Consider the following 1,153,433-nt stretch of genomic DNA (forward strand, 5'->3'; position numbering starts at 1 on the left):
CCAGGAGCAGATATGTCCTCCTCTGAGGCTATTCTAGAGGGACACTATGATGTCTCTGAACCTTCAGGATGCTCCATGGCGGCCCAAAAGTCCTAGGAGCGTGGGGCTGCCAGTGTGTGCAAACCTCAGTGCAGGACAGGGCAGCCCAGAATGCCAGGAGCACCCAGAAAAGGAGAAGAGGAGCACAGGATTCAGGGCTGAGGGGGAGACTCCAGGTGGCAGAATGGGCACCTGGCTGGGCTAGGAGGGGACAGCAGGAAGGGACGGTGGGAGAGCTGCCAACATTGAGTGTTGCAAAATTGGGGAAGTATCTTGTGGTCTTTCCCAAAATAGAACCAATTCCTGCAATTGCCACATACTGCAAGATAAGAAGGGACAGGAGTCCTGGCCATTGACCAGCCATGGACTGGGGTTGATGCACAGGGACCCCCAAGCCAGGTCAGGCCCAGGACAGGCCTGAGGGGGTCTGGGCCAGGAGCCAGGGCTGACAATGAGGAGGGGTGCCCGGGTTCTCTCCTGTCCTTTCCTATCCTATCTCAACCCCCCACCATGTTCAGTTCTGGGGTCCTGTGGGAGCGGGCCCACCTCCTGTGCCCTGGTGTGTCCAGGCTGCAGGCAGTGGTGCTGCTGGGAATGTCACCTCCCCCACTCCTCCCTGCCATGCACTCAGGATGTCAACACTCCAGGGACATTGAGCAGGCTCTGCCCATCACTGCCAGGCTGAACAGGGCAGCAGACTCCAGTGTGGGACATCTCCCTGGGAGTGCTCTGCTGCATGGAGTCCTGCATGGGTGTCCTGGGTTGACTATATCATGCTTTTATCCCCAGTAGTCTTGATCTGTTCATGCTGAATAATAAGTTCTGCACCTTTAGGACTTGTTGCAGAGAGTGAAGGGGGCAGAGAAGAAGCAGCAGTTTGTTTTCAGACACTGCACTCACTCCTCCACATTCCTGCTCCTGGGCTGTGCTGTCTGCGGTTGGACAGACAGCGGGACAGAGCTCTCCTTTGTTTTAGTTAGTTTAGCTAGCTGAGGCAAAGAAGTTCCCTGGCCTGTGGGGTTTTTTCCCTTTCTCTGGACCTGTTCAAAGCTGCTCTAGCCTGAACACCAGCAGAGCACCGGCAGCTCACACCTGGGGCCCACCGGGCCGGGCCTGGGCTGCGGCATTTCCAGCGCCTGAGGGGCTGATCAGAGACTGAGTGAGCTGAGCTGCAACCTGGAGAGGGGACTTTCTCAGTTTGTCATCTCTTTTGGAGTAGCAAGGGGTTTTATTGTTTAACATTGTTTAGGTTTTATTGTTTAATAAACTGAGTTATTTCCACTTTTCTCCAAGGCTGTATTTCCTCCCAAACCGGTTGGGGGGAGGGACCAATTGAATCTGCTTTCCTAGAGGAGCCCCTCTGGGGGTTCTCTCCCATATTTGCCCTGAATCAGGACAATGGGTCATGAGGACAGAGATGGGACCAAATGCCACAAGGGGATCTGCATCCATGGGACTAAGCATTCATGGCCCATAGTGGAGCACAGATGGTGCTACCTTCATACCCATCACCCCATCCTGGAGTGGAGGCCATGGCAGGTCATTGGCTAGGACTCCTGTCCCTTCTTATCTTGCAGTATGTGGCAATTGGAGGAATTGGTTCTATTTTGGGAAAGGCCACGGTCTCCATCCCTAATATTGCAACCATCGGTGTTGGCAGCTCTCCCATTTTCCCCTCCTAGACCAGCCAGGTGCCCATTCTGCACCCTGGCTTCTCCCTCACAGACCTGAACCCACTGCTCCTCTTCTCCATTGCATGGTCCCCAGAGGCACAGAGAGGATTTGGTAAATATTCATATCCCAAGGAGAATGAGCTGCGGAGCCATCAGAGTCTGCTGAGGCCCTGTCACCCCCAAACATTCTTTCATGCTCCCTATGAGCAGCTGGGGGGGCGGTGGGGGGAGAAAGAGAGCAAAGCATGCCCTGTGTCCCTGTGTCCCCAGAGCCCTGTGATGTGCCTGCACCTCCAGGAAGCTCCACAGGTGCCCTGATGTGGCCAAGGCTCTGTCTGGCACCTGCACGGGGCCAGCTGCACCCACACTCCTTGGTGCAGCAATGGGCCCCATGGCAGGGCACAAAGAGATGCCAGGACACAAGGAAAGGGACAAGAGGGGTGACCAGGACAGGTGGGGAAAGGGTGGGCAAAGGGTGCGTGGCAGGGCTGGGACACAGAGGGACAGAGGGAGAGCTGCCAGCACCAAGGTTGCAAAAGGAACCAGGCACCCCACAGCCTTTCCACACACAGAAACACTGTCCCTGATTGCCATGCACCACAGGGACATGGAGGGAGAGGCAATGCTGTCTGGTGCCCTGGCTGTGGCTTTTGCTCTCCCAGAATAGCAACAATGTCAGGGAACCCATGTCCACAATCCCCTGGGGGCAGCAATGGCACTGTGCTGCTGCCACAGCAGTTACACATCATGGAGTCAGGTCCCTGTGCCTGTCCACATCCCTGCTGGATGCAGGGGAGCTTGGGGCCATTGGATGTCTCTGGGCACCCAAATCTCTGGTCACCAGCAGGCTCCATTGTCCCCAGACACCCAGTGGGACAATGTTCCAGTGAATTTCCAGTGTGTTCCAGATTTCCCTGTGTGTGCTAAAGGAGTTTCTCAATGTCCCCGCAGTGTTCACGTCCTGAGCGCATGGCAGCAGGAACGAGGGGAGGTGACTGTCCCCTGCAGCCTTCCCACACTGGGCACAGGAGCTGGAGCCACAGGCAGAGGGCCCCAGGACTGAACGTGTTGGGGCACTGAGATAACACAGGGCAGGATGGGAGAGACCCTGGGCACCTCTCCTCCTGGCTGCCCACCACCCCGTAGCTCCTGGCATGGGGAGGCAGCAGGACCCCCGGCCAGCTCGGGTGAAGGCCACGGGGAGGCTGGGCCAGGAAAGATTGCACAGAGCCAGGGACACAGCAGGGCCGAGCCCCGGCTGGGCTGGAGCCAAGCCCGACCCCAAGGGCATCCAGCCCAAGCAGGGCTGGCAGGGGAGGACAGCAGGGCAGGGCCGTGCCCCAGCACTGCATAAAAAGCCCCCGCAGGGCCAGGGAGCAGTGAGCCTGTGAGAAGAGCCCAGAGCAGCAGTGCCAGAGCTGTAGGAGAAGGGCCATGGAGCAGTACTTCTCAGCCACGCAGAAGATGGAGCAGGAGGTGATGTTCCCCAGCCTGCTGCGAGGGGTCTTCCCGCAGGAGGAGGGGGCAGCCCCGGCTGCCGAGAGCCGCACGGACCTCTACGAGCGCTACCAGCTCCTCAAGGCCATCAAGCCCATGGTGGAGAAAGGCCTGGCCTCTGGGGGCGACCAGAGCCCCAGCGGTGCCGACACCGACGGCGACGCATCCTTGGACGGCAACGGGGCCGAGGATGCCCAGCTGGAGGAGCGCCTGTCCCAGCACCTGACTGGCCTGCAGCAGGTCCTCACCCACCTCACCAGGGACACCAACGCCCTGACCCGCAGGTACAGCCAGATCCTGGAGCAGATCAACCTCAGCGAGGGACAGCCCAGCTGGTGACCCTGTCCTGGCCACCAGGTAAGACCTGGGGACATGCACAGTCCAGGGGCAGCAAGACAGTGGGTGGCCTCCCTCTTGGGAGAGGTGCCCAGCAGTGAAGGGGTGGGGATGTGCTGGGAAGGGCCTGGGAATGGGGGCTGTCCCCTCAGCTGGGGGTGGATATCCCTCTCCATGCTGGAGGAGGGAGCCTGGCCCATTGCTCTGTGCGGAGACTGCAGGGCTTCAGGGTCTGTGGACTCAGGGTTGATGGTCCTTGTGTCCCCCTGGGATGATCCTTGGAGTTAAGGAATGCTGCTGTTGCAGGACAGGTGCTGGTGTCAGGAAGCACAAGACATCCCCGTGGCTGACCACTGCAGGCTCTCCCCAGTCCCGCTGGCATTCCCCGCTCCGTGGCAGCTGATGGGATCTCCCGGCACCGGCACCGGAGATGGCTGTGAGCACTGCAGGACCAGATGGTGCCTTATCCTCATAGGAAGAAGCATCTGGCTGTGCTGCCAAGGCCATTGGAAGGGCTGCAGGCTCGTGGCCTCCTCTTTATTTTCAAAGAGTGGCACCAAGTTGGGAGTGTTGTGATGTGACCATGACCTCTCTACGGTCCCTGGAGATTGCCAAGCCCTTTTCCAGCTGGTACCTGGACTCCAAGGGCTTTTTCCCCCTGTTTTTGCTAATAAAAGAATCCCTGGGAAGCCAGTGTTGTCAGTGTGCTGCTTTCACTCATGGAGTGCCCCAGGGACAATGGCAGGGGGACACTGGCTCTGCCGGGTGGGATCTTTCCAGGGCCATGCTGGGGATATGGGAAAGGAACAAAGAATCCCAAAGTTGTGGAATTGGTTGCATTGGAAAGCATCTTCAGAGACCACCTAGTGCAATGCCCTGCTGTGTGCTGGGACATCTTGCACTAGACCAGGTGGCTCAGGACTGTGTTGAACCTCAGACCTGTGCAAACTCACTGGGCAACCTGTTCCTTTGTGTCACCAGCCTCAGGCTGAAATGTTTCTTCCTTTTGTTGACAGCACCATGGTCAAAATTAGGTTAGAAACTGTTATAAAATAGTTCATAATTCTCCAGCACTTACTTTAAACCGTTTGGTTATTATATTGTAAGAGTGGAAAAAAGGTTAGTTATAAGACATTCGGTACTCAGTGCACCATATTACACCTCAGTAACGCGCACCACTACCTAAGCAAAACGAGCTAGCCCGGACAGAACTGCAAATGGCCAATGAAGTGCCTTAGCCTTCATGCAAATGAAGGATCCCAACAGAAAACCATTCAGAGGATCAAAAATAAATTTTAAAAAAAGGGTCATCTGAGCCAATGAATCTGTGGTGCTCTACCTGGACATCGGGAACATCGCTTTGAAGAAAGGAAGTAGATCCAGTGCCGGCACTGAGGCATTGTCTACTGGAACGCTCCTGCTCAACGCACAGGCCCCCTAAGCTTTGGACCTTATTAGAATAAATGCTGAAATCACTTTAGCGCAAGGAGTGTGTTCCTATTTTTAACAGCACAACAAAAGCTGATGCCTGTGCACAACTAAGTGTGAATCTTTCCAACACTCTGCCCAGTCATGCAACAGTGAGGGGCAGCAGAGTTGTACGTCTCACCACCTCTGGAAAGTAGCCTCCCTCAAGTCCATAGCTCCATGTCCAGACATCCCAGTTTTGGGATACAATGGAGATTCTCATTAACTTGCTGACTGGCAGCTGCTTTCCTAGAAAAGCAGGACTCCTGGGTGCTGGTGCAGTGAGCTCCTTGAGTCTCTGTGGCCATAGAGCTGGTGTTTGGGCAACCTGTCCTCAACTCACCGTCCTCCTGGGGAACCAGGTCATGGCTCAGGGGAGGGGAAATGCCACCCTCATGTCCAAATGACTATGTATAATCCCCAGGGCCTCCTGCTGAGACATCTCCCATTACTCTGCATGTCCCAAACCCCTCAGAACTGTCCTTGTCCCCCCTTGATCCTGGCCATGGCCCTTTCAGAGAGGGCATTTCTGGGTCTGGCCTCAGCTGCCTCCTCCAGAGCCCCCAGTCCCCTCAGCAGTTCACACCCCCACAGCTGGCTGGAGACCCTGTCCCTGCTGCCCACGCTGGGGCAGGACAAGCCAAAGCCAGAGTGTCTCAGCAGCTGAGAGAAATGGCGTGATCAGGAGAGAGGAGATGGGAATCTCCAGTGTATCCCAAGGCTGGGTGTCTGGACATGGAGCTGGGATCTTGGGGAGGCTGCTGCCTAGAGGGGCTGAGACCTACAGCTCTGCTGCCCCTCACTGTTGCATGACTGGGCCCAATGTTCAGCAGACCCACATTTTTTGGGCACAGAAATCAGGAAAGAGCTGCTGCTGTCAACAAAAGGAAGAAATATTTCAGCCTGAGGCTGGTGACACAAAGGAACAGGTTGCCCAATGAGTTTGCACAGGCCCTGAGGTTCAACACAGTCCTGAGCCACCTGGTCTTGTGCAAGATGTCCCAGCACACAGCAGGGCATTGCACTAGGTGGTTTCTGAAGATCCCTTCCAATGCAACCAATCTCACAACTTTTGGATTCTTTGTCCCATTCACATTCCCCAGCATGGCCCAGGAAAGATCCCACCCTGCAGAGCCAGTGTCCCCCTGCCATTGTCCCTGGGGCACTCCATGAGTGAAAGCAGCACACTGACAACACTGGCTTCCCAGGGATTCTTTTATTAGCAAAAACAGTGGGAATGCCCTTGGAGTTCAGGTACCAGCTGGAAAAGGGCTTGGCAATCTCCAGGGACTGTAGAGAGGTCATGGTCACATCACAACACTCCCAACTTGGTGCCACTCTTTGAAAATAAAGAGGAGGCCATGAGCCTGCAGCCCTTCCAATGGCCTGGCCAGCACAGCCGGATGCTTCTTCCTATGAGGATAAGGCACCATCTGGTCCTGCAGTGCTCACAGCCATCTCCGGTGCCGGTGCCGGGAGATCCCATCAGCTGCCACGGAGCGGGGAATGCCAGCGGGACTGGGGAGAGCCTGCAGTGGTCAGCCACGGGGACGTCTTGTGCTTCCTGACACCAGCACCTGTCCTGCAACAGCAGCATTCCTTAACTCCAAGGATCATCCCAGGGGGACACAAGGACCATCAACCCTGAGTCCACAGACCCTGAAGCCCTGCAGTCTCCGCACAGAGCAATGGGCCAGGCTCCCTCCTCCAGCATGGAGAGGGATATCCACCCCCAGCTGAGGGTACAGCCCCCATTCCCAGGCCCTTCCCAGCACATCCCCACCCCTTCACTGCTGGGCACCTCTCCCAAGAGGGAGGCCACCCACTGTCTTGCTGCCCCGGGACTGTGCATGTCCCCAGGTCTTACCTGGTGGCCAGGACAGGGTCACCAGCTGGGCTGCCCCTCGCTGAGGTTGATCTGCTCCAGGATCTGGCTGTACCTGCGGGTCAGGGCGTTGGTGTCCCTGGTGAGGTGGGTGAGGACCTGCTGCAGGCCAGTCAGGTGCTGGGACAGGCGCTCCTCCAGCTGGGCATCCTCGGCCCCGTTGCCGTCCAAGGATGCGTCGCCGTCGGTGTCGGCACCGCTGGGGCTCTGGTCACCCCCAGAGGCCAGGCCTTTCTCCACCATGGGCTTGATGGCCTTGAGGAGCTGGTAGCGCTCGTAGAGGTCCGTGCGGCTCTCGGCAGCCGGGGCTGCCCCCTCCTCCTGCGGGAAGACCCCTCGCAGCAGGCTGGGGAACATCACCTCCTGCTCCATCTTCTGCGTGGCTGAGAAGTACTGCTCCATGGCCCTTCTCCTACAGCTCTGGCACTGCTGCTCTGGGCTCTTCTCACAGGCTCACTGCTCCCTGGCCCTGCGGGGGCTTTTTATGCAGTGCTGGGGCACGGCCCTGCCCTGCTGTCCTCCCCTGCCAGCCCTGCTTGGGCTGGATGCCCTTGGGGTCGGGCTTGGCTCCAGCCCAGCCGGGGCTCGGCCCTGCTGTGTCCCTGGCTCTGTGCAATCTTTCCTGGCCCAGCCTCCCCGTGGCCTTCACCCGAGCTGGCCGGGGGTCCTGCTGCCTCCCCATGCCAGGAGCTACGGGGTGGTGGGCAGCCAGGAGGAGAGGTGCCAGGGTCTCTCCCATCCTGCCCTGTGTTTTCTCAGTGCCCCAACACGTTCAGTCCTGGGGCCCTCTGCCTGTGGCTCCAGCTCCTGTGCCCAGTGTGGGAAGGCTGCAGGGGACAGTCACCTCCCCTCGTTCCTGCTGCCATACACTCAGGACGTGAACACTGCGGGGACATTGAGCAACTCCTTTAGCACACACAGGGAAATCTGGAACACACTGGAAATTCACTGGAACATTGTCCCACTGGGTGTCTGGGGACAATGGAGCCTGCTGCTGGTGACCAGAGATTTGGGTGCCTAGAGACATCCAATGGCCCCAAGCTCCCCCTGCATCCAGCAGGGATGTGGACAGGGACAGGGACCTGACTCCATGATGTGTAACTGCTGTGGCAGCAGCACAGTGCCATTGCTGCCCCCAGGGGATTGTGGACATGGGTTCCCTGCCATTGTTGCTATTCTGAGACCGCAAAAGCCACAGCCAGGGCACCAGACAGCATTGCCTGGCTCTCCATGTCCCTGTGGCACGTGGAAATCAGGGACAGTGTTTCTGTGTGTGGAAAGGCTGTGGGGTGCCTGGTTCCTTTTGCAAACCTTGGTGCTGGCAGCTCTCCCTCTGTCCCTCTGCATGCTAGCACTGCCACGCACCCTTTGCCCACCCTTTCCCCACCTGTTCTGGTCACCCCTCTTGTCCCTTTCCTTGTGTCCTGGCATCTCTTTGTGCCCTGCCATGGGGCCCATTGCTGCACCAAGGAGTGTGGGTGCTGCTGGCCCCGTGCAGGTGCCAGACAGAGCCTTGGCCACATCAGGGCACCTGTGGAGCTTCCTGGAGTTGCAGGCACATCACAGTGCTCTGGGCATATAGGGATACAGGGGATGCATTGCCCTCTTGCTCCCCTCACTGCTTGCCAACCTGCTCATAGGGAGCATGGCAGAATGGGGGCTCAGCCTCAGCCTCAGCCCAATCAGACTCTGATTGCTCCCCAGGTCATTCTTCTTGGGATATGAATATTTGCCAAATGCTCTCTGTTCCTTTGGGGACAACACTAGGGAGAGAAGCAGCAATGGGTTCAGGGCTGAGAGGGAGAGGCCAGGTGGCAGAATGGGCACCTGGCTGGGCTAGGAGGGGACAGCAGGAGGGGACAGTGGGTGAGCTGCCAACACTGAAAGTTGCACAAGGGAGGAAGTATCCTGTGCCCTTTCCTAAAATAGAACCAATTCCTCCAATTGCCACATACTGCAAGATAAGAAGGGACAGGAGTCCTGGCCATTGATAAGCCATGGTGTCCACTCCAGGATGGGGTATTGGGTGTGAAGGTGGCACCATCTCTTCTCCACAATTGGCCATGAAAGATCAGTCCTATGGTTGCAGTTCCCCTTGTGGCATTTGGTCCCATCTCTGTCCCCACTGCATGTCCTCATGACCCAGTGTCCTGATTCAGAGCAAATATGAGAGAGAACCCCAAAGGGGCTCCTCTAGGACAGCAGATTACATTGGTCCCTCTCCCAACCGGTTCGGGAGGTAATACTGCCTTAGAGAAAAGTGGAAAAAAAATATTAAATAAACAATAAAACCTAAACAATGTTAAAGAATAAAACCCCTTGCTGCTCCAAAAGAGATGACAAACTGAGAAAGTCCCCTCCCAGGTTGCAGTTCAGCTCACACAGTCTGTGATCAGTCCCTCAGGCGCTGGAAATGCCGCGGCCCAGGCCCGGCCCGGTGGGCCCCAGGTGTGAGCTGCCGGTGCTCTGCTGGTGTTCAGGCCAGAGCAGCTTTGAACAGGCCCAGAGAAAGGGAAAAAACCCCACAGGCCAGGGAACTTCTTTGCCTCAGCTAGCTAAACTAACTAAAACAAAGGAGAGCTCTGTCCCACTGTCTGTCCATCCACAGACAGCACAGCCCAGGAGCAGGAATGTAGAGGAGTGAGTGCAGTGTCTGAAAACAAACTGCTGCTTCTTCTCTGCCCCCTTCACTCTCTGCAACAAGTCCTAAAGGTGCAGAACTTATTATTCAGCATGAACAGATCAAAGCATGATATAGTCAACCCAGGACACCCATGCAGGATTCCATGCAGCAGAGCACTCCCAGGGAGATGTCCCACACTGGAGTCTGCTGCCGTGTTCAGCCTGGCAGTGATGGGCAGAGCCTGCTCAATGTCCCTGGAGTGTTCACATCCTGAGTGCATGGCAGGGAGGAGTGGGGGAGGTGACATTCCCAGCAGCACCACTGCCTGCAGCCTGGACACACCAGGGCACAGGAGGTGGGCCCACTCCCACAGGACCCCAGAACTGAACATGGTGGGGGGTTGAGATAGGATAGGAAAGGACAGGAGAGAACCTGGGCACCCCTCCTCATTGTCAGCCCTGGCTCCTGGCCCAGACTTCCTGAGGCCTGTCCTGTGCCTGACCTGGCTTGTGGGTCCCTGTGCATCAACCCCAGTCCATGGCTGGTCAACGGCCAGGACTCCTGTCCCTTCTTATCTTGCAGTATGTGGCAATTGCAGGAATTGGTTCTATTTTGGGAATGACCACTAGATACTTCCCCAATTTTGCAACCCTCAGTGTTGGCAGGTCTCCCACTGTCCCTTCCTGCTGTCCCCTCCTAGCCCAGCCAGGTGCCCATTCTGCCACCTGGAGTCTCCCCCTCAGCCCTGAACCCTGTGCTCCTCTTCTCCTTTTCTGGGTGCTCCTGGCATTCTGGGCTGCCCTGTGCTGCACTGAGGTTTGCGCATACTGGCAGCCCCACACTCCCAGGACTTCTGGGCTTCCATGGAGCATCCTGAAGGTTCAGAGACATCATAGTGTCCCTCTAGAATAGCCTCAGAGGAGGACACATCTGCCCCAGGGCTGGAGCTTCACTGTGGATATCAGGATTTGAGCCCTGCTGGCAGCTCAGCCCCATTCAACTGCTCTGTCACACCCTCTAGGTGGGAAGGGGGAGAGAATTGGGGAGGGTAAAAGAAAAGTCGTGAGTAGAAATGAAGACAGCTGCACAGGAAGAGCGAAAGCTGCACAAGTAAGCAAAGCAAAAGAAGGAATTCTTAGGCTCACCCCTTCCCATTGCCACTCAGGTGTTCTGTCCCCTGCAGGAGAGCAGGGCTCCACCACGTGTCATGGTGACCTGGCAAGATAACTGCTGTCACTCTGACTGTGCCCCTGTTCCTTCTCCTCCCAGCTCCATACGCTGAGCATGGTGCCACACTCCCCTCCCTTGGTGCCACAGAGGGATAAGACAGGAGGATGTGCCCGGGATGGTACAATGACATTGGGGACACATGTGGTGGCACGACCGGCACTCTGAGCTGAGGCTGGGGCTGGGCTGGACCTGCCAGGAGGGCCACAGTTCAGGGCTGAGGTTGCCCAAATCCGGGGGTCTGTGGCAGCAGAGGATATCAGTGCTCAGATCCTGAGCAGCCTCTCCAGGGCCCCAAACCAGGGCTGGTCACCCCAGTTCAGCACAGCCCAAACCCAGCCATGCTCAGCCCCCATGGTGGCAGTACTGTGCTCCAACAGCAGCAGTCTTTGTCCTCCTACTCCTGACATCCCTGCTGGCAGTGGCAGCTCCCCAGCTGTAGCCAGTGTCTCCCAGTGGGCTCTGAGAGATTTGGTGTCCCATGTTTGGCTAATGGGGTCCCCAAAGCATCAAGAGTATTTGGCAATGTCCCAAGGATAATGGGCTGGGAAGAAATTGAAGTATGACTAGCCTCTGTCACTCCCAAACAATCTACGAAGCACGCTCGGAGCAGCTTGGGAAGCAGTGGGAGGAACGGGAAGCTCTGCAGGAGCCCAGGTGCCCTGATGTGGCCAAGGCTCTGTCTGGCACCTGCACGGGGCCAGCAGCACCCACACTCCTTGGTGCAGCAATGGGCCCCATGGCAGGGCACAAAGAGATGCCAGGACACAAGGAAAGGGACAAGAGGGGGGGCCAGAACAGGTGGGGAAAGGGTGAGCAAAGAGTGCGTGGCAGGGCTGGGACACAGAGGGACAGAGGGAGAGCTGCCAGCACCAAGGTTTGCAAAAGGAACCAGGCACCCCACAGCCTTTCCACACACAGAAACACTGTCCCTGATTTCCATGCACCACAGGGACATGGAGGGAGAGGCAATGCTGTCTGGTGCCCTGGCTGTGGCTTTTGCGGTCTCAGAATAGCAACAATGGCAGGGAACCCATGTCCACAATCCCCTGGGGGCAGCAATGGCACTGTGCTGCTGCCACAGCAGTTACACATCATGGAGTCAGGTCCCTGTGCCTGTCCACATCCCTGCTGGGTGCAGGGGAGCTTGGGGCCATTGGATGTTTCTGGGCACCCAAATCTCTGGTCACCAGCAGGCTCCATTGTCCCCAGACACCCAGTGGGACAATGTTCCAGTGAATTTCCAGTGTGTTCCAGATTTCCCTGTGTGTGCTAAAGGAGTTGCTCAATGTCCCCGCAGTGTTCACGTCCTGAGCGCATGGCAGCAGGAACGAGGGGAGGTGACTGTCCCCTGCAGCCTTCCCACACTGGGCACAGGAGCTGGAGCCACAGGCAGAGGGCCCCAGGACTGAACGTGTTGGGACACTGAGATAACACAGGGCAGGATGGGAGAGACCCTGGGCGCCTCTCCTCCTGGCTGCCCACCACCCCGTAGCTCCTGGCATGGGGAGGCAGCAGGACCCCCGGCCAGCTCGGGTGAAGGCCACGGGGAGGCTGGGCCAGGAAAGATTGCACAGAGCCAGGGACACAGCAGGGCCGAGCCCCGGCTGGGCTGGAGCCAAGCCCGACCCCAAGGGCATCCAGCCCAAGCAGGGCTGGCAGGGGAGGACAGCAGGGCAGGGCCGTGCCCCAGCACTGCATAAAAAGCCCCCGCAGGGCCAGGGAGCAGTGAGCCTGTGAGAAGAGCCCAGAGCAGCAGTGCCAGAGCTGTAGGAGAAGGGCCATGGAGCAGTACTTCTCAGCCACGCAGAAGATGGAGCAGGAGGTGATGTTCCCCAGCCTGCTGCGAGGGGTCTTCCCGCAGGAGGAGGGGGCAGCCCCGGCTGCCGAGAGCCGCACGGACCTCTACGAGCGCTACCAGCTCCTCAAGGCCATCAAGCCCATGGTGGAGAAAGGCCTGGCCTCTGGGGGTGACCAGAGCCACAGCAGTGCCGACACCGACGGCGACGCATCCTTGGACGGCAACGGGGCCGAGGATGCCCAGCTGGAGGAGCGCCTGTCCCAGCACCTGACTGGCCTGCAGCAGGTCCTCACCCACCTCACCAGGGACACCAACGCCCTGACCCGCAGGTACAGCCAGATCCTGGAGCAGATCAACCTCAGCGAGGGGCAGCCCAGCTGGTGACCCTGTCCTGGCCACCAGGTAAGACCTGGGGACATGCACAGTCCAGGGGCAGCAAGACAGTGGGTGGCCTCCCTCTTGGGAGAGGTGCCCAGCAGTGAAGGGGTGGGGATGTGCTGGGAAGGGCCTGGGAATGGGGGCTGTACCCTCAGCTGGGGGTGGATATCCCTCTCCATGCTGGAGGAGGGAGCCTGGCCCATTGCTCTGTGCGGAGACTGCAGGGCTTCAGGGTCTGTGGACTCAGGGTTGATGGTCCTTGTGTCCCCCTGGGATGATCCTTGGAGTTAAGGAATGCTGCTGTTGCAGGACAGGTGCTGGTGTCAGGAAGCACAAGACGTCCCCGTGGCTGACCACTGCAGGCTCTCCCCAGTCCCGCTGGCATTCCCCGCTCCGTGGCAGCTGATGGGATCTCCCGGCACCGGCACCGGAGATGGCTGTGAGCACTGCAGGACCAGATGGTGCCTTATCCTCATAGGAAGAAGCATCCGGCTGTGCTGCCAAGGCCATTGGAAGGGCTGCAGGCTCGTGGCCTCCTCTTTATTTTCAAAGAGTGGCACCAAATTGGGAGTGTTGTGTTGTGGCCCTGACCTCCAACAGTCCCTGGAGATTGCCAAGCCCTTTTCCAGGTGGTACCTGGACTCCAAGGGCTTTTCCCACTGTTTTTGCTAATAAAAGAATCCCTGGGAAGCCAGTGTTGACAGTGTGCTGCTTTCACTCATGGAGTGCCTCAGGGACAATGGCAGGGGGACACTGGCTCTGCAGGGTGGGATCTTTCCAGGGCCATGCTGGGGATATGGGAAAGGGACAAAGAATCCCAAAGTTGTGGGATTGTTTGGGTTGGAAGGGATCTTCAGAGACCACCTAGTGCAATGCTCTGCTGTGTGCTGGGACATGGTGCACAAGACCAGGTGGCTCAGGACTGTGTTGAACCTCAGACCTGTGCAAACTCACTGGGCAACCTGTTCCTTTGTGTCACCAGCCTCAGGCTGAAACATTTCTTCCTTTTGTTGACAGCAACACCACAAAAGCTGATGCCTGATTTCTGTGCCCAAAAAATGGGTGTCTGCCCAGCACTCAGTGCAGTCATGCAACAGTGAGGGGCAGCAGAGCTGTAGGTCTCAGCCCCTCTAGGCAGCAGCCTCCCCAAGATCCCAGCTCCATGTCCAGACACCCCAGCCCTGGGATACACTGGAGATTCCCATCTCCTCTCTCCTGATCACGCCATTCCTCTCAGCTGCTGAGACCACTGTGGCTTTGGCTTGTCCTGCCCCAGCGTGGGCAGCAGGGACAGGGTCTCCAGCCAGCTGTGGGGGTGTGAACTGCTGAGGGCACTGGGGGCTCTGGAGGAGGCAGCTGAGGCCAGACCCAGAAGTGCCCTCTCTGAAAGGGCCATGGCCAGGATCAAGGGAGCACAAGGACAGTTCTGAGGGGTTTGGGACATGCAGAGTAATGGGAGATGTCTCAGCAGGAGGCCCTGGGGATTATACATAGTCATTTGGACATGAGGGTGGCATTTCCCCTCTCCTGAGCCATGGCCTGGCTCCCCAGGAGGACGGTGAGTTGAGGACAGGTTGCCCAAACACCAGCTCTGTGGCCACAGAGACTCAACGAGCTCACTGCACCAGCACCCAGGAGTCCTGCTTTTCTAGGAAAGCAGCTGCCACTCAGCAAGTTCCCCAAATGCGGGCAAATAGAATTCCCTCCAGACAGAGGGAGGATTTCAGAGCTCATCTGCTCTCTGTCTCTCCTCAGTCTGGGCAATGTTGCAGTCTTGTGATATCCAGAGGAAACGGAGCATGAGGGGCATACTGGGAGAGTCCTCGGCCAGCCCCACTGCAATGGCACCTCTGGCTGGGACATGATGGAGCTGTGCCTTTGGAGCTCCCTGGTCTCCATGCTGATTGCTGAGACAGGTGTTGAACCATAAGGAATGGATGGAGACTGGTTCCTGCTGAGGAGAGGACCATGGAGGGGGCAATGTCCCTCTGGTGGTTTATCTGGCTGTTGCTCAAGGGTGGGATCTGTGTTCCCTGGAGAACACTGCTGGCTGTGCTGGTTTAGGCAGCTGTGGAGTTAATTGTCTTTTCTCTTTTCCGTATTGCCACTCTGGTGTAGGGACTGCAGCACGTGGAAACGTGGGAGGAGATACTGTTGGGATAATTGATCTCAACCAACCCACGGGACATTTCAGACTATAACACATCAGTATATAAAGTGTGGGGCAGAAGTGAGCCACACTTGGAATGATGGCCTTTGTCTTCTGAGGTCAGCATTACCTGTGATGGACCCTGCAGTCCTGGGGATTGCTGAACACCCACCTGCCCATGGGAAGTGATGAATTAATTCCTTGCTTTGCTCTGTTTGCATGCATGGCTTTTGCTTTCCCTATTACATTGGTTTTATTTCAGCCCACATCTTTTCTCGTTCTTGCCCTTGATTGTCTCTCTGATCCTGCTGGTGGGGCAGTGAGTGAGTGGCTGTGTGGGCCTTGGTGGGTGGCTGGGGTCAAAGCTCGCTGGTGTCACAGTGAGGGACACTTGCAGTCCCCTGCAGCCATGGCTTTGGGCTTGGGCAGCGCTCAGCAGCCGGAGAGGCTCTGGTGCCCCAGGGCAGTGTCACAGCAGGACACGGGGTGAAGGTCCAACCATGGCTGTTGAACATGACCAGTGGGTGACGCAGGATGTCCCCAAAGGCCGGTGACCTGGGGCAGCTGGAAGGGTTTGCTGACGTCTTGTGGGCCGCTTGCATGCCCCAGGACCCGTGGGCCTCCTCTGGGAGCCGCTGTCCCGGCAGCTGGCTCCGAGCCCGGTGTGCCACAGGAACCTTGTGCCTGCTCTGATTGCAGGGCATTGCACCACGCTGCCCCAGGATGTGCCAAGGCCTGACAGGGCCCTGCTGCTGGCCACAGCTGGTGAGAGGTTCCTGCCCTGGTCCCAGGGGGATGTGGGCAGACAGGGCAGATCAGGCATCCTGGCGTGGCAGGGGGTGCTGGCTCTGTACCCACACTGTTGCTGGCCAGCACGGGGAAAGATCTTCTTCCTCCAGATTGTTGAACAAAATCAGAGTGGCAGCACTTCTTTTAAATCTGTTTAGGGACATCATATCCATGAGAGAGCAGTGTCCTGGCATTAAGCTCAATGTGAGGAACAAAACTAATAAAGCCTAGTTTTGAACCAAAATGCTAAATGAGTAAGAATCCCCCAAACCCAAATCAACACCACCTCCTCACCCCCCCCAGAAATTGTCAGTGTTTGGATTCAGGAGCCAGCAACCAAGCGGGACAACAGAAAGGTTGGATCCTTTTTACCAAGAAAGAAAAAGCAACATAATAATAAAAACCATAGAGAGAATTAATTAAGTAGACCATGTATTTTTTTAGCTGTACAGAAAGAATTTCACAGTGAGACTTTGGGTACAGCATCGACAGGCGCTGGCCAAGAACATGTTCAAGGGTCAGGAGAAATGCCACTGAGAAATAAAACATATGAACTTACAGAACTGCTCTCTGGGATTTATACAGTATATGTTGTGTGAGCAACTTTCCATTCCTGCAATTAAAACAACTGAAAAAAACATCAATCAAAATTATTATTCAGTTACAAGTATCAGTCATCCATGTACTGACAAACCATAAAGGAACAGAAGAGCAAATAATTAAACAATAACTATTTAATCAAGCTTTTATTATATGAAAGTGAGTAAAGTTTCATGTTTTAAGCCATGGACGGTTCAAGAGTTGCAGCCACCTTGCTGAAGTTCTCAGGATGGCAGGAATTCATTCTGTGATGTGTCACCACTCAGCGAACTGGCTGGAAATCCTCCAAGAGCTGCCCTATTCTTTTCTTTCCTGCAAGAGGTGGGAAAACCTAATCAGCATTTGAGGTCGATTCAGAAGATGTTTCATATTAAATCTTTGATGTTAACAAAGCCACCAAAAGTCTGAGTTTTGCTACCCACAGCAAACTATTAGCTGCTCTTGTAACTAAATGCACAACTTTTTTTTTTTCCCCATACTGCTCTACAGGTCCCTGTGGAGGAATCTCAGTAGTTACAGCTTTTTATTTCTTCATACTCCTTCCAACATGGCATGATGCAGATCACAATCCAACTGCCAGAGTCACCCAACTCTACTGTACTAGAAAATGGACAATTTTCACCCAAATTTGCCATTGCATCGTTGGGCTCAGTGACTATGTTTAGTAAAAAAAACCCTGTTCTTCACCATTGCTCTAAGCCAACACAAATTCAGGTTTCTTGCCATTCTTATTTATTCTTTTTTCACTTGTTCTGCTTGTTTTCTGAATATTCATAATGAGATTTCTGAATCTACACGCAACAGACATTTTACAGGAATAGGCAGTACAATTGTGAAGTTACAAGAATAAAACCTGTGATTTCTAATTTCCATTATTTCTTCTTCAGTGGTACAAGTTTGGTCTATCCTTTTTTTTTTTTTTTTGCTCTGCTACTTTTATACTAAAGTGAGCTTTTAGGAGGAAGAGGCGGTCATCGATGCGTTATTAACAGCTCAATAACAACATCTATTTTCACATTAGAAAATCCTTTAGCCTGCTGCAATTTAGATTGTGAAGGAGCAGGGAAGCCTTAGACCAGCAAAATCTTTGCACACAGGTTATGGCAGGCTGAGGTCTCCCCTAAAATGCCAGCTGAGTGTACCTGTTGATCGCCGGAAGTCCTCTGGATGTTGCCTGATGTACTCGCACAGCTCCCTGTCCACCTTGGCATGCACGTACTCGGCGCGTTTCACCAGGTGGTAGCCCACAACGCAGCCCAGGGTAGCCAACAGGACCTGCCGGTGGATGCCTGCAGCAGGAGGAGAGAGGAGCTGTCCCCAGCTCTCCCAGCTCCCCGTGGGCCTCAGGCAGGGCCCCCTTTCCCCCTTTCCCCAGGCACTCCTCTCTCCCTGCTTTGCCCCTGCCAAGGTCCCTGCAGTACCCACAGCTCCCATGGCCCCTGCCAGGCCCCTCTTTCCTCAGGGCTCTCTCCCCTTCCCACCACCCTCAGGGAGTCACCTCAGATCCCCTCCATCTCCAAACGATGTCCCTTTCCCAGCCCCTTCCAGTTTCCCAAATCCCTCACCTCAGGGCTCCCAGCCCTTGACTCCCGTCCCCACAATCACACAGAGAACTCCCTTCCCCTCCAACAGCCCCCCCGAACTCAGGGCTCCCTCTCTTGCCCTCCCCGCTTCATTTATCCCTCAGTGACCCCAAGCCCCACACCCCTTCCCCAGGCCCACATACTCCCTCTATCTCCCCATTCCCTTACCTCAGCGCTGCCTCCGCTTCCCCAGCCCCTACATCCCTCTCGGTCACCCCAAATCCCACATACCCGCTCCTGCAGCCCCCAATCCTCCTCTAGCCCCTCACTCCTGGCTGTTTCCCTTTCCCTCCCCTTTATTTATGCTTCTGAGTGACCCCAAATCCCACACCCCTCTTTCCCAGGCCCACATATTCCCTTTACCCACCCCTAGCCTTGGATCTCGGGGCTTCCTCCCCAGTCCCAGCCCCTGTGACCCTCAAGGTCACCCCAAATCCGCCCGCCCGCCCCCATTTCCTCTGCAGTTCCTCATTCCTTAGCTGCTTCCCCTTTCCCCCTTCATTTATCCCTCAGAGACCCCAAACCCCACACAGCCCCTTCCCCAGCTCCTCACCTCCTCCCTTCCCTCGCACCCCGCTCCATTCCCCCTCCCCTCGGGCTGCCCCCGTCCCCCCGCACCGGCTCCGAAGATGGGGCGACGGTTGAAGGCGTTGTCCAACAGCGCCGATATCCACCCCGCGAAGCCGAGCCACACCGAGCCCTTGTTGAGCAACGGCGGCGGCGGCAGCGACCGCGACTCGTCGGGCAGGAACACCATGGCTGCCGCCCGCCGAAGGTGACCGGGGGGAGTGGTGCGGCGGCAGCGCCTTCCCCCGCCGGCCTGCGCCGTGCTCCGGCGTTCCGCTGCCTTCCCCGTTTATGGCTATTTTACCGAAAACCCACCCCAAAATCCAACTCGCCACCCCACAAAGCCATCCCCGCCCCAAACCCCGAGGCTGAGCGGCCTTAGCCGGCTCGGGGAGGGGGTTCCTGCAGCCCGAACCCCACTGGGTGAGCCGGCCCCACTGCAGGGCTAGCGAGGCCGGCCGGGAAGTAAATTAGGGGATTAATTAAGCACTAAAATCGAACGCAATTAATTTTCAGAGCTCAGATTAAAGTCTGATACCTAACCCATAGTGTTAGTTTTTTCGTTTTTAATTAATATGAAATCACATTAAATCATTTGCCACTGTAGCAGGATTGACGGAACCGTTAAACAAACCTGCATTAACAAAACACATCACAGGTCCCAAAGGCTCCTTAAACTCTTTCCTAAAAATGTATCATTTAGCCTTTGACCATGAGAGGAAAGCTCATGTCTTTACAAAGACTTTGATGGGTGAAGTGTGGGTGTTAACATCTTTGCAATGGGAGTTAATGTCTCTACTGACCTAGGCCGCAGGTTTGCTGCAGAGCCCTGGCACCTTGGCCCCTGAAGCAGACAAGGATGCACAAGCCTGAACTCCTGAGCTTTGGGGTAAACCAGCAGGTTCAAGGGGGCAATGTGAGGTAGGCGGTTCGGGAAGGCTGCACCTTCCCAATGCCTCAGCAATGGGGAAAGGAAGAGGGAAATGTGCGGCCTGGAGTTTAGGATCAAGGGAGGCTGCGCCCTTCAAAACCCTGAGAGAAAAACCCTGCGGGTGTGCTCCCCAGCAGACTCCCCCCTGAATTCAAACAAAGCTGAAGAACTCCCCTGTCTCCTTTTTGGGCATAAACTTCTCGCGTTTGTGGATTTTCCTGACATCTGCACAGGAGGAGGTTGGGCATTGCTGCTCTGCAGTGGAGATGCTTCAGTTGAACCTGGGATCATTGGGATTGTACAGTGGTGATGCACAGCCACTTCCACAGTCATGTCCTGGTTCAACTTCACAGAATGGTTTGGGTTGGAAGGGACCTAAATGGTCATCTACTCCCAGCACTCTGCCACAGGCAGGGAGAACTTCCACTGGACCAGGTTGCTCTATCCAACCCAGCTTTGAACACTTTAAGGGATGGCACACCCACAGCTTTGCCTTATGGCTTCTTGGAGGATTTCAGGAGGTGCAAAGGCATGGCTGGGGAAGAGCCAAGAGGGGTGTTTGTAGGGTTTTTTTGCATATTAACATTTCCCTACACAGGACAGCACAGCAGACAGATAAACACAAGCATTGTGGATGCCTTACCCTGAACAGAGCTTTGAGGCTTGAAGCTGAGATAAAATGCAAGTACAAGAAGCATTGTGGCACCACTGGCAGCCACAGCAACATGGCAAAGCCAACGATCGTGTAAAAAAGCAGAAACTGTGAGAAAATAATTAAAACCAGAATGAGAATGTCTTGAATAAACTCACTGGCAGTAAACACTTTAAATGTACAAAGTATTTAGTTAGAGAAACAACCATAGTGATTAATGTACCTGTTGCCCTAACAAGAGCCACTCTATTTTGAATACCCTAAATATTCAAAGAACTCAAAAAGCATAACTACCCCCTTGGCTATCCTTGATGAAGGGGTCCCATACTTCAGCTAACATAGAATAAAGTTCAAAAACTACTGTCAAAAATAGTCATAGTAGTAATAAAAAATCCACCCCTCTCTCCTCCTAGTTTTATGTCAGCACTGCAGTCCAAAGCAGTCCCCAACATCAGAGCAACATCTTCTAGGGATGGTTATGTAGGGCTTAAAAGGTATAATTATTTACTGCAGAAATAAATGCTATCCTTTGGGGAACATGATTCCACAGAGGCAAAAAACAACCTACCTTTTCCTTAAGTCACTACAGGAACTGTGGACATTTGACCTTTTGTTAGAGGTGTAGAATTTAATTTAACTACAAATACAGCTTATGCAGCCACATTACCCGGTACATTTAATAGCATTAAAATATTTCATTTGAGTAGCATGCCTCAATTTGGTCATCTGGTCTACAGAAAAGAGCTACTAGAAGAATATGAAAACCTATTTGCAAAGTATCTATGAAACAAGGAGATGAACAGGACATGGACATATTATAAAATTTGATATTTGAGTGTGCAAAGCACCTCAGGACAAGTTTCCAGCTACACACTACATCCTTAGTTGTGTGGGTGTCTCTCAAAAGCAGGGTCTAGACAGGAGCAGAAAATAATGCAAGAAATGCTCAAACAAAAAATACCAAGTTTTTAATTTACAAATTCCATAGAACACAGTTACAATGCTCTCCCACACAACAATCATCCTTTGTAATTTGCCACAGCAACTTCTATTCAAATACAAACCACAATGGGAAAATGAGGCAGGTTTTCCTCAGGACAGAAGTCTGGGCCTTGTTAAGCTCCACAGTTTACCAGCAGCCCTGTCTGTCACTGTGACAGTGCTTCTGATCAGAGGTATCCTCGTTGGGCAGTACAGGAGTGTTGGAAGAGGAGCTCCCACGTGGTGATGGCACACGCACACTGTGTCTCATCTTGGATGGCCTTGTGACAACCCCTCACCGTGCCAGGAATCCCCTCCAAGGGGTATCCTGGGACTGGTCCCAGCACTGTGGCTTTACTCAGCCTTTTGTCTGACAGGAGTTCTCTCAGTCAAGACAGAGATGTAGAGTTTCAGCCAAGCGTATGTGATTCCCAGAGCACAGTACACAGAGGTCAGCAACAGGGGGACAAAAGGGAAGTGCTGCTTCCAGGGGGTCAGGGGAAATATGATTTCACAGAAGATTTCCAGGGGCACTAGTTGGATGAGGTAGATTGTTTCAAGCCAGTTAAGTAGAGGTTTCTCTCTCCTGTCAGAGAAATTAAAAATGAGGTAGTGTTAAAATATATGTTAACTAAAAATAACTATTATGTTTTTCAGCTATCCCAATGCAAAGAGAATCTCACATTAGATTGCAGTAATGGTTTCAATAACAAGTTAAAGAGTTTCAGTAGGAAAAAACCAGTATGATAACCAAGAGTACAGCTCAATATCGTTATCAAGTTCCAGGATGCCTTGGAAGCCTAAGCAGAAACTCATCAATTGCTCTGTTCACCTTACTGTTTCAGTAAACAACTGAACAGCCCTTCATACAAAGACTTGTTTCACCAAAGTTGTTCTACAACAGAAGACTGGAAATGCCAGGTTTTTTTAACCTCTTCCCTCAAGCTTTCTGTAGGATGGACTTTTCTGTGAGCTATCTCCCTTGCAAAGGACACTGATGGCAGGAGTTTACTGCAGGTAGTTTGAAGGGAATTTCATGTTTCAGCAAGTTAAAAACAAGAAACTTGCAAAAGCTCCCTCTCTTAACAAAAACTATGCTCCTATGGAGTTTTTAGCTAGAGCTCCTGAAACAGAATGACTGAATTCTTAAATAAAGAAAATCACCTACAAAAGCAGGTGCCTGAGGTAGTGAATACATGTTTACAGTACTTCATTACAGCTTGGGTTTGCCCTGAAAAGTTTGGGAAAGAGGGAAGTGGGGACTGCAGGGATTACAAGGATAAGCACTAATCTTTGGCCAAGTGGTAAGAGCTCCATAGGCTGTGAACTACACAGGGTGACTTTGGCAATTCCATGTTCTGCCAACCAAATACTTGCAGCTTTGTTGACAAATTACAGCTTGCGAATGAATGTCATTTACAGCCTGTCCTTTCCACACATTAAAATACTAACCAATACTACAAAAATCCACAGTACAATAGGATAAACAATCTGCAGACAAATCCCTAGTAGTAAATGCTAGAATACTACATTAAACCCTCAGAGGTTACAGCATCACAACTCCAGGCTTTGACAGAGCATGAGGCAGGTGGGGATCTACAGCCTCCTGGGACTAACTGGTCAGCTGTCACAATAACCAGCACGTGCTGCAATTAATCCTAATTTAAGCACTGCCTCCTGAGAACAGAGGCAGCAGCATCTTTTGACTAGTAACACCTTAATTTGACTCCTCAGCATCAGTTTTCTGTGCTGCTTGTCCCTTATGACAATGGCTGTTCCCAACACCAGAAGAAATGTTGTTGTTTCTGGCACTGAGATCAAATTTCTTTAATTACCTGAACAGAGATTTCAATGAAGAGAAGCTATAAACAGTAAACAACAGCATAAGCAGTATTTTAATTGGAAGTTCTGAAAAACAAAGAACATGATGTACTTTTAAAATTAAATATAAAAAACTTTTGCCATATATATATTGTAGTATCTTTAAATCTTACTAGTCACATTTGCATTATCTGGTTTTATTTTCTGGAGACCTACATGTTTTACTGCTTAGCATGCCTAAAAATACGCATAAACATTTACTAAAGCAAATGCCAAGCATTTGCAATACACGTACTTCAATTATCTAGAAACATACTGAACACGAAATAATTACTATTATAATTAATCTAATTAATTACTATTATTATAATCACATTATAATTACTATCTGAGATAGCACTACAAATAAGATTTTCCTTTTCTAAAGAAAACACAAACAACTGGCAAGTGACTAAAGCAAAAATGACAACCAAATCAAGACTATTGAGCTCTATGTTGCAAATTGTACAAAAATTAACAAATAGAAGAACATTTTACCTGGTGTTGTGAACAACAATGGAAAAAGTGAGAAATGCCCTGTTGTTGCCAGAATCAAGTAGATGCCAGCATCCTTGGCTCTCTGAATAGACAATAAGCTAAAAAAGCAATAATTTGTTATGCTTTTGTCTTTTAGCAAAGAAACCTAATTTCAGCAGAACACTATACAATTGACTGAAGACTCAGAAACAAGTCAAACATACTGCAAAAATCCACAGTATTTTTTTGGGGGGGTTTCACAGTACCCCCATCCCTGCTAACACTGCACCTGTGATGAAGTCTCCTGCTTCCAAACCATGTGGCCTCAGAGATAAAAACACAGAAGAAAAATCAGCCAGGAAACCCTCCCTCAGAAAACCACACACCCACTGAACAAAACTATCAGCAAGGCCCAGCACAAAACAAGAGCCTAAACATCACCAAATCTCTGAGGAAGGAAAAGACAGTTTGTAGCAATACTGGTCAGGCAGTTTATGAACTACAGCTTCAGTTCTACCCTAGGCAGGCATGAAGCCCTTTTGGTAGAAATTGTGTATTGTTCTGGTCAAGCACAGTGCAGAAGATCCCTTTCCTCAGCTGGCTCCTGAGCAATCTATCAAGCATTTTACAATATGAACCACAGCACCCATCAAGGTTTGAACTGCGCCCAAAATTAATTTATTTTACGTGCACTACACTGTTACAGCTTAAGGCATTCTATGAAAGAGTTCCTCTTCTGAAATATACTGACAACAAAGTGATTCCCTTTGAGGATTCCTCAACAAGTGGCTGCAGGTTCAGTTTGGCCAAGTACTTTGTAACACATTCTCTTACCTTAAAGGCAGAATAGCAAGGAGTATTGCTTTCTCATGCACGTGCCAGCCAAACATGAAGGAGCTCAATGCACAAAGAACAAGGCACTGTAGAAAGCCTCGGGGCCCTTGAGGTTTAAACCAAAGACAGAAAACAGAGGGCTAGAAACAACAGGCAAAAACAGGACTTCAGTGAAAAGTCTGGCAATCCCGAAGACAAGCCATTGTCCAAAGAGATTTGTCAATGTTACTAAACACCACTGCACCCAGGTTGTGCTTGTGTGGCACAAACATTATATTGCACCGGAGGAAATCAATCCATTTGGATGTATAAGAAGAGACTGAAGGATTTTTGTTGAAATATCAGGAGGGAAAAGCAGACTGAAAGACCACAGCCAACTCCCCACTATTTGTATTGCATGCAAAAATTGTCTGCCAATCTAAGCCACTAAACACATTTTATCAGTCACTACATACTAGTAATGATGTACCTGTTGCCCTAGAATTAAAATTCATATGAAGTGCATACTATCAATTAAAACCTACTAGGGACAAAATAGAAAAAACTTCAAAAAATATTAGTTGTTCTTACCAATATAGCTATGAAAGTACAGATTAATGTTGCCAGTGGAGTCACTGAAGGGAGGACAGTGTGCTGAAACTCTTGAACCAGCCCTCCTGTCATGGAGGCTTTAGGGATTTTTGTACCATCAAGAAAATTGCACTTTAACCCTAAAAACAAAATACAAAAAAAAGCACAAACTGTTAAATGCTAATAAAGAAAATGAAGTAACTAAACTAAGTACATGGCCAAGTTTTTTCTTTTTGCAAAGGATGGCAGACGGAAGTGATTGATCTCTGACCTACTGCTGGTAACTTATGCACCAGATTATATGGACCATATGATGTATGCAATCTGAAAACACAATTTACTGCCTACATCACAAATGGGGAAGACTAAAATAAAGCAAGCTCTATCTGCAAACAGGCATCAAAAAGCAAGATTAACATACTGACCAAGAATTGTCAGTGCTTTGTCCATGGCATTATACAAAGCCCAGAAGTTGGGGGCCCAATAGGCATGGCAGAGACCTCGCTTGAAAGGGAAGAGCCGTGAAATGACTTGAGGCAGCTGACCCTACAGAAAACAAGACCAAAGAAATGGCCACTTTAGATGAGACATGGTTTATATTTTTATAACAAAATTTTCTAACTGTTCAGGGGAATAACATATGAAAAAGGGGTTATTACCAATACTAGGAAGGGTCCCAGTGAAAGAGCAGAAACAAGACAGACAATCAGTGCCAGAAGAGTTACATGAAGAAAGCTGAAACTTCTCCACTTCAGGGATCCATCTACAATAAAAAAAGATTCAAGAAACAGCTGCTGTGGGAAGTGGTAAGGGAAACAAAGCATTCTTCACTAACAAGGAATTCCTAGCATCTATCTAAAAGGGGCACACAGCCTTTTATGTCAATATATTCGGTTTCTTCCTTTAACAGCAGGTATTTCTTTTGCTCACATTGCAGCTCCTGTATTATACAAGCTTTCAGTATTTTTCAAGTTTACCCCTCCTGCTCATATGAAGAGTATGAAGAGTATCAGGCATGTTTCAGTGCTAAAAAGGGGGGAGAAACTCAAAGAAGGTCTTTGAAATAGTTTCTAATACTGTCGAATTGTTCCATATCCAGAATAATTCTTATGGCTTCCAAGTGCCACCTGCAGCTTGTTTGTGTTGATTTTTCTTAACAAAGAACTCTTAAAGGAACAGGAATTTTACAAACCAAATCTATTTCAAAGATTCTTCAAGATCCTAACAAATCTGCTCTCAAGCAGAAATTTTGTTTGAGCCATATTGTTCCAATTCTATCTTCCAAGTCTTGAGTGCTCCCCTAGTTCCAGTGATTAACACAACTCCCCCCAAAAGCCAGTGAGGAAAGCCCCACCTTACCTGCATTATTTGCAGTAAAGCAGTAGGATCGTAACAAATAAATGCCATATGCTGGGGCCACATACACGTAGATGTGCTTGAAATGCAGAAGAACAGCAAAAAGTAGAGCACCCTCCAAATACCTTTTCTGAAAGAAAACAAAACAAAACCTAAGCTTTTCTCTTTAGAGTCACTTTTAATGATCCTCTGTTGTAGTCCTAAGGTGACGAGACATTTATTCTAAGTATTAAAAAGGGTATTTACTTCAAATTACAAATTCAGTAGTGTTATGCAAAACAGGTATGGACAAGGAACTATCCTGTCACACAATCACCTCTTCACAGCTTCAGAAGTATGTTTTCTAAGGACTGGTGATTTGGAAGAAGATAAAATGCCAAGAAATGATGCCACATTGCTCAGGGGTAACACTGAATATAGCCTTCTTATGGGGAAATATAGCTTTCTTACTGCAGCATCAACAAGCAATTATGGTGAGTTTCAAGTCTTTCTCTCTGCCACAAGCTCAATAAACAATTAGACATCCAGCTTCACACAGCTCAGCATGAAGCCACTACCATTGCCACAACATGAGCAGCCCTATGAATTGAATTAATGCACCCAAAATACACATGGCCAGAAATCAACAAGAGTCACTTGGGTTTACCTGACACAGCCGAGCAACAGAAAGAAGCATCAGCCCAAAGAGGAAGCCATTGTACTGGAAATGAATATCTGAACTTGAGTCAAGGAATAAAGCAAGCTTTCTTTACTACTATGTGTTCTGGAGAAGACTCAAGGTTTTGAGGAATAAATTAAAATAGAATTTAAATCAAGAAAGCAACCTTAAACTCACAGCACATAGACACAAGTCATTATTTAACCTTACCTGTAAGTAGTGTCAGACACAAATTACACTAATGCTGGCATACCACCTTGATGAAATGAAACACAACAATCAACACATATATTGTGCAAATTTTATAATATAAAGTAAAAAAGGCTAAATCTCCACTTTAATTTTAAAGTTATTAGTTTCTGCCACACATTGTTAATGCATAGTGACAACAGCCCTCATTTTTCTACCACTTCTAAGTGTATGTAATATATAGAAGAAATATATAGAAGAAATATACATGTATATGCAATATACACAAGAACTATGACAGAGAAAATGAAGTCCTTCCTTTAAATGCACACTGTGGCAAGACTGACTTGCAGGAACTGCAATTTCCAGAGTTATTTTTATATAGGATATGGACTTGTTGGGAGGCATTCAGATAAAGCCAGGAAGATCCTCAGAGGACTGGAGCACCTCTGCTATGGAGACAGGCTGAGATAGCTGGGGTTATTTCAGCCTGAAAAGGGGAAGACACTGGGGAGAACATGTAGCTGCTCTGGAAGGTGCTCTAAGAGAGCTGGACAGGGACTTTTGACAAGGGCATGAAATGACAGGGCAAGGGGGAATGGTTTTAAACTAGAAGAAAAGAGATTTAGATTGGATATTAGGAAGAAATTCTTTATTGTGAGAGTGATGAGGGACAGGTTGCCCAGAGAAGTTGTGGAGGCCCCATTCCTGGAAGGTCAGGTCAGGCTGAATAAGGCTTTGAGCAACCTGGTCTAATGGAAGGTGTTCCTGCTAAGGCAGGGGGTTGGAACTAAATGATGTTTAAGGTCCTGTCCAAACCAAACCACGACTGTTCTTTAGAAAGACTTCCTAATTCCCAAATGAAGTTAAACAAATTGAATACACTCTGAATCTTAAAACACTTTGAAGATTTTCCTTGCCACAGGACAAACTTGGAACCACACCCAGGACACAGAACCACTCTGCTAATACTCCTGTAAGTGTGCAGAGGAGGAACAGCCAGCAGAACAGGCACACTGCTGCCAGACTGGTTGGTCCTCCTCCACTTCTGGCAAATCAGACCAAGGACTGACTAACTTCCATTTTGCCAAACAGTAATTCTAATGAAAATAAAGTTATTTAACTAATCCCAGAAACAAACCCAGCTGTGTAACTTGCTATGACAGCAATAATAATATAGGATTGTGCCACACACTGTAAGAGGTTGTTAAAAAACCAAACAAACCACAAACAACCCACAACGGTTGGAAAGGATACGATCCACAATTAACAACCCAAAATTCCACAAGAGCAGAACAGCAAGAATAAATGTTGGTTTTTCCAGGATATCCTTTGCAGCTCGTTTTCCATTTATACATCTGCAGCACCTAAACAAGAGCAGAAGAAACAGAAGCTTTAATTCAAACATACAGGCAAAAACATTGTTGGTTCTAAGAGTTAAGAGCTGCACTTACTCTGAAGTTTGCCATTTTATCAGGATGCAAGGCAACAAAAAAAGCCTTGCTAAATTCATCAAAGGCAGACAGAATCATGAACAAAGTTTAGTACAAAAAGGATTTTCAATTTCAATAGCTGTGATGTTTTCCACATGCTAAAGCTTACATTATGTAACAGCCTCAGGATCAAGTCTCCCACTCAGAAAGTGTAAATCTGTCACAGCCTGCTTGCCGTCATGAGCAGTGGATTGCTACTTTTGGAAACAACAGAGGGAGCTGTAGTTAAGGTCCTCAGCTGGACATAACCTCTCCCTGGCTACTGCTGCCCCCTGCTATATTATGAGTTATTTCTGTTGGTTAAAAACAACGTATTACTTCTCAGTGTGAAGCAATATGGTTCATATGACTTCTGAAAGCAGTCTTAAATCACATTAAAATGTTATAGATCATTTGTGTTGAAATGCTGTGTTGAAATGCAACCTCCCTGCCATGAGCAGAACACCTTCCACTAGACTGGGTTGCTCAAACCCCCATCCAACCTGGCCTTGAATTTTTCCCAGCAGAGGGCATATACCACCTCTCTTGACAAAATGACATTGTGCAGACACCTGCCCTGAGCCTTCAGCCTTACATTCATATATCTGTGAGTCAAACAATAAAAGGAAAAGAAATCATATTGCAAAGCTAGTTCCATAAAGAAAGTAAATGAAGGAGTTTAGGCAGGGCTCTAATCAGAGAATTTCCTATCCAGGTTTTCAGCAGAAAGAATAAAATGATGCGAGACTCTTATAGCCAAATCATTAAGGTAGGCAATGTATTTCTCAGAACACACTCCCACTCTACCTCTTTAGGGATAAGGGAAGTAATTCTTCATAAAGTCAGGCCTCACTGAAAGCATCCAATCCTAATTACATCAGACTTGGAATAATCAGTTTATCATCAAAACGCTAAAGAAACTTTGCATATTTGATGATACTGCCATTTTCTGACAGATTTCCTTTATGCTTCTAGAAGAACAGAGTAATCTGAAAAGTAACAGGAAAAAACTTGTTCTGAGCACACCAGCTGTCCTGCAACTCCTACAAAAGGAGTTCAGTGACAGAAGCAAACCCAAGCACAACACATGAAACAGCAGCTGGTGTCCAAGTGCCTGCAAACCCATCACATGTAGTGCAACTGTATCTCCAAGAAGAACACATTATCTTGTGTTTAGCAGTGTATTCCAAGATTCTCCTTGAACAGGTTCAAGCAACTCTGGCATTTCCCTTCCTTTACAAGCTTATTTGTACAAATAGTTATTTGTTGTGGCTACAGAACAAGCCCACATATGAAGGCCTATCCACTGTCCCTAAAATCAGAAGATTAAGACTTACTCATGAACTGCATATATGAAGAGGGTATCTGTAAAGATGACAGAAAGCCTTTGGAAGAAGACGGTTGCACGACTGGTGTAATTCAAATTTTCAACAACCAACATCTGGGGGTCAAAGTACTTGGCAATGTGAGAAAGCACATATTCAAACCAAGCAAAAAATGGTGGATAATCCAGGGTCCATTCTGAGGTCGCCTAAAGACAAAATAAGATTAAACAGTTAATAACAAACCATGCTGTGTGCAGTCCTACAGGTACAGCTCACTGCAGCAAACCAGCCACTGCATTTTCCCTCAGTACCCTCTCTGTAACTCAAACACTCCACAATCAGCAGCCACTCCGTGGTGCTGTAAGCGGTTCTCCTGCAGTACTGGTAGAGACGTGACATTTCCTGATCAGCAGGAAAAGATTAAAGAGCCTCTTGTGCACCTTGTGCACTTAACCAGTATATAACTGTTTGTTATCTCTAAATGTATTTACAGAAATAGGGCCATTATTACAAAATCTCAGTAAAACAGCTCAGAGTCAATATTTGTCTATACTGGAGTGATCACCAACACAACCAGTTTCAAAATTACTTTCACTCATCAGTTAACAAGCCTTAACTCTCACACAACCATATCATGACCAAATGGCATTATGTGATCTCTTCCCATAAGGACAGCTGCCATGCCCTGACCAAGAATTAACTCCTTGGCTGTGGAAACAGGAGAGGAAGAGGCATGAACAGAGCAGGCTGGGAGGGGGTATATTTTTCAGTGAGCATGATCCCAAATGCTTATGCTGCATTGTTGAAAGGCATCCTATGTTCTGGCACAGGGTTAATGCTGGCATTATAAAAATTTGTTTGTAAAACAGTCCGTGGATCAGTCCTACAAAGTTCTAATCTGCACAAATCTTTACTTCTAGGCGTTTATGTGGAGTACTAGACACTATAGCATCTATCTATCCCTGTACTCCAGCAGATACCAGGGGACAGATTAAAACCCAATTAGGTAGGCTGAGTCTATGACAAACCTAAAGGTGTTTTGCCTAGATAAAAATCAATGCATGCTACTAGCACACCAGCAAAGCTCAAAATTTGAATACAGTGATTGATTTCATAATGGAAAGATGTATATACCCATTAGCATGACTCACTCTTTATTCTGGTAACTGTGTATCACCAATGAGAAAAGCACAGACACCGGCAATTTAAGAGTACAATGCAACTTGCTCTGGTGCTACACAGCCTTTCCAATAACCCAAGTGCCTTAACTGCTTTTCCCATTTTGCCTTCATAAGTACTTGCAGCTTCCCCAGCTAACTTTCATGTTTTAGCTAAATGCTACACAAGGCCAGCAAATTGTAACTGGCATCTTTTTGTCCCACTATATGACAGTCACCAACCATCCCTTCCAGCATTCACAAGGTCTGTCATACCACTGTACTCGTAATTCATACACAGCTAAAACACACCCCAAACATGTCCTTACCTCATAGTACCACTGAGAGAGGGGCAAGTTGTGGGTGATGGCAAGCCAGTTCCTATGGACTTCGAAATCTGTGGAGTAACTACAGAAGGTCCATGTTAAGAGTCACATACGTGCATGCACAAAGGGAAAAATTTCAGAGCACATCACCACATGCAGACAAGAAGGAAGCAACTCTATTTATCAGCTCTAGGACGCTACTGTGATCAAGTAACAACAATGCTGCTTAAGAACTCTGTGCCAAAGACATATCATAGAATGGTTTGGGTTGGGAGAGACCCTAAAGACCATCTTGTTCCAACCACACCTTCCACTAGACCAGGTTTCTCAAAGCCCCATCCAGCCTGGCCTAGAACACTTCCAGGGATGGGGTACACATGGATTCCCTGGGCAGCCTCTGCCAGTGTCTCACCAACCTCACAGATTTTTCTCCTGACATCTGATCTAAATCTCCCATTTTATTTCGTTTAAAACCATTCCTCCTTGTCCTATGACTGGCCATGTAAAAAGTCACTAATACAGGTGCTTATAGGGCAAGAACTATTTATATCTTGGCTTTTTAGGACAACTAATGCGAAATTCCAGGCTCCAACTGAAGCTTAACAGCAATTTGTTAGGGGTTTTTCTCAGTACAGAAACTTAAAAATACAAAGCATAAATGTTTCAGCACACTTTCAGCCTTCCCGAGCAGCAGCCAGCCGGAACGGGGCAGCAGGGCTTCCAAAGAGGAAAGGAAAGCTGTGCCACGCGGCGGAGGCGCCGCCTCGCTTCCCTCACGAACCCAGGAGCCACATGGACCTTTCAGGGCCTCCTCAGGACCGTGGCACCACGCTGCCCGCGGCCGGCCGCCCTCGGGGGTTCGCGGCAGTCCCATGCCCCACCCGCCCCCGTCCCGTCCCGTCGCGTCCCGCCGGGAAGCTCCTTACTAGGCGGGGATGAGGAGGCACTTGAGGAAGGACACGCCGAGCGCCAGCGCCCGGAACCAGCCGCGGCCGCCCGCCGCCATGGCGCGCGCCCCCTGTCCCGCGCATGCGCCGCGCCCGCCGCGCCGGTTTGAAGCGCGCGCGCCCGCCGCGCTCGCGGCGTCGGGAGCGGGGCTGCGGCTGCGCGTGCAAGGGGAGGGCGGGGCTCCGTGAGGCGCCGGAACGGGCGCGAGTGGGAAGGGAGGGAATTTAGGTTGGGTATCAGAAATTCTTTGCTGTGAAGGTGGTGAGGCACTGGCACGGGAAACTGCTAATGATTAGCCTGCACGAACACAGATAAAGAATGCAACAAGAGAACCCCTGAGACCACAAATCAAGAGGCATTGGGAAGAATGAGTGCATGGACTGAGGGTACAAAAGCCCAGGGACGTCTTTGTTGAGCGTCCCTCTGTGCAGACACCCAGCCTGAGCTGACCTACTGCTGTACCAGGCTATTACTATTTACTTTTAGAAATCCAGCACCTGAGACTGCTAGGGAAGCTCGGGTTGAGCCCGAAGGAAGAGGAAGCATGCCTGGAGTGAGTGTGGGTGAGCGAGCAGCTGGTTGGTGCTCCGAGGCCACCCAGCCTCCCCTGGGCAGAAGCTGCTTTGAAGTAAAGTACACCAGCTTAGCTCTGCTCCAGGGAGGTGCCATCTCCAGCCTGTGTGGCTGGTGTCCAACAGCTTCCATGAACAAAGTGCTCTTTCAGAGGAACAGGCTCAATTTCTTAAAATACCTTCCTGCCAGCCTGGAGGGTGGATGCATACAAGGCTGATGCCTTTTTAGCTTCCTTACAGCAAAGCTCCATCTATCTAATAGTATCTTGTAGGAGCTGCATGGAATCACACAGTTAATATGGTCAATTTTTATTTTCCTGTAGAGCAGCAATGTATTATTTGCTCGAGCTCAGGACCTAGAGACAAGTCTAACAGCAGTAATGCATCAGGGTTTCCCTCACTAACAAATCCTCTGTTTTTAAATGTTTGAAACGTAAATGAGTTAATGCATTTTAAATGGTTTTGATTATTTACAAAAGCTTGTTCACCCAAGTTTCGTACAATCGCACTAATTCCTGGGGACCTTCTTGTAATTCCTGCCACCGAGAGGTGGAGATAAGCATTACAAGGACACAGCGGTTAGAGAAAGCTACAAGTGCAGCAAGCATCACTCATGATTTTTTCTCAAGAAATATGTCAGGCAGAGCACCTCCTGCTTCATTCACATTTTATTTACTATACATTAATTTATCTAAAATACATAGTAGTAACAGTTCACAGAAGGAGTTGCAAGCAGAGGAATGCAATCAGATTTTAAAATGTGATAGCCCTACAGTCTCACTGTGAAGGTGGTAAGCAATAAAGACCATCTTTTCACACTTTTCAAACACTACTGATTCAAAAGCATGGCTTTTAGTGAGTTGGGGTCCAAATTCTGATCAGTGGGAAAATCCTGCAATTAGGAGTTGGAGCATGAAAATACTGAGGGGAATGCACAGAGGATGAGGAGAAGAGAAATTATTAGATTCAGCCCTCCTCTATAGCTCCTTTTTTTTTTTTTTTTTTTTTTTTTTATGAATTCCTAGGGAAAACGTTCCTTTTGTTATTCCCAGGTGAACCTGTGAGCTTGATCTGGACATTTATATGCAATCAGCCCTTCTTGCACAGACTATCTGTGACTGCCTCTACTACTCCTCAGTCTCTGCATATGAGACTGTTATTGGGAGGGCCCCATATTTGTACTTCTTGTACCCTGCATGTTTGTGTCCATCAGCATGTAGATGCAGAATGGAAGTTCAATGTTTCAAAATACATGGAAATTCTGAGCAGAGGCACCAGTTCTACAGGATGGGGTGAAAATAAAACTGCCCGGAGGAGTCTTCTTCATAACTTCTTCATTCATCTCTATACAGAATCAGAAGTTCCTAGGCTTATTTTCCACAGTCTATGGCTGAAGGCAGTATTTATCACTTCCACCAACCTTGTAGACAGGCTCCACCAGCCTTTCCACCTCACTTTTTATTCATGGGAATAAATCTGATTGACTGCAGATATTTGCTGCCTGTGAACTCAAGCAGCAATTTATACTCAACAACCCAGTTATAAAGTTCTAAGTACAGCAGTGCAAATGCTTGGTGATTTGAAGCACATGCAAATTGAAGCAAAGCTGACTGTTCCTGAGAAGCTACTAGCATAAGTCTTGGCATGATCCATATTTAAAGAGGATAATAGGAGATTAAAATTGGAAAGGACCAGTGAATCATTCTAATCACAGACTCTTGTAGCAAAATCTTTGTCTCCATTGTTATCTTGCTGTTCTTGTTTTTTTTTTTTTTTCCTGAATACATCAAGATATTTTTATTCTCCCCCTTCTAAATCCTGGATTTCTTGTTAATGTGAATTCTTTCAGAGCTAACTTTTTACAACTACTTCTTTTATTTCTTTGCCATTGCCTGCAGAAACAAACACTCCTCCCATCAACTCCTCCCTTTAACAGCTGTATAAACTATTTCTTATTATTTATATACAGTATCAGTCTCATCCTTGTAACTGGACATGGCTAGATATTTAAGAGATATCCAGCTTAAAAACACTTAAAGAAATCCATGAGTGATTCTTTCTGGAGTCCATTAAGATGTTTCGTAAGTCTTTTTGCCATGTAAGAAATATCACTGTGCTATGCACATGTCCAGATCTGAGAATGCCATTACACTACAGCTAAAATCTTGTTCATCATCTGTCCTGACACTGGTATTCTTCTCCTCTAACACTACTGAACACTCTATTCAGTGGTCACTTAGGAAAAAAAATTAAAAATGAGGTCATTAAAAAAAAACCAAAATTGCAGGGCTTGGCCTCATTTTGTACACTAAGGTATTGAGAGAGACAGGCATATGGTAGAATCAGGAGTTATGCACCAAGATAGAAGAAAACACACACAAAACTTTAAGGGAAGAAAATGTCACTAAATCTTTCCAGGAAAAAAACAAGTTTGTTCTGAGAGTGAATATTCCACTCAGCAGTGAAATAATTTTTAGATGTTACTGCTAATAAATGCCAAGTGCTTTTCATGACTAGTGATGGGGTTGTACTATACTTAGCATGGCTTTGTGCATGTTTGCTTCTCTTTAATTCAGGAAAACTCTTGAGAAGAATCATTATCAGTGCTGTTGACTGGCAAACAAAAGCAAGTTACACTTCCAGGGCTCAGAAAAAGAAGGTAAACAAAAAACAGCTATTCAGATAAAATGCAAACAAATGCTCTGGAGAGAAAATGTTCCTATAAACAGTCATTATATCGTAACTCACAGACTGCAGAATTCGGGAGCAGCTATAAATTGAGCTTAGTGTGGAGTCTGAAATAGCAGCTGCATTTGTAGAACATATGTTTGACTGCAATCACAAGTGATTCACTTACCACTCATTTCCAGTATAAATAGTACCTCACACTTGAGGATGTTTATTGTGCTTAGCAAGTTTGAGGTACCTCAGGTTCTTCTGTTCCTTCCAAAGCATGGCTTCACTCATGTCTTTCCAGTGGTTGGAAATTTTGCATCTATCTATCTATCTATCTATCTATCTATCTATCTATCTATCTATCTATCTATCTATCTATCTATCTATAGATATTTTGCATCTCAATATCTGTTAATAAATTACAGAGATCTGGGGCCAGCTGTACCTTTTACTGACTTAGTTGCATGAACACAAATAAATGTGTATTCAATTTGTTCATCTCCTGCATAACAGACTGATGGGTTAAAGTACTCCAGGTGAAGATCTGAGTCCAGTTCTCTCCTTTTACAGACTCCTCTTACTTGCCTTTCACCAAGAAAAATGCAGTAATCATACAACTCTCCCATGGAATATTTTATTTTGCTGAAACAGAATGGAGCAGAACTGATCCCAAGCTCTAAAGGATGTAGGTCAGACTCTCCTCCACTCCACCCTTCCAAATGAGATCTAAGCCCACTGCTCTTACCTTTGGATAAACTCAAGGTGACAGGAAACAAATTCCTACTGGTATTATTTTAGTCATGACATACAAGAGCTCTGGTTACAGATCATTTAAAATCTACTCTCAAGGGTATGGATTAAAAAGAAATACCATCAACAGTCCCCAAAATCTCTGTTATCATAAATTCAGCAAGGGCATATCTGTTTCAAGTCACAGATTTGATGAAAGAGGGTTCATTTTACAGATCATAATCATATTACCAGCAGAGATCATCCCTGTCAATGTCCAGCTGAACAGCCAGCTCATGCTTTGTAATTCAGGACTGGGATGGAAAAAAAAAAAAAAAAAAAGAGTTCTTCCTAATGCAACTAAATATAGAACAACATGGTGACTCAAACTGGAATTTGGTCACAAAATCCTATTTACAATCCTCAAACTACACAACATTTGTCATGTTTAGTGGTTCTGAGGGCTTCAAGCCCAATCAGTGCTTTCTGACAACATGGTCCCATGTATATCATGCTGGTTCAGCACCAGGTCAGACAAAGGGCAGTGGTTTGTAACAACTGCAGAATGTGCATTTTACCCATGAGCATGCTGATTTGTTTTGTGCATGCAGTCACAGTTTGGGACAGTAGAAATATATTGATCACACTGGTTTTTTACAAGAAAAAAAGCTTCTTTATGCTTGTTCACAGGTCAGCTTAATGTAACAGAGTAGCTACTTTGGGAAACAAGAACATGCGCATTACTGAGCTTCGCAGCCCTGTGCTAGAAACCTTCGGAAGCACTAAGCCTCTAAATGCAAAACTTAGTTATTGCATTTTCCCTTCTATCTCATTAAAGATACCTGAGAAGGTTCCAGAGGGCCTCTCATGCACTCACAGCAATCTGGTTTGGGAAATACAGTTAAGACACTTTTAAACATTATTAGCCAAGAAAGAACCATCTTGAATGTGGCACAAATGATGTTTAGAGACAACATGCAGGTAGTGAGTTATCTTCATTACAGCACAGACCAGGTGTGTAGGGAAGAGTTGACCTCTGGTTTCCCACTGCTTTCCCTCGGGCAAGCTGACACTGAAGCCAAGCAAGTAGGTAAAATTCTTTTAGTGACCTGACCATTTCACAAAGATATTAGACAAAAAAAGGCTTAATGAACCAGGATAGGAAAAACGATCCTCTGTTTTTGCAATGAAAAATATTAGGTGTAACCTGGTGAGAATGTTAGCTTTTCAAATTAAATCCATCCTACCCAGACAGCATCCCATGCATTCCAGGCACTGCTGAAGGGAGTTATGTCCAAAAGAGGCTCAAATGTTTAGAAGACATTTGGGGGCCTCTGCCCCAAAATCTGTCCTCCCATTAAAAAGTTTCAGCAGCATCCTCCAGACAAACATTACCATTGTAAGAGAAAGAAAAGGACTAGTTGTCTTGGATGCCTTTGGAATGTAAAAGTAAAGATTTCATCTTCTTGGTTTGTAATAACACCATTCTCTCTTCTATGGCTTCCCTGCCAGTCACATCATTCCAACACGGTTTCCCTAAAGCACAATAAAGCAGGGGCTTCCACACAGGGTTGAGAAAAAACCCCAAGCCAGCTTCACAGAAATCCTTTGTTGAACCCAAAGAGATGGGATCCCTTGCTCATTTGCAACTTGTACCGTCCTTTTCAGCTGTCTTGAGTGCATGTGGGAAGGCTTCTCTTCCACAGATCCAAAGCTTCTTGAATGCTCTGCACAGGTGATACAGCAAGGCATGGCAAATGTGCTCCTAGGGCAGTCTGCTGCACTGCAGCTCCATGGCATCTTTCACTGCATCCATTCTCCAGATAGATTCCAAACCATGGGTACTGAACTCTCGCATCCCCTGGCAATGCGGGTTAAGGATCACCCATTTTCCAACTGGAAAACATAGAGATGACAGAAGTTAAGTGATTTTCTCCAGAATTGTACAGCAGGTCAGAGGCAGAGGCAGAGACAGAGCCAGTCCTTAATTCAGGCGCTAGACAATATTGCTTCTGTCTGGAATATGGACATATTCTGGAAGGTCGTATTGGTAAGTACATTAAAGGAAAATCATCTCCTTGTTAGTGACTCTTAATCCAGATAAGCATGATTCTGAATTAGGCTGTGTGTTTTAAAGGGAAACACTGAACCTGTGTTATCTCCATGCTAGCACCACAACAGCCATTCCTACTTGTACCGAATTAGGCGAATAATCTTATTATTCGTGAAATCTGAAGTATGTGGATGAGCAGAATCTATGCAGAAACCATCACTCATGGCTATTTTCAGCACTTCTTCCACAAACACCTGGAAACTATTGATTTGCTTATTATCTGGCACCACCCAAAGTCTCTTCAAGTTCTGCTTGGTGTACTCCTCTTCGGGAAGGCCTTCCACACTTGCAACCCAATCTAAGGTCAGGTGGTTGGGGTCCTGCAGGTAACTGGATATTGAGGAAAGGTTTCCATTGAAACAGTAGTACAGCTTGGAACCAAGAAGCTTCAGGAACAGGCACGACGTGGAGAAGATATGAGCACTGAAGACTTCCATGTTGGAGGAAGACAGGCTGTAAATCTGGGGTGCTTCTCGGACAGTGAAGTGAACAGTCTGGGTCTTCTGATCAAGGGTGATGTTGAGCATGGCATTTTTCTCTGCTTTAGAAAGCTCTATCTCTTTCTCCTGCAAGGCCTCAATCAGGGGCTGAATTTGATAAAAATCTACTTCCCGTCGCAGTAAGCCCATTTCCTGAAAATCTTCGGGAAGATCCAAGTGAGAAGTTCGTAAAAAGTTCAGGATATAGCGGAAGATTTTGCCATCTCTGTCAATAAAGCAGTTGCCTTGGCTGTCCTTCTTGGTTGGGATCTTCCCACTAAACATGGCCCCCAGCATGGAGTCTGGAAAGCTAGTCAGAGTGGACAGAGAGGTGGTATAGAGTTTTCCTCCAACATTGAGCGTGATAGGTTCTGACATGATGGAAAAGTCACAGTGCTGGGACTAATTCTAAAAAAAAAAAAATTAAAAAAAATCCAACACCACACATTTAGTTGCATTAATCTTTTTTAAAGGAATAAATAGTACTAAATATATAAGAGTAACCATGTGGCAAGAATTCACCATAGAAATTAGAAGTGAGGAATTATTTTTGGGGTTGTATATTGAGAACAAGCATAAGGATGTTTTTTCTCCTAACAGATTTGAACAGGACGTTGTTTAATTCAGTTTAGTGCCAGAAATCATGATTCTTTCAAACCTTTACAATTATGCTAAAAGTGAATCTCTCCCACTAATACCTACAATGAGGGCTGACTTCAAAGTAGCATTCTAGGTTTGTATGATAACATTTCCCTCACAGAGAATTGAGAGGGTGCAAAGAAGAAAAGGACAAGAACTTGGCACAACCCAACATCTTCCATAGTGTTTGAGGCTACGATTACAGTAACAAAGCAGTTCAGCAGAATCTCCTGACATATGTCTGAGTGCAGTCAGCATAGCAGGGAGCCAGACAGCAGTTGCTGCCGTAAGCACCCGACAGTCTGTGGTTCCTTTCATTAAAAATAATCACCAGACTTTCTCCTTCCATTGTGCTTTACCCTAGAAAACATTTTGTAATTATTTGGGGCCATATTCCAGTTGACATTGTTTTCATGCCGAGCCTCTGCCCATCAGCTGACATGAACTAAGGATGTGATTTTAAGGTGCACTTAAGCCATAGGAAGGGGCATGCATGACCTCCCCTTGCCCTCCACCATACTATCTTCCTCCCTTATGCCACCTCTGGCACTTATCTGATCCCACAGTGAGTCAGTTTAGGGAGAAAACACAACATTTTCTATTCAGCATGCTTTGCTGTATGTTGGAACTGGACCAATGCCAGGGCTGGGGCAAGGGAAAAGAAAGGAGCTGTGCAGCTCAGCTGTCTTGTGCAGGTGGCCCATTACTCCTGCTACCTGAGGACCTGCACACCTGTTTTTCCTTGTTTGCTGAATCTAAATTAATTAACAGTTCAGCAGGAAACCCACAGTGTTTGCTTACAGAGGCAGGAGGTAGCTCTTGCTGTAGTAACTAAGGCCATTCAACAGAAAGCTGCCAAACAACTCCCTTAAAATTGAACTTAAGTGCGGGCACTTTCCTAACTAGTAATGGAATAATCATAGACACTACCCACTATTATCAGCTCTGGAGTCACAGCAAAATGCAGATAGGAATAAGATAATTTGTGCTGGAATAGCTATTCTTTCATGGCTGCTAAAACCCAGATAATACTGCAAATGGCATTCTAAAACAAATACATCTCTAGACATCAGCACATTTTGCTGAGAAAAACTGGCCCAACCTAGGGCAGATAATTAACAGGTCAAAGTAGAGCCTGTCTTTAACTTCTTAAGACTAACATTCCACTTTGTTCTTTAGCTCTTGGCACACAGCCTATATCTCACTGGGCAATAATGGACAGATGCAGATCTCTAAATCTAGAGTGCTTTCCCTGTGTATCCCTCAGTGCCATGCCTCCAGCAAAACTGGCAAATAAAGATGCATGTGTAGGTCAACACAACAACACATGCATTGATGACCACAGACCATCCTTGTGACTAACCTCAGCCAAATATACTCCAGAAAAAACCCTATCTGTTCCAGTGCTAAACTCCCCTTGGCACTGTAGTCTCACCATACTTCCCACTCTTGAAGACTTAAACCCAATTTAGTGTCAAGAGCTGTTAAAACCTGATCATGTGGAGACTTCACTGATCTAATTCTGTCGCACAAGTGGCTGCCATGGATTGTTCCCCGAAGGACTTGCAAAATGTCTGCAAAAGCATTGCTACAAGAACAATCAGGCATTCACAAAAGCAGCCTAAAATGGATTTTACTTTTTACTTTTTTTCACATTTCATCAAACAGAAGCTTCCCCATACCTCCCAACAAATAACATAGCCTGTAGAAGCAGGACTGATAGTGACTCTCAAAGCCATGTTCATTGCTTCCCACCTCTGCTGCCCTTCAAGCTGCTGTAGACTAAACAACCTGTTCTTCCTTCATAGGTGAAGCTTTCAGATTTTTAAGCCCATGCCTGCTTATTTACACCATGAGAGTTTTTCCTCAAGCTGTCTGCCAGACTTAGTCAGACACAGAGCAAGATGTTTCCCTTGATGCGTCTGTGACAGATGGCAGAGCTCCTGGTCAAGAGTCACAACCCAAAGACCACCATGCAGCCCAAAGACAGAGATCTTCATTTCAAGCTCATCATCCATCCCAGGTTTACTCTGATCCAACACCTCACTGATAGCCTGAATGAGAGGGGAACGACTCAGTCCAACCTGAACAGATAACATTTAAATCTCCTGTAACTGTTTTCTTATCAGTAGTCCAAAAGGGATGTTGCCAACAAAATATGGCAGTAACATGAGCTCTCTGAAGCTGAAGACTGTATCTATGCTGGTGGCAACAGCATCAGAAATCAAGCCAAACCTTAGCTCTGGAGCTGGAAGAGTGGCACAGAGATTGGGAGCCTGAGAGGCATGTGGGCCCTGCTCATCTTCCACCTCTGGACATTGCTCAGACACATGTCCTGGACAACCCATTCTGCTTACGGCTATTTGGCATTCTAAAGACCCATATGGACTGCATTTCTCACTCCCAGGACACCAGCCTGCTCTGATTTTGAACCTGCCCGTGACCCCTGCACTAGATTAAATTTAAAACATTTAACAAGGCAAACATCTTGCCCATGGATAAGGCTGGAGGATAACTATTCCTCAGCTGTCATTCCTAATTGTCTTCTTTTACCTAATTCATCCCATTTCTTAGAGGTTTATATCCTCAGAGTGTGAAGATGAATCAGATAGTCTGGGAACCTCAGGAGAGCCAAAAACGTGAGCACAAATGAGCACGAATGTCTACTGGATTTATAATCAACCTGGACTTAGTGCATTGACCAACCAACATATTTGGGAGTAGCTGGGGAAAGTCAGTCTTTGCTGCTTTTTTCCCTAAACACTTGTTTACGAAAAACTGTTTTTCAGAAACCTGTAAAAGTTGAAATTAAATGGGTTGTAAGTTTTATCTCTTTAATCATTCAACCACCATTTGCAGCCCCCAGCATGGTTTTCCAAGTCCTGGGTGCTTTGCTAATAAAATGTAAAGGTTGTCCAAAAATGCAGCATGAAAATCACTTCTTCTTGGTGAGATTTCCACAAAGAGGAGGTACCAAGAGCAAGCATCTGACCTTGGACATGGGAGGCTACTGGTCTAGTGGGAGGTGTCCCTGCCCATGGGATTTGGGGAGAGGGGGGGTGGGGGGGTGGGTAGGTTGGAACTAAAATGACCTTCAAGGCTCCTTCCAACCCAAACCATTCTATGATTGTATGATTCCATAACCTGCTGTCACCAAGGAGAAGTACAAACTGGGTTACGGTTCTTGGAAGCAGAGAATTACAGTAAAGTATTTTGTGTAGCTCCTCCCCAAGCAGCATTTGAAATTCACTCAAATTAGGTCAGCTAGAGATCTAATTTGACAGCTGAAGATGCAAATTTGGCTGAAGAACACAAGATTTATTTTGTGCTTCTAAGAGCAACCTGCATTTAAATACCTCTTTTAATATCATGGAGGAGGGGAAAGTCTATATTTGATTTAAAGTCAAGATATTACTGCATGATGTAAATTGAGAGAAACCAGCAGTGCATAGTCAGCTTTATGAAAAAGTCAAACTCCTGAACCGAGGCTGCTGTCTCAGCATCTAAGCATTTCAATTGACCACAGCTTGTAAATTTCAACTTGGGTTTTACTCTTAGGAGCACCCTAAACAGCTGCATAGAGAACATTTCTGCAACAACCCTCTACCCATGAGTTTAGTTCAGCAAAGAACTGGGTGAATGATGGGGGTTGACACAGCAGGAAGGTATGCAAGTATGCAAAATGACAAAAGCGAACTGTTTTCACTGATCCAGGCCCTCAAGTATGTAGAACCATTATCATCATACCACTTTGTTTCATAACCATTTTGAATGTAGAACAGCTTTGGATAAGCTTTTTTTCCCCTCTCCTGTATTCATAACATTTAAAAGCACTTTAATTAGCTAATAAATAAACTTCTGTATACATAATTTAACTGAGTGTCTGTTTCACCCAATTTGGCAAAAACCCACAAGTGTACAGTAATCACCAAAACAAAAAGAACCCCATCAGCCATGATCTGCCAATGTAAGTAAAATGTAAACAAATGGCACAAATATTACTATGTTTTTAACCACTGAAAAATACATACAACTGTAATCTATCCTTTTAAGCAAAAATAATGCAGTTTAATAGAAAATCTAAAGTTATAGATATGTTTATATGGTTGTCAAAAAATAGCCATAGCTCTCTCTATATATACATATATACATACATACAGATATAGATATAGATATAGATATAGATATAGATATAGATATAGATATAGATATAGATATAGATATAGATATAGATATAGATATAGATAGATAATTTTAAACAGGATTTTAATTGGGAAAAGAAATTGATTGCCAACACACATTTCACTTTAAAAATGTTAGGGAAGGAAAATGAATCAATCCTTCTGGATTTCAGAGGCAATGCCCAAGATCTGGATAACCGGCTGATCCTAGTATCATTCAGGGGATTTAATTAATGAGATTAATTAAACACAGAACAGCAAAGCAAGAACAATCTGTAATTTGGTTGAAGAGGATCATGTTGAGTTGTTAAGGTTTTTAAAGTCCATCTTACAGGCTGCTTAGGGCCTCTGAAGCCCTTACATGTGGTATTAAAAGCATTAATTATTTTTTTTAAGCATTAAAATTGAGGCACCTCCTGAAACACAAGTTAACATATGCTGTTACAGAAATAGAGTTTTTGCTGCAAGATTACAAAGTCACTGTTTTTAATGGTTTTAATTTCATGGAATGACACAATTATAGAATGGCCTGTGTTGGAAGGGACCCTAAAGATCATCTCGTTCCAACCCACACCCCATGGGCAGGGACACCTTTCAGTAGACGTGGCTGCTCAAAGTCCTATCCAACCTGGCCTTGAACACTTCCAGGGATGGGGCAGCCACAGATTCTCTGTGTAGCCTGCACCAGTGCCTCCTAACATGATGTCTAAAGTATTGCATGGCTGGTTAATTTTATCATGTAGCCTTCAACAGCTCACCTGTGAAATATCCCTCAACAATCAAAACTTGGAAAATCTGTATTTAAGACACTGAAATATGTGCAGCTGCTGTAAGAAGTAGTTGAGGACTAACAATGAACCGCAAAATACACACACAGGAAAAAGAAAGGAAAAATTTAAAAAAAAAAGAAATTAATTATTTAGTCTGATGCAATGAATGATGCCTAAATGGCAACAGAATTAAAGCAAGCCAGGGACCATTTCTGCTAAGCATCAGGAAGAGCAGCCAGACTAAAAACCTCTCTGGCTTTTTGAGTATTGCCAAGAGAGCTGGTGAAAGCCACATCACGTAGACAAATGTTACAAGAGAGAGATCAGGTAGTGCTTTATAGGAAGTAATTCTGTCTTGGGAGGGGGCAGGATTGATTTCACCTCAGAAAGAAGTATGAAAAAAGAAAGAGCTGGGCACCTGTTTGGCTGCTGGAGACTTTAAATGGGATTCAGCAAAAGATGGTTGTTGCAGGATGGGGCTTCAGTCTGCTCCATTAGAGCATATTAACTGTGAACACACAATCAGGGAAACATGCTCCTTCCTGTGTGAAGCTCCTTCTGCTTTGGGTTTTGCCCACACCTGGCATGTAGCACTTTGCTCCACTGTGTCTTACTGAAATTCACATTTTGGTTTGAGGCAAAAATTCTAGTTTCTACGAAACACCTGAGCCCTGAGAAAGCAAGCAAACAAACATACAAACCCTCATAAAGTTGAGAATTCCAGACCTGGACACAGCCAAGCCCATGGCACTTGCTGCAACTCTACCTGCAGAACAGTTCTGTGCCTTGTCCCTTCTCAAGGGGACAACGTCGTGGAGGAAATCCAAATCCTACAAGTTCGTGCCTTTCTGTGTTATGGAGGCTGCAAACAAAACACTCTAGAAGCCTAGAAGTCACCTCTTGAAATACAAGATAAAAATAATAATAAACTAACTAAAGGGGGAGGGCAGAAACAACCAAAAAATAGTATTTAAGGGTTAAAAAAAACCCCAACAAATCACACCTCCACTAACCACTTACCCAGCTTTCAGCAGACAATAGGCACCAATGAGAGTTGAGTTTAGGAAGAATTTTGGACAAAATCCTTTGCAAGGATAGACTCACCCCTCCCTTCATATATCCCTGATGCACATTTACTTAGCTCAGCTCATCCTTTACCATCGAAGGTTAAACATTTGCAATACAGTCTCTGCACCCTATATGCTTATTTATGGCAATCTTAGAGAGGAAATCCCATGTTTTCCCATAGCTGCAGAACGGACCCACCTGATCTTGGACACTTACTTAATATGAACCCCTCCAAGTGAGCAGCACGTAAGAGGCTTAAATTCAGTCCGTGAAGCAAAGCATGGCGTGCCTGCCAGCAGCAATAGATCCCGAAATGAAGCGCCTGCGGGGCGGCACAGCAGCTTTTTCTTTCGAGACTACTGTGGTGCCTCTGGAAATTTCCAGCAGGCGTTTGGGGAAAGGCCGCTCACCCCGAGGCTGGCACGGGGGACGTGGCGACAAGCGCTGGCAGGGGACTCAAATTCCCGGCAGGCGTGAGGCAGGAAGCGACGGGTCACCCTTCCTTTCTGTCCTTGCGACAGAACTGCCATCGATCTGCCGGCGGCGTCAATGCTGGGAGACAGACATACTGACTATCCACCTTCAGAGCGCAGCTGCTTATCTGCCGCTTATTTATATTTAATTTATTTTTCATGTTCTGACCCTGCTTTGTTATGCACAGAAACGCTGTTCTGCCAGTGAGCCGCAGGAGGGATGGGGAAGCGGGAACGGGAGTTTCGTAACAGCCCTGGTGTGCTGTGGGTACCGTGGTGTGTGCTCATCCCTTTCCAAACCCGCACCTCCGTGCCCTTGAGCATCTCCCGGGCTGCTTGCTTAGGGATGCAGCTGGATGCAGGAGGCTTCGCGTAGGCTCTCTGCAGATGCTGAATTTACGCATGAAGAGAAGGGGTAGGGAGGCGGAGGTAGGGAAATAAAGCTGGTGCCCAGCTAGTAAAAACAAGGAGCGATATAAAGCAAAGGTCAGGTTCCTCCTGAGAGGAGAGGAACAAAAGCAGCAGCGCACAGCAGGGAGCAGGAGAGCGAAAAGAAGGTTAAGCGCTGCCGAAAGAGAACGGCTGACGACAAGATGGAGGGGGAGAGGGAGTGCAGAGCCACAGGGATGCGGCTCCAGCCAGGTCTGGAGAATAAAAGCCCAAGTGCTGCAGTGCTCAGCGCTCTCCTGGTGACGTTCAACACTTCTAGGCTCAGGGGCTGCTGGGTGGGCAGTGCAGATGGTCGGGAGGGCACTGCCACCGCCTGCCAGACAGGAGCCAGCTTGGGGTCTCAGGGCAGTGGGAGCACCACTTTTCCATCAAAGCTGATGGAACCCTTTGTGCAGTCCAATATAATATATCAATTCTGGCAGAGGTTTTCACTGATTTTCAATGTCCTTTCCCAGCACCCATTTAAGTATCACTTGGCATGCCTGGAATATCTTCCTGATACTCTTTATTTCCTTCATGGACCACTTTATTTTGTCCCTGAACAACTTCATGGCACACGTGGTAGCCACCACCTGCTCGATGGACACACGGGGTGGTTCAATAATCCAGTTTCCACCTCATCTCCCACTGACACCATTGTTTCCAGAGCATCCCTGCAATTAGAGGGCGGCTAATTCGCAGTACGGATGCTGCCGCACCAGAGCAAAACCCACTCAGAAATCACGCTAACAAGGTAGGCATCACCCAAAATTACACCCTCTGGAGGGCATATATGGCGCCCATCACCCAGCTGGACCCAGCTGGCTTCATGTCCCGGGTGTGGGCATACAGGGCTTGGATTCCCTGTGAATACTTTAATTTCGGAGATGTTGTATTGAAAGGGGGCAGGGGAATGTGCAAAGTTTGCAGAGCGGCGCTGAATCCGACCCTGTTAAGGACAACTGGAGGTACGGCTCCTCCCTGAATAATTCAGTCCACAATACTGAATTAGCTCAAAATGCTAAAAAAACCCCCAAATTCCCCTTCAGAAGGGGCTCGCCCGTCCTTCCCGCATCCCACAGCGGACCAGCTGCGCGGCTCCCGGCCGCCGGTCCCCGCTTCCTCCCCGTGCCTCTCTTTCCTCCCTCTCGGGGAATTCCGCTGGGGGTGCCCCCGGCCCTCCCCAGGCCCCCAGCCGGGCGGATCCCCCCCAGCCCCGCCGGGGACCGACCTGCGCCCCCTCCAGCCGCCGAGCTCCGCCGCTGGCCGGGCGGCGCAGGGAGGCGGAGGAAGCGGGGGGCGCGGCGCTCCGGCACGGCCCGGCACGGCTCGGCCCGGCCCGCTGGGAGATGTAGTTTCGCCGCCGCCCTCGGCCCTGCCCAGTGCTGCCCCGGGACTGCGGCTCGCAGCCGGCCACGCCGCATCCCGGCCCCGGCCGGAGGTAACGCGGGGCGGGCGGAAGGGAAAGGGGTGCAGGAGCGGGGCGGTCGGGGGGTTTGTGATCGCAGGGAAGGGGGGATCGAATGCTCGGGAAGTGGTGCAGTAGCGGAGGTCTGGGCTTGGGATGTAGGAGGGATGCTCAGGGGAAGGGATGCCGGAGGAGTTGTCGGGGAAAGAGGTGCAGGAGGGATGCTCGGCGTGAGAGATGCAGGAGGAACGCTCAGGGTGAGGGATGCAGGAGGGATACTCCGGTGAGAGGTGTGCTTGGGGTGAGGGATTCAGGAGGGATACTCGGGGTGAAGGGTGTAGGAGGGGTGCTCAAGAGAAGGGATGCAGAAGGAATAGTTGAGAAAAGGAGTCCTGGAGGGATACTCGGGATGAGGGATACAGAAGTGCTCGGGGTAAGAGGTACAGGAGGAGTGCTTGGGGTGATGAATGCTCGGGGTGAGGGATGCAGGAGGAGTACTCAGTGAGAAGTGTATAGGAAGGGTGCTCAGGGGAAGAGATGCAGGAAGGGTAGTTAGAGAAAGGGATGCTTGGGGTGTTGGGATGTACGAAATGAGGGATGCTCTGGGTGAGGGATGAGGTGGGCTGCTCAAGGGAAGCAGTGAGGGAGGGGTACTGGTGGAAAGTGTTGCAGAAGGGATGCTCAAAGACAAGAATGCTTGGCAGTCGGGATACAGAAGGTTTTTAGGGGTCAGGATGCAGGAAGGAGCTGAAAGTAAGGGCTGTTTGAGGGTTAGGATAGAGTAGGTGTTCTCAGGAACTGGGATGCTCCGAGGGAGGGATACTCAGGATAAAGGGTAGGGATGCTTGGGAGGGATACTCAGAGGGATGCTCTGGGGTTGCAGTGTAGCAGAGGGCTTGGAAGGAGGTTCAGGAGAGATGGTTGGGGTGAGAACTACCGAAAAGGCTGAGATGCAGGAAGGAGGCTCAGGGGAGGGATCCTTGTAGGGAGGAGTTTGGGAGAAAGGGCTGGGTTTTGGGATTCCCAGAGAGATGCTTGGACAGAGGTATGCTCTGTGGTCAGGGTGCAGAAGGGAATGGTGGAGGAGGGGTTCTTGACCATTTGGCATTTGGCTTTTTGGGAATCAGGCTATAGGTGAATGCTTGGAGGGAGAAATACAGGAGCAACATTGGAAAGTGGGGGTGTGTGCACTCCTCCACTCCCTGCAGGGCTTTACAAACCTGTTTACAAGGCAGCATCTTGTTATAACAAACTGGCCAAGACAGATTCAGGTTTTCCCCAGGGAAGCTGACCTGGGGAGAGACGCCTTGGGATGTTCCCATGTGATAGGGAGCCAAAGACTCTAAAAGTGAGGGTCAAATTCAGATTAGCTGAGACCCAATCCAGTTTCAGGTTAGATCTGCTCCAGTTGGACTTTGCAGGTGTTACTGAAGAGTGAAAGCAGATGCTGGAATATTTGCACTGCTATGATGTTTTCATAGCACTTTGGGAGCTCAACTAGACCATGCTGCATCTGGTGGCAGGGAAATTTCAACAGCATGCCCTACCTAGACTGAAAGGATGCAACTGAGCTTTCACCTGAGAAGGGGTCTCAAAATGCTTTGGGCACCTTTGTGATGGAGTCCATAAAGTTTATCATGGTCTCACTGTGCATTCCTGCTTTCTGAATTGGCAGATGCAAAGCCAAATATATTTGGGGCTGGAGGGAAACTGAGGTCTCAAATGGGCATCACTGCCTATTTTTCCTTTCCTGAAGGCACCACCAAAAATTGGAGATCTCTGTCTCCAAGCAGTGAATCAGTGTCTGATGAATCCAAGGCAGCGTTGGCAGTACCCGCCCTCAGTCTGGTATGCTTTGGTGAACAGGACGTGGTTTTTCCTTGGGTTATATCCAGGGTTTTAATTTCTATACAGAGACAAAAGCAGACAGAAACCTGAAGAAAGAAGAGTGATTTTAATGCTATAAATACCTTCAGGAAAACAGCCAGCTTTCCAGAGTAGATGTATTTACCATCTCCAGGGACATTGATAAAGAGGACCTTGGCCTGAAGGTCAGTGCAGGATCTGGGCACTCCCAGCATGAAGCCTTATGGAAGTAGGGTGTCACAGCCCAGGCTAAGAGCTCTAGCTAAGCAGGAAAGCAGAAGTCTTTTGGGGAAAGAAAAGGAAGATACCTTCAAGTGGAGGATGTGAGGAGGAAAACTGGGGAAAACTTACCTATTGCGGGCAGAACAGAGCTTTTGGCCATCTGATGTCAAATAAATTCAGAGAGATCAAAAGCAGCTGTGGTGGGTTATTTTTGTGTGGAGCTGGTGCTGGGCTTACCTGCAGAACCAGTGGTGTGTCACTGCTGGTCTGGTGGTTTGAGCAAGCCTTGCCTGATGACCCTTTCTCTCCTGCTGGTTTTCAAAGGAGAGAGGAACTTAAGTCCTTGTGTCTTGCTTTCTGTATCCGTACCAGGATGGTTGATAATAAGCTAGTGATGGTTCTGAGATGCTTTATTGGAAAAGGATACCAGTAGATACTAGAGATGTGTGTTTGTGGTTGTTGACTGAAGGGGAGGAATGGAGCTGGGAGGAGCAGTCTGCACAAAGAGAGGATGAAAGAGCCATAGGCTTTATTTGGTGGTGCACTGATTGCTTTGACATCCAGCCAAAGCCTTTTTTTTATTTGGTGACTGAGTACCAAACAGCGAAAAACAGAGCAAGAGAAGAAACTTGGGGATCTGTGTGCACCAAAGGGATCAAAGAAGAAGCACTGAAGAAATAAGAGTGCAGGATAGGGTAGGTAAGATAGATGGGTTGAGATAGGGCAGCCTGCCCAGCACTGTTGTCAGTTGGAGAGGGCTGATAGAATTGTAGGATGTGGTCAAACATATTTATGATGTTTTAGAGGAAAAAAAGAACCATGAAATACATGGCACTGTGGAAAAAAGGAAAAGGATCTGCAGTGATCTGTGGGTCTAAAGTATCAACAAATTTTTTAACAGGTAGGGACTACTATATGATAAATTTAGGCTGATTGCAAATAGGTATCTTCTGGTTGGTTATGTTTTTGAGACCTTTAAAAGAGCCTGGCCACAAGAGAGGAACTCATTGTTCCCAAGGTGGAGCTCCTGCATGCAAAGCCATGCAAAATGCCAGCAGTCCAGTTGGGTGACAATGCCTTAAATAAACCTTCACTCTCTGGAGAGAACTGAAAGCTACTGTCCTGCAGAGTGTGGGGACAGCCTCTTGCTCCAAATCTGCTACTGCCTGTGGTGCAGGGCAATGTCCTGTTCCAAATCTGCTGCCTGTGGTGAAGGACAATCTCCATCGGTGCTGTACTAAAGGGCAGTTCTGATTCCGAGGATAAAAAGCATGAAGAGCCTCGTCAGCCAAAAGTAATTAACTCTAGTGAGTAGGAGACACACAACAGGAATGCAATCTGCCACTGGAAAACAGTCTGGGGCAGGAAGCAAGGAATATGTGATCTCCTTGAAAAGCAAAGGTAAATTTAAAAAGGCAGATTATAATCATATGCAAAAAATTCAGCCAGTCTTCTGTGCTGGCATTTTTTTCCTTGTTATGACTGCAAATGGGTAGAGTCTCTTTTTCTTTTTCTAAAGGGCTATTTAATGGGATTTTTCTGCAGTTATTAGCTCTGATTTTCTGCTTAGATCTCATAAAAATTACCCTGGTGCTCTGCTCTGCCTTGCCACTTTATGGGGTTCAACTCAGCAGCTGAAAGCAAAGGACAGTGGAGCATTGCCATTAATGTATTTGCAGGTCTGGAGAGGCTTGGCTGCTGGCTCTATCATAGCCTATTCCATCTCCTTGTGAAAATGCTTTGGTCTAGATAGTTTTTAAGTCCCTTCCATCCATTCCATGATTCCATGGTCTAGATGTGCCTCAGTTTTCATATTGCTACAATAACATGGGTATCTATTAGATGTGGTAATGATGTGCAGGCTGTGGTTTCCCCTTCTTAGCTGGATGAACAGAGATGTACTTTGAACAAAGAAAAAACCTCTTTGCCTATGAATTCATTGGACATTTATTCTCCGCAAAAAAAAAAAAAAAAAAAAAAAAAAAAAAAAAAAAAAAAAAAAGTTATTACTACACAATTACTTCGATATTTCTGGAAAACAGACCCGGAGAGGTGACAACAGGGCTGGTCATTGCAGGAAGTTGTATACCAAGTCATGGCAAATTTTGTAGAAATTTTAGAGAACAGAGTATTTTTTGTGTCTATTTGATAGTGCCTATCAAGGCACTATGTGAGCTCCCTTTTATCCTGCAGCAGCTCAGCATGCTGCAGGATTGAGCCCTAATTGCCTGGCTGCCTGGAGGATGCAGCAGGAATAGCAGTAATGTCTTGGCTGACATAAAAGAAACTATTTTGGCAGGAGTTAAGGACAATAAAAGGTGAGTCTCATTTCTGCACTTCCCCACCTCCAGGGAGTTCAGGGGCGTAGATATTTTTCTTCTTTGTAAGTCAGAGGCAAACCACTTTATGTATCACTCTACATGTGGATGGTGGGAATTATTTTTCCTTCTTTAGTGGTATTTATCAAAGTCTCTATGAAGCTATTGTAGGAAATGTGCTGAATTTATTACTAAGGTTCCCTAAAGGTAAGGTACACTTTGCATCTATGTTTTCAGAGCTTTTTAAAGACCTAGGGTGTGGGAATTGGTACCACATTCTGCAAAAAGTACTAAGGAGACTTTACTGGAAATCTGCTGCTGGCAGGGATAAAGGAATGAATTGTTTTAGAAGGAATTGGATAGATTTCAATTGAAATGAATCCTAATTAAAGAAAAAGAATGGGCAGAAGAAAACTCTAAGTACAGCTCGAAACAGTACAGAGTATGAAAACTAGACACAAGCAAAGCCAAAGGTGATTTCATCCCGTGACTGCGTTTTGGGTTTTTTTGCAGTTTACCAGTTTGGAGAGTGACACTAAGCTGGCCAATGCTGCTCTTTGCTTAAGTTCCTTTTCTCTCTCTGGTTTCTAGAGTGTGTTTGAGTGTCTGTCCTTGCAGGGAGCCATCTTGTGGTCAGCAAGCATCTTTGATGTCAGTAAGGATTTTGAGATGATGCCCTGCACCATCCTTATATCACAGACAGATGTGTGGACTGCTAATTGGGTAGGAAGCAGGCTGAAACTATCCTAGGACCTTGCCTTTTACATACTTTTAATGCATGATGTGGAAAAGGAGATGAAATTAATTTTATCAAATTTGTGAGTGAGGCCAGAGTTGAGGAGTAGTCAATACTCTTGGGGACAGGGCTACCAAACAGGAGGGCCGGGACATGCTGTGGCTGATGTGAACCTCATGGAATTCAACAAGGACAAATGCAAAGTATTTTGGGGTGGACGCTGGGGATGTGCTCAACTAGGATGGACTAACCCCTTGAACTGTTGAAGGCTGGGCACTGACAGATAACAGCTCCAGTGCCTACAAGGAGGTTATTGAGGAGATGAATCCAGGAGTACAAGGCAGGTGGAATGAGAAAAAACAGGCATAAATTGAAACAAGAGCTTCCAACTGCAAATAGGGTAAACCTTCCCACAATGACCTAATTAGAACCGGAGCAGGTTGCCCAGGGTTGTTGTATTATTTCCATCCTGGAATATTTTCTAGACCTTAATGGATAAAGCCCTGAGCAGCTGGCGTTGATTTCAGCTGTTCAGGGTTTGGGCTAGAGACCTCCCAAGGTTCTCCTCATTCTGTGATTTTGCATGTGTTATTCCTGCCAGTCATTCACTGGGGTAGCAGAACAGTTTTGCCATTTCCTGGGATGTTTTCTTTTTCCCTCCAAAGCTCATATTGTGTACTCTGTGTTTTATGTGAGCTACAAAACAGATGGGAACCTCAATGTGACTCTTCAGTTTAATAATTAACTCTTTGACCTTCTATTTCATCCTTGTATGTTCCAGGAACTCTGTTCTCTTCATAGGCAGGAATGAGCCATTCCTCCCAGCTCTTCAGTGTGTTGTTAATGCTGGTGAGGAAGAAGTGCAAAAGGTTGTGCTACTTCAGGAACACTCATTATAGAAGCCTGATTGTCTGAATATTTAGTCTCTTTATTTCAGTATTAAACAGAGGAGAACCAGGGACCAGATCTCCAAGGTAGCATTAGCTGCTCGACAGTGAACCGTCCTTCCCTCTCCTGCAGTTCCCTGGGTTATTTATGACACACTTCCAATTTCTACAACAAATGAGACAGTGATCTTACAGACAACACTCCAAAGCACTTTACTCCTCCACTGCAAACCCTGACTCACTTTCCATGGAGGTCTTGGCGGGGAAAAAGTTAATATTAGCTGCTTAAAATAATATTGCTCTGAAAGCATCTGGAACTCTGCTTGTCTTGAATTAGCCTTCTTAATTCCTAGCCTTTGACATGTGAATGATCTTTTAGTTTAAATGCTTTTTTAGTGTAGTTTTAAGACTATAATATTTATTATTGCATATTACAAAGCCACTTAAATGTTGCTTTAATGTAATTCTCAGATTGTAATGTAGGGACTGGCTAACATCCTCCATCCTGGCCTTGTCTGGCCCACACCCAGGGAGCAGTTTGGTCTACCCTGATACACAGCAGAGCCATGGGCTTGTTTGTCCCCTCTCACTGACACAGGGTGGTTGGAGAGGTGCAGGTAGGACTGTATTAGCTAAAGCCCAGCCTTGTCCTGCAAAGCCCTTCACTGGTGAGGAGACCATGTACCCTTCACCACAGGGTCAACTCAGGTGGTTCTCCCTGTGTGTCTTCCAGGTCCTTATGTCCATATAAGTCATTATGATGTTTCCTGCTGACGAAGAAGGTCCTTTGGGACTTGTTTGCCTATTGACTGTGGAGGGAGTTTGTTTCAGCCTTGTCCTACTACACAATGTCAGACATGACCCTGTTGCACTCCAGGCAGCAATATTGAGGAAGCCCATCCTCCTGTTCCTTTCTGTCATCAGCCTGAGGAAGAACCAAGCCCTTTTAGGAGATGCAAGTTTATCTCAAATTCAGATGAAATTAGACTCTTTGCATCAAAACCTTGGTGAGGTTTGGCAATGCTAAAGTAGCTAAAAGCACCATCATAGTGGGGACAGTGGTGGGCAGCCATCCCACCTGAGAGAGACAGCGAGAGCACCCAACACCACATACACCAGGGGACTGTGGTGATTTGTGGGGTTAGGTCTAAAAGAGCTGTAGCCATTGTTTGACCATCCTGCCTGTGTGGTGTTTCCAAATCACTGTGCCTGGCTCAGCATGGATTGCTCCAGGGAAGTCATAGTGAGACATAACCAATGAGCACTGTAGATCCTCCTATCTCCTCCTGGCCCCTTATCTATATGCCAGATGACTGGGGTGTCTGGGATCAGTCTGGGAACCTGCAGAGAGGAGGTGAAAGGGCTACCAGCCTGACTGCAGGTAGTGCCAGTTTGTGTTTGGCCAAGGCAGCCCCTGAGCTACAGCAAGGACAAATGCTCCTCCTGATTTTGGACTGTCTGCAAGCCCCATCTGCTCTCCAGGTTGACTTTTAGCCTTTGCTGACACTGTGGTACTTTCTGTTGAGGTGAAAAGACATTATCTGTGGGATTTTGTCTTCTCCTTTTATCTTGTCCTCGTTTCCCACTGGTTTAATGCAGGCTGGTCCCTCAGGAGTCCTGCTTATATATTCTATCCTGGGGAAACAGTGTGATGGAGAGCAATAGCTCTGCCATGGCTTGTTGCAGTGAAGGCAGCAATAGTGCTTGATGGGAGAAAAATAAATCCAGCACATGAGCAGAGGAATGTATGAGTCAGCAGGCAGGGGCCAGAAAGGGCAAAGTGGTTCTTGGAGAGGAATTGCAATGTAGCCTGTGGTCATCGCTGGATTTGAGGTGGCTATATATATATATATATATATATATATATATATATATATATACACGTATATATATTTATTGATAATGGTTTTTTGTCATCTTGGGAGATTGTGGGCAAGCAATGATGGGAAGGGGTGATATTTAGTGAAGTAGGAAGGCTTCCCAGCCAATTAGCTGTGAGTCAAAGCTTGATGTTTGTGTCTGGCACGGTTTTACTCCTCCACCCTCAAGCAGCTGTCTACCAGGAGCTAAGATACTCTCTGGCTCAGATACAGGCTTTCTCCAGGGATGGCATGGTCTTTGGATGGCATCTGCCGAGGTCTCTTCTGGCTGTCATCTGTGAAAACCATACTTGGGGTACCTGTCATCTGCATATGTATTCTTTGTAACCCCATCCACTTGAAAAACTTTAAATGATTCTCAAGTGCTAATGAAGGATCTTTCCACCAGCCCCACTAGGAACTGGTGCATGTTGTTCTCATTTCACAGATTAGGGAGCTGAGGAACAGAAAGGTGGGAATTATTATTCTGGTCAGATGAGTGTGGCTCATTTTAGGCTATAGGCAGGAAGGGACCTTCTCCAAATGTGTATTTGTGCAGTGCATTGTGCTGGGGGGACCTGCTGTGGATGAGCCTTTTTAGTCCCTGTAATACATTATAAGAAATCCTGACTGTCTAATTTTATCACTCTATAATGGTTTAGTTTTTGGTGGGATTTTTTTGTTTTGTTTTGTTTTGTTTTTTGTTTTTTTGTTTTTTGTTTTTTGTTTTTTTGTTTCTTGTTTCTTTTGTGCAGTAGTACATCCAACAACTGGTTATAAATGTTATTCTGAGCTTTTCCTTGGGAATTCCTTGTTTTTTTTAAACTCTTCTCCAATGCTTTATTGCTGGTGAATTCAGGCTGTGACAAATGGGAAACTTTGCCTGACTCTGCAGTTTCTCTCCCCGCTTGCTTTGGTCCCGCATACAAATGCGGCAGGTCCCTGGGGAGCAGCCAAGACTGCACCACTCAGATGGAGTGGCTGGCAGCACGGTGTAAATGTTAAACAAACACCCCTGCCATTGCACAGAGAGGCTGCAATCCCACCTCTGCTTCCCAGGGCTTTTCTCTCCTTCCCTGAATGTGAAGACAATCATCAGGACTATCTCTGCCTCTTGAGGACACCTGAGTGAGGAGACACCACTGTAAGACCTTGGCTCCCTTAATTCCCCACTGTGCCTTCTGTGGGTGTGTACTTAGTTGTTTGCAAGACAAAAATCTGTGAGTAATCAGAAGAAGTTCTGTATCTTTGTGTATCCATTCCATCTGGGGTCTTTAGTCTCAGTCAAACATCACCAGAGTGGAAACCTTTCTGAATGCTACATGAAAAAGCCACAAGAATTACCCTCTTCAGAGTGGTTCCAGATAGCTCTGGTTTTTTGGCCTCCCTTGCCCCAGCCTGGGCTTAAAAGCTCAGCAGAACTAACCTGCTGCTCTGTCCCTCTCTTTTAGGAGCAGGGAGCAGAGATGGATAAGATACTGGAAGCTGTAGTGATGTCCTCTTACCCCAACAACGTGAAGCAAGGGCTTGTGAGGCGCGTCATCGAGGCATCGAAGCAGCCCATGGACAGCGAGCAGTGCTGGTCCATGCTGGAGCTGTCGACAAAGCTTTATCTCACTGGGGACACCAAGTATAAAAGAGAGATTGGGAAAGAGGTTTTGGAGGTCTATGGCCACTATCACCCAGAGGAATTTGAGGAGTTCTTCAACGTCCGCTTCCTGCTGAGTCTCCTCCAGGAAGGCTATGGACCTCTGGGGAAGAGAAGCCATTATGTCCTTGATTATATCCAGTTAGGACTGCAGTTTGTCCTGGAAAGCCCATCAGCAAACAGCATCTTCAGCTTATTGAGGATCGAGGTGCTCCGGAAAGTGTGCGAGAGGCCCAGCCCCAAGCAGTGTGCGAAGATCAGCAAACTTCTAACGCAGCATCCTCAGTGCATTCCCACAGGAAAGCACCAGCTCCTCTTCTGTCAGCAGCTGATCCGGTGCATCGGGCAGTTCCAGTGCGTCTCCGAGGGGGAAGAGGAGATCATGGAGTTTTTGGAGCAGGTGAACAAAGTGAGTGGTCTGCTGCAGAGGATCTGGAGGACTCAGACCTCAGCCATCCTGCCCTCGTTGAAAGAACTGTTCACTATCATTTCTTCAACAGGTAATTTAAAAATAATAATTAAAAAAAGGCTGGGAATGTAAATGTTGGCTCTGATGAAGTCAAACTCAATTAGTTTGACATCTTGCAGGGTTTTCATCCACTACAGAAATGCAGCTGCAGATGAAATATAACAGACAAGCATGTCTAAAAGTTACCAGGGTTCTGAGCTGGGAAAACAATATCACCCTGAAACCAGAGGGAGTCTCCAGACGGGAGCTGTTAACAGGATCGAAGCATTTGCAGCATAAGTTTGTGTTCAGCACTTTCCAACATCAGCTGGGCTTAAGGGAAAGCATCTTATCTGCAGCTTGTTAGAGTGGAACTTGAGAGCTTTTAGAAATGCCACTCTCTTTTGGCTGACTTGGTGGTGCCCCACAGCCTGCTCCCTACCAGAGATAAAGCTAAGCAGTTATTTCTCACTGACCTAGAGGTATGAAGCTCTACTGACTCTCTGAAGACTGGTTGCATCTTAGGGTGAGACATGGAATATTTATTCAACTTCTGGGGCTTTTAGGTTATTGTGGAGGGTTTCAGAAGGTTTTTGGGAGGTACCTGTGCCATGAAAGGCTAGTGAGCTCCTGCTTTAGCTATTCCTGAGACAACAGGAGATGGGTTTTTCAGTATGACGGTCTCATCCATTAGAAGGAGGCCCATTTCCAGGCAGGCAAAATTGCAGTTGCATCCTTTTGCAATTATTTGCAATATTTAGTAAAAAGAGAGCAAGCAGAGGAAATTTGGTACCTGAGTGGGGCCAAACATGTGCCTGTAATCTCTTCCTCCCTTGGGGCTACATATGGCTTAAGGGAGCAGCCATCTGCTAAGATCCAGCTTCATTATGTGCTGCACTGGGATCTGGGGAATTATCCTCCTAGCACAGGTGGACTCTACACTGCTCGTTGGCAGCAGCTCAGTATCTGCTCCATGATGTGTGGATGTGGCATATGGGGATGTGGTTTAGTGGTGGACTTGCCAGCGCTGGGTTAAGGGTTGGACTTGATCTTTGAAAGCTTTTCCAATCTAAACAATTCTATTATTCTATTTTTTGTGGGCAGAAATTACTTGTTTTTTAGGACAAGAAATGACCTAGTGTGCCTGTTTTTCCTGTCAACTAACATCTTCATTGCTGGGGGTGATTCCTGTCTTGCAGAGGAACAGGAAGCACCCTCCAATGCCTTGGCCAGCGTGGTTCAGTTTGTCCCTTTGGAGCTCATGGATGGCGTCATAAGAAACCTGACCAATGATGACAGCATCACTGATGTGCAAATGATGATGGCCATTGGCAGGTAGGAGAGGCTGTGGGAGTGAAAGCTTTAACTCAGTTTGGAGAAATGCCCCGTGTGGTTTTAGCCCAAACAGCTTGGCTGGTGCTGCCTGGTGAGGAGTGTGTAGGGGAAAGGAAAACTTCTGTATCATTTCTTCTAGCCCTGAGGCCCTAGAGAACTAGAATAAAGAGTGGTTTTTATTATGATTATGACTATTATTATATTTGTTTGGCTTAATTTAGTTTATTTTCTTATAAATAATTGCATTATTGGATGTCCAATATAGGCTATGTTGAAGAGGTTTGATTTTTTTTTCCCTGAAGCTCTTGAGGCCTTTTTCTTCCCCAAAATCTCATTTTCATGATTTCATTATGATCTCTGTCTCCCTTCAGAAGGATATCTTCTTAAGCCACCAGTCACAGCTAAAGACTTAGGTGAGGGAGGTATGCCCAGCTGTTTCCAGGTCCCACCTTGGCCTTTGTCAGGTGGGTGTGCTGCAGCTGGACAGACAAAGTCAGTGGAGACCTAGTCAAAGCATGATGAAGAGTAGTGGGTGAAAGGCTACCTGACATGCCAGACCTGGTCTTTGCAGCACCCGTGCCCTCTTTGGCATCACCAGGTTCGTCTTTGCACTCTTATGTCAAAGTCCTACAGTTCTTCTGTGCTCCAGTGCCTGGCTGTGCACTTGCTTGGGTGTATCTTCAAAGATCTTAAGGATATTTTCCAGCCTAAATTATTCCATGATTCTGTCTTTAACCCATGCTTCCCTTAGAGGTCTCCATTTAAACAAATGATATTCACATGCAGTGGGGTGTGCACTTAACACAAGGGAGCTGCTCTGACTTGATCTCACTGGAAGCATCTTTTTTCCTCTTCTTATTACAGGATTTGTGTATCCTTCCCAGTAAGGTTACATGACAGAAACATGTTATTCCTGGTGGGAAGTTTATGTATGCAGAAAGGAGTTACTTCTCTTTGGCCTGCTGGGGAAGATCATGGTTTTCCCAGAGTCCAGAGCAACCCAAGACAAAATATTAGGTTATCAGTTCAGTTCCTAACCCTCTTCTCCATCTTTTTCTCCTTCTGGACACTTGTGGCTACAAGCTCCAGATGAATCTTCTTAGAGTGCCGGTGTCTAAATACAGAGATTGCCAAATCAACAGCATCATTCCTTAAAACAGACTTTGTCATGCAGAAGGAGGAGTAAATAATTAGTCAGAGCCCACAGAATGTAATTAACATCACTTAGGATAAATGTTGAAGTTTTGGCAGCATGTTTATGGCAGATGAGTGCCCCAAAACCAGCATGACCCCAGGCTGTTTGATAGGTGAGCTTCATGCCTAGAAAATCAAAGGAAAATGTACAAATTGAAGATCTTTTACCCTAGTATCCCTGACAAACTGAATTCATGCAGAAGTGTTTTTTCTGAAGTTTGGGTTTGGGAGTAGCAGGGGAATGAACTGGACTTATGTAGAACTTCTGGTCAAGCCTGTAAAGAACAAGTGGTGGTGGAAAAAGCAAGGCTGTCACCTGCTGGCATAAGTGCACACCACAAGCTCTTTTACAGAATTTGTCTATTTTTAGATAAACTCTATTATTGTGCTTCTGTGATGTCAGAGGTGCTCACAGATTTGGGTTTTATTTTTTTTCCCCTGGGGATGTATCTGTTCCAAAGAGCCCAGGTCTGGATGCAGAAGGCATCTGCTGTCTCACAGCTATGCAGGCACTCACATCTCTGGAGATCAGGGTCTAGGCTTTTAAAAATTTAGCATACCAAATCAATGACTCTTCTGTCAAATTAGGGTCATCACTACTAAAATATTTGTGGATCGTGTAATGTGAATTTAAAATGTAATTTCTTCCTACTGTAGCAACACAGGCAGTACTGTAACTTAGCTACCAGTGCTAGCAAAGTATAGCTTCAATCAAATAAGGTTATTTTAGGCCTGTTTAAAGAAGATAGGGAGAAAAAAGATCTTTGAATCTCTGGATCCATCTCCCTGCTTTATAGCATTGACATTACAGACCCCTTTCATTAGTGTTCAACTCTGCTCCTCGAAGCAGGACTGTGTTCCCACTGCTGTTCTTTCACAGTTCTTCCACCACTGGGTTGCTTTAGTGGGTCAAATCTCTCTTCTAAGAGCCAGTCTGTGTGTATTTCTGGCCATCTTACAGTTCATTTGATCTTATGCCAACAGAAATAGCTGAAATATCTTTTGCCTCCCTGGTGTTTATTCCTTCAATAGGTGCAGGAAGAGCAGTCCCTTCCCATCTCTGCTTTTTCTCGTGGCTGTGCTAAACAAGCCAGGTTATTTTAAGCTTTTCTTGCAGGAAGTGTTCGTCATTTCCCCTACCACCTGAACAGATTTCTTCCACACAGTTCATTGGTCTTGGGCACAGATGGTGGTGTTTGTGCACCATGTTCACCATGGCAGCCTGACCACAACCTGAGGTCATTGTTTTGCTATGGAGAACACCTTTCTTTCTGCACCACAGGTGGTGATGGTCCTTTCCGTGGCTGCTGTTACACTGGGAATTTGTAATCACCTGGCATCTGCCTGGTTGTCTTCAGGCAGATGAGTTACTGTAGCCTCCATTTCTGGTGCCTTGCATGCCTTTTGAATCAATACATTTCCTTCCAGTTCTACATTTCTAATCCTCAGGGTCTTCCTTGTGACTCCTTGATCTTCCTCTTGTGTTGGTGATGCTTGACAGCTCTGCATCTTCACATACAGGGATTGCATGGCATTCCTTGTTCTCCTGCGGTGCAAATGTCTGTGCAAGCTTCTCTGGCATTTGCTTTATTATCCACCTCAGTTTGACTTTTATTATTTTTCAACACCAACATATTCTGCTCTTCAGGGTTTTTTTACTGACTAGAGTTTCATTTTTCCAGTTCCTTGTAAACTTCACTAATTCCTACTCTGCCTTGTGGTGGTTAGTTATCTATCTTCCCTTCTTTTATTTTGCATAAGATACAGATTTATAAGTAAAAGGAACTGACTAAGGTAGCTGAACTGAGGTGTAGCCTGAAGGTTTGGGGTGTCTTCAAATCAAAAGTACTGAAATGGCCAGCAAAGTTGGATACTTGGAGATTCCAAGTCTTACTTGCTTCCTGGTTGTTTAACATTAAATTTTGACAGAAACAATGTGTAATCACTTAGGTTATTGTTTTACAAGAAACTTCTGTAAAGCACTTATTTCTTGCAGAAACTTGACAACATGTTGGTTGGATGGCTAGAAATAATTTTTTTTTCCCTGTGACATTCAGGAATAATTGACTTCTATTAGAGTTTCCAGGTGGAGTTTTTTTAATGTGTTTTTGGAAATCAGTGTTTCCCACACTGAAAACTAAAATATATTAATCTGAGTGTTTTTTCCTTACCAGTAACAATGCAGAGATCAAACCAGTATCATTTGTTTTCTAATGGTGACAATGCAGAGACCTCAATCAAATCCTCACATGACTAGTATGTAGAGCACAACACCAGTTTTAAAAGCTTGAATTTGACTAGACTGAAATTTTTGGAAAAAATTCCCACTTTACTCAATGGACTTGGGCCTGATCCTCTGAAGAACCACAGTGTGATGGTGACATTGGGGTATTTCTACTTCAGGCTTTTTTGTGCTTTGAATAACGTGTGAAATGCCTTGTGCAGAGCCTGTCTCATCCCAGTGACTCGACACCAGTTTGGAGGAGGTTTGACCCAGAGTGGAGCTTGACTTTTACAGGTATGTGCATTAAATTTATTTAAGAGTTTGTGTTTCATTTCAGGATGATTGACTGGGTGTCCTGGCCCCTGGGAAAGAACATAGACAAGTGGATCATTGCTCTGCTGAAGGGTTTGGCTGCAGTGAAAAAGTTCAGCATCTTGATTGAAGTCACTCTTTCGAAAATAGAAAAGGTCAGTTGGCTCTTTTAAATGTGAATGTGAACCACAGAAATACCATCTTGTACCTGAAATATCACCCTGCCTTTCAAATGACAAGATGAGATGTATAGAGAAAAAAGAGTTTGCTGTTCCAAGGGATACTGATTTTGCTGCTAGGAATGATGTTCTCCAGAACAACCTGGGATTCTGCAGGTTATGGTCTGCAGAGGTACTGATATCTTAAAGGTTATGAAATAAAGTAGCCAAGGATTTTCAAACCAGTCACACACTCTGCTTCCCAAACTATGAAGCTCTTGTAACACTTGCTTTTGGGAATGTGACATGCTCTCCTTTGACCATGCCTGGGTCATTGCTGGCTGGCACAGGTAAAATACATATCAGTGAGTGTATTAATAGCCTGCACAGTCACAGGTCAGTTCCAAGCCTGTGCCCTGTCTTGGTTCTTTTATTAGTGTAGATAAAGCCCCCACTGCCATTGCCATCCCCTGTTGCAGCAGTGAGTACTTGCTCTCCCTGAAAATTGTGATCAAGCTGTCCCAAGGGATACTGATCACTATTTCAGAACTTCTTCCATGCTGTGGTCTGACTCTTCCCTCCTTCATATAATGGGGATAACACCTGACCCACCAGAAGAAGTCATCATAGAAGCTACTGAAACTATGTTCTTAGGGACATGGCTTAATGCTGGGCTTGGAAGTGCTGGGTTAACAGCTGGGCTCAATGATTTTAAAGGTATTTTCTCCCCTAAATGATACTATCATTCTATAATTGTCAGTACTGGAACATTATCAATAACTGCATTTGTCTTTGTGATCCCTCAAGTGCACTGAGCAGTGGGACAGTAGCCAAGCATCTCTGGCTTTTCTTTCTTTCCTTTCATTATTAATACATAGGAAAGGGACGCAGCCCATAAAATAACATGTGATTTTTGGAAACCCTTAGAAGTTATGATCTGACAACAGTAGAGGGTATAGAGGTATTTTTTGTAAAGTAGAACAAATATAATTATGTAGCCTTTGAAAAAGATACTTGTTTTTATCTCTTTGTCTGAAAGGTTAGTGATAAAGTTCCAAATAGCTAAATAAATTAAAAGGCATGTTCTAGAAAATCTAGCATTCTGCTGTGCTTGCATAATTTTTTCATGAGGGGATACGGAGATGCAGCACTGTCACAGAGGCATTACACAAGGCTGAAAGGGTGAGGATAACCCACACACTATTTTTAAGGGTGCCCTGAGCCAATGCTCAGGACAGGAGATGACTCTGGAGACCTAGTTACAGGCTGCTTGCTTCAACATCCAGCATGGAGTAGGAAGAGACCAGCGGCCATTGGAGATGCCTAGTGCCTCTGTTTCCTACTGTTCCTTTCTCCTGCTGGTTGCAGTGCGATCCTGCCTTCTCATTTGCTTTATTTTCTCCTCCACCAGGTCTTCTCCAAGCTGCTGTACCCCATTGTGAGGGAGGGGGCTTTGTCTGTCCTGCAGTACATGCTGCTGAGCTTCCAGCACTCCCACGAGGCATTTCACTTGGTAAGGCTGAGTCTGGCACTTGGCTGAGGCCATTGTCCTGAGTGTAACCCTGCTGTGGGGCAGCAGGGATAGGGGGGCACCTAAGGTGTGGCAGATGTTGCCACTCTGGCTTTGGAGTGCATTTGGTGGAGCCTTTGCATTGAGAACATCTCAGAAGGCCCTCACTGTGGAGGGCAGGGAATACATTATTTAACAGGCCTTGCTTGTCCTAAGCGGGTGCCTTCCTGTGTGTTGGACTCAGTGGGCCCCATCCCACGTGTGACTTTAAATTGTCACCAACGCGTGGCACCCATTTCTTTAAGTGGTGCGTCGTCTTTGAAAGGTTTGAACAACATCAGTGCAGCAAGACCAGAAGACTGGATCAGAACACTTCACTACATGTTAAAAGCAAAAACAACTTTTGGCAACGTTTGGATATCCACTTTTCATTTCCACAGTGATATTTTATAGTTTGTTTTGCTGTTGGCACTAAGGCACAGCTCTGCTTCCTGCTGGTGTTGCCTCTGGAATGCTGAATTTAAAAAGCGAGGCTGAAGGCAAAAGCATGCTTGTAGTGATTGAACTGATAAAAGCAGTGATGGAAAAATTACTCCTATTAATGTTTGATTTTGTACTTTCTGGTTAAAGCCCTTATATTTGGCTTTTCACCTGAAGTTCACAGAACAGATAAAGCTATAAAAAAGCAAAGCTAGACAACATTTTCAACTGATGCTTTCTCACTCCTCAGCTGGAGATACTTTGAAGGAACCTGAATTTCTTGAGAAACTCTTTGGTTTCTAAAAATAGAGCAATTCCAATGTGTTGTCTTCAGTTGGACATCAAGTTTTGAAACACTCCAAAAGCTGTGAGTTGCTCTTGGCTTGAAGTTTCCATCTGTAGCCCATAAGCATAAATTTCCTCCTTTATTTAAAAAACCCAAAACCCAACAGGGCCAAACCATGTCTTTTTGTGTTTGCCCTGGCACTTTGGAAGGGTTTTGAGAATTGTTCACATCACAGCTTGGCAAAATTCTGATTACAAAATTCTGAGTACAAAAAGGTGCTGCAATTGATCTTCTTCCCCAACAACCTTTTCTGTTGGAAGGGAAATAGTTAAAATCTCAACATTTTGAAGGGAAAGGAAAAGAGGAGAAGAAGACCAAGTGAGAAAGAGATGATCTGGAAATGGCTGGAATGGGGTCCTGATACTTTTCTCCAGGATTACACTGGGCTAAAAATAACTTCAAATATAAATATGAAAGAGGTTGTGTAACTGCCTGGGTCACTGTAGCACATCTGCAGGGTTGGAAATCGGTTGTTAATTCTGTGTGCAGCTGCAGGGTCAGCAGAGGGTGCCCGTGAGCAATGGATCATTTGCATTTGCATCTGTTCGTGCATTTTTACGTTTTTGAAATGAAAAATAAAGACTGTGCTGCTTATATGCCTGTTGCTACCCATCCCACCATACCAATTCCAGTACAGTGTATTCAGTATAAAATTAAGAGCACAGCAGACAACATTTCTTGTAGGCTAATCCCATCTACCTACCTTGCAAGTTTGAATCCCTGCACTTGGCAGTCAGCATATCCTTTCCACCGTGGATGTGGGCTTTAGGGGAGATTAAAGAATGGCAATTGCAGCTCAGCAAAGCAGCAGCACAAACCTGCAGGTGTCATGCAACAGAAAACCCTCTAAGGTTGCTAAAATCTACAAGAGAGTTGCTGTTGAGTTCAAAGGGTGAAGGGCGAAGTCTAGAGTGGCACTGAAGTCTGTTTATTGTCCTTATTAACTCCTGTTTACTGTCTTTTCTGCCTGCAGGTGAATTTCATTCCCCTAAATGTATTAACACTCTGTGAATAACGTGGAATAATTTTTGTAGTGAATTTTTCTTTTCCAGCTACTCCCTCACATCCCCAGGCTGGTGGCCTCTTTGAAGAAGGAGGATTCCAATTCTGCAACCAGCTCCCTGGAGCAGCTGGCTGAGCTCATCCACTGCATGTTCTTCCGCTTCTCAGGATTCCCAGACCTCTATGAACCAGTCCTAGAAGCAGTTAAAGTGAGTCATGCCCTTCTCAGTCATTTTACTGCTTTCCATATGGAATGGCATCTCTGTCAGTAGCTAGAATAGAGGGACTGTCTCACTGGTAGGGATATCCTGACCTCAACAACTCAGATGGTGGTAGAAGAAAGGGGATTAAAATTCGGAGTCTGAGCCCAGTGTAGGCAGGTTGAAGGAAGTTACTTCTCAAATGGTGGGCCTGCAGAAGTCCTGATGGTGCCTGTAGGTTTTAGCTATAACTTTATTCTGAAATGCCTCTAAAGGACTAATACAAACAAATAAACTGTTCTGTGCATGGAGGAGGGTTCATATGAAGAGCAGGAAAATTAGTTGTGTGAATGCCTGTAGCAGAGGAGTTTTGCAGTTGCCCATTACTATTTCTTCATGGGAAAACGTCAGTCATGGGATCACAGAATACCCTGAGTTGGAAGGGACCCACGAGGATCATTGAGTTCAACTCCTGACCCTGCACAGAACAGGAATCACACCAGGTGCCTGAGACCATTGTCCAAATGCTTCTTGGCTTGGTGCCATGACAACTTCCCTGGGAAACCTGTTCCAGTGTCCAGCCATCCCATGCTGAACACTTTTCCTAATATCCAACCTAAATCTCCCCTGACACAGCTTCATGCTGTTTCCTTGTGCCCTGTCACTAGTACCAGAGGGAAGGGATTAGTGCCTGCCCTCAGCTTCCCCTTGTGAGGACAGATGATGATTTGTAACACAGATCTCTCTTTCCGAGGCTCTCCCAATTCCAAATGAAGACCGGATTAAACACCTGTTGGGACAAAATGCTTGGACCTCCCAGAAGAACGAGCTGGCCTGCTTCTACCCACGCCTGGCATCTAAATCAGAGACAGGAAAGATTGGGTTAATTAACTTGGGAAACACTTGCTACATGAACAGCATCATACAATCTCTTTTCATGGCTTCAGAGTGAGTTTTTCCTCCCTTGCTCCCGTTCAGGACTGCTCCAGGGGTTGCTTGTCACTCCAGCCTTGCATGTCCCACACTGATTTTCCATCTCACAGATTGCATCTCTGCTTTTCTTTCACAGCTTTCGACATTCGGTGCTGAATTTAACTGAGGGCAACTCCCAGCCCCTGATGACAAAGCTCCAGTGGCTCTTTGCATTTTTGGAGCACAGTCAGGTAATTATTTCATGTTTTAGTTATTTGTTTGGACTGTCGGCTGCGGAAAGGCTCGTCTCCAAGTTGCTTCCTGCTGGCTCCAACGTGCTGATAAGGAGCTGTGGATCTTGGTGGGATTTTGTAATGGGACAAATTTTGTTTATATAAAGGAGGCTAATTTTGGGAGAGGTGGAGGGAAACTCCTATCACCCATGAAAGTGGGCTATGTTCACACCAGGCTGCCTGTCTTTAGTTTGTGGTCTTCTTGGGCTGGGCTGATGTCATAGCTAATGTTTTTGACAACGAAGTCCATTAGGTAATAGTTTACATCTGTGGTCAGCTGAGAAGCCTGTTGGTGTGAAGCAGAGGCTTTGTTTCTTGCTGTGCAGCAAGGGAGAAGACTGGAGCAGCTCCCTTGTCCCACTGCTGCCCAGCAAAGCACTAGCAATCAGAGAAAATTGCTTTAAAAGTGGTTTTGTTAAAAGGATAATTATAAAAATCCCCTTAGATTCCAGATTGTTGAATCCTCTGTATGTGAGGAAAGTAAAATAAAAATAACACCCTTAAGTAAATGTAAATATTCCCATTGCAAATGTGAAATTTAATGGAGTGACTCCTGGAGGTACAGCTAGGTCATATCTAATTCTTCTCTTGAAAATATATCTTTCTGTCCCTAGAAAGACAAGATTTTGGAAAGGCAGTGAATTTTCCCTTGCTGGGTAGCAAGTCATCCAGGCTTCTTCATTTCCCAAGCCTTGACTGGCAGAGCTGGCTGGTAGCATTGTGGTATTATGTCACTACAGATGACCTGAGGAGGAAATATAGACATCCTGTAAAATTTAATATTGAGTAATAGTAGAATCTAGGTTTTGATGGCAGGTTAGGGTGTCTGTGTTCTGTGATGAGCTAGTACAGAAGCATGTGGTGTAGCTGATGGTTATAGTTTCCTGTTAATTTCCTTTTGGTTATTTTTATTCTTTGGGTTGTTCTTGAAGTTACCTTTTTTCCAAAAATGGGTCTTTTTCCATATTAATTAAATATCTGCTTCCTAATGACAGCAGTTACGTTATCTGGTAACGCAGATTATCTGCCTGCAGTGATCAGAATGTTGGGTGAAAGTTTAGTGGTTTTTTTGTTTTGATTTGATGTTGGTTTTTCTTTGTTTTGTTTTGTTTTTGGTTTTTGGTTGATTTTTTTTTTTTATGAAAGGATTTCATGAGAGAGATCCTGATCAAATTAAATGAAGCAGCAAATTAAATTCAGGCTGAATTAAGTAGAATTATCTGGGTCAGGTCAATAAACCATTTAAAAATTGAATGATAAACACATATCCATGTGTTTATTTTATAGAAGTATACATAGAATAATGTCTGAAATTCATCCTTACCATCCTGGCTTGCAGCAAACCAAGAAGGTCTTCCTGTGCACTGGGATTAGCCTTTGTAGGGGGGAAAAAAGGGATCTTATCAGGCACAGAACACTGTGCTCCCAGTGGACCACCTAAAAAACCACTCCTCTCCTCTCTCCATCCCCCTTTGGGAAATTGAGGAAAAATCTCTAGGATTAAATGCTTTTCTTCTGTGTTGCTGCCAGCGACCTGCCATCTCCCCTGAGAGCTTCCTCTCTGCCTCCTGGCCACCTTGGTTCACCCCTGGAGCTCAGCAGGACTGCTCAGAGTACCTCAAGTATTTGCTGGACCGGTACGTGACGAGCGCCGTCATCCTGGGGCCTGGTCACAACAGCGTCCCCAAACCCCAGTGTAGTGTTTAGTGCTAACCCACATGCAAACAGGGCACGTGGCTGGGACCCAGAGGAGCTGGGAGAGTGGAGGGTTGGGATAGTGAGAATGGTCTGAAATGAAATTCTGTTTCTAATGAAACCCTGTTTGGACAATTTTAGGGGTTAGGTCAGAACTTAGTTCAACTTGAAAATTTCTGCCTTTGCTCTGAGGACACAAGGAATTCATAGAATTACAGAGTCATTACGGTTGGAAAAACCCCTATGATCATTGAGTCCAACCATTAACAAGTCCACCACTAAATCATGTCCCTAAATGCCACCTCTACACATTTTTAACACTTCTAGGAACAGTGATTTCACTACTTCCTTGGTCAGTCTGTTCCAATGTCTGACTCCCTTCACCCTTTCAGTGAAGAGATTTTTCCTGATACCTAATCTAAAATTGTACCAACCTTAGACACTCACCTGACAAGCCACTCAGCTTACTCTGTAAAATATTGATTCTTGCCTTTACCTAGAAATACCAAATCTCTGGTGTCCCAATGATCCTTCTAGAAGTATGTGGTCAGTGGCACATGAGTACTTCAGGTTCCCAAATCCTGTCAGACTCTTTCCCACCTTTTTCCCATGCATCAGACCCCTGGGTACAGGCAGGTTAACTGAGATTAACTACTTGCAGTGAAGAACAGGAGCCCTACTTTAGAAACTGCCTCTTGGTGTTGTATTGATGCATAACACAGCCTTTTCTCCCCTGCCAAAGATTGCATGAAGAGGAAAAAACTGGAAAAAGGATCTACCAGAAACTCAAGGAATCCAGCTTGACGCCTCAGGCGGTGGAGCATCATTACTTAAACAAGACATTGATTGAGAAGATGTTTGGGGGTAAAATGATGACAAAGATCCGCTGCTTGAAGTGCCTGAATGTTTCCTCCCGAGAAGAAGTCTTCACAGACCTGTCCCTGGCTTTTCCTCCATCGGACAGGAATGTGCATGGGAGCACACCTATTCTACCAGTGGAAGAAATTGGCCCACAGTTCATTGAGCCTCCAGAAAATGCAGGCCAGCTCATGGGCTCTCCCTGGATCCAGAGGAAGGCCCCCATGGCCAGTGACCATGCAGCCCCATCAATGTCAGTGGAAACATTAGGTTCCCAGGAACAAGGAGAAGCAGCAAATCCCTTGCATGGCAATGGTGTTGGGGTGGATGCAGCCAAAGACCCTCTCTCAACTTTCAGAGAGCAGGCATGTGCTCCCAAGGACTCCAGATCTGTCCCAGATTTAATCAACTATTTTCTATCCCCAGAGAGACTGACAGCAGAGAATAAATACCACTGTGAGAAATGTGCATCCTTGCAGGATGCTGAGAAGGTGGCAGAGCTGACAGAGGGTCCGCACTACCTCATCCTCACACTGCTGCGGTTTTCCTTCGACCCACGGACTATGAAGAGAAAGAAGATCTTGGACAATGTCTCTATCCCTGTGGTGCTCAAGCTACCCATCCTTGTTGCTCCAGAGGAAACTGAGGAGGTTTGCCAGCATGGGAAGGACGGTGCTGTCCCAGGGAGTGGCTTCATGACTGTTGTGTATGACCTCTGCAGTGTGGTGGTGCATTCAGGCATCTCCTCCGAGAGTGGCCACTACTACTGCTACTCCAGGGAGTGCACTGACACCGTCCCCCACGGGCAGCCCCAGGATGGGGTGCCAAAACCAGCCTCTGACAAACAGTTGGACTTGGAAATCCAGTGGTACCTCTTCAATGACACCAGAGTTTCCTTCTCCTCCTTCGAATCGGTCAGCAACGTCACCTCGTTCTTCCCCAAGGACACTGCCTATGTCCTGTTCTACCGGCAGCGGCCGGAGCGGCAGAGCTGCCTGCTGCATGAGGCTCTGGCTGAGGCCAGCCGCCTGCATGGAGAGCCGTCCCTCCACAAGGACCTGATGGAAGCCATTTCCAAAGATAACATCCTCTTCTTGCAGGTAACTCCCGCTGCTGTGCACAGCAGGGTGCGGTCCTGCAGCTGTCCGACTCATGGGCCACGTTCCCACAAATCCAGGCAGCAGTGGGATCCTGTCCTGTGGTTAAAATCCTGCAGATATCCACCAGCTCCCTGAAGAGAAATCCCTTTTCATTTTTAGCCCCCAGATATAAACAGGTTATACGTTCCTGATTAAACTGGGTGCTGACATTGGTGCCAGACACCTTGTGGCTGTGCTTGGGGTTGATTTGCTATTGTCTGCTCCTGAAAGTTCAGCCCAAAATTTTCTTTGAAGTGCCTGGAAAAGAGAGGATGATGGAATAGTTTGGATTGGAAGGGACCTTTAAAGGCTATCTAGTCCACCTCCCCTGCAGGCTGAGCAGGGACATCTTCAACTCAGATGCTTAGAGCCCCCCCCATGTGGGCTGATCTTGAATGTTCCCAGGGGTGGAGGCAGATTTCCTGACTCTCTGGGAAATCTGTGCCAGTGCCTCACCACCTTCATTGTAAAATACTTGTTCCTTTCGTTCTACTCCTTCCTCTCCTTCCCACCTTCACTCACTGGTAACTAGCTGTTCCTACCACCTCTGACATTCACCTGAACCATTGCAAGCAAAGTCTTCTTTTTTTAACTTTTTCTCTTCTTATCATAGAATCATAGAATAGTTTGGGTTGGAAGGGACTTACAGACCATCCAGTTCCAACCCCTCTGCCATGGGCAAGGACCCTTTCTGCTAGACCTAGGTGCTCAAAGCCCTATCCAACCTGGCCTTGAACACTTCCAGGGATGGGGCATCCACAGCTTGCCTGGGCAGATGGGTGAGCTGGGAATACGAAGTAGAACAGATTCCATTCAGCTGATGGAGCTCAATGCTTTCCAAACAACAGTGTCTCATATGACATGACCTGCATGTGGGGCGATTTGGGGGGTCCCTTCTCTCCCACAGGTGACACAGGAGGGCTGGGTGTGATCGCCAAAGAGCTGCAATGTTCTGCTGCATCCCTCCTGCTGAGCTCTAGAGCACATGGCCGTCACACCCCACTTTAATTTGAAGGGAGCTCCCAGGGGATACCTTACAGGCTCTTGGCTCCTCAGGGATGGTGGGAGCACCCCTCCACTTGAGTCTTTTATGTGCTGATATCCTTGTGCTATTTTCTCCCCTTCCTTCTCCCAGGAGCAGGAAAAAGAAGCAAGGAACAGAGCCGCCTATATTTCTGCCTTGCCCAAGTCCCCGTTGTGGTGGAGAGACTTGGACAGGGACAAGGATGATGACAGCTCCTCGGGGGGCTGCAGCCCAGCAGCGGGCGGGGGCGGATCCGGCTCCTTCCATGGACTCGTCTTCTAGCCAACACCTTGAGCCACATGGGCAGTGTCCATGGGGACAGCCCAAAGCCAGAAGCTCCTCTTCCTCGTCCTGATAACAGTGAGCATCTCGGAGGAGGATTTGAGAAACATTTCAACGGAAAAGGTCTCAGGGGCTGATTTGGAGGAGCCTGGAGGGTCTCGCTGCTTCCTATGCACTTGGTCTTCATGCCTTAATGTACCTAAGCTAACGCAGAAATGAGCAGCTGCCAACAGCTCGGAGAAGTGCCCTTTTGCTTCATCATAGCCATGTCTTGCCTGCTGTGAGCCATGCCACCAGCCTGGGGAGGTGACAGGGACAGGCGTGGGGAGGAAGACAGACCCAGCAGGGCCCCAGGGATGGAGATGTCCCATGCACACCCTGTCTGCAGCCCTTCCCATGGCACTGAGTTGGTTCTGGGGTGACCTCTGCTCAGTTGTTATATTTCTTTTTAATGTGGTTTGGGAACCCCCCATGAAAAACCCCAAAGGTAGAAAAAAGTCTGGAAAATGCCAAAATGTAGCAGTACTGGTCTGTGAGGCAGTGAGCTTGTAAGACAATCAGTGTCAGGTCAACCAGAGGGAGTTTATACTTTTTTATTGCTTTGTTTATTGCAAGACACCCAAAAGAGACTGAGGGGCACAAACCTCTCCCGCCAAGAGAGACTGACCTGATGCATTTGGGGTTTCTGGGCTTCAGTGAAGACCCATTGTGTTACTGATGACTTCTGGATGCTTTTAGTGTGCACGGCAGGCCAAGACACACAGCTGTTTTTCCAGATGTGTCCTTAGGACCCCATTAGTCTCTTTCTGCTGCTGTCATTTGATGGCTTTCTGGGATGGATCTGCCCTTTAAAATTTGGGTTTTCCCTTGGGATACCCTGAACTGAGCAGCAGATGACAGAGCCCCCCTAAACTCATGATCTATTTTGTTTTAAATGCTGTTTTGCAAGGTGAGTAGCCCAACCAGATATGTTATAGCAATCCAATATCAGTATATACTGTGTAAACCAATGTATTATATAAATCAGTAATGGAACAGGGGCTGATTTTGATGGCAGATGGCCAACTCAAGCCCCAAGCAGCACATCTACAGGACCACAGCTCCCTCCCATGTCCCTCCCCAGCTGTTTTCCCCTGCCTGCTCCTCCCTCACACCTGTAGTAGAGATTTCTCTGGCTCAAGTGGCAGAGTCTTGTGCCTTAGGTCCTAAGTGCAAGGCCTAATCCTGACCATGGCGTACTGGGGTAGGAGTATTGTGTTTTTGTGGAAGAAAAGGCAGAGCAGAGACATTGCTATGGATAATGTGAGCAGAAAGTCTGCTAGAGAGGACACTTGGGGTCAAATATCTGGTGTAGACCATCATATTCTTTTATTGTCTTTCCTATATATAAATAAAGGAAATTAATTCAACATACAGACTTATTGTCTTGTTGCAGTATTGATTGATATGGGGCTGATGGGTCAAAAAAAGAGATGGGGAAGCTGAGGCATCAATCCTCAAGGACAGGGGACAGTCCTGCAGCGTGGTGGCTTGGAAGAGGGGATCAGACAGAGATGGAATGGGAACCTTAGCGTAGAGCTGTGTGCCCTCCAGAAGAACATCACAATATTAATAGTGGAGCCTTGTAGATGAGCAGTGGAGTGTGTTTGTTGTTTTTAAGTCAGGTGCTGAGAGGAAATAAATGAAGACCCAAAGCTGAAGTGTCACAGAATCTACAGTGTTTCCTGGTTTTATTACTAGTCTTCTATTTATTTCCTGTTCAAAGAGGTTGCCAAAAGTTTTCCTGTTGCTGTCATGCTAGCTCCTTTCTTTACTCTGGAATATCACCTGAAGACATTTTCTGTGCTGTTTGTCTTAAGGTGGTTTTGTAGGAGACTGTCTTTAACTTGATGAGATCATAATCTAAGTAATGAAGGCAGATAGTCAAACCAACAAGGAAAATGTTGGAGAGGCTGTATCATAGCTAAGCTCTTTCCTGAGCATGTCTTATTTTTTTCCCCAAGATTTTCTGGGATGAGCAGAGGCAAACAGCATGCAGTTCTCAGCATGGATGGCAGCCTGGAGAGTGTCAGTGGTGTAATGAGGTTGACCAGTTTAGCCCCTCTTGATTTCCTGTAATTATTAGCACTGGACTTCCCTTTTGGACTCAGCAAATACTCCTATGTCTGATGAAGATATTAAATAGTATTGGTTCCAGTACACACCTTTGAGGAACACTGCTCATTGCTGGTTTGGACACTGTAGCTCTTTCAATGTGGCCATCCAGCCAATTCCTTATTCATCCAATGGTCCACCCATCCATCAAACTCTTCAGTTAAGAGCTGAGAATGTTATAAGGGACCATGTTAAAGGCCTTACAGAAGTCTAGTATAGTACGAGTATGGTGCATTACTATCTGTGCCACACCAATATAGTGTGTGCTATATTGGTACTAGTGTTAGTAATGCCAGTCATGTTTGCATATGGCATATTGATAAAGTATCTGCTATGGTATATGAGATAGTCTGGCTTGTTTAGTCTGTCACACGTGCCTCTGGTCAAGGAGAGCCCACAGGGGAGTCCCCAGCTCTTGGTGTGTGCTGCAGGTGTGAGATGATGCTACTCTTGTCTAAAAGAGCTGTTACAGGAGCTGTGCTTAGGGAGGTGTCGTTTCCCAGTTGTCTTTTTTTTTTTTTTTTTTTTTAAAGGGAAGTCTTAAAGGGAGAGTTGAACTTTTAACTCTGGAGAAAAAGGTTTGTCCTTTTGCTGAGGTTCTCTGATTTGGTGTCCAGAGCCGAGGCTCATAGGTGCTAAGCTGCTGATGGGTGAGGAAGGCAGCATTTGTCCTCACACTGCACACAGCAGAGCAGATATATGGTATGAAATTCAATTTAGCAGCTTAAAAATACATGGCTTGGGTTCTGGTATCAGGAAAACCCTAGCTACATCCTAAAGGCCCTCCTTACCCATACAGGACACCTGAAGCTGTAGGAGACACTTGGCAACATGCTGAGAAGATGCTCTGAAAGCTTTAAAGGTACTACATAATCAAACTTGATCTGCTTATTAGTTTCCCCCTTTTTCCCCTGCTCTGAATCTGTACTGGGAATCACCAGGGAGACATATCTTTTTATTATCATTCTTTTATTTTCCTGTTGCTTTTCTGTTGCATATACAGTACTTAAAAATGAGATCACCTTCACGTCAGGCATGTACCATGTTTATTAACAGCAAAAAAGTATTATCTAGGCTTCACTCAAGACCGATTTACAGGATAAATAATTGTTTCAAATTACTTTAAAAAAAACCAACCAAACAACAACCCCCCAAAGAATAAATTAATAACTTAAGTGATTAGCTGTCCACAGTGATTTGAAAACTTAATAACCATTCAAACAGTGACACCACAAGAAGACACATACTGTACAGTTTGCCACAGATTACTCTTGTCCTTCCTTCTACAAATGGAAATCAAAAAATTAAAAATACTCCTCTTTAAGAACAGTCATAGGCTTTGAAACACACAAAACATCCCTGCGAATCGGCTGCTGATGCAACAGCTTCACAGCCAGGGCTCCAACCCCTCCTCGCAGCAGGTTAAGAAACAAATGGAGAAAACTACCCTAATCTGACTGGGTCTGTTCCCACACAATGATGCCCAAAGTTCCCACACAATGATGGCAAAGTCACGTTGACTTTGCCAAGGGCTGGGTTGAGTGGGATATAACTACTCTAAAGGTTTGGTCCTAACCCTACGGGATTCATCGACAGGCTCCCCGTGGAGCCCAGGGTCCTGCTCCCTTCCCCTCTCTGCAGTGTGGCTCAGCCACCACGTCCATGCTGCTCTCAAAAAAACCCGTGGTATTTCCAGGGTAAATGTGGCAGCAGAACACTGAAAACTGTGCAAATGACATTTCCCCCACCCCCCTCACTCAGAAGAAAATCCTGCCAAGTTTTTTTTCACCTTGGTAGTTAAGGATTAAGGGGTTTTTAATGAGTTTTGCAGAGCGGGATGTGTTGGTGTCGTGTATGATGCTGGGCATGACAATAGGTTAGCACCACATGCTGCCAAGCCATTGCCTGCAGACTCAAAACAGCTCTTTGCATTATTAGATGTCAATTAATTACACCTCATGACACATATGTGAGGTGGGGAAATAAGTACTAAAAACCTTCATTTTACAAGCCGGAGAAAAAGCAGGATACAGAGTTCACATGAACCCTCTTGTCCCACATGAGGATACAGTGTGGTGTCACCCAGAGAATGACAATAAAAATGATGGTTTCTTATCTCCTGGTCTGGGGGCAAACCTCTCCCATATGGTCAACCCACTGGCCCACAAATGAACCCATCATATGTTAGCAATGGGCTGCATCAAAAATTAAGAGCCTGATGATTGGGAGCAAGCCTGTTGAGAAGCTTTTTGAGCTAAAGAGATGGAGCCATGCGCCCCAGCTTCTGTTTCAGATATTACTGGCTGGTGTTAGAACTTGAACACCACGTGCCAGGACCAGCTGGCCGTGGGCTGGAAGGGGACAGCTGTATTGTGACACCTTGCTACATATCAACTTTTCTCAAGAGAAGACACTAAATCAGCAACCTGATTGACAGTACAACACTAGGAGTCGTGAACAAGGAGATAAAATTGTGACTACAAGGATGAGACACCAAGGACAGGCTGATAGAGGGATGAACTGCTCCAGACCAAGGAGGAATCGTGAACAAAAAGTGCACATCTTGACCTGCAAGAGCCTCATTAACAGCTGCAAGATCATTATGTACATGTGGGAAGGCTGGGCAGAGAAGAGAGACACTCAGACTCATCAGAGGCCCTAAATTGGATTATTTGCCCTTGTGATTTGATGCTGGACTGGTCCCTCTGATTTTTTTGATGGTTCTTAGACAGCCATGTGTGTTCTCTGGCTGGTGCCAAAGTTAGGTTTTGCTCTTCCCCCTTCCTGTAGAACTTGGGCTTCTTCATACTCACAGTTCTGCTGCATCCATCTCACCCCCTAGACAGCATCCCTCCAATGGCACACGCACTGTGGGTGTCAGCTTTTACATGGAATGGAACTTTTACATCACCAGGTGGGAAAACACCAACACAATGCAAGCACAACTTGAGAAAACCACCCTTTTACTTGCCTCCTGGGCCAGAAAGTTCAGACAGCACCTGGGAACTATTTTAACAACTTCCATAAGACCTGGACGTGGCTGTACACCCCTTCCCACCCAAGGAGACATGATCATTGTATAGCCAAAACAAGCCAACACTTCCTGGTATGCCAGGGTGTGGAGGTGGCATGGGTTTGCTGAGAGGTCTGGATCTAGCCTGACAAATTTACAGGTTCAAGCTGTCTCACAGTTGCTAGAACTGCCTGTCCATGTCCTGGATGACTTGTTCTGGGCCAGCCAGCCCTTTCCCAGGTGCAAGGGATGGCCCAGTGTGGATTAGGTCTTCTCACTGGGGAGTATGGCCTTAGGGGTTGAGCTGTGTGCCTTGCCACTTGGCTTCTCATGGCCAGAGAAGTGGCCCTGTATCTGTTTTGGATGTTACAGGGCTCCAAGCAACCCCCTGGGCCCCCTCCCTCACATGGAGGGGTCTCCACTGAACCCCAGCAGCACAGGGTCTCAGTGTGGAAGAGATGCTCCAAGCAGGGTCAGCTATGGGGTTGACCTAGACTGAACTTGCAAAACTTCAGGGATGAAGATGGCACCTCCAGGGACAACTCTGGCATGCTGAAACCATGGCACTGCTGCCCCAAGAACAGCTCATGGGAGCCCTCAGCAAGATGTCCCCTCAGGATGTCCTGGTCCCCACACATTTATTGTAGGGTTTCTCCTGCCCAGCTCAGAGCTGGGTGAACAGCCCAAGCATTCCTGAATGCCAGAGCACAGGCATCACGTTGTCAGGCAGGATGACCCCCTTGAGAGTGAAGTGCCCGAGAGTGGTGGAAGCTCCTGTCCCACCAGTGCATAGCTTCTACTGAGCATTCCACAACCCACAAGTCTCTGCACATCTGACCCAAAAACACAGGCCAAAGGAGCACACGGTGAGGACCAAGACCCAAACCTTACTGGCAAACTCCCCTGCCTTCTCTCGTCCCAACCTCATGTTCTCTCATATCTCACCCTTGCCAGTGGCTGGTGGCCCAGAGTTCAAATCCATTCCAGTTAGCTCCTAGACAAGCCAAGCCTTTCCTATCTTTTGGTTCTGAGTCTGCATTTGGCCCTCTTTGCCAGACTCTCAGCTTTGCCCTGGCACTCTCTGCGCTCACACATTATTCTCTTTCGCCAGCTTGAGACTAAGCCTAAGCCTGGCATCTATTTAGAGCTGGAAATGTATTTCCCACTGAACACTCAAATGCCAGTTCAGAGCAAATCAGCTCCAAGGCAGCTCACACATCTCACCATGCAGAGGAATGATGAGCAGCATTTGCATACTCACAGCAAGGGATACACACTCTTGGAGACTTTTGCCTTTAAAACCACCTGCTTAGTCATTTTCAAGCTTGGGGAAAGCCTTGAGCCATGGACCCAGTGCTTCATAAAACTAAATATTGAGGTCATGGTGCTTGTCCCACAGACAACCCTTCTCCATGAGCACACACACATGCAAGCACATCCCTTTTCTAAATCAAACCACAGAGCTGTAGAGCAGGCTCTGACGTGAAGGCTCAAGCCAGTTTAATTTCAATTAAAATGAATAATTTGCAATGTTCTCAGTTTCCTTAAATACCTATTTCTAACAAAGGAGCCTGTCATACTTGAGAATCCAAGTATAAAGTGGATGTGATAAACTCAATGCCTTCAGGACAAAGTTCTTGGCAGTCTGTGTAATTAAAGCAGCTGCTTTTCAATATGGTTTAAGACTAAATACTGCACAAACATTAATCACCAGGGACTGCTGTAATCAGCTTGGCAATCGTCATGGGTGACTATTTCCACTGAAGCCATTGATTACTTAATGCTTTCAGGAGGGGTTGATACAGTCATGTCTATATGGCACAGAGTCTGTGGCCCTCTGCTTAGTTTGGTGGTGCTGTTTGCTTGGTGCTTTGCAGGGGAAAAGGTAGAGGAATGTATCTTTTTCAGTGAAAACACAGCAAAGCAGAGAGGGGCCAGCAACCAGCAGTTGTTAAGTAGCTGCTTTTGGGCCATTTTGGTCCTTGGTCTGCCAAATGCAATGAACCAGTTACTAGGGATGCTCATGAGAGGAAATTATCAAAACACAGGGTCTGAGCCTGGGAAAAGAGCTATCCCATGCCAATGGTTGCCCCATGAACAAAGACATTTGTGAAACATGGAGAAAAAGGTTAAGTTTCTCCAGTACCACAAAAGGCTTTTCCAGTCCTAATTAACCCCTTGGATTAAATGTGGGAGTGGGCACTGGAGGCACCTAGTCCCAGTGCAGAAGCACAGGGCACCCACTCAGCAACTCGCACTCAAACCCAATGTGTTCTCTCTCAAGCCACTAAAGCTAACAGCTTTGAAGAAGAAATGGGAAAAATCAGCTTCCCAGAAGAGTGACATTCTTTTTGGTGGGGATGGGGAGCTCTCTCCCAGATGGGTGAATGCACACTTCAGTGGGCTCTGGATCAGGCCCAATGTTTAGTCTCCCCTGAGATGCAGAGATGAAAGGGGCAATAGAAATACAAAGTACTGCATTCTAGTCTTCATTTTGTCAACTCACCAGGCAAGTGTGCAAGCCTCCAGCAGGAGGCAATGGCCATTGCAGGGTATAACACCCCCCCTGACCTTTAGAAAGCATCTGACTCTGCTAAATTTTCCCCTTTGGGGCTTTGAGGTTTCTTCCCTTCTAGTAATTATAATTATTAACATAAACATTAGGGTATTTGCTTCCTTGTTTCTATAAAAGTCCAACACTTCAATGTCTCAACAGGGTTATCAGAGCTTTTCATTAGCATCCTTCCCTTTCATGGCATGCAAGAAGAAAACACAAAATGGTGTTGAAAGTTCAAGAATTATTTTACCAGCACACAGCCCTTAAGGGACTGGAATCCTATCCCCATGTGGGTCACGTCTGGCCCTTCCAAGCTCAGACCAAGATTAAGCAAATGTGTCAATGCTTAAGCATTAATAATCAATACAACTTGGTGGTGTTGGTGGAACACAGAGCCCACGGTGCTGGGAGGGGTTCAGCTTGCAGAAAGAATAGCTCCAGCTCTTTAATAAATATTATTACCTAATCTTCCTGATGTCTCCTTCATTTGGCTCTTGGTTTGCGGTCAGCCTGTTTATTCATGTCAGCACTTGCTGTCTGGCAATCAGGCTGCTCCATGGCAATCATTAGTCCTTCCTGTTTTCATGAGATCATGAATTATTATCTCTGCATTAAACTGTCTCGTCCTTCTCTTCCCTCTGTGCTCAGCAGCTGCCTGGCGAACGATCCCAAAGCCTGGATGTGTTAAGGATGCTGGCAAGGGACAACAGCAGACTCCCACCCATAATTAGAGCCTAGGGCCATTAATGTCAGCAAGCCCCAGTGTTGTGTTGAAGAAACATTGCTGAAGATGAGGGGAAAACAGTTCAGCCTTTTGCACCCTCCACAAACCAACCACAATGCTACTACGTTAAAGCTCCTACTGAAATGCCCTGCCCTGACTCTCCTGACCAACCTCTTCCCAAGCCTATGACCTCACCATCAACCAACATTTCAATTACTCTTCTTCTTTCTTCCAAGAAACATTCCACCGAACCTCCTCACGCAGGACCAATCTCTGCAGTACACCACCTGCCTTCTCCCAGTCCTCACAGCAGCCTCCCGCCTCCCACTCCCTTCTTGTCACTCATCCTTATGCCAGTCCACACACACAGCGTCTCCAGAGCCTCCCTGCCCCCTCATACTCAACCACAGGGCTTCTCACAATGTCCATGATGTAGGACTCTCACTCTATGGGCTTCTTCTGGTGCCACAAAAGGCAAACTGTGGTTTTTAGGGTCAGATTCACAGGAGTTGGTTTCGGAGAGGCAGTGGGTCAGTGCTTAAATTCTACCTTCCAAAGCCAATCCCTCCAGCCCCTTCCAAAACCAATCTCTCCAGCCCGTTCACTCTGAGAGTTAATGGAGAATACAAACAGAAGAACCCCAACAAACTCATGAGAGCATATGCTGACATGTATGTGTGTGTATGATGGGGCAAGTCCTGGGCTCCTAAGTCAGCTCAATGGGATGGTGGGGATGGTGTGTCAAGCTCCTGAAGGTTAACAACCCCAACCAAAACCTTGGGGGCTGTCCAGCCAAGAGCAGAACAGCCCTCAGAGGTTTTGAACATATTATTTACAAGAGACAGGACAACAAAAATGATTTCAAAAGCAATGGTCCTTGCTCAGTTTTGGGACTGGGAGGAGGCAGAGAAGAGGACAACCATAAGGAGTGGAGAATCAGAGCTGGGCAATGATATCCTTTGGGAGATGCTGCAAACCTGCATGGCATGGTTTAGGGTACAATATGGAAGAAGACGGGGAGAGATGATGCAGTGTTAGAACATACAAGGTGGCTTTAATAGCTGTAAGGAAAAGATGAGTAGGGTGAAACCTGGTATTGCTAAGTCAAAGTTCCTGGACAGTGCATCCAGCAGCTAAAGCACAAACCTAGCCACCAAACATAGTTGGTCTTTATCACTGGCAAACAGTATCCGCCAAGTCTTCCCCTGAAATTAAGTTTTGTTTTGTTTTAAGAGAAAAAAACAAACCAATGACACCCCCTCCCCTCCACAGAGAAGTCTTAGAAATCCAGCCCAAGTGGGCCTGGCAGCCCAGCGGGGCTGCAGCTGGGGAAAACCAACAGGACGTGTTCCTGTTTTGCTGCCTGCCGCGGGCACTACTGCTTCATGCTCTTGGCAGGCTCCGAGGACTGCCGCACATCAGTCCACTCCTGCATGGTGCTCTGCAGCGCCTGTGTCTTCTCCTTGTCCACTTGCACGTAATCAACCTTCTCATCTGAGGCAACTGACGACGTGGAGGGCTGTGGGGAGGAGAAACAGGGCACCGTCTGGTCACTCATCTGCTCCCTGCTCTTCCCTCTCACTCCTTCCTGCAGCAGGTGCCACAAGCCCACCAGCACCATTCCTGCCTTCTTGAAGACCTCACAGCTCATCACCCTCCCTCTAACCTCCCAAAGACATGAGGATGAAGGATTTCAATCTGCTCTGCCTCTTGCTGGCATGAGACTGCAGTGCAATGGGAGGGTAGAAACAGCACGTGGGTCTCTACCTTCTCACAAACTTTGGGACATGAATGTTTGGTTGCAATTGTGTTCTGTAACTGCTGACTTTTTGAGTTCAGCCTTGCATCTTGCTCATTTTCCTGTAAAGAACTTCAGAACTCTTAGAGATACACATAGAAATGCCAGCTCTATACCTTTTAGCTGCGCTGACTCTACCCACCTATGGCACTAGCTCATTTTCATTCCCAAACAACAGATATGTTTGCAGGGTCTCCCAAGAGATGTGCTGAGAACAAGGAGATACTTTTTACCATAACTCCTGGAGTCTTGAAGCTTTTTCTGACTTTACAAGCATTTCACAGGACCTCCATCTGCTTGTAACTGGAGCCAGATCATGCTTTTTAGTGGTCTAAAATCACTTTTCCAGAATGGGATATAATTTAAATGGGTGATACTTGCAGAAATATTACTGGGCAGAAAGAAACCATCAAGGGACAACTGTCAAATAATAAAAGGACCCAACCAGTGGGATGCCTTGCCTGGGAAACAAAGTGGCGCTTGAGAAACTGAGGCCAACTCGCAAATGGTTGCCATGAATGTTTATACAACCCTAGTCCTTCAACTTTCAGGTGCAAAATCCAAATCTGGTCTAGGAGGACCTGTTGGTTTTTTTCGTTTTTTCCTCCTGTGAAGGAGGAAAAAATCAATTCTGATACTTCTTGGGATACCTCCTGACAGCTTTTCAATGTATAGTCTCCAGCTGAGTTTGTGGTCTCATCAGCATCCCTGAACCCTGCACATCCATGCTTCTGCTTTGCACTGCCAGCAAAGCTGCAGACATGCAAGAGAGACTGAGTTTGACCTAGAGCAAATATAGCAGTGGGTCACAGAATGGTTTGGGTTGAAAGGGACCTTAAAGATCATTTCATTTCAACCATGCCATGGGCAGAAACACCTTCCACTAGACCAGGTAGCTCTAAGCCCCATCCAACCTGGCCTTGAAGAATTCCAGGGATGTGGCAACCAAAGCTTCTTCGAGCAGTCTGTTCAAGTGCCTCACTACTCACAGAGTAAAGAATTTCTTTCTAATATCTAATCTAAATCTGCTCTCTGACAGCTGGAAACCATTACCCCTTTAATGTTACTGTATACCCTTGTCAAAAGTCCCTCTCCACCTCTCTTGTAGCCCCTTTAGGCACTGGAAAATGGTTCAAGGTCTCCTTGGAGACTTTTCTTCTCCAGGTTGAACAATCCCACCTGTCTCAGCCTGCCTCCATCGTAGAGGTGCTCCAGCCCTCTGAGCATCAGAGATTCCTGAGACCACAGTCTGGGCTTTGTACCATGCTGTTGCTAATGTGCATAGAACCCCTTAAAAATGCATCACTTTTAAACCAGAAGTTTATAAAATCTCCCATACCTTCCTGTGTGGCCCTGGTGAGCTTGGCTGGAAGTCCAGGGCCAGGTAATCCACACTCCCCGAACTCTTTTTAGGCGCTGGACTGTTGGTACCACTAGGAACAGGAGAAGCAGAAATGGGGTTTTGCTAATGCAGGGAAGAGACAGGAGAGATAATGAGGATTAAAGTGGGAAGGAAGAAAGAAAAAAGGAAATTAACACAAATCCAGAAATGAAACATGTTGGAGGCACCTTTAAAAGAGCCTGGTTATTTGCTCACCTGCCTCTGGGACAAGGATGTGCAAGAACTGCTGGGATACTATCAATGCTGTATATTGTGCTAACAAATATTTCAAACTCATGCTCTTGATTTCATGTATTAGAGCAGCTCTGCTGCCTTTGTGCTGATTTTACTCACATGCCTGACAGCAGACGTGGGCTTTAGCATGTCCCTAGAACCACACCTCAGCAAGGCCAGGCCAGTTCTGGAATCTTTGCTAATCACAACCATGCTGCACAGAGCACAGATTTCCTCTACCCCATTAGTTACACAGCCTCAAAAATATGCTTCAAGTCAGTAGCTTCACCAAAACAGTCAAAATCCCCTCCCTGTAAGCAGTGCCACTCCCTGCTTCTGCTCTGATAGCCCCTGCTCCCACAGACACATGATGTAAGCAGCTATTAGGGGAAAAAAAATTGAAAAAAATCAACCTTAATTAGGAAAATACACCCTGACAGTCCGTATAAATTTTTAAATCCTTCTTAATTCCTGGCAAAGTGGGTGATACATGTTTCTGCTCTCATACACATTTAAAACTCCAATGAGACACGCTGTTTTCAGAAGGAAACACCCTGTTTTGTGCATTGAGGGATACACATAAGGATGTACTCCACACTGTGCTATCTGAGCACTTCCCTCTCACGAGCTAGGAATGCATCTGCAGAGCTGGGGAGACTGAATGTCCTGCCAGAACCACCTATCTTAGCTGTGGGCCCTTACCATGGCCACGTAGTTCTCCTCGCTCTCTCCCGAGTCAGTGCTGGTGATGCTCTGGGAGGAGACAGGGCGACAGTACTGCAGAGAGCCGGCGTTGAAGGTCTGCCTGCAGGGACAGGGGGGAGGTGTTACTGAGGGCTGCGGGTCCTGCTTGTCCTTTGCCATGGAGGTGGGAGAGGGCAGCTCCTGATGCCTGCAACCATCACCGTGACCCAGTCTGGGCATGAGGAAGAGCTGGTGGTACCAAGGTTCTCCAGCCTGCCCTTTCCATCGATTGGAAATCCTTGGGTTTGGACTTCTCAATTTTTTCTTACTAGAATTTTTTAGTAACCCCTTGCTTTCTATGTACCTATAACTCTCCTGCTCTCATCTACACAAATCAGATTCCACTAACTCCTTCATCTCTCAGGAAACATTTAATTGTGGAGGATGGAGGGGCAGCCTTGGTGAAGCCTCTCACCTCCAGCCCCACCACAGCAACAGGATTTGTTTACCGCACAGGCCCTATCCAAATTTTTTGCAGGAAAACAAATCCTCTGAGGAACTGTCTTTCTTTCAATTGGCCAAATCTAATTATACTGAACAAAATAATGAAATCATCTTCTGGCATTAAAGCACGTGTCTCAAAAAGCTATTTGTTGCCTTTCAGTAAAGCGGGGTCATATGATTAGCTGATAGGGGAAAAATCCATTAGCTTCTCCAGGGTCAGACCTCTTGTCAATCAAACCCTGCTTGCTGCTTCCCAGCGCAGTGATTTCAGCACACAGCGTTCATGCCCTGCAGTCAGTCTCCACACAATCCAATTTATTAGAGGAGTCATAGCAGCCAAGCTTTGCTTCTGCCTTTTGCTGGTCAACATCAGACCGTGAATTAGTAGCAGAGCTGGAATTGTGCGAATCCTGTTATTTTTGGCTGGCAGACATAGCTCTGAAGTGCTTTGGTTTAATTTTGCAGACTTCCTTCAGGCTAAGCTTTGCTTTCAAGGCAATCAAAACACGGCTCGGTCAGACCCTGAGAGTCACCCTGTGTTTTTAGATGACAGTGGGGTCTGGGGGGGAATAGCTTGGATGTGAAATCATGCCCCCCACACAGCGTGGCTCAGTTGGTCTGGCTCAGCTGAATCATGAATTGTGGCGGACCACAGGTCCCAGGTCAGAGCCACAGCTCTCCAGCAGTTGTCAGATCCCAGAAACAGGAAATGTCTTCAAGGGATCTTAATTATCTTGTTAGCCACATGCTGGGCTTTCATGTGAAATCCCAACCTAAATGAATTTACCTTCCTGCCACTAGCTGTGATGTGGGGAATGTTTAATCCATGGCAGAGGTGACAGCATGGCTACCTGTGAATGTCAGTAATAATGAGACCAGAGAGTTGCTGTTGGAGCAAAGCAAGAAATCATCCCCCAGCCATTACTCACGTTGGCCTGGACCAGGATTTTGTGACTGGTGATTTGAAGGGAAGCTCATCAATGACAGTGTTGTTCCTCAGGTCCAGCGGTGATGGCTTTGCTGGGGAGGGGAAAAGCCTTTATTCAGAGACAGCATGTTCCTACGATTCAGCATCCATGACTGGCATGAAAGTGCCCCCAACAAATGGTTGATTACTTCCCATTCTACTAATCAGCTCCCCAGCCCTCCCTGCTGATGACAAATACTCCAACCCAAACCCCCTGTGCTCATTTACGCCAGAACTGTGGGAAAACAGTGAATTTCTCCCTCTGCTCCACAGCCCCAAAGTGGATGGGTATTCTCAAAATGGGGATGTGCCTTCTAGGGAACAGAGATCTGCTAAAAATACCCAAACCCCAAAACCACTCATTAGATATCTGTGGTAACTAATGCATTATATGAGAACAAGACCAGGCTCTGCCAGACCTGAACTACCTCTGTGTGGAGTGTTTTCCCATAGGGAATGGAAAAGGACATCTGCAGGGTAGCAGATGAAAGCCCTTCTCATCATGGATGGTTCATTAGGTGGAAGAGTTCTACACTCCAACTCCAACCCTTGGATGGAGTGTTTATGGGGTTAGGTGTTGACACCCTAGAGATGGGAGCCCTCCTCAGGATCTCCTTGGCCACTGTTCAGACAATGGATTAGGGAGAGATTTGGAGAATGTCAGCAGAGCCCTGAAGGAAGAACTGCCTGGAACCAGCCAGCAGGAAACTGTAGGAAAAACTTGTGTCATCTGAATACAACTTTGAAATTTTGGGGTGGAGCACAGGGAGGGGTGCAGGCCAAGGGGGTGAAATCCTGCTTGTGAAATGCATCTGTAAAGGCCTGGAAGGGTTTGAGATGGACTGCTCAAGCACCAGGAAAGCTACATTTGCACTACAGAGCTTCTGAAAGAGGAAGGGGATGGGGGACAACTGAAGGTCTGACTGTGCTGGCAGTAGCAAAGCACACCCCACCTGGGACTGGACACAACTTCACAGATGTAGTCTGAAGTATTAAAAAAACAGAAGAATTCCTGGGAAGGTTCGTGCACAGCTAAAGGTCCTTACCTTTCCGGTCGGGTTTGAGGTTGCGGTTGACTGGCGGGGGCTGGATTTCACTCAGCCGCCGGTGGCACTGAGCCACGGCTCCTCCTTTATGCACGGGAAGGGTGGCCGAGGACAAGCCCACCAGGTCAAAGTGATGCGGCCCAGGGCTCATGGGGATGTAGAGACTTTGGGCATTGTCGTTGGCTTTCTCGGCGTGGATTAGGGGCGAGGAACCGGGGTTCATGGGGACGTAGTTGTCCTCGGAGTCGGTGCTGTGGGAGCGGGCCACCGCTGCCTTGGCCTGCTGGGGGAGGATCAGGCACTGTGAGCATCAGGCACTGCTCAACCCCATCCACTACAAACCCTCCATTTCATCATAACCAAACAACATCTGAGGGGAGACTCACTCTAAAATCTAAGCACAAAGGGGAGGAATGATCTGTCCCCTCCTTGGACATCAGTTTGCACTGAGAGTGTCTACGTCCTTTGTTTCCAAGACATTGCAACATCCTGAGTTTTCAGAAAGGTCTTTATCACCCAGACCTGAGCATCTTCTCATGATCAGAGTGAGCTGGAGAAGCATGCTTAACCTGGAAAGTCTTTCTTCCCTAGGCTGTGTCTGTGACTAAAACAGAATACGAAAGGTTGCTTTAGTGTCATTTCCAGTTCAGGAAATCTTAGAAAGTGCACACAAAAGAGGCTGTTCTGGCTACATGTCAAAATTTAGCTCAGCGGCATCCCAGGCTTTCAGGAGGAAGGCGAACTCTTGGGTAGTTTTTTTTGGGCCAAAGCTGCAGGCAGATACACTGTGTGTAAGCAAAGCTCTGCACATCATGCTGGGTTAGATGGTTGCCACCCTATCTGTTCTCTGCAGCTCACCATGGTTTAAACAGAAACCATTAACAGACCCCTTCTTGACTTAGCTGTGTAGGACTGGGCTGTGAGGGCCAGCTTGGAACCAACCTGTCTCTGAATCTGTAAGGTGCAAGTGGTGCCTGCAGTGTGGTGGCCAACTCACCAGGTAGGAGTGGTATCCATCGTTCATGGACTCCACTGACTGCACAGCGCTGCCGCCCCCGTGCTGGGGGTACTCGTACGTCTCACAGGAAGAAGCTGCAACACAACCACAAATGCATGTGTCCCACCACAGCTGATAACAAGAAGGGGTCCCTGAAAACAAAATCCAGGCACTGGTAGGGCAGTATCTGTTCTTGTTGATTGAGATGCTGATGAGAAGACGTGGTCTTTAGCTTGTCACAGGCTCTCTGCTATGCTCCTTTCCAATTAGCATCTCTTTGATGCACCAGCACAACTGCATGTGCCGTGCAGACCTAACCCTGTTCTGCTGAAGTGCTGCAAAATCCCAGGGGTAAAGGAGTCAGATAAGGCAGATCATGGTGACAAAACTGGGTTATGGGGAAGCTCTGTTAGAGCTTGCTCAGTAAATTTAGAGGCTGGCAGCCTCCAGGAAGGGGAGGATGGGTGCTAAGCTCTTAGACCAGTCTGTTTACTGTTGAGCATGAATCTGATCTCAGCCTAAGGGTGGGTATTTAGGTAGCAGGAGATGGAAGAAGCATTTCAGAGAGCTGTGTGTATAATTTACAGTGCATTTCCTCTCCAGCCAGCTTTTCTAAGTTACTTTGCAACTATCTCATCCTAGGCACAAGGTTTGGAAAGGGCACGTACACCTACAGCCCACCCATGGCCAATGGCAATTGTGGCTCTGCTGCACTTAGGGTTGCTGGATTTTGGAGACATGCAAAACCAAGGTTTTGCTTACCCACCTTTGTGAGCAAAACCAAGGCATACTTCCAAGCTGAAGTATGTTCTGATAAACCTGGATATGAGTTAAAGTAAAGGTAAGCTAAAAATTGCCGAAATCACAAAAATCTGGCAAAGGGCTGCATAAGCAAGCTCATTTGGGGTTTTGGTTTAAGGTACAACACAGCCAAGAGCCAGCGGAGCAGCTCTGGTGGGCAGAACTCTGTGTATGCCTCTCCATGCCTGCTGAATGCAAAAACCAGGGCCAGATCCTGGCTGAGCAGAGTTTTTCTGTGTTCTGGTTGGTGCCATGTGCACCCCAGCCCTACCACAACCCAGTGGGACTGATCCACCCAAGGCTGCTGGATAGCACAAAGCCACCCCCAGGTCCCCACCTCCAAATTCACCTCGGTGCAGTCTGCTGTTCTCCACTGCTGGCAGCGTGTTTCTCCGGGGAATGGTGGCTGCCATGGGGGTGAGACCTAGATTTTCACCAGGCTGGGGCCGCTGGGGTGGACTGCCCCAGCGTGGCTCTGTCTGCCCAGGCTTCGGGGGCCGTGGGGGTGGCGCAGCGGGCGAGTCGCTGGCGGCCACAGCCAGAGCGTTGTGGTTCTTGTCCAGTGTAAATGTCCTAGGGATCTGGTAGATGGAGAGCGGGGTGGCAGGGATGTCATAGGAGTCCGTGGAGAGCTCCCCAAACTCCTTGCATAGGGTGTTGTTGGGAGTCTTGTAGGTGTAGACCTCCTCATTATCAGTTTCGGAGCTGGTGAGGCTCGACTTGGGGTGGGTGTAGGAGCCAAAGGAGCGCGGGAGGTCGTAGGCACTGTCCCTGAACTCCGAGTTGTGCCGGCTGGGTTTTGGCAGGCTGTAAAAGCCGTGGAGCTGCCCGCCAACGCCGTTCATGCAGTGCCCGTTGCCCTGCGAGAGCTTCTGCACCGCCGAGTCGCTCCGCATGAAGAAGGCAGACCTGGTGGCTTGGGAGAAGCTGGCACTTCTGCAGAGAGAAAGGAGAAAGGGGCAGGAATGGGGGGAGAGCTGGTTCTGGGAGCTCTGCTCCCCCTGTCTGTCACCGTGCTGACCTGCCCTGCCCAGCCCCAGAGCAATGAGAACACCTCAGACCCTTCCAAACACGCCCACAAGCCACTTGATCCTGAAACACCGTCAAAATGCCTCTGTCATAGGTGAGAGGTACATGCACTCAGCTCCATGACAGGGCTATAAGCAAGAACGAGCCTTTTGTCCAGACATAAACTATCCAAAAGGGCACTTTTCACACCAGCTGACAACATCCCAGGGCACAGCTGGCAAGTGTCAATCTGCCAGCATTGCCATTATGCCTCGACTGCCCATCTGCAGTTCAGGAGGGAGATTTCATCTCACCTCTACCTTGCAAATGTGCAAAGGCCTGAAAAAATTCCTGATGGGGATTATTTCAAGGTCTCCAGCCATGTCATCATCCTGCTCTCTTGCAGGACAAGTGCTGGGGAGGTAATAGAAGTCCCTGGCTGGGATCTGTGGTTTGCAGTCCTGATGTGCACAGGGGGAGGAATGAACCTCAAGGCTAATTTCAGATTTGTAAAAGCCCTGGAGTTGTCCAGGGTGAGAAGGGCAGTGTGGTCACTAGATCCATGCCTTGGTAATGATTCCTCGATTGACGTGCGGTCATGCCTGGGGACTCGTCAGAACAGGGGCCAAGCACAGAGATCTCAGGCCTCTAACAACTCCTGGTTAGCCACTGCTGCTCTGCTGATTCCCCTCAAGGTACTCCATCTCCTGTTTTATCTCTGCTTTATCCCTCACATGGGTCAGTCAGGCTTTTGGGGATCACACTCTCCCAGTCAGAAAGGGCTCAGCCAGCCCCATGTAAACACCCCACCACAGAAGAAAGTTCTGCCCTGTATCAATCACTGTGGTGAGAAAAAGTGAAATGGTTATGGGGAGAGTTTCCAGTTGTGGCAAATCACTGGGAAAGTGCCAGTCCTTTAGGAAAAGCTGGGAGATGCTGGTTTACAGTGCTCTGGTGTGGTTGATGCTCTGCAGGGACAACAGGGACTCTGTTTCACGGAGCCAGCACGAGATGGCGCTCAGAAATAGAGTTTATTTAGAGGAAAAAGCAAGTGATGCTCTGATAAGATAAATGAATCCCTGCCACCTTTGGACCTCAGCCCACCCAGAAGTTCTGGGTTCTGTCAGGGTATTTTTGGTCGACACTTGAAACATCTCATGGGTTAATTATTCTGCATTGCCTGCCAATTAGCTACTATTACCCTCATTTTATGGATGAGTAAAGTAAGAGTTCCAGAGCAGAAAGTGGAGGGATTCCCAGCAGTCCTGCAGCCTGACTCCATGCACTGGGCATTGATCAGAGCATTATTTCTGGCCCAGTTGCAGAAGTTACCACTGGCCAGGTTTGTTTCTGCTCACCAAAGCATTGGTGCCTGCTCCCTTCTCCTCCAGGTCCCAGCCCCGTTCAGGTTCCCAGAGAGTGGCTTTTAGGCATCCTCACAGCTGGAGCGTGAGAGGACCATTTTTTTAAACCACTGTTCCATTAACTCTATCTGAAGTTAATTTTTCTGAGCCTTTTTCCGTTGTTGTTTTCTGAGTAGGGAAAGTCAGCTGCAGCAGGAGAGCCCAGTGGATGCAGCCCGAGCTCTGCTCTCACTCACGCCAGCTGGGTTCCGACTGTCTCTCCCTCCCTCCCTCCTTGCCTGCTCCTGCGAGCCAAAACTCGCCACGTCAAAAAAACTCCTCGCTATTTAAGGCAACCGGCTGGGTCTGGAGGCGGGGACTGTCGCTGGCTCAGGAATCCCACACTGTGCACCACCAGCTGCCACCAAGCCAGCGAGCTCTGCAAGGGGTGAACGGCAGCGTGGTGCAAACCCTGCCCATCCCTTTGTTTGTCCTTCTTCTGGTTAAGGGCAGGAATTAGGGCCCCAGGATCACAAAGTGGTTAAGGTTGGAAGGGATCTGTAGAAGTGATCTGGTCTAAACCCGTCCTCAAGCAGGGCTGTGGAAGGACTGTGCCAGACAGCTTCTGAATATCTTCAAGAACGGAGACTCCTAAACTTCTCTGGGCTACGTGTGCTAGTGTTCAGTCACACTCACAGTGAAAAAATGCTTCCTGATGTTCAGATGGGCTCTCCTGTGTTTAAGTTTGTGCCCACGGCCTCGGGTCCCTGGCACTGGGCATCACTGACAAGAGCCTGGCTCCATCCCCTTTGCACCGTCCCTGCAGGGGAGATACCCCTGGGACTTTTCATATGCCAGCTGAAACAGTTCCAGCTCTCTCAGCCTTTCCATTTAAGAAAGATGCTCCAGGCCCCCCAGCAATTTCATGCTCCTTTGAACTGGACCCAGTATTAACCCCTGGGGTACTGCTAGGGCCTGGCCTCCAACTAGACTTCATGCCACTGACACCCACCCTCTGGGTCTGGCCTTTCAGCCAGCTTTTAACACCACCTGAAAAGCCAGGAAAGCTGGGAGTTTGTGAGGTCACCACTCTGACCTCCTCCCAACCATGATGAGATGAGACCATCATTCAGGACTTTATCCAGATGGGTTTTGCAGACTTCCAAGGATGGAGGTGGGTTGAGCCACTCACACCCAGCCCTCCCCTCAGCTGTCCCCGAGTGGGTGGGCCACAATACCTCGCATTTTCTGACTTTCTGCTCATGCACTGGTGCAGGAAAAGGTAGTCCTGGGGGGCACTGGCAGACAGGGTGCTCTGGAGGTGGCTGGCAGGCGAGTCGAAGGTGAACAGGGTGGGCTGGCTGGAGTGGGACGGCGCTGAGGACTTGCGCTCTCGCAGCAGGTGGTGGCTGGCGCCGCTGAGCTCGGCCGGGGAGGAGCGCGGGCCGTGGTTCATGGAGGCAATGCTCCTCAGGGTGTCTGTGCAGGGAACAAACACACCTGTGAGTGTCAGACACGGCTACCCCACATCCCGCCTTCCCAGGCTTTCCTTTCATAAATGCTCTGGCATTATGGAGGTCACTGCGGTTTGCTCATGGCTCCAAGGGATCCTCTCAGCTTCTCTACTCAGAGCACATGCAACTACAGATACCATGTATGGAAATAAATATTTATTATATTTTATCACAAACCACGTTTCCTAATTTTATAATACTTTGTCACATGCTTAGTGGCTTGCTGGGATGTCTGCAGGACATCAGCCTATTTCATGGGGAGCTCAGTGGGTTGTTAAAACCTAATTTAAAAGAGAGGAGCTTTCACACCGCAGTGAGATGTGATTTAAGTCACCTCCATCCCTCTGCGTAAGGGCATCACTGCTATCCCTTTACACTTGGATTAACTGAGGAATAGGGTGGGAATCTAGATGGACATAACGACAGCGAAGACGAAAAATATTCTCATGTTTCCAAATTCTGTATTGATTTTGTGATCTCAAGAGAGTTGCTGCTGTTTTCTGTGAATTTAAAGGGATGCAGACCCAAGACATGACTCTTAGTGCCCACTCCCCCTGCTCAAGGAGAAACAGACTTTAAAATATTAAATTAATTTCAATGGAGAGTATCCCAGAGGTCAGGAATAATCACTCCAGCCCTCTCGTAAGTGTGCTTCATTAATTCAAACCACAGATGAATTTTTACAGCCAAGCTGTAAATCCCCATAAAATAAAAAAAACAACCAACAAAACCAAAACCAAAAAAGCCAAAACAAAACCAAAACACCCAGGAAACCCACAAGCTGCAGAATATTTTGGAAATGCTGAACCATCTCTGGTTGCAGAAGACCACAGACACAGAAGACCATCCATGCTCTCCTGACATGTGAAAACCACTCACTGTGGTTTGCAGAAGTCACACTTCATATAGTAAGTGTAATTTACATTCATTTGGTGCTGATACAAAACACAGAAAAAACCCAAACCCCAACAAAAAGGGGAAATCCACACATTTTCTAGCCACAACTAATTTGGGGATGGATCTCAGGTTTCCCCGACATGATGTTCACCAGCTCTTCAAATTTGAATTCAGGCACCCATGCTCCAGCACAAGGATGAATGACTTGTTATACATTACCCACCTCTTTTTTTCCATTCCTTCCCCCAGATTCCAGACCCTACCAGAAATTTTGCACCTGACTCCTTTATGCTACAGAGAAATGAGTTCTCTACAAAGTCGCTGTAGTGGCTCAGACAAGGAGAAGCTCCACACAGGGTGATTTTTCACCAACTTCTGAATCATGTCAAGATACAAAATCAATCTGTCTGCTGCTCATTCACAGCTGCTACATTTTTTCCCTGGTGTTACTGCAAACTTCACCCAGTGCACAAAAAGTACATTAATAAAAGCCAAAGAGCCTGCCTTGGCTGTGTTGTTTGGTTTGTGCTAAACACAGAAAGGATCAATATTTAACATTGACATTAATGGTGGGGGATGACAGCTTAAAACTCTGATTCTTGTCTTTTTTGCATGGGCATTAAAGATCCCCTGGGGCTCTTCATGGGAGTAAATGGCCATCTCAGTGTCCCCGGACAAAACAGTGTCTTGACCCTCATTCTTATTAAATATTTATCCCATAGCAGGGCAGAATGATCCCCATTGGAAAAGGAGTCTTGAGAGCTATGAAAATTCCAAATTGAGTGCTTTGAGATCAGCCAGGATGAGAGATCCCAAACCCACACTGCCACCCAAAACAGGGGTGCTGCACCCAAAGTGCCCCTCAGCAGCCCCATCTTGCCACCTCCTGAATCAGCACCAAAATTGCCCAGGGAACTGTGCTTCGGCCAAGCCTCTTTGGACATGGTGAGCATGACAGGTTGGTGTTGTGCTCCCATTCCGGCATGAAGGTCACCTCTGGGGACAACTGTGAACTGCATGGCATTGGGGTCCCTCCAATAGCTCTGAGCTGTCCTCTCACACTATCCCTGCAGGCTCTGCACTTGCCATTGCATCAAAATATCATGGCAAGGCAAAATACACCCAGGAGTTGGAAATAACACTGATTTATTTGTGCTAACACAGCCTGAGGGGAGAGATGAGGCTGCACAGAGGAGACAGTCCCCATCAACACCCCAGGGCACAGCAACTTCCAATGGTAACACTTCAGGAGGCCCTGGCATTCTGCACTGCCAGATCTTAATCTTTCCCCAGAAATCAGTCTGGTTTGGGGAAACTGGAGAACACAGTGCAAAAGACGCACTCATTGAAATTAGGATGAATTACTGCACGGTTACTCCAACCACATAAATGAAAATGGGGGAGGAAGGGGGGCAGGAGGCAATGCCTGGTAAAAGCATGTCACTTCCCTGGGGAAAGCCGCTCTATTGGCATCCTCATCGATTTTCAAAATGAATTCCCAGCTTGCTTCCCACAGCGATCCGGCCACTGAGAGCATTAGTGGGAGCCAATTCAGGACTCACATACTCCATTAGGTCTGTGAGATGAACTCTGTAATAGTAGGTGAGAGATGGATTGCTTTGCAGGGCTGGGAGGGTATTGCAAGGGCTGGGAAGATAAATCCTGTTGAAGGAGACTGCCAAGATTGGTCTGGATTTTTTATGTTGTGGGGTTTTTTGGCACCAGAATAAAGGACAGCTCATGTGTCCAGGTCACACGCTGACAGCAGGTCCTGCTGGAGGGCAGGAAAGGGGCCAAGAAAGGATATCATGGCAGAAAAATAGTATTTGAAGACTAGCAAACATCAAGGGAAAAATCAGGACACCACATCAAGTTAAACGCAGACAGATCCCCATGAGGGTAAGGCACAGAGGATGAATACGAGACAGAGATCCCAAAGCCACTTCAACTTGCCATGCTGCAGCACCCAGCTGCCAAGCAATGAGGACAAACACTCCTTTCCCACATCCCTGCAGCGCTCTTAGAATTATCTCCATGGGATCCCATCTGGATGCCTCCAGGCAGCAGTCCCACCCGCATCATGACCCAAGATGCTCAACTCGAGCTCTCCACAAGCCAAAAAGAATGATGATTCTCAATCCCTCATGGCCATCCACCTCAGGGCCATGGATAAACCCAGGCCCCTCCATCATTTAACAGCATAGACGTAATCCTCTAATCCTTTGGCTTGATGTTGGGATCTTGAGTTTATGCTGAGGGAATGTATCAAGTACAGCCAAGGAGGGCTAAGATCCTGTGCAGTTCCTACTGCCACTCCCAGGGGGGACAGAGTTAAAGTTATGTAGTGGGGCCATGTGGGAAGTGTCATCTTAACCCCATGTTTCCTGGCCAGTTCTCCTCTGAGTTTGGGGAATTGGACTCTCACGGTCTGGAAAAGGCAGTGTCGGACGCCCACAAGTTAAAATCCAATGTCAGCAGCATGATTTACACAAGTACATCTTGCTGGGCCCAGGCTGCAGCTGTTGCACTGGTCCCTGCAAGAAGCCAGCAGCTCTGTGGGGACAAACCAGCACAGCCCTGCAATTCCCCATGACACCAGTTGGCCTTTGGCTGAGGGCTTGGAACTCACTAGTTCAGGTTGAGATATATCTTTTTGTCCATGTGTTACAGCAAAGTGAGGAAAAAAACTTGGAAATCTATCCTCAAAGTAAAAACCCACAACTGTGAGCACAGCCAGCAATGGGATGGACTAGGCTGCGAGCCAGGAAATTTTTATGAATGTTTTCAATCCCCCAAAGTGGTAATTCCCTCCTTGTTGACAGTTCTGAATTCCCTTGCTCAGAGCACTCAACTACTGCTATGTGCACACAGCTTCACACAGTGTTCCTGGGCTTATCTGAACAAAATAATAACTCAGCCTCCTTTGGAAACTGTTGCTCTGAACGTCCTTTTCCACCGGAGCCGCAACGTCATCCTTCCCTGCCTGAAGGCAGAGGCTGGGGCTGCAGCTCCCTGTATCTTCACATGATGCTGTGGATAAATTCCCGTGCTCCTGTTGATCGCAGCAAAGGTGCCAGGCTTGTGTGGCATCCCTGAATGGCACAAAATTCCCATGATCCCCAACACCAAACTGGCAAGGACTGGTCCAAGAGCTCCTCAGATCTGCTCTGGCCACCAAGTGCCTTGGACCACACTGCTGATTTTGTGCCAGTAAAAACTTGTGGCAAATGAGACTATCTTTATCAAGGGAATAGTAGAAATCTACTACAAATAATCCCCTGCATGGCACAGAGCAGATCATGCTCACGCACCATTGTCTTCCTCACCCTTTGGAGCAGTTCCATCATTTATTAGCAAAAAGAGGGGGAACATCATGGGAATCACATGGGAATCTCCCCGCACTCTCACTTTTGTTGCCAGCTCTCTTCTCATGCACAAATACTGAGAAATAATTAAAACAAGACAAACAACCCTACCAAAACAAGCCATGCACATGCTTCTCCTGGCAGGAAGAGAACAAACAACATGTCCAGTGGATGAGTCAACACATCACAGTGCTGCCAAGAGGCCCTGGGATGCCACGAGGATGAGCATGGCACCCGAGGAAGGTTTATTTGCTGAGCTTTCCCTATTGCCTCCAAGCTGGATGGCATTTGGAAAAGCTGTTGTCAGTCTGAGCGTGCATTGGCAGATCACGAAAGGTTTTCTCCAGCAGGTTGGTGGGACACAGCATCCGATCTGGATAATTTCCCCTCTCCTTCAAAATGGAGAGCTGTGTGCATGGACACAGGCACCCCGATTCTTTTCACTGCCTGAATTTTGGGTGCCCATCAGGGACAGCTGAGCTTCCTAAAAGCGAGGACAAGGCACAGCTTCATCCCCGACTGCAGAAGAGCTGAAGAGCAGAGAGACAACAGAGACATAGGGCTTTTGAGCTTTTCCTTTCCAGTCTCTAATGCTCATTTCCACTTGCTTTGGGAAACTGGTCAGGACAGACTGGCCAAGGGAAAGGAGGAGCATCACCCCTTTACAGACAAGGACCTGCTGCACAGAGGGCTCAGGGCATGGTTTCAGTTATATAATTTCACCCATCTAAATCATACTTAGCCTATGCTAGTTTCCTTAGGTTTTCTCTATAGAGAACAGTGAAATCTCCCAATTATTGAAGCATTTGACACAGGATAGGGAGAATTACCCAATAAAGAGTTATGGGAGAGACAGTGAGAAAAAGATGACAATAAATAAACTGCCTTTCTCTATTAGTATCAGTGCCGTGCTTGCATTTGTATGAAACAACTGAAAAATACTGGCAAAGTAAGAGAGCATTTGCTTCAGAGAAGCATGGGAAACAGGTAAAAATATCACAGTGCTGGAGGGAGAGAGAGAGCGAGAAGAGAGGGAAAGGAACCTGACCTCAAAGCATTACATAGCTCACTTATTTTAACAGTAATAAATTCTTTGAAGGACTAAGGGGCAGAAGGAAGAGAGACTGAAACAGAAACAATGCAATGCTTCCCCCTGGAGAACACAGGTTTGCTTCTGCAAGATGAGGCTGTGCCCCAAATCCCATCCCTGCCCTGGGAAATACCTCCTGGTGACAGCAACCCATCTCTGTTTCATGTCAACATGTCCGGAACATGGCAGTTACCACCTGAAGAGCAAATCTGCCACCTGATGGTGGAGCTCAACACTCCTGTCAATACTTGGAAGTCTAACATTTGGCCAGGCTGGGACTCCTGGTGTGCACCTATTTAATTTTGTTATAAGGGCTTCAGTGCTTTGAGATAAAAGCAGATGAAGGTGGATGCTCACAAACACGGCTTACGTGTGCCTTTGAGCATCCCACATGGGACACCCTCGTCTGAGAGTCCTGGAGTGGGACAGTGACCCACAGCTAGGGATGAAGGGCAGTCCCAGGGTGGCAGCATGGGCTGGGCTGGGCCTTGTTTGCTGCATGGAACTCACCTCATCTTGCTCTGCTTCATGGATCATCGTTTCTGATATTACAAAACCAATCTGTTGAGGGGATGCCAAACCCATCTGATTAAATGGTACAAAGAAAATGCTGGAACAGAGGAAAAGGGCAAAGATGATGTGGTGTAACTGTAAGAAACACAAAGTGGTCTCAGGGTGGGTATTTTTGCCTTTGTCAGGGTAAGTATATAAGGTGGCAAACCCAAGGCAATGGGGATGTGTAGAATTAGGTGCTTTCTGTTTGTGGGTGGCACATATGATTCTGGCAGATGCCAGGGACATCCTTAGCAAGTCTGTCTGGAGCTACAAGCAGCCTGTGGAGGCCAGTGCTGCAGGACAGGGTTGAAGCTGCTGAAAACGAAGAGGTATAGAAAGAGATGACACATTTGTATGAGAAAAGGGTTTTTTTCCCCCAGAGGCAGGCTCATGATGGCCCAGGATGAAACCAGCTCTCTTACTGTGTGACATGAAGCTCTGGCATCCTGTTTGGGAGGATTGCACTGGATATTATTATTGGTTATTATAACTGGTTATTACTATTAAGGATGATGATGATGATGACTAATGATTTTGGCACCTCCTAACCCAGTTTTCCCTTGGAAATCACACTAGAGCAGTCTCACCCAAGCACTGCAGTCCAACACGTCATCAAAAAGTCCAGAAGCTGATGAACCACTGGCTTCCACTAGCCCAGGAAAAACTTACTTTTAGGTCCTGAACAAATTTTACCTCGTCCTCTTATCATTCACTGCAAGCAGTGTGTGGGAACCTCTCCTTGCCTGAGCAAACATGAGTGCATGCCTCACTTAGCAGGGATGGAGCAGAAAGAATGAATCCTGGTCTAATCCCTGACAGGGCTTCTTAACAGCCCACTTTAAATTTTATAGCCCTTTTTATAGACAGTGGGAGTGGAGGTCTTTAATGTTCCAGCAGAGCAGAGAAAAACTTTCACTAGGAGAAAATGTGAACTCATTTTACTTATGCATGATTTAGGACCATTTCTATTCAAGGCAGAGCACAGGAGGCCCAAATATTTGCACTTTGTATTATAGAAGAACTGCCATTCCCAGCTCTTTACAGAAGTAATTTATTTCGATCTCACCTTACCTTGGGGGGAGAAACATTACAACTCCCAGTTTGTCAGGGAGTCAATAAAACAGCAACAGTGTTATGGGTCTGCTCTACCATTGCTCAGCAAGGCAAGGCCTGGGAAAAAAAGAGCACCCCAAATTTCTCCTCTCAGAGTCCCCTTCTTCAAGGGTGAATTTGCACTCAAGCATATGACCTAACTGCGGGAGTTTGACTCTGTTTTTCTTTCCTCTATATAAGATTAATGTAATTTTTGCTCTGTGGGTAGTGTTTTAGCTGATGGGTTAAAAGGAAAAGGAGGTGGGAGCTGCAGTGCAGGGGTAAGGGGTGAAGATGAGGACAGGTGGCTGCAGTAGAGCTCCACATTTCTCACACAGCTTCAGGTGAGCCCATCATGCCCAGCCCTGCAAAAATCCAGAGAGGAGACAGTCATTAACCCTCATGGACACAATATTGTGTCCCTGAAGCAGCCACAAAGCAGCCCAGAAGTCAACGCAAGCAAGAATCGGTCCAGCTCCAGGAAACATGCTCACTGGGGTGGAGAATGAAACATGTTTGGTTTTTTTCCTGGCTGGAAGCAAGCTTTTTTTTGTCATCTCTGAAGCCTTTTCTGTCAAAACAAGCCTATCTGTAATGGATTTCCATGTGGTTTTTGTTTCTTCATTTGTTTTCTTATTCTTGTTTTTTTTTTTTCATTTAGGGGCATGGGCATACCCTGCCCACATACTGGGATCATCTAAAGAAATCCTAAGCCATTCTTAAGATATTAGAAAGTAAAATGCAAGATGCAAAAATCTGTATAAGCAGTGGAAGGATTGCACCTTGCCCAGCCACTCTCTTGATGTGTTCTGCAATACCAGCACTCCAGGAAAAATGCAGACAGCTCAAAAAGCCACCCTGGATTTTTCTGCCCATCATTAAAAATGCGAGTCCTGCCCATTAGACTGTCTATTAACAGTGCTCAGTGGAAGCAGAGAAAGAAAAGGTCCTTTCCAGCAAGCTATTCACATTGCCATGAGGTTAAAAATGCCTGTGACCCCCAAAGCTTTATGCATTCAGAAATCAGGAGTTCACATGCAGTAAAGGTCTTCAGTATCAGTTAAAGCCCAGAGGTTTTTCTCTTCCTCTTCTTTTAAGATGCAATGATGGCAAAAGGACTTGGAATTTATTCCCTACACATCGCCATAATCAAATAATATGCTAATGCTATTAGCATGGGACCTTGCATGGCAAATGACTTAGACTCATATTCTCTTTCAAAATACTAGAGTTTCATTTAAACTGGTCTCCACAGCAACCAGAAATGAGCTGGAATAACGTCGGATGGAAATTTTCATGTCTGAGCATGATGGACAAGGAATTTTGCATCAGGGATTGCGGGGAGAGCCATGAAAACAGCCTGATCCCACCAGGGTTGGTGGGCTTGTGCTGGTCAGTTCCTTCCCAAACAGTCAGGCGATGACAAATGCAAGGACAAAATTCACCTGCACGTCCAGGAGGACCTCAAAGCATCCTGATGGAAAAAAGATGAGAAGACATGATGTGGCTCATGTAGAGTGAACCCTGAGAAGCTTTTCTTGGTCCTCCTCTCCTCCTCCCCACGGATTCTTTCTGAGTGGCCTCAGGGCAGACACATGTGACAAGTGTTTTCATGGATCCTGAATCAGTTCTCGTCTGTTGAACTCAAACCTGGCTGTTTGCAACTGGTCTGAGCGAACCAAGCTTCTCATCACGGGCTGTCGCAGACATCTTTTATGAAAAATCCTTTCCTTAGAATTTTTCCTCCTGAGAAGCTGAGAGGCCTCAGGAACAAAATGTAAACACTGGTTATCTGCTGCTGTGGAATAAAACAGGTGCATCTGTGATTGGTCTCACAGAGTTGTTTCTAGTTAATGGCCAATCACAGTCAGCAGGCTTGGACTCTCTGTCCAAGACAGAAACTTTTGTTATCTTTCTTTGCTATTCTATTCTTAGCTAGCCTTCTGATGAAACCTTTTCTTCTATTCTTTTAGTATAGTTTTAATGTAATATATATCATAAAATAATAAATCAAGTCTTCTGAAACATGGAGTCAGATCCTTGTCTCTTCCCCAATCTGAAAATCCCTGTGAATACTGACAACGGGCCACACTCCTGTATCTCAGGGTTGTACAAGCACAGACCAGGAAGAAAGTGTTTGTTATTGGGTTCCCTCTGTTACAACGGGAAATGCTGCTGCTTCCTTTATCTCAGCTGCTCACAATTTCTCCATGGTAAGCACTGTCTCCCATGAGGATCTAGGATGTAAAGGACTTGCAGCATCCTCTGACCTGTGCCCACCAGCTGATCACATGGTTCTGTTCCATTGAAAACACTACCCAAACCCATTTGAAAATGAGATGAGCTTTGCAATACCATGGCTGAAAAGCTGCTGGTTAGAAATTAGCTCTAATCTCCCAAGAAAGTGTTTTCCCAGATGCTGTACTCATCTTTCCTGCACTTGTTTCACTCTGTGGTAACCATTATATCAGCAGGCATGGTGTGATCCTCATCCTGGCTGGGGCTTCTAGACATTCCCCTAATCATAAAATGAGTATTAGCAATGTGTCCCACAAAAATGTCTTTGAAAGCAATGTCAGAAAGTGGGAAGCATCTTGCTTGAGAACGGCTGAGAGTTCAGGTAATTAAAAGAAAACAACTCTGACCAGTCTTTCGATTCTGCTTGTAATTATCTGGGTTCTGGTGGGTGTTAAAACATCTGTACTGGTTTGGCAGGGACTGGGGAGCACAGCTCGTGCCAAAGGCAAGCACTGGCGTGGGTTGAAAGCAGTGCAATACTTTGGAGCGGTATTTGCACTCAGAAACGCAGGGCTGGCAGCTCCTCCCACAAGTGATTTTGTGTTAGGGTCAGTTCCAGTAGTAGTGTCCCTGTCCCCACATTCCCCATCCACCATGGCTTGTGCCCCTGTGGGACCGCCCCAAGAAAGATTTGAGGGTGGCAAAAGGAGACACAAACTGGGCTGGAATCCTCAATCCCACTGGGCTTAACATCCTGATAGACTTTGGTCACTGTCAGTTCAGCTCCATCTTAAGTTCTTGTTTTTCTTTTCCCTGTGGATGAGTGTTTCCAGCTGGACAACCTCCATCTCCCTGTCACATCTGGTCATGCACAAGCAAGTCTCTCCCCGCTGGATATTTCTGCACTGAGAAGCAGAGCAAACTCCCAGCATGGATGTTGCTGTTTGAACCCTGTGCACTAAAGCATGGACTGGTTTTGTGGGTATTTTTAACACACAGCAGCAGCAGCAGAGCTGCGTTTAGTGGAGTAATGGAGCGTAATGTATAGCTTGGTCCTCAGGAGACTCAGGTAAGGCAGATTTATCACAATCTCCTTCACGGTTACAGTTTTGGATTTTGGCATTCATCACCTAACTCAGGTACAAAACATCCACTGGCATCAAAAGACCAGAGCAAACCATCCCTGCTCTGATTCTTGTTCATGGGTTGGGAACCATCCCATGGCCTTACTCAGCATTTCCTCACCTCCTCTTCCTTGCTCAAACCAGCTCATAGTGTGGTAGGCTCATTCTTAGAAGCCAGAAGCACCAGATGACATTACCCCCCTTGCAGCTCACCCATCCGTGCACCCACCACAGCTGGAACCAGCATCCAGAACAAAATCCACATCTTCCTGCCCAGTGCCTTGCCCGTTGCTTCACGCTTGGCTTAGGGCCAGCTGAAAATCTTCAGACATCCTCCAGCTGGAAAATGCCATTTAATCAAAATAGGAGCTTGCCAAGGGATCATTTGAAGCCAGAAATTACAAGAAACCTTCAGAGAATAAAAGTGAATTTTAAGTAAAAGGGGAGAAGGTCAAGGTATTTCAATTCATTCTCATCAGAGCGGATCATTTTTGGGGACAGATTGCCCCTCTTCAACTGAAAATCATCATGATGTGCTTTTTAGATGTGAAAGTGCAATTCTTGTTTTTTCCTGAAATTCATTCAAATTCAGCGTGAAAAGGTGTGAATCAAAATTGACACCGAAAAAGTATGAAAATGAATACCAGAGGGAGTGAAAACGAAGATGCTGAATTTTCACTGCCTTTGAAAGGGAGTTTGTTTTGGGCTTGTCACCTGCTTCACTTGCTGCAAGAACAGCATTTCCCCAGATTGCTCTGACTCCACACAGGCAACTTCGGAGCACTCCTTCTTCCTCACAGGAATGGGATTTATTTAATTTTTGATTTTAATTACTGATGTGACACATGTCTGAACTTAGTGTATTTGGCTGTTGAGATAGATCTGGGTGAGATCCATCTTCATTCTTCATCTACAGGATGAAAAGTGGAAGAGTGACAAATAGACAGTACATTAGACCCATTTTTCTCCAGAGATTCTGGGAAGAATAAGCCAAGATATAATGGCATTTGGCTACAACCACGGGAATGCAGGGATTGCTGGGACCAGACTAGAAGCCAGCCTGCTGCAACCTCCCAACTCCAGCTGCTCTGGAGACATCTGAGAACATCACAGGGACCACTCATGCAGCAATGCACCCACAGGGAAAACCCATTTGTGCATCACCTCATCACTCATAAACCTTATTAAAGCAAATATTTTAACTTATCTAATATGATGGGAGGGCATTCTTGGAGTCATGGCAGCACTAATTCTTTGAGTCACTTTATCTGGAAAACAAACCACTGCATCATACTGCTCTGTGAACACAGGGTTGGCCTTCCCTTCAGATGGGGCCACAAGACACCAGACCAGTAGCATGTCTTCTCATCACTGAGATGAGAGTGGATCTTTTAGTATACAAAGCTCTGTTTGCCCAGGACTTGGACAGCATGAATTTATCTCCATAAAAATGTTACTGGAGGGCAGAGGACAGGGTGGTCCTTCCAACATCATGCCAAAGAAACTCAAAGCATTTCTGAGCCTGTACTCTTGAGTTCTCCTTAGAGGTAGAAGAAACAGTGGAAGTGAGTTTCTGGAGCATAACAGAAAAAACAACAGGATCTCAGGTGCTCAGAAGGGGTTATGGTGATGCCAAAGAGGAGATCTAACAGTATTTAAAAACTGTAATAAAGCTGTAAAAGCATGAATGAGCTTCAAATGAAAATCACAAATCCATCTCCTTTTCTTAGAATCACAGGGATGAGGAAAAGCCACAAGTGGGATTGAGATACTTAAAAAAAAAAAAGTAAAAAAAAAAAAAAAAGTAGACTTAAGAGACATCATTGTGTTTTCTGGGGAAAAACAGTCTTCTGCTCCATGAGGAGTTTTATTCAAAGATGAAAGCAGCATTTTCATAGGATCATAGAATGCCTTGGATTGGAAGGGATCTTAAAGACCATGTAATTCCAACTCTGCACCATGGGCAGGGACACCTTCCACTAGACAAGGTTGGTCAGAGTCCCATCCAACCTGCCTTAAACACTGTGGGCACCCACAACTTCTCTGAGGAACCTGTGCATGTGCTTTACCACCCTCAAGTAAAGAATTTCCTCACAACATGTAGCCTAGCTCTCTCCCCTTTAAAACTGTTCCCCTTGTCCTATCCCTATCTGTCCATGTAAAAAGCCACTCTCCCATTTTTTTATAAGCTCCCTTTTTGTTTTCAGCTGGAAGACCATGTGTTGACCAGGTTTTGACCCTAATGCTAATCATCAAAGCAACCATCAAGTAGCAGAAAGATTCATCACAGAATTTATGGATTTCAAGCGGGTATTTGAAAGACTTCATCATGACTCACTGGAGAGCAATATGAACCATCATGGCAAGCCAGCAAAAATAATTATCATCGTAAAGGCTTTCCATCAAGGTTCAGTCTGTGCAGAGCACACACGGGCTTGAGGGGAGGGGTTACACACACAGCAATGTCAAACAAGGTGGTGCTTGGCAGGGCAGGTGGGCAGCCATGAGATGAAGGTGAGGATGGAGCCACAGGCAGCCCAACAGCCGTTCACAACACTTTTACAGGTGATGAAGTATTTGCGAGTGCCCAGACACCTGCCCAACACTTCAAAAAGAGGATTCATTGTCAGTTATGGGAAAAAAAAAAAGCAGCAATTGCAATGAGTCACTCCACTCCAGCTTACTTCCAAAAGCAATGGTGCACAAGCACAGGGACGGTTTGGCAGTGGAATGATGGGAGGTAATCACACCAAAACTTGGCACAAGCTGCTGTGCTGGCCGGGATGGGATTAGGTCATGTGGAACTGAGAAAGCACATGATGAAATTTTTGAGGTGAAATGTTATTTTCCATTTTAATAAACAGATATAAAGGGTGGCAATCAATCAAAGGTGCAAAGCAGTCACATTCCTCAGCATGTGACAAGTAAGTATGAAAGGAAGCTACATGCCCAATAAGTGTTTGATATGAGGTTTAGGTTGGATATTAGGAAAAGGTTTTTTACCCAGAGGGGTGCAGGGGCAGCTACAGCAGGTCAGGACTGTGTTCAGACAGGTTTTGAGTATCTCCAAGGGTGAAGACTCAGGTTGGTGGGTTTTGCTGGGGGGCTGGACTTCTTTCTTCACACAGCTTTAAGTACTTGCTTCATCCTCTGTAGCTTAAAGTGATTGTAAGCACGGAAAAATGGCAAAGAAGGTCCTTGGATATCTTATAGAAACTGAAACTCCCTTCTGTGCCTGAATTCCACAGAGAAGCAGCTTACTGTGGGCAAGTGGGGAACAGAAGAGATATAGAATATCTAATTTTCCTGGACAGTCTCATTTTTAAGCACATTTTTCAGGAGCTGTGGCCAAGTGTCCTTTTAAAGACCATACCCAGCTTGGAGGGAACAGACACCATTCCTGATGCGCCTCTGGCAGCAAATGGCTACAGGCAGGATAAAAGATGCACCAAACACATCTGTCCCGTGCCCTAGTGATGAATCCCTTCAAGCAGAGGCTGCCTGTCTGCTCAGTGCTTGTGCAGCACCTGGCACAGCAGAAGGCATGTTTCTTGGCTACATCTACTCTGTGATGGACCCTTAGAGATGCTCTCAGCCTTCCTGGAGGGAGCTGGGACATGGAAGGAGGGCATCCTTGGATCAGGTGTAAGCCCCACAGCCCAAAGTAATTGCCAGTATTACAGCTCTGGTATTGTACCACAATAAGTAAATCAAAAGTATGTTTGAGGAGCAGGCAGTAATTATAACTGAGGCATAGAAACTGTCTAGGGAAGAAATGCTATCTTTACAGATAAAATCAGTAATAAATGCTACTGCATTCATAAATAAGAATCAGTCTGGAAACAAACCCTGAGCGGTGTCATGGAAAGTTCACAGGAATCGACAGCTTCATGTCTCCTTTCTGCTCCATGTGCCTTCACTTGGAGGCTTTTAAGGCTTTAGAAAGCTTTCCCCTTGCTCAGGCTTGGTTTTAATTGGAAATACAAAGCAATACAGACCAGCAAACAAACAGGCATTGCGGTTTGGTAAATGAGAGTCTAAATCCGTCCTGGCTTTTATCAGGTTTTACAAAGCAGTGCGCAGGACATATAAAAACCATGTCCCTATCAAAGCTTTGGAGGGAACAATGAGATATGTATGGAGGAAAGAAATGGGGAAATACATTTACATAGGGGGGGAAAAAGTGCCACATTGTGAAAAACTGCCAGAAAACTATCCTTTGCAAAAGTGAGTTTTTTTCTCCTTGTCTAGCCTGCTTGCACTTGCATTTTGGGGTTCTCTGTCCATTGCATTTTCCAGCCTGGTTCCTACATGTTGGGCATCACCTGTGGATCTGTGTCCTGCCCTGATGCCTGAGAAATTCTGCAGACAGATTCATGGCAGCTCCATGAATCCCAAAGTGCATGACTGGGGCAGAGGGGCTACAACAGTCCCAAGACGCCTCTGGGAAATATAAATGCAGGCGAATGTGGCTGTGAGTTTCCTCGTAGTTGGCTGACACCCAAAAATGCCTCTCTCCCTCCCTGTCTCCCTCAGTTCTGCTCAGACAGTGTCACTCCAAGTCCATCAGCTGTTTTTGTTTCCAAGGGCTCTGCATGGTTTTGTTTTTTGATGCACTGCTGATACCGTCTGCCGCGCTCATTTTTCCACGGTCAGTAAGTCACCCTAAAAATTCCTCTGTGCCCATTAAACTAACAGAGCTCATCTGACAGGGCTCATAGCCATATAAGCCAATTGCAAAACAAAGAATTATGTTAAATGGGTTTCTGATTCTGGGTGCCAGGCCAGGAGACAGCCCTGCCCAGGGCTGAGATGTGAACTCAGCTTGTCAATCTCTGCTAGGAAACCTGTACTGGAAAGGCTGGGCAATGCTTTTAGCGCTAAAAAAAGCTCAAACCTCTTGAACTTCACATTTCTTCCTTCTCTCCCACTAAAACCACAGCCTCAGCTCAGCTAAACCAGTGGGACTTTGGCCAGGAAAGGGCAAGATTTTCCCCAAAGGCCCCAGTCCTCCAGCTCTGTATTTATCTTCAGAAGAGGCCAGTTGGATACCCTTGAGCTGGGCGCCAGCTGGGAAACAGTCAAGAAGAGCTGGAGTATTTTGACTGTTGGTCCTTTTTGAAAGCTGAGCATAAATTTTTTTTATTGCTGGTTGATGGTTTTATTATTTGCAGCAAGATAAGAGCATTTTTTGCCTGTAAACCTTGTGCTCCCACAAACAGCTGCATCCTCTGCCAGTTCCCATCAGTGCTGGGTATGGTCAAAGGAGGCTCAACAAATACTTATCTTCCAATGGATGCTCTGGGATGGCACAGTTTTGGGTTTGCAAACACAAGGCTCACATATCTTCTGGATTTTTTTCAGTTCTGCCTCTTCAAAATGTCCACAGTCACAATAAAAACATCTAAAGAAGAAAATGCTAAAATTCCTAATTTCCAAAACCCAAACTGTGAAGAAAGCCTTGGCCCAAGCATTGCAAATGTCAGAGATTTGATTACATCAGATGCCCTGAAGCCAGAGGCTTGGTTTTCTAATCAGGTAGATACCTTAAGACCCTTTCCCTTGCTAAAACCTCCTGCATCCTTGCCTCAGTCCTTTTCTTGGCACCTGTGTGGGCAGGAAACTTTCTCTTGGTATCAAGGACAGTGACCACCCCAGCAGTGCAGTGCTGACTCTGGTCCTGCAATGTTCCTGGGAAGGCAGCATGCTGAACAGTAGAGTACAGCAAGAGGAATAAGGTATGGAAGAATAGCAGGGGTTGCTCATTGTCTGGTGTAAATGAAATTATGAAAATGAAATCATTGAAGATCCAGCTTGATAGCAAAGGCCTTGATAGCAATCCTGACACAGGTGGGATGAGTTTTAGTAGAAAGTGGACACCTGAGCTCATCAGTCCTACCTCCTTGGAGAACCAAGGGAAAGAAATGACCACTTTCAGAGTGCAAATGATTAGACATATTCTAGACATATTTTTTCATTTTCTCTCAAGAAGTGGACAGACTACAGCCACCCAAACATGTCTCACTCTTAGGGGCATCAGTTCCCTCTCCAAACTGCCAGGGGAATCACAGCAAGGACACCCTGACCAGCTGGTAGAGATCAGCAAGGATCTCCTCCTGTTTCTGTCCTCTAGGAAGCAAATTCCAGGTCATTATTGGTGCTCTGCTTTTCAGCAGATTCATCAGTACCACAACTAGCTTATCTCCAGAGGGAAGGAGGGAAAAAAGGGGGAAAAAGACAGCAGGCAGTTAACTGCTCTCAAGCTGCTCCTTTGTGCCAATACCACTCCATCTCCGGTATTGTTTACACAGAAATAAAAGCTGAACAGTGTCAGATCTTAAAATAACTTGCTGTTTGTGGAGCAGGAAAACCAGGGTCAGGGAAGTTTGGAACAAATTTAAAGTGGCAGGAAGGCTAAGGAATGAACTGTGACTTTGGCAAGAAGGTGCTTGTATGCACCTGAAGTTTAACCATGAGCCTGGTGCAAAGTGAATTTCGGCCACCAGGTCTCCCCCACCTATTCCAGCAAGGCTGGATCAAACCTGGGGCTGAGATATGACATCTGCATTTGGCCTCCAGAGAAAATCTGCAGCCACAGCTGTTCCCCTTGTTAGGAACACTCAGAACATGGAAGAAAATGATGAGGGGGGTCTGATCTAAATGCTCTTGAGGTGTGCAACCAGTGGCTCTAGATGTGACATACGTGTTTTAAAAGAAGGAGCTCCTTGACACTGAGTGCTGAAAGTATTGATGGGAGCACTGAGGAAAAGGCTGCATCTGTAGGCATGGTGGGACAGCAGGTCAGAGTACAGCGCTCAAGGCTCCACATTCCTGTCCCAACACAAGCTATCTCCAAATGGGGCAGGGGATATTAGGTCTTTGGGTAGGTGAACAAACATAGGAAGGTGAAATATCTGGAGAGAATCCAACCAGATATGCCCTGTCCATTCCATGGTCAAGCTCAACTCAAACATATTCTTGTTGTAATGTCTGAAGGGACAGACTGGCCTCCATGTGAGCTGACAGCCAAGTACAACTCATACCAGGGCTTAAAGGTGCAGTCAAGACCAATTGAATTATGACAACAGAAGCTAAAATGTCAAGTGGTACAAGGGGGAATAAATTTAAACTGACAGGGGGCAGGTTTAAATTATATATTAGGAAGAAATTCTTTCCTGTGAGGGTGGTGAGGCCCTGGCACAGGTTGCCCAGAGAAGCTGTGGCTGCCCCATCCCTGGAAGTGTTCCAGGCCAGGTTGGATGGGGCTTACAGCAACCTGGTCTGGTGGGAGGTATCCCTGCCCATGGTGAGGGGTTGGAACTGTTGGAACTGGATGATCTTTAAGGTCACCTCCAACCCAGAGCATTCTATAATTCTAGGAAGTCATGAGGGCACAAGGCTCCACAAGGGGCTGCCTGCTCCCTTGCCCTTAGGTGGCAGTGCTGCCTGCAGATCCCAAAACAACACACAGCAGGGCCTGGGTGCTGTCAGAGACACCCCCACACATCCCTCCTTGTGCCCATTTCTTATTCCACATTCCTCAGGCCTCTGCACAGTCCCTGGCTGGGCTCTGGGCTTGTAACTCCTCCATGGCACAAGCAGGGAAGGAAGGAGGCATGTGCTAGGCACTATAGCAAGGAAGTACCCAGTCTTGTGCATTTCCCCTCTGCTTTAGTTCTTCCTGGCCATGGGAGAGGCAGTGGTGGCAGGAATGCAGGAACTGTCACCTTGCACGTGCTCCCTGGTGCCCTGCTCCTGCATGCAGGAATGGGGAACACTGCTGGCTTGGGAGAGGTGGGTGGTACACAATGTTCAAATATGGTTTTACTCTAGCCTTGCAGCCCACAGCCTCTTCACTGAGTTTTGGGCAGCTCCTGTCCTCTCAGCAAGTCTTCAGGGCTGTCCCTGTTGTTTTCTTCTTTGGTCCGTCTTGAGCTCCCTTTGTTGGGCAAACACCCAGGCAAACCTGGCTGCAAGCAATCAGTGGGGCTGGAGGTATCACTGGCTTGTTTCTAGGACAAACATGCTTTTGGGAGAGAAGTGAGGAGCGTGCCAGAGCAGCCAGATGGGCTCACAACACAGACCTGCAGGCAGCAGGCTGGGGGCAACCAGCCTGTGGCCCATGTGGGACCCCCAGCCCAAGCAACTCAAGTGAGAGCAATAAATTTGCTCTCATGGGCTGGAATGGGGCAACTGGTGCAGGGTCTGGGGCAGAACCAAGCCAAAGACACCCAGGCAGGTGGGGTGCAGATCTCACCAGTGTGAGCAGAAAGTGAGTGGTATCCAGAGGCTGATCCACTAAACTTCTAGAATGAGCATGTCTGAATTGAAGGGGGAAGGAGAGATGCATCTCCATTAAATTTTAATGCTCAGCCCTGACCTATGTTCAGCGAGATATTGCTGGGATTGCTCCCTGTCATGATGTAAAATACCAACACCACACCTTGGAGATGGAGTGGGGACTTAGCCAGAACCCAGAACTGCCCTGGAGCAAAGTAGAGAAATAAATAAAAGAAATTAAATCCCAGATGGACCAAAAAAAAAAAAAAAGAAGATAACATGCCTGGACTGGGTGGGAGAGGCTACTACTGCCAGACACAACCCATCAGGGCAGGAGCCCAGTGCCATCCTATCCTTTTCCCACGCCTTCCTCACCCTCTCCAAGTGGAGGGAGCTTTCAGATCAAAACAAGGACATTTACTTACACAGAAATATTCCCTTCTCTGGTTTCATGTCTGGGTTAAACCTCTAGCACAGGGGCAATAATGACGTGCATGAATAAGCTTTTGAACTTCAGCACCCACAAATCCAAGCCCCTGAAAGAGCCCCTTTTCCATGGAGAAGGTAGAAGAGGAGCTCCAGGGTGCCACTGAGGGTGGCACAGTAAAATGACATAAAGTTAATAAAGATACTGACTCCTTCAAAATAACTAAACCTTGCACAGGGCCCCTGCAAGGACATGCTCACTGCATGGACACACACACTGGTTCATGAGAAATTAAACTACAGGCTGCTGTAGCTGCACCTCTGTCCTGCTGGGGATGGGACAAGGAGGGGTTTTGGCTGAAGCATCAGCTTCAGAAAGGGTTAATGGCACATGAGATATCTTTAGTGGGATTTAGTATTTTTTTAACTTCAACAAACAAAGCATATGAGAAAATCCAGTTCACAGCTGAGTCCTGGCTGCCTGCCCACTAGGGCAGGGAAAATGCTGATGGTTTGAAATACCCACATGCTGGCCTTTCTCATGCAGCCTGTGGCCCAGGGTCCCTGGCTGGTCTCCCCCCACTGTACTTGGGACACTCAAGGCGGCAGCAGTGCAAACTGCAGTGTAAAGGCAGCACTGACACAGGAGCAAATCTACTTTCCTTGAGCATGGCTGGCTTCCTCAGACACGCAGAGGAGCCAGGATCCTGTGAGGCTCTGCTTGTTCAAAAACCATAATTAGCTCTCAAAGTAAATAGGTGTTAACAGAAACAAAGAGCTTTGCCACAGTCTGGGTAAACACTTCAGAATCAATTTAATTTCCCTTCTCCTGGCAGATGTAATCGTGCTGCTCTGCAATTATTTTAGGTCGGGGCAGGGAACAAAGCCACCGGGGCAGCTTTGCTGAGCAGCTGCTCCTTGGGACAGCCGGCAGGACCCTCTGCTTCACTGACATCCAGGCCCCCGAGGCTGAAACGAGCTTCCTTCCGCTGAACCAGATGTATAATGCAGCTGGAGATCAGCAAACCAGCAGTGAGCCATAGCATGACAATAAACTGCCCTGAAGTCCAGCCTCCTTAATCCTGAGAGTCCCCCTGTCTAGACAGAACATGAAGGACTAATGTGAAAACCAAGTGACAGAAAATTTACACTCTCCTGTTGAGCTGCAAACGGAAAGAAGTATCAAAGGGTGTAAATCTGTTTGCCTTTCAATTGTTTTGCCTTTTGGGAGTGTGGGTAGCACCTAAGCATGGTCCCCCACTGGTGCAGAGGGTTTGCCTCACTGCAACTCCAGGTTGCTCATTGGCTTACTAAATCATGCTAAAAGTCTTTCTTACCCTGCCTTTTCCCTACCATCATGGGGAGCTGGTGCAACAGGCTTTTACCCAAACTGCCCCAAAAGCTAATGTCCTCCACCACTACTGGGTTATAAGCAAACTAGTGATGGGTGACTGGGGCTCAGCTGATGTGGGGTGTCCCTTCGAGGAGGCAGCAACTCAGCATATGATGGCAACTGCAGTCAATGTGTTTGCTGGTGATGGAGTATTCTCCTAGCTGGGATGTGAGAACAGCCCAGATGGAAACAGCCTGGCTGCGGGGCCAGACCCAGCAAGGCTTTTGGGCCTGTATAAAGCAGTCACACACCCAGGAACAAGTACAACCAGAAAAATGTGCACAGTGGCTTCCCTGGGAGTTCCTGATCTTGTTCCACCACACTGCCTCTCTGCTGGGAGAAGCAGATTTAGTTAATTAATTGCTACAATTAGCATGGAGCTATTCCTGCTCATGATGGTTACCTTTTCCTCCCCCTTTTTTGGTTCATCCAATTACCAACTCATTCATTCTCCAAGGCAGAGGCCACAACAAGGCACAGAGAAGCTTGAGGATGAGGGGAGGAAGGTCCAAGAACAAAATACCAAGTGTCCCAAGCTCTGTTTCTACCCAGGAACTGTCCTGATCTCGCACAAACTCTTGCTCCTCTCTCATCCATCCACACTTGACTTCAAGAAGGTGATGAAGAGGGAGCACAGCACACCAGAATTACAAACATTGCTACGACTGTTTCATTACTCCCTCCAGCTGACACCCCACGAAGGATGCACCTCATGATGAGCTTATACACATCAAAATGGGCAAGACTTCCGACACCCATCGTGCTCCAATGACCCCTCAACTTCTTCACCCAGCCTCAGGCCATGGACTCTTCAAATGAACATTATCCACTTTGGGAAATTGATGATTTATTTGCCATTACTAAGCAGGGATGGTGAAGGAAAGGTGAGCATGGGGTCACTGCTTCAGCAAGGACCAAAGTGAAGCGCCAGCCCTGAATAATTCATGTTCAATCTCTGCTGCAGCATCTGGACACATCTGCTGCATTCGCCATTGCAGGCTTTTTCTTGGCTTACTCAGAAAACCAAACTTTGGCAGCTGGGTACTGTTTCAAGTGGGTACTTTCCCTACAGCATTAACGAGCTGTGATTCTGTTACAAATAGGGATTTTTGTTCCTCTTTTGCTGATGTCACTCCATGATTCTGCAGGGAATAGTGCTTGGATCTCTGCAGCCTGATGATCCCTGTGTGCCCTTTGGGACAGATGTACTTGCAAGCGGGAGATTGTTTTTCCTTTTGCTGCCCAGATTTATATTTCACTGAAGTCCCGTATCGATCCTGCTGCCGCTGGGCTGAAAGCTCATTTTACTAAATGAGAAGAAAAACAGTTCCCCCAGCTGAACGCACGCAAAATGGAAAATCCTGCAATGAAACAGCTCTTAAAAAAGGGGCCTGAACAATTTTCCTGAACCTCGGGGGCCACACCGCTGACATTGGAACGGTATGTAATTTATTTAGCCTGACCTTTCCCTGAAAGACCCGGCTGGCGACGTTATCAAGGATCCTTTCTGCCACTTGTGCACCCATTGCCAAGGTGACATCCTGCCTCATGCGTCAGTCAGCGAAGATCGCATCCGCGGTGCTGCGGTGCTTTGTTTGCTGTCCTGCCTGACAAGCTCTTGGCAGGGTTTCAACTACTGCGGATGGCAGCTGCTCCACGAGGGACCAAAACAGATTCAAGCTGGACGTTGTTATGGGGAGTTTCATGCAGACAGAGCACAGGCCTGCAGTCCCCTGGATGAGACAAGCAAAGGTACCCAGAGATGCTACCACGTATAATGGGATGGGCAGGTGACTACAGAGCTGCACGCCACGCTCACCTCCCCATCCCATCTCACTCAGGTTTTATGTGTGCCCTTGTGGTGCTGGGAAAGCAGAGGCAGCTCACCAGTGCTTAATAAAGAGTCTTTCCCAAGTGCAATTGAGTTTGGATGGTGGAGCACAACTCAGACAACAGGTCCCCTCACTGCGCATAAACTACCTGGAGTTTTCCTTCCCCCCTCCAGTGCTTTCCCTGAGGGTTCCAGGAAGAGATGGGGATGCAGGTGCAGAGAGTATGTCTGTCCTCCACATGAGGGCCTGCCAGCAGGGAAAACTGCAGTGGAGAGGAAAATGGTTCCAGTAAAGCTTCTCCCCCCACTCCATCAAGAGATTGAAATGTCTGAACAAAGGGGATTTTCACTGCTGGTTCCCACCACTCTCAAGGGGATTTTGGTGATGGATAGGGACAATGGCTGCAGCTAAAAAACTTCCCAAACACCACCAACTTCTTGTAAGAGACTGAAAAGTCTACAGTTACGGAGGGTAAAAATGACTGGCTCTCACAATAGCCAAGACAGCTCTTTAGATGTCAAAGGCAGGAAAGCCTCATGAAAGCTTCCCACACATCCATCCATTTCCCACTTCAGCCCCCCCACCCTTGGCAGGCTGCACCCCCCTCCTACAGGTCTGATCTGAAAGAGGCCTGAGGCCCATTGGAAGGACAGGAGAGAAGATGCTCATAGCAATGGACCTGTCTCTCATGGTACCTGTGTTCTCCTCGGACTGGTTGAAGCCACAGATCTGGCAGATGCTGCGGACCCATTTGTTCATGTCGTCCTCGGTCTCAGCCACCAGGTAGAAGGTCCTGTCGCTCGTCTTGATGTCGAAGATGTAGCTGTCTTGCAGCTCCTTCTTGTTGAAGGTGAGGCCTGCGTCCACTTGCTCGCAGAAATTGAGGTTGATGACACGCAAAGGTTTCTTGGAGTGGTCATTTTTGTAGTACTCCAGGACATCGGGGTCGCCACTCATCCGACCGCTGCGCAGGACGAACCAGCGCTTCTTCCATGCCTGAAACCAAGACAACAAGAAGCATGAATGCCACTGCTGCATCTGTGAGAGCAAAAATCCACTGCTAGGCACAGGGTGACACAGAGGGACACGACACTTCTCCACCATGGGGTGCTCTGGGAAGCTGCTCAGGCATACCTGCAAGAGGTGCATAGACTCAGCTCAGTTCTTCAGTTCGATACTGAAATCCAGGAAAACTAAATACCAAAATGGCATCATAGCATAAGATGACCCCAAAAGGTGCCAGTCTTGAGGCTCAGAGGAACCTTGCTCCTACCCTACAGCCCAGACATGCTTCCAGGACCCAAATGCCCTTCTCTCCGTGATCTGTGCAGTGGCATTACTGGGTGTTGCCAAAATGCCTTCCAGCAGCTCAGAGGAACTGAGGCACTTCAGATGCAGCACCCTGGGTGTCCTAACCTTCAGAGAAATCCCTGGGAGCATCATAGGATGTGTCTGCAGATACTGACCATGCCAATCTCTGTTTAAATGCCAGAATAGAAAGACTAATAAAACCAAAGGACAACTGGTTTGTTTTTTTTTTAAATATCACGAATAATGCCAGGGAGACCCATGGAGAATCCCAGCTTCATTTGTTTTTCAGCATCCTCTGCTCCTTGGCATGTAGGCAACTCCTTAGCAAAGGAAAAGGTTATCATTGATTCTTCCAAGCACTGCTGACAGCAGCTCTTGGCCAAACTACCTGCAGAATGGACTCAGGGGGTTGTGGAGCTTGAAGCAAACCAGCAAAACAAATGTCAGCCATCAGCCCTGGCCCTGAGAGCTGCGGCCCTGCTGCCCTCCCCAAGCCAGACACATCTGGAGCCCACAGGAGGAGGACTAGCCACAAGGATAACGTGTTAAAGGCTACAACTGAAATTACAGGGAAAATTGTGCAGGTGCAACCCCCCATCCCATGAGGCGAGCAGAGTGTTTCTTTGGGGTGTGCTCTGTGTGAGGATCATGGCACCTGTGGGAGGGATGAACAGGGTTGAGGGACCAACTCGAGCTGCCCCCCTTTGCAGAGCGAGGCCTCAGCTCCCATGGCCTAGGGAAGGGAAGGATTACCTCTAAGCAAAGTCCTTAAAACAGCTTGTTCAGGGTGTCTGAAGTCAGCAAAGGTTTGAGAGGTGCATGTGGATAAGCATGATGTGAATTGTGACCAGTGCTCCTGCATTACCTGACACAGACTTCACTTTGTTCCAGAGGATGTCAAGGGAGATGTGATCCCCACCATCCTGCTCTGGCTCTGGCAGTGGGGCTTTTTGTATGAGATTTACCTTACTTATATTTTTATATATAACCAGCTTTGGAGTTCTGATGATTTTAAGAGGTCTGGTTATGAGGAAGCACATGATATTTCTCAGAAGGAAGAACAAACACCTACAGTAAACCAGGAGAGGCACCGAGGCAAGCAGTGTGCTGGGTCCCTAATGATAATGCCCAGGTGCTGAGCACAAGCTTTACATATTGGTGACGGGCATGTGCTAGATCTCAGCCAGCCAACTGCACCAGGATCCCACAGTTTTGGAGAATTTTATCAATGAAATAATGGTAAGAAGCTCCTGTGGTGTTTTCCCTGAACAGTCTGATTCAGACCATACTTCTCAAAAGCTTAAAAATAGCTTTTGTTGATGTCTTTGAGATTTGTAATCAAATTAGTTTTGCACTAATTCTCAAAACGGCTCCTGGTGCCAGGAAAGCAACTTCAGTGCAATCTTCCAAAGGCAGTGAAGCAGCAAATTGCTTAGCAAGAGGACGTGCAAGGCTAGCAGATTTTGGCTTAATCTCACCCACTTTTCATCAAAATGGCTGTTTTTGAGTGACAAAATAGATACAGTGGAGCTGTGTCCATCAGGAAGGGAAAAACCAATTTCATCAGGCAGCAGCAATAATTTACTAGCCCATCTCCTCAAAATGGATCACCCAAATCACTGGGAAACAAATCTATGAACATTTTTTTCCTAGTTCTAGGTGGGAAATGCCCCATTAGCTTCTTCCTGTTAACACTGAGTCATTTCTTTGCAGCCACCTGGCAGGACTAAGACATGGGCATGCATCAGTGAAGGGACTGCAAGAAGATGGAGTTGTGCAACCACAGGAACCAGCACCTGAATGCAGACATCCAGCACCAGTTCTTGCTGCTTAGCTTATTGCTTTCCAACCATCTAGAGCCCAGTCTTGCAGCCTCCCTTCATGGCTGAGACACTGCATTACAAAACCCACAAAGTGCAGAAACCAGACTTCGGAATTTAGAGTTTTCATGGAAAAAACAGGAGGAAATGCTGCAAGCAAGACGAATGATGCTACCACGACCCCTCTTTTTACCACCAGTGTGAGAACCACAACTCCTGCAGTTCTCTTTGGCCTGTCTGGTAGCAATGAAAAGTACCACACAGTCAGGATCTGGCAGAGAAAACAGTGTAACATGCACAGTCTGGTTGCTTTGTGTAAGTTTTAACATAGGCCGGCTGCGAAAGGATGGGTCTTACAGGCACAACATGTCCTGGAAAGCTTCAGGAGGTGGAGCACCATTGGAGAGTGTGAGCACTGGACAGGGCAGGAGTCCCACAAGCTTGGGAAGACCACCCTGTCCATCTCTGTGTGGTGCCCTCCTGATGATAAGGAGTCACTGGTGTTCTAGCAATACAGCTTCTGACTCAGCAAAAGAGTTCACGGCAGCAGCCTAAGGAACGTCTGTCCTGGACAGGTGGCTGCAGGCAGCACAGCTGGAGGCATCTCCCACCACACTCCCCTGCAGCAGCACCAGCTCTTCCTGCCTCCTAGGATCAGCTTCCAAGCCAGAGGAATAAGCAACGATTGCTAGAAGAGAGTGGAAGTAAACAGTCAAGAAATAGACAGAAATCTACTTATTCTTGTGGACATTTTCTCTGAATTTTTGAGTGCTGGGCTCAGCAAGTGTATTTTATTTCTTCCCTGTGGATTTGCTGTGCCTTTATTGGGACCAGAGCTCACCTTGTGTTTGCCAGGCTGTGGCTGCTCTTGGGGCATCTCTGCTGGCACCAACGCAGCTGGCTTCAACATGTCACTATATGCAGCATGTGGCTCATCCTCCTGGGACACCTATTTCCCCAGTCAAAGCTACCAATACCATCCGAACCTTCTACATTTAGGCTTCCTAGGATATCACCTTCCTGCAAGAGAGTGATTTAAGCGTCTACTGACCAGCAGCTATGACAGTGGTAAGATGTATGGGATCCAAACGTGTGCGGCGATCTTATCTGATGCCAAACCAAGGGAGGATGCAACTCCATGTGACCCTACACACTCTTTCCATGACCACCTTCTCCCAGCATGAGGCTGAGATGGCACACAGGCATCTCATCCTCCACCTGAATTTTCCTCCTCTGCTTATTTCTACCTCATCACAGCTCTTCTGGAGTCCCTGTTGCCATCAGTCTGCTCCTGCCAAAACACTGTGCCTCCCTGACACGTGTTGTGAGCCAAGGGCTGTGTTTGTTTAACAGCTTTACAATGTTGAGAGGCCAACAGATTAACAGCCATAAAACGCTGCTTTGCAGCACAAATTTCCAGCTGTGCGGTCCTTTGCTGGCATCAGGTTCCTTCACGGTTAAATTACGGCTGCCAAAGGCCCTGAATGTCACTGAGAAATATTTTGACACTTGGCAAGTACTTCTTTGTTAAGAAAAAGTGCCCACCATGCTCCTATTGCGATGTGAATCCTCCCTGGGCACTGAGAACCGTGGCTGCTGCTCAGATTTTTTCCGCCTCACTTTAATTTTGCAGCAGCAAAGTTAAAGTTCACAAAACGGAGCTCTTTCCAGCTGGATGCTACCTGGAGCTGGCTGTTTTATGGGGAGCTGGGTTGGCAGAGGTGAGGCAGCGCTGCTGGGTTCACTGGCTGAGGGCACTTAGCAAGGATGTTCAGGCAGTGGTTGGGACCCTTCCTGTTCCATCTGCTGGGTGAGGAACCATAAGAGCCAAACCAAACAAGGCAGCTGCTCTTGAGCAACTGAGATGTCACCGTGTGTGGCAGAAGATACCATCCCACTGCTCCAGGAGTGAGGTCCCTCACGTCCCCCATGGCTGTCCTGATGGTGCAATGCAGTCACAGAGCTGGTGGCATCAGGGTAGAGAGCTCAGAGAATCTGGGGCCTCCAAGAGCCTAATAATCCAAGTGTTTTGACTAACAGCCCAGAGAGAGGCTTTATTAACTATGGTTATAGTGAGGGACATTCAGACAGCATCTTCCTCTCTGCTCCCCTGTTCTCTGCAAAGTGAACACAGAGATCCAGCCCACAACCTGCCTCAGAAAAAAAGAAAAGGGGTGAGGAAAATAATAACTTAAATATCAGTAAAGCCAGGTATCCATTCCAGGGGAACTTGCCAAGTGCCACAATTGTGAGAAGGAAGCAAATAGTGACAACATGGAGAGATGGCTCTTGGTGGGGCCTGTAGGAGAGGCCCATCCAGTATTATCTTAGCTTCGAAGTGAGGAGCTTGAAACAGTCAGAGACTGTTAGCTTTGGGTTGAAAAGGATGTTCTTTCAATTAGGATCAACTTCTGAGCCACATCTCTCTAATCTGAAACACTAATATTTTTACCACCACACCCTTACAGCACATGTAGGAAGAGAAGAGAAGAGAAGAGAAGAGAAGAGAAGAGAAGAGAAGAGAAGAGAAGAGAAGAGAAGAGAAGAGAAGAGAAGAGAAGAGAAGAGAAGAGAAGAGAAGAGAAGAGAAGAGAAGAGAAGAGAAGAGAAGAGAAGAGAAGAGAAGAGAAGAGAAGAACTACCTGTATATTTCCCAGGAAATCTCTCTGCCCTGTTCCTTCTCCCCCTGACAACAACTTCATGCCCACCAGCACTGCACACCAGCAGTGTGAAATAAACCTTCCAAAATCTGACCTGACACAAATCACAGCATCTAATCCAAGCTGGCAGGCAGGATGAGTGACCTAGCCATGACATCAGGCAAGTTTCTCACACCAAGATGAAGCTGGAGACTGTGTGATTCAAGCAGGAAACCCCACAGCAGAGCACACAGGTGCTTGTGTCCCAGATTTGATCAGAACCAGAGAGGCCCTGGGTGCAGGACAGCTCCTGTCATTGCCGCTGTGGCTACCAGCTGCCAATGGAGGTGCCATCATATCCACAGAAAGCCAGAATTCTGTCCCAGCCCCACAGTTTTCACTCTGCAGTGCAGATTAGTCTTGCACCCCATTGAGCACATTCTCCCTCTGGCTCCATTCACATCTGGTGTGGCAGAGAGGAGTTCACACTTCGGGAGCACGTGAGAAAAAACACAACACCTGGAAAGGTCTCACTGTTTTTCCCCATCCATCGTGTCCCCTCCAGACTGCCACCACTTTAGCCATCCTGGCAAGATCACCCCTGGGAAAGGGGAATGGAGATACCAGGGGTGTGCCGAGAGCATGTGCCTGGTGGCTTGGGTCCTTCAGTGGTGTGCTGGTTTTGCCATCTGCAAGAGTTACAGCTGTTGGGCTCTGTAACCCAGCACTGGGGCAGATCCTGTGCTGCCCACCCCTCCCCACAGCCCGGCAGCAGAAAGAGGGTCCCCTGTTGTGCCTGGTGCTACCAGCATCAGCCAGCGAAGCCCCATACAGGAGGATTGCAGAATAACCTACTGGTGACCTGTATAATAATGTTGTCTTCCTCTGTGTCCCTAGGGGCTTTTTATCTCGTCTGATGGACAGGAGGACGCTGGTTTTATTATTCATGCAAGAACACCTCTCCCCTCCTTGTGTAAGTGTTAACTCAAAGGAAATGTGGCTTGGAAGTAGATTTGTAAGCAGCAAGAAAGCCCCCTCTGTCTATGCAGGTGATTATGCTCACTGATTGCCCTCACACAGCCCCAATTCCCAGGGCAAACAGAGCTCCCTGAGCCCCACTCCTGCCCTTCCAGATCCCCCGTGGCTCTCCTTGCCCACTGCCAGCTCACCCTTCCATGTGGTGCTGGGAACAGGCAGCTCCCAGCGCTGCCCTCGCACCCTGCAGAGGGATGGAGGCTGTTCCCTGCTGATCAGGGAACTCGGGGTGGGCTCATTACCAGCCCCGCTCCGGGAGCCGTGATTGGCAGCGCTAATAACACCACGCTGCAGCTGCGAGAGCCTGCGGGGCACGGGAAACCTTGCTGGGGCACAAAGAGCCCCCTCCTTGCTCAGGAACAGAGGGAAGGAGATGCAAAATAAAGAAAACCCCAACCCAGTGCATATCTCAGGCTGTCAAACTGACCTTCCCTCCCGGGATTTTTTTTTTCCCACTCCTGGAGGTGTAATTAGGCTTCAGAGCACATGTGGAATCACTACATGTGACATCCACCCAAGGGCAGCAGAGGCAGCAGGAGATATCCTGCACCGAGCATCACTCATGCTGGGTGAGAGAGGGGGTTTCTCAGCAGAGGCACAAACACAGCCTCTTTATTTGTAAGATCATTTAAAAAACCATAAGCTTCATAAACAGCTCCTGCCATCAGAGATGTTTGCTGCCAGGGAAGGAAGGGTGAGGGATGGCTTGGAGCTACAGGTACACTGGGGTGGGCTGGAGGATCTGCTCCCCACCTCTGCCTGCTGTGAACGGCACAAGCAACACAGCAGTGACACAATGTGGAAAACATTTCCCTTCATATTTATTTTAGGGGAGTTCTCTGGTTGGAAAGATTTCAGTAGCTTTGTGCTGCATGGTCAATCTTAGGAAAATAAAGATTTCTCTCTGGGACGTGAGGGCACTGACAGCATTTCTGATGGGATGCTGGAGTGCCTGATTAAGGATGGGATGGAAAAACAAAATACCAAATAGTGAGGCTGTACTTACACCACCAGACAAGCTGTGACTGTCTGAGAATGTAGGACACAGGAAACCCTGGGAGGTCCAGGAGTGCTCCTGTCTGGAGGGTGTAGAAAGGATGGACCCAGCTCTAGTGGAGAAGCATGGGGATAGCATGAGACACGATGGAAAAGTCTCATTAGATGTAAGGAAAAGGCTCCACAATGAGGGGCAGAACAACAAAAAACCCAGATGGGGTGGGTGATGTCCATCTTTGGAGATGGCCAGAACCTGCCCGGACAAGACCAGGAGTAACATGATTTACCTCCATTCTTGGCCCTAACTTCAAGCTAGACCTGTCTTGAGTGGGAGCTGGTTCAGAGACCTCCAAAGGTCTTTTCTGACCTTAATTACCGCCAAATCTAAATTACTCTTCCATAATCAGGTCCACTCACAGTGAAGAGTGTCATATGGAGACCTGATGAGGCCACTCAGACTCTGAGTCCTGTTGTAGGACCAGTGTAGCCATCCATTCCACATCCACCCAGCATTTAGCACGGGAATGGACAGCACTGGCATTTTTCAACTCTCATTGACTAAAGCAATTAGTCCCCCTTTTCTGAATAATTCCTTCTGCTGAAAGCTGGACAGCAGTGCCCTTACAAGTGTGAAGGTGCCAGGAAAGCAAAGGGTTCACAGGAAGAACCTGGAGCCCAGCTCTTGCCCTGGGGCTGGCTGCAAATGGTCCATGTGCAGAGCCTCCAGTGCATTCCTGCTGCTGTGCATGGATTTTGTTATCTGGAATTATTTCCTGCTATTCAGCCCTGTTCTGTACTCCACTCTGTTATTCCTTGCTGGAATCTCTCCCACCGCCCTGCTGTGGCACATCCTTTGTGGGGCACTGGAGCAGCAGCCAGAGGAGGTGCAGGCAGGTGAGTGGGTGTGGGATAGACAGAGCCAGTGGCTCCCTGGAGACCCAGGCTTGTACCTTGTGGCCTCTTGGAAGGCTGACAGGACACGGGGCTGCAACAACCAAACAGGATGTTCCAGCAGCCTGTGATGTGATATTTCACTTGCCATACACATTGTGATACTACAGCCATACATATTTTACATGATGCACATCAAGGCTGCTGCTCTCCAGGTCTGTTTGCCAAAGCCAGCTAACACCACTGGCTGCACTCAGCCCTGTGCTCAAGGGCCGACCAACCCACCAGAGCAAGTCAGCCTGTGCCATGTGAGCACACCAAGAGCAAGAGCAGAGTTTAGTTTGCTTTTTCAAGTTTGGATTTCTGGAAGCAAAAGCAAACTGCTCAGAGATTTTTTTTCCCTCCTGAGACTCTGGTATCAGTCTCTGATAAGAGCCTTCCCGGCCATTACACAAGTAGGGCTGGACATGGGAACGCAGCATGAATAAATGACTTGGAGCAAAGCATTTTGATAACTGAGTTTTTCTAGCTTTCTGGCCGCTGCAAGAGCAAAATAAATTCCACAGCACTGTCAGCAATTTCTCTTCCCTCAGCCCTAGCTTTGGGCTACCTTGAATTCCGACCCTGATTGCCCAGGGAAGCTGTGCATGCCCCATCCCTGGAAGTGTTCCAGGTCAGGCTGGATGGGGCTTAGAGCAACCTGGTCTAGTGAAGGTCGCCTGTGGCAGAGGGGTTGGAGCTAGATGGTCTTTAAGATCCCTTCCAACCCAAACCATCCTATGATTCTGTGAACAGGGATCTGCTCCAAAAGCACCCATTCTGTGCTGGCAGGAGCCACAGCTCCTGCCCCAGGCTTCTCTGGCAAATGTGCACCAGCCTCTGCTCATGAAAATCTCATTGCACAGAGAAGTCACCCCATGAGTGCCCAGTGACAGTCACTCCAGGACAGGGCACCATGAGACAAAACAGCACTGCACGTGTCCCCTCTGCCTTCTCCTGGAGGTTGTGGCTGCTCTCCCACCCAGTGTCACCTCCTGCCAGCCCTCTGTGACACCCAGGAAGATGCTCAAGAGAGGACAAGGTTTACTTTCACCAGGGCTTGGCTGAGAGAAAATTTCCAGGCAGGGCATCGCATTTTGGGGCTGTTTTTGTCCCACACCCATGAGCGTCCCTGAGACCCAGAGGGAGACAGGGAAGGGGCTGCTGTCTATTCCCTATCAGCGAACCCTTTTCAAGCTCTGAACACTGCTTGTGTTTCAAAGCAAGCCTGAATTAAAGCAGTGCTTTTCAACAGAGAAAAGAATCTGAAAAAACCAATTTGAGATTCAGTTTTAATCAGCTGGAGATATACAGCCATGTCAGGTCTAGCAGTGAATCCTGTAATTAAAACTGCTCTGCCCTCAATCTCCCAGGTGAAGGCGGATGGAAATACAGATGGACTTAGAATTGGATATCAGGAATGAGAGGTGTGTCAGGATGCCTTCCCCTTCCCTTGGCATGCCACTTCCTTTGCTTAAAGGCTGCAGAATAAGTGCCTTACAAGGTGATACTGAGACTGTTCTGAGCTTAACAGGCTCTCTGCACAGCAAAAACCACCACCCAATTTGGTTTGATAGGATGAGCTGGAGCTATCATGGGGGTGAAGCTGATAGTAAAGTGTGAGGATGTTTTTCCTGTCATCTGAAGGAGTCTGGCTTGTAGCAGGATATTTGGGATAGGCTTGCCTTTCCAGGGATGATTTCTAATTTTAGAAAAGCTCTGAGGCTTGTTAATTTTCAGCCACTTTAATGAGCTGTCTCATCATCTGTAACTACTTCCAGCTCAGCTAACCTCTGCAACGGGAGAAATTAGCCTGATTTGGCTCATATTGAACTCACAGTCTGCTAGACAACCCTTTTCACCTCCTCATGGTAGCTGTCTGGGTGGCAGGGCCAACATCACAGCTGCTGGCACAAAGGGGGTAACAAGGAAGACCAAAGGGCTGTAATGGCTTCTCTGCAAGGAACTAGTGAGACAGGTCTGGAAAACTGTCAGCACAGGAGAGATGCTGAGGAAATCCCCAGTGGCAGGGAGAGGGTGATGGACATGACCTACTCCCTCGCACCCAAGACAAGAATGACAGGATATCATAGGAAGGCAACAGGAGCCAGGCTTGGGGCACACAAAAGGAGACTTCCCTTTGGGCAGCACAGCAATGAACTTGCTGAAGGGTGCTCAGGAGGATTCAAGTTTAGCTGGCCCCAGCTGGAGACTGAACAAGGTCACAGAAACAAAATCTCCCCAAGGTCACCAAGTGCCACCATGTGTGATGAAGGATGTCTGCAATGAAAACTGTTAACAACAGGGAAAATACTAGGAGGAGGAGGAGGAGGAGGGAGTCTTGCCAGCAGATGCTGGCTCACTGACCACTGCGCAACATTCCACATTGAAAGGATTTGGGAGTGACCCTCTACGGACGTTCAAATGTGCCAGGCTTGGAAGGGGCAAGGGAGGCAACACTGTTCACACCAACCCTCACGGCAGAGCTCAGCCTTCGTGGCTTCACATGGTGCCCTTGCTTTGCTCCGGGAAACGTGGGTGTTCCCACTTTGGCAAGACAGAGAGGCAGGAGGCTGTGAAGCCAAACACATTAAATGTGGGCAAAAATGAGAAATGGAGCCAAAAGCTGCTATGAGAAAGACAGGTCTGCAGAGATCAGCACCAATGGCAGTCACCTATCAGCTGGATTCTCATGGTTTAGTTGATTTTAGGGCCTCAGGTTCATTCCTGGAGCTTGAAAGCGAACCCCAATGAGTGGATTCCCTGGTGCTTCATAACATTGTAAGCTCACGTGAATGCCTTTCCTTAGGTAAAAATGATTTCTCTCCTCTTACAGCTCACCCTTTTGGATGAAACTCATGGAGACTTAATTATCTCATCCTTCTGTCAAGCCCCTCTGAAACCTGCTGGGAGCTTCACTGGTTTCCAGGAGACACTGACAGAAAGCACACACACACACAGACACTCCCCAAGGCTGTCCCTCACAGCCCTGCCCACTGCCCTGCTGACAGGCACCCTGCTCAGGCAGTCGGGGTAATGGGTTGGAGGGCAGTGGGGGATAATTCAGGGTACACATGGGGACAGCCCTAAATCTGCACCATGCAAGGGTCCAGATCTTACCTGTTGCACAGCTGGTTGAGAGTGGCCAGCTGAAATATGTAGATTGATGGTTTCAAGCCTGCTACAGTGAGGTACATCTTTCCAGATGTGCCCAATAGCCAAAACATCTGTCAGTGACAACACTTGGGTCTGTGTTGAGTCCTCACATTTCCAGTTCTACAAATCAGTGCCTACAAAAGGAAATGTTCTCCAAGTTCCCCCATATGTGAGAAACACAGATTCAGGCAGTTCAGGACTCCTAAGGTCCCTTCCAACCTGAATTATTTTGACTGTAAACTGATTTCTTTTATATCACAGGCTTTTAATTAAATCCACACTTATGCCCATATGGACCCCATTAACCGTTCATTTGTCCTCATGTTTAGCCACCACTTCCAGAAAGAAAACAACAAGCAGGGGGTTGCTTCCAATCTGTCACTTTGTGGGTTTGACATCTTGCAAGGGGCTCTCATGATGCCCTTTTCCACTAGACTGGAGCTCTCTTAGCATGTTCATAGAGAGAAAGTATCACAAACACCTGGCTATCCCAACCCCTCATCTCTTCCAGGAAACGAACCAGCCACCAGTCTATGAATTTCTGTGCTAAACACCATTTCTGCAATACTGCCATGTTTCCTTTCTTCCTCTTCAGCATCAACATTAGCAGCCAGCTACTCCAACACGTTGCTGTTGCTGCATGTAAGGAAAAATAAATGCACCTCCTACCCCTTCATTTAGACATCAAAGGTCACTGTAGCTGTTTCTGCCACAGCCTCAACTCACATTTCGCAGTTTCTTTCTACCAAACCCAGAAAACCCTGCATTTGGTGATTCACTGCCCCTTTCTGTAGGAACAATCTTATTTCTCCTTTGATGTTCAATTTTGCATTGGGCTGTCCTCTAACATATTTTTTTAAAATGTGCTCTGCTTGCCAAGTGATCCAGACTACCCTGTCTGATGAATTTGTCTTCAACATTTACCGTTTCATTACCCTTTGTGCCACTGGCAGCTTCTCCCCACAGGAGCCATTAGATCTGCTTCACTTAGGGAAATGCTAAGACTTGTATTAATCACTGAAAAACAGCACGAAGAAGAGCCCCATTTGTGGGTGACATCTTCCTGGGATCTGCCAGGTTCTAACTCACTTGCCAGGTGCTTGGGGCTGTATGGACTAAGCCCTCATTTCCTGACAGCTCGCCTGACACTGGCAGACCTGTGGGCTCCTCCACTTGGCCCAGGACTGATTCTGGGCATCAACCTATTGCTGTCTAGGGAGTCCCTTCTGAACGTTTCTTTTGCCTCCTGGATTGGAAGTAACTCCCTCAGTCAGGATTAATCTCATCTGTTTCTCCCCGTATCTGGAAAGCTGCTGTCTTCTTTTGCCATGCTTTGGTGGAAAAGTGAGAAGACCATTGCTTCCTGGACCTCCATGTGCTTTTCATACTGCTCTGCTCATCTTTTCCTCAAGTACCAGGTTTTCAAACCTATCCATAGCCCTTCAGTGATGGGAACTCTTACGAAAACCAAGGGAAGATGGCCATTGAGAGTTTTGGTTGCAGCAGAAGGCTTTAACAGAGGCAGTCTCCAGAGACCATCCACAAAGAATCTGGAAGAGCAAGGAAAGCCCTTGGCTCCCTTTCCGGAGGAAAGACCTTCCCCAAAAGGCAGCAGCACCTCAAAGGCACACGACCAAGGTTTAATGGGTGCTGCAAGAGCAGATGACTGGGCATTGGCAGAGTCTCTCACCTGATTAACCATGTGTCTGCCCCAGCCTTTGCCTTTTGCCAGCAAACAAAGCCCAGGGAAGATATTCCTGAGCTCATATACTCTATTTGGCTCTGGGAACTCAAGTGCATAATGGGTCACTTGATAAACAGTAGCATGGTTTAGTCAAAATGATGAGAAGATCAAATGGACGAGGAGTTGGCCCATTCAAAGACAACCTACTCCTAATGAACGGTCACATCACTATTGTCTTCTACAAATTAGAGCCTATAGAAGGCCTTGCCACTGTATATTTGGGATGCTACAGGGTTTCTGGTCATTCCTGATTCCAGACTGACCAACATCACAGTTGAGAACATTAAATATTCTGACTCTGACCTGAAGAATGGTCACACATCTGGCTGGACAGGGCACAAAAATAACCTCGGATCATGGTGACATATTGCCTTATTTAATGACTTCTTTAAAATCAAGGCAGCCAAAGGGAAGTAAATCAGCTGAGGTGCTGAAAAACAGCCAAGGATCTACCAGGCTTCTATGGATTAGCCTTTTCTCCTTAAATTGAAATGATTCCATTAAAAATGGCTGTAGCCAGACACAACTGAGGTTTCCCCTGACTGATCACACAACTCTGCTCATTTTGAAAACCCAGCTGGAAGCCCAGCTTGATGCCCATGTGCCTCAGGCTTCAAAGGAGTGGACAGCAGGGTGGGTACTAATTCCACATTACCAGCACTCCACAGCAGTTTCTCCATCTGCCTGCTAATGTGTGCTCAAAAACCAATACAAACACTTGTATCACTGCAGTGAAACAGGGGTAGCTCTGTTTTGTCCCTCGGCACAGATATGGTCATTGGAGGAGGATGATGCCCACCACCTCTCCCTCCACTGGAATCCCAACGGCCACTGACTCAGCTGTTGACCCCATCAATAGCTGAAAAGCCTTTCCAAAAGCAGCAAACCTCTCTCCTTTCATGTATTATTAAAATTCTCACTGGTTAATTTATTAGGGTACTTTGCACTGGGAAAAACGACCTCTTTGTTGACCCACTTAAACATGCTCCACTCCAACACAAAACGGTCAGAAGGGCGAAAGGGAGAGCTGGGGAAGTTGTGTGCAGACTGATGTCCTTTGTCTCAGTGAGACAGCTCCAGGATGGAAGTGCTGGGACTCCCTGGCACGAGAGCAAAGGGCTAGACACAAGCCTTCACAGACCAAACCACAAAGGAAACATTCAGCCTTTATGCCAAATGGACACAGCCAGAGAAACAAGACTTCCCGGTCCCGCTTCCTAGGCAGTGCTCATCCCTCCCTGAATCTATGGGTTCGGGAAGGAAACCTTGATTTCTCTCCATGTTGCCTTCTTCTAACAACCTAAATGGAAAACACAACGAAGGGTGGTGGACGAACCCATCCACACATGGTGGGATTTGCTCATGAGGCAGCAAAGGTGCATCCTGGCCATCCTCTAGTCAAAGGTGTCCAGACCTACACCCAGACTCTCCTCTTACCTGTTCCTGTGTTTCCCTAGCATGAGAATCACTAGATTTGCTCCACAGAAATCCCTGATTCAAAGTAACTCGTATGGGATGTGGAGGAACAGGGCACTGCTGAGCAAAAGCCACACTGACAGCGCAAACACCACTCAGCACCAAAAGTAGCCCCGTAAGTGAAACGAGCAGGATTAGCTGTAATTAGGTCTTGTTTTTCCATTAGTGTCATAAAGATAAAGCTGCTCTCCTCGCAGAAAGGCGGCCTGCAAAGTGCTCAGACTCCACAGGACTCTCAGGTTATTAGAGAGGACACAAAAGCTCCATTTGCTTTCATCACTGACAAAGCACCTGCAAAGTGCAGCGATGACAAAAAGACACCACAAGGTGCCTTCAAACCTGGAGGGATTGAGAGCTCCATCCTGTGCCCTGCTCATTGCCCTGACCATCACACCAGATTCCTGCTAGGGAGTATATTAAAGCTCAAATGCTTTTCTGTGGCTCATCTCATGTGATGCTCTTTATCTCAAGCAAAGCGACTGCCAAATAACTTTGATACTAAGAGAGGAAGCAAAGAAAGGTTCATGAGGACACCTAAAAAGTATCTGAAATTTCATCCCTAAAGAAATTACTTGGAAGAAGGACCTTGGAGATAGACATGGAACACATTAACCCCTGCTTATTCTTACTTTCATAAAGCTCATAACATATCCTGGGTGTTAGATGAGCAGAAGTACACAGAATGGGAGTGCACAGAATAAATTACAGGAGAAGGCTGAACACAAGTTTGGGAGGTAGGAGTTTGCAAGATCCGATTCTGCAGTTGCCATTAATCTGTCAAAAACCCCTGGAGAAATGGGGTTGTACCCTGCTGGGCCACCTTTTTCCAAGCATCAAATAAAGACTCAGACACAGAAGGATGTTACAAAACAATGACTGAACTGGCATCTGCAAAAATACTTTGGGGGTGGAAAGTGCAGTTATATGATGGCTGAGGAGTAATTTTTCTCCCTGCACCAGTTCTGCAAACCAAGAGGTAGAAAACAGCATGTGGGAACCTGAACCTGCAGCAAAGAGGGGTGGAAAGAGCAGTAACTGATGAGTTTTATTGCAGGATGTGTTAATCATCTCTCTAGACGATGGACTGGATGGGGGTGGAAGGACTTGGCAGCTGGGATTTGAGATGTATTTGTAATGCTAACACACATCTGGGATCCATCCTGGAACAGGAACACCGTGTCTGGACCAGGCAGGCCAGAAGAAAATGTTCTTTGTGGCCAACCTTCATGAAGGACCTGACCTGCTGAGCCAAGTGTGGCCTTCAGAGGTGCCCCGCAAGCAATCTGGAGTCATGAAATACCACAGATACTTTCCAAAGGGAGCATGGAGTCTCTGTGAGTGATTTGCTCAGAAGCTGTAAGAACTGTCTTGCATGGACTGCCAGGGAAAAACAGGTCCAGTTCTCATTGTGAGCCTTTGTCCCCAAATTCTTTGGCAGACTGAGCTTGCTGCTCTGGTGGCTCAAGTCCATGCACAATGACGTTGAAAGATGCTTAACCTCTGTTTTAGGGCGCTCAATTCAAAGTTTTCTGCTTATCTGACACACATGACGTGTCTACCCACCAGCACAACCCTCCATATTTCAGTGCAGTTATCTCTGGCTCACAGCAGTGAGCAGGGCACCAGGGTGTGGGCACAGGCATGCAGGCATGCCATGATCAGGGACTGCACCTACAGCTGATAAAACAGGCACCGTGTTCCTGCACAGGCCCCCATTTACAAACTCCTTTGGAAGCATTTAATCTTCAAAAAGCAACATTAATAAAATATGGCACTTCTCTGGCTGTGCTAGAGAATGCATGGAGTACCTGGGTTTTCTGCCCCAACCTGCATAGGCTGTTGGGTTTGGGAAAGAAAGATGGGGAGTCTACACCAGTACCTGATACCTCAGATTCCCTGGCTGGGTGTTTCCAAGGATATGTTTTTCCAAGGATATTCCCTGTGCTCTGCAAGAGTCTGAGGGAAGGCACTCCTTATTACATCACCTCCTGATGTGCAGGGGATCCCATGCTTTGCATTTGCTGTGAACTTCCTGGACACCCTGTGCATCCCTGCATTCCCAGTCCAGCCTGATGCTGCCCCACCAAGCTGCAGCAGCCCTGCTGCACATGGTTTGTGTTGCCTCTGTGGATGCCCTTTGTGAGCTCAAGTGGTTTCTGCAGCTGTGTAAACAGGAGTGAAGCCCACAATGGATCCCTGACCTGTCTACACGTGGCCTCCTCACCCTCCCACCAGCAAGGATGAGCAATGAAGACCCTGCTGGGTTCTCCACCCTGAGAAAACACTGGAGAACAGCTGTCCTTCACAGCAAGGGTGGGCTCCACGTGTAGCCCAAGCACTCTTCAGAGCCATTCTTAGCATCCCAGGATGCAGAAGAAAGTTCAACACCGAGCCAAGGATGTCTCCTTGCTACAGACAGCAAAATCAAGTGAGAGATTATAACAGCAGGAGTATGGAAGAATGGAGACTTGGAAGATCTGCCAGCAAGACCATTTGATTGTGCCTAGAGATAACATTTAACAGGGGTTTTTCCTATGGGAGAAAGCAGCCCCCACCCACACAGGTGAGCTGGGAGACAAGCTCTGCAGATCCCCTTGATGCTGCATGTCTTCAGAGGGGTTTGAGTCTGGCAAAGCTCAGTTTCAGATAACTTCACTAAGGACAAGACAGGAGGGATGAGCCCAAGGGAGGACCATGAAGACAGGCACCCGCTGAGCTCCACAAAGATTGGTCCTGTATTAGTAGTGAACAGGGTGGAGCTGGGTTAACAGCTGGCCTTGATTAGCTGGTCCCTGGGTTCAGCCAAGGGGCCTTGGGGCCACCTCCTCTCTGCACTCAGTCAAACAAGACCAGGAAGCACCTAGACCCTATGAAACCCAGCTCTCCTTCTGGCTTCGCATGCCACAGGCACCTGGGTTTCCTATCCATCACTTGGATTTCTTCTAGGATGGCACCTCCTGTATCACCATCAGGTTCAGGTGCCAGGATCCCAGGAAAGTATCAATAAACTGCAGGAAATTCAGAGAAGAACAAAGCGAACTATTATCATGGAGCCAGAGAGACCGACTTTCTGAGCTCATGTGTTTAGCTTGGCTTAACGGCAGCTTAGCAGGGGCTTGGCAACTCAACTGTCTGCAAATATTTGAAGGGTGTAAACACCAAGGACAAGAGAGAAATCACTGAGGGAGTTTTACAGAGTAGGCTGAGCAGGAATGTAGGCACTCACTCACCACCATTTCTAACTGGGGCTGGGGTCTCTCCATGTAAATTTACTGAAGCTCCCTGACCTTACAGCTGCTCTCAGGTCTCGGTAGCACCTGTTGGGTCATGATGGGGCTCAGAGAAGCACAAACAGCCCTTATGTCAGGTTTTATACCTGAGGATGCCAACAATGAGAAGGTTCTTGGATGCTGGTGCTCACCAAGGCAAGGGCACGTGGTATCTAACACCACACAGCCCCGTTTCCAGCAGGTCTTCAGGTTGTTCAACGAGCACACTTCCCCATCTACACCCTGTTTTTCTCTTCCATCTCTAGCAGTTTCAAATCTAAAGCACAGGGATGAGGGCTGATTTTTAGCCGAAGTCTTAGAACAGACATGGCAAGAAATGTTTTGCTTATTCATGATAGCTGTGTAATATTATTTTTCGGTTTTGTTGGACAAAAACATCCTTGAATTTCCCTTCCAAGCTCCTGAAACAAATAATTTTATAACTATATTTGGCATTTCATAACTATATTTGGATTTTTCCGTTTAAAGTCAAACTGACTTTCACACTGGAAGGGTTAAAACAATCGCTCCAAATCAAAATATTCAATTTATAGTCAAAGGAAATACTTATTCATCTTTCAAGCTAACTTCTGTGGCCTCACAGAACTGCCAGAGAAACCCCCAAAACAAGTCACCACGTCTCATGTCTCATAAGGTGACTCCAAACTGTTTGGACACCCTGGAGTGACGTTGCTAAACCCCAGACGAAGATATATCCCAGTAGGCACAAAAAAATTGCTTACGGAAGGGAAGATTCAAATTTAGAGTGGCTGCCTATCTATAAATAGTCTGCAGAACTAAAATACATTCCAGTTTGGCTGGAAATGCCTTTTTGCCTCGTACTCATAAACACTCCTGCCTTTTATAGTTGAAGCAAATATTTGGTTTCTATAGTTATAACAGTGAGTACCCAGTGGTCTTTATTTTTAATCTTCACAGTGTTTGCCCGAAAAACAGGGTAGTGGTTTGTGGGGACCCTGGAGGAGTCTGGACCACAGGTGCATCATTAAAAATAAACCTGTGAACAACACAAAAAGCTCTCCCCAAAGCACCCAAACGCAGAGAGGTTTACTAGTAAATAGCATTTGGCTTTTAGATGCAGCTCTAAGTGCGCTGAGAGTGAAAAAGGCCAAGGATCCGGTGATTGCTAATATAATAATGAGGCTCTGTCCTACTAATCTGATGTTCTCAAAGCACTTTGCAAGCATTAATCATCCTCCCAGCAGGGCACGGTGGGGATCATCACTCTGAGCACGTTACAGGCCCAGGGCAGATGGGGAGAGCCGTGCGCAGCCTGAGAGATCGCGCGTGTCCAGCGAGGGGGCGGCCTGCGTTGCTTTATGGATATGTATATTCCAAAAGCCACGGCCACCTCCCTGAAACTTGCCTTCAAAGGGGCCTATTTATCTCTCTGACAGCAATACACACCAAAGCCCTGTTATTCAGCGCTTAATAAATCAAACACCCATCCACCAGCATTACTGATGGAAGGAAAAGGAAATTAAAGGTGACCTGCTTGGCTTGGAGATCACAGGATGCCTCCCCATCCACTTAGAATAATTTAAGGTGATTAAATCCTGCCTGCAACAACTAAACAGGTTTCACTTATTTTCATGTCCCGGCTCGGAAAGGATTTCAGGGTGGGATACTGGGCTTCCCAAGGGGTGCCTGGAGATGATGGTGCAAACCCAATGCCTCCATCCCTCCAAGCAGTGAGCTTGCAAACCAGATTTCTCCATGGGCAGTGCTTTTCCTGGAAAACACCTGAATTCAGCTTCTTTGCAAATCCACAGCTGTTTTACTTAACATCCCTGAATTTATTATCAGACTGGACATGCCAAGAGGATGATGGGGCAGGAAGGGTGAAAGGTGAGTGAGCCCAGTCTCAGTTTTAGCAGGGCTGGGCTCCCACTGGCCAGCCAGAGACCTGCTTCCCCTGCTCATGCTCAGCAATGAGGGCTATCTTCATGCCTCATCCTACTCTGTCTTCCATCAGGAGAAGAGACTCACACTTGCTGAGCTCTGCCTGGCACACTCCTGTGCCTGTTTCTGATGGGCTGATGGATGCCAATGTGCCAGACAGTTGTGTGAAGCTGCATCCACCTGAGACAATTCCCCATTTCAGCTCTTCTACACAGCTACAGAAAGACAAGGGAAAGCTGCATGGGGAAAAAAAAAAAAAAAAGCATCTGGAATCACAGGGATTTACTAGGAGAAGGAGAATCTTTCAAATTGCACCAAAGGGGTTAGTTTCTGCATTACTCATCCATTCCTGACCTCTTGCTCTATTAGGGAAAGAGAATGTTGAATTATCCCAGGCCATGGCTGTCCTCACAGTGCAGGATGTGAAGAATGGATAACAGTGGGAGTTAACAGCCAGTACAAGACCCAGCTTGTGGCAAAGGGCTAAAGAGAACCAAGCACATCCACTCATGGCAGTCAAAGAGCCACTACTTCCACCATTAAATTCATCCAGAACGAACATGGATGTTCCAGGTGCGATTAAAACCCCTTCCATGGCTTTTTGTTACTCACACAGTGCTCTGGGAAGAATTCAACCAGTATTTTTTACCTCAGCAGAGGGAGTTCAGACATTCCCATTATCCCGCATCCTCCCAGACCTGGCTCTTGCTTAGCTCTTGCTTAAAGGCAGAGCTGCTGGAATAACCTCATTGCCCTGCCGTGGGCAGGCTGCCTGCTGGCCACAGAGGGACATCTCCAAAGGAGCTATGACAGCAGTGCATGGACCTGTTGGAGGCTTAGAGCCAGGCTTTCAACTCTCAGCAGTTCCTGCTGCCCTAATTTACCAAAATTAAGGTCCCACAGAGATGCTTTCCTAAAACAAAGAGGTAGTACCAGGTTCACCAGGGTGCTGTTGAGCACCTAGGACACTTGTGCTCCCAAGACTCTCTGCAGAGATGCCACCCCCTCCGTGATGGCACAGAGCTTTGAAACCCTCTGAACACTGTGATTTGCCTCAGGAGCCAATGAGGCTCCAACACACTTGCTGCTTAGCACGCTGCTACCTGCAAACAGCACATCTTTGGCACCTCATCCCTCCCTCCTCTCCTCCACAGCATTAAAATGCCTCACGCTTGCTGTGTCACTGACTTCCAAGCCTGTGGCCACTCTGCAATATTGATATTCTTGTATTTACCATCAGCCATCTCAGAGCAGCCTGGAAAAGACCTACAGTAAATTGCTTCCGTGGTTTAATGACCGCCTTGGATTCCCAATGCACTTCCAAGCAGCGCTGGGAAAGCCGAACATCACGGCATCAATCCAGCGCTGCTGTTTCAGAGCCAAACCCTGAGCCCCATCTCTGGCTGAGAAAAACTCAGCTTGCATCAGCTGTAAAACCTATCTGTTTTGGGGTGCTGAGGGGGCATAAGATGGCTTTTTGCTTGGCCCAGAGGCTACCAGTGGTTCCAGGAATCCTTGTTCCTGGCATGGGAGACAATTCTTACATTATGGTGGAAGAGATTTTGCCCTCTGTATGCTCACAGAAATGCAGAGTGATTCTAGGATGGTACACCAATCCCATTTGGGACTACAAAGCAAGACATATGGTCAGTGTTTGTGGCATGCAACAAACCCCATTTCAAACCCATTTCTTGTGAAAATTACCCTGTTCACCTCCTATAACCCCTCACAGCATCACCCTGATTGTACAAAGCTGTCTTTCCCACTCTGCATCTCTCAGCACCCCTGTGTGCTACCCAGGCAGGTTCCCACAGCAGCAGGGAAGCTCCTCCAGGGAGTCTTGGAGTTATTTGGGCAAGAAGGTCAAAATACCAATGATTGCAATCATTACTTCATCACGTGGCACCATGCAGAGCATCCAGGAACTATCCAAGGTTATACAAGAAGAGCACATAGGAACTGCATCCCAGGAAGATTTGTGTGTGCTTCCTATGCACAGCCTCACAGGATGAATAAAATGCTTGTGGCTTTGCTGATCAAGGCTGGGTGAAGAGCTTGCCTAGGATGCCACACATGAGCAAGAACTCATGGGCTTTTTTCAGAATAAGACACTTCTGGGCTTAGGTCAAGTCAGGTCCAGCAACCACTCACTATGTGTCCCAGTCTCTCATATGTTCAAATGTTTTATGCAATTTGAAGAAGTTTAAGGAAATGTCTTTTCTTTTTTTTTTTTTTTTTTTTTTTTTTTTTCTTTTTCAAGAAAGGAATTATTTAACTAAAGAATTTTACAGTGAAGCTAGGAGGATGTGACTGCTCTTGGAGAAATCTGGATCCTGGGATGGGGGAGGGGAGGGGCAACAGGATAGCAATGCCCTAATGTAGGGGTTGAAACAACAGGAAGAGGACATAAGTTTTGTAAGGAATAAGGTGTGATTTTAACAGCCAAATCTGCTTCAGCCTGGCCCAAGCCATCACTGCAGCAGAAATACAGATTTAGGGCAGGATCCTCATGTCAGACACTCAGGTGAACACACAGACAGCCTTCACTGGTTTTAAGCTCTCCTGGATTTACATCTCTGAGAGGCTGCAGGAACTACCACAGCCATAGAAAGCTGCAGCCCCCTGGCATTCCTCCAGGTGCCACAACTTCCCTGCAACTTGGCTCAGCTCTAAGTGCTGAATACAAGAAAACTGTGGCTTGACAGCAGCAATCTCCCATCTGCCAGCTGGGTAAATTCCCTTGGTTTTCCAGAGGAAGATCTGACAACTGCTCAGATATGGGAGGTTTTGGCTTGGGGATGCTGAACACTCAGTGCTCAGTATGTCTCCCCAAGGACCACCTGGGATCTACTAGCCTGGGTCATGGCCAAAGCCCTCTTCTTTATCCCCAAAGTGCAGCTGGTATTGCATGTCCCAGGGAAAGGTGCAGAAATCCCATAAACCTTGAAATAGCTTGATTGTGGGAACAGCATCCCCCTAACCCAGGCAGCACAGGACACGTACAGCACACAGGGTTTAGCAGCCCCCTAACTGCAGCTGTGGCCGATGCGGAGAAACGGATCAGATAACAGCTCTCCCAAAGCTTTCTGTCCATTATTTTAGTGTCATTAAAAAGTGGGTAATCTCCTCCTCCATAAAAGCACTGGCTTCCTCTGGGAGCCTTCTGGCTGCTCTGTTGAGCCACAGCAATCCAAAGGCTGGCTCTGCAGAGAACTAGGAGATACCAACAAAAGTTGTCACAAAATGTGACATTTTGGAAACTCAGCCCGGGGTCTTCAGAGATGGGCCTGAGCTGCAGCAATGGAGCTGTGCCCCTAGAAAGCTGTGAGTCACATATTAAAATGTGGTGACCTCTCTGTTGCTGGCCCCATGCAATCCCAGCAGGAAGGACAAATAAATAATTTTCTTCTTCTCTTGTTTTTCTCCTTTGTTATGAGTATTTTAGAAACTTAATAGCAATTTTTTTACCATTACTACTATTTTTCTTTCCTTTGCAAGAAATGCCTACTGCAGCAGATGAAGTTGGGAATCATCCATAGCTCTTTGCCCACTGTTATTTTGCCTTTTGTGTTTCTTATTTGCCAGCTCTCTGAGGACGTGAAGAGGCTGGTAATAAGAAGAGCCCTTTTGGATGAGCACCAGGCATGGCAGGGAGAGACAAGAAGACAAGCTCAGTTCTTGGCTTCTGCACTCAGATCTCACCTTTGCTCCCCTTTCTATGGATGGATTGCAGCAGCAATAAGACAAGCAGATATCCAGGTGCTGCCACATACTCCCACTTGCCCATGCTGGAGCATCAACACTGTCAAAGTCCCAGTTACGACACTCCTTCACCTGCTGGCTGCCTTGCCCCACAGCTGACCCAGCCTCACAGCAGTGCTGCCTGTGGAGTCACATCCTGCTCTCAGATACACAACACCCTGAGACTCTGTGAGACATCCCATCTCACCCTCTTTATTCCTCACCTCTTGCCAGGCAAGTGTGAGAGACCCAGGGTTTCCCCCAGCCCTTCCCTTTTGTCCCTTTTGCCAGCGCCTCTTTCATCCATTCCCATTGCCTTCCATGATAGACTTCAGATATTTTTGGTACTGGGGAAAAGGCGGGAAAGGAAGAGCCAGCTCTGCTTTGCATCAATCCATTGCTATTGAATGCAAAGGAGAGGGCTGCAGTGGATGTGAATTGGCTGATCCATCCTCCTATCAAACCCGAGGGTCCCTGTGGAGGAGCTGTCTAGTGAGGCCACACAGCTCTTGTTATATTTAGGAAGAGCTTCCCCTCCTGTGTTGTCAATTTCATGCAGCAGGAAATCTTTTATTGGATGTTTTATTTTAGAAAAAGAGCACAAAACAACAAAAAATCACCTCATTTCCTGGAGTCTTCCTCTCTGCCTCACTTCTTTCTTTCCGTTTTCCCTGTTTTTTAGTATTTGTTTCTAGGCCATGACACTCAGCAGCTTTCCCTCTACATCCAGCTCCAATCCTTGGATGCCAGCATGGACCTCCACTGCACTCAGAACCGCTGCATGGAAGGAATCAAATGCCCTGAGCTGCTTCTGGCACCTGGAAAACTGCTCCAGGGAGCATCCTCATCCAAGTCCTACTCCAAATGCCATTCAGCATGTGAAGCTATCCCACTGACTCTGGCCAGTGTTGGAACTGACCCTTGGGGCACAGCAGGAGCACGTGCAGGCTCCTCTTCCACATCCATATGCTCCATCCGGAAACATCAATTCTCTTTCTATAGGAAGGCAGGTTATCCTGGGGCAGAGGAAATGTTTCCTCTTCCTGGCAGGATGTTTGCAGGGAGCCCAGAGTGAGGTATGTATAGAAACCTCCTGATGCAGAGGCTTCAGTAAACACCTCCCAGCAAACAGGCTGGACCAGTGTTCTCTTGGAGCAGACGAGAGGGAGCCCAGGGGAAGACAAATATGAAAACTCCATCCTACCCTTGCCAAAACCAGGCAGAATGTCCCCTACTAATCACAGTGATCAATATTTGGAGGGATCCCTATGGGGAGCTCTCCATGCATGGGATTCCCTGAATCCAGGGAGATGGTGCCCAGGTCTGGCCAGAAAGGAGTTTTTATTCTTCACTTCCAATGAATTTTCCTCTTGAATAAGGAAAAGTGAAGCTTAAAAAAAAAATTAAAAATTTTCTGACCCCAAAAAAGATTTATCCAGAATTTCCCACCTCAGTCTGTTAATAGAGTTGAGATCTCAGCCCTTCATCTGGGTTGATGCATAATTCCTGATGCACAGCTCTTCAAGACAGGCCTCTCTTCCAGGCCTAGGTACTAGGAAAGGTACCTGGCTTCAGGGTTCTATGACAAAACTTTTAAGAAACTCAGCCCTTAATGTAGAGATTTGGGAATTTCAACCCCAAACATTGCATGAGGTCATTAGCTAAATCAGAGCTTCACCCTTTTGGTATTCAAATCACAGCCTCCAACACCGCTTGCCTGAAGAGATAAAGTGGTGGCTGAGCAATAAGCTCTTTTGGATGCTGATAACCCCCCCCCCCTTTAATTGCTTGATGTGATTGTAATTATTTAATTTGCTTCTATTTCCCTCTCATCACAAATCCAGTCCCTGTGAGATCCAGCATGGTGCAGCTCTGCCACTCTTTCTCTCTTGTAATCTTTAGGGATGAACATCAGGGAGTCAGAAGGGTAAACACGAGTTGTCCATACACTTCAACAAGGTTTGATACCTACTAAACTTAGGTGTTTTTGAAATTTTCTGCAACACAAAAAAAAAAAATAAAATTAATGGATTTGAAAAATGTCAGGGGTTTTTTGTGTGAGTGAACCATGCCTGCATCTTGTTGCCCTACTGTGGGACATGCCTGAGTGGTGCACAGCTGGTTTTACCACTAATGATGGGTCAGTCCATCAAGGTTTATTTTGATTTTATGACCTTTACGAGACAGTCTTGTGTAGGAATGATTAAAATAGCAACCGTCTCCTGTTTGTGCTGCAGTGAAACCATCTGACATCAACACAGACACAGCACCAAGATGGAAAACATCACTCTTCCTAATTCATCACATAAACACTGGTGGCCTGAACTCACCAAGCCAAACAGGTGTTGGACTGACCCAGTGCTTCTGGATCCCTCACCAAGTCCTGCCCATTCATGCAGGAGACCCAGCAGCACATTTTCCCATAGGGATTTGCAGAGCAGGGCTGGGGAGGATGTCTGCAGTTGTGCCAGAAGCCTCACAGACATGATGTGCTTATTCTCTCTGTCTCTTCTTTCTGCTGAACCTGTCCTCAGGGCTGATCCTTGTCATTGCCAGCAGGGAAACTCAGACCCACCAACATGAGCAAAGCCATTCCTCCTGCACAAATTTTGTACCAGATTCATACAAGCATGGAGTGCAGCACAAGGAAATAAAAGTGAATGGTTGGACTGTGGGATGGGATGGAAACTTGCTTTGCTAGTCAAAATTTCCAAAATCTTAATAATTATGATGATGATAATAATAAGAATAACAGCAGTAATAAAATTTTCAGGCATGTGATATTCAGAAAGGACCAATCACCTCCCTAAGGAAAAGCAGGTACCTCCTTGCACCAACTTGAGACCTGCTACTCCTTCCAACCACTGGCAGCTAAAAGCTGCAGTTGCCCTACTGGCAATTCTGCCTTTCTTATTCTTTTTTTCTTTGAAACATTCACATGAATGAAGTTTTGTTTGTGGAAAAATTACATCATTTGGGCTGAAGGAGACTTCCTGCTGTTCTTCATCTTATTATCTCATGACTGCTGTCTCTTTGCAACATGCTCACTTCAGTATTTTGGGTTTTGCTGCATCAGTGAGATCAGTGGAGGGGAGCGGAGGCATGAGTCTGAGGGCATGAGGGCAATGCTGCCTTCTTGGCCAAACATTTTTCCTCTCATTGCTTCCCCCCAGCCTACTGCTTTTGCCAAAACACACAAAATTAAGGGCAGAAGGTTGAAGGGGATATTTCAAAGACCTCAGCCCAGGCCCCACCCAAGAAGTCTCCCGACATAAGAAGCCATTCCTTCAACTCTGAGAACAGGTCCTGAGAACATACAGAAAAATGTGAGAAATCCACAACATCTTAGCAAATTGAGCAACCCTGTTTCCAAAGGCTTGGGCTCAAATCCCAGATTTCGGGTGCTCCCAGCTTCACACACAATCACTGGCTCCATCACGAAGGCACGCAGGTACCCGGCTCTGAAGGCAGACGAGCTGCAGAGCTAAAGGAGCTACAAAGGTAATTGGGGACACATTTCAACCTCAGAAAGGCTTTGGGTGCTTACACAGTGCTAATGATAAGATAATTTAGAAATATTTCAACCTGACAACATAACGTATCAGCTCTGGCTGCAATTTAGTGCGTGTTATCAGGTTTTTCATTGCTTTTCCCTCGCTGTGATGGATTCCACGCTTGCCGTTATTACAGCCATTACATCCTTGATTTTAATGGGGGGCGCTTGCAGCTGTCACAACGGGCTGAAAATATATTCTTTATGTCAGATAGCACAGGAGACATTTCCTCCTTGAGTCACTGACAGGTCGCCTCCCCAAACCAATTAGCTAATTGTCTCCTATCACTCCCCGAAGAGCAAGAGAAATGAGTGACTTGTGAATGAACTCTGCCAATAAAAAACACTTGTTCTCTCTCTCCCTCCCTAATTTAACTTTTTTTTTAAACCTTAATTTAATCTATCAGCCATTCCAACAAACAAAGCAGTGTGCCTGCCCATTCCTTGCATTCTGACTCTGCCAGACCATTTTATTTTTTTGTAAATAAAGGGGAATAAAAATTAATAGTGTTTCTGTCCTAGGCATGCCACTGCAGCAAAGTGGGTCACCCACAATCACTGGATTATGCTTGGGTCCCATTCCCAAATCTGCCATCACCTCTTTGTGGCTTGAACCTGATCCTCAAGAGCTGTCAAGGCTCCTGCATAGTGTAAGGACACACTCCTGTCTTCTTCGGCTTCAATCAGCTGTGTTAGAAAGTGTTACTTTGCTTGGCAGAACTGCTCCTCAGGCAGAGCCCCCCTTGGCTGTTGGCATCACCAGTGTACTGAGCTGTCGCTCCTACTTCTCTGAGCTCTGCAAAAGTGGTGCAAGTAGGGGAAAATAAAAAAAAATATTGCTCCTCACTGAATATATCAACCGAGTTGCATGTTGTATTTCAGAGAGGACAGAGGGGAGTGGGGCTTTACGTGCAGCAGCATGGAGAGAGGAGACCCTTTCCCCTGGCACAGACAGGGATGTGAGTGGATCAGGAGAGACATGCTGGCGTCAGTACACCCATTACAGGGACAGCTGTGGGGGCAAATCCTGAATGACAAACCCTGTGTGCTGCTGAGCTCCACAAAGAAGCCCTGTGCCTTCCCAGCCAACACCTCCCCTGCTGCTAGATGTTATTACAGCATTTAATTTAATTCCACTATCATGGCTGAAATGCTTCAAGAAAACTGAAATAACTGTTACAGTTACCACTAATTCATATCTTGACCTTCTACAATCCCCTCCGACCCCGTGTGATTCTGCAGTAAGACCCCTAAATCACCCTTGACCGTCTCCCCAGCCCTCTATGGGGAGATGACTGGCTCAGTCAGAGCAGTGGGTGCTTCTTACTGGGATGTTAATAATGCTTTCTTCCAAAGCATCTCCCGTAAGTCCTCATACACAAACTGGTGAAGTATGTGCTAGGTAACTCTGCAGGGAGGTGGGTCTCACTGGAGCAAGACAAATCTAAAACACCACAATTTAAACATAAGGATCATCTTTGTTTTTAACTGTGAGGATGGCCAAACACTGGCACAGGCTGCTCAAAAAGGCTGTGGAGATCCTAAGCAAACTGTACTTGGTGACCCTGCTTTGGGAAAGGGGGTTAAATGAGGGCTCCAGAGGTTCCCTCCAGCCTCACTGATTCTGGGCTCAGTGAGGATGATTTCCTCTCTCTCATATCCCACATCTTCCTTCTGAGCTGCTTGTCCCTTCTGCGCAGCTGCTCAACACCCTCTCATCCTCCCATCTGTGTCTTAAAGCTCAACATCCACTCATACTCCAACCCCCAGCTCAACAGAGGAGCTGAGACCCTCAATGGGTCAGGTTTGGAAGGAATCAAATGAAAACAGCAGGTCAGGATTCAGCATGTCCTTTGTGAAAGCCAGATATCCTGAAGGTACAAATGGAGCCTGATGCTTTGGTTCTGGCTTCTCTATAATAATAACCTGGGACAATCATGGTTTACCTGAAGCTTTGCCTTACAAGGATGTGAGAAGGATAAAAACAGTAAAGATCTTGATTTACTGAGGTAAATCAATGCTAAAGGAGGTGGCAGAAACATATCTCAGACAGACAGAGATGGTTAGGACAGGAATATGACCTGCTCATTCATTTTTCAAGCACTGCTGGACTTGAGATAAAACCTGTAGTCACCATAGCAGAAACACCCCATAGAATGACATTTTCTTTACTGAGTTTTTGAAGGAGTGGGAGGGACAACGAAACAAACTGACAGACAGCAAAATATCTTAAGGTCAGGAGGAAAATGAAAGGAGCAAAAAAACCCCAAAGAAAATCCAGTTCTCACAATCCTAGATACTGTCCTAACAGCTATAGATTTTAATTCTTGCTCAAGCTCACCCAGAAAGGTTGAACTGGCTTCCCACAGCACCCTGACCCCACTGGCAGTGACCCAGCTAGCCAACACTCAGGGGATGCTCATTAATCCAGCATCTGGAGGGTTAAGCACATTAGAGGAACCTGCCTCAACACATTGCTATCCACAGTCTCTTTTTTCCTTCGGAAAATGCCAAGTCACTCTTTAGCAAGAGGCCAGGCGAGAGGTTGCTTAGGAACTAAATTACTTCTCATTCTTAGACAGTGATGCTAGCTGGCACCCAGGGTGTGTGGAGTGTTCAGAGAGGGGCCAGAGCGCTGAGAAAGCTGCAAGCAAAGGGCTGCAGGGTCATCCCAAGGACCAACCATCAGCAGCAATCACTTCTCCCTGCTCCTCCAGAAAAACACCCTGGGCTCTGGCAGGAAAACCTTGGGTTTGGTCCAAAAAAGGAACCCTAAAAGGCAAGAGATGTCTAAATTAGAAAGGTTTTAACAATGTTATAAAAGGTGGTGCATGAGCTCATCTTCAGGGTTTCTGCTGGCACTGTGTCCAGTGGGAAGAAGCAGGGATGCTTCAGGAGGTGCAACCTTTCATCCAAGATTTCAAAAATGCTTTCAAGACCCAGATGACATGCAGCACACAAGGCTGTCAGCTGTGTCTCCCAGTCACTCACAAGAGCTGCCCTCTTTTAGATAAAAAACACTGCTGAAGAAGATTTTCCCCTAGATGCTTTTAGGAGAAGTTAAAAACCTTGTAGAGAGCAGAATCATGCTGGAGGAAGCAGCCAATACCACATCTTCTCAAAGAGAAGTTGTATGGGAAGGCTGTCCCATCCTCATGCCATCTGCCTGGAGGAAGCTATTTCAAGGGAATCACAGGAAGAATGACTGCTGAGTCAACAGTTTGGACCCAATGAAGCAACAAACACTGCAGGAAGAAGCCAAATAGTCAGATTTCCACTATGTGTGCTCTTGGGGAAAGGACTGGTTTGACTGAGCCATACAGAAAAACTCTTAAGTGGCAAGGCAGGGATATGAGAAGTCATATCCCTCTCTCCTCATCTGCTGAGATAGTCCAGCAGCTTGTGTTGACAGCTCTATTCAAGATTTTACACCATTAGCACTTGATGTAAAACATGCCCAGCTTTCAGAATTTGTAAGATGGAAAATCCCAGCAGTTCTCTGGGATACACAGTCTCTGGATATGCAGGAAAGAAGGTCAGGCTGAGCCAACGGATGAGTAGGACCCCACTGGCAGGGAGCTGCCAGAGATAAACTGTTGTTCCTGTAGGATTTTCTGGATAAGCATAACAGAGTTAGATGCCCATCTTCTGCTGCATTTCCCATCCATCCACAGACATACATTTGAAAAATCAGTCTAAATCCATTGTACTACAAGATGACATCTTGCAGCCACTTGGATTGGACTGAGCCATGTCCTGTTAGATCTTCGTGCTAATGTTGAAGTTAGTCCCTTTTACCCCAGATGGGCTTTGTACTCTAGGAGATGGAGTCCCCCAACACCTAAACAAAAAATCCCAAGAACCAAGTTAGACATCTAATGATGCTTTCTGGGAAGATCCTTCACAGATGGTTCTTTTCAGCTCCATCAAAAATGATGGAGAGGATGAACACAAAGACTCAGATAATCACACTACAACCCAAATAATTAGTTTTCAAAAGACTTGGCACCTTTGCACCTATACCCCTGAACCCAGTAGACCAGCACAGATGTCTATCACCTGGAGGGGACAAATCTTCATTGCAGGAACCACACCAACACTCTACATGGATGCAATCTGTCACAAGAAGGTCAGGGCACCCCACCAGATCTTTTCCTAGGTCAGTTTCTGTACTATTTTATGTAATATCATGGGTGAGTTCAGGATCCAGCAGAGTTTGAGATTAAACACATGTCCTGCAAGCATCCCCTCCCACCCTGTAGAACACAGATATGGGGAGAAGTACAGACTGAAGCAAAGTTATTCCCTAATGGACATAACCGCAGCTTACCAACCTGAATGACAAAGAGGTAAACTGCTCCTCTCTCCACTGCTCCCACTGCCTCCCTCCTAAATTCCTGTGCCCCATGGATTCAAGTGAAACTCCAGATTCATGTGAGACTTTTTTTACCCCAGGGTAACCCAACCACCTCAGGTCAGTTCCCCAGAGGGAACAGGAGAAATTGCAAAGTTCCCAGGACACAATCAGCTGGAGTAGCTATAAACCAGCTCATGGGATGTTCTATTCTGGGCATGGCTCGTGCACACAGAGGCCCCAGCTCTCCTCTCCCACATGTGGGTATCACAGCAGTCTTGGGGCCAGAGCTGCCCAGACGGAGATGTGAGCTACGTCTCTGTAGTGTGATCAAGTCGAGATGAGTCAGTTCACTATTAAATTCTCATTTAGTGTCTTTGTATCAGCTCCCAGCCAGAAAACAAAATAACTGTCTAGAGAAAGAGCCCAAGGAGAATTCAGCTGGAGCTGGCTACAGCAGGTGCTTGAAACTCAGTCCAATATGCCAGCTTGCAACCCTTGTCTCCATCTTTATCTAGGTCATGGATTTTTTTGGCCAAGGCAGTACAGATGTCAGGGACTAGCAGATGTTCTACATCACTACCTTCCAGAGCAGTACCCTCTAGCTCACTTCACTCAGGTCCACCACACCTTCTGGAGACATAAGCAGGAACCCTCCAAGCTCCTGGGTGGTATGAGGGTTTAACTTCACAAGATGGTTTGATCAGTGAATGGTCTCCATGTTATAGTGAAAAAAAATAAAGCCAGAAGGCAGCCACCTTCCACTCTGCAAACCCTCTGCCCCACACCAGGGCACTCATAATACTCTGGTTTTCTCCAAAATTGCTAAATCCTGTGGTTCCCTCTTTTGCCCTACAGTCCTTCCTGGCAGCTGTCTCAGCATGCTCAGGAGTTTAATCTAATATATTCTGACATCCCCCATCTTGCAGCCAGACAAGCTTCACAGCTCTTCCTTGGGAAGCACCATCCCAGGGTAGACAAATCCACATGCATTATTCCTTGTACACATCCCCACAGGGAGAGAGGTTTATTTCTCACTCTGCTGTCCCTGCACAAACGTAAGAAAGGACTTAGCACAGATTTGACTTGGACTTCAGTACCTGCAACCAACTTCACCAAAATGTGCCATACCATTGTTTTCTCTTCAAGAACAATTCTGCCAATCTCACTTCACGAAGAAGGGTGGAAATCATCAAGTCTGCCCAGACTTCCAAACTGTTCCCCAAACAGCTCCCTTCCCTTTTGCCTGCCAAAAGCAGCTCACATCTGCAGAGCTGCATTCGCTGTGCCGACAGCCAGCATACCCACCCTGCTCCCCACAAAGGGCATGGGAAAAGGCAGCGGGGATGGCGGACAAAAATGCACAGATGGGAACGTGGCAGGGGAAGGAGTGGGAGACTTTGACCTGCAATTTGTTTGCTCAGCATTTCATCTCTGGATGAAGCAATGTTTCGTTTGTGGAGGGTAGGAGAGAGGAGCCTGTGTGCAAGAATAAATTTGGGATAGGGGGAGGGCAACAGCTCTTTGCTCCCCAGTTTAAAAGCCCAGAAGCCAACTTTTCTTCTACCTTGTCCCTTTTTCCCCTTCAGTAACCAAGTCATGGGGCAAGAAAAGAGGACACAGTGTGCTACTGTAGCCCATTTCCTCATTCAGGGACTTTGGGGGAAGAGAAGATGGATGGTCAAACTGATGACAACAGCTTGTAGTAGCTTAAGATAGGGGTTTTACATGAGGATTTAAAAGGCTCCCTAAGACTTTGCCAACTTTGCACTCATTCATCCAAAGTAGGATGACAACTTGCATCAGGCAGAAAAGATTTCCCTTTCTTGTATTTACTCAGCCCTGTGTCCATCTAAAAGGTATCACCCCCACTCTCCTCACATGATTCCCAAGCTCTCAGTTATATTTAAAAAAAAGAAAGGAAAAAAACCTCCCGAACCACCACTCAGCAAGCAATACACTACATGGACACATGTTTTTGTGCTCACTTGAGCTAAACCTCCTCCACAATTTTTCCTTTTGCCAAATGTTTCTGAGTGGGAGCGCTGGAAAAATAAACTCCCCTGGCGCGGTGGGACGCAGGCGGGTGGCCAGGCCGATCTGAGCCCCGGGGGCTCACGGCCATGGGCAAACCCCTGGGAGCCCCTTCCTTCCCAGTCCTCTCTGAGCACAGGCTGTCAGCCTGGAGACATGTACTGGGAACAAGTGCCTATTGTCCCCCATCAAGACTGAGAGGCAGCTTGGTGGGATAAAAATATAATCAAGTGGAATTTCAGCCTTCCTTTTTGTCCTCTGGGCTTTACTTTTACTCTCATGTCTGCATAAAGCCCCAGCATGGGTCCTTCTGCCTGCCTTGCTTTTAAACCTAGATAGGCAGCTTTGAAATGACACCTTGAGAAAATTATTATCATTATCATCTCCAGAACAGGTCTCTCCTATTATTACTACTATTTTTCCTTTCTTTGCCTTGCAGCACTCTTCCAGCCCACTGCAGGCTGGGGGTTTTGGATAGCGTAATGGGGAGGGGTGCAAGATTGAAGGAGGTAGGAGAGTTGTCAGGTTTGCTGGAATAAAGACCTGGGTAGTACCTGGTTTCCAGGGCACAGCTGAAGTAGTTCAAAGCAAGCATGTGTCAATGATTGCAAGGTCCATACTGCCTCTCAGGAAGAAATCACGGGCAGCTCTGTTGGGGCATGCCTGCAGCTGATGCCCATCTGGTTTCTTTGGTGCCTCTGATTCCCCATGTGGGATAAATACACCAATTTCTCCAAGGCAACAGCTCCTGTGATCCTTGCGTGACATTTGTTGCACATATGCCAACTAGTAATAATAAATATGCCAGCACTATTGCTGAAAGGATACACAGAGCAATAAAAAACAAACAACACTTAAGAAGGACAAGGAGAATAAAGGATGGCAAAGGAAAGCAGTAGCATGGAGTTAATGATCTGAGATCAAACTGGAGGAACTAACGGCCCTTTTCTCACAACCTAGTTAAAAGTATGAATATTGAAATCTTCTTCATAATCCTCCAGCAGGGAAACACACAGCAAGTCTAACAAGTGAAGAAAAAATTAGCAGCCACTTCCCCTAGGAAAACGAGGACATTGGGGGAAGCTGGTTCGTAAATTGGCCACAAGGATAAAAAGCCCCTATTATTTCCAACATCCTGCTGCAGGATGAAAGAGGGTAGTGAGCAGACATGAAACCCCTGCATCCCTAGAGGCCAAATTCTACTCAGGCTCTGCAGCATCTCCCCATCCTCTTTTCCCCACAGCTCCCTCCCCAAGTGCCTGGGGACAGCGATGGCCAAAGACTCTGCAACACATAAGCACCTAGGAGCCATTTCAAGCCAGATCAGGACCCCAAGCATCTACTGATTTTACTTCCAGGAGACAAGGCCTTCCCCACTGCTGAAAATAAACCCATAAAGGCTAATTCAGCATGCCACAACAAGTCAGATGAATCCATCCACGGAGACTGGTACTGCCTGGTGCTCCATCCTGTGCATCTCTCAGTCCTGAAGTTGGATGAGGCATGGCATGCAGTGGAGAACCAGCTGCCATGTGCAGACTGCCACCCTGACCTTGCCCCAAAGCATCTGCACTTTCAATCAGTCCTCCTTACAGCTGTTTCCTTTTATTTTCATGGTGTCTGTCATTAAACAAGCCTCATTAATGCAACAGGAAGATGAGGTTCACCTCAATTTTGTTTAACGCAGTGAACCAGCAAATCTTAGATTGCACGGGAGGAGGTGAGGTCTGTGGGAGCATCCTCGGGGAAATGCTGCCCAAAGCATGTCCCAAGGAATCCCCAGGAGCAGGAAGAGTCTCCAATTTAATTGGGGAAGATATTAAGAAGCTCTTTTAGCCTTAGAGCAAGCAGTCAAGGCAAGGCTGGATGGGCTCTGAGCAACCTGGCGCAGTGGAAGGTGTCCCTGGCCACAGCAGGGAGCTGGAACTAGATGATGTTTAAGGTTCCTTCTGACCCAAACCATTCTGTGACTCTGTGATACCACAAAGTATTGGTTTGACATCAATACCCATCTGTTGATGATGCCCCAGCACTGGAGGTAAGTGTGGTGATTTCTACACAGAGTGAAAAGACAGACAACATGAAGGCTGGTCTCGGGGAAAGCTGATGCAGAAACCAGATTCACTGGACAGAAAAATGCCACTGCTGCTTGGCTGGAAGCAACCAGAGTTGTGGGGTCTCTGGAGGCATCTCTGCTTTCCTGGGAAGGCCAGTGTTTAAAAAATTAAAAAGCAGGCACAGCAGTTCTGAGCTCAGGCACAGACTTGCTGAGCTTTTTTAGATGGTCTTCACTATGCAAATACAACTTCCTGAACTTTTTTGGGTACCACTACATAAATTATTTTTGTCCGCAAATCTTTATGCTTACAGGCCCGAATTCTGATTGTTGTGGCAAAGAAGAAGATTTACCACACAACTGCAACTTCAGCTTATGCTTGTAAAGGACTACAAGACCACCAACTTCACTTCTTCAAAGGATCATTCACAGGTAACAGCAATTAAAGATTTTTACCTGAAGCTCTGCTGAGGTGCAGGCTGAACTGACCCAAAAGAAATCAGCCTCATCTCTACTCCCAGCATGCGGCAGTCATGCAACACTTGCTGGATTTACTCTCCTGACAGTTGAGATTTGGTTCAGTTTAGTAAATATAAGCTTGATGGAGATGCACGATCTGTCTTCCATATCCTTGTGATCCCCAGGCCAAGAAATGACTGGGAGTTACCTGCTCCTCATGATGCAGCTCCAGCAGAGTCCCTAAGAGCCCATGTCACCATAAACCCCATGAGCAGGAGAGTCCATGAGCCCCATCCATTCCCAGGATGCTCACAAGACTCTCCTGCCCATTTAAAATATACTTTTTGCATTAAGACCCTCCACACAACACCACACAGACTGCAACTTCTCACACCACCACATGCTTCACTGGCTGCTACAGAATTTGAATTTGCAAGTATTTGAAAACAGCAATTAAGCATGCCTGAAGTTTGGGAGGGGGATTTATGTCAGCCAGGAACTGAGAACTGGTCTCCAAAAGTTATAACTTCATTCTTCAAGAAGAATGAAGGAATTTATAGAGGACACATAGGTTATGGAGAGACGATGGGCAGAGCTGGACCTCAATCCCAATATTGCCCTGGCACCGATACTCATCTGTTGATGACATTTGCCCAGCACTGGAGGAAAGTGTGGTGAATTTCATGCAAAACGGAAAGATGGAGCAACTTGAAGGCTGGTTGAGCCATTTTCAGCTTAGAAGCAAACTCACACTTGCATGCAACAGGCAATAAACTCAATCTGCTAAGAAAAGCAAAGACAGGCTGTGTAAACTGAAAATGCCACCAGCAAGCAAACTCTAGCCCTGAGGCCCTTCTTGGCGGTCTAAAGTTTAAAAACAATGACTGAATTTTAAAACCTCATTTGCTTCAGTGCTCCAGGACCTGGCTTTTTACTATGAAATGGTAGAAAAAGACAGAAAAATATAAAAACATAATCAGCCTTCCTTTTTGTTTAATAACAGCCCCCAAACCACTCAAAGTACTTGAAACTGGTGAGATAACTGTCCTGATTTCAGAGAGGACGGTGTGGGTGGCACCTCCCAGCACGGGAGGGGACGTTTGCATTGGCAGCTGAGGCAGAAAGCCTCCACACAACCTAGGGAAAAGGAAAAAAATGAAAGAAAGAAATAAAGCAAAAAACCCACCCAGCAAATAAACAAAAGCATTCCTAATAAACTGGAAATGTCATACTACATCAGGGATCACAAGATCGAGCCCAGAAAGGTCCAAGTGGCAAGAACACGCTGTTAAAAACAGATGGGAAAAACAAGCCGGGAAAGGTTGAGACTGTGTTCCTAAACTTCTGTTCCCAACACAGCTTTTAGAGCTGGTGCTGTTGTGGCTGGAGAGAGAGCAGGGTGAATTACCAGCTGTCTGCATCATCCCAATTGTCCCTGTGGAAACCTTATAAACAGGAGGATGGGGGAAAGACTTTCACACTAAAATTCCTGTTCAACAACTTTGGAAATGTAGATTTTTCCAGCTTCCTAAGCACAGGCTCACCACATGTGGAGGCAGATTAATAATACTGCTTTTTAAAATTTTAGCCTTGGTTTTGTGGAGTCCTGTTTGGAATGGGATTTGCTCCCCACAGCACGGCTGTGTCCAGGCAGAGGTTGAGCTGGATTTCTGGATTCTCTGCAACACATGGGGATGGCCATGTCAGCCTTTCTGTGCTCATTCCTACTCATCTTAAGATGGACTTACAGAGGCAGCTCCACTCAGTGCCATAAAACCAGGTGGTCAGCGACCAAAATACAAGTCAAGTGCCGGGAAAAGTGTGTTCCTGCTGACAACCCCCTAAAGGTTACACTTCACGTGAAAAGGAGAAAGGAAGACCAAAATCAAATGGACAGAAGAGGGTACCAAGACACACAGCCTGCAGAAAGCCGTGCAGAGGAAACCTCTGTGCCTGCCACCTCTGTGCTGAGCCCATCGACCCAAAGGTGACTGGAGATGAAGCTCCTGGGAACAAACTCCTGAGATATACCTGATGGTACCAGCTATTCCCTGAGATGTTCAGAGGCCTTTCAGTGTAACAAAATAACAGAAGTTTATTGTTCTAGAGGGCTTTTTTTACGTAATTCCTTCCCCCAGTCCTGAACACAAGAAGACACAGCTGGAGCCAATACAGCTCGGCATGCACAGGGACCTGTTTGGGGTCCACAGTTTTCAGAGGCATTCAAGCCAAGGTCTGTTATTCTGAGAAAGAGGGTCTAGCCTGGAAGAACTCAAATACTTTTGAGCTCCAGCACCTGGAAGACCTCAAAAGTATTTGTAAATATTGGGGTTTGGCTCAAGTGCCTTTTTATGCAGGAAGAGCGTGGGGGAGAACACTTTTTGAAGCACAAACCAAATGCTATTCTGAAATTTAACAAGTTCGACTGATTTCCTCTATTATTTTGCATTCCTTCATGCTTTAGGCTCCAGAAGATGCCTAAATATCCCAGTGCATAGGCTGCCAGCACAGCTTTTCCAGCCCAGCAGGAAGTAGGAGATATCTTCAGGGAGAGCCTATTTTTGGAGAGCTATCCAATTCCAAACTAAGCCTTCAAACTTTTTGTTGTTATTATTTGGATTAAGACAGCAGAGTGGGAGAGCTGAGGCATTCCCACAGCAGACCACATTGCTCACACTCCTTGTTCTCAGCGGTGGAAGAGGGATTTTGTATGGATGCAGAACATGGCTGGAAGTCCAGGGCTAACATCCCACAGGATTTTGCTGAAATCCTGAGCTGATATGTGGGCTCCTGGACACCTGGATGCAGTTGTGTTTAAATTTCAAAAATCGGTTCTTAATTCTGAACAACTAATCATGTGTGAAGCCAAGATGGATGGAGAAGACTATTTTGTCTTGTACCCAAAGCACTCCAAGTGAAAAACATGTATATAACAAAGAATTGCATTACAATAGCTTTTTGCATTACCCAACATGTCTGTAGAATCAGCAGCCAAGAGCAGGACACCCAAGAGCCCCCCTGCTGAACAACTAGATTACACTAAATTAATTGCCACATCCAGTGTTGGGGTTTTTTTTCCTTTAACGACTCCTATTTTATACATTAAAAAACATTTAGTCGCCATCCCTCAGCTTATTCCTTAGGATTAATAAATCAAAACAGAAACACTGGGGAGTATGCAACAACAAAAAAAATAAAATTCTAAAACCCCCTTGGCTGAATTTAATTTCTATTAGAATCCTTAGTCATGATGGAAATGTTTTTATAACCACAAACCTCCACTAAATTATCTTAACAGCCTCTAGCTGTTGTGCTGATGGCCGAAACAGCACAGTAAATGACTGTCTCACCATACAAAATTATACACATCACTATTACACCATGTTTCAGCCCCAGCCTCTCAAAAGCAGAGCAGATTTATTCTTATTACCCAGCTGAGCTCACCCATGTGCCCTGCCACGTGTGTACTCCCAAAACAGAGTAAATCCCCCGATTTTGGCACAAACACCCTGCCCAGCACACAACAACCACTCACCTCTTACCCCTCCTTTCCCACGTCTGACTGACTTTCCGCTCATCAGGTTTTCCTGTCTGGCAGCTGGAATGAGTTTTTACACAGGCTGAATTCACTCCCAACCTTTTCCGATGAACTTCAAGGCAAGGCACGTGCAAGTGAACTTGGCTCGGGAAACTTGGAATTTCTCAGCACGAGACTGCAGGGACTGATGCAGCTCAGGGATGGGAAGACAAAGATGAGACTGAAGGATGTTGGTGTCTGGTTCCCAGCTCTGTGATAGACTCATTGCACCCCTGAGATATTTCCTATTTATAAGGCAGGGTCAGTAAAGATCCAATATCCAGTAAGCAACCTGGGTGGAAAGGTTGGAATTTCACTGAGTGTCCAACCTCTTGTGCCAACTCTTTGCTCTGTTGGGACGTGCAAAGCTAAAACAATTTGTGTTTACAACCCATCTCAGTGTTACAATGCCAAGACCATGGAATACTCAGCATAAGCATATAAGTATTAGTTAGAGTTCAAAGTGCAAGGACCAAAGCTTGGAGGAAAGAAAATGAACCCAAGCCAGGCCTCACCACTGGGCTTTGGGGACAAAAAGGACAAAGGTGAGAAAATAGAAGAAGCAGATATGATAATATCCAGGAATATATACTGACCAGGAATGAATGTGTTAAGTTACAACTTGAAGAGCACCAGAGCCACATTTCTGATTGTGCTTTGGTGTCCTGTTTTCCATCAAACAGTATTTTTTGGGGTTTTGTTTGGTTTGGTTTGCGTGTTTTTTTGTTTTTAAATACATATAAAAAGTCAAAAATCTCCCATGCTCCAAAGGAAGGAAATGCAAGGTTTTGACCAGGTCCTTCCACATTGACAAAGCAGAGTTGAACCATGCCTAAAATACAGCTGACTCAGCAGCAATGTGCACAGCAATGTGCACACACACATAAACCCCAAACATGTCATTCTGGCTTCTCACCTTCCTCCACAACCTGAGCTACAGTTGGTTAGTGGGAGGCTCCAGGTACAAAGAAATGCAAAGAACAGGCTTAAAAAGCTCTTCTTAATTACAAATGCAAATCTTGAAGCTTGTCCTTCCCAAGTGGTATTTGACAACTCAATTCTGTCTGAATTTCCAAGCGCGTCACAGCAGCAGGTCCACACTTCACCCCACATGCCCTAATCACAACATTTAACAGCACTGAGTTGGTCATGGCAGACCCTCCCAAGAAGCAGGATGGACAGAGAAAAATCACCAACAGAACATTGTCCTGAAAAACCCTACTTAACCAAGTACTCATAAAAAAGCCTCATGAACAACCTACACATTGCATAAGTCATGATTTGCTTTATGTCCCTTTTTCTGTCCCAGCCCAGAGCAATCCATGAGGCCCAAGACAAACTCATTGTGAAGATCTAACACACACTCCTGAGCACAGAGGAGTATTTTGCGAAGCACTGTCCATGACACCAACCTGTGACATGCTCTGCCTTCTGCTGCACGGAAGGCACCTTCAGTATTAAAAAAACCCGGACAAATAAACCTTGCAGGCAACCCTTTTTCTCCACACAACTCTGTGTCTTCAAATCTTGCTCCTCAACGCACCTCCCTGTGACAGCACATGATACATCAGCCCATCTGCATGCCAGCTGGCTGTACTGATTTGATGCTTAAAAGAGTGTACTGATTGATTCCCAGTTGAAGCCTCAGCCAACATGTTTTGCAAGCGTTTGAGACAATGGCCTGATCCCTTCAGGCCCTCCCTCCCTTGGGTTGACTTTGGAGGGAGTGTAAGGCAGTGGCTGAAAATGGCTTTGGGAGCTACTCTATGGCTATGGTGCTGGATCTAGCTAGTCTTGGACCAATGCACATCCCATTACAAGTGGAAACTCACTAAAAAGGAAAGAGGAAAGAGCCCTATCTCTTGTAAAGATCCATCCTCAACTCTGACTGCTTTGAACCTCAAAATAACAATTTTGTTCCTTTCCAGTGTTTCCTTTGTGCTATCAACTTCTAAAATTGCAGATATTCACATTATTTATCTCATCTACTTCGTAAGGTGCAAATTCTGAGTTGGTAGGAGGAGGCAGCTTCTCCCCCATGGCACATCAACAGCAGAGGCAGAACATGCTGAAGGATGAAGAAACAAAAAGATCTTACAAGCTTTAACACCTGTGACCTGCTCCCCTTCTGTGTTTGACGCCAAGGGGTCAGACACACCTGGTCACCTCTCCCAAGCACAAATCCTGCCTCTCCAAAAGTGAGTTCCAAGATGGGATGGGACCTCACTCTCTTTGGTGATGTGCCAAATGCTTTGGGCCACTTCCCGAAGAAGGACCCTGGGGTGCTCCCATCAGAATCCCACAAGCCAAGCTGAAATGCTGTCCCCCCTCTGCACAGACAGCAGCCCTGAGGACTTTTATCAGGGCACTTTCTCGGTCACTTTCCTTAGAAGGTGGCTGTCCTTTGCTGCTTTGGAGGCTGTTGTGTAAAGCTTTCCCAGGCTCCTAATCACTCTCATCACCCATCTCCAAAGACGCTGGTGTCAGGGGTCCACCCACACACACATTGCTGCAGGATAAAGTCCTGATTGCTGGCAGGAAAACTTCCTGCTCCCTCTTCTGCCTCACTGCATGCACACAGAGGGCTCAGAGAAGGACCTGAACAGATAACGCTCAGTTAAAACCTCAAATGCCAATTTTGAACCCTTGAGCAGGGACCAGCCTACATCATTTCTCAGCATCTCCTTCTGGCCAGGACAGCTAAAAGGAGCCCTGTCAGTCTGTACACCCCATACCTTCTGCACCTTTTCTTTTCTTTCCTTTCATTGATATTATTTATTTATTCCCCTCCCTCAAAGGCTTTAAGGAGCCGTGATCACAGAGTGCCCACTGTCTGCATGGCTGCCCCTATGGATAACATGAGGCCATGCTGGAGGTAGCAGCAGGGCTCAGCTGCCAGCTCTGCGCCCCTCTCTCCTGCCACCCTGGCCCTGTGCCCTGACCCCCGAAACAATGAGCTCCTCTGTTCCCCACAGCCCGCTGGAAACTCCAGCCTGACATTACGTGTGGTGGGCAGTGGGCGAGGCAGGCAGGGGAGGCGAGACGGGGGCAGAACAGAGGCCTCAAGTCATCGATTCTTCCTGGGTCAAAGCAAACGAGGTTTTCTCGGGAGCTTCCTATCTGGAGGGAGCTATTTAGGAACAACACAGTGACCCAGAATCAAAGGAGCTGTGTGCAGTTGATGGCATGGAAGTAGAGTGGCTGATTTATGCTGTCAATCAAGAAGGGGCATTTACAGAGGGGCATTTATGGAAGGGGCTTGGAGAAGAGAAGGCTCTGGGGAGACCTCTTTGTGGCCTTCTAGTACTTAAAGGGAGCTTATAAAAAAGAGGGAGTTGTTACACAGGCAGATAGTGATAGAAAAGGGGGATGAGTTTTAAATCAAAAGAGAAGAAATTTATCTTAGACGTTAGGATGAAATTCTTTCCTGTGAGGGTGGTGAGGCACTGAAACGGGTTGCTCAGAGAAGCTGTAGATGCTCCATCCCTGAAGTGTTCCAGGCCAGGCTGGATGAGGCTCTGAGCAACATGGTCTAGTGGAAGCTGTCCCTGCCCATGGCAGGGGGTTGGAACTAGATGATCTTTAAGGTTGCCTCCAACCCAAACCACTGCAATTTTGTGATTCTATGGTTTGTTACGCTTGCCCCTTCCTGTGCTGGATTGCTCTCAAACACGGCATCTGTGAGCAAGAAGTGTGAGAAGAAAGGAGATCTGGAATTGCTGATGTGGCTTCTATAGGAGTGGTAAGGGAGACTTTTAAATGGAGAGGCAACTACTGAAACCCCGAGCTGAACTGCACAGCCAATCTTCTCTTTTCCATGTCTTTTCCATGGGGCACAGTTTCAAGCCAAGAGCATCCAGAGAGCAGTAAAACCACATACTTCCCCCTACAAATAAACAAAAAAAGTGGCAAAAGATCCTTAGATGACAAAGTGGGTGAAGATCTGAAGAACAGATTGGTAGCAATGACTAATAACACCATTAAGCATTGTTACTGAAATTATTATGAGATTAAACAAATGCAGACAAACAAAAGCACTGCCCAGTTCTACAGGAGCACACGGTACCAAAGCTCCCATGTACGTGCAACACAGCTCTTCAAAGCTGAAAGTTTAAAAGACACCCCAGAGTCAGTGTCTCCAGTAGAGAGGAGAGAAATGAAGGCTTACTAGTCACTTCTGGAAACAAGACATAATCCCTGGTTGGATATTATGTTAAGTGGCCAGAAAGTGGATTTAGCAAGTCAACTTGCAACTTTTGGCAGCCACAAGAAAGTCCATTGGCTTGTTCTGAAGGTCAGTGAGGAACCAGAATGGGTGAGGCAGCAGCTGGGATCACCAGCAAAACTTAATCACTGAAAATCCATGAAATTCAGAAGACCGCAAATCTTTGACTCAAAATGTTATTTCCATCTTACCATATGGATGCGGGACCTGGAACTCCACCAAAGAAATGTCTAAATGCCTTCCAAAGCAAACGTCTTTGGAAAATACCAGGTTTAAATGGAATAAGATGCATAACAAGTACTGAAATGCTATTAGGACAGTATCTTCAATCCAGAAGACACGATGGAAATAATTTGGATGTGTCCAAAAGGCAAGGGGAAGCAAAAGAAAGAATAAACAATAATTTTTAAAAAACCAACCAGAAGATAGTTCAGTCAATAGATATTCATTTCTGTCAATAGATTATTATTTCTGTAATAGAGAGAACAAACATACAGCATTTAAAAATTCAGAGGCCATGTGGAGTCTGGAGTAGGCAGAGACAGAAAAGCTTTTGAAGCAACAGAAAAGAAGAAGCAATCTGAACACTTAATACAGAAAAGTCTAAGAGCTGCTCTCAGTTGGTCCTGCCTCAAAACCAGATTTAAACTATAAATAAAAATGTTCCATTTCTGACCCAAGAGAGAACTTTCTACCGTGAACACACATCATTTTGGGGCTAGAATATTCACATTTGGATGGAGAAGTTCATTTCTAGGCATTAGTATAATGCAGACAACCAGGCTGATGCAAGATTTCCCAAATCAGAACCTTCTCCAGGAAAAGTGCACAGGAACTCAGCAAAAAAATAGGAACCAAATATGAAAACACAAATCCAGAGATGAAATCAGCTCCCCCCTTTCCCAGGTTGCTGGATTTAGTCCAGATTCAATGGAGAAACAGGCACTGCTGGCTATCTTACACAGCAAGAAACATATGCTTCCAGCACTCAGATTTTCCTCCTGTCCTTCAAAGGCACAGCTTGCAGGCTAAAGACAGCTAAGAACAAATTTTTTTTACCAAAGCTGCTTTTAAAATATTTTAAAAGATTTTCTACTGAAACACAGCACGTATTTAAGTTGCTGCGTGACTAGATATGACTGATGGCATATGTACGATGGCACTGTGCAGGCTGGCACGCTGACCTTGAGGAAATCCTCTTTGTGCATCGCAAGGTCGTGGCAGGCGCACCTTGGTGCAACTGTGTGTGCCTGGCAGCATGCAAATGGTCTGGATCTCTTCTTAAGGTCTCAGGTCTGTTTTCTGTGAATCCACATGATGAATATTTGTTTTTTCCATCATTAATCATAAATAAGAAAGAAAAGTGATCATAGAATTACAGAAGATCCTGAGCTGAAAGGGGCCCACAGGCATCACTGAAGTCCAGTTCCCAGCCCTGCACAGGACACACCATGTGCCCAAGAGCATTGTCCAAATGGTTCTTGAACTCTGCCAAGCTTGGTGCTGTGACCACTTCCCTGGGGAGCCTGCTCCAGTGCCCAACCATCCTCTGGGTGAAGAACCCTTTCCTAATACCCAGCCTAAACTTTCCCTGACACAGCTTCATGCCGTTCACTCAGTCCTGTCACTGGTCACCACGGAGCAGAGATCAGTGCCTGCCCCTCTGCTTCCACAGCAGCTGCAGACCACACTGAGGTCTCCCCTCCTCAGTCTCCTATTCTCCAGGCTGAACAGCCCAAATACCCTCAGCTGCTCCTCATAAGGCTTCCCCTTCAGAGCCTTCACATCCTGGTGGTTGTCCTCTGGACACTCTCCAACAGCTTTGCATCTTTCACACACTGGCACCCAAAACTGCCCCCAGCCCTCGAGGTGAGGCTGCCCCAGTGCACAGCAGAGCAGGACAATGCCCTCCCTTGCCCAGAGTCAGCTGCCAGGGCACTGCTAACTCACATTCAACTTGCTGTCCACCAGGACCCCCAGGTCCCTTTCTGGGCACCGCTCTCCAGAATCTCACTCCCCAGGCTGTCCATACACCCAGGGTCGCCCCACGACAGGTGCAGAATTTGGTACTTTCCCTTGTTGAACTTCATATGGTTGTGACTGCCCAGACCTCTAATCTGCCCAGATCTCTCTGTAGGGCCCCTCTGCCTTGGAGGGAGTCAACAGCTCCTCCCAACTTATTATCATCAACAAAGTTACTTAGTATCCCTTTGAGTCCTGCACCCAAGTAATTTTTTAAGATGTTGAAGAGCACTGGCCCTAAGACTGACTCCGGCAGAGGCCCACTAAAGATCAGACACCAGCCATGATCTGCACTGGCTGCATCTGCAGAGCCTCCCACGTTCACTGCCAATTCGCTGTGGTTTAACCCATGATAACCACATGATAACCACAAAGCTGGTTTCACTTGGCAGCAAGGTGGAGAAGCTACACAGATCGGCAGCAAAATGTCCCTTAGCTCTACTGCTGCTCTACAGGCACCCTGAAGTAAATAAAAAACTCTCTCTCATTTCTTCCACCTCCTGAGATACATTTTGTCACCACTGTAAGGTGCTGAAAGATCCACCTAAGCATTATGATAGGAAACTAAGAGTTTAAAGACTTTAAATGATTATTGAAAGGAAGGGCCATTTATATTAAAAGCAGTAATTTTCAAACCTTTTGGGTCAACTCATCTCAGAGAGACCCTTGATGACCTTGGCAGCCTCATCATCCAAATCCCTGAGAGATGTATAATGTACTTCTCTGGACTAGCTGCAATCCATTTCCACAGCTTCACACATCCTCAGCAGCTTGCGAGCAGCTCGGAAGCCCCTCGCTCAGGTAGAAACCATAAAGCCAAGGTGAGTTTCCAGCTGGGAGAATGACCCTGAACACAAGTGCAGCCAAATCACTGACTTGCTCTGTGCCTTGGTTTCCCCATCAGACCAGACCTTTCCTGGCAGATGTGGTCTCCCCAAACACAGCACGTGGAGCCCCAGTCACCTCAGCTGCTACTGAAACACAGATAAATAATTTTTGTTCTGCCTTTGAGTCACTAGTATAAATTATGTGCTTCGGTCTGGTAAACACTTTTGCATCATGTCTTCCATCTGATAGTTGCTAAAAGAAAAAGGGGAAAAAAATTGTTTCAGTGTCACTTCTGCTCTCTTTCAAAGAGAAACAAAGCTGTCTTCCTTGCACACTTTCCTTAAGTACTGTTTGTCTTTCTTAAGTTCAACCTGTGCTTTGCAACCATTAATCTTTTATATCCACCATGGACTGCCAAGACAATCAGCCAACACTGAAGTCATGACAGATAGCTGAGGATTCACTCAAGCTGTCTGAGCAAAGCCAAAGCAGCAGGAAAATACACCAGGCTCACCCTCCCACACAACAGACGGACTCCTTACCTCTGTGGGCATGTCCACCTCAATTGATGCAGTGCCTCAGAACACACACAGGTTAGCCCTAGCCAAACCAGTTTGGGTTTCAGCAGCTGAAGAGCTGCCCCAACACGTGTGTTGGCAGCAAACAAAACAAAGACTGTCCACCTTCACAGTGAGCTGGGCTACAACAGCTCTACTGCTTCTGAGATTCATGGCTCCACCTTGCACCTTACAGAGGTGTAAGAAATGTTGGGTTAGAGGCACCTCAGGAGGTTTCTAGTCCAGGCTTGCTGACTTGATATTTGAGGTGTCATTAGATCAAGTCATCTGGAATTTTCTCTAGCCAAGTCTCGAAAAGCTCCAAAGACTGAGACCCTGCAGCCTCTGTGGGAACCTGTTCCTTTACACCATGACCCTCTTATTGGAGGGGCTTTCCAAAGACCCAACCTGAACCTTCAGATCTGGGTTGTGGTTATTGCTCCTTATCTTGACACCTTCTACAATCAAGAGTTTGACTCCATTGTTCCCATAACCATCCCTCAAGTATCTGCCTCTTACTAGATCACAATTATCATGATGACAATAAATCACCACCTGGCTGTTTTCAGAAAATGCTACAGTGGGCAAAGGAATGCAGCCCCACACTCAAAAAAACGACCCCAAACAGAGGGGGTAGGACCTCTTCCCCTCTTGTAGGGAAGAGGTCGTGTGTTTTGACTCATCAGCAATGATGCAGCAGAGAAACGAGTTAGAGAGTGGGACCTTTGTGCAGCGTTGCACAAGAGAGCTGGTGTAGCAGGAGTGCTGGCAGGCACTGCCTTTGCAAGCAACATGCACCCCTGACCTGCAAAACCTTCTCTTGGTGGAGCAAGTGTTCATCCCTCCTGTGAATCATTGGGCAGATTACAATAGCTAAAATATATGATGGTCTTTTGGGATCAAGCTGGGAGATTATATGGGAGGAGCAGGGTGCAGCAAGGCAGTCTGACAGATGGAATAAGTGCAAACTCATGGAGTTTCAGTGCAATCAAAACTTTCTACAAAGAACTTGTCAGAGGACTTCCTTGAGTCCCATCAGGAGATCAGGTGACATAATCAGTGCCCTTAAGCCTCTTAGCTACCCCTCCCTTCATCCAGGCTCAAAACCCGTAAATTCACCCAAACTAGCACTGGAAGGAATTTCTGGAGAATTTGTCAAATTTATTCCACTGCCTCTAAACAGATTCAGCTCTCTGAAGTGGAGTTTGGCCAACCTGCACCTCAGAACTGCCACGATGGAGACTCCAAGCCCATCCCAAACCATCTGTTCCACTGCTCCACTCCTCTGGCAATCAGAGGTTAGGAAGTTTTTCCTACACTTGTTTCCCTTGCTGCAGCTCAAGCTCAGCATTTCTTGGCCTCCAATCACCAGCCATGTAGAACAGTTCGCTCCCTTCCCCTTCACAGCCACCTTTGGCATACTCCAGGACTGTTATTTCTCCTCTCAGCCCTCTCATCCCCAAACAACCCCATTTCTTTCAGTCTTTCTGTATCTTTGCTCAATTTTTGGTGCTTTTCTCTGGCATGTCTGCAATTGTTTCCTATTTTTGTTAATGGGTAGAGCATCCCAAATGAGGCACGGCACAGCTGAGCATGGGAGTGACCAATTAAAACTCCTTAGAGAGAAGACAGAGAAAAGGAGATAATTTTGCACAATACCTATCTTTTGTTCTTTGCTGCAGAATAGAGAGATGTTCTTTCTTCTCCCTCCTATAAAATTTCATCCCAATCAGCACTGTGCCAAACTCCACCTGGCATCTCCACTACTTGACAGCCTATGACAACCCTGCACTAATGGTCCTACTTCAGTCCACATCCCACATTCTCATTTAAGGAAGACATCCTTACAATGCATTTTGAGGTGGGATATGAAGGATCTACTTCAGGAACCAAAATAAGCCCTTCATCAAAGAGTTGCCCCTAGGAACAGGGCTGCAATCAGTAAATCAGCCCTTTAACCTCTTCTCGCTTGTCCCATCAGAGATGAGCAGCTCTTCCAATGACCTTGATTAAACTGATTTTGCTTGATGTAAGAATGAAACTGATGCACAAGGACAAACCCAGATAAACCAGCTGGGAGGAAAAAAACACCAAAACCCACAGCACTAGAGGACTGTACAACCGGCACACGATGAGAAGCTTTTGTTTTAGTCAGAACTGCAGACATACATCTCAGCCAGACAGAAAATACTCTGACTTCATGGCACATAAATAAGCAGGCAGAGCACACTGATCTAACGATAGGGAGCTGAGCTGCTCTACAACAGCACTTGTTTTTCACAGTGCTTCCCTGCCAGACAGTCCAGCCCCGAGCCCATCGTGCCGGGCAGCGGACAGACACAAAACACTGCTCCAAACCCACGTCTCACACAGGAGACAACAGACAGGCACGTCCAGCAGGAGAGGACCAGGAGACAGTGAGTCAGTACAGGACCAGCACAACATGCCCTGGTCTCAGTTGGCTGGTCACACAACTAAAGCCCAGGGTTTTATTTAGGGACTATTTTTTTTTTTTTTTAATTTTTCACATGTGCTTTAAGGAGGAGCCAGAAGGAGAATTAAAAGACAGTTCTGTGCTTTGTGGCAGTGTACAAGGAGACCCCTTCATGTATGAAAGTCAGAGAGGCAAAAGGTAGGAACAGGATTTTTAATAGGGTCTGTAGCAACAGAACATGGGACAATGGTTTTAAACTGAAAGAGGGTAGATTCAGACCAGATATGAGGAAGAAAATTTTTTTAAATGGGGGTGGTGAGCCACTGGCACAGGTTGCCCAGAGAGGTGGTGGATGCTCCATCCCTGGAAACATACAAGGCCAGGCTGGACAGGGCTCTGACGAATCTGGGATCCAGGTGAAGATGTCCCTGCTTATTGCCAGGGGATTGGGATAGATGAATTTAAACCTCTCTTTCAACCCAAACCATTCTATGAATGTACAAGAAGAGTTTGTCTGAAAAAAAGCAATTAAGCATGAGGATGAGGGAGTTTGATGTCCCAAGCAGAGCAGAGGTGAAAAGGGATATTTTGGTACTTCAATTACTTTTGACCTTCAATTGTTTGCTTAGGTTTTATCATCAATATTACAGTAGCATTTACAGCCAAACTGCCCAGAGTCTACATGAACCCCTGTCTGCAGTTATGAGGCTGAAAAAAGGCACACTTTGTCTCAATCTTTAAGCAGTCATCGTTTGATCATTTGAATGTCCCTCAACAGAAGGGAAACTCACAACACTGATATTTCCCAGAGCGTTGTACAAATAGGTCTCACAATCTCACATAAACACAATCCTCTGAAGTGAAACAGAGCAGGCACTGCTGTAAATGCAGATTAATTCCACACAGATCAGGTGTGGAGAAGAGTCCCCTTTCCTAACCACCCTGGGTGGAAGTCAGAGAGAAAATTCAGTACTTTCCTTTCTTGCCACAAATCTCCTTGAAAAATAAAAGCAAAACAAAACCAGGCTTATAAAAGCACAGCACTTCAAGGATAGCGTTAGGAACACACCCATGTGCAGACACATACATTTGAAATGCACTTGTCAAAGGAAAAATAAATCTATCCTCTCCACTGTGTCAATACAGCCAGAGCAGGAACTTCAAACCCCATTAGCAGCATCCTGCAGCCTGAGATTTCTCCTCTGAGATCTCAAAGCAGAATATAAACTGAAGACATAAGGAAAGTGGCAAAGCCAGCGATTCAGCACCTTCCCTTTGAGGCCATACAAAAGCCGGCATAAACCGTCTTTTGTGCACAAAAACCAAAGTCCAACCATGTGGGTTTACTGTGGACAAAGGCAGGTTTTACAGGAGGAAAGCCATCACCCTCAGGCTCTGGACAAGCAAGCTGCTCTGAGCTACACTCAAGGAGAGCCTGATCCACACACCAACACCCTAAATGCACACCACAGCTACATAAACACAGTATCAATAATAATAATGCATGAAAAAGCAAAGGGACGAGGCACCACCAAGTGAGACACAGTCCAAGCTAAAGGCCAACGCTTTCAAATGCAGCCACTGATGCAGGAAGCTGGTGCAACTGGTGTGACTGGAAGGGAAGTCCCACTGACCACAGCGCCGGGAGCGCTTCAGCGCAGAGATCCCCTCGAGTGACATCTGCCAAGCATCGCTTCCTGCCCCGCCGAGGCTGCGTGGGATGGCCGGGCACATCTCAGCATGGCTGCATTTCCTCTTGGGGCAAGGAGGATGTTTTGAAAACATAGGTGGCTTGCAAAGCACTTTGGGATGTATGTGGATGAAAAGCACTCTTATGCACATCGATAATTAGCACTAACCGCCGGCGTGTCACACCCTCCATGTAGAGCATTTAGCAGATTTATTCAGCTCTTGCTGGAATGCCAGAGCACAAGCCGGATATTCAGACAGCGATGTGAGCGCCCTTTCATGGGGCAGATGCTGGGGAGCTAATGATGTTTGATGAGTTAAGGCCATTGGTGACTCAGGATCAGCAATTAGTTGATTTCTGCGGGAGGAAGGTGCTTTGCTCCATTAAGCTAAAAGCATCCTCCACAGTTCAGCATGCACAAAGTCATTCTGTCCACCTCCCACAAAGCCTACCTACGTTCATTAGGGGGTTGATACTTCCCACATAAACACTCAGGTTTACCTTCCTGGATTCCCCAGCAGTTCCACCCCTCAGCCCTGTGCCAACCTGATATTCCCTGGAAGAGCATAAGGCACACAAGGAAAGAATTGCCAAGAGCAACTGGACACACAGTCTAATGCAAAGAGATGTGGTACCACTGATATCTATGGGGCTGAACCCATTTTGGGCAAGGCTAATAACAGTCCATCACAAATCAGACACAACCCCAGTCCTGCTCGAGCCTGCAGTACGGGACTACAGACATCCATCTCCCTCTCAAAGGTAGACAGTGATGCTTCCATCAATCAATAACAGGCACTGGGGAGACACCAGCTGCACTTGTTCTGCCTGCCATTCCCCAAATGCACGCAGGCAAAAGCAACAGGACCAAAGGATGATCTGGCTGGTGTCCCCACAAGAAGGGAGAGCATCCAGCTCCCTTCCCAGAGGCTGCATTCCAGTCATCTGAAGGCTGGCTGAGGCTGGTCACTGGTGTCAGGGAGTGGGACCCTGGACATCGTGGGGAACGATGTGCCGAGTCATAGGACGGCAGCGCGATTCTGAGCGCTAATGCTCGTGGCACATGGCAGGAGCGTCAGGCGGAGGACGCAAAGAACAGTTATTTCTTTCAATGAGTGGGGAATGTGACAGAGCTGGCATTTGGACCCTCTTTTTACAACTTCTTTGAAGTGTTTGATCTCAGCCGCTAACGACACAAAGGCTATCGAAGCGCTACTGGTGCTATCTTCAAAGGGTTAGGACGTTCAATGATTAATAGGAACCCTGCACGGAATGGGGGAGAGCGACTATTATGGGAATGTTGGGGGAGATCCAAGATGCGTTAGTACCTTTACTCTTTGGGACAAGGTGCTCCCAGCCTCCCCTAAAACAGACGACTTCAAAGGCGGGGGTGTGACGGTCGCAGGTCCCGGGTGAGCGCGGCCACCGCGGGGCGCAGCCCGAGTGTCCGCTCCGGCCGCGGCCGTCACCGCCCATCCCGCCGGCCCGGGGCAGGAGCAAGCCGGGGGCTCCGGGATGCTCCCACCCGCCCTCCCCGAGAGGCGGGGAGCCAGCAGCGCTCGTTCCCCGCCCGGGCAAGGGGCACCCCCGCCCAGCCGAGCCTCCGCGGCGCCGGGAGAGGCGGCGGCAGGTGCACCCGGGCTGGCGGCGGAGGAGCGGGGATGGAGGCGGGGGGATGGATCCCGGCTTTCCCGGGGCCGGGGTAAGGATGAGATGGGGTGGGCAGAGACTTACGTATCTCCGTAACTTCTTCTCCGGCGGCGACTTTCGGAGCCAGCCCGAGCACACCACCTCCCCGCCGCTCATCGCGGAGCCGGGCGCCGCCGGGCGCTGCCTCCCGGCGCTCAGCGCCGGCCGCGCCGGCCCATGGAGGGCGGGCGGGGGTGGCTGGCTGGGTGAGCGGACGGATGGATGGATGGGTGGATGGATGGCTGGAGGGAGGGAGGGAGGGAAAAAGGGAGGGAGAGATGGAAGGATGGATGGGGGGCGGCGAGCGCCTCCCCCCGCCGCCGCGGCCGCTCGGCTGCGAGCGGGGAAGCAGGAAACTGGCTCCTTCCCGGCTCACCACGCCTCCGCCCGCCCGGCGCCCCGCCAGCCCTGTTAAAGACACAAACCCCGCGGGGAGAGGGGCTGCCCGGCCCCACGCCGCCCCCGGGGGGCTGCCGCCCGTCCCGGCCCCCCTCACACTCATACAGTGCCTACAGAGAAACTTATAATGCTGCAGCAGGTGATCTCGAACAGCGCAACGTTTCCGTAATTAAAAAGTAGAGCTCCTCCCAAACCTTTCCCCCGTAAGGGTTCATTACCCCAGGACCCTTCCTCTCTCTTGGTGGAGAAGGTCCTTCGCACCTCGGAAAGGCGAGGCTGGCTTTAGCCTCTCTGTGCTCAGGGGCTTGTGCCTGAGATGAAGGTGCCATAGGAAAACAAAGAGGTTGAGCAAGAAACAGCCAAACACCAGTGATGCCAAGAACCCTCCTGGAGAAAAAAAATAGCAATAAAAAACCACGAGGGGAATCAATAAAAGCTTCGTATTTTATTATTGATTTTAAAGTAATGGAGCAGTGGCCACTGCAAGGGGATTTGACTGCCATTGGAGTCTCATGCAGACAAGCTAGGTTTTGTATTACAGTGTATTATACCCTGGCTGAGATTCACTATCAACTTTTAGATCTAGAAACACTGTACATTTCAAAGCCTGATCCTCTCCTCCCCTCCCCAGCTCAGGCAGTAATAAAACGTCTCTCCACAGCCCTTCGAGTTGGATTATGCTCTAACCTTGCTTTCACTGCACCCTTTAAAGCAAAACTTGGGCATGGCACCCATAAAAACTGAGTCCTCTTAGCCCACGCTTATGTGGAAAACGCAACAATTTGCTAGGGATGAATTTCTAAGACCTGTCTCTATACAACAGCTCTGCCCCAAACCTGCTCGGGCACATTCAGTCATCCCTGCCTCAGCTTCCCTGCCTGTCCAACCTCTGTGGGCAGGGATGGTCCCTCCTTATGTGTTTGTGCTGTAGCTGGTGCAATAACAACTCCATGCTGGCTGGATGTGCTACTGTATGTCACACAACAACAACCTTTATATAACATTGCTCGAGCAGGGATCTTGCATCACTTCAGAGCAGTAATTGCAACTTGCAGTGCCTCTGGGAGGTAGGAGCAACACCTCTTTTCAAGATGGGGACAGCCCGGTTAAGCCATATGTTGTTTATCATCTTTGTGAATGCGTAAAGTAGGGGAATAACCCCTTACAGAACAAGTCAGTCATTTGTTAGGAATGTATTTTCTCAACAGCTTTGTTTTTCTGCCAGTGAAATGCAAAGGCTAAATAGGAAGGTTTTTCTGCTTTCTCACTACCCAAAGGAAGGGCTTGATCCTATTCCAGTGCTGGGCAATCTCTGCAGAGAGAGGCTATGCTCAGATCAGCTTGCCCATCTCTGCCAGTGCAGTGTGTGTGATGGGGCTGAGAGCAGGGCAGGATGGAGAGACCAGTTCTGTGCTGGCCTCAGCCGGCATCATCTCATTCAGTGCACTGGAGCCATATCAATTTACACTGCACGAGAGCCAGAGTCTCACCTGCAAACTCTCCTGGGTTAGAGGCACTTTGTGCATTCGTAGAGAAAACTGTGTCCTGGTGTCCTGCCCTTGAGAGATCTTCCCAAAACACAGAAATTTCAGGGAGGCCAGTGAGATATTGGGTATTTAGAAAGACTCAATTAAGAACAGATGATCATGATTAATAAAAAGGTATCATGCAAAACTATCCCATGTTAATGATTCACAGGTTAGGAATCCACTCATACTGACACCAATGCAAAGTGGTATCAGTTTGAATACCAGTTGCAGAGAACCCTGTCTGCATTTTTATGTTAACAACTTCTACCACGCAGAGTTGGAACACTTCATTTGGGTGATGGATGTTTAAAGAAATGCTCCATAATTATCATTGTGTGAACTGGAATGAATTATTCTACATGTTCTATGACAGCCCTTTGTTTATTGCCCTGCTCCCTTGCTGTACTATTCCTTCTCTCCACTCATCCCCTATTCTGGATCACATTTACAGACTTGGTTATATCACAAGATATATCCAAACAGCGTTCAAAACATGAAGTACCCCTGTGAATTCTTTTTCCCATGCTTTTGGTGATACCTGACAGGTATCTCAGTTTGCTGGGACTTTTGGATGGGAAATGTGTTGCATTTTCTGTACATTTGAATATGCTGCTGTTCTCACATGTGACACAGAATCACAGAATAATTAAAGTTGGTAAATGCCTCCAAGATCATCGAGTCCAACTGTAATATAAGCTCTGTGCAGAAAAATGCTTCAGACAAAGATGCTGCACGTGAACGTGCCTCCCCAATTCCACTGTGGCTGTACGCAGAGTGGGAACAGTGAGTTAATTCTGGCATCAGCCTTCCAGATTACATATGGTCCAATGCATGTAACATTACAACGCCTTATAATGCTGGCCCTCCTTAAAGCTTTTGGCCAGGAGGATACACAAACGCTACCCTCAGTGCCCCTGGGAGTTAAAGACCATGTCTGTCATGAGCAAAGCTCGATTTGGCAGCGCTCGCACGTTCGTAACAGTTTTTACCAACTTCAAGCTGTTCCTCCAACCGGCAGTGGAGAATGAACTCAGGCTGGCCCCAGCTGACTGCGTAAATCTCTGGAGTGTGAGCTAACAGCCAGCAGCCTTGGCGGAAAACTGTGTGAAAACCACATCCCTGTGTTGGAAAAACCTGACAAGGGAGTTATGCGAAGCCATTGAGAATCCATCTCTGCCAGCAGAAGCAACTGAAGGAGGAACAGCAGAATTAGCAGACATAGCAAGGGAGAAATTAAGAGATGCCATATAAGAAATAATATTCCTTGAACAAGGGTAAGGCTGAGAGAGAAACATTTTTATAAGAAAAAGCCCTTGTACTGTACTTAGTGTGCTGGTGTGCACGACAAAGTGACACTTTCTTCTGCAGAAACCTCTGGGGTTTTTAATCGTAACCTTCAGTGTGGTTTCTTGTTCATGTCTGAAACCGAAAAATCAGAACTTCTAAGAAAGAAACCACAATGTCCACGGCTACTCCTTCCTGCTCCAAATTTATTCAAATGAGCTGTGCCATCTGCTGGCAGACGGGAAAGCTGCAAGCGGAGCAATTCTCCGCTCCCAGCCGCTGGTGCAAGCAGTCGGGATAGAGACACCGGGCATTTCCTGTGGATTAGGGACCAGCTGGCTGAAACGCTTCGGGCTACCTACCCCAGCCAGGCACAAATCCCTTGGAAATGCCTATACGGCGGTTTATATAAACCGAAACAGACTGGGGGGGTGGCGGGGCGGGGAGGGGGAAGGAAAGGCTTGAGAAATGTGCTGCTGCTTGGTGCTCCTTGCCTGCTTTTAATTCTGAGCGAATGCTCAGTCTCCTGAGATGCAGCTCCACAACAATAAGACCTGACTTTATCTTCGCGCAACAGTTCCTGCAGCAGAGCGGGTTGGGAGCAGCTTTTTGATTTAATGAAGAATTTTTCAAGGTTAAAAAAAAAAAATCACCTCTTTCAAGAACTCAAGTCTTTTCAAGCTTCCCACCCTCTGCAGAAGAGCACAGCAAGCCCCCCAGAACGACTGCAATTGAAGCCAAACCACAAGACAGTCCTTTCCTTCTTGTGACAGACAGCAGCTCCAGCATCACTGGCTGCTTTCCATGAGCAGAGGGAATAGTAGCACAAGGTGCTTTGATCAGATAATGAGACAGTTTGAAGCATCTTCAGTAGTGTTGTGGTAAAGACAGGGGCATCAGAGCTCTGATGCCTTAATACAGGCCTGAAACAGAGAAGAGATGACTTGCAGGTCAGCAGTGTTCAAGGCACATAGGGTTGTGTGGAGTGGATGGTCCTTCTTTGTGCTCTCTCTGTTGGAGATCCTGGCCAGAACCAGCACATCCCATCCAGAATGGATACAGGCCCCCCGGGCAGGACAGGGGTGCTGAGCTGGATGGCGTCTGTGGATGCAGCTGGAGGACACTTCCAGTCCTCACACTTGAAGATTATTAAAGAAGACTTCCTACTCCTATTCAGTCAACACTGAAGCCCAGTCCCACTTCTCTCACCAAACTAGACACTTAGAAATAATTTTGCCTGGAGCTGAGCTGGGGCAGAACACTAATAATGCATTTCTCCATTCTGGACTCAGGTAGAGTTTTTTTTCTAGGACAGATGAGCTCCTCATGCAAACTTCCTTGCCTGGATCCAGACACATTTTTGGCAGCTACATTTACCTTTTTCTCTCCCCCACCTCCCCCCTCTTTTGCTATTTTTACCACGGAAGTGAGGGAAACTAGGAGGTTTCCCATTTTTTTCTCACCTCCTCAAAACAGAAAACCATTATACAACTGCTTGGTGGAAAGTGCACCAGGCAATGCTGCAGACACAGACACTATTCTGACATAAGCATAAAGGCCACTTCATCTTTGTTTTTCCCCGATGAGACCGGCAGCTCGGCATGGGAAGGACTCCCTCTATGGACACTACTTGGCACAATGGGGCTTTGAGCACAGCTGGACCCAGGGCAAGCAACCATAAAACAAATGATAATAAAACAGGCAGGGAGAAATCTCTGCCGTGCTGCCTTGCCTGCTTTACCCGACCCGGGTGTACTCTCACATCCTTAGGCATTACTTCAAGAGCAGATGGTGCTCTGTGGTAGAGCAAACGAGCAATTATCCTCCTGACACCCTGCAAGGCCTCCCCACATGCGATTGCAAGAAGTTACTTCACCCCAAGCTAAGAGCTGTTGTCTGGCTTCTCAGCACAATTGGATGTAATCAAGTTTAATTTGGTTGGTGCAGTAACTCTGAAGACTTTTGTAACTGGATTACTGTTGGCTCAATGGTCATGTGCCATTATATCTGCTGGAGAAAACAGAAGCCAGAATAAAAACAGATGCTTTCCCCCTACTCCTCCTTCCAGTGACACCCCTCCAGGATATGAGCTTGACCTGTACAGCCAATATAATGAACTAAAAATTCTATTAGAAGAAGGAAGTCATTGCTGTTGTATTATGTCCAGGCCTCTTCTACAAAGTGTAAATTACTTAGAATATATATCTCTACATTTGTTTACAATTGTTGACCGTGCACAGCTTAGAACTAAAACTACTGGAACACAGACCTACTATGCATGTGAGTCTTTAGAATTACAAACTAAACAAACTATATATAACTATACAAGTAGAGAAGCTGAGACCATGAGCAGGAGTGAGTGGCTGCTGAGGATGGATTCGCCCAGGTCCTGTTTTCAACTTTCCCTATTTTCTCACCATCTGAGAACCAGGAATGTACAGAATGCTGTGTCCATAGACCTACAGCTTTCCTGCAGGTAATCTACAGGTGAGAAAGGGGCATCTGGTAAATGTAACAGCCAGCAGCATAAAGACCTTATTTTCAGACCCCCCAGCTGCTACCAGTGTCAAGTCATGGAAGAAGCATGTGAAAGTCATCATACTTTAGGTCAAATTTTGCAAATTCAAGAGCCTGTTGTCTTTTGTAATGCCCCTCAAATGCTGACAGTTAAGACACACCAATATACTCCCAAAAGAAGCTGAGCACAGGCAAACAAAGAAATATGGAAATATTTTCGCTTTTTTAACAGTGAAAATAATCACTGGAGCAGTGCATGGAGGGGATATGCCCTTGTGGTTTCAAAGCATTTTAGCCCATCTAGAGTGTATTATTATATTCCTGGCTGAGATGTCGATTGCATTTTAAACAGACATCTCCTAGAAGTCTAAAGTGTGAAGAGATTTCACTGAGATCAGAGCAAAAGCTGCTCTGCAGTTGCCAGTCCCAAATGCTGCACAGCAGCCACCCTCCCAGCTGAATGCTGTTAAGCTGTGGTTGCAGGCATATGCATCTCTGCTTTTGGCCAGATGGCTATTTTAAGTTTCTAATGATCTGGGAAATGAACACTTCATAATGTTCTATCTCAGAGGGTTTAGCACAAACTTTCTTCCTTTTATCCGTGGCAGCACTGTTACAGATGGTATTGGATCTCAATTAGGGACTGGAGTAACGCAGTGCTAAAAACATCGTGTTTTAGCATGTGCTCCAAGGACATGTCATCATAACCCTGCCTGGCAAGTCATCCATCAAGTTCATTAACAAATAGGCCCATGAAATTTGTTAAATACTTCAACCTTATACTTCCTAAATCACCGTGAACACTAATAATTTATTAATGCCATTAGTAATAACGGAATTTGAAAGACTGTTTGAAGCCACTGTATAAACCAGGCCCTCAGATTTGATTTGTGTGGTTATTTGAGTTTTGCAGGTGGCAAAGTTCAGTCCCGTAGGGTGATCTGGAAAAGCACCAGCCATGCATGTTTACAGAGAAGCACCTAAAGCATGCTTTTCCCAGAACTCCAGCTGCTGTGCAGAGCCCCATGTCGGCAGCTATGACGCCACTTACACGCTGCTGAGCCAGCCTGAAAGCACATGGTGATTTATTTATACTAAACAGCTGCAGAGGTCATTTCAAGTGCTTCACAGAGATGCCATCATGTGAGCCCAACCTGCCAGAAGGAGACCTCCTTGGTTACAGTGATGACAGAATCTCTGCAGTAGGTAAGTTCTCACAGCTGCATCTCCTGGAGCTGCAAACTGGCTACCAGTTGAGCACTGAGTTTCTGTAACTTCATGCAGAAATGGGAGAAACCTGTTCTCAGCTCTGATAGTGCAGCCTGGAAATGAAACCCTCATCCTGACTCTTGGTTCCCTCCACAGCCTCTGGCAAGTCCCTTCATCTGTCACTGACCTGGAGTGTCCCAGCTGTGTGAACAGCCCTGGCAGCACTGACACTGAGGGGTCAGTCAGCCTTTGGGCTGGCTGTGGTGGGAGTTCAGCTGTCTCCTGCCTGGATGTGCAGCCCATGGTCACAACGTTCATCAACGGAGCAGCAGCAAAGCTGGGGGACAAGCAGAAAATGGGAGACCTGTGTCTCAGAAAAATATGGATCATATGCCTGCTTCACACAGCTTTAACCACAGTACTGAGCACAGAGAGCCCAGGATCTTCAAAGGGCCATCAGAGATACTGGAATTATTAGTCAAAAATCACTTTGAAGGTAAAGACACCATGGAAGTATTACCAAAAAACATTGTGTCAGTGAAGTGTAATTATTTTCCACTGTGACTGGAAATGTAGCCTCTTTTTAAAGCCATGACAGATAGTAGGGAATAGTTCCATACTGAAACTTAAATGTTTACATGATTACCAAAGCCTCCTACCAGACCACCTTCTGAGCAGTTTGCATACTTTTTTGCCAGCAACCTGTATGACCAATGATTTCTAAAAACTCTGAACTCCATTCTTTCAGCACAAGTAGCAATACAATAACCTGCTGAAAATAGGAAGACACAGATATCAATGTAGAGCAAAGCGCAAGATTAAGTCTTGCAAATAAAATTAAAAATCTACTCTATAGGCTGCCTCAAATTATTCAGAAATAAAATCAATTTTAAGAGCAATAAAAATAAACAGCAGGATTGCTATCTCTAAAAGGCCTCAGGACATACAGGGATAGATAAAAATCGCTGAAGCACAGTCTAGGATCTTAGAAATGCCAAAAATGCATTTGAAACCAGATCAGTTGCAAACATCCTGCCTTGTTTCTGGTGTGGCATTGCACCCAAAGGCAAATAGAGGGAAGTCTCATGAGCAGGCACCAAGCAGGGATTTGGTTGATTTGGGTCACTTCCATGCTTCTGCCACACATCTTCCTTAACCTTGGGCAAGCAGATTAATTGCTCTGTGCCTCAATTTTCTGCAGTAAAATAGTGTCAGCAATAAGAGCTACATGGATTCTAAAGTAATTTCATCCGTATTTCACTCACAATAGAGCCTACAATTTCTGATGTAGCTGGTACATGACTTTTAAATGGCCATACAGTCTTGTCCCTCTCTGGCCCTTTATGTGAAAGCTCTCCCTTTACAGCATCTTTTCTGTACCCCTTGTGCAGCAGACACTGCGGCACAGCAGCCATAAAACAACGGGAGCCATAATTTCTTTGAACTCTGGGTCAAACTTGTTGTTAGCCAAGTCTGTAAGAACGCATATAGTAAATTACATATGTCTCTTTATCAGCAGGATCATAAAATAAAACTTTACAACCCTTCTGAAGGTCATGGCTCTGCAACAAACAGTAAGAGAAAACAATAAATTCACTCCCAAGACCACCATTTTTGTGGCTTGAGCGGCTTTGGATAGGTCTGAGGAAATTAGAACTCTGTCAATCTTTATACAAAATCTTATTTCTCCTTTGGACCCATCTCTCATTTGTCCCTAAGTGTAAGGTAAAGGCTAAAACAACAGTCATAATGGCTGTTACTGGTTTCAGCAACAGCAAAGCCACGTTTATCTCTATATACACATTTAATGGAAACAATGACAAAAGTGTTTCTTGGCAAATTAGCTCCCCCTCACCCCCTGAGGAAAAGCACTTCTATAGGCTATTCCCAAAACAATCAATATTAGTCCAGCAAGCAAAACTGTACTTCACGTTTCCCATCAAAGTCTTGGCATTCCCTCAAACAAGTGATGCCTTATAAATTACAACTACTACTAAATAAACCAGACAGAGAACTGCTGACCTGGGCACCTTTGTGTGCCCGCTGTGTGTTTCCCTCAGGTCTGGGGGCCTGAATGCAGGTAATTCAGCTAAAATCCCTGTGCTGGTCTGCTAATGTTTAAACATTTGGCTCATGTACCTTTTTGTCTCTGCTTATACAGAAGGTACAACAGCCCAGGATCTGAGCACTGCCACAGTATCACAATGTAACTCATAAAGGAGAGAACAGCAATCTCTGCTCCTAGCTTCCAAGTGCGCATTTGCTTTCCTGTGGATTTAAAAATGAGAAGACTGGAACAGGGTGTTAGTTCTGCAGGTATTATTTTTTCAATTGAAAATAGAGTACATTGGGATACTTTGATCTTACACATTAAAAAATTAAGTGAAAGGATTATCTGATATTCTTGAAGTGAAAAAACCAGACATTTTCCTCTAAACACTCTTCTGAGAGGCTGACATTTAGTTATGCAAAATTTATGGTGTAGCTCTTTTATCTCCCATCACTCTGTTCTAATGTTGCAAAGCTACCGATGCAGTAATCAATGACACTCATTCTTTCCTCTGAAGCTCAAAGTGAGGACAAACTTGAAAAGAGGCAAGCATGGGCTACTGAGGAACTGAAACTTCAAGAAATACTCACAAAATGATGCTAGCAGAGACAGTGCTAGTCACCTGGGCTTGAGAAGTGACTGTTAATGGCACTAAAAACACCCTAGCACTAAAACCCCACTGTGCACTATAGTCAGCCTAAGAGGTGATTCCTGTGAGCAAAGAGTAACAGCTTTGTATTTGAAGAAGTGTCACAGTTTTTATCTGGCTTCAGCCACTATCAGGGCGCAGACTCTAAGAGAAGATGTAGCAAGGAAAGCTGCTTAAATTAAAATCTTGGTGCATTTCCCTGCTTACATGTCCAAGAGAAATGACCTCCCCGTCCTCCAGATTAACTTCCGTTTCATTCTAGAAAGGAGATTCAAAGGAAATTCACGACATTCCACATGGAAATCCCAGAAAAAACATGTCACATTCCTTGGCAATACCAGTCCATGTTATATATACATAGCACAAGGTGAACAATGCCATCCTGGAGGGAGACAGTGGCTCCCACCCTTGCTGTCTACCCATAAATTTAAGTTTCTCACAAGAATGCCAATCTCGGTGTTAACCCTGAGCAGTATCACAATGCAAAAAGGGCCTCAGCCTCTTCTCTCTCTCACCACTAGCAAAACCAGCACATGTTGAAGGCTGCTACCAAGACTAGACAACCTTTTCTTCCCCTTCTGAGCCATCCGGTTACCTCTCTTGGGACCACCCTGCTCAGCTCCTGCTTCATCTGCCAAATTACCAGGGGTAGTTTTTTTTAGCTTTTGGACCCAAGGGCAATGTCCCCTTAGCTGACTGGATACCCAGCTCATCAAGCACCTTGAAATGAACCAGGACATGTAGAAGACTGGGGAGACTGCTCCTCATGGATACCTAGTTGGAAACTCACAAAAAACCACTCACAGTGCATCCTTGTTACTTCTTTGTTACTTACATCTACTTATCTGCAAATCAAAGGTTCAACCTTTACCTTCAGTCATGCAACAAATTCTGAAAACGGCTAAGAACAAAAGGTGGATTAGACCAGTTCTTTGTTCTTGCCCTGTCACCCTGACAGCCACCCTGCAAACCAGTTTGAAGCAGTTGTGTCCTTCCAGTAACTTGTGACTCATGTCACATTAACCTAGAACTTTTTGGCACCTTCCATTGTATTCTTTTTTACATTTTGTTTTTCACCTGTCTCTTTTAGCTCCACCTTGCCCATCAGATCTGGCATCGCAGAGCAGAATCAACAACCTCCCTTTGATGCCAAAACCAACGCAGGCAGCCCGGAGCTGCTGCTGGGGATTGCCAGCAGAGTGGACAGCAGATGTTTTGCCATCACCCCACTCTCTTCTCAGAAGTTAGGCTTCCAGTTCAGCCACTGTCATTTACAGTGACTGTAACAGAATCAATGACTAAGGACCTCAATAAGGACACCTGCTCATTGCAAGTCATTTAGGGAACATGCTATGGATGAGGCTCTTTGGCAGCTGTACTCTTTCCACATCTTTCTGCAGAGAAGTAATTCCAAAACATAAAGGCCAGCAATAGCACTTTAGACAACATACTAAAGGAGAGATGGTCCAAATGCAGGAAGATACTTCAGTGTCTGATGTGGGAACTTCTCAGTGGTTTCAAAGGGAAGGCAGGTGCTCAAACTGTTTTGTGGAACCAGACTTGCCAACTCAGGGCTGTACTGGGAAATGCAAACCAGCAAACACACAATTAACACCTGCCTAATCAAGTGGATAAAGGAGACATGAAAACATCTTGATATGCAGATGTCTCAGTGCACACAAGAAACCCCCAAAGTAATGACCTCATGGTGATGTTGCTTGCATGATCATAACAGGTAAAAACCCCAGCCATGGAGCACACCAAGACATGGCAGGTGCCACATGACATAAACAGGTATTTTTAGATGCTGCAGGTGCAGTTCTGCACAGCCTTACCAGAGAGAACTGTGACTGCAGAATTACCAGTGCAGTGCTAGTTGATTACAGTTTTTCAATTTCTTCCATCTACTTGGAAAAGAAGTTTTCAGGGCTGTCCTGCAGCCACTTCTTGTAGTGTGTGCCCATATACCTGGGGTTCATCAGCAGGAAAGCCACTACTTTGCTTTTCCCCGTTATATACATGGTTTATACTCCAGCCATAGTGGGCTCCAGAGTAGCAAGCACTATGCAAATGATAATTTGCTGGACTGTGATCATTTGGAAGGGAAGAAGGATGCTGGAAACCCTCAGTTCAAGTCCCAAATAAGTCACTGGTTTCCAGTTGCCTCAGGCAAGTCACTTGCTCTTCCCATAATACTGTCTTCAAAACAGAAATGAGTATTTCTTTACCTGGCAGAGAAGCTGAGAGCATAAACCCATTAGAGACTGCCAAGGAGTTCAGATCCTATAGTGATAAGCAATTACTTAATACACAGCAATGCTTGGGAGCATCTGTTGGTTGTTTCACAATACAGACCAAACTGCTTGGTCCAATGAGCACATGAGAGATTTTTGCAACAACAACAACAGAAAAGCAAAGCAACAACAAAACCCCACCATGAACTGCAAGTTGGCTCTGGAGAGATGGATGGATGAATGGACTCTCATCTAAATGAACATTTCTGTCTGCTGTGAATGTGTGCTTTCTTGTAGACAGAAAACAGATGCCCTCTGCAAAAGTTGTGCAACTAATTTGGTTACACAGAAAATGAAACCTCTACCAGACACTGAAGGACACTCTCTCATGCTGAGAGCTACAGTTTTATAACAGAAGAAATCATACAGAGTTATAAAACAACCCAGTGTACATCTTTATTGATGATTCACAAAATCAAACATCATTCAACAAACTCATTCCAGCAATTCCAGTACGACATTGTTCCTTGCAAGGTTTGGCTGACTTTTCCAAGGTAAACAATATTTGCTTTTAACTCGGAGAGGGGAGAATCATGCTTTACAGTAGCCATTTCCTGACTGTAGGAGTAGCAAGTGTATCACAGCCATGACAATATTTTAGGTCACACTTCCTTATTAATATTTCACATAAAACCCCCTGCTACCTTCAGTGCTTGTTCAGTACTTCCATGGCATGTACTAGTCTCATGAGAATCATAACCCTTTAGTTAAGTGGGATTTATTAATACTCCAGAAGTGCACTGAAGACATGAACTGCTATCAAATTAACTGCCAGTGTCCTTCCATAATCTCACCAGAACATACATTATTTTCAATAACCCAGTATTAAATTGACCAAGAGTTTCACTGATATAAAAACTTCCTTGATTTCCCACTGAAACACACTCAGTCATATCCTGGTATGTTATATACACACAGTTACACCAGTGGTTTTCTCCATGTGAGTCAACTGCTGAGCTAGAGGAGACAGGAGTGAGAAAATCTGGGGAAAGGAATAACATCTTTGATATTGTCAACTCCCAAGATGTACTGCAGGTAGCGTTCAAACCCCATGCCGAAGCCTCCATGAGGAACTGATCCAAATTTTCGGAGGTCTAGATACCTGTAATTTAAACAGACAGTTACATTTGCAGCACAGTTATGCTGACATCATTACAGTGAGCTTTTCGTCCAGGGTTTTGCTTTCTATCTTAATTACTTCCCTTTGACCCTAACCACTGTGATTTCTCTGTTGGTCAGGGGTATGAAGAAGCAGAATTGTATCAGCAGAAATCCCAAGTTTAAAATCCCAAAGCACCAGCATAGCTGTGCTTTGCCAATACACTACAGCCTGTTTTTTTTGGAGCAAGAACGTATTTGGGTAATGAGGAACAGCTTGAGCACCATACCTCTGCTCATATTGGAAACAACTCTGTAGTTTTAGTACCAAAAATGTTCCTAGCAGAGACACAAATCCAGGTTCCTACAGAATCACTTCCACAACTGGAGGTGAAGCTCTCTGCTTGCGCTTGTCTAGCCTTTGCCATGTTGGTGTGGAAATCTGTCCTGCAAATTCTTTCAATTTCCATTTGCTTTTCAATTGCCTAAGTAATTTCATTTCCAGCAATTTCTTTAGAAGCTTAACTAGGTCCTGCTGTCTGTCTACTCAACATTCCTTCCTTTTTTTCTTTTAAGGTAATTGTGATGGCGTTTTGCTACTTTTTCCCCAATGACCCTTACAGACTGATTCATTTATTTCTACAGTAAGCCAGGAAAAAAAAACCCTTGAACATACCTTCTCTAAAAATGAGATCTGGAACAAGACATTTTATTTTGCAGAACAGCACCTGTTGTGCACAGAAAACTCAGAAAACGTTTGGAAGCAGATATTCTGAGTATATGGGTGTCAACAAGATTATGATGGTTCTTCTATAGTTACTCACTTCCCAGCTGGACTGTGGCTGATGTGATACTGTATTTGCAGCTATAAATTGTCCCCAACAGTTTTATTTTAATAGAAGTGAAAAACATCTCAGTGCTTCTATTGATTTCTGGGGCCACTTCTGAGGTTGCTGAGGGCACCAAGTTATTCTTTATATAAATGCACCAGTAGGGGATTGAGTGACTCCAGATGTATTACTTGCTTCTAATCTTGGTATATGAATATTTCATCATCCCAGTTAAAAAAAATCAAGTGCACTTAAATATAAATGCATATGTTTTACTACTTATGCAGTGGAGTAGAGGGGGGCAGAACAGTGTGAAAGAAATTAAGATTGGATTGATTGCAATAAATGGCTTCCCAAATTTTACATACTGTTAATGAACTGCAAGGAAACATTATATTTGTGTGTATATGTACTTATATATGTATAAATATGTAAAATATATGTTATGTATATTTGAGTGTAGTTGCTTGAACATCGGATCTTTCTTGGCTTGAAGACTGTATTTTAACAGAATGAAGACAAAGCAATGCCCTTGGTCACCCTTACTTGCAAAATAAGAACACTCTCCCACAAATTCTATAGCTGCAAGATTGCCCTGTCACTCAGTTTGACAGTATGCCTTTCATACCATGAGATATTATTTTTCCTTACAGCTCATTAGCAGTAGTTAAAATTTGAGAAACCATTTATTACACTCAATCCAATATTCAGGTTTTTTCTTCCCCTGTGTTTCTCTTCTCCCCTCCACTGACCAAATAGCAAAAGGAGAAGCAGAGCTTACTTCTTGCTCATAGCACTGAGACACACAGTGAAGTTTGCAAGTTGAACAGCAGGCCCAAGAGTGGGACATGTTTTCTGATGACTGAGACCCATGCACTTTTCTCTCTGTGCTGCTGGGTATTGGCTTGGCTCACTAAGGCTTGGTGTATGCACCCCACATCTTGTGATGAGCACTGTGCCCAGGATAAGAACATGCAGCCTGTGCAACTGCAGGGTGGTCTGCATCTCTATCCCCTTCACACAGACTGCATTAAGAAGAACTTGAATCTCTGCAAATAACCTTAAACTGCTCCTGGGGAGCTCCACTGCACAGCTTTACAAGGGCTTGCAAGGAAGGTGATGGGCAGACCTGATGCTGAGGGTGGTGACTCACAAAACACGCATAAATGTGAGGGATATGGGTGCTGGTTGTGGCAGATCAGTCTGACCCAGCTCAGAACTGCCAAAGCAGCTGGTAACTACTTTAGCTGTAATCAGGAATACAAGTAACAGCACAAACTTTTCTGATGATGTCTGTAAGTGCATCAGCCTTTGCAAAGGCAGTTGTGACTAAGCCCAGCATCTTCTCTCCCTTTTTGCTGGCAACAGAGTTTATAAAGTCATTGTAAGAAGATGAAATAACTCAGCTACTTCCAGATGAACAATAATAATAAATTCTACCCTAGCTTATCCAGGACTTTGATCTGTAGATCTCAAAGCACTTTGAGAAGCCATTTTGGCAAAAGGAGCGAAACAAAACCCATCAAAGTTAATGGAAAAAGTCCATTGAATTAAATGTGCTGAGGATCAAGACTCTGAATCCTTTCTGATGACTGTGCATAGAAGAAGCAGAAGAATTGAGAAATTTTCCATTCTTCACAGATGAAAGAAAAAGTAACTGCCTGCAGATAAAGAGAAAAATCACTTTAGGCTGGAAAATGCTCCCTGAGGTTTTCCTACATTCAATAGCTCAGAGACATTGGATGTTTCTCACCTCAAAAAGAGTCGTGAAGTAGTCTAGCTGTTTTTGCCAGTAGAGTTGAGCAGAGTTGAGCACTCTATTGGCAACTGGTGGACTGTGCAGTGTTATTCCACAGGAGAAGTAAGTTTCTGTGACCCCAGCTTGCCCAGGTGTTCCTGCTCTAGACCTGAGCACTGGTGGATCTTCAGAGATTTGAATCTTACTAAAGTGTGTGCTATAACAACATCCTCCAGCAATGAATTCCAGGAGCCCGTTATGTGCCATGTTAGAACATTTCCACTCATCCTTTAAAAAATTTATATTCTTTTATCATCATTGTGAGCTCCCTGTGTTGCACAGCAAGGCACTATGAAGAGCAGTGCTCTCCTAGTGACCATTCATAAACAGAATGTGCTCTTTTCAGTCTCTTCAAAACATATATAATCTCAACCTTTTATGCAATCCCCTTGCTATGCTGAAGGTTCTGTGGCCATTTTGAAAAAGGTAAGGCTAAAAGAACAAAGATACTAGTCCATGAAACTGAATATTCTACTGGGTGTGTGTAAGAAAAACCCCCCTGGCTTTCTGCCCGCCTCTGTCTGGTCCAGCACAGCATTCCAGTTTCTTCCCAAAGAGGAGTAATAGGACCAGGTGGCTGTCAAGGACAGTGATGAGCTACCTGTTTTCACTGGGCTCTGAAGAAGGTTAAAGGATGAGGTGAGTGTAGTCACTGGCCATGGGCTCCAAGCAGCTCATCAGTGCTACTTTGCCCTAAGCCCAACTCCTCTTTTACCCTGCCACACAAGGACCCAACAGAACACTCTGACATTCAAGTTTCAAAGGTTAGCAGAAGTTAAAGACCACAACAGAGCTCAATCTTCTTCATCCAGAGCAGGAGCAGGGCCAAAACACAGTAACATCCACTTGAAGACAGCAGACAACACCTGCTCTGCGGCTGTGTACTTTCACCAGCGTTACACCAGAAGATCAAAAGGGTGCCTGGACTGTAAAGGGCTCAGTATGAGACAGCTGTCTCCACTGAAGCACATGAAGACAACCAGAGTAAGGAAGCAGTGCCTTACACGTAGGAAGACTGTCTGAAACGCTGCTCACTCTGATGGTTGTGGGAACCTTACCAAGTACCTGCTTTGTTACTTTTAAAATGGCATTTGGAGGCTGCAAACAGGATCAAGTCCCCTGTTTACAAGGCAATATACTTAATACTCCTTGGTCACAGAGAAATGAATATAATTTATTATTAATATTATTAATTATTAATATATATAATTACTCCCAGAGTACCCTCATCACTCAACTTTCCCACCTCATTTTCACACACCTCTCAGTTTAGCCAAGATCATAATCTACAGCTCTGAGCTATTTTCCATCTACAATTCAAAGGAAAAAGTGTAAAAATAAGATAAAATAACTACAAAATCAAGCCAAAAACTACTTCAACTCATATTCTATATGGAAAGAAATTTGCCTAACAGGAAAGATGTAGTGTACTGAAGAAGACTCAGAGTTTGACCATGTCACTTTATCTATCTTTTGAAAGTCTTCCTAAAAGGTAGGAATGGCAAGAAGCAGAGCAGTATTTCAGATCATCACTTGCCTCTGCCTTACAATTCACCCACGAACAAGGCAATTCTGAAACTGTCCTAGAAACAGCCAGACCCACAATATCCTCTTGCTTAGTGGAGGGAATAAAACAGGTAGAATCAGAGGTATGGCAATGGTTAAGGAACTTGAAAGGAGATCACATTCAAAAGTCAGCAAATATTATATTTAAAAAGGAATGACTCAACTGTTCGTCCAGGAGTTTGTGAGCCAGCTTTGAAGACTCAATTCAATCACTAAATTGGAGGAGATTAATTTTAGTCTTTCCTACCACCTCCACTGAAAAGATGGATGCTGGCAAGGCACCTACCTGTATTCTGGCACATTTTGGACTGCAGTCCAGAAGCATCCAGATTACTATTATCCTGCACCTTCCTAGGACACCAGACCCTGCTAAGGCAGGGGGTAACAACAGCTTTAATCTTCTCCAGGAAGTTTCATTGTCTGTGATGGAGTGGAGGGAATAAAGGAGGAAAGAGTCTCCAAAACAAGATTACAGCAGGAAGAGTTTCCAGAATGTGATTGTTACGTATCACATGAAAATGCAAATGAGTGACAGGCAATGTCCTCATCTTTTTTTGAGGGAAGCATGAGGCAGGGCTGCACTGTCTTAGTAGTACTTAAAGGCTCTGCCATTGAACATCAGATCTCCTTGGGCTGCACCTCAGCATCTAACCACACAACTTATCACCTTGTTCAGGATAATCCCTCCCTCTGATAAAGGCATATGGTGTATTCTGGACCACAAATACAACAACAAAGGAAGAAATTAAATTCACCCTGTTTGCACATGGATGATGTGAAGATCTGCCATACACTGGGCTGTTCCTCAGTGATTTCATATTGAGGGAAGATGAGAGTGAAGAACCTATACTTTGCTTTTTTTCAAAGAAGCTTTCCTAATGATCAACCCAAATACTGCAGAATATTTAAAAATACTTTTCTAAATTTAAAATTCTCTGCACTACCCCTCTCTCAGTAGCTGTGATGAAGCACATACCAAGAAACACTAAGAACCTTCTGTCGTTTTAATGGGTTAAACTGTTAATTCAAAGGTTGATCTGTCTCCTTAGGAGGACAGTTTTAATTGCTTTAACTGCTTTGTTAGGGTAGATTTTTCGACCCAATTGCTCTGTCAATTACAAAGGGAGTTATTCATAGATCTCTTAAAGGTCACAAATTGCTGTGGTTCTGTAAGCTGTTTATCTCCTGCATGGTGGTCAGAATTGACCCAGCTTCCAACACAGCCTAATGATTTAATATCAAAAAACATTATGGGTTATAAATTAACCCACCTCATGCAGTCCTGAGAGGAATAACCTGTGCTGTGAGTGGACAAATTGGAATAACCTGTGCTGTGAGTGGACAAATTGGAGGCATAAACTAAGTAGCATTAGATTAACCTTTGTTTAAATGAATTGGCTATTTCATTTAGACTGGCAGTGATGGCAGGGCAACAGGGCCAAAAAATTGTTCCCTCAGAGCCAAACAAAAGCAAACCAAAACAAACAAACAAACAAAAAAACCCAAACAAAACCCCAGTTATTTAAATAAGTATCAAAAGAAGAAAAAGAGCTTGCAGAACAAGGTGGCATCTTACCATTGATAGGCATCTGTGAGTCCTAATCTGTGAAACAAAAAGAAAATTCCTTGTAAGTAAAGGAACAGAGTTATTCTGCACAAGCAGCACTTGCCTGGAAGACTAAGCTACTGAAAAAGGGAAAACCTGGTGAACTACTGTATGAAGCATGCATAAGGAGACAAGAATCCTGTTTTTTCTCTCTAAGATTATGCTGGTTCTGCAGGAAATAGAATTTAAAGGTCTAAAGTATTTGGGCTTAACAAAACCAAATCCTGAGGACTCAAAATGGAGAAAACCATGTGAAAGGAGGTGTGATTTACAAAAGACACCCCATTTGTACCTTGAAATGCTTTCTATGACTTTCCTGACAAACAAGAAAGTCTGGCTTCGAACTCCACATGGACCCTTTTCCTCCTCCTAAGGACTGTGGAATCAGATACTGGCAGAAAGCTTTGACTGAAAAAATGCAGCAGGGAACGTTGTACTTTACATGAGTTGAAGCACGCCTGCTTCAGAGAGCTTACAGGGAGAGTAGCAAGAAACACAGGGAATATCATCATCCTACACTAACAACTGAGAACTAATGTTCTGGTGATTTTAATTGCCTGGTGCCTTTTGGATTCATTATGCTGAAGTAGATTGTGCTCTTCTCCACTGAATAGATATATCTGTGCGAGCATGTGGCTAATTTAAGCAACAAATTAATTCCCAGTGTGCAAATGGTGCTACTCTGGGATTAACCTTCCCCCAGTATAGCTTTGCACAAATGTATGACTGGTCCAAACTGAAGCGTTCAAGTGCTGGATGGGACTTTACACAACCTGATCTCATGGAAGGCTCATGGCAGCAGGGCTGGAACTAGATGATATTTAAGGTACCTTCCAACCCAAACCATCCTGATTCTACAAAATTTTTGAACAATCAGATAGGATCCAGAGAGCAACTGTCTATGGAGAATTACCCAATACGTAAAGTTAATTATTAACTAAAAAGCAGCTTTGATATTCTGACATCGAAGTTACCAAAAATTACCAAACTAACACGATGCAGACTAAGGCAGCAGGGAAAGAGAAGCCCCTGCAACCCAGTACAGGTCTTGAGCAGTTCCAGTGAAGCTTCCCATGAAACTATTAGCAAAGAGCCATATTCTCTGAAATCAGGCCAGTCACTGAGGCCAGCTGCATCACAACTGGCAAAGCTTCTGTGACCAAAAATGCAATTTCTCAGTTACACAATGTGATGACAGATATCTAAGTTCTGTATATGTGACAACTTCCACATTCATAGTCCACTTTCAGCCACAAAAACTGAAGAAAAGGATCCACAGCAAACCCTGCTCCAGACAGTTGCAGCAGAGCTGAGGCATCCTACTGCCCTGGGCTCTTAGCACAAAGAAAACTTTTCTTCTCAGATGAGCTAAAACAGAGGTGCTTTGCACACCTATGACAGAAGCACAAGAACTTCTTCACCAGTTTGCAGTCACCTACTCATATAAATAGATATCACAAAGACAAAAATAGCCTTCTTTTAAATACTATTATCTGGCTTTCCACTCCTCTGTCTTGCCAACCACAGCTGCTAAAACACTCTCCTGCTCAGGCTAGTCTCCTGGCATGTGCGGATTTTCCATACCTCTGTAAGCGTGATTCGAGGAAGGGCAGGCGCTCCTCTCTCAAGCTGCCTCCACACAACTCCCCTACTCCTGGTACAAGGAGATCAACAGCTGCAACCTTCAAAGACAGAAAACTATTTGAAGTCATTTCACATAGCCACACAGTGATTAGCAGAAGAAGTTAACACTGATGTTTTTTTTGTAAAACCCTACTGTAATTCTTCCAGAGTCCAGGACACTTAGGAAGGATTTTCACATACTTGAAAAGTCTTTTGTTGACAGGAGAAGGCTGGGAGGAATTTTTGCAAGGATTAACATCAGAAATTTACAGAAAACCGAAATGACAGCACTGATGTCTCAGACTGAGGACATCTACTGATATCTCAGACTGAAGACATCTACTAAGTGGTTTGAACTCACTCAACCACTTGGTTGAATCTCACCAAGTTACTCTGGTGACAACCTGTGTGGGGTTATAAAGAACCCAACAGCAGCTCAGAAAAAGTCAAGGACATGTGGGCAAGCTTTCTGAAGCCCTGATTCCCTGCTCTGATGCTGTTGCTTCAGCCCTATGTATCCCCATTCCTATAACCAGTTATAATGGATATGGTAGCAATGGCACTCGTGCTGCATCCAAGTGTTAGGATCCAAGTGTTACCCCTTAGGCTGTTAGGTTTGGGCTGTCTTTTCTGGTTTGTCTTCTAAGGTTATTTTTCTTATTCCACAGCTGAAATGTTGCTAGAATTAAAGCCACTGAAGACACACTGGTGAATGGTGGTGTTGTTGCTCTTTTTAGCAGAAGCAATGCTTCAGGTTGTCTCAATTCAGTTGAGAAATCACAATTTCAAGGCATGAGATTTGATACAGAGCTTATTTCTTCGGCCCATCTGCTATTTGAGCATTACATGGATGCTACATTTGGATGACAAGAGAATCACAGACTACTTGGAGCCATCCAATTCTAGGCCTTTCACTTAGAAGTACAGAAGTTTACCAGGAAAAGAAATAAATGATGGTAAACTTATCTTAAGGCAATTAAGCAAAAAGTTAACACTGCCCCAACCCCTGAATCTTCCTCCTCCTGTTGTTCCTGCTTTGGGTATTTTCTTCTACAACAGGAAAAAAAATGGACAAGATCACCTGATGGTCACATCTTATCTTGAACTTCTTGGGAGCAGGCCCAGCAGATGATGTCTATCAGTAGGCCAAGACATGTTCCTACACAGGAAGGTGGTGGAGATGTGACCCATGGACTCACCGTGTGTTGAGGTCCATCTTCATTGTCCCGCATGTAGAAAGGTTTGAGGTCGTATGGGTAGTTCACCACAAACACAGGAACATCCCCACAGTGCTTCACCAGGTACTTCTCATGTTCTGTTTGGAGGTCACAGCCCCACTGTAAGGACAGCAAAAGGGGCCTGGGAATCTGCTTTGGTGCCTCTCGCCCATGGCAAGAGACCCAGCAAAATCCCTGCACATAGAGAGATGCGCTGCTTTGAATAGCATGAAACCAAGCAAAGCAACTTCTCATACAGGTCACTGGGAACTAGACAGTTTCTCAAGTTTTCAGGCAGAGCAAAGCATGTAAATAAATATGATTTAACTTAAGAGAACAGGGCCAGATGGTCCCTGTATCAAGCACAAGCATCTGGTATCAAATCAGAAAACCTAAAACAAGCAAAAAAAAAAAAAAATCCCAGCCCCAAAAACCCCAAACCACATGCTCATATCTAAAGGAAAGCAGGCACCTCTCCAAAGCCAGCTCACTCAACCCAGCCAACCAGCCTTATTTCAGTATTACCTCTGGTGTATAGAAAGCAGCTTTCCTAGGCTGATTACTCTCTTCCCTGCTGTGTCCTGTTACATGCTACATTAATCCCCACTTAAGAAAACCTAGCACCCTATTAAGCAATTCTTTGTTATCAGAAACCATGGATATTTGCAATTCCCTTCATTTTTCCTTTTTTCCAGGGATGATAAAGATCCTGTGGCTTTTGACTTGAGACCCCCCAGTCTGTTCATAGGACATCCAATGAATATTGGGAGAATGGAAGGGGAAGAGGGGAACAGACCTTTCCCAGACTCTCTTCATATTAAAATATCCCAAGTTTGCTGTCTCAGATCCAGGTAGCACAGAGAAAAGATTTGAGGTTCTACACCCACTTGTGCACAGAGATGAGACAGTTACCCGACTGGCTATGAGGGTGGCTTCAGCCAGAGGGTTATTTTCCTTGAAGTATCATAATGAGATAATGATTAAACAATATAGACATAAGATGAGCACCACCATAAATGCTGTCCCATACTGGAGTGGGTGTGCATTTGAAATTGAGCAAAATATGATTTTTAGAAAACCATAACCTCATAGCTTTAGAAAGACTAGCATGTTACTCTTTTTCCTAGTCAACATCTATGCTTTGGAAAGGCAAGGGATTCCCTTTACCTACATCTACATTACATGGCATTTTCACATGGTATGGGTTTATTAATCCTTGTCAAACTTTGGGTGCTATCCTCTTATCTTTCCTTTTCTTGAGAACTATTACAGCAACTCTTCTTAGATGATTGCTACTGAATCTGTAACACTCTCAGCACACTCACATACAGGAAAGAGAAGTGCCTTTGCTAAAGCCTTGGTCCTTCAACTGCAAGCTCATCACTTCCTTCCCTGCAAGTGTTACATGTTCTGCTGCTACACATCTCACTCCTTGTACTGCTCCCATTTCAACCCCAAAGGGCAAAAGTTACACTAGATTTACAACCCAGCAAACAGGTTGTAATTGGATTTACAACCCAAAACCACCCCAGGAGGCAGATAATCTGTGCAAAGTAACAACTCTTGTGGTATCAGAGAAGGAGAGACAGAGGGAGAGAATGGAGATTCTACAGAGTTCAGGCTCTGTATAGGGACAAACCAGCTGGCAGTGACCTACCTCTGGCTTGAAAGTGAAAGTTTGAGGAGCTTGCTTCAAAATTTCCACTGCTTCACTGTAGGAAATTCTGCAAGAGGAAGAAAAAAGTCTTTAGGATAACTATGAAAGGAACAACAAAGTTTTCTGGCTAAGTGCCGTGCTGGAAAATTAAGGAGGCATTTCCCCACCACCATGCCAACTTGTGTGTAATGTCAGACTTCTCAGCAATGCTTCTTTGGACAGAAACCAAAAAGCATTTAATATGGCAAGAATCCTATGTTTTCCTGTGCTTCAGCTACATGCAGGGCAGGAAGTGCTAAGCTCTCAACAGTTCTGCATTATTGCAATATTGCATTTTAGTCAGAAGTGAACTCTGCAGGGAATTGCTTCATAGAAATGGGTGGATTTTTTAAAGAAAACAATAAGTCCTCATCAGCATAGCTACAATAACATAGCTCTAGTCCAGGGTGTGTTAGGCAAAAATAACAGCCCAGGGTGCAAAAGGGCTTGTAGCTCAAATGTTTCCACTTTACTTTAAAAACCATGAGATTTATGTGCAGCAATGTTTCTCTACTTCTCTGGCAGATTTGAGAGCAGATTCTCCACCAATTTCCACCAGCACAAAAGAACAGCATCATGGCAAAGCAAACAGAAAAATTGCAGTGAACAATGCTCCAGGTTTGGTAACTGGAAATCAAGACTCAATGGAAGATAATATGGCAGCCAAGTTATCCACATACCAAGCCAAATGTTGTGGACAGAGAGAAGAAAAGAATAACATGATCACAATAATTTCAACTGTGCATCACTGGCTAATCCACTTAAAAACCAAATTCCCTAAGGAGTACAAGCTCTTTACACCCCATTACAAGGTTTCACTAAAGCAAGGAAGGCTTCTGGAGGAAATACCTCAAGAAGGAATATATTGCTCCACATGTTTGGGTTATGTGAGGCCACAGACCAAATGAGGTATATCACTGGCACAGGTTCAACACACGTAATCCATGTGTGTAAGCCAGGAATGGCCCAGATCTGCCAGCAGCTGGTGGAGAGAGAGACAGAGAGGGAGAAAGAGATGATCTGTCCTCTCTCTCCTTTTCCTTGGAGCATGGGAGAAGATGAGCACAGTTTTGTCCTTTCAGGAGTATCAGTTAGGTCCAAAGAGAGAACTGAAATGGGGAGATGCTAACTTCACTGAGGACTCCCATGGTACTCCTGCAGGCAGAGGCACAGGGGGGATCCATCATGATCCTGTTGCCCAGCTGTGGCTGTAGCTGCCTAACAAGATAACCAGTGCTGGGATGAGCATGCCTACAATGTTCTGTGGGATAAATGGAGAGCTCCATCATTTGAAGAGACAAGCAGAAGTAGGGAGGATGTGGCACTCTCGGGGATCAGTGAGGGAAACGCAAAGCCTTCAGCTCTTTAGCATAAAGAGAACTAGGATTAGGAGCTACACAATCAATTGGGAATAGAAAACCAATTGGGATTGTCAACTGCCATAAAATACTTTCATATAAAGAGAGCTACTGAAGTGAAAGTGTGAATTGAAGCAGAGCATCAAAGCCAAAACCAAGCAGGACTGTGAGCAACCAATGTGCAGGCACATGCTGGAAGGAGAGGATCTTGTCCAGGGGAGCAAAAGCCAAAGGCCGCAGATTCAGGTGTCAGTGTCATGCAGAGCTGAAAGGGCATGCCTGACAAACAGTAAAAGGGAACTGCAGCTCATGCTCTTTTGGAGACATTATGCTAACTCAGAAGACATTGAGTTGTGAAAGAAAAAGAACATATGCAAAATAGGAACTCTTTCCCCAAAAGCCCTCCGCAAGATCATTTTGAAATAGTACTTACATCATAAATTTGTGCTTCAGCATTTGTTCCAACCTGCCCTTGGTCAAAACAAGAAAAACATAAAACATGTAAAGCCACCCTTTATGGTTCAGGAGAAAACTCAGGAAAGTGACCTCTCTCTATTTTGTAATTTGTAGGATTGCATTCTGATATAGATATGGGTCAAAATCCACTCCTGGCTACTTAGTGCTAAAAGGGTACCCAATTGTTGAAGTTGATGATTCAGAAGCTACCAGATGAAGTGACAACTACAGTTCTACCACACCTGCTACCAGCTACACAAAATTGTGTCCTCTCTCTGTTGGCTTGAACAATCACTTAAGCTTAAGGTGATATTTAGCTTTTCAGTTTCTTAACAGAGGACAACACAGTAAAAAAAAAAAAAAATTAAACAAATTAAGTCTTCCTATAGCCAAGAACCAGCAAAACACATGACAGGATTGCAGTTCTTTCCTGTCACATGCATTACCTTCTGTGCAGGAGCTATGTATTTATGAAAAAGCTCAACATCACGAGGACATTTGGAGAGCACAGTGCTTGTCACGGTCTTGAAAAGATCTTCCATAACCTAATAGAGAAAAAAGGAATGCATGAAAAATGAACATTGCTTAGGTGTCCCAGACTATAAAGGAAACATGGTACATATCAGCCAAAGAGTACAGAAGGAGTTTCTGTCCTTCTGCATGGCCAGACTGCATAAGAGGGAACCACCTCACCAATACTCCTAATTAGCAGGCTTGCTTAGTAGGTGAAGAGGACTGGGGCTTTGATTTTTTCTATGGGTTTAGGGTTTCAGTGTTGGCTGATGGAGTCAGTATCTTCAGTCACGTCTCTCCAGTAGAAAAAATCACGGCTAAAATATTCAAGCAGCAACCCTGGCTAGCCACAGACATGTTTCAACCATTTGTGGGTCTGGTTTCAGATTAATTCTTAGTGAGGCATCTGTCCTGTAATGAACAATTCTGGATTTATGCTTTGTAGTTAGAAAAGGCAAAACTGAAGGAAAGAGAATAAACATGCAATGTGTAGAGCAAGCCCATCAAACAGATCTCAGCTAGAGAGACTCTGTGTAGTAAGGGCAAAGTGAACATGTACAAGATGAGTAGAGAGCTAAAGCAAAGGACACATCAATGCAGGGATGTTTGAGAAACTAAAAAGATGTGGTTCCATTTCCCTAAACACATGTGGATTAACTAAATGACATTATCATCCAATTTGGATATACTTATCCAGTAAAACGGGCTTCACTCATTAAAAAATTAAAATGCCATTAAAAGCCCCCACATGGGATGCTGCTGCATTTTCATCAACCTGTTTTAAGAGTCACTTTTTCTTTTGGCTAAGCAAAGCAGACCATCCAAGACACTTGCAGTTGTGCAGACTAAGAGTTCCCATGGCTCCCTGTAGTCTTACACCAGCACAAAGCAGGTAGTTGACACTTATGGTATCAACTGATCATCCTACCTCTTATTCAAAATCACCCTCCTAGTCTCATTTTCTTTGTGAAAACAGAGCAATGCAGCTGGGGCTGCATGTCATCTCAGCCTGGGATGGGACAAGGTTTTTCCTAACAAAGCGCATCTCAAAGTTCTGGCACATTTCTGGTTGGTTGTGGATTTTTGGGTTTTTTTTTTTGTCGGTTTTAGGTGGGTTTTTTTTTGTTTTTGTTGGGGTTTTTTGTTTTGTTTTGTTGTTTGGGTTTTTTTGTGAGCGTAACAACTGTTTCATTAATTGCAGAGCTGAGAGAACTGAAGTTTCCACTAATGCTATCTAGGTGAGCAGCAGCCCCTAGACACCACAAAGCCTGTGCCTGTGGAAAGATGAACCTGTGGAAAGATCTCAAGAAGAAGCAGTAGGTCTATGCCTTACAAGGAACCAGATCTTACAGGGTAAGAGGAACACAAGGCACAGAAACAAAGCAGCTGGGCTACTGACATAGCCAAGATGAGATTTCAGGCATGTTCTTCAAACTTATGCTTAGATGAACACTCTTCACACCTGCCCTAAGCTGCTGAAACATTGCTCTGTGCTGGTGAACAAGCTCTGCATGCCACCAGCCTAGTGGAGCTGGTAAAGCAGTCCATTTGTACTCCTCTGAGCCAAACTCAGACTTCAAGACTCCTGCATCAACCTGGGCTCTCCTTTTAAAAAAAAGGAAGATGCAAATAAGGGAACAGCATTATCATATGCAGATGAACAGTTTTACGCCTCCTGGTACTCAAACACAGAGGAAATGAAAAGCCAGCATTCCTGCTGCTGAGTGGCAAATAACCAAACAGTCAGCTTTGAACTTTCTTCAAAGTAGCTAGAAAAAGGCTTATGCAAATGAAATTAGAAAACTTCTCAGCAATTCATCTGGTTTCACCAGGCAGAGACGAAGGGATTTTACATTAAGCTTCCTCTTTCTAGAAAATGAAAGTATCATCTGGTTTTGGAAAGGCATGTTGTTTAATTAGCACTTTTTTTCCTCACTGTGCGATAAAGTAACAATTAGGTTCCCACAGCATTCAACATAAGCAGCTTCCTCTTGTGGAAAAAAGATGTGGGTGGTATGGGAAAAACAATCTGAGAAATATTTCCAGGTTTGAGACTGAGGTTTTATCCTGGCAAAAAAGACAGACACGTGGGTCATACACTGGCCTCCTCACTGCTCTTATTTATGCCAAACAAGTACTAGGCACAAACAGTAGATGGAAAAAAAAAGAGGGAAAAAAACCTCTCAAATTGAGAATTTATGTCTTTAAGCAGGTAGCATAATGAAGGACTGCAAAGTAGGCCATAAGAAAAATGAGTGGAGAAGTAAAATCACTGGCTTGCTGGTTTAAGGGAACACATGAGTGTGAGATATAGGTGAAGTGATTGGTTTGAACATATTCTGGAAGATACATGTTTGACAGGAGACTTACACAGGGGAAGAAAGGCACTGGAAGCACAGCAAGTGGCTCATCTCAGAGGCGGGGCCCTGGATGTCCCAAAAGCCCAATAATATGGTCGCTTCACAATGGTGGTGTGGAAACTGTGCTGGTAGGGGGGCAAGCAAGGAGGACAGAGGTTAACACTTTCTCCCTTCCCTCAACCTTTTTAGCCTTTCTCTTTTGATGTTCACGTTTGAAACCTCAGCAGTATCAACACTGGCCTTCCCCAATGTGGCAACTCTGTTGTTTAATGGTTAACAGCTCAGTTTTGATTAGGAGCAGCTCCGTTGCTTAATTTTTACCCTGGATCTTTTGATACTGCAACTTATCCTCTTCCCAAATAAAATTATGACCAGAGTTGAAACAGAGCAAATCATCAATAAAACAGCAGCAAAAGTCAGCAGCAGCAATTGAAGGTGCTGTGCACTCCAAGAAAGGTTCAAATCATAATTTTTATTACGTAAGAAAGATTACATAAGAAAAAAATCACACAACCTGCCAGCAGGATTTTTATGTATGTATTTACCTGGGCCATGCATATGGATATAGTGTAGATCACAGGCTCCTTACATATGAAACACTCACCAGTGGACCACTGTTGCTGCCCCCATGCTTGCTCACACCCACTCTACACGTGCACATACACACAGAGGGGAGGATTCACATCTGATCTTGGTCATAAAATCTCCTCTCAGCAATACAACCAACAGCTCAGGCCCCATTTTGGAGAGATGCTGTTGCTGTGCAAGGAAAGAGACTTGTCTGCCAGACCACTGCTCCACTGTCCATTGAAGCTGAATGCTGATAAAAGTTAGGGAAGAGAACAAGCCTGAGCTATGGCAGCTGGATACTACTTCAGACAAGGAACCTACAGTCCTGCAGATAGCCCAATGTCCCTAAAGAGTGTTGTGCAAAACTCCTAGAACAAACCCTTCTCATGTGATTACCAGTGTTTGCTCCCTCAAGACTGCAGCCAGACCTGCCCACGTGCCTCAGACTTGCTACTGAAGACGGAATGCTGAGTGAAAACTAGTCTGGAAATCAAATCACATACATGTTTTAGATCCAAGCTCTCTAGAGCTGACACCCAGAATGGGTACCTGATTTCATTTCATGCCTCAACTCCCCTCTGTAAAATGGAGGTAATAATGCTCCATGTCACTAGGCTGTAATGACAGCAAATTAATTTTGATGAAGTACATAACCAGTGGAAGACAATACTCCTGCCCTCAGGACACAGCTCAAATACTGAGTGTTAAATTGCATGCCCCATCTTAAGAGATATATTCTCCATCCCTTAAAGAGACAGTATTCTAGGATATAATCTTGTTAAGGAAGACTAACACTATGCATAAACCCCTGACAATGCCCTCAGGAAAACTTCCTTCTTGCATTTCCTAACTTTACAGCCTAAATAATGCCTTTTTTACCATGGCTTTGTATGTGCTTTTGATGAAATTCAATAACGACTGTATCACATGGCCTCTTTGAAACTCCATTAGTGTCATGAGTGAAGTGGGATCCTTTAAATATACTGCACTGCTGATACAGTGGAATGAAAAATAGAAGATAATGGCCTACAAATACACCTACATGACACAGCAGTGAAGAGGGAGGGAGGGAGTGATAACAGGCATCTCAGAGGACAAATAATACTGGAGACCTTGGTTCACCAATTCAGGTACTGGGGGGCTGATGGCACTAGGGGTTCCAGAAACTTCCACAACTGTACCACTTCTCCTGTCTGTCTGACCTTTTCCTAAATCCTTCTCTTTCTCATCCATTTTGGAGGAGAAAAGAGGTCCCTCCTTAGACACCCTTACATATACCCTGCACACTAAAGCAGAAATACTATCACCCAGCCATGCAGCAAGAAGTACTGCACTGAGCACACGGGACTTTCCACAGAAAGTATTGTGAAACCAGCACTGTGAGAGTAGAAGCTCCTTTGTAGCACTAAAACACATTTTGGCACAGAACAGAAATTTAGATTGCATGATTAAGACACATGAGACTTCACAAGAACTGTGCTACTAATTTAGGAATAACTGAGCTCTACTTTGTGCAATTACAGAGGGGAAAAAAGGCTGCTGCTCTAAGACTTCAGGCCCTTTGTTCCCTAATACAGGTAGCTTGGTTATTACATCTCCTTTTTTCCCTTTTATTTCATAATGAAAACTGTGTTTCTTTTGGAGCTTTGGCTGAAAGATCTCAAGCCTCACCAGTGAATGGTAAACATGCACATCTTTGTAGCAAGGCTCTTTAATGGTGTATAAGCAAATACTTCAAGATGTCCCTGAAGAAGCTGAGCATTCCCAGCACAGTAACTTGCTCAAGTGAGAGATACTTAGTCCAAATGTCCAATAACAATTTTAAAAATAAATTTTTAACAATACAGCTCCTTATGTGAGGACAAAGTTCAGATAATAACCCTGGCCAAGAGCCCTGAAGGCTTTCAACTGGGCGTTTTTCACTGAATAAAGAACTTGCAGATGATAACAAACAGACAAAATACACTGGATTTAGGTCAGTTACACCAGGAGAGACACTTAGATTTTAGAGCAACTAGCAGGGTTTTCTGTTGATTGAGGTTTTTTATTTGGTTTGTTGTAAGAGAGATTGCTCAATGGTTTAAAAATAAACAAAGTGGGAACTCCACTTCCCCAAGTAATAACACCACAAAATTAAGCCTGTTGCAATACATACTCACTATGAGAAATGCAAAATAATGGCTGCTAGGAGACTTTCTGTTATAGGGAAAGGTGCTTGTCAAAGACTTTGAGACAGAGGGAAGATTTAAAGAGAGCACAAGCTGAAATTTCACAAAATACTTAGCAACAACAAAGGCAAAAATTGAGAGGGAAAGTTCCTCCTTTCTCTACAAATAAAAGCCTTACAAATTCCAGAACAGTTCTCAAATCTAATTCTCTGAATTGTCTGAACTGGCTGTTTATACTTCAAAACCAGGAAGTTAAGGTTTTCCGCACAAGGTATGTTGATTCTGTGTTGAAGGGCTCAAACACCACTCAACAGAAGACCCTGCTTACTATACTAGATAAAAGTAGTAAGGAATTCAATTGACTCCTGATTACCTAGAGAAACAAGGGGGCTCAGGAATTAAGGTGTGTACATATACACAGGTTGTGCTCTAAGAATACACAAAGCTGTGGAGAAAAGGAGAGACAAAAGAAATAGGAGGATGCTATTCATGATGGAGCACAGACTCCCAATAGATCAGTCCACACAGCCCAGTGTCATGCAGACATCCCAGATTCAGAAGCAACACACAGAGCACACCAACTGTGCTCTCAGGCTCTGCTGCTTCAGCACTGTTTATGACCCATGCTGAAGAAACCTGGATGTTATTTTATAAATCTGCAGCCAGTGCCTCAGATGTTTTTCTTTATAAGGTTATTTTTTCAATCACTTTCTACAGAGCTTATCTGATAAATGAGAGTGTGTGTGTATGTTTACATACAAGTCCTACTGGGTATAAACTGGCTTATGCTGAGACTAGTAAGGTGTATAGGCATCCATCATGTAGTTAAACTGCATCTGAGAGGTCAATCCTTAAAAATCAAAAACCAGCTGATGAAGGATTTTCTCCAGTCTTCTGCTAAAGCCACAGTGAACAGTGTATGCCAGAAACTGTTGTTTCTTCTTCAGATTTCAATGCAGATTTCAAGGAGGCCTTTACAGAGCACACTGCTTAAACACTGCTCACTCAGTGGAAAGGTGCTGAACATTTTGAAAGGGAGAGTGCCACTCATTAGCACTAGTCAAGCACATTTACATTCCCTGGCAATACAGCAACTGTGGAGCTTCCCATTCAGATGAGGGCTGTGTGCACCTATATCTTTCTATCCAAAGGAAGCAAACTCTCCTCCTTGGGAAATACCCATGCAACTTCTACTTGGTTCTCACAGGGTGAGAGGAGCTGTGACCCCAGCTGAGGGCAGGGACCACAGGAGGAAGAAACACTGGTACCAGTCCTGCATAGACATCTGGAGTGCCCACCTGCATGATGTCCTGAAGGCTTTCAGTGAAGGACAGCTCAGCCTCCACCATGTAGAACTCTGCCAGATGCCGGCGACTCTGCGAGTTTTCCGCTCGGAACGTCGGGCCAAAGGTGAACACGTGAGTAAAAGCCCTGCAAAGCAGCAGGGAACAGGGCAGGTCAGGTCCAGCACACAACTGGGTCTGTTACACCTAAAGCCCTCACTTTTCTCCCAGCATCTAGAAACAATCATGTTTCCATTTCATCTTTGACCAGTTTAATGGCACTGCTGAATAAGCTGCTGTTACGTTCCTTCATCCAGGCGTGGAGAGAGGTTATTCACACCTTGTGACTCAGAGATGTTGCACAAACACACTATTCGGCTTTCTCTGAACACAAGTCATGCTCAGGACACTTTTTGTAAGTGTGTGGGAATAAAACCCAACATTCTGCAGAACTGGATAACTAGAGAAGCATGTAGATACTATACCGATCATGCTATCCTCATCCACGTGCCTTTACACTTCTTTGCCTGCAATGCCTGACCTTCACAGGTGCTGTGAGACCCCAGTGCTCACCAGAGCAGAGTGCGCCGTGCAGCTGGAGCTGCTGGGCTGCTGGGCACTGAGGGGTGGCCAGTGAGGCCCAGCAGGACGGGAGGTGTATGGTGTGCAGTCCCCCTCTAGTGGTACGACAGAAGTTCATTGCTCAGAGAGCCATGGAGATAAAGAACTGGGCTCTTCCACACAGCCAGAAATAGCTCAGCTGAGAGGGGTCCCTACTGCAGACAACACATGGGGAGAGCACTTAATGCTGAAGCAGCCAGTGCATTTCCTATTATGAAGCCATTTCTCCAAACACCTTCTGGGGAGTCTATTTAAATACATCCTCTCTTGTTCTGCAGTCATGTCATGCTGTGATTCCACTTCCTTCATGAGAAACCTTCCTATCAAACACCAAGACACCTTTTTGATTTTACGTGGGAAGCTGCACGTCAAGCAATACCTTTTACACTGTGATCTATGAGCACATGAGCTCGTGGACACCCTCAAGCCAGAGAGAGGGTGTCCACGAGAGAGCTTCCCAAATACATGCTGTGACATATCTATGTTTCCTCTCATGCTTCATGGGAAGAAAAATCATGACTGGGGAAGAGAGTGAGCTGCTTCAGAAAAACCATGAACTGGGCAGCTGCTAACTTTGGTACATCTTTAACTTGGTGTTATTTTTAGCTGCAGACAGCATGTAGGAGAAAAAGAACCCGATCAGTAGAGATTAAGCACAGTTTGACACTCATGAAAGGATGCATGCTAATTGCTGGGGCTGGCATTTGACTTGCATCTTGCTCTGCAAGCTTTCAACTTAAAAAGGACGTTCACTGAAGTTTCTGAACAGGCGAATTTTGTTCAACTGAAGTTTAAATAAACAACACTACAAAAAGCAGCATTTTTCCTTCGTCCCTTATGGAGACATCTGTGCTACAAATAAAGGAACACATGCATTCTGCTTCACTCATCTGTTCCCTCACGTCACATGTTGGTTAAAGGTTATGATCCAAAGAAACAGCACTTTCTTTTTCCTTGAGTTGCTAATAGCAAACACACCAGAAGTTTCAGGTCAAAACTCTGAACATATAGCCTGCCTGTAGGTTTCTTCTCCCCATGGCTCTGTTTTCCTTCCTCCAAAAAACACACTTTCTGTCTGCACTTTGCTCTTTTATCTGTCCTCTCTCATATATGACCACAGCATCCGCAACCAACTAACCAGATTTTGCAGCAAACATCTTCCTTCAAGCATCATTTTCAGCATGCCACTATTCCCTCTGCTGCCTTTCTCACTTGCTGTTACTGTAACCTTCTGTTACTCCATTATTCTCCTTCAAACTGCCCTTCACTGTAGCATCTACAAAACCTCAGCAATGTTTAGATAAGTGATGTACCAAGACTATTACTCACTGCACAGGTCATTCACTATTCTTTCATCAGCTCCTTGTGATCCCCCATCTGTAGCCACCTGTTGTCTTGAGTTATGCAGAAATTCATGTTCTTCCTCACATGGCCTTCTTGGTTTGTTTTTTTTCCCATGGTCCTAACAGCACCTGGCACAACAAGGTCTCCAATCCAAAGTTTAAGAGTCTCAACTGCTATAGCAATACAAACAACAAATATAAAACACTGAGTCATGCAGTCAAAATCATATTATGTTTAAGGCAGAACCAGTCAAAAGTTTTTGTTTGCCAGGTTGTGGAGGTTGACCTGCAGTGGGAAACAGGAGTTAGAGGCAGGTTCTTGCTCTACCTGCCCCCATGTTTCAGGGTTTTGCTAAAATATTTCAATTTGAGGTCCTGCAGTTAAAGAAAGAATTTTTTCTAAATAAATGAGTTTAGTCACAAGTTCAGTTTGTGACTGAGCCAGGATCAGACACGAGATGAAAATATTGTGAAAAGCTGACAATTGCTGTAAGTATTCATTCAGGTCTGCTCAGTATGATGTGCAGGTCTCTAATGTCTCACTGACATGAAGGCCTCAAAGTAACACTGAAAACTGAAGTGTGACACTAGCTGGCTTGCATGAGATCCTTTCCCACAGAGCAACAGCCTGGCTTCAGGGAGAGATGTTTCTCAGTGCCTGTCCATGCACAGACACTGACACTTCAGTTACTGTAGGTTACTGGGGCAGGACAGTCTCCAGCAACACAGGCTACCAAGAGCACTTTGAACTACACTTATTTCCTACTGATCAGCAGCCCAAGCATCATGACTAGTTACTCATCTTCCAAGGGGTTTGCTGCCTGCAAGATACCTAAAAGTAATCAGAAATAAAAAAAACCCCCACCCTCTTATTGCTCCAAGATGTCAGCCATGGTCAAACACTTCATAGTCAGAGATCAATTTTGTACTGCAAGAATAAAGCCTCTCTGTGCCCAAGACAGCTTTTAGGGAGGGCAAGTGCAGAACAACTCCCACAGGAACCAATTTCTGTCTTTCCTCAGCTCTTTCTTTCCTCAGCTCTTGCACACAGAGAACCACCTATGTTTACAAAACAAACCATTACCACTGTGACTCTCTGGACTACCCCAAGGTGACAGTAAATATAAGGGCCTTGTGATAGCCTGTAGAACCTAACATCACTGGTGTGAGGCTGAATTTGTCTGACCCTTGAAAAAATGGAAAAACAACACTCACCCCTAGCCCCCCTCCCCATCAAATAAACCCCCACCTGCAGGGAGGGGAGGAATCATTCATTTCTCAGGCTAACTGTAAAGGGGAAAGACAGATATGAGTAACTGTGAGAACTTCCCCAGGATCCTGGGACCCTGGCAAAGGGAAACTAGCCAGATGTCACACTGGCAAAGCGATCAAAGGAGCCCAGTAAATACAAGTCATCTGGTAACAGCACTGCAGCACTGACCAGAGGCCTGGACATAACAGAGAAACACAGCTGAAAGTACACTGTTAGTCACTGTTATCAGCTCTGTGCATGAACAATTATTTTCCATCCAGGCATTTATATACTGTTTACTGTGCCCTGCCATTCAAGATGTTAAGCAAATGCCCATTATACAAATCAAGTCTTTATTTGTACTTCATCTGCTATAAAAAAACATATCTGTGATTTGTTACTGCTGTAGCACACTGAGCATGCACAGATATACCAGAAAAGAGGGATGGGAGTTGCCTCTGCTCCGATTTCATGGTACTGAGAGCAAATCCAGTTATTTTGTTCTATGTGCATTCAGCACCTAGCACAATGGAGCCTCAGTGCAGTGCTGTGACTCCTATGCTCTATGATGCAAATAATCAATCATTTAACATTCCCAGACCTCTGCAAGACTTCCAGCATTTAAAAATAACTTGAAAATTCTGTCTAAGTCACCAAAAGTGCCTAGGTCAGTTTGGGTTGTGGGCACGCACGAGTCTTTAAAAAAAAAAAAATCAGTAGTGCTAATTCCTCATCTCCAACAAAAGCATACACACAGGAGAGGAAAAAAAAAAAGCCGACTAATCTGTTGAGCCTTTTTCCCCAGCCATTACAGGCAGAGCAGTAATGTCTGTAACACTCTCCTCGTACGTGCTACCAAAGAACACAAGAGAGGCTTTGAAACGAGTCCTTTTGCAGTCAGCTTTGCCCAGATCAGAGCTCTGGACAGCAAGCCTGAGTGCATTTATGCAGTTCACAGGCGCTGCCGGGGTCGACACCACAAGAAGGCACAGAGCTGCTTAATTAATTGCTCCCTTTCTGTGACTGTATTTCCCTCTGCCCAGTTCTCTGGGAAAATTTCAGAGCTTAATGCGGAGGCCAAGAGAATACCCACAGTACTCCTTCCAACACACTGAAACGCATCAAAAACCAGGGCCCCATCCTGCAAACACTGAGCTTTCTCACCCCAGCCCAGTGAAGGGCCCAGTCACTTTTAGCTACAGGGTCTCAGGAGTCCCTTTGGACACTAAAGCAGTACCTGGAAGTGCTGCTGGGACACAGCCATCCTCTGCACGGATGGAGGTGGCTCACTGCTGCACAGGCCACCCTTGTGTTCTCCGCCCTATGAACAGCCAGGAAGGGAGAACCTTCCCCCCTTTCACCTTTACTTCACACACTACTAAAACAGTCTCCAGAAGCAGCCACCTTTGGGAGCTCTCTGCCATGCAGAATGAAAGCTCGTTTTGTTTGAGTTCGCTGACATTTCATTACAGAGGAAGTGAGAGGAACCAATAAAGAAGTAATAAGTATCCGTACCCAAAGCTGCTTCAAATCATTCTTTTAATTAAACTCATGCAATGTTTGTAGGCCTCAGCGTGTCTGCCTTACTGGCAACTTTTATGGTGCAATCCAAATAGAATTAATTGTGCTGATGGTTCCCAAGCCAGGAATGGATCGTGCTCCTTTTCTGAGCCAGGACTCCACGCTGCTACCAAGGTAATAAAGACTTATTTGTGCTGTCGAACCAAGGGCATATAACTCTGAACAAGGCTATTAATCAAGAAGATGCAATCCCTGCACAGTCAGCTTACAACCAATGCCAAGGTCACACCACACAGTAGTGACACAGCTGAAGGCAGAAGCTGGTTCCTGTGACTCAGGGCTAAGCACTAAACCACACCAGTACACACAGGGAGCAAAGATGTTTCTCAAAACTTCATCACCCCAGTGATTTCTACTGTAAGACATAAAAATGCACTACCAACATGGCAGATGGGGAAGAATTCATTTTCATGGTGCCCTTGCTGTCACCCCAAAATACAACACGTACATTGATTACTCTGGCAATATCTGTAGGGATGAGTTAAGCTGAACAGTGACTTGTGCCAAATCTCATCTTTGGCCATGCTAAATGAATACAGCATGTAACCCTTCAACACAGGGTGCTCCCTGCACCCTAATCCACCAACTCCTCCCTGCCATACACATACTAAAATCTAGATTGCAAAAAATCTAGAAACAGTAACTTCTAACCCAAACACAAAAGAACACACAATGTCAGCAGAGAGGGAGAAACCCTCAGCAAGGTGACCCTGAAGCCCAGGAGTTTTATCTATCCATTGTCCTTTCTCTTAGGAAGGGAAAAAGTTAATAAAGTGAGCCATCTGATTTAATTCCACTCTGTCCTGGCATGACCATATTAATTTTGAGTATGGAGGACCTGCCTGCTCCACTCAAATAAGCAGGTGACTTTGCTCAGCTGCCAGGATGCACCAGTTAGCTGCAGTGATTGACCTGAACATGAATGGGATTGTTCAGGGATGCTGAAATTTTGAAAGATGCTCTGGCCCTGTGCACAAAACCACATACACAGGCAATGATTCAAAATATCAGCCCAATGTTTCCTGGGTCTAGTTTTGGAGAAGCTGGAAGCCCAGAGCACCTAATGATGAGAGTGAGGTACAGATGCTCAGCAGTGGGGACAAGAGGCAGAATATTTTAAATCCTTGAGCTAGGTAGACTGTGTTAAAAAGTACTTGTCAGAGTTGGACAGAAATATCTGGGTTCTAATCTCAGTGCAAAAATAATGCTCCCATTACTGTTGTCTGGTGGTTTGTATTCTGCCCAATGAAAATATACATTTCTGTTGAAAAGGCAGCAGAAGGGGCTGAATTTTACCCAGAAAAATGAGGTTTTAAAGACTCCCCACAGGCCATTTTTGCTTGCCCTCTGGGGAAAGGCAGATGAGAAAAGCTGCATCTTGACAAAGACTTTTGTAGCAGTACGTGAGGCTCAGGCCTGGGCAGCAGAGCTGGTGTGCTGAGGGCTGAGGTTTTGGCTCATGCTGCGACGAGATGGGACTGGACTTCCTTTTGTAAGCAGCCAAAAATAAATACATAAATTAAAAAAAAAAAAGAAAGCTGTCTAAGTTCCCAGACAGGGACTGGGAAGTGCCAACTTCCCCCTGCAGCCAGTCAGAGTGAAGCAATGCAGCAGCTTCTCTTGCTGCAACTTCCAAAGGGCAGGGATCCACGATGCCCGTGAGGCTGCATGTGCACAGCACCCTCCTGCCACGCTCCAGGACCTGCTCTCCCCTTGCCACAGCCTCTGATCCAGCTTCAGCAGCACAAAACAGGAGATGGGACAAGGATCCTTCCCAGGTCATCCCCTCTGCTTGAATACGATCCAGGCACACTCAAGTAATTAACAACAAAGTGACCCACATACCCTAATTACCTGGCGATCACCCAGAATTTGTTTATTAAACCTCTCAGCAGAGCTAGACACTGGATTGTTAGTCTACAGATGGCAGGAGAACACGGGAAAACTGAGACAAAGGACATTAAGAGTTACTCAGAGACATACAAGTCATCTGCTCCAGGCTTAAAGACCTCATCAGCCTGGGTCCTCCACCCTTCTATGCAAGTGTTGTACTTCATTGTCAGTGGAGTCTTGCTCTGTCCTAGTTTTGATATTATTGTTTCTAATTAAAGTCAATAAAATGGCTGATTAGCAATGAAAACTCAAGCTGGGTTGATGAAAGCCACCAGAGTAGCTGAGGATTTATTCAAATAATCATTTCCCATTCTCTAGCTAACAGAGATATTCTACAAAGGAGTGATACAAAATGTTCTAAAGACTTAAATAAAACAGGTAGCTAAAATGTTTTTCAAACTTAATCGTCCCATTGACTCCTACACTAAGGCATTAAAATACATTACCAACACGTTAGGAGGGAACAACTGGGTTAAATCTTTTTCCTTTCAAAGTGGAAAAAATCCATGTTCTATAAAAATTGCATTATAACAGCCAGGAAGAGGATAATTAATTTTAATTTTTTTTCATTTTTCAGATGAACATTGGTGTTATGAATTCTGCAAGTATCAATCACAACACAAAAAAGCATCAGTGGGTGCAATACTGAACAAAGGGAGTCATGGTTCAGGCCACATTCCAAAGTTTGGGTGTAACTATTTAAAACCTCCAAAGCCTCAAATTCTACACTAACTAAACAAAGTAAACAACTGTATAAAAAAAATTACTAAAATCCATATAAAATGCAACATGTTACTGCTGACTACAACACGTATCTATATTCTATTCTACTTTAGTACAATGGCAGCAAATCGAAGAACTTCAGGGCATGTGCTAATGGATTTGTGCATCTATTTCAAGGAAAGCTGCGGGAGCAAATAGGGATGAAGTTGCCTGACTTCACAACTCATCCTGAAGCCATCTCCTGAGGGACAGAGTCTCCTTGAGAAGCAGGAGCTGCAGCCTGGACACAAGGCAGGTTCATGCTCTCATAGGGTATTAAGTTTGCCATGGTGTTGTTTTGCTCACTGATGGTGAGCTGAGCTGCCCACAGGCTTCTTGCTTGCCTCAGTCACAAAGTAAAATAAGTTTCCAGGAGTCACCACAAACGTGGCAGAGGAACATGTGGGCAGAGGGTTGTGACAGCCAGTACTGTCACTCACAAAGCCACAGCTTCTTAACCCCTGCAGCTCTCACAGCATTGTCCAGGCACACGCATGCAGTGGAGCTGCAAGCCCCCCCACACGTGTGGATGCTGGGTTCTCCTGCCACAGACCCTACAGCACCTACCACTGACTGGACAGGGATGATCAGGTATTCAGAGAAGGAAAAGGGAGACTATGCACTGGATTCAAGACAGAAACACACTGGTTCAACTCAGCTTACTTGTAAAATGAGGACCAAGAATTTCAGCTGAGGACATGTTTCACCAGATGAACATGAAACTGTCTCTTCTCTTGCTCCTTGCACTTGATTTTTACGGCAAGGACATAACACAAAGAGCACATAGTTCAAGAGCGCAGGGATTGCATTCAGCCCTGCATGTGAGGATCCCAGAACATGGCTGAACTGCAGCTAACCTCAGCACTCATGCTTGCAAGCAGATTACCTGCTTACCCTCCCCAAAATGTGGAGAGGAAAAAAGGACCAACAGGATATCCATGTGGCTGTAAAGCTCCAACTAGCCAAGCAACTCTAGACTCACTGTTGTACCTACAGAGTTCATCTATTTGGCCTCCCAGTAATACAAAGTCATTAACAATCACTGCAGCAGTCATGAACCAGACTGAAGTATGCAGTAATTGATTAAAACCAGACATGTCACGGTTGCTTTTTATAGATCCAATTAAGTGTCAGCCTAATTAATGGAACTTAGTGCACTAATTATAAGAGTCTGCATTATGACTCAGACTCAAACAAATGTTGTGCAAGAAATGTCAGAATTTTTTTTTCAGACATCCAAGATAAATAATTACACTTATTTTTGTTACTTCTTAGCAACAGGAATGTTATACAACTGGACATCATTCCTGCAGCTGCATTCAGAGGAATTTAAAATTGTACAGTGTAGAGCAAATATTTGTTTAAAGACAATGTAATCTGTGTCATCATTAGCAAGTCATTTTGGAATCAAATTTTAAGAGCGTGTGTTGCCAGACTGCTGAGAATGAAGCCTCTTTTATGGAAGGCAGCCTCAAACACATCTCTTTTGAGCTCTGCAGTGTTTTCTTGAATATCAAAATGACAGCTCTCTCTCATTCTCCATCCTCCGTGCTTTGAAAAACACTGAACTACTGGCATTTTAAAAGTGAAATCAGTGTGATTTTAGTACCTTCTGCAAACAACAGGAAATTCACTGAGTTCAGCTCTCTACAAACTCAGGCAGACACAGCCAAAATAGTCTGGATGACTGAAATGCTTTTTAGATCCTCTCTGCAACCTGCAAAACCAGTTGTAGGATTGCAGAGAACATCTGGATTAGGCAGAAGAGCAGCAGAATAGATGATGGTTTAGCAATTGAGGGGATGTGCTTGAGGAGAGAGGGATTAATTACGCTGCATCTAAACCAAGCTTGATAAGTAGACGTTAGCAGGCAGAAGTCTGAATGAAAGGCTAAGATTTTAAGTTAGCAGGAAAAAACAAGTATGGGGATGTTGAACTGAAATTGAGCTAGAGAGATAATTCACTAAGATGGTATTGTGCCTGAAATAGGTGGAGAGGACAATGAGAACAAAGGAAAGAAAAAAACTTAGAAGAAGAAAATTACTTGGGCTGGAAGGGACCTCAGGAGGTCAATGGCTCAGTCTTCTGTTCAAAGCAGGGTCAGCAAGAAGGCCAGACCAGCTCAAGGCTCCACCTAGCTGCGTTTCTGGTGAAGAGCACACAGTGTCTCATCAATCTTGTTCAATGCTTGACTGATTTCTCCATTATTTTCCCACCTATGTCCACTGAGAACTTCACTTTTCTCAACTTACCCCCACTACTTCTTGTCCTCCTGTCATTCACCACTGCAAAGAGTGGGTCTGTCCTTGGAGAACCTCCTTGCAGCTCCTAACAGCTGCTATAAGGCTGCCCCTCAGACTTTTATCTGCAGGGAACTTCAACACAATGTGAGATGAACAAGAGAGGAGAAACCTAGTGAGGGCCTGATAAGAGAGAAAAGAAACAGGGCTGAGGAGGGCAAGGAATGATGAGATAACGTATCCCTGCCAATCAGGGAGGGGATATCTCCCAGAAGTTTTAAGAAAAGCAATTTTATTTAAGCTTATGATGCAAAAGGCAGAACAGACAGGGCCTGGGATGAAGTGTGGCACAAGGGAAAAACATTGATGTTAAACTATTAACAAGAAGGGCTGAAAAGAGAGGAGCATGTGCAGCCTGTGAGAAAGGAGAATAAAAAAATAATTACTGCAGCCAGCGAGCTGTACTTCTTGACAACAAATGACTTTGGCTGTCTCCAGTATGGTTCTGAATCATCTTCAGCTGTCAGAGACCATCCAGCCCAGTTCAGGCCCCCAAGGGGACCTTTGTCCTCACCAGAGGACTGGGGGGCAAGGAATACCACATGGACTTCACAGCAAACCAGTGACATTTCAAACCAGATATGAGGACACTTGCACCACACACACTGGCTACTGACTCATAGGAGACTGAAGGGGAGAGCTCTATTACTGAATAAAGACTTTTCTGGAGACCTTAAAAAGCCCATGGATTTGCAGCAGCTGACAATGATTCAGACATGCTGAGCAGACAACCTAGATGCTGTCACTGCTAAGATGAGGCACAATGAAATGAGAAGCTGTGCCAAGTAGGCTGTGTGTATCATACTGAGAGACAAGATGAACTCCTCTGACCTTGCCTTCAGTAACAAGCACACAGCACAGCAGACGGTCAATAAACAGGAACATCTCTCTTCCCACTTTTCCTCAAAGTAAAAACTCATCAACTATAAATGGCTCACTGCTCTCTCCTGTGATCAGGAACAGCATCCCAAGCAATCCTGCCTTGAAACAGAGCCCTGGACAACACACAAGCGTGGGCATTCAGGTCTGCAGATAAACTCTCTGCAAGGACACAGAAGATGTGATTCCAGACTCATCTGGTAAGTCTCCTCCACACCTCCCTTTCCAGCCTTTTCCAGCCACTGCTTGGAGGTTGCTCATGAACTCTGTAAAGCTAAAAGCTAACCCCAAAATTACATGACTGCGTACCTGACCTTCTGCTCCCCTTCTACATACACCTCTCCAAGGACAAATTCCTACCTGCCTCTCACACCTATCCTGCTCCACCTCTACTTTCTAATGGACTTATGCAGGATCTGTCCCTCTCCCAAGTCCTACAAGTCACAAGAGAATATAGGTCAAGACTGGATGGGGAAGGTTCTCCTCAGCATTTCTATCTCAGTCTCCTCCCACAAATTCTCAGGAACAAAGTGTTCTCAAGAGCCTTAAGACTGCAACACTTAACATTATATCTAAGCTAAAGTAATTTTAGATGACTAGATAATTTTATAGATGTGAAGAATTTAGTCTGGCTAAAACAAAGGGTAAATTTCATGGAATCAAATCCAAAACAGATAAATCTTTACTGTTTTACCCGATTTGTTTATTGGGAAGACCAGAATATTTCCATTTTGGAGGTGGAAAACTCACTTTTTTACTACTCTAAGACTATGAGTGAAAGTCTCAAGTCTGTCAAAGAGAATGTTCTCTTTTATAATAGGTTTGGTCTTCATCTACACTGAATTTTCCCAATAAATTAACTAAATTAGTACACTGAGCAGCTGGCATGAAATCAGCGCAACAACCCTTATCTGAAGGCACATTTTTCTGAGCAGTTGCAATGTGTGTTCTCCTCAGACATGGTACTTCAGCCAAATCACTGCTGGACTGCTGATAGAGCCTGTCAGAGACCAGATCTCAGGCAGGTAGCACTGCAGTTGTTTGCCATGTACCAAGGGGGACTCATAATGAACTTATGGTGACTTTAAAAACACTTTTAAAGTGATCAGTTACTGTGGAGTGGAAACCTTCTGAAAATGGGAGGGATAAAATCCTAGCTTTGGATAATGTGAACTTTAAAGATTGGCCTTTTCATCCAGGAGTTCTGACCTGTATTTCTAATAGTGTTTGCTGTCCATGCCTCAATATGCAATGTCAAGAATCAGTGCAGGAGTTTTTTTATGTAATCACTGTAGCACAGTTTATTGGCTGCTGATAAACAGCTGCAATGAAATTGTTCAAAGGGCAATTTTTGCATACAAATCAAAACATATAAATTTTTTCAGAAATCTCTTTTCTGCCTGGTTTGTTCTTCCTGAGTGACATGGTCTCTTCTCAGACCAGCTCAATGTCTGCAATATGCAGAAACACTCAAGCCAGACATTCTTGATAGACAGGGTGTTTCTCATGTGGTGCCCTGCCTGCTGTGGCCAAAGCACAGGTCACTTGGCAGCAGATATTAGCTGTGTCATCTCAGATATTAGCTGGGGCAAGTTAATGAGGAAGAGGTTTGTTAAATTGAAGGGGGAGAGATTTTGGTCCCTGGAAAATGAGATGGCATGGGTTTGTGTGTGTTAGACTTAATTGACTGTCATGCATTGTGACCTTTACTGAAAGATGTAATTCAAGTAAGTCCAAAGAAGGAACGTGGATTCTAATGATCAACCTGAAATACAATCTCTCTCTATTACATCAGGCTGTACCCCCTAAATAGTACACAGCCTCCTCTAAGATAAACTCAGCAGATTACTTGTCTGGTAAATACTTTTTCCATTGATATCACTCAGATGCACCTTGCTCTCTAAGGATGGATAAATAAAAAAATCAATGCTCTTCAGCATGCAGTACATTACAGCTTCATGTTCCTATTTTACAGTAGTGTGTTGTTCTTACAGACATTTTGAATAAATCTAGGGCCATCTAAATTTAGATGTGTTTATTCATAATGGAGCATAGCTGTTCTGGGAACCTGCTCCTTTTATTTTTACTTTATTTAAGTACACTGAGTTTTTGAGGTCTGCAGCTCAAGTGGTATTGAATCTCTTCAGTCTTCAAAAATAAATGAAGTTCTTCTGGATGCAAAAGCACAGCACAGATACATCACACAGCATTAACTCTCTAGATGCTCTGAGTCCCTCCAGAGCATAGAATTATTAAATGGTTTTAGAAGTGACCCCAAAGATAATTTTGTTCTAACTCCCTGGCCATGGGCAGGGACATCTTCCACTACCCCAGGTTGCTCAGAGCCCCACTCAACCTGGCCCTGAACACATCCAGAGATGGGGCATACATCCCTGGGTGTGTTCAAGTTTCTCTGGTAAACGTGTGCCAGTGCCCCACCACCCTCAAGTAAAGAATTGGTTCCTAGTATCTAATTCAAACCTTTCCTCTTTCAATCTGAAGCCATCCCCCCTTGCCCTGTAACTCCATGCCCTTGTCCAAAGCCTCTCCTCAGTTCTCTTGTAGCCCCTTCAGTACTGGAAGGGGCTCTAAAGTCTCCCTGGAGCCTTCTCTTCTCCAAGCTGAACAATCCCAGCTCTCTCAGTCTGTGTGCACACAAGAGGTGCTCCAGCTCTCTCTCTAGGCTGCCCTCTCAGCACCTATCATCCAGCCACTGCTGGCATTTCTGGCAGATAACCACAGCAGATACCTGATGGATACCAAAATTACCAGCTGGGAATATCCCACAGACAAAGACGAAAACTTCTAATTTTGCTCACCCTGCCATTACTTCCAAATGGAGCTGGCCAGAAACTGTCAGGAAGGCAGGCACATTGAAGAAATGGCTCTTTTCCACTGAATCCTCTTCCTCTCTTGATGTCTGTAACAATGAGGAACAAGTCAGACCATTGGTGTTTAAATAAAGAGCACAGCACGCAGCTTATTTTCCCTCTTTTCAAAGCATCAATTTTCACTTTCCTACCAAGATGAACAGAGAGGAGGAAGAGAAGAATCTCTATCATTTGTAGTTTGAAGCTTCATACAGCATTGCCTTCAAAATTCAATTTCAAGCCTGATGAGAAAATGGAGGAGTGTTTTCTGTGTCAGCCCCACTGTCTTTCAGAAAAAAATTGAAACACAGTGTTATTTTCTTTTCACAGGGAAATGAATTTGTTTCCACTGGAAAAAGACAAACAGAAATAAAAAAAAGCAGTGCAATATCCTCTTAAGATCTGTTATTCAGTCTTCAAAAATATCTCAACTGAAACAATATTAATTTGGAGACATCACAGCTTACGCATTATATAGGCAGTGAAAAATAAACTATGTTTCATTTCAGCTTTTGCATGGTTTTTTCAGGTAATCAGATATTTTAAGCATAAAAATCTACAAGTAATAGAAAATTTAACAAGTTCAGTGTTCCATTATGAAAAACCTCAAAAGAAAAAAAAAAGTCCAAAGAGACAATAGGCACAGATTTTAAAAAATATATACAAAAATTCATCTGAAAACAAGAATAACCTTTAATATTTACTGTGGGTGTCAAGCACTAGAACAGGTTGTCCAGAGAGGCTGTAAAGCCTCCATCTGGGGAGATATAAAAAACTCAGCAGCAGAGTACTGGACAGCTCGCTCCAGCTGACCCTGTTTGAGCACAGTGAGATGGATTAGATGATCTCCAGAGGTCACAACTCAGTGACTTTTAAAGAAACATGAGGATAAATTATATTGTGTATCAACATCTTGTATATTTCAATGTCATCCCTAAACTTTGGAGGAGCCAAAGATTCAGGAGAAAAACAGAATGAAACCTCAAAGCTAATCTGAGGTCTGGCTGATCTACATTCACTTCCAAACAAAGACTTTCTTCTGAAATAAGTTTGAAATACCCAAGGTGTAGCTCCTAGGAGTCATGCTAAGTGTTGCTAGTTCAGCTAAGTATGCCACTGCCTCCAGCCACCCCACTCCCCAACTTGCTTTGTCACAGGGAGCCTTGTTCTCCTGCCTTTGATGGCCTACAACTTGCCATTTTTCTCTTATGAGCTTGAAGGTGTTGCTTTTGTTCTCAAAAAGCTCTGCTGCTCATCACAAAGATAAAACAGCGACTTCCAAAAACCTCAGATCACAAGGCAGTTTTATCTCTTCACAGCATCACACTGAAGAAAAGAGCAAGCTTGCCTTGTTCCACAGAGATCAATGAAAATATGACAATTTGTGGCTCTAACCCCAGGACTGCTTCCTTTGTTTCAGAGGTTCTGTGGTTCTAAAAAAACCAAACACCAAACTCTGAGGATGCAGAAGCAGGTCCCTACTGTTTTCATCAAATAAACCCAGAGCATTTGCTCAAAAACAATAAGGATATTAATAAACATCAAACATTCACATACTGTAGCCCCAGAACCATGGCCAGAACACTAAAGAGAAGAGCCATGGTTTCTGGTTTCTCTTTTCCTGCAAGCTTAGTTCAGACATTCCTTGTTTCACTAGTGAAAAATCCCACCTAATCCTGTAGGATGCAACTTCTAAACAATGAGAAGGAGACAAACTAGAAGCAAGAAAAGAACAAGAAGTCAGCCACAAAATCTCATTGCTCCCCCCCAATCCACAAACAGGATATAACTGTCTCCAGGAGCTGGGGTCTGGTTTATTTATAATGACTTTGTGTAATTTTTCATTCTTCAAATTAGATATGATCTCAGAGAGACATAAGGAAAAGAGAAACACAGTGACTAAATAAAGCGAGACAATCTGCAACTCAACTGGGCTCCTGAAAACCTGCAGCCTGTTTGAGAGGTCACTGAGAGATCCCAAGATGTTTGTCTGCATTGTGAGCAGCTCCTAAATGGCTTCAGACAGAAGGTGAAGCATAAACACAGCAATATTTAGATTAAATGTTACTGCCACATCACCATCTGATCACCTCCCCTCTCCACAGCTGCCCACTTACTCTCTCTCATCCTAAGACACAATACTCAATACAATGGCACAACACAGCTCATGCAGAAAACTTTTCTGTGCAGGAAAAATGAAATACCTCCCTTTTTGTTCAGAATGGACACCTTCAGCAAGGGGAGATTCCAAAATTAGCAGCTGCACATTTCATAGGTACAAGTATCAGCTAATCCACTGGAGGTGATTCCTCCACTTTATACATTTGAGCACAGGCCAATGTTCCCAAGTGCCTGTGCCCCAGATTCATGCTCAGCCTTTTAGATCAAGATGGCTTCTTTATTATATGAAACCACAGCTACTGGTACAAGATAAACAAATGGTAGGGGACACTATCCCTTCACTGCTTACACTGGCTGAGACTGGTTTTCATGTCCATGACCAGCAAAATGAAGCAACAACACTGTGGTGCTTTTACTTCAATTAGATGGACGCTTCTCCCAATTCCCAACCCCAAAACAAGGACTTGATAAAAGATTAGGAGGTGAATTATGGGTGTCCTTTCAAGCTCTTTCCATCCCAGAGTTGACAACTACCCAAATTACAATGGGGGAAAAGGGAGAAAGAATCTGTATGAAACATCTTGGTGGCTCAGAGCAAACGTGCTATAAACATGCTAGTATTTGACATCAGCTTCAAAGGCTTTTTACTCTCATTCTAAATACAAGAACAACTGGATTTAGTACCTGTTTTGTTCTCCATCTCCTCAAATGTCTAATGATTTAATTTAAAATTATTCCCTTTGATGTCAGTCTTGTATTAACTTCTCCTTGAGGCAATTAGCTTCAGGAGAGTACAAACTGTTTGATTCTGTCTTACACTCTATGCAAGCCAAAAGCATGAAGGGATCAGAAAGGACTTGAAAAGCTCACAGAAATCATTGCTGTAGCTCTAGCCCAGGCCCACACAACCATGCTGCTGCAGCTTCCCAGAAACACATCTTTAATCCAGATTTGCCCTCTGTGACACCCCATTTATAAACATTATTGGATTTTCCTTTTCAGACAACCCCTGCAAAATTCCTAACTTCTAAGAAGTCCTCCTTGCAATTCCAGTCCTAATTCTGACCAGCTGGACTTGCACTGAGCAACAGCAGCTGGTTCTGCTGAGACACACATCTCATAAACATGTACTGGAATGCATAACATCTCATAAATACAGACTGGACAGGCAGATATGAATCAGGTAGAAATGAGGAGAAACTGGGAGAGCTAGAACATGAAACAGCCAGCTGTCCCTCAGCTCAGGTCCAGCACTTCTCTGAAGTACCAGTCTCTCAGGCACTGGCTGCCTCCCAGAGCATCACACATCTCTAAAAGGTTAAACACCTTACAGACACTAATACTGTGTTGTGTTTAACTGTGATCCTCCCAAGCAGATCCCAGCTTTCTTTGGTGCTGACAAGGATATTTTTCAGTAGTACCAAAGGGATGGTAGGAGTAAGTTTCTGCATCTTCAGGAGCAGGTACATATTGCTGGTGCCACAGCTGGCACAGCCACAAACCTGCACCATCAGGAACATAAAAACTTTGACATTGACTCCTGTGAGTGAGGGGCAAAAAACCCTCGAAAACTCAACAACCTCCAGATGCATTTTAGAGAAGAACTATACCTGGGCAGTTCTTCAGGCTTACAGTTAAATGTCCTTTCAAGCAATGAAATGGCCTGATCCAGACCCTGGCTTCAGCCAGGTGCCATGAGGTGTACATGGGAAGAGACAAGGCTCACACAGAGCACATTTTACCTCTGAGTGGTCCCAGGAAGGAATATGGCCACAGGTAATAAAAACTACATGTGAGATCTTCTTTAAGGAGCTGTGAATGCATGATACAGCTGTTACACTTTGGAACTCACTGCATACTGAGTTCCCTTAAAAGGCTGCAGCTGGGCAGCAGGGAAAGTGGCTGTGGAGACCCACACTGAACCAGCTGGAGTGTCCTGGGCCAGACAGGCTCTTACAGAGCACTGAGAAGCCTTCACCTTCTCCACATCAGATAAAAGCAGCCATACAAAGAAAATTTTCCAGGCAGCAAAGTGGAAAAGAGAGCAAGAGACTCAGAAAACAGGGAGTCTTCAACACTGCAGACAGAGTGGGAGGCTACTGAAAATAGCAGGGAACAGACATGCAGCTGGTTCACAAGGATGAAAGTACGGCAAATTTCTTAGGACGCAGCCACAGAAGGTGACTGAGTAAAGTTTCTTGCAACATAAAAAGCTGCTAAGAATTCTAGACTTCAGAAGAAATAAAAAAGAAAAATAACCAAAAAACCAAAAAAGCAAGGAAAGAATCTGTGCTGAGGTGTAAGTGCTAAAACTGCTGGTATAGGGGAATTATTTTCAGATTAAAATAGAAAAAGGGCTATCTGCCCCTGCTGATCTGCATTCTCCCTATTTCAAGAATTACCTCATCCTGCTCTGGATGATACTAAAACACTGCTTTCAACAGTCAAGCTTCTTCTAGTATTTTCAATATATTTACTTTATAGAAAGAAGCACAAACAAGATGCTTTCTCCCCTACATGCTCCCACTACAGGAAGACACTGTCAACAGTGCAGAAAGCCACAAGATGGTGTTGCTGATGTGGGTTAGGTTCTGTCTAGTAGTCTTCACACTTCTGGTAGGTTTTCCTCAAACCTACACTTTTCAGGTGGAAAAGTTTCCTCTGGAGTTGTTAGCATCTTGTGACTTATTTATTCTTTAAAATGTCCTCTGCTTACTGCACTCTTTTCACCATTACAGTACTTCATTTTAAAAACATTTAGTTGATTTGCCCAGCAGAGAGGGAATATGGAGTCTCCCCCATTCCAAGTCCTAATATGAGACCCAAAGCTATGTACAGACTCATCAGTAAATTCAAAACCAAACAAAGATTATGAGGAAGCTGAGCATATAAACAAACAAATCCTACAGGATTAAGAGTTTTGGGAATCAAAGACCACATTTCAAAAAGCCTTTTCATTCTAACTTCAGATACATTTTTCCCCATTTCTTCAACTCACATGTAAAAGCATTCATACTCTCTTCACTTTCCATCCTTTCAAAAGAATGCACAGGCCTGAGCAGCCATCAGATGTTAGTCAGAGGATTAAAATTGTGCTAGTAAGAGAAAACAGCTATTTAATAGCAATAGTACATAGTGGGTACAAAAGCAACCTCTACTTGGGTCCTAAAGGCTATGCAACCAAAGCCTTCAACTTACTTCACCTGCAGCAGATCAGCAAAACTGGTGAGACTATTAGTTCTACACACTGCCCAAGGGAGCTAAAAAAAAAAAAAAAGAAACAAACCTAAAAGGCAGAAAAACTCCAACCTGTTAACAGCAGATGTACTGCAACTACTACAAATTCAGGAGTATTAGGACACCAATTCTGGCTGCAGCTAGAAGATGGGTCTTAAAACTTAAAGAACAGGATTTAAATATTTTTTGAAACCAAAGAATCTAATTTGAAGGTTGTTTTCATCAACTCCCATCACCAGAAATCTTAGTTCCTCCTCAAATTTAAGTGGAACATGAATTTATATTCTCCCTTGTCCTGTTCAAACAGTGAATTAAAGGCTAGTTTAGAAAGTGACTGAATACAGCAGACAAGAATGTCTCGATAGTTGGTTTGGTTAAAAGCACATGAAGATTCTGGGCTTTGCTGCAAACACCATACCCTTATTATTATGTCTGACACCCTTCTGTGACTCCTATTTTGTGTCTGACAGCATTACATACATCACATGACATACAAGGCAGGCTCAATCTTCTCCATGTTTTCACTGTCAAAAAACAGTATCAGTGCTCCAGCGGAGTGACGTGACCCCAGCAGGATAGCAGGCAGCCTCAGAATTCTGCTAGCCAGGACCAGTTGTGAATAGGGCTTTGCAGAAACAAAACTAAACCCTAAATTAAGCCAGACAGTGAAGCTGTAATCAAAGAAAAAAACAGGAAATCAGGGAGAACTCCCCTCCTCCCAGCAGCAAGTGGGTTTGTGAATTCCTTCCTTTATGGCACAGGCCATTTAATGGGGCCTGACTTGGCATTTAGTGCACACCTTTCAAGCACAGCTGTAGTTACATTTCTCCAAGACAGGTACTATTTGCACCTCAGCAATCCCACTGGAGAGGAATAAAATATCCACCTTGAACCACGCATTTAGATAAGATCCAGTTTATACAAGTTTCAGGCTCACAGTTTAGCACCTCAATCAGCATTTGCATCAGGGCTGCTGTCACCACCAGCCACCTACGCTGCAGTCCTGCATCCTCTACAGCTTTCAAGTGGATACAATTTGTCCCGAAGACGCAAAACACTGTACAGCTGCAAACTGCATAATGTTTCCATCATTAAGTGTCACTTGTTTTCACGTCTTAATTTGCATGCAACAGCCTGGAGTGAACCTTGGGTAGCATTAAGGCATCTCAATTAAGCAGGAACAATTTAGTTTAGCTAATCAACCCTATTGTCCCAGCAAGCAAAAAGCTGAGCCACATGTACTGGTCTGGAAGGGAATCACTGGTAGCACAGGTTAGACCTTGAGATCCTGGAGAACAAGCAGACAGAAGCTTTTTTTGTCACAAGGCTGCGCAGAGTGGAAGACACGATCTCACAAGTAACTGCTACCTCAACAAATTTTCTTTTGCTTACAGATGAATCACCAGCAAAGCTGGAGACAATACGCATACGAGGCAATGGATGCTGTTGTTTGAGACAGAAGACTGAATTTCACATACAGAAGTATAACAGGCAGTGGGATTCTGTATGATTAATGACTGTGGGGTCAGGAATCATGAGAAATCTGTGGGGGAGATCTTAGTGGTTATGGCTGTGTTTCAGTTTCACAGGAGGTTCTGACCCATGATGTGAAGTACTCTTATAACAACAGATTGTGGCAGTAATTTGGTGTTTATGGAGAAACTCGACAATATGGGGGGAGAATTCCAGCACACAACAGGAGTAGCTTGTAGGGAGAAACCTGTATGTACAAGCTGGTGAAAAGGAGTTTCAGATACTGCTGACTTTTTTTTAAAGAATTATCTCACGATTAATTATATTCTTTGTTTCAAACCTAAGAAATACTTGAGTATAGTAGTCTGTCCTGAATGGCCCATCCCATCTCTTGGGCTCTTATGATCACATCATTCTGTTTACTAAGATGTTCCACCTCCCTCTGTTATTCTTTGTAAATTTTTCCACAGCACCAGGAATAGAACAACCTCATCAGTACAAAAGGTGCTGATTAACGCACAATATAGCAATAATATAAAAGATAATGTATCTGTTTAACTGTCTAAATTATTAGTTGAAACAAAGGATTTCTTTATTAAAAAAAAATCACAGAAGTACATAAAAGGGTTTATGAAGAGAAATATTTCCTCTAACCTTTAATAACTCAAGAACTGCTTTACAAAAACCAAACCAAACAAACTTTATGAAACCCAACTTACCTCAATTTGAAAGAGTTCCCCAGCACCTTCACAGTCATTGGATGTAATTATGGGGGTATGAATATGCACATATCCATTATCCTGGAACAGACAGAACAGCAAAGTTAACAGCTGTCACCCTGAAGGATGACATCAACCAGTACACATAACTAGGCCATTAGCCCCCAGCCAGGACAGCACATGGAGTCTTTTGGGACAGATGACAAACTAAATGCTACCATGATTTACACATCATTGTTTACTATCGGTGTGTTTTCCTCCAAGTTTCAAAACCAAAAGAGATTTATGTCATTACTATGAGTTTTTTGCAATGGCCTATTTCCATACCATTCTCCTTTCTTCTCACTTCCCCCAGCATTTTTATAGTTTTGGGCAGTTTCAATCAAATTCACCCCTAAGACCTCAACACTTTGTTTCTTTCAGCTTTTTGGAAGACAGTGGTAGGCAAGGACACACTTTGTGTGCTGCATTAAGAGACGTGACCAAATGTGTTGGATGACAAAAATCACGTACTGGATGAAAGAGACCTTAAAAACACCCAACCACCCATAAAGTGTCAGTCCTACTTTGCATCTTCTAAGATACTGAAGTCAAACTGATTTTAAAGAGACAGGGTATACCCTGGCTTGGTTCTGGTCTAGGTACCTGCAAAATTACACATTCATGTAATAGTTCATAAATCCAGCAGAGGCCTCTGAAACCAGTAAGGCTGAATGAAGAGAGCCCCTGTTCTCTGGATTTCTCTGCAGTGCAGCCATGGCTTTTAAAACAGCTGCAACCCAATATTCAGTGGATAGATACATCTTAGCTGCACAGCTTTTACCAGAATAATATAATTCAGCCAGTCACATGAGAGGTCCTGGTCCTTATCACAAGCTTGTTAAGGGACTAGGAAGACAAAAGTAGTATTTACTGCCCACTCTAAAATTAATTTGGAACAAAAACCTCATATGGACATGCAATGCATTTTGTGGGAGTACAGTAACACCACCAAGAGGGAGCAAAGTCCCTGCAGTCAGCTCTAGGCTACCTTGGTTACAGGTGCAAATTCCTTGGCTCCTCACAGGGATCCAGTTACTGCACAGAAGGAAGTCTGGGATGAAGAGCTACTTGCTTTGCCTGGAGAAGGAAGTTTCAGTCTACCAGTACAAAATGCAGGCCTCTGACACAGTTCTCTGCATATTCAGGGCCCTGCTGGTGACATGGCCTCCCAGATCCACATGAGATGTTAAAAAATGCCTAAATTCCTTATACAGTGGTAGCAGTTGCTGTAAAGAAGCATACTTCACATAGAAGATCCCTTACATGCTTTGGAAAGTACTGCAAACTGCACAGATCTGAAATAAGAGAATCCCCATAAAACCTCTTGGATAATTCCCCTTATAAAAGCTTCTAAAATAATTCAAGTTGCATTACTGGCTCTCACAAATCTGGAACTTAACGTACAGAATGGAATTTGCCATTCACAATGCAACTATCTTACTGTGCCTAGGAACAATGTTCCTATCCCACATGGACCACAATTCTCAGAAGATTTAAAAAGGACATTTTAGCTTCCAACATCCAAACCAAAGGCACTTGGCACTAGTCATTCATTCCTGGAAATGAACAGGCTAAAATAGAGAGGTTTTTAAAGTTACAGAGAGTCTTGATAATTTTGCGTATTCAAAGAGCTCCACTTATTTTCTTCCACCATTAAGCTCCTTACAGCTTTGCCCAGTGAAAATGGTCAAATTATACTTTGTAGCTATGGTATGTTCTGACATTGTCAAGTTGGAAATTGCAATATTCTTGGGATGATGCAAGTGGCAATTTTAAGACTTCCTTCCATTAGAGTCAGAATAAAACCACAGACATTCCTGGTACTAGGAGAGTTCTCACACAAGCATTTATAAATATCAGGTCTGGGACCAAATCTTGCCTTATTCCTTTAAAAATAACTTTAGTGTAGCTGCTGCTGCTAAATTGATGATAGAGTCTATTACAAAATAGAGTTCTTCTCTTGAGCACTGTAAACAGGAAGGATTGTCAGAGTCTGAGCAGGAGGGGGTTTGGAGAAGCAAAGCCTGAGTAAGGCTCTTTTGTACCTCGGCTGCCTGCGTGTCCAGGTTTGGAAGCACAAAGCGTTGTAGGCAATGCCATCTAGTGGCTCGACACCGGCACAGACTGATTCCCAACACAGCTGGCCTCTGTCTTGGGAGCCGGCACAATGCTGAAACCAGCAGCTTTACCTGACATGGGACCCCCCACCCCAACCCAACAAAACCCACAAAACTCATTCAAACACCATGCAATTCCACACAGGCAGTTCTCAGAGCAAGTAAGCCTTCTTTGCCATTGCAGGCAACAAAGACCAGCTAACCTGGAACCAGAAATTCATCTGAACATTTCTAACCGGTTTCTTAGGCCACACTAATTATTACAGATGAATTTTGTCATCAGAATTATCTGAATGTGATTCTATTCTATCTAAAGCCAGCTTATCTAAACTAAAACATGCTTATTTCCAGGAACAGCTTTAAAGAAAGGCTCAGGTGTGCTAGAGGACTCACTACCTTTCCTTTTCTAGTCACACATGTGACTAGAATCTATGTGACATCTGGCATCAGAGACAATTCACTGCTCCCCTGCCTGCAAAAAGTCTGTGCTGTGCTCACAGCTTAAGAGTGACACATTCAGAAAACGCAGGTGGCTCCCACCCATGAGTTTCAAATGCACCAGACCAGGAGTGTCATAATGTCAGCCAACAGCATCCACACAGACTTGTATTGCAGTAAGAGGCAAGAACTGAGAATAACATGAAGCTCTGAGTCAGTTGGTCTGTGTTCCTGCATTACAGATTTTTCCATGTGGGCGGAGGTTTCTGTCCAAGGACCATAAGGTCACTGCAGAGGATGGGTTAAAAACAATCATATTATGTTGTGTTCCACAGACCACACACTTGCAGGCAATTATACTGCAACTCTGTGAAAGGGATAAATAACAGGAAATGGGTGGAAAGACACTGACAGGCCACAGATGCACTAACCAACATAACCAACTGCATAAGCAACAGTCTGGCCAAGTTGCAGCCAGGCTCTGGCCTGGAAAGAAAACCACTGTGTGCAAAATCCATGTCATGCTCCTTCCCTGCTAACCTGCTCCCATAGAGCCAGCCTGGGTGGAGTGTTCTACTCGAGAGGCTGGGTACAGAAGGGATTACCTGGAAGAAGGAGTGGATGCTGGCAGTGGCCTCGCTGCGGATTCGCAGCAGGGCGCCCAGCGTGTTGTTCCTGCAGCGCAGGTGAGGGAACTGTCGGACGTACTCCAGCGGGTGCCTCTCCCTCATTTTCAGGGGAAATGACTGGAAACAACAAGGAAATCAAAGTAAGAGGATGAGAACTTGGGAGTCCATGCAGTTTTATTGCTATTCACAGAATGCCATCTCACCCTACTAAAACTCAATCACCATTACAGAGCACAGAAGAACGAGATGCTTTTGCCTATCCTCTCTGCTTATTTTGTGTATTTTACAATGCATACAGCAGAGCAAGATCCATGAACATGAGAGGAAGTATCAGCATTCTAAAAGACTCCACCTTTTGGATGTTGAGCCCCTCTGAAACCCAGCTGTTCTCCTCACTGCTGCAACAGCAAGCTGGTTCTGAACGTGCCTGTGGCAGACTGGCTCTTCCAGCTGCATAACCTGGAGTGTCTTGCCAGTCCCACTGTTTCTCCAATCCATGGTAAGCCACCTGCACAGGTAAGTGCTTCAGGGTGGGACAAAGGCATACTCCTAACTGTCAGCCTGTGCACATTTTCCATGGAGAAATGGCTCTGTCACAGAAAAGAGCTTTCATGGTGATCCAATGTTTCTCTTTTGATGCACCCTACAGACACTGCTGACAAATCAAAGTCTGCAGGATCACTCAGACTTAAAGAAAATACAGTTTCAAGCATGTTTTGTTGGATACTTGGCCCTTCAAGAATTGATTTCTAGCAGTCCTACCCCTTCTGCTACAGTGACATACCCAAATATCACAAGGTCCCACCACATGAATGGTTTCAGCTTGCAGCTCCATGTTTTGCATCTTATGAGGACTTTTGACAAGCTTCCCTTGCACTTCCACTGCACTTCCAAAAGTCAGGTCTCTAAGAAACAAAGAAAAAACAACAGCTTAACTAGGTGCTGATACAACTACATTCAGAAGAGAGATTCCTGTTAATTTAGCTGGATTACTGAGGATCACAAGAGATGCTATAGCCATAGAGCTTAACTGACGAAATGAAAAATTATTAAATGCAGAGGTGGGAATGGGAAGAGACTCACAAAGCTATAGGAGAATTTAGAACAAGGCAGGAATGTTGGACAAGCAGGGAGAACAGTGACAGGTTTTTATCAGAAGAGGCTCTTGGTGGAGACAAATGCGGCTGGCCAGTCCCTGGCACAGGGAAGGAGGCCTAAGCAGACCCCTCCAAGCACTGCTCAGCACATGTATTTCTCCAGTTATTTCAAATGGACCTACCTCTTTTCCAGGCTGGGATCAGCAACCACCTGGAGGCTTTCCAAAGAACTCCCATCATTTATGTGCAGGAACAAAACTTCCTTCTGGGATCGGACAGAGCGAACCCAGCCCTAGAAGTAAAAGAAAAAGAGATTTGTTATTTTTTGGCAGGAACGCTGTGTGCTCATGCTCTTCTTCCAGCTGAGCTGGACACACCACTTCAGGCCTACTTCAGCTTCTTACTGAAATCAAAGTAACTGTTTCTTTAGAAGCAAAAAAAAATAATGACAATAAAAAACAAAAAGAAAAAAGTTAATGTCAGTTTTTGACTTCAAAGCAGAGAGACACGAATCCTTAGGCAGAGACATCCTTCTGAGGCAGAGTCTCTCCCTGAGAACAGCAAGGATTAAAAAGATGTACCTGCACCTTTGGGGAGCTGAGAACACAGAAAGCAATGAAGTGCTCTGAAGATGTAAAGTGTTTTGGCAAAGTACATATTCCTATAGGTGATGTCCCTTCCAAACTCTTCTTACTAAAACAGGAGAGACCAGTAATGCACTATTCTTCATTACAATACACTCAAGACCATTCTGATGGTTTCCAGTATCAGTTTTGCGGTTGCATCCTTGCAGTAAGGTTCCAATGTTTCAAATCTTCCAATCTGTTCACTACTGGTTTATGTGCCCTAAAATGCTGGACTGCTAAAACAATGTTGCATGTTGCAGCCAATAGATTCACATGAAAAACTATGAATTCATGCAAAACAAAAATAAAAATTATTGCCTCAGATGTTTTTCCTTTCATCTCAAAAACCAAGACTGCTTCATTGAGCCCATGGAGAAAAAAAAAAAAAGCTATTAAGAAAAAAATTTAGAAATATTTTGTTGAGTTTCATGAAAAGAATAAAACTAATGATACCCCAATTCTTTGTAACAGCAAAACAGGAAAACTGACCATGTACAGTGCAGGCTAAATGTCTTAATTTGAGTTTTTTAAAGACATATAAATTTTAATTACTTTTTTATGGGAAACATTAAGTCAGTACCAAGGCAGCAAGCAACAGTAATAGCATGCAAAATGTAACTCCCATAGTTGCTGCTCAGCTCAGCAAAGCTGAGACAAAGCTGGCCTTCAAAGCAAAATTATCTGCTGAGAGCCTTGCAGATCAAATTCTAACAATATTGTAGAGAACTAAACCCAGTGCTGATTAAACAACCAAACTGCCTCTTTTCCAGCCAGTTTCATCTTTTTCTTAACTGGAAGGGACCAAATAGTCCCAATGACTTCAAACTGGGCAAGTGCTTTAGGGATTTTTTACCAGGAAAACGAATTCAAATCCATCTACTTCTGTCACCCAGACAGAACAAACCAAGAATTAAACAGCACCAGAAGTAAAGTGTGTTATAGTTTTAAGAACTACTACTAGCACAGGCAAGCATTACACAGGCTTGTATAACATGGTTTCCATACTCTATGTAAGAACCATGGAAGATTTTAAAGACATGAATCTAGTGAGTCAGACAGGGTAAACCACCAGAAGGAAGAACTAATGCAAGAAACATGATCATCTGGGCATCCTCTTATTTGTACAGTGAAAGTAAAAGGTATTTCCTACAGTAACATGCCTGAAGCTGTTGTGCTTATCCTCTGTATTCCAGGAACACACTACGTGTGTTATACTGGATGCATGTTTAATGTATAATGGCAGGTATTTTTCCTCCCCACAAACACTCCTTAACAAAACACACCAAAAATGAGCAAAGAAACATTCTCAAGAGCTTTTTTTGCCACCTCATCAAGCAGTTCTGGAATCTGTTAAATAGGAGGAGTCTTGCATCCTGCAATAGGAAGGAAAAGCACACCCACAGGCTTGTATTGGAGCAGCAGAGGCTGCAGCAGCAATGTTCTGACCACTTCATACCTACCAGAATAAATGTACAATAAAAGTGACAACCCTGACTCTAACAATTAGACTGCACAATCCAACAATTGGGCCATTATAAGGTTGGATTTAAGCCAGACCAGATTCCTAGCTTATTTTAATACAAAACCCCCACATTTTGGTAGCAAAGGGGAAGAGCAAAGCAGCAAGGGTCTGGAGGACAGGGAAGATGGAGGAATGACAGTATTGCAAACTTTAGCATCAGTTTATTCTAGCTTGCATTATTCATCAAACTACATCCAAAAAGAACCAACACTGGATGAGCTTCTTCCTACCCTATTAGGCTTAACCTATGTGTGAGCAGGAATACCAGTGTGCTACAAACTGGTTTTTGGGTTAGTAGAACTACAGAAAGGTTTGAACCGGAAGGGACCTTAAAGGTTATCCAGTTCTAATCCCACTGCCATGGGCAGGAACCCCGTTCACTAGACCAGGTTGCTCCAAGCCCCATCCTGGCCTCGAACACTTCCAGGGATGGGGCAGCTACATCTTCTCTAGGCAACCTGTGCCAGTGCTTCACCCCTCTACAGTGAGAAATTTCCTTCTTATAAATCTAAATGTATCCTCTTTCAGTTTTGTTTAAAACGGTTACCAAGTACCCCAGCCCTTCATATTCGTCCAGAAATACTGACAAGTGCATAGCCCTGCAGGGAAGCAGGGACTCTGTGTGTGCAACCACCGCTCTGCCAGTTGCAAACACCACAAAAAAGGGGAACAATCCCATGCCAAGGAAAAGTGCCCCATAGCTAAAATGCCCGTTAATTCCAGGCCATCTTGGTTCACAAGAGGAGCCAAATACAAACGTCAGGGGAAGTGTTACCGATGGTTCTACTGACACTGCTCTAAACCTGGACGTATGCGGCACAAGACCTGTGAAAAAGCTTTAAAAACAGCAGCACACAGGCAATGGCTCGCTCTCCGGAACAGATAAATCCAACGCAGCGGAGAGCACGTTCAGCACAACCCAACACGGTGACAACGCTGCTCCGCACACGCCGAGCGACCCCAAGGCTCCGCTGGCTGCGACAGCAGGGCGGGAGAACGCACACACAGAGCGGCTCGGCACGGCGGCACAGCAGATCCGGGAGCTCAGCGAAACGCTCCGCAGGGCTCCCGCTTCGCTCGCTGAAGCACGGGCGTGGGCCGTGCCCCTCCAGGCCCTCCCCTCCCCTCCCCTCCGCTCGGGCCCTGGGCCGGGCGCCCTGGCACACACACCCGCACTCCGAGCGGCCCCGGGGGGCACACACACCCGCAGTCTGACCGGCCCCGGGGGGCAGGGCACACACACCCGCACTCTGAGCGGCCCCGGGCACACACACACCCGCACTCTGAGCGGCCCCGGGCACACACTCGCACTCTGACCGGCCCCGGGCACACACACACCCGCACTCTGAGCGGCCCCGGGCACACACTCGCACTCTGAGAGCCCCGGGGGACACACACACCCGCACTCTGAGCGGCCCCGGGCACACACCCGCAGTCTGACCGGCCCCGGGGGGCACACACCCGCACTCTGAGCGCCCCCGGGGGGCACACCCGCACTCTGACCGGCCCCGGGGGGCACACACACCCGCACTCTGAGAGCCCCGGGGGGCACACACACCCGCACTCTGACCGGCCCCGGGGGGCACACACACCCGCACTCTGACCGGCCCTGGGGGACACACACACCTGCACTCTGACCGCCTCCGCCGGCTCCCGCGCCCCCAGCGCCTCGCGCACCCGCAGCCGCACGGCCCGCGGCAGGGAGGCGCAGCGGCGCAGGGCCCGCCAGCCGCCCCGGGCGCACAGCATGGCGAGGCCCAGCGGGGCCGCTCCCCCAGAGCCCGGCCCGAGCCCGGCGCCCGCTCCCGGCGCCCGCACGGGCCCACGTGAGTCCGCCTGCCTCCCGCCGCCCCACGTGACGGCCCGCCCAGCCAATGGCCGCCCCGACTGCTCCCGGCCAGCCAATCGGAACAGAATGCGCCTCTCGGCCCACCTGTTCCGCCTCCCTGCCGCAAGCGGCTCTGGGAAATGTAGTTCTTCCTATGGAGTGGCGGCTCCTAGCGGGACACGTGGGAATGGCATCCCCGCGAGTGGGCGTCAGGATGCTCCGTGGCCACGAGTGGGATCCCGTGTTGGGACACAAGGGATCCCCGTGGCGGGGGTAGGGTATCCTACTGATCGCTGGGACAACCTCAGCGGCAGCGCGATCTGGAGGTGGCGTGCGGTGCTTCTCGGGGGGCTTCAGCCACTCTCCCGTCCTTCTGGGCTTCTCTCAGGGAGCAGTGGCTCTCTCGTGCCCCTCGACATTCCTCACTGCGAAAAATGCCTATTTTATGATTGGCTTTTCTCAAATATTAAAATTAATATTATATGTGTTGTGTTAGAAAGTAATGTTGTATTGATTCTCTTAAGTAATGTGTTAAATATAGTTTTAAGTTATAAAAAATGTTAAAATAGAAACTATGCTATGTAGGATACTTTTTTTAAAGAAAGGACTTGCAGCGAGATAGCAGCCACAGGACACCTAAATCTTTCAGAGAAAAAGAATTTATTGCTCCCTTATCAGAAGAAATGAACTTCTTCCCGCCTCAAAGGCGCTGTTAGGATTCAGAGGAAGAAGCTGACACTGACCAGACAGAATCCTGTATTTGAGTGGAATTTATGCATCATGTATGAAGTGTATGAATATGCAACAGGCTATTGTTTTTAAGGGTTAATTCTTTGTTAATGGGTGTCCTTTTTCAGGCTCGTGCTGCCAAGATAAAGGTACCTGGACATCCATAACTCTGTGTATCTATTGTGTAATATTGTCCTAATTCAAATTGTCCAAATTATTATTAATCTAATTGTATTATTATTTTATGACCATTTTATTACAACTAAACTTTTAAAATTTTAAAAAGCAAGTGACTAGCGTTTTTCATACTCCCTTTTCCTGATAATAGGTGCACTACTTGGGTATGCTCTTCAAGCCTTGATGATGAATAAACCTTTTCTCCTGTTTCTTTTTGAGGCTTATGCCCCTCTGTCCTTCCAGCTCTTGTGGGTGGATGGTGAGGAGCAGCCATCAGGGTCTCCGGCCCTGCAGGGAATGACTTGGCAACAGGGGTGGGCTTAAAATTGGCCATGACCCAGCAATGTGCTCTTGCAACCCAGAAAGCCAATTATATCCTGGGCTGCATCCACAGCAGAGCGAGATGGGGGATTCTGCCCCTGCTCCTGTGAGACCCCACCTGGAGTATCCAGCTCTGGGGTCATCAGCACTGGAAACACATGGACCTGTTGGACTGAGTACAAAGGAGGCCACGAAGGTGGTCAGAGAGCTGGAGCACCTTGGCTATGGAGATGGGCTGAGGCAGCTGGGGCTGCTCAGCCTGGTGAGAAGAGGGCTTCTTCCTTACTGCAGCCTTCCAAACTTAAAGAGGGCTTGTAAGAAAGACAGAGAAACCTTTAGTGCAAAGATAGGGGACAATGGTTTTAAAATGAAAGAGTGTCGATTTAGATTGCACACGACAAAGAAATCCTCTGCTGTGAGGGTGGTGAGGCTCTGGAAGATGTTGGCCAGGTTGGCTGCCTCAAACTTTGAAGTGTTCAAAGCCAGGTTGAATGGGGCTTGGATCAGCTTGGTCTAATGGAGGGGTCCCCTGCCCATGGCAGGAATGTTGAAATTAGATGGTATTATAATGTCCCTTCCAACCCAAAACATTCTGTGATTTTCTGAAATGTGTAAAGCCCTTGCTGCTTCCCCATGCAGCCTGGCCTTTGCTGCTCTGCTTGCCTGATTCCTGCCTGTCCCTGTTCTGCAGCTTCCCTGCAGGAGGGCAGCAGCTGAACACGCCTGCTGTGCTTGTGGTCAGAGGTCGCCTCATTGCTGGGCTTTGATCATTGCAGCACTGAGGGTCACACAAGAGAGCAGCAGTGGGATGCTCCAGGGCCAGGAGGTGCTGGGAGGCAGCTTTGGTAGTGACACTGCTTGCAGGGAGGCAAACCCTTTACCTTGCTGTAAAGTCCCAGGTAAGAAAGGAATTGCTGGCCAGAGGCTGCTTTTGGAAGAAACAAGCGGGGCTTGTGGAAAAGAGTGAGAAAAGCGTTTTTTACTTTCTCATGTGATTCTTTTTATCTGTGCATGAAAAGCTTCTTGTTCTCAAAGTCCAAAACTGCTTGCCAGGGCCTTCCTTCACCTCTGCTTTTGCTCCAAGTAAGCCTATGTCCCCACCCCTGGCTCAGTCCTGACCTGTGCTCTGCCCTGCCTGAAACACCATCCTGAGGAATTAGAGCTGCAGGGCAGGGCCACAGACATAACCAGCTGGATGAGAAAGACACTGAGAGGTAGGACAGGAGACCTCAGGGGTGGGGTGCAGGGAGGGATAGAAGCACATCCTCAGGCAGCAAGGACAGCTTTGCCAGTATCTGACCTCTGTGCCACTGCATGGAATCGTGCAGACTGCCTGGACACACATGGGATACTGCCTCAGTGCTGGATGGAAACACAGAGGCACACATGTCTTTGTACTCCTCAGTGAGCAAAATTAATTTTATTTTAATGCCAATCACCATCCCCTCCTGTAAGGGCCAGCCCTGAGCTTTGCTGTGTGTTGGTACACTGTGGTTTCTCAGAGAATCACAGTGCAGGAAGGGGCTGGTGCTGCTGCAGTGTCAGGCAGAGATACAGGATGTGAATTTGTAGGAAAATAGGTCTCTGTCATTCAGGGAACTCCTGGCTTAATGTGAGAATTAAACATGTGTGTAATGACTGCTCAGTGCATGTCACATGTTCTCTGTGCCTGGTCACACATGGTGCATTCCTTACTGCTCTCAGCTATGGAGTTTTTTTCTCCTGTTCTGCCATACTGCCCAGAATAATTTTTCCAGGGTTATTTGATTCATTAAACCCTCTTTGGACCACACAAACAATTAATGTAAGGAAGTAGTAGAAGATAGCACTAGCGACAATGTCTAAACATACCAGGAAAGGGGTAAGGTCCTTCCCCTCAGACCCATCTGCTCTGTGGGTACACCTGTGGGTAATTGGAGGCAAGGGCATAACACAGGAAAGTCTGGCCTCAAGTGTTTTTGGACCAGACTTGAACTTTTCTCATCCAGGTGAGTATCCTTCTCTACAAAGTCCAAATGGTATCACTATATTTTTGGGGGAAGTGGAGGTGAGACTGTAGTCAAATCTTCTGCTCCTGCTGTCATAAGTGGTGGGGCAGCCACTTTGTCTAGTAATGAGGGATATCAAGAGTAACAAAGAGAGAGATCATAGAAGCTCTGGGTCTTGCACAAGGGTGGAACAGAACCATGGCACCTTAGCATCACTCCCTCTTCCACCTCTTGCAGTGGTGAGGGTTACCTGGCCTTCACCTGATTAACCATCCTTCCCCAGTCTTCATGCCCCAGGAATTCCTTAGCCACACATCTTATGGAATAGCTCATGGAAATCCCTTACCCACACATCTCACAGCATAATCTCAGGGTTGTAGGCCCCAGTTTCTATAGCTACCCATCTTCTTTTCACTGCTGGATGCTGTCCTCACTGGCCAGCAGTTTGGCACCATCAGAACCACAAACCATAGACCCAGGGATGACCCCAGATCTCGGGTTCTTCGAGTAGGTCCTTATGGGTCAATGCAGTGCTGCAGCTAACTCCCAGCATTTTTCCTCTCTGGTACATAGACTGGGTGTTCTGGAGATGTTTCAGGTGTTGGCAAAGACATGGCTGTGTATGAATGTATGTTTCATTTCTTGCCATGTGGAGCAGAACCCTTCTAAAAGCTTTCCAGAGAGCACTGGTGCTCTTTGTGGATCAGAGTAGCAATGTCAGTCTGGGCTGGGAAGCAGAATGCTGGTAGTCAGGGTGTCTGCAGGGAGGGAGGTTTAAAAGGATGATGAAAAAATAATGGTTCTTCTGTACTCATGTCTGGGTTTAGGAGACATGAAATGTTCCCAGTAGATGTTTCTGGTAGAAGCAGAATTTGTCTTCTAAGATGGTCCTTCACTGAGGGAAGAAAGAGAGAGGATTGAAGGTGAATGTGGCTGGGAGATGTGTAATGTGAGGTGCACTTGGAACAAAGGATGCAATGACAAATGGTTTGAGGGAGTAATATGTATGATATCTATTCCTCCTGTGGCTAGGAGTGATTCCTGAGGAGCACTGGCCAGCACTCTTCATCTCTCTCTTTTTTAGTTGAACAGCAAAAATTTCTCCCATGGTAACAGAGCTGTGGGGTAACCCCAGCTAGCAGGTTTGTTCTGCAACAAGGTTTTATCCTTCTGAAATGAAGACCAAGTGCTTCAAAAATGAGCAGGAGGAGATGGACAAAGTTGTGTTTGAGGACCAACTCCTAAAAGAAAGTTAATCTTTCCAGATCCTGGTCATTTTGGAAGTCACACTATCACCGTGGCCACACTATCACTGTGGAAATGGGGAGATGAAAAAGTGTTGGGAAGAGCTATTCCTAGCTCTATGGGGATGGCAGGAAATCAGAAGAGATACTTTGAGGGGAAGCAGTGTCTATGTTCAGGCCTTTACTCTCTGGGCTGTTCTTTCAACAGAAACATGCTCTGGATCTGCTGTGAGCAAAAAGGAGGCTGGAATATTGGGCTTTGTGCTGGCTTACTTCATGATGACACTATCAGAGGAAAAAGAAGTGAATTATTCATGAGCTAAGTAGAAACCCATTCTTAATGGGGCTGCAGAGAGATATTTTAAAGCCTGTAAAGCTTCACTAGAATTTAGATTTACCATGATAATTTCATTGGGTTCCCAGCATTCAAGTGGGTTTTATATCGTCCAATCCAATATCTGTAGAAGCCAGTGATAGCTTTTAATTTATTTTAACTGGTGTTAGATTGGGCTTTCACTGATGAGAAGTCATTTCAGAACTATCATCAGTTGCTGAAAGGTCAACCCAGTTCTCTGACACAAAGTCCTAGGCTATGGTTTCCTAGGAGTTTTAAATTAGCTACTTATTCCCAAATGTCTCCACATTGCTTTGATGCAGACATATTTTGTAGACTCTGGAAACAGACACATTCATACTTATTTTAGAAGGATTAAATACCTTTCTTTGCAACTGCACAGGGGAAAAAAAGAGAGACATTATCTTCCAAAAAACTTTATTCTTATTCTCAAAATGCAGGTTTGCTGAGTAACAATACCTTATCCCAGCGTTTGCTTTCTAATAATTTATAATTACTAGAACCACAAACAAGTACTGGGTGAGTCATTGTTCAGGGGTATTTTTCCTGGTGCAATGAGGAATATCCCTCAGCTTAATCTTGTACTGTTAGTTTTTTTCCTTAGCAAACTCCCTTAAGCAAGCCACATCTAATGTAGCCCTTTGCCCCTATTAATTCTCAGCCTATGGATTTAGGTCTCCAGCACCAGGAGAACCTGAATTCCCTGCCCACTACCACAGCTGTTAATAACTAGGGAAAAAAAAAAAGACTTGGTGCAAAAAAAGTTGTAACCCCCTTTGTTGGACCCAAACATCAATTTCCCAGAGAACTATGATGAAAACAGCATACTCCATGTGTGTAAGTTTTCCAGCCTGCCCAGAGCCTGCTCTCATGGCACCTGTGTTGTTCAGAGCCCTGCATTATCCAAGTGATAAATGCTTTGGGTAAGTCTCCAAGGTGATCTCAGAAACTGGATTCCTCTTCCATAAATAAATCCTTTATGGGAACAGCCCAGTGCTGCCAAGGGCTCTCTGAAGGTCAGCTGACCCCAAGGACCTTAGCAGCTCTCTGCTGTGGAGTAGCACGGATTATTGGGATGAACATGGAAATCACAGGGTAATCATTCAGTGCTGTGAATATGGGAGATTGCTAACAGGAGCCTGGAGGAGCCTTTCCTGTCCCTCAGCTTAACTGGCAATGCTCCAAAACTTGTGTGAGAAGTTCCTCCACCCACTCCTGCTCCTTCTTTCTGCAGGGCTAGCCTGCTTTCCTACTGCATCCACAGAGGAAGTTGACATGGAAAGGGACACTCTGCTGGGTGATTAAGTCCACAGCAAACCTCTGAATCTGTGTGTGTCTCTTGGATTTAAAAGAATCTGTTGCTCCCTGTTTTTTTCCCAGCACTGTTCCTTTCCTACTAACTGTGGTCCATGTTAGCAGGGCACTGCCTCATCCCCTCTCAGAAGAACTCTGAATTTGCAAATTGGCAGACTTGCAGATTCAAGGGTAGTCTCAGGGACTGATGCTGGGCCACTGAGGCTTGGATGGAGACTACTCCTGCATTAAGCAGCAAGAGGAAGGCTACAGCTTCCCAGCCCTGCACCTACGTGGAGAGAGAGAAGGGGGAAGTACACAGTAGCATTTCCAAGGAATGTTTTGTATTTTGAAAGATTTATCTGAGGGTCTGAAAGGATTTAATAACTGTGAACTAATTAAGCGTACTAATTAACCCAGTGTTTAATCTCAACTCTTCGTTAGCTTTCTGTGCTACTGAAGCAGAGATGTAGTCCCATATATCATGACATGCAGCCACTTTGCTTAATTGTGATTTCTCTGCACATGGTGCAGGCACTGAGCCGCTGAGGTGATGAGAGGAACACGAAAGCCCACGTACAGGAGAAAATTAGAGGGGCGAAGCAGCCCTGTGTGACTAACAACCTTGAGATTATTTCCATGAAGAGGATATTGACAGCCTAATTTGTTTCCCCTCCCCATTATCTCTGGTTTATTCTCATTGATGCTGCTGTTTTGCTAAGGGAGGTGGAAGCAATCTGCTTCTGAGCACATGATGACAAAATGTCCATGTTATTCCTTTGTCCCATCCTTGTCACTATGGCTCCAAGCTGCTCTGCTGCAACCAGGAGGAGGATGCTGCTCGCTTTCCCCCTTCATGATACTTCCCCATGGGCTTGCCTTTCCATGAAGATTTTTGCTGATGCTACTGGTACTATTTTTGTGTGGAACCCACAGAGTCAACTCTCAGATCTCCATGAGCTGTTTCCTCAGTGCCACAGAAGAAGAGGCATCTGAAATAAATGCCCAGCTCAATCCAAAAATAGATCAGGACCGATGTGACTTTCCTGTATCCAGGGCTAAATAATTGTCCTGGTTCTGGAGCTGTGGGAGACCCTGGAGCAGGTGAATGTGGTGGAACCAGGAGACGGTGTGCTCCACAGCAGAAACAGAGACAGAGGATTTAGAAGATTGAAAATATTCATACGCACAAGGGCCATCATCCCAAGGCATGAGGACATCATCCCAAGATTGTCTCCTTGTGGATGCAATCCTTAGCGGGGGACATCTGAAATCCTGTCATTGCTTCTTCTCACAGCTGGCCTGAAAACTATGCCTGGGAAGATACCATGGACCCCAGACTGCCCAATCAAGGGCAGAATAATTGCCCCAACAGCACTCTTTGAACCAGCAGCTTCAGTTTGTACTCACCTGTAACTCCATCTCCGCACTGTTTACTTATTACTACTCACATAAACGTGGGATGGAGGTGAGCTTCTTTCAGGTCCACAACCTCAGCTTGTAGTCACGATTCCTTTAGGAGCTACTCACTTAAAAGTGTCTGGAAATGAGTCTGTGTGAGCAAAGGGTCATTAAATTAGCTGAGAAAACAGGCTGCAGTGGGGGAATGCAGAAGTCACCTTCCTTGGAAATTACCAAGGGAGAGCTAGGCACAAATCTGTATTGAAGGTGTCTTAGGAGAATGAATCAGACCTGCCAGGATATGGGGAGAGGGGGAGATGACCCACTGGGGACTTTTTTTCTGAACAGAACAAGCAAATGATTTTACGAGACTGACAATCCCCCAGTGTCTCCTTGTGCAGCCCTATGCAGCCAGCAGAGGAAATTGGTAACTGTACCCAGCAAGCCTGTTTTTAATTAACAAATAATTATCTACAAATTGCTGTAATTATTGCCTTGGATTCCAGAGGACAGGGACGTCAGTGCGAGATGAGCACAGTTTCCTTGCGAGTGAAATATTTTCCCTGCCTTATCTACAGAGCCCTGCTGCTGTGAGGTTTGGGACTCGGCAGTGCTTTCCTTTGGAGAAAGTGATAAAGCATCTTGGGCTGGCTGGAAAGGGAAGCACGCTGGAAAAGGCACCAAAGGAAGGGCGGTTTCTTACATTTATCAGGTTGTCTGTCCTCATGCTGGAGTGTTTGGGGGATGCCAATGAAGACATAAACCTCATCAATGAGTGCCAGGAGAAGGGTTCTTGCATATTCATGAGACAACAGAGCAAAATGAGCATCCTGATTTGCGATCTTTCAATGAGAAATGGATAAACCCAGCTTTGGAAAAAGATGATTAGTATTAATCCAGATCAAATGGAAGGCATGGTGTTTCCCTGAGCCTTCAGCACTGAAGGATGCTGGTCTGGACAGAGTGCATCAGTGGCCATGACCACCTTGATCACTTTTTGTTGGGAGGGGACACAGAGCACTTCTACCTCTTTTTCTTCAGGCTCTGCTGCCAAACCTCATGGTGGATATCCACAGCAACCACTTTTTCACAGTTACAAAGAAACTCTCCCATGGCAGCCTAAGTACTAAACACAGAGATGTTTATTGTCCTGCAGGGCTTACACCCTCTCAACAAATCTAACGGGGAAAATCCACTCCAGCTTCCAGGAGAGGCACTGAGAGATAGCAGTATATCCTGGCTGGATGAACACAACCTGCTGAAGAGTTCCTGAGCCCAGACTTCAGCCCTGCTAGGTGTGTTTAATCTCTGAATTCTGATGCTTTATTCTGTCACTTCTAACTGAATCCCCTCAATGTTGCCACTCGCTGCCAGGGTTTCCATGACAGCCTCCACTTCAAGAAAACAGGGTGCTTTTTATTATTCATCCATGGCATGTACCTTATGCTGCTGTGAAATGTTGCCTTTGTTTTTGCTGCTGTGTACTATGCCTTTTCCATGCAGATACTTACCATTTGGGGTAGGGGGACCCTGCAGCACCTTCCAAGGTGATGTGCATTGCCAACTCTTTTCAGCTTCCCTTTGGTGGTAAGAAAACCCCATTTCAGTGAAAAGATGTGTTTCTGTACTGGGGAGGAAGGGAAAAGAACAGGGCAAGCTGAGACCTTGGCCCTGCCCTCACCCTCATCTTGCTTCTACCACTGGGACAGCATAAAAGCCCTTAATCCTGCTCAGAAATATCTAATTTGCCCTGAAAAGACAGAAATGGCAGCTGATTTTCTTCTTTATGGGCTTGCAGGAGGAATTACTTTGTATGCATGAACCTGATGCCCAGTATGGTCTCCAGTGTTGCCCGGTCTCAAGGAGCTTCATGCTCCTCAGACCCCCTGAGGTTTAAGCTCCTGGCATGAGCTCATCCTTTCAGAGCTCACACTGGGACCTCATCTGGCACAGAAAGGCATTTCTCAATCATTTCAGGGCTCCTTGTCAAGCTTCCCTTGCTGATCGTGTGAGTGAAAAATTGCTCGCTGTGAGAGCTGGGTCTCTGCCCTTAGCGTGGCGCCCTAAATGCTGAGACCTTGTTGAGAATCAGTAATGCTCCTGCCTTGTTCAAGGCATGGCTGTGGCTCAAATATGTGGCTCTAACAGGAAAACAAAGAAAAATACACCATGTTTTGGTGTTAGGATCAAGTGGCTTTTTGTTCTTTTTTTTTCTTAGTATCTATTCTCTCCCATGCACTGTGGCCTTTAAATAAATGGTTCCTAATAAATGAAAATAGTTCATTGACAAAGAAGCTGTCACGAGGAATGATTGATTGTATTTAATATTTTATTTTCAAGATTTGAAAGAAAAACTCTGAAATATCCTTTGGCAGGTCTGTGAACCTAATGGAGTGATTCACAGAGATACAGAAGGAACAGAGGGCTTGTTACAAGCAGAGCAGGACAGTATTGGTTGTGTTTCCTTCACACTTTTGCAACATGGCTGGAGAATACTGTGGGGAAAAGGCAAACAAATGCAAAATTCAGGTTCAGTTGTTTCAGGCCTGCTGACAGGAGAAAAACCAGGGTTTTTTAACAACTGTATATCCATAATATTTAAAAACAGAGAGAGAAAATCAGCTCTTTGTTGAAACATGAATTTTCTTTTAAATTGGAGTGTCTGTAGGCTATTGTGCCCAGCATCACTGTGGTGTTCTGTACCAGCCAACTTTAATGCCTTTGGAGTGTTCTCACGGGAAACCAGTATCCTGTTGTTTTACTGGGCTGCACTGGTGAAACAACTTGTCCTAAATCACACAAAAGGTCAAGGTCACACATGGGATTTGAACTCTGACCTTCTGATGTCTCCTTCTGTGTATGCACCATCAGCTCTTGTTTTTCTCATGCCTCATTTCACTCCAGATAGTTTCGCCTGCCTTCAATCTCTCCCAGCTGCCGATGATGCTCCTTGCTGCCTCCAGCATATCCCCACAGGGGACATGTCCCCATGCAGGACATTTTTCTGAAAGACTGGAGAAACTCATCACCATGTGTGAAGAGACCTGGTCATGGTCTCTTCTCAAAGTCAGTTTCTTTGTGGGCTAGCTAGTTGGAGCTTTCCCCCCTGCAAAATCAACAAAAATGAATATAGGAACAACAAGGTTTCAGGAGAAGTTCTGACCTGTTCTCCAGGTGAAAGTCACCTCCCAGTTAAGGGACAGCAGTGATCTTGCTTAACTCCAGAGCCTGCCGTGCAGGTGTCTGCACTGGAGATGTTCCTACTGCCTTCACAGCTATTGGTGACAAATAAGCTCCTCTAGGGACCAAGATGCCCCATCCTGAACTAGAAATCTAAAATAGCCTAGGTGCATGCCTCATCCTGAACTAGACATCTAAAGCAGCCTAGGTGCATGCCACAGGAGTGGCTGTGATGGCACCCTCAGGTGGTGAAGCCTCTGTGGTTGGATGTACCCATCAGAGCTTTGTTGGCTGCAGGCGATCCTTGAGGAGTTAGATGCACCCTGGAATGCGGGGGAGAGATTTTAAAAATATCTCTAGTGGCTTTGCATGTACAGGTGAGACCTCACTGCTGATAGAAAGTTTCAGGTGTTCAAAATGCCCAGGTTTTTTTCTTCCAAGGCACGACTTGCACGGGCAGCTCTTTCACCTTGATTTTCCTTCTTTTTCGGTTACTTCTTCCCTTTTGTCACTAGATGACAGCAGAGGACACACATCAAGGACTGCTCTGAATCCAGGGCAGGCACCACTTCTGCACCAGGCAGTTCATGGCTGGGTGCCCCAAGGCACTCACTTTTAATAACTCTTTACCTACTTATTTATCTGGCAGATTATGTACAAATGCTGTATTAAGTCAAATCTTAGGCTTTTTGTGTGGAGCTACTTGAGTGCATTTTCATGCTTCATCACTTCCATCATCCCCATCCTATTTTTAAGACTTTTTCTCTCATATTTACTTGATGCCTTTTGTTTTATACTTGGCTTGTGCTCTCCAAATCCATTTTACTTAATACAACAGGAGCCCTTACAGATATAAGCAACTGAAGCACACTCCAACAACTTGCTTCTGTTCAACACTGTCAGACATAGAGCTGAGCTCCCAAGAGATAGGTGGTTCCTGAAGGGAGGATTTCTCTGATAACTGGAAATTGGCACCTAAATATGAGCATAAATACTTTAGATAGGATGGATGAATGCATGGATGGATGGATGGGTTTTAGAATGCAAAGTAATTACTTCTTGGTGGAATATGGGTCAGATAACTGACATAGTTAGCTAAAGGGTGAAATGGATTATTAAAAAAAAATTACTTAATTATAAATAATTCTGTTATCAGGAATACCCTTACCAGATAACAAGAAAGAAAAGGTATGGATTTTTGACACACGAGTCAACCAAATGGGTGATCTGTACATGGGGTGCTCTGAAAGAGGCTGATTCAGTCTGTGGTCCAGCAGAGAGCTCTGTGTGAGCACATGGGCCTTTTCTGATGATTAACTGAACCAGGTCTCTGATCTGTACAAAGGTATTCTGTGGGGAAGGTATGATCTATGTTCCTAGGAAAGGCCAGGACACTTTAGGAGACATTCTGGTTGATTTATTCATAGTTTCATAGGAGATTCTGCAACAATATTTCACAAGGAGGATTTTCATTACAAAATCCTCAAACCTACATCCCCAACAGCAATCTTCAGTGCCTGCAGCTTTTGGGCATGGTCCAGGATTTTGTTCTTGTCAAAACAAAAGCAGAGGAGATACTGAGACCATTTGAATCTTTCAGATATTGCAAAATTAGAAAATGTATCTCAAGCTTCTTGTCAGTGACTAGAAGCTCACACATTGATTCTTACAGAGGTTGTTGCTGTTGCCTGTTTTACCTGCAGTGTAATTTATAATCTCAAAGGCAATGATAACCTGCAGATACTGGGAGTCCTTCATAGGCAGTCCTGTGCCCTGTGCTCCTATTGGCTTGAACCATGCAGGATCACAGTCCTAAGGAGCTGTTGTAGTGCATCCTGATGGAAAGAACTAAAACAGCCAGCATTTTCATTTCTGATCACTTGGTCTCTCCCCCACAGCTGGACAAAGGACAGAAGAGGATATTGTTTCTTTGTTGTCATGCTCTAATTGTTCCTAATAGACGGAACTTTTTAGGGAATGAGGCTTCCCAGTTCATTGTAACTGAGAGGAGGGCAGGAGAGGAGGGGGAGAGTGGGGAGAGGGATAGCATGGGCAATCGGAGAAAGATATTTAAGCTTCTGCAGCTGCAAGTGAAATATTCATGTAAATATCATGTTAACAATCATGTAAATATACCTCATTTCCACTGATGTCACTGATGTCAAATGCTTCATCCACACATTTGGGAGCTGCCCTGTCCCCAGGCTCAGGTGGTGGCTGACGGGTCACTGGGAGAGTCTAACTGTGTTTGGGAGCATGCCCATCACCAGCAGAGGACCTTGAACATCACTTGACATGTCCCAGAGCATGAAGCAGTTCCTATCTGAACCAGTTAGGATCTGTCCATCTGTTTCATGTCCTGTTTTAAAAACTGTGAATCAAGGTAAAATCCAGCCTGGAGGTGACAAGTATCTAGGTCATCCTGGCCATGTCCACAGCTGGCAGGGTGGAGAAGGGAGGGGAGAAGGGTGGCACTTACTGATGAATGAGAGCTGAAAGCAGCCCTTTAGGGATTCTGGTACAGACTGAATGTTATAGATCAGCTACTAATGACCTAAAACATTCACCTTGAGGTTCAAAGGATGACTTCTAAGCCTTGTTACTGCAGTTTTGGGACTAAAAGGGGTCCTGAAAAGGCCCTACAGGCTGAGCCTTGGGAGAAACAGCCTGCAGTTAGTCAGCTACGTGTCTGTGATACCAATTGAGCTTTTAAATCTGGAAGCATCTGCCCCAGCAGTGATTTGATTTTATGCAACGAGTCTCATGCTACTGTATTGCTAAGCATGTCACTAAATCCTTGCACATCAAAGGAACAAGTAAATCAAGCAAAACTGCATAAGCCACTCTACATTCAGTTTTGGCAAAAGGTGCTTAGACAACCCTGGAGGCTGCAGTCCTCTAGCTAGCAGCAAAACTCACATAAGCCCAGAAGCAGTGCAGTTTTTCCTGCACCACCAGGCAAATGGCTTGCAGCTGAGGTTGGATTAGAAACTGTCCTGGAGTCAAGTGGTCCAGAGGCCTAGTCCTGAATTTGATTAAATTTTCCAGGTGGATTGAGACATTATACTTAACCTTTTTATATTTCTATTTCTGGGTCTATATTTTTTTCCCCATCTTCCATGAGGAAGATGAGGATTAATTAGATAAGGCTTTTTAGTGGAGGCAAAAAAGCTTTGCAATTGTTAAAGATTCAGGTTTACCCTTTGCTAAGCCATCTTGTTGGAGCTCCTGGTGTCAGTATTGTAGTGCAGAATTTGTCTACAATGCTAATGTTAATATTCCTTATTTGTACTCCTGATCATACAGGAACTGATGCCTTTTGCTGCTCTGCAGGCATCAGTACAACAAGGAAATCACTTCACAAGCTCAGCAGCTGTTCTCACTCCCTGGGGCCACGGTCCAACACAAGAGCTGTCATTCTGCAGCACACACTGAGGGAGAAATCCCTGGGACAGGTCACTCATTTGTGTCTGATGGGTGACAAGGGTGGATAGATTGCTTGAAGGCTGGGTAGAGGCCACCATGGGGTGTAGGGGAGAAGATGCTGTGGTGGCTGTGGTGGAGAAGATGCAGTGCAGAAGTTGGTGTGGCTGAGTGATGGGGTGAACATGTCACTGCTGCCTGCACAGATGATGGAGGCCCAGGGGCTACCTTAGATGGGATGCCCACTATGACATGATTTGCATTCAGTGAATGGAGGTCTGAGGCTCATTGCATTGCCCAGGTGGCAGCACTTAGTGCAGTACAGAGGCTATGGGGGTCCTGGGACATCTGAAAGAAGGCTGATAAGCGCAATACAGAATCTGTGAAACACCTATACAGTCTTGGAGATTGGGCAGAACACCAGAACAATTCACATGCATTGATCAGATAAGTGTGGGCAGCCAAGTAGAACTGCAAGTCAATACATCCCATGGATAACAGGGAATGGTTCAGCCTGTAGGGAAGCAGACACCTACACCTGCATGGCTCAGTTGCTCTCCCAACTCCACAAGTGCCCTGACGAGCTCTTCACATATTTCAGCCAAAGCTCACGTGTGGCTCATGTAAACACTGCGCGTAGACACCGACATGTTGGGATTAAACCACTCTCTGGGCTCCTCCTAAATCAGGTCTTCCACAGCAGAAAGGAGGAATCCTCTCTGGAGGGTGACCATGCTTCCTATAGCAAAAGGAGGTAAGAGCAGGGTTCTCAGGGGGTTTGTTCTTGCCCCGAGATGGGTTCTCATTTGAGACTATCCAGGTCAGGAGAGTTAGGGAAGGCCTAATATTTCCTGCCCAGAGCCCTTTGTACTGTAATTCGCTAGATCTCTTCCTGCCTGAAGTCCTTTCCATCATAAATATAATTCAGAAACTCAAGGCCTCTATCCAAATATACCAAACCTCTTGTTCCATACCAACTATTTACTATTTCTTGCTGTAGCTCACTGTTCATTGTGCCTGTCCCACAATAAATGGGCTACAGTCACCAATGTCGTTTCATGTGGGTAAAGTGAAACCCAGTTAAAATGACTTTTGGTCAGTCCTGGATTAAAACATGTTGGAGTTTATAGACCACCATCCCCCCACAGAGCATTGCACAAGAAACAAATGGAACATGTCTCCTGGGGATCTTTCTCTCTAGAGAATCCAGATGCTTTCAAGGCGCCTGGTAACAGTACAAAATAGTCTGCTATTAAAATTCAAAAGCAAGTAAAATAGCCCTTCCCTGCAGGGTTTCTTTCTATGAGGCATTTCTGATGAGAATCCAGAGTCTCTGCAGAGGCCTGGCATGTGAAATACAAATTATATAGCTCGCATTCCCCTCTTTAGAAGTGACTGTGTGAAGCACAAAATCCCTTTGCAATTCACACTCATGATGAGAGGCAGCTCCTTATGTTCAGACCGCTCCTCTCAGCATGCCCTGGGCTGAAGGCCTGCAAGGCTTGTAGCGCAAGAGCTCCCTGCCCTTCCTAGGGTTGTCCCAGCTCAGGGGAGAGCACATCTCCTACATGCTTCAGAGCACAGTGGAGGGTCCACAGACAGAACCACCCTCTTGCTTTCTCTAGCCACCTTGAAACACACCAGGGCTGCATTTGTCCTTCCATCCCTGTCTCTGAAGCCTTCCTGCTGACATTGGAAAGGGCGTGTGTACAACTACACATTTTGGGCTATTTTGTCCTGGGGATAGGTTAAAAATGAGTCATGGCCTTTTCCACAAATGACTTGCAGAGCGGAGTTTTTCCACACAGTGATCCATTATGAACCCATAGGTGGAGAAGATAATTATGACTGGTGTAAAGCTGTGCCTAATTTCCCACTCCATAAAGGGGAGACAATAACTCCCTTTCCTCTTGGAGGTGTGTGACGATTTAATCACAAGGCAAGCTCTGTATTTATAGATTTTAAAGACATCGCTATGATTTTGTAGTCCCGCCTCTGGCATAACAAAGCTCAAAGCACATCAGCCATAAATGTCTGCGTTGAGTTCAGAATTTTGAGTTTGTAGCACATTTCTTAGAAAGACATGAATGTAACGAATCTGAAAGTATGTGTGCCAAGTTTTGAACCCCATTTTCCATGCTAACTTACGCACAGCATTGTATTTTCCATTTATAAATACAGCTTGGGAATAGAGTCTCCATTTTGTGCTGTCTGTTGATTTTATACTTACCCCCCATTCACTGCAAGATTGCAGTAATGTCAGCCTGCCAGCACCCTGATCAAAGAAAGAATCAGCCACATCCCTGAGAGATCATCACTGAGAAATTGTGGATAAAACCATGTATGTTCCTTTCACCAGCTGAGTGATATGGCAGAAAATTATCTTCCTTGGGCTGTGAATGGCAGAAGGAACTATTACTCTTTGCAGCTGGGTGGGTCTATGTGTTTAGCCCTTCTAAGTCATCATTTTCTTTGTGTTCATGTACCAAATTACAAAGGACAAAGGTTTTATTCTGCAATTTTTCCAAGAAAGTGAAGATAATCTCTGCATGATGTCCTGATGAATTAGCATAATTTTTTGTAAGCATATATAAGGATGGCTCAAATTGAAATTTATAGGAGAGGTATGCCCACATGCCCATGAGTCTCATTTAACAAACACAAGAATGCATTTGGTGAAAGAGCTAAATTCAATTCTCTTCAATTAAAATATTTTTGATATAGTGAAGAACCTAATTATTTTGAGAAATCAGTTTAACCTGCTGTATTTCAAAGGAGGTTCAGTTTTGTTGTTTGGTGATGTGACAGGCAGTACTGCATTTGTTGTCCCCCACCACAGGATTTTGCTCTTGTAAAAGCTTTGCCTGGCAAGAGCTAGTGCAGCCTAAGTTATTTTTCTTATGCTGTTGAATGTGGCATCACCATAATAAATTTGAGGACATTTTTTTCCCCTACTCAACATGGGAGGAAAGGGTGTCCTTCCTGATGGGATACATGGAGAAAAGGAATCTCTGACTATCTGTGAGAAGATTTAGGGCTCAGAAGATAAATTTATCCTTTGTCATATGCAAGTAAGCTAATCTGAAGACAGAGGTGCTGGTTGACCTCTACATGCCAGGAAGGTCTGGCCCAGGGGCACAGCATCCTCCAAAGTCTGCAGTTTATGAAGACTGTAGATCTCTTGTTCTTTCTAAAAGTGACATGACATGATTAAAAAATTTCCATGCCAAATGTTTGTGTGTTTTCTCTCACCTGCTGATCATTGCGTCCTCTGAAGAGTGAAACTGAGAGCAGGTAGGCCTAGTGAGGTGGCAGCCAGGGAGAAGGTGTGGAGTCTGAATGCAGAGAGTTATGCCTGCAAGGAAGACTGAGATGAAAGAGCTGTACTGAATTATCTGACCAGGGACCTGCAGCCAGGAGGGCAAGCTTGAGTCCAGACCAAAACAGATGTGAGGGGACCTACAAACACTTTTTTGCAGGATATAATTTTTGTGTCTCCTTCTGGTGACCTTCCTGAAGTCACTCACACACCATGCACTGCAGGATCATCACTAGCCAAGAGGAGTTCCTATGAGTGCTCTCTCTTGGTGCTGACAGTGAGGGAATTGCTTGGATTCTCTGCACTCAGGTTGCTTCTCCATCCTCTTTTCAGGGTAAGGAGCCATGGCTCTCCCTGACTCATGGAAAGAGCACCTGGCTGATCATTGCTGAGGAGAGAGGTGACAGACTGGCAGCCAAACAGAGCCGGGGTAAAGTGTAGATGTGCATTAAACACCTCAAGTTTCATGGTCTCTTTACCTACTTGATTGGCATGACCATTAACATGAACAGTGCTTGTCTGAACTGTTTTGTGGGAGGCTGGGGAGGTCCCACGCCATGGGAAGGTGACATGGGTTCAAGAAGGATAATAGTGTCTCTTCTGTGCCTGGTAAAATCATAAAGAAGTTTATTCTGGGAGTTATTGCAATAATGCTTGAGAGACAATGCAGTCATTAGCCATAGCCAGTCCATAAGTGTTTTGTGCTCGTGACTACATGAGGATGAATGAATACACCAGCTGTGGTGGTGACTCTGGCCTTTGTAGGCATGAAACCACGAGGGCTCAGGACAGTACAAGCCATCCAAAGCATATTAAATTATGTCTTTTACGCACTGAGGAGAGAGACAAGGACACTTTGTGCATAGCTGGAGCTGGCACACAGCAGCACTGGAGAAAAAGCTTCACAAATCTTTATTTGGAACAGGAAGTGGCCAGTGATGCACCCAGAGCAGAGCTTGGATGGTGAATTCTTCACTGGGCGAAAAACTGGCTGGATGGCCAGGTCACAGGTGACTGATTAGGTGACAGGGCAGAACCATGGCTGTCTTGCAGAGCCACCTGTGATGTCACTGGAGACTAATTGGCTGATTCAGTATGAATGAACACCTGGCTTTTGCAGTGTCTGACCACCATATGTGATTGTTCCTTCTTCCAAGGCATGAACGTGGTCCAAGTCCAACGGGGACAATCTGCTGACGCAGGTTACACAGAGTATCTGCTTACACAGATACTGTATTCACGATCCCCACCTATTTTCCACTAGTAGTCAGCTGGAAGACAATACTACCTGCAGGACATCTGAGCACTGATAACAGCAATAAAATTCCAATTTTATTTGGAAAAGAAAGGATGTATTCCTTTGAGGATCTGCATACCATAAGAGGTGGAGCAATAAAACCAATAAGGGCATTGAAGCAAAGACAGATGAGAAGGTTATGAGACAGCTGGACGTTTTTATGGAGAAAAGTAGAATTAAATGATATGTTGATTAATCAGATAGGTGGGGCTGAGACTCCCAGAAATCAGAGAGGCAGATTAGAGGTGAGATAGCCTTTTCTTATTCAGTAGTTCCCTACTTCCCTTTTTATACCTGAAAGAATATGTTCCTCATAGAAAAATATTTTACACAACTTCATGGATGAGCCTGAGATGGCCAGAGTTTTGGCTCAATAGTGTGGGCATGGCTGATGCTAGAAATGCCTCACTGTCCTGTTCCATCTCTTGTCCAAGAGCGTGGTACCGTTGCTGTGGCTTTGGGTTGTGGGATGCTAACTTGGCAATTGAAAAGTCATCTTTTTGCTTTTCCCTCCACTCATCATCATCCTTAGGTGACCCAGGCTTCCTTCCTCACTCCAGCCCCTTCTGAACCTTAATGAGTGCTTGAAAACACACAGCAGCAATTTGAAAGTAATGTTGAAAATGGAGAGCAATGATTTCGGCTTTTCATAAGGATCTAGAATGTTTGGCTTATTTTTCTCTGTCAGGGTTTGACCCAGCCAGGAACTCAGCTGCTTGTTCACTCCCCCCAGGTGGGATGGAGGAGAGAATCAGAAGGGTGAAAGTGAGAAAACTCATGGGTTGAGATAAAGACAGCTTCATAGCAAAAGCAAAATCTGTGCATGCAAACAGAGCAAAACAAGGAATCATTCACCACTGCCCATGGGCAGGCAAGTCTTCAGGCATCCCCAGGAAAGCAGGGCTACATCCTGTGTAACAGTGACCTGTGAAGACAAATCCATCACTATGAGTATCCCCCGCTTCCTCCTTTCCCCAGGAGGACACCCTAAGGTCTGGGATATCCCTTGGGTCATTTGGGGTCAGCTGTCCCAGCTGTGTCCCTTCCCAACTCCATGCGCACCCCCAGCCCCCTCGCTGGGGTGTCAGTGAGGAGCAGCAAAGGCCTTGGCTCTGTGTGGGCACTGCTCAGCAATAGTGAAACCACCTCTCTGTTATCAGCATTGTTTCCAGCACAATCCAAAACACAGCCCCGTAGCAGCTACTTTGAAAAAAATTAACTCTGCCCCAGCCAAAACCAGCATATCCTCCCACTTGGTTACTTCTCTCCTTTTAATAAATCAAATAAAACTGTAGGAGCACTGCATTTCATCTTGTCTGAACTATTATATTTCATCTCCTGAGTGGGTGGGTTGGTTTGTGTGGAGGGGAACAGCTCAGAGCCTGAAAACATGAGAGATGACTCTTTTAAGCTTTTCTGATTTCACGGAAAGTTGCCAGATAGCATTTTAATTAGGATCTATCAAAACCAATCAGGAAAAGAAGAAGGTTTGTCAAGTTCTTAGCAGCCGCTAAGCTTTTTAGAGTTTGTAGAATGGGGTTTTTTTGCCTTGTGCACAAATTTATTCATCCTAACAATTTTACAGCTCTGCTCCCTTGCTTACAGCACATCTCTCTGCATGAGAAACCTCTTCTATCATCTTTGCTGCTAGCTCCATTGGTAATTTTCCTGCTGGGATGGGCAGGAGCACTCAGGCATTGCCAAGGTAGAGATTAGATTTTCACTTTGCAATTTGGAATCTTTTTTTCCTGGTGCTAAAACCATTTTCCTTGTGTGTTGATAATGCCATTATTTCTGTTTAGTCTCCAAAGTAAGTTTGGAACTCAAGGATCCTCAGGATTCACTTAGTGATGTAAAACATAAGCATGTTAAATAACCATATTATACAGCTTACTAGGGAAAAAGGGGAAACCAGCACAATCTTAAATTAGAACATTTTCTTCAGCAGATTTTAGTGGAAAAGGTTTTTTCCACCCATTTGTAATTCCACGATGTGGTTCACATTATCTCTGGAATTCTTTGCTCTGTTTGTTGTGTTTTCAGAGATTTCGGTCCATAGGGAGTGAGTCAAATATTGAAAGTTAGGATCATCTTGAAGTGTTTTGCTGGATCAGAGATTTCATTATCAAGGTACTGGTCACACCATCTCTGACATCCTGGAATATTTCTTGTTCAAAAACACAGTTTAAAATAAAATTGTTCACTTTCGTGTCTGATACAGCCACTGAAGGAAAATATATGACAGCTGGAGGCTGTAAAAACAGGGTAGGATCACTGAACACATCTGGAAATACTTTAATTACTGCACAGTCAACTTTGAATTATTTGGTTCCTATGTAAACACAAAACTAGTAATTAAAGTACAAGACTTTTAACTCATGTGGATTGCCATCTTTTAACTACTGGTTTGGAGAAGGGAGGGGAAAGAGAAGGGGTAATTTTACCTTTGTAGATTTGCAGGCCAAAAGGACCATTAGATGTGACCAGCTGTGTAACAGACTGATGAATTCCACCCCATTGCTCCTCTTTTGAGCCCAAACCCTTGAGTCCACCAGGGCGTATTTTCCCGAAAGACAGTGAATCTTGGTAGAAGAAAATCAAGAAATGATGCTACACATTGGACAGTGGAGGGAATACTTATTAAATGAATTTTAAGAAAGCATAAAGTTAATTAAAAGTTCATTCATTTTCAAGTTCTTTTTTGAAATAATCTAAGGATGAAATTTAAATTTGATTTGCAATAAACCAGTTACAAAGAGCCATAGTTCTATCTGTAATTAATTATATATTTAACTTAAGATATGTTAATAAAAAAATAATGGAGGGCAAAAGGACATGCAATCAAAAATCAGTCAGCTTGGTAAATTATTCTGAGGAATTGCTTCAAATAAGCCTAAATTTGCTGACTTGCCATGAAACTTCGCACAGTTGGCTCAAGATGAGAAATTAACTGTGCTGTAAAAGTAAAACTGCTTTAAATATATTTTTATTGCATGGAGACAAGTGGGGATTTTTATACAGTATTAGGGAGGGCTTTATCTGCTGGTCTCCATTTTTGGTCAGCAAATCTTTCCTGTCTGTGTGTGCTGGGCTCTGTGAAAGCAGTGCCCAACTGCAGGTGATGTTGTTGCAAAGCATTGCCTTTGCCTTGCCTGTCTTGAAACGCCGCACACCTTGGCTCTTCTGGATTTGCTTCTGTGCTCAAAGGACACGGCCCTGCTGTGCTGGTGGAAGCTGCATGAGATGTCCTCATCTGGATACTCGTGACCAAGCTTGACTGAAGGGAAACTCAAGGTGGACAAAGCCAAACTGGCATTCTACACATAAGACCAGCAAAACTTGCATGAGTCAGTTTGTCCTTGGGAAGCCAGGACTCCACAAGCCCAGGAGCCTGGTTTGATGTCCCAACTCTGTTCTGTGTTTCCGGCAGATGTGGGAAAACTTGTAAAAAAATCCTGAATTTTTGACTTTCTCCTCTGCCTGCTTTTGTTTTTTTTTTTTTTTTTTTTTTTTGGTTTTTTTTTTTTTGTTTTTGTTTTTTTTTTGTTTTTTTTTTGTTGGGTTGGTTGTTGGTTTTTCATCCCTTCTGAGGCCCAATGTAGAAAACTTAAAAATTTGAAGAAATGCCAAAAATGTACTTTATGTGAAAAATAGCATTCAGAATAAAACCTGGACATTTTTAGAGTAAGTATTATATTATTGCTACTGCACTTCTACCTTTTGCTAATAAATATTCCCAATGATATCAATATATATAAAATTGTATAATATTAATAGCGATGATTTCCACAGTTTTTAGACTTTACTACTTGTACTTCACAGTGCTTTGTTATACTGAATTATAGTGAATATATATAACAATGCCTTTTTCCCTGATCTTTCCTCCTGAATGATGAAGATTTTCTTCTTTGTCTGCAAGACAATATAAGAGGATGTAATCTTTCTTTTTTGCAAGTCAACAATATTGATGCTTTTTATTTTCAAGTCTGTAATTTCCCTACCTATTTTATCAGTATTTATAAAGATAAAACATATGCAGGCACTTTTGTATGCAGCACTATTGTATGTGTGGAGTGTATTTGTCACCATTGGGAAGTAAAGAATTTAATAGCACCACCAAAATGTTTTGGTAGCATATAATGATAAAGAATATATTATTTATTAAATATTAAAAAAGATTGAAAAAGATTTTAAATTACAGATATCCATTAATCTTTTTCTTAAACATTCCATTGAAATTTCAGATAAACAGATCTGTGGTGTTACTTTCCTTATTGAAATCAAATTTCCTGCTGCAAAGGCTAAAAAACTGAGTAGCAATTTGCCACAAGGTGATGGAAAGCACCAGGAGGTAAATACAGGTTACAGCTAAGAGAAAAAGGGGCTTTAGAGAGAGAACTAAAATGGGCTGCAAAAGAAGCAAATGGGAGGTGCAGAAGACACAAACAATAGGAGACATTCGGTGATGCCCATGGATAGATGCCCATCTTTGCAGCTGCTGAGACTTTACCTTTCAGGGCCTAATCTCACCCAGCAGGTTTTCTCAAAGGAAAAACATGGAGCTGCTGTGGAATTCCAGCCTCTTCCTCCAGATTGCAGTGGTGGCAAATTCACCTGAACATCACTTTTACCAGGAAAGGGTTTTCATATTGCATAATGTCATTGCATTATCTCATGGCTACAGAGCAGAGGAATTTTTGCAGCTCCTCTTGTACAGTGTCTTATGTGTCTCGAGGTGTCTCTGCTTTGTGTGGTACAAAATTGTTGTGAAAATGTAGGATTGTAAAGTGATGCACTCAGAAAAACCCCAGTGCTAATTGTACCCATACAGCAAGGCTCTGACCTGACTGTCACCTCTCACTGCTGAGATGGTAACAAAAATTTCTAAAGAAAGCAGCACCTCGATGCACAAGAGCTGTCAAAAAAAATCTCCAAGTTCCATCTTAGGATCTGTTAGGAAAACAATACAGATCAAACCACAAGATACCATCGTGCTGTTGTACAAAACCCTCAAAGAGATCTTGTGCAGTTCTGCTTCCTCTGTCTCAAAACCAATCTACTAGAAGTGGGAATAGCAGAAAGGAGAATAGCAAGGATAATGAAAGATATGGCTTGGTTTCTGTACATACAACTGAGGAGACAGGAATCTATAAAATCATGAGTGACAAGAAAAAGCCAAACAGGGAATAGCTAATTGTGGTTTCCAATGCAAGAATCATTAAATTGGAATGATGGGAGTATTTTACTGCTTAAAATGAAATTAAAAGGAACCATGTTCCCAAGGTGTAAAGGCTGTATTTCGTTCCACAGCAAGGAAGTGAAGTGCTGAAGTGCTTGCAGCAGAATACTGCTGGTGCAAAATTTAGACTTAAAAAGGTTGTCCAATTAGACATTTACTCTGCCCTGGCAAGGCATTTCTTGTGTGAATTTGGAATTTGGTGAAAAATTCTACCGTACTGGACTTACAGACCTTGAATTTATCTGTGCAAGAGTGTCTGGTACTGGGGTTTTGATGAGAAATTTTATGCATGGATTCAAATCTTGTGGCAAAAAACCTGGCTTTGGTTACCACATATCCACAGCACTAAAGGGACTGACTGTTGTCACTCTTGTAATAGAGAATGCAATTCCAGTGCCAGTTGTAGGATTTGAAGTGGAGAACAAACCAAGAAAACCACTACTGATAGCAGATACTCTCCTGAGAGTATTTCATGAGGCTGTACTTGAAAATGATACAGGGAACATTGTAATACATGCATGTTTGACCAAAAAGAATTATCCAGTTTCAAAACCAACGTGGAATAAATTTACAGAATCTGCAGCTGAGTGTGACACATCACTGGAAGCAACCATGGTTTTGATTGTGCACTGGCCAGGGAGTCACACGCGTAACCAATACTTCCAGTTCCACCTGAAGTGTTGAAGTGGCAATTCACGACAAGCTAGCTGAAGACAGCCCCACTGCCTTCAGAGGTGCTGTATTGTTTGAAATGCTTCAGAAAAATACAGGAAATGTAAGTGGATGTACCTTGAAGAGCCTAAAGAAGGGTATAAAAAGAACTGTTGGGAGTAAAAAATGCAAAGTGGACACAGACAAGATCTTGAAATGTGTGAAATGTGCTGAAAACTGCAATGAAACAAAAACTTGTGCTAATAAATCAGGACTTGAAGCTGTGGACCACATGTACATGACACAAGAGTGACTATTTGTCAGCTTTAGCATACTCGTCCTAACACTAATTGCTTTAGTGGAAAAACTGGCACCAAATCCATCATCAGTCATGCTAGTCTGATATTTCCCAGATGTAGGATCCCAGCAATAATTAGAAGCAAAAATAACCCTCTGGTTCAATAGACGAGACTTCAAGCAATTTGTAGTTGTTCATGAGTTTGAGTTTCTCCCTGCCTCAAGCCCTGCAGAAAAAACGTGATGGAGGATATCAGCAAAGGTAGATGTCTACACAGTGGACCCCAAAATCTGAGGATGGGTGAGGAGGAACCTAGAGGTTCAAGACCCTGCAGCTGGCGTACATGTTGTTACCACAGAGGATCAGGGAGATACAAACGCCGGAGGAAGATTTGTGGAAGAATCAGAGTGCACTTGCAAGCTATTCTGAGTAAGAGGAATAGGGTTATGAAACCTGTCAAAATAGCCCTAAAAGTGAAGGAAAAAATGAGAACATTGCAGAGTGGTAAAAGAATGAGCGGAGGGACAGAGATGGATGGGCCTCTTAGAAGAGCAGCCAGCACACACAGTACTTCTGGGAGCTCCTGAGAGACTGACTGAGTGCTGTTAAAACAGTTGAAGTGGAGCTGAATGTGTATTTTTTTCCTAAGTGCCATAATACAAATTGCAATGTGAGCTAATTTACGGCTGAAAAACAGGGAGTTGTGTTATGAGGATATTGATTTCCAGGATAAGAAACAAGGTGATGCTGACAAGAGATGGCCAAAAAGGAACCAGCAGGCTTCTGGAGTCAGTTAAATATCATTGCTACAACTTGACTTTTCTAGCGCATGTTCAGCTCAGGCTGTTGTCCTGATGGGAGCCTGAGCCAATGTCTTGACTCTTCCTCCATGAAAACCATGGCCGAAACCTTTCCCTTTGAGCATCCCAGGCTGGTGACAGAGCAGGACACAGCCTCTGTCTTCCTGTCTTCTGCTTACAAGTCCTGTAGTGTGACTTTGAGTGTCTCAAGTTGAAGTGTTGCCCGTTGTTTTACCCTTAAAACAATCAGAGGACAGAAGTAGGCTGCTCCTGTGGTCTCCCCTTCCATCTTTCTGCTATGGCTTCATGCTGAGCTGCATGGGGACTGCATGAACTCCATGGAATTCATGCTGGGCACAGACATAACATGGCAGAATGATATGGACAAGGTGAAGTGCACTAGACACAGATTATGAATTCTTGAAATAGAGTAATACCTAGTTTAGTGGGAGAAGCCCTCTTAAGCTCAGCTAGGGGAGCTCAGCCTGAGTGAGATCCACCACCTGTGGATCTTCATCCACCTACAGCCAGGTGTTCTTCACCTCCTTGCTGTTCACCCCTGGACAATGTGTTCTTCCAATGCAAAACTCATCACATCATTCAAGGAAAAAGCCTGAGTATCCTCATCTCTGCACCGTCCTACCCCAAATTGCTGTTGGACAGTTCAGCACACTGATCACCATTAGATCTGCACTGGTTACCTGGCTTCAGCACCATCAATATTCAGTCCATCAATGTGCAAATCCTACTCTGGGAAATAAATATCCATAAAATGTTTTGCTGGAACTCCCAACCAAAAGAAGGGCAGATGATGCTCCTAGCTGGGCTGTACAGAAGATTGAAAGTAAGATTTTCTGAAATTGCTTCTTGATTGAGAATATGTGTCTCATTAATCTTTTAAACAGAGCAATGTGAGCTCAGCACAAAAAGATAATGGAGCTCCCAATGGCATCCGTGGCCCTTAGGACAAGGGTAGCAGTGCTTGGACCTGACTAAAAAGTCATTTAGGTGGAGGTGGTATTCTCTGGAAGTGCCTAAAATACCACAGGCTATGTGCTGCCCTGCAGGTATTGAATGGAGATCCCTCTCCTGTCCTGCTTGGCTGCTTCTCTTTCTGCAGGTGTGCTTCACAAACTTATTTGTTGCCACTTAATCTTCCTTAACACCCCAAATCTGTCCCTGGCCTAAGGGTCCCCAGTATTACGAGTAATGACTGTGAGCTGAGGCTGAGTGATGATGTGGACCTTGTATATTTGGTTTGTGCTGGGTTTGCTCCACACTGAACTCCACACAGGCTGAAGGAATGGAGAATCCCTACCTCCACCATGTGGTGCTTGGAGAACCTCTGCAGAAGGAGAGAGACTCATTTGATTCCTCTTGCAGCAGGTTTTGCATTTGGATTCATGGCTGTCATTGTTCATTGTCCCAGGTGTCTTGCTGAGCCTGTTTGATGAGGGGCATAGCATCATATGGCCTGAGCAAAAATGTTTATTCTGCTGTCCTGCTCTGAGGGAGCTTCTAATGAGAGAGGGAGCTCAGAGCTCTGGGCCCTGCTTCAGCAAACATTTCTGTTTTGCATCTTGGTCTTCACAGCTGAGACCCCAACCAGGTCATCCCTCTTTAGATGATTCTGGATTCTTCATAACTTCTGGCTTCTGTGTTTCAGCTGTTGCAGTCATTTTTTCCACCAGGTAAAATCAGGAGGAGTGGGATTATGCCCAGCTACATATCATCCAAAGCACAGGTGTCTGGAATAGCCATGGGGCTGTGCAGATTTGGACTGAGGCCGGGCAGAAGCTAGGTTGCCCACAGCTTGGATGAATACTATCACAGCTGTGTCACAGCTGTGAGAGGGACACAGCAGCAGCCCAGACTGCAAATGCAAGCAGGGCTTGGCAATGGTCCTGAGAATGCTTAACTCCCTGGTGTAGGTAATCCATTAAAGGTGGTTGGTGGTTTTTTACTCCCTTCTCATCCTGTTATAAGGCCAGAAGCATTTGTGAACCGCTTGCTCATCTCATGAATATATAAGACTTTCCTTTGGCTGTAACCTCCAGTGGAGGCACTGCCAATGGCTCACAGGAGTCTTGGCAAACCAGAAGATTTGCTTTTCATTACCATTTGTGCCAGTGATTCATGTTATCTTTGGCTGGCTGGTTCATTGATGTTCCTCTGTTTCCTCAGGTCCTTGATCTCTGTAGCCCGAATGTGGTATATACATGAAATTATTAACTGCTGTGGTTGCTTCTCCTTCACACAAATCCAGACACTAACACTTCACAAATTAGTACAGAACAAACAAAGCCAGATTAGAAGAATTGCTGAAGCTTTTCCTCTCTTATTTTTTTGAAGTGTGGTTTAGCAAAATCAATTCTAATCTCTTCTAAAAAATTATGCCAGTAGCAAAGTCCTTCTGAACTTTAATGACTATTTCCCAAATATGACTGGGAAACTCCTGCTATTTTCAGTTGAATAGGGAATTTTACAGAAGGTTTTTGTGAAAATAGATAAAATATTCTGATCATAAACAGCAAGTGATAAAATAAGGAGCTTCTAAACCAGACTGAAAACTGACTGCTCTGCCGTGCAGCCAAGAGGCTAATGTTTCATGGAGGTTGCCTGCAGTGCAAGTCTGCTGGGCTATCATTTCTTAAATCATAGTGGTTTGCTCGATCTTCCTTTGAGGGAAGAGAAGAGAATGTGTAAAATTAATGTCAGCAGACCCCTAGTCTCCACCAGAAAATGGGTTGTAAAGTGCATCTTTGCCATTCTACATCTTCCCTCTGGAGATGGAAGATATTCTTCTCCTTCTATTGGTTTGCAGTTTATTTTGCAATTTATCATCAGTTTTGAGTTTCTTTTCTCTTCCTTTTATTTTTATCACCCTGTGATGTCACACTGCAAAAAAATAACATTGTCTCTTTGAGGCACTGTGGGGAAAATCTCAGTGGCCCATGGGTATTTGTATAAATAAACTCTTTTGCCATTCTTTAGGGCTGTGCTTGTTACCACCACGAGGCATTTGACACAACATGATTTATTTCTTAAAATGGCCTCTTACAGTAATTCAGTCCCCAACATGGCTCTGAATTTGCCAATGGCATCAATTACAGATTGGGTTACACTTTCAGTTCATTGTCCCTCTGCAAGCCCTGAATGGACCCAGGAGTAGCTGGACAGCGTGATGTTGTCTGGTAGATAAATTTAAGACTGATGGAAGACCTGCATTCAAGTTATTGCAGCACAGAGGGATAAGATTGAATGGAAAGGAGGAAAGCAAGTCCAGATAGAAATGCTGGATCAAATCCTCCTGATGAGGATTTACACCCCTAAAGGGTTCACATCCACTGTGGGCACAGCTCAGCCCAGGTGCAGTAGTGTGTGGTTCTGCATCAGAGTCAAGACATCATCTGTGCTCATCAGGTGTTTCTCCACTCATTTCAGTGGAGTTTAGATTATCATGGATTTAAAACTTCATCTTTTCCACTTCTGCTAGAGTTCACCTATAGACTCTTAATGTGCTCCTTGGGGAAGATGCTTTCCCTTTCTCTTTTCATTCATGCCCTTTCCACCTTTCTGCCCAAATCCTTTTCCTCAGGTTGGGAATATCAGTGTGCAGTAGAAGGGCAGCTTGGGACACTTCAGCTGAATGTGACTGAAACTTGCCAGATTCAGGAAGAACATTCATGAATATTTCTCACTCAAGCCACAGTCAGTGAAAGGATTAAAAAAATCCTCTCAGATTTCTTCAATTTTAATATTTTTTAACCAGTTGGAAAACCCTGACATTGGAGGAAAGTCATACTCAGGAAAGGATCATAAAGGCAAGAAGAGGGACTGCAGCTTGATCTTTGTACAGTTCATCACTTCTTTTGTAAAAGCCTCATTTCAAAGGATCATAGAATACTTTGGATTGGAAGAGACCTTAAGACCATCTCGTTCGAGCCCCACTGGAACAGGCCGGGATACCTTCCAAGAGACCAGAACCTGCCCAAGCCAGTTCAACAATAAACTCCAGCATAATGGGATTTGAAATGCCACTGTAACAACAGCAACAACATAATTGCCTTTGTTTATCATAAAGTTCCTTTTAGCTAGTTTTATTAAGGCTCTTGGGCTTAGGTGCTAATAAATTAGCATAAATTGCCATCTTATTAATGGCTCCCACTCTAATCTTCCTTGTGATGAGAGAGATAGGGGTGAAAAGTCTCAGAAGAAGTTGCATTTTCTAGCAGGTTGTTTTCTTATTACTATTGTGTAGCCTAGTTTTTATTATTGTGCGGTTTATTTTTATTATTGTGTGATTCATTTTTGGGGGTTGGGTTTTTTTTTTTTGTTCTGTCTAATTGTAATTAACTAACAGTTGAGAAAGTCAGCCTTGCTGCATCACCCTCAATTGCTGGGGTCCAAGCTGCAGCTGTAATTTAGAGGGTTGGAATAATCACATAATTACTCTGCAGTGATTACAGGAGGCTTGCATGGTCAGTGGATAAGAGAGATTAAATGGCAGTGGGAAAAAAGAGGCAGACATATGTTACTTGTTAAGTTAACCACTTTATGTTAATCCTGGCCTACCCAGGGAAAGTGCCACACTCCTGCCAGAGGATGGTATGCACAAAACCTTTGCCCAGACTGTGGGGAGCATTGAGGCCTCATGCCCTAGTTCCATTGAGTGGAAAGATTAATTTTCCTAGAGGAAAATAGGAAGATTAACTCCTGGAGGTAATCTGCTTTTCCTTACTCTGGCATTGCTTACATGGCAGTCTTATGTGCAATTTCACTGAGATGGCGACCTAAACCTGGTGGGCTGCAGCAGGAATTGACTCACATCTATCTAGAGGAAGGTCAGGTACAGAATTTGGCCCAACAATGCCTCAAGATGTGCCTGGGAGGCAAGTAGTCTGATAACCAAATCATGTTGCTCTTCTGTGTTAAAACAATATATCTCAAATCAGGTCTGAATGCTTAACATGACAGTTTGGAAGGGCTTAAGTGAAGGGGTGTTTTTCTCAAGCTATTTACCATGCAAAAGAAGAAGCGTTATTTTATGTCTGTTACTGATTCTCCATTAAAAGCAAGCCTTAAAATCACAATTTTTATCATTAAAAAAAAGGAGACTGGTGAGATTGTAACAGGATGCTGCAGCCCTCCTTTTCATATAAGAAACTGTTAGGAATCTTTGTTCCCACCTTGGCTGGACACATGGGACCAGCAAAGCAAGGAGCAATGTGGGAACATTGTTCCCCTTTACTACCCTGGGGCTCATCCTCAGGACTGACCCTGCACAGAAACCCATGTGAATTTAGCAGGTGTGTGACAAGATTAGATTCAGAGTGGCCATGGGCTTTACAAGGCATTTATGGGCACAGTTCTGGAGCTGTATTCCCCAGGCATCCCTGGGTGCTGTAGGGTGACACAGAAAAAACCAGAATATTTCAGTTGGAAGGGACCTACAGGAGTCCTCTAAGTCCATCTGTCTGACTGCTAAGGCTGACCAAGTTACAGCATAACTTTGAGGGCATAGTTCAAAGGTCTCTTAAACACTGAGGGGAACATCCCTGTGCTTTGGGGAGCATCTATAGGAAACCTTAATGCATGAAGCATGCCATCCCTGCTCCCAGCCCTGTCCTAACTTCTCAGCTCATGGTATGATTTTCAGGAGGGTAAATCCACTCACAGAAGTGTCCAGAAGAGCTGCCATCATGGATGGTCTGGAAAAGCTGATGACTTCTGTGCATGAGGACAGTGCTCGGCTGAAAGCAGGACATTCCAGACTCTGAGCAGAGGTGACCGCTGGAGATACTGGCAAAAGCCACATTTCCCAGGAGCCTGGCTTGTTTTATTTCCCTAAAAGCTTGGAGAAAAAAACCTTCCAATGAGATACAAAACCTGTTTTAAAACAGTGCTGGATGTGGTCCCTTGGTGGGGAAGGGTGGCTGTCTCAAATCTGCTTCCCAAACATCGCTGTGTTATCAGTTGTACAGGTGCAGTGTACATGAGGGTAATGAAGACAGGATAGCAGGGGATTAGTAGGACATTGCAAACAAGTTTGTGCTAAGTGGCTTAGGGTTCACCCTGTCCTGCTTCTAAATACTGATTTCTGCTGCTTTCACCTTCCAAAACACATAAGCTGTTGATTATGATTAGTAAATGAATTCCTACAGATAAGCTTCAGCCATTTGTTAACAGCAAGATGTGCCCCACCACCTTGTGTGTGACATTCAGAACTGAACTCGTGGTGTTTTGGTGCAGGGTGTCCATGCTGACATTCATCTGGACAGCCAAACACAGGATGTCCATGCTATGAGAGCATGTGGCACGTTTACCCCTTCTGAAAATCAGTACTAAGACCTGTAAGTGCTCATTCTTTTGGGCCTTGATAACCAACATGGCATTACAGTGCGGAAAAAGATGGGGAGTACTGAAGAGATCCTTGGTTCCCATCGCTCTGTCTCTCTCTCTGCAGATCATCTGCACCCATGTAGCACTTGAGTATCTACAAATAGAAGAATAACTATATGTAACTCCTTCTAGAAGGACAGAAGAAGTAACTAAAACAAAAATCAATTAATACTCTGCTGACACAATTCACATGGGGGAAACAGCCTTTCTCCAGGATGAGTCAGGTTCTTGGCTTTGGCTTTCACTGAGTTTTTTACCACTGTTTTCAATAAGAAGGCGTAGTTGCATTGCATTAAATATTTAATGGCAAGCTTGAAAATATTCCTAAACTCCATGTCACCCTTCTGCATGCCCTGGGCCCTGCTTGACTTGATTGTCCAAATCTACCAAAACTCTCAGCCACAGAGTAGATTCAGAAGCAATTTAAGATATCGTTACCTCTAATTTGTTTTTAATTCCTAACTTGGAATCCCAGAGAGCTGCTAGCAGTTTCAGAGTGATTATGGGGGTTTGCTCCTGGTCAATAAAACTCCTTGGAAGAAGGCAGAAACTTTGCAGGATGTGGGGGGCATTTCATGCTGTCACTTCTAGACTGACTCCTTGCAGCATCCCATTCAGATTCTCCCTTTGCAACAGAGCCTGGCAGCAGCCAACAGCCTACATGTGAGCAACTTGGGCTTTTCCCCTCTTTATTAGGACACTTGGGGGCCTGTGAGTTTTTCTATCCTTAGCATTAAGGGTAGCTTTTGTGTCCTGACATAGGCTTTTGTCACCTTTGTGTCCAGTGTGCGGTAAGGCAACGTGCCTGTGCCAAATGGGAGGGAGTCTACTTGACAAAATCTTCCTCTTCTGCTCTTGAACTTGTGTTGCTTCACCTTAATATTTGCTCATGTGCAGAGCAGGGGACTATTTTCCTGCAGTAAACCAACACCTTTATGCTCCTAAAACACATCAGCATCCAGCTTGCCCTCTGCCAAGGGTAACACCACCATCCCCAGACAAAAAACTTGTCCATGGCAAAAGACCATGGCAGGTGCACCCAGAGTGGTCCTGTCCCCACAATCAAGGGCTGCAATAAACCCCTACTCCCACACAGAGCTATTCTGATCCATGTAGAGGGAGTCAGGGCACCCAGAAGATGCCATGAGCTGTGTAGTCGCAGCAGGTAGTGGGGCAGCTCTCTCATCTCTCACAGACCACTGCTCACTCAGCAAAATCTCTTGGACTCTCTGTATCCACCTCTGTGGTGCCGTGGGGTGGCTCCAGGAGAAGGGACAGAGCAGATGTCACTGTTTGTGGGCTGGTGGAGCCAGAACAGGAGGAAACATCGTTGCAATAAAAGAGCAGAAATTGCAATTAATGGGGAAACGTGTGCCTTTCCCGATGAAATGCTGCCTTCCCCAGTTCCCTGTAGCACTTTTTCAGGTGCTAACATCCATCCTCTCTGCTCCACACCTGCTTGTTTAATCTCCAAACCAACTTCTTAGAAAACCTCTCCACTATCCATAAAAGCTGCAGACGGTGACATCAGTTCACGTTCCCTGTGAGATGATTATTTCTGGGTTAAAATATCAAATCCTGCACAATCTCTGGTGGATGCCCTGGCGTCGGGGCTGTCGGCTCCAGGAGGTGGCAGCCTCACACAGCGCAGGGCTCTCGTGTGCTCGCCTGATCCCACCCAGCTATTCGGAAAGGGCGTAAAATATTTATCTGCAGATGTATTTGGATCTGATTCCCCACCACCACCTCTTCGTATCTGAACGATCTCTTTCTACCCTTGCTGGCATGCCAGTTTTCCAGAAAAATGAGACTTCTCAATCTTGTCTGTGTTCAGGCTTAAGCAGGGTTGTGTGGGTTTTTTTGGGTTTTGGTTTGTTTGCTTGTTTGGGTTTTTGTTTAGTTGTAGGGTTTTTTTGTTTGTTCGTGTTTTTTTTTTGTTGCAGAGTGGAAAGAACCCCAAAATTATAACTAAAGGCTTTAAAGCTAATCTGAGGTTTCTGGTACGTAGAAATCATTAAAATCCAGCAGGTTTTACAACAGAAAAGGTGAAGTGAATTTGCAGAGTGCATATTTTTCCTTTCCCCGTGCTCATATTAAACGTTGCTCATAATATTGAATGAGCCTTTGGCCAGAGACGTGCCGAGCCTTGCCCCTGTTGATCAACAGGGATTAAAAAAGACACCTGGGACTGTTCATGCCGAGGTAATGAAACAGGAATCTGAGGGCTCTGGAGAGCAATTTGAAAAGTTTCTTTTCTTGTTGCTATGGCTGGGGCAGGCTTTTCCCCAAATTTAGTATTCTGTCCGGGAGAATATAAAATAATGAGACTCCTGCTGCTTCCTAGGGGAGACCCTTGAATTGCCTTGGAGATATCACCGTCAGCCTGAGGTTTTTTTCTGTCTAAAGCTGATCTGAAAAAAAGGAGCAAAGAAGAAAGCAGGGGGAACATAAGCCTGGGTTGATGCTTTCTGGGGGTCAAAAATTACTTTTATCTTTTTTTTTGTTGTTTTTTTTCTTTTTGTGGGAAGTTGTTTGTTGATTCATTTTACGTAAGAAACACCAAGGTTGGGGAGTTCACTACTGAAAACATTTCTTTGGAAAATTAGAAGAACAGGGTATTAGTCACAGAGTGCTCTCAAGGTCTCTGCAATTGATGAGGAAGGGATGCTATGAGGCTGAAAAAACACAGGGTGTTTCACTGTTGTCCATTGAAAGGATCAAAAGCTGTCACAGTAAAAAAAAAATAGAGAGCAGCTGCTGGAGCAGTCGGGGAGGAGAATGCAATGTGGGTTTACAGCAGGCTGGCTTTAGGGCATGAGGAATGCAAATGCCAAGGAGTTCCACCAACATGTTCCCTGCAAGTCAGGAGGAGCAAACCAGAGTGCCCCATGCAGAAGTTTGGGAAAAGCTGCTAAGAAAAAGTGAGTCAAATAAGGAGAGATCCGTTGCTGTTTCAGCTTGCTTTTAGCAGCTCTAAAACTGCTCTGATGCTGAACATAGGCTTGTTGTGTCTCTGATGTTGCCCCTTGGGCTCTCACTGCTGGCTGCAATCTCTGATGGTCCCCCAGGAAAGCCATTATTCCACACATTTATGGCATGCTGGGGGCTGCTCTGCAGAGCAGAGCCCTGGCTGGCTGCAGCTGGGCTTGCAGACAAGGTGAGAAGGGCAGATGTGCCACTACAGTGATTTTTTATGGGGCCCTGTGGGCAAATTGCACCTGCCACACAGCCACTCCAGCTCTGAGGAATAAATGTAAGAAGCTTAGCAACCATCTCTGCTAGCAAGTTAAGTGAAATGGGGAGCTGGGCAAATCATAGAATGGTTTGGGTTGGAAAAGACCTTTAAAAGTCAATTAGCCCAACTGCCCTGCAATGAGCAGGGACAGCTTCCCCTAGATCAGATTGTCTAGCCTAGTGTTGAACACTTCCAGGGATGGGGCATCCACCACATCTCTTGGTGACCTATGCCAATGTTGTATCACCCACATCATAGGGAATTTCTTCCTTAAAACAGAGGCTCAACTTATTATATAATTCGCTTCCAGTCATTTGAGTGGTGATGCCTGGATGTTGCTCATGTTTCCCTTTGGATGGGTATGAAGGTTCAGGGACTTGGAGCTGCAGCTGCAGAAAGTGCCACCCAAACCTGGCTGCTTTTGGTAAGCTGATCCCTGAGATTTGGGGTGGGAGAAAGTGTGCTGGGGACACTGGCCAGCTGTGGGACACCAGAAATAAGCAGTGGCTTCAAAGTAGTTTGGGAGGCTGGATCACAGTAGCCACGGCGATGAGCCAACAGATGATGAGAAAAACTAACAATAGAGTTTGCAAACCGTGCTGGGAATCCAGTGAAGGAAAAATCCAAGGATAAATCCCTGGTGAAAGCTGCTTCCCAGCTTCTATCCCTCTGGATACAGATGACCTAGTCCACTTTCAACCCATTGGGATGTAAAACTGGCTATGCAGCTTGTGGAGGGTGTGCCAGCCTTCTGCTGGGAATCCATCTTTGTTAGGACTGGTGTAGAGCTGGCATGTCTGTCATCACCCTGGACCCTTTCTGAGCAGCTCCTTTGTTCACTGGAGCAAAAAAACCAGGTCTCATGTGAATGGCTGAGCAGCTGGGCCACCACCTGAAAATAAAAGCCACAGGGATAAAGGAGAGCTGGCAGAGCCCCTTTTCACACAAAGGAGAATAAACATATGGAATAGGTTAACATGTGAGGTGGCTGAAGCCATGCTATAAATAAGTTCAGGAGGCATGTCGACAGGCTGCTGGGAAAAAACCCACAGTGGGGAGGAAGGGATTGGGGATATTAGGATGGGGGTGAAGGGATCCAAAAGATAAGCTTATGATAAAGGGAAAATAAGCTGGAGAAGCAGACTGGTCTCTTCCTCCAGCTGTGCTGTGAGTTGGAGGAAAGACCTGTTTCTGACCCACATGTCTGAAGCAGCAGTGATTGGTCTATTTGGCATAAGGAAGGTTTTGCCCATAAAACTGGAGAGTGTTGAAGAGAGCTGGCAGCATGGTGTAAGAAACTGGGTGTTAGGCACCTCTGGTTTTGAAGCTGCCCTAAAGGGTGGATGTGTGGGTTTGGAGGCTGGTATGGATCAGAAACACATCTGGAGAGGGGATGTCTCCAGTCAGTGTGTTGCTGGGAGAGGAAAGAGTGAGGGTACAGGAAAGGACCTCAGCTCTGCAGAGCACCTTGTCGAGGAGCAGTGGCAGAGTGCAGAGACCCCTCTGTAAATTCTCCTCTGTAGCGAGGCATGAAGAGCTCACCTCATGATGGAGAGAGAGGAGAGAGGAGATGCACTGCAGTAGTGCCTGAGGCTGGTGGAGACATGGAGGCCCAACAGTGCTCTGAGAAAGATCAGAACCTACTCCTGCCTCAGCCTCCAGCAACATTAATTTCTGTATGTCATCAACAGACATCAGAGAAAGGAGTGGTGAATTCAAATAAACTACTTGGGTGTAGTAGATGATTTTTTGTAGCCTTGGCCAAGCAGCTCTTTAGGAACTAAAATATGACCCAAGTCCACCAAAGCCATCCATCTCCAAGATTTGATGTAGTCTTTTATTTTCTGTGTAACAGACCTCTTTATTAACTCTGTGCTGGAAAGTCCCAGCGCTTTAACAGGAAATGTGTTCTGAGCTTTGCAAAGGAAGGTATTTCCAAAATCCTCACATGGACAAGTATCCCCATGCCAAAGAGAGTAAACATCCTACGCTGTGGTACTTGCAGATCCAGCCAAACCTATTTTACCAGCTACAACAGCCACTTTTTTGTCTGCCATGGTGGGAAATGAGCTGGGAATCTCTAGAGTGAGAAGCCAAGGTTTGATAAACTGGAATTTTAAGTGATGTTAATGGTGGGTTGCATTTCCAGGGAATGCAGCTGATGGGTTTTAGGGGATTTCTGATGCTTATCCTGACAACAAACTCCTGATGTCTGCTCTGTCTTACTGGAGCCTGGTATCATTCACAGCAGAAAGGAGACATAAGAGCCCCTGAGCTGCTTTCTTTGAAAATCAAACCCTTCTGTTACTCAAGTAAACGCCAAAGACATCTGTTTGTCTTGCAAAGGTGACAGAGCATCTGTTCTATGGTAGAATTGTTTAGGCTGGAAAAGACTGCATGATGGTCAAGTCTAACCATCAACCCAGAAATGCCAGAAACATGGACCTAAGTGCAACATTTCCATGCCTTTTGCATCCTTCCAGGGACGGTGACCACTGCCCTGGGCAGCCTGTCCCAGTGACTCTGGTGCCTGTGAGTGCTGAAATGCCTGGGTCACTATGTGTGTCTTGTGTGAGTCACCGTATTTTGTGACTTCCAAAATTCCAGTTAAACTGAAATGTAGGCACATAATTCCCTTTGCAGATCTGGGCCTTGGAGCAAATGTTTTAGTTCAAAGTTTTCCCTACAAATGTAGAGAAAGTAACCTAATGTGACGTTAGCCTATAGACATCACAGCCCAGTGGAAGCATCATCAGATGGTTCCTCAGAGTTAATTCATCCATTCATTATTAATGTGTGCCTGGAATTTCAATTTACTCTCATTAAAATGTGATTGATGGTAAAGATACAGCACATAACAGTCACACTGCACCGGCTCTTTCTTTGCACTCAGCAGAAAAACCCAAGAGCTGCTTCATGAGCAAAACTGGGCATTTTGCTTTGCTTTCTGTGCAAAAGTTGGGCTTCTCTGGTCTCTCTATGGTAGCTGCTTTTCCTTTGTCCCTTTCATACTTCATTACCATGCTGTAAATTGAAGGAAAGAAGAGCAAACATAGCAAATGTCACTACTGGGCTTGCGGCTTTAACGCAGGCACATTTAAAAGGTGCTCAGTGGGGTGAGCACTCATGGGGTGCCCCATGCCTGGAGCTGGTGATGGGGCCCTGGTAAACAGAGCAGTGTCACCATGGCACACGGTCACTGCCACCCTCCTCCTCCTCCTCTGAACGTGCGTGATGGTTTCCCGTGTAGCCTGGCCAGGCTCCAAGCTATGCTCTGAGCCAAACCCTGGCCTGCAGTCATACAGGAGTTAAGGCCTCATTAGTTTCTTATTCCCATGTCAGCAGGCTGTTAGCAGGCTCGGAATTGGCCAGCCGGTTTCTGGAGAAGAGCCAACCTGCAGCAGCACGGGCTCAGTCCCCAGCAGGCTCTGCTGCTGCTGCTGCTGCTGCTGGAGAGATGCATTTTGCATGCATCCCATGACACTGGCCCCACTTCTTCTTCCCTCAGTGGACCCCTCTTGAATGAAGTTCTGTAGCTGATGGTCCCAGAACTTCTATGCTAGACTTTGTTGTCGACCTAGGCTCCTCAGAAAATGTTTCTCTACCAGCTACTTTTCATCTTTTCCCTGCTCTCCAAATTCCTGTGTGTCTTGATCCAGAATAAGCTTCTCTTGATTGCTTAGTTCTCCAGAGAGCTGTCTGTAACCCTGTGTGTGGTGTTGGATGGTGCTCTCCTCTGTGAAGCAAACATCTAAAGAGTTGGCTACCCTTTCATCTCTTGAGCCAAATTTTCAATGCTAAGTCAGAATCAGCAGGGTCCAACCTGGTCTTCAGATCTTCTTCTGGACAGCTCCAGCCTTAGCCTGCAAAGAGCTGCTCTTTTCATCTGGCACTAGGCACAAAATCTACTGGCAAGAGATTTTCTTCCCTTGGATGCGTGTGGGGGAAATACTGTTGCAAATCATGCTTAAAATTCAAGCTGGGCAGAAAAGCTTTGAAATGCCTTTAAAAGGCTGAGCAAAACATTTATGTATGGCTGAGTAACCTATCCCTGGAGAAGGGAGAAAGGGAACTGCTGGTGCCCCAACTATGATTGGGTTTTTTTCACCTATTCCTTCTTGATCTTGTTCATACCTTTTTTCTTTTCTTTTCTTTTTTTTCCATCCTTAGATCTCCCTGGTAATATGGTCCATATGTTTATTGTCCTTCCAGGGAAAGCGATGCCAGCATTCACATTGCACACTTCTACTCTGCCACGTTTTCCTAATGTGCAGCGGTTTGTTAGGAGGAATTTCAAGGCTTTCCATAATTTCCAAAGTTGGCAATTAGATTACTGCCTCCCCTCTGCCTCTTACAGTGAAAATAAACTCCCATTTCCTTTGCTTTCCCTCATACCAATGCCCAGGAATTTCCGAATGTTTTGTGATTTCTCCAAAGCTTTGTTCCTCCAGGTAACTGCAGAGTATCCGAGACAAGGTCATGGGTCCCATACACAGATCTCTAGCTGAGATGTAGCCATTCCTTTGCTAAGCAAAACCTCTTCTTGCCCCTGATTTCCACACTGTAGCTTGACACCTTCTCAGTTGTTTTCTTTTCTGCAGCGTTGAAGATGGGGAAGGTTTCCTGCCCTGGGAAATTAACAGCTTTTGATGCCACACAAAGAGTATCAGTTTCTGGGTCCTTTACTTTGCTTTTTCTCTGTCATCTTTCTGTTTCCCTGTGGTCCAGCAGGAGATGTGATTGTGAAACACTCTCCAGTCCTCTGTGTACATCTCATGGGATGAGATGGTGGTGGGTTTGGTAAGGATGGGAAATTGCAGATTCAGAAATAGAGGAGAATTTTTCCAGGCTGATTGACCATTTTTTGAATCACATCAAGTGCCTCATTCAGGAAAAATTTCAGCTCAGGACAGCAAGATTTTGCATAACTAAATTTCACCATGTCCCACTTACCCTTAAGAGATGGATTCTGCAATGGTACGAGCTTACAAGGGAGATTCTGCGAGTTCCAAGGCATTCAGTGCTGCTTTCTGAAAAGCTGTGAGAGCTTGGTAGAGATTACATCAAACTTGCCTCCAGGAAAATAAAAAATAGAGACTGTAGGAGCTAAGCAGTTAAACAGGAAGAGAGAATTCAGGGCATGTTCACGAGGAAGTTTTGCAAATCCCAGTTAGAAAATCTCAGTAATATTTTTGGGGTAGGTGAAACAGAGACTTAATAGGAAGAAAATTTCCCATGTACTGAGGAGGAACTGTTCCTAGCCAGAAGCCTTGAGCAGAGGGGATCAAGTACAGTGCTTCTTTCAGAGAAAGAAGAAATTGCTGCTGAAAGAAAAGATATCAACAGTGTGTCTGAGTAGCCCTACGGATTGCTGTGCATTTATGCTAATAATGTTGAACAAAGAGAAATTTCCCCAGAAAGTGGCACTTTTTCCAGACCTGTGCTGTCAGGCAGGAAGTTCAATAAGGATTTGAGTTGTTTGAGATTTGAAACTTGAGCCATTCAGAAGACCTAATGGTCTTCCTGTCGGATTCTTTAAATGACAAAATTCCAATCTTCTTGCTATTGGCTGTGAATTCATGCCAAAATTTCATTAACTGTTTCTTCAGGCTTTTTATGTGAGTTATCACAGCCTGAGATGGGAGTATTATCCCCATGCCTTCATTCTCAAGAGCTGACACTTCTTTCTTTAGCAAAAGAAGAGGATGCAAAGCTGTCCCCTATGGTTAGGGGACAATTTCTGTCCTGGTTCAGAAGATGTTTGATGGTAGCGTTGGTGTGCTCCTTAATTGTTTAGAGGCGGATAGTGAGTGTACAGTTTTCTCTTTCCTTGTTGAGTGTAGGAGCTCTGAGATAAGGACAAAATTTATGTTTTCTTTAATATATGATAATGAACTTTAACCTCAAACAAATTAAGGCCACATGACCAAAAATCTGTGATGTATTTCCTTTTCCTCTACTGATGACAGTTACTGAACTAGCCATGTGTTGAGTATAGCATAACACTGAAAACCAGCACACAATGACATTGTCTGGTTTGCTATTTCAATAGAAATTCTGGTTCAGGCCCCTAGAAAGTCTCCACCATTTCTCTCATTTCCATTCTGTCTGACAGTAACATATCTGTACCATTTCCATGATTAGGAAGGCTCTACTAAGGTAGTGCCAAACTCTTTGGGCAACAAGATGATGAAGGATCCTGTGTAGCATTTATTTTACACCATACCTGAGCATTTGTTAAAGCCATAGAGCAAAAGGATATTTGTCTAACTTGAAAAAAAAGCAAACCAGAAAAAAGACAGCTCTTTTGTTTCAGGTGGATTCTAAAGTTGTTAAAAAATATTTGCTGACCTCAGAAAAATGGAGTTCTCTCACCTTGCAATGAGTCTTCAAGCCAAGCAGCAGAGGAAGTAGGGAGATATGGCTTGAGCTGTCTCAAAGGAATCAGATTCAGTTTAAACCTCTAGATTACCCATTTATTGCCATTTATTGGAACTGGTTTCCCAGAGAGTGGGAATTACTTTTCCCTGAATTACGCAAGAAGATGTGCACCTTCCCTTCCAAAAAGAGTCTGGAAAGATCCTGTTTTCCAAAAGTACTGAGGGAAGCTCTGGATGCTCAGCCCTATATCTGATTTTATACTCTAGGAATGTTTTAAACTCCTCACAGATATTTTATATTCATGGAGTGTGAGTTTTCTGTGATACAGCTCTGGGTGAATATTGATTTTGTTCCACGCTCCACAAAGTTGCACTTGTGCGCTGTGGAGAGGAAAAGCCCTGGATTAAAGCTGCTGTAAGAAAATTCAGTCATGCAGCTCATGTATGTGGAATAGACAGATTATGGGCATGCTTTATCTCCTGGATTAAAGCCTTCTGCCTTGGCCTGAGAGCTGGCTGCACAGGGACACACAGGGCACGTGGGAGTGCACACTCTCTGCCAACTCATTTTGTTGCTGTCTCACCACAGTTCATTCTGCCTTCACACTTGAGACTGTCTGAGTGTAGGAAAAATCACCTGGCTAGGGAAGGGAAATCTAACCCCACGTGATGACTTAGATGCTTCCTTGGAGCATACCAAGGAAGCTGTCCAAGGCTGCCCTCTAATTTTGGATCTTGGTGTGCAACAACACATTCCTGCCAAGTAAAGAAGCTCTCTTTAGGTCTAGGTGTCAGCGGCATGAGTCTGAATACATTGCATTTCTGTTTCCATTCGTCTGGAGATGTGGAAGAAAATCTGAAACAACACTTGCTGCCTGTCAAATCTGAATGAAGTTGCTGGGGGTGGGAAAAATAAGTGGGGAGAAGAAATCTACTGCTGGTTTTGTCCATGTTTTACCTTTGGCACTCATCTATTTGGTAAAATCATCTGCTGTCTGGGCATCTGCCTGTTGCTTAGCAGCAGAACTGTTCTTCTGATGCTCTGGAGGACTTTATCTGGGGACATGTCAGAGGAAAGAACTGGTCCATTATTGCTCTCAAACAGTGGATTTATTTTTTTCTTTATCCATGACTTAGAACAGCAAGTAATTTACAGAGAAAATACCTTGTTCCTCAGTAATTCAGTTTAAGGATGTATAGAAAGAATCTGGATGTCTTCTTTAGTACTTTATGTACTCTCTGAGCTTTAGAACTCTTATTAATTCTCTAGTACTCATGAATTTTTGTTATTCACAGAATTTATCTGGGTCTCCTTGCTGCCAGTGCAATCATGGGTGAGTGTTTGCTCATTGAATAAGACGTATGTGTCGTTCTGGTTTGTTGATAGCATCGTGAATCAATAGCTGTCAGGGGATAGTGGATAATTTGTGCCTTGCATTATTGCTTAGGAGAAGGAGGGGAGGTGTTCAGGAAATCAGAGAACACAATGAATAAGTAGGCACATGGGAATTTGTTTTGTTCTGCATTGGCATCCAGCTAAGCCAGAGATAAAACTTCATGGTTTTTGGTGCAGCACTAGGTGACTGGCCAGGAGGATGGCACAGGAGAAGCAGACCAGAGGTACATGCTGGCTCTCAGGGCAGTGCTCAAAAGCCACTCATGCTGTTGTCCCATTCCTGAGCATACCAGAATTGACGTGTGCACTTCACTATTTGTAAATCCCTTTCTGCCTCTGCACAGCCTTGGTCAGCCAAGCCCCATTTGAGAAGGCTTGCACACTTTCACCCAGCACCCAGATGGATCCAGAGGGGCAGCAGCTGAGGAAGCTGATGTTTGAGCAGATGATGCACAGTGAATAAATAGTTTGGAGAAGACACATGACAGCATGGGACAGGACAGGAACAGAAATCCAGCCTTTGCACAAGCGGCCAACTCCTTACAAACAGCACTGGAATCGTGTCCTGTGAGCTCTGCTCTATGATCTCCTTTTGGAAAACCTCATCCAACTTCATCCCGTTGTCCAATCCAGTGCAGCTGCTGCACTTTCTGCCTTCAAATTCCTGTTGGCTGATCTCAATGTGAGAGATGCTCTCCCATAAGGGCCTGTGCCCAGAGCTGGACCTGCAGAGTCCACCACTGAACTGAGCCACCTCTAACTCCTGCTGGTGCTGAGCACATGCTGGCCTGTGGTGTTTTCCTGCAGCTCAGCTTCCTCTTGTTGCAGTGCCAGAAGAATTAGGAAATTCAGTGACAGAATCACAGCACCATTAAGGTTGGAAAAAATCCCTAAGCTCATAGAGTCCAACCATTAATCTAACAGTACCCTGTTGCACGGCTTAACCAGGGAGGTTGTCAACCACATTTACCTCAGGGACCAAAGGTTGCTGAGAGCTCTGGCCCAAGCCCAGCCTCTCCTCTGCACTGCAATCCTGTTGCAAGCAGCCAAAATCTGCCTATTAGGTTCCCTGCTGTCTCACATCCCTGTTTCCTTTCTACTCTCATTGTGTGATGTTCTTCCCTCAGAGCAGAGGTTTACAGGCTGCCTCTGTGCAATCCCACCTCCAATCCAGGAGCCAGTGCCAGCCCCATGCTCCAAATCACACCAGTCACAATGTACGTCCTGTTGCTGCCATTCCTTGGAAGAAGAGTCCCTCAGCCTTCTTTCTTCCACTTTTGAATGTGTGACCCAATCTATAATTTTTTGGCTCTGATGGCCAGAGCACACCTTCACGTTGGCCCTGGTGCAGAAGAGCAACTAATGGGGGATGAATTTAGACCTGGAATGCAGCAAACAGTGTGGATAGACATTGGCTTTCTTACCCAGTTAGTCTGGGATGTGTTGGCACCTGTTCAAGCAATTTCTTGTTCAACCTGGACATTCCTATCTACTTCTGTAACACTAGTGGGTAATGTTATGCAGCACTGTGGATAAATTCAAGGCCCGAGTGATTCCTGTGTTGTAAAGAGGCATTTTGAACTTCTGGCGCGAGATCTGACTGGTGGCGCCCGTTTGAGTCAAGTCTGTTGCTGTACACCAAAGCTCACCTCTTCCAGCTGGCACAGCGAGAGCTGGCTGCCTTTCGTCTGCTTTGCACCTCATCAGCAGCGAGGATGATGCTGGAACCAATTTAGGTGGTGATGTGGTAGACAGTGCGTGAGGCAGAGCAGGATGCTGGGAGTGGCTCCGCATCTGTCTCCCATCACGGGCTCTGGCTGGGATTTCTCGTCTGGCTGTGGGAAGAGCAAATCTCAGCGAGCGAGGAGCACGTGCACCCGCAGCACACAGTTGTGGTGGGATTGCAGCTGGGGAGGGAGCAGCCTTCAATAAGCAAGGTTAAGGCATTAGCTTGGGTGTTGCAAGATCTGGGCTCTTCTGCTGGGCTTGTGTCACTCACTCGTGAGATTTGGATCTGTTTTTTCAACCCAGCAGAGCCTTAAGCTCTTCCACAGTTGTTAAAATGCACAAAAATGGTCTTGATGGGGTGTGGTGCAGTTTGGCATTTGGAAAGAAGTGTGAGGCCAGTTTATTGGTGAAAGGAGCCTTAGAAAATTCAAGGCATTGTTCTGATCCTCATTCATGGAGTAGTTGAGGTTGGAAGGGACCTCTGGTGGTCACCTGTCCAACCCCTCGCATTCAAAGCAGGGTAATGCTTCTTGTGCTGCTGGCTTCCAGCAATTTCTTTACTGGTTGTGCAAGGCTAAGTGAATTCTGAATTTTTAAAACTGTTTCATTGCAAAATTCCTTCCATCGTTTGTCTGGTCTGCATATCTTCTGAGTTTGAAAGAGCTTTTTGGGCTGAATGGTGCCAAAATGGGGAGTGGAGTCTTTCCTCTGCACATCCTCTGCTCCATGGACAAATGCCTGGAAATCAGTCTGATTCACAACAGATTTCAAGCCTGTGGATCCCCAGAGGGATCCTCTGTTTATTTCTGAAGGCTCTGGTGAAAAGAGAGATTGCATTGCCTGCACAGAAATGTTTGAGTGATATGAGGGCCTGTTCCTCAGCTGGAGCAGATGACACCCATTTGGCTTTGCCACAAGGCTCATCAACAGCCCTTGGCTGAGCACATGGATGCTGAGAAGCTCCACTGTCCCAGAAGGAGAGCAGGAGTGAGCAGCTGGAGGAGAGAATACCAGTGACCAGAAGTCTGTTCACCACGGCCACATCTCCAGCGCAACTGCAAGCCTCAGCTCACAGCAGGAGCTGTGAAGAGCGCCCTTGGTTTGAGAAGGTTGGGGCAGGGCTTAACCCTCCTCTTCACATCTGTGCTTCCTGGGTTTTGGAAACTTTCTTCCAAACCACAGCCCTCTTAGAAGCTCTCAGACATTCCTTCACCCCTAGTTTAAATAGTAGTGCAACTTTATTTGGTAGTTATCTGTCTCCTGCCCAGCACCTCATCAACAGGGCACAGAGCTTACATCTGCCTCATGTGGGCAGGCATCTTTTTCCAATTTTTTTGCAAAGTATGAAAGGCTAACAGAAGAAAGCTGGTTGCTATCTGTGCCGCTGCTTAATCCTCAGTCTCCAATTCCCGCTATCAGCACTATCAAGGAGACTTTTCTCTCTGCCACCATGTTGCAGAACTGCAGATAACATAATCCTAAATCCCAGGTAAAATTTTGACCCTTCTGCCGTGCAGCTTTATTTTTGAAAGCAAAGTCTCTTGCATCAGATGAATCACGGCTGGTAATATTCTCCTTCAGCCTATATTGCCTTAGCATCAAACTAAGCCCCGTGTGCTTTCTGCTCTCTTATTTTCTGAAACCATTTTCAGTTTTCATTTGAAAATGTCTTTTAATATGGCCTTGCATGTAAGACCTTCTGGGAAGAGTAATCAAAAAAATTCCATGATGCATCTTTCCCTCCTGAAAAGCTTTGATTTATGGCTAAGAGGAATTATTCTTGCTGCCCATAAAGTAATTTTTCAAGCATGTTGGCCACAGACCAGGTAAGATTACTTCCAAATCCAGATAGCTGTGGATTTATCAAGCCATCTGAAATGCACATACACATGTACATATGTTTAAAAATATCCAGTGGGGCATTTTTTTTCTGTTACATTGAACAAATTCAATCAAATTCATTAAGTTCCCTTGGTTTATTACCAATGGAGTTGAGACTGGGCTATGGTCCAGGGACTGCATCTGTGCAGGTATTATTACCATGATCACCTGCGCTTGTCATAGACCAGATTTTTCTGTGTGCTAATTACAACCATAATGTGTGCTTTAGTTGCAAACAATAATGTCTTATAGGAACACACTTTTATTCTTAACTGCATTACAGTAAAGCACATGATTCGTGATGGCATCTTTTGGAAAACCCCAAGTGGCTGGAGTCTAAGCAGTATGGGAATTTATGATGAGCCAACCTCCCAGTTCCTGTGGATGCTCTTGGACACAGAGTGGGTGAACTTTGTGGGTTAATGCACTAATTAGAAAGGGTATATGGAGGCCTTTTCCAGGCAATGAGCAGCTACAGCGCTGGGTTTTCATGGAAGCAGCTGTGACCCTGCTATCTCCAGCCATGTAGGTTGCTTGGCATTCGCAAGCAATATTGGCTTTTACGTGGATGTGGGTTAAAACCTTCTGCTGACATCTTTATGGAGTGTTTAATTCTGCTTTAAGATTAGGAAACTATTATTTTTGTCCAACATCAAGTTCTCATGACCACTTGGCAGTGTGACTGCAGAGGCAGGAGGTGGGGGAAAATCCTGGCACATCACAGACTGGGGATTAAAATCTTGCAAGCATGCTGTCTCCTCTGAACCTCACCAATCCTGGGCTGCTGCTCCTTAAACAAGTTCATGGCCCTTGTGCCACTGGCACATTGTGAGCTCAGCAAATCCAGACTCCCATGGTTAATCTGGAGGTGCCAATGGCAACTTCCAGTGCAGGTCCTGACCAGTGTGGCATCTGCTGCACCAAAAAGGAGGGCAAACCACCTGTGTAACCTTTCCTGATTAGCTTGGGTTACTGAGCAGAAGAGTTTGACCAGCAAATGAGAAAGCCAGTCAGAGGGAAAGCCAGGCCCTGTATGCCTCATTGTGGCCACGAGCTGCTAGTTCGCTGTGGTGTCCTGTAATGCTGTGGTGCCTGAATGCACCTCCTGCTCCTGCACCTGCCCAGAGCCAGGGGCTGCTGGAAACCCTTCCTAAGCCCTGAGCCAGTTCCATAACATGGCAACAACATTTGACTGCTTTCGAAAAGCCACCCCAAATGGTTTCTGCATCCCTAGAATCTCACCTTCTTGACATCAAATGCTCACTCACACAGCTTGAGGCCCTCTTCACAGTCAAGTCAAATAAAGCACCAGAATTGTAGCCATGATTTTCTGAACTTGTTTGAAAAATTTCTCATTTTGGGCACCTGACTTAGTGTGGTCCTCTGGAATCTAAAAGATGTGCTGTGGTCCTGTTGACACATGTCAGGTTGCTCACATGAAAACCCCTAAAATTTTCCAGTGACAGGAAGATCTTGCTGCCTTCTTCTCTTTGTAAAAAGAGTTTGTTATGAAATGTATCATACATGATTATAAAACCTCCCACCTTCTGTTTTGTGTCTTTCAGGGTGGAACTAAAACAAGCCACACACAACAGTTTCTCTTTGGGCCTTCATACTTAAACATTATTTTTTCCCCCTATAGTAACAGGAGAAAAATAGGCAGTGACAACTGATGGAAGAGGAATTTGAGCATCTGGAACATGGTAAAATCCAAGAAAACAGTGAACTCTGTTAGATTTTCTCCCCACCCTGAATTCTGAATAGTTTTTCCATTCCACAAAAACACTCATAGAAGGGAGATGCTTTTCTCCCTGTTTAACTGTAACAGAAAGCATGCTGTGAATCAAAGGTGCTTCCAAGAGCATCTGGAAATATTTCCCACCCCAAGCAGAGACTGGTGATGCCTGCTGTGAATGATTTGCAGCATCCCCCCCCCCAAAAAAAAACAGAAAAAAGAAAAAAAAGGATAAAAGAAGTGGGTGAAAGAAAACTCAGCTAGGACATTTTCAGGGGACAGCAGGTGGAAGAAACAGGGGCTGCATGTGGGTCAGCAGTTGGTACCCCATGGTGACACCAGTGTTTGCTGCTGTGAATGCAGTGCCCCTGGTCCTGGGCAGCTGCCTGACTCTGTGATGGGTCACACAGGGCTTGCTTCCAGCTGTCCTGGTGTCTTTTCCAAAGGCAACAACATGGTTAAGAGCAAAGCTTGGTCTGTGGAACCCCCTGATTCCCACCTGGGTGGCAGTGTCCTGATTGGCAGTGGGGGAACCCCCAAATTCATAGTTACTGTTCAGTCCCATTGCTGGGGCACATTTCTGTGGTGCTCTTTTGTTGGCAATACCTGACTGTGGCCATTTCACAAAGTAAAGAACATCCTGAAGCAATGGTGAGGATCACTTTGGTGGGTCTGGTACACAGAGTCACCCCCTTCTATATCCAAACCACCTCTGCTGCAGGCAAGTGCTCCTTTGAGCTGGAGAGGCAGTGATATATCCTGGGACTGTGCTGCTTCTCCCAGGGAGACCAGGAGGGTGACTGATCTCTCATCAAACCCTCTCATTTTAAGCAGGGAAGCCTTTATAGCCAGTGTGGAACTGCAAGAATTTGCTTTTCACTTGACATGCTCTGACACGTATTTCCTACATGATCTTGGCCAGTTATTTGAGATCTCAGTGTTTCAGTTTCCCATGAGAATATTAAGACTTCCCTTACGTTGAGGTTGTATTCCTTATTGCCAGGGAGGGGCTAGGGGATCACAGGAGAGATGGATGCTACACCTATATGTGCTATAAGCCGCTCTCAGAGAGACATTTCTCCCTTTCTTCTCTGCTCCTCACTGCTGGGGCCTCCTGTGTAGCCAGTTCTGCTTGCAGTGTGTTTCTAAGAGCTGCTAGATGTGGGCTCCTAATGATGCCCCTTCTCCAGACCAAGACAGCCATCAGAAGACACATAACCAGAGGGTCACATATGCCATCTGCAAGGGCATGGTCAATTCAGCCCAGCTGCCAGGGCTGCCTGTGCTCCAATTCTCCCACCTGCTGCCCCTCTAACCAGGGCTGGTTGGGTCTACTGCTCTGTCATGGGCAGTTCAAGTAATGGACATAGAGGGGTTTTATTTAGGACTCGTTAACATGAAGAAAGCCTGAGATTTTCTGAGCCTAGGAGAGAACAGCTTCTGCAATTAGATGGATGTTTTTCAGCACAGGCTGTTCCCTTTTGCTGGTTTCCTGGTGGTAAACTCCCAGCAAAAGCCTTGGAGAGCGATACGTGGAGAATACATAAAGACATAATATGGCAGAGAAGAAAATCAGAAATTTTTCTCATGCGTTTGTCTGTTGAGATGTATTTATTATCAGTTTCATGTAATTTTATATTTTCCAATGTATTTCAGATATATGGTATGATATAAAAATACGGAGTCTCACGACAGTGTTATAAATGATTGGAAATTACCAGCTGGGAAATTTGTCTTCTGCAATATATAACACAATGGAAGCACATTGTATTAAAAAAAACCCCAACCTTATATTTAAAAAAAATAAAATAATAAAAAAGAAATACTTGTCATAAGCAATCTGTTTCCCAGGAATATTCTGGATACAAAGTGGAGATTTATAAACCCTGCAGTGTGTGCAGAGAAACTGGATGAAAACATGAGTTGCTGGTTGGCGTTAAACTGCAGCGGCATTCCCGCAGCTCTCTGCGTCCAAGCCATGTGTACAGCATGGATCGCTTCCAGCCGGGAATCCAGCAGTGCTGCCGTCCTCCTTTCCAGAACTTGGGAAGACTGCACCTCCCTGGTGGGGCTTGCATGGGTACAGGACAGATGTTTGCTAGTCAGCAATTGCCCTTGCTAAGCTTTGGACGTGATTCTGGGCCTTTTCTTTTTCTCTCTTTTCCCCTCAGAGACAAGGAAATAAATTACTTTAATTCAGCTGAGGATGCGAAGAGCTGCTGTTCATCATGGAAGAAGTAGATGTTTGCATTTTTTGTGAAGGTAACTAGATTTCTGAATAACATGTATTTCAAAATAATTGTGCATCCGTGGGAATTCAGTTCCTGTTTTTGTGCCAAATAACCAGACATCTGTCAATTGATATAAAACTGGATGTATTCAACTTAATAAGTAGCAGGCTGTTGTTGTTAGGCCCTGCCACCAGCTGTGGCAAGTGCTATGCATTTGGCTATTGATGACTCTTGGTCCACGTGCCAATAGCAATAATAAGGCTAACCAAACTGGCTCATGGAAAGATGAAAAAAATCCCTAGATTTTCATCCCAGGTTGGGAAATGGGCAGCATCTACTGTTCTCACATTAGCCAACACACAGAGGGATGTGGAATGAGAGTGTAAAGGGCCAGAAGCGATGAAAAACATACTTCACATTGCATTTCTGTGAAAAATTGCTTCCAGGAGCATGATGGTGGGAAAAAATGGGCCCACTGACCTGATCAGAGAAGGCTCACTTGAGCAGCAGCCAGGACTTGGCTGGGGCAGGGATATAAACCTTCATGCCTTGGTCTGACCAGATGAGTGCTAGTGGATTCCATTCACAAAAGGAGGAATAACTCATATTTTAATGCAATGGGTAGCCTGATGTAGGAGTCCTTCTATTTTATGGCATTTGTGAACTGTCTCTTTCTCCTAGTCTCATAACCATCTGGTAGTAATTAATATCCCCTTGGAAAGCCAGGAATTTCTTTTCCCCCCAAAGACACGTAACTTTCCATGCTTCCTTGACTCTTCACAGAGCCTCCAAGAAAATCTCTCCCAGCTACTTGCTAAAAAACAGTTTTTAGGGAATAGATTTACTGCTGAAGAATATTTCAAGCTTTTCCTTCCCATGCAGGCATCTTCTGAGGCCACATTCGCAGTCTGTTCCCTTGGGTGGGATGAGCGCACGTGGCCAAGGAGGTGTTGGTGAGGGAGAGACTCATGGCAGCCAAGGCAACTCTGAGCTCAGCTTCACCTCCTTCATGGCCAGACAAGAGGAACAGTGAGTTCTGGAGCATGGAGCAGCTGCCCTAGTGCAGCCATCTGTCTTGGGATGAGATGGATCACAGCCCCATTGCTCTGGACTGACTGTAATGGGGGAGCATCACCATTAGCGGGATGGATGGCAACACTTTGGAGCCTAATGGTGGACGGGATGGACACCTCCTTTGATCACTTGTGTTGGCGGAGAAGCTGCTTCTGCTATATGTGACAGGTCTGAAAAGGATCACTGACAGCTTTGGCTTCACGTGTGCATGAAAATCTATCTGTTCTCCTGGATGGCTGGTGGCACAGTGACCTCAAGGCTGGAACAGAATCCTGATGCAAAATGAATACCTAAACATGGGCAGAGATGTATTTATGGGGCTGAGAGTGGATTCACTCAGTCCTTTTTGAATATACTAAAAATAAGCACAAACACTAATGGCCTCTTTAATGGTTAGAAGGACATTAATGTTAATGGACTTCTCTCCTTGCTATCCACTCTCTGACTAAAATGTGTTTGGTGTCATTGGCCAAAGTCAGACAATATCACCCAAACTAATTCTGTCTGAGTGAGTTAATGAGCAACACAGGCACTCCTCTAGGGATTTCAGGTCGCACAGCTGTGAAATATTTAGTGAGATAAGGACTGATGCTGTTTCAAAATAGTCCAAAGAAACACATCAAATCCAATTGTTGAAATGCTAGGACTGTGTCCTCTGCATACTGCTGTATTTTCTGTCCCTGTTTCTTTTTTTACGGAAATAGCCAGGGAGCAGGGCAGGGTGGAGGAGGGGAGGAGGGGAAAGGAAGAAACCCACTAAAGGCAAATGTGGGAGAATTTGATGTATTTATATAAACCTGTATTTTTCCTATTTCAACTCTTTTTAAATGTTTTTTTTCCTGGAGATGGAAATTTTGTTCTTGCATTTTATAATCTTGCAGTATCACCTTTCCGCGAAACTGGGGAAAGTGGAGGGAAGATGGGGAACGCATTTCTGGTAATATCCAGCTGCTTTTGTTAGATCACCCGCTAATTCCCAGTCTTTGTATTCCGCAGCCTTATTTACATTGCATTATCATTTCATTTATGGGCCCCTCGGAGATCTCGGTCACTTTGGGGAGCTCTCTAAATTTGCCTTTCATCACGTATTAATGAAGTGTTAATAGCTGGCCCCAGCCACTTGTGAGCGAACATGTGCGGAGTGTTTGCGCTGTGCCTCTGGAGATCTGCCGCCCCCGCCCCGGCAATTCCCGCTCGCTGCGCTCCCATCGGCATCCTCGCCCTGGGAGCCAGCACAGGGCACCTCTGGGTGCCCGACCGAGCTCCTGCGGCTCCGAGCACCGCGTCGGGTGGCAGAGCGCAGGAGAGAGAGGCGAAGTCACCGAAAATCGGGCGGTTCCTGGAGGCCGGCGCTAGGCAGGAGAGCGGCGGGATGGGCGCGCACCTGGCGGCTGGCTCGCTCCAGAAATGAGGCAGAGCAGGGGCAGAGCACGGGTGGTCGGTGACTTTTTCCTGCCCAAATTGGCAGGACAGGAGGTCTGAGCCTGTGCCACGTTCCCCAGTGCACTCAGGGATTTGGGGGTTTTGACTTGCCTGTTGCTGCTTTAGCAGTTACTTCTGTCAGTGTTTGTGTCTGGTCAATGATTTCTTCCATGCAGTTCTTCCATCCAAACAAGAAGAAGAAAAAAAAAATTTAAATGAGCTGGGTAAAAAATGGAGAATGTACAATCATGAGCAACTTAATCTTTCTTTGCTATTTTTTTTTTTATTATTATTATTTTCCACAAAAGGCAGTTTGCAACTTCACGGGGGGAAATCCAACCCTTTTTGTTTGTTTGTTTGTTTTTTCCCCCAATCCCCACTATGAGGGAGCTTTTAATCGACTTTTTTTCTTAGGTTGTCAGGAACCACACATTTTCCATATTCCCTTCTATGTTGCCTCTTGTGCGTTTCTTTACCTTCCCTTTTTTTGTCTTCAGCTGCCGCTGGACACCTTCTGCCCTCACCTGGCAGCGCTCAGATCGCTGCTCCTGAAGCACAGAGAGGAATAAAATCTGATGCCCTGGGAGATGTTCTCCTGGGCATGGTGCTAAGCTCTTGCAGGATCCGAGTGCCGCATTCGTGCCAGTGATGGGAAAAGGCACAGCGATGTATTTTAAATACACTTTCGGGAAGAGCTTATTGACAGGTCCTTGATGAATGCTAAATAAATGCATCTCCCAGACGTCATGACTGTGTGAGGGAGGGGGTGATAAACATTCTGAAGAAGATTTTAATGTCCCAAAACAACCCTTCCTGAGGCATGCCCAGCATCTCCTGGCCGCCAGGGCAGCAGGGGGCTGTGGTGGGGATAACGCAGATCCGGCTGTGCAGAATGGGCCCCGATCACTTGGGAGGTTGTGGGGACACATCACCTTCCACACGAGCAGTCTCTTTACGAATTCAACATTCCCATTAGCCGGGGGTGACATTTGCAGCCCCTCCAAAGGACAGGGACGTGTTTTTTGTAGCCTTTGCAGCCTGTGTTGCAAGATCCATCACAAAGCCCAGGTGCAGGGATGCTGTGGCTTTCAAACATATTCAAGAAGCACGCTGCCTCCTTTTTTTAAATGCACCTCCCATTAATTCTCTAGGATATGTGATAGGATGCGACCCTCTTACCGCTGACCTTTTAATAACAATAAAATCATTCAGTGGTGCACTTTATTTTGATTTATCATTGCACAACATAAAGGGATTATATATCAAAGGAGGCACTAAAATGATAAGACTAATAAGAAGAGACCAGAGGAAGATGGGGAATAACTGGAAGAAGTTTCATTGGTATTTTCAGTCAAAGGAGATAGGAAACTATGGCTTATCTTGAATAGCCTTGGGAATGATTTTTTTTTCTCCTTTCCAGCAGCTGAAAATGCATAGATCATGTCAAAATAAACTCATAAAAAAAAAAAAATGTACAGGCTATGTAGAATTTATCTCCAGTAATTGGAGTACTGGACATTTTCTGCAGGCTTCAACTATGTTATTTTTTTGTATTTAATTTTTTTTCAAAAAAGGAGATTTATCCATAGCTGTCATATATTTTGATTTTATTTCATTTTTATTATCAGAGCAGTCTGATCCATTGGCAGAGCAAATATCAAAAGTTAGGCTGACAAACACTTCAAGATTTTCTTTTAAGAGAAAAGATGTTAAAAGGGAAATGATTGCTTTAAACCTCTTATTTTATCCCCCTTACACACAAGCTGACAGGTAACAACCACGGTGTTTGGAGCACAAACACGTTTGTCAAAGTGATGTGTAGGACAACCAAAATGCTTTGTGAGCTTGAGTCATGTTTGAATAGATTCAGTAAGAATTTCCAGGGATACTCTAGGATTATCAAAACATTACTTTTTTCCTTACGGATTAATGAAAGTGAGTGTTTTTACATATTTAAGTGGTATTTAAAGAAATCTTTATTGTATAACAGCCTTTTTGTTGCAAAGATTGACTTGTAGTAAAAGAATAAAAATTTTAAAAACATAACCCAAATCATTCTGTACAGAGTTAAAGGTTTTGTGTGAGCTTTTTACCACTGTTTGGCCCAAAAGTCCAAACTCTCCCTTCCAGCTCTACCCGGCCTCCTTTCTTCCCCACTTTTTCAGCAGAGCAGCAGCTGCACCGGGGAGGGACTGAAAACAGGAGGCTCAAATTCAGCTCATCAGCTTGGACACAGGAGGTTGCCCAGTCCAGCCCCTTTCTGCTGCTGCAAGCCTTGGAAATTGGCAGCCATGAACATTTCATCAGCGCCGGGATTTGGGCGGCAGCTGGCGGAGGAGCTGTGCTGCAGGCCGGCCTTGCTGGGTGAGGGTGCCGCGGGTGCAGCTGCTGTGCTGGAGTCCAGTGCTGGCTGGGCCTGTGAGGCCGTGCAGCCTGACCAGCCCCAAAATGTCACAGCTGCACCCCCGTGTGCCCAGCGAGGCCTAAATCCACTGCAGAGCGAGAAAAGAGGGAAAACAAGGAGGAATGAGGTCTGAACACACAACGGAGGAGGTGCTGTAAGGAAAGAAAAGAAACAAATAGTTTTAATTATGGGGTTGGTGTGCTGTTTTGTGGGCTCCTGTCTTTGAGAATCCACGGATGGGTGCAAAATGAGGGTTAATGGGGCACGGGAAGGTCACAGACACTGGCATGAGGGGAAGGAGGCAGGCAGCAGCCAGAGCTGGAGAAAGCAAAAAGGAAGAAGTGAGATTCAAGTGTCTGAGCAAGCACAAGTGGGGCTCTGATGCTCATTGCAGTCCCAGCTGAAATGGGTACTTCAGCCCATTGCTGAATGAGGACCTTGCTGAAAGACATTTTTGGCTTTGCAATTTCATCCTGGTGGCTGCTTTGGTAGCTGAGCTCCTCACAGCATGTTTCCTGCTAGGATGCTGGGGAGCATGTCATTTCTTATTCCAGGAGTGAGTGGAAAATAAAAGATGAAGAGGAAAAGCCTGAGTTCAAAAGGTTGGGTTTCTCCATCAAGTTCAGCTGAATTTATTTTACTGTAGAGGCAGTTCATCCACTTTCCTCAGGATGCTGATCCTGTGGACAGGGGGATGGCCAGAAGACACAACCAGCCCACCTGAGACCTCAATCACTTTGTTGGTTGTACAGGAGTGTGTGGCAGTGGGTTCTTCTTCTACATATTTGAGCTAGAAAACTAAACTTAGGAGGAAAAATTTGGCCATCTCTAAGTACTTTTGTGTCGCACAGTGTAAAAACAGGACTGCTTTTTATGTCTTCCCAAGGGTTTTCATAGAGGTCTCTGCCTTTCCCTGCTTGATCATAGGAAATATTGAAAACATCCTTGGACACTGATCACTCTCTTGCAGAGGTTCAAGGCCAGAGCCAGCACAGATGGCATTGTTAGACATGAGAGGGGAATGTAGGAAAAAAAAAGATGAGTAGAAAAGTGCATTTCAAGAGTCGTCAGCCCTCCAACTTTGAAGTGACAGGGCATGTTTGCTGCACTCATTTCCCAAGGTCCCCACAGAATTGCTGAGAGGAAGAAAGCCGTGTTTAGAAAAGCTGCCAGATGACAAGACCTGGGGATGTAGGGCACGGAGCAATCACACGGTGCTGTGCTTGCTCAAAGTGCACCTGCAGGGAGGAGAGCAGGGATGGGAGTGTGTCTTTGTGCCAATGGCGGGGGGGGGGGAAGCACAGGAAGGGATGGAGAATCTGCTAAATGCATATAAATACATGAAAATCTATCTTGAGGCTGCTCCTCTGAAAAAGCCACACTTATTTCTCTATGCACAGATATTCCTGTGTGAATATACAGCTCCATTTCAGCTGCAGGCTGTGAGCAGCACACCTTGGGGTGCCTGTGTGCTGTGCAGGTCTAAAACCCCGAGTTTCCTAAGGCCATGGGCATGCAGGACACCTCCCTTGGTGCTGTCCTATCAAAGGCTGGAGGTGGCTTTTTCTGATGTGACATCCAGAGGCAAGGGAGCACTGGGGAGGCTGTGGAGGAGACACGGAGCACTGCCATCCACAGAATCCTCTTGCCCCAGTTGTTTGCCCCAATGCAGAGCTGACCCAAGCAAGAATGTACAGAAGAGGGCCCTAGATCAAAAGCAGCACATGTGCAAAATGACAGACAGAACACTCTAACCTCTTACAGCTGCCACTTCAGGCTCTTGGATCAAAACCCAGGCATGCTGAGGTCCTCCAGGTAACGTTCTACACGTGTCCAGTGCAACTCTGGGTTTTTCTTTGTGCTCCTCCTTATCCACCTTGTTTCTGGAACTTCCCTCTTGCTGCTGCGGGCTGATGGCTCCTTTTCCTGAGCCACCACCAGAGCCTGAGGAGTACAAACAACACTCCTGAAATGGCCCAAAACTGTCACTGCTGCAAGGCAGTTCACCAAAAATTCTTCATCAAAAGGCTTGTCAGGCAATAGAACCAGCTGTCCAGGGAAGTGGTGAAGCCACCATCCCTGAAAGGATGCAAAATGTGTGATGATGTGGCACTTGGGACATGGTGTAGGGGTGGGCTTGGCAATTAATGGTTGGATTTAGAGACTTTTGCATCCTAAAAGATTCTGTGATTCTGGTTGCATAAAACTCCTGGAGGACATGAGCATCTTCTAGATGGAAAATAACAGCATAGCAATGAGTTAACAGATCCCTCTCATCTCTTGCTCTTGGAGGCAGAAATCAAAGCAACCTCGTGGTCTCCCTGGTTTGCAGCATCTCACTGGTGGTGTGGCTCTGCTGAATAAACTTGCTGCCCACTGACTCCTGCTTGAGAAACCCTGGGATAAAAAAATTTTCTGAGCTTTGGGTTAAAAAACCCCATTGTTCCTTGAGAGAGAGGCTTGGAGATGCTCAAGCAGACTAATGCAGCAGATTGAAGTCCAAACTCAGAGATGTGTTTTGCCTGTGGTTGTATTTAATTTAATTCAGAGAGTGGGAGATGAGCTGGTTTTAAAGCCCAAGCATGCTGTGCTGCTAACAGTAAGGATGTGGCGCTTACCCTGTTCCTGTATTCCATCCCATCCTTCTCTGAGTAAATCCTGACAAGGATGTGCTGGCTGGGCTTAGGAAGGCTTGTGGTTTTACAAACACTATGCTGGAGGAGAAGGAGGTGTTGAAGTTCGTGGTTTATGTAGTGGGTTGGTGATTGGAGTTGGTTTTTAGACAGAACCCAAGAAATGTTTTTAAAGCGTCCAACTCACAATCATTCATGATATTCCCTTGCCTGGACTGTCACCGTTTCAGCAGGCTGCATTTAAAGGAGCTCCTTTGCCCTGGAAAATTCTCTGCAAAGGATCACCACCTAAAAATGACTGTTTCCAACTAGAACTGCCATGATTTGACAAAGGCTCAGCCAAGTTGTTTCAAATGGATGCATTAATGACCAGATAATTTTTTAAACCTAATCTCTTTGCTGAAGAGTCTCTGTCCCTGCTCTCAGCAGCAGCTCAGCTTTTCTGTATCTTGAATCTCCACCCTTGTGGAGGAGGGCCAAAAGCATTGGGGGCACTGGATTGCAGCCCTCGACTTGGCCCAGGGTGGGGCTGCAGCAGCGCCCTGTCTGTGCTGTGCAGGAGGGGAAAGGGAGAGCGCTGCCGCCGGGATTTACCTGCCCGCGCTGTCTCATCACTGCATGGAGCACCTCACACCACACACCTGCAGCGGGACAGTGCTGGAGGGACTCAGGGGAGCTCAGGGGAGCTGTGTGATGTGACGTGTGACGCGCTGTGCCAGCCAGCCAGCAGCACTGTTTTGGCCCTGAGAAGGGTCATGAGGCTGAGCACTGACTCCTGGAGGGGTGACCCACCTGAAGGCACACTGCTTGTGTTCCACCAGTGTTCACTTCTCCCAGACAAATATAATCAGCATTCTTTGGTTTTAGTACTTTTCAACTATATATGAGGTGTGGTTCATGGTTGAGGCTTTAGTTGCTTCCCTGTGGGAATGCAGGACAATTTTTTCTTTGCTCCCACCCTGACAGCCTGGAGAGACTCCTTGTAGCATTCTGAAAGATAAGCCAGAGTCCTCAGGCTATGGCCCCTATTAAAGACATGATGTGATAAGTCTGCCCTGGCCTATCAGACTGGCATGGCAGGGTGGCTGTCCCAAAAGCACTTGATTTACTACCCATAATATTTTGATTAAAACATTGGTCTTATCTGGCACAGCCATATGAGGCAGAGACAAACCTAGTTCGGTGACAACTTGAAATGTTGCCATTTCCTTGGCTACCCTCGGGGATTAGTCCTTGGTCCAGTGCATTTCAATATCATTATCAATGATTTAAGGCAGGGTCCTTTTTGATGATAAACTGCAGGTGCCACAGGAAGTGAGGGATGGCCGGTCACAGGGGAATCTGAATTCCTTGGCTAAGCACAGCTTAGGAAAAGGCACATGAGTAACAGCCTGATGCAAACTAAGGCATCTGATTTGGAGAAAGCAGACCAGACCAGACCCATGGGAAACTAGAGGCTCGGGAGGATGTCAGGGTTGCTGTGTAATTATCTCAGTAGCCACTTTCTGGGGCAAAAAAGAAGGGGACAATGCCTTCCTCTGGAGATAAAAGTCTCAGATGAGCATAGGAGCGAGACCCTGCCCTGTGCACAAGGTAAGTTAAACTATCCTGCTGAAGGTAAGGTGGCCAAGCACATCAGAGGATGGAAAAACTAAGACTATCCAGCAGCTGGAAAATGGACTTTGTGCCATGAGGCTGCAAGAGTCCATCGTGCTCAGCATGGCACAGAGAGAGCAAAGGGGGAACTTGGTTGGTGTCAAGGGGACGTTTGCTTTGCAGGATGGCTTGAGGAGCTGCAGTTGGAAAATAAAGGCTGTGGGACAGGACCCTGAAAGAAAAGGCATATTGGTGGAGAAGATAAATAACATTCCACAAGGAATGGCCAAGCAAGGGTAGAAACCTCAGGGAAACCTTGCAGGCATCAATATGCACCAGCAGCTGGACTCCCCTCACCTTGCTCAAGACGTGCATGCAAGGAGGCCTCACCTGGCTCCTGTGGCTCTGCCTGGTGTCAAGGGAGAGAGATGCTGTTTATTTCTCCTATCACAGCCATCTACCTCCAGAGGAGAGGGATTCCACACAGAACTGGGCTTTATTCTAGAAGACCCAATTTCACTTGGTTTTGGAGAGCAGCACAATGCTCAGGCAGTAAAGCTGGATAGCAATTCCCTGCTCCTCCTCCAGTGATCACTGCCCAGTCCTATGCTTCATTTTCCCATTAGGTTCTCCCCAAGGACCACCAAGGATGCTTCCCTCCACACGTTTTCTGAACATGCATGTTTTTGGCCTCTGTTTCCTGAAGTTACTCTGGATTTTTTCCTGAAGCACCAGAGCAGGCTGCCAGTGGGGCTGGGCCAGGCAGTGCCAAGAATCACAAGGGAGTTTCCCTGGGTCACAGTGGAATGTGCTGCAGCAGCTTCTCCTCCCCCTCTGCATGAATGAGGATCAGATGCACAGGTTTCTGCTGGATGTATCACTGAATCCAATGCTATCCTGATTTGTTAGGCATCTTTTGGAGTTCAGAATGTAGTTTCTCAGTTAGGTTATCCTTCTCCTGGAATGGGGGCTCCTGCAGTAGAGGGAGGCTCTGAATCCCAAGCATCACCTCCTGGATTGGCAAAGCCTTGGGGCACCTGCAATCCCACACCCTATGTACAGGTGGGAAATGCACCTTCAAGTGCAAATTTCAGGAGTGGGGGGACATTTTGGTCAACTCTTTTGCCAGGTGCATCTCCCATGTAAGGGCCAAACAGCTGGGGTGAAGAAATCCAACATTTTCACAGAAAAAAAGAAAACACTATTTAAACACAAAATATTCTTTTATTTGTCACTGAAGGCTACACATGGTCATTTCTGTCTGTTTTCCTTTTTTTTTTTTTCCTAGAAGGTATCTACATCTGCACTTATTTACAGCCTGGTTGTATTTACACAGTCAAGAATACAGTATTAGAAACACAAAGTATCGAGAAAAAAAAATTTCTCAAAAAATTAGTTCCAGACTTCAGGAAAATTATTACACAGGGTAATGACAAGAGTCTTCAGTGCTGGGCTTACAGATGCAGCTTTGATACAAAGTCCTCTTCTCGGCTGGAGCTGCATTAGAAGTCCTCTCACAAAATAAACATTTTACTTTATAGAAAAGTGTGATTCTTTGATTGGTTATTTCAACAATATCTACGAACTGTCCAAACATTTTATTTTTCTTTTTTGAAAGTTTTAGTGTTTGCTTGAACAATTTCCATGTCTAAGGAAAAAAAATTATATATATATGTATATATTTTTTTTAGTTAATTTTAATTTGTTGTTTTCTATGCTCCCCGGAAAGCACTGACCTCTGGAATGGGAATTAACAGCTGAGTTATGTAACACTTGGTCAGGAACACAAAGTTTTATGGTAATTAAAGGAAAGTACAAAAGAAACACAGATTTCCCTAGGGTGGGCTGGGTTGTTTTCGACTGGGTTGGCAGAGGATGGAAAATTGCCACAGGAAATGGCCCCCAGGACGTGCAATGGCCCTTCATCCAGGAGGGAGAAGGGGGGTCCTGGACAGGGCCCTCCGTGCCCCCAAGGTGTCTGTTTAAAGTTTGCTCTACAGTTGCAAGTAATTTTATTTAAATATTTTCAAGAGATGAAAAAAAACCAACCCAAAACAAATAAACCAAAAAAAAAAAAAAAAAAAAAGCAAACACAAGAAGGCTTTGGGTTATTTTTTTATTTTTACAAAACTCATGGAAATTCTTTGGTGTAACGGGGGACTATTTAGTGATCATAATAAAATGAGTGATTATAATAAAAAGAGGTACTGAAAAACTAGCTTGTCCTGTGGAGGACTGTAGCAACAGGAGCAAAAATGCCCCAGGCCATGCTCACCATGGGATGGAGGACGCTGCTGGCCACATGGCAGCCAGACTTTGTCCCATCAAATTCATCCCTGGCATGGAGGCACAGCGTTCATATTCACCAGGTCTGGCAGTGCCACCAGGGCGAGGAGATAAACTGAGTAAGATTTAACAAGCAAAGCGATCTCCCTAGCTCCATTATTAATGTTACAGGCAGTCGTTTCTCCTCCCCTTTTAAAAAGCAGCCGCAGGACTAACCATGATCCCTGGCCCTGGTTTCAATTACGCCGAGATTGAATCAAAACAGACTGCTGTGCCGTAAATATGAGGGGGGCCCTCTCTGTAAATCGTAAAATTGAATTCTAAAATTTCATGTTAAGAGCCTTGTCTTTGCATAATGGATTGCGCTGCCATCCATCATGGTGACACTTACAAGTCACAGCTGAAAAAGTACTTTATTAGATTTTTTTTTTTTTTGAACAATTTTGATTTATTCTGGTTACACTGTCTGTATAATAGACTGAGCAGAATTTCATGCCAGTCCCTACACTCAATAAAGCAACTACAGATATATTACAGAAATCCCTCACTGTTCCTAAGTTACGGCCAAATGGTGTCTCAGGGACTGCTCCCAGTCATCTGTGTCTTCTAAACCTGAATCAAGCACCGGCCTCTTAATGACCTTCATCTCATCAGCTCTCGCCTGGTGTTGTTTAGCATTGTTGGCCCATTTTCACTGTGGCTCTGATCAATAGCTGTGATGACAAAGATATGATGAGCTGCGTGACTCCCTCCGGTCACTGCTGCTTAATGATTTTTCCAAGTGCCAATCTCCAGTTGAAAGGGAAAAAATAAAATAAAATAAAGATCTCAGAGGAAACAAATGTGGCATTTCTCGTGATGCCTAATTGGTCTTGCTCCTCTCCCTCTGGGCTGGGTTCACAGGATGTTTTTCAGCTGCAGAGTCCTCATGGCACTGCTTATGTTTGGATGCCACACCAAGTAAGTCCCATCACTGTCGTTTCTTCAAAGGGAGCATGGTTCAGTAACAGCTCCAGCTACTGAAGACTTGAGCTGTTGCCCTTTATTGCTCTCACTGAGAGATGCAGCCTCTGCTCCAAAGCACTGCATTTTCTCCTCTGAGCTGTGAGATTTGGTCAGGATCCTTCTCACTACTCTTTGGACTGGAGACAAGACCAGAGTTGAAAGTAAGTGAAGTTACACCTCTGTATTTTGATGGGGAACTCCTTTTGGTGAGGGCTGAGTCCTCTTTTTGGGAGTCAAGAACGAAAATGACTTCTCAAAAATCAAACCTTAAAGCACATGAGACTTAAAGCACAGTGACGTTTTCCCCAGGAGATGGTCTGCCACACCTTTCAATGGGCCTTTGAAACAGCATCTAGAGCAATTGTTGGCATGCTGGAGGGAAGGGATGCCATCCAGAGGGACCTTGACAAGCCTGAGTGGTGGACCAGTGTGAACCTCATGAAGTTCAGCTGGGGCAATCCCAAGCACAAATACAGGCTGGGCAGAGAATGGATGGAGTGCATACCTAGGGAGAAAAATGGGGGTGCTGTTGGGTGAGAAGTTCAACATGACCCATCAGGGAGCAGTCACAGCTCAGAAAGCCAAACGTGTCCTGGGCTGCATCACCGGCAGTGTGGGCAGCAGGGCCAGGGAGGAGATTCTGCCCCCTGCTCTGCCCTAACCAGATCCCCCCTGGAGTGCTGCATCCAGCTCTGGGGGCCCCAACACAAGAAAGATGTTGAGCTGTTGGAGCAAGTCTGGGGGAGGCTGCTAAGATGCTCACAGTGTTGCTCAGCCTGGAGAAGACTTTGGGAACCCCCTAGAGACCCTTCCAGTGCCTAAGGGGCTCCTAGAGAGCTGGAGAGGGACTTTGACAAGGGCATGGAGTGACAGGACAATGTGACATGGCTTCAAACAGAAAGAGTAGACTAAGAATTGGGAAGAAATTATTTCCTGTGAGGGTGGTGAGGCACTGGCACAGGTCGCCCAGAGAAACTCTGCGTATTCCATCCCTGGAAGGGTTCAAGGCCAGCTTGGATGGGGTTTTCACCTTTTAGTGAAAGGTGTTGCTGCCCACAGCAGGTGGTTGAAGCTGGATGATCTTTAAGGTTCTTTCCAACCCAAACCAGTCCCTGATCCTACGATAGGGAGTTAAGTGCTGTGGGATTTGCACCCAAGACCTTCCACTCTCATGGAAGCATTAAATTACTTCACGCCTGCACATAGACAAAGCAAGAAGGGCCAGGCAACCAGAATGGTCCCTTGGGGAGGCAAAATAGACAACAAAAAAGCTGGGAAGGAGCTACAGGGCCATCAGTAAAGTGAAAATGCACTTGGGATCCTGTAGAAAAAGCATTTTTTTCACTAATGAATGGGTAAATTTAGTGCTTCAGGACTGAAAATGTTTTGCCATCTAGGTGAGGAGGAAAGCTTTCACAGAGGCTGAGGATTCAGGAATGTAGTAGCTGTCTTTGGACAGGTTTTTCCCCAGTATTAGACAGCCATCCCTATTAAATTTTTGTTTTGATAGAAAGGAGCAACATATACATATATATACTTTTATAGCTATATTTTTCCCCCTTTGACACAATGTCCATAGTTTCCATACGAGCTGCAGGCCCAGGAGAAGACTGTCATGGGCCCAGCAGGCAGACAGGTGTAGTCACATCCCAGTGCTGCTTGAGGATGCAGAAAAATGCAACACGAGGGTCTTGCCTTGGCCATGGCACAGAGCTCTGGGCTCCTGGCTCTGGGCATGCTGGACAAGCATGGAGGGACTGGGAGACTCTTGAAAAATGGGTGAACTCCTCAAAGTCATTAGCTCATGTAATAACCTGAAGAGTCTGCGTAAGGCTGTAGAGGTGCCATCTCAGGCAGGCAGGGTTCCAGTAGGAATATTTTACACTCCAATCTCTTTTCTTGACTCCGTGGAAAAATGGCCCATTTATTCTTGCACTGCACCTCTTAGCATTGTAACACATGGATGCAGGTGGATACAGAAGCATCACTTTTCTTCGGAGCTGCTTGGAATGGGGCAGTGTAAATGGGAGGCACAATGAGCTCTCTCTGCTCTGTGGGTCTTTTACCAGGGGTTCATACCTTTTGACCCTGCCTCCTGCAGGTCTATTTTTATTCCATTCATGCTGTTTGAGACACTCACAGCCATCACAAGTTTGAGGTTTTAAGAGGGATTTGTCCCTAGTGTGACTTGGAGAGAGGGAAGCAGGGAGCTGGACAGCACTGGCAAGAAGGTGCTGCTTCCTTTGAGTAGGTGGTTACTGCTGGTTTGGCTAACACTGCCCCTGACCCCCACCTGTGCATCCCCAGGGCAACCCAGGCTTGCCAAGCACTTTATACCAGCCATACAGGTGGGAATGCCATGGCCTTTTAACCATCCCTGGCAGGCAGCAGCCAAAGCAACTGCTCCCTTGTAAAAGCCTGGAGCAGGTCTGGCCAACATGTCTTCTCCCACCTGGCTCTGCCAGAACTGGATACCCTTTCCAGCTGCCTGTGGTTCGCTCCTGCCAAAGTAATAAAGGTTGTGTGCTGCAAGGGGTGGCTCAGAGTACAGCGCTGGGACACAGCACCAGCATCAACACCCTTGCTGCAAGCAAGAGAGAAAAGCAGAAAATCAAACCCATAACATTGGTCATTGCCACACAGCCAAAGGTATTAGGGATTCGGAAATGGAGGAGGAACAGTCTGTTAGGGGAATTTCCATCCCATCACCTTCCTCCTGGCAAGCAGCCGGGAACAGACAGGCAAGGCAGACGGAGCTGGCAGCCGGCTTCTATGGAGAAGCCGTGAGAGCACCGGGGCTGCCAATGTTTCACTGCTCGAGGACTGCATGGCCAACACACGCCCCCGCTGTATCTGGGGCTCAGATCCTGCCGAGGGGTGCCAGTCTGTGTTGGAGGATGGCAGTGGTAGTGGCATGAGTGCAGAAGAGCTGCCTCTGAGTACACAGGTGCATTGTAGGACTGAGTAAGGAAACAGCCTTGGCATGGAGTTGTCTTGGGTTATCTCTCTGCAGAACTGGGAAAAGCCAAAGTGGATGGAATTAAAAAAAAAAATTAAAAATCAGGGCTCAGCTGTTCCCAGAGAGACACAAGAGAGCTCTTACAGTCAGGACATATGCAGGCATCAGTGTGATAGAGACATCTATCTAGGACCAGGGTTGGCCACCTCCAGCCAGAGCTCCACTGAGAGGTGGGTAACACTTCTGCCTGCAGGAACAGCACAGGACTGTTTCAGGCGGGGAAGAGGATGCTGAGCTCATCTCCTTGCTCCCTTGAATTTCAAGGACTCTTCCAAATACCAGAGCACAGAGGTTATGTGAATAAAAATTACATTAGCATGCTGAGCAACTTTGTCAGCAGTTTCTTATTAAAGCACTTGGTCCTCTCTGTAGTGGGCATTTCCACTGAACCTCCCCCTCGTCACTGCTAACAGTCAAGTGGGCTCTCCATTAAATTTGAGCTCATGTAAGAAACAGTGAGAGGGTTGATTTCATATTCTCCTTCTTGTCCCACCACGCACAAGCTGTTGCTACTTATTAAACATTTTAAAATCCCTGCTGCCAAAGTCCCCAGGAGACATTTATCTGCCATAGTCATAAACGACTTGCCAGCATGCTACTCCAAACTGCATTTCCCAGCCAATAAATACAAGCTCCAGAATCAGGAAAAGCAGGGTTTGGCTCTAATTTTCAGTGGTATGTCACTGGGATACTATAACTACTTTTAAATTCAAATCAGCTTCCTAGAAATTAACTGGTTTTATCAGATACAGCACAGTGGACTGTTAAACACGTAGCCTCATGTACTGAAACACTATACATTTAATGAAGTTATGCCATTAGCAAATGTACAACATGGGTGCATTAAATCCACCTATAGAACAGCTCTACGTATGAGAGAGGATTTATTTTAGCTTTTTTCAATAGAGCAGGAGTCCCTTTTCTTGGCTTTTGCTAGGTTATTTAACTAAAACCAGGATTTGCGCACACACAAAAAAACCCCAAAAAGTATCTACTCTCATAATGAAAAAAGACCAATTTTTTCTCTTTTTTTATTCCAGTTCAGGAAGGAAGAGAATCATCTTGCAAGGTAATATAATCAGTTCCTTTGCCTCTATAATCTACTTCTGCTCAGCAGGAGCCCCCAAAGAAACACTTTATGTCCCAAGTGAAACGTGAAAACTACTTGTAAGGTCCCTTTTGAGGCACATGATTTGGACGGTCACTTTCAGAGTATCAGACTCAGCGTTGTCTTCCATCTCCTTTCTTTCTGGGAAGAGCTCTCTGGCATGCCATGGGCTCCCCCTGCTCCAGGTGGAAGGCTATGTCCCTGCCCCAAATCAGAAAGGGTTAGGATGACACAAGTTAGCACAGACACCCATTTCGCACTTACACCTAAGGACTTACGTTGACGACTCCCCACTTCAAATTCCTCACAAAGAGGGGGAAAAGAAACAAAAAAACCCAAAACAAACAAACAGAAAAAAGGACAAGAGACAGTAAATTTCACTGTGATCACACTACGGCAAAATATACCTTCTGTTCATTGCAAAAAACGCATGAAGGCCAAATTAAAGCGGGAAAAAAGTATGTTGCATGAGTTACAGTGCAACCGTATTATTCCTTCTCTTTCTATTTTCCTCCCACCCCACCTTGTTCAGTTTAGAAAAAGGATTGAGTACAACACAGTCAGGTAAGTGGCCACAAAAGAGTAGCTGTCTTTGGCAAGAAGTCACCGCATTGACCCTCTCTGTCACCTTCTGCCCATTTCGCTCTGTCTCATGAAGTGGATGTTGTTGGCGCTGTCTGAGAGTTCAGGGTACTGCTCCACTGAGATCACAAAATAGCCATCGTAGCCCTGTACCCGGCCCGTGTTTAGCACTTGTTGCTTCTCCCCTTCTGTCCACGAGCGAATACCCTCCTCCCCATCCCGCAGTCTCTGCTGTTCCCGGGACCAAGCTTGGGTGACGGCGCGCTGTCGGGCCAGCTCCAGGACGCGTGCCTTCTCCTCGTCCAAGGTGGTCCCGTAGCGCGTGTTTAGACACAGTGCACCGTACTGGAGCTGGATGTCCGTGTAGCGTCTAGTCCTCCCACTCAGCACTGTGTTGATCTGGGACACTGTCACATTCACGCCGTTCTCCAGGGTCCTCCGCCCGCCGCTGAGGCCCAGGATGGACAGATCGCCCTCCGACGGCCCCTGCTTGATGAAATAGTGTGTGTCCACCCCGTCGATGGTGAAGTGCAAGTTCTCCAGGTAGTGGGCATTGTTCAGGATGGCTGCGATCCTCCGTCCATCCTCATTGGCCACGCTGATGATGTCCGTGGCCACGCGCCCATCTTTCATGGCGAACTTGACGCCCTTGCCAAAGATGGAGCCTCCAGAAGCAAAGTTCTTGTTCTTCTTGACGTGCCGGCATCCAGCGATGCTGGAGCTGTAGATCTGTTCAAAGCGCTCCAGGGTGACAAAAGCCTTCAGCTGCTTCTGCACTTCACACTGGACCCCCAAAATGGACTGAGCAGGGAGAGAAAGAAGAGAACGACATATTAGAAAGAGAAATCTGATGACCCAAAAGCATTATTAGGATGCTGGAGAGCAGGAGAACATACTAGAGACATGTAATGAAGAGCTCCATTATTTTTTCCCCCTTATCACATTTTTTCGAAATTTTAATTCCCTTTCATGGGAGAGAAATGTTGTCCCCTCCTAATGCTCATTGTTTCTGAAACCTGAACTGTATTTAATCTCATAGACTGAAGGATGTAAAGGTAGAAAATTATTTTTTTGCCTCAGTGGTGTGGGCGTTGAGTTTGGATGCATAATTAGGTTGTGTTTCAGTGTTCTTCTGCATATACGAAACAATTTGTCTTGTGGCCATGATGCTTTACCAAATGCTTTCAGCTTTTCTGTGAAACGTGGAAGTATTTCTAAAAGTTTCTTCTATTTTAACTCCACATTGTAACTCCTTGTGCTCCTTGCCCCGCATGACCTGTATGACCCTCAGAGTGGCCATAACCTCTTGATATTCCATTTCAGCCTGCCTAAAGCAGGTTGTTCAAGACTCAAGGAAGGCATTATATCCAAAACTTATTTCCTGGAAACCCCCTACAATTTGCCAGGCTCCCTGAGTTAAAGCCAACCACACCTGATGCTCAAGTTTTAGCTTATTTTGAAGCAAAAATTGAGAGACAACAGCCCAGATCATTTGCAGTCCAGTGCAATACAAAGGCACTTTTGCTGTTAGGGTATAATGGAGCAAGCACACAGTGAGTCAGCAGCTCATCATTACTGCAGAATGTTCTGGAAATGCTCCCAATCAATTCATGGCAGTGCTGACTTACAGACTCCTCTTCACGAACAATTATTTGCTCAAATTTCACAAAAGCAAGAGGATTCTATGACAAAACTCTCCTGGCACTGCCAACGGCTCAGTTCAATAATGTAATGACACACAGGATTAAAAATAGGCTACAAAGTTTACTCCATTCCAATTATTTCGAGGAAATTAAACACCCATGAAGGATATTGCCCTAAACTGTCCATGAACTAGAGATTCACATCCTGGGTGCAAGAAGACAATTCAGATGATGCAGGCATTTCAGTGTGGACTTCTCACACAAGACTTGTAATATAACAAGGGAAGTGAAATAAAACCTAATTTCCATGGTGGCCATTATGGGGTCAAAGGGTAGATAGAGGTCCAATTGTGTCAGGAACCCACATTTTAAAAAAGGAATCCACTTGCTGTGGCAGTTACGTCCAAATATGGACAACACTGGACAAAACTAGACCAGTGAAGAGCTTTTTGCTTTTATTTCCAGCACATCAGTCTCAAGACATACAATGGAGACATGATGTTAACAGCTCGCTGATCCACAGAGAATGCCCAGAGAAGGTGGGGTGATACAGAATGACATAAAACTATCTCAGTCTAGATTTCAGCCAATCATACATAGAACAACACATATTGACAAGCATTCTATCCAATCTCATAAAACACACGTAATGGTAGTTAAAACAAAGACTGGTTCATAAGAGACAAAGAACAGAGCTCTATTCATGCTAACCTTCTAAAGATATACAATAAATAACTTTGTTGCCATCTCAAAGCCAATTCTACAGAGGCCTATTGTTATTTGTCCCGTATGCTCTACTGCTTGGGAAACTTTCTGCTTGCTTGGGAAACTTTTCTGCTGTATCTGCAATGCTAACAAAACTTCAACCTGAGGCCTATACTTTCTTTTTAACCATTTCTTAAAAACTTTCTAACTTTATGGATTCCAGCATTTCCCCCTCTCTGTTTGACTTAGAAGCTTTTATTTTCTTGTCGCTTGCTACTTGCGTTTCATAGCTCTATTGCAAAATTTCTGCTTATTATCTGTTGGAGACTTATTTGCACTAAACTGAAGCATTGCTATATTATGGCACAGCAACTTAATGCTGTGAAGGCTCAATCTTTGAAAGAGATATGAATCACGTTTGGCAACAGTCACAAGGTATTGTTCGAAAAACTCTGGTCGATTCTAAGGTCTTAATTCAAAACTTTCGTTCATGTTTATACTTTCGTCTACTGCTTTCGTGAGATTTCGAACACTCTCTGTACTTCTACTTCTTAACTCTCTTGCTTGTATGACAAAAACTTCTCGGACTTGTTCATCATTCGCTAAACACAACAAAGTATACAAGGTACTACTATCAATATTAGTATTAGAACACTTAATACGTAAAGACTTATCTTGCAAAGTTGCTTTAGCTAAGGTGCAAAACTCTAATTTTGAAACAAATAATTTAGCTAGGAACTTCTATCTTCTTTAATTTGGGCTGTCAGATTCTTCAATTTTTGAATGCTTTTGTGAATGGATTCAGAATGATCAGACAAATTCATACAACACAATCTTTCAAATTCTTTGCAACTATGCTTTTGTGCTAGTAAAAGAAAATCAATGGCTGCTCTGTTTTGAAGAGTAGCATGTCTAATACTATCAACATTGGTTAACATATCACTGATTGCAGAGGATGTGGCATTAGCTTGTTTGCTCAGCCAGCATCCAACTCGATCTAATTGTCTCAATGCCACTGCTGAAGCTAATTGGGGTAAAAATATACCTGCTGAAACCCTTCTGGCGGCATTCTAAGGCATAAAATCACTCTGAGGCCTATACTTTTTTTTTAACCATTTCTTAAAAACTTTCTAACTTTATAAATTCCAGCAGCCATTTCCAGGGAAGAGTCATAAAGTATTAAAAAAAAAAAAAAAAAGGGATTGAACATTGCCACATTGCCACTTACTAAGAAGTTATGAGCAGTTTTGACTGTTAAAAGGGAAAACTATAAGGGAATAGAGGAATACAACTTCAAAAGCACATTTTAGGTTGTAAAACATTAAAATTCCCAGAAATTACTTTTGTTCAATGTGCTGAGCAGGCTGGTGTACCTTGTCCATTTCCCTTTTTGATTGACAGCATAGCAGGTGGAGCAGGAACCAGTTTCCTATGAAAAAGGAGCTCTTTCTGGTTTTCTCCATCCTGCCTGTGGGGCATCTCACACGTCCCCTAGAGAGCAATATAATTAACAGACTGGTAGGGAGCCGAGCCCAGCTTCTCTGCCAATTGCACAAGTGCTCTAATTATGCAAAAAATGGACGTAATTAATGTAGATGTCAGTGATGATGGACATGGAACAATTAGTCTTCTAGGCTTCATAAAACACTTGCTGTTCTAAACAAGTGCACACTGCATAGCCTTGGTAATTAGCTACTTCCTCTTCAAAGAAGTTGAAATGGAGAGTTCTTCTCAGGTGTATCTCATATGGGTTGACTCTAGGTGGTCCCTTAGCCACTTTGTATGTCATGCTGCCTTTCCAACTTGCCTCAGCAACATTTATCAGTGATGGGAAAAGGCATCTCTCAGCGCTCATACCAAATCACTGCTCACTCAAGGATGTAAATCAGGTCTTCTGGCTACACTGCTATGTCCTGTGATCACTTATGTATCACCATATACATATACATCACCTTGTTTACCAGCAGGGGAGTGATAAAGAGTCCCTGGAATTAATTGCACCATCTACTGATTATCACCTTGGAGAAGGGAGCTCGGGGAGGTCAGGCAGTACTGGGCATGGATGAATAATTCCCATCAGAAATTGCCCCTGTTCCCCTTCAATTTTGTCTTCATCACCTTATTCTTGATGAGCTGCAGGAACTCCAGTATGTTCTCAATTATGAGCAAATTATTAGGTAAAGATCCTTTATTGATGTCTCCAAATTAGGTTGCCCCAACAAACCAGTGGATCTGGACACCACCATAATATCAAAATTCACAGGCAGAGACCTACCTTCAGGTGTCTTAATCAAGAACAAGAGCACAATCAAAAAAGGGTTTTCTATTGAGGACTGGTTACTTCTGGGCTCTCCCCACTGTTTTTTCACATAAGGAAGTAGGAAACGAGATGTGCAAAGCTGTAATGCTGAACATTCACCATCACTTAAAATCACAGACTGGTTTGGGCTGGAAGGAACCTTAAAGACCATCTAGTTCCAAACCTCCTGCCACAGGCAGGGGCAACTTCCACTACACCAGGTTGCTCAAACTTAACTATTAGCTATCAACAATTTCAATAACCAAATGCATCTCTGTTACCTTGAAAACAAGCCCAGGATGACTTTGAAATGACTTTTTGAATGCATTTCTTTGATAAAAGAATGTATTTGGGAACAGCATTCTGTTAAAAGGAAAAGCAAACACATCCAACAGAAAAAAACCCCCAACCAACAAATTCAAGCAAACCAGAGCACAGCCAGCGTGTATGCTGTGCTGTGAATATAAAGAGGGTGGAGGCAAACAGATTGTACGTAGTTCAAAGAAGCAATGTATCCCTGACTTTGAAATTACCATTTCTGTTCAATCTTAGAACTCATTTCAATGAACTGGCAAGGAAAAGAAACAAAAAATTTCCATCCAAAGCTGCAGTGGCATGTGCTATTCTCTAAAAATTGCTACTGCTTTTAGCAACTGTAAACCAAGGCATCTATAAACCGGTTTTACAGAAGAAAGAAGGGAATTTATCACTATTTTATTTCAATATTTGTTGCTCGATGTGAGTGACAAATATGCTGGATTTGTTTTTTTCTCACAGTATTTTTAAATCAGATGTCCTTAGGTGACATTTCACTTTATCTAGTAACAACCCTTTGGAGAGAAGAGAACGACCTTCATCATTTGTTCTCTGCTGCACAAAGCTCAGGAGAGCAGCACATTACCAGGATCTCTGAATAGCCTCTTGCATTTTGCCAGCACCTCTTGAGGATTTGAAATACCATCGCCAGATCCTATCATCTGTTGTTTTTAAATACCGCCTTCCAGTGTGAGACTGAAAGCTTTAATTTCCCATCAAGGATCCAAGATGTGAAATACGTGAACATGTTTCCAAGTTTCTTTCTATCCTTGTGCCATTATAGACAGATAGGTGTTTCTCTTACCACCATATGGCTTACAATGCAGAAAGCCACTTTTTCCAATAGGTTTGGAAGTTATGATTTCTCTGATATATGTTTCATTTTTAACTCCTTCCTATCTATCACAGAATCACAGAAAGGCTTGGTCTGTAAGGGACCTAAAAGATGATCTTCTTCTAACCCTCCCACCAGGATGCTCCCACTAGACCAGGCTGCCCAAAGCCCCATCCAACCTGGCCTTGAACAATATCAGGGATGGGGTATCCACATCTTGTCTGGGCAACCTGTGCCAGTGCCTCACTGCTCTCTGAGTACAGAATTTCTTCCTAACATCTAATCTATACCTCTACTGTTTTAATTAAAAACTGTTCCCCTTTGACCTATCCCTATTTGCCAGTGCAAAAAGTTGCTCTCCCTCTTTTTTATAAGCCCTCTTTTTATTTACCCTGTAGCTCTCTGTTAACAAAGCCATTGTTCAGCCATCAGCTCCTCCCTATATTCCATGTGGCCATAACCTGGAGACAAGTCTCTGTTTGGATGTGCCCACCAGCATGGCTGCACTGCGGGCTCTTGGTTTGTCCAAGAGGTGACATGTGGGGCAGCAGAGGTGAGCTGTGGGCCATCAAGGCCAGTGCTCTGGATGCTGGCTGGCTGGGAATGAGCCAAACAGGAGCACTAACTCGGGCTTAGAGGGCAGGTCTCTCCTCCACCCCATCACTGCATATGACTGTATGGGGATAACGAGGTTGAGTTCATTAAGCAGATTTCAAGTGCGGAGAAGTAAGAGGATTTGCCTCTTCCTCTTGCTCATCACTTTATAGATTTCTCATCTATTTTCATAAAGCCCCAAGAGCTTAATGTTTTTGAGACTTCAACTCTTTTCCCTGCATTGGATTCTTTGAAAACTGACCACTGCATTTGTAAAACATAACTGGGAGCTGATGGACAGACATGCAGACAGTGTGGCAGTCCAAGCCCAGGCCAAAGCAACTGCAATGTCAGGATACCTTCCCTGAATGACGAACACTGGCAGAGCCAGTCCCTGAAACAGACTGTCCTTGGAAGAAGCTCTGCCAGAAAGCACAGCCTTATAGCTCACGTCCTGGCTGAGCATCCCAGAGCAGCCCTTGCCTTTAAAATGCTGCTCCAGAGGGGATGCCAAAAACTACTTCTCCAGCAAAGCCTGTAACAGGCACTGCAGAAAACAGGACCCTTCCTGGAGACAGTGCCCATGGGATGGAGAGAATGGTAGTTATAACAGGATGTAGATAATGATACAAGTGCTGACTCCAAAACACCACTCCCTGGAAACAGAGTTGTTCTGGCTCCAACAATTACCTGACAGCTCAACTAGACAAAACAAGGAAGGGGAGAAAAAAAAAAAAAAAAACCAACAAAAAAACAGAAGAGAAATTGGATTCAGGTGCTGCAGTTCCACAATATGCCAGAGGTCACCCAGAGTCCCCCAGTGGCCAATAACACTGAACTTGTTCAACAAACAATTTAGTGACAGCTTCACAGTCGTGAGGAGGAGGGGGAAGTGCTGCACAATGGAGTATTGGATTTTAAATGTCACTTCAGAGCTTTAGGGGGTTAGTGCAAGGCTTATGACATGCTGGCTGTTTTTGAGGTGGCGGATGCTCAAAGTCAGAATTATCTCTCCTGTCTTCCAGACTGGCAAGGCGAATACCAAAAATGTTTTGGAAGGAAATGCTAGGGCCCTCTGGTTATGCACTCTGAAGAGAGATGAAGCAGCCATTTATGGGTGTTAGTTGCGTTGTTATTGTGCTCCTGCTAGTTGTTTCTCAGACTTAATCTGCTGGGCCAACTTTTATCAGCAATGCCAGTGGAGTAGCTCAAATATACTTTTGTCTATCACAAGGAGGTAAGTGACCCAGAGAAATTAGGAATCAGAAGACATGGAGATGAGAAAGTTGTGGTACATCATTCAGTCATCAATGCCTTGTCCTGGCTACTTTTAAATTATAAAAGATGTAGAGCTTACTCTGTATGCTCTGCAATACCATTTTACAGTTTGATCAGTCTTATTAACTGAAAATGTTTCCTGTGCTTTCATTTACCTTGGTTTAATTTTGTCACTTCCTATGTGAAATTTTCAAAAGTTTTTATTTTCTTCTACATGCTTCACCAATAAATACAGAGACAACCAGTGACAAGGAGGACTGGACTGTGTTTGGGAGTGTGTATTGATGCCTCGAAGGGTTGGGAGTGAACAGAACTTCATGGAAGCATCAGTGTTGGATGCATGGATAGGCGTAGGAGAAAATGGATCATATATTCAGGCATCATATGTGAATGAATTTGGAATATGCAAATATATGCCTGCCTACAATATGCTGGGTGCGACAGAAAGCAAGGGAATCCTGCTCTACAGCATTGAGGAACCCCTTGCTCTCACAGCACGATCCTGCAACTGTAGACTGAAATAAAAATGCTCATGTTTTGTGGCTGTCATAACAGGGGAAGAATATGAAACAGCCTGCAATGGTTAAATTCCATTTTCAACATCTGAGTGCAAAGGGACTCATCTGGAAGCATGACAGCTGTATAAAGCCCTCTTTTAATGAGCAGGGCCCTGCATAGCCCTCACTGCAACTTCTGGCTTTTAAAAATCTGTGTGGGCCATGGAGATTTCCTTTTCTTCTTATTGCTCATTAAAGCAGATTCACCTAAAATAGGTGGACAGAAGGCAGGGTTCTCCTTGATTTTATTTCCAGTTCATCTGCCTGTACGAACAAGGGTCAGTCATCACCTCAAGCTGTCACTCAAGTTACTTGGCTATTCAATAAGTCAAATAATGATAGTATAATACACATGAAAAAGTTATATATATATTACATACTACAATACACATAATGAAATAATGATAAAACAATAATATAATATTACCAATAATAATAATTTCTGTGGTGGTTCTGTGAGAGTTATTATCTACAGCACATAACAATACAGAGATGGTCTTCTGTGTAGTCTCTGGGTGAGTCTTTCCTGTTTGCCTACTCCTGTACAGCTTTGCCCAGGGAGACTGTGTCCCAGCAGAGGGGAGAAAAAATCCTGAGGGTCTCTCTCATTAGAGAGATAACTTCCATTAGCATGTTATTGTTTAATCCAAGGAAATAAGAAACAAAAAGGGAGTCTCTGTGCTCCAAACCACAACTGAGTTCCTGCACTGTAAAAGTTTTCAAGCATCAACCCAGCGATGGTAATTTTTTTAGTTCCACCAATATTATTAAGTGACACTTCAAATAAATTTCTTGTTGAAGTTGAAGCTGGTGCATTTTAACTTGTCTTCAGCACGGCTGTGAGGCTGAGTACCAATGATGGACTGACATTTGACTACTATCAATCTACAGTAAGTTGTTTGTACCTTTGACTGTTACCTTTTGTGGTTCAGGAAACGTGACCTCCTGGTTTAAGATGCATACCTTAAGAATCTTGCTGCAGGTCATCAAGATTTCAGTGAAGCCATAGGTAGAGAGGCTAGGAGGGCAGATGGAATCAATTCCATTGCCTACTGTTATCATATTATTAGCAGAAATGTGGAGAGCATGTCCTGATCTCCCCAGTCATGTTGGTGCCTCACTACTCTTGCAATGTTCAAACAACCAGCAACAGCAAGTGGGAGTTCAGACTAAAGAGGATTCAGACTAAACAGATGAAAGCCTCCCCAGAATACAATCAGGCTATGAAATGGAAGAGAATCCTGAGAGGTAAGTGACTTTCAAGGTCATACACTGATAAGCAGTAGGGCTGGGACTTAACCTAGGGCTCTCAAATCCTGACCCCGTGTTCTAACTTTTAACAGTGCTGCCTCTGTCTTTCAGTTGAGTAAGTACCAATAGGAAGATGGGGAAATGATTAGGCTGTAAAAGCCTTTTTCTTGCCAATTTTATCACTGAATTTTGCACCAGCATCTACCAAAATGCCTTGGGAAACAAGCCTGTTTTTAAAAGCAAGACACAGTTACATGGGATTTAACCTGGTCAGGTAAAATGAAAGTTTAATATAATAAAAAAAATTCTTTCTGGAAAGACTCTCTGCAATACAAAAGAACTTCCTATGCAAGTAGTGTGACTTCTTGTTTAAGATATTTTAAACCAAAATGAATAGGTTTCTAGAAGAAAACCCCCCAAACTTTATAAACCAATTCTCTGTCAAGATTCACTTTTTTTTTAACTTATAAAAATCCTGGGTACAAAGGCCTTGAATTTAGCCTGCAATATGTGACAATGGAAGAAAGAAACAGTAACACACCACTTCACTGAGCAACCACCAGAAAATATCACAGGAAAAAGCCCCATTACATTAGGGAACTTAATATGTGATTATTTGGTCAGATTTCAATACTGGAATGGGGTTTGACTTGCTCTTCCTCTCACAACATGCTGGTAGAACTTTTTCAACCAACATTGCAAATGGGTGGTTTGCTGATAAGGGCATGAGATACAGTATGGAGTTACATGAATCACCTTGCTATTGTCCCATTCTTGGGTTTTCATCTGTGTGTGGATTAGCTCATAGGATGGCTCCATGGCATCCATGTCTGGCTTGGGGTAGCCGGGGATGACATTGTGCAGCTGGAACCCAAAGGTGAGCAGCCAACTGTTGACATCTGCAAGGGAAGAGAAACATAAATAAGATTATCTGATCTCTCAAGCAGGATTGCCCAGGGGAAGGCCCACAGGAGGATGCCACAGTGGCTGGCACTGCAGCAGTCTGGACAAAATGATGAGCTTCTGCTTTGTGTGAAAAGCAGAAATCTTAATGGTCCTACAATGAGCCATGTGCCAAAATCTGGCCTTTCCACCTCCATCCAGAGCCAAATCCTGTGCTTTCCCAGCTCTGAAACAGAAACGTTGGCAGTGAGCAAATGGCCCAAATCAAAGCCAGCTTCATGTCTGCCCTTCATCAGCAGAAACCAAGCACTGTTTGAAGGTGTGCAGAAGTACAGCAACAGCAACACACCTGGAGGCTGAGATGCTCCAGCCAAGTGGGTGGTGTTATCCACTCCTACAGTCATCTCGGAACACCTCAGCCCCAATACTTCTATCCCTGAGGACTCTCAAAGGGCCTGTAGGCTGAAGACTAAATTTAGAGCTATGTACCAGAATACCAGGATATCCAGGATGGACAGCTCAGGCATTTAGCTGGTGCTCACAGAAGAGGCTCTGGACATATACACTGCTTTTTCCATGGATTTCCACCTCAGTCCAGAGTTTCCTGGCATCTTTCATAAGAAGCTGCAGTTTGAGTATTAAACCAGCGTAAAGTCACATCATCTTTTACAGCGGTATTTAGAATTAGACTTCATACTACCTGCAAGGTACATTATAGTGAAAATAAGTGTACAGGCATGAGAGGTATTTTGCTTGGGTACTTTTTACAAACACCTTAAAAAAAGTCCATGAATGGTTGGAAAACTGGTGGCTACCAGTGATAAATTATTGTCTTATACAGAAGAGGGACCACTAGCACGAAAGAGAATGTGATGGAAAACCAGCCATTTGGGACATCATTCCTGCATTTACTTGCCAGTATATTTCAAAGTCTTCCTTGATTTTTGATTGCACAGCTATTAGGAATAGCAGGCAAAAGTTAATCTGCTGGAGGAAAAAATTATGAGGTTAGGTAACTCCTAGATCTGCTTGGGATTAGCATCACTCCCTCCCTTAACTTCAGAGCATTTGATAAGCCTTCATTTAGCTCCAGAGGACACACCTGCTACAATCTCTGAGCAATATGGTGTGGATTTGGCACATGATAGCAATTGCAAGGCAAAAAAAATGTATGAAGGGGAAGTTTAACTAATATTAGCTCCCAGGAGTCTTAAGAGTCTGGATGTAACTGGAATTTTTCTTGGTGATTGCTCTGCTTCAAGCTGGAAGTGCAAAGGCTTGACTTTCATTTTGCTAAGCTAAATAAGCATTGTTGAAACCATCTGAAGACAGAAAAAAAATTAAATAATAAAATATGCATCTTTGAATATTTTTTCTTTATTCCCATGAGCCTAAATTAATGTTTTGAAGAACTGGTTGGAAAAGAAATTATGGATGCAAGTGGCAAAAAACGCCGTTCCAGATGACTGGAGAATCAGGAGCCAAACAAACACACTATCTGTTGCTTGTTTTCCTACAGGCCAAAATGTTGCGATTGGGCAGATGTCCAAAAAGCCCTTGCAACAATCCATGTGGAAGAGGGAGGATTTCTGTAATAAAAACACTTCTGTTCACTCAATGTACAGATTGTTTTTGGAGTGTCTTTGAAACAGAGAGGCTAGGGGGGTATGAGAGAAATGAAAAGGCTCATTTGATTATTTTGTTGCCTAGTGCTAAGACAGCCTGCCTCCAAATCCTTCTTATCTCAAATGAAGAGCTTTGATGTACATATTGTGGACCAGGTGGTCAGGAGAACAAAGTAAAACAGTGAAGGTCAGCATTGGTGCAGGAATAATTTCCCAAGCACTTCAAAAATGCTAGAAAGAATACAGAGCATGGATGCTGAACTGTTGAAAAATATGTAACATGTCTGGAAATATCCAATACAGGGTTTTTTTTAATACTTCCTAGAAAACTGACTTCCAAAGCATTTGCAACAGGAGTTTGTTCTTTTTTGGGAGAGGTGTTGGAATACCCAGAACAAAAAACCACCAAAACAAACAACCTGAAACCATGAGAGGAAGGTATGGAGCTGAGAAAACAGAGGGGAAAATACTAATTTGCCAGGAGGCAGTGACAACTTTTTTGACAGAAAAGTACATTTCACATCACAGAGGTTTTTTTCAGCTACAGTAACCCTGCCAACACATTTCACAGTAAATTCATTTGAGGGCAAAGAAAAAGAGTGCTTAATGCAGACACATGTAATGGAAATGTCAGTTCAATCCATCAGGATTGCTGAAGCTGGCAGCAAAGCTCTGTGCCATGAAGTGTACAATCACTAAAATATTCATGTTTAACAATGGGCCTTGAAAAATATAAATACCTGCTTCTCCTGCTCTCTCCTCCACATACCGTCAATTTCTTTAAGCTCAGAGACCTCATCATTGTGGACCAAAGCATGTGCTGGTCACCCATGTCCTGGGCACTGAGCTCCCCTAAGGACAAACAGGTCCCAGTGTGGGAATGCAGGGACAGAGAGGTGTTCCCTGTGTCCAGATCTGGGCAGATTTGGTTGTGATGACAAGGACAGTCTTATCATGGGTCCTGTCCACACGGTGCCTGAAAGCCTGAGCAAAAAAGTGCTGGTGCAGCAGCCTCATGTCACAGCACTCATCCCATAGCATGGCCTGATTCTTCTATGCACTGAGAGAGGAGAAACTTGAAAAATGTATTTGTGCTCTGTATTCTTGAAAAACTAAAAATAGAACTTATAAGGCTGTGGAAAAAAAAAATTGCTGCATATAAAATATTAGTGTATCAGTTTTTGACATCTTGATTTTACTGTCAGAGCTGTGTGGGAAGCTGCGCACCTGTTCTAACACAGGGCTAGAAAAAAATATTCTGTCCTTTCTTAACTTGAGCAGGAAAACAAAAATCTGTCAATATGCCACAAAGCAACAGTTCAAAAACTAGATCTGTTCAGACCAAAAATTTCCAATTAACTTCTAAATTAAACTCCATGTTGATTTTGATTCCTTATTTTTCTTTTCCGGTTTTCAATCACTAGTTTACACTTAACTTGAGAAAGCTGAAAATCCAAGATCCATTTTTGTTTAAGGACATTCTGGAATTTGTCATTTAGACAATTTTGATAGCTGTTTATGCTTCTCCTGAGAAATCTCTCAAGCTCAACCCTCCCCCATAAACAAATTCAGTTTGACAAATAAGCATTTTCTGATAGGAAAAGTTATCCTGAGGTATTCCCTTCCAGCCTTTATTATCAGAGTGAGAGCAACATACAGGATCTTAGCCTGCATTTTTGACATATTTACTTCCCTCATGGCATCATCTTCTCAGCTCTGAAGAAAACAACTTTTCATGAAAAAAACCCCACGATCTAATCCTTATGATTACTGCAGAAGAACCTGAAAGCACAATTCCTAATGGCTAGAAAAACAAGTAGGATAGATAACCCAAGATTTTTACTTTGTAACATTTATTTGCTATTAAGCAGATCTTGTAACTCAGGGGAATGCAATTATTGTTGAATTTGGGAAGGTTGTGATAGATGCAGCAGGAGCATTTAAAAATTTCTATCTCCTTAAGAAGTATGCACATTTGATGTGTGATTGTGGCACTTGGCTTTTCAATGGGAAGTATCTAGAAAAGAGTGCCACCAAAAAGTCTTCTCAAACTCTCCTCATTGCTACCACTGTCGCACCCAGTATGAAACTAGGTTTGAGACTAGAGAAAGGGGATAAAACAAAGCTGGCTGGAGATAAAACTGGGGGCAGCACACCAATGGTAGAGGGACAATTTGCTAGTGAGGTCCTTCAGGTTGCCATCTCAGTACAGGCAGGGGATGGCAGCAAACATTCAAGTGTAATCAGATGGCCAAGAAGGACAGTGCCATCCTGGGCAGTACCAGCAATAGTGTGGCCAGCATGACCAGGGAATTGACTGTCCCCCTGTACAGGGCACTGGTGAGGCACACCTTCAATCCTGTTCAGTTTTGGGCCCCTCAGTACGAGAAGGACATTGAGCTGCTGGAGTGTGTCCAGAGAAGGGCAGTGGAGCTGAGGAAGGGTCTGGAGTACATGTCTGATGAGGAGCAGCTGAGCAAGCTGGGGGTGCTTAGCCTGGAGAAAAGGAGGCTCAGGGGGCACCTTATTGCTCTCTACAACTGCCTGAAACAAGGCTGCAGTATATGGTGGGGACTGCTCTGTTCTCCCAGGTAACAAGGAAGAGGAAACAACCTCAAGTTACACCAGGGCAGGTTTAGATTGGATTTTAGGAAACATTTCTTCACAAAATGGGTTGTCAAGGTCTGGAAGAGGCTGCCCAGGGCAGTGGTGGAGACACCATCTGAGAAGGGATTTAAAAGGCATGTAGTTGAAGCACTTAGGGACACTGTTTAGTGGTGGATGTGGTAGTGCTGGGTTAATAACCGGACTTTATAATCTTAGGGTCTTTTCCAAACAAAATGATTCTATGATTCTATGTATATAGGAAGGCCATTTAACATACAAAAGGATTTTGTGTAAAAATACCCCAGAGCTCATATTACAGCAATTTTACAAAGTTTCAGGGGAAGTAGTTCAGAGATTGCATCAAGCTTTGGGGTAGCTGTGCGCCAAAATCTGTCCTCTAAGTCTAAAGTACCTTATTTTCTTGACTTTTTGTAGACACTGTTGACCCTGCAAGGCCGATTAACTTTGGGCTACATAGCTAGTGGTGTAGTAGTCATGTAGACACACTGAAATGGCTGACTGCAATGAAATGTTTGAATTGCTTTGCCATTCTGTTGAAACAATTCTGTATGCCATTTGTTTAGTTGCAAACAAATCTCTAGGCAAACTGCATAAACAGAGCTGCCCCTCTAAAAAGAGAAAGGTTATCAGGACATTAATTGGTAGCTAAACTTCAGATATCTGAGGGGATAAAAAACTCTAAGCAAAATAAAAAGAACAAAACCTAAGAAGAGAAAGGAAACAGGTTTGGTAATTACAATCTCCATTTACGCTAATGAATTAAACATGCCCCTTACATGGGGGTCCAATGGCAATCTAAAACTTATGTCCATTAATTAAAGAATGGAAAACCTTATGGTGATCAGGGCACTGAGAGAGGAATTACCTATTGTACTGGTTTTGGTGAGGATAAATTTCTTTATAGTAGCTGGTGCAGGGCTGTGTGTTGGATTTGTTCTGGAAAGTGTTGGTAACACAGGGATGGTTTTGCTACTGCTGAGCAGTGCCCACACAGAGCCAAGGCCTTTTCTGCTCCTCACCCCACCCCACCAGCGAGGGGGCTGGGGGTGCACAAGGAGCTGGGAGGGGACACAGCCAGACAGCTGACCCTGACTGACCCAAAGGATATCCCAGACCATATGGTGTCATGTAAAGCTGGCGAGGAAGAAGGAAGGAGAGGACGTTTGGAGTGATGGGGTTTGTCTTCCCAAGCCACTGTTTTGTGGGATAGAGCTCTGCTGTCCTGGGGATGGTTGCCTGCTGATGGGAAATAGAGAACGAATTCCTGGCTTTGCTTTTCTTGTACAAGCAGCTTTTGCTTTTCCTATTAAATTGTCTTAATTTCTGTCTATGGGTTTTCTCACTTCTTCAGTTTCCCATCCCACCTGGGAGGAGTGACTGAGCAGCTCTGGTGTGGGGCTTAGTTCCATCTGGTGTTAGACCATGACACCTATTTGCCAACGGCAAGCTTGTAAAAAATGCTTATTAATTTAAATATCTTACCTGTCATGTAACATTTGATATCCTGAGAATTGCTAATGGGGTTGTTGTTTTTGAACATATACAGGTTGAAAGGCATTATGTTATTGCTACTCAGATGCTTCCACATATCATGGTCCGGACTTGTCCAGCGACCCGCTAGCACATCGTAGTCTCTCCGCCCCATGTGGATGAGCTTCGTGAGGGGGTCATACAGTCCTCCATGGTAGCCGATGATGATCTGGAAGTTGGGATTAGTGTCCATATAGATCTCCCCATATGCTGTGTACAGTATCTGCTTGATCATTAAGCCAGTCCCACTGAAGACAGCCAAAGGAGTGCCAATGTTATCGCAGGCTATGTAGAATTCATCGCCGCTGCTGAGCTCCATTGCAAAGAGGTGGCCCTGGAGGTCATAGTACAGGGAGGTGATCTCAGAGCTCGAGTGGTTGTACAAGTGGGTCACCTTTGTTGGGTTGGTCAGATCTGCGTAGAAGAACTGCAAGTGGTGGCCATGGCTGGTTTTGCTGGAGACTCTCCTTCCTAGGCCATCATAGCGGTACTTCACACTCCACCCACTTGCTTTATTGTAGGCTTTGATGAGCAGGCCAGCTGAATTGTACTCAAAAATATCATTGCCCCTTTGCTTCAGGAAGCCATCTTCATCCATTTTGTACTGCACATCCCCCAGTCTAGTAATCCTATCCCTGAGGTCATACCTGAGTGGTGTAAGGCGGGCACTATTCCCTGGACTCAACAGATGGAGGTTTCCATTTAGGTCATAGCTGTAACGCCAGAGAGGTTTGTCATTGATAGACACAGTCTGCAACTGGCCATCAGCATCATATTCATATGAGTAACGAGTTGTGTTTGCGTAAGGGCCAACCTTCAGCTCCTTCTTAACCACTCTACCCATGTTGTCGTACTGCACAGTCATCCAGTACATGAGAGACCGGAATATCTCATACTGGACCTCCTTCATCCTGCCATAGGCATCAAAATGTTTAGTGTGGGTCATGACAGCAGTGGTGATAATCTGGTTGATATCATAGTAGATGACCCCGAATTTACCGAATTGCTCAGTTTTGCCTGACACGTCATCGTACCTGTAGAGATCGATAGGCAAAGGTGTCTCGTTGATGACCGCTTGCATGCTGGTCACCCGGAAGCTGTTGTCATAGTTGTAGTCAAAGCGTGCATTCACCATGCCCTCCTCAGTGAAGCGGAAAATCTGTCGGTCAATGAGGGGCCCTATCTGTCTGTACCTGATTGTGCAGGTGAACCCTTCATTCTGCAGGTTTATGGTCTTCAGCATGCCCGCAGTTTCGTCGTACGTGAAACTGATCTTTGTGGTATCGTAGAGCATCTCGGCTAACTTGGACAGCTTCCCATACTTGTAGATGACGCGTCTCCCAGTGCCCAAGTACAAAGTGTGGAGGAGCTGCTCATCCTCTGTGAAGTCCTGAATTACTGAGGCATTGCCTTCTGGTGGCCGGTAGATGTTCCTGTAGTAACCAATGGAACGAATGGTTTCCAAAGTCTGACGGGCAACGTTGGGCATGGTCACCGAGGACAACCGGTCATTCTTGTCAAACTCAAAGATGTACTGTCTCTGGCTGTGAAGGAGCAGCACCATGGACTGGATGGAAAGAAGAAAAGTATAGATTATATCCCTGTTTTTCCAGCAAAATTATACTCTCACAGGACTTGTAAGATTCCTCAATCCAAAGAGCAGGGCAAGTATGAAAAATCTCTGTGAACCATAGAATTCAACAGTGAAAGGTAAGAAGCTGTGCACAGCACATCAAGTATCCTCAAACAGGAATGGTCAGTGGAAGAAGCAGTTAATGCAGTGAGGAAGGTCCAAGTTCAGAATGCTCAGTTTTTTAAATCACTACCCCATAACTGTCTTACCAAAGTGCCAATAGACTTTGAAAGCTAACTAAATAAGATTGGTACTTAAACAATGCTTGAAAAAGTATCCCCCAACACCCTCCAATGATGAATTAATTCATTGTGTCAACTCATCTTCTATTATCCTCTTCCTCCAAACTTCTGCCCGCATACTTATTTGTTCCAGGATTTTTTTTTGCATATAACAAACAATCCACATAGATTGTATAACACAAGGAGTAAGTCAATACTTTTTCCTTTTTAAAAAGATATGGCACAGCCACAGTTTCCCTAAACTGTTTTAGGGAAACAAAAAAATTCAAAAAACCAGGAATAAAAAATTCCAGTCCCACATATATAATACATGGATCTGTGGGTAATTGAGCAGTGTAATGCTGAATGGTAATACCTAGAAAATATAAGTTCCATGCTAACCTACAGAGTGAAGGCCCTGGGAGACACTGTAAAGTGTGCTAAAAGTATGGCTGAATTAATGTCTTACTTATTAATTATCATGTATTTTTGTAAGTAGAAATGGACCACTTGAAGAAGGCAGGATGTCATACTCTATAGGTTATTGTTTTTCCAATGTTTTCATATGGAAAATCTGGCTGGAAATTCCTACTGCTCACTCTGTTGACTTTATCTGAGCATATTTTATATTGCAGTCAATGAAATAAAGCAAGACTGTGCTTAAAAATCATGTGTCAAAGCTTCACTGTTCACATGCTCTCAGCATGACTGGGAAAAAAACATCTCTGACAATTTTCAACTGCTCTGTGGTGGTCTGGCATGAAAGCCACTTTGTGCACCTTAGTGGGACAGAAGACGAGGACCGGACCATAAGGACCAGCAATTAGCTGAGATGAAGGAGTGCAGCTGTACTGATGTCAAAGGAGAAAACCCATGTGCCTCAAATGCACCATCTCTGAGCGGTAAGACCATTCTTACCTTCTCCAAGTAGGTGTAGCTCCATGATTTACCATCAGCAAAGATTCTGGATGTAATTCTGCCAGACTGATCGTACTCCATCCTTTCTGACATTGTGCCCCTCTGAATCCCTGCAATGTGTCCTCCTGGGGAATAGGTGACATTGACCCCATTCAGTCTGCTGCTGGGTGACCAGAGACTGGGCCTCCCTGCCTGGTCGTAGAGGATGCGGAGCGTGAACTTGCGGTGGTCATCATAGATTTTCTCAGTCCTTGTCACACGATCAAAGTCAAGGGACAGCAGGTTTCTGTTGTGAACCTACAGGAAAAAGAGGGAGAATTAGGAAGCTGGAAACAGTGTAAGTTAGAAACACTAGCCTTGTTTCACCAAGTACCTCTTTACACCACACTGCAGAGTATCCAGCTGTTGATTGCTACTGGATAAGACACAATTTTTAAAGCAAAGAGTTATCCTAACATTGCTTTTATTGACTTCAGTGAGGAGAGAGGCAGAAGTATGGTACTTTTGAAACACCACAGTGAAGGAATATTGCTCATATCTCAAATCTAGATTTAGGACTGCTACAGCAGATGTGACCTACAGAACACAGAACGACAACTTATTGCAAGGAATATTTCCAAGATATTCTACTTATCAAACCTTGAAGACTGAGTCTTTTGCTTTCATGCATATCAGAAAACACTTGTAGAAAAGAGATGGATGTTGTGCCACCATAGCAGAAATCAGTGGTTTGCTCTGAGTTTACTGAATATAATGCAGGCATTGGAGGTTAAGCATTTCTCCTGAGATGAAATATGGAGGCTTTAACCACTGTAGATCTTACAAAGACCAGGAGCTGTCCTGTAAGAGCTGGACCTTTAACTTCACTGTCCTGGGGTTATTCAGAGATGCATAATTATACTCTGATCTTTGGAAATACAGAGGCACTCGAGGTAAGCAAAGGTATCTACTTCAAAGGCAAGAGCAGGAATACATTTCTACTCAGGGATTGCAGCGCACAGCAATACAAAAAGGAGCTGATAATACAACTCATCTTTAGTCATGTGTGCAAGGAGACTTACAAAACCACATCACCACAGGAGCAATGTACTGGTTTGAAAGCAAGGAGGAAAACCAGTATTCCCAGTAAGAGCTTGCAAGTGAAGACAGCTCTTTCTCCATCCCACCACTTCCAAACCTCTTTCAGCTAGGGAACATCTTTCTTCTGGAGGGGTATAGGTTCTTCTTGGATGAATCTCAGACTCCAAAAAGCTGACTTGGTTTTCAGTTCCCTTTGCAGCTATTCAGCTAAGGTCAGTAAACCAGAGTTTGCTGCTTGCTGTGAAGTTTTCAGATTTAGTTAAAAACACTGCCCTATCCTGCTCTGGGTAACACTGACACTCCTAACTGAAGTCTTCAAAAGCATGCAGATGTGGCACTTGAGGACATGGTTTGGTGGGGAATATGGAGGTGGTCTTTATTTTAGTTTGACATGTAGGACTTTGTACGGTTGGACTTGCAGAGAAAGGATGGGGTTGAATCAACAAAGAGGTTCATTAGCCCTGAAGAATAGGAGAGGGAAAGGCTGAATCATTGCAGTGCCTTTGTCTTGCATGGGCAGACATCTATGCGGAAGCCTAGAGAATGGGGACATCAGAAAGACAGAATTCAGAAAAAGGTATTACAGGAGCTGGAGAGAGAAGGAATTGTTGCCATGATGTAAGTGTGAGGATGATGCAAGAGGCAAGTGCAACAACAATTTTCAATTTATGGATAACAAGGATAAAAGGTACATATGACTTCAGGGAAGAAACTCTGTAGAAAGGTAGACAATGCTCTAATTAAATATGTGTGATATAGAGTGTAAATGTGCAATGGGAGAGAAGAAATCAGCCACTATAACAGGGAAGCTGGAAAATAATTAAAAACGTATCAAAACTCTTAAGTACAGATGCACATGAGTAACTAAGAGGAATTTGGTATCTCCTAGGTGCTTGCTGCTATAGAGAGAGAAACACAAGAAGCAATTCCTTGCAAAAAAAGAAAAGCAAAGCAGGAAGTAATAGCATCTCTGCCTCTCATATATTCACAGAGCAGCTCCATCCTGGCAGCTGCAGCTTCTTTTGCTCCAGGTCTTTGCCAAGAAAGCTGGGAAGAGCTCTTCTAGGGCTGGAACAGTCATCCAGGCTGAATAAGGTCTTCCTGAGATGTATGTCAGCAGCAGTGCCACTCACTGGGCTGGAAGGGCCAAACAGCAGGTCCCTCGATAGCTCCTTAAGCTCAGTCCAAATGTCCTCTGACTGGTGCCATAAATTGTTCCACCCTCCCTATGCTCTGGCAAGCAATGTCTGTGCGACTAGTTGAAACCAATCTCGCTTTTCCTGTATTTTATTTTTTAATGATTTGTTTTCTTCCGCTCTCTTGATGTACTGTCTCTTTCATCTGTGAAGTGCTGCAATGCAAACAGTAACCCCTCAAGGTGATAAGCAAAGTGAACCCTACCCTGCCAGTAGCCTCTGAAGAGGGTCTAAATCTTTTTCATACTTGTTCAAGGGCATGCCTTGTATAGAAGTGAATTTTCTGCAGAAGAACTGACAGGGCTGCAGGCTGCAGTCCAATAACTGTGTTTTATGGTGAGCAGCTAAATAAGGTGCCATCCTCCATCCCAGACCTTATTCTGGAATGGAGTCTGAAAACCTCCTGCAAAAAGGTTTTGCCCCTCAGAGTGTTTGACAAGGCTTGTGATCAGCACAGGATCAAGACAGAGTAAATTTAAATCCACAGTTCACAGTGGATTTGACATCCCTTTAAAATGTGTGAGGCTAAATTTAACCCCTAACTCACGTTCCACAGTACTTTATTCAATCCCTTAGCTTCCTCTGCAGAAAAAAGAGCATAAAGACACCACCATCTCTGATTTCTCCAATGCTTTCTTTGGCACTCCTTTAGCTTAACTGATAATTAAACAATGTTCATTGATCTCCCTGGGAACACTAGAGTACAAAAAGGGAGAGGATTTTCATGAAAACAGCCTGGCAACCTTCAGCAGAGGAGGGCACAAATGCTCCTGCAGTGAGGACTCCAGGTGCCAACAACATCCATGTGATGAATGGCTGCCTACAAAGGAACTTCCTCAGCAAACTGCTAAACCTGTTGGAGTGGCCATAGCCAGACCTCAATGTCCTGCAGAAATTGTGGAGATCATCCTGGAACACCTTTATTAGTCAGCATAACAGGAATGGTTAGCACCATATCCCCTTCTGGTCATGTTAGCTATGGGGATTTCTGGGATACTAGGTCTTGATGCCACCACTAACCTGCTGCCAAGGTCTTGGGAAAAAAAAGTGAATTATGACAGGAGTTACCATACCAGGTTAAATAAATAAAAGAATTGAGCCAGCAGCTCTGTCTCTTTTTGTTGTCCTATTTGCTCTATTCCCAGAGATTATTTTACATCCTTCATTATTGAAAACAAGTTTGTTGAATAAAGAACAAAAAAAAAAAAAAAAAAAGAAAAAGAAAAAGAAAAAGGAAGAGTCCTGTTCTTTGAAGCAGGATTTACTTAATTCTCTTAATTCTCTCTCTGCAAATGAAGTCTGTTGCTGCTGTTGGCCAGGGACAGGTGGAATTCATAGCCAGCCAATCTGCAGAGAGATGTCTCACCACCGCGTGGGTGGATAGAGAATCACAACTTTTCATGGGGTGTGTGGGACAGAAAAAGTGAAAGGGGCTGCTTTAACATATTTGTGATGCTTTACAGCTGCCTGGCCAAGTACAGAGCCACGTCAGCACTGATGGAACAAGGAAAAAGCTATCACGGTTGTCTCCTTTCCCTTCATCTGTGCAGAAGTCTCTACTGTGTGCCTTATCCATGCAATAAGGAACTGTGTTTCGGGTTATTTCCTAGGGAGGCAGGTCTGGAAGTGGCCTCATCTTGCTGGGTGCTGGCTGAGCTCATGGCAACAGGCTGCCAGTCCACAAGCACACCATAGGAGGAAAAGGCACAACCCATAAAAAATGGATTCTTGTGATGACAGCAGAAAGGATCACTCTTTACACTGTCCAGATCCTCACTTCATGAAATGATGCTGGAGCCTCCTTGGGATGTTCTTTCCCCATGAAGCACTATGCATTGCTGCTGTCTCATGCGAGCAGTGGGGTGAGGGGAGAGCGAAAGTAGTAACTTAGTCACATATAGAAAAGGGTAACATTTCCCAAAATCAACATCCCAAAAACATGTTGAATTTAACTTTCCTAAGTTTCTCTCCTGCCAGAGAAAGCAGCAATTATTGGTGTGAGGGAAGTGGGGAACATCACCCAGAGAGTATGTTAAATGTTGTGCAATCCCCAGGGAGGCAATTAGCACCTTGCAGGTTGTTGTATAAGGGGTGCAGACGCTGCCATGCATGCACAGACACAGGGCTTAAAACATCTAGTACACCCTCAACAACTTTGAACCCCTGAACACAGCCAGAACTGAGTCCTTTGACCATGTAAGATATACTTCTGATTCACCAGAAGGGTCCTGATAGGCTCAAAATGTGAATAAATGTTGGCAGATTTATACGGATACCAGCAACTAGCCTGAAAATTAATTTTGCACATGTTTTTCCAACTGTAGTACAATATAAAACACAGATACATTCTGTGTTTGAATCTACTACAAAAAATTTTGGGACAAAAAAACTGATATGGGCAGCTAAGCTGTGGTTAAATGAGTGGAAACTGTTTTGAATACCAAATAGCTGTGACCCAGCTGCAGATTTCAGAAGGCCCTCTCTTCTCAGAAAAAGACCTTTCTGAAAATTTCATCAGTTATTAAAATGAAACAAAATATAAAATAGAATAAAATAGAATAGAATAAAATAGAATAGAATAGAATAAAATAAAATAAAATAAAATAAAATAAAATAAAATAAAATAAAATAAAATAAAATAAAATAAAATAAAATAAAATAAAATAAAATAAACCCCTCAGGACAAACCCAACAAAAAAGCGTGATGACAACTGATCTGCAGATACACAGCAGTTCACACTGAAAGAGCAGCTTCAGCTTTCATTACTGTTCGCATATTTTCTTCTGGTAACAAAATACGAGGCTATCAATGCACGGGGAAAAGAACAGAGGCTGGGGTGGAGAGATTGAAGAGAAAGACTTGACAAGTGTGAGCGAGGAGAGACAGGAAAAATCACACCAAAGTGGCAGGGGTCATGCAGCAGGGAATGGGGAGAGGTGAAGAGCAAGGACTGGGAAACACATATCCTGAAACCAGAGCATTGATATTTACTGCCAAGTTTAAGTGTGAATAAATAGCTGCAGTCCTTTTGCTGGGGTGGCATTACACAGCACTAAGCATTTTTCTCAGAGGGTCTGAATTTGCCAGGTGCTGAGCAGCTTCCCAGGAACCGTTCATCAGCCTGTGACTCTGAGACTACCAAGGTACAGGGTGAGTGCACAGGACTTGCTATTACAAGTTCCCAGCTTTGCCAGCAGTTAGCAGATGAATTACAGCTTATTGTGCAAGATCTTTAAACAGCCCTGACAAGTATGAGGTGCGTTGTGCGGAACAATGTTTTCAAAACACATCAGTCTCAAGCACAGAAAGGTCTAGGCACTCCTGGAGGGAGAGTACTGTCAGGCTGTAGCTGCTTGTAACACTTCAGGGAACAATAGCAATTGTGGTGCAATGCCTTGTGAGCCCAGTTCTTCAACAGGTTCAACAGACTACCAATTTCAGGAATCCAGAGTTTTTTCTGAGGTTTCCTAATGAACAGTATTCACAGAATCACTGAATGGCTTGGGTAGGAGTGGGCCTTAAAGATCTAATTCCAACCTTCCTGCCATGGGCACAGACACCTTCCGTTAGACCAGGTTGCTCAGAGCCCCATCCAACCTGGCCTTGAACACTTTCAGGGATGGGGCAGCCACATCATCCTTGGGTGGTCTGTGCCCGTGTCTCATCACCCTCACAGAAAAGAATTTCTTCCTAATATCTAATCCAAACCATCTTTTTTTTTCAGTTTGAATTCATTCCCACTTGCCCAATAACGCTATGTCCTTGCCCTAAGCTCCTCTTCAGCTCTCTTGGAGCCCATTTAGGTAATGGAAGGTGCTCTAAGGTCTCCCTGGAGCCTTCTCTTCTTCAGACTAAACAACCTCAGCTCTCTCAGCCTGTCCTGATATGCTTAGAAGGCTTTCAGTGCTCTGCTCTATGACTACCAGCAGCACAGGTAGAAAACACCTGCACTAACTGGTCTGGTATTTTATAGTTACAACTGTCCCTGGTTTGCTTGAACAGCCTGAGATGATGGATCTGTGTGTCTGATGGGAGGTCACACATTCCCAGGGATGCAGAGGACAGGTTGGGAGATCAGCAGCATCACCTTTGATGGCTAAGGGAACATCAGCACATAAGGAGGCATAATGATATACTACAGTCATAAAGGTTATGTCACTGAGGGTAAACAGACAATTCTCTGTCCTGCAGCCCCATCCCTCTTGCAGACAATACAAATCATACCTATCCCCTTCTGCCACGAGACTGGGGACCGATGAGATGGGAAGTGGAGGCCAAAAGTGCTCGTGGTTCTCACTTACCCTCAGCCGACGTCCAAAGACGGTGACCTGCCCTCTCGCTTGTTCCTTCCTCTGCCTCCACTCCACGAGGTTGAGGCCGTTGTCGATGGGCAGGGTGACATTCCTCTTACCCACCGTGGGGTTGACCGTGCCAGCCAGCAGATGTGGCTCGGTCTGCAGGGCCACCTCCATGCCATTGGCGAGCATCAGTCTGAGGGAGCCATCAGCACCGATGTAGTAGCTGTTTCGGACTTGGTCTGAAGACAGAAAAGAGTTCTTAGCTGAACTTTGGTGATACAGCTCCAGCTCTTCGTTTGCTCCCTTGCCTAGGCTGCACGAGCATTTTGGATGGTTGTAACCAAACACACTCTGTTACTCACCTGTCCCACTCAACGGGAGCAAAACATCATTTTCATCAGGGAAAGTAAACATGTTCAATTGCTTTTTCATTCTGATGAGGTTCGGCACCTCATATTCTTGCAGAAAGCCTTGCACAGGTTAAAAAAGTGAAAAACTGTGTAATCCTTACCAAAGGATGCAGGTTCAAACCTCTTCCTCTAGGCTAAAACACTATGTGGTGAGATATTTGTTTTAAATCAGTCTGACTGAAAACTTTCCACGCTTTTATATCCTAAAATCCTAATTTCACAACAGTATATGAGAAAGTGGGGCCACCTACTTTTCTCAGCTCATTCACTGTCTCACAAGTGACAGGAAATTGCACAGCAAGTTAATGCTAACCAGTTCCCCAAACAACAGCCAATCCTTTCCCTTGAGAAAGCTTTCAGGAGGCAACTGAAGTCCTCATGTTTGGAGAGAAAGCAGAAACATTAAGCTCCCACACATCTCTATACATCTGGCCTCCACTAGCTCATCAAAGATCAGATTTTGAGGCCAGTATTTGGGAATTCAGGAGTTGAAGAGAAGAGCAATCTCTCTTCTACATCCTTCAGGAATCAGGCAGGCTGAAAGCTCATCCTTTGAATCTCCAGCTGGCATTTATCTCTGCAGAGAGTGGCTCATGAAGTGTAAGAAAGCATGAGACTTAGTGCAGAATGGCTTTAAAACATATTATACAAACACTGCCTTATCTGAAGCTCTTCAAAAGCTGGAAAATATAACCATTTCTGTCTCCCAGGCTGCCATAAACTCTTAATTGTTAATAAAAACACCCATTGAAAATTTCCATTAAGGGTTTTTCCTTTCTGAGGCAAGCTGGGTTTTGTTCACTAGTTGCTCTGCCATAGCTCAGCAGGAAACAAGATCACACTGAAATTACCATTTCTTGTCCTCAAGAAATAGATCAGCAAAGAGAACAGTTTGGTATAGTTAGGGAAGAAAACATGACACCAACTGGTCCTTTTTTATGTGGGTTTCATACTGTTCCTGTGGTAGCCAGCTGGAGTTCTGCCACAGAGACCTCAGCAGAACCACTGCTCAAGTTTACACAGCAGTGATAACGAAACCACTGGGGTACAGGATTTTGCCCAAAAAACATACAGCAGTGATCCATAATGCAGATCCAAGTATTTTAACTCTACCACTGAGTATGTAAGTTGATGGTCTTTGACACAGACTCCAGCTAGATAAAAGCCCCTACATGCTTGAGTCTGCAAATGGAAAGAAGGGCCAGCAAGTTGGCTGCCACACCTTTCTTAGATGTGTGGTTTGATGCTAAAGTACAAGGAGATGGGCTTTAAATCAAATCAGTGAAAGATCCCTGACCAGTGAATATATTCCTCTCTCTTTTTTCCTTCACCAGCAAGCAGAGGAAGGCTTGAAGGTTTACCTGAAATTAATCAGACACATGATGTTCTATTTGTGTTACATAAGCACCACAGAAGGGTTATTGTAACCAGTGCTCTGGTACAGTGTGGGGAATGTAAATCCTCTACTTTCAAAATTTTCCCAAGAGAAGACTCTTCCCTGGCTCTGGAAGGCATTTCTCAAGGGCTACATGAAATCCATAGGCCGCTGAATGCTGTATTTTAGACTGCTCTGGCTCTAGGGCACTACTGCCCTACTTTGGCATTGAACAAATGCTCATTTTGTCACTAGTCCAGAAGACAAAATCCCACTGGACTGTTGATGTGCCTGTTGTAGAAGCTCCTAATATCCTACAGGAATTGCAATCTTCTGAAAATGCCTTCTCAGATCTCACCTGTTCACAGTGTGATCCAGATTTCCTGAAAGGTTCACCAAGAATTTGGTTCACCAACCTACCTCTTCTGCAACATTATTCAAATCTTTAAGTGAGTTTCTTCAGATGCAAACAGTTTCATAATTCTATACTTCTGAAGATAGTTAAGCTGTTTGTAATTCTGCATGTCATAATGGCCGGATTGTCCCTGTGCCAGAGGGCAGGACAATGACAGAATTGACTGTGGCACCATTATGTAACTGTGCCTTCAGTGCTGAGTGTATAAATCACACCACAGTCAATTTTGTCACTAAAGGGCCCCCAACAGTGGGCTCCATTGCTTAATTAGGCTCTTGAGGTGAAGCCAACCTCATGTCTGTGCTGTTGCCACTCATCTTAATGTGAGTGAGATGGGGTGGGGTAGGTTGCATCTGTCTAGCAGTAAAGAATAAGAAAGTCATTGTATTTCCCTACAGGAATATGGGGACAGTTTGAGGGGGCTAGAACCCTCTCAGCTGTTCTCTCCAGAAGGGTAAAAGCAGTGTTTCAGGCTTTCAGGTTTTTAGTTTTCAGGCTTTTCATAGCAGGTACCTTCTTGTAGGAAAGGCTGATGTTGTTACAGGGAGGGGGAAAGAAATCGTATCCAAGAGATGTGGGAATAAATGTCATTCTGGAACATGCTTGCCCCACTTGGAGCAGTTTGTTCCTCACAAGGAGGGAAAATGTTTCACACCCCACTGTAATCAGTCATAGCCAGAGTGAATGAGATCTGGGGAGTAAAGAAAGCAGAGTCTGAAAGTTCCCTCCCTTTCCCCAAGCCCAGAAAATAGGTGTGATAGCTCATCCTGATCCCAAAGAGGCTTCAGCTTTCAGACCCTGGAGATCCAGGCTGGCACTGTGCAGTACAGGCTCTGCCAGTACCAGCATGTCAGCACAGTGGTCCCCTGCTATTTATTCCTCTTTTATTTCCCACTTCATTCCCTTTTCCTCCACTGAATCAGTCCTCTGCTTCCCACCTTCCTACCACAGGCACAACCGTGCTCATTTCCCACAGCCATAAACTGGTCCCACCAGTCCTACCCCACCTGCCCACTTCTCCTTTGTACCTCTCCACGCTACCTCTCAGCTCAAATACAGACCTTTTGGGCACAGGGATGGTCATTTTTCTGGATGCCTCCTTGTGAATGTTTGAAACACCAGTGAACAAAGAATCAGATCTCCAGCAACCAGCTGGAAGCCTGTTCCAGAAGGATAGCAACTGTTAAGTCAGAAGCCATTAAGAGACTGAAGCAAAGGGGTTGGCTGGAAGCGTGGCTTGATTTATGCAACCCTTTTAGTTACTACAATAATGGTAATGATGATGGAGGACTGTGCTGCACGAGCCTGCATGGCAAGGGGACTGACTGAGAATGGAGCACAAAAACAGCTGCAGAGCACCCACGGTGCTAGGGAATGAGGCTAAGTAGGTGTGAGTGTGTGTCTGTACCAGCATGTGGGGAGCTCTGGTGCACTGAGAATGCAGGTGATTTTTGGCACTGGGATTATCAAGACGACGCCTGTTTCCTGATCCATTGTGTGCAGTCTGGTCAGGAAGGGAATGGGGGCCCAACCCACCTTGGAGCAGGGTGTAGAAGGCCCCTGATGCGGACAAATTGGTTGTAATTGTAACATCATCCTTGCTGGAGGTTTCCACCTGGACGTGCACAGAGCTGTCGGTGTCGCTGCGGAAGCTGCTCACTTGCCCAGTAGGGAAGGTCACGTTGGTCAGGCGGCCAAAGCTGTCGTATCTGAAAGAGAGAATGTAATGAAGTCAACAGCATCAACAGAGGACGAATTATCCTATGAAGTGTAGATCAATTCTTCAACTCATCATCCAGATTTTTCAGAGAGAAAAATGCACTGTCACTCTTTCAGACAGTCTTGATTTTTTTTGTCCTCATGAGAAGAAAATCACAGCTTTTAGCTGAAGAAATTGAAGTAAAGAATAGAAAAATACTAAAAACATATTAGCTTGTACTTACACAATATTTTTACAACACTCCTCACACCTGCACTATGCGTCTTGTTTAAAAGAGTAACTTTATTTTCCATCTCAAAGCAGTGGCCTGTGCATCCTGTCTAGCAGAACTAGGAATTTCTGAAGCTCACCAACTGATTTGTCTGATTGTGTCCTGAGCTCAGTAATTTATTTTATTTTTTTTTTTCTCTATCTAATTTTAAAAAGCTGTATATTAAGGTAGCAGCAAGGACCAGATTGGCCACATCAGATAGAGAATTTCCTTTGTGAACGTGGTATAGAGTCCTGAGCATAGATGAACCCCCATGTCTACCTTTTACTGTTCCTAGGACCATATGGAAGTACTGATTTAAAAGTGTAAAAAAGCAGACCAGTTTTCACCCCTACTGTGTCCTTGGCCTTTCCAATGAAGAATCAACATAAGCACCATCTGGGAAGGTTTCTGTGATGTGGACACCTGTGTGCCAGGGCCCAGGTAAAATAAGCTTCATACACGCAGGCCCCACAGCAGTTAACAGGCTGGAGGAGTTATTTTTTGGTTAAAAGAAAAACAGACACATGTGTCTAGAGCCCTCCTGAGTTAAGGGAGCAAACACCTCATTATGCCTCCCATCTGTGGCATTACAAAAAGTTTCACAGACCCAAAAGGCTGGCAAGGGACCTTTGCAATGAGGTTACTGTAGCTGAAATGGAGAGCAATAGGGAGCTCTACTGGCTAATCTGTGGAGGGCTGTTGAACCTTCTGATGAGAGGGACCTTCAGGGAATTTTTATTTAAATAGTTAGGGAGAAACAGAAAAATTCCAGCAAATCAATTAGGGATAAATGTTTGGCTTTTTTCAAGTCCCGCCCACAACTCTTTTAAGAATGATTTATATGAAACTAAGTAGATTGTATTATGAAAATTTATCACTTGGGGAAGCAAAGTAAATGGTGGGCACCCTAACAATGGGTGTTCTGAAGAGGATTATAATAAATTGCTTATTGTGTCTACTGAGGATGTGACAGAAAGTAAATGGAAACAATGAAAATTCAGATTAGAAGCTGCAGAACATTTTCAAGGCCCACGGTTGCTCCAAGCAGAGGAACAGATGGAGCACTGCAAATCCCACTGTCCAACTCTTTTAAGAATAAGTTAGAGAAATGTCTTAGAGGGGATCTGGATACAGATGATCAGACCTTGGAGGGAGCAGATGGTTGAGGAGCTCTTGATGCTTTTTTTGGGACTACTCTGAACTAGGGAATAAGAAAATACACCCCATCTAATAACAAAACCCAGAAAACAAAAAAAAAATCCAAATAGAAGAGGGGAGTGGAGGCAAGGGGAGGTGTGGGGGGAAGGCAGGGCAGGGCAGGGTAGGGTAGGGCAAGGCAATGACAAGGTGCTCTTGACCTGTAGTTGATGAGAGACCCATCAGCAGTCACTGGACTGGCTCTGCACTATACAGAAAAAAATTTGTCTCCTCTTCCACTCTCATTTTGCCAGATTCAAACACAGTGCTGGTTCGAATCACACTTCACTTCTGAAATATGGTGGCAGTGATTTAATGTGAGGAAGGGCTGGTTGAAAAGATTTTTGCCCAAGTTGGGTTATAGTGACTAAGTGGGTGACCTCATTGCAAATCTCTGCATCCCTCAGGTTTGGAGAGATCATCACATGAGGCTTTTCTTGCCCACTGAGCAAAAGGGGAGGCAGAAGGATAGAAGAAAGTATTTGCCCTCCACAGTCAGCCTCAGAGTCATGGATTATCCAAGCCTTGCCCTTCCTCTCAGATGTCCTGGCAATCAATCAGCCACTTGTAAAATGGAAAAGAAAGAAGAAAAAAAAAAAAAAACCCAAACAAGAAAAGGTTGAAAACAGGACTGCATTGCAGGAGTTTGGCAGAGATCAGTTAAAGCTTTTCCAAGCAGCTAACAGCACACAGCCTGGATCTGAGCTGCATCTCCATGCAAGAGCCAGAACTAAAGTGCTCCCAGTACCAAACTATTTACTCCAGATTTGTGGCTGCCCTGTTTGCACTGAGACAAATGTGTTTTGCTTGTACTGTCTCCAGTCACCTGCACATCTCCTCCTAAACCAGCATGTGAATCTTAAACAGAAAACATCACAGGCAGTCTCTTTACCCCATCTGCTGATACAAGACACAAGGGATATGACTTAGTCTTTCCTCTGAGCAGAGAAAACATTGTTATCACTGAAGGTGTGTTGTGTAACATCCTACATTCCTTCTACCACAACGTCAATAGTCCTAGATATACAAATCAGTCTGAACTGTAAGGGTAGAATCAAGTTTGAAAATGTTCTGAAATTTCAGTAAGATGAATCTGAATTTGGCATCTCTGACTTGGTGGATTAGTAGGTGTGAGGGATTTATTTCTATTGCCTCATTTAGATTTTAAAAATAAGCCGCTCCTAAAAGTAAGCCTGATTCACCTCCTGAAAACAGTGTCACAAATCTAGATGTGTTGCACTGAAGTCCAATGGGTGACTTTGGTGTAACAGGTGTATAAAAGGAAGCAGGTCTGCAGGTTAGGGAAATAAGGAGTGCAAAAGCCAGGATGCAGGCAGAGAGCTTGTTCAAGTGGTAAGAGCTGAGTCAATGTCCTGTGAGTCACAGCTTTTTATCTTAATTGAATGGCACTCAAAAAATGCTGAGAGCGAGCACAAAACCTTTACTCCATGCAAGTCCTACTTATGTGCTCCCAAGAAAGCCTCAAAACCCTGTGGATACTCAGTTTAACAGCCCCCAGCAGCAGCAGACAGCCAACTCTTTATATTCAACAAATCACAGAAATACAAATTGGTTTGGGGTGAAAGGGACCTTACAGATCACCTTGTTTCACCCGCCTCACCATGGGCCAGGACACCTTACACAAGATCACACTGCTCTGAGCCCCATCCAGCCTGGCCTCGAACACATCCAGAGCTGGGGCAGCCAGATCTCCTCTGGGCAACCTGTGCCAGTGCCTCACCACACTCACAGTAAAGAATCACTTCCTATCATCTGCCCTAAAACCCACCCTCATTCAGTTTAAAGCCATTCCCCCTAGTCTTAATGCAGGATGCTCTTATTAAAAGGCAAACAGTGCCTTTTTATATAATATTATGCAGTGTAAAAGAAATATTATTTTACATAGTATTTCTGTAGCACCTTTTTAGCAATATTTTTATAATATTCCTGGACCTCAAGCTTCTAGCACCCTCACAAATGGTTCTCCACCTCTGCTGGGCAAATAAATCATATTTGCAAATATGCAACTGGAGAAACCTGCCAGTAACCTTTCCTTGTGCAAATTAGGCTAAAATAGCAAGAAAAAAAAGAATGAAAAAGCGTGATGGCACTTAGACCTCTGTGCACACATTCTTCTTGTGAAGTCAAAATGACTAAGTACAATTCACTTAATTTACATGGATACATTTTTACAGGTGTACAAAACTCACAGTACTTCACCAAAAGCAAGGACTCCCATTTGGGACTTTGGATCCTGAGAAGCAAGGCTACCTTTGGACCAGAACAGTCTGGAATGATCTGCTGGTACTGGTTTAAGATGTCTGCAGAAGTACATTAGACTTTTGGCATATCCTTAGTCACCCCATTAACCTTCTTCAGAAGGAACTAGGACCATCTGTGTTTTCTGCATGTGCAGGAGCTGCTGCACCTCTTTGCCCAACAGACGGACAGGAACCTGCCAAGGACGGGCTTTGGGGGTGGACAGCTTACTGATCTGCAGCTGCAAGAAGATCCTGCCTTACAAAGGAAGAAAAATGAGAAGATAGAACAATGAGACCATTCCAATTTTTATTATTATTTTTAACTGGTGACAGATGAAGTGTAAAATGCTCACGTCCAGACTAAGGCTCCTTTTAGCACTGTGGTGGCAACGTAAACGGAGGTGTGGGAAGCCCATTAGCATGAACACACACAGCATTTTCTTCTTGGCAAGCAGTTCTTCTTCTCTTTTCTGTTTTTACTCAGAACTGGAGCATTTTCCCCCTTTTCCCTGATTTAGCTCACAAACACATACCTGTCACATACCCACAGTCTCCCAGGAATGTGCAGACTTGCACATCCCAGAGATAATATGCTTGACAAGTTAAATGTGCTGATTCCTTCCACCTCTGCTTTCAGCCCTATAAAGGCCCTAACAGGGCACACCTCAGCTTGGAGAGGAAAAAGCCAAGCAACTGGCTCTTATGTAGCTGCAGGTGTGCCCTGGTATTTGCAGTAACATAAATCTCTCCTAGTCACCTCATTTTGCAGCTAAGCTGCCTAGCCTGTTTCCACAGCATCAGGATTTAGGGTTGGGCCAGTTTTCATCACAGCCTAAGACTTCTGTGTTCTCCAAATGCTCTGAAAGCCCCAGAATTAAGGAAATACTGAAGCATGGGAGTGCACACAGCAGCCACTTGGAGCAATGAATCCATCACCTGCTAACACAGCTGCTGCCTCCCATTCAAACCTGCTGCAAAGCCGCAGCACTTACAATTACAGTGGCAATTATTAGGCCAGCAAAGGAATCCGTTACCATCCATTCCCAATTGGAAACGTACTTAGCTAAGGTTCAATGCACAGAATTAAAATGGTATTTGGTGCTTATGAGGTCTAATTGTTGGCTTGTAAACATTCAGAGCTTTCATTTATCACATTACCATTGTGTAGAGACCTGGACCTTGGGAATTAAAGAGCATCCTTAGTACCATCTATTCAGAAATCAATTTCTTGCCTGAGTTTCTGCATTTCCTCATTTTAGCCTCTTCACATTTCATCAGCCTTTTAAAACACAAGTCAAATAGATCAGAAAAAAACTCACTATAATAATATTGCATTTAGTGCCAAAGTGCCTAAATGGACCTTGCAAACTATATTTTGCATGTGATTATACCAACGTGCACCCAGTGCCTCTTAACAAGCTCGCCTCATCCCAATTTTTCAAAGAACATTAAACACAACATTGAAAACAAATCTATAACAGACAAACTGATAATACTCAAAAATGCATGAAGGCAAGTCCTCTCCCTAATGACCAAAGACCAGGTTGTGGTCACAGTCTACTGAATTTTCTGACTGCCCAAGAAAGAAGAGGAAGATCTCGTTCTAGCTTTATGATATTCATAATTCCCTTGATTCTCAACTAAACTTTGCTATCAGGCATGAACTTCAGGGCAGGACAGTGGCTCAAAATGTGACCTCATGACTTACAGAGGGTACTGGAGAACTGCTATTTTATCCTGGCACCTAGTGGAGCTTCACTGCATGTTTGTCAGAGGAACAATATCGAGAATCTCATCATTTTATCATGTAGAAATTGTGGAACAAGTGGAACCAAGAAATCTTGCTAAAAGAGGAGGGAGGAAAAAAAGCCAAAGGTGTTTCTCATACTCCAGTCTGCTGCAGGAGTAGAACAAAACCCTCACTTGAACTACACTAAATCAAATCCTGTAGAACTCTGTGTATGATCTGATAAATCACAGTCACACCGACCAGGGCACTGCCTTTGGCACTAAAAGCTGCTGGTGCTGGGTGGGACCTCTGCTGAGCCCTGGGGGTCACTGGGAAGCCATTCAAGGTCCTCCTGCATGCTCAGTCCAGCTGGCTCCTACCTTCCATCCATTACAGAGTGTGAGGTTTGGCAGAGTTAGGTTCTCTGTAAAACAGCCTCCAGTGTTATGGGGTCAAAACTCCCCTTACCGCTCATATGAAGACCTGGCTCCATGAGATCCTTTGCCCTCCAGACAACTGTGAGTGACTTCTTGGGTAGTCCGTGAAAAGGTTTTGAATTTCTGGGCTTGGCTGGAGCAATGTGTAAGTGTTTGAGTCTGTACGGGAGGAGGCGACCTTCAAAACTAATTGGACACACACAGGACCTAAGTAAAAGAGCCTCATCTGGGCTAAATAATGCATAGAAGGTTTGACTTTGGCTGAGAGGGAAATTGAGTTAATGTACAGTGATAACATCTCAGTGAACTAATCAAGATAATTGCCGTATTCTTGATTTAAACAAATCCATTAATAAGAATTTCCGGATTCTGAAGCAGACAAACAGCAACTGCTAAGAAACTTTGTAAAGGCTGGTAGCAATTTTTTCAGGTCAAGTTAAAAAGCAGCAACAACAAAGCAGCAAGTACTCACACAGCATCCTTTGTCTTTTACTGGAAGAGTGGAACAAGAAGTCATTTCCCTGGCTGAGTTTCCAGATCAACTTCCTTTGCTGCTGATTATCACTGTTACTGTCACCAGTTCAATGGGAAGAAAAGTCTTTAATCCAGTTACTGGACAAGCTGAGCTGCACTGCATTAACTGACAGCTAATGTCAAGCCCACTGCAGGGGCAGGAAAGGTCTATATAATGCTAAAATCCTCAAAGTAGTCATAGACAGGTCTTTGGAGACAGGCTAATTATTGTGGGGAGCTAAGTTTCACTCAAACAAAAAGGGAAACTGCACACCATTATACATTGAGTCTTACTCAGAGCTAAACCTGATAAAACAGGATTGTTAGAGCAGGCTTGGTGTAGGATGTGTGAAAGGAAGAGCTGTAAGGGCTGTGAGCGAGATTGCCATTCTCTGAAGCCAACACCAGTCTCTTTCCCCACAGAAAGGCAGGGACAATGTGCCAGTCCAGCATGAAGCCTTGGAGGACCTGGATTCCCTGGTGTGCCCTAAAGACAGACCTCCAGTACTCCATCAGTACATCCTTCCTCCTTCCCTCCTTTGCAGAGTCACGCCAATGTGCCCACATGTCAGAGCTCTTTGCAGCCTTATGGTAAAGGCTAAGAAATGGCCTGGTAAGAACAGCACCTGGAGGAGAACCAGAGATGCCTGCTATGTTGGCTGGAACTAGATGTTCTTGAAGGTCCCTTCCACCCCAAGCCATACTGTGATTCCATGATGAACATGTAGCGATGCCACTCTCACAACACCACTGCTCTGTGATGCTGGGTTTCTGATTGATGGTCCTTTGTAGACAGTCAGGTGAAAGGTATTTACCTTTTGAGGACGTTCTTCATGGTAGAAGAACATGGTGCCACTGGTGCAGTGTAAACTTGCCAGCTGGATTTGCTTTACTGTTAACTTTTTAGGCAGCAGTGTCCAGCTTGCCCTGGCACACAAACAATTCTTGTCAGCTGTGAGAAACATGAAACTTTTCCTCAGAGTCAGATTTGATGCCATTATTTCTTTGGCCATGAGCAAAACAGAAATATGAACTTCACCCTTCCCCTCAGTCGGGACTGAAAACTCCTTTAGAGCACCTTCCAGCCACTCATGTTCACAGGAATTCTCTAAACCACTTAAGCCTTCCCAATGTACATTTCTTGCTGTTCTGGCAGAGAAACCAATAACATGAAAGTAGTGAATGTTGATTTTATTTGGTTTACACCATCTTCTTCAGCTTCCTTGATAACAAGGAATTTAGACTTCATCCTGCCATGCCTGCACTCATCTCTGCAGCTTGTGTTTCAGTCATGCAAATTCTCTCTCTGGTGAGATTACATTAGAAGAAAGGCATCAGAGTCCTGATCTAAGATACAAAGAAATGGAGAATATACTGCTTTCATGGTTGGTTACTCTACCAGTTAGGTCATCTCGGCCTTAAAAAAATCACACCTTCTTGTCAACTTGAATTTCTCTAGCTTTGCTTTCCAGTCCCATACCCTTCTCAAGCCTTTCTCTGTTAGACTGAGAGTCCCTCTCTAGGCAAGAGCTTTGGCTGACATGTTGTGATCTGGACACTTCCCAGTCTCATTCATGTTGAGATAAATAGATCAAGTCTTTCTTGTTCTCCCCATGAATGAATTTTTTAAGAGTTTTTCTGCCCAGCCTTCAACTTCCACAGTTCTTCATAAACTGCATTTTTATGAGTTGACAATATTAGTCATAGCAATGCTGCACAGAGAAAAAATCAGCTTCCTACTAGCCACTACAAGTAGAGTGTGATGAGTAAATGCATTCATTTAGTTTGTCCATCCAAGCAACAAGTTAGACAGATTTGCCATCGAATCATGTGAGGATCACACTGAAGACTTTATGCCTTGCTACAACTCTGAGAGCTAAGGCTTAGCCCACTTACATGTGTACCGTGGCATCAAGACTGTGCAAGAACATATCTTGTTTAAATGAAACCTACTTTACCAAACAATTGAAATACGTGAATCTTATTTCATATTCTAATTTTATCAGTCTGATTTTATATTCTTTCCCTGGTTACACATACAAAACCTGGACAGAATCAATCCTTCTAAATCACTGATCTGCCTTTCAAGACCCTAGTGGACAGGACAGGACAGGACAGGATAGGATAGGATAGGATATGAAAGGGTAAGATGGATGAAAAAGAACAGTCTCCAACTCAAGCATGGAAGATTTAGGCTGAGCATATAAAAAAGCTCTCTAAAAGTAACAATAATACAGGTAAATACATTGTTATCACTAACAATATTTATAAAAAAACTCAGATGACTGACAGGATCCATTTTACCGAACTGTAGACATCTGCAACATAAACATCTGTATCTGAACTCATCATTCTCTACTACCTTTGCAGAGATAAACTTCCAGAATACAACTCTTCTCATCTAAAGGAAATACCTAACATAACTCATAAGAAACTCTGAATGGGCCTTTTTCTCTCCACCTGCCTGTAAAGGGTGGCTGAAGTAACTAATTCAGATATAGACTTTTACCCTGTAGTTTTATATAGTTGCAGCAGAAACTGTCAGGAACAGTTAAACAGAGATAAGTGATCACAGGTTTGGATGAGGTATCTCTGAAGGCACAGTCACAATTCTACATTCAGTGATGCTGTGCTATCCTACAGTGCTGACTTGCTCTAGTCAAGATTTTCATAGTCCAGCCACTAGAGAATACTGTCTTCCATTTAGTTCTAAAAAGCTTTCTTATGACTCTTCTGAAGTGCATTAAAGGACCAGAATGATGACTTTCACAAATGCTCTATTTTGTTGGACAGCAAGAAATAATGGATCACTGTTATAAATATATCCACAGAGCTAGTTGATTTTGAGCTTCTGTCTCATTTTATCTCCTTTATATTTTCAGTTGCACTTTAAAATAAAAGATTATGTTTGAGGTATAAATCTGACCATTATTAGCTGTAATATTTAGTTTGCTTCACTGTCTGTGGCTGCATCTGTTTCCAAGCACAGAACTATTGGGTTCTTTGCAAAAAGAAAATACCTCCTTGATTTAGCACAATGGTCCTGACAATATAGCTGGCTTTCACTCCTGTGGAGAAAAACACCCTCTTTTTCCTCCCTAAGGTCTTCCTCAAGCAAATTCAAAGTAAGAGATGGAGAGTACTAACTTGGATTCACTGAGGAATATTGCTACAGTAATTGCAAACAGAACATTGATAAAATGCTAATAACGTTTCAAAAGATTCATCACAGAGTTTCCATCAGTTCTTTTCAAGGCAAGAGCAGGAGCAGTGAGTATTAAGCAAATAAACTTGAAACTGGGCCTGGAACATTTTAAGGAGAGAACCAAAGCAACCACATATCAACACACAGATATGTGGATTTAGCCAGCTTTCCTTTCCTGAATCCCTTTTTTTCCTAGCAACTTTTTTGTTTATCATCTTGGGAACTGCCTACTCTATCCAAATTGGATTCTTACAATGGGTCTATTATTATGGCAGCTGAACACTTCCATGTAACCATTCAAACCATGTGGGAAATGATGTACTTAAAGGAGCATTTCAAACAGGTTACACTTGTAAATAAAAATTAAACTAAGGAAGAGGGAGGGAAAGGGGCTCTCAAGAACAGGATGAATCCTTCTAGGTGCTCCTCATCCAGTTATTTATCTTTGTCCTTTTTAATATCAGAAATGTGTTCGCTTCACTGTATTTAAAAGCAGGGAATTGCTAACAGCAGTACAGAGAAGATGTACAAATATTCAAGATACTGCCATCTCTGGGTCTTTCAGTGCATCCTATCTTCTCTCTGCTTAAAAACTCTTTGGGGATAGTCTTGAACAGTTCCAAGACTACTCTCAAAGCTTAGTGAGGCAAATTGCAACAGGAGGAATTGAGCAGTCCATTAATTACAGAATTGTTTCCAGAGCAAGCTCTCATTAGTCATTGCCAGTTGTCATTCTACACCAGACACTTCAAACAGGCTCAACAAAGACACTGCAGTATAGGAGGTAGGTGAAAAGCTGTGAAAAAAGAGGCTCTGATGGAACTTTCATACTTCCAAGGCTTTCAAAGCCAAGAAAAATTCTCTGACACACAACCTAAATCTCCAGTCCTGACTACAGCTAAGGAGAACCAGGTGTCCAAATTACTTAGAAAAACTCAGCAGAAATTCTGTTTGACTTGACTTGGTAGAGGGAGCTTATTCAAGCACTAATGCACCTACTGCCAGTACCTAGTGTTTGCATGAAATCCAATACTCTCTGTTCAGGCCATTTTATTTGCACAATAATTCTGATCAGGGAATTAAATTCTACCAACCTTGCATGGTTCAGAGAACACACAATGAAGTCAGCAGTGCCAATATCCATAAAATACTTACTCATAAAATGTTGTCCAGCCATTTTCATTGCTTTTAGTGGCAAGGAGACCAGAGTTGCCGTGGTAAGTCATCATGGCTACTTCATGCCCCTGTGTTGTCACACTTTTGAGTGCACTGTTGGTACCAATTGTCACCCAGTAGACTTGGCCATCGGGCACCACCAGCCAGAGGGGCATCCCTGTGGAATCTCTTCGGATGTTGACTAAGTTGCCATTATTGTCAGTGATCAGGGTTATATCTCCGTCTCCAGAATAAGTGAAATTGTAAAGATAATCTCCAGTGGTAAGGCTCTGAGTATAAAGGTGCTTCCCACTGGTGTCAAACAAGTACAGTTCCTGGTCTATGGGTGAGGATAACTCATAGAGATTTTGTGTGTTGAGGAAGGGTTTGTTTTTCCGAATGAAGCGGATTCGGATGTTGCCCAGGTCAGCGACGTACAGCTCCCCGTCGGCGCACACGGCGAGGGAGGAGGGCGCGTTGAGCTTGGCGTCCTTGGCGTAGCCGTCGTCCCCCGAGAAGCAGTCACAGTTGGCATCGTTCTTGCAGTCGCAGCTGCTCGGGGCGCCGGCGACCAGGGAGATCTCCCCGTTGGTGGTGACCTGCCTGATGCGGTTGATCTTCTTCTCGTCGGTCTCAGCGATGTACAGCACCCCGTTGTGGGACACGGCCAGGGCGGTGGCGGACTCCAGCGTGGCGTGGATTGCCACCTTGCTGAGGAGAAAGTGATCCATGCCTGGCACCTGGCAGTGCATGGGCCTCCCTGCCACGATGCGCACTTGGTGGTTCTCAGAGATCTGCAGCACAACGTTGTTGTCGAGGACATAGAGCGAATTATCCATGGGATTCACTGCCAGATCCGTGGGCCATTCCAGACGAACCTTCATGGTAAAAAAACACAAGGGAACTTTTATAGCAAGACATTTTTCTAGTGCATGATTACTATAAATCAATCACAATGGGGATGGAATCAACATGGATTAAAGGGGGAATGGGTGAAAAACCCCACAACTAATTATTACTTGATAGGTGGCCACAGAGGATTTAACCTGCTGTGAGCAAGGGGGCCTAGCTCCTGGGCACGTGAAGCAGTCACAGGGAGACACCCACACTCTGCACTGGAACATTGATGGGAACAGGATGATGGACAGAGGCAAACCATTCTACAATTTTCCCTCTCCAGCTTTTTGAACTGCTGGAAGCTGGACCTCATAGCAGAGACCTGGGACCGTAAATTTTGCTGTGTGAAGTGCTATGAAATCGGACACACAGAACAGTGATTCTTTTACTAAAGGATTTTTCACACAAGTGGCTGAACTCCTCTTGGTAAATGACAAGGAGGGGTAGACACAAAACTGGCAGCTGTGCCAGCATGTGCGAATATCTGTTATAACCTATGGTTTTCTGCTTTATGCTGCAAAAATGCAGAATAGCAATTCACAGGAAACTCAGGCAATTTCAGTTCATGGAGTAGAATACTTGTGCCTTCACGGTGATTTTCACATTTTGTTTTAGCATAATGGAAAAATGGGTTCAGGAGTGACATATCCCAGTTCTACACTGATAATCCACTAAAACAGTGACTGGCAACACCACAAGTGAGTAAGAACTAGAATGACTTCATTTCTAGCTCTGCTCCTGCAATACACTCTTTTCAAGTGTGTCTTCTCTTTTAGTTGCTAAACCTAAAAAATGCTTACCAACAGAATTCAGAACATTTTTTTTGGTAAAAAACTCCAAGTTGTGCATTTTTTGGATTATTTTATTTTATTTCAGGTGTATATAGAAAAAAAATTGGTCTTGTGCTGATGGGAACCTATTCACTCCAGTATAGTTTCTTTGTTTTGAACCTTCTTTTCCCACCATCCATCTCCATTGCTGCTTCTTCTTATTTGTCTGATGTGACTAAGTTTAGAGGAGTATTTTGTAACCTTATTGGAAGGAGGAGTGGATGCCAGCAGACTCAGGTCCATGAAACCATCTTTCACTGTGATTTTACTTAAAACTGAGTAAGGAGACACCAGGTAAGATTCAGGAACACAGGAAATTTCTATTTTTAACGCCTGTAGTTCAACATCTCTGCTAAAGCAATGCTTTATTTTGATGCTCCTATATGCCTTTTCAGCATTTATTTTAAAGGATCAGATGTAAGGTATTTAGTTCATTGTGTCTTCTAATGCTTGAGTGCGTGAGGCTTATTTTCATTGCTAAGCAGTTTGCTGAGCTCTGTCTACTCTGGTTCTCTGCTTGCAAAATCTCCTTCCTTTTCTCAGCTCCTGGCCTATTTTAACCCTTCTTGTAGTAAAACATTATAGCCTGTGGTTTTCGCTTTAATAATTCATGCCTCCATCCCTTCCAGTGGTCTTTAAGCTCTGCAGTCTTCAGTTAGCATCAAGAGCTGAGTTTATTCTGAACTGACAAGGGAATTTTCAATTTCTTAAAAACCATTCCTTGTCAACAGTGGCAGCTAAATATTTAATGTCCTCATGTCCCAGGCAGCCTCAGGGACCTGGCAGAAAGGACCCTTCTATCTGCTGTAAATGATGAAAAGCTGCTTCCCAAGCTGGATTTTATTTTTTAATTAAGCTTGCATTCAGTATGTTTCTCTACAACAGGAGTGGTTAATCTGCCAATCCCAGTACAGGTTAATCTAAAAATGGTTCCTGTCATTTTGTGACAGGAAAAAAAAGTCTTCAGCTGATGCATGTTAATCTCAGAAGTGTTTGAACATGACACTGGTTTACATAGAAACTACATAACCTGGAAGTAAATAATTTCTAAAGTCTGATTATACAACCGTCTTCTGCTAACTGACCCTGAAATTCACATGAAGAAAAAATTATGTCTGTAAGATGAGAAACATACTACAAGGTGGCCTTTAACCATCAAAATTTCCCTTCTATAAAAGGCAGAAAAACTTTTAAAGTCATAATTTCAGCTTGTTCATAAATTACAGACAGTGGGAGCCAGTTGCAAGGAAGCAAGAATAATCTTTTCAAATTAGAGGGAAAAAACAAGAATAGATTCCATATGGGAGCATGGAAATTATCTAGGTAGTTACAAAAAGGAAACGCCACTGACATCTATTGTGGCTGAATAACAGTACTTAGCCCTCCAGCTATGATCTATATTTTCATAGGAGAGGACAACATTCCTGCAGGCAGGCAAACAACAAGTGGTACAAAGGTTTCAAAGGACACTGTCCTAAACTGGCACAATTTGACAAGTTGGCCAGTGCCACACAAAACGGAATGCTGGGCTGTAACAGATTTCTCTTCTGCACCATCCAGCAGTAAAGCAATCAAAATCAAAATGAGATTTCCTCTTCTTTTTTTCTCTCCACCTTGAAGCCGCAGGACTTAAAAGCCCAGCATGATGGTAGCTGCAACCAATTTGCAATCTGATGCGATTCAAGATTCTTGTTTTCCTGCTGTTGCTAATTTTGGCACCACATCCTCCAATCAGTATTTCCTATGTTAATTTGATTCAGGTCTAAAATTGTGCTGGGCCAAATTAGGATGAGGAGAAGAAAAGAAAAAAACCTGTGATTAGCTAAGATGTTATAATGGAGCATGGCATATAGTCCCTGGCATATAGTGAGACATGATGGTAACAAAACCTGCCTTCCCAGGAATCTGTGCCTTCCCACTGACTGGAAACTCTGAAAGAAGTCAGTTGTGTGGCTGGGACATCTTCAAACTTTCACCCCCAAAAATCTATGAGTCAGGGCAGTTAAGTCTTTCCTTCTGTCCTTCCTTCTGTCTTTAGTGGGTAATTCTTTTATGATCTGGTCAATTTTATACCATAAATTATGTAGAAAGCAACTCTCCTTAAGCCCTTACTTCTTTGTCAGACCTGCTGGGGAAGCACATAGACATGCAGGAAAGGGTGAAGGTGCAGGCTTGCATTCTGTAAAAACAAAACCAAACCACTGTCTTACCTGAGAAATGTCCATAACAGAGTCACAGCTGAGAGGCCGAGCAGATGTCAAGTCATTGGAACCCAACACAGTGGAGATTATTCCATTCTGATCAATCCTCCTAATCATGGTGCCATCCACAAAGTAAATCAGCCCGAACTTGTCCACGGTGATGCCTGGAAAGGATCAAAGAAAGACAGTCAGAAAGTGATGGCAGCCTGACACGAGAGCAATATATCTGAAGGCATTCCAAATGGATGAGAGGAGAGCTGGGCATGTTGGAGTCCTGGTTATCAAGAGCTTTGAACTGGCAGCATTCCATGGAAGGTACCTTTCAATGCAATTCAGAAATCCCTGCTCACTCCTGGAAAAGGGCATGGCATTCGGTGAACTGCTGAAATGAAAAGGTTTCCTAATAACTGCGTGTCTTGCATGATCAGGAACCTGGTTTTATTGCTCATGGTATGAATGGTAAGCCATGCACGTAAAAATGTTACACTGATGAATCTTTCAAAAATGGCAATAAAAAAAGGCTGTGAAATGCCCATCAGGTCAATCAAATTCCAGAGGGATAAATGAAAAAGGGCTTTCCCTGGGATAATCCTACTAATATACAGTGTTTCACCTGATTCTGAACTCTGCAAGTGATTAATTTCATTGCTCAAACCTCCTTTGTAGACATACTCCTGTCAGTGCATTTGAGGTCTGCTGACAGCAGTTACAGGCTGCTGATCTCATTTCTTGCCCTGCAGATAGTGCTCTACACTTTCCAATTAGACCACATAACAGTCTATGAGTGTGGTCATTCTAATTTTACATATCAGAAAATTAACAGATAAGGCAATTCTCACAAGGGCACAGAGAAAGGTCATGACTGAGGCAGGAGTAAGAAGTTAGGGGCTCTATTTACCTCCTCTTTGTGCATGTATAAATTAAAATAACTCCACAGTCATTCACCTCATCTACCCTATAGAGGCAGAATGTCACCCAGCATAATATTTGAGTGTGTTAAAGACACTACAAGCTTGTAAAGAAACAGAAAAAGAATGTAGAGGCCTGTAACATCTTTTTTATGCAAGTGAAAATTCTGCTTGAAATATATGAATATTAGGATCTTCCTGTTTGGTTTCTTTTGCTTTCAGGGTTAACAATCACTTGGCAAAAAGCAGACATCTGCACTGTGCATCTAAGCAAGTATCTGAAGCTATTCCAACCAGTGGAGAGAGAAATCTACTTTGAAAGTGTAATTTGTATCACCCTAAAGCCCATATCCCCAAGTCACTATACAAATCCTACTGGAAATACCTTTTCCTCCCATTTGACTATAAAAGCATACTACAGCAAATACCTCTAAAGAAAACATTTATATTGTAGGCAGATTAAATTACTGATCTGAATTCTCACTAGACTGTCTCTTTGGCTGTCATCTTGGTGACAGAAATGATGGAAATTCTGTTTCAGATAGAAAGCTTTGAGAATGTTTGAGGAGTGATCAGACCTTGTGTTCCTCCAAAATGCTGTTTTGCAGCCAGATCTCCTTATTTGAAACATCTACACTCTCAGTCTCCATCCACTGTGAGCTCTGCTGTGAAGTGCAGATGCAGCAGTTCACAGATCAAAAATTCTAGATTTTCATAGAGTAGAGATTAATCCTCTGATTGCTTTGGCAACTAAAATCATGGCCTTCAGCCAGCACTGTAAGTATTGCATGGGCTGGAAGCCACGGAGGTAGGTGATATGTAGAAGAACATAGCAGATTTGATTATAAGGAAATCCACACAAGATAATCTGGCCTGGCAGAAAAACATTAGGACTAAGTCATTGTTTGAGAGAAAGAACAAACTTCTGCATTGAGCTGAGATAAAGGAAGGGATTCAGACATGGTTGCAACCTGTTGATTCCAAGTCAATTAGGAGTCAGAAAACTGGTGTTTCTGATCACTGAGTGGAATGGGAGCTGTGTATTATTGCCAGGAGGCAAAACCAGCATTTTCTTTACTTCTTCATAGCATGACCCTGTTTGAAGGGCATCACTTTGACCTGGATCAGATATTTGATCATCAGACCTGTGTGGTTTCAGAATAGCCTCTACGGCAGTAAGGAAAAAAATTACTTGCTGCTTTCAAGATGAAGTTCATTAATTTTGGAGGGGATTATATAGCAGGATTGCTGAGATAATGCATGACAGGACTGAATGACCTAAAAGATTGCGTCTAGTCCTACACTAATACCTGTGTTGAATTCATGCCAAAGACTCATCTTTGCAGGGCCGTGAAACAAGAGTCTCAAAGAGGGGCACAAGGCAACTGTTGAACATCAGAATTTACTAAGAATAGTGAGACACTGGCAAAAGTTTTCCAAATAAATTGTGGCTGCCCCATCCCTGGAAGTGTTCAATCACAGGTTGGATGGGCTTTGAGTAAACTGGTCTAGTGGAAGGTGTTCCCCCTCAGGGAGGGTAGAAACTAGATGGTCTTTATCCTCCCTGCCAATCCAAACCATTCTATGATCTGATGAATGCTATGGGAGAAGCCACAGTAGTGGTGGCCATTTATTCTCACTGTAAATATAAACACATCACTTATTTAAACACTTTGTTAAATGCTTGCAGAAGGATCTGATGGGATAAGCGTCAATATCTCACTGGCATCCATGCCTTTCAGGAAGCTATCTTTACCTGCCATGAGATTTGTCAGCACTATGCCCTCTTCAATGGATCCATCCAAGATACTGGCATGTCACCTGTCACTGTCATCTGCTGTTGAGGGTCTCTGCTCCTCTTAATTATTTTGCCTACTGAGTGCCAAGTTCTTTCAAGTTTGCTGGTATTTGCTTAAAAACCAACAACTAAGTTCTTTAAGCAATATGGCAGACATGCTTTTTTTTTGGAAGAAGCATGATAGAAGGTTCAGTTGATCTTAATTGGCTTTTGTCAAACACTCAAAAGAGTCTCTTACCTATTCCTTCGTTCACAACAAGTATTTTTCTGGGTGCCTGTCCGTTACTGTGTGTGACAAGCCAAAAGCCAGTGAAGGGTGGCAGGCTGGATAATGCGATTTTCAATGAGGCAGAATTTTCTCCCTTAGCTAGTTCCATATGTATTGGATTGGACTTATCAGCAGTGTTTGCTGGCAGTGGCTCACTGTGTGCAGTGCTGGGGTTTGATGGCTGGTCTGATTACCCAGTTACAATAATAATAACCTGGATGCACTGTGGCCCTCGAGCCAGCTCTGATCAGCTGATAGGGCACAACTTTATTTTGCATTCCAGCTTAGACAAAGAGCTCGCACACCCAGGTAAGTGGAAGTGGGATAGTAAAGTTACCACTTATCACTCTGCTCCAGAGCAATGGTATGTGTATGTGCTCTTATCACTGAACACTTCTCTGCTTATCCCTCTTTCATAATGGCTAAGCAATCTGAATTGCCTCACATTTCCTGAGATGGTCTGTAGGGCAGCAGAGTTTGCAGTTTGTAAAATCCCCAAATTCCCACTTGCACACATTCTTTACATGGCAGCTGCTCCAATCCCTTCCTGATTTTGCTGAGTGTCTCAGAATCAAAACTAATTCTCGAGAAGAGCCCTGCTATCCCACAGACAAGTGTCTTTGGATGGATGACTTCCATCAAGAGGGAAAGAAGCATCTCATGGATGCTTTGCAGCAGATTGTAGAGGTTAGGTTGGACCTTTCTGTTTCCTCTCTGATATAGGCACAGTTCCAGCACTGGGAGCTGGCTCCTGCAAACAGGCACAGAAATGGGTAATTCACATGTTATGCGTGTTAAGCCCAAGGCCTTGGCTTGCTTTGGCAGAAGGCTCCTCTCATGTTTCCATAGGAACATAAGGGAATCACAGCCTCTCAGCATATAGCTCCAAGTTCAGCCTCTCAGTTATTGAGAGGAAACAGCTGCTGCCACTACCCAGGTAGCATTGCAGATCCAAACCTTAAGTTCTGAGATATGAAACACATACGCTATGAAATCGTGCTGGCTCCCCTTGCATAAGCAGAGATCTCTCACAAAACAAGGGCTTGTAGCACCACGTGCATCTCACCAGTGAGCTGTGCTGATAGAAAGTTGATGCGATGACATTTGCTTGAAATGTCAGGACCTTGTAGCATGAAGAGGTGACAGCACAAGGTTATGCTGCAAATAGCTACTGGGACATGGTGAGTTTCTTGTAGAAGACAAACCACTAAAAGTGATAGCATGGTGCATATAGCTCTAGTTAGGAAAAGAAAAAGGGGAAAACCCTTTTCACTGAAAAACAAGGTGCTTAAAAGAAATCCAAATTTGGACCTTTCTTGTCTGACTGGATGCTGAATGACTGAGTAATAAAATGGCAGATCAAAATCAATGTCAGTAAGTACAGAAAATTCACAAGGGAACGAGAAAGCCTAACTACCCTTATACACTGACAATCTCAAAAAGAGCACATAGGAAAAAGATTCTGGAATTCCTGTGAAAAGTTTTCTGCTAAGATCAGTTTTGTGCTATGCAGTGGTCAAGAAGGGAACAACAAGACAGCAAGGAATTAGCAAAGAAACAGAAAAAAAACAACAAACAGTGGCTTGGCCTTAAAAGGACCATGCTTTTTCATGACCTGGCTAAAGAAATTGTGAAAATTATTAGCACAGGGTGCCTGGAAGAACAAAACTAGGTGTTCAGAAGGGTTTCTTAGCCAATTGATGCTAATATATTAAGCACAGGTCTGGTGCAACTTCTTCAGAAATTCCCCTAAATACTGATGATTAGCATCTGGAATGTTAGCACAGGAAGACCACATTGCCCCTGTCCCTAAGTGTCTTCTGGCCAGAGTAAAGGACAAGAAATTTTGTTCAGTCAGCTTCTGGTCTTTCCCAAAATGGTCCTATTATTATCTGACCGCATAAATGTTAACAGATTGTGGAGGGTTGCTTTCCTCAATTAGTTCTGTCGAACTCTTCAACACTTAGAGAACAACTGAGATTTTGTTTACACATTCAGCAGGGCAGAGTGAAAGAACCAATCTGTCCCCAAATTAATTACTTCATTTCACATTGGTGTTATGGTGCTAAATGAATGAGATGTCCCCTCTCTCCCCATGTGCCTTCTGAAACCTCCTTCCTATTGTGTCAGACTTGTCACTGCAATCTCTCTTAATTGCAAGCTCCTTGGTAATTTGTCTGCCACAACATTTTCCCGAGAAGAACCAATGGTGAGTACTCAGATGAAAAGAAATGCTCTGACAAGCTGGAGTTTTAATTTTTCTTTAGATTGCTTGTAGAAAAGGATCATTATTAGCAGATGATAATTAGGAAGTGGTAACACTTTAATTTGCAAGGATATATTGAAATTCATTAGCATCTGAAAGCTTTGCTGTGCTCTGTGGCAAATGAATTGGACAAATCAGACTGGTTCCTAATAGCTGTAATAAATACCCTGACCAAACAACTGCCACCCCTATTTCATCTGTGGATCTATCTGTCCTGTGTTTCTGTAGCCTACCTTTATTAAACAAGCCAAAGATGGGTAAAGTGTGAAACTCCTGGAGGGTTTTACCCCTTCTATTTTCTTTTCTAAGCTAATGGTCTAAAAGGAGTTCTTCCTTCACTGGAGTGAGACAAGAACCTCTGTCCAGAAGGTATTTCAGAGAAATGTCAATACAAGGATAATGGTTCTGAACTAAAACAGGGTGGATTTAGATTATATATTAGAAAGAAATCCCTTCCTGTGAGTGACTGGCACTGGTTGACCAGAGAGGCTGTGGATGCTCATCCCTGGAAGTGTTCAAGGCCAGGCTGGATGGGGCTCTGAGCAACCTGATTTAGTGAAAGGCATCCCTGACCATGGTTGTGGGGCTGGAACTGGATGGTCTTTGAAGGTCGCTTCCAACCCAAAGCATTCTACTCAAAGCATTCCGTCTGAACTCAAGGGAGCTGAGGTGAAAACTGGAGGAAGTGATCAAAACAATGGGGAAAAGTGTGCTGCTCAGAATGTGCAGAACCATTCTGAACTGTATTTGCTGTGGTGGGGACCTCACTCTTCAGGCTATCAGATCCAGGAGAAGACCAGAACTCCCAGAATGGGGTTCATCCCACCTTGAACATGTGCATAGTCACAGAATGAACCACCTTCAGGGTACTAGTTTCTTTCCACTGTGAAGAGATCCAAAAAAACCTACTTAGACCAAACGCTTTACTGGTCCAAGGGACTAAAGATCTATGCAAAGGCATATGATGACAGCTTGCGATTATTTCTCCAGTCTTAATGAATTGCTGGTTTTCATCTGGCTGGAAGGTATCCCTCAGTATGTTCCAGCAAGCTGAAAATATCAGCTAATTAAAACATCATGAAAGGCAAGATTTTTATTCTTTATGATTTTTGAAAAAGTGCAAAGATGTCCTTAAAATACAGAAATCATACTTGGAATGAAGCAGTTATGTTCAGAGCAAAAAAAAAAAAAAAAAGGCTTTAGGCTTAAAAAGTAGAGTTCTGTGAAGAGCAATGATTCTTGAAAAACTGACTTTCCAAGTCCTTCCCTGGCCAGCTGATATCTCTATAGCTACAGAATAGTCTTCTAATTTCCTTTGACCATTCACTTATAAGTGTTTATTTGCCTGCCAAGACTCAGAAGCAGAGGGTCACTTGAGATCTACTGGTTACTTATACAATAAATCATTTTTATTTTGAACTATTATGAAATACATGAGGGAAGAGCATTTGCTGGATTTTTCTGCTAGGATGAATGACTGTGGAAGCATAAACAATGGTGACATTACATTGTCAGCATGAGTTTTCACTGTTCATCATTTGTTGAGGGGACTGGGGAGTGAGTCACACCTGCCACAGCCATTGCCTCAGCAGAATTTGCAAAGTCAGGTTAGAATCAGATCAGGGAACACTGTTTAGGAGCTTTCTATTGGCAGTGCAGGCTTGCTTTCTGCATTATTATTTTCTTCTTGTCATTTTGCTTCATGTCATTTCCTCTTTCACCCTCAATTTACTTCTGTTTTGTGAAATTTTGGAGCTATGAGGAATGAATGCATGAATTTTGCTGTTATATGATTGAGGTGGAAGAATGGTCTCCTGAGAGCTTCAGTTGCCAACAAGATGGATTTCAGTGCTGAAAACTTTGAACTCTAGAGCTGTTTGCTATAGCAAAGCAGAAACATAAGTCATCTAAACCTTGTAACATTCACCCATGGATGGAAATGAATAATATTCCTCTTATCTTGTAGAAGGGAGAACAGAGGACCAACAAAAGTGGTGGGGTATTTTTTTTGCACTGATTGAACTTCAAAGAGGTGCAGAAAATTGGATTACAGATTTCTGGATTCCCTGATCTCATGATTCATCTGCTGGACTGCCTGAATATCTCTGCGCAAGTCACTTAATTTTCCTTTCAGTCAGCCTTCTCATTTCAGTGAGACAAATTCTACACTACAAACTGACCACCAGTAGCTGTTCCTTTACTTTATCTGTGCTTCTGGCAATACTTTAGCCCAATATAATGGTTAACTCATGGGATTATCAAGAGCTTGGAAACCATGCTGGACTCTTTGAATATTACAGGGGTAGAAGTCTGAGTTTTGATGCTTTTTGGCAAAAAAAAAAATAGGTCCTCCAAAGTACATTCTTCTGCATCCTTGCCAGGAAACAACTAGCTGACATAACAAAAAAACCACAACCAAACAAAAACCCAAACAAACAAACAAAAAACCAAACCCAAACAAAAACAACCCCCCCCAAAAAACAAAAAACCCAACCAAACCCAAGCCAAAAAATCAGAGCCAGACCTGGCACAAAAGCTCATTAAATCAGTTTGGATTCAGTAACAACAATGTCATCTCTATGTCATTAAAAATAACTTCCTGAGAATCACATAATCATTGAAGGGTTTGGGTTGGAGGGGACCTTTAAAATCATTCAGTTCCAAACCCTTGCCATGGGCTGGGACTCCTTCCACTAGACCAGGTAGATCAAAGCCCTAACCAACCTGTCCTTGAACACTTCCAGAGATGAGAGAGCCACAACTTCTTTGGGAATCTCATCTGCTCTCAGTGAAATAACTTTCCATAAAATCACAGAATGGTTTGGGTTGGAAGAGGCCTTTGAAAGTCATCTAGTCCAAACCTGCTGCCGTAGGCAGGAGCACTTGTTAAAGGATCCCCAAGTTTTGCTGAGGGGTTGCTTTACAAAGAGGTTGGGATAGGCTTGGCCACTGTTGTGCTGAGGAAGGAGGGAGCTACCACTCTCCAGTGCAATGAAAAAAAAAACATGCAGCACATTGATGTCAAAGTCAAGAACCTATAAATAATCTTGCACTCTGAACAGCTGCGCAGAAGGCAACACATAACAGGCAAAACCACCCCATCTCAATAAAACATTCCTGCATGGGTGTCCTTTGCAGCCCTCTTCACAAACACGGTCGAAAATCTGTGCACAAAGAGTGCCTTCCACCTCATCTCTATCTGCTCCTCCTCATCTCTACCCTCTCCACCTCATCTCTATCCCCGTGTGTTTTTATTTTTCTGAGGTGCTGTGGACAGCTGGGAGGAGCGACCTCCTCCATATGCAGAGCTTGTTACCTTGAGATTGCCAGACTGAAGTCTTGGCTACACACAGGACTGCATATGTTTGGCTAAACCTGTTTTGAACAATTTAGTTCACAGCCATGAAGGCTGCGTGATGCTTTTATTCTGATTCGACTGTGCTTTTATCACATTTCAGGATGTTGGAACCAGGTAAAATTAAGCTGAATTAGACCATTCTCATATCAAATTTAGTATCCACACCCTACAGGATTTAAGCTACATGCTGTGATACATCATGTCAATGTCTAAACCACCATTTGCATATTTTTGAGCTGTATGCTAGTTTTGCTGCCCTTTTACATATATATACACACAGCAATGCTTATAGGCCTTTTTTAATGCCAAGAAAGCCTCAGTGAATTGAATATTAGTGATTCCTGCCCAGGTTGGGAGGGACCGAGCACTGTTGGTAAGGAGGAGTAGTGGCTCCACAGGTATAAAAGTGATGGGTGGATTTGTTCCACTGCCCTCTGGACATGTGCCCATCATTGAACCCCTCTGGCCTGGCATTCCTCCCAGCCATGTGAATTTGAAGAAACATGACACAACTAGCTGAAGGTGAGACATACTTATTTCCAGGAGCAAGCCCTTAGGATGTGTTTCAGAACTGGAGAGGAGAGCAATCTCCAGTGTGACTAAACAAGCTGCTTTCAAAAAACCCCCTTTAAAATAGCCAGTGGAGAAGAAGCAGTCTCACCCCTGGGATTTGTAAGGGTGGCATCAGTGCCTTTGCCTCCATCTCCACAGCGGGTATCATCAAATGGGAGGCACTGATCCCCAGTTCCAGCCAAGACCTCTGAGTTCTTCACAATGTCTTTCACTGACGTGGTTGACTTGATTTTATAGATACGTCGGCTGTTGGTGTCTGAGAGGTAGATGGAGCCGGTGATCGGATCTGTGGTCAAGTAATACTTATGAGCTGGGCTGTGGCTGAAAAACAAGGGTATGACATCATTAATTTTTTGGATGATGTGCTTCCTTAAGTCAACAGGCAATGCAAACACTTTAGAGAATAAAAACGCATAGGGCAGAGAGACTGGGAAAGTGAAGGAGTGCTGTTTTGGACAAGGTTAGTACACGGTGTGTTACAGCATGGGATCCCAAGCTGTATCCATTAGCAGTCACTGTGCCTGGGGTGCTCTCTGGCATGGAGGGAAGCAACCAAAGGAAAGGGCTCTCTGGTCTGAGTGTGAGCCAAAACCATGCCAGGAACTACTACAGATTGAGTTCCAGTGCCTGTGTTTGCTTAATTAACTTGTTACAGACATAGTCCTGAAACTGGTGTTCGTGCAGTGCCAGGAAGTGAAGGGAAAACAGAGAACATTAGGGAAATAAAACAAATAATAATGAAAGAAAAATCTGCCCTCCCAACAAAGACTAATACAAACTCCAAAAGGAGACTCCCTGTATAAAGCACTTGAAGATACACCCTTCAAGATCACTGCATCAAGGTTCATCTGGTGCTCTTGCTGACTCCAGCAAAGACTCTAAAGTTCTGTTCTGCCCTCAGGGAGATTAAGGGAATCCTACCACTGAATTCAGCTGGACCTCAATGATGAGAGAAACAAAGTAATTCCTGAGTGGCACATTTTGCCCCAAGTAAAGCATGAACTGAGGAACCTGAACATCAGTCCCCTGTTGAACACCCTCTGCTCACTGTTTCCTTGGACACAAGAAAGGGTGGCTGAGAAAACAGGATGAGCAGACAGAATGATAATATTTTTAGCTCCATGACTGCAACACTAAATAAGCCCAAGACTGAAGAAATTAATAAACTAGAATCCACTTTATGGAAAGCATCCAATAGAACTGGCCAGAAAAAAACAACCAGATGGGTTTAGACAAAATTTAAACTATTGTCTCGCAAGGACTTTACCTGTATTTTAACATAGATACTTAAGATATTAATATCTTTTAATAAAATTGTTGACTACTAGTGTGTAATGAGCTGCATCTCTTCTAAGCCTGAAACTAACAGGTTAGACTTTTAACATTTGTCCTGAACAGATTTATTTTCCTTCTAAGAAAACCTAAGCAGTAATTAGAACAAGTATGAAAAGTATCTACTTTTCTCCAGAACATCTTCAGGCTGTCCAAACTCATCAAATCCAAAGAATTCATAATAAAAATCTAGGCCACAGTTCACATATTTGCACTTAATGGAATTGTTCCAGGAGAAGTTGACTAGAAACTTGAGTGTCAATCACAGTTGACTTTATTCTGCATATAGAAAATTCCTCTCAACCTTTATATTAGGAAAATTACCCCCCTCTTCAGACACGTAAAAATTACTGAGTTATTCTCATATTTAAAAAGCAGCAAATTGGTTCTTCATTCAAATTATTTAATACTGTGGGGGTGAGGGAAAAGCACCTTTCTGATTTATTCTGGAATATCCCTTGTGATTTATCCTATTAAAGTCTGAACAGATTTCATCTCCAAAAATGACACTGATTCTTGCTAAATAAAATGCTCTGACCTTCAAGACAGCTCCAGCCTGACAGTTCAGTCTCCATCTGTATTCCTTCCCAATGACAGCAGGCTGGGTGGGTATTATTTCATTTACCTGCATGTCACTCACACTAAGCAAGTGGCTTCAACCCTGGTGGAAGAAGTTCCCTGTGGGAATCCATCATCCATTTTGATCAGGGCCTTGCATTTTTTGCTGACTGTCCTAGCAAAGCCCTGCTGAATGTCAGTAAGCTCTTGAGCTGTTCATAATCTCTATTTTGCATGGGAGGTGGACAAGAGGAGGACAGATTTAATGGCACTTTGCAATCCTTTACCATCTTTGACTGGCAAGCACAGATAACTTTCTCAGAGTTTTAGAGCAGGCTATGTGCAGATGGGCAAAGGCAAATGACTTACTCAGAGATGGAGAAAAATGGGGACAGAGAGAAATTCCTGCTCCCCTCTCCCAGCAATATTGTTGTGATTTATTTTTGGATGGCACAGCCCCACTCTGGTGGATTTTATTATTGATTACAATCTTCTGTAAAAAAGACAGCTCTTAAAACAATTTTCTACTCCCAGCTCTTGTCTAGAATAGATGCTGAAACAACCTGTTAAAACAGTCAAGCTGGAATTTACCCCCCTGGCCCTGCCAACTGTTTTCAGCACTGCAGAGAGTCAGTATTGTACTCTGCCCTAGCATGAACTGCACAGTGTTATACACTGAAGGTTTTTTTGTCACTTTGAGATCCTTCAGGGTGAAAGATGCTTAAATAAACATACCCTGGTCATCTAAAATCACCCAAACTGCTTTCCTTTATCTGTGATAATGCATGAGTGGTGGAGCCAGGAACATTGGGGATTCACTTTTTATTTAAAACCACAGTCAAAGGCAAATCCAAGTGGTAAACTGGACTGGGCTGAACAGGAACTGAAATAAATATGCCTGGGGTGAAGCAGAGAAGGCATTTTCCCCCCTTTTATCCTTTCTTGTTTCTCAGCTAGGTCACAGTCCAAAACAAAAGACAAGACTTTTTACTATTCAAAAGACTTGATCGGCTGTATTATTTGTAGTCTTAGAATATCTATCCCATATTGGCACTGCCACTAGAAAATCACAGTGGAAGAAGAGCTGATTTCCCATTCAGAGTGTTCCTTGAGCTATTACAGTCTTTTAGAAGAAAACCTGAGCAATGCATTTGTATTTTAAACCCCCTGAAGCAATAACACTGAAATTCCAGTGATGGGATGGGATGGGCTTGTCCCTAGCCAAGAACTGACACTTTGGTGGGTATTAGTGGGCATGATGGTGTAGTCACTGGGAATGAGAACAGTCTCATGGTTCTGCAAGCCAAAGTGAAATAGAGGTGATACTGCTTCCCTGTATACTTGTGACACAGTGATGTGCTGGGAAAGCACAGGGAAATCTTCCACGTCCACAGTGATCCCACTTCTTTGGGGTTATGTATAGTCTCTTCCATACATCTGCCTTCTCCCTTTTATCATTCTCATTATTTGGAGAGGATAGTACCAGTATCATTTAGGGAGCTCTGCAGGTATGTTAAGAGATTCAGACTCCATTTTAAAGTGCTTGTGCTTTATGTGATTCCTTACGCACAGGTACAGGGAAGAAACAGGATAAAAAATTGTGAGGGTGATAAAAAATTGCCAGGGTGAGCTGGCAGAGGCATGAGGTTTGAATTGTGAATTGCTTCAGTTGTACTATAATACGTGCACAGGCTTTGAACAGAGGCTGGTATTTTCCCTTTGGGCCCAGAGCCCATATTTTGGAGGAGTCCTAGGAAGGAACCTCCTGCTCCAGACTGGGAAGCCAGTCTCTAAGGAAAAGAGATGAGAAAAGGGAGATGGTTCCTTTTTTCAGCAGGTTCCCTACAAAACATCAGCACAGCACACTACACCTTTTTATTGGTTTCTGTAAAATGCCAAGGGATTAATTTCACCAAGCTTTAGATGGTTACAAAGTAGATGCTTACATCAGAGCTGGCTGCCTTGATTCCCTTTACAAGCAGTGGAGAGAAATATCACCTTTTGGGGTAGGACTTGTCTGACTATTTTCAACATTTGTCTCACAAGATTACCTGTATCTTAGTTTCTCAAATGCAAGGGCATCTATCACCTCCTCGAAGGACAACCTCTGTTACTGGTCACTGTACAGATCTGGCACCCACTGTGGCCAACAGACAGGAGCAGTCACACCTCCAAAATTAGCTACTCACAACCACTGACCTGGATAAACCCCTGGGGCTTCTTTGGATCTGACGTCTCTGTTTAAGGACACAAAACCACCTCTTTTTCTCTGCCAGCTACCCACTTTTCCTCTGAGTTTTGTTGGCCATGTACATTTGCTGGTGACTAGAGAACCACCAAATTCCTGCAGTCAGGAGGTTTTTGCTCAGTGGGGCTGTGTTTCCATGGCTCCATGCTAAGCACCCTGCAGCTCAGACCCAGAGGATTTAATTATTGTAGCTTGTGTGAGGTACTGGTCTTTTTTCCCTGGGTGACACTCAATAGATTAATACCTAAGGAAGCCACACAGTGCAGTGAGCTGGATTTGCACTTGGTCTTTTAGTGTTTGCAGTTTGTGTGTGATGCCCAAAGCTTTCTAGTGTGACATGCTGGACACTTAAATTTTATACCAACGCCATAAGCCAATCCAGAGATGGCAAGGGACTTTTTATCTGATCCTAGAGCTGTTTGCTGAGATACCTCTCTTTGTCACTAATTGTAGACTTCTCTCTACAGTATTAATGGAAACAAAAAAGGAAGAATAAATTTAAGTGGCCAGTTTTTGTATATTTGCAAGACAGAAATGCCTCACTCCCTCCATGTTCCTACAGAGAAGGCATCATGATTTGGTGATGCTTTTTGGCTTAGCTAACATCCCTCATTTAGGCTGTTGCAGAGTTAGATCTTGGCTACACACACAGAGCTGTAAAGCCAAGCCTCTTAGTGGGTAGCTCCAGAACCTTTGGAGATCAAGCTCACCACAGCCTACATACTGGGGAGGAATTCCTTTCCCCTGAACTGAGGCAGCTTTAGCATATGGATTTCAGCTTTTCCAAACCACTATGATTCAGCCCTGTGGATCTCCCCTTTTACACCACTACGGGTCATTTGTGTCAAGCTTAGGACCTTCTGGAGTTTAAAGCACTGGAGCTTTAGCTGAGACTACACACACTCATTTCCTTGAGGGTCAGGAGCAAAGACACTTCCTAGCAAGAAGTATTAAAGCAAATGTCACAGAACAGGCACTAAGAGATGGGTGATTCCTTCGACACAGTCACAGATGGAAGGATTTGATCTGGAGCTCCTCACCTGCTTCCTCCCTCCCTCATCCGCTTTAGGCTACACTGAAGCAGGCATGTCTTGGATTTATTTCACTTAATTTCTTAGTTTTTAGAAACTGCCTAAAGGCTGAAGCCCTGCCAACTCTGCTTGCCAATCTGCAGTGTTTGTGGCCAGTCCATCGATCTTCTTTCAGTTACTGTTTTCACACACAAAACCTCTTCTCATAACAGGTATCCAGCTGCTGCCCTTCACTGTCAAAGCAGATGCACTTCAGTGGCTGTGTATTTCTTGGGCATTAGGGATACAACCTGGCTGTTCCAAAGAGAAATGAATTTTTCTATAGTCTTCAAATGATGTGAAAGAGTACCTGGGGGGCTGGAACTCAGCCTGATGAGGCCAATCAGTGAAAAGGTCTTGGGTACCAACCTCCCAGCCCTGCTAATAGATGCTTTGGGCCAGTCCATTATATTGTGAAACTCAAGCCCTTCATTGTTGTTCTGGCAATAGGATAAAAAATCAGTTTCTACTCCATTTCATTTCCAGGCATGCAGATGAAAGAACATTTCTAGTTTAGCACAGCCTCTATGAAGTCAAAGAAATAGTAAATGCAAAGCATGTAGCAAGAAAAATCCCCAATCCCAAATGCAAAGGAAAACTAAACACACACACACAAAAATCCCAACTCCACACAGTCTAAGCTTCTGATTTAGAAAAGCAACCAGGGAGGAGGACGGGAAACTTGTCAGAGTCAAAGAAGTCCTCGCAAACACAGTCAGTGACAGGAAGTTGACATCTTCTGGAATGCAACTGATTGGATCAAACCCACTGAAACTCCAGTGAACCCAAGTGACAAATATTCTTAGTGACAAAGCTCCAATTTAGTAGTCTCTCTTTTATCTTGTTTTCTTGTCATTACTCTTTTATTGCATTTCCTGGCTAAGATTCCGAGTTGCGCTACCTCCTGTTTGAGTCTGACAGACTTTCACGTGTCAAAGCTCTCTATGAAAGCCCAGACTGAAAAATATTACAAAAACTAACTTCCCTGGCTGAGTAATGCTGGGGCACATAGGGATCTTCATTATGCTTGTTAAACCCCCCCCAAACCCAAATGAAGGCTTTTCACTGTATGAGAACTATTTTTCCATCCTACTTGTTCCAGTAATCTGTATCCTGATGCTGTTCCCATTCTACTTTCTTGGTTAATTCCCATCCATTTTTCTTCCCCCCATCCTCCTCCTGTTACCCTGCTTCTCTGTTCTCCCTGTATTTCCCCTGTCTCCAGCTATAACAGCTCATGCAGAAGTTTGCATGGCTCACATTGTGATTAATGGCTCCCAGTTCTGATGACTGATTGCCTACGCCAGTTTTAATCACACCAGCTTCATTTGCTATTGAATCATCTGGAAATGGCACTTGTGGCTCACTGTGTAACAACATGCAACAAGACAGGGAGCAGCATAAGAATTCTCCACTGGTTGGCTTACCTATGTCTGAAATCTTTATTTCTGACAGAAGACAGGAAAGCAGGGAATAGAAGAAAGAATGAGGTGTTAGCAGCTCAGTTCGATGCATTATTAGCAGATTGAAAACTTGACAGTAACTGTATCACACAATGCAATAATAAATAAAGACTTAGCTGGAATGACACTGATGTATTTTATATTGGATATTACTTGGCAGTGAGCTCACTTATGTACTGCTGCATATCACAGAAGAAGTGTGATCTCACCTGCTTAGAGTTATTCACTCACACAAGAGATAGGACCATGCGACTTTATCTATCATTCAGTGCAGCACTGAGCTAAATAGATGTAGATGCAGATATCTTTACAGTTTTTTTAACTCTCAGTCAAAGCAACACCTTGTGATTTACAAAGGTAAACTTAGGAGTTGCACAGTTATGGGTGGCAGGTCATTGCTGTAACCTCATGAACTCCAGCCCAGAGGACTGAAATTATGCTGAGCTGGACATTTTTCATAGGTCTAAGTTACACACCCAGCTGTAGCTCTCTGTGACCCACAATGCATTTGCTTCCCAGAGCACTACACTCCAAACCCACCCCTGCAAACAAACCTTGGAGCCAAACAGTGAGGGTGTTAATCTCAAAGGAGATGCTGATTTGAGAAGATACAAGCAAACTCCATTTCATCCAAAAGCAATGGCTTTCCTTTTAGCCAGCCAACATCTGAACCCACTTACTTTATAGCACACCAGAGTGAAGAAATGTTTATTAGATCCAGTAACCTGAGTGCTTGCACAGATGAAGCAGCAATCATTGCAGCAGATTTAACTCTGGAGTAAATTTAACTCTGTGCCTCTACACAACAGCCAGCAAAGCTACTCTGTCAAGGCTTCCAATTTTCTCTTCCCCAATGAGGAAATACTTTGCAAAACCTCTGTTTGGTCTGGTATTTCCACTGACAATGAAACAGGGATTGGGTTTTCAGAATTGTACTTCTGGGAAAGAGATATTAATCCTACTCTGTTGAAATGGGATTTGGACTCACCTAGGCTCTTCTGGAAATTTCACCTTTGGTCATTAAAATAACTTTCTGGCACTGGAAGGATAGATATTACACTCTAACGAGGACCAGGTCTGAAGCTTTATCCCAGCTTCCCACCTTACAAACATGAGAGATATTATGTTCTCATGTGTCATGGAACAGAATAGCAGAAGTGAGGTTCTCGCTTCCTTACTTGAAAGGTGCCCTAGCCCTCTGAGGTGCCCATACCAAGGCAGATATTCTGTAAGTGCCAGCCTTCTGGTGGTGTCTGTCTGGATTTTTTTTCCATGCACAGTGATCTACAAGGATGGTTCTGAACACCAAATAAGACTTCTGGCGAGGTCTAATGACCATGGCATGTTTGTGCATGAGGGGCAAAGGGGATCTTGCACAAATTTGGCTGCAGTCCTTGCAGAAATGCAGTAATATGTTTGTCCTCAGCAGCAGGGGGATATTAAATCTGAGGAGGGAGGGTCTTACTTTCAGGAAGATTCTCACTTTCAGGCCAGATTTTGAGAGGTGAATGGGAATATTGAACCTTCCCAGCAGGCTATCCTCATACTGACTTCTCAGGACCTGAGTTCAGGCCTGTGAAGCACAGAAGACTCATTCAGGAACACTCCCTTACCTCTATTTGACTTTCCTGGAGTGAGGCTTCTCAGGCCACGCAAAGCCCCATTGCTTTGAAGTTTATGCTTGTATTTGTAGAAATTTTAGATAGGAAAAATATCCTCAGTGAGGTCAATTTGAAATTTGGTTCAGTTACAATTTATTCAATTTTCTCAGAATTTGTGACAAATCATACTTTTCTCTCTGCTTCATTATTTTTAATGGATGTTCCTGCCCCTTCCTCATTATTTCTCCTGGTATATTTTTTTCCTTTGCTTTCTGGCATTAAAAGAAAACTCTCCACTTACTTACAGATGCTTCCCATCTGCATATTCAGCCTGACACTGCTGCTCAGTTGGGAACTGAAGGGGGCTGCCACAGCTGTGCCCTCAAAAAACAACTACAAAACTCCAGTCTGTGACTGCCTAGAGTGATCATCTTGTCTAAATTATGAGTGATTAACAGTCCTGATTCACCTTTACATATCATCATCAGTGCTGTGTCCTTCCAAGTTTAGGTTATCTCAGAGGCTGCTGGTTAATTTTCAGCATTCCCACTGGTTTCTGACTACAGGAAAAGGCAGACATCAGCACAGCCTGATTTAGCAGCACAGAAATGTGTCAATATTTTTGGCATGTGATTCAGTTCTGGAAGAACTCGCTAGGCCTGTGTTTCTCTGGTGTAAATCAAAGTCAGCAGAGTTGCAGAAGAGGCAGATCCAGACAGCTTTTTCTCTGTTTTGCTGTGTTGTTCGATTTTTATTTTTTTTTTAGAGTTATGCTCATTTTTCTTTTGGGTACATAGGATTTCTGCAGAACTTAAGACCATTACTCTAACAGCCACATGCAGCACAGAGTACCTCAGCTCCAGTATGTTGGTGACATTGCCAGAGGGAAAGATCCTTCGGATGTAGTTGAAATCTCCAACATAAAGACTTCCATCAGACCCACATGTTAGGGCAACAGGAGCCAGGAGTTTGTTTCCATCTGCCAGACCATTGCAGCTTGGACAAGAAATGCTCCGCCTGCGGCCGTTGCCCATAATGCTTCCAATTACAGGTGGCTGCTGGGAAATGAACTGGTTTTCCCCATTTCCTTTATGCAAGATGCCTAGAGAGAGAGAAAACAGTACTATGGAAATTAAAGAAACAGGGAGACGGAGACCAAAGGGAGCACAAACTGGCAATGCTGCATGCCAGCTGGGGAATCTGTTAGGTAGCAAGAAGGCTGATCATCTTTCATAGTATTGTTTTGTGATAGTTTCAAATGAGGACCCTTTTTTTCTGAATTAAGTATTTCTTTTAGACCCATCACATTTCCTGCAGAAGGAAAACATGTAGGGAGAACAAGACTATCTTTACCTTTAAATGAAATGCACTTTTCAGCATCTTATGAATTTTTACCTGCCCTGTCTCCTGTTCCTCCTTGCCCTGCAATTTGCAATCTACCAGGTTAAAAAAAAAAAAAAAAAGAAATTACATAGCTCATGGAAAAGTAAGGGCCAGGAAGACTATAGGACATTCTCTAGAGAAATGTTTCATCTGCAAAGTTTTAGAGGAGCTGTATCTATTTTCCCTCTAAGTGTAGCACTCTCAGCAGTGATGTGGGTTGAATTAGATGTTTGCTCCCATACCACTATTATACAAAGGGACACAGTGCTTCCACCCTTGAACATGTTCAGATGAGCTTTTAAGCTTCCCTTCTGCAGTCCTCAGCAGTCTTTGACGCTTCTGGAACCTTCCATTCTCCTTTAGGACCCATGAAACCTCTTGTTTTGCAAGTACACCTTGCACATTGGAGGATGCCTCTGGGTGGATTTATGGTTAGTGACAGCTCCAATCTGAATAGGCCCCTCTTTGTTATTTCAGGAATATTTTCCTTCATAATACCCTTCTTTTAGGACACTACAAAATTGGGCTGACATTCAACTACTTCATGATGGCCAGCTTCTTTTACATTTTGTACATCAAACCGCTTCTAAATGTAGGTTACTAGAAATAATTTGTTAGTAAAATAAATGAGAGAGTACATGTGTTGGTCAGGTTTCTTTCTTTTTCTTGAATTCTTAGTGATAAGAAGCAACTGGGTCTTGCAATGCTGCATTACTCTTGTTATGAGTCACAGACAACCTACCACTTTGTATGTTGAGGGCATGGTGTTTGTCCAGGGACCATCCTCCAAGTTTGGAAGCATCAATTTCATAACCCTGAAGCACAGCTGTCCTCTTCTCCCACAGGATTAAGTCTGGACAGGATTCATACTCATAACCTACTGAAACTGTGAACAAGAGAGAAACAAAAGACTCCTTAGATTAGGAACTCAGAAATGCAGTGCCAGCACACACAGAGTCACAATTCAGCAGGGGTATGAGAATTTCTACATAAAATTGCTAATTCAATTGAAAATGTCATCATCATAATGCACAGTCTAAATATTTCTTAAAAGTGTATTCTGCATCTAAAAAGATCAGTGTCATTGTCAGTGCTGGGCAAATGTGCTAAAAATTTAAAAGATATGTTTTAAGGATATATTTTAAGACAATGGATATTAGGATTAGGACTTGATCTCTGGGAGTCCTTTCCAATTCAGGGTATTCTATGTTCTGAGAGTGTACACCACTGATGGACTCTCAAATGGGAGAATTTTACTCCTATCTAATTTCTCTTATCAAAGAGTGCATGCCAGGAACCTAATCTTGATTATGATCTTTCTTGGAAGGTAAAGACTTGCGCAATTCGTGCATGGGGCAGTGAGTCCCTCAGAGGCAGCAGTCTCAGCCAGGTTGACTTGTGGTCGTTGTTAATGTTCAAAATTTGCTTGCCGTGATGTCTAATCAGAGCCTTTCAGGAGTAACTCCACTGAATACACTGGAGTTGCTTAAAATTGTCAGCAGAAGGAAAATAATGGTTTTGACAGAATAATGATTCTTTTACAATTTTCTCTGAAGAAGCAGGACCATTTTCATTGGTCTGCTTTTCTTCTTCTAATCTTTACAGCTGAAGCAGAGTAGAACTGGAAGTTCCACACAAATGAAAAGCAATTACATAGATTTTTTTTTTACTAGATAGAAAAAAACCCTGTCTGATCTCACAAGTTTACCAGTGTCTTTTAAAAGTGCTGAGCTCTGAGAGAACTCAGGATTCGCCAACAAACATAGCCTTTTGCAGATTGTATCAGAAAAACATGTAAGTTAGGAAATGAAAGGTCAATGTTTTCCACTGTTCTGGAGGTGGGAATCATTGAAGGCATGAATGCTGATGTCCTCAGACCTGCTTGTGTACTCTGGAGCTGCAGAGTTGTTTCATGGAGCACTCCAGGACCCACTGGTGATCTAGCATCTTAAAGAGCATGCACGCAGAGTGCTTTGGGATATGCTACATTTCTCAGTGTGGACTCTGAGCTCGGTAAGGCTCAGCAGGGTGCATAATCCAGCCTGCTCAAGGCAGCTAAGCCTGAGTGAGAGGAGGAAGGCACCTATTCTTACTCCTAAAAAACAAGGCATCCTGCAACTCCTCTAAAGAGACTTATCTTCAGTTGAGCTATGAGGCATAATGAACCATGCTTCTGTCAACAGGAGCTGTATTTGCTAATTTGAGATCTCTCCCATTTTGCTGATACCATTTCCTGGCAGCCTGAAGGGACTAGTCCAGCCTCAGTTGAAGACCTGTAACTGAATGTCCACTGGGTGTTGACAGATGGGAAGCAATCACTGCAGAACTGCATTACTTCTGCTCATTAAACACCCAGTATGGGATGGCATTCTTGAATGGGTAACAAAGAGGAAACTAAGATTAGACCAGCCCTGAAGGTCAGGCACAAGGAGCAGTGGCAATCAGGGCTCTGTCCTAGGGATTCCTTTCAAAGCAGTGTTGACAGTTTTTGGCTATAGGTGAGAGGTAGCCAAACACTTCTAGTCCCAGGTAATTCCTTCTGTATGAATATGATGGGAGCAGCTCAGGATGTACGTGCTGGGCCATGAGCCAGTTAACAGGTAAGTACTTGCACTCTGTCCTTGGAGGTATTCAAGGCCAGGTTGGATAGGGCTCTGGGCAACCTGATTTAAAGGGTGTCATCCCTGCCCATGACTGGGGAATTAGAACTAAATGGTCTTTAAGATCCCTTTCAACCCAAACCATTCTGTGATTCATCTCCTGGGGAATGTGAGCTGCACTAAATCTGCAGGGACCATTCATGTGTCTGCAGGCAGACCATACTGATCTAGGACAAGGTTTATCACTGCCACTTAGTTGCTTCCAAAAGGAGGCACAAACCCCAGGGTCACTTACCGAAGGCTTCTGAGAGCCCGTACACCTTCTGGCTGTAGACATCTGTCTTGTCCCAGATGAAATAGTAGGACAGGTCTGGGGCTGCTGCAAACCACTTCCTGAAGAGGCGTCCCTCGACAGCCACCATGAGGTGGACTTTCATGAGGTTGAAGGGGATGGTGGGGTGGGTCATGCTGATCCTCAGCACTGATTTGTAGCCAGCTGTGCGGCTGCTCAGGTAACTCACTTTTATTTTACTGCCAGAAACGTTAATCTCCTCTTGTAGAGCCTATGGAAAAGCAATCCATGAGGTGTTAAATCAGCAGCGAGCAGACAGGAAAAGGCAGTGAAGCTGTAATTTATCAAACACACCTGTATAAAAGCTCTGGCAGGCATGTCTAAAAAGGCACCTAGTAGGCATCAAGTATGAAATCATAGACGTAACTTATTTCTGGAAGCTAAGGAAGGCCTCCTGCCTTCTCCATCTCTGCTACACGGCAGAACAGGAAAACAAAGTGTCACATTAAGTCAGTGTTTACAAAGAGACTCACTCCTAAAAGGAGTACCAGGACCCACAGAGAAAAGAGCCTGGGATCTCAGATAATTACAGCTCAGCAGTTTAGCTTCCATTTTCTGTCTTTTATCATAATAGGTTTTAGAGGCCTCTAATTTTTGTCCCCTGGTTTCCTTTTCCCAGTAAAATATCACACCCTACTTGGCCTTAAGGATGTTTCCTGGTCCTGATCATAACATGCAACTCTCTCCAAGACATTAGTCAATCCTGGTTCCACTCTCCCTCCTCTGACTTACCCATTTCTCCTGCTTTGAAACTGCTCCTCTCCTACCTCCTCTCTGACCCTCTCTACCTGATCTACCATCTACCTCTAGACTTTTTTTTCATCTGTGTTCTCGCCCTTATTTTTTGACTTCACATTTGTTCTTACTCATTCCGGTACTTGCTTGAAATTCCTTGCCTTCTTACTTAAGTGACTGAACTCTTGGCCTGACCTACCACCTACAGCTCCTTTCCATTCCCTTGCATTCTTCCTTCTCTTTCTTTTCCAAACTTCTCCATATTCTAAGTGAGCTGCTTTTATTCTCCCCCAGCCATAAATGTGGGTATTTTTGACTGACTGGGACAGTTATCTAACAGGTGCCCATTACAGTATAAAACTTCAGAAAAGACTGAAGAAACATCAGGGAAAGTATTTTCTGCTTTGAAAACAGAAAAGTCTCAATAAAGACGAGATTTTTCAGGTAATTTATTTGCTAAAGCAACACCAGAACTTAAAATTTTGTTTGTCTTCTTCTTCTTCTTTTTTTTTTTTTTTTTTTAATGGAGAAATGCTTGGAAAGCTTATGGAAAGTGATACAAGTACATCCCTAACACTGTGCTGATCTTTTATTGCAAAATGCTGGTAAAAAAATCTTAGGAGAAAAACATTGTCACTTTCAAGAAAACTTCACTCTTGGGTAAGCACCCAGCTTGGATATTTTTGGCACAAGCCAGCAACCTCTGGGGAATATTGAAAAATGAAGGTAGAAGCTTATCAGTGAGCAGGAAAGCCTGGTGGCTTTATGGGATGTGTTAAAAGGTCACAGCTGGCACAGTCCTCTCCTGTACCACTTCTGAAGTTCTTCAGCGTGCTGCACCCTAAATGAGCTTGGAAAACACATCTCTAGCAATAATCATCATTCTGAATATTAAGGGTGGGGGAGGCTGCAAGGCAGGTGGGTCAAGAGATCCACCCATCAGGAAGGGATCACATCTATCACAGCGTGATTCTTGAGGTGTCCTTGGGGTGCAGGGTCAGAAGCTGGACTCAATGTGGGTCTCTTTCCACTCAGGAGATTCTAGGATTCCATGATCCTTGTGCCTTCCAAGTTATGTCACTCCCATACCCAGCTCCGTCTATGTGGGAGCAGAAAACTTCCTCGGCATAGTGAGTTGCTCAGCTCTTACAGGTTTTCTGGTTAGTGCTATCAAAAATGACAAATCTCGTAATCTGGCCCCTGAAAACACCTCTTCTGAGATGTTATCCATGGCCCAACACTTTTTAAAGTGACAACTAAAAGGCTCAGAGTGTTGCAGCACTTGAAAACAGACACATCCAGCAGTTAAAGCCGCATTCCACTGTGCTCATAAATATTTACCTTCTCTAATGCAGTCTTTCTAATTTACATATCTCAGTGCTTAGGAGGCTGAAATATGACAGAATTGGGAAAACCCAGGATTTTAAAAATGTATTTTATGAGATCATCAACAAGCTGGATGGGGACCAGGCTCAACCAGAGATGAGCTCAGCCAAACTGCAGTAAAGGTGGTCCTTTGTATCAAATCTGTCTTCATATGTAACCCCATTAGGATAAAAACAGGCACAAATAATTGTCATGGAGATACTATTTAGAAAGCCTGCTTCAGATCCTTGTCATAAGTAATTATTTCTCTCTGCCGTGATCTAACTCTGCAGTCCACCATTCCAAAGAAAAGGTCATTCCAACACTGCCAAGGCACTGAGCAGCACAAGGGGCTGTGTTTAAAGGTATCTGCTTGAAGAGAGGGTTCAAATAGTAATTCAGGTGATTCAAAATGTATTTGTAGTTTGTAAGTTGTGACAAACTAGCAACAAAACATGGCACTGGAAGGGGGGTGTATAATTCAGTAGAATATCAGAGGGAGAAAAGGGGGAAAACAAGCTTTAAAACAATCTGAATGTGCTAGAAGTAATAAGAGCTAAATTGTGCCCTTATTTCTATTTGATAATTGCTGTTTGGCCCAGATACATTCATGTGCTGTGACTGCAGGCCTTGTGAAAGACTCTTAGGGTTTATCCAAGACTAACCAATATAATCTGCTCTTTTAAAAAGATCCAGCCACAAGGCTAGGCAGGCAGAAGAGCAGATTCTTCTGGCTTACTGGGGATTTACACAGGGTCACAATTTTCACTGTCATGTTCTCTTTCTCTGTGGTGAGAATCTGTTCTTGTCTTAGTAGCAATTTTTCTACTCTTTGCATGAGACAAGGTAGGAAATCTTGTTTCTTTGTGCTGGGTTACACATGTCTCTTACAGATACTCTTCACTCTGCCAGCAGACAGGCAAGGAACAGTCAATGTCTTTTTTTTTTTTGTAAGATGCTCAGAGAGAATTTTAAAAAGGAAAACCATTTTGAGTCTGATTCAGGGGCCTTAACATAGACATCAGTGCTTTTGAAACACTCTATGGTATCCAAAACTTCTGCAAGGGCATGACAACTCTGACATGGACCTTTCTGACATCTCCACCTTTCTGAAGCTACAGCTGGAGGCCTGAAGGGGCACTTCAGGGCATTCTGAATGGCCCCAAATCTGTCTGTAGGCACCTGAATAAAATATTAAAAATGTACTACTAGGTTTTTTGAATGCATCCAGGTAAAGAGCACTGCATTTATTTCTGCATTTATTTGTTGGAGCTCATGGGGTTCTTATCTACCCACTTGTCAAAACCTCTTTCCCAGCCCTGCTATCTGCTTGTCACCTCCTCCCAGCTATGAGCTTACACCTTTTATATTTAACATTTTCCTACTGAGAACTGTGTATTATAAAATGCAGCTGCGGGAATGGACAGCTAGGTTAATTTTTATTGTATGTACATCCAGTACAGAAATGAAAAGTAGTCCATTTCTGAACTGCAGTACAGTCAGGACTCCACCACAAATCAGATTCTCTTGTAAACTCCTGCACCACAAACTCTGCTAACCTTCAGTTGTCAATATTTGAGGTGGAATATTGATTTACAGGTTTTAGCTCAGACATATGGCACACAGGAAAAGCACTGTGTTCATCATGTATGGGAGTCATCTTATGTCAATTTAAGAACCTAAGTTAGGTGTCTGCTCTGAACTGCTCTTTTAGGTCTTGCCTACAGATAACAGCAGATACAGACAGACTCTTTAGAAGGTTGGTATTGCCTTGTAAACTTAAGAGTGGGATTCAATTCCAGTTTAAGGCATCTAAACCCAGATGTCAACTTATGTGATGTTTACATCACATAAACAACGTGATGTGAACACACACAATAATTCAGTCAGTGGAATCAAACTGATACCATCAATTTCAGTCAGTGGAAACTTACTGATACCATCAGTGAGAACCAGAAAGCTTCAAGGTGGTCAGCTTAAGTGATGTGTAGGCTCCACTGATGTACTGGTTAGATTTCTGTCCACTTAAATGGGAGCTTGGATATTTGGCACATATCCAGACAACTGCACGTGAACTCTTTATAATCTTAAAATTAATCTTTCTTATGTATTAGATTCTATAACTACAAGTGTCTCATGGGACTTGGGATGTCCAAGTGATCTGCCATTCACAAGGATATCCAGAAGATATAATGCAGGACACTGATAGGGGGATCATTCTGGATTGGCAACTGAAGTTCAAGCAGGACATCATCAGGACATTTCAAATGGCACCAAATATCGTTGATGAGGGTGGTAGAACATTGACACAGGTTGCCCAGAGAGATGGCAGATGCCCCAACACTGAAAACATTCAAAATCAGGTTGGATGGGGCTCTGAGCAGCCTGGTCTACTGGAAGGTGTTTGTGGCACCAAATAATGACTGAGGTTATGATCATAGTTGCACTGTATGAGATATTTGCTTTTTCCCAAGCAGCACTGACCTTTCATGATGTCTGTTTATTTCATAAAAAGATGTGGAAACCAAGATTCTGAACCAAGAATTTATAATATGATGGACTTTACAAGATACAGGACTTAATTGGTAATTATGCTGGGACAAACATGGGGACCATAATTGTAAATTAGTGTGAGAAAGGATCATAAGACTTGGTCCAGAGAGACTTGGTAAAGAGACCACTAGCTTTATTGGTTGCTGGGTTTAGCACCTGGTTTATTAAAATTAGAAGGTATAAAGTTACTTCGTTTCTCATTAATGGTACTGCAACCCCAGTGGAGTCACGCTGGAAGCACACAGTTTGTCTCTACACTTGTTATCATTTCCTCCTTGGCAGATTATTGTCACTAAAAGCAATACTCAGGGCATGCTGAATGCTGGCATATAAAATCCAGAGAACAGCCTGTCCAATGTAGCAAAGGTTGAATGCTGCTACATCCATGTCTTTCAACAGAATTAGTATTTTTAAGGAAAACTGTTAATTTAGTTCCTTGGACTATTCAGTTTAAAACAAAACTTTCCATTTCACAAAATACTTTGAAGCCACAGCAGATTGTTAAGGTTCTTTATCTGACTCATACTTACTCATAAAAATTAAAGGTAACCCTCTCACTCTGCTCATCTATTCCAAATGCCATGAAATGCAATAAAACTGAGGTGGTCTGCAGGCTGTCCCCTCTCACCCACCTGCTGGCTGACTGAATGTCTCAGCAGCTGAGTAGAGTGGGGGGGTATGACTTCCAACCATGAGAAAGTTCACTCCAATACTCCACCACCAAGGTTTATAGTGCCCAGAGGGTGGAATTTGCTCCTGAACAGAAGACAGGCATTAAAGCATCAGCCAGAAGGGCATCAGCCTGGTGCTGGGCATTTTCAATACCCAAGGGCTGAGACCAAGGGCTTGTTGGTCACACAAGGGTCCCAGCTCATGTGTTAGACACAAGTGCTTTGCCTCCATCTCTCAGGGATAGGAAAAAAGAAATCTGGTAAAGTGAGTGTCTGGGAGCGAGTGCTCCTGCCAAATGTCTGAAAAATGGGGTATCAGATGAGTGCTTATTGTTAGGAGAGCAGGGGAACAGTTGCATTTGTGTTGCTCAAAGCTGTCAAAAGAAGCACAGAAAGAAGATGGGGATGAGGAGGCCCTGGCAGAGGTTGCCCAGAGAAATTGTGGATGCCCCAATCCAATTCAATGCCAGGTTGGATGGGGCTCTGATCAACCTGGTCTAATGGACAGTGTCCCTGCCTAAGGCAGGGGGGCTGGAATTACCTGATCTTTAAGGTCCCTTCCAACCCAAACCATTCCATGATTTTATTACTAATTGTCCCTCAGCTCAAACGGCTCATACCTGGATTTCAGGAACAATAGGACCTTTCTCTGAGCAGGAAGTTGCAAAAGCAGTGAGCGGAGAAGGAGAGACCACAGGGTTGGGCCGGGCGAAGTTACTGAGGTCACAGCTTGGGATCTCGTTCTCTTCGTGCCTCATGACGATGGTTTCCATCACAAAGAAGCGATCCCACGGCAGCCACAGCGTGTGCTCCTGGGTGATGAAGGGAGCCCGCTCAAAGTGCAGGATAATGGAGATTCCACCAATGGTAACAAGATCAAAGCTGTTTTGAGAGATGGAATACAAAATTAGTGCAAGCACTACCCCATCTGTTTGTTTCAACTGCCTAGCAAGGACCCCAGAAAAATAACTGCAAGAAATGTCATCAGTCTTATTTTATGAACCTAAAATCTGCAGCCAAAATATAGTTTACCTGAGTAACAGCAAGTGCTGGAGGCAGAAGTCCAAGGCAGGAGTCCAAAGAAGTCCAGCTTCTTTGTCCTCATGTATACTGAAATCATACCCATCCCTTTTTTGAAACATGTTTATCTTTGTTGGTGCTTTTCTAGCACCAACTTATTTTGGCCATATATATTAATTTTCTTTTTTTTTTTTTTTTTTAAGTTGTGATTATCCAAACAAATGCACAGATTGGACCAATTCACGTGATGAAATAAACTATTTGGAAAGAGGTTTCTCTGACATATCCCCATATGAATTGTCTCTTGGCATCTCGCTAACTTGACTAATGCCTAATGCAACCCAGGGAACATGGAGAGCACAGTCATGGACTGAACCTAGTTTACTAGAAATACCTACAGTGCAGGGTGTCTGTGGGCCACAGCACTCTGGACATCATCTTTTTTGACTCTTAAACATTTAGAGCAGTGCAGATGAATCACTGCCTGTGGTCTCTGACTTCACCCTAAGCTACCTCCTGCCAAGTAGCTTATCTGCCTGTGTTAGTGTTGGATAACAGACAGCCCTCCAGAGCTGTGTGAAAGAATGTAACCTTGATTAGGAAAATGTTCATCCTCTGGATGTAAAGATGTTGGGGTAAGGTTCTGGTGGTTTTCTTAGTTTTGTATTTAAACTTCTCATTTTGTCACAGATGGAGATTTTATCAAGTACCACAGGGATATATCCACTATGCACAGACCCAAAAAAGAGGTGTTAAGTAAGAAAGGAAAGGATTTCAACAGAAATTGACGACCTCTTGTTTTTGCTCCTTTGTGTTTTTCTCACTGTCTCTTCGATTGCAATGCCAAACATGTGCTTCAGGCAAAGAAAGTTTTCTCATCCCTGCTTTTCAGTTTCATGCTTGGTACTGCTGTATGACACTCTCACTGAGAGTTTATGCATGTGATCAGGTTCACTGGTTTCAGCAGAGCTGCTCATGTGCTTAAAGAGCTACGAGCCTAAGTGCGTCTCTGCATGAGAACTGGGATCTGAAACACTCTTGATTGCTCAAAGCCAGATGATGCACCTTGTAAATACATGGCAAGAAAGGTGAAAAAACTATCTAAAAATTATTTTTTAAAATTAATTGTGAGGCTTTCAGATTGGAGCAACAATGGGCATGAACTGTTTCTAAAAAATGTCTTTGTCAAGGAATTTTTTGGGGGAACCTTTTTTATTTCATGGTTTATGGACTGAGGTGCCATTTAGGAAACAGAATTATGAAAAGGTTATTCATTAAAGAATGTTGAATTGAGTCCATGAGAGGAAGTGGAAAGCACTTCAAAAAGCCAAAGCCATATTTATTCTACCACTTGAGTTGGGGCATCATGTTCCCAGACCTATGGAGCTTGGCTTGCTGCAGCCTCAGGAGTAACCTGCTGGTTCCTGCCAGCAAAGCTGCACAACGTTTGTACCCTGATGTGAATGTTTCTAACAGTCAATTAGCATTTGGCAACTCCTTCAGCTGGGAGGGAGATGCTTGCTCTGCATGGATCCAGGCACTGAACGGGCCAACAGGAGGGAGGAAATAAACATTACAAATGATTCTCAACAAGTTTTTAGGCAAGTTGGAAGAGGTCTTATTTGCAAACACCTCTGTTTCATCCCTTTGGCTTCACTGAGCCTGGATCAGAGATGGAATCTGCTGGGGGGAAATGTCTTGGCCTCTCCTGCATCCCCAAAACAGGATGCAAAAGGGAAAGCACCACCTCCATGTCAGGCTCCAGCAGCTGTGAAAACAGAACCATGCAGTATTTTTTAGCAAGTGGTGTTGCTCACAAGCTGGTTTTCCCAGAGTCCCAGGATGCAGCTTTCAACTTATCTTGATGAACTAAACAAAAGGTAAACCCAAAATCAAGCAGAAAAAAACAAACGGAAAACACCTCCCAGTTTCTCTCAGTGAAATTAAATTTAACAAAAAGAAAACTGTCCTGGGATTGAAGAAATAAGATAATTTTATTTCTGTTTTTGCTGCTCATCTCTGATGTATTTTTTACCACTCCATAAAAATCATACTTGTCGTACAGTTGTTTTGTTGTTTTTCTTTAAAGACTCTGGAGAGACAAGCCGAAGGATGAAATTATCTATTTATCCAAAGCAGCTCAAAAAATAAAAACCCCACAGGAAAGTGTAACCCTTTCTCATGTCTCTTCTCTGAAAGCTCATTGTTTTTGGTATTTCTGAAAAAGCTTTGCAAAGGCTGCTGAATGTAATATGGAAAAGGTCTGGAGACTTACTTGCTGCTTTATTGTGTTCCTACACCCAGGGATACTGAGGACCTGCAGCCTCTTTAAACTATCACTTTAATAAAATTTAAAACTTTATTTAAAAATGTGGTTTATAATACAGTACTGATACTTTGAACTGTCTGTTATCTTTGCTTTACACAGAAATGCATACAACAGAGTAGTTTGAGAGTTGTCACTTTAAATTCATGCCCTGTTATATAAACAAAGTCTCTGGTGCAGTAATTAGGCTAAAAACACAAGCAAGCCTTGAAGTTATAGGAGTTTTGCTGAGTCTAAGTAATGTGACTTAAACAGGACCAGGGTTTCACTATTTCAGGCTGTATCTGAGCAATGTTATAGGAGAGACCTGGAATAAAGTGAGTCCCCTTACAGAGGTGAAAAATTTATCTCACTATAATTCTAAAACTGAAATTTTACTTACTCATTTGGAGACTTTATCATGCCAAAAAGAAACCTCAAAACCCCCAAACCTGGAGTGACAAAATCAGCTTAGAAACCAATCTAGCTAAACTGATGCAATTGTATCTTTAAAGTCCCTTACTTAAAACCCCAGTTATTTCCCTGCTATCAGTAAACTGATTTACTAAATCAATTTAAGGCAACTCAGTGCACATTTTCAAGAATATATATTCCTATGGTGAATACGCCTAATAATAAACCTGCTGAGTTTTATGCAGTTATCTCATGACCCCCGGAACAAGGTAACTGCTTGCATGTGTGCTCCCATTTATTCTCCAAACCAGAATGACACTAAAGATGGGAGGGATGACCCTCTATGACTGGGAATGCTCTGGACTGCATGCAGCCTGCTACTGTAGTTCAGGAGAACCTGCTTCTTGTCTAAGAGCATCAATTCCTTAAAACAAAGTTGACTCAATCACATGAAAACTTTGCTGTACAAAAGCTGATGAGACATGCCCTATTAAAAAAAATACTCAAACCCATAGAAAAGATAATAGAAACTGGAACAGCATGAATTCTTTACATGATTTGGAAAGTGCTTTATATATGGCATTAAATAAATACTAGAAAAATCAGTAAGGAACACAAGTAAATATTAACTCTCTTTCACTGGCTGGTTCATTGGACTGGGAAAGTCAAGAGATGCACCTAATTGTACCCACTAAATCAGAGGCTGGGATTAGAAATCAGGATGTCTGACAACATTTTTTGCCCTGACAAGTTTTAGCTTGAATGGTCTTATATAGTTCAAGGTAATTTACAGACCACTGAGGAAGTCACTGGACTCAAGGATGGATTTCAAGGACTTTGAGTGACCTGGTCTAGTGGGAGTTGTCCCTGCTTATGGCAGGGGAGTTGGAACCAGATGATCTTTAAGGCTGCTTCCAGCCCAAACCATTGGGTTCCATGAATTTTGGTGTTCTTTAACTTGTCCATTTATGGACAAGTGGTTTTTGTCCACAGAGTACCTACAGAGTACACAGATGCACTGATGTGCCTGTTCATTTGACAAAATACCTGCATGTATCCCTTAGCCAAGTTGGGAGATATATTCATTATTCTGGAGGCTCAGCACTGCAACTGGATAATTTGTTTGATGTTTGTGCACCAGGTTTCTGTAGAAGCAGACTGCCTTGAGAGGAAGGTGAAGAAAGTGAAATCAGAAGAGCTGACACCACAGAGTCAGGGGGTACACTGACTCCCACCAGTTGCCTACAGAAATCACAGCTTTAGGATGAATCCCACTTGGTCACAGATTCCTTGCTCTGAGACAGCTGATCTCTGTCATTTTTATCACTTAGAGCTGGGTATCTGCTGGGGGCTGAGTCAGCAAGCTGCAGCCCTGAGCTCCTTGAAACTAATTTAGCTTTTGGAGGCTGGCAGCCACTCCAAGGAACCAGGAGTCCACCGAAGCCTGGTGGAGCATACTGATGCTCCGGCTGCATTGCCTTCTGCCCTGTGCCCCTGCTCAGCTGGACTTTGGGAAGCACATAGCATGGAAGGAGCATCCCTAGCTTGAACTGCCAGTAGAAGTAGATTTGTAGCATGGGGGGGTTACCTCTCACCACCGAAGAATCAGAAAGAAATAGTTGCTTGAATATTACAAAGGTCTGGAGCCTGGATGGCAGCAGTCACCTCCATGCTCTGTCCCTTTAGCTTTCATGTTTGCTGGCTAGAGGTCCAGTTACAACAGGGCCCCTCTGTGCTAGGTCCAGCACAACTGCAATGTAAAGAGATGGTTTCTTTCCTCAAAGTATTTGTAATCTAAATTGATTACATACAGCAGTTGGGTGTTGTACACACACAAGGAAACAGACAGACAGACAGAACAAAAGGTTATGACAGGCACTGTTGTCCAGCAATCTTTTAGTCATATTTATCTGTTCTACTGGATACAGATTTTGTGCTGATCCATACACAGCAAGCTAAATATGAGAGTGTGGTTTGGATCCCATTTTGCCACAAAGTAGATTCAGTAAGGTTGCCAAAGATACCCTTAAGCACAAATGTTCAAATTTTCTCCTTTTTGCAGCAATGCCTAAGCCAGTGGCAATAAGAAGACACCAGCTCCAGGGGTGTCCTCTTTCTGGAATGTCTCTTTATCATCTGCATTTTATTGTCATATCGTTGAAGGGTTGGAGCATCACTTGGAAAACCTCCCAGTCCCCACTAGTGTTACAGTAGGTGTGAACATCCCTGAGTGTGAACCGGACAGCATCAAGCACACGTGTCTAGCACATGTTCTTCTTTTTCATTACAATTCTGTTTCTCTGGCCAACTCAAATGAAACTTGTGGATTAGAGAGGTGCTAAAACCCATAAATCCTCTCCCAAGTGCTAGTGGTTAGTAGTCAATATGTAGAGCATATGCAGCTGGAAGCCCTTCTGTTATGCTTTTGTTCTTAAAAGAAAGGGAGCCAATTAGCACTGACAAACAAAAGATAAGATGAAAGACATTCCCAATTTGCACTGCTTTTGTCTTGGTTGAGCATGATTGCTCAGATTCTGCCTCTAACACAACCGTAATCTTAATGACTTCCTAATAATTTCAACATGAATTAACAAGAATATATCTGCTGGGAGCAGGAGACATCTTTTTCTATGCATGGGCACTGCATTACCAAATTGCTGGCTAAAGATTCTAGGTGATATCACTAAATTTATAATAACAAATAATGGGAAGGAAAGGGGGGAGGGGGGAGGAGGGAGGGGGAAGGGAAGGGAAGGGAAGGGAAGGGAAGGGAAGGGAAGGGAAGGGAAGGGAAGGGAAGGGAAGGGAAGGGAAGGGAAGAGAAGAGAAGAGAAGAGAAGAGAAGAGAAGAGAAGAGAAGAGAAGAGAAGAGAAGAGAAGAGAAGAGAAGAGAAGAGAAGAGAAGAGAAGAGAAGAGAAGAGAAGAGAAGAGAAGAGAAGAGAAGAGAAGAGAAGAGAAGAGAAGAGAAGAGAAGAGAAGAGAAGAGAAGAGAAGAGAAGAGAAGAGAAGAGAAGAGAAGAGAAGAGAAGAGAAGAGAAGAGGCTATTCATTTGTTAGGGAACTACAAGGATCATCAAGTTGAGCTGCCTCACAAGTTCAGGGCTGATTAAATTAAACCACGTTATTAAGGGCATTGTCCAAATGCCTCTTAAAACACTGACAGGCTTAGGACATTGAATGCCTCTAGGAATGCTGAGGTTACACTTGGTGGTGGTAGCCTGGTGTGCATCTATAGTGTGAGCTGCAGCTGAGCTCCTTGGGGGGCAGGAGGCCAAGCCAAAGCCTGAGGCAAGAGTCAGGGAACTACCAAGTAGCCACAAGGAGAGACGACAGGAGCTGATAACTCCAGACTTTCCCAGGCTTAGACTGTGAGGGATAAAATCTATGGTTTCCTTTGTCCAGGGTCCCTCCTTGCAGGCAGCAGCTTGGGCTCTTTTGTTATTTAGTTATTGTACCAAGATTAAATTGTTTTAGGGATCCGGACACGAGACACTGCTATGGGACACCTGAGGTCTAGCGGGTGAGGAACCCCGGTGTGACTGTGTGAGTGTGGAGTGTGGCTGCAAAGGGACCCCTGTCCCAGCTCAGGTGGTGTGAGTGGCTTCTGGATAGTTCAACAGGGAAGTTTGCTTAACTGGAAGCCTGCTTCAGTGTTTAACCCTCTCAGTTAAGAAATGTTTCTTCACGTCCAGTCTAAATCTCTCCCGGTTTTGAGCCATTCCCATGAGTCCTATCAGTGGATACCAAGGAGGTGAGCTCAGTACTTCCCTCTCCACACCTGCTCCTTAGGAAGCTCTAGGAATCAATGGGGACACCCTTCAAGCCTCCTTTTCTCTGAACTAGAAAAACTCAGAGTCCTCAGATGCTGCTCACAGGATATTCCTTCCAGCCTTCTCACTACTTTCTTGCCCTCCTCTGGACACATTAAGGGACCTGAACACTTTTCTTAAATTATGGGGCCCAGAACTGCATGCAGTGCTCTGAGCGAGGCCACACCAACACTGGATACAGCAGGACAACCACCTTTTTGACAGGCTGGTCATGCTGTGTTTGATACACCACAGGTTGGGGTTTGCCCTCTTGGCTGCAAGACACACAGCTCTAACAGCTCCTATTCAGCTGTTGCTGGCCAGCACCCTCAGATCCCTGCATGCAGGGTTGTTCTCCAGCCACTCCTGTCTCAGTTTATACTTGTGCCTGGTGTTACTTTGTTCCAGGTGCAGAAAATCCAGCATTTTGACTTTTTAAAATTCATCCCATTCATCACAGCCCAACGCTCCAATGTACCTACATCCCTCTGCAAGGTCTCTTGTCCCTCAGGAGCATCAAGACCACCTCCCAGTTTGGTACCATCAGCATCTTGCTAATGGTGCATTCAACTCCTGCATCCAGGCCATTGATAAATGCACTGAACAAGACTGGCCCTGGAACTGAAGAGCAAGGAACAGAACTGGGGATCAGTCACCAGCCAGATGCAGCCCCAAAACAACCAACATTAATGCACCAACATCTTCAAAAGGCATGAATAATAAACGTGCTCTTGGAAAGAGTTTCTCTTTAGTGGTCATGGCAATAATGCTGTTACTGCTGCCTGAACACTGTAAATCCCGTACAGACATCCTACCTGCCATCTTGTCTGCTGATTGTGTATCCAAACAGAGGATTGTTGACAAAGCTGATGTTCACTCCAACTAAAGGGGTCCCATCTGCTGTCATCACCTGGCCTCGAATCACACATGCATGTCTGCAAGAAAGAGAAAAATAATAAGAAACAGTAACTCTTTTGGACAAATGCAGTTTCTTCCTCTGTTGATGTGGCTAGGAATTCCTATGGATTAGAAAGGCAAGGCCTTTATAACCTGTAAAGCTGGAGGTCACACCATGTGTTTTGATGGTGGGATGCTGCCCTTGAAGGCTTTCTCAGGCATTGTGTAAAAACCTTGGATAATCAAAGTGAGGTTTACAATTACCCTATTATATGAAAGCAACTGCTGCAGCATATCCTTAAGTATAAATTTCTGTAGGATTTACAACATCACACTGGAATTTCACACAATCACAGAATCTCCTGAGATGGAAGGGACACACAAGGATCACTGAGCCCAGCTCCTGGCCCTCCACAGAACAGCCCTCAAATCATACCACGTTCCTGAAAGTGTTGTCCAAACACATCTGCAACTCTGGCAGGCTTGGTGCCACGACACTCCATCAGGAGCCTCTTCCAGTGCCCAACCAGCCTCTGAGTGATGAACCTTTTCCTAACAGCCAGTAGTGTTTTAACAGTATTGCCCTAATTAAAAGCAAGGTGTATTTTTAAATCAAAGAGAGCTGAAAATTACCATGCAGTACATGGACATATTTAAGGCACAAAAGCCCCAGAAGATCCTGACCAAGGCTTGGCAGCTCATTTCTTTCCCATTTGGGAAAACCATGACAGAAAATTTGCTGGGTTCAGAAAGCTTCCTTACAATTTGCCTGTGGAGCTGAGCACACTAATAGGATGGGCTTTTTCTTCCCCTCTTTTTCTTCCCAAGTTTGGTAGATTGCACCATTTTATAGGCTACATATATTCCAACTACTCTGTGATCTGTAATATGCTCTTTTATCTAAGGATTTCAAGGACCTTTACAAACACTGATTAATACAGCCAGATTGGTATTTTACAGAGAGAGGAAATAAAACATGGAATGATTTTCAGTTGTCCAAGGTCAGTCAGAAAACCTGCAGTAAAGCCAAAGACAAATTTTCTTGGTTCTCATTCCAAAGTCTGTTTCCAGACTTCTAAGTCATTACTACATTGCTACCTTAGAAGCTTCCCATAAAGACAAAACATCACATGTCTGTGAGAGTGTCCGAACCCAATTTTTGGCTGAAGGTAACTATTTTTCTGAGCAGCAACAGCAAATTGTAGTGTCAGCGTGCTAACGTGACCCAATGAATAATTTTTCTAAGTGCTGTCCTGCTGGAGAGCAGAGATTGAAAGCCAATGTTTCTCCAGGTGCAGAACCAGATCTCAGCTAGAGTAAATCATCCCAGCTGCACTTCAACGGAGCAATGGTGCTTTGCTGGTTCACTGAGGCAAAGGATGATTTCTGCAATGTTTTGTAGAGATGATTTCATAAACACAGATCATTAGGGAAAGAACCAGTTATTTTCTTACAGTCCACCTAAAAATCTGAGATTGTATAATGCAAGGAGATAAAGCATAACTTCTATTTAATAAAAGCTGCACAATTTTTACATTCCACAGTACAGCAAACAGACCATTTGCCAGGGAGTCTTAAAAAAATTCCTGCTGATCTAAATGGAGAGCTCCAATATTATCAAAAATTACTGCAGCGATACCAAAATCTGTCTGCAATCTGAGATGTGACTATATTCACATGTAATTTTGGAATAGGTCACAAGAAAATTAGATACTGGAAATTATTTTTATATCACTGAGTTTTCTCTGATGTATCATCACTGACTTCTTAGGAGTCATGTAGGAAAAGACTTGGACCAAGTTTGGAGCTAATAATCCAACAATCCTACAATGGTTTGGGCTAGAAGGGATATTAAAGACCATGTAGTTCCAAACTGCCTGCCTTCCACTAGACTGCTTTACTCAGAGCCCCATCTAACTTGGCCTTGAACATTTTCTGGGATGGGGCCAATGACGGGAACAACATCCTTAATATTTCTTTTGCTTCTCCCATTAAGGGCTCTAACTCAGCTTTCCATATATAACAACTGGAAAACAAGAATCCAGTACAGTATTATGCACATCACTCTCTAACACACAGGTAGAGCATAACTCAAAATAATCAAGATGCCATGGAATATGCTTGGAAAAATGTCAATGCTTGGAATAATCCCAATGAAGTCAACAGGTCACCACCTGCAGTGCAATTTTTGTGTAAAGTGAACATGTCTGAGCACATCTCTGAGCCAACAGCAGAACCTGGGCTCTCGTTTCCCAGTTTTTTTCATGACCTGCTCCACTCTGCCCCATCTTCTTTTCCATGCTTCAGAGAGACCAGAGTGGGTTTGAAACTTCCTTCTCTCAGTTTCTCATCAAATGAGCTGAATATTTTATGGAAGACAAGGAATCACTGCAAACTCTTTCATGAATACTAACACCTGAGTACAAAAGAATTGATGTTCTGTACCACATATTCAAGTAAACAGTGCAACTGCAAATGTTTTAAAATAATAAGAACAAGATCATACATTTCTGTGAATCCAAGAAGAACACTTCCACCTGTTTTTTTTTTTCTTCTAAGGGGTCAAAGCAAGTAAAGAAAAACAAACATGTTGCAGGTGCCTCTCCTACTGCCCTATACACAAGACACGTCCGGGCAGTTTTAAAGTTCTAAGTAACAGTGCAAGCAGCTTGGCCTAGACCCTTGGCTCAGTAAATTTGGGATGTGCTTTATATCCACAAGCATCTGCTCCATTACATATCACTGACAATTACTTCTACAAGCACCAGCACAAGGTGGGCAAACAGCGAGTTTCCTCTCACCTTGGCAGCTGTAGCAAATGCATTTGACAGCCCACCTTTGGAAGGAGACTCAGTTCCTATCCTGGATGATGCTTCCCAGCACTCATCCAACTCTTCTAACACACCTATGTGCTCATGGACTTGGAGGCTGTCTCTTCTCAGAGAAGCAGCTTGTCAGCAAACCCAGCTGCATCCCCACCCTCCTGAGGACTGTAACCATTGCTTTATTTCCATGCTTTAAGGAAAGATGTTTCCACTAAGGGGACATCATTCCCAACCCACAGCAGTAAAAAGAAGATGGAGCAAGATGCATGAATCTGAATCCATTTAAAAGAGATAGAGATGGAAACTGGAAGAAAACTCAAGCCCAGACTGTCTCTGATGAGTCTCAAATCTTCTACTTCCCTGGGTGATAAAATTTGTCCCACTTGAATAAAACACAGTGCATTGGAAGCAGCTGGCTTCTCTAGTGTCAACATGTCCTTTATGAAGACAAGATTGAGTGTCTACAATGCCCCAAGCCCCCCAGGATCCTGGTTAATGCTAATTTAGTCAGCTATTTCCTTCAGCTGACCTTGGTCTAAATGCAATTACCCTGCAAAGAAGTTAAGTGGTACTGCTAAGATGCTCAGCTCTGCTAGAAGGTCTCCAAATACATTTACATAAAATTATCTCTCACGTTAATAGAAGAGATTTATTCCATCAGTCCAGGCCTGCTAGTTCAGAGTGTTTTCTGCAGTTGAACAAAATTCAATTTCTTGTAGCCTGAGTCTCATCTTTTTAATAAATTATTACCAGAGTCCACCTATTGCCTCTGGTTTTTGGATTTTTGTTTGTTTTGTCCTTCACTACTGTTACATAAGACTGTATGGATTCTTGTTTTACAAGGAAAAGCAGTCTCTATTTCTCCTCTTCTTTAATTAGACTTTTCCTTTTAATTTTTTTTATTTGTCATAAAAACTTGCTTGAAAGACCAAATCATTGTCAAAATGCTATTTACGAGGCCAGATGGTGTATCAGACAATTTTACACTGTTGCTTTGTGAAGTTACCCTTCATTCCCAAGAAAATTAAATTAAGTCTTTCTGCTAAGATCTGGGCCACAGTGGCAAAGCAGGCAGGGGCACTCTGATGCCTTTACGTTCCTATTGCTCAGAGACAAATAAAATTTGACACACTGTCAACAAAATTCAAGCAGACCAAACCAGCCTTAGAACAGAAGCCAGAAAAGTAAATTCCACAAAAGCCATTTCACCTCATGGGAGCACATTAAAGATTTGTCTTTAATACAAACTCTGATCCAGTGTCTCACAACCTAGACACTGGTCCTTCCAATGCACTTTAGTCACAGATGTTTTCTGGTGACAGTGTGCTTGGTATTTTGAAATAAGGGAAAAATACTGCTTCTGTTAAGCATTTTTCATTGTGAGAAGAAAATTCCATGCATCCTAAATCCCACTTTTTCTGCAAGAAATGTGTGTTCTTGCTTTAACTGAGGATAGGTGACATGGGAAATCTCACTCCGAATAATTTCTGTTGCTCCTCAAAATACTTCCCACATACCTCATTCTCGTTTAAAGGTTTCAATGTGTGAAAATGGTTATCATGACTGCTTAGCCATCCTCAGCCAAGTTATTAATAACAAATATTTTAATTTGACATTAGAAATATTTTTGAACTTACCACTTTAATATTTTATTGGTATATATAAATATATATGCATATATATAGGATTTATCCTTCTCCTCAGGATAAAACTTCAACAGAGCTCCACAGAACAAAAATCCAGAAAGTTATAATTCATTGGGAAGAATGTTATTAATGAAAAATAATCTCTACAGCCTTTCTGTGTGACACCAGTCATGTCAGCTGGTCTGTTCATGTCTCTTTACTGCACCTGCAAAATAAGAATCACCTCCTTACAGAGACATAAGAAGAATAATTGTAGTAATGTGATAATCCCTTTGCAGAGGGATTTTTACATTCTCATGGCATTCATCTGTGATCTGCTCAGTCTGGTAAGTGCCTAGAAGTGCAGATGTGCTACAGTCTCTTGTCTTTAGCCTTGGCTGTGGCCTTTTTGCTTGAGAGTAAGAGAGGATAAAGCAAAATGTACCTCGTCCATTTTGGGTTGAATGTGCCCTGTCTAATGTCAAACAACCTCAGGGCAGCCTTGTACCAGGACAGACAGAGCACTTGGTAGAATGCCAGGTAAAAGCTAAGGGCATCACGATCAAACACACGGACACACAGAAAATGCCTGAGCTGGCAGATGAAGGACAAAAGAAGAAGAGGAAAGATCAGAACATAGAGACGTTCAAGTTCATTGCTTGTGGCACTATTTCCCTCAAAAGCCGTCTGTAAAAACAGTCCTGCCCACTCGCCTCTTAACTGTGGAGAAAAACCTCCTGACAGTCTTTCCTTGAACTGAGTAAATCTGTCTTACTTTTTTAGTTCAGTTTAGTTGTAAGAAAAGCTTAAAGTCAAAACCTATGTACTGCTCTTAGCTGCCATCTGAATTAAGGAATTAAGGTAAGGAAAAAGAATGCAAATGATCCTTCTGAAGGTCTCCTTGTTAAAAAGAAAAAAGGCAGACTTTTATATAGGAAATTAAAATTGAAGAGGACTCATGCAGAAAGAATCCCACACTATCATGGACAGCACAAGTGAGCTTCTGAAAGGGCTTGGCACATGCTGGGCAGCTGGGATACAATCCTGCTGGATTTAGCAGGACTTGATGCAATAGGACATGGAACAATGATTCTAAACTAGAAGAAGGTAGATTCACACTAGACTTAAGGAAGAAGCAGTTTATGATAAGGATGGCAAAACACCAGTACAGGCTGTATGGGGAGGTTGTGGCTGCCCCATCCCAGAAAACATTCAAGGCCAAGCTGGATGGGGCTCTGAGCTACCCAATACAGCTGAAGATGTCCTACTCATGGCAGGGGCTAGATAGCCTTTAAAGGTCCCTTTCACCCAAAAATATTCTATGATTCTAAATAACTGATTAGGCTCATCTGAGGAGTTTGCACTAAGGGGAGCACCAGAATGCTGGTGTCAATGTGACAAAGGGACTAAATGGACTAACATTTGCCCATATCCCATAAGGGGACCTGCTAAGTGGCACTGACACTTAGACATGGCTTGGAACAGATCCTGCCACTCTGCTTTGTGAGCCATGGATGGAACAGGGACCCTGGAGAAGGAGAATGGGTGACAAAGAGCAAAGTTTTTAAGAGCTCTGAACAGAATCAGTAAAAGAAAGCCATTTCTAAGTTGAAGCAAGAAACTGAACCTGCCCTGTTTGTTTTACCTACTCAGTGAAGGTACTAAACAGGTCTCATCTCTGAAGGATCAGGAGATGCTGATGACTATGTGGGCATGGTCCTTAGCTGTTAACCTTTTGCAAGAAGCCTTCTACAGGATTTAGATATTCCATGAAAGAAATAGCAAAGCCAAGTGAATGAAAAGCTCCAGTGAACACCCATTACTTAAATTGCCTGAAGGACAGGGGAAAAAGCTACATAATGCTCAGATACTTTTATAGATGTGGCTAATGAAGTTGGTTTTTGAAGTCAAAAAAGAAGTGCTTATTAATCAATATTTATAATAACATCTCTAGACACAGATTTTATTCTTACCGTCTCTTTAGACTGGGTCTAACTTGACAGTATCAACCCAGTGAGTGCTCTTCCTCTGATATTTTTAGTATACATGCAAGGAGACTTGGTTTTGTGATCAATTGCTCAGTTTCTTAGGCTTCCCACTGTATGCACCTGACTCCATTCTGCTCTGTGAAGACTTATAAACTGATGGTTCTTTAACATCTCCTTGGGCATCATCTTTTTTTAGCAGCATTAGTGACTGCTGGTTGTAGCTCCTCCAAAAGGAAAAAGAGGTATATTTATTGCATGACAGCTTGGTAACAAAATGTAATATCCTTTGAGGACCTCCTACCACTCTTAGAAACTCCATGATCATTGCTCTCACAAGAATTCCCTATTGGCTCCATTCTTGAAAGACTCAGGTCCTTATTGTTTTGAATACTTCTCCCAGGAACTGAACATTATTCACCTTCTTGATATGTGTCCTTTTATCTTTATGACAGCACAATCTTCCTCTCTGATCTGCCAAGCAATCTGGCCGCTCTTGGATGCCACTCCTGCCATTCAGAACATCTTGTGTCTCTATGCCTCATTGACTCACTATTTTTACACCTCAAGATTTCTCAGTTGAACTATAACTGTAAGGTGGGAGGGTAAGGGATATGGGAAGGCTACTCAGCAGAGGAAAAGATGCTGATGACATCAGTGGAATTGTAAAACTGCCTCCAACTGTTTAAATGAAAGTATTTTAGAACAGAGTTTTATAGGAAATGCAACACATAATAAAGTTGGGCTGTGCTTTACTGCAAAGTTTCAATGAAGAATCCTTTTACTCACAATGTGATTGACTAATGCTTTAGGAGCTGATGACTCTCTCCTTTTCTCCAGTAAAACCAAAGAAACACTCCTGCTTTGCATAAGGTATTAAAGAAACACAATAACACTCATATTTTTTTAGGTCTGTACAATCCAAATCAAATGTCTAGTAGTACATAAGGTACAAGATAATTTTTCCACCTAATACTGAATTATGCTTATTTCATGATTTTTCAGAAGTCATTTTATAGCTATTATTTCTATGAGAGATAAAGACTTTATGCTGCAATAACTTTCAGAGATGAATAGTTTATTCATGTCAAGTCTTCACTAAAAATGTCTGCAGAACTTAGTAGCTCTGTATTATTACAGTATTTTACATCTGGTATTTATTTTGTAAGCATTGGCCACATATTCAGCTCTGCAGAAGAACAGAAATAAAAGCACTGCCTTTCATTGAATCTGAGGCACCATGAAAACAAAACCAAGCAGAAGAGGAGGAAAAATACATTATTTCCAGGTTAATTATAAAATTATCTCTCCTTTGATGATCATAGGGGAAGTTCTTTAACTACATATAAGCTGTCTGATAGATTTGTAACGATCAGAAGGGATTAGGGAAAAAATGTCCAATAAAATACAAAAGATTTTATATTTGGGATTATAAAACTGCTTTTTTATATAGGAGGTTTTAACCAATTTAGCAAATAAATGCTACACTCTTTCTGATATGGCAGCTTTTTTCAGAGGACAGTAACTTAAGTACTGAATAAATATTTAATCAAATATCCATGCGCAGATCCAAGAGAATGCATCAACACGTACACCATAGTTTGGACTCCTAAATCCAAAAGTGCACATTAGTACCTCTGTAATCTGGGAGGTACTTAAATATCAAGCCTTCAAAACTTGCAAGCAGGAAAAAAACTCCTAATGAGCTGCTTTCTGCACACTTCAGGAGCTCCTTGGGACATAGGTATCACCTGAGACCTTTTAATTCCAGGTGCAGGATGGTGCATTGTTTCTATCAATTGCCTCACTGGGCCTTGCAAGCATGCCCAAATCACACAAGGAAGATCCTACTCCTTCATAAATATCTAACATTTTAAAAATATTTTTAGAAAGCTGCAGCCCAATTTCTCTAATGACTGTACACGGGACTTATAGAATTACAGAATCATTAAGGTTGGACAAGACCTCGAAGATCATTGAGAGCAACAAAATTTCTTTTACTGACAGTTACAAAAGAGGAACATAATTGCCTCATGGTTACACTATCTATGTCATGGAAAAGAACATAAATATGGACAGGAGTTTTACTTTCATTAAGTCTTGCAGGTACAAATTCCACAAAGTTGATCTAAGTAGCTGCATATATTGCATTAATTTATTATATGGGAATAATGTTATGCTAAACTCAAAATCAGAGGGCAAACACTGGAAAAGAAAATAAGCCCTGTACATAGGAAAGGTAAATTTTAAAAGTATGCTTTGCTCTTAATTCCTCTAGAAGGGATTAACTACCAAAATAAAAAACAGTAAGTTTTTAAAAAGCTATGACTTGTACCTAATAAGGAGTTCGTATGAGTAGAAAGCATCAAAAGAAGAATGATGCCTTTGGAAGACAATAACGCTAGGAAGAAAAGGCTTGAAGACTTGCTGTGTTAGCCTGTTCTAAAATATGGAAAAATATGACCTTGCTTCCATCAATACATGTACTATGCTGTGCCATGAGTGCTCACCCTCAGAACACTGGATGCTGTTTTATCTCTATGACAAAGTTTTAGATGCAGCATTCCAAGCTGTCCTAACCCAAACTGTCCCACCCACCCCATTGCTTCTGGGTGTCTGTGTACAGTGGGTGCATCTGACCCAGAGAATTTCCTGCTGATGAAGGGAGCTGCATCTGCCTGGAGTTGGACCAGAGCCATGGGCTGGACTAGCCAGCTCAGGAGAAATCATCAGGATTAAAGCTACACCTGGTAAGTTTTGGTTCTTTGACCTCTAACTTAGTCTTCAACTAAAGAAGTGTTTCTTAGGTCACTGTATCAAAGTTACACTTTTCTTGATGGAAAAACATGGAAAAGACAGAGCGCCTTGGTTTCCTTGGGAAGAAACCTCAGAAAGATCTGCTGGGGTGAACCCACAGCCCTCCATGAATGGGACAAAATGTGTGAAAAGAAAAGAGAAGATGCTTTGAATATATGCATAGAATCAGAGAATGGTTTGTGTTGGAAGGGACATTAAAGACCATCCATCCAGCTCCAATGCCCTCCCATAGGAAGGGACACCACCTACCACTAGATCAGATTTCTCAGAGCCCTATCCAACCTGACCTTGAATACTTCCAGGGACAGGGCAGCCCCAGCTTCTCTGGGCAAACTCCCTCAAGGATACTAAGAAAACACAGGAATGTTCTTCAAAATCACTTAGGAGTGACCAGAAGGACTACCAAAACATTCTGAAAAAACATTTTGATCCCCCCTATTTTCTTAGCTCTTCTTTGGCCATGATCAATATTCACAGTTTGGGTTTTAATTGGACTTGGGACCAATGCAATTTAACTCTGACACTAAACCACATTTATTTATTTATTTATTTATTTATTCACAGTAAAACAGTGCACATGAGCGTCTAGAGCACACCCGTCTCTCTGAGTTTCTAACTGTGCTGTGTAACCCTCTCCACCTGGATCAGTAAGGTACACTGCTCTGCCTGGCACACAGAAGGGAGACAGGAAGGTTGAGTGACATGTTTACGGATGCCTTGTCACTCAGTAATGGGAAAAAATGTACAAAGTTAATTTGATCAGAATTTTAAATCATCAAAACCAACTTTTTCTGCAGACTACTGACCTGAAGGCAATCGGGGACTACACTTGCAGCTAATAACAAATGCTGCTCTCTGATCTTTCATGTAACTCAGATGGTTATTTCTAGCTGCCCAAGTAATCAGAGCAGGTTGATATTATTGGCAGCAAGTAGATATACACAATCTGTCTCAAAAAAGGAGGGGTATAAAACACAGTTACTTCAAAACTGAATTATTTGAAATTCTCTTTACAAAAGTACCAATTCTACACATGGTTTTCTGAGGCACTTTATCCGTGCCAACACTTAGCATAAAAGACTGTGGACTAGGACTGTTCTTGCTATTTCATGAACCCTCAAAAGAGAACAAATATATCAGGTATCCTACTTTATAGTCAACTTATTGACACCACTGCATCTTGCGCTACTCCTTATGGTGATGGACAACTAAGAACGGCTTAAAAACAACAAAGCTAACAGTAAGAGTAAGTGGTTTCAAAATCAATAAAAGAATGACCAAGTAGTAGAGGAGTACTTGTTATCTGTTCATCAAAATGATGCGAAAAGACATTCTGCGCATTCAAAATTTAATTTAGCTACTTGCTTTATCATCATAAACACTCATTTCAATATGGGTAATGATTATTTTTTCTTCCCAAACATGAATAATATATAATTGCTGGTATTTGGGAAGAGACAAGGTCTTTGCCTTTATCCATCAGGGTAATTTATCATTGTCTTTCTTTTTCTTCTGCACTGGTGAGAGAGCTTGTCAGCTCAGCTTGTTCTTAAGAAGCCAGAGTGTAATTCAATAATAAATTTACTCAAAGGCTAGCTGTCACGAGACATTCATTTATTTGTATCCATTAGGTGATCTTCACTGCTGTTCTCTCTGAAGAGTGGCTTAGCTTAGTTTTGAAGCTCAGGAAATATATTGCAGAGATATTCAGTCACCTCCTTCATGCTGCTGCCACTTCTGCACAGGCCAGACAGGGATGCAAATGTGCCCCAGTTCTCTCAGGGTGAAAATCGGTCAGCCATGACCTAGTGAAGCTTGGAGGAGCACTCAGTTCCTGACCTGAATGGTGAGTGTGCCTGTGCCTCTGGTGCCCATGCAGGATGCCAGACACACAGGACACAGAGATCCACGCCACCCCTGTGTTGCCTGCTCATGGGGGATTGCTCACAGCAAATGACACGGATCCAACTCCAACCCTACTCCATGAGGACGATGGCGTTGGGACAGAAAGATATAGGAAGTTCCACGAACAGTAGTTTACAGTCCTGATCTACACCAAGAAGGAGACGACTTCATGAATTATCCCATCAGCAACAGGAGAGGGCTGTCCTAAAGCAGGATGCTGGAGCCCTCTATAAGAATAACTCCCTCTTTTCAGACAAACTTTTAAGCCAGCAGCTGGAAGGAGTGATGAAAACAGCTCACCTTGCCCCCAGCGGCTGCTGTGATTTTTATAGAGACACTGAGCAGAGATCCATGGATAACAGGGATATTATCACCTGTCTGTTGGAAAAGCAACTGGTGAAGTTTCAGTGACAATGCTACTGAATAAAGGGCATATCCACACACGCAAAAACAGGCAGTCTTGCCTGTCCAGACTAACTCGGTCCCAGATGGTCCCAGACCGTGCTTTCCCACGTATCAATCACTGACTACTGCTGAAGCACTGTCATTTCCAGGGGGACCAGAGGACCTGTTCAAAGGTCCAGCTTTTTGGGAGGTGAAACAAGCAACTGAACTACAGAGAGAGGCCAAATAAGCAGAAAACCTTTGCAATGGTTGAGTTTATCCAAATCTACAGGATCTTTAAGAACGAACAGGAACATGTGATGTCTTTTAAAACCCCAAAAGAGTAGTGGCATTTTCAACAACCCAACACTCTCATGAGTCTGGACCAGGTGCTGTATCAGGAAAAAATATACCTTCTGTTGAGGTTCTTCAATGTTAGTTGCAATCACTCTTAAAAATCAAGATACTTGAGAGATGCAATACAATCCCAGCTTGAGGTGACATATCTATAGACCACACTTAGTGGCACACACCCTATGCTGATAATTTGAGAATAGAAACCTCATAAATCATCACTACCTCTGTATAATTCTTCATCCTAACTTAAGTAGAACAAGTTTTATTACTTCCACTGCATTTAATCAAGAGCAGTCATTAAAACCCTTCCTATCGATCTGAACCTTTTCATTCCCTCACTCCAGTAACCTACATACCAGACAAACATTTATGCTACCAGATGCTCATTTTGAATTCTGAATCTCTATCCAGTACCTGTGATCTTCAGAATGCCAATGAAGGACAACAATTTGCAACATAAAAGTGTTTGGTTATAATCTGAGTCACTGTTGTCAGTTTTCTTGGACCCTGATGACCTTGGAAGCAACAAGTATCAGGGCAAATATCACACCAGGCCAATTTCCTGACACTGCTGTGATGATGTCAGCCTGTAGACTACCAAAACAGGCTGATGGGGAGCTGGTACCCAAGAGATGCTGGCAGTGTCCCTCCATGAAAAGCATTAAGTCAGAGCTGGAGGGGCCTGAGAGACCACTTGAGATGTAAGTGCTGAAATAAATACCCACACAAACGTGAAGATTGGGTATTTTCAGTGCCAACCTATTAACTGCTGTGTATGGGAAAGCTGAAAGTAAGCAGTTCATGACTGGGTGAAGCTCAACAGAGTTCAAACCTACGTGTTGACAGCCACCTCTAGGATCAGGGTCACTACTTCTGAAAGGCACCATTCAGGGCAGACACTGAGTGATCTAGGAATTTGACATCCCAGTTACCCTGCTACAAGAAATGATTTTCAGGGATGATCAGCCCTGATAGACAGGAATATACTTGAACCAAAATCCTGAGATGCAGTCACAGAAGTGAACTACTATGCTTTGTTTCCCAGTTCCTGTTTCTTGATGATGATTGCAGCGATAAAGAATTTCTTGATTTTAAAACCAATCTATATTCAACCTGATTGCTTATATTGCAAATCACTCTAACAGCCATCTCTAGATGGTATGATTTTCCTCAGTTCTTCTGAAGTCTCTAATATTCACACTATAGATCGCAAAATTTTAGTTTCCTTCTCTTTTGTCTCTGTCAAAGGAAGATCCATCACTGCTCTTTAGGAGATACTTGTGCACAATGTCAATCACTTCATCTAGAAGAGCTGAATGGATGGCTTTCACTCCTTGAAATAAGGAAAGTGAGCAAACATGGAACTGCTCATATATGTCAGAAGAGAAGCATCTTGCCATACTGAATGGCAGGAAATTATAGCCGAAGAGACAGTCAGCAGAACTACATCAGCCACAAAAGTCTTAAAGTATCTACTTCATTAAAAAATTTTCATTATTCTGCGTCTTGCTGCCCTTCCATGTCTTAAAATGGCCAAGAGGCTTATGCTTCACCACTTACTGAATCAACTCCAAAATTCACTTACCCGCCTTCAAAAGGATTGTCCCCTGGGATGACGTGAGTGCTGTCCTTGCCAATCAGGAACTTGATTCGATCATAGAAGGAATGCAAGCTCTGCTGGGAGACGGGGGCTTGTGTCTCCTGGATGATATCCAGGGGGTCCGGGGAGCCCAGGCACAGAGCATTAACGTGGCAGAGTGGCTGCAAGCAGCAGTCTGGGTCCATGCAATCCACCAGGCCATCTACAGAAGGGTAAGGAACATTTTAGAGCAATGGAAACATGGAGTGCTGCAGACTTCAGGTTGCAAGAACTCCTTCCAATGCAGACAACAGAGAAATGTGGATTTTCATTAACATTGAGTAAGGCATGCTCTCTTAAAGTCACAATAAGAAACTCAAAATACACATTAATACATAACATAAATATGCAGTAGTATGTAATACATGAAAGCTCATATATGAGACTGAGCTCTCAAAAAAGCGTATTTTAGATTAATCCTAGGATGTGCCATTCTACAACTCAGTCACTTTGATAACAAACTCCAGAGCCCCCAAAGATTGTTGCGGTGTTTTTTGCCAAAATACATAACTTCTGTACCCCTCTTCTAATAACCGCATCACATCAAAGCTACCAGGTTTGCTTTCAGCAGGACTAAATTGCAGAGAGATCTATACATGTAACTTAGTAAAATAAAGTAGAAAGAAAGGATATTTTGCTGTGAAGGTTTGATCTCTTTTAACCTTGGTCACATTGATTTGATACCAACACAGAGTAACAGATGACCTCAAACTCTCAGGATATAAATCTTGCACTTTCAGCACCATTAAATTAATAGTAACAACAATAACAGCAGTGGACACACATGAAAAGTCTTGCTGAGTGTAGTCCAGTGAAATAAGGGTTTGCATATCAGTCAAGCCATGAAATGCAGACAGTACCACTCCCCCTCCCACCGCCATAGCAATATGCCCCATTCATTTGGAGATGCCACTGCTCATTGCAAACAGCTCAGTAAAAAGCAGTGACAGGAAAAGAAATACCAAAAAAAGCTCAAAAGAGGTTTCATGAAGCATCACATTTAGCAATAAGAGTTGTTAGCATGTAGTAGAGACAGATCTTTAAATCAGATAAGGGAACTGGATGTTTTTGTTCTGGGGTAATGGGATATGGAGCCCTTCACTTCCAACTCATCAGTTCAAGCAAGACAGTTTGACAGGCAATGGAAATTACTACCATGTGATGGCTGTTCCCAGACCTCTGTGAAATGAGTGGTTGGTCTCTGTGCAGCTGCTGAGAGCTCCATATGTCACAGACACCACCTTTACAGCAAGCATCCAACTAACAACACCAGCAGAGAGGCTAGAAATGAATGTGCCTGGAGAGCAACACTGTCCTGAGAGGCAGAGACCTCCTGAAGTGGGATGAAATCTTTAGTTTTCAGGATAATAGATTTTTTTATCTCAAAGAAACAGTAAATTAAAACAAGACATTTTGTTATTATTGCCATTTGTAAAAGCTTCCATTTTATCCCATTTTTACCAGTATGAATTAGAAGTCCTTTCACTAATGTTATTGGCATTACTTTGTATTTACTGCAATATAAACAGGATGAAATCTCATCTTTCATTGTTCTGGTACTTAAGATGGCTCATACGTCATGGACTTGGATTCTGTTGAGTTATACCTGTTCCAATCTTGGAATATTTTAGTGTTTAAAACATCACTGACATCATCATTTCATGTGGTTACTCACACACAGAAAGCTGAACAAGCCTGGTAGGGGCTCCCAGAGCTTCCAAGTAGGTCAAAGACAATGAGTACCTGCTCTGTGCACACGTAGACACACACACAGACACAGACACAGACACAGACACAGACACAGACACAGACACAGACACACACAGACACACACAGACACACAGACACACACACACAGACACACACACTCACACAGACACTGGGTCATTTCCACAAGTGCTCTGCACTTGCCATTAATGATAATGGAAGCACTATTAAGCCAGCAACAGTGCTTTGAAAAACCCCATCTGTTACCCATACCTCTGTCTGTCCTAACATCTCTACATCTTTATAACTCCTCACAAAATTGCCCCCAAAAATGTTCATCTTGGACACTAAACCTATCCATTGGCCTTTTCTCTTGATGACTAGTGATAATGAAAAAGAACTAATTAGAATTTCTTTGCCCATTAAAAAAATTGCTTGCTGCACATTATTAGATGGGTAGGATTCTGGAAGGTCAAATCTCAGATGGAGTTTGAGAGACCATTCACAGAACACAGACTGGCTTAGATGCAACAGGCTTAGTCACAACTACCTACTAAAAAAAAAAGAAAAACAAAACAACAAACCAGCCTTGTTACTATAATGACTACAGTTTCAAGCAAGATAAAATGTCCTTTTCTCACACCCATTAATAATGTTTTCTAAGGCTACAGACACTTGGCTGAAAGGATGGCAAACCAGCAGTACCATACCTCTTCATTAACCTGTCTTTTTTTCTAGGCATCAGAAATGTGTTTTGAGGCCTGAAGCTGCAAGACAGCAAGAAAATGTTGTCTTTGCAGGAAACTTTAGATAAATGTTTGAAGAATAGATGCAGAGGACAATGTTTTGAACAGGTGAGAATGATGAGGACTCATCTGCAGATAAGACTTTCAACTCATGTGTTTTGGACCTAAATGGAATAAACTGAGGAAAACTACACCAGAAAGGTTTGTCACTGATGTCCTAAATTCATGAAGGCACTTGAGGGCTGAAATGGCATTTAGCTACTCAACTCCCTCTAATACTAAAAGCAGTTTCAGGACAAAGCATTTCTTTAGCTTAGGAAAATGTAATGGCTATTTTTGTCTGGGTCATGCAGAACAGCATGAGTTAATCTACAAGATCATAAGTAGTGATGTCTCCATGTGTATACTGTTTTCTTGGGGTTTTTTATTGTATGGTCCAAAAGTCATCCAAGTGGTACCCTACAGTGACTTGTCAGCAGATACAATAACAGTGTACACAGCTATGACTTTTCATGCCCTGAGATCTCTCACTGGATCCATCAGAAGAGTGAGGATAAAGCGACATTTGTGAGAAGCTCCTGACCCATGACTTTGGCATTAACTGTCCAATTCAACAAAACAATATGAAGTTGTAATTCAAAACACCTTTGAAATCCATAAAGCATAAAGGTGAATTTTCATTAGAGATCACTGCAAATTTTTCAGACAGGTAACAGAGGAAGGTGAACATGGGGTCAATGCCCTCTGCACCCCAAGTTTAGCAGCAGCAAAGCCACAGAGACCCATCCCCTGCATGTGGATTCCTAACTCCAGTAGCTCCCAGAGCACAGGTAGGCTGCAAGTAAGTTCTTAGTTATGGACGCCTTTAAAGAGCCCTTGGTTTTAAAAAGCGACAGCTTCCTTAATTAAGTATAACTGTAATATGACCATGGCACTTCAGAGCAGAGAAAAAATGTGTTGCTAAATTATCTCTGCGAGAAGTTTAAAGTCTTGCATAGAGGGATTACTGCAATTCATATGTTTTAAGGGTACTATGATCAGCTTGTCTGACCTCTTATACCCATAGGCTGTGACTTTTTTTCCCACCCAGAACTGGATTAAAGCCTGTGTTTTAGAAAAATATCTCATATACCAAAGAGAGCTGATTACAGTGAGTCAACCACTTCCTTCAATAAATTTCTGAAATGCTTAATTACTGCTAGGGAACTGTGTCATATTTCAAGGTTGGATTTGTCTAACTCCAGTATCCCACAACTGGTCTTGTCTGACCTTTGTCCATAAAGTTACCATAGTTCCTTTTGCCCTGCTGCTCTGATGTGTTTTCCATGTGCAAGTACCTCCGCACAGAACAACAATCCATTTCAAATCTTTTCTCTGAACAGCTAAGGAAGAACAAAATTTCCAGTTTAAGGTTTGTTTCCCATTCACTGGATGTTTTGGTGTATGACATCCTTTGATCTCTTTCCAGTAATTTCACATCTTTTATGTGTGGACACCAACACTGGACACAGCAATGTGTCAGCAATATTGGGTGCAGAAAAGAGACCACTTCCTCTTCCCCAAAGAATTTTTGGGCTTCTATACTCCTAAGGTTCACAAAGGTGAAGGTGCAAAAGCCTTGCACTGAGAACTCATGTTGAGACAATTACCTCCAGTGACCTCAAAATCTTGTTCTGAGTCATTGCTTCTCAAGAATCTCTCAACCCTCCAGTATAACATCCTTTATTTGTTCCCAGGGCTGTTTTGCATTTTGCTGCATTATGATATATTTTGTTTGTGACCTTGCAGTGATGTGAGTCAGATCACTCTGTGTCAAAATGATCTGGGTATATTATTTACCACCACACTGAGCTTTAGGTGACCTAAAAATTTTACCAGGAGAGAAGTAAACTACATTCTAAGACAATAATGAAAATGCTGAGTAGGGCTGGATACAACAACCAATTCCAAGGGATCCCTACAGAAACATCTTCAATCATGGATGCCTTCTAATTAACAAACTAATTCAGAGATGTGTCACTAAGCCAGATTTTAAGACATCTCCTGTGTTCCTTCTGATTTCCAAGCAACAGGAATTTTTACATCTTTGAGACTGTTTATGCATTCTATATACACATATATATCCTTTGACAGTCCTGCTAAAACCAAACCCAAACTCTTTTGTCCCACTTCCTTTGCATGAAGCCTGAAATAAATACCTTTTTGCAATCTTAGAGTTACCATGGGGTGAATCAAACCACTGTTGTTGTGAAAAGGGAGCCACTGGCAAGACATTGTCACATCTGGTAAATAATGTGTTCAGTGGTTTGCATCTTTCACTAAGATTCAAGTAATCAGAGAATAAAGCAGAGTGGATGGCACCTTTTCAGGTCATCTTGTGAGCCGTGGCTCATTCCCTTCAAAGAGGGACATGAAGGAAAAAGAATTGGGCTCAGCAGAAACCCTTTCTTTTCTGCCATTGAGGATAAAGCAGCTCCAATTTATTCAGCCAACATTGTATTTTAGGGGACCAGGACCATTTTTATCAGGTAATCTTCACTCTTTATACCACTACACAGTGAGTTTTATTTTGGGATGACTTATCTAGCTCATATCTTGTGGGTGGAGTTGCGATTTTTTTTTTAGAATGAAGCTCTGACTCCCTTAAAGACTGCAAATCCACCAATCCCATTAGTGAGCTCTTCAAACTACTACTTTAGACTGTAAACTCCCTGGGAGTAGAGACTGTCTTTTTATTTTCTGTTCACAAAACATCTGTTCCAGTCTCAAAGGGCTCTGAAGTGTCAGCACAAGCCAATGAAATAACCACAATTCTCGTTAAAGTTTTGTATCTGCAATGTATGCTCAGCTTTTTCTCCATGGGAGCATTGTTTCATGGAAGGGGCTGAACACCAAAGGTATCTGTGTCTTCTTGGAGCAGGACCTCAGCCTAATAAGTGTAACATTTGCATAATGCCAGCTGGAGAACAACTGATTTTAACTGACTTTAAACACTCACTTTGACTATCAAGACAGCAACACTAAATAATAACAGATGGAAATGCTGACCTCACTCAAGAATTTCACAAGATACTCCTTATCATCACTGCCTTCCACAAATAGTCACCTGGATACCAAATTTAAGAGGACCTAAAATTACTTGGCTTTCAAACACTGCTCATGACCTATCACTTTCTGAAAATCACGTCCTTTATGACGTTTGTCTGTATGATGTATGCAAAAAAAAAAATCCACCCAAACCAACCAGATACTTTAAAATTCCTGCAAAATAATTACTCTTCAGCAGTAATGGAGCTACTTGCTGTCCCTGCCCTCCTTGAGTAGTTGCTGCACTTGCTGGCTGCAAAGTGCTCACAAATCCCACAGCAGTCTCATTTCTCCTTCGTGTCCCGTGCAGTCAGCTTCCAAGTTCCTCACTCACTGCCATGCAGCACCCAAAAGGTGTCAAGGATTAGAGCTTTGTACAGAAGCAAAGGCCTGATTTTGAGACACTACTTCTGCAGTAAACAAGATCAGCTAAGGGCTGATCTTGAGAGCTAATAAAATTTCAAATTAGCTGTGACTTTTCATGGCCCTACAATTGTGTTGGCTGATTTAATGGGCAGTGTCTTAACTGGCTGAGACTGAATAATTGAGCATTTCTACAGAGTTATGGATGCTGCAACAAAAATCATTCATGCTAACATCACCAACAGAATGCAAATAACCTGCAGCCAGAGGTGGTATTATCTGTTTAAGCAGACTGACAGGTGCTGCATGTCGAGTGTCAGGCTGGAACAGGCAGGCCATGGGTAGGGATGGACCTGTTTGTACACAGAGAGCATTCTGTGAACTGTGGCGCACTCTGGGAGCCCCAGGCAGACAGGCAGGCAGAGGGAGGTGAACTTAAGGAGCCTGATTAGGGTGAATCTGGGACAGCACACATGACAAACTCAAGGACTGCTCCTGCTAAAGACCATGACACTTCTTGTCATTGACTCCAATGGGATGAGCCTCTATGAGAAACTGTATTAGGCAAAGCAAAACTAGCAAGTAAAAACAACAAGAAAACCCCATTGTCTCCCATGGGAGAATTTCCACTGGCAACAAAAGAATAAAATGCACTGATTATATAAATAATCGTGTCTCTTACCTCATCCAGTTCTTATCTTTCAGTTCCTTTTCTGTGCCGTTCATCAGGCAACATTATCACTTTTTGTGGGGACACTGTCTTGTCCTGTGATGCTTTTGGATGAATTATTGGGAGAGTTTGGGTGGGAAGGGTTTTAAACGTAAATGCTCAAAGGTAAAGATAATGAAGTCTTAGTCTTACCCTTGAGCAAATCAGGTTTTACTCTTTCAGTTCTAATCTAAACTGGTTTAGAGGAAGGCTCTAAAGGAATGGCTCAGTACTTGCACAAACAAGTTATTGTTCACGTGGATGTTTGTGCTGATAAAGGTTTTACAGGAATAATGATGTTCTGATCCAATTCCTGAGCTGAGGACTGACACGCCATTTACTTGAATTGGATTTGGGGAATAAATGGATTTTACTCCAGTGCTTTGCAAAGATAAATTTTACTTATTCAACAAGAGTTGCAGCTTTTGGTTCCCCTTTAAGAAGACAAAGGAAAACAAAACACAACTGTAAGGAACAATGGCAATATGACTGTTAACTCCCTGTGTCCACGTTAGCTATTCATATTCTCTTCACTCCTTCTATCCCACCTGCTCTGTTTTGATTTCACCTGAATAAGCTTCTCACTGCTTGTATCTGGGCTAAATTAGATTGCTGGCTGCCTGGGAAAGGAATTGCCCTCACATCTTTCTCTAAGTGTTCAGCACTTGTTTGCAAATTTGAAATAACACAGTCATATGTAATAGCAGTCAAGTGTTTGAATTACAGGACTCCTTGGGCTCTTGCGCAGAACCTCCTTCCCATAACTTAGCTCTCTCATTTCAGCAGACAATGGTAGGTTTCCTTCAACACAGAGAGCATTTTCATAGCTTCTTTCTGAATCTATTGATCAAAGGCATTTCATTAAGGACTCCTTCAAAGTACCAGGATCTCTCCCAAGGTGGCAAGACAAGACACTGCTAGACCCCCCAGTTCACAACACATAATCCTCTCCAATGGCATGATCAACACATGCTCCAGGATGCTGGAATGCCCTGGGTTAACACTGCCCTCCTGCCAGCCTTGCTGCCAACAACCAGCCACAGGAGACACCCATGTGTTACCATCCAACACAAAATCAGCAAAGAGCTGAAACCTGAAAATGTGAACTGGTCACTTTATCTGAGGATGAGTCAATTAACAGTCACCATGAAACAGAGGAAGAGAAGCTGGGTGATTTCTAACAAATTATACCAGCTACCCAATCTTTTAAGTACAGCAGACTTTCTAAGCCTTTTAGCAGTGCTTTGTGCTTCCTCCAAGATGACCCTGTTTTTTGACTGGATCTATCTGTGATGATAAATGATAATTTATGATGGCTGTTTTCCCAGGTGCATTCAGATCTCAATATTTCCCTCCACAAATGCAGCCAGCACATTATTGTGTAATTTTTTATCGTTTTGAGGAAGCAGACAACTCACACACCATGCCCAGGAGACAATCTTCTCATCTATTAAAGCCCAGGGCATGAGGGCAAAAAGAAGAAAGGAAGTATCAGAAAGCACCCCTCTACTTTGTCTGCAGCTCAACCATTTGCAAAGACAAAGGTTTGCATTCTGGGGTTCTCCTGGATTCTTTACTGTTCCCTTTAAAACCCTGAGACTAACTTCAGGTGTAACCCCTATGCACTGCACAGATCAGTGCAGACTTCTGCCAGCTCTCTAACACTTTTTGGCATGTGGTGGACAGATGGTGAACACATGGGTGTTAAGAAGGCCAGAGTGCTGTGCCAAAGTTTCTCTTGCCAAAGATTTGAAATGCTGTTGATCCAAAGCATTATGTAAGTCTCCACCTTACCACAAGCACTACCTGATCCTTGAATGGGGCAAGGCACTGTGGAGCTGCCAGTGGGCTGTGGTACAGTTAAACAAACAGCAATGATTTGCCTCAGAGAAACTATTCCTGAATTACACTGTTCCTGAAGTGACCTGCTCACCGCTCCAGGGTTGGGAGATTAAGGCAACTTAGAATTGTTCTGGGAGGGTCAGTCTGGAAAGCATACAAATGGCTCTACCTGCTAGCTTTTGGGAAGCATCTGGTGGAGCACAGACTGAACTTGCAAAGGCAAAATGGGGCCATGGGTACATTGGAACTCTCTGTTTGTCCTAGGCTAAATGAGACATAAACTGAGGTGAAGGAGCTTAGCTAATACAATTCTTGCAGAAAAAGAAACCAGGATGGTTTATTTTTCTCAGTCCCAAAGGAAAACTGTTGACCAGATGACAGCTAAGAAAAATGAAGTTTCTATACTTTTATGTAATGGTGTGCAATATATGTTATGACAAGCCACCCTTATTTGACTGGGAAGGGTATCTATCTACCTAGCCATCTATCTACCTATCTAATCACTTAACCACTAACACTCACCTTTGGAAGTATTTCAGTTGGGAAGAGGCTGTGGAGAACAGCAGACAACTGAACATAAACTGCTAATGAACATGAAGGTTTAGATAATCTTGTGAACACTGTCATTTCAGACATATTTTTCATATGAGAAAAATATTGTCTCTTGCCTTCCACAAGTAAGGTAGATTCAAGTTTGACAGAGTTCAGCAGCTGCACAGGAACTGGAATTGTTTAAAGCAGAAAATGAAGGATGGGTCGGTTCCAGTTCCTGGAAAACCAGCAAGCTTTACCCTACCTGGAAGACTTGGCTACTCTGGAGAAGCCCCAAACAACAACAATGACCCTCAAATAAAGGAACTGTGTTGAACTTTTAGACCAAACGAGCAATTTCATTTAACATCTGTAGTCCTCTCATGATTTCACCTCAGTGTGGTCTTCTCTTCATGCAAACTCATTGAAATGGAGAACCGGACAACTCTGGCTCTCAACAGTTAGATGATTTCTCCAGAACAAGGACAGGTAACACAGCTTGCTGTTCAACAGCATATTCATGAGATTAGTTAAGAATATCCTCTCTTCCCTTCAGTTTTTCCCGTACACTATGTTCCTAGCAGAGGAGTCTATCAATGCAACAGAGCCCATATTTAGCCTATGGAATACCAGCCTCTTCTCAAGGTATTATCAAATGCCATTAATTCCACTTTTAGGACTTGTCACAGAAGATAATTTCCTTGATTTTTTAAACTTTCAAACTTATTCTTCAAGTACATGACAGAACACTCAGTGTGGGGTGAGACATATAGGTATTACCTGTCACACCTACTCTTAGGTAGTGAGTGTTTGCAGCCATGAATTAGAGGTTATTTTCTGCTGAAGTGAGGCAAGAACCACTTTTCTCATCTTGTTTTAAAGAAACACCTCCTGTTTGTTGCAATACAGGTGGCCTCTTAGGTCAAATGTACAAAATCTTGGCCTTTTACCCAGATTGTTACAGCTCTGTCATTGCACAGTTTTTCCTGAACTGATACTGGATGATCACCTGCTCTCAGTTACTCACTACAGCTTCTTTCAAGTTGATGGGCTTGGTTTTTAAAGGTGTAAACAAAGTGGACCTGGGTGTGAAACCTAAGTGCTAGCTTTGATAAATGACACTTTGTGGAGAGAGAACTGCACTCAGAAACAACTTTTTACTAGCCTTAACAAAGACTACATTTCACCAAGTTTCTTTGAGTGACTCCTGCTCAGCTTGTTATTGTTTATCTGAACAGCCTCCAAATTTAAGAGCTGAACACACCCTGTAATTTAGACCCGTCTCCCTCAGGGTATGATTAGGCTGGGAGCTGATGAAAACGTTTCTGACTTCAGCTCTCATTATCCTGAGGAATTTCCGGCTGCAGAGATTTTGATTAGCAGACACTTGACACCACAGTGTAGGAACCAGGTATGAGCTCAAGCAGAATGAACGCCCCGGCACTGTGAGCAGCCCCAATAACCTCTTTCTTACCACTCGTGACTAGTCCATTTTGACTAGGTCAGTTGTTTGACTTCTAAAACTTCATGGAAGGACTTCTACCTCCATTGCCAACATTCATGAGCAAATTCCATGTTTGGATTCCTTCCAGTGAACCAAAATAACCCACCTTTCTTCAGCCCTGAGCATGCATCACTCCAGTGTATGTGACAGAATTCCAAAGGGTGGAGAAGGCACAGTGCTCATTGAAGAGAGCCCTTAGCAGTAACACAGCCAAATCAAAGGCACAGTGTATGACTGATTATCTGTAATCTGTAATGCACACCATGTACATTTTCTTTTTTTTGAGTGTACCAAGAGTAAAGTCATCACCCATTTGTGGGCTCTGACACATGAACAAGCTGCCACAAGTAAGTTACAACCTATCAGTTGCTCTGCTCTTGCTGTGCACACCATTGCTCCACACAGATTCACCAAATGCCAGTTAGTAGTTTATGTGCACTAACTTGTAAACCTGTCAATGCCTTTCGTCTCTCCTGTGTACATCTGCTGTCCTGCAGGCTTGCAAGGCAGCTCATTTCAAGGTGCGGGTAACCCAGGTAAAAAGGTTAACCCTTGATTCAGGAGATACAAAGAGATGCTCAGGGTCTTTTCCTGCTCTTTGTGATATCATACAGTTGTGATTTACATGGTATGTTAGGCTGGATTACTCCTTCTGTCTCTCTCTTACTAAAAACTTCACATGGCTTTTGCTGGTAATTTTTTTCCATGGAAACTGGGACTAACCTTTGGTCTATTTACCATACTTTTACACATCTGATGTGATGACCTTTATTGCTGCCCTGTGTCAGCTGTAAATAGAAAAGACAAGTCAGTGATATTCAGTTCCATATGAGGTAAAAAGCCATCTTTGTTTTATAGTGTGTACTCTTTGTATGGTACTCCAATTTTTCCATCTTTTCTGAAGAGCTAATTTGGTCCATTTGCCATGCCAGATGTGCAGAAGTATTTTAAATATTCAATCAGAATCACAGTTTTTGTGAAGCAGATAATCACAGACTTGGCTTGGCTACTATTTTTTTTTAACTGTACTGTTCTTGTGGATATGATAAAACAGAGACTTGCAAAATGCAGTCTCCACTTCACAGTCTGGGTCCTGGCCCAGACTTGTGGTTTACAAAGCCTTTTGCTGAGTGACAACAAAACAAATTATGCAGTCTCCCTTATGCCTTAAATTTAATATCTCATCTCCTGCTCTCTAATTCAAACCTTCACACTGCACCACAGTTTCCTTTGTAATGAGATAACTCTGAATATTAAGTTTGCATTACACAGAGCTATTATTCACATGCCTGACATCATTACATACGGAACAGTAATCAATAAAACATGGTTTGAAAGGGATTGGATGGCTTGTGGGCATGGGGATCAGACACCCAAGTTTCTAAGTTTATGAAAAATATCCATCCTAAGTCAGTAGTGACCAACTGCAGAGCCTTGATGAAAGCCTCAGGCAGCGAGGGCAAAGTTTGAACAGTCAGGGATGTTCACTGTCTGAGGTGGTCCCATCGTGTCACTGCTGAGCCACTTGGCTGGGATGGAGGGACTGGACAGGTGCACAGCCTCTGCCTGCTCTCTGCCCTATGGACTTGATTTGAAGACAAACAAATGTCCCTCTTCAGCCCTGGCACCCCAGATCCAAACCCATTTAATGTGAACTCCAATCTACTCTGGCTGAGTCAGCCTGGCAGATTTTGCTGTCTGCTCTCTACCAGCTGTCAAAAAACAATCTGCCCTGCAGAATCAAGCCCAGATGACTGTTCACTGTGAGAGGTTTATAGGCTCTGTGAAGCCTGACGTATCACATGTGCTCGTGTCCTACCTCCATCGTTGTCTTTCCCATCACCGCATGCCGTCTCCATGGAAGTGTCACAGCCTGCTCCTCTCCAGCCCAGCTGGCAGACGCAGTGCCAGCCGTTCATGTCCAGAGTGCATCTGCCATTGCCATTGCACAAGCCAGGGCATCCCTCTGCAAGGCAAACAGCCACACATTCAAATACACTCAAAACACAAAGCAACACAGCCTGGAAAGGGCCTCATTGAATAGCTCTCTCCCTTTGCCTTCAGTTGATTTCTCCACTCCCACTTGGTGTCTTCCCACCTGGAATGAACTCGCTTTGGTGTCAGGATGGTGGTGACTACTCAACGGGCAGCTGCTTCTGGCTCTCCCAGGAGGTCCTCACAGCCCAACCACACTCACTGCACTGAGGAAATGGTGAGTTTCAGGGGGGCACTGAGATATTCCTGCTTCATTGGTTGCAAAGGTAAGGCAGCACATTGCCCTCCAAGCCTCTCAAAACATTTGGTATGTGGAGACTAGTACTTAGGGTTACCTAAGTTGCATTTGGGATTAAAGTTCACAACACCCAGCAGAATAAAGCAGATGGCTTTCAATAATACTGAGATCTCAGACTGGTAAGCATTCAAAATCAGCTGGAAAGGGAAAGGTAGAAAATATTTTGAAGACATCCAGTTTCTTTCCTTTAGTAATTTTGGGAGAGATTCATCTCATCTGGTTCAAATTAATTTAAAACTTCAACTCTCTGTAGTCAGCAGAGAAACAGACTGTCCCAGGGCAGAAGTCTCCTCATGGGGGTTTGATGCTCATGGTGATGAGCTAAAGCATGCCCTGGAAACATCCATTTCTCCCCAGTGATTAGAGAGAGTCACTGTACAGAGGCAGGCATTTTATAGGTGATAAAATTTAGTTAGGGAGGATGAACACCAACCTCCTCATCTGCTCACTAGGGTTTGGTTTTCTCATCTGATGACCTCCTGCTGAGATTTTTGTACTTCCCCCCCACCCCTTCAAGGAACAGCAGAGCAATTTCCACAGTAAGCAGTGGTGTGAGGGAGGCTGCTTAGCTTAAACCCCTCTGGGAGCTTTTCACCTGCCGAGCTCAAAAATCTTTACCACCAAGCTGTCAGAAATGTAAGAGACACTTAACAGCTTAGGAAACTGAAGTACAAGGGACTGAAGTGACTGTGAAGGTCACTCAGCAGGACTGATTACACCAGGGAAACAATTCAGTCTTCCTAAGCCCTGTTTTAATGCTTTCTCTATTTATATGTGTGTAGTGCTATCCTGCCACATAGTCTGAGTTTTTTAAGGTCCTCAGCTTTGCAAGACAGGTTTGTGAACCTGTGTGAATGACAAAGACCTATTGTGTGCTAAAGGACAGTGAAGAGGTGTGCATTGTCTCAACACCTGTTTGACCATACGATGTGTGAGGGTCTCCCCAAGGCAGAGCTGGGACCCAATCTAGAGTATCCCATGCCATAGTGTGTCCTGCACTGGGAAATGCGGCTTAGAAATGCCTTTCAAACAAAAAAAACCTGTTTCACAGCGAGATTTTTAAGTTCACAGAACCTTTCACAGGGAACAGAAAAAAACAAACATTTTTTTAGGACTGTTTTTTTAACAAGTGATTGATTTACACGAGCCAAATGGAAAAAGGAACAAAGGTGGTAAGGAAAAGTCCTTTTGAAGGATCTTAAATATATTTCTCCTTTACAAACAAATTTGTTGCATTTCAGTCTTTTAAATGTGTATTCTGGGATGCAGCAAATGTGTTTGTATGTGTCAGCGTGCTGTTGTGCATTTTGGTATTTACACACTATATTAGTATTTATATACTACAGAAGAGCTATTTATAAGCAAGGCTACTTGAAATTCTTAATTTTAATATCCTCCCTTTAGTTACTTACAACAGGGCCAAACATTTAACCATTACATCAGATTTTTTCCATGCTACAGCTAATTTATATGTTTGATCCCTTTACTTACTTTCAGTACAAACTGAAAGCTATTTTGAGAATGAAAGAGGAAGAACAGTATTAAATAACCTCCTAAAATTACTTGGCTAGGTGGGTAATCCCATTTTGGAGTAGATATATCTAATTTGGATGAGACCATCCTGACAGTAGAGATAGGAGTTTTTCCCCTCTCTAAAAATCACAAAACTGTAGAACAGTTTGGGTTGGAATGGGCCTAAATGGCCATGGAATTTCAATCTCCCTGCCATGGCCAGGAACACCTTCCACTAGACCAGGAAGCTTGAAGTCCCATTCAATCCGGCACTTCAAGTGCTGGGATATCCACAGCTTCCCTGGGCAACCTGTGCCATTGCTTTGGTTTGTCTAGATGAAAAGCTTCTGAAGAAATCTTGCTTTATGTGTATACTGGGTGGCTCCACTACAGCTTGGCTGGTGTATCACCACTGAGCACACCCCTTGTTTTTACTCCTCAGACTCTCTAAAACTTTTGCCAGAAAGTTCTCTTCTCTCTTACAGTTGCAGAGACTGGGCAGAACAAAGGGGCTGTAGTGTTGACCTGGACAGGAGTGAAGTGAGAACCAGAAAGAGCTGGATGAAGTTGAAAACACTATGATCTTGGCTCATTGAGAAGTGCCTGGGAAATGTAAGGGAAAACTAATCTCTCTATAAAACAAAGACCTCATACAGAACTGCATGTGCTCTACTCTCCCATGTTTAGGAAAAAGGGAATTTGGAGTGGCAGAAAACAGATGCTATAGTTTGGAGGAAGCACCTTTGGCATCTGAGGAAATGGGAAGAGCTTGATTTGTCTCTCCTTGGACAATAGTGGCTGAAAAAACTATGATTTTTTTTCCCAAAAGTTAATGAAACACATAAACATTGAGAAGGGAAAACTTCTTAAAAGCTATTTAAGGTAAAGAGAGTATTGCTGGCACAAGAACAAATGGACATGAATAAATTCTGGCTGGAAATTAGGAAAAAAAATCATTTGCAAGGATCAAAGGAATGAAGTTCTGGAGCAGACTCCCTGTGGGAGTGTTAAGGAGAAGATTCTTCAGTTACTTTTCCATAGAGCTTGGTAAATTTATATAAAGTTTTACACAATGTGTCCTTGCCAGCAAAAGACTAGACTCTAACTGAGGTGACTCCTTTCAATCCTATGTAAATTTTGTGTGCAAGTCATTGTCTATATGAAACATGCTTGAGATTTCAGGATTTACTCTGAAATCTTCTTGATCTGCACCCAGAGAAAGTAAGCCAAGCATTTCAGAAAGAGGACAAGCAGAGAAAAAGCATCGGTCAGGAGAGGAGAGGAGAGACGAGAGCAAGTATCTCATAAGAATATCTATTCTTCTTCTTGAATACTACAGGAATCCAGGGTGCCCTGATGAGAGATAAGCATCTGTAGATACCTAAAGTAGGGTAACTCCTGCAATTTTATACTCCACTGTCTTGGCACTCTTTAAGTCTAGAAAGTAAGTTTGTCCCTTCCCACTAAGGAGAATGTAATCTCTGCTTCTTAGTAGATAAAGCTCTTCCAAGGAACCAGAAAGAACTGTTTCCTGATGACAGAAATGGCTCTTCACAGGTATAGGAACATAGAGATTTTCCAGACTACATAGTTCATTAAAATTTCAATGCTGTGAGGATTAAACTGAACCCCTAGTATCATGGTTTGGTAGGAGAGCAGACATTTTAAAGATGAATAGAGAAAGCAAACCATTAATAGGAAAAAAAAAATACAGCAGTTGTTAGAGGACTTGGGTTTTCAGAAAGTTAGAAGACAACAGAGATGCACAAGCCAATATATCCAGGAGAATGGACCTATAAGCACTATTTCTGAAGTGGTTCAGTGCACAGAGACTTTACCATCACTTACACTACACAGATAGGATGGTACAATCTTCCTCATTCCACAAACAGTGCACTTCAAAGCACTTGATGAAAAGATGATACAAAATAAACTTTATCCTCTCCTTTCCCCCATGCTGGGGAATAAAGCAAAGAGATCATCTTGTTTCTGAACTGCTTCTGAATGTCACCACAGCAGGATGGCTTAATCCTCAGAGATTTACACCACCATAATCTTGCAGCTCTGATTTCTCATGGCTAGAAGTCACCAAAGATCCATTATTCCTGTTTGTGGTGTTAACTCTACTTGGGTGACTAAGAGAATTAAATACGTGAATAGGGCTTTTTCGGCAAAGGGGGAGGAAACCCTTTACGTGAGTTTCAAACTTAAGCACATATAAGTGCTGATGAAAGATTCTGAAGGGCATTCACAAAGATGTTCAGTCTGCCATGCAAGTGAGAGAACAGACCAGGGAAGCAATATAAAAAGTGGGTTAATTTTGAAACAGAGAAGTACAGACCATCAGAGTCAAAGGAGACTGCCACCAGAAGTCATCCTGCAATTTTTAAGACTGTTGGTAAAATAATCTGCTCTTAATGATCTGTACAGTTAAAGCCTTCTCTAATTAGTCCAAATATAAGCAATATTTACTGGTATTTTTCTTCAAGGCAAACCTCACTGCCACTTGAAATAAGACTTAGAAGAAAAGGCTATTTATTATCTTTCCTTCACTGTCAGTAGGAGAGCCCTGATGGAGGTTCTTATGAAGTCCCAGAGAGCAGCTGAGCTCTGGGAAAGGTAGGACATGGCTGAATGCAACATGTGAAGATGCAAATGCCTGAAGCCTGAGAGAACAAAAAACGCTATGAGACCTGCAGAAGTTTCCCTAAAACTAAAGGGGAGGAGCAAAGCATCAGCTGATCCTTGCAAACTATGAAAGCTTGTCACAAAACCAACTCAACTCTGAAACCACCACTGTGATATTCTGTGGTGACTGGAATCTAGAAATCCTTAATCAGGTGTGTCCTCTAATAGGAAGGTTAAGAAGTTACTAACCAGAGCTCCTACACTGGTAACTGTGCAAATGAGGGAACTGGCCTTAGTCAGACCTTGGGTTCTTACTTGCTCTCACACTTCAGGAGCAGCCCTTGCAGCCACCCCTGAATTCTAATGTTGTTCAGCAACTTTAAAATTCAAACTAGCTGTTTATATATGCATCACTACAGTGTTAATGTGGTTAATGATTACTTTTGAAGATTAAGAACTGATATTCAGTAATAGAAATTAATTAAACTGATGTACCATCAGATTCAGTAATATTCTGGATGGAGACACTCTCTCTAAAATCAGCATCTCTTTTAATTATTATTAAAGTAATAGGCACCTCTTCTCATTTTAAGCACTACCAATGTTAATTAGGCCTTAGTTTAGAAGACTCTACTCTGAGTCTAGTTAGAGCTTTTTCATTTAATTATGCTGATACTTGCTATTAAAAGTTGCCCTCCCATTTAGGAACAATTCTACATCTTCTCTGACTGACTGGTTTATTGTAAAGCTGTAGGAAAGATTCAGCAGTAAATCAGGCTCACCCTTTGACAACAGGATTACTGGGAAGGGATTTCAACCAGAAAGATGTTAATAATTAAGAAAGCCAAAAGGGCATGAGCAATTTAGTTTTGAAAAATGCACACCATGCAGTTAGCCAAGTAGAAAACCATGTACTTTTAATGTTTCAGCTATTGCTAATCTTTCCAAAAGCAGCCATGCATAGCAAGGGACAATCTTTTATTCTTAGTATGTTACTTAACCTGTTACCTACTGAAAGACTCATTAAATATAATGTGTCTTTATTATTGGGCATAAAGGTGAGTCAAAAAGCTACCTAGAGGAAAAATGACATCTACAAAAGACTTAGTTAAAAAAATTGGGCCACTGAATGGGCAAATCAGTACTGAAGGTTCCTTGCCAGGCTATGCAGGTTGATTTTTCATCTCTTCTATGCCCTCAATGCTTATCTGCTACTTTTTCATGCAGCCTTCTCCAATACACATTGAGATGAAAAGGAGGAGTCCCGGGGTTTTGAAATGCAAAACACTGAGATGTGGAACATTAACAGCAGGTTCTGATCAGCTCCCTAGTGATGGCCCATATCTTCCTCTGAGGATGCCACCATGTTTACTTCATAAGGGCACAATAAATGTCCCTCTTTCCCTGATCTAAGAAAGGGAATGTACTTTTTCCTCCCAATTTAAATAAAGTCAAACACTGGAGTTTTTTGGTGCTAAGCAATGAGAGAAAACTAACTACCACTGTACAATCAACTGATCCATAAAGAGAGGTCCAAGGACAGCTACCAGTTGCTGCATTACACTGAAGATGGAAGTATTTAAATTATGGACATTTCCTCATCACTGGTATTTGTCTATTCAAACATTTTGCCTATTTCCAGTTGTTCCTGAATCTGCCTTTAAAAAAAGAAAAACACTGCATTGTAAATTCTCCTAGAGAAGTGAAGTCAGTAGGGCAACCATGTTTCTTGTCACACCACACAAGCCCTATATGGCAAAGACTTCATTTTAACTGCTCATGGGGTCAATACTTGAGCATATCTGCTCTTCAGCCTCAGCCTCTCACAGCTGCTATTTTTGATTGCTCAAAACCTGAAAAGAAGGATAGTACTACAGAAAAAAATTGATTTGTTCAACCTGATTTTTTGGTTTGCTCAACCAGCAAACATATGAAGCTAGCATGGTGTAAACCTTGTGTTGCTGTTAGTGTCAAATCAGCCATGTAGAAAAATATTAAAGTCCAACTCAATCATATTTACTGTCAGACTGTTGTATTTAACCATATGCATGCTATTTCAATATTTTTCAAAACCTAAGTGCATTGTTGAACTGTCTGTTTCTATTAAAAAGTCCTAAAGCAATTTAGCTCATTGTTCTGATTAACAAATAACTGATTTTTTTTAAAAACAGCAGGTGATCACTGTTCTTGAACACTTCAATTCCTTTTCTTCTTTTTTGAAGAAAAAAGAAGTCTGTGTCCTAGACTTGTGTTACACTTACAAACCGGAGCATAAGGTTGGATTTTGTTGTAGTGTACATTAATGCAGCATTCACTAATTTCCACTGATTTTGCAGATTTATGCAACCAGAGATTTTGGGATCATAACATTTCTGTATGATGAAAAAAGCCCTCAATATATAATTACTTAAAGCTTCCATGTAGGAGTTGGCAGTTGTGGATCAAAAACATGAAGACTCCACATAGAAAGTGCACTCACCTGTGTTACAAAATGGACCATAGACATTTAATTAAAACACATCACTGTACAGGGCTCCTGCTGTATTCACAGACACTTGTTTTCTCCTGACTTGCCTCACCTAAGTGGGAAGGGTGAGGATGAGAGATGATTTGGAGGGGAGGGCAGGGACAAGGGAATGGGTAGAAACACTGATACGATGTTAACACAGGGTCACAGCACTTACAGAGGTATTTCCTACATAAATGACTGGAAAGTTCACCCTTCCAGACATTAGGGACCACTTTGGAGACAATGAGGAAGAGATGCAACCTCAACACAGCATGTTCACGGTGCATTTTTTAAAAAGAAACACAAAGACAATAGGAAAAAAAGGAAGGAAGAGCATACCTTTCACTACCTTATCCAGATAGTGAGCTTGGGAGATAAAAGACAGGACATTTAAGGTAGGATTGAATAAGTGCATTGCGGCTTACTACGAGACTGTGCAGGTGCTAGAAAGGCAAAGGAGAGTTCACTGTGATATGAAAAGAAAAACCTTGATTATGAGGAGAGAAAAAAGGAAGAAGAGTGGAGCACAGTGCTCCTCAGTCAAATGGCTTGAGAAAGCTGTGTAAAGGCATTCAGTCATCTTTGCTCATTAAGATCAGGAAGAAAAACAGGAAAGTTCTATATATATATTTATGTGTTTATATATATATATATAGGTATATGTGTATATATGTATATCAGTATATTGCAATGCTCTGATGATTTGCAAGTCTCTCTCCACTTTACTGACTGCTTTGCAATTCATCAGGAAAGCAGAGACATTTGAAAGTCCTCCACCTTACCTGATTGTCTTATATTTTTCCATGCAAAAAGGCACAGTTCCGTGACCTTACCAGACTGGTACAGGCTTTTCCCTGGATCTTTTTAATGGTAATATACTGCATTTATGTAGCATTTTCTAGCCCTAGATCAAATTACTTTACAAATATTAAATTAACCTCCTGGAAAATATGAGATAGGCAAGTATTAATATATTAATTTTAAGGAGGGCTAAAGAAAAAGTTATAGACATCATGGGAGCAGTCATTTAACCAATTCCCATGGAACACTGATGTGGAAAACCACCTTCTTACTGATTTTCTGGTGTTAAACAGAAGGCTGGTGGCAAAGACATCCTGCCTCAGAGAGCCTTGGTTCATGCCAGCAGGCGGCACTCTCTGTCCTAACACCTGCTGGTCTTTAATAACAAAAGAGAGGCTCTGAGGCTTGCATTTCTCTATTTCAATATCTACTTAAACATTATTTCCCTTGTTCTCTTGCCTGCTCCCTGCAATCTCAGCCTCAGCTATGCCCTGGTACTTTTTGAAGAAGTTTTTGTTTCAGGCTCGTTCAGGCAGACTGTCTTCTGGGGAGGTCATGGCCCTTGCAGAAATTATTTTTCCATCCTGTGAATGTAATGGATCTGTACAGGAACCAAGTGGAGAGGGCTGGGAGAGCTCACCCAGTGCGGGGCAGTTATGAGGCTTGGCAAAGAGGTGAATTAATCATGTTGATGTGGGGGGAGCGATGCAGGAAGCACAGCATCACCATCTGCCTGGATGGTGGCTGAAGCCCAGGTATCTATGTCCTGAATTTTGACATCCCCAGCAGCCCAACCTCTTAGCTCATTTTGCAGCTCATGGCAGTGAAGGTAGTTGTCAATGCCAACCATGTGTCAGTTATGTATCAATGTTTTCTTGTAATTTGAAAAACAATGGGGTTTCCTACAGGAGCAGCAGGAATCTTTCTTTTCTAAACCCATACAGGCTATACTTCTGCCACTAAAATATCATCTTATTCCCTACAGACACTCCTTTGGAAACCCTGTGGGCATGCGGGACATGCTGAGAAATTATGCAGGAGTTTAGAAGAAAAGCTACTTTTCTAAGGAGTCCTCTGCACTGAAAGGCACCACCACACTCAGCTCCATGTCACCACCCTACTTCCTGGAAGCCACTTTAGAACTGCTAGGGAGGAGCTCCTGTGGCCATTTTTCAGTGTGAAAGCCTCCTTGTTTTACAGCCTGAGCTGACTTGACTTAGTTTGCTTTGTCTGAAACACAATGGGAATGATAACAAGTACTTCTCTTGGCTTGCAGAGAGGGAGGGAAAGAACAGAAGTGAGAGCTGCTGCAGGCAGGTCCTTGAGAAGGACTTGTTTCCCACTATGCTCTCCTTCTTCATTTCCCAAATATTCTTTTTCCCTTTATCTTTCCTATGAGGTGAAGTGGACATAGCCTCAGGGAAATCACTGGAGTTAAACTGAGATCACACAAATGTGAAAGAGAGGAGAAAGTAAACATCCATTGGTGAACCAGGGACAGCATGTGAAGTTTATGCTACAGGGTCAGGGAAAACACTGTCTTTGAAGTTAATCTGTGCTTAATATTTACTGGCAAATATGCTGCCAAACTATTTAAGGCCAGATTACCTTCAGATTGGTTCAAGATCATGTCAGAACAAAGCAGCAAGTGCGTATTTTCCACTGACTGCTATAACCATGGTCTTCTCTTGCCCAAAGGTACCCATCTCACCCAGGCAGGGAAGTGAGTGCCAGGGGGTAAAACACAGCTCAGCTTCTGCTGCGGATGCACTTGAGCACTGACTGTTGGGCAGCGGGTAGAATCATAGAATCATAGAGCTGGAAAAGACCTCTAAGATCATCAAGTGCAACCACTAAACTCTGTCCCTAAGCACCACATCTACGAGATGGCAAGAACCTTCCCCAGACACTGGGAGGCTTATTTTTGTCTTGGGCCATGCATGGACTGTGTTGCTTTATGGATTAAAAGGGCACAAGTGATGTGTTAAAAAGCTGGGGGAAAAGAGACCAGGATCCACCTGTAATGTGCCCTGTCTGGATTCCAGCTGCTCCAGCAGAAACGGCGAGGCACTGATTACAACCTAAGCTATTCAGAACATGTGTGATTATTTATGGAAGAAGACTGATGAAAGGCAAACTTAAAGGGGCAGATTTCTCAAAAATCAGAGTTTTGCTATGTAAAACAAACCCCAGGCTGATGGCGCCATAAGCAGAGGCTGGCGTGGGACAGGCTGTCTGCCTGTCTGTCTGGGCATTGTTATTGCATCCATCACCCGTGCGTGCCAGGACCAGATTTCCGAAAGGAGTTAAACATGTGGCTTTTGCAGAGATCAATGGGGATTAGGCACTGAGGTGCTTTGAAATCCTGCTAGGTAGGCTGTGGAGTGTTTGGAGAGCTAGCTGCTGGTCCCTCAGGTCTCCAGAGACTCTGGAGTATTTAGCTGCAGCAACTGAACTTCCAGAGATGGCTTTGGTCTTGTGTCCAGGCTGTTCAAGGATAGTGAATATCCCAACTCCACCATGCAGGGAAGCCCCCTGTATGAAATCATACAAGCTGGAGAGGGAGTTTTCACAAAGGCTTATAATCATAGGACAGAAGAGAACAGCCTTTAGCTGAAGGAGGACAGGTTTACATTGGGTATTTGGAAGAAATTTTTTTACATTTAAGGGTGGTGAGGCACCGGCACAGGTTGCCCAGAGAAATGTAGATTCCTCATTCCTGAAGTTTTCATGACAACATTGAATGGGGCTTGGAGCAACCTGGTCAAGCAAAAGGTTCCCTATCCATGTCAGTGGGGTTGGAACTAAATGATCTTAAAGGTCCAAACAATTTTTTGATTCTATGACTCTTAAACCCAGGAAATTTTCTGTGCTGCTTTCTGTGAGGCAAACCCTTAGAGCAGCCTACTAGAGAGCTGAGCTGTAATTTGGTCTTTCAGAGCTCACAGTAAGAGGGTTTATTTCATCTTTAAACTCAATGCTCCTAAAACCCACCGTGCTTCCTGGATGTAGTTTGGGCCAGAACAGAAGAAACTTGAATTCCTGCAATGTCTCTAACTAGAGATGAATTAGGAACATGCTGGAGAACCCATCACGGGAGTCTGGCACTGATGTTGTTGTCACAATGCGTTTTGTTCCTTCCAGAAAATGACTGAACCCTTCTGCTGGGTTTCAGGATTCCTGCAGTTAGATAATCAATTTTCTGCTCTATTCCCCTGCACTAAGTCTGCTGAATTGGGATGATGAATGCAAGCTTCGGCATCAATTTCCTAGTTGGGAATTAACTGGAGTTACTCTAATGAAATCCCTGAATGTGAGCAATCAAGATAGTACATTTAGTGACACAATTCTTTGTAGGAGCAAACAAAATTAATCCACTGGGATCAGAATACCTTAAACACCATAAGGAAGAGCCTCCTATGACCTACAAAACAAAAGGATGTCTTACTCTCACACATGCTCGACAGGAAATGGAAGAAGTGTCCCCTACTGGTACAGTCCATTTCTACCGTGTTACCTGCACACACGGCAATACTGGTCAAGCATCACTTCAGCAATGGGGGTTTATGCTTGTCAGTGCTAAAGCAAACCGGGCCATGACACAGACATGTACGGAATTACCATCAACAGAACAATTTGCCATGCAGGGAAATTACACAAGGACAAGGGGAATGCTTTCCACGTACTTAATGTAATTCCAAGCCAATGTCCTTTCATTTGTGCCAACATAACTCCTGCTAAAACCATTCAATTTTCCTGGGTATTCACAACTTTGCCAAATCTCCTTTGCATTCTACACATTTATCAGTGAAATATTCTGTAGGAAATAGTGTTTACAGCTTCAGAGGCAGGAGACTATGTACAAATTTGTTTTTAAATCACCATGCAAGGAGATGAGGAGAGGGGAAAGTGAAAAGAAATAGAGTTGCTCCAGGATGTTATGTATCCAAGAATGATTCCTAAACCAAGGCAGACTGCAACAGGAAGGTAGCAGCACATAAAATGAGAGTGTGCACCAGTAAAATCTCAATGCTGACTGCATTGCAGTGCTGGCCTTCCCCATGATAACATTTATACTTAGAGTGAGGAATACTACAAATAAATTTAATTACCATGAAAGATAAAAGCTTGTTGTTCGAAAACAGTCCAGGCATATCAGCTGTGTGGAGAATTATCATATACTGAACTAATGGCATTTTGATTTTACAGCAGAACTAATAAAATGGCACTAAGGGAATGAATCAGGCTTTTTTTTTGTCCTGCATAAATAAGTTCCATATAAAATTGTCCCCTGGATTTGGGGCCTTTTGGTGAATTTTTTTTTTTTACTCTCATGAATCTGTGCTGCTTTCCAAATCAAACTGCTTGAATAAAAGGCTGTAAAATAATATTATGGAAACAGGATTTCAATTAACACAAGACTGCTCTCTTTTCATTTTAAAGTCATTTAAGAAACGTGGGTTTTTCAGTCCTTTACTCAGGAAAATATATGAAAGCTGCTAGGGACATCAAAAAGACAGCAGAATGTAATGTCTAATGAGACAGAGGAAGTTTTAAAAGCAAGATATTTTTCATTAGGGGGATGCATGTGGAGACCTTAATGTGATAGGCTGACATTAGCATAAATAAATGATAAGTAGAATTGAGCCACAGATATGGTTTGCACCATTATCCTAATGCTGAAATCAAAATACTGAGATCAGGCTTCATTTCCTGTCTTTGCGTGTGCAAATGCACCTGGTGTTCAAGCAAGGGAAGTGATGCCTCATGTAACTAAGCTGCTAATCCACACAATAGCTATGCTGATATTTGCCCAGGTATTGCTAGTGGTTAGTCTTGATGAAGTGTGATTTTTAGTTATCATAACATAATGTAAGTAACATAGAGTTAAATTTTCCTTGTCTTTAAAAGAAGCTGATTAAAATAAAATGACTGGAGGAGAATTTTCATTCTGGAATGATTCTTTTAAAGTCAACTGAATTTTTTCAGGTCCACACTGGCATCGTTGAGAATAGAACTGGATTCACTAATTTAGTTTTCTATTAATATACAATAAAAGGTATCTGGAGAATTTAGGGCTACTGATTTAATAGCATGACTACGGAAGGGGAACTGAAGAGGCTAAATGCTTGACAATCAGAAAGAAGGAAGAAGGGAAAATGCATTAAGTAGTTAAGTGAGAGAAGGAAAAGGTGAAGCCAAGGCAGTTCATTAATGATGCTGCAAATTGCTTAATATGAGAACTGAAGCTCTTCGCATGATTTAGGCATATTGTTGGCTTCTTATTAATAATAACATCCATAATAAGAGACATGACAGAGAGAGCTTATGAGTAGTGCCAGTACATGAGGAATACAGAAGCAAAGTGAGAGGGAAGTGAAATGGTTAGAAAGGTAGCAGAACAGACAAGGGATAAGCAAGACAGAGTTAAATACCAGCCAGAAATCATCTGTCTGCAGTTTCCTCTTTTATACTGGCAAGCAAAGTGACAGTGCAAATAATGTAGCAAATAAAAGGAAAGAAAATTTAAAATCAGATGCATGTTTCTAAAAATGCTGTCACCAGAGTACAGAGGAGTCTTGGAGGCCAGAGAAAGACTCTCAAGAGAGGTAAAATGGGATGTTTCAAAAAAAGCTTCTAGCTGACATTTAAAGGCTTGTCAAACACCACATAGGTGTACTTCACGTCTGATAATAAAAAATATACATAGCCATGTCACCAACAAATGAAAGGACATATTGTCTTGTTCCCACATGAAAATGTATGATGTCAGAATTTGAAATCCAAGAACAAAGGTGCTCATGCTACACTAGATCACACATATTCAATTAAGCATGCGCCTTTTCTCCTCCCTGATCATCAATAATTCTCTCAAAAGAGTTGGGTTTTCTTTCTCCCTACCAATGGTGCAGTGCTCTCCGTTCCAGCCCGGGCTGCATTCACACTTGCCGTCCCGGCAGGTCCCGTGCTCGTTGCAGCGTGGGTGACACGCTCGCTGATCACAGGCTGTGCCCATCCAGCCCTCCTCGCAGCGGCAGGTGCCTCCCACACAAATGCCATGTCCTCCGCAGTCCGCTGCACAAATCTCTGTGGGAGAGGAGACAACAGAGACGAGGGCATATGGGTGGAGAGAGAGAAGGGAGAGGGGGAAAATCCAGAGTGTTATTGTCAAGAAAAGCAGACACACTTCACTACCTCGCCTTACGGGGCAATGAAAGGAATTCCTAGAGCTCATAACGCTAATCCTTCCTGACAATAAGAATCTAATAAGTATATTACAAAAAAGAGATGGACATGGATTGCAAGGGTCTGCTGTGATTGATCTTCCTATTTGCTTTCTAATTCTCTTGCACTCCTTAAGCTTTTGTGACGCTCAAATCCAAAGGGGAAGGCTCTTCCAATAAGCAGAAAGGAAGTCACATTTAATTAAAATCTGGTTAAGTGTGGAAACAATAAGCTGATAAACTACTGATGCTAAAGTTAAGTGCTGGCAAAGTCTGTTTATGACTTCTTAAACCATGTTTTTGGGGATGGGATTCATTAAAATCTTTATTCTTTGTTGAAATTTAAGAAAGGATATTTCTATTTCTAACAAATCTGCACATCCTCTATGTCCTTATTCTCCTACTACCCATTAAAACTCACCTCTCAGACATTCAGAGTACAACTGTATCTTTTGTGAGCCACATGTACTGGAGCTGGTAGGATGGTGCTTGTTCCCAAGTCTTATCAGAGCTAATGGAAGCACAGTCACAGCTGGGTATTTTGGTACTTACCGCCAAAAAGCAAAGAGCTAAAGGACCTTGCCTTTTCAGGGATGATGGCCTTCCCAAACCTCCCTGAGCCCCAGCAGGCCTGAGGACATAGGCATAATATTTTTAATCAGCACTAGACTTTTGTCTAAAACCTGGCATAACCTTGGCATGAATTTGGGAAACGTTTTTATCTACATTGTATTTGTCTGGCAAAACAGAGACTTGGTGGAGAAGAGATGCCCATGCATACAGTGTTAAAGCGCCTGTTACCACCATTACTACACAGGATTGATTTCAAGGAAAAAACCAAAACCCAAATACTGATGCAGTGCAGCACTGCAGATGAAATGAAATAAATCTATTTCTGCTCCAGACTCATTACTTGGCTGCTACTTTCCATCTTTCATAAGCCCTGACTATACTCTCCCTTCCTCAGCTGAAGGAGAAGCCATTCACAGTATTTCAGCCTATGAGGTCTTCTCTCTGACTTCTGCCTGGCACTTCTAAATTCCCAAATGTTTTGACCTCAAGCCTTCGGCTTCACTGAGCCATTTTATAGATTTTACAGGGTAAGGACACAGTTCCTTTTGGGGACATGGAGAAGTGAACAGAAGAAATGCTGAGCAGGGCTGGGTTGGAAGCACAGAAAGGGGTACGAGGGTACTCTGCAGTGCTCATTTTTTCTCTGTGTCACTGGCTGCATATAAAATATTCAAAACTACTCAGCCTGCATTAACATCACACCTGACTGAAATTCAGCCATACTTAAGTTGCTTTTAACCTTTTGCTAATGAATACCCCATTTACAGGACACTTGGGCTATTCAACAACTTTTGATATCCTCCTGATATAGGGCTGGAACACCCACTTCAGCTCCAGGAGGAAAGCTCCACCAGAGCAGACAGCTGTGAGGTCCTCAGCCCCTTATGATGAAAAGGATCAGAGAGTTCTTTGTAGAACGGTAATTTATGATAGGAACAACAGTAATGCCTTGCATGTCTAGAAAACACCTCATTTTTAAATGTGACATAAGAACAATATCTAGCTCTTGCTTCCCAAAAAGCTCAGGGTGGTGCAACAGTTTCCAGCAAAACTCCTTTTACAGCAGCATTGTGGATGTCTCCAAACCTCCACAAACATTTAGTCTTATAAGCTTAAGTCTGCTACTGAAAGAACTCTGGAGTTCAAATGGGCTAAAGACAGTCAGGAACTTGTCTGTATCATTTAGAATAAAACTTGCATAAGTATTTGGGTATCTTGGCTGCTTAAACAGAGCATGTGCACACACCACTTGCTGTTGAGATGTAACAGAACCTAATGTAGGATTTATTGGAAGCTAATAGAAATTGCACTATCAAACAATAAAGGCATGGCTGAGGAAGGGCTCGAGCTGCTGTCAGGAGTTTTTACTTTGCATCTGGCATTGAGAGACAGATTTTCACAGCTCCTAGCTGTGAGGGAGGTAATATCATACTACAGGACCCAATAAGAGCAGAAGGGATGGGCAATTATTGAAACCCATCCTTGCTGAAGGGCTGGAGTCCAGACACGTGTTTTCTACTTTTTTCCCCAACTGCCAGACAGCACTGCAATGGAGCGTGGGCTGGTCAGGGTGGTGATGAAAACACATGACCTGCAAGTTGGTTAATATAGTAGTAAAGATGTACTAAAAAAAAAAAAAAGTAAATTTAGTTCTCCTTGGCTGACCTGATAAACAAAGTCTAGGGGAGGATAAAGGAAACAGCAGATTGAAAATCAAAAGCTAGATTTAAGCTGCTAAAATTTCAGCAAGCTGACAAGAAATACATTGAGAAAATACAAGGTCTGAGAGTACTGGTATTTAAGCCCGAACTCCAAAAATTACTATTGTAGCCTCTGGTGCTTTCCAGCACATTTTTATCATAGGGCTACTCTAGTTAGACTGCAATCCCTTCTCTGGTTATTAGTTCACATTCTTTATACATAAGCGTTGAGCTTGGATCTCAGAATATCAAATAAGAAGTAATTTTTTCTTCCTCCCAGTTTACCAAGCAATCCAGAGGATGCCAGCTTGGCCACTTCACACCTTCATTATATCCTATTCTTCCTCTTTGTAAAAAATTCTTCCTTATATCTAGTCTAAATCTACCCTCTTTTAGTTTAAAACAATTATCCCTCTTCTTATCACTATAGGCACTATTAAAATGTCTGTCCCTATCATTCTTATAAGCCCCTTTAAAGTAGTGAAAAGGCCACAATAAAGTCTCCCCAGAGCCTTCTATCCCCCAAGCTGAATAACGCCAACTATCTCAGTCTGTCCCCATAGCAGAGGTTCCTCAGGCCTCTTATTATCTTTGGCTTCCTCTAGACTTGCTCAAACAGGTCCATATCCTTCTTGTGTTGGAGACCCCCACAGCTGGGTGGGTCCCAGAGCTGGATGCAGCACTCCAGGTGGGGTCTCACAGGAGTGGAGGGGCAGAATCCCCTTCCTCACCCTGCTGGCCACATGGCTTTGGATGCAGCCCAGGGCACTACTGCTTTCCTGGGCCGTGAGAGCACATGACCAGGTCATGTCCAGCTTTTCGTCCATCCCAAAGTCCTTGTCCTCAGGCTGCTCTCAATCCCTCACCCCCAAGCCTGTATGGATACCAAGGGCTCCCCTGACTCAGGTGCAGCACCTTTCAGATAAAGTAACCAAGGCATAAGGAAGGAAAGTGATGGATCCACAGGAAAATGTGAACTCTGAGACAGGCTCATGAACACTCTGAAGTCCCAATATGCAGTCTTGTGTCCTACAGCTAAGATGGAAACATCAGATGTCTACAGATTGGTGGTGGAGGAAAAAAACCCAGAGATAATGGGAATAGTGACAGTCAGAAGCCTTCCTGGAGTTATTTAAAGGTGTCAAACTAGGATAATGGAGTGCATTGAAAAATGGTGAAGAGAGAAAAAAAAATCATGTTCTGAAAAGCAGAGTCTCTGTGCAGTCATTCCTATGAAAAAGGGTGGAAAACCCCCTGGGACATTTACATCTTGACTGAAATATTTCTCAGAAAACATGCTGCCAAGGAACAGTCTTGCACACGTGGGCCAGGGATATGCACTGCATGGTATAAACAAATAGATCTTTAGGCTAACCCAGAAAGGGAATGCTGAGAACATTTTGGGTTTCATCTCCCACCCAGCTGAGACCCCAGCCAAACCACCACCCATGCACACAGAAGTGTGCAGGTTCCAGGCTATGAATGTGTAATTCATATATATTGGATATATGAGGTGGTTTGGACTCCCAGGCCCCAAGGGCTGTCATATAGACTCTCAGCTGTGAAAAACACTTGTGAAACAAACTACTTAGGACAGTCTCCCTAAAATGTAGATTAATTACTTCTGACAGGGAACCAGGAGTCAGGAACTCTCAAAACTAAATCTTCCACTTAGTGCCAGTTTAAAGATAGATGGGTATCCTACAATTTAAACAGCTTTACAACACACAACCTGCTACATGCCCTGGACCTTTAAAACACAGCCCTCTTAAATGCTCACAGGTTTCTAATGAGTGATTAAATAGTCAGAATAGATTTTACTTTTCTTGTGATTCACTAAGAAATGATCAAAATGGATTTCATATTAAGCTTCCACTTAAATACATGTCGTTTTGGACAGAAAAAGACAGCTAAGGCTGTTTTACAGAAAAGGGCAGGTGAATAGTTTCTTTGTCGTTCAGTCCGAGGGACAGAATTTGTCACCTCTGTTCTTATTACAAACTGCATTTTTTGGTACATTTCCCAATTCTGTTGTTAAAATTAGAGGACATGATTAGCTACCATCTGAGCTGCATGAACAAATGAGAAGGAAAGCTTTTAATTCTCCTATTACAGTATTCTCAGACTGGCCAGCTGCACTATATTGCTCCTGCCTATTTAAGCTTAGTTAGAACGCTCTGCCTGCACATAAAAGACCTGCCTGTTAAATATTTTCACACCAGCTGTTCCCAAAAGGTGACTAAATATTTCCTTTCATCTTTAATCTCATCCAGTGTTTGTATGAACAGCTTAGCCACTCCTTATCCTTTCCTAGAGGTGCACTGTTTTACCTCATTTCACAGTGTAGCTCTCAAAGCTGTTTGTAGTTCCTTGAAGAGAGGGGATCCTCTGAGTCAACCTGGTGCCCAATTCTAAGAGCAAATACGAGGCTTAATGTCCTCAAAAAGCACAATCAAGCCAAGCACCTCTGTGAGAAACACCTGAACTTTGAGTATAACCCTATATTTGGCTCCTTTATGTACTCACCAGAGGGCATTGATGGATAGGAACTGATTAATGGATGCAAATTTTTTTTTAAGGAATCAAGTTCATATCAACATTCCCATGGGGGGTTTTGTCATGTTATTGTCTTGGAGTGATGTCTTACATTGCCTGAATCTCACCTCATGTTATGTCAGTCTTACCTGAAAAATTGAATTGAGCCTAAATGCCCTCTGTGGGTAAAGAAAGAAAGAGAGATAGTTCCAGAGGATGACTCACTTCAAACCTCTTTAATGGAGAATTTCTGGAGAAGACAGCACTCAAGGCATAGTTGAGCTTGGGGTGGTTCACCCAGAGGTCTCAGGTTATCAGAAACATTATTCTTTGGAAAGGATAATGGCATTCCAATACGACTCTGCTTATTTTTCATGCAAATAATCAAAAAAGAAATGTCTCCTCTTCAGTTCCAGGACCTGCTGTGTTTCATCACTGCTCATCCCCACCAGTAACCAGCCCATTACTGGGGCTCAGAGCAACCTGGTCTAGTGGAAGGTGCCTCTGCCCAAGGACAGGGGGTGGGAACTAACTGACCTTTAAAGACCCTTCCAAGCCAAACCATTTTGTGACTCTGTGAGCCCAGACTCAACTGCCTGCTGGCTAGTTTTTAGACAAATGGTTTTCCTTTATTTTTTTTCCCTCATTATCTCATGACTGGTGGAGGGACTTCCCTCTGGTCTGTCAAAACTGCCTCAGAATTCTTCAAGGCTCTCTTAAAAATCCCAGTCCATCTTGAATCCTACCCAAAATCTTGACAGTGGCTGCTGACGTGCCTTAACTTCTCCACAATGTGTTGAGGAAAACTGAAATGTAATTTTAGTCTGTCTCCATCAGACATGTCTCTCTCTATTGTTGTTCACTTAAAGTTTAAGAATCTCAACTATCTGAGGCTAAGATTATCCTTTATGTTCTGCATTTGCACTGTGCCAGGTATAATGAGGTCACAGTCCATTAACAGCACTTCAGAAGTTAGAATACTAAAGCAATTACTCCTACAAATAAAAAACTTGTACCTGTTTCTCTTTTTCTTTTCATATTCTGCTAAAAACTGGCATAAATCTGTCCCCTTAAGAACAAAAAGTCTGCTGTGTTGTCTTTGATATTTCAGAAGAAAGTGGGAAAAGAAAACCATCAAACACTAACCCAACAATGCAGTGCTTTGCTCAGGCCCTTTTTAATTGATGGAACAGACACAGGAGCCTCCAACACAGGAAATGGCATCATTCAGAATTTCACATTATTTTCACATTACATTAAAGACTGGTGTTGGGAAAGGGATAATGATGTTAATTTGTGCTTCATTTCTAGCAAATCCATTTTTACATGTTTACTCTGATCCCCCCACATATCCTCAAACTGGCTTGACAACAGTTTAAAGCTTTCCAGCTTAGAGAAGAGCAATGCAGATGAAAATTTTTATTTAGCATACATGTGATGCAGAATCAGAGATTTAGCTGGTTCTGACCTGTCTGCTAAATCCTTTAATAAATATAGATTTAGTGCTAAAATGTAAGATCAGGTGAAATTGCTCAGAGCTTCATGAAAACTGGGTCAGTTCCACTGACCTTCAATATATTAATAGAAAATTTAATAATTAAAATCTGCCGTAACTAGGATTTTCTCATTTCAAGTTGGCTCATTTGAGGTAATTTCCAACCTCAGACAGATTTTTTTTTCCAGAAAAGCACAAGAGAAAGGCAATGCACAGAGCTAAAAAGCTGAGTTTGGTGAGGAGCTAAGCCTTGTTTTCACAACCTGTTTTAGAAGGCAATTTATGGGGAATATCTGGGAAAAGCAAGAAATATATAGATGAAAAAACCAGAAGGTGTGTGATCAGCATGATTTAGATAGCAGTGAAGTGCTAAAGACATTCTTCATAACAAAACACATTTTGCAGTGTTATGAAACTCTCATTCCTGTGATTCGATAACTCTGTAGTGACATGAACTCCTGTGCTGTTACTGAAGAAGACATAAAGCACATTAGCTTTTAAAACCATCCTTTTTACAAATGTATAAGGAAAGGATCAAACTAAAGAGCAAGAAAAAACCTGAAAGAAGAGGTGTGGATTTTCTGTCACTGCCAGTAACTGATCTGTACCATGAAATCCTCTGAAAACCATCCTGGTTTAGTAGCAAACAGGGAATGATTGTGTAAGTTCTGCCCATGTCATTAATTGAGGGATGTATTTTTCCTTCAGAGATCATGTCCTGAAAGCAATGTCTGCATAATTTAATGCCTTTAAACAAATAATCTGTTTATCAATTTTTAAAGCATACATCAAATATTTAAATTTTACTAATGTAGAAATAATAACAATTATTTATGTCTATAAATATAAAACCTGTCCTTTTAGGAGTGCAATTAAACTTTTGGTACTTTGATGACTCTCCACTCCCCTCAAGGGCCTCAATGTGTTTTACACAGCTCAGTAAACTGAATGTAACTAAAAGGTAACAGCTATTTATTTTCTTTCCATGCATGAGGAAATCATGATTAAAGGATGCTCTCTAGAGACTGAAAATTAATCCACCAGCTTTGCTATCACCCCTCATCAGAAGAACACTGACCTTCAGCAATGGCTTTGAAATGCAACTTGGACACCTGAATTTTCACCTCCTGAACACAAAGCCCTGAGGAACATCCTAGAATGCCTGCACTGGAGAATGCATATCCTGCATTACAGAGTACCCTAACCAGGACATCTGAGTTGGTGTGAATGCTGATTCTTGCCAGCTCTGCAGGAGGACTGAGTACAGGTCTCCAATACATGTGCAGGTGGGAAAACTGCAACTCTGCACTTGTAGGAAAGACTGGCTATGACAATGGAGGTATAAACACAGAACAGAAGAGGAGAGAGATTTTTCACTCAAAGTGGTTGAGCTGTATTTAGGAGAAGGGTGGTGAAAATCCCTAATAAAAAATAGGACCCATCTCTGGCTCTGGCCCTCAACTAGACACAGAAGTTTAACCCCACTTCAGTTTTCTTCCCCCAGTTTTCTCCTGGTATTTAATTATTTGCTGGCATCAACAGCTTTGTGTTTAAATTAAAGGGTTCTGCAAAATCCCTTCAATGTCTCATTTCTCTCTGGTGATCCAAATCAGGAACCAGGGTGCCTCTGACATGCTTCACTTGGAGATGAATACACAGTCCACAGAGCAGCTCCTCACCTGGTGCTGAGCAGATCCAGGAGATGAGCCTGTAACTCCCCTGGAACTCACTCCATCTCCAAAATGAGTAATGAAGGGGCTTGGTACAGTAATATACTTAAACTGATGTATGTGTATCCTCCAATACTGAGCCTCTAACTCTAACCATACAGGATTGAGCACAATGGGATTCTTGGGAATTCTTGCCAGAAACAGTAACAGTAAGAACAGGAGCACAACAGACACAATTAGCTGCACAATGTACACTGGTACTGCTGGGATGTCTTTTAATAAAAGACACACTCACTTCGAAATGCAATTTCAGCTTGCTTCATATTTGCATAAAGGTCTTCCAGTTCCTGTCTGGAAAGTTGTAATTCTGTGTGATGAAATTCCATTAAATTACTGTGGTACTTTTTATCAAGTTCTACTTCCTACAGTATTTATACTCCATTTTCATCCTTCCCTTAAACAGTAAGGACTGACCATCACTTTCTGTCTGAAGTATCTCCTCTATGGCTGTGATTTACTTTCATACTAGTGTCAACCTTCCATTTATTTATTATTATGAACTCTTTTAAACTGTCTCTTGTTGTTGAACAGCAGGAGATGAAATGCCAGGTATTGTCAGGCTTCAGTCTTGGAGCCGAGATTTGTTGAATAAAAATAAATATCCCAAAGTGCAGGATTGTATTTTTCTCTTTGATGCTTAATTGAATCTCTATGCTTTCTGGGATGCGTTAAAGCTTCCCAGAAAAGAAACAATTTCTAATATATTAAATGAAGTTCCTAAGAAGGATTCTTCTCTGGGCTAATTTTAATTTCCTCTCTGTCCACAAGGAAGAGATAATTTGACAGCAGAAATGTGTTTTGCTCATGCTTAAAAAGAACTGATTTATTTTCCAATTCTGTACATTTTGGTTCTTCTAAAATAACTTAAACAGATCAGTCACCAGTGTATGTTGAAGTGATCACAAGCCAGATTTTCTTGGGATTCCCTTACTCAGAGCTCAGTCCCAATATGGATTCCTTTTTCTTCAGACAACACTTTTCCAAAGAACGTAAAAATTTTATTGTTATTCATCTTCTTCAAAAGGAGACACAGAACACGTATGAAACATGCAGAGCTGACATATCCAGAAGTTAGATGTCTGTCTATCCACACAAATCAGATGCAGCAGTAGCTGTTCCAGAAGGTCTCTGTTTGCTATGCTGTCCATATGCCTCAACACTGATCTGAAAGGATCAACTTTATTGAAAAGCAGCAGAGCTCTCTCCAAAGAGCTTTCTAACTTTCGTCTGTCAACATCATTAGAAAGTGCTCACTAGTGCAAATTGTGATGATAGTTTTTAGAGTACGAACACCTTGTAATTTGAAAGGGGGGAGAGAGAATATTGGATGCACTGATTTCAGTGCAACCACTTCAGACAGCTTATTAAATCATGGATTTCTGGCCTTTAGTAGATACCAATCCTCTACACGAAAGTTATTGGTCTTTTATTGTCTTTTTGTTATGTTATTCTGTTTTACTGACTCACAGACTTTTTTCCTTGTTACCTAATCTTGGACATTCTAACTGAGAATGATACATAGAATCATTTGGGTTGGAAGGGACATTAAAGACCAGCTCTTACTCCCTCCCCACCCTTGCCAAAGGGAGGGACACCTTCCAACAGAACAAGCTGTGCAAAGCTCCATCCAACCTGGCCTTGAACACCTTCAGGGATGAGGCACCACAGCTTCTCTGGGCAACCTAGTTCAGTGTCTCAAATATGATTTGATGAAGCTGAAAACATCCAATGAACTTTTGCAGGAACTCTGATTGTGATGAGCTCCAGCTGGCTTGGAGTGTAAGGTGACAGTCACAGGAGGTATCTACCAACAACAGCAGGGAATTGACTGAGCAGCATGGAATTGACTGAATGCCAGTGGAGAAGCCATGACATGGAACCTACAACCATCCTTGCTGAGCCATGAGTGGCTTTATCCAGCATAATCAAGGTAGATCATGGCAGAGACTGACTCTGCACAAGTATCACGCTGCTGATATTGCAGCAGTATCCTGGTTAAAAGTAGGAATAGTCAGCAGCAGAGGTCTAGACTCAAAAATTAAGAGGCTCCTCCTTTCAAAGGAGAAGAAGCCAAAATTTGGTCATCTGAGACTTAGTGATACAAATGATAAGTTCTGAGTGATACAAGCAAACATGCTAATTGCTCAGTCATCCTCAAAACCCGGTATTTTAACAGTACTCTGCTTTAAACATGGAATTTAGTATCTTGTGGTGTTGTGAAATTTTTCAAACTAGTCACATTAACATGAGCCCCACTGACTCCAGTACAACATTGCTGTTTTCAGGCAGAAAAGACTGCGACACAAAGCATAATTGATCCAAACAAAAGAACTTTTGAGCTCATGGTGTGAGTGCTGAGGTCACATTTGGAGATAGGGAAATATGTTGAACTGAAACTGGCATGCTGGGAATTAGCCCTAATTATTGTAGGAAACAAACAGGGGAAGGAATAGTCTTCCCACTGCCCTCTGTAGGGGTCCATAAATTTTCACTGATTACTGCTGATGCCAGAGAGAAGCTTTGCTCATCACAGAATGCCTAAGGTCAATAAGAACCAGGGACTGCTTGTTACATGACGGGACACACACTATTCTCAGCCTGAGACATGACTTAATCAGAGCAAATGCTTTGTGATCTAATGGTCACAGACAGACTGATGATATCATTGCTTCCACTGGTTTTGGCCAAGTCTGAAATGACAGCTAGAACACAGGTTTTCATTTCCTTCAATCTTCCCTTTGTCACTGTGTCTGATCAAGACTGCATGGACTGCTGCAGAGAAAGGGTTAAAAGTAAAATCCTAAACACATCCCAGAGCTGACAGAAGTTTGATGAATCTCTGATTGGCTAGGAAAATGTCCTAAAACAATTTCTCAGCTATCAGACTTAAAGTAGGAATTCATATTTGAAAGGTAAGTTATATTTTCTATCTTAGTGGGAGTTCTCTCCCTCCCTTTATTATGTCCCTTTCATCTGCTGAGCACAAAGATACTTGGACTCCTGAAGAATTGGACTCGCCACAAAAATAACTGCAGCCCATTTCAACTATTATCTTTTTTCCATCACATCAGGGTCTCCTTACACACATTTTTAATAAACAAAAGGAAAGGGAGTAAAAGGATATTCAAATGAAAGCCTCCCTGAATGCTTTTATTTCAAAGGTTTGGGCAGATCTTAGTTTTTTATTGCATTTTTAATAAAAAGCTTAGAAGCCTTTAAAGGCTAAGTTCCTCTTGGCAATGGGTAGCCTAAAATCTGTACTCACAAACTCAACTACATGAAAAAATTCATGTTTTTCACAATGATAGTTCTAATTAACACTGTTGATTCTCTAGATTCACTAGTTTCTTCACAATCCACAAAGCATCTATCTGCCAGGCAGAACCTGTGAGAACCTTGTGTGTGCACTGGGCTACACATATTTTTCCCTTTGAGAGAAAAGGTACTTCTCTCCATAAAAACTGGAGAAGATCACAAGTTCAGAAATCAGTATGCTAGGCTTCTGCAAGGCAGAGGATGAAATTCCTGCTGGTACAAAACATTTTCTAGCTTTCAATGACCATTAAAGGACCAAAGTAAGGCTTTCAGGGATGAGTCTGCAATTTAGGTATTGAGCCAGGAGAGATTGCAACGGTATCTTCTGAAGACCAGCCTTGAAGACACTGCGCTACCAAAGTTTCAATTGCCCCAGACTAAGGTTTCTCATAGGTCTGCCAGGGTAGTGAGATGAACAAGTAACAAGCTGAAGAAAGAGCATTCAAGGTGGCCTTTGATTACATAGCTGTGTCTGGTGACTTTTTCTTTAGTGATGAAGATGTTTATCAATTTCAGTTGTTGCATCCTGAGGTTTAGTTCTCTTTTTTTTCCTCATGCATTTTAAAGCTAAGAAAAAGACAAATCAGCAACTTCTTAGGCATTAAAAGCAGTCTTGGTCTGTAGTATGGTACAAGCCTCTACCACGTCAGAGTTGATGTTATATCCATCTTTTACAGAGACATTTTTACCCCTGAAGAAATGATTGTTTAAAGAAGACTTATATGAATGTTTTCTAAGGATGGATTTTTATCTTGGTGGCCTTGGGCATGGTAAGAAATTAACATGGGATTTTGTTTGCAAAAGTTGATACCAGTAAGCCCAAGGAAATAAAATTTTATCACAGATGTTTGGTTAGCCGTGGCACTGTTTGAACAACGGCATATGACATTGTGTGATAAAATGTATGAGAACTGCTTCTGTGACTGTGTGTGCATGTGTGTATGTGTGTGCAATAGTCTCCCGCACAATTCCTGGTGAAAAAAAGACAGTGCAATGTAAAGGTGCATCTACTTCAGCCTAACTCTTTAAAAGTTCATTCTTCATGGTCTCTTTATCTATTAACTGGAATAGAGAAAAGATGCCTGTTTCAATGAACTGTACCAACTTTGTGGTGGGAACTCTTGCATGCTACCTCAAAGACTGTCGCCATTGTTAATCTATACTATGAAATTGATACTAAAAAATTCAGCCATTACCATTAACTGATACAGGGTCTTAAATCTAATAATTGTTTGTGAATAACCTTCAATTGATCCATACTCCTGCAGAGTAAATAGGAGCTTTTCCACTGACTTCAATTCACTGTGCAATAATTTACAAGAATATAGCTTCCTGCAAGCAGAGACATGGATTCGCACACCATGCTAGTTTTATTTTAAATCCAACTTCTCAACCTGCTAAAGTAAGTAAAGTCATGGAAGATGGGTAAATACCTGGTCTTCTGCTACCCTGTGGCTACCCACACTATTTCCCCACTGTGCTTGGAGGACAAGTTTATCTAGGACTATCTGCCATATGTAGTTCTCCACAACCCTGCAGCAAAGATTGATGATTTGCATTTGCCTAAGGCAAATTTTAAATACCTAAATATTTGTGTGATCATAGACCTTCATAACAAAGTGCGTCAGTAAGTCCCTGGGAAGCAGCATTTCATCCCTGCCACAGTGGGGACAAAAGGGCATAAAGTCATAAAGCCAAATGGCATATCCTCAGAAAACCAGGTTAGCAGCAGAAGCGATGAGAGGAGCTATAATAGGACCAAAGTACTAGATTTCATGAGATATGGTCATGCAAGCTCAGCTTCAGTCTCTGGCCAGGCATGCTCTCTCAGTCTTTTCAAAATATGTAAGATATCATAACTTACTTCTTTACTGAGACGCAGCTTCCAGTTTCTAAGTCTTATTGTTAAATGTGCAGCCCATGACTTTAAGTCTCCACTGGCAATTTAGGACTACCACATACAAAGTACTACCCCTACTACTGCTTTTCTCCAGTGTATTTTTAAGGGTCTGAAGTACTGCCTGGATGTCAACTGTGCATAATCTGCATGAGTCATTATGAATGAGTGATGGAGAAGGGATCCTTATCTGCATGCAGGTCAATATACAACCACTGTCAACTGCCCAGAAAAAGTCAGTACACTTAAGACACAGAGAACATAATTTCTATTGCTGCTAAATATATTCAACTTTGCAATGATTTGAATGAATACTGTGCATGTAAAGATGTCAACTACCAAAGACAGAACAGTGTGAAAATCGCCGATGTAAATTTGAGGAGAGTGAAGGACAACACCAGATAACTTAATTCCTTTAATAATGATTTTGCATCCAAGCCTAATACTGTTTTGATGGGCCTGGGATTATACTGATGCATCAGTGAGATCCCTCTGGTAAATGGTGCACTCCCCCAATGCACAAGACATGACTCACCTATTCATTTCACTGCAGTCAGCAAACATGTCTTAAGGTATGTGGTGTGCTGCCTCTTGATTCACTAGAAATAGTTGGTCCAGTTTAAATAGGTCAAGAGTGAGACTATATCATACAGTAAGTTCTGTTTCACATTGCAGCACAGGCCATTTCCTTCCCACTACACTCAGACAACAGGAGGTTAAGAGACCTGCCCCCTAATGGCTTTATTAGTTGCCAGATACGGCTCATAAGAGGAGAAGGGAGATAGCCCCCAAAAGCCTGGGATGCAGACAATCTGTGATAGCAGACTGGAGGAATGGAGATAGGATAAGTGGTTCCTTAATTCCCTTTCCTTTACCAAGCATTGCCTTGGACTTTTCAGCTGAACTGGGTTATAAAGGCCTTTTTAAAATTTGCTTGTGCAACAGTACGAAGATGCAAAAGGGAAGTGATTTAATTATCCCATGGAGAAAACAAAATACCACTTTTATTGCTCAGTACAAGTTATCACTTGGAATTACTTCTGTACCTTTCTCTAAGATACTCTTTCTAGTATTTAGGAATCAGCCAAAAAAATGGTGTATATTGAGGGAAAAGTGATCTACAAACTGTCCCTTGTATGAAAGGGCGGAATATGTTTGAGAAGCATTTTCCCTGAATGACAATTCTGAGGTAGTATGGCAGCAGCCCTGTCTCAGCACGTCTTGGCAGTGGGCAGACACAGAAAGTAAAAAAACCCCAAACCATATTACTACTTCTTCCTACAGTGCAGTTCAGAATGGGAATCTCTCACAAGAGACTGAACTGGCACAGCTTGTCTATGAAGGCTAAGTGGAATGAAAAAAGATAATATAAACAGGAAATAGAAATCTCTGTAATATTATTGTTTTGTGAAAAGTGAGGGTTTTACCCAGTAATGTGTGTTCTCTAAGATTACCACTAAAGGCAGGTAAAATCTACCTACTTAGCTGAAAGATGCAGTCTAAGGTTCAAAGAGGCTCTAGTTTTACCTTCTACATATGACAATCCACAGACTTCAGCTACTGCTTCCATACTGCCTGATAACCTAAATGAATACAGCATACAGCACTGTACACAGGTGCTATTCTTAAATTCAAGGTGGTAAGAGCTGGAAAATCCACTGTGCCTGTTCATATTCTGGGTTTTCAGATCATTATGCTGTTTCCAGGGTATGCCTCTCCATGTGGTTTATCAAAGGGGCCGTCCTTGGCACAAATCCACATGGGCACATTTCTATACATTTCACTGGGACTAAACACAGACCTAACTGCTTTGCTGAGCTGAGGGTCATTTCTGCAAGTACTTAGCTCTTTCCCTTAGTAATCCATCTGCCCTGTTTGGTCCTGTTTTATAGAACAATAAAAATCTGTCCCTTTTAGACCCTTCTACAGAACCTCCACCCCAGTGGGCTGGGCAGCAGTGTGTTATTACATGCAATAGCATACTTGCTCACTCTATTTTAATGATGCAAGAAAGGACCACATATCCTGTGAGTAAATCTGTCTTTCAAATCAAGTCATCAATTCAGTGGAAAGGTCTGGGCTAGAAATGGAAGTTTACAAATCATCTTAGCTGTGATTTTAGCTGTGAGGCACAATAACCTGAATGTTACAAGCAGCTCAGTGAGGAAAAAGGTCTTGGAATGATGCTCAAGTTTGTCTCAAATAACTTCATGCTGCCAAAGAAAGTTTGCACTAGATGGATTTATAAAAGCAGTATAAGGAAAGCTTATAAATCATCTGTACATGACCCTGCAGGTTAACAAAGGGAAAGTGAATTCTGTTTGCACATTGAAATAAACATTTTTCTAAATCCATCCCTGCAATCCCCAAACCTCTGTACAAACACAGAATAATGACTCAATTATGATCTATGCTACCAACTACAAATACATGACTACCTTTCCCCTTATGGTGGTTTTAAAAATAAACTCACACAGTATGGAATTGAAGATGTTAATATGGGGAAAGGAAAAGCCTGGCACCAAATTTATCTTCCCTTCAATGCATGACAGTTTCCCTACGTTCATCTGCAAAAGTTTTGATCAACCTAGCTTCAGCCCTAGGCAAGTAGAGTAGGCCTCCTCTTCTGATTATTCCTCAGTCCAGTCAATTTTACTTTATGATAACCTTCTAACACCCAGGCTAAATGATGATTGTCAAAAGGGTTTTCTTATGTTCCTAGCACTGGTTTATTCAGTTTGCCTCATCCTTGGAAATAACTCTCTTTAAATACTTGCAAACAGTTAACCTGATTTTCTTTACTCCTGATAGCAATTCCTCAGTGAAAATGTTGTTTACATATATTTTCTACTATATCCACTCCCCTAATAGCTTTTTATTTTGGGCTGCTTTGCTGAAAATTCCTTTCATTTCACTGCCTATACTGAGCTGCCCTGGATTTCTGGCCTAGTTCCATTCCAGTTGTGTAAGGTATAGAAACTGTTATTGCTGAGGTCTTTTTTTGTGAGCACACAATACAGGACAAAAGTGAAAGGACTGATGCTCTGTAGGTTCTAACTATTTAATGTATTCCACTATTTCTCAGTGTGGCCTTATCTAAGAGCTAATTGCATGTGGAAGAAAAGGGTCCTGAACAATTTTTCTTTAGCCTTCAATTCCCACACCTGATGCAGATTTTGAGCAAGATGCCAATTCAGAAGAGGAATGAAGGTCGTTGTTCCAAACCTCTACACAAAACTGCCCATAAAAATCTGTCTTCTTGGTAGCTGCTTGTACTTATAAATACTTTCACTCAGTAAACTTATTTTTTTAGCTGGTAGAAGAGAGTCTTTTAATATGAACCTCATGAGGCACTCATCCTCCTCTAGCCTAGAAAAGCACAAGCTTTGAATTCAGAAGGGAAAGGAGATCTGACAGATTACCAAATCGTCCTTCTTGTTTACAGCCACTAAAGATTATTTAGTCATCTCCTAAAAATCAAAACAGACACTTTAGTGGTCCTGGGGTTCATCAAGAACTATCACTGGAACAAGAAGTTATATGTAGACCATCAATGACATTAACAGCCATATAATGAACAATAGCAAGCCTAGGTGGCTTTAATGGAGTTATTTATGATATTACCCTATGCTCAGCAATAGTATCAGAATTATTTATGTAGTTGAGCTATGGAATTTATCCTTCCAGTCATGCCCTACATTGGGCAGAAATTCCAGTGCTTCACTGGAATACATCTGTAGCACCTTTCTGCAGAGTTACTGAGTGTTTCACAAAGTTTACCGAAAGACCAACAGGAAGTCAGCGCTGACGTTACCGATTGAGCAGTCGTGGCCAGTCCAGTTGGGATCGCAGCTGCAGAGTCCAGTATCCGGGAGGAAGGTCCCATGACCAGAGCACTGATCCAGACAGGTGGCTCTCGGGGTCTCACAATTTGTTCCTCCCCAGCCAACCGAACAGTGACATTCTCCTCGGACACACACGCCTCGTCCCGAGCAGGTAGGATCCATGCAGTCCACTACATGGGAGAAGGAAGAGGAAGCAGACAGGGAAAGCAAATGGGACTTCGGGAAAAAAGCTATCAGACTGCCGTCTACACAAACATATTTACACAGTATCTCAAGGTTTCAACCAAAAAGCTCTGCTGTGAACAAAACAGATGCTTCATGCAAGAAGTCAGTGGCCCTAAAAGGCAGTGAGACCTAAAACACCTACATGAGAAGCAGAGAAAAATCTAGTAATTAAATCCATTCTTTTATGCAGGTCTGCACTAATAAGGGATCTTTCTGGTAAGAACAGGCTAATATCAATTAAGAATAAAATAAGAATAATATTCTATCGTACACATAGTGTGTCTTCATTTATTCTATTAAAATAACCTAAATTACTATTACTAATGAATTTGAAGCTGAGCCCTAGTTTTCTGAGAGAGAATTTTGCATAAAGATTCAGCAGAAGCTGACATTCTTATTCAGCAAAATACATGCTTAAATTGAAGAATGTGCTTAAATCTATACAGGTTTCATGGAGACTTAAAGAAATTTCACACTGAAAAATAGCCATAGACATTTTTTCTTGAATAAGGATTAAAATAAAATCATGCCTTTTTTATAATGGTGTTCTTCTGGTTTTATTTTTGATCAATTAATACTCTTTTTATAATGTTTGAGGTTTACTTCCCCCCCACAAAGAGGAACTTTCCTAACAAGATCAGAGACCATTTAGTTAGGGGTATAGCAATGTACACCAAAAGACCAAATGTACTCCCTCCCTGACTCTTGAGTTATGTGTTTTGTAGGCAACTGTCAGCTGCTCTGCCCACAGGGGAATTTCACTCAGTAATCGAAAAATATGAAATGCACCAGACACCCTCCCAGAAAAACCGACTGGAGGAGTCGATTGTCTATTTATAGATAAAAGCTGATAGGACAGCCTAGAGAAATTCTTCCCATCTTTTGAAACGGTGTGTGGCAGTTCCCTGGGGATTGGTGACAAGTGTCAGTCTGGCTAAGCAGCACAGGAAAACTGTCCAGGTTCTGGCTCTGATACAGCAGAGCAGAACATGGCTACTGCACACAAGACAGGTTTGTGGTTCAGCTTTTACCCTGGAAAAGCTAATAAGAATTCCACTGACCTGTTTAAGATCCAGAAACCTTAAAAGGAAACACAACAGCTGCTCTGATAATTCCCTGGATTCTCAAACCCTTCTCAGTCTGACAAGTAATGGCTCAGTTATTACTATCCCAAGGCATGAGAGAGAATTTTCTTTTTTGTTTGATTCCTGGAGCTCTGCTCATAGCTGGAACAATCCTCAAAAATTTTAAGAGGCTGGAAAGGATGAGTCCATAAATCTCCTTCACTGTTAGCGAACTGGGAGCGAGGGTGCCAATTTTAGCATGAGACCCTTGAAGCCCTGGCCCTGTTCTTTCTCAGCAGTAATAAGTATGAAAAGGACTAAGGGATGGAGTAGCAGCCTCGTCCGTTCTCAGCAGATGGTTTGAACATAGAGAACAAAGATCACAGGCTAACTGACAAGAGGCTACCTCCAGGCAATTAATCATCCCCTCTGAAGGTCAGCTGGGAAAAAGGTGAGTTTTGCAGGAGCCTCCATCACAGGAGGCAGACAATCTGCTATCTCAGCTCTAACACAGACGATTATAGGAGGGGAATGTGCATGTCAGAACCCCCCATTTATCATAATCCCAAGGCCATTTTTCATGTTGAAATGAGCCCTTTCAGAAAATGTCACACACAACAGCTACTTTAATCTCAGCCTCACTGGATCTATCTCTTTAGGCTTTCTGCACCATCGGAAGGGCCCTGGGACAGGATTACAGGCTTCTGCTTTCTTCTTAATCAATTGCTTAGTGGATTTGGAGTACAATGGTATATTTTTAGGGAGTTCTGCTTGACAAATTTAGCTGCTCAGCTCCGGGAGAAGCAGAGATGAGGAGCTGGGCATGAGGGCAGAGCTGACAAGATCTAGTATACCCGGAAAAGAAAAAAAAAAAATCATATGCCTGTGTTGTTGGTTGGAAAATGTCCCAAATGGCCAAATTCTTGGTTGGAAAATGCCCTGTTTATAGTTAAGCCTTGTGCAGAATCTTTGCTAGGGAGATAAATCACGTAGCAAGCAAGGTTAGTGCCTCTTCTACACTTTTCCCCAATATGCTTCATGCTTCATTGGTCACACAAGTTATTAGGCTTATTCAGTGCCCAAAGAGTAACTTCTCATATTTCACTTCTTAAATTTGCTCCCCTCCCTGCAATGTCTCGCTGGCTTAGGCCATGCCTTATAAAATATGGGCCAATAAACTAAGGGAAGAGAAAAGAAAATCTCGCGTAGGATTGTTGGCTGATGTTTTATAAACATTGCTGAACTTCTATGGGGGAAAAAGAAAAGACAGGAGAAACCCTGGAATGAAAACCCATTACAAACATGGACCAAACAGCGAAGCTATGAGAACTGAGAAATAATAAAAAGTAATCAATACCAGATGGTCCTGCTTAGAAGAGAAATTAAAGAGTAAAAGCAATTTAAAAAATAGTATAAATCAACTTTTTTACTAAATCTAAATATGTATATATATGTTCTCTAGATTTCCCACATGGCATATTTCTGAGCTGCTTCCCCCCCTCACAACGTAACACAAATTATGCCTTGAGTATCACAAACATGCATGCTTAGAAAAATACCAAACAGCCCATAAGAAAAACCATGTTCTCTTTGTTCTTCCTCCTTTTTCAAGTTTTGACCTAGTGGGACTGACACTGTCCCCCGCTACAGTGATAACATAAAATAACTGAGCAGTGCCTGGCTTTTCTGCTTTAAACGTGACCAGGGAAATAAAGGTTCCTGTTAGAAAAAGGGCAAATCTCACTCTGATTTACACACATTAAACACTTCTGGCTGGAGGCAAAATTGGGATCTTTTCATTTCTGTTTATCCAGTAAAGATATGATCTAGTAAATAGGAGGTCTACAGAGATGCTTTAAAGATACTTGAGTAGTCACAATCTTTGGGTTTTGCACGCCCCACAGCTTCACTGAATTGTGCTTTAAACCAAATGAGGCTTTCACAAGAGATGGCTTATTGTTACAAGAGCAGATACTGTGATACTGTCTTCATCTCTAACATTTACTGACACTGAAGCCATGCTACATCAGAGATGTCCCACTCCAATACATTATACACATCAAAAGAATTGCTAGATTAGTTGCCATTTGAATGTCTGAGTCCAATTCAGCCTATTTTCATTGCCTAAATATAAAGCCATTTCAGATAAATCTTTATCCTGCATACATGAAGACAACCATAAATTAATTCAAGCCGTTGTCATTCTTGAATGAATCAAATGATGTCTTTAATCTATCAAGAGGGGAAAGAGGCCTTATATATGTACTTGTAGAAGTGTAATTTAAGAATAATTATTTATCAGGTCATCAGCCTCTGAGAATAGTTTTCAAAAGTTTTGAACATTATTCTTTAAGTAATGCTCTTCTGGATATATATTTATACTCTCTGAATGATTTATACACTTGCAAAACTGTCCACTTTTTCATTAGCAGTAAGAAGCAGTCACAGACTCAGGAAGATAAAGGTTTATGTTGGCAGGTGAGTTTCTACACAAAAAGATTAAAGATAAGTACTAAAAGCAGCCATAAATCTAAATGTAAATGAGAACTGTTTGGGGGGCTAATGTGAGAAAAAAAGCTATGGAAGAGCCATTAAAATAATATCTGACTTTGAAGCAGAATTTAATTCAAGTCCTGAGCATGTCTAAGCTTTTAAAGCTGACAAGGACCAGGGACTTTTTCTCACACGCCACCATTTTGTGTATGTAAGCAACTGAAATTGCCTGGCATAGCGCAGCAGAGAAGAAAGAGCTGTAAAAATAATTATACGTTTAGATGTGTAAATGGAAATGATGCTTCAATAAGAACATTTGAACATATGATTAGATGTTCTGGTCTTTCAACTAGATTCTTCTATCTGAAGCATTTGATGGCTTTTCATCCAATTATTGAACAAGTATGATAGCTAACAAGGAGTTATGACAACATATCATTTTTATGTTGTATCCATCTATTGTATCTGTAAGGTGCCTATTATTGTTCTGTTTAAGTGCCAGTCCATGCTGAATTGCCTACATCCATATAATTACAGAACAACAATCAAAGCAAAAGGCTAATTGACTGCATCCTGCAAATACCTTCTTCACAGCTCTCGCCTTTGTATCCCGGGTTGCAGATACAGGTGCCCATGATGCACGTGCCATGGTTATTGCAGGAGACATCGATGCACTGGTTGGTTGGGACATCACACTCTGCTCCTTTCCAGCCACTGTGGCACAAGCACCTTCCTTTCATGTACTGCCCATTTCCACTGCACAGCACTGGGCAGGACGCTATGGACAGACAACAAAAATCACATTAAAACAAACGGAAAATCATTTCAAAAAGAAGCACAAGAGTCCAGCATGTAATTTACATTCTTCATACACAATCTTCACTGGGGTATGCTGCTGTTTGTTTTGCCAAAACCCAATGTTTTATATGGACGATACCCAGCTGTTAACTGTATTCTCCTACAAGTGTTTAAAACAAACAAACAGTGCTCTTAAGTTAGACTATCTTTTTGCTTTGTGTCTCTGATACCTTTTTTCACTAACTAAACTCATCGTTTTCTTGTATTCTGATTTCACAATGTACTGATGTCTTCTTTGTGGAGCATCACTGACCTTAGATTGCTTATCACTATCCCTGACCTGCTGGCAGACGTTCCTTCTCAGTGGCACACAAATCACTCCCCTGTTTTTTTCTGAGTTAACTCTCAGCTTTATAGGTTTCAGTTGCTTTGCTCAGAGCCCAGAATACCACATTGGGACTACTTCCCTGATTTAGCTCATGTCATTCCATCAGCTATCAACCTTCTTCCCTGAAAGGGTTGTCAAGCACTGGAGCAGTCTACACAGGGAAGTAACTCAGTCACCATCCCTGATGGAATTTAAAAGATGTGTTGATGGGGCATATGGGGATTTGGCTTAGTGGTGAACTTGGCAGTGCTGGCTTAATAGCTGAACTTGATGAAAAGAGTTTTAGAGGTCTTTTCCAACCTTAACAATTCTACGGTTCTAACTGAATGTCCAGCCCCCATTTTTGGTTATCATCTCTGCTGGACTCCATTCATCACCAGCCACAAGGCAAAATTGGCCTCTACTGTTTCTAAGCTCCCTGTAATAAAAGCTATGTAAATCTATCCTCTGAAATTTGTATAATTTATAAAGGACTTATAAAGGATTTTTAATTGTCCTTGTTTCCAGAGAAGGCAGGTGACTCTCAAGGCCACCCAGATACAGGATTTCTTTCCTGTGATAAAGGGAAGAAGAAGAAAATGACAAGCTCAAGCTGTGGCACGATGGATCCCAGGATTAAGCATTTTCAGAGCTGAATTTGGAAAATGCCAGGAAAATTCCAAATGAATTTGGAAAATGCGATGAGATGAAGGATACAGAACAAGTTCCCCAAGGAAGCAGAGGGCATCAAGGACCAGACCTCAGCCTCCAGGACGACTTTTTGTAATCACTACTCTACAAGCTTTCTCCAGCTCCTTTCAGATGATGTCTTCTCCCTATGGCATTCTCCATACCAGCCACATTATACTCCTTTTGTCCCCTCTTCTGATTTTGCCAAGGAAGATGCTGATTTCAGTCCCTCAGAAGCAACAGCTTTTTCCTGTTCACTCTGCCTCGAAACTTCTTGCTTAAGTCTTGTTCTCTTTCATTTTATTTTGTTCAAACTCTGCTGCAAGGACATATATTCAACACAGACTGCTCTTGTTCACTGTTGCACATCAGCCTTAGGTGAGAGCAGCTGGTCTTCTCATCTGCCTCTCAGAAAGGCAATTTATGAACAATTTTATGCAGGACAAATGTGAAATGAATATTCCATTCTGCTGCTTAATCCAACTGGATTAGGCATGTGATGAATTCTCTTTTGCTTTGTTCCTGACTTTGATTATGTGTGGGAAGGGGTATTACATGGTTAAGGAAAGCTTTCCTCTCCTTCTCTTCCATATTTTCAGACATTAATCTCACAAAGTGCATCATGAGTTGTTCCCACATGTCCTTATAGTCAAGTCAGTTTGAGTGTTCCAGAACTACAGCAACCTCAATAAAACACAAAGCACTGCCAACTCTGACTGTTAAACCAGTTTGATATGCAGTGAACTGCATTTGCCTGACCAAGATAAAAGAGGTTTAGGAAAGAAAGGAATTTGGCAATTGTTATTACTAAGGAGCATTCTGTTCACTTTAAAGGAAACACGATGCCGTGGTGCATTGCAAGTGCATAATTTGCAAGATGGTATCTACCTATACAATACGAGACTTAAATTGTGTAAGATACACTGTATTGTGTGCATGGTTCACAGCACACTCACTCTGTAATTTCACTTTTCAGCTAAGTGATGGAATTTTCTGCCCCTCCCATCTCAAATTTCAATGCTCAGTAATGGACATTGTTCTTTCAAGGCACTGGCAGGGGATAGTCTGCAGTTCTTTTCAACAAGAAGAAAGAATAACTGCCTTTAACCAGGGAGAGGTTGCTGAGAAAGACTTACAGATTTCCTGACAAGACAGCTGATCACTCAGTAAAAGATCAGATAAATTACTGACCATCTGCACTGAGACTGACACTCCACAGAGCCTTCTGTGGAGAAGTCCGTCAGCATCACCTGGAAAGAACTGCTTCAAATGTACAGGCAATGGAGAGAACAAGACCTCCTCTGTAGCATGCAATAATGAATAAACACAAAAGAGGTTTCTGAATTTTTTCTCCTGGTATTTATGCAACTCTTTTCCATATATAAAGATATATAATTATTATTTGATCATTCAGATTCCAACAATGTCTATGATGGCAAAATTACAGTAATTCTCTAGTGTGGTAATGATAGCAGCAATCCAAATGCATACTCTTGATTTTTGCAAAGTTGAGCATCAGTGAGTAAGATCATTTGTTTGTTTGTTTACTTTAAACAGAACTTGAAAGGGCCACCTCCCATGTCCAAGAAAACCTTCAAAAAGCCTACGGAATACACCTCTGGTAACTTGCTCTCATTTATTTTTTTAAAATAATTAGTTAATAATACATTAGAAATTAACCATTACTAAAATGTGAAAGGCTTTCTGCTCCAGAGTTTCCCATTCACTTGGATGGTAAATTACAAGGCTGAACTGAAATAAAGGAACACCCAGGAAATCCATGGAATGCTTTCTGCGAGCAGGAACCCGCTTGTTTAAGGATTACTGCTCCGCACAAGGATTGTGAAGGGCTGCAGATGGATACTGTAACCGCCTTACACTTGCTGCCTTCTGAGGGACTTATAGATCAAAAGAAGAGTCTCGGATGCCCCTGAAAACCAACAAGACAATCCTGGAATCCTTGGATCTCATGCTCATGGCAATATGATCTATTTAACACACAGTGAATGGACATGCATATACAAACATAAATTTGGCATTCCAGGTATTTTTCTGTCTTCCTAAAGGCAGAGTGCAACAGCTGAACCCAGATGATTCTGAAGGAAAAGACAGAGTTTAACAAAAGGTGTTCATAGCAGCTGGAGCATGTGCTCTGGTGAAATGGGAGACTCACATCCCTCCCTTTAAAAGCCTGAGAAAGTTCAGGGTAGCCAGGGAGGGGAGGTGAGTTCCTCTGCAAGTGGATTCAGAACAAGAGTTTAAGCACTCTGACTCACGGTGAAGAAAGTTCTTCTTCTCCACAGACTCTACAGGGAGCCTTGGGGGAAATAAGCCCTGAACTTCTGCCCCAACTGAAAGTTAGGAGGTGTGAGCTGGAATATGCTATGGGACATGGAAAAAACTCCTTTTGTCTCCAGCTCTAGGGATTTGAAAAGGAGCTTGGAAATGCAAACCAAGTGTAAGGAAATGCAAACCAAGTGTAACCTGAGTCAGCAAGAAGTTTGACATAACAGCTCTCAGGGACACAGCTTGCCACATCCATCTTACTGGGCTGTGAACTCTGAAACCCCGCCGGGTTCAGCCCGGCCCCGGCCCCGCTGCCTTGGCAGGGAGCTCCCGCCGGCCCTGGGGGTGCTCGGCTCCTTATCTCTGTCTCCTGCCTCGCTGCTGGGATGTGACCCAGCTCAGCTGGGGGGGGAGAGGGCTGGGGTTGGACAGAGTTTAACTCCCTCTTGGGAAGGCGCCAGCCTGCTTTCCAAAGCAGCGATGAGCTGGGGTAAAGACCTGACCTGCAGCCTCACCGCAGCTCCTTGGGTGGGCACTAACGTTTTATGCTACCTCCCTCTCCAGATTTATAAATAGTTTGTTGGACTGTTTGAGCCAAAAAAGGCCTTGAAAAGGTTGATGCACAGTATCGTTTCATTTCCCACATGCAAGGTTTTCATATCTTGGTTTGAAATGTGTTCTTACTAAAAGTATTTCAGTTTGTTTTTTAAATGTTTAAATAACCTAAAAAATTCAGGCCAAAGAAAACCCTTCCAAAGCCATTTATTAAAAATACTTATCACTTGAGCAGAAAAATGTATTATACTGTTTACTGGGGTAAGTCTCCTTCCCAGTCCTCCCAGTGTTTTCTCTTTTGGCCAGAGTAACCAGTTGTTCTGCCATTATCCCACTCCTAGCCTTATGCTAACGCTGCCCTATTCCCCATAGCCAGGCTCAGGCAGACTTGCCAGGTACTTTCTGTATAATCAGTATCTTAAAAGAAAGTATCATTATACAGTCATGCCACACCATGATAAAAGTGCTCTGCTAAACAAACCATAATGCCACATTTATAAGTCCTGTTTTCTAAAGTCAATTCCAGAGAGAAAATTTCCAACATGACATTTGCCTGTCCACCAGCAGCCCAAGGGGTTGTGCTGTTGCTAAGGGCACAGCGGGCACGATTAGGAAAGAATCACAGCATCATTAAGGTTGGAAATGCCCTCTGAGATCGAGTCCAACCCTGAGCCCAGCACTGCCAGCCCACCTCTAAACCATGTGCCTAAATGCCACACCTACACTCCCAGAGATGGTGATTCCACCACTCCCCTGAGCAGTCTGAATCCTTTGCTGAAGAAATTTTTCGCAATAGCCAATCTAAACCTCCCCTGGCACAACTGGAGGATGTCTCCTCTTGTCCTATCACTTACTTAGGAGAAGAGACCAATTCCCACCTGACTACACCTTCCCTTCAGGTAGTTCTAGAGACCAGTAAGATGCCCCCAATCCTTCTTTTCTCCAGGGTAAACACCCACAAGCCCCTCAGCTGCTGATCGAAATTTTAGCAAATTTGTGGCAAACAAAATTCACAGATCAACTTCTTTCCACTCTACTGCAGCATCCCCACACTGGGTGAAGAGTACTTTGCAGAAGGCGCTGTCATGAATATAATTTCCAGGACAAAAAGTTAACTGAATGGGAGAGGGTAACAGTTCACAAAGCATAAATTCTTACCTCTGCCACAGTCAGGGCCCAGAAAGCCAAGGAAGCAATGGCAAGTCCCAGACACGCAGTCTCCATTCCCATAGCAATTACTGGGACAGTTATCCACTGATTCTGGAAAAAAAAAAAAGAGAATTCATACAATTCTTTAGGCAAGAAAACACCTCTGAGTTTAGGAGAGCTCTGGATGGGCAGGACAGTTGAAACTTCAAAGCAATTGCTGCACTTGGGTTGAAAGCATTAGTGTGAGCTGCACTAAACCTTGCTCATCCATTTACATCAGTGGATGGTTCAACTGCAAATTCTGTGATTAAATATGAGCTGCTCAGAGCCCACCAGGCTGGGCATTCTCTCAGTACCTGAAGACTTCCAAATGTCTTTTCTTCCTGTATATTTTTACGACCATTTTTCGTCTTTGAATTTATTGGAGGGATGCAATACACACCATTCTCATGGCAGAACATACACTGCTGGTCCAGTTTTGTTGACTTGATTAAGTGACCTTGAGGCCTTTATTTGCGCCAAAAAGAGCTGAGTGATGATAGGTATGTTCCCTTATGAACTTACTGAACACAGACCCTTGGTTCATCCTATCTGCTGGTTCACGAAATACCTCTAACCAAATTTCTTCTTATTTGCTCTGCAATATTATATTGAATATAATACATTATATTTTATATCATTTGTATCTTTAACAGCTTAAAGTGCTGGGGCTAATATTCTATTTGGTGGAACAGGAATGGGTCTATTTCACATTTTCTATTTCTAGTTATCATCTTAAATTCCCTGACTTTGGCAAAAACACCAGCTATTCATTTTTCAGGGGAAGTTAACAGGTAAGTAAAATGTTATCTAGCACTTCTCTTTCAAAGAGAGTTCAGAATATTGGGACTAAAACATATCTTTCATTAAAGAACAACACAAGCTGGTAAACACATCAAAAAGAGAATGAAAATAATCTTATTTTCTTACACTAAACTGAGTGAAGACTGAGTAAATGTGAGTGGGGCTTTGAAAGACATTGTAATAAATACCATGGTTCATTCTACAGTGCTATTTCACATCTTCTGTGAGGGAAATGCCTATCAGATGAAAACTGGATAACTGGATTTGGTTACAGAGCAGAGGCACTGGTGGTACACATGGAGTGGGGTGAAAATCTCAGCCCTGTGAATAATGACTGCATTTGCACAGATACACTTCATGCGACCTCCTGGGAGCAAAGTTATTTGTAAACTCCCAATCAGTGCAAGTGAAGAGAACCAGCGACAGCAGAGATGTGAAGATTAGTTTCCAATCACAAATGAAAGGAAGCCAGTTTCTGGATGGGTGTTTGCCAAAGAGCAGAGGTTTCTGAAGGACATTTTCAAGGCTGTGGTATAATTCAATAATTCACAACGGACAACAGCAAATTTAAATAATAAAACTAGTTTAAAGCATTTATGTTTTAAGTCCTGGCTTCAGACATCTCATAAGCAGACAGCTCCATGCAGCAAGAAAGGTACAAGGAAGTGCTGTCAGTTTTCTAACACTCAGTAGTTAAGCCAGTATTCACTTGATGGTGTGTGGAACAATATGCAGTCAACCCTTTAGGCTTGAGCTGCCATCTTTGCTAGTTAAAGAGCAGCCATGCTTCCTAGAATAAAGATGTAACAACTAAGGCCTTGTGCATTTATAATGATATTTAGGAATATAATCTCTCATTTCATAGCAGGTATAAACACAATTCTATCCTGTAAATCAAAAGTCAATATTAGCCCATGTGTATACAATCTTCAGAACTCTGACATGGGTTAATGTCACAGTTTTGTTTTTGTTGAAAACAGAAATTAATTCACATTATGATTTTTTTCTCTATGCTTTTTTTACAATACTTATATTTTTCTTTTCTTCAAGAAATATACCCAGAGATTTAGGAAAAGGAAGTTATTTATGTACATACTTACATGCATGAAGAACATAGAGAGTGAGTTCTGTGAAACAGGATAATGAGATGGGCAAGGAGATTTAACCACTCCTGCTGCTGAAAGGGTCAGTCCTTTTCCTCTAATCTTCTCATCCTAAGAACAACTCTAAGCTCCCTCTTTTTGTGCTGCTTCTGGCACTTGTCAGACCCTCCAATGAGGTGGTTAAGCTCAAAAGGTGGCAAAAAAAAAAGAATGCAGCAGAAAAAAAACCTAGAGTATTTTTTTCCCTGCTGCCTGAAAACTGAGAAGAGAAGGGCTGTGCTATTCAGCATCAGTGCAGCTGTCCCATGACACCTCACCATCCCACTTCCAACTGGGTCAGGGGCTGCAAGGTGGAGCAACCCTGCACAGATATAACATGTGTGACCTTTGAAGTCAAGGGGAATACCTCAGGTCATGATGCAGGACAGACTCACAGCATTAACAACACCTTTAGAATATTAAAAATTATTTTTAAAAGTTTTTCCTCAAGTTTTCGCTTTAATGGACTAAACTGAGATCTTGGAAAGGAGTAAATATCCATATAGTTTTCTTGGTATATTTTTGTAATAAAATATTTTAGTAAAATAGTAAAAAGACCCACAAAAACATCTAGAAAGTATCTTAAAAGTAGCATAACATCAAGCATGGCAACTGTTCCAAAGTGTGACAATGCACTACATCAGCTAAATGGTAATCTTTCTTACTGGAAACAACATTTTGCAGCTACAGTGGGTTCAGCTAGTGTGTCTGTGATGCCTAGGACAAGACAGGTAAGACTCTGCACACCAATTCAATGTCCACTTCAGATTAAACTGAATTACATCGTCCACTACAACGACTATGTATAAAGTTCAGAGTGACCACAGAAACAGAGCAGACCTGTGCTTAGGTAACAAACCTTTCCAGAATTTCTGGGTGAATCCATGTAAGAACCTTTACTCTGGTGGTGCATTCTTTCCTCCTCTGACTGGTTCAGCAGAGACGCCTATAATGGGGCAGATCCCTGCCAACAGTCATTGACACTAACACATTAAAAAAAAAATCACATCTATTTTCTGGTTCATATGCAGATCCGGCATTCCTCATTGTAAAGCTGCAGTGATATGCACACATATCACTTCATCTGTCACTACCTCCTCCATCTTTGGTTTCCCAGATACTTCTTTTCAAGGGTGGCCAAACTTTCTCATGCCATAGAGTGCCTAAAGGAATTCAAAAGGAATTACAAAACAGGTGGATGAAACCCATTTTACCTTCCTCACTGAAGCACCTCAATAGCTCTTACTTGTGGCCTGAATACCCTCTGCTATTAATAATAGAGTAGGCCCTTAAAAATCCTTTCATCCCATTTCACTGCTTTCTCTGATGTCCCTTGTTTTTCTAATATTGCCAAAAGTAACATTTTTAATGTATTCTCATTTTACACTACCTCTATTTGCCCTGGAATAACCTGCCTGATAGAGATGAGATGAAGTGAAAAGAACTCTACTCCCTCTGTGACTTGTGCCACTTGCTGTTTTTTAGCAGTTAAGGATGCAAAATTTCCTGGTGATTCAGGGCAATTAAGGTCTTCACACACTCCCAAAAGTTCTTCACTACTGAGCATCAATTCTGAAAAGTGATGAACGTTCATGCAGTGCATCATTGTCTCAAAGCTACTCCCAAACAACTCCAAAGAATTTCCATAAAGGAAGTGTTAAATTAACATACTTTTTTTTCCTCAGAAACTCCACAGCTAATGAGCACAAAACAAGGCAGAAACTAAGGCTTGTGAGGAGCAAGTCGGCAAGATGTGTGTGCAACACTGAACTTGCTCCTATTTATATTCTTAGGCAGAATCACAACCTGGAATTTCTTTCTACTTTGAAATTGCAGGCATTAGCAAGTTATACTCACTCAAGACTTCTCATAAAAACCTCTGTTTTCATCCTAGGACTGAATTTTGTTTCAGTGGTTACAGACTGCCAGTCGGGCACCTCAGAAAATTTTCTGGCCCTTCTGGCATGTGTAAGTGCACACATATTCATGCACAGTGCTCTAACACCTACATTTCAAGCAAAACAGGAGGAGGAGGGTGACCTGGCATCAGAAATTAGGGAGTTGTGGTGGGAGAACCCTGGAAAGAATAAAGAATCAGGCAGACATTTTCAGAAGCTAGGGCTTAGCCAAATTATTATCATATGGGATAGAAGGACACAACTTTAACATTCATGGAGTCCCTAAGTCAGTGGCGCAAAGCAGCTGTCTTGAGTATGTTCACAGTCAGCATTGCTAGAGAGGTGACATACTATCAGTCAATAAGCAAAAACAGGCCACTGCAGTTATGGCTGGCTTCTAGTCTCCATTACACAGCTTATTCTGTAAGCTGTTCACATAATTAGAGGAGTATTTTCAATATATACAAAATTCCATATGGTGTTTTATGAATAGTACCATGGGAACTCCTTTAGAGAATTATGACAATGTTTTTGTTTTCTTTTATTTAATTGTTAAAGTTCACTGTGAGACCATGAACAATTCTATTTTAGAAAGAGATACATATGTTCTCTGTTTCCAGTCTGATTCCCACAGATTTCTCTTGGCTTCCAAATCCCTGAAGAGATCTGACTGACACCAGCCGGTAAGGGCAGAGATTAATAACTGGAGGGCCAGCCAATGGATGATGCATGATGCCTTCATCAGGTTTTGCTGTTGAATGAAAAGAGATCACTAAAAACACAGTTTCCATGTCACTTTTCAACCACCAGCATGAGTGAAACTTCCAAAAGCAAACAACTCACACCATAGGCAAAACTTGGGGTGCAGGGTTTCTAAGAGGGAATGCAGAAGCTTGCCTATGGAATTAAGTGTTCTGACAGCTTCACAATCTAATTAGCAACTGAAAAAGCAAGTCATTTAATGGAGTCACAGAATCACTGGATGGTTTTGATTGGAAAGGACCTTAAAGACCACCCAGTTCCAATCCCCCTGTCATGAGCAGAGACACCTTCCACTAGACCAAGCTGCTCCACAGCCCATCCAAACTGGCCTTGAACACCTCCAGGGATTTGTCAACCACAGTTTCTCTGGGCAGCCTGTGTCATTGCCTCATCACACAGTGAGGAATTTCTTCCTAATATCTAACCCAAACCTGCCTACTTGTCAGTTTAAAGCCATTCCTCCTTGTCCTATCACTCCGTGCCCTTATAAAAAGCCTCTCTCCAGCTCTTTTGTAGCCCCTTTAGGTACTGGAAGAGCTCTAAGGTCTTCTTGGCACTGTCTCTTCTCCAGGCCGAGCAGCCCCAACTCCCTTAGCCTGTCTCCATAGGAGAGCTGCTCAAGCCCTCTGGGCATCTTCTCAGTTCTCCATTATAAATATCCTCATACTTCTCTGACAAAAAGTCTAAATGACATAAAGAGACACTTGGTCTTCAGATCCACACTGTCATTTTGGAGAATGGTATGGAAATGCCCTGTCTGACAGAGCAGGTACTCCCTACTCTAGGACAGCCTACCCCAGACAGGAAAAGGAGGATGTACAAAACACTTTCTGGATTCATAAAAATAAGAAAGGGAAAACATCCATTAAGTGCAAAAGCCTAGACTTCTTCAAGAGCAAAACTCTTCTGAAGTACTCTTTAAGGTCCTTTCTGCTCATGAGCTTTAAATATCAAAGCAAACAAAGAAAGAAACAAAAAAAAAATTCTCTAAGTATCCTCAGCAGCTATAATTCAACATATTGCAAAAAATAACATTGACCTGCTATTTTTGCCATTTCTTTCAGGGGATGTTTTTCAGTACAAGTAAACTCACAGCTGGCAAATTTTGAGGGAAACTTGGCTGAAACCTTTGTCCCATTGCTAGTTTTCCCACTGTAATCACCCTTCACTCTGAGAGAAGCCATAAACTGGCATGATCCAGCCATACCCACAGTAAGACTTCACACTACACTATCTTTTGTTTAAGGGTATTATCAAGTTCAATATGAAATCGCTAACTGTTACCATTCCCATTTTTTTAATGTTGTTAATCTGAGGCACGGACACAAATACAACACAGCATTTGCTTCACATTATAAACTGACTCATGTGACAGCAACAAAGCTCCCAGGCTAATGGTCTGCTCAGGGGACCACTTTGCTGCTGACAAAAAGCCCCATGAAAGCCAATTCTACTGTGGTGAACTCTATAAAGATCTGTCAGCCTGGCTCACAACTACCGACATGAATTACCTTTATCCAGATGCAACACAATAAACATATTAAGAAGCTAGACCAATTTCTAGACTCTTGATGGATTTCTTTTTTATATACTCACCAAGTTTGCTGGTCAGCAGTACAGCTACTTTAACAGTATTTCTGCCTTATTTATTTACTATGCAACATCCAACTTAATAGCTTGTTTCCCTATCTTTGGGCCAGAGGCCAAGGCAGATGTTTGCCTGACACCAAATCCTATTAGAGGCTGCAGTAATACAATTGTGTGTTAAAGATAAATATTTTATAGCCTGCACTTGCCACCAAGCATCATCATTCCCTAGGCATTTAGAGGCAACTATCTATTGGCAAAGAAAAAATAGTTATCTAGCTGGCAACTGAAGGCAGTAGCTTTCTGGGAGTTAATAAGCACCAGGACTGCTTTCTAAGAACTGATTAAATGCCATTCAGCGCTATGTGGCTGTATGAATTCAAATGTAACTGTTTCATTTGATAATCTCAAAAAGATACTTTGGAGATGGCAGTGTTTGGTGTCAGAAACATGTATGAACAGCACTAGAGCACGACAATTAGACCTTAATGAATCAATGCTAATCTCAGTTCAGGAATCAAGGTTCAAGGAATACAAAAAACTTGTACCAGTGAGAATATTCCATATTAGAAATGAGATGCAAAGAAAAGAGCAGGGTTTTTTAAAGTATCCTGTCTGGTCCCTTCAACTAGTAGTCTACTCCACCACTACATAAGAAATGGCCTCAAAATCTTTTGTTCAGTTCTGGTGAGAAGATATATGTAGCCGCTCAGCCTAAAATAAATTGCCACAGCTACTCACCTACCAGCCCAGGAAGATATTGCATACATACTAATTGGTACAATAAAAGGTTTTTATCCTTTCCTAATAAATGTTGACTATCTCTATACAAAGATGGATTAATTCAAAAATAGCAAGTAAACTAAAAAAGGAGGTAAATAAAATAATTAGAATAGAATTGTTTACTGTATCAAACAAATACATACATTTATTGTCACACAGAAATATATTATTCCTAGCTGTCCACTGATCTATTTTCTGCCTAATTGTGTTCCCCTGGCTAACAAAAACGTTTTGCTGGGAGGGAGGGAGGGCACAGGGAGCAAGGCAGCACGCAGAGAGACTTCATGGTTTGTATTTGACCTTGAAATCTTCTGTCAGCCACAACAGTACAAAAGGGCCATGAGGAGTGTCCAGCATTCCTCTCACTGTACACTGAATCATATTGCTTGGGAGAATGAAGGGACACCGCATTATTTCACCTTACTCTTTGCTGCTGCACTAGAGCAACCTTAGAAAGCCACACACTATTTTTCCTAGATCTGCTTGTCCAGGATAAAACTGACACCTAGAAGTTCATTGCAATAACATCTCTCTTTCACAAAAATGCTCCTTGTCACTGCCCCGACTACGTTAGCAATAATTTTAATAGGAAGTCAAGCGGTATAACATGAAAGGCAAAGAGGATTCTGAAGCTCTGTGAACACATTTAATTTACTTCCCAGTTGCAGAGCTTGCAGTCTTGTTTATTTTTAAAAGAAATGATGCTACTCAATTGAATTTCACTGCAGGAGAGGCTGGATTCTCAGCCTAGGGAACTGTCACTGCCCTTGTAATTGTGATAACAATGCCAAGGCAGACGTGGAGGTGAGAGGGGATAAAACAGGTTTCAGATGTCTTCAAGCATCAGATTTGACACTATGGGCCAAAAAAAAAGGAAAAAAAAAAAAAAAGAAAACAAAGGTAAGTAGAAAGAAAATACCCTGGAAACAAAGGAAATGTGGAAATGCTGGGTCTGATATTCTCTTGCTCCTCCTCTTCCTTCCCTAGATGAAGCTTTAAAGGACTGATTCCTTCTTACAGTACATCATCACCTGCTGAGATTTCAATTTTTCTGCTTCATTTTTATTTTGTACAGCATTTATACTTCTAGCTCAAGTATTCCACACCTGGCAGCCTGATATGTGAAAGTCTTGACATCATCATGGAAACTCAGTCATTATTTTCGAGTGCTCTTTCACAGTTTCCTCTTCTGTAGGGCACTAGCATGATGCTGATACTACTAATGCTGGTTGATGTTGTGCCAGATTTGTATTTTATTTTCTTTTTCCAAAGGCTGGGAGGTCTATTTTAATTAAGGACCCATGCATATAACCCTGTTTTGCTCTCACATCCCAGTGGAACTCTAATCTTCACATGCAGGTATAAGGATGCTAAATTAGGAAAAGGGCAACAAGCAGGCAGTCTTTTGAACAGCTCTTTAAATCGCTCCTGAACCTGGAAAGTGAGAGAGGACATAACCACAATAATGAATTGAATGTTATTCTCCCTCCTCTTTTTTCTGCAAGAACGTTTTAAAAAAGCAATTTGCAAGTGCAGATACACCCCCATCTCCATGAGGGTACTGACAAGAGACACCTGCCCCTGCCAGAAGTGACTCTGCAGGCTGGGCCATTTTACAAGGTGATGGTGAAGCACAGAAGGTTTGGTGCTCAGGGGCAGTTAGATCGCTTATTGAAACCAAGAGCTGCTGATTTTGCCAAATTTCACAGTACAACATGTGAGCATATTTTCCCTTGAGCTGTCTATACTTTGTTTTTTAGGCCAGGTTTGAGATGTATATCCAGGTACTCAAATGGCTCTCACCACAATCATATCAGTCTTTCTCACACTATTTCAAGCACATTTGACTTCAGTCTCAGCTGGAAATACTAAAAAGTCAGATTTTTTCTGTCTTATTTTGAACTTCTGTTCTATAGAAAGAGGGACCAAGTGGGAATAGTTGGGGAGTAAATAAAGAAGAGAACAAGCCTGATTATTTCAGAAACCTTTGCCACATTTGGTCTGAATTTGGGCTGCCCTTTGAGAGAGAGCTTTATCTTTATCTCCCTGATTCATTCCTTTCTCTTACTGCTTCCTTATTAAGAAGAAATCTTTCCAGGGCAGAATGCCTTATAATCTGAAGCTCTCAGATGGCTGAAAGCATAAAGTGTAATGGGATTTCAAAAGCACTTGGGCATTGGTCAATGTATATGACCATTTAACTTGATGGTAAAATCTCCCTTGACTTCACCAACTTTCAGGAAATCCTGCTAATGTATTTCTGCTGTCCATAGGGCCAAACAAGGAACACTGTTTCTTACAACGTGAGCAATGCTAAAAGTACAAAAGGGTCTTGAAATACAGTTCTTAAGGAATCATACACTGACCATCTGAAAACACCCTCTGTTCCAAAGCACTTGAAATGTGATCACAGGTTGGAAGTTAGCTAGGAAAAAAAAATTCAGTGAATGATTTTAAACAAAGAGTAGCTGTTGGACTGAAGTCTTCTTAATTTTCCTTCTACAATGCAGCTTCCAAGCACAATAAGACCTTAATCCATACTTGTAACGTAACTGTGACATGGCTGTGGAGATCTAGAAAGACACACTGTGAACAGTTATTTTCTTCTTAGATTCCTTTTTTTGCAGTTGGAATATTTTTAAATCTGAATTCCACTCCAGTAGATGAAACTCTCATATCCCCTTATTTCTCCAGGGGATTGCATAGAATTTTTTTTTGTTCCTTCCCACTCTCATAAATTGTTACAAACTAATACAGGAAACAACAATTATTCAGCCTTCAGGGTTCAACTTCTGGAGCTGCACTAGCAAGAGGGAAGTTACTTCACGTTCAGTACATTACATTTTCTGCTGTCATAGCTCAGGGCAAGGCTAAATCTGGCCTTGAGTTTCATTTTAAATGATGTTTTAAGTTGGTGTATTACAGGAGGAAAAACCCAAACCATACACACACAGAGAACTACAAATGTAATCTCTTTTGGTCAAACAAATGCCACGAAACCTTGGCAATGTTGTAATTTTGGATGCATAAAACAAATAAAAATTCATTTTACTCCAAGCCTTTAGTTAATATATCCAGCTGATAACTAAGGATGCACTGGCTGGATAAACTGATATGTGAGGTTCAGTTATCTAAGTGCCTGGTGCCAGGGACATGCTCCCAAGCAGGATGCCTGACCTGCAGCCACTGCTACACAAGAGCCTGACTCCCCTCCAGGTTCTTTGTCAGCCTTGCCCCCGTGCAGGGATGCCCCCAGTTCTCTGGGGCATCTGTGGCAGCTGCATTGAACTCTTTTGTTCTGGTGGTCTTCTGTCAGAGGCAAACAAAAAGCAGTTCTTATGGCTCTGTTCCTGGCCCTTGCAGACTTGCTGCACATATGTGGTCAAATCTTGCTCCTTGTCAGAGCCTCTGGCAAGATGTCTAGAAATCAGTTTAAGATAATCTATGGCACTTTTTCTGAGACTGTTGTAGCACTCAGCGAAAGAAAGCAGTCACACATCTAATATACAGACCAACTGTTATTATTTAAAAAGTCAACATATGCCAGGAGTGACTGCACAGACCATGTCCCTCTCATCTGCTCAGCCCCCATGCAAAATGAAGATTGGTCCAGTGACTCCTGAAGTGCTGATGTTGTTGGCTTCTGTTTTTTTGTGGTCTTGAATGCAAGTATGTACATGTGAATACAGCCTTTGGAAAAGTGAGGCTTTGAAGTGTCTGTTGTTCAAGCACAGAAAGAGTTTTCTTTTTATTTGCCAAAGCGGACAAGTAACTCCCACAATCTTATTTCTGTGCTTTAGCAGGGAGCATTCATGGAAAGAAAAGCATGCACAAAGCTGCTCTAGCAGCTCGGTAATACGACACAGGAATAAAACAAGCTGTGCTTACATTAGCCCGCAGTCTGGGCCGTGTGGAAAGAGCTATATACAAAAGTGTAAAAACGAAAACCATATGCACCGTTTTACACATTTCTCCAGAACCCCTCAGACAGCACTTACATGCCATGTTATTAAGGCAGAATTATGCTCTTCTGAAAAAAAGTGAACAGAAAAACACAGGGACTGAAATAACAGAAAGAAAGAAATAAGAGAAAGAAATAAGAGAAAGGAATAAAAGAAAGAAAGAAAGAAAGAAAGAAAGAAAGAAAGAAAGAAAGAAAGAAAGAAAGAAAGAAAGAAAGAAAGAAAGAAAGAAAGAAAGAAAGAAAGAAAGAAAGAAAGAAAGAAAGAAAGAAAGAAAGAAAGAAAGAAAGAAAGAAAGAAAGAAAGAAAGAAAGAAAGAAAGGAGGCATATACTTCAGCAATAAATAAACCTTTTCTTGACCCTAAAACTAAAGTAATTCCCCCAATCAATAAACCTTTTGTACAAGCTCTGACAGATCAAGAGAACTTGCCTGCCTGAAAGCAGCACATGGACATGCAAGTTCAATGCTACCAGTCCATGTAAGTACAGATGTAGGCAAAGCTTTTCAAAATGACAAATCTACCTTCATTTTTCTACCACTTTAAAGCATGATTAAAACCAGACAAAATCTGGAACATTAAAGACACTCAGACATCTTAACTTCTGCTGAGATGAATACTTACTGGCATCCATCGTGGCCTAATTTCTTTTATACAACAATATAAATGAAAGTACCTGTCCATTTTTCTATTTTCTCCACTCAAGTTATCACTTGTAAGACCTATTGAAAGAGGTGTGTACATATAGAAATCAAAATAAAAAGTTAAAGAAAAAGTTCAAATATAACATTAAATACGTTACCGCATCTCTGCTTTAAAACTAAGCTAACTTTACACATTTTAATTTTCTACTGCTTCCTTTTATTCACCGATCATCAGTGAAGAGATACACTCTACACAGAGAGGCCATGGAAGTTTTCACAGCCAAGCATTTGACCTTTAAAGGCTTCTTATTATTTAATTATCTTTGAGACATGTCCTAATTTCCTCTTTATTAGAGATGCCTTACATCTTCAATAGCAAAATCCTGAAATAATAATTTTGCCTGCCATTATGGCTTGGGAAGAAGGGTTATTATGCAAGAATTGTTTCAGACACTTGCAGAGAGAAAAAAGGTCATTACAAGTAACATCTAGATTTGAAACAATTGGTCTGACTTCCTGTTCCTTGGAAGTGCTGTTGATCTTAGCAGCAGCAGGTAGAAAGCTGCAGTTAACATTTAGGGAGCAGTGTACCATAGGATCACGTACAAACATTACTGACTGAAGCTGAAAGGGATTTAAGAACCAGGAGGAATGTTTGATCTGGTAGGAGTTGTCTGAAAAGGCAGACACAGAGATAAACTCCAACACTGGAACATGCTCACCCTCTTGGCTCACTTCACTGGGAAATAAGGCTGTTCATCAGTTTTTAGGAAAAACATGAAAAGATTAAGGGTGCACTGATAAAGCTGTTGTTGACTTTCAGCTGCTAAAGTTTTAAGGGCTGTGTCACTATCCAAAATCATCATCACTGTTTTACTGAGAATAGCAAACAAATTCTGGATATAAGGAGTGCAAGCTAATGTGGAAAGTTTCACTTCTGCACAGCCCTCTTTCTAGTTCCAAATCCAGGCTCAGCCCATGCTTGTTTTTTATTAAGCCCTATAAAGAGAACAGACTAGATTTGCACATGGGCTGGATGAAAGTGAAATTTCACCAGGCACACCATAACACCTGCTTGGAGTGGAGAATTCCTGCAGCTCACAAAGCTCAGGCAGAGGGAGTTCACCCCACACTTCAGTCCCGCCCTGTGATACTGAACCTATCCGACTGGGCTGGATTTGGCTCCTGTCTTCTTGCCAATCTTCTGTATGGATAAGTTCAATTCTCACAGAGGACCCCCCACACTCTGTGGCCAGCTAGATGTTTAAAGGAAGACACTTTGCAGTGCTGCAGCATAACCCGAACCTGCTCTGAGGATAAGCATTTTCAGTCAAGCAGACCTGTCAACAAAATGTCATTCATGAGATCAAATACACAAGGAAAGAAAAAACTTACCACAGCCCGGCAGGGACTCAAAAATGCATTTTTTTGCTTTCTACATGAATTGAGTGACTGTATCTTTTCTAAAGACTACCTGAAACCTATGAGCTTGGCCACACTCAGAGAAGCTAGGTAAGAGCAGAAAGAAGGAAACAAAATATCAAAAAAAAGGTTGGCAGCAGCAAGAGAGTAATCAAAAAAAGCATCATCCATCTGAGAGAGCATCAGACATCTGCTTGTAGGGGGGCATACAGAGCCAAAGTCGAAACAGCTATTTACAAAGCCTGCAAAGTTCTGCTATTTTTTGTAGCACAGAGATCAATAACATCAAAAATTAGGTGATTTTCCTTCCTGGCACAGTTCTCATATTGCTGTATTTTTTTTTCTACGCAGAGCAAAAAAAGAGCTGTGAGTGTGGGCAGGAATGGGTTACTAACTAATTATCTGCAGAGGGTTACCACAAGGTGGAAGTGCTCCATGTCCCTCTCTGAAACAGAAGGGCTAAGATGACCATACTCCTGCAATAGGTGAGAACTGAGCTCTTCCACGGAGCAGCTGGAGTCTCATTAGCAGTTAAGGAGTTCTGATTCAGCAAAGTACTTGCTGAACTTTCAGCCTCTTTAGCCTAAGGAGAAGTTCAGAAAAGGGTAGCTGGGACATTAAAACCACCTCTCCTCCTTCAGAGTCCTGAAGATCTAATAGTACATGGGGGACTTTTAAGTCGAGTAACTGTGGCATTAAGAAGCTAAAAGCACTGTGCAAGCCAGAACAGATCACATCCCATGTTACTCTGCACAGTATCCTGACTCCTCAATATTTACATGAAACCAATTAAGACTTTTCCAGACATTAGCAAAGCAAGTGTAAATAACACAAATGGCTTTGAGACTTTAAGTAGATCACACTTCTGTATCCCTCTCTGAAGTGGAAATTGCTAGAGTTTAAGTTAACTTAAACATAAGCAGCAAAAGCAATGGAAGCAAATCCAAGCCACTCAGATACTTGCTTTTCCCTTTGCTAAGAATAAGCTAAACACAAAGGCACTTTCACACAGGGCTAAGGAAGCCATTCTTGTCACCTCTCACACAAGGAGGGTTCCCAGTCCCATGCTTGTTTCTGTGCCCTGCAATTTCTCCTTTGAGCTCAGTCCTATTATGAAGTGTTCCTCTGCTCACACTCTCCATTCCTGAGTGTGAAGTGCTGTCCTAGGGACTGCATGGGGTAGGTTACATTCTGGGCTGTTGCAGGAAGGGCTTGTGCCTTTTGGTGTCTATTACCAGGTGCTGGATGTGCTGGCAGCCCCTTATAAATCACACTGGAGCTCATCTTGCACTTCAGTGGAGGAAACTACTTACAGCAGGGTTTTTTTACAGATGGCAGAGGGAGCAGAAAGAATGGTCCTTTTCTTAACTTGAGCATTGTCTCATGTAGAAGATAGGAATGAGATAAAACCTTGCATCCTACCTCGGGTGTTCTACATGTGTTTCTTGTCGCTTGCTGGGTGACAAGCTGGTAAACAGCAATGCTCTCCTCTCACAGACAATTGATTTTGCTTTTCCTTTTGATTTCTCAATGGCCCTGCACAGTTGAGACTGCCTGAGCTCAGCAGTAACAGCTGCTGGAAGACACTTTGACTCCACAGATGCTCTTTTCAGGTTCTCAGATGTTTCTTGCTTCTACTGAGCAGACTTTTGGCCAAAATCTGTCACAGATGTGCTGATTCCAGCTGATTCCTCAGCCTACTGTTTTGCTTCACTAGACAAATTGCTCTAAATAAATTACTACTATCAGGCAGATCGTGGCAGATTGTGAAGCCACAAGGTGCTTCTCAAAGAAATGTTTCTATTAGGAATTTCAGAAAGTGCCAACAATGTAATTTACAAAAAGGTTAATTTATTATTGAAAGACCTTGACCGTCCATTCCTTTATAATGTGATGAATTGTAATTTGGAAGAATGGGATATAAAAACGCTGTTAAAGGCAGAAAACTTTTCCAGGATACTTTTCCCTCCACCTGGATTTCCTCTATTATTCAGAAGTATAAGCTCTGACAGGCATTACAAGGCTGTATTCTCCCCAGGTTTACATTCAGTGCATGTAGCAGGCACACATTTTGAAAACACCTAGCCCTTCAGTGAGGATGATTCCACACCCATTTAGAAAACAGGCCAAGTTGCCATCTCCCGCCCTCAAAATCTATGCTAACGTTCCTGAGTGGATTTAGTTATAGCTTTATCACATTCCAAAGCTGTATAATGGACAGCCTCACAATTTATGAAATTAACTGTGCGTTATCAAACTGGGAATACAGATGCCTTTTTCCATTTTTCTCCAGTTTTCACTAGAATAATGGAAGCCAAATCATTCCAGGCAAGCACTGCACAGTAATTGCAGTTGATACTGTCATACAGAGCCCGCAATGATTTGCTGGCTCTGAACTGCTCGGTCTGTTGAAACATAGCAGATAAGACTTGGAAAATCAGCAGTCTTTCCATCCAACATGTTTATTGCTGAAGTAAAAGCTATTGCCATTTATTTTGGTGAGTCCTCACTCGCAGGGGATGTTTGCCTGAAGCAATGACTGCACAGTTTGACTTTATGAACTTATCATTACGATCACCATTATCAATTTTGTGCTTTCTACTACTATCTGTGATTATTAATTAATGCTTCATTCATTTTCCCAGCAGTTCTATCATCCTCACAGCATCTCCAGAGAAATGTCACTCTCCTCAGTTTTACACAGTGAGCAGCTGAAGCATGAGCCTAGGCTGGGGAGGAATTAACACATCAATCAGAATTCAGGAGTTCTAGGCTGCTGGTCTGCTTCTCAGATCATTGGATCCTACTTCTTCCTGCATCGCAGCTATACTTTTCAAACTTGCTCTTACTGTAAACCCTATGTTAGTGGAATAATAAAGGGAGATATTTTAGGTGGTCTTGCCACAGGAATCAAATGAAATGGCGGCTTGCCTCTGACAGTCAACACAACTCCTTTGAAGGTTCCTTACCCTGCACAGACAGATCTAAGGCTCCTATCATGTGTGACTTATTTGTTTTGTGTTGCAACTTTACACACTGGTTCATAAGCACTGTCAGGTTGCCTTATTCTCTTTACTTGGGCAGTGAAAAAAAATAGTAACACTACAGTACTACAGTATTTATGTACTTACAATCTAGCAGACATGTCTTGCCAGACTTCATGAATACACTAGAAAGGCTCTGAAGCATTAGAGTTACACAAAACACCTGACTGCTTATTTATTTTCTTTTCAAACAACCTGTTGAAAACTAGATGGAGGAGAAAGGTACCACCTTGTTAAGGCTATTACAGTGATTTTTATGGTACTGATACAAATGTTGCACTTTTCTGGACAGATTCTAGCCAATAAGCCACATTTTCCTACCTAAAATTTTTACTTAAGTCTGTTTCAAAATTCGTTGCTTGTACTTAAACAGGTTCTTTACACTACAGCTTTGTGTTGATGTACAGCTGCCAGTGGATAAAGTGATTCCCACCTGTGTAGCAAAAGAAAACTTCCTTGTTTCTGAATCACAAAAACCCTGAATGATTCAAGGTCAGCAGGGGATATATCGAATATATCATGGGCTCCATACCATGGACTGCTCTGTTTATCATGCAGTCATGGAGGTACAGCAGAGCAAAACCAAAAAAATAAGATTGCCTTGAAGACAATCTGACATGCTTCTCACCCTCACCATTCCCTTGATGCTCAAAGGCAAATTAAGAATGCTTCTTTTATTTTTTTTTTTATCTCCTTGTTTTTCCCTATATTAGTGCAATGAGGCCAAGAGAAAAGTCTGGCTAGAACACTTAAGCATCACTTTGAAAACAAGAACAATAGTGACAGTGCTTTAAATGTGTTTTCTGCTCTAAGAGCCTTACTGATTTCTTTCCTGTGATGGGAAATTTTGAACTCAACACATTCTTCAACAGGGAGAAAAAGCCTTCAGAAGAATGCCTTAGGCTTCTGTAGTTGTTGTAAGTAAAAAATCAAATTACTAAAGTAAACTAAATGGAAGTAAATCTGCATTCTATAAAGTAAGACTTCAATTTCCTAAGCTAACATACTTCTAGAAGTAACTACCGCTAGTGTTGCTCAGCTGCAAACAAGACAGAACATCACATTCCCAGGTTTTAAATTTAAAACACAGTATTACAGCAGTTTCCATTTCTGCATTAGATAAACTTTAGTGCTAAAATGGAATATTGGGATGTTAATGACTTTGCTTTAGTAAGACCTAAACTTTTTAATTAACCTGCCAAGACAAATTACAGCCCCTAGCTCTTAGGTAACTATTGCAGACAGCTGAGACTCAACACCAATGCCTCTGTTGGGAGAGGGATTAATGGCAGCTTTGGAATGAGTCTGCTTTTTTCTGCAAAGAAAAAAAGTCCATTAAACACTGCGGTCAGAAGAAAGCTGAGTGCTAGTTTTATGGACTAATCTTTAAATTACAACCAAATGAATTTTGGTATATGAACAGTTTAAGCAGGTCAAACAAATTTAAAATTAAATATTACTGAATCGGAAACAGATTTAGATATTTACAGGGTGGAAGAAGAATACTCAGTGTGCTGTCAGGCACCCACTGGCAGCATCTTTTCCTTCTTGGACAGCAGCAAATCCATACCTGTGAGCTGAATTGACAGAGCATTTGATTGCCAGAGAAATCAGAATTTAGTTAATTTGTTCTTCTTAAGCAATCTCAGCTTCCTTCTGTTAGCAAGGAGAAACAGGGATTCCTGTTTCTGTGGTTGCTACTACCAAGGCTTACAGTGCCCTTTTTTGGAGTTTTAACCCCAGTACTCTGCCTGCACTCCAGCTTGAGTGATTTTGATGGTGTTCAATGGCAGAACTGTCTGTCACACAGAATTGGGGAATGGTGCTACTCTCTGTTCTTCAATCACTCCTACACCTCTGCTAGAGAAAGAGAAAACACCTTATCAAACAAACAAAAAATCAAGCAAAACCAACAAAAGCCAACTAAATAAAAGGAAAATCAAAGTAAGAAAATAAAGCACAGATTTTCCAGCTTGTAATCCATGTTTGGCACTGTGCAGAATCTCGTTATGATTATAGTTACTTAAAAGACCTACAAAATACTTACTCAACATTTAGGGTCTAACAGTGTTCAGCATATTGCTACATACAATCCCCTCCAAGCATTTACTCCAAAACCACACAAAGCCATCATGCAATCCGAGTACGTGTGTTAATACCTGGCCCCAAGGCGTACTTAGGAGTTTAGGAATAATAGAGGAAATCCTTACCAATAGCAGTAGTAAGGAAAGAAACCACTTCCGATTCCTTGCCATCATTGTAGAAGGCTAAATGCCATATTCCTGAATCTAAATACTGGATAAATCCTGTCTCGTGGCTGGCCAAGGGCACAAAAGCTCTGTGCTGCCGCTGAGGTCCTTCCAAGCTTCTCGCCTCCTGGGTCAGCAGACGTCTTCCATCAAGGAGCTCGACAAAGTCAAACTGAAACAAGAGGGAGTGATGTTTGTGTGTTTATCAGGTATCCTCAAGCTTAATCTCTCATTCTGGGTCTGGAGAAGCATCATAAACAGGATTTGCTCTGGTAACTCAAGTACTTTCCTGGACTACCCGCAAGTAACCATTTTGGAAATAGCTAGTATTTGAACATATTTTCCTGTAATTATATAAATCTTGAAATCATCTTTGTTTAGAAGGTGACTTGCAGCATATTAGCCTTACTGAGATGTTCTCATTCTGTAGAAATATAGGCAGGAAATCATGAGATCATGCCTCAACTGCACTGTAATTATGACACTAAGCAGCTTATTTGTTATCTTTTTTATGTCTTGGCTAATATGGAAAATAAGACAGAAAAATATATCTAGCCCAATTGGGTTGTTTGCCAGAGTTGCTAGGGGTCACCAAGGGAAAAATAAAAAATATTTTAAAGTGAACTCTGGTAGAGGTTTTGCAGAAGTATTTTGCTTAGCCAACAAGGATTTTATCTTAAAACAAAAAAGTGGAAAAAAGTGGTTAAAGGAAAGGTGGTTAAAAGATCATAAAAAATTGAAGATGGAAAAGAGATAATATAGAAAAGTCTCATTTAAGGAATGGCTCTAGGTATTTTCTTCAAAAGGATACATTTACTTTTTGCAAAGGTAACTTTAACTGAACAACTGCTTTGTGTTAATACTAGTATTGCAACTCCCTTTAGTCCCCTATTTAAATATCCTTCCACTGATTTTCCACAATAATTGTATTTTGTCTGGTATTATACTAATGGGATGAGGCAGATATAAGCCTAGCAGACATCACAAATGTTAAATGAACCTTATCTAATCTGACTTGTATCATGTGTTTAGATGACCAGGACACCTTGCAAGCAGAATCCAATAGTTGAGGCACTATTTAGCTTTTCTATTCCCTGACTTCACTTGGTTTTACCTCTCTCATTGAGCTGATCAGGTAAGTTTGTGAGGTTTTTTTGGAAGGAAGAAGAAAAACAGGCAGAAAGAAACAACACCACCTATTTCTGAATCCATAAATGTTGCTGCACTGAATGGCTGCTGAGTGTTAGTTGACTGTGCCATCAATATTTAGGCTGCTTATCCCCTTTCACTTTACTGTAGCAAAATTTGGGTGCTTGTTATTAAGTTGTCTGGTACGGTCTTCAAAGTCAACCAAGATAAGGACTTGATGACATGTTCTTTCCTATGTAGGAAATGTTAAAAAAAAAGTTAGGCTACTAAGTTAAAAAAAGAAGTGTTTATTTCCAAGAACATTTTGAGCAATAAGCTATGTATGACATAGCTCGCATAAAAAATGACAAAATTCATCCCTAGATTATTTTAATTATGTATTTTTTATCATTTATTTAGAGGAAATTATTTTTGATCCTTGCTTTAACTTCTATTTTCTTTCGGCTGTATTTCAGTATACAGATCACAAATTTGGTGCTGAAATGTCTTTTTGAGAATGTAAAAGCTGCCATACTGCAAAGGTCATTCCTTTTGGGGGTCTATACAAGTTAGCTTTGCTAGAGACAGAGTTTCAGTTTAGGAAAAATATGACACACATATATATATGTAAGTTATAAAAATATACAATCTAAAATCTAACAATACAAGCAAGTACAAATTCTAAACAATCGCAATTAAAAATGCACATTTCTGTTTCAACTGTGCCCTGGGGGACATCAGGCACAGCACTGCCAGCTGGGCAAGGGAGGGGATTGTCCCACTCTGCTCTGCACTGGGGCAACCCCACCTTGAGTCCTGGGGTCTGTTTTTGGTGCCACAATATAAGAAAAGCATTGAGCTCTTAGACAGTATCCAAAGGAGGGCCATGAGGATGGTGAAGCTCTGGAGGGGAAGCTGCATGAGGAGTGGCTGAGGTCATTGGTCTGTTCAGCCTGCAGAACAGGAGACTGAGGGCAAACCTCATCCCAGTTTGCAACTGCCTCACTGAGGGCAAGTGCAGGGGCAGACACTGATCTCTTACTTGTCTGTGGTGACCAGGGACAGGAATTGAGGAAGCTGCCTGAAGCTGAGCCAGGAGAGATTAAGGCTGGATATCAGGAGAAGTTTTTTCACTCATAGTGTGGCTGAACACTGAACAGGCTCCTCAGGGAAGTTGTCACAGAAGTGTTTGGACAATGCTCTCAGGCACATCTTGGGGTCTCCTGTGCAAGGCCAGGAGTTGGACTCAATGATCCCCATAGGTCACTTCCTACTCAGCATATTCTATGATTCTATGAAAACGGAAGGATCTAAGAGGATACTGGCAAGTGGCTGGTTTGAAAGACACTTTGGGATCCAGGTCTCTGTAGCCACTCTGAGCATAAACTCCTGCCTAGGCTGATGCCTCCTCAGGTCTCAGTGTGACCATGTCTGACACAGCTGAGCAGGACAGTGACAGAGGACATCATTGTGGTGTCTGGGTGCTGGGAATGTCTCAACAGAGCTTGAGTTTGAGTAAGGAACAAGTGAACTGGAGAATGTAAAACCAGTAAGAGAAAACCAAAAGTATTTTCACATTCATTTTGGAGCAGGATGGAACAGCTTGACTCGACTTTTAAAATAGAATTCAAGAAACCATAGGTAAAGTTCACTTCACCGAGTGCTGCCATCTCCATGGCAGCTTGAATTAGTTTTCTAGAATCACTGGATTGCAAGCAAAGAGACACTTCTAGGATGCAACCTGCCTCATTGTAAAGCAGACATCTAAGAAATATCCTGTGGATTGTGCTTACAAGCATCCACTTCCTGCTATATATTAGATGTAGTGAGATGAAAACAATTTCAAGGCACTCAGGTACAGTGAGCTGCTGCTGTTCTACTTCAGTCTGGGTTATACTTGGGGCTTTCTGCCAAAAACAAAAGGTTTTTTTAATAAATATTAGCAAGATGCTCCTGCATATGTTGATGAATTTCGCCAAGCTACTAGTTACTAGTTGTAAATACTAACTGACCCACAAATGGATTGGGCTTTATTGCATTTTAATACATTCAAAGATTTTTAATAGGCAATTAGTTACTGCTAGAAAGGAAATAATTGATAAAGTACCATATTAATCAATTCAAACTGTACAAATGGAAAAAACCCCTCCGCAAGCAGTGATGACCTATCCCTAAAATTCATGATTTATTAAAATGAGTTCTAAAAAATATTTAATCTAGGAAGATTAAATCTAATAGACCATAACAAAATTGTGTAACTTATTATGATTTGTTGAGAAGAATGAGAAGAAATGCCTTTTGTCAATAGTAAACTATTATGGGCTTCTGCATGATCTATTTCTAAGACTATAGAAATTTGGAACTTACATTTTCTTCCTACTTATTAGTGACCATAGTTGCTGGCAATCTAAAATAGAAAACAATCACCACAGCCAGAGAATGTTTCCCAAAGAGAATTTGGAATAGTTTGTTATTTAAGCATGGATAGCCATGACTTTGAGCCTTGCATTGGGTTTGCATGGCCAGGTTTTGGTAGCAGGGGAGGCTGCAGGGGTGGCTGCTTTGAGAAGTTGCTGGAAGCTCTCCCTGTGTCTGACAGAGCCAATGCCAGCCAGCTCCAAGACAGACCTGCTACTGGCCAAGGCTGAGCCCCTCAGTGATGTTAGCAATTGTCACCTCCTTGATAACATATTTAAGAAGGCAAAAAAATTATTGCACAGAAGTAACTGCAGCTAAAGAAGAGGGGAGTGAGACCAATTATACAGACACAAGGTGAGTGCAGAAGGAGAAGCAGGAGGTGGCTCCAGGTGCTGGAGCTGAGATTCCCCAGCAGCCTGTGGCACAGACCATGCTGAGGCAGCTGTGCCCCTGCAGCCTGTGGAGCTCCAAAGGGGAGCAGAGATCCCCCTGCAAGCAACCTGGCGAGAAGACCCATGCAGAAGCAAGTGGATGCCTGAAGGAAGGCTGTGACCCCATCCCAAGCCTGTGCTGGAACAGGCTCCTGGCAGGACCTCTGGCCTCATGGACAATGGAGCCCACACTTGAGCACATCTGCTTGCAGGAATTATGATCTCATGGGAAATCAATGACTGCACTCTGTGGAAAAAGTGAGATTTATTTGTTAAACTTTAGGTTTTTTACTTAAACAATTGAACTTATCTGTGTAATAACTTCTGTTCCATAACAAAATTTAAGATAATAAAATAAAATGAATACAGAGTTCTGATCTAAAGTTAGTACTATGCAATCATGACTTGAGTTTTTTTTAAACTAACACAGGATTTTTAAATTATAAATGTTTGAATCTCCCTGTGAAAAGAGACTGATTAGAAAAGGGCAGTAACACCATTTCTGTGGCACTGGAATTATGATGTGTTGACCCTACTGATATATTTTAATTTTGCAGAAAAGTACATAGAGAAGCATAGACTTATGACATCTCTTTAACAGAAATAAGTGGGAGGTGTGTTAATATGTATAAAATACCACATTATCCACAGAGATCATAATAAACATATTTGTTTGTTCAAAACCAAAAAAAGGTGTCATATTTCTATAAATCTCTAGTATTTTCAGCTAATAGTAGAGAGCAAGGGCAAGACACACTACCATAAACCTGCTAATTCTTTGATAACCTGCTGATGCCAGTGGGAGTAAGACACTTTGCACTGCCAGTGTATTATGCCCTAATGTATTAATCAATCTGGGTAAAAGCAGCTTAGAAGCTGAAACAGAAAGGAGAGAAAAAAAAGTATAAATTCCTTACTTAGGGAGATGGTTCTTAAGACCTTTTCTCACAAAGTGATTTTTTGATATGTTTTTTTATCAAGGTGTATTAAAAAAAACATCTGCTTTCATTTTAGTCCTACAGAATAATAACTTGGATCGTGATTTCTGCCTAAGTTGGTGGCTTTCTGTAAAAAACTGGTTTTCTTTTCTTATACACTACTGGGCCCTGACAAACCTCAGTCTAAGCAGATAGTCAGCATACATCATGTGAAGGGTTGCTCAAGGCATTCTGACATGGAAGACAGAAGTGAATCTTGCTCACATAATGTTGACCAACTGGGGTCTTGCTGCCCTTACCATGAGACAGGAAAGGCAGTGACTGGAAGAGAGACAGACCTGATGTATATGAATCTGCTTAAGAGAAGATTCCTTTGGATGCAGTTTGAGTGTGGCTGCCTTTGTGCAAAGCACTGGATGGAGAAGGTGGTATCTTCTGCTGTTTGGAGCAACCAGCTGGTACCCTCAGTGGCCACCAGCCTCACAAAACTCTTCTCCTCTGGCAGCCTGCTGCCTCAGGAAACTTCCTGCTCTTCCCTTGCCTACAGCCTACCAGATTGTGTAAATTTTTTCAATTATATCTTGATTCACTTTCTCTGGATAAATGACCTTGGGCATCTTGCAAGCATGCAACAAACTCTTGAAAGAAATAGATGAAATAATGCATCATACAAACATCAATTTGAGACGACATAATTTAGTAAGTGAAACATAATTTAATTAAGGAAATAAGGTCCCATTACCTGTGTGTGTGATGGTGGGAGTCCTTTTCTGCCATAGATGCCAACAAGAGCAGCCTTTCCTAAAGACACATTGAATTTCAGATGCACTGGGTGGTCGATGAACACCTGAGATCTCCAAAAGATACCAGGAGGGATCTTCTGTGTGGCTCGTCTGCCTACATCAATTTCTCCGGAGTCTATAAAACTGTCGTCTGGAAAGAAACTACTGGGCTTTCCTGCCAAAACACAGGAACAAAATTCTTGAATTAGTCTTTAGATCCTGAAAGTAATCTAATCATACTGGTATCTCTGACACTGATCTTGAGAAATAGTCTATTAGTATCCTGAAGCCTTCAAAGTACTTTGCCTAGCCAATCCATACGATTATGGGAAAAAAAAACCCGTCAGGATTATTTCTGGCTTCAATAACTGTTTTGTTTGAAAACATGAGCATGGGAAGAGCAACCTGGAGAAAAATGGCCTTTTGTTTAAACTGTAACATCACAGAGTGTGTAATTACATTCCAAAGACAAGAATAAATCATCTGACATTATATCCTACATTTATAGAAGTTTAGGAATGGAGAAGTCATCATTAAATTAGTAAAGAGAAGTGTAGTGAGAATGAGATAGATGTACCACAGAGTGGAATGGTGGGGTGGGGAACAGCAGCATGAACGATGCCTAAGTGAGGAAAGGAAAATGTTTCTCCATTAAATTAATCCTTAACAGTGGTAACAGTATTTGAAATAGTAAAAAAAAGGCAAATAAAAAAAAGGACTGAGATACAAAAAGGAGACAATACCCTGCACTTGAGTAGTATCTTTTAAGAACCACTAGAGGTTTTAATTTGGTTTCAATATAATCTGTAAAATATGCTATTATTATCCATTTTCTTTCAGAAGACAAATGGAGGCATCTGTTTCTAAAACTACCAGGCTGGAGAGCCTGGGTATTCAAATGGGATCAGGACATGCCATAATGTCCAAGGGAGTCAGCAGGGAGCTTGGCACCCCTAAAAACATTCCTGAGGAATTCCAGGTTGGAAATTTATACAGTTATAGCTCCCAAAGCAGATGGCTGCGTCAAAAAATCTGGACCCAAAGGAAGACTAGAGAATGAGGGGCAGAATGAAAAATCAGGTGCCAGAATGTTCCCTTTTCAGCCTGTGCTATAACCAGTGGCCACAGCTTTAGGCACAGAACACAGGGATGATGAAGAAGGCAACTGCTTAGCAAACAGCCTTTATTAAGGATACTTCTAGTGGAAAAGCATGCAGTAGCATCACCTGAAAGACTCTGGCTTTAGCAAAGAGAGCAACATGTCACCAACAAGGACTAATTATTAATTTAGGAAATGCAAATAAATTTGTTTCTTATCTCCATGCCATTACAGCACACACTACTCTGCATTTCACAGAGCAAACAATTGTAACAAAATGAGAAGGGAACTTCTCACTACATACATTCTTTTGTACGAAAATCACGTTATGAATTTTTTTTTCCTTCCAGTACCTACATTTGAGGATGGGGGAAAAAAAATCCTTTCCCATCTATCATGAATTTATGTCAAATAGTCTCAGAATTTACTTGCCATATTGAAAATGGGACTGGTAGAACACTGCATTTTATTATTTCAAATGACATTTCCATTATGATTACATAATGTTAAATATAGTATTGCCTTAAATTTCTCCATATACCATCCCAACACAAACTCTCCAGAAACAGATGTAAATTCTTAGCTGTCTCTGAAAATCAATATAGAAAGTATATGTATATTAACTATTAAGGATGGAGAATTTTTCCTTGCAGAACTTTTGGCTCCAGTAACACTAAACCCTGATTTAAAGTCAGCAACTGCTTAAGGATACTGCTGGAGCAGGACAGGACTTGATGGCATGAGCTATCTTGAGGCAGAAGTTCTATGCATACCAGCACAAAAGGTTTATATATGCAAAGGCTGTATGTTCATACAAAAAAAGCTACTCTTAATTTTGTAAGATCTCCATTTATCTTTGCTCATCATTCTCAAATAAGTACAGGCAGGAAATCTGCTGACTTTTATCTTTTTTCAGTCCATGTACATAATAAAGGAGATAATAGGAAACAGCTTAGGTAAATGGGCATTCTTTCTGAATCCTTCTGGGCTAATAGAGTATAATTGTACAAGGAAAATAAATCAGCTATATTTTGAAGGGAATTACTTTATCAACTGGATTGATAGTATTTATTTCGCATACTAAAATTTTCTTTTCACACTCCCAGGATTATGAGAAACAGCTCCAACGTCTTCATGCAAAGTTTCTTACTGCACTATTGTAAGATGAAAAGATTGAGGATTCTATTAAAGAAGAGCTAAAGACATCACATGTTCTGGTTCAAATGAAGGATATATTTTTTCTGATTACCACTGACATGTTTTATAGATTCTTAGATATTCAGATGAAAACCTGAAGTATTTGATATACCCCATGATTGTTCATTAATAAAGATTGTACATCAGAGTGAATCAGGGAAGGTGAGAATTTAATATGACAGATGTTGCTATGCAAGATAGAGCCTGGAGAAAATGAGCACAGGGTGTATTCTGTAGAGATCAGCACTTGCTCATGCAAACGAAAATGCTTCTGTGATTACAAAAGACAGTCTCACAGAAATAATTTTTTGTACACACAATTACAAAGTTTATGTCTCCTCTTGGTGGACAGTTGTATGTCTGAAAAGCACATATCCTAAGAGCTGTTATGTCATGTTGCCAGAGGTTGAAGCTTGTCCTGATAGAGAAGTCAAATAGGAGAAGCTCTCTTCTGAATTCAGTCCCTGAAATCCCTCTCTGTTTCACCAGTTGCAGCCTACAAGAAGATCAGGCCCTGTGGACTGGATACTTCACGAAGAAAGTACAATAAAAAAGCCATTTCAGCTTCTAATCAGAAATTGGCTTTTAATCAGAATACCCGACTCCTTAAAATTAACTTCAGGTCTGAATTCTTAATTGGGCTGTCAATTACTTTGCTCTTTCTGCACATTACCTTGAACTTTTTAGTTACCGTAGCAACTCTTCCTTATTTCTTTATATCAAAATGAACTATTTCATTTCAGACCTTGCTGAATCTCTCTGTATTTCTCACAGGATGGTTCCATGACCCATCAAAACACTTAAAAACACACACAGCTCTGACTTCAACCACAGTCAATTACATGCTTAAATGTAAGCATGTGATTAAGGGCTTTGGTAAACGGGGTTGGGCTTAACAGAGGTAAATGCTGTTCTGGAGCATGGCCACAGATGAGAAAGGATGACTGTTACTGAGAGCTGCAAGACACTGGCAATGATTCATTCAGATCAGCACTAAGGATGCTCCTAACACATTCTAGCCTATTTCATTCTGATTCAGAAGACATTCAAATATATTTTAATTCTGTTTAAAATAGATTTCAATCACAGACATTCTGGTTTAGAACAGAAGCCCTGCAGCACTGCTAGCCCAGAATTAGTTACACAGTTACCTGATGGGGAGAGAGCTGCATTTGAAGGCTGGACAGTATTACTCCTGCACCAAAGATGTGCTGATGTGCTTTTTAGTCAGGACATGGTGTTTTCCTCTAAAGCCTACAGATTCCCTAAGATCTATACAAAGCACTAACTTGAGGGGTCTTCTCATGACACAACTATGCTACTTCCCAGATTTCTCTTTTAACAGAGCAGCAATCAAAACTTCTACTCATGTTACATATAAATGTGGCTATAATAAAATTAAGTGGAGGTCTTTCGCTTGGATGGCGGCTTTGAATACCTACATTTTACTTTGACTTTTAAAAGGAAATGGACAGATCAAAGCTAGATGATTCAAAAATGAACCATATGGCAAGTTAGAGGGGAAAAGAAAAGGATCTGTCGTGAAATATTTTTGAGTACAACAGCAGGGCTGTCTGCAGCTTGCTGTACTGTCTAGTAAGGTTTGCTGAGAATAACCTGGTTAGCTGATTTTTCCTTGTAGCAACTTGATGGCAGCCATCAGTTACCAGTAAATGCACTATTTTAAGGAACACACATAATTATGGCCTTGATTTGGACTAATAAAGACAGAAAAACTCTTATAGGAAAACACCGCTACAATTAATTTAAACATCTAAACACAGGCTGTCAGCCAAAGCCTAGGGAACAATATGGAAATGTTTGAGGTTAGTGAGTTGCAAGAACACTAGCATACATCTTATCTGTGCAAAAAACTTCTACCAAAAGAACTATCAAGAATAGTCTATTAGCTTACTAGTATCTCATAATTATATACAGAGAAGCTTAACGTGCAAACAAAAAAGCTTTCTGAAAGTTTGCATTTCTCATTTCTCCAGCTATGTCTGGTGAGGGATAAGACTTTGCAGAGCTTACAAGTACTTTTAGCAGTGGTGCCTCTAAAAAAAGAACACAGTGATGTAAAGCTGCTGAGTAAGGTGCTGCTGAATTGAGGACCCATAAGCTGCTTCTAATTTCTATCAACACCGTGATACTTTATGGAGACTAGGCTTTTTATCTGGCTACTTTTGCAAAGCTATGCTCAACTCTGGAATGCCAAAACTTACAGTGTAATAGGTCTTAGTAAGTATTTTGGTCCTCAAAACATTTGCTAAGTGGCAACAAATAGTCCAACTCAAACATTTTTGTAGTTCTGTAGAAAAAGCTTGATCCAGTGCTCCAGGAATCATTTAATTTTCAAGAGACAATGTTTTTCCATGAAAACAACCACTTGCGGCAGGGTTTTCATGCTGGCCTTCTGTAGTCTGTGAGAATGCCTTGAATGTGTGGAGAAGGTTTCACACAGTTTAATTGCATTAGTGGACATCAGAGGGGTATGAAACTTAGAAACATATGGAAACAGGACTGACAGCTACTAGCTCTAGACATGAAAGACTGGAGAAGCACCTGCTGATGGCAGCACTGAGGGTAATGGAACATGAGATTGGACGGCTGGAGTTTAGAGGCAGACAGAGGACTCACAACATGGACACACACCAACCATACCTTCACTGGCTCCTTTGCCTTTCCTGTCAGGTAACTCTAACCCTGTGCCCCCCGAAGGATATAAGGAGACGTCCGTTGGCACTGGCCAACTGCTGGCTGTGTCTTCCGTGATCTCATACATCTGCCCTTCCATCGGCTGCAGGTGCCAGTTTAGGCCAAACAGGTGCATGGCTGTGGTGAGCAATGAGAAAAGTCATCTTTTTCTGTTTGGGAGAGTTGCAGAACTACAGGGGCACTTTCTCTTTCTAAACCCTCGCTCCAGTGCCTTATTAGTGGTCATTGCTTTAGGACAAGAATGGGATTAATGTAATTAGACAGCCCCTGCTGCTTCTACCATACCAGCTCCCTAGGTCTTTCCACCCACTTACACTTGATTTACATCACCTGTAACAATCCACTCTGCTTTTTCCAGCAGAACCACTCCTGAATCATGGTCTCCATAACCAGGCACAGTGTTTCACAAAGCTCCCAAGGCTGGGATGACAATGAAGTGAACACAAATATAAGAAATACAAGGAGTATTATTTCTTAACATACCAATAAATCCTAGGGAACTGCACTCCAGTTTGTTTTGCCATATTCACAAGTGTATTATATAGGTTCTCTTTTTTTTTTACCCATCAATTATACACAGAAGCCTTTACAGACATCTCTGACAGCTTTTTCTGGTTAAGACCAAGTAAAAACAGGCAATCCAAGACCCATCTTGTGCACATGCCTTTGTGCTCTGCATCACAAATGTGAGCAACTATGTCTGAGCATTCTTTCGTACAACTCAGCCTCTTCTATTCAGATCAAAGACATATCCTTGAGAACTGAAAACAAGCATCACCATTTAGATTTGTGTCACAGCAGGGCAAAGCTCTCTGTAGGTTTCTGGGCCATGCAAAGTCACCCAGTGCACACGTGAGTCTATTTCAAGGCATTACATAAAGACAAGTAAAGTTAAGGAAAAAAGAAAAACTACTTAAAAAACAAATGCATGTATGAGGAGTATGGAAATCATATGCTTATACACCTAATACTTGCCCTTTCCAAATATAAAGCAAAAGAATGTGGCTTGTGGCTTACCATATCAGTTCTTCCATCCCCAACATAAACATTTCATACTCAATCAGTATCCAGCTTAGCTTCAGGCTCTACACAGCTAAATGATCTGATATTTGCTACATTTGGAATGACATTTCTTTTTTAAGGGAAAGCCTTGATATTTTACACTATAATTTCTCCAAGAAACTATACAACGGCTCTAACATCACAGCCATTTAGTATAAACAGAAAAAAAAAAAAAACAAACTAAAAAAAAAACCCAAAACCAAAAAAAACCAACAAAACAAAAACCCAGTAAAGAAACAGCATTTCCATGGCCTAGAACTCTTTTTATTCACAAACATACACCTGAGATTGGCAACCATTGTTAGGGACAAGTGGTTAGTTTATTTAAACCTGTGCATCAGAAACAATCTTTACAAGAGAACTGAGAAGTAATCTGAGTAGCTCTCTGAAGACAGCATGTTTAGGCAATTTAGCAAAATACAGAATTTATTCCACTTCAGTCTCAATTAGGTCACCTATCATTTACTAACATAAACAAGGTTGTCTTTGCACAACTACATCATCACAAAACATGAGTGTAAAATTCTTTTTTACCATGTAAATGGAGACTGTGTTTGTTAACAGTTTTATCCATTAGGAAAGAAAATACACTCCTTAAACTCCCACACAGAAAGGAAGCACAGAAAGGAATGTCTCCTGAGGGCCTGTTCAACACTCATTTTTATACAGGTACATATACCAAGAAGGAATGGTACCAACACCACTGGTAATATAACCAGGGTACTTCAAGAAGAGGAACAAGTATTTTCATCTAAAAGGGATATGTAGTCAGCAGAGAAATTGAGAAGAGGGAGGAAAGGGAAGAGATGAAATTAGACCATGAACAAGAAATCTGCACTAAGCATTTGGCATCACTATGCTTGCATAATATCTTTGTGTTTATACAGCCCTCATCATCAGAGTGCCTGGGCACTTCATAGCTATTAACCTCACAAAACCTCATCAGGTAGGAATCTGCTTTATTCTAGTACACAGAAAAGAAAAGGAGAACTACAGTAGATTAAAGGACTAACTCAATTCACTTGTTTGGGCATTAAAATGCAATTTTGTGTTAATTCACTTAACTTACTGTATGCTTACAGGGTTGCAAGCTCCAAGAGGCATTTCATGCAGCTCTCTGCCAGCAGTTCTGTTGTAAGCTCAGTACTGGATGCTGTCTCATAATTTCATCCAGGCCGGACGTTTCCAAGGACCAGAGTGTTACCCAGACGCCGCAGAGCTGTTACAGAGCTCAAGGGCTTAGATGCTCTGAGCACACAACTTCCTATGTTTAACATGGTATCTTTGTAGCTACAGGCATGTTTGTAGTTCCAAGCAGAATGGAAACTGTACTCTTCACTCCTCCAAACTCGGGCATTTCTAGACAGCAGTCAGGCCTAAATTCTGCTGGTGCTAAGTGCTTAACATCAGCTCCATCTCTCAGACATCTTCATGATAGAATGACCTGCATGAGCTTACAGTGGGCATTCCTCATCTAGGGAGAACTGAGCCAGTCATTTGCTTTCTTTGTAACACCGTTTGACTTCCTATGTCCTTTGGACATCTCAGCCTTAGTGCCACACAGATTTTTAGGAACACATTGCAAGGCCATTGTTTCCCCAAAAGGCTATTGCTGCTTCTTCTCCCCTTAGGAGGAATTTTTTTATTGTAGATCATTATTTACTGCAAGCAAATAAAAGTGAAAAACTCAACATTGCTTTGGGTGCAGTGGGCATTTTTTACAGGCACTAAAATTAATTTAAAATACATGAGAGGAAATGTCTTAACAAGTGATCATCTTGCTTCAGTTTAACAACAGAACTGACACTCTGGAAGACGCTACAGCTTTTCTGCACATTATCCATCCACTTGTGCAACTGGATCAACCATTCCATGTCATCATTCAGTGCTCAATGTTTGAAAAGTGTCTTACAATTTCCCAAAATAGAAAATACAACCAAATTATCTGTAACACAGATACGGTGTTATCACACAGTAGTTAAAAGACTTGTATTAATGTTAACTTTGGACCTTTGCTAGTAGATTTTGTCTAAAGCAAAAAGCTTCCTGCGTACATTGATCTCATCATCACACAGGTCACAGAATCACAGAACGGTTTGGGTTGGAAGGGACCTGAAAGACCACCTAGTTTCAACCCCACTAACATGGGCAGGAACACCTTCCACTAGACCAGGTTGCTCAATGCCCCATTCAACCTGGCCTTGAACACTTCCAGGGATGGGGCATCCACAACTTCTGTGGGCAACCTGTGCCAGTGCCTCATCAGCCTGATAATAACAATTAATTATATCTAATCTAAATCCATTCTCTTTTCATTTAGCACCATTATGGCCCTGCCACTAAAAACTTTAGTAAAACATCTGTCTACATCTTTCTTAAAAGCCTCCTTTTAAAGTATTGAAAGGCTGTAAGAAGTTCTCCAATGATAAGCCATGAGAATGACAATTATGCACACCATGCATACAAAAGTGCAAAATGTTGAAAACCAGAATTATTTGAATAGCATTTTGATTATCAAGTGGCTTAAAAAATTCAGAAAACAGTGTAAAAGCTGAGAGCTACTGCTTTATTCAGGATTTCTGAGTTGTTGTTCTCAAGCACAAAATAAAAGCCTATAAATATCCCCCTTCATATGGCAAACAGATATCATGCAATTTCTGCTATAACCAGAAAAGTCAACCTGAAACAAGAACAAAGAGTCTAATTTACTTCGGAAACACACTCTTGTAACAGCAGGTATTTTATGAGGATGTCACCTGAATAAGTGATTTCATTACTATATTCCAAATACCAGCAGTGTCTGATTGACAACCTGGTGGAAGATTCATTTCTCGTCTTGTTCTAACTGCCACACTGGTGCTAAAAAGTTAAGTAGTAATAGCACTGGATATTTTGGGTCTTTACATCTCAATGGGATGTCTAAAGCTGTTGTTGCACACAGTTGTGTTCAAAGGTTTTATGAATCAACCTTGATCTGTGCAAATTCTTTCCCACAGAAAAAAAACCAAACAACTAAGGACCATAATCGTGGAAAAGCCCTGTAACCATGGATGAGTACCATAATAATATATTTTGAAGTGTTAATGTTCCTAAGAGGGAAGTAAAGCTGTAAACATAGTTTCAGATTCCTGATGTTCTTAGTCTCTGGGTCAATGGAACCCACTGTGGACATTTTTTCTTGCTTTTTTTTGCCCCTGCTCAGCTAGACACGTGATGTTGCTGACACAGAGTAAACGCCCTCCTAAAAGCCCTCATGTCCTTCTCCATCTCTGTCTCCAACATGACGCTCAATAGATTTTCAGATATTGAAGGCTCCCCATGTATTAAAAGAGCACTCTGCAATTAACAATCATTAAAGTGTACACTTTTGTAAAATACCATGTAGCTTTCACTGCCTAGGAAGCTCCATGACAGGCTCTTTGCAGAAGCTTTGGTTATACTCCCCATGGAGTAGAAAACTCTCTTGTCTCCCTTCTCCTGGAATGAAAACAATACTCAGGGAGAAACCCTGCTTGCTCTCTGGCCTGTTTCACCACCACCAACTTAGATGATATAAAGGCATCTGGGGCCTCTGGCCCATTATGCTCATGTTTTGAATTTAAAGCTTTGACTTGCATGACCTTTCCCCTGTAGCTAAGTGCCAGCAAAAGATGCCCTAAAACTTGCTGAATGGGTAACAGAATTTTCTGTGGCAGACTAAATCCCCTTATCCTCAGTCCTAAGTCACCTGTGTCCGCCTTCTTAGTGGAAAAAAATTAGAGATCAAACTCCAGTCCTTTTAGGGTTTGATTATTTTGCAGAATTCAGCATTTCAACCATGCCAGTGTGATATGGCTGTTCTTTTCTGGACTCAGATTCACTTTAGCAGAGGAAATTTGCGAAGACTTTAGCATCATCTGAGTTATTTAATCATACAAATAAATCAAAGTTCATATTGATAGAACCAAGTATTCAGGATCATGATTCTTCTGATTTTAACATATTATTTTTTCCTATACTGCATTACTCCTACTCCATAGCTACTTGTGGACACCATAATCAGCATCAGCAGATGCTGTTAAGTCAAATAAAGAGGAACATTCTTTCCAAGTTTCTTTTGAAGATGCTCAGGCTTTTGATTATCTTTGTATTATTGCCACTTGCTTATGAGACAACAAAACACTAAAGTCAAAGCAACTTACTCAGCGGAGCAGTGAACAAAAGAAGTGGTACAGCATTTAGAATAAAAAAGGACAAACAAAGATAATAATTCACATGGTCAACAAAATGGACATCTCTTAGGACAGGTTGATGGAGCGAAGGAGTTAGCAGAGAGAGGCAGATGATTGTGATAGATCACAGGGAGAAGAAAAGACAAGACATGCTTACTGAAGCATAAGAGACCCCCAAAAAGCACACCAGTCAGCAAAAAATTGAAAAACAAACTGCTGGCCCTTTATTAGCTTGTTGCTTTGCCCAAAGCAGCAAGCTAAGTGTAATAAATAACCGAACCAATCAATTAGGATGTTTGGATTAAGGCTACAGCTGAAGCCACCAGGTGCTTCCACAGTGTTTGTTAAAAGCATTCTCACAGCAGCTCCCAGGCTCCGCTGCTTCCTTCTCCCCTGCCCTCTCAGGGCTAAGCCCTGCAGGTACCACAGCTGGCCTGGAGATTGCTCACCCAGGCAAAGCTGCTACAGAAACAAAGGAAAGAATAAAATAGCCATTTTTTTTCAGCTAACAACTGATCTTGCCCTGAACAATGAATAAAGACTTTCTGAGAATCAAACTTAACAAAACACATTAATGATCCCTACCTGAGCCTGGACTGCAAGCGCAGTGGTAAAAGGCATAAAGGCAAGACAGAAGTCTTTTGGGATTCTCATCTGAAAACCTCAGCCAGTTGTTTTGCACTAAGAATACTCCAGGTTTTGAATCCATATTTATGTAAGAATATATGCCCGTATATGTCAGTGTAATTGCTTAAATAACAGAGGGGAGGGCACAAGCTTTGGAAAAGCTTCACAGCCCACCTCTGCACAGCCACCCCACCCTCCCCAGCTCACCTGTACTGGCACTGGGCTCCATATGGAGAAGTTTGGCTTTCCTATTCCACTGGTTTCTACGAGCACCTCACTGCACTGCTGAGAGCTAAGTCTAAACCAACTCAAGCCAAAAGGCCACTCCTTGGAAGGAGAAGGGTTTTCCAAAGCCTCCCGTGCAGCATGGGGAAAAGGAGAAAATGGAAAAACACTGTGTGAGAAGGAACAAATGAGAAGGACTGATGCCACAATGGACAAGAATAAAAATGAGAAAGGGGAGGAAGGTGAGAAAAATATGGAATGAGAGAAACTGAGAAAAAGAAGGTTAGAATAGAGCAAAGATAAGTTAAACAAAAAAGTATAAGGGATTTGGAATAGGAAAAACAGCTGAAGCTCAGTGATTGAGAAGACATTTTTACAGGTTGTTTTTGTGCTCTCCCCTCTTTGTGTGGAAACAAGCATAAGGTATGTGGTGGTTACATATTCCTCTTTAACCTTCATACTTAGTCAGATCTACAATAACATGCTCTCCAAAATGATACCTGAGCTTTGCTTTTTTCCTCCTAATTGAGAAAAAGCTGAATCTCACCACCGAATTACTCAGGGTTAATTTTAACTCAAGTAAATGTATTGCTTTCAGTCCTGTCTCTGGAAGAAACTTGACTGTAATTATCTGGATAACTGTCTCTACACTGAAATCATATGATTTTTGTATAAGTGGTAGAATTGACTGTTGCAGAATAAACCATATTTTTGTGACATCCAGTGTTATGAAAAGGAGCCTTTCAGCATGAAATAATCACTGGTTTGTCAGTCTTCAATAAATCAACAAAGATTAGGAAGAATGGGAACAGTAAAACAAACATTAAAGAAAAAAATCAAACTGTTTTTCTCTTACACTGCTGCTCCATTTCAGTGCTGGCCAAGGCTTCTGTGGCAGAACACACGACAGTCAAGAGCTGAAGTGGCTTTATGGCCCTCCTGGTGTAGGAAAAAGGCAAAACCTGGATATAGCATATACTATCTGCTCTACTTGTTTGTGTGGCCAAGTCCTGGACTAGACAGATCCAAGCTGTTGTTCATCTAAGAGCATGGGGACATTTTGAGTGTTGTAGTGATTTAACACCCCAAGAACACATTCACAGATCTGGAATTGAGATCTAGTATCTTGACTGAAGAGCCCAGTGTTTTGTAGTATCATGAATTCACATCTTTTACACATACATACCCAGGTCACTCAGCCAGGCACCATGAGGCAAGAAGAAGGGGTTTTCTGCAAGGGCACTTCTTGTGTGGATTTCAGCAGTTGCCTTGTGACCAAAAATTCTGTACAGCACTCTGTGTCATTCCTAGTGTCTGAAATGATTTCCTATACATAAATGCTTTCCATCTGTGGCTTAAAACTCTCACTCAGGAAATGGAAAACCTGACTTCATAAATCATCTTTTGCCCGAATGAATGTGAATTTGCACACCAGGACAAGACTGCAGTCACGTGGGAACAGAGAATCCTGCATACCAGGCTCTCCACAACCCAGATGGATTAGAGCTGCTGTGCAGCTAGAAATGTAAAATTAACAGGTCACAAAGGAATGGACCCCAAAAGGCAGCTTGATTACATGTTGTTTAAGTGAAGACTCTAAGCCTGCAGCTGGGAGGTCCCATGGCTCTGCTTCCTGCCTGTTGATTTATTTGACACAAGACAATAGTTAAGAAAAATAAAAAAAGCACCAGGAGGGACATTAAGGGTAATGCTCACTATTGTAAATTCCCCATTTGCCTCCCCTCCTAACAGCTCAATGATCCGCCTTCAATGAAAAAAAGGGTTTTCAAGTCTCCTTCACAGTTTGGGGTTGAAGACGCTTTGTTGGGCTGGGATGTGATTGCTTCATCTAAGAATTGGACAACCAGCATCCACCCATCTCAGGGTTAAAGGAGGAAGGATTTTGCTGATAAAACAGAGAGGTATCTGTGTTTGTTTGTGGGACTTTTTTAGGACCTCAAATGTCCTAAAATATGATGTAGGTGCTTTCACAGCCAGCTCAGTTCTGACACATGCTATGGGATACATCTAGCGATTCCTGGTATCCTACCTTGCTGCCTGACTATTGCTTCATGTTTAAACTATGCAAGCACCAAAAACGGTGCTTTTGGAGATAATTCACTTCTCCTTCCCTCAATCAGAATCACCACATGCAAAGGAGGAATACAAATGACAGAGAGCTTCCTACCTTTTAAAAATTTGCCAGCAAGGTGGGAACTACCTTTTGAGAAAACAAAGCATTGTGCTGAACACCTGAAATCCTGCCACAAACAAATTTACTTGCTTTGATTTGACACTAGCTATTCTTTGACCCCTTCTGATTGAAGAAGAGCTGTATCCACGATTTCCACAATAGAAGCAGATGGTCTACCAAATACAATCAGCTTCTTCTCTGGAGAACACTTTATATTTTAATTTAGTTCCCAATTGTTCTTAATAATGAAGAAGAAAGGCTTCCAGCTGAAGCACCACATTTCTTTGAAACCTTCAAGGAAGTGACTAGAAAGGCATGTTTTAAAATGAAGCAGTTAAACTCAATGTTTGTTCAATGCAAAGAGTCAGCACTTCCTATTCAATGTCTTCCTAATTGCCCCTGAGGATCAAAGTCTTTTGAATGATTGCCTGTCCATTCAAATCATTAATAGATGATCATTGGCCCCTCCAGTGCTACAGTAGCTTGTAATTTCTTGCAGGAAAGGGAAAATGCAGTTTTAAATGGGTATATTTAAATATTTTTATGCTTTTTTAAAGGAGGATATTTTTAAAGTGTTAACCTATAGAAAGTATAGACATAAAAGCGGCATGGCTTATCTGAGGAGCTGACTGCTTAAATACCTTTGGTAATTTCCTTTACCATTTACACTAATTTCAAATAGAGTAAGAAGTGGAAAGATGGACCTCGGCATTATTTGGCTGGTATTAGGCAGCCACCTGCAACAAAGAAATTTATTTCAGCCCTCAAAGCTCTGGTAGAATTGGTGTTACACATGCTCAGGCTTTTCTCAGTAAAATAATATTTTGCCTTCTAGATATCCTTTTTGGCAGAGACAGTATTAAAATAAATATTATGGAGATATTTCTTCAAGATCAAAGTCAATTATAAGATGGTCCCACTATACCTCTAAATGGAGTTTTAATTTGTGTATATAATATTAAAAATAATTGATTTCCCACCGGGGTATTCACTTCAATTAGAGAAATGAGGACAGGCAGCTCTACCAGAGGGCCTCTTATCCTGCTTTGCATTTACAAAAATTCTGGGCTAGCCTGTTGTGGACAGTATAATTTTACAAATGCCCTTTCATTACACACATATAAATTGTGAGGCACTAATTAAAAATGGTGTCATTTACATAGGTAAATCCATTAGCTCTCTCATGCTTCCTTCCTTGTTATCTCAACTAGGGAACTTTCAGAAAACCTATCTTCCAAAAATAATACAATAATTTGCCCAAAGACTAAAAACCACAGTTTGCTGCGCAGAAGTCACAAACTACATCTCTCTTATTCTAAAACCCCAACACAACAGAGGTGGGATCACAGTTTAAATCAAATATCCCAGTTTAAGCATGAAGATCTGAATATTGCTGTAGAATTTGATGTGCGAGCTGATCTCTCAGATGGCTGCCTGCTCATCTGTCCTTCTGAACACGCACATGATTTTATTGTAGTAAGACAAGTAAATGTCTTTGAGACCACTGCTTGTGTTTTAATCCTAAAATCAGCTGAAAACTGCATTAGTGTTATTAGCCACTATGCACATTCTAAAAGCACCAGAGCCCCAGTTGGGCTGTGCTAGTTGATATAAGAAAAATTAACAAAATGGCAGTCTCAGAATCCCTTGATGTCCAAAGCACATGTTTAACTTGAGCTTTACTTAGCCTAAGTAAATCTGGTGACTTCAAGAGGATGATGGAGGTGTTTAAAGTTGAGAACAAATTTACACATTTTGTAGATCTGGACCAGAGTGTTCATCAGCAATGTCAAAACTGAGCTCTAAAGCAGAATCCTGTCAGCCTTGAGCCAGCTGGAAGAGATACGAAGAAATTTTAACTGTACCAGTGTTCAGGAGTATTTTGTTGTTTTAGCTGCTTTGGATGACAAAAGCACAGGTAAGTTTAAAGCAGGCTAGGAATGTTTTAGTTTATTTTCTAGTTTTTCTTTACATATACTAGTAAAACAAACACTCTTTGAAGGGGGGAAAAAATCCTTTTTTTTTTTCTGTACAAAAGCTTGGCAAATGGATACAAATGCACAGACTGAGAAAGTGGATAAAGTGGGTGACACAGCACAATTAACAGCACAATAATTTTTGTGTCTGTCCAGAGACCATGAGCAAAATCCAGCACAATACTTTCAGATGCTATAAATCAAAATGAAAGGTTCAGATCAGAGTAAAAAGCTCTCTCAATAACAAAACACAACCTGATGATTTGTTCCCTTGGACTTAGAACTAAATCCAGCACATAGACTAAGTCAAGTGCTAGCAAGTGCAACCCACAGTGTTCTAGAAAGACCCACAGACATCTTTATATTTAATTTTTCCTAAAAAAAGCAGTTGCTAAAAAACCCTGAAGTTTGCCAAGTCAAGCACTCAAAAATGAGCAAAGAACAGAATTAAGATTGCTTTTGTGATTTTACATCAGCCCCTGTATGCATATGTACTCTGTAATAGCCTTTAATTCCCTCATCACAGGCTATTTTTTTCCACTGGCCCAATGCTGAGCAGAACAATTGCACAGAAATTACCACTCAACCCTGGCAACTCCAGCATTGTAGCACATTCAATTGCTTTCTAGGGATGCCATATGTGCAGTCTGCTTGGTAGCAGTAGGAGGGGGTTGGAAAGGGAAGGAACACTCGGCACGGACAATTTTCCTACTGCACTCTAAATAGGTCCCTACTGAGCATGTGTGAACTCAGATTTTCTAGTTTTGTGGTAGCCAGCTCAGGGTGGATCAGAGGTGTGATAAAGTACACACTATTGCTTATTCTACCTAATAAAAAAAAGAGGTGTCACGATTCTCCATCACTTCAGTACTTCTGCAATACAAATAGAGAACAACAGCAGATCCAAAAGCAGAATTTTGCCTAAATGAGTGCCACATCACCTGGTGGATCCAGATGCCTGCTCTCACATCTATTTAGGCTATAGAATCACAGAATCATAAAAGTTGGAAAAGACCTCTAAGATCATCAAGTCCAACCACTAACCCAGCACTGACACGTTCACCATTAAACCACATCTCCATCTGCCACATCCATGTGCCTTTTGAACAGTTCCAAGCATTTCACCATGGGCAGCCTCTTCCACTGCTTGACAACCCTTTCAATGAAGAAACCTTTCCTAATACCCAATCTAAACCTCCCCTGGTGTAACTTACAGACATTTCCCCTGGTCCTATCACTGGCTGCCTGGGAGAAGAGGCCGACCTTCACCTGGCTACAATCTCCTTTCAGGTGGTTGTAGAGAGATATAAAGTCCACCTGAGCCTCATTTTCTTCAGGCTAAACACCCCCAGCTGCTTCTTATTAGACTTCTGCTCCATCCCTTCCCCACCTCTGTTGTCTATCTCTGGACATGTTCCATCCAGCACCTCAATGTCCTTCTTGTAGGGAGATGCCCAGACATTCCCTTATGATAATTTAGGCAATGATAATTCTGGTTTATCATTAAATACAAATGTAAGAAAATGCTTGCTTGGGGGCCCAACACACTGCTTTGCCCCTGCATCCCCAAGACTTAAGTTGATAGTAGTGAATTAAACAGTACTAAGCAGGATAACTTGATGTTCTGTAACATTTATTTGTTAGAAAGAACTCTACCCATGGCACTGCCTCTGATCAGCCAATACCTTCCAAATTCCTGTGCACTGTTCAGCTGGCAAAGACCAGAGATCATTCTTAATAGCTGGTTTGGGTCTGAATACCCATAGGAGTTTAACAGTAGAGAAATGTATCCCTTCTGGACCAGCTGGGCACCTAGAGTGGTCCCATGTATATGTTCCACAACCTGGAGTAGCCTATGATACAGTATGACTGGGGAAGGTGTACTAAAATCAATAAATTCTTACTAACCATCAAGATTAATGCTGTTTTGGAACATCATTATGCTTAGATTGAAGGATTTTTTTTAACCAAAAGCCTCTGGAAACTCTTTTAATGCTTGATTTCATTATAATTTCTGCCACAATTGAAATGGATTCTCTCCATTGATACTCCAATTAGATTTTCTTTTGAAATACTTAGGGTAAGCATAGCTATCATTTCTGCCAACTGCCTGGTTCTGCTTTGCTTTTTAAAGAGTTTCTTTTCACAATGAAGTGATGCTGCAGTTGTACTGAGCAAGCAAGGTGAGATGCTGCTGCTGTTTCACACGCTACCATATTTGAAAACAGCCAACATCTCCTGTTGTCATCATCTGCCTAGGCAAGAGCTTCTGAGTGCAACAGGGACACACTTGGAAGTTAAGGTATGATAAAATCAAATGGAGAGGAAGATAGGAAAAGCTGGAGATGATGGGAGAGTTTATAGGCTAGCATTGAAACACAAAGATTCAACAACCTCTGTCTATAGAGCACCAGAGCCTACTATCTCAAAGGGAAGTATGGAAGTGGTCCTTCCAGAGCTTTTAAGTTTCAGCATAAACAGTGGCTTGAAATCTTGGCAAAGAGGAAAAGAGTGGACTGGACATTCTGTTCATTATTTTACAGGTCATCGGAATGTTACCTGAGCAGTATACTTAACAACAACACCTCACCCTATAATGATGTCTGTCTACTACATAGCTCAATTTTAACTACAGGTAAAAACTTCTGACAATACATCACTGCGCACATTCAATAGAAATGCATAACCTGGCTGCAAAGCAGGCTTTGAAGCCATCTTTTAATTTATGCTAGAAAACCATGGGAGATAAACACTAAACTATACCAAGGAGCATTTTTCACTGCCAGTGACATCCCTAATTGAGATTACTCTATGACTAGTTAGCCACAAAAACGTTTGGTATTTAAAAACATTGAAAAAGCCCATTACGGGAAACAATTCTTTCTGTCTCCACTTAACTGCAATTAAATTCCATTATTTCACACTAATTAGTATGGAATAAAAACATGGACTCAAAGAGAACTCTTTCCACAAGACGTATAAAGATCCGTAAAACTGATTTTTTCAGCATCTGTGCGCAAAGGTCAATCTAAGTCGTGAAATAAAGATTATAGCAGCACATCTGTGCCACTGTCATAAAGACAAGGCCAGCACTTCTGGAGTCAGCCTGCTGTTATTTTCTTTTCTGGGAGCTTAGAGCAACTATAAAACCTCACTAAAAGCAACTGATAAAAGCTTATGGGTTGAGAGCCTGTATCTGACCATTTAATAAAACCAGATGGAATTACATTAATCTCTCTTTGTATTAAAGATTCTTAATTTTAAGGAAGGATCAGACATCTAAAGGGCCAACTAATGCATGGTTTCATGGCACACTGATGCAGACTCCCAGATCAGATAGAGCCTGCTGGATGCATAGCCACAACCCACTTTCAACTGGTTAAATAATCAGTTATACTGGTGGTCTACTTCTGAATGGAAGTCATTCTTGCAGTGATCCCACAATGATGAAAGAGGATCAGACTTTGACAAAAGGACCTATTCAATCAGTGTCAAAATAAAACAATAAGCGGAAATAAAAAAAAGTAGCATATAAAAGCCAGAACAATAGGGGAACAGAGAGTAATCTATATAAATCTAAAGCCAGGGAGAGAGGCAAAAAGAAGCTGAGGACATCAAGAAAAAATATGTCTTGGAAAAAACCTACAGAACAATAGAACTTTTTTTTAAGTGCACTGAAACCTAGCAAAATGAGCAGCAATATTGATGGAGATAGGGAAATTGCTAATAATGGTGTAGTAAAGACTGAAGCATTCAGTAAGAATTTTTGTTCTAGCTTTAGAAAATAACTACAATAATGCAATAATTTCACAGGAAGTAAGTTTTTTCCGGTCCATTAGTAACCAGGAATTATACTGAAGTACATCTATTTAAGGACAAACATTTTTAAATCTGCAGGCTCATTTAACTTGTACCCAGTAAAGAAGAAGGAAGAATCTGACTCACTGATTAATACTGAACCAGCTACCAAGAAATTAGAACAAGATTAATGCTCTACAAATATTTAAGAAGGGAAAAGGACAGGATGCAAGTCATTTGGTTTGGGTAGTCTGATATCTACTACAGACAAAATAACAAAAACCATAGAATTGAACTGATAAAGAATAAAGAAAGTCAATGTACGGTATCTCAGGCCAACCATATTGCTTTTCTGAAGAACAGATCTTAAAAAACAGTTACTCCTTCTTTGACAAGATTACAGTTTAGTAAGATATGTGATTTAGTTTGATGTGATTAAACAAACAAGCATTTTTGAAGGGTATAAAGACATGTATACATGTATTTAAAAACTAACTGAAAGACATTAAAATTATCACTGCTGTTGAATAATCTCACGTTAGAATTTCTTGTGAAGTTGAACAACTGATAGTTAGCCTGAAATTATTCAACATTTGCATCAGTGTTATGTAAGTAAATATAAAATCATGGATTGCTAAACATGTAGCTCAATACTTCAAGTGAGAAATACAATGATGAGGGCAGAACAGAAAAACAGAAAAGCAGGGCAGTAACTAAATTTGAATGATTCAAACAGTGTCAATGGTCAGCCTATATACTTTGGATAATGGACCACAAACTGTCCATGAGATGGGACAGTGGCAACTGGAAAGCAAAGAGAGCAAATGACTTAAGGAGTAAGAACAAGAAAATGCTGTACAACAATATCCTAGTGTAACTTTTATAACCCAGAAAGACCTAATGGGATGCTTACACATATAAGCTGGGAAGAAGCCAGCTGAAGGACATATGTGACTTACCTATGTAAAACAGGTAGAGTAAGTAGCTGGGGTTTGCTGGGCTTTGATGTGCAAAGAGGTCAGTCTGCATGATGCGATAGTTAATGGATTTTAACTTACTGAAAATTGAGAAAACAGTTTTAAATGAAAGTTATGGGAATCCTTAGGCTTCTTCCTGCCTGCAATAAACACTGAATTAGTCGAGAAAAGATGTAAACTATCCCAGGATATTTATCACTGTAGACTCTGAAGAAGTACTAACCACTTTGCAAAGCAGAAATTTTGCCGCCAAGTTCAGAACATATTGTCATCTCATGGATGACATTTTAGTACTACATTTTAGTACTTCCCAGTTTCCACAGACTGGGCAAGTCTGGCAAAATAAGCAGGTCTGCAATATCTTCTGCTCCACTTTTTCAGTAATACTTTCTTGCAGAAGTGTCTCTCCTTTGAGTCCAAAAAAGGAAAGGAAGCCCGTGAAGGGTCTAGAGAGTAAGTCCTATGAAGAGTGGCTGAGGGAGCTGGGGTGTTTATCCTGGAGAAAAGGAGACTCAAACGGGGGTCTTATTGCTCTTTACAGCCACCTGAAAGGAACTTGGGAGGGTCAGCTTCTTTACCCAGGCAGCAAGTGACAGGACAAGAGGACAGAGTCTCAAGCTGTGCCAGAGGAGGTGCAGGCTGGACAAGAAAAGAATTTCTTCAAGGAAAGGGTTGTTAAGCAATGAAATGGACTGCCCAGGGAGGCGGTGGAGTCACCATGCCTGGAGGTGCTCAAGAAACAACTTGACATGGCACTTTTTGCTGTATTTTATTTGACATTGTCATGTTCCATTGAAGGTTGGACACAATGATCGTAGAGGTCCTTTCCAGCCTAAGTGATTCTGTGATTCTTTCAAATGCCTATCCATCATTTCTCTAATCACAACACTTTTAAGTTCAGGTTACAAATCTTATTTAGATTGAAACAGTGAATGTTCTTTAATGGAGTTTCTATGGCAAGGTTTTTAATACCCACCTGAATGAATTGATCTTAACAAGAATAAATTTGAAGTGGCATCTTGTACCTTTATCACTTTTATTTTCAGGCACAATAGTGGATACATCACTTGTACTTCCTTCGCTCTAAATTATAAAGCTAAGAGTAGCTGCTATCCAAACATACACTGGAAAATTCAAAGTAAAAAAAAAAGATGCACACAATCACCTAATAATACAAAGAGCTCTTGATGACTTTGCAAGTGATAGAAAATAAAAGGTCTACATTATAATTCATACCACCATGTACTTAAAGGTGCAGCAAAAGACAACAAAACAGGCACAAATATAAGACTGAATGTAACCCACTGTAGTTTTAATTTACACAGAATCCTAGAATGCTTCGGGTTGGAAGGGACCTTAAAGAAAAGAAAACCATCTAGTTTCCAACCACCCTGCCATGGACAGGGACACTTTCCACTAGACCAGGTTGCTCAAAGCCCCATCCAACTTGGTCTTGACCTCTTTCAGGGATGGGGCAGCCACATCTCCAGCAACCCATGCCACTGCCTCACCACTCTCACAGTAAAAAATTTCTCTCCAGTGTCCATCTAAACCTACTCTCTGATTTAATTTTGTATCTTTCTCTTTTCTCCAATAATTACTCTCCATGTGTGCAGGCATTTTGAGAGGGGCAATGCTAGTAAAGAGGTGGGGCTGAAGCATTTGAGTCACTATTTCATTGTGGAACTCACCAGGGAAAGTTTATTTGCCAGATTACCTGAGGCAGCTTTCCTGAGCTCACTGCTACTCACCAGCCTCTTATAAATTGTACCCACAGCAGCTGCCCTCGCTAGTTCTCTAACATAGTGAAGTGTGACTGAGGTGAACACGGAGTCCTTGACCTTCCCATCTCTCTGCTACAGAACAAAAAATGCAAAAAAGATTTCTGCAACTCCACGCATTTTTGAGTAGTGAGACAGACTCTTAAATTGATGGTATCTCTCCATGGGATTGAGACTCTTCTCATGCCTTAGTCTTTCTGAGAAAATCTACAGGGGCAAAATTTGAGACACAACAACAAAATAAGATCATTCAAAACTGGATGGAAGGGTTAAGATCTGTCATGACTTATATTTTATCTTCAGTCAGGTCAATTTCCAGAACCAGGAATTTATAAAAATACATGCAGATTTTTCCAGCTCCATTGCAAACACTGGGCCCAATGCCACTGACTATGACTGTATTTGAACCAGTGCTGAAGGAAATGGAGTTGCTGCAGTTGAAAAGAAGCATGCGCACGACAAGATTAAGACCCTTATTTCCTAAATGTCAGTGGTATGAAAGGAAGAGCTAAATGTCATCTAAACTGTCCTGCTTAGTGAGGGAGGCACTAATCCTCTCGCCCCACCAATGTTTATCTGCATTTGGTACAATAAGAGCCAGCTTTAATAGAAAAAAACAAAACACCACATATTCAAGTTATACTACACAGGAAAAAAATGTAGTGCTGGCTCATGATGGTGTCTCAACTCAACCAGTGTCCTGGAATGTAGTTTCACATTTACAATACACAAAATATATCACTGGAAATACTAAAGCACCTTTTAGACTGGATCTGACACTTTTATTGATTAAGGGTAAAATTAAGTAAATGAGTTTGCAGTTACTGAGTGAACAGAACACAGTGATTTTGTGAAGATGTGAAGGAACCAAAAAAGGACCTCAAAGCTCTGTTTGAGGTAACAGATTGACTTCATAATATAAAGGCCTTCCTAGAACAGATTGTTTAGCTCCCATTTCTGCCTTTTATCAAAGACAAGACAGAAATAGAAAACATTCAAAGATTTTGATTTAAAATCCTTGTAAATCAAAAGAACAAATGTCAACAGTAGCAAAATAGAACTTAATCCGGGATCAGAAAATAAATATTAAAGCAGAAAGTGAAAGTAGCCTGTTGGCAGGGTAATAAATTGCTTTATATTTATTTATAACCTTAATATCAAGGTATAAATGTAGGATTAATAGATATGGATCAAGTTTAATAATTAAGCATTAGCAACTTTCCCTATTGATCTCTTACTATGTAAACACCATGGTAATTGGTACACTACACATCCATTGCTAACTAATTAGATTTCTAAGAGCTTTGGAGAGCTGCTTTAAATTGGGTTTGCTCCATAGCATCAAAGAATCATGGACAAACAGAGCTAAAGTTAGCTTTCGGGGTGATTCTTAGACAATAAAAAGAAAGACGCTTTATAAAACACATCATAGTCCTAGCACACTTTTACTGTCAAAGCATTTTGCCTGCAGCAAGCAACACTGTTCTTCAAGTGAAGCTGCATCTGTACAGACTTACAAATGAACACAGAGCTGAAAAGTAGAGAGCTCTGACTCCAATCAAAATGAATGACTGTTTTGGCTTCATAATATATTTTCCAGCCCTAGCTTTAATCTAAATCAAATGCCCATCTTTCTTGCTGTTCATGCAATGCAACCGCAGCACATGCTTAAGTATAGGAAAATTGCAAGTGCCTAACACCATCAAATTGCACTTCCATCTAGTCTGGAATCTACATCAGGGAGAGGATAATAACTTCTGTTTAAACAGCCAGAAACCATTCTCCATCACTAATTAATTCAGAAACTGTTCCACAGACCTAGCCAAACAGCTGCTGGGCATGGAGATCTGGACAATCAAACAGGTATTTTCTGTTTCTAAACTTCCTCCCAACCAGTATAGCAATGTCAGAGACTCTTTACAATGCTCTGCTAGCAGGTCTGGCATCTATAAGGTACAGGAACTGCTGGCAAAGTATTAGAATAGCAACACACCTTGTGAGGTTGTCTCTGCCATTAGAATCTTGCTAGAAATTAGCCCTCCAAGGCAGAACTCAATGATGCTATACAGACCTCACCAAATCCCAGCAAAAGCCAGGAAAATTTTTCTTGTCTAGCTGTCCATTGAATGGACAATCCTAAAATGGGGAATTCAATTTTAAAGTCATATCTCTTCAGGAACTCCTGGAATAGCAAATTTGCAGGGCAGTTCTGAGCTGCTCAAGGAGAGAGAGGCCTTTGATTTCAATGGTTCCATCACCTTAATGTTGCAGCCCTGATGTGCCCCTGCTTTTCTCCTTGGTGTTCTCACGGCATGAGACAAACTTCTGTGGAGCTCGTGGGATTTGCATAAGCTCTGTGTGCGCAAACCACTGATGGGCACTGTCACCACTGCTTTGGTATGGTGTCTGACTCTTTGAAAAGGGGCAACAAGTCAATCAAAAGCTGGTTAATTCAAATGAAAATCAGCTTCTGGTGTTTAATACACTCTGTTATATTTTTTTGTCATTATCTCTCCAGACCAGTGACTCAGCACTGTAAAACCTTCCCCTTGATCACAGTGTTGACACATGACGGCAGCCCTTCAGCTGCCATGGACACCTATTTATGTCTCCTCTCCTCACTTTGAAACGGCCCAGCAAGATAAATGAACCTCAGGCTGCTAAATGTCATAAAGACTTACATGAAATAATAGAAACTCTGCCTTTTAGCCTCAAACAAATGGTTTAGCAAGTTCTCCAGGTGAATTTCAAAAAGAAACTGGCTTCAGCAAAAAACTTCAGAAATGACCAGTGCCTTGTTGTTCCCATGAAGCCCTGCCAGCCTCAGATGGGCACCCACCACAGTCGTGCCTGAGTGTCTGTCATGCGGGAAGTTCTGCCCGTAGCAGAGTCTCTTCAATTTGTCTTTAGCTCCACACTGCTACACACAGGCAAGGCCTGCAGTGGGCAGTTTTTAATAATTAAACAGAAAACTGTGACAAGTCTGATGCCGTGAGGAACACCCTGAAGGCCTATATACCACTCTGAAGTATTTCCATTATCTAACCAGTATACAAAAAACCAGATTAAATGCCAAGCTGCTGCAGTGAGACCCAACCTAAAGTCCATTCACTTAAGTGGGAATCTTTTCAATAACCTCAGTTTGCTCTGGAGGATGAAAATGGTCATTAAAAGATAACTTCCATTTTAACTAACAAGAGCAGATGGAAAGCAGTCAAGTTCCCAATACTCAGACTGTTAAGACAGATTAGACCTTTTACTCATGACTAAGTTATACCTTGCCACTCAGACTGTCCCCATGGCATTTAAAAGACCAAGGTACTGCTTACATGAGAAAAATTATCTGTAAGAAAATGGAGGGGGAAGAAAGCCCAAAATTGAAGGAAAAACAGTAATTTGTTTGCAAACAGACCAGGTTACTTGGAATAATAAACAAGCTCCTATTAAGAATTACATAGTTCATATCAAAATGCAAAATGCCTCAGTTTAACTTAGTGAAAGTACATTTTGACTGTCTCATTCATTTCTTTTCTTTTGGGTTAGGTGATACAATTCTCATCTGCAACTTGACAGGATGTAAAAAATAATTACAAATGAAAAGGTTATTCATAATTTTTAAATGAGTTAATTAGTAAACCCCACCAGAATCACTCATTACAGTAATTAATAATTGATTATACTCGAAATTAAACACAATTTTTCATCAAAATCTAATTAAATATCTGCCTTTTTTCTCGTTGATCAGAACACTGGGTCTGGTAGAGGCAATCTTTGCTAAATATGTTTATGCTGAACTGAACTGTTGGATTTGATTTTTAATAATTGGTAGTTCCTTTAGAAATTAGTAATTATGACCCTTAATTACAGTGGTTCAACCTGCTCAACATTTCTGGAACCTTGCCAGCCATCCGTGGTGTCTGGCAAATGCCAGGGAAATCACTTCAATGGAGAGGATAAAAAACATGGGAGGGCACTCACTGGACCTTCCTTTTAACAACATTAACTGTGGTTTTAAGCAGGCATGTGATCTTTTGAGAACTCTGAGACAGGGTTCTGAGTTGGAAAGCAGCAAACCAAACTCCTCTCCATCTATCAACCAGCACACACCTCCTCCTCCTCCTCCAGAATGAACTGGCACTGCTATGCTGAGCTGAAATGATTCTCCTTTCTCCTCCGATACATGGAGATTACGTCCAAAGGAACCATGTTCAGAACATAAGGAGAATACCAGACAAATGAGAAAGGTGACTCTAAATGTACAGAGCAAATGATGAAAACTGACTGCATATTTCATCAAACTGCTGCTGATTTAATGTTGGTTAATTAATCATTCCTGTTTCTCTTACAGGAGACATAAAAGTGACCAGAGTATGATGCAAGGCAGAAGTGGAAAAGTATCAGTCATTAAAGAAGTGTATATAAAAGAAACACAGTAAAAGCAATCCTTTGTGGTGGTGCTAATCATATTCATGTAAAATGAAAGCAAAATCTTTCGATCCAGACTAAGACTTGTAATTCTACCCACAACCTTTTATAGATCATTAGCGTACAGGAAGTCACAGCAAAATCAAAAAGACTCATTTGAGCCATGAGAAATGGGCTTTTTTACCCATGAACACATCTAAAAGTGTCTGACAACTGGAGTTTGCACCACAGTTTAACAGAGACAGTTTAACATAGAAGTCTAGGAATGGACTTTTTAAAGACATTTATAACACACATATCAAAGAGAACTGAAGAAAAAGTAATGGTAACATTGCAGCTTTACAGGCTTAAAAATACAGTTTTCACTTCTAGCAGTTCAATTACTTTTGCAACACACAAAAAGAATGCTTTTTTGCAATGAACACTGACAAGCTGCATAAAACAAAGAAATTCAGATCATGCACAGTTAAAGAAAAATCCACTGCTTTTCCACCCAAGATGCAAATTTCACTAGCAGCACCTACTCTAAAAAGGCCCCGATGAACCACAATCTCAACCCAGTCCTTCTCCATCCTCCTGGTCACCCTGTGAACTCCAATATAATTAGTTAAATGTCACTGAAATGGGTGTGTCACCAAATGATAGAATCAAACCACATTTTTGGGTACCAGGATCTTGGTTCTGACCTGTCCCACCAAAGTCAGCACTGAGGGACCTGGATGTGACTGGGACTGGGACATCCCGTTTTAATGGGATGCTTAGAGAAAACCAGGTGGTTTTGCCTCACTCCAGGTACACTTTTCTGTGCACAATGTCCATGATATTGAAGGGAGTACAAGTCCCTCATATGACTCATGTTTTACTAAGCCCTTCTGGCTTTATGACAGGTGTTAAGCTCCGTACCACAACACTGCAACACAAACAAATCAACAGATGCCTTATTTACCCGTCACTTTGTAGCACAGTCTTGACCCTCTGTTTCCCAAACATTAGCAGTACGGGAGGGTTTGTAGAGAAATGAAATAAAAGAAAGAAAAACAAACAGCAACAAGCTTACCTATGAAATAGGCCAGCAGGATCACCAGCGTGACTGAGATGACAATGGCACTCAGAGCAGCACATTTCCAGTTACAGTACTTATAGGGTTTCTTCAGGTTAAAGGCAGGCCTAGAAAAGGTACTTCTGGGAAGGGGCCTAGGGGGAGGCGAGTACACAGTGCTGGACGTCAGGGGATATCCCGGCGACGTTGTACAAAAAAGGGGAGAAGTGCCTCCAGGTTTGAACAGGAAGTGCCTGAGGGAAGAAAGACCAACAGCAAGTGACTCCTCACACAAATCGATGCTGAGGGAGGCGTGGGGTGGGAGAATGGTGACTGCTGCCAGGACGAGGAGAGCAGCTCCACACAATGCTGGCTACAGACACGGACGGCATGCACAAAAGAGAAGAATAAAAATCAAAGGCAAGTCACATAGAGTAAAAGAAAACAAAACCACATGAAAAAATCAAAGTGCCAACAATGCCACAGAGAACTCTTCAAGGGCAGGAGTCCCCTCTGTGGAAGAGCTGGCGTTAGAGTGAGATGAAAACCCCAAGCACAGCTACGACAGACTGGTGGCACGGGCAGAACTGGGAGCCTGCTCGCACTCCCACAGAAATGCCCTACGGAGGCTGAAGAGGAGCGGAGGTCAGATTAAAGAAGGGAGGGCGTTTATCAATTTATTGATCACTGCATGAGAGCGTTTTTTGTGTGGCATCGGTGAATGGAGATGGGGAAAAGGAGCTTAAGCCATTCCATAGCACCCAAATTGTCACAGAGGGGAATATTCACACTGTCCCCATCCAGCAAATTTAAGTGTCAGACAATGGCGTGGCTAAAAGCATCAAAGTCCTGTGTGTTGCCAGTGGGGAGAAGCCCCTGCTTCCACAAAGCAGTCCAGTGCACCTTGGATAGAAGGCTACTTTTAAAAAAGTGTGAATTACTGTCAAAGGCAACAGCATTTCCTGTCCAGTGACACATTGGGAGGCACCATATTTTGCCCATTATGACAAACGCAGCCTGAGAGCCAGCCCATGAGCACCTTGGGTGACACTCATGGAAGTCAGCATGGGAAGAACACACTGAAGCCCATGAGTTTCTGAAATGAAATGTCCCAGTGGAACATCTGTCCATGGGAATACTAAATGAAAAACCTGATTTAGGTGGGACATCATGCTGTAAAAGGCATTCAAATTTTGGGAATGAAACCAGGGAAATGGAGTGGACTAATCTACCACCATGCTTCTGTAAAACAAAAATGGAGCTTATGAGGACTGAGAAACAGCCTCAGTGCCCTTTGCAGATTCTGCCATGGCTTATGGGGCCAGATTTGCAGCCAGAGTAAATGCAATCAGCATGGATTCGTGGGAGTCAGTCACTGGCTAATACCAGATGAAGAAGTGACTCTATTTTCCCCATGAAGTTACTTGTGCAGTGACGGGGGGAAACATCACATGCAGAAACATCACAGTGCAGAAAAGCCACCAATTCATGCAGGAAAATGCAACATATAATTTTCCAAAATAGGTGTCTGTATTAATACAGCCATGGTTCTAATGGTACTCTAAGCATGACTGCTGAGCACTAGAGAAAGATTCGTTATTTTTTTATTTCTATTAATGCTTTACACAAAAAAAGAAAAAAAATTACAATAAGTCAGATACTATCCCCTTTTTGAAAAGTATTTCTTTAGATAGAGATGTATCTGTTCTGAGCAAAGAGGCACCTGCAGTGCTCAAGTACACCAATAAGCTCGTGTGAATGACGGCTACCAAATGATGAGCTGCCAACACAAGATTCAACAGTTTTGGCACCAACTATCAAGTTAAAAGTCCATTATAATTTAAAAGTTATGTGATCAAAATTTGCCTAAAGGTGCCAGAATGTTAAGGTTAAAGTCAAACTCCAAGGCTTGGCTGACATACACCACTTAGCAGACACTTACTTGTGAGATAATGTATGTGGAAGATATCAGTTAAACAGTGAAGTATCAGGCTGTCAGCACAATAAAGGTTTCAGAGTTTTATGAAAATTAAATTAATTTTGGTTAATATGGGAGTTGAAATTGCTGTAGGTACTTCTTACAAATCAAAAGAGTTTCAAAACAATAAGGGGATAAAAAGCAAATGGCATGCAGTGGCTCACTAGCATATTAATGAGTTTTCCATTAATATGTACAGGACACAATGCTCTAAGCCCCAGAAATTAATTTTTTAAAGCCATATCGGAAGAGGTCAGCAATGGTGTTGCCCTTAAACATCACTGGTGTGACCAAATGCTTTCATGCAAAGATCATAATGACTGTACAGTAAACAGGAAGACCACGTAAGTGTCACATACCCATCATTGTAAGCACCGTCATGTCGGGAGGAGGTGAGAATGTCCATCTCAATGAGGTTGTCCTGCAATGTCTCTAGGAATGTCTGCTTTGCTATGTTTCTACATACATATGGAAACATGAATGAAGCCAGTGAGTCATGCATATATGAAGTGTGATCTTATAAACCACAATGGTTATAGTGCAGTTGTGCATGGAATTAGAATGATGGACCATATATTTATATGTATAAGATGCTACACATATACATATATAGCTTTTTAAAATGTTCATTTCTTTATATATACACTATATATATGCATATACACACATACAAGCACACACGCCCATGTGCATGTATCAAAACAGTGGATGTCTTTGTTCAATGCACATTATTTATTTCCAGCGACACCTGAAACCTTCCAAACTCCTGGATCCAAAGGACCAGATTTCAATCCAGCCCAGCTGAAATCTGGTTATACTCCTGCACCTGTGTTACAGTAGCTCTGAAAAGGGACAGCACAGTATCTCTATCCCACTGTGGCCAGTACCTTGGTAGCACTTTTGCACTTAACTTTCTTATGGATTTCCAGCAAAAATTTGCCACTCCTTTGCTTTAGTTTCATTTTTGTATTTGAGGACTTTTTAGTTTCCAGTTTGATTAATTTATTTCCCTTGTTGAATAATAACTCACTAAATAGAGTAAAATGTAAATTTTCAAGATGTGACTTTTGCTCAATATCAGTATTCCAAATGAAAGTCTCTTGGTGATAAGCAGATATAAGCCAGAAGCAGGTTAAGCTGTAACCCAAATTCCAACACCAGAGTATTGGCTATAATCTGGAAAATACAGGCAATAAGCAAGATACTTAGGGCCTGCACATGCAAATGCTCGGGACTGACACTGCACACAGCAGCAGTATTTTGCAGTATTTGTCCTCCCGGCATGTTCTTTTATAAGTCACATTTTGACCTACAAATGCTAAACTGCTTTGTACTTTTTGAGAAGAACAGCAGGAACATAAAGAATTAACTCAGAGGCACAGCTGGGAACAAACTGTGTCTTTCTCACATTTGGGCTTGTTTCTCGAGACCCAGCAAAAGAACATTCTTCCCTTGTTTTTTAAAACAAAATACAGTCCTGATTTTGCCAATGTCTGTTTTCAGCATCAAAACTGAATCTAAGCATGAATGTGAATAAATCCCCTGGCAGAAACTAGTAAAAAAAATATAACAGCATTGTGACATTTTATCACTTATGCAGGATTAAGAGCCTAGAGCATGTAAGTAACATGAACTCAAACAAGAATTCCTGTCAAAGAAACTGGATTCAGGTAACATGCTAAACCAAGAGAAACCAGCCCTGTCACATTATACAAACCCTGACACTGTTTTTTCTAAAATGTTTTCAAACCTAATTTTCATTTCTACTGCCTCCTCTTCCTGCTGCTAATGCCAGCACTTGTTTAGCTCAACTCCCTGCTTTTGGAGGCCTTCAGGCTGCTTCGACAGAACAGATCTACTCCTTGATCTGAATGAAAGTGAAGTAACTCCTATTCATAGCTGTGGAATAAAGTGGATCAACATGCATGAGCTGTGTGCCATAGCACTTGAGACATCAATCCATCCCCAAGTGTTTGCGGCTTCCTTACATTCCCTGGGAATGCAGGAAAGACTGGATGTTGAGTTCAATGCATAGAAAAAAAGAAGCAGCATATGTGCATGCATTGAGCATTTAATGGGTAAGAGGCAAGGCACCTAGCAACACACCAATCAATAAAAGTTCATCGTTAGTTAAAATCCATGTCAAATTGGTTCCATGAATCTCAGTTGTGGATTGTCAATAGAACAGAGGAGGGGAGGGTTACACAATCTCGTAACGTATGCATTTGTAACAGACAGGTCGCTGGGTCACCTCAGGGACTGATGCGTGACTGTCCTCCTCACGGAAGGCTCACGGAGCCTGATCCCTTGGAGATTACCTGTAAATCACTGGCTAGTTACAAAACACTCAACTTTCTCATTAGCAGTAATGGTGGGAGAAATCTGACCTTACATGATTACCACATGAAATTTCCTGGGAATGGAAGTCTCCTGAAAACTGCTGATTTGTCAACTAAACGTCCATCTAGTTGGCATTTGTTTGCTCCCACAAGGTCTCATGTAAAGGAACAGAAAGGAGGCCACAGAAGGAAGAAGACTGAGGAATAAATATGGGGGGAACTTACCTGTCAGGAGTGACTGCTGAGCAAAGATCTTCTCATCACAACCTTGATAACACATGGCTTTTAAAGCAACAAAAAAGGGAGCAGACAGGAAAAGAAAGAGGAGAAAGGAGAAACAGAGAAAAGGGAGTAAAGGGAAACTAATGAAAAGGAGGGAGAGAAGAGGAGGGGCTCTTCCTCTTGCAACATACAAAATTCTCAGATAGGCTTATCCTGTCAGTTGTATATTTGTGCTGCACATCTCTGCTTGCCCTTGCATTACAATTTAGAAATTTCCAGGCAGTGACAAACCAGTCTGAATTCCCAGTTCTGAAAACTGCCTGGAGTCCATGGCAGTCAAAATCAAGCCACTTCAAACTGGTTAAATTCTGTAACTGCAGGCACATTCCACAGCCTGTGACAATCCTAGTTTAAAAGATGCAGCTTTTTTCTTCTTGTGTTCTCTCTCTGTTGACTAATATGGGATTAAATAAAACCCAAAGGAAATACAATTCCATTTTTGACATGAGATTACCATAATCTCCTAACTTGGAAAATCTTTATTCTTGGATTAATGTCTCTTGGCCAGAATTTACATTTCTACATACCGGACATTTTATTCTCATAGGTGATGGTCTTTTTATTTGGCTCTAAAAATCTTTGCAGTGGAGAAGATGGGGAAGATCAGACTCATGGAAGAGGCTGAATTGAGCACCCAAGTTTGCTAAAAAGCTCTGAAGCCTGGTCTTTTATGTCTACACTATTCCCACTGAAGGAAATGGAAGACCTCTGCACGCCAGAAGAGCTGACTGTCAGAGTGGAAGTTAATCCAGATATCCTGATCATCTATGCAGCTCAGCCTACTCTCTCTTTATGACACCATTATAACACATTTTATTTTCTTAATGTTGTGTAAGTGAAGTAGTGATCATTTGCTGTTGGCACAAAATTGCGTATTTTCCAACATGCTTGTTGTCAAAAAGAAACACTGGGTGAAATTATACCATTTCAACCAGTGTGTCAAAAGCCTCACCATCAGTCTTGAAATGACCTGTTTTCTACATTAATAAAATGTTTTCTACCTGTTTTCTAAATTAATAAAATAGTTAGACTGAGGACCAAGTACAAATGTGACTGATCTGTGATGCTAGAGTAAAATCATCAAGTGATGCAGAAAGAGCTCTTTGTGCAGGTAGACCTCCAACTGCATGTGACCAATCCAACCTGCAACAAGAGCAGTCTGCTTCAGATCTTGAAAAAATTTCATCCACAATGTTTTCACAGAGAATAAATGAGGAGAGCCTTTAAGATTTTGCACTACTAAAACAGTGTTTTATCTCTTCTATAAAGAATTCACCATCTGGCTAGGAAAAGGTACAGAACTTCCTTCTGAATTATAGAGGATTATCACAAAAAAAGCTGCAGGAGTAGGGCCTAAGTATTTTTTAATGTAATTTTAATAAGAATTACCACATGAAACTCAATGCTTTGGTATTTGTGCTTGAGAATTACTAACACAATATAATTACTAAAACTGTTGCCAAATCACACTTGCATTATTTGCTCATAATTTTGTCTTAATCTTTTGGATCCAGGTTCTTAGTTGAGTCTTTTTAATCAAGCAGTCACAGAGAAATTAATTATCTTTAAATGCCAAAATGTCATATTCAGGTTGTTTTGGAAGTTTCAGAAGGCCAGCAGATATAGCTCATTCTCACAAAGACTGACAGATGTGCTCATTTTTAAAAAAAACATTCTCTTAGCAGAAATTTGCAAAACTGGGTACAACTTGTCCCATGATACAGCTACAACTATTGCTGCCTCTCAATGAGATTCCTGCAGGCAGTGATGTTAAAAATATTGGCCCTGTCTCAGTTTTCAGTTGTTGTATGAATTTTGCTGTCTAAAATCTTGTTGGTTTGAGAGGGTTAGACAAAGACAGCGCACCATGTTTTACGCTTGGAAGACTCCTTTGCAGACTGAAAGAAACACCATGTATGGGAGCTGATGACTTCAGCATCCCCAGTGGCTGCTTGGTAGCAAAGGAAATAGAGAAGCAAAACCTCTGGAGAAAGCAACTGGGACTGCAAGTAGATGCACTCACCATCAGATAGGAGGACTGAGGCTGAGGGAGTGTGAGAGTTCTCTTTTCCAGAACCTACACAGAACCTGAACAAAGCTATGAACTACAACAACTTGTTGTTGTACATCCTTGTTACACCCTTCAGGTGTTGCATAGGTGGAAAAGAATTTGAGAGCTAAATGGAAACACCATTAGATGGCTGATGCTGGGCTATCCAGTGTTTCATGCTTTTGGAGCAATGTTGAAAAGGGCAGCAGCTGACCTCTCTTCATTAGGTGATACAAGATCAACCTTTCCTGAATTAAGTACTATGAAAGGACTGCTTGATAAGGCACAGCTACAAGGCTAAATCTTTTCAATATACTGACTGATTTCAGTTTTTTAAATAGGATATTGATTTATCCTACTACATAGGAAGAAAAGACATTAAAGGAAAATAAAAGAAAGAAAACCAAGAACATTTTAATCTATGATCCTGATTCCAATTATAAATGAGGAAAATAACCTTATAAACAGCTGTTAAAGACAACATTTTTAGTTTGTGAAAGAAGAGCAATTTCCTCTTCTCCTAGTCCAAATAAAAAGACACAAGGAATAATAAATACAATGCAAAATGCATAAGTCAAACACCAGTTCACAAAGAAGGTGGCTGGCTATGCAATGTGTGTATTGTCCATAACATCCTGAGCACACAGAGTCAGAACATTGTAAGTGCTAAAGAAAGTGACCTACCTTGTCTCCAGTGGGATGTTACTGTTGAGTAACCAGTTGTCCTGAGCATGGGCTGGCTCTTGAGTAGTGGCTGGCTGTTCTCCAGAGAGAGAGTGGTCCGTGGGAGCTGGGCTGGGGTTGCTGCGTGGAGTGAAGTTCCCTCTGTTCAGGGAATTGATGGAGGCTGCGTGATGCTGATTTGGGGTGTGAGCATGTGATATTGGAGGAGGTGGAGTTCGAAGTCTTGAATGGTTTTGAATATTTGGAGGATGATCTAAAACATAAGTAAAATACTTTTAAGGTTCATGATTTGAGTAGTTCTATACTGGGTTAATCTATGTGCAGACACTTCTAAAAAGTATGAAGGCTGGGGTGTCACACATCCTAAATGAAAATCAAAAGGGTAACACAGCCTTGTTTCATATGTTCTAATGCCACAACATTGATCCCTGAGCCAGCTAGAAAAATAGTTCAGTCTCATGCACAAAAGTTATGAAACTTTAAAGCACTGCAGAAAGGCTGTCCTGACAGCCAAGTTAACTTCGATGAACAACTGCAGGTTGCAAACTGCAATCTATCTGTGGCACTGATTTGTGATAAAGCATGAAAAATACAACCAGTCTGGATAGATAACACGTTAGAGTCAGTTTATGATGGATATACAGCTCCCAGAGAAGTTTGTTCTGCCCGTTTTGCCTGAGAACTTTCAATAGTTAAGTCAAGAAGAAGATGAAGAATACATTTAATCACAGACTGGTTTGGTTTGGTTTGGTGAAAGCCATAAAAGCATGTCAGGGTTATACAATTTAACAAAATCCAGTAGTTTGTACTCTTAAAAATGTACTCAAACTGAGTAAAAAATGCATGTGGCATAAAATCTGCGGTGTCAGGAAAATGAAACAACAAAAAATGAATAAAGATGTTAAAGATCAGTCGTATGGCTACTTTGAGTAAAACTCGGAGTATTTCTTAGCCAAGAGACTGCGGAATGCAGACTGAGGAAGATAAACACCCAGGAAAGATGAAGCAAGTGCTGACCATATCTCTATTTTTACTTTTTTTTTAGCTAACCATAAAGTATTTTTTTCATTGTTTTTTGGAAATGAAGAAAACTAAAGTATTTGATGGAACTGGAGGGAGATTGACAGTATAGCACACTGCATATGAGAAACAGGACATATATAGGACGTATATATCTCTCTACTTTGAGTGGGTTCATGCTCAAAAGTCATTAATACTGTTCACTGGAACAGACTGCCCAGAGAGGTGGAGGAGTCTCCCTCACTGGAGATGTCTGAGAACTGTCTGGATCCAATTGTGTGCAATGTGCTCTGGGCTGACCCTGCTGGAGCAGCAAGTTTGGACCAGATGACCCGCTGTGGTCCCTTCCAACCCCACCCATTCTGTGATTCTGTAGTACACAACACTTTAGTGATGCCTTATCTGAAAAGAGTGTCTATCCTATCAGTCTAATACTTACCAGACTTCTACATAATGAGAAATTAACCCCCATTTATTCACTAATTAGAGACCTCAGAACTGAACAAACCGTATGCAGTTATAAATTACAACAAATGGAATCAGACATGTAATGGATTAGGACTTGGATTTAGGAGAGGAACAGAAGAAGCATGCTCGGTGTCTCTGCAGCTTCTCAGATAGTTAAACACATTAGATAAAACATGGAGATGTGTGAGAGAGCAATCCTGCCTCTCCTCACCCTGTATTGACTCACACTGCCTCATCATTAACTATGGCAGGTTACACCAGAATCTTATGGTATTGGAAGTGGTCTAGCAAAAAAATACATGTTAATTACAGGGGTGCCATTATTCTGACTGGACATATATTTACCTCTGGCTTTGTCAGGTCAGACGCACAAATAGGAGTATATATGCCATAGGGAGAACTGAGTGGTTTTAGGTCCCAATCTTAAAAGCCAATTTTACCCTAGATATCCAGAAAAGTCACACACATACTTACTGGTCTCTCTATTTTATGTCAGTAACACAGAAAACAAGTTCAAACAGAGGTCTATACTGGTCATCTACATTTGGACAGACAGACTTTTCACAGGAATTTAAGGAACTATTAAAAAATCTGACTTAGCAAGCTCAAACAAACTTAAAAAAGCCCTATAATGCCAATAATACTGGTCTCTGACTTGCACATCAGCCAGCAAATGAAAGGGAAGAGCAATGAGCACAGACCTTATAGACAAGTATCAGAACTAAACCAGGTTTGATCTCAGCTCTGCAGCTCCATGTGAATCGAAGTGTCCAAACATTTTTGGACTGGATATTACTGGGGACTCTTGCTCAGTTGAAGTCCTGACCATTGAGACAATAAAACAACAGTGAAGGAATTCTACTCCTGGTTTATTGACAAAATTAATGACTGTTTTCCTACTCAACAGACAGGAATCAAGATAGGAAGAGAGTATTAAATGCAGCTGAGGGAGATAGAGGGCATCCAACAAATAGAAGGTTTCCAACTTTTAGGGCTGTCAATCTATCACCATTAATAAGAACTTAACTCAGCCCAGAGAAAATGACTTGTCTATTTGGGAGAAACATACCAGAGGTTTCCAAGACCAGCTATTTAAGTTTTTAGCATAGCTCATGTCTGAGATGAATACTATGCAATCTACAAAGGGGCTAAATGGGTAGATCTTGAAATAAGAAATAGGCCTTCTGCAAAGTTCTGTTATTGGTTGACTTTTCCTTCAGGAGGCACACCATTTTCACACTGTGAGTCAGAGACTGTTTTCAACGATCTGTTATGTAAATTTCAATTTACACCATATTATTACAGACACATTGCAGATGCTATTATGGATAATGCTTTTGAATCAAGTAAAAATGTGTTATTTTCATTCTCTATTTTCATATCCTCCGTGATTTCTTTGCTAAGTAAAGACAGCACATCTATCTCACTCTGGTCTATGAGATGTTTCACAGGATTTTATAGCTTGCATTTTGTTTTTTCTGACATTTAGGTATCTTTTCCTTCCAGAATGTTTTTTATTTCCTCCATATACAAATTCTGAACACTTATGTCATTTCTGAGGACTATGGAGTTTAATATACCTTGACTAGAATTAGTAATTATTTTCTTTGCCTTACGATCTTTTTTTTTTAATTGTCTTCTTCCAAATTAAGGAACATCAGAAATAAGGTACACACAAAAGCACAAGCCAGTAAATTATCCTACTGAAAATTAGTGCAGCTGTGCAGAATTTCCTTGGGGCAAAAAAACCTGTTTAGGTTCTTACCCTCTGCTGTGACCAAAGCTCCTATGGGATTTGTAACAGATCATGAAAGCTAAGAAAAAGGAAAAAAAAAAATCTTTATTGATTTCCTAAAATTTCAACTGTCCCCTTTTGTGAGTATGCTTGTAGAAGCTGAAGATTCCCCACTGCTGGAAGTGTTCAAGAACAGGCTGGATGAGTCTTCCAGCAACCCAGTTTAATAAAAGGTGTCCCTGCCCATGGCAGAGGGTTGGAAATTTAAGGTTCAGTGCAACCCAAACCTATGAGTCTATGAGTATTAACTAGACCCACAATGTTTGAGCGACACAAACTGTGTGACTGTATTTCCCCTCAGGAAGGAGAACTTAATGCTGGCTGCAATGGCTCTCACATCATGACTGAGCATAGATCTTACACAGTGGGAAGATGCTCCAATCATCCACTGTTTACTACACAGAATTGAATTTTTACAGATCCCACCACGTAGGTGGGATACAAAGGAAGTCTGCTACAGCTGTCTACCTCTACCAGCAAGCCTTTACTGGGACAACAGCAGCACAGGAATTCAGAAGACATTATAAAGGAGCAGGACACTGTGGCCAGTGCATAAATTGAACAAGATTCCCCAAGACCTTTCTTAACCAAGTATGAGATGGCTAAATGTGACTATCTGTAAGTTATCTTTGTTTACTACAAAAGAGAGAATTTTCAACATTTTCCTTCTTGCAATTTTCCTCTTTGGTTTCTAAAAAGACACAGACACAATCATTCTCTCTCTACTCATTGTCAGAATGAAAAACTTGACATGATCAGAGGGATCAGCTGAGCTAACAGAACACCAAGGAATAAAACAAACACCTTGTAAAGCACCTCTCCCCCATCCATCCAAATTTCTAATAGTCTCAGAGTCAAGCTAAGCAGTTTAAGGGTTGATTTGTGCCTTGAAGGGAGAACAGAAGAGACCTGTCAATAGCAAAGGAGTCTTAGACACCAGTCCCAGTCTCAGACATCAGGTGCCAATGAAAGAGCATCCCAGAAATAAAGTTCAACATTTCTAGAAGACATGCTGGCAGCTCTGCAAGTCTAAAGAGCCAGAACTTAAAGAACTCCCCATAACCCTCATTTTCTCTAATAGTTAGCCAAACGGTATCTAACATGTCTGTATTCAAATGCAAGGAAGCTTTGGAAATCTGAATGCATAAACCAGATAGAAATCAAGCTGCTTTTATGTTAGGTTTTTTGTGTTTTTTTAAACTTGCTTCCTAACATTAAAATGTCATTGACAAACACTGGTTTGGTAATCACAGATAAAGCAGAGCTGAAAGATAATGCAGTTAATGAAGCTTGTACTTGGTATGTATTAGAGAGCCTTGACAGAAGGCTGTGAATGAAGAGCTGAATAAATATGAACCATAAAAAATTACCAGTGAGGACCTAGTATGACAAAATTTCAATAAAAGGTCTGAACCTCATGTTCCTTTTCTCTCCCTTAATCTTTAATGAGTAGTACTGTTTTGAAATTAGTCTATGTAACAATTACACTTTCTGATTCATTAGGTTTTGGGATTGTATTCAGAGCAAATGTGCTAACCTCTGAGTGAAAAATACATTCTCCTTTTTTTCCCAGCTTATTCTGTTCCTCCACACATTTGTCATTTGTACGTCTGCTCACATTCAGACAGACTGATGCCTAACTGGTGTCTGGATTAGGTACAGGAAATATTTCTTTTTACTCACTGTATATATTGCCAGGTGGAATGAATCACTCTGTGCTCCCTTTAACTTGAGCTCCACAGTAGCTGCGATGATGAACTTGCTAGTGTGACTTTGGACAATTGTGCTTGTGCCCACTCACAAGGAGAAACACCCCAGCCCCCACCCTGCCACCCCTTGCAGAGGAAACAATAAACAATTTTTTTTTTTAAACAACATACTCTGCATTCAATTGACAGAACAGCAAAGAGCCAGGACCCATTTCAATCTGCTGCAGATGTACACACACAGCATTTGCACCAGCCAGTTGAAATCACCTTCACAGGGCTCCCTGTCCTGTTGGGTACCACTGGGTATGGAGCTGGGGTGCTTCTCTCATGAATCTGATGAGGCACCTAAGGTCAGGTGCACTAGGAAGAACTAACCTGGGTCTTTTCCACCACCTTTGTAGGAGACACAGGAAGTTTGCTACTAGAAGCGAGACTGCTTGCCAGAAACAGGTTCCCTATCAGACACATGCCAAGCCAATGACGATGTCTGCAAAATGAAAAGGGAGCAGAATATTTAACCCCCAATTTGGCAGATAATGGAAAAATATTAGGAGGAAAATCAAAGTGGGAGAAACTGCCTTCTTGGAGGGTAGCTTAGTGGCTTTTGATTACAGCCAGGACAAATTGCAGAGCCAGTTTTTCTTCTACCTGCAGACAATCCAGCTGAATGTGTAACATCCAGACTGAGCTGAAGCAGTGTGTGAAGGTACCTCTTTTGTACCAAGCCGGTCCACCTCATGGCTGGCACTGATATTCTGCAACCTAGAGGAGAATTTCCTCCTTTTTCCTCCTTCAAGCAATGTCTGACAACAGTGTCTGTCTCCATGGGACAGTCCAGCGAGGAAGCCACCGCAGGGTGGATGAAAAGAGATGGAGTGAAATAGGTCACTCAGCTGTCAGATGATTTATCTGAGCAGAGATAAAGTGTTTGCAGAAATGTTTTCCCTCACTAACACTTAAAAACTAGAATCAGTGTTACAACTTGAGTGACTGTATCTCCTCTTAATACACACAACCACTGAATTTCACTTAAGACTAGCTTCTCCTACTATCAAGTGGAGTGTTTTCAACAGACTGTGAAACACACTTTTCCTGTAGCAACATCTTGTGTCCCCAGTTTTCAGAATGACACTGAAACATAAAAGGAAAGCAAAGTGCTGATGTATAACCTACATTATGTAACAAAACAACAACAGGACAGCTAACCTTACCTTTTTTCCTCTGTTTTATTTTACGTAACAAAATAACAGGAGGCTGCTGTTCCATTAAGGGCTCTCACTTAGAGAAGAGCATAGTCCTCATCATGCAGTTAGAAACATCAGTGTCTGTGTCCTGGTTCTAGAGAGTATTCTGGCTCAGAGTCTTTTTTCAGCTGAACTCCTCGTGTTGCAATCTTCACAACCTTGTATCTCACCCTTACTTTATGATGCCAGTGCATAAACATGCAACTGACTGTGGATGACTAAAGCCTAAAGAAGAGTTTTCCCATGCAACTTTGGTGCAGTCTTCTGTTCAGAGAAATCCACAAACATTGGAAACCACTTACTAGAGGAACATCAGCTATATAGATGGAAATAGTTTTGAACATCCCTCTAAACGTGCAACTTGGACATTGAATCTGCAATAGCATGTGTTACAAAGACTTAGCACCAAAAAAAGCTGCAGAATATAAAACCTGTGGTGTATTTTCATGGCACTACTCACTGTGCCTGTGAATGTCTCCAGACACTGGCTGTAGCTATTCTAGATATTGTTAGTAAAGCTACACATATCAGGGACCAGTGCAGAAAGACTCTGTAACTATCACAATCTAAACTTGACTTCCAGCAGTATACCACGTGTGAAAGAGGCAATCATTCTCCATCTCACAAACTGACCATAACAAGTAGCAAGTGGAAATGAGGGACCTCAAAGTCAGGCAGCAGATAAAATGGCACTTTGTTACCGACTGACAAGACAAGACTTTATAAACTTATTAAGACTTCATTGTGAAACATTACCAGGTCATAGCTGTACTTAAGAAACTTCATTTGTTTAGATCAATTACGTCAAAAATCAGGCCCATTTAGATGCTATGTATGCATGTGTAAAATGAGTTGAAGCTCCCCTCCAGCTGCACAGATCAACACTTCATTGGCTTTACTGTTTATAGAAAACCATGGGTGCACCACATCAAGTCCAAACAAGCCTCTCCTCTGCATTTTGTTCATCAAATGTGTACATTACATGCAAACTTTCCTCTAAAGTGCCAAAGTGCCTTTGCAAAAGCAAGATATTGACTTCTGGGTTTGAAATCAATTTTTTGTTTGATGCTGGGCTGTCAAGCTTTGCCTGTACATAGTCAGCAGGAGCTCTGGGTGGTTGTTTTTTCATCAGCATGCATCTGACTGGATTGAATGCCCTACAAGTAATGGTTTTAAAAAGGTTCAGGTCACCATCAAAGGATGATATGCAGACTTTTAACTCATGATGTTCATTACTCAATAAAAGGGAGTCACAATCTAATAAAATCAAGGCAGAGTATTACTGTTTAGCCTCTGACAGTTTATGAAGAATCATTACCTTTAGCACAAAGGAAAGTGGAAAAAACCCAGAGTATCTGGCAGAGTGCAAATTCAAATAACATATTTAACTTGTGAAATAATTTATGGGAAGCACAGGAAAGTAGCTTCTACTGTGCCCAGCTAAGCAAATTTTCCTGCAGCCCTGGAGGCTGAATTTTCTGCTGGACTTACTGAAAAGAAACATCTTTAACTACCCTGACACCACACACTGGAGGCAACAGTAGCCTTTGAAGTCTCAAGCTGTTGAACTGCTGGCCTTTCTGGTCTAAGCATATAAACAAACAAATAAACAATGCTTCATTAGAGCTCCTTTCCTCTCAGAAATGCCTCAAACATAAAAACTGACTGTGAGCCTCACCACTCAGGTGAGATGCTGCAGTAAACCACACTGTGTTCTCAGCCCCTGAGGTCTGGGTTCTCATGTTTGGAAACCCATAACTGCTACTCTCCTAATTTTCACAAGGATGCTCAAATGAGCTTGCTGTGCCATTCTGACAGCACTGATGGCTCCTGTAAGCTCCCTTCAGCTAAATGACTGAAGATAACCCACCTGCACTGCATCTTAGCAGGGTACAGCACCATAATGTCAGGCAAGAAAATCCACTGGCCTGGAGCTAAGGACGGTGCATTCGTGCTCTGATTTCAAGTTGCTACAAATTAGGCTCGTTCAATGTTTCTAAACCTGTGTGTCTAAAACTTCAAAACCCAGCTCCTGAAGAACTGGGATCTTGCAGCTTTCTCTTTTCTCATTTGTAGTCACCCATGATATCCCAGTAGCTGTAGTTTAGCCAACTATGCCACTTAGATTATTGCTCGTCTCCTGTCCCAAGTGTCCGACCTGCACAGACTTGGCAAAAGCAGCTGGGTGTCATCCCTCAGGCCTGGGGAAATGGAAAAAGTTCTGTTTTGCTGCCCCCTCCACTGCACATTTAAGAACACAACTGTTATTACACCTAAGACTGTTCTTCTTGAAAGAAATGTGCATTTCTCTGATGTCTGCAGTTTATTGACTTGAGGCCCCAAGGAACTCTTTGATACAGAGAGAGTTTTGCTCGTTTCCATCCATACACTCTCTCCTGTGTCTGTTTCATGATCCTTTCATACCACAACATATGGAGACAAATATTTATACATTTATATGAAACAGATAACCACCCAGTTCAAACCAGACATGATTACCTGTACAGTTACACAAGCAAATCTCTAAATTGTTTGTGTAAAGCGGTTCCTGAAACAGAAGTACATTACCAAAAGGTGCCTCTGGCTGCTGTTATAGCAAATAAACTCAGGATTTTGCCAGCAAAGCTCTCAGATATTGCTGGCTTTTTGTTTTTTCATATACCTATATTAGAAAAATTGAAATATAGACCTGATCTTTGTCTGTTTCTCCATAAAAATAAAATGAACAAATAGTCTCTATTTTGCTTACGCCCTTCAAAAATCTTATCTAAATTGCAACATTGTTGTGACTTAGCTGTGCACAAATAGACAGGACTGACAGATCCCCAGCTCCATCAGCAAAGCTGACTATTAATAGCAGCTGAGGAAATAGTCTGGTTTATGTATTTTTTACAATGTTGTTAGCCATGACAATCCAGAGCCCATCCTCTTGCAAATATGAAGCACACAAGTTTCATGCAGTTTGACCATGTGCCAGGACCACGTATGTGCTCATAGTGGTCAGGGTGAAAGATTAATATCTTGCAATTTTTTTTTTTAATTTGCTGTATTTAATGTTAACTTGCAAGCTCTGGGTTTGGATTCCCACCTCAAATGGCATGTAAATCCCACAGCCACCAGGGAGTTGCACAGCACAAACACCTGAAGTAGGGTTTTGTTTTTTCTTTTCATTTATATGTCACCCAGTCTTGTAAATGACCAAGTGTATGAAAACACAAAATTCCATTATTTCACAGCACAGTGCTTATGGAATGCAACATGATGTGGTCCAGCACAATGCTAGCAAGAACTAATGATTTTAATTATTCAGTCTTGAGAAAGAAATGGGAAGATTTCATGTTGGCAGCAACTGAAATAAACTAATTCAAGTCTTTGCTGGCAAACAGAGATTTTTTTTGTGACTTTGGATCAACTTCTTCGCATGCTGCCCCCCAGGCACTACCAAACACAGGCACTGCACAATACATAACCAGTTCTCCAGTTTTCCCTTTGTTACCCACTCCTTGCCCCTATCCTCCTTTTAATTTTTTCCCTGCCTTTGAAGGTTTCACAAAGAAAATTCTTTTAAACTCCTCCAAAGCACAACATAAACTGGTGACGGCTCCATCTGACAGCTGTGACTGACATGATGTCTGTCACAGGGATTACTCCCTACATCCCCCGCCACCACCACATACACAAAGCTGACTGACTTCCTTTAGTGAAAACCATGGGTGCAGATGAGTAAAATCTCTCTGCACAGGTGGGAAACCTTATTCCCTTTGGCACAGGAATCTGATTTGTGAGAGCTGGGCTCCATGACCTTTCCCTTCAGGTTCTATTTGGCATTCTTGGAAGCACTATAGCAGACGGCTGCACTCCAAGTAATTCTGAAACAGACATAAAACTTTTATATTTTTATTAACACTTGAAGAGGCCACTAAAAGAAAATCAAAACTATGAATCTGTCAAGACACCCCTCAGCAACGCTGCACTTTGTTCACAAAAGCACCATGATGGAATGGCAGTGTAGCTTATCCAGCATGTATGGTTTTCTAACTATTCATAATGCTACCACCCAAAAAAATCTCTGTACTAATTGATACAGACCCTTTGACAACACATGTCTGAGAGGAAATATTCATCATGAGTCTCATTTACCACTTTCTCTTTTTTTTTACTTCTACACTTCATCTTGCAAACCTGTAGTGCTTAAATTACATAAATAAAACTATAAATACACTGCACCTAAATATTAATAGATCATAAAGACATTTATAAATGTTCTGATGTTAATTTTTCACTCTAATATTCTGAATGTACCTTTTTGTATTTCTCTGCCTTAATACAGCGAGAAAAATGTATACTGTGCTACAGAGACAGAAAAAACATGTTATAGTAAAAAGATTTTGTTCTTTTTGCTTAATTCCGCCTCTTAACTTTTGTTTCCCTTCCATGAGCTATTGGCTTTATTGGCAGTGATGACTGCTGCCCTTCAACTTCCATCTTGGAAAATAGGCTAATTTAAAATGAGAAGGCTCTGGTAGAACAAAAAGACTGCCTTAGCTTTTCTGCCAAAAAAAGAATTATTATTTGTAATAAAAATTGTTACTTATAATCCTAGTGCTTTTTGTGTTTTTTTTCAGTGCAGGGGAAACAGAGAAAAGCCAGGGTACATGACTATTCAGCAGTTATTCTCATGTGCACAAGGCACAAGAGGTTTGAGAGAGGCAGATCTATTTCTGCAAGTCATTCTTCATCGACACAAGCCTACAAACTGTCCATGTGTGAAACTGGTTTATTACTGGAATCTCTACATATGCAAAGAGAGAGAGATTTTCAGGTACTCTAACAGAAGTAAGGTACGAGCTCCCACTTCTGCCACTCAGTGATACCTGTGGCCTTAAAAAATTTACCAGGATAATTTGAAAATCAAGCCCCAAATCAGTGACATTAGTGCAGATCCCAGAGCCTAGCCCTGTCTGAAGGCTGGTATTAGCTGCAGGTTCCCTTAGCAAGTGGCAGCTCAGGAGAGTGACAGCGCGCTCCGATAACGCTTTGGCACGAAGCGCGCGGCTTTAGGCGCAGATTATCACAAAAGATGAGTTTTGTAAGGTTCTTTTCATTACTTCCTGTAAGTGCTCTTGACATTCTTTGAAGCAGTTTACGAGAGCTTCCTAGGAAAAATGTCAAAATAAAGTAATAATTTTCTTATAATACTGTTCAACAAATGTGAGCATGGCATGGTTTAGAAAAGATCAGTGGCTTATGAAGACAATGAAACATGCACACATCTCTATATTATCAAAGGCTTTAGTGTGATCAAAACAATAAACAATAATTTCATATATGCTCTGTCAGAGAACTGGAACAATTGTTCCGTGTAGAAAAGGGATTTTTTATGACTTCCAAGTAACCTGACAATATACATTTCAGCTATATATGAAACTCCATTTCAAACATTGCTAGTTATTCTCTGAGCAAAACAATTTATATCAGCTTCATGCTGGAAACATTTCCTATAAAATTTATACCCCTTCTATCTCTATTTAAATGGAAAAAATGGCGTTCAGAAGGCAGTTGTATTAAAATACTGCCTTGTTTTTTTAGGGACAATCATGTTAAAGCTATTTTAGTCTGCCACCAGCACTAATGACACAACTCCAGGAGGGTGACAAAATTTTTTGGTTTAATTAAACAGATGATCATTAAGATATATTTTATTCTGTAATTCACAAATAACATGCGATAACAAGGGTTTATTTTTGTTCCCTTCAAAGTCCCAGAGCCTCCTCAACCCTCTAGATGAATGATGTAGAGTTTGGAATGGACCCATCACAAACCACAAGTTGCAAATTAAACAGTGGGATGAATAACTGGCTACAGGGTTTTACAAATGCTAACAGAACACATCCTATTCAGCCTACTGTGAGAGAATCTCTTCCAAAAATACATTTCTGAAGCAGAAGTAAAATCACTTAATAACATGATTTAAATTAATAATGACTGGATACTTTAAACTTTTGGGCTTAAATTTCACGGAATTTGTTTATGCATAGAACTTTGTATTGCTCACTTTTAAGTCAAACCACTTCACATATTTACCAAATTGACATCAAAACTACAGGAAAGAATCATTCGACTCATCATTGGAGAGCCACCAAGCCTGCCAAAGAGCAAGACAGCTTCTGTATGAAGGATGAAGCCCTGACTGCACTGAAAACAACGGTCAAACTCTTTAAGACTTTAGTAAGGTTGGAATTTTACAGCTCATTTTCTGGGAAAAAAAAAAACAAACAACTTAATACTTGAGGGTAACTTTAATAGTGGAAACCAGGCAGGGCTTTCTTTATTTTTCAGTTCCAGTGATCAAACCATGACAGGGACAGATCTGTGTGAATCCAGCAGCCTACTTCCCTGCCAGCATAGCCATTTGGAAAGAAACGTGCAGAAACTCCCACAGAGATCCCCTGCCCTTGATCTGCAGCAAAATTCCTGTATTGTCAATACTCGCCTTCATCTGCAACGTAACTCTTGATGTCAGCAGCGGTTTTGTGCACAGTGTGGGCAGTATCTGGCTCCTAAGGAAAGTTTTTGACACTAGGGATGCATTGAGATTAATCAGCATTTGATGCCTCACTGAAGAAAAATAAATGAGCAGGGTTTGTGGATACAGTGAGTGAGGGAAATGCAACAGCAGCCAGAAACTAGCCAGAAAAATTACAAATGATGCCAGAGAAGAAGAGCCAGAGTAAGGCAGAGGAACATTAGCCCTCAAGAAGGACCACTGACAGACCAAATTATCTTAATCTCTTCTACAACTTTTCTTCTAAACTATCAACTTTCATCTGGACCATCCCTGATCTTCCCCCATCAGTCAAATCTGAAATTCACAATCTCTGCCAAGCTATCCTTAAACCCAGCTCCCATAAGCCATATACGCCAGAAGGTTGGATGTATATGCTCTAATTTCCCTGTACTCCTCTCCTACCCAGTCCAATCTGTATCTACTCAAAGATCCACAGGCAAAGCATCAGACTGTTCCCTGAAGTGAACCCACAGACCCAACCAACTCTGCTGGGATCTTGGGGTGGTGGATCTTCACCTTCAAGAGGTGGCCTGACCTCATAGAAAAACTCTGGGCAGCAGGGAATGCAGACTCTCCATTTCTTTAAATTCACAGTAGTAACATTGACAGTTACAGCCCTCCCATGCTTCTGTGTAATTGCACAGTATTTACTGGAGGAGTAAAGTGATAGTTTCTCTATTTGGGACAAGGTGCTTTTAAAATAATCTGTCTGGTACACACTGGGAAGTAGAAACACAAATAATAGTTTTTATTGCATAGGAACTTTCACCCAGGATTGTTACAGTAATTTACAGCATTAATTAGTTAAGAGCATCCGATAACAGGACTCCATATTAGATGATTATAGCTTTAATTAAAGGTATTGAATGATGAAAGGAACAGAGCTCAATTTGTACATGAAAATAGTGAACTCCAAAGTAATGAAAACAAAGTTGAGCACAAAGACTTGTGACTAAGCATGCATGACCATATGTATTTCATTTCTCAATCTGCTTCCATCTAGGAATTTGTATGTTTTGGCTAACCTGCTGATTGCCGACAAAAGGAATGGGCATTGGTGTAATTCTCCTTATCTTTCCTGTCACAAAGGTGTCAATTTCCACAAAACTTGTAGGATTTTGGTATCTTTGAGACCTCTGCTCCCCATTAAGAAGCCAAAACTGGGCAACAGCTTAAAAATACAGATAACAGGGTGTCAGGCAGACAGGCAATACAGGCATTTAGACCTTATTTTCTTAGGAGATAGGTAAAAATTACGGAGATTGCACTGGGGGGACAAATGCAGATTTTATCATGAGTTACAAAACAATCTTTCACAAGCCAAACAAAATTATTGCTTTTCCTTAGTTACACACATGCAAATGGTCTTCTTTATATGAAAGGCTACCTCTATCTTGAGTTCAAGAGCATTCTGGTCTAGTGGAAGATGGACCTGTCCAAGGCAGGGGAGTTGGAGCTCAATGATCTTTAAGGTTCCTACAAACCCAAACCATCCTGTGATTCTATGATTTATGGTGAGAAAAAGAAAGTAGTGACAATCATCCTTTTGTCTTGAAGAAAGTTCGAAGTTTTTTTAGGAATAAGTATAAAAGCTCCAGTGAAGTGAGACATCACCCACTGAAGGTGCAGAAAGAACCTTCTTTTTTTTCTCCCTGTGAGAGAATTAAGATCTTTTCAAGATAATCCTCAGAAAGACAGCATCCAGTTTATGATGAGGGACTTATCCAATGAAATGGCGTCCTCATAATGATAAAAGGTGTCAAAAATTGTGGATGACGCACTGGGAGTCATTCAAACTGCAGGGAGGGGTGTATCCTCTATATGCATACTACAGTCACCCAAGTTTTCAGTAACTCTGCACTTTGCAGGCGAGTGGGAATCAACAGATTCTGAAAATTTTCTTTTATTAAAATTTTGCATCCCACCATGGGTAATTAGCTGCTCAGAATTGAAGGATGGCAGATAATAACACTTGTACCCAAAGAGATCAAGAGAAACTTGATAAGTTCCTCTCTATGATCATCCTTCCCTGGAGACCAGACTCTAGCAAATCAAGCAGTGATCCATGAACAAGTATCAACAATGTTTCTACCACTTAGCTGACTTGGAGCTGCTGATAAATACTCTGCTGACTCCAAAAGGCATTGTACCTGTGAAGCACACCAAACAAACAGATATGAAAGCAAAAGGAAGGCTCTGGTTGGCAAGGAACAGCATTATGGCTCAAACGGCTGATCTGCAGACAAAGGCAGCTGTTTGAGCTGTGTAAGGTTGTCCAGAAACTCAGCACCTGGCACAACAAAGGGAACAGAGTGGTTTCCTGCTGAAAAATTAGCAAAGACTCCATCTCGGTAATGAGCCGAACAGCCTTTCATAAGCTTTCATCTGCTGTACATTTCTGGCACAGAAACACAGAGTGTTCCAAGTGGTGGTATGCGAGTGTACAGGCTGCCTGACTGACCTGCTGGTAAATGCACTCACCTGGACAAGAGATGGCTGCTGAGGGGTCAGTGCCACGACAGCTGGGCTCTGGTGCGGGCTGCGGTGCCGCACTGGTAGCTACTGCTCAGATCTCAGCGCCAGAAGCAACTGTGGTTTAGTTCTGAGCCAGGGTCAGAGTCGTGCCAATGTGATTCCTCACAGATCTAACAAAAACACAGCTTGAGCCACAGACACCTTTGATCAGCAGCAAGAAGGAGAACTGTGCTTCTTTAAACAGAAAAATCCCAGGAGGGGCAACTTAGGTTGTTTTTTATTCTTGCAGCTGTGAAGGTTTCTCTATACATGTACACACTGCATTCTTACACTTTTCCTTAAGCACATGACCCTGGCATTTCTGAAAGCCGGCCCAGATACTGCTCTGATACAATTTAGAGAGGCAACACTCTACGCTGGACAAAATACAACTGGAAGGAAGATTCCAGCAAGACGTAAAAAGGGGGGAAAATGAAGAGGGCGGAGCACCCAAAAACTGCCAGGCATCCTGCACAAAGTATTCTAAACCATTAAGAGTGCACAAAACCAACAGGCAAAATCTGTGCAAACTGTGTAAGATATTATTGTTAAGCATCTACTTCTACACCAACATCCAGAGAAGATGTAGGGTTTGTTTCTTTATTTTTCATTTCAAATGCTGACTTATTTATTCCACGTGTATTCCCACTAGCTCAGGTTTATGAAACAAAGAACCTGACTGGTGGAGAAGTTTAAACATATGAAGTAGTCATGCTCTCATCTTCTGGCATACTATTTCCTTTTTCTAATTTATTTTACTGAACTTGTCAAGAAAGGAAGACTCTCTTGGCAAATCAGAATGAAATCAAAGGAGCAATCAACAACATATATAGTTCACAAATCTTTGTACCTAGCCTCCCAGGGACTGGAAGCACATTCAGGTTTAGATAGAATATCCCCAAGGATTTACACCTATAAATATACTTAATAAACTCAGTAAAAACATGAAGTGTGAAGTAAGCACTTCATCAAAAGCTTATTTTGGTTTTCAGCAAATAAGAAAATTAAAACTCCTGCTGCCCACATGAGTCTGCATCTTTCTTCATAGATAAAATTATTCATGGCATATTAGAGCTTGTCAGTCTGTTTAACTAGAAAAAAAAGACATATCTGTCCTAGGGGAGATCTAAACAACTTCATTATGAAAGCTGTGAGGGAGTCACAACACATTACGAAGAACAAATGCAGTCTGCAGTGGTTTTTCGGCTCTTTCTACACCATTGACTCACCAGAGGAAAGTACTACTAATTACACCTACTTGCATTGATTATTTTTTTTCTTCAGGATGGATTAGCTTGTCCTCCCCTACATCTAATGATTTAAATTAGAATGAAACAGCAATGTGATGGAGGTTGGAACTTATCTTGAAAGAAAGACATCAAACATGACATTTACAAAAAATAATTCTCTTTCCTTAATTGCCCTTCCAAAATAGGCTAAGGTTCAAGGGATGTGACTTAGCAAATACTACAGTGGTATAATATACCACACATTACAGGAAATGCCATATATATTTCTTGTGGCTATATAAGGTTCAATGATCCAGATCTGGATCAGATATGATCCTGTTTACACCAATGTAAATCCAAGCTAAATTCCACTGAATCCAGGGAATTAGTCAGATCAGAATCTAGTTCACTAAATCATACATTATTCCATTCATAGGCATACTCTTTTTATCTGTCTCCTCCTTTTCCTCTTACAGACCCTCCAGTTGTCCTGTGAGGACCATGAGAATCATCTAAATGAAACTCATATGCTATGGGTCATAGAATATCTCCCCATCGTTTCCACATCAGACCCAGTCCTTTGCAATTGTGGTAGAAAAGATCAAACACTCCTGCTGATACTTTTTGTTTGTTTTTCATTTGTACTATCTCTGTGAGAACTCAGTAATTAGGAAACAATTGCCATGGTAACATATTATACCCAATCTGATCATAATTAAATCAGTCCCAGAATTTCTATCAGGTTCTTCTGAACAGTCAACCTCTCCCTCTAATCATAGAAGATTGTATTTCATCCACCAGTCTGGAACTTTGTTCAACCTGCTTGTTGTGAGGTCAATCTGAGATACAGTTCTTAAAGGAAATTCCCTGACCATTTGTCAGATTATCTGCCTCATAATTTACATGCTATATACATGCTATATGCACATGATTATAGTAATCACCACTCTGTCTTTTGTTTTCCATCCCCCTTCTCTTCCAGCCCTCTCTCCAGGTAAGCAGAGATCCTTCTGTACCACCTTTGCCATTTTGTAAACAATGACAAAATACTTCTTAATTCCTAGCTCTATTCTTTGCACAGATAGTTAAAGTGCATATTGTCCCATGGAATAGTTACTATTAATGCATTAAAATTTGAAAACTTTACATTTTCTCATTTAGTTATAAGGCAGATGCAAACACAATCAAAAATTCCATGAAAAACAAGAATACTACAATGAAAATGAATAGTCATTTAAATTCCATACAGATTCATATGAACTGATGCAATGGCTCATCATCCTGTAACCTGACACAAAACAGGCAGTATCAGAAGTACTGGCAGCATGCTGAAGGATTTAGAGGGACAGGGGTGGGGAGGCACAACAACAGCTTATCTGGATATTGCACAGAACATACAGAAAATGACAAGAAAGAGATCTGATAGTCAATACATAGCACAGGAATCAATATACACCAAGGAAACAAATGACTGGTATTCCAAGATGCTGAAGTGGGCTGAGTCCTTTGTGCACTTACAGAAGTGCATGCATTACACTCAGGCTGCTGGGAGCTAATATCACTGCCTGGACAAACACTTGTTCGAGGACTTTCATTTTCATCAGTGCTACCACAGAATCAGACAATGTAATTTTGTATTTCCTCTTGTTTTTCTTTAGCCTACTCTGCTAAATGGCAATAAAATAAATTAATTTACCCAAGCTGAGTCTGTGTTGCTTGAGACCGTAAGTACTGAGTGATCACCTTGTCCTCACCCCGATCCATTAACTTTTTGTTGTATTTTCTCCCTGTGTCCTGTCAAGGAGGGGAGTGACAGAGCGGCTTGGTGGGCACCTGACAGCCAGCCAAGGTCAGCCCAGCACACCATCAAACCACAGCTCTCCAATTGAGCACCAGAGATGCTGTGAGGGACCATGTCAGAGGACTTAAAGAAGCCAAGATACATTACACCAGTTGCTCTTCCCTTCTCCACCCACATGGTCACTGCATCACAAAAGGACACTGGATCAGGTCTGATTTGCCCTTCACAAAGCCATGTGGCTGGCTCTAGTCACCCCCCTGTCATCCATATGCCTACACATACCTTCCAGGAGAATATGATCCATGACCTTATCAGACACTGAAATATCTGACTAGCTGATGGTTCCCAGGGTCCTGTATTTACCTTTTTAAAATAAGGTGTGATATCTTCCCTCTTCTAGGAGTTTGCTTGACTGCCATGACTTTAAAAATATGATGGAGAGAAGGTGAGCAACTGCATCTGGTGGTCTCCTCTTATGCTTAATTCATTATCATGTGAATGGTAATGCTCACTATTGTCCTGCTGGATGAAGGAAAACATGGGGAAGTCCAGGCACTGAAGACTGGGGGCAGTCTTGACCTTACCGCACAAGTGTTATTCGCCTTGACTGACCTCACACATAATTTTTTGCCTTTTTTTTTCATATACTTTTATTTTCTGCAGCCCCACTAGCTTAGGCATTATATAACCAGTGCTTTAAAAGCTTGGAGAATTAAAGGCTCCTAAAATCTCTTTCCTTGTAGATTATTTTCTTCATCTGCATGATCTTAGTGACATATGTAAAACTCGTGCCCTAGATTTTAATGATGGTGACCTTTGGGACTTACAGTTGAGTCAATGCCATTTTAAACATGAGTCTGCTACTGTATTATATCTTTGCAGCTGCAGCCAAGTGAGAGGATGACAAATGTAATTACCAGCTTTTTCTGTGAAGATTCCTATCTGAGAAAATGCAAGAACCTTTACAAAATGAGAGAATGGATATGCCATGACTTTGTACCACTACCACACGTGGAATTATTTACTTTTAACCAAAGTCAGATGCATTTGGTTTGGAAAACAGAAGTGCATATACATCGTTAGGAAAATGCATTGCCTATACACTACTCCACATGTTTATGTTCTCTTGGAATTGGAAATCCTTTCATAGATTTGCTTTAAACTGCTATTTTGTAATATTTGCAACAGTGTTCAGGTAGAAAGTAACACTGTGTTTAACAGTTTCACATCATGAATGCCCACTTTGCAAGCTTAACTTTGAAAACCAGCTGACATAACCCAGACAATGAGAGGTAAACTGACTTGTTTGAACCTTAGGTATTACCACTAATAAAACATCTGAAGATAAATTGATGTAAAGACTATTTATTGACTTTACTGGGTTTACAGAAACACATATGAAAGCAATTTGGTTAATTATTCTACTGAGGCATCCCAAGACAGAACAGAGTCTGTAGAAACCTTGAGATGTCATCCCTTCCCTCTTACTTTCTTTACTTTTTTTTTTCCCCCACTAGCTGGTGATAGCAGCTGAAGCTGCCCTCAGAACCTTGGAATCCTACTCCTGTCTCTGTGGGAGGTACCTGTTTGCACTGGAATAACTGTGAAGAAAATTTAGATTTCCATTTAAACTACAACAAAGTGTTTGAGCATGTTTCAAGGTTCAAAAAGAGGACTACTACCTAGATCAGCAATTTTAGATCGTAGAAAATTACTTCTATAGCACTAAATATTTTAAAATATTTTTGATTCAGCACTCCAAGTCCCTGATGACAATGACAGAATTATTTTTAGTACCCATTGAAAGACATTTCAAAAGGTAAGCTTTTGTTCGACAGTTTTTCCTAAAAAAAACTAGTAAATGCATGAATGCACAGGGGAAACAACAACTGAAAAGGAATTTGTCAAGTGCTTCTGCAAGGTACTTCTTGGAGATGTTAAATGTCTCCCTTCCTACACAGTTCAGATTTTGTTTCAGCATCCTTTCCCTATTCAGTGTCAATGCACAGACTAATTGTATGTTATCGTAGCAATTTCTGCTGGGAAGCTATTTCACATACTGCACCATATTGTACAGCTACTTGCATACCTATTACTGGGTCAGACCAGAGAAGAACTTGATGGTATAATGAATTCTGTACGAGAGAGAATCTGCTCTGTGGTTCATTTAATGCTAGTGTGGAATAAATCTGTTAACTTCAGCAGACTCGTGCTGGTGTAATTCAGTGTAGATCCATGCAGCGTGTCGATAAAACCACTCCCTGCTGGAGGGGATCACACCTGCTCATTCACTACACATCACAGAGCTACACCAGTACAGCCCCACTGTCCTGCCTCAGCCGGCTAATGGGAAGATCAACTTACCCATGTGAGCTGCTCAGACTCCACTTTGTCCACAGGGGCCACAGAACCACCCCTGCAGAAATCAAGAGGCTCAGCCATGCTGTGACACTGGGCTGTGCTCGCTCGGCACCTCAGGGACACGCTGCTTGCAGCAGCTCCCAGGGGCCAAGACCATGGCACTGGGATGCTCCTGGGTGAGCTCCTGCTTCTCCTGGCATGCAAAGCACTGTGAAGATACTCAGGCTGCACCTCCTCTTGAGCTACTGCAAGTCACAAAAAAATCATTGCTGAGGTCCCACTAAGTTCTCTAACAGATATATGGACAAAACAGTGTCTTTACTACTAGAGAAAGAAAAAATGTTCTCTTACAATGAAAATTAAAATGTTGCAAACAATTCAACTAGAAGTCTCTAGTTAAATTCAAAGTAAAAGTTAGAATCTCCAATCGACAAGCCAGGGAAAAGCCACAGTGACATTAATTTGCTTACTGGGGACAGATGGATGAAATGTTTTTCCAGCAAGGATGTTGAGGAGGTGGGTTAGTTAACAAGGCGAACCTGGGGGCTACCCTGAATCCATCACAAAGATGGGAGAGCCTGCAGGAGGAGGTGGCATTGCAGGTGGCATTACTAGCAGACTAAAGGCTTACAGGGAACAAGGCAAAGGACAAGGACCTGAGCAATACTTTGGGGCTTAAAAGTAAGCAAAAAAAATACAAAGGAAGGAGTTAATGAAGACCCAGTGTTAAACAGTATCAGCCATAGAGCTCTAAGCAGGGCAAATAAAATTCTCTGTAGGTTGAGAAGTCCAAACAAAAGAAGGCTAAAAGAAAACAGAAGAGGAACATCAGTAAAGCAAAGAAGCAGGCACTGGAAAACCCAGATGGTACATTTGGTCACAGGCACCAAAGAGTTCATGAAAGCTGTGCACGTGTAACCACAGGCAACCATCAGCTCTGACATCTGCATTGCCAGATTCCCACACTTCTGGAAGATAAATAACCTGTTTTGAAGGGAACACTTCAAATAATAGTATAGGTATTACTGTAAATCACAGTCTTATTCCTCAGCTGTATTTCATCAGCTTTACCTTACGTGCCATCTTTCTATCATGTGCCAGACAATGCTCTTCTATCCTATTATCTGCAAACAACCATTCCTAAATTCAGTACTTCATAGTCACGTAATTCTGCTCTCTTTCAACCCACATATAAATGTCCAGTTCCATAGGCTAAAGGTAATATTTCTATCATTGTCCCCAGCAGCTCTCAATACCAACACAAGGATGAAAAGAAAGAAAAAGTCTTGCTGTACAGGGCATCTGAAGCAGGCTTTCGAAGTTCTACAGCCATCAAACTAAATCACCATCCTTATTTACTCTTTTTGATGTGAGCAACTCTCTTAATACTTCATGAATCACCAGAACAAGAAGAGCTCTAGCTCCATCTAAACATTTTGTAATGACTACCACCTATCCAGCTTGCTTTTGAAGGAAATATTTACTTGCCTTCATTAAATTTCAGTGGCACCAGACCACAACACACACACACACAACCTCAGTTAAATTACATGACTAAGCCTCTCACAGGCTAGGTCTCCCATACAGAAGCACAGGACAAGTCAGCTCACATTGAAATAGTTGAGAAACAGGGTGCTGACCATTTCCAAAAATTAGGCACTTCTGTGTCAAACGAAAAATAAAATCCAAAAAATTTATTGAATGGGATTGCAAAAACTTAATATATATATATATTTGTAAAAACTTAAAATATATATATATTCATGAGGTGTTTTTAATAGCACTTCTTGATCTGAAACGTCATTTTCATACTCCTCCTTCAGTGATTACTCAATACCTACATAGTAAACAGAGATGAACAATCCTGTAAATATATTAAATGAAGCCTTCCTTTTTCATACTGATTTCAAAACTGCAATACCAGCACCAGCTCTGCTTGGATTTTAGAAAACTTTGGTACTTGAGCAATCCACCTTCTTACCATGTAAATCCATTATAGCATTTGGACTAATCCTGTTGTCAAAAGGATTCCTGAGAATACCAGGAGGCAGCTAATTTTACTATGTTTTTATTCTTGGCAGTATCTGAAAACTGGATGTGTGGCTATTAAGAAAGTAAAATTCACTCAGTGAGAGCTCCAAGTAAAGAATAATCTCCCACATAATAATTTCTGCAAGTCCACAGGCATAGGTCTAAGGTTCAGTAGGTGTCCTGGAGCTTACAACCATGCCTCTTTGTTTCTCTTGCTTGAATAAACATTTGATAAAAGAAAGATGAAGAGAAATGTTAATCCTGAATTTGTATCTCAAGACACGCAGGGGGGAGAGAGAGAGAAAAAGAGACACAGGGATCTGGCTGGATTTTCTTACAAGGTTATAAGAAAAATAAATCCAAAGATACTAATCAGGGGAATTATCTCTCCTCTTATCTAAACAGCTGCTTTAATGTAAAGTCAAGAAATAAGTGGCCTTCCAGGAGGACACATGTTTGCATAAAAAGGAAGATACACAGGTCAACTCAGCTTTAAAAAAAAACAACCAAAAACAATAGTGAGGAATGGGAACAGCTTCAGAAATGTATAGAGTTTGGGGACACACTGTGGAAGGGACTGATGGTCTCCACAGATCCCTCCAGTAATTTACCAGACAAAAAAGTTGTGAACATAAAACAGAGCAACATGAGTCCTCATCCCACCAGTGACTGTGACTACTATCCTTGTGGTCCAAGACAAGCTATTTAATCCATATAAATCTTTCCATCTGTGCAACAGATTAATAATATTTACCTACTCACATATTTGGGATTAAAACATTATTGTTATTTTTAAAATATGTTGAAGATTAATCATGCTATGTAATTGTTAAATATTATTATTACTAAAAATGTGACGTATTGTTTAAATTAAAGAAAATACTATATCTTTATCTTGTTGCTTAATATAGTTACTGCAATTTCTAGTCTGAATGTTCTGTATTTATTGTTTGCATTGCACTGACGTGTATTAAATTAACAAGATTATATTGTATGATTGCTCTCCTCTTGAGACCCTTAGGAAATGAGGCTGTCCTAGGGAGTACAGTGTTTAAATAAATATTATTTTATGCATTAGTTTATAGGCACAGACCGTCATTTTTTTGCATCTCTGGATGTGTTTTTAATGTTACCTAATTCCACATTATGTTTAAAGGAAACTTCATTGCTTGAACATTAAAAACAAAAGAGTAGAAAGTATATAAAATTGGACCGCAGGAAGCAATCCCGCAACGGAAGTTGAAGGGACGAACTGTTCCAGCTCATTCTTCTTTCCTGAACACTTACTCTCTGCTGTACCATTCCCACCTTACAAACTTCACACACAGTGGAGAACAGGATGCTCTGCTCACTTGTGCATCCACAAAAGCATTTCCCTTTCTTTCAGTGTCACCGGGAGGAGCACACGTTACAAACCCATCACCCAGTCCAGCGCCAACCAGGCTGATCTCTGGCTCTGCACACCCACTGGCACAGTGCTCCTGTGAGTGGCTGGACACCACCACCTGCATTTCCTGACACGCCTTTGGCCACACATTCAAGAGATACCAGAATCCAGGAGCCAGGCCCAATGGCCTGTGCACACACAGCCCCACTGTTTTCTAGGTTAGCAGATTTATTACTTGAATGAGTGTGGGCTGCTCCTTGATACCCAGACTCCAAGTTCCAAGCACAGACACGGCCAGACTAGAACCACTGCAGAGTGCTCTATGAACACCCCTTGTGGCAATTGTGGCTCGTTGAACACAGACAACATTATTTAGGCATAGCTAGAGCTAAGTTAAATACAGTTGGAGTCAAATGTTCAATTTCCTGGCTTATATAACACTGTTATCACAGTCTGAATTTGTCAGAATGTGGAATCATTACTCAGAGTGTTGGTAGGTTTTGTACACCACCTGAAGCATATTCCACAGCTTTTTCTTCTTGTGGAATAGAATTTACCTACCCATGTACTTCTGAATGAGTGCCATGCTCTGCTCAAAGCAAAGGTTAGAGGGGTTACTCCTCAGTATATAAACACGGAAGCCTTGCACCTCCACTCTTCTGTTAAATAAGTTTTTCTCTTGTTTTAGAAGCTTTTAAGACTGCAAATAAATCAAGACCACCCTGCCAGGCTCCTAAAGTACAAGCTACTCATCTAGAATAAATTCAGCTGTCATTTAAAGTTGAACTAGATTGGACAAAGAGGCAGCAATCAAGACATTTTCATGTGAGGCAGGTAATTACAGAATCTGTTTAACTACAGTGATTAGGCACTGCTAAGAAGAAGCTCCAAGAAATCTCAAGCAACTTGTGAAGGAGGAAAAATAAGTTAACAGCTGTGGACCTCTTGCAATGGATTTGATTTTTCCTCCCCCTTCCCCACCTTATACCAAACAAGCAGGTTAACAAGAAACAAAAGGCAGATAAGGGAGTGCAAGTGGATCAAGGGAAATCCTCAAACAGTATGTCTGAATGTGGCATTAAATGGTTCATTTGGTGGTAAGTGATTAAATGGGAGAGGACTTTCTTTATCATGGAAATTGGTCCTCTATACTGTTGGACCTATGCTAATGATTTGAAACTGAGAAAAAAGGATGACTGTGTTATAATGGTTTATAATACACCACTTCATGCTGGACTATGAGGAACATTTGCATTAATACAGCCAGGCAAGGAATCTGAACAGTAATGGATTTTTGTTTGGCAGAAGTATTCTCACTAGTGTCCAAAGTTCACAACCTAGAAAATGCTAGCTTTTTTTATACACTAACTTATAGCAAGATGTGTCATTTTTAGTCACAACACAGTGAAAACAAAGGCCCTCCTATTATACAGAGAAGTCTCCATTTCCAAGTCTAATTAAAATTAGCCTTGTGATGGGAAAAACTATACTGCAATCATTGGGTAAGTGCAAACCTGTATTTAAATCATAGAAATCCTTTAGGGCCCTAATTTATATTTTGCTTATATTTAAGCTATGTAAACAGGGATATTCCTTCAAAGAGGGAACGCTCAGCACATCAGCTAAGAGTTTCAGAGACCAGAGGTAGTGTTTCCAAATTCATTTGCTAACTCCCTTGCCACTTGGGAGTAACTTTAAATTAAGCTCTCACCATATTACCTCAAATGGCTTGATAAATTCATGCAAAATCTGGGAAGGAGGACTAAAATGCCTTTTTAAAGATCTCACTGGTGCAATCCCAAAAATATTTCAAACTTTGAAGAGAAGAAAAGGTAGCTTCATATTATGACCAGAATCTTGGATAGAACCAGAAAAAGCAACACATTCAAACCCTTTAAAAGTCAAAAAATATCATTAAAGGGTGATTCCTTCCTGCCTTGATCTCCTTGCCCCCACTAGAATAACAAATGGTTATGGTTCCATTTTACAGTGTAGCAAGGAGGATTTGAGAATCTGCAGGGCCTCATCTGCTGCCTGTTAAGCAAACATCTAATGTAATTTTAAATTTCACTTCATCATTGTGATAGCTTCAAGCAAACCCTTCCTGTGTGCCAATCCTCCCTCTCAAAGGCACACAGCCAGTGTTGCAGAATGGACAAAACCATCCCAAAACAATCAGCTCCCCTATGACTGTGAATTATGACATAAGCTACACTTGTAGGGACACGTCTCCTCATTCTTCTTCATTCACTTTAAAGCAGTGCCTTTTAGTTGGTGAGTACAAAGTGCTGAAGCTACTTATTGTCACAGTGGTAAAATATAAGGTTTGATGGGGCATAGGGCTGAGTCTGTGGGGATATTTAGGTGTGTGAAAGTGCAGAGAGAAATGATGAGGTCAATACCTCTGAAAGCATCAGAGGTGCATTTTCTAGAAAGCCTTAGGCCCAAGTGAGGCTTCATTTTCAAAAGTATGCCATGCATTTTAGAGTCTAAGTGTTCCCAAAAGTTACTGTGACTTAGGCTCATACATCACTTGGGCACTTCTGAAGAGTACACCTTCAGTAAATGTACAAAAGTGCCTGTAGCAGCGAGGTACCTCTCATAAGTGTCAGGACAGTGAGGCTGCTTGCCTGCTAGGGACTCTTTATAAATCCCCTGGGAATCTTCCTGCATTTTTATATGCGTAAATAAATTTCACCTTGTCCTCTAGTGTCCTTTAAAAGCAAGAGGACAACTTGCACACAAGGCCACTGTGTGTGTATCAATAAATCCCTGATAATCATATCTCCCAGTGACCCCTGATACAGAATTACTGCTTGGGCTGGAGCAATGCCAGCTCAAATACCAGCCCCAACAGCCCAATCTGACCTACAAGTGTTAAAGCAAAGGACACACACAGATCATCTGGGGGATGATCTGCAAAGATGGTAACAGCTCTGCCATCGAGACACCCTGGCCAGCCGACAGCTCTCCCAACTTCAATGACCATATTCCACTTGATGTTCAATGGATGACAGAAAACAAGGACATAAGCACTCGTGGTGTCCAAGGAGGTCTTCAGATTTTCTCTTCTGGGCACTAAACTGGAGAAGCAAAGGCACTATGAAGACAACATTTCTCTGGCACAGGTACTCCCACCACAAAAAATTACCCATGCTACTCAATCTTCCTGAGTAACATGCCTCTACAGCTACAATAAACGGACCAGAAACCTTGCCCCTCCTCATTTCAGACTATAACTGTTTGACCACAGAACTGCTGTCCCTAAAATCTAGAAATTCTAATGACTTACTAGAAATTAAGGAATGTCAATATTCAACAACCCAGGAAAATGTTTTGCTTTCTACTTGCCAGCTATGTACCAGCAGGCCATACCTACTATTCCTCCAGCAAATGAAGATTTACAGTCTCTGCATAGTTTAGAAAGAACAGAGTAGGTACCGGGGGGGAAGAGGAACTTCTCATGTACCCCATCAGCTCACCCTTAAAAGAAAAAGTACCCAGTTAAAGCCTTGTTAGTCCCTGGGTCTTTTTGTGGGGTTTCTGACACTAAAGTATGTGGCTTCAAGCAGCAAATGTGGAGGTCAAGGAAACTCCCCTGAGAGGAGCTGCCATGTCCAACTGCAGCATGATGTTTGCTCAGAAGTGATGAAAGAAATGCCAGCCTCCTCTTCCTTTCCCTGGTACTCACCTAAACAAAGAGATGTGCAAGGGAATGTGCTGCCAAAGCCAGTGCTGGCTGTGCCCAGGAAGTGCCATTCGGCCCTCAGAGGTTCCCCTCTGCTTACAGACACACAGTAGGATATGAGGAAGAGAGAATTATCGAGACAGACAAATGATTATTTAAAATAATTATCATGTTTTTTTATAGAATAGCCAGTGCTGGACTCAGTTCTGGGGTGGAGGGGGAAGGATCTGTAAATTAAATTCACATGATCCACTCCTGTTCATTCACACGGTTATATAAACTGCCCACTGGCAGAAAGGTGGTCATTTGTAAATTAAAGAAGGAAATTATGTCACCTCAGTACAAATATGTGGCTGATGAAGACTGTTTATGGTAAAGATAAAGAAATAACCAAATAGGTGACATGGTGGAGCACGACTTCAACTAAACCCTCGTGGAATTTCACCTCTGGTTCTGCTGGAGGTTCCACTGCTTTAACAACGTAGCTGGGGCACTTTGTCCTGCACAAGGGAGACGAGAATGTAATGGATAACTCCTTAATTACACAGTCTATCAGATGCAATGTTCTCCCCAGCAGCAAAATGTCCATTGGCTTTTACAAGGTACGGCTGGCAGAGGCAATTTATAGCAACTGCCCTAATCCTTGGAAGGAAATGTCTTCGTTCTCTAATTGCCCAAGGTTTGGGCCTTGTCCATTCTTAATGAAGACAACAGGAATTCCACTTTTGACATAAACTTGAGTAGAAGAGACCCTCTAGAACAGCAAGCACTGGAAAAATACTGATGTAGTCATAAACAGCTCTCAGGCAACAGCAGGTCATATATTGGTGGGTGTTCTGGGATGAGTTCAACATAACAAGTACTACCCAAACCTTCACCATTTCCTAGCAAATGGTTCAAATGCTCCATGTCTCAAAAGCTATGAGATAAAGCTAAGAAAAAAGTCATAAAATAGGAACAAAGTCTAAATGTTGAATGCTGTTCTCCACATCATGCTGGGAGGCCACAGCTTATCCCTTTAACTGTGAGAGGAAGCATTTTGGGCAGAGAAAGTATAAACACAAATACCCCAAACACAGGCAGTGTGATTGCAAGTGGAAGTCTGTTACAGATAATTCATGATTCCCTAATTCAGGCTCCATATGACTGCTGCAGGATATGCACTACAATCTGATCTCAGTGTTTGTCACTTGTCAAAAAATTGAGAACAAAGAGCCAATTAGCTGTGGTTTGTTTTCTTTTATTTTGCTGGAAATAAAAGCTGAGCTATCATACAGAAAAAAATTCCTGGTGTGTGTACGAGGCAGGGAGAGGAAAAAACCAATAAACAAACATTTTTACAAAAACTCAAATCATAGGACTTGCAAAATAAGGACAGCTGGGATGCATAAACAAGAGCATTAGAAAAAAAATTATTTTATACAACAGAAACTTTCCTATTCTGGCATTTGTTCTTTCAATATACAGTATAATCACTAACTTCTACTGCAAATCTGCAAAGATTTTAAAGGCAGCAGTAGCTGCAGTGGGACTGGTTTTTGAGGCTGTCTGAAAGGCAGTGACTGTCACATAGTGCTCAGGCGCTATTTAACCATTAAGATAACACTGCTTTGCATTTGTTTGGAGATTATGATAATAGACTGTTTTGTGACAATGGAATTAATTGCTCCTCCCCACCTTGTTATGCAGTAGATAAAGAGACTCTGGAGACACATCATCAGTATTCCAGTGCTTCTGCAGTGAAACCCATCACAGATGCCTAAGATACAGCACTGAAAGATAAAAAGGGACCACCTGGCTTCATAGCCTCATCTCCTGGGTAAACCAGTCCATGTTTCACTCCACTGAACAGTAAACCAAAAGTTTTGAATACAATTTGGGGAATAAAAAATAAAAAAGAGACTACTTGAACCTATTGCTAAGACAGAGAAATCTGGAGGGGTAGAGTAGAATTACTGAAATTAGAATGCAATTAGAACAGAGAAGTCAATATCCCTGTACTACAAAGATGACAAGAGATCTTTAAGGGACCACAAAGAAGTGGTCAAGGTTTTGGTTTGTGTCTCAGTTAAAGAGAGCGCTCAATATGGTGCCACAGCACTGACTGCTAACAAAAACTGATCATTCAGGAAGTACCAGCAACACGCCAAGCAAGATCCACAAGAGTTCCTGGGAGATTTCCAATGCAAGGATGGATCGAGTCCAAAACCTGATTGCATCGAAGAAAGTAATACATGACTAGTTTATTGAGACAGCCTAGTGTAACTCTAACACATAAACACTGTTGCTTATGGCAAAGGAGACAGCATTTAGCAATTTGCTTAACACTTTGCACACAAAAAAGCAATTAGAAAATTAATTTCCATCCTGATCTGAAATCTAGAAATATTAAAAAATATATTTGTGTATTAGTGTCAGGAATTGGCAAATACCTATATTAACTACTATAAGAACACAACTCTTCCCATTCCTACTGATAGTGGTGGGACTATTTTATGACATGCCCAGTGAGCCCTTTCACTCCTTTTTAGGTTCAGTATTGAATTAGGAAAATCTGCTGCTTTTTCTACTATCACAACTCTTTGTCCTTCAGTGTTCTGTTCATGAACTACTGAAGCCTATTATGTTTAAATAATAAAATAATGGAAACCAAGACAGTGATTCTGTACAAACACAGATTAAAGTTCTTTACCTAGAGCTGTGCTTAGGTCACTCCCAAGGGAGGCTGAAGGGAACAGTCTCTGTGCATAGGGGAAAGCACATTTCATAGCTTAAGAGAAGTCCCTGTTACACTGCTGCCTTTTAAGCAGCAATGGGAATCAAGCAATGTTGATTTCTAAGAAAAAACAAAATTCAAATTTGGTTTTGAGCACAAACAGAGATAATTAAAGCCCTTGCTCTAACAGGAAGCTGCATTAGAAAACTACTTTTCACTTTTGAGGACGCACACTGTGTTCCTTGTTATGCCAATTTATTTTAATTAATCAGAAAAACATTTATTTGAGGTATTAGCAATTCTGGTGCTTAGCCTATCATTCTGCCTCCCTTCTAAATACCCAGAGTGGCAATTCCAAAGTTGAGCACATCTGGTGAAAGGAGGAATCTCTCCTTCGGGCACATCACTGAAAAGGAGCAGTATAAATTCAATGGGCCAAATCTTTGTCCTTACACTCACCTGGAGAAAGCTGAACTGTGCTGGAGTTCACCACCACAAAGAAATACAATTTAACCCTTAGTGGAGTGTGAAGTGGGGCTCTTGGCATTGCAGGAGCCCGTTCATGCTTGCCAGGGAGGAAGTGTGACAAACCACAGAACCTCCCAACAAGCAACCTGTGACTCAAATTTAACCATGGTGGGAGCAGGCCCAAAGTCCCTCTGGGAGACAGACGGAAAGCTGAGAGTATGGCGAGGCTGGAAGGACCAAACAGCTTGGATGCACCTAGGTGATACTCCTGGAATACAAAGGACAGATGAGATCTTCCAGGAACATTAAAGACAAAAAGGAACCAGAGGATGACTCAGACTCATTTCAGGTTTCTCTACAGCACCTGTCATTTCTGAAACCATCACTGAGTTTCAGAATATCTGCCTAAGAAGATGCTCCTCTCCAACACTGTCTGGAGAATGGAAATTAAAAATACCATCTTCCATGTTCCTCTTTGCGTTCTTCATTCAAATAATAGGAACAACTAACCTGTCCTCACCCGCTCTTGTCCCCTACCTTGTCTACCCAACCCAAAAGCATTGGATAAAAAGGAGACCCCCAAAACACATGTGACTGACATGACTTCTTAAAAAATTCTGAAGTTTAAAAAAGTTAATGAATTTTGATAATATTTAAATTAAAATTAAGATCTATTTTAATAGATTTAAAATATAGATTTCTATTTTAATAGGATGTTTTGGATTTTTTTTTTCCTTTTTTCTTTGGTTCTCTGTACCTGTCCCATACAAAAACCTTATAAAATAAAAGAAAGAGCACTAGAAACTTCATTTTAGTCTTCTTTTAGTTGGACTAAAGTTAATGGGTAACTGGAAAGTTCATAGGGCTGGCATAACAAAATAAACACTAAATATTTCTAGAGGCAGCAAAAAGAAAAGCAGGATTTGCCCTGACACATGCAGGAAAAAAGTGCTACCAATATCACCAGTAATATTTCCTAACTGGTACTGTTTGTGTTACCAGAAACATTAGAGGCCAGTGGGAAAAAAAGCAGCTTTGACAGTTGCATGGCAACAAGAAAAAGACTCAGGGATGCTCCCTGAGGATGAGTGTGGCACAAACAGGGAGCAGACAGTAACTTGGCTCCAGCTGAGCTGGCTGTGTGCTGCCAGCCTGACCTTAGACCAGCTATAATCCAGCAGGCAGCCATTCCCACTGCACAACTCCGCCAGCTCTCTGCCAGTGCCTCTCGTGTGCAATGGGGCCAGCTTTCAGCATCCAAATGGTATGAAAGCTCTCAGGAGAAATAAACCACACATCAACTCAAACAGTGTGTGCAAAATGGCAGCAGCAAACAAGTCCTCCAGCTCAGGGAGTTTCAGCACTCAGGTGCTTCTGCAATATAGCATTTTGGGAGCTGCTGCACACTACAAACTGAGACCAAGAAGGGAAATGTCCCAAACTCACAGTGTGACAGCCCACAGCACCATCAGGAGGAAAGCCAGCCTTTCCACAAGGCACTTAATATAGAGACCTGAAAATAAACTGAGCTCACTTATTTTGCTCACCTTAAACTCCTGCTAAAGTGATTGAAATTGAGGCCCAAGTCCCATTTGACTGCTGATTTACTCAAGGTAGCATTCTTCTGTTAACACATGCAAAACTGTCCCTTGCGATCTCCACAATTACCACATGCTGCTGTGACAGTGCCTACACTGTCACAGTATAGTCTCTTTTGTATATTATAATCACTACCAGTAAGGGCAATTTTTTGTATAATAAAAATTACCATATTTTAGCAGAAGACAGAAAAAATCTGTAAAACTAATGAAGAGCCTTTTTTCTTAATTACAAACCAGAGAAGACCAAGCAACAAGAGAAGTGTAACCGGGTAGAAAAATTTGCCCCAAACCTTTCATCCTCTTTCACAATAATTTTTTTTCTCTTCGATTTTTAACCTTTTCTGTCACCACCAGCACTAAAAGCTGCTTTCCCCCCCCCCTTTTGCTGGAAGAACAAACAAACAGTTGCCATTTCAGTCAAAGCAATGTTATTCTTTGGCTGCCTGGCACCGGTTTCAGCTCACAGGGCGGTCAGTTCCTCTGGCTCCCATCCAGCAAGCTGAATAAACCAGTCTGGCAGTAAGCACAACTCTGTTTGGGCTCAGAAATCAGTGCTTCAGACCTGTCTCCAACCTGAGCGCTTCCAATTTACAGCACTCCAACACCGCAGGAAGTACACCAAGCCAATCTGAAACTCAAATATATTTGAAACAAAGCTTTCTTCCATGCTTTTAGGTCTTTTTCTACACTCTTCTTCCTTCTCTCTTTAATGTTTGCAGGTTGGAATTTAGTGCTCTTTTTTCTGCCAGAAGTTTGGCCTTTGCAAGAAATAACTTCATCCAAGTGTGCCATTTCCTCCAAAATGCGCAGCAGTGGCAGAAATCACAGACAGATCATTATCATCTTTTCTCTGTTTCTTGCTTCTCTCCTTTTGTATGCAGCACTATGAAAGTCAAGAACTTTTGTGAAATTACAAAACTCATTTTTTATAGACATGCAGTCTCTCTGTTCAAGACTTTGCACTCTCAGAGCACAAAATAGAAAACACAAGAAAACGTGTAATACAAGTTGTAATTTGTAATACAATACAAGAGAAACTGTGGTTCAGCAAGTGCAAAGGCATGCTGGAAGGATTATAAGTGCAGGACTAGGCACTTTAGACTCCCCTTATGCTCCGCTCTCTGGCAGAACAACACTAACAGCAGAATTCCACTTTACTGGGATAAGGGACGGTGCTTATGAGAATGGCAGGAGATGTGAATGCCAAGGCTCAGATATTGTATTGAGTGCTGTGTTTCAGTGCTCAGGTTATTATTTTCCCTTTCCTCCTCTCATTTTTCACACCATTAAAATTCCACCTCAGACACCAGACTCAAAGTGAACAAACAAACCTGCATTGTTTGCTATCCAAACCCACCACGCTCACACGGCTGCTGCTGAAGGTGCAGTGACACTTGAGCTGAGGAGCACAAACCACTCGGGCAGCTCACAGGGGGAATGCCAGAGTGACAGATTAAGTACAAAACTAACCCACATGCTGTGTTTCTGCTGCGCAGGTGTGTGCAGGGATTATCCTTCTGCCACGCAAGTCACTTATGCCAATCTCAAAAGAGCCTTTCTCCTTCCTTCTGTTTCTCCACAGAACCACAGAATTTCTAGGTTGGAAGAGACCTTTAAGATCATCGAGTCCAACCCATGTTCTAATACTACAACTAGATCATGGCACCAAGTGCCACATCCAGTCTTTTTTTAAACACATCAAGGGATGGTGACTCCACCACCTCCCTGGGTAGATGATTCCAGTATTTGACCACTCTTCATTTATATGAAGTAAATTTTCCATGGCTACTGTGCCAAAACCCTTCCAGGGAAATTATTTTGTAAAACTTCAAATATTATCACTACTTCTTGTACACAATAATTTATCAATCATTGTAACATGCTACAAGTCTAGATCCTACTCTCAGCATCTCAGCAGATGGAAGTTACCCACATTCTTTGAAAGAATCTTAAATACTACTTCTTTGCCCTGAAAAGAACAATTTGGGGAAAAAAAAATTAAAGCTTCAAGATCACTTCTAAATTCTGCACATAAATATTATGCTAAGCCAAGATGGAGACAAGTAGTAAAAAAGGTGCAAGAATCCTGAGACATGTCTGAAGTCCTCAGATAAAAGTTAGCACATACAAATTCCCATTTAGAAGCAGAAGTAATTTGAAGAAGTTCTACTTAATGGATGGCACAGAAAATATGGGTTCTGGTTTCCAACAAAAAGTGACATGCAGTAAAATATTTAGGCAATCTCTTGAGGATATGCAGCATTTCATAAATTAAAGGGCTTTAGTCAGCTTTCCATGTGACAGCAACCAACCCACAGTTCAGTCAGAGGAGAAGTGTTTGTGTTTAATCCCAAGATGGATTGGAAGAACTTCTGGCATGAACTGACACTGATATAAACTGCTCAAGAGTTTTTACAGAGAATAAATGGAAGAGAAAGCAAACTGTTTTAAATTGAAGCTACCATAATATTCAGCAGAAGCCAAAATTCTCTGTTCCAAAAGCCATGCGACTAAACACTGGGATGTAATTTTCAAACAGGTAAGTAAACTGCCTTTATAAATTCCACCACTATGTTTAAAAATCATTTAGCTCTCATTCCAATTTATTAAGTGTGTCTGTGTAGATTTGGGCAGAAAACAGGGTGTACTGGTTGTTAAAGAAATGGGAGAGTAAGGGGATGTGAATCCTGCTGTGGTGGTATCACAGAATGCCTGGGTGACCTTGGGCTAGTCAGTTGTGACCCCTGTAAAATGGAGATAATCACACTTATCTGATTCAAGGGGGTACCAGGAGACCTACTGTTTCCTAATTGTTTAGAGATGTACATGGGAAAGGCACAATATATAGTTACATGGGTTAGGTTTCTAGAAATATCTACTGGTGACACAATAGATTTTACCCATCTGTGTAAAAGTGTCAAGTACTGCTATTATTTTGACCTCATTGATAAAGAAAGGATGGGTGGTCTGGTAGATTGAAGCACATTTTGGCTGGAAGCTATTACCCTTTGAGACGACCTCTTGTTTCAAGTTTCATTGGTGTATCAGAAAAGTTACAGGCAGCAACAGTAAGGGTTTCTGTAATTCATGCTACAAAAACACTTCAATCTGTTTTATCTCCTCTGACATCCTACTCCTCTGTACTAGTCCTAATGATATTTTTCTTAATCAAGCATATGTTAATGGCAAGAAGCAGTATCACTTCTTTCTGGTTTTACCTGACCTGTCTTTGGGTGCTCACTGTATCTGTGAAGCTATACCAAGCTCAATTGTCTCTCACTATTAGAGAGGGGTAGAAAAACTGACTGCCATGTTAAGAAGGGCATAAAAATGATGGTAATTTAAGAGGATGACTGATTTTAAAACAAGATACCTAAATTGAGGTAAAATGTAGATCCTTCTGATAGTTTCATGTAGCCATTCAGTTTTAGAGAGAGAAGTTGTTTAAGGTGATTTGGGCAGGATTTATGTAAACTGAGTAGCAAGGAAAAGAGATGATTTACATTAAAAAATATCACAAGCAACCATCAAGTAGCAGTAGTTTTACTGCTGAAATGTGACTCTGGAGAATTTTTACAAAATCTCCACACTTGGCCAGGAAGGGTAAGGCAAGAAAGGGGCCAGTATGAAAGTAGTAGTTTTAACCTGGAGTAATCCATGCTGATTTCTATTTCACCAGAATAATTTTACACCAGAAATATCCATACAGAATGCAAATACTGGCACCTCTGTCTAAAGCACTCATTTACCACCAAGTGCCCTTGTTTTACTCAGTGTGTTTGCAAGGATGAACCACTCTATCATTTGTATCAGTAATGCAACTCCCACCCACACGTGCTTCAACCCCAGACTTGACTAATGCATGAATCTTTATGCTGTGCTCCTTATGAAATGCTGTGTCCTATCACGTTGCCACGATACTGCCGCTAGATTTATGGCTCTAACTAAATCATCCGATCATACCACTTCTGTGCTGTGCTTCTTCCATTACCACCTAATGTATCAAAAGCATCGATTTTACACTTGCCAGCTTTTCTGCCGGAGCACTCCAAGGTCCTGCAGCACTTTATTACACCCCATGCCCACTCCCTGAGCTGTCATGCTAATGAGCCATGTGTCGCTACTTTAATTTTTCTGAAGCAGGTCACAAAGCTCAATTCTCCCCTCACGTGGGAGAACCTGAGTCCAATTCCTGAGCCGTCATGGCTGGCTGATTTTGAATAGTGCATATGATGACAGGCTCTCATCTTACTGGCCTGGCCACCACAGCACCCCTTCCCTCCCAAATGCTGAACGAAATATAGCCATTTATGGTTTCAGAATGCTTTTTCCTATTTACAGCATACTGTACTTACCAAACACCTAATATCCTGAGGTGTCCAAAATGCTGAAATTATAACCTACTTAACCTCAATAATTCTGAGAGGTCAATTTTTATCTCTACAATAGGGGTCTTATTTCGACTGAAAGAAAATGAAAGACAGCATGATTAAGAGACTCAATTGTCAGGACACAGAAACACCCTGGGAACCCACAGAAATGTAGCAAAACAGAAAAAGGCTCAGATCCTCCAGAAAGGACCAATATATTTTATGACCTGCAGGTATGAATCCCTTCCAACTCCAGGTATTTTATGATTTCTATCAATTTACTGCCTTGCCAGGATATCAGTTAGGAAAGGTAAGAAAGACAAGAGGTTAGAGTAGCAGCTTTTAGGTTACCCTGAAAGGCATCTCAAGGACATTTGCTACATTTTGTAAAGTTAATTTCTGAGTAATGTCGCCGTCCTAAGACGTAAAAGAATAGGAACAACTAGGCGGCAATTAATGAGGGCCAGTTCAGCCTTCTTATTTTGACCATTCCTACAAATAAGGCTACTTGGTGTTTGAGACCCTTGAGGAGCAAAACATTTGGGTCTCACTAGCTTTGCTTGTTTTAGAACTTTAAATGGCATGTGAGCTGGGGAGAAATGCATCAACCACCATTCTGTTAGCAACTGTTTTCCACATACATTTGTGTTTTAGTGGTAGAAAGTAGTAGATTAAGATATGAGGTCTCTGCCATTTGGTACAGATGTCCCAGCATCATCATCCTTGAAAGTGTTCCAAAGGTACTGCATGTGGTACCTGAGGACATGGTTTAGTGCAGAACATGATGGTGCTGGGTTAACAGCTGGACTCAGTGACCTTAGAGTATTTTCCACCCTTAATGAGTCACTGCACCTATGAAGTAACATGGAGTCACATAGTCCATGTGTAACATGGTTCTTTTGGCCCACCACTGTTGTCTTTAGGGAATGGCTGCACATTTTCATGGTACTTTGACATGTCAGTATTAGCTGACCTCTTGTAAACAGAAATACCATATACTAACAGAAATACCATATACTACATCTGAATTTTATCACCTTCTGTCATACAATATTACATTTTATCTTTACACTTTCGCTTCCTTTATATGGAAAAGGCCTCAACTACTAGACTGCCATTAACAGATCTAATTATTACATGGAAATAGAAAAATCATCTACTAAATCTTTCCTGTTAAAAGTGAGGACAGACTGAAAAGATGTGCTACAAAAAGGCTGACTAAACTATGCAGCATCACCATCCCTTACCTCCAGAGACAGAGTACATGTTAAAAGCCAGCAGTAAAGCTCGGAGAGACTGTGGATTTATCAGCTGAATGGAGAGGGAATACAACAGTATTTTTCATTATCAATCCGAAATTAAGAATATTAAAATCTCCAAAACTTCGAAGGAGCAAACAATAGTGATTATCCCCCGTTTTATTTATGTAAGAGTCCAGTACCAGCATTTAGGTCACTTAGCCAAGGTCACCAACTGTAACTAGCCATCAGTTTTTTGACTGGTGTTGACTCCCACTGTACTACTTACTACAAAATATAGACCTTGCAGATGTAGATTCTGAGCTAATGCCAATCATGCTTTTAAAGCACTATGCCAGCTATTCCATCTCTCTTGGGGACTTTTTTCAAATTCATATGGCAGGACTCAGAAACAAACAAAACCTTTAACACTTCAAATTCTGGTGTTTTCCAAATTTCCATCAAACTGAATTTTTAAGTTGGGTGTGTACACTGGGGCTTGTGGACCTCAAAGCTTCAACCCAACTGACTCTTAAAGAACTGTGACAGTCTTTCATACAAAGCTCTTCATAGCAAAGATTCCTTCTGTGCCATAACTGCCCATCACATCAGCTTTACTACCAAGAATGGGCACTATGGGCTTGGTCCTGCTGTTAAGACACAGGGTTAAGGACTGCTCTACCATGAAAAAGTACCCTACTGCTTTGCACCCAGGTGCACATGGAAAGCAACTTCAAAGGATACACCATGGCTTATACACACACAGCAAGAAGCTGCATGATCCTCTCATGTCATATTTCAAGTATCATTTTTCACAAAAATCACGCTGGATTCACAAAAAACACTTTTTCCTCTGAATTCTGACACAAATATTTGTTAACCTGATCCTTTCTCTTTTACTCAGAGCTCAAAAGCTTCCACCCAAAATACCTAAAGCTATCATTGCTTTAGCTGAAGAATTTGTTGGGGTCACATGATGGTTTGAAAGCTATGGTTGAGATTAATAGTGTGTTACAATAAACACAGTGAATAATGCAAAGCACAGAAACGATGGAGGAGGAAGTGGGGGGAATACATCTTCTGAGGCTATGCAGTTATTGGATGTTTAGTTTGAAAGAACACACAGGTCAGAGTGAGACTTCTGGCATCTTCTCCCTTACAAATTAATCACCAGTTCACAGTGACCAGCAAATTTCAGCTTATAAATAAAGTTCAAAGCCCCTAGGTCCTCATTTAAAAATGGAGACATATGGCTTGCAAACAGCTAATGGAACAAGCCTTCCCAAAGTTTGAGCTCATTCCCAACTGAGAGATCCATTTCACAGTAATAACACAGTGCAGCCATGAGTACATGAGCTTCAGACTTCCTTCCTGTATTTTATAATACTCTGCACTTCCACAGCAGCTTTTATCTGGTGAGTGGAAAAAGTTCTGATGAACATCAGTTATGACTTTTCAAAGTGCAGAACGCACTGCATAAACTGAGAACATATACAGACCCTCAGCCACACAGGCTTCAGCTCAGAGATGATACTTACCCAGAAACAAAAAGTTCAATGTTGTGCAGGGAAAAATCTGAAAATATTTAGAAAAAAGATTAGCTTACTCTCTGAAACATGATGTCTGCAAGTTTGGAGCCACAGGTCCCTTCTTGTCTACTTGTTCACCATAGCGTAAACCATGTCTAGCTGCAGTAATATCATATAAATAAGAAAGAAGTTCAGAAGGATACCAAATCCTAGGGTTTGCTATAGCTCTCATTTGCAACTGAGAAAACTGTGGTTTAAGTTTTGTATCTGAGAAGCCTGTGGCAGAAATCAGAAGGCTGAATTCCTAGTACTCACTCCAGTCCCTGGACAACTCTGCCTTCAATGTTTTGTTCTTCTAAAGCTGCCCTGAAAGCATTTTTTCCACACAGAATCTACTGCTTTGGGGGCTTTGTTTCATGTTAGTCACAAATCTCTCAGTATAACCTGAGGTAGACCAAAACACCGGCAGTCCTGCAGTGAAAAAACATCTAATGGGCCATAAATTAATGTTTCATTTCCTTTAATAGTGTAATGATTAATTCCTTCTTCAGAGCAAGATTTTGTTGTACATTTGATAGTTACACTATAAAGAAAGAAATGGGGTTTTTTAACGTCAAAAAGGATCAAAGCCAGAACACTGCTATTTTTGTTTGTGATCTTGTAGCTTGACTCTTCAAACAGTTTTTTCTCCCCAATTTTGTAAAAAGGTAAAAAAATCCATCTCAGATGAGACCTTGCACAGCTTGTCAAGTTTTGACCCACAGTGAATTTTTTTTGCAGATATAAACCCTTGAAAGTAGGGGTTTCTAATGGAAATGCTGACATAACCTTAACTATACCAATGCCGCCGTAATCTCAGGTTACCAGGAATATTTCTGCTGCCAATTCCATTTAACAAGTCTGAATGCATATAATTTGTTCCAGTTGTCTTTCCTTGGAGTGGGGCTCCTATGTGCACACTTTCCAATGTGGCTTGCATTAAAAGAAAGGAAAAAAACCTCCTACTCCTATGTAAATTCATATACACACTGATACGGCTTTATCACAGCTAAAAAGCTATAAATCTGCTTTAACTGATTCAGTGTGTTCCTTGGCCTGGAAAGGTGACTTGCTTCATTGCTGCCCTTCACTGAACGTGACAATCATAACTTTGCTTTATTCTTTCTGAGATATTTATTCCTTGCAAAAGAACCTCCCAAAAGCCCCCGAACTGCCTCTCTGTGTATTCATACTATCCCCTACTGACCAAGGGTCCCTCTGTTTGAGCCAAAAGGATTTGAGCTGGGTCAGGATTTGCCCCTGGCTATGCTAGGAATCTAATCCAAATGCCTCCCACTGATACCAGTGATAAGAATCTAGTCCTATAGCAAATTATTTGCTTCTCACCTTTGGCTCATCCTGAAGCCAAACAATTGCCAGGTTAAACAAATATTCTCAGGATGCAAAGTGAATTCATAAAGCAAGAGCTTAAGGGATAGCAATGTAAGTGGGCACATCTAGAGCCTCATGTCCTCTGAAAAATCTGCAGCTCACACACTGGCATTTCTCTGATCTTTCCTCTCAGAAGAAAGAGTGAAACAGGAGGAACAAAAACTCAACAGGATGGCTCCACTGCTCAGTGAATAAGAACAGGAATAATTCATGATATGATCCTCCTCACAGCTGCCAGTTAACAGCTTCTTACTTGATCTTCAGGGTCTAAAAGGCAATAGCTGATGCCTGGAAACTCAAAACCTCAACCTTGTTGTCATCTTTACATCAGAGATAAATTCAGAGGAATGAGGGCAAAATTGTGAGGACAAATTTTCAAATACATAAGTGAATTTTTGGAAGGTTTCAGTGAGTTTGAGCAGGCACCAACTGTAAAAATCAAGCCAAAATGGTCATCTCCACAATAACCCCTCAGGCTTCTGGGGACCCACAGTCAAGACACAGCTCTAGCCACAGTGAGTGCAAAAAGAGAACTCTCCTCAGGATGACTCAAAACTTGGTGGCTTGAAATGTCTCTGTCTAAATTGAAAGCTTATGGTTAATGAGTTTCTTGTTTAGTTTTCTGCCTAAAATTAAAAGAGAGGAATTAAGGTTATAGTTTCTCAGGCTGAATTCTGAGCACGTTCCCAAATTAGAGGACAAATTAATTGAAAAATTATGTAAAATTGATTTTCAAAATGCTTTTGTTAAAGCACCTCATCTAATCATCACTACTGTTTAAAAAAATATAATTTTACTAAGAATATTTTTTAAAGTACTGCTAAACTAAACATCTATTAAACCTTTCTTCTCCTTAGGATGTTTTTACTAAATTTCTGTAGTGTTGGGGATGAGAGGAGGGGGAGGAGGGTGATGATGTTAAAAGAGTTTTAATAGGAAATGCAATAACAAAGAATATTTAAAACTTTTTAAAATACACTTGGAAATTGATTGGCTATATCTTCCAATTCCTGTTTCCCTTCTGTAATTATGAATTACCATTATGAGTAACACTGACTGCTAATGGACTCTGCGAATCTCTGATAAAGGATGCAGAGATTAATTGCTATTCTTACTTAACACAGTTGCTTGAGTAGTACAAAAGAAGCAATAGAAAGCACTGTGCAAGGACAAAACACAGCAAGAGAACAGATCCTCTGTTCACAAGCTTTTTTGGAAAGAAAAATGAAAGCTTTCCATAAAAAAAAAAACAAAACTGAATTTAATTGGAATTTATTGTTAGTTTTTAGATGAGAAAATATCAATTATTCAGATTACATTATCAAAGGTTCTTTTGCTCTCCTCAGTCAGATTCCTGAAAATTCTCCACTTGTAAGACGCCTCACATGATACTATTCCTTCTTCAAATCCTTTAATATTCAGAGTCTTCTGGCCTCCCTGCTGCAGTTTGATGTCTCTGTACTTTCAGTCCTGGTGCTGTGAACACCTAACCCCGTGCTGGAGCAGGACCCCGACAGGACAGCTGCAGGGTGGGAATCTGGGCCCAAGGGTCAGGGGAGCGCTGCCGATGCGGAGCAGGCTGATGCTGCACTCAGCCTGCCAGCGGTCACAGCTCAGGGCGGAGCGCGCCTGAGAACGGCCGTGCCTGAGCGGCACACTCGGCAGCACCGACCGCACCGCGGACACAAGGAAATAAACACGGAGCACTCACAGACACATCAAAAACTTCCAGCAGAAAGTGCCCCGTGTTTCAAGATGACTTCCCTCTAGATCCTGAGGAAATCCAGCCATAGCAGCAGCAGCGGCACATGATCTGGTCAGTTACTGCAAATTGCAAGAAATGCACCATTTATATAAGATTGTACTATTTGACATAAAAAGATAAGGCTATAGGAGTCCCCAGCAGCCTTTTCATGAAGGATTTATCTTCTCAAATCTGGGCCAAACTATTGAATAAATAGTGGGAAGTTCTTACTGAAGGACAGGAAAGGAAGGTAAATTACGAACAGTGATTGTATTTAACAGCTCAAGACTGCTTCTTAAAGCTTAAAACAAACCCAACAAACTTTAAAGAAAATACGTTACAAATAAGGAGGCCCAGATTCAGTCAGAAATGAAAATGAAAATCTTTGGGGGATCTACTGCTTCAAATTGTCCAGCACTCTAAACAAGAAAAAGTGGCAAAAACAATACAAGAACCTTCATTAACTATATGAGCATGGATTTTATTGGTCAAGCAGCTCATTCATGCAGATCCCACTGTGCAGAAGAAGCATGGTGCGGCTGCTGGGGGCAAACTGATCCTGATGTGCTCTATTTTCCACCAAAATCAGGGATCATAGAGAAACTGCACACGTCTCCCAGGATCTAACCTTAGGATATTGATGCACGTACTCAACATGGATTTCTCTCCTTGCCCACTGCCAATGTAACCTGTGCCAAGGTAAGGGCTGCACCATCCATGCTTTATGCAACTTTTAACCCTCCTCTTGGAATTCAGAGTGTAGTAATACTGAGAATCATGCCCGCCTTTCCCCTCTTTCTCCAGCAGCAATGTCACTTTGGGTGACTGGCATCATGACCCTCCACTGCTTCTTCTGTGAAAAATGCCCTTAGTTGTAGAAAAGGTGCAAAACTGGTTAAGCAGTGGTGAGCCACAAGTTTTTGTAATAGGGATGTATTTGAGGGAAAAACCAAAGAAACTGGGGTATGTATATTCAGAGGTGGGTGATAAGACTCCAAACTGTATTAGATTCTTCCCAGAGACTTTAGTAGATGTTACCTTCAGTATCACCCAAGCAATTCCTAGGACCAGAGAGTCAGTTTTAGATATTCTTACAATTTACTGGTATTGCTTTACTTCTGTTGGAATTAATTACATTCCATGCTCTGATCTCAAAAATTGTGTTAGTATTTGAAAATACTAAAATACCCCAAACCAGAGCTGATTCTGGGATTTTGTGCCTCCCATGTGCAGAGGCTGTTTTAAGTGACTACATCCAGTCTGCCTGATACAATCAGCTCAAGAGAAACACAGCAGACCCCACCAAATAACAAAAGCATGCTTCTCATGGAACGCCTGCTCACTGATGGAAGAAGTCACACATTTCGGCTTTGACTTTGAGGCAACACAACCAGTGCTGGAACTTGGATGTCAGCTTTCCACAGATTTTATACATCTTTCCAAAACTGTTCTTTGTCACTCTGTACAACAGCCATCTCCCTACCTCAGAGATGCACCTGCTTATGTCCCCAGTGCCACAGCTGTGGATGCTGAAGGGACATGAGCAGCAATGGTCAGGCTGATGGGCTCCTCCTGAACACCATTCCTTACAGGCACTTCATTTTTTTAAAACGTATTTTTCATGTTATTCACTGGTTCAAATGGAAGAAAGCTGCCATTAATGAGCTAAGCACCCACATCCACAGCCCTCCTTGGCTAGCCCTCAACCTTTCTCAGCTGGCCAAGATCCTCCCTACAGCCCCACTTGTTCATGCTTCTTCTCCCATACCCTTGTCAGGGACTGCATGTTCTGATCCAGCACAGCAGTTGTTAAGTTTCTTAGTACAATGAGATTAAAGATTGGATGCCTTCAGACAGTTCTGGCTTCTCCCGAGTCCGACACAAATATACCTACACACCAGTATAATAAGAAACCTGAAAAACTAATTAGTGTTTCTTAATGTCCACCAAGATACCACATGTCAGCCAACTTTTCAAATAGTACTGAGATGCTAAAGTCAGGAAATTTTAAGGTTTCTGAAGGGAAACATCCTGAGATGTTTCAGAGAGACAGGGCTGTTTAGTCTGCAGAAGGGAAGGCGTGTGACCTTTTGATGCTAAAATGGGGATTATAAGGAAGGTGGAGAGAGACTTTTTACAAGTGCTTGTACTCACAGGATAAGGGAAAATGTTTTTTAACTGAAGAGGATAGATTTAAATTTCATATAAGGAAGGAATTATTTATTATGAGAGTGATAAAGCACTGAAAGAGGTTACCCAGTGAAGCTGTGGCTGCCCCATCCCTGGAAGTGTTCAAGGCCAGGCTGGATGGGGCTCTGAGCAACCTGGTCTAGTGGAAGGTGTCCCTGCCCATGACAGGGCTTTGGAACAAGATGATGATTAAAGGCCCTTCCAATACAAAGCATTCTAGGATTCTCTGAAATGGAGACATTCACACCTTAGTTACGTTGGGTAATTTTAGGTAAAGTAAAAAGCCTTCTGGACTTGACATATATAAAAAGAAAAAATTAAAAGGTCCAAGTCTGAAAAATCTGTTTTTCCTTAAAATCATGTACCTGCTGATATTATAGGTACAATAAAAATTTGGACTTTCAATGCTCTAAATTACTTAGAAAAAAAGAAAATCAAACCATGGTTTGTAACACATCTATCACAAAACTTCAAGCCCTAGAAGATGCCCATGTATTTATATACATATTAGCTGGTTCCAGCCTGCATTTGAAAGTTTAGGTGGACATTTTTCTGGAAGTGTAAAAATAATATCATGGACAATATTACCTTTCTGAAATAAAAGGAACTTTGATAAAGAATAGCCTACTGTATATTAAAAAAGTAGCATGTTTCTTAAGCTCCATGTGCATTATATTTGCAATTTACATGGGGATTTGTAACAGCAGTGCTGCTCCCTGGGTGTTACTTACTTTGGATGGACTTCTCTAAGGCTGAGTTTACACAGCTGTGGTAGGAAAACCTAGCCACAATCAATTAAAAAGTGCAACACAAATCCTTTGAACAGCGTTCTCAGGCTGTCCTGCTGTTAAGACAGCTACTATTCTCTGAGAACGAGTGCTCTAACTGTATTAAACTTAGTCCTAACCAAAATAAGCTTTTACTAATTTTCACCATTTAAGGAACATAAAGACCTGCCTTTGTCATTAAAATTTAAGCTGACTAAGCCTCATAGAAACAGAACATTAAAGAACTAAAGCAATTAATTCCATTTACAGAGGTCAGAAGAGTCAGAAGAGTCTCTGGGTTTTAGGCATGATGGGCTTGTATGGTCTGTGGTTGTCATTCACATGAACTTTTAGATTACGGGTTGATAGGTGGCAGTGAGCCACCTTTGTTTTCCTCTTGATAGCAGAGTGATACTGAGCTGATCCTAGCAGGTCACCAGTGTCCTGCCATTACCTGCACTTCTGATTACTGAACAACCAGAATAAGCAAGCAAATGAGACCCCAGATGCCTTGTCTTTGTGTGGGACATATTTATTACCAACCTACTGAATCCTGCACACAAAGAAGGCCTCAGGGAATGGAGTATGTCTACAAGCTGATGCAAAAAGCACTGAGGAAAAAAAAAAAAAGCAGGCTGCTGAAAAGCCTGAAGTCTAACTAACTCACCAGCACATTGATAATACAATAATGTGGTCAATCCACTGTAGACTTTGAACAAGGATTTTTTTTTTGGTTTTCAGCTAATTAGTAAAAGAAGAGATTAAGGTTTTTAATCTCTTGCTCTTTCTTCCCTCTTTTTACCTGGAGGGTGTGCATGTATGTGTACAAATGTATTTCCTAAATGAGCAAAGAGAAAGTACATACATATACATTATGATGTGGAAAACATGAGGTGGAGTGTGACTTAGGTTTCATTTCCAACAAGAGGGTAATTGACATTATTTCAGATTTCCATGTTCTGTGACTGCAAGCAGTCAGATGTGGGTGTGTTATAGGGTGGGAGGGGAAGGGGGAAGCTGAACAGAGGATATGAATTTTAATCAGTTTCCTGAATGAATACAACACTGTATTTCCCCCTACTCTCCTTAGGATGACAATTCAGAGAAGATAACCTTCTCCTTTGAAAAACCTTGAAAGGAAAGTTTGTTTTTACCATAACAAACGCAACAAAAGAGGAGGGAAGCTGGGAAAGGGAGAGGGCAGACAAATTAAATGTCAAACTTTCTCTCCTTACTTGAAGATAACAGCATACTAGGAAACCTTCTTAGAAGCTTAACATAAACGCAGTTAAGCTGTTGCCAGCTGCAGTAAACCTCTCTCTCACCTTTGTTTCTCTCTTTCAAGATATCTTTGAATGCCTTCTCCTTTATCATAAATCAGACCTGTGAGCAATTATCGCTCAAGCCGGATGGCAGCGGCCTGAGTGGCCACTGCTATTCCACTGCTGTGATCTGCACTTCGTCAGGTTACACTACCCTTGATGAAATTTCACATTTCTTTGCCAATGAGCGTTACCTCCGTTTATGACTCACTGTCTTTGCAACAGAGAACTGTGAATTTCGTTCCTCTCCTTGTAATTTGCTTAAGCATCGTGGACCACCCGGCGGTGCTGAGCACCCCCAGCAACCCATCGGGGAGTCTCAGAGCATCCCAGTAGGATGGGTTCTGCTGCTGTTCCTCAAATACTTCCCCTGAGGACACTTTCAGCGCCTCGGAGGGGACTGGACACAGACACCCTCCTCTGGGATGGCGCTGATGCCACTGCCAACTATCACAGGAACTCTTCGTGTTCGTCGTCCCCTTGCCTATCCATGCTGCCCTTGGGTGACAGATTCTTCTCAAGTTCCGGCCCCGCCAGCCCCCAGGCTGCATCTTGACGCCATCACAGAGAAGGGGAAAGCTCTTTGCCCAGTCTTTCAGCCAGAAGTTAATAAAATGAAAAAGCCAAACCACCCCGAAGTTGCAGCCCCTCAAAAGGGAGCGGGCTCCGGCCGTCAAGTCAAGCCAAGTCTGCGAGCGCTGCCCGGGCACCAAACGGGGCTGCGCGTCCCGCACCGCGCAGCGCGCACGCACCCGGCACCGACCTGCCCAGAGCTGCCAACCTTTGCCAGGCAACTGTTAACTCTTTATATAAAACCCCCACACCAACCCAAAGGGCACACCCGCTCTCCCAGCCATCCTACATCCCCGCGCACGGCTGTCAAGACCGGCATAAAAAAGTAGGCGCAGAGAGAGAAAGAAAGAGAGAGCGAGAAAGTCACTCACCGTTGGCGGCGGCACAGAGGTTTCCAGAGCCACTTTGAACTAAGAATGACTGAGGGACAAACTCTTCCTCAGAGTCCGAGACCGCGGCCGCCCGGGCCGCGCCGTCGCCCAGCGACCGCCCCGGGCCCTCATTGGCCGGCGGCGAGGGGAGAGGGGAGGGGGACTGCGAGCGGGGGGTGGAGGAGGCGGACGAACAGGGCAGGGGGGGACCTGCGGGCCACAGACACACACACAGAGAAGGGAGGGGGGAAAAAACACAGAAAGAAATAAAATGAACAAAAAAACCACGGCAAAACACGGACAGAGACACAATAAAAGTCGATCCGGGGCACGAGGGAAGGCCGCCCCCCCACCCCGCCGCCTTCCCCAGCGGGGCAGCCCTGCCTGAGGGGCGGCCGACTGCACGTATCCGACCCCATTACCTGCTGCCCCTCGGGCTGTTACTGTCCTTTAAAACTCCTATCCTCCTTATATCCATTCTTTAAAACTCGCATCCGTCAGTTTTTTTGTTGGGCTTTTTCGGTTTGGTTTGGTTTTGTTAAGATTTTGACATTGGCGAGAGCCCCTGATCCGAGATGCGCTTTGTTCCCACGGCGTGGGTGCTCACTGTCAATGAGTCGTACTCATTGATGCGGCCGCGCTCCGTCTTACTAACGGGAAAGCTTTGCCCGACGTATTGTGAGGCGAATTATTTCAGATTTCAAGTGAAAAGTGTAAAGTCCTTTTGGGGATTGGTTTAACAATTCCCTTCCCTCTAGTTTATAAAGCAAACGGCTCAAGACCTCCACCATGCAGGCAAGAGGTGGAGGAAAGGTGTGGACACCGCTGTGTGGGGTAGAAGCAACTGAGCAAACCACCACACTGATAACAGAGCAGAAGCACAGCTCAGACTAGCGTCGTTTCGTTGATTAAATGATGAAAAACACAACAAATAGGGTTCTAAGATTCTATTTTACACAGAGCTGTGCCTGACTGAGGAAGAGCTTCTAACTGACTGCAAAAAAATTTAATCAGGTACATGTAGGTTAAGTAGATCTAATTGGAAAAGCTTACTGTAAGCAATTAATGGTTATCAGGGTCTTATTCCAAACATATTTTTAAACAAAACGGGGAAGTCAGAAGTGCCAAACTGGCAAAAAAACTATCAGGCAAATGTGGAGGTCAGATACGTGCAGTACATCAATAAAAACAGGGGGAATATGAACACAGACATATAATACAGGACAATGCATTTAAACATGAACTTTTCACCTTGCTACATTTTATCTGAACGTCATAATTAATCTCTCACATTTTCCCAAATACTGAAATTTTATCATGAAATATCCATCAAAATAAAAGAACAGTCAGCAGAAGAAAATCAGCAAACTTAAAAAATCATCTGTTTTTATAAAAACACATTTTGAACACAGCATAGCTCACAACATAGCTGTACAATATTTCTTACTAAACACAACATGAACACTTTAGAAACGAACACAAACCTAAAACAATGAAGTGGGTTTAGCATTTAAATCCCCCAAAGCTGGTTCTGCATATATATTTCCTTCCACCTTGGTCATTAGTTTTTCTCATCACAAGCCCTTGGATGTCACCTGCTTGGCATATGCCAGTCCTATAAATTGCCAATTATAATCAGACAAGAAATTGTGGCATCAGAGGCAAACCCTGGGATCCAAGGAGAATACCAGACTGTACCTGTGCTTAGAGACACTTGTCACCTGAAGGAGAAAAGCCAGTGTTGGTTGAGAGGCTACACTCCCTTGTGTGAACAGCAGCCTGCGCAGCATGCAGACCACGAGCCGAATTTGAGCCCTGTGTGTTTTGTTATGACCAGCAGGGGAATTGTCTCAATCGCCTTCTTTCTGACAACCCTCCAGACAGAGAAGTTCCTCCTTTAGGAATGCAGCTCTTAAGGAATCTGCAGCCCACTTCACACTCCTTGAACCTTTTTATGGTGCCAAGGCTGAAACCTTCCCATTGTGCTAACTAGTGGTAGGAGCTGGAGACAGATAGGAAGAAAAAGGAGCACATGCAAGTGGATGAGCACTGCTTTCCTTGTCACAGTCCCTGACATGAAAACTGATATTCAGCTCTAATTCTGATCTGCTTTTGAAGAAGCAAAGTATACTCTGTGTCATCCTCTTTGTGGCAATAGAGATTTGATGAGCCCTGACATGTAACAAAGTTTAAATCAGGACTTTGATTTGCTATGCTTTCATTACAAAACAGGGTGACTTGTATTTCTAATCCTGTGTAGTATTCCGAGGCTGAATTTTAGTGTGATGGTGACTGAAATGGAAAAGAAGTGTAAAATCAATGTCTTCCTATAGACCCATAGAGTTTTTCAGTGTACTTTGTAAAGAGAGGACACATTTTTGCAGCCATTGATAAAGACAGCCTAGATTAAAACTTTATTTCAAGCCTATGATTCATTTACACAAATACCAGTGAAATGCATAAAAGGGAGTTAATGGTGTGGCTACCCAACCAAAAAAAAAAGTGGACAAGTACAGTAGAGCCCCAAAGCTCTCCCTGTGTTTTGTTTAGACAGTATGCTTGGCATAACTATACATGAATTCTGTAGTCTGGATGTAAAGAGCAGGAGCAGAATGAGCTGAATTTGGAATTGTAACCCTATAAGCAAAATGTCAGTGCTTTTCTCAGTCCACATCGCAAAGTTTCTGCCATTTCCACATGGTTGCAAGTTGCTGGGAGTTTCTTTTGGAAGGAGGTTTTCCCATCTCCCAGTATTGTAGTTTTGGCAAGAATAAAATAAAAATATAAATAAAAAACAAAACCAGAACCTTTTTAATGGCAACTTTGGGTTTTAATCAACGACACCATTGCAGAGCGCACATGAGAAGATCCCATGGGCTTTCACGGTCGTTACGTGCACTTGCAGCAGTGCATGAGCTGACCTTTACAAGGGCAGATTCTCCAGGAATTGTGCAGAACAACCACTCAGGGCTGTGCTGCTATGAAGGGCACTGGCACATTCCACCGTGCTCTGTGGAAAATTGCCTTTTGGCCATGAATGACGGGGTGGATTCAACAGGAGATTTTGCCAGCTGCTGGATGGAAGGTGTGCCCTAGGCAGCTCTGCTGGCAACAACCAGATATAAAATGCACGGGAAGCGAAGTGATACCTTCCTTTTTAGCAAGTCAACAAGGCTGTAAGGCAAGCATGTGTTAAGTTGTGGATCCTTTAAGAGAACTGCCTCCTTTTTTTCCTGCTTGGACAGAAAACCAAGAATTAAATCTGACCTTTTCACAAAAATTAAACCAAGAGAGAGACGAAAGCTGCAAGTTTGTTTCCTTCTCAGACAAGTATCTCATTGAATTTACTGCAAGTGCAAGTCCAAGTAAAACAAGCCCATAAACTTTCATTCCAGCTGCCAGAGCAAAATTTCTAATTGATTAGAACAAAATGAATTTGCAGCAATACTGGGTTGTCATGGAACCTGAGCAAGTAGGACAACTTACTTTGCAGAATGTGCTGTTTCTCCTTCAAAAATACAAAACAGAAGGACTAGATAACACATTCATTATGTACAGTCTTGCAATTTGGAACTTAACTCAAAGAAAAACAAAACAGATTCCAAGTATGGGCCCCTTGGTATCCATTTGTAACAATCTTATATATCCACTTGCAGTGAACAGTCAAATTATGTTCTTTGGACTTGAGGCAGGAATAATAGTCGTTGAATGTCTCTGTATGAATGATGTGATACTAGCACATATTCAGAGGAAAAGAGAACAGAACCTTGTATTTTATCTATGTGCCAGTATTTCAGATTAAAATTAAAAAAAAAAAATCCTGGGAAGATATGTTGCAGTGTCTGGTAGATTTATGAAAGTACTTAGGAAACACAAACTTTGGAAATAGGTTAGTACAAAGAATCTGTTTCTCAACTTAACCAAGGAACTCTGCAATATTCAGGCAACTGCTTTAAATTTAGGGAAGAGACAAGCAGAGCAGACCCTAAATAGTTAGGGAAAGTAAGACAAACAATAAACACGCCTTCATTTTGTGCTGCACATTTGGCTGTAATATTTAAGAATTATTTTATCTCTCACAGGATTTGGCATTCAGAGATCAAGAGCTGATTTAAAACGGGTGTATTCATGCTAGTATGAATAGAAGGGCTGCCAGAAATACAGAACATTCACAGAGATACTTCTAAAGAAGGTCAGTAAATTGTTTCATGGACTATATTCAGTGGATTACACTCATATGTTTGTAATTTGTCCCAAAAGAGGTGAAAAAGAGTGGGTATATACAACGGCTGACTTCTCACAGAGCTGAAATGACAAGGCAACAGGATTTAATAGTGTTCAATATTTCCAGAATGGTATTATCTGTGATCAATAAAGAAGTAGTATCAGCTTTATTCACCTGGTAACTTCTTCATCCAAGAACCTTTAAGGGCTTTACAAGCATTGGGTATGTAAACTTTGAAATAGTGTTATCAGATATCTTGGGATATGTTATCAGATTGGCTGATACAATGGTCAGAGGGCTGGAACACTTGTGATATGAAGACAGGCTGAGAGAGTTTGAGTTGTTAAGCAGGAAGAAAAGAAGACTCTGTGGAGATCTTCCAGCAGCCTTCTAGTACTTAAAGGAAACTTGTAAAAAAGAGGAAGTGCGACTTTTTACACAGGCAGGTAGTGACAGGACAAGAAGGAAGAGTCTTAAACTAAAAGAGAGGAGATTTAGATTATATACTGGGAAGAAACTTTTCACTGTGAGGATGGTGAGGTAGCCCAGAGAAGCTGGGGATGCTCCATCCCTGGAAGTGTTCAAGGCCAGGCTGGACAGAATTTTGGACAGCCTGTTCTAGGGGAGGGTGTCCCTGCCCAGGGCAGGGGCATGGAACTGGATGATCTCTAAGGTCCCTTATAGCCCAAACCATTCTGGGGACCAGACTTACATTTCCAACAGATAAATAAACTGAGGCACAGAGATGGGTAATAATTGATTCAAAATTCTGTCATTTCCTGTTCCTGCATGTTGTATCTCTAGCCACAGAAACAGTCTAAAAGGCTGCTGTCACATTAAAAATATTTTTAATTAACTGGATTCCCACAATAAAGAAACAACAGTCATGGGCAATTGATTGCAAAATGATTGCAATTACCTCAGTAGAACAACTGCAGTAGTTCTCACATAAGAACATTGGCATTAAGTCCTGTCATTGACATTGCCTTTGTACCACCTTAAAATAGCAAAGTCTCTAACCAAGGTTAGAACTGGTGCACCAATGATGTTAAGGACCACTCCAAACAAAAGACATCACAGTACAGCTCTGGCCTTTAGAATGAGGCTTTGCTTTGTGGGTTCACAGGAAGGCTGTGTAAATGGTAGCGGAGTGTGTTCTGTAGTGTGCTGGCTGAGATTATTATCCTGTTAAAGGAAAGAGTGTAAACAGACAAACTTCTTTGAACTGTTTTTTATGTCTTCTCCTTACTTTACACGGGAATTTTGAGTGATCTGTACTGACATTGTTGTGAAATCTTATTGATCAATATTAATTTATAGCTAGTCTTGTGCCGGAGAAAACCATGACCTGCCTAAATAACCCTTAGGTACCTCTGTATGATAAAGGAAATAAATTAATCATTAATTCTAACACTCAGGCAGTTCCATCTCAGAGTGTATCTGATTGATTAAAACCCCACAAGCATGAAGCAGTCCTGCAGAGCTGAGATCCTGTGTGAGAGCTATCCTTGCAAAGCAGCAAGCAGGGTGGGCACCAGGACATCCCTGACTGGTGACACATAGGACGAAGTGGAAAGGACAGTGCCCTGCCTGCACAGCAGTGTTTGGTTCCCTGCAGAATATAAAAGGCAGTGATTTGCTCCACGGCTATTTCAGGGCATCAGAGATCCTGCTGGACTGAGGAGAGAGGGAGAATATCTGCCATTTTGCTTTTCAAGGCAAAGGGGAGTGTATACGAAGATGAGCCCAGCTTATCACATGTTAGAAGACTGGTTTAGCATCCAGAAGCTTCACTCCTTCAGAGATGGAGAAAAAAGGAATTTTCCTAAGGGACAAACAGTGTTCATGTCTTTCCCATGGCAGCGTATCAAGCCTTTCTAGTGAACAGCATAATACACCTCTGGAAAAAGGGTGAGCTGAACTAACTGTCTGGTAGAACGTGTCAGTGAATCACAGGAGTAAGGAATTGTTGCACAGATTTATTGCTACTCTTTAACAATAGGTGGTCACAACATTCTTAGTTCAACAGGTAATATATATCTTGTGTTTAGAATTGATTAAAAAAGCAGTCTTGGAAAACTACTTTTAGTTATTTATATTTCCTCAATTTCCACCTGCACTTATGTTCATTTCAGTTAATTTAATTTCATGTATTTGATTTATAGCTTTAGAGCCAGAGGGGAAAAAGAATGAAACAAACAGGACAAATGAATATCATCTTAACAAGAAAAACCTGGGCACTTGCCATGTCACTAAAATTAAGAAATGAGTAGTTGTGCCTAGAAAATGAGAAATAATCACATGCCCTGTATGAAGACTGGCATACTGGGGGGATAAGGGCCATATGAGGTTAAGAAAGAAAGAATAAATTCACCTGGGCTGAAGTGGAGCATGAAGAACACATGTTACATGAACTTCACCTGCCTTGTGGGTGATTTGTGTTACTCTTCCAAATTGTGTGTTTTTCCCCTCCACTATGCTGTGAAGATAGGCAATGATTTTCTTTAGCCATTTACTAGCATAGTGCATTTTCTACTGAGGAAGTTAAAAAAATCACTGTCAGCAGGGCTCGGAAGCATTCTTGTTTGTACAGAGCAGTCCTCGGTTAGACTCTCGTCTGGATGGAAAACCTCTAGATTGGCAGCAGCTCTGTGAGGAATGAAATACTGGGATATATAAAAGCATCACAGCTGAATGCCTGTTACCTGCCACTGTCCCAGCACAGATCTGGAGCAAGCATTTGGATCTTATACAATTATTCCAAATGAAGCAGAAGGTAGAAAGGGACAAGAAACAAGGCAGACCTCAGATCTCCTTTCCCCCAGCAGAGGTTACTAACTTGACCCAAAACAGCAGAAAGCAATTATTGATTGAGCAAGATGGAGAGTAGCAGGGAGAAAATTGTTCCCTTCCAAAGCGCAGTTCCTCCATGGCTTGGGGTGCTCTGGAGCAGCACAGGCACACTTAGAATTTTTTGCCAACAGAAGAAAATAATACGGCAGATTTTCAGAAAATTACACGGGCAATTGCCCGAGCCGGATACCCAGCTTGCTCATTTGTAGGCACAACAGTAGAAACAGATTGTGTAAGTTAGCTACATGATTTTCTACAAGATGCGTCACCAAGGCTCAAACCGTGCTGCTATTTAAAAGCACAAACAGGTAACATAATTTCCAAATATGTGGGAGATTCTTATATCTTTTTCAAAATCAAAGAAGTAAGGATCAAGAAAGAAAGACTTTCTTCTGATAGAGACAGTATAAACAATCCTAATCACCGCAGAATATTTATATCATGCCTTGTAAAATATTTATGCAAGTAATTCACATCACCTAAAGTTTTAAGGAAAATGTGACCCCCTATTTATGGCTCAGCATTACAAATGCTTCTGCAGCTTTACTGAAACCCAACTTGTAAAAGAATAATGTAATCAGTAGGCAGTCTGATGAGCTGCCCGTGAAGAGGCCTCTCTCAGTCTGACACTAATGCTCTATCTGATCCAAACACCCAATATAAAGTATGAAGTTCTCTGCAAGTGATTACATGCAAATCTCCTAAAAGGTCCATTTTCCTGTATTTGATCACCAAACTGTAGGCTTTATAGAAATTGCTTTCTCTAAGCTCAGTGCTAACAAAATGGTTTACACTAGCCTTGGAGAACTCTCCCTGAAAGGCTTGGTCAAGGCAAAGAACTTGTTCATGCTCCTGCTATCCCAGCAGGAAAGAGTTATTACGCGTGGGCCCCTGCAAGGCTTTTTCACCTGCCCTAGCAAATAAAATTTACAGAAATGTCATGCAGGGTGGTTGGCAGTAATTTTCTAAAATTAACCTTAAAGTAATGCCAGAGGAGACAAAATTATGGAGTGCTAGAAACCAACCAAAATCACGTGATGTTAGAGCCATCTAACAGACAGCAAAACTAATTCATCCTACAGCCAAAGCACCAAAAAATCCACAAGTTCAGCTCCCGATCAGCGATACACTCTGCAACTGTCCTGGCCCCTGGGGATGGGTTCTAACACATATGTGTAAAGCAGTGCATGGTGAGGCAAACTGTGCTGTTAAGGAATAAAACGTGTATTTCCACCTGTTAACTGGATAATCACAAACAAGCATCTCTGGAAAGGGGTGAAGGTTGCAGTTGTTAAGAGAAATCCCAGAGTTGCTTGAGGAAACAGAAGGATAATGTGATGTTGTGCAGCATGGTCACTATAGTGCCTCCCTACAGTCAGGGGAAATACAACCTTTATCTTCCAGAGGCCACTTTTTCAGTCTCCAGTTTGAGTTGGAATGTCTCATTTCTCTTCACTGGCTATACAGGAAGCCTTGGTGATCCTTACTTGTGCATAAGTGAAAGTGTCATGAACCCAGGGTTTAATGTCTAGAATCTGCCTGAAGGTAAGACAATCTCACTGAGATGCTTTTGGCAGTGACAATTTGGGTTGCTCCATAATAGAAATCCGTAATTGGCCCATCATATGCGCACATCATATGTGACACTTCCCTCCCAAGCTCAAAGACAAAGGTACAGTACACTACAGTACAGTACAGCAGCAATGGAATTGGTAATGAAACACACAAGCAGCTGGAGATAAAAGTTTCAGGAAGGAAAACTCAGATGCAAGGCTATTTTATGCTTTTCTTGGGATAAAACATAGTCTGCCTGAGTAAGTACAGTCCAAAGAAAACCTAACAGCTGCAGGTTCTGCCAAAGGGTTGATAAAGGTGTACTGCAGTGAGACCTACCTGTCTATGCATAAGTGTTCTGGGGAGGAAATTTGGGGTGACCCGAACGTTCTCTCAATAAAGAGATTGTATCTATTCTGATTACTGTTAAGATTACTGTTGACTTTGAATTTCCGTACTGCATAAAACAAATTAACTTGCTCAGCCTCTAACACTTACTGGGGCAGTCTCCTCCTAATCCCAATCTTCATCCCCACGAGGGTTGGACGCTTGCATCCTTAAAGTTTATGGGACCTGTTTTCCAGTCACTGTTAATTCTTATTTTCTAGCCAAGCTCCCTGATTTTTGTAGGATTTTTTCTGCAGTGCATGATTTCAAAGTAGACAAACAGCCCTTCCTGCAACATCTAAGAGTCATGGTTCAGAAGATCACTTTCTTTCTTCAGCTGAGAAAGAGATCAAGGCAATTTGTGCTGAAAGGCTCTTCTTAGATGAACTCTTAAAGGGATCTGATTAAGAAGAAAGGTTCTTTTCCATCACACTGTATGTGAGCTAGCCCTGGGGATCTGGAGTTGAAGACAGTGGAAAGTGTGAGGCTCCTGCAGAAGGGGAAGCAGGATGACTGCCCCAGGATGGTGCTGAGACTCAGTCCATGTACTCCAAACACCAGCAGCAGAGCATGGTGCTGTGTTCAAGGGGCTGCAGCCCTGCTAACACTTGTGCTCAGCACTGTGCTGCCATGTGCAGCCTGCAGCACCTCCATGGCTCATGTCTGCACCCAGGTTGACAGTGGGTGTTAATCCTTTCCAGCTTACTCTGAGAGTAACTCCCCACTCTGTAACCTGGGGAAGAACTCTTTCAGATCTGTCTGATCTGATCCTTATGTGTCAGGCTCTCATTTGGCATCCACCTCATACTCCTGAATGCATCTGAAGATTGTACATACCCTGCGCCTGGCACAGCTCATTAAAAACCAGACCTATCCTGCATCTTCCAGCAATTTCAATCAGTTTTGTCTATTCATTTAGTAGGCTTTTCAAGACATGGACTCCTTCTCCTTGTGTGCATGTGAGGCATGCAGAACTGCAGGACTCTGATCTTGTGTTTAGCCATTAGGTGTTCTTGCAATGCAAGCTGTAAGAATAGAGAAGCTGTTTGTGCTCAGGTAGCTGTAATTACAGTGGAGGAGAGCATTTCAGTGCTCTGTAGGGAGGGAGAGGGTGAGAGTGTTCCTTCGCTAAAATCTGCAGGCAGGACAAGTGCTGTGTTTCCAGGGAGATACAAGTGAACATCACACACTTGAATGAGAAAGCTGCTAGGAAGATGTGCACCCTCACTGCTCTATTCCAAAATTTCACCTTATAAACTTGACTTCAGCTTTGTCTTCCCAGAAAACTTTCTGAATTTTTGCTGATGAAAACATATCTGAATCTGAGGCTATGCATCTGTAGAGGATGCTCTTCTCTCCTGGGAAAGATTGCCGTTTTATGGTATTGCCCAAGAAGGTAATGCAGGAATATGACAATATTGAGCCAGGAAAAAAATAGTGTTTGACTAAAAGTTGTGATTTGCTTTACATTTGTTTTAGTCTTAGAACAACTCAGAAACTAAACAGTAACAGCCACCCACAAAAAGAAAAGAAATGGATCAAGAGGAATTTTCAGGTATTGACTGACATTTCAAGTCCCAAAACATGGGAACAATCCTTTTCGCTCCAAAATAATTTATGTATTTCAGCAGACAGCAAAACAATTTGCAATGCAATAGCAAAAATTCAGAAAGTTTGAGACACCACTGATGTTACTGTTATGTTTTTGTCTCCAAAGAATTTATTAATGTCTTTAAAGCTGCAATTTAAATACCTCAATCATGGCTTTACTGACTTTTGCCCTGTAAGAAACTTTACTTTGACTTTTGTTCCATTCTCTGCACAGGGGAAAAGATGAAATTTTTCAAGTGGCTATAAAGAGATTGGACGCAAATGATGATTTTCTGGATAGAGGGAAGGTTATGATAATTCAAAACACATTGCAGGGACATCAGAATTATTTAAAAATTCCAGTAGTTCAGAGAAGAGTGGCTATAAGCAGTAAAGCTAAATACAGAGAGAGTAATACCTGGTCTCATTCACTGAATGGTCTCTCTGACTCTCATTTCTCCCAGCCTCTGTCTGTTTTTCAGAGAGATAGTTAAAGGAATTAATTAGTACTCGAGAAAAAAAATTCTTTAAAAGATGAGAGCAGTATTAGAAAATAATTCAGTTCTTGGAAATAAGGCACCTGAGCCCACATGAAAATGTGCTGCTGATTTGTCATAACAGAACAAACTACTGGTCCCCCTCATATACCTGTCCTTTTCCCATCAATGCCTAATTGCAGCCATGCAGTGCTCCAATAAAACAGTTTATAACACCCAATGGTATAGGGGGAAAACTCTTTCTGATACTGCCTAGTAACCAAAGCAAGGAAAGGAAGCAGGATGGCTAAGATACCTCATTTTTCCTGACTGTTGAAACAGTATGTGCTAGGTATTCTAGATCATTGGTAATTATTTCCCTCAATCTATTTGCTTCAAAACTAACATGTAACAGGTAGCTTTGCATGCTTCTTATGAAACATTCCCTGCTTTTCTTTTTTATATGTAATGGTTTTAGTCATGGTAAAATGCTAATGGGAGAAGAGAATCATTAAGTTTTGCGTGATAAAACAGCCCTCATTGGTTTTGTCCATCTCTGAAGTGGTTATTCACTATAGTATAGAATCCCTGCTATAAAAAGTCTAACTTTAAATTCCTGATCAATTAGTGTGGCCAGCCTGACCCAGAGTTTTGAAGGTCTAACAGTGCCCACTCTCAGAGGGCTTCTGCTGAACTGCACTGAACACTCCTCAGCAGGCTCGTGAGCAGACTATATAACATCATTTTCTCTTTTATCTCTAATTTTGATGATTACCTGCCTGACCTTTTTGGCAGGCTTGACCTTCTGTACACTATTCAATAGTTTATACAGCTATTTTCTTTCTTATGATTCCTTTAGAACTAAAGACCCTGATCTGCAAGCAGCATGCAGACCCAGCTGCCTTTCATCAGTCCACATGTGTGCCAGCCAAATGCCTTTGAGTAGAGAATCTCTGACTAAACAGCACTTGAGGCACTTCTGCAGACATTACAGCAGTTCCACCACCCTTTGTGAGCCACTCCGGCTTCAGCTTTGTCCTAATTTTTACCTTTTGGCTATCTGTATCTGCATTCATATGAGCTATGTTTTCCCCATACTCTTTTAAATTTTGGTTGAGCAGCACTTATATGCACAGAAAAGAGGCTCTTTTCTCTAGGACAATTTTTCAAGTGATGCTTTTCATTTACAAAAAAACAACATAAAAACAAACATTAAAAAAAACCCCTTGAAAATTCTAGAAGTAGAAAAGTCCTTTCAAAATGTATGATTTTGATTCTATATATGATCAGTTGCCTTGTTCATAAAGTGTGAAAATCAAAGGAGACAGCAAAATAAATGTAAATAAATGATTCTGGGGAGATTCCTGAGGTTTTGGATGGTCAGTAAACTTGATCACTTCTAAGGGCTACCCAGTTGTGGAGGCTTCTCTGCTCACCAAGTGTCTTCCTACTTAACCTGCTGGTTCCCTGATTTTTAACATTAAAAAGAGTGTTATCAGAGAGAGAAGCCTGTCTGTGGCACAACCTTGCTGAGATACAGAGCCCCCTTCAATTCTCAAAAAACTGAAAAGTCACTAATACCAGCCAAACTGAGTGGAGCCTAGAATCAAGGCTTCCCACTTCCTGGGGAAAGGTTCCAATTCCTAAATTATTTTAGAAGAGATCAGTGTTATCATCAAACATCAGAAGATGGCCTGAAGGACTGACACTCAAATGTTTCCTATTAGTCACACTGGAAGATTTTAAGAAAATCATGTAGGAAAAAATGTAGGAGACACTCAGGCTTCCTGTGCCTGGTCCAGGTGGGAAGGAATCCATATGATAGGCTGATTAGAACATCCCTTGCTTTTCTTCAAGGCTATCTACTTTCTTCCACTTCTATTTACACACACAAAAAGCAAAATTTGGATTTTAGTGTACAGACTGGTTTTCTCCCAAATTGTTTTGGATCTGGTTTCCCAAATTTCACTAGATTTCTTGGACTCCTAAATTTTGTGTGATGAAGGATGCATAAAAGCTGCAATTTGCAGATCTTAGTCCTTAGAGGAAAGAACCTAAATTCACGTTTCCTTTCTTGAACAGAAATGCTGAAGTCATCAAGTCAGAGGCCCTGACACAGAGCACATCAGGGTTTTCTTGTTATTTTGGATCTAATTTCTTTCATAATTGCAGAGAACCAAGAGCTTATGGTGAAGACAGTAAGTAAATTCTGGTGTTTTTATTTCTATAATCAAACAAACAATGGTTTGCCTAAGAGGCAATGCTCAAAATTTTTAGCAGACATAATCATAAACAGTGAATATTTCCAAATATATCTCAAACTATCAAGAGTTACCTGCACACAGACTTTGTACAGAAAGGATGAGTTGTATTTTTAATGTTCTTGGCTGAAAAAAGCTACTGTCTATCCCTGTGCCTTTGGGCATAAACTAACCCACCACATGCCCATGGGAAAACACCACACATTTGGAGATGCTTTAAGAAAAACATAAGCTCATTGCTCCCTGTCACAGCTCAGTTTATACAGAAGCTACAGTAAAACTCATTTATGTTTGGGATTCTGGCCGTGGACAGGTAAAGGTGCTGCTGACAAACTGTTCTGCATCTGAAGGTTCCTGAAGGCATTCCTTATCTGAGGCTATTTCAAAGGCAGCTCTGCTTGGATCTGTCTGCTGATCTACAATAACTGTGCTGGCTTCTGGTTTTTCTTTCTTTATCTTTTCCTTTCTCTTTATGTTTTCTTATATGTGGAAGCTGATGCAAAGATAAATGTGAGAAGGCATGACATTTCCTTTTTGTTAGAAGCTCGTGACTTTTATTATGCATGTCCCCAAAGGAAGCTTAACCAGCACCTGCTATTTGAGTGTTTCTGCCTTCCAGTCAATGAAAGAAGAGTCTCTGGAACCAGGGAGCAATAAAGCTACTTCAGAATCAAAATGGTCATTCTGGTGTGAATATTAAAAGTTCTCTCACACACTCATGCAAAAGAGTTCAGATAGCCATTGTTCTGTGCCATTTACCCTGCAAAATATATATACACTCAGTTATAAATTCTTAAAAATTTATTCAAACTTGCATTTAGCTGCAAAGTATGCTGCTTCTGTTTCAGATTTAAAGAAAGCTTGTCCACTTTTTCCAAGTATATAACTTCTAATAAAAGATTCTACCTGTGCTTGTGTTTCCTTGACTAACTTGTCAGATTATTACACCTACAAAAACACCCCTAGGCTGATATTTCAAAGTCTGAAATGGCATACAGATGTTTGATGGCTTATTTTGTGAAATAACTTTCTACTACAACATGGGGTTTATAACTGTATTGGTAACATAACCATGTACAGCTCTTCTGGTAGTAGAGCACCAAACAGATTTCTCCGCATCGTTCTAGCTTTGGTGGAGGACTCTGACATCCAGTAATACAACAATGTGAAAATGTGATGAGAATTACATTAAAGAAACCTATTATTTAAAACATAAGAAAACACAGGTCTCAAGCAGCACAGATAAAAAGAAAAGCTCAGCAATCTGAATGTGTCCATCTATGGAGAGATCTATAGTTTTTATGTAAATTTAATTTCTGAGCTTTGCTGTTCCCTATCACTGATGCCATCCATGTGAGCATGTAAATATAGGCAACAGGAGCAACGGCTGTTAGGACTACTTGGAACAAATAATGAACTGAAGTCTGAAAACACACATTGCACTGTGTCACTAGAAGTTAAATCTGCTAGAAGCAGAATGGGGAAGACCACCAGGAACCAATAAACTTACAGGATATGGGGAATAGACAAAAAGACATGAGAGTTTTGTATGGCATTGCAAATTAAGATACACAGAAAGAGAACTGGTGAAATAATGGTAATGAAGTTGGCCATTGGACCCACAGGATGAGAAAGCATAGCTGTGCAAATGTTTTTCCATCTGGTTTACTCAATAAAACACATGTAAGGTCAGAAAATATTTCATGGGAAAACCCCTTCAGCTGCTGCAACTTGTGAGTTAAGTCAGGTAGAAGAATTGAGATTGGTCTGCGGCTCAAAATCTCCACAGCAACAGGCATATCTGCTACTTTTGTTAATGCTAGGTGGAAAATGGTAATGTTTTAGGGTAGAGAAAGCAGTTGTCTCTGATTCTACACAAATGCTAGTTTAAAGCTCAAATAAGCATGGATTTTCCTTAACTGTGAAAACAGCTCTTTAGGCCATTAACTTCTGTGTTTCCTCAAGAAATAGGTATATTTAAAATAAATCCAAAATTCCATGGCCACGCATTGTAAAAATTCTTGCTCTTTAAAAAAGTGAACAAAATTCAAGGTCTGCTTTTGTTGTGGGCAAAGGTCAGTTGGAGGAACAGAGAAGGTTTTAAGATCCATTCTTCTTTCTTACTTGCTGTTGCTGGGAAGCTGTGAAGCCAGCCAAGAGATGGATTAATGAATGTCTTCTTTACACTTCCCATTTTATCCTTCCCAATGGTAAAAGGTGGTTGTTAAACCATGTAATGGAAAACTGGACTGATGGAGCTGGGTTATAGTTTTTGGAACAGTGCTTTTCAAACCATTCCATTTTCCCAGTCTCATTTGTTCATTAATTCAGCTGTCTCTCTTACCACAACCAGTGCTAAAATTCATATAGAAATGATACATCCAGCAAATTGCACATTGCTGTGTAGGTAGAAATTGCTCCCTTCAGATCCCTGGAAAGTGATAAGCACATGCCCTTGAGCCTGAGGGGTTTTAAAAAGTCTCTGTTGCATTATGCAAATCTCTAGAACTGATTAGAAGTTTCTGAATAATAGTATCTTCTTCTGCCACCTGTTCACCAAGGCCTTAGGAATCACTGGAAGAAACTAAAAATCCAAACTCAGTTTCCAGATCTGCACAATATATCTGACAAACTGACTGACAGAAACAAGTTTGCTTCCTAGAGGAGAAAAACAGATGAGCAATAAAGCTACCAGGCCAAAATCTTCTAGATAAGAGCACACCACTTCCCTTGATTCCCACCACAGGGCTCTATCCACTTGATCACCCCAGCTGCATAAGAAACTTAAGTATTAGTAATGAAAAGTGGCATCAAGACTGAAAAGAAAGCAAATTAAACTAATCTGCCCCTTACACCTTGGTGTTTAAGAGAAATCTGCCATGAATAGATGAGTTTTGTGAAAGGTCTGTTTTAATAAAACCTGCCCTCATCTCAAAAGGGACTAGAACTAGACTGCAATGAACACTAATAATACCAGCTTTTCTGCTACTTGGTAAAATCCTATTCATAAATAGGGATTTTGCTAATTAACTGTCTTGCAATAGCAAGCAGAATTGTACACTATTCCCAAATGAAAGCATGGGAAGTGTTAAAGAAGACACCACATTGATTAATGTCTAGCCAGGTGTTTGGTGTACCCAAACTCTTCCTATGTGACAATTTTTTCCTATTATTTTTTTCTTTTCATAAATGACTTACATGAACTCTTTCAACAGCTACTTTAGTTCTTTCTTAAAAGACTGCAACTTGGCAATAGAATAATAAAATCATAGAATGGTTTGGGTTGGAAAGGACCTTAAAGATTACCTACTTCCTAACCCTGCCATGGGCAGGGACACCTTCCACTAGACCAGGTTGCTCTGGGACCCATCCAACCTGGCCTTGAATGCCTTCCACTTGTGATGGGGCATCCACAGCTTCTCTGGGCAACCTGTGCCAGTGCCTTGCCACTCTCACAGTGAGGAATTCCTTCATAATATCTTGCCTAAAGCTGCCCTCTGTCAGTTCAAGCCGTTGCCCCTTGTCCTGTCACTCCATGTCATTGTCTAAAGTTCCTCTCCAGTTCTTTTCAGGCCCCTTTAGGCACTGGAAGGTGCTCTAATATCTCCTGGAGCCATCTCTTCTCCAGGCTGAACAACCTCAACTCTCTCATCGTGTCTCCATAGCAGAGGCGGTCCAACCCTCTGAGCATCTTCCTGGCCACCTCTGGACCTGCTCCAACAGGTCCACGTACTTCTTATATTGAGAGGCCCACAGCTGGATGCAGCACTGCAGGTAGGGTCTCAGGAGAATGAAGCAATAGTACAGTGAGCATCTTAGATTGTCCCAGAGCTTGAAATTACCAGAAATCAAGCAGAAGCCACTATGAACAATAAAGTGGAATGATTATATTTATGACTGACCTCTAAAGAGAGATATTGTCTGATAAGTGTGTTACAAAAAACCTGGTCTGTATAAAAAGACTTGTAGGTAGAAACGTCCACTACAGGAAATCCATAAGTATTTATAAGCCACATGACAAAAATGTGTAGCTACGATGTAAGATTGATGGAGTAGGCTTAGAAAATTGTCTGTGAGACTCTCAGGAGATGGAGGCACACACAGCTGGCTTCAGACATGTCAGCTCTGGAAATGAAGAAGTTGCATAGATACAAATGAGCTGCTCCCTCACAGCCACCTTTCCATGGTGCGTCCCTGACCTTAAAAAGCCTCTTTAGGGTTGCCAAAGACTAGGGAGACTTGCCAGCACAGACTAGAGCCATCACAAAACCCTGTGGCACTGCTGCATGACACATACCAGCCCTCAGGTTTGTCAGGTCTCTAGAGAAGCACAAACCAGCTGAGATTCAAATCTTTCAAGGTACCTACCTACTTTGAAGGATAAAGGCTTGGGAGGGAGGCACATTTCTGCAATTCTTAGTTTGAAGTCCAGCACTGACAAGTGTGAGCATCTGAACAAAATGCATATCGCGCCTTGATAGAGCTGATTACCAGAGGCAGTTTTCCACATGGACTATACCTACCGATTTTAATTGAATTACTAATAGTATAAGGCACTATTTAATGACACTGAGGGAAGAGAGGGGGTTGAAAACCAAAATAACTCAGTTCCTGTTGGCTGTGTTCATGAAGAGGTGCATTTATTCTGTGAACAACTCCACTGAAATCAATGTGTATCTCTGTAGAATAACTTTTTGACCAGTTGGACTAAGAGAAAAACAGCCTGGCTTCTTTGAATGAGAAAAGTTGCATAGAAGTATAGCATTATTTTTATACCCTTTCTTATTAATATATTAAACTTCTCATCATTCTTCAGGAGAGATGAAGCACACCAATGCTCAACACAACAGTAGGTTGCAGTCAACTGTGTCATTCTGTCAGATAGATGGCTTTTACATGGTGTCTCCTGGACAGCCAAAATATCAAGAGGGTAATTTCTCTCTAAATTATGGCTGTTAGTAATTAATCCTCTTTTACTCTGGACTTGGGTGACCTTTATAAAGAGGCAGTTTAAATTTAAAAAAAAAAAAAAAAAAGGGAAGAAATGAGCCATCTCTTCACAAACATATACACTTTTGTCTTAAACTTGTAGTAAGAACTATGAAAAGAATAAAACACCCTACAGCTGACTCAAAATATAGACCAGAAGATGTATACAGATGACTTCTGCTGTATTTGAGGATGAAAGACTTTCCTGTAGTGGCAGTGGGAAGCCTGTGACCTCTCCAAGGCTTGCCAAAATCAGGTCATCTCTGTGATAAACTGCTCAGTCCTGCATTTCCATCTCGAAAGGTTTCCTGATGAAGTGTGAAGGAAAATGTCTGGCCTCTGTAGATATGGTGTTTCTTAAAACCTTGATGAAAATCAAATGTCTCCCTCCCTTTATTAGGGATGTTAAACAGAAGCAGCTGTGCAAGGGACATGCAGTCTCTTAGCATGACCTTCAGAACTGGTACATGCTCACTGGTAATTGCACAGCCATAGCTGCTTATCATATAGAAAGTGAATCCAACACCTTGTAGGAAATACCTCTGAGGAAACAGAGTCATGATGAAATGCTGCCCTGCTTTATTTTTGTGGGTGAATTCTAGCATTTATAAAAATAAACTACGTCCGTGACAGATAAAAAGCAGGCATAGTTTTTGTGCAGACTGTTTGGGGGTGAGACAGCCCTGCCTGTTTCTGTTACCAAAGACTGCCTCACTTGCAAACTTCTGGTTGAACCTTTAGTTTTGTTAAAAAAAGAGAGGAAACCATTCCAAAGCTGTCCCACATGTAAGGAGAAGTGCAACCCTTTAAAATAGGTTTAAAAAAAAAAACACATAGGAGAAAAAGTAGAAGGATTTGGTGGTGAAACCATCCCTGTGTTTGGGCTGCCTTGATTTTTGATGGTAGGCAGTTTGGGTTTGTCTGGGAAGGTTAAGTAGGGAAACCCTTATTTTGCAATATTTATTTTTTCTCATCTGAAAATGTGGGAGCTTATCTGAAGAACAGTGGTGACTTCTCTTTCAGATACAGCAATCTCTTCCATCTCAGATTCGTTATATGTGATTTTAAGCTCAATCTAATTGAGACTGCCTTATCTATGTTATTCTTAGAAACCAGAAGTTAATCCTTAAGAGCTCCAAGTTTATCTTTTCCCTTTCTAGCTACATCTCAACTCAAAAAAGCCCATGCCATCACCCTGCCCTGCTTAATTTATCAAAATAATACAGCAACTAATCCTTCTGGAAGGGCACAATGTGAGACATGCAGAGCAAGACAGCCACATCCCCAGGGCTCTTTTGGGGAGTCAGGGGGGCTGTGTGACCATACTGTTGTTCCTAGGAGGTTTGGTTGACTGATTGGGACAACTGAATTTGAACACATCACAACGTGATTCAGCCTTGTAGGACCTGAGCCTCTTCCTAATCCCCATCTGCAAGTCTGTGTTTAGGGAGGATGACCAGAAATTATCACCTCTCCATGAGACCCAAATGATTAAGATGGTGTCTCCTAGTCCATCACTATATCATGTCAAAACCTGTAGTGTTTGGTGTATCAAGGCAAATTATTAATTGTCAGAACTGTCAGCTCAGTTCCCAGATCTGTGTTTGCTGCACAGAAAATACCCATCCTGCTTCTGTTCCAAACCCCAGCATATTCCAACCTGAGCCAAATGTCCACATGGCAAATGATCATATTAGGTGTAAAGCTTCCCTCAGAGAACTGAGACCTGTGTTTATTTGCAGAATAGGTAAGATCTGCTATTAGGGTTAAATGATGGAAGGGGATGTTTGCAGGAAGATGTTTAAATAGTTCTGGTTCAGTGAATGCAGATTCTCAGTAAGCATTATAACAGACATGGATAAAGAGTGCTGGGAACTTAACTGCTTGTCCAGGTTTAGGCATAAGTTTAACAATTGCTGACTTAAGCATTTGTTTGACTTTCTTACTATAAATATGGAGCAAAAAGGTTTCCTACTTTCTTGAAGACAACGCTCACTTCTTAAGTTTATTTTCCTGACTTCTGCACCAAAAAGTTTACAGGGATGTGAATATATACACCTAATCCATCCAAAACTCAGATCAAGTCTTCAAGTCTGAAAGGACCAATTCAGATATCTCAAACCAATTTATTTCTAACACTCAGGGTTTTCCAATTCAGTTATGTGACAGAACATGATAGCAAAACCTATCAAATCACATGGTGGTGGCCCATAGAAGGAGTGTGTTCTTGTAGAGAAATGGCAGCATTGGAGATGCTGGACTGTTGGCACAGGGGCAATTTGCGAACTTAAGCGTAAGTCAAGCACCGAAGCACAAAAAATGTTTTAAGATCAGTGAACTGGACAATGTTGTTGATCCCTGTAGCAAAGAGGGAAGGTTTGAAAAAGCAACAACTGTATGAGCAGCCTAAACATGAATACTTAGTCAATGGTTCAGAGTTGGAGGCATTAGGAATGGAAAAGACCTACAGAAAGAACCACAATTATTCTGCTTCAGTGCTCTGTCCTGCGTTTCAGACTTTATGCAGACTTCTCTGAACAAAATGTAGATTTTAATATGTGCACTGTACAATCAGCTTGATTCAGGGTCCTGAGTCAACCTCTTGTAGAAAGAATATTAAACTGCAAGGCATGAACTGGAATTTAGAAAACAAGAAGAGGGTTTTGGTTTGTTTGTTGTCTGTCTTCCCTTCATCTTCCCTCTTTTATTTTTTCTTTTTAATAGGTTCTGAATACCAGCATGCATTAAACACTCTGCAAGGCCTAACAAATATTCCTGTCCAGAAGGGAAACATTTTCTTTCCACGATGTTTGAAACAGGTATGTACAGTGCAGGGATTCACACCAAACAAAAATCTGCTAAACAAAACTGGCTGTTTTACCAGCTGAATGCAAAGTGCAAATCCTTCCCTCAGAACATGATTTTTAGTGGTAGAAAGCGAGGTATGTAGAAAAAAAGGTGAGATCTTACAAGAATAGGAAATTGCTCCAAGTCACCCTTCTGTAATCAGGGACAGAGAGGAGGGAGGAAGAAATTGCAGAAGTATGTGAAGACAATTTCTGAAAAATTTCAGCTTGTGGCCATGTGTGGCACTCATAAGCTCAATATGTGGCTGTTTTATATATGCTGATTTACACACTCTGCAAGAGAACTTAGGTCTGAAACATGACGAGAGAACAATGCCTATCCCAACATGAGATCCTTATGGCACTTCAAGGCAACATACTTGCCAAACTAAAGAGAAATTTCAACAGGAGTGATAAAAGCCATTGTTATATGTGAAACAGTGCTAGCAATTTACTCACAAGAGGTGCAGTGTTGTTTCTGTTGCCTTTTAAAAAGCCCAGGAAGCTTGCTGTCATTTTGATTCTGGAGACTAACCTCTGATCAAAGTTTTCTTTAGCTTTCCTCGTTTTTGACAAGTCTCCTTTCTTCCAGCTCAGTTGCTTTATGTAAAAGTTTGCAGCAGCCTGCAAGAAGGCAAGCCACAGCCTCCTTGCCTAGCAGCCGTTCAAACTCTCAGAAGTGAAGGTGCAAGATAAGAGCAGAAGTACAAAGATGGGGAGCTGGCCTAAATGAATGACCATCCCAGCTACACACTTAAAACTGGAAGAAATTAAGTAAAATCCAAAACAAGAACAGTGAAAGTTTTAATGCTGAGGGTGATAAAACACTGGTACAGGTTTCCCAGAGAGATAGTGGGTGCCCCATTCCTGGACACATTCAGCATCATGGATGAGGCTCCAAGCCACCTGATCAAATTCGACTAGATGAGCTTTAAAGGTTTCTTCCAATGCAATCTATTTTATGGATTTTATGTGATTTCCACCTTTTTCCAGATCTTGAATGTTTAATGGAAACTGCATTCTTCCTGCTGACTCTGCTCTCTTTCCTTTTTAGCCCCGCTGAAACCCGCATTGCTTCTTAAAATGACTGGCTTTGCTGGTGGGTCCTAAGGCTAAGAACTCTCCCTGCCATGCTGGCAATCTGAGGATAAATACATTAATAAATACAGGGATGCAGCCTTTGCAATAAGACCTGGGCTTGTCTGCCTGTGCACCAAGTTCATCAGAAGCAGTTCTGTCAAGGTCTCTTTTGCCTTGGTTTAATGGTTGGCCTCAGCACTACATGGCACTCAGCACAGTACATGGCTGCAGGACTTTAGGGTTTACACCAGACATGAAAGGAGCTGGCAAACAACTGGGGTTATGTGAGCTTATGCAACAACCCACTGTAATGTATTTACTGTCTCTGAACCTTTTTAGATTTTCTTTGGATGGAAGCCCTTTGAATGGGAAAGAGACTTGAAAAAGATACTAATTAGAAACTTGCTAAACAACCTAACAGATGACAAATGTCTCCAATATTGAAAACTAGAGGTGAAAAAGACCATTTGCATCCTGTTTACCTCTTCCAAAGATCAGGTGTGACACTATGCTCATACATTATCATGTATTTTAGTCTGATTGACTTTTAATTACTAAAGTGATAAGGTCTGTAGACCATGCAATATGCTGCACAGAATTTGCAGTATTTTTTGAATGCAGATTTATATTTCAGGTAGACTGATAAGAAAAGTGATGTAGCTGAGGGAGTAAAACACTACTCACTTTTTATCAAGATGACCTTTAGTGAAATGGAACTGTAGTCCTCATTAAAAAAAGCAACATAATTTTTACACAGAGTACTTCATATTACAATTAAAGTAGGCATCTATCTGAATGCTCCTGAAATGTATAACAAAAGATGTTTGGCACCACACTTAATTTCTATCAAGGGTGATGTGATTGCTAAAAAAGTTCACTTTGCCTTGAAAAATCATTGGCATAAAAAGTCAAGGTTCAGGTGACCAGCAGAAGAGATTACATCAAAAGCATTAAAAAATAGGAATAAAGTCTTGCCAAGTATTTTTTCTTTATGCTGAAGACATTTCAGTAATATTCATATTTCTGCCATTCTGGCCATCTAGTAGACATTACTGCAGAAAGTTCCCATTCTTTGATACTCTATTGAGAATCTAAAAGTGACTTTTATATAATTCAGGCTTCAAACCCTTTTCTGCAAACTTGCTCTAAGTATGGTGACCAACTGCTGCAGGCTAATGCCACCCCTGCAGTAGGCAGTTATATCTGAGGGGCAATCAACTCAAAAATAACAAATCCAAGTTACCCTGTGTCCTCAGGCAAGCTGTGTAACACTCAATACATACCAAAGTGGTCTTCCAACTTTCTAATTTCAGGTATTTGACATCCAGCCTGAACCCATGCCAGTGATTATTTGCATCACTTTCCAACCTGCAGCACTCTGTGTCTGTTATCTGAGTTACTGTCACTACCTCTTTGAACAGCACCAAGACCCATATGGCTTGATTTACTGCCTCATGGAATTAAATAAGCAGCACGGCATCCACCAAATCGGTCTTTTTCAGAAGGATCATAATGATTCTCATGAACTCGGTATCCAGCCCAACTGATCCAGACTTCCCTCCCTCTTAGGCAGTTTACCCATTACTGAATACACTTGGCACACACTGAGCCTTTTTCCTCGTCAGATCTCTGAACTGATGGCTGAGCAGCCTAACCCCTAGAACATGTCCTGTGTGCTTAGTGAATTTTTCATGAATCCCACATTAAATCTGCAGGCCTTGAGGTGCACTAAGGGAACTGACATACTTACCCTTCCAGATCAGCACCATGTTATCTTTCCTAAGAAAGCACAGGAGCACCTTTGTTTTCAAAGTAGGTGTGGGCAAAGGAAAGACCATGGTCCTCACACGTCACTCAGCTGCCACATCATCATTCTTCCCAAGTGCATTCCTTAGGCCATTTATTAGCATTGCTAATGTCAAGCACCTCATTTTTATGCTGCTAGCAGCAATTGTGAAAGCCATACTGAACTTTCTAATCCATTTATCTATTAATTTATTATCTAATTAAGGCTCACAATGACAGTCCTATTTGTTTAAAAATGCCCTCAAACTAAACCAATACAAAACACACATGCATTCAAATCAATTAAAATGCTACTCGCTAATGTTTTCCTTAATCAGTTGGTAACTGTTCCATTACCGTTTAAAGAAAGGCAAAATTAATTCTAACTTCATCGTAATCGTGTGACCTACTTACATGGTGCCAAACAGATACAAATGGATGTTACTGTCATGTCATAAGGGCATGGAATCGTACCAGCCATGAATTTTGCAAGAGCTGTCCTAGGAATAAGGCTATTTTGCATAAAAGGGCCCTAGAACATGAGTTTAAATGCTGTCACTGAAAGGTAGGCAGGCAAAAATGGAGATTTCAGAAGAGTTTATTGCAGTTTGCATCATACCTTGTGCTGCATTTCTGATTTTTTCTTCGAAGGGCTGTGCCTTTTGCACAACAGCAGCAGAATCTAGTGCCACATGCTGAACGCCTCATGTTCATCACAGGAAAAAGGGAATCCATCTCCCTGTGTTGTTTAAACAAAGTCTGAGCACACTCTTTACCTACTGAGCTGTGTAAGGGACCCTTTCAATGGTGCCATCCAGGCACAGAGAAATCCTACACAAGTACCTTAATGCCATTTGTTTCAGCCACTGAGTTCAAAATACAGTTGTGCCTCTTTCTTCGGATGCAAAAAGTGCAGGCACTGCACATCTAAACTACATGCAGATGTTACACTGTCATCTACCTTCCTGATACCTTCACCTTTCCTGAAGTGAAAGATTAAACACAATGTTAATTGCTTACTATGGCAAAGGATTTCTGGGGCACAGCTGGGAGAGAGTTCTGCTCCCTTCCCTCTTTCCTTGCTGCTGGAGTTGCGGTAGTAACTACACAGATTATCACTCTGGAGAGGGTTGCTCCATTTGATTATTTAGAAACATTTTAAGAGCATGTTTCAAAGCCCACAGTAATGCGTACTGACACCAAGGTCTGAAACACAAATCCCTGCAGACTCAGTCTATCCTGTTCAAGCCTGGAAATGCATGGAGGAACATTCATTCATTCTCCAGAGCTATGTTTGAACATGACTGAACTGCTGCTTTTCCCCTCCTGCATGAAGCATCACTTTCCCTTCTGCTCATTATTTATAGTACACCATAAGACATTTTTAAGATGAGGAGAGGAAGAAAAAGCCAGATTGAAGATACACAGACCTGTAGTTTCTGTAACTAAAAATGACTAAGTAACATTTCTCAACCTATTTATTCCTGAAAATTTTTTTCTTTTCTTTTTTTAAGATGAAACAGGTAGCCAAAAGAAAAAGAAATTTCATAAACAGGATATTTATACACACTACAATTCAACTCTTGTATTGGTAGAGTTTAAAAATCCCAGCTCTGCAGTGACTGAAATGACACAACAGACATACCTGGGATGGAAATCACTCGTTACGCCTGAATTTTCTGCAAATCTTTTAAAAAGTGAAAAAATACACCTGAAGAGACTTATTTCCCTTTGCAAGGGAAAATAAAGAGAGCAGCAGAGAGCTCTCAGGATCTGATGTTGATCCTTCTGAAGTCCAGAGAAGACTGTACCTGATCTTCAAACCCTCACTGCCTTCCAGCACTAATGTCAGCCCACAGGCTTGCAAGCTGATTTTCAAGTGACAGCTAAGCCACCTGAAGAGTTACTCTGCCTTATCAGTTCAGTGAGGATTTTTCTGATCAGGTTTACTGGATGATGTCTTCCTGAGTGACAGTGATGGTCAGAATACCGGATATGTGTTCAATAAAGCACATTCCACTCCCAGAGCTTATTTCTTTCCTTTTGTGCTTTTTTTACCCTAGCTGACATTATGACACTTAATTAGTCTTAAAATTTGAAATGTTTTCTGGATTAGAGATTTGTTTCATAAAGCCTTGGAGGAAGTGCTAGGTCTGATTAGTGATGCCTGACTCAAAGGAAAACAAACTCCCAGAACAGCCTCCTGACAGGTAATCTCCAATCCTGAATGATGTTAGACTAGGAGAGGAAACCACTACTGCAAAGGATTGGGACCTATTCCTGTCAAATACCTTCAGTGAGCAGAATGAACAGTGGCCATGTAAGAAACCTCTTATTCTTGTAGTGACTGGTGCCTCATGTGAACAGCCTGAAGGTAACTCTGCACTGTATGGTTTTGGTAGCAAAAGAGGCTTTACCAAGGCATGGCTGAGCTCCCCCTGGGTTCTGCTTCTGCATCAGAGAATTTCAGAATGGTTTGTGTTGGAAGGGACCTTAAAGATCATCTAGCTCCAAACCCCCTGCCATGGGCAGGGACCTATTCCATAGACAGATTGCTCAAAACCCCATCCAATGGGGCCATGAACACTTCCAGGGATGGGGCATCCACAACTTCTCTGGGCAACCTGTGACAGTGCCTCACCTCCGGCACAGTGAAGCATTTCTGATTCACTGGTTGCTGATTGCAGCAAAGATGCTCTCTGTGGAATAGGGATATTCCTTGCATTACTGAAATAGGTCAGCTCCAAATCATAAAAAAAAAAAAAAAAAAAAAAAAAAAGCCCTAACTGTTACCTGCCCCTTAGGATCTTTTTGACCACACAGAACTCATAAGCAGCACTGCTGCTGTCAGCAGAGAGTTCTTTGCTAAGGCTCCTCACTGGACAAAGAAGAGGAATTACTGCTTGACTGGTAGACTGGACTGGCAGCACCTCTGTGAGCAGAGGGGCAGGACACAGTGCAAGAGGAACACTTAGTGAGGAGGATAGTGGCTGGAACCTTGACTGAAGGAGTGGCCAGAGAAAAATGATGACCAAGAGCTCAGGCTAGAAATTGAAGGATGAAAGGATGAGTCTTCAGAAGGTCAGACACAAAGACCAGATATTTTTGTGGAACTCAGAAATGGACCCTGTGGGTGCTATTACAACTCAGTCATGCCATGGTACAGTCAGCAGCGCTGGCCTATCTGCCTGTCAATCACAGCTAAACTCCACTAGGCAAGAGGGTGCAGGCAGTCATCCTCTCCCCACATTGCCACAACACTCCCTTGGATCGTGTTGCTCTGGCTGCATCCTTACACTCCGTGGGGAGACTCCTTCAGTGTACCCAAGTCAAATGTGTGTCTGTCCTGGACTTCCCTGCTGGCAGACTGAAGTCAGCACCCATGCGAGCATCCTGCACACCCAAAAGGACACTGTGCCTGTGCCTGTGGCTGTGCTTGTAGATTTGCTCTCAGTGTAGCACACAGGTTTACTCCTGAAGGCGGCCTCAGTGATCAGAAGTGCTACACATCCAGCTCTGAATATAATTTTGCCAAAACTTAGCAGGAGCAGAGTACAAACTGCCTTGGAAAAGAGGAACATGAAAGGCCATGATCTGCTCTCCCATGTAGTAAAGTAAAACAAGTTTATACCACTGTTTCAGTGCAATAATAATAATATATTAATACTTCATTTAATTTAATAATAGGTTTAGGGAGAGGATTGGTTGAAAACAAGTAATTGCAGTGGCATATCCTGCCTATATTATGATCCTTCTGAATATCTATCAATGTGCAACATCACATCTATTGAAACACAGTTATCACAGCTATATCAATATCTTCCTATATCAATATATGGAGTGGGGGGATTGTGAGACAATCCTAATATTGGTGTGGGATGATTGCTGACAAAAAAACCACTGACATTTCTATGGAGTTTTTATACTGCAGATAATTCCAGGAATGTGCTATAAGAAAAGTAAAGATCTCCTGTCGTTCAGTTTTCGATTTTCAATTAATTTTATACTATAAATGATGCTGTGCTCTAGAGAAGCTGACATAAAACCAGGTTGTTATGGAAAATCTCTGCAAAATGTTTGCCAGCATTGTTAATTCTTTTCTTAAAAAAACTATCTCCCTATGCAATTATATATCAAGAAGCAAAAGGTTATCTCTGTTTTAAAGACACATAATGGAGAAAATACTCAAACTGTTGCAATGACATTGCTGGAATTTCTCCTCCAGCATGACTGTGCTCTCAATTACAGCAGAAAAAATGTGTTAAATATCAGTCAGAGAGGAACATCATCCAGTAACTGTATACTTCTGAAAAGCTTTTAAATTCCAAGGAAATAATTTTTTTTTTACCTACCTTATGCTCAGTTTACGAAAATAAAAGAGAAATCAAATAGAAATGGCTGAGAAAGAATAGCAGAAATCTCCAAGCTATAGCCCAGAAGGGGCACCTAGAATTTCTATTTACTAGAATTATTATTGGTATTGCTATGTTGTCATTCACAGTGAGCCAAAGCCCCTTTACAGTGAACTTCTGCAAGTTACCCATCCCCCATGATTCACTTGCCTCATCTCTAAAGTGGAAATAAATATCCTTTCCACAGCTGGGTCTTGTAAAGTTGCATTTTCAGGATTGGAATGCCAGTATAAACGGGTTTCTTATTCAGGGCTTTATAAACTGTAATGAAAAAAGGCTGAGTAATCACTGACAGTGTTGATGCCTTATCTGAGATTCGCCCTAAGATCCCTCTAGTCACAGGAAAGTGACAAATTATTTTTCTTGTGTTTCTAATAGAGTCAAAATGAGCATGGTCCTTTGTAATAGTCAGTTCCTTAACAAGCTCATAAACTTTCATTATGTCTTGCTCTGCAGAAATATTTGTACTGCAGAACCAGACATCAAAGATATAATGTAACTCTGGACACTGGGACTACTTCACCAACTGCTGCTTGCAGGTTATCTATAAGAGAGCAACACATTGTTTTGTTTTTATGAGATTCTGTAAAAGGAAAGCTGGTACTTAGAAAAAAATGAAATGCTGCAAGCAATATATTGGATGGATTAACTTCACCTCAAGAACGTATAATTTGAAGGAATCTTTACCAAGTTTCAGTATAAACATGTTGTGACTGTGCTTACATGGAAAGTAAAAGAGTGCTCAAGCTCTAGTTCACATAAATTGCCTGCTTAATGTTGCTGGGTTCACTGTGGTCATGGTTTGACCCTCCTGTGTCAGCCTGCCTCTGTGTTTGGGGCCAAATCCATCCTCCTTCATCCATGCATCTTTCCAGGAGAAGTTTCCGTGCTCCTTTCTTGATGCCCAGTGTGTGACCACATGTTTCTAATTAGGTTGGATCTGGCCCATCATAGCTGCATTGTTCTGAAAGCTGGTAGGCACTACTTGGTTACCAAAAGGCAACCATGCACCATCCCTAGTGGAATTTTCACCAAACTGATTCATTGCCCTTGGGCTAAGAACAGAGCAGAGACCTCAGTTTTGCTTAGTTTAGAATGTGAGGAAAAATTAAAAGCTTCTGGCCTTTTTTGAGAATGCATTCAGAAATGCTCTTCTGTCAAACAAGTGTGTCTGTGTCCTTGAGATAGAAAAAAACCAGTACTGATGGGCACTGATCAGCACTTCCAAGGGGACTTGGAAGTGACAAAGACATCCATTACCCTGGAGTAGATAATCAATAATAAGTGGAATGGAAGGAAGGGAGAAAAGAAAAAAGAAGAGAAAAGAAAAGAAAAGAAGAGAAGAGAAAAGAAAAGAAAAGAAAAGAAAAGAAAAGAAAAGAAAAGAAAAGAAAAGAAAAGAAAAGAAAAGAAAAGAAAAGAAAAGAAAAGAAAAGAAAAGAAAAGAAAAGAAAAGAAAAGAAAAGAAAAGAAAAGCACAATTGATATAATTCTGTGAGGATAGGCTCATTTGAAAAGTTCTGAGAGATTAATAAACAGCAGCTCTGTGCTTTGATAATTAATCTCTGTTAACAAGTTTTAGTCCATGCACGCAGTATTTAGTTTTTGTTTCAGTACATTCTGAGAGGATGGAGGGAAGGAGAAGGTTATGGGATCTTCAACACAGAACAAGACAAAGAGTTAATGGGAGAGATTACTGCTGTATAATCCTTAGCAAATGGCATAAAAGCATTACCTGTACTGCTACCACGCCTGCTTGCAGAGATATGTCATTGCCAGGAATTTAGTTGCTTCTTCTCTGGCCTCTGTAGCAGTAAGAAAACTTCAAACTGAAGCTGCTATTCTGTAAGGTTTCCTTGCAAATCCATTGGATTTTGCTCACAGGACCATAAAAATTGCCATGCTGGGTCAGATCAATGGCCCATATAATCCAGTAGTCTTTCTCCAACAGTGACTAATACTATATGTTTTGGTAAATCACAGGAAAATGTAAGAAACCTTTCATGACCAATTATGGAACAACTTTCCCATAGAAAGAAGGCTTATCCTAACTTCTGGCAAAAAATAAAGCTTTTTTGCTTAGAGTCTGAAGGATTTCTACTAGCTCCTGTCCAACATGACTCTGGTTATATTTGCTATTAATATAGATTTCCATTCCTTTTTCAAATTTGGTTAAGTTTCACTTAACATTACTGTGTTCCAGTGAATTTTACAGGTTAAATTATCTTTAGAAGTCTGCCTTTTATCACTTCAAAACTTATTGCCCTTCTGTTGCAATGGATGGCTCTTGTTTTTATTTTATGAGTGGGAGTAAATAAGGCTGCCAATTTACTGTCTCTGTAGTATTCAGGAAGTAATATACTTCCATGAGACACCTTTTTATTCACCTTTTCTTTAAAGTGACTGTTCTTCTCTCTTACCTTTGCATTCTTCCTAATATTTTCTGTGCTGTGCGAGACTTCTTCCATTCTTAAATCCATCTATTTCGCTAAATATAAAATGAGGTGTTTATTTAGATCTGTTCTTTTCTTCTCTATTATTATTCTCTATTTAACTGGAAAACTACAATGACTTGGCATTGAAATCTATTTTCTGAATGTCTGATTTGAAATTCCCTGAACCAGTCATTGCATTCTTACCAAGCTCCTGCCACCATAGCCATGAGACATTAGGCCGTTTGTGGTATTATTCTTAAAATCCAGTTTTAATATTCTAGCAATGTAAACATTTTCCTACACACAGTTCTGCACTGAGTGCACGATCTCCCTGTTGTTTATAGGCACCAACCCCTCTTCACTGATTTTTCAAGTCAGAAAAGGGTTTATTGAATTTATTCTAATCATACATCTTTTCCCTAATCTCTTCTGCTAAAGACCTTTATTCGAAGTTCATGTTAAATACAATCAACTGTCTTTTTATCCACTGTTAAAATCAACTTCAAAGTAGCCTGGACAAGACTAGCAGAGAGAAAAAGCATGTTTACATCTGCTCCATCATGTACATTTGGTACATGCGGCTTATTTGTAATTTAACACTTAAAATATTTTCTATTTTAGCAAACTCTTCACTGCCCCATTATCCAGAGATCCCAGTTTCTTTCTGAAGAAGCAAGCAGAAGATGCTCAGCCCTCTAAAGCCTAAGCTTGAGTTAGTATCTTCCCTCTCTGTGAGCAGCACCAGAGCTGTTCCCAGCAGCTGCCAGAGAATGAGCGCCTCTGAACCAGGAGAGGCATCTAAAGCACTTGATTTCAGCAGTCTTGTTTCAGCAGCAGTGCACTTCCTATAATGATGAGAATACAAACACTGTAGCACCTCTGAAGTGCAAGTTGTTCCCTGAGGCGCTTGTTTTGGCGGTGGTCATCATGCTCTAGAGATACTGGTCTCTTTTTGCTGAATACCAGGACTGCCTAAGGGATCAGCTTGGAACTAATGGCTTTGATCTGCCTGACTAAAACTGCCTGAGATGAATCCTTCACTAAGTGACCTGAGAATCTTTAAAATAATGCCTTTTTTATGGTCGTCTCTGGCATTTAAATTCAACTCTGTTGCTGTTTTTGAGTGCAAGAGGAGCTGCAGGGCGCAGCAGACTGACAATAGGCTGTGGAAACTGCTAAGGAATAAACCTTTTTTTTACTGGGAGGTAGACCAAGTCCTGACACATGTTGCCCAGACAGTTTTTGGAGTCTCCATCCTTGGAGATATTCAAAAGCCACATTGTTCACAGCCCCAGGCAATGGACTTTAGGTTGTCCAGCTTGGGCAGAGGGCTTGGACCAGATCATCTGCAGAGATCCCTTCCAACATCAACTATTTCATCATTCCATGATTTTGAAGGAAATTCAGTTTGGGATGGTCTTAGGATATTGCATTGATTTGTGGACTAGTTTGTCAACCCCACAATAGGAACAGATGTGTTAAGGACCGGCCAGCTCATCTTCAGATCCCAAAGCCTCATTGGCATAGTTTGCTTGAGTCCTGAGGTCTGCACTTATCCTCTCAGAAATGCTGTTCAGCTTGCTGTAGAAGGACAAAGGTTTTAGAAGTATCATGCTTTACTGTATGCAATATATGGTCAAGAGAACTTCACTGCAGGAATATCTGTTTGATGCTTTTCAGGAGAAAATTTAGGACCCACTTCCTTTAAAAAACAACACTTGAAAGATGATGTATAAATATATATGTGTGTGTGTAAATATATATATGTGTGTGTGTGTGTGTCTGTGTATAAATAAGGTGATCAGACATTCTCATACCAGCTGAATCTATATCTATATAAATATTTTAAAGACATTTGCTTTCACTTCTCTTTAAAAAAAAATTACCTTAGTAAGGTATTTAATCGACAGTGAATATTAAGTTGCAGCAGTTAGAAATGTAGCAAGGAAATTGTGTTATGTGATGGGATGACAAAAACCCTAAGCTGTATCTCTCACAAGAAATCAATGCACTGTGTCATTTAATGTCATAAAAAAAACCCTCCCAACAAGATGTACTCAGAGTAGTATTAGCAGAAAAGTGAGCTTCTAATGGCCTTTATTGATTAAGTCAGAAACAGCAGACAACTCTGAGGATATTGCTGTTGTACAAAACAATTGGAAGTACCACCACCTTACTTTATTCTTAAGTAGATTTAGTGAGGATGCTGAAACTCAGTATCTGTGGAACTGCCACTGGAGCAACTGCAGCCCTTTGCAGTTTTCCCATCACCTTTTCTGAGATACTCCTCCTTTTTTCCACAAATTGCATTTGTTAAGTACAAACCCTCCTTTGACCTTCTCAGAGACTTCCTGAACCATCCTATTCCCCCCCTGAACATCTGTCAGATGTTTGCACGAGGAAATGAGGACTAGAGTTCCTTTGAGAGATAGCAGCCCTAATGATATAAAGAAAACAATACTGCTTATAATGCTTTGGGGAATGAATCCACAGTGACTGTAGAACTCTCTCTGTAGGACAAGACACACAGAAAAATGCAGCTGAATTATGGAGGCCTATGAATATGCCATCAGCTGTGCTGCCATACCTGAACAGGGTGGGTGCAGGTCTCATGTGTCTGGAGGGGACAATGTTGTGTGATGCAGAGATCCATTCCACACTGGCTGATGTTGAGAAGCACAGAAACGCACTTGTGATCTCCACATGGTAAATCTGCTCCTATCCTGAGGCATATCCTAATTGTAAGATGGAAAATGTAGCTTTCCTATTCTTTCCTAATGCTAAATTATTCTATTTTGCAGAGAGGGAGCTCAGAACATGCTGGCCCAGCTGCACAGCCGTAACTCATCGAAGAACAGCAATTCTGTGAGGTTTGACTGTGTGCCCATGTCCTCCAAAAAACCTCATGATAGGCACAGACCGTGTCGGCGGCCCCTTGACTCACTGCTCAGCTGCTTTATTGAGATGAGAGCTGCTGAGAGCCATGGCCAACAGCATTAAGGGCCCTGCAGAGCAGCTGAATGCTGGCCACACAATGCTGTAAATGGGCCAGGACGGATGTTTTGGACAGGGGCCAGATCACCATAAATGCCAGCCAAGGAAGATGGCTTGCGACTCACCCCTTGGTAAATGCACATTTATTTGGTGCACAATTTCTATACCTAAAGTAAACAGAGAGACAAGCAGACAGACTCCGGAGTGGTGTGGAGAGGTGACAATAAATAGGGATGATAAAGAGCCTAAAGGAAAATTCTGCAGTCAGCCATAAAAATTCCCACTCCCCACTGGCTATTTTACAGAGAATTGTTTTTATCTTGCCAACAGTAAATAATGAAGGCAGGCTTTGTAGCTGGATGAAGGGCACTGAAGCAGTGTAAGGACTGATCAGAAAGGGTAAGGTGCTGAGCATACACAGGGTGTGCAGACTGGAAGCTGGGAGCATCACTGCTTCTCTGCTGTTAAAAACACTGGAATCACCCCAAGCCATTGAGCCTTTGCCAAGTAATTCACCGCTCTGTGGACAGACTCTGCTTCTTGTTCATGTTTGCTGATCTGATGCAATTCCTAGTGCTTAGTGGTTTAACAGAACTTTCTGTGAGACACTCGATTTATCACTGATAAATCACTGATGAAATCTAAAGTTCAGTTATAAAGTGAGGGCTCAGCCACAGCTGTATAAAAGGCTTTTCCCTGGCTTAGAAATACACCAGAGAAGATACTCAATATGATGGAACCTCTGCAAAACCTCTGCACTGCTCAGGCTTTGTTTCAGGCTTTTGTTCTTAAACCATAATTATTGTTCCTGACTAATGATGGAAAAGATATGTACATCATTCCTACCATGCCAAACCAGTTTTTTCCTACCCTCTACCAGCTCTCAGCTCTGTTATGCTCAGAGCAAAGCAATGAAACTCAGCAATGAGAGTCTCCCTTTTAACAGGAACATTTTGTATTTTCAGCACTGCTTCGCCATTTCTGCCTTTGCATAGCATAGATGAGTGGATGGATGCTGGATAGCTGGCTGCCTTAGGATGTTTCAGGGGTTCTTGGTATTTTTTCTTTAAGCGATGCCTCAAAAGTAGTAAATTTTCACCACTTTCTGTTCAAAACCTTGGGAAGTTCCCTCCTTTCACTCGACAGTATGTTTTAGATATGGAGATGGTGATGGCCAGTGATAGGACAAGTGGGAATGACTTTAGACTGATAGAGGGGAGGTTTAGATTAGATTTAAGGAAGAATTTTTTTACTGTGAAGGTGGTGAGGCATTGGCACAGATTGCCCACAGAAGCTGTGGCTGCCCCATCCCTGGAAGTGTTCAAGGCCAGGTAGGATGGAGCTCAGAGCAACCTGGTCTAGTGGAAGGCTTCCCTGCCCATGGCAGGGGGTTGGAATTGGTTGGTCTTTAAGATCCCTTCCAACCCAGACCATTTTATGATTCTATGGTTCCAAGACTTCCTTTCCTTGCAGGTGTAGGCTGAGGAAAAATACCATGAAAAATTTTTAAGCATTCAAAATAATTACAGATTTGTATTTGAGGCAGGATCTTCATCTTTTGCATTTCAGCAGGTCAAGTAACCAATGACACAAACAACAACACCGCAAGCAATTTTTTAATGTGGACTAGACTTGCAACTAGAATGTTTGGGACCACACTACAAATCTTTTTATTCCCCATGCCTGAAGTGCTAATCATACAGGCTTTTGAAATCTGTCTTAGAGATCTGAGTGCACATCAGACCCAAATCTCTAACCCAGCACACCACTTGAAAAGAAGGTTCTGCCCCTTGATCCCAATATACATGAAAACCGTAACAGATCTGCAGGGCAAAGCACCGTCTGATTATTTCTTTGTCTGTATCTGTTATTTCCCAATAATAGATACAGTGCTGCTGCTCTGGATCCTGACCCCCATTATAGTGATACAATGCAGCAGCTCCACCGACTTTCTCATTTGTGCCATCCAGAAAGGTGCTGCAGCATGAGCCGCTGCCCTGCCATGCATTTGTGTTTCATTTCCACACATTTCTTGCCTGATACGGAGTGGGACAAACACCAGCACAGTTCAGCCTTCACCTCTTCTTGGCATGATTTATGTGCATCATGCAGCAGCTCCACTAGAGATTGTTCTCATTTATACTGGGCTCCAGCATATTTTCTCCTCAAGCTAACTCGATACCTTTAAATAGAAGCAGCACCTGAGCAGAGGAATGAAACCAAGAGCCGAAACAGGGAGAAACAAGTGCCTGGGCCCCATGGCATTAAAAGTGAATCTCACAGTAGCCCCATTTCCACTGTAAACTTTGTAAAGGGTACACACACTATGTCTGTGGAATCTCACTGCAGTGACATCAGTACACATAGCATTTGCTTAAAAAATTGAAATGTATGGATATTGTTTACAGCTTGTATAATGGTGCTGGGAATCTGGTTGGATTGAAGTTTGGTATGAAATGGGACATAAATTTGAACACAAACTTAAGCCAGTTTTGTGCTAAAATTTGAAGGGATGTGCTGGTCTGTCTGCCAGACTGTCTTACTACTTAATAGGCTGCCTGTTGTTATAGGACAGTGGTGTTCTAATTGCAATTAGTGGTTTAGGGGGATTTTAATTGCAATGTAGTGGAGAGGACTGCCTCTCGATTAGTTTCATTAATGTGGCGTTACCTGAATGACAAACAGTGATAGGTGGCTTCTTGTGATTTAGGAAAATTTACCCCTGAAGAAATAAAATTAAATTACAATAGGCCATTCCTAACAAACAAACAAACACAAACCAAAGGAGGAGAACTACCTGTTAAGCTGATTTGTTTTGCCTAATATAGGAAAACAAATGCAGGGAGGCAATATACAATATTTCAAGCAGGTAAACACTGGCAAGAGGGAAAAGCAACTGAGGTAGTATAAAATTATGTGAATAATTTGAGACTGAAGATGAGACTAATATTCCTGGGCATCAGAAGAATGAAGTAGCTGTTTCCAGTAAAAGAGATCAGAGCAAGGCACTAATCTGGCTTCAAGATGAAATGTTTATCTCTGTCTATAGTGTGAGTTGGGATTTGATGAGGGAGTAGGATCTTGGGAATGACAGAGCATATTTCTCAAAGATTTGGACAATTTACTTTATTCAGGGTCAGCATCAAGATAATTTTCAAAGAGAAGAAAAAGAAGGAAATAATGGAGGGGAGATAAGAGAAGGAAGGAAGTGTCGGAAGGAAGTGTCGGAAGGAAGGAAGTGTCGGAAGGAAGTGTCGGAAGGAAGGAAGGAAGTGTCGGAAGGAAGGAAGTGTCGGAAGGAAGTGTCGGAAGGAAGTGTCGGAAGGAAGGAAGGAAGTGTCGGAAGGAAGTGTCGGAAGGAAGTGTCGGAAGGAAGTGTCGGAAGGAAGGAAGGAAGGAAGGAAGGAAGGAAGGAAGGAAGGAAGGAAGGAAGGAAGGAAGGAAGGAAGGAAGGAAGGAAGGAAGGAAGGAAGGAAGGAAGGAAGGAATTGAAAGAAAACAAAAGAACCAGCAAAAGAAAATAAAAAAACAAGAAAGAGCAGAGAAGAAAAGAGAGAAAGCAGGAAGGAAAGAAAGTGAGAAAGCAAGAAAGAAAGAGAGCAAAGCAAGCAAACAAGAAAGAAAGCAAAGAAAGAAATAAAGAATGAGAAAGGAAGAAAGAAAGAAAGAAAGGAAAGAAAGAAAGAAAGAAAGAAAGAAAGAAAGAAAGAAAGAAAGAAAGAAAGAAAGAAAGAAAGAAAGAAAGAAAGAAAGAAAGAAAGAAAGAAAGAAAGAAAGAAAGAAAGAAAGAAAGAAAGAAAGAAAGAAAGAAAGAAAGAAAGAAAGAAAGTGTAATAACCTTCTAAACCAAAACCAGCTACACCTAAAGCCCAGATCACTTCAGAGAAGCTGATTTACTAAAGCTTTCTAACATTTCACATAATCAATTGCATCTCACCATTGCTTGACTATTGTTTAACATACAAGAGCAATATAGTTCCAGACCTTGCTTGGGGCAGGTAATGATGGTGTGTTTGTGTGGGATGGAGCAGTAATTCATTTCAGACATGGAGGTAATTCATTGCAGACACGCTTTAAGAGACTGGGGGGAGAAAATAAAATGACAGATGATTTTATAATAGTTCAGTATTATTTTTTTTAGCTGTTGACCCTGGAACTGGTAATAGCAGGAAATGGAAAGATTAGCATAAAGAATGGTCATTGATACTTGGGGTCTGATAGTAATTTTTGCTGATCTCTATACTTATTTTGAAAGGAATGAAGCATTAAAAACAGCCAAGGTTTTCTTTCTTGCACATACTTGCACAGTCTTACAGCTCTTATGGAAAGTGTAAAATGGGTGAACAGGAATTATGCCAAAGGGTTTTTCACAGGAATAACTCTGAACTTACATTAAACATGACAGAGAATTAGAATTTTATCTTCTAAATTGAGTAAGACTTCTCAGAAACCTACAGATAATCCATCTTTTTCAATTAAATTCTTTATTTTTTCATATGAGAAGAAAAGTTTGATTTTGTTTACAGTCTGTTTAGTAATAAAACCTGTATCTGCACATAAATGAAAAGAGTGGATATTCATACCCAGACAAATAGCTAAATAATAATATAGAAAAGAGCTTGTTTTAGGTAAGTCAGAGATGGAATTTGTGGGAGGATGCAAGGAATCTACCTAAAACATGATAAGAACCAAGATGGCTCTTTAAGATATTTCCTCAGAATTTTTTAACTGAATGGCCAAGTGACCATTAAAGGATAATGTGGAAATCATGATTTATTAACTTAGGTTCAGGTCTGCAATGCAACACTGTCTATCCAGGCAACACTAAAACCACCAGAATTATTCTGTGCTAAAGAAGAACAGAAATGGCTTAGGCTTATTCACACTTGGACTGCTCAATTCAGCCAGCAGATTTATCTCCCACCTCAGCAGACACTCCTGCTGCCTAAGCTCTGGTCTGACAATATAGCTGGTCCCTTTCGCTGTCACAGTTCTGAACTTATGGGGCAACTTCAGTGATGTCACAGGTAATCCACAGCCCTTTTACATAGCTGTCTGGGTTAAATACACAAAACAGGTGATGTTACTTGGAATTTATCCTATATAACCTTGAATTCATCCTCTTTTTCTAATTACATGACCCTGGTGTGAAAAACAGTCAAGGAAGGATGGATGCACCTTAGTTAGGAGGGAATATCATCAATGGATGACACAACCTGGGTAAGTGTTAACAGTTGCACTGAACAGTTAACAAAATTGATGTGATTTATAGTAATAGACAACTACTTGTGTGACTTTGAGACTTGAGGGCTTTAAATGCCTAAAGGAGTCAAGGTGAAGAGATACTGGATAAGGAAATGGGAACTCCTGAAAATGGTCATTTTTCTAGTCCTGCTATCAAGTCTAGGAAACTCCTGCAGCATTCTCACCATAATGTGAAAAATAAAGCAGTCGGATGTTATATGACTGTCTTAATTGTGGTAATTGTGCATTTTTCAGCACAAAGAAGGAGGATGCTGCTGCTTCTACATTAAAGGGAGAGTGAGTTTTATGAGTCATAAAATAGAAGGAAACACAGGAACATTATCTCACTGGCTGTAAAAAAAAAGAAAAAAAAGGAGGAAAAAAAGAAAAATATGATGTGAAGACTTTCAGGGCTTATCCTGAAAAACATAGATGCTGGAGGCATTCAGTAGCTCTCTGGACAGGCTTTTTGTCAGGGAATAGTATTGACGACAAAATACTTTGAGCTGATGAATCCCAACATCCCTACAAGTGAGGAACAGAGGCATTACTGCAACAGGGCTAACTAGGACACCACTTAGGAAGGACCCTCTGCAGCAGCCAAGGCATATTACATCTCCCAACAAATGAACAAAAGTATGTGTTCCCAGGAAATTTCTTTTTTTTCTCATATACCGGTCTCTTTAAAGCATCTTTCTACAAACACTTGCTGCTTGACTTCCTTCCTGACACCACAAGGAGTCCCATTTAATTAACCTGGCAGCCTACGGTGGTGAAAATAGATTGCGGCTTGTAAGTGTGGGGATTGACAGTCTCTGCAAGCTGCCTCGGTTTGCTCAGCTACAGAAGTTATTGTCTCGCAATTATTTTGATCTTATGATTCCAGGTTGTGCATCCAGTGGCTTGGCTTTGGCTGCAGCAGTAGCTGAGGATGGGGAGGAGGGGGAAGGAGACATGGAGCATCAGCAGTTTACTCCCCCATGTCTGTGTTATATTGGGTAGTGAATTGCCTCTGGCTAATCACAAGCCTTCTTAACATTTTCCTCTGAGAAAACAGATGATCAAATGCAAGAAAGCCTACTCATTAAAACAAGTGCTGGGAAGGTTTTGTTCTTTTCAGACCCATCCCTGTGTTTAAGTACCTAGAGAACTAACCACTGTTAGCTGAATAGCATCTGTTTACCATCAGCTTTGTCTGAAACCTCTCTCTTTTTTTTTTTTCCAAGTTAATAAAAATGGAGTTTGAAAACTGGTTCTGATTAGGCAGGTCAAATAATGAAAACACTCTCTAAGGCCAGAATATACTTGAGGATTGCACTGCAGAGCAAAACAGCCCATAGAAATCACCAGAAGAATGGCAGCTCAAGGCAGATGGAAGTGGCCTACGAGGTGCTGCCAGGTTTGGAGGTGCTGCAAATGGACCTCCAAAAATTGTGGGTGAGATTCAAGCCATCTGAATTTCTGCACTAGGTGCCCAGGAAGTAGCATTAGATCCTGGGGAGGGCAAACATAAAGGAAGATTAAAAAAGCCTCTCCTTTCTATTTTTAAGGAAATACTGTATGTACACAAGAATGGTGGAGGCTGCAGCGAAGCTTTCTTTTCTGCATTTCTTTCTGCCTACTTCACAGTTTTTTGCTATACACCACTTCCACTAGAGTACTTTCTTTCCTACTGTTATTAAGATAAATTGCCTATTACCAAAGTAGCTATAAGGAAGGAGAAAAAAAGTGTCTTTTCCATCACAATGCAGTCAGGTTCCATTGTAATTGGCAGTGTGGTGGGTATGTCACTCCCACCAGGTCCCTTGCCCAGTTGATTGAGCTTGTTCTTTGTGTGAGATGCTCCTATTTGTGTTGATTCATGTGACTTTCTTTTTCAGTCTCTCTTTATGGGTTGTCCTTTCTTTCCCTTGCAGGAGATGAACAGCCGGGGGGAGGAAAGGAAGTTGTCAGCTCCATTTACTGGAGTTAGCACTGCTGTGGTGAACGTGATTCCTTCTTTTGTGTTTTGTGGGTGCTGCAGGGTGAAACTGTAAATTCTAGTTATAAAAATAAAACAGGAAGCACAAGATAAGCAGGTGAGGTAGAGCTGTTAAACACTTTAGTATTTGGATGGCTGGATGGGTGTCCCTGTTACATGAACCTGGCAGAGAGGTAGACAACTTTCAGCTCCTACTTTGGAGTATAGGGGCAGCATCCAGAATTTCAGATGTCTGGACTCCTGAGCAAAACTGTATTGAGAAAATCTAAACCTACAGCAAGAAAGCCAAAGAGGGACTTTTAACAAGGGTGTGTAGTGATGGAACAAGGGGGAATGGCTTTAAACTGACAGAGGGTACAGTAAGATCAGGTATTAGGAAGAAATTCCTCACTGTGAGGGTGGTGAGGCACTGGCCCAGGTTGCCCAGAGAAGCTGTGGATGTCCCACCCCATGAGCGTTCAAGAGTGGTCTTTGGATGGGGCTTTGAGAAACCTGCTCTAGAGGAAGGTGTCATGGCAGGGAGGTTGGAACTGGTGCTTTCCAACCCGAACCACTCTACAATTCTATGATCTATTCCAGGTGACACCCCACTGTGACTGGCCTTTCTCTGTTAGCCAGCCTCTGAGGGATACCTATATCCCAGTCAGTACTGCTGTGGACTGGCCCATACCTTGGCTTCTCATGCTCATCTGGCACAGTCAGCTTGGCCACCCCAAAGAAGACCTGAAGCCATGCACAGCTCACCAGGAGCCATCCCACACCTTTGCAGCTCCTTGCCATGCCTGCCACATAATCAATCAAGCCTTGTCATGATTTTATCTCACTCTTACTGCTTTAATGCCTTAAAAAGTCTGAGCACCACTGCTAGGGATTGTGTTTGAATCCTCACATGTGTGACCAAGAGTATGAATGTCTCCCTTCTTAATACATCTGGGATAGCTCAAGGTACACTACTACAGAGTTGTCAAGCACTGGAACAGGTTGGCCAGAGTTGTGGAACCACCATCCCTGGAAGTGTTCAAAAGGTGTGTATAGACAGCCCTTAGGAACGTGGTTAAGTGGTGGGCTTGACAGTGCTGGATTGATGGTTGGACTCAGCAATCTTAGAGGTCTTTTCCAATTTAAATGATTCTGATTCTAAGACTGCTCTGTTCTCTTCACTCCCAGATTCAGATCAGATCCACAGGCTGTCCCTTTTAGAGTTAAGTAGCCTGGAGTTGTTTCCCCTTGCAGAAAATTGCTTTCAAAGAAATATTTGAAAGGAAAGCTCCTTTCTCAGTGTCTAATATAGTGCAGATTTCTCCCCTACGTTTGTCTGTGAGGAACCTGGGATCCTAGAATCTTTTATCAACATCTGGCCAAAGTCAGAATTTGGATATGCCATGACTAGACCAAGACATGTCTTTGAGAAGCCATAGGATGTCTGTGCCAAGTTTTACAGGGAAAACTAATCCTCAGATTTAAGTGTAAAACCTGGGTTTAATCCGTTGCTGGCACAGACTTAAAAACTCTGTAACACCTTCTGTATTGTCATACCTCCAAAACACACACACGCGCACACGCACACACACACACACACACACACACACACACACACACACACACACACATTATCCCACTTTATAAGCACCGAATATTTGACACTTATGGGAAGCTACAGAAAAATGCAGAGGTTTATCAGATGGAAAAATGCAAGCAGCATCTTCATGTATCTTTTGGGATTTAAATGCATTTCTTTTTAACTATTTTTCATTTGCATTCACAGAGAAATTGAGAGTCACCAGGAAGAATAAGCTTGCTGTAAAACACAAGGTGAGATGTGTGGTGGCTGCAAGGCTGGATAATGTTATTTAGATTTTGTAGTGTAAATGCAAACATGAGATGGGTAAGCATGAGATGGGCAAATCAAGTGCAATATAAATTGTATAATAGTACTAGAGAAGAGAGAAATAGGGCTCATGAAATCTAAGGACTTTCTTTGAAAATAATATTATTAGCCAGTTCATTAGGGAAATGGGAGTGAATATGAGTATTTGATGTAATATATTAAAGAGGATTGAAAAGAGTAAAATAACCGCAAGCTAAGAGCAAGGATCCTTCAGCACCTTGCAGGCACAGATTTCAGTTTAGCCATCTCATGCTTGTGTCCAACACAAAGTAGGTTTACAAAAATTAACCCTTCTTGCAAAGAGATGCTTCTACAATGCAGAGGCATAGAAACTGGTGGCATTGCTCTGATCCATGTCTATATTGATGTCTAGGTCATCAGCTCTATGTATGTCCTTCATTGCATAGAATTTTTTTTTCAATTAAAACTGCCATTCAACAGAGTAAAGAGAAAAATTGCCAAGGGAAAAAGAGTAATCTTTGAAACATGTCACAGAATGGGAAAATATGCTTCATTCCAGGGAGCTGTCATAACCCCACAGAAAAATTAGCCTCACATAGGGCTAATTTCAAGACCTATAGAACTCCATAGGAGAAAATGAGCCTTCACTGCAATGGGTATGAAGTCTTATAGGGTCACAAAAAATACGAACTCTTCCTTCTCCTGCCACTTCGAATGTATTTAATGTGTTTTTCTAATGCACTAACAAAACAAATAAGCTTATCTCACATGGAAAAATAAAAAGCATAAACACTGTTATATCCATGAGTAAAAATGCTTTCTCAATCTGCTGTGGTCAATTTCCAGCCCCTGCACCCCATGCTGGCAAAAAAAGAGCTGCAGGAAATAAATGCCTTTTGCATGGAGGGAGACTCTGCTGAAGGGTCTGCATCTCCCTCTCCACAAAGTGAAAATCGTCGTAGGAGGCTCTAATTATCCTGTGGCAAATTAAATGGCAAAACCAGCATGAGCTTCTGAGTCTCAGCTGTAGAGCAGAACTACTGGTGGGGTTTTTGTTGTTTTGTTTTTATGTTCTGGCTTAATGCACAGGTCGTCATTACCAGACACTTGGGTTATGCCTATGCATTGCAGCCCAGGACAGGAATTACATGGATGTGACCGATATTTCAGTACCTGAAGGAGTCCTAGGGGAAAGCTGGAGAGGAACTTTTTATAGGGCCAGGTAGTGACTGGACAAGGGTAATAGCTTTAAACTGAGAGAGGGTAAATTTAGATTAGATATTAGGGGATGTGAGGCACTGGCAGAGGTTGTCCAGAGGAACTGTAGATGCCCCATCCCTGGAAGTATTGAAGACCAAGCTGGATGGGGTTTTGAGCAAGCTGGTCTAATGAGTATCCCTGCCCCTGGCAGCAGCACTGGAATGAAATGATCTTTAAGGTGCTTTCCAACACAAACCATTCTGTGATTCTATGATATATTTCACTTTGAAAGAATGGGAAAAGCAGTGTCTTTTCCTAGGCAAAAACCAACCAACCAAACAAGTAAAGGAGAGCTAAGTTCCTGAAAACTATAAAAATTAGGCTCTGTTAATATATCCTCTATCCCCTCTCTCCAGCCTTGGTTTGGGATTGGCCAAGGAGTAAAATGTCCTGCAGCAAACAGGTTGAGTAGCAATGGTGAAGCCAGGAATTTACCAAAGCCCAGGCACGCAATTTGCTTCTCTTCATTGCTCACAAAATCTGCACAGAGTCAAATCAAATGGATAAGCAAGTTATCTGATCACAAGAAACAAAGCACCAGCAGTTTGGCTCCGTGCTTGGCAGTGTGTTTCTCATCTCTTCAAGGCTTTTTCAGTTCCTTGAGCTGTGAGCTACCTGTGGTGCCTGAACCGCTAATGCACACTGTCAAGGATTGGGTAAATACTTTGTCTGCGAGACTTAACTTTTTGTAATAATAGAACATGATCCAAACAGTGAGCTCCAAAACTAACAGGAACAGAAAGCTTTGCATGTATACGTCAAGGCACAATTGCATATCTGTCTTTAACTGTAAATACAAATAGTGTGTGATGCCCTGGCAGCGTGAGCTGCACAGCAGAAGCACAACATTCCCAAGCAGGGTACTGATCTGAGCCTCTTGCCATCGGTAAGAAGCAGAATTAGCACCTGGTATGTAAGAAAATTATAGTGGACTGGTCAGTTTGGCTTCACTAATGCTGAGATTATATACATTAGACATATTTATGATATTGTGATATATATAATATTATTTCAAATATACCATTGAAATACAATTGAAAGGTCTAACTTGGATTCAGACAATCTGAATTCTCTGGAGGAGAGCTGGACATGTGTGATCCTAGCCATGGAGCCAAATCTCCCCTTGATGTAAATCAATATATACCTTTTCTAACCAACTTTAAAAAAAAACTGTGTGTACTTGCATGTACACCTGTAAGTACATGTTTTATCCTACTTAAGGAATTAGAACTTTTAAAGATTATTCTGTATTTTGTATCCAACACTGACTGGGTTTAGCTCATACATTTAGGCTAAGCAGAAGACCTTCTCCCTTCCCCTTCCATAATTTTCCCAGTGGTCCAGGATTAACAGGAGTAACTTCTCTGCTTGTGCCTTACAACTAGCACCCTGTTGATACTTACCAGCAGTAACACAAAGAAGTAATTTTTGGCAGCTAATGCAACCCTCCTCTATGTCCCTGCCACTTTCCTCCTGCTTCAGGCCAGCTCCCTATGCACGAGATGAGACAGTGCTGTAAATGTCACAGTTGTGCAGAAAATCCTGGTTTAGGCAAATTTCTTAAAACTTTGGAACTTACCTCAGTTGCCTGACTTGGTAGGGGCTTTTAACTGGTTTATAGAAAAAAAATCCATAAAATATACATGTTTGGCAAGCTCAAAAACAAAAGGTAAAGAAGAAATTCTCATTGTGTTCAAGTCTCATTATTATGAAGTTAAATTCATTAATTTTTACAGGTTATTCAAGATGTCTTCATGCTGGTCTTTGGCAATGCAGACAATAGACATTTTAACCACTTGTTTGTGACATGAAAGCAAGATTCTCACCAAAATTTTCAACCTGTGGGTGGCAAAATTTCCTCTGTTTGAGGAGTTAAGAACTTCTGAGCTATTTCCAATCTATGGAACAGGCAATAAAGTAAATCCAATAATGCCTACTGCTATGTTCAGGGCTCTGATCCTCTTCCTTTGCAGTGCATAATTTAACATAAAGCTCCATCTACTACAAGATGTGATCTGGCAAGCCAGGAAAGTGCATTGTAGGATGGCAGTTACATCATACAGTGAGGACTGAGAGAAGTATACTTGTTTTCTCCTGCATAGTTAATTGAACTATTTTATCTATTTTTCTGTAATCCTTCAACAAGTTTTCCTCTGTAGAATGAGCCTGCAGTTTGTCTTCCCTAAGAGACAAGGGCTGAGCTCCTTAAGATGCCATATGTGCTATCTAGGGAGGAGGGAGACAAATGACCTCAGTAGCTCTTGTTACCCTCGCTCTGGTCATTTGGCAATGACTCTTCAAAACAAAGCCCAAAACAAAAATGATGCAATGTGCTTCTTCTTTAGAGTGGCCAAATTACTCTTCAAAGAAATAGGACCAGATTTTCCAGTGGCACAAACTGTTCTTGACTCACTAGAAACGTGGCCACAGAGACCAGCATCTGATAGGAATGTGGCCACCTGTTCTTCTGTCCTTGGTATTCACACTGTACTGGGCACTGGTGAGGCTGCACCTCGAATCCTGTTCAATTTTGGGCTCCTCACTACAGGTGCTGGAGTGTGTCCAGGGAAGGGCAATGGAGGTGGTGAAATGTCTGGAGCACCAGTCTGATGAGGAGCTGCTGAGTGAGATGGGGAAAAGAAGGTTTAGGAGGGACTTTATCCCTCTCTACGCGTGCCTGAAAGGAGATTGTAGCCAGGTGAGGGTTGGTCTTTTCTCACAAGTAACACCTGGTAGGACAAGAGGAAATGTCCTCAAGTTGTACCAGAGGAGGTTTAGATTAGACATGAGAAATTTCTTCAGGGATAGGGTTGTCAAGCTTTGGAACCAGCTGCCCAGGAAAGTGAAGGAGTCACTGTCCCTGAAGGTATTTAAAAGACATGTAGACATGTAGACATGGCACCTGGGAAATGGTTTAGTGGTGAGCTTGTTTTGTTAGTGGTTGAACCTGATGATCTCAGAGGTCACATTTCTCCCCTTTCCATCCTTAAATGGGAATTTCGCTAAGATTTCTTTATCTTGAGTTAAAATTCTCTACTACACAGTGACTGCTCAGAGTATATTGTTCACAGAATTTGAGAAGTGCTGCCTCTAACAGGGGTTTCAGCATCAGGATGTATTGTTGGGTTGCACAGAGCTATTAAATACCCAGGGACTAAGTAATGACTTCTGTCTTTTCACCCACTTTTCTCTTGTGCTGTTGCAACAATCAAGCCTGAATGACAAACATCTATTTAAAGCCTGATTTTGATGTTGACAGAGCAGATTTCCATTCAAATGGGAACCAAAATGGAAGCATCCTCTTGATCATGAATCTGTAAAAACAACTGGTATCCATCTTTGTGCTGATGAGTACTTGATTGTTTTCTCAGTGCACAGGTGGTGAGCTCTGAATTTTGGCTGGTAAGCATAAAAAGGCCAAATATAGGAAGGAGGAAAAGGAGGGAAGAAAATAAGAAACCCTCCGCAAGAAAGTGGTTCAAAATACCAGAGCAGAATGGAAATTGGTGAGAAATTCTCCCTCTTGTGGTTTTCGAGAAGGTGGATATATTTTATATCATTGTGCGTTGTATGTTTCTGCCCTCCCCTGCAACTTACTGCAACCTTTCAACCATGAGACATTCTCTATTATATGCATATATGTATATATATATACACACATACACACATACACACATGCATATATATACATATATACATACATTAAATATATTCACATGCATGTGCGCATACACACACACACACACACACATACATATATATATATATGAACATTGATCTACAGATTCTGAGACAATTTAGAAAGTGCAATAAATATTCCTGAGTGGAATATAAATTAATTCTTCTGACTCAGAAAAGTTAGCAACATATGGTTTGTAAAAGTCTGCACATTGTTAAGGAAAGTAAGTTCTCTGTGCCAAACCTCCCACATATCTACCATGTGGAAACAGGGAAGAAAATGTAGTGACCCAAAGACCCTAAGCTGGTTCTCTAAGGCTGATGAAAAAGCTTCTCTTAATGTTCATACAGAACTTTTAAGATTTAATATATTTATATGTTCAATATATACATATTGTAGTAGAATTGATATATCATATAGATACATCTTAATATAAAATACATTAAATAGATAATAAATATTTATATCTTTAATATATATTTCAAACAAGATCTATTTTTTATTTGTTCCTGCACTTGGCATCAACAGGACTGCCTGGGCTCAGCTGGTCCAATGCTGGCACCTATTAAAAAGCACCTTTTAAAGAAAGGTGATTGAATAGTTTTATAAATAAAACGCTGGACTGGCATCATTGAAATATGATATGTGAACAAGAAAAGTACACAAAGCCCCAGAGTAGGTAGGATCAAATCACAGACAGCATATTGTCTCTGTTTTCAAGTGTTTTGAAAAGGACAAACCAACCAGGATGCTGGGATAAGGCTTTGATCCTCTCTTTGTAACAGTGCTATGCTTTTAAGTCCTTTTTCTGAGTGGCAAACCACTCATGAGTTAAGAAAACACCACAGTGCAGTTCAGCATGGAAAAAACCCCACTACCCTCAAGAAGATATAAATAATTCACTGTTGTAGAGAAAGGCTCTGGTACTACAGGGTAAAGTTGACGAGCAAGTGATAAAGATAGATAGATATATATATATATATATATATATATATATAAACACACACATATATATTTATATATATATTTATATATATATTTATATATATATATAAAATATAAACATGAAGATTTTATTCAGTACTAACAATGGTGCTAACAAAAGGAAGCACCCACCTCTGGCCTCATAAAGAATAAAGACAATTTAGATGAGAAGAGCTCCTGAGCGACACACACACAGCAGACAAAGGAAAGCACATTCCAGCAGTGTTTCTCAAGGACCTTGAAAGGCTGATGAGTAAACAAAGAAAATTCGGTGAAGGACAGCAGTGGTTCTTTCACCTTCATGTTAGACTTGACTGAAAGAGAAGAAAAAGCTGTAAGGAAGATTTCTAAGAACTCATCCCCATGATGCCTGATGAGTTTTGTCAGGATAACTGTGCTTGTGCAGCATCTCCTGCAGCAGGCAAGCGCCTGCACACAGACCTTGCGAAGCAAATAGGAAACCAAGGCAGTGCTGCTAAGAGCAAGGGACAGCTATGGAGTTATTGACAGAATCACAGAATGGTTTGGGTTGGAAGGGACCTTAAAGATCAACCAAACAAAGGTCCAACACCCCTGCCATGGGCAGGGACATCTTACACTAGACCAAGCTGCTCCAAGCCTCATCCAACCTGGTCTTGACCACCTCCAGGGATGGGTTATCTACAGCTGCTCTGGGAATGCTTTGCTTCACTGCAAAGAGTTTATTCCTGACTAAAGAATTTTTTCCTAATATATAATCTAAACCTATGCTCCTCTAGTTTAAAGCTATTCCCCCTTTCCTATCACTATCTGCCCACATAAAAAGACGGGATTTATTGGAAGTACTGGAAGATGTTCCAAGGTCTCCCTGGAGCCTTCTCTTCTCCAGACTGAACAATGCCATTCTCTTTCAGGAAGAACCAGAAATAAATTTCTCTAGTCCTGTGTTTTCATTCCAAGACTATGTATTCTTACTCCTTGCACAGAGAAGTGTAGATGCTACACTTTTATAAGGTGTTTAATCACATCAATGGCTAAAGACAAACAAAAAGCTTTGCCCTAAAACAAGCAGCTGGGGTCTTTAACACTATATGGGCTGGATTGATCTTCCCTGAATACTGTGAGCTGGAGCATCAGGAAAGACAGAATCCTTATTTGCTACATTTTAATGGCATGGAAATTTTTGGAACTTTATCTCTGTGGGGCAATACATTAGGCACTTTTCTATCAGCCCAGCAATGTACTGAATGCAAACTTTTAATCAGCAGAAGTGGATCATGGCTAATTGACATGATGAACAGGAATAAAAGAATCTTGCACCTTTTTGGTTTGTTTAATGATATTTTCCTGAAAGCCTGGATTGTGTAACTAGAGAGCAAACTCTCTGGGCTGTGGACTGCCCTTTATAACAGTGTATCAGACTCAGCACAGCAGGATCCTGATAATTGCTTGAGGGTTTGAGGTGTTGCTGAAGGAAAAGCCATCACTGAAGTGCCAAGCACAACAATTAACATTTGAATTATTTACAGACTACAGGTGGGCTATCCATATGTGTCCATACATATACTCATAATCTGCTTGGTAAAACATTCTGAAACAGAGTTTTTTGTAGAGTGGAAATGCTGCATCCATGGAATAGCTTCCCATGCCAGCTGAAATTGGGATTCAAATTTGAAACTGAATTAATGCACGAGGAAATTAGGGATTGGCATTTAGAATCACATCACCACTGTTAGGACAGAAAATGATACATACAACTTCTCCCTGCAATGAGAGTGGAGAGGATTCCTCTATCCCACAGGCTGAAAACATTGAACTAGCATCTCTGTATCCAGCCTCTGATTTTTGAACAAGAAAACAAAACTGCAACTAAAAAGCAAGAATGTAAGGAAGGACCAACAAATCTTTAAGTAGTGTGTTGCCATTTCTAAACCCCTACTAAAGAAGTAGAGTAGAAAAACCCCAACAGCAGTTCAGGGTAACTGTGCATGAAAAGCATTCAGCTATTTTCATTTCAAGGCCTGTTGACCTGGGGGAGCAGCTCAAGAGGTAATCTCACCCTAACTGATAGTATAGTGATATCAAAATCTTCTGAGCATTGAAAACATAGGGAGAAGCAAGGTCTATATATCTGTGTTTGCAACACAAGATCCATCATCCATCTGTGGTTTTATCAGGCAACAATTACCATAGTAACCCCACAAATCTCCTACCACTCCCTTGGAATCATCCAGATCTGTCAAAAAACCCCTAAGAACACAACCATCACTTCCCAGCCCAGCTCACAGAGCTCTGCATCATTAACCATCAGGTAATGACCAAATGCTAACTGCTTCATTCCCCTGAAGTATGGGAAGGTTGTTTCAAACAGCTGAATATAGCGCTTGGAAACAACAGCCCCACTGAAGTGGCCTGTTAATGAATGATTTATTAGGCAGCAGCTTTCACTGGGATCATTTCTTAATTAACAGCCACTAACTAGTTGATGGCTGAATAAGAAAAAAATGCCTAAATATGTTGATTTTAATTTTTTTAAATTTAATAAAGCCTGAGATTTTAGAAGTCTGTTGATGTACCAGTTCTCCTTCCATACTGGAGCCATCCCCACAACAATTGGTCTGAACAACGTGAGATGCGATCCGTGTTGCTTTCTCCTTCCACGTTTTCATGGAGGCATACTAAAAGGCTAAAAGGCTTCAGTGTTCAGTCTCTCCACTGTCCTGCTGAGATTCCTCTGTTATAGTTTGTCACGAGGACCTGCCTTGCAAGCCCATTGCCCAGCTTGCCCTACTGTGTGTGGGCAAAAGAAACCTAGGTTATTTTCTCTCTTCTGAATTGCATTTTACACTTTTTTTTTCCCTCTGAAAATTACTGATCAAAGAATCAGAACAGGGAAATAGCCCTGTGCAGGGACCACATCAGTCACATCAATTTGCATGGGCAAACCCATTTTAATCAATTTGGTGTTGTTAGCGAGTGGCTTCTTGTACCAACCCTGAAGAGATGCACAGGGAGACATTTGCTGCAAAAGGAGAAACTGAAAAAATGTTTTTGCCTAAGTCCTCTCCTTTTTCTATTGCCGTGCTGGTCATGTCTGGTGGGAGCAGCTCTGCAGCCCCTCATCTACACTGTGTGCAGCTTTAGTGCCTCTAGATCTGGATGCAAGTGATTTTTACAGGGTCAGGCCATGACGCAGGAGTAAAGCAAGGAAACAACTGAAAATTCCTGATATGTCTTTCATAACTCAGCTAAACATAAATCCCCTTACTTCCTGGGAAAGGCCAAAAGAGGATCTAAATTCCTCTTTGTACAAAGGGAGAAGGAAAGATACAGTACAAGAAGGGTTGTTGAACAATGGAGTAATGCAGAACAGGACTAAAACCAGAGGCATGTTGCAATCCTATGAAAGGAAGTGAAAGGATTTTGGAGCTAGGACAGCAATGTAGGATTTCCCTACCTAAAGGGCGGCCAGGTTTAATGTATGCTGGGGAAACTTGAAACTGGAACTGGAGCAAAGTGTGTCCTGAGGCAAGGAGGGAGGTTTGGATGTGTGTGAGCCTGAGTTTTCAGAGGTGACTCAGCTCTGCAGCATCAGCAAAGATGGGAACGAATGGTGCGTTTCTGCTCTCCTTCAGACACAACCTAAATATGCTCAGCAGAAAACTCTGATCTTGCTGTAACTGTGACATTTTTTTACTTAAAATAATGCTTATTTTCTTTTCTTGTCTTGGGGTGTGAAACAAACTTCAGTTCTTGCCTGGACCTTGCTCCAGCACAACTGAAAAACGCCTGGCAGACTTACCAGTTTACATATGCTAATATGATGAATTTTCAATATGCTCTAGATGAAGCAAGTTTTGCAATACAAAAAAAAAAAAAATCTATTTTCAATGACATAGGAAAATCACTTTCCTTTGTAATAATGCAAAAAGGTCATAAATAAATTCTACTTCACTGTTCTTATCTGTCACATTGCAGAGTTATGCAAATGCCAGGACATTAGAAGCCCAGTATTTACTAACTCTGTGAAATCAGTCCAGACCTGGAGGTATTTCTTCTCTGTATTTCTTCATCATCCTCACAATGATATTTGGATGGCCAGGGGTGTAAGTTTCTTGGTAAATGTCAAATAACTTAGAAAATGTAATTCTTAACAGTTCTCAAAGTGCCTTAAACTTTTCAAAGCCTCAGACGTTAGACAACTTCACAGTGAGTGCTTTCATCAAGCTTCAACTTATCCTGGCAGTGAGATAATGAACAATTTAAACAAAATGAATGAGAAAATTAAAATTAACAGTCCAGAAAACTCTAAATAATGAGGGAAGACCCTCTGATGAGTTAGAAATATTCAAGCTTTTTGAAGGATTTTGAGTATTTGGCTGTATGTGTGTATATAAAAATTCATAACCTTGTTCATAATAACCATTATTGCTCGATGATCTTCAGAGTTAGACAGACTCTATGCCATATACTGGCAATAATCTCTCTTCTGTTTATGGTTGCTCTCTGGAATAACATTCATGAAGACACAGGAAAATTATTTGCATTAATTGAATGAATCCAACTATCATCTACATCTTCTGCAGAAACAATTTTTTTACAATCCTTTCATTTACTGACTCATGCTGGAGTCTAAGCAGGTTGAAGACAGGGTCATTAAATCCCTTCACATACAACTGAATGCTCTGAAAGAGCCTCTTTAAAGTGACACAGGAGTGTCTCAAGACAAATAGTTACCTATGCAGCTACTTCTGCAGTTGAACAAAGTGGCTCAAAAACCATGCTCATGATTAGAAAGAAAAGTCAAGAACAATGTGTGTTTGATGGAAAGGAAATAAAGAAACACTGAAATGACATAAGGAAATGTCATCTCCATTCTCATTTAACTTATTTCATCTATTGTCATCTGGACTTTACTGCAGAACACAAGAAATATACAGCATTGTTTGCTCACGAGTTGTCTCCAGGAATGTCAGATGCAGAGGATAGCAGGATGTGGATATAATAAGCCTAGTTTACAGCTCCCCTATCAACTTAACAACATTATGAACCGGGATGGTGTCCAAGACTCAAATGCTCCTCGCAATTAAGCAATGAGAGATACCAGCTCCTATAGACAGTGCCATGGCTTGAATCCTATTGTTCTGAAGCTTTTAAAATAGATTTCTGACTCTTAAAAACCTCATGCACAACGAAAAAACCCAAGGAAAGGTGATTATCAGACAGACCTAGCAGATGTTTGTGGAAACGTTTAGTTGAACCCCAGCACTCATGTGGGGCTTGCCAACAATTGCTCAGAGGTTTAAGAATGCAGACGGAATCTGGACTAAGTCAGTGTCTATGGCTATGGAGGCAAATAATTCAAATGGGTGTTTTCATCTTATTTCAACAAAAGGTAGTTTAACTTCATGGAAAATGAATGACTGCAAATCTGATACATGATTTTTCCTTCCGCATCACCCTGGGTCTGCAAAACAAGTCTGAGTTTGTGAATCCTCCCTTTTCTCCCCCCATAATCTGTGCTACTTGAGCCACATCCTCAGCTAATTTGGCAGAGCATAAGGTGTCCCAAGAGCTAATGACTTAAAAATAAAAAACAGTCAGACTTGATTCTCTGCTTTTTTGCAACATGAGAAATCATTTCTATTGCCACAAAGTGAGCTAAAATGGTAAAGAATGCTCCTATATAAAACTGAACTTTTAATAACAACTCTGAACCTGATTTTTACTAATTTGCAGCCTGTTAATGTATCCAGTAATGAAAAGTTTGCTCCTATATGTTTAGGGTTTTTTTCAGTTCTAGGTGATAGCACCAGAAGAATCTTTCAGAAACAAGGCTGCTTCCTATTCAATGTTAACTTTACACATGGGAAGCCTGATCATGTGCCATTAAAGTCAATAGGATTTTTATCACTGACTGTAATGAGCAAACCATCAGACTATATGCTTTTTTCTCTCCCCTCACTTGGTTCCTAAGTTTCTCATTATCTTTATTCAAATGACTTCTCCCTGATTTTCTGTACTTGCTTTCCCTTCAAGTTTTGTGCCATCAATACCCCACATTCAAAACCAGTGGTTCAATAGGAACTGTTGCGATTTTGTCCTTTAAAAATGCAGCTAATGTATTATTTTGCCACATTTACAGACAGAACTGGATAGGTTGTGGAGCTCTCAGCAGAGTCCCTTTGGAGGCTTGGTTGCCATTCAAATCAAATTGAACAGGGCATGAACATCAGTGAACTAAAAGCAATCAAACCCAATGTAACACAGCTGGAGAGGCCAGCTTGGCAAAATGTTGAACATCCAATGCTCTTGATGATTAAATGAAGCATAAAGGTTTTTGGCACCTGTTAGCATCATGCTTTGAAGTCCTGATCTTGCAGGGAGCTTCAGCTATGCTTAATTTTAAGGTCTTGATTATATCCAACAACACCAACAGGTTTTTGTTCCAGATTCATGACATATAACTAGAGACACTTCATTTAAGCAGAGATGAGATAAGCAGTGGTCCTCAGCCTCACTGGAGAAGCACAGGCAGCCCCTGGATGTTTTCTCTGTTTAGGCATTAAAATTGTTGAAGTGCTTTACATGGTGTGAATACTTATAAAAAATTATGAGGGTAAAATGACATACCCAGACGATCCCAAACAACCTCTCAGGGTCCTTAAACAGAACTTTTCTCCCTCTGCTGTTGTAGAAGCATTAGATCCCAAATCACATACAGACACCAATATATCAGGAACTCAGAAAGTTGCATCAGCATTACAGAATAAAACACTGCAGCGTCAGGTAGCTATATACAAAAAGATTGTATCAATCTGGCATAAACACGGTCAAAATTCTTTTTAATTAAGGAAAAGAAATACTTTGGCACAGAAACAGAAAAACCAGAAACCCAGGCATGCATGCAATCTCATTTTCTGGCAGGTTGTTCGTATCAGTGGAAGGAAATGATCTAATTATTTTATGGACAGTGTTTGTCCCTGAAGACCACAGCCTGGAACTTGGGGGAAAACAGTCTATCTGAAGCAGCTCATGTTTTTCATACGCCAAGTAAGTTCTGGTATCAGTGAAATGAGTTATATGAACTAAAAATAATGCTTACCAAGGCTGATAGGCATCCAAAACCTAGCTATGGCCGAGGAAATAAGGACAATCAGCATCAAAGACCCTAAAAATAGGGGTTTTTCCCAGATTTGTATAGATGAAAAAGCAACCAGTCCCCTAAAGCCCCTTTTCTTTGTGTTCATATCTCTTTTTAGATATGTGTTCTTGGGGGGACTCAGAAACTCAGTTCTGCACTTTTAAACAGCCTCCATGTGCTCAAAAAGGGTAGCCAGAGGCCACATTTTTCTGTGTTGTTGGCAAAAACAGACTTGAAGTTTGACAAGAACATGAGAATCCAGCATAAGGGATGGACTAGTGTCTGGCTGCTTCTACCTCTTGCTCTCTTTCAAATTTCTCAATACATTTATCTTCATCACTCAAGTAATGTGTCTAAATCCTCAGCTCCTTATTTTTTCTCATCAGGGCTTCCAACAGTTCTAGGAATGGAGATGACTGATGAAGTAACAACCAGTGTCACATTGTCTCTTAGCCTTAAAGGATAAGGTAACAGAATAATTTTCAAAGGTGTGGAAGGACATAAGAATTTTTTTTCTTTCTTGAGTTTATCTTTTTTATTGCTCTAACTGGAACCTGAAAATCACTGCTGTGCAGTTTGTGGACTGTCATGAACCGTGGGTGGTTCTTGTTCTGATTTTGGCTTTCTAGGATGCTCTGGAAGCTTGTTCTGGCTTTGGAACTGCTGCATATCCCTCTTTTGTGCTTTCTGCTCTCGTGCTCTGCCTGGACACTGATCGATTATTTTAGCAGAGAAATCAGTATTTCTGGGGTATGGAGGGCATGGGATTGTGTTAAACAGGTTTAGGCTGCAGGGTCAAAGCTGGCACTATGGAAATTACTATGGAAATTAAATGAAATTTCACTGAGCTCTCAAAAAACTGAAATCAAAGAATATTTGTGCTTTCCTTGATAAAAATAAGGAGCTGATCTCTGACCTCTATATATGACAGGAACTTCCCTTAGTCCATTTTCACTTGTGCTGGCATTTATAGAGTCTGACTTCAACAAAGTACCTTCCTCATTTTCAGCTCTTTCTTTGTATTTATAATGACTTCTTTTCATCCTACCTTTCAAAGCCTTGCCAAACACTTGCATATTTAGCTTCTCATTGATTCTTTGGGTATTGTTAGACCAAATTTAACACTGAATAAAATAAAATGAACTCCAGAATATTTAGTAAGTCAGCTTCCCAGCTTGGATGAGACAGCAGGAGTCCTGACTCCTTGGCTGTTATTCTAACCACTAAACCACATTCCCCTCTCTTGCCTTATGTCTTCTGGGAATCATCCATCAAATAACTTTCCTGCATTTCCTTTTATTGCTTCCCAGGTAATGTTTATTGCTTTGAAAGTAACTAATCATGGGTTGGGCTGTGCTTAGATGCAATTAAAAGAATATTCCACACCTCCTTCTTAAAATGCAGAGCATCTCTGAGATTCCTAATCATCTGAGTTTTATAACTCTGTTTTATTACTTTCCAAATATACAATGCTCATAAAAAAGGTAATTGGATCTTTACAATAATGCCATTTTCTAATCTTCACCAATGAAGGAAAATTATCATCATGCAGCAGAATATTACATTTCAATTGTTTTGCTCTCTTATCCCATGTCAAAAGTTTTGAGGGCAAATGTACGATATAAATACTAAGCCATCACTGCTGAACAAAATGGTCTTTAGGGGTTATGATAATTCTGTTAAACAGGGAGCATCAAGGATGAAGGGATAAGGCAAAAATATAGAGACAGGATAGCCTGAAGTAATAGAGAAAAAAACACAATAGCAAGTATTTAGTTTAAACTCTTATTATATAGGAAAACTAATAGCTATGTTTTGCCTCAGTTCTTAAAGTACATACAATCCAGAATTATTTAATACATAAAATCACAGAATTATTTAGGTTGAAAAAGACATCTCGGATCATCAAGTCCAGCCATTAACCCAGCACAGCCAAGCCCACTACTGAACTACGTCTTTAAGTGCCATGTCTTTCAAACACCTCCAGGGACACTGACTCCACCACTTGCCTGGGCAGTCTGTTCCAATGTTTAACAATCCTTTTTTTGTGGAGAAATTTTGCCTAATATCCAATCTCAATCTCCCATGGCACAAACTGATGTCATTTCCTCCTATCCTCTCATCTGTTATTTGGGAGAAGAGACCAACCTCCATCTCACTGCTGCCTCCCTGCCTCCTTTTGGGTAGCTGTCCATGGCCAGGCAGCTCTGCCCCATGGAGGCACATTGGAATCCTCTACTTGCTTTAGTACTGGAGTAGTTTGAAAGTGGCTTCAACAGCCACCAAACACAAGAAGAAACACACCACATCAGGGATGACAGTTTGATCCAAGAGTCAAAAAGTGCAAGAACAGCAACGTGTTTACTAAAAAAAAAAAAAAAATTAGCTGTTTTAGTGTCAGGCTTCATCCTCAATTGCTCTTGTTTTCAGAGGAGCTGAAAAGTAAGATCGAGCATGGGGCTCAAGCTGAGGCCATTTTTAGAAATATAAAGCCCTAATGAAGGCCCTGTTGCATTTCCCTATGTGTGAGGTGGGGACAATAACCTCTTTTGCTGGCAAATGCTACAATTCCCTTAGGATGAGGATTGTTCCTTAATGTGAAATGAGCAGCACTTTGCTCAGCAGGGCTCTGACTTTTCATTGAATGGCTTGAATTTGCAGCTAGGCAAAAATACACAAACTGAAAGGATAACAGTACTTGGGTAGATTAACTTCAAGCTACTTTCAAACTTCCCTTGCCCCTGTATTCCAGAGATATCATTTCTGTCTGGAACAGTTTGCAATTAAGAAAGCCCTCTGTTCTCCGGCATGGGAAACAAGCCTTCCAACATGGCTTGTCTGTGATCCACTCCCACTGCCGTGGAACTCAGCCCTGAGAACTGGCAATCATTACAACAGGGGCTACTGGTACTGAGAAATGACCTGCCTGACACAGCTCTCTCTGCCACGTTACACATGACACTGCAGGCATTGGATGACACAGAAATGAAAGACCAATGTGGGATTAAGAGGGATGTTCAAGGTCACCAACATTACCACACAAATATAAGAAGCACTGTCCCATGTAAGCCTGCTCCGGACTGTCTAAAAATTGGCTATTTTCTTGTCTAATCTTCTAATCTGGAAGGAATTCCAGAGGTAATTTTCTAAACAGTTAGAAAATTTCTAGTTTTCTGTCTGAATTTATTTTTGGCGTATTTGTAGTCATCTGTTCTTGTGCCAGCATCACCTTTTAGCTTAAAGACCTCTGGTTCCTCCCTAGTATTTACCTGGTGGATATATTTAGAGTCTGCAATTTTATTATTTCCCTGCCTTCCTCCTCCAACCCTTCCTGTGAGAAATGAAACCCAGACTGGCTTTGCAGTAATCCCAAGCCTCGCTGCACTGTAGCCATCCAGATTGACAACTTTTTTTTGTTGCAGTTTAAATTTTTCTTTCTTGAACATGTTCAACAGAATATAGGTGCAAGGAGGGAGAGGAGGTAAAAAAAGTGTTATAGCCAGCATTGTTGTGAAGAAAATGAAAGTCCAGAGAGAAAAAGAGATTTGAATAAATTGACACAAGAAAGGACTAAAGCAAGAGGAGATTCTGAGTCTCTCGATGCCAAGCACACTACCTTCAAACACACTTCTTCATGGCATACCTCCCTCATAGTAAAGGGTTATTAAGTGTGAGACACTTGGTTCTCAAACGCAGCATTTCACCCTGTGATCTTGTAAGTCTCATCCAATTTGTTCATGAAATGAAAATCTATCAGGAAGGCTCTGCTGTCTTTGCATATTAACATCAGCAAAAACTAGAGCTTTCATTATCATCTTCCTTGCTTTTCCCCTTTGCAAAAAAGGCAGTTTGAAGGTTACACTTAAGGTCAGCCGCCATCCACATTTATTGGTCTATTCCCAGATTTTGAGTTATTGATATTGAGCTTGTCCAGGAATCAGTGTAGTACAACATAAGACTCATTGATAGCCTGCTGCTCTTTATGCATTTTAAAAAGATAACCTTACAGAGTAAAATAAATTTTTAAAAGAGAACTTCAATGTCTTCCCACTGCCAATTCAAGGCTTTGCAAATGCTTGGGCTGCTGTTTATTTTAGTTTTACACTATCTTTCCCTAAAAGCTGTCTTAAATGGTCAAAGCAGGTTTCATTCTTTCTTCTTTTTTTTTATTTCTCCTGAAGATGAAACAAATGCCCACTGCACAGATATTCAGCTAATTGACCCATTTGGATTTGATCCCTGCATATTGCTAGACTGTCTTTTAGCTTGCTGGGCCCCAGGAATGAAAACAGAATCATGGGCTCGGAGTATCAGCAGGGCTGTGACCTCTGTCTGAATGCTACTTCCCCCAGCCATCTCACTGGTGGTCTCTGTTTTTTGCCTTTTCCTTAAAATTCGCTTGAGGGACACAAGTATGTCCCTGTACTTTGTTTTTCAGAACACCCACAAATTCACCAGTGTTTTGCTTTTCATTCTCCCGCCTGCCCATTCTGCCTGCTGTGTGTGTGTTTGGTTGCTGTGCAGCTCCCTTCCCTTTCCTGCCCTAATGCTGTTACAGGATATTGCTGTTTGCTAAGAAATGAAAGATGATATTTAAAAGGATGCTAGTACTAGGTTGACTGCTGTTGAATTTCAGAGTTGCTGGTACAAATACTGAATTGTATTACTCTCATGGTAACGCTCTCCCCAAAGGATTCTCCTCTTGCCTCATATGCTCAGTCCCTGGTCAGTTCAGATCTGATTGCTCATCTATTAGATGTAATAATAGTATTGTGCTGTAGCTCTACAGTGCCTTTCATCTCATGTGTTTTACAGTCTGGGCAGCTGCTGTAGAGAAACAGGTGGAAAGCTGAGTGTGGAGGCTCTTTCTAAAGTAATTTCAGTTGACATATATTTAGTGAACCCATCCTGCTGATAAAGAGGTACACTGTGTATTATTCAAGTGTATATATACACACAGCTAATTAAAATGACAGCACTGGCACCAGTGGCCAGCTGGGACAGATCTCTCTCCACAACCCCTTTCTTCATCAGCCTTCCCCACCTTCCCAGGCTGGTCACCAAGGAGTATTCACCATCACTGCTGTTTCAGGACATGATTTTCGTTGTCTCATGATGACGGGGGGGCATCTGTCTGCACACAACTTGGGAATTTGGCAGTGTTTTATGAAGTTGCCACTTCTCTATCTGCTCTGATGTACTATCAGCAACCCAAGCGGAAATCATAGGAGGAAGGATCCTGTTTGCACAGAAATAAGTTGCAAATGTTGCAACTGCAATAGCCATATTAATGGAAGTGTAAAAGAAGATGGAAACCAGAGCAAAAGGGATATGATTTTGGAGGGTAAAATGGTAACTCAGAGAAGTACCTAAAAAGTCTGAATGAATCTGCTTTGCTTAGCACAGCTGAACTTAGGACACCTCTGGGAACTGGACCAAAACACACACACACATATATATGATATAGCACAGTGTCCTATCAGGATATTATCTGAGACATTTAAAGCAAAACTAACTGATCTGGGCACTACTTGTGTCTGTTATTCTGCTGATCAGCTCTGGTGATACCAGAGTAAGCTCAGGGGCACTGGGTGAAGCAGCTGGCTAGCCCAGGAGCAAAGCCCCAGGCAGATCTTTGAATTTCTCAAACCTAAAAAAGCAAGTGGTTGGGCTAGGAGACAGATCCTGAAGCCTGATGAGCAAGAAGGGGAATTCAAGTGAAACTATGACAGCAGTGAGCAATCGTATGAGGAAGAAAGGTACTGGCACAGTCCCCAATACAGACACAATGTTCTCCATGGACTGAAATTTCCTCTTCCAGTAGAGGAATTTGCTATATTGGACTGGTTGGTGATCCATTAGTAGGAACTGAATCTTGGCAAGCCATTGCCTGTTAGCATCCTGCACTGATGTGGGTGCAAGTGGCTGAGATGTGCAGGCCAAAGGGAAAGACCAAGAGAAAGTGAGAATGGTGGCAACTTTGCCACACACCGAATGGCAAATTCATGTTTTCTAAAAGTAGTGATTTGCCTTTGTCACAACACTGACCTGCACTGCAGATTCAGATTTGCTTGTAAATCTCCTCTTGGTCAGGCACCAAACCTCCGGATTCCAACATGGCAATGCAATAAATTGGAAGTGATCTGCTCAGAAGTATATGTGGGATGAAACCCAGAGCAGCATTACAGACCAAATTCTGACATTGTCCATTTGTGCCTCTCAAATAATGTCTGTCATCCCACAGCTTCCCACAATTCCCTCTGTAATCCCAGAAAGAACAGACATTTCTTTAATAATTTAGGGTGAATATCAATTCTGTGGTGATGATAAAACCCAAAAGACTTTCCTCTGGTATTCCTGAAGCCGTGCATATATGATGACCATGTCAGCATGGGCACCAGGATACAAGGTGTTTTACAGTAGTATTACTCTTACTCCAGCTCAACTGCTCCCAGTTGAAATACAGTTCTTCAGTGGAGACAGATGCCAAGAGCAAAAGACCCTTCTGTTGTGTGTGGGGGGGTGACCAGCGTGACTATATATTCATGGAAACAGATGGAACAGTTTATACTACAGTACTCATGCATATTTGGTTTGTATTTGAATGAAGACTAACAGATGCAATGTGCTATTTTATTTTTTAGGAAATATATGATTAGATATGGTTAATTTGCAGAGGGTAATGAGCTACATGCCCTTATTAAAAAGTCGTATATTTATATACATTTCTAGCAGCAACATCTTCCTCTTGACAAAGGGAGCTGTCTGTTAAAAACAGAAGATGACCTTTTCAAACTGGTGCCTCAGTTGAGTACCTGCTCCTTCTTCACAGCTTCTTACAGATGTTTATTAAGAAATTGAGACAGGGGAGTACTGATGACTGAATTGTGATCCTCCAGAAATTTGTTCTCTGCATCTGGTTAGATTGTTTTCATATGTTTATACTTCACATATTGCTCTCTCAACTGCCTGAAAGGAGGTTGTAGCAAGGTTGGAGTCAGTTTGTTTTTCCAGGTAGTAAGAAATATGACAACAGGAAGTGGCCTCAAGTGGCACCAGGGAATTTAGACTGGATATTAGGAAAAGTTTTTTGACCAGCAAGGTTGTCAGGCATTGGAACAGGCTGCCCAGGGCAGTCAGTGGTGGAGTCACCATCCCAGGAGTGATTTAAAAGATGCATAGATGTGGCACTTGGGGACATGGTTTAATAGTGGGCTTACCAGTGCTCTAGTAATGATTGAACTCGATTACCTTAGTGGGCTTTTTCAATCCAAACTATTTTGTGATTCTATACCTAAATAATTTTATTTGGTTTTGAGCACATCTCCAGGAAAACTGCATTTCATTCTCATTGTGTTGACAAGGTCTTCAACATCTTGAACTTGACTGACCTTGATATTTTAACCATCATATAATGAGACATTAGGTGAAATATTACTAGGTGAAATGTCACTTACTTGGACATTAAGCAATTAATGTCCACTTTGGAGTACTTCTTCTTTTTACCTTTGTGAAAAAGAAAATTCATATACAGATACTTTCCTTCTGAATTTAATAAATAATACCATGTCCTAAGGCGAGAAAGTTTTCCTTTTTAGTCCCATAAATTCAGTGGACTGACCATGCTAGAGGTGTATACCATAATTTCTTGAGTGTTTCAGAGTGTTAGAGCCAGTAGTGGAAGATCAATTCCTATTCCCTGAAGATCTCAGTAACATTCTGGGTAGACTCAGGGGACTGAGTGTCATAGTCCTGAGGTCTAGTCTGGGTCTCGCCAATGGCAGATAATGCAACATCAAGCAGGTACAATTAACACAGATGGAAATACATCCCAAGGATTGATCACCTTGCCTTGCAGCTGCCCATGTACACACACACTCTGCAGGCTTGCACATCATCAAGTTGCAGACTTGTACATTGCCATTTTACAGCAGTGTAATGAAATTTACTTCATCTTTTAGCAACAGGGAGTTATTAGTCTATGATGTGTTTGCCTGGAGTGTTAAGGATGGTAGCCAGTTGTTTCAGTGCTAACTATACAATGATGATGAGAACAACACCTTAGCACAAAAACCTGGGTCACCCTTTCCATTAAAGTACTCTGAGATTTTTAACATCCTTGCAGAGCAGATGAAATCACAGTCTCCTTCAAAGCAATGACCCACAGTGCCACATGGCTGTGTTTTTCTGTCCTAGTGTGATGAAAAGCCAAGCAGACTAGGCTGATGAGTTCAGTCCAGTGGGAGTGTGAGTTTCCCAACATCTGGCCCAGGCTTTACTGATGTTGCTCAGCCACAGGAACATCCCTCGCGCCAATTTATGAAGCGGAAGCAATATGGCTTTTTTCATGTCGTGTATTATCAGATCAGGTCTATCTCAAATAAATCATATCAGCCCACACTGTCATCTCCTTCCACCCACTTTTTGTATAAAACTTCCATCAGCCAAGCTTACACACATTGAATTTTCACAATGGATAGTTTGCCAAAAAAAAAAAAAAAAAGGGACAAGACTTGGCCTTTATTTGAGAGATAGCTTCCTTTGTAGCATTGGGAAAGGAGGAAGAATTGTGATAAACATCATTACTAGCAAGTAATTTTTCCTTTTCTGATGCAGCTCTACAGTGAGTTTGTTATCTGCCTGCATGAAAGATCTTTTCAAGATGTTTCTAGTCCCCAAGGAAGTGAGAGACTAACAGAGTGTTCCAAATGATAATAAAAGAGGGATGTCATGGGGGAGAAGATGTCTCTCTTGTTCCTCTAACACTTGACAAAGCACTTTGCCCCCCTTCCCAGCACTAGTTTCCTAAGCAGTTTGGGAGGGAAATGAGCTTGCTTGCAGATATTTTTGTTCTTTAGCTAAAGAAACAAATGCATTCACTGAATATAGCTCTGCCAAGAAAATAAGAACATGGGCAGGGCTTTGAATGGAGTCACTGATGGGAATGAAGGAGAGGAACAGTTTGCTGTTTGAATTGCTCATCAGGAAGAAATAAAGATGGAGAAAGGGAGGGAGGAAATGGAGCTGTTTGAGTGAGGATGCTGAATGCAAAATCTGAGTGGAAGAAATAGTAAATGCTGAGAAGAAGCTGGATGAGTCTGAGTCATGCAACAGATTTTTTTCCCCCAAAACTGTGTAAAGCAGACGCTGCAACAACCGACCTCAGAAACCTTTCATGCAATCGTTGTAGGAAAAATGACCCCAGGGCAAGGTCATATCCTCAACAGATGGACAAAACCAGCTCTTCTGTTCTTCGTTCTCTTGCCCAAGTGGGCTGGGATCTCAATGGTTTTGAGTGGCATCTCAGAGATTTACAGCACATCATGATAAAAGGAGTACTGCCTGCCTCCTAATGCCCTAATCACAGGGATACATAGATCCTCAAAAAATCCTAATTTTTGCTCTTTTCATACCAACTTTCCTAGCACAGCGATATTTTCAAAATACTGTCTGCCAGTGCCCTTCTGAATTCCCTGTAATTTATAACACTCTTAATTTAAAATATTAGAAACTAAAGTAACTAACCAATTTTCAGAAAGTATTTTAGTAAGGGAAGGTATGTCTGCATATTTCCAAAAACATGCAAGTAAAGAATCTGATAATTTTTTTTTCATCCTAGTCTGGAATGCTATTCATAGGCTTATCTAGATTTGAAAATGTATTAATATAATTATTCTTGGAAAATGATTTGGAATTATTCATTTCCAAGTAATTCTCTATGTGGAATCAGAATGATCAGATACTTGTGCCAAAGGAAACAATAATGAAATAATTATTTCATAAAAGGCATATTAGTACATTTCCAATTGGAGAGGAGCTGGTATAAACAGGAAAGAAGCAAACCCTATTGTCTCCCTCATTCCTTACAGCCTTGTTTTACAGCCCAATAGGCAATAATGAGGCTGTAGATCTATGTCGTCTTCTTAGAATCCAAAAGGCTTTACAGAGTCTGTTGGATGAATTTCAACACCCTGTTCAAGTCCAAGGAGGAAATAAGCTCTTCCAGAAATTCACCAGTCTTCCTTTTTCTTCTTTGAGTCTGGCTGTATCTCAAAGGAACCTTATGGACCATCTGTCCCTCCTATCCTCTCAACCCCCACATGCCACCATCGATAAGACATCAATCTGTGAAGCAGCTCTGGGAGAGATTTTTTAGTAGTTTCTCCAGGAAAGCATCTGAGTGATTCCTTTGCAGAATCTATCTGCTCTCTGTGCCTGCTGGGGAAAAGGGGTATTGACCTCCCCCCATCTCTAATCTGGTCTGGACATTCTTCTCTTGAAGGATGCAAATATATTGGCAAGAACTTTAGACAAAGCCAAGAATGAATTAACCAAATCCAATTCAGGGAGGACATTGATAAACAGTGCATGGCCCATGAGAGCATTAAAGGTTTGGAAAACATTACTTACAGTGAGAAACTCCAGAAGAAAAGAACTAGGAGAAGGTTAAGAACTAAGTTCATCACTGTCTATGGGGAAATGAATCTATTGGAGTACTGTTCAGGGGCAATAATAGATGTTCCGGGTCTACGGTGTCTTTGGGAATCCTTCCTGAACTTCTCTTACTTTTTGTGCTTATGTGGGACTAACCATAATCTGATGTAGACAATGCAAAACACTGCTGCCAATGACTGAGATAAAAATGATTTGGGGCTGCATTTTCTTGATAGTCTAGACTAAGGCTCTATCTAAAGGTCTTAAAAAAATCTTCTACTGTGAGGTAAAATATCTCCCTAGGAAAAAGCACTATTACCTTCCAAAATATTCCTTTGGGACCTGGTCTCCTCCTTAGTCATGCAGCTTACAGAGAGAAATTTCCTGAACTCTTCTGTTTAAGTTTGTCTCTAGATATTCACTGAAATGCTGAGAAGCACTGAACTGAGTTCCAGAACTTATGGCCTCAATATTTACCCTTCTAGCCCGAGAAGTTCTCTATCCAACAATTCAACAATTAACGCGGCAATATCTTTTTTTTTCCCTGTCAAAACTTTGATAATTTTTGATCAAATAATGAGAGGATTTCTCCATTTGTATTGAAGAGATAAGACTGTCCACTGATGTTTCTCCAGGTTTCTTCTTCAATTCACACAAATCACAAAGTCTAACAGCTCACACACATGACCCCCATTGAAGGGAGCTATGAAAATATCCCATTCAGCCTTAGGACCCACGGAGGTTGTGTGAGTTGATCTCTGCTTTCTGCTTGCTCCAGTCACAGAAGGAAAGTGACCAAAGAGGGTAAATTTGTCCTGATTTGAGAGCAGCCAGCACACCAGTGGAAAGGGTCCTGTGCAGATGGAATGGCAAGGACTCCCATCAGGGGGAATCACACTTGATGGACAGTCAACAGCCAAAAATATTCAGGTGATGTTGAGGGACACTGTGACCTGACAAGCGACATGGAACCCTGTTGATGTGCCTTGTTAGACAGTAAGTCTAAATTATAGGCACATAATTTACAAATACATACATCTTTCTTCTATTTGCATAAATGTTTAAGTGAACCTTTACCAACCTAACCATCTTTACCAAACAAACTTCTAACATCTCTACAGCTCCATCAGGTAACACTCTAAGGCCTTTCCTTATTCTCCTTTGTAGACTGATCCCATGTCAGAGTTTCTAGTTTCCTGCCACCAGGAGTAAGTATCTGTAATATCCAAAGTCACTACCTTTCTTTTCCTGAGAACTAAGGCAGGATTAACACTTCTTCAAACTTCTGCAAACACAGCACTCATTTCATTCTCCAATATATGACGGGTCAAATCACCAGTCTGGGTAACAGGCTTCTTTAAAGACAGCTAAGAATGCATCCAGCAAATTGCACATGTTCCAGAGGGAACACCTTAAATGCCAAGGAGGAGTGGTACCAGCTACAGGTAAAGTTTGCTTTGTTGAGCACTAATGAAACTAATGGGGTATGTTTATGTCACACCTTTCATTCCAAATGATCAAGTGCTTTGCAAGCCTTAATCATTTCACCCATCACTGAACTGCAGACTCCTCTGGGGTGGAACATTAACAGCTGCTTGGTAGAGCACAGCAGCAAGCCAGAGCAATTAATGAAGGAGAAACACCCCTTCCAACTATAGGAGCAAAGGGAATTTTGTTAAGTGGAATGTAATTATCCAAAGCAGAGAGAGGGAGACATTTCCCTTCATACTCATAATCTGGGATTACAGCTGCTTTTCCAGTCCCTGTGTTACTGGGAAGTCAGCATCTTAGACTGACTCTGAGGTTGCAGTGATCCATTCTAAGAAAGAAGCAAAACTCCCAAAGGAAAAACATCTTGAATTTTTCTGTGGGATACCAGATTCTCACTCCTTCAGATGAGCATTACCATTTGCCTTCTTCAAACAACTAAACCAAACTAGCAGCAAACTAAGAAAGTGGCTGGAGATAAAGGCCCAGTGCATGAATGTTCCATACAAGCAACATGACTCTCCATCAGCTATAAAATCTGCACATTATACAAGTACAAGAAATCATTGTCTCTAAACTATTTGTGGCAGGGTGGCCTCATTTAAATTATAATCATGGTTTTAACCAGGAAGCAGAGAATCTTGATTTAAATAATCAGGTTTAATCTTGTTTTGCATGTGTGCTTTTCAGTTATTTTCTTTTAAAACTGGTTGATTCTCACTGATTGGTATAATTTGCTGCTTCTTTATGCTAAATCAAAAAGTATCCTATATCTATACATATTTATTTCAGCAATTATATAGTTTAGCATGCATTTATTCAGATTCCTACTTTTTTACATTTTTTATGAAGAGAAAATGGTGAACAACAGATTTCTTATTCAGTAGATGATTACTGGAGTTTTTAGTATTTTTTTGCTGTCTTACATTTATTTGAAATTCACGTCAAAACTGCATTTAAATGGAAACTGGAATATGGTCATAATTTCACCCCCTCCTCTCAAACTAAGGGTAATAAAAGTCTTCACCATGCTGGAGACTGAGAAGAAAATAAGTCTTGCACAGAAAATGAATTGGCGAGAACAAAGGAGGTGACCATTCTTGCTGGAGAGCTGGAGTGCATTTCCAAGAGAGTTTGGCAATGCTCCTTCCTTGCTGGCAACACTGGTTTAAATAGCCCCCAGATGTTTCTGTTATGCCACCCTCAGACACTGGCCCTTATTTGACGCAAATCAGGAGGATCTTCTGTTGGGTAGGATTTCTGCTGCTCTATAGAGCATTGAATTGATCTCTCTGGCATGGGAGCTGAGTGGAGATTGTGAAATCAGGAGCTCTCTGGGCTGGCACCCTTGAGAAAAGGCTTTAAAACACATGGGTTTGGGGGATAAGTCAGAGCTGGGCTCCATGAGCAGTTGCACTACCATGACCATAGGGATGGAGAGCCCATGAAAGGGCATGGGGATGGGTACCCAGGGTGGCAACCTATTAACCAAGGTGGTGCGTCAGATGCAATCATAAAATCACAGAATTATTTCAGTTAGAAGGGACCTTACAGATCGTGGAGTTCCAGCCCCTTGCCATGGTCAGGGACACTTCCTACTGGACCAAGTGAGTGTTTTAGAACCTCATCTAACCTTGCCTTGAACACTTCCTGGGATGGGTCATCCAGAACTTCCCTGGGCAACCTGTCACAGCGCCTCAGTATCCCCACAGTAAAGAATTTCTTTATATCATCTAATCTATATCTATTGTCTGTTAGTTTAAAACCATTCCCCTTGTCCTGTCACTATCTGCCTGTGTAAAGAGCTGTGAATTATTGTTTTCTTTTTATATACATGATTCAATAAGATCTTTGCAGTGGTGGAGAAAACTAAACTACAACCTGCCCTAGAGCATATAATTAAAGTTTTTAGGGGCAGTCCAAAGAAAAACTGAAAACTTTGCAGAATTAGGGCAGTAATGCATTTTCAATCACTGCCCTTGATTGAATGAAGTTGCTAAAAGTTAATCAAAATCCTCTGAGAAATAAAACAATGAGATTTTAATGAATAAATTCTCATGGCAGAAGCTATGCTTTCCTTTATTTGGAGCTCAGTGCGCACCTCTGGGCATGGGTAAACCAAAAATAACATGCTCTTTCCTCTCACTTTGTTCTGCTTATAGATGGAGACACATCTTCACTGAAAGAAACAAAGTCAGATACCTCAAGGGGCATTGTTGGAGACTGAACCAGATGTGGGCTAACACTGTGTGCTGAACCCAGAAGCAGATTCAGTGGCCCAAATGGGAATTTAGAAATACAGACATGGGCATCTGGAAATGCCCAGTTGGGAAGAACACTTGTAGAGGGAATAGTGGGTATTGAAAGCCAGGTGCACCACGCTTTCTTCCCAATTTCTTCTACTCTTCAGGGAATAATGCATGTCTTTGAAATGCTGGGATGATGAATGGACATGTCCTACCCACTGCAGCTCAGTGTGACCCCTAGAGATCCAAGATGAAGGAAAAAAAAGGAGAAAAGGCAATTGGGAAACAAGCTTTGGCTCCCTGCTCCATGCTTACCCAGCTGGCTAACTCTGGAAGCAGGAGTCTGTGGGCCACGCAAGGTAGATATCCAGCCATTTTGAGTTCTCAACCACCACCCCATCCTTTGATGGGACATAACTGTCTCCTCTAATTCTTGGTTTTTCTCCATGCTGCTTCTCTTTCGTGTATCCCAAAGGGATCAATTGTTTGCCTAGAATAGAGTTTAGGTCAGACCCTAAAAATAAAATCCTGCTCCAAGTGACCATTGACCCTGATTCCAGTACCATGTCCAGTGCCATGCCAGCTTTGATGGCCCTCAGTGTCCTGACCATAATCCTCAGTCCACGGCAGTAGCCATGGCAATGATGCACAAATCCCACCCCAAAACCAGGCTGGAAGCAAAGCTACTATTGAAAGGTTTCATGCTGCTGAACACAGGTTTATTCCCCTGGGGGTGTATCACACCACAAGAAATTATTTATGGCACTCAGAAACAGTGTAAAAAATGCACAGATTTGCTTCCAAAATACTTGGCAGCTTGCCTGCAATATTAATAAATGCAATTATTTTTCTTTAAAAAATCACCATGACAAGGCAGTTTAAAGTGGCAAAAGAAAGGACAAAAATTAATCACATAACTACAAAGAACAGTAAATTCTTACCTGTTGATGTTGTTTCTACATGCCCTCTTCACCAATATTCAGGCTAATAATGAGCGTCTTTTAGTGCTTTTTCCCTGCCTCATGGCTTCACCATCATCACAATAATAATAACAATGTGAAACCTACACACTAACCTGTACTGAACTGCAGTTCATTACAGAAGAATAACATTGGGAAGGACTGAAGTGTCAGCATCCTTTCAGATGCAGATTACAGTAATGCAGAAAGTACATTCTCTATGGGACACACCATACAGGAATAAAATTAGGAAAAAGGAAAAGAAAAGAAAATTTAAAAAGAAAATAAAAAGGAAATACTTCTTTTCCTCTAAGGACAAAGAGGCCAGCAATGAAATAAATTAGCCCTAGAAATAAGTGGGAATTCCTTCACTGTGAAACAGAATCAAGATACTGACCACTAATGCTGCACTCGAAATACTAAATTCAGATTAATCTCATATACCTTCATCTCTTAAATGGGGAGCAAAGATGCTTCTGGTTCCCTTTGTTGTGCTACCAAAGGGTCAATTGGCTCCCAGCTGTCTGAGAGGCAGTGACATCATCATTTTGAAAGTCGGTTTTACTCCCAGTGGGCAGGGAGTTTGTTGAATGTGAAGGGAGATAAGGGTCTGTGGTCCTAAACCCCATGAATTCACTGTTTCATACAGGTAAAACTTTCCCTGAGACTCTTGTGAAGGAGTGAGGTGGTGACTCACCTATTCACTTTCAAGAAGTATCTCAGGACTAACATCTAAAAAGGACAAAAAAGATAAGAGGACAGAAAATATGAGGTATCTATCATCAAGAATGTCAGTGATTAGAAAGTTGGATTATAAGTAAAGAAGATGTAACAGCCTTCAAGGGAGCCATTTTTCAGTGGAAAATGTAGCATTTGATGGTCATACAGTTAAAAGTCTCCTTTTTAGGACTAACATTCGTCATAGGAATATTAGTATCTTTACAGTTGGAGAGCCTGAAGGCACATGTCTTCCCCTGACCTTCCCATTTTAAGCGATCACCAAATCTCTGAATATCTCTGTAAGATGGCTTCAGTAAATTGCCATATCCCAGCAGTATCCACATACAGTTAAAATGGGGTTTTTTTTGCAAATTCTATCTGGAAAGGGGCAATGTGAGAGTTTTGAGAAGCTGAAATGAGGAAAGGTATCAGTGAAAATTCCCTTCTGGATGTGCTACTACTTTTTGTAGTTCTTCACTAAATTCTGCAATCGATGATGGATATTTAGGGGTAAGGGTTCTGGCTAATTTTTTATTTCAAGCTGAAACATGTTGTTAATATTGAGGTTACAACTAATGTGAGACCAGCGAAAGATGACAGCCAGCAGATGTCTGATCTTGCCTGGGCTGTTCTAATTTACTATTGTTTTCCCTTACTAAAAAGTTGTAAGGAAAACTTAATAAAATATAGCTCATAGTACATCCTTTTAAAATTACTATTTATTCTGAAAAATATTTAGTTTTTTAAAAAAATTCCTTTCTGAATTCTCCAGAATATGAGTATCACATTTTTGCCTTCATGGTTTGCAGAAGAAGCATGTCTGAAGCACACTCTCATTTACTGGAAGTACTTTATAATGCACTGTTTAATTCAGAGGAGAAAATAAAGAGATGATGTTGCTGCAACCACGGTAACAATGTTAACAATGGAGTGGATGAAGCCTGAAAGGAAATTACTCAGCAAAACATGGTAATAAAAAGAAAAGTCACCATGGATTATCAAATGGGGTATTTAACAAATAATATGTAATGCAGAGATTACACAGTAATTCTGGCACTGCTAATTGCACTGATATATTGGGCCAGTATATTGGTACTTTGGGCCAGTGATTTGGGTCAACATGATTTGGGAAACAGGAAGGTGAGTGCAAAGAAAACTGAGTAAAAATTCTTCTTCTGCAGAGAGTCAGAGCTATTAAGAAGTTACCTTGCAAGGCACCCGGGAGTAAATACAGACAACATTAAGAGAAGAGCTCTCAACAACCAAAGAGAACAAGGAAAACACACAGAAATAATTACTATTTGTCTAAAGCTCTCTTAGCTGTTGTAAAAAGACTCTGAGGAGAAAATATTTTCAAAAGGCTGATGAAATGTGTCTTGATCATTGGAAAGCTTTCTGATTTAATAAGAGGCCAAAATGGCTATCAGAAAACTAGCAGTGGACAGCATATTGTGATGTATTTAACCAAAGGTACTGGGATCATCACCATTTGGGCATGCTGTTTTCAAAAACCAGACTGTTATCACCATGTACCTAGGACCTGGTGTAACACTGCTGATGGCAACAGGAGCCTTCAAAGGCTTTGGCTAGTTCTGTATCAGTCACTACTGAATAAATGAAAGCATCAGTAATATTTATTAACTGCCCAGAGAAATAAAATTGTAGCATTTCTTTGGTGTTCTTGTTTGAAATACTTGTCTTTACTTATTTCCTGCTTTAATGTACCCCTGTGTTTTTAATAGGTTCTATAAGCATTCAGCTCTGCTGAGTCCTAAAACCCTATTCAGTTTCTTAAGCACTCTTTCTAGCAACAGTAATGGCTCAAGCAGTGGAAGCAGAGAATGTGGTGGTTACTGCAAGGAATGCCCTGTAAATCAGGTATTATGTCAATTAACATGGCTAAGAGTTGAGTCTGGGATGGTAGAGGACGCAGAGCTATCATGTGAGCTTTAAAGTTCCTGATTGCCACTATGCTTCAGTTTTACAACAGCCTATCAGAATTTTTCAGAACGGCAATTTATTTGATGAGAAAGCAAAAATTAAGTGTAACATATCTACTACCTTTCTGGTTAAGTTGGTAAGGCTTGGAGAGCATGTTTGGAGATGGAGCTGGTTGTTGCTTGGCAGTTTTAAATGCATTCATTTAAATGCAATTCAGAACAGCACTGACTAAAGGAAAAAAATGACAGAATGGTTTGCGTTGGACAGAACCTTAAAGGCCACCTAGCTCCAACCTCTGGGATGCCCTGGGAAGGCAGAGACACCTTCTACTAGACCAGGCTGCTCACAGCCACATCCAGGCTAGCCATGAACAATTCCAGGGATGGGACACAAGGGAAACTATTCCTCTTTGTAGGATGTGGGTCCAAAATGCTGCTCTTAAACCTTTTCATCAGTAAGTGTCTGTATTACTACAGTCACCACATCACTTTTGGCACTAACTGGTGCTTTGAGAGGTGAAGCTAAAGATAAATGAACCCTGAGATGAAACTGTACATCCTAAACAGAGATGATCAACAGATGTATGGTGGAAGTGTTGGGGTGATCAAACTTATATCCAATTCATCATTAGATGGGTGATTGGAGTCCAGTAGTAAACCCTTTTGCAATTGTAGAAGGGGTGAAGAAGTTTTTGCAGGATGATGGTTTCCACATGGCTTTAAATTGTGAAGATGGAAAGAAGTTGCACAGGGCAATTAGACAGAAAAAGGTCCTGCAGCTTGAATTTTGGCTTCCTGGGTGGTTAGATCTGAAATTTTAATTCATATCCACTCACCTTTCAGTGTGGTGAAGTCACACTTCAGCTACACTTCTGCTGCAAGAATTTCTTTACATGATAGATCACAGTTGAGCATCTTCAACTCAGCTGAATTGTCTTGAGCCATCTGATGATAATCATCCTGTCTGTGAGATCCTTCTGGCCATTTGATACTGCTCACATTCTTCCAAGGAAGAGATGATGGCAAAGAGAAACATCACACCACTCCTCACAGCATTAATCATGCCTGATTTGTCCTGCTAATGAAAAAAACTGCTTCCTGTCTCTTGTTCCTTCTCATATTTAACCAACTACTTGCCTTGGTGGATATGAACGCTGAGCCCAGATTACAACTGAAGTAAATCCTTAGTTTGGAATAGTTTGGAATGGCTTCTTTGGAATAGCTGAAAATTGTGCTGTACTGTTTGTTTGCTTGTTTGTTTGCTTTTAAAGGGCCGCAACTCCACTTTCGCAAAGACCAATTTTAAAAATGCTGTTGGTCCAGGTGTATGGTAACCCTGTAATGATTGTACTGAGTAAACCAGTAAGTTCATTATCACACTGAAGGTAGAGAAAAAAGTGGTTCGGTTTTGTTGTTGGTGGTGGTTTTTTGTTTTGCTTTTTTATTGTTTTTTCTTTTTCTTTTTTTTTTTTTTGGTGGGGTTTTGTTTTGTTTTTGGTTGGTTGGTTGGTTGTTTTTTTCAGGGTTTTTTTGTGGGTAGGGATTTCATATTGGAATATCTATGCATTTTCTGCCTATCTCTCAAGTTCAAATCTGTCCAGGGGTTACCAAGATGATTCATAATACTTTGGGTGGATCTGGATTAAGATCTCTATTACAGATCCAAAGGAAATAGACACAGCCCAGTTCCTGGATGCTTGCACGCAAACACTGTCCATGTCCACACATGTTAGGAGTCCCCTAGACAGTACAAAAGCCCAGCCTGAATAGTCCTGCATAGCCCCAGAGGAAAAAGGCGCAGCAGTGCTGCAAGAATTGAAACTGAAGAAAGAGGGATGCTTGAGACACCCACACAGAAACCCACACTAGACAGCATCTAGTCTAGACCTTTCTCAGCAGATCTTTGTCTAGTTTACACTTAAAAGCTTTAAGCACTGGAAGTCCTCAGACTCCTCTGATCTCCTCCAGTGCCAAACTGCCTTCCAACTGTTTATGAGGAGAGGAGACTCTAGATGTTGTCTTTCAACTCTTTTTTCAATGGGTGATGTTCAGAAGATGGAGTCAGACTGTTCTTGGAGGTGCTCAATGGGAGCAATGGACATGAGTTGCAGTTGAAATCCATACTAGCTCTTAGAAAAAGAGCTGTTCACAGCAAACGTGGTCACCTCCAGAGCCAGGATATAGAGGCTGTGGCCTCTCCATTCTGATAGATACTCAAATTCTCAAATTGCAACTGAAAAAGGCCCTGAGTGACCCAACCTGACTTCCAACTTAGCCCTGCTTTAAGCAGGAGAGGAACCAGAGACTTTCAGCAATGCCTTTCAGTTTAAATTATCCTGTGGTACTCTATTTTTATAATGATTTTCTTATGATTAGAAGTTTTTTGGGTTGGGTTTTTTTTTTTTTAATGTGACTAAACTGCTGAAAAATATGGCAATTTCTGGAAGACTATTACCTCGTTTTTCTTCAATGTGCTCTTCTCTATGGTAAACAATTGCTGGCTCAGTACAAATCCTGTTCAGGGTTAGCTAAGGTACCGCCAGGAAACTCCAGGCTTCACTCCAAATGACCACTTCAGGAACTTCTTTTGCTCGAATCAGTCTTGCTGAGAAATGGTGCAATCTACTATAGGAAAGAAGTTCTCCTAGAATCTCCTAGACTTCCAGGAACCAGACTCCCTCTGTGCTTGGTTCTGAACTGTTAATGGGAGTTCACAGTTCCAGTTCAGATCATGATCATGCTGCAGAAAACCCCTTGAGGCATAAAAAGTGCCTGCTACATCAGCAATACAGTATGATGGCAATGTCCCCAGGCAAGATGCAGCAACACGAGCTGTGCCTCTGTCCCCTCACTGTGCAAAGTCACTGTCCAGGTCAAGTGAAATGCACTGCCCACTGCAGGGGAAGCCATCGTGGCTGTTTGAGTGGGCAGGATGTGAGCTCAGGGCAATGCCAGAGTTATAACTCAGCTCTTTAGTGAAAACAAACTCTCAACTTATTAAAAGCATTTGGCCTCCTAGAAGCATTCAACCTAATGAAGGTGACCCTTGGCACTCAGGACAGAGGCTTGGAACTAGATGTTTTTTAAGGTTCCTTCCAACCCAAACACCTCTGAGATTCTGTGAAAACCTCATAACAGTTTAGATAAAGCTACGGATGGCTTTCCATGCCAGCTCCCTGTTTAAGCGATCTATGGACTACAATACACCATGAAACCAGGGTACTTCATAGACTTCCTTAAGGACAGGGATGGACTTTGACTGTCCTTTCTGAGCAGCATATCTGTTCCTTTAAGGCATCACCACTCCTGAAATAAAAACAAACCTACTTTTCAAGGGAGTGACTCCTCTCCTTTTCTAGGAACACAATAAATGTTTTGGCAGAATCGTCCTTTGACAACTTTGGATTTACAAGCATCAGAAGGAAATTCTGATTATTTATTTTAGATAAATAATGAACAGCATAAAAACTGCTGACTTTGACCTTCATTGGAGAAGTTGGTTTAATGAGTACCATAAACTCTTCTATTGATGGCAGGTTCATAAAGTCCATATTGACTTCCGCTAAAGGCTATAACTTCTATCAATACTGTCAACAATTAATATTGGCTCATAAAGGCATCCTGTAAACTGAGTCATAGCATTATGTTAATTTACATTGCCATTAGCAAAATTTCATGTCTTCTTGAAAATGTTTCTTCTATAAATCTGGGATTTCTCAAAATAGCATGTGTGATAGCTAGCAGCCCAGAGAAACACTACTTATGTGGAGTGAGGAGGTAGGAAACGCCTTTATGTTCAGCAGAAAAAGCTTCTGAGAGGATCTCAGGCTTCATTTGCTCCTACAGTAGGTCTCAGGCTGTGAGGAGTTTGTGCACAAAGATGCCTTCATCTGTGCCAAGCAATTACAAAGGAAAATGCTCAAATTCTGCCTACTTAAAAGACTTTTCCCTAACCTTCTTTTCTTTCTACCTTGCAACATTTGTTTACATATGTTTATATCACCAATTCAACCACAGTCCCTATATTAAAGTGAACTTTTTCTCAGTTCTGAACCAGTTTTTCTGACTGAACATGGTCTGATGTCTATGACATCTTCCCAGGAAAGTCTAAGCATCAGATGAAGCTCATCACCAGCACAGTTTGGATCTTAATGTTTTCCTTTAATCTCCACCACCTCTTTTTTGTCAGTATGAACAATACTATTACATACCGGACACCACAGCAATCTATGTTTTATTTGTGCTACACAGACTTTTGATTTCAGTATGATACAGCCTTTTTTCATTCAAAACACCCAACATCTAAGACTGCAAATGCCTAGGCTCCAAGGAAACTCTTATACAGCATTGTGTGTTCTCCACCTCTCATTTCTCTTTTTCTAGCTGCTATGGTTCAAAAAATGGTTAGCGTGCCATTAAAGTTAAGGAAAGAGGAATTGAAGGCTGTCTCCAACCTGACATGAGTCCTTCTCCCTCTGTGATTACTTTCAGTAAAGCCTTTCAAGGCACGTGAAGTTGCTACTGTGCTGTTTCTAGTATAATTTCATTTGAAAGTGATCTGTAGGTACAAAGTTACATTTGCAGGTGTAGAGAGCAGGGAAAAAGACTCCAACAGATAATGCAATTCTTCTCTGTTAAGACCAAAGGGGCGGATGGGGGGGGAAACCAACCTAGAATTCTGTATACTGCTTTTCTTAGTAGGCATGGAAAGAAAAAATGTATGGGATAGGATTGCAGGTGCTCGTATGGGATAGGATTGCAGGTGCTCATACATCACATGGAAAGCACAAAAACAAGTTTGGATAGAGGAGAATGGGATGGCAGTGCAAGGCGCTTGCTTTTGGCTGTTTTCTAGCAATTTCTTATGAATGTGCAAAACTGTAATTGACTGTGATCATCCCTCTGATTTTTCATCAAAACACAAGGATCAGAAGGAAAACAATGCAACCTGCCACTATGTGTCTGCTTGTAAGACACTACACTAAGAATCTTTTAAAAAGTATGATAAAGATAATTTTAAAAGATTCTTCTGTACATCCTTTGAACAGAAGACCATTTATCTTTGAACTCTGCCTAATATATCATTATCTCTGAGTAGAAACTTAATAAGCTTCAACTGTAATTTTGTTGGAGTTAAACATAAAATCATGTGGGTGGTGTATGTCTCACTGTCATGGCTTCCAGAGGAAAACTTATCATCATTTGTCACTATAATACCGTGGCAGAAAGCATGAAAAGAACAAGCGATACAGTCATTTCACATGAGCTTTCTGCACCGAGCACAAGTGCCCAATGACTTGCACGCAGCAGCTATATCAAGAAGCAGGCTGTGCTATAATTGAATTAAAGGTGCAAAGGCATATAGGACTGGATGAACTCCTGGGTCAAGTTGCAATTGAATCAAAGTCCCCTCTCCTTCTCCTACACTGCTTGGCAGAACTGCTGACCAAAAGGTTCCCAGACCTACAAAAGGCACACAGGAATCCCTGCAGGTGGGGACACAAAGTTACAGAGATTAAAAAATCTGTGACCTTCAGCTTTTATTTCACACAAAGAAAAAGGCTTCTAAAAATATTTCACCATCGTTTTCCTTCAGAGAGCAGTCAGCCAATTTACATAAATGAAGCGGTTCCTGTCAAGGAACCAGCAAGGAAGAGAAGAAAATTATCTGCCCAGAAAATCTGAGCAAAGATAAGAGTAGCATTGGCCAGAGGAGGGGAGATTTAAATGCCTTCCCTCTGAAAGGTTGCTGCAAAAAGCAGGGAGAGTATTACAGCTATTTAATGATCTCTGTCGCAGTGATAAATAAGTAGGAGCTTCTCCAGCAGTTCATTAACAAAGACTCTGTAGGACAGTAAAAAGGCCACGACTGGGGCTGTTAGAAGAGTGTTTTCATGGAGTCTGATAAAAAAACTCATCACTAAACCTAAGGAAGATTAAAGTGGAGTAGTAGGAAGAGACATTCCTTATAGAGCTCGGGGCTGACACTTGCATGCACTGTTACCACTTACCTGTTTCAGTATTCTCATGCTCCGTGTCGGTGAGGGTGAGGTTGGAGTTGGCCCGGCTTGACAAGCAGGAGCTGCGCCCGGACTTGGTGTTGCGTCCCCAGATCCTCACTGGGTGCTCGGGTGACATGACCACATCTGCCTCCGTGTCGGCATCCGAGCCGGCGCTGAGGGAGTAGCCACAGTGAGGCAGCCCAATGTCGGTCCGGTACAAAGCCCCATGTGTCGGTGTCACATCTTCAAGTCCCAGCTCTCGTAAAGAGAAGTTGGCTCCTGTGAGAAAAACACAACAGCTGGGTTATTCTTTAATAGGGCACAGTGCCATGTAGCACAAGTCAAAAGCTGAAGTGTTCATCTTCTACCTTCATGTGGGACACAGCAGCGTGACAGTAACACACAGCAACATTATACCAAAGATACCCTTCTTCTATGGTCTTGCTCTAAATGAGACCAAGAGACCACAGAATCATAGAATCATTAAGGTTTTAAGATCATCGAGTCCAACCATTACGTCCAAGTCTACCACGAGACAATGTCCCTAAGCATCTCATCTACACTTTTTTTTTTATAACAATTCCAGAGACAGGTGATTACTCCACTTGTGTAGGCAGCCTGTTCCAATACTTGACCACTCTTCCACTGAAGAAATTTTTCATAATATCCAATCTCAACCTGCCCTAGTGTCACTCAAGACCATTTGCTATTGTCCTATTACTTGTTACTTGGGAGAAGACACCAGACTCCACCTCATGACAACCTCTTTTCAAACATGCCAGAACTAAAAAGTGGCTGCATTCCTGCTTCTGGAACCTGACAAAAACGCAGGGCATGTTCAATTAAATCATCAAGTTTGAAACCAAAAACGGATGTAGAAATGGTGCAATACTTTAGGAGAGGCAAAAAGTAATCTTCTTGTGAGAAAAGCAAAATGAGGCGTGCAATGATCAAAAGTCCTACCATACACCTGACAACTTCCCTACAATAGGCAATTTGAGTGAGTTCTGCTCATTGAAAACTCTGAAATTACATACTGGGGATTTAAATTTCCTTCAGCGATTTCACTTTCCCTGTGCTGACCACTCACACCTTGACACACATTTAGCTATTCATTCTGATAGAGGTTATTTGGCCACAAATAGATGCAATTGTTTAGCTGACTAAAAATATGACCTGAAAAGTGACCCTTGACTCCATATCTAGTTACCTGCAGAGCTTCAAAATCAGACTGAATGGATGTGAATAAAGCTTCAAATATTAGCACACTTTGTTTGGGAAGTTCCACAAGAAGTTGGGGAGAGCAATTTTAATCCACATTTATTTATTAATGCATGCATTTATTTTTCAACCCTGAATATCTTGAAAAGATTTTGGCCAGTCACGAGTGCCTTTAGCTGCACAGTGCATTTATACAGCTCAATGCACCCCTGCTTCTGTTATGCTATGCTTTGGATGGATTAAAGAACTGAGCAGTTTGCAGTTCAGGCATATTTCAACAAGATAAATCTGAATGCACAATCTCCAGGATATTTCAGGCACTAACCTTCCTTTGAACACTGAAGTTCATAACTACTCATTATTGAAATCTGTTCATCAAGTCTGGATCTCAAGGTTGTATCCAAAGCTGAATTACCATTTTCTCCTTTCTCAAGACCCATAATTGTGTGGTTTATCTCACATTTCTATTTGTTGATGTCAAATATCATACGGTAGAAAATGTGTATCCAACAGAAACAGTCAGTTTTCTACTTTTCCAGAGTATGGTTTCATACTTGTGGAAACACTCTAGCTTGTCCTTGAACCCTGATGATTGCGGAAGGTCTCTCATATTAGAGCACACATGCATCAGATGACACGTGGCCAAAAGTAAATGCTATGTTACTACATTTTTTCATTTCATTTTTTCAGTTGACTTTATAGCTCACAGTGAACAGAGAAAAGATATCTGAATGCAAGGTGAATAGCTAAGACTGGACAACATTTTCATGTATAGCTCAGAGAATGAGCTGTTTGCAGGAGAAAATTCGGATTCAGGTCGTTCCGGATCTGCAGCTGACAACACTCCAACTGCATAAAGGATTCACGAACTTCACACCTTTTTAATTGACCAAACAAGATTATGCTTTCAGACAGACAGAAAAGGTTGCTTGGGGCTCACACCTCTGCCCGACCCTTGCTTGAGAAGCACAATGCAAGCTTGTGGCAAAGTAATAACTTAACATAATTACAAAGTGGTTTGAGAGATTGTCCTCTACATTCTCATGGCATAAGGAAGCAAACAAACCCGACCTAAGTTATAAATGCTAGGGAGTTGTATCTCCCCAGAGACCTTGCTCTTCTCTTCTAGTTTCAGCTTATGTTTAAGACCATGGTTTTCTAAACCATCCCTTGTGGAGTACTGAAAAATATATTTTGGTTTTCCTTACGTGTTTGAGTCTCTGATGTCATGTTCCACCTTTGCTTGAAAGAAGCCATACTCAGCATCATCAGACACATCAATGTGCAACATGACTGATGTTCTCCAGCAACAGCAGCTCATAAATTATGAAAAATGACTGCTACAATTAACTCAAAATCAAATTTATTTGCAATAAACAGCAGCAGATGCATTGATTTTCATATTCTATGCTCACTGTTGCCTTTTAAGCTGGAAGAACTCAAGTCAATAAAAGGAGGATAATAAATATCCAAGACTTTTTAATTCAGATCTGGTCTATTTTCTCCTGTGCTGACTTGCACATTTGCTGACACTCACTCTAGCTAAAACCATTTAAATGCTGACTTGTTTATTTACTGAATTTATTTGGTCAATTTGAAATGTTTCCCTCCTCTGCCTTCCAAACCAATGCAGGAGAGAAATTCACTTTGCCTTGTTGATGTCAAGCAGGCTAATAAGGCTTGGTTTCAGTTGGCCTCAAGCCAAGCAGCATCACAAAGAGAGGTCCATTCATGGCTTACTGCCAGTGAAAAATGTGGCACAGAAAATCTGGGATAATTGTTAACACTCCTCAGGCCAGTTTTGGGACCCTCAGGATAAACTGAGAGAAAGCTTTAAGTGTAGCCATTTGTGAGAGTTATATCAGAGACAGAACTGGTGCTCTGACATGGTTAATCTTAACTTTTCAATGAATTTCAGCTACTTTGACCAGTCATTTTTACTATTTCTCAGTACCTTCAAAATTTTCCTAGGGAAGCATGAGCTTGTGTACAGAAAAATTACACTCCCTGCCAACAGACTAGATTTTCAGGAAAAGTAATCTTTTGTGGACTTCTTAGGAGAAGTCCATAGATCTGCATGGCCTCATGAACTTCCAAGTTGAGAACCGCTGACCTGGACTAATTCACATCTATCCTGCATGGTGAATATATTGTATCAAATAAGCAAATTCAATGACCTAAAAAGTTTCCTTTTCTTTATAATGTCATACATTCCTTAGAGGGGATGAAGTACTTCAGAGTTGCTAAGAGGGAAACTGCTTTCATGATGTCACAATGTTACTTACATCAACTATTGGCCCTTTTGTTGATTATTGCAAATTGCAGCTATTCTGAAACTCAAACACCAAAGCCATATGCATGAAGATACTTCAGCAAATCATTTTACTTGCGTGTGCCTTGAAGAGGAGTCTTGCACCAAAACCACAAGTGCATGATTTTTAAGGAAAAATCAAGCAGCCCCCAAGTTTAATGAGTGTTATTATATGTTGGGGAATCAGCTGGGGAATCAGCTTCTCCAAATTGCAGAGGATGTGCTCAGAGTACTCTGAGTAGGCTAGTTTATGTCCATTTTCTGGAATGCTGCCTACTCTGGCAGCATTTGACTCACTTTACCATTTTATGCTTTTCTTGATGGACTTCTAAAAACAATTTATGTGAAGTCCTGGTTGGAATCGGAACTACATCTCTACAGAAAAATGAAGATGAGTCTTATAGTAGGGGACAGAAATCTTCCTCATACAGGCAACAACAGCAGTGAAAATGGTAACTGCACTGACTTCAGGGTATCTGGAATCTCTGTTAGAACTGTGGAGTCTGTGATGACTCTTGAAACTCCACATCTTCACCTTCACCTTCACAGATACTGGGACTCAGATTCACTAAATGTGCTCCTCTAAGGCCTAAAGACGTTCCTTACTCTTTAACATTGCAGCATGTCCCCAAGGCAAACCTAAAGCCTGCAGACTGTGTACAATGCCAAGAGGGGTCATTCCACCTGGAACCCATTTGTCTCCTTTCTTCCAGGGTTCTTGGGTTTTGCTGTAGACCAGATGGACAGTGTGGACAGTGACGCTCTCCACTTGTTGCCTCCTGCCTCAGCATCCTTGTTGACTTCCCTCATGACCGAGCAGACATGTGACACAGTGAAAGTTCTCCTGAGCAGGCAGGAACATTCCATGCCATGTCAGTACCGTGCAGCACGTGCACACAGGGCTCTAGTCTCATGGTGGGAAGTGGCAAAGTGCTGCTGCAGACAGAAAGACTAAGACATAGAGAACGTGTCTTAGTAAATGCTAATGCACACGGGATATGGGTATGCCACTTAAGGACACTGGGCTGCACACAGTGTCTTGTGCAATACAGGGAAGGTGATCTCTGCCGCTCTCTTTAAGTCTCTCTCTTACATCATGCTTTTGGCCTCAGAGTCTTTCAAAGGTAGCCTCCCACTCAACTCTGGCTCTCAGCTGATTCCCTCATGCTGCTTACAGCTGCATCAGCTGAAAAGCACCCACCTGCTCGGCAGAATTCATCAGCCTCCTGGTGCACCATGTCTTTGACGCGATTGCTGTAAGTCAGCCTGGAGTCCTGATCATAAGCCTTCAGGGTCTCGCTGGAGCTGTAGGACTTCTGGGGTGCCTTGCTGTCCTCACTCTCGGCTGAAGAGCTGGTGTAGCGGCGCTCAGTGTCGCGGCGCCGAGTCAGAGATCGATACGGCTTCCTTTCCTTTACATCCATGGCACCCTTGTCTGAGTATTCAACATTAAAATAATGACGTCTGTGTGGCGGTCAGATTAGAATAACCTGAAAGAGAGAATTCAAAAATGTCATGCCTTTGGGCACTCAATGGCTAGAGTTTGCCTTCTTTATACATTCTTACACTGAAGCAAAGGGATGTTACTTAATGGATTCCAGAAAAACCCTCTTAGAACAATTATCAATAAAAAGAAAGTCTCAATTATGTGTGACTCATTTAATAATTGCCACTGCTAACAGGATACATATATGCACCAGCCTGCATCTGTCTGAACTAGACATACACTTGGGAATTTGAAACTGACTGTGATATTGTGTGTCTTCTTTCTGCAGCAAGTGATTCAGACACCTCAAGGAGGCATGTATTCATCAGGCATCTAATCTCTGGGAAACCAGGTAATGCTGAAATGTCTCTATTTGGGCAACTGGAGGGCTTTGGAAAAATGCTGTCCTGTGGTTTCAAAAACTTTTCCACAGATCATGAGGTTAGAATGTATGAACAAAAGTCTGAGATGGTATAAAAAGGCAATTGGGAAAGGAGAGGGAGAAAGGAAGGACTGAAGGAGTGACATGTGGATGGAAATTGCATAAAAATGTCTTCCTTTTCAGAGGGCTCATCTTTACTCAGCTGGAAATATATTAAAACTTAAGCAGAGCTGAGAAAGTGTAAATAAATGACAGTGTTCTGCTTCATGTAACAACATGGCCTGGGATTTATTTCTGTGGAAAAATCAATGTATATATAAACACAGCAATACAAGTGTACATATCTGCACACAGAGAAAACGGATATCAGAAAAAAAATGTATTAAAAGTATTTTTGTCAAAATAACTAATAAATGGTATTTTTACTTCAAGTTTATTAAATGCAACAGAAAACAGAAAAAATAAAGGCAATGCCTTGCATCAAGATGGAAAAATATGTTTTTTAGTATCTAAACTTGTTTATGAGGAAAAATAATGATAAAATACACAAACCACACATGGAAAATCTGTAATTATGTGCTGAGCTTCTCTGAAACTGAATCCTTCTGACTGCTAAAGAACAGAAGTTTATTCTCTAAATGCCACCCCAGGATATAGTTGTTTACCATCAGCATTTAAAAACAGAAAGCAAAAGTTTCAGAAAGAACCTATCAGCTCCTGGTATTTTTCACACCAAATACATATGGAAATATATGGCAAGAACTGAATCACATTCTGTTGGCATTTCTTTCTTGAAAAGCTAAATCCTGAATGTACTAATCAAATCTTTCTCATCCTGACTCAGATCCTAGACTTGCTTCAGATGCTGTGTCCTGGATTTCAGAGAATCATAGAATCCTAGAATGGTTTGGGTTGAAAGGAATCTTGAAGATCCTCTAATTCCAACTCCCTGCCATGGACAGGGACAGCTTCCACTAGACCAGGTTGCTCAAAGCCTCATTCAGCCCGGCCTCAAACACTGCCAGGGATGGGGCAGCCACGGCTTCTCAGGGCAACCTGTCCCAGTGCTTCACCACCCTCACAGGGAAGAATTTCTTCCTAATACCAAATCTACATCTGCCCTCTCACAGCTATGGTGCAGTAGTTGAGGATGAATGTGCTGTGAGCTTTGTAGGTCAGCTTAAAGGGATGTGGTGTAACGTAGCATTTGTGGGTTTTAAAACTGAGGAGTTTTAAGCAAAGGATGTGCGAAGGATGGGAGACTCCTAGCACAGGTTCAGGTAACTTACAAATCATAATAGTAATACTGAAGCCTGAAGACAACATTTTATTATTAATCTCTTGTTTGAAAAGCTGTCTGGCACAAGCAAAACTACAAAAATATTGGAGTTGAAGACAGACTGAAGGAGGAAGCAAGAATGACAGGAAGGCCATGAGGTAGACTGGTAGCTGGGCAAAGAAGCAGGGTTGCACTCTTGGGTCTCTCCTATTTCTGGAATTCTGATTGTGTTAAAACTGCTAAAGGATTTTAGTCCAAAAACACCTCCAAAACCAACTTTGCAATGACACACCCCAATTCCAACACCTTGTATGGCTTCTGTAGCATTCTTCCTGGGAATTAAGGCACTACTATAACAACAAAAAAATATAATCCATTTTCTGCAGTCTATTCCAGAGATGGTGGCAGACCAAGCTCATACATTCTGTTTGTCAGAAAAATGCATAGAAACTATTGAACACTTAGGAAGGGAGAGGGGGGAGGAGGAGTGTCTTTAACAAGCTTTATCTAAGTCATCCACAGAGACTTGAGCACCACTTTGACTTCAAATATGTTTTTAAACCCACCAAACTCATTGGCTTAAATTCATTCAGGTAAATGCACTACAGTGAATGCAAATGGGATTACTCACGGGCCAAACCTGACATGTTAAATGTATTGCAGAGTAAGGGTACAAAACTAAGGCCTGAATGTAGAAGCAATAGTGAAGGAGATTGCATTGTGCTATAGAACAATAGCAGCATGTATGAGATCTACCAAATAGGAGATTTTTTTTTTTGCATTGAATCAAACATATTGGTGCTTTCACACTGGAAAGAAATAAAAGAAATAGAGCATCTGATTGCCTTTCAGTGCACTGTCATCTCCCCTTTCTTTAAAAAAAAAAAGATTTTTTTGGCTTGAAAAATTGTGACTTTTTTTACACTTGTTATTGAATCCGTTTGTCCCCTTTATAGCATCTCTGTTTGAAAATCTTAGAAGGAGCAGGTTTGTTATACTTTTGAATATAACACCCTAAAACAGGCTCCTTAACAAAAGCCCATATTGTGAGCCGCTATAATGAACACTGAAATTGTGGTTTATTGTTATGGAGGATGAAGATAGCAGAATGTGAGTGAGAAGTGGTTACTCTCTAAGAAAGAAATGAGGAAAGGTGGTTTCTGTCTGCTCCCGAGTATTGTAGCAATTCCTACCTAGGGCTGGTCATTTAAAAATCCTCTAGCAGGATAGTAACATGTGCCAAGGAAATCTTTTTGCACTGCTAGAGTCACAACGTACAAATAGGGTCTGTAATTACCATTAGTAACCTTGCAACTTAGGAAATGACAAAAAAACATGAGGAAATTGACTGAATTCCCACCAGATGAAGGGTTTTCTTTTTGTAAGGAAAGGTGCTGAAAAACTGAAAATTCTCCTACAGTTCATCAAAAATAGCCCTGTAAATTTGCACCATCCATATGCACATTCCTCTGCAACAGTGTTTCTATTCCCAACTCATTCATGTCTTTATAAATTTAACTCCTCTCAACTTTTTATTTCTCTCTCCGTCACAACTTGGGTTGACTTTCCAAATAGAAAGGTTACCTCCATAAAACATAATGAAGGATTTTTTTAAAGCTATTTTTAAAGACTGAACTGTTGTATTTATCTGACTTAAGTAAGTTTCCAGCACTTCTCCATGGACATGCAGTTCTTGTCATCTCAGTTTTATGGCCTAATTCCCATATGGTTTAGATACCTTACTTTCAACGGAGTTCTGTTGTCAGAGAGTTTGCCTCATAGCTTTTCTGTGGTAGATTATTATTTTTTTCTGCTACTCCTTGTGACTAGATTTTACTTCTGCTACAAGTAGAAGTGCCATCAACACCTCACATTTTTCCTGACTTCTCTGGCACATGACAAACACAAAGAATCACACTCGTCTCAATTACATACTCAACCACCAGTTTCTTTCCGTCTTTAGCTCATGATTGCTCCTCATAATTTTAAAAGCTTCCATAAACTTGCTGGACTGGATGTAAAAAAACAGGCTTTCTAATATGGACCTTTCCATTTCCGTGTTCATTTTCCCTCTATAAAAGCACAAAACTCTTCTGCTCTGAATCATTTACATTTGGAAAGGACTTTCTTGTCCTATAATGCAGTGTTTCTAGTTCTGTTTGTTTCTTTCATCATACTGCTGTCTGCATAACATATAAAATTTCACCTTTTTTTCCTTTTTTAAAATTCTACTTTAAGGCCAATTAGTTGCAGTAGCCATTTGTAATTTTGGCAGCCTTCTGTGTATGGAGATCCAATCCCAGCCGAATCACAAACTGATCTGGAGTACAGCTCACAACAGAAGCATCCTTCTGTCTTTACTTACTCTACTCAGAAAAATCCCACTGACCCCAGAAAGGGTTACTTAGAAGTAAAAGCCTGTAAAATCAGATTCCTTGATATAGTTATATTTTTCAGGAGTGTGGGACCCTTCTCACATCCCTGCACACATGTCAGGGAGTGGAGTAAAAAAATCAGCATTCTGGTTCTGGTGCAGTAGTGCAGCAAACATAATGCTTTTTTGCAGCACTTTTTATTTTGCTTTTGCTTTGGCTGGCTCCCAAACAATCCTTTTTATGATGTTTTATCCTTTATATCTCTCCTCCTCATTCTCAGTTCTGTTGGTTTTTGTTGCTCTTTGGAGCTTTGATTAACCACACTGGCTTTGTGCTGCAGAATCGCACTCAATGAATGGCAAGGGGTATGATTTATTTTCTGAGTCACTGCTCAAAAGAGAAACTTGCATCAATCAAAAACCAGACAAGGGAGTGTGACACCACAAAGTGATATGCTGGGAGGTGCTTATAGCAAAAAGGACAGGTGGTCTTTGATAGCTGACTTACATTGCAGGTCACTAATCACAGAGATTAGCAGCAAGGTGATAGACAGTGCCTGTTCTGGGAGGCAGCATGTCATATCATCCAATTTTCTGTCAAAATGTGAGGGTTTAAACAGTACCGATAGCTTTATGTACTTCCCATATAGTTATGGCAACAGGATGATGAGAAAGCTGGAAGAGTGAAATATCTTGTCTGCAAGAAAACGTGTGCATGAGCTCTGGTGGGTTGATTCCACCTCCACCTTTGTGCTGAAGGAAGCAAAAGGACTACTTTTCACTTCTCATTAGTTTTCCTCTGCAAAACTGCCTATGCAAAAATGGTATTATTTTACTTGTCAAGGCATGTTTTTTGTCTTCTTGAACTCAATCTCATTTCACTGCTTAGGACAATATTTTTCCCTATTTTTTATTGCTGCTGCCCCTTGTAGAATGAGCACAGCCATAGGATGCCGAGCAGTAAGCTTAATTTTATATTCCCTCCTTTGGGCTGCACAAATCAAATCATTAACTAAGACCTAAAGCTGGTAAGTAGTGAGCAAGTATCCTTTCTTACACTTCATAGAGGAAGAGATGAGCCAGGGGAAGTCAAAGCGAATTGCTTAAGGTGGTACAAGAATAAAACAACACAACTCAGGGCAGCAACTTCATCTCCAAGGCTGAGTCTGATACTGAGCCCTTGATTTTTTTGAGAACCAAGTCACATAAGCATAGTAGAATAATTAATTTTAAAAACTGTGGCCAATGCATGCCTGAAATCATTGTTGGAGAACAGTAGCATGAACTTCAGGTATTATTAACAAGATGCTTTTTCATGTTCAGAAGGACTGTGGAGCATGGACAATTGCAGTTGTATCTGACCTATGAAATCCCATGGTGAGTGATGAAAACCCCAGAGTCAAAAGAGAGACAGATTTTCACCTTCTATATAAACCTTCTCAAAGACACCAACAGATACTGGGGGCAAACCGGCAATGTTATTTGGGAAATTAGCTCCAACTCAAGACCACTAAGCTGCAATCAAAGAAGCTGCGAGTTCAGATGATTAAATGACTTTGTGTTAGTGATTATTAATATCCTACACCAAATTAAGTCATCATCTTCTTTCATCATATTTGAAAGAAGGCAATCCACTCTGACAATCCTACCATGTCCATGAGGATGAAATGTCTTGTTCAAGTCTCCTTATTGTGATTTCACAGGCTCAAGGAAAGGCTTGGGCTGGAGGGAACTTTAAAGATCATCTAGTTCCAACCTCACTGCCACAGGCAGGGATGCTATGCACTAGTTCAGGTTCTTTAGAGCCCCATGCAACCTGACCTTGAAAAACTTGGCCTTCTTTATAGAAAATACTGAACCTGAGCAATCTTATTTGGTCATTTTTATTTGTCAAAAATTGTCTAAGATATTGCCTCCCATTCTACCTCATCTAAACCACAAAGCTGGAATAAATGTAGAGGTGAAAGTTCTTTCTGATGCATTCAGCAAGTACTTCAGCATGTACTCAGGGGTTATTCAAATCAAATTGGTATTGCCTGGTGATCAGAGTCAGCAATGATCTGATCTTAGCAAATACACTACTGTGGCTTAAACAGTGTGATGCATTTTACCATGTTTCTGGGAGATTCTTCCATAACATAAAGGATTCCTGTGTTTTTTATTAAACCTTAAGCTTCAGATTTATAACAGAGGTTCAAACCCCAAGAGATCTTCATAAGAAATAAATTAGGCTATAGGTACAACATCCTCTCACATTTTTGGCAAAGACTTAGGAAAGAAGCAGGCACAAGAGAGGAGGAGAACGAAGAGTTGAATTAATACTGCTTGGCTTCAATCCAGTACTCAAAGAAGGTAACAAAACCTCCCTTTTCTGGTCTCAACCACTAAGCCTTTCTTCTGCTGGTAAGAGACTTGCTAGACAGTTGGTAATGCCTTGTCCAAAAGATGTGGTTTGTGACCCTTTCATGAATAAATCTAAAACTGCATTAAGCTGGAGGCCCAGGAAAGCTTGAAACAGTAGTGGTGGGAAAACATGGAGGAGGCTGGAATGCAATTATCTCAGTTATTTCTGGTTTGCAACTCCCTAAGTCTTCTGTCATGGGCTGGAATATTTAACTTGTGCTAGTGGAAGATTTTAGAGCCTGAAGTTAAAAATTCTTTTGAATTATTTTTGTCAAGTATAAGCAGTCTGCAGTTGCAGCCATCAGAACCCTACTCTGGATTACTTCAAAATAGAAATTACTTTGGAAAAAATCTTAGTTTTATACTGAAATTCTCATTATGAGTCTATTAGCCATTCTTGGATGAAGTGGGTTTTCTTCAGAACCTCAATTTAATAGAGAGTGCATAATGGCATTTAAATAATAAATGCTGCAAGACACAGCCTGACCACATACACTCTTTTATGATCAGCCTACAAATTTTTCCTAACTGTCTTTGTCAGACTCAAGGTTTGGGTATATCATCAGCAAATCTCAAGAGTGACAAAGAACTGGTGACATAAAATGCTGGTATTCATTGAAAGTATTCCCATTCTTTCTCCATTACCCACATTTTGCTAATTTGGGCTCTTACCTGGGATACAGGAAGCTATAATTTATGTCCTTCATCTGCATCAGGACAAACTTTTGAATGTGTCTCAAGACTCCTAGGTGAAAGCTCTTGGTATAGCCTTTCTCAATCTGTTTGGGAGAATTTTTCTTTTTTCTTCCAGAAAATAAAAACATAGCCTTGGGTTTGTTTGTTAAAAAAAAAAAACAACAAACAAACAAACAAAAAAAAAACCCAACAAGAAAAAAACAAACCAAAAAACCCCAAAACAAACAAAAAAGAAAATAATTTCTAGTCACAGAACTGTAGAATGGATTCCATGACAACAAATAAGATGTCTTTGTTTTGGAAGGGACCTTAAGGATCACCTGCTTTTAATTCCTTGCCATGGACAGAGACATCTTTCACTAGACCAGGTTACTCAAAACCCTTTCCAACCTGTCCATGAACACTTACGGGATGGGGCACCTACAATTCTCCTGGGCACCCTGTGCCAGTGTCTCATCTCTTAGACAGCAAGAAAAGCCTGGTACAGGACTCACTCAGGGTGTTAAGCTTTATAGCCGCTCCTGGGTAAGCTTTGTGTCTAATTCTCAGTGTTCTGTTGTGGTCTACAGGAGGTCTTTGTAATTAAATTGTGACTCAAATGAAAATGTAGCAACAATCCCAAGACAATTCCCATGCACACCTTGTGCCATCCAACCTCTTTATTCCACAATTAGGTAAGTGAATTCCCATGCCTAAATACACTAGCTCTGTATCCCTACTTTCCTGTCAACAAATTGAATAAGGAAACTATCCATCTTTATTACCCCTGTATGGATTGGATGCAGTCAATTTGGAAGACAAAAAGGGGACAGTGGTTGTGAACTTAGGAATCAAGGTTGATCTTTCACCTGTATCCACTTCAGCAAATTTCTCTGCAGGAACACTGGGTGTGACAGTCCCTCATGAGTATGTCCTCAGAGAGTTTGCCTAATCACATTTGACTCTAAATACTTTTGGCCTTCACCACATCCTGTGTGCAGTGCCTCAATGTGACTGTGTGTGGCGTGAACAAGTAATTTTTTCATTTGAAGTCACTGTTTATGGTTTTTTCATGGGAGTATTGATGAACCATCAGCCTTTTCCATAAGAAAAGAGGCTTTGAACTCATACCCACTCTCAGATGTATCTTTTTGCTATTACACATTATTTCTGAAAAGAGCTGAATGGAGGCTGAGACTCTTTTAGGAAAGAAAGCATGTCTGCCTTTTCTGCCTGCAGCCACCACCCTGTATCCATATTCCTCAGCAAAGGTATCACGTTGATGTGCATCTCCTGTTTGAAACAGAGTTCAGAGCATCCTCTGTTCTACACCTTTCAGATGCAGCCTGGGGTTTGAGCAGCTCACAGGATGACAGCTGGAATTGAAGGAGACCTGTAGTATAAAACTTCCAAGATCTGAATTTTTTCTCCTTTTTGTCATTGTCTTGACTGTGAAAATAGAAAAGTAGTTTTGGACAACACTGCCTTTCACTACTGCCATTGAATAGCAGGGAATGCCATAAGCTCAACTGAATTTGGAGGAATATACTTAGAATTATGCTCAAAAAGTATTGCTAGGGACAGATTTATTTTGTATCTGCCTATTTATTAAGACTAATTCTATAGACACTGCAGAACAATAAGACAAAAAGCTTCCTGCAGCAGGGGGAAGCTCTTACCTAATGAGGCAGGACACTCAGAGTAGGGAAAAAGTATTACTATCCCTCTTTTACAGGCAAGGGCAACTATCTTATCCAGTTACTTGAATTCATGTAAGCAACCCAGGAAACTCCTGCAGGATTAGTCACAAGGCCAACCTGTCCTTGTCTTACTGCAGTATCACATGTAAAAATGTCCCTGCTCTTGTCAAGGATGCTTCGGTACTGGGTAATCTCTCCTTGCCTTCCTTTAGCGGGGGGAGAAACCAACCTATTTTCTTGTTCTGATAAAATTCCCTAAAGGGTTGAACTCCAAACTAAGTTTATTAAAACATGAATTATCTCTAAAAAAATACTGCAAGGGCTCATGAATTGATTCATTTTAGGACTTCTCTGTGAGATAATCAGAGTGCATTGAGAGATGCCAGGGATTGATTAATCAGTGTAACCCCTACTGTGTCCAGAGCTTCACTTTCAACAGCACAATAAGCTTATGCAGTAGGAAGTGTATTTTTCTTAAGTAAAATGTCTATGGGGAAAAAAAGAGAGAGGTAAAAATAGTAAATTAGAAATAGAAAGTGTTTGGGGTTTTTTTCTGAAACAAAGGGCGCCTTCATTGGAATAAAAAGGAGGAGTATCACCTCTAGGAAGAGATTTTAAGCACATGCAAGACGACTTACTCCTGATTGCTGGGCTGCATCTTAGCACTGCATGTACAGGGATACCGAGGAAAGGCTCTAGGGAGACCTTACAGCACCTTCCAGTGCCTGAAGGGGCTACAAGAGAGCTAGAGAGGGCGATTTGCAAGGGCATGGAGTGATAGGACAAGGGGGAATGACTTTGGACAGATAGAGGGTAGGATTAGATTAACTATAAGGAAGAAATTCTTCCCTGTGTGGGTGCTGCTACACAGGCACAGGTTGCCCAGAGAAGCTGTGGCTGCCCCATCCCCGGCAGTGTCCAAGGCCAGGTTGGGGCTTTGAGCAACTGGTTTAGCAAAAGGTGTCCCTGCTCATTAAATGATCTTTAAGGTCCCTTTCAAACCCAAATCTTTCATGATTCTGTGATTCAATCACCTTCCAAAACAGACATCAATACACTCTTCCAGATGTATAAATGCCACTTGACTGAAAGGTGCATTAAGGAGGAATCTTGACAAGGTAATGACAACTGATACTATAGTTCAGGTAAAAAAATCAAACATTACATTTATTCTATTCTTGCAAAATGCTGCTTTTCTACTTGCCCAAATCTAACAGAGTAACAGTAGGGTTTATTTTTACTTTTCTTTTTTTTTTTTTTTTTTTTTAACACACAGCAAAAACTCAGATTTCTTACTGATTTTGCCTTCAAGTCCATTTTCATCTCTCCCATTTTACAGGCAGGACAGACCAACAGAAAGGAGGTGACCTGACCAAATAATGCAGGAAGTCAGTGGCACAGACTACACAAATCCCAGCTCCTGTTTGCACATCAGAAGCCTGTTTACTGGAGTTCTTGGATTCTGTGCCAGTAATAATGAAATTCAATCATCTTTCAGTTGGTAAAATGCTAGATAAGAGATTAAGGGGTTTATCCAAGTACAAACTGAAAAATGAATTCTGCACTGTTGGTATTAAGATCACTAGTTTAGAGACTAAGTGATAAATCTTCTGGTTTGTCATAGGAAAATATATTATATTTGACTTTCTGTGGCAAGACAGAATGACTTATTAAATCTTTCTTTTAAGAACAAGTTTTGATAACATTTAACAGAATGAATTGAAAGGCCCACTCTTTTGCTGAAGAAAAGCTTTGCTGCCATGCTAAGGAATCCATCTTAAAGAATATTCAGCAAAAAGACATTGTGGGAAGAAAAAGAAAAAGCAAATAAAGGAGCTGAGGAGGGGAGAAAGCAATTGAAGATATAAATGTCTCTTCTTAGTCATACCTTTACTGACTAGCTAGACCAAAGATTAGAAGTAATTGAACTAGCTCTCAGTCAACAAAAGATGCAAGTAGATTGCAAAACAGAGTGGGATTACATTAGTTTACACTAAACCAAGAGTAATTAGTGTTTGAGCAGTGCTTAAAAAGCAAAAAGTGATATATAAATGTTAATTATTACTATTTGTTTCAAATGGATGCAACAAACACAATCTTTTATATGCCTTAGGAAGTAAAAGACAATGAAGCAAAACTCACTAACAGCCTCCATCATGGAGATCTGTCAGATGACACTTGGGAAAACACATGGAACCTTATTCAGTGGCTATCTCTGAATCCTGTTTCATGTGAAGTCATAGGTGACTGTCTGTCTCTGGAAAGCCTATATTCTGAGAAATGATAAAAAAACAACAAAGCCTACCCAAAGCACAAAGGTTACCAGCTCCACCAATGTCAAAATAATAAGAGAATTTAAGAGATGGAGACAATAGTTTTCAGTAGCAAGTAAACCACCTTCATTTTGGGCCATGCAACAGTTGCTGAGATGAAGAGATAGTTATGTCTACTGCTGAGAAGCAAGAGCAAGACTCTGGGAAATAGCACCAGTTTCTCCTATGCCCTGCTGTACCACTAATTTATTGTGTGATCCTGGACAAGGCATTTAACCTTCTGGGCCCATTTTATGAGAAACAGATATAACCATTCTCCAGCTGTTTCACAGCCAAGTAAAAGGTCTTTTTTGATGCTTTTAAGCATGTCATTTCAATAAATAATTTATGAGACATATCACTATTAAGAAGATGTCTGAGAGAGTCTAGGAGTCTAACAAGAAACTTATGAGGTGAGATCATACAGTTTCAGGATGGATTCTGGGCTATAACATGCTAATGATTTGCAAAGATTATTAGGCTTGTTGGAACCATGGACATAAAAGAACCCTAAAGTACAATGCTTATCTACTTTTTTGCAATAAATTTTCTACCAATTTCCTTCCCACCTTGGCAAACTCTTGCAGAGAAGAATGATAAATAGCAGGGGTCTAACCACATCGTAAGTTTTAAAAATCGCAAGGGATAATTCAATTACAAAAAGTAATTTGTATAAAAGAAATATTTTGCCAGGATATGAGCTAATAAAAACCTATATTTAAGCCCACAATTTCCAAGGCAGTATACAAATGTTAATTTATTAGCAATCATGTCTGTAAAGGAAGCAGTACAGATGGAGACAGAGGAGACAGCAACATCCTCAGTCACACACTCCTGAAGCCAAATGTCTTATTGTACATATCATTGCCCAAGTGAGGCTGGATCAATGCTTGCATCTGTTGGATGCAGAAATCTGCAGGAAATCCAATTGCCAAGAATCCTTTAAACATAAGTTTGTTTTCACCAAAGTGCAGGCTCCTGGGTTTGAAAATGTCAACCTCAGTAGAGGAATGGTTCCCTGTTTCAATGTTTCTGATGACAAACCCTACTTGAGATGTTCCCTCCTGCGAGGGCTCAGCCACCCTGCTGCTTCCTGCCTCCCTGGAGATACTGATGCAGCTGTTCATAAAACCACACCATAAGCACATCAGGGAAATTGTCTGGAAATTAAAAGAAAAAGAGCCCTTATCTCCCAAATCCTTACCTTTTTATTTTTGTAGCCTACCCCGACTTTATTCAAGCGAGATTAATATCAATCTGGTTTTATAGGGGCACTTCACAATTAGATGCAAGGCTCAAGCAAGAGGAAATACACTGGGATGGGAAGGAAAACAGATTGAGATACTCTTTTCTATCATCTAAGTTGGCAGATGGAGCTGTTTCCACTTTGGGTCATGCATGCAATAACCTGCCTGACCTAAAAATCCTATTTCTAACCAGTTTTCAAGCAATAGAACTGGAGGGTTCTAATAACCACTCCAGAATATCTTTTCCAGCACTGGCCCCTTCCATCTATGGGCAGATGTACATTTTGTGACTCTGAGAGATAGTATTGCTCCATTCCTTAACAAGAGAGCTGCTGCTGCTCCATGGAAGCCGCCTTGCCATGCTGAAACCCCAAGGGGTTTCAGGGGTTTCCGTGTCCACAGCTCATCTTTTCCTCCTCCTTGCTTACAGAGCAAAGTTTCTCTGCCCTTAATTGGAATTTCTGTTGAGACTTTATTCTCTCTTCCATTACCTTTATCATACTGTTCTCAAGAAGAGTTGAAAACTGATGTAAGCAAACCAGTTAAATGCAGCCAATGTATTTTCCTCCCTTCACTTCCTTGTTTTTCTTTCCTTTTTTCCTTTTTTTTCCTTTCCTTTTATTTCAGTAGCAATTCTTGGTATCCCATGTAGGAAAAATTAATGTTAAAAACAACTCAGACCTTTCTTACTACTTTTTAGCTTTTTCCTTTGGAAATCATGCTGTGTATAAGCTATATCTTAAGGTATTCCACAAATCACTAGTTTTATTCCTATATTTCTGACCAATGAGGAGTGAATCTGTTGTGTCATTTCCTGACTGGCATTGAATTTTATACCACCATGGCTTTTGTGAACTGTGCATCTGATCCAAAGGCTTTTAAATTACTTAGAAGTATTTTCCATTCATTTCACTTGGGGAGTAAAATGGGGCTTTATAAGCTCAGCTCTCTGTACAAAACCTTTTAATGTTCATTTTTATGGTATGGGCTGCACTGCATCATATTTCAGTCTCCAAAAGTGTCAGTGCTGAGGACAAAAAGGAATAAATTAAGAAATTGGAGTCTTTTGAAAATCTCCTTCTCAGGGTGAGCCAAAATGAAACTATGAAGAAACTTGTAAGAGAGCACATTGGCAATTTTCTCAGATGCAACCTGTGACCTTGGGAGCTGCTGATTTGCCCCCATGGACCCTTGAGAGGGCCTGGGTTTGATGGAGCAGTTTTTTCTCTAAAATTAGGCTCCTTTCTGACATAATAAGCATAGTACCTTTTATGATTAAGGCATTTTAAAAATTTTCTTTCCATAATTATATGTAGCCGGGGTCTGGAGCAGTCCAGCCTTCAAGCTGTCAATAAACATGTTTAGTGCCGAGTTGGGTCATTAGGCTTACAAACAGGTTGAACCTAAACGCTGGGGTTTTTAAGCTGATTTCTTGGGTAGGTAAAGAGATATTTATATTTTCATTTAGTTTGAGTGATACCAGCACCTGCCACGTGCTCTAAACAAAGCAGTTAACCCACAACTCCCTCTGTCAACTCCTGTTGATGAAAAGCAAAGCAGATAAATTAATGGCTCCCCTGAGAGGAGAGAACTGAGAAGGCTCATGTAAACAAACACCTCACAAAATACAACTGTATTAATGGAAATGGAAATGAAAGAGAAAATGCCTCTCTCCATCCTTGATAGGCACAGCAGGATGGAGGCAAACACTCACAATGAAACTAAAGGTGGGGAACACACACCAGGCTCTTAGGGGCTCACTCAGAGGCCATTAGTGCAGATGGAAATATTTCAGTCCAGCTGACACCACTGGCAGCTTTTTTGGTGCATCTGACTTTGTAAATGTGACCTCTGCCCCTCTATGCTGGCATGGGCACGAGGTCCTGCTCCTGGGAGTTGCACCCTGCAAACACTAATTAAAAGTGAAAAGAGGTGAAATATGTGATTCTTTTAAAAATCTGTCTTGCTCTTAAGGAAATATAGAGGATGATCCATGCTCCTTGGCTTTTTCCCCCACCTGAGGGTGGGCTTCAGTATCTTCAGCTGCTCTGTCTCAAATGTGCTGAGGGTATGGTGCTGTGACATAAACTGAAGAACATTCAACTACTTCATGTGTGAAGGGATAATGTTAGGACACTTAGATGTCATAGATTCATTGAATGATCTGGGCTGGAAAGGACCTTAAGATTATCTAGTTCCAGCCCCCCTGCCATGGGCAGGGACACCTTCCACTGGAAGATGATGGGAATGACAATCTTATAGAAAGCCAAATGTGCAGGTCAGTTGCATGGGCTCTAGACAGGAATAAATCTAATTAAGAGAATTTTTTTCCTCCCATCTCTATGACCTTCCTCTCTCAAATATGTTTTTCCCCTTTTCTCTGTAATGGGAAATTGGATTTTAGTTTCTTTTCCTGTAACTGCTTTGGAGTGGTCCTGGGTACCACAAGGCTTGTGCACCTCACAGTCCTCCAAGGCAGAGGAATGTCTGCACAGACAAAAAAATTACAGATCTCTTCCCTATCTCACCCTGGCTGGTTATTTTTACCCATGCACGTCTCCTTCCTTGAGATAATACTGGCATCTGTGTGACTTTCATCTGGCATGAAATGCTTGCAGAAATTAAAATAAATCAAAAGTGTGGTTTTCTTTCTGCAGACCAGGGATCCAATCTGGTTCCCATTGCTACATGGTAGAACTGGGTGTAGGGCAGCCAGAATCTGCTGCTGGCCAAAGCTACAGCCTAAGAAAGGACTTATAAAAGACAATTAATTCTGTGCTTAGGACAAAGGCAGGTCTCACGTCTGTGTCGTCCTGCTGTACTGTTCAAGATGGCAATATAATTCCAGTCTGCTCTGCATACCCAGAGGTTGCATCATCTGGACAGAGGGTATGAAGATTTTTGCCAGACTGGAGGATCTTAAGTGCCTTTTTGCCTCCCACACACCTCAGCTACTCCTGGAATGTGGAGGAGAAGCCCATAGCTGAACTTTCTCAGCTAAGCTGAGCTTCTGTTGGGCTACAAATTGTAATTTGGTGAAGGATGTGTATAAGGAAGAATAAATACAGCATCAAAGCAAGGAGCTGCAAGTGAATTCTTATTCACATGTGTTTTAACTCCTACCCTGGCATTGCTTATTGCCTGTGTGTTGGCTTGGACCAGAGCCAGGGAGTCAAACAATGTTCTCTGCGTAATTATATGCTTAATGGAAACAAGCAGAGGTCCCATGGCCTGGATTTGGAGAGGACTGTTTTTTAAATAGTTGCCTCTGAAGCAGAGCTGGGAAGGAATGTGCCAAAGCCACGTGCAGAAGGGACAGTGGAAGGGCACCATCCTTAGAAGGAGCATGTGGTCTACGGACTGTGCTCTGTAGCCAACTCTTGTATCAGTCAATGCCTTCTTTGGCACTTTCTCAGATGGTAAATCAAGAGCAAGAAGTTGCACCAAGGGGTCATTGTGGCTTGCTGAGGAGCAGGTATCTGCAGCTCTGAAAACACATGATATGACTGATGCCAAAAACAGAGCCCAGGGGTGCGACAAGAGATGATGTGGCTGTACTTGTGGTGACATGGAGTATTTCCCTTCCTGACTGGTTTTCCACATCACCCTTTCTTCTAGAGGTTAATGGTCTTATAAGGGCAGCAGCAATAAATAAATGTGCCTAACCTGGAGCCTCATTCGTGTAAAGCCCAGCATTACATACCTATTTATTAATGTTGCATAAACTGGGTTGGCACGAGGATGGAAGCATGAGCCTCCTTCCACCTTCCATTCCACTGTCTCTGCTGTGACAAGGGCAGGAGAGCAGCTGGGCTTGAGCATATTTTAAGCTCCTGATTTTATGCTGCTGTGCAGAGCTGCTCTCAACATGAGGCCTCGGCATAAATGTACAGAGAAGGGGCGATAGGATCACAGACAGACACCGTCAAGATCCTGGCCCAAGGCAAACATGCCTGTGGCTTTCTTACTTCATGCTTTTCAGCTCAAATTAGCTTATCTGTGTCAGAGAGGGCAGCTGTTCCATGGGGGAAGGAGGAGGGAAGGTGTAGATCACGTATCTGACTCCAGAATTGTGAAAAATAAGTAAATGCAGTGGGAAAGGGACAGAGACAGTGGCTGAGATCCCTACCTTGAGCCCAACACTTTCTCCCATGGGACTGCAGAAAGAGAAACACTCCTGGGAAAATGCTTAAGCAGTGCATTAATTGTGTCAATATTATTATCAGGCCTCTCTTTGTCCCTTCCTTAGCTGACACCTCCCACCCTTTTTTTCCCTGTGTTTATTATAAACTGGTATAAGAACTACAGCAGATTTACAGTTGGCCCAGGGTTTTATATAGGCTAAGGCTGAAATTAAACCATTTCACTAAGACATAAGAAATGGTTGGCCTCAGTAATTTTTAGGTTTGGAAACAAATGTATATAAACTTAACACCCCCACCCCCCTGCCCCCCCCTCCCCCAACCCTTAAGCAAACAAACAAGCAAGCAGCAATAAAAGCTGTAAAAGGCTTTGATGGTTACATTTATTACTAAACAGAAATGCTAGTAATGTGTTGGTCCTCAACCTGATTTTTCACCAATCTAATCTGGGAACTCAGCTCAACTGAAATCAAAGACACAAATGAGATATCTACACTAGTAAATTAAATATTTCATTACAGTAAATAACTGTCTGGGACTAATCCCTGGAACTGAGGTCAATTGTCATGGGGAAGCCTTCAACTATATAAAAAAACCTCCTAGGATCCAAAACAGGGTGATGTAGTTTGCATTTTGGGAATGGTTTCTGGGCTACGCTGGTGCCTTAGTTGTGCTCAGAAATTGTATGCCCAGGTCAAAACCTTGCTAGGAACCTCTATTAATTGCTGTTTAGCTGCTGTTCAACAATATAAACAATAACCCCTTGGCATTGTTTCATTTACTAGCATAAGCAGAGCCAAAACTGCCTCTTGCCAAACTGTAAGGAAATAGATACTTCCATATTTAGAATAGTTTTCAGATCCATTTGTAAAAGAAAACTTTTTTCTTATGATTATGAGTTAATTATGCAAGCCCTGAAATAAGTGTGATATCCTGTTCTAAAACCCAGTCTAGTATTGCCTTACATGTATTCCAGAGCATGGAAGAGCTGCATGTTGGTAGTCTCAGAGCTGGCAGGTGCAAATATAACCATAATTCAGACCTTGGGTTTGGTTTTTTAAGGAAAACCCTGCTCCTTCCCCTCACTCCCAAGATTGTTGAGCAGTGTAACTTTTCTTAGCATTCAATTTAATTTTCTTTCTTCCTCTCTCTTTTTTTTTTTAATTTAAGAGAAAAAAAAGTCAAATTAAATGAAACCGATCTTTCATTAGAAACCCATTGATGGAGAAGATATCATTTAGAACAGGTTGCCTGGGAGTGAAGGCAACATCAGCCAGAAAGGAAATGCTGCCAACTTGCCCTCCTGACTCTAATCTCTGATTTTGAGCTATTACATGAAGCTCTGCAAATCACCAAACAAAGTGAACAATAATGAAGGCGTGTTTAAGGAAGAAAGATGCCATTTGCAGGGGGATTACTGGACATGAATGGTCTCTCTCCCAGCTCTTGGCAAAGAATGAATTGCCACTGCATTGTCGTCAAATCAAATATTCCTACAGCACCCCTAGGGATTGTTTTGCAATTTTGTTAATATTTTAAAAGCATCCCTTGATCTTTCCCATGCCTGCCTGCAGCTATGATTTCATTTTGCTCTGAAACAGATGTCTTCTCTCTCTCTCTCCCTTCTCCCCTCTCTCCCTTCAAGTGTTCACCTTAATAAAGTACATTATGAACAATTGATTTTGAAGCCCATGAGCACATGGAATTCAACAGCATTCAGACCACTTTAATCCTAGCCATATTTGGAGAATTGGCCTTTTTGCCAACATTGGTCAGACATGAGTCTTAGAAGAAAACAAGAAAAAAACAAACAAGAAAACAAAAGCTCTCTCTTAGAGCCACAGGACAGAAATGCAGAGTCATGACTGTTCAGAGCACCTTGGTGGCCCAGTTCAGAAATCTTGCCTTCAAGATGAATTCCCAACATTACTGTAAAATTACTTATGAATTACACATTAAACGAGGGACAAACATTTTAGCGGGTTTTGCTGAGCTAGGAAAAGGGATAATTGTTTTACACTAAAAGAGGATCAATTCAGACTACATATATGTAAGAAGTCTTTTAAAATGAGGGTAGTGAGACACTGGCACAGTCTGCCCAGAGAGGTGGCAAGTGCCCCATCCCTGAAAGCATTCAGCAGGTTGGATGGGGCTCTAACCAAGTCGATCAAGTTTAAGATGTCTCTGATCTTGGTAAGTGGTTGGACCAAATGGCCTTTAAGAGATCCCTTCCAACCTAAACCATTCTCTGCTTCAATTATTTTTTCCAATGAAAACTGAGTGAGCTAATACTGGAGTGGCATACCAACAAACGAATCAAAGCCTGGGCTCTTTGTACATTTTTCTGTGAAAGAAGACCTATCAGAGTCCTAACCAGAGCAAGGCTACCTACCCTAGCAGCATTTATGTTGCTGTTTATCTTCAGGATATAGAGGTGGAGTGTCCCTGAAGGCCAGGGCTGTGACTTTGCTTGACATCTGCAAAGCACCATCCATCACATGAATTAATTATGACTCACAAGATGATAGAAAGTGTGGCAAAGGCAGGTCAAATGCCCTGGCCCTGGCTGAAGCACAGGCAGCTAAGTGATACTATTTGTTGCAATGACCCACACTCCTACCTATCCATCATGATAAAAAAGACTGGCTTGTTTTCTGGTTGAGCCCTTTCTACTGATTTCCACTTGTTTTCAATAATTTTGTGGTTCTCAGATGTGGATATCACACCAAGGTAAACAGGAAGGTAGAATAATTAAAGGACTTAACACTCATTAGTAATAGAGGTTTACCTGTTGAGCTGTCCATGGGATGAATAAAATGATCTTACTCATTAAAAGCTATGAAATGACCACAGATTGTGTGTGGTAAAGCAGAACTCCAGTTGCACCTGGAGAAGCAGAGGTACAGAGGAAGAAAATAGAGGGACATACCCATGTGGTGAAACACTGGATGCCTCAGCTGGCAGCAGAACCAGGGACTGAACAGAGATCTTCTGTTTCCCAGTCCAGACCTAGCCTAAGTCTTGCAGTTAGGCTGCTTTCAACTTTGAAAGCATGTTTATGCTTTTCTGTCTTATTGCAGAGTAAGCATTATCCACTGGAGAGCATGCTTCCATCCTAAACTTGCAGGCTTAACAGCTGAAATTCCTCTTTTCCTCCCTTGCCTTGGCTTGGCATTTTTCCTTCCCAGTTAAGTGTATTCAAATATGCAGATGCTTCAATGAACTCAGGAGTGGATATTTCAGTGGTGACTTCACATGCTCCTCCTAAATTCATCTAGTAAGCAATTTTCTTTAACTCTCTTTTAAATGAAACAGAGCTGGATTGTCAGACATTTCTTTTTATCTGTATTGCTGTTCAGGTCTCATTTAATATGTATACTCAAGACAGAAACTGTCAGACATATGTTTTACTTCTCTAGAGAGACACCAGTTTGATGGCAGAGGACTGGCCAACTTTCTGCAGTCAGAAGCAGCCTAATTCACAGAGTGAAATAACTGCTGCTATTTCAGATCTGATCAGCTCCAAAGACCATCCAAAGACAAGCCTTGTCTCAGAGAGGCACCTGCAGACTGGGTTGGCAACTGGGTTGTGGGGATTTTTTAGCCGTGGTCCTGTTTCATGGCTCTGCTGAGTCGGACATTGTTGGTCCCAGGACAATGTCTGGAGGTCCTGCCTGCAAGGCTCAAGTCTAAGCAGGAAACACTTCCACATCATTTGGGGAGAGGAGGTTATGCAGAGCCTGGTGGAGCCTGTTAATTTGGCATGCACAGAGGGAGGAGACAACACCAGGGAAAGTTAAGAAGAAACTTTCAATGGATGCAGTCTCCTCATAGCCACCATGGAATTTTCTTCCCCAAATCAAGAGAACCAGCTTACAGTACTATGGAAGAAACAAATAGGATGTGAACATGCATAGGAGCTTAAAAAATCAAATGTGCTCCAGGATCTGAAATGTAAACAGGAGAAAAATTTGAGGTAGGAGCTTTAAGAGGCAGTAAAGGGTTACCCAAATTAGGAAGAGACTGACATGGTGGAAGAAATGCACAGCAGAACTGTGAGCTGTGAACCTGAAGTATTTGTTTCTAAAAGACTCTAGCAGCTGGAGGCTGGCAGGCCCTGATAACCACTTGTGAGCTGGCTGATAAATGGATCAGATGCATTCTGTCACACTTGGCTGGGGATGCTGGCCATGAAACAGAGAGGGGGACTGGTGTGGAGTAGAAGGTCCATGTAGCCCATGCTGTTTGTGTCACTGCCCTGTGACTCATAGCTGGACATAAAAAATAGTACCTCGAAGAAGAGCCTGGAAAACACCATGCAGTGGAGATAATCAGCAATGTCTGTTTCAATAGGATGTTCCTCAAACTTCCCTTAATTATGACCTGAGCCACTGAAATGCATAGTCAGAGTGACAGCAGGGTACTCATGTAATATTTCTATCTTCTTAATTATACCAGAAATATGACAGATACTTTTTTATTGCCTTAAAACAGTAACAGCAGCAGCAAAACCTAGTTTTTATCTGTTAAAGGTCAGGAGGAGGGTGCACATATTCCACAATTTGTTGTGGAAATACAAGAAAAAATGTAGGAGAATCTCAGGGTTTGTCATGGTGCATTAGAAGCTCCAAGGTAAGGGGAAGCTGGCGTAACCCATGCAGAAAAATTTGTTGCCTTGTCCCAAACAAGCAAATGTTGTACCTAGTCCAGTTCAATTGAGTCCCAATGATCCCAGTGCAGGGCATGTAAATCCAGACTCTATTACTAATGCAATTTAAATAGTTTAATTATGTCTCTATAACTCTATACCTGCAAAGGACTGTCTGAAATTCTGCTCTTGCCTTCCATACTTGTAAAACAGGAGGTAATTTTATCAGCAGACCAGAAACAAGGATTATTCATTTCTCTATATGTGCTTCACAGTGCAGAGCATAGGCCATCGTTATACTTTTTTCTTCATTAATTATTCCACATCTTTCTCTCTCCCAAGGACAATCACGCCTCTGGTATTATGGTGCTATTGCTTGTGGAGGAGAATGAAGTTGTGGCACCATCCCTGGGCAGGAGGGTTGGAACTACATGATCTTCAAGGTTCCTTCCAGTCCCCTGAGGCCAAAGGGGAGAGAATATCAAAGTTCAGCTGATCTCAGCAGAGTCAGCTGCTTTGCTACTCCCTAACATCTTAAAAATAAACTGGGATGGGGTTAATTCCTACATCAGTCAAGCTACAGAACATGAACAATCAACGGAGTGGTGATGTTTTTCTATACATTTGATTTAAAGTGTTCCTAGGAGGAAGGATGGGGAAGATACAGTGACCCCTTTATTTAATTCATAGACTGGTGTCATCACTAAGTCATTACAGTTTGCTAGCTTCTACAGCAGGGAAGTGTTTGTCTCTCTCTACTTGACTGCTAAGAGCAGACTCGAAGTGTTTCACATATCCCTAGGTGGTTAGCAAAAGAATATACATGTGGATATACTTATGTACAGCTTGAAGAGAGTAAGTAAGAAGAATTGGTGCATTAAACATCTGCAATAAATGTATGCAGATCAGCAAGCAGTAAAAAACAAAGGAGTTATAAAAGTCCAGAGGAATCCGAAAAATGTAAGGAAAAAAGAATGGATTATCAGTGCTACGATTAAATTCAGAAGAAAATTTGATTAAGAAAAAGGAAATTTCTGATTATCACAATGAAATATTTTCCTAATGATCAGATCCCTTAGGGAAGTAAAATATTATAAATAATAAAGAAAATAATAATAGTAATAGTAATAGTAATAGTAATAGTAATAGTAATAGTAATAGTAATAGTAATAGTAATAGTAATAGTAATAGCAATAGTAAACAACATCTGGATCTGAACATGAGAAAGAACTTGTGCAGGTGACAGGGCACTGGAGCAGGCTGGCCAGAGAGGTTGTGGAGTCTCCCTCACTGGAGAGGGAGGTATTCAAGAACAATGCAATCCTGTGCCATGTACTTTAGGATGACCGTGCTGGAGCAGCAAGGTTGGACCCACCCAGAGTTCCCTCCCAGCCTGATCCATTCTGTAACTCCCCAAAGCACTATAAAAACAGAGTGTTGTACAAAAATGAGCAGTCTTATGTTGGATTGGAGGTTGGACAGCCTGGTAGATTCTCTTCCATTTCTTAAGTTTATGATACTGTATCATTCACAGTGGAGCTAGATAAATCTATCTCTGTTTCTCAGTAGCCCAATCCAAGGAGATATGGACCAAGTTCCTAACCACTTTGGGACCACCAAGATTTTTGATGGAAAGAGAAAACAAGTTGCTTCCAATTAGTGGAGATCCATACCCATACCTCAATGCTGAGGTACCCTCCAGGCAACCAGAAAGCTTCGCTGACCACAAGGAAGTCTGAATTCACATCCTCAGCATTGGGAGACCAACTGTCTATAAGGAAAACCTCTGAAACTGCACAACTTCTGTACAAGTCTCTCCCTGACCCAAACATCTGCTTGTTACTTGGGTGGAGTGTGGTCTAGATTTCTCACTCAATGGTAATTCTCAGCAGTTTGTAATGGGCCCTTACTAATCCTTAACTTATGGCAACAGCTGTTGGAAGGCAGCCCAGGAGGGTGGTTGGGTTGACAGCTCGACTGAGAGCAGGAGAAGCTTCTCATTGCAGCTTTGATGGAGAGTCAGGGCCACCGGGTAACAGCACTAAGCTTCAAAATACCCCAGTGTTCTTGCTTTTGTGAGGCACACACACTGGAGATCTGGAAACTGTCAGCTTTTTCCAGCTTTGTAGTACCCTCAGGGAGGAAGCAAATACTCTGAAGATGTGCAACTCTAACTGCACTAACTCAATAGCAACAGTGAGTCAGGGCGAACAGACCTACCACTACAGAGAGGACACCAGAATGGAGAGGCATTTAATTGACAGATGTGAACTGCTTAGCATTAGTGGAGACAATGAAATACCACATTTGTGAGCAGTAATGCAGACTTTATCTGATGTACAGTACATCTGTGCCTTAAATTTCCTCTAGAGCACAGCTGAGTGCTAATCCCCTTTTCTTGTTATACCCATCTCTGGCAGTGAATACACTTGTCAATTAAAATATGTTCTTTGAAGTTATTTCAAGCTTTCCAGAGTAAAGAACTGTGAAGTCTCACTATGACCCAGGATTAATTGAGAAGGTCCAAATTTGATCTCATTTATGGGAGTGTAAATGTGTCGTAATGCTATTCTCAGCCTAGCAAGAGAAAATATTTACTCTTTGTTGGTAATGTTTGGGGTTTTTTTTTCAATCGTTGGTCAGGAAAAATTAAGGTAGTTTTATTCTTCAGCTGATAGTCTGTGGATTCCATCTTCATGTGGATTTCTGTGGTGCACAGCTGCAAGTTCTTTCTTTAAAATAAACCCAGGTCTGAGACAACTTTGGGCCACAAAGATGATCACAGGGCTGGAGCATGTCTCTTGCAATGACAGGCTGAGAGAGTTGGAGTTGTGCAGCCTGAAGAAGATAAGGCTTCAGGGAGACCTTAGAGCCTCTTCCAGTACCTAAAGGGGCTAGAAGGGAGCTAGAGTGGGTAATTTGAAAAGGGCATGGAGTGATAGGACAAAGGTGAATGCCTTCAGACTCAAAGATGGTAGGTTTAGATTAGGTATTAGGAAGAAATTCTTTCCCAGGAGGGAGGTGAGGCACTGGCACAGGTTGCTCATAGAAGCTGTGGATGCCCCATCCCATTCAAGGCTGGATGGGGCTTTGAGCAATCTGGTCTAGTAGAAGGTACCCCTGCCCATGGCAGGAGGATTGGAACTTGGTGATCTTTGTTTGTCCATTCCAACTCAGACAATTCTGTGGTTCTATGATAAGTTATCCAGATAACCATAAGATGTAATCTGCTGAAATATTTACCAAAAAAAGGGAAAATTTATCTTGTTTGTTATCTATCATTTAGAGTGTTTCGTCTCTCGACATCTCTGGACGACATCTGTGCTAACAATCCTTCCACTGATGGTGTGAGTGAAATGGACACAGTATTGAAAATCAGACCCTCATATACTGTTTCATGCTTTTATTACATATGCTCTGACAGAATCAGATGCAATTAATTGCTCTTATCTGGCAGCGATTTACTGTATAATAAATTGTTATTCAAAGTTATCATTACTATATATTGCGTCTCCTGGAGAAGGATGAAGAATCCAATATTCAAAGTGGTTCTGCAACTGCATGAAAACTCTCATAACAGACTGGAGAAAGTCACAGACAAACCCAGTTCAGCATCAGATATATATACCTCCTCCACATGAATTGAAAACAATTCCTTAGACACACATAAGTTAGTAGATTCACAACCCTTTCCAGTTAAGAAATGATGCTATAGATGGAGTTTGCATATGGAAAACATGCTGCGTATTCAAAATTGAGATGTGGCATGGAAATCTCACATGAGCTGATTTGTGGGAACAATAAGATACCCCTTGACAAGCTTGCTAGGATGCTACTGAGAAGGCCTGGAGAGCATTTGAAGGATGTAAGATAGTTTTTCTTTTAAACTGATAAAAAATAGGGCAACAAAAGGTCAATTTGATGATCAAACTTGTTTCATTGGTATTTGAGATGTCTCTGGTCATTGGAAAGAGCTGGGAGGAAGCTATGCAGGAGAGGAAGGGCAGGGAGAAGACCAAAGCCATGTAGGTAGTGACAGCAAATGCAAATGGAAAGCCATTGCCCACAATTATCATTTGATAGATTTTTACCTATATTTACAGAGATAAATGAACACAGGAGGGATAAAGTGGCAAAAAAAATTTGGTAATATTTTACAGTGGAAGTCCAATTGTATAGCAATGGTCTTTCAACAATATAGAAAGAAAAACAGTAAAAAAAGAAATCACCAGCTGAGTGTTTGGACACTTGACTATTCCTTGACTATTTCATTAATCCACTTTCATTTATTTCTAACTTGATGGTGTGATCCTTAGCAGTTGATTAAAATGTAGAGAGTGGCAATTAATTCAATTAATGTTAAGTAAATGAAAGACAAGCACACGTTACATGAGTCTTGCAAAATTTGATGCAATAATAAACTCTAACTCCCTGTGCCTTCTTCAAAACATTAACAAAGTATCATCACACTTCTATATTGTATTACAATCAGGTATTATTGCCAAGACATGATTTCTTAGAAGACTATTTGGAAAACAAAGTACATTAAGCACCCTCATTCCACTTTGCATTTGACCTGTGTTTACGCAGCTAAATTTTGCTTCTTTGGGAAGGTTGTGAACATAAATAATTTCATCTGCTATTTATGTTGCTTTTATCATTGCATTTTACTGCAAGAAAACACAGTTAATAAATCCAAATATGTATGAGAAAATATAAAAACAATAAACTCCTTTTGCTATTTAGTTCTCTGAGTGACATTCTTGAATATTTTAATGTTAATTAATGATGGAATCATGTGGCATTCATTCACACATGTAAATGGAAACAGAATCTAGCCTCCTATTATAGGATGTTTGTGTATATTATTTTTTAAGTGGAAGCTGGTGGAAGAAAAATCAGTCCACTGGGTTACTTCAGAATTATTTTCAATGGGTTTCAGCACTTAAAAGTGCTTCTAAAATTATATTAACTGAAACTCAAGTAGAACCCTGTTGAGTGCACTCATGATGCTGCAGCTACAATCACGAGGCTTAGAGAACTGTGTTACACAGATGTAGACAGCCTTGATGTCTCTAGTGCCCATGTAATGTTCTCCTTTTCTCTCTCCACATGGTTTCTTCCCTTTGCTCATTTTTCTTATTGTATTTTATTTTTTTTACAAGGGCAAGAGAAGGGAAAACACAGCTGTTGACTCTCACAGATCTGCAACGTGGCAAGACAAATCTCAGAGGTGGTCAAGACTCAAAGGCTTGCTGGGAAGCCTGTGCCTTTTGACTTCTGCTCTCTATTATTTCTTGATCAGCATTCATCAGTACTGCCTTTGGGAAAAGAAAAGAAGAAGGAATGGGAAACAAGGGTCGGATCTTTGTGCTGTTCATAGGGCTTGCTCACTGTACAGCATCCTAAATAGTCCCCTAACTTCTTTGGCTATTTCTCTAAGTAAAGAAGCAATTCACTATAATCAACAACACCAGTCTTTTGTAAAGTAACAACTCCCTTTCGAAACCTAAAATAAGCTTCCGTATCCATGTTAAACCTTGCCTCAATTCTTTCCTTACAGTATTTGTCTGTCATCAGTTCTTCCTATAAAAAAGGCCTTATTTAAATCCTTTCCCTGATCCTGCACTCACTGTGTGCTTTTATATATTCTTTTGCTCTCTGACTTAACTTGCCAGACAGCTTTGGGAAATGGTTTCAGAGACAGGGACCCCCAGGTAAGAGATCTATTGCACTCTGCCACTGCCCTGATGTTTGACCTTGGGCAAGTCAATAGTAGATGGGTAACATTAAAAAGCTGCATTTGCCAATATTTAACAGTTGATGTTACACAAATAACATTATAACTTCTGGTTGCTGGAACAGGATTAGTCTATTTAAACTACATCCAACTGGCACTAATAAAGTGAACAAGAACCTTTCCAAATTTGAAGAATAACATAAAAAGAAAGGTAAAAAATTATAAAATAATAATAATTTTAAAAAGTAGAAAAACAATCCAGAGAGATTAGAGTCAAGAATTACTCTCAAAAAGTTGTAATAGAGGTTCCATTTTAATGAATCACAGAATCAATTAGGTTGGAAAAGACCTCTGAGATCATGAAGTTCCTATGGACCAGACACCACCATGTCAATAGACCATGTCACAAAGTACCATATCCAGTCTTTCCTTACCATCTTCAGGGATGGTGACTCTACCAACTCCCTGGGCAGCCCATTTGAGTGTCTAAACACCTTTTCTGTGAAGAAATTCCTCCTGATGTCCAACCTTAACCTCCCCTGGCACAATTTAAGACTACATCCTCTTGTCCCATCCATAGTTGTCAGGGAGAAGAAACCGACCCCCACCTGACTGCAAGTTCCTTTCAGGTGGTTTTAGAGAGCAATGAAGCCACCTCTGAGCCTCCTTTTCTCCAGGTGAAACAACCCCAAGTTCCTCATCCTCTTCTCACAGGACTTGTGCTCCAGACGCCTCACCAGCTTAATTACCCTTCTCTGGACACGCTTCAGCACACTTCAATGTCCTTGCTGAGCTGAGGGGCCCAGAACTGGACACAGAAGTCGAGGTGTGGCCTCACCAGTGTTGATTTTAGGAGCAAAATCTCTTCCCTAGTCCTGCTGGACACACTACTCCTGATACAGGCCAGGATGCCATTGGTCTTCTTGGCCACCTGGGCACATGGCGGTGTTGAACAGCATTTCCAGGTTCTTTTCCTCTGAGCCACTTCCCAACCACTCTACTCCAAGCCTGTGGGGCTGCCTAGGGGTTATTGTCATCCAAGTGCAGGACCTGGAACTTGATCTTTTTAAATCTCACATCACTAGTCTCGGCCCGTCAGTCCAGCCTGTCCAGATCCCTCTGCAGAGATTCCTGCCCTCCACCAAATTGACACTTCCACTCAGCTTGGTGAAGGGCAACTTTTAAAAATTTAGGACACAGTAAATCAGACTGCAAGTTTCTACTTGGAAATATCACAACTGTGAGACTTCAAATGTCAAGCTACCATGCAGAGTACTAAAACACAGCCAATACAGGGTAGAGTTAGAACGTAATGTGCTTGGGAAATGTTTCTTTCCTTTTAGTGGAGAAAACTTCCAAAATGTGTGACTGGAAAATATCTTTTCAGCAGCTTGATCTCCCCTGAGGGTTCTCTAGAACTGGCCATGAAACATCAAGCTTTGCAAGACACTGATGCTCTCTCCATCCGAGTTACTTTTTCCTTGTCCACACAGCCTGCTCCGAGCACTGGCCTTAGTGAAACTCAGATTGACAAAGCAAAAAGTAGGGAAAATGATGAAATTCAAAGCAGTTGGAAAACAAACCCACTCCCAAACTCCCTCACAGAATCAAGCAGGAGAAAAAGGACAGCATCCTGGAAGTGTTCAAGACCAGGTTGGATGGGGCTTTGAGCAACCTGGTCTAGTGGAAGGTATCTTTGCCCTTGACAGTAAGGCTGGAACTAGATGGTCTTTATGATCCCTTTCAACCCAAACCATACTAGAATTCTATGATTCTAAAATCAGATCAAAGCAAACTCTATAGCATTTGCTGAGCTTTTGTTCTGTTACAAAGAAATTAATTGTTGGGTTCTTCTCTAACTTGCATTTCTGAGTCATTTGGTTTTAATTAAACCTCTGATTGTCATATTTTCTTGGATCTTGCTATTGTGTCCCTAAAAGCACCATCTATGTTCTGAGGCTACTTTCTTCTGTTTTCATCCTAAAGAAAGTCATGTTGTGGAGGTATCCAATTTCATCTTCTTCTGCCTTGATTAGGGAAACTGATTGTTGAGCGTGAACTGAGCACAATCCTTTCTAAATTGTCATTATTTGTCACCCTTTCTAAAGGTACCCCCTGATCAGATCCCAGACTCCTAGGGTTCAATATACCATCAGTACTGACATTTATAGTAGCCTTGAGTCACAAAAACTTATGGAAAAGCAGGGATTTCATTTGACAAAAGATGCAGGTGTATTTGCACTAATTCCCTACCAGTGTCCTAGTGTACTTTATGGTTTCTGCTAGGCATAGATAATTTTCATTCCCACTGTGAGGTAAATGGAAAGTTTACCATTAAATGGAGGCTGGAACTGAGTGATTAAGGTCCATTTCAACCCAACCCTTTCCATGAAATGCTGGGAAAAAAATGCACTGAAGACATGTCCTTTGGAAGAAATTCCGATTCCTTTCCTTCTAGCCTGCAGCAGCTCAGAGCTGCACATACTCCCATGGAGAATGACTGTCCATTCCTAGCACCCTGCACAACCCTATCACAAGATCTCAGCCCGTAACACAGCCAACCATTCTGACTGAAACACAGCCTTGGGTTGCTGTCTCACAGGATCAAAGAGCAGCTCTGAAAGCACAAAAGCAAACCAAAAAAACCTTCATGCTGGTAAAAAACCCCAAACAATCAGAATTTGTGATTTGGTCTATACTGTGTATAGATGGAGGTTGGTTTGAATTTACACCCTTGAAGAACTAGAAGCAGTGCTCAGGTCAGAGGAAAGCTCTCTAAGGGAACTCAAAGTTCTATACTGAGCCCAGAATCATGCAATTTGTCCATCAATGACTTGGATGAAGGGACAGATTACTCTGCAGCAAGTTCACACCAAGCTGAGAAGAGTGGCCAACACCGCAGAGGGCTGTGCAGCCCTTCAGAAGGGCCTTGGAGAGATGGGCAGAGAGGAACTTCTCAAATTCAGCAAGGGCAGATGCAGCGTGCTGCACCTGGGAAAGAATAAACTCACAGAGCAGCCCAGGCTGGGGGCTGCCCTGCTGGAAAGCAGCTCTGCTCCTTCCAGAGAAGAACCCAGGGGTGCTGGTGGACAACAAGCTGTCCATGAGCCAGCAGTGCCCCTGCTGCTAAAAAGGCCAATGGTATCCTGGGCTGCCTCAGGGAAAGCACGGCCAGCAGGGCGAGGGAGGTGACCCTGCCCCTCCACTCAGACCCGGTAAGGCCACGCCTGGAGTGCTGTGTCCAGTTCTGGGCTCCTCAGCACAAGAGAGACACGGAGCTCCTGGAGCAGGTACAGTGGAGGGCTATGAAAATTATTAAGGGACTGGAGCATCATTCTTAGGAGGAAAGGCTGAGGAAATTAGGCCTGTTCAGCCTCAAGATGAGATAACTTGGAGGGGACCTGACTAATGCACTGAACAAGGAATGAACTATGGTCCTGAACAAGGTTGTCAGGAGGATGGAGCCAGGCTTTGCTCAGTGGTGCCAAGCAATAAGACAAGAGGCAGAAACTGATGCACAGGAAACTCCATTTGAACAGGAAGGTGCTTGGTCACCTGCACAGTGACCAAGAACCAGAACAGGCTGCCCAGAGAGATTGTAGAGTCTCCCTCACTGGAGATACTCAAGAACCATCTGGACACAATCCTGTGCAAGGTGCTCTTGGATGGCCCTGTTTAAGCAGGGTTTGGACCAGATGGCCCACTGTAGTCCCTTCCAACCTGACTCATTCTGTGATTCTTCGAACACTGAAATAGGTAAATTGTTTCCTCTGGTGGCTCTTTGCAGCTACATCACTGCACACTACATGGTCCTGCGGAGCACAGAGCAGTAGAGATTTTGGTCCCTGGAGCCCAGGGCTGGGAAAAACCTTTCATTTATTCTATAGATAGAGGCATGAAATGCAGCATGGAGGAATATAAAACAGAACAAAGCATGAGAACAAACTTAGCTCTGCTTAGACGAAGGACTTGTGATTGCTTCCTTCTCACCTTCTCTCTCATGACTGCATGGAAAATAAAAACAGTTGTGGCTATAAATAGAGCCACTAAGGAAGGAGGACAAATCCTGCATCATTCATGAACATGAATCTCAGACATTCTGCCAGAGCATAACTTAAACATTTGCTTACATCAAAGTGGAGCATGATCAAAAACTGCAGGCTTCCCTCAAGGCTTTCATTCAAAGGAGAAATAGAGAAAGAATTGCACTCTACCTCTGTCACTAGATGCATTGTATAAATGAAAATTAGTGTAAACAGTCTGGAGATAACTAAATATTAAATGCACACAATTTATATAGCTTAAAGGAAAACAGTAATTGGTTAAGCTCACGAGAGAGCTGAAACTCCACACTCTATTGTTTTGTTCTTTAGCAAACAGAAAGAAATGGGTAAAAAAGAGCTACAGCACCATTCATAGGTCATCATTATCTCCCTGAGTACCAGAAGGGAATGCCTTTATGTTTAGGCCCCCACAGTCACAGGCAATTATATCAAATTCTAAGACCTACCTAAATTAAGACACTCTGATGGATCCGTCTTTCCCCCAGGACTGGAGTAGCCCACATCAGATACAGCAAAGCCACCCTGAAGATGCCTAATTTGGCAGGAAGGCTCCTAATGCACACACTGAGTTATTCAGCAACAAAGCCAAGCCCTTGCCCACACAGCATCCACTCACACACCCTGAGCACAAGCCGTAAATCACTCCTCTAGACAGCGCAACAATGGAAAGACCTTCAGCACCTATAACCACAAGAGGTAAAATCTACACTGGGCCACCAATAAAAACCAGGGCAAACTAAGGGCATGGCCAGTGTTGTAAATCCCTTTTAAGGGTGGGAAGTATCTTGCGAAAATTCCTCAATGGACCACCTGCCACTTTTCTGGAAAAGCTTTGTCATTCTGGCTAATATCACCCAGGAAAAATTCTTTGATGAACCTGGAAGACTCTTGGTGTTCCTGCTCTGTCAAAGACACACTCTCCTGTCAATCAGTTAATCCAGTTAATGAGCAATAGTTAATTGAGTTGATGACTGCAAACTTAAGGATAGGATATTACCAGGGAGCTCAGAGCTTTTCTCCCCAGGGTGCTACTGTCTACAGTCTTCATGGAAAGCCAATTTTTTCCCCTTTAGCATATTATTCAAGGCCACATATCTATCTTACTATAAGTTTGCACAGTGCTGAGCACAACCAGGCTTGGGTACCATTGCAACACAGATTTGCCAGGTTTTTCAGTAAATACTCCCAGTGACTTCAGCAGAGAACTGCGCTGCAAAATTCCTCATCATAGCTCCTAGTAAAATTTGAAGGAGACAGAAAGAATGTTGAGGATAATCTCAGATCCTACAGCAGATCACCAAATACTCATGTAAGAATACTTCTTAAGAGTAATTCTAAACATATGTAAGTCCGAAAATTACTTAAAATTTCCAAGTGTATCTCATGTCCAGGTAGCAAGTGGGATTCAGATCCCCAAATTTACACATCAGGAAGTTGTGTGTTTATATTTGAGGTATGCTCAGACTCCAGATTCTGTTAAGAGTGGAACAAGAACTTCTAGCAGATAAATAATTTAGTCATGAAATAGGCATCTGAAGTCAGACTTAGGTTTTAAAAAATTAATAATCTGAGGAGTTGAAATTTGTGTATGATTGGTGAAGGTACTGGCAGTTCTCTGTTTCCTGAATCAGCTTTTTGTCTTTCTGATACAAACCTGGTTGCAATGCATCTTCCTGGATATGTGTTTTTTTTTCCTTTTCCAGGTGAGGATTAAAGTCCCGCTACATTTGTGTGATTTGGTGGTGGGGGTGGGGCGGGTTGTGACCTTTAAAGAGCCATCAGCATTCTTCTGTTAAAAATATTTTTTCCTATGTCTGGTAAAAATTTCTTTCTCTATTTATTTTTTATTTGTAAACCTGTTCACCCCCAAAGGATGGTCAGTCAACAACATGTGAGCAGCTCTCATGGAGATGTTTTAGAGATCTTTTGAAATAGAAAGCATTATAGTAAGTACAGCCTAACAGTGTGGCTGTAGGCCTAGCCAAGCATATCAGCTTTTTCAAAGGGTCAGGGTTCGGCCTTATTTTAAATCATTCCTACTGATGACCAGTCTTTTGATGTCTGCACTGTGCTATCAGGTCATGGTGCATTTAGATGCTCCTTGCATATTTGCATGTCCCTGACAGACTTTGCCACAGTTCCCCATTTAAATGGCTCGGGTAAGTGGGTTATAACCATCAGAATTTGCTGTGATGGTAGAGGGGGAAAGCAATGCAATTTATACTTCTGTACAATTTTAGTTTTCTCCCAGCATTGGCCAGAGAAATAACAAGCACTATAATGATCTCTGCATCATGTATGCAGCCCAGACAAATGAATTAAGTTGTCTGTCAAGGAAGGAGCAGTGCATATTACTTCTGATACCTTTCTCCACTGGATTTTTCCCCTTTTAATCTGCATATTTTATACCTCCCTATACATAGATAAACATTATTTTTTAGATTAAGGGCAACTAGCCAGCTAGTCCTACACAACAATTTAGAACAAAAACAGAGTATGAATTCCTTACAGGTGTTAAATTGAAATACATCTGATTTATATTCTGGTGTTAAAACAGCTCTTTCAATGTTTCTAATCTCCATTTTGAGCATTTTCTTGTCCTTTAGAAATCTATTATTCATGTCCCCTCATGAACTTACAGCTCCATATAAACATACAAGTACTAGGGAAGAAAAGCGTCTGCCCAATGGAAATGGAGACCTAAATTTGGAGTAAGTCAGTATTGAAAAGGATGTTTGGGCAAATGGAAATAGATAGGAATTGTCTTTTGGGGAAAAAGAAAATAAAGTAATAAATATTGAAGGACAAGGAAGAAGCAAATTTGTGCAAAACTCTAAATGACAGAATGGGGATAGCAAATGGACTTGGTGTTTCTTCCTCATTGAAATCCCACTGAGAATGCTTCTCCAAGACTACTGCTTTGGATTCCTAACTCTAAATATGGAACTCTTGAATATGTGCAATATTCAAGGCAGTTCTCCACCCTTCTTTGGAAGAATTCCTGTGAAACCTATTTTGCAGATGTACAACGCTGCCCAGTTTCTTGCTCCACAAGCTGACTGAGCCCTGAGGATGAAGAGAGAGTTCCCATCAGTTCCCAAACAAGCTAAAAGAAAATTTCTGGCCAATGCACTTATCATTTGGGCTTTATGTTTTTTTCCTAATGTAGTAAAGATTCAGGACACAAGAGCAAACAGAGAGTGTGACCTCAGAAAAGTTCCATAGTAGGATTACTTTCCACTTTCCATTGGCATTGTTCAGAAGGGAAAGTGGATCAAGAGAATGAAGATGTTTATTTAAAACACACTGGACATTATTATCCATCAATTCATGAAGGACGAGAGAGATTGCACCAAAGTCCTCAATAAACAAACAGCTTCCTATCTTGAAAGAATTTTGGTCATGGTCCTATCTTCCCTAATGAATCTCTTCCTGAAATTTAATCATAAACTATCAGAATTACTCATTCTGTATCAGTAGCACTCACAAAGTTAAACCACACTTATTCAAACCCATAACTTTATTTTTTCTTATATCATGTGGCTCAAAGTCATTGAACTCAACAGAAAGTGAGCCATTTCCTTACTTTCTGTGCCATATAATTATTATTACATGTTCAATTTTCATTCCTTATTATAGATGTATTTCACAATGTGTGTAACTGTACACAAATAAAAATCTAATTTAATCAATACCAAACCCACATTTTCCAGCTAATGATACCAATAATTCTCCTTTGTTTTCTCTATTTATGTCAGTGGATACCTGAAAAAACAATTAATGCAATGTTGCTCTAGAGCTAAGGAAGTAAATTGACTTCTCCCCCCAAGCTAGGGAATTTTTGCTGAAAATTTAATTTTCAGAATGACTGAATAAATAAGCCATTGTTATTTAAAAATTAAGCTTACTCATATGAAGCCTGACAAAGCACTGTCAATAACCGCTCCTAATAACCACCTTCTTCTACAAGAATATGCTGATCATAGAAAGGTGGTGATAAATAACATCCTGTTTGCTCTTCCACAGCAACGCCGTTACTCACCCATATTTATAACATGCCATTTACTAAAGTGTGCACGTTTATAGGCTCTCTGGAAAAGTCTGATAAGGACAGAGATTGGTGGCAGGCTATGCTCCAAATGACTCAAACTTCCTTGCTGCACTGACGCCGGCTTTCAGCAAAGCTGGACCAGAGCACTCAGCATCCTTCAGCAGCTCATTTTCCGTGCTCTCCTTGAGCTTTGTGGCAGCGGGTACGTAAGGAATGCAAAGTCATGCTCTTGTGTGCTGCCCTTTGGCTTCATTATTTACTTTACACTCTTCTACCTGAATGCATCAGAAAAGGCTCTTTTTAAGACTTCTCCCTGCTTTCAGCAGAAGCCTGCTGTGTGGCACTGTTAGTCTAATCTAAGCTGGTGGGAGGGCCTGCTCGATGGCTTCACCAGGTGCTGGGCTGGAGGGGGCTCCTCACAGCCATGTTCTGAAAACCTTCCTTATTTACCCCTCTTCTTCCAATGCCCACCCACCCTGCCTTCGGCATGGCCATTCTTTAATTGCAGTCCAAGCTTAAATTCTTCCTGAAAGCATTTTTAGGCAGTTCCAGAGTTGCTTTTCACTTGTGAGTGCTGAATGGCAGCTTTGATGGCATATGCATATCTAGCTTAGCAAAACGTGTACATAAAAGAGGTAAAAAAGGGCTTTGTTGCGCTTTCAAAGCTTCAGCTCCTGCCAGTGCCATGGGAATTTTTCCAGAGTAAGAAATAACCTAAATAGCTATTCCACTACTGTCTGATATGGAGAATAAGAAATAATTATTAAGAATTAACTCATTATAACTTCAGTGTGAGGACACTGTGGAGAGTCCACCAAAAGCAAACAGCAGAAATCCAGCCTGAAACTTCTACCAGAGCTGCCAAACTTTGGAAAGCTGGCCTGAGAGGTGGAACAAAAGCCATGCTGGTAATCCACTCTGCTGATAATGTCCTTCCATCCATAGTGCGGCCCCAAAACAATGCCATCAGATGGCCTTTCGTCAAAAACAAATTTAGACCAATCTACCATATGTATTTCTCAGTCATGGCCTGACAACATACTGCAGTTATCCCCAGCAGACACAACTGTTTACATTTTACACACATAATTGGGTCTGGTTCAGTAACATTTTTCATTGGTGTGTCTGCCAAAATTATTAAGCTATTAGTACATGCTGAATCCGTGCCAAGCAAAATATTTGCCAATAAAATTGGCCTTATCTGTATAAATGCCAAAAAGGTTTGTGTTTTTTGGTGTGTGTGTCTATTTTTAAGACTTTACTCCGTATACGTAAACGTTGAACAACATGACTGGACATTGATGTAGCATATTAGACTAAGATAGTCCAGTGTTTGGATGTGATCCTTGGGATCATGTCTTGTCTGCCATGTTTTCTGCCGCATAGAACCATAGGGTGGTTTGGGTTGGAAGAGACCATGAAGATCATTCAATTCCAATCCTGCTGCCATGAGCAGGGACACTTTCTGCTACACTAGCTCGCTCCAAGCCCTATCCAACTTGGTCTTGAACACTTTCAGAGATGGGGCATCCACAAATTCTCTTGTCTGTTGCCACAGAGATGTATGGTGTCCAATAGTAAAATCCATGGAGGAATCTTCTTATATCACTTCTTAGCAAGGTGTGAAGGACTAGACACCATATCCACACTGAACTTGTGGGAGAGGGAGATCCTTAAGCTGGAAGTCACTCCCCAGCACGGAACATTCAGCCCCATCTTTAAATATGAACCTGTAACACTACACAGTTCAGATTATCACAGCCACTCTGACATCTATCTTTCTGTATAACACCCCAGACTATGTATTTAAATTCAGATCCAGTCTTCACTACTTACAAGGAATTACAGAAGTTTAGCTAGTTGCATTTTTTTTAATGCACAGCTTTTTAAAATCTTAATGTGTGTTGGTTTTGTGATTGGTCACAAAAGTAACCAGAGAAAGAGCAATTTTGTTACTGGGAGGTAGATTCTTTTTCAGTACTATCTGCAGCTTCACCAACGATTCAGGCAAATGCTTTCTCAAAACCAGTTACTCACACTGCATCTCAGCTTCCCAACTGAAGAGGAGGTGTGCTATGTTATTTAAAAATGCCTCTTTTTAAATCTTGTGGAGAGGAAAATCGTTTGTAAGTGGCAATTATTCAGGGAAATTTTCTCCCACCTCCTCAGGAAATAGGTTGTTTACTGTAATATTCTCAGTCATTCTTATTCAGACCTTCAAAATGTGAGTCCCTCAAACTCTCCAACTCCTTGAGATCTCTCCTTCCTGGCAGCCCATTCCTGGGAAGCAAAGAAAGACCTGAACTCCCACACACTTAGGCAGGGGTTACTGTGGCTTAAATTTATGGGGAACAGGACTGATTATTAGTATTGAGCCTTCTGTGAGGTAAAAGAGCAATGTTGAGATAAAGAACAAAAGCACAAGCTTTACTCTTCAGTGTAATTGGACATCAAAGATGGACACTTGTATTTATTTGGGTTAGAAGGTGCATTATCAACAAGGCAAAGGTAGATGACAGAACTTGCAAATCTGTGACACGATAACATCAGACCTCAGTTAAAATGAAGAAAAAGAGGCAAATTTTCCACCCTCATTAAAATGTCTGTGGTATAAGTATCTTCATGGGATTTACAGGTGCAATTCATCTTATCCTAATGCACACATATAAAATACATCAGCTAAGGAGCTCTGCAGAAGGCTATTTCCCTTCACTGACAGAAGATAAAGTCCAGAGTGACTAGCCAAAATGTGGATGCTTGCATTGCTGAGAGCTAAAATACAAGGCATGGCAATTTCAACTTCTATGAATTGCCAAGTGGTTATGATTTTTTTTTTAATCTGCTTAATTTCTCAGGTCCCAAAATTTTGATGGATCTTTTAATACTCAACAAGCGCACATGAGTAATTCAACATCTGGGAAGATCAACATGCCAGTAAATTATTAGTTTATTAAACTGAAAAAACATATTCAGTTTAACATCTCCAGATAATGTGCTTCCCTGGAAGGAGCACACAAATCTATGAAATACAGGACTTCAAAATCAAATTCAATCCTTCTATATTTTTAAAGACCATACTTTGAGAAGCACAGGTTTTCATATCACCATATTCTGGCATTTTTAGTGCTTTTTATTTCATTCTAGTCTCCTTTTTTTGGGTAATCTACGCAGAGTTGCGCCAATTCTCCACCCTTTGCATAACATCCCCTTAAAAGCCATTGAGTATGAAAGAACAGCAAGTCGGCCTTGACCTCACCTTCTCTGTATTTGAAAGGGGACCTTTATCTTAATGTTCTCAAGTTGTGTGTCCTGCTTTGATTAATACACCCATTAGCCCATTGCTTCTATTTTTTTTTAAATCACTCAGCATACAACACTCATCAAGAAGCCTTAAGGTTAATTTTAAATGATTTTTCCATATGGTAACTAAGAGACGGCATTCCTGCAGCACTGGCTGTGCAGCTGCACAGGGTAAGGTGGTGGACTTTGTCTTCAGGGATGCAAAGAACAGTTGGAATCAATGAACTTAAGCATCTTTTCTGACATAAATGGTTCCATGAAGACACCAAGGCAATGTTTACACCTACGTGGCCTTTGGGCAACATGAGGTTCAACTCCATCTCACCCAACCTGGCTGATGTATCTAGGTATTAAAATAAGGATTTTCTTCCACTAAAGGGTACAGACAGAATGGAAGTTCCTGAGGGTGGTTTCCTCCTTAAGATCTATAAATCTCCTCTGGAAGTGACTATATCTTTATCCAAGGGATGCAGGAAATAGGATTAATCTCACAAGACAACTGCCCCTTGCTAGTTTTCTAGACTCTCCTAATGTATAGAAAATAAAAAATTACACTTTTGTATTCAATTCGGCCATCCTGCCTTATTTGTTCACTGAAGATGAGAGGAACTGAACACTTAAAATTCCTTTTTTTTACGTAGTTAAAAAGAGACACTGAGAGTTTTTTTATGTGAGATGTACTGCTGAAGTAGTGAGAAGCAGGGTGATCCCAGGCTGCAACTCACCTATTCATTATTTTACTGTACTGTGAAAAATGGAAATACACTGTTTCTTGTAATCAGAGAGGGGTTAGTGAAATCCTATTAAAAATGGTTATAAAATTTCTATGGAAAAAAAAAAGACACAGGATGGTTTAGCTGGAAGGGACTGCTCTTGAATTGCTCTCCTATGTGTCACATCTCTACTTCTGGACACATCTCTTTCCTCTTGTTTAGTTCCCAAGGGCTATTCAGCTGCTCTAAGAAAGAAGATACCACCATTCCTGCAAGAGATGATAATCCTTCATCACTTACACCTTTCCACCCTGACAACTGCAGACTATGGCAGGAGCAACACAGAAAGGAACTGCCTTTATTATATATAATTTTTTTTTTTAACATCAGTAGAAAATAAAGCCTCCCACCTGCTATTGTGCAGCTGAGTTTCTAATCTCTGGTGCCAGCATGACTGCTGGGAGATGACCCTCAAGCGAGGGGAAGCAGGGTTAGGCACGCAGGGGCAGGACAGCTGTGCTGATGTGATGTGACACACACGTCTCTACAGCACCCAGTAAAGATATCCCCAATTGTTAATTGCTGGGCAACATTCATTATTTCCCCCATGGGCAGCAACTCTGGACTGCATTCAGCACGCTGGCATAGAAACTAACATCAAAATTATTTCACTTGCTTTTCCTATGGAAATACACAGTATTCAACTTTTCTTTTTAGAATTTTAATTTTTTTTAATGATCAGCCATAAGGAGGTGGCAATAAATCCCAAAGGACAACTCCACCTATCATTGTTGGCTCCAGGTAATGGTGGGACTGATAAAAGAAATAGAGTATGAGAACATGGAGCCATTGATAAACTGATAATGAGTGCTGCTTATTAAGTACTTTTCCATGTGTTTTTTTTTTATTTAGAGTCCAGGCCGTAAATAGCAATTTGTTTACTTTATCAACAAAACAGTCTGCAAGGCCTTCTGCAGACCAAGTAGGTGAATGCTTCCAGATCTCTCTGCAGTTCTTATTTTTCTGGTCAGAACTCATTTGTCTGCAGAAAATTTGGGTTACAACCAGAGAAAAGTCACATTCAATTTATGCACAAATCCAGACACTAAAGGACTCAGAAGGTGCTGAACATCCACCAGGTTTTTATGATTACCAGGGGCCTCTGCTCCGCTGACAACTAAACCTGAAATATTGTGACAGCCAGCATGGGTGACAGAGGAAGGGATGGTAGGAGCTGAATGTCTGGATACCAAAAGCAAAGGTAAAGAATCAGTGCCATAGGCTGTCAGTACGAGATAATTTTGCAGCTGAAAGCAGTGACTTAGGCTTACTTTCAGACATCAGCTGGAAACTAACTTCAATTTTCTTATCTATAAAATAGGTCTAATTCTATTTGTCTTCCTCTTAGGGGACCATGATGCCTTTGGGTTGCTAATGTTTTTGGATGCTCCAGGCTTCTTAGGAAATATGAGCTACCCAAGCAGCAGTGGAAGTGCAGTGAGCACAGGTGCACTCTGCACTATACAATATGTATTTCATCCATATAGGATGCTAATGCCAGTTTAGAGAGGAAAAGGAAGTCCTTAGAAGATATTTTTTCTGAAGTAGCAAAGATTATAAGGGTATAGCAGAGTTTGAAAGAATTCCAAATGAGGAATCAAACCAGAATTTATTTGGTTATAAAAATCCCCATGAATCTTTAACAGGAATGAGTGTGAAGACTATCCCTTGATTTAATTATACATTTGTTCATTATTTATGTAATATTCTGACCTACCCAAAACTTTTATTTGCATGTGTAGTTCTTTACTTAAAAGAGTGATTTTTTCCAGCACTCCAAACATAGGTCCATTTTAAAAATTGGTGTCTCCATACATGATAAACAAGATATTGGGAGGGACTCAGAGGATAAGTTAATGCACCTATTTGTACAGCACTCTCAGGCTGGTTTAATGGTTATGGATGAGGATAGATGTTTCCAATGCTAGGATATGCCACGGTGAAGCCACATCTAGTCCAGAAAAAGTTTTGGTGATGGAGTTTTGGAAATGGATAAAATTTTTTGTGAGGATAGAGTTAAGTTTCACCATGGCAACTGTATGGTGCTACACTTGTCTTCCCAAGAAACCATTATGTGTGATGGAATCCTCACTTCTCAGGGGTAGCCAAACATCTGATGGAAGTAGTACACGGGTTTCTTATTTTGTTTTGGTTTGCCTGTTAAATTATCTTTATCTGAACTCATGAGCTTTTACAGTTTTACTCTTTCAATTCTCTCTTCCATCCCACATGGGGAAGTGAGCCAGCAGTTGCGTAAGGTTTAGCTGCCTACCAGAGCTAAACCACAACAGTGGGTTAACCTTGAAAATGCCATGACTCAAAGTAACACTAATGGCCACCTTGAAAAACCATAAGAACGCAGAACTTTATCTAATGGCCAGGCACACAGTCACTTTCAAAGTGAAGGGATTTTAGCCCCTTCCTCCAGTGAGTATAACCCATGACACTTGCCATCTAGTGTCCTTACCAGCATCTGCCTACAAGTCTATTCCTATTAGTGGTTACTATAATATGCCTTCCATTGAGTTCTTAATTTATATATACATAGGTATAGATCTGCTGAAAGGAAGGAGTCCAAACCATTGCAATGTGGACCAGAATAAACTCTGGGATGTTTCAATTTATTTCCTTAAAATGTTTCCTCTGTGACACTGTAAGACTACAAATCTCCCTCAGATCACGCTTGTTACTTGCAAAATAGTAATAACATTTCTTAACAAACACACTTTCCTATCCATTTTCTTTTATAGAACAAAAACATTTAGGGATAGGGAGTCTAGTATTTAGTGCAAAAGCTCTCACACTAACTCACATTACCAGATAGTTTCATAAAAAATTGCTAAGTGATTAAGGTGTAAGCATATGACAGAAGCATCCCTAGATGCTCCTGTTTCCAAGAAATTTAGCTACTGGAAACTTTTAGAAATATAAAAGTACATTTAAATCCACAATAATGATACTCAGTTTGAGTTTTGACAGAAGGTTTTAGGTATAGTTTTAGCAAAATCTTTTTTCCATATCAGATAAAGTCTCTGAGAAGTCACTCCTATCTCCACACTGATATAACTTCAAAATGCCACACACGAAGCACTCCAACATCATTAACTGGTGTGCAGTGTTGATTTTTATGTTGCAAATTTGATTGAAAACAGAAGTTTATCAGTGAAATGCTGAAATAGCCTTGAATATGGGGAAGTGAATGAGTATAATTGCTGATGGGTTCTTTTTATTATCAAGGAGTCTTGATTATAGCTTCATAGACTTAAATTATGGCAAATCAAGGACAAGATCAATTTACTATCTAAGCAAATATTTATGTGAAGCTGGAGATTGGCATATATTGATCTGTTTATAAGGACCATAATTCTTACTGCAAAATGCATTGGCATTGAGAAGTGCTCTTTTCTCTACATGCTTCCTCAAGAGCAAGGAGCTGAAAGTCATGAATCAAAAAGAAAACATAATTTGCAAAGTCAGAGGGCTCATTCCAGTCAAATGCAGCTGCAAACCCAAGTCACTTATTACGGACAGTCCTTTAGATGGAGACTGATTAATGCCGAGTTGTGCATTGTAGATAAATTGATGAACAGTTCTTATAGTAAGTTAGAAATCCTGCGGAAAGGACAAGAAAGTGCTCAGAGCATCTAAATTGTCAGGCTGGCAAGTATTGATGGGCAACATCAACCAAGGCAGACCATCAGCTGCAACATCCTGAGTCTGCCTGCATTTGCAAGAGGTCACTTCGATATAAAGTAGAAGAGTGTTCCTAACTTGTGGGATGAAGAAGGATCCCTGTGGAATGATGACCAATCCCAACAAAGGCTGCTTTTGTTGGAGGAAAAGGCGAGTGTGGGGGCAGGGAAGAGAAGAGGTCAGATTATCTTTTGTTGCATTTGACAGTTGAAAAGGCCCTGGTGAATAATTACCCTTAAAACTAACAAACAAGGATAAAGAAAAAAAATGCATTAAAAGAGAAGAAAAAAACCCTTGACCTCTCCCCAGACACAATAGATCCCTTTGAAATAAAAACAAAATAAAAATAACTCATAGGGGAAAAAAATAACTTAATTTGACTTTCCTTTCTACTTTTGGGAAGTATACACACATGCTCACATATATATATATACACAATAGGCAGTCTCCCCCTGTCACAGTTATCTTAAGCTCTTCTATACTTGATCTATTCAATAGCAAAGCTTATGCAAAATGCAATAAAAAAAATCAAGGGAAACTCCAGCAGCAAAAAGAGCACCCTTGGTTGAAGGCTCTCTTGGTTTAGCCACAAAAGAACAATTCCTGGTGAAAGTAGTTGTCACCTGTTTTGCATACTCCTTATTTTGCTCTTAATTGGCATTATATGGAAACTTATCTACAAGGCCATGGGAACCAAGAAGCATCCCTTACCCCCTCCTTCTCTGAACAAGGAGAACCCAATTAAAGCACAATTATCTCTCTTCTGCTATTACATCCTCCAGCAACAGAGACACACAGATAGGAGAAGCACTGTTAGTCTGACAGCAGCCACCTTTTCTTATGAAAATTTTTGTAAAGGTCATAAAGAAAATAAAGGAGACAAAAATGGTCCAGGCTTTGGTGAGCTGAAGGACAGTATTTTTTTTTTAATTATTTGATCTGGATTTCCAGATGATTTTCTAAATACATTTATTTTCACCAGGGAGTAACTGACCTAAGACTGAAAATGCACTCATTGTGTTTGGAGGCAAGCCTGGAAAAATAAAGGAGATGGCCAAAGAACAAGAGGAAAAATAGACACAGGTGTCTTCCCAGAAAGTTCAAGCTGTCTCAGAAAGCTGTGAAATTGACAATTCCTCTGGCAGGACTATGGAAAAACATCTCAGGGGAAAACAAACAACCATTTTTCAAACTGAAGCCCGGTCACTCCTAACTCCATATCCTGCTGCTTAACATCGCAAATCTACAGCCTACATCCTGCATCCCCGACATGGATGGTCAGCACTCCAAGATGATCATGACTTGGAAAGGGTTCCAGTGACATGATTCGTGGGTTTTCTGGACACAATCTTTGAGGTGTTCTTGGAGAATGAACACCCACCACTGTTCTCAGTTACATAGGTGCCTGGCTGTGACGGACTTCAAAGATAGCTCTGCATACCCTCCTTATCAGAAGCCATCCCCAAGTTGGCAAACATTTGCACTACCACTCATCCTGTCTCATCAGCAGCTACTAAGAATATGTATGTGTCAGGAAACATCATGCATTTCATCACTTCAGCAAGTCGTGCCATCACAAAGCAATTTGTGTCCCAGTTGATTCCCTCAGTTTCCCTCTTGGATGACAACTACAGGCTTTAAAATACTGAGCAAGGAAACAAACAAGCTCACCTATTTTTCTTCTTTTTTTTTAATTCTTTGGGATATTCCTCTGCTGTATTTCCAACATTTAACAGATCCAGTTCACATCTTTTGTTGAAGAAGAATGCAGCATGTCCAGGCAGAAAGCTGAATTCTCCTCTTAGAGGTGCCCCAGAGGTGCCTGTCTGCTGCCCCAAGGTCTTGCCAGATAATCTCAATGTTAACCTTTTTAGGAATTTCAGTTTTACGCTCATTGCAAGTACTTGCAAATTGATTTAATTTCCCAAACAAGTTAATAGCATAATGCCTGGAAGGATGGTTTTTAGGATGTCATCAGCTCTTTGACCCCCTACAGCAGATCTCCTCCTTTCTTCTCTGGAGAGCTCAATGCTGCAGCTACACACTTCTCTTGTCCAAAGAGAAAACCATGTCAGTGCACATGTGCTGTTTGCTTTTGTCATGGCACACACGGTTTTTGCTTTCACCATGGTTGGCCAGTGCAGTGAGATGGAGACAGACAGTGCCCCTTCTCCAAGAGCCAATGGAACAGAAGTGGCTGTTGTAGACTCTCTACATAAGCAGGGCAATTGAAAACAGGAAAAACAGTTCTGCCAGTGGATTTATTCCCAGATTAAATGGAACTTCTGCTAGTTGGGTAAGTGTGTTAACAGATCACCAAGGAATGGTAAGGAATTGGTTAAAGAAATCAAAAGATCAAACAAAGGGCAACAATGTGAAAATTATGCCACTGCATTTAGCCACAAAAATAAAAAACTTTTCCCTGTGTCCTACTACCATCTAATACCCAGAGGCTGCTCTGAGAGCAGTGGAGCAGGATGAGCAAATCCTTGTCTTGTAGCATAAAGATGAAACCTGCAGGGAGACAGCTGCAGTGGAAAGGATTGAAATTAATGTCAAGCAATAGATGAGATTTCGGTGGAGATTCTGATGAGATTTATTGCTGAAAATGTTTTCCCTGGCAAATGTCACATCATTAAAATTTAAAAAAACACCCACAATAGAATTAGGAAAATAAAGAGAAACTCAAAACCACTGTCCTGATAAATGGCAGCTTGAAACTCAGTCCCCAGGCTCTCAGGGTCAAAGATGGTCTTCTTCATAAGGAAGTGTGCAGAAGTGCTAAAATGTCCTTTCAGATCCTTCCACCTCATCAGGTCCATCATCTGTGACTCCAGAGCACATGTTTTATGGACAGTAAGGATATTTTGCCAACATCTGGCAGGGTGTGGCTGAGTCTAACTGGGAACAGCCCTTGGAGCAAATTCTGCAGCTGAGCACATCCCAGCAGAGCCACATCACTTATACACAGTCTAATATGGGTGAATTAAGATCCTGTAAATATAAACAGTGTATTTGGCATTTGTCTGTTGAAGAAGGAAGCTCCTTGGGGAGTATCTTCTATGCCATCCTTGATGGGACAGCCAGAAGAATTATTCCTTAATGCCTGGTAATTACACATGAAAGTGCCAGTTCCCTGGCACAGACAGCAAAAAATGAGGATTGCAGGTGAATTGTATGTTTGCCTCAAACAGGACAGCAAATCTGCATAAGGTTGGCCAAGCTAATTTTTATTTTCTCAAAAGGATTGAATGGTCTGTAGGTCTGAGTGCATGCCTCAGGCACACACCTACCTGCCCCTCCCAATAAGTATCTTGCATTTAGTAATCCTTGAAGAAAACAAATTGTTTTTATCATGCAGGGATGAACAATCCTCCTCGAGCCAGATGCCCAGCTCAGAAAAACATTTCTCCAGTCTTTGGATTCTCTGTACTTGGGTTGCTGTTCTCATAAGCACTTTTGTTTGTTGGTCCAGCTAGATTTGGAAGATCCTTGTGAGCATGGTTGCATGGAACTTGTCTTTTCTGAGCTGGCCTATAATTCAGAGGTGCTGATATCTCTATTAAAACCCAGTGTACCTACCTTTACCAACAATACCATGCTAGGTTAATATACTGGCAATATACCAACAGTGTAAGAGTTACCTACACATATAGTATTTATGTATATTGCTAATATTACTAGCACTACACATGTTCAGAATGGTAGTTTCACCTCAGTCAGACTATACCATTCCTGATAACAGGTTAAGTCTGATAAAATAAAGAACTTATTTCTCTGCCTAGACCAGGTAACAGCTGTGTCTGCTTGGCAGAAAGAAGAAAATAAACTATTCAAAAATTAGCAATAGAGCAAATTTGCTCTACTTACCAAATTGTTGACTGTCCATTATTATCACTGGTAACACTATGCTGCTATAAGAAAATGGAACTGGGGAAGAATCTCACCTGTGGAAGCATATTTTAAATTGTCTTCTGTACTTAAGCCTGTCCTTCAATGTAGGGCTTAATAGAATTCCTCACAGGAGCTAAACACATGTTGAACAGTTTTACAGCAACAGTACTCAAGGGTGCTTTCTTGTACCAGGTGAAGACAGATTCTGTAACTCACTTTCAATTATTTTTCCATACTTCTCTTGTTTAGATTAGCCTGTTGCATAGAAATTAATGCCCCTACTCACTTTGTTGTTTGTTTTGCCTGACGACCTGCAGGGGCTTCTTAACCCCAGTGAGAATGTACACAAAATACAAACTTCCCCAGCAGCAGAGTTGAGGATAGTCAGACACAGTTGCAAAATTAGCATTAAAATGGGATGAAAAAGCTCTGCTTTTTCACACAGAAACATTTCATGCTCTCCTGCAAAATGGAAAGTATGCTTATGTGCCCCAAAGCAAATTTTGCTTCCTCACTCCACTGTCACCTCACCCTAAAAGTCAATGTCTAATGAGAATCTGTATATTAAAACAAGCCTAGATTGGCACAGATGGAAAATTTGAAAGCTTTGCCATGAACAAGTGAATTTACCTCAGCTATCATGAGTAAGCAAAAGCATCTTCCAGTGCCTAAATGGGCTACAGCAGAGTTGGAGAGGGACTTTTGACAAGGGTGTGGAAGGACAGGACAAGGGGAAATTATTCAGACTGATAGAGGGCAGGGTGAGATTAGATATCAGGAAGAAATTCTTCACTATGAGAGTAGTGAGACACTGGCTGTGAAGATGTCGGTCCTCCGTCCCTGGAGGTGTTCAAGACCAGGCTGGATGGGGCTTTGAACCACTTGGTCTAGGGGAAGGTGTCCCAGCCCATAGCACAGGGCTGGAACTAGACAGTCCTCATGGTGCCTTCCAACCCAAACCATTCTGTTAGTCTATGAATTTATGGTTTTATGAAAAGAAAACTGAGATGATAATTCCTGGATGCAAAGTTGCCTTGAGTCCTGAATAAGTTAGCTCTCTGTTCCATGGCTGTGGGTGACAAACAAGGGCTTGCACACAGTCCCCAGTGGTGGCACGTGGCACCACGGGCTGTGCTGCTCAATCAGGGCTGCAAAGTAAGGGGTGCCACAGAGCTTTGGCCATGGCACAGAGGGGTTCTGACCAGCTCTTGGACGATGGCACAGTGCTTATAGGAGCTACACATCTGCTGCAAGGGGAAGATATGCAGGCTTGGAGAGGGAACTGAGGATGCACAGCTCCCACTGAGGCACCTGTGCTGTTTGCAGTCACTGGCTGTGACAGCAGCACACACGAGCTGTGTGGGCCTCGTGCATGGCACTGTTAGACAGATCTATAAAGTACATTATGAGACCATCCAGAGATACACAAAGAAGCCCTGAGTGAAACTCTGTAAGATCATAAAAGCAGTAAAACTGTGCCAGAACATTGGGATGGCTCAGCCTCTTCATGAAGGTGGGGGGTATGGCTAAAAGCTGTCACACTTGCAGGCTGTGGATTAAGCCCATGTCATTATGCTCTCCATATAGCACATAGTTTTCAGAAAGAAAATGCTATGATATTTTGGTGTATTTGTTAAACCTAGGAGATGAGCAATAAGTATTCCCATTTCTCTGAGATACACTATATCTGCAGCTAAAGGCGATTCCCCTGCTATGAAGTTCTCTCTTTTTCCAAACAGAGTAATGATGGGATCTTTGTTATTTCTTTGCTGTTATGTATCGGTTCTTTGGAGGGTGTGAGATCACATCTCCTGCGTGTCACAATAGGAGGAAAAAAACTGGGCTGAAAATCCAAAGCAAAAGAAAAGAAAAATCTGATGTGTCCAAGAAATGCATCTGCAATTCACTTGCAAATCTAAACAGGGAGAAAATGATTGACAGACAATGTAAAAACAGTTCTTGTAATAAACTTTTGAGTTCATACTGGTTTCTACAGCCATCCCCCAGCTGCTGCATACTCCACAGTCAAGTTGCTAATTACAGCCTTCCTGTTGTTTTCCAGTTCCTCCTCTGCTAAATAATGGAAGAATAAAGGTTTAGGGAAACTGATGCACTTGACAGCAAAAATAAATAAGGAAATGAATACATAACTAACTAAATAAATAATTAATCCAGTCATCTCCAAGACAAGGCTCTTCTATCATACCTCTGGTACCTTGAGCCAAACTTCAAGGGTTATTCAAGAAAAAAGATGATCTGGCACCTCAGAGAATAAGACATAAGTATCAATGCTTAATTAACACTGCATGACATTAATTTAAATAAATAGAACCTTTTAGAAGGATGTCTCTCTATATTGTGGGTTGAAACAAGATGCCTTGTGGGAAGAATGACAAGCTCCCTAGGATTATGTAACATCTCTATGGTTATAGCACCTGGAGGCTTTGAGTGTATCATGAGCACAACGTGTTAGATGCTGTATAAATATACAGTTGCTGAAGATGCTTATCTTGGATTTGTAGTGTAAACAAGAAGACATGCCATGCAGTTCTGGTGACAGGTTGATCAAGGCTAAGAAGACAGGGGACGTAAGGAAATTTGAAAACACATTCACATTATTTAGCAGTTTCTAATTTGTTTGGACAAGGGGATTTTTACAAAAACTTATTCCCAAAACTTTATCAATGTAAAGTGCTTGCAAAAGTCCCCAAAGACATAAAAGTTGCCTTATGGTTTAACAGGAAAATAGAAAGGAAAAGAGTGCACAGGTTGCAGCAGAATAGCATGACAGTCAGCAACAACAATCAGTGTTTTCAAGCTGGGTACCAAATACCAACTACCTAATGCCATCTTTCCTCACCTGAGTAAGAGCAGTCTGATCAGCAATGAGCTACAGTTTCCACTGAGAGCTGCAGGAGGACAGCAGCTCCAAAAATCATCCTCTTTCCAGATTAATGTTGGTGGCTTCTGAGAAACACTCTATACCCCCTGAGGCATGTTGTTACTTTTAATGAGACAGTAAAATAACAGACCCTGTTATTTGTACTGTTCATATTCATCTTGTGTGTGCATTGAAGAGGGACAAAAAGGTGTTTAGAGGGCTGGAGACCTTCTCCTGTGGGGACAGGCTGATGGAGTTGGGGTTGATCTGCCTGGAAAAGAGAAGGCTACAGGGAGACCTTAGAGCCACTTCCAGAACTTAAAGGGGGCTATAAAATAGCTGAAAGAAGGACTTTTGACAATGGCATGGAGGAACAGGACAAGAGGGAATGGCTTCAGTCTGGCAGAGGTCAGGTTTAAATTGGGTATTAATAAAAAATTATTTCCTGTGAGAGTGGTGGGGCACAGCCACAAGCTGCCCAGAGAACTGTGACTCCTCCATCACTGGAAGCATTCAAGGCCAGGTTGGATGGGGTTTTGAGCAACCTAGTCTAGTGAAAAGTGTCCTTGCCCATGGAAGGGGGTTTGGAATTAGATTATCTTTGAAGTCCTTTCCATCCCCAAACATTCTATAATTCCAAGACTTCGCAGATAGTATGGGACCAGCTAGTATGGCATACCTTTGAAGCAGCTCTGGAAAGACTCCTCGAGGGGAAAATGTGACTCATAGCTGGCATGACTGACTCCACTATCCAGTTGGACATAACTGGGGAAAAATACTGTGATTCCTCAGGAAATAACTGATTTGGATTCTATTATTGACTCTTGACCTTATGTCACTACTCAGATCTCCTGGTAGCAAAAAGGTTATAAAAAGCATCATGGTTGTAAAAAAACTGCATTTTGAAATGAGTAGCATTTTGTAATGAAAAAGTCTTCAATTACATTGACGAGTAAGAATTCACCTTCAGTAAAAAGCTATTTAGATATGTCCTCTAAAATTTTTGTCTCTTAATAGAGAGCTTGTCATGTGCAGCAATTCCCAGAAATTTGAGAAGTTTTACTTTAGAGATTTCCTCGTCTTTTCCGTACTCCACTCAGCTTTCTGTCACCTCATTATACTGTTACCACTTACTATGAAACCTTGACTTTGAAAACACTTTTTCTCTTTTTCTTTTTTCCTTTTTCTTTCTCTTTGTTTTTTATGCCTAGTCATCTTGCAGTGAGATCTTTCTCAGGGGTTAACTTTTTGAACTCTTGCTACAGACATAACATTTCAGCTCACACCAGCCCTAATACTTCCCTGCTCATGGCAGGAGGGGATTGGAATTAAATGATATTTATGGTCTCTTCCAAACCAAACCTTCCTATGATTCTAAGATTATGGAAAAGAAAAAAAAAAAAGGCAATTTAATTCCTTATAGGAGTACATGGTTTCTCCCTAAGGAGTAATGAACAAAGTCCAGGACATGACTCGTAGGCAAAATTTTCATGCTTTGGGAACTGCCTCTTCTTTTTATGCCAGTATCTGTGTAGTGCTGGTGATTAAAGCACTGGTGTTCACTAATCACTTTCATTCTGTCTTGGAAGTACACATAATTCTGCATTAATTTAATTTAAATATCACTTTATATTCATGGCTTTGACTTTTAGAACTCCTCCTACTGTACTTGTAGTTTTAATATTAACAGACATTTCTTCCTCTCCACTCATCACTCGTATCAAGATTCCCAGGCTGAGGTGAACATTTGCTGCTTCTTTATATGGCAAGAGCCACAGGTGCCCCAGCTCTTCAGTTCTAGGTGAAAAGTTCTTAAATATCAGCCCTCAGCAACATTCTCCAAGAAAGTGTGTTTTGATTTGAAAGGCAACTAGACAATCTCCAGTGGTCCCTGCCAGCATCAAATATTCCACGATTCATTGATTCATGCTTCTGCTTCTCTACCATTTCCTTGTAATGTTCTGTCTACTGAATAGCCCCAGCTTGCTTGACATGTCCCAGCAATGATCTCCAAGCAACCTTTCCTCTTGATCACTGTGGACAATGCCACTATCCTGTAACCTTGATTATCATCTTCAACTCATGTTCCTGTCCACTCCAGATGCCACTTCCCAGTTACACTGAAGCTACACATACATTCAAAGTATGTTTTGTGTATCATACTTCAAATAATGCCTTTGCTTGCTCTCTACCCATCTAGGTAAATCTCTTGTCTCAGACCTTATCTTTAAACATGTCAATTTCTGCAGAATTCCTTCATTTCACTTACATCACAAGGGTAAATTTGCCCTGATGATATTCCCTGGATACAAAGGCATTTTTCCAGATATATCATTGAGTTTCCTTCCCCATTTCTATCAAAACTAGGCTGTCTGCATCTGATCAACCCATGTGTTTTCCATGATCTATGCGCTGGATTTTCAAATGAGTGCTTTTGTATTTTCTTTCATGCTGATCTCCATAAACAGATATAAAATTACCTTGCTAGTGACTTTCTTTCTCTGCAGCAACATCTAAAATTCTCTGACAAGGACTAGGTTGCAAGTGTGCTATTAGCATTGCCTGTCATACTGACCAGCACTTTCTCATCACATCCAGGGGTCTCCTCTGTGTGTCACTATCCATAGCTCTTGACTTCTACTAAGACGTAAGTAATTTCATGCAGAGAATGTCTGTTTCTAGAGTGCCTGGCACAGCAGAAATGAATCCATGACTGAGATTGTGATGCAAATTATCCTTGTCAACTAATAAAAATAGACATGGGTCAACGATAGACCCGTTCTAGAGAAATTAGTGAAATTCCTCATTACTCCAATTAGGGAAATCTCCTCAAGAAACATTACAAATATCATAATTTTATTTTAAACAACAAAACATGATTAAAACATCCCAGGTACTGGAATGAGTACTCACTTTTGGTAGTTGCCTTATAAGAAATATCTAGGAACAATCCATCAAATGCTTCTTGTAGGATACTGTTTTAACCTAGACGTGTTATTCTCAGTCTACCTGAAAAATATACAGACATAAGAAAAAATCAGTGTTTTGTTCAGTGATTTTTAACTTATTTGCTATAGAAAAAGAAATTAAAACAACTACTTACTGTTATACAGGGTATCTAAAACAGTCATCTATACATACGTGGTTCCTGCTGTAATATCACATCAGCACTACTAGGGTATGCTTAGTTAGCTCATAGAAAGAAATGCATTTGTTAAATACAAACTAAGATTTTTTATACAGCACTCAGAATTGGTGCCTGTCCTTGACCAACTGTGCAAACATCCACATCCTCTTTTTGGCAAGCCAAAAGAGTAATTCATCAATTCCTCTACTGGAGGTTCAAGAGTTTCCAATTAACACAGTAGTTGTTCCTTTCCTCTTCTGTGTTTTCGCAGGCTTCAGAAGGTAAAAATAAAAATATATATTTTTTTAGTTTATATGGTTATCCCAAATATCTAGTTTCTTCTCTTCCTTTGTTAGAGAGAAATGGCTGAGATCTTCCACAGATGATCTGATCTTTCTGTTTCCACTTTCACATCAGTAAACTATCCTGTGAATTGTGTGTGGTATCGAAGAGTCCAAATTTAATGATGCGTGTGTCACAAACCTACCGCACTACAAGTGGGAAGTTCAACGAACGTGTGGAGCAGCACTGGGGCTCCTCTTCTGCCTCTCATTAGCTAGCTAGTCTCAAGTCCCTTTTCTTAGCTCCCTTCCTTGTCACAGGGAAACCACGTCCCATATAGACTGGGAAGGCAGAGAACACAGAAAGAGGGTGTGTGTAGTTTCACTGAAAGCCACATTTGTCAGACACATCAGCTCTCACAGGCTACCCACTTTGTTAGATATGCATCTATTTTACATTCACTCTGGTGCACAAGGTCTTGAAGAATTGGAAAAAAAATAGAAGGCTGAGTGATATGGTAGCATACTGTTAGGGAAGTGGGATTCCATGTCTTTCTTTGGCAGCTTCTTTCTGCATATATGGTCCAAAACTACATTGACCTTTGAATCTTGCCAATTGCAAATTAATTTGAATCCAAGCTGTCTATTGAAAAGGTACAAAGGTCACCTTTAAATAGCTGCTCTGCTACATTGCCCTTTACTCCATGGTCCACATCCTTTGTTTTCTTCCAATTAATTCTGCTTCTTCAAGAACACTCCTTGCTGCTGATTGTGCTCTCGTACAGATTATTTCTCCTCCACATGCATTTTTCAAAGCCGCATCTCATTTTGTCATTTCCTGCCTAAGGTTTCTAGTCTCTCTATTTTTGCTGATTTATGCAGTGCCTCCCAATTTGGATCATTTGTGATTTTAATTAACATGTATTCTTCTCCTGTCTTCTGGCTAATGAATGAAGATATTTAAAGAAGACTGGACTCAGGACTGCTCCCTGATGTTCCCCCACTAGAAAACTCATGTGATTCAACACATTTTCATTTATTATCTCACTTCACTAATGGCCCTGTAGATGGTTTTTAATCAACATCACAGAGTCCTTATCTAAGCCAATCTGAAGTAATTTTCTGAGTATCCTCTCTTGTTGATGCTCACTTCTAATAGAAGAAAACAAAAGCAGAAGAGGACATCGCTCACCAGAATGCTTTTCTGTGAGACCTGGAAATGAGGAGGTAGTGAGAATAAATTGTTCACTTTCCTCTCTCAGGACTCTTGTAGACTTAGGATCCCCTAAGTCACCATAATACCTATACTACTCCTGATTTTCAATATAAGTATGCTAAAACTGTTTGTCAAGGCAGGGAAGTGTTATTATTCTGACTTTGGAGAATAAGCTCCAGCACAGAAAATATAAGGAAGTGGTCTGCTCTGCTCCTTTAGCAGTCATGGTTAGAAACTGAGGGTTTAAGGTTGCTCTTGCATTTACACCTGTCTTCTGAAAGTTACTGTGAGATGCCTACATGTATATCTCTGGGATGACCCATCAAATGCAGCATCAAAATGATTTCATCTCTTAAACAAAAAAATAACCAACCAACCAAACCCAATCCAACCAAAAAAATACAAACCCCTAAACGTCAGTACATCTGCATTTATATAATGACCTGAATGCCATTTTGAAAGAACGGGCTCAAATAACATAAAGTGATTTAGAAAAGGTGAGACTCAGGTATTCAGAACATAAAACTGCCTAATCCAGACCACAGGATACAGAGTAAGTCTTATAGCGGTACCTGTTGGATCTGGTCCTTAAGTTATTTGGGCATCTCTTTCCCACTCAGCTGAGTTTGAGATATTCCTGAAGTTCTGGACCAAAATGCTTTCCTTGATGCTATACAGGATGTTTATACTGGATTTGAATACAGATCAACAAAGCCTAAAATGTGCTCCCCACCTAAGAACTTCTTTCCTTTCCTATCAAGAGTATAATTATGCCATGTGATGGACATTTCAGATCCAGTCATGGTTCTGTGTTCCCTAAAAAGTAGGGTCCTACTGACTACATGCACAGCATCCTCCACAGTCAGCTCCCGATAAACAATTTTAATATGGTAGTTACATTCCTTTTGGATGAAAATTAAAAACACCTTTCTGCTACAGCAAAAAGGCATGTATAGCATTGATTTATTTATGTGGGTAATGTATTTTCTAAAATATTAATTGATGTTTCTGAATGAGCTCTGAATTATTTTCAAAAGCTTGAAGCTTATGTGTTTTTTAATAAAAGCCAGCAGGACTTATTTAAAATGTTGATATTATCCCCTCTTCCTACTCACCCTCTTTAAAAAAAAAAAAAAAAAAAAAGAAAGTAAAGGAAGAAAAAGAATGAAAAAGGACAGGGACCAAATATTTCCAGAAGCATCAGCAATCATAAAGAAACCAATCACAAGCTAAGAAATTATCTAAGGGAGCACAGAGGGAGGTAACAATATGAAGAAGACTATTTAGAAAATATTTGCAGGAGCAGAATTTATAAATACTCATTATATCTTTTAAACACATGTCCAAATTAATATGTGTTCTTGCTTCTTCCTTTCCCATTAATATATTTAATGCAAGAAGATATGCAGGATAAAATATTGTCACCAATATTCTCTTTCTATTAGGAAATAATTACACAGTTTTTTCACTCCAAACTTTTAAACATGGCCCAGTTGGAAATGAATTGCCTTTGACTTGCTAAAAATAAGCATGAGAAACTTAATCTAAGTCCATCACCACCGCAATTTATACTATACACCACTTCTGTAAGGTGTAATTAACAGTGCATTGCTATAATTTATTATTGGTTTAAAAAGCCTGAAAATCAGATCCTTACAGCAAAATGGGAAAATGGGAAGCTATATGCCAGGCATATTATTTTGGCTTATATTAATTCAGTTATTTTACCTTTGGTGCACATCTATCTATCCATACAATGTGAATGCTCCATTGAGAATGATGCTGGGTACTGAACCTTCGGCTCAATATGAAATATGAACTCTGAAGCATAGCTCCAATAATACTTCCATTTGCATTATTATGATTAACATTCCTCTGAATAGGAAGCATCCACTAATATTAATTGCAGAAATAGTGAGATTCCAATTGTCATAAATCACTGTGCAGTGTAAAGCAAGAAAACAGCACAGAAAAACTCTTTTTTGGTTTTTTTTTTTCTGAGTTCATTTCAACCTCATTTTAACCAGGCTTATTCATTTGTGTCCATTGACAAGGCAGTAGTTATGCTTTTCTCTTGATTAGCACATTCTTTAGGGTAAGGTCCCAAACAGCTTTCACATGAAAGGTTGAATCCAACAGAGCATGTTTTTTCTCATTAAAGACTTAGCATTCACCCACAGGTAATTTATCACACAGATACTCCCTGTCTCACAGGAAGGAGAGTGGCCTTGAAGCCAATGTTCTTGGTCTGATCAGAAGTTTTTTCCACAACAGCTGAAATGAATGCCTTTTCAAAGATGGTGATTGCTGAATTTATTTAGTAAGTGAAAATATGGGAAGGGAAAAGCACAAGGAGACATTTTGCCTTATTTGAAACAATATTATTGCAAAATCTGTATGATCTTATTGAAATGTAATTAATATATTTATATATTTGTATCAAGTCAACATTTCCCCTTCACTACCATTTCTTTCTTCCACAGTTAGCAAAACTGTCAATATTCATTGATTCATCAAAGCAAGCAACCCTGACATTTGGTGCATCAGCTTTCATTTGTAACAGGCATACGATGCAATGATTTATTTTGATGTATTACATTTTACCCTACAGAGCATCCAAAAATAAAAATGCTTTCATTAGAAGTGTTGTGAAAACAAGGCATCTTCACACACAAGGAAAGAAAAATTTCTTGCCACCTGTGCTCTTTAGTCCAGACTTTTGATGGTTGGATTGCTTTGGAGTTTGCCTGTTTGGGGGTTTTTCAGACCCCCAAATGTATCATATATTAAAAAAGCAACTGGAGGGTCTAAGCAGTCAGAGCTGGAAAAAACAGAGATTTTCCTAGCTGGTGTCCTGCTTTGATTAACTCACAGTAGGTGAGATGCCCCTGAATTACTGTGGTATCAACTGAGCTCTTAATGACAGGGCCCACCTTGCAAGAAAATACTTTTCCTGAGACAGCAATTAGTGCCAACCTCAAAGACACCAGAAATGGTCATAGATGGCCTGGCTGCTTGGCTGCCAGTGGGAGGGTGAGGAAAGTCATGGACATATCCTCACCTAGGACATTCATACTAACTGGCTTTTCTGGCCAAGAATACTTTAGTCCCCATCTTTGCTCCTGATAGGAGAATCCACAAAGCAGTTATACATTTTCAGGTAGGAAACATGTTCCAACTGCACATTCTTTTAGCAGACATTAACCATTAAGTACAGGTTTAAGTCTCACCAGGGACATCAGAGCTTCAACATGTGCTTGAAGTCAAGTGTTCCCTCAGAGGGCTGTGGCTGAATGGGGATAGTCTAATGAACTGGAGATGCTAAGGACCAGGAGTAAATACATATATGCCAGCATATACTGGTCTCTGCTGCTTCTGATTGTGTCTGTGCTGCACATTTCTCTCCAGCTCCTTTTCCATTATCATCCTGTGCTGTAAGAGATGATGCTGACACAGCGACTAAGTGGAGCGAGGCAGGAAGCGGAGGCAGGACAAGAAGAAATGAGCTGAAAATCATCCTCCCAAATGAAGCCCTGCTCACAGGACAACATCTCATTATTTTGTTCCCCCATGGAGAACAGAAAGGCATGGCTGATGTGTTTGGAGATCATAGGCATGTTCCAAAAAGCAGCAAATGAAAGCAGAAGAGAATCTATTTGGGTTATGCAGAGCCAAAGGACAGCCTTCTGTAAGATGGCATTTTGCTTTGCAGTGACTGAAGCCCAACCACCACCATAACCTTTTCATTCTCTACAACTCCCTGTAAGGAGGTATTAGCAAGGTGTGGATTGGTCTCTTTTCCCAGGTAACAAGCAAGAGGACAAGAAGAAATTGTGCCAGGGGAGGTTTAGATTGAATATCAGGGAAAATCCCTTCATTGAAAGAGTTGTCAGGCACTAGAACAAGCTGCCCAGGGAATTGTGCAATCTTGAACTTCAACAGCCAGAATGGTGCCCCAGTGCAGTGGGTGTTTTTCACATCCCAGTCTGTCCCAGTTTTGTTGTAAGGGCCATTTCACTGTATTTTATCTCTTATGTTTTCTTTGTTTGGTTGTTATTTTTATGGTTTTGGGGTTTTTTTCCTTTCAAAAGGGTGAAGCTGTTTTTTAAGTAGCTTATAGAAGAGGTCAAAAAAAGGTTGCACAGTGGAGGCTTTGGAGGCTTCTCAGAAATAAGATAATTTCTCGGTGTGTAGTAATTTCAAGTGAAAAACTGGACTTCTAGGAAATGATAACAAAAGTAAAGGATGTTGAATGCATCGCAGAAGAATTACATTTTATTGTTCATCAATGAATTGCAGTGCTGTGCTCTTTGCATACCAAGCTCTTCTTTCTCACTTGAAGGAAGATCACCAGATATGCTTTGTGTGAAAAATTAGCTTTCATGTTCTAGTTTTAACTGTGCCATGCCTAAGTCTCATTTTCTTGCATACGCTTTGGTCATCAGAGATGTATCCAACTAACCTCATACATCTGTATAATAGAAGGCAAAGAGCTATGGCCTAGACTAAGTTACATGTGTAGTTTTAGTTAAATGAGTTACCAGTCAGTGAGTCTCACCCAAAGATATGTTTTCTCAGTGTAAATGAATAACTGCTCCACCAGTCATTAATTTTAATGCTGCACTGACAAAGGCTGAGCAGCATTTCAGTAATGACACTGTTCAAAATATTGCAATACACCACAATAAAAAATGTGGTAAATAACTTATTTTATCAAGCCAGGAGAACTCAAGGATGAAATATCCTCTTCTGGTCAACTGGAGCAAAGAAACAGGGCATTTCCATCAGCCTGCAAAGTTGCAACCTTGATTGAGCTGCTTCAATTGTGCAAGTTTCACTCAGTGAACTTAGATTTCAGGTGGACAAAGAAATTGTATCAAAAGGCAACAACTTCTCTCTCACAGAAAACTTGGTCCTCTCTTTGCCGAGTTTAAAATTAACACACCATACTATGAGGCACTGGAACATGCTGTCCAGAGAAGTTGTGGATTCCTCCTCCTTGAAAGTGTTCCAAGCCAAATTGGATGGGGCTTAGAGCAGCATGGTTTAGTGGAGGGTGTCTCTGCCATGGCAAGGAGGTTGGAACTAGACAATCTTTATGGTTCCTTCCAACCCAAAACATTATAGGATTCAATATCCATCTGATCAAGGCTTGTAAACATTTTAGAAAGCCATCATTCTTGCACATGCAAAACCTTTTTTGGATTGTACTTCAAAATTTGCTTTGACATGCTCATAATGCATATAGCAAAATTCAAAGCATTAAAATACGCCTTTTATGCAATAGCATAGCCAAAATAAATATTTTCCAGGTCTACTGTGGAAAAAAGTCTTCTCTGGCTTCTGGATCATTTTTTCAGCTACTTCTTTATCTGTGGGAAAAATATTTTTTCTGTTGAGTTCATTTAATAAGTAAAAACATTTCTTCTGGCCTATTTGAACTGCGTATTTAAAATGTCATTGTAAAATAAAGAGTTTTTGTATTGCCTAGAAAAGTATCACAGTATGTTGTCCAGTTCACAACAGATGTTTCTGTAATTGTTCTTTGATTCTGTAGCAGCTTCAGGTCTTTCAGCAAAGCCTTGACCAGCAATAAAATGTAATTTGACCATAAATACACTTTTCGTTAAAGCTGTTAAATGGAAGGAATTGTCTTCCCCTTTATCCACTGCTGATCTAATCCAAAACCCTTCCAAAGCTTTCAAAGGATGGGTAATTGCTGCCCCTATTTTTTTTGCCAGAGGGTAGGTAAGCTGACATTGAGAAGTTTAGAAGAGCACAACTATTGAGCTCAAGGATGGAAAACTTGACCCTAATAAAGGCTGGAAATTGTGGACTAAGCTATATGGACCCCATGTTTCTTGTAAACTATGACTACTGCTGCATCTCACCTTACAGATCCAGTCTGGTCATTTTCTAAGTAATTTGTACATTTGAACTTTGACATCCTCTGGCTTGGAAATATTGAAGAAAAGTGGGAATTCTCTGCAAAGTTTTTATGCCACTTGCCACTGATAGTACTTTCACCTCAAAAAATCCACTGAAAAATCTGTCTTGGCAAATTTCTTAAGGGTAGAATACAAAATACGCGACACCAATGATTAACAAGATGTACGAAGTGAAAGCTCTCAGTATAACCATTGCATCAAATTACTGATACCTGAAATGAACATTAAATAATATTTGAACATATTTTTAAAAGCTGTTTTCTCAGAAATTAAAAAATTATATTGCTTCTAGAGTGGACCAACAGGTAGTGGGTCAGACAGTTGCATTAACAAGAACAATACAATGTGAACAGAGGGCAAGGACACTGCTCCTGAATCTGAGTGCTTCTGTGTTGGGAGGATGTGCTCCTCGCCCTTGACTCCTCCCTTCCTGGTGCTGTAACGCTGCTAGGGAGGGTGCTGAGAAAGGGAAACACTCCTGGTGGATTGTGCAGGGACTTGTGATTCCTGCTCCTGTGCCTCTCCCTCTAGCTCAATGTGATCACACCCCAAGACTTGACAGGCCTAACAGGGTATGGGCAGTGCTTTACAGGTGTCTGACCAAGTGTGCTTCTGACCCTGAGAGATGTCACCACCTATGTCAGGCATCTTCTGGGCTGGTGGGTCAGACACGTCACTTAAGGAAGACCTGCACCTTTCCAAATCAGTAAAGAAAGGCCAGGTTGGATGTCCTGGGACATCCCAAATGAATCAAACCTTTAATTAATCAGAGGATACATTCATAGCTGTATTCTCCCTCTGCAGCCCACAACACATTATGTCTACCCTGTTGCTGTGTGCTTGGTAGGCTGTCCTGCTGGCCCTCATGCTGAGGCAAATGTAGGCATGCTGTGATGCCCTCTCTGGAAACCATGGAAGAATTTACCTCATGTATTTAGGCAGCATATTGACATCTGAATGGCTTTAACAGGAGTCTCTACTGCAAGGGAGCAATCAAGGTTAGAGCTATGAAAAGGCTTTCATTTGTGATGACAGGAGAAGTCTGTAGCCTCTGAATGCCCTTTGCTGCCTACTTTGCCTATTCTGAAAACCCAGGGTGAATAATTTAGATACTTCTGGAAAATTGCAAGAATGAGGTGGTATTAAAAAAGGTCAAATCATACACATTTATTTATGTGGCTGGACACACACACACACACAAACAAATGTATCTACATATATGTACATACACATGCACATATATATGCACATAGTGAGATTTTCTGTTCTCCAAATAACTACAAATAGCACATGAGGGCTGAACAGCTGGAGCTAGATTGGTATAGTGTACTGTACTGTAGTGACTCAGCACAGGAGCATTTAATTTCCTCCCAGAGCCAGGATGTCTCTCCTTCTCAACTGGAAAGACTGGGGCGGCTGAGCTGCCTTTATTTCTTACTGAGTATCTCTGATGACACCTTGTAAGGAAGATTCTGTAGATAACAATTGCAGCGTTTTTCTTAATTTCCCTTAAAATAAATTAAAAATGGGTATTCAGAAGAACTCAAACCTCACAATATTCACACTCAAATGCAAAAATCCCACTTAGTTCCTGTGCCATGAGAAAAGCCCCATCACTAACCCTCAATTCGGACCTTCTTTCTATGTAACCCCTTAATTAAACAGGAGCACATATTTTTTCATGTGCTGGGACAGCAAGAAGGAGCCTGTTTAATGAGATACCATAACAGCCCCTCCACCTGACTTGTCACAAATATCTTTACAGCTGTGCTTGTACCAGGAAAAATGCACTGAATTCAGGAATAGTTCACTGAATTATTTTTTGTAATCAGCCTTACTACCATCCCATCCCTACCCAGCTAATAAATTGTATAAAAATAACATTTCTGCTTCTATAGAAAATTTGTAATTCTCTAATGGCAAAAGCATCCCTTATCCAAGCTACCTCTCAGGACAATATGTTGTACAAATGATACTAAGTTTTGACTTCAGCTACTCTTCCACATTTAATTTGCAAGGAGAGTGTCAAGCTAATGTTATCATCTCAAGTAAATTGATGGGATCTTTCCGCGCACAATAGAAGTTGAATAAAAGCAGAGGATCCTCATGCATCCCTCTTGCTCAGCTCCCAGGACTATATCCCTCCTGCTGCTGTGTAGTGTAGATTGGTATTTTACTTCTTATCAATAGATCTCCATCATTCTGAATGAGAATGACGATCCCTCAGACCTGGTTTTTAAAGCAAACCTATATCCATAGGAGCAATTAGTCCCCCGCTGTGAGTTTAGACACACCAGCTCCACTGCAGCTGCTGTCTGTTGCCAGCACTAAATTTTCCTCAGTAGTGGATACCCGTGTTTAAACACTTTGATCTTCTTTATCTCAGCCAGGAGATTTGAAAGTCTCCTGGTTAAACAAGTTTTCTTTTGGGTGAAACTCCATCTCATCCACCATTTCAGTGCAGATCCAAAACATTTGTGCTTTATTTACTGGAGGGGCATCGTCTTTTGAAATGGCTTCTCACATCCTCTCAGGAAGACTTTTTTTTTCATTCCCCCCTAACGCTGAGTACTTCAAACAGCAAATAAGAGGCACAAAGGGGACTCAGTCTTCTACGTAGCAATTCAAAACCATCTTAATCTCCATCATGCACTTTCTGATTTTCTTTTTAATCTCCCGCAGCACAGTGTGCGCCAAACACAGCTGAGAAGTTGCTATTTAAGCTGCCTTATTACTGTTACGCTAGGAAAGCTTAACTCCTGTTTGGAAGAGATGAGCACAAATGAACAAACACAAGGGAACAGGCATCTTCAATGTGGGTACAGCAGAGTAGTTGACAGAGGATAAGAAATAGTGTTGGGCTGAGGTTTATTCTGTTTTCTCACTTCACAAGCAGCCACAAGTGAACTATTAGTGATGTGAAACTGCTGAGCAGGGAAAAGCATGGGGTGACTGTTAGGCTTATTCCTCCAACCACTGCAGAATTCCTGATTTTCCTAGCCAAACTAACTCTTTCCCTCTTTGCGTACCATAGGGTTGATACAGCTGTGAATAGGGAATCCAAATCAAATCTCATTAATGAAATTACTTACCTGAGCTTTGGATTGTAGATTGATTTACCACCAAACTGACTAAATTTATTCTCATATAAAATGTTACCTCCAGTGATAAAAACAAGAATTACACTGCTTGTAGAGCTGTTGGAAAGAGGCAAAGAACAAACCTTACTGCAGCCTTTCAGAACTTAAAAGTGGCTTATAAGAAAGATGGGGACAGACTTGAGTAAGACCTGCAGCAATGGGACAAGGGGTAATGGATCTAAATTAAAAATGGGTAGATTTAGAGTAGGCAGAAAGTTTTTTACAGTGAGGGTGGTGAGACACTGGCACAGGCTGCCCACATAGGTGGTGGGTGCCTCATCCTTAGAAACATTCAAGGTCAGGACTGCAAGGCTCTGACCAATCTTGTATGGTGGAAGATGTGTCTGCCCATGGCAGGGGTGTAGAATTAGATAACTGCTAAAGGTTCCTTCCAACACAAACCACTCTGTGATTCAGTGATTCCAGAAGGAGCCCAGAGAGTTTTACTGATATTAAAACTTTCTGAATGTTAGGATCATATTAAAAGGGCTGTGCTCTTATCAAAATACTTGCTCAGAAATGCAGAAAAAGCATTTTCCTTCACCCCAGTACCAGGTGCTGGCAGTGACACAGAAATAACGGAACAATTAGAATAAACAGCATAATTAGAGACTTTGCCTTTTTTTTAAGGGCTTGCTCCCTAGGCATGATTTTAATACTACAGACAATCAGAAGAGTTGATAGAGAGACAGATAACTGAGTCAAAACTTAGGTGAATTTTGTTTCTGCTGCAGTTTGAGTGTTCCCACCCTGCACCAGCTGGTTTTATTACGCAGGTGGATGGAATGTGTTCTGCTCCATTTCCAAGGGAGCCACACAAGCCTAGCATAAATCAGTCAGCGAGTACCTTGAACCACACATATTAGGAATGTAAGCAAGAGGAATTCCAAAATGAAGCATGTTTAGACAAAGAGGCAATTATGGCACAGAGAGGAAAGGAGTGTAAAAATTTCATCTTGAATCAGGGATGGAGCACAGTAGCTCAAGGAGGTGAAAAGTCTGATTCTTTATTTATATAGGCACATAAATGGGGTGATTTTAATCCCCTGCATATGATATAGCAATATCTATTAGAAGTGAATATCACAGACTGATTCCCAAAGAGGATTTAGGAGACTGGTCTTACAATATCCACACAGTTCAATGAGGCAGACTCAGGTCTCATTTACAAAGAGTCTGCCCAGGTGTGCTTTTATGGACATTGGAGTTACGCAGAATGGAGGCAAATGATACATAAATGTCGTGCGTTTGCACCGCAGACAAAGGAGGGGTGAACAGAGCTGCTCGTGTCGCTGCATGCTGCAAGCTTGACCATAAAAATGCATTCCCAGTGGGTCAGCACCTGTTTAGATAAATGGTTTGCTTGAAATACACAATGCAGGAGAGCGCGCTCATTTATCCATATGGCACTAACACGAATTGCCAGCTGTGGCCAGTCGTCCAATATGTTCTCTCTCCATCTATGACATATGAAACCATATGGAATCATCTATCCATTAGGAAGAGATCATTTTCAGACAGGAAGGTTTTCTGACACAATTATTAGCTGCGGCGTTCTGGACCAGGAACAGGCCGAAATAGTCAGGAAACAAAAAGAGGCTTATGCTGTCTTAAAGGGTCATGTGAAGAATTTCTGTTTTTAAATTCATCTTTAAAGCTTCTCTTTTCTTTTTTTCTTTTTTTTTTTTTAAAGAGTGCCTTTCATCTCTCAGCCTAATGTCATTCTGCTGCATGAGATGCCTTTCTCTTCATCCATTTCTGCAGCAAGTAATCATGGCACAGGAGGCTACTGGCTTCTTTAGAGCTTGGGCTTGACTGGGGCCAGCAGGCAGGTACATGACTTGCTGGAAACAGCCTCTTTTAAGAGTAACTGCTCAACACCCTGTTCAGCAAATAAGTGGTCCCAAAACTGTGACTCAAATGTACTTCGTTCCCAAGCGTCCTTGTCTACACAATGTAGACTTTGCTCTGAACTAATGCTAAACACTGTATATCAGCATAAAATCAAAGGAAAACAGCGTCAAAACAGAGTCACTGGCTGAATTCAATAATATCTTTATTGAGACAGAAAATCCTATTAAGGCAGTTCGCCTGCTCTGAATCTGGAATAACTCAATTACTCTTGATTTGCACCAATGCAAATGAGATGAGAATCTGCCCCCAGAACACTTGGTAGCTATGCTCATTGACATGATCAGAAGTACAGTGTTCCCTATAATCAGCCTTGGTTTACCTCTAATGGATATAAGCAGAGACAAGAGCCTCAGGCATTTCAGGCTGTGGAGTGAATAGCTGATCCCTGTCTGCTTGTAGAGTATGCAGATTATGTATGGGGAATCAGAGAGGCTTATTTTGGAAATTAAGCAGCCTCCAAATGAGTCTGAAATCCAGAATTATTTCTTAACAGCAGCATTTACAGGTAGAGGATCTCTCCTCCCATATGCATTGCATCTCACCTAATCCAGCAGAAACCTTCTGAGTTAAATCAGCATGCAATGAAAATAAGCTCTGACCTTTGGTACAGCCCAGACTATCCATGGAAGAGAAAGACAGCATAATTACTACTAACTTTAAAGCTAAACTGGAAGTAAGAAGTCCCTTGATCTAGCACCCTAGTACTTGAAATAAGGTTCGGGCTCCTACATCCAGTGATTAGAGATAGACCAGTCCACAGACAGTTCAAAACTCAGTTGTGCCAAGTGCAGACTCAATAGATGATGCTAAACACAGGTAAAATTTTGTAAAATGATTGGTTACAGTCTTCTGCTTAACACACCAGGGGCCCATATCCAGTCCTTTTCTTCCCCTTCCTGTTTTATAGGAGTTGAGGAGATAGATCTTTTGAAAGGATTTGGATCTGGGTAACAAGTTTTGTGTTTTCCTGCTAACAGTGTCATATCACTTATTCTGAAAGAGAGAGATAGAGAGCTGCTTCTCATACCAACACAGGCCACAGTTAGGGAAGTAAATGGGAAGCCGGGATGAAGACAAAATATATATATCTTTGTAATCTATCTATCAGAACACAGTAAGAAACACCAGCCAAAAACCTTTGCAAGCAGTCTAGAGGCTACTCACACCATAACAAAGCAATTTCATGTGCAGTAAGTGGAGATTTCAGGCAACTTTTTCCTGGCTAGATGTCCATATGCAGAAGGTGACCACAACAAACACAGTAAGTGAGAATTCATATAAAACACTTCAGAGTGTTTTAGGCACCTATTTACAAGCAACACAAAGCACATAAAATCAGGAACCTAAACCTTCTGCTAGTTAATGCAGAAGTTTCCAGATAAGGTAACACTTAAAATTAGTATTTAACTAACAGATGGCACAGATAGCCCAGTAATTGTCCATTTTGCTGACAAAATAAGGAGACAATGACTCAGTCTTGCCTAGAGACAGCACTAACTGGGAAGCAGGATACACCGATTTGTTTCTTGTCTATATGGAATGAGCTACACACATTACTATTTTCAGGGACATTAGCCCATAGTTTTCCAGTCCTTTTCTGACACTCCAGTTCAGATAATAAAGGATGCTGTTGACCATCTACTAGTTACAAGCACTTGTTCCAGCACTTCTCTCTTTTTCCCATTACCAGGGACACTTTTGTGATGTACCTGATGCTTATGATGTGTTTCTGAATACCTGATTTTCTTTCCCAAGCTACGATGATATGGAGCAGTACTGGCATATTGGCATCTCAGAAGGTTTCTAGTATTCCAGCTTGCAGGTTGTGATCCCAGTTCTTTTTGCAATGGCTTACTTATTTTTGTGACATCATGACAATTGTTCTCCCACTGATGATTTGCCTTTCTTTGGTCCTTTAACTGCTTATACTTGACATGTCTTCATCATGCATACCTGACATATTTTAAACACCACATGCAAGCATCTCACCAGAGGAGCAGTTTAGCTCAATGCCATGTCATGCCATGCCTTAGTAGTTCAACCCATTGTTTTCCCAGATTTAAATCCATACCAGCAATTTTCTCACTCATATTTGTCACACTCTGCCAGCCACAAAGTCAACACACCACTTCAGCTCTCAAATGTATATCTCTACTTTAGGCTAAAATTTAAACCAAAATGTTTCTTAAAGCTACTAGTGTATTGGTTAGGACTGTGGAGATCATAATCAATCAGAAAGTCATAAAACAAGATAATTCATATGCTTTGATCCATTTTTATGCACAGACAGGGTGTTTAAAACATACAGATCTATAGAAATATTCCACATAGCCACCAAAAGTTTATAAACTGGCATTTGCTGCTTTTATAACTATATTTGACCAAAACATCCTAAAAATTCAGCAACATTTAGAGGTTGTTGTTACAACCTAGTATATTTGCTGGGAATTTATAGGATTATTTGCTTTGTTCAGTCTTCTGCTGATTCTACACCCACTACAAATGAGCACTACACCATTGGTGCCAACCTGAAAGAGTATTCTGAGAACATGGATAGTAACAGAATTTATTTCAAGCACAAAGCTTTGCGGATATATAAAGCATTAACAAAGCCTCCATCCTGCACAGACCATGATATCCAACTTGAGTAATAATCTCTTCTACAAAAAGGTTGCCTTCCCACTTATAGGAGCAACAAGCTCCTGAGCTGCCCAACAGCTGACTTCAGAGCCGTTGCACTAAAATCTGGAGGAAGAGTCATCAGAAGTTGTCTGCTTTAATATTTGTCACATTTAGCCTTTAAAAAAATCTTCCAGGTACATTTATTCTCACAATTTTTTTAACATCTCTGGTCACAAGTCAAAGCCAACTTCCCAAATGTGGCAGAAACTATATCAAACTGTAACAGGACCTGAATTCCTTCTTATATCTGTTTTATTTAGTGATTGGGAAGAAGATGCCCAAGACATACTACAAGGTGGATCAGTATGGAAGTGTTGTTTCATTCTGCAAAACTAAAGATTCCAGCCAGGTACTCTTTGAAAAACCCCTGGAACAGTTACTCCCCAGAGCTGCAAACAACAAACGAGACCTTTAGACAGGTGGGGCCTAGCCAGAATTACCCCTGCTTTTCATTAATTTCAGTAGAGATGCATTGACACTGACATGGAATTAGTGTGAAGAGTAGTTTGTCTCTTATTATAAAAGGCCAGTGCCATCCAGATTCAGGGATGATACCTGCATCTTGTCCATTGCCATCATTCAACAGAATTATGACTCATCTTTGCCTCCTATTCCTTTCCCCCTTGTCTACTGAGATGTGATGCCTTCTGGGACAGGGTCTCTCTTATACACATTTAGCTGCGGGCTGATGTTGCCTGAAACTACAGCAGCATCCAACTGCTGTGGTGGTGTTCAAATACAAATACTCAAAACAACAGCAAAATGTCTACACCTACATAATATCTTTTCTGTGTGGAAAAGGGAATAAGCTGCAAAAGTCAAAGTCAGGTCTGCTGTGATACAGCACCATGGTTTGTAACAGTACAGTTATTTTAGCAGAATATTTATATTCTCAGAAGACATAGTTATACTGTTAAAAAAATCCAGTCTGTGCTAGAGTAGAATCTCTCACAATGCTGCTGCAATCTTGGCTGGTACCTGTGGATTGTACTGCAATGAAAATAATGAATAATAAAAAGTAATAATTGAATGTGAACTGCATGCACTGGGCTGTCATGTGTGGGCAATACAAATGACTTGCAGAAATTCTTCCTGCTCCTCTGTATTCTGCTCTTGGTGACAAGCTCTTTGTCAACTTTTCCTTCACTGTTAGCAATGAAAATGTGCATGTGTGGCAGCCAGTAACTCAAGCTTCCCATGGGGACAGTTAATTCTCTGCTCCTTGGTCCTGTGCTTATTTCCCTCAGTCACTTTTCCCCTACGGATCCAGTAACAGAGCAGAAAACGTGCCGGAAAGAGAATGAGAGCAATAATTAACCACAAGGAATGAAGGAATGGGACTGCTTAGAAAGCGCAAGAAGCAATGGCATGTCAAACAGCAAAACATCACTGCCTAATGGTTTAAACAAGGGACATGAAAGCCTTGCTCTTTCCTTTCCAGTGACACAGGAGTCTCCCTATCCACAGAAATATCTCTCTGTTAAAGGATAACATTAAACAATCCAATCTTTAATAAGCCACTGGAAACCCAGAGGCACAAGACAGACTGCCTTTGTTTATCACAGACCTTATATGCTCAGAGGTCTTCAGATGAATGAGGTGCCAGACAGCAGTCTGGGGGGACTGGGGGTATTAACTCAACACCCTCCATCAGCTTCACAAAACCATCCCTCCATGCACTCAGATCCCACCCTGGCTTTCCCACACTGGCTGAGGATAATGAGGAAATTATTCCAAAACTATAGAGTCTAAAATAAATTTGCTTCTATCTGAAAGTCAGATTTTATGCCATATATTTATACTTTACATCACATTTTTACAGGATCCACATCCAGAGGGAAAAAAAATCTTACCATTTATGAGTTCAGCAGTAAAACTCCAAAGGAGTTACTCACTTGCCAAATAGGGGCTTCTAGTTTTGATTGAGATCTCCTGGGGTGTCCCACAGCTTGTTGCCTATCTCATGTCCACCTTCTAGAACACCTTATGGCACCTCATAAAGCAGTGAATGCCTGTGTCAGGTACCTGAGCTCTTCAGTATATTCCAGGCTACAGTTTTACCCCAAGGCTAGTTTGTGATGAGATGGCAGAGTTTGCAGAAAGTTTTCTTTTCTTGCTTGGATCACACTGACAATTAGTCCTTGGAGAACAAAACACTGCAGAGGCAGGACGAAAGCATGTGAACAGCACAGAGCTCATTTCCTCTCTGGCTGGCACGGGGAGTAGAAAGAGCTTTTAAACAGCGAGTGTCAGAAGAAAAACTCTTAGGTCTGGATGTCAGGTCTTAAAATTTTTTCTTATTTGTAGGCTGAAAATTCAAAACTGTAACCGGTTAAATAGGGATTTGCCTAATACCTCATATAAAGCTCACTGAGTTTTGCTCTAATGCCAGTTCTACACCTGTGTAACAGTGTTGGCTTCCACATTTGCAGCACTGGGGCACCAGCTCTACCTAATTTAATTGCAAGCATTAGATCAAGCTGCAGAGACACACTTTCAAGAACTGGGATGTTTGAAGATCCATCCAAATCCTTGATCAAGACAAAGCAACCCCAAGCTACCTGTTTCATGTTTCTCTTTCAACAGCAAACTAACACATTTGGGAAAAAAATGAGGCTTGTGCACTGTTCATAAAGGCTGGGCAGGCAAGCTTTGCCAAGAACTTTTTTCATATCCAGCTCCACGTGCAGCCACCTGGGAGCCGCTTGACTCCTAGGCTTGGTGGAAATCATGGCAACTTCCCAAACACCTAATATGCTTGTTCTAAGAAAACAGACCCAGTTTTTATCTTTATCTTTAAAAGTGAAGCAACCCAGAGCTCTGTCCCATTAGCTACACAGGACAGATAAGTTCAAAAGCACTTTGGCAGGGAACGTGTATCTGACACCCTTCCTATAAATGATGCCTCTCCAAATAGGTTCCTAAGCTAAACCTATAATAGGACTTTGTTAAACAAAAGGGGATTTGTGAAGGTATGTGGCAAAAATCGCCAGATGATAAAACAGATTATGCCTAGAAAACTCCTTTGAGCTTACAGTTCATCTAGCTGGATAATCCCATGTATGAAGGCGGGACCTAAAAAGGTGGTGAAGCCTTATGTAAACAGGTAAGCAAATCCCTGCACAAAGCATGATCCCTCTCTGGAAGCTGTAACGGAGAATCAAATGCATGTGGGCTGGGTGTGAATTCCTCATTTGCACCAGGACAGCAGTGTATAACAGCCTCCTTTGCTCAGCCTCACTCCTCACACTTGCAGAATAAAGACTCACAAAACCTTTAAAGATGCCAGGACGATGTTTACATCTTGCTACAAGGAGCAGCGAGCAGCAAGAATTTGATCAAGAAAATCTTCTTCAGAGTAAAATAATCACATGAAGGGGGAGAGAGAAAACAGACTGATTGTAGTGTGATAGAAATAGATACTATGATTTTTCTTGAACTTACAGAGTTAACTTTTGAGAAATTGCAGAACTTCCAAGGGTTAAGAAAACCTCCAGTAGAATATGAGCTTATTCATGATCAATTTGTCCAACTTTTTGTTTTCCCTTTCTTACAGACCCCTTTGATGATTTTCAAGGCAAAGAAAGCCGGGCATTTTTTAGAAGGGGGCATCATGGCGAGGGAAGGGTTACAACAACAGATGCCCCACATTTGAAGTGCTTCTCTAAGCCTCTGTATGCACACAAACAAGAGATGCTGCTGAGCCTCTCTTCACATTAAAAAAGATAAAATCAGGTCACTTAAGATAGAGAGAAGAAAGAATGAGACGAAAACACTGCTCAGAAGTCACCACTAAGGGAACATCGTGTACATATAAGAGTAATGCAAAGGGAAAAGTAAAATTCCTGCAGACTCCAGCTCTTGCATGAATTCTCTCTGTTGCTATGAGAATGATTGGGTTTTTTTTCCAGCCTTTCTTTCCCCACCTACAAAACGGGGACAGCACTTACATAACCACTTTGCAAAGTGCATAGGAGGATTAGCTGGCTGTCATCTGTCATATGAGCAGACCTATGAAAGTGCGAAGGAGTATTTTTAATAAATACCTCATTACCTTGTTATATTTTTGACTTAAATTCTTCCCAGGAAGGTCAATTGCATTTTTTTTTCTGCCATCCTCCCAAAAATGGGCAGACCCCTTAACTATCTCATCCCTGATGAGCCATCTTTACCTAAAATAACTTGCACACAACATGATGTGTTTCTCTTGGTCAGTCACGTATGCAAGTCACAGTGAGCCACACATTAAACAATAACAGATTGATTTGTTTTTTAATAATCTGACCTTGTTTGATCTGGACAGGCAATGGTGTTTTACATCCTGTCATGCTACAAACATGACAGGCTATGGATCCTTGTTATGCTGCTGTGAATATTGAGTGATTCAAGTGAAAGATTCAGAATTCCACCACAGAAACAGAAATCAAAATAACTGTAAATAATGTGGGGTATTTAAATAACTTGGAAGTGGCTGCAGCCTTACTCTTCAGGCTTTAACCTGCACAAGCCCATGAGATTTTGTGCTCTTTGCTGCTAAGGACTGGGGCAAATTTCCATCATATGCAAAGCCTATTTCATTTGTTCTAATCAAGTTGACCTGGATTTACTTGGCTTCCTCCAAGCAAAATTCACTGTACTGCTCAAGAAAAAGAAAAAACCAAAACCCTCACAGTATCTGCCAGATGTAGTGACCCTCAACTAAAAAAAAAAGTAAATTCATCAGCATATTATTTTATTTCTTTAGCTGATTTGCTTTTGTCTCCTAAAAGCCTCTGGGACACAAAGCCAGCACTAACTTTTGTCCCCACCACAATGCTCAGTGATAACATTAGCTTGACCCACTTGAGTGTTGCAATGAGTTATGGTAATAAATGACTGAAGGCAAATTGACTCTCCCGATTCTCCACAATGCAAGTCTCAATGCATTTGAGAAGACTTGCTGGTTTTTCATCATTTTGAAGGCTTACCACTTACCAAGGAGCTCTTTCTAGGGAGAGGGAAGATGACCAATGTAAAGATAGTAATAGTAAATAGTAATTTAGACTCGGTTTTTTGCACATTACACAAAAGAATGACTATAACAGGGCTGGAATAATACTGGAGACTACTTGAAGGGCAGGTCTGATGGACATGACACTTGGGCTATGTTGCAGAAGTGCAAAATAACAGTCTCAGAAGGCAGCCAGGAAATGGAAAAGGATTCAGTCTAACCCTTCTCCTGTTTTTTCCATGGAATTTTCCTAATGGTGGCCTAACTGCTCTCCCAAGAAGTTACAGCACAACTTCCGTTTCTATTTAGTCATGTCATCTCCATAGCAGAACAAACTGCAGCCCCTGGCAGACTTTGCTCATACTAGAAGACGGCAGCTCTCTGCCCTCTTTGCTTTGTTAGGTCCTCAAGTAACTACTCTAGATGACTGGATACACTCCTATTGCCAAAGCAAAATTTGAAGCCCTCTTCAAATTTCTGTTATTCCTGAGTGGAAGCCTCACTCACCTTCCTTCACCAGGCTATGATGAATGATAGTCCTTCCTCTCTTGTGTATGAGACATACAGAAGCAGAAGTAACTGTTTGCTTCCATACCCTTGTGAACCATCTAATTCCAAGCCCCCTGCCATGGACAGGGACACCTTCCACTAGACCAGGTTGCTCAGGGACCCATCCAACCTGCCCAGAAATGGGCAGCCACAACTTCTTTGGGCAACATGTGCCAGTGCTTTGCCACCCTCACAGGAGAGAGTTGCTTTTCAATACCTAATCTAGAAGTGCCATTACTCCTTGTCCTCTCTGTCCTTTTCAATAGTCCAACTCCAGCTCTCTTGTAGCCCTCTTAGGCACTAGAAGGTGCTCTAAGGTCTTCCTGGAGCCTTCCCTTCTCCAAGCTGAACAACCCCAGCTCTCTCAGCCTGTCTCCACAACAGAGTTGCTTCAGTCCTCTGAGCATTTTCAGAGCCTCCTCTGGACCTGGCCCAAGAGATCCATCTCGGTCTCATCTTGAGGACCCCAGAACTCAATGCAGTACTCCAGGTAAGGAGCTTGGGCATTAACCAGAGCTAGTCTTGTCATCAAATCTGATTAGGCTTGGATGTAAATGGTTGCAAGTATGATGCTTTGAGGAAATGAAGATGCAGTCAAAAAGATCCATCTGTTCCTCCTGAAGTCTAGAGAGATATTTGTCTGATACAAGATGAAGAGAAAAATGGCACACAAGACAACTGGCTTTAGACTAATTTTAAAGATGTTTCCTCATTCCGTCATAAAACATTCTGACCATTTGCTTCAGTGATGGTCAGAGCTGGATGTGTCTTCCACGGCTAAGGAAGTGATGGTCTCCATTCACTGCTTACTTGTAACTGGAGGGTTCACTTCATGCTGGAATTTTGTTAGGCAACATGGAGTGAAGGGAAGACCATCACATGGATTAAATTAATTAGCAATCCATTGCTAGTAAGCATCATTGCTAATGATGACTTTTTTTTCCCCACATCAGAAGGCAGTTCATGCCAACAGAGCATTATAATGAGAACAGGAGGCTACATTTCCCAGATCAAGGTTTTGCATACCAAGCTGGTAGAAGGGGAAGATACCTTCATGGGTTGGAAACTCTATCAAGCAGGCTAGGATTGCTCTATAAATTACATGCTGGACATGAGTTACACTAATCTCCATCACTAGAGACTCATTAATTAGACATTTAAGAGCAAGCACATAAATAAAACACCTTCAAATTGTAGGCAGATTACATGCATGCATTCGGTTCTGTTATGGATACATTTTCTTCATGATTCATGCTATATGGCCGCTGGTAAGATTTGAAAACTCGTTATCCCAGGCTGATAAGTCCAGAAAGTACTTCCCAAAAAATCTACTGCCCACACTGATCTAAGTTCAACCTATAAATGGTGCATCAGGCAATTGACTTGGATTGTCACTGTGCGTGGTTTTATGTCTTTTCTTGCCATTCTTCCAAGATGATATGAAACAATAGCTGCATTCCAGGAAAAAAAAAAAGAAAGACAAGAATATTCTTAACTTGATACTTAGTTGAGGAACAAGAGTAATTCTTCCAATGGATTAAAAGAACACCATTAAGCAGTTTTAGAGCACAGTTTGTGAATGCAATGATACTAACAGTTTACATCACTGCAGGACCTTCACTTTCAGAAAATTCTGAAGATCTTTGCAAATTTGAATGTGTGAGGAAGTGTCATACAGCAATCTGAGTTACTTGAGCAACTCTGTGTGAACACAGCAGCAGGACAGTGAATACTATGAAAAAGGCCTGGTTAATGTTTTCTGTGAGTCAAAACCACCCACTGTCTCAAAATTAATTCAATGTTTTAATGTATATGTGATAGATTAAATACTCCGTTTGTCCAATGAAGGAATTTTCAGTTCTTCACCAGATCATTGCACTTCATAAATTTTTGTAGATTTCCCAAATCTTTGCAACTTGGTCCATTTTCTTCAAAAATTCAGTTTCAGTTGTGATCCTTAACTATATAATTGACAAATAAAAAAGCGGCAACCAAATCTGGTGGTATATCGTCGCCAGGTCTATAAGTTGGCTATTCTTTATAAATAGAATTATTTCAACCTTTTTTTACAAAGAAAATCTTAGATTATAAATTTTCACAAGGTTATTTGTAATATTATTTTTCAAAAAAAGTTTAGAAACTCTACAAGAATTGAGGCATTTTAATTGACTTGAAGTACATGCATTTGTTTTGGTTTTTTCCCTTGAGCAGTTGCTTGTATGTCTGCTTTAGCTCTGCTTGACACAATATTTCTGCCCTCTGTTTTTTGGAACCTTAGGTGAATCCCAATCTTATTTCACAGCTGCACTGCTTCATTCCTACTTGCTTCAGGGTGAGGGGAGCATGCCTGAGCAGAGCCTGAGCTCTCCCTCAACACTTCTCGGTATGTACATGTGGAACATGAGATGTGGATTATTACCAAATAACACAACTTTAGCTTTAGGAGAAAGGCAGGCATGGAGGAAATTGTGACTCAGAGAGGAACACTCTGTAGTACTTGGCTTCTTCAGGGCTGCTGTAACTGACTCATGGTGTGCAGCCCTTGCTGAAGGCTGTGCACTAAAGTGATGATGCTTTCACACTTGGTGAATGTCAGTACAATTCTACTGAGTCAGAGAGTCGGGGGGGATGATGACTGGCATCTGGCTTTTCCTCCCACACTCATCACTGGTCAGGCTGCACCTTGAATCCTGTCTTGTTTTTGGCCCCTCACTACAAGAAACACATGGACGTACTGAAGTGAGTCCAGAGAAGGGCAACAGAGCTGATGAAAATTCTGGAGCACAAGTCTGATGAGAAGGAGCTGGGGCTGTTTAGCCTGGAGAAAAGGAGACTCAGAGTGACCTCACTCACCTGTCGTAGTATTAACTAAAACTACCTGAAAGGAGGTTTTAGATAGGTAGAGGTTGGTCTCTTCTCCCAGACAACAAGTGACCGGACAAGAAGATAGAGCTTTCAGTTGCACCAGGGGAAGTTTAGATTGTTTATTAGGAAAATTATTTCGACCAAAAGTGTTGCAAAGCACTTGAACAGGCTACCCAAGGAAGTGGTAGAGTCACCATCCCTGGAGGTAATTTAAAGACATGTAAATGTGGAACTTGGGGACATGGTTTAATGGTGGACTTGGCAGTGCTATGTCAATGGATGGACTTGGTGACCATAAAGGTCTTTTCCAATCTAAACAATTCCGTGATTCTAAGATGGAGCATGCCCCAGACTCTCTATTCCAGGTGAATGCAAGTCTTGTCCCAGGTATCACATCAACCCCCTTACACTACTGGGGCCAGGGGCTGAGCTCCACCTGACTTGCCAGTTGCTGACATTGTTTGGCTGTTGGTGTTACATGGTTTTGGTTCTGACCACTCTTGCTGGAACTCACCAAAACAAATCAGCTCTGGCTAAGGTAGGAATGAGGATGTGAGCTTCTTGGTTTTGTCCTTTAGGCTATGGATACTTGTCCTTTAGTTGTTAATTAAGTCTCTAGAAGTCTTTTTTCTCTGTTTTTGCTTTTGGTTTTGGGTTTTTGTTGGTTTTGGGTTTTTTTTAAACAGCATAAACACAGCTGCAGGGATCCCAAACAAACCGCCTACTTCCAAGGGAAATTTCCCTGAGCATGCAATTCTCAGTTTCTTCCTTTTTTTGTGGTTGTATTTATATATTTATTTTTTATTTACCTTTTTTAAAATGTATATCCTATGGAAGCTGTGCCACTGACCTACTTTTTAAAATGCATTTTAGAAATCCCTAATCCTTTAGATGTTTTAATAACAGCATTTATATTAGAAAGGGTAGTTCAAGCAGGTACCAGACCAGAGCAAGCATTTACCATAGTGTGTGTGTAAAACAAAAAACCAAAACAAAAACCAAACAAAAGATCTTTATAAAAATAGATTTCGTCAGGCTTTTGAATAATGCAAACAGTGAGCTGAATTGTGTCAAAACATAAACCAAGCAATTCTTTTTAGTGATGCAAATCTTCTGTAGCCAGTCTGAAGTCTCAGCCACAAAGGTTTTTCTGCAATATTAAAGAGCAGACCTTCCTTTCACTGCAGAGTGATAAAGAGGCACTAAGCCCTGCTTGGTTGTTAGTCACAAGTCATTTTAATGTGGGTCTGTAACGCTGTGAAAGGTGACCTGCAAAAGGCAAGTGGCAGGCCATAATTCAGTGACTTGGAAGGTAACACCAGGATCTACTAGCTGATAATTGACTTTCCTGTTATACACTTATCATCTGTAACACTTTTGGACCCTCAGTGGGTCCTTGCTAGCTGTGTCTGTGTTAATCTCTGCAATGGGGATGGAGCAGTAAACTGTTCAGAGCATGGGAATGACTTTCCCAGTCTGTGTGAAAGCAGCAGCAGCAAACATGTTGCTGTCAACCCATCTCCAGTTGTCAGTCACAGGCCACGACTTAATATTATTTTTATACAAACACTACCTGCCCTCAAAATTGACTGGGATCCTGTTGTAGAAGCACAGGGTAAAATTACCGCTCTCCTAAAGAATTTATAATCTGACCAGCAATGGGATGAAGAGCATTTGGGAACGCCATGGCATTTGTGCCCTGTTCTCAAACACCTCTCTAAGTGCTGACACGTGGCTACTGTCAGAGACAGACAGGAGAAGAGGTGGGCTTTTGATGTGCCTGATGTGAGCTTAAGGACAGCAAGAGAAAATCCATGTATTAAAGCCTCAAGTGATTTAGCCAGAGCCAGGTCAAGAGCCGAGCAGTGCAGAGAGCCCAGGGGTTGTAACCCCAGAACTGCTACAGTTCATCCAGACAGGTGTCTTCCTCCTCCTCCTCCTCTCATCTCTGCAGACTCTCAGAGAGTCTCCTAATACCTGTGCATACTTTCTTTAAGAAGAAATTTCTTCCAGACTGCAGCAGGAGTACTGACAAAGACAGCGCCTGGGCTGCTGGCACTGCTGCTCCTCCACATTTGACATTTCAGAGAGGCAGGACTAGCTGCAGAAGCTAGCCTGGTTAGCAGGAATAATGAGGAGAACAGTGTGTACCTGCTCAGAGCAAGCAGGGATGTGTTCACAGATGTATTCCTGTTACATCCCGCTTGTGGAGTTTGATATTCACCTCGGTGGGATAAGACAGCCTTTAAGGCAGCACTGCTGATAGCAGCAGTCTGCTGGCTGCTTCTTGATACATGCAGAGGTTTAAGCAGGGAAGGAGAAGCAGTGGAGTACGCTGAGAAGACAAAATACAGCTGGGAATTTCTGTACTGCTCCCTTCTAGCTTGGAGAAAGGTACCACCAGTGGAAGAACATGAGCCAGTGGCATTATTCAGTTTACAAAATGCAAGAACAGAAAAAGCCTTGGCTTTATGCTCCATTGCTGCCTTGATGAAAGATGTCCCACCTGTGATTCCTCATTTGCACTGTAATCCTCACCTGCCTTAGTGTGTATATTTTGGAAACAGACTTTAAAGTTGTGATGGTATCAGGTTTTCAATAGAGTTTCCCCAGATATACCTCACAGGAAATTTGTCTCTGGTTTATTTTGTAAATCTGATACATGATCTCTTCCTAAGGCAACTAGATGTGTTGTCTTTTGGAGGGCAGAAAGGGAAAGAGCAAAGAAAAGGATTGGGAAGATTTAGCGAAATCTACATTCAAAAATGCCAAACTGCAGTTGGCATATGGACCCATTTTTTTTCCTCATTCCTCTTTGGTTGCTTTAGCTAAATAATGAACTAAGACTGACTCTTACCGATAGCTCCTTTGGGATGTTGAATATGTGATGAATCCCAGAGCATTAAGTTTTGTTATACTAATTTGCTACTATGAAGCTGAATTTCACCAAAGCAAGCTTGTGGCTCTAAAAAAATGTCTTCAGCCACGCTCAGTTCTGAACTAGACCATGAAATTGTAAGTAACAGTCATGTCTGCTGTAAAAAGCGAAAATATGTCTGTAAAATACACATGAATGTAAAAACTTGCTTTTGAGGGACAGCTCAACTTGACCATCAGAATGTAATTTAGAATGACTGAACAGGAATGTCTGTACCCAAAGGAGAAAAAAAATTGAAAAGTATCTAGAAGGAGGCTGCAATTTTTTATTTAACTCCATCATATCTGTTTTCTTTATGTTAGGTACCTCTAAATGCTTGTGAAGAGCTGCAGCTGTTTGAAATCCTGATACCAAATTGAAAAACATCCTGCCACCTTGAATGCAAAAATCAATACTGAGCCCCTTTACCATGAAGTAGCAGCTTTGAAGGTCAGTCTTGCACTGGCAATGTGGAGCCAGGATGCATGTTGCAGTGCAAGTCTTTTTCCTCATGCATCTGGAGTAAAATATGTATGATCTATATCTTCGTGATTTCCTTTATTCCAGTCAAATTGGATACCACAGACGTGAAACTCAACCACTTTCTCCCTTGATCTCCCCCCCTTTAAAATGACTTGTCCCATTTTATCTGTTTGTCTTCTTGTCCCATTTCTTTTAAACTCAGAAATTTCCCCACTCAAAACACAGCATTTAGTAGCATTTCTGCCTGAACGCCAAGTTTTCTAGGAATTCAGGTTCAATCCATCAGTTAGAAGGATTATTTCTGATTCCTGAAGACTTCTGACTTCTGCAGTCCAAAATTAGGAGGATAAACTTTTACCTGCAGAATTCAAAGTACAGTCAGGTTTATATCATTTACCATATATACCTATCTCAATCTTTTCAAGAATTGATGTGTTTTTGTAGTGACAAATGGTAAACTAAGTCAGGGTTTCTGAAGAGAGGTTCCTCAAAAAATCATTAAGAAGAGGAGTCACTAAACCTAATCTGGACTTTGCTATGAGAGCTAGAGCTCAGTGGGGAAAAAAAAGACAACTGATAGATTTTCTGATATTTTTTGTCCTGTTCACTTGTAGTCCAAAAAATAGTTCACATAGTTCACAGGAAGCTTAAATGACGTTACAGTATGCAACTTGTTAAACCAAGGGGTTAGGGTTTTTTAGGTTTCTTTTAATTATTTTTCTCCTTAAAGGAAAAAAAAATATTTTTAGAGAAAATGTCATTTGCAGCAGGGAAACAGTTACAATTTGTCTGGTTTCCTGTGACTTTCACCTTCTATGCTCCGTGGTGTGAGAAGGTCTGTTCTGTTTAGGAGAACCAAACTGTGACAATCATTTTGTTCTGGGACACAGTGCTCCTGTCTGGTGCTTTTGAAGATCTAGTGGCCTAAATTCAAGCACATCTGAAGGACATTTCTGGTTGCATGAGTGAAAAAGCCATTTTATTTCTAACTGAACTTTTTAACAAAATATGGATACTGAGTAGGGAGTTCTAATGTTAAGGGATGGCACAGAACACTGGGTATTTCATTCTCTAATGCATGTTGACATAGATTTATATAAATACATATTCACACATATAGAATGAAATCCATTGAAAGTTTTATATATAACACTGTATGTACAAGCAGTAATCAATGTACAGAAATATGCTCAAATGGAAATATGTACTTATGTGTAAATATAAAGCATGATTTGATGTTATTAATCTATACCACCAAGACCTGTTGCCATGATCTGGTTAAAGCACCTCAAACCACTTTTGTCACTAGCATTAAAAACCAGCATTCAGGGAGTTAATGCTAAATGAACAGTCAAAATCTCTAGCCAGTAAAAATATAAATCTTCATAAACCAGGCCTGTAGGTACAGCTATACCAACAAAATCTGTCCCTGTGCAGACCAGGTTTATGCCCTCAAAGGAAAAACAAGCCCTATGAATGTCTCTAAATTTCTTTCAGGTACAAGTGTAATTCTTTCCCTACTGCATGAGGAGCCACATAGGAATAATGCAGTCACAGCTTTTCAGAGTTACTTGAGGTTGTATGCAACCAATTCCTTTTTACTTCAATCACCTTTAAGATTTCAGTTCTAGAATTCTATCTTGTATTCCCAAAGCACCATGAATTTATGATAAAGTTAATCAGCCTTGTCCCTTAGGATAAATCATGCACCCCAGGAAAGGCATTCCAAGACCTTTAGAAGTGTAGCAAAAAACCCTGCAGGTTAAGAAGTGCTGTGCCTTAGTAGAAACACTTCCTCCCTTGTCCAGGATGGCTTTGGCTATCAAGAGGTAAAAACCACTATGAAAATGCTGTAAGTCTTTGAACAACTCTCTTTGGCTGTCAGAGAAAAGGACCTTTATATGTTGTCCATGATACTCAAAGTTATGTTGTGCCCTTGACTACAGTGCTCAGGTTCTCCTGCAACCTGCACAGAAGAGAAAAAGTAGAGACACAAAGTACTTTGCCCAAGGTCCCTCTAGAGTGTTGAACTACAAGTGGACCTTGGAGAACAGCAGCATTCAAATTTCACTGAAGAAACCTCTGAGTAAGCAAGAGAATACAAGAAAATATCTCAGCCTGGCCAATGTACAGCAGCTGAAATCAAAGATGCAGCCAAGCTCTGAGCCTTCCCCACTGGTTAGTGCATGATTACCAGGTCATCAGTGAATGCTTTGACAAAATTTTAATTAATCCTGAAATTAATTTCCAGTTTGATTACATTTCCACTTTGCTGAGAACGCACCCATTTTTGAGGCATTTAAACATATCCTGATTCCCACTGAAGACACTGAGAGAAAAGCTTATTAGCTACTTTTTAATTTAGAGCAATAAACCTCTTAAGGTTCTCAAAAACGTTTAGCATTTCTTGATGGTTTGCTACTTAAAAGCAGGGATCATCACTCACAAAAAACCATAAAGGTATACCAAAGCCTTAAAAAGAATGGATTTATGTAGAGTCCTTTATTTTACAAGCACAGATACCACAAAAATCTACTGATTTTTACATCGCTGAGATCTCTAACATCCCACATAGCCTTCCTTTCTCCTGTGATGGGGACCACAAAGAACATGTCCCTAAATGAGCAAGGAACAAAGAGCTGTGGGTTCCTGTAAGGTTTCCTGCCATGCTCAGGGAGCCTCAATGTGTCTGCACCTGCTTCTGAGGTCCCTTGCTAGGCTCTGCAATTCTACTCAGGCTCCCGACACAACTCACCTTCTACCACAAAGCTCCTTCTGACTTGCTCCCATCCTTTATACAACAGAATTCATTTTCCCATTTGGTATTTTATTTTGATGTTCCAGGCATAAAAAAGCAAATGGTTCCCTCAAGCCATTTTCTCTCTGTGAAACTGTGAAATAGCTTTGCAATTTTGGAGCAGTTTAAAATGCATTGTTATATTGAGAAAGAAAAGGGGAGTAGGGGGGAAGCTCCTGACTATGAGCACTGAATGCTATAGGAAAAACGGATTGAAATTCTTCAAATAAGGATTTCATAGCTTCTGCAGCTATCAAGGCGGATGGCTCCCTATTTGCATACTGCCATCTATATAAAAGAAATGAGACTCAACGGTTTTATTATAATTATATAGCTCGGGTTTTAGTATTAATAAGCCTATTGTTATCACCACTGCCTTTCGAAAAATCCTCCACATTTATGTCATACAAACTGAAATATCTGAAATACTGCAATTTATTTTTAAGGCACATACTAAAAAAGTAAATCCTTTCCAAAGATTCTTGCTCAGCACTGAACTAGTTTGTTGGAGATTATCACCAAGGACTGTGTTTGATCACTGTGTTTTTCAATATTCTCTTGCTTGCTGAGTGCTTTATTTAAAATTCACAGCAGAAGGAGGATGCATACTTTAAAGATGGTATCAGTGCCATTTTCCATGGGACTTCAGGCAGTTCCTAGGTGCCTGTGTTGATGTTCTATTAAAATGGAGCATCCTTCATTGAGCCACAAAAAAAGGAGACTGATAATTAAGGTGAAAATGCTGCTCTCCTGTCTATGCGGCAGAACTCTTATCAGGCCTGTGAACTCTTATCAGGTGCTTTCTTATCTCTCCTCCTGTGCATCCTCTTCTGGAATCCCACACCAAACTCCCATGACATCAATGGAAGCTCTACCCTTAGTGATGTGAAAACACAATTGCTGCTGGAGTCACCAGAGTGTGGCTCTGCAAGCACACTGTGGTCAGGGACATGGTACACACAAAGGAAATGTAAAAGGAAAAAATCAGTGGCTTTTGAGGCTGATACAATGTGTGACAGCATACTACTATGTATATGTATATATTGTTCATATGTAGCAAAGTTGTTCATTTGGTGTCGCAGCCAGACAGATAAGTTAAGCCTCAGCTGAAATGCTGCAGTTCCAAACATTCACAGGGACACATTCTGCTGAGTAAAGTAAGTTTGTCTTCCAGAGCAGAAATTTTTAAAGCAGACTGTGTCTCAGTTTCAGAGATTTTTTGGGGTTTTTTTTTTGCATAGGAAAATAGAATCATAACTTTTTCAAGCAGATAATACAAGGAAGCTTTGTGGAGAAGATCACAGTGATAAAAGTAGGGGTTTATCTAAGCTAAATCTCTGCATGCCAGTCACTTCAGCTTCAGAAATGCCAGCAGGTCCTATTTGCCATCTCATGGCTGATCTCAATCCATTTCTTATGGACACAGTGATAGAAGTGGGTTTTCAGGGAGAGGTTGGAGAAGGACAGATATTTGAGGTATTTGAGGGAGGAGGGCAGAGGCTTTGAACACCACAAGAGGTTTGAACATAAGATGATGTAATAGAGAGCTGTCAAAACACATGAAAGGTGAATGAAGGAGAATGGGAAAGAGATGTTTTACAGCCAAACAACACTAAAGAAAAATTTCTAGAGCGAGCAGAGAAGACAGGGAAATGATACGACAGAGAAGGGGTTACTGCAATCAAAAAAGATAGTAAACCTTCATGGCAACTTTCTTAAAATTATCAAGTTCACAATAAACTCATTCTGAGCAACACTGTCTGATGCCTTGCTTGAACAAATTACCACTGAGATTTACTCCTCTCTACAAAAACAGCTCTAGCTCATTCTTCCCCCACCATGAAAAAGACCTCAAGTCTAGATTTATCATGTCCCTGCTGACTTGTCACCTTGCATTATCCTGACAGAATACAAAAAACTTGACATATACCCTCTAGTAAAAAATTCACAGGACTCCCAATGTGGGAAGGATTAAGCATCATAATAGCCAAACCAAACAATTTCTTAGGGGGTTCAAATAAAGTCTGTCAAACATGTTCCATAGCTCTGAGAAGAAAAACAAATGCAAATGTAAATCACCTCTAGGAAAGGCAAATTCTTTAAGGTGTCCAAATGCACTAAATCAATCTCTGTATTTTCACTTGGGCAGAGTCCACAAGCTTTCACCAGTTAAAGAACCACAAGATCAGAGAGCACACAGTTTGGCATATTTGTATCAAAAGTTCCCAAGGCAAGTACTGAAGGTACTTTAATAGAATCCAACTTAGCTGAAAGAACTTGAGCAAGGAAGGAAAAAATATGATTAATATTTAGACAACTGCTGAAGAAACTCCATCTTCTGCATCTTCCATAATCACATTTTGAGAATTTTATTTTTGACTTAACATGCAAACACTTGGACCCAAACTGGCATCCAGCATAATATACAGTTATTAGCTATGTCCACTGGAAGACTTAGCCAAAATGAATCCCAGATAGAGACACTTAACTGCAAGTTTGGAAGAATCTGGACCCCTTGGCTCTCTCAGGAAGCAGCAGGTATGGCCATATGAATTACTGAAGAAATTGCATGCAACAGGCTAAAGAAAACCTTACTCTTTATCATGTTCTAAGACACTCTTAAAGCAACGAATTTCCCTCAGTAGCAAAGAAAAAAAAGGTAAGCACTGGAAGAATCCTTGATAAAGAGTTCCTGTTTCAATTTCAACTTCAGAGGTCTGTTCCTTCATTATGGGGTTAATTTGTATCACAAAGAAATATCCATGGTACTAAGTGAAATACATCTGCTAACAGAGGGACTATCAAAGGAAGAGACAGCAACATTTATTTATGAAAGCAGAAGCTAATTAAATTCTGACTAAAATTGTTTAAACTCAAAGAACAGTGAGAATAGTTATAAAGTTGCCAAAAGCTCCAACAGTCACCAACATACCATATTTTGGCATTGATTGAGAAAGTCCCAGCCATACAAATACTTAATATGTTGCAACTCAAAAAGGGCACTGCTCAGGGAAATGCTGCAGTCCTTGTGATGAAATAGATGCCAGTGGTTGCTATTCTGGCTTTCTTGACTATGAATCTTTTACTTGTTCAAGTCTATGATGCAGAGAGCTCCTGTTCACTCTCACTATTTGTTAGACCTTGAGAAAACAATTATGCGTCTGCTCTCTTCCTCCTCTTAACCTGCCTTAGGCTGAGGACTCTTCTGAGGACACTGTGTCTGAGTCTGAGTCCACAGCTCAGAGATGTGCTCCTGTGTGGGAGAATGAACCACTATAATTTCAGTGGAATCCATCGGTAACACAGTTTTGTTTTCCTGCTCCTCTTCTCAGATGTATCTCTCAGCAACTTTCCCTGAGTTAGTTAATGCAGCAAACGAGATTACACTGTCTGCTGCTGTGGATATGCTCAGACAGCATACTGCCCATGTTCTCAATGTCACTCTCCACCATCCTCCTCCATTCTTGCAAATTTAAACATTTCAAAACCTCTAGTCAACATGGACTGATCTATTACTAATCTCTGACAAATCCTTTGTTAATCCTTCCTCACTTGTGGCCCAAAAAGTAGCTACTGAAGCCAAAGGGAATTTGACTCAAAAAGACATGAATTTATGGCCATGATGCACAAACAGTGTTCAAATATGGAGTAAAAATAGATCTGATTCCTGCCAAACAGAATTCCAGAGAAATGGGCAGACTGGGATGCTTGTTGTCTTCTAGAGGATTAATGCGTTCATACTATATCACAAGAACGACAGAGCTGGCCCTCAAACACACCATATTTTTTGTTAGAGAACAGTAAAAATTCTATGAGGACTTATAATTTGGTAAGATTAATTTCCTTTTCTAGACTGTTTTCCTCCATTTTTAGATAGTGTTTCCTGGCATGGAGTTTTAAAAGTCATCCTCTTTTTTTTTAGATTCTAAGATTTATTTGTTGTTATTTTTTATTCCACATCTTCCAGTAGCTGCCAGGAAAAGCAATCTGGAATCAAGGTTTTCTTACTTTATATTCTGGACAGGCAAATATTTCAAGAAAATATTCTGCAAACAATATGTACTGTCTGGATCTGCAAAGATATTAAATAAACACAGAAAGAAGGGTGAAAATGAGGGAGTAAGATCACAAAATGAGAAAATCATCTGGCAAAATGAGCTTCAATTTACTTTGTCTTTTATTAATATGAGAAGATGTTATTAACAAGCATGAAAATCTCTATGCTCTGATGGTTGTCACATTGAAAACTGTAGTTAGTACCTTAAATTGGAAAAGCCAGAAGTCTGAGTGAATTTCCAAGTGTGTCAGGTGAACGACAGACCTAATTTCTGTAACTTTAGAATTAATCACTTTCTAACATGCAAACTGTATCTCTGGGACTAAAGATTACAATAATTTTACCTTTTTATTTTTTTTTAAATACAAGAAGAAAATGCAACGATTAAGTGATTTAGCCAGAGTTACATGGGGAACTTGGTGGTGAATTCAAATGCCTTATGCTCAGTCTTGTTCTTTATAATATGAGATCCTCTTTCTTAAAAAAATACCAGAGAAAATATACAAACAGCCAGTGGGGAATTACCCTAAACAACTAAAAGTCAGTCATGCTTGCCAAAACAATTGACACTCTACATTTTGCAGAGCAGAGGGACTCTTTTAGGCCTATGTGCTCACTTGCTAAGTTGCATACTTTGTAAGACACAAATAAAGATTTACTCTAATGTGCTGTGGTGGTTCTCACCCAGGGGTTTTTGCTTCAACAAAATGAAATTTCATATGAATCACTCAACAAGTAACTAAATGTGACTGAGAATACATCCTTGTGGTGTGCTTGAGTGTTATCTTCATTTTACCAAGGAAACTGAGGAATAGAAAAATTAAATGTTAACCCTAATCAAGCAAAAAAATGTTGATCTTCAAATCTAGAAACAAAACCTATTTAATTTTTTTGTCTTTAGCTTTGTGCCCTGGACTATTTTTCAGTAGGATGTGTGACTGTTGTATGTTGGACAAAAGAGTCCTAAACAAAAGGACCAATGGTAGTACTTCTGTCTTGATTAAAAGTCAAATATTCCCACATTGAAATTCTATGTAATTGTGATTTGGTTTCTATAGAACTTATGCTATCTACTATTTTAACAAAGAAATCCATAATACAGGACTTTTTAAAACATCACAAAAGATTCCAATAATGAGTTCTTACTCTCTATTTACTCCAGAAAAGCCTTTACTATGAACTACAGAAATCAAGTACCATCCTATTAAATTCAGCTGACATTTCCTAGACATGACGAATTCCTAAAAATTGAGGAGACCTTTTTCCTAATCTCTTCCATGAGAAGGGATCCAGACATGAAGCCTCTCTTCCCTGTTGCCTTCATTCCCAATGAATTAGCATTAAGGCTACCAAAGCCCTTTTCTGCCCTTCCCTATACCTCTGGGTTTGCTGCATGAAAATGGCACCTTGTTCTTGCCTCCTTACATGGTAATGATCAGTCTTGACAAGGGTTTTCAATGCAGGGGGAGCAGTCATGGCTACAGGCAAAATCACAGCTTCTGAACTTCATGCTTGTCAATAGCTGTTTGAGTTTGCATTGCCATACTAATGTGCCTTATATATATTCCCCAGGGCTCTCCACACCATCACATTGCTGTTGTCTTATTCATCAATACAGTCAAAACAGATCCAGATGCTGTCAGTTAAGGTCAAGACAGGCCTATTCCAGATCTATGGAGCAAAAAGAGCTTCATCCTATCTTATAAAAGAAGGAAACATTGTGTATTCATTGAATAAGTAACTATTGGGTTGTATAACTTTACCAGGATGGCCCCAATAATTAACCTTAACTGCTATACTGAGATTAACCTTTTATGCCATCCTCTCTACTCTCCCCGCCCATTTCTCCTGGAGTGTTTTTGGTGATTGGCACCCACACCACTGCACAGTCTGCAGGCCATGCTGTGTGAGATGGCATCTGAAGGGATAGGAAATGACAGCCTGTCCTTCATCCCAAATGGAAGAAAAATCAAGTGAAGGACTGGAGTGTGAATGGTTTGGGGAAGGATGGCCTCTGCTTATCTACAGCATGAAGGTGCAGCATGCTGGAGCTTCACCAGCATTTCCTGCATTTAAAACTCCATCACTGGAGACACTTCTGCAGGTGCTCGTACAATTCAGTTGACTGGTTCTTAGCCTTCTCTATTATTTTTTTAATAATTTCAGAAAATTCCATCCGAAAGCAGTGCACCCAGTTGGACCCAGATTTTAAAACAAACTTGAAATCCCTTAAGCTTGAACATACATGCTACTATACACCAACAAATACAGACCAAATATTTCCTCTGCTCTTTAACTCCTTTGAAAGGCTTGTGATGAGTTCAAACTGCAAAGGAATGACTTTCAACATGATGGTCACTGTGTTTCTATTTAGGCACTGATATGGGATGGATTCGGGACTCAAGGGGAGCTGAATGCTTCAAAATATAACTCCAGGGCAGTGCCATTTTTTATGAAGTTCTTGGCTTTTCTACTAAGATTAGTGACAAAGCAGACACCTGGCATGTGCAGGGGTTTCTGCACTCTGCAGATCTGAGGGCGCTGCCCAGAAAAGTTGTCTCCTCAGAGCTTGCCCTTGTGCATTCTGCCTAAGGAAGTTTGCTTTGTGAGCAATCTCTCCTTGCTTCCACTGTCTCAGCTATCACCACCATATTCATTCCCAGGAAAATCAAATATACCACTGTTGTTGCAAATATTCAGCTTACCAACAATTTCAGAAGTATAGTTTGATGAGTTCTGTGTGAAAGCACAGTGAACCCATTTGTGGTGCCCTAATTGCTACATGTACAAATGTAACAGAGACATTGGCTCTTACTTTAACACTAGTTCTCTTCTGCAAAAGACAGTGTCAGAGAAGTAAGGCAGCTGCCTGCGCAGAGACACAGCAATAGTCTAAAGATTTGAATAAAAGTGGCAGCAATAAGAAAGTAAAATATAGCCTCTGTTTCTCCTGCAAGCCTAGTTTGATAAAATCTGTCATCGTTCAGTATACACAAAAACTACAAAGACATGCTGAGCATGCAAAATTGGTAGACTTTTCTGGGGAGCAATAGGGACTGCAGACCTCCAAAAGCTATTCCTTGTTCTCTTTTCAGAAGGGAAGACCTGTCCTGGCCTTCTTTTTCCTTTGCTGCTCCGCAATCATCTGTTGATAAGCTGTCCCTTTCTAGATACACATTTCTTGAAGAAGCACAAGAGAAGTATTTGCTCAAAATTTTTTCTGCAAGCTCTGACTTCCTTGGAGCTGTTTCTCTGCCACAACCTTACCTTGGTGGGGATTTTGGACCATAAAAAGAAGATTGGCTGTCATCATGCTGAAAGTTTCCTCACTGTGCAAAGATAAGCTACTGATTGTTTTTATTTGATGACAAACTCTTGCCAAGTATTGATGCATGAATAATATTAATGTCCGTCCCTCTTTATGTCATGTACTTTAGATGTATCATTCTTATAAACCAGCCCCAGGTTCCTAAACCAGTCTGGCCTATGGCAAGCAAGAAGTATAAAGAAAAAAAAAATAGCCACCAAAGATGCATCTTGTGCAGAAAGTACACACCACACTGTGAACAGGGGGAACAGCAACATCTGGAACTGCCTCATGACCAAAAAACATCCTGAAAGCCAACTCATGCAGATGTGTTCAGCCCAGAGGGTTTACAGTGCTCATCCCTAACCTACAGAAATGCAACATGCTCCAGAGAAATAAATGGAGTAAAAATATGTATTTGATTTAGGATGAACAGGGGAAGAAGGAAGAAGAATGTGAAACTTTCCATTGGGTTATTAAACTTTCCTTTTCAATGTTGTTTCTGTTCAAGCAAGTGACTTGCCAGCATAGCTGAGCTGATAATTTCAGAGCCAAATGTGCTCAGTGCCAGTGTCATCAAGAAGGATAGATTATAGAGCTGCTTCTCATTTATGTGCTTGTTCTGATGAAATACAGACATTTATCTTTGTGGAACTAGTAAAACAATTGCATCATTTTCCATTGCAAATTGAATCAATGTACCCAGTGGCTGCTGAGCTGGGAGCAGAGCTGGAAACTCTATGTTCTGCTATGCAGCTGCTCTGATGGTAGGATCCATTTTGCATTCAGCTTGATTGCCTTCACCTTCCCTGTCCATTCCCAATCCTTTTTTAGAAAACCCACATATACAATAACAACAACAACAACAAAAAAAAATCCCAAAACAAACAAACAAACAAACAAAAACCCCCAAGAAATCCCAAAAAACCCAAGCGGCCAAAAAAATCCAAACAAAACAACCAAAGATAATCCCCAAAAACCTAGCTTTTGTTTTGTTTTGTTTTCTCCACAAACCCTCCCCAAGTGAGCCTGAGGGCTGTAATACTGGCAGCCCTTTGTTCAAGTTTGAATTGCTGGAAAGACTACCCTGCATCCATGAAAAATACAGATCCGACATGGAATTCCTGCCAATGCTTAGAGATATTTGCCCCTGATATTTTGCTCAGGTCATCTCTCCTTACAGAGCATCACACCGTGCTCCATTCTCTTGTCAGACCTCACACAGAGCAAGTAATTCAGGAAAAAATCACAGCTGTTTAGTCAAACAGAGAGGGCATGGACACTTTCTTTGAGACCTCCGGCCACTTGGGCAAGTCTAAATTTCTGGAATCACCTATCCAAGTGTAATCGCTGTATAAACCAAAAGATTGCTCCAGAGACTATAACTTTGTATGGGGAAGGAAGCAAGTGCATGATACATACGGTGGATCTGCCAAGAAGCTGTGTGAAAATACAAAAAAGCACCTAATCAATATTGCCATGACATGATTATTAGCTATTACTTACATCACTAATGTTCTTCAAGTCCCAGGTAGGACATGCAGGTGGATTTTAGTTACTTATATACTATCCTGCTTGGATTTTACATCACAGTTATCATTCCAAGGTGGGAAGCTCAGATAATGCTGGACTTCTACAAAGGCTGCAGATCCAGCTGGTACCTGTGTTCCACCTGGTACATATGCAAAGACAAACATCTCTTCCAGCGAGGAATCCTGCCCCTGACAAATTACAATTTAAGACGATAAAAATTATAGAATCAGAGAAAGGCTTGTGTCAGAAGAGATCTTACGGGTCATCTATTTCCAACCCACCTGCTGTGGGGAGAGGCACCACCCTCCAGATCATGAACAGAGAGGAGAAGGCAGAGCACAAGAAAATGATGAAACCTTAGTACAGTGCTCCTGTCACAGCTGGCTGATGGCTGGGAGTTCTTCAGCAATCCAGTGAATGACAGCTTCTAAAGGTAATACAAGTAGGACAGTGGTGCAGCTGTAATTGTATTAAGGGGCAAAGTCTCCTCCAAGCATGACTGTCAACAGAGGAAGAAAGCATGGAGGTGCTTTCTGCACTGCTACAAGTGTATTTACAAATCAGGCAGAACACATAAATGCTGGGGATTTTATGTAGGTCTTTCAACTTCTATTTCTGTAACTCCAGGGCAAGAAAAAATAGCCCTGTGAAGAAATAGCAGCAGAGATTCTAACTACAAAAGTAAACAGTATTCTAAAGACCTTGGAAATGCACTTATTTATGCTTTTACAGGTGATTTTAAAAATCTCCAGCTTCCTACAAGTTATTTCATTCTTGAAATGGTTTGGTTTTGTTAATCTGTAGTTCCTGATTTCATTTCTGTGCATTCCAGTAGTGTTTAGAGACTCTAAACAGCATTAATGGTGCCTACCATACAAACCCAGATAACAGACAATGTTTACCCTGAAGGCAATTAGAAATAGGGAGAAGATGCATCTGTGGTATAGAATCGAGCAGAAAGGAAAAAGCTGTCATGAGGAAGGATCCAAAGGAAATCCAAGATTTGCAAAAGTGTGGTTGTTTATAGGGCCTCAGGGTTTAGCTGCTCCAGCTGAGATGCTTCCAAAGGGGGTTGATAATGCAAAGCATTCATTGCCATGAAACAGGATTCAAGTCTGCCTCGAGTTAATCACTTACAACACCAGGAACTGAAGATCTTACACTTCTGAAGCAACATCAGTTTAGACTTCCACAAATTAATCTTCATCCAGTGCTAATGGTGCTCAGTACTGGCTCTTAAGACTCCACTCTTGAATAGTTCATAGTCATGCTGCTTTCAGGTTTTCCTACTTATTATGAGAAAAACAACAAACACTGAACTCAAGTGAAAATATGCTTTGAAAGAGGCAACATTTTTGGGGGGGAGATTTTATCTGCTATTAGCCCAAGAGATTAGCTTGGAGAAAATGAGTAAGTTGTTAGGCACATGCTGAGGCTTGAAGCAGAAAAATCCAAGCAAAATCAAAACTAGAAATATTTAATCCAAATTTGTCATCCTACAATACTTTGGCAGAAAAGTTGGTGCAAGTCTGTACTCCCAGGCACTCAGTCCTGCTGGATCCCCACCATTCTCACTGAGTTGGGGCAGCACCACCATCTGAATCACCACAATTTAAATAAGTGTATTAAATGATGCAGATTTAAAAGTGTTATTTCCTTTCTTTAAATCTGAGTTGCTTGACTGTAAAATCAGACTCTGCAAAAGAAGCAAAAAGATGGGGATAAGAATTATTAAGTGGCTTTAATGCCAAAATTATTACACATTTAAGTTTAATTAATGTGTTAATTAGAAAACCAGAGAGAAAAAAAATACTGCCGGTGGTTTTGGAGCAGAGGGGGCTTCTGTTCAAAAGAGATGGTTTGCCTCAATAGAAGAGAAACAGCCATTCACTTAGTTATCCAAGGCACTAGTTTAAAGATTGTATTGCACTTCATTGAAAACATTCCTACTGTTCACTTGTGTCCTGTACCAAAATATCCTTCACAAGACAGTTCCAGGTCATTCACCAGCTCATCAGCAGGGTTTTGCTGCTCACTTCTGCATATGGGTAACAGCATGAAACCCACGCTGTCTGCCAAACAGCCCATATATCAGAGTTTACCAGGCTCTGCTGCTGCTGCTGCTTTTCCTCCCCCTGTAGAATGCCACAGGTTACAGACAGACAGATGAAACGGGAAATACTACAGCCTTTCAAAGGACCACAGTAACTCTTAGAGGGAAATTATCCTTTGATTGCACAACAGAGATTCCCACACACAGCTGATATTAGGAAACACCCACGTAACGCTACTTCCAATAAAGAGGCACAACAAAACGTGTTTCTCAAGACAAAAGAATGAAATCTGGCAACTTTGCATGGCTGCTTGGCAAAGACTACAAGCGCTCTAAAGTGGCTGGTTAAATGCTAGAATTACAATGATAATTGGAAATGGAAAAGTCTGGAAACATTCTAACTTTGGAGGTTTTTGGTGTTCATTTTCTGTTTCTCCTGGCTGGCTGTAACGAGACACTACAACTGCTTTCTGAGCCTGTTCTTCTGCATAAATACATGCCAAAGGTAGGAGCAGACAGCTGCTGAGAAATCCATCAAGGGCTGTTAAACACAAAGATACCACCTCTGGCTCAAGCAATCCCAGAGCAGCAGATTGCTGGGAGGTGCTCTGGGGAATTGTGCCATGTGTCTGTCTCCCACCCACGTCTCCGCAGGACAGAGATCCGGTACCACAAACGGCAACTTCTGCCCTCAGCCAGTACAGCTCTCTGTAAGCTCTGCTGTTAAATGAGCACTTCATAACATTTCATTCAACAGACACTTTTGGAAACAGATGCTTCCCAAAGATGCTTTCATGAAGGATTTGAGCCAATTAAAGGGGCTTTCAGGAAAAGATACCTCCACATGCAGTGAAATTTACCCTTTGCAAGGGTTTGCAGACAGGCTGCTGTCTCTTGTACCACAGTAAATCCCCATCAAACATGGTGAGACAGCCATAGGCTGTATTCCACTGAAAAATTCAGATCCTAAAATAAATCTTTTAAAGTGCAAAGGTATTTGGATGTCAGGAAGAGAAATCTCTTTCAGGTCAGTCTCTGCTAACAAGTTACTCATCTATTTTGCTGCAAGGATTCAGGGCTCAGTTCTCATCTCAAAACATTTAATTAAGCATTTAGCCAAGTCCCTGAAGTCTGCTTAGAAAACTAAAGAAAATGCAAAAAATCTAGATTGTTTAGGCATCAGAACACTATTTCCTTTTCTTGCTCATCTACATGTGAGAAAAAGCCTGAAAAGAATTTGGTCCAACCTGGCACTGAAAAACTCCACATCTGAGCAGAAGTAAACATCAGAACGTTTCACCTGATGCAATGATCTTTTCAGAAACTTTATCAGCAGGAAAATGTAAGGAATTATAAAGAAGCAGAATCTGTAACATGGAATGTGACAGTGGGCTCCAACAGAAAAAATATTACTTTGTATTTATGTATGTAATGTTTGTATGTAATAACATGTCAGAGTTACTTAGAAAATAAAATGACTGATGTATAAAGTTGAAAAGGAGGAACTTCATTCTAAAGTAGAGGAAGAAAAAATCAGAAATACTATCAATGTGCCATCTAACCATCATAGCTCAAAACAATCATCATGTGCCACTGCTTGTTGGTGGACTTGGTCAGATCAGTGGTCACAAAAGACAGAATTTTAGGAAGTTCAGGAGGCCTATTAGTATTAGGCACCCAACCTGACAGGAGGCCTATTAGTGTTAGGCACCCCGAGCCTGCTGAGTTTAGCCTGGATTTGGGACAGCTATAGGATCTTTTAATGTCCAAGTGCAGGTATCAGCACCTAAAATATCTCTTTAAGAATCCTTAGCTCTTACTGCTCTTTTAGAAAGCTGTGTGACCCTTTTGTCAAACTCAGTGACATTTCTAAAGTTGAACAGAATCAGAACAACAGATTTTGGAGCTCATAAAGCAGTTGCCATATGGGAAAAGTTAAAAAAGAAACAGGCACACATACAAGACAGCATGAGAAATGATGGCTCTGCTTGGCCTGGGCAGTGTTTGTCCTCTCCTCAGAGGATTTTCAGCTACCTGAGCAATCAATCCAAGCACTAAATTTGCTGCTTCTTGTCTTTGTTAAAGAAAATCTACCAATAAATCCCCATAAGAGTTTGTGCAACCCAGATCAGTCAGTTATTTCTTTCTCTCACAGCATTCATGGCTTAACCAGCTGGCTCCCACACTGCCCAGGCACAGACCTTGTTAGGCACCAGCGGCTGAGGCAGCCTCGTGCGGCATTTTGAGGAGGCCGATGCACTGTAAAAGCTCCCAGAATATACTTTCTGTGTAAGTACAAAGAAGCAAGAAACCCCCAAAGTAATTTGTTTTCTTTTATGCTAAACAGGAAGATGTATGGGAAGAGGAGAACTGCTTATTAATCCCAACCAAACAGTAAACTCCAGCTGAGCAAACTCTGCCATTTGGTGGACTGAATTTCTTAATCAGGAAAACATATGGAGAGGCAGTTTCAGCAACTGAGACAGGAACAGGAACATTCAGCAACTGAGACAGCAAATGCTTTCCTATTGGTGTATACCAGAAAGACAACACAGTTTGCATTTACGAAAAATGGAATATTTTTGCCTTTTTTGCCTTGTACAAGCAAATTAATGTTAAGGGAACACAGCAGCTTCCCTGTAATGTCGTGAGAGCAGCAGAACCAGTGAAGATGGCTCAATTACAAAAATAAGAATGCTGTATGCAAGTCAAAAACCAAATGAAGCAAAACTAACCCATGCTTCTGATCTGTTCATCCCAGGAAAGTATGTCAAGAAAACAGCTTAGACTCTGGAATTTGTTGTCAGGAAAAAAAGCAAAAAAACATTCATTATCCCAAGAAATGTCAGAAGCAAAGCCTTGAGAGGAAACCTGCTGCCATTTCCATAAAATCATAGAATTTGGTTTGGGTTAGAAGAGACCTTTAAAGCTTATCCAGTCCAACTCCCCTGTAATAAGCAGGGATATCTTCAACTAGATAAAGTTGCTTAAACCCTATCAAGCCTGGCCTTAAACATTTCCCAGTACAGGACACCTCTCTGGGCAACCTGTGCCAGTGTTTCACTATCTTCATTGCAATATCATTCTTAATTATATCTAATCTATTTATATCTTCTTTTAGTTTAAAATCATTACTACTTGACCTATCACCACGGACCCCACTAAAAAGGCTGCCCTCAGGTTTTTGACAGCAGGTTTATCCAGCTGACAGCATCTTTCTTCCTTAGTGAAGCAGAAGATAGCCAAGCACAATGCTGATGGACACTGCTGATGAATATACAATCTCTCAGAAGAACTTCATGACCCAAACTCTTGAATGTTTCTGATCATGTGTACAATCAGCACTAGGGCCATCAGCTCCTGCCTGGCACAAGAGGTTATGGGTGGATTGAGCAGATGCTCTGTTGCCAGTGCATTTCTGCTAGAATTATTCCTCTGTGCTCTGTGAAGCTTAAAAGGAATCATAAGGGCCCCAGATTTTAAAGTCAGAGAAACAACTAAATCCCACAGTCCAATTAATACATGCAGAAACAGTGTCCCTAATTTAGGCAGCAAGGTCCAATCAACATAGTTCTCTGGCACATTAAACAGGTGGAGTATATTTAAGTACATGTTCTTGATGGAATGTAAAGTTGGTAGAGGGTCAGAAATAAGGTCTGAATTTTCAGCATGATCTGGTCACCAGCTTGTTTTGTGTTGCATATCAATATTCAGCATTTCACTAAATTGTGCATATTAAAACAAAATTATGTACAAACTTTTATTTAAAGAGATGGTCACAGATACAAGGCAGCTTGCAAAGAGATACATAGAAATGGAGGGTTACTGTCTGAAGAAATTTCTGTGATAAAGGGACATGTGTCATTAAACTATTCACAACCAGAAAACCTGGAGTTGAAGGTAGGACACTAACAAGATGTGCCATTTGTGGGACAAGGGTAGCAGAGTAATACTGATTCTTAGATTTATATAGGATAAAACTTTATATGCAGTACAAATTACAACCCAAAATACAAATTTTAATTAATTCATAAGCTGCTTTGTAAAAGTAGCTGAATTCCTACTCTTTTTTTTAACCCCACTGTGGGAAGTTGTGTGATCTGACTTTCCCACAACAATCTCAGTCTCTTTAGACTTCTGCTTACAGGTAGAAAAACACATTGTGTTGTAAGCAATCCTCATCCTCCCTGCCTTTCACAACGGTGTAGGATCAAGAGTAACCCCCTGCTGAGAAGAAACAGGCTGACCCCACTGTGAAAGAGAGATCAGTAAGGCCAGATGGGTTCCCAACACTACACTGAGCACTGAGGGCTGGAGGGAGCAGAATGACACCAGAAGAAGGGCTTTGCTGATCTCACCACGGAATAACTGCAGGGAAATTTTCACCTTCTTGAGGCACTGTACCAACATCTGTTTGTCACCAAATTCAATACAGTGGCTCCTTGGTCACAACTGAATTAGGTGGCCCCATCAGGAATCAGTGTGAAAGTAATGAAAGGAGTAATTGGCAGTCAAGGGAGGTGGCTGCCCCCCTCTACTCCACTCTGGTGAGAGCCATCCCAGAGTGCTGTGTCCCACTCTGGGGTCCCTAACATAAGAAGGACACGGACATGTTGGAGCAACTCCAGGGGAGGCCACGAAGATGCTCAGAGGACTGAAGCACCTCTTCTTTGAAGACAGTCGGAGAAAGTTACAAGTGTTCAGCCTAGAGAAGAGAAGGCTCCAGGGAGACCTTAGAGCACCTTCCAGAACCTAAGTGCTCCAAGTGAGCTGGATAGGGACTTTTGACAAGGGCATGTAGTGATGGGACAAGGGGAACGGTTTTAAACTAAAAGAGGAAAGATTTAAATTAGATATTAGAATGAAATTCTTTCCTGTGAAGGTGATGAGGCACTGTCACAGTGCTGGAGAAGCTGTTGATGCCCCATCCCTGGCAGTGCTCAAGGCCAGGTTAGGTGGGATTCTGAGCAACCTGGTCTAGTGGAAGGTGTCCCTGTCCATGGCAGAAGTGTTGGAACTAGATGCTCTTTAATGCCTCTTCCAACCCAAAGCATTATATGATTCTACATTACCCCAGCTTGAAAAATCACGGCTCAGCATCAACAGAGCAGCAAAGCTCTATTTTTCACTCGCTACAGGAACTTTCACCACTCTCCTAGAGGAGGTTTCTGACCATTTTAAAGTATAGGTTTTAAAGGACATTATCCATCTCATTTCTGCTGCATTGTTCTGAAGACTGAGCTTTGTGGATTTTGACAAGATTAATCTCTCCTATCTTTAGACACCTAGAAAGTACAACTTCACATCTGATCTGATCCTTTGATATCCACTTTAAAAGAAAGAAAGGTGTTTCTGGGGTGGAATTCCATCCCATCCCAAGGTAGACATCTAAAACAGGTCAGAGAAATAGTACTTGAAGAGTGTCTATTTTGCCCCTCCATTGACTGCAGGAGTTAAGCTGAGGAGCTCACATGCAGAAAATTACACTGGAATGTCTGAGGCTGGAGGAGGTAAATCCCACCCTAGAATATCTTTCCCAAGAGCTGTCAAAGCTCTTCACTGAAACTCTTTGAGGCAAGGAGTTATTTAGACTGCAAAGCTTTAGGGGGTCTTTTACTGTAGGCTTGAAAAGTTATTGACATATTGGAAACTCGGTTTAAAGGAAAGTCTTTGCACACTGTAGTGGTACTACCTGGTGGGAGTTCTACACAATTTCTGCTTAAATGAAAAAGGAATATGAACTGCTGCTTGTTGCTAAACATGATCCCACTCTCCAATATGCAAAATCCCATAGCTAATGAGTTGGATTCTCATATAAATTACCCTAATGCAATGAGAAAGGGCACCACCAAAATTCAATTACATCCAATTATAGTGGTTTAAATCTGAGATAAAGCAAAGCCAGAATCAGGTCTAGTCTGTTCCACATTGATTTCTAAGTTTTCCCTATGCTCAGCTCTCAAAATAGCTCAAATATTGATGACATGCAGAAGTGAAGTTCTACAAAATGTCATTTTGATATTCATTTAATTATGCTAATTGTGACTTGTTATCCTCTACCTCTTATTTGTACATTTAAAACATACTCAATTCCCCTCTAGCAAAATTCTTTTGTCAAAAGAGATCCAATAATTGTTGTTAGCTTATACTTCAAACCTCATCCCAGGAAAAGATAAATTAAGATATTTAGGTAAATGCAGAGACAGAATTTAATAACACTTAAGTGCATGCAACTGCTCAAACATTAAAAATACTATTAGTAAGAAATTCTATGTCTTTTTTGCTTGAGAAGTTTCTGTTCCTTTAATGAGGTTGAACCATTTTGCCTCAGAATAAAAGCTTCCAAAGCGTTTTAAAAGGTAAGAAAATCTAAATAAATTTTTAAGAATTCTTGAAGTAGCCTTTGCACATACAGCTGCATTGCCTAGAGTCAACCACCACATTTCCTTGCTCTTCCGTGATGCAACTCCATAAGGACCCTTCCAAGCTCTCTGGTTCTGCATTTCAATCCCTACACCAGGGTTTCTTGTTTTACAACCAGAAGAGCAACCCTGAGCGTAGCTTATTTCTGAGCTTGCCCACCTTCCCAATGTGTCACTGCTGTGCACTCATGACAGTGAATGCACTTCTTACAGGAAGTGCAAAAACCTGTTTGCCCCCCTGTGCTGATGGCTCGTGGGGACTGCTGCGGTGGCAGTGGCAGTGCTGTGAGCAGGCCAGCGGTGCTGCAGCACCCACAGACAGAGATTCATTTCTCCAGTGGCTTCAGAGCTGTCCTCAGATAACAGGGACTTTTGTGGAGACAGGAGCACTGCACTGTGCTGATGCAGCACCTCTCTGTGCTAGTCAAACACAGGAGTTGTGGGGTGATGAGTCTTCCACACCTCATGGGAAGCACAGAACCAGGTGTGACAGCAGCTTCACAATACCTGTCATGGCACAGTAGAAACTAAAGATCTTCTGTTCCCTCATATTAATACATGATTTTTTCTATCCAGATGGCATATTACCACAGTGTTCCACAAGGGAGAATGTTCATATGCCCTGAAGATGTCAGAGGAACAAAATCTGCAGCAGAAAATGAAGCAAACTTTTATGCTTCAGAGTCCCAAGCTCAACAAAAAGTACCTGTGCATGCGTGGGCATAGACTTACACACGAATACCTACAAAGGCATGGGGAAAAGGGTATTTTCAAGAATATAAAAAGTTACCAGTTTCTAATCCTCCAAAGCCCTAAATATTGCACAGAGAAGACTCATATTTAGAAACTCTGACTCAAAAGTGGCTGAGGTCTGGGAAAGACACCTGTCACCTGTTGATTTCACAATGGTTATAGATAAAGCTTACCACACAACAATGCAATTTCTCTCATTAGAGGATGTTTATATTTAATTAGGTAACTTTATTTTTTATTATGTATTAGTTCTCCTTGTTCTTGTCATTAGGATATTTGCTTACAGTAGCAGTAAATGCTTTAATAATAAAAAATTGCTGAATACAAGTTTATTAGAATTCTCTTCCTTAAGGAAAACTAAACCAAACCAAACAAAGTGATTTCAAAGCCACTAATTACACATGCTGTTCTTCACGAGAGGTATTTCCAAATGCAATGTCTCTAACAATTTTGTTCTACTGCTGTGACTTGCGTTCAGATTCTGTGGGGTCTAAATGAAGCAGAAGGATTAATTGCATACAGATGCTTTCCTATTTCTGCTTGCCACTGTTTTTTATTATTCTTTTATGTTTTTTTAAAAAACAAAGCCAATAAAAGGATTTTACACTATACTAAGAAAGTTAAATACAACCTGTAAGAAGTAATTATAGGCACAAAACATATGGAAATGCCATCTCTTGTTTTGGTTATATTTGCACATAATGTATGCAGAGCAAGTCATGATTAGCAGACAGGAAGCACGGTCTGTGATTATGCAGGATTTGGTAATTGAATCCACCAAGGATAATGATGCTGACCTTCCCCTTCGAAAATAAACTAGGCATTCAAGTTTTAAGTGGTTTGCATTAATTCTAATTGTATAGACATGTCTACCCAGACTGCTGCTGGGAGGACCCGGAACAGGTAAGTAATGATTACATTAGAGTGTTTTATTAACAGCAACTAAAGTAATGCTGTTTACAACAACAGTGCTTGGACCGTGTAAAACCAAAACCTGAATATCATCATTTTCACAGAGGTACACACACCAATGCTGCACCAAGCACAACAAAAAGTTGCCCAAGGGGCTCTGTGGCTAGTGAATACTCCTTGCAAACCTACACAGAAGAAACGAGTACCTAATTCATGAGAAATCTGCCTTCTTGCCTCTTCTATTATCCTTCAATCTTGTAAGGAACATAGAATTCCACAAGTTAGAAATGCAATGGAATTAAACAAATAAATGAATTATCTATCCCAGAGACATGGCATGTTTTGAACTACCTATGAAACCACAGGTTTTTGGGTTTTTTTTCCCCCTTGAATTGGTAATTTTTAGCAGAGATATTAACTTGGTTCCACTTTTGTAGTTCAAGAACAGAAACTATGGAAACAGACTGGTGTCTTTCCTATGGATATAGACTGGTGTTTAAACACTGGTGTGTTAAATCTGATATCTTGCCTCCCTGCAAACTGACCTAGTTCTCAGTTAGCCCAGGGAATCCACCCCCAAGTCCATCTGTGATGCTCTTTCCTAAGCCCTGAAGGCAAATTTGCCTCGGTCCAAAGCCTGCAGCAGTTTTACTTACAGTACCACCAAGTCTATGTGTCCTAGCCTGCAGTGGGACAAATCTGCCAGAGAATAAAAAGCAAAGACCAATGGCTTAGAGAAAGCTGCATGACCCTCCTATTTGCAGGATCACAGCAAAAACATGTTGCTGATTGGGAGCAAAGTAAAGGCCACGGTCTCCTAGATGCTGTCTCTGCTGGATATAAAATCTGTCTAGAATAAGTTGGATTTTTTTTCTGGAAAAAAGTTTAAGGGTTTTTGCATTTCTTCTAGACTTCTGATGTGTGTCAGCCCATCACATGTGAGATCCAGTTGCCTGCCTCAGGTCTGGAAATTACAGACAATTCCATTTTTCTTGAACATATCAGCTCTGTGGTGCAGGCATGGAAAGCAAATATTTCCCTCTGGAAATGCCAGACTTGCACATACTCCATAATTTCTGGTTGCAAAATTCATGCTACTGATTCTTGCTGTAACACACAGGACTCATATAGCAAGCTTTTGGTGTGTGCATTGGAAGTCCAAGGCGTTCAGGAAGCACTTGGCTTATTGCATGTGCACTTTACAGCCACGTACAGACTTTCCTGCCAGGACAATGGCAGAAAAAAATACTGCACTTCAATTTCTGCTTTCCTTTACTCCCTGATGCAAATAAAACTAAGCCACTGATGAATTTCCACCTGGCCCTTAAAACTGATGACTGATGCCCATAAGAATAGCTCAAGGACCCAGAACTGCAAACTCTAGGAATCCGGCCTCAGTCACAATACACGTGGATCCAGCTCTGCAGAAACATCCCTGCAGTGTCTAACCACCTGATTAATCCTGTCTGCCAGGACACAGAGGTGGGAATGACTGTTCACCAGTGATTACAGAGGAAAAAGTTCCCAGCAATAGTAAGAAGCAGGGATGGCTGTTCTATGGCAGACTACTGACCTGAGCAGGGAGTGCTTAGAATCTAAATTACTGAAAAACAGATTAGAGGAATCACAACAAAGCTCTATAATTGCACTGGAATTAAGTTATGTGCTTAGATTTTGCATGTGTAAAAATTGGCTATATGGAATGCACAGGCTTTCACCTCTGGGTAACTGGCTTACAGCTCTATTATATTTAAAGGACAAACAGGAAAACATTATGTAGTCTTCACTTGGAGTGTATTTATGACTCAACAACAGTCTAAGAAGTACGTCCAAAACCATTTTTTCAGCTCATTAGAATAACTGCAGGAGGGAACCATGATAGTCTGAGGTTTGTAAGGTGACATGAAGGTCAAACCCATATTCCAGGATCATTGTTTTACTAGTTGCTTCTCACTCTCTGCTGCCTAAGATAGGGATTGAGGGTCTCAGTCCAAGTCCAGGTGCTTACCTACATCTTTCATACATCCCCCACATGGGTAATAGGCAAAGAAAGCATACAGATAATTTACTTGTCCAGAAGAAACAACATCTTGTATCTCTGAGCACAAAAGTCAAGCCTTCAGTTTGGATAAAGACCTTTAGGCCTCCCAGACAATGGAAGAGAACTTTATCTCTTGTTTCACTTTTGCCCCATTTGCAAGCTTCTGGATACAAGTAGATTTAAGGACAACAACCCAACTCAAAGGCCTAAAGAGCTTGTGGAACTGTCTGGACACATAATGAGCTTTTCACAGACTTCATTATACTGCCACTTCTCCTTGGCCCTACAGACCACACGCTTCTACTAAAGAAATTTAGCAGCAGTATGGGAGGGACAGGAGCTTGAACCTTGGTGATAAAAGTAGTGATAACAACAGTGAGAGCTCAACACTGCAACACTGAACTACCTCATTTTGTGCAGCTTTGGAAGAGAGATGTGGTCGCGTCAGTGGGACAGCTGTTCGCATCCACCTCTGCAGGGAAGAAGCGAGTGGGCTCCATCAGCCCACATCACTTGCTATCAGCCTCAGCTTCTCTTTCATGAAAAAGGTCATTGAATCTTCTGTATCATCTCTAGCAACAGGAAAGCGACAAAAGGACCAGAATTAGAAATGTTCCTCTCCCTTTCCAAGACTTTTCTGTCTGCAGAAAGACAACCTAAGAGGAAATCTGAGTCGTGACCTTTTTGCTTACTGAAGCCCCCTGTGATCAGTGGCCTACAGACCACACGCTTCTACCAAAGAAATTTAGCTGCTAAGGCAGCTTTGGTCTTTTCAAGGGTGACCAGCACCCAAAACAAGTGCTTGTGATATTCAAACTAGAAATGAAGGGAAATATCCACATGGAATCCCTTCCTGCTGCTGATGGGCAGGATGGTGCACACAGACTGACCTGGATCAAGCTGATAATAGACTGCTCCTGTTCACAGATGAAGGAAAATGAGTCTCAAATTACCAGAGCTCTCCCTGGGCTTTGATACTATCATGCACACTGCTGCTATCCAGCCTCAAAGTCATAACAGGGGCAAGCACTGTGGCACCAAGGAGGGACAATGTGGTTTGTAAGAGCAGATGCAGGCAAAAAGAAAGAAAGAAAAACAAAGGAAAAAAAAAAGAAAGAAAAGCACATCCTTTCTTACATTCACCATCCAGCACATTTAGTATCATGATCCTTGTTTTCTTATGGTATGAAATCACATGGGACTTAAAATATTCCTCAGGTTAATAAACAATCAACTCAGGCCCAAAAGCTACAACCATTCCACCAATTTAAACACGGATGGGTTTTGGGCTGGAGAATTGAGTGTGACTGACCACATTGTTAATTTCAGCACTCTCTCTGGTTTGGGTTTGGTCCACAATAACAACCAATCTCTTAGGAAAAGCCCAGGCAAATACAGCCAGTAATAATGTGAGATGACAAAATGCACAACAGACTACAAAGAGCGTGGCTCCACTTTCTTAGCAAATTACCTTGGTACTTGTTTCTTCTAAACCCCTTTTCCTGAGTGACACTATTGAGACATTAAAGGATCAGAGCAAAGGACAGTGAACTGGGAGCCACAACATTAATTATGGCTCTGACACTGGTTACTGAGGAGACCCTTGGCAAATCACAAATTTTCTGTGCCTTCTGAGTGAGAAGACGATGATAGCAAATCCTTACCACATGTCAGGAAGGAGAGACCTAATTAATTAATGCTCAGAAAGTGCTTTGGAGATTAAGTGTGCAACTCTTGATGCCATGAGAGCTAAATATTATTACTGAACACAGATTCATACATATGGGCAAAGGTTCCCAGAAAGAGAAACAACAAGGGTGGGAAGCAAAGAATGCTCTTACAGAAAAATACTCAGTGTAACTCATTCTGAAGCTCTTTCCCAGTAGCCAAGTGATTGTTTTCCTCTAGGTATAAGGTTAAAAGGATTCCTGCTAAATACCCAGTATCTATCAAGGTTCAGGGATATGACATCAACTGCAATCTTCTCCTAAACAGCTCTCACTATTAGTAGGGGCATGCATTTATTTAACCAATTATTTAGGAGTAGACATCACTATGAGGAGTTAGGGTTTTCATCTCTGTGTCCTCTCAAAAGTACTCTTTAGTAGACAGCTGAAGAAACACTGTTAAATATAGGCAAAAGACTCTACCTCTGATCACTTATTATTCTACTACTATCTGTATGGTACTGTCAGAAACTGGGAGTTCAGCTCAAATGTGATGGAAGTTGGGCCATAGAGAAAGGAACAAGAGAAGGTCCAAAGGGAGAGCCACTTGAGGCTAGCATCAAATTCTAGCAGCTCTTGCCCAGAGCAAAAAGAATCCAACACTGCTTTTATAAAATCCTTTATATGTCCCTTTCTTTCTGGAAAATGAGCTTTTTCAGAGACCTACCCTTCTTGAACAGGTCAATTTTTTCCTCAGTAGAAAAGGAGGCAGCAATATGCTACTGCATAGGTGGTCACAGAAGAGAGCTCAGTGTGAGGAGCAGGATGAGTTAACATAAAGAGGGCATGAATCTTTCACCCATGAAGCAAATCACAACTTTACCACAGACTCTGGCAAAAACGCATGAAGTTGCTATACACTGATACTCACAGATTCATGGATTTTAAAGGACCTTCAAAATCACCATTATTCATTCCTGCATAATGGCTTTGAACTAGATCTTATCTTTTAAGAAGATATGCTATCTTGATTCTAAAATCCCCAGTTATTTGCAGGATTAAATATGACCCTTGAGAAATTGGAGCCTAATTTCAAGGTTGAGGTTGTCTTGGTTCAAGCTGCATCAAGATACTCTCAGCTCATTTCAACAGACTGAAGAGCCATTTGCAATGTTTATTTTCTGAAAAAGTACATGTAAGAACCTAATCAAGCCTCTTTCTGCTTCTTTAACTCAAACTATATTTATGGTATTCTGAAATCTTCCATTATGTGCATGACTCTCAATTGCTTAATCATTCTTGGGAATTTTGCCCGAATCATCCCCAGTTTTTAAACATCCCTGTAAAAGCCACAGGCAATATTCTGATAACAGTCTCATCAGCACAAATCACAAAGATTATACAGTTAATTTTATTCAAGCTACCCAAAACCTATGTCACATATTTTTGGCATCAGTGTTCTGTGAGTGATAAACTAGGATCCCAGCATATCTCTGAATCACTGACTCTAAAAATAGAACCAATCTGTGGCCTTTGTTCCCACACATTTGACTTTACTTTTGTCTCATACCCTGCTATCAAGCAATCCAGATTGTTCTGTATCACTGATCAGTCCTATTCATGATTTATCACTCCCTCAAAACATGAAATCTGAAAATTTTATCAGTAATGAGTACATCTTCTTCTGTGTTCTTCCTAGAATTTTCAAAAGCTGAAATTCAGCAAATCATATGTGCTTGACCCACTAGAAACAGCCCAGCTCTATGTTCCCATTCACAAACACATTTTAACACCTAATATTCATCCAGGTTTTAACATTTTAATGAGTTCTGGCTGCATCTTCTATCATTCTGGTTTCCTAATCAACACGCCATGCAGCACAAAGTCAAGAAGTCTATTACATCAAAACTAGTACCTTTCTACACCAAACTTGTAATCTCCTAAAAAAGACATCAGGATTATTTGACAAGAAATATAGTTTATTCAGAAAACTACATTGATTGGCATTAATTGCATTACTCTCCTGTATGCCTTTAGTATTTGAGAGCTGCATCAACCAAGCCATTATTTTGCCTGGGATCAATGTCAATCTGACATGTCTGTAATTACCTGGGTTGTTCCATTTACCCTTTTTGAAGCGTAGGTACAATGTTACATTTCCTTAAGCTTTGTTAAGGATGCAGGTTTTCATGTCCACATTGACACGTTGAGGTGACAGAGACTGAGGCCTCTGTGGGTGAAGTTGTCCTTACAATGACTATTGCTTTGCATCTTCTCTGCTTGCAGAGTTAAAAAGGGTAGCATTATTCCCCAGAACCCCAGTTTGAGAAAGTCTGTATAAGGAAAAGTTCAGGAGCATGTGAAGTCTCATGCAGTGAGAATTAAGTTGATCTGATACCACCTCACGTGCTTCCATCACTATCCCAACACTCTTCCTGCAGGCATCCATGACTCACTGTGCCGTCCTCCTTCCCACTTCCTGTATCCCAAATTTCTGGCAAGATCACTAGCTACAACCTGGTTGTACATGAAGTCACCACAGAAGAGAAGCCTTCAGCCCTGCACTGCTGGGCATGTCTTGCCTCTGAAGAAGGCTTACTCAAGCCATTAAAAGCCAAGGCATGCTCCAGCATGGGAGAGGTTAGCTGGAGAAAAGCTAGATCTGATATAGTACAGGGAAGACCTAAAACAAGCTATTTCTGAGACCACACTGCTGGAAAGGCTTCTAAGAAGCCCTGTGATTAACATGCAAAGTGGCATTTCCAGTGAATAACAAATTTAATAATTTAAAATCTTTTCTGTCACTACAAAGAGACTAAGATGCTACTACAAAGACAAGGCTGAGGTGTAGACTATGATATCCCCATTGGAAGGAACCAGGTTTGGCAGCAAAGCAAAGAGTTCCCTGTAGCATAAAAGGAAAATTTGGCTAAAAATAGTACTACCAAATCCAGCTGTATCAGACTCAGTTTTAAGACTGGCCAAGTTCAAGCTTGGCACTACTGCAACGCCTCACTTTAGTTCATCCAAAATTCACATCAGCATTTCTCCCACTCAGTGCACTGACCTGGAGAACTGTGGCTGTGCTGCATCTCCCTGGCACACAGCAACTTGCTCAAGGTGATTCACAGTCACATAAAGCTGTGTTCCCAGACACAACAGTCAAGATGCTTCCTTAAAACCTGCAGAAACAAGTCCATTTTCACAGCTCTTGCAGCTGTAGGTTTTGCAGCACATCAGCTGTGCTCCCTAGGACAGCAGAGATTATGTCTGGCCATGACATCTGCTCTGGGTTGTAACCAAGCTCACAGCTTTCCAAACTGATTCTTTTCATTCTGCACTTTTATGAGGGTTTATCAGATTTGAAATATCTGCTTTATTGATATTTGTTTTATCCATAGTGTTTATTTCAGTGATTGATTCCAGCATTTCTAATTTAAAAATATATATATACTTGTCTAAACTATTAGAAACCAATCAGTCTGTGTAATACTCTGAAAGAACAGGTCATCAGCCACAAATTCATAGGCATTACCTTCATTCACATATGAAATTATTTCCTAGACCAAGAAGACAATGCTGAGAGCTGTGTTTGATGCATGATACACAGTTTAAATTCCAAGACAGTATGGTCTGAACTGAGGTATCATTCCTGCTACTCGCTGTGATGCTCCATATCAGATGTTCATCCTGCATCATGCTTAAAGAAACAAAGCACCAGAAGAATTTTATTCATTATTCATTCCCCCAAAAATTGTGTGGAAAACCTCCTCACTTTCTTGTGAATAATGTGTACCTTTAATGTACTCCATCTAGTTGATGATGTAGAAACAAAAGACAGAGGAATAAAAGGAAGGAGAAAGCATGTTCTGTGCACAATTAAATATGACCATACAGCATATAATTTAATTAAGACACTGTAATGTGCTCCTGTGTTCTTGTTGCTTAGTACCTGCACTCAGGCAACAGTTAATTAAACATGCAGCTTAACAATGGTGACTGCACCACACATTTCATAATACTTTGTATTAAAATTTTATTTGTGACTCAACCCCAAAAAAATTATTTGCTTTGCTTTCTCATCTTGTGTAAGTGCAAAGAACTATAATCAATCCAAGAAGGCACAATGTTTATGATTTTTAATACTGGGTAAGATGAAGAAGAAATAAACATATTCAGAAAGTACAAGATGAGTCTTTGGGGATCCGCCATATAGGGAGAGAACAGACTCTGGTGCTGTATCTCATTATTGTATTTGATGTAAAATAAATAAATAAATACATAAAAAGCTTGAAATATGCCTAGGCTGGCAATGAAACAATCCCTTCATAATTCATAAATGATGAACAAACTACTTCTTTTCTTTGTCTGCTGAAGATATTTTAAACACTGTTGGGATTACCAGATGTGTTTGGTTTGAGGTTTTTTTTTTTTGGTACGGACATGGCACATGCCAGCTGGAATGGCTGAACACACAGACCTGAGTCCACAATGTAAATAAAACCCATCACTCCTTTTTTCTCTTTGCTTCTGCCCCGTGAGCAAAGACAGACTCAGGGCTGGTTTGTGTAAGTGGACTGTTCTTCAGCTCAATTGCTTGCTGTTGAGCCTGTGACTGTCATACAGCAAACACCAATACCCACCAGCATCTTTACCAGCTTCCCTATGGAGCCTTCTAGGACACTTACTGACACATCATCATCAAGAAGACTCTTTAGAATGCATCTCATTACAATGTATAGAAAGGTTATTGCAAAATTATTCACTTTGTCAGTACATTAAGGTGGCCATATATTCAATCCCAGTAAATTAACTGACCAACACAGTCAATTATCTAATAATAAACCTGGACCCTTCAAGACTTCCAACTAAATTAAAGGGTCTCTTGCAGAAGAAATGGAGTCGCCATAAAACTCTCTGTGACTTAACACTGTTAGAGGAGTCTAAACATTTCCTGACTCCATTTGGAATATAGATTTTTTATTTTCTTCCCAAATGACCACAGGAAACAGGTTATATCATTTTAATTATTGCTGATGCTACTCAGGGGTTCTGAGAGCAAGCCAATAATCCCGAAAACAGGTCTCTTTTATGTAGTTCTCTTCAGCAAGCCTTCTACTCCCACACTTAAACTCTCCATCCACCTTATATGCTATCTTTTTTAAGGAAGCCTTCAATATTGGCCTAAAACACTTTCATTCTCTCCCTTCTCCCATCTCAGTTAGTCCTCCCCCCATCATTAACTATAAAGTCCAGATTGTGAGACTCAGAGGCTAATGGAATGTCTAATGCAGAGCAGCTGTACATTTTTAATGCAAAAGGGGAAAAATAAAGGCAGCATATGGTTTTATGTAATCTTCCTATGAATTTTTAACTGAGCGTCCTAATTCATGTCAGACAGAAAGAGCTTTTTTACTGGTCCTTTGTGGTTAGAGCCTGCTAGCATGAAGCATGCAGTACTTTAGAGCCATAGTGAGTGCAGGTGAGATTGCTCTGCAGTAGATGCTGGTATGAACGGCATTTGTTTCGTATTGATGCCTTTAATAATGACAATTCAGTGGCTAGAAAAACAAAGGGATGTATGAGCAGAATGGATGAACTGGTCTCCTCTGCACATGACTGTTCCTGGGGGTTTTGTTTCATAAAAATAGAAAGTGCTGTAACAGCTTCTTGCCCTTCTTTTCCTATAAAGTGCTCATGAAGTCCAAAAAAAGAGAAAGACAAGAGGGAGGGAGGGAGGGAGGGAGGGAGGAAAGAAGGAAGGAAGGAAGGAAGGAAGGAAGGAAGGAAGGAAGGAAGGAAGGAAGGAAGGAAGGAAGGAAGGAAGGAAGGAAGGAAGGAAGGAAGGAAGGAAGGAAGGAAGGAAGGAAGGAAGGAAGGAAGGAAGGAAGGAAGGAAGGAAGGAAGGAAGGAAGGAAGGAAGGAAGGAAGGAAGGAAGGAAGGAAGGAAGGAAGGAAGGAAGGAAGGAAGGAAGGAAGGAAGGAAGGATTTTTTTCTGAAAGTCAATTTTAAAGGCTCATATTTGTTGACTCTGCTCCCTGACCTATCATATGTCAATATGCAGGGCACCACAATGTTTAAATTCCTTCAGTCCTAAATGACATTCATTTTCTCCCTACACGACTATTTCCATGAGAGGAACTTCCTAAGGGTAAGGTAAACACAGAGATAAATGATCTAAGAAGTTTGTGGAGTCTTCATCAAAGGAAGTCTTCAAAACAAATTACAGAAACATGCACCAGAAATGACAGAGATACAGCTGATCCTGCCCTGGGGTTTTTTGAACCTCTTTCAGAGTTATAATCCTGTGATTCCTCTGTAGCCTCAGAGCTGACCAATGCAGGTTCCTGTGCTACTTAGCTATTATCCTCTAAAAGCCCCCATATTAAACTGATCTCTCACATCCATCCATTTTCTTTGCTTTCAACTTCCCTCCTTCCCTAGCTTGTTGCTCACTCTATTTTTCTTATGCTATATTTAAGAACCCTCTGCTTCCCCCTTTTTCCTTGCCAAAGTGGCTACCCTCCCTTTCTAACATACCAGCCCCACTCTTCATATTCTGCTTTTTCAGAAATCTGTCAAACTCAAAAGTGTTTTAGGAAGGAGACTATTTTACAGGTGAAGAAACAGAATTGGAGAGAAGGGAAGTAACTTCCCAAACAGGCGGCAAAGAAGCAGGGATGCCACGCCAGTTTGAAACCCAAGAGGAATACTTTGTTGTTAACCATTAACTTCTACCTGTTGTAGTCTTCTTTAAAAAATGGACAGGGGAGCTGAGGATATAGGGTGAGAAAATCCAACAAGTAGATGAAGAGACATTTATGGTGGTGTTGCCATCCAACAGGGTTGACACATTCCCTAAAGATAACATTTTTTTAGGCAATCATTGGCCAAAAAAATGTTATCTTTTCTTACACATCACAGTCCTCCTGAGTCCATACATATTTACGTGCCAATAGCAATTTCAACAAGAAGGTGGTGGGGGGAAAGAAAAGGGAAGAGGAGGGGAGGGGAGGGGAGGGGAGGGGAGGGGAGGGGAGGGGAGGGGAGGGGAGGGGAGGGGAGGGGAGGGGAGGGGAGGGAGGGGAGGGAAGGGAAGGGAAGGGAAGGGAAGGGAAGGGAAGGGAAGGGAAGGGAAGGGAAGGGAAGGGAAGGGAAGGGAAGGGAAGGGAAGGGAAGGGAAGGGAAGGGAAGGGAAGGGAAGGGAAGGGAAGGGAAGGGAAGGGAAGGGAAGGGAAGGGAAGGGAAGGGAAGGGAAGGGAAGGGAAGAAAAGAAAAGAAAAGAAAAGAAAAGAAAAGAAAAGAAAAGAAAAGAAAAGAAAAGAAAAGAAAAGAAAAGAAAAGAAAAGAAAAGAAAAGAAAAGAAAAGAAAAGAAAAGAAAAGAAAAGAAAAGAAAAGAAAAGAAAAGAAAAGAAAAGAAAAGAAAAGAAAAGAAAAGAAAAGAAAAGAAAAGAAAGGAAAGAAAAGAAAAGAAAAGAAAAGAAAAGAAAAGAAAAGAAAAGAGAAAAGAAAAGAAAAGAAAAGAAAGAAAGAAAAGAAAAGAAAAGAAAAGAAAAGAAAAGAAAAGAAAAGAAAAGAAAAGAAAAGAAAAGAGAAAAGAAAAGGGGTACAAGTTTTTCTCCTGGATCTTAACAATTCCTTGCAGAATTAGGACATGGTTTCAAGTTCATTCCTTCTGTCTGGAAAATCTGAGAATAATTTCCTTTTTAAATGAAGGGTGAGATTTTTGTCTAATTATCTGACTGTGAAAGTTGAATCCCAAATGTGGTTTGACTAGCATTAAGATTGCTAACACTATCAACACTGAAATCTTTGAAAAGAAGCTCCTGCTTCAAAATTAGTCTTTTTCCTATATTACACTATGTAAAAATGTTTTATCCACTTTGTATGGAAAAAGCCAGTAACATTAGAGAGATCTGGTTCCTATTTTCAACCCATGATGGATTATCTGGAACCCTGTTTTCTAGTGTTGCCTGCAATCTTATAAGGAGAGATCTCCGGTGACATGTCTAGCACCGTGCCATGCACTCCAAGCACCTTCATCTTCTCTCTCATGGGACCTTACTTCCCTTTAAAAATCAACTGCTATTACACATGAAGATCTACACATACATGTTTAAATTATAAATGCAAATGAAGATTCAGGCCCATGCAATTGTGCCTGAAGATAAAGAAAGATATTACTGACTTAGATCTAAAAGCTGGATTACATTGCAAAGATGTTGCTGCTATTGCCAATATCTTGCCTTGGGGCTTACTATGAACTTGACTCTTGTTTGTTCACTTATGTAAGACTGACACTAATGCAGCAAAGCCAAACAATTCTGAACTTATTCTGCGCTTGCAGGAGAATGACATTTGCCATACAGCCATGGGCCTCATTCAGCCAGGGAGTGTCAAGTATTTCTACAGACAAGAAGAAAAAGGAAGCATTTAGGCAGGCTACAGTGCTTGGGCACAATCAGCATGGCTGCTTGGAGAAAGAAATGTATAATAATCCACTGTAACTGAGCCAAACACTGAGTCCAATGACTTATCCAAAGGCAGACAGAAACAACCACAACACACATTTTCTAACCATATATATTTAGTAATGCCTTCTGTATATCTGACTTCAAGGTCCCGTGGGCAAGTCTTCACGAAACTCACATTATTTAGGACTTTTATTTTAAATAGAGTAAAAAATTGGATATTTTCTGTCCTGCTTTTATGAATAAAATCAAAACTACTCTCTCCTGACCGGTGTAAAAAGAATACTCTCTCACTAAGAGAATCTAATTTAATCTCAAATATCACACAAACTCATGAGAGCATTCACCATTACAAAGCCAACATTTTGTCTACCACAAACATTTGCCTACCACAGTGACAGCGAAGAAAAAAAAATGCAAACATATTTTTTGTGAAAAGTGACGGAGTTTTATTCCTCCTCCCAAACCACCTTTACATGGTCCAAAAATATATTTCAAGTGTTGGAGGAAAAGGTTTTATGCTGAGCTTGGCTGTGCAACCTCTGCCATTCACCTACCTAATTATTTCACCTAACTGTCACCACTTTCCCATCACATAAAATGGACTAGTATTCCTTATTTATACATAAAGCACTTTGAAACCCTTTACTTATATACAGTCTCAGTGTAAGAGATGTATGGAACAACACTAAAAAGTCAATCACAGAGGTGGGGAAATAAAATTCTTTTTATTTTTCTTGGTTTTGAGGCAATATTATTTTTGTGAAATGTGTTTTCACTGCACACCTCTCCTCCCCACCTCATTTTCTGCAGCGTGCAGATATTCTGTTCCATTCACAGCTTCCCTGCTGCTGGCCTTGCAGAAGATTGTGTGCCACAGAGACGTGAGAACTGCAGGACACAGGACAGATCATGATGGAAACCTCTGCCTATTAGATGCTAATGAAAAAGGCTTATGAAATAATAACAATAATAAAAGGATTATTTGGAAAACCTAATCATGATGAAAGTTGCCATTATTTTTTAATTGGAATAGTAAACCTGTTGGGATTACCCTGAAAATGCTCCTTGTCTAAGATTAAAGTTCAATCATTTTTTATACTATGAATACAATAGTTTACCAACTATGCACCTTTGTCTTCTGGACCAGTGAATAACTGGTTCAAGCTATGGCAGGAATTCATTCATCCTTGACATCTGAATGAGTAAGGGAAGAAAAACTCCAAAGACTTCCTGCAAGGAAATCTGCAAGAAGGAAGTCTCTTCTCCCAGGACCATATTTGTCAAAAGTTTCATTGTCCATTTTCAGTGCTGCTCTGATGATCCACACAAGATCATGAGGAACACAGCTTTCTGGGAGTAGTGCTGCATTCACAGCCACAAGTCTCATGAAGCCTAAGTTATGTCAAAACAGCAGGAGTTCATTAAAAGCAGTCACCGTCATAGCCCTTTGTTCACAGGAATGTAGAAGGATTCACTAATGAGGAATGACTTCCAATAGTAAACATACAAAATACAGTTATGTGATGACAAAGAAGGTGTCTAAATAGCACAGAGACTTTGGGAGATGTCAGCATCTTGGAGATGAGTAAGCTATTTAAAATGGTACAAAACACTTGGAGCACGGGGATGTATTTAAGAAATGGAAATACTAGGGTTATTAGAGGAGGAAGATATCAAAATACTGACGATAAAATGGTTTATCCAAAATAGGTGCCTTGTCAGTGGATTCAACTGCTCAGGCTACATTTAGTTGGAATAGAAAGTTATGTCTGTTAGGGAAGTCTGCCTTTCTACCTTTAACTCACAGAGAATGCAATTCAGCTATAGCATCCAAGTGGGTTCATGACGATTTCCTTTTTTCCCCCCACTTTTATTAATATTTAGTTTCTGTCTGTGCTCACAGAGAGCTGAACACACACCCACATAGCAGTAGTTAAACACTCCCTTGCTAATGCTAAGGTATGTCACAGGTTCTATAAAAAACATTCCTACTTTTCCCACCCTGTTAGCTTTAGTCAGGAGGGTATTAGAAAGATAAGACCTAGCAGTAAAACAAAGAGCATCAGAATAATTTCCAGTACTAATTTCACATATCACTCGAATCCCAGACCCTTGAATCTCTAGTAAAACTCTGCTGCAGGAGTCCAAAAAGCTTCAGAGTACACTAAAAATGTTAGTATACTATTAACAACTAGTACACTACTAGCAACTTTTGTTGACTTAACTGAAACTGGTTGTCAACAATAGACCACCCTTCTCTGAAGTCTGATAATCTAAAAAGCACAAAAAAGGTCCTCAAATATCCCAGGTGGCTTGAAAATCTTTTTTTTTCAATATGGATTTTCAATAATTTCAACTGAACTCAGTCCCAGCAGCATATTCACTCTTTATTAGAACTGACAGCAACAATGAATTTCATGGAATCACAGAATGGCTTGGGTTAGAAGGAGCCTTAAAGACCATCTAGTTCCAACTCTTCAATGGGCAGGGACTTCTTCCACTAGACCAGGCTGCTCAGAGCCCCAACCAGCCTGGCCTTGAACACTTCCAGGTATGGGGTAGCCATGACTTCTCTGGGCACTGTGTCAACGCCTTACCACCCTCACAGTAAAGAATTTCTTATTAATATCTAATCTAAATCTACCCTCTGATTTGTAGCTATGTAAGTCATAGCACCTGGTTAGTTTGGGTTTCCCTTGAACCATCCTGTGCTTTTCACTTTTAGAGCCAGGATAGTTAATGGGATTACTTTCGGAAATTGTTCCTTGATATTCTCCAGTACCATGGTTTTGTTTTTGTGGTTGATTGTTTTGGGGTTTTTTTTGCACATATGTGGGAAAGTGAGGATACAGATAACAGAAGATTCTTAGATTTTTTTTCACCTTTCAGTCACTCAGATAGTGCTTATAAGACTGGGCAGTATCTTGTGAGCAGGTATGATACTGCTGCGTCTACAGGACTCAGCTCCAGGTCAAAAAGTGTGACTGTGTTAATAAGGTTACAAGTCTGAGCTCTTATACCCTGCTAATACTGAGCCTACTAGTATGGGTTTGGCCACAGGCGATGTGGTAACGCTGCTTGCTGCTTGGCTTGCAAATGCAGGCCCCAGTGGCACACATCACAGCATTCCATAATGCAGAGAGAATTGCTGCCTTCTCCACCTGTGAGTGGAGTTGGCACCAAAGTGTATTTGGAAGCTTTGTGCTGCACTAATGGCAGTAAAGGAGTTGTCTCTTCTACATACAGAAAACACCAAGAAGCACACGATAACACACAATGATGGGTACTCATCCCTTTGGAAAGGACAATAAGAATAGCTTCCAAAATCAAAGAATTTCATGAGAAAAAACACTGAGAAGTGCAAAGGCAAGAAGGATTTTTCATCTTCACAGTCCAGAGGAATATGTTTGTGTTTATCCCCTTGCTGTGGGATTCAAATGGCACTACACTGCAGCTCGTCCAACTGGCACTTCACTGAACACCGAGCATTGGCTGCAGAATGTGCACATTTCACTGCAAGATTTTATCTGTGCAGTTGGAAGGCTGTTTGTGCACACATTTCAAGTAATCCAAACTTCTTCAAAGATCAGTTAGTAAATTATACAGATAACCATCTCAAGCCTGAGCAGAAGGTTAGGGGTCATTTTTGGCTTTTTTAGGCTGCCAGGAGAGAACAAATATTACTTTCTCCAAACTGGCACGCATCCTCATAACAAGTTCTGGTGCTTTTTATTGGCTAACTGGACTGTGACCCTTGAAGCCAGCACTCTGTGCTTAGAAACACACATAATGCTGCAAAGGCTTGAGAAATTACAGATTGTTATCAATATTAGTATGATTTTTTTTTTTTGCCATTTACTTAGCAAAAAGACAGAAAGAGCCTGGGTCAGTGGCAGTCGTTCAGGCTTGTCACTTTTCATCAGCTTAAGTGCTGAGAGCAGATGTGAATCAGGTTACAGCTAAAAGCTTTATACACCAGTATTCACAGCCAAGAGTGCATTGGATTTGGTTAACTTTTATACGTTATGATTCCTAAAAGGGGAAGGCTCTCAATGACTACGAATCCATTTGAGGTAATGCAAGCTTTCTTGGAGCTAACTGGCTCAAATTTGTTAAGGAGTACATGCAAATAACCTGAATCCTGCTGCAAGCTAAGCTGACAACTCAGTAGCACCCAGTACAGACAACAACAGACTACAAGAAGCTTCAGCGCACAGCATCGTGCAGCTCATGTGAGCACCTCCACCCCCTTTTTAAGCACATAAGTCACATTTGTTGATATTAATATCCAGCAGATGACTATCTAATAAATACAGCACTCAGAAAAACCTGTATATGCATGCAAAATGGGGCTTACTCTCTGGAACAGCTCTTTGAATGGACTCATTCCAAGACAACTCTTCTAAATTTCCTGTCTCCATCCAACTGCTCAGTTAGCTGAAAACAAGTAATCATGCTTAGAAGATAAAGCGTTCTTGCATCTTCTGGGATGCAAATTCCCATTTTGCATTTGGAAGTGTTTGGAGACTGGCTGCAAGAACATCCATCTGCTTGCTTGCCAGAGCAGAAGGAGCTCCATAGCTGTTATTAAGTCTTACACGTCATTTCCGAAGTTCGCTGCACTCTACTGGGGTGGCAGAAAGGCACTACTCAACACCTTCTTAGTTTCAGTTAATTAGATGACCTAATTTTTAACCATGTTTTGACATGGAGATCTGTGGATACGCAAATAATGAGTCCAAAGTGGTAACAGTATGTTTTAAAGTGGTTCAAGACAAGTAAAATTAATTTGGGATGATCTTTAAGAAACCAAATGTTTCTAAGGTGCTATTAGGATGAGCCCCATAGATACTGGTTTTGATATCTGGCATATCCTTCCCACCTCAACATAAAAAATCACCCAATCTGTGCACAGACTTACAGAAAGGTGTGGAAAAAAACCCCAATTTTTTTTGGTAAAACCATATGCAGTCTGTATTAGCTGCCACATTTTAGAAAGCTCCCGAATGCAGCTGTCAAGCAAGAAATGCAAATAACAACTCTACCCTGGCTTAAAAGTAACAGCTTTCTAAAACCCTGTTGTCTGTATCATTTCCATGTTTCTTGTCTTTTAGTAACTCTATCCTGCCATAAGAAAAATGTCAATTGTCTTCCTGTGCAAATCTAGGATTAATGATGTAGAGAACAGATGCACTACAGAAGAAACAGGCAGTAACATTTTTGCTTAACACACTAAGTTGTAGATAGGGTTTGAGACTGCATGTAAAAAGTATAGGAGAAAGAGATAAGGTTTCAAAAACCAGCCTAATGATTCATGTTTTGTTCTGCCCAGTATGTAGAAACCTGAATAATGATGACAGCAAATATATACATGCACAAATGCACACAAACAAAAAGGAAGAAATGAAGCAAAATATTTGGGTCTCTTGTAAAGCTGCCACTGAGAGAACTATGGCAATCACTGGCAGTGATCGAAGTCTCATCATATATTTTAGCTGCTAATAGCTGGACCAGTTCCAGCTTGTACTTTAATCCTATTGCCAAATCTGCTGATGCTGTAGAGAAGCCTGGTACATCTCAGGCAATCTGAATGTGAGCAAAGGCAGCAAGAAAAGGTTAACAGCATCAAAGAGAAATTTTCAGATAAACCAGCAACTAAAAGTGCTAAAAGTCCCTAATCTTCATGATTTGAGTAAGACACTGACCATGAGACAGAGTCAGAAAAAACCAGCAGGAGCTATGGTGAAGTAGAAATAATTTTGTTTTCTTCTGAAGTGTGTAGCTTTCATTTCAGCCTTGGTAGAGGAAGGGTGGATAAAGGGCCAGATTCAGACACCTGAAATTAGACCTCCACAGGATAGGCAGGTGTCTTTCTACACTTCAATTACAGTCAGAGGAGACCTAATCAGCACAGTCAGTGGAGTCTAGAAAGCCATCTGGCTGGTCAAATGCAGGTGTCTATCTCAGGGTCAGATAAATAGCCCTCTAAGCTACATTGTCTGCATTGAATAAATCAAGTTTAAAAGGAACTTTACCATCTAGCTCACAATTCGATTCACAAGACACTAAAATTAATCCGGTTGAACGTGCTGATAAATCCTGCCCTACGCTTATTTTTTTTTTATATCCTTATTTATTTTGATGTGGCGCTTTCCAGGTCATGTCCATGCCTGTATTAAGATGAAGCAGTGAAGCAGCTCAGGCACAGCATATACAGCATATCTGAGACCTTACAGCACCTTCCAGTACCTAAAGGGGCTACAAGAAAGCTGGAGAGGGACTTTTGACAAGGGCAAAGAAGGACAGAAGAGGAGGTAATGGATTTAAATTTACAAAAGGCAGGATTAGAGTAGGTTTAGATTAGACATTAGGAAAAAATTCTTCACTATGAGGGTGGTGAGGCACTGGCACAGGTTTCCCAGAGAAGTTGTGGATGCCTCATCCCTGGTGTAGTTCAAGGTCAGTTTGAATAGGGATCTGAGCAATCTGGTCTAGTGAAGGTGTCCCTGCCCATGACAGGGTGGTTTGAACAAGATGGTCTTTAAGGTTCCTTCCAACCCAAACCATTCTAGGATTCTATGGTTTACCAAAATCAGCATTTTAACTATGATATTACAGACGTCTGTCAATATTACAAGGCAGCCAAAAACTGCACACTGCCTTGATTGCTGTGCAACTGCAGATTTTCAGGAAGATAATAAGCAATATGTTTTTCCCAAACTGAAAAAAACATTTCATGCATTTCTACATTCCCCTCATTCTGATAATGCTCACTCTCTCCTTCATACTCATCTTCCAGCTTATCGTACTTTAATGAATTCCTCCCATGCATACTTACAGATATACAGATCTGAGATAGTAAGCCAAGGCCACTGCAATGAAAGTGGAGTACTGAAATACAAGTACCTCTCCAAAATTTGTAGCAAACATGTAACACAATCAATAAAACCCATTTTGCAACAATCTAAACCCAATTTATTGTATGTTAAGGGTTATTTTATTCAGTTGCCTTTTTTCTTTCCCAAAGAAATCTCTTTGTAAAGAACAAAAAGCAGCAACTTCTACAAAATAGATATTATTCAAAATAACCTGCACTCACAGCTTTTCATCTTTCCTCACCTTGAATCAGAAAAATCTCAAGTGAGAGCATATTATGTCCAAACAGACTGCTTGACCTCATCTAAAACAGTACACCAGGAGGAAATGAATAGAAATTGTCTTTATTTTTCATAAAAGCTTATTCTGTCCTTGACAAAGTGCTAACAAGGAAGCATTATGCTCAATTAAATTGTTTATTTCTGTAAAGTCTCCAGGCCAATGTGTTTTGTTATTGATTATGTGGAATCAAAGGCAGCATTTTTACAGGAGACAGAAAAGGCCAAAATTTTACTCCAAACTGGTCATTTTATTTACACTTAAATTCCTGAAATGTGCCAAACTCTGTGTAGCAATCAAAGCCAAATGATAAATCCCCACACCTCCTTATTTTGGTATAAGTACCTCCTATGAGCCCCATACGATGGTTACACAGACTGGGAACAAATGTAGTAATTGAGAGGAGAGATGAAATTTCAAGAATTCCTGCATACCAGCCTGCATTTAAATCACTAAAAACCAGAAAAACTTTCTCCAGACAATAATTTTTGTGCTCTATTTCTTCCAAGGTACTTTTATAAAGGAGGTCATATGTCCCCCTTTTGGTATGAAATGGAGCCCTTTAAACCTGTTGAGTTGTAGCACAACAGCAATGACATTGTTAGCTCAAATAATCAACTTGCAAAACACAACTTTCTTCATGGCATCAGTTCCAATGGTTTTAACAACCTTGTTGTTCTTCCACTGACATCAGTGTATGCTGAGGAGGTGGGAGAAAGAGAGCAAGAAGTGGGCAAAGTTTGGCCTGTTTGCCAGAACAGCACAACAGAGTTTAAGACATTTGTCTTTTTAAGGCACATATCTTTTTGACTAAGTAATTTCACACCTGTCACAGGAGAGAGTCAAATACAACTCTTAAATCTTTGATATACCCTGAAGTTCCATCACTTAATCTCTCCTGAAACACAAAATTGTTCATTTCTCATTAATTGTCCTTTATGCAGAGAGTTTTCAATTAAACTGGGAGTAGTGTTACACTCCTTACTTTGTGATACTAGCCCCCAAAGATTAATAGATTGCTCGTAATTTCTCAACTGCCGTCTGTGTTCTATTACACTCTCATCATTTGTTCTGATTATGAGACCAAACCAGAAAGTGTCTCACAGAGAGTGGCAGTAGCCATCAGGATCCCTGGGGGAGCCCTTTTGGCAGAAAGAATGGCTAACTTAGTCTGAATGCAATGACAAAACTAAAGTGATTGCACAGAAGCCTAGGGCTCCATGGAGGATGCCATCCAAACTTAGGTTGCATTTACTAACTAACTCTTCAACAATGTCATCCAAAAAGGTGTCTTTGTGTACCATCACCTCTGTGTGCTTCTGAGTTAGTGGGGGTTTGCAGTAGTGTCGAAAAAGAGGCTCAAAAGAAAAAAAAAACCCTATAATTTTAGGAAAACATGATTTTTAAAACTAAGCCTTCTGAAAAGACAATAGTGAACAAAGTAATGGGAGTACATTTGCTTAAAGGAGTCACATTGTGTCACTAACCTGTTATACTTACTACTCTGCTTTTATCATTGCTGTTTCATACTTGCACTCAATAAATACCATACAGGTGTCCTAATAAATTTGCTAAGATTAACTCCATGCTCTGAAATATTACAGATTTCAGAAAAAAAAAGTGTAGTTTTATATTCACATTCTTGTCACCAAAAAATAGCTTTATTCGGGATGTTTCATCCTTTAACTCTCTTGGGTTTGAAAATAATTCTCCCTACAAACAAGCAGAGCTGAAATAATCTCTTGCTGGGATCACGCCAGCTGCCGAAGCCCTAGTGATTGTCCACCATCTTCAGTGGTTCCCTCCAGGGCTCTGAAGGACCACAGATATCTGACACAGCTCATGAACAATGATGTCCTTCACAACATCTCTGTAAATTTTTCCAGCAAGACAAGGGTTTGATTTTGGGAAATAGTCCATGTTTTGATCTTTTTGTCCTGTGACCTCTGGGGCCTCCAGTGCAAGACAGCCACGGACAGACCTGTTCAACCAGGTGCAGAGGGGGGTCACAGATGTATCTGAGGGATGGAACAACTCTCTTATGAACACAGGATGAGAGAATTGGGGTTGTTAGCCAACTCTCTTCAGGAGAAGAGCATGCTCTGAGAAAGACCTTATTGCGGCCTTTCAGTACTTAGAGAGGCTTTTAAGAAAGACAGAGACTTTGTTCCCCCTTCCTCCTCCTTTATCTAAGTTTTACTGTTGAGCAGAGCTCTTGTGATATGGAATATCACTTTGGTCAGCTTGGGTCAGCTGTCCCAGCTGTGTCCCCCTCCCAAGAGCCCAGCCTACTGGTGAAGGGGGAATATTGGAGAGACATCCTGGATGCTCTAGAGCCCACCCCAGCAGGAGTCCAAGCACTGGCACATTATCAATACTTTTCTAGCTACCAAGCCGCAGCACTCTAAGGGCTGCCAGGGGGGAAAGTATCTCCATTCCAGCCAGACCAAATACAGCATCCAGGATTTTTATTTCTGGTATTTTAAGTTTTGGTCCACCTCAATTAAAATCAGTTAGAAGTCAATTTCACAGCTGTTGGTTTTTAAGATCTCACAAAAATGATAATTCACTTCTAGGCAATAATTTACTTCAGCACAGCAATTCCCAGGATAAACCTGACACATTTTTAAATCTCTCTCACACTCCCTTCCTCATGTCCATCCTTCTGAAAACCAGGGCTGTGGAAAGGACAATGATCTTTTTTCTTGAGAAGTATGGGAAGGAAGGGAACTACATATCTGTTTAACTCACCCACAGCCACATCTCACTGAAATTAGTTTCCAACTACAAGAACAGGAGCTGTCTGTGCTTTGTCCATTGAAATCTGAAACCTCCCTGTGCTTCACTTTGCCTACACTAATGGCATCTCATGGAAAGACAAGCCTGAATGCAAGACATTCCCAGACTAGAGCTTCAGAGGTTTTTTTAATGTGAAATCTCCTTTCTTGGTTAAAATATTAGGACTATATTTACATTTTGAAACCGATCCTAAGCACACTCCTGATGGATAAGAACAAGATCAGTCCTCAGATGAAATTTATTTTTTAAATAAAGGTTGAAAAAATTGTGCTTGAAACCTTAGACACATATTAAAGTGGATAATTAAACTCAATTGCCCCCATGGGAGGTGGACTTTAGTGCAAGTTGGTTGCCAGTACAAGTCCATTTAATATATTGTATATTATTTCTTTCAGGTTTATTTGGTTTATATTGGGCTGCATAGAATTAAAAATAGATGGGGTAAAGGCATTACCTGAAGTCAGGTACTTGGATTGCTCACAGGGGTGAGAAAGATGGAGGAGTATTACACCCTGGACCCCCAAATCCAGCCAGGGGCTGCACTTAGATGATGCAGAGCACCTCTGGAATGCAGCCAAGAGAGGGATGCCGTGGGGCTTGGTTCGCTTTTCTGAGGAGCACAGGAAGACATGCCCAGATCCAGTGGAATTAAATTCATACATCTTTTTAGAGCAAACCTAAGCCCAGCATTGCAAAATTTGAAGATTGACTCATTAGCTCAGCTGGTATATTACTGACTTCTGGTAAATCTCAAGCCTATCTTTCCTCTGGGACAAAATTCAGTTTATTTGTATAGCAAGTAGCAAAGTGATGCCTTGATCTCAATTAGTTGCTAATGTTATATGAACACACATCTTTAATAGCCACAGTCTACAGAGGCCTGACAAAGGGTCAGGTAAAAGGATCTGGATTTAGTTGAATCCTGATAAAGCTCTGTTTCCAACACCAGGTCTAAACATTACCCAAGTTTACCTTCCCTCTCCTAAAGACCATGCTTTCAACACTAATGAATTAACACAGCTCCCACAAAGCTAGTGGGATTATGCACGTACAGCACTAACTGATAATTGAAGCACATCCATTTCCTTCAACATTATTTTCACATCTTTTCCCCAATGACTGGCTCCCACTTATTTCTACATAAGTTATTAAAGTAGATCATATGCCATCTGCCTTCAACCTTACCCTCCATTACCTACGTTTGACATGGTTAGTTTTGAAGGGGTCTACAATGTATAATAGGTAATTAATGTATTCCTAGTCATCTACTCAACATGGAGGCAGCCTTTGTTTTATTTTGTAAGGCATTCTGTACATCAAAGTAAGTTTTCATGCAAATTATCAATTACTGTATCCCAGTGTATCACTTGCAAAGTACTTTTAGATGGTGAGACATGAATGCCACTGTAGAAACATTTATCATATATTCCTGATGTGGACAAACATGCCTTAACTGCAGCCCACTACTAATTTAAAAAAAAAAGCACCATTTCAAAGAGTCAAACATCTGCCCAATTCCAAAGGACAGCATCAGAGCACTTAAACAAAAACACAGCAGGGAATTTAATCATGAGAAAACTGAAGTGAAAGAAGGTTTTGTATAGGCAGAGCTAGTTTTAGTTCTTTCATGGCAAAAATAAAGGGGTCAGAGAGATCAAGAGGTCACCCATTCATGGGTTAAAAAAAAAAAAAAAGAACAAAAAAGGACTTTTCTATAATCTACTATGCAGTGCTAGGAAATGTCCAGATCAGGGTTTCCCTACCCTGTATTCTACCCACCTTGAAGGATAAAGAAAACAAAATCCTTGGGCTTCAACCTCCCAGCCAGCTTTTATCATAATCCATACTATTCGCAAAATAGACTGGAGGTGACTTATGTGGTGACCTCTCACCACAATTCAAAACGAGTCTTAATGAACTAGGGTAATTCATTCCTGTGGCAGAGCTTATGAGATAAGGCAAGACTGCACTGGTGGGCTCAGCAGACTGAAATGTTAATCTTTTGTAGTCCCTGCTCCAGAGGACCCCCAGGTCAAATCCTGGTGCTGCCGAGAAGTAGAAGTGCCTTTGTTTGGGGTTGGAGAAGCATGGTTCTTGATTTCAGTGTTGCCATTCACTCTGCAGAATGTAATGTGCGTGTGTGATAGTAAAAACAGCCTGTAAAGTTATTTAAAACCATACAACAGAACTTTCTGTTGAAAGGCAGAGAACAAAGGCTTAAAATAAGAAAAGAAAAAAAAAGGGAAAAAGAAAAAAAAAGGGGAGGAGATATTTAAGGAGTCTGAAACAAGAAAGATAATAAGGCTGTGGTCCCAACCTGCACTTCTGGCCCTTGTCCTCCTTTTTTGGGTCATTAAAAATCCACTGTGACATTGCTTCAAGAGTTAAAAACTCCAAGTGGAATGGTTTTGATTATTCATTACAAAACAGGAATGCATACCATTTCACCCTACAGCAGCAGCATAAGTATGATTTGCCTTATCAAATGACATGACATAAACATCTCTCATTTTCTCTTTCCTGCTCCTAGATAAGCTAGCGGCTTCTGAACTCCAGTGCACAGAGCAGTCACTGGGATTTCTTCCTTTGAATCAGTAGAACAGAGATGCTGAGAAAGATAAGGATCTGCTTAAAGTTACAGTGGTAAAGTATGGAGCAAAAATCGGTCTAAAATTCACAGATCCAAGTTCCTGCCTCAGTTTTCCTGCTTATGCTTTTCTTTCTCTTGGCCCTGGCAGCATTTGCAAGGCAGCAAAACCAGTGAAAAGGTCTTTGGACATTTGACCAAAAGAAACAAGTAAGAAGAAAATTATAAATTGCAAGCCTGAATGTAAATAAAGTAATGGAGAAGAGTTAGCAAGAACGGTCTAAGAGACTTCCTGGGAAAAGAAGTGGACATAAAGTTAGAAAAGAGTTTTAAACTGATTAAATGGTTTGCTATACTCTATCTCTTTTCCAAGAAGATAGCAAGGTGGATGTACACAGGAAATAGAACTTCTCTAATACTGTAATAGCAGACTCTAGACTGCTGGAAAATTATATTTAGGTGGAGAAAATATATCTGGGAACTGCTCATAGGCATCCTGACCTCAGCAAGTTCATCCTGAATGTGACACGTTTGTGGCCAGCAGAGACCAGCCTACTGGCCAAGTCCAGGACTAGAGTCAAAAGACCAGTGAAAAAAAATCTTGCTTTTTCTTAAGTTATGGTGAAATTTCTGCTATGCTGTAATTGGGTTGGAATGGTGGGCTGTAGGCTGACTCCAGTGAAATGAGAATGTGTGATAGGTGCTGCTTCAAACTACTGACACATTTCTGAATTTATTAGAAAAATATTCTGGTATTGAGAAATGCAGCTGTACTTCTGCCTTTGTGCTCAGGGGGAATGAAGGACCAGTTCTGAGATCCTCTCAGTACACAGCATTTTAAGGCATAGTCTCTTTTGATTTTTTTTTTCTTGTTCTTATTTCCATGTTGAACTTGAGAGTGTTTGAATGATGAACCACACAAAACACAATTAAGTGCCATGGAAACTACTCAGTTTTCAGCTCAGTGTGATCAACTCACTTGCACATTATTGTTGTTGCTGTTACTATTATTGCTATTAATTTTTAGGAGTATGACTAATGCACCTATGGATATGTGGATATTGTATGGCATGGAAAGGCAATTTGGCTTTAGTTATAATGTTACATTTTTCACCCAACCTAACTTCTGCAAAGGAGAAATGAGAGAAAGGTTATTTCCAGACAATAGCCAATTCTGGGGTTGGGTTTGAACAGGGGTGAGTGCCACATCACATCAGGGAGTCCACAGGATCTTCAGTGAGTGGATCCTCAAGATTTCCTGAAGTGGAAACCTCAGTGAATAGCCACGATCTTTCATGCAGGTGCTTGGATTGGGTAACTAGGACAGCAAGGATAAGGGCCATGACAGAGGGCAAAGGGCACCCGCCTCCAGAAAGAGAAGTTCCTCCAATTTTATTGTCAATGATTTTACATCAGTGTATCCTGCAAACACATTCCATCCTTGCATGCATCCTTTACAAATAGGAACAAGATTTTTTAAAATAATTTTTGTCTTTTTCCCTTTGTATTAATATTTCTTTTTTACTCCTTGCACAGCTCACAGATTTCCCAGGCCTGGTTCCTACAACCAATTAATCAATGGAGATACAAGCAAGACTGGAAATTGAACTTGAGTGCTACATTAAGAAGGCTTACCACTTTACTTCCGGGTAATTAAAGCTACTCATGGTTAGATTTGTGCAACAACTAGGAGGCGTGATTTCAACAAGTTGATAATTTTCTTTTGTGGCCAAGCATTTGAAAAATATTTCTGCAGTGATACCAACTCATGTCAATGCAAGCTAGTCACCCAAGTTTGAAGAATACTTCTGCTCTGAAGGCTGCATTCCTATAAAATTATAGGGAAAGCATTTTCTTCATTACTTTCTTTTAGTTGGATCTGTAATGACTTTTATCAAAAAAGAGAAATGAAAACAGGGAAAGTACAAAAGAATATCTACCATGGAGAAATATACTTGGTGAACTAAAAAAAAAAAAAAAAAATATACAGCTATGTTATCACAGAGTAAAGCCCTGCAATTAAACCTATTCTTTTATTTCCTACAAGTTTGCACATTGTAATTCACTAAACCAAAAGGCCAGATCGCTCAGCTACCTAGATCCCTTGCAGTCTACTTAGCCAAGGGTGAAATCAATTGAAATTCAATGGTAATATGCTGATTTACAAGTAGAAGATCTTTCTCAGAATACCATAGAAGTCTCTTTTGCTTTTGAATGGAGCGTGATTAGATTTAGATTAGAGAACATATAGAAACACAGAAAGATAAACAGTTGCCACGGCCTTTTCTTAGATCATAAAAATAATCGGATTCAGGGTTAGCTTTCTAAAAAGAACAATCAGCAGAAAGAAAAATAAAGGAGCATCTTAAGCTGCTGTCACCACACTCTAAAGTGCCCACACAATAGGTTCACTTCAGAGTGAAACCAGTTCTCCTTTTGGTTCATTAGCTGACATTGTCTGATGGGCAGCTTTGCTCTTTGCAAAAAACAGTTCAGAAATCCTGAGTGAAGGGTTCAGAGCTGGACAGAGCAGACAATCATTCATCCATTTCACGATCACAAAATTCAGGCACCTGTGTGGCTTGTGAGCAACTGAAAACCAGCATGTGAGAAAGGCTGCTTGCTCCTGGAGCAAGTGTCTGAACTTGGGCCCCCAGAAGTATTTAACCAGAAATCTGCCTAGAGGGTCTTTTTGCCATTTGTCTTTTCTGCTTCCCTCTGTCTCTGAAAGGGTTTCTTTTTGATGAATGATTGCTATCTGCCACCACTCTCCTTTAGGTGAAACACTATGCCCTTTAAACAGCATTGATCAAAGACCAGGGAGTAAAATAAAAGAAAGAGAGAAAATACCTTTGTCTGGAAGTGTTGGAAATCCAGGAGAGCAAATCTGAGTCTTGCTCACTGGTTAGTTATTGAAAACAGAAGACTTTGCCTTAAACACCCCTGAAGCATCACATTTAACTTCTGCCTGACTAACCAATGGAGGAAGATGCCAAAAGCGTTGCTGCCTTAATAGGAATGCATTTGTGACCAAATAAAGAGCCATCTCTGGATACCAGGGTTTTGTGTGAGCAGAGCACTTATACAACATCTGAGTATCTGGGCTGCTGACCCAAAAAGCAAGATTCTGTCTTGTGCTCCTGTGACCATGTGTCTACCCTCCCTTACTCAAACACCTTATTAGAAAATATTACCCCTGACAGAGAGTTTACATGGATGTGGGATGCTCAGACCACAGAGATCTTGAAATGAGCTAAGGTCAAAAAGCTGTTGCTAAATATGTGATTTAAAAAAAAAAAAAAGGCTTTGAGCATTACATCTGCTTATTAATGTCTAAGGTCCTCTCTCAGTCATAAAAAAAAAATCTGTTGACTTTCTCTTGTGTGAAGGCTAATAAAGTGACAAGCAAAGTGAGCAGGACTTGGCATTAATGTGCCCCAGTGACTGTCCTCACTAGCAAAATCAAATTTTGTCCACTATCAAATTGCTGGGATCAGCTAAGAACAACAAGCTAGGATCTAGACATTCCATGAAGAGCCAGTATTATACAAGCCCATGTTTTCACTACAGAACCTCTAAAAGAAAGAGTTTGATCTTTCTGGTTGTTATTCTGATCCCAGAGAAACTCTTTATCTTTAGCATGAGTGCTTCTAATTCATAGTCCCAGCAAAAAAGTTATGAGCTGAAGTAACAGGAAAGCTGTTGTACCACTGCTGTCCTTAGAAGCAAGATAAATGGCACAGAATGTTCCCTTCCTCCCGAAGGCCTCCCCACCTGATTGAGAAGTCAGTCTGGTGTGTTGCCTTACTTGTAAAATTGCCACTTAGAGGAAGACACAGTTAAACGTGGTCACCACTGGAGATAGGCCTCCTGTGAAGTGATGAAGTCGTCAGGTGGCCACTAGATAAGCCAGCTAAAGAGGGTCAAGAAAGCTGTCCTCCACTTGATAGCAGCACCTTAATAGCTTTCTAAAAACAGTAGGCCATCAAGTACCCAGACAATTTAATTTCACTTCTCAGCTGGAAAATAAGTACAGTGCCTAGTTTCATTCAGAAAAGAGAGGGAAAAGGAGAACTCATCTGCGCATTGATGCATTTGTTCACTCATTACCTGTGTTAACTCCAATCTACTGTAAGCTGCAAACTTTCAGGAAATTTTCTATGCCAATATGTGATGACACTTTACCATGAGTATTTTCCCTGACACCTTTCTAAGCTCTTAGATTGCTTGGCTGCCTTGTTATGCTACAGGAAATGTCTCTGTATCATTCAGAGATGATAGTAACTGCATAAATGTACTCCTGCTACTCTACCTAGTAGTGATACAGTTAATAACAAGAATGTACTTAGTGGGCACCTCTATCTCCTTAAGCTTGTGAAAAAGTCTCGTGCTGAGTTAGTTTTCCAATTTGACACAGATTGCAAGCAAGTGTGAGCCACTTACAGTCCTCCAGAGTTTCTTGCAGACTTGCACAGACACAGACACACTGTTAAATTACATTCTCTAGTGAATGGTTAAACAAAAATCTGGAGAAGGCCCAGATTTTACCAGCTTCTTCATGAATGGTTCAGGACAGACATTATTTCATTTTGTCATTAACTGGACTGGGATGATACTTCATCATGCAAACGACAGTGTTTGGAGATTTGTGTACCTATTTTTTTTTGGTGTAGCTTTAGAAAGTTTCCAAATGAGTAAGATAAAGCAGAGATTTGACTTCTGCCTTGCTCAATCTTCACCAAAGTGGGACTGCAGTCTCAGAGTACAAACACAGTAAAGATCCCAGCCATAAGCCTCCCCACAGCAAAGCCACTGACTGCTGTCAGATTAACGTGCACTGGCCCCAGGGGCAACAGACAGTCTGTAATGGCAAGAGCAAATCTGTGATTTATCTGCCAAATTTAGGATGTGTTGTACATATAGTGACTCATAGTAGTATTTGAAACATCTTTTGCTCCAGTGATGCACTTTAGTCAGTGCTTTGGTATGGCTACAGCTCTTCAGCCATGCATACTAGACTTGATAAGCTGAAGACCTGCCTATAGGTCTACAACTTCATGGAGACTTCATCAATGCTGGGGATGCATGGCATTTCACCACAAGAAATAATGGTTCTAAACTAGTCTTGATGAAACTGTTTTGACTGGTCAATGAAAGTCTGTGTGGTAACTGAAAAACTTTAATAATGTTATTAATTATTAGTGTGATTAGAATTGTCCTTTTCAGTTTTCTAAGCTATGATACATTCCTTTTCAAATCACTGAATGGAAATGCTTTCAAATAAGACAGTCTGGAAATCCCTTAAAGTGCTCCCACCAATGTTGTTCTGCCAGTCTTTTATATTCTGTGCAACTTCACAGGCAAAAATCTCATCAAGGTACCAAATTAAACTGTCATGCTGCTCTGTGACTCCTGAACTGCTGGCACGCCCCAGCTGTAATGCATGTTATTAATAACACCAAGTTGTCGGGAAAAGAGTTTCCAGGTCATATTGTAAAGGCAGCTAATTGGTAACAATGAATGACAGATTCCCTTTAAAGTTCTGCAAATAACTGGATGCAAACAATGCCACATGATGCAAAATATAGAGACAGACAAGATTAATACTTACTTTTGTCACAGTTGTACCTCTTACTAAGACCCTTCTAAAAAGCCAAACCAAAGTATTTGCAGAGAATCTAAAGCATTCAAATGCTTCACTTTCCAGACAGGAATTAGTTTGCAGGCAGCATAGCAGGAGAATGAATAAATGATGTGGGTCATGGTTGATTATTATTGTTAATCTATAATAACCAGCTAGCCAAACATAAAGTAAAGGTTAAATTTCCAGAGGTGTTGAGATGCTATTGATAGATTCACTTGCTCAAATTAAGACCACCAAGCTTATACTTCAGATTTCCTCTTTAACCTTTGGAGAAACAGAGGCACTGCTCGGACATAATTCATCACATCTGCAACAGTTGTGAACAATGCCTCCTTTAATAGTGCCTCTTTCCTTACCACCAAGCCTAAATATAGACCAAAGTGCTTAGCATAGATGGAGACTTTGAAGTTTAAGCAAGATGAATCACATTTTTTGAGAATGAAAGCCACGTTAAGAGTGGCCTGTCCAAAAAGATGGGTGGAAGGGTACACTTCATATGCACCAGGTCAGTAAGTCTGGGAGCCAAACTGTCCCAGGCTATGACTTCTTCCTTGTGGGCACAGCTTCATGAGCCAGAAAAACAAAAAACCCATATAAAGCACTGTTTGAATGGCTTCTGTTTATTGTTCATCTTATTAAACTAACCTGCTACCTATTTTGCATACTAAGAAGTAATGTATAGCCCTCTGGGGTCTGCCTTTCAGGCAGCCTCCAGGGACAGGGCGGACACTTGGGATTTGAACACCTCCTGTGATAAGTACTGAGCAGGATGCCTATATTCTATGAGTCCTTCTAGTCTGAAGACAGGAAGGGGTTTAAGCAGTACACAGGTGTAGTCATATCACTCTGCAGCAGTGTGAATTTCATCCTTGGTGCCTCTAATCATCATCTGCAGAATGATTCAGAGATGTGCAGGGTATAAGGCCAGAGGGATCTGTCTCCAGCCCTTCACAACACACAGACAAAACAGCTATTCCCAAGAGGTGGATTAAGCCTTCTGAAAGATAGCTAACCTTGTTTTAAGGAACCAGAAGGATGATAAGTCTAACACCAGTCCTGGTAAGGTGTTGCAACGCTTAATTACCCTCCCTGCCAGAGAATTGCACTTTCCTTCAAGGTTGAATTTAGCTTTGTATTCCAGCCAATGAATCATGCTATACCTTGGTTTGCAAGACCAAGAAGAACTCCCTGTCTAAAAGTTTATCTGGGCATTGGTACCTGCATATGGAAGTCAAGCCCTTGTCAATTTGCACTTCCATGAACAGCAAATGGTCGCTCTGTACCTCTGTATCATAAAGGCTGTCTCCCCGGACCTTGTTTTTGGGCTCCCTTGCAATTCTCTAAGTTTTCATTCGCTGCTCTTCAACTCAATTGAGGAGTGATCTCCGGCTCCTGGAGATCCAGATAGTACTTGCTATACTGTACATTGTTTTTTTTAAAAAGACGTATGAATCCAGCTTAAATATACTGCCACACACTCTCACTCAGTAACTTCTTGTCTGGTTTTTAAAACCAGGTTCCTGACATGTTAAATGGAAACTGTGTACAAAGTACAAAACCCATGTTACATAAGTTTAACTAATTATTTGTCATCTCTGTCTGAATTACTGTTTCAATCTTCTTCCTCTTACACAGAAATTCTCTCCTCAACTAGAGCCAATTTCATAATTTCTCTGCTATTTGTGTTGCGTCTCTCTTAAGTTAATATTGAAAAAATGCAAAATTGTACCATTATTTCACAATATTTAAAATATTTATAGCATAATAACATACAATGTAATATTTTCTTCCCATTTTGACTACCATTGATCTATTACTAGAGAAATTTCCAGTGAATTTTGTGCAAGCAGAATCTACCTTTTTTTTTCTTTTTCCCTTTTACTGGGGGTGCAGGTTTGCAGACACTCGACAATCAGGTAATACATCAGGAAAATTTGAAAAACATTGCAATCAGCTTTCTCCGATTAAGGTTGTTTAAGAGCATTGAAGTTCAGCCTTGGTTGAAAATAAAATTGTGAAACCAAGTAGCAGCAGAATTGTGGAAACAATGCATCCTACCATGAGTCTGGGTATGTGTTGCTCCTCTACTCTATTTCAGTGAGACCCCACCAGAAGTCCTGTACCCAGATCTGGGAACCTCAGCACAGAAGAACATCAACCTCTTGGAGCAAGTCTGGAGGAGGCCACAAAGCTGATCAGAGGGCTGGAGCACCTCTCCTATATAGACAGAGAGAGAGCTGGGGTTGGTCAGTCTGGGGAAGATTCTGGGGAGACTTTAGGACTCCTTCCAGTATGTAAGTCGACTCCAAGAGAGCCAGAGAGGGAATTTTGACATGGTCATGGAGTGATGGGACAAAAGGGAACGGTTTTAAACTAGGAGATATTTAAATCAGGTATTAAGATGACATTCTCTATTGTGGTGAGGCATGAACAGAGGTTGCCCAGAGAAATGATAGACGCCCCACTCTGGGAAATGTTCAAGGCCAGGTTGAATGGTACCTGGCAACATAGTCCAGTGGAATGTGTCCCTGACCATGACAGGGGGTTTGGAACTGGATGACCTTTAAAGGTCTCATGTAACCCAAACCAGTCTGTCATTCTATGATTCTTTAAGGTCAGAAGATCGCAGGCTTTTGCATAAGAAGGGGTGTGTTTCACCACCTGAGTAAGATGGGAGGGGGAGTGGGGGGGGCAGAAATGATAAAAAGAACTGTCCCTGAAGAGTTATTCAACAGTTAGATGAGATCACATCTGCAAAATCTGCAAGGTAGCAATTCCTGGGACATGCTGACAGCAACACAAACGTTACTGGGGCCTTGAAACTCTAATCAGCTTCACAACACTGTGGCTGAGCTGCAAATGCTGTGCCTTGCAACAGCAACCCATGGTCACAGTGCTGGATGATTCTCCAACTGCTGCTACAGCACTGCAAGATAGTTTTTGAAAAGGCAGGATAAAAAAGGAGGCAGTGGATAAATATATAAATAAAACCTGAGGAAGAAGACAGTCTGAAGGGCTGATGACCAAATAGGGCTACATGTTGTAACTAGCAAAAGAATGCTTCCAAGTCACGACCTGCATATACACATGTATACATGGCCTGTATAGACACATGTGAAAAAGAAAAGGAGACAAAGAGGGAAGACAGAAAAGATTAAGATGGCAGTGGAAATGGGAAAACAACCAACCTGGACAGTAGAAAGAGTAGTGTTCATGAAAAAAGATACCCCTGCACAAAGGTCATGGGTTAAGAGTAGAAGTGGTAAATGTAAATTATAGATATGTAGACTTGGTAAGAATACCCTCATTCCCATAGGGCAGTGAGAAACTAAGGTCTGATAGAAAAAGGATACTTAAGAAAAAGCTCTAGGTTCTCTCTTGACTCTGACAATGCCTCTGCCAATATAGACAATGCCTCTGAAACTGTCAACAAGCTATTTCAAAATTGTGAGCCTCAAGTCTGCTTTGCTTAAAACATAACTGTGACTGGAACAACAACCAGTTTATACACATTATTTATGTTCAGACATAATTGTGAAAGTACCTTGCAGTTGTGGAATATAAGTATCACAACAGCACTTGAATAAATTTTATAATTATCCGTTTTGGAAATAGGGAAAGTAAGACACAAGAAATGTAAAATCAGAAGTCTGGCATCCATGCACATGTTCAAATCAATAGTTCAAGGCTCTTTTTTAGACTGGCTGCCTGATGTAGAGCAGTTCATTGCAATAGTGTGGAAACAGGATTTCTCCTAAAGTGGGATTACTGTACTATCCTAAAAAAAAAGCCAAGAATGTAAAATAGGAATTTCTGTCAATCTAATTAAATTTATCATTGTCTTAAAATGCTTCTTTCTTAGCACTGTCAACACCCATTGCCTCCTGTAGAAGCTAAACTAGCTTGGACTTCAGCAGCAAGCTTCTCCTCAGTGCTCCAACAGCTTGCTGGCCTCAGTGACCCCAAAAGCCAGTGCTTCATGTCCCCATTTATCTGAGAGCCAACATGAACTCTACCTTGCTGTAACCAGCATCCTGGCTCTCCTGTGGGCAGTTCTGAGCTCTCTTATCTGCTCAGAATCTTTTCGTAGATTTTTCCTGCTGTGGTGGACTAAATACCACAGACAGAACAGCAAAATATAGCTAAAGCAGGAGGTAAGTGTTCCTTTGCATGTGCTTCAAAGCAAGAGCACTCCTGTGGTTTTCTGCCTCCCACCACACCCTGCAGCTTCAGAGCTGGTTCAGGGCCAAACCTGGCCTAAAAATCCTGTTCTCAACCTCTTTCTTGGGTGTGGGCATAAAAATTGCCCACGGAGATGAACAAAAGGGAAGGCCACAGGTCAAGTATATTTCTGACATTGCCTCATCCTGGTAATTTCCCCAAAAAGACTTCCATAGAACTGTTGAAGAGAGCCCAGAGGAGGCCACAAAGATGATTAGAGAGATGGAACCCCTCTCCTGTGACAGAGGTTGTTCAGCTTGGAGAAGGCTTCCGGAAGACCTTAGAGCTCCTTCCAGTTCTTAAGTGGGCTACAAGAGAACTGGAGAGAGACTTTTGACAAGAGTATGGAATGACAGGACAAGGTAGAATTGCTTTAAAATAAAAGAAGTGAGATTATGATCAGATATTAGGAAGAAATTCTTTACTATGAGGCAGTGAGGCATGGTCACAGGCTACCCAAAGAAGTTGTGAATGTCGCATCCCTGAAAATGTTCAGGGCCAGGTTGGATGGGGCTTGGAAACTGGTCAAGTGGAAGGTGCCCCTGCCCATGCCAGGGGCATTAAAACTACATGATCTTTAATATCCCTTCCAACCCCAGTCACTCTGTGATTCTGCAATTCCAGGCTGCTAAAATGCAGTGTGTGACTAAGCCTGCTCTACATGCAAAGGTACAGTGGAAAGACACTGGACAGGCTACTAAACTAAGATCCCAATTATGAGCACCAGGATATAATTTCTAATAAGGCAGGATGCAAATGGCCTCTCTCTGCCTTGCCACTCTTTGCAGGCCGAGGTACCCGCCTTTTTGTACACACACAAAACTGGGGACCACCTGTCCTAATGACACAGATGATAAAAACTTAATGCTGAGCTCAGGTAATGTGCATTAACAAGGTTTTATCTGCTGCAAACAAATGGCACTTTCCCATCCTTTTAGTATTGTAAAAAGATATTTTGTAAAATCCATGAGCTTGTTTTACTAGCATTAAATAAAGAAAAGATCTGGAGAAGCATCTATCTATCTATCCTTCCATCCATCCATCATTAGATGTAATTTAATACTTAATGACATTTGTGATCATCATGCTATGCTTGTAATTGAAAATGAATAATTGAAATTCCAATTACCACAGGGGTCAGCGTAAGGGGAATTCATATAGTAACTTGCTAGGCAATAGCCTAAATTTGCAGTCATGTTAGGACTGCAAACAATGTGTCTCATTCTTCAATTATTTATTGAGAAATGTCGTCTTAATTTCGCTTAGCTATTTCTGTGAACACTCAGGGCATTGTCCTGAAAGGCAGAAAATCTAGACTTCCTCATGCTCATTCAGCATCTAGCTAGAGAGTCCTGGATCAGCACTCCTGTGGGGCTCCCTGTTGGCATCTGTCCTTACCAGAGCAGCTGAAGGTACCACCAGCAGACTAAGTGCACTTCAATACAGACCTCACATCTGTCAGCATGAGGGAAAGGGCAAGAAAGCACAGAACAGCACAAGACCAAGAATACAGGATACCAGCGCAGTTAGCCTTAAATAATCGATCTTGGGCCTCAAACAACATCCAGTGGCAAATCATCAACATAACAAAAGAGGCTCATTTTCAGGCTATTAGCTGCTTGCAGTACAAGGAACTTTTCTGGCTTTCTCAGAAATCTGATCCCCTAATGACTGCAGAAAGGGCAACAGGACAGAAAATAATTACAGTCTGTCAGACAGTCTGGCATTCAACCTTCCACATGGTCCAGCAGACGGTGTCAAAGATTTGACCTCAAGGGGGTTTAAAGCACATTGTCACAAAATACTCATCTAAATGGTCGACAGAGCATCCTACAGCTGATCAATGTCTTAAGTGAGCAATACTTAGCAGCTGAAATGTGTTTGATTAGTACATCTAACCCCTGACTGACTGGTTTTCTAAATAATTAATTGCCTTGTTTGTGGGGGAGCAAAATAAAACTTTAATAAGTGACAAGGATCTCAGTTTCTCTGTAGCAGGCGACAAGAATGCTAGCCCTGCTTTTCACTGGTCAGCTTTAGGTACACATATGAAACCACTTGTATATTTAGATCCAGAGTTGTAGAATTTCAATGCTTTCCTAATACCCAAAAATGTGGCTTAGTGGAAATTTCTCTCCAACTTGCTTCAATGCCAGGAATTCTATATATTCCTTTAACATGTCTTTCAATCCATCTGATCTTTCCAGAAAGATATGACCAGTTTGGATATTAAACTCTGAACACGCGACTTCAAAAAAAGGAATGAATACAATAAATTATATATTCATATTGGGTTTTTGATTAGGCTGCTGATCAATTTACATTGGATCTCTGTGTACAGGCAAGGCTCTCTCGGCTTCTCTTTGAACCAGCAGAAGCAGGCATCTCCAGAAGGCAACTTGCTAGAACAGGTCATGGAAGGCAAATAGAATCATGGAATGGCTAAGGTTGGGAAAGATCTCTGAGGTCAGAGTCTACTTGTTAGGCCAGCACTGTCAAGTCTACCACTAACCCATATCCCCAGGTGTCATATCCACTTGCCTTTTGAATACTTCCAGGTATGATGATTCCACCACTCACCTGGGCAGAAGATTCAAATGTATGAAACTGATCTCATCTGCCTTAAGACACAGATCTTTCAAGTGCCCAGATTTGTGAAGTGATTCCTACCCAGTGTGTTAGGCTCTATGTATTTGATCAAAAAACTGCAGAGTGCTTCTGACATCCCACTGCAGATTCAGGTTCACAGGTAGAAGGAGACATGCAACCTGTGATAACCAGCTCTAGTCAGAGGTTTATATATAGTCCTTTGTTAATTAAATCTGGAAGGAATGATGATTTCAGCAAGTACAGCCTGGTTTGAAATGCAACTAGCAGGACTGAAATTATTTCCATTTCTTCTACAGAGATACCAGGGTGAAGGGCAAGAGATAATCATATCACAGTCTGGTGATAATGGCCCTCTGGCCTTGTCCAATAAAAGCAAGTACCACTTTTTACTAGAAAGAAAAGGGAAAGGAAGCCTTTGACAGAATTATCTGGAAAAGGCTCATCTCAGTTCCAATCTTAGTCCATTGCACTCTCCCACCAAGACTAGATTCATCTTTGCAGCAAATAAATATTTCCTAAATATTCCAAAATATCTGTACTTCAGGACATTACATTTGTGCTTTTCCCTATGTGGCCCTCCTGTCTTGGTTGGTGTTTCTTGGCAGGATTGGATAATAGGTGCTAAAGGGACTGTCACTCCACTAGGGAACACCCTGTTCCTCTTCATCAAAAAACAAAAATTCATTTTTTGATGAAGAGGAACATGCCTCTCAAAATTCAACCAACATCCTTTCCTCTTTGCTGCAGAAATGCCACTGCAGGAGACAAGAGCATTGCCAAGCCAAGTGCTAGTTAGTCTTCCATACCGAGCCAGCCACTTCACCTGCAGGTCCATGGCATCAAAGAAGTTTTTCTATATTGCAATTTAAACTTGGAAATCTCTTGGTGTATAAATAGTAAAGTGTTAAAATTATCTTCGTGTTGCTTGAGCCTGTGCCTTTTTGGGTCAATACTACCACAGTGCCATCCAGGTCACAATATTGTTATTAGTGTCAGATTTATAAGGACCATCAGTGGGTGAAGTGTCCTTAGAGAGGCTTTTTAAACAAACGTGATTTCAGCTTATGGAACCAGACCATCATTATGTCTCTCAACAACCAAAGAATGTGTGTTTACACAAGAGGAGGCCACGGGTCAGAGGCAGAGAGCAGAAGCACAGACAGTGCAAATCAATATTTTTAGATAGTTTACTGTTAAATAAACTGTAAGACCAGGCCCAGCTGGTTTGCATCAGCTTCACCACTCTTAGTATCAATGGAAGAAGGACTGTTTACTTGTATCACAGTTATGGATCTCGGCACAGTCATCTCAACAAACTGCTGCCTGGAAAACCTCACATCTTCTCTAATTAGCAAGTCATTGAGAATGTGGAAGAGGTATACAGCTTCTTGGCTTACAAATAAAGCAATTAAAGAGCAATTTAGACATCAGAGTAAGGTCAAATATTTAACTTCTCAGAGCCTTTGAGTAATCAGGCACTGCTGGGTGTCAAACAAGTCATGGGATTGGAATGACCTGATCAAGAAAAGCAGTTCTTTCCTCTCCTGATGCTCAACCCAGGGTTTTGCCTTCTGGATGCAAAGTCCCATCCCTCGTGTGCACACCAAAGGCCAAAAGGCAAAAAGCTTGCCAGCAGAGAAACAGAGACAGATGCCAGTCTGTTAGCTGACAAATCTAGGAAATTTTCTCTTATTTTGCTGCAAGGTTGGCTGTAATGACATGGTGGGATGGAGGAGTTGCCTTCGCTCTGCTGCAGAGGGCAAAAGGATTTTGAGTCCACTCACAAGAAATGTCAGGCAGAATAAATTTGCTGCTTGGCTTAGCAGTGACAGCATCAGGTTTTTCACCTGTTTCCTTGTGAGTCATGTCCAACTTTTGGACATGCATTTCCTGTGTATCCAACACAGCCTGAGGTGGGAACTAATGAGAGGCCTGGTTTTGACATGTGTTGATGTACATAGCACAGTTGCCTAGCACAGGTGCTGGCTTGCACATATTTCTGCTCACTGCATTTGTAAGTCAATGGGAGCTCTGGCTCTGTTCCTCATGTGGAAGTCTCCACTCCAGTCTCTGAATTCTCTCAATACTCAGCACAACTTTCATGAATACATTAAATACCTTTAGATCATCTACATTCTGTGAGAATTACTATAAGTCTTGTCTGATAACATAGCTAAACAATTACAAAACTTTGACTTCTTTTAACCAGTGAAGATTACAATGAGGTTTCTTTTTGCCTCTGAGCTGTCACGCCTGCTTCCTCCCTTCTGAACTTTCACAAACTATTTTTTAAGGTTTAACCTTTAATTTACTTTTTTTTCTTATTGAAATAGACAGAAAATGCTTTTTCATTATTTACCAATTAAGTGACAGAAACGCAAAGGAACAATCAAGTCACCTAAAGGCTAAAAAATAGAAATATTTCATTTTCTTTGAAAGGCAAAAAACTTTTAAAATTGTCTTTTAAATCATCTTTTAAATCATAACGGTAAATGTTGATTGAAAAACTCAATTCCATATCACTCCAATGGGCATTTGATTAAAGTCTAATCTAGCCAGGATATGTGTGTGATGGCTGCTTTTTTTACTATTATTATTAACAGAAAATATTTATACTATAGTAGAACATAAAATTTCACATGAAAATTAGCATTATTACTACTTCAATTCTGCTGCACTAAGTATTTTTCTTATCCATGTGTAAGTAGATGTAGTATTACATCACTTCATTAAATTTAATAATCAAACTTTATTTCCCAGCCAACATCTTATTGACTGTCACTCTGCTGACTTTTTGTCACTGCTGTCTTCATTGTCTTTTGATTTTCCAATATTCCCTATATATTTTCAGTGCAGCATTCCCATACACAGGACCTCATTATGAGGTCATTACAATCAGCACCGGTTTGTCATGAAGATAAACTTTGCCTCAGGTTTAAAATGAAGTAATAGCATATTTCACTGCAAAATAAAAACATCATCCACTATCATTATGAGTAATGCATACTACAGCCATTGGTTATGCTGCTGAAGGGGTTTTGCAAGACTCTGGCTTTGTTTGCCTTTTTGATTCACAGGCTGAATCCCAAAAAACCAAAAAGGACCAACTATATCTTGGACTGACTTGAGGGAGCTTGCTTACTGTTTTCCCTTTCACAAGAAAGGCAGCTGCAAAGCTTAACAGGAAAGAAAAAAAAACAAACCACAGAATGGGATCAACCGAAACATTTTGCTTGGACAGATATATCATATTTTCCTTTGTGGAGGCTGGATTCTACCTTGATTCCCTAGCATTTTTATTTATTTAGGCCAGCAGGCTTAAACCAACAGTTTTTAATAAGCCACTGAGATATTTTATGTCGATGTTTTTCTAGTTTTCTTTTTTTTCTCTGGGGGAGAGTACTGTTAAAATGTATGGATGTCCTATACAACAAACAAACTATCAGAAATAGTGTATGCATGACCATTAACCAAAAGATCAGAACATATCATCAGCAAGGAATTAAGGCTCACACACACTTAGTACAAATTTGTTCTATCTGGCAAAGAAAGGATGAACTTAAAGTAAGAGCTGTCTTCTGAAACTTCCTCTGTATTGTCATTGTCAAGATTTACTTTCTGTGACCTCTCTTATGGATTTTCCACTACAGCAAGATCTTCTGCAACATGTCTAAAAGTCTATTAATTTTTTTTTTCTTTGCTACCCATCAAAACCATGCATAAAATTTAATCACAGTTGTCTCCAGAAAGAGGGCAGAGGAAGTCACTAAAGAGACGATGTCCCCTTGACACTGCCCACATTTATGGCTTTAAAACTGCAATGATGTGGTTTATCTTAACTTGAGTTTCCTAGGTTGGCCAGCCCTTCTCAACCTCAGTAACCCTCTCTTTGTTCATCCAAGACATGGACAATGGTACCTTGCACGGTTCCTTACGCTTTTTTGCAGAAACATACTGATCTAAACTCTCACAACAGAAATAGATTTAGGTTCAAACCTTGCTCTGCAAAAAGAGGTGAGACAGGGTTTCTGCTAACACAGGACCTTACTCCTTCTCTATTAACTGATCTTAGAACCAATTTAAAGGCTGTTTGGAAGGGAATGCTCTTTTTCCTCCTGGTTGAAGTTTTTCCCCTTTGCAGGCAAGAACACCAGACAGCCAAGCTACTAGCAAAAATGGGATCATCATCATATGGCTGCACAGTTAGGACATTAATCTCTAGCCCCGATTTTTCAACCAAGAAGAGTGTCTCTTCTGCACAGTGGAGCAATTTCAGCATGAGTGACAGAGAAAGATCCCATGCAGATAGGAAGGAAAATCATATCATTTTAGTCATCCTCAGTCTCTGTCCAAACTTGTCACCCTGGGCCGCTTTTTATTCCCCAGAGAGAAGCAGAGAATTTTAGGCATATATGATGTGGTTTTATTTTAGGTGTGTCTTCTCTTTCAACCTGAATGTGCTTGTTTCTCTCCACTGACGTAAAAAACCAGTCTGTGATGACTGTCTCAGCTGTGAATATTTACATTTGATCAGATGTATCTAATACCAGTCTGGGTTTCTGTTATCTTCCTTTCCAAAATAAACTTGCATTTTGTTAAGAAATGTCTTTCATACTATCTTAAAACAAAACTTTTATAAAACCCAGAATGAAAAAAAAAGTCAAATTAACCCTCCTGGTTTTAGACATTCATGTCCTAGAATAGACCCTGATATGCAACCACCACTGTTTGGGCAGCCAGAGGGAGAAACAGACTATAAACAAAACTGAAACAGACTTTATTGATTTTTCCCCATGCAAGCTAAGCCCCATGCAAAATCAAAATCAAACACAGAATACCAATAACTAACAACAAGTCAAGTGCATTTTCAAATTAGTTCCCTCTCCATGGTCTAAGGCAGTAAGTCAGATTAAGAAAAATACCTGCAAGTTATGATTTGAAGTGGATTATGTCCACTTAAGGATTCATTTCAATAGGTTTTCATGCTGATGACCTTGAAAGAATAAAGGAATTTACATTATCCAAAAGCTGTTAACCATGCACAGTTCTCTACTGCCTTTGCATCATAAAGCTAAAATGATTTCTCTCATAGAAAAAAAGCTACCATGGGACTTGTACTCTTACTCCAACATCTAACCCCTTTTATCTAAGCTCTGTATACACTTTTCCAGCTTACAGAGCTATGGTACCCCACCACATGACAACTCTGGCTCCAAGAAGAGACTCACAATTAGGGTTTAATCAAGCAAGATTCGTCCAAAGTTGAGAGCAGGTCATAGATATACAAGGAGACACTTACTGTGAACATGCACAGGGTAGGATTTATCCCTCATTAAACTCTGGATATTGACTATACCTTCACATAAGCTAGCCACGCACAAATCCTCTGGTTGTTGATCTGATACCATTAGCTCCTTCCAGCTGGGATGAAACCCAGCCTGGGAGTGCATCTTAGAATAGAGTCAGGCTAATACAGCTCCTGAGCTGCTGCATCACAACTGTCCTGTTCTTCTAAAATGTCCTCTCTGTGCACAGAAATGCTTGTACTGGGGTGACTTCCTTGTCATGAACTAGCTTGCTGAAGAATGCCTGACACCAAATAGTTCAAATTGCTATAAAGACACATCTGTGAAATACAGATCCCTCCAAAACTGTGTGGATGGAGAACTTCTGAAATATTTCATTACAGTCCCAGACTCTTCATACTATCTGGGCTACTTTATGTATCTTGCATTTTAAATTCCCTGGACTTTTTCTCACAAATAAACATCCTAAAGGAAGGACAATTCAATTTACATTTGGTCAGGTTCAAAAGTCACTGTAATTGAATAATAATTTGCCGTGAAGTATGGATGTGAGTCCTCACGCTTGCCTCTTGACCTGAAAGGATACGGCTAGTGAAAATGTCTAGCACATAATTACTGTGAGGCTAACCCTCAGGCTTGGCTATTATTCACAGGTCAGTCTCTCTAAGATAATTCCCAGGATAATATTACTGAAGAAAACACTCCCCCTGCATAATGCAACACCTGTCTCTGTTTTGAGACTGGGGATAGAGATGGGGGGGTTGAGCTTTACCTGTTTTTCTATCTTGTCATTAAGGTTTCCTACAGGGCAGGGGATGAAAGCAGTAAAAGGGGGGAGTAAAGAAAAAGTCACTTTAAAACAATGAACTTGCAGTGATTTTATATTCATTACTAGGTCTATAACCAATCATAGAGCATGTACAGATGAGGAAGATACAAATTCTCAGATTGTGCAGCAGGACAAGGCGCTGCAATTGGAGAATGGAAGGGGACAGGTTTCAATACACAAAGTATTTGTAAGCCCAAAAAACACTAACAAAAGGGCCTTGTCAGAGCATATAATCCTTTTCTGGGCACAGGATTATGCACACCTCACATCATTAGTAAGAACTCATCTTTTTAAGTCTTGACAACACTGTAAAGAAATTGGTGTGCTTCTATTTTGACTGCCAGCAAACCACGTCTCTTTATTGAATTCTACTGCAGATGACCAAGAAGAAAAATAAACATGTTGAAAAGTGATCTCGGAAGATCACTTAAAATCATTATTAGGTCTTCTTTCTGTCAATATACTTCCAGGACCGAGGGGGAAAAGCCATGGAATTGTATCATTTAGGTTTGGAAAAGATCTCTAAAATGACTGAGTCCAGCTATTGTTAACCCAGCACTGCCGAGTCCACCACCAAACCATGCCCCCAAGCACCACACCAAGCTTACAGTTTTGTGCACATTTGTGTCACAGCACATATCTACAGGCAGGTATGCACCATATTTCAGGCAAGGTCAGGATGCTCCCTGGACTTCTACAGCACTGCAAGGTACGTGAGCATGGGACAGATCAGGTCATAATCATGAGCTGGGGTGAGCCCAACCTGCTTTATTTCCCATCACAGAAACCTAGTAAAAGATCTCTAGAGGTCATCTAGATCCTCCCCTTGCCCCGAGGCAGGGTAAACTAGAGGGAGGTCATGCCTGACAGCTGTTTGTTTTACTTGTTCTCAGAGTGATGGAAACTTCACAATCACTGCAGATAATCTGTGCCTAGTCTTAAGTGTCCTCATCACCAAAAGTCTTCCTTTCCCAAGGTTAGAAATCCACCCTTGCTATTGGAAGACAAGAAGAAGGAAAGAGCAACAAAAGGAAAATGCACAAGAGGGGAAAAAAATCTAGGGGAGAAAAAGGAGAATAAAAGAATAAAACCTACAGGGGTCCATGGATTGATTTGCATAAGTTCAAAATTTTGCAACTGTGAAAGCAGTGCTGAAGGGGAAGTCTAGTTGTCCCAGTGCCAACAGTAAGAATAATAATTAATAATTATGCATCTGGTCAAAGGACAATGGTACAGTAAGGTTACATGATTAGTCTGATCAGCAACATAGAGGAGTGATGGGAAAAGGTATGCAAGGGTCCTAATTAATGCCACTTTAAATGCTATTAATAATGTATGATTAACTACTAAATATTAATCTCTTTCATTACCTTCTTTTACTTTGCCATACTGCATAGCAGGCAAAAACATCTCTGCCTATGACAGTATATCTGTAAAACTTGTTGGTAGGTTTATCAACCCTGTGTTGAGCAACACGATGTTCAGATTTTAATTTTTACAGATCTCTTCAATTCCACTTGTGTTAATTATGCCTTTTAGCACTTTAGCTGAAAGAACTGGGAGTATCTTAATTACTTGCTATACTCATTAGTATTTTTTGTATTGTTGATTGTTTTGCTTCCAATAATTTTAGAAAATACAGTTGAATGAACTGGTTTGTTCTAGAATAGCAACACAGCATGGAACAACTCCAAAAGATACGTTTTAAATTGGAAACACTTGCAAAAGAGGAAACCAGCTATCAGTCTCGAGTTACTACTACTGTAACTGGAAACAACTTTACAACTACATTTGTATAATTCATATTATTTTGCCAACACTTTGAAGTTACACTTTCTTCCCTCATTTCTTAAGTCAGCAAGAAACGGTTATTAAAGGCACCTTTTTAAAAAAATGAAACTGTCAAGATGTGGCTTTGAAATCTTTGAAAAGACGCCTGTAATGTATAATGTGCTATAAGCACATCTATTAAATCACAGTTCTTGTGGTTCTAACACAGAAATACCAGAAAAGAATTCTTTTCTTATAGGGTCAGTAGCTATACACAATAATGGGAAACACTTGGACTGAAAGACAAAAGTTGGCTAAAGTAAGCTTCTTCCCATCTGCTTGTTATCAGCAGTTGTAGGAGCAGAGCAGGTGACCCATAAATATATCTATTTTTTTTAACTGACAGGCTTTTGTTTGGGACTGTGTGACAAGGAAGGGCCTTATTTTAATTTATAGATATTGTCCAGGAATTCAAAATTAAACAGCAGGTCTTAGTAAAGAAAAGAGCAGTGGTGAGAGAAACTGAAATTATTTCCCCAAGTTAGAATTAAGAAAAATGTTGAAAAAAATTAAGTCCTCAGAATTTGCCATGCATTTGCTCGAAAACAGAAGCAGCCTGAAATCAATAGGAAATTGATCAGTTAACTTACCCTGTCCCAAGTAAATGAAATGCCAAGAAAAGTAAAAGTACTGGAAAAGACATGAAGAGAAAAACTTTGGATGCACAAATAAATCCAAGAGGAGAAGACAGACATCAAAGTACACTCTATTTAGTATTGAAAGGCACAAATCAAGATTGAAAGGCAAAGTTGAACACATTCATACTAGAAAAAAGTGTGAATTAAATATTAATAGTGAACACACGTGACCACTAAAGCACAGTTGTGTGATGGGATCTCAGTCTCTTATCATGCTCAGTGCATCTTCAGAAGGTAAGAGTTGTCCACAGAAGTTGCTAGGCTCCAGCTGGGAATGAATGAAATTCCATCACCTCCATTAAATGGAAGGTCAAGGTGGAAAAGCTAGTGGTTTCTGTGACCTCAAAAATCTTTGAAATTATGAAACCATTAAATTAGGTTACTGATCTAATTGTCCGGGTCACTTGGAATTGTGGGGATTTTATTCAGGCTTTTAATTTAATATATGACTTACCATAGTTGAGATAGATTCAATAATTAACCTTTAGTTATTTTTCAAGACACAGCCTCTCTACAAACAAGGGATTTTTGCAGATTGTAAGTGCTGGTTGGCATTAAGTAACTACAATTTGAAAAAAAACCCTTCAAAATCCCTTAAAGCCAATCTGTACTGCATCCTCTTTTAAATATTTTGTCATCAAGAACATTACTGAATTGCTAAAGCAATTAAATATTTGTTAATTAGCAATAAAGAAAAATCAACTTATGTAATTATAACTGAATTAAAAACAATGGAATTAATTATTAATACTAAAGATTGGCATTCTTCCCAGAGCTGTAAGTTTAATTTTACTTGTCTTTTTAAAGCTAAATTCCTTCTGTGCAATACATCCAGCAAAATTATTGATGCTTGTTTTGTATCCAAGCATTTTGTAGAAGAAGGAAATGTGGAGCACTCCTGCAGCTATATGCCTTGTGTCCTAATTCAGTGAAAACAGTGCTTCAAATTTCTTTAAAATTCAGTTTTCAGGACAGATGTTTCTCAATAACAAAGGAAAAATTAAATCAAATTTTTAAGGAACCTCCAAGAGTCCAGACATGACATTATATTCGTAAATAATCTACTAAACTATTAAGGCAAAACTGCTGCAAGTAAGCTTTTCCATTTAAATAAGAGCAGCCTGTAAAATTAAGACTAAGATATTGAGTTACCCAGGGAAATGGACACATAACCAAGAACACTTCCAGAGTTCAAGAAGCATTTTGACAATGTTATCAGTCACAATGTATAATTCTTGGGGTTGTCCTGTGCAGGACCAATGTTTTAGTCCGTCCCATCAAATAGACTTTGAAGTCAAACATGGTCCTAATCACCCTATTTTTCATGATTGTCTAGGCTAATTCCCCTCTGAGAATTATCTGTCACTGTGAATTGAAGGTGTGATTAGAATAACAAGTATAGAGTCTGCTTGGTATTACTCCATGATGGAGTAGCAACTGATTTGTCAATATTCCCTTCTTGTGCTGGTCTGGTACTCATTTTAGCACACATGTAAAACAAAAAGTTAGAGAAGACCAACAAAATATCTCTTTCTTTGGAACAAAGAGTCATTACTATGAACCAGGAGTACCCAGGCTGATGCGTGTGTCCCTGCAACTCAGCCATCAGCCTGAACACCCTTCCCACAGTACTACTGGTATTTCCTCAGGGATCAGTTTCTATCACCAGTGCCAGTACTGCTTCCACACTTTCCTAAAGGAACATCTGCAAGCAACTGAAGGAGCAAAGTGTTGGCTCCAAGGAGTTGTGATTAGTCAGTGTCCAGGAGAAAAGGTCAAGGATATGAACTGCCAGGCTTAACACAGGTTTAAGACAATGGGAGCCTGTTAAACAGAAGGTGAAAGTAGGTTTCTTCATCTTGATGTACTCCATATGCTCATTTATTGAAAAGCAGCTTCAGAACTTAGGTAGAAATTCAGCTCTTCTCTTCCCTCAGCCCCCTAACTATGCTGCCACAGTTCCTACCATTTCAGCTCTGCTCTTGCTCTACCTGCTGTTTCCCTCTTGTTTCCCTTCACTCTTACCCCTCTTTTCTGTGTTGTCCCTCCTGCTCAGATGTATTTTTTCATCTTTTATTTTACAAATTAATCTCTCTCAGGTCTGCTCTCATCATTTTTCGATGGCCAGCAGTACTGTGGATCTGGTGCCTTTCACTTTTTCCCTGCCTATCAGCAGCATTAAGGCATGAAGCTTGATAAAATAAAACCAAACCTGCTGACAGGCCTGGCCAAGCAGTGGTTTCATACAATTAAATACTTACTCAGATTCAGATTTGTTATAGTTTGCAACCAGTCAAATCCAAATGCCACTTTGTCCTTTTCACAGTTATGCCATACTCTCCTTAACACCAGCAGAACAGGCATGTGGCTGTATGTATTTCCATGGCAAAATAAATGTTGCCTTGCTACAAGTATATTAGTCTCTCTCTAGAGACCATGTGTTCTAATGTAGCCCAAATATTCATCTTGAATCCTGAAAGAACTTTGGGGGCTTTTTGGGTTGGCTTTTTTTTTTAGCAAAACAATTATACAGCTGTGGTTTTAAATGATTATAAAATGGATATGGAGCTAAAGCTCCCTGATGAGATTACAGGACTGTGTCGTACCATCATTGCCTTCTTTCCTGAACTGTGCAGTATGGTCTTGGCTTTTTAAAGCCACTATTCCAGGCTTTAAAAAGCCAAGACCATACTTCTTTACCTATATGCCTTGGTCATTTTTAAGGGCAGTTAGTAACCTGAATGGCTATAGTATTGTAGAACTCAGTTTTCAATTAAACTCATTTATGAATTTATGAGCATCAGGATTCTGTGCATCATATTTCCTTTACAACAGGGGAAGAACAGCAGCAGTGACATAAGGCATACTTATACTGGTAATGAATTATTCCCATTGGAAAGAGATGTAAGTCTTCACTTACAGTTGTACAATGTAAGTATCACATCTATGAAGGGCAGAGAACCCTCGGTCAAAATGTACTACGGTCTCATCTAGACTTTTCCCAGTCATACCATGAAAGAATGATCCATTTATTTTATTTATTTTTTATTTTCAGATTTTATTTATTTTTTATTTATTATTATTTTTTTAATTCAGTTTTTAAGATTAAGTCTGAAAATTAGCAGAAATTGGAAGGGTCACTGTGCAGACACAGTGAACAAAGACTTAATTCCATGTTGATATTGAAAAGTTGAACATATGAGTGACTAGTAGAGGAAAAAAAAGGTGCTCCAGTTTTCACTCTAAAACCAAATAGTATTTTCTAAATATTTTGTGGCAACACTTGATTCAAGCCAGATTTCTTCTCTTGAAAAGTTCTGCCATCTCAAGTGTCTTCAACAAAACAGAGCTGATGATGTCCAGTTATTTATCCTTGCTGATACTTAAACCTGATGAAATTTTTAAGTCTTTCCATGTTCTTTATTTGTATATATTTTTACAGGTCTTCTGAAGGCTTCAGATTTATTCACGTCTCCACTCATGCATGAAGAGAAAACACAAAACTCAGAACTTAAGAACCTCCCAGCAAAATATCTGTCCATGCCCTCTTATACAACTCTACACTGGCAGTGGGAACATCCAGGCTTTATGTGTGCTGAACCCATTGGTCAGTCTGGCTCCCTGTACATCAATACCCCAGCAAAAAGTATGCCATCTATCACCACCAGATCCTGAAAAAAGACACCCGTTCAATATCAGTGTCCAATCTCCTGAGTGAAAAAACACATTCAGGGAGTTATTATTATTTCACAAATGTTGTTTATAAATCTGATGGGCTATAATGTTTGAATTTAAAATGAATCCTTCTAACATAGAAAATGCCGTCATCAAAGATACTATTGCACAGGTTAAAAAGAAAATCATTTTGCTGTGCATAATAACTCTTCTGCTAAAGATGCTCAGCAATCCTTTGACCTACACATACTTTCACCTATTGTTACACAACCAGCATGAGGTACTTAAGGTGGATCTGTATGAACTCCTGTTTAGGTTGTGTACTGATGGTTTGAAAGAGCAGCTAAAGCCAGGTGTGAAGCCATGTGAGGTTGACTGAGTGTGATAAACTATCACAGATGATAAAGGATCAAAGAATGATATAGGTTGATGAAGAACCTTAAAGAACATCTAGTTCCAGTATGCCTGCCATGGGAAGGGATACATTCCACTATACCAGGTTGTTCTAAGTCCTTCTCAACATGGCCTTGAACACTTCAAGAGATGGGAAATTTTCATAAGAGGTCCTAGATAAGTGCAGTATAACTGATTACAGGAATGCTAGTAAATGTAAAATAACTTAATGTTTCACTCCATAGTGAAATGGAAATAATTGGCAGAGTTAGTAGGAAAAATTACTACAGATTTTTATACATGTCCTGAACTTGATTTTTGAGAAGTACTAGGCATATAACTAAAACACTAAAAATTTCAGCTAAAACACTGGGAACTGCCAGAAATATCATCACTATTTAATGGAAAGGGAACATCAAATGTTAAGTATATCCTTATCTTGAGTCTGACTTATTGTAGAGAAAAGGCAAATTAATTTTATGATGATTTTAGAGTTTGCAGTACCTGGCATCTATTTTTAAAACTTACTAGTAAGAGGGTAAATATGATTTCAAAAAGAATCCTCTCAATATACTCCAGAATTGTTTCTGCATATGCCTTTTGAAGCTTTTCTCATTTTTTTGCCCCTTGCACCTATTAATATAGACTTTGCAATTTATCTATCTTTATCAGCACAAAAAATGAAGGATTGAAAGAGTTCCACAATATCCTAGTTATGATACCAGCTTGTGATTTGTTTGTGCCTTTCCAGACAGATGTCAGTTAAAAGAAAAAAGGGAAGGGGAGAAGAGGGGGATGGCGGGGGGGAAGAAACAGCAATAGTACAGGACTGACTGACAAGTGGTATCATACAAGATTTCCCTCAAATATTTTATGAAAAGGACATTGGATTTCATTAAATTCTGTTTTCAAAAGCCATTTCTACTGAAAAGAAGATGACCAGAGGAATTAACTGCTTCTGTCCTTTGGATCACGTACCAAATTCAGAGTTCACCTTCTTGTAGCAGAAGGCCTCTTTCCCACCTGCCCTATCTGCAATAGGAAGATAAGAAGCAGGTGAAAAGGTCTTGCATCCTTATTATATGCAAAGGATAAAGGCAAGTTTACAGGGCTGGGTGCCTTTTTAAGAACCAGCTTAAAATACATAATTGCTGTACCTGCTGATACACTGAGGACTGGGCTATCTAGCCACACAGGTGTTGAAAAAAAATACTCAGAAAACTGCTTCAAAGATCTACTTTGCAATATTTGCAGTAAATCTTCTCCCTTTGAAAACCTCCTTAACTATTCTAATAGTATGAAACTTCAAATCTCTCCTATCAGTTGAAGGCCACCCAAGTGCAGTGGAAGTTGACGTAGCAGAAGATCGTGGCTCAGACAATCCTATACTTCACACACCCTTCAGCCTGTAGTTGTGTATGTTTCACTAAAATATGGTAAATTAGGACTCGTGCAGCAGGGTGTGAATTTGGAGAGGCAGGAGAACACCTTTCAAGATGTATCTTACATAGATATAGCAGCTGGAGCCACCAAAAATAGCACAGATCAGAGTCAGGGAGGAAAATACAGTGTGCAACAGAGCAGTAGCCAAGAAAAGAACATTTTGACTACTTAGATCCAACTTCAGGAAAACCTGAGAAGCATATCCAATTTAGGAATCATACCTGTGAGGGTTGAAGAGCCTGAAATTGCTCTTCTGGCTCAGTGCAGAGTTACCTGTGAGAACGGCATAGATATAACGGATATTATGGAGCCTTCTTCGCAAATCTCAGTCCTGATACACACACTGGTGATTTCCTGCCTATAGTCCTGCCTTCTTTTAGTCCAGAAACAAGGAGGCAAGTGGAAAAACGTGCTTCCCCCCCTCATGTCATTGGTAGAAAAGGAAGTAAGGATAAAAGGATGGAACTGAGTGGAGATGAGAAAGCTGGAAGCAGATGGTAGGAGAATTCCAGAGTATCTAAGCATTGTCTGTATGACCTATCTGTTGGCTGGCTGTCTTGCTTGATGTTGAAGCAAATCACAGTGGTTTTGGGAGGAAAATTTAATAATGGGAGAAGCCCTTTGGCCCGTATGTTTACTCTTCAGGCAGTTTGGATTTGTCTACTGTGTCCATCATATTGCTGTCAGGAACAGCCTGAGCTGAGGACCCAGAAGGATTAACCTCCTCCTTAACAGGAATATTCTGAAGGGACTGATAACAGCTCCCTTCATTGCTCATGTACAGCAAGTCCAATGACATGACACATGAAGAGAACCTGTAAGGATGGGAAAGTATCCAGCTAAGAATCTCATCCCACTACTTTACATGGGTATATCTAGTGCAGAAAAGACCAGTGCTTAGTCCCCACTACAAAAGTGATAACTTGGAGAAAGGGAACTTCAGCTAACGCTTAGCTGAAGCTAATTATGAGTGTCAGCAAATTTATCTGACCTCTTCTCACACTGTTTCAAAGGGCTGTCAGAGAAGGTGGCCTTGTCCTTCACTGTTGGAAGCAAAAAAACAGAAAAAAACCCTGAGCCACTAAGACATCCAAAGTTACAGAGATGCCTTTGGATGCTGAAAAAATTATCTTTCCAGATTTTAACTTGAACTTTCATCTTTGATGGCCTTTCTTCCTAGAATCACAAAATAATTCAAGTTTGACCAGATATAGTAGGTGGATCAAGAACCTGCCCCACTATTTGAAAGTCACCACATGTAGACATTACCCAACTTTTCTGGTCAACCTATTCAAATACCTGATTACCTTTATGTGGAAAACCTTCAAAAAATTTGTTGGCCATTTTTCCTTCTTTAACCACTTTGCACCTATTATACAATTTTTTTTCTCACAGGCTGAAGTCACTGATAGTGACTTCAAACCTGAAGCTAGCACATTGTCAATCTTTAAATTACTTTAAAAATATTCAGTTTACAAAGCTGGTTTTGGTTTCGAGGAGAACTCTGTGCCTCACTTCACATAGTGTAGTTCTTCCAACAGGTTTATGTCTGAGGTAAAAATTACTCCACACATCAGCAAATATGGTTTCTTTTGTCCCAGCTCCAAAAACAAAATCAAATTTATCTGAAAGTTTGCTGGCCTTCTATGCCTTTCCCAAATCCTGATAAATTATCATGCAGCAATGTCAACTATTCATTATAGAAATGATCCATGCCTAATGAAAGAGGTAGTGTACTTTTATATTCCAGCGTACTGGAAATTAATTTGCATAGTGGAGGCTTCAAGGGTCTGAGTATACCTATATCTATTCCCATACTGGGCCCATTTTCTGGAAAGAATACGTCATTAACAGAAAAAATATATAATAAAACTACGCATTTGCCAAGGGGTATTTTTATTCTAATGTAAGCCAATCTTATTAATTTCATTGTATAAATGTGTGGCATAGACTGATATAATCTATCAAACCCTTACAAATCCAGAGTAGTTGTAAAATTACTGCAGCTCAGCCCTGTGTTCTCCACACTGGCCACACCACTGCCTTTAACTTCTGACTGCTGAGCAGGACCCAAAACTGCAGTGTGATAACAGAGAGAACAAACCAAGAGGGGTACAATGTGTGAAATAACATTGTCTGGGCACGGTCAGGTAACTATCTGAGATCATCTCCTGTGTCCCTTTTGCATAACAGAGGTGAACCCTGACATGGAGCAACAAGTGCTTTATTTTGTAGTGCGTTAATCTGCAGTCTGGGTAACTTGAAGGACTGCCAGAAGCATCAGAAAAAAAGTGAATTTCATAGCAGAAACCAAGAAAAACCATGCTAATTAACTGACCATCCCTTAACAAGAGGAATCACAACACTTCCCATAAACTGGCTCAGGGAAGATACTCCTACCTAGACATAGTCTAGCTTCTACCATAATTCAGCTAGGTGAAGAGATGCTTTGAGAAGCAATAAAACCAAAAATTATCAAGTACTGTATGTTTCCATGAACCTCCATGAACCCCCTACCTTGTAGAAACAGGTCTTTGAACCTCAGGGTCTTTGAGGACATGGCACCAGCAAAGCAATAGCCTTGATTCTGTAGATGCCTTACAGTGGCTCCCTGTGTGTCTGTTATGGAAGCCCTACAAGCAGAGCGTGCAGCCAAAGATTATTTTTCTTCCAAAGCCCAAACTTGCATGGAATTCTGTTAATTACATGCACCGTGGAAATGTCAGCCTTTACTCCTCTATATATACAGCATTCTTTGTCCTACACACAATGATTTTGAAGCGCTCTGCAAATATCATTTGATAGAATAATAAGGTATTATTATTGAATCTTTATGTCCCCTGCTGTCCCAGGAGCATTGACCTTGCTTCCCCAATACAAAGGTCTGTCTGCCAGGCTAATCACACTGATATCTGAGTAGCTCAGGAGATCCTTACGTGGCAACATTTCTACAGGAACTCAAAACTGGCCAGACATACTGATAATATCCCTGTATTACTCCTGTGCACTTCTGCAAGGTTATAAACCAATTCCAATTTCAAATGTAAATTCCCTTCCTGGTGACATGTGGAGAGATGCATGGTTCAAATAACTCAACCTGTCCCCAGCAGTCAGGGTTCCCCACACAGGTAGCAATGGATGAGATTTCCAAGCAGATACCAACCACAGGGAACTAAGATGAATGAATCCCCCATCCACTCTTTTCCAGCAGATATGCAGTACTGATAAATGTCCTTGAACCACTAAGTTACTATGGGAATACGCTTTCATTTATGTCCTTCACTTTCATTTGCCAGGACAATGCATTCATGCTGTATCTTTTAGCCATGAACAACCAGATATTAGCTCACCTTCCCGTAAGTTGTTTTTTTCCCCTTGATTTGACGTTGTATAGGCATATCCATAAATATCCATGCGCACAGCAGGGTATATGCAATACATCTGACAGGGCATAGTTACCCCTAGCACAATACCACTTTTTAATACAATTTTGGCTGGTTTCCATAGCTGTCAAAAAGTCCGGGTTAGGTTGATAGGTCTCTTAAAATGTACAATTTCTGGCAATCAAGTGGTTTTTTTCTTCCTTTAAGAAAGTCCTGATACTTATGAGGAGGGCATTTTCTTTCAGGAATGAGATATTTTGATAGTTGCTGAACAAATTATGATACAAAAGCTTTTATCTACAGTTATGCAGATACTTCAAGGCAGCATCAGCATCCTTTACATATCTGCACAGCTGCAAAAATGTCCAACAGTTTCATTTTTCCACTCAGAAGCTTTTTATTTATTTTCTTTTTTGAAACGAAATGCGAGAGCTCTACTATTGCCTCACAACTTTTTATTTGTCCTGAAAAGCCTTGTTTTCTCCCTCTAGTGCAGTGAAGATGCCTAGGCTATGGTTCCTTTTCTTGCAATACCTCTGGGAACCTCCAAATGAACAAGGGTTTTGATATCACGGCACTATTGTTACACCAATTTCTACCAATCAACTACAGTCAGAAATCAAAATATTCTTTTAAATACACTTATTTTAATTCAGACCTTTCAAGAACAATCTGCCTGTCACTGGTACAATATGTATGTTTAAAAACTTGCCCGAAGCTGCAAGAATTCAGGGTAGTCTCATTACAATACAAACACAATAATCTGAAATATGTTTTATAACCTGGACTGGGGGAAGAAAACATTTATAAGCTTATGCTTATTGCTTAAAACCAAAGGAGAATCAGTACATTCTTGAGACATAAAGCTACACTCTGAACCCTATCTGAGTAAAAATTCTCCTGCGATGAATTTCAAAACCAGAAGTGTCATAGGACTCAGCCTTGTCCTTATAAGTACATTACAAATCTTGTTAACTGGTTTCTGTAGTTTAAAGTACAGTGTTCCTGGCTTCAAGTTGTAGAAATAAACCCAGTTGGGTTTCTAAGTCTTTATGGCTCATTGAAGTCTTGGTGCATGTAGGAACAATTCAAATTTCTTTCGTTCTCTCTGAAATGTTTTGGGATGGACACTCATTTGTAAACCTGAGGTACAGCACACTGCAGCTGACAAGTTCTACTTATTAACTGTTGCACACAAACATTTTTTATGGGAGATAATAGAGATCTAAAAGGCACCTTCTGCAAAACCATTAGATGAATCAGAAATAGTATATCCACGTGATATTTTGGTTGCTCTCATTCAAGAAACGTGTTGGGAGTCAAGATAAAGTTGTACTTCAATATAGAATTTATTTGGTGGGGAAAAAAAGTGCTATCTTTACTTGAACTGGGAGTGTGCAGGAGTAAATAGATGAGTGTTGGTAGGTATTTGGTGAATTGGAAATGCTGGTAAAGCACAGGGAATGGAGGTTCTGTGGTATGGAATAAATTATACTAAGTAGTATATAAGCTGCCATGAAATTATATTTAGGTTATTTCTGATACTTCAAATGAACTTCCAGACCAGCATATTAACACTGACAGTATCATTTATTCAAGCTTCAGGAACCCGGGATCATTTCTCATCTTGATTCAATCACTTTGGTTAAACCTCTTCTTAACAACACAGCAAAAAAATGGATTTTCCAAGTGATCACTATTTATTAGACAATAAATTTAAATGACACTGCAAATATAATTTCATGGTTTTTGCTCTTTTCATTTCTTTAAAAAAAAACAAGGACGGAGACAAACAGCACTGCTTAAAATATCATGAGAACAATCTTGATTTATCAACTCCAATATATACACACATCAAAAGAAAATTATAAATGTCTAAATACCACACCCATGATAGATTAAGAGTTGTACTTCTTTGACTCATCTTTACAAATAAATCTAAAAAACAATGATAGTGTACTTACATATTTCAGATCCTCATCTGTCTAAGAATAGAAAGCACTGAAGTCATGTGTCAGAATAACTCGGGTGGTCTCTTCTCAATTCCCTTTTTGTGATCACCATCCACAAAAATCAGTGCGCCACTGCAATGGTCCAGCCATCCTCACTACAGAAAAGGAGCCAGGTATTGAGTGTCAGACAAGACTGGCATGGATTTGTAAAGGTTGTTTGCATGGCAGCTGTCAGGATTCTAAGACCCAGATTCCCTCTATCTGCCAGAGTACCTCCATCAGAAGCCAGGGTATCACATCAGACAGTAACTGGTACCTTTCTCTAATGTCTGTACTGATATGGATAAATGGGTATCTACCTCCATATCTACTGGCTAGCCATGTCCATGCTGCCTCCCCATGCTTTGATTTCCCCAGGAATAATTATAACATGTTCCAGGCTTCTTCCTGCCCAAGATATGCACACCATGCCACTATCCATTGGTGGCTTCACACATTAGATGTGGTCTCAAAGGCTGGATAAGGAGTATATCAAATGTAAGGTGCTCCAAGCAGAATGGAATGAAACTGGACCTAAGTTAGCATGCACACATGTTTAAGCATGAAGAAAGAGGCAGTATGTTTTTCGTGGGACAAACTTTCTAACTGCATTTTTTCTTCCTTTTCTGTCTATATTTTATGCTTAATGCTGGTAAGAAAGCATATTTTGGGGTATTTTTTAAATATCACTAAAATGCTGTAGGTTTTTGCAGATTATATTGCTTTTTTGGAAGAAATTTAGGAGAAACACTTCTATGTCTGACACCTGGATGAGTCCAACTGTTTTAACACACATCATCAAAATCACCATCTCAGTCCCTTACTTCATATTGCTCAGACACCTTCACTCAGTAATGTCCTGGGCACTTTTTTTAGCAGCTCTATATTTAATGGGGACTTGAAGACAACTCTCAGTTTTAGAGGTACTTGAATCTATATTTACCATGAGACACACTGGGTAATGTCACTCTGTTTAGTGACAACATTCACTAATAAAATGCGTGGCACAGCAGTGAAAATGAGCCAGTATATGATCTTGCTAAGGGCCAACAGTTTCTGGTAGGCCACAATTAGCATGCCCCTCAGTGTTATCAAAAAATAGCTTGAAAAGTTGTGACTGCAGATGCAAGATGCAGCCCAGCTCAGCTGTCCACATAAAACTGTCCAGTGCAACTAGAGATGCCCTCGTTTTTCTGACTGTCCTTCAGCTGCTGTCCAGAAAGACATGGGTTTCTTGCAAATCCTGCATCATCTCTGCCAGTCTCTTAAACAAGCTTGGGCATCTAAAACAGCTTGAGGCACCTCAAATATCTCTAAGTTTATTGTAAAATTAAACTTTGTACTAAATCACAAGTTATACACTGACAACAGGACTCTGTGATTCCCCCCATCTCACTACTGCTACTCCCCATACACAAGCCCAGCAAATCACCCCTTTCCACAGGTATTTTCAGGGAATGAGTTGTATAACAAGACACCAAAAATTTTGTGTAGTATGCTACTTATGCACATGTATGCATGCTATATCAGACCTCATATTTTTCATTCTTTAATTAATATTGCTTTTTTGTAAAAATTAAAGCAGTGGGATTCCAGAAAGCCACTATGTTTTGCTTGCTAGGAGCTGGCATAAATTCCAGTAGAGATAATGCTGTAAATGTTGATCATGTTACAAGTTGGCCCACCTACTGTCACTTCAGGAAGCAGAGGTTTAAATATAAAACTACTATTTTTAACTGAGTTAATATTGGAACTGAAGGAGAAGACGTTCAAGCTGGGGTAAATAGTAGCCTGGCTGATGTAAGTAGCAGCATATTGATTTACAGCAGTGAAGCAACTATCAGAAACAGTAACTCTTTACTCCACCAAGAGCTCCACAAATGTATTTATAATTTTATTTTGATAAGGAAAAGAAAAAGTCACAACAGAAAGTTGAGATTATTCAAAGGTATCTCAGAAGTCCTGAAAAAATTCAATGAGAAAATAAATGGAAATATAGAGCTTGTGTCCTAGCCCAGTAGACTGCTTCAAATCCCTGAGCTAAAATATGCACATTATATAACTATGTGTTTTGTTTACAATGAGCAGTATATTCCAGACATAATTAAAATAAAGAAAATTGTTATTGGATACCTCTGGATGATAAAAAAGGCCCAAACAACCCTTCACCAAACCTCTGAGGTATTAAATAAAAACAGGTTTTATACCATAAGCATTCATTTATGTTTTCTTGTTGAAGCTGCAGTTCCTAAAGTACTGTACGATTATTATTAAAAAATAAGAGCATGACCATCCAATTTTATTACTAAATTGGAAATAGGAAAAACAAAAATAACAAAATGCTCTAATACTTAAAACTCACAATTTTACATACCTTAGTTTATCTTGATTTATTACATATTCTAATATTGGGCATTCTTTTTGGGTCTACTCAATAGAACTTGGCCTTTGTAATACAATATAAACAAAATTAGAAAAGTCTAAGAAGTTTAACCCAAGAGAAACCTTACTTCTCAAAAAATCCAACTAAAGGAGCCAAAGCTGTGTTTTCTTTTAAAATTACTTTCTCTCTCTTTAGCTGAGGTGTTTAAAGACTCCATAATGAAGCACAGCACTGAGCGCAGCACAGGAGGACTGAGACTATGGGCTTTAGGGAGATTAATGGCTGCAGAGCGGTTCGCTTTTTGTTACATTAACCTGCCCAGAAAAGCAATTCCTTCCACAGCCCCATACCCAATCCCCATAAGTGGAGACATATGGCAGTTCTGTGATACAGAGAACACACTGTGGTGGTTTTATTGATATTGGGACTGCTTCTTAGCCGGTATAAGTCTTCTCCACTCAGCTATGAATTGATCCCATTGACTCTTGGCAAAAGCAGAACAGTCATAAAGGTTAATGCTGCCCTTGCAGTCAGATTCCTTCTCTGAATTGCCCTGTGAAGGTGCCTCTCTCCACTGACTCCAGGGAAACTGGCAGATTAAATTTAGACTGAGCTAACTCTTGTGCCTCTGCCGCTTTGGTGGGATCAATCTGTAAAGATGTGCTTTTCTCTTTGTCCATGATTCTTAGATGTAAGTCTTTTGACAGAAAACCATCAGAAGTAGCAGAGAGTGGTGCAAGTTGTGCATGGCCATCACTGTCTTCTTATCTGGAGAAATGTAAAATGAGCAGAGCTTCTTTCTCCTTTCCTCTCTCCCTGCCTCCCTCTATTTTCTGCCTGTCCATTATCTATCTGAGAATAGTAATCATTAAAACATTTCAGAACCCATATCCCAACATTTCCATGTTGAACTAACATGAATACTTGGAATTGGAGAGCTGTGGTGCATTTTGGAAGGACCTTACAAAAAGGGTTTTCAGCTCAGATTCTTGGCTAAAGGACAAAAGGCTTGGCAATGTGGCACAACATTGCACATACACAGACACACAGAGATAATTTCGTATTTTCTGCTTCCCTCCTCAGATTTCTCTCTTCCAGCCATCAGCTTCTCTGCTAACCTTGAAACTACAAGGAATTTCATTCTGTGGCTTGTGTTTCCTCCAAAGCAGAATTGCAGGACCTCAGTTCCTCCCTAGAAACTATGTCTCCTGGAGTCATTATTCCCTCTTGGCCTCAAACCACTTCCTGCAATTTCAGATCCACTGAAAACAGCAGTTTCAAATTATCTATTAACCCATGAAGGCTAAGCCAGCCTGGATTCACCAGAGCTCCTTTGATGCATTTTTCTTTTGTCACACATTTCTTTCTTCCTATCCCTAAATTTTGAAATAGAATTGAAAAGATTCTTCCTCAGACGAGTTTTGGCCCATTTTACAGACCTTATGCTCTGAATATTGTTTTGTTTCCACTTCCAGACTACTGCAGACTACTATTTACCAAATCTATCTTTCTTGAAAAATTCTGATGACCTGTAAAAGCTGCAACATTAACTATCAAAAACCTTGGGTATAGCCAAAAACGATTATGTAAGGTTCAAGGCTCAATGCCAGATGAACAGGCGACAGATCCACTTATCATCAGTAGGAACAGGCACATTAATTGGCTATGATACCGGTACCGTCCTGCAGCATTAACAAATCTCTTCTTGATTCTGAATGTTTCCCCAGAACACCCTTTATTAAATAAGATAAATAATACTGAGGCCAAGAGTCACACTGCTTCATCTGACAAAACTCAATTATTTATGAACACTTCCCTGACTCAGGCTTGGTAACCTGTAGGCTGGCAAAGAGAGCTTTTTGGTCTACTGACTAAACATTATTATTCTACGCAGATGTGTCTTCTGTATTAGAGAATCAACAACAGAGAAACAAAAACACATTAGTCCTGTAAAGCTTCTGGACTGGGGCAGAGTGCTTGAACACTGGAACACTTTATTCTAGAAAGGCTGCAGAGACTCCATCCTTGGCAACACTCAAAACGTGAGTGGACACATCCGTGGGCTCTTGTGGCTGACACTGCTTTGAGGAGTGTGTGTTGGACTGGATGATCTCCAAGCTCCCTTCAAGCCTCTGTGATACTCTGTAGTTCTGAGTCCATGAGACGAAGCCACAGTAGTGAATTCCTCAGATTCTGCTCTGTACTGAGTGCACGGCCCTTCCATGTACTCACACAAAAGCCAAAATACTTGTAACTGGCTACTGCTTCCAGCTGTTTAACCACGCAAAGATGAATAAAATACTAGGAGACCCTCATGCCAATTTTCTTGCCTGCAGGTGAGAACATGAAGTAACCTGTGGCCACCGTTTGGTATGGTACATCCAGAATTCCCCTGCAGTTAAGTGAACTCTTCTGTAAAACGATTTGACCCTATTTGGCATAGCTGCCATGCAAATATTTAGTATGATTCCAGGCACACTGTTTGTGCGTCATCATCGTCAGCATGGATAGTACAAAAGTAGTGATACACTCCAATAACTCTGCATGAGAATGGAGAAAGTAAAACACAGATAATTTTACTGGAATACTGACCGCATGTTAAAACTTGTGGAAACAAAGTGTTTCTTTCAAAATTGGCTTTCACCTACTTCTTGAGTTGCCAATAAATGGTTCTGTGACCCATTTCATAGAAGAAGAGCTCAAAAGTAATAATGCAATAGGTCATGGAACTCAAAGAGGATTTTCTGGGTCAAGTCCATCTTGCCAACACAATTTCTACCTTGTGGTCACATGCTGCTACCTTGCCTGCACTTGATATACATAGATTTTGATGCTATCAACAGCCCTCTCCATGCAGCTTGTTAGCTAATTATGTGTTCATCCTACTATAAATGACATTTTCCCCATCCTTCTATCCCCTTTTGATCTTGACAAGAAGGAGAATAATTTTTTTCTTTCTCCCCCAAGGGACATGGGGAGTTTTCCTCAGAATGATACAGTATTTCCTCACACTTGGAACAGAGCCTTCTGTTTGCACACAGTACTGGGGAATTTTCAGTGCTGACACCAGTCACGCTGGCATGCACACTTTATACCTGCATAGCCAAAGGAACTGGCAGATGGTTGGTGACAAAAGGAGCATCCCATGGAGCTGCAGGAGAACCATCTCAACAGATCCAAGATTTCAGAGCCTGAAAGACACCATGCAACAGCCCAACCGTATGAATGCTCAGCATTCAGCCAGAAGTAAGGCAGGTGCTTGAAATGTTTGCCAGGACTCACTCATTCAAACGTGTTCAGTCTCCAAGATGGAAATAAATCTAGCAAATGAGTGTGGGATGCTTTTACAAAGAGATGTAAGAGCAATCACCTGGTGTAGGACAGAATATACCACCTTGTTTCTTTTTTTGTGACTTTTTGGTAGCTGAAGGAATGACTTATAAAAATTGTCCCTCCCAGGCCTCCAGCAGGAAGAATTGTCCCTTCCAGCAGGAAAGCCAGTGAGAGTAAGTAGGAGTAATGAGAATGTAAGATTTTTAATTAAGTAGTGCCTGAAAGAGATGTGCTACCAAGCAAGTCTCATTTCAGTGTGGGTCTCCAGGACTAAACATCTGCCATTCCACAGCATTTGGTGAGGACCATTTCATGGGAGACGGGTGACTGCTGATGGTCCAGTGCTGCATAAACACTTGAGTTGTAAGCCTGATGGCTGATGGGACTGGAGAGGAGGGAGTCAAAACTATTGAGCTCAATATGTTAGACTTGTCAGATTTGGATCAGTTCTGCTCTCTGCTTGACAGCTTCATATTTCATGTCATCCTACCCTTAGCAGGCAAGTGACACACCTGGAGCTCTGTCTCCCATTTAAACTTTTTAAAGAAAAATGTGGGGGTTTTCTGCATCTTTCCTTTCTGAAGTTGGTGGCAGACTAAGGAGGAAGCATTTAGGTACCTGCTTCTCACTATTAATTTATTTCTTAACTCCCCTGAAATTTTTCAAGTACCTCAACTCCTGCTCAAAAATTTCCCATGCTGTAGCTACAATGCACTGACATGATTCACAGTTCTTGTTAAGCAACGGTAAACCTGTCCCAAATGTGTGGAGCTTCTTCATTCTACAAAAGAAATGAACCATAGCAAAGATCATTGCAGCTAATCCGTCTTCAGACACAGGAAGATTCTTCTGCACCTCTGCATTTCAGAAGATGACCTTTATTAGATGTAAAGCCTACAAATATTTTCTGACTGTGTAGGGCAAACTACAGATACAGAATTTGATGTACAAATGTAACAGCCCTTCTCCTATCATACATCAGCCAGTGTAGCACAGATGCAATGTCGCAGAAAGAAAAGCATAAAATAGACAGAACAAACATAAAAACTAGTTTATAACTTGCCAATGGGAAGAGGAGACCAACTAAAACAATTTGTAGTGAAGGTCCAGTGGAATACCATGGAGTTAGTCTTCCTAAGGGAACGAAGGGAAGACAGGAACAATACTAACTCTCTAAATCCTAACACTGATTGGGAGAGGTGGTGCTTCTGTGATCTGCCAACAAGAGTAAGAGTTCTTTGCTGAATAAGCAACTGGCTAGCTGATGTAGGGAGCAGTGTGCACATTGATGCCCTAGGGAATCAATTTCATGATCAGGGGACCCTGAACATGCTTCAGTCTTCTCATAATGAGTGGATTGAGTGTGTTCACTAAAACTGAGATTTCAGGGCTCAAAGTTCAAAAAGCTACCAGAGCTTTAATTTTTAATAATTTTTAATAATTTAAAAATTTTTTAATAATTTTCCTGTTTCCTCCTTCTCTTGTGCCTTCCAAAAACAACTTCCCTATATTTTTTTTTTCTTGCCACTTGACTGAAATCACCTGGGGGTTAATTATCTTTCTGGGATGAAAACCATATGCTGTTTCATGTTCTTGCATAAGGTTAAGCTGAATATGATGAAACCAATCAATTAAATCTTATGGGAAGACAATGGAAGGGAAAGGAGGGTGAAGACTTGCCAGGAGTTAGTGTTCTCATTTACTGACAATGTAATCCAAGGTAACAGACAAATATTAAAATTTGCTTGCTCCCAAGGAAAAGAGCAGAGAAAGTGCTGCCTGTGTCACCATAAAATGAAGCTGGGGAACACTAAAACAGGGAATATTAATTTAAACAAAGTGGGGGAAATCACTGCTTATGACTGGCCAGATTCAGACTATGCAAAGGTCACATTATTAAAAAAAAACCAAATTTTCTGTGTATTTGGTTTTGTTTCTTTACGTTTTGGCTTTTTTTATTTTGCAGCTTGCAGACTGCTTTGAACACTGATGGATATTTTGAACACAGCAGATACTGTGCTGATGTGCATTCATAAAATCCAGCCTGTTATGTGGGTCTACACCTGTCATTTCACTTTAGTGCAGGAACAGTCCCTAAAATGTTAGCCTGATTTTCCAATCTATCTGGCATGTGAGGCTGGTTCTTATCACTGCAGATAGTTTTCCTTCAAGCTAGAATATGGACTTTTTGTGCTGGTGTGGCAGGGATAAAAGAGAAGAAAAAACAGACATGGAAGAGCTCCACTAAGAGTCCCAGGCTTGTAAAATTCCATGCATACAGAAACTGCATGTGGAGAGAAGATCTACAGCCACATGCAAGTTACTGAAGGCAAACAGCGCAACATAAGCTTAGAGTTGTTTACAAGTAAATTCTTCATAACTCCTAAGCCAAAAACTTCATTGCCTGACTAATTTCCTTGTCAAAGAGAAACATTTCTTTGCCAGTGAGAAAGAATAATTACAAGAATCATTCAACCCCCAGCCCGGCAGAGTTTAGGTTGTACATGGGTTAACATTTCAGCACAGTTACACTCCCTCAGCAGCTAGCATTTGGAAAGTGTGTTACTGAAAAGAAATAAGCACAAACATACACAGATGTCTACTGTTCTGCGTTCAAATAACCCTTGTGGAGAAAGAGTGGTGTATATACATATGGGTGTGCACGTGTGTGGGCATGCATGGGAAAGCAAAAAGAGCTTTATTTTTATTCTGAATCCCACCTAAACAAAGATCCTAATGTTATCCCTTGGAATGAGGTAAGAAATATGATCATTTGGTTCCAAGACCTGTCTGAAAATACAGTTTTTGTAGCCCTGAAAGCGCAGCAGCCAAAGTAAAAGAGATCAGATGAACCGCATTTAGAAGTGATGCAGTGAACTGGTACGAGGGGAAAGTGCTTTTAGTGATCGATATGAAAACAGGGGGCTTTCATCTAACCACAGTGAGGATGGCAAAGAGGAATTTGGGCAATATAATATGGGATAAAAGGGTGGATAGCCTCTCATTTCAACCTAAAGACTTAATGATGCTTATTAAAAGGTTGTTACCTGGTTTCATGGAAGAATTATTACCCTCTACCTATTTCCTTAGAGTGAATGACCTGACAGGGAAAACCAAGTTTACTTAAGTCCTTGGTCCTTGTTATGGAAATGTTCTTCTCATTTTCCTGTGACTTTGCCAGAAGACCAACCCATGCAAACCAGCAAGACACAGTGCAATTCCCCAGGCAGCATGTTCATATTACAGCACTTGGGTCATTAGATATTACAATTTGATTCACATAACAACTGTTTAGATTCAGGTCAATGTTACAAATAAATGAGAGCTTTGAAATAGCAAAGTGTTCTCATGCTTAAAAATTGCACTGGGCCAAAGTCATGTCTGGAGGAGACACACTGAAGACAATGAACTTCCAGCAGGTGAGCCAGGCTGCACATTTCTGCTGGGGAAATCTTTCCACCACTGCAGCATTTCATTATTGCTGTCATTTTCTCTATGAATTATTGCCTTCTTGTCAGATTTACCTCCCCTTCCACTTGAAAACAGTCATCTGGGGAATAGGCCAGCAATAAAACAAAACCTCCTGGAGGTTAATGTTGCAATGACAACAACAAAAACAGGAGCTGGTCTACCTCTTCAACTAGGGGACCAAACCACATGGTACTGGTTCAGCTACAAGAGTTCAATCTGTCTGCATCTAAATATAACAGGCAGCACTGCTTTTCTGGCACTGAATGACAACAAAGTGTTTTGAACTCACAGTTACTAGATTTGTTTAAGGCTATTTGGTCTGTGTCAAGACTTAAAGTATAAAGACTTAAAGCAGTGAAATTCAGATGAATTCCTGTACCATTAAAAAAATATTAATTAGGTTTTCAGTTAATGTTAGGAAGTCTCATGGCATTTGACTATGAGTATACAAGGTGCCAGCATTTCTACAGTTCTACAGTAAAGAGACATGGGGCAGAGATATGCCCTGGGAGACAGGAAACCAAAGCATCAAAATGCCCTTCTTCTTACCAGAACTCATCCAACTGCATAAACTGGCCTTTTCTGGTGAAAGAACTATCTTCTCACTTACGTTAAACAAACTGTAGTTTAGCTACAGTTAACTGGGCCAAATCTATGAAAAGCTATTATTTCTCCTGTATTCCACATGAATATGTTTGTCTTATACGTGAAACCTAACTCTGGAGTTAAGTCTAACCAGAACCCAGAGGGAGCCTAGATGTAGATTCATGGAATCATTTAGGTGAAAAAAGACTTCCAAGATCACTGAGAGTAAAATACCTTTCAAACTGCAAAATGGAGGAAATGTTTTTAAGTTAAATATTTTGAGACATGTAAAATGTGTGAGGACATTTCTTTAGGAATTACCATGGCATGGAATCAAGCCATAATCAAATGAAATCAAAGAACCTTTCCTATGTTGCCTTCCTTGAATAGTCATTTATGAACCAGAAAGTAAATGCACAAAGAATCTTAAAACAACAACCAATCACACCAGCAAAACTTTGACACTTCTTCACACTACTAAGCAGCTTAGAAGCTAGAACGACTGCAACAAGAGATGAAATCCAACTTTACTGGAACAAATTGTGCTTTAAATTACATTGGTGCAGTGCCACAGAAGTCAATGGGATATAACCTTCACAGCTAATGAAAGAGGTCCACTAAATTTGTCCTAGTCATCTTGGCTGCAGAACCCCTTTGCACACTCTGTGCACAGCCTCTTGTTCCCTCTCTTAGAATAAGTAAAAGATTTTCAGTTAAAATATAAGCTAATGAATTTCAGAAACACCTTTTTACAGTAACTCCTCAGGTAAATAATGACAGTACACTGGAAAGTACAGATCAGATTTACATGAAGACTGCCAGAACTCGAATTTAAATCATTGCAGTCTGTAACTTTCTTGTGAAGGGAAGAGGGACAAACACTGATCTCTTCTCTGTGTGACCAGTGACAGGACCCAACAGAATGGCTTGAAGCTCTGTCAGCAGAGGTGTAGGTTGGACAGAAGATACAGGTTCTTCACCCAGAGGGTGGCTGGGCACTGTCACAGGCTCCCCAGGGAAGTGGTGACAGCACCAGCCTCACAGAGTTCAAGAAGTGTTTGCATGATGCTGTAAGGAATGTGTGCGACTCTTGGGAATGGTGCTGTGCAGGGTCAGGAGCTGGACTCAGGGATCCCTGTGGGCCCCTTCCAACTCAGCTTATGCCAGGATCCTGTGAATCAAAGTCCTTTAACCTTTAACCTCTTTGTAAAGGAGCAGATTTACTGTAAGGTGTAGGAGGCTGGCAAGCATTTCAGGGCATTGCCCAGTGCACCCTAGTTACTGCTTGTGTGACTGCAAGAGCAACTGTGGAGCAGATCCTTGTCCCTTGCCTCCTTCCCTTCCAGAGCAGTTCTGATTCCAGCCCTACATATAGTAGTGGGGTAAAGAAATTCCTGAGATGCTTACACCTAAAATTTATGATGTGGCAGACATTCACCTGATGATCCTCTCAAATACACACTTCAAAAATGCCTACAGAAATGAGTTTATTTATTCTTAAAGAAACTGATTCGGCTGACAAAGGGAAGGAAGGAGTCAGTAAAAATAATGAGAAAATAATAACTATCATTATCCATAAATATTAAAGCAGATTAACAGATTATGAGATAAAAAAGCGAATTAATATTCCATAGTTTAAAGTTCTAACAGCATTAAGATTCTATTTCCTGTCAACTAATTTTAAGTTAATCACCATTAATTTTTCAGAGCTAAACAGCAAAAGAAACAAGATTCCTCTATTATTTGCCATACACTCTAGTGGTGTAGGGAGTCCAATATGAATGGAATGTGGTGAAAAAGTCTCATCACAAGATAATTTAAATTATGGCTAGAAAATACTTACTAATCCATACCCCTGCCACTGCAGTGTCCCCTCTTCTATGGAGCATCTGATGAAGTCTCCTACTCAAAAGGTTTAAAAGTGACTTAGTGGTTTGAAATCTTCTGCTATTAATTGACTAAATAATTTTTTTTAGTAAAACCTCTTAGCAAGTAGTCTTTAAGTACTCTATGCTATACATCCCTACACAATCCAAAATACATAACACATTAGAAAGGCATTTGAGCTCAGTGCAAGTGACAGAGAGATTGTAATTTCTTTTCAATGCAAATAGCTCACTGCTTCCTTCCAATTTTAAACATTGGTGCATTTTTGTTCAGTAAATGCCACCATCTTGCGATGTTCAGCTTAGGCATGTTGAATATTTTTCTAATTGTGTATTTACAAAATTTTGGTGTCTGAAAGGCTCACACAGGAAAGCACTTTAAATCAGCAATTTCTACCCTGCTCTTGATGGTTGTTAGGAAACCATGAGGTCCTAGAATAGCTTGGGTTGGAAGGGACCATAAAGATCACCCAATTCCAACCCCTCTCCTGCCACCTTCCACTAGACCAAGTTTCTCGAAGTCCCACTCAACTTGGCCTGCACTATGAGTTCTGGTATTTACAAAGCATTTTGCACATGAAAACACTTTCTCTTTGAAGACTGTATCACCACTACAATATCAACAATACAAAATAGTACCAGTGAAAAACCCTGTACAACGGCTGGATAAACATTAACTTACTCTGCTGAACAGAAGGGCGTACACATGTAGCCCATCAGCTAAAAGGCTGAAATCAAATCAAAAACCACTGTGTTGAAACATCAGTAGAAGGTGGAAGAAAATCACAAGGTATTAATGTTAATGTTTACTTCCCAGAGAAGTTCAGAAAACAACTTCATGCAAAGCCATAATTATATGTCTAATACAACCAGCAACAAACCAGATACTTGCAGGATACCTCAGGTCATCAGATACACAAAATGCACAATTTGAAAACACAGGTTACTGTATTTGATTTCATTTAAATTTAAAAGAGGTAACTGCACAAATGTCAGAAACAAATTAGGTTCTGTTCAACTTTTTCTGCTGACATCTCCTTCTATCAGTGTAAATAGTTGACCATATGCATGAGCAATTTCTTGGTCACACTGTAAGCAGGAATTTCTTCCTGCTTTGCAGTTCAAAATTTATTTTGTTTAACATAATCCCATCATGCCAGTCTTTGTCACCTTGGGATAAGAGAAACAATCTTTTCCCTTTATCCTCTGAGAGCATGACTTTCTGTTTCCTACCAAGTCAGGCTGTTCAGCCCCTAATGATTTTTGCTGCTGTTCTTGGAATTCCCTTCAATTTGTCAACAGCCATCACTATATCCAAGTTGCAATCTCATCACTGCTGTACAGCAAAAAAATCACCTCCCTATAGACAAAGGAATGACGGCACTGCACATACAGAGCAAAGTCACAACCTCCCTTTCTGTAATCCTCTAGCATTGCAGCATGCAGATATATCATTTGCTGTCCACTAAAACCCCAAGGCCTCCTTTGACATTTCCACTTTCCAGGTATCTTTGTCTGACTTAATAATTGTGCTTTAGATTATTTCCCTCTCAGATTTATTATCCTACATTTTTCTAGGTCAGATCTCACTCTCTTAGTTAAAGCACGTATTTATGCCATGTCCCATTCTCCTTGCACTGTTTTTCAATAATTAGACATAGTTTGTTATTTCAAGGCAGAAGTTGGGAGATCCTTATTAAGATTTGGACAGGATTTGATCAGAGTATTTCAGTCCTTTTATCCTTTTATGTCTTGCATTTATTCAATTGGGTGCTACCTCCATGTCCACTGCTGGATCACTCTTTTTTTTTTTGTCAGTGTGACTGCCTGTAGAGTGCCAAAAGGCAGCCCTGGAGCTCTTTCTTACTTTTACATGTTAACCAGAAAGAAAAATGCAATCATCTTACTAATTGTAGACAATCCATTCCTGAACAAGTCTAAAAACATCCACAGTCAAAGGAATTAAAAAATGGACACGTTCAGGTTGCAACTAATCTCATCTCTAAATATGAATCAAAACAAAGTTTAACAAGCTACACCCCAGAAATGTTTGTTTCATTTCAATGGACATGGGGCGAGCCCAGTACACCTGGCTGTAGATACATAAACAGCAACAAACAACAGCAGAACATTGTGGACATCTTTGACATCATCATTTACTCTTTCATTTTGTTCCTGTCTACTAAAATATAAAAGCATTAAAACTTCTTCATATTTAGTTTTTTCTCACGTAATAAATTTTTTCATCTGTGTAACTTAGGAGCATTTTTGATGATCCATGTTTAACAGTCAGTTTTACCTAGCAGATTTCTAGGCAGTTAAAATAGTACTTGAGTACTATATTCTTTATCCAGTTTTTTAATAATTGTTCTAATTTTTTTTTTTTTCATTTCAAGTCTTGAGACAGATGCCTACTGGTATCTTTCATCCTCTTTAATTTAATTTCAAGTATTCCACTTGCTGCTATTCATTATCAAATTGTATCTCAGTGCCATTACAAACATGATATTCATTATTTCAGTATATAGTGGTAATATAAAAAAATAAATGAAGCAGCACAAAAAACAAACCACCCCTCTCATATATTTACTACCTTAAAGACTTATGAAGGAGATATTTCTCTCAATGGTATACAGAAGACTCTTCAAGTGTTTATTGCATCATTTCACTAAGAAAAGTTAAGATAGTTTACCACAACTATAACTGCAGCAGCCAACTGTTTTTAACTTAATAAATCTATTACAAACGAAGAGTTGAAGGTGAAATTCTGATCATAACCTGGCTTCTCTAGCTCTGCCATAACATAATCCCTGAATCCCATTAAACCTACCAAATATGAAGATACTCGCCTCCCATATGATACTGTACATTAAGTTTATTTCAACATGGGAAATCTCTTTAAGTTTTATTATAGGAATACCTATGATTTTTACTGTTTGTTTAACAACATGGAACATTCCATAAAGATCTGAAACCTTAATTACACTCCTCTACCTAATCCTCCAGGGAATTAATCGGAATAGCATATTAAACACTTTTTTTTCCTGTTCCTATAAGGGGTCTTCTGTTATCCATTGCCATTTCCCACACTTTTTAAAATTAATCAAGTTCAATGTACTAAGCAGCTTTATAAGCCAGTGGGCTCCTGCTTTCTCACTAGTCTCAAAAATTTACGTTTACAATGTAAGCGGTGTATCTTTTTAACACCTGAAATGTTTTTGTAGAAAACAAAGCCAGTTCTTTGCTGCAGTGATAGCAACAAATACCTTATTAATATGTGGTGCTAAAATAAACAATGACTATGCAGTAACAATGCCCTATTCAGCAGGTTTATTCCCACCTCCCATGTTCCTATTGATTTCAGTGGTAATCTTTATTGTAAAGCTGTTCTTACAGTTCCAACATGAATGCAAGCAAAACTTACATCCTATATGTACCTCCTCAAAGTAACTCTTCATTACACTTCAAGTTTATGCATCAGTCTGCAGTACGAGGGCTGAGTATCTATCAATGAGTTCATCATTTTAAAAGGGTGATAATCGGGGGAAAAATATTATTTTAAAGCATATCTCATTCAGAAATGCTGGGAAAATCCTGTTTGATTGTGAGACACCTTGTATTTAAAAAAAAAATCCTGATATAGGCCACTATATGAGATTACAGTAGAATGAGTTTCAAAATAAAGGGTACAGAACTAAGTGAAAGCAGCAAAAGCAGCAATGCCCGTTCTGTGTATTTAACTGTAACTACAAAGCAATTTTAATGACAGACCATGGCATCCAGATACAGATCAGCACATCCCCTTGAATTAATTAACAGTATAAAAACGGATAGTATATTAGGAATGGTGATTTCATTACTGAGTTTAAAATATTCCATGTGAGAGCAAATATTAGCATTAATGGTGTATTTTGGATTATGTGGACAGTAGTAGAACAGAATCATAGAGTCATTAAGGTTTGAAAAGACCTTTAAGCCCATAAAGCCAAATCATCACCTTAGTACCACTGCCATGTACACCTTAGAGCCACATCCCATACATGGGCAGACATATCCGTGTCTTGTTGGAACACTTCCAGGCAGGAGGATGTCTCCATAGAATGTGGACAGTCTGTTAAATAGTTTTCCTGATACTCAATCTAAACTTCCCCCAGCCTGAGGCCATCTCCTCTTGGCCTGTCACTTGTTGCCAGGACAAGAGAATGACACCCCACTGGCTACAAGTTCCTTTCAGGCAGTTGTAGAGAGCAATAAGGTGCCCCCTGAGCCTCCTTTTCTCCAGGCTAAGCACCCCCAGCTTGCTCAGCTGCTCCTCATCACACTTGTGCTCCAGACCCTTCCTCAGCTCCACTGTCCTTCTCTGGACACGCTCCAGCAGCTCAATGTCCTTCTTGTCCTAAGGGGCCCAAAACAGAATGATTTGATCTGTGGCCTCACCAAGTACAGGGGGACAATCAGTGTCCTGGTCCTGCTGGCCGCACTATTGCTGATACAGGCTGTGATGCCACTGAGATTCTTGGCCACCTGGACACTCTGCTGGTTCATGGTCAGACCAGTCAGACAGCCGTATGAGATTTTTATTAAAGGGACAAGTTTTCCAAACTTTGGCATTTTCAAAACAAGGATCCATCATTACTGAAGAGCAAAATAAAGTTTGTCATGTCCCCCAGGACTATGATCCATGAAAAGCATATACACCACGGAGTGTGTTTGTAACCTGCTGTTGTGTGACTGAAACTCCAAACATCACAAGTGTGATGTGTGAAATATTAGGAACAGGCTTCCTAGAGAAGTGGTGGAATTACCATCCCGAAGGTGTTCAAAAAACGGAGTAGATATGGCCTTTAGCATTACAGTTTAATGGAGACTGGTATTTTGTCAAAGGCTGGATTTGGCCATGTTGGAGATCTTTTCCAGCCTTAATCATTCTATGATTCTACCTCATCCCACAGAAAAAAGCAATCTGGATTACATTTTTGATACTAAGAAGCTAACAGTTTTCAAGTGATTGTTTCAGAATAAAACATAAAAGATGGTTTTGTTTCAGTGCTTTTAAAATCAGAATAATTAAATTAACTAGTGCACTTAATGTACTTTCCCATTCCTGGAGGTGTTCAAGGCCAGGCTGCATAGGACCATTTTAATGAAAGATGTCCCTGACCATGGCAGGGGAGTTGGAACAAGATAATCTTTAAGGTCCCTTTTAACACAAACCATTATGTGATTCTATTTGCATTGTTTCATTGGACAGCAAGACACACTTACTATTTGTAGATTCTGGTTAGAAAATGCACGTATCTGTAGACAATATTTTTACTTAAGTACAAAATCTAAATATAGTTGATCTTGCATAGTCAAGATTAGCAAAAATTCTAAAATACTAAAGACTAGAAGCCTGCAGTAATCTTCACAAGTTGTTCTAGGAAGCTTTGAAGCCATCCTTAACTTGGATTAATTTGGATCCTAACTAGCACTGCCATCCCATACACTACAAGACAAAAATTATTCCTCCAAACAATGGTTTCTCCACTTTTAGATGATGAGTAGACAAAAAATAACTCATTATCCCTAAATGAAGTGGAAAAGCACAGGTAGTTCTAGAGGGAGCACAGCATTAGGTGAGAACATAAAAGTAAGGGACAATAAATAAACCAGTTCAACCAGTTCAAAGTGGACATGAAAACACAAAACCAGTTTTTGCTTCTGTTTGTATTCTTTCACCTTGCAGGCTAAAAGTAGTATTGGATCAAATCTGCATTTTCTTTTCCAAAGCTATTTCACAAAAATGAGCAATTTTTCAATATTTATTGCAAATTTTCTATTACTTTTTTTCCAGGCAAACCAAAAATGGAAAAAAAAATCCAGCAACACAGATTTTTGCAGTTGAAAAAAAAACGCGATGCCAAACAATAAAGCCAATAATATCAATAATTATTTTAGGAGACCTGATGAAGCAGGCTTGCATGTGGGTGTCTGTTGCCATTTCAAAACCACAAAAAGTAGGCTGCCAATAGCGCTAACTGAGAGGAAACAAATACACTTGCAACTTCTCGGCACTGAATAGTAACTGGTATTTATTGCATTTAAGCTCATTTTATCTGACTTTTCATTTAATTGCACTTTGCTTCTAACAGAGTGCATTATATTAAATATTTACTATCTTGGTTAGGATGTCAAGACACACTTTACTGTCTTTTTAGATTACTGAACAGTAGTTCATGTAGGAATTACTTAGGGTTGCTGAAGGCAGAGAATTAAATGTGATGGGGTGAAATTAGAAAAGGAAAAAGTATAGGCAGTTAAAGTAGTCATATCCAGAAACCTGTAAACCATTTCTCAGGGAAGAACAGATCTTTCCTTTCTTCAGATTTTTTCAAATAGACTAAAGGACTGACAACAGCTGTTCAATAATAAATGGTGCTGCACAGAAAGAATAAATCATGGTCTTTGTTGATAGCACAACAGTCTCTTGCCGTAAGCAGAGGCCTGGGAGTCAGAAGCTGTTTTCCCAGCTCCGCCACTGACTTCCTTTGTAATCTTTTTTGGATCACCTCAGCAATTTCACTCTCTCTTGGTCTCTTGCAGAGTCTTAAATCTCTCCAAGTGAGGTCTAACTGTAACTGGGGCTTGTCATCCCTGCAATGCAATGTTATTGTCACTTGCTACAATGCAAATAATAAAGAAATGCTGTGTTTTCTAGTAATGCTCACACTCTTCATCTTACACCACATTGCATTAGCTTTTTTCTCCCCATTCACTTGCAGCAGGATCTAAAAGAACCCAATCACTTACTTGGAAGCTTGCAAACTTATACCCCTGGAAAACTTCATGTTAAAAAGACTTTATAATCTACAAGTGAAATGATCACAGCTCTCAGAAACTCATCCCTAATCTCTTTTACTCTAGTCCTTTGTCAGCTGCCAACATCCAACATCTGAAGAGGTCCTACACTTAACACCTCTTTTTCATGACAGGAACAAGACATAACTTTCTCAGAGATAGATGTTCTTGTGCTGTTAGTCACCAGGCTGCTTCTATACTTGAGCAATGAGAACCACCTCCAGAAAATGTTTCTCTTTCTATTAATAAATCCAAGATATCTACATGATTCCTCTAGGAATGACTATGCTGGCTTGGACCAGTGACTCATCAACTCAAGTGACCAACATGGACTTTTGAGGAAACTGTCCAAAAACAGATAAGGATATTGAGAGCTATGTCTGCTGAATATTTTCCCAGACCCCACGTCTTCAATCAGAGACAGAGATGTTGTGATTAATTGCTTTCAAAAGACGTTTCTCCATGAAGTTGTTTGAAACACGCACAACCAGCTAGATAAGTAATCTGCTGATGTTTATGGTTACTAAAGAAGCAGCTCAGTCTGTAAACTCTGTATTTTATTGCTGTTTTGCAGCAATTTTTATTTTTATTTCTGGCGGCATTGTACTGTCCCCTCTTTTATTCTGTAGGAGAAGGAAGCCATGGTGCTACAGAAACTGTCAGCTTGAACACTATTCAGGAGGCTGGGGTATTTGCTTGGAGGAGACTGAATCAAGTGGTGAGATTACCTACAGGGAAAGCAGAATAACTGAGAATCATATGCCAGACACATTGTGGATGTCCCATCCCAAGAAGTGTTCAAGGCCAGGCTGGATGGGACTTTGAATAGCCTGGTCTAGTGGAAGGTGTCCTTGCCCTTAGCAGGGGACTGGAACTAGATGATCTTTAAGGTCTCTTCCAATCCAAAATATTCTATAATTCTATGAAAATTTAAGGCTGGAGGAGGAATTGAGAGATAAGGGGAATGAAAACGGTTCCTTTCTACCAGTAAATAACCACACTTTCCAGGTGTGGCCTGGAGCCAAGGCTTCTGTTCCAAGTGCCCCTCAGAACTTGGCCCCCCACACTTTCCAGGAGGTCGGTCACATTAAACTGCTCCTTGTATTTTACTGAGAATTGATAGATTGTTCTGCTGATCTATGAACTCCCAGTCCATGCAGTAGCTGTCTTTTAAATCATGGGCTGGAGTCTTTCCCAATTTTCCACTTCTAAAATCTACCCAGTTGTCATATAACTACTATTTTCCCTCACACTTCCTTACAATAGGACTGCTTTATGTTTGTTTATTTTGCTGCTGTGGGTTTCTTTTGATCACAATGGATCACTGTCAGGACATGAGTAATATCTACAAAACTGCAACTACAATCCCATCTATCATCACAAAACTTCTTGAAAAACAGTAGTACACCTCTTCTGTCCTTCAGTGTACTTTTGGACCAATCCTCATTGTACTTCCCCCAAATCCAGCATCAGTTTCCTTCTGATGACAGGAAAAAAAAACAATAGGAAAGTCTTCCTGGATAATGAGAGAAGGACTGGAGTTTAGGTCAGAAGAGCACTCAAAATTTAATGATGGAGATCACAACTGTCATCTTCTTATGTGCATCTCCTATTGTTATTCAGAGAAAAGAGATAGAATAGGATTTTCTTTAAGGAACTTCTGGTTTTTTCCTATATTATATCACATTGAGTTCAATATAAAACAACAGAAAACATGTTTTTGTACATACAACAGAAGATGAGCTCTCCATTGTACTCTGTTTAGTAAGATGTTTCTCAGCTAGCTTTCTCATTTGTAAATAGAATCATAGAATCATTACCGTTGGGAAAGACCTCCAATGTGTCCAGCTTTCAAAAAATACTCTATGCCAAATAAACCACATCATGAAGGTTGAAGCTGACCTTGTGGTCTTCCTGATTTAGAATCCCTTTGGCTAAATTCATGCTTGATGGGATGGACTCTGAGTAGGGTATGGAGAAGGTCTTGGTGTTTAAGACCAGTATCTGTTACCGAATACTCCTGGGGGAAGCTGGTGACAGAATTGAGAGGATAAGCCATATTCTGGAAACTAAAAGTAATAGATGGGAGTAGGGAGGAGGAAAAAAGTCAGATGCCAATGGTGAAAAAAAAAGCAATAGTTTTAAACTGCCAAAATGCCCAATCAGCTCTAGTCCACAGCACTGTCAGATAGTTTAAATCCACTTCCAGTGTCAAAGCTGAAGTGGAATCTGTTCAGTGGTCAGAATTACTTTTCATTAAAGGAAGTGGCTACTGAGAGTACAAGTTGCAAACAGGCTTCGGAGGAGAAAACAAGTAGGGAGAGGATCAAGGACATCTCACAGTGAGGGAGGACTAGAAAAAAGCAGGCTTGATCTTCCTCTCACTTAAAGCAGTTCCACATGTTAAAACAGCTGATTTCAGAACAACCTGCCCCATATTTTCAGCAGTGTAAGAACATGAGACCAACTGTGTCCCCAGGGAATGCATTTTTTAATATATATCATCCCTGTATTCTTTTGTCTATCTTTTTTTTAGCCATTTTCATTTATTTCCACTTTCAGGAAAAAAAAATATGAGTAAATAAATTACTTTATTACAAAAAGGAATAAAACAAGCATTTCCTCAGAGTTCACATTCATATATCTATTATGATGGTATGATAACTAAGTTCTGAATTTGGATTAATATTATATACAGGTGATGGCATATGGCAACAAGGATGTTTATTAGCATATGTTTCCCCCAAACCTTTAATTCTTGTCTCAATGTGGTGACAAAATTTGTTATTTTGTCTTATCTAACAAGAAGTCTCAATGTATTTGCAATAGAGTAGTCCAGGGAGTATCAAAAATTTTGAGTTATATATGATATGGTCAGACAAAACAGCCGAATCAGTTTTAAGGCAAACATTTTGTATGATGCTTGCTGATCAAGCAGCCAAGTACTCTACAACCATAAAGCAGGCTGTGTTTACATGTGTAAGCATGAAAATTACTATCAGGCACAAATATATATCAACACTGTGTTGCCCGGCCCCTGACAGTTGAGGCTATGGCCGATATATTACACACAGAAGTACATTTTGTAATGCTTTCATTTAAAAGGTTTAAGCTGTTTCCAAGGGGACTGCTCCAGCTCCCAGACAAACGGCCGCTTGACAGCTCTCCTAGTGCTCAAAGCTCTCATGCAATTTTGTTCAATACACAAAGTGCCAGACTGAAGGAAATTGCTGTTCCTCATCTGATGCTAAGTGATTGGCTTTCTATCTTCATTAAGTGTGTGCTACTCCATGTCTCAAAGACATTTTACCTTGTCCTGGAATGTGAACTTTAGCAGCTTTTTGAAATACCCAGAAGGGCTTGTGGAAATAAGAAGGAAAATCCTAAAGTCCTGCCCGCCCATGCCCTTACCCCTGTTAAATGGATTAGAGATTGGACAGATCAGATGTTGTCTCACTAGATGTGCTGAGTTAGTCTGAAAAGTTGGTTTCAGAATTCAAATGAGATTCTATTCCCCATGACCCCAATCTCATCTGCAAAGGTGAACTGGGAAAGGAGGAAAAAAAAAAAGAGTAGAAAAGAAAGATTTTGTCTGTGAGGGGAGCATTTATATATGATGGATTACAAAATTAAGGCAGTACCAGGGCAACATTAGCAGTGCTTGTGACTCTAGATTTCCCTGGCTCACTACAGCACCAGATGCCCGCCCCCTTTTTTAAGTCCAATGAGGATCCTGATACATAGATTCATTAAAAATGGGGTTCAGCCTTTAGAGAAATGAACATCCACTTCTTTCTCTCTCTCATTTTGGTAATAATGAAGAGCTGCTGCACCTCTCAAAGCTTGAAAACACAATTGTACTGTTGAAAGCCACTATAATGAGATCTCTGTTTGAGAGTCAGGTCTGATCAAATAATAGACCTTCCCTTTTTGTGTTTAAATATGGGTAAACAATGTCAAAGTGAAACCTAACCAGAAGAAATTGCATGAGCTTCTTACATTTGTGCAGATGTTTTGTTCCACTGCAATTTAGAGCTTTACTGGTCTGTGACTGGTCTAAGGTCTGATACAAAGCCACTACTTATTTATGAAGAAAGGTGACTATTTACCCTGCTGACAACTCAGACACTAGATAAAAACTGAAAACAGCAAAAGCATTATGCCCTGTGGACAATATAAACACCCTTGAAAGTCTGGGTGGATGATGGCATTATGGGCCCTCATCCACTCCTTCCCATACTCCCTGAACAGCCAATGCCTGTGTGTAAAAGGGATAGAATAGTGAAGGCATCATTACTGGGAAAATGTACTTTGGGCAGCATAAGAAATAGTCCCATTATAGTCAAGCATGTGGGGACAAATTTGCATTGAGGAATCTCAGGAAGAGAATGGTGCCAGCTTTCTATTGGAAATGACCAAGCATCTGGCCAGGTGAGGAATCCCATAATACTTTATGATGCACTGGAGGAGATTCACTCACGGTGGAGGAGCATGGTTGAGTGGTGGACTTAGCAGTCCTGGATTACCAGTTGGAGTCGATGATCTCTGCAGTGTTTTCCAACCTAAGTGATTCTATGACTCTATATATGTAGTTATGCAAACATTCTGCTCCACCCCCTGAAAATGTTCCAGCCTGCACAGTCTACATCATCTGAACAGGAAAATCATAATAAACTCAAAAGCTGTGGAGCTCTTCCATCTCAGGGATGATGGTAATGGTCTCCAGAGGCTTTCTGCGCATTTGAAGACCTTTCCAGGTGCTTCTATATGATTTACCAAATCAGTAACTCTTCATCCAGCTAAAGCTTAGCACTGGAAGATTTTGGGGGACAGATTCATCTCACTCTGACTTTGAACATTTAACTGACTTGCTAAATTAAAAGCATTATCCTTTTGTGGAATGGAAATAATTTATTGATAGATAAAAGTGCTTCTGTTCACTGGCTAAAAAGGCAGTCTAGAACAAATGAATTTGTAACATAATTGACACTGATACAATTCAAAAATTAAACAGAAGGAAATCCGATTATTCCTCTCACAAGACAGGATTCCCTCTAGGACATCAGCCACTGTGTTTCTAAAACCATCTTGTGTGTTTAGAACCCCCACCTGATCTGCGTCATGCCATAATCATGAAATCAGAAAAGCAAACAGAAAAAAATCCTACTTTTTAAAAAGTGAAAGTATTCAGGAGTTAAAGTGAACTGAATGTTCAGATTAATAATTTCCCAGTTCCAAAAAAGCTGTGTGATCTAAAGGAACAGATAACTATGCTGATGACATTTTGTCAGCAGCATTCCAGGAATCCTTTGTGAAGGAACAACTTTTGTCTTTACTTTTCTATTAAGAAATGATAATTCAAATAAATAGCTGACAGGTTTTTATTTAAATTTCAGATCTCTATTAGGATATATATGGAAAAAATTATATTTAGAAATTTGAGAGCTTTGTCTGTTAGATGATGCAGAGAGACTGGCTACAGGAGATCATACATGAGAAAGACTGATGTTTTCCCAATGCAAGTTGCACAGGAATGGGGATAAACAACCAATCTACATGGAAACACAATTCCAGTAGCAGTTGTTAGCATTTATGAATGTACAATCCTATCTTTATATTCCACATGTGTATATATTGTCAGCCTTGCTCTGCACTTACCCATATGTCATACCTGTGAAATATTTTATTATATAAACAAAACCATGTTTCACTTTATGGGCCAGTATTTCCATGCAGATCTGACACCAAAAAGGGTGCTGTGCTACACTGTTATTATGTCGTCTATCAAGAAGCTCAACCAGCGCCTTTCAGCATGCAGAACCCGGAGACAGACCCTTCCACACTAATCTTGAGACAAAGAGGAAAGTATATAGTCTTTCCTCCCCATTTCTCTGCTGTTAAATCAGGGAACCAGCTGTTTCTTCCACAGGGTGGTGAATGTTTGTAAAGTTATCAAACAAGTACATGAAATTATTCATGAAGCATATAAATATTAATGGTTTGATTCAACATAGCAATAATCTGTCTTTCTTCAAAACCTTCTATTATTCTCCATCACCACAGCATCTAAAAATGAACCAAACTATACAATATTTCATGAGCAACCAAGAGCGATAGAAAAGTTCTGGGACTTCTTGGTGCTGCTATGGCTTTTCTCCTTGGTAATAATTCTTAGGTTTTAGACAGGAGAGTTTTCCATTTTTGCTCCTGCTTTGATTTGTGGTTTTGATGGCTGATTGATTTTTCTGTGTAACTGATTTTATTTTGCTGTTATTTGATTTACTAAAGTCAGTAAAGTGAGGGTTGAGGCCATGACTGTGTTTTGAACAAACTTCATGTTATGTTGGAAGGATTTTTTGAGTTTGCACTAGACCTTTATTAAGACCCACGCAATTGTAGTTTTCCATCAGTCAAGACTCTCCATTGGTACAATGGGGAAATTTTTACACAGTTAGCAAAACAGGTGTAAAATAGGGTTGAATCTAACCCATTTGTTCCCTTGTGCCATGTTAACTACGCTATGAGGCTGGGAAGATATGCCCAGTGTCTTGCCCCATCTGTACTGAAGGACAAGGGTGAAATCAGAGCTCATCACAGTCGTGAGGACTCACCCCAAGGATGATGTTCTCACAGGGGCTGGACTAAATTCAGCTTCACCTTCAGAGGTAATTTAAATACACAAAAACCATCCACAAGCACTGAGGCCAACTGGCACAGAGCAGTGAGCATCTAAGCCAGCAACCTTTCATAGTCTCCAAAACAACACAGATGCATAAAAGGGACTGGTGGAAATGAGCTCTGTTTTTCTTTTTTAGTTCCTGATCCAGACTGAAGTATTACTTGGGAGAGCACCAGTTGACACAGGTGAACACCATATCACAGATGCTTCTGACAGTGCAACGGCAGAAATTACTGTATTGTAGTGCATAGGACTGTTTCCAGACACTGTTTAATTTACTTCTTGGACATAGTCTTCATATTCTCATCTGTGAGATGAGCTCTAACATCTACTGCAGAGGGAAAATACATGCCCTGACTATGCCAGAGCAGGAAAGCCTGGGAATATTAAAGTAGTTGCCAAACAGTAATGCACAATGTTTTAATTATTCAGAACCACTCTGCCATGGTCACAGAGAAAAGACAAGGGCTTGGCAGAGATAAAACCCCACCATCACCAGCAAAACCAAGAGAGAATCTGGAATCCCCAGGTGTTTCTTTCCAGATGTTGTCTCTGATGATGCTGCTGTGTGGGTTTAACTCTTGAGCCAGAGGATAAATATGAAAGTTAGTGTTCTGTACGTATCCACACCTGCACCTTTTTAGTACAAACAGCACAATTCAAGCAGAGGAGGTTAATGATTTCCCACACAATGTAATCTAGTTTATAGATCTGTATAAATGTTTTATGGCAACACTTGATTATGTGATGTCCCAAATGATTTATCAAAGAAGCTGATGTAAAAGACCAGCAAGAAATGCTGGGGAATTAACTGTCTCATTCTTTCTGTGGAAAAAACAAATACTCAGAGCCCTCAGGAAACTTGAAACCTGTCTGGTGCAGAAAAAAGCTTGTAAATTGTTTGCATTTCATGACTCCCCTTAGTTGCAGGTAGTAGTGATAAATTCACAATTTGTGACAAGTAAAAAGAGGAGCAAGGAAGGTGCAGTGCACATTAAAGTAGTTTAATCACCTACAGAATACAGTTTCTGCATAGCACTTTTTCCTCACTGTGCCTTACTGCTCAAACTGGTGAAAAAAAAAGAGGAAAAGCAGGCTTCATAGTGGACTTTAAAATGCTGAAATAGCAAAGTATCAGGAATAGAATGGCAAATAAAAAAATGCAGATTATCTGGGAGAAGTGTATCATCCAACTTCTGTATCAACAGTGTCTGTCCAAGAAGGGCAATAAAGCTCATAAAAGGTCTGGAGTATATGCCTTATGAGGAGTGGCTGAATGAGCTGGGGGTCTTTTCTGGAGAAAAGAAGGCTCAGGAGAGACTTTATCAATCTCTACAACTACCTGAAAGGAGGCTGTAGTCTGGTGGGGGTTGGTCTTCTCTCCCAGGTAACCAGCCACAGGACAAGGGGAAAGGCCTCAAGCTGTGCCAGGGAGGTTCTTGTTGGATATTAGGAAAAATTTCTTAATTGAAAGAGTTGCTAAGCATTGGAAGAGGCTTCCCAGGGAAGTGGTGGAGTCACCATCCCTGGAAGTATCATAAAAGAGTAGACATGACACTCTGCAAAGATGGTTTTGTGGGCGTGGTGGTATTTGATCAAAGGTTGAACTTGATAATCCAAAAGGTCTTTTCAACCTTGAAATGCTACAATCACAAAGACTGGTAATGAGGACTACCCTCCCTAGCCAGGTTACCAAAACCCAACATGCATCTGTGGTACTTTCGCTGTGAGCCGTGTCTGTGAGTGACGAGCTCCTACAACCTCCTAATGAACTTCGACAGAGGAAATCACAAAATGGTCTGGGGATCAGGATGCTGCTCTTTTAAGCACTTCAGCAACTCTGTGATGATGCCCTGATCTGTTTATTTTCCGCATGCTTGGACAAGACAGACAAGTCACAGACTCAGCGTGGATTGTAAGCACTTACATGAAGCATCTGAATGAGAAGTGCAGAGATCCAGGTAACTCAGAGAGAAATGCAGTTCATATGGTGATAAAAGCTCCTTTATTTTAACCTGTGGTATCCATGAAACTAGCTTTTTTATGCATAAACAAAGGCAATCTTAGCCTTCTTCTACACAATGAGCTGTAAGTACATAGAATAAAGAAACAGCTTACAATTGTTCCTGAGGAAATTTTCTGCTCTGACAGTGCACGTGCTGGTTGCATTCTTTTACTAGCCTAAGAGACTCACTATTAAAAGGATGGTATCTTATCCCTGCCAATTCCATAATTCCAATGCACAGTCTCGGGAATACCCGCAACTGAAGAAGCAAATGAACGAGCACAAAAGAAACAGAGTAATGCCTGGGATCTGACCTTTTATGTCAAACATTATTATAAGTGAGTAAGTGGGAATAGATGCAATATTCCTTCAAGAATCAGAAACAGGTGTTGGCAAAAGATTTGCAAAAAAGGCTGAAAACCTGACTGTTGTGTGATGCACCTGACCTAAAGACTCATCAGTTTATTTCTCTGTCATTGCAAGATGATGATCTGATTTAAAAGGCCAAAGGTGGCATATGTATCGGCATGTCACTGAACACAATTCTTGTGTATAAGGTGCTCACTGAACAAAGAGTATTTTATCTATAGCAAAACTATATTAAGATAGTAGCTTTGTAAATTTGATCATCAGAAAGAGTTACTCTGCATAAATTAAAGAGTGTCAAAAGTATGAGTATTAACCTGTGATTGTTCCCACTTTAGCTGATATGATACCTGGAAGAGTTTTGATCCAGCACTTAAAAACTATTTTGGAGAATATTTAGCTTGTACGGGCAAGAGGATATCCGAAGAGGGTGTGTGGAAATGTTCAACTCTGTATGAAGGAAAAGAGAGTTTAGAGATAAATTCTTAAATTTTACAGGTTATCTGAAGTAACACCTTTGAGTATGTGCTTTGATTTAAACAACATGAGAGAAAAGTTAAAAACAAATCAGACAAGAGGAAGTGCCGTGATCTTTATTAATTCCTGAGAGATAAACAAAGGGACATTCACTGGAACGTGGCCAACATCATAAACTGTAGGCCAAGAACAGAAGAAGAGAAAAAGATGGCATAATCCACAATAACTTGCAAAGTTAAACTTTTAAATGCCCAGCGTTAAGAAACTGAAGCCCACCTAAGCTGTTACATGAGTGAAGTAAGGAGACAACGCTTGCCATCAGTTTTTATTGCCTCTTGACTTCCATCAAGCAGCTGATACGGACAACAGCGTCCCAGAGGCAGAGGTCTGCTGGCATCACAGAGTGGTTTGGGCTGGACGGGAGTTTTAAATCTTACCTAGCCCAACCTCTCCGCTATGGGCAGGAATACCTTCCTCAGACCAGGCTGCTCAAAGCTCCATTTAACCTGGTCTGTAATATTTCCAGGGATGGGCCACCCACCACCTCTCTGGGCAACCTGTGACAGAGTTTCTCCAGGCTTATTTTAAACTTCTTCCTTATATCTAGTTTGAATCTACACTCTTCTAGTAAAAAAAGTTACCCCTTGTCCTATTGCTACATGCCTTATTAAAAAGTCTGTCCCCATCTTTGTTGCAAGTTCCTTTTAACTGAGTCTCCCTGAAGCATTCTGTTCTCCAGGCCGGACAACCTCAACTCTCTCAGCCCTTCCTCACAGGAGAGGTGCTGCAGCCCTTTGATAATTTTTGTGACCCTCCTGTCAGCCTGCTCCATATCTTTCCTAAATTAATAACATTTCTACATATTTACAGCTGATGCAGTATTCCATTCCTGACTGTGAGCTGTTGATTCACTGGTTCTTGGAAAGGTAGGAGAACTGGAAAAGAAAATGTGCCGTATCAATCCTTAATCAGAAAATATTTTATGAGAAGCTGCTCAAAGAAATACACTCTATAAACTGTTAAACAGTTGGTTGGAAATCACAGCCCGAAATGGCCATTTTCAAAACAGAATTCTTTGAATCTATGTGCTTTTGTATATGTTTATGTACACATATACACTTATATGTGTACTTATATGTGTAGCTATAAATAAATAAATAGTAGGAAAAGGCTGCTTCACTAACACGATGAATGATACTTAATGTTTACAGAAGACAAGAATCTGTGGCTCCGGCTTGGAATCAAGCCATACTGGTTCAGTGTAAATTAGTAACTGCATGCCAGGACAGAGCTGGTCTGCTAAGATATTTGCAGTGTTTTATTGCCTGGATTAATTAATGCTAATGGTTAAGAGAATGATAATCTACTGGCTTCCAAGAGGGAGTCAGGCAGTCTTCCCTGCTCAATGGAGTGTCAGAAGATTTGAAATATCTGAGATTTATACAAGTCAGTGCTTGAGCTTCCCACTCCTGGAAATTTGTTGTTAGAAGGTTCCCTGGAGCTCAAGTGGATATTATGGCTTCCTAATGGACTTTTATTCTTTTGTAATTTCAGTGAATTTTGGTTCTTCAAAAAAACTATGTATTTAATACTTTTTTTAACTTGCATTTTTTAATGCATTATGCATGTTTGAGGTTTAGCTGCCATTCTCTGGTTTGATCACTTTTGTACAGAATCAGTCATTTTAAGTCCTTGCCTAAAGTATCACTACATAACAACCATTCTCATTCTCACAATATATTTAAATTTTTTATTAAGCTGTTTATCTTTCATTTCAAAATAGCACTGTATGTGTTCAATGAAAGATGAAATCCATTTTGTTTTCCTTACTGTATGATAGCTAAGACTGTCAGTTAGACTTCTTGTCTCAGAAACAGACCTGAAGATCAAAGAGGATCTGAGAAAAGGAACCATTCATTAACTCAAGAATTTTAAAAATTTGAGCCATAAAAAACCAAGCATATTATGAAAGAGGAGTCAAAAATGTTGGAGTGATATTTTAAGATTCTACCATTCTGTTGTTGTGGCTTCTTTATATCAATAGAAACTTATTTTCTACAGAAAAAAAAATCACAACTATTATTTACATAAATATTGTAGGGAATATTTCTACTACAAAAATTAAAATAATACTAAAGACACCCTGATAATAAGGAACTTGTCACTCGGAGGATTGGAAAATTGGTGACTAACTGAATTAGAAACTCAAGACTTACATGCCATTGCAATATAAATATTCCTCAAGGATTTCTTTTTGCTGTTATTTACTGAAAATAGTAATTTTTAACTAGAAGCAATCATTAAAGATTTACATACATACAAGTCTAATAAGAAAAAGGAAGTATTTATATTTCTTATTTTTTCCAAAGAGTAGTGCTGTTCCTATTATGTGAAAATGATGAAGTTCCTTTAAGTATTTCTTAGAGAGAAAGTTTTGTTCTTGAAGATTGATCTCCTTTATGACAACAACTCAACACAACTCTGCATCTTTCACCTGAGAAGTGTGAGACAGGTGTGGAGAATATTTCTTGGCATGGAACTTTTATGTTTTTAAGTTCCCTGTATCTTTATTTTATTTCCCTCTAGCAGCTGGCGCAGTAGATTTCTAAACCATTCCTGTAACTTTTTTGGATGAAAATTTTATACCCCTTCAAGGACACCTACAAGTCATGTATTGACTTGACAGGGAGGCTGTCAGAGTCTTGATAGTATTTTCAGTTCCTTTAGTTTTATCCTCTCAGAAACAGTCTTTGTTATCCAAGAGTGGCTACTGAGTACATGTTTTGACTGGCATCGATTCAGGCACTGCTCTTTTCACTGATGCTAGCTGGTTTAGATATCAGCCTACACTTTCAGAAGCAGGGTCTGAAAACATAGTCTAAAAATTACTCTGGCAATCACATCATTTAAAGCCAGAAGAGAATGCAAGATCATTTTGCATGACTGCATGTTATGTTACAAGCCACTACATTTAAGCATTACACCTTACTAATTTCATAAATTCAGTTTGACTGTGCTGTGTAGGTCCAGATTCATCCTGTATGACATAAGACACCCAGTGCAATGCCCATCTTGGATCCTCTGCAGACAAGAATCTATAGAAAAAAACAACCCCTCAAGAGGGCAAGCCAGACCAGGATATGAGCTGTCCTGTGAAGAACTCCTTCTTCATGTACACAAAGATGGCCTTGAACTTCTAAAAAAATGCCTGAGAGTTTTAATGACTATTTCTATGACCCTGTGGCAACTCACATGGAAAAAGCCAAAGAATATCAGGGAAATTAAGGAATAAACAGAGAACAGAAATAAAATATTATTATAACATTGAATAAAGTCCCAGTATGTCCAATTCTTGCATATAAAATGCAGATTCCCAAACAGCAGAACTTTCTTGACAAAAAGATGTGAAAACTAGAAATTTAAAGGACACAAAAGTATAGGTAAGCTGGCTGATTAGGAACAACTAAATACACTGAGGTTCTCCAGCTTGCCAGAGGCAGCTGAGACAGACTATGACCGAGACAGTCTGGATGTTTTCATGGTCCCTTTCAACACCAGAGCCAGCTAACAGCAAACGAAGCCAGGTGGCCAACTGAACCAAAGGGAAGGGATTTGTGTGTGTGTGTGTATCCCGGGGTCAAACCACGAGAACACAGCCGTGCTGCTCAGCGTGTAGTTACGCGGTGGAACTCAGAAGGCTGATAAGATGAAATAAGGAGCATTTCTTGTCTATGACTTCTGTCCTCCAGAGGTTTTTAAAACAAATCTTATAATTTAACAACTGTGCTTAAATAGGAAACCCATTGCTTATTTGAACAGTGCATGAGGTATAAATGACAAAAAAATGAGAGAAAAAGTTCATTGACTTGCAGCTTTTGCAGCTCCAGGAACAGACACTGTGTACAGACAGAATAGTAGCTCAGGAGTGACGATGACTGCTGTTGGGCAAAGCAACATCTGTCTGAGAAAAAACATCTGGACTGCGGGAGGATTCAGTGAGGAGTAAAATTTATCTTGAAGATTTTCCCTGTGGACTGGCAAAAATGCAGTTTTTACACAGCATTGTTTTACAGCAGTTCAGTATAATTGTATTAGAAATATTAAGGATACTGCAAAGTGGCTATTACTGATACTCTTTTAGGGAGTTTTGCCATTAGCATCACATCAACAATATCCAAAACACTTCCAAAAAGCCATTTGAGAACCAGACCACACCTCATATTTGAGATCAATACACAGAGACCTTCCCACTTACTCAGTACCCAGGGGTTTGGATTCTATTTCAGATATTCTCAGCTGCATTTGGGCCACAATGAAATGCTACAGAAAGCTGTGATCCCACTCTCACAGATGTTCAAGCAGCAGCCTGGCTGATATAGCTCATAAATTCCGAGTAGGGGGTGGCTGGAAAATGCTGCTTTCAGCTGTCCAATGTGAATGTCACAAGGAACAGGCATATGGTTAAAAAAATCATAGACTGTCCTAACCTGGACCTGCAACTGGATGCAGGAGAAAATATGCCTTTCTGCTTTTAAAGAATTAATTATGTAACAGAACTAATATGCCAGAATTGCAGCAGTGATAACTGACTTCATATAAGCAAATTCTGCCTGATATAAAAGAATACAGTTGTTCCGTGGTTAGTAAACACAACCTTTGTGAATTCAATCAACAAGTTTATAAACACTGAGTGACATTAAAAAGAAAGTGACTAGCTTTAGGGTATATGAAGTATTGCAACCCCATAAAGTTTAAGCACTGGCAGGAAAAAAGAGTAATTGCTACAGCAAACAGCTCAGCAGCTGGTTTAGTTGTGTTCATCAGCAAATGGTGATGAGCATGATCCTGCCCTGCATTCTTGCAGCTGCAAGAAGAGATGGCCTATATATATATATATATATGTATATATATATACAGAGATACATAACATAAGGCTACTGAAACTACAGAATGATCAAAATGGAGAGAGACTGCATATCAGGAAAGTATTTTTCACTGAAATGGTGATCAAGCATTGGAACAGGCTGCTCAGGGAAGTCGTGGAAACACGACAAGCATGAAGATGGGGGACATGGTTTAGGGACGTGATTTAGTGGTGGACTTGGCAGTGCTGGGTTAATGGCTGGACTTGGTGATCTTAGAAGCATTTTCTAAGCCTCAGGATTCTATGATTCACTGATCCTGATCCATGCTGCAATGTTTTCTGCACATCATTGCATCAGTAACGAAAGATGATACCCCTCTGTAATAATTCTGCAGCTCTCTGCAATTTAACTTGGTGAATGACCAGCTCTCCTCTTTTGATCATCAGATGATGAGTGCTGCCTGTCTAAGTAAGGAGTCCATGTTTTCAGATCGACCATGTACCTGCTGAGATCAAACAGCAGAGTCACCTTTCAGGTCTAACATCATATATCCAGAGACACCCCTGCTATGACAGAAATTACTCGTGCCTCTCGTGATGAAGGATTTGGATTCATCCAGCAGGAGGTGAAAGAAGACACCTCCTCACTATGTGTTAATGTTTCTGTGATCCAGCAGCCCATGGGGAACCAGCTCCACACTCCACAAATGCCCAGCAAGACATAAACTGTCCATTTATGAGCCCACACTGGCCAGCACAGAGGACAGTTTCCAGTCCTTCTCAATGTGTAAAACTGAGGCTAAAGTCCATACAGCAACTACTCTAAAACCCTCTCTTGTGTGTTGTGGCTACTATGGTCTCAGCAGCCAGCAATTCAGATTATTGCTCAAAGCCTGGATCCCAACACATCCTACCCACTGAACAAAGGAAAAAAACCAGGACGCACAAATTAAACATTGATAATGATCTCACTGCAATGAATAAAATTTAAATTATTTTAAATGACTTCTTGATTTGTGGGCAAGAATTAGCACATTCCTGTTTAAGTTAGAAAATGCAAAAAAACCCCAAATTCAAAACTAAATCAAATACCTAGCCACACAGCTCTTAAAAGTTGCTTCATATGGGTTATCTATAAGTCAAAAAAATTCAGCCCATTTGGAAAAATATATTACATTCAATATATATTAGACTCAAATATCACAGAATCATAGAATGGATTGGGTTTGGAAGGGACCAACCCGACAGTCATGGGCAGGGACACCTTCCACTAGACCAGGTTGCTCAAAGCCCCATCTAACAAGACCTTAACACTTCCAGGGATAGGGCTGCCACAGCTTCACTTGGCAGCCTTTGCCACTGCCTCACCACCCTCCCAGTAAAGAATTAGTTCCTAATCTAAACCTATTCTCCTTAAGCTTAAAACCATTACCCCTGTTACTGTCACTCCATGCCTGTGTCAAAGGACCCTCTCCAGCTCTCCTGGAGAGCCCCTTTATGTACTGGAATGTTGTATAAGATCTCTTTGAAGACTGCTTTTCTCCAGGTTGAACTGCCTCAACTCCCTTAGTTTGTCTATATATAATAGACTCCAGGGGTTAAGCTAGAGACACACAGGAAATTAGCATGCAGTGTCTGAGACAAAAGGACAATATTCTCACCTACCTACAAACAGCAATTTAAATGCCCAGACACGTGAAGAAATGTTTTTTCTTAATCCTATTAAAATTCACCCGTTACTAAGAATGCATTCTGTTAAACGCATGGTTTGCCCTAAGTGTTATACTACTGCATTTTACTTGGAATACTTAATTGTTTCCCAAGAATAGCAAATGGTTAACAGCTCTTCATACAGGAGCTGTGGAATGGTTTCTGTAAATTTCACTGCAGTTCACTGCCTGCATTTACACCAAGTGAAAAACGGACTTTCAGGAAAGAAAAAAAAAAAAAAAAGGGGAAAATACACAGGATAAGCAGATAAGCTTTATAGATCCTAGAAGGCAAATGTGGAACTAGTGCTACAAAGAAGCTGTCTGCTGCTCCAGAGTGCAGAGTACCTCAGAGGTGTCAAAATACGAAGGTAGAGAGATAGAGCTTCCTCAGGTTAATGGTCTGATAATATCACTGTTGAGACCTGGAAAGCCATTGCCTCAACATCCATTTCTGGCAATGTTGATATAAACTCCACAGGGGTGGGGCTAGGGGCAAATTCTGGGGCTTTGCCTGCCAGGCTGATGAAAGAAGGAAAATCTATTTCACTGCTTAAAAGACAAGAGTGGCTTTTGGTGCAGGAGGTCAGACAGATACACGGGTAAGTTGCTGTATAGCAGTAGTCTCAAAAAGGACGACTGAAATGAAAACCAGATAAGGGCCTGGAACAAGATCCTACAGTCTATTAATGCCCTGGAATAGTGTAAGAGAGACACATGGGAACTCAGACATAAGGAAAGTGATTGGGGGGGGGGGTGGGTTGGAGTGTTGACAACAAATATGTTTGTTCTATGGTAGGTAAAAAACCCCTTGGAACAAAAAGCTCTTGCAGGCTGATATGGGAAGAATAACTTGTTTGTGGTGAATACAATGGGGAATTTGTTCACGCTGCTGCAGACAAACCCATCACTTGAAAGCTGAAGTCGTTGTTTTGACCCTGTTCACTCCATGTTATCGAGTCACCCCAACTGGGCATTTAATCCCTCCAGGACTAAAGAAATCCATCTCTCTCCCCTCTTGTGAAAAAAGGAAAATTGACTGCTCTGGGTGTATCTCCAGCAGACTTAGGCCCAGCAGGTGCTGGATGTGTGCAGCATCCTGTTCATGGCTGCCTGCATTTCGCAAGTGTTGCTATCAGTGCGAATGAGAAAGCTGCTCCACACATGGTCCCCAACCAGTGCTTTCTTCATTTCAGACTAAATCCTTAGCTAGAAATGGATTTTTTAAGTTCTTCTCAAACATAATTTAGGGTGCAGTCATTTCTATAGAGCCTTCTGGTACAAAAAACATTTCAGGTTACAGGGCACAATGAAACACCAAGACGATGAAGCAAAGTTAATCAAAAATTACTGTTTCGAAGAAGAAGAAAAATGAGCACTGTATTCTGATTCTCAGTAACAATCTGCCTCCATGAAAATTTCAGGTGGACATTCTGGGAAGAGGACAAGGATGAGTTCTCAATCTCGTGAGACCCCAAACCAGCACAGAGATCAAGAGCAAAAACATGATAAATATCTGGCTGAAATCACTCCTGAGGCTGATTATTATATGCTGGATGTAGTTTGCTGTTGAAGCTGGGCTTTTCTGAGTTACAAGGATAGAAAGGACATTCTGGATTGAGACAGGAATCCAATTTTACTACCAGCATAACACGGGCTCCCTTTCATATCATATGAGCATCCTCAGTTCTCTATCGCTGAGAACACAGGAAATGAGTTTGGACTTAAATAATTCCCTGGGTTAAATAATTTAGGTTTCTAGAAGGAAAGGTCAGCTTGCAAGTGTTACTTTAAAATTAATAAAACAGTATAGGTATTCAAAAAACAGCAAGAAGCAATAATCTCATCCAGGCACCTTATATTTTTTTAAACATTGCAACAAAGGAATTTATAATTTTCAAGGATGGAAAGGACTTGCTCTCCCAATAACAAACTGGAGATCCTACCACATTATCCAGCAAATCTAAATCTGATAGTACCCTACATCCAAGACCATTGCACCGTTGAATCCAGTCCACAGGTCTCACATTCAAACCCCATGAGATAACATCAAGTCCAAACAGTCCTTCCAACTGCTCTATAAAAAGTTTCTCCTGTAATAATAAGGTGTTAAGCATTGCATTAAATATTTCTGGTTGGGCAGATCTGCCAGAACCTTGCTTCACCATGGGAGTCCTCTGTCTTGAATAATGTCAGGAGGACACTGCAATGAGTCAGTCACGAATAACTATATTAAATATTTATTATCTTGTGGTCATCATCCTTAATGAACGATCCAGAAGAAGATGGGGGTCAAAGACAGGATGAAAAGTAAGAGATACTGCTTTCAGGGCAGCAGAGAACAGAACAGGCAAGGAGGTCAGAACAAGGGTACGTGGTTCTACAGGCGCATGGGTGATGGCTCAGAATGGAAAATAAAGGATGTCACATAGCTATGAAAGAACAGGGAGCCAGAAGAATAAACTTCCAGAGCAAGACAGCTGCTGAATGAAGTCATCTCAGAAGGTGTACTAGCGGCAGCGCTTGGCAAATAAAAGTAGTAGTAGAGCCTCTGAATTTACATGGTGGGAAAATGAGAGACAGATGTAGGGGCAGAAATAGGAGTGAGGAGGAGAGAGGAAGAAAACAGAGACCTTGAAGACGGAAAGATGTGGGAATAAATTTCAAGCAAATGTGCAAACAGTAATGGATAATAATAGCACTCAGATGTTATGTAAGATCCTGTGTGTTTGCTGAGGGAACAACAAACTTCAGGCTCAGTAAAGGATGGGCGGGTTTACGACGGGAACGTTTGTGTACAAAGTAGCAGCAGGCTTTCTCAGCAGCGGCGAGATTTACATCCTATGCAAAGATATCACGGAACAACAGAATGGTTGGTATTGAAGGGATCTTAAAGATCATTCCATTCCAGCCCCTGCCATGGGCAAGGACGCCTTCCTCCAGACTAGGCTGTTCAGGTCCCCATCTACCCCAGCCCTTGAACACCTCCAGGGCTGGGGTAGACACAACTTCCATGGGAAACCCATGCCCGTGCCTCACCACCCTCATAGTGAAGAATTTCTTCCTAGTATCTAATCTGAACCTAACTTCTTTCTGTTTAAAGCCATTCTTCCTTATCCTATCAGTACAAAAGAATACATGTCAAAATAATGTCTGTCTGAGTATACCAAACAATCATGCACTTCAGGTTGTGAAAGTTCTACAATAAACAAGCCCAGGGACAAGGGCAGCTTCTGTTTACATCAGTGCTGGCACTCTTCTCGCAAGTCCTGAGGAAGGACCAGAGCTCCGAAGATGCTGCCTGAGGTAGAGTACATCAAGGACACAGCATTATCCATTCCTGTCTTATTGCCCAGAAACACACTCATCTTTCATAATCAGCAAGACAGCAGCAAAACTGTCTGGCATAGCACCACGTTTTCATTTTTCTTCATTTAATTGTGCTCTGTCCCACGGCACGGATCAACAAGCAAACAACAACATGCAAAAAAGAAACTAAGAGCTCGTCAGCAGGTCTGACTGGGAAGATTTACTTCTTGAGAGCTGGGCACAGAGCCAGATACATCGATGGCGGGACTTGCTAAGGGACATGGAGGCAGTGCTGGGTTTTGTAAACAATTCTGAGAGAAGAGGCCAGAAAACCGAAATCTGAAAGAAATAATCTTTCAATTTCACATTACTGACATTAAACTCCACTGGAGAAACTGACTGAACTCTGAGCTGGTATCGCACACTTCAACCTGCACCAGAGCTTGCACAAACAGAAATTTACAAGAACGGAGCAAGGCCAGGTTCCGTATTCTCCCAACTGGCAAAGGAATTCTGTGGCTTAACTGAAATGGCTTTTCGGACACAGCATATTTTAACTCTCACACATTCCTTCTCTCCATCGCTCCCACCCCCCCCAAATCGCACTGTTTCCCTGAACAGCACTAATTCCAGTCGAATCTCAATCTGACTCCCCAAAAGGTGTGGAGTCCCCTTTTCCCTCTCTCCTTGGCACCTGCTATCTCTACAGCAGAGACTGGACCTCTTCTCCTGCGCGCGGGCTCTCGGCGCTGCCTTGGCCATTCTCCCACCGAGGCACGGCCTTCTCGCACTGTAAAGAACTGCTGCAGAGCGGCTTGTTTCACCATTGCCCGGCTCCCTCGATAAGATCTGGGAAGGCAGCGGGCCATGGTGTTCCCTGGCGGGCCGGCGGTGGCGGTCCCTGGCCAGGGCGGCCCCCGGGCTCCGCCCCGCCGCCATCGCAGCCGAGCGCCCTCAGCGCCGAGCTGCGCGTGCTGCCGGACGCTCGCGCGCACCACGCGCACGTGGCGAGCGGGCGGTTGCCATGGTGGCCAGGCCGGCGTGAAAGCGCCGAGTCTCTGCCGTAAAGCGGCGCCGAGGCCGCTGGCAGCGGGGGGACGGAGCTCTTCGCGGGACGCCGCAGCTTCCTAGTGGTCATTCCCTGTCTCGCTTCCTGTAATTATTGGCTTTTTGCTCTTTTCTGTGTTATTCCTTGCTCTTTTCTTTGATGGTGAATAAAAGTGAATTATCGTTTTGATTGCCACCGTTTGACCTCGTTTGTGTCTCCGCGCTCCGTCTATTCGAATCCGTCCTGCCCCGCCCTCCCGCTCCGTTCGCACCTCAGGACACATCCGGATCGGGACACAGACACCTGCCAGATGCAAGAAAAAACTGTGCTCGGTGGTTAAACTCATGCATTTGGCAAGACAGCAGGAAGGAGAGAGAATGGTGTATCCTTGTCGTGGATTTCTCCAGAAGCCGTGGTAATCTTTCCACAAAACCCTTTGACAACAGATGCGACTCTGCCACCTCCAGGAAGATTCCAGGGGCTGGAGCACAGTGCCAATCCCGTTTACAAAAGGCAAAGGAGACAACCAGGAGCAATAACATGGTTCATGGATACACCATCCTGAGATAAGAAACCCTAAGAACACTGCTGAGTAATGCACAGCCTGCCTGTTGCACTTGTCTTCCGTGAATGTCAGGGACCTTAAAAAGGCTTTAAGTATGGTTAGCACCATATTAAATATTGATCAACTTGTTCATGCTGAAGTGAGTGACTTCACCAAGATGATGCAGCAGTGGCAAAACCCTGGAATAGACAACACCGTGAAGAAAAGCCTCCCACTCAGAAATTGCCTTGTTGACATAACAACTGCATATTTATGTAGTGCTGTTGTTCACAACGTACCTGTGAGACACAAGGGGTACCTGGAGGTCCTCTTGCTCATTCCACAGCACTTACAGAGTTATCTAAAGACATGCAATGCAATGCAATGCAATGCAATGCAATGGGACCCCATTCTTTATTTCGTTAGATTTGGATGGGGCATTGATTCCTCAGGCTGAGAATGGAGAATGGGGAATGAGGAAAATGTGCCCACCTCATTGAAGAAGCTTGAGTAAGAAGAAAGCAAATTGGAGGTTCTGAAAAAGCACAAACATGTTGCTTTTATCTAACACAGCAAATCCTACTGACTCTACTATATGTGTGTTGCTGGTGTTATTCCTTCTGTGAAGATTTTTATCCTATCTGTCCTTCAGACTAGATTCCTGCATTGTGCTCATTTTAGATTTAAACCCAAAATTTGTCCAGAAACTTCATCTGAACCTGAAGCCTAATTATCACCTTCCTTTGCAATATTTTATGTATCTGTCAAGATAAACCATAGTCAGGTTTTGATGCATATTTCATGTTGCTTAGAATTATGGTCTGTGCTAGAGTGACAAACAAGATCACTTGCCTAATTTTATTATTGCTCAAAAGTTATGATCTGCTGATAAATTCTAGATTTATGTACTGTAAGGCAGGACACTCTCATATGAGCAAGTCTCAATTTTAGCAAAAAATTATTTTTTTCTGTGCAACAAGTCCTTGCTATCCATCAGGGTGTATTTTAGGATCTGCCAGTGTATTTAGACATACTCTGTAGTTTGGCACAGTAGGGGATCAAAACACTATTTCAGGATTGCTGACACTTTGTCAATGTAAGTGATTTCAGAAGGTAGCTTTGTTATATATTTTTGATAGACTAAAGATGAATTTTTTCAAAAATGAACAGCAAGGGACACATGGTGAATGGGGAGTTGATAACTGTGAAAAAAGCAGCATCAGCAAGGAACTGGGTCCCCAGCTTTCTAGGGACTTCTGCTGTGAAATCTGGCTTCTTGCCTCTTCCCTTCAGCTTTTTCTTCTAAAGAGTGATAAAATTGTGCTACTAATTCTTGACACAAGGAGGAAAATGGAAGCTCTGTCCAGACGAGATGACAGTGCTGCAGCAAATACATCTGATGTTCTTGTGAAGGAGTAGCCTAGCAGAAAACCTTCATGTGATTTTTCCTTGCTAGGAAAACACAGCAAAGATGACTCCATCCATTTTGCAACTTTGTCATGGCAAGACATGATTTCTTAAAAATCCAGACAACAATGGTTGTTTTAACAAAGGATTTGTATGAGAACAGGGATGCTGTTAGGAATACACAGGAGTTAATGCCTTGGTTCACATGGAATGAATAAGGTACAGAAGGTGAAGCAAGAAAATGAGGACCTGCTCTATGTCATTTTTGGTCCTGATGGACACTTTTTCATGTCATTAGTAAGCAATGGTTTGGCCTGGTAGGGATGTTCAAGATCATCTAGTTGCAACTCCCCCAACCATGGGCAGTGACACCAGCTATTAGATCAGGTTCCCTGGAGCCCTATCCAACCTGGCCTTGGACACTTCCAGGGATGGAGCATCCACAGCTTCTCTGGGCCAGTATTTTACTACCCTCGCAGTAAATCATTTCTTCCTAATCCCAAATTTAAACCTGCTCTCTTTCAGGTTAAAGCCATTCCCCCTTGTCCTATCCCTACATGCCCCTGTCAAAAGTCCCTCTCCAGCTCTCTTGTAGCACCTTTAGGCACTGGAAGGCTCTCCAAGGTCCCCCTGGAGCCCTCTCTTTTACAGGCTGTGCTGCCCCAAATCTCTCAATCTGTCATCCTAGAAGAGTTGTTCCAACCCTCTGATCATCTTTGTGGCCTCCTCTGAACCTGCTCTAACACTTCCTTGTCCTTCTTGTGCTGAGATCTCCAGACCTCAATGCTGTAGTCCAGGTGAGAGTACAATATTAATTTAGCTGTCCTGTTTTCATGTTGGGTTTGGCAGTTGCAGCTGAGCTAAGTAAGTTCTCCCTGTGTTGTCACTTCGTAGGAGAATTTCTCATTCTGTCCCCAGATTTCTCATGTAACGAGGCAGGATGCTGTCAAGACAAGGTGCTGAGTTTCACCCATAGTGTGAAGACACTACAAAGGTACATGATAGAGTTATTGCCAGCAGCATCTGTAAAACAGATTCCAGACAGGGCTGTGCAGGTGTGAGATGACAGTCATCATAACCAGGGTACCATCAGTCAGTTCCCCATCCCTCTTAACAATTTCCAGCTGATGGCTCCATGGGTTGTCATTTTAAAACCAAATGGAAGACCCATCATCAAACTAGCCCCTTGTGCCCTCCTATCCAGCGGTATCTAGAAAAATCTACTGACCTTCAGAGAGCAATTTAGGCCTAAGGCTCTGAAATTAAACTGGCAGGTGTGTATTAAAAGCACTCATTTAGTCTCCAGTGAATGGGAGGTTAAGTAAGGTCCGAGTACCTGCTTGACTTACATCAAAAAGTTTTTCTGTTAATTTTTTTGGTTGATCTTGACTCTTTCCCTGCAAATGACAACACTATTATTAATGTTAATTAGCCTGGGCCAAATAATGGGATCATTGTGGAAGGAACAGCTTTAATGTGTACAAGTAACATCTAATATGTGGTGTAATAGTGCTCTGTTACTACTCAATAAAAATATATTTCCAGTGATTAAATACAGGAACTGGAATTTCAGTCCCATTAAGTTAATGGCAGAACTCCCAGTAACTAGAATGGGATGAGCAGTGCTCACTTTTATAAAAATCCACTACTTTCACCATTTTTTTTACACTTGAGTAAGCCAAAGGAAATGTCACTCTGCCATGCCAAAGACCTTATTTACTCTTTTCCACAATTCTTGTCTTCTCTGTCCTCAGTTTTAAGAATCAGATCTCTGTCTTTCTCACTCCATCTTACCGTCATGTTCAACAGACATGCACCATATTACTTAAGCAACACAAACTTTTGTTTCAGATTCTTAGATTGAGTCAGAAATTGCACCTGCTTCTTTAATGTTTTAAATATCACACCTAAATTAAAATAGTATTGGTCCACAATAGGAACATGTACTCATGCTTTTATATCCATTTAAATAAATGTCTTTATCTTAACCTCAACAACACCATCTATTTCTAACCAAACTTTTTTTTTAAAGATAATTCAAAGATGGATATTGAGGGCTCAAAATATCCATTCTTGTGACTGGAAAAAGGTTCAATTAGAAGAATTTGTTGGGTAAAAACACCTCCACAGGTCCCTTTCTTACTGAGCTGTTCTATGACTATAAAATATTTGGAAATCCCAACTGAATGTCTTCTGTATGAGTGCATAGCAATGCTCTTCTGAATAAACAAGGTGTATAATTCAGCTGCGATGCCCCTACCACTCCTTATGTACTTTGGACAACCCACTCACATGTTAACAGTAAGTCTGATGCATGTGGCAGATAATAGACTTGACAAATCTACACATCAGCACAGGTGTGGTAGATCTCATGGTTCCATAATACTTCAGTCCTATAACACATGGATTTCCTGCAGCATAGAATCATAGAATATTTTGGTTGGAAGGGGTCTTAGAGACTATATAGCTCCAGCTTCCTGGCCCATGGGGAGGGATACCTTCCTGACCTTGAACACTTCCAGGGATGGGGCAGCCACAACTTCTTTGGGCAACCAGTGCCAGTGCCTCACCGACCTCACAGGAAAAAATTTTTTCCTAATATCAAATGTCAGCCTGCCTTCTATCAGTTTGAAGCCTTCCCCCCCTGCAACTACATGCCCTTGTTCAGAAGTCCCTCTCCAGCTCTCTTGCAGCCCCTTTAGGTAGTGGATGAAAATCCAGGTCCTTCCAGAGCCTTCTCTTGTTCAGACTGAACAAGCCTAACTCTTTCAACCTGTTTTCATATCCACCAGGTATGACCAGAAAGTCAGAAATCCGTATGGTGGGTTGAGTTGACATATATACAGGCCTAAGTAAGCCTGCACAGACTAAAAATACCCCAGAGAGAAAGTTCAGCCTTAAGCAAACTTTCACATTAGTCAGCAGAGCTCTAAACACAGCCACATCTTTTGTTCTGTCTATACAAATCTTGCCAGAGACTTTCTGTTGCATAGTGCATAAATAATGTTGTGCTTCTATTCTCTCTCTGCATTGATCCACACTGGCCTTTACAACTTCATCTTGGGTGACCCTACTGTCAGAGGTAAGACCTGTCTGAAAAAGAGCTGAAGACCCAGAGTGTAAAGCAAAGCTTACTCTGTTGTGACTGTCACCATGATCTGCCCGAGTGCCCTTGGTGAATTGCTCCCAGCTCAGGTAGGGTTTTCTTACCTGAGAGGTCCCAACAGAACTGGAATCACTTCACACAGAATTCTTTTTATCTTCTTTCCTACATCAATTCCTTGAAATCCGTTATCTTGCCTGAAAGGAGATTATTATCTTGCAAAAAAAAAAAATTTTAAAAAAGGGCATTTCATCTAATATATCTTAATTGCCATAACATTTAAAGAAGATACATGATTCCCTTAATTCAAAGGCTAATGAATCATTTTTAATCATACAAAAATGTCATGTCCTATGGTGGTAAGCAGCCTAAAAAGCCCAGGAGAAGTTGGTAGGCATATGCTGGCTTGCTCTTTCTGTAGCGTGAAAAAAATGCTTGAGCCTGCTGCTGGCTTCTGACTGCACATGCCAGTCTTAACTTTGGAGAAGTAATCACTTGCTCGTCAACTTATTCCTCTCTTTTTATTATTTGATTGCAGATTCCAGATGGGTTTGGTAGCCAGTAATTACTTTTGTAACTAGAACTCACTTGCAATGCATCAGGTTAATGTAAATGGCATTCTGTACAGACACTCATAATCTTCCCTAACTTCTCTTCTCTCCCATGCCAATGTAATAGTATTTCCTTAATACTAACCAAACAGTGATCTCTTATCTTTTTTTGTTGTTGTTGTTTTGACAGCAGGTATGTGGGAAGGAACAATTTATATTTTTTCAGGCTCCTCACTCTCCTTCACTATGTTTATTAAATCTGCATGTGTTACTTTTATTTCTTAGTGCCAATGGATTTTTGTTCTAATTACAGCAATCTGATTTCAGTTTATTTAAATGCTGATTTATGTTTATGCTATCCCCTGGTATCAATTTCATTCCAACTAGATCCCAATCTAGCTTAATTACTTGTAGTCTTGTCATTCCAAACTAATGCTAATTAAAACAGTTTTATTACTGGAAGGTATTAAAGATTAACCCCTCCACTGTTCTATAGAAAAGAAAGTAAAGTGAAGGTGAGGAAAAAAGAAGGTTTACAAAACCAGAGAAAAGAGTGCACAGGAATGTCCATTACATGTGTTTTGTTTGATCACATAGTGTGCTGTAGTTGCCTAGGGTTCACAGCCTGATTTTATTGCCTGGTCTGGGGATTGCTTCCTGTTCTCACCCCTGTTGTTTCCATTTCCTCTTCTTTAACCTCGTCTGGGTGCAAGAGTTGCAGAAGATGAAGGTACACACCTACTGGTAGCCAGCCTCTCCTCTCTTCATGTCCCCATGTCCTTCTTCGTCCCCCTCTGCCACACCTCTCCACACCTCCTCTCAGTGTATCTCACTTTCTCTACCTCCTCCTCTTCATCACATATATCCCACTCTTTGCCATTCTCTCAAAGCACACACTTGTTCACATTCAAGAAAAACAGTGTTTTAATCTAATGATCCTCCCTGTAGGCATGTTTTAATCACACGATCCTCCCTGTAGTCTTAGCATGGGTAAAAATCTCTGTTGGTGCATTGTTCACTGCTGTTTGATTGTGTCCAGCAGAAGATGAAGTTGAAGCACCGCCCAGCCTAAGCTTTTAATTGCAAGCACTTTGCAACCAAAGAGAGAAGGTGTGTTGGGGTGAGTTTGAGTAAGATGTTAGGAAAAGTTTCTTCATCCAATGAGTAGCTGAGCACTGGAACAGGCTCCCCAGGGGAGTGGTCACAGCACCAAGTGTGGTGTTCAGGAGTTCAAGAAGCATTTGGAAAATACTCTCAGGTACATGGTTTGCATTTTGGAGCTATCCTGTGCAGGGCCAGGAGCTGGACTCAGTGATTCTTGGGGGTCCCTTTCAGGATAATCTATGACGGTTTTTTTTTCCTATGTGGATTTGACACGATAACATAATATATTGCAATAACAGAATATATTGCTACAACTCTTCAAGCAAACTAGGGGAGTTAGTAAGCTGATAAAGCACCAGCTGAGTGCAATTATGTCCTGTGCAGTGCTTATAAACTTTACCTGCCTCTTCAATGCTTCCCATAAATCCCCCTGACTGCAGCATACCACTGTGGCTTCCCAAAATCCCTCCCCATCTCAGACACAGCTTTATTTTCCTCTACCTTATTCCTAAGTTCACATTTGCAGAAATGGTAATAAACTAACTCAGTTATTTTAAGAAAATCCCCAAGTCCTTACTCTTTAATGCTAAAATAACTCCACATATATCTTTACAGGCTTACATATGCACATGTATGCAAATGGCCACAGTATTGGACTCAGGTGTTTGGCTTTCCATCACAGTTTTTTGGTTGGTTGCCAGGTAACTGGAACACTTCTGATACTCATGTGCAGAAGACATACTTAATTGTTTTTCACATGTATCCAAATTAGGAGCCAGCAAAGGCTACTGTTATTTCTGCTGATGAGAAAGTGACATCTGTGGGAACACAGAAAGCTACAGAGTGTGTCTGTCTGGGGCTAATTGATTTATAAAACTTGCCGACAGACAGATGTGAACAAACACTTCTGACAAACAGCATGATTATAAATTAACTTCTTCTTTTTATAGGAGGTAGGCTAAAAACACACAGCAAGGATAAGTAATGGGTGCAGGAGACGTTATTTATTTTCTGCATCCAATGAAGCACAGCAATTGTAGTCTTGTTCTGTGGGCTGGTTTCCTGTTGGAGTCTGGGAGTAGGGGAAAAAGAACTGAAGAATGAGGATGATCTCTACAAAATGGGAAGCATATTGCAGTATCCCAGGAAAAGAAATAAATAGGATCTCTCTGAACTCTCTGTCTGAATTTGTGGGTTTTAGCTGAAGTGGATAGGTCTGATTGTTATTAAGGAATTTCTGTGGTTTTTTTCTTAATGAAAATCACTCCTACAGAGACCAAGCAACTTAATTTCAGGATTTGTGCATTAGAGGAGAAGAGAGTGTGAACTTCATCACATTGCTTTGATACGTAAATAAAGCTGTGCAATTCCTTTGAATTGTCTAAGTCAGTGAACAACACAACTGGTTTCCCCAGGAGAAGAATGGAGGGTGTGAAGGGATGGGTGTGCCTAACAGAAAACTGAAGTCCTCTGTGGATTTATGTGAATGCAGAGACTATTCTCTAAAATAATGAAGTTCTTTCCTCAATGTCCCAGAAGAAGATTACAGGGAAAAAAATAGAAAAAAAAAAAAATCCTACCTCTTCATACCTACATGAAAGAAAAAGAGTTCCACAAACTATTGTCTAGATGAGTTTCACTTTATTTTCCCATATATAAGCAGGAGGCAATAAGAAATAGAATTGAAATTAATTTGTCTCAAAGTAGTGGAAATGAAATTTTTATAAGTATTAAACATGAAAACAGACCACAGAAAGTTACAAGAAAGATTACGTTATCTAAACTCATTGGTAAAGCAAGAGGAGAAGTTTAAAATACAGGTAAAAAGGAATTTTCTTATTATCCCTTAAGCTCCCAACATCCCTATCTGCTCCTATCCGTGCTCTACCAGTGCCATTACCAAGTATGAGGCAGCAACAACTGGGACTAGTAGAGAGGAGTATGTGTATGCCTGCATTTTATACAGAGGGAAAACTTGCCATCCATCATCACAGTTCCAGAGGGAGAGGCAATGCTGAATCTTTCCTCTACTATGCTTTCCACCACCACACAAAGAAATCTCAGTGAGAGAGAGAGAGCACATGAGTGCTAAGTGCACCAGCAAAAGGGTAGAAATGGAAAAAAAAAAAAACTCAGAAAAGTCATTACTCATCATTCTTCAGATTTACAGCCTTCAAGGTCTGGGAGGGTGGGCGCTCAGCACAGGCAGCAGCAGCACACACCACTGCTCCTCAGCTGGGGCACGACCTTCCCTGACTGCCCAGCCCTGGGTATGCAGATGATGGGAGAAGGGCAGGGAAAGTTCCTGCTGCTCAGTTCTTGGGGTGCTGCCCTTGTACAGCTGCCTTGTACAATTCAAAGCAGCAACACCCAGCACTGGATCTGTGAAGGGCAGTGAACAGCCAGCAGCAATTCTGGCAGCCAGTGAGGGATTTTTCAGGACGAAAGCTGAGTGCAATCAAGGAGAGGTAGGCAAAGCAATCCCCAGAGCTGTGGCTTCTGGGAACAGCTAGGTACAGAGGCAGACCCTTGCAGGCAGAGGCTTGCTGGATTCATGAGTGTTCATGGTATTTACCCTGCTGAGGGTCTGTGGTGCAGTGAGGTTTAGTACTGAGGGTCCTGTTACCCTCATTGGCATCCAGCAGAATCTGGTATGAGGAAGAAATACAAGCAAAATGAGGTCCCAAAGCTTATACAAACTCTCTAATCTAGGCTGAAATCTTGGCAGACAGGACATGCCAGTGGGACACAGGACTTGGAGTATTCTTGGGAAGATGATGTTAATTATTCCTGTCATTAAGAGCAGCAGGAAATGAGTCTTTGAGAGCAGCTTGTCTTACATACGGACACACACAGACACACACACACCCAGGCACAAGCAGGCTTCAGGAGAAAAGGTTGTTGCTCCGTGTAAAGGAAACTAAGTCAATATTATCTTTTAATAACAAATCTAAAAGGAGGCAAGCTGTCCCAAAGAATCAGCCAACAGAAAACACGATTCACAGGAATATGACAGATAAAAGGGCCTCAGTTGAACAAATTAGCATGTGCAAATATTTGGGCTGATGATCTTGATGGAGATTTAAATTGTAGAGACCACATTAATAAATTGACATCCCGAACTGGAGTTGCATAAAAAGAACCTTTCCCAACCCAGGAATTGTTTTTACTGCCTTGTTTTCTTTCAGTTAGTAGAAAACATTTTTCCTTCATGCTGTGAGAAACAGCCTTTTTTTTTCATCCCTGTCCTTGCTCTTACTTTTCTGATGACTACTTTGAGTTTAATAAGATGCTGTCAGACATGTGCAGTTAAAGCTTGGGGATGCATTTCTGTTTTCTCTTGTTCTTGCACAACACAATTCCAGTGGTGTCGCTTTTACAAGGCATAATGTGACTCCTCACAGGAACAGTGCAAGACAAAACCAAGGTGTTGATGGAGCACTGAAGCATCCCTCCCCTGCTGTGGGACATATGTGCAAGGAGAAGATCTCCTGTAGTCCCTCTTCATCTTAAACCCATCCAGGTTTTTCCAAAGTGCTCTCTAAATAAACAGGGCAGGGAGAATTCTGTTTTATATGCATAGAAATTGCACAAGTTACCTTTTTTCTTTTCCCCTATAGAATCATAAAAAGGCTTGGGTTGGAAGGTATCTTAAAGATCATCCAGTTCCAAGCCCCCTGCTGTTGGCACAAATGCCACCCACTAGATCAGATTGTCCCATTCACCCTGGCCATGAACATTTAATATGCTTTCATTTTTCATGCAAATTATGCATCCAAGGAGAAAAGGAGAGACTGAGACAAACTAATTTTGCTTTGATTTTTTTCTTGATCCCAAGAAAAGAGAAGATGAAGTGCAATCCCTTTTCTTATCTGGCCACCTTGGTCTTTCTTTTTACTGCCACAAAAGCAAGGAGAAAAATAATGCTGGAAATTCCTGTGCTCCAGTGTATGGTAACTCACAACTTTGAGGAGTGAATTAACCTGCTAGTGTCATAATGTCTGCTAAGTCAGTTAGAGCAAGGCAGCAAGCTTTTGTACTTATTATGCTTATCTCAATTGCTATTCACAGTCTGAAGCCTCACTTCCCTGCCATTTTATACTGATCACTGTGCTAGACGGAGGAAAAGCTTATGACCATATGGTAGCATTTGGCTGCTCACCCATTCTCAGAATTTCACCCAGTTCTCATTGACTTTCAATGGCATCTGGATGACTAATTGCCATAGGCATCTCTCAAAGCCTCAGCTACAGCACCCCAAAGTATGCAGGTTACTTTCAAGTCTAACCACACAGAACAGCAGGTTCCTGCCTCCAGGCGTTTGCACCTACTGTTAGATGTTTATCCTTAAGTGGTAAAGATAAGTCAAGCAAGGCAGAGTGGTTATGGCAAGTCTCAGGCCACAATGTGTAGCTGGAAGTTTTCGGAAGAGCTGGGCTAGTCAAATGAATGTTATCATGCCCTTTACAGTGACCATCACCAGAGGTAGCAGGAAAGGTGCTGAGCAGCCTGTGCCTTGAGCTGCAGGACTTATTTTGTGCTCTGCTGCTGATGTCCAGTAGAGCCTCTGCCAGGTCATTTAACCCCTGTGCCATTTTTCTATATCAGGTCACAAAGTGTTGAGAACAGGACAATGTTGAGAGCAATCTTCCAAAGGAGTTTGTCATGGAGACTGGCATTGGTTGGAATCTGACCTGGAAAAACTCTGGGAGAAATAATAGCAGCAAGTATTTCTGTGTTCTCAAAAGAATTGTGTGGACACATCTGCACCGTGTGAGCTGACAGTACCCACATAACTGACATGAAAGTGGCTGCACTTGGTTTTGTCAAGGGTTTTTTCCTTCACAGCCCCCCAGTTTCTGCAGGGCAAAGGAAATCCTTTTGAACAAGATGATTCAGAATAGAGGAAAGCAGCATGTCGTGTAAACAACTATGTGAGGCAGGAAAAAATAAAAAAGAGACTTCTTCTATCCTAAACAACAGCAAGACCATTGCAGAGGTCAGAATGGCCAGGACTGTAAAAAGCTTCTAAAAATGTATGTGCTGCTGTTGAATTGCTTTGCCCTCGTCTCCAGAGCTTCTCAGGGAATTGTATTCAATCTCAACTTTTATGAAGACAAGCCCAATGAAGATTTGGTCTGCAGCATTTCTGGCTGTAGTCTGAAATGTTGCTCAGGATGTCTTTAAAGATTTAAAAGGAATTTAGCTTTAGTGTTGTTTGTGTGTGATTATTGTTGGGTTTTTTTCCCAAACCACAGAATTGCTGAGAGGTTTTATACCTTTTCTACTTTCTCCCTTCAAAGATTACGGATAGACTCATCACCTAATTATTTTGTTTCCATCTTGTAAACAAGATCTGGGGAATAAGATAGAAAAGAACATATTTCTGCTTGTATCTTACAACATGCCTACACTGAAAGAAATTATACATAACAAAATTTCATTCCAATTTCCTGTAAACATGGCACCCTGTGAAATGGGAAATAAAAAAGAGGAGACGCTGTTAGGCACAGTCTGTTCTGTGTAGTTCTACTCTGCTCCAAAGGAGTGCTAAATGGAAAGCTTCAGTTTCAATGAACCTTTATTGACATATTTAGTAATATTAATAAATTATTAAAATAGAAAAAGAACAAAAGTTCCTATGAAAATATACACAGATGTTATTTAAGCAGCCCTTGCCTGAATTATAAGAAAGCCAAGTTTCTCACTTCTGGAAAGCTGAAAAGTAAGTTGACTATGAAGCACAAAAAAAGGTTCTTTAATTGTTTTTTTATTTAATTCATCTTTCTTTTCCAAATTCACTCAATACCAAAGAAAGTAAATGTTTAAATGGTCATTTTTACAGTTAGGTTTTAAAAATTTTTGTTTGTAGTGTAATTTTAGTTGGCTGTGCTCCTTCAAAAACAGCCAGAATAATGGCCTATCTGCATTCATGTTCAAAATGTAATTTAGAACAAGTGATATACCACATATAGTATGTTATATACATCATCTGTTGTATAAATAAATAAAAAATAAAATATTAACTAAAACAACAAGCATCTGCAATATTTCACTCATTCATTTTATAGTCTGAAAGCCATCTCATGAACTTAAGAGAATCTGTGTTGAGATCATGGGTTGAAGACATACATTCCTAAGGTAAATATTGCCACTCGTCAAATACATTGTTCCTGGACTATCTGAAGAGATTGATGATAACACCCTGTGCTTCTCAGTGCAAAGAAAAGAATATTCTGAATTTTAAAAAAATGCTTCCCATAGTCAAATGTTAAATAAAGCATTACCATAGATATAGTTTTTACTATGTCCGGTTGTATATATCAAGAAAAGTGTGGGAAATAAATAAGACCTCCCTCATTAGACCTGCATCCTGAGGACAGGAGGTGTATAAGCACCAGCATGTGTTTCCTGAGATTTGCAAAACCAGAAAATTCATGAGTGACATAAATCAAGGCAAGTCTATGAAGCACTATTTCATATTTTGGTTTCCCTTAGCAAGTATTCTCCCTGAAATGTCTGACTTCAACAGGAAAATGCAAATGGAGGCATTTGCCCTTGATGCTTCAGACTTGCGTACAAGTGCCTGAGTCCTGATTTGGCAAGAAGGTAATGGCCATCCTGATTTCAAAGGAAATCTCTGGATGTTGGGGCATCTTTAAGGTCATAAAGAGATCCATGGGATTCCAGCACACATTTAATCATGTGCCTATGCATTATTTCTGAAGTGGGCCCAACAGCACAATGGAAGCTTTCTGAAAGTCTGAAGTCCTTACAGACCTCAGGCTGTGCTTTCCCATTATCTCACCATTTTTCCTTGAGATTTTGGCAGTGATCTATGTGTGTTAGTGCTGACATTGAGCAGGATGAGAGATCACCCACTTTGGAAATGCTCTGAGTTTGCAGTGCCCATCTGTGCTTGCAATTTCTGCTCTCCCAGTTTTCCCGCTATACAGAGGATGTAGAGGCATCAGGGCTCATGGGGAGCCTCCCCTCTGAAGTCTTCTACAAGCATCTCCACCTCCATGGAACTCAAATTCACACAGCAGCAAACCACCTTTGCCTTTTCTTTATGCAAAGTCTATAGAATGTAATGGATTTTTGAATAAATGGTGTTTCTGTAGCTTTTCCTCCAACAATTTCTTTTTGCTTATAAATTTTAAGCTCAGATTCAATTTCATTAAATGCACAGATGAGCTGCTGGACTCTAATGAAGACTGAGCATGGAAATATAATTCCATGCTTTTACTGGTCATTTCACCCAAAGGTGATGTCTTTCATTGCTGAAAGGAATTCATCAAAGAAAAAGGTGATGGGGGAAGTCAGCCTCTTCTCACTGCCTGCTGCCAGTTCAGGGAGAAGTGAAATGAGCTGTCAGAGCTCAAAGAGAGTGTGAGAGGGAGACATGCCTGTAGTTCATTGTGTACCTTCTCCCTAGAGCCTCAGGAGGAGATTTTGATGGTGCAGTGATCAGAAAGATGAATTCTCTGGTGCTCTGAACACACCGCCAAAAGACAAAGCCCTCCCTTTGCTGCCAAACCCTTACATGAGCGGGGTTCATGAAATGACAGATCTTGAACCCCATGTATGCAAAAGGGAACCAACCCAAACATCTTTCTCACTGGTGCTGGATAATCCCCTGCCCCATGGCAGGGTCTGAGTGTAGCACAGGACCTTCATTGACAAGAGCACTTAAATTAATAAAGAATTTCTTTCCATAAAGGCCACCAACCTATGCCAACCCAAGGCTGCAATTTATATTGTCCTTGCTGCTCTGAAGATCTCTCCTTGGCCCAGAAGAGAGGTCCCCTGCTCCTCAAGGCAAGCTTTCTTGATTGTTTAACATCCCTTGTTCACCAGCAGCAAGCTTCAATGATAAAATAAAATTCATAAAATCAGGATCACAGAATGGTTCAGGTTCTTAAAGATCATCTCTTTCCAACCTCCCTGCCATGGACAGGGACCCTTTTAACAGTAGAAGCATTAAGGGTAAATCTGATCATTTGTAAATGTACTAAAGGTAAGGTGCACTTCACTCCCAAAGAAGCAAGGAAGCATGTATTTATGCTTTAAAATCAAGGGAAATAAGGATAGCAGGTTAAAATGCTTCTGTAAGATGGAAAAGCTAGAAGGAACATTTTTTTTTTCCCCAGGAAATCACTACTTGAAAATTTCACAGACAACACAGCCGCTTGAATAATGAATAAAGCAGACTGGTTTAAATGCAGTGAAATTGCCCTCTCCTCAGCTTTCTTTTAATCTTTTGTGTCCCTACAAGGAGCCTTAGAAGAGGCAGCCCTGTGACATGATAATCCAGTCTCCTCCAGCAGCTGAGCCGAATCAGTCAGTAAAACCCAAAGCCACTATACTGCATTTTCAAGCAGGAACCTCAAGTTCACTTTTTCATGGCTAAACACTTGTTGGTTTTACATAGGCTGAATTAAAACACTGAAAACCCCCAACCAAACCAACACCAACCACAAACAACTTAAAGGACTAAATTCACACTCTTAATAGTTCCTTAATTGCTAACCTGGAGGTCCATAGCAGTCCTGATTGTCACTTAGGTTATTTTATAAATGCATGTTGATTTTGAAATTGTAATGGTGCTGAATTAGCAAATGGATTAAGAATGGCAGAAGAGTTTTCTGTGTCAGGGGTCCTACATTATGAATTATAAGGTTTCCCTTTCCCTGTATAACACCTGGGATTGCAAAACATTTTCCAAAAATTAATTTCTCATCACTCAGAACACCCTAGGAAGCAATCAGATGTTTGTGTTCCACAGAAATTAAAACCACAGCCTTAACAAACCCAATGGCTTCTGTGTATCTTGCCATGAGGTCCACTGCTACATTAAGACCAGGAAAGCTGATTTTAATCAAAATTTGTAGACACATATTTTTCCATGGGGCTGTGTGTTGTAATTAGTTACTGATGTGTCTAGAAATGAGCAGACTCCAGCTAGAGTCACACTTTCAGCCCTCTCCTGAGATTCCACACTTCTCTCTTGCAAATGAGGAACCCTTCCTGAGCCCCCCCAGCTTAGATTGTTCAGAGGGTCACCTTCACTGGGGACCCAACAACCTTTGGGACTGTTATTTGACTGAGAAGGGGTAGCAGGGGCACTGACAAAAAGAGAACGAGAATCATGGAGTCATTTAGGTTGGAAAAGATTTATATGATCATCAAGTCCAACAATTAACCTCACACTGCCAAGTCCCCCAGTATGCCATGTCCATGTCTTACATTACTCACGTAAGAACAATGACATTACATGAACCTAATTTTGGAAAAAAGAAGCCTAAACCCAGATTCTTTTGCTTTTTATCTGTGCACTGCATGAATCTTGGTAATTCTTATTTTTCTGTTTTTTCCTGGTGCAACCAGATAGACTATAAAACTGGAGTCTGGTCCTTGGCAGAGAACTCAAGTGATTGGGAAAGCCTGTGACTGGTTAGACTTCCCTGCAACAGCAGGGATTTAATGTATTTCTCCCTTGCTGTACAGAGCTTTTGAAAAACTGAAATAAGCTTTAAACGCTTTTGCTTTTTTTCTTAATCAAATGGTACTAAAGCATGCACAGTTAGAAACTGATTTTCCTTTAAGGAATAAAAAAATAAACAAGTTGAACACGCACCTTCAAAGAACCAGCTTGACATTACTTGAAATTATATTGCAGAGAGTGGAACCAAATTCTGGCATTAGTTTTTATATACATTGAATATTTGATCATCTTCTAGTTCATGCCTTACAAAGATGAAGAAACTCTGGTGGCACCAAGCTAGCTATACACACTAGAAAAGCATCCAAGCAGCCATGTTATTATTTAATCATTTACTATTAGAGAATATCATTCCACTATCAAGGTATGCTTTTAGTCAGTCTGGTATAAATGGAAAAATAGATTTCCATATGTTAAGGGTTGACCTGAAGCTCTTCAGAATTAGATCATAATTATTAGAAAAAATTTCTTTTTCAAAGAGTTGTCAAGCGCTGGAACAGACTGCCCAGTGAAGTGGTAGAGCCACTATCTCTGGAGATTTTTAAAAGATGGGTGAATATGGCATTTAAGGACATGATTTTGGGGTGGACTTAGCAGTGTCAGGTTAATAGTTGGACTTGATGGTCTTAGAGGTTTTTTCCAACCTAAACATTTTGTGATTATATGATTCTAGGATATTTACAGGGTTAAAAGACTTCTCTGGAGAAGCCAACAGCTGATGAATATATTAGCTTAACTCAACTGCATTTCCCTCCTGACTGTGCAAAAAGGAGCTACACCAGTGTGCCCAAAATGGGAATCAATTACTCCTCCTTCTCATGCTGCTAAATATTCAGGTCCTGTTGGTGCATCTCCTCCTGTTTGGCTCGAGTTCTCTTGCAGGTTAGCAAGGAAATCAGATGCAAATCACATAGGTGATTCCTCAGCGGGAGGACAGAGCTGTGGCTGCCAAGGAGGAGGCAGGCTGCCTTTGTGTTTCTCACACAGCACTTAGCCACACAGCTCCCATTGACTTTCAAATGGGAAATATGTAGATGCAAGTAAGAGTTATGGAAATGTAGCCTTTCACTGTATCATTAGTTTTTTGTTTCCATATGACAGAAACTCATGATTTATTTTGAATATTTAAGCTGTGCCAGTGCTTTTTTCTTTTTCTTTTTTTTTGGTTCTTTTGGTGAGCATGAAATAAGCAACCCCAACAGTTTGGCATGCACCATAAAGAAGCTAACACAGCTGAAGGGTCTGTTTTGTATGTCATCTAATCTAATTGCAATGTAAGTAGTCTCCTTGTAGTTAAAGTACAGTAATATGGAGGTGGTCACCTGGGTTGTGTTCCTCTCTGCTAGAAAAATCAATTAGTCTATATGCATCACGTTTAAAGTAGAAATAATGTTTTATTCACATGGGAGTTTTAAGCCTTTTTCGAGCCTTGAGGAGTGCTCTTATATTTTTGGATTCAGTATAACTTACTATCTAGGCCATACACCGATACCAGCAAGCTTGAGACTATTATAGTTGCTTCACTCACACCATCCCACTAAACATCTTTTATTGCCACTTTTTTCTGTGGTTTAAGACTGGGCTACATGGGGCACAGTCAGCAAGATTTTCTGTCCTCATGTTAACACCAAAGAAAACTAGAAATTAACTCCACTAAGTGCAAGGATCCATTCTGTTTCAAACTGCTATATATATATATATATATATATATATATATATATATATTTATCTCCTGAAAATCTTATACAATCCTGAACATTTAGATTTAGCAGAATCCTTCACCTGATGGTTTGATTTATCTTGCTCCAGCCAGCAAAGCAGTTGAGCTACTTAGTAATTCTGCTAAAATTACTGTTGAAAAGCACAGACAGGTGCGTCTCTCTGAATCATGTCTTTATCACAAGAAATTCAGGGGCTACCAGATGATCTGACCAAAGAGCTAAGAGGGATCATTTCTCTTAACTAAGCTTTTCTCAGAGGGAAATGGCTATTTGCATATTTTACCAGAAGTATCAGTCTTTTATTAGTTATAAGGAAGCATAATGGTATCTGCCTATATATTATCCGTCCAGTAGTACCTATCTATACCTTATTTTTCTATTCAGGACACTTTGTTGAAGCCTCTACCCTTGTGCAGAACTAGAAATTACTGGCCTCATCCTTTTCTCAATTAAGTGACAATAAATCATGAACTGTTTCACCAAAACCAGTGAAATTTCTTTTTTTTTTTTTTTTTTTTTTTTTTTTTTTTTTTTTTTTTTTGTGTAAAACTGGTGACGAGAGACAAGAGGGCCCTTGATTCTAACAGTTCTGTCTTTAAAACACTCCGTCCAAGGGCCTTCACCATACAGCCCTTCTCTACAACAGAGTGCATTCCAACAGGAATCTGACACATAGTATTTACAAAGAGTGGAGCTAAACTGTTTTGTTAGGGTTTATTAGATCATTTTTAATGGAGCAGAGCTAAATACTAATATACTGCCACAGGCTGCCCAGGGAAGTAGTTGATTCACCAGCCTTGGAGATGTTTAAAAGACATGTAGATGTGGTGCTTTGGTTTAGTGGTGGGATAACACATTTACTGTTAGGTTAATTGTTGCACTGGATGATCTTAGAGGTCTTTTCCAGCCCAAATAATTCTATGGTTTTAAATGCAGCACATAACACAATCTTCCCAATAGGCATCTATTCATTAGAGAATAAAGGATGATCAGCTGCTTCATGAGTGGGACAGCTTGAAAACGGAAGCGTGCCAAATAACTTCCTGCACACACTCTCCAAGTCTACAGAAGAATTTGGGTTGAGTTTGATATTTTGTCAATAACTCAGCATAGATAAAACTTTGGAAAATCAGGTGGGAGAAACAGTTCACAAAGAAAACAGACAATTTTGTAACAGTCTGAACCATTATCTAACCTATCTCTTTGAAAGGCTTGGGACAGACTATAAAAACAGACTGCAATTACAAAAGAGGAATGAAATGAATATAGTTTGTATGTTAGGAGGATCTTTCTTTCTTCCTGAAGCCTCTACAAAAAACATAATTTGTGCTGGCATTGACCTGCTTTTGGGGGGCTCTTGTATTTCTTTACTTCACAGCCTCCTAGAGGCTTTTGTGTGGCATTAATATTGATAATGACAGAGTCTCTTTCCCTAATAAGATATAATGGAGGTGAAAAATAATTTCTATGGCTTCTGCAAGGAACAAACACTGTGTTCAGATTCTGAAAATTCAGCTGTTTGTTATCTTCCTGCAGCCATAGGACAAATTGAAAATGTGTATGTGAGAAGCCGAACAGGTTGAAGGGAAAAAGGCCTGGGAGAAAGGAATGCAACAGCCCTTGTTTCCACGTGTGCCTGGGTCTCAAGGTGTTTATTACCCTTGCTATAAATATAAGGCTTACAAAATTTTTTTCCAGAATGTCTTCACCAATTTTTAAAATTTCTTTCTCTCATTTTTTTTTCTAATCCCTGCCAAGCTCCTTTCTTAAGGATATACCAGGAAATTCTTCACAGACAGGTTATTTCAGAAAAAGTTAAATGCAGGCATGTTGGCAGCTATTTTGGTTACCTAGAAGAAAAGGTGCTGAAACTGCAGGAAGGAAGGGGAAGAACCAGTTTTTAAGCTAGGAAATACCAGAAACTTCCAGGGTTTGCAGGCACATAACCATACTCAATCTCCGAGTATGTGTTTTGTTATCCCAAACTGGTGAGGAAGATGAAATCAGTGTTCACAATCTGGTCTTGCAGGTGCAGTGTGAGGGTTTCATCTCTGTGATCTCCAATTGCTCTTCATCCTTTCTTTCAGTCTTTATTCTCCCTTCCCCTCATGATGACAAACAGGGGCACAAAGAAACAGGGAGGAACAGAGTGAAGTGCTTCTTTCCAGCAGCCACTCGAATTTCAAGCAGAATACTGAAAGAACCAGTGCAAAGGAACAGAGCTGTTGTTTTTTTCCCCTGCTTGCTCCTTGTTAAGCTTCACAGCTCAACAGGTGCCCTACTTTGAAAGAGAAAAGGCAACAAAAACATCCACTCACTTTTCTAACTTGTTAATTAACCTTTTTGCTTTCCCTGTCTACATTTCTTTTCTCCAGGGCTCTCCTATCTAATATTGCCTTTTGTGAGACAAGATGGTGGAAGATGAGACAAAATGGCAGAGGGATGAACTACCAGTTACTGGGAATCCTTTCAAGCAAAACATGTTGAGAGCATATGCAAAGGTGCTGCCTCTCTTCTTAGATCATTCCCTTGTCAGCAGGATGTGATAGGCAAAATCAAACCAATATTCAGAGATTTTCAGCTGCAGATCTCAATAACTGGCAAGGATTTTATAGTTGTTTTCCAAATGGGAAAGAAAGAGACAGGGAATTTGAGAACATATGGTGATAGAATAATGAATGGGTAAACAGACTCCTTCTGGGCCCTGTCCTTCATTAAACCCAAAGGAAATTAACAATCTTAGATTCAGTGTTATAATTATAGACATTGACCATGATTTCATGACCAGAAAGAAGCCATTGCAAAGGTCTTCAGCCTCCTTCTCTCAAAGCTGATGTACAAAAGTAAAGTTTGGAAGACATATATAAAAACTCACCACTGTGTTTTGCAATTTTGCTACCCAATGTGTTCCCACTTACTCGTGTTGAGCAAAGATCAAACAAATCATGGAATAGAGAGGTCAAAACTCAGTTTTACCACCAAATGCATTTCTTATCTGCAGATGTCTCATTCACTAGGAAGCTGCAATTCTAAAAATGTATCTATAAAGATGATAATAGATACAAGGATCTTGTTGTTTACCAGGATATTCTTCTGACCCTGAGGCCATTCACAATCACATTAATCTTAACTTTGGAAATACATTATGTGTTCAATTTAGCTAAGAACAAAATAATGAGCAGCATCCCAGCAAGTATTTGGTTACCTCCTCATCTGTTTACCATGTGGGGACACATGGAAGAAGATCTGTTTCTGAAAAAGACACTTCCTTTTATTGCATTGGTTGCCAGCACCCCTGAAGTTTAAAAAAATTAAAAAATGGGAAAAGTAATTAAAGCATGCTAGGCCTAATTACTTTCCTGCCTGCTTTGACAGTGTTTTGGTGGGGAGAAATCGTAGTACTTCAAACCCCCATGTCTGCTTAGGAACTTCAGTCCCCAAGCCTTCTGCTGAGTAGAAAGCTGGAATTCTCTCTTCTTAACTGGACAGCCTCCTGCTTTCATCAAGAAACTTGACATTTTCCATAGCCAGCTCCACATGATATTCCTTCCACAAGGTACTATTTGAGATCCAGGGATCTGAAGAGGAAAATACAAGTTTATATTCTCAACATATTAAGAATATTATTAATTGGATGTTGCTTGTTGGAGAATGCTGAGGATATTTAAACTTAGAGGGTAAATACTCAGAAATAAAGAAGATTGTTGGAAGGCAGAGGATGGTTCATGCTAAACAGTTCCTGTAACTACTCCAAAGTTGGCTATATTAGAGGTATAAAGGTTGATACAGAAAAGCCCTGGAAACATCATAATACTAATACTAAAACTCAAACTCAGAAGAAAAACTCTGACAAAGAGTGGAAGAAAATGCAAAATCCAAAAGGGAAGAAAAATAATGGCAAGAGAAATCAGAGAAAATTAATGTAAAAAGCAAATATCTACTACATTGTTTGGGGAGCAATTTTCTAAAAAAAAACCAAACCAAAAACAACCAAACAACCAAAACCCCAAAAAACTAACAAAATTCAATCAGATTTGAAGCTAGGGATAAAAAAGTTTTTGAAATAAGGAGAAAATGAATATTTCAGGAGAAGTACTTTTTTCCCATTTCTCAGCGTTCCAGCCAGCTCCATCTGGAATGCTGCATCCAGCTGGGCCCCTAGCAAAAGAAGGCTGTTGACAAACTTCAGGGAGTCCAACACAGGCCACCAAGGTGTTCAGGAGGTTGGAGGAGGTTGGAGCAGATGATGTACAAGGAAAGGAAGGCTGAGAGAGCTGGGTTGGTTCAGCCTGGACACTCAGCAAGGATTTCATAGCTGCCTTACAGCACTTCTGAGCAAGTTTTTTAAGAAGAGAGAGCCAAGTTGTGATGCATGACAGGGAAGGATCCATCTGGATTAAAGGAAAAAAAATCCAGTATGAGATATTTAAGCCCAAATAAATTGTGGAATCTCCATCCTTTGAGATTTTGAAGGCCTGACTGGAAGAATCCCTAAATAATATGTTTTCACTTCAATGTTGACCCAGCTGTGAGCAGAAGCATGGGCTGGAGACCTTCTGAGGCCCATTCCAGCCTACATGATCCTCTAATAAGAGGAAAGCTTCAGCAGAAACATTTTAGATAAAGCAATCCGGGAGACATAAGAGCTCGAAAGCAGAGTGAAAGGCTGTTGTTACTGGAATACAGGGCAATCTAGACACAGGCCAAAATATTTGGCATTTAAAATGAAACTTTGGAAAAGAAACTTTGGAAAAGATGCAAAAAGAAATTAGCTAGTCAGAATTATACTCTGTGAATTTCTTCTTTCTAGGGTAAAGAATAAAGTGTAAGGTGAAAAGTGGGCTCGGTGAGACCATGATTTTCCTTTGCTTCTACCTTTTGAATAACCACGGAGGGATAGATTTTGCAGAATATCACTCAGTGCTTTGCTTTCTTCCCTTCATGAATAATTTTGGTTCATATTTGGTTATGACCCAAGTTAGCATACTTTGCACCTCTGTTTTAATGGGAATAGCTTATGCAGATGAAACCTTTTTGTTGTCATCCTTCTTATCATCAAAAGCATATATATACTACATTGATGCACGTTGGCTCTTGTGTCTTCAGGCCTATCATTACTCTTCTTTTTATGTGAAGTGGATAATAGGAGAAGCTGATACATGAACCAGAATATGAAGTATGTATTTGGATGGGTTGTAACAAAGTTTGGCCAGAATTTGCTTTAGCAGATGCCATAGTTACTAGAGGTGTATCCTTTTTTTTTTTTTTGATAACAGACAAAAATTGTCATTCACTTTGCACTGGGGCACATTCTGATTGTTTTTTCAGTGTTTGCACTTGACTCCTCATCAAGTTTTGCTGCTTCTTGGGAAACATTTGTAGGCATTCCTGAGGGTAAATGGAGCTTTGTTCTGCTTCTGCTGAGGCCAAGATTTTAACAAATTGTAGTATGTTTGACATTTAGGAAAAAAATATAGCTCACATACATCACCAAATGATAGCAGCTGTACAAAATAGCATTGCTGTGATATTTTATTTTGCACTGACTGTTATGTGTGTTCATTGGTTTCGAGATGTCCTGAAGTTTCATTCCTTGGAACTGAAACTCAATCATTAAATTTGATGCCAAGCCTGTTTTGCAAGACTTTTCATTACAATTGCTTTGCTACACAACTAAGAAGTACAATTGGGAACAAAAGATGGTACTTCCCACCCTTTGCTGCCAATTCCTCAGACCTCACCACAAATTCTTTTCCATCTTGGCCCTTCTTTTATTTGCCATTTGTCAGTTACAATGTGTGTATTAGAAAGATTGCCTTCACAGAGAAAGCTACTGAACTTTTAAAGGAGCTCATTGACAGGCTTGAATAAAACATCCATAAGTTCACCTTCCTGAGCTCTGTGCAGCTGATTTATCTTTCCAAGATCTGCAATGCCCTGATGATGATTTGGAGACATATTCTTGGATGAAGAATTTCAGTGCCATACTTCTGTAATTATAAAAATGAAGAACTTATTCCCTTTCCAAGTAATTCTAAATTTTTTGTAGTCTTACATGAAATCAAGTATTTTTCCAGAGAAAATACATGCTAAAAAAATTCCCACACATTCAGTGACAAACTCCCAGTATTATGAGCACATGGGACCACAGGGAAATACAGTGTGGCATTTACATTCCTACCACCAGTCCGTAAGACTTTATCTATGTGGCTTTGCAGGATGATGTGATGAAGAGTCTGGTCTAAGAGACATGCTTTTCCACTGAATTTAAAGTCATACTCCCAAGTGATGGTAGAAGTAATTGCCACTGGGTACTCAGAGACAAGTGGTCAGAGACTGGAGGTATCAGGTGATATTTGGAAAATGACCAAGTAGCTCTCTTACTAAGACAGAAGATGCCCTGTGAAGAATTTGCCACACTAAGACTTATATCCACTAAATTTCTGACACCTTTTATTTCAAGATCTCTCCACAAGATAGAGCCTTGAGGCCATCTGCTTTTTTGGAGACTCTTCTATGCTAGTCATTTCTAGGGATCCAAATAACCTGGAAAGGAACATAGAGTCTTAAATGCAGTGGAGAAAAACGTTTCCTGTGATTGCCTCCACTTACACTTCATTGCAGCTGGTTACTATAGAGTTTTAGCTATTCTACAGACTCCAAATTTTGCCCAAATCCGGATAGTGCTGACAGATTGCCGGAAGCCAGATAGTGACAGAAAAAGCAGGACAGAGTATTCTCTGCTTCTAAGACGTGCAGGGATGATTTGCTGGAGACACTGAATTTCAGTACCCCATTTGACAGCCACCTTCATCTTATACTTGTGAAGTTGAATAAAGTGGAAGTGTCGCCTCCTGGGGTACATAGTCTACGTGATTTGCTCAAACACCACTGAAAGCTCCAGGGCCCAAAATTTCTTGTGATGGGCTGGACAGTGCAAGCAGCCACTACTGCTGCTCTGATCCACACCTGACACTAGGAAACATTCGCTGTTACAGAATCAAAACCAGCCACAGCTAAAATTTCTGAGAAGACCAGAAGAAAAATGACACAAGAAAAGGAGGGAGAGGAATTAAAATTAAGTCAGCTGCTTCATTTGGCACTTGATATTCCAAGGGATCAAGAGGAATTATATAAGAAAAATGCACAGAAGACATACTGTGCATTGCTGTTCATTATCAAATTAGCACATTTTATATCATGTTTCAACCTTCTTTCAGGCTTTGCCTTGTAATATATGTGATTAGAAGGGAAGTAATATTAGCAATTTTTAGTGACTACTTAAAAGCAAAAATGAAAACCCACTTTTACAATATTTTAAAGAATAATTAATTAAACAGAGGAAGGTATACTAAAGACACAAAACTCCATGCACATGAGAACACATGGAAAAAAATTTCCAGGCCTCTGCCTTTAATTGCACACAAAAGTCATTGCTCTCCAAACAAAAGAAGCCATAGAGTGAGTGTTTTATGTTTCATTGAGTCTTTATAAATTTCCATCACTCAAGATGAAAGACACACCAAGTCATTGGAGCTATTTTTTGCTGGTCTCACTGCCCAAGGTATTTTTCCCAATTGATTTATTTTAGCTATTTTAGTTATTCATGATTATTCTCCCATCTCACGATATGACACATTCACATGGTGCTTTTTCTCTGGTGACCGCAAATTCCTTAAGCAGGTAATTTATTTTACATCACTGTGCTTCAGAGAAGATGCTCTGCAGAAAACAGAATCAGACTAGTAGGTTGCTCAAAGTCTGAAGCCAATGGGTAAAAGAGTTAACTTTCACATTGTATTTTATTATTAATTTGTTATTTATTTTAAAATTATTATCATTATCAATATCATTATCATTATCATTATTATTTTGCAAATATTTCATTTTATTATTTATCTTATTATTGTATTATTATTTATTGATTTTTTAAAAGTGCTGGGTAAAAATCTGTGCATTCTCTCCTCTGTTGTGCAAAAACACAAGATCAGTGCATGGTGCAAAGTTTTAAAAACTATCCTTATTCCTAAAAAAAGGACATTCGGAGTTGTTTTTTCATTTTACCAAAATTAGTCAAACAACAATTCTTATAGAAGATACACTAGCTAACAAGGAAAAGCAATATTTGTAGTCTTACTGTTTGAAGAGTACTGAGAAGTGTAAGGAATAATTTTTATGCCTGTAAATGAGAAAACAGGAGGATCCAGACAGGGAAAAAATATTCCTGAATGAATCACACATATATGTGTGATTTAATTTTCACCATGGATTTAACTGAAGGAACATATTCCTTTTCCCTTGCTTCTCAAGTTCTTTCCTTAGCCCTCATTTTTTAACACACAATGAGAGAGGGAAGAGAAAAGAAATAAGTTATGGGTGTCCTCGCCATGCATTTGGATGCAGAACTTGGAAAGGAAGAGGAGAAAAGGAGCTACAATGAGACCTTTAAACATAGGTGTCTCTGGGGTTAGCAGAACTCAGTGATGAAGGGAAGCATTAGGATTTATGATAAACATGCCGTGCACACAAATCAGACACAGTTAAATCCCATCTGTCCCCTGCACACATGCAGATGATACATTTTTCTTTGAAGTAGGCTGGTGACACTGTCAAGTATTGCCCCCCTGCCCCAGTACCTACCCCACGGCTTTGAGCATCATTCCTTATGAAATTCCTTCTGTGAAGAGAGCTAATCAGGAGCAGCAGTCAGGCACTTCAAATATTTTGTGGGCAGCATGTACCAATAAGGATTACCTTCCTTTCCTTCACAGAAATAAGACATTATAACCATTAAAAAGTAAGCCAGTGGAGACACCCAACCTCTAGCTTTGAGTTCCTCAATTTTCTTTCTTGTCAAAAACCAGAGGTAAATTTTATTTATGGAGCATAAATACATGACACTACTGGTACTATCTCTTGACTTTATAGGAAACTTTAATCAGGAAAAAAAAAAAAAGATGTCAGGGAAACTGGATCTTCCAATCACCTAATTAAGGCTACGTTTGCATACTGATTTCAAGGCTGAGTACCTCTGTCCACAAGGTTGAGTACCTTTGTCCATTCACTCAACATGGACCATATGTAAGAAACAGCAGGATATTAATCACAATGAAAAAGTGTGTTCTCCCCATTCTTGTACTCACTATAGTTGTTTTTTTCCTAAATGTTATACGTTCAGAATCAAGGAATTACTACTATAAGCTATTAAAATGAGAATAATACCTTTCAATTGCTCTTTTGCAATAGGAAGACAACATATATTTGCTCTGTCTTGGAAAATGAAAAACCATAGAGATGATTTTCTGCTGGGTTTTTTCCTCTCCATGCTTAGTAATACTGTTTCTGTTTTTCAGACAAGCATCTCTTCTCTCCATGATCTCCAGAGATAAACTGAAGGTCGTTTTGATTTGATCCTTCTCACTTTCCAATCTTCTTATCTCTTGAACTAATGTTCTCCTCCCTGGTCCTTGTGTTTTCAAGAGCTGAAAACACTTTGAGACACATCCTGGTTTGAAAAGTTCTTCTCTCCCCATTGCTGTGGACTTTCACTGACACACACACACACACACACACACACACACACACACACACACACACTCTCACACACACTCTCACACACTCATACAGAGATTAAATCTTTCTTCCTTGGGTTTTCTTTATTTTCCAGGCTTCACTGCTTCTCGTTTAATCACACATATCATGAACATGATTATCAATCCCAGACTACGGGATATCAGACTACAGAGAACAGATTAAGGCAGAATTATTCTGCATTATTATGTTTTCATTTCCTGAAGTTTCCTACGTGCAAATCTATTGAACTTATTATTTTAAACATTATTTTTCATTTGTGCATATAGAAAAAGAAAGTAGACACAGAACTATTCATACTAAATGTGCAAATTCAAAGCAGAAGATTGCTATCACAGGCACAGCATACATATAACTCAAATAAAACTGTACCTTGAAAAAAACATTTAAAAATAAAACAAGCAAACAAATGAAAGCAGGTCAGTTTGAAAGGGAACAGAGGCGAGAATACACCAACATTCTTAGAAGAGCAATCTTCAGTCCATCCCCACTGGTTTTGGATCCCTGTCTTTCTCCTCAGCTGTTTTTCAGTCACTTTCCCTGTGTGGTGTTTTCCTCACTGCCTTCAGGAATCTCTTTCTTCTCCTCCTCTTTAACTCTCCATCTTCTTACCGCTTCTCCCCCAGATTCTGCTACTTATAGAGGAAATATTATTCCCATCCTGGAGTTCTCCTAATTTGTTCCCTGATTATGGAAACATCTATCCTAGCTTCTTTTCTTTAGTTCTTTTGCCTATTTTTCTCTGTCCGCTATCTTTTCCATGACAATCCTATTTAATTACTCCCTCTTCTCTACTTCCTACCTATATTCCTTTTTCAGAACCCTTCAGAATTCATGCTGGGAATCTGATAGGTAATTATTTATTGCCAAGCCTGCAGACAAAGGGAAAGTGCCTTTAATGAGCGGACATTGGGGAAGTCCTAATGACAAACCATGAGACTGCTGCACAACTCATTTAGGAAAATCAGGAGATTTCTAATGAGATGAGATCCTCAATTGCTATAAAAATGTATAACTTCTTTCAGAAGATAATCAAGGATCTGTCGCTTCAGGATCTGTCCTTCAGATAGAAATACAGAATATAACAACATCATCCCATATATTTTCAAAATGCCTTGGTTTTCATTTTGCATCTTTAATTTAGATGTAAAGAGAACTGGGTTCTGGGTACTTTAGTACCAGGGAACTAAATACTCAGTTTGGAGTTTTATCTGGTTTTGGTTTTTGGTTTTTTTCCTCTTTGCCTGTTTACAGTTATTTTTTTTCCCCCTAAACTTATATGCAGAACTTGATTTTTTTTTTTTTTTTTTTGAGAGAGAGATAATCAGACTTTTTGTTGTTATTATTATTTATGTTTAACTCTTATCTGAAATTAGGCAGCAAACAGGAGCTGCTCTGCTGGCTCAGCAGGCTGAGGGGCTGAAGTATAGATTGGTTTGTTCTCAAGGGACCGGAGGCTGATCTCCTTCCCACACAAGCTATTTGGGTAGAAAAATCACAACTGCTGAAATGAGTAGTATCTTTATTTCCACGTGTCAGCTCAGAGGGTGGTCTTCTGGGAGAAAATTAAATGTGACCTTCCACTGTTGATGGGACACAAACACACATATATTGCAGAAGCTTCTGCATCAATGGCTCCTGCTTGCAGTTCTCTAATGTGCAGTGATCCTTAAGAAGGGTACAAGGCCCAGCACTTTTCTTTGAGGATCCAACATCGTATTTGAGAGATTTTGGAAGTGAGCTGAATATGACAAGCATTTTTGGACATACTCTCATTGGTACAAGCTAGGTGAAATGCTGTTAATTTCAGTGTTGCCCCTGAACTAAACATAGAATAATAGCAGAATTTGGTTCCTATTTCCAAGGTAAAAAAATGTCTTGTAACTTTACAATATCATGGACTCTAGGACTGTGCTGATCTATGCCTTGAACTACCATATAAGTACCAGATTTCCCAATAAAAACACACTGCTGGGAGATGGCAACAGCATTTTTTAAACCAGATTATTCTTCTGAAGTCAATGACATTTTCAGAAGCATGGAAGAGATCATGGTTCAAACCACTTAATATCCAGCTTTTTATACCACCAGCCTTCATTTCCTTCTCTACTTATTTCATCTTGGACTTTGCATACTAATTTTGGCTGGGACAGAGTCAATTTTCTTCATAGCAGTTTGTTTGAAAGTTATGATTAAAACTGTGTCGCTACACTGTGCTTAGTTATTGCTGAGTGGGCTTACACAGAGTCAAGGATTTTTCTGCTCCTCATCCCAACCCACCAATAAGGAGCCTGGGGATGCACAAGGATTGGGAGGGGACATAGTCAGGACAGCTGACCCCAGCTGTCCCAAGGGGCATCCCAGACTTTATGGTGCTGTGCTTAGAAAGAAACCTGGGAGCAGAAAAAAGGAGGGATGTTTAGAATGATGGCACTTGTCTTTCCAAGTCGCCACTAAATACGATGGACCCCTGCTCTCCTGCACGTGGCTGGACATGTGCCAGCCATGGGAAGTGGTGAATTAACTCCTTGACTTGCTTTGCTTGTGTACAAAATGTTTTCATTACATATTAAACTGTCTTTATCTCAACCCCATGAGTTTTTGCAATCTAACCCCTCAGATTCTCTTCCCCATCCCACTGTGAGGGAGTGAGTGAATAGCTAGGAGGGGTGTTAGATGCTGTCTGGAGTCAACATACAACAGCTTGATAGATAAAATTGCTTCTCCTATTTAAGTGGGTCCTACAGACCTACCACATATAGCAGAACATTTCTTACCTTAACCCTTACATCCATTATTGTACAAATCTGGAACTAATCAAAGGACTCCCTTTAACCAAACATAAATACCAGGTGCACTAAGGAGTCTTCTATCTCTATGAGGCAGGACCACTTTGCAAAGAAATTCTGTTTCTCACAAATCTGTCTGTAAACAAGGGACAGAGACTTCAGTGAACAGTGACTTGATGGTCAGTGACTTGATAACATGAGCTTGATGAAACTCTCTTTTCAATCATCTTGGAGAAATGAAAAGAGCAACTATAATCTGAAGCCTGTTTCTCATTTACTGTAGCAGACTCATAAATAACTGTGGCAGACACTATATTGCATTGTTTAACATGGATGAGTCTATGGATCAAAACCAAATTTCCAGGATATAGGGATTCACCACTCGATAAAACCACTGATGGTGAACATATCATTCCAGTGATGCCAGTGGAGTCATACCAGCCTATAATTACAGTAATGGCAATGAAAACCCATTCCAGGGTAAAGATAAATAGATATATAGCATTAAATAAAAATAGACAGTCAGAATAACTACCTCAGCCTTGAGTAATATGTTGTGTAGCAAGCTTTACTATTACTTTTACTCATGGGGAATTTTACACATGGAGGATAGGCTAAATTTCATGTGGAAGAATCAATTCTTGGGACAACAGAAAATGACAAAGATAAAAGCAATGACAAATATGGCTAAAGGTATCACAGAGAAACAATTGCTTTTCAGATTAACCACCCCTTTCTAAACTGCCAGTGGGCGTCCATTGTAAAAAATAGGGTGTTTCTAAAATCAGTATATTAGGCATTTCAGGTCCCAATTTGGGAAATTGCTTTAGAAAAGGAGGAAATTTTTGTATCATTCTTCATTAATTCTCCACTTCCTTAAGTGCTTTGGGAATTATCTGTTAAAACAGGAATGCAGTGAAGAAAAACTAAAAGAATGTGAGGAAGTACATTAAGTTGGTCCCATGTCAGCAAAGCCTGAATTGTGATAAGCAAGGCTTCATGCAAGGAGTAGGTATTTTATGATGTCACAATTTTTGGTTCAATAATCAATTGTCAGGGGTTTTAAGCTGCAATAAAAGCTATTGCTTGCCAAACAAAATACTAATTTAGAAAAAAGGAATAAGGCCATGAACACTGTTGCATTTACAAGTTACCATTACCTGTAGTAATGCTCATGAACCTATGGTCTGATAAATTTTGTAGAGTCCAGCAAGTTTTCTTTCCAAAGCCAAATAATGTGGTTTGGCTGAGTTTGCTTCTGCCATCCCCATTCTCCAAAAGCCCGTCCATTCCCATAAAGCAGAAATCCCAGTCCCACTCCCTCCCCTCTGCTGACAGCAGACAAGATATCACTGCTCTCTGCTCTAATTGGGATGACTGAAATGAGAACACCTGGAAATACAAAATGGACAGGAACATTTCTTTCTTTATAGTCCAGTCCTTTGGAATCTGCTTTTCTTCTTGTTTGACCTTGAACTATGAAAAATCATGGGCCAAAATCACCAAGGGACAAATGGATGCCACAATCCACAAACCGTCTTCTCATTTAGCTTGCTCTTTATTAAATTTAACGTACAAAAAGGGGTATTACTCTATGTAATCCAGAACTTTCTGAAGTGACTTTGTCCAAGTATTCTCTTGTAGGATTTATCTTGCACTGGTGCAAATGGCTGCAAAATCCAATGCCAATTAAGAAGATGGAGGGCAAAAAAGATGCTCAGAGGTCTGAAACCCCTCTGCTATGAAGACAGGCTGAGAGAGTTGGGATTGCTCAGCCTGGAGAAGAAAAGGCTCCAGGGAGACCTTAGAACACTTTCCAGTACACAGAGGGGCTACAAGAGAGCTGGAGAGGGATTTTTGACAAGGATGGAGAATGATAGGACAAGTGGGAATGGCTTCAGGCTAAAAAGTGAGTAGGTTTAGTTTAGCTTTTAGGAAGGAATTCTTCAGTGTGAGGGTGATGAGGCACTGGCACAGTTTATCCAGAGAGGTTGGACATGCCCCATCTCTGGAAGTGTTCAAGGCCAGGTTAGATGGGGCTCTGAACATCCTGGGATAGTGGAAGGCATCCCTGCCCATGGCAGGCAGAATGGAACTAGATGGTCTAGTTTGGTCTAGTTTTGGTTTGGAACTCCCAAACCAAACCATTCCGTGATTTTCTCCATCCAGTGGCCACATTAATCAGGTTTACAGGTGTTTGAAAATATCCAAGTGAAACTTGGATCAAATTATTTTGGTTTTAAGTTGTCTTATTTTGGTTGCAGGTTGAGGGAATGTATAAATGAGCAACTCAGCAGTTGCTGCAAGACACAGCAGTTTTGAGCCAGCAGCCTCCTCTGCCTCCAGACTTGTTCACATGCTTGTTCACAGCCATTCCCAGTGCTTATATCTCAACTTCCATGCAGGCACAGAGTTACTCTAAGAGGAGCATACATAGGCAATATAAAACAACGGTAAGAGCAGATCAGAGTTCCAGCTTCCATTTCAGTAACACCAAAGAAAGGAGAGAACAGAGTTTTCCTTTTTCCTTACTTTTTTCTTTGCTTGCTAATAAGATTAATGGATTTCTTGTTGTGTTCTTCTCAAAAGAAAACAGAACTCTGTGTGATGGGAAAGCAGTATTGCAGGCTGGGCCAAACCAGAAAACTGAGGGAACTTGAGACTGCAAAAAACCAAATGTGATGCATAATGGGACCCATCTGCTTGTACTGAGATCTCTCTGGATGAGCAAGAGATAACAAATTTCAGATTAAATAAATACTATATATTCGTATCCATGCTTTCTCCACTTCAAACTGCTCAAAATCAGAAAATAACCATTTTCTCTTTCCAGAGTCGACCATTTTTAGAAGATTTATTTCACTTCTGTATCTATTCATCAATTCCAGTTCAATCTTGACCCAGTAGAAGACACTTGAATTTCTGCTGCTTCATATTCTTTATCTCTTGTCACATATGGGGTATACAGGGATGTAAACTGCTATCAAATTATAAGTGATTTGCATTCATTTTGTATATATGCAGATTAGTGCAAAATATGAAATATGGCAATCAATCCAGATGATTAAAAGAAAACCTTCTTACATGTTCAGTTTTCTTTTATTCAGATTTAGGACAAGTGAGTACCTCTGAGCAAGCTCTTGACAAGCAAAAAAAAAAACCAAAAAAAAAAACCCCTGAATAGTTCTGAAAATCAAAGCTCTGCTCAGGAAGTGTAGTTGTCACTATTTCTAAACATGTACAGGGCAAAGATCACTACTATCCACATGGGAGATAGCAAGAATGAGGTCCTGAATCTCAAAATAGATATATATTGTGTATTCAAATGTTATACAGGTAAGAGAGACCACTAGGAAGAATCTTCATGCTGCATAGTGTAGACTGTAGGTAATTCAACCTTGAGCAGAAGTATTTACTAAAAGGTACAAAGCCCCAAAACATATTTTTCACCTATATAATTATTACATTCCTCCCCAGGTTGTTCTCTTCATAATAAATAATATGCATTTTGCTTCAGGTCTCTTTGTCTAGAGTTAGTTTCCTGACATTTTTTACTGATGCCTCTTTGCTACATCTGTCCAGCAGAGGCCCCTGCCAGTGAATTTCTGTTGCCTCTGCAAGTAGCCAAAATAATCCCATCACTCCTTAACTTGCACTTTGAGGAGATAAACAACTAGTGTTTTCCTTGTTGCTCACAGTGTGATCTCTTACCAAGCCTTTAATTATTCTCATATCTCTTCTGTAGTTTATCAATATCCTTGTCTTTTCCACGGGTACCCAACCAAAGAAGTATTTCAACAGAAGTTAACCCATTCCACAGAGTGAGATGGTTTCACTATGCCTACATGAGGCTTCTGTGCTTGAGTAAGATTTCACATTAAACTGAAAGCTCCTCTTTTACCTATTTATTCATAATGCCAGAGAAGTGTTTTGCAGTTTTGGAGTGCCTGAATAGAGGATCCCCAATGAAAAGATTGCCTTGCTTTTACTTCTCTTTGAAGAGTTTATATTTCATTACATTAGAGATGAGACCACTTGCCTGTACACAGCTCACCAAAACATGTAGGTGTCTGTCAGTATCTCCTATTCTTCCATTACTAACTCCCCCTGATGCCTCAAAGCATCAACCCAACTTTTTAGATTGCCTGCAAACTATTGGCAATGGCCTTGTTTTTTATCCCAAGTCACTGATAAACATGGGCAGCAACATAAATCTAGGAAATGGAGTCTATAATATTTTTAGAATTGAATTGGAAAGACACATAAGAAAGTAAAAATATCAATAATAACTTACGGAGAGAGACTTACACACGGTAAGTGAACAATTCCCTTTATGAGTAAAACTTCAGACAGAAATAGTTCTTCTTACACAGACAGGGATTAGTTAATCTGTGTTTCTGTATCCAATATACTTTATGAAGGATAAAAACCATTTTGAATTAATGTGTTGGGGTTATTAAGAGTCAGCTGACACCTGCAGATAACTACAGGCAAGTAACAGGAATACTTAAACCATTATACACTTACTCATCTCACAGAGGGGTCTTTAACCTCCTGGCTTTATTCTTACATAGTTTGATTACTAAAGCAGCTCTTCTATCATCATAAGTCCTTGGCAATACTAGACCCCCTCATGATTCCAAAAGCTAAACCCTTTACCGTAAAACACTTTTCTGGAATTTTTTTCTTTTTTGAACTATACTCAGTATCGTCCTGCAATATAGAATTTTGCAATGCCTCTGTCTTTATCTCTTTCAGTCACTGTTTCTCAAGTTAGAAGTAATATGCCTAATAATCATATGGAACTTTTTCAAAGAGTAGTTGGGGTGCGAAGAATACATACCAAGGACATCTGTGTCATCCTCATACCCTCTTACCTCAGTGTTAGCTGTCCTATCAGTCATAAAGAATTTCTAATTAGGACCGTCAAGATACAGAGCCAATAACAAGAAATAACAGGGAGTTACTGGCATGCTAGTTTTAATTCAGAAAGACTTAGAAAAACCTAGAATTTCAGATGAGTTTTCTTACAATCTATGACCCTGCCCAATTTTTCCGGTAAAAAACCCCTACAACACGTGGTCTCATATGCCTGTCCTATATTAAAGTCAAGAATATAAACTGACCTGATTTGCTGGTAAGAACCTAATTAGCATGGCTACAGGGTGAGCAGTCCCTCCAAAATAATAATTTATTAGCTAGAATTCCCTGGGCCTTGCCCAATGCAGATTCCTGCCAAGGAGATCTGAAGAAGAAAGGGATCTAACCCACAGGATTTTCTGACTCTTAGCACAATGGATTTTGGCAAGGAACCTTTCCTCACCATGTTCATTGTAAGTTAATAGGAGAGGAGAAAATGGATTTGAGACCAGTTGGGCCATGGTGGCTACTTTAATTTCTATTAGTAAGCTGCTCTTTGGAGACCACAGGGTAAGTCACTGTCCAGAGCTCCTGCACTATTCCTTTATCAAAGAGAAAAGCAGCGTCAGCTTTGGACAGGCTCACTAAATAGTTGCTTTAGCTGGACAGATACTGGGAAAAATGTTGGCATCTTTGCCTCAGAGTTTTGTTATCTGTCTTCATCATATCTCTCATTGTAGCTTTTTAGAGAAGATGAAGGTTTCTTGGGTTAATCTTCCTAAAATATAATTTCATACTTTTTTCTCTCCTCTGGATGGCCCCCCAAAATGATGTCTAAACTAACATAATTGTTATGAAGGTTTGAAAAGATTTAGGCTTCATCATCTCACTTTGGATCCTCCTTTCCTGGTGTTTCAGTATTAGTTGGAAGATATGATCTTTTCTTACATATTAATCTGACTCATCCTGTATGGGCCTTTCATAAGTTTTCTGATTTGTGTGGCTTTAGTACATCTGTTGTTCCTACCAATCACAAGTCAGTTAAAGAAATCTTTAAGACTTAAGAAGGCTTTCTCCACCTCCCAGTCACAAACTTCTCCCAACACCTCATTCAGTGAGGCAGAAAGCAGCCTGGACATAAGTGGTACTTGACCGAACAGTTGAGATAGCTGTATGTTTTGATTTCATTCTTTACATGGTTCTTTTTTAAAAGTAATGAGGAAAAATTAAGCCAACAAAGGAACTTGCTTTCATCCAGGAATGCAGATCTTTTCTCTGTTTGCATGCCAACTAGTCTGCTTCCCTTGGCATTTTCTGTCTCCACCTCAGTTTTCAGGGTAGAAAACACTGAGTCATTGCTGATAAAACAAGCAGGAAAGTTAACTATATTGTTACCACCTATCAGCTTCCTATATGAGGGGACTGTATCTAAACTGATTCAACAGGGCTCTCACCCAACACTCCACTAATGTTGCATCTGAGATAGTTTTGACACCTTATTCCTCTTTTAAGACTATGCTTGGGATGAGAAGATAGAAAATTTCATCACCAAGGGCAGTAACTTGGAGTGATTTTGTACCCAGGTCTGCTTTGATTTGCTTTGCTTCCCGCTTCCTACCTTATTGTTTTTCCCCCCCTTTCCTAGAAGACAGAGTCATAGAATCATAGAACGGTTTGGATTTACAGGGACCTTTAATTCTCATTTAGACCAACTCACCTGCAATGAGAAGGGACATCTTCAACTACAGCAGGGTGTTCAGAGCTTCAGCCAGCCTGACCTTGAACATTTTCAGGGATGGGGCATCTACGACTTCTCTGGACAACCTGTGCCAGCATTTCACCACCTTCATTATAAAAATATTTCTTCCTTACATCTTATCTAAATTACTCTCCTTTAGTTTAAAAACATTACCCCTTGTTCTCTTGCTAGAGGCCCAATTAAAAAGTCTGTCCTCATTTTTTCTTACAAGCTTCTTTTACATATTGAAAGGTTACTATAAAGTCTCCCCTAAGCCTTCTCTTCTACAGGCTGAACAACACCATTTCTCTCAGCCTGTCTTCAAAGAAGAGGTGCTCCAGCCCTGAGTATTTCTGCAGATCTCCTCTGGACCTGCTCCAGCAAGTCCATGTCTTTCCTGCGCTGATGAATGCAGAGCTCCAGATGGGGTAAGGACAAGACACAGTCCAGCCAAAGTGTGTGCTCTGAAATTATCAATCTCTGATGAATATGGCATCTGCAGAAATGATAGATATACTTTTTGCAAGAGTGACACAGGATTCAGCCCTTTTGGTATAATTCAGAATTCAGCTAATTTCTAGGTATTTTGGGACAATGTTGGTCTGGGAGAGCACCTGTTCTGAAAAAAGCCTGTTACAGACATTGCTGGACCCTGTGAGCTCCTGGCAGCTAAAAGGATAATCTTTTCAAAGGTGAAGTAACAGTTCTGTCTCACACAGAACACTGGAGTTGTAATTCAAAAGATCTGATAAATTTGGAAAGGATTTTGTTCACATGTTTGAAGTAACTGACATTTTTACAATCGGGCCTGGAATCATCTTCTAGGATAACATTGAAGGGATCAAAGTAAACACGTGTAGGAACCTAATAAAACCAAATGTCCCAAATGACAGGTCAACTAACTTTCTACTTCACAGTGTGACTATAAATCTGATTCCCATTCAATAATTTTGTGCAAAGAATGATGGACTGAATTTCTGTAGCCTAAAAGGAATGTGCCAGGACGCTGCAGTGATATATTAAGGGAAGGGAGAATGGGACAGAGCTTCCAGGACTCCAAAACTATGTGGCAAGGAGGAAATAACTGGGAAGTTATTAGAAGACTTTTTCTATGGACAGATTAATTGAGACAAAAACACAAGTGAGTTCTCCTGGCTCACAAAAGAGAGCTGCAAACAGATCAGAAGTCCTCATGTCCCCTCCTTTCAACTACTTTCTATGGTCAAGGTGTCTTCTCAATAACTAGTCAGTGTAACTAGATCAGGACGTCTGGATTTGTTTTATATTTATGTTTCAAGTTTAAAGTTTACCCAGGAACTGGAAAAGGTGTCCTGGGGAGTATGCCCTTTAATTAATGTCTCTGTAACAACCAAGAAAAGGGAATCATCCATCTTGCCCTGTGGGATATGATCTGCAAGACTGGGAGTTGTTCAGCTCCTGTCTGGCACATATGCTGTAAAAACAAGTGTCAGCTAATGGAGCATGCCCTCATGCTCAAGGAGAGAGGAAAATGCATTGTGCTGCATGTCCCAGTGGAATTGGGATCTGGACAGTCAGAGACCCATAGACATGGATGGCTGTGCTCAAAGTGTCCACCAGGTGTTAAAATTCAATATCAGTCTGTCATTTCCCTTGTTTTCCCTTAAAGCTGATTAATCTGTTTGACAGCTGTCATTCCAGAATGATACTTTCTTGGGTATTCTTACTTAGAGAAAAGGACAATGTCTATCAGCCTTTTGAGTAGGATCGTGGCTGCATCAAGGTTGATCACAATCAAATATTTTGTCTATATTACAGACAAAAAAACAATAACCTTGGACAAAATTAATCAGATTGGCAACAGAAATTTTAAAAAGACTGTCTCCAAGGAATTAACCTGAAATCTACACCGTAGACATAGGGTTAAAATCAGCGATGATTGACATTAAACTTCCCTTGTTCGTTGTCCCAGCTGCAAGAGTCTTGCAGTGTTTTACCTGGTGAGACAAGGAATTACTGGAACTGGTCCAATTCGACCATGCAAAACAGCTTAACAAGCAAAAGCATCATTTGTGGCAATTTTCCTGACGTTCCAGAATGACTCTCATGGAACCTCAAAGGTGAAATGATCTAACAGAAAAGTGGAATTGTTTTGAAAATGAAACCCCCACATTTCACATTAAGTGGAGCTAGGAAATAGGACCCAAAACACCTTGCCTCCTCCTGCTCTTACAGAAAGTGGTTAATTGCTATATTTGGTGAGAAAATGTATTTAAAAGCATAAAATTGAAGGTTTAATTATATTTGGTATGTGTTACTGGCAGAGCTTCATGAAATGATCAACAATTATCTTTCTCATCCATCAAGTGTTCAGGGATCACACAAGGACAGGGAGTAGGAATATGAAGTAAGCTGTGCCAAAAACATAAAAATGTGTTGTTTCTCTTGTAGCTTTCTTCATTTTTTCCCCCACACTTTCCATGCACATCATTCAAATTAAAGTGGGTTTTTTCAGCATAGCTACTTTCTGACTTATCTGGAAGCAATCAACCCCACAAAACCTTTTGAGCATCAAACTCGCTACAGGACACAGTGGAGTCTCATTTTAAGCCAAGAACAAATTAATGCATTCCAATTTAACTTCAGCACTTGATTAATCCAAAATGAATAAAAAAATGCTGTTCATTGACATGCAAACCCATCTTTATTATATTGCTACTCGTAAAACTTCATATGCAATGGCACAACGCTGCCAAAACATTCAGACAACAAAACCAGATTAATTTTGGATATTTACACATGTTTCTGAAAGACTGAGATATTTCATGCCTACAACCACTTTAATTAGTGCTAAAATTACAATACAATGCATCCCATCAAAGTAGGCATGGTATTTATAGCTGCATATTTAACTCTTGGGTTGTCAGGTGCTCTGTACATTGGGATCACGAACATCCTGTTTAGCTAAGAAATTCAGAGCTTAAAACACAGCTGGAGGGGGATGCACAATATTCCATGCTGTGAATGCCACTGGAAAGATGTAACTCATGAACAGTGGCTTTATTAGTACTCACACGCTTATCTATTTACTTTGTGATTATTTCTCGTTGAGGTGCTCGGCCTATTTGTGAAGGATGAACAGTAGAAAGCTTGGCGCTGCTAACAGATGTGGATGCACTTACTGGGAAAATCCATTACTTCAGGGAAGGGCTGAGATTTCTGTGGGATTCTACAAAAGGCTAAGCTTTTGACACATATAAAAGTCCCAGAAGAGCAGTTATTTGTTGTTTATTATAAGGGGTTGTTTGGAATGGTGGCTTGAGGCCTAGAGTGTTCTAAATTCATCACGTAACACACACAATTTTAGTTACCCATAGGGGATCACAGCTTGAACACCAGTATTTGGTGTTCCAGCCTGACCACCGTAACCAAAGCAGAGCTCTTCTTGTTTTCACCATCCAAAGCTGGAATTCAGAGAAGTGGGGCAGCACAATGGAAATGTTCCCTACCACACCACAATGCACAATGTGTGCACACACATCAAGCACAGAGAGAGTCAGAGCTTGCCAACCACTTTGGAATTTAGTTTTGTCACGCTTTTATTGAAGACCCTTAGCAAGCAGAGGGAGCAGGTAACAGGGTGAAGGAATAAAGAGCTCCTTTAACTTCTGTGCTTGAAATCTGTTTGCCCCCAATTACCATCTGTCAAGGCAATTCACTCAGGTGCTTGCATTTAGCTGGGATGAACAGGTACACAAAGACATGGCAGAACATGTTGCACTCAATGTAGAGGTGACACAGAGCACTTTATCCACCATGTAATGAGGACCTATAGCAGATATTTTGACCTGGGTGTTGTGTGGAGCCAACTTCCACTCGCCATGTCCGATATGCTATTAGCACTGCTTAGGTTTAAGGATCTCAAGTTTATGCCAGTTAGTGCTGGTTAGATAATAATGATGGGAGGCTTTGAAAACAAATCTCTATCTTCTGTTTTTAAGGACAGAATAATCCAGTGGCGATTCCACAAAGTAAAAATTAGGGACTCTGACTGCCCAAAACAGCTATTTTCAAAGGTCATAGGCATTGTTAATAGAAGCTTGAATAACGGCGACAAATAAAACCTGTGAAATATCCAATAACTCAGATGAGCAAACAAATATCAGGTTGTAGACAACAGAAGCATGAGGAATGATCCCAATATATAGATTTCCTTTCAAAAGGAAACTGGATGTCTACTTGCAAATATCCACTAAAAGCCCACACATTAACTGCAAAGGAAAAAAAATAATAGTTGAATTCATTTAGTTCTTTTGTTCGACTGATGGCATTTCATGGCCATCAGTCTGAAATGTTGAAAGAGGCCCACATTGAAGATAACCCTATAAACAGGGTAACTTGGGATTTAAAAAAAAAAAGGCTTAAAAAAAAAGGTAAACTTTCCCCACATATGGTTCTAACAGATGTGGTTTTAAATTACCATTGGGACATAATAATGTTTTTTGAATAGACTGAATGTTAAATAGTTGGCTCCTCCTATGTGACAGACATTAGCGCTCAGTGGTTTAAGCAGAAAACTCCCCATTTGTGTATTTAGCTGGCATGTACTTCATTTTCAGCCCACGCCGGTCAGTATGATTTAATACCTTGGCCTGATGTCCCTCTCACCAGCAAGAGAAAGGATAAAATTGGATTAAAGACATGAAACAAAACAAAACCAGGCAACATCACCCCCCCTAAGCAGCCAATGCCAGGCTCCTGCATTGTTCTTTACACAACAACTCCCGCAACCCTGCAATGGGAGCTCACTGGAGATGACAGCTGAGGAAGAAAAACATTAAATAATTCAAAGCCACTAACATCAAGTCTGATGTAGGTATAAAAATAGTTACAAAATACCACTCTACATGTTTTCATTATAGGAACTTTGACTTACTTGGAAACATCAAGAAAACCTCAAACCTATGCCACTCCCAACCTCACATGCTCAATTAGTCCAGCAGTGGAAATGACATCCATTTCCAAACCAGCCTTCAATTTTCATGGCCATTTTTTGCTTCTGCACTGGGGGAGCCAGCTGTGTTCCACAGCAGGAGTGAAAAAGCCTGATCCAGAGACCATTAAAACCAACAGGAGCCTTTGAATTAACAGTAATGATTCTTGAATCTGGCCCTGGTATAAGTTAAAATGTTGTGGTGCTTTGGGGATTGAAACAAGATGCAACGTGATTGGCTTTTGTTATCTTCAAAAAAATCTCTGTTGCTGGGAGTGTCCATTTTCAAACACTCAGTCTGCCAAAGCAGTGCACATTTTAAATAAAAGGCCTTAATGAAATTTATTAATAAGGAAACATGATGGCAAGGTGAGATCCCACATAGTCTGTGTAACATTAACTCCAGGTGTTTTCATTTGAGCAGAGGGAAGGAGAGAGAAACAAACAGGAGTATTGATATATGAGGAATATATGCCCCCACACATTAGATTAGGCACCTTTACTGGGGCTGGGTATCCCAATTTTATTGATTTATGTATTTCATGCACAGCAGAGATGTTACAGAATTTTCAGTCTTCCATGCTCTGAAATGGAGGATGGGAAGAAAGAAAACAAAGGGGAAAAAAAGAATCAGAATCCGTGTTCTCAGTTCACAGAGCACAACAGAGCACCAGCTGCAGGAATCCAGCACTAATGATGAAAGAGTTGCTAGAGGTCCCTCTCTTCCTGATGTTCCCCCATTTTCTCACCCCCTAAAAGATCTACTTTCATTCCCTAGTATCAGCTTCTGATATACCCTTCTTCTCTGTTACCATCTTCTCAACTAAATGCTTGCTGTGTCTGATACTCTCTGGAGAAGATATCAGCCAAAATAAATAAATACATAAAATTGAAAAAAAATTAATTATGCAGAAGGTATAAAAGAATACAAAGCAAAGTGATGCAGGTGTACAATAAAGTTGCTCTCCAGAGCCTGTGATCAGCAGCGTTCAGCACAGAAAGCCACAAACAGATGACATTTTAAAGCATATGGGGGACATGCAGGGCTGCAAGCAATGGTTTGTAGCTTCTAAACGAGTCATTTGTGCATCCCTCCAATCCCAAATAAGATTGTGAACAGCAGCAACAATAATAAGCCATAAAAGCTAAGCCCTAAAGAAAGCCCTGTTCAGGTAGACCCAAGTGCTTGCCATGAAACAGGGCTCTAAGTGACAGGCAGGTGGCTTTGTCTGCTCACACTTTCTTGTGAGATAAAAGCAAAACCAAGAGAGTAGGAAAAGTTTCCAAATCCCAGGTGTCTTTGCAGTGCATCATGAACACAAGAGGGATTTTAGGATAGAAAGAAGATGGAGGTACAGGGGAAACATGTCTGGCTGTGAGAAGATGATCATTAAGTTGTCCCTTGGTATCAGGATTCTGGTGGTGCAATGTGGAGGAAGCAAGGGCATAATTTCCTGCTTTTGGGAAGAGCAAACACTGGCTAGAAAGAACTATGAGAAAAAAAGACTGTTAGATGCTGACAATGAGAAGAAAAACATTTGAGCAACAGACAACTTCACAGTCAGATGTCACAAGACAGTCAGGCTGGTTGTTCTTACTTTATATAAAAGGTATTTTGTTGGTTATATATTTGCTCAGATTATCCCCAGGACAAGAATAAAAGTCAAAATGAGAGCCTGTTTCATTGCTGGGCTTTCTGATTCTCTCATGAAGCCTCCAACCATTACGCTTCAACCTACTTTCACAGTACTGGGTAACAAGCTGGGTGATAAAAACATCAGATGAAACTCAGTATCAGTAAAAGCAAAATAATGCATAAAGGGAAAAACAGTTCTAACAATGCATACACAATATAGGCTGTAAATTAACTGCTGCCCCACAGAAGGCTGGTTGAGGGATTTCCATGGGATGCCCTCTACAACTACTGGCTCTCTGCTCATGCCAGTTAAATGCACAGGAAAAATTCTGAGATACATTAGGGAAAAAATAGAAAGTGAAAAGAGAAAAATCATAGAATCATTTATATTAAAAAAGACCTGTAAGATGACTGAGCCTAGCCATTAACCCAGCACTGCCACCACTATACCATGTCCCTAAGAATCACATCCACACACTTACTGAACATTTTCACCCATGGTGATTCCATCACAGCCTCATTCCCTCATCAGCCTGAGTTTCTCTCACTTTCCAATGCCTGGTCCCTCTTTCAGTGAAGAAATTTTTTCTAATATTCAATCTAAACTTCCCCTGGTGCCACTTGAGGTCATTTCCTCCTGTCCTGTCACTTGTAACTTGGAGAAGAGACTGACCCCCACCAGGCTACACCCTCCTTTCAGGGAGTTGCAGAAAGCTATAAGGTCCCCTCAAGCTTCCTTTTCTCCAGGTTAAATATAATATGGGATGATGTTTTATAAGGTAACATGCATTTCTGTCTTAATGCTGCATACATTTTGGTTCTAACCATGTCTAAAATACAGAGCAGAATTAATAAAGACAGAGGAAAAGGAAAAGGCTGAAAAGATTATCAGGAATATGGAAAGACTTGCAGAATAGATAAAGTAGGGTGGGGATTTTCATCTTGGAATAGAAAAACAAAACCAAAGAGTAGAAGGAATTTATCCTGCTGTATAACCCACAAAGTAGGAGTCATCTAATGAAATTACCAAATTGAGAAGTTAAAGCAGAAAAACAGGAAGGCTTATTCACTCATTGCATGACTTTAAATTTTGAAACTTTTCGTTGTGGCAATCACAACTACATGCTGGGTTCAAAAAGAATCCAGCAAATTGTTAGAGGACAGTGGCTTCAAGGCCTACTAAGCAGGATGGCTTGAAAGACTGTCCTGAAGATAGAAGACTGTAATGAAAAAGTGCACTCTGTATTTTAACATGAATAAAATTAGACTTTCTATCAGTACAATCAAACTGCTGTAAATAATTGGCAAGCTAGGAAAAACTCCTTGGTCATGGGACTAGCCAAAACACCCCTCACTACCACAAAGCTGTTTGTACCCCCTTCTTTCTCTCTTCTCCTTGGCAAATGCTTCCACCACATTGACTCAATGTAAGTCACTAAGTCATCAGAAATAAACCAAAACCCCAAGCAAAAGATGGAGCTTGTTTTGTCCTGGGTTGATAAATTAAATGGTAGAATCATAGAATCACAGAATGGGTTGGAAGGCACTTTAAAGATCACCTAGTCCCAGCTCTCTGTGCCATGTGCAGTGGCACCTCCCACTGGACCAGGTTGCTCAGAGCCCCATCCAGCCTGGGGGCATCCACAGCTTCTCTGGGCAACTTGTGCTACTGCCTCACTGTTGTCACAGGAAAGAGCTTTTCCTAACATCTAATCTAAATCTGCCCTCTCTTATCTTAAACTGTTACCCCTTGTCCTACCGCTAGTGCCCTTGTCAAAAAGGCATAAATCATCAGACATGTTCTGAAGGAATCGAAGGACAGAAGCTGGGGAGGGAGGACATTGTGAGGGGAGGAGAGTGGGAGAGCAGGACCCCTCTCCTTCCATGCCAGTGGGTCCTGAATTTGGCTCTGATGCTCTGATGTGAAACTGCAGCCTGAGAGTCACTTGTGATGATGATAAAGAGAGAAAAAAGCTGGCCACATCAAAATGCAATTATCTGTTCTTTCAGTTTTCTGGGTTTCCATTTGGTTTTTCCCCTTGTTTTTTTGGGGGGTTTTTTTTGGCTCTGGTTTGTGATAACAGTTGCTGTTACAATATAACGTTGCTATACTAAATAATAATTCCTCTGTCAGCAGGACACTGAACCTGAGGGTGGGATACATGGGAATTTGTGGGTTTGCTCCGTCAGTGCAAGATCTCCTGAGATTTCTTTGGATTTAATTCCATCCTACAAATCCTGCAATGCTGTATCACTTTGATGTGACTTTGTGGGATTCTCATTACTTGTATTCACTTCGGTTTCCAAGAAGCTTGAGATTTCATCATCTGCTAACATATGCTGAAATGCATGTGTCAGATCTATAATAAATTTCCAATATAAAAAAAAAATCTATAAAACACACAAGTACGAAATTAGTTTGTAACACAATCTCCAGTTCTCTGTTTATTAGGAAAAGGCAAAGTTGGTAGTGCTGTCAATTATGGGAAGAGTGAAGCAGCTTTAATAATAAAACAGCATTCACAGTTTCTTATAACTATACTAAGCAAATTGTTTGGCCTGAAAATTTCCATGCCAGCTGTCTGCCTCAGGCTGAAGTTTTTTGGAAATTTTCAGTCAAAACAGTTCAGCAGATTCTGAGAACAAGGCTAAGGAAAAATATGTTGTTTTACTAATGTTTAAAAAAAAAAAAAAAAGCTTTAGCTTTCTTTCTGAAACCTCCTCTGGGATTTTTAGGACTTTAGAGGAAGGACTTGAAATTTGCCTGGGAGAGAACTGTTTTTCTTCTAATGAGTTTTGTGCCTATCTGTGTGAATTAAGCCAAGTTTAGACATCTCTGATAAAAACACCGTTGCTACATGCTCCTGGGTGCATTTGTACATATTTGCCAGCTTCCATCACTTACATTTCTACCTGTGTATGACAAGACAAGATGTTTTATGCTATGGGAAGTGCCAGGTCTGTATTCAAGTGTCAGAACTGCAATCAGAGATGCTCTCTAGTTCTTGGTATGACCTCAAGCTGGTAGGAACTGAATGAAGTTGGGATGAGAGACTTGGAGAGCGGGGGTTAGAGAGGTGAAAACAGGATTGTAGAAAGGAGCTGGATGAGGCAAGGCGTGAGGAGAAGACCGGACTGAGTGGGATGGGCTGAGAGATCTGTTTAGAGGAGCAGAGTACTCTGTTAAACTAAGCCATTGACACACAGAGAGTGACCAAAATGAGGCAATGTCACAAAGCTACTATCTCTTGGACGACTCCATAAAACCAAAAGAAATCAACAAAAACGAGACTAACAGACCAATAATATGATTTAAAAGTATATATTGGAGACCCATAATTTAAGTAAAAATCAGAATAAAAGTTGCCTTACTCAGGTGTCTGAATAATGAAACAGTAATTATTTACAAGACAGTGTTTTACCTGAGCTGGCCTGGAGATGAAGCAGTGAGAATGAGGAGTAGAAGAGGAGGTTCACAATCCCTGTCTCACCCGCTGCAGAGCTGGGAGGTTGGTACTCACCAAGCAGAGGATTGTAGAATGAGGAGAAATGTGTTTCAGATTGAGGTAGCCAAATGATGCCCCAAGACTGTGGACAATGCTGGGCAAGTCCATTAACCCAACATTCCATAATTGCGTCAGAGTATGTTGCAGTGCATGGATGATCATCTTGACAGCTCAGAGGCTGATCTGCTGGAGTGTCAAACATCCACAGCAGCAATTATAGGCTGTGTGAACTTTGCATTGTTTTAGCACCACCGTAAGGAAAGACCGTAAGTAATCCCTGATCACGGCTCTGTCTGCGGGAACACATTGGCCAGCTGGCTCTTGAGATGGTTCTTTGCTTTCTAGAACAAAAGTCTGTGCCAAAAGGCTGATCACACCTTAAACCCAGCTGCCCAAAGGGTAATTTTCTAGAAATAGAAGCATTTGCTTGTTCCAAACTGACAGGATCTGTGCTGCCCACAGCCCAACCACCTAATGCTGTTTGTATCAACAGGCAGAAAGCAAATTCCAGCATCTCTCATGCTCTGTCAGTTTTTCCAACCACTTCTGGCAGTCACTTCTAAAAGCTTTTTGGCTGACCAAACTCTCCCTTCCTATTCTTCTTTATGTTACAGAGAAAAGGATGAAATGTTTTTCAGCATCCAAAGACACAGAGGCAGTTCAAAAGGAACTAGCAGAATATTGAAAACCTTCCATTATACAATTTGGGAGTTCAGTTCATTTGTAAGACTGACCCATTTAAGTCCAGATGACCCAGTGGAAGAAATTGTTTATGAATTGCAGTCCTCCAGGACTTTGCTCTTATGCAAACAGACAGTCCTTGAAGATGCTGCTGCCTAGGAAATGAATCCTGGCTTCTCTTATACTCAACACAGCATGATATCATAGGATCATAGAATATCCTGAGTTGGAAGGGATACATAAGGTTCATTGGGTGCAACTCCTGAGATAGAAAACCAAGATTGATTTTATGAATTGACCCAATATTCCCCAGAAGAAACAGGCCCAGACAGGATTTTTTTAAAGCAATTTTAAGATTTACAGTAGACATTTTGGAGTTTTGGAGGGGGTGACAAGAAAGCCTACGAGCCCTTATTGCACACATGATGAAGGGTTAGACTAAAACAGAAAAATAGGATTTAATCTTGTGTTTCTAACTTTTTACTGTATAACTAATCAATCTCCAGAATACTTTGAAGTCTCAGTGTGTGCAAACACCTGTGCAGGCAAGTGATACAGCTTCTACTCTGTGCTTAAGGAGAAAACTGCACTGAATAATCACATAAGACCTAAAGCAATGGGGAGTGAGACATCTCCTGCTTTCATGTTTGCTGTTGCTGCTGGGGTAGCACATCTGCCACAAGTGCCTAGCAGTGATTAGGGCAGTGGAGCAGCATTCTGGCTGCAGTGCTTATCCTAGAGCACAGCAAATGCTACTTCACTAAAATGTGTGGAGATATTGGTGAAATCTCACTGAGCCATCCCCATTTAAATGAACTGATAGATGCACTTCAGTGAGCTCCTCCACCTAAATCGAACATCAGCAACTCCTCTCCCCTTTTTTCTTCTTCCCCCCACTTAAAAAAAAAAAAAAAAAAAAAAAAAAAAAAAAAAAAAAAGAACAAGGATTGTGTCACATCCTAGAAAGCAACTTTAACTTGGAAAAGGAAACTTATCTGTCAGCCCTAATTTGTTTCATAATAGGCTTTCCTTCTTCTTGCTGCCAACACACTGGAAGAACAGAGAAATCTGTGCCTGCTTTCATGGACTTCTTCACATTCAAAAGATCACCTCTGCTGATATCCAGCAGGGCAACATTCGAAGTTTGAATCCCCCTACAGCACAAACAGCTCCATTCCAAGCAATTTGGTATAAAGGCAAAAGGATTTTTGTGAGTAAGGCTTAAACTTTCCAAAATTTGAACTTTCTGTAAGAAGTGTTTGTCACTGCACACAGACAAGGAAACATGCCCTCCTACTCACATTTCAACTATCTCTACAGATGCTCCAGGGAGAGTAGAACAGCTGGCAAAAAAAAAAAGCTATATGTTTCTAACAAAATTATTTATCTATCAAGGGAATCAAGGGTGAAACAGCATAGAAGAATGAAAATTGTACATTTATTCCTGACTACTGTAAGTCCTATAGCCATGCTACTGCACTACTCCTCTTGTTAGGCTGACATAATTAAGATATAAATTTCTCCATTATTCTTTTTCCTTTTAATCTAGAGCAAAGAGGAAATGCACATATATACTTATGCTTTTAAGAAGTGTCACATTATAGGACATTTTTCTCTGAAACATATCGGTCAAGGATCCATGAATACCCAATTCACTGGCAAGTGGTGCAAGTTACTCTGTCAAAGCACCCAGCAATGCCAATTTGTCAGTTCAAAGCAGAAACAGAGTATTTTAGCTTTTAGTTACAATAAGCTATGCTGATGGACCTTGTAACAGGGCAGGTAACAGCCAGTCTTTAAATCTGAATTGACATTGATTTACAGGGTTTCATTTCTTTGAATCAAATCTGAGAGAGAGCGAGTTTCAAGCTACTTCATCTCTCGAAATTACAACTACGCATTTTTTAAACACAAGAGTTTGCTTTAAGAAAAGAAAAAATTAAATCTCAACCGTCTACACAGTTAAGATAAAAGGGAAAAGTGATGTTAAAGATACAAAACTAGCAAGGTTTTGTTTATTCATCTTTTTTTAATTCTGCTTTTCCCCTCCATAAATTTTTAAAACCGCCTTGATTTGAAATCCTAATAATAAATATGCCATGCAACATTCCTCCTGTCAAATCTCTCTCTTCATGGTATTACTGCAATATTTGTAACTTTTGATCTGGAAACATCAAGTTACATAAGATCATAGTTCTTCTTCTTGTAAAGATGTGATTCTGTCAGAAAATGAACCATTGAAGTGGGAACTCAACAGAACTGGAAATGACTTTCCCAGGGAAAAGGTAGTTCTGCTTAAGCATCTCAGCTATTTTAAAGTGCAAGAACTCAATGTTTTATTCTCCTGAGCAGAGAAATGGCAAACTACCAGGTTAAAAATAATCACAGTAGGCTCTTAATTGGAATAGTGTACATGTTGTAGACAGAATGAAATAACATTTCTTTATTATGCACTCCAGGAAACCAATAAAATAAAATAAAATAAAAAATTCACTTTGTAAAACAAAAATAACATTTTCCCTTGCCAGCATAGTATCTGCTCACCAAAATAAAAGGAAAGTATCTATTTTAATTGAGTCAAGGAAAATAATTAAGCTACGTGGACTTAAAATAAGCTACATGGACTTAAAATTGCAGCCTTCTCAGCCCAAATCTCACTCCTTCCCCAAACCCACTGAAATTAGAGAGATGTCTCTCTTTTTCCATCCATGTAGTAAATTAAATCAGGGGGAGGGGAGACTATTTCCCCCCCACCAGTGAAAACCAGAAGAGCAGTTTTACCCTTATCTCTTGATGATTTTTCCCTATCCTTTAAAATTAGAGAAGGCAAATTCTCCCCAGAAAAGCCTTTCTAAACCAGGATCCTTTGCTAATAAGAAAGGGAAACTATGAAGTAAACTTCTGCATCTCCTTTTGCCTCTTACCACTTTCCTTGCCAAAGAACAACCTGAGAACATTTTTCCATATTAATGACCCTCTTTCTTCACCAAAATATCACATTTCTTCTCCAGGTCACACATATAAATAACAGATGAATTGAAAATCTCCCCTTGTGAAGATGTGAACACATTCATGTGTGTATGTATGAGAAAGGAGGGTGAGGCACAGAGGCAGAGTCCCTGTAAAGATATAGTGCATCTCAGAGCAGTGGCCAGTAATTCCCAATCTTGGTGATTCTTTTTTGAGGGAAAAAAGGGGAAAAAAGTGAAACAGGTTGTCTGCAAAGGTAGCTCTCCTCCTCCCCTGCCCCAGTTGTGTGTGCAGACCCCCTTCCCGGGATCGTGGGTGCAGAGCAGCGGTCCTGCTCCCAAGGAAGGTGCAACACAGGTTTCATTTTCAGGTGCTTGGGAAATGCCCGGCCACACACTGAGACCTCACTGTCGGCCCCCTCTCTGCCTCCAGACCGGCTGCAAATTAGCACAGAACCTACTTTTCTTTGGCCATGCACTGACCTGGGGATTGCCTTCTCAAGGGATCATGGCAGCAAAGAATTCTCCTGGCTACAAACCAGCCCACTCCAGCAAGGACTGATCCAGCAGCGTGGCAGAGTCTGGGAGCTGGGAATTTTACAAGGACGGGCAGCTCGCAATGGCCACAAACGAGCAAATTCCTTCAGCCCTGTAACACAGGCAGAGCCGAGTGAGCTGCTCTGAAGTCCTGCCTCGCTGCAAAACTGTGCAAGGGACGCATCTTCCTCCCTTTATGCTCCCCCCCACTGCACTACACATATATATATATATATCTATATATCTATAGATGAATATATATACACACACATACTCCTTGTTTTTTCCACCCAAGCCCATAAAAGTGCTACAGGCAGAGGCAATAGGTGGGAGGCGTCTGGCTCTGAAGAGGCCAATGAAATAAATTAAATACAAATCACTGGCTCAGCCCCAGCCTCCCCCAACTACCAGGGGAGAGGTTGGGGTTCCTGACGGCCAATCCCCGGCTCCTGCCAGAGCCAGAGTGCGGGTGGCATACGCAGACTGCTGGCATGCTATAGGTGAATGTGTGCTAAGCCTTGGGTGTTGCAGGCACATATGGTGCACATGTTGGGAGCAGAGCACTTTCCATAGGAGAGGAGGGGCTACACTACTAGCAGGCAATTTTATTAGGGTCAGCGAAGCCGAAAGAAATGGGATTGGGATAGGCTGGGAGCTGCCAATTTCCCCTACCCAGCTCCGGCGCCCCAGAGCAGAGAGCGGCACGCTAACAACTTGCCAGACTAAAGCAGAAGTTTACCTATAAAAAGCACACAGACAACTTCAAACTTCAAAGATTTGCTCTCATTTTCTCATTTTATGGCCCTCCCTTCACCTGGGACTTTTCTCGGGGGAGAAAAAAAAAAGAAAAAGATGCGGCTGTAGAGGTGAGGCTTCACTGCAAAAAGTTAAGAAGGAAGATAGGGTTGAGGTGGAGAGACTAATTTTTAGTTTGATTTAGGAGTTTGGTGTATTGCCTTCTTTATTTATTATTTTTAAATCATAAGAAATTGAACTTTCCAGGAAAAACCATGAGCAAATGCATTCAAGATGCAGAAAGGTCTTACCCATCTATTCAATGACCATTTAGTAATTTCTGTTTTGGCTGTATGAAAAATGTATTTTGGACTATGTATCCCCTAAATAAAGGTAATGGCATAAATATGTTTTTTTGGCTGGGTTTTGGTTTTGGGGTTCTTTTTTTTAGTTTGTTTTGTTTCATTTTGTTTTTGTTTTCAAATCATGTGCTTACATGGTTGTAACCACCGTGAATTTCTAAGTGTGGTCATGATAAGAAAGTAAATAAATACTGCCTTGTGAATACTTCTAGAGTTTTGGGGGGGAGCTAATTATTATTTTTTAAAGATTTAGAAATTTCTTAACTACCACTTTTTTGAAGTAAAATATCCCAGATATTTTACACTATATTTTCAATCAAAACAAATCCCAGGAAATAAATGCCCTCTGGTAGCAGCCTGGTTTCAGGTTCAACAGCCCAAATTTGTATTTGAGAATGCAAATTGCTGAGAATACAAGCACGAGTCTGAACCACTGCATTTCTTCCAGGCACTCCAGCATCTTTTCTCCAACACCACACTATTTGGGCGATCTTTTAATCCTGGCAGGGCATGGCTGGAAGCAGGGCTTTAACATTTAATGCCTAAGAAACAGACTTGTCACTCAACTTGCAGTCAAGCGCATTTCTTTCTTTTTTTTTTTTTTTTTTTTTTTTTTTTTTGCTTTTTGTTGGAGGCAAACCCACCTTTCCTTGGAAAATGGGAGACCCCATCGTCACCCCCGATTCTAGCGCGGATCCAAATGTAAACATACACACACTCCCACCACGCACCACCCTGCAGCAGGACATGAGTATGGGGGTCTCAGACAGAGCCGAAGGAGCCGACAAACACCAAGGCACTTCTTTCTTATTCTATTTTTTTCTGCCTCCTTTCCTCCCTGCTTTTACTATTACATAAATAACACCGATTGATCTGAAAGCTGCATCCTTGCTCCAGTGCCTCCCAATCTGCACTGCTGCCTTCCCCCAGCACAGCCGCACCGCTCGGGGTGCAGAGGGAAGGGTCGGGGAGGGGGAAGGTTGGGGGGGAGAATCCACTCCAAACATACCCTGAAGCAAGGTTTTGGCAGTCTGGGGGTGCCTGATCCTCCCCCCCCCCCCCGCCCCAGCCCGAAGCTTCCCGCAGCATCTTTGCTTCCCTCCGAATTGCTGCAAACTGTGCGAGGGGAGGGCAGGGAGCTGGGCAGGAGGGAAGGATGGATGCTGGGGAGGGAAAGCCAGGGATTCAGAGAGCTTCTCCCCAGCCCCAGTCTGTGTGCCTGGCTGTTTGGTGGGAAGAGGGAAGGGGGAAGGGAAAATTCAAGAAGGGTCTATGGCATAAATACACTTTTCAGAGGAAAAGCGAAGCTTACCATGTCTGCAGCTTCCCCCCACCGAAATGCCACTTCTGTGTCCAGCGATCCCAAAGTGGAAACTACAGGCAGGCACCGGAGCTCATCTCCGCAGGCAGCTCAGACATACACCGCTGCCACCCCCAAAAATCAAAATCAAAATAAATTAAAAAAAAAAAAAAAAAAGAACAACGACCGGTCCAGCTTCTTTCCTGACAGGAATCGTCCTGGTAGGACTGCCCAAAATAAGCAGCTGCAATCCAAAGGCTTTATTTAAAGCTTCCCCCCTCCTCCTCCCTCTCTCCGTGCCTCGCTCGCTCTCTCCCTCTCGCTGTTACACACAGAGAGAAAGAGAGACACACACAGGTTACATGAATGGGAGGCAGGAGCCGGCGCTCCCGGCTGGAATGACAGGCGCACATGCGGCGGGCGGCTGCCCGCCCCAGCGGCGTGGGAACAGCTCGGACACGGCCTGCGGATGCGGGGAGAGGGGCACGGGGTGGGAACAGGCGTGGGCTGGCATGGGCATGGACGTGGCAGAGGCGTGGGGCCGGGGAGGAGGACACAGACACGGGCACGGCAGGGACGTGGGGCTGAGGACATACAGACATGGGCATGGCCACGATCACAGAATAGACATGGGCCAGGGATGTACAGAGACACGGGCATGGGGAGAACACCGACATCAGCATGAGGTGGGAATAGGCTCAGGCATGGGCAGGATGCAGTCGTGGCATAGGCATGGATCAGGGGAGGACACAGACATAGGCATGGGCACTGGGAGAAGGGCTCGGGCATGGCATGGGCATGAAGGGGATTTGGGCGTGCACGTAGGCATGCATGGCATGGAGAGAGCATGGACGGGGCTATGGGGAGGGGATGGACGTGATGTGGGCATGGACAGATATATGGGCATGGTGAGGCCATGGGTCAAGTGTAGACATGAGAATGACAAGGTAATAGAGACAGGAGAGGATGTGCTTGGGTATGATAGGAACGGGTTGGTCTTGGCCATGGATTACACATGGGGATGGGTCGGAATGGCACTGACTTTAGCATGAGAATGGAGTGGGGATCAGGATGGAGGCAAGAAGTGGAGATCTGCCTCAGGTGGTGCCTTCATGTCCTGGCCATGGTGAAACTCCCTCTCTTCTTGGGGTCAGGTGGACTCTAGTTTCAGGCCACATCACAAGGAGGAGGAAACCTCTGTTTCTCCTGTGCCTCTAGTTAGGCAGCTTGCATAATGTCTTGCTTTTGGAGTCAGGGGGCATCATCCACAATGGTGTCAGGGGATGACATGATTATCATTATCAATTACTATTTTTAAACTTATTTTACAGAATTGTGCTGTTTGATAATTAAAGTCAAATTCTCAGAAAGTAGATCAATGCTACCAGTTTCTGCCTTTTATTTATTTGGGGGGGGGGGGGAATTCGTTTGGTTTTATCTGTTTTTTAATAATTTTTAACAGTAGTGACAAGAATTTACGTCTGTTTAACGCTGCTATTCAACATGCTCTGAAGAAAGAGAGGGTTACAGTGTTGCTAAGTGTCAGGCCCTGCTACTGCTTCACTGCCTGACCTTGGGCATGTCCTCAATAACTTATCCCTGTCATGCTGTATCACCCATTGCCATTTACACTCAGCCTATCATTTTCTCATTCACCAAATAATCACATTTTTCTCTTTCGAGTCCCTCCTCAAAATTTACTCTTACAAAACTTTTCAGCAACAGGATTTGTGTTGACATCACAAATCTTGGAGTGACGCTGGATTCAGCCCTAACCCGCATTGTAAGAGGAGTGCTGAACATAATGGACTGCAGTACTTCCTGCAGTGCTTTGAGCTACATGGGAATCATCCTCTTCATGGCATACCTTTAAATCAGCCAGATGCAAGTCTGCTGTGGTCTGCCTTTTTCTTCTGTCCTAAAATTTCTAGCCTTTGTGGAAAGCAAGAGGTAAGATAGGTGTTTTATTCCAAATCCAGAAATCTCAGTAAAAAGGCGCACGGCAAATCAGAATATCATCCTGAAACAGCAGAGTCCTCGACATAAAGGTCTGCATTGCAAAACAGCTGCTGCTGTTCACTGGTTTTTTTCAGACATACATATTGAAAATGAAATATATTTGCATTGGCCTTATTACCTCTGGAATATATTCCACATCAGGAATCTAGACTCTAGACAAAGGTAATTTAGGTCTCCGGAAGGAAAAAGTTTAACTGAGAAATATATATATTGTTGGGAATAGACCTCATCCAAATTCAATGGTAATTGTATAAGCCTTTCAAAAATCATACAGTATGCAAGCTTCCAAAATTTCGGAACAAGAAACATTTCCATTTAAATGCCAAGAAGCAATTTTTCCTCTCTTGTTCAATACTAAATCAGTCACATGAGCAGTTTGCATTTGATTTTAGAAAGGAAATGGAACATCTTCTCTTCCAATTACATATAACTTTTTCTTGTTCTTAGTGCTCTTACTTGCATTACTTAGTTTGCATTACTTAGTTTGCATTACTTTCCTGTGGTTTTGAAACACTTAGTTGATATACCCATTCACCTCAGACATTTTTTTGGTTTTTTTAAAACTCAAGTGACATTATTAAGAAAAGATCAGTAAACTGAATTGGGGAGTAGAATGCTGTTTATTTGAATTCTGGCTGGTGAATTCAAGTTTAACAGGTCAGCACTGTTTGTGTAATTGGCCTTTTTCTGTTAACAGAACTAGACAATAATGCTCCTGGTAAAAAAAGAACAATAGTAATTTAATGGAAAAAAGTGACTTTGCTTAGGAAAATCCTGCTCCTGCTTCAATTCACAGTGAATTACTGTGGTCACAGAAGTGTGCTGAATACCAATTTGGAGCATATTTTATGAAGATGTACATTCAAAGTATCAGTATTCATCAGCCTGCAACGTTGTGCCTGGGTCCTGCACCCCAGCAATTTTGCACTTTGCTCCTTGAGAACAGTGACTATCGAGCCAAGTTCTCCTCCGTGCAGGGTTTGTAAGAGTTTGTAAAGAAGCCACACCTGTGGGACAAGAAGGTGAATGACAAGACTAATGCCTGTTAGACCCTGTGTGCCAGAGAGCAAGGACAGCAAGTCCTGGAGCTGCCACTCCGATTGGCGCCTGGTGCTCCCAATGCCGGCTTGTGTTTCCATGTTGGCATTCTCTCCAACGAAACAATGAAAACACATTTTGTAAAGTCCCCATTCATCAAGCAAAAAAAGCAACATCTTGTGGTCAAAGGCTTCTGGCTGGCCAAGTTCAACAGCAGTTGGTTTGGTGAGCCCTTTGCCTTAGTGGAGACATCTCCTAAGGGGCTGCACTGCTTGACAGCCGCTACTAAAGATTTTAATTTTTTTCTACATCCAGGAGAATAATCCAGAGGGAAAACCCATGTATTTTAATCAATGGAAGTGAAACCATTTGCCTTTCAGAGACTATAAAATACACACCCCAGGGTTCAATGCTCTTTTCTCCTCCTCCAGAAAATTCTTAAGGGGAAATCACTCTTTTCTTGATGAATGTGCAATTCAAATGCGGAAATATGCCATTCTTCATGCTTTCTCCATAGGGTGCAAAATGATTTCTGTAATTAAACCCTTTTTGCCAACATTTCCTGATGAGATTTTTTTTTTTTTTTTAATAGAAGGGGAAAAGTTATGTACAAGAAGGTTTGCAAAACCAGGTCTGGAATGTTTGACCTTTAAGCTTCTATTTGAATTAGCTATTTTGTTTTAAAGGTGCCTGAGGACATGAGGATGAGGAATATTAGCTATTTTGTTTAAAAGGTGCATGAGATTCATGAGGATGAGGATGAGGAACATGAGTAAGGGCTGAAGCTTAAGTTTCCAATCAGGCACTGATGAAAGAAATGTCTGCAGGAGAAAGAAAAATATGAGTACCACTGCTAACATCAGAGTAGCTATTAGGGATGACATTATAACGGGGAGCACACAGCCCAGTGCTCAACACACTTTAGCAGCCCCAAGTGGGTAACCAGGGTCTGTGTGGGGATCATGCTGAAATGTGTGCTACAGCATCAGTGCTCCACTGGTTCCCATGGTAGCTAGATCAAATCCAGCTTCTCTGGTACATATCAAGCTGTGAGGGGCAGTGTAGACAAAATTGGAGTCAATTAAGAAAAGCACCTGTGTGAGCTTTTGTAGGTCTTGGACCTGAAGTTCACAACATATTGCTGGTCACCACAGCTTGGACTATGTAATATAGAGAGATAAGGAAACAGGACAGAGCTTTTAGCCACCTACACAGTTAAAGGGCGAAACCCCATTCCTGTATGATAGATGGCAGGGCTGAACCAGAGCTGGATGCAGAGCTGAATCCTGAAGTTCCCACTTTGAGTTATGTCTCTCTGACAAAGCTCTTGAACAAGGTGGTGGAGCAGAAATCACTGGTGCTCTTTATCAAAAGCAGGATTTCCCTTCTCTTTCTCTTCACTCCATGAATTCTTGCAGCTTAAATCTGCCTGCATTGACTAGAGAGATGTTTCCACTACCATAATCTCATGGTGCCATGAGATTATGTCCAGACTGGGGACAGAGAAATGCTATCATGTATTCAATCACAGAATTACTAAGATTAGAAAAGACCAACTGTTGACCTAGCAGTGTCAAGTCCATCAGTAACCCATGTCCTCAAGTGCCATACATCCACAAGTCTTTTGAATGCTTCTGAGGATGGTGATTCCCCCACTTCCCTGGGCAGTCTGTTCAGTGAAGAAATTTTTCCTAATATCTAGCCTAAACCTCCCCTGGCACAACTTGAGGCCCTTTCCTCTTGTCCTGAAGACTCTTTCCTTTTGTGAGGGTCTTTCGTTTTATTAGCAGATTTTTATCAGGCTGCTAAAGGCTGGAGAGGTGTCACTCTATGCTGACTGTGCCTTTTGCAGCATCTCAGTAGATCATAAGTCTTGAGAAGAACAGAGCTAAGCATCTACCCTCAGTACTGGGTTTTATATCCTTCCTTTCCTTCCTTGCAAAGCACCAGTGTCTGTTGTCATACCTGAAAACAAGCCGAGGCATACGATGGAGCTGAGAGCCTGCTCCGACTGCTTACTCAGGAAAAGTTCCCATCAAGTGAATTGGCCATTTGCCTGAGTGAATGTTGCAGGATTCGGCCCATATGCTTCTCAGCTCTTACATTTGCATAGTGCAGAATATGCTTACAGTACAGTGCCAATAAAACAAAACTATATACAGATAAGCACAGAAAAACCAAGAGCACAGTTAATACCATTTACAAACAGCAGCTGAGCTCTGCAGCTGACGCCCAGGCTTAGAGACCATGCTCTGATGTGGGTAATATGTACAAGACAATTATTTATAGGCAATTAGGTGGAAGGTCCTGTAAGTATATAGGTCTGTATTCTCCTTTCCTTAAGCCTATTACATTCTTTTTCCCTGTGTATTGTTTATATTTTAACTCTGTAAATATGTCCTTTTTACTTTCTTTTTTTTTTCTTTTCTTTTTTTTTAAACTAAGGAAAACATTTCAGGACGCCACTTCCATGGAAGACAATTGTTCTTGAAGTAAAGATTTTGGGATTGTATAAACATACTGTATGTACCATATAAAGTGAACTTCAAATGAAATATTGGTTTGTTCAGTCTACTGAAGTAGAATGAGATCTCTCTTATCCCCAGACATTCCAGTGATGTCTTAGGAAGAAGAAAAATCTTCATCAAGAAGGTGTAGATCATGTCAAGAATTGTATAAGTTGCTCAGAGGATCAAATTACACCTTTTCAAAGACATATTTTCCTCTCTAAAAATCTTAAGCGTGCTTTTTTAAATCCAGGGATAGGATTAAATATTTCTCAATTCACAGCACATGATAAAACAGCCATGAACAACTCTGATATAATACATCTTCAATACAATTGACCATAAGTATATTAAAAGAAACTCCAAAAAATAATTACCCTGTTACCACACTGTGACTTTACTTCCAATTTTGTTTACCTTACTGTACAAAGCAGATGGAATAGATGGATTTTATATTTCTAATAATAATGGAATGTTCAGGATTTGACATAGAAACCTGGCTACCAAGGTAATAGGTACGTATAAGAACCTATTTAGTATAGCTGTGTGAATAGGAATTGCCATTAAATTACAATGAAATACTGCAGCATATCAAGCAATATCAAATAAAACTTAGAAGGCCAATCTGCAGCCATATTCAAGACATACCCTCATCATGAAAGAGACTTTTTTCCTGATGAAATCTTCTGGTTTAGACACATGTGTGATATTTTTGAATTCTCCAATAAGGCCACGTATCTTGACTAACTTTGTGATCATTCCAGATTTATGCCTGTGCAATAGCAAAATTCATAATAATAGTCCCATTCACATGCTAGATGCTCTTGGGAAATGAAAAGCCAGTTATTTCAATCACAGAGCGTCTTGGTCTTCCTAAAGGAGCAGTTCTGGAGACATCTCTGCCCTTTAGAGAATAACATCTGAGCCAGCAGAATAAAGCCCCCACTTCCCCAGCACCTTCACTTCTGGCACCTCCTTTTCATGCGTTGAACCAACCATTGACTTCTGAGATGGCAAAGTACCCACATTATTTTATGACAACAGAGAAAATGGTGATCTTGTGGTATCGACACAGCAGATCTGAGTACAGTGACTGGTTCTGATACACATTTCCAATCCTTGTTAATTTTTTAGGACTCAACCCCCAGTCCATCTCACTGAATCCTCACCAGAACAGTAAATAGCATGAATATTCTCTGCCTCCTGCCTGGGCTGCCTTCATCAGCTGACACGTCACCACTCACAAGGAGGGAGGGATTGAGCTCTGCTCCCACTTTCTGCGCTGTCCTCCAGATAAATTGTGTTAGTTTACTGGCAAAATTTAGTTTTTATTATTGTTTGCACTTCAGAGTCAATATGGATATGGAAGAATAAGCTGAAATGTATGCCTTTTGCATCCTTAATAACAGCGTGGCCTCTCCATAGCTACGCGACAATTCCCTAACACTTTATTTAACGGTAGCAATTTATCATGTCTGACGTATCACAGTGAAGTAGTTCAGTATCCCCAATTTACAAGAAGCGCTGTTCTCTGTGCCTATTTGTACTGCTTATTTCAAGACAGACCAACAGACTGAGTGCTAGCTTTCAGCTTGGAAAACCCAGATTCAGTTCCCTGGCATAGCAAAAAAAAAAACTATCTAGGCTTCAGTTTCCTCTGTATAATATGCAGATAAAAAGACTTCCTCGCTTTATCAGATGTTGTGAGGATAAGTGCATTAAAGACTGCAAGTCCCACCAGCACTCCAACAGCCATAATTATCTCAATTAGACACACGTGGTGCAAGTACAGTGATATTTAATACATACCCTATGTGTAGAACCCATGAGTCAGGGCTGATACGAACACAAGCCATGCTAAGGAGTTAAAAATGCTGCTCACCTGCATGCTCTCCCCTGGCTTATGCTGCGTGGAAGTTTGTGTGTCAGAATCCAGCTTCGGCTCGCGGTCACGACGGAGCGCGGCTGCTCAACTCCGTGGATTTATTTCAGTCGCACACTCCTGGAGGCAGGGGCCCATTGTCTGGGCTGAGACACTCAATCTGGAAGGGAAAGAATAAAAAGGCTCCAGTGTGTAAAGTCATTCATTACAATCTGGAATGAACAAGGAAATCAGTGGGGTTGCTGGAGGTTAAGCAAGGGCAGAAATTGGTCTTTTATCATTGAAATGCCATAGGAAAAAAAATTACATAAAGTAAGGGGTCTAATCCTGCACATCTCTACTCACATCTCTTGCCTTTATTCATTGCAAGGGGTCACAAAGAAACAATCATGTACATTTGCAGGACCAGATGTTAAATGCATTTATAACAGAATTTCATAAGCAAGCAACTTCTTTTTCCTTGGACAGAACTCCAATGAAATTTTGATACGACCTTTATATACTTTCAGATAAAATAAGATTATTTGGATTACCATCCTACATAAGTAAATTTTCTACTATAACTTCAAACTCAGAGGCATGAGAACATGCTTCAGAAGTCAGCAAATATTTTTGAAGATTAGATCTGGTGTTCTTTTAAGAGGAACTTCTGTAGTGAAAGAAAAGTAAAAGGATTGATTACAAAGCTTTCAGTACTGAAGGTGCATCATATTACTGGAAAGTGTGGAGTGAAAGTTGTTCTGAAAAGCTCCAGCAGCATCTGTGCTTATTTTATTGTACTAGTTACCCTTGGCTATGATAACTTTATGCACGGCATCAAAATAATGGGATGTTTTCATAGCTATCCTACAAATTTAAATAAAACTGCAAGCAACACAATTGCTTTCTAAAATGCAGTAATTGACATTACTTTCTGAAACTTTTTATTCTCTCAATTTCAGGACTGCCCGTGTTGCAGTGAGCATCCACAACCCAACATCCAGGCTTCAGATGAATCCATCAGTGAGGACAACTCAAAGCCTGCTTGCTGAGCAACAGTTCTTCAAGCAGGAAATTGGGTTCAACCAAGGGTTCCCACCCACTGTCCTGGCAGGAATTCCATAACCTCTGGAGCCAGGTTTTGTTCATATATCAAATTTGTACATGATAATCCTCCCAATTAAGGCATTTCACCTTTCACTTCCTTTACATTCCCCACCTCACATGGTAGTTCACAGTGCTGCTGAGGATGCTACAAAGGAAGGATGCTACAAAAATTAATATCTGGTGGTAAAAAATGGCTAAATAAAACAGGTGGTTGATCCTATAGACTGTTACTCAGTCATGAGTCTAACAGGGACCAGTCCAGGACCTGTGCTAGTGCACCACCACTACTAAAGCCCAGAGAAGGGTTGCAGAGATTAAATGCCCTGCCCATGGAACCACGGCTGAAACTAGATGATCTTTAAGATCCCTTCCAATCCAAGCTGTTCTGTGTGTCTATGAATTTTTGCTGTAGCATTTTCATATTTAGTGACTACAGATTTAGAAAATGAGGTTAAGTGGTGGGTTTTAAGATTCAGTAAGCAGCACATTTAAAACTGGCCTTTTTTCCTATTTGAAATCCCCAGATATAGACTACGTAGCCTGTTAGACCTGACCATGCCTGATCCAGCTATTTTCAGAGTGCAGCTGGGTCAGAGGATGGGTTCAAATAATTTTCAGGGTAAGAGACTACAATCTTAATATGCTACTTCATTTACCCTCTTGGGCTGGGTAAAGAAAACATCAGAAAATCTTTCATGATCTTGTTGGGTGAAATTAGGAAAGGCCACATGAATGCCTTTAAATGACAATCCACAAAGGACTAATGGAGCTAGTGACAAATCTGCCTTCCTTTCCCTTTCCCTTTTGAATCACTATGTAGCTATACCAGTCTGCTGTGAGTTTACTTAAGTCAGAACAGGACTTAAACTCACACCTGCAAGGCAAAATAAGGTGCTTCCTCTCCCTCTCCCTCTGCATCTCTCTGCAGGAGTGTCTGACACATGACATCTGTTAATGAGGGTTATAATCCCCCCCCATCCATCCTGTAACCCTGTACTAGTAGTGCTTAGACCCAATGGCCTCTTTTCCTAAGGAAATAAGGCTTTTATAGGAGTGCTGTCTGTCCATCTGGCTCTCCATCTGTCAATCCTGTGCCCAGCAACGTATTCTGAACCTGGTGGCTAATTTCACCCCATTCTCTAGAGAGGTAAAAGCTTAAAAGATACAAATATCCTACATATATTATGAAAATCAGTGGCGTGTGAGACAAAGCACAGCTCGTGTGAGTGAAAGGCTGTGGTATAAGCTCGTTAGCTAATTGCTTGGCTTGGGCTGCCAGCTGGCCAGTCAGTGCATGCAAACCAGCCAGCTCAGCTACCTGTGAGTGACTTCTTGGATCTTCACACAATGCACCTGGCAAGCCAGCAGAAGAGAGGAGACTTTTGTGGAGGGAGTAGGTGTGCACAGGGAGAGACAAAAATGGAAAGGAAGACTTGCCAGGGGCTGTGGTCAAAGAGAAAATGGTGTTATTGAAGGGGAGGAGAAAACAAAAGTTGGAGGGTGTGATTTTTTGGAAAGGAATATATGATTTAAGATGCTAATAGAGTGACTTGGTTGTTCTTGAAGGACAGGGTTTGACTAATATCTTGAGTGAGGATTTTCCTTCTGTCTTTTATCAGAACATAAAAACAAGCACTCTGTTAAAAGTAAGCATCCTTATAATCTATACCTTGTTCCAGATACTTGAAATGAAGGAAAGAGCAAAAAAAGAGGACACTAGCAGAAGACACCTTATGGAATGAGCCTTACTATACCCTCTCCACAGCTACTAAGCAGAGGCACCAGAAAACAAACTGGATTGCATTTTAAAAGTCCAATTTAAAATGCTCTCAGTAAAGGCATACAGTAAATTTGCCACAGTGTCAAAGCCAGAGCATCCAGTCTCCAAATCTCTGGTGCTGGAATTTCCCTGGTGTACATGGCAGCAGAGTTGCTCTGCTCACCTCTGCGTTCAGTGACAGATGCAGTGTTTGGGTGTGAATTACTACCCTTGCTCTGTCAGTGGAGAATGAAACCCTACTTCTGTCTTGGTTCTACCATCAGTTATTCAGATCCTACTGCCACTCCTCTTTCAAGTACATTTTGGGATTATTTAGTACCATTTCACTGCCAGAACACTTGGTTTTCCCCATTCCCCTGCTCCCTCACCCCTTACATTCCTTTCTGTGTTTGATGCATGTTCAACCACAGCCTAAGAGATAAAGAGCAAACATTCAGAACAGACAGACTCCTAAAAAATCAGCTGAACTCAGGATTCCTAGTGTCAGATGATAAGGTGCCCGAGCTAACCTACCGATAAAGTATGTGGTAAGCAAACCCTGTGATCTACACAGATAGCTTAAGCTTCTGCAGTGCTAATTACTATTACAACCTTAAGCTAATATTTGAGCCTTTCTTTTGAGCAAGGATGTGTAACAATTAGATTACAGGATTTGGAGCATTACAAAGAGAGATAAAAGCAGCAGTTTCGTCATGGTATGTGGTATTTTGTTTACATAGAGATAATAGCAATGATGATGATAATAATTTAATAACAGCTATTTTATTTAGGTCCAAATTCTGATTTCAGGTGCATCACACCTGCGACAGAATTATCCTGGAGTGATTTGGATTGAGGCATGCAGATCTATAGTCAGAGACCATTTTGAAGTGAATTGTCCTGAAGAGCCCAGCATGGTGTACAATTAGTTCTAGGTACTCATGGTAGTAAATAGTGAGCCAATATTTCCAAAGAAGGGCCTGGGATTGAATATTTCTCTTCACTTCTGCCCTGAGCATTGCTGAGAACTCAGATGATATGCATTGCACCCTGATCCTGATGACAGCTCCAGCAATGAAAGGGACCTCTGTTTCTTTGGTCTCTGCCACCCTTATGGTTTCCTCTCTCCCCACTCCACAAGAATATGCATATGTAAAAACACAATATGCTTGGATACAGTGGTAATGCATAGGGAGAAACAAAACAACAGAGAAACAGCAGTTTACTCTAGCTGTGTGCCAGATTTAATACATGTTATGCTTTAATTTGCCTGGGACATCATCTTTAGAACTTTCTACAGTGTACTAAAAAGAAAAGGCATCTTTTCTGCATGATATTTCAGCATGTTTTTCTATGTCTCACTGTTTTGTTTTTTTTTTATTTCTTCTCCTAGGCACCCAAGGGGAAAAAAAATCACCCCATGTCCATGACAACAGACAGCTTTTCTGATGAACCATAAAATTCCTTGCCTCAGAGATAAGTCAGCTCATACAAATGAGCATTTGGCCCCTGAAATTTTGTTGCTGCTGAGATCATAGAAAATATATGACAAAAACACCCTTTGCCAAAAATTGAAATCAAGATTTTCCTCTGCTTTGGAGGCTAAAATCAAACTTCCTAACTATGACAGTTTTTCAAGTATTTATCACCATTTCCTGTAAGACAGAATCAGTCACACAAAGCAAAGCTAATTTGTATATCCACTCAGGAATATTAAAAATGCTATTATAGCATTAAAAAATAAACCTATCTCCTAGCCGTGGATTTAAAGAAACTCTCAGCAGCTGAAAATCTGGTCCCAGACACACAAGCAGAAAATAAGCAAGGCAATTAACTGAAAAAAGACAAGGACATGTTCTAGCAAGCCCTCATTCCACTCTTAGTCTATCATAAGTATATAGGAAACCTAAAAGCAGGCAAGGTAGCCAGATAGGATATTTTTCCTTACCCATAGGCACCAGGGTCTTTTCAGAGAGCTGCATCTCACAGGCAGTCAATACTTGGTTGAAAACTTGAAAAACAGGTTTTAAGCAAAAACTCTTCTGAGAATTAGATCCAGACTGGAGAGGCTGAAAGCATCACTCGAAACAGCCAGTTTAATTTATTCAAAGAAAAGCCACATAGCTCAAGGACAGGTAAGTAGGTAAATAAGCCATTGTCAGCCCCTTCTTGGCAAAGAAAGGTACCATGAGAAGCCTACATTAAAGGAGAGCTCTGCATGGGAAATGAAGGAGCCTCAGGTACAGACATTTGATTTATTTTTTTCAGAGTGTGGCACAGGGGAGCGTGCACTGGCTCAACCTGTTGTAATCTAACATGTGGGTTGCTAGTTGTTGCGATGATATTGCAGCAGCCTCTTCATTAAAGGAGCTGTGTCTTCAGCAGCAATGATGCATTTTCTACTTCTGAAATCAAGACTTTGTCACTGCTGCTCTTGCTCTCTGTTGCACTTCCCGCTTTACCACCTTTTTTTTTTTCTTTTTTCTTTCTCATAGTGAGCAGTATGAATGCAGAGAAGGATGGATGGGTACTATATGTTTCTTATTTGCTCAGCTGACAATCCTTTTGCTACTTCATTTCACTTTAATAGGATCTTCTTGTTACCCACCTACTGTATCTCAGCATGGAAAATCCCAGCATCAAAAGGTTGAAAGCTGGAGGAAAAACTTGCCTCCCTGCAGCTCTAGATGAGGTGAGGATGAGACAAAGTTGCTTTGCAAACAGTATTAAGGCAGTTCAAGGAAGTATAGGTAAAGGACATTAGCTTCCCCCTGAATTAATCTCCAGCAGGCTTTTGCTTTTTCCAAAGGCAAAGAAGATGGGGGAAGAGTCACAAGTATCTTAGAAGTGTAAAACTGTCAAGAATAAATGGTCAAATGATTTCTTCCATATGACATAGCTGTGCATTTCTATTCAGCTTGTGTAAAAGGAATTCCAAAAAGGAATCTTGCGACAGAAAGATGTGTGACAAACAAAAGAAGAGTGGAAACTGTGTCTGGGCAGCCCCCAGCTGTGTGTTGGTGTGCAAGGCTCTGAATGTGCATCTGTGTGGGGATTCACTGGTAGGCAGCACTGGGACCATCTGCACAAGCCCAAGTTCCTCTATCATATCTACTGATGAGTTTCAGGGAGAGCAGCCTGGTTTAAAATAGCCTCTGGAATATAATATTAAAACCTTCCACTTAAAACCAAAACTGTTTTGAAGCCTTAGCTGCACCTCTATTTCCCAGCAGTTACTCTGGGCTTCAAAATCCAATGTCTTATGTAAAGTCTCACTGCAGGGTGGGAGGTGTTACTGAGAATTGGATGGGAGACACCTCCTGTCTTGGTCTGGGGGAAATCGAGGGGGAGATCAAGGGGACAAAGAACCAGAGGGGATTAAATCCGGCATTTGTGCTGGCAAGGAGAATGAGGCGGGGTGGGGGGGAGAAATTTCAGCTCTGCAAACGCCAGACCTGACATTTCTGCTGTGTGCTGTGCACAGCGGCAGCACGGAGCGCTCTGGGAAGCGTGTGTGTACCGCTTCCCTCTGCTGGAGGCAGCCCAGACTGTTACCTGCCTCCCTCCATCCCTCAGTATTTCTGTAGGTACTAAAAATGCTCCAACCCCTATCATCTGGCACAGCAGTGATAATGAAGTGGCCACAAATCCTTTCAGTAACTTTCATTTATACAAAAGTCTCAGTGCTGACTGGGGGGTGGAACACAGCAGCTCTTCCAGCACAGAGGAAGAAAAAGGATGAGAGGGAAGGGATGTGTTTTGCAGAGATTGTTTAAGCTGACACATTTTGAAAAGAGCCAGAATACCACAGCCTGGACATGTAACACTTCTTGAAAGAAGAATGAACTGTCTGATTGCTCACAGCTTTGCACAGCCACGCACAGCCTCCCCCAGCTCCAGCACTGTGCAGCACCAGCTAGGGAATGCTTTGGCCTTGTTCAGTGTACTGGTGTCCATATAACCATGCACTGATCAAGTTTGTTTTGCAGCTTGTGCAAGATCACAGGTCAAGGGAATGTGGGGGACTGAATGAATTAGTGCAGAGAAAAAGAACCTGCCTGCAAGCTGTCTTCCCTGTCCACCTCTTGCATCGTCTTGAGCTGTTAAAATATTTAATACAATACAGTGTAACTAATAAGTTTCCCCATCTAATCCCTTACTTAGAGATTGTGAACATCAATGGTTTTATGCCCAAGGTGAACTATAGGCTATAGAAATGGATAGTTCAGATGGAAATGATTTTTTTTTCTCTTTTGAGTATGCAGAACACTTCTTAATATTTAATATTTTATATTTGCCCTTAGATATATCCTGATGACATTCTCCAGTAGCCTTGTGAGACCAGCCCCAGCTGGAACAGTCCCAACAAGACTAAGTTGGTTGGGGCTTTGAGCAACCTGGTCTAGTGGAAGATTCCCTGCCCGTGAGAGGGGTTGAAATGAGATGATCTTCATGGTCCCTTCCATCCCAAACATTCTGTCGTTCTTTATCCTATGACCACCACTCCTATAAGGCCACTGAATGTCACAGGCTTCAGGAGTACAGGGAGTGTGAAAGCCTTGGAGAGCCAGGGGGGTTTTGATACTCTTTCATTTTGCTGATATCAGCCTTGTCATTATCCTCTCATGAGAGCTCTTAGAAGAGGAATCACAATCTAGTAGCTCTTTGGCATCAATACACTAAACCCTTTAAAGTTTTTTTAAAAAAACCAGACTGCTACTGCAAGAAGCCACAAACATGTTACACAAAAATTTCCAGTGCATGAAAAAAGCACTATATTTATTACAAAGGTATTGTCCATTAGAACATGAAAAATAGAAGTCAAGTTTATGTTTTGTGCAAGAAATATTCTTGTTTACCTACCATTTTCCTCAGATAGACTAATTTTGTAAAGGATGCATATTATCCCTAGCCTTCCTGCCATCCCAGTGGTGTGGAAGATCATGCTACCTCCTCAATCAGTCACCCACACCTCTGGTGAAACAAGCTTGCTTTGTGATTCCTATTGAATCTTAGCTGTAAACACAGCCTCAGTAAAACAAATCAACAAATACCTCTTTAGTAAGAACAATAGGGAGTGGGTAAATACAGAGATTCCATAATTTCACTACTTATTTATTTATTTTTAAAGGGAAAGGGATGGCAATTCCTCACAGGCTGAATGATGACAGCCATCTATGCCAACAGAGATGCTTGCTGCAAACAGGAGCTTATTTTTGTTAAATAAGCCACCAAATAAAGGTGTAAATTTAAAAAAAAATGATGATTTCTGTATCTTATGTGTGTATCTACATTGGCATTTAGCTTTGCATCAGATGGGTGCTATTGAGCACCCCAATCTGTTGGCAGCACTTCAGCATTTCTACAGAGACTAGAGGGTTAAACAAGTAGGAGACATCTTGTTATGATTACGGAAAAAGACAGCTGAGAGAGACTAAAACCATTGTATATCAAGATATTACTAGGTGCCAAGGCAGAATTCTTCCTAAAAATCTGTGACATGGACAGGACCTGTCATACAAAGGTTACCAAATATAAGTGGAAAATAGGAGAAGAACGTCATCTAAGTACTGTCCCTCCAGTTAAATGCCTAACACTTGAATTTTGAGAAATTTCATTATGACTGTTGTGTATAACAAAAAATGTGGGTTATTAGCTCCTATTGGCAAATAATTACTAAATTTATCCCATGTACAATTGCACCAAAACAAAAGACATTACAGAAGTGAGGTTAGCCTGTAGTGGCCACTCATGTCTTTGAGATTTTGTTCTCCTTGGAAGTGTGAAAAATTAGGTTTCCACTTTTGCATCAAATCAATAGCAACCTCCATAGGCACTTCTTTATTTGTATTTAAAAATAAAAAATAAAGAAATAAGGATGCAAAAAAGAAGAAAAAAGAGGAGAAAAATATGGAAAGGATAAACAAAAAAGGGAAAACAAAAATGAGAAGGAATAGGGAAAAAGGAAAACATAAAGGAAATCAGGGGAAAAAAGAAAAAGACAGAGAAAGATGTAACCAGAATATTTTAAGATGTGCATTAAAAGGACTGCTCTCTAAATGAATAGGAAACAACAGATTTTCTTCTGTCTTTCTTCCTTCTGATAAGAAAATTCTGATTTCCTTACTTCAAGCAAGGAAAGATAACTAAATTAATGAGCATGCTGGCCACACTAGAGATGCTTTAATTCCAACCACATTTGATCTTTGTCTAATATTCCTGATTATCTCCACCAGTATGAAGTACTCAGGCAATGAATGTCCCCGCAGGTAGGGTATGGTACTGGATATGATGTTAAATACAAAAATCTCTCTAACTGACTTTTAAAACTATTTCCATTGTACTTTTTCAAGCATTCTCTGTCATTGCCACTCTTCTTTGACCAGAAAAAAAAATCAGACACATTAACAAAATCAGAAATGGAATACACTTTGAGGGTGATTTCCTGTGCAAAGGGAATGAAAAGGAAAATACTTTCCCCTCTCATTAGAGGGACAGCCTGTAGTAGGGTGAGCCTGAGCAAGGACAGTGATGGAGGGAGAGACCTGAGGCAAGCCAAGATCTGGACCAAGAGCTTTCCAGGGATTGTCACATTTGGCTGAGGACAGAGTGGTTTGGCAGGGCTTCAGCCTGTCCAGCAGCCTGCTGGGAAAAGAATGGGTACATAAGGCTGATGAGGGAGGAAACACTGACCTTAATTTTGCTTCCAAAGACACTATTTTTTCCTAAAGTTAAAAATAAAATAAAATAATAAAATTAATAAATCAAAACAAACAACAACAAACCCAAAAAAAATATGTAATATGGTTTTGTAAATGTGCAATACAAAATTAGATAGCATGTGTGACAAGTGAAAATTATTCTGGTCTGTAACTGTTAATGCACAGTCTGAGTGGCACTCCAGCCTCCATGGCCTCTTTCCACAGCTCTCACAGGACTCTGAACAGAGACTGACACAATGAAGTTTGAGCCCTTAGACAATGCACTGCTGAACCTGTTTTCCTCATCCATAAAAGTTAATTAATAAATGTTTTATGAACCTTTCACAGGCCTATGCTATCCTGTGCTAGAAAAAGGGCTAATTTTGTTAAAATATTTAACACAAAATGTTTTCCCATTGTAAGACTGTTTTCAGAAGAACTGCAGCATTTGACCATCAGCTTCATAAAGCTCTGTCAGACCTCAAGCTACAAGAAATATTATGGAGCTAAATATTACTTCACCATCCTTGTGCATTTTGGCTTTACATTGTAATAAGTGTAAGGTTCTCTTCAGAGTGTCCCTGCAAAGGACAGGGCTCTGTCTCCATCTTTTTTCTATTCATCAGTGTCTTGTACTTTGCTCTGTACAAATGTTTGCAGTGATTTGTAAGCAGTCTACGCAGAGGTAGACTCAGCTGAGAGTTATTATTACACTCAGACAGCTTTATGCACTGACCGAAGATAAAATACACTCATCTCCTTAATACTATATATACACTTTCTCTATATATAGCATTAAAATGTCCTTACTGATGCTCAAACCATAGGATCTGTAGCTTGAATTGATATTTATACTTTTTTTTTTCTTTAGACCTACCACAGCAGTATTCAGACTGAATCAAGATAGCTTTGTTTAGTTTTGTTCCAGACTATATAGTGCAGAGACACAGTGGTTCAGAGCATAACTCTTCAAATCAGGAGGCTGGACAACTGCTACTGAGCACTCAAGTCTTCTTAACTTCTTTGTAAACTGAGGAGAGCAGTGATTTGTCAAACTGCCTTGAGATGTGTGTCCGGTAGATGCCAAGTGTGACTATAAATATAATTTGGGCAACTAAAGGGGCTGAAGCCAAGCCCTTTCAGAAGCACATTTTTAAACCAAGGAGGCTGAAAATCTCAGGCTCCCCTATTTAAACTAGAATGCTTTCAAAGCTTGCCAGATCATCCACATTGAATTTGGACAGAGAGTTCCAGAAAGAAGGAAATACTGTTGACCAGGCTGGTGGCTTTGTGCAAGCTCTCTGTGACCACTAAAATCAGGAATGTACTTATTAAGTATTACATCAGAGCTAAGATTGTTAGAGGATTGCATTCCTCATTTAGCAGAGATCTAGAACTACAAGAAGAGTTTCGGGCCATTAGTAAAAATAAGGACAAATATGTGCTCCTACATAGAAGAACAGTCTGGCAAATTCTCTCCATTACCACTGAATCCTGATTGAAGCCTCCGTAATGCATGGTAATCTTAGCATGCAGCAGCTCTGCTAAGATTTCTCAAGCAAAGTCATTGCAGCCCATTGCAGAATCTCTTCCCTCTTCTCTAGGTTCTGTGACCCATGGGTCAGGGCTGTTAATGTGGATTTCTACGCTGCTGCAGCCGTAGTGTTAAATGACAAGGATGACAGTCTTGCTAATTTATGCAGGCACCGAAAAGAGAGCTAGCCCATAATTTTGTTATGTTTCCAGGGCTTGACTTTTGTTCTAAATGTCAACAGGGTGTGCAAATGCCACGCAAGTCTCCCTTAGGACTTGGCTCAAGTTCATATGCAGATACTTCTGAGAGTGTCTTGGATTCATGAACTTAAAAGCCTCAGCTTAAATATACAAAAGTAAAACTAGTCTTGATAGACAATATAAAAATACTGCATAAACTCCTGAGAATTTCTTTAAATTTGTGCACAGATATGCACAAATGCACATATATATCCACACATACATTCTCTGTACACAAGATTTCAAGATAAGAACATTGGTCAATTTTAAGCAGTCCAGTTTACCTCCTTGGATTTTATTTGTAGCTGATTTACTGGCTTTCCCCATTTTTCTTTTAACTACTATGTTGCAAATTTCTTAGAATGATAGGCTTGCAAGCTGTCTCCTCAAAAGGAAGAGCATATAAGCACTGTGAGAGAAAACTCCTCCAGACTACTCCAGCAGTGTACCTCAGGGTTTTTCTGCATAGAAATGCTTTTAGATGTGAAAGACCCGATGACACAAAAGTTCCTATGTAGATCCCTCCAGGGCACGGCAGTGCTGAATTGCTTGGCAGGGCTGAATGGAAATATCTGTGCAAAAAGCTGCCCTAGCACTTGCCCATGCAAATAGAGGGCTTGTGTAGATCTCAGCTGAGTGATGATCAGGAAGGCAGAGCCTGTTCTGGATGAGGATATAGGGTATTTTAGAAGTGAGTGTTTTGCTGGGCATGTTGAGGAGGTTAAAATGTTTGAAGAAGAGAATTTCCAGACAGAGGATGTCTCTGAAGTTCTCTGTTCTTTTGTTAATGTTCTCAGATAAATTTTCTTGAGCCTGGGAAAATCGGAGTGGAAAAGTAAAAAGAGCTGAGAGACAGTAGAATAGCCTCAGAATCAGGCAATGAACAAAGGTGTGTGAAAGCATAGGAGACCCAGCTCTTCATAGGTGTTTAGATTATCCAAACTCAATTTAATCTGTGATATCTGATCATCATAGCAAGCTTCCTAGGAGCTCAGTTGATTTGATAGTTCTGACTTGTTATCCCCTCTCTGCCAGATCTGGCATATGACAATTATGCCCATAAAGAATTCAATTATATATTTAGTAATAATTGAAAAAGATTTATAAGGCCACACACACAAATTCTTTTCCAACTGTGATCTTGGACAAAGACACCATTTATGATCATGAAAGCAACACGTTGCCATCCAACCACTACCACTATCCAACTTAATCTCTTGTACTGTTCAGCTTTCACACCAAACACTTCTTCTGTAGAGACCAGTAGACTCATTTGAAGACAGCATCAATGCTGGGGTTTTTTATCACCATACCAAGGGAGGTACAGAGCTATAAAGCTGCTGGCTAATACCTTTCCTTAAAAACTGAACATCACTTGAGCATGTGATATGCATTGCAGCATGCAGAATGTTTGACATCCCAAATCTTTTCTTGTCAAAGCAGGAGCAGTACCTGATTCCTCAATGGCTTGATTCCTTGTAAAATTGCTAGCAGCTATTGAGTTTTTCAGATTTATTCTAGAGCAGGTTTTCAAGACTGTCTGTAGAATGTCAGTATCAAAGATGAAGCTGATTTTATTCTTATATTTTGGGCTCTTGACTTAAATACACATTTTTGAAATGTCTTTCTGAGGCTTTCCTTATTAATAAGGGCTTTCAGAAATAAATGTTGGTTGTCACAAAAAAAATTGTTTCACATTTCTGTTTTGTTTCCTGTCATTTTGTAAATTCTTGAAATCAGACATTTAAAACAGTAAAAAGATGTTCCAATAATAATTAACAAATATTTCTGCAAGTGAGAAGCTAAAAAACCCTGCAAACCTTGGAATATCTGTTCTATGCTATCTATAGACCCTCCACCACAGCATCCCATTCTTTTTTCCTTCCTTTTACTTTCTTTTTTCCTCTATGATCTCAACTCCCACTTCCAAAGCCTGCAGATATCCTGTAGATAATCTTTTTCCCTAGGTACCTTCCGTGCCTCCAGGCTCTCTTCTAAGTCTAGCAATTATCAGCTGGCAAAAGGCCCCACATGCTGTGACTGGTTCTAAGATGACTGCTGGTCTCTACATGCAGGCTGATTGTGCAGGGTCAGACCATGCAGAAAAATGTCCCATCATAATTTATCTGACCAAGGGTTGCTCCCAGATTTGGAGGGTATTAATTTCAGTCTTTTCCTCCCACTTTCTCATTAATTTTCATGAACCTTATCAGTACCTCATTATATTTTCTGGGAGATATCTAGTTCTCGTTCAACATGACTAATTCAAAAATGATCTCAGGTTTTCGTAAGGGAACTGATAAACAGATGGACAGGCAGAGCAACTGCATAAGGCTTCAGGAACCCAGAGGGAAAACTAAACTGTCACCAAGTTTGTACTCTAAGGATCTCAGGAGAATTGATATCTATTCATTAATTCTGCTTCATGACATCACCTCATCAGAGAGACAAATATTACTGTTCTTTAATTTATAAATGGGTCAACAAAGGCATGAAGAGGTCAGGAGACTTCTCATGGTCCTAGACCAAGTCTGTGGTGGGTCCAGGGATATTTTTTTGACTGGCCTGTACTGTAACCTCAAAGTCACTGTGTACTCAACCTGGTTCTTTATTAAAGGTGTGGCTTTGTCATGAAGCAGGATTAGGAATAAAGGTGCAAGCCATGGAGAACGTCTTGGGACAGCTGTCATGGCCTGACTTATTTGATCCTTGACCCATCCCAGCTACAGGCAGCAGGTTCTGCTGCGACACCTGAGACACCATCCCTGCATGGGCAGAGGGGCACAAAGGGTAAGGGACACAGACATCACTTGCAGACTCATTAGACTTCTGAAGATTAAAGTTACTGCACCTGATATCCACCTTGAGCCCTTGGATCCACACATTTGCCTTGTGTGTTTCCAGCTGCTCATCCTCAGGTCCTGTCATATCCCATGGGGCAATTCCTTTGAGTCTCCTGCTGCACAGATACTGGCCATGCCCAACTTCTTCCTGTAACTAGGTTTGCTCCTGCACCATCTCCCCTCAAGTTCAGATTCATCCTCTTGCTCAACCTTATTCTCTTCCCCCCTTCTTTTCCTTGAAGCAGATGAGAGCTCCCTTCCACAAAACATCCCCAGTGGATCTGAGACTTGGGAGGGGAGGGGAGGGGAGGGGAGGGGAGGGAAGGGAAGGGAAGGGAAGGGAAGGGAAGGGAAGGGAAGGGAAGGGAAGGGAAGGGAAGGGAAGGGAAGGGAAGGGAAGGGAAGGGAAGGGAAGGGAAGGGAAGGGAAGGGAAGGGAAGGGAAGGGAATGGGGTTTTTCCATCTGTACTTTTCTATCTATGTTTTTCTGTTTATTGATGAATCAGAAATGAAAAAAATGCTTATCTCCTAAGTTAACTACAGAAACCTTGATTTGATTTCTGTCTATCGTGACGTCTGTCTGCATGACCTTGGGCCTGCTATTTCCTCACCTTAAAAAGTAGTATAAAAACACATTCTTGCATTTTTGGCTGAAATAAATCATAGGCTCATCTGACAAGACTTGCTTGTCACTATAGCCTTGTATGCACATACGGTCCTGATCTCAACTGATGTCTCTAGGTGCTAATGCAATGCAAAGACTCTGCAGTCAGAACTTTGCAGTCAACTGTGCTAAGTCAATCATCTTGTGAAAATAAAAGCTTTGAGAATCCCATGAGAAGTAAATAAATAGATAAATAATGAGCAATCCCACTGCACTTGAGATCATGTGGTTTTGGACAGAAAAAAGAACTTAGCACAGGTGTAAATAGCAGCCCTCAGTTCTTCTTTCTCAAAACTCCCCTTGAAATGTCTGCCATCCTGCATTTTTAACATTTTATCACTGGAGCACAACAAGGTACTTAAAATAAAATATATTTTTACTCAGCCATCTTGCCACTTGAAGATTCTAGACAATTATGAGATGTAACAATCTCAAATTACTTTTCTCATTTTTTCAAATTAAAGAGTAAATGCTTTTCTCTTCTGTGAACAGGGTTTAGCTCACAGAGATTGCTGGGCCAAACCAGAGGCCTGCCACTTACAATCCACTTCATGTCTTTCTAGATCAGCAATTCTCAAGTGCCTCAGGGCAGCTGGATTTGGATGCTGGGAGCTCTGAGTATGTTCATAGCACTACCAGATAAACCACATTGTAACTCATTGACAATCAAAACCGTAGTGGCCGTGGATTTGTATGGGAGCAGCTGCTTAGCAAAACTGCTGGCCTGCAATTTTTAATGAAATCTGCTTTTCTGTCTTTCATGTGAAAATATTAGTTTGCTGAAACCAGTGCCAGTAACAGAAAGGACATATCAACTTCAGCCTAAATTTTTGTGAGAAAAAGGTTTCTGGCTGCGGCTATGAAGTTGTGAAGCAGAAAGTCACTCACTCAAAAAAGCCTGGCTATTGATGACTAGCAAGTCCTCTTGCAGCTGTATAAATAATGAAATACTCATTTGGCCAGAAAAGACACAAGCTCTTTAGTCCCATGCTTAAAATCTAATCTGGGATGTGAGAAATCTGCACATTGAAGTCCTTGCTCCAATAAACATGCATTTATTCACCCAAAGAGTGTGGGCACCTGAAGATGAGGGAGAGAGACATGCCTCAGGGAGACCCAGGAAAATCCTAATGTCCACAGTGGCTTTTCTGAACCAAATAATTACTAATGGCATAGCACATACATATTCTTTCCCCTCCCTCCCCTGCTTTCCCCCACTGCTTCAGATAGTTCAGTTTGACTTTAGATCAATTTTTTTTAAACCTGAACAGTTTTGTAGGGACAGGAAAACCATTTCCAAACCCACCCAACTCTACCTGGCATCCATCACCACAGAAGCAGACACTCAAATACTAATGGTGCCTGTAAAGCAGAAATTGAACTTTACTAAAAAAAAAATTAAACCAATTAATCATAGGCCAAAACTTCAGAAAAAACCCAACAGAAATCTTGCAGTGTGCTGTTAAAGCTGCCAACTTCTGGGATTTGCAGCAGTCTCACAGGAGCAGTGTGTTACTCCTCTTCTGCAACAGCTACATTGAAAACAGAGCTTTAAGCAGGGCCAAGAGTGCTATGGTTTAGAGAGTCAAATCTATCTCAAATATGTGCAAATTCACTCAGACTCAAGATTTTTTGCTTTGTGGAAGTCTTTTGTAAAACTAGAAATTACCCGAGGAAATTACACGGGCTAGAAATTACCCGAGGATCAATTGTTTGGCAGTTTGACAGGTCCTTCTTCTCCCAATTGTCTATTGAAGGTAGATACATTCATAGATATTTGTCTCTTGCTCCTCCTCCTTTCCTCATGATAAATGATATCACACATAAATATATGTGTGATATAGCAGGGGTACACACAAGGAAATGACCTTTCCATAATTGCCTTTCAGTGAGTCTCCCCTCACTTTCAACAGTTTATCCTTTTCCATGAGCCTTAACAAGAGCCTCAGTGGTTACCCTTGCAGAAGAAGTTAATATTCTCCCAGAAAATGTTTCGGCTTTTTCAGGCTGCACAGCTGCATTGTGTATGGGCACAGAGGGGCAACAGCCTTTCAGGAATGCCATTTGCATAGGTGTTGGCAAGCCAGGTTGGCTGGAGGAAGGTTGAATTCACACCGCTGCTCCTGATAGGCAGAGCTGTGGACCCTGCCTGTTAGCGTGCTGTGAATGGGGGCACGTGTGCTTTCGGACAAGAAGGACTCCATGCCTTAATGCACTTGCCAGGTGACTCCTGTACTGCCTAGCTCAACGACTGTGAATTTCCACTAGGCTTGGCTGCTGTGCAATGCAGAGCTATTCACCTTTACAATCGCTCCCTCCCCTCTCCCGTCATCCCCCACTCTACAGCTACTTAGAGAGCTAGGCAAACTTTATCATCAGAAAACAGATCAAGTCATTTGGCTCAAATCACCAGAGCGCAGCAGCAGAGCACAGCATGTTGGAAAAAAAGGGAAAAAAAAAAATCTTAATTTTTGGCTTCTTGTCAGGTTTGGGACCATATTTGCCAAGTATTTCATGAAGGATAGTTTGGATATTATTCAGGGATCCTCCTGAAAGCAGCATGTACCACAAAACGCACATCCCTACTTAGGCAGTTTTGCAGACTCAGGATGTGCTAGATGAGCCTTTCCTCCCTGAGATAAATCCAAGAAGCAATTATTCTGAGAGATATTTTATCCTGGCAGAAGCAGGGGTGTATTCAAGTACTTTAGGATTTAAGGGTCTTGCATTTTGGTGCAGGCTTCTTTAATCCAGTTTTGCTTTTTTAGTAGGGTATTCTGTTTTGTCCACACTCAGTAATACTTGTCTCTTTTGTAAAGGACTTGGAAATGAACAAGTGAAAATACAGCGTGATACAGAATGCTTGTTTACAGGGATGGTACCTCTACCACCTACCTGGGCAACCTGTGCCAGTGTATCACCACCCTCACAGCAAAGTATTTCTTCCTTATGGCTAACCTAAATCTACTTTCCTTTAGATTAAAACCACTACACCTTATCCTATTGCTACAGACCCTGCTAAAACACTTGTCTTCATCCTAAGTGCCATCTAGGTCTTGGAAAAGGCACTAAGGTCTGCCCAGAGCTTTTTTTCCAGGCTGCACAGCCTTAACTCTCTCAGCTTGTCTCCAAAGCAGAGATGCTCCAGCCCTTGGAGCATCTTTGTGGCCTCCTCTGGACCTGCTCCAGCAGGTCCATATCCTTCTTATCTTGGGGACCCCAGAGCTGGAAGCAACATTGCAGGTGGGGTCTCACCAGAGCAGAGGGGTACAGTCACCTCCCTCGCCCTGCTGATCATGCTTCTTTTGACATCACCCAAGATATTACTGACTTTCTGGGCTATGAATGCACATTGCTGGGTCATGTCCAGGTTTCCATCTGCCATAAACTCAACATGATTATTCTTTTTTTTCACTGTTGTATAGAGTAACAAGTATAGATCCAAACTTGATGTTTTTCAGAGAAACAGATAGGCAGAAGTATCTTTGGAGTATCTAAAAAGATGAATTTGAATTCTACCAACATTGTACTGTTCCTACCTGTTTTCAAGCTCTCCTTGTTACATGGGATCTACAGTACTAAGAAATGGTGCTTATTTCATCACTGCAGACCTCAGGGAAACACTGAACAGAATCAGACAAAAAAACTGACAATTGTCAACCTTCATGTGGAACCTCTTTTCACAAACAGGAGATGCTTTTAGCATATCTTTAAAAGGCTGATGTCTCACAATCTTACTGAAGTCAGGGAAGAGGGTTGACACTGGGACTTTATCATTACCCCAGGTTATTGAGGACAACTCTTAGCAAAACACTTTATTTCCTAAATATTTTATGATATAATCTGCTGATTTGAAAACATCTAACTGGTCCAAACCATTGCTCACCATATCCTCCTCGTTTCACTATTGGCACTCTTTTGACCCTGGTATGAATTTTATTAGTCATCCAATCACAGTTAATCTTTCTAGGGAAGAAAAAAGCATAAAGTCATTGAATGCTTCCGCCTCATCATCAGTTAACTTCTTTATTTGTCCACTGAATAATGGTCCTGCACTTACATTTCCTTTAGTGACAGAAGTGCTCTAGGCAGCTTGCCCCTCCTCCTTTCCTTTTGCCATCCCTCCTTCCCTTGCTTACCACTCATTTGTGCCAGTACAACAGTTTGCAGGACTGCATGGTGAACAAATTAACTGACTGAAGTTAAAAATAAACATGTTTTGCTGGGTTATTTCATCATGCTCTTATCTTGCTCTTATTATTATTTCTATTGCACTTACCCAATATGCTTTTATATTGCTGTAAATCCTTTGCATAACATTTTATCCTTTCTTTGTCCCTATTTTCTTCTAGTTATATTATTTCCCACTGATTTGATCTATCTTCCATTGTTTTTCTCATTGTTTTTTAAATTTCATAGAATGGAGATGATCATGCATCAGACGAACTCTTATTAACCTTCCTACACCTTCCACATGATAATTTGAGCCCCAGAGCTGTCTTAGTCAGCTTTTGGGAACTCTTTCCCCCTACATGTGCTGCCCCTGAGATCGCTTCTACCAATCAGTTGAATTTATTAATATACCTTTGCCTAAATACTTTTTTTATTTTCTGTTACTCTATCCTCAAAGGAAGTAGGGTGTCATCCTCTTCTATGTGTTTTTCTACTTTATTTTCTCAACCAATTTATATATATTGGTCAGAAGAGTACCTACAAAGTCTTTTTTTTCACATCAACCATCCCAATTTTTAGAGATAACAGGCAGCTTCCAGAGCAACCAAGGAATTTGCTCTTCCTGCAGTGTTTCTATTCCAGCTGTAGTTTGGTGTCGCTATGCCCCACAGACAACAACCCTTGAGGTTTGAAATATTCCAGTAGCTATTCAAGGCATTTATCTCACTTGCCTATCTGATGGTTACTTCAGCCCAACCCATCACTCTGTTGGCTTCCCTCCTACCTCAGCAAGATAGTTTCTGCAAGTGTCACACTGAATTCTGTCTCTCAGAGCCAATGATATGCTTTGGTCTATAAACCATGTCTTCTCTCTTTTCCACTTTCCTCTCTGGACAAGCCATACCTTTTTACATCACTATTCCAGTCACATGAATTAGCCTAGCAAACCTCTGCTAAGCCAATTAAGACATAATTCTAATTATGTATTAAGATTCCCAGTTCCACTGGCTTATTCCCCATACAGCTTACATTAGTGTATAACCATTTAAAATGTTCAGAAGATTGACCCAGTGGTTTCCTTTTCATCTCCCCTTTCTCCCTTTGTGTGCACGCTCCCCTATTTCTGGCAAATTTAGGTGCTTCCACATCACACACATTCATAACTGGTAAGCAAAGTCTGGGACCACACATTTTGATACTGAGGTAAATTATATTACTCAAATATTGCAATATTAAAATACTAAAATATTCTCAAGCACTAGAATTTTATAAAGGAGAGTATTTTCTGAAATATCAGCACAGTTACTGGATGTGTTAATAGCGTTAAAATAAGAAGGAGTGAGACAAATAGGTATTAGTCAGTGGAAAACATAATCCACAAATAAAAATCAGACAGATTAGAAAAGAGTCATATAGATGATTTATCATTAGTAGGAATTTTTTCCAAATCATGTTAGACCATCCCCACATCTCATCCCCGCCTCAAGCTGTCAAAAGACAAGGCAATACTTTATTTATGAATGGTTTTGGGCTTTCTGTGCCTTGGAAAATATGTTTACAAATTGACTTGAATAGCCAAATTCCAGAATACTTCAAACTGCTGACAAAGCAGCCTCTCCCTTTATCTCCTACATTAAATATAAAAGGCTTCCATTGCATTCTTTCATGCAAATCTGTACCTGTACTTATACATTCACAGACTTGTACATACACAGACACAGATTCACAGCCAGCAGACCAGCTATAGCTTCCCTGAAGTTGCAAGGAGGCAAAAGAATTTTTAAAAATGACATATTCAGCTATAAAAAATGGCCACATTACACTTTGGTAGCAATAACAAATGATAATATTTTGCTTAGTATTTCCATTTCACTTTCCATCCATCATGGACTTGTGTTTTGGCAGCAGCTTTTTGTTCATCCATTTCTTGCTGGTATTTGCCAATGCAGCAAACCACTATGCCTTTAATCCTAAACACTTTGAGGGTCCTTTGGCCACTTCAAGCATGTGGCATTGGTCATCATTGAACAAGCTGCTATTGGCCTCTCTGGTATCCTACAGAAACATTGCTAATATGAATCAGGCTATAAAATCGGGGGTAGAGCAAATAGCTCAGTAATGCAGCCTTCACTTTGTGCTGCTGCTCTCTCCTGAATTAGGTATAACACCATTAATAACCCATTTTAATGTACAAAACACAAAGAAATCCCCAAAAGATCATACTCCCATTGACCTTAGTTTGTGAGTATTCAGCTTGTGAAACTGTTAGATGATCCTTACATTTAATGAGAGACCTGGTAATCTTACACTCGGCAGTCAAAAAGTGAAACATTGAAAACTGGGATTGCACCAAACCAATTAGCTGTAAGGAGCAGATTAACTATGAATGTAATGAGGGTTTTTTTTGTCAGTCAGCATATATAGGAAGCTCCAATGGGAGACTGAGATCTTGTAGATCTATCAATTGCAGAAGAGCCCTGAGACTATGAAATCAGACTCTTCAGTGAAACACCTGAATTAAGCAGGGTGGATCCAAGCATACATGATTCATGCAGACATGACAGCAAAGCCAGGACTAGAAACAGCTTCTCAGCTCCCTGCCCACCATTGTAATGATCATAATATGTCTCTGGCAGACAAAAGCCTACATCAGGAACCTGCAAACCAGGTACTTGCAACACCTCCAAACCACTGCCAAACCCAGATACATAATTTACTGTGCACCACCCCACCAATGGGTATCCTTCTCAGAGTCCTAGTTGCAAACATAATTCAAAATTGGTTTCAAATATACACTAGAGAAATGAGCAGCCTCAGGGGGTGAGAGCCCTTAAATCATGGCTCACCATGTGAGAGTGCATGGCTTGCCTCCCCTATGGCTTGACTCCCCTGTGGACAGTGAAGCACGACAGTGATAATAGAGCAAGGCTGCTCACAGCAGACACAGTCACATCTTTCAGCCCACTCTGTGTGATAATAGATGCACTAACGTTTTGACTACAGCCTTGTGTTTACTGTGGGTGTTAGCTGAGACATTTCCATGTAAATAAAACATTCATCAAGCTCACAAAAATGTCTGCAGAGCAATTATTGCACAAGAATGGTGAGCACTGGAGAAGCGGGGTCATTCATCCATTCCATTTACCTGCTTAGGCTTGTTGCAAAGGAAGATGCCACTTTCACGGATGTTGGAATTAGGTCAGGTCTCCTGTGTAGAATCTGTGTGGGCCAAGGAATAAGGCTTGGCATCAGGAGACCTGGTTTCTATTTGCATAACTTCTGCTGAGTTACTCTATGGCCTTGAGCAACTCACTTTGCAGCTGCATGATGCTGTTTCCCACCCATCTGTAAAATGGGGTTAATGGTACTTATCAGCCTTCGCAAAGTACTTTTGTGATATAGAGATGAAAATAATGGTGACTGCTAATTGTTTTCACTCTCTCCATGGAGAGAAGCTTTTTTCCTTCCAGGAGTGTAAACCCAAGCCCATTTTCTGCTACTTGCAGAGTTTAGGTTTCCATTTGCATGGATGGCAGCACCCTTTCCCATAACTTTTCATAAATGCAATGTGCAACATCTGAGATTGAAGACACCTGGGTAATATACAGCCTCAGAGCAATGATGGACAGCACAACTGAACTCAGACTACAGAGAGGGCAAAACAGGGTAGAGGAAAACAACTGCTATTCACAGGAACTGAGGGCAACAAGAGGTTGATTTGGCTCACCAAGTTCAGATGGATATGCTTAAGAAGCTGTCATGAAGTCCAGGTCTCCTTGTATTCAGATTAGTGAATTAACCCTACAAGCTTCCTTCCTTTAGTGTCCTTCTGGATTAATAACAGGCATTGCCAGAAAACTTTTCTTTGTGGTTTAGTTTTCATTTTCAGAGTGTTTGTGCTCCCCAAATAGCTATTTTTCCTACAGACTGATCACTGACAACATACAGCAGTAGGGTAAGTATCTGAAATTTCTTAGTTACTGGAAAAGAAGAGCTTCAGAGACCTTCCCTTATTAGCACATTAATTGCAGCTGTCACAGACAGCAATTATTTGCTCAATTTTCCTCAAATTCATCATTTTCTTAAGAAACAAAACCAAATCCAAAACCGCAGTAATGAATATTCAGAGTATCCTGGCACTTGAAATCCTGTTCTCATTTTGTAGCTGGCACTGGCTTCTTCCTATCTGAACACCTTGCACACCTTTCAGGCATGTATGATTGACAGCTGTCCTGCACGCATAGCAAAATGAAGTTTAGTCCCTCATATCACAGACAAATGTACTTTGACAGCCTCAGTGCTGAGCACCACACCACACAATCCTCCCAGAAGAGGTTCCTTCCAGAGTAAACACCAACTTCTCTTAACTACAGCGGACGTTTCACATTTCTCTGCAGCCATCTGGGCGTACTGGTTTTGGCTGGGATGGAGTTTTCTTCAAAGTATGGGAGACTGAGACAGTGTTTTGGATTTGTGCTGGAAACAGCTCTGATAACACAGGGATGGGTTTGTTACTCCTGAGCAGTGCTCACACAGAGCCAAGGCCTTTTCTGCTCCTCAATCCCAGTCCACCAGCGAGGGCTCTGGCGGTGCGCGAGGAGTTGGGAGCAGATGCAGTTGGGACAACTGACCCCAGGTGATCCAAGAGATATCCCAGACCACACGGCATCATGCTCAGCATATGGAGCTGGGGAAAGAAGAAAGAGGGGACATCTGGAATGATGGCATTTGTCTTTCCAAGTCACTGTTACAATATGATGGAGCCCCACTGTTCTGAAGATGGCTAAAGAGCATTCTGCCTGTGGGAAGTGGGGAATTATTTCCTTGGCTGATTTTGATTGTGTTCACAGCTTTTGCTTTCTCTATGAAGCTGTCTTTACCTTAATTTATGGATTTTCTCACTTTTGCCCTTCTGATTCTCTCCCCCATTCCTGCTGGGGTGTGGGTGAGGAGCTGAGTGAGGCTGAGTTGCCAGTTGGGGTTAAACCATGACACTGTACAATGAAAACCATCTACAGATCTTGCAGCAGTAGACGGGGAAAATAAGGCAAGTAATTCCTAGGATCCCTTTAGCCATGTCAACTAAAAAAAGATCAGGAAACCATGTTCCTCACCTTTAGTCTTTCCCTGTTTAAGCTATTTGCCTTCATAGGCTCCCTCAAGAGTGGAGAGTGCAGTCCAGATGAATTACAGTACCTCTGTGAAACAGGCAGTTTCTCCACGGAACCTCAATTCTGAAAAAAAACATTCTCAGGAGCCTAAAAGTGCTTCTTAAAAATCTCCATAAGGCACTGCTGATGTATGCATGGAGGTATGTATGAATGTATGTATGTATTTATATATGAATGGACAATATCGCAGCTTTCACACTGAGAAATGATGAGTTCAGGAGATGATGGATTGGGCTATAAATAGTCTGTAGGAGGCATGAATATATATTGTTGGGGTGCAGAGGAAGCCAAGTACCTTGTCCACGTGCATCAGACAATAAAATGCAGGGAATTTTAACTGAGTAACTTTGAGCTGGTATGGCATATGCAAAATCAATTTGTTATGATGGAATATTTAGTATGATATTTAGATTAGTGCATTTTATCACTAGACAATGCTTTTATGACCATCTAGTGTAACCTACATATCACGTAGCAATTTCTGTAACTTCATGACTAATGGCTAAATTAGAGCATATCTTTTAGAGAGACACCACATCTTGATTTAGAGCCTCCAAGTCACAGAAAATATAACACCTCCCTTGTAAATTGTTTCCAAGGTTCATTACTCTTCCTGCTAAAATTTGCACCTTATCTTTAGGTTGAATCTATCTGGCTTTGACTTCCAGTAAGTGGATCTTGTTATACCTTTGTCTGAGGGATGAAAGAGCCCCATCCTACTGAAAGCTGTCTTCCTGTGTAGGTGCTTACAGTGCCAGCAAGTCTCCTCTTATCTTTCTTTCCACAAGCTAAATACACTCAGTGTCAAAATTATTCTTTCTTGGGATGGGAAGATTGACAAACTCGGGCAACTACCTGTATCTACTTGCCTGAGCATCCTTACTTAATCAGTGGAGGCTCCTCCAGATGACAATTTAGCTAATTTCAAGTGTAAATATGCCCTGAAGGTGTCTCTTTCTCTCTCAGTATCTATTTAACGATTCTAGGGCAAATATGACTCTCACTTGGATGCCTCATTTAAGCAACTGGAGTTTGGTGAGGTTTCCAGCCTTTAAAAAATGTTTGTCGCTTTCTGTTATCCTTTGTATTTTCTCACAACTTTTTGAAAGGATGAACATGAGAAATGGAGACTCATGCCAGCCCCAGCTTCCCTCAGTAAAATAATACACGGTTAATGATGCCTCCATTGTCCTGTTTAAATTTTACCAAGAGCAAAATTAGCCTTGTGTCTTAGCCATCAGCTCCACATTCACAGTTCATATTCAGTACATTGTCTGCAATGACCTTTCAGTATTTTTTCAGAGCTTCTGCTTTCCCTGAATACAGTCCCACATTCCCTAAGGCTCCGGGATACAGAATTTTCAATTTAGGGTTATATTAAAATAGATTTGTAGTGTACTTGGAGCTGCCAATCAGGATCAGGACCTCACCATGCAAACAAACAGTGAGAGACAGTCCCTGTCCTGAAGAATTTACACTCTAAATTAGACAAGACAGACAGTAGTAGTGTGTGTGGGCGGTTAAATGGAGACACTGAGAAATGAAGGCCACAGAGAGGTTTGAGGTTTCTCAGACCTTCCCACTTATCAAAGGGATGTATGAGACTTGTTTTGCTAGTGCTCTCTGGACTAGTCCATCTTAACATCCTTTTTGGTGCAACCCCTCAGGGCTTCAGGTGCAGGGCTGCTACCACATGAGCAGTTCTGTCTGACCCATATCCCACAAATACACAAAATGTATTTTGTTAGAAGTATGCACTGGATGGTAAACTCTGAGCTGCAGGAAGTTCCAGGGACAGAATCATCACTAAGTTGAGGCTTCCTGCCAAAGATTCTTCCAGGCACAGGCCCTGTTTATGGTTGTGGCCAGGATCAAACTAGGGCTCAGCCATTCCCGGAAACAATGCCTAGCTTTTCAGTGGCTGGACCAAACTAAGGTTAAAGTGGCAGGGTTTCTTCTCTGTTAGTATTGATTTATCTCTGAGGAGCAAAAGAGATGTACAACATGTTGATCTGCCCTTCTTACCAGCGCACATTTCTTCTCACATGCTTCAGGGTGACCACCCAGGCTTTCTTATGACTCTTTTGCTCCAAATCTTTTCAACAGGAAGGATTTGAAATATATTTTAGAGATATAATTGCTCTTTAAAGGTTTTGGAGAATATTTAAGTTGTGTCTGTCAGCACAGACTTTCCAGCTGAGTAGTTTGAGCCCTATAGCCAGAGGTGCAGCCAAGGGACAACGGCTGTGAATGGGAGGGTGACATGTGGAGCACTTGCTTTCATGAGATTTTGGGCCATCCTCTTGCTCTGGGCAGCTGGGCAGCTTGTGGATATGTGAGCAAGCTGGAGATAGGGTTTGCATGGTACAGTTTTCCACAGATCCATTCTGCTCCAGTTAAAGTCCATGTACCTTCTTTTGTTCTTAGTAGGAAAAGGAGGATTTGACCCTTATTTTAATCTCACTTTTTCTGTCATTTCCCAGTTTTTATTCCTTTGTAGGTTTTCAACATGACATGGGATAAATTGACTAAATGTTTCCAAAACAGGGCTGCAGGGTAAAGCCAGACTTTCTGTTATAATAATTATCCCTATTTACTCCAAGTTGGAGTCAGGAACTAAGTTATCTTGACCACGTGACACCATACAAAACTGTAAGGCCAAAATGCAAAATGGGAAAAAGCCAAACTGGAACAAAATAAAGCAGAAAACTGAAAGAGGGCTGGGATTGGTGATGGCAAGAGCAAACAGGGACTGACAAAAGCAGAAAGGATGAACCCTATTATATGGTGTTATGCTTTGAAACACGAGCCCTGCAAGGCAAAATAGGAGCTAATGCCTCTCCCTTACCTCAACGAAAGATATAAATATCAGTTAATTAACTTTCCTCAAGGACGAAGGGAAAAATTGCTGAACACCTCTAAAAGGAACATAGGTAAATCAAATTCCTTGCTTGTAGTCTATTAGCCACAAAAAGGTGAAAATTATATACACATGCATAATATGTTTTTTATAATTATATACACATATGAAAATTAAAACAATATTGATAAAGACAACTAAGGAGTAAAAAAAAAAATCCCTACCAACAAAACCCGTTTTAATTTTATTTAATGAATACTAAATAAAAGACAGTAAACACTTCACAGGAAACCCTCATTTTGGATTTGCTATATTTTTTAGTGTTTGACTTTGAAACATTAATAACATTTGTCCAGGCTGGCTTGGGATGTAATTTTTTTTGGGTAGCAATGTCATCTTTCTTTGTAAAATGCCTCTTTGCCCTGTGCTGCTCTTAGGGAGACAAAGAGAAAAGAGAGATAAAACCAGATGTGCTGTGTACTAATCTGATTGCTTAACATGTTTTTCTGGAAGATGCTCTGATACTGTGATGATTCAAGCTAAATGAGAACTTGCAGATAAGTGGAACTGAGCCCCAGGTTGTCAGTAATGAACTTCAACTAACTCACACTGGGCCCAAGCCCAGTAGCACTGGGCACTTTTACCTACCACAGTAGGCAATGATAAGACACGAGTATGATGGTCTCCCTGCGGATCCAAGATATTATACCACTTGCAGGCAAAATTACATTAGCTGCTCACTGTGCTGCAAATTTTAATGGTTTATAAGCAACAAGAAATTACCACATTGTAAATTTGGGATAGATGACACAAATCAGACAGACTTACAGAGGATGCTCCCTTTGCTCTCAGCTGAGTTGTACTTTATTAATATCCTGCTATCTCTTTGTTTACAACACTGATTGGTTTTATGAGTGGGTGAAGTGCATTTTGCTCATTTGTTTTGGTTTAGCATAGGGAAACAAGAGTAAAAGAAAAGGAAAAAAGAGAATCACTCTTGCAGCTCTCCTCTTTTCCCAGACCTCAGATCCACACTAGAGGAAGAGTTATATTAGTGACAGGGTAAGTGCATAGCAATCCTCACACTGTTTTCTTGATGATGTGCTTAAATGACATTGTGGTAGGCGTGCTTGTTTCTGAATAGGGACATCTACCCTTTTTGCTATTTGCTTTGGGTTTCCTCTTGCTGCTGCCACCACTTCTCCTCATAAAGCAGAGTGCACACAGGACCCTGGGCCACGTGGCTGATGGCACACACAAAAACCTGTCCTCACCATACATGCATGCAAAAAATTCCCTCTTAGCAAAGCACTGCCCATCCCTGCCCTCACTGCATCTCCTCTCTCCAGCGAATCCACCGGCACAGCAGTGTAAGAACAGATCTCTGCACATTACTATTGTGTATAAATATTTCCTGATGTCCTGCAGGTGATGGAAAGACACAGAAGTTCTGACATGAGCATCCTTTTATCCTGCCATGTTCACTAGAGAGGTAAATTTCACATATAAATTCTTGGGGCAATTACTCCAGCTATTTGGGTGAGCAGTCAGTAAGTGGATGTATATGGTTAAAGCCTGGGATACAATATTTGACACTCAGCCTGAAAACCATTGGACCTTTAAAGGAAATCTAGTCCAAGCCCTCTGCAATGAGTAGAGAAATCTTCAACTAGATCAGGCTGCTCCTCAGTCTGACCTTGAATGTTTCCAGGGATGGGACATCTACCATCTCTCTGGGTAACTGTGCCGGAGCACTACCACCTTCTTTGTAAAAAATGTCTTCTTTATATCTAATCTAAATTTACCCTCTTGTAGAGAAAAGCATTTAGACCATGTCATATTGCAACAGTCCCTGCTAAAACCTTTGTTCTTATCTTTCTTATACACTTAAGGTACCAAAAGGCTGTGATAGGGTTACACAGGTCTTCATGAGGCTGACATAAATTTTTGTTTTTCTTTAACATTGTAAAAGAGGATTTTAACTCTTCCTCTGAGTCCTGAGAACTCAGGTTCACATCACTCACACTAGAACATGCAGCCAGAAGTGAGGACAACAAGCAAGTATGCTTATGCACAGGTCTGTTTCTCAAATATATTTACCTCTAAATGATTGGGGTTAAGGTGTAATGAATTGCATACAGAGCAATCCATTTTCCTCTGTCTTACTGCTGAGCTCCATGCTCAGAGACACAGTAATATTGTATGCACAACTCACGAGATGAGCACACTTATATTACAGCTGCCACTTGGAAGGCCAGTGAGGAGGGAGTAACAAATGCTGCATTGTCAGTTTGCAACAATAAAGAATCATTTTCATTCCTTGTGCACAAGAGCTCCAATTATAATCTAATTCAATTCAGATTAACTATGCTTTGATGGCATTTCCATTACATAAAAAATAAATTTATTAGCCAAGTATAATATGTTTTGTCTCTAGTTCTAATGCTAATAAGGAGACTGTTTAACTGCTTTAATGCTGCATTTTAACCACAGTTATAAGCTATTTCCTCAAAATTTATAATCAGGGTGTGCAAATATTACACTGGAAACTCACAGAAAGGAAAGTTATCAGGATTTACAGGTGAGCTGCTAATAAAGGCTTATAATCCATTTGGTTTAAATCCCACCCATTAAGAATTTTCATAAGGCTTTCAAAAAAGATTCTTTCCAGGTGCTTCATCCCATGCTAATTGCATGGTCTGGTCAAAGGCAGCAAACATGATGGGATCAAATTAACACTGCTTTATCTAAGGATTGTTAATGATTCAGTGCAGGTATTTCTAAACTACAGACACCTAATCTTATTATAGCACCAGAGCTGAGTCTTTATGTTCTCTAAATGATCTTGATGGCTTCTGTGCCACCAGCCTCTCCAGTAATCCTCAGCCTGTCCCTGAGTTCCTGATGGGTTTGTATCCTGCTATTTTAAATGCTGTGCTGGGGTCTTAAGGACAGGCTGCTCACTCTTGCCCTCTTTGCCCAGTGCACAAATGGATGGAGGCTCATAACTAATTAGGCATTCTGATTAGTGGAGCACATATTTATATTTCCACCCAGGGCTGTAAGGCATGTGTTTGAGCTACTACAGATGAGAACCCAAAGCAATCCTCCCTCCTTCACAATGGAATCACAAGGCTGGATCAGCATCTGCATCACTTTGCTGGTCTTCAAGCAATCATTTTTGGCAGACTGTGCACAGGATGCTAGCATGGGGTTTGGAGTCTGAAAATTCTGCTCTGTGCCAAAACATGAGGGGCTTTGCAGAGTTAGAGCAAACTATGAAACTGTATACTGTGAGAAAACACACTCAGCACAAACTCAACCTATTTAGTGCAGGAAAGACCCTGACAATCCATCTCAAGGTAAAGGATAATTTTTGAGTAACTTGCATTTGAACTGAAATGGCCACTGCTTGGGCAGCTTGCTTCAGTCAAGAAACAGTTGTCTTGGAAGAAGCTAGATACCACAGCTCAGGAACCAGTCAAGATGGATGCAGTAACAGATGGAACGTTCTGATTACTCCAGATTGATATCTATGGAAGCTCCGTTTTAATTACATTCTACAGTGACAGAAAACCAGACCCCTGCTGTACTTATGAATTACTTTCTATTCCAATTTACTTATCATGGATGCCATTAGTTTATGTGAACAGAAATTAACATTTGTTTTCTTCTTCTCTTTCACAGTTTCTTTTCAGAACAAAAACACTTTCACTGGGCAGTCATCATTAAATCAAATGATATCTGAGGGAAAATAAAAAAAACAAAACAACAAAAACAACAAAGCACCATAAATAGCCCCCCAAAGTTCTGAAGTAGTATCTTCCAAAAGGAGTAGGAAGACAGAAATGCCAAAGGCAATTTGGTCCATTAGTCAGCCTTCTCCAATTATTTATGATAAGCAATTTATCCAATCTTTTTAATAGTCTTATAGGGAAAATGCATTTTCCACAAACAGATCAGCAAGTTGATAGTTACTTTTTTGCCCTCAGTTTAAATCTTCTTTTTCTTCCTTAACAAACATCTGCAGACAATATATCTAAGCTTCTAAAATTGTAATTTTTTTTGCAAGTGCAGTTGCTTACACGGGTAAGAGATTTATTATAGCTATCTAATAGATCAAGTAACAAGAAGATCTAATGACCGGACTCTAAAGCTGAATTAATTAACTCTGGATATGCTGCATAATTTTTTAGTTTTAATTTTTTTGGGGGGACAGTTAGGGCAATTAGTCATTGGGATAACTTAACTGGAGATAAGGCAGAATTCCTATGGCTGCAAATCTCTGATACAAGACTTTCTAAAATACATATTCCAGCTAAACTGGAAGATGGAAGCTACCTGTCAAACTCCATGGCCTTTTGCTTGTAGGATGTCAGGTTAGATGAGCATAGTGTTCCCTTCTGGCCTTAAAATTTATGAAGTATTTATTTCAGACATGATCTGTACTAGTCACCTAGGTCAAATAGTGGGTCAAACGTTTATGAAAAACCAGACAAGCAGATACAAGCATCACCATGGGGCAGAAAGTGGTGATCTTCACCCTGTGTTTCAGCCAGGTTCTCAAAATTATGACCAGAAAGCTGAGGGTAACCTGGAGTTCTAATCCCACAGCTCAAGTGACAGCTTGAAGTGAAACAACTAACACTGAAATGAAGTATCATCACCTTAGACGGCAGGTTACAGCTGCTGAAAATGTGCTTGTGTCTAAATTAAACACAAATTTACAATTGAAACATAAAGGGGGGGGGGGGGAAATCAAACAAAACCCGACTCCTCCCAAAACCCTATCAAGACTTTATTCCAGAGTGCATGAGAAGAATCAGCATCATGTTTCTGCACAAGGTGGTTACAACCTCTGCTTTGTGCCCTGTGCTGGTGACACAACCTCTGCAAAGGTGCTTGGTGGAAACACCTCGTAATCACACAGAGCTGGAGGCACTTCAGAGGCATTGGCTCCAACAATTAAAGAAGTAGGAGGACTGATCTGTGAGGAAACAGCCTCTGAATAACTTGGGAAAGTGATGACTAAGGCACTAAGTTTGGTCTTGGTGAATTTTATGGGAGGTTTTCAGCTTTGCTTGATGAAGGACAAAGATGTGCTAATCAATAGCAAATGTTAAAAATGTGTGAAAAAGAAGAGGAAAAGGAGTATTTTGCCACTGCACAGAGTATAAATAACATAGAATTAGAATGGAAAAAATATAAGTGAACACTTCTAAAATATCAGAATTTATAACAGGCAAATTATGCAGAGAAAATGGGTGGAACAATCCAATATAAGAGAATATGGTTTTTATACTTTTAACTAACTTTTCTTATGAAAGATGTATTAGGAGTTGAGAACACTGGAAATTGAGATTTCCTAGTCCTTGGAGATGAACCTGGATAAGGCCTTGAGAAATTTTCAGTTGATTCTGTAAGGTTTTTTTTCTTTATTGTCCATCAAAGCCCTGTGACCTGAATCTGTCCAGGACAAGAGGTTTGCAAAAACAGATTCCTGTTCCCCAATTCTTTCGCCATCAAATCTTCGGAGCAAAACCACATAACCAGGACCTACCAGAGACTACATCCTGCTACTGGATTTAGCAAAAAAGAGGGATGACTTTTTGATAAGATCCTATATATATATATAAATAACTCAGGTAATGTTTTAGAGGCTTGTGTCTTATTGTTCATTGATGGAAAGTCTGTATTTCATGCATGGAGTTGAATTAAATATCTATTGAACAGTAATATAATAAGATGCACTTATGTATCTAATCTTCTGACCTGCTCAGTGAAAAAGTGCTGCAACAGTTCTTGTCTTTTGCCTTCCTATTATTCATTGTTTGTGTACTCCTATCCACGTATTTTAATTATGAATAATGAGGAGTCACAGGAAGGAAATCTAGTTCAGTATTTCTTTCCATTGAGATTAATTATCTTTATTTTTCCCTCATTTGAGTTTTGGGGTTTTTTTTTGCTGTTTGTTTAGTTGTTGTTGTTAGTTTTGGTTTTTTTGACTGGAGGGCCAGCACTACAAGAAAGATCACCAATTCTAAGAAGAGACAGTTGTTATCAGTTTAATGACCAGTAAATAGCCAGATCCTGCCATGACCCAAGGGCTCTTGGTTCAATGGGAGCCAATGACTAATAAAGATATGCAACTTTTCTCAGCATTGATTCTTGCTTATACAGTTCAGGAAAACACTGAGAGCAGGGAAACCATGTTGATGGCAATAAGGCATTTATGGCCTTGAGAAAATGCTGTTTCCTGGCCATCTGTAAGTAAAGCCTCAAATTTTTTTCTGACTCTGAATCTGCTACAAATGATATGAAATGTTGGTGTTGGATTCAGAAGTACTTTAATAGCTTTAATTACAATATAAAATATGCTGAGCTCATTTTGTATGCATCCTCCCCCTTTTAGCAGTTGGCCTTCCATTTTATTTTTGTGGAGGTGCTGGATATTGTGTGTGTCAGGCAGCTCTTTCCAGATGTGAATTTGAATGCATGAGGAAGAGAAAAACGGTCAGGCATGGAAAAGTAGTGAGAACTGAAAAATAAATTGCAAGATTCTTCAGACAATGTTATATAGGAAGAAAAGAGATAGCTGCCTCCAGATGGATCCCAAAGCAGTCCATCTGGTTGGTCTGCATGGAAGCAGTCCCCAAGCAAGGAGTGATGATTCAGCAATTAGAATCAGAAAAGGTAATGGACCCCATGCCAAGTTAGCAGAGCTGCTGTAGACCTTTCTCTGTTTTGTGTAAGCCAAAATATACAGACTTATTGCCATGTTTACACCATCCTCTTTGCTCTAAACCTGGTGTGGTCTACTCCAGGTGTGATTCTCAAAAATTGGAAAGTCTTTAACCCTACTCTACACTACCTACATGTCCTACTGGATCCACCACAGCATCTACACTCTCCAAGCACTCCCAGCAAAAAGTCCTGCGTGTGCTGGTGAAACCTTCTGCCACAAAACAGGCAGGAGAAGACTCAAAGTGATGACCAGCCATAGTGTCTATCCTGGTCTTCCGGAAACTGGTGCATCATCCTATATATATTCCTCTTTGTCCGAAGGCAAGGACTGGCTGCAGAGTGAGTAAAGTTGGGATTTTCTTCTGAGAACTCCGGCTATGCAGAAACTGGGATGCACTGAGGAGAAAAATCCCTGACATCCCTCTAGACTCAGGTGCCAGTGTGAACAGCCACTCCACAGAGCAGGAAAGTACTGAGCACGTGGCCTATGACAGGCTTTATATCACTGAAAATGGGAACTCCCACAGCAGTGCAACAGCATGAGAAATGAACTACAGAGAGAGCAGAAGGAAGAATGGACTGGAGCATGCTGAACAAAGAGGAAATCACATAATCAGGAAGAAAATGTATGGCCCTTAGCAAGACCTCTGGTAGCAAAATCTATGTTAACCATATGACCTTGTAAATTTGTTGAATGTACATAACTATGTTTCCTCTGGATAAAATTTTTATTGTGAAGAAAAGCCTCCCTCAAAAGATAAATATGTTTCAAAGGAAGTTTGAATGAAGTTTTAACAGATCACACTTATACTTTTGTATAAGGGAAAGAAATGCAACATTCAGACAGTACAAATGAGAAATTTACGGCAAGTTGCAAGTCTTCTTGTGTTGTTCCCCCCCCACTCCCTTCAAATTATCAATAAGGAGGCCAGCTCAGTTTGTTTTTCTGACATTATAGGCAGCAAACATTTTTTTTTCATAAGGTTTGTTGTGTCTCAGAGTGATATTAAACTATTTGCATTAACATTACTCAAGGCTATCTACCATCAAACCAAGTTGTAGACTCAACAGCCTGATTATATCATCTTTGGGAGAGGAAATGAAGTTTAGCATTCATTTGAACATAAATAAATTTAAGCAGTTACTAAAAACTTTTAAATCTCATCTCCTACTCAGTTTCATAGGGATAAAATTCTCGTAGCAGACTAGGAGAAAGGGAGCATCTCAGGTATCCTGACCCTTTCACTATTTTGTTAACAGCTATTAATTTAATAAAAAGTGCATTTTAATTCGGACTAACACAAAATCCTGGCACATGGAAACCAGAGATACTGGTTTATTGAACAGACCATACTTAAAAGGCAGGGAAAGGCTATGGCCAGCAAGATCTAAAGCTTCTCTGTGGACCACCAGCTGGAAAAAAATAGTACAAACTATGAGTTGCTATAAGAAAGAATGTAAATAAAATCATTGTGTGCTTAGCTATCAAGTTGATGGGACTTACGAGGATTTTTTCCCCTGGACTGTTCCCAGTAATCACAGTTCCAAAAAGATATTAATTAAAACAAGATTTTGGATAATCTAGGATAGAGAAATATGCTTTTAAGGGGGAATCAGTTTCCCAATCTGTTTAGTATACTGGTAGATGATGCAGAGCTGACATGGTCATAGGTTATATGCATTGAGAGCTTTCTGACTGTAAGTTGATCTTTAATCTCACAGAATCCTAGAAAGAGTTAAGTTGGAAAAGACCAAGTCCGCCTTTAAGATGACCAAGTCCACCCATTAACCCATCCCTGCCAAGTGCCAAGCCCTCTCTAAGACATGTCCCCAGGTGCTACACATACATATCATTTAAATGACCACCAAGGCTGGTGACTTAACAACTCCCCTGAGCAGACTTGTTCCAGTGCTTGAGAAACTTTTTGGTGAAGAAGTTTTTCTTAATATCCAACCTAAATGTTTCCTGGCACACATGGAAGACTTTTCCTCTGCCCTATTGCTTGTTTATTGGAAGAAGAAACTGACATCTTCCTTGAACCTCCTTTCAGGCAGTTGTAAAGAACTTATTTAGAACAAATAAAATGAAACAAATTGCACCAGCCCGTGTTTGGAAGCAGAAACTTCCAAATTCATACTGAAACAGTAGCATGATTATGTCCTCAAAAAATGTGTCTAGATTTCATGGTAGCCCTTCATCAGTTAAACTCAAGTTTCAGCTACAGCACATTCATTTGAAAAGCAAAACACATACAGGCAAAGGTTTCTAAATTGACACAGAGGTTACTGAGTAAGTGCTGTGCTACTGGATAACACAAAATTGAAGGAGAGATCTGCCAGTGAGGTCTCTTGTGGACAGCTACGCCACTGAAGGATGTGGTTGGGAGGTACTGAGCGTTTCCTTCCTGCTGCTGAAGCTCTGGCAGCCCATCCATTCCCCAGCACTAAACTGGGTTTTCTCCAACTTCTTGACCCCGGACCTCCAGGCACATCCAGGCAATAATCCAAGAAAACGGCTGTTCCTGATCTGTCCCTGATTCTCCTGCAGTGGGTGAGAGACTTCTGCACTGGGCAAAAACCAAGGGGCTTGTGCCTCATTCTGTCCCACCTTTGCTGTCTGTGTGCAGCAGCAGCTGCCTGTCCTGGTGCCTTGGCTGGAATTCTTCCGTGTCCCACAGGCTTAGGGGAGAGATGCTCAGCCCTCCCACTCCCCACATGGTTGATTACTGCCCCATGTCTCCACACTGCCTTGCTGGAAAATGAAGGCAGAGGATCATGTGGATTTTCATTCACAACTGTTTTGCATCTGTAAAAATTATAATTCCCATCCTTTTTCTTCTCCTTGGATACAGAATGGTTTATACTTAATGATTCAGCCCACACTAGAAAAACACATCTATCCAGAAAACTGCCTGATGTGTTGATGATGACTTTTTTTAATCATCATCCATTAAGCATTGACAAAGATTAGTACATCTTAAAAATGTATTGTTTAACTGTAGCAGTTAACACATTTTCAAATAATACAATTTTCATATTTAATCTCTAAAAAGGGGTGATTAGAAATATGACAAGTATCTGCTACATTCAGCTTGTTTTTCTAGTCGTGAAGAAAGTGCATCTCAAGCTACATTTACAGAATGAACTTTTGAAAGCAAAAAGGTCATGTCAGTTTTATAATACCATTATACTTACAGGCCGAGGTACCCCAACAAATCCAGGTTTAGAATCACATAATTGTTAGGTTGAAAAGGACTTGTCAGATCGCTGAGTGCAATGGGTAACCCAGCACTGCCAAGCCCACCACTAAACCACGTCCCCAAGTGCCACATCTAAAGGTCTTTGCAGTCCCTCTGGGGATGATGACTCCATCACTTCCCTGGGAAAACCATCATCACATCTCTTTAGCTAGCTGGAGTCAGCTGCCCCAGCCAAGTCTCCTCACAGCTGCTGGTGCTCCACTGCAGACTCCCCACAGATGGGATGATGTGAGAACCTGTAAAGTCCCTGACTCAATGTAAACGTAGCTAAAATTTTCCTCAAATATCATAGCTACTGTCAACAATTTTGGATGTTAGCAGTTATGGAGTTTTAAATATTATCAGAAATATTTCAAGTACAACCCTTTTTTTTCCTCCACTACTTGTTTGGAAGGCAAAAAAGCAAATAAATATTTATCTTATGTATGTATATATGTATGTGTACACACAAGCGTATAAATATATATGTGTACACATATAATCTAATTTTTTACTTCTTTATTTTACCCGTATCTATCAGTAATCTTAGAATAATCTGTTACTCCATTCATCCATTGTGACAAAACCAAGTTTCACAAGTAGTAAGGTATGATCCTTTTCTCTTGTTGGATAGAAGGAAAATGCTCAGACAAAAACACAACTCACTAAGTATGAATAAATTATTTTGATATGGCATAATAGGTATACTATGCAAAAAGTCCTTATCTGCTTTAGCTTATCCTCAGTAATGCATTTGATTAGATTTTTGTTTCCTTGTTTTCATTTGTTTAAACCAAATTTGACAGTGATGAGTATCTTCTAAGAACAGCGTAGCAAAAAAAGGACTGACATTATGTATGTAGAACCTGCTATAGGAGTTTCAAATGCTGCAAACAGACTTTGGATAGATCCATTGGAAACACTTTTAAGAATGAAGAGATATGCTAATGCTTTGCTTTTTCCTTTCATCCATAAGCCACTACACATAAGTGAAATACTGTATTATTTTACAAGGTGTAAAGAGCACAAAAGATTTTGACTTTGCAGTGGACAAATCACCCTGGGATTTCCAGGTCAGCTGCAATGAGATTCTTCTCAGCAACTCAAGGTAATACAATCTTTATCTCTGTGACTTTTACCTAAATGTGCAAATGGAAAAAATAAAAGACCTATCAGCTTTCTGCTCAGCCAAATTAACTGATTTGGATTTTCATTCTTTCACAGTTGGCTCTGAATGGAAAAGGTGTTCTGCTTCAATCCCTACTATGTATTTTACAAGTTATTACTATGCTTATTCCTTGTAATAGAACACGTATGTACAGACCTGCTGAGGCACGATGAGTAAATATGTACATGCCTACAACATCACATTTATGTATTTCTTAGGTATCCAAAGGGTCCTTCTGCTTCTGTCAGCAGCCTGGAAGGACTGTGTGCAATTTAAAGAAGTCTAGGCTGACACTAAAGGAGGATGGGGGAAGATCACAATTGCAAACCACCCTGTATTCCTCACCAAGGACATGAAACTAGGTAGACTCAAGTGGAAAACTTCATTACAACAAATGTCTTGCATAAAGGAAAAAAAAAACCTACCAATAGAGGGGAATCTAAAACGAAAGCCTCTGGGCAGACTGGCCATTCTCAGCATTACTAAGTAGCTACAGCTGCTGTGTCAGAGCCTTAGGGCACAGCCTGACAGGGTTCCAAATAATAAAAATTGGGATGTTTGCTACAACTTGGTTCTCTTGTTGATACCATTCACCACATATTCCTTAATTTCATACACTGACGCTGCTGCTTCCATAAATTATCACATTTTATGGTTTTATTGCTAGCAAAATAAACTTTGATGACATATTTAAAAGGCATCAAGGCTATGAAAATGAGTTTGTATTTGTGGAATATTTTAAGTTGTATTATTTTCAATATATTACAGTCAAAGGTGGAAAAAAAAAGTGTTTAAATAAAAGTGACACAGTGAAGGTTATTCTGACCACATATATTCACAGACACACGTAAAAATGACTTGAAAGATGTCCCATCTGCCAGGGCTCTCCATCTGACTGCAGCAGGGAGTTGCTTTGCAGCCAACCCATGATAAATAGAATGAATTCAACAAAAAATGTGGCAGGCAGCTTCTTGTCAGTCTTACTAATTAAAAAAAAGCAAACAGATGGACAAGCAATGACTCTTATTCAACAGGAATCTGGGCACTTTAAGTGAGAAGGCACTCTCAGAATTTTCCTAGGATGTAAAAAGGAGTGTCCTTACAGATCAGTTTCCAAATTCTAGAGCTTAAGGCTTGACACTCTGTTTTTGATTGTCCTCCTGCAGCATCTCCCCCATGCATACTGGTATTGCTCTTATACAGAGTTCTGCCTTGCCTTGAAGGAGCAGGGCTGAGTGGTTCTTGGAGAAATGGGAAAGGGCAAGGGAAATGAGAGATCACAGGTTTGATTTAATTATGCTGTCAAACTTAGTGTTTTTTAATCTTCAATTTGTAACATATATAATATTTAAGTACATAATTTTGCATTTTGATTTTTGTTTCTTATTATTAATAATACAATATATAATAGAGATAACATATAATAAAATATAGTCACCTTTTACACTAGTGAATTATTACCACATCAACAGTGTCTGTGGGAGGATTGCTAAGAGGGAGGGTGATTGCTCCTGAGGAGCAACAAGCCTGAAAGCAAACAAATGAAAGAGGAGAGGGAGATGCAGTGCTTGAAGCTTGCTCTGAGATGAGAGTGGAACAAGATGGAAGAGACAGCACACATGAAATAACGTGAGCTGAAGTGAGATGCTGCCAGGGAGGGTTATGTGGGCTCATGAAAAATGTGCTTCAAATCAGTGCAAAGCAACTGGGTCCTGCAGATGATTATAAAGGTGAAAAAAGGAGGGAGAAGAAAGGGGATAGCCGCTACCAGGTAGAAATTATGATGGCTTTATTTGCACCAGCTTGGGCAGAGCTAAGAGGGACTAAAAGTGAAGTGGAAGTGACAGGAGACAAATTGTAAAGGTGCTAGTTGAGTGGTAGCCACACAGGCAATGAAACATGATCACTACTTTTTCAAAGGAGAATGAGCCCTGATTCTACTACATCGGTATCACAAGAATAGGACACAACCATGGACAGAAAAATTTTACCTAAAAACACAATAACAAAATCATAAAATCATAAGATGGTTCCGGTTGGAAGGGATCTTAAAAGATTGTCTAAGATCAATGCCCTTATCATGGACAGGGACTGTGTAACAACTGATATAGTGGAAAAATATGATTTAAAATGCATTTTTTTTCTTCCATTTTCTGTCAATATAAACATAAATTATCTCATTTGAACTTCTGGCACCTCTGTTAAAGACATTCTATTTCAAAACATCATTTCTACAAAGACTCGCAGACATTCTGAGGTCTCTACATAGTATAATGTTTGTAGGGCTTTATTCAGTGCACAGCAGTATGTATTCAAGCTTTTTTTATTGTATTTAAGGGCAGGAAGAATACCAATTTCAAGAACTCCAGAACTGATGAGCTGAGCTGCCAAAGCCATGAGATTTAGTCTGGAAGTTATTAAAATTTTCTGTGCTAGCCTCCCAAATTTTGCTTTTTGAACAGCCTCTTTTGACTTTGAGCAAATCAGCCAACTCACAACAGTTTCGAGTGAGCAGGGCCAGCTTTCTAGTCTCTTTGGGAGCCTCACTAGAAGAACCAGCTGGGACTAAACCACAAAAAGCTGCCAGCTGGTGTAGCCACCTTTTCCCCTCCAACCAAAATGCCCAGCAAGAAATAACTCTGTGCTTCTCTAGCTTACTTTCTGCCAGCTCACTACACAGCCTTCTTCCTCCACCAGTCCTGAGCCTTCATCATGCAGTATGGCAATTAATTTTCCATTCTTCACTGTAACACATTTTAAACCTGCTATCAGTAATGCTGAGTTAAGTCACACACCCTGGAGGAGTTGGAGGACCAGAACCATGGGATATACCCTGGGGTCCTGCTTGCATCCAGCACGTGCCTCTTTCTCTGTGCCAATACCATCACCTATTCTTTCTGCCTGACTCATTCCCAAACCTTCCTGATAGTCCTGGAAGAGGAGAGGGGAAGCTGCATCCTCCTCTTTATAACTGATCCAAATACCTGCAGTATTTGGAATATTCTAAAACTCTGACTATTCTAAAATCATTGATCGCTCTCCTGAAAATATCAACTGGATACTAAAAAGCTGGACTGGAGTAATATTTTCAAATTTCCTTTTATAGATATCTGAAAGCTTAGGTCTTCATATGAAGGCATCACTTTGGAGGTACAAATGTAAAAAAAAAATTAAATACACCAAAAATTTCACAGAACCATTACAGTGAATCTCTTGCCTGTGAAATCTCTGAACAACTCTTAATTTAGACAGTTAACTGATTTTCAAAACCAGTGCACAAACTACAATGGGGTCAGTAGAAAAGTTCTAACAGATCTGTAAAAGGACACTGAGAGAAATCAAGTGAAATTCAAACAGGTGACATCTCTTAGAGGGGAATATGTCCAATTCAAGATGTTAATTCTGAAATAAAAGAAGGCTAAAAAATCACTGGAATTGATAATTTTATCTTTTACAGTCTGACTGAATATATTTAGTTCTCTTTTAAAAATCAATAACAGAAATCTCAACAACTATTTTTCAGGGAAAATCTAAAACCCAGATGTACTGGTCCTGCTCCCAGTTATCTCAGCATTAAAATGAGAAAGAAATTCATAAATGCAAATGTAATTCAAATCAACATCAGCACTGTCATCTGCAGGGAACACAGTATAACAGAATCAACATCTACAAACCTTTGAGTTTTATCAGTGTTATCATTAGCAAAGCCAAATTGTGAAATCCTCAGTCTGCTTCTCCTGCAGCAAAACTCCTCCTCACTGGTATGGGACTTCAGGACTGAGTACGAACATCAAAGCTTAGACTCATCCTCTGAGTCCCCAGATTCCATGCACAGTATTACAAATAGGATTTTCAGGATTGTAACACTTCTGTGATTCAATCCGTGGTTAGCACTGCTCCATAGAGTCCTGGATAGGACTCAAGATTGGTCCTTTTCCCTCAAAGTTCACAGAGAAACCTTTTAACTTTAGGACCTACTGAGTATATGAGAGTTTTAAAAACTTCTGCAGGACTACTACAGACCTTATAATCTGTTTCCAACTTAAACAGAGAGCTGGATGTGCATAAGAGGAAGGAAGGAAGGAAGGAAGGAAGGAAGGAAGGAAGGAAGGAAGGAAGGAAGGAAGGAAGGAAGGAAGGAAGGAAGGAAGGAAGGAAGGAAGGAAGGAAGGAAGGAAGGAAGGAAGGAAGGAGAAAAAGAGAGAGAAAGAGAGAGAAAGAGAGAGAAAGAAAGAAAGAAAGAAAGAAAGAAAGAAAGAAAGAAAGAAAGAAAGAAAGAAAGAAAGAAAGAAGAAAGAAAGAAAGAAAGAAAGAAAGAAAGAAAGAAAGAAAGAAAGAAAGAAAGAAAGAAAGAAAGAAAGAAAGAAAGAAAGAAAGAAAGAAAGAAAGAAAGAAAGAAAGAAAGAAAGAAAGAAAGAAAGAAAGAAAGAAAGAAAGAAAGAAAGAAAGAAAGAAAGAAAGAAAAAAGACAACACCCTCTCCCCAAACCTACCAAAATTAAACTGTCTCCCACTTTTCAAGGGGAGTGGTGATGGGAAAAGTGGTAAGGGAGAACAGTTCTTGATGTGACAGTTGTTAGTCATAGTGCTTAAATGCTCTACTGGAAAACACTCAGATAAAGGCTGGGTATGAAGCAGAGCATAATTCTGCCTTTTCCCTATCATGTTTTGTAGTCTACATCCTCTGCTCTTTCTCAGACATGATGAACCTTGTCTCTCATTAGGTACAAATGGAATTTCACAAACATTCACACATCAATTTTGCTCATTCACTCAGCTGAATACACAGGACTAGGAAAATAATCCTTTGGTGGCCTAAATCAAAGATTTACACTTTACTTTGCATATAGGAAACTGCTAAAAGATCACAATTCCATAACAAATCTGACTGAGTAACAAAACAATCCCTCCTTTTCTTTCCTCGTTATTTCTGTTCTCCCTAATGTTTTAGATGCTTGGTCTTTGTAATTATTTTATTATTTATTCAGTACAGTCAATGTACTCAGAAAAAGACACACCTAAAATGACAATCCCTAATCCCTAAAAAGCTTGGTGAAAGCAAGCATTACGCATTACACTGCCTATGCTTATTTTTGACAATTCCTTATTTTTCTGTCCTGAATAATTAGTGGAGTCAAGATGCTACTTGCAACATTACATGATATAGAAAAGACTTTTTGATCAATGCTGCACATTTCACAGGGCTAACCATGCTATCACTGTGAGAAATAAACCAAATACTCTCAGTCTGACATAATCATATTTAATAAGGTTGAATTTTCAACTCAGAGATTTACATTTTTTCAATGGCATATATTTCCTGAAGGATTAGTTGCAAAGCAATGGCAATACTTTTTATTTTTTCCCTGAAATTTTTTTAATTGAAGCCCTGTGTTCTGTTCCTATTACCCCTTCTTTTATTAGGGCTTCTCATCACCAAATACCCAAGTATATAACACTAAACGCTTCACAAAATTAACTCTAAGAGTCATTAGAGATGTCTTATAGTTGGGAAGGTGAGTGAAAGGGTATAAACCCAGCAAACTCAGGATCATTACACTACAGGATCTTGCACAAAAATCAGGTTTGGTAATATCTCAGGTAATAATAAAAACCATTGTGCTATGCTTAGTTCTGAATGAACCAATGCATCAGCTTATCCTCAACTTATTTTTCCATTTTCTGAAAATAAAGGTAATAATTATATTCAGTGCTAACATCACTAAGAGGAAAAAAAAATCTTCGGTTATTAGCAAATTTTATGCATAAATTCATGCTGTGTGAGTAAAATAAAAAGGTATTTGTTTCATTATCTCTAATAGGATACTGAATATCATTATGTTTCTATTGATACCAGCTAATTTGAAATGGAAGAGAAGAATGGTAACTTCTGCTCTGAGTGTTGGACAGCAATAATAGGCTGTTCTGTATTGATTTTATCTTATTTTATTTTATAATAATTTCATTGTATTTATTCTAACTTACTCAATTTTATTTCTGTTATTTTAATCTGGTTTGTTTTTTTTTGTTTTTTTGTTTTTTTTTTTTTTTTTTGTTTTGATCTTTTTAAATTTCTTTGGGCATTATTGTATTTAAACCACTTCAAATGTAGAAACTTTTATTTAGCAAATATGACATTGGCACAGTCATACAACAGGGCCATCTTGAGAACAAAACTGAGTAATAACTGAAGCCCGGGCCTCCTTTTCCATTATCCATCGTGAATTTGTGTCCTAAAATAACTCCATTGGTTTCAGCCTTCCCTGCAAACCCTGGATCGTCTGAGTACACACAATAGAACATACCCCTGGACAAACAAAAGGAAGGCAGATTCAACAAAGACTGAGCAAGAATCAGAAGTACCAGCGTTGTAAATCTAACGTGACATTTGAAAACATTCCTTTTTTTTTGCTCCTTTCTGACTCTTTTGCCTTTTAGTTATTCAGCCTGCAAAAATCATCTTTTTTTCAGGTCAGGGGTTATGTTTTATTCTCATTGCTGAATGTAAGAGGGACCCAGTTCAGGGCATTTTTCTAGTGTGAAGGAAATGATAAACATGACCGATGTTAAGAGGAGCTTATTTTCAGGAGAGAGTGCTGGCATTTCACAGAGCTGCTACTTTATCTGTATTTTTAATTAAACTATCAGCGACTTTTTCTGCAGATACATGTTTGCAAACATGTTATTGGGACACAGCATAGGAGGAAAATTCAAAGGAGGTTCATGGGAAGGGGTTGCTATATTTCAGCACATGAAAAATCTCTACAAAACCAACAAAATTCCCAAGCCTGCATTTCCTGATAGGCAGCATGGACCTGCAGAAGAGGAGTCAGTGCCAGCCCAGGGATGCTGAATTCCAGCATCTCACTGCAGCATCACAGCTGACAAACTTCCCAGTGTCACACCACCACGTTGGCTTGTCTGGATCTGCCTTGGGAGCAGCTACAATAAAACACATCCTGCAGCCTTATCACCCTGTAGTTAAATGAAGTAGACAAAGCTCAAGACAGAGAGCAGAAAATAAGATGACCCAGGTGCTCCAGCAGCAAAAAAGGTTGATACAGACGTCACCTGCTGCAAGTGTGGCTAAAAGTGAGAGCCACTGCAGGAGGCTGAACTGCGTGGGGAAACAAGGACAAGCAGTGTTTGGGATTGCTCCAGAAATACTGATTAAAACCTGTACAGCAATGAGTGAGGGAAAACTGAAAGTAGGAGGCAAGTTGGTCTCTTATTATGGGTTGAGAAAAGTTTCAAAGGAGAAGCAGGACATATGCAAGAGAGCAGGAGAGAGACTTTTGGCAAAGGCATGGAGTAATAGGAAAAAGGGGAATGGCTTTAAACAGAAAAAGTGAAGGTTCAGGCTGGGTTTTAGAAGAATTCCTTATTGTGAGGGTGGTGAGGTGCTGGAAGAGGCTGTCCAGAGAAGCGGTGTCAGCCCCATCTCTGGAAGCGTTCAAGGCCAGGCTGGATGGGGCTTGAGCAACCTGGTACAGTGGAAGGTGTCCCTGGCTATGGTGGGGGCTTGGAAATAGATGATCTGTGGGGCTCACTCCAACCCAAACCTTTCTATGATATGTGAGTGAATAGCAGATAATTTTATGTATGTCAAGGTTTAAAACAAACACCCTTTTGCTTTAGTGACTGAGTTTAGTGGGGGGAGGGAATTCCAAACCCTTTGTTTTGTTGTTTTTTCCACAGCAAAAAAAAAAGATATAAAGGGAGACTTTGCTTAGGATTAATTATTGAGTGTTCCAGAGCTTTATAATATATTTATATACTCCCTTGAGCTTGGCAAGCTCTTTTTCTCTTTCTCTTTTACTCTGTCATCTCCAACCCAGCACTTTTCACTCAAACACCCAATGAGACCCTTTGTAGTATCAGAAGAGAAGGAGGTGCTGAGGGAAATGCTGGAACCCTGTACAGCTCTCATGAGTCTTGCTCCAGCTAAGGGCTTCCTGAGCACCTCCTGAAAGCAGCCTTGCTCCCAGGATTCAGGAATATGGCTGCAGAGGAGTATATTAATGCCCAGGTCTAATACGTAAAATTGAAGCTATTTTAGCAATACATTTTACTACCATAATTATTACCCCCGCCACAGAATTTTATTTACTTGTGCCCCTTTTCTACATAGTTTGGGGTTTCACTTTAATCTTATCCCTCTCTCCCATTACAGCATTAAGAAGAAAAACCAGATTAAAATGCATTTGCAGTTTGAAATAAGGATGGCAGGAGGATTTTGATAAATGTCTGCCACAGGAGCATGAATTTTATTAGATGGAAGTACAGCTGCTGAACAACTCAGATGACCCAGATGATGCTGAAAAGACTACAGCTGATGGATGAGAAAGTAGAGCAGCTGTGGTTCCAGGGCTGAGGAGTGAAGACACAGCTCTGATGTTTGCCACTGTTAATGAGCCCTTTGCAGGTACATGGCCTCTCCAAAGCCCTAAGCAAACAATAATTAACATACTTATTTAGGGTCTTACACTTGCAGGGACAGTGAAAGAGTTAAATAAGGTGAAAACTTGGCCCCATTGACCTCAGCAATGGCTAGATCACTTTTGTGGAGCCAAAAGTTCGCCACAAGTGAAAGTGGTTTTCTACAGATTACACTAAAAACAGCATTCTAAAAACAGCTTTTCACCGTTTTTATGGTGGTGAGAGGAAGTGCCTTGGTGACTGGTGACTATCTGGTGACTTTGACAAGCAGAACAACTAGACATGATTTTATATAAATGTTCTAGACATATGTTTGTTTGTTTAATTGTTCTAGACATTACCTCTGGAGCTTGGGACAGTAGCAAGAAAAATCAATTCTGCATTAAGATGCCATCTACACTTTCCCTGTTTTGTACTTCGGGCCATGTACAAAAAATACCACGACTCTTCATTCAGACTGGCATGATAGCAATGAAGAAATGTCTCTGAGATACTGGTTACACATCTTTGAATTATTTCTCATTGCTAAATAATGCCCTGGTTACATTGCTCTTTACAAATTGGTGACCTGGAGTATTCACATCATTTGTATGTTAAACCACAGCTAGGCTTGTGTATTGGGCACTGTGTGCTTACATGTACTCCAGTACAGACACAGGCTGTAAGTATGAGGATATGTCACAATCTATTGAACTAATAGCATGAATTTGAAATTCCATGATAAAGCCTTTACATGAAGGATAACAGCTTTATTGAACTACCAAAACAAGCACAGTTTGCAAGTTATTTAAATTCTGCATTTGAAAGTAGAGAGGGTCTCGTAGTCTATCTAGAGAATATAGATATGGCTCCAGAGGAGGAATATTTGCCTAAACACAAACTTCCACAATGTGTAGATATCTTCATCTGAGTTAGCCAATATGAGTTAGCTTCTTTTGTACTTCTCTGACTTCATGTAGAGGAAACACACCTCCAGAAGCAGAATCACTTAATCTTAAAACAAACTTATGATTTTCTTGACTCACTCTGGAGGGATTCAGTCAACCAGCTTACATAATGCTACCTACACTGCAGATATCTGAAATTAGGGGAGGCAAATCTTATGCCTGGTAGTTTATGTTACTCCCTCAGCAGCATCTCAAGTCAACACATCCAAAGTCTTCAGAAATACTTATCAGAGAAATAATCTAATCCAAACTGGCTAATGGAGAGAGATAGCTACATACAGACAACCAGCTCTGTCCAACATGAGATACTGTCCTATGGAGTTATATTTCTCTCTCTATCTCCTCTGACTAGATAAGATACTTAAATTTCATGTGGCTACAGTCAGGGAAAAAAAGTCCCCCAAGGCTGAATGTCTTCCTGTGGTTCAATGAATGAACAACCGATTTCAGTTTAATTCTCTCTCACCACGTTAGAGGAGTGTGGAAGAGTTTAGCTTTAGTCTTGCTACTTCCTGCCTCTCCTACAAAGGACGCAATTTAGTGAGTGATAAAAAGTGGGAATTTAAGACTATGACTTCCTTTACAGGAGATTGCATTTTCAAAAAACACTGATGAACTTGGATGGCTCGACATTCACAGGTCAGACTTGGATTCCTGAAGAGGGTGATTTTCAGGACTCCTCTTTGGCTCTCATAAGGTCTAGTGGCATTTATTAATTATTTTTGTCTGAGAAGTCAAAATAACAAATTGTTTTGTAAATGCAGTTCCTAGTACAAGTAGTGCTTACAGAAAACTGTAACAACACCAGAACCCTCAACCCCATGTAAATATGTTAGCACTTCAATTACATCTGTTGCATGTCAATATTTTAAAATTCAATTTTCAAACTCATGGCCAGATCCTGACTTAATTAAAGGCATACTTCTTTCTAAGAGTATTTAAATTCTATAAAAAACATTCTCAGAAGAGGCAAGAGGGAGAAATACTTTCAGTTATCATAAAGCCAGCATAAGAAGTTTGGTATCTCACATGGTATCTCCCTGTTATCATGTGAGGGCAAACGGGGTAAAATAGGACCACACTGCAAAAAATTCTCCCTAGAGGCCATCACTTTCTCCTATAAGAAGCCTTATTCTTTATACTAATTTTGCAAATAGTGATTCAAAATATTCCCTATTCCCCTTATACTCCCTTGTCAGCCTGCCTTCACCTTCTGCCAGATGAATATTGATGCAAGAAAGTCTCAGTTCTGTCAGCCTCAGATACTTCTTGTCATCAAAAATCACTTGCAAATCAAGAAAAACAGCATAATTTGTCCTGCTAGAAGTAAGTAATGAAGAGCATTTTACAATGGCCCACACTCCAATTTTAGTGTGGCTGTTAACCAGCTGAGATCAGCTTCAGCCTCCTGAGAGTTGTGCAACAGTTGATCAGTGAATGTCCCTAACTCAGCACTTAAACACAGATTTGTGCTGCCCACTCCACTCCAGCCCAGAGCAAGTCTTCACTGTGTGTTCCTTTATATTCCATGCTTCTTCAAGGGCAGTATTACAAAAACTTTTTACTCATTTAAGTAATAACAAGCCTGCTGCCATTTCAGTTTATCGTCCACAAGTCTGCACATTTGTGTTAGAGGACAAGACTGTTTACAGCCACAGTTCACAACAGTAATCCCTTTTAATACATTTGATAGAAGAGGGAAACATCTCCCATCTCCCTTTCTGTTCCAGCTTTCAAGACTAATGTATTGACAGTACTTCTTTCCTGGTAATCATTTTCTTAATCTCTGGATTTTTCTAGAATTTTTGTAACCTCCCAGAGCTTTGCTTTGGTTTTGTGTTTACTCAGTCTCCAACAACAGAGCTTGCCTCATCACCGTATATAGTCAAGCACTTCTCTAGCTTCATGTCATTAGGCTTCAAGGAAGTGACCCATTCTCCTTCCAATAATAATTCTGGAGTGCATCCAACACATGGAAGGACTAGCTTTTGTCTCTATATTCCCCCCACTGGATAAATGCTTGCTTTCCAGTAGAATTCCTCTGTTTTTATGCATCATTCAGTACTATCACTCAGTGACTACTTGGACTGAAGTAAAAAAATAAACAGCATAATAAGACAGAGTACCACTAATAATGTAAATTTTAAAAGAAGAATTAACTACTTATTTTGCTATTTTTTGGCTATTGGCCTTTCAAAGCTTCTATCTATCTTAGAAGTCTTACAGGAAAAAAATAAATCTCAAACCATGCCAGGCATAATTCAATCCATAATAACAAAATTCACAACTTTGGGCCAGAAGAGGCTTGCATGAGCCAAAAAGAAAGTCTGCTGTAAGATTTCAACTCCTGCCTCTTGGACATATCACTGCTGGCCTTGGCCAATGCGATACTGCAATTTGGTGCCAAAACTGTCTCCAACACTTTAACACCTCTGTTATTTCTTTGCTGTGGACAATAGATAAGCAAGGGTGATGTCCAACTTTGGCCTGGTTCAGCAACTTTGGCCTGGTTCAGCAAGTGGGAGACTTGGGTTAAATGACTTCCCTTGTTGAAAACACCATTCACAGATCTGTAGGGAGCCCTGAGTACAGACTAGGCAGTGCTCTAGCTCCCTGCTGAAAGTACACCAACAGGCAGGGAGAAAACACACACTGTGATTCCTGGGGTTGTCCTCTTCAGGGCCAGGAGCTGAATTCAATGACCCTCATGGGTCCCTTCCAGCTCAGGAATTCTGTGGTTTTATAGCTCTATGTGATTCCATGAAATGAAGTTTCAGATGGCCAGAAGTAAATCATGCAACTCAGGGACATGAGAACTCTGCCATGAGCAAGTAGCCCTCATTCCAGTTTCTGCTCTGGTCCCGTGAGTCACATGGATGCACTCCTGGCTGCACTGTATGTATGAAATAGACTTATTGTGGGTAGGCCACAGTGTTGAAACAGTCCTGATTCCATACACTTTTCCAAGTCAGGTCTCCCTGTGCCACTCTTCTCTGTGCAGTGTCAACATGTAATTTGATTTGATTTCTGAATGGCTCCAAAGGATGTCAGCACTAAAATTCAGTGTAAGGTATTTGCTGCCTGAATCTTTTCGGGATGTAATTTCCTAGGCTTCACCTCTGATGTTAATGTAAAATGTAGTTGCCTAGGCTTCACCTCACATGTTAAATGTAACATGTTATAATGCACCTGGAGAGAAACTGAGTGAATTTCCCACCGTCTAACAACGAGGCTGCTGCAGGAAGAGATTTAAGCATTGCTGCCTGTCATTTCCATGAAGATACTACTTATCTCTACTTCCCCTGAAGTTGAAATTTACATGAGAAGTGTCTGGGTGGTATGGAAAAGGAGCAAAGGGAAATTTCAGAAAATAAAAAAAGGCTAATGCTTGTTCCAGAACAGGCAGAGGTGGGATTGAAAACAGGTGATCTTTAAATCCTTTCCAAACCAAATCATTCTATGATTCCATCATTCTATGAGCTTTTTTCCCCAGCCACAATTTTCATTATTTTATTCAGGGCCTTGTCGTTCTAAAGAGGAAACTGGTGGAATTTATTAAATGTAGTTGTTTCATAGAACTTATTACAATTTGTCAGCAATTTTACACTGTTTTTTAAGGAAGGGTCTGTGAACTGGGCTGGGGTCTGTGAACCATGGTGACACAACATTGACACTAACCACTCTGCCACTGAGAGTCAGTCATTCCCTGTTGCCAGTGAAAGCCTTATGTAAAGATGAAAAGTGAATCATTATCCCAATGAATAGCAATTATATCTTATCAATTACACCATTTTTCAAAATGGCATTTTCTCCTCCAAAATCACAACTTTTTTACACTTCATCTTTCCCTTTGTTTTTTTCTTCTCTTTTTATTTTTTCCATTTCTTTCCCTTTCTTAGTCCTTTCACATTCTTTACTACAGAAACTCCTAGTTTCCCATCTTGAATTTTACCTTAGTTTCAAAAGGATCAATAATTTCATAGTGAATGACTATTTGAGAAAGACTGTAGTAGAAAATAGAGATGAGAAATAAGCATATTCCAAGCATATGGGTTTAGGTTACTGATTCAGTAAAAAAAATCAGTACATCTGAATATTTGGAAAGTTTTTTCCCAACTAATGAATATACTTCAGATATATTTTTTTAAATCAACCTATCCCTTAGATTCTTCCAAATTTGAAGGTGCTGTAAACATAAAAAGCAGAATGTAATCAGCCCTCAAAAAGGATTTTCAACACCTCTGTTCTTCACGTTATCTTGTCTCTCCTCGATTCAGGCAAACAGCAAAAAACCTCAGTGCCAACCTTACAGGACTCTTATGCCTCTGTACGAATTATCTTCACAATTGTTGGGTACTGTAGGCACACACCTGCTCCTTGTTTTATGACTGGGTCATGGGGAAATGGACTGGCTTCACCAGAAGTCACTCAGAGAAAGAGTGTCAGAGCAAAGTATAAACCTGATGATCCCAACTGTGTCTCATGAATCAATTATATTTTCTCTTTATCTGTTATTCTACAAGGATGCTCTAAATATGTTGAATTATGTTTTGACACTTTTGAAACAGACTTTTTTTTCTAAGTTTTTGTATATTCCTTTTATACCATCTGCAGAAATTCCAAAAGCTGTAGTTTAATTTGGCTTTTGTTGTATTGTACTGAAACAGAGATTTACTGAAACTCATATTCCATTCCATTCTATTCACAGTGAAGAATAAATCCTACTTTGCAGTACAATGATTAATATTGATTATATTACTTGAAAATGTAAGAGACTGCACACAAATATATTTTCCATGAACCAGTGTTCTAGGAAGGACCTCTATTTATGGTAGCTGCTAAATATGATCAAAGAAGTGACTCTTTAAAGAAGATAGTTAAAAATATGGAATTAAATATCAAGATTCAGTCTCAGAGGAACAACACTTCTATCTATACAGGAAAGATTGGAGAGCAAACCTATGATAAGAAAAGCTCACAGTTAAGGGGCAAAGTTTGAAATATAGAGTTTTCCTCTGGTGGAACAGGAAACAAGGCTGAGGTTCATGGCAGACAGTGCACAAGAAGGAGTGGAGCATCCTATGGGTGTCAGAAGCTGATGAGTTTCGTGAGTTTCAGATCATTTTCCATCTCAACATCGATGTTGAAAGACACCAGCTCAGTTCATTTGGTGCTGTCACACGTCTCTGTACTACTTTTCCTCTTCTCAAATTTCTAATCTACCTTCTCATCCTCTCCAATCACGTAATCTGCTTGACCCTCTCATCCTGCCCTATGCATGGCGAACTGCACATTTCAAAAAAGCAGAATCAGTGATGGGGCTGGAATCACAGTATTACAGAATGACAGAAACTACTCGGTTGGAAGGGGCCAACGCCAATCACCAACTCCAACTCCTGGCCCAGCACAGAATGGCCCTCAGAACCACACCATGTACCTGAGAGCATTGTTCAAATGCTTCTTGAACTCTGTCAAGCTTTGTGCTGTGACTACTTTCTGGGGAGCTGGGTGTGTGGTCCCTTTGAAGAAGTTTTGAGTTGCTCAGAAGCCAGTGAAGCTGTTCCAAGATACTATCTGCAGGGATTTTATGGCACAGGTGCACATGCAATGAGTTTATTTGGGTTTTTTTTTCCTTTTTTCCTTTTTTACTAGCTATCCAATTTAACTGCATTTTTGAGTGTGTCAATAATCCACATCAATCCATAGTATAATGACTATATTTCAGAGTGCCAGTGATGTTTGAGATCCCATGATTTAATTTCACTATGACTTCATATCATACATTTACAATACAGACAAAATACAGACCAGCAAACAATTCCAATTGTGCATTAAGGAAGCCATGCATTTTGGAATTGATGTAAACCAGCACAGGACTCGATCCTCCTTTGGGAACAGCATGCTTTTGTCAGAGCCAAGTTGATAGAGGTGACCCTACCAAACAAAGCACTTCAGATACTGTCCAGCAGAGATCAGCAGTGAATAGACCCCTGTCAATCAACAGAATCACCTTTCTGCTGGTAGTGGCAGGCAGCATTTGCCAAGGGCTGTGCACCAAATCCAGACTGCTGAAACACCAGCACAGTGACTTAGCCATGAAATCATCCCACTTCTTTGCAAATAGAGTTGGATATTGTTAGGAGACAGGTTTAAGAGAAGGAGGGAGAGCACTCCTCTTGACAACTCAAATTCATAAATCAGAGCCAAAAGAAGCAGCAGGTTTCTGGCTACACTGCATTTAGATCAAAGGCTCTGTTATAGCTTATATGATTAATGAAAGATGAACAGCATTCCAAAGATTAACAAATTTAATTCCTGAGAGTGTAGCAGTTATCTGTGTGGGCAGACTGACCCCTAATCTCTGACTCGGTGCTGGACTGTGCCACCCTCACATTTTTTCTCTGCTCCCCCTCCACCACCACCATCACGCTGGCAACTGTAAGATGACATTGAGTAGATGAATTCTGAACAGAAAGATAAAACAATGTGAAAGGATAGAGATTGGGAGCTTATCAGCCAAACAGGACACCGGATATAAAAAGTAATCAACTTAAAGCTCTTATCAAAATGTTTCATGGGAACAGTTTTGTTTGGTATTGTTGGTTTTTCGTTGGGTTTTTTAAAATAAAAATCTGTCATTGCTCAGGAAAAATTACAGGATTATTTTGAAGTAATTGCATCTGATATATTCTGCATGTGGGCGTTTATGTGTTCCCTGAAGAATGCACATAGTTTGTAAGTTGATGTGTTTTAAGCCAAGGGAATTAAATTATCATGTACAAAAGGACTTTATATGCAAGAGGAACCCAGACATAACTTTTTCTGTCCTATTTAAAGGATGAATGGGAAAATACTAAAAAGGAATGCATACACTGCAGTATGTTAAGAATATAAACAATTAACAAAATATTTAGACAAATTACATATAGTTATGTGCTAAAACAAAATAGCTGCCTATAAAATCATCCTTACTAGAATTCCCTGGAACTTTATTTGCAGAAGTTATTTGAAAAGGTTTTGAAATCTTACAGACAATTCCATAAACAAACAACTCTAGAAGTAGCATATTTTTTTTGTTTTCTGTTGTTGTAAGAGTCAGCTTTTAGGATAAATAATTTTCAGTTTACATGCCTACTCTAGTATGAACCCATCCTGTTATCCACTGCTTAGGCATTTTCTAATCTGGACAATATAATTTCACTCATTTTAACAATTTTCTGCTCAACAGAGAAAAAAAAAAGTGATATTATTTCATGAATTTTTTTCTAGCTGTCCTTTTTTTAGTATTATTGCAATGAAAAAGCTATTGGGCATGTGAGTGCTGGTTTTACAATGAAGGGGAAATACTTCTTAATGAGCTAGATAATATGATAGCACTAAAAGAGTGATAATAAGAAAACAGAGTAGAAGAATACAGTCACATGGAAAATGTTTCAATACAGACAGAGAGATAATTTCAGCATCTTCATTCCTTGATTCCATCCTCATTTCATCATGGCATTTGGCGTAGTTTACTTGGGGTTGGGTTGAAGGCAAATTAGGCTTTTTTTGTATTCCAGCAATTCATTTATTTGACAGCATAAATCATGGGAGCCTTGGGGTTTTTACTTAACTTCCTATGCCCAGATTCCAGACTATGTTGTGGTTTAGGTTCTGTGCTGGCCAAAAGACCCTTGTGTGTTGGAAGCCTACCAATGACACAGGAAAGTATGCTATGGTTTTAGTAGTGTTTAAATGAACTCCTTTGGCCAGAGAGATCTCCTAGCTGGATACCACAAGGTGATCTCATTAGGGAAGGACACAACTCCAGCTGCCCCGTCTGCTTTTCCAGAACACAGGAAGTTAATTTCTTTCTGTCACAAAAAGAATCTGTGCAAAACATACCACAGCTCTGCCTGGCGCCCCTACCTTGGCATTCACATGCATACAACAAGAGGTTCAGTCAGGCTTGAATTCTGCAGGAGGTGTGTCCTTAATATTAAATTTCTTATGAATATTTAAAAGTAATAAATGTCAAATTAAATGTTTCATGATCTTGTTTTGACTAAAAAGACCTTGAGGAGGATCAGGAAGAAGCCAAGCTATTTAAATTGGCCAGTCAGTGAGCTCAGAGGAACCCCCCACAATTTCTATTGCTCTGGAGCAGCTACCCTGTGATAGCAACAGTGCTTGAATCACAAGAGACAGGCACACTGATGTATGGTGTGCCTACTCATAGAAGCAATAAAAATGTCTGTGCCTTGCTCTATTCCAACAGATGTAGTCTAGATGGAACCCAAAATAATGATGCAACACGCAACAACATCTTCAGTGCTTTCTTTACTCATTGTCTCATAGTAGCTATGGGATTTTGTTGTGACCTCTTGACACATTGAGGTGTATGAAGTAGATTTCAGCAATTTTAAGTAAATCCAGCTGCTTAAACTATCCATTTCTATGATGCTTTATCGTGATCAACTTGGATCTACTTGGGTCTAGCCTGAAAAGCATAGTTGTGGAGAAGAAACCTCCCACCGTCACTGGAAGGTGGAATTATCGGCGCAGACACAGATATTCCAAAGAACTTTTTTGCAGCCATCTAGCATCTGCCTTATTATAGCCCATTTTTAAAGAAAGTGAGAGTTCAGGCCTCATTACTGCAGACTGTGGAAGCAACATCCATAATCTCAACTATTAAGGAACAGGGAAAAAGAAGTTAATTATGTACAATTACAGTTATCTTCACCTTGGTGTGCTTTAATGAACTGCAAGAGTTTAACTCTGTACACATGACTTTTACAGAGGTGAATAGATTTGAGACAAACTTGTGAATGACCTTTGCAGAGTGAGAGCTGGTACAGGGGGCAGAAAAGGTGGCAGCTGAAATCATAGGGAGGGAATGTATTGTTTCTCAGCCTCTTCACATTTAGTCCCTTCTGTGTTCAACTCTTATGGGCTTGCATTATTGTTGCATTTACTTGAAAAATAGCCAAGCTTTTAAAATCATGCCAGAGAAATATTCCTTTAATAATTTTTTTGTTCTTTCTTACTGTCTTGAATTTTTTAGGTTTGAATGAAACCAAGAAAATATTAACAAGCATTCAACTAAAAGCCACTCATCCTATTCACACACCCCAGTGTGGCATTTGCCTCTGGACTAATCAAGTTAGTCTTGCTTTGCCAGTCAAAGCTGAAGGCAAACAAAAGTCTCACTTCAGTTAATTGAATCTCATGTATGCTGTCCAACAAGAATGCAGATATTTAATTTGTTATCACATTATTTCCACATGGCAACTACCTAAAAGTTCATGTGGGTTGGGAATCCAGAGCTTTAGGCATTTCCCAAACACACAGTTAAAGGGCAGTTTCAAACTTCAAGACCTTATTTTGTAAGTGAGATCCCTGGAGACCAGGAATGCTGAACTGCCTGGACTTCCTCTGTTGACAATTTCTGGTGGAACAATTTTTTTGCTTGTTTTTCTTTATCTAAAGTAAGTGCAAGTTTTTCTTCATGCCTGTAGGAAACCTTTCATTGACCCATTTCCTGAACCAAGCAAACAGCTTATAATTGGGTGAATTAGCCACAGGAGAGAAAGCAAACTTTAAAATAATTGCCCTTTTTCCTCATTTATATCAACATTTTTTTCTGCAACAAGCCACCTGGCTCCAAATATTTGTTTTCTAATCACCCAAGAATAAAACTCACCAGACAGCAGATCCTGAAAAGTCCTAGAGCGAAATTCTACTCAAATCACATCAGCTTTCAAAAGCCATTCAAAAGGAGAAGATCAGCAGAGCATACCCCCATACTGTGCATCCTTTGGTTGGAAAAGTGAGCCCTCCTGCAGCTCAGAGCTAAGGAAGAGGGAATTTTACTCTTCAATTCTCATGAAGTACATAGAGAAAAGGAGGGAGGGAGTGAAGGGAAACTAGTGCTGATCAGAGGAACTACTAATGGAACAGGAGAGTTTGAAGATGTCTGATCTCTTCTCTGCCATGACAGCAGATAAAGTCTCAGATGAATTATGAAACACAGATCCCTGTCATGCCCCCATGCAAGTGCAAGGAATAGCACAGTTGTGTACTCCTCACAGGATACTCCGCCAATTTTCTATTCATTCCCCACCTACGTTATAGAAATAGATATTTTATATATTTTCGGTAGACAATACATGCCATCTTTTACCAGTTTTTCTCTGATGTACTCAGGGCAAGGGTGTCTTTAAAATATTCCTTGTGTTTTTGCATCTGTGTAGGAAGACCATTGGAAATCATTATACTGCTCTGATTTAAACATTTTGGGTTCCAAGAAGGTTTATCTCCACCCTGCTGCCTGCACACCTACAGCTACAGGAGTCATCTCACCTCACTTTCACTCATCTCCAGGGCCAACATCTGCATGCAAGCTTGTTTTCACCTTCTCTTCCTCACAGTCACAGGAAAGAAATAAGTCCTCCTAGGGAATGATTAATTTGACTGATTTCAAATAGCTGCCGTATGGCGAGATAATTAGGCCTTAGAAAAGCCTAATTATTTCTGTTGGCTATAAAGGGAACTTGATGATTCCTAGATGTACAGAAACCTACTCTGGCTCTGGCATTTCCTGAGCTGCAGATCATCAGTAGCTGGAAGAAAGACAGCTCCATGCTTGCCTTGTCCTTTTGCTTTTCCCTCAGCACCCACCTTCTACCTACCATGGACAAAATGGTCTTTCAGTGAAGGACAAGTTTTACCAAATTGTGCAACCTTTCTGGAGTAACTCTCATCCTTGGCTCTATCCATGACACCTGCTGCAAGGTAGAAACTACAAAAAAAAGGTCTTTAAACGTATCCAAACTCCAGGTAATGTAAGAAGCAATTACCCTTTGCGACCTGCCAGTCTGCTTGTAGAACATACTCTTGATATGTAGCAGTGCAGACATTCTTTGTGATTGCTTTGTATATGTGGGAAACAGGGACTAAGGGGGCACAGACCTTCTCTTCATGGAGGCTGTCTTCAGAGGGGTAGGGAAGTTGGGGCCTCCTACCTACCTGGCTTTTCCACTGAGTCAGCAGAAAGAGACCATTTAGCCCTCAGGTCCTTTCTTCCCTGTCCACTAAGACAGGGCTCTGAAGCCAAATTGCAAGGTTTTAACTGCCATGAGGTTGTGGATTGACCATCGTTTACCACCATGAGCCCACCAAGATGCTATTTCACTCTTCCTCATCAAGATGGGAGAAAATACAGTAAAAACTCATGGGTCAAGATACAGACAGGGAGATCACTCACCATGTACCTTCAAAGGCAAAACAGACTTTTCTTGGTGAAACTTATTTAATTTCTAGATAATTAATACAAAAATAGGATGGTGATAAATTTAAAATCACCAGGTACCTGCTCCTCACTTCCTCCCAGGCTCAACTTCCCTATGACCTTTCCACTGCTTCCTCCCTGAGCAGTGCAGGGGGATGGATGGGAGTTGTGGTGAGCCCATGGCATTTCACCCCTTCTGCTCCTCCTTCTGCATGCTGTTCCCCTGCTCCTGCATGGTGTCCCCACCACAGGGCAAAGTCAGATCCGCATGGACCTCTCCAAGGTGGGTTCTTCCCATTGGATTCAAGGACTGGTTCAGAGTGCTTTATTCCATGGGCTGCAGTCCTTGAGGAACAGACAGCTCAAGTGTGTGTTGGTGTCTCTCATTGACCCTTCAAGCAGACCTGATCCTGTGGGCTCCTCTCAATAAGCCACAGTTTCTGCCAGAAGCCTGTTCCACCATGGGCCTTCATGGGCTGTAGATGGAACTCTGCTCCACCGTGGACCTCCATGTGCTGCAGGGGCGCAGCTGCCTCACCATGGTCTCCATCGCGGGCTGCAGAGGAATCTTAGCTCTGGTGCTTGGAGTACCTCCTCCTCTCTCTCACTGACCTTGGTGTCTGCAGGGCTGTTTCTCTCACATTTTTCTCATCCCCCTCTCTCACTGAATAGCGTTTTTAGCCCTTGCTTCCATATGTTATCACAGAGGCATCACCAAGGTTGCTCATTTGCTCAGCTCTGAAGAGTGGCAAGTCCATCTTGAAGCCAGCTGAAAAGGGGGCTTGTCTTCCTATAGAATCCACCCCTGCAAGCCCCTGCTGTCAAAACCTTTTTATTTAAACACAATATACTTCACAAAGGCCAAGATTTCCATCCGTGTCTTTTCCTTGATTTGTCAATCAGTCAATGTATGTATGTATGTTTTATGTATGTATTTATGTATGTATGTATCTCATCTATCTATGTATCTATGTATCTATGTATCTATGTATCTATGTAGCTATGTATCTATCCATCTATCTATCCATCTATCTATCTATCTATCCATCTATCCATCTATCTATCTATCTATCTATCTATCTATCTATCTATCTATCTATCTATCTATCTATCTATCTATCTATCTATCTATCTATCCATCTATCTATCCATCCATCCATCCATCCATCCATCCATCCATCCATCCATCCATCCATCCATCCATCCATCCATCCATCCATCCATCCATCCATCCATCCATATATCCATCCTCTCTTTTCTGCAGACCAGACTCTTCTTTGGGCATATTTTTCCTTATTCCTCCTCATAACCTCAATTTAGGGCAGTAGTAATTAGCCACAGGTGCAAAGAGTGCAGCTTCACACTCCTTGCAAGGAAGAAAGTGATAAATTAATTTTCCATGTCTCTCTGCAACGTGCCTTTTAGGCTCCTTATCAGGGCAATACTTCATCAGTGCTGGTCCCTTTGCTACTGTCAGTTATTTCAGGAATGCTATGAAATTAATGAGACTAATGGCTTTTGTTTCTTTGTTGTTTGGGTTATTTTTTTCTGTGGGTTTTTTAAAAGGTACAATTTGTTTAGAGGTTCTTTTTAGCCCTCACAACTCCCATTACACAACTCCCATTATGTGCACTGACTGCCCACGGCCTCTTTTTGAAAAAGAATAAATTGGGAAGCAGATATATGCAGTCAACCTCCCCTCTGAGGAAGTTAAATGGAAAATTGAAATTATGCTGTTTCAGAAACACTTCTATACAAAAATTTTAAAATGTGATTTAACAAACCAGGTTAACAGGCATTTCAGGATGGCTACAATAAAATCACAGGTGTAGCACAATATCTTTAACCCTATTCTGTCATTCTTGGATGCATCATGAAATAACTTTGCAGCTTTCATTGTGCTGTGGAATCGGGCCTTTTGTACTTTCATCATCTATATACCCACATCAAATTCCTTTGCATAAGCATATAAATTAACATATGTATACGTAAAAATTAATGGAATCAAATGTGAATGTCACTAAGCAACATAATCCCAAGAAGACAAAATAAACGATGTTACCTCTGACTTCAGTTTTTCTCTCTATATCTCCTATTCTGTTGGAACTTCCATACTTTCCTTTCTAGTGTAATTTAAGTATTTGGTGAATTTTCAGCAGTCAAGATTTAGACTATGGAGAGCGTGAACTACATGTTCTACGGTAGATTAGCAGTTTTAAGGCAGTTGTGGGAGGAAGTCAGGATTTTTCTTTTTCTGTAAACCTATCTTTAGGATTAGTGTCAGGTTTTATTTTGAAAGACTGTTATCTTAAAATCGTCTTCTAGTGTTACAGTTGTCTATGTCAGAGAATCTCCAAGAAAAACTTGTCCATAAGTAACTAAAACTGCTTTTCCAGCAGAAAGAAGGAGCTGTAAGAAGGAAAATATTCAAAGCTTGTATTTGAGTCCTTGTCCTCCGCCCAGAGGTATACGGGATGCACTGAAATCTGCCTGAGGTGCAGACTCCACAAAAACTTTCATGGATATGAACACTGACTGATGTGTTCATGGAGCTTCTCTCACTGGTAGGAATGCTCCTGTGGAAGCTACCTTCATTCTCTGAGGGGACAAGGAAGTTGGAAACTGTACTAACGGAGGCTCAGTTATTGGTACAGCTGACCATTTTTAATTTTTGCTTCTTAAACATGAAAGCAAAGAAGAACATGGTCTAGGACACACACTACAGTAGCCAGGGCAGTTCCTACATACAATTACGCACACACACATGAACATATGTATGTTCAATTCTCTGGAAAAGTGATCTAATTATCTATAGCAGATCCCTAGTCTGTGTCTCTTATCTGCGTTTTCTTTTTCCTTGTATAGGGAAGTGTCTATCTTATCACAGGCAATAGCAGTCTACGATAGAGGCTCGTTACATTAAAGCCCAACACCACCAAAAAAGAACTCTTCCTTCCACTTCAATACATAGTGAAATATCTCCCAATATGCACACACAGACACACAAATAAACCTATAGAATGAACAAAAATAAAACACTGATGGGGGATGGGCTCCTTTGTAGTCATCTGACAGGGGCTGTGTAGCTACAGACTCATTTTACTTAGCTTTGAGTTACATTTACCATTGGAAAACATTAGCAAGCCACCACTCAAGGTTCATGCCTGCTCCTCTACCATGGTGTCACATGAGAATGTCTTTCTGCTCACAGACAGGGGACCCTACAGGGTATGTTCCTTGGCTAATGCACCAGTAAACTTGTCTGGCTAAGCACTTCAACCCCATATTGCTCAGCTGATATCTTATCACAGTGTAATGGAATTCTAAAATGGTTTGGTTGGAAGGGATCTTCAAACCCCCATGCCAGGGGCAGGGGTTCCAGACCAGGTTGCTCCAAACCCTATCCAACCTGGCCTTGGACACTTCAGGGATGGGGCAGTGTGGTGGCTCTTCCTCTCCCCTCCTCTCCCGGACCACACTATGATTCTTTAAATGACCTTAAAACACTCATTCACAAGGGGCAGCCTCTGAGCAACCTGTGCCAGTGCCTCCCTCACCACTCTCACAGGAAAGAATTACTTCCTAATACCCAGTCTAAAACTACTCTCTTTCAGTTAAAAGTAATTCTCCCTTGGCCTATTGAACTACCATTTTACTCAAGCATCTTGTGATAGCCTTCCTCAGTTCAAGGTATAAATGTAATTGTAAGAGTAGGACTATTGTGCAGAAAGATCAACACTTTAACCACTGAAATATCTGGATCTGCTCTGAGTAAATGAGATACCAACTCTGCCACCAAAATAGGCTTACTGGACTGGCTAAGAACTGGGTTGCACCAAGGAAATTCTAAAGGAAAATTATGCTAGTCCAGACATATAAATGCGCTGGTAGTGTAGCAAAATAACTTTTTTGCTAGCATGTTGTGAATTTTATAGAAAGGATAACAGAAAATAAAGACAAACAGAGAAAACCCAAGCAGGACATTGAGAAATTCTGACAAGGACGGTTTTGAGACTGTGAAATATTCAGAGGAATGCAAAAGTACTAAAAGAGGCTGAAAGTTATTTTTATTTTGTCTTATCAGTTTGAGTTGGCTGCTAATCTGGGAAGCAGCCAGATTTTTATTTTCCTTCTCTTGTGCCTTGTAAATGCTTACTTATTTAGTTAAAATGCAAAGATTGTTAAAAACACTTTACCAGATGCTTCCCTGGGTTCAAAACACAATTGCCTTTGGAACTCACATTTGGTCTTTTTATTCTGCTTATGGTAATTTAGTCAACCTGTGTGATAGCAGTTAACTGCTCAAAACCTCACTTCTAAGACGTATGCTCTAGGTCAAGCGTATCCTCAGAGATTGTGCCCAGGAAATCAGGGCTATAAATATAAATATCGCAATCTAAAATAATGTAAAGAGAACCTTACTGAGAACACCATGTAAATGACAGCCTGAAACAATATACAGAATTCATTATTGTTTTATTTGTGCTTTTGCATCCTTAAAAGCAAATTAAAGGAGATGTCTGCATAGAGCTTTGGGTATTCATGTCCAATCTAGAAACTGTTGTAAATTTTCTAACAATTTAAGGAACTCTGACTGAGATGGGTGTTTCTGTGCTTCTCCTCTCAGCCTATTCCACTACAATGATCCTTGAAGAGAAAGCATTGCTCTGGAGAATATTCAAGCCAAAGGGTGACTACTTGCAATTCAAATGAAACGCCTTCATACTTCATCGAGGAAGGAGAAGGGAGTCACAGAAATGTCACTGTCAAGAATTATCTTTCTTCTTACATGATATCTTTATGCTGAATTTTTAAGGGTCATGGGGAGGATTGCCAGTTCAGTTGCTGAGTTGTTGAGATCTGATGTGTCTGTCAGGGTGCTTTCTTAGCATCTGTGGACCAAGAAGACAATGAAATGGGCTATTTTTGCTAGAGAGCAAACCTCTTTTCAAGTGAAGCAGGCCAAGACCACATGTCCTTTTGAACTTTAGAGCTCTAATCTGTGTTGTTGCTGTCAGTTTTACAGGGAAAATGAATTTTGTGGTGGAAAGTGCTTACTTAACCAATCTGAATCACTTAATGAAATACCAAAGTATCTGAAATATTGATACCTGAGAAACATTCCATGACCTGTTGATACCCTGTGAACTAACCTCCAAGGTAAAAAATTGGTATATTTCCCTTCTCCAAATAAGAAGTCTATGGCAGAGAAATTCAATGATAGCTAAAACCCACACAAGCCTGATTAGGAAGAGAAGAGGATCTGTATTTCGTATGTCACTCGACTGATGATTCCCTCAAACTCTGAATGTGCAAATCAATTTTTTCTAATGGAATAACTGATTCTAAAGGAATCCAGTGAGAATTTGTTATAATACCTTAAGATTTGTAGCCCACTTGTAGATAGGAAGCAGACCAGACCTCCATCTTGCAATTTAGGTGGGTGACAGTAGTTTCTAGTCCTCATTTTCAGAAATATATGTAATGGAAATATGAGGAATAGTAATGACTGTCCCCTCCATCTCCATCTCCTGCATACATATTTCACACTTCCATATCTCAGCTTGGAAGATTATCATATGTATTTCTGTGATGCTTAAGGCTCCTATCTGCTTTTAAGATCTACACAGTTTAAGTATTGAAGTTTTATGTTGGAAGTATCTTTGAAGGAACTGGCCTGACAATGTGAATATTTTTATACTGTTTAACAAAACCTCCCTAAGATGGCCTTTCATATCTGTAATGATGTCTTAAAGATGGAGACTCTACACCTTGCACTTTGAATTTAACATAAGATTTTCCTTTACTTCAAATAATGAGACCAAAGCAAAACCAATTTGCAGTTCCCATTACTGGTTTTATCCAGGAATCGAGAGATTAAACAACCCCACTATATTTCTTAGAAACAAGGCAGCAACATTACTGATCATGACTCCCTAAAGCTGGAGGCCTTGTTATTAGTAATTTCCAGCTGTGCTCCTAGTGGATGCTTCCACCCTGGTCCAGCAGGATCCCAAAGGGCATGTCTACACTTCAGCTGCTGAGGCACCCTTAGATTTATTGTCATAACCAGGAGCATGTTCTCTGTAATGAATAAACATTGCTGTGGCTCTGTCACTTTCTGATTGCACCAGTTAACAGATGGACATACAAATTTGGGTTGGCACCTGCTACTGCACAGTTTTCCCCCTTGTTTTCCCAAAAGGGAGAGAGTTTTGTTTGATCTTGGGTGTTTAAGAGTAGAATCAGACCCTCGAAACTCATAAGTAAGGAAACACAAGTGTCTGAAAAGATAATGGTTTGCACAGCCCTGGAAAATACAAATGTAGATTGTTTTAAATACAAATAAACTTCAGCAAGCTCAAGCAATTAGCTTGGCACAGCCCTGAAATGTGTTTAATGGCTGAGTGATCAAAAGGTTTTCCATCAACTTTAGCTGAATCAAACTGGTAAGTAAATCTTTCCTTCCACATAATTTTCTGAAGTTTGAAGTGACAAATTGGACTGAACTCAATTAAAGCAGCAGGTTTTGTACGTTTAATTGCAAGCAGTGACTATGATTGTGAAGGAATCCAATTCAGAATGAAAACACAGATGTGGCTGTGGCAGAGCTCTGTGAAACACAAACAGGCGAAATGAAGTTCAATCAGAAAAAAAGTTACAGGCAATGTAAAATTATGTATTCTGCCGTACTTGTGGAGCAATAGCTGTAGGCAAGTATTAGAATATAAAATTGGGAAATGTTCACCTAGCTACACCACTGCAGTCCAAAAAATGCTATGTGAAAAAGTAAGTAAATATTTGTACAGCAGTTTGACTGTGGAAAACACCAGAAAATACTAATGGCATTTTCTATTACTATGCAATGACACTTCAAATAATTAGTTGTAGCATCAGTTAGACTATATTAAAAGGAAAAAGTTTGTGCTAAAAATGGTAATTAAAGAACAACTTTGTAATAGGACACTCAGTCATTATGGGGGAAGTGCTTAGGGGGTACATTTAGTATTTAGTCCTTCAGTATACACACATGGCTCCCATTGATACTAATGGGAGCCATACACATATTCAAGGGCAGGTTTCAACCTACATCAGGAAAGCTAAACTGAAAAGGAAGCAAATGTATCAGATCAAATTATTCTTAAAACTGACCCAGCTGAACAAGACATGTGCTAGCATTTTTAGCCCTACACTCAGTGAAAATTAGAGTTGTTAAATAAGCAATGGAATCAATTTTAAGCAATTGCAGTGTGTATTTATAGAAAAAACACCTCCATTAAATATCTAAACAACTAAAAAGGGAACCTATTAGTGTTTAATTCTGGTCCTTGGAAAAAGATGATTTCCATAGCAAGGAAAGTGTAAGAACCATTTTAAAATCTCAGCAGGGAATTTCTGCACAGCCTATGAGTTCTGTTTGAAATTGGGAGCTTTTTGTATGTATCTGTGTCAAGCCACAGACAGTATTTTGGATGTGGGATTTTTGTCCTTTCACATCGTGGTTGGGGGTGAATAGTACAGGCTGTTGTGAAAGGGCTAACCTATCAAAAAGAATAGAAAGATTAAGAAAAAAAAAAAAGAAAGAAAAGAAAAAAGGCCATAACGCCAAAGATAACGTGGTAAAACAACTAAGGTGAAAACCCCTGTTTGAACTGAAAAGATAATCCTCAGAAAGCAGAATGAAACTTTCCAAAAACGAGAAACAGAAAAGAGCTAGTTAACTATAAAAGTATAGTAAAGAAGGACAAAGGGAAAAAAAAATCAAGAATGCATTGGTAAAACCATGAAAATGAAAACTTTTTTCCCAACATGTCAGAATGTTTCTAGGTCTGAGATGATCAAGAAATAAAAAGATCATGCAGAGAAGATTGGGCTATAGAAAGAAAAAATCTTCACCATGATCATTATCAATAAGTTTGGGGTGATTGCCACACCAGAAACTTTCCTTAAAAAGAGGTGAATTTGAATAGTTGTTTCAAATTAGACTATCAGTAGAAAATTTTAGAGGGAATCAAAAAAATTAACAGTATTGCATCACCAGGACCAGATGGTATTCACCCAAGAGTTCCAGAAAAACTGAAGTATGAAATTGTCAAACTATTAATTATGTTGAGTATTTTTTTTTTTTTTGCCTAAAACTGAGTGCCCAGTACAGAAACATGATGCCAACGTGGAAAAGAAAAAAAGGGAAAAGGAAAAATGAAAATTTTTTTTTCAGAGGAAGTATTGGAAAAAACAGATGATAAAATTGTTCTAGTCAGTTTGATTAAAATTGTAATATAGAATGGAAACAGGATACACATGGAAAATAATGGAAAGAGATAATTTTTTGAGGGGGCAAAATTGTGATTCCCAAATCTATCAGAGCTCTTGTTATCTTCTAGGCTTTTTTTAAACATATTTTTCGTTATATTTTGCCTCCTGCTGAGTATCTTCCTCAGGTTAGAGGACGGCGAGGGAAGAGTAATGTCTTCCTGAGGAGGATATACAAGAAAAGACAGCATTGGAGGCTTTCCAGGGTAGGAAGAAGAAGGCAGTGTCAGTGTGAGATTTCATTATTCTCCACACTTGCAGATCTACAATAAGACCTTATTAAATTTATCTGAGAGGTGCAAAAGCAGTGGACTTCATAAAGTATCTAGACAGGATATGTGCTGGTATAGGCGAGGAGCAAGCAGTCTTCTCTTGTAAAAGTATGCACTCTAGGCATGTAATAATAATTACTGCTTTTAAAACTTTGATGACAATTTTTAAAAATGCCTTTTATGAGGAAGCTTCAGGAGTGACAGGTGATGATAAATAATGAGAGCACACAAGCTTGCCCACCCATGGCAGTTCATTTCTCCTATGTTTCCCAAGCATCTGCAATGGCTGTTTTAGGGAAGTATATAGAGATTTATTTAGGCAATTTGTTCAGTCCCTTTTTGATTCTGCTGATGTTATCTGCCTTTATGACCAGTCATTAAGAAAATGCCTGTAATTTCCTGCTCAGAGGCTCAAGAAGGGCTTTTTCCATGCTAAACCCATCTTCTGCATGCTCTGGTTAAGTGTCCACCCAGCTCCTGTATTGCTAAATGGCAGCACTTCTAAATTCACTTTACCCACTGTCTTCATGACTCCAAGCAGTCACTTGATCCCCTGATCATTTTAGTTGCCCTTTTCTGTTTCTGGTCTACATCCACCACACCCTTCTTGACCTTGGGAAAAGAGGCCTGACTGTATTATCCTTAATGTGGATGCAGACCAGTTTTACAAAGCAGGGATATAATGCACTGTGTCTTATCTTCCATCCTCCTCTTCATTGATGACAATGTTATTGACCTTTTTGGGTCTCATTACCTGTTGAAATTATTGTTTCAGGAAAATATCCATGGTGACTAGAATATCTCCTTGCAATTCTCTTTTCTGAGTGCAACATCATATATCTGTGCTTCACAGTCTTTTCTCTAGATTCATTCATTGCCTTGTATTTTTTTTATAGGAACTCATCTGCTAGCTTGTGGTCTCTTTGCTCAGTTTTGTTAGGTTATGAAGCATTTGACTACCTGATAGAGCTTAATGTAATTTGTAATCATAAATATTTCACCGTTTTCTGCTTCCTCAAGGGCATTGATGATGATGTCAAATAAAACTCACAGCAGTCCTGGGGCATCCCAGTGCTGACTATGCTCCATCCTGAAAAGCAACAAATAAGCCTTTGCTACTTATCCTTTTCAGGGTTATTTTCTCAATTCCCATAGCAACTTACTTTAATAATGTTTGACATAAAGACTTACCAAAGTTAAGCTTTATTATTTTTAGTTTTTTTTTCAAAACTGGTATACAATATGACCACTCTATTCTTTTTTATTGAGGTGCTTACAACTTCATGTTTAAACCGCAGCATACAGTAAGATGGAACTTCCCTTTACAAAAGCTAAGCTAATTCTTTCCTAAGAAGGTAGTGCTTGTCTGTGTGCTCACTGTACAGTCTCAATGTTCAAAATACAAATAAATCCAGCTCAGGTGTTTAAGACATGAGGAAACAACAAAATTGGTGATAAGCTGGTCAGCCTACTAGACTGTGATATGAGAGAAATAGCAGTTGCACTGAATGAAAGTATTATTTGTTATTATATTTTTGTATCTTTTAGCAAATTAGATGGAAGAATACTGAACTTCCTACTGAAAATCAATTGATTTCAGATCTGTTAGACAAAAAATAAAGCTATTTCATGTAATTTTATATTAAAAGTATGACCATTAATCAGTCATAAAACATGACCTTTGCTTTATCTCTCTTGTAATAGCTCAAAGCTCCTTGACTGGATAAAGCCGAAATGTTTTTTACAACTTTACAGCAACCAAACCAGTCCTAAATCTGAAGTAGTTTGTTTATCACTAATTTGGTGCACCTGTGAAATTTCCTTGTCAACAGTTTCTGCTTTAAAAGATGATACTAGATCTTACTTGTGAATTTAGATATAGCTCATCTGAGAGGAAGATTATATTCAGAACTGAGGACACTTTACATCTGAATAAGAGTTTCCACATGGGGTTTTAAGATGCTTGAACTGTGATGCTCCAAGTTCACACCTCCAATTAATTTGAATTAATTTTCCTAAGTGTCTAGATGTCAGCTGGCTCCAGAACTCTAGATATAAACAACTTCACACTCTGGCAAAGCCTAGATATAAACTTGACAGCTTGGATGCATTTTTGTTGACTTGAAGCCAGGACTTGAAGCAGACAGAACAAATTAATGTGTGAAATACCCTTAACCAGTATTTCAAAATTCTGAGAAACAAGTTTTACCAAAAACTGCTTGGAAAAGTCTGAACCATATTTCGACAGTTATCATGTTTTAATAAGGTTTATCTGAGCTCAGCCTCTGGAAACCTTGAAGTTTGCCGTCTCGATAAAACTTGTTTCATTCCATATCTACACATTCTGTGCTTAAATGGGCTTGGCACACTTCACATCAGCTAATGCTGCATTAGAGAGCTGTATATGACACAAAAATGTCAAAGGCAGCTTTATAATGTAATGAAAATGCTCTGAATGGAGACTTGGATAAAGATTCCTTTGCTGTTACATATTGGTACATGTAATACTGCACCAAGAGATATCAGAGCTTTGATCTTACATGCACCTAAAAATATCCAACTTCAATAGAGCACTCAAACAATTCTTTTCCCTCACAATGAACCCATATGTTCTTCCAGCACAAAAGAAAATTAGCTTTTACTGCTCAAAATTAAATGCTGGAGAACAAGCCAAATATAGGTCATTTCTAGCAGGGCTGTGATCCTGTTAGATAACAGACAGCTAAGAAGGCTCAGGTCTGGGCAGCACACGCATGGAAGACAGCCAGAGGGTTCAAGAAAGCTCTAATTTGGCAAATAAATTGGAAATGGACCAAGTGATGCAACTCAGTATTGAACTCTGCCCTTCCACTGTTGCAAGGCAATGCCACGGTACAGAGGCAGGACATACTGGCATGAAGACTTGTGGTCACTAATGATGACGTGGCACTTGTACAGGAAGAGTTTTATTAGCCCCAGTGTCCCAGATTTGTTGCAGTTTCAGTAATGATATTCCACTGACCTACATTTCCCTTGCAGGGAAATGGAGCTGGCTGAAGCTTTCCTCCTGTTTGTGCCTCGGTGGCAGTTCATCATTGCTGTGTGTTGACAAACAGCTGTTGTGCTCTACCCAGGAGATGTGTGTGCACTGCACACAGCATCCAACAGCTGACGGTGATACAATAAACCCCAGAACAAGGGAGATTGGACATATGGCTCTGCACCTTTCTCAGCCACCACATCTTCTGTCATGTCTGTACAGCATGATGTGGCCAAAATCTGTGTAAGGCTTTTTGGGACCTCCCGGGACACTACTTTATGGCTCAATTCTATTTCCGATATATTTAAATTACAATAGGAAGAATCTGCATTTTTTGGTTTAAAAATTGTTGTGTAATTGTTTGGTGGTCAGGCACTGCCACAGGCTGCCCAGAGAAGCTGTGGATGCCCTGTCCCTGAAACCGTTCAAGGCTGGGTTGGATGGAGCTCTGAGCAACTTGGTCTTGTGGAAGGTGTTCCTGCCCATCACAGAAGAGTTGGAATTAGATGATTTTGAAGGTATCTTTCAACCCAAACCATTTTATGATAATTTATTTTGTATAAGAATTTCTACACTTATATGAAAAAAGAAAATAAAAGGAAAAAATTCAGGGCAACAATTTTTTGGGTGAAAGTGCTACTTTCACCTGTGTTTTCTACACATGCAAACAGAGGCACCAGCTTCTTTCAGCGTCAGCTCATTGTTACACTCATCCACTTTCCAAGCCAGACCAGCAGTTAGGGTTTGACGTGTAAGACCAAAAGATCCAGTGGTCATTGTCTATGAAAGTGCTTTGAAATGAACAACAAACTGATTGCCAAGACAAAGGTGAAGTGAGGTACCTGCAGTGAGAGAGAGCAATGAAGCGTTACCAGGTAGGAGTAAGTGAGAATATAAAAGACAACGGAGAAGGCAGGAGACAAGAAAGATGAAAAAGAGGGCAAGGGGGTCTAATGAAAACTTAATGGGTTTGTGCCGGTGAGTAGCGCTCCTCTGTCACAGCAATCTTCAGTGTGAAGCAGCAACACTCTTCTTGCTGTATGTAATTGTGTCAGGGAGACCCTATAAGAAATAGGAAGAGACAAGGCTGTATGCATTCACGATAAAGCCTTATTCTTGAATTTCCCCTTTGTGGAAAGCATCAACTCAGTGGCTAATCTAAAGTTTTGGTAGGCTTGAGTTTTGTTGCCAGGTGTATCCCCTGAGAGTGTGGAGCACAGAGCCATGGGTGCTGAGTGGGTGGCTCAGCAATGGGGTTCAGAAACTTTTGCCTGTCTGTCAGGAGTTAAATGTCTCTTCCGTGCTGGCTGAGGTGGTCCCAGCTGATTCCTGTACATGGGCTGTTTTGAGACTGACATGAAATTAATTTGTCATCCTAAATCAACAGCAGGTCAATTGAATATCTTCCTCCCATGGTGAATGATGCAAGACATTACAGAGAGGAAAAATAAAAGGAATATGGAGCACCTGTCTCCACTGCAGAAACGATGTCTCTTCTGGGACTTTTTCAGTGCCAAACAACTACATTTTCCATGCACACATACTTGGAAAAAGGATTCAGTTTGCAGTGCAGCCACAGCCAAGTAACTTCTAAAAGTATGGTGAAAAAAGGGAGGAAGAAATGAAATAGGGTAAAAAAATATTGAGGTAAGTTAGGAGCATGCAGGAAACAGCCTAGTTTTCTATCACCAGTACCCTGGTCTGGCTGAGGTGTACTTGTACTTGGGTTACACTCTGGAGCATGACCTGCCTGCTCCTATTGCACTGGTTTCTTCTAGGGAAATGAAATATTAGCCTATTTTCTTAACTTGTGTATTAAGAAGACAAGTTAATTTTTCACCCCTCTAGTGAATTATTATATGATCAGTTTATATGAGAGATGTCCCAGGAGTAAGAAAATGAGTCATAACTCAAAGGAGGTGAAGCTACAAATGAGTAATGAAGAATGTGAAGATCATTCTTTCCCCTCAGTGCCTGCACTGGCTTGTTCTGCAATTAAAAGGGCAAGGGAATAGGTAAATACACAGTTGAGCCACGAGTCATCTGTGTATGCTGTGATCTTTGGAAAAAAGTCTTACAAAGTTTATTTTTGTTGGAAATGAGCATGTGCAGCTATGAAACACATTAAAAGCCCTTCATTTTCTACCTAAGATTTTCATTTGAGTGCCAGGTTGTGGAGCAGCTCGTACAGGTGAGTTTCCTGAGGACACAACAGTGACTCATTTCAGAGCTCTGTTCCTCTCCATTGCTGTGTTCCCACTGTCTCTTCCTTGGAATGTTCAGAAAAAGTTTACTCTGTAAACTGAGCTTCCAAAAGGCACACTGAGAATGTATTCCAAGCCCTCATTATTATGGAAGTGATCTGTGTGGTTGAGGGGGAAACTCCAGACTGAATGGAAATATATTTTTAAATGTCCTCACTTGCCTTAGTTCTCCATCACCTGCCCACAGGCTACCCATTTTGACTGCTTAAAATTCCTTCCTTACCCATCTAGTTGCTTGCAGTACAGCAGTCAGGGTCTGATCTGTTCTTGCTGCAGGTTTAGTTCCACAAGGTGCAAAGACCTGATTTCAAGATCCCCACACTTCCAATGCTTATTCCAACTCAGCTGCTAGTTGGAACGCTGTAAAGAAGAGCTTTAATTTTCTTTTCCGTATGTCATAAAATCATGGAATCTCTCATTGGTTCAGGTTGGAAGGGACCTAAAAAATCATCTCGTTCAACCCCCCTGCCATGGGCCAGGACACCCTCCACTAGAAGATTTTTCAAAGCCTGATCTTGAACACTGACAGGGATGTATTCCAAGCCCCATGCAGTGGTGGATAGTGTATGACTTGTGTATGGAATCTGGCCTCTCATGGAAGGAGGTGGAGAACTAGATTTTGGCACCTCGGGATGAAATGGAAAGTCCCTGGTTGGATGATAGTGCAGACACTGCTGGGTGGAAAGTTGAGGAAATCTTCAAAGACTCAGAAACTGCATCTGTGAGGTGCACTCCTCTAAATCACCAGATATCTGCAAGATTTAGTTTTTGGTGTAATAAAGCTGATAGTTTTTGGAGGTATGTTGTCTTTTGTTTGAATTATCTTCTGACCAGGCCAAGGTAACCTCAAGGGCATCTAGTTTTCTTGCTGTTCCAGAGGTTGGGACAAAAAATCTTTGCTCTCTGAAATTCAAATATCCCTAAACCCTTGGAGAAATGTGTCTCCACCACTTGTCTCAATTTCTCCTTTGTTGGAACAGTAATAATAGTCTTCTTAATACCCACATTAATATGTTGGCTAAATTTTATATAAATATCAAGGAAGGATCGCAGATGCAAATGGCTGCTGACAAGAGTGATCTAGAGACTTAGATTGTATGCAAAACTGTATCCAGTTCACTGATAATTCAGTATAAATGCATTTTCTCATCCCATTTGATAAAATTTTACATACTATGCCACAGTGTGACTGTTAGAGAAAGAGGAATAGGAGCAGTAAGAAGACTTTCTCTTAGACAGGACTCAGATTGGCAACAAATCTCAAGAAAGGTAGAAACCACACATCTGCTGACATCACTATCTAAATACAAGGGCTTGTCCTTCATGATGTGAAAGCCAACACAGCTGCCAGCCCTCCTTGAATACTGAATGAAACAATTTGTTACAAAAGGGACCTCTCTAGATCAATCTAAAAATCACTACTATAGGCCTGGAAGCAGATATGACATGCAAAACTTGACACCAATAACCCTACAAGGGTTTGTTCATTCTAATGATGCCTGGTGGATTCTTCCTCAGCATGTGGAAAAGTGCTTAAACAGGCTTTAAATAGCAACATATCAAAATCACCAAGTACACAAGGCAGTTTCCTTCCACTCCTTTACTAGATTGGACATTTGGTACATTTTGGAGTCACGTGTAATACATAAAAGTTGTTTTTTCCTTTGCCTACAGACTTGTAATAAATTAATGTTAATACATCCAGGTGTGCACTTGGATGGTTTGCCTTCCATTCCCTCACAAGGAAGACGCTTGAAGGTCATATAGGGCCTCTCCCATTTCTCAGATACATCTGTTTGCTAAACACATTTTTCTCATTACATGCTACTGATTTCAGTTGTATTCCACAACAATTGCCCCTTGAGGTTAACAAATACAATAAGAACCACCTACTCAAAGTAACTTGAATTTTGAGGGCTCCTAGCAGCAGTTTCAAGCTGACCTTATGCTCCTATCTGTATGATCAGTTCTCCTCAAAGTCATATTATTCCCTTCCAAGCAGCCATGCATCTGAACCCTGCATCTGAAAATAGTGCAGAGAGTAAAAAATAAGCAACTGCTCAAATCTTCTTTAGCAGAGTCATCATACCCAATTCAGAGGTCACCTGCAGTGACTCTTGTAATTCTACTTCATGATGTTAAAACACGAAACAATACAGAAAAGAATGTTCTAATTTTTCAAAATAGAAGAAAGGATGCAGAATTCCAATGTATCCACCTTTTGAAATGGATACATGTATTAGCAATCATAGAATCATGGAATAGTTGGAACAGACCTAAAAGATCATCTCATTCCATTGCCCCTGCCATGGGCAGGGACACCTTTCACTCAAGCAGGTTTCCCAGAGCCCTGTCCAAACTGACCTGGAAAACTTCCATGGATGAAAATACATATGTATTCCATTGCAGGAGAAATAATGCTCCTTTAAGAATGTTACATATACAGATTTTTTTAGGATACAATCTAGACAAATTCTGTATGACCTATTTATGTTTCATGGAGTACCCTGTAGTTGTTGAGGCTGTTGAGGTTGTTTTATTGAGGGATATTTCCAGCATTTATGGCGAATGAAAAATCCATTACCAGGCAGCACTCTAGAAATGAAGCCTTGCAAAGTCAGAGGCACTCTGACTGGAGAAAAACTAATTCAGCTTTAGCAGCCAGGCATAGGCAGGGCTATGATGCAGCAGGGCTGTGGCTCAGGCTCAATATCATCACTGGTAACAAAAATTTTGCCAAGAAATGTGGAAATTCTGTTTGACTTCATGAAGCCAGACTGTGATCCAAGTGATGCAGCCACTTCAAACTCTGTATTGCCAATATGGACTGTGTGTGGCTTGCACTCTCACTGCTATTGATGCCAACTGTGACATCTAAGTTAGGTCAGGGAGAGCCAGCAAACAACACAAAGACACAATGGAAAACCTGCCATTATGCTAGTTATTAAGCAATCTAAATTGGAGAAACATCTTGTGAAGGTTTGACTATTTCAGAAGTTGCACTCTTATTTTGTGCTATCTCAAGCACAAGATAAAATTCCATATATTCACTGAGAAGTAATAAGATGCAAAGTCTTTCCCTATCAGATAATTTTCAACTTATTCTCCCAAGTGGATTTTCTAGTTTCTAATACAGTGTTGACCTAAAAGCACAGTTTTCCTCTCAGCAGGGGGATTTTTGAGGCAGCAATCCATTACATAGCTGTTTATTTGCATGAATCTTATGAAAAAAATAAAGTTGATCCCTTATGTCTGTGCCAAATTTCTCAGTTAAGACCATCTATTCAGAGGCTCCAAGAAAGTACACTGAAGGAAGAAGAAGCTAACATGCAATGTGAGTACAGCAGGCTTTTTCCTGAAATGCCAGACTAAAACTCCCCCCTAACTTGTAGACACTGTCTGGTTTACATCACGATGTTCTGAATGAGCTCATTAGTGTGTGGGGTGCAGTGACACCGAGCTCAGTGCTGCAGCTGAGATGGTGCTTCCTGCCCCAGAGAGATTACTGCAGGTCCAATACCAGAGCAGCTTGTTGAAGTTTTATGGCTTAAGCTATAAAGGAGGCAAGACTTATGGCTTTGGAACACTGAGGAGTTATGGCAGCCTAACAGGTTACTGTCTCTTGGAGGAGATGTATTTTTGAAAGGTAACTGCCCGTGTGTGCTCCTAATCTGTCCCAATTGCAAAGTAATGGAACTTAGCTTAAAAGTCTTCCAGTGAAGCTTAAGCTTCAATGCATTACATCAGTTTTAGGGTGGGCCATGACCATGCCCCACAACTGTGCCAGTGGCTCAGAGTCAGGGGTAATTTGTTAAGCCATGGTAATGCAGCTGTGGAGCTGTGAGACCACAGTCTGTGATCTAAGGATTCCTTCCAGCAGCAAACCCCATGAATCGTGTCCCTGGCAGAAAGCATAAAGGGAAAGGAAAATAGAAAACTGAGCAAACAGAAATGGTTTGCCGGTGTCATGGCTCTACCTTTGCCTTTGAATTTTTATATGGATGATTGTGGTACAGGCAGCACAAGCTTCTAATATAGAGGCATGCCAATTAAATTAACTATCATCATTCTCTGCTTTGCTTACTTGAGGCTTTTGCTTACCTTTGCCAGAGCAATTGAAGCAATGCTTAAAAAAAGGCATCTGGTCTTCACTAGCTGGCTTAGTTTCCAATTGATTTAGTTAAGCTAAAGCAGTATTTCAGGTCTTCACAAGCTCCTAACTAGCTGAATATACCTGTTTTTGACATTACACAGGCTTCCTTCTACGTAAGTTTTCTGCAGGTAAGTGCCACACTTTCTATAGCTAAAGGACAATATATTTTCTAAGAAGATATTTAGTAGTTTGGATTTCCATTTATTTGTTTTTGGATTTGTTGGATTTTTCCCTAAATGGAAAATCACTTTGGGACACGAAGGAGGCAAATTCAAAATCAGGGAATTATGGAATGATTTGGGTTGGGGAAATCTTAAAGATGGATCACCTAGTTCCAACCTCCTGCCGTGAGCACTAGCTCAATTTTTTTAACTCTCAAAGGACCTTTACTGGATTCAGAGGCTTGTTAAAGTCCTAATGGAAGGATAGGTATTGTCTAGGTGGACCGTCAAGAGATTCGGCTTCAAGGTGGAAATGCCTTTAATCTGCACAGATGATATTCTTGGATTTAATCTTCCCACACAGCTTTCACCCTGCTTACAAACACCTCTTTTTATTAAATAACTGGTTTATTTCATAACCACTGTTGCTGATTAAAGTGATGTTTACTGGCCAAAAAGAGTCATACCCACTCCATTTAGACCAGATGCAACCAAAAGTTTTGAAGTTTCAGCGATTTCTTAAAAATTAAAAAAAAAAAAGTCAGGTGTATGGAAGAACTTACTGAGGACACTGCAAAGATATTTCAGGAAATCATAATAAACATAGCATGACCATTCTTTGGATTTTATTCAAAATTTAGGATCTACAAATGCATATCATTTGTAGATATGTCTAAACTGTCCTTTACCCAATTATACTGGCTGTATGTAGACATTAAAAAAAAATAAAATCCATTAGACATTTCCTTCCAAATCAGTATAGACAAAGTTAATCAGGATTCATTAACCCTGAGTTCTGTGCCTCACTCCTGTGTAAGTAAGAGAAAGACAATATGTAATGATGCAAATTCGGATGTGACCAACCATGAAGAGGGGAGAATGGGAAGTGCTTGTTGAACCTTACTAATGTGAGGCTTTTTGGGGAGCTGTGTGAAATGAACAAAACAGGCTCTGGAAAGTGGTGTCCTACCGAGCAACATTTCCACAAGAGGAAATTTGCACAAAGAGCAGCTGACTGTCTATACAGCTCATTCTGTCACAAAAGAAAAGAGTCCCTTAAAATTTAATAGGACTGGAATGAAGAGAAATCTTTAGAAGGGTTTAAGACAAAATTAAGACAGAAGACTTTGAGACAAAGAGATGGAATAATCCCCCTTACATGAAATACTTAATGACTGAGCTCCTTTCTCTGCAATTTTAAGTTGGTCAAAGGAATTTAATAAAGGTTGCATATTTCAAGAAAGATTTCTGTAGGGAAGCTTAAATTTCTATAAGAAAGTTAATGTTCTTTTTTATAGTCCATACTGCATTTCCAGGGGTGTTAACAGAATATCATGGCAAAAATGCCTGGAAACAGAATTGTTGTGCTTTGCAAAGTGGTTTGATGTAGCTCACATATACAGTATAGCTGCATTGTGTAAGCAAAGCCTTGCATGGTCAGGATTTACTGAACACACAGGGAAACCAAAATTGCATTTTGTGCCTTTAATACCCTCCCAGGCAAATGTAGATAACTACAGATAAAAGCACAAAGTCAAGGCATTTGGCTGGTGAAGAAATTAGTCAGGGAAAGTTGCAAGATTAAATAAAAGGAATATTGCTGCAGTCTCTTATTTCATAAATCAGATAAATCACCTCTCCTACATCTCTTCTGTGGCACTTTTCTTTTTCTGGCATCACAAGTGTTGGCTTCCTAAAATTTTTGGCCAGTTACAGGAATGATGAGGAGAAAAATCCCACTACTTTTAAGATAACAAAATGAAATTCCTAGGAAAATTGTTTTAAATATTCTAGTCATAATTAGAATAATAGAATATCCTGAGTTGGAAGAGACTCACAAGGATCGAGTCCAACTCCTGGTCTTGCACAGGATGTCCCCAAGAATCACACCATGTGATTGACAGTATTGTCCAAACACTTCTTGAACTCTTGAACATCAGGTTTGGTGCTGTGACCACTTCTCTGAGGAGCCTCTTCCAGTCCCCAAACACCCTCTGAATGAAAAAGTTTCTGAGTTCTGAAGTTTCTGAAGCTACACAATACTTTTTCTCTTTGTGCCCCAGAAGTAGTCATTTAGGCTGTAGAAGCACTTATTCAGAGTGTTGAATTACTGAAATAGGACATTAAAATAATCCTCAGGAGATATCAGGTGTCTTACATTAACATCTGCATTTCCCTTGATGAGTACCTTCTGTGTTTCAGTAGATATCTTATTTGTTACTTTCAGGTTCATCTATTTTCTACTAGTTGAATCACCCACAATTAACACCTTAATTATTAAATGTCTTCTGCTTGAATTTCTCTGAATTTGGAAGGAAATTTGACTGGCTGCAAAAGTACTCCTTATTGCTATAGCAGAGTCATTTATAACGAGAAAAATCAGCAAACCAAAAGCAGTGGATACCAGTAATCTACAGGGTTTATACTTCTAGTTCCTCCAAAATTAGTAGAAGATTGAAAATACTAATAGAAAAAAGAAATATTGTAATAATTTAATAGAATCCTGGAATGATTTGGGCTGTAATGGCTCTTAAAGACATCTAGTTGCTACCCCCCTGCAATGGACAGGGACACCTTCCACTAAACCAGCTTGCTCAGAGCCCCAACCAGCCTGGTTTTGAGCACTGCCAGGGATGGGGCATCCACAGCTTCTCTGGGCAACCTGTGCTGGTGCCTCACCACCCTCACAGGAAAGAATTTCTTCCTAATACCTAATCTAAATTTTCCCGCCTTCAGCTTAGTCATCCCCCCTTCTCCTATCATTGCAAGGCCTTATCAAAAGTAGCAATTACTAAGGCACTGTGTTTGGAATTTTTCTGAATAGACTTCATGTCACCTCATGGCAATCGGACTTATCAGCTGTGTAAGTCCAGGTACGTACAATATTAGCCTTCAGCTGAAAGGACAGAAGGGACAAGTGCAAAATTAGAAAGGTCTGATAAAAGGAGCAGTGTCAGAAATGAATTGCAGTCTGCATAATTTGTGTGATCTGCCCAGCTAATTATATTGGCATTCAATAGCACTATCTAGTTAAGGACCTGTCAACATGTCTTCCAGAAAATCTTATTTGCTGGATTTTATAACTTAGTTGTAAGGAAATCAATTCAAGAACGAATCTTGACATGCACGGCTTAGTACTTAAGAGGTATTGGTTTCTACCAAGCAACAGGCAAACTGCACTCAGCATTTAAATAGCCACCACTGGCCAGCATGGCAAAACTGGAAAAATGGAGTATTTCTTTTTACTTACATCAGGAGAACTGCATTATCTGAGCTATGTTATTGTGAGTTTTCATGGAGGAAAGACTCAGGTAAATAAAATAGATTTTATAGGTATTTTTCACTTATATGATAAGTAAATATCCTTTACATCCTTTATTTTTCATTTAATTTTTTTCTTGTATGTAGGTAAATTAATATATCGAGATCATTCTTTGTTCTTATACCCCTTCCTGTCTTCCTATCTCCTCCCTGCCATGGCTTTAATGTTTCAAATCTCATAATGAAACACTTTGTAAAGTGTTGCTTAATGCGCTGGCACAATGATACTGAAGTTCACCTCACAAACTTAAATTTCAAAATTCATGCTGCTTACAAAAAGATCCTTAGCCTGGAAGCAAACACCAAGTGCAGACCATATCATCCTCTTGTTGCTACCAATCTGTTCAAATCTACATCTATGAGCACTTAAGGCAAATGCCAAGCATAGGAAAAAGCAAGTGAAAACAGCAATGTTTCTGACACGTGATGATGAAAAGCTATGAAAGAAAATGTTAGCTAGTTCAGTAGCAGGTGCTGTCCCTGTGCTGCTTTACATTTCAGAAGCTTAACTCTTAATGTGTCTCACTGGTACTTTTATTTGTTGAACAAATGCATATTTCCCTGCACTTTGGAAATATATTATTTGCAATATTCAGGGTAAACAGAGCAGGAGAGCCTTGTTACTCTGGTATTCAGTATCTATCACCAGAAGCAAAATTGTTACATTTTTACATGATTTTGAGGTGTCAGTTAGTGATGTCTTCTTATCTATATTCATGCTTGTTCTTAACAATGTATTTTTCAGTGATTTCTCTGATTTACTTCCTTGATTTTTTAAAGTGCATTTCTTTTCAATTTTCCATGGCAGTAATTTTCAGTGCCATCAATTTGTCCACATCAATAGGAAATGAATTCTGGATATCATACTTTGAACTCTTGCTCTGGAGACAAAATAGGACCCCTTTTTATCTTGATTGCTTCTTGCAGCATGTGGAACCCATTCCCATTGTGGCAAAGAAAATGGTGTTAGTTTTTACATAGAGCTTCATGATATGCCAGAAATGGAAACACACCTGAGGTGTTTCTCAGAGTAGCATTTGCAAGCTACCTTTCTGGGTAGCATCCATCTAGATGATAATTGCTGGTGTTTAATCAAAGTATTATATGTTTTTGACAAATCCCATCAGAAATCTTTCTTTTTTGTGGAGTCACTTATTTTCAATGGCTAGACTTTGCTTCTCAAAGCTTAAAAAGTGTTTGCTTTTTCTTATATTGTTCTTCCGTTTTCTTGTTGCCATGCAGAGGGAGTTTGTGGAAGGATTGACAGACAAAACCAAGGATTCAAAATCTTGACCTTGACCAGTCTTGACTTTAAAAAACAATGCTAGAGGCTTAAATTAATAAAATGTTCAAACAGGGATCTGAATGTAATCTTTCCTCTTTGTTTTTAAATTCAGAACCAGCAAAATAAATATCTCAGTCTTGCAAATTTCCTTAAGGTTTTTGAATTATTTTATCTCTTCAGGAAGCATTTCTCAGATGTTCCATCAGTTTTACCCCCTGGCTCCCTTGAGATTGAAGAGCTAATTGTTATTTGCACTTTCAGCAAGGCTTGTGCTGTTCTCCTGGCATCACAGTCATGAAGTCTTAATGTAATTCTTGTTCTTCTCTTCTCTGAGACTATCCCAAAGGTCTCCAATGGGCGGGTAATGAATGATAATATACTCAGGTTGCAGCCAGACTGTGTGTGTATATATACATATTAAGAAGACCGCTTGCAGTACAGAAGATTTAATAGCATTCACATTGCTCTGGCTTCTTCTTTGACCCATGACCTTGAGGAGAAGTTACCTTCAGAACTGTATTCTTAACGCTTCCCATTTCTGTTCTGCAACTTCTGATCTAACATGCAGAAACAAGAGTGTTCAAAGTCAAGGTTGTTGAAAAATGTCAAAGATTTTTCAAGAAATTTGGCTTTAATGACTCAAAGAATGCTAGAATACATATAAAAAAACATATAAATGTTTTTAAAGTTTTTTTTTCAAGTAGGGAAACACATTTGGCTAAAAACCCTGAGGAATTTTGACTAGAATTTCTGCAGAAGTTATGATCTAGTGTCTGGGCTCCAGTCTAGCCAAAGAGAAAGATATGTGGATGCCTTTAATTTTCATAATCTTGATAATTAGAAACAAAATATTTTAAAAAATCAAAAATTAACTGGGAATAAATACTAGCAGTAGTAAACAGCTTAGAAAACTCTTTTCTGTGAGTTAGCTATGTCTTATTGGGACAAATAGTTAAAGGTGCAATAGAGAGAGGGTTTGCCTCTCTCTTTCTCATTCTCCCATTTCCATCTATAAACTGTGTTTTGTCATTCCCCAGCTGTGCTTAAAGTACTGCTAGGGCAAATGAGCAGTATTTTTCCTTCAGCAGGAGGTTCCTGAGCTGTTTTCTGCTGTCTCTTGCCAGAGACAGGATACAGAGCTAAAGGGACAGGTGGTTTGATCCCATAGTTGCGTACGATCATTCTTATAAATGACATAACTTGTCTGGAAACTTATTCAGGAAAATACCTTGGGTAGAGGAAGTTTACTTTTAGGCTGGGTCATGTGAGGGATGTGGTTTATGCTGCTCCCCTGGTGCAGCTCTTTCAGCAGAAGCAGTAGAGGGAGAGGGATAAGCAGCAGTGAAGGGATGAGGTGGAAGCCGTAAGGGTGTGCGGGTATAGAAATGTCAAAGCTATGTATGGCAATGATTCTGATGGCAATATCTCATGCAATTTCAACATTAAGTCATGGCTTTATGCTATAAAGCTCTTCATGGCTAAGAAATCATAGCATTGCCTCATCCCAGCTCTGCAACACCTCTGAGTTTCTGTACTATGGTAAAGCATTTCTCTCCTATACATCACTAGCTGTGTTGGTAATTGGGATGGATAAATGATCCTGCTTTTAGAAAACAAACCACTGAAAAGCATTTGGCTTTTAAAAAATTTTTTTTTGCCACTAAATGAGAAGAAAGGTTGTGTTCCCGCTTAGAGCAGCCTCACAGGGCCTTTAGCTCAGCTGAGGGGATAACATGCTTCACTGAGTAGACAGGGAATATTTCAAGTTCCTAATGACACACAAAATCCTCTGCAAGGTAAAAAAATGGCTTCTGACATGTACAACAACCCTTAAATAGCCCCGTTTTGTTCTGTAAGCAAAACCACATTCACCAGCTGCATTACAATTTGTCAGAAGATTTCCAATCCATGGAAGAAACCCGAGGATTTATGTTTCATTGGGGTATAAGTCATACCTGTCTCTTAAAACATAATAGAAAATCCTGTATTTATTACTAAAAAGGCTGGATAAATTTTCCTTGATAACTGTCCTGTCCCTTCAACTTCTGCCTTCATAGTGACAGGCTCTCTGCATTCAAGCATCAGCCTGTGATCCCCACAGCTGACTGAGGAGCAAAGGGTAAAGAAGCATCTGTCAACTTTCAATTATCCCATGGTGGTATCCTGATAATGTCTGTTAGCCAGAGCTGTGATGTCTGGGCTTGTATGTGCTCTCTTTGAATTCAGACCTGACCTACAAACACAACTTTGGAGACAAAAAAATGGAATTCAGGACTAAAATTCAGTACAGAATAGAATGCTTATACGAGGTTGCTTATGATAGGTTGTACTTGGCACTTAAGCTTACTGTATTCAGTGAAGATGTAGAACTGCATTAGATTGCTCAAGCTTTCTTGTGCCATTTGACATGTCCCAGGACAGCCAAAGTGGATACCAACTACTGGAGGACATGACACAGAAGTTGTAGAAGAGTTTGGTCACCTAGAGGAGCAGCTGGAAGACCCTACAGAGTATCACACAGTCTGAGATCTCTACATGGGGAGCTGAATGAAGCCTCGAATGTACACATAGATATTTCCAAGCAGCAACACAAGTACATTTTTTTTAAGCTGGAGCTGAGTCACACACCAGATGTCTGCAAGAGAAGTATCTTTGTGAAATATGAGTATACACTGAGATTTGTCTAGGCCCTAAATTTGAAACATAGGGACATCATGCCAGTAGAATTCACCACAGTAAAGCTCCAGGCTGAAAACTAGGACATACTGAAAGTATAGATGTGCATATATGGGTGGCAGGTTTTTGTGGTTCCTTTTTAATGTAGGAAGGAAATTAACATCCTCTCTTTCCAAGCTGAGTGAAGCTATTTCCTATGCATAAAAGCCAGAAAGCGGCCTATGTACTACTATCTCAATCCACTAAAAACATTGAATCAGGGATTTCAAATGCAGTTTAGCATTGCCTGAGTCGTCTTCTGGCTCTTCTATGGAGTTAAACAGTGAAGGAGGAAAGAGAAAAGCTCAGGCAATGAAGAGCTCCTTTATAAGCACTAAGATTCTTGGCTATTCCCAGACAATAAAAACTGACTTAAAATCCTTATAATGGATGCCTTGTTACTTCACTGCTCCTGTAAAACAATACCTCCTTAAAAGCAGTCCACAGCTTTATTTTTCACACTATCATATTCCATTCCACTACGATCAATGACAAAATTTCTGCAGCTTTTAGAAGAGGAATTAGCATGATATAAAGGTATCTCCTCTCATTTCTGTCTTGTCTAACAACAAAAATCTATTATGTAACTTTTTCTAAAACATTTCTCATTCTGGTCTAAATACTTTTGCCATGATATCACAGCTCTTAAAGGAGAACAGGCTCAACATTACTCCCTCCTCATGCATAAAAGCTATGGTATATTCATCATTGCATTTGAGTCATTTTTTGATACTTATTATTTAGATGTTCTGTTCTTTAGCCACTCTATTCTTCATGCAATCAAGAAACCCTTTGCTAGCACAATATCCATGGTTTTATATAACCAAGCCCTATTCAGACAAGCCAACATATTAGACCTCTTTTACTGCAGCTGCACTAAATAACATACAAAATGTAAAACACTGGCCAAGACATGGAAAAAAAGAGTCTATTTTGAGTGTCCAACTTGATAGTTTTACAAAAATTCAGCATCGAGATGATGGGCTGCTGCTCTATTTTCTTTTGAAAGATGGACGCTAAGATATCCCAGGCTGAATGTCAGATGTGAATTGTCAGACCCGTTTTGCATTTCATTGTAACTATAATTCTATGTGAACTCTAGAGCATTTGGATGCTATCTGAACATCTCATACATTCAAGAGCATTTCAACTGATTTCAACATACCAGCTGCTTCATTCAGTAAGATATGGCCTTATTAAAGCTAGGTCTAATTTCAGGCATTGCACAAAATGAAGGGCTCAAATAAAAGAAGTTGAGCTGAGCAACAGTGGGAGAAGGAAGAAGATGGATCATATATGCAGGACCAAGCAGTAACAATCTTCTTTCTGGTTGTGTAAGAGTTAGCCATCTGCTTGTTTTCTCTGAATTCTGTTTTGGGGAAACTGATCCAATTACCCTCCCTAACCACAGACCTCTTGCTTTGCCTGTGGAAATGAGGATAGGAACTGATTTAGTCATGGTGGGAGTCAGAGATTTGTGATAGAAATGATTTTGGGTCTCGGTTGGGTTTTGTTTGTTTATTTGTTTTCTGTTTTTTACATTTTGTATACGATTCTTCCTTCTCCTACATGGGTGGGAGAGAAAAGTAACAGATGAACAAATTTCTAACATGAATACTTGAAGAATTACATATGACAACACTGAGAAATGTACTTTACATATTCCCCACTATTTTTGTAAGCTTTTCAGTGAAATCCTGGGAAAATAGTTGCTACAGGAACAATATGGAAGCATGAATCCTCAAGTTACTCCTTTTGGATCAAAAGGACATATCAGGTTCCTAGTGGTTTGTGGGCTTGATTATTGTATTGAGCTCTGTGGTCTAGACACTTTTTTATACCTTACTGGTTGAAATGGTATTTTTTCCTTGTCACACAACCCTTAAAAACTGGATGATTGGTTTACTTCTAAGATACATGGTAGGTGAACAAGCTTAGCTTTGCTACGGGTCCAAAATACAAGTCTCATCTGGTTAAGGTAGAGAATGGAGTTAGTTAAAACAGCAATGGATCATGGGTGACAAAGGTGTCTAAAACCCAGAATATAAGGCTGAAAAAAATGAACCAGAGACTTAGGGAAAGACAATTCCTATGACTTGGGAAGAAAAGATGATATAGCTTTGTGCAGTGCATCTATGAGAGGTTGTGTCTGACAGGTCCTACCTTACTGTAAAGTTGGAAAGTCTTCTTTGCAGGGCTCACTCTTCTTAATAGCTGTGTCTCAGCACTGCCTCATGGGATGGTATTCTGTACACTAAGACAAGGTTGCTTGAAATGTAGCTAAGGAGAGAATGAGGAAGGAGTACAAGAGGTGAACACCACAGGAAGATTTTGCTGCCCTATTCCTTGATCCATTTTTCTTCTCTGCTCATGTAAATCTCCCATCATCATCTGTTTGGATGGTTACTGTAGTAATAGTTGCCTTTACACATTATATGAGGAATGGGAGGTGTTAGGTCATGGACTGGCTGCCCAGTAGTTCAAAGCCCATGTGGGAGGCACCACACTTCCTCACAGACAATCAAGCTGTCTGGAGAAGGAATTTTGTTCCTGGCCACCACATGCCCACCCAGCTGCTTCCCTGCCAGTGAAAGCTGACTTCATGGGGCAGAGGAATTGGAAGCTCTACTCAGGAACTGCTCTGAGTCACACTCTGAGAGCCTCAGCTGGCCTCATTCTTTTGGTGCTTCAGTTGGAAAGTAACAGAATGTAGTTTCACCCAGTCTGTCTCCTCCAACTTTTCACCAAATATCTAAGTCAGTTCAAAACAGAGTTTCTGGATCATGGCAGGATGTGAATGGCACTAGTGAAGATCTCCAGAAGCTTCTAACCAGCTGCAGGATGGACAAACTGAGAGGATGAAACCTTGCAGGGACAGCGCTGCTCCAACAGAACTTGACCTAAGGTCATGCTGCACAGAACAGTGCCTGCTGACTTGTCTTGCTGGGAGGTGTAACTTTATGCAGTTACACATCTAGCAAAATTGCACTTCAGTCTTGTGCTTTGCTGTGGGAACGTCTGAGTTCAGTTGCTTGGGACAGTTAGTTGACAATAACTTTTTTCTTCTGTAAGAAAATTTAGGATGTTTTTTCTCCTCATTATCTTTTTCTCCTGCTCTGTCAGAGTCTTTATTATAACACAGCCTTCCAGCCTGTTTAGAAAGACTTGAGAGCATTTTTACTCCCATAAAATAAGGTCAATTACTCATTTTTCATCTATTGGTATTGACACACAGGTTTTAAGACATTCTGTAGTAAAGGAAATAGGCTCTTTATCCTGATAAAATTGTCTTTGGAGGTATTCATAGACAACTTAGTTGTGTATCATGTCAGTACCTCAAGGCTGATGTATCATTAATTTTGGACTCTTGTCAAAATCTAAGGTGGTATTCAGTGCGATGAATAGATAAACACACTAGACTGCTGACCAAAAGCTTTCAGATTATCTGTGAATGTCTGTTATAATGTACTTCAAGGACTGTGTGTTTCCTCTTTGTCTGTAGAAATGGTGACCTTAAATATATGAGGATATGTTACCTGTACTTTCTGTTCTTGTGTCTGACTCACACCAAAGCACCTTGGAGCCCTGGGTGATAAAGTGCAATCTTTCAGAAGATCAAATGTCATAAAGAAAAATACCTTGAGAACCTCAGAAAACACAAATGTCGTTTTGGTAAAAACTTGTGTCCCATAGAGATTCTTAAGATTATGCAGACATAGAATCTTTTTTACTAAGAGCAACCACCAAGAGTCCTCCTAAACATAACACCTCAGATGCAAGTGTAATATTTTAAATAGTAATTTAATTATTTTAGTGAGGCATGTGTTTTTCTCCCTCCATCTAAAGTAGCAAGTGAGCTTTTCAGCCTTGTCCAACAGTTCTTACTGCAAAAAAGCCTATCAATCTCCCCTTTTAACTCTCCCTTTTATATAAACTCTCCACACAGCATGAAGATGTTATAAGCTATTATAGTTATGAACATCATGCTAACAGCCTATCAATTCCCAGCAACACACCTTTTAAAACTCTTCTCAATTCTCATCTTCAACGAATGTAATTTTATCAAGAACATCAGTAAGATGTGTTTTCAACCCAAAAATATTTTGCTCTATACTAGTCCTATTAAACACTGCATCTTTTCTATTTTTATTTACATGTACAATTGAGACATATATTCCTTTAAGAAGTACAAGCATTCTCTTACATTTAGCCTGTTTACCCTTCTAATACATGTAGCTCTTCTACTGAAGATTCCAGAATGCTTCAATCAACAGATTGGCTTCTGTATTATCATCTGTCTTAAAAGATTTAAACATGCCATTTCATTTCTGGTTGTTGATCTAAATTGCGTCACAGTTGTCTCTGCTCCCTTAAAGAGCACTACCTTAACACTGTGCTATCCACAGCCAAACACAATGATGGTGAAATGATGGCTTGAAACTTTTGAAAAGTGGCAAAATCTATTGAAGCTTGTTCAATTTTCCAATGTATCTGACATTTTTCTTAATTTGTGCTGGTCTTAAGCATTTATGCCATGTGCTATTCTTGTTTTTCTCTACACTTTCCATGATTTCCAGCTCTCAGCATTATGGATTCTCATGCACATTTATTCTGTTATCACAAATAACCTCCATATGCTTCATTCTGAATTGAGTCACCTCTTTGTCTTGGAAAATTAACTCAGTCTCTTGTAGCAGTTTCTAAGTGGTTTTGTTCCATCTATAATCCAATCTCTTATCATAGCCCAATGAAAGAACTGCAATACTGACTGTTTAGCTTCTTCTTTATGAGGTTTATTTAAGTATGCTCGCACTCTTTTTTAAATCCTTTGAAAATATTTCATATTTATATAGCGTATGACGCATCCTTTTCACTTCTGAAGCACATTTTCATAGTCAATAGCTGACTTAGATGCCAGCAAACTCAATTTGGAAAAACAAAACCTTTTGAATTGCATTTACTGTAGCAAGAGATTCCTAGCAGCCAATGTTTACAGCCTAAAAATTTTGTGTATTTCTGTCAGTTAGCATATTTCTAGACAGCTTCAGTTCAGGCTTCTGCAGCTATCATATCACAAAAATGCTTGGAAATTGGACCATTTCCAGTGACATCTCATCACCTCTGACAGTTCAGCACCCTCCTGAGCAGTACCTCTGGGCCCTCTTTCACAGCTTTTCCAACTACTGGGTGTCTGGATGTTTTCCTGCCCGTGGTAGGGCCTGGAATTAGAAGGTCTTTAAGGTTCCTTCCAATCCAAACCATACTCTAATTCTATGATACATATACTTGGCAGTTTAGGAGTTTGTGGTACAGGATACACCTCCTTGGCTGTTGTACTAGATTCCCTGTAGAAAGGATTTGCTTTGATATTTCCTAGATATCCCTGAAGCCATAACACCTCTGCCGGCGTATGGATATTTTTTGTATTTTATAACTTGTTAGCAGTAGTCCACAAGCAACTGGTGTGATCTGTCTGGAGGGAGCTCTTAGAAGCTTCAAAAGAGTGCAGAATACATCAGATCGCCTCTTGCAATTACTTGGAAAGAGTGTGCTCTGTTCTGATGATAAAGCCAAGTGATAGTTACAGCCCTTTAAAGGTAAACTGGTCTGGGCTCCAACCACCATAGGTTCCTCCTATCGCTGCTGTGTCCTGAAAGAGCAAGTGAAAATTCCCACAACCCACAATTGTCCGTATTTGCAAGACTTTAAGCACAATGCAGAACATGCATGATGAATTGTCTCATAGTAACAGTGCTAGATAACATCTTATATTTTGGATTATGAGCTGATGAGCTATGACTCATCAGTTTATCTCACTGATTATGATTTCACTGCTCCCTTCTGCTTCCCCAGCTGTTGTGTTCACTGGTAGCTGCTTACCTTGGACTGTAAGCTCTTTGGGGCATGAAGTACCTTCCAGGAGCCGTTGTATCATGTCAGAACAATCTGTGCAACAAGTTACCCTCTCTGCTAATGTAGCAGAAAATAAGTGGTCATATTAGTATGTAACGTTGCATGCTATATGTCCTCAAAAATCTAAATTTTCTTTTATTATTTACTGAGGGATCTTTGTCCTGAAAGCATGTTTTTATATCACCTTGTATCTTGCAGAGAGTAAGACTCTGATTTCACAAAGTCCCTCAGAAGTTCCAAACTGCACTAGCTGCAGGTTGAAATGGAAGGACCCAAAAGCCCACCATACCTCAAAACAATGTTAAAGAAGGGAGGAGGAGCTGAGAGGATCCCAAATAAAGTCATTTTATTGAGCTGTAACACTGCATAGCAGCAAAGATCTCAAATGCGTTTTTGTAAGGGCCAGTTTCAGAAGTCAGATTTCAAAGTCAGAATTTCAAAATAGCACAGGAATTTCTTTAATATATCCTTAAGTGCACTTTTCCAAATAGACAGGTTACATTTCCATTTTCGTTTCATCTTTCCCGGACTTTGAACTCCTTTCCCTCTCCACTTCCTTTTTCCTTATCCAGATATACTTAAAACTGTTCAAATTTTTCTGGGGATTTCTTTGGTCTATACTTCAGAAAATTTACATGCCCTTTTCTTATAAAATTTTCTTTTTCTTTGTCTGATTTACAGCTCTTTTGCTATTGTCATGTCTTGTAAGTATCCATAAGGTACAATAACTTTCTATGCCTCGAGGTTTTAAGACTTCTATTTAAATACCTTTCTGGTGATTGACTTTTTAACTACAAGTCTGGGAATTTAAAAGATGCACTTTCTTGTCAGAAAAGCAAAATTGGACATGACCAGCTGAAGCTCTTAGTGGTCTAAAACTGGTCTCATTAACTGATCACTCAATATACAATCAAACTTTCCAGAGCATGTTTCAATTCAAATTTCAGACACAATAAACTCTCCTTTTAGGCTTATCAAACTGAAGCATAGCCTGCTAGGATCATATTCTGCATGCAAGGAAATTGCCTGCTGAAGTTCTCTTCAGCCCATGTTGCACATATCTACAAGGTCATCAGTAATATATATATTAAAAAAAAAAGATTATGTAAAATATGCTCAATGGCAGCAAAATTCATATTCCTGTAATATTTTGCTATTAACAGTGGCGTTAGGGAGATTTAACCTAGAAAATGGATATACACTAAATTTAAGTCAATAACTAACTGATGAGAATTAGGATTAAATTTAGTTATACTTTATTCCATGTTTCCAGATTATATATTGCTGATAACTTTAATGTTTAGCATTGGCTATGAAAACATCTGATAGTGATGCAGAAAAAAATTCCCTTAAATAGATTAATGATGTGATCCATTGTATTTAATCTCATATCCCCATGTCCTCTGATATAAATTGTGGCACACTTCTGAGTCTTGTTAAAAGGAGACCGTAATGCTTAGTCTTATAATGGCAGAATTATAGTGATACATTTTGAAATGGGCAAAATCTTGTTGCTATCTAGCATTTTTCAGAACATTGTGAAAGAGTAAAAGTATTGCAGGAATTACTGGGTTGTTTTTTTTTTTGTTAAAATTGTAACACCGTCTTAGAATGACAATCTGCCTTCCCAGCTTCCATCTGGAGTTTCCCTTCAATAAATATTCTTTTCCTCTCAAGTTTGAGAACTAAATTATTCAATGATATTGCTTTGTGATGTTAAACAGCTGTTGTGTTTCACCCCTAAAAGCACATTTCATTGATGGCTGAAGCAATTCTTTCATTTAAGCTTTATTTTTAAAATGTCCTCTGTACCTTGAGCTAAATGCAATATATGCATACTAGAAAATTCTATATATTTTATCACCTGTGATGAAAGCAAGATCTTTGCAAATGACAGATTTTATTAATCCCACAGATGCCACTGAAAAAGGTTTTTTAATAGTAACAATGTTCCGGAAAAGCATAAACCAATTCAACAGACGTTTTGTGGACATTTCATGGACATTTTCCAGGGGAAAGATGAGGGAAAGGCTGTGGATCTTGTCTATCTGGACTTTAGCAAAGCCCTTGACACCATTCCCACAGCATTCTCACAGAAAAACTGGCTGCTGAGGGCTTGGAAGGGCGCCCTATTTGCTGAGTAAAAAAAAGTCTGGATGGTTGGGCTCTGAGAATAGTGGTGAATGGAGGTGAATCCAGTTAACAGCTGGTCCCTAGTGGGGTTCCCCAGAGCTCAGTATTTGTTTAATATCCAGTGTTGTTTAATATCTTTGTCAGTGATCTGGATGAGGGAAATGAAGTCCCCCTCAGTCAGTTTGCAGATGACACCAAGCTGGGTGGGAGTGCTGATCTGCTGGAGGGCAGGAGGGCTCTGCACAGGGATCTGGACAGGCTGGATTGGTGGGTCAAGGCCAATTGCATGGGGTTCAATATTTATGAGTGCTGGGTCCTGCAGTTAGGTCACAGCAAACCCAGATAGTGCTACAGGCTACTGGGAGGCCCAGTGGCTGGATTGCTGCCTGGTGAAAAAGGACTTGGGAGCAATCTTTGAAAACTGCGGAACATGAGCCAGCAGTGTGCCCAGGTGGCCTAGAAGGTAAATGAAATATCACAAATATTAGAAGAGGCTGTCCAGGGAAGTAGTGGAATTACCATCCCTGGAGGTAATCAAAAGATGTGTAGATTGTCATGGTTTACTGATGACCTTGGCAGTTATCAATTGGGCTTCATGATCTTAGAGGTCTTCTCCACACTTGGTGATTCTATGATTCTATGATCCCAGAGAAATAAAGGAGTTGTTTTTCTGAGAAAGCACCTACTTTTACTTACTGATGAGAAATTTCACAGGGCCATATTCTGCCTTCAGAGAGTCATACATAAATCAAATTGATTTCAGTAGAAATTGGTTGCTTTTACTGGAGCAACAGTATTGCAGAATTTTCTATAGAGATTCCAGCTAGATCTGCCTTTAACATCAAAACCCCCATTTTACACTTGAATCAGCAATTTTAGCTTCTAGATCTGACAAAATCATCCAGAGGGAAATAAAATCTCCCATGAAGAGCTGAAGCCTGGCAGAATGTCCTAGAAAGAGTATCAGCTTGCTTTCCTTCCCCAAGCATCTGCCCCAGGTCATTCTCAGAGCCAGGGTGCTGAGAAGCCGGGATCATTTTTCTAACCTGATAGAAGCATTCCTAATTTGGGATGCAATGAAGATTTTTTAAATTATAATTAGTGTAGATCTGAGAAGAGTGAAAGGAGCCATGGCAGTTTTCTAACTTTTCTTATATTTATTATTCCTTATAATATACCAACACCAAAGCCCTACTATTTGATCTGGCTCCTTATAAATACAATAATTTCATTTACTAGAAGGGCAAGGTCATGTTAAGATCTGTCCATGTAAAACTTTCAGTCAGTTATACTATCAGATGGTCTAGCCTCTGAGTGATCCACTAATCAGATACTTGATGGCTTCTGGTGAAGAAAAATCAGCTAGAGTAAAACATGACTAATATGTTCTCCTGCTCACTGTGACCTGTTGTTTTGCTTGAATTGCTTGAATTTTAGGATTCACAATATATTTTTCTATTTCTTCCTAACTTTTACAGCAGCATCATTTTTCGTCTGTCACTAGCTGCCATCTTTGGAGCTGAGCATCACCAATGTGAGCAGGACCTGAAAATTGCTCAAGTCAGGAAATGAAAGTCCCTGTTATATCAAAATGGAAAGGGAAAGAAATGAAATAGTCTACAGTTTTGCGTCTAGACACCATTGCATTCCATTCAGGAAGTTTCACACAAGGGATATAATGTACTATCTAGCAGGTGAGTAAAAGGAATGTAAATCAGATTTACTGTGTTCTCTGATCTTTCCAATAGCAGTGATGTAGAAGATACCAATGAGAACTTTGTTAAGACTCTCCATGCTGTGGTCTATCCATTTGTATAGTAATATTAGTGTTTGCTAACATATCTGAAAAGTTTACATTTAAGCTGCAGAATTGTAACCTGGGGGCTATAATTAACTCTGACTGTTACTTAGACACATCACTGTGGTCCCCAAGCAGCTCCAAGCTGAATTCCCCTTCACATCCTAGTGAGTCTTTCTTTTCAACTTCTAATGACTCTGGAAGAGCCATGCATAATAAATACATAGTTCACAGACAGCTACTTAGCCTGCTGTCTAACAAATCTCTAATTTGTTATCTAGTAAATATAGTAACACTTAAAATACAGAGACTCAATCAATGAATCTCTCTCCCTGTCTCATGTGTCTAGAATACACAAATGAGATTCACTGCTGCTGTTCGTGGGCCAGCCACTCAATAGGTATACATATTACAGTAAATATACATGAAACATCTTTTAAAAAATGTACAAAGAGCATTAACATGCTGAAGGGAAACATATTATTTGCTCTTCTCTCCTTGTCTCCTCTCCTGTGATATCCTTTGGCTTCCCTCAAAAGGGAAAATGAGGGAGTCAATTATCTGCAAAGGGAATCAAGTAACTGCAGCAAATGCCTTGGGTCTACACCTGATTTCCATGTGCTATTCTTTATTTTATTAAAATAGGACTAGGCAAACCTACTTCAGATTGGCAGGATAAAATTCAATGCTGCATGTTGTAAATATTATAATTCCTCGTGACAGTCGCTGTGAGTTACAAGGTAAAGGGAGGAAGCTACAAAAACTAGTAATCAAATGGGTTTATTTAAAGGTAATCCAGTTGCTATATGGAATTCAACAAAAATATTTGTTTATATTCCTGAAAGAGAATTACAACACCCCAAGTATGTTTCATTTCAAGGACTGGACAAAACAACCTCTAGTGGTCCCCATTGACCTCAACCATTTTGTCATCTGTGGGGCAACATGTTGAGTTTCCAGTAACAGAATGAGAGTCTGTGAGTCTACAGTAAATTTTTACATGTAATTGGACAACTGAAACTGAGAAATCTGTATCCTGTAGGCACTGACTACCCCTACTAATGAATTTATTTAGTAGGAATTGTGTAATTCTCTGCATGTGGTAATGAAGGCATTGTGCACTACCTGACAAAACACATTAAAGTTTGAAAATGCTGCCTTAAGTGCATAGTAGAGATTTTTTCAGGGGTTGGTAATTTTATCCCACTATTTGGTTTCATTACATGGAATCAATCATCTCCAGGGGGTTGATTTTAGACAGCTCAGAAATTTTTGGTTTGAGGAGTACACTGAATATTTTTCAGGATTTTAATTTGCATGGGTGGGTGATCCTTCCCCTCTGATTTGTTTTAGTTTTGAAATAGAAAATAAGAAAGCTTGTCAAAGCCTTTGTTTTTGTCTGGCTTCATGTCAAATCCATGTAGAATTCTGCATTCTGGCTGTATTTTCATAGGCTGACCTGGATTTCATGAAATTAAAAAGATTTGTCAGCTTTCAGAAGAAGTGCAGCTGAGATATCAGTTTGTAATTATATCTGAAATGTGGTCGTCAGTTGAGTTTACGTTTCATTGAAACCATTATTCTCAGCATTGTGTTTTTAAAACAGCATGTTTTGCCAAAGAATGCTGCAAATGATCTGTTTGAGACTAAAAAGCAAACCAAAATATGTTAAATGAAAAACCTAACATAATTACCCAGGCTAGTCAAACTCTTCCCTCTATTTTTGCTGTGACTCTCAAGATACTTAATTGTTTTCTTGCAATGACACCAGCCACCCCTTCAGCAGTCAGTGCTTCACCACATCACTCAAAAAGGCTCACTCTTGGGAGGGAAAATGCAAGTGAGAATAGACATGTTCTAAAAACACTCAACAAACTAGGCATGCTTTTCCAGAGTTGGGATTTTGGGTTATGGAATAAAGAATGACTATAGAATTGATAAGGAACTAAGAAACACCATGAACATTTGATAGGAATTCTCAGAGAGATTTCGTTTTTCAAAAGGACATAAGCACTACTGATAATGATTAAAGTTCAGTTCCAACATCCTGTAACTGTCTTGTTTTACTTCTATTTATATTTGGGTTTTTGTAATCTCTTTAGAATAGATAAAGATAAAAATCTCTGATGATTTTGATATAAATAAATAATTAAATAATAAAAGCCTGATTTGATAGTTATGAGAACAATGAGATACAGAGAGCTGAAGGTGACTAAAATATTTCTAAAATTTTAAAGATAGACCACAGAATCTGGAGGTGGTAAGTAGAGGGGTTTTGTGTATTTTGTATGCTACCAAGGAACAAATGACTTCTTTTCAGTCTTTTTCAGTGTTTACATAAGTATATTTGAGCCAAATCCAGGTCCTTGTCTAATTGATACAACCCAGAATTTCCATATTTGGAGAAGTTTATCAGTTGCCTTTAACAGGAAGTTAAAATAAATAGGACAGTTGATTACAGGGACACAGCTATAAACAATGGAGTGTTTTAATGCTGACATAGTGAGATTAATGAGCTATTAATGAAATCCCCATTTAAAATTATTTTGTCCATGAATTGTGTGTGGTGGGAATCTCTATACCCTAGGGGAAACTAGTCAGCATTGAGTAAAACACACACATATATGTTTAAAATAGAAACACTCACATATCTATTATATATATGTGTGTGTGTGTGTGTGTGTGTGTGTGTGTGTGTGTACACATATATCAATCAGTTTTCTGATAGACAAGAGGAAGCCAAACTAGAATGCAAATATAACTTCTGGCACAGAGATCAGGTCAACCCAAACAAACTAAAATTAGTTGATGATTTTCCAAGTATAGATTTACATATAAAAAGAACAAAGCAGTTTAATATATTTGCTGACTTAGAGACCAATTCATCCCCGAGGAAAGAGAAATTCTTGAGTATGGCTGTTGTCCAAAGTATTATAATTAGGAGAAACTAAATGAGATTTTACTTTGGTCTTGCAAAAGAATCTATTTTTTTCTTTTGGCTTTCACGGGATGAGTAGGTTGAAAATTCTGTATCCAGTCAAAATATTGAGGATCCATTAACAGGATTTTAAGTGGGAAAACAATGGTGTTTCTTGTTAAGAAACTTGTTTGGGTTTGATTCAATTTCTGGTTTAGTCATTAAGGCTCTGCTGGCTAGTAATTTTGATATGAAGTTGTGTGTGACATCCTATCCTGTAGTTGCACGCTGCCACAAAAGATACCTTTCTTCACCGTGGGATATGTGATCCAAATGGAATGGTTTCTATTATGCTTTCATCAGGTATATAGTGGGGCATGGTGTTTTCAGTGTTCAGCCTCTTTTCCTTTTTGTGAACAATAGTTTACAGGAAAAAAAAAAACCAAACCACAACCCAATCCCTGCCAAAAATGTATTTCCCTTGCTTTAGACGAAAGCAAACTTAGGAGTGCAAGAAAAGGTCATATTCGTTTTTCTTTGAAACAGCTTCATATGATTTCAGGCAAATTCCTCCCACAGCAGAAATGGATTATGAAATTCTAAGTCAGGATTGATTTTTGAGGACCAGCCTGCATTCTTCAGCACCCTTGAATCAAAAGGTTAAAACAGCAAATGACTTGTAGCAAGGAGGAGTAATTATGGATGTCCTACTTTATCCACACTAGACATTAATTGTAAATCCTCTCATTGATAGCAAGTGCCTGATCTGACTGAAGTCTAGCAAAGAGCTGCCAAGGACTTCAGAAGTTATTAAATGAGAATATACTTGTAGCACATGGCAAGGAAAGAGTATACTTCAGATACTAGGTTTTTATTAATTTGGGAAGATAATTAGCCTTCTTCCTCTCAAGCCTGCAATGATAAAAATCAAAGGATTTAAATCGATCTTCCCCTGTCAGAAATGACATTTCTTCCATTCCCGATTACAGTTAGGAAAGGAAACATGCTCTGCTATCCCCATCATCCATATCTGACTTACTACATTTTCTTGTGGAAATGTACTTTAGTGCATTTCACCTTGGTTTACTTGTTATTTAAGAAATAAGGCATCATCCTCTTAAACGCCTTACATGTAAGTGCTGTGAAGTCTTTGGCTGAAAATCCTACTTAAATCTAAAACAAGAAAACAAGCCTCCTTGGAATTGTCCCAGCAATATGTCAAAAGCAGAGGACAGCTGAGGAGAAGGGTGTTGTGTATGTGAAGGAGAAACTACAGTTTTGGCTTTTTTCCTCTGTGTTACTTACGCACACAAAAACACACGCAAAAGCACCGGGGAGGGCTTCTCAGAGGAAGTGAGAGAATTTACGCTTGCTATACCTCAGCAAAAATCTGATGCTGGTTGGCCAAGTTGAAGTAATTTTAAAAGCAAGCAAAAAAATCCATGGAATACTCAATAAGCCCTTTTGTAGCTCCATTCTAGAGCACAGGTAAGGTAGAGCAAGGGAAAAATTGTTAAGCAGTAAACACTTGAATACAAATTGGCTGACACTGAGTTACTTAAATAGATATTTTAAAGTATTTCCTTTTCCTCTTAATACAAAGTTCACTCAGAAAGACTGTACACATAGAGAATTCTTCCTAACCACAGTGTTACAAATAAACCAAATTATTTTACCACAGGCAATAATTAGACAGAGAATCATTGGTAAAATCCTGCTGTAAACTGTATGCTTGCTGCAAGAATAATCAAGGAGTTTCAACAGTGCTTTTCAGAATTGTTATTTCCTATCCCTTTTGAATAAGCATTACCCATTTTCTTCATCCATCTCTCAGAAAGGTTCCCATGCACATCCTGAATGCATGTTTACTAAAATCTGTCAAACCTCCATGTTCAGCTAGTAGGAAGTGCACATCCGCTTGCTGGATCTAAGGATGCCCAAGCGATGATGGTGTTCCCAACAAAGGGAAATAAAATTGTGATCTTCTTTGTCAAATCATCCCATATATACAAGGCTACAAACAAGCAAACACTGCCTTAATAAAAGAATTAAGAAATGACCCTACAAAATATTTCCCTTATTCTAGACTTTGAGTGCAAGTCTGTAATTTTGGCTGTATCACACAATAAAAATACATTGATTTATGCAAATTTTTACTTCCCAAGCCCCAAAACACTTTATGAGCTGTACAACATATACCAGAACATTTTCACTTAAGACTAAATGCAGCAATTTCTGCAGTGGAGTTCTGCATCTGTTAATTAAGGTACACTTGTAGCCCAAATTTCATTTTACAATACCCTTGTGTGCCATCTCCATACCTCAGCCTGGGAACTAAAGCAGTGAGGTTGCCATTAATCTCTCCAGGCTCAGGAACTCTCCCAGAGAGATTATGAAACTAGATTAAATCTATATAGAGAGCTCATGGGAGTACAAAGTGTAGACGTAGGTCAAAGTCCTGCATTGAGGGAACACCCTTTCCCTATCACAGAACATTCTCTACATAATGGTTTAGTAAAGATGATCTTTAAAGATCATCTAGTGCCAGCTCCTCTGCCATGGGCAGGGTCACTTTCCACCAGACCAGGTTGCTCAGAGCCCCATCCAGCCTTGCCTTGAACACTTCCAGGGGTGGGGCATCCACAGCTTCTCTGGGCAGCCTGTGCCAGGGCCTCACTATGCTCACAATAAAGATTTTCTTCTTAATATCTAATCTAAACCTGCCCTCTTTCAGTTTGAACACGTTACCCTTTGTTCTATCATTTCCCCTTTATCCTATCAGGGTACCAAAAAAGGTGAGTGGTATTAAACTTGCAAACTACAACAAAGATTTTCTTTATCCTTCCAGGAGATAAGAGTGGCATTTGGCCTCTGAAAACGTTCATTGAGTAGGAGGTAGGGCTTTTCAAGCATCATAATTGATAGATTTGTAATTAGCAAGCTTTGCAGCAGGAAGAAAATCATTGCATGATGACTAGATTACAAACCCTGTTCTTTCATCCTGCTGCTTGTGATTTTGCAATGGCTTTGATTGTAGCTTCTCTGACATTTGCATACCTTCCTAAGCATTTGAGGTGCATGCTGATTTCATGTTTTATCTCCTTTTGATATGTTGCAGGTGCTTGTCAGTGACTAGCTGAATTTCTATTAGTGTTAGCTTTTATTTTATTGAAATATTTGTGCAGAATGATATATCACTGAAGCATAACATGACTCCATCCAAATCCAACTGTGTGGAAAGACTTACAGAAGGCACTGAATGCACCACAGAAGAGAGGTGTTTTGGTCTGATCATTACAGGTAGATGGGTAGGGTACATTTTTTTAACTGCATGCAGTGCATGGGGAGCATTTAAGAGCAGTTTTGCATCCATTTGTATTCAGCAGGTTATCTATGCATATGATTGATGTGGCCTCCCCTTTTCCCTCAGTTGCTGCCTTTGCCTCATGATTAACACCAATCTAGTACCTTGTCATGACTGAGGCATCAGTGGGATTTCAGAGTGACAGATGCCCTCATGGCAAATACACTCAACAGCAACTGGAGCTAAAAGGCCACTCTTCAAAAATGGGACATGTTGACAGCTGTGGAAAGGTATCATAGTGTACCATGTGCTATTAGGTTATTTGATCTTGTGCTTTGAGGAAAGATTTTGGGCTGGTGACTTAGGAATGTTACTCCAAATCATTACTTGTTGGCTTCCTTCACTTCTGAAACCTGCATTTCTTCACCAACACTGATGATAAAATCAAAATATTCAACAATTTTATGTATGAAGCTTTAGTCATTCAGGTGTTTGTAGAAATTTGGGATTTTTCCATGATGATACTTGTAGAAAATGACTAGCAGGTGTGTAAGATTATTTTCACATAGCTGTAAGAACAGCAGGCATCACAACCTATTTTTCAATGTCTCTTTCAGCCTGTTATTCCATTTGCTCATTTTTATTTGTTATTTTAGGGCTCAGTTCTGCAATGAGAGATAGGCAAATCACTTAGACAAAATTCCTTCAGAATGACCTTTTTTGGGACAGAGAAGCTTAGTTCACAGTAATGGTAAATGGGCATTTATATAATATAAAAGAATCTGTGCAAAATAAATTCTTTACTATGACTGGGAAAAAAAAGATTAGGAAAGTGTGCTCAAAAATTTCACTGCCCAGCTTATATTTTTACAGCAAGAAATGTTGCTAGCCTGGTGTTCAGTTTAAAGGAATCATGAAAGCATCAAAATTTCTTGTTTTCTAGCCTTTGACTAATAATGTGGAACAAAATATGAATTACCAACCATCAGCACTGTATTTTTGTTGTTTTCCTCAGTCTCCAAAGGGTTTTGGGATATCAACAGGACTGTGCCTTCCAACAGGAATGAGGTTAAAGTCACCTTCCACCATCTCAAACTCAAATTGTGCATACGGGGGGGACAAAGAATAATAAATTACAGATGGATTTTTTTACTGTATTCAGTAGCAAATGATACCATTGTATTTTTTATTGTTTCAGTATTTTTTGAGGTTGGCAGAGAGTTGCATTTATTTTTCTATGTGTGGTGCCTAGCTACAGAGACACTGGTTTCACACAGAGGTATATCTGGAGAGTTGATATATCATTTTTATTTATTTTTAATAGCAATTCATTTCAGTGACCACAGGAAGGGCCTGTGCTTTAGAAAGCCTGGCATTATCTGATTATTATTTTTTACATTAAAAAAGGTCATTCAGGATTTTGAAAGATTTTTCTTGAACTTCAATACCAAGTTACATTCAAATCAGCAGTTCAAATCAGCAATCACTTTTAAGAATATTAGTTTGGTTTTTTTTTTTTTAATAAGTGGGGAGCACAATGGAGAGTGTATTTATTTATAATTATGCCATTTTTATTATTAACCAAGTAGATGACACTGAATATTCATAATCCCAATGTAAAACCAACCTCCGGAAATTATAAGTAATACTTAAATCTTTTTTATTTCGGTAGTGATAACAGATATATTAGAAATGCGGCTTCTTTATAAGAAATGGCTAAATTTGCAAGAACAGGTTTATGTGTTTTTCCTGAAGAAACTCTCTGTGATATAAAAATAAACCCTTGCTTTTTTTTTTTTTTATCTGCATTAATAACTGCACCTAGAAATAATACAGGCAGTTTTGGTAGAATATACATCACGCAAACTCATTTATAAACAAATCTAACTTTATATATGAGAATAATGACAAAAGGGAGGTCTTTTGCAAGATAACTCATTTTTATAGAGGAAATGGCTCAGCTGCCCTTGACAGGTTTTTTGAAAACAAAAGAATTAGACTTTGACCAGCAGCTCAACAGGGATTTTTGGCAAGGCTGCTTTTATCATTTACAAGGGCCAACAACTCCCTCTGCCTCACACGCTGCACAAGGAACAGTAAATGAGTTGGGGAGGGCTTTTATTTGCAGGAAGAAATGACAGTGCCAGGACCACTGAATTTTTAAATAGATGAAGATAAAAAATGCGCTTCTTTGCCCCTGCTTTAACGCGCTGACGTGCCAACGTCACTTTAACAGCCTAACAAAATAATGTTCGCAGAGATTGAACCTGCCTCTCACATGCTCAGTGGTACATTTGCAACCACCCGCTCCTAGCATTCCCCCTCATTTCCTTGTAGAATTTAATCTCAGATACAGTAAATTAGATGGACAACTTATGCTGGATTCTCTCCCTAATGGGTATTGCCAGCAAGATGCAGGGTATTATGATCTGTTGTCCTGCATCTCAGAGGGAATCTTTATGCCACAGAGATGCTTTCCCAGGCTGTGCTATTCATAATGACTTGAAGCAACATTTCGATCCTTCCTCCTCATTTCATTGACCCATGCTCATCCCTTCCTTGCCATTTTCCTTCTGACATTCCCTCTTCCATTTTGTTTCCCTGTAGGTACTTTCCTCTAGAGGTAATGACCTTTTGTAAATATTGTTGTCTTTATATTTTTTTTCTAAAATGACTTGTATAAGGGTGTTTACAGCTATATTCAAGAGTAAATTTGTAGGCTGTCTTATTGTTGACAACCACAATACAGTATTTCTCCAATAAGGTTTAACTTAGAAATGTTGCCACTCATCTCAGTGGTTTCGACTCTGTCCTCTGAGGCAAAAAATCATCATAGTACCATTTAATGATGAACTTTGGGCATCAAGTTGGAGTGTCTTGTTGAATGCAACAGAAATGCTCCTTGCAAAAACATGTTTAATATTCAGAGGTGTGTGACCTTTGGTTTTGCAGTCAGATAAAACTTGGCTTCTTTTTTCCTGTCTAACATTACAAAGGTAAGGAAATAAGAAGATAAGGTAAATTGCATATTTATGCTTATTTCTATCTCCCACAAGGAATCTGAGAAGTACTTAGAATGCAATTATTTAGTTCAGATATTCTGTCCAGGAAAATGTTTCCACAAGTGTTTTACAGACTTACTGTAAATAATGCAATCACACGCTTCAATCATAAATAAGCAAGGAGGAGCAGGAAAGAAAGAACTGAGGCATAAACAGAGATTTGAAGTCTGCTGCTGAATCTAGGAGACAGCAGAATGCAGAGTGGTTGCTCCAGGTGACAGAGGAGAAACCAGGTCTACCAAGGATGACAAGGCTGGGTGAAAGAGGGAATGGAGGAGCTGGAAGTGTGAGACAGATAAAAAGTGTGAAGTCCTGTGCAGGAGCTTCTGGCAGCTCCATTTGGAGGGGGTTTAGTGGTGGGGGAATTTTTGCAGGTTGTGTTCTGCTTTTTAATCACGTCTTAAAGGGATATGCTAGACCACACTTTTTTTGTTTTTTTTTTTTTCTTTGTATTTGATTGTGAAGGTGGGTAACTTCATAGCAGAAAAAGAAAAAGGAATTTTGAGTACACTCTAGTACCATGAACATGTTTCCTGTTACAGAGGAAGAAAACAAGGATCAGAGCACCACATCTGGACAAACAGAAAGAAATGTGTCTATCACTTTGTTAAGCCAAAGGACACTGAATAGTGTTCAGGGAACTCTTACTGTGGTTCTAGTGATGGAGATGGGTGAAGAATCCTTGGAGAACAAGATGGGAAAAATGGGTGGCTGTTCTCAGGTGTTTCCTTTAAGGGAAGCAGGAAGACTTTTTTTGAGACATGTGCATAAACACACAACAGTAGCTCCTGGTGAAACTAGGAGCTTTCAAGAGGAGAGGAAAGCTGTTCTATTATTATAGTGCATATATATATATATATATAAAATGTATATTATAGTATACTAAACCCTAATGACCATTATGTTGCCAGAGTTGGACATCAGACGTCATCAGTGTCTGTCCAAGAGTGATCCTTGGTTCAGATCAAGGCCCATATATATTGGTCCATTGTCAACCTTTTGCCTAACTTAGGTAATATATGCAAAAAATAAAAAAGTGTCAAACTGAATTTTGGTGACTATTTCATGTAATGATTTGGAGATTCTTGTCATAATTGAGCCTTCATAAAAATGTGAACTATTCACATGTAAGTTTGGTATTTAAATGAACTCTTGAAAAGGCTCCAGATAATAATATCCTGAAAACTTCATGAAAATATGTTATAAGCTACTGGCCACAGTTGGCTCATATAGGCCATCATTTTCCCTTAGATGACAGCCTTCTTTATGTCTTCCCTGACTTTTTTTCCTTTAGTTTCCCATTTATCTGCCTGTCTCAGCTCTGTCATCTCTTGGCTACACCATAACTTTTTCCTACTGAATCCTTCAAAGCTGGAAGGCACAATATGCAGTAAGAGTTATGGCTTACCCGTGTCTTTAGCTCTGTGATTGTCATTCTTCACTTTGCTTTCAGGGATGGAAATTCCAAGATTTGCCCTTGACTCTGAGGTTATTTTTTTTCCTCTCACAGCTTTTCAGCCTGTTTCCATGCATAGAGCTTTCTCTGGAGTGCTGCCAGAAGTTATCTTTATCCCATCACCCCCCTGCTGTTGCCAAAACTCTTACTCATATGCCAATTGCAATTCAGTAGTTTATAATGTCTCCTAATTTCTCGTATGCGCATTTTACAGAGTAATGCCAAGCTACTGTCAAAGCACATCCATTTCCAATCCATAAGCACCGTCACTGCTGTCCCCATGATCTTAGAGCCACACAAGAATCAGACACAAGGGTTAAATTAAACAGGGGTGATGAAGGGAACATTTGTATCAGATACTAAATTAGCAGACTTTATGCCTTCATAATTATAAATTTCTTACCATATTCACAAGTCACTTGTCAAAGTCACCAGTGGATCCAGCTTGGGTCAATTTCTCCTTCTAGAAGCCATTTTTAATTTGAATGTATGTATGACATTTTAAAACTGCAACAAAAATCTTCTTTAAATTGAAAATGTGTGTTAAAAATATCAATACCTGATGCTGAGATCATCCCAGTGTCTGACACTACCTGCCACCTGGTGGAAAGGTTTCTTAGTTGCATTTTTCTCTTGATTTAGTTGATTAAAGGTTTCTGGGAAAATCCCTAGGTTTTTAATGTGCAGTGCAATCCAGAAAGGATAGATTTTAAGTAGCTGAGAAAGGCTAGAACTAACTTGCTAAATTACCTTCCAGACATAGCAGTTGGGACCCCATAACAACACAGACTGGGAAATCTGCTGAAGATAACTCTGATGGTTACTCACAGTAGGCTTCATGGTGCCACTGCTACCCTGAAGCCTGGATTGTCTTAAAGTTGGCTTGAGCCTGTTTCCATAAGTCAGTCACCACATTTTAGGCTTACTATAAATCTGTCTTGTGCTAATTTAAAACAGATTGTCCTGTGGCTGTTTGAATTGTGACAACAGTGGGTGTTATGTCCTTATTGATTTGAGCACTGTTGTTCACTCTGTGCTCTATTCCATAAAATGGGAAGGATGGCAATGTGAGTGAAGGCCCTTTTTGTGTAAGGGGTATATTCTCTTCTATATCTCCTCTTCTGTAAATACCACGGTGAACAATTGCCACTGCTATGAAAGATGCTGCGTAAAGATGAAGGTCTATTGAGAGTGAAGGTCACACTCTATCTTGAAAAGTTGACTTCAGGCCTTCAGGCAGATGAGGGGCTTAGAGATTTCAGGCTCCAGTTACTATGTTCCATTATGTCTAAAAAAAGATTTTGTAGCTGATTGTGAGCCATACAGATATGAGAGAGATACAGCTTGAGGCAAGGGCATTTTTAGTTTCTGGATTGTGGTAAGGACTTTTTTAGCAACATGCTAAATATACAAATTCTGCATTTTATCCAGTAACTCCTGGAGGTAAGACATACAAGCTATTCTGAGAGTAGATTCAGAACCTCAGGATGGACATTTCTCAAGTAAGTACTGCCTATTTTTGGGATGTAAAGCTGTGCTTCATCTTGTCTTCTTTTATTTCACCTACTGCATATCTGATTGCACTGTGGTGCAGATTAAACAGCACAGATAGAAGGTGTCCCTCTTTCCACACCAGTCCAAATGCAGGTTTACCTTGAACCTACCTAAAATTAATGCTCACTTTTGGACTGGAAGGTCCTGAGACTTATTTTGCAAAGGAATTGCCTAAGCCATAATGAAAAGTATGAGAAACATCTCCTCTTGATCTCACCCTACTACTACTACTACTTGCACTAATGGCAGTGACAGTAATGATTGCTCCTACTAAAAGTTTCTTCTCCTACTAAAAGTTTCTTAGTTTTGTGTCTGAATCACCAGAAAACTTGGTACTTTCAGTTTGCAGTGGCTGAAGAACACTCTTGTGCTGCCTGAACTTAATATATTTAGACAAATAGGTGAAGAACTGCTTACAGAGTGACTCAAGATAGCTCCTAAATGTCATTGAATTCCAGAATTTCACTTCAGATGACAACATTGGCACTTCAAAGCATCTTGCCAGAGGCAGTTGTCAAGTTTATAAGTATTACAACAATTGATAGACCTAGGAATAATTAAAAAAATCTGTTTCCATTGAGACTTATGAATCTGAATTAAAATTATGCAGCTAAATCCTGTGGAAGCTCTAACCTGAAAGTGATGGGAATGTTGTGCTGAAGAGCAGAATTGGATCTGGACTTGAGTTTGAGACCAGAGACATAACACGCCACCTCCCTCCTCAGATACTTTCTGAGGTGAAGACATGCAAAGTCTGTCACAACACCACAACCCATAAGATAAAAGCAAAGCTTTTTTAATATTGCACCCACTCAAATGTCAGTCAGGGAGCCTCTTAATCCTACACTGAAAAGAGGTGTCAGGTACCTTGCTACAAAGAGGCGTTCATTTTTTCAGCAAGTTTCCTTGATTGTGAACAAATAGAAAACCTTCCTAACTTCCTGTTTTGATGCAACAATACTATGGGTAAAAAAAGAATTTTCCTCTTCAGCCTGTGAATGTTGAAATATTTGTAAGACTATTCATGTGACAAAACTCTTTACCTTGAATGTTCCTCAGCTGAGATCTGTGTAATCTAATCTTCCTCTGTATTTTTTGAGGAAAAAACAAGGAGAAAAGAAGCTTATATGAAAAAAAAACCCCAACATTCTACAACCAATTTAAAGTTTTACCTAGGACTGCCCTATCTTGGCTATCATTATAAATATCTATCAGCTAAAGGGATTAATTTTTTATCAGCATAAAGGGATAAATGTCTATATGGGTAATCAGACTCACTGTGAGAAGTAAAATTTGCTTTCCAATTTCAGCTGAGTTCACTTAAACTGCCCCTATAACTTAAATTATAGTTTTATTGATGTTTAGAACTCTTATCAGAAAAAACAAGGTAGAATAATAAATTCTATTACACAATAAATTCTATTTACACAATAAATTCATCCTGATGGAAGTTCCACAAAGAGTTTTTGGTTTTTTTAATTGGTAAATGTGAGCCTCTCTTTGCTTGTGTCTACTTAGCCTTACTTAGGAGGTATCCCAAGTTACTCCTCTTACTTTGTAGTTGGTTTAAATTTATCATTTCAATACTAAATTTAAGGGTAAGTGCCTTACTTCATTCTGTCCTCTTGAATGAGGTTCTTCAAAAGCTGGGATAATTTAGTATTATTTTTTCATGCTAATTAGGTATTGAAGAAAGCATCTAATAGTGTAACATGGGCATTTTCCTGTGGATGCAAACTGAGGTCTTGGGAGTGCAAGTTTACACCTTTAGTCTTGCTGAAGGACAGTTTGTTCCCCTGTTAAAAGAGCTGTGTACCATCACTGGCAAAATCAAAAGCTCCAAGTAAACACAGGTTTTCCCTTGTCTTTATCATGCTTGTGCAGCTACAAATTTGCAGCAAGATTTTCACAGCAGTGTACCTTCAGCACACAAATGGAAAACTCTCTGGAAAATGAAATGAGGGAGATGTCTAGTGAAAATAGAAGTTTTCAGAGGTATATGTTAGCTTCCATTGACTTCTCAAAGTAGTTAACCTCTGCAGAAAGATTGGGTTGCTGCTTCATTTGCATTGAGAGCTATCTAAAGTTCACCTGAGCCTTTGAAACTTTACATCATAAAGGAAAAGTGGAGACATGCGAGAATCAGAACTGCAGAGAACGTGTCTTGCAGCTATGGTAAAAAGGAAAGAGAAGGAAATAAATTTCAAAGTTCCTCAGCAAGTGGCTTCTCTACTTGTTTAGGAAGCCAATAGCTGTAGAACCAGGCAGGTTATTAAGCTGTATTTAAGACTGAGAAGAAGAAATCAAAACAAAGCTGAGTGTGACTTTGGTCATTGTGTATGGGATGACAGAAATAAAGAAGCAAAAGGTCACAGGAGGAATAAGTGCTTGATCTTCAGGAATGATGAATGACAGCGAAACAGAAAGAAAAACTTACACACTGAAGTCGATGGAACTACCTGGACCTTGAAAAATCAAGCTAAGGAAGAGAGAAACTCTGAGGGAAATTTGTAGATGTTGATCTCCTAAAGAAGAAGAAAGCAGAAGGGACAAGAACCAAGAAAATTAAAACAGAGGAGAATGCAGAATTGAAGCCAAGTTCAAAGTTAATTTTATTAGAACCGCCTTAGCATTTCATTTTAATTTCAGTGAATGTCGACCATGTTTGCTAGCACTGAATTTCACCTACTGCCGTGAAGCCACTTCTTTTGTGGGAGACAACTACTTGGAGAAGACATTGTGTTTGCTGCATTGTGTAAATGCTAACTCAGCAAGGTAAGAACAGTAGAGGGTACTGTACTATAGATGTCAATGCATTTATATTTTTGAGGGTACCATATGATTCTTTCCGTCTCAAGACAGCCTAGTGCCATATGTAAATACTTTGTTCTCATTCTTGTTCCATTCCTTTCATCACCTGGGCCTATGAAACTGATCCAGCATGACTGAGACAGAAGGATCCTTCACTTCACAACCATTTATTTTGTTTTATTTCACTTAGGTGATTCCTAATCCACTTCAAGACTATGCTCCTTACCCTGTGGAGATTTATTCTCTCTGAGAGTTCCTTATGAAAAAGTATTAAAGCAAGTTATGTCCACTGAATCACCTTTATGTACTGTTTCATTAACTTTTCCAGAGAATCTGAACAGGTCAGAGGTGCGCTTTTTTTTTTTTTTTTTAAGAACTTATGATCCTATTCTGCAAGTACTGTTCTACTCTTTCCTTAATTAAGAATCTACCATTTCCTCATTTCAAATTTGTACCTTAGCTGAGGTAGTTTATGTTCCAATATATTCACAGGTAGGATTTCCAAATATTTAAACCAAGCTTTGTGATTTGCTTTCATTTCCTGACCACAGATATGACATAATTTATATGCATTAAAAATGTAAAGGATCTAATTTCACAGCAGGAAAATTTCATCTTAACAGGAATTATTGGCTTGAACAAGTTTTCCACTGAGAATCACTCTATTCACTAGAGAAACATGACCTCTGATTCATAAACCAATGGAAAGGTTGTCTGGAGGAGACTTCTGAGCACACATTTCTGCTCGATACAGTGACAGCGCTCCTATGACTAGGTGTGGCACACTTTGTGACTTTGCCCAGTAGAGTCTTAAAGCCCTCCAAGGATGGACATTTCACAACCTCTGTGGGTAACTCTGTGGGTTCCAATTCTGTACTACCTCCTGAGTGATTTTTTATCTAATATCTGATTTGAACCTGTTAAGCCACAGAGTGTGGCTGTTATTGCCTTATCCTTTGTTTTGCCACCTTTCACTTACTGGAAGAGTCTGGGTCAATCTTCTCTGAAACTCCCCTACATGCAGTTCTTGGCCAGTGTTAGATTCACCTGTTTGACTCTATTTTCTAGACTAAACTAGACCAGGTATTGTTGCTGTGGACCAGCCATATGCCTTTGGCTACTGCTGAACCTCACAACCTCTCTCCACATTATTTTTAATTGAATTGAGTACCAATCTCTGTGAAGTCTCACCAGTGCTGGGAAGAGAATGATAGTTTACTTTGATCTGGCGGCTGTACTTTTCAATGAGCAGTATTTCCCTTTTCTGGTGAAAACACCTTCAGTAGCTCATATTCCACTTTGGAGACCACCATTGACTTTTCAGTGGGGCCATTACTCTGTGAGATTCTTGCCATCTTGTCTGGATGCTTAGGATCACTCTGCCGTATGTGTAGAACTTTCCACTCTTCTTGCTGAATCTAATAATGTCTTTGCTGTACTATTCCTCAAGTTTGTCTAGGCCACTCTGGCTAGAAGTTCTGACACTTGCTTTCAGCCTCTCTCCAAGTTATAGTCACCTGAAAATATACTAAAGATACACTAGATAGTTGTCAGAGTCTTTGATGAAGGTGTTGAACTGTATGGGATGTAGTACTTAACTGTGGGTTGCTCTGCTTGTTGCTGTCAGCCAGTTGCACAGTGATCTCCATTCTTTGATTCTCGTGATTCAGTCAATTTTTCCTCACCTTACAGTCTATTCATTAACCTATATTTCCTTAGCTTCCAAATGAAATGCAGCAGGAAACAATATCAGAGAATATGCACATTTTGATTTGCATACATGAAAAAAGATAGTTCCCTTGCATCATTTCCTATAAGCCTCAATAGCTTACATTTCTTTTTGTTATGCTATCTCAAGAAACAGTTAACTACATTCCCCAGTTTAATGCCTTGAATATTGTCAAGATAAATCTCCTTTTTCTTTTTTTTTCTTTTGGGAATCAGATCCTGGACAACACAGATTTGGGGCTCTTCTCATGCACTATCTCCTGTGGGATGATTTACGCAAGTGTTTCAGTGAATTACAAGACTAATGTAGCACCTACTCCCACAAATGCGTGCCCAGCAGCTCTCAAGTACTGCAGGATATAGAGTTTCAGTTCCCCATAGAGTCCTTGGTGTCTTCTTACCCTGATCAAGACTTCCCACAGTCAAAACTTCCCCTTCCACTGCTAGGGCAGGAAGCAGATGCTATTTGTTGATGGGATCCACACCGGACCTGTAAAGACATTCACTGAAACCATCTCAGAGCTTTTCTTCAATAAGGACCTTCTTAAAATTTCCTTTCTATACCCAGCCACTGAAACTTGAGAATTGGTGTCTATTTCTCTCTCTGTAGCTCCAGTCTGTATTGATCACTGGGTTTGGAATTAGACTCGTATGGTTAAGGGTGGTGGGCATTATGAGCATGGACATACAATAAAACTTATTCTTCTAAGTAACCAGACAAAAACACTTTTAAGTTGCATAAAAACAAAACCAGCAATTGACTAATTGTCCCTACTTTGGGTTTGTTTGTTTGGTTTTATTCTCCTAATACAAACCATTTAAAATTCTACTTAAACATAGGAGCCACATCCACTAATCTAGACAAAAAATATTTACATCATGGTTTGCTTACTGTCTCGGTCATATCTCTGACCTTGAAACTGTAAGCTCAATATGTGAGGCAGGCAGACACCATTTCTGATTTATTGCAATACTGGACAAAGTACTACTTATGCTGAACACAGAATCTTCTCTTCAAGTGTTAGGCCACATTGCTCCTGTATTTCTGCAAAGGGTGTCTCAGTTATTGACCACTGTGTTATCCTTGTTCAGAATATTGTGCAGTTTTCTCTGAGTAAATGAGATTTTACAGGAAAAAGGTACCAAGACCAAATATCTGAGACCAAATTAGATTTTTCTGGGAACTTTTATCCAGATCTCACACCCATTTTAATAAGCTGCCTAGCACGTAACAGCTGACTAACTATGACCATCACTCATCCCCCACCAAAATACAAGCAGGCTAATATGAAGTTAAGGAGAAATAAAGAGATTATTATAGGGATGAAACACGTCTCCTGTGAGGAAAGGCTGAGTCAGAGTTGCTCAGCCTGAGAAGAGAAGAGAAGACTCTAGGAACATCATGTAGGACCTTTCACGACCTAAAGTGTCTGGAAGAGTGGTGGAGAGGGACTTTCGAGTCGGACATAGTGAAAGGAAAAGGGGCAATGAGTTAAAACTAAAAAAGTTTAGGTTGAATATTAGGAAGAAATTCCTCACTGTAATGGTTCATGAGACACTGGCACAGGCTGCCCAGAAAAGTTGTGGATGTTCCATCCCCAGCAGTGTTCAAGGCCAGGTTAGATGGGGCTTAGAGAAACCTGGTCTAGCAGAGGGTGTCCCTACACATGGCAGGGGGTGTTGGAACTAGATGATCTTTAAGGTCACTTCCAACACAAAACCTTTTATGATTCTGTAAAGCAGTAGAAAAGACAGGTATGTAAAGGTCAAAAGGCCCTTGCCTCCCTACCAACTTGAATAACAATTTGGAGGGATAAGATAATCTTGCTCCTAGTGTATGCATTCCTCAAAACCTAGTGCTCAAAGCTTGTTTCAGTTCCTAAAAATATATTTTGCTTACATCCTTCACTCATACTATATAGAATATCCACAGAAACGGAGTCCAAACCACTGGCAGCATTATCTCTGAGAGCTGGAACACAGCTCAGCATTCCAGCATTGGCAAATGAAAAGTAGTGAGTGTAATTAGTTGAAACAATACTTTAATGCCTTGGTACATTTGTAATCCTATGCAAACACCGAGATGACTGCATCCCCACAGTAACTCTGATGACTTTAGTATACTTAAAATGGATTTAGCTCATCAAGAGAAATGCTAGACATGTCTCACTCTTTAAATATATTCATTTCCCTTTGAAATTGATTTAATGAGGAGGCTGATTTAGCCTATACAATCAACAGAATCAGACTTTAAAATTGCATACTATATTACATTATCTATATGTATATATATGCATGCACAAGCACATGCACATCTATATTTTTGTATAAACAGATATATAGATAGACACTGGTTTTGCTCTTTGGTCACCTCTAGTCATCTTTCCACAGAAGACAGTTAAGAAAAATAATTCAGGAATCCTATGCTTCCTTAAAAAAAAAATATAATCTGGCATTCCAATTAAAGGTTTATAACATCTGAGACCCTGAGTGTTAGGGGTTTCTGTAGAAAAAAAGAAGAGGGTAATTGCAAAAGGTAGCAGCAGATATTGTATTCTTATCAGATAGTATATTATTTATATTATATTAAATATTATATTATATTGTATTAATTGTATTATATTAATTATATTATGTTAATTATATTATATTACATTTATAATATATATTCACCTTCAACACACAAGCAGAATGAATACCGTCCCATTGATTACAATGATACATCCCATTTGGTACTGGAAAAAAAACAGGTTAGGATTTATTGCAATATGTGTGTGCAAAGTATTTAAAAACTGGTAGCATTTTAGGGAAAATTGCAGTAGCTTGTTTTTTCTACTTAGTTAATGTTGAATTTTATGTACTAAGACTGAATTATCCTAATTTCTTTCCAGGGGAATAAGAAATTTGTGACAACAGTAGATTTTGAAGCAAAGCAATTTAAATTTTATAATTACTAGGTAGTAAGAGAAGGGGTAAAAGTTCAGGAAGTCTTCATTTGAGGCTATGTGTGCCGATTAAGTCAGGATGGAATTGCTGAGGAGCATTAGCTGGTTTCTATGGGATGTGTTCATATTTTAAGCAGAAGAAGTGCAAAATGCAATTTTTCATATTGTTACTGTATAAATCACGTTTGTAAGCAATTCATTATCTCTATTCTCACTTTTTGCATAAGCCATATCTTATTTACAATGCTAGTTTACACATAGTAACCTAAGAACATAATCTAATACGAGACATCTATAGTCACAAAATGTCCCTTTTCCATTTGCGTTCTATTCACTGGTTTTTAAGAATGGCAACATGCCTAGAGACGTGGAGAGGAAAATGATAGCTGCCTGAAGCTATTCGAAAGGTTTCAGTTAAAAAAAAAAAAAAAGACAAGAATTAATTTATTGTAATGCTGGATATAGCTATGAGTAATTGGATAAAACTGAGAAATGGAAAATAATGGCTGATTATTGAGAGTAGAAGTGGGAAAAGAAGATGGAGAAAGAGCCTGAGATCTATTAATCCGTAGAGTAGTCTCCAAAGGGGAATAACATAAACCCCATTTCTTGGCATTTAAAAGTAAACTGAACAAAAGGTGAATAACTGTACGTTAGGGAACAATACCACATTATCAAAGAGATTAATGAGAGATCTAACAGAGCTTTGCTGCCTGTGTAACTGTCCACTGATACAAACTTATAAACTCTTATGGAAAGTTCTCGTTCACTGCAAACATGACAGGATTTTTCTTAACTTTGATCATAATCTCCCCCAATTCTTTTCTCCAAGTCCTCTCTTTCCTGCATCATGAGCTCTTATAGCCATGTATCAGGTAGGAAATGCCCCAGGGAGTCAGCCAACCTTCTGATGAATCTCAAAATCATTGCCAGAGCTCAAAATTGTGGAGACAGTAAAATAACATTGATGATTAGCTGTACTACTAAAATTTTTGAAAATATCTTTATCTCACAAGAATTATTGTGTAAGTTTAATGAATGGTCCATTCATGCTATATTCCTTAGATCAACTGACAGGACATCTTTCAAGAAGGATACCAAAATCTTCAGATAACTGCTGAAAGTAAAGATTTGATCAATTTTTCTCAAACACATAAGGAATGGGACTGGATTATCTTTTTGGGTTTTTTTGTTTGTTGTTTCGTTTTGTTGTTGTTATTTTTGGAGTTTTTTTCCTGCTCTGTCAGGCTGCTCTATAATTTCTTTTGTAAATTGCTAAAACTTCCTGGATAAAAAAAGTTCATGATATCATAGAACCATACAATGATATTGTTCAAAGTAACTTTAAAAGTCATCTAATCGAACCCCTTCTGGAATACTGTGGGACACCTTTCACCTTCTCAGATGACTCAGAGCCCAGTCCATGCTGACCTGGAATGTTTCCAAGAATGGGCCATTTACCACTTCTCTGGGCAACCTGTTCCAGTGCCTCACCACTTTCATTGTAAAAACTTCATTCTTGTATTTAGGGCAAACTAACCCTTTTTTCATTTAACAATTACCCCGTGTACCACGACACCATATTTTGTTAAAAAGCCTGGCCCTGTTTTTCCAATAAACTCTTGAAGTGCCCTCACAGAGCAGTCTTTTCTCTGGGCTGAGCAACCCCAGCTCTCTCAGCCTGTCTTCAGAGGAGAAGTGCACCAGCCCTCTTATCATTTTTGTGGCCCTCCTCTGGATCTGCTCCAACAAGTCTATGTCTTTCCTGTGCTGAGGACCTCAGAGCTGGACACAGTATTCCAGGTGGGGCCTCATGAAAGGCGCGTCCTTTCACCTGGCTATATTTCTTTAGATACTGCCCAGCATTCAGGTGGCTTTTTGAGCTGTAAGAGCACATTGTTGGCTCATGTCCAGCTTTTCATCCCCCACCCTGTGTTGATATTGGGGATTGCACTGACTCAGATGCAGAACCTTGCACTAGGCCTTGTTAAACCTCACAAGGTTCCTGTGAGTCCACTTCTCAAGCTTGTCCAAGTCCTTGTGGATGATATCCTACCCCTCAGGTATGTCAACCACACAACTCGGGTGTACGTCACTTACAAACTGCTGAGGGTACCACTCAATCTCACTGTCTATACCACTGATGGAGACATTAAACATTACTGGGCCCAGTACAGATCCCCAGGGGACATAATTTGTCATTAATCTCCATCTAGACGTTGAGCCATTGAGCAAAACTCTGTAGATGTGACCATCCAACCAATTCATCACCCACTGAACAGTCCACCCATCAAATCCCTCTCTCTCCAATTTAGAGAGAAGGATGTTGTGGGGACCTTGTCAAAGAACTTAGAGAAATCCAGGTAGATGATAGCCACAGGTATTCCCTTGTCCACCGATGCAGTCACTCCAACATGGAATACCACGAGGCTGGTCAGGCTAGACTTGTCCTTGGTGAAATTGCATTGGCTGTCTCAAATCACCCTCCTGCTCTTCACGTGCCTTAGCAGAACATTTAGGAACACCTGTTCCAATGAATCTAACTAATTTTTTCTCAGTTCTATATATTGTTTGCATAGCAATTTCTTCTTCAGTTCCAATTCCACTGATAATTATTAAATATGAATGTCCTAACTGGGAACTGTGCACAATATTCTAGGAGAGGAATACCTGTTGCAAATTTGATAATATTTTCAAATGATGGTGGTGTTAGTACATGAAAGATCATGTGGGTACAGAATCACGTTTGTTATTTTTCATGGTCATATTACACATTGTACTGAAGGGTGTCCTGTGACTGGAAGAAACAGAAGTCTCCTTATCACCTCCTGATAAAAGCATTCAGTTTAAAGTGGACTTTATGTTCCAAGTTCCTCGAGGCCTGAATCTCAATTTTCACTATTAAATGTCCTCCCTCATTTTTTTTTTCTCACCCTCAGAATGATCCCATTTACCCTGTACAATATTCTGCCTGCTGACTGATCTTGCAATCAATGTATTCATCACATGAAAATGCACCCCTAACTATCTACTTCATGAATATCTTTCCTCCCAGTTATAGTTCCTTTTCCAACACACCTTTTATAACTCTCCCATCAACCTGTTCCTTAACCACCTTAGTACTCTCACTAAACTCATCTTCATTGATTTAAGTAATTGTTTCCATCCAGTCTTTCACAAAAAACTTGATAAATCAAATCCTCCCATGAATCACATAAAGCTTTTAAATTCAGTCCAAATTGATTAAATATTAGTATATTTTTCATTTATTTTTCATTTAAGGAAAAGTCTTTTGATTTACATTCTGAATAGTTTATCTGATATACTCCAACCAAAGTAATCTCAAATCCAAACTGAAACACAACTGGTTTCATTATCTCCACTTGTCTGTGGTCACGTTAATTGCCAGTTTTTGAATTCTTTTTATAGATCCTGTGTTCTCTTGTTGAATACATGTTGAATACATTGCTTCTGAAGCAAGACACTTGCATTTAAACTTGTGCTGTGGCTTTCAGCATTTTCCTCACCAAATCACATATTCATGTTCTAGATCATAAAATTCATACTCCTAACTGCCAGAATTGAGGAACTGCCATTACATGAGGGATCACTTCTGTAGGTTGGTAGGGAAGAATACTTGAGGTGATTGGCTTCAATTTCCAGGATAAGGGGATTGGGTTGTCTACATTAATTTATGAAAATGAAATCCTACTTAGCCACATTGATATTGTTCATTACATGATGATTGGCTCAGTGGATGAGAACACTGGTTGGTGTGTTCTCTGCACAATTTCACATGCACACAGTTCCATTTAAAAATTAGAAAACAGTATTTTTATTGTGACAATGGTTGAACACAAGTTGCATAGAGAAGTGGTGGGTTGTCCAGACTTGGGTATATTCCAGCCTGGACTGCACAGCCCCTAAACAACCTGCTCTAAGAAGACGGGTTGGATCATGTTATCATCCCCAGAGGTTCCTCACACTAACATCCAAAACAACATCATCACTTCTGTGATACATTATTTTTGTGGTTTGAATAATTTACATTTGAGTTGTTGAGAAAGGGAGTTTCCCGCTAAAGTGTTATTCACTAGGGTAACTGAGAATTTCTTCCTTTTGCTTTGCCCTGCAAGTGACTCTAACTTCTTAGCTATAAGACTTTTATGGAGTGTTGTCATTTTGAGCTATTCTTTGTGGAGGTCTGAAATTTGTGTGAGATTTGTATGTAAAAATATGAGTTCTTTTCCCTCTGCCACCCTCTCTCAGAGAAATACAGATGGATGAATTCAGTATGCTAGACATATTTTCTTCTACAGAAAGAGCAAAGAAGCCTTTCTGCCCTACTTTTGGTAGAATCTGAGTCAGTTTGAACAACAACAACAACAGGTAGTAAAACAGAGCCTTTGTTTAAATAGATAAGATTTTGGTGTGCAGCTTTTGCAGACACTGTAGTTAAGGTTTGACTCTTAGCGTTTCCTAAGGCAGCATCCAAAGATATGTCATGTCATATCAAAGGGTGGCTGCTTGAGGAAATACCCACGCTGAATAGCTTTTCCCCATTTCTTTCATTGTTAATATTATTCAAGAAATATTTTCTTGAGTTGGTGAGATTTAAAATTTTTTTTCCTTTTTACATCCATGATCTGGAATAACCAAAACATGCAAGAAATGGTCATATAATTCTGATTTATGGAAAAGTTTTTGGTAGAATTTATTTCATGTCTAGGAATGGTTTGTTTGGTTTAGAGACCTACATTTCCAACTACATTTTGAGGAAGAAATGTGGACAGAGAGAGGGACAAACAGGTGTTCAAAAGTGTATATACACACACACACACACACACACACATTAGAGTCAAAAGGCAAAAGAACTCTTGTTTTGTTTTCTCAGATAGTTATAGCTTTGTATATTTTGGTAATGAGATAGGCCTCTTAAACAGAAGTCTGCAACAGGATAATAACTTTGCAAAATGTGACCGACAGTTACTGCACAGCCTCTTTAACCATGCTTTTACATCTATCAAGAAGGCCTTATACTTTCATCACTTTTCAAACATGTTCCAGCTGCATGTGCTACTGAAGCTTCAAAGGAATGAATAAAGAGAGTTTGCATGAGCTAGATGAGCTGACATGTTCAGTGAACACATGACAAAGAGAACAATGCTATGTCACACAGTCACACCAATAGAAAGGACTGCTTTACCTTCTGGATAAAGTATTCACACAAACAGACTGCATTACAAGTGATATTTTAGGTAGAATTTATTGCTAGTGGGTGTCCGTGCTGAATATCTGTTGTAATTATATACCCAATTGTATTTGACAGTTTTAATAAAATCATAGAAACACAGAATGGTTTTGCTTGGAGGGGACCTTTACAAATCATCCAGTTCCAATCCCACTGCCACTGGCAAGGATTTCTTCCACTAGATCAGGATGCTCAGAGCCCCATCCAGCCTGGCCTTGAACATTTCCAGGGAGGGAGCACCCACAACTCCTCTGTGCAACCTGTGCCTTTGCTTCAGCACCAGCACAATAAACAATTTACCCCTGATATGTAATCTAAATCTACTGTCTTTCAGCTTAAAGCCATTTCCCATTTTCCTATCACTGCTTGTCATTGCCAAAAGTTCCTCTCCAGCCTTCCTTATACATCCCTTTCAGGTCGTGGAACGCTGTTCTTGCCATTCCTGTTTTATTTCTCAACTGATGTAGAATGTTTTCCTTTGGGAAAGAGCAGTTTCAGAAATCAAGACGTCTTTCTATCATGCTCAAGAAAATAAGAAATCAATAAATTCTGGCTAAGACTGATGGGAACCTGGGACTTTTACTGTATGTGGATGTCATAGGTTTGGTAGCAAACTCTGAGGTTCTTCAAGTTTTTGGGGTCATCCAGCTCCAGTCCTCAGGAAATGATCATCTCATCATATTTCTATTTAATTGATATTCATTGCAGAAATAGAAAGCAGAGGTACATCAGGCAGATGTGCATGAGTAGCTCCTTGACTGTCCAGCCCAACTTCTACAAAGGATAGAGGAGATATAAGCTTTATTAACTCTAATTTCCTACAATGGAATTGCTTTCAGCCCACCACTTCTCTCACTTGTACATGATCTACTAGCCAAGATTTTTTTCTTGCAAGGAAGGGATAAAGAGCTCTCTCTGGAAGATTTCAAGCCCTTCAGTTGGAACTGGGAGCATAATTATGTTTGAGGATTTCACTTAATCAAAGTTCTGGATTTTGGCATCAAAAAGCAAAGCAAAACTAAATCCCATTATTTTAGAGGCATAGAAATGTACATATAAATCCTCTGAATAAACTGCTTGCTTCGGCTTTAGAGTGTGAGTGTGTGAAAACTTAAATTTATACTAGAAGTGATGCCTCTTCACAGCAATACAATAATCATTATGTGTTAATGATTCCCTAATGACAGATTTAACTGAACATTCAGCAAGAGTTTGCAAGAGATTAGAACTTGCCAAAATTTGCTTTGATGATCCCATTGAAATTAGAACAGTCCAAGAAGGAAGATTGCTTTGAATTTTATGAGTTTCACATTTTTAGAAAAATCATGTTGACTGAGCAGTGGCCATCTTGATTGTGGGCTTTGTGTTCAGTTATGTCAGTTTCATCTACAATATAATTTTTGGTCCTGGTACCTATGGCCTCCAGCCTGTAGACCACACTTAAATTCATTCACTTGATGTACACTCGATTCTTTCTTGAAAGAAGGTAGGAATGTGGGATGAAGTTTATGTATCCAGGTCCCATCCCTATAAGGGGTTAAATTATGAACAGCAACATGCCCATTAAGGATAAGAAAAAAAACCCAGAAACTCTGAAGAGGTTGTTCATCGTGAAATTCTCTTTAACAATGTTATTCACCATCCTCTGTCAGAGGACCTAGAGCAATGAAAAAAAAATACTATCAACCTTAAAACAATTTATGCAAATGCAATCACTGCACAAGGTAATGTACTTTAGCTACATGGGAAATTGAAAAGGCCCACATTATCACAATGATAGAAGAGAAAATATAAAACATGGATGTGTTTTGTAAAGATTAATTTGCAGACTTTTGGAGGTTTATCATATGTATGAATTTTGTGGTATAGCTGGTCTGCAGCTAAGCACCAGGCAGCTGTTTGCTCACTCCTCACTGCATCAGGATGAGGGGAAGTGGATTCAAAGGCCAAAGTGAGAAAACTCATGGGTTGATGTAAGAACAGTTTAATATAATATTAATACTAATATTAACAATAATATTAGTGATGAAAGTAAAAATAAAAAAGAGCCTTCAGATTCCTTATACCCCTGGACCAAAACTGTACCAGCTGACCTTCAGTCTCTCCAGGCATTTTCTACCAGAGGCTCCAGGTGAATCTGTTATCCCTGGCTGAGGTGCAAAGAACATATTTCACACTTTGTCTTGTCTGGACTGTCCCAAGAACTATTGCACGGCTATCTCCCATTTGACTTTTTTTAAGGCTTGCTTCTGCTCAGGTGCCCATTCAAAGTCATAATTCTGGGTCACTCCATAGAGAAAGCTTATGATCAGACTGTAATTTGGAATGTGCATTCTCCAAAAACCTACAAAACTTAAGAAATCCTGTGTTTATGTTCTGTTAAGTGGTCAAGACAGAGCTGTTATTTTGCCTTTGTCAATGGCTTTATCAGTACCAAGTGATCCCAGCTGCTAGATTTCCTTATGCTCTAATTCCTGACTAGTGGCCCCAATAGACCATCATCAGTAAATAACATTTCATATATCTCAAGGCTCACTTAGAGAAAGGGATGAGGAGATTTCTATTGCATTTATGATTTCAGTCTTTTCCCCTTGTTCTTATGACTGCTTTTCTTCTTTTTCCTCTTTAGAAAACCTTCTTCATATCTTACTAAATGAGTCCTCTTCTCCCTTACAGGAGACCTTCCAGAACCATCTGGAAGCAATATTGTGTAATGTGCTCTAGGGGTTTTTCTTGAGCAGGGAGTTTGGACCAGATGACCCCACTCTGGTCCTTTCTAACCTGACCCATTCTGTGATTCCAATTCTCCCTTTTAGTTTTAGAGGGGACTGATCTAGTGTCTGGATTACTGGTTTGTTTTGTACTGGTAGTGTACTGTTTTTTGGTTTGTTTTCCGCCTTTCTTGCTGAGAGTGATGTGTCATAACCAGCAGGATTGTGCCTCTTTGGAATAGTCACAGCATTTTATTTTGCAAATGTTCTACTACTTTGTCTGGATCTTGTAACTTTGGGAGTGAAGTTTCAGAACATTTGAAGTCACCTTTGAGACACCTTCCCATATTTTCCCACATGTTGTGCCGCCCATCACCATATTCTTATAAGGAATCTTATTAGCTTTAGGCAAAACCAAAGCAATATTCTTAAGAAATACCATTAGAAGTATTCTAACTATTCTCAGTTGTTCAAGATACTGAGAAGTTATTGTGGCTTTCATAGAAGAAGAAAAAGTGTCATTCTGTCTTGCCTACACAAAATAAAAAACCCAAAACCCAAACCACAATAACAAAACAAAACAGAACCAAGAAAACTCTAAAAAATACAATCCCCCCACCCAAAAGAAACCAACCCACCCCCCTCCAAAAAAAACCCCAAAAAACCAAATAAAAAAACTCAACAAACTAAACTAGTAAAAAGCATTATTGTTTATTGTCCTCATGAAATTGCATCTACAGTACAGAGCACAAATACCAGATTAAGCTCAAGGTCAGTGATTTAATAACAAATCTCCCCAGCAAAATATCACTAACCACTACAGAGCAAAGCAAACTGCAAAAGCCAACACCAACTTTTAACATGTACAGCAAGAAAAAGGGAAGGTTACAGATCAGATAAAATAATATCAAGAACAGAAGGATCAATATTGTGACCCAAAACCGTTAACAAGTATAAATCCCTTCTAATACACTCTGGTCAATCTGTTATTAAATGAAACCCTTTGAGACTCACATTGGGTGTCAAAAAGATCTCTCATGGCTTAAGCCCAGCCAGCAACTAAGTACCACACAGCCACCCACTCACTCCCCATACCAACAGAATGGGGGACAGAGAATTAAAACGGTAAAGAAAAGAAAACTCACACATTGAGATAAAAACAGATTAATAACTGAATTAAAATTAAATATTACTTTATTACTACTACTCCTGCTGCTACTAGTACTGCTTCTATTAGTACTACTGCTACTACCTCTACCATTATCCTAATGAAAATGAAAACAACAGAGAAAGACAAGTGATGTAAGTGAAAACCATTGCTCACCACCAGCTGGTCATTTTCCAAGCAGCGGCCTCTTGGCCAGTCTCCCCTTCATTTACTGCTGACCATGACACCATATGGTCTGGAATATCCCTTTGGTCAGTCAGGGTCAGATGTCCTGCCTGTGTCCCCTCCCATCTCCTTGTGCACTTCCAGGCCACTCATTGATGAGTGGGTGAGGAGCAGAAAAAGCCTTGGCTCTGTGTGAGCACTGCTCGGCAATAACAAAATCATCCCCTGTGTTATCAAAACTGTTTCCTCCACAAATTCAGAGCTTAACCCCATACCAGCTACTCTGAAGAAAATTAACTCTACTCAAGTAAAAACCAACAGAATAAAATTTGTCATTTTGGGAAGATATGCTATATTTCTATGTCTAGCATACAGTTTGCGTTTCAAAGTCTAAAATTCAAAACAAATCTACTTAGAGAATTCTGACCCATGCTTATGGCATAAAATAAATCTCTCTCTGAAATTTATTTATAAAATGAAAGTTTTGGAGAATGTGATCTTTGCCAGTTTCTTCTAGTGGCAAAGGAAATGAGGAGAATGGTCTTTCAAATGGAAGCCAGTCTTTTTTTCTTCAGTGGAGAATGAGTGTTCGTCATACCACAGTTAGAGCAGAGGCATAAAAATAGAGCAGATCCATCCAATATTTTGAACTTACCCCTCAGTTAACTGCTAATCTCTAGTAATTTGCAGTTCAGAGACACTTGAGGCCTTTCTGCCCCTGGAACATGGTCAAGGTTTTCTCAGAAAAATTAGGACAATCAAGTAGTGTCTTTGGAGGTTTTCAAAAGACAAATGCAATTTTCTCCCTGTGCTCCAAATTTTAAAAAGGGAAAAAATTGTGTCAGCAGGTTCAGCTCCTCTTCATTTTTATACTTCATCTCATAAAACATAAGACATACTAGTTTCAAGCATTGATATGTGTTTAACACTTTTCACACTAATGAAGACTGGTTCATGTATGGTCTTGAAGCTATCATTTTCTGTCATCAGTTCATTCCTTATTTAGTTTGTTTATGAATGTAACTAAACCAGCTTGCCAAAAGTGATAGTAACAACTCTCTTTTCAACAACTCTCTTTCTTCCTGCTTTCTTTTTTCTATGCTTGCCTGCCCCTGCCTCGTGGTTCCCTTAAATAATTTTCAGCTAATAATATTCACACAAAAATAGAATTAATTAAAATGGTAATATTATGTCGGCTCTAAAATTCATTTAGTCAGCAACAGGACCAACATATACCTGTTCACCAGTCAGATGTAACTTTCTTGCCTGTTTTCCAGATAAATATAGTATTTCCTGATATGCATGAAAATATGTAATATACTGATTTTTTTAAATGTTCACTTTAAATTGGTGCATTATATAGAACCCAATAGCCTTGATCTGGTTGTAATTTTTTTTTCTTATGGTCAGGTGAGCTTTATTAATGGAATGGAGACACAATGTAAAAGATAGTAGAACCACATATTTGTATGTGTGTATGAAAATTTTTTGTAAACTTTGTTGAGTTATTTGGAGCATATGTCCAAATCCTCCCCTTTCTCTCCAGCCTTGACACAAACTTCATTTTTAAACACAGCTGTTTTAGACATGATTAAAGGCATCCCAAATTATGGGTAAAATAATGATTGTATTGTTCACAATTCCTACTTTCTAACTACGCAACTGTAGCTCAGCATGAAGCAGATTGGCCTTTTCCTATCTGATTCAATTCCTCTTTCAGGCTTGAGTGTTGACTGTAATTTGCAGACATGTAAATATGTAGAAGTGAACCATATATAAATTAGTAAAGCCAGAAAAAAAAAAGCTAGGCTCTTTTTGGAACTCTTTCTTTCTTACAAATCAGCAACTAAAATCTCCAGCCTAGGAGACATACAGGAGTTCAAGCAGTATATTACTCTGTACAAACACCTTTTTACTACATTCTGACAGCTTTTGACAAATGTAACACAGAGCAAAATCATTTGCAATGGCTGCATCTGCCTCTTTAGAATCTGTGATGAGAACTGCAAAGACTGGTTATTTATTTAAAAGTCAAGCCTATGTGCGGCAGATTTTGTGAAGTGTGAATGGTGAAAGCACTTCTGTGCCATCTTTTCCTGTGTCTAAGTGCAATGCAAGCAGTTTCTAATTTCCTAACCTGAACCTTTGGTATTTTAGCTTATTTCCAAGGAACATTTGGCAAATAACCTGTAGAAACAAACCCTTGTGAATTAAAATTCACAACATCACCTCTGAAATGAGGATGCATAGGCTTGTTTTGCCTAGGAAATATTGTTGTAACCTGATTGTATAATTGTTCTTGGGATCACTTGGATGGTGGACACTTTAATCAATGGAAGCATTTCTTTATTTATTCTAAGCTTGATTGAACATTTCTTCCCATGATACATAAACTTCTAGGATCTCCTGGTACTGAAAAATGGTAAAGAAATATTTGCACTGGTTGGCCAGTTCTAGTGTTTAGTGTCGCTTATGATGGTGAAATTTGTGAGAGTCAGTTAACGGAAAAAAACCAATGGATTCACACTTCCAAGCTTTGATGTAAAGATAAGACTAGAGGTGTTCTAGTAAGGCAAATGAATCAAGTTTTCATGAACTGCCTGATTTTCTTTATATTAGGACTGAACTGAATTCTTTCTCTCTTACCAGTTTTCATTATCAGCATCTGACAAATAACCAATTCTACAAGTAAAAATTCAGGTTCTTTAAATTAGATTGCTGTGAAAGTAACACAGATTTTATTCAGGCTCCTAGTGTTAGCCTGGTTATTTTTCTTGTTTCCCTTCTCCTACAATTTTCAAAATATACTTTAAACTACAAGAAACAAATCATATTATCTATCCAACAGCCTAATTCAAGTTGCTATTAGAAACGCGACAGCAGAATTATCTCTATTATCTGCTAATTTAAGCATATTGACCTTCTTTCTCCCTGCTTCCTGCCAAGGACTAGCACTTAAGAGTTTGCATGGGTATAGATGCTTGTGTCTCTTATGCAACACTTCCCAGCTACGGGGGCTATACCTGCATGAGATGATTCCTTATTATCTTTCCCCAGGAGATTATCTCCTTCACAGCCTCAAGATTGATTTTTTTTCCCTGACACTGAATTCCTGAGCATACTGCAGGCAGCATTCTTCACATTTTATATTATCTGCAAAAAAGCCCAGCCCAACCTATTCTTCCTCTCAGGCAGAAACACAAACTCTTATTCATTATCTCCAAAGACAACGTGTTTACTCTGGAGTCTGCTCTTCCATATCTTTCACAGCTTTCAATACAGGAAATAGTAAGTGTTTCTCTTCTACCTGAGAGCAGAAAGTGGTCTTACACTGATTTTTCAATTTTTTTTTCTTTCTGGAAAGGGTGAATTTCTTTTTAATTGCCTGGGCTTTGATCCTGTAGTCAAAATCACACATGTTACAGAACAGATAAGAAAAAAGCCTTGAGTTTAATGCAGAGGATAGAAACTTAGCAAATGGATAGAACATGGGATTGAAAGGCAGGAGGTTTGGGATTTATTCCTGTCATTACTATTTGCTTCTACATGATCATTGTCAAGTCATTTAACCTCTGTGTCACATGTTCCTCTATATGCAGAATTAAAAAATAACATTTCTCTATTCCAGGCAGATACTGCATAGTGTGAGGCCTAATTAAAGCCAGTAAAGTGTTTTGAGATCCTTGGATAAAAGGTGCTATAAAAAGTTCCAACTATTAATTGCTTTGTGTTCCCTAGAAGATTTTAAATCACATACCTCTTTGAATCATGGATCTCTATAAAATGAAGATTGCTATCTGTGCAATCATGCAGTTGTTGGCTTTTTAATTTCAGAAACAGATGTGTTGTGAGAGTGAGCCATCCTTACTTACACACTAACCTAAAATCTTAGCTAATGCCTCCAGACTTCAGGAATAACACATGAAAACAACACACCACTAACCCAGTTTACTCTCTTTGTAGGTGTCTGCAAATTCTTTCGACTTTTAAGTCCACCACTTTATGTCTTTTCCTAGGAAGATCAAATCTAATCTGAAGCTGGTTTCTGTTTTGTTTCCTCACCCCCGTTCTGTATAGAGCACCTCCGGGAGGAGATGAAGGGGATGGAGAAGGTGTATGAATTGACTGAAATCTTATGCTTCTCAGATTACCAAGCTGTAGACTATGCTCAATAAAATGGTATTATTAAACCAATATGATCTTGCATGAATTCTGAGAAGTCAAGAGTTTCTTCTGAACATTTGCATGGATGTGAACCACTGTGCAATGCAATCACTTTTCCTTTGGTCACCTTTTCATCCTACAGGGTTGAAACAGGCAAAACACTTAGCAGACACCCAAAACCTGTGTTATTTCACTTCTCCTTTAAGGAATAATCCGATTTCTTGCAACTCTGGCAAAAACTGGCCAATTTTTTTTTTAAGAGAGCCAAGAAATTTACTGACTATCACTTTACATATGACTTCCCAGACTCCCTAGGCAGGTATTTGGTTAATGGCTGTATTACTTTCAGCAGAATGAACTATTTCTTTTCAAGAAGATACAAACACAAATTAAACCACACCTTTAAAAGACAAAGCATTCTGTAATTGTACCATACACCTATCACCTTATGCTAACAAGAGTAGCATGACTAAGACCAACAAAAGTCAGACTTTTTAAATAAATAACACACATCCAAACACAGTTAGCTTCACTATCACTTGGCAAAAAAAATCCATTAAAATATATAAAAGCCCAATTTCTTACATGCTGAATTAAAAGCCATTCATGATCTGGACTTTTGCAATTAACCATGAAGCTGGTAAAAGGCAGAAAGTAAAAGAAACATGTCTTTGGTAAAAAAAGGTGAAACTCTATTACTGAACCATCTTACTGCTCAATTTTGAACCATCTTACTGCTCAATTTTGAGCATTGATTCTGTCAGCACACTTTATCTACCTGAGCACAATTTAGAATCGTAGAACAATTAGATGGCCTGTGTTGGAAGGGATCTTTAAAAATCATCTTGTTCCAGCTCCCCTGCAATAGGAAGGGACACCTTGTACTTAACCAGGCTGCTCAGAGCTCCATCCAGCCTGGTCTTGAGCACTTCCAGGGTGGGGTACTCACAACTCTGGGCAACCTGTGGCAGTGACTCACCACCCTCACAAGGAAGAGTTTCTTCACAATATCTAATCTAAACTTACCCTCTTTCAGTTTGAATCCCTTCCCCCTTGTACAACACGCTCTTGCAAAAAGCCCCTCTCCATCTTTCTCATAGGCTCCCTTTGGGTACCAAAAGGCCAGAATCAGGTCAACCCCAAGCCTTTTCTTTTCCACTTTGAACAATCCTGATTCTCTTAGCCTTTCTTCTAATCATCTTGGTGGCCCTTCTCTGGACTCGCTCCAACAAGTCAACATCCTTCCTGTGCTGGGAACCTCAGAACTGGATGCAGTACTTGTGTTGGGGTTTCACAAGATCTAAACAAATGCAGTGGTGCTGAGAGGGCTGTGAGGAGTCAAATTCCAAACAAATTTTCACATAAAAATTGACTTTTTTAGGTGATTCAAGACTAGAGAAATAGACTGTTCATTGCCAGACAGAAAATGTCCATAAATGTCAGAAAACCAGCAATGATGATGAATGTAACTTTTTCTAAAGTAAAACTGCCTTTTTAAATATTTCCAGGGATAAACTACAAGTTTTTCTCCATCAAAAGCAAGATTAATTACATCTTCTTGACCTAGGGTCTCCTATGAAAAAGGAGCCAGCTTGCTGTATTCAAGTATTGGAGAAAGATCCCAGACTCTGTTGTGGGTTGTATTTTACTACTTATTCTAAATTCTCCAGCTGCAGCTGCAGTCTTTCCCTTCAATGTTTATTGTTATTTAACCCATAAGGAAATGTAAAGGATGAAAACATTTTTGATCAATGGATTCAGTCCTGGAATTTCTTTGCGTGTGGCTCCCTATGATTTCTGCAGTGTGAATATCTACTTCTAACTTGACTCTACAATAATTTGCCACTCAGGAAAAGGTTTTTGAGTGGATATTAGCAATTTTATTGTCTTCTCCTGTATCATTGCTACTGTTTTGGTCATCAGAGAGTGAAAGACTGGAAGATGATACGTGTGCAATCTTACAACTGTCTTTATTGAATGCAATGGCAATATTTTTGAGATTGCCAGTCCTATTTCTATGGTTTATTTCAAGCTGTTTCCAACAATTATATAGTAAAGCACCTGTGCTGCATGAGTATCAAGTGTGTTAAGGACAGAAATTTTTGCAGATAAAAGAACTATTGTTTTTATTTAAATTGATTTTTTCTTATTCAAGCAATCCAGCAGAACAGTCTACACCCAAATTTATGAATATGTTAAGGCAGAAGCAGAAAATTAAAAGGTGACTGTATAGCAGCAGATCTAATTGATATTATTCAATCTGGTGAAGTACAAGAGCACAAGATATGAAAAGATAGAGCTCAGTTCTAAAAAGCCTTTTTCAAAAGAGTTCAGATTCTACTAGTTACACAGAAAAGAACTGCTATAACTACTTATATTTTTATACAGTTGAGATATACAGAGAAGTGTCAAATCTCCCAATTCATTCACCTAATTGTAAGGCATATAAACTGCATGATTATTTGCTAAAAGGATTATGATTCCTAGTGTTTGGAAACAGAGCTGTTACTTCTTGTAATTATCAATTGAGTTCATAATAATTTCATTTCAAGACACAGTGCTGATTTCTTGTGCTTCCAAAATGATATTCTGCCCATGCATGTGGTACAGTTGCTGTGTATGTCCATCACAGCTGTTTTCTGGTGTGTTTAGAATATGGCTTTGGTGGCTTCCCAATATGGCTTTGGTGGCTGCTAAAAGCATCAATCTATGACTTTAATCAGTAGATATGTCAATGTGATATGATCATGTATGGAACATAAGGCTGTTGCTTTCAGATAGGGTATCCAAGCCACACCCTTTCAAAGCAAACAGGGCAAATAGATATTGCCTTTATGCTTTTCAACACATTGAGAATGCAGTTTCAGATGGTTGTTAATGAGAGTCTCCTGTCAGGGATTCACCTTCCAACAAGCCCAAGTTGATGCTGGTTACTCCTGAGATAGACAGTACAGATTTCACCAGGTGAAGGTTGCATTTGTTGGCCACTATAATGTAGAGGAGACAGGGGACTTTACCCACAGCCTCCCTTCCCCCTCCACCCTTCCTACACAACCATTTCCTTGAGCAAGATCATCTGGTAAATTTTGCTCTGGATTCAGGGGCAGTGTACTAGAAACAAGCAGGGCTGGGAAAGGCTACAGGAGATGGACTTAATTCTATATCCCAATGGGGATCAGTTATATCTGACTGAAGATTCTCCAACCTGTTCTGAAAACCCTCCAAAATACATCCAAGCAGTGTATTCCAATCTGTCTAAGCTCTCTGCTATTACCTAACCTGAACTGAGTTCAATTTAATTTCGCAACATTTTTCTTTCTCCAGGATGAATTTAATGGAAAGAATAAAGCATTTATTTCTTTTTTGAAAAGCTTATCACCTATTTTAAGCTCATCACTGTAAATCAGCCCAAGCAATTCCATCTTTCTTTTCATTCTTGCTCATGAACCTTGCATACTCATCCTTTTTTATCCTCAGAGGTCTATGTCCAGCTAGTCCATAGCTTTTTTATAAGCGTCCCATCATGGATATTCCTGAGGTTGTATCAATACCAAACAGAGCATAGCAGGTGGTTAATTTTGCATTTTGCAGGCTATACTTTTATCCACACTGCAAAATGACATTTTTCCTTTTTACAGAAACATAGTATTCTTCACTCATATTCCCCTGTGGTGTTTCATGGCCCTCTGCTAGGGAGACTGGACAGAGTTCCCTCTGTAAAATAAGTCCTGATTCCCCAAGTGAGCTTAAGTTTTGCTCAGCATGTAGAAATCTGTGGCCTCCAGCAATCAAAGCATTCAGTGATCATACAGACTTCTGAGAGCAAGTCATACTTTAAAACAAAAGCATTTAATTTAAAATCTTAAAACCACAGGGAAAATTATGTGCACATCTATGGTATTAAGTACCTAATTATCTCCCACAGCTGGATCCTAACCTTACTAAAGAAATCCCACTTCCCCTTTTCTGGCTCCCCAACTTCCCTCTGCATCTTTAGAGTCCCGTTGCTCTCATCCATTGAATATTAAATCATGAAATTTGTCTTAAAGATTAAGTAAAGTACCTTGGTGTGTGTATATCATAAAATAGTTTTCTGATCATCACACATCTCACCCAACTACACAGAGCCCCAGCATGTTAGAATAAGTTAGGTTGGAAGAGACCTCTGGATGTCTAGTTCCCCCTTACTTCAAAAGCAAGTCTAACTGGATGAGGTTGCTTTGGAAATCATCCGGATGAGTTTTGAACATTATCTGTAGAAATAATCCCCCTTCTGCCAAGGACATATTTTGATCCCCTCCTCCTGGTACATATTCAAGTAATGTGTGAAAATACAACACTAATATTTTTCCCAGATATTTGCTTTCTTCCCAATAAAGACTTCACAGGGGAGATCAACTTAAGACATTTCAAAGTGTCAAGTATTTCAGTCACTGTGGCTGACAACAAATAAAATGTCCTTTGTATTTCAAAAGTCTCTAGAACATGTATCTTTATGCAGCAACCTAGCAATCCAAACATGGTGGTATCACCTTTGGTCTCTTTTCCACATTTTTGATACAAAATCCCAGCACTAACAGCATTTCAAGTGCAGATCTCACACCCAATGGATGGAAGTAGCAATCAATATTGCAAACAATATTGAAAATGCACGAGTTAAAGCAACTCCATTTAAAACAAAAAATTACATTTTATATTATTAATTTTTTAAAAAATTTTAAGAAGTAATAGGTTTTATCAGGCCTAGTGAAGATAAGTGACTGTTTAGTCACTCTTAAGAGCTACCTGGTGATCTCTCCAATTATGTAAAGAAGAATAGTTCCGTTCATACACTACTGTACATGCATTACTGTATCTTCTCACAGATGCACAGTTTCTGTTCTTCAGAAATTACTCACTCAACATCATACAATAAACAAGAGGTATCAATAGGACTATAGCTTGAGCAATTTTGGCCAGTGACCTTAAAACTAATCTTTTAAACATGTGATTTTCTTTAGCACCTGATGTATATTAATTAGCTACAAATAAAAGCTGCACTGATGTTTCTAGCCCCACAAACACTCTTCAGCATCAAAACTTAACCAAAAGCACAATATCTACAGTAAATAAAACAAGACCAGTCCAAATAATAAAAAAAGTGAAAAAAAGGATTAAAAAATAGTAAAAAGTTTTATGACTCTTGCAGTAGCCTGTGAAATGAACTTTGGACATTTCTGATGAGGGAGTACCTGTAGATTAAGAAAACCTACAATGCCTCATGATACACAATAGCACAAAGTGGAAACTGAAAATGTTTTCGTAAGGGAGGGAGGAAATAGGATCTAGTAGTACTGAAGCTATTTGGGAAAGGGAACCGCAAATATTTAAAATATACAATTTAATTTGTTTTCTTCTGTTTTTCTTTTTTTATTAGTGAAAATCCAATTGGACATGATTATAAACCTTCATTCACATTGTTGGACCTGAAATGTGGCAAAAGAGAAGAAAAACTACAATCACTTACCAGCAACTCTGTTTGCCAGGTAAATATTTCATCCAATACTTGTATGATACTCTATCTCCAACAGAATCCATGTATTATTACCAGTGTCCTGTAAAATGATAAAGACAAACCATAACTCTTTGAGGAATATTGTAAATAAGAAATGCAAGTACAGTGTCAGTGAGAAATACTGTACACTATTGAAATTTCATATCATATCTACTAGAATAGTGTAGCTATTATTACAAGGCATTTTAACTAAGATTACTATTGGGAAAAATGACATTTGAAAACAATATAGCAAAATACTGGCAGGTCTTTATAATTAAATTAATAAAAATTCTTATTAATTTATATTATAAAAATCATATTCATGATAAAAAATGAATAAAAATTAAATTGTGTTGATATACTTGAATGAAGAGGTTTTTCTGTTGCTACTTGAAAATCCAATGTCAGTCTTGCTAGAGAAAAAACTGTTTGAAAGTATAATCTGTGTTGCTCTGCTTTACCTCCTTGAAGCTTAGTCTAAGATAGTTACTAGATTCTTGCCTGAAGCTGGTAGAGAAAGAGAAGTACCTCTGAGAGCAAACCGAGTCACCTGTGTGGATGTTCCTCTCTTCACACAATTTGTTTAGATGGTCAGTTCAGCCTGCACTGCCAGCTCGTTAACACAGAAAACATGAATCCCACCCAGAAAGTGCAGGGGAAACAAGAATCACATCGTCTATTTTTATTTTGACAATGTTTTGCTGTCTCCCACTCCTGCAATCTGCAAAGTGGCAGTGGCTCAGAAGGCAGGCATCTTCAGGGTTGGGAAATTTTCTTAGATGAGAGTTCAGGCTTTAATAAAATTAACTCCCCATGAGCAAACCCATGGTGTTAGGGTCAGAAATACTGCAGATTAAACTTCATGCACCTTTCCCAAGACCTCCCCTGAGATAATGAGAGAAGTCAATGGACAAACCTTAAAGCTGTTTTTTCATAGTGAAGGATCAGAGTGCACAAATCCCTGTTCAGGGCCCCTATTTGAATACACTTTTCATCTCCTGAGTATTAGTAAGACACATAAAGCTCAATGTTTACAAAGAAACTGCAGTATATGCAGGCTACAACATAAATATTTTACAAGTGTGCAGAACCCGCTAAAAACGATCTTTTCTCGCTTTTACTAATGCATCCCTCATACCAATAACAACCTTAGTACATGTAATCACTTTATGTAAAAGGAATAGTCTTGCCAAATATGAAATGGTTGCTGAGATACAGACCAATCTGCCCAATAAGAAACAAATATTATGTTTCAATCTGTTTTTAGTGAGTCCAGGAGCGTCCTCATCTTAAATGCTCTTTAAGACTATTTTCTCACTTAACATGCACCAATTAGAAGGAGGAAAAGCAGATGGCCAAAATAAATTAGAGACAGCATACCAGCCCTGCCTCAGATCATCACCATTGGCAGATCTGAGCAGCATCTCCATCCAGTCAGTAGTTAGGAAGAGAGCTATGTGGATTTTTTTTCCTCTATTCCTTTCTGGAATAAAATTGGAGAGACACTGCAGCTGTCAGAGTACTTGGTTAGCAGATCTGAAGAAAGCGGAAATCTGGCCAAGGATATATAAACCCTTCTAGGAAGAAATTTTCTTAATATTCAATTTAAACCTTCCCTGGCACAAGCTGTGACCACTTCCTCCTGTCTTACTGCTTGTTACTTGGGTGATCAACCCCCACCTTGCTGCAACCTACTTTCAGGTACTTGTAGAGAGTGAGAAGGCCCCTGAGCCTCCTTTTCTCCCAGCTAAATGCCCCCAGCTCCCTCAGCCTCTCTTCATAATTCTTGTGCTCCAGACCCTTCAGCAGCTCTCTTGCACTTCTCTGGATAGGCAGAATGACACGTCTAACATGACATCTGTGCTACTCATCAAGAAAACTCCTGAGTAATTTTTTTTTAGATTGTTTGTTTTGTTTGGGTTTTTTGGGGGTATTTTATGATGATGGCTGCAGCTGCTCCATGGTGTTGACGTCAATGGACAGCCATCCCAGACTGTAACACAGCATTATGGAGTACGCACATGGTGGAGCTGAGGAGCAGAAGTCAGGGCAATAACTGGATGATGGGGAAAAAATGGGACATTAGGGATAGACCTCATCCTGTGTGTTGGAACACCTGAAGCTTTCTGAGGCAGCTGAGCTCACTGACCTGCTTCTGTGCTTGCAGAAATTAGTCACACCAAACATAGGTTTTGGCAATCCCAAATGACTTATCGAAAGTATTTTATCTTTCTGGTGAGAAAGTGAGAGTTTGAAGAAAGATCTAATGGCACAGTTTCACTACTGGACCAAAATAACAGATCAACCAACCTTGAAATGTTATTGTTTGCTTTATACGATTGTATAAGAATTACCTAAACAAGCTATGAAGAGTATTAAGCAATACTGAATGAATGCTGAGTGAATAAAGAAAGTGATTGCAGAGCAGTTAAGCATGAAAGAATATCTGAAAGGTTTTGGGTTGTTTTGATTTTTTATTTTTTCTTCTGCCTTTTAAGCTGAAGATAAATTGCAGGCCACACGTGCACAAGCTATAAGCTGGCTTGATTTTCACACAGACAATGTTATTTTTTGCAGGTATTTTTCCCCAGTTGTACTACTAGAAAGTGTAAGTACTATATGCTGCATCTAATTGACACAGCTGCATTTCTAATTAAAAAACTTCAGGCATGTTGCAACTCAGAACTGAGCATTTAACATGCCATGAGCTTTATAAGATACCATTTGTCACCAATATGAATTGGGTAGCCCAGTCTCTGCACAACTAGGGGCTATTGTGCTTTGCCATGCCATTTTGAATGTCTTTTATTTATGATAAATAGTCCTTGTTAGTGTTTCCACTATTGCTGAAGGGTGTTCTACCACTTTATATTTTACTTTTCTTGCCATTTGAAAAGCTTTTTTTTCCAAAAGAATCAGCTTCTAAATACATTACTTTTGTCCCTTAGACCTTGTATTTATGATATATTTTATAGTTGGGCCAGCATTATTGTAGATAGGATTTTTCTTGGGATGAAGATATGTCAAAAATGTGTTTGCCAGAGCTTTGGGAAAGCCTTGCATGTGGGGACCTGTGCCAGATATCGCAAAAGAATAGATTCATGTAATTCCAACATTTCCAGAAATCCACTTTGTTAGAAATAACTTTTTATAGCGTTTGAGCTTTTTCAGGCTCAAATCTGGGATTCACAGAACTGTGGAAATATCATATCATGGCATATAACACCATTTGAATTAGAGTCCTGCTGTGCTAGGCATTGAACACAAATTACATCCAGATTGTCCTTTAGCCCTAATTGCTCTCGGTTTTTATTTATAGTTTTAAAAGAAGAGACGATCAGCCATAGAAAGTTCTAGTCTTTCTTAATAATTACTTACAGACATATCTCACTGAGAACAAAACCAGTTGCCATTTTCCATTATCTATGACAATCACTCACAAAGAATACAAATTCACCCTCCTAAAATAGTACCTCTGACCTTCAGAGAAAGTGGTGATTTGTACCAACAGCCTAAAGTAAAAACTGATGTAGCCAACTGGAATCTGGTGGGGCAAAAGTGATTTTTGAGTCATAACTAAGCAATAAAATCATGTTTTACTATGAATTTCAATAGTTGCAGCAACATAGCCATAAGAAACTTAAATATTTGTTTTATGGAACTTGCTTATTGACTATTTTGCACTGAATTCTCAAGATTTACACTGCAGAATTGAAGATGTTTTGACATGTGTGCAAGAATAGAAGGTGGGGTAGGACTACAAAGAAAGATACATCTCATTGTGGTATCATTGCAAAAAGAAACACAGCGGAGAGGCTGGAACTAGATGACCTTCAAGGTCCCTTTCAACCAAACCATTCTATAATTCTATATGATTCTTTGGTTTGCTAGGATATGTGGCTGCTTGGATACATGATTTTGAGTGGAGGTCAATTTAGAGTCAGGAAATGTGAATTCTATGGAGATTTTTCTTAAATTAGAAAGTCAACAACATATGACTTCACAGAGTCTAAAAGGCAGCTCAGTTGCCACAGAATACCGGCCTCTACCAGACGCATAACAAGTGGCCTCTGCCACTTACATAATAGGGTGAAGCATCTCAGCTTTAGGTTCCAAAGAGCATGTCAATTCCTAAAGGACACACCTCAGAAGTCTTGTATCAGATTACACACCATCATGTAAATGGCTGGGATGCACCCTGCAATATCTCTGGAACGCCAGAACACTCCCTTGTTAAGGGAGTTTGTATATTAGTGTAAAAAATGAGTATTTGTATATATATACACACATAGGATTCTACTGCACCTTCTCAGGCCCCTAATTTGTCCAATCCATCTTGCTATTAAATCACACACACAGGAGATGGATAAAAGGAAGATAGACTAGGAGCACGGCATGAAAGATTTAATGCGATGAAATGAAAATCTGGCCTTGAATTCCCTTCTTCCTTACAACCATCTATTGCCATTCAAGTTACCTCAGGGAGGCAGGTCGCACCCACACTTTGATTCCTCTTCAGATTTTGTGGCTGACAAAGGGAATGTTAGAACTCCCTGTACTTCAAAACTAATTTATATTTACATCCATTTTGCCAATGTGTTACTTTAAGCGTGATGTGAAGGAGCAGTCAGTTTAAAGACTATAGTAAGCATTTACACATATCACTTTGGTATATCTCACAGTGGGATATTCACAAAGGCTAACTCAAGTCATAGGCAACTTAAAAATAATTTCCCCAGGCTTCCATTATAGTCAGTTCAGGGAAAGGATCCTCCAGAGAGTGATCCAGATTAGAAGACTAACTTTTGCTAGCTTTTCTAACTGTCCCCCAAAGAGGATCTTTTTATGAGTAATTGTCAGTCAATTCTCTTGCAAATAAACACCTGCTTCAAACATACAGACAACATAAAATTAGTCTCTTGCTGGCATCCTCACTGATTTTTCAGAGTAGCATACATTCCTATCAAGTTACAATTATTTTGCAAAATACCACTTTAACAGCAGGGTAGCTGTGAAAAGCAGCACTCAGCACTTGAACCATCACTGCATCACCTTTTTCAGCACCCCTACACTGAAATGTCAAACCATGCTTCACCTACTTGTCTAGGTAGTCCGATTTTAGAGATTTCTATGTGTGACCAAAGCCCAGGTTAAAGACGATGCTCCTTGAGTTAACACTACATGGAAGATAAGTTCTAATGAAAGCTACAGAAAAAAAAGGGGGACTGGACAACTCTACAGAATAAGTGCCTGCTTGCATTCTTACATCCACATGAATATCCAAAGAAGTGTGATCTTTGGAAAGATGAAGAACAACACACTTGTACCCCTGCAACCCCCTCACTGTTGTTTTTGGTTTTTTATGCAAAAATCAATTTTCTCTTTGGAATTTCATAGAATATGGTAAAATTCTCATGGAGTCAGCACTGTTAAGACAGTTCAATTTATGTTATCTAGTAATGTGATGATTTATGTATTCCTTTCCAGAATTCATCTGTGATTTAAACAGAAAGTCTTGAGCTCCTTGTCAGCAGTTCAGATATTCTTGTGAATGCTGTATAGATTTTGTGGAAAGAGAGAGACTGACAAACTGTATGTGGTGATGTATCTGGTCACTGTAATGATTCATTTATGTATTGCTAACAGGCACTGCTAGTGTCAGCTAACACCAATTCATTCATAAAATTTCTTTAGTGGCAGCTAGTTTCTGGTTAACAATAGTTAGAAATCTGTCAGTCATGGTGCAAAGAAAACAAAAGCAAGCTTCTTAGTTGCTACATATTTACAAAATGAAATCCAAAGTCCTAAAGTTCATATTAAGATTTTTGTTGCTAGTTTCTGTATTATATTTTTGTAGATAGACCTGGAGTTTATATTTGTGTCAAAATTAATCCAAGACACCAAGTTTTAACTTGAAAGAAATGGCAACATGGATATTTTAAGTATTTGAAATATCGATGGAAGGATGAACACAGTGGAAACTGGACTGAAGTGATTTGAGACAAGGTCAGCAATTTTACATCTGTCTCTGGGCATATTTTCATTTTTTAACAACCCAAGCACTGAAAAGGAGTAAAGAAGAAAAGACTGTTGCAACAAAATGAGATTATATTGAAGGCAAGAGAAAGAGCTCGGGATACTTGAACAGGACAACAGTGCAAAAGTACACAGCAGTGCTGGCTTCCAGCTCAAATGTTCTTTAGTCACTGCTCACAAATGCTTAAAATGGCAAAAGTTTTATAATGCTTTAAATCCATAAAGATATTTGGCTTCCTACAGGACTTGTTTCCAAAGTTTTCAGTCTGAAGAAGGATTATTTCTACAGTTAACAAGGAGGGACAGGAGAAACCCTAGAGAGAGTTTCATCACACCTAAGTTGGACATCTGCATCTGAGCCAGTCACCCTAGGCCTCCTTTCCAGTCAGGAAGAGTGAGCAGCACTGCTACATTATGAGACATCTGTCTCTTTTAGACTTCTTCTTCAAGATGACATGTTTTTCCACCCTAAAACCCCTTGTTTCTCATCTTTGATTTTAACTGGAGTCTGCTTAACTACCTCAGATAGTAGATGTTTAAAATGAGATATGAAAATCCTTTCTCTGCTCTGTCCAAACTCCCCCAGAATGGGCATGGGGCATTTCCCAGTATCAGCTGTCATGCTGAACGTACAGAACTGTGTCACTCAAGTTGAACTTCCTCACAATATTTAAGAAAAGCAAGGAGCTAGAGTTTGCTGCAACTGAGTTTTTGATAAAAATATTTAGCTCATTAAATTAAATACATTTTTCTTGTCATATTTAATAATGATTCTGATGAATAGACACTTAGGGGACATGATGTTTTATGGGGTTTTTTTGAAAGGTCTCATAATGGGCCAGATATATAACTCTCCACTTACATATATCTCTCCACTTTTCAGTAGGAGATATATGTAAAAATTCCTAATAAATATTTTCAGTCAGAACTTTCACATCTTTTTAACTCCCAGTGAGGAGATTTTCCTGTTCATGTTTTTCATAACCATGGTATTTCAACCTTTTTTAATACAAGTGAGTTCTTTTTACTCCTTATGCATACAACTTTGCATTTAGATTGTCCACAATTATATTTATTGACAGGAAATGCTGTTTTGCATCCAAAGCTACACAAGACAATAAAAAGATTTTTGCTTCTGTACATACCTTCAAGAAATAAGAAAAATGGTCTTTAAAGAAGCATTTGGAAAAGCTTTTGTGATTTACTGGACAGCAGCTAAACTACAGAGATTCAGGAAATTCCTTCACCTGAAGATGGCTAGAGGATAGAAAAATATTAGATGTAAGCATCAAATCTGCATGTTCAGTTCATCCTTTTTTCCTGCAGTCTGCTTGTAGCTACTGCTGGAGAAGGAGAAATGCTAAATGAGCTCAGGTTCTCCCGCTCAAGCCTTTTTAACAGAAATTGAAAAGCTGAGGATATACAATGTGAGATGGTGGCCAAATAGCAGAGAACACTTGTCAGCTCTAATCCAACTAATTTACGTAGCTGGAAAACATTAGTGTTACTCATTGCTCTCTAACATTTCATCAAATGTTCTTCAGGTGCATACTTAAATAGCAATGAAATAAAAATATTGAAAGTTCTATACATTTGCACATAACCCACTTCAGGTCTGACCTTTTAAAAAGTGTTTGCAACTCATTAAGTGGAATCAATACCCTTAATTAGCATTCAATTGCTAAGAAAGGCAAAGTCCTTTAAAATTTTATATAGCATGTGTAAAAATGGAGTTAGGTGTATCAGTTCCTTTATCAGCAGAATGAGCCTAAAGATTGTTTTTTATTATGTGCTGACAAGTATCTAAACTCTCTCTATTTTCTGAGAGAAATCAGGTGTGAGAAAATTAAATGGGCAGAATTTTAATGTATTTATTGAGCTAAAACAAAAAAAAAAAAAAAAAAGTTATACTGTATCCTTAAACAGAAAGGTTAGATTGGATTCTGGTGGATATTCCCGTAGGAAGAAAAGACCTAACATCTCTTTTACTCTTTCACCCAAACACTGCAAATAATAAACAAGGAAATCTTCTGATTTCTAACGCCATTGATTCAGTCTTTAGTTTGAGACTGAATATTTTTCCAACATTTCCAACACTAACCTCCTGAGTATTTTAATTTTTATTTTTTGACATTTGACTAGATTAGGAAAACAAAAAGAAAAAAACTGGTTACTGATCCTGGCTTTGTAACAAGAACCTCAATCACTATTTTCTGCTTCAAATCAAGAGTTTTCAATCACAACATTTTTTTTCCTCATTTGGAAAAAGGAAACATGGTGATCTAAGACGTTGCACCAGTGTCCAGGACTAAATTCAGCAATAAAAAAATTGAGAGTGGAAAATAAATGTTGGTTATTGCTATCTTTCATCATCTGCATTGTGAAGATTCACATATCTCTGTTCTAGCTTGGACAGTCATTGCAAGAACAGACTTCATTCTAGTGTTCTGGATAACTATCAAGAAACCTGTTTTGGAAAGCAAGCTCAGGATGGTGGAAATGTGTTCCCTCTTTTGTCTGATACCTCTTGTCTTACAGCAGAGTACTTACACCAAACTGTTGTTTCAATCCCATTATGTGCAAACATCTGGGCAGTTTCCGAATAACATAAAACAAAATTATTCAACATTTGCCTAGTCTGTGTGGATTTAAGGTCAGAACAGATCAGTAAAATACCTGTCTGATTTCTGGAAAAGCACATAACAAAGAACTTCACATGTATCAAGATTATGGCTTCTGCTTGAACTACCACAAACTCCAGTAAAGGATATCTAACCTCAGCTTTTAGACTTCAGGCAGTGAGGAATCCATCATGCATCCAAGAAAGCTTTTTCAGTGCCTAATTAGCTTTACTTAGTATATGTACCTAGGTTCTAGCCTGGGTTTATCTAGCATCAGCTTCTACTCACTGCAACTCATTATGACTTTCCAGTGAATTAAAAAGTCATTACTATCAGATGGCTTTCCTCACTTAAGTGCTTGTACACCATGATGAAACCACCTCCTAAACTCCATTATAAGATAAATTGATTAAGAATTTTACCATATCTCCTCAAAGGGCATTAATTGCTTGTTGAAGTTATTAGGTAGCAAATATAAAGACTTCCACAACCTCTCCAGCACATCATAAACACAATATTCAAGAATCGTAGTTCTTTTTTTAAACACCCCTTGTTGGTGCATGCTGGGAATTTCTAAGCCAGCAGTAAGTTGCAGAAAGAGATATGGTTTTAAATTCTGTGAAATTCTTCCCCTCTTTCTGCCTTCCAAGCCTAACTGTTTTCCAAATGTTTTAAAATGTTACAGTTCTTGTCTTTTGAGAATGGAAGCAGTTAGGCTCTCTCAAAAAGATTTAAAAATCTTGCTCATAAAATCCATTCTGTTACTCCCTTCCAGCTAGTTATCCTCAATCTTCCTTCAATAAGGGGATTTCCCCTTCTAGTTTTATATGTAGGAAACACATTGTCTAAATATGGAAGGTTTTACACATCTATATAAGAAAAAAATCCTGCCTCTCTAATCTGTAAATTATCCTCTCTTGTAATCCAAAGCAAATCTTATATATAAAACTTAGCTATGTAAACCTGTTTTATCTCACACACTTAGGCAGAAACTCAGTGTTAAACAAACAGCTAAGATCTACACTTAACTTCAATAAGCCCTATAGACTCCACTTCTCTCTCAATACATAAATTGTTGTGGAACTTATTACTCTGGAACGTTTCCTCCAGCAAGAATATGCTATAAGAATGAAAAATAATTGTCACTAATTTTGAGATCAATTCATGGCAACAACAGCATATTCCTCTTTGAATGATGCTCAGTTACCCCTTGCTTGCAATGCCTGCTATTCAGTGTTTGCTGTAAACCTGATTAGGATCAATTTGACTTGGACTGCAAAATTCTTGTGTGTGTGTGTGTGTATCTATATGTATATATCAGCATTTTTTGCCACTTTCAGTAAAAAATGAGGTGATCGATGTATCTTTTTCCCTTGTGATAGTGCAGCACAGTAACAGCAGTCATATTTTGACTCCTTTTAGCTGCTGCTGAAGGTAAGAAAGGTATCGCCCCACTATTAAAGTTGCACATATGAGCAAGGAACTTTATTTTGAGCAGTCCTTATCACCTTTTATGGGTGGGGTTGAAAATGTCAGATCTGAAAAAAAAGAAAACTTCCATAATCTGGAAGGTATTTTTATTTTCACACTTTATTATCTTTCCGTATGTTTTAAGATGGCTCTGAAATATGAAGCTAGAGCTACACCAGCACTTGCCTTGGTTCCAGAGGGGAGGTGGTATAATGTAGGCTACAGATTGGTACAGTCACATCAGGGTGTGAGGTTTCCAGGTGCACAGGTGGAAGACACTGGCTCCTCAATGCATGTCTTGGCATTTGGGTGTCCATGCAGTGTCCATAGGTTCGGACAAGTAGCAGTGTCAATCTCGAATTCAAAAGTTGTATTAAAACATCATGGGTTGACAATATCCCACAGGTGAATAGAATGAATTATATTTGTATAGGGTTATTCAAATATTCGTATTTTCGCCTTGTTCCTCCTTCCTTTAGATTTGTTTGCTAGGTTATTATGTGAGTAATAGATCTATAAAATCATGCATAAAAGGGTAGCACAAATAGTTACTTATGTTGATTTGACTTGACAATCTCTTTTGCTTCCTTTTTCTCCTATTTTTTTAACTATTTCTCTTGACATAACTCCAGCTACTTTCAGCTTCTGAGTCCCAAAGCTACCATCTGGCCTGCAGCTTGGAAAAGCTGTTCTCAATGTAGAATCTTCCTTATTTGACACTCCAGTTAAGACTTTTTATAATCTCTACTCCCACTATCCTAGGCATGCTAATAAAAAAAACAACAACAAATATTACCAAATGAAACTGAAGCAAAACTTCTATGGCAGGAAAATAATTCATGCCAAAGATGCTGAGAAAATTTGAATTCACTTCAATACTAGCAATCTGCTTACTCGAAAAAATAAAAAGGCAAAAAACCCCACAACCAACCCCCAAATACCAAAAATCCCACCTGATGTGATTGTGCAGCAGATACCATGGGAAGAAGTATCTGCTCCATCATGACACTACAATACTTGAGCTGATGTTCCACTTGCTGCTGTTATACTACTAGACAAAGTCATGAAATGGCCAACCAGTCTTTTTATTTCTTACATGAAACAATGAAGTCCATTAATTTTTCTTTGGAGGGTTTGTATTTTTATGGTAGTGTATCAAAATACTGCTTTTAGTTTCATCTTTTGTCTTGTTGAGAACAATGAGTGAATCATTGCTTAGAATGTAATATACTATGCTAACTGTACAAGTATCCCTGAAGTAAACACTTTCTAAATCTGATTTGCAATACTCATACCCTTGTCTTTGATTTGTCAGGAACTAACTGCACAGTAGTACAATAGCAAGCAAGGACAGAACAGAAAATCACACTAATGTAATTATTATCAGGGATTGGTTGCAGTATTCTAATAAAAAGAAAAGAAAAGAAAAAAGACTCATAAACTGAATCCTCCTGGTGAAAATAGGTTTCAGAGAAGTCTGCAAGAAGAAACCAAATCTAAACACCAACTGTAGCTTGAAATAAACAAAGGAGACTGGAATGTTTCTTACTCCAGCATTTTATTTGACTCGTTTTAATAGTTCTGCACATTCCATGATTGGGAACCATTTGTTTATAAAGTCTACTGAATAGCTCACTAAAGCTAAAGACCCACAGAGAAATATTTCTTAGAAGGTCATATTGGGTCACTTGCTAATGCTCTCGTGTTTGGAGACAACTGTAGAACTGGCCAGCACCAGATGCAACAGAAGGATACACAAACCTCACACGAGCGAATATTGTTGGGTCATGGAGTTGTGATCAGCGCAATGAAGTCCAAAAGAAGTTCGAAAGACTGCTGATTGCCAGTGGTGTTAGTCAGGAATCACTCCTAAAGATAATTCTGCTTAAAGTCAGTGATAATGGTCTAGGCAGTGGACAGACAGCTCAGCAAGATTTTGGGTGAAGCTAGATCAGTGTGGGGAGCACTCAATAAGCTGATAAGGTCAGCCAATCGGAGGATACTCAAAAGGCTGGAGATATGGATTTGAAGGAACTTCACCAGAGAGAAAGTATGCAGTCCTGAAATGGAGAAGGAACATTCCGTGCTATAACACAGTCTGTGATCTGGTTGTGACAGACTGTAAGAAATGGATTTCCTTAATCTGGAGAACAGAAAGGTAAAAGGAGAACTTGCTGTTATTTACAAGAATCTAGTCAGACAGTATAATGTGGATGAAAACAGACACAGAACTACAGAACAAAAAATGGCAAAGGTGGAGCTGCAGGATGGGAAAATTCTGATTATACATGATGAAAGGTGACAAAACATTGGATGAGGTAGCACAAAGAGGTTGTGCCACCTCTAGGGAGAGGTTGTGCAATCTCTATCTCTTAATTAAAAATCCAACTTGGAAAAGATTCCAAGAAATCTGGCTTAGGTTGGCCCTGCTTTGAGGAGCAGATTGGACAAAATTGGCTTCAGTGACCTCTTCTGGTTTAAACTAATCTACGAAATAATATTTTAGTATTTAAAGCTTAAAAAATGCTGTAATTTTGTTCTCTCACAAAATCTTCTTCTGCTTCTGCTGTTATTTCTGAATATTCTTTTGGGCAATAAATACAGCTCAATTCTTGTCTTTAATCTCTTGATAACAGAATTCTGCTTATCTCACTAATAAGTTTTTACTTGGATGTTCAGTCTGATTAATCTGGTCTCCTGTTAAACTTTCAAATGACTATTAATTTTGTTTGATTTTACTGATCAATGGTATTTTTTCTACAGTGGGAATTCTACTCTTTTTTTTTTTTTTGAGTTTTTCCATGCTGCCTATCTTTTCTAAATCTCAGTTTCTGCAATATTCAGTGTGAGATTAGTAGTCTACTCAACACTTAAGCAGGGATACCACTGCTCTGTGGGATGGTATAATCTATGCTGCTTTTCTTTCCTTTCCTTGTTTACTAAAAAATATTTTGCTTTCTAATACCAGCTGCACCTTAAGAAAAAGGTGCTATGTGTAAACATGCCATGCATAAAATATACGAAGGCTGGATTTCTAAGTCGAAAATTTCATTAGGATTAACAGGCAATAAAGGGGGTAGTGGTGGAGGAGCAGGAAAGCAATCTCAATTGCAAGTTCCCTCTGCTACCTACTGAAAAAAACCACTATTCTGTGGAAATAATTCTTGGCTAAGGAACAGTATGCAAAACCACATCACAGTCTCTGCTAGCTGAGGATCCATTCTGCACTGGTATGAAGATGTACAAGTATACATCTCTTTGACTGCAGAGGCTTTAGTTGTGTCCTTGTTTCCAGGCTAGATGGGAAGTGTTACTATCCTCTCCAGTGTGTTAATTTCTTCTAGACTCCAATACTTATATTTCTATTAATCCTATGAGGAATCTATTCCATGAAGAAGCATGAGGTATAAGTCTTAATAACTTAGGCACTAATATGGATTTTCAAGAGACTTCGATATCTGATCAACAGCTAAAATACATTTTCTTTTTTTGAGCTTCTTAGGGCTGGTCACACCTCCTCCTAGAGGAAAGGAGGTTGTGTGGCTGATATTGACAGCTCAATAACTCCATCAGTTCTCTCAAATTGCATTTATCTTAATTATTTGGGCTCTGCAGTTCACAGACATGCATGAAAGAACTTTTGTGAGACTGTCAAGTACAATGGTCACATAGCGACGTTTGCCCCAGAAGTCCTGTATTCCTGTTGGATTACTTCTGGGATCTTCACAGTGTGTAACACACACCAAACTGAGAAATGAAAAGCAGATACCCAGAAACTGGAGCCACCTCAGAGGCTGTGCCCATGTGCCATGATGTGACATGAAGAGGGTCTAGCTTGAGTTTTGGAAGTGTCATTACCATATCAGCCCACTGCTATATCAGGGGAAACTCAGTCTTTTAAGAACAGAATGCATGAACCCTTTTATCTTGTTGCGCTTTGAAATTGCTAGTGCATTAGAAAAAATAAAGCTTAAAATCGTTCAGCTGACCTTTTTTGAAGGCAGATCAGAAGCTCTTACTGGGAATTTTGTACATTTACGTGTATATGATCGCATGGAAAATATTTAGGTTTCTTAAATTCTTGTTTTTCTATACACACTACAGTACACAGTTGTTCTGTGTGAGGGCAAAATACTACATAGGTTGCAATTTAAGAGAAAGAGACCATTAGTACAATGTCTTATTTCTTTGACAAGCTCATACTTTTATACTGTATTAAAGCAAGGTCAACTCAAATTTTACATTACTTTTCCTGGAAAATGCCAAGAGGCAAGAAAGTGCAATGTAACATCTCTTGATTTTATATCCAGGTTCTCAAAGAACAAAAGGGAATTAAGCACTCAGTGAAAAATTTTACCGTAAATATGTATGTAGAATTTCTATTCATTGAGAACTGTCTAGGAAGACTTGATTCCCAAGTTGTAAACTTCCATTTGCCTTTATAATTAGGTGATCATGTCCACATAGCAATGTACTAGCACACAGTGCTATACAAAGAATGCACCTGAAATTATTCAGGAAAGAACATATTCCTTTATTTCATTGAAACTCACCTCACATAAATTAAAATATTTAAAGCTCGGAAAAAAAAATGCCCTCCCTTTTACTTCTCTTGTTTTGATATTATTTTATCATTTGGGTAAAAATATGGTAAGATATTCCATATTAATTCCATATGTCTACTGTGAATATCCAGGTGTGTTAAATTACCAAGCAGAGAAAAAATTTAACTTTGCAGATGACTAGAAGGAAAAGAAAAAACAAACAAGAAAAAATTAAGAAGGAAGAAGGAAGACCTCAGCAATGTGACAAAAATATTAGCTAACCATTGATCAAGTGAATGAATATTTCAATGAGGGGGGAATTAAAACTGAACAGCATAATAAAGAGAACTAAAAACTAAGGATGGTGAATCATAGTAAGGAGTCTGAACACATTGCAATTAAACATGGAGTATAAAAAGTGGTATTCAGAGGAGAAACTTTTTGCCCCTAAATAGTAGTTCACATGTGCATTCATAGAGGAAACAGTTTTTAATGAGAAATTCCTTCAACTCCTTTCATTAAGAAGTGACAAGTTTCATTAGAGGAATATTTGGCGATATATTATCTTCTCCCCATCCTTTTGGTAATTCATCCCTACTTATGTCACATCCCATTATTGTCTTTGGTGAATTTTCCAATTTATCATAAAAGGAGCAAGTCATCAGGTCCATATTTTACTAATATGGAGCAAGAAAGTGTTAATGAAACTTCACTCAAAAGACAAGAAAGCCCAGTAGTCTCCAAGAGCTAATAAACAAAAATTCTACCCAGTTTAGGGGAATGCTTTTTTGTTTTGGTTTGGATTCTTTTGCAAGGTTTCTGCTTGCAGAGGACACATATGCTAAAATGTATTTTTTTAAAAGGTCATTATTTGATATTTTTCCAGAGAAAATGGAAAAGACATGAAAATATAATTTTTTAGCTTGAAAGGGCTGCTGAGGTCAGTGATCAGAGAATGAACACATGATAATATAGCAAATAAGCAAAGAAGTCAGAGCTAGACTATTATTTTTACATTAAAGACTCAGGTTTCTGGCAGGCAACATTTATGTCAAAACAGGATATCGAAATACAATACAGACTGCTGTACATGAGCAAATTCTTGGGAGTTTTGAGGGGGTTCTGTGGAGGGTTTTTTTTTCTCTTCACAGGCTTTATCTTACACATTTCCAGCTACAGGAGAGAAAGCTAACCCACAGAGAGCCCATGAGAAAACCAGCTGATACTGGCGTGGGCACAGTGACTCTGATCTAAGTGGAGATTGCTGCTCAGCAACAAATGTAATGGTTAGGAGAATAAGGAAGCAGTCAAAGGGGTGATGGGGCTTGAATAAAATTCAAATCAACATATTCATGGTATTTTGAATTAATCTTTATAAACTGAGTACAGAATGATAAATCCAGGCTGAAAGAAAAAGAAAAACTCTTCAAGCATTAAATAAGAGATACTTGTAGTGATTTGCAGTTATGATAATTTATTTATGACTTTTAATTGAAATATTATTTATAAAGCAACGGTAGCTAATGGCCATATTTTTCCGTGAAATGTGTTGAACTACATAAACCAAAGAGAGTGCCTGCCTTGTGAATTAGATGGAAATTTCAATGATTAATTTGTTTCTGATCTAATCCTGACCAATAATAACTCCCTGAATTCCTACAGCACCTTCATAGGAAAAAGGGAAAATATAAGGAATTCCTCTGGGTCTTATGAGTAAAAATCTCTGGATGAATAATCATTGCAACTGATACTTTTACCTTAATCACTTAAACATCCTGTGTCTTGTCTTTTATAAGCTGGGTTAAAAATATAAAGTCATAATGCTTAAGTGAATATTCAAGAATAATTTTTAAAGGGATTATCAGCACTTTATCTCCAAATTCACAATTCTTCATCTACCCTATTTTCCTACCCTATTCACCTTCCTTCATCTACCCTAATTCACAACTCTTCATCTCTTGCAAAAACCCTAACTGGCTAAGCAGCATAGTTTTCAATAAAATAACATCATTTGAACAGTATTTCAAAAAAGGCTACACAGCTTTTTGGGGGAAACAAATGAATTATGCATCTTAAATATCAACAAATATTTATACAGCTAACAATCTGCATCCTAAGTGGTCTCTAGAAATTTAAAGAAAGGGCATACTGTAGTACTCCATGATAAACTCAGTAATAATTAGAATTTCTAGCAGGCTGTTAACTAATGCAGACATATTAACACGTATTTTTAGCTGAGCTTAGTTTGTTCTAATAAAATTTAAAGAAGCATAGCTGAAGGGTAAGAAATAGTAGCATCTGCTCTACTACCAGCTCTGCATTCTGCTGTGCCATTTAGGCACTGCCAGTGTGTATGTTTTTGAAACACTGAAATGAAGACCTAAATTGATCACTATTACTACTTGAAAATAGTCTGTGTATAAGTCTCTGCTTTTAAACGCTGTGATACAGGATTTCTGGAGGGCTGCAATCCCAAAAGTAGCAGCCTAAAATAGAGACTTAGCTCAACAGAAGTGATGGCACTTGATCCTTATGGCAGTCTCTCAGAAAACAGATCCCACTGCATGCATCCCTACACATAGCTGCGTGTTTCTCTTTGATGTCCAGTCTCACTAAAAACAGACTTTTTCAGTTTTTCAATTTTTCTAAATATCTTTGTACATTCTAACACTGCAGGTATCTGTTTCATGACTGGGAATCATGCTAAAGCAAGATTGGCACAAATGTTAAATGGAAAGTGATTTGTTTGGTAGAACTGATGTTTCTTAAGTGATAGAGATTTATTTGAAGGAGAAATTTCAGGTGAAGAAGAGTCTGGGCCTTTACATATGATTTGGGGGAGTAAATATTGCATGAAAAAGTAGTTCTTGGAATCTTTGCAAATAGCTTGCTGCATGCTTTCACCCTTCCCTTCATATCTGCTTGCAGGCTGTGCAGTCAGAGTCCTGTCAATGGCGTTTCTAAGATATGATGGGTTAATTCTCATCTCTCTGGGCATCACTGGTGCTTGACAAGGTGTGAGATGTGAGGGCACATCGGCAGTGTGGAGCATGCTGAGAACCTTGGACAGTGTATTTCAGACACCTCAAGGAATATCTCCCCCAGGATGTCTCACAGAAATGAGGTTATAATCTCAGAAGTTGTTCCACTAGATTTGCTTTCCTTTAGGAGTTGTGAAAAAATATAATTTAGTTGTCTTCAGGCAACAGGACAAATCTCTTCAGACTTCACACACCAGACAGGCAGAAAGAAACAGCAGATCTATCCTCTTTACTGAGTATAGCTTGATTTAAGTGACCAAGGTAACATTAGAAGGCATGTAGCAACTTTTGGGAAGGCACATGATAAGAATTAATTTAATAAGTTGTGAAGTATTAGAAAGAAATATTTAACCTTTTGTTTTCTTTTTGGATGGAAATTATATTTAATCTATGGTGTATCTCTGCAAATGCTGTCCTCCTTCCTCAAATATTTATTCTGGGGATCTCAGTATATAAGCACCTTTTATTGCCATGTAATTTGCCTACAATAGTGGGAAGGGAAGGGAAGGGAAGGGAAGGGAAGGGAAGGGAAGGGAAGGGAAGGGAAGGGAAGGGAAGGGAAGGGAAGGGAAGGGAAGGGAAGGGAAGGGAAGGGAAGGGAAGGGAAGGGAAGGGAAGGGAAGGGAAGGGAAGGGAAGGGAAGGGAAGGGAAGGGAAGGGAAGGGAAGGGAAGGGAAGGGAAGGGAAGGGAAGGGAAGGGAAGGGAAGACAGATGAGTCACTGCAACAATTAACAAGTTACAGCCAGGGATTGCGCCTCTGAAGCAAAGTTGGGAATCCTGTTAGTTGTGCCCCTTACAGATGGCTCACAGGGATGGGAAGCACATACATGAGTGTGGGTTAGTACAGGCGTGGTTTATTGGGGCAGGGTCAGGAGGAAATTTCTCAAGCTTCCTTTGTCAGTGTGTTTTGAATGCCTGACCAAGAAAAGCATCCTAAGCCATCATTAACAGAAGTAAATAAGAACCTAGCAGGAATATGATCCATATTGCAATGCAACTAACTGGTGTCTAGAGAGTAAGAAAGTGTTTAAGTAAGAAAATAAATGGGAATGTTATTGACAACTCCTTTTCCTCCAGAGATATGGTCTTCCATAAACATCTTTTGGTTTTCAGCACCTTGCTCATTTTTCCAGCAGGGGTATGGGTCACCTTATAGTAAAGCTGACTCCAGTGCCAATAGGTTTGCTTTTTAATTGCCTTTCACAGGGGCTTTAGTGGGAGTGTAGAGATCCCAGGAGACACTCAAGAGCACAGAATGAAGAGCATGGAGGTAGGACTGTCTGCACACAGACTACATTTAGAGAGTAAATATCCCATATGAGAAAAACAAGAAAGATTGCACTGCACTTACAGTTTTTTAATATCATTACACTGCTACTCAATGCAAGAAAAGAATTCCACAGCTCTTAACTCTTGAGTTCCTCTCTAAGTTCCCTACACTTTTCCTCCTGTGCTGCTTTCTCACCATGCCTACCACACACTTTCAGTTGTACAGCCTTTCATAGCATCTGATAACTGCATAAAACAAGAACTTACTAGTTTTCAATTGTTTATCTCTAAATATTAGTGCAGAAAATTGTTATAGTTGTCATGTTTTTAGTTAAGTGGGAAATTTGAACTCAGTTTTTGTGTGGCTGCACAAAGTGACAAGTAATATATAAATGTAATAAAATATTTTGCATTTCTCAAGAAAAAGTTTATGTAGACTATTTAGAGATTATGCTGTTTTTATAAGCAACTTTACTGTTTATATTAATTTTTTATCTACTCTATGTGCTTACACAATTACTATAATACCTTAGAACCTCAAAACCCTTTGAAATGGAGATGTTAGTAAGATTGGAAAAGAAAACAACAGAGCTATTATTTAGCTAATAAAGGAGGCTCAGAAGCCCAAGAGCCTTTTGACACAGTCATGTCACTTGCAGTTCTATGCATCTACACCTGTAAGGATCTAGAAGAGCAAGTGGAGGCTGGTTTGGCACAGTATATGAACAGCTAACTATATATGTCTGAATTTGAAGGAATTTTCAGCAACTACTGTCCAAGTTTGCATTGGTGATAACCATCAATGACAAAGACAAGAGACTTTTAAAAAATATCCAGCAAAATTCTCTCTGTTGCTCTGATTTTTTAATACGTTTAGAAAAATTGTGTTCTTTTGGCTTTTTATTTTATTTTATTTTTTTAAGATTGTTGCATAAAATGTAGGTAAATCAGGGTTTTGACTTTCTAGACTGCTGGACTACCTCGTAATACAAAAATCACTATTGTTTGAATGTATTTATTTTTCTTTGTCTGAGGAAATTTTAACCAGTCTCAAAATTTCAGCAATTCAAAGAGCATACCTTTTCCCTGAATGTTAATTAGCTTGATAACTTTGTTTATTTACAGATTATTAAGCAACCTGTTAAATTAATATGTAGCATCACAGCACACCTTTCAGGTTTCTTGCAGCTGCTTGCTTGGTAGATTGTTTAACAGAGGAGCTGTGGCTGATGGAATGATGGTCTCACAGGATTTGCAATTTACTGAAGGAGCAGGTTTTTTTGCACAAGTTGTATTTGTGGCTCATTGGATTGTCCCAGAAGTCAGATGTTAATTGTATCAATAAACATAGCAGCAGTGCCTTTCACCGGTCCCAGGATAGCCACTTTTGCTTCAGCTGGGGCTCTTAAAATGTTCTTTGACGGTATTTTTCCACAGTTGACTTGTACCAAACAGCTAGCATTTCTCTCTGAGTCATCTACCAAGAAAATTGGAGCTGCTGGTGAAATATCCACAGGCCTCACTCTGCTACAGGCATATCAGGAGTTTCAGAAGCAAATCAATAAATTATTCCCACAGACCACCAGTCAGTAATAAAATGAGATTTTCATCAGTAATAGTAGATAATTTTTGCATTCATGCAAACCTCACCATTATTGCAAATTCAATTAGCTCTGATATTCCTTGTTAAAATATTTTAAAACTTGTAAAAGTGGATTTCAAGTTCTGCAGTGTCAGTTTTATGATTGGAGGGAAAAGCAAAGGGATACAGGTAGTTCTGCATGTATGTAAGATTTTATAAGAAGTTCCTCTCATAATGAACTCTGAAATTCTTTATGTTCACATTATGCTCTTTATCACACCATTACAATTTCAACCACTTCTAAGATCTTCCATTATTAGTTGCATTGAATCAAGTACCTATCTCAGAAGAGATAAACTTTATATCTTAGATTTTAGGGAAAACACTCTAATAAGTGGAATCTGAAAGAAAATACTGTTGGTTATTACTGAGAACATTATAAATATTTTAAAATGTCATTTTTCAGTTTCTTATTACATAGTAATTAACACAAAATTGAAATAAATTCTGTGCAGTACATCTCATCATTTCCTAGCTGGATAGATGACACTGACTTAAAATACCTGCACAGCAATAAAGTTTATAAACCATTATGCAGCAAAAAAATATAATCATTACTAATGAAATGCTGAATAGGAGCTAAATTCTTCTCAGTCCCCAGCAGAGTTTAATAAAACAGATGAGTTGAGTATCTATCACCTGAAAATCCTAGAAATTCAGTAGTTCTCTCTTTTTTTCTCTTTTTTTGAGGGAATGATTATGGTTGGAAATTACCACTGGGGAGAGGTTTTTTCTTTTTATTTTTCCCTACTTGAAAACATGCACTGATATTTAGCACAGCCTGGTAAATGTCAGTAAGAAGGGCTTTTATTTATTTATTTTTTAAATATATGTTTAATTAACCAGAGTAGAGAAGGCAGTTTTACCATTGTGGGGCTCAGAATATTTGCCCATGTCTGAATCTGCTCTGAGGTACATGGTTATACAAAGCCTTGGCTGCCCTGATCCACTGCTGGCCCTGGTCCTCTCTGAGCTTCCTCAGTCCCTTCCAACTGTCCCTTCTATAACCCTCTGATGGTTTGAAAGGAGTGGGATTAACCCACACTTAAAATCTTGGGGTTTCTGCAACTGATTTCCAATTGATTTATCCTTTGTATTTATTTTATAATCCCCCTTTGTCTCACTGCTGATATGGTCCATCAGTTATCACCAGAGAACCCTGTGTCAATCCTTCAGCATGCAAACTCAATAGGTTTTCAATGTGACTTTTCCTATGGCAGAAAAAAAAGAAATTAATCTGTTAAAAATACAGTCATTTGAAGAACAGATAGGCTATTTTGAGTTCACTAATATTTTTCTTAATGTAACAAAAGTCAGGGTAGAAGTCATGGTTTAATTCTTTCTGGATTACAGTCAAATCAGGACTTGTTAAAATTGCTCCCATGTGGAACAATAATCCATAAACAAAGAAAGAGAGGAGTTGAGCCTGCATTTCAAGCACAACCCCCCACTACTTTGAAAACCAAAACTCTGTTTTTCTTGCCATCGGTAGGAAAGCTTGAAACACACATAAGTGATGCACAACTTGGAGGAAGTCTGCTCAAATGGCGTTATGAACAAAATATATGTTGAATGACAAGAGAACTGTGGAGATTTTCCCCCCACACTCTCCCTTTTTCCATAAGGAAGTCTAGAAATATATGGTATAATAAAGGACTTAGAAAAAGTATGTTCAAATGGTATTATGAATATACTGTGCTAACAGAGGAGCTACTTTCCATGCCTACATGAAAATAAACCAGCTGCCTTCACTAAAGTGGATGGGGTTTATTGTTATTCTGTCTTAATTCAGAGATTTCCCTTCTGGTAGAATTCAAATATATATTTATATATATGAAATAAATTAATAAGAAAAGTAAAAGTTCCTCCCCCCCCCCAAAAAAAAAAAACCTTTACTTAAGTAAAGAACATCAAAAATGCCTTTGATTTTCTCTCTAATTTTTTTAAAACCTGTTCCTCACAGACAGTTTTAAAACTGACTATTTAGTGCAGCTCTGGACACCTGATGATTTTTAATGCAATAGAAAATTTTTCTGTTCTTTTCAAAAAGAGAAACCATCTCCATGTGGGATTGAAGACAAATACCAATCAACATGACAGGCAGAAACAAAGACATGCTCTGCTGTATGTTCTAATTCCCTCTTCATCCAAAATGGTAGATATTCAAAAATCACAGAAATTTATACTGGTTTTTAATTATGAACATAGGTCTCAGGTTATCCCAGAAATGCACACTTCAGTGACTGGTGCATTCAGTGGACAGATTAAAGATTAAACAATGAATTTTAATTTGCTTAGAATAAATGCAGTAAATTCCATTTTATGTTATGCTGTAAGTACACTGATTGCAATAAGCAGCGTATATTGCTCTGTAATTCCTATTTTTCCCTTCAGTTGTTTCTGTGATATTAGTAATTTTTGTGTATTCACATTCTAGCACCCTCTCCAGGTATCAGCATACAACATTAGATCAGAAATATAAAATAATCCATCTAGAAACTCTGTGCATTCTGTAAAAACTCACAAAGGCTGAGAAAGCAGATATTACACAGTATTTAGGTATAGCATAATAGAGACTAACACTGTAATTCTGCTCCTAATGAACACCATGGACTTCTGTCAACGACTTCTGTAAGAATAGGACTTTGCATAAGAAAAACACCATTGTACGGTCACCCACTATAATCTGCATAAACATGTCAGAGAAATCTAGTAACATCATTGAATCACTTCTCATTATACTGGAGTACAACCTTTAAATCCAATTTGAGCATGAAACTGTTAGAATTATAAAATCAAATCCATGTTAAATACACTCAATTTCTCTCTACTTTGAATTTGTCTACTTTTAACTTCCAAGCACTTGATCCACCCGTAATGCTTTTCTGCTGTGAGAAATCTTCCACAGTTTTACAGCACAATTACTGTCTTTTAATATTCTTTAGCATGTATTTGCTACAGGGAGCAAAATCTTCAAACTGGTTTGGTCTAAATCAGCTGTTTTTTCTGTCATTAGGATGATTTCTATTTGCATTATATCTCCTTTCATCAGCTGAGCAAGACAAAGGGGTTCTAAGGAGAGTATCCTCATGGTCTCCCCCACTCAACAAATAAATATATTTAAATATATTTATGATAGAGGCACACTGAGGGAAAATTAGGAAGAAACACTGGTTTTCCCTGTTAATTAAACTCAGTGGATTTCTGTAAGTAAGCCTGGCCTGTCTTCTCTCACAGGCCAGAGAGACCTTCCCAGGCTCAGGAAATCCAGAAAAATAGCGCTACATGTAGCCACAGGCGTCTGCTGCAACACCTTCCCTAATGTGAGATATGTGCCGTGGGTAAAGCTCCATTTGAGCCAGCGACCCCAGAGAGCCTTTCCCAGCAGTGAGAAAAGCAGCCCCTGCTCAAGCGCAGTTTATCTCTCCTAAAACAGACATCTGAACTCAGCCAGACGAGTCGAGGCCTGCAAGGACCTCCAGCCACCAGAAATGGGGGCCAGGGCAGTAATCTCAGATGGAGGTGTACTTAGAGGGGCTACATGCAGTTATGTTTAATTAATTCCACCTTCCCTGTAACGCTTTTGAAGAGAAACATTGTTTTAGGAAAAAAATGCCAAGATTCAAAACTCATTTCTTGTGTGGGGAACAGGGGTGTTTAATCAAGAGTCCCTGCTTCCTAAGGAAACAAATAAAATTTCTGGTTTCCAAACAGATCTTGTCAGAAAGAAAAGACCATTTCAGTGTTTGGATATAATGACATAAAGGGTCAAGATGCTAGCACGACTGGATGTTCTGAAAAATACTTTTTTCTTGGTAAAATTGTATAGAAATTTCAGATTTATTAAAACTGTGACCAAATCTCTAATAAATATTCTTTTCTTTATTGAATACTTCTTTAGCATTGACAATAGATTCAGTTAATGGGGTATGAATATGAATTAAATATTTGGGTATTTAGAATTCTGAAAATATTCACTATTTCATTCAGAAAATACATTTTCAAAGGAAGTAATTTTTTGCTAGATACAAGCATCTCATATAAAAATCTTACATAATTTAGAATTTGTGTTTCTTCCATTTTCAGGTCTACAAATATTTCATTATCATTTTAAGAGTGATTTGTCAGAGTTAATTTATGCAACTAAGTATTTTTTCCAAGATAAAACAATGAACAAGAAAAAGAAAACAATTTTTCTCATATGGTTGATAGAGAACCTGGGTTAAGTATATTTATAGTTACTGTAAGCATAATTTTAAAGCAGTAGTGATTTTATCTAATTGACAAATTAGTTTAGAAATTAGGTAAAAAAAGAAGTGAAATATCATTTGGAATGGGAGAAATTTTTTAATTACAGCTCTTTCCTTATAAAGGGAAAGATGCAAATACAAACCACAGAAAAAGTACTCTGCTGCAGTAACCTACACAGACAAACTGAATAGCAGATGCAGAACTGAACTAATAAATAATTTATTGAAAACCTTCAACTCCAAACTAGCAACTAGTTAGTGTGTGTTGTAGTAAAAGGGTTTTGTGATTTTAGTTAAATGTTGATTTTGATGAGTTTAAATGATAGAGAAATATTGTTGATGACATGTTTTACATTTCTGCAAAACATTTGAACTGATATCATGACAGGTCCTGCTTCATGAATTCAAATAACAAAATCTGCAATAACAATAAAAATATGCACATTATTTTACAAACTGCTTTACGTATAATTATGAAAACGTCATTATTAATATGGAACTTTATCTGAGTACCTGTATTTTCCCTCAGTTCATCAGAGGACTCCCATGTTCTATGTTACTTGGACATTTTAAGAATGACTGGGATAATTACATTAGTGCTGAAAAAAAATCTTTTGGTGACAGAACAGGGGTGGGAGTGGTTAATGAAAAAATTTAGATTTGGTTTCAGTGAAACAGTATCTATTTCAATATGGCCAAGGACAATGTATATAGGAAAATAATGCAAACTACAATAATGATATAGGTTTTCTAACCTGGGAAATAGTGATGCTAAAAAGTACTTAGGGCCATGGTGGATAATCAACTAATAATGAGATCCCAGGTGACACTGCAGTAAAAAGAAATAATGGATAGAAATATGGGATGGTGAGTGGGAGTTGTGAGATTATAATACATCTACATTTGACAATAATGAAACCATTCATGGAATAATTTGTCCATTTCTGCTATTAGTGTACTGAGAGATGCTAAAAATCTGCAAAAAATTCAGAGCAGAGCAAGGGAGTAACTAAAACCTGGAAGGTGATGTGGCATCCTAGCAGACAGAAGGTACTCCATCTTTCCAAGGAGAAAACTACAGGGTCAGTCGATGGTCCCTAAGTGTCTGTGTGGACCACAGAAATGCAACAGGAATCTTTTCAGTGTAGAATATTACGACAAAACAACACCAATATAGGAAAGCCAAGATGACTGGCATGTAGGGATGGAACAAGTGGTAATTTTAAAGGAAACTGGTCTGGCCGTTGACAGGCTGTGGCAGTGGTGCTGCCAGCTCCAGGGACTGTCACTGTGGGACTGAAGGCCCTTCACAGCAGCAGCTCCAGTGACCTGACGGGTCCCCACTTGACTCCCCCCACACCCACTCACACCCACACCCACACCCACACCCACACCCACACCCACACCCACACCCACACCCACACCCACACCCACACCCACACTGGTTTCCTGACTGGCTCAACCCACGGCAGGGTCTCTGATGCCTTGTTCCATAAAGCCATTTATTCACAGTGCAGAGCTGGTGGCTCCAAGGAGGTACCCAAGAACAAAGGAGCCCCTGTGTTTTTCCCCCTCCCATGCCAAGCATGGGAACTCTGGAGTTGTGGTCACCAGGATGGACCACAGGTGTCTTTGTTATGTGAAGGAGCAGCTGTTCACAGCCTCTGGCTCAGCCTCCCATCCCTGGAGCTCGAACATGCAGCTCCAACTGCAGCTGCTCACCCAGATACCTGCACTAAGTGTGTTCCTCAAGAGTAATTTAAACTGGCAGAGGGAAAGTTTAACTTCAGTATTAGAAAGAAGTTCTTTACTGTGAGGGTGATGATGCACAGGCACAAGTTGCACAGAGAAGATGTGGATGCTCGACCCCTGGAAGTGTTTAAGGCCAGGCTCGATGGGGCTTTGATCAAACTGGTCGAGTAGGTGAGATCTCTGCTGATGCCAGTGCAGTGGAACGAGGTGATTTTTAAGGACCCTTACAGCCCAAACCATTCTACGATTCCATTATTTGAATTCAGCAAGAAAAAAAAAATAAATGGAAATTATTAATCTGTGGAATCACTTTCAGAATTTTGTGGTGAAGTTTCTGTTATCAGAAACTATAAAGCCAGAACAGGATGTTGTTTCACAAGACACCACATACTTTTCTTCAGCTCTGACTATTGCACTTTGGGTAGGAATTCATGCATGGTACTCTCATGGTCTGAACTTATAATAAAATTGGAGTCTTCCCTAAGGCCTACCAAAATCTATGAATGGTGTTTATTGATATGGAGAAATAGCTGGCACTTCCAGATGTGATTTGGAATATTGCCTCTCATTGTGGACAAAAAAATTGTTTGAACTTTTATTAAAGACTCCAGCTCATGTACACTTAAGATATTATGACTACCTGGAGGCTAAGGTCTTAGCCACAGGCAGTAGATCACAGGCATGACTTGATCTTACAGATGCTGGACACATGGAAGTGCATGTCAAACTGAGAGCATGGTGGGTCTGCATGATTGTTCTCAGCATGAAGGGTGCAAAATTTGATCACCTCTGGTCCTGATGTCCTGTGCTCACACTGGGAGGAAATCTGCCTAAGCCAAGAACTTTTAAAAGAAGGACATTAAAGGGCCAAGTGCCATTTGGTTTTGCCAATTGATAGTTTGTGGTGGAAACCTCAACACTGATGAAGGAAGACACTGAAACTGTTCCCTTTACGTGGAACATTCTCATCTGGTTCCCCTTATCAGAAACAGACTCCAACATCTTCTGCCCTTGCCACCTGGAGTGCAGATCCTGGTCCCTTGTAGGAGTCTACAGTCTGCAATAAAGGAAATTACAGCAAAAAGAGCTTTGGGGGAGAACACTGCTACCTTAAGCCTCAATTATTTAGAAAGACCAGTCTGATTTCACAAGTTATTATTCTCCTTCTTATTTGTTACACCAGTGGTTTGTTCCAATGCCTTTCCCCAGGAGGCTGAGCCTGAATTGTATTCCAGGGGCAATTCAGAAACTAGAAGGCAAGCTGGGCCTCATTTTTGAAAATTAACATTTAACTTTAATTGTTCCTTCCCACGCTACTTTGAAAATTATTCCTCTGTGCAAACTGAACAAGAAAGGAAAAGGTCACGTTCAAATGTAGATTTTAAAAAACCCTGAACTTTAGCTCTAGTTTACCACCTTGTCTTCATCTTAAATATAGCAATAAAACCAAAACAAACCTTGTCTGCATGCCTGCTTTACATTAGAGCCTTGCAAGAAAAGTTATATGTTGTCTGCTTCTTTGCTTAAAAGAAAAATAACCAATTTGCTCTTGTGTGGTTCAGGGGAAAATAGCCTTGAGAAAATGTTATTGATGTAGTGTATTTATGTAGGGTTGCATGACAAATTATGCCATCAGCAAATAAGGTCAGAGTAGCAGAGTGAATTACTGGCAAAAATAGGTTCCTTGCAAAGGACAAAGGTTCTTTTAAATGCATATAAACCTTGAAGCCATATGAGAAGAAATAATACAGATTCAGTGTGGAATGTAGTATTTTAAAGATCCCCAAAACTCCATATGGTTTTTTTGTGGATGACTGTTACTTTTTCAGGAAGGATGAAGAGGTCTGCATGGCAGAATATTTGCCTGTGATTACTGGGAGGCAATTTAAGGGCTTCCTTGAAGTGTGGTGCAGCTGCTGCAGTTAGATTTGGACCCTGCCTTCAGAGGGGAAAACATTGCATTTAGGGATGAGTTCCTACTGCTTCTCATGGAGTCCTAATGTAGTTTTCTACAGTGGGGAAGAAGCAACACATCCACAGATGCCAAACAACCTTCTTAATCACAAGTATGCACAAGAGCACACTGCAGAGAGGAGCACACTATTTAATTTTTAACAAAGAAGAATTCTGCTCTACAGTTCTGAGTATCTCATGTAATTCCTTATCTATCTGAAAGCTGTTTAACACAGGTGCTGCTAAATTATTCCTAGTGCACTTCAAGCCTTTCGGTGAATCATTAAAGTGAGTTTTGAAGGTTTATATCTGGACAAGTTCTGGGTTATTGTAGCATAATTGTTTAAGAAAACAATCATAATCAGATTAATTTGATAATTAGTCTTTAAATAAAGCAGCCTATTAAGCATGTACACAATGCTTTGCAGTTGCATTTGGCAATAGCATTTTTTAAAAGACCAAAGTCATTGCTTATCAGATGCACCAGAGCCCTCAAGCTACATATTTCACACTAGTCATTCATGACTATGCAAACTTTGGAGAAGACAGAAAGATCTTCTCCTTTTTAGGCATGCCCTTACATTTGGGATAGAGCAACACACAGGATTAGTTCACAGGCACAGCCAAAGCCAGGACTGTATTTGCTGCTCTGAGCAACCTCAAGACCATCTGCTCATGGTTACCACCAACTTGACAGAACTGATACTGGAGAGGGTGAATTTGAGTGGCCCAGAGATGAGCCAGTGAAAGAGCTGACCCTGTCCTTGCAGGTGGTGAAGGTCCCCAAGGCAATCTCCATCCTAATCCCATACCTGACTGGCAGCAATCATCATGGTTATGCGTGTGTACAATTGTACACATCAGGGCTTGAATCCTGACATGCAATGATTTCTTCTGTTCTCAGCATATTTCTCATCCCAGGCAAAACCAGACATTGCTGATAGGATCATAGAATATCCTGAGTTGGAAGGGCCCCACCAGAATCACTAAGTCTGGCTCCTGGCCCTGCACAGAACAGACCCAGGATGGTCAAGTACAGCCCAAGATCTGTTCCTGATAGGCACTTTGGGTATCAAGAACTTATTTTCAGGGCTTGGGAGTCTTGCTAGGACATCACTGGGCTGCATCTGGGACTGGCTGTGGTTGTTGGGATGGGCTCTGGATGGTGAGATACTGCTCTGCTCTGAGGGGATGCCTCTGTCTTCTCCCACCCCAGGAGCCGCCAAGCCCTGTGCCCTCAACTCCTACTGTGGGTGACAGTGGGCAGTTAGGAGACAGACATTTAACAACTGTTCTTTCCAAATAAGAACTTTTTCCTTTCAAACCTTTAAATATCATTGCTGAACTATCTATCATGATAGTGAATCATACAGCATGGTCACTGATGTTAAACTGGCAGTTAAACCAGCTTTTTTATGCTGTACACTGCTCATTTTTAGCTTTCCAAAACTTTGTAACATCACCTCTTACTTCCTGGGCATCTAACATTGTCACTGTGCTTTTGCTTTCCCAAATGTTACTTGCTGCATAAGACTAAAGAATATATCTGTCCTTTGATTGTGGCAAAAGAACAAAATCCTATGAAGGAGGTTTATGCAACAAGACAGTAGAAAGGGACTTTAAGCAGTGTGATTGAGAAGAAATTATCTTCTTTACACAGGAGGCAGGTGCTTAGATATATACAGTTCATAATTATAGGCTAAGAAATAGGTCTAAAGAGTTCTGTGGTGCATCAGCTGTTAAAGTAATAGTCCGTGAGACTGGGTTCCTCGACTGCAATCCTGATTTATCATCAACTTCTAAATTAGTGGTAAGTAAGATCTTTCTGAGCTGAAATCCAACATCTTTTAAAGGTGCTTCTTGCTGATGTAACTCAATTGATTCTAATGGAGTCACTTTCACTTTACGTCAATGGAAGTGAAATTGGGATATCATTACAGTCTCAGTTAACTCATCTACCAAGTAGATTCAGTTTATCGATCAGAGCTAGGGGACAGTTTAGAGCTGGAATTTTTATTTTGTTCTTTAAAACCGCAGCTTTTTGTAATTAGAAAAATCAGTAGGAAACATGACAACTGTTCTTATTTAAAGACTGTGACTCAAAAAAGAATGCATTAGACTCTTGCATTGAAAAATTGCATGATTTTTATAGAATTGTAGAATCATTAAGTTTGGAAAAAACCTCTAAATTCATGGAGTCCAGCCACTTACTTCTGAATGCAGGCAAGGAAATGTGACAGGAAATCACACCTTTACAAGTTGTGATTTTTTTAAACATTCAATTCCTTGACAATAATTTTTTGTTTGTTTATTTCAGCTGATATTTCAAGATGCGAAAAATTACTGAAACACCATATTTTTTTCAAGGCAGTGTTTAAAATATTGTTTGCATGACAAGCTGAACATGTGTCAGCAGTGCCCTGGCAGCCAGGAGGGCCAACCATGTCCAGGGGTGCATCAGGCACAGCATCACAACTGGGCAAGGGAGGGGATTGTCCTGCTCTGCTCTGCACTGGGCAGCCTCACGTCAAGGGCTGGGGGCAGTTTTGGGGACCACAGTATAAGAAAGACATTAGGTCATTGGGGACCATTGAGAGGAGTGCCACCAGGATGGTGAGGGCTCTGGAGGGAAAGCCATATGAGGAGTGCCTGAGGGCACTTGGGCTGTTCAGCCTGGAGGAGACGAGACTGAGGGGAGACCTCACTGTGGTCTGCAACTGCCCTGGAAGCAGAGGGGCAGGCACTGATCTCTTCTCTGTGGTGGTCAATGTCAGGACCCAAAGGAATGGCCTGAAACTGTGTCAGCAGAGGTAGGATATTAGGAAAAGGTTCTTCACCCAGAGGGTAGTTGACCACTGAAACAATCTCTCCAGGGAAGTGGTTGCAGCACCAAATCTATCTGAATTCAAGAAGTGTTTGGGCAACGCTCTCAGGCACATGGTGAGACTCTTGGGGATGGTCCCGAGAAGGGCCAGGCACTGGACTTGATGATCCCTTGGACCGGACTTGGGTCCCTTCCAACCTTCCAACTCAGGATATTCTATAATTCAGTGATTCTATGATCTCTTGTTCTCATTTATTTTACAGGGGTGTTTGATGACTCAAGTTAAGTCTAAAAAAAAATTAAATAAAAGTTTGGGTAAGAAGAACTTAAGAATAGTTAAACCTGTATTCTACTACAATTTCCACTAAATATCTGTTACCCACATTCACCCTTCTAGCTTTCTTTTTATCCCATGTGACACATTTCTAGCATGTTTTTATTCCCTTTAGGCTTTATGCTTTCTTGTGATGGGCCATCTGGCTTCCCCAGAGGAGAATGGTTTGTGTTGGAAGGGACCTTAAAGATCGTTTAGTTCCAATGCCCCTGCTGTGGGCAGCGGCACCTCTCACTACACCAGGATGTTCAGAGACCCATCCAACCTGGCCTTGAACGTTTCCAGGGATGGGGTAGCCACAGCTTCTCTTGAAAACCTGTGCCAGTGTCTCACCATCCTCAAAGTAAAGGATTTATTTCTAATGCCCAATTTAAACTTTCCCTCTGTCACTTTAAAGCCATTCCTCTTTGTGCGGTCACTACATGCCCTTGCAAACCATTCCTTTTCAGTTGTCTTGTAGGTCCCATTCAGTTAAACAGAGTGGGAAACCCTAGAGCAATGTGCTCCATTTGGCTTGCTTGCAGAATCTAGATAAAAATCTGCATTTTTCTATCTAGAAGGGTTTTTGTTGGTTTTTCTTCTTTCAATTTCTGTGGGCAGGGTGCAAGTTTTTACATCTTGAACCCAGCTTCAGTAAAAGTTGGAAGCAGTTCTATTTTCTCTCTTAACGGTACAGAAGAAAGGACCAGCTTACATCTCTTGATGTGAAAAGGGTATTTCATTTGCATTCTTAGTTATAGGAAATTGTCACTATGGTACATAAAAGGGCCATTCAATATATTTACTCTACAGGGAAGCACATAAGTACTTTATCCCTGTGATACGTATGACAAAGCAGAACCAGACAGACTGTATGCTAGATATTAAGAATATTGAATGACTAATTTTCAGAAAGCCAAGATCAGGTGCCTGCTAAAATTAGCCTTGTTTGGGTTTATTATTATCGTTATCGTTATTATGATGATAGTGACTGGACACCTGCTCAAGCAGCAGGTTAAATTGTATTAGTCAGTATCTAAATATACACAGAATTAAAAATCAGTTTCTGACTACAGTGCTTACTGTCTCAGGATGAAACGAGAAACCAAAAAGGGATTTGGACAGAGAGGGAGCAACAGAGGGGTGAGATCCAGAGCTACACAAGGTTTCCAATATGATATCCTCAAGAGGCATCACAGACATTTTATGAGCTGTGCAATCGATCTGAGACTGCTTCTATATTGAATAGATTTATATCTTTATAGGTGCTTGTATACACACATACAAATACTCATTATGCAGTTTCACAGAGGTTTGCAATAAAATCTTTCTGTTCCTGCAGAGGGCCAGGTGAAAAGCAACAAGGTGCCTTTTTGAAGGTATTGCACATATGTTCTAAGGGCGGACTTCTGTAGCTGGTAACTAAGACACTGTGTTTTAGTAGATGGTAAGTCGTGAAGATCCTTGAATCTGAAGATTGATGGTTTTGTTTAATGCTATGCAAGAGCAAATAAGGGAGTGTCTAGAACAGAACTGAGATTATCAGGAAAAAAAGGGAAGGCTAAGGGAAGCAACATCCTTAAAAAAACCAGAAGTTACCACATTTTACTTCACAAGACCAAAAAATCAAATAATAAGTCAAATAATTGAGCTGTTGCATGACCACAATAGGCACAATACAACTGATGTGAATGGAGGATGACAGAAAAGGCCTAAGAGGTTGTTGTGGACTAAGCATGAATCAGTATTTGCATGAGAATACAACAAAACTGCTCCATAAGGACAGCAAGATAAAAGAAAAAAATATCTTCCTTTACTTACTCCCAGTGAGGCCACACTTGAAATAATGGTGTAGTTTTAGACCTCACTAATTTAAGGGAAAAAATTGGAGGGAATGTGTCAGACAGCTGCCAAGATTATAACTAGCCAAGGCAAGTGACGTATGAGGTGAGTTTGAGAGAACTGAGCTTGTTTAGTCTGACAAAAGAGACATTCCATAGCAGTCTTCAACTTTCTGAAAAAAATGGAGTTATCCAGGGTGGATATGGAATCCCAGTTCTTGCAGTTTTTCTATATTTGTCTAAAATAATGGCTAACTTCATCTGGTGTTGGTGGTGGTCCCGGTCTGGGTGAAAAGTTCAACCAATGACCTCCAAAGGTCTTCAAACAGCATTTTTGGGATGACAGAGCAGTAGCTATTTTGCTGCCAGTGGTTCACCTTTTTAAGGAACCAGAGAAAGCTGTCTGACCCAGACAACTACATGTAAGAACAATTCTGATTAAGTGATGAAAATCATGCAAACCACAGGACTGGTATTTATAAAAGTATTCCTGAGCATCACTTTGACACATAGCATTGAAATTGAAAGGGTCCTTTAGTGCTGTGCCGCAAAGTCCCAAAATTGCTGGTCAGATATGGGTCAAGCCAAGGGAGAAAGTGAATGATCTTTCAGGGATAACAGTACCCACTAAATTCCTAAGAGTTCCTGTCCAGTTATATTAGGATCACCATCTATGAATAAAATATGAAAAGAAGACTGTATGTATTCCTGCACAAAAATTTAAAATACTGGAGAATAGCAAAGTAGCAGTGCGTGGAACTGCATTGACTCAAAGTGGAAGTTTGGGAGATTGAGTCATAAGAATAGGCAATGAAGTTGATTCTTTATGTTTTGAGTTTTAAAGCATGATTGGGACATACTAAGGAGACAGTGATATATTTACAAGGGAAAATGGACAAGAGGGGCACATAGGAGGACAATTTTTAGGTTTTGATGATTCCTTTAGGGCTCATGTTTGTGCAGAATTATTAAGGACATATCAAATAAAACATACAGCATCAGTCAGAACAACTCAAGATCTAGTTTCTAGCTTAGAAGTTTGTCCCACTCACTGACAAACAGTACATGAAGAAAATGAAAAAATGAAGCATGGAACTTGAAAATGAAACCTCAAAAATGTGAGAATCCTCTGACACAAAGCTGAGGTTTGGCTTCCTGCATTACCCAAGAAGCATGATGGCCTCTCAGAGATGTCTTTCCCCAGAGGCACAGGCTTCAATTTGCACCAGGCTCCCAGAAACTATTCAGTGAATTATCACTAAGTTATTAAATCCTCCAGGGCTCAACCAGGTCCCAGTTTAACTCCCGCTGAGCATTGGCAGAGAGAATGTGATAATTAAAAGAGAATGTGGTAAAAGAATGGACATCTATTTGAGATGTTGCCTGGTGTTAGGAAAAGGGGTGTGTTAATGTCCAAAAAACATATGAAACAATGCCAATTATAATGATGGTTTTCACCAGAAGGTACTCTTAAAGGGCATCTCTCATCCAGAATTGAATCAAATTATTTACTTCTAATGCCAATTGGCAATGTTAATTAGCACAGTCCTTAAAAATCTGTTCCTTGAAGAAGCCCTTTAGATGGTGTAACATGCCAATGTGATTCTAAGCCCTTACTTTTTCATGCTGCAGATTTTTAAAACAACTACCCTCTGTTCAGTACTGGCAATGCCAGGAAGAGCTGGAGAGCCAGGAAGAGCTGGAACACCAGCTCCTGTAAGGGCCATCTTGCTGTCATGGTTAATCAAGAGCTGCTAAGAGGAGCAGCCTTTTGAAATGATAATAACAACAACAACGGTAATAACCATGGTGGTGGTGATGAGACATGTACTAAACTACAGGAAAAAAAATTCAAACAATGAAATCTGCCAAGTTGCGGTGAGGAATACTGCATAAGAGTCAGCTACTCTACGGCTACAAATATTCAGATACTAAAAGTATATGAAGCAACTGCAAAGATAGGCTAGGGTAGGTTTAGTTGCTGAAATCTTTTATTTCCCCTAAATTCAGACACAGGTGCAAAGAAGAGTGACACAGATAGAGAACATATTTTGTGAGAAGGGATTAAACTAGTTTATTCATTTAACAAGATGAAAGTATTTATGGGATATGATTGAACCTATACAAAAATATGCTTTCCCCTTCTCCCTTTTTATCTCTATAATTATGTAGGGAAGATACACATAAACTGGTCATCAACATCACTGGAGTGGCTACTAATCAGATATTTATTAGTTCAGGGGTAAGGTGTCATCATAGCTCTCCAATAAAAAGGCTGTGGAAAGGAACTGAGACTAGGAAGGAACTGAGATCTCTAGGACTGAACGTACTGCAAATACAAGGAAGACTTAGGATGGAACCTGACCACTGTAATTGGAAATCAATTTCCATAATCCGCCAAAATAGTTTTAAAACCTGAGATCTCCAAGCCATTATCTTTTCTGTCTTGTAATGATCTAGTGGATTTAGAGCAGGGAGAGGATGTAATTTTAGGCATAACGCCAGAGAGCAGCAAATAGATTTTGGGGACCTGCAGAAACTGGGCAGCTTTAGCTTTCCCGTGTTTTCTTCTGTGCCATGGTCCATGCCTTGGCTGTTGGACGGCCTTGCTGGTCTTCTTTCCAAACCAGTGCTACTTCAAAGTGTCTTCATAACTCTTCACAAGCTCTTGTGGTAGTGAAGGGTCTGGAGCACAAGTCTGATGAGTAGCTGAGAGAGCTAGGGATGTTTAGCCTGGAGAAGAGGAGACTCAGGGCAGACCTTATTGCTCTATTGGAAGTTGTAGCCAGGTGGACAGTCAGTCTCTTCTTACAAATAACAAGTGACAGAACAAGAGGAAATGGCCTCAAGTAGTGTCAGAGACAGTTTAAATTAGATATTAAGAAAATTTTCTACAGCAAAAGCATTGTCTGAAATTGAAAGAGACTTCCCAGGGAAGTGGTTGAGTGACCATCACTGGAGGTATTTAAAAGATTTGCAGATGTGGAACCTGGGGACATGGTTTAGTGGTGAGCTTGGAAGTGTTGGGTTAACAGTCAGATTCAGTGCTCTTAGAGGTCTTTTCTAAATCATTCTATTTTTTCCAAGTGTCAATTCTTATTATTACTGAAGTTTCTTAGTGCTTTCCCTTTTCTCTCTTTTACTTCTGCCATCTTTTTCTCATTTTTAAAATGATATCCAGAACCTCACACTTTCAGGACTTGTTTTTCAGATAAACTTCATATAGCAATGCTTAGAGCCTGGAAGCTCTTCAGATCTCACCAGCTGAGATTTCTCTTGGCATTATAATATCCCTTGCTGGCATGCAGTCAATGAACCCTGCTAATATACCATCAATCCTGACTGGCCCTGGAGAAAGGAGAGTGCCGGGACTTGGCCAGAATACTACTGCATTTGGCTTATTCCCAACTGGAGTTGTTTAAAACAGTCCCCAGGATGCTTTAACACATGCCAAAGACAGCTCAAAAATCGGTGAGCTGACTCCCTGAGTCACCCATATCCTGCATCTTCTGTGCCCAGTGGTCTCTGGGCACATCAGGCAACAGGGGCCAGGCATCTCTTCTGATCCCCTGCCACTACCAAACTTCAGCATGATCAAAGCTCCCCAGAACACCTATCCCTCTGCCAAGTAGCTGAGGATTGCTGCACACAGGATGAGACGAGTTCTACAGAAATGTTGAGACACTTAGGTGAAAGTTTCAGATATGTAAACAACTGTTTACACATTATCATGCTTTAGAACACTGTGAAACAAAGTTAAATCATGAACTCCACATGTTTCAGCGCACGTGTTCATGAGGCACAATCTCCCCTTTCTGCATGTGCTTTAATTGGCACACACTAATAGGCCAGTAGTCTCTCTTGCCATAAAGCAGATGTGTAGGCAGTTGCAGAAATGTAGCCCATTACCTTTCATAAATTCTTTATTTTTTTCAAATATGATTTACTTTGAAAGCAGTGGACAAATTCAGTGTGCGAATTGCTACTAGTTGCTCTGGCTTTGTGGAGATAAAAAAGGTGCAAAACAAGTATAAAAACTGTTGTTACTGTCTGTGTTTCCACTCCCTGTGCCCTCTGGATGTAAACAATGACATAAGGCAATAAATTTTCTTGGCTGAGACTTGGCAACAGAATATATTCAAAAGTCCTTCATTCTCCTCCACTAAACTCATTTGATTTATTCCTTAAATCTGCTGAAATCAATATGAAAAGGCTAACTTCTAAATGGAATAAGTTCTTTGTTCAGACACTGAGCCATCACCATGACAGTGTCCATTTTCCATGCTCAGTTGAATCAGTACATGCCTGCCTGCCAGCTCCACCGACTTAGCAATGGCAGGGAACGTGCACTTAGCTTTGCTGGGAATGTTTATTCTGAACATCATGGCAGGGTTTTTTTTTTGGGCCAAAGAACACAGGAGGGCTTGTTTGTCCTGAAATTCAACCTGTCACTCTGAACTCAGGGATTAACCTTATTTTGCTAGTGGGTTTTGGCAGCTGTGGCTGGTAATTTTGTAACTTTTAACTTTTGTGGTTTTGATGTGGGTTTTGTTGCTTGTAGTTGTTTGATTGGTTTTTTAGTTATTTGGGTGTTTTCTTCCCTTTTTAAAACATTTTATTTTAAATAAAGCCACATCAATATCTGTCTTGTTGCTGTACTCAGGCCTTATCTTATGAAAAAAATCTATTTAAAGATAGCACCATGGTGTGCTAAGTAATACTGCTGGACATGTTGAAAGCTGCTGGGATATGTGCTCTGTGCTCTGATATGTGCTGTTGGGATATGTGCTCTGTGCTCTGCAGATCCAGGGACCATAAACCCTTCAAGAAAGGGACATTGTCTCCTACTCAGTTTTGCAGACTCTGTAAACACCTGTTAGGTTAGGTATAAAAAATTGTTTTGGGTAAATGATGGCTTTCAGGCAAATACAGAGAATTTTGGGCAAATTCAATGCCTTTAGATAACAGCTTAGATTAATGTAGTTTAGTGGAATGTATCCCTGGGCATGGCAGAAAGGCTGGAAATACATGATCTTTAAGATTCCTTCCAATTCAAACGCAATCTGAGATTCCATGAATCTATGAAATGCCATATTCAAATATCCAGCAATATATCCAAATCTGTTTCTACCAGCCTGATTACCACTAAAATACCAATTCCCTCAAACAAGAAATTCATTGAAACTGCAGTAATATTTTTTAAAACTTTTTTTTTAAGGCTTATCAAAATCTCTTCAATTGCATATCTGTGCCTTTATTATGGTTATGTTTCTTTTTATTAACCTTCCTTTATTTTCCTTATTCCACTCTCTCACCTGTAAGAAACACTTGAAATTTGACCAGTTTATTTCTGAATCCTGGGGTACACCATTTGTGCTGCACACACTTTCAACACAAATACACACTGAATGCTCTTACATAATAGAACTTTCCAGAGGGACAAATAAGGTAAGGGACAAAAGTTTAAGCCTGTTAGTCAAACACATGGGCATTTGTTTGTTAATGGCCTAAGCCCTAATACAGTGTAGGCACAACATAGTGCATTTACATATCACAATATCCACAAAAGGATTAGAAATAAGTTTACAACAGATTGTCACCTTAAATGCAAGAGTGTCAACATCTGGGGATAAGTGCAGTTCTTTAGATCCAATTACTGAATAAAATAATGAAAAGAGATGTTGACGGAAGACTCTTCTTTTTGTTTACAGTGAGTGAGCAGCACCAAATAAACTTCTAAGCCAAAGCATCAACTGTCTGCTGAGACTTGACAAGCCTCACAGTGATCTGATCGCCTGGTCCTGAAAAGTTAATAGCAAGCAGCAGAGGTCTTGTCAGGTGCCATGTACTTGCTGTGACAAACAACTTAGATTGTGAAAGACACAACTAATGATTGGAGATTAGTCTGAAATGCATCTTGAACTGGCTGTGCTTCCACATATATGGGAGAACTCATTGTGACCTTCCAGCAATCAAAGGGGGATTTCAAAAAGATTTAGAATGATTTTTGCATGAGAAGATAGTGATAAGTACAAAGAGGAAAGGTTTTGAACTACAGGAGGGGAGAGTTAGGCTGGATGTTAGGATGTTTTTTTTATTCAGAGGGTAAGGAACAGGTTGCCCAGAGAATCCGTGGCTGCCCCATCCCTGGGAGTGCTCAAGGCCAGGTTGGATGGGGATTTGAGCAGCCTGGTCTAGTGGGTGGCATTTCTGCCCATGGCAATGGGGTTAAACCAAGATGACTTCTAAGATCCCTTTCAACCCAAACCATTCTATGACTCTCTGAAAATATTACTCTCCCTTTGTTAACTGTCCTGAAATTCCTCATGTTGGGGAGAGAAGTCAATAGTCAGGACAAGCATGGCTGTATGCAGACCTTATCAAGCACAGTCAAAACAAAGGCAGCGTCTACAGTGTGAACAAGAGGAATAATTATGAAATCATACATAAATACATCCTTTTTTCCATAAAGAAATTTCTTCTCTGGGTCAGACCAGTGACTCATTATATTCAGAATGCAGTGTCTGGAAATCTCAGACACATGCTGCTTTGAGAAAAATATCAGAAGTCTCTGACTGTAAAATTCCCTTTATTCTAACAGCTAATGCTTAAATTACACCCTAAAGTAGAAGTTTTGTATCCAAAAAGAAGGGAGGTATGCACACAGATCACTCTTGTCCCAGTACACATTTAGATGGTGGGTAAGGCCTGCCCCCACCCAGGGAGTCCAGCTTTATCTTGCAAAGTTGTTTTCCGGGCAATGTATTTCACAGGCGGCATATCCTTGTACCACATTTTCTTTGCCTACTTTTACTTTCTAAGTTTTCTTCCTTCTTCCTTTCTTATGTGCTAAGATACTTTGCAACATGTTTTACCTTCCCTGTGCCATTCCTTATTTTATGCTTGCAGCATATATTGTAGATCTCTGAAAACATATCCTACCAAGCCTTGCTCTTTCATGAGCCTTATTGTTTTTATAGCCAAGTCAAAAATTTAAAATTTGCTTATACCATGAATTTAAATCACACACCACCTGAGATGGGTGAAAGCTTCCATGTGGCACAGGAAAGAATATGAAATAATCTCTATAAAATAATTAAACATTTCCATTCAATGTGGCTGTGCTTCTTTTCAGAAAGAAAAATGCTATAGAGAAACGTAAGATTGTAGGAGTCAGTCAACAATCTGTGTCTGGTGGATTATCTATGTCAGATGGATTATCTGTTATGCTTATTTGTGTAAAAAAGATAAGTTGTATTTAACAAACCCTTCCAAATCTTCTTCTACTTGAACTTGAGAACAGGAAGACATAGCAACCAAAATCTGAACTTATTATCTCTTGGCAGCCATGAAGCCAGAGGACCTTAGGGCAGAAGCCAACTGACAGCGAACATAAAACATGGAAAGACTGAGACAATTTTGCAGAGCCACACTTGTGCACTGGAATATCTTGCATGGTCAACCACAGACTGCACGAGCAGTGGTGTCTGGAGTGCCATAGGCAGGAATATGGGCAAGACATGGGAATGCTCTACTGGGAAAAATAATTGCAGGCTTCAAATGGAGTCTTAAGGGAAATGGAAATAATCAGGAAACTAAAATATGTACCTTTTTATTCATCAGGGTATTTCCAAATATCTGAATAAATTAATTAATAAATACATAAATAACTATGATGCACAGAAGGAATCTGGACAAGATGAAGCAGGCTCTCTACTTCAACTCTATTTCACCACTTACAAACTTGTGTGTGAGCAGACCAGTAAATGAAATCTTGGGCACAGATATGGTTCATTTTATAAGAAGAAAAGCACTTCCACTTCAAAAGCTGTGTGAAGACAAGCTACCAGGAATCCATACCTGAGGCAAGGCAGGCCAAAGCTGACTTGGTTTTCAAAAGCGCATTTGAGGTTTTGCTTATGGCTCCTCAGATCATTGTTTTGGGCAGCTGGCACTCTCCAAAGCATTTTGATGCTGGCTTGTGGTCTGAGTAGGATCCCTCAGTGTCCTACTGAGCTCCCTGCTGGGACATTGGTTATCACCCCTCAGTTTCTACAATGAAGCTTTGGTGTGGTGGTCTCTGGGACCCTCCCAGCATCTCTTTCAATTTTCACTTCTGCATTGAAAATGCTCGGTGCTCACCGATACAGTGATACAAAACCAGGGTGCAAGGAATGGCTCAATTGCTTGCATTTTGAGGAGAAACAAAATTAAAATAGGTGCTAAAACAAGCATTATCAGATAACAGGGGTTGCTATCTGGATAGCTGCAATGAAACTTAAGAGTCATAGCAATGTAACATCAGCTGCCTCAGAGTTTGTTTGCTAAATACCAAGAGTCTGGACATAATGAAGTGAACATAAATGCCTTTTAGACCAGAAATGTCAGCTCTGTCTCCTGCCAGCTACCATATCATCCAGGCAGGTTGGACAGTTGTAACATCAGTAACACAGTTCAGATCAGATGCATCACAATCTGAAACCAAGAATAACACCAATGTGCTCTCCAGATCAAATATATTTTCACATCAAAATAATAGTTGCCTGTGTTTGCTGTGACACTCATTGCAATATTCAGTTTACTGAATTTTAATGTCCTTTCTTCATTGTACTTTCTTTATGATGAACTCCTTATTTCCTGCCTGAATGTCTATGGTTTGGTACTTCACGTTAGATTTTCTGCTAGCTTTCTTTTCTCATTTTGTGTGATATTAATTTGATGAGGTCTCCCATGCTTTAGCCACAGTCTGCAAGCCAGGAACATCAAAAACTCCACAATTCTTTCCAATATAACAGAATGATGAATGCCGAAGGATGCAATAAGACAAAGAAAATCAGTTCTAAACTAAAAGAAAGGGATTTAGATTAGACATTAGGAAAAAGTTCTTTACTCAGAGCATGGTGAGGCACTAGAACATGTTGCCCAGAGAATGTAGATGCCACATCCCTGGAAGTGTTCAAAGCCAAGATGGATGGGTCTTTGAGCAACATGGTCTAGTGGAAGATGTCTCTGCCCATGGTAGGGGGGTTGAAACTTGAGGATTTTTAAGGTCCCTTCTAACCGAAGCCACGTTATGATTCTATGGGAAAGAAAGAAGTAAAAATTCCCTTATTTCTGTAGAAGACTCTGGGCTGACCTATTCAAACAGAATATTTTTATCAAAGCTCACGAGAAAAGAGAAAAGAGCTAGAAAGCTCTTAAGGGTTTTCCAAGGTGGACCGGATTCAGACAGTTCTGTTGAGGCTCTGGGGTTCATATGTCTTTCTAAAGGGTTGCTCAAGGCCCCTGCATGAATTGTCCCTGCCTGCTGCTGACTGTGTCTCCAGATGATTAAATCACTTGACTGAATCAGTTGTCTGGGCAGTTTTATAGCTGCAACTGTCAACCCCAATACAGGAAAGGCAACAGCACTACATCTCTCAAGCCAAATATTAAGTATGTGCTCGGGGCTCTGAAGTGCTGAAATGCTCAGGCTAACACCATACTGCAGATGCTCCTGGATGGTTGAAGAGCTCATTCCTGTGGTCAGAGTGCTTGGGTGAGGTTTTATGAGCAAGCAGTAGGTGGGATGAGGGTATCCTCAGTAGAAGGCTCACGACATCTATCTCCTGTGACCATGTGTTCATTTTTCTCCAAAAAGGAAAGGGTGATCAAGTTGCAGAGTCCTTGGTGGCACAGTTCTTTGGGCCAGGTGTCAGGGGATGAACAAATGGACTCTGTTTCTGTTGCTCCCAGTCAGACATCCACAGCAGCATCTTTTTCATGCCACTACCATATTCATGGGGACCACTGCAGCTAGACTTGGACATGGAAGAATATATTAGCAGTCAGGGACAACAGGCAGCTTCCAGGTAGTTATTGTCAGTTGTTTCTCTCTGCTTGGTGAGAGTCTTATAGCAGTGATCTGTTTTCAGCCTCAGATGTTGCCTGGCTTTCCAGGAATAAGGCATTTTTTGTCCCTGAATTTCTCTTATCACTACTGCTCATTCATCTGCATAATCCTCTCCTGTTTTGCCTTGTACTCAGAACCAGCAACCAAAAATCTGCTCATGGTTCCAGACTAAGCATTTTCTAAGTGTTATCGGGATATTTCCTTTGGCAGATGGCAAGCATCAGAAAGGGAGGCAAGATAGATTTGCTAATGCTGTATAACACGGCATCTCAGGAGCAAACCCAGTGCCAGTGTTGTAGCACTGCTCCCCACTGCTGCTCATGGCAGTAGAAGTCAGGGAAGGTCCACGTAGTTACAAGAATTGAAGAAAAAAGAAATTCCTATACATTTATGGATATTATGTATTATATAAGTATTTATGGATATTATATTAATATGTTAATATATAAAATATTATCTTGAGATGTAGTAGCAGGCTAAGGAAATTTAAAGGGAAATAACTTCCTGATAATGGGATAAAATCTAGTAAAGACTTTATCTCATCATCTGAGCAATGGTGGAAACTAAGTCAAATAAAGTAACCCTGGAGCCTTCTGGGATGAAAAGAAGTTGTCCATAGGGCATCCAGCATTGTTCTTGATGAAACATCTCAAAAGACACAGGAATAACAGCCCTTTTATTTTTCTCTCTTCTCTCCCTTTCACCTGTTGAAATAACTTGTAAGAAACATCAGCATGTTACCTTGGTGACCACTGAGCAGTGGACAGTTTCTTCCTCTGTAGTTGTTTGAAATCATAAGAATATTTTTGTCCATTTTTATGGTTTTTTATTAGTCTATTATCAATAAAACAGATTATCCCTATTCCACAGGGGTCGATACATGTGAGAGTAAATGGACTCCATTATTTGTGTGACAACATATCCAGATCAACACCTATAATCATCTCCCTAAAATGAGACATTAAGGCAAATGTAATTCATAAAAGGCTCTTCACTGCTCAACCTCCCAAGTCGCGTGCTGTCAAGATTTACTTTCACATGCAGCCACTTTAAACTTTCTCCTATGAAAAACCCATACTGAGAATAGCTGGCAATGGTGCCTTTGCACCCTATTACAGGTAACCTTAATCCTTAGCAACACATCTTGTCTCTCTCATATAGAGGTCAAAGCAGGTGCACAACTGTTTGTTTCCATCTTCCCCTGAAAATGCTGACCTAAGAGGTATCCTGCAGCCAATCTAAAGGACAGTGTCACTGTCAGGGACTTTGGAAGTTATCCACAATACAAAGACCTTTCATTGCAGCTCTGTTTCAATATCTCATGCCCTTGGTTTTAAATCTTATCCAAAAGGTAAGGAAGCCCTTCCCAGAGTACAGTAATACAGGCCAGATATTATCCTGAAAAAGATTATATAGGATCCTGAATTTTTGGTGTCAATTTAATTTCTATGTCTTGTAACTTCTATCCCTCTCCTAACTGTTTTCTATAAGTCTGTGCACTGTTTTTTTTCTTTTCCACTCTACTCATCTCCCCTGCCCTTCAAGAAGTAGAGGTAACCACTAATATCCAGAGTTTTATGAGTTTATGACTTCCTGGTACAGGGGAAGACCTGCAGCAATAAATTTCATAAAAAGGCCCAAACATGGGCCAAGTTTTGTGTTTCAATTGGAAATTGGCTGCTGCTAAGCCTCTCTGTAGTCATAACATGTCAATCACTTCTTTCCCTGCTTTCCCTGTACCCAGTCAACACAGCTGAACCTGAATACAGAGTTCCTTCATAGCATCTATTCACCTCTTCATATGTTTAATCTTTGTTTTCCTGATCACCCATACTTCATAAAAAAAACCTGGCATTTTCCTCTATAAATACCCCTCCAGGACGTTCTTCCTCTTAGAACAAAAATCCACCAAGGTGGGAAAGAAAATGGCAATTTTCTCTTGGGTCTAACTACACATGATGTCTCTTACACCTAGTAAAGCCAAGAATGATGACCACAGATTCAAAGAATAATAGAATCAAAGAATCATAAATCATTGAGGTTGGAAAAAGATTTCCAAGATTATTGAGTCCATCCATTAAACCAGCACCACGTTGGAGATCAAGAAGCTGTGTCCTCAGGTGTCACACCCACACACCTTCCAGGTATGGCAATTACACCACTTCCCTGGGCAGCCTATTCCAATGGCTGAAAACCCTTGCAGTGAAGAAATTTTTCCTAATATCTGGTCTAAACTTCCCCTAGCACCACATGAGGCCATCTGGGGGAACACGTTGAAGAATATGTTTTAAGTCCATCTCAGAGGATGTTACTCGTAAAAAAGCTCCTCCAACTGCTGCTGGTTGTGAGCTGGCCATAGAGGCACAGCAAGGATAGCCATTAACAGGTTAGGTTTATGGCTGTACTCAACGATTTTAGAGGTCTTTTCCATCCTAAATGCCTCTATGTTTCTATAAATCAGAAGAAACCTTCAGTCTGGTAACAGCACAAATACTTTGCATTGTTAACCGTTGTATTGCACAAAAAAACCCCAACAGCAAAGCAAACATTTCCGCTCCCTGTGTTGAATAAATGTGAAGAAAAAAATAGAACAAAAATAGAAAAAAGGGAAAAAATGCGCTAATCTTTTTGGTGTAAAAACCAATAGCAAGATTCGCAATGACATCATCTGTATCTAGGATCATCCACTAGGTTACACACAACATTTTGGGAAGTGGAAGAAAACATATTGTAAATTAGCCAGCAGTGGGTGCCCACAGAGTCTCATGAATTCGTTGGAAACATATTACAAATGTTCTGAAAGAGGTTAATTAAACATTTTATACAAGGATTATAGGCTTCACACAAAACATACCAAGCTTTGAATGTACATAGAACTTCATGGAAATCAGACTTAATTTACTATAGGTTTTGTTTCTTTGCCAGACATTAAAAAAGCTGAAATGTTCAAGTCAAATGCAGCCTGTTTATAGGCAATAAAGATAATTATGTGGTGAAAATGTGGCCATCCATATTCCAGTGAGAGGGAATCAGGCATACAAAATATGTAATAAAGAAAACCCTTTAAGGTTTCAACAGTCCCCTAAACCTAAGACAGAAAATTTATCTCCGAGGACACATATTCTGCTTGCACATTATGGGGTTCTGAAATAAAGTGCTGCAGTGTCAAATTAGGTAAAAACAGGAAAGGGGAAATTTTGCTCCATGTAAAAAGACACGTGAACTGCCAGAACATACTAAGAATTATAAAATAAAGTTGGATAAGAAAAGACTTGTGTGACTCAAACTAATGATCTCACAGTTCCTATCAACAGCTCTATGGCAATGTAAGCTATAATCAGTTATTTTAATCCCTCAATATTAATTATAAAAACTATTGACAAAAGAAAATGGTAATGCATTCTGTATTTTTTCATGTTGAGATTAAATGTTCAAATAATTATCCATGCAATGTTATGGTCAATTATATACACCAGGGCAAGGCAGAGGGAAGACTTAGCACTTGTTCATGTCATGAGCAAAACTCATTAAGCCAGAAGGTTTAGTGCTGTTTCTTTACACTAATTTGCCTTGATCTGCTGTGGTGACACTGTTCTGTTATGTAAATTATGCCCAGCATAATTAACTGTGTACATTTTTTAATAAGGTTGGATACACTTTTCTAAATGGGGCTTTGAGTCACTTGAAGGTTTTGGATGGAATTTTTAAAAATAATGGTGGGGTTAGGAAATACCCAGACTGTAAGACTTAAAAAGTTGTTTGCACAGTATTGTTACCCTGCTATATACATGATGGGTTCTATAATTCTATCTATATGGGAAGAAAGCTGCCAGCTCACACATGCATACCCTAAAAGCCTTCTGTTTAAAATCACCTTGTTAACTCACTAAATGAAAGAGAATTAAATCTATTATAGATATTTCTAAAGAAATTTTCTTCTTTTTGGATCCTTCCAATAATAAAGAAAAGAAACAAAAATTCATGAAAATTCATTAAAAAAAAAAAAAAGGTGACCATAATACCTGAATGTTTCCAGGTAGATGCTTTCTGGCACCAATTAATTTTATTTTCACTGAAAGAGTGGTTAAGCTTCAGAACAGGCTCCCCAGGGAAGTGGTGGAGTCACCATCCCCAAAAGTGTTAAAAAAAAAAAAAGTAGACATGGCACTTTTTGATATGCTTTAAATAGGCATGATGGCATTTGGCCAAAGGCTGGATTTGATCTTGGAGCTCTTTTCCAAACTTAATAATACTATAATTCATTCACTCAAGATTATTTGCTTGTTTGCTGCTTTAAAGAGAGTATACAAAACAGTTCCTATTTTTTCAGCTTAAGGAAAGTACTTAACCATTTTTACTCAGGAAATTCCCTGTGGAGCTGTCTAAAATGGTATTTTTGCTGTATTTAAACACAATTGTTATATTTTTATCTATTGTTTGCCCAAGGATTTCAAGACTTTACACTACTCTTAATTAGGCCTCACAGCGAGTTTTTTTCTGGCGAGCACGCAGATGTTATCAGAGAAGTTTTGTACATGGGGAACCCGAAGCAGAAGGGAATATTTTGGACAAGCACTCTGTGGCACAGATAAGATTGGAATCAGGTCTACTGACCACTTATCCTGTGTCTCTAAGGCACAGCAAACCTTTTTCAGTACTTCATGTATGGAGAGCCCTGACATAGCAAAGCAAGAGAAAAACCACTGGAGTTCCCAGGCCACTTCTTGCAAAGCCTGTGTTTTAATTAACATTTAGCTAAGGGAACTCATGTGAGTATTTTATGGGCATAGCTAAAATCCTCCTGCTTGATGACTGACAATATTGCATCCCTCCTCAGCAGATGGATTAAATGGGAGGTATATTGTGATTCAAGTGATGGTCTTGGCTTCAGAATGTTAACTATTTCATACCAGATACAAAACTGATATTATTTCACTTCCCACTGTCTTTACTACAGAAAGCAATAGATGGATATGCTGCTCAGAGGAGCTATGGCTGCTTGAACAATGGAAATGTTCAAAGCCTGGTTGGATGGGGCTCTGAGCAACCTGGTCTAGTGGGAAGGTGTCCCTGCTTATGGCAGGGGGGGGTGGGATTAGATGATGTGTAGGGTCCCTTTAAATGAAAAGCATTCTATGATTTTAATTATGGATTTTTTGGGGGGGATGTGGTGGTGGTGGAAGGGAAGAAAGAGCCTTGAATAAATAGATAGTGCAAAGAGGTAAAACCAAAACCAGTGATCCTGTTGAATCTGTCTTCTGTGGCAAATATTTCTGACAAGAGGATGGACAGTGCTATAGGGAATGATTTATATTCAAAACTAATTACAAACTCCTCTATGATTATAATATTATTAATGGATTATAACCTAAAAGATACGTGCAGAAGTGGAAGGCAATATTTTTTTCAGAAGGGTGCTGACTCATGATCATCTGAATATGACCAAATTTACTCACCCATTTCTAACTTCAGCCAGGTAAAAAGCTCAAAAATATTATTTGCTTTACTTTTTCAACATTAAAACAATATGTTTTGACTTTCCAGTTCAAAGAATTGTTTCTTGCCAAAAGTCAGTTCCATGTTTTAAGTGATTTTAAGAAGGGGTATAGAGAGCTTGAAATAAAAGGCCATGTGACAGATCAAACAAAATGTTTCTTCTGCTTCAAAAATCTGTCATAAGTTTCTCTACCCACCAATGAATCAAATCTGCATTTGTTTAGACCCAAGTCTGCTCTAGAAAATGCATCAGAGGATTGACTAACAAATTATAGAAGGCCTGTAGTAACCCCATTGTGGGATTTAGCACTGGAGGACAGAAAGAGTGAGTGAAAGTATGAGGGAGGAGGTCACACAAAGAGTGGGATTGTTACTTTTTTTGTTAAACTGACCTAAGCAAGAACTTCATATTCTGAGAAATCTCTTGAATTGTGACCTTACATCATGGTATTTAAAACTGAAATGTACAAAGGACTGGAAAGATACAGTATAAAGATCAATTCTGCAGTAGGATGTCATAAGAATTAAATAAAATACTTTTCTAGTTTTCTTTCTAAACCTTTGTATACCAAACACAAATCAAATTCATTTCATAGAGTCAGAGAATGGTTTGGGTTGAAAGGGACCTTAAGAACCATCTTGTTCCAACCCACTGACATGTGCAGGGACACCTTAGCACTAGACCAGGTTGCTCAGAGCCCCATCCAACCTGGCAGTGAACACTACCAGGGATGGGGCAACCACATCTCTTCTTGGCAAAACTGTTCCTTCACCACCCTCCTAGTAAAGGTTTCCTCCCTAACATCCAAGCTAAATCTACCCCCTTTCAGCTTAAAGCCATACAAATAACTGCAATATAAATGTGGTTGCCCCAAGCAGAAGCTGTTTCTAGATTGGATAATTCTCTTTGCCATATGACTTGGCCTGCTGACCCCAGCATCTAAGATCCTGGAAAACTGCCCTGGTTTCTCTGCCCTAAACCCAGCTCCTCAACATGGCAGTAATAAATGTAGATTTCCTCTCTAGTAAGATGTTCAGAGTCATCCCTTTAAATCTACTCAGCTATAAACTTGTACCTGTGCCAAAACCTCCTGCTTAAGGAGATGTAAAATTACACAAATAAAAAGATGTAATTGAATTAAATATATGAATGAATTAAGTTTAATACATAGGAAAACTTCCTAGTGGCAAGAAGTTGACTTCAAAGGGGTTGAACGTGGGTGCAGAGTTTGAGGCACTGGAGAACTGATTCCTCAGGTAGAGGAAAATGGAAGAGGACAAAATAAAGTCAAGTTTAATTAGCTTACAGAGTCACATGGGAAGCAGCCATATGGGTCTGTGCAGATACAACTCTTTGAAGAGAATTAATTGCTTTTACCTGGTGCTGATTACAGCTAGGAGAGAAGGTAGGACAAGTCTTACATTTGGAGAAGCAACTTAAGGGAAGAAAATGCTAAACCTTGAAAAATGGAGTGACCACAGGAGTCCTGGAGCAGAGAGTGACTTGAAAAGTGACCCATCTTTAAATCCTTGACAAAAAACACCTCTAATAATTCAGTAATTAGGCTGAATGGTGATATAAAATGTGTTCCCCTACCTCAGACATCTAACCTACCTTCAGCCACAGTATCCCAATCCAGAATGTTGCTGCAACTGCTGTGTCATTGAGGACTTAGCTATATAAAAGTCTCTTAAACCTTCTCAATAAAATAGATCTTCATACACCTTTGTAACTCTTGATTTGCTTTAAAAGGTACACACTGCCTCAGTAAGGAAGACTGCCTCAGTCTTATGTAGGGAAGTACATCTTATGGTACTACTATGCCCAGCTTTGCCCAAGGTCAGCTCTTCCTGGCCAGACTGAAACTTATGTAAATGGAGAGGGTAAGGAAATCAGGCACCATTCCCTCTGCCAGGCAATCCAGAAACAATTTTCTCATTAGATTTACTTCTTCTCACTTACTGAGGTCATTGTATGGCTGTATCTAGCTAAATCAGGAGTGGATGATACACTGACTGAAACAAAATTATTGTTTAAAATTGGAATCAAAACACTGACAAAATCACTACTGCATCAGGGTATCAGAAACTGGCTTAGAGATATAATTTAGAAACAATATAAGAAGTTCTTGTAACGAAGGAAGGACTTCTCACAGGAATTTCAATTAAAAACTTAAGCCTATTAGGAGTTGATCAAGTTGAAAGAGCAATTATTGAAGAGATTTTATGGCTGTTTTTACCAGGTGCCCGTTATTTTTTTCCCAGTAGATGAATCCCATCCATTATATCACATATTGCAAGAACACATCTGATGAGAGAAAAATCTGTTCTTAAAGAGCTTAACATTATTAGCATATGCTTTTTTGCGTATTTAAGGCTCAAACTAATCTTAAACAATCCTGTTCCTTGTGGCTAGTTTGGTGGATTCTAATGCAATTTCTTGGAGGGGTGGTCTGTACTGCAAATGAGAACACCTAGCCTTTACGTTGCTAAAAGACTGTAGAAAATTGCTTTTTAGCCCTGATTCTTTCATTATTTCAGCTTGATTTATGGTTTTGGGGTGGGAAGTTTTTATTTGCTTTTGGTTTGGTTTTTATTGTTATCTTTTTCCCAGCAATGTTCTATTAAGGACTTAACTTCTTAAAAGGAAGGAAGGAAGTGCCGGAAGGAAGGAAGGAAGGAAGGAAGGAAGGAAGGAAGGAAGGAAGGAAGGAAGGAAGGAAGGAAGGAAGGAAGGAAGGAAGGAAGGAAGGAAGGAAGGAAGGAAGGAAGGAAGGAAGGAAGGAAGGAAGGAAGGAAGGAAGGAAGGAAGGAAGGAAGGAAGGAAGGAAGGAAGGAAGGAAGGAAGGAAGGAAGGAAGGAAGGAAGGAAGGAAGGAAGGAAGGAAGGAAGGAAGGAAACTATAAATGGATTTGCTTTGATAAAGTTTTTTTTTCACACTTTCAAGGACACTATTTGTCTAAATCTTCTGTCTGGAGTTAGGTAAAGCAGAAGAGCAGGCAGGTGTTCATGAGTTACAAGCAATGCAGAGACTTGACAAATCTCAGGGCACATGCACCGTCAAAATTTCATGTACTTACTGGGCAAAAAGTATAAAAAAACTGTAATTTTTTTTCACTGCTCTATTGCTTTTTTGCCTTATTGAGAATATACTACACTGTAAATTTTTTGAGCAAATTCCCACATTGTATATGTTCTATCACAGGCTCTACCAAGAAAAAAAAAAATCCTGGCCTTTTCCTTGATGTAAAAATTTCCAGCAAGCATTAGATTTCTGAGTTTTGGATTCCATTTCTATAATTGTCACGTCTGCTCAACTTTCATCCCCACTTTTTTTTGGAAGATAATCCTGAGCTGTTTATATGGAAGAAATATTTGAAAATATTGCAAGTCTCATAGTGAGAATACAAATCGCGTTGAAGGTCATGAAACAGTAACAGACAAGAATAGCCAGCATGTAAAATAAGGAAGGATACGGATCTGTGAAGATGGCCTTGTAGGATCAGATAAACCAGACATCAACAGGCAAAGACCTGATCTGGTCAACAGTGGTGCTGGGAGACAAAGGGTTGCACAGAATAGAAACCTCCTGGCACATTTGGGAGAAGAATGTGGTACCTATTATTGGGATACTTTAGAGCATGCTGTGACAGGACAAGGGCTTTAAACTGAAAGAGGGTAGATTTAGATTAGATGGTAAGATATTCAATGCTGTGATGGTAGTAAGCACTGGAACAGGCTGCCCAGAGAAGCTGTGGATGCCTTGTCCTTGGAAGGTTGAATGGAGCCCTCAACAGCCTGGTCTAGTGGAAGGTGTCCCTGCCCATGGCAGAGGGATTGGAATTACATGATTGTTAAGGTCCCTTCCAAACCCAGTCATTCTGTGTTCCTATGATTCTATGGTTCTATGATTCTGTGATAACTTGTCCTTGCCCCTTCTTAGGGCAAATTTGATATTTGTCAAACCACTGCAGCCATTGAAATTTCAGGTACTGAAGTGGCAATGGCTAGAAAAAAGGACCCGATGTCTTGAATTTGCAATGTTGTCATAAATAAATTGTAAAAGAGCCATTAATGCAACTCAATGTACCTACTAGAAGAGGACTTGGGTTTACAGCTTGTGCTAGTAAATCATCATTGTTGCTCATCTACTTAGACTAATGTGTATTCCTGTTGTCATTCTGCTGTTTAATTATATGATCTCTGTTGAAATACCACATGTAAAGTAGGAAGTCCTGGAGGTCTTCCTTTCAATATTGTATATTAACAGGACCATAGAGGGCAAAGATAACTGCAAAATGATAAGCAGCCTCACTGAACACTTGGAAGCGATAGTAAAAGGAGGCCCTCTTCTCATAAATTGCTGAGTAAGTGTGGGAGATATTTATTTGCCCAAGATAAGCACATTAAAAAAATAAAAATTAAAGCTTGTTTAAACATAACATAAATGAAGATAATGGGAAGAAAAAAGTCTGACTGAAACACACCAACCTAGACATTAATAGATAATTCTATTCCTTAGGGAAAGAAAGCTAGTGTTTAAACTTAATGTTCTGCTTGTAATTTAATGGAAAATCATAAAAACCCCAAAACCAAACAAAAAACAAAAAACCAACAACAACAAAGAAACCAAAACCTCAAACAACAAAACCAAAAAGAACACCACAAACAACTACTGTGTTATTTAGGGCAAAGAGCCAAGTCTTCATTTCAAAGGAAACATATAACAATTGTAATTCACAAGAGGCTGTTTGTATATACTTGTTCAATACAATGCCTAAAGCAGCCCTCAGAAAAAAATGAAGAGCATCCTTAACTGGCTTTCGAGCTTGTTTTCGCTCTTCTTTTTCTCTGAGAAGGAGCTTTTTTTAATTGTGCAGAAAGGCCCTAATCCATAAACTTCTGATAGAGTGGAGACTTTCCATTGACTCCCACTGGACATTGGGAAGTGGATTTATCCTCAGGTCAGTAAATCAAAGAGTATCATTCAGCTATAGGAGCCACCACACAATCAGTTCGATCATGTTGGACTAGTACCTGTTTGCAAAGGCATCATAACTAACACTGAGGTGTATATCAAACCCTCCCTTGGGCCAGAAGAGTTTTGCTGCTTGAATGGATATTTTATGTGAAAGAGGCAATCACCAGTTTGGGCTTGGTGAGGTATATCCTCCTTGATTTGGAAGGGATAATCCAAACTTTCCATGAAAGAATGCTACATAGGTTGAAATCATTAATATGTCTTCCACTGTTCCTGTATCTTAAAGCAAGGTAATTGATGAACAAAAACTTCAGCCTTGCAAGATACCCTGATTGAAGCAAGCTGTTTGTTTTTATTTTCAAAGGCCACCAAAACCCATAAACACTGAGTGGCTTTCAAAGACCATTTCTCTCAATATCTTGTTCTTTAACTGTGTAATTCACACACAGTGAAAAGTGAAAATACAATTGGCTGAAGTGTAGGCAGATAACTTGTGTACTACTTTCTTACCTCCCGAGTGAATTCCCAGCTGTAATGGTAAGGTCTGGCTTCATTTAATTGGAGTGCCAAAAATCCAAGAAGGACAAAAGCCATGTAATTAAAAAATACCCTGCACTTCTTCCAGGGAGTGATTTGAACATCCTTGTCCTCACTGACACAAATTGAAGAAGAAAACCTCAGGTTCAGTGAGAATCAACAAAACAGGCTTTGTGAAATCATCAGTCAGCTGCTGTAGTCCATCTTTTCATCGGATTTATGTCTGCCATCCATCCTCTATTCAGAAGTGTTATCTTCTTTCTTTTTGGCAAATTTCCAGAGCACAGCAAAGAAAATGCCTCAACAGATGGAGAAAAAAATATATCTGTTCATCTGTAGGAGGCATTTTTGCTCACTGATAACAAAGAGCTAGAAATGAGAAACTTTTGTAGAATAAAGTACAAGAGCTAGTGGTGAAGGATGAGGAAGAATAAAACCTGCCAAGATGCCTAGGTTCTTAGTGAGTTTTCCTTAGGTTTTTCCTGTTTATTACTGGTACACGTGACTTCTTGCTTTGCAAAAAACACAGTCTGCAGGTACAAATGATTTATGCTGTGCACTTAATGGATGACTGGATCTTTTAATTTATGGACTTTGCAGCAACAATAAAAAAAACCTGTAGGTTAGTTAATGAGCTTTAGCAGTCTCAGGCAGTTAACACTACATGTCTGATATTATCAGAGTTGGTACTGTAGGTTAAGCCATAGATTTTGCAGCGAAACACAAACTGATTTCTTCAATGAGTTCATTCCAACTACTGTGTTGGCTACTTCAAGATTTGGAAGACTTCAGAAAAGCTTTTTTACTATACATTTTATTACGCCTGAAGACGAAATTTCTATTTGTAAACATCAAAGTTATTGTTTCTGGTAACCACAGCAAGTATCTCTTCCAGCCTGGTGTGCCAGCATCACATCTGTGCTACGAGTGTGTACAGGCTCACAGATGCAGTCTTCCTCTTCAGCTGCAGTGAGTTTACACCATGCCCAGAGGAATGGTGGAGTGGAGACCCCCTTGCTTGGCCCATTTCATGTCTGGTCTTCAAACTACATAAGCTCTACTGGTGAAGAAGGAATCTTCAGCCCATTTTCCCCAATCAAAGTAAAAACCCACTCTGTTTTAACACTTTTCTGGACACCCTGAGCCAGTTAAGTATAATTTGCCATAAATATCTGATGCATGTCAAAGGTTCCTTTCATTTACTGTAGCAGTGATGGAGATCTGGTTCAACACTGACCAGAGGAGACTTGCAGATTTCAAATTTTTCAGCAGCTTGGTGTTTCATTCAAGTTTTCTGACATCTGCCCTGATATCTTTATCCTTCATGCCATTCCCATACACTGCCCCAGTAGCACACTGAGGAGGTTTTTGCAGACCTAAGCCCTAGGCTTTCATTTATCACTTGAAAAAGAGAAAACTTGCACCAAAATATTCAACATTAACATTTGTGCAGTTGGGCAACCAGAAGAAATGAGGAGGTTAATTTAATTTATTTTCTCTCCAGATTACTGCCAGGTTGGAGGACTGGGACAGGACAGAAAGAGAAGAGGCAGAGCATATGGAAAGAACAAGACTGACTATTTAGATGAATATTTAGATGAATGACTCTGTAAATTGCTGTGGATGTCACATAGCATTAAGCCTGTTACATGAAAGGAAAATAATCCTGAAATTTGAGACCCATTTTTTTATTGTTAGCTTGGAATAATGCTATGGGCCTTAGTTTTTCTACTTTCTTATTATATTTGATACCACAAAAATGAAAAATACAACATTTAGGTGGTAGGGAAGACAGGCTGAGCCCTTCAGTTACAAAACACTGTGGGCACTGAGCTATTTTTAAAGTTTCTTGCTGTTCTACTATGCTGTTTGAAAGCTGCTTTTCAGTTCAGTCCAGCATGACACAGGACTTGGTCCTACATTGCATCACATTCTCCACAGGTTGCAGGAGATATTAAAGCTCAGATGGTCCACATACAGTTTTGAATCTGCATTTTATGTGTTTAGTTGTTGTTGTTTTATGAGTTTAGTTGTTTCTGTTGCATTCCTTAGCATTGCAGCAATAACTCTACTCTGTTGGGCTAGACATCCTCTCAAACCCACAGCTACGCTTTAAATTTAGAGCATTGGCCTGTTGGATGTTGGAGGCAGGAGTACACAATGTTCTGAAGGATTGTTCCTATTGCTTTTCAGCAAGGTGCTCTAGTGGTATTCTTTTATTCTAAAAAATGACCAAAAAGCTTTTCCTTCCTGCTTTTAGCCCAGGAATCAGCTGAACCCAGGACTTACAGAGTTAAGCAACCACCCATGAACCATGAGTATGGTTTCTGAGCATATTAATTTGAGCTGCCAATCACATAGAACTCTTTTCTGTATTTAGAATATTCATCTATATTTAAAACAAATAAATATAAAGGAAAATAAAGAATGTTTTCTCTACTGACTCTATAAGTAACTAAAGATAAGATAGAAAATATTTTATGAATGTAAGATGTACCTTCTGACTTAGTTTATTCCAGAGAAAAAAGCTAAATACATATTGTTAGGAAAAAAGTTTTCTAGAATCTATAACAAAACATTCTGTTAACTTGTAAGCCTTTCTACATAGCTACAATGTGATTCTGATCTGTTTATTTATCTCGAGTCTATAAGTACTGGTGTAACAAATAATGATAATAATAACCTTGGTCATGCATTATTGAAGTTAATCTTACAATCCCACTATTGTTAATAGCAAAAAAAAAAAAATAGATTCTTGATGATTTCCATTGAAAGTATAAAGAAATGCTTTGAAAGTATAAAGAAATGCATAACTACACATCAGAGTACACATATATAAAATTACTTTTAGGGGAAAAGCTGGTGCACAAAACTTCAAAATCAGCATTTTCCATTCCAAAGTTTCTATATTATTCAAGTTTATCTTATTTCAAATGAGCTTGTACTTTGCATGTAATGTTGTCCCTAAGTAAAAATACTTGTGTTTTCTTCTTTGATGATGGATCCAATCAAATTTTGTTCCAAAAAAAAGAACAAAACTTCTATAGTCTTAGAAGTCAGTTTTTTCTTCTATTCTCAAAAAAAGTGATTGCCAACATCCATTTTATTTGCTGTGAATAAATAATTCAGATCTTGTTTACCATATTATTAAATTTTAATTGTTCTCTTGCATTTTCTCAAATGTAAACAAACCTGTGTCAGAACAAAACACTGCTTAATTATGGCAACTTCAATTGCTCAACAAAAGAGACATTTCAGAGCAGAATTTTTAGATTGTCTAATTCTTCCCTAAAGGCAAACTCAGCTTTCTCAAAATTATTGCCTATCCATTTTATTAGGAATCCTCAAAGGTAAATTTTCTAAAGATATTAAAATAGAGAGCATTTCAGCTCTTGAATTTTTTTTTCAATGAAGATAATTGCATATTAGTGAAATTTTTCTTTGTTTAGCACTGTCCAGAAACCTGTGTTAAAAGTGATGAGACATTCATATGAGCCTGTACACAAAAAAAGAACACAAAAAGTACCACAGTACCACTGGGTAGCTTCGGATCTTTTCCAGCCTTAATGATTCTATGATTCCATTCTGTGATTCTATGAAGTGACACTCACAGGGCTTTCTGGAGGACAAAGCCTCACACAGGTAACGCAGACCCAGCAAACCAAGTCCATATTTCACCTTAACTTGTATGACACGTGGACAGTGCTTTCCCAGGAGTCTCAGACATGTAAGATGGTGCATGCAAGTGGTCCTGCAGACCTGCAAGATGAGGCAATGACCAGTTCCTTATTTTTGCATTGCTTCCAGTGAAAGAACTCTAGTGATTGAGAAGTGACCGCTGGTCCCAGCTCTACGACAGTGAAGGAAACCTCTGCCTGCTCCCCAGGAGTCAATATATTACCACAGCACTATGATGGTGACGTGTGCCAGCAGAAATCTGGGTTGCAGTAAGGAGTGTAACTGCAGAATATACATTGATGGGTAAATTGTCTGAAATATTAAAAACAAGCATGACCACATTGGGACTAGTTAGTGAGTCACAGACCTAGGTAAACATATTTGAACAGTTTGTGGGCTAGCCTGGACCACAGGAAGAACAATCATGAAGTTCTCAGTCCTCAGCTCTTGCTGACATGCCTGTACAAGTGCATTACATGGACTACCAGTGACTCAGGGCTCTGGGCTGTTAAGCGGTCAATGGGAATTTTTCAGTGTAAGTGTTGAGAAACTTGGGAAAAACAGATGAACATCTCAGAGCCAGAGCAGGAGAGTTGCTGTAAATGGAGCAAATAAACAGCGTGTTACTGGAACAGGGCCTCCTACAAGCCTTGTGGTTTTTTGCTTAATGTGTTATATTCCCATTTCATATGCCTCAAATTATGGACAATGGAGAAGATTTTTGTTCATATTTAGCAATGATTGTAGAACGAAGAAAAAAAAGCCCAAGATGCTGTCATCAATATCCAGCTGCAATCTTGCAATCACAGCTTCTCAGAGAAAGTCTCTTGCTCTATCAGAAAATACATGTGTGGTCTGATCTTAGCCAGAATGTTTGTCTGGAATTCCTCTGCTATTCTCATCTAAGACTAATGTTTATGACTGCTTTTGCACAGCCTTAGGGGCCCCATGTCCTACCAAGAATTCGTTTTTCATGATGGTAAACTAAAGGACTCTAGCTGTAGCCAAGTGATCTGCCACTCCACTTTAATATTGGCATGACACAAATTTCTGATACACAAAATAGACCTGTTCTTCAGCAAAATTTGATGCCCCCTAAATTTGTTGAAGAAATAGCATAAAAGAATAAGCTGCAGAGAGCTGCCTGCTTGACATTCAATCCCCAGTGAAGAAGTGTCTGCAAGTTTTTTTTCATTCCAGTGTCCTTCCTTTGGAATTTGCTTGTGCCAGCAGCAAACAATAGATCTGGGGAAAAATAGTACATTTCAGGGCTGGATCCTCAGGCACAAGCTAAGGGACATGTAGTGCAGGCTCTAAGTGAGAGCTGAATGCTGCAAAGCGTTTAGCAGAAATAATGTAATAAGGGCTGCTGAGACAACCCAGAGGTGAAACCCTGCAGAGGTGCCAGAGCCCTCAGATGAGCCCAGAAATCTCTTACTGCCTCTCTGTGATCCACTCCAGTATGTGCATGTGCAAACTGAAGTAAAAATATAATAAAAAGGAAATTTCTACCCCTGCTGCGCCTCAACACAAATAGCTCTTGAGCGTCTTTTTTGGATTATCAAGAAAACACAAGAAATGAAAGGCAACAGAAGAATTGAACTTTTAAACACTATTTAAGAAGGGATTAGTTTCGTTTGTGATTTTTGCATCTAAGGGCTTGGAGAAGAAAGGTCAGGAACTCAGAAGACAGAGTGACCTACAACCACCAGTGGTGTCACTCATAAAAATGGATTTCGAAATATTCCTGCTTCCCTTGTATTGTCACTTGAAATTTGAAGTTTCCATGTGTCCCTGGACAATGCAAATTTTTCATGTAAACTTCACAGCTAATAAAGGGCTAACAGAGCTGCCATGCCAGTTGGAAGGGATGGAGACTTTTTATCACACCTCTAATTATAACATGTGCAGGGCTTTCAAAACCAGATAAGAAATATTCATTTTGAACTCTCCATAAGCCTGAAATAAACTAAATAACTCCTTCTGTCTGTTGCATTTGCAAATCTAAATGTAGTGCACAAGTCCATGGTGTTTAAATTGTTGCTGAAGAGGAACCCAAATCCGACCTCAGACCTAACCCCCACTGTAATTTTGTTTTGATATTGGGAATTTCTGTCTGGACAATTTCAAATATAAGTGACCTTTCCCTGGAACTCTTTCCCCACGACATTTAAATAAAACTTGCCCTAAAATTCAAGTAATAAACAGGGCTGCATAACTCTGAGGCTTGGTTATTAAAACAAATCAAGAAGCTGAGAGGAGAGCTGAAAAAATGTTTTTTTTTCCATGTGTATTTCTCTCCCTAATATTTTGCCTTGTTTTGAGTAAGCTTAATATATTTCATTTTTAATTCTGTTCCAATGCTCTATTTTATTGCAGTAACATTTAATTGGTATTTCCATGCATCTTCCTCTTTCCAGCATAGATTACTTTTAAATAAATGTAGGATAATCTAGAAAAAATGTTGATAACAATTTCTTACTTATTCAAACTTGAAATGAATTTGCAAATAGTTTTCCCTTCCAAACTTTTGTGTTAAAAGAAATCTCACATTTGTTAAAAATGTTCCCCAGACCAGGTTATGTGCACCTGTCTGACTGACATTTTTATTTTAAAGCATGCGATTTTAATCCGGTGTGCTCAGTGACACCATTCTCAGACCATAATTTATGTTGCTAATAATGTGCTTCTGTAAAAAAAGAAGTCCAAGGTGATGGTGAAGGAAAGGTTTGGTTGTCAGATGCCACGGCAGCAAGAGAGATTTGACAGCAGGAGCACAGGGTGAAGAGGAAAGAGCCAGCTGTTGTTATGTGTTATGTTCCTCCATGAGAGGGGGAAGACAGAACCACTCCTGCAGTTTCAGCTCTTTCCCCTTCAGTCAGGGTGCTTTTTCTTGAACTTTGACACCAAGCTGAGGAGTTAGGATGTCATTTTGCAGACTGAAAGCACAACAGGGCAAGGACTGTCTGGTTATTTGGACTTATCCCACACTCAGCACAATGGAGGCTCGAGAGAGACTGTGGCCTGGGGACAGTGCAAACAATCACATAAATAACTCCACACATGCAGGAAAATCGTGCTGGAGAGTTTAATTGTTGTGACACTACCAATGATGGCTCAGGTAAAAGTCTACTTAAATTCCAACACTGCATTAGCAATCTGGGACAATTTTCCTTGTACGTTCACGTCTCAAGTGTATTTTAGATGGTCTGAAAAAACAACCCCTGCTGTCAAGCATTTCAGCTTTGCTGCTATCCAATATTTTTATTCCAAACACACATTTTTAAGTGCAGATAGGGCTAAGTGACCAGCAAATCTGATTACTGCCAGTGCATAATGCCTGACATCCTTTATGCACTTGGTTCTTGACTCAACACAGTGGGGGTTAATGGGAGCTGTGAGGCTAATGCCCCGTGCAGCAGGTTGAGAGCACGCCTCTGAAAATTAACATGGTAGGCTTTCCATCTTCATCAGGCTGCTTTGCTGGCTATGACAGTGATAGGTGCTGTGTAACATCAAGAAAGATCAGACCATGGCACAGGCAGAAATCCTGTCACACCAACTCAGAAGTTCTTAAGGACCAAAGACGTTTGGAAGAGGTCTCCTATCTCAGGAAATAAATTGAATATTATTCTAAAAATCACACCAGTTAAAAAAAGACGTGGTGGAAAATTACCACTATAAAGGAAGATTTTCTTTTAGTCATCACAAAAAGGATGGCCGTGGAGGGAAAACAATAAATACAGTGGAAGCTACTTTTATTCTCTGGGTTTTCCACATATTCTACTGATCTTAAGGACAGCCACATTTCTTTCTTCTCACCCTACTGCAGGATCCAGTGAAATTATTAATTGTTCAGGGAAGGGGTGATGCCTTGTTATGTGTCTGGTACAATGGCCAATGAACATATGCTGGTATTTTTAACAGCTCCACTGTGAGAGTTGTAAGAATGTCTCAGTGAGAATATAATGCTTTCCTTGTGTGGGAGGTCAGGCTAGATAATTTTAATAGGCCCTTCTGAACGTGAAATATATTATCAAACAAAACCACAGTGATACAGGCAGCAATTATTTTCATAATGAGAACTGGTAATTGTGTGGACAGCACTGAGTAAAAATAAATGAGATCTGTAGACTAATAACAGACTTCTGTAACACTGAGAGGAGCAAATACTCCTGTAAACAGAATCGGTATTGCCACTACTTCACATTCATGCAGCATTTTGCAGAGTTGTTACTTCATTTTGGAGAAGAAGCATGAACAGAACAGAGATTCAGTGGTTGCCCAGCATGCAGTGATGCACAGGATAAAGCTCTGGGTCACCTCTGCCAGCCTGTCTTCTCCCCTCTCACATCTTGCACAACTGGAACACAGCACTGGTGAGGTGTCCCTCTCCTGACCCACACTGCTCCTGTTCTCTCAATGCTGGGTGACACCCTGGGGACCTCTGACAGTTGTGTCCCCTCCAGCATCAGCTCAGACTGCCAGACTTCCCTCCAGCTCCTGCTGGCCCCATTTCAGGTGCGGTGTTTTTATCAGGGCAGGTTGGAAGAAGCAAACATTAAATCAGTCATGTGATGACCTTTACCTGCAGCTCCACCCTATCTCTGAACACATCCTTTTGACAAGCACTCTCTCAGAAGTTACCAACACTAGCATATACTTGGGGTTGTGAGAGTGTCATTGTGCATGCCTGCGTGTGCAGGCATAAGAGAACAACTCAGAACAACTCAAAAATACATTTTTATTGTTCTAATTGTTTTCTTGCTCTTTCTTCACTGGCCTTAATTGAATTTAGGCTGAATTCTTTTGCTCAGAAATCTTGCTACCTCTGATTTTGGATTATTGGGTTTTGCCTTACATCAGTAGACACATGCATCCTCACTGAGTAGCTTTCCTCTTACCCTTAGTGGTTACTGGAGACCCATTTGCACACACTATGTGAAATGTCTATAAGGCCTGGAGCCAAGTTCTGAGCTGATGTAAATAAGGAGCTGTACCAATTTTCACCAGCAGATAATTTGCTATGACACTAAATTTCTCCTTTCTCCTGTCCCTGATACAGGATGGTCTGTCTGCCACATGCAATAACAGTAAAATGCTGGTAAGATTAAAGGCCCCTTCTAGTAACCTTTTGCAATCAGATTTAGTAATTGGGCCATGGGACTCACAAAACAGTGTGGTTCTACCTCAACTACTAATTATCTGGCACTCAAATCCCAAATTAGACCTTATGCAGGGGATTGGAGTCTTAGGAGGGTGTGATTCTCTCCTGTCATTTTAAGGAAACAGATCCTTTCATACACTGCATGTATGAAAATGGGAAGAAGATGACAGGAGCAATTTTGGTTCCTTGCTATTAACATTCATGACACCCATGCTATCTGGAAAAAAAAAAAGAAAAGAAAAGAAAAAAGAATTATGCTACAATAGGGATGTTTTGGCAGTCTCGGAACGACTGCACTTATGAAGGGCTATTAATAGATTAAGATCGTGTCTGCTGTGCTCCCAACAGTTACCTAAGGATCTTGAAGTGTACTCGTAATAATAGCAATGCTCAGCACTTACAGAGTTTTACATCTCCAAACTACTGCACAAACATTAACTAATTGATCATCAGATCCACACAGATCTGTCAACATTCATCAGAAAAACATTTTGAAGGAAGACCATTCCAGTTTTCTAAGTGTTCATGCTGCAGATCGGTTCAGTAGAGGCTGAGTGCCTTCAGAGCATAAAATTCAGCATTACAAGAAACATCTGTCATGGACGTCCCATTTTCTCATTTTGACCTCATGGGAAGAAATATTACAAGGCAGAACATTTTCTCAGGAGAGGTTTTTGTATTGCATATGAAGGTATTATTTGCATTTTTTTAAAATATAGGTATTTGGATTAATCTGTAGGAAAGAGGACACTGATGAAAATTTATATAGTGTGTTTTTTGGTAATTCTTGCTTTGTTGGTGAGCATTCTCCAGCCGCATCCTTAGAAAATTGGATACAAGAGAACAAAGTCCTTCATTGATGTTTTTACACCTGCAAAGATGGTTGTCTTTGATTATGAAAATGAAGTGGACCTAAAACTAGGAAATATAGTGGTTTTTAATTTTTTTTTTTTTTATTTTTTATGGATTGCTATGTCATTTCATTGAGATAACAAAGGGAGACAAATTTCAGTTTGACTTGTGCATTTTATTAAATTTGGGAGGTTCTGGAGGTTCGTTTTCAGCACAAGGCTGAGCAGATGCATTGGTCTCCTCATACCAAAACTGACATAGAGGACTGCCACAGAAATCATTTCCCCTTGGTGAACTAGTTTATGAGTCCTAAATGGCAAAGGAAAGAAATTACTAGATGTTAAACCTTATCTGATAATGATGAACTTGTTAACTACCTGCAATACACATAGACATGATCACACTGAGATGCTGTCCCCCTTCTGCATCCCAAGCTCCACTAAAAGAATAGCGTTAATAAACAGAAAGTCAGGCTCTCCAGGGAGTTTTATTTACTTATCTGTCCTTAAGCAAACTTAAAAAATTTGTGTGTATGTATCTTTAGATATATGTGTGCGTGTGGTTTTGTATTTATATACCTTTTTTAATCATATAGTATTTTTCTGACTGATCTGATCTCTCTCGGCCCAGAATTGCAATGATACAGAATGTTGTTTTCTTGTTTTTACACAGTATGGAGGTATTTTTTTGTTTTGTCTTGGTGGGTTTTTGATTTATTTTGTTTAGTTTGGGTTTTGTTTTGTTTTTTTGTTTTTCCTGAACACTTTTCTGTTCATTTCCATATGGGAGTTTCTGTCATTTGAAATGCTCCAAATATAGTAATGAACTCCAGCTGTATTGTAGTGCAGGGTAAAGTATGATAAAAGAATAAAATTATTTAAGGTTTCTCATGCATTTAGATATTGAATGCTTGATTGTTGTAATATTATTGTAATTATACTTTTAGGGAGGTTGTTCACATGTAGTTTATTAGATTTTAAAAAATTACAATAGTGAAAAACAAAGCAAAATCTCATCCCTTGACGTAGTATTAAAACCTACATGATTCATAGGCAGGATTGGAAACTTTAGTTACATCCAATGAAATTAAAAAATAAGAACTTCTGAGTGGTAACCTAAAAGATTTAACAAGTATAAACATTTTATAAGAATTTTCTTCTGGGTTTACTACTTTTTTGTTATGCAGTTGCTGTTGTATAACTCGCTTGCTGGATCCCTTTTGTCCTTGTTAAACTTCCTTCTCCCTTGCTTTCTTCATTAAACTTTCTTTCCTTGTGTGTAGTTTTTTTCTGACCTAGACCATGTGTGTATCAGGATGATGATTTACTGGGTGTAATGTGAACACAGCACCATGTAGGTGCAGAGGAACACTACAGCTCAGAGTTAGCAGCTCAGAGAAAGCACAGACTTTTGCTAATCCTTAAATTCTGGTACATGCCACAATCACCATGTAAGGCTGAATCATTGTCCTTATCTTTTATTAACCAGCACTCTCAATCTGGAGCCGAGGGAAGCTGGAGGACATCCTCCTCAGGTTCTGCATGTTCCTAACAAAACTTGTCCCTCACAGCACTGCAGGAGGAATTTCTGCTGTTTCCACTGGCAAGGGTAACATTAGGATTTTTAACTTGTTCCCTATCACAGGAGCACATTTAGTGATTTGTGGTTTCTCATTTTAAATTTCTAAGTATCACCTCCTGACCATGAACTTCTCTTTTTCTTAAGGGGCACTGATGCACTCCCTCAGTACTACACAAGGTAAATGAAAGAGGCAGAAACAGAAGAGCAGGCAGCTCTTCAAAAAGAATTTGGACAACTCTCCCAGGCACATGGTGTGACTCTTGGGGCTGTCCTGTGCAGAGCCAGGAGTTGGATTCCAGTGGTCCTTGTGGGCCACTTTCAACCTAGCGGGTTCTAATATTCTATGATTTCACTATGAGTTCTGTCACTAAAACAAGAGACAGCAGCAAGAGCAGAGATGTGTCTCTTAAGGCATGGTTGACACATCTTTTGCAAGTCCCATAAACCTTTATGCTACAAATGTGGATTGCAGAGTTTCCACTGGTAAAATCTCTTCAGGCTGTTAGAAGGAGTGTTATGACTCTGCTAATGAAAGGATTTTGTTCCAGCCTTTTCAAGTGCTACTCCCAGACTTCTAGCCCAGAGTGGCTCTCCTTCCTCCTCAGCCTTTCAGTTTCCTCCTTTGTTATTCAGTTTCAGTGTGTCCTTTTGCATCCTCTTGTTTCCCTTCATAAACTCCAGGTTTGCTTTCTCACACTTCTGCTCAGACGCAATCCCTCCCAATCAATTTTGCTCATCCAGTCCATTTTATTCACTCCCGCTTCTTATCTGGCCTCAGTTTCCTCAACAACCTCAGACCTACCTTGTGATGTTATACCTTTCTCCTGAATCCTACATCTTGTGAAGCATACACAATACCCAGCCCACTTACTTCTCTTTAACCTCCCTCAATCTATATTCTCAATCTTCCATTTCCAGGCCCACTGCTCTTATTAATTTAATTCCCTAGGATGTCCTATTTCCAACTCGTTTTTGACTCAAATGAATATGTCTTCCTACCAGCTTGACTTCTAGTAGAGAGAGAGGAAAAACGTTTTTCAATTGTTGCAGAACCTGGAGCATACCAGGCTAAGAAAAGACAGACATGTCCTTAAAGGTCTATCTGATTTACACCTCAAGGGGTGTGGAAATTCAGGGTGCTCTTGTGCTGTGTTATGGGCACAATGAAAAATCCCTTAGGCTAGGCTGGCTTTAGAATGGAAAGCAGTATGACAATATCAAAAAGGTGACGACTTTGAGGGTTGCCACCTTCAGTCTCAGCATGACCCCTGTATAATTACTCTTTCCAGCACTTTTTTCTCCCCATCTAACTCTGACCTTGCTTAGGTTTCCCCAACACATCACTAAATCATCCTGATCACATATGCCCTCCATTCCGTGGGGGATGAGCTGCATTAGATGAGCTCAGGGAACGATGAGATACCCAAAGAAGCTTCTTGGCTCTTCAAAGAATCACATAACTTTTAAATTACTTGCTTTAAGTTACATGTAACTTTCAAGAATGTGTTTTGATTGTTTCTTGGCATGCACTTGCAGACTGGTGTCATAAAGAATGAAAGGGTACCCAAAGCATGTAGGAATTATTAGACATCTCGTGAAGGTCTGTCTTGCTTACTGGGTTTCCAAATAATCAGTGATTTTCAGATAAGCTTCCAAGAACTGAGCGTCTCCTGTGGAGTATATCCAAACCTCCAAGGACTACAAAAATCCAGCAGATAGTGAAATTCCTGTCTAGTTATGAGAATCCAAGCTTCAAGTATACAATGCAATTTTTTTTTTTTCTAATCCCAGATGAAGTCTGAGAGTGAAAATGAAATGAGAAGCTCTCTATTGGAGACTGAGTCTGTCTGTAAGTCTTAAACACCCTTGGAGAGGGTATTTTTTATTTAAAAAATGTGTTTTGCCAGTCTATTGGGAGCCATCTATGTATCACTTACAAATTCTGTTGAGTCTATGAGCTCTCTATATTTCTACTTTTGTGGTATCTTTTAGTGCATTTGTTAGATGAAATCACATCAAGCCTGTGGGTTAAAGGGAAAACGAATACAGATCCTCTGAAGCCCAGGTCAGACCTCTCTCCATTAAGACAAACTCTCCACATGCTGCCAGTTAAAAGTAGGATTTTTTTTTCCCTTGATGTCATGTCAAAATACAGGTTGAATCAATGAAGTAGAACCAAAGCTTTAAGGTTTTAGCTTTGAAATTTCTCAGCACTGATACATGAAATGGATACTATGAAATTATTTTGTTTATAGTTCTATACCATGGGATAAAAATAGATTAGTGAATTTTCACAGAGAAACTGAAGCCTCTTTTCTCTTTGTTTTGACTGAGTGCTGAATGCAGCAGAAGCACCTTTTTATTTAGTGTAGTCTCATGATTGGCTACACTCCCATTCTGTAATTAAAAAAACCCAAACCCATCAACACCCAAAACCCTGCACAGAAACAAGGCTTTCTGCCAGACAGACATTTTTGTGTGGATAACAGAGCAAATTAGACATAAGCTTGCAGTGGCAGCACAAAATAGCTGGGTAATTTCAGAAAAGTTTACCTTCAATCTTTAAAGGAGCAGCATTGTGATGCTGAAAGTTGTCACGCATAAATTGCTATTTCATCTCTAGAGCAAACACAGACACAGAAGAAAATGTGTTTCAAACAGGGTGAATTCCAAGGTGCTATAAAGGATGTTTTATCATGGTTTCCACTTTAGAAATGCAGAGAAAGGAGCATAAGCGTGTCCCTGGCAGTGCAGAAACCCTGTGTGGTTTGTACCCTGTTAAGGTGGGGGGCACGAGATGACCAGTATGTAAGGCTTGGAGTCAAGAATTGCAACCTGGCTTTTGTTCTGATATCCTTGAGACTCCAGGCAGGGAAGAAATTTCATTTCTTGCCTTAAGTATTGTTATTTTTAGAATGTGCATGAAAATGTTTTCCTGTGTTAGAGGACAGATTTGAGGGTTAAGACTCAAAACTGAGAAGCTGAGACTGCTGATAGGGAAACAGGAAATATCACTATCCTGCCTCGAGCAACCAATTCCACTCCTTGTGTGATGGCAAATTACTTTTGATTGATTCAAAGTTCATATCTCAACACAGGCTGTCCTTTGAACCATGCAATCCTAACAGGCACTGAGATTTGAAGGCGCAGTTCATAGAAATAAAGAATCATAGAATGGTTTGAGCCAGAAGGGGCATGAAAGACTTCTTGTTCCTATCCACCTGCCTTGAGCAGGGGCATCTTCCATAGACCAACTTTTTCAGGGCTCCATCCAGTCTGGCCTTGCACATTTCCAGGGATGGGGCAGCTGCAGCTTCCCTGAGCAACCTGTTCCACCCTCCCAAAGAAGAATTTCTTCCTAATCCCGAATCTAAACCTGGTCTCTTTTAGGTTAAATCCATTCCCCCTTGTTCCCCCTTACAAAAGTCCCTTCCCAGCTCTCTTATAACCCCTTTTAGGTACTGGAAGGGATTCTAAAGTCTTCCTGGAGCTTTCTCTTCTCCAGGCTGAACAAACTCTACTCTGTCAGCCTGCCTCCACAGGAGAGGTGCTTCAGATCTTGGACCATCATTGTGGTCCTCCTCTAGGATTCCACAGGCCCACATCCTTCTTGTGCTGAGGGCTGGACCCAGAGCTGGATGCAGTAATGCAGCAGCGGGTCTCACAAGAGCAGAAATCCTTGATCCTGCTGGCCACTCTGTTTCTGATGACCAGCTTTCTGGGCTGCAAGTGCACATTGCTGAGCCATGTCCATAGCTGGACTCATAGTGACCAGGAGGAGCAACTCTCAGACCTCTCAGATCCCACCAGGGTCTTTTCCAGGAAACCCAACCACATGTTCCATTTCCATATGTGTTTGAAGCACACAGAGCTGGTGAACACCAGCTCTGCTGATCTTCTGTTACAGACTCTACTGAGCTCAACACAAACCCACTGTGGCTCCTTGCAAAACATTTGCTGTGTTTCATCTGTTATGGTTACAAAATAAATCAAATATCTGTTCTTGGATGTTTTCCCTCTCTCTATCCCAAGCTGCTCTTTCAACTCACTGTCCCTCAAGGATCCTATTTCAGTGTTAATATTTTATGCATTTACCATTATAAATAAAGAATATAAACATGGAACATAAATGCATTCCTGAAGGACAAAATAGCACTGCAAACCCCCTATTTTGCTCTGAGTTTGACAAATTATTTCTCAAGAGAATAAAAGGTGTACCTAAGGAAATGTCTGCCAGTCAAAAGTTTAAATGAAAAACAGAGCAAGAAAACATGCAATGTTTTAAAGTTCTAACTAAATTTGAACAAAAGGTACCTTGGGGAAGCAAAAAAAAGACTGGTATGTGTCCATTAAAAGATTCACATTTAACCTTTGATTTCTTTTGTTCAGAGGACTTTGAGATGATAGGAAGAAGATGTTAAAATGGGATTACATCATCAGCCATGCAGGGACTGGGGGAGAAGTCAGTCACTCAATACACTTGTCTCATTTTTTGTGCAAGATGTTTCAAGTACTCTGAAACTAATAAATGTGATGCATTAAAAAAATCTCAAAATTGTAACCACTGATATATTTGAAGACTTTATTCTGGATGCAAGAGGCTATCCAGGCAGTGTTACATTTCTTGGCAGAGAGATTCTGCAAATATATATTAAAAAAAAAAAAAAATAAAAAGGACAATAAAAAAAGCTGCAGAGAATATGCAGAACACCTTATGTACTAGATGGGAAGAAGGGAGTATAGAGCACCAGTGAAGAAAGGTCTGAGCAGACTCTTCTCTTCATTCCCTGTGACCTAACCAAAGGTCCTGACCATCTAGGGGAAAACTTCCAGTTCTTTGGAAGAATGACAGAGCCAGACTTTTAGTCCAGGTCTAGTGCCAGAATGAGATAATAATCATAGGAACATTGAATAATTGAGGTTGGAAAAGACCTCCAAGACCACAAAGTCCAATGTTACCTGATGCTTCACTGGGCCTATTGCACTTCTTCCCTCCATCATTTCACAGATGTTAAAGTGTGATCTTTGTCCCTTCAAGAAGGTGAACAGCCAGTATAGGTGAAAGCCTATATTCCAGATGATGTCACAATTTCTAATTTGCCATAGACTGTTATTTTGCAAGGGAAGAAAAAAATCCTGATATATTATGAACTATGAATTTCTAGGACTCAGTAACTAATACTAAATCTGGATGGAGACCTTCAGTTTACATTATAAATTGGTACAAATTATGCCATTTACAGCACTCTGTCTGGTTTCAACATGAGGCCTACAAATGTCACTTACGATTAATAAAATCTCTGTTCCCAAATGCATTTTACAGTTGTTTTTTTTTTTTCCCAGAGAGAAGTACTTTGCACTTTTTGAACTTCCAGGCTGATGGGTTGAGCACACAATTGGTACAGGTTTTTTATTGAAGTGGATAATCCAGTACACGGCTGAGAAAATGACAAACCAGATGCAAAGTGGATGGTCTCCCTTGGGGCTTGGAGAAGTGGAGAAACAACAAAATCTACAGGACATTTCTAGTGAATCAGACCCTTGTTCTCCTCCACAAAGGATGAGGGGGAAAAAACATGGTGACACATAAAACATGTGGTAACAAATTGATGGCAACTTCTACAAAATGGGAATATGAACTACATGGCATGTAGATAAAAGAGAATGCATCTGCAAAACATGTGAGGAAAATTGTGAATATAATTCTAGCAATTATTATTATAGTGTTGTATACGCTACTGCACTTAATTACAATTCTCCATTCTTTTCATGCTATGGAAATGGACTAAATGTATCTCAAAAGGACAAGCAATCAGTGGCATGAATAGAAACCTCCTTTATCTTAATACAATGAGGCCCACATTTAACAAACATGGCAGCATCTCTGTGAGAATTTTGATTACAAAATGAACATTGTGATAAAAATTAGCAGTCTTTATTTTTTCATCTGAGAACATGAGTAGGATTATTAGTATTATTAAAAAGATTTGGATTGTTTTGTTGCTTTTTAAAAAGTAGTTTCCTTTAGGAGTTACATTAAAATTATCATCTTTCCTTTAGTAAAAATATTAAAATTTTATTTTATTGGAAGGGGAAGAGGTCTGCTTTAAAAAAAATTCTCTTCATTTGTGTGCTTAACACTTTCCTTCTTTTTTTCTATTGGAATGAGAAAATGTGCAAGTTTCATAGTACACACATACTCAATTAAAAGTTAAAACATGTTCATAATAATCCATCTTAAACTGTGAACCAGAACAGTTTGTCTATCTAGATCTGTGAAATATTTGGCAAATATTGAAATCTGTTTAGGAACACTGGTCTAGAAGGGAGGCCTCAGGGAACTGAATTAATATACAGGAAGCTTTTGGTATGCATTTAAAAGTGTACACTTGAGTTTTAGGTGCTGGTTTCAGGCAGTTTTCAGAAGTTCCACTGAATTAAATGAGCCAGGGTGGATTTACAGGATCTGGAGAACTAAGTCATCATATCTCTTGAGAGGGGAAGTGGTATGAAAGAATAGTGTGGTACAACACAAGGTTTTTGGTGGCCCAAATTTGGGGCAAAGGTGTCCTTCTGTATAGTAAAATTGTGAGATACACAATTCTTTGTAAAGATGCACTGATAAATCTTAACAGTTCCTTACTCCATCATGTATACTGAAAAGTTAATTCATTTTATAGGTTTTTTTTTTTTTTGGTGAGTGTTTAAGAGTTCAATGAGTTGGATAACTTCCCTCTAAAAAACTCAGAAATTCTGGCTGTATGTTCACAGATGAAGACTTTGTTGCATGGCGGTGCTGCTACTGGCCATACTGGCCACTCTCAGACCTACTACCCAGGAACACACTGCAGAGAAAAGAAACCAAGCCAGAGAAAGGCATATAAACCTGCTTATTATGACATCTATATGGTTGTCATTATTATTTCTTTTCTGCTCAGAAAGGCTTTTGAAGGTTGGAGGGAGAGTTATTTACTATCAAGTGAACCTTGGATTCATTGGGAAACTGCACACTTACCTCCTACAAAAAGAAGCTTAAATTAATCAGAGTTCATTAAGCTCTGTAGAAGTCTTAAGTGCCATGGACAACTGAGATGATGCTCTCCAAAGTACAACATGTGAGAGTAGCACAACCAGGAAGGAAGAGACAGTGTCCTAGCTCTGCTGAAGCATGTGAGGCTTGGGAGCACCCACACCTAGTGATCTACACGCAAACACAGCTGATCAGCTGTGCCTCCCCAGCAAAATCTGTGTGTAGGCCACATGTGAGTTGATAAAAACTGGGTTGAATTTATTTCTTAAATATTTTTAAAGTATTGATTCAGATTCCAGATTCTCTGTAGAGTTCAGGTAGAATTCTCTAGTTTTCCACCATCTGCTATAATTCCTGCAGTATATGATGTAAGGTAGGACATAAACAACACTTCTTCTCCTAGCTGAATTCAGGCTAATTTAGACAATTGCAAATGTCCAATATGTACACTGGAGAATTAATTACTATTTGTAATTCCCACAAGCCACTTGCAGTGAATTTTCCAGCATTTGCTTTGCCTGTTTTTCAACCAGTCCCTATTGCTGCATTCTGTACAAAAGCTGACATTGTCACTCGAGGTCACCTAGCTGAGCATTTCTTTCACCCCCTACTGCCTGCCACAGAGGCTTTGTCTAGACTTAGAAACACCAGCTAACTGAGATGATAGATTCATCCCAGTCTGGATAAGCTGTATAGTTCTCAATCTCAAATTTGATCTCTTCCCATCTGTATTATCTTGGATTCATCATAACCCTTTCTCTGTAACCAAGACATCCATGTTTTAGTACTAAATATCAGAACTCCAGAATCTACTACACCTTTGTCACTGTTTGATTAAGTTTCTGTTTCACCTAAAGCCTGCAAAGGACATTTTATTTCTTTTTAAGTATTTTTATTTTTGCGCACATTAATATTTTTCTTTAGGAAGAGAAAATTCTTCCTGTGCAGTATTTAGTCCTTGATAATAAGCAGAAGATGATGCCTTTTTTCCTTTTCTTTTTTTTTCCTTTTTTTTCATGGATAGCCATATCTAGGAAAAAGCTGACTGCTAAAAAGTTACTTTGAACATATATAATCAGATAAGAATAATTTAATTAAAGTCCATTAAAAAATCTAATATTTATTATTAGCTTGTGTACTTCCTAATTGTTTTATAGGCTTTTATTTTTATGGCAAGATTCCAACCATTACAAATACATGGAACTTGATACATATCCAAGCAAAGAAATGCATTTGCAACTTTGTTTAAAGAGGAAATTGTCAAAAATGTCAGAGCATAACCTTTCACAACAGAGAAAAAATAACTTTGCTTTTAATTATGTGGTTCTTCTCTTCCTTGTTAATATATTATAAAATACATTACCAATTTTGGAGGGCAAAAGGGGAAAGGGGACTGCACTTAGAAAGTGTAGGACTGTGTAATGTCAGTAATGCCAAGAGATTAAAAAATTAAATCAATATATCAGTGTTCACCCAATGCATTGTCTTTTCCAATTTTTTTTGTGAACACCAGAAATAGATTCTGACCTCAGCCAAATCTTGGTGCTGTAAATACTATCCTTATTCAAAAGAGAACTAATTTAACTTTTTTTTTAAATGAATAGCAGTTTATAAATTGGGGCTTCTGAATGCAAATATTTTTCTAAAGACTCTCTGGGACTACTCTGTGCACTTAATTAGGTAGTATCCTTATGTCTGAATTAATGAGTTAAAAATGTAGAACCCTTACAGATACAGTAATGTCCACTAAAAAGCTCAGAGAATATGAAATGTTAATTCCATTAGTTCTGGTTTATGAGGAGCTCCTGATATCTTGATATCATTCATTGTAGTCGCGCACTGATTTTAAGAGGTGAGTAATGTCAGAAAGAAACATTTCTTGCTGTTTTTTGGTTAGCAATTAAACACAAGTGTAACAGACACAAATATAGCTTAAACAGCTTTAAATTTAAATTTCTAGTCTGAAAGTCAAAAACACAGGCAATGGGAAAATAATGATACCACGGTTACCTGGGGAATTCAGCCAAAGGGGAATCAATTTTATTGTAAAGATCATGCTTTTAATCCACCTCTACCTGAGTGCCAGATGGTCAAACCAAAGAATCAACACATTAGGCAGATGGACTTGGTATCTGATTCCCAATTACTAGAGTTGCTTCATGTGGAAGGTTACTTCTACTGATCAGAGAAAATTATTTGTGCCCAGATGGTGACAAAAAAATTGCTCACTCTTTCAGTATTAAAGGTTTCCAATTATCTTTCAAAGAAAGGCAGTATCATTAAAGATTTCATCCAAGGCTCATGGAAGGTATCTATTGAGGTTGGTAGGTTTGGATCTACCTTAAAAGTGGGTGATAAAAACTTAGGGACGAGGAGTTGTTAAGGTACGTAAGCCAGGTGATTAAGCTCTGCCCTATGTAGAGCAAGAAAAAAGCCACTGGACATCACACACGAAACCATGGGATGCAACAAATTACTCTGTGAGACTCAGGCCAAAGCTTGCAGGGAGAGATGGATTCTGTGGGTGTTTGAGGAAGAGTCTGATCAGACACAGCCAAAACCCACAAATACACAAGGGGGCTCAGGAGCTTCTGAGGAGCAGAGCCTTGTCAGGACTACACGCAATGTACACACAGAAGCAGCAGCAGTAAGACTGGTTGGGGCTGAGATTACATGAACAACTATAGCAGAAATACAATATTTGAGTTCAGATTTGACAGAACTGGGGCCAATAGAGAGAAACAATTGTCTGCAGATTGTTTATTTGTGAAGAGACAAAAGCAGTGAAAGAACCAGCATGCTAAAATAGAAAAGCAGTAGAATAGGAAGTGGGAATAACCTTGAAGCCTGACCAGCTGGAGAGGAAAGCACAGGACAGGGCCATCAATACTACTGAATCCCATGTGACATTACACTGCTTCTGTTTCTGCAGGTGTTGCTAAAGCTATGGTTCCCTGTTTGGGCTGCTCTGTTCACACACAGTGTGTGCATGGGATTGCACATTCATCCCTGCTCATGGATGGACCCCAAAATGAAAAAAACAGCAGCCTTATATCCAGCAGTCTAGGAAAGAAGAAATCCTCAGGTCTCAAGGACTAGCAGATGTCTTTTCCTTCTAACAAAAAGTGTTAAAAGTATTTAAAATAATCTTAGTACATATTGTAGGACAATAGACCTGAAAACAATAGAATTCTATGAAAGGCAATAAAGCTCCATTAAACCTTGTTCAGGCTGCTACAGACAACGTTGCATTAGCTGCCAGCTGTACATAGCTATTTAGTCAAATTCTCTATTTCAGTGACAATTCACCATCAAAGGGATAAATGGAAGCATTGTTTGATGGATTCAACAAGTTGGCTCTGTAGATATCTGTGCATCCAGAGGTTAGAGGCAGGCATTGTACTGACTGGAGCTCATGCCTTCCCAAGCTGACACACTTAAACTGGATTCCAAATTTCCTCCCCCCATCTCATGTGCTCATAACATTTGCATTAACTAGCAGCCTAGGGATGAGAGACTGTTAATCTTGATACTGAGATATAAATAAATGAATAAATATTATATATACATAACATTTATAAGCATATATGTAAACTCACTATGTATTCTTTTTGGGCCAAACCAAAACGCACACTTTCTTACCAAGTAATGTGTATTTCCTTTGGAAATAACATTCAAGCCAGTAAAAATCTTTTGTTTTAAATGAAAGTTGTACTATTTAGCGTTTTTTCTCCATTTCAAATGCCATCACTATTTTGAAATTATTAATTTCCAAAATAGAATTCTAGCTGGGAGACAAAGAAACTGGAATTATAGCAGACATCAGTATTTGGAATTTTTAAAGGTTTTTCTTTTCAGGTTTTTAATAGAGTAGAATCAGAGAACCATATAGGTTGGAAAATACCTCCAAGAACATTGGGTCCAACCATTATCAATTCCCTCAAACTTTGAATCTTGTGAATAGTCTAAGTACCTCAAAAATTATCACTCCCCACCCCCAAATCTCTCTCTAACCTCAAAAACCTCATTCCCTGTACCACCTGTTTATCTGCCATTATCTGCTGCGCAACAAGAATGGAAACTTATATGAAGTGCAGATTATTTGACATTGGGCAGATGCACAATACCCTGCACATCGTCTTTTGGGTGTTTTTATAAATACCAATGAAATTTTACTCCCCAGCCCAACTGCTAAACTTGGTCCAGCTGTAATTAAATACAGCCTTCTGTTGTTAAAACAGATCAGCTTTCCAAACTACACTGGTTTCATGGACTGATATGTCTGTTCAATGACCAAGTTTAGACAGGGAGGAACTTCTGTTCCTCCTTGTCCTAGGGGACTGCTTTAGTTTCATACAAATATGACCTTTGAAAGAAAAGGATAAAAAACGCTTTTTGCCAGAAAAGGCTGGTGAAAGCCATTTCCCCTGTGTATATAAAGGGAAAAGACCAAGATATTTAGTTCTTTTGAGGAACAGTTTACATCTGTTTCAGGTGCATCTGACAGGAGAGATAATTTTAAATGCAAGCACTTTGCAACTTTGACAGTGATATTTGCTATAAAATACTGTAACAAAACCAGGAAAATTGCCTGGAAAATCTGAAGGGAAACTGCAATGATCAAGAATGGAAGAAAAGTTATTTTTTATTGCAAACTCATGTTTTCTGTGGCTAAATATCATTTTGAAATTTTTAGCTCAGTAGCCAGTGCCCATTTGTTTATATTAAAAATGAGGTAATAAAGACTTTAAATAGTAATGATAACATTATTGTTCTTTAAATTTAAACTCCTTCATTAGAAATAATGAAGACTTTTCTTACACAGATTACCTGTCTGGGCAGGCACTGAGGGTACAGGGCAATGCTAAAGCTGCATGACAGGGATGGCATTGCTTTGCAGATTTACTGCACAGCAGGATAAGCAGATAGAGCAGAAATGCAAACGGCTGTGTAGGTGAGCAGGTGAGACGTGACATTGACCAGACACTTTAAAGATAGTTTACAAAAAGAGACAGGATTGGTATGACCTTCTCCTGACTCTCGTGTTATTTATTCTGTAATGACGGGTTAATGATTCTCTATAGCAACCACCCCAGATTGGTTCAGGAATATCCGTGGCTCCCAAGAGACTCACTTGAAACAACCCCTCTCTTTATGTAATCATTCATCTTATCTCAGAGCAGTGTAAGACTATAAGGTAGGCTATAGAATAAATATGATAGGAACTTTATTGCTTCTATCTTAATTCCTAGGAAAACCTGATTTCTTGGGGTACTGAAGAAGCAGTGCTAGGCAGGTAAAGGAGACCAAGAGCTGACAAGCAAAGGACAGGAGCAGACAGAAGAAAAGGTATGTGGCAAATAGAGATATTTATAGTGGCTTTATGGCCTTCTGCTTCAGGGGGTAATTTTCTCTTTGGGTCTGGAAAGTGTCTTTGATGAGTCCCAGAGTCAGCCAGGACTTAAAGCTGAGCCTGTCAACACCTCCCTCTTAAACAGAGGGCCCCAAAAACCCCAAATGGGCTTGACAAATCTTGACAAAATTTTATAAGAATATCAAGGTGATCATTAAACTTTGTAAAACAGAGAAGCCACAGAACTTGTTTACCAAAATGGAAAAGAATTTGAAACAAAACACCCCTCTGTTGATCTGTTCCATAGGGAGGCCCCTTTCTTCCCAACTTCCCTCTACAAGCTCTGGGTTAAGAGCCTTCTTGTCCTCTTCATCTTTCTGCCCCTGGTTCTGTGTTTGCCCCAGTGGCTCCCATTGCATGCAGAAGCTCATTTCTCTCCTGATTTGCCCCATCCAGCTCTGCTGCTCTTCTGGAAGAAATAACTTTCCACCAGTCCGGAATGCAGCCTCCTCATCTCCTGCTTGCCAACCACATTCAGTGAAATTGAACACTGACCCCAGGATCCTCTGTACCTCTTCTTGGGCTGCAGGGAATTCCCAGCAGGGCTCTGGGCAAAGGATGCCTCCCATCCATCATATGGATGTTCTCCACAAGAAAAACAAGACACAAGGAGCCCTGACCTCCATAGAGGAGGGTCTGGAGTCCAGCTGGGATGTGTGGCACAGCTGACTTGTCACCCAAGGCCTATATGCACCCAAACCCTTCCCTACTCTCAATGATTACATAATATGAATACAGCATTTCCTTTCCCTGTATTTGGTCATTAGGCCTACCTAGCTGATTACAGTTGAACAGGAAGAGTTTTGGCCTCTGGATTTTATTTTCTTGGTAATTTTCATGGCTTTTTTTCTGTGCATTAACACATTTTGAAAAATTGTTGTTGCAGAACATGCCCAGAGGTGAGACCATCCCTATTTATTGTAATTTCTCAGTTTGTAAAGCAGGAAGGACTTCTCTAGCTGTATACCTCCATACTTAGATTACGTCAGTGATTTGTAGAGAAGAAGCTGTATATATAAACCCCAATTTATTTTAGATGGCATTCATTGAAAATGAAAGTGCTTTGGAAGTATTAAATGCAAATAATTTACAAGACCACATGCACATAAAATCAAAAAGATTAGAAATCTTTCTTAATGTGTCTTATAATGTCTCATGTACTGGAACAAAAGGAAAATTTTGAAATTTTAATTTTCTAGACTAAGGTATTTGGCAGTACTGACTCTCCTACACCAAGAAATCTCTCACCACAGGAGCAAAGCCTATTAGCATTGAATCATGAGAGACAGTTTGGTTGTTTGTCCAAATTTGAATACTATTAAGATAATTCTAAAAGATTTTCACCCTTTCCCATGAAAAAAACCAAAAACCATATGTGTATATACACATGGGCATATTTAAACCATTCTCTGCTTTGAATATGCCCTAGCCAGAAGAAATCGCTAAATTAGTTGTTATTAGGGTAGATTTTTCCATCCATTGCAGGCCACAAAATGTCAATTAATGCACTTCCTATGGTCATCCATATGTTGCTTGGGACAAATATGATCCAAATACAGTGCACTGCATGTGGGGGCAGAAGGATAACTTTATTTTCCTCATCTCTATCTGAAGTCCAAAGCATGTGACAAAACTTGCAATATTGTGTGTGCTATAATACTTCTAAGGACAGAATTCCCTGATTTGACCTTTTTTATTAAAGGAATCACTGAAGATGCTCTGAAAGCCTATATATCCATGGGCACAGCATATAAATAAGTGCATGAAAAATCTCAGAATCATTGTATATGAACAATCAACCATAAGACAAGAATAAAAGTAAAAGTGCAATTTATATGATCAGTAGGACTACAAGTTGCTTGTATGATGGCACAAGATCCTTATCATACTTTCTTTTTTAATTTCAAGTCTTTCCTCAAAGGAAAAGACACCCGCAATAACACAGTTTAATATCACATGGAGAAACTCTATAAGAATAATTAGAAAGACATAATTTCTTTTCACATTCATGGGGTGTGCTCCAAGCTCTGAAACAGCTTGGAGGCAGACAGAGGGGCTCTAGCTGCCCAGCCTTCATGGATTGTATATAAACATTGAGATTATCACTTCTTAGAGTTTCTTCTCCCCACCCAGTGTGAATTTATGCTTCTCATCATTCAGTTCATAAATTTTATTGTTGATAAGGATGCTGTTACAGCACTGGATTGGAAAGAGGGGAAAGAAATCAATTGCCTAAATACTGAAGTGGTGCTTTAGACATGCCAGGTTATTCAAAACATTCCCATGGAGAGGGTAGATATGACCAGGCAACCTCTGGAACAGCAATTCAAAACCTAAAGGGATATCCCAGGGAATGTTCTACAATACTAGACAACTTAGTTTAAGAAACAGAAGCCTATCCTGAAGGACATGGGTGAGAAAGATGCAAAATGATTTATCAGGCATGCCTCAAATGCTGCATCATTTTGGTCTGCTGCAAAACTCTCTTTAGCACCAGAATTAACTTAACACGTTTTTTTGGAATGTATTTGATACCAAAAAATATAAGATTTATTTTTCCTTTTATTTTCAATAATGACATATGGAAAGTAAAGGCTGAAATATAGTCTTTATTCAAGGGGACACTGTCTGCCAGTAGGTAAGCCAGTATATTTAAGAATTAATTTTTCTTCTGAAGGACATCAAGAGTGACAATATTACCAAACAAAATGCTGCAGGCAATACCAACAGTGAAGTTCTATGAAATTGATATTTAGTTTCATCAAAGTTTACTCAAAAAAAAAAAAAAAAAGATTGGATATTGGAGGCTAAATCACACATTTCTTCTTAGAGTGAAGACTCTTTGAAAGGAAGTACTGGAGCACTTCATTTATTTTTGAGTTCGTGCACTTCAGACAAAGTTCTCGCCTTTGTTTTCTTTCAATTAAATGGACTCATTTTGGTCACTCCCCCTTCTCTCCATCCTTTCAATGTGTCCTAGGAATACATCCCAGTAAGTCCAGAAAAAATATCCCCCCAAGCAAATATTTTTCTTAGAAACATAATAGAGAATAAAGTAGGGAGACAGCAGTGCTTCATTGATATTAAAACCCAAATCTATGAAAATTGATTAAAAGGCTGATTACAAGTTTTCTGAAATTGGTGGCAACTATGCAGTTTGCCTGGTATATCCACACCGTCTGAAGACAGCAAGTAAGACAATAAACCATTAATTGATAGATTGCTGGTAGTTGCATTAAAGAATTTGCTGTTGTTATTAAAGAGGATTTTTATAAAATTGTCCTCTGTGAATATATAAATCCAAATAAAATTAAATGTTTTTTACAGAAACCTCATCTTCATTTTGCAACTTGATTAATTATAGTTTTGTAATGGGCCAACATAGCACTGCAAATTTTCCCTTTTTTAATACACAGAATGTCCAAATAATCAACTGCAGCATAGGTGAAGTTGACCTGTATATGTGCAGAAATCCCATTTACAGAATTATAGAATAGTTTAGGCTGGAAGTGACCTTAAGAATTCTCTAGTTTCAACCACCTCGCCATGGACATGGACACCTTCCACTGGATCTGGTTCCTCAGATTCCTATTCAACATGGCCTTGAACACTTCCAAGGATGTGACAGTCACATCTTCTCTGGACAACCTGTTCCAGTGCCTCAGCACCCTCACAGAAAAATTTCTTGCTAGTATCTAATCTAAACCCACCCTCCTTCAGTTTGAAGCCATTCCCCTGTGTCCTGGTTATTATATGCCCTTATAACATATGACATGCTTGTGATGACAGACATGGGATTTTTGCACTTTTCCCAGGTGCAAAATATTATCCTTTGTAAGAATAATCCATAGATATAATCTACAGATTTAACACATACTATTTTTAGACACATATGTCTGTACCTCACACAGGCTGTGTAGCCAATAGTGCGAAGTGGAACCACAGGCTGCTGCATCACATTTTAATTTATGGGCAGAACAGTGGTGTGTGTGGGTTAGCAAGTAATGTCATCAGCAGTGTGGAGGTAGTTTTGATACAGAGCGATAAAGAATTAAATAATAATGGCAAATGATTTCATTTTAATTGGTACTTAGTAACAGCTCGCCTGCTCTAAGCGAAGTTTGAATAGGTGACCCTGAAGCATAAGACTTACATCTGTCCTAAATCCATCCTGATCAGAAATTGAAGACATTCCCTTGCTCAAATTTTTGTTCCCATTGCAGAATTGCTAAATGTCCATCCGAAACTTTTCCACAGTATAAACTCACCTAATTACTACTGAATAATAAATCACTACCTTTGGAGTTTAATGAGATGTTTTACACACCACAATTGCAGGGTGCTCAGTTCTATAGGAAGACAAAAAGCGTCGTAAAAAAAATAGAAAATTTTACTTCAATTATAGTTAGCAAATTGTTTTGAGTGTTTGAAGATGAAGGCTGAGACTGGTGTCATCAGTATCTGTCTGTGGTGTGTCTGCCACCTTAGCTGGTCACTGAAGATAATTTTTTTCTCATTGGAGAGAGATATTTCTTTGCTGTGATTCATCTGACCTTTTTTGGATGTGTGTGATGAGTTTGATTGCATTCTTGGAGTGTCCAGGTTCTGTGAAATGAGCCGAGTGTCACTAGGCAGGGGCATATACCTGCACTCTTGAGTGTCTGCCTCAAATGTGAATTCCTCCTTCTACAATACCTTAATTTGCTGGCCCTGTTCCTTAATGCACTAGGGGTCTCGAGTATCCCAACTAACCTGAGACTACTCTAATAATGGCTAGATTTGTCTGCTGGTAAAGAGGATCAGGTCTTCTCTTATTTCCTTTTCATAGTGTTTCATTGTCACATTTGCATGCTTGTTTGTTCCCCTCTATTTTATTTCCCCTGGTGTTTTCAGAGGTGAGGACTCCTACTCTTTTCAGCTGACATTTAGTAAATGATTTGCTGGATTTTATGAAACTTCTCTTTCCTGGGAGTAAAGTTCTGGATTCAAAGTGGGAAGATGTGGGTGTGCATCCTTCGAGCTTTCTTTTGCCTGATGGGTATCTCAGCACAGTGGAAGGAGATATGTCCTTTCCACTTGGTTCTGCAGTTAAAACATCAGAAATGAAAGAATAAGCAGAAGCGTGGAGGCAGTGATGCTTGAATTCTGCAACATATCTAGGTACAGATCTTAGAATTGGTGCTGAGATCTCCTCTAAATGGTCAGAACTATTCACTTAAGTGGTTCCAGGAATACTAGAGATGACTTTAAAAAGATTGAGTTTTGTCTTCTAAAGAACTTTATTCTGATTTATGAATTATGTGGCTTAAAAAGGCTTAAAATGACTGTATTTTCTTTTTAATTAACAGTCTCTTGCTATATAAATTTTTAACAAAAGAAACTAAACAAACAAACAAACAAATGCACTTTTTTTTATGAAGTTACAGCCTCAAATTAGAAAATTTTTGTTGAGAACTGGAATTTTTCTGTATTTAGATTTTTCGTCCCAAAACAGCTTTTGGAATTTTTCTCTTTACATGCAGACTGGAATTTTCAATGGAAACATCTCTGATTACCTCTATTCTTAATATTTTGGAGCATGGCTTTTGATGTGTCCAAAGAGATCTGTGACTTCTAAAATGCTTGGGACTCATGTCTAGAGCAAAAAAATCATGAAAACTTCTCCAAATTACATGACTGTATGACTGTAAAGTGACTTAAGTAAGCTAATTCATATACACATTGATTTCCTAATAATATGTATTTACATTGCTTCGTTAAACCATTAAAAATTAATTTGGAATTAATTTCCTGCAATCTCCCATGCAAACAAATTCTTACAGAAAGAGGTAATTACTTTTCTTTGGGTTGGCATGCAACTAATGTATCTGTCTAGATATTTAGCATGCAGTCATTCATGACAGATTAAAAATCTTGAAAGGGTACATGAACAAAAACAGTAAAGATATCAGGTTTTTTTTGCCTGTGCTCTGCACAAAAATACTTTCCTGGTGCTTGCCACATTTCAGTAAATTGCACAAAAATACTTTCCTGGTGCTTGCCACATTTCAGTAAATACTGGCTAAGCCCTATGGTGAGGAAGCATGGCCATGGATACTGCTGCCCATGCTATAAGATGCAAAGCCTGTAAAGTGTAAGGATTCAAGAATGACAGGGTGTGGCACTTGGTGCTGTGATTTAGTTGACATGGTGATGTTTGGACAAAGGTTGGACTCCATGACCTCGGAGTACTTTTCCAAACTTAATGATCCCGTGAATCTAAAGGTCATTTAGAGGAACTGGCACAGGTTCTGTCCTACACTAGGTTTAGGGTGAGGATGGTGAGGCTCTGGCACAGGCTGCCTGAAGAAGCTGTGAATACCCCATTTCTGGAAGTGTTCAAGGCCAGGCTGGATGGGGCTTTGAGCAACCTGGTCTAGTGGATGGTCTCCCTGCCCATGGCAGGGAGCTGGAACAAGATGATCTTAAACGTCCCTTCCAACACAAACCAATCTACAATTCCATGATTCTATTAACTGAGTACATGTCATGGAAAACCCCTGGCCCTACTGATCTATCCTTTTTCCTGTGACGACTTCTTTGCCCAACAGGAGGTGACAGTGGAAACAGTATTGCTTTCCTGTTGCACCTGAGAAAGTATAATTATAATCTTAATTTTCTTTTGCTCCCCAGAAGAAACATATCCCAAAGGAAGGCAAGGCACCATTGCTCTCTTCCTCTGGGAAATTGTGCCTCACAAACTGTACCAACAACTCAGCATTTTTAAAAGGTGGCAATGGAAACAGTATTTTGACTCCTCAACTTGTGTTTTTTGAATGGAAGATGATTGCATTGTGCATGGATCCTTTTGCAATGACTTTTTTCTTTCTGCTGATAGGAGAAGCAATCTTAGGTGCTTCTCAGGATAAGCAGCAAACACCAGCTTCCTAATCCTGTGTCATAGTTTTTCAGGCAAAAAGTACAATTTTGTCATAATAGGTAATTTAGTTTTCTCATTGCCAAGAGGAATGAATGCAACAATGGATTGCTTTTCTAGGATTGCCTCTGCAAAAGTTTCTGTAAGTACTGCTTTGCAGCGGCCCTGAGCAGAACAAGGTATAGCGTCATCAGAAGCATCTGTTGATTTTGGAGTTTTGGGGTTTTGGTACCAGCAGCTGGAGCAAGTGCAAGTGCATATGGCAGTGTGCCAACACCAGTAAACATCCAGTCAGGCTAACTGGTGAGTAGGGTGGAGTGATCATAAGCTGGTGGGGTGTATGTGTAAGTGGGGGTGTGACAGCTGAGTGCAGTTTGTCCAGAGAAGCTGTAGGTGCCCCATCCTTGCAGGTGTTCAAGGCTGGGTTGGATGGGCCTTTGAGCAACTTGGTCAAGTGGAACGTGTCCCTTAACCAAGGGATACCTTGACATGGGGGCTGGAACCAGATAAAGGTTCCTTCCAACCCAATCCATTCTGTGATTCCATGATTCTACAATTTCATGACATGGCTACTGGAGGTACTGGGGGTACAGGCCAAATGCTGCAGAGACTGTAGTGTTTCGGAGTTGACCGAGTTAACAGTGTGTGTGTGTGTGTCTAGAGGGGGCAAGTGGGAAACTTCTGTTCCAGCCAGCTACTGGGCAGACAGAGTCCCCTTCCTGAGTGGATCTACATTATATATCTATACATAACGTTTTTTTTTTTTCCAACTAGTGGCCTTTCCACTTGCTAGAGAACAGAATGAGGCCATTGCTGCTGTTTGTGCTCATGTAAACACTGAATTTGCAGAATGTGCTGTTTCATGTGACCAGGCATGTGCCTACAGGGAGCACATGCCCAGACTTGCTCCTAATTGGAACTGGGGACATGGGGGTCCAGCTCCTCACCATAGCTGGCCTATCAGTTTCAGCAACCCTCAAATGCTTGCACGTACATTTGGGTGAAACTACCCATCCAGAGTGAACATTCCAGATGCTTCTCTCTTGTGTTGGATAGGTGATTCTCAAAGGCAGAATGAGTCTCTTGTATTTCAACGACATTGACTGAAGCAATAATGAATAATTCCAAAGAGGCCTCTACTTCCTATTAGTTGTGTGCTCACAAGCAGCAGAGCAGAGAAGGAATGTTGAACATTTTTCAAGCTTTCAGAAACTGGCTTGAGCATCACATCCTGTTCTCCTTGGCTTGCTATCAATTTGCAGCATATCTGAATTTTTTTACCCTTCATTGATTCTGATGGGTCCAAATTCTCTTGGCTCTGTTCTTTACATATACCCTCCAAAAGACCTTTCTCATTCTGGACTGGCTCAGATCTACAGCTCAGTGTCCTATCTCCTTCAGTCTGCTCCCAGACATGTAAAAGACATTTTTGGGACCCCTACCAGCCATCCTCTTTGTCTGACAGGGGCTTTCCAAAATCTTCTACAAAGCTGTAATTTCTTGCAGACCCTTTACCACAGAGCCTGCTGAAAAAGAAAAAAAAACCCTCAAGAAATTGGCCATTGCTTATCAGGCTGACCAAGAAAGAAAATGTTTCCTTCTGTTGTCCTGTCTCTTCGCATGAGGCTGTTTTCTCTTGCCTTACATTTTACATACAAGCTCTGAGAGACAGAGATTGTCATTTTAATCTGTATTTTTCAGTGCTTAGCAAAACAGCTCATGACGAGGGCTCTAGGCATTACAGTATATATAAACAGCAGCAACAAAACAGATATGATGGCAATTCCCAAGTCATGGCTTGAAAATCCACCTGGTCACTTCACTTTTCTGGGCCTTTATTCATTCAAGGTCAAGGAGGTGAAAGAGCAGAACTTTCTCAGTAAAATCTCTCAACCTTTCCTAACCCAAGTAATGTCTGCAAGTTCTTTTTATTGTTCCTTGTCACATTACAGTTCCGCACAGTTAAAAAATATCGTAGAAGCTACAGTTATTATAGTTATTAACATTTTATGGCCTTGTTATTCATACCTTAAGCTCCTTAAAATGAAGTGGTGCATTTTAAGAGAGCAGCATGTATTTAATTGATTTCACTGTAAAAAGGTTGTCCTACTTCAGTGGTTTCCAGTCTTTTTCCTTGGGTTTTGTTTCTATTAATGATGACAATATCAATTTTATGTCTTTAAGAGAAGTGACACAAAACACAATTTTCTTACTGCGCTATCTTGGTTTAAAAATCCATGCCTCTTTCATAATCAAACACCATGGAAAGATTTGCAGTGTTCTGAGCTACCTGTTCATGCACATATCCATGTCTGCTTTGGAGTACAGTGTCATGGATTCATTGGCAGTATAATTGTTCTTGAGTTATGCACCTTTGCCATGGTCTAAGTATCCTTGGAGAGCTATCAGGAAGTTGCTGATGTCCAACAAGAGAAGTTTATATTACCTAACTTTTAAATGCCTATAGAGCAGATACTTGCATTGACAGTTATTTCTTTAGAGTCTACTTTCAACTGCTGAAGAGAAACAGGGCTGCTGACTTGAATAACCTTAGGAATATAGGGGACCTTAAGATCAACCTCCCTCTAGACATGCCCTCTTTTCTTCTTTGAATTTGTGGGAATCCTAAAGTAAAATAGAGTCCTACATAGGTCTTGTGTAGTGGCAGCATCTTTGTATGATGAAATTTCTCTGTGTCAAGACCCAAAATCTAAATATTTATTGAACATTTCCCTTTAATGTTGTCCATTTTCACTGCAAAGGGACAGGGAATACTACCTTATTCTAAGTGATATACAGATGCAATCCCAGAAGTCTTAATTCACCACCAGGGATTGTAATCACTGGAACATAAAACTAAAGCATTCTGGTCATTCGGAAGTACTGAATAGCAACTTCCTTATCTGTTCTGACTGAAAGAACTTCAGACACCTACATTTGGACAATGTAAGCTTATATTTCTATGAGATCAGGAAGGTCAAAATCAAAGAGAATGAAAAAAAATAGGCAATTGAATTACAGAGCAGTGATAAAGTCAAAGTAGTATATGTTCATTTTATCTTTCCCAGACTGCATGAGTCACTACAATTTTGATACTTCAGTGTACTGGCAGAGATTGATGGAATCGGAAATGGCTACTCATGCATTCATTTTCATAAAAAGGGGCAATGAGAAATGAAAGAAATACAAACGTAACCCCTTTTTTTCTATATCACATACCCATACACCTGGCACATTTCTGCTGTCTTGGCAGCTTCGGCTGTGGACAAAGCCAGGAGTTGAATGGGGCATGGCTGTTGCCAAACACACGGAGACCAACAGAGGGCTTGTACTGTAACTTATGCAACACAGGAAGCGTGTCAGGACAGTGTCTAGAAGGTCATGTAACATCTGCCTGTGTGTTCCCATTGGTCTGAAACCCCAAATATACCCAAAGATTTAGAATACATGAACATATGGCATGGATGTCATTATGGTTTAGTATGGACTTGGCAGTACTGGATTAATTCTTGCCCTCAATGATCTTAAAAATCTTCTCCAATCTAATAAATTCTATCATTCTGTGATTCTAAATACAGTATTTTCACAGTCTATAACATACTGTATCATTCATACAGCTTTATTATTTCAGGAAATCTCAAGTAATTTAAGACTACCACTAGTTCTGCTTCTTTTAAAAGAAAAGAAATTTTAAACTCTGAAGTTTTAGATATTTTCCTTGTTCTTCTTCAAGGATATTGCATAAGCACATGTAGGTCAAAGAGAGAGCTGCTAGGAAGAAAAGTGTCTGCCAAATATTTTTGAGCAATGTATTAACATTATTCAAATTCCTTTAAAGAGCAGTCCTTCCCCCCACAGTTTCTTCTTGACAGGTGTCAGTTGATGAAGAGATGAGTGCGGGGGTGGGTGTTCTTATCTAAAAGGATTTTAAATAATGTTACTGACATTACTTGAATCAAAATTGCTGCCTAAGTAATGTTACAAGGAGTTTTGTCTTTTAAAGGGTATTAAATTATGTTACATTTCTCAGTAGCCCTACCTTTCATACTCACTTCTCCCCTCTATGTGGGACACAAGGATTTGCATTTTTCTGGGTTATCAGATGCCCTAGTGGCACATGATAGGTCATTGTTAATAAATTGAACATTTCACAAACATTGGTCTATAGAGAGACCAGTGAGCCTCAAGGGTCTGAAATACTGGCTTGGTTTGCTGTGCACCTGTGACAGTTCAGCAGCTCTGTGGCTGTGGAGAGGTCAGGGTCTAGAAACATTGGGTATGAGTGATTGGGTTTGCACTTTAAGAAGTCCTTTAAGAAGAGCTGAGGAATGGCAGAGGATTCCTATCGAAGAATTTTAAGTGAATTTAATATAACCATATTTGTGCTCTGTGCCTTTTCTCCCTGCATTTTTTCTGATCTATAATTAATTAAAAAAAAAAAAAAAAAAGGAAAAAAGAAAGGGATAAAAAAGGAAGTGATTTTCACCCCCTCTGAGTGACCCTTTTTGAAGAAAAACTAATAGCATTTTTTTTGTTAAACTTGCCCTAAAATTAGGAATTAGAAACCTGTGATGTTTCTATTGAATTTAATTGTGCATATCTTTTAAGATGTCAGCCAAGAGACTGGCATAGTTTTATTACAGAGTGGCAGATGACATGTTTGAGAAAATTCTATATCTTAATAACTGTTCAAAACTAGATGCTCTTGTTGATAAATGCAATAATTGTATTCTACTCAATTCTTTGCAAGGAATATAATGTGAAATGGAAAAAGTAAGAATAAGATTCTTTTGAAATCTATATCTGATTCTGCTGGAATAGATCATCACAGAAAAGTTTAGGTCTTGTTGCCATAGTGTCTCTAAACTGATGCATCAATGTTAGTACTAGAGGTGTTTGGAGGAAGACCTCAAGATTAAAATATTTTTCCTAATAAGGGTTTTTAAAAGTTGAAATGCTGTGGAACTGGAAGCATTTTTCAGAAATTATTCATGTCCTGCATATAGAAGGGAAAAAAAAAAAAAAACGCATTTTATAGTTTCTAATGGAAAGAGTATAGAGTTTGCTAGACAATCAATATGACTGTGATGGCTCATGATTGAAAGCAGTTGTTTGCTGAATATTTGAGAGATGATTGTATAAGTATAGGTATCTTAAAAAACCCAAAAGAAAAGTTAAATAAAATTAGTCTTCAAAAATAAAAAATCAGAGAAACACTGAAAATGTAAGATGCTAAAAAACCCCAAACCCAAATCCCAAGTCCCATCTTTTTATAACTTGGATCACTTTAGTAAATTTTCTAGATCTGTGGAAGAATTCTTCAGCCCCTAAAGAAAGTATTTTGTTCACTGTGTATTTCTTTGTTCTATATGGAATTAATCTGTAAGGAAAACAATCTCTTAGTACATTTTCTTTTCCATAAGCTGAATTTATTAGAGGTTTAGAGATGTTGTTCAATGTTATTAGCAATATATTGACTGACTGCATGAACAGATCAAAAATTATTTTTGCATTTTTAGTGTGATTTAGAGATTTCATTTTTAATACATATACAAATATTTATCCTATAAATGTGGCAGAAAAACGATTCCTAGATCTGCTGTGATTTTCTATTAGACAAACAACCACCTAGGCATGTAAATATGCAATGGATGGCCAAGGAAGGGAGGTAGTGAACATAGCAAAAAGTAAAATCTGGAAATTTGTGTTTGAAAGAAGCAGACCTGGTGCCTCTTTTTCTTCTTTTTCTCCACAAAGGTCCATAAAGGATAAGTTTTTCTGTGCATCTGAGAAAGCTGAGATGACCCAAATTTGTTCTAAAATGCAGAATTATTTTGGATGATTTAACTTCACCTTTTCATCCTCAATAATGACTATTTATCTAGTGTTATATCTTTGTGAGGTTCTCTTCAGATATGATGAAAAAGACATGACCTCTGTTAAGAATAACAAGAGACAAAGGAAAGTAGGTGGGGAAAAAGGTTTATAACAAGTAAAGGTAATTGGCTGGCAATTGCACATAAATTTCAGAACATCAGCTTAGCGTCAGGACAGAGAGGAAAAGGGGAGCAGTTTAAGTTAAGTGCTAAAAAAGGTATTTGAAAGTGAGGAAAGTAACCCCCAGCTCAACAGACAAAAGTGCACTACAAAACTGTACATGAAGAAATTGGAAGACTTGGGGTTGTGAGTTTCTAATAGTCTGCACATCTTAGTAGGCCCTAAAATTGTCAGAAAACTAGGATAAAAGGAGAGATTTTGGATCCCTAGGTCCTTCCCTTATATTTTTCTCCACCCCACTGCTTGTGTTTACATGTCTTTTCTTGATATGTAATGCCTGGAAATGCAAAAGATGGACAGCACGGCAGGGTCTGAGCTGTGAGTCTGTGATAATTCATATGTTTATGACCCCAGCAGACCCCAAAGAATACAAGGAAAGAAAATGTTCTTCTTCTGAAAGCTGTCACACATGAGGGACCCATATGAATCTCTCCTCCATGCTGTCTTCCTTCAGACAACACTGTTAGCAAGAGATTGGCAGATGAGCATATCAAAGGTTTGGCTTCCATTCAGTGTAAATTTGGAAGAAAGGTTTAGGCATGCATTACAGAGAGAAATGTCTTTGGTCACTCCAGTTCTTTGTACACCCTAACTCACAGAACATTTTTTCAGAACGTAAGCTACATTTTGAATTTTGTTCTGAAGTAATTTCTCCCTTACTCTTCCAGGTCTAGATTTTTTCTAGTATTTGTTATTTTTTTTTTTTTACATAGTTGCTAATTCAGCCACAGTTATGTCCAGTTTAAGACCAATTTAACTTGTGGTTCTAGTTCTTCCCTGATATTTTCCCATCCAGTATATATATAAAGAGGATTCACAAACTGATCTCACTTTAATAGAAGTTTCTCATTTTCTAGACATTCCAAATAGACCTCTTGTACATCAGACTTTGCACATGCTCCTGCTCAAGTTGATGATGATGCCTTTGAAGACTTTTTCTGTACCACCAACACTTTGTTATACCATTGAAACACACACCTTCCTATAAGCATAATATTATTCATCCTATTTTCTTGCTCTTCCAGCACCTAAGAATCTTTTCCTCACTTTTCCACAGAAGACTGCAGTTATGGTGACATGTGCATTTTTCACCTCTATGCTGCACTGCTGTTTTTCATTGCATGCATTGCTGAATGGAAGAAAATAATGTACAGTCTCAGCTAGGTACTGACCTCCCCCATGTATCAAGATGAGCCATAAACATATCTGTTGCTCCCCTGGCTGTTGGTGAACTTTGCTCTTCATAGCAATTCATACATAAGGCTTCAAATACCTTAGAGATTTCCCTTCTAGGTGCCTCAGCAACTACTAGAATATTTTCTAACTATTTAAGCATAAGTCATACAGCAGGCAGGAGAAAAAACCCCCTTTCATTGGAGATGAACAGGTTGACTGCACTTCCAGGAAACATCAGCCCTGGACTGAACTACTTCATGGCTGACTGAATCAAGAAGTTTCCTGGCTTGATTAAAATCTCCCATAATAAACAGAATGGAATTTGAGTCTATTATCTCCACATAAAAGTTATCCTATCTGGAATACAACTTTGCCCATCAATTAGCTGCTAAACCCTCATATATAATGGTGGCACCCCACAACAAAGACAACAGAAGTACAACATAGACTCTACTCACTTGAGTGCCAATCAAAGAGCTTTTGCTTTTCAGATCAGTGCATGTTCTTCTAAGCAGGAAGAACATGAATATTATAGTGGTCCATGACATTTGCAGGGATGTCCAAAATGAATATTTTTTAAAATCAAAATAGAGCTTCTCTGGAGTCCAGCTGGTGTTTATTAAACTCTTCCGTTAAAAAAATTGCTAGGACCTTTTCTTGTGTTTACAAGATGAAAATGAATGAAGATACATAGCCAAGCAGGAAGCAAAGGAAAAAAGGAATTAATATAGCCTCTATTTTAAAATAAATGTTTTTTTGGAAGATTTTTTCCCTTTTTTATTAAGCCAAGACATTCTCTGTAAACTGAGGTTTCGCAGGATGATATCTAGAGGGAGTTTCAGGGAATTTTTAACAAAGAGCTGTGTATTTTCTTTGAAATATACCGAAAAATTCTTTTTACTGAACAAATAAATAACTGATCAGTAGTGATCATGTGGAGCTCACTGCCACAAAACAGCCTGGCCAAGCATATAGCAGGATTCCCAAGGACATGCCCTGTGCTGCAACATGCAGTGGTGGAAGAGTCAACTAGTGTGCACAGTTGTTTGCAAGAATGCTGCCTACAACGCAACAAAAAAATTAAAATACAAGAACATCAGTTTTTTTTCCTACCTAGCAGAGCAGGGACAGCAAGGAGAGACCCACAGTCAGTGTGTACATGTCTCAGTGCACACAGGTGGGAATTGAGGGACTGCAGGTACTGATGTGGGTACCCACAGTGGTATGGCCAGCACATCTCCAATATGAATGTTGCGAAAATGGGGAAAACAGCTCTGAGAAGAGGGCTGTGTTCTTCTGACTACAGTATCCTGGGAGAAATCTTGTGAACTCAACCCAAGGAAGTTGAAGGAGGCACCATCCATGAAGGGGTTTAAAAGACAAGTAGATGCAGTGCTTAGGGACAAGGTTAAAGGGCAGACTTGCCAGTGCTTGGTTAATGGTTTAATTTGTTAATCTTCATTGTTTCCACCTAAGCAATTCTATCATGCTGTGATTCTATAACTCTGTCTGCATACCCATGCATGTGGGTGTGATTAAAACTTTTGGGGAATAGTTATGGGAGGATGTCTCAAAAAGCACAGGTGTTTGTTAGCATTTTGCAAGCATCAGATGTTGTGGTTTATTTGTGTTATTGCTGAATTGATCCTTACTGTATAGCTCACTGATTGTGAGATAATGATGTGTCCTTAATGAATTGACATACCTCCTTCATAATGATTTGATTTTAACCACATGAATTGAGCAAGGTTTTCTTTCCCTGCAACACATGGGAAAGGAGGAATTGGTTTTAAGGCACAATAAATGAATTAATCTTAGGTTAAAAATCAAATCTAAAGAGAATGTGCAGTGGTGGGGGGGGGGAACAAAAAAAATTAGAATTCTTACTTGTAGTAATTGCACTAATTTTCAAAGTGGTACCTTATGACAGGATGCTTCCAGACCATTTCAGCTAAACAAAACCAGAAAGCCTGTCAGAAATGGCTTTCCCAGGACATTTCTAGGTCATCATCATACAGAAAAGTAGTGGTTTCAAAGGTAAATGTCTGCACTTTTTGCTTGGTAAATCACCCTGGTCTCCTAGCTGGAGAAATTCAGACAAGATTTTGGCTCAATACTCCATTTCATGATTTCAAGTGCGTCTCCAGTTGAACTTCAGAAGCATATACTGATGGAAAGATAATAAGTACAGATCAACAAAAAGATAAACACTGATAAAGTTAAATATGAACAGGAGCTTCTATGATGATGCTTTTCTGCAGACAAACAAAGTAAATTAAGATGTCAAGCTGTGAGATATCTACCAAATAGGCTACCCAGTAAGTACCAGAATTTAAAGTACAGCCAGAGGTGTTGGAAAAAAAATACACAGAAGCTTAAAAATATATAAATAGAAAGATAGAAAGTAAAAGAATTTGAGAATTCAGAAGTACACCAGAACACCCACTGAGTTTGTTTTGAACTAATCCCATCCATTTCTATTTTTATTTTATTATTTTTTTTCTGAAAACTATAACCACAGATTCTTTCTCAGTGGCCTTTATGCCTCTTTTAGCTACTTAAAAAAACCCCAAAAACATAATCAAAGAATTACAGCACAGCACCACCTATGGTTGATAAAACTCCTCAGAGCAACAGTGTTGAGACATAAGTACGCAGGAGAAAATGGACTTTTACTCAAAAATATTAAAGAGCTGAAGTAGCAGTAATGGGAGGGGTGTCTATTGTTAGGGCTACATCCAGGAATAAAACTACACAAAAAGTGTAACCAAGTGATGCTTATCTAAAGTAAAGGAGGAGAAAAATATTCCACTGACGCCGGGAAAGAGTGAACACAATACTAATATGTGCAGTCTAATAGCTGCAACAGATGAGTCAGGATATCACCACATTTCATCACATTGCACCTTAAAAAATATCAACATCAGCAAGCCTTGCCACATCTAGCTGTAAGCAGTGATACTCTATATTTTTGGAGGTTTCTGTCAAACTTTTAACTTCTGAGAAGAAATACTTTTATTATGTAGTAAGTTTTAAAAAATGGTAAAACCAAAGCGCTATTTTGCCTAACTGAAAAATGAAATGAAAAAAGCAACAATTACTGAAACATGCAGACAAAATTCTTGGCCAACACCTTCCTAAGTGACACACTTTTTCTGCTTTTTCCTTTTCTCTTTAGCCTTTTCATCCCTGTCTTTAAGAGGATGTATACATGACATGCCTAATACTCCTGTCATAGTTGTTTGTTTTAAAAAAGACCTAATTCTACGGCTGCACAAAGAGTTATTTCTTTGTTCACTGAATTACACCTGCTTTGCTTCAGTGTAAATGAAGGGAGTTTTAAACAGCTTCTGAGGATACTAGAGACAATAGCAAAACTGCAAGAGGGTATACATCAGACAGACAGATGAGATGTCAATCCAGAGTTCTGGCAGAAGAGGTTGTCATGGAATTACAGATACTTTGTAGGTGTGAATAATGTTATTTTGATGTCTCTTGAATTGGATAAGGAAATATTTGTCAGTAAGTTTGGAGCTTACCTCATCAAGGTTTCTAAAGCTAGGTGTGATTCAGAAGACTGAGAGACCCTTGCAGTCTGAAAACTCATGAGGGGGAGAGGAGGGGCAGGCTCTGATCTCTTCTCTGTGATGACCAGTGTCAGAACCTGAGAGAAAGGCCTAAAGGTTTTTCAGAGGAGGCTTAGGCTGAATATTTAAAAAAGATTCTCCACCCAGAGGGTGGTTGGGCTCTGGAACAGGTTCCCCAGGGAAGAGGTCACAGCGCCAATCCTGACGGAGCGTTTGGACGGAGCGTTTGGGCACAAGCCATTGTGATCTTTGGGAATGGTGCCTGTGCAGGGCTGGGTGTTGGACTTGATGATGAGCCTGATAGGCCCCTTCCAAGTTGGGATATCATGTGTGACTCTGTGTTTGACTCTGATTCAGGTTCTGCCTATGGTTAGTAGGAAAACAGAGACAAAAAAGTCTGATCATGTTCGTTATCGTGAGTATTCAGGTTGGGATGTTTTTCTAAATAGCTTCCCTCTGCTGAATACATATAGAAGGAACCTCATATTGGCCTAAAAGTTTAATTTTTTGTGGTTGAATTCAAGTAAAATGGATTTCACATTTCACCTTATTTTAGGAGGGTATTATTTGGCCTTGTTCTTGATCTCTGAAGACTAGAATACAGTCAAATAGGTCTCAGATAATCCATCTGAGGACAGAATCAACTCATTTGTGATCAGGTGGAAACTCCAAGTTTAAACAAGCTAAGTAAGTGAAAAGCAACAGCATCTCAATATTGATATAGGATTGTAAAAAACTGAACCTCCACCCTGCAAGATGTGGCAGGATTTGGGTAAAATGTTCTGTGACGCCATTTTGGATATTTCCCTTGAAGAGAATGCATACATTACTCATGATCAGGCGCTCAACAGTATAATGGCAAGCTAATATCCCCTTCAGTTTGGGGCTATATTTAATAACATGCCCCAACATCAAATTTCTTGTTAACCAATTGGTTTCAATATAGATCATCTGAGAGGAAAATGAAATTTGTTGCAGAAGTAGCTGTTCAGGTGTGTGTAACCTCTGAGCATGATTGCTGTAGTTTAGCTGTAGGGAAAAATATTTTAATACTTTTGATCATACCAAAAAGAAAGAAAAATCCAGGGAAGGTGACAGCCTTGTTCATCAAATGAAGGCACACAATCTTCAAGTCAGTGAATGATGCCAAGTAATGGCATGCAGAAGATCATTTCAGTGACACAGAGAGAAGAGGAAGAATAATTCTTTTGTTAATTACAACAATTAAATTCTGATGGATAGAACATTTAATGGTACAAAATAATTACAGAAGGATTGCCTAACTTAGTTATTTGACTACTTAAAAATTTGAGAGAGAAGCTTTTCTACTCTGCAGGATGCACTGTTCTATTTCACATGCTGGTAAGGAAGATGAACAAGCAGGTGATTTGGTTATCTTAAAGTCCTTGAGAAACAGGAACCTGAATCTGGGCCTCATGGGTATCTAAAAAACCCATGAGAGGTACTTTTTCAGTTTCTCAGTCACTTCAAGATGGGAAATACCCAACTCCACAAAACACCCTGTTGTGACAGGAAGAATATTTACAAGAGCATGTAGCCATAGGACAAGGAGGACTGGATTCAAACTGACAATGGGCAGATTTAGAAGAGATATTGGGTAAAAATTCTTCACTGTGAGGCTGCTGAGGCATAGGAACAGATGTCCAGATAAGGTGTGAATGCCCCGTCTCTGGAAGTGTTCAAGGCCAGGTTAAATGACGCTTTGAGTAAGCTGGTCTAGTAGAAAGCGTTCCATGGCAATGGCAGAGAAGTTTGAACTAGATGACCTTTAATGTCTCATCCAACCTGAACTGTTATATGATCCTGTGACCCTTTGACATCAACAGTAAAAATCCAGTTGGAAATGGCTGCAGGTTATAGTTCCAGTCTGAAAAAAAGCAATATGGCAGGATTTTTCTATAGGCATTCTTCTTATATAATGAGGAATTGGAGAAAAAAGATAAATAGCTTCTCATCAGTAAGCACAGTCACCTCAGCTAAAGAGAGAAAAAAATCTATATAGTGTATTCTGAAAAAGCAATAACCATATTGTATTTCTTCACCTAACTGAAGTTTTCAGAAGACAAAGCTTGAAACTTAAAAAAACAAAAAAATCAAAGAAAATTAAGTAGCCTGAATTTACATCAGGGAGCAAAGTGAAATCTTTTCTGAACAAGTGATTATCAAATTACAGACCTGTCACTACAATTTCCTGAAAGGGTCACCACCTTCTCTTGTTCCTGACAGACAAAGAAAGTGTGACAGGTTTGATCAATATTTCAGTTAACAAAACAGCTGGCTAATAAGAGGACTTATGACAGACAAAGGTTTGTTTCAAGGCAATAAAATAAATATTTTTAAAAGATGTGTTTTGATTTCCTTGGTTTGTTTTCTTTCTCTAGTTTGTTTATTAATTTTCATTAATCTGCATTTTCCTTTTTCAAGCTTGAGATATGTGTGTTCAAGATTAAATTTGACAAGATATGCAAAAAAGAATAATCAGGAGGCTGTGTAAACTAAAACAAGAACATTTTTGGTTATCTCTCAGTTGTAAAAGGATAGCTATGTTGAAAGGAAATTTTAGCACACTAAATGTATGTCCATGACACTTTCATGTTATGAACCCTCTCCTTTTTTCTGCGTCTGATTCATAGACAAAAACACAAAGGTTACAGGACAAAGTAGGCAGATCTGTCCAGCAGAAGCTAATATCCATTGTTAAATTATTTTTCTTATATTAGCGCTGTTCGAATTCCAGATGATGAAACTCCACAGAAGCTTGAGCAATTTTATAATACTTTTAAATCTTGTGATGACTTCTTTTAACCTAGCAGCACCCTACTTTAAAAGCCAAATCCCTTTCCTTTAGGTTTCCAGAGACCTCCCAGGGAAGTGAATTTTAGTTCGAGGCAAATTAATGGAGTCTGACATTGAAGCCTTTTAGTCTTTCCTCCTTTGAGAGCACAATTTATGTCTTGCATGAGGGCGGGGTCTCTCAAAAGGGAAATGTATGCACGTGCCAGTGGTGCACTGCAATAAGAAGAGCACTGAAACAGCTGCACAGACCTTGATGATTTCCTAAATCCTGTCTTGGCAAACTCTGTCCCTTAACTGCTGCCCTTACCAGTGCTTGTTCGGTCACAGCTGGATTTAGAGGACAGCATCAGAGTGCCCGCCTATTCTGCCATGCACAAAGAATTCTGAAAAGGATTAGATCGCTGATTTCTCCTTCTGTGTAGTCATAACATTTAAAATACCATTAAACCTTTGCTTTTGCTTCTCTGTGGGTTCCTGTACCCTACAGCTTACCACATTTCAGTGTCTGCAGGGGTTCGTATTGTACTCCGAGCTTTGTGTAATGTTGTAATGTTTCCATAAAGCCATTACGTGGAAGATTGTTGCAAACTTTGTTTTTCATTTTTCTACAGCACTTTTGTGTGACACTTATTTATATACCTTATTATGCATTGTAGTCCCTAGTGATCATTTTTCATAGTGATCTAACTTGTCTGGTATTCTTCCCCTAAAGGTTCTAAACACAGTGGCTCTAAATAATCTCAAGGCTTTAAAGCTGAGCTGTTCTGATGCAGCATTCAGCAGCTAAAGCTTTCCACTTGAGCTGTCATCTCAGTGCGTGGAGTGGCAGCTGCAGCTGATTCGACTCAACATTTAATGTGACAAAAGCTGTGCTTCTGGGAAGAAAAACCACCCCAAAAGATGCCTCTGGGCAATGACACACGTTGATCTCGATGAACAAGCCAGGTTTGTGCAAGGCGACAGATGAACCTCCCGCCACCTCGACTCCAACCTGCCAGGGATGAGCTGCAAACTTTGCTTTGTCAGAGAATGCTGAACCTGAGTTACACTGATGTGACCAAAACCAGGGTGTTTAAATAGGAGATTGCCCCATTTGTAAAATATTTGTGTCCAAGCTTGCTACAAGTCAGTGAAAAATTATCTTAACAAGAGCTGCACCCTAGAAACTTTGCTAGATATCCAGTATATATACATATATATATATATATTTATTTTTTTAAAGCACACATTATTATGTTACCTCATGACAAATTCATTCTAGGGAAAAGGAAGAGAGATGAGATGGAAGGGAAAACTGGAGCTGACATTTTGGTGGCTTCTGTTTGTGTTTATGTTCCCACCCCCTATGGCCTTTACTTAATGCCTTGAGAAACCTTTTATCGAGCCAGAAGAATGCCAGCCCCAGCGGGTTATGGTAGGGCTTATGTTGTTTGATTCAGACTCTCATGCTGATTCAAATTACTTTCTATTACACATCAAAGAAACCTCCAGAATTTGTCATGTTCAAATTACTGCGCTATTCCTGGTTGTTGCTTATTACCATTAAACCCTCAAAGGCTCCAGACTCAATTAGTTGTTTCATTTTATGACAGCCTTTAGCATCCATGTATTCATGCACGAATCCATCCCTCCTTCCTTGTAGATTCTGAGGGCTATCTTCAACAAAGCTCCCTCTAAAACTTATACCCTCAATGGCTCAAATGGACAGGGTTTTCAACAGGGAAAATTCCACAGAGAGTGCTATGGATTTTGCTAATCACTAGACCTTACATAGTTCAAGTGGATTCCCAAAACTTTCTCTGGAAGACAAATTGCCTTAAAGGCCATTTATTTTGCTCAGCTTTGGTTATAAAAAATTTGGGCAGTTTAAAAAACCAAATTGCTTAATTTCCCTGTGATTACAGTGAAGAGATACTGGCATCAGTACTGAGCAATTAATTCCTTTCAAGACTAGATATCTGAGATATTTAGGATAGATTGCCTGTAGAGGTGCTATATTCTCTGTGTTGGCTGTAGATAATTACCTTCGATGATTAACTTTCATATGGATAAAATTAGATGATGTGATGATAGACTGACCTTGCACAGGAGTGGCAATTTCAAAAGCCTACGAGCATTTGGTTGTACAAACGATGAGATATAAACATGAGGCTTTGGTAATAACACCGATATTTACATACTTCACATTTTTCAGATCACTTGAAAACATCAAATAATTGCTGAGTTCTGACAGTTTTGTGCTGGTTTTATTTATTTTTTTTTTTTAATAGTTGAGGCTGATTTAAAGCTCATCAGATGAAATAGACTGAATCTAGCTGCTACATCTCAAGGCCCACATTACTTATATATGTGCAGATTTTCATGCCTGAGATAAAGGAGTGTTAAAGAACACTGGCAAGCCCTTAAGTCATACAGAGTTCTGAGGAAGATCTACAACATGTTTTCCTTAAAATGGGCATTCAGAAAGCACCACAAAGACTTCAGCACTCTAAATGTAATTTTTTTGTTTTCTTTGAAAAACACAGTAGTACATTGAGGTTTAGAAACAGAGGAATTTATACAGTACATAAAAAAATGAAGTTGTTTGAATATAAATGCCCTCCTTGCTCATTGTGCCATCTCTTTCCTTTCCCCTTGTTTATTAATAAATCACATCTGGCTTTGTGGCATGTAATTGTTCCAATGGATTCCTCACACTCCCCTCAAGGTCAAAGGTCCATAAATGCTCCATTCTCATTGTTTGAGAGATGAAAATGGGAACCTCATTTCATACTAAGATTATGGAGCGCTTGTTGCACCTCAGCTCATTTCAAAAATGTGACCCTTTACTTCAGCATTCTTGAATTTTAGAATAGTATTTTCCTAATCTCACCTGGTAATCGATGCTATTTGCTTATAGTCCCCTGCCAATGACTATTGAATTCAAATAAAAATAATAACAGTATAGAATACCCATATAGTGGTTAAAAAAGTGGTCATGGTGTAAACCTGTCTTGGCTATCCAAAATGCAGATTCAGACATTCCAGGGAATCCCCTCAGTACAGAATTCCAGAAAAAGTTAAGAGGAAACTTAGTGTTTCTCCCAGAGCCACTTGAGCTATAATCAAACTATAAGGAAAGAATAAGTAAATGAAAAGGTGAAAGCATCTTCACATGACCAGAGGTACTTGGATTTTTCTGTAGCTGGGTTAAATTTCCTTTGAAAGATTTCCACACCAAGAAACTTGTGAAACCCCTGTCTGCTCCTGGAGCACAGACCAACAGAAGTGTAAAAGACTTCACTATATTTAGTTGGATTTGTTAGCTTGTATTTCCTGGTCCCAGTGTAGACACATATTTGGCTTTGTGATGAATTGAAATGATGTGAACTGCATGGCATTTGATCTAAGACAGAGAGTGTGATGGATGCAGGGGTTTCAAATAGTCTATGACAGATGTGAAGCATCTGACAGGGAGAAAAAGCTGTTCCATATCACAAGAGAAAAGAAGTTTCTGCATTATTTCTCATTTAATGTCATGGTTTAACTCCAGATGGCAACTATGTACCACGCAGCCACTGTCTCTATTCCACCTCCAGGGGGATGAGAAGAATTGGAGAAACAGGTAAAATCCGTGATTTCAGATAAGAAATTTAAAATTGAAATTTTAAAAGAACACTAATGATAGCAATGTATTATTGAAACAGAAAAATAATGATGATGAAGATGATGATAACAACAAAAACCAGGGAAAAAATGATAGAGAGGACTAAAACCCAAGACAGACAAGGGATGCATAATACCACTGCTCACCCACTGACAAATGCCCAGGTCATCCCCAGCAGCAATTGACCAACTCCTCTCAGTTTATATACTGATGGGATGTTCTATTGTGTGGAATATCCCTTTGGCCACTTTGGGTCAGCTGTCCTGGTCATGCTCCCTCACTGCCTCTTGTGCACCTGTGAATGGGAAGCTGCATTTAGGGTTAGCACAACTCAGCAAAGACTAGAACATCAGTCTGTTAGCAACACTGTTTTCATACTAAGCCCAAACCCTACAGCACTATATCAGCTACTTTAGAAGAAAATTAACTCTGTCCCAGCAAAAACCAGGACATAAGCTGTCATATTCCCTCCAGAATCTCATGTTTCTCATCAGGTGTTTGATGCCGTATTCAAGTTCTAGCAAATAACAAGAAGGAAGAATCTCAATGAGGAAGGGAATCAGATTAGAATCAAGAACCAGTGTTAGCAGGCAGCAGTGAGGGGTATGTTTGCCCAACATCAGAGTGGAAGTGTGGGTTTTTATGAATAATTACAGAAACTGAAGTAACCTTTCAGAAAAAAAAAAAAACCTGAAAATTTCCTAGTAGAAAAATACAGGAGATATTTCAGCTGATGTGTAATGGCAGAGAAATATTAACACTGCTTCTTGGATCTGGCAGCTTAAGCACTGCTCAGAGCACTGCAGACTGTACACATTTATGATGTTTATTCTCCAAGGTTAAACTTCAGATTTTCTTAACATTTATAAAATATACTCCCATTTAGAAACAATACAATGGAATAAATATGAAAAATATTAATACAACCATTCATATTTAAGAAGAAAAAGTGCTTCACTGCTTTTGGTCTTTTAAAGATAATGTTTTTCTGTATTTACTTCAAATACAATGTAATCACATAACTTCAGCACCTGCTGTCCAGAGTCCTTGGGGTTAGGTGACATACAGACAACAGCCTTGGTAAATACCTCAGCTTTTCTGTCCTCTTACTTTTTATCAGGATATAAAATAAAGCAGCAGAAATTTCTTATCTTCCTAGTAAAATGCTGTGAGTAATAACTAGCAAATGCCTGCAAAGTTCTAATAACTTTAATCCTATTTACTGAAGAGGTCAAACTCTTGTGCTTCCAAGAGGAAACAAAGATTTTATAATGTGAAAAAAACCAGAGATTTGTTCCAATGCATACATTAGTCCTGAGGAGAGACAGTTATCCTTTCAAGCTCATGGCAAAGAATTGTAATGTGTGGTGGATAATTTGATACAACTTTATGTGAATTAAGATCAAGCAGTTTTTCAACACTGTTTTTATTTAAACCCATGTTTCATTGCTAGGCTGTGCACATCTTTCTGCCTTTGCTCCAAGACAGTTCAATAGAATAAGCTCAGATCTAAAGGTGCTTCTGTTCTCAGTGAGGTCTACCTTGTTCTCTTGAGAAAGAAAACCAGCTCTGTCAAAGCCCCTCAGAGAGCAAGTGGAATGGACACAGATGTATGTATATAGATTAATCAGCCCTCATTAATGCACATGATAACTTTAATTTTTGTGCTAACCAGTTCTCACTGGGGCAACAAAAAAAGTCCAAATGGTCATGTGGTAGTATATTGTAGCTGTGGGACAGAGACCAATCATCCTGTGTAACCCCACTGAGTGACAAAATAATTGAATGGAGATTTTTCATGGAGTTGCTGGTATACAGCAACTCACTATCTGATGGTCAAAAGCTTAAGAGCAATGATATTTGTTGATTGAGAATCTTTGAATAAATGAAGCGTCTCCGCCATGCAACCTCTGCCCATACACTCAAGCTCAAGAAAATCCTTCCAAGATAAGCTTCTAATGAATTTAATGTTCTCAGGCTACACAGGCGCTATACACAACCTAATACATAAATTAGGTTACAAAAGTCTACTTAAAATGTATTTAATCTCACCTGCATGAGAACAGATCAGTAAAATGGTCGACAGTATTGTTCTTAGGCATTCACAACAGTTGTGATAAACTGGCATCTCCTCACTTTGGTTTATTTTAGCTTACATAGAGCCCATTGGAAATGAAGAGTGAAAAACAGTCTGTAAGCAGTGTATTCTTTTACATTGTTGTCGTATTCCATTGTGTCATTTCAGCTGATATTAAGAGCTGTCAGATCATATTAATGCTATAAGTCAAGGAAATGGTAATGGGATGAGACATACGAGATACAGATACCAGGAGCTAAATCACAATTCATTTGCATGTCTTCATTGACTTCATTAGTTGATTGGTATCTCACCATGATCACAGCAGTCTTCAGAAAAATAGAAATATTTTGCCTAAGTACATGTAGTTCGAGTATCAGTACTGAGAAGTTAGACTACATATTACAAAAGATGCTAGTTTTAGATAAGTGTATATAAATTTATTTTTGAATCTTAAGCTCTGAGAGACTTTTTTTTTTTTTTTAATAATACTGTCCTTAAGATAGCTTTTCATGTTCAGTAACTCTAAGGGGTTTTAGCTTTTCAGTAAAGAGTCTCATCCATGGCATTCTATAAAGCTATATGGAAAAGACATTTATGAGTAGAATACCTGTAAATACATAGAGATTTTCAAACTCATCTGATGTTTTAAATTCCATTGACAGTCTGGAAAACAAATTTGTTGGATTTGGGATGTTTGCTAGTGGTTTGGTTTTGTTTGGTTGGGTTATTTTGGTTTGGGATTTTCTTCCCTTTCAAGGGACAGTATTCTTGACAAACATTAAATCTTTCTGTGTCAATACCAGAACCATTATTTCTGATGCATTCACCAAAATTTCTTAAATTTCTCAGTTCCCTTTTATGCTGCAAATAATGAAAATAATCTTTTGTCCAGAGAGTTTAATTCCATTCTCAACTCTGAGTTGACACTCAGGAGCAAGAAGATTCTTGAAACACTTCAACATGTGCTTGCAGAGAAAATAGGGGGGTTGAGGTACTTTCAGAAAATAAAACTTCTCATAACTTGCAGGTTTAGATATCCAAGTCATCAGTAGAAATAAAATTGTTTAAAAAAGGGCTGAATACATCTGGCTAATATGAAAAAGACCTCGATATACTATCCTTCCTTAAGTGCTAGTCTCAGAAAAAAAAAAAGAAGAACAACAAATAAACCATTGAAGGATCCTGCCTATCTTCTTGCAGTTCTGGTTTCCAAGAGGATAGCAATTTAGTCAGTTTAGAACTCACTAAAGTTACCATGCAACTTGAGCCATGTTGAATTGAGCATTTGATAGACTAACTCTGTAATGTCTGCATAATGAGCACAATATCTTCAGGACCAGCCAGGCCACTGTACATGACATAATGTCACCATTTCCCTTAAGAGATTTCTCAAGTAAAAAATATCCAGGAGCAAAGAATAATTGACAGCCAGATCTTCTGATAAACATGATGGAAAGTCAGAAAAGACATTAAGGATAGAGAAAGGAGCTACAGATGTTTCACACAGATGGAGAACATGTTAGATATGATCTTATTTATACAAGATCTTAGCTATAGCTGACATGCTAAGATGGGGTTACAGAATCAGATTTTGGTTTCTTTAAGCACTGGGTCTGTAGGTCTTCTTCTTAAAAATGTTTGATGTTTAGCCAAATTACAGCTTCAATTGGATGATAGAGCAGTCCATACAACCTTTATACATACAAAACATCTGGCACTGAAGGCCATGATCTGGATTTAGTTCTGTAACTAATCATTAGATAAACAACAAGAGCAATGAGAGAATAATTCAGCAGTTATCAAAACACTGTGTTTCTTTAATAGTTTTAATGTAATTTTGAAACTAGTTTAACTATGTGTCACTTAGAAGGTTACTGCAGATGCATAAGATCTTTTGTTGTTAAACTGAATGGTCAAATCAATCCCACATTTTATTTTTTCCCCAAATCTGAACTGTTATAGGTATTTTTTTTTTTGTATTAAAATAGAAAAACTCTGAAAACCAACCTCTGTCTTAAACTTTTTTTAGCAGGAGCATAATCTGATATTATGACTTAGGCTTCAGACACATGTAAGCATGTCATAAGATGAATTTATCCTGGCCACTACCTCTGTAACCTGGGGACTATTAACAATATTTAGCTTAGTGGAGCTCTTTCTGACATCTGCTAGTCCTGAGCAGCTTCTTTACTCTCATATGCAGTGGCATTGATAAAGTGCATCAGCATGATAAAATTGTCCTCTCTTTAACTCCCTCTCTAATTGGGATTCTGCTCTTGAGTTTTGCCTTCCTCATTGAAAAGATCCAATTTGAGCAGAATGAAGCAGACTTCCCATTTCTCGGACAAAGAAACCGAAATTGCGCCTGAAATTTCACCTTTTGGCATTTCTTCTTTCCATCTTAAAAAAACCACTGAATTCAAGGTGCTAACCTTCTAGATGACCCTTTTTGTCTCTAGATTGTTGTTAAAAATACAATCAAAAATCTGAATAAATGCAGCTGTTATTTGTTCTAGAAATAAAGTTATTTCCATTCATTTTAGCTACCTCTTTAGTGAGTTTTTGTGCCTCCTTGCCCCAGCTCTGTAGTCTACAGCATAGAAGAGACAAGGTGATTAACAAAAAAAAGCAGTGAGGTGTGCTGTGTCTGTTTGCTACATTGATGGTTTCTTAGAGTTTGGTACCTGATGATCATCATCGTGTCCAGCTGTTAACTGAGCCCCGCCAAGCCCACCACTAAAACTTGTCCCTGTTTTCTACATCTACACATCTTCGGAATACCTCCAGATATGGTGACTCCACTGCTGCCCTGAACAGCTTGATACAGTGCTTGATATCCCTTAATAATTTATCTATATTTATGTTGGATGCAAACGTATCCTGAGGTGTATTTTGGTTGCCATCTTTGATTTCCATACTATTCAAATAGAAATTGAAAGATTTTTCGTCCTCTTCCAAAGTCAGAGTTTTGCAAAATAATTAGACACTTAAATATCAGTCCCACTGACATGGCTGCTTACACATATCTCTTCGACAGATCTGGGGTGGATCAGGTACAACAGCAAAACAAAAGCATCTACTGCATCCCCAAAGCTGTGCCGAGGTGTCCAAGGCAGGATTGTTTTCCATATTGCTTCAGCTATTGGCAAAATGATTGACAAGAGGGTTTATCATCTTTCTTGAGCAAGTTCATCAGTGACTAACAGTCCTCCTGATAATCACTGAAATACCGCACCAAAACAATTCAGCTATTAATTTGTCAGATCAGAGCATTCTTCTGAGTCATAAGGCAAATTCATTTTATTTGAATGTCAATTAATAAAACAAGGAGAAGGGAAAAGAGACCCAGGCTTAATAAAATCTCTCATTAGTCTATTAATGTAACTGTAAATAGAATTTTTTCTCATTCTATTGTTTAAATTTGTAATATTACTTGCCTTCTTAAATAGAGGAGTTTATATTAAAGAAAACCAAAAAAACAAAACCCAAAGCAAAACCACCAAATAGAACCTACTCCGGGGAAGTGTATGAGTTAGAGGAGAGTCTTAGAATTTTTGGGTAGCATATCTGATTTCAGGAGCTACTGATGAGGAGCTACTGATGAAAATCTCTGTTCATGGAAGCCAGCAGAAGTCAAAGGCACCCTCCTCTCCCCAGATGATGTTAACAGGCAGTTTATGAATTCTTCAGTGAGCAGATGATTCCCTTAGCACACTTTGGGCAGACATATTCCACAGTCTACAAAATGGCCACATTGGACTTATCTCTGTTATTTCACAGCAGCAGCAGCAGCTCTACCCCATGACCTGTCACTTCTCTCTCATCTTATATCCCAAGTGCATGTCTATGCATGATGTTAGTTAATACAAATTACTGCAGAGGCTCCTAACTTGCCTCGTATTTGTGGAATATCCAATCTGGGCAAGTAATTCCTGGTTCTTAATCTCTAGTAGTGGGTTTGCCCCTTACAGGACCTGAGGAGAAGTGGATCCTGCAATCAGAGAGAGCTGCTGTCTGTGTTACATATCTCAGACTCAATTAATGGCATGCCAAGTGCCCCTTGCTTTGTCAGACATGTCTGTTCCTACTGCCCGAGAGCTCTTAGAGATAATTGATTCTGGCACTTCTATTACTACCCAGAAACACAAGGGCATATTTTTTACATTCACTCAGACAGTGATTCCTGGAGAACGGTTTTACTGCAGGATAATTCTTGCACTACCTAATTGTGCCTTTGCTGAGGATGTGTGCAGACATGGCACTCAAATAACATGGTGATGAATGCATCATAAGAGTGATAGATTCAGCATGCTTTCTGTTTCAATTTTCTTGTTTCTATACATCTTTCAATTCAGTCAATGAGACAGCCTTTAAATTGAAGAAATTCCTAGCACTCCAACATCTAGAAAAAAAAATTATCTGATATCTTCTTCCTTTTTTATTCTTTCCTTTCTGTACTTTTTCACTTGTAACTAAACATGGGTGAGAACCAGCTTCTAAGTTACAAAATGTCATAGATGTCACAAGTAAATAAAGACAATTATGTATGTGCATTCACAAGTAATTTCATCACAGAATATTTGTGGGATGCAGAGATACAAGTACACACAAAACCTCTACATTTGGTATTATTGGTCGTGATTTCCTTGTCCAGCTGAGTGCTTGCACACACAGAAAAATGGTTGTGCTATGAGAATTAAAGAAATGGGAAAGAATTGGAAGAGATGGATTTTTGGTGCTTACATATAGGTAAATGTCCAACATGCACTTAATTTTCCTGCCAGTTCCTTAAGACTAAAAGCTTATGAATATAAATTTTATCAGTGACTTTTCTGTGATGTAGTGGAAGGAAGAACTAACAGCACTATATTTGAACAATGCAAACTTAGATCAAAATTTATTTTCTAAAGTTGATAGGCCAAATATTCACAAAAATCTTATTAAATTACGAGTGAAAATCTACATGCAGACAATGAACTGCACATGTCCACAAAGAGTCATTTATACTCCATTTCTCCTATTATCCATAGGCACAAGCCTATTTGCTCATAAATAATTGAATATGGGTCAAATTCACAGCAGCAGGAACGTGACTAAGCTAAGAGATTTAGTCCTTACTGGGATCTGCTGCCTTGTGCTTCTATCTAAACACAGAATGCACTGCTCCCTCAATACTTCAGCTTGAGACGCTGAGTTCAAACCCTTGTAACTCAGATTTATATGAGGGCAGAGGACTGGGAAGAGTTTGACTAGTGGAAATGGCTACTGAATCTTCAGCTATCCAAGCAAGACCAAGCAAAACCTACTTTTTAAAAAATATATCTGGATGAAGCAAGCCCCTTTGGTGTTTCAAGAGCATAAAAATCACAAACTGCTTGAAAATACTGGTCCATCTCCAAAAGATGGGCCGAAGTACAATTTCTTGTGCTGTCAGAAATCTTTCAGTAGAGTTATTTGAAATGTGGGCTGAGGAAGATCAGAGGCATATGGAAGATACTTTAAATCATTTGAGTAGGTGTTTCTCTATGACTTGGGATAATTGTATGAACCTCACTGTTCCTCTGCTGCCTCTGCCTCACAGACTCCTTTATTTCTCTCTTTTGTCCCTCAGAGAGTATGAAAGAAGGAGATGTTGTGGTAGCCTCAGCTTTTCCAGGGGATGGGGCCATAATGGGAGATGTGTTCACAGAAAACACAATGGGCAGAAATACAATGTTACAAGACACTTGCTCATTGAGTGTTTTTCTCTCTCTCACCATGTCTGAACATGGATATCCACACACAAGACTGCTGAGCAGGGATCACAGGAAGAAAATTACTCCTAACTGTGAGACATGAGAAAATTATACCTTCATAGCCACAGAGTTATTTTGTACATTTTATTTGTGAGTTGCTGTTTTTAAATACTGAGGGAATTTACGTCTGTTGATAATTAGAGATGTTTATGACATGCATTAGGAGTAACTCTCCACACTGGCTTTTTGGAAACATGTGAATTCATGTTAATGGCTTGAGTTTGCTAACAATTTACAGGCAAACACTTACCACTCTAAAACAGCACTTACTCATTTGTTCTTCATATTTTTAATTTTATGTGTATCTCTGCCTGAGATCCAGAAATTACTTACTCCATCACCCATGCTGGTTCTCCTACTTAAAGATGTAAATGTGTCCCAATTGCACAAGATATTTAGCATATGCTTAATTTTAAGTGTATGAATACTCCTACTGAGGTAAATGGGACCACAGCTAAGAGCTAAGGCTTACACTTAAATTGCTTTTTCAAAGCTAAGAGAGAGCACAGACTTGGCTTCCTGAATCCTGCACTATCCAGGATTTTGCCTCATGAATTAGTGCTATGTTGTTGTGTAAATCCTCCATTGAATATCATCCTGCCAGGTTCTCTGATTTCTCACTTGTTTTCCTGAAGTGTCAAGCATCTCATTTACCTGCTTGCAAGTGTTTTTTTCTAATGCAGCTCTGAGTGAATAATAATTTCTGGAGTGTTCAGGCCAGCACTCATCTGCATGAGCATGACACTAGCTGGTGATCCAAGTGTTATCCTCAAATTGCAATGTGTCGCTGCGTGGATTTTACACAGTGAAGTACAACCTATCAAAACAGTGCTTTTCTCTGCTTTTCATATTTTTACAACCAGTAGATGTTTTGGATGATGGTTTTAAGGACAGCGAGGTCAGTAAAAGTCAGCAATGCAGTCTATCTTAATGTTCATAGAACCATAGGATGGTTTGGTTTGAAAGAGACCTTACAGGTCATTCAGCCCCAGTGCCATGGAGAGTCATCTTCCACTAGACCAAGTGGCTCATAGCCCCATCCAACATTGCCTTCAACATTTCCAGGGATGAGGCATCCACAGTTCCTTTGGGCAGCCTGTGCCAGTGCCTCATCACCTTCACAACAAATGTTTCCTTCCTGATATGCAATCTAAACTTTTCTTCTTTCAGTTTGGAGCCATTCCCCCTTCCCCTGTCCCGGCACGCCCTTGGGTGTTCTGCACAACACACCTGAAGCCTCAAAAAACAACACAGTCAGAAAACACAATCCTTATTTTGGGAAACATGACCCCAAACTGCTTTCTAATTCTCCAGAGACTTCACCCTTAATGAAATCTGACTATTTCAGAGACCCAGACAGACAAAATTCTGCTATTGCCCTGAATGTTTTTTTCTGTGAGGATCAAAGTGTTTATACACTGTCTTGTTCAACCCTCATAATACAGAAGGATTTCTATAAAAACTGGCAATTTATTCACATTTTAAAATCAAAACTATAATCTGAACATTTGAAAGACTGTTTGTCTGACCCCTCTATTTTTTTCTTTATGCTTTTCAGTTCTATTCTCTACACTTTTTGGAGCAGGGAATTCTCTTTTATGGTGTTTTTATATAGGACAGATAATAGGTGCTCTCTTTTAAAAAGGAGCTTTCTCTTCCTTAATACATGGTCCTTACCAAAAAATCAAAACAATTACAGCTGTGCATGCCTTTTATTTTTTTACAGCTTTTCACATGTGCTTCTCGAGTGCTATGTAGAGATAATTCTTACTATAATATTCACAAAATTATGTTTCTTAATGCACTTGTCTGTTAAAAGAAGTCTTTAATACAAGCAAAAGATTCAACATCTCTAAAGAAACAGTAAAAAATCCTTCAAATTTTGTCAATCTATTAAAAATAAATATTCATTGAAAAAAAGGAGACATCTTGGAGGTAATGAGAGCAGATGAGGAAGGATTATCAGGCAATACATTCATGTCAGAAAGCGTCAATTCCTGTTTTATTTTGACAGGTTATCTTTTACACAAAATAGTATTTCAGCAACTTTTTGTTTTCTTTAAAATTGCTTTCTAAAGACTATTAACAAAATAAAGAAAACAAAATTTTACCAACTACTCTATGTATTGAATAAGAATGGACCCAAACAGAAGAAGGAAGGTGTTTTGCGTGTTGGGAAACTGTCCTGCTAAAGCAGGTTTTTGGAAGGCAAATCCTATTTGGAAGAGTAGTTACCAATCCCTCCAAACAATATGCCATCTTTCTGGCCACACTAGGGTTAAGTGTTGCAGCAGGCAGGAGCAGCAGCAGCAGGGCCCTGGGGTTATGCAGGGGTGACCTGTCGCTGTGTGAAGGGGGCACAGAGGGTCAGGGAGTCACGTTCTTTAGAGTTTGCCAGGGACTGTGGTCTGGCAGCTCCAGGTTCCGCGTCCTGAGCAATGCCATGTGAATCGTTTGCTTTTCCTGTACACTCTCTGTATTGTTCTTACTGCTCTCTTTCTTATTTCATCGCTGTTTCTAATAAATGCTCCTCGTCTCAACCTGTGATCTTTACTTTTTTGTGCTTCCAATTCTCCTCGCCAGCCGCCGCAGCAGGAGGGGAGGAGTGAGAGAGCAGCGCTTGTCTCAGGTGTTTCAGTGGGAATACTAAATTGAGGAATACCATTCTTAAACCCTGACGTTCTACACTGAGATCCCACGGCCCAAAGGCATCCAGGCAAGCAGAGAAAGAGGATAAGTGAAGCAAACAGAAGATGATTAAATAAAATCTTTTTTTTACAACTGATGTTACCATTGAAGGGTTTACACTCAAAAAATATAGATTTCATGACGTCAGGGATGCCAAGAATATCTGAGGCTGAAATGTTTGAAGGTAAAATTGCCTATTGTCATCACACTTCACTAAAAAAAAAAAAATTCTTCTCTATTTAATCAATTGATCATATTTCATTTTAAATATGTGCAGATGGACACAATTGAAAATCACAGTGAGACAAATTCTGTAATGGTAATATACTCAATATCTGGATAAATGCCTATCTGATGCATGGAAACATCACCTACCGAGTTGTCTGTGGGTTCAAATTTCAGCAGAAATGTAAGAGTCAATAGTATTGCTTTTATACTTATGTATATACAAAATGATCATTAATTACAGCAGTGAATATTCCTCATGCCCTTAACACATATCTTCCCTGGAAATTCTCCTCTTTGCTAGTGAAGAATTCAAGGTCTGTATTTATTGCTCAAGGCAGCCATTTCTTTACAGCAAATGGAATCTGGAAAAATACTTTATTAGGATTTAACTGTTGGCTACATGTTGCTCTGAGAAATAAGACAGTGTGTATTTTTGAGCACTTCACCTGCCATAAACAACTTTCTGTAGATAAAACCTATTATCTTCATGCACTTGATTTACAGAGCTATTAGAAGTGGTTCTGCGTTTAGCAGGAGGCGCTCTTGCAGCACAAGAACCTGCTTCACCTGCCTGACATCAATCAGAGGGAGCTAATCACGATCATAACGCCAGTGCAGTGACTGGGAGGATGGTGGTATGGTCAAACCAGGGAAGGTGAGGGGTTCCTGACCACTAGTCTTTGTACTCCCACTCCTATCAATTCAACCTGTATTTTAGTGAAGTATATTCCCTTTTTACATAATTGGTGCTAAAAGTGGAAATGAACTACAGTGGAATGATGATTAGCAGCTTGCACATAGCATATTCACATAGCATATGATTATTCACATAGCATAGCATTCCTATTCTTCTTCCTCAGACAGAGGATTTACAGGATCTGATTTATCCACAGGTTGAGGCTTGCAGCTGGGACAGGCACAGGCCACCCACCGAAATCAGTAAGAAAGCAATATATCAGGTTTGCAGGAACAAGCCTTATAAATTGGCTTTTATAGGTGTTCCTTACTTGATTGTGTTCTCCTCATGCACAACTGGCCACAGCTTTGAAATAAAAAGACAGGTAAAGGCAAGCACTCCTCATTATAGTCATTAAAATAAATTGTTTAACTATACTCTCTCACTGACAAAAGTCCAAATCAATTGATGGGTTCTTATTCCAATTCTATGTGCTATTACATCCCTTCGGAGTAGATAATTACCCCAGCTGAAAGACATGTTGAACAGTTCTTTCCTGATCAGAAATAAGTGAACACTACCACTCATGGAATTTGCAAAGAAATATATTCCACAAGCAGGAAATCTGTACCCAAATGATTTGCCTACTCAACTCCAGGAATGACTGAACACAGAGTAAAATTTTGGACAAGAGTTTAATCAAAAAACAGAGACCAAAAGCTATCAGAAAATGTCATAATATGTGCAAGAGAAGAAAAAACTTTCAGTGTAAAAAATATGTGGTTTTCCAGTGCATAGATATTCATTTTTCCTGTCTGTACATTTCTGTTTACATTCCATGTAGAATGAGTGGCCAAATATTTACCAAAAATAAATGTTAAAATTGCAAGTAGAACCATTGTGATGAACATTCATGCAAATGTATTTGTGGTTGAATGGATTGTGCCTTTTTGCTGTCAACAATGAAAGCGAAACCCTGTGGTTGATTTAATAAATCTCTGCTAGGCATCTAGATGGAGTTTAACACAGAGAACACAGGATATTTGAGGCTTGCCATTGTGCACAGAAAAGAAAAAATCCCCAAATACATGGGGAGAAAAAGCAAGTAAACTCATCTATTTGTAGATACTATTATTTGGATAGAAAGAGAAGATAAATTTGTCAGATAAAATATTTATGGAGACTTTTAAAAAATGATATTTTCATCCTGACCAAAGCACAACATAACTGAACTGTGTACAACTGAGACATAATGAAATTACTTTCCTTAGATATCCAAAACTTATACAAACTTATTTAATATTTTATAGTCCCAGTATGACATTTCATGAGATCAGACTGACAGCCTTTGACAAAGAACAAACATAGAACAAAGAAAAAATGCACTAAAGAAATGAAAAATGAGAAAAAGTTCTGAAGCCAAAAGTAGTGTATCTTTCCTTTCAAAGGATTTTGTTTAAAAACATGGGAAAAACCCCAAATATTTAAATGAAGATATTAGCCAATGATAATCACATTTCAAAAGAGGATGGAACCTGATCTTATCAAAGGTTGAAATAAGTTTGTATGCAATCTAAAACAGATTATTCCCTGTAAATAGAAGTAAACCACCAAAAAAAGAATAAAAATAATTCACTACTCTATTCCAATAGAAGTTTGCAATATGTGCTTAAAAATAAAATATTAAATTAAAATAAATAATAAAATTAAATTTAAAATAGAATTTAAAAGAGTAAAATAAAATAAAATAAAATAAATCAAACCAAAATAAAATATTGGTTTTTTCAGTTACATGACTGTCCAAAGCTCCAGGATGAGTTTCCATGTTATTCTGTTGACTAGATATCATGAAAAACTCCTCAGTACTCCTCAGTACTGATGAACTCTGATTCAAGTGTGATCAAAACTCAGCTGCTTCTTTGGAATCATGGATTATTAGAAAGATTTTAAAAAATCCTTTTTATATACATATTTTTAAAAGAGATTTTGATGAGAAAGTAACTGAAACCACCATGTGTGGCATCTTCTGCTTTAAGAAGGGAGAAAATTAGTATTCTACAAATAGATAAAATATCATCAGAAAGTTCACCTTTCTTCACAATACTGTAATTAGTATTTCATATACTATAATTTTACCCTTGATGAGATAAGCACTTTCTGAGGAAATTTCAATACTTATATTGCTCGTGCTGGCAAAAAAAAGCAATTTAAAATGACAAATTTTAATACTTAATGGAGGTCCGAACCTTTTGATATAGTGGCATGAACATCAAATATTTTAGGTACCTTCAAGGTTTTAGTGACTTTATAGCACTGCAAACAGGCCCCTCTCAGCCCTTCCTAATTTCTCTTTATTTTTCCTAGTTCTTTTTGTCAAAGTCATCCTTCTGCATGGCCCAGCTTGGCACAAAATCTGTTTTTTCTGCCCTAGTTTGAAAGACTGTCAGTTTTGTTCACATCTAAAGAAATCTGAGATCGCCACTCAGGGATCCCTTTCATCAGCAGGTGTCAATTGAGCAGAATTAAAGTGCTGCAGAACCCCTTCATATTTGTGCATATTTGTGTAAGAAGTTGCAGCTAAACACAATATTACATATTTCCTCTTATCTTGTTGTTGTGCAGGGACTTGTGTCTGCAATTTCCAGACATGCTTATTTTCTTCCTAAATACCAGCTCACAAAGGTTGCACCATACTACAAAGCATTTTAAGGGACTTAGTTTACTTTGGTGTTTTGCAAGGATTAATTAAGTCACCATAAATTAAAAAAAAAAAAAAAAAAAAGACAGAATTTCTTTTTTCAAGACATGTTGGAGATCAGAAAAATATTATTACTTCACTTTAGAAAAATCCCCCTAAGGCAGCCAGAGCTCATGCAAACTTAATGGGACTGGGTTCTGTTACTGATCAACCCAAACTCACCAAAAGGAAAACAAAAGCCTTCAAACATTTTGATTAAATCTTTTTTAGCTTAGCCCGAGACAGGCTTCTGGGTTTTATGTCCAAGCCAGATAGAACTGCATGTTTTTTGACTGAGACTATTATGCTGTTCCCAATGATTCAAAGACAAAACTCAAAGGGAACAGGTGTTCACCTACATGGCTCAAAGGCAAAATACATTCTTGCTTTGTCAGAATGAAGATAAATCCCCAAATTTTACTCCATTGGAGTGATAAATCTTTGGTCTCATGAAACACAAAACAGAGAGAGAAAGAGAACTGACACTTCCCTGCTGTCTAGGCATATCAGCTGTATTTTCAAAGGAAAATGTGATCTTTGACTTTAAATTCACTCTGGCAACAACTTCCACCCTCAGTAGGAAGCACTGGGTGACAAAGGGCTTCCCTAAGGGGGTGCAGTGGGGACAACTGTTCCCTGCTTTGCTCTGAAAATAGGACACTGTTCCCACTGCTCCAGAACAAGCCCATTTAGTTTCCATGTGAGCCTTTGTAAGGATGCAGGTGCCCAGCAGTTGGGGGTGAGGGGGCAATGGCTCATGGACAGGCAGTGATAAAACCCCAGACTGGGAAAATCTGTGTTGCTGGTGTGTGGCAGTGCTGACAACCCTAAAACCTTTGTGCCAAGAGCTTGTTGCTAGTGGAGGCGAGAGGAAGTGCTTCCATTAGTTGCTGTGAAAGTAGCATGTGCTGTTTTGCTCAGTTCACCCCAAAATAAATTATAATAATATGGAGATTTAAAGCTTCCTGCCCCAGATTGTAAAAGTCAGGCAATGCTATACAAAACTTGAACAAGCTAAGTGACAAATTGAGTGGACACAAACTTCTTAATTTTTTTTTTCCTAAGAGAAATTGCATGTGATAAGGAAAATTATATCAAGGACTATAAAAATGCCTTACTATAGATAAAACTAATTTTTAAAATTGTCAGTGTAATTGGCAGAAAACAAAATGGAGACACATCTTAAGTATCAAACGTCCCAGGAACTCTGTGTCCTTTCAAATGCTTAGGAAACAGCTTTAAGCCTAGAGCAGGAATTTAGTCATCATACTTGGCTAAAACTGACCCACATGTCTTGCCAAAAATGTTACTGAAAAAAATAATTCAAATTAAAATTCTTTGTGAATTCATGAAATATTTTATGAACACAGATGATAAAGAAGCAGCCATTTCAAAGACATTTATTTTAGTTTAAGATGAAAAGAAAAATTGCAGGTTATATTTATTTTAAAAGAAACAGGCAAAGGGTCAAAAATAGCCTCAAAACCCACAGTTTGTATGATTTATCAGAAACTAAATTGCTAGCTCGTCTTCACTCTTCAAAACAAGCAGCCACTTCAGTAATGAACTTTGTAACAGGATTCCCTTAGGGAATGGTCTGAAGTTGTGTCAGGGGAGGTTTAAGTTGGATATTTGGAGAAGGTTCTCCACCCGGAGAGTGGTTGGGCACTGGAACAGGCTCCCCTGGGAAGTGTTCACAGCACCAAGGCTGACAGAGTTCAAGAAGGGTTTGGACAATGCCCTCAGGCACACGGTGTGACTCTTGGGGATGCCCTGTGCAAGGCCAGGAACTGGACTCAGTGATCCCTGTGGGTGCCATTCAACTCAAGAAATTGTACGATTCTATGAAAAAAAATTCAGAATGAATGGATGGAAAAGAAAGAAGTTATTGACATGTCTTTACCTCTTATAGCTTTTATATCAGCAGCTGTGTCACAGACATCCACAGAGAAAAACTCTACCATTAAGACATGTTAATTTTTGTCTATTAAAACTCCAGTGTAGACAAAGCATTTTTACTCGCCTTAGGAGAATCATAAATTTTCCAGAGGTCAGAAAATATTAGTCTGTTCAAATAAAAATGTTCTGTAAGAATGTGTCAATGTTTGCACAAGTATCTTTGCTCTAAGTCCTCTAGTTTCCCAAATGCTCCAGCAGTTGCCTGTAAAATTCTATTGCAGGGTAAACTGAAGTTATCTTGGTTCATACCTTCCTCGAAAGGTACCAGCAAGGTTCCACCCTGGCTGGAACTGCAATTTAAAAGCATTTCTCTTGGTCTGCCAGTCAAAGAGTTGCTTGGAAAGATGTGAGGGGGAGAATTTCCATTTAACAGTCATTTTAGGGAGTTTGCCTGTTAGTAGTAGATTGTCAGAGTCCATCATCAGAAGACAATCAACATTTTTAAAAGCATTTTTACCTCCTGCATAGGGAAACAAAAAATAGCCACAGCTGATCCATCTCTAAAAGGTGTCTGGGGAGAAAGTGATTATAAATAGGGCAATTTCTCAGTAACTAAACCCATGTGCTACATCAACATTTCAGACTAAATCTGAATCTTTTTATAAGAATTTTTGGCATGAAATACTCTCTACATCTTTACTTCCTCCATATTTTAAAATCACTGGGTGGAATCAGTGCTTGAAATCAGTCCTAGCTCTGACAGCTTTCTTGCCTGCTTAAGTAGGGCAGCATGAGACCCAGAAGTTTGTGGTCCAGGGATAATTGTTGAAAGAAGCATAAAATGACTTACGTGGGAGAAGACCTCAGCATCTTGGAAGCCTTGATATTGTCCAAGCAGGTCTAGTTTCAGATTGTTTGTCAGTGGATTCACCAATGCACTGCTTGCTGGTTACCCCTTGAAAAAGTTTTCTTAATTACACAATTCCACGTATACACTGTATTGTCCTGGCTGTGTTTAAGACAGCAAAACAGGCCACTCAGTGGGCTCATAGTTGTCTGAGACATGTTTAGAGTTGAGGTGGTATGAAACAGCAGAGTAAGTAGACAGAAAAGGATTGTACCTGTCCACAGCTGTGCAAAGATTCTGTAAGAAAAAAAAATATTAAACAGATTTGAAATACTAAAAGTATCGTGGGCTGTGAGCTAGGACAGGTAGGAATGCTGATGGGCTGGATTAGATAATGTTCCTGGGAGGCTTGTGGTGATTGAGGGAGATGTGGAAGGAAAACAGTAGGAGATTGTCTCTTCAGGACTGTGACTGATTCCCAAGAGAGAAGAGGTGAAGGAAGAACACTAAATACAAGCCAAACTCAGGCAGTACACCTCCCAATACAGCCTCAATACAGAAATAGGGATCTATGTATAAAATGCTCACAAACTGCAATTCTTCATGAAGTAATCTCTTTCCTTGCTGTCATTACATTGAAACTTGAGGTGAGAAGTATTTGCAAAGGCTGAGTCCCCTGGTTGGTCTTAGGAGAAGCTACAAAGACATAGTCCATCCTTCAGGTGATAAGAGCTGCTCTCACTCTGAGGTCAAAAAGAGAAAAGCCCAGGAACATCAAAACTTCAATTTCGCAATGATAAGTGGGTCTAAATTGTTAATTTACTGTTGATTTTTCATTGACACATGGATCACAACCAAACTATAGATACCTATAGGTAAGTGCACTCTGTATAAAAAACACATGTGGCAGGATAAGTACACAAAAAATTGCATCTTATTGCCACTGGAGAACTGCACAGCCGTGTTTTGTGTGAATATTGTCTGTGTATAGGATGTGCATAAACTTGCACTGTTACTTTTACATTAAAAAAAAAAAGCAAAATAAGATGACAAAAAGAAAAAAATTGCAAAGACATAATTTTAGTAACTTCTTGACAAGCACTTAATGTCTTCCAGTCAAGCAAGAATAGAAAATATGTTAGTTGCTTTTTAAACTCTTATTCCAATAAAAAGTAATTATAGTGATTAATTGCATAATGATTACTGTAATCACAGCCTATTCTTAGTTGATTAAGAAAGACAGAAGCAGCTCAGAGAAAGCTTTCCATTAAAACTATTTATGTTTATTTTATTTGTCTTTTGCTAATTTTCTTATCTGAACCCGAGTGGCAATATTTCAAAGACAGCCTTGCCAGTTGCTTTGAGACTAATCCACTGTCCATCAATAGAAACTCCATTTAAGAGGTTGACAAATGTGTAGAGTGTTATTATAAAGGCAAGAAATTCTTTTACTTCAACTACTACTGTTTTTTTTGTTGCTATTACAGTTTTTCCTGCTTTTAAACTGAGTACGTCTACCTCATTAGAATATTTTGAAAGAATTTCCATGTACTTTTAAATACATATAAAAATTTTAGCATAATATGTATATTGAGAAGGCATATGAATTCCTATGAAGAAATGACAATGGTGTGAACAGATATGGGTTTTCATTTTGGGGGATGGAAGTCTTGGATGCTGGTGAAAATCATCACATTTCTATCAGTTCGGATGGAGTTGTCATAAGTGACACCATTTAAGACTCTGCTCTGTCATGTTGTTCTTCCTCCCAGTCCATTGGGACACTGGCTTTTATTAATTTGGTGTGCAATGAGATCAGAAACTGCTATGACAGTCAGCATTACAAAACTCAAAATAGTCTGAGTGATGGACAGAGATCTCAAAATATTGAGATCTACTGTTGACTTATATAGGGAAATTGAGAGAAGAAAGCAGCTAATAACCAAGGCAGATGCTTTAGTTAAAACCTGTTAACTGCAAAATGACTCAGTGATTCCTAGGTCCCACCCATGAGCTTGATGTTGCTGTACTCCAGTATGCAAGAAGATTTTTGGGCATAGAAGTACACAATGGGGGTGTGTTCCAATGATAAATGGCTGAGGTGCCTGAAAATATTCATGATGAGTATCACACAAAGCATGGAAATGCAAAACAAATAGAGAAGGAGTTGTGATATATGAGAGAACCAAACTGTATCAATGGGTGTCAGCTCATTCCTCAGTGTGTGAACTCAGCTGTGCGAAAAACTCAATGAGTTCAGCTGCGGCACCAGCAACACAGCAAGATCCCCTGTGAAACTGTCCCAAAATGTTCTCCTAATGCCATATCAGTCTGCAACAGCTAAAGAGTGAGCTCACCTCTCTTAAGTCACATCCCAACCCTTCATCCCAGTGCCAGAGAGCCTTTCCATGATGGCACAAGTTCAAGACAAGCCACTAGACTTTACCCAGCTTTTGGTACATCTACTACGACTACAGACAAGATTCTAAAGTCGTTCAGATAAATGTCAATGCACACGGTAGCTGTTGAAAAGGCAAAACACTTTCTTCTGTATAATTCCTCCACCTGGTGGCCAGGTCAGGGATTTGGCTAGTCCAGGTGTTGGACACAGGGCCGACCACTTCCCAGCTCATTATGCCCTTCCTGCTTAAGGTGCTATTTACCCTGAGCTGTCAGGTGGAGCTCAAACTCACAGGAGCCCTGACCTTCTGTTTTCTGAAACTGGACAGGTAGCCCATATTATGTCAAGCACATACTTTACTGGTAAAGAGCATCATGATTTTCCAGAAATTCTTTACCTTTCGGGGTTCTCCCCTGAACCCCGAAAATAATAACTTTCTTCAAAAGTGAAACCATTTGCAGAAAGGGACCAGTTGTGAAAAATATCACATTTCAGTTTTAAAGAAAATATATCATGGTTTGGAATTGTCCAAATACGCTGTTTTGACATTTGGAAATGAAAATAAAGGGAACTTTGAAAGGTCACTATCAAAACAAAGTGATTCCAAATTTATAACTGGGTTATTAACTCAATTTCTTTGAAAGAGTTCTTTTATTATTGTTTTGCTGCTTTTTCCTCTTGAGCTGTCCTTTTTTTCTTTTTCTTTCTGTCGTCCTTATTCCTCAGCTATTCAGTACTGGAACATCTGTAAGGCAGTGAGATATTTAGACATCCTGCAAAATTTTCAAATGTGCCAGGATGCATTACTTCTTTCATAACTAACAAGACCAAGAAGCTTCTTTCTATCCCACATCTCTAAATCCTCAAAGTACTTGCAAAACGGAAGATCTGCTTTGCACCTGGCACTCATCTGTATACTCCATCACACTGTTTTATAGTCCTCTTGAGTTAAAAGACACACAATTATCTCTACTGCTTTTTATTATAAATTCATATGCGCATTAGAGGTGCATTTCTCTCTGTCTCACTATTTTTTTTTTGTTGGGCTGTAGCTTTTTTAGTATGTTCTCCATTGCTTACTACTCTTCTCTTTGCAGTGAGGATATATTGAACCTGTCAAGTTTATTTAAAGAAAAGTTAAACTGGGGAAAAATCAGGAGTATGTTGCCTAGACAGGGATGGTAAGGTATTCAAGACAAGGCCTTGCTCCACTTAGCAGACTACAAATCCTCCAGATGTCGAGGGAAGCACAGAAAAGCAGATGATAAATGGCAAGTGAGAAACTGTACATTGATAAATGGGACTGCAAAGAAAGAATATATCTCCATCAAATCCTTCATTGTTGCCTGCAACCCAGCTGAATTGCAGAGTGCTATTTTTATAATCAAACCTGCCAGTAATCAGTCAACGGGAGGCATGGCCCTACATGTGTATGAGCCTAGAAAGTGAAAGGAAATTGTAACAGAGAGAAGGGAAAATAATCAGGTTGTTCCTGTCCCTAAACAGATGCCCCTCTTCCTCATCAACTGTGGACTCAGTGTCCTTTAGGGAAGGGGCAGAAATCATGAACTCTGAGAGGAGAGCAATCAAGGAAAAGGTATTAAGAGAATTCTAATACAGCCACCGATTTTCCTTAAAATGTTATTGAAGAAATTAATAAAAGGCTTTTCTTCATCTATAATTATATGATCTTTGTTACTACTTGGCGTGTGTTCCCTTGAAGGATGTGTTCAGGCCATAGATGGGCTAATGACATGTCAAAAACATTGGGTAGTCTTGCAGCACCTCTTATTGCGTCTTCTCTATTAATTTGGTCCTCAGGCACAATAACATTGAAGAATCTAAAAGGAAGAGACAGTAAGCAGAGAGGTGACCATGAGATAATCTACCTTGCTTGTATTTTGTGGGGATTCTTTAAAAGAAAGCCAATCTTTGGAGGTAAAAATCTTCAGAAAAACAGAGATTCAGGCTTTGAACTGCTGGGACAGTTTAAATGGCCCCAGAGTACAGCCTGAACCCAACTTAGCAACTTTGGTTTCTTATCCACAGAAAGGAATCTGATCTCAGCTCGCTGCCCTTACACAGCTGGTTTGAGTATAACATTTCTTTGATAAGTATGATTGTTGACAACCCCTGCATTTTGATGCACCCCCTAAAATAGGCAGGTTATGGAGCTGTAGAAGTACTTTGGAATGGTGTGTCTTACATTCTTTGTAAGGGAAAGGTAATTTTCGTACAGGCACATTTATACCAATGTGTTGTCACTTGTGTAGCTGTAGGACTTCATTTATATGGGAGAGTTGAACCAGTTCAATCAGGACATAAGACAGCTTTATTCCATTGGTTTCTCAAGGTCGGTATTGAAGGCACTTGAGATGGTAGTTCATGTTTGGACTCAGGTGTTTATTATTTCTGATCAGTGAAACAGCCTCAGAACCATGAGTTCAGCAGCCTTTCATTAGCAAGGCACAAAATGACTAACTATCTCTTGTTACAAGGTCTTTTAAGACTAAACTATCCAATTAAGAAAAGACACCTAGATTATTTTCCCTTTAAACCCAATAACTGATCCCTCAAGGCCTGCAACGTGGACTTTTCTGTCCAATTACAGAACATCACCCAGACTCATGAAGAGGTATTAAGAAGGTAAAGATGAACAGTGTGTCTCCACCCTAAAACTTCCATCTTGCTTCATATTTATTTCTATATTCTAAAACCTCAAACTTTAAGTTTTCCACCCTGTGATATTAAACACTTCTAACCAACTACACACCCATAATCCCAGTGCTATCAATCAATTTTTAAAGTCTTCTCCACAGCCTCAGGTCAATTGTAGTGTTCTCTTGTAGGTCTGTGCCTTTAAGCGCAGAAAGTTTAAAATTCTCAGCATCCAGGATTCCAACATTGTTCTACTGTTTACACATCTTTCAGCCCACAATCACTCCAAACTGAATCCATCCAACACAAGGCTCCTGGGCGCTGTTAATATCTGGACAGGGATCACATGAGAATCTCAGGTGCTATAGGACTAAGGCAATAATATTAGTGAACATGAACCACAAACCCAAAGTCGGTGGAAAGACTTCAATGAGCTCCGTTGTACTTGCTGTACAGCAGGATAGGCATTAAAAAGTGGCAAAAAATAGACATCTCTTTCCATCTACACATGTTTGCAATTCATATCAATATTTATATATAGATATATGAGACATGCTTCATAATAGGATATCTTGAGGTCTTAAAATTGAATGATATGGTTTCTTGCTTGTAATACAGCTACTGAAAGAACCTCAACTTGCTGTACAGAATATCTTTCCCTTCCTTCACAATTTAATTTTAAATACCTTCAGGAAGTTTAAACTCACATATAATATGCAAATTATCCATATTCTGAAACATCATACTGATTTACATTGTAATTGTTCCATTACTGATGATAATGGAAGTTGCATGTCCAAGAGTACTTATTTTTATTAGGTAGGAACTTTGAAAAATAGGCTGACATTGCTTTGCTTTTGCAGCAGTTATTACAATGTGAATGGAAGAATCATAACACACCAGCCATATTGGAAGAATATTGAAAATCACCCTGGAGAGAGTCTTATTTCTCAGAGGTATATCATAAAGAAAAACCCCACTAAAATGACAAAAAACCCCACACCATCTATTCAGGACTTGATGAATACAGCTAAAAATAACAGTAGTAAATATAAAAATACTAGTGATATAGTTCATGCCATGAAAATTCATACTTAATATCAGCAAAGTTATGAAAAATAGTGGTGGGGGAAAGCTTGCATATTATCTAAGTCTAACTAGTTCTGACAGTGCTGCCTACATTAATCTGTGACAAAATGATTCCTGGAATGGATTTTTTTTTTTGCTTCCTCTCTTTACTCTTTT

At 41.4% G+C, this 1,153,433-nt stretch overlaps 10 protein-coding genes across 32 annotated transcripts; 3 read left to right on the plus strand and 7 right to left on the minus strand.

Moving 5' to 3' along the window:
- Positions 1-3,076: 3,076 nt before the first annotated feature.
- On the plus strand, positions 3,077-4,234 carry LOC134415145 (thyroid hormone-inducible hepatic protein-like). Of its 2 annotated transcripts, none has more exons than XM_063150446.1 (2): positions 3,077-3,566; positions 3,852-4,234. In XM_063150446.1, the coding sequence occupies exon 1, from the start codon at positions 3,147-3,149 to the stop codon at positions 3,546-3,548; it is 402 nt and encodes a 133-aa protein (XP_063006516.1). In that variant the 5' UTR covers positions 3,077-3,146; the 3' UTR covers positions 3,549-3,566; positions 3,852-4,234. The 2 variants fall into 2 exon arrangements, with proteins under 2 accessions (XP_063006516.1, XP_063006517.1); XM_063150447.1 differs by having other exon boundaries at positions 3,857-4,234.
- Positions 4,235-6,213: 1,979 nt separating this feature from the next.
- Positions 6,214-7,370, minus strand: LOC134415146 (thyroid hormone-inducible hepatic protein-like). Of its 2 annotated transcripts, none has more exons than XM_063150450.1 (2): positions 6,880-7,370; positions 6,214-6,589 (listed from the first exon to the last, which is right to left on the minus strand). In XM_063150450.1, exon 1 carries the CDS (start codon positions 7,297-7,299, stop codon positions 6,898-6,900), a length of 402 nt encoding a protein of 133 aa, XP_063006520.1. In that variant the 5' UTR covers positions 7,300-7,370; the 3' UTR covers positions 6,214-6,589; positions 6,880-6,897. The 2 variants fall into 2 exon arrangements, with proteins under 2 accessions (XP_063006520.1, XP_063006519.1); XM_063150449.1 differs by having other exon boundaries at positions 6,214-6,594; positions 6,880-7,369.
- A 5,089-nt stretch (positions 7,371-12,459) lies between these two features.
- Positions 12,460-13,616, plus strand: LOC134415147 (thyroid hormone-inducible hepatic protein-like). 2 transcript variants are annotated; one of them, XM_063150452.1, is made up of 2 exons: positions 12,460-12,950; positions 13,241-13,616. In XM_063150452.1, exon 1 carries the CDS (start codon positions 12,531-12,533, stop codon positions 12,930-12,932), a length of 402 nt encoding a protein of 133 aa, XP_063006522.1. In that variant the 5' UTR covers positions 12,460-12,530; the 3' UTR covers positions 12,933-12,950; positions 13,241-13,616. The 2 variants fall into 2 exon arrangements, with proteins under 2 accessions (XP_063006522.1, XP_063006521.1); XM_063150451.1 differs by having other exon boundaries at positions 12,461-12,950; positions 13,236-13,616.
- A 2,975-nt stretch (positions 13,617-16,591) lies between these two features.
- On the minus strand, positions 16,592-18,834 carry NDUFC2 (NADH:ubiquinone oxidoreductase subunit C2). The gene is made up of 3 exons (XM_063148714.1): positions 18,666-18,834; positions 17,607-17,753; positions 16,592-16,776 (listed from the first exon to the last, which is right to left on the minus strand). Exons 1-3 carry the CDS (start codon positions 18,802-18,804, stop codon positions 16,727-16,729), a joined length of 336 nt encoding a protein of 111 aa, XP_063004784.1. The 5' UTR covers positions 18,805-18,834; the 3' UTR covers positions 16,592-16,726.
- Positions 18,835-21,140: 2,306 nt separating this feature from the next.
- ALG8 (ALG8 alpha-1,3-glucosyltransferase) lies at positions 21,141-45,927 on the minus strand. 3 transcript variants are annotated; one of them, XM_063148721.1, is made up of 13 exons: positions 45,794-45,927; positions 31,406-31,484; positions 29,932-30,125; positions 28,380-28,489; positions 26,922-26,989; positions 26,279-26,405; positions 25,579-25,682; positions 25,345-25,465; positions 24,920-25,059; positions 24,350-24,489; positions 23,537-23,634; positions 23,014-23,086; positions 21,141-21,764 (listed from the first exon to the last, which is right to left on the minus strand). In XM_063148721.1, the coding sequence occupies exons 3-13, from the start codon at positions 30,033-30,035 to the stop codon at positions 21,533-21,535; spliced, it is 1,317 nt and encodes a 438-aa protein (XP_063004791.1). In that variant the 5' UTR covers positions 30,036-30,125; positions 31,406-31,484; positions 45,794-45,927; the 3' UTR covers positions 21,141-21,532. The 3 variants fall into 3 exon arrangements, with proteins under 3 accessions (XP_063004791.1, XP_063004792.1, XP_063004793.1); XM_063148722.1 differs by lacking the exon at positions 45,794-45,927 and adding an exon at positions 32,329-32,414; XM_063148723.1 differs by lacking the exon at positions 45,794-45,927 and adding an exon at positions 32,329-32,411 and having other exon boundaries at positions 24,350-24,455; positions 24,920-25,017; positions 25,341-25,465.
- Positions 34,678-47,749, minus strand: KCTD21 (potassium channel tetramerization domain containing 21). Of its 3 annotated transcripts, none has more exons than XM_063148725.1 (2): positions 47,711-47,749; positions 34,678-39,327 (listed from the first exon to the last, which is right to left on the minus strand). In XM_063148725.1, exon 2 carries the CDS (start codon positions 39,295-39,297, stop codon positions 38,515-38,517), a length of 783 nt encoding a protein of 260 aa, XP_063004795.1. In that variant the 5' UTR covers positions 39,298-39,327; positions 47,711-47,749; the 3' UTR covers positions 34,678-38,514. The 3 variants fall into 3 exon arrangements, with proteins under 3 accessions (XP_063004795.1, XP_063004794.1, XP_063004796.1); XM_063148724.1 differs by lacking the exon at positions 47,711-47,749 and adding an exon at positions 45,794-45,934; XM_063148726.1 differs by lacking the exon at positions 47,711-47,749 and adding an exon at positions 45,776-45,866.
- Positions 47,116-74,244, plus strand: USP35 (ubiquitin specific peptidase 35). 2 transcript variants are annotated; one of them, XM_063148716.1, is made up of 11 exons: positions 47,116-47,233; positions 57,227-57,923; positions 59,071-59,206; positions 62,962-63,091; positions 64,506-64,607; positions 66,483-66,641; positions 67,387-67,580; positions 67,702-67,795; positions 69,368-69,474; positions 70,275-71,490; positions 72,665-74,244. In XM_063148716.1, the coding sequence occupies exons 2-11, from the start codon at positions 57,242-57,244 to the stop codon at positions 72,833-72,835; spliced, it is 2,991 nt and encodes a 996-aa protein (XP_063004786.1). In that variant the 5' UTR covers positions 47,116-47,233; positions 57,227-57,241; the 3' UTR covers positions 72,836-74,244. The 2 variants fall into 2 exon arrangements, with proteins under 2 accessions (XP_063004786.1, XP_063004785.1); XM_063148715.1 differs by lacking the exon at positions 47,116-47,233 and adding an exon at positions 47,840-47,920.
- A 1,774-nt stretch (positions 74,245-76,018) lies between these two features.
- GAB2 (GRB2 associated binding protein 2) lies at positions 76,019-169,508 on the minus strand. 5 transcript variants are annotated; one of them, XM_063148720.1, is made up of 10 exons: positions 169,416-169,508; positions 116,548-116,848; positions 93,285-93,525; positions 90,045-90,631; positions 88,895-88,989; positions 87,898-88,177; positions 86,814-86,904; positions 85,399-85,501; positions 84,421-84,546; positions 76,019-82,802 (listed from the first exon to the last, which is right to left on the minus strand). In XM_063148720.1, exons 1-10 carry the CDS (start codon positions 169,485-169,487, stop codon positions 82,659-82,661), a joined length of 2,040 nt encoding a protein of 679 aa, XP_063004790.1. In that variant the 5' UTR covers positions 169,488-169,508; the 3' UTR covers positions 76,019-82,658. The 5 variants fall into 5 exon arrangements, 4 of the variants coding, with proteins under 4 accessions (XP_063004790.1, XP_063004789.1, XP_063004788.1 ...); XM_063148719.1 differs by having other exon boundaries at positions 87,898-88,180; XM_063148718.1 differs by having other exon boundaries at positions 90,033-90,631.
- Positions 169,509-181,672: 12,164 nt separating this feature from the next.
- NARS2 (asparaginyl-tRNA synthetase 2, mitochondrial) lies at positions 181,673-230,714 on the minus strand. 2 transcript variants are annotated; one of them, XM_063148728.1, is made up of 14 exons: positions 230,592-230,714; positions 227,000-227,109; positions 226,505-226,625; positions 225,697-225,837; positions 222,495-222,575; positions 214,894-214,994; positions 201,459-201,591; positions 194,996-195,094; positions 194,527-194,564; positions 192,697-192,763; positions 191,022-191,159; positions 189,784-189,881; positions 188,170-188,196; positions 181,673-182,403 (listed from the first exon to the last, which is right to left on the minus strand). In XM_063148728.1, exons 1-14 carry the CDS (start codon positions 230,712-230,714, stop codon positions 182,259-182,261), a joined length of 1,422 nt encoding a protein of 473 aa, XP_063004798.1. In that variant the 3' UTR covers positions 181,673-182,258. The 2 variants fall into 2 exon arrangements, with proteins under 2 accessions (XP_063004798.1, XP_063004799.1); XM_063148729.1 differs by lacking the exons at positions 194,527-194,564; positions 194,996-195,094; positions 201,459-201,591.
- A 67,004-nt stretch (positions 230,715-297,718) lies between these two features.
- TENM4 (teneurin transmembrane protein 4) lies at positions 297,719-887,698 on the minus strand. 10 transcript variants are annotated; one of them, XM_063148730.1, is made up of 34 exons: positions 887,406-887,698; positions 794,801-794,943; positions 689,107-689,202; positions 636,351-636,639; positions 631,627-631,896; positions 551,822-552,031; positions 503,687-503,939; positions 498,691-498,789; positions 496,372-496,607; positions 473,985-474,155; positions 468,985-469,199; positions 463,289-463,499; positions 445,001-445,102; positions 439,730-439,924; positions 435,334-435,534; positions 417,952-418,137; positions 411,589-411,615; positions 404,127-404,273; positions 391,765-391,981; positions 378,200-378,319; positions 370,456-370,717; positions 364,455-364,722; positions 362,302-362,445; positions 361,029-361,278; positions 358,540-358,560; positions 351,993-352,225; positions 342,743-342,897; positions 338,806-339,683; positions 327,872-328,044; positions 324,139-324,374; positions 317,561-317,857; positions 314,741-316,355; positions 308,859-309,001; positions 297,719-299,426 (listed from the first exon to the last, which is right to left on the minus strand). In XM_063148730.1, exons 4-34 carry the CDS (start codon positions 636,571-636,573, stop codon positions 298,668-298,670), a joined length of 8,517 nt encoding a protein of 2,838 aa, XP_063004800.1. In that variant the 5' UTR covers positions 636,574-636,639; positions 689,107-689,202; positions 794,801-794,943; positions 887,406-887,698; the 3' UTR covers positions 297,719-298,667. The 10 variants fall into 10 exon arrangements, with proteins under 10 accessions (XP_063004800.1, XP_063004804.1, XP_063004802.1 ...); XM_063148734.1 differs by lacking the exon at positions 498,691-498,789 and having other exon boundaries at positions 887,406-887,697; XM_063148732.1 differs by lacking the exon at positions 411,589-411,615 and having other exon boundaries at positions 887,406-887,697.
- Positions 887,699-1,153,433: the final 265,735 nt, after the last annotated feature.

The sequence above is a fragment of the Melospiza melodia genome, chromosome 2, assembly GCF_035770615.1.
Source record: "Melospiza melodia melodia isolate bMelMel2 chromosome 2, bMelMel2.pri, whole genome shotgun sequence".
Classification (NCBI taxonomy): domain Eukaryota; kingdom Metazoa; phylum Chordata; class Aves; order Passeriformes; family Passerellidae; genus Melospiza; species Melospiza melodia.

Excerpts from the sequence above, each read along its gene's own strand:
- NARS2 (XM_063148728.1), bottom strand. The coding sequence starts at position 230,714 with ATGCTGTGCGCCCGGGGCGGCTGGCGGGCCCTGCGCCGCTGCGCCTCC. Across the intron at positions 222,576-225,696 it reads GCATCCACTCCTTCTTCCAG|GATAATGGATATGTGCATAT; the intron begins GTAATCCCTTCT and ends TGTCTGTTCCAG. Across the intron at positions 189,882-191,021 it reads AAGATGGACCTCAACACACG|GTTGCAGCTGTTGATCTCCT; the intron begins GTGAGTCCATGG and ends CTGTCTTTGAAG.
- LOC134415145 (XM_063150446.1), top strand. The coding sequence starts at position 3,147 with ATGGAGCAGTACTTCTCAGCCACGCAGAAGATGGAGCAGGAGGTGATG.
- USP35 (XM_063148716.1), top strand. The coding sequence starts at position 57,242 with ATGGATAAGATACTGGAAGCTGTAGTGATGTCCTCTTACCCCAACAAC. Across the intron at positions 57,924-59,070 it reads CACTATCATTTCTTCAACAG|AGGAACAGGAAGCACCCTCC; the intron begins GTAATTTAAAAA and ends CCTGTCTTGCAG. Across the intron at positions 71,491-72,664 it reads ATAACATCCTCTTCTTGCAG|GAGCAGGAAAAAGAAGCAAG; the intron begins GTAACTCCCGCT and ends TCCTTCTCCCAG.
- GAB2 (XM_063148717.1), bottom strand. The coding sequence starts at position 169,487 with ATGAGCGGCGGGGAGGTGGTGTGCTCGGGCTGGCTCCGAAAGTCGCCG. Across the intron at positions 90,632-93,284 it reads AGAAAGTCAGAAAATGCGAG|AAGTGCCAGCTTCTCCCAAG; the intron begins GTATTGTGGCCC and ends TTCTCTCTGCAG. Across the intron at positions 88,990-90,032 it reads GCACCGAGGTGAATTTGGAG|CTTCTTCCTGTGAGACGTAC; the intron begins GTGGGGACCTGG and ends GTTGTGTTGCAG.
- LOC134415146 (XM_063150450.1), bottom strand. The coding sequence starts at position 7,299 with ATGGAGCAGTACTTCTCAGCCACGCAGAAGATGGAGCAGGAGGTGATG.
- NDUFC2 (XM_063148714.1), bottom strand. The coding sequence starts at position 18,804 with ATGGTGTTCCTGCCCGACGAGTCGCGGTCGCTGCCGCCGCCGCCGTTG. Across the intron at positions 17,754-18,665 it reads TCGCCCCATCTTCGGAGCCG|GCATCCACCGGCAGGTCCTG; the intron begins GTGCGGGGGGAC and ends CTCCTGCTGCAG. Across the intron at positions 16,777-17,606 it reads GGACTTCCGGCGATCAACAG|GAAAGAAAAGAATAGGGCAG; the intron begins GTACACTCAGCT and ends CACCTCTTGCAG.
- LOC134415147 (XM_063150452.1), top strand. The coding sequence starts at position 12,531 with ATGGAGCAGTACTTCTCAGCCACGCAGAAGATGGAGCAGGAGGTGATG.
- KCTD21 (XM_063148725.1), bottom strand. The coding sequence starts at position 39,297 with ATGTCAGAACCTATCACGCTCAATGTTGGAGGAAAACTCTATACCACC.
- ALG8 (XM_063148722.1), bottom strand. The coding sequence starts at position 32,408 with ATGGCGGCGGGCGGCCGCGGCTGGTTCCGGGCGCTGGCGCTCGGCGTG. Across the intron at positions 26,406-26,921 it reads CTGTTGCTCGGCTGTGTCAG|AAAAGGTATTTGGAGGGTGC; the intron begins GTAAACCCAAGT and ends GTTTTCTTTCAG. Across the intron at positions 25,466-25,578 it reads TGGGACCCTTCCTAGTATTG|GGTCAGCTGCCTCAAGTCAT; the intron begins GTAATAACCCCT and ends TGTTTTCTGTAG.
- TENM4 (XM_063148730.1), bottom strand. The coding sequence starts at position 636,573 with ATGGATGTAAAGGAAAGGAAGCCGTATCGATCTCTGACTCGGCGCCGC. Across the intron at positions 496,608-498,690 it reads GACGGTGCTTACAATGATGG|GCACTTCCTGTTCAAACCTG; the intron begins GTATGTGACACT and ends TTCTTCCCTCAG. Across the intron at positions 328,045-338,805 it reads GGCTGGACAACATTTTATGA|ATACGACAGCTTTGGCCGCC; the intron begins GTAAGTATTTTA and ends TCTCTCTTTCAG.